Here is a 929,436-nt window from a genome sequence, read left to right on the forward strand (position 1 = left end):
CAAAAACAGGAGAAAGGATGAGAAGAGAGATGGGAAAAGAGTGGGGACAATTGGGAGTACGAGGAGAAACACACAGAGGGGGAAGGTGTTGGAAAGAGAGACGGAATAAAACAAGGGGACAGAAAGAGAGACAGATGGTAGAGGGGGAATGAGATGGAAAGGGGATAGATAACAGAGGAGAAATAAAGCTTGGCAATCAGGCACAACAGCGTCAGGTATCCATGCAGATCACCTTTTATATGCATTTTGCCTGCTAGCGACTCGGCAACTGACAGGTACCAAAATGCTAGCAATAATTTAATATCATATTTTTTATTGCAAAAATTTAACCAGTTCTACTAAACTCAATTTAAATCAGCAGCTATTCTGAATGCAAAACCAACCCAGCCGAAAAATCATCACTTTTTAAACGCGGAACCTATTAGATTTGCCCCATAGAGTTGTTCTAGCAAATCACTGGTTTAGCTCTAACTCACAAGCGCTTTATCTCCCATAAAGCTGTCCTGCCATTTATAATCTTCTAATACCACTTGGGAGTGTGGTATAATATCAGGGCAGGGCCCACTGTTATTGGGGAGGACACATGAGATGACAGAGAGAAGGCTTATGGGAGACTAACACATTCCTCTGTGATTGCTAATCACCCATTTAATAAAATAGATCTACTTTTAATATACTGTACTATATGCACAATCCAGTACAAAGCAACAAAGCACCATTACACAATGAAACATATTAAAGATTTGACCTTATATAAATTGTAAGCATAGATACTTATTTCGATGAACAAAGGAACAGGCACTCAGAAAAAAAGATCCCCCCACTCGCTAATGTTACAAGATTTACAACATACTCTGGATAAGTCTTCAGACACTTATTTCAAATTCATTTTTTGTGCTAATTAATTTCTGTAATGATTTCACCAATCTTTCCCTATTTCCAAAACTAGTGATAACAATTAAAAGGGGGAGAGTTAGGGTTAGTTACTAGGGGGAGGGTTAGGGTTAGTTACTAAGGGGAGGGGTAGGGTTAGGCACTAGGGCGAGAGTTAGGGTTAGTCACTAGGGGGAGGGTTAGGGTTAGTCACTAGGGGGAGGGTTAGGGTTAGGCACTATTGCGAGAGTTAGGGTTAGGGGGAGGGTTGAGGTTAGGCACTAGGGGAAGGGTTAGGGTTAGGCACTAGGGCGATGGTTGGGGTTAGACACTAGGTGGGGGGGGTTGGGGTCAGGCACTAGGGGGAGAGTTAAGGTTAGGCACTAGGGGGAGGGTTAGACTGTGGGAGTGGGGTTAGGGTTAGGCACTAGGGTGAGGGTTACGCACTAGAGGGAGGGTTAGGGGTGTTACTCACTGCTGGATGCCAGAAGTCATAATCAGCTGACTGCCAGACCTGGAAGATACCTCTGAAGCTGCTGGACCTGCTGAACCAGGTATGTTACTGCTCCATAATTGGGACTTTTTGGTTAACATTCTAGTCATGTCGATATTACATGATGAATGTTGACATGTGAAGCACATTGACATTATGACATGTCGACATGATGAATGTTTACAAAATATACCCAACCAGCCTATTAACACTTAACATGTTTGGGTTTTTTTTTGCCATTTTTGGCAGATTAGTTGAAGATCTGATCTTGGGGTATCGTACTCTATGATACAGGCGTTTCACTCGTAATTAGCCCCAATGTTCCAGTGGTTTCCAGTTTTTCACCAGATACCGAATGGTGAATTTTGTCGGTGGTTTCTGACCTCCAAACTGCTCAAAAAATTGTCTTTGGCATGCTTTTATCAACAGTACATCTGGACAGCTGTGTACCAGTTCATATCGGCACGTAACACACAGACGCAATGAATGTGGACGCCACAGTACACAACACCACTGTCAGAAGCAGGAATACCTACTGACTGGCTGTGGCGTCTCCAGAGGTGGAGTGCAGTTCAAAATTCAAATAGGGGAACTACACCAAGTGCCATCCTCACTGGCATCCTCACTGGCATCCTCACTGGCAGTTGGTGTGGCTCCCCTATTTGAATTTTGAACTGCGCTGCTCACTAGGGAGGAGAACAGCTGGCCTTCACTTTGCGGCATACGTCAACAGCTGGCCTGGATGCTAATGGCGAACACTTACTTTCAACACTTCCTCATGTGTCTGTGTCACATTTCACTAAATTATGTCAATTACTTTAAAAGTTATAAGAAAAACTTTGGGGACAATAGCGAGTGAAACACCCTGTATATAAAAGGTGAATCCTCTGAGTAACCTTTATACCCGTGAACAGCATACAGTACCTGTTATTCACATTAGGTAAGGTTTGTAGCATACTAATATTGTACAGTAAGCATCACATGACACACATTTACACACTTGTGACTGGGTTAGAATATTGCACTCAAAAGTTACCCATTAACTATGAGACTAATCATGTTGCTGAAAGTCATTACAGGGAAATCATTTGTGTGATGTAATTACCAAATATAAACTTAATTAGGACATAATGTATAAGAATGTTCATTCAAGCAATAAAGTGGGATTAATAAGAAGGGCTTCGGTAATAGGATTCTATGCCTGATTAAACAATAAACCCTGTATTGGACCTTGGTGTCCTTGCACAGTGCAGTATATACGAGGGGGTATCGTAGAGTTTCAGTTAACGCCATGTACAGAATGGAGATAGAAAGATAAATTTGGTATGCTGAACTTAAGTCTTCTTCCACGTAGTCGCCCTGCGGAGCCTCACATTTGTGCCAGCGTTTCTTGTCCTTCCGCGACCCATCACTACAGAAGTCCTGCGTTTGCCTCGAGAACCACTGTTCCACTTCCGGAATGACAGCATTTGTGCTATCATATCGCCTACCCCGAAGTGGCTTCTTCATCTCAGGGAAGAGAAAGAAGTCGTTGGGTGCGAGATCAGGTGAATAGGGGGGATGGGGCCAAATTTCATAGCCACGCCAATCTGCTTCCACAGTGGATGCTTGGGTGGAATGTGCGGGTGCATTGTTAGCTAGGAGACGAATGCCCTCTGCTAATCATACCATGGCGTTCTTCTTTCACGGCATCTCACAATTTCTGCAGTAGGAAGCAGTAGTAAGCGCTGGTAATGGTCTGACCCATCAGAAGGTAATCGGTTAGGATTACGCAACGACAGTCCCAAAAAACGGGACCCAGTATTTATCCATAATCATGAGACGTGCAAATAAATTCCCTTCATCCTGCTCCAACCGAGTCAACATCCGCTGCGAAAGTTCACATGGAGTTTGCTTGTGAAATGGGGTCAGCAAGCAGGGAACCCATCGTGATGACACTTTAGACATGTGCAGTTGCTCATGCATAATCTTCCACACACTTACATAACTATGACCAACTTCTTTCATGATCACTTCAGTGGTTAGTCATCTGTCTTCAAAGACGAGAACCTCCACTTTCTTCACCATGTTAAGGCCATCTGTGATTGAGGGTCTCCCGGATCGAGGCTCATCTGAGAGGGACATGTGTCCAGTTTGAAAGTTCCTTTTCCACATAACAACAGTGTCATGTGATGGACCTTCATCACCATAGACAGTCACCATTTCATCATGGATTTGGCGGGCGCTGTTACCCTTCAAATGGAGGAACTTAATAACACTGCGGGCTTCAATTTTATCCATCATGCAGGTTACTGACATCTAGCAACTCTTGAAACAAGACAAGTTGACATAAGTAGCTGTATTTACAACATCATGCACATAAGGATCAATGATTATGTTGATCAAATTACATCCGGATATCTCAAAAACTTCATGGTGATAATAAAAACTTTATGATACCCTACGTACAGTTCATTCGGCCCTAGGCACTCTGGTCATGGTATACTCCATGTTGCCTTGTTCAGTCTTCCAACCGGACCATCTACCCATTTTACTCTCCACTTTACCCCTGTTTCCTAACTACAGTATATGTTTCTTAAACTATCAAACTCTGGAAGCAGCAAGTAAACATGCTGCATATATTGAAAACTATAAAATGCCGTAATAAAATTATATTCCGTTGTGAGAGATTCAGATGGTATGGTGCAGGACGTGCAGGGGAGTCTATCGTAACAGAAACCACTATAACTACTGTAGGTAAGGGAATCAAAGACGTGTATTATTAAGTCATGTAGGCCTTTATAATATACAGCGGACAGAATAAGAGAAGCATTATACCATGGAACATTAATGATAATAATAAAACACACATGGTATTTCCATATAAATTCAAGGGATATATTGTCATATAAAACTACCTAGAAATGAATTATAAATAACAAATTTTCTTCTTCAAAGCTCATATACTTACACTTAAGTCATATATTCTGTATTTGGACACTAACAGAAGTTTCCTACATTTGGCTCTGTATGCCAGCACAATGGATTTGAAATGAATGAATGGGGATGCAATTGATGATTAATTTGTCTCTTATAAATTGAGGGCAAAATTTACTAAGCGGCGGTTTGACAGCGGTTTCTATTCTATCCTAAACCCCGGCGGTTTGGTGGTGGGTTCTATTCTGTTCTAAACCCCGGGGGTTTGGTGGCGGTTTTGCAGCGGTTTCTAAATGACAGCCCTGTTCTATTCTATTCTAAAATGTGTTTTGACTGTGGTTTGGCGGCAGTTTTGCTATCTGCAGATTTACAAAGGCCAAAACAGCTGCAAAACTGCCATCAAAACACATTTTAGAATACAATAGGACAGCGCTGTCATTTAGAAACCACTGCAAAACCGCCACCACACCCCCGGGGTTTAGAATAGAATAGAAACCTCCACCAAACCCCCGGGGTTTAGAACAGAATAGAAACCGCCAACAAACCGCCGGGGTTTAGAATGGAATAGAACCTGCCGTCAAACCGCCGCTTAGTAAATTTTGCCCTAAGTCTGTAATGATCTGTCTGCTTAGTTTACATACGGGACCCTAATGATGTAATAGTCTGGCCATGCCCCCATCACTGCCCACCTGCATCTTCTCTCTGGGCTTCTCCTGGAGAGCACATTTCAAATGTCGGTAAGTATGATGTTAGTCTTCATAATGGAGGTGAGTATCATGATGACAGTGTAGGAATTGCAGGAATTTAGGACTGAGAAAGTGGCTGCAATATTAAATGTTTAGATCAAAATATGAACCAGCACTTCATAATTTAATTTGCTAGATATATACAGATTTGCAAATGTGAGAATGACCGCTGACAGCTGTCTTTTTGCTAGCGCTGTACTGCCATTGGCCCAAAATGTATAAGTAAGGGCAGGGGCGTATTAAGAGAGGAGGGGGCCCATGTTCACTCACCGTCCCGGGCCCCTCCTCTCTCCCCGGCTGCTGTCAGCAAACTGACAGCAGCAAAAGACTTTGGGTACTAGAGTGTGCCCGGAGTCTACTGCGTATGCACAGTCCACCAATAAAATGGCGCGCCAGCCATTTTCCCAGTGATTTCCTACTGCTCATGCGCAAAACACCTGGAAAATGGCCGCTGCGGCCATTTTCCAGGTGTTTTCAGCGGTGCTGTTCCGTGGGACATCGGAGAGGTAAGTATGAAAAATAAAAGGATGGGTGCAGCGTGTGCGGTACAGGCCCCCCTGGATCCATGGGTCCAGTTGCACCGCACACCCTGCACCCATTCTAAATACCCCCGAGGGTTGACTCCAGTAGGTGCCAAGACCAACTCCTCCGCCATTGCCTTAGTCACGTGCCCAGGGGTGGAGCACTGATTCAGTTTAGGTTGTGGCCCAACAATGGCACTCTAGAATGTCAGGTGCCCCTTTCTGCTCTCAAACGATGCCTCTGCTTTACTCTTTTAATGGCAAAGTGGGTATCTTGGTTGGAGCGTGAACCATTGGAGGGAGGGATTGCCGCCATTGCCGGGGCCCCCTGACCTCTGAGCCCCATAGTGGCCACTTCCTCTGCATGTGTACTTCTATCACTATATATTAGACACGGCCCCACCGTTGGAGCGGAAATCACTGGCAGCATTGATGTGGAATATGTGACTATCAGAATGAACGCTGTTAGCAGAGTTTGGAAAAGGTCAGGGATTAATCCTTTAGCAGCAAGCAGAAATCTCCACGCAGAATGAATTGTTCCTTTAATCAATTCAAAATAATGACACATGAAACATTGTGAGCCAGTTAATTGGGCATTTTAGATCTGGGGAGAGATGTCTCGCACAGTTCATTTATTTTACTATATAATGTAGGTGCAATTAAAAAGTCCTAAACGCATTCTATGGCGTGTAGAGACCTAATTTGTAGTTATCTTGAAAAAAAAAAGAATGTTTAGGCATATACCAAGAAGCAGGTGACTAGTGGTGGTTATATGTATTATAAAGTCTAGGATGCCCATTACATATAAAGAAAAGTGCCGGGTCACACAGCTCATTGACATTGGACCACCGTACAACAGTCCATCTGACATTAGGATATCACATGACCAGCAATATGATTTCACACACAACGTGCAGCAGATTGCTCCATGAATAGTTAGCTGCAGGGGGGCATACCTACAATGGATGCATGGTGTGCAGAGCATACGGGCCCTTGGGTTCAGGGCGACCCACACACCGCATACCCTGCACCCATATAAATATGCTTACAGCTGCGTCGGCCCGGTGCTGGCTGCAGAGATGCAGAAATCACTGGGAAAATGGCCGCCATGGCCATTTTCCAGTGATTCGTGCATGCGCAGTAGAGATGTCCCTGGAATGCGGCACGGGCGTCATGGTCCCAGAGGCACAGTGCCAGAGTCTACTGCACCACTGGAGAGTAAGGGGCCATATTGGAGCCTGCACACGGGCTCCCCACCTCTCTTAAAGTGCCTCTGGTTTAGTTCATAGTTGCCAACCTTTGGCTTCTCCTCCCCTGGAGAAGCCTTGGTAGGAGAAGCAGGTGGGCTGTGACGGGGAGGGGCCTGATGGTCCACGTCATTAAGCCCCACCCCTTCACAGCAAATTGCTGCAACTGACTTAAATTTAAATAGGGGGCAGCGCTAAATGACGCTATTAATTGAGAATTGCGTCATTAAGCCCCGCCCCCTACACGGGGACCAGCGATTGCCGCAGAAATTCTCCCCATTCTGCCCACTTCACTAGGAAGTGGGCAGATTGCGGGAGAAGTGCCTACCCTTCCGGGGGTGCGGGGGGGTTACCCGAAAAATCGGGAGCCTCCCGCGAAAACCGGGAGGGTAGGCATGTATGGGTTAGTTGTGCTGGTCACTCGGGGGAGAACATATCACCACCCAATCATAGATTAAAATAGAAAACATGAAATGACTCCTGGTGCTTTGTGTTATGTACGGCACAGACAACAGTTCTCACGGATAGTCACTTCCTAAAAATGTCTATCCATTTCTCTATGACAGGAGCAGTGGTGGTGTTTCTGCTAGAAGCCAATGGGAGTATGTCATTAAGTAGAGGAAAGTGGTTAATGCAAGAAGCGCTTTTTTGGGGGGGGGGGGGGGATTTGTATGTACTAATTACTATTGATACCTGCTGGTCCACAGAAAAGTGAATAAATAAATAAATAATCAAACTGCAAACCAAACGAACAAATAAAAAGGAGGTATGTAAATACTAAAATAAAATAAAAAAGAAGAAAAGAGGATGAGTTACTTTGAATAGAAATGAAGATAAAATAAAATCAAACAACAAAAACGAAATGTGGCTAGTGCAAAATTAACTGAAAATGATAAAGTACCAGTGATATTTAAGCATTAATGTTTACACTCCTTTTGTGAGAATGATAGGTGCCTGCTGCTTTGGTGCAGTGCAAACGGGTAACTGTCCCTATCTTACCGTAAAAGCGGCGTAGTGGCTTGTGTAGTGGTCTGAGCCCAGACCACTACACAAGCCACCAGCCACCTTTCATCAATAGAGCCAGAGGCCAGAAAGATTGCCGGAGGCACAGCGGAGATCGCTGCATGCTGAGCTGCAACCCCCGCTAACAGACTGGGTACAGTACGCTGACAGCAGAGTGGGAGCGAGTACAGCATCAAGCAGCACATGTTCACCAGCAACAAAGGACAACGCCGCTTTTAGGGTAAGATAGGGACAGTTACCCATTTGCACTGCACCAAAGCAGCGGGCACCTATCATTCCCACAAAAGGAGTGTAAACATTAATGCTTAAATATCACTGGTACTTTCTCATTTTCAGTTCATTTTGCACTAGCCACATTTCGTTTTTGTTGTTTGATTTTATTTTATCTTCATTTCTATTCAAAGTAACTCATCCTCTTTTCTTCTTTTTTATTTTATTTTAGTATTTACATACCTCCTTTTTATTGTTCGTTTGGTTTGCAGTTTGATTATTTATTTATTCACTTTTCTGTGGACCAGCAGGTATCAATAGTAATTAGTACATACAAATCCCCCCCCCCCCAAAAAAGCGCTTCTTGCATTAACCACTTCTACACTATTTCGAGTAGTGACAACAGAAGCAGATATAAATTTCACAGGTGCGCTACTAGATTATCAACCAGGACTAAGTAGAAGAAAGCATTACCTATAGCAAAAACTGGTGACAGGGCTTCTCCCGGGTCTATCAAGGGCTACAAACTTTCTCCACTGAAACTCTCCCCGTGCAAAGCATGATGAAGCGAAATAGAAAAGATGGCGGCCGTACAGCTACTGCCAGAGTTCCTCTATTGCTGCAGCCATGTCAGGACCCAAGTGGCAGAGGATAGAGATAGAAATAAAATATGCGGTATATTTATTTAAGTAATAGCATTTTTCAAAGTAGAATAAGAGGTAAATATTTTATATTTTTTTATCATTTTTGTTTCTTGCAAGATCAACTGGAAGATCAACAGTCAGGGCCTCAGGGTATTGCACGTCTGCGATACAGCAAACTTGGGTCACGCACTGCAAACTAGTAGCCAGCTTCGCCGGGTGGTTGTGTATCACTCAACAAGTTGGTCTAGCAATATTTACTTGGTACATCATGAAGATAGGAGTTTTTCTATTGCTTCGATGAGCAGTGATAGAATACCAGCCTTTCAACCACCTCCATCCAATAGTAGATTAAGTAATTTACTGTTGACTCAATATGACAATGCAAATTAATGTTCTAATATTATCTTTATAGGAGTTAAATGTCCAAACAAATACACATACAAACACATGCACATTTTGCCAGCAGAATAGGTATGTATGACCGCCGGACCTCAGCCTGGCAGATGAATTCTGACGCCGGAAGGCCGGCAGATGAAGATCCCGACTGAGGTGAGTAACTACCCTAACCGTCCCCTCTCCCCCCCAACCCTCCCTTAGGGGTGCCTAACCCTAACCTCCCCCCTAGTGCCTAACCCTAACCTCCCCCTAGGGGTGCCTAAACCTAACCCCCCCTCCCCGCACTCTAAACCTAACCCTCCCGAGGGTGTGCCTAACCTTAACCTCCCCCCAGGGGTGCCTGACCCCAAACCTCCCTTCCCCTAGCCTAACCCTCCCGGGGGGTGCCTAACTCTAAGTCCCCCCGGGAGACCCTGGACATAACCCTCCCCCACCCACGGCTATCCGCTCCCGACACCCGGCTTACCTACAATCGGTATGCCGGGCGTCGGGATTTCGGCATGGGGCTAATGATAGGCGTCAGCATTTAGATGCCTATCATTAGTCCCATGCCGGGATGTTACTGTCGGAAAGCCGAAGGTCGGCATTTCGACCGCCGACTTCCTGACTGTATACCTTGCCAGCAGCCAATGAATCTACCAGTATGATTTCGGTCTGTGGTAGGTAACTGGAGCACCCAGGGAATAAACGCAAACATGGAGAAAACATACAAACTCCAAAAACAGATTCAGCAGTGTTAGAGAAATATTAAATCGTAAACGGTGTCCATTTTAGACATGTGAATGAATGGTGATTCATTTAGATGCTTGAATGTCTGGGGCAAACAAAAGATCTATAAAGTAACCCTCCAGGCTGGAGGCTTGGAGCAAAGGACTAGCAAAAAGAAAAAAAAAAAGTAAATTTATTTTGAGACTGTGACAAAAGCACCATGATCTTAGAGCTCTGCTATAAACTAAATGACATTTAGCAGAAGGTGTGACTGGCGCTTAAATTTACTGAGCTGAAAGAGAACAAGCTGCATACATATGTAAAGGGATAAAACTGGTGCCCATGACCTCCACTGTCCAGACTCTCACTGTTCACATTAACTTCCAAAAAGCTCTGTGTCCGGGCAGCTGAATCTCTGTGCAGCCAACACTCCAGGTAAGGATACTGGCCAAGTAGAAGGCTTTTTAAAAGATTCAATGAAGGAAGGACAAACTGACCTTCAAGGACTCTCAGCATCTAACTGATTGCCGACAGGAGGGAACTAATTAGAAGATTAAACACTTGTATTTAAGCCAGGCTTCAGAAGCAGTGCTGCAACTTTCAAAGCAAATGACAGGAACTCTTCCTTTTATTAAACAACAGTGAGGAATAATGTTTAAAGCAAGAGTTAATTAATTCCAGCCTGGGTAAATGAGGATTCATATCATTCTGTCAACACACGCAAGGGGAAAATAAAAAACAATTGAAATATCAGAGGCGTTAGGTCTGAGAAATGTTTAGGGGCACTATTACCGCTCTCCCAGGCACCTCAATGCCATATAAAGGATACACACTCTTCCCATTTTAGTTTCTGTACAACATTGACACATTTTGAAAAAAAATAAATATAAAATGCGCGCTGAATAATTATTTTCTTGCCGGTGTGTAAATATTTGTTCTGGGTCCCATGAGAAAATTCATCAGCAAAATAAATTTAATACAGAGAATTATAATATTACCACTCAGAAATGTAATCAGTCCTACCAGAAAACAAAACATTCTCCATCTCCAGTAGCTCTCACAAAGGACAGGGGGCCTGATTCAGAGCCGCTCGTAAGCGGCCGCTCGTTCGTTCCGAGCGATGTTTGCCCAACTGCGCATGCGTACGGATCGTAATACGCATGCACGAACCAGTCAGTGCGCCCGAAAATCGTTTGTTCACTAAATAGCGAATGCCTGCTATTTTGAGTGACAGGAGGAGGCGTATGTGGGTGGTAACAGGGGAAGGTGCTTGAAAACGGGGAGTGGAGATCCGAACGCAGACGTGCTTAAAGGTCAAAACGGGCGTTTTCTGGGTGTGCATAATTAATACAGCAGCGTCATAGACCACGTCACTGGGTTATTTTATAGTCAGAACTGCTCGCAAGATTGCGGTAGGAAAAACCAACCACAAGAATAGCGAGCAGTTCATACGCTGGTCGATGTACTCGATTAATCTAATAAATAGCGGACATGACGTAGGATGCGAGCGGCCAGGGGGCGTAGTTTTCCAAAAAACGACTGCATGTTTGGTTTGCTCGTTCAGACCTAGAGGCGTGAACAGACCGCAAAGAGCGAACGGTTCATTTGAATAGCCACCCCTTTTTTCTGAACGAGCGAGCGCAAATAGCGTCCGGCTCTGAATGAGGTCCTGGGTGCATTGAAAGCTTAAATATTTTATTATTTTTATCATGTGACATCGTTGGTCTGAGTATAAACAACCTCTTCATTTTCCAGATCTCCCAAAGCTCTTGGACAGGTTCCCTAACCCCCAATAAAGTTATTTAAAGTAATATAGTAACGTTTTTAACAAAACTTGCCTCTCTGTCCAACGCATAAGCAGTAGTACATTGGTTTTCAATGTTCTCATTGGTGTTAGATTTCAGCGCAATTTTGATAGAACTGAGCGCCTGATTCAGAGATGTATGCTATAATGATGTTTGCGCAGTTGAGCGATAATCAGCAATCTGCGCACGTGTCTGAGTCGCACGGTGCATGCATCAAGGTACATTACCGTAGTTGCTAGCAGCGACTATTTACTCCCAGTGTAACTGACAGTTCGGGAGCGTTTGTGGGAGGTAATGGGGAGCGGCAGCAGAGAAAGCAGGCGTGTCACAACCATTTTGGGGGGGTGACGCAGCCTGTGACTGTGATTCCGTATGCAGTGAAAGCGTCCCAGTACATGTGGTCTTTCTGCGCAACTATAGTACTCAGTAGTTGGATTAACGAAGTATCTGCAACCATACCTGCGTCTTTGTACACATTTGTGAAGCTGCAGGTGGGCATCTTAATACCATACATGCCTACCCTCCCGGAATTCGCGGGAGGCTGCAGAGGGCGGGGCTTAATAACATGATTCATGATTCGCGTCATTTGGCCCCACCCCTATTTAAATTTGCGCCAATCACAGCATTTTGCCACGAGGGGCAGGGCTTAATTATGCAAATCATCATCACTCAGAGCCCTCTCTGTGGGCATGCGTCGTCGCCCCAGCACAGTACTTGGCCGGGCTGCTCCCCTCCACGCGCCTAAAGACATCCAGCCAGCACTCTACACAGCACAGGCTGAGGGAAGCAGCACAGGAGGTGACATCTCGGATTATGGGTGCCGCGGGGCCGGAGGCCTGAGGCCACGCTATTTTTTTTTCTTTAATTCAATTTGGTGAGCGCGGGTCAGAGGGACGGTGCAGGTGCTGTGGCGCGATGAGCGGGGGATGTGTGTGTGTTAACTAGGGTTGGGGCACTATAGATGTCTATGGGGCATAATATATTATAACTATATTGCAGAACATGAACTGGGAGCACAACTATGGGGCATTATATGATTTGGGGCACAACTATGGGGCATTATATGATTTGGGGCATAACTATATTGCAAAACATGAACTGGGGGCATAACTATGGTGCATAATATGATTTGGGGCATAACTATATTGCAGAACATGAACTTGGGGCATAGCTATGGGGGGCTTAACTATATATTGTAGAACATGAACTGGGGGCACAACTATGGGGCATTATATGATTTGGGGCATAACTATATTGCAGAACATGAACTGGGGCACAACTATGGGGCATAATATGATTTGGGGCACAACTATATTGCAGAACATGAACTGGGGGCACAACTATGGGGCATTATATGATTTGGGGCATAACTATATTGCAAAACATGAACTGGGGCACAACTATGGGGCATTATATGGTTTGGGAAATAATTATATTGCAAAACATGAACTGGGGGCATAACTATGGGGCCTAATATGATTTGGGGCATAACTATATTGCAGAACATGAATTGGGGCACAACTATGGGGCATTATATGATTTGGGGCACAACTATATTGAAAAACATGAACTGGGGGAACAACTATGGGGCATTATATGATTTGGGGCATAACTATATTGCAAAACATGAACTTGGGGCATAACTATGGGGCATAATATGATTTGGGGCATAACTATATTGCAGAACATGAACTGGGGCACAACTATGGGGCATTATATGATTTGGGGCACAACTATATTGAAAAACATGAACTGGGGGCACAACTATAGGGCATAATATGATTTGGTGCATAACTATATTGCAGAACAAACTGGGGGTACAACTATGGGGCTATATCATTTGGGGCATAACTATATTGTAGAACATGAACTGGGGCATAACTATGGGGAAAACCTCAGTATTCAGGTTAAATTGCCGTGTTGGCACTTTGCGATAAATAAGTGGGTTTTGGGTTGCAGTTTGGGCACTCGGTCTCTAAAAGGTTCGCCATCACTGCTCTAGAACTAAGAACAATTAAGAAAAAATGATTCTAATAAAATGTGCAAAAATATAATAAATATACGCGTTAGGTTTTCTGCTGAATGGTTTACAAACCAGGTAAATGTGCGTGACTGAGCTGCCACTATATTCCGATATTTCCCAGCGACAATTTGCTGCTTAGTTGGTGCGTCAATACAGGTTATGTACTTTATGAATATGATGATGCAAATCCTGAGGGCACCCTAGAAGATGCCTCCACCCACTTGGAAGCGGTGCCCACACCTTGGGCATTGCAGGAAGGAGGGAGCATACTCTGCTCTTCAGACTTGGAGTAAGGTGCTTGACTGGAACATGAATTGCCATACTCCAAGCGTAACAGGGACATTGAAGAACATCAATTGCCATACTCCAAGCGTAACAGGGACATAGAAGACCATCAATTGCCATAATCCAAGTGCAACAGGGACATAGAAGAACATCAATTGCCATACTCCAAGCATAACAGGGACATAGAAGAACATCAATTGCCATACTCCAAGCGTAACAGGGACATAGAAGAACATCAATTGCCATACTCCAAGCATAACAGGGACATAGAGGAACATCAATTGCCATACTCCAAGCGTAACAGGGTAATAGAAGAACATCAATTGCCATACTCCAAGCGTAACAGGTACATAGAAAAACATCAATTGCCATACTCCAAGCATAACAGGGATATAGAAGAACATCAATTGCCATACTCCAAGCGTAACAGGGTTATAGAAGTACAACAATTGCCATACTCCAAGCGTAATAGGGACATAGAACAACATCAATTGCCATACTCCAAGCGTAACAGGGACATAGAAGAACATCAATTGCTATACTCCAAGCGTAACAGGGACATAGAAGAACAACAATTGCCATACTCCAAGCGTAACAAGGACATAGAAGAACATCAATTGCCATACTCCAAGCGTAACAGGGACATAGAAGAACATCAATTGCCATACTCCAAGCGTAACAAGGACATAGAAGAACATCAATTGCCATACTCCAAGCATAACAGGGACATAGAAGAACATCAATTGCCATACTCCAAGCGTAACAGGGACATAGAAGAACATCAATTGCCATACTCCAAGTGTAACAGGGACATAGAAGAACATCAATTGCCATACTCCAAGCGTAACAGGGACATAGAAGAACATCAATTGCCATACTCCAAGCGTAACAGGGTCATAGAAGAACATCAGTTGCCATACTCCAAGCGTAACAGGGACATAGAAGAACATCAATTGCCATACTCCAAGCGTAACAGAGACATAGAAGAACATCAATTGCCATACTCCAAGCGTAATAGGGACATAGAAGAACATCAGTTGCCATACTCCAAGCGTAACAGGGACATAGAAGAACATCAATTGCCATACTCCAAGCGTAACAGAGACATAGAAGAACATCAATTGCCATACTCCAAGCGTAATAGGGACATAGAAGAACATCAATTGCCATACTCCAAGCGTAACAGGGTAATAGAAGAACATCAATTGCCATACTCCAAGCGTAACAGGTACATAGAAAAACATCAATTGCCATACTCCAAGCGTAACAGGGATATAGAAGAACATCAATTGCCATACTCCAAGCGTAACAGGGATATAGAAGAACAACAATTGCCATACTCCAAGCGTAACAAGGACATAGAAGAACATCAATTGCCATACTCCAAGCGTAACAGGGACATAGAAGAACATCAATTGCCATACTCCAAGCGTAACAGGGACATAGAAGAACATCAATTGCCATACTCCAAGCATAACAGGGACATAGAAGAACATCAATTGCCATACTCCAAGCGTAACAGGGACATAGAAGAACATCAATTGCCATACTCCAAGTGTAACAGGGACATAGAAGAACATCAATTGCCATACTCCAAGCGTAACAGGGACATAGAAGAATATCAGTTGCCATACTCCAAGCGTAACAGGGACATAGAAGAACATCAGTTGCCATACTCCAAGCGTAACAGGGACATAGAAGAACATCAATTGCCATACTCCAAGTGTAACAGGGACATAGAAGAACAACAATTGCCGTACTCCAAGCGTAACAAGGACAGAAGAACATCAATTGCCATACTCCAAGCGTAACAGGGATATAGAAGAACATCAATTTCCATACTCCAAGCGTAACAGGGACATAGAAGAACATCAATTGCCATACTCCAAGCGTATCAGGGACATAGAAGAACATCAATTGCCATACTCCAAGCGTAACAAGGACATAGAAGAACATCAATTGCCATACTCCAAGCATAACAGGGACATAGAAGAACATCAATTGCCATACTCCAAGCGTAACAGGGACATAGAAGAACATCAATTGCCATACTCCAAGCGTAACAGGGACATAGAAGAACATCAATTGCCATACTCCAAGCATAACAGGAACATAGTAGAACATCAATTGCCATACTCCAAGCGTAACAGGGACATAGAAGAACATCAATTGCCATACTCCAAGCGTAACAGGGTCATAGAAGAACATCAGTTGCCATACTCCAAGCGTAACAGGGACAAAGAAGAACATCCATTGCCATACTCCAAGCGTAACAGAGACATAGAAGAACATCAATTGCCATACTCCAAGCGTAATAGGGACATAGAAGAACATCAATTGCCATACTTCAAGCGTAACAGGGACATAGAAGAACATCAATTGCCATACTCCAAGCGTAACAGGGACATAGAAGAACATCAGTTGCCATACTCCAAGCGTAACAGGGACATAGAAGAACAACAATTGCCATACTCCAAGCGTAACAGGGACATAGAAGAACATCAATTGCCATACTCCAAGCGTAACAGGGACATAGAAGAACATCAGTTGTCAGTTGCACATGTATTACTGGCTGCTCCTCCTTCATGTCTGCTGTTGGCACTGCATGTGGGGAGGCATTTAAAATAGTGGATGAATGACATTATGGCACTAATCCAGTGTTTAGCTGCCCCCTTAACCATTGGCGCCCTATTAAATCTAACTGCTGCCTATTGCGCATACTGTAAAGCTTACAGACATGGGCCCAATTAGCACAAAGTGCTTGGCATAACTAGGCACATAAGCTACTCTTGCAGAGCAGCACACCCTCAGCTCGCTGCCGCTCCGCATATGTGCACAATTTGTGACTTTATTTATGTATGCAAATTGTGCCTGCAAATCTGCGTCAGCCCCAATGGTTATATAGATGTGATTTACAGGAGTTTTAAATATATTAATATCACTTGCGTATGATACATCTAATAGCCCTGTTCAGAAAACGCACAGCAAGGATTAATGCTTACTGTTAATAGCCAATTAATACTTTAATACTTTATTTTGACTCAGGACTGCCCTGCAGCAAATTTATTCCGAGCATTTTGTCCAATAATAATCAGTACACTACAAAAGAGAAAGGATAATTTATTTTTCTTAGTTTTAAATATGATTTAAAGGGTTTACGATATTATATATATATATTTATAATATTATTATTAGAGATAAGTGGTTCGGCTTTTGACAAAACCGAACTTAGGGATTCAGGGGTAAATTTACTAAGAATCGAGTTTGACCGAGTTTCTTTTTATTGCATCGACGAAACTCGGGTAATTTGGGGGCTCCTGAAACTCACAAATTTACTAAGACGGGAGTTTAGCTGAGAGTAGCAAGTTTTGCAGGAGATGACTCACCTGAGATTGCAGTGTCTTCTCTCTGCAAAACTCTCCTGAACAAGCAGCCTGCACATATCAGTGAGATATGTGAAGACTGCTTGTGTGGTCTACCTGTAAAAAAAGGGTTAAATGTATAAAAAAAAGGAAGTAGGGTCCCCCCCCCCCAAAAAAAAAAAAAGAGATAACCAGCACCGGACTGCTCAGCCAGTCCTGGTTCCTAAAATTACGGGGAAAAAATGTTTAGGGTTCCCCCGCAATCTAGGAACCAGCACCTGGCTGCAGTGCCAGTCCTGGTTTTAAATATAGGGGGGGAAATGTATAGGGCTCCCCCTATATTTAAAACCAGCACCGGATCTAAACCGACTGGGGTGTAATGCCACAGCCCTAGTGTATGGGACAGCAGGCCATTCCGGGAGAGGAAGGTAAGCAGAAGATATCTATTATACTAGTGTATGGGGACAGCGGGCCATTCCAGGAGAGGAAGGTAAACAGGAGATATCTGTGATACTAGTGTATGGGGACAGCGGGCCATTCCGGGAGAGGAAGGTAAGCAGGAGGTATCTGTGATACTAGTGTATGGGGACAGCAGGCCATTACAGGAGAGGAAGGTAAGCAGGAGGTATCTGTGATACTAGTGTATGGGGACAGCAGGCCATTACAGGAGAGGAAGGTAAGCAGGAGATATCTGAGATACTAGTGTATGGGGACAGCGATCCATTCTGGGACAGAAAGGTAAGCAGGAGATATCTGTGATCCTAGTGTATGGGGACAGCGGGCCATTCCGGGTGAGAGGTAAGCAGGAGATATCTGAGATACTAGTGTATGTGGACAGCGGGCCATTCCGGGAGAGGAAGGTAAGCAGGAGATACCGTATCTGTGATATTTCCTGCATTACCTTTATGATGAATGGCCCAAAACTTAATTTCTACAAAATCAGGTGAAAATTTTCATTTTCACCTGCTTTTGTAGAAATTAAGTGATGATGAATAGAACTCTAATTACTTTTTGCAAAATCACTTAAAGTGCAGGTCAACATAAAAATATATATTTTGATATCATATAGTTGGACTGAATCCTTAACAAGCATTAAATGGCACTAAACACTGATCCCATTTGAAGGACCTCTTTTTAAACAAATTGCTCTTGGCGCAGCATCAAAATAATTTAATGGGTCATTCTAAGCTGACTAGCCCAATTCCATTAATGCGAAGACCATTGAGTCAATATGGTAAGAGGCGAGATGGAATAGGTTATAGATTCATTAACAGAGGAAGAATTATAGCCGGCTTGTTTGCTTTTTTGTTATTTACATTAAATTATTATTTATAATGTGCAATTTGCAGGCTACAGATATAATTCATTAAATAGTGAAGAAAAAAAACACATACACCGATCTCATAAATATGTATGGGATGGAACACGCAGAAAATTAAATTGCAAGCAAGCTTTACTAATTGGTGGTACCTCTGAAAACACATGAGCTTTGGTAGCTGAAGCATTCCGGTAAAATTATTTCCCTTTTATTGATGTTTTGCATTGTAGTATAATTAAAGAATCATATTAAAGCACATTGATCTTTACCAGTGAAGCTTACAATCTCATTTCCTTACCACATGCATTCAACATGCCAAATACACCAAGCATGTTAACCAATTAGTATGTCCTTGGAATTTGGAAGGAAAGCCAGATAAACATACAGCCGGACTGGCCATCTGGCAATTCGGGGAAATGCCAGAAAGACCTATGGCCTGACAGGCCGGTCAGGCCATCTGGAGGCCTGGCCAAGCATCCTCACCTCCCTGCACTCTACTGGGCCAACATGTTTAGATGGGACGTGACACGAGGGCACACCCCGGAGACGCATGGCCACGCTCCCTTTTCCAATGCGCATCTTAGTCGCATGAAGAGGATGCCGGGGCTAATTTTAAGCCCCAGCCAGTCCCTGCCAATGAGAACTTACAAATTCTTAACAGATATCCCCCAGGGTCGGAATCAAAGACTATTCACCTTCATTGCAAGTCAGGGCCGTAAGGAGGCATGTGTTACCGTTGTCGCCACAGGGAGCAAGCTTGAGTTGGTGGCACACTTCTGCAGCTTATGGGGTACCTGATACTGCACCTTGTAGACTGGAGAAGTGCTCAGTGGCTTATCCTTAGGATGCACTCGGCACAGAGCTACCTGGCTGCCCCTGACTCTGTTACGGCCCTGCTGCAAGGCGGCTAAGAAAACTGTAATGGGTGGTATCTATCATCCAATACATTTGTATCATGTCATGTAGTTACTTTTTGTAGTTAATTATCAACTCAAGCACTTTCATTATACACTGTATTACCATATCACTAAAACTAGAGATGAGCGGTTCGGACTTTACTCGGTTCTTTACATCAAATTAGCGCAAGTTCGGAGTAGTTCGGATTTGTTTATGTTTCTGAGATCCAAACATAACCAAGTAAAACCAAAACGCTCATCTCTAACTAAAACAGTCTCAACTTTTATTACCATATAACTACGGCTCTTTATGGCGGGCGCGTTCTAGACGGATCATCAAAACATGAAGGATTTTCCCCTTACAGCAAAACATCTTGCTTATTAACCGGGAAACAAACTAATCTGAATACATAAAGTTATGCAAAAACAGGAAGTACCACCAAAATAGAGGGGATGCTACCCACTCCGCAAGGGAATGGTCTCGCTTTTCAGAAAACAATTTAATTTCAACCAGTTTTCTTTCTTAATGTGCAATAGATGTTGTTAATATACGAAAATATCTTTTCCCTATTCCCAGTGAGCTGCATTACCAGAAAAGTTAATTATATGAGCTACAAATAAAACAGACGGTTCTATTTTCAAAGTATGATACTGTATTCCAGATGAAGGTTTTCTTGTGGAAGAGTGTGTATATTAATAACCACCATTTGTAGACTAATTATTAATCAATCAATATGTATATATGAGTATTATCTTATACAGCTATAGTCAGATAAATGAATTACTTATTTCATAGTCCAGAAAATGGTTTATCAGGCTCATTACCATATCAACAGACCTAGCCACAGCCTTGGCCAGTTCAACACATATGGCTCTGGCCTTTTGTTGTAACACAAGAAGGTATAGAACCACAGTACTTTCCGCCTGTTCAAGTTTCGCCGGGTCCAGTTTTCGCGTAACTCCATATTGAATACGGGGTTTATCGGAGACGGACGCGATACTTTTCCGCCTACAAAAGACGCGATGTAGGCGAAAAGTCTGGAAGGCGGAAAAGTATCGCGGATCCGCTCTAATTGAATACGGCTCTGAGTATCAACTGTCATTTTTCAAACACAGCCTGTGAGATGGAAGTTGGGAGCTGATTGGCTGGCACCTTATCACTTTTCACTCTGTCTCCTAACACTGATTAGTAAATAGACCCCATAACTTTGGTTAAATATATGGATTTGGCTTACATACCATGGTTAATGATTTGTTAGTTTTTGTAATTGTAAAGAGAGTAATGTTTGTGGGCAGTGGGCAACCTGCAGGACGGTGCGCAGTCGTTCTTAGTAGTGGTTCCTATACCATGAGGTTCCCATTCTGTGAAACAGCACTGTGATAGTGAATAAACAGTAAGATATGCTGTTTATTGTGAAATTCTGTAGTGGTCAATTGTATTGTAATCGGCTCAGAAGTACTATACACTGTCTGATAGTTTATGTCTTCTGAAATATGATATAATGGAATCTGGTAGAAATATTGTAGTCTGTAGAATGTGTATATTTCAGTTTGATATCAGCTAGTAATTGTAGTTCCATAAGGGTTGTGAATTACTAGCCACATTATGAGAATATTGTGAAGTTTGTATAATGTGATATACTATCATAGTTATAATCCTAGGCTCGATTGTGTAGTTCAAATAGATTTGTTATAATTAATAACCGTGGGGAATGGAGTCTTCAGTTGCTAAAATGGCACACACACACACACGTACACACAGACACACACGTACGCACACACAGACACACACGTACGCACACACACGTACGCACACACACACACACACACACACATATGCAGGGCCGCAGAGAGCCCGGCCAGGCCCGGGTAAAGGAGGGGGCATGGCCTAATCGCGGCAGGCGTGGCCACACCCCCTTGACAAAAAATAAATAAATCACTTATGCAGCGCCGCAAAGCATGCTGGGGAGGGGCGATGTAAGCCCCCCAGCCTGGCGCTAAGGGGGGGGGGGCATGATCAGTGTGATCGCTCCCCCCCCCCACAGGCATAGGAGACTGCTCAGACCGCGAGCAGTCTCTCACTGCAGCCCAGCACAAGCTGTGTGCTGAACTGCTGTGAGGGAGGGAGGGGGGGGCGACAGCGGGCCCCGCCAGGCCCCTCTAGCGAGCCCGGACCCGGGTAAACTGTACCCGCTCCCCCCCCTCTCGGCACCCATGCACAGACGCACGCACTTAAGTGATATTTTAGATGAATGTACCCCGCCAATCATTTATAGATATAGTATCTGCATATTGCAAGAATAATTCTTATCCCCTATAAACATGCACAATCAAAGCACAACATATACAGTATACACACCTCCCACCATGCTTCCTAGCAACCATCTTGAATTCTCTTTCTTCCTCTTTGTCTCTCGCTCGCTCTCTCTGTTATCATCTTTGTATTGTAGTTTGACTAATATTGTGACTTTTAAATACTGTTATGAGATACTGTACTTTATGAATATCAATGCATCAATTTGTTTACTTATATAAATACACCTTTAATTTACTACATTTGTGTGCAATGTTCTCATTGAAATGAAATTATTCTAATGATTCAAAAGGTATATAATTCTGGGTAACACTTTGGGAGTTCATATATTAATAATGTGTTAATAAAAGAATAAAAATAGAACATTTGCTTCAGACATATGAGATTAGAACAGGCAATTGCATTGCATGTACAAACAAACGAAGGAAGGAAGGAAAAAGCACAAAACCCCCTTAACACTAGAGTATAAAAACGTCACAAATCAGTACAGGCTGATACACCCGGTCCCTAGTCTAGAGTTCTGCAAACAATATGGTGCCAGACCACAAAATGGCTGCCTCCATGGTTAGTACCACTTCTCTTACAAACAGTGCCGTTTCCCAGCTACCTTCGGACTTAAGAGTTGCATCATGGATGCAGCTGTCTATTGCGAATAACTACCATGACCAGTTACTGTAACTCTCCAGTTCCCTTTCTCATCATCTAATCACTGTCTGAGCCAGTAGTAGATGCTGCCTCCATGTCAACCCCATGGTGATGCAGACCTTGGCCCCGGGTGAATAACTGAATATTCTTTGTCCCCTTGTTATAGTTAAAAAATAAATAGAAATATAATGTATACAATTATGGCTTTAATTAAAAAAATAAAATAAAATTAAAAGGAAAACACATTACCAGAAAATTCTCACACACATACACACACACGAATCCTTATGTCCCACAAATATAACCAAAACCGCAAGTTAACATATGGAAATCCCCTATAAATAAAGTCACAGACTTTAGGGGTGTACTTTTAGGGCAACACTGTGAAAATAGCAAACAAGATAATTATGGTTTAGTCATATTATTGTGCATGCAGACGCTAGAAGTTTACACACTATGGGCCTGATTCAGAATCGCTCGCGAGCGCATAGCACTCGCAAGCGGGTCGATGGCCGGGCAGTGCGCACGCGAGCCCCGTAGTGAGTGAATTTTCACTCGCTGCGGGACTCACTACAAGACAGGGTGGCTGTCGATTGTGATTGACAGCTCGCCCCGTTTTGTAGGCGTGCAGGGGGGGTGGCTGGACAAACGGAGGAGTTCCTGAAGGAACGCCTGCCATTTGTGGGCGGCCCTACTGACATCACCATTGATGTCAGTAGTGAACTTCCTGCTCTATTGGAGCAGGAAGTTCCCTGGGGCTTGTGGTGGACGAGACCCTACCACAAGGGTCTCGTCGCAAGTCCGATGGTCACGATAATCGCGACCATCGCCAGGCCGCCCGCTAAAGCGGCCTGGAGGCCGGTGAAAAAAAAAAAGGCCCGCCCTGATTCAGAGCGAGCGCTCGCAAATAGCGAGCACCTCTGAATCAGGGCCTATATTTTTATATTTAGTATGATTTTACGTATTACATCAGATAGATATTAGATTTTTACATTAAATATAAGAATTTTGTTTAATTTGGATAGGGGAGGGTAAGTATACTTAGCCGACCCCTGTCGGGATAGCAACCATTGAGATGCCGCTGTCTGTATTTTGACATGAGGCATCCCGACAGGTGGCATTACATACCGATTCCGAGTAGGCATGAAATTATTTGCACTGTGGCGTAATCATTAGCTTGCCGCCTCAGAGCACTGAGGTCTTGGGTTCCATTCTCACCGCGGCCCCATACTGTATGTGTGGTGTTTGTCAATCCAAAAACATACTGATAGGTTAATTGGCTTCTGACAAAAAAAGTAGCCCTAGGGTATATGTGCTATCACTTGATAGGTAACAGGTTATAGGTTGTGGCAGGGGTTGACGTGAATTATTCTCTGTACAGCGCTGCGGAATATGTGTGCGCTATATAAATAACGGTTAATAAATAAAGGGATCAATACAATTACCCGCTAAGCGGGCCAGTTGCCGTAGCAACGGTGTACAAAGGTCGGAAATGGCACCTAAGCTTGCACTCCTATGGGGCTGTGAACAAAAATCTGTGGGTCCAGCGGTACTATAAGTGCGGCATATAGCTGCACTTTTTAGTCGCAGCTAGCGGGTGATTGGATTGACCCTTATATACAGTATCCATGTGTTTGGGGGGCTGCAATAGATTAGTGTTATCAGTGCTGTGCATAGAGACGTGTGAAACCTGGCCCAACTACAGTACCTGAGGCATACTTGCCTAGTTTTGAAAAAGTATTTCAGGGAGATTGTGAAAGTAGCACCTATGAGCACGGTGGTAAAGTGGGCGTGTACTGCTACATCTGAGAGGCGTGTCATAACATTGATTTACATCCAAATGTAAATGAGCCTCAAAGCAGTTAGTAAGATCGACTTGTTGATGAAAACACACTGATACTTCTCAGAAAATGCATGTAGCCATAGGGATCATTGTGCCTTATACCCAATGCAGGGACTATACTAATGAAATCATTTGAATGTATATATCTCTGTTTTTTCTTTTATATAACCGTGTCATAATGGGGGTAAGGTGCAATCAGGGAGATTACTAGACTCTTCAGGGAGACAGGGAGATTGCTACTGTTTCAGGGAGTCTCCCTGACAATGAGGGAGAGTTGGCAAGTATGACCTGAGGTGTAATGTCAGCTAAAGCGAGACACCAAGGTACGGTCTCGGCTCTCCCTCTCTCTCTCCTTTTTTTACTTCAGAAAAATCTTGTTTTCTTCCTAAAATGCTGAATGAGTTTCAGTCAGTCGGAGCCTGAGGTATTTTTCAGGCTATTTTAAATGTAATTGTGCATCAGGGTGCCAACAGAAAATTGAAAAGATATTCATCACTTTTAATCTGAGAAGGTTGATTTCATAAATAGGGTAATCCTTTAATAGAAGCTGCAGTTAAATGGATGTGTATTTTTCGTTCAGCATCCACACAGCAAACAGTGTATGACTGGTTCTGGATGTGAAGCTTTCCAGTGAGCCCTTGAGATAAGTGCTTTCAGTGTTTATCTGAAATTAAATTTAAAACAAATATTCAAATGTAATTTCATTCACAGCTTATAGAGGTGGGAAAAAAAAAAAAAAGAGGAAAGCCAATAATCGGACAGCAGAGGCATAGATCCTGCTATGGAGGACAGGGCCTGTTCTGAAACCCTTTTACATTTAGATGACACACACTACCCATAATGCCGCAGTTATCCAGCACCCTCTATCTCTCCTGCCTGTCTTCCTGTGATGTACGCGTCTCCTGGACAGACATAAAGTTAGAAAATTAATTATATTTTTTTATGTCGCTAGAAATAAACCGATTGTTCTCTTATTAAAAGTGACAGGGTGTTTGCCTCCAAAAAATGTGAGATGAAGCCGCGTTCATACAAAGCAGGTATGCTCTGGTTGATCGACAGAGAAATAGCATCCTTGCTCGGTGTCTAATAATAATAATAGAGGAACGGCAATTTACTGCATGTTGTTTTGCAGTGGGTTATTATGGTGTTGTTTGTTCTTTTACTGTGTTCGGCATGTGTGCGTGAAGCCAGCAGCGAGCTGGGGACATTGGGAGCATGATATTAATCAGCGCTAAGCAATGATGAAATTGAAACCTAGTGCATTACCTACCAGAGGCAATAAACAAGAGCATGAAAAATATTCCGGCGTTAGTTACACCACAAGCCTATAAGGTTCAGACACTGATTTATAACTACTAAACGCGCCTGATTTTCAGACAGTAGGCTTAAGAATCTGTTTTCATGATTCTAAAAAGCCTCAAGAGTCTTTTATGTTCCCAGTATCTGGCTGCAAACCGCTGGGTCAAATTTTACAACCTCTTCAGTCTGAGTCTGTGACATGAAGCCAAATCTCTCCATCTGAAATACGGAGGGGTAATTGTATATCGCGGCGGCTGTGTTTCCTGTATTTGTCTCTGTTTATGTGGTGTTTAAAGACCAATCTGGATGGACAGCAGGAATAATTCTTAAGAGAAACATGGAATGACATGGATTTGCATTAGACTAAGGTGAAGGTGGACAATAAATGATGTGCAAACCTGTGTACAGAATAAAGGAAAGCACTACTGTACTGTATATGCAATATTCATTTTATATGGTGGTATTGTGTCACAAATTAGCGAGATGCAGAAGTCACTTTGCTGACAGTGAGATTGCATTATACTCAGGCATCTCTGTCTGTGACATGTATATAACAAAGACTGCTAAATGCACATGAAATCTGGTGGCGCACGCAGGGGGGGTTCTGAGTGCCCAGAAACCCCCTCTGACACATGTGAGAGTGGGCATGGCCCTGATTCAGAGGCACTCGCAAAAAACGAGCGCTCGCTCTGAATCTGGACGGCCGCTTTTTTTATTAAACCCGGCCTCCTGGCCGCTCGCTAAGCTGTGGGTGACCCACAACTTTTGCGAGCGGCCAGGTGATGATCGTGATTATTGCGACCATCGGGCTTGCGACGAGACCCTTGTGGTAAGGTCTCGTCTGGCGCAAGCCCCAGTGAGCTTCCTGCTCTAATAGAGCAGGAAGCTCACTACTTACATCACGAGTGATGTCAGTAGGGCCGCCCACAGACGGCAGGCGTTCCTTCAGGAACGCCTCCGTTTGGTCAGCCACCCCCCCCTCCCCGCCTACAAAATGGGGCGAGCTGCAACATCAACATCGACAGCCGCCCCGTTTTTTTGCGAGCCCCGGAGCGAGTGATTTCGTGCGCACCGTCCTGCCATCGACCCGCTTGCGAGTGGGTCTGAATCAGGCCCCATGTCAATAACCCCCACATCATTTTGGTTCCGCCCCTCCCAATTGACCCGCAAATTGCTGCATATTTCCACTAGGGAGAGTGACCTAATGACATGGTGCTTGCTACCATCCCTATCTACAACCCTGCCGCAGCTGCTGCAAAGTACAGTAAGTGTGTGTGACAAGAATGTGTGTGCGAGTGTATATGTACTATATATATATATATATATACTGTATATGTATGTGTATGTATATACTGTACCTCACATGCCTTTGTAAAGGACATTACAAGTAATCAGATAAAAATCTATTGTTCATCTGATATTCCTAGGAGTAGATTATATTGCTCACCATTGCCTGAATATCTGAATTATAACCACGAAACTTAGTCACAAACGGGCAGATTCTTCTGATTTTTTATTTTACCTTTGTGCCATGTGGGCACCATCACATACCAGAGACATTGCAATTCTATGCCGGCATCGGCTTGGCCGATGATTGCCACTGCCATGTCTGTGAGCCACAGCCTGGGCTGAGTAAGGTACAGCGGAAAGATACATTGTGCAATCTGGTTGCTGAGTGCACTGCTAGATCATTTCACCAGCTGCACGTGTTGTCAATATTGCTCTCAGATCAGGCCATTCAGCAAGCAGACCAAGTGATCAGATTGCACCATACATGCCCGTCCGAGGAATAGAACATAGAATTATCTGTTATATGTATTATAATGTATTCATTCCTCAGTTCTTCTTGCTACATACGGTAGAACTCCGATCATCAATAAAAGTCAAGGTTGACAGATGATTATAAGAATAATGTTTCTTTTTCCAGTGTTCGGTGTGGTTTGCGGACACGTCTGTGATGAAGGGCAATCCTTCCGTGACAGATGTGGTCAGTATATCTAAGACAGCATCTCATACATAAAACCCGCTGATGGCCTAGACTGATCTCCTTTTCATGCGGCTGATGCGTCGCACGGTTTGATTCCGCCAGTGTAATGTGCCATGGTATGCCAGGGTGCATACCGATGGGTTTCCTGCGCATATGATCATCTCTGGAATGGAGCTTCGCAGCTCTCAAAGTTTCGCCATTCTATGCTTTTACACGTGAGCTCGATATAAAGACGCGCTTTACGTTACCTTCGCCAGTAAAGGGCTTTTTAGAAAAATAATTGTTTCCAGTATTCCTTCTGATCCAAGCTACAGTACATATAAAAACCAGACAACAATTCTGCAACCAGATTGTCCTGCACGCTACATGTACTTATGAGTGCGTAAAAGCTATTTTAAAATACAATATGCAAATAAATTGTTTAAAACAACAAAGAGCGTAATAATTTCTAAAAATTAATTACAATTTTAATTATATGCATTAAATACATTTCATTAAAAAACACATAATAGACACACAAAAAAATATAGAACATACTAAGTATACATACTCGTTGATCCAACATCAAAAAAATACATATATATATATATATATATATATATATATAAGGAAATCCTCCTACAAGTGATGAATAGTTCCAATTAGGAGATATCCTTATAGTAAAACATCATAAAGTCCATTACTAAATTACTTGCAGTGTTTTCTATAGCACTGAATTCCGCCTTGCATAAATCCACTGTTGGAAGGACCGGGGACTGTGCCTGCTTGCTATGCACTTAATTTATCCTTTGAATGGACAACAACATACCTTGATAACAGCGCACTCCCTCCCTCACCGGATGGCTTGACCAGCCCAAACAGCGGAAAACTGGGAGCGGTAAGATCTTGGAGTGAGAAGCATATTCCTCCTATTAAATAAACACAATACCGCTGTACCCAGTAGGGGCTGATAGTCAATAAAACAAAGACTTTAATAGAGGGAGGTTGAAGTGGTATCGCTGCAACAACCAAATTTGCCATTATATAAAGGATACTCACCTGCACTTACTTCCAACAGTAGATTTATGCAAGGCGGAATTCAGTGCTATATAAAAACACTGCAAGTCATTTATTAATGGACTTTATGATGTTTTATTATAAGGATATCTCCTAATTGGAACTATTCATCACTTGTAGGAGGATTTTTCCTTTTTTATATATATATATATGGTTTATTTTATGTTGGATCAATGAGTATTCATACTTAGTATGTTCTATATTGTTTTTTTGTGTCTATTATGTGTTTTTTAATGAAATGTATTTATTGCATATAATTAAATTGTAATTAATTTTTAGAAATTATTGCGCTCTTTGTTGTTTGAAACAATTTATTTGCATATTGGATTTAGAATACTCCAGAGGTACTCGGTAGGAGCAGCAACTAAGTGAATGAACTACCTTAAATTTTAATTATTGTTGCATATTTTTATATGCTTTTTAGCGCCTGAATTTTATTTGTGGTTATTATTTTAAAATACACATTGCTAATTTGGCTAGTGGCATATCCTTTATAATGCATTCAGTTGTTTAAATATTAATCAGGAGGCATTTTGATCTGTCACTGTCCGGAAGCAGAGCCGCTTGTAAATGCTTTGTTCCTTTGTGCTGTGGGTCGATACTTGCACATCAAACACTGGGGATTTGATGGTTCATCTGACAGACCAGTAGTTAAGCACCTAATATCACATTTCACAGAAATCTACCTATTTGTATTTACCTGACGGATCAAAGGCCACCTGATTTCCTGGGTGAGGTCCAGCATCAATCGATAACATCGCTGACACTTTCCTCACATCCCAGAGCTTTAGAACACCATAGGAATCACAGGACGCAATGGTGTCTCCCTGCCAAAAAAATAAGAACAAGGACTTTGTTAGATTTAACGTTTCTTTCGACAAATTCTGATATGGATGAAATATACAAAATAGACTGTGAAAGAAAGCTGCAGCTGTCAAATCTGCAATTTTTTATGGGTACAATAACATGTTCAGCTAATGAATAGTAAAATATCTTTTTATGATAAACAAATTAAACATATTAATCATACTACGAGCGATTTCATGTAGGATAATGCTTCTGCGGCCACCAAAGAACTGGTGGTTTTATGGTAAATTTGAAATACAGAGATGAAATAAAAGGACAGCAAAACAAGTATTGTAGTGTGGTGTTATAAATGATGAGACCCACACTGTTTGGCAGGATTTTCTGTTGCAGATCTGTTCTGGCTCCCGAGCAAGGTCTGTCCCCTACCTAAATTTCGTCTTTTAACTATTACGGATGCCCTCTGAGTGTGGGACATTACTTTTATCCCACAAGCTGATTGGGGTCCGCCCTCTAGGAATTTATCCCTTAAAGTGCTGGGTTACCTGTTCCCTCACCTACGTCCCAACATGTGGATCTCAAAGGGTATCTTCACTCTCAATGATCTCCTCCCACGGTAATACCGTTATCTTTTCCCCAACTCCAGTCAACCTATGGCCTCCCCACTACTACCCATCATCCGTACCTCCAAACAGCCCACTGACTCCGTGCCATATGTACCTTGCCTAAAGCTTTATCCCTTCCTCTGGCACTGCTTTGAGTGAACTCTTTAAGCTCTCCTTTTGGTATCAATTGGCCTAATTCAGCAGAGAACGCTAATGCGATCACAGCAGCGATTTCGCACGGAACGCACCTATGAAAATATGCTAATGCTTGCCAAAGCTCAGCCGGCATAAAGACGCCCCACTGCAGGTTTCTCATATCCGCCTAATGTCGCTCTTCTGGGTAAACACCGGTACCATGGACGCACATCGGCTGTCACACAGCAGTTACAACAAGCCTGACCAGCAGCAAGCACTGCAAGTCTCCTCGCAGGCAGAGAGCTCTCATGCTACGTATGCAATTGCAGTGTCTAATTTATGCACGCCCAGGTAGCAACATTCAAACAGACACGCCTGCATTTTTATGACCACCCCCCTGTTACCACCCCCAAACGCTGACAGCCTGCCACTCACTTTATGATGGATTCCTCTGTGCATCCGTAATCGCAATGCGATCTATGCGCACATACAGTGCGGCTTATATGCATGCCCGACAGCAATCTCTCGATCTGTGTCCGGAATCACCATTGCATCCGCTGCATGAATCAGGCCCAACATATACAACCTGTACTCTTTGACAACTGTTGAAACGCGCTGGGTATCTGATCTGCACTTTCACCCCTGTACGATGGGAAAGCAGTTACAACAATCTATTTCCTATCTCTAGATGTACTAACCACATTGAGATTAGGGATGTGCGCCGACCCCCGTGTTTTGGTTTTGGATCTGTATCTCCTCGTGTTTTGGATATGGATTTGGTTTTGCCAAAACCACCCCTTGCGTGTTTTGGTTTTGGATCTGTATTGTTTTGCACCAAACCAGCTGGCTTACTAAGCTAAGCGGCAGCAGTGGGCAGCACAAAAATGTGGCAGTTCAACTTCCAACATGGCACATAAGGAAACATATATTTTCATTAATCAAGAGGCCAGAGGGAGTTGGAGTATGTATGTAGTTGAAGGCAGGAACAGGAAGGGTTTTGGATCTGTATTTTCTTTTTTTAAAAATTGATAAAAACTGCTAAAATCACATCATTTGTTTCTTTTTTGTTCCTACGGTATTATTAACCTCAATAACATTAATTTCCACTAATTTCCAGTCAATTTTGACCACTTCACAGCTCACAATATTGTTTTCATCCGGTTTAGGCCCAACATTTGCACCAACCTAGCTGACTGACTAAGCTAAGTGGCAGCAGTGGGCAGCACAAACATGTGGCAGTTCAACTTCCAACATGGCACATAAGGATACATATGTTTTCATTAATCAAGAGGCCAGAGGAAGTTGGGTATGTATGTAGTTGAAGGCAGGGACAGGAAGGGTTGATTGGTAGTGAATTTAATAAAAAATTTTCATTCCAAAGCAAATTTATGAGGGACGAAGGGAGAGCATGGGTGAACAATATGTCCCATGTTTTGCCCACAAAATCAACTTGGTGGTTCAGAATATTTTTTTTAAATTAAAAGGGAATACAGGAGATACTGGGCCTGATTCAGACCCGCTCGCGAGCGCTGAGCGCTCGCAAGCGGGTCGATGTTGGCCAAGTGCGCACGCGCATGAGGGAGCCAGCTCCGTCATGCGCATGCGAGAGACCCGCATAGCGACGGGCAAGCCGTCGCTATGGGTCTCGCTACAATGGGGGCGTGCTGTCAATGTTGAGTGACAGCACGCCCCCTTTGGTGGGCGCGCCGGGGGTGTTGCTGCCCAGACGGAGGCGTTCCCATGGGAACGCCTACCATCTGGGGCCGGCCCCACTGACATAATTTTGCTTTTTTTTTCTGATAGAGCCAAAAGCACTCCAGGGCTTGCGGCAGACGAGACCCTACCACAAGAGTCTCGTCGCAAGCCCGATGGTCGCGATGGTCTTGACCATCGCGACCATCTTTTTGGCCGCTCGCTATAGCTGTGGGTGGTCACCCACAGCTATGCGAGTGGCCAGGAGGCCGCTCTAAAAAAAGAGAGGGAGGGTACTGATTCAGAGCGAGCGCTCTGAATCAGGCCCACTGTCTGTGGTCATAAACATTTCTGGGCATTTTTGCCATTCAGCAATCGCATGTCAAAGAGTGCAGCAGCAGTGGCAGTTCAACTTCCAACATGGCACATCAGGAAACAAATGTTTTTATTTTTCAAGAGGCCTGAGGGAGTTGGAGTATGTATGTAGTTGAAGGCAGAAAAAGAAAGATTTGATTAGTAGTAAATTTAATTTAATTTTTTTGATTCCGAAGAAACTTTATGAGGGAGGAGGGGAGGCATTTAAAGAAATATTTAAATCATTCACATCAGTCCTTGCCCCAGAAAAATCCTTGAGCGCTATGCCTGCTGCTGCTGCTGGGAGTGGATTTTCATCCCAGAAGGGGATCAGGAAGACTACTAGTAGTACTTTCAAATATAATTGACTATTAAACAATCCTTTGCAAGGGGGAGCAAGTATGACCACAGTCACCCAGTTGCATTGCGGATCACTGACTCCATAACATCTATATTGGTATTTAATGTGTGTCCAATATCCGCCAATAATGCAGTGGGTTTTAGACAGTTAATTGAGGTCCTATGTCCCTGCTACCAAATCTCATCAAGATTCCATTTCACTAGAAAAGCAATTACCAACTTGTACAGGGACATTAAAAACATTTAATTAGTGGCCTCCAAAATGCCATTGTACCCACTGTCCACTTAACCACAGATATGTGGACAAGCTGAACAGAGGAAACGCAAGATTTAAGATATAAGGTTTAAGTCATACGTTGAGTCTTTCTTCCCAACGGACACAGATCTGAAGAGATGCAAAGAGCTGTTGGTAAGCAAATTGTCAGCTCAAGTTGATGCAGTGGTGGCTTCTCCTTCAGTTTCTCCAGAAAGTACATCTGCCGAGAAAAAACTAAACTTTCCCAAAAGACCCACTGGCGATGCAGATGAGTCAACACAAAACACAAAACTTTTTGGATGGATGTGCTGCAGATGATGTAACAGGGAGGAGATTCCTAGATGGTTAAGGTTCCTACCTCTACTTGCTTGACAATTGACAATTGTTGTCCAGATTTGGGTAAAAATAATTCCACACATAAGAAGTAGATTTTTTGTCTTGTGCCCAGGCATGGCAATGGTCTTTTCCTTATCATGTGCAATAACTGTTTCTTCCACTGGTGCCTGATTTACACAAACAACATCCCCATCAACAACACAGAAATATCCTGCTCATCCTTGTGCACTTCCACAGAAGCAACATCGATTTCTATGTCAGCATGTTCACTTGTACTTACATCATCATAAGAGGCAGAACCACCAGTCATAAATAAGGGCAAAGGCCTTTTATTGCCACTTCATGTGGTGAAAGACATATTGCCAATGTTATGTCTTTCTGCAGCTAACTTTCCCTTTGATGTTTTTTTCTTTGCCACTGTAAAAAATTGGTTCTTGATTTTAGATGCCCTGACTTAAGCCCTGTATGCCCTTGGGAATACTATTTAGTAGATGACGTAGACAGACTAATATCGTCATGAATGGTGGCACTGGCAGCAGCTCCAGCCCTAGTATGTCGTTCCTGCTCTCCTCTCAACTGATCATTCTCCATATCAACATACACAAATGAAGTGGGGTACAGCACACATGTCAATTTGTACCAATTTTAAATATTACACTGCGGTATGAATGACCTACAGTGTCACAAGATTATTTATGAATAAGAATAACACACTGCGCTGCCACTTAGTGTCACAATATTTTTTTATGAATAAGAAAAGAATAACACACTACGCTGCCACTTACAGTGTCACAAGATTATTTATGAATAAGAATAACACACTGCGCTGCCACTTAAGGGGCCTATGCATTAGCAGATAAAATTAATGATTGAACGATATATCGTTCAATCATTCATTATATCTGCTAATGGATAGGCCCTGAACAATGACAGATGCGCACTCCGCGCGGCTGATAAATCGCATCTATCATCTCTCCAACATGTTAGTCAATTATTGCATATAGCTGTATGATATTAGCAATATTGTGCAGTTTATATGCGGTAAACAACGAAAGATATTAGCAGCAGCTACAGAGCGCTGCAGAGAAAAAAATCCACTCCCTGAATGATGTCATGCGATATCGTTCATCGTTCGTCGTTTGCCAAAATCTGTCATGTACATGACAGATATCGTACAGCACAGCCACCAGAATTTTCAATGGATATCTTTTGTCTTTCATCGCTCAGAAATACATCTGCTAATGAATAGGCCCCTTAACAGTGTCATAAGATTTTTTTATGAATAAGAAAAGAATAACACACTGCGCTGCCACTTACAGTGATGTCATTATGTTTTATATATAACGCATGTTATTTAGCACTTTGTTGTGGTCTTGTAGTCGGCGTGTAGACTAATAATTTATTCACGATTGAGGAAAGAAGTGAAAAGTTGCATTTATTTATTGCTAATTTTCTGTCATTAAATTGCAATATTGTGAATATTACACTGCGGTTCAACTTACAGTATCACAAGATTTTTTATGAATAAGAAAAGAATAACACTGCACTGCCACTTACAGTGTCACAAGATTATTTATGAATAAGAATAACACATTGCGCTACCACTTACAGCAGGGGTCTTCAACCTTGGCCCTCCAGCTGCTGAGGAATTACACATCCCAGCATGCACTGCCATAGTTTTAGCATGCTGTTATATAAAAAAGGTGGCAGTGCATGCTGGGATGTGTAGTTCCACAGCAGCTGGAGGGCCAGGGTTGAAGACCCCTAACTTACAGTGTCACAAGATATTTTTATGAATAAGAAAAAAATAACACACTGCGCTGCCACTTACAGTGTCACAAGATTATTTATGAATAAGAATAACACACTGCGCTGCCACTTAGTGTCACAATATTTTTAATGAATAGAAAAGAATAAAACACTGCGCTGCCACTTACAGTGTCACAAGATTATTTATGAGTAAGAATAATACTGCGCTGCCACTTAGTGTCACAATATGTTTTTATGAATAAGAAAATAATAACACACTGCGCTGTCACAAGATTATATATGAATAAGAATAACACACTGCGCTACTACTTTGTGGTCACAAGATTTTTTATGAATAAGAAAAGAATAACACACTGCGCTGCCACTTACAGTGTCACAAGATTATTTATGAAGAAGAAAAACACACTGTGCTACCACTTGCAGCGTGTCAATATTTTTTTTATGAATAAGAAAATAACACGCTTCGCTGCCACTTACAGTGTCACAAGATTATTTAAGAATAAGAACATACTGTGCTACTACTTAGTGTCACAAGATTTTTTTATGAATAAGAAAAGAATACACTGCGCTACCACTTACAGTGTCACAAGATTATTTATGAATAGGAATAACACACTGCGCTGCCACTTAAGGGGCCTATCCATTAGCAGATAAAATGGATGATTGAACGATATATCGTTCAATCGTTCATTATATCTGCTAATGGATAGGCCCTGAACGATGACAGATGCGCACTCCCGCGGCCGATAAATCACATCTATCATCTCTCCAACATGTTAGTCGATTATCGCATATAGCTGTACGATATTAGCAATATTGTGCAGTTTATATGTGGTAAACGACGAAATATATTAGCAGCAGCTACAGAGCGCTGCAGAGAACAAAATCCACTCCCTGAATGATGCCATGCGATATCGTTCATCGTTCGCCAAAATCTGTCATTTACATGACAGATATCATTCAGCACAGCCACCAGAATTGTCAAGGGATATCTTTTGTCTTTCATCGCTCAGAAATACATCTGCTAATGGATAGGCCCCTTAACAGTGTCACAAGATTTTTTTATGAATAAGAAAAGATTAACACACTGCGCTGCCACTTACAGTGATGTCATTATGTTTTATATATAACGCATGTTATTTAGCACTTTGTTGTGGTCTTGTAGTCGGCGTGTAGACTAATAATTTATTCACGATTGTGGAAAGAAGTGAAAAGTTGCATTTATTTATTGCTAATTTTGTGTTATTAAATTGTAAAATTGTGAATATTACACTGCGGTTCAACTTACAGTATCACAAGATTTTTTATGAATAAGAAAAGAATAACACTGCACTGCCACTTACAGTGTCACAAGATTATTTATGAATAAGAATAACACATTGGGCTACCACTTACAGCAGGGGTCTTCAACCTTGGCCCTCCAGCTGCTGTGGAACTACACATCCCAGCATGCACTGCCATAGTTTTAGCATGTTGTTATAACAAAAAGGTTATTTATTAAGAATAACACACTGCGCTGCTACTCAGTGTCACAAGATTATTTATGAATAAGAATAACACATTGCGCTACCACTTATACCCCTTTCAGACATACAACCCAGGAAATTTCCTGCTCAGACCCGGGAATTTCTCCTGTGCAAATTCCCGGGTATTTGGTCGAGACCCCCCAGCGGGAGTGCGGGCAGCCCGCTGTGGCACAGCCGGCCGTTGCTGGGGGTGGTGAGCAGCAGCGCTGAGCGTCCTATAAGACGCTCTGTGCTGTCAGCTCAAACAAAGCAGCAGCGCTGAGCGTCCTACAGGACGCTTTGCGCTGTCAGCTCAAAGCAGCAGTGCTGAGCGTCCTATAGGACGCTCTGCGCTGTCAGCTCAAAGCAGCAGCGCTGAGCGTCCTATAGGACGCTCTGCGCTGTCAGCTCAAAGCAGCAGCGTTGAGCGTCCTATAGGATGCTCTGCGCTGTCAGCTCAAAGCAGCAGCGCTCAGCGCTGTCAGCTACATGTCAAAGCTGCTTGGTGCTGCCCGGGAGTAGTAAATTCCCGGGTAGCACCATTCAGACAGAAGCAGGGTAATTTCCCGATTGCAGGGGCGGCTACCCGGGAACGTGTAAGTGCCTTTCACACAGACATGAGACCCGGGAATTTTGGCCGAGGCAGTCCAAAATCCCGGGAATCTCAGTATGTCTGAAAGGGGTATTAGTGTCACAATATTTTTTTATGAATAAGAATAAAAATAACACACTGCACTGCCACTTACAGTGTCACAAGATTATTTATGAATAAGAATAACACACTGCGCTGCCACTTAGTGTCCCAAGATTTTTTTATGAATCGAAAAGAATAACACACTGCGCTACCACTTACAGTGATGTCATTATATTTTATATATAACGCATGTTATTTAGCACTTTGCAGAGGTCTTTAGTCGGCGTGTAGACTAATTATTTATTCATGATTGAGGAAAGAAATTAAAAGTTGAATATTAGACAGTGCTACTACTTACAGTATCACAATATTTTTTATGAATAAGAATAACACACTGCGCTACGACTTATAGTGTCACAATATGTGGACAATAAACTGTGGCCTGGCCGGCAGTGTCACCAAACAATAATAGCGCAGCTAAGTTGCTAACGTACACACACATAAAAAAAAAACACTTTTATTTTTTTTTACACTGGCAAAGAGCACCCCTGAATGAGGCAGCAGCCCCTTGATGAACAACACAGACAGCACCCCTTCTTTATGGACAACAAAGCACCCCTGCCGAGTGCCGACAGGGAAGACTGGGGAAGAGCACTGCTGATTGACAGAGCACCCCCTGGACAACACAGCACCCCTTTATGGACTGCAGCCCTAGCCTGATGGACAGGACAACAACACAGCAGCAGCCACAGTTAATTGATAGGACAAGTGACACAGCAGCTACAGCACCCACTGAAGAAACCCCCCCTTTATATACTGCAGCCTAAGTCCCTTAACGGACAACACAGCAGCAGCCTTCAGCCCAAGATCCCGACTGGACACACACACAGAGTGACTGACAGCTTCTCTTTCCACAGCCGGAGTGAAAATGGCACCGATCGTGGGGACCTTTATATAATCCAAAACCAATGAGAATCCAACAACGGGAGGATGACGTTTTGCCTTGTTTTGAAATCCGAGTCACGAGGGAAACCTCTAGAAGCGTTCGGATCTTGGTCTGGATCTAAAAGTTCGGGTGGGTCCGGTTCTTGGAGAACCAGACCCGCTCATCTCTAATTGAGATGCATTTCAAACTGCCCCATAGACTCTATCTCACCCCACATAATTGCACAAATGGGGTCAAATTGCTGGAAATACTGTTGGCGCAGGTGCTCGGAGGAAGCGACTCTCCTTCATGTCTTTTGGACATGTCCAGCACTTTGACAACTATGGGAGGAGGTTCTTGATTTACTATCGAAAGTAATTAAGATCGCTGTAGACCTGGATCCGGTTCTTGTCATGTTGAATTGGAGTCCCCTTCTATTCCCGAAACTGAACGATATTTGACGGGCCAATTTTTGATAGCAGCTAGAATCGCCTTAGCTCGATTATGGAAATCCCCCAATCCCCCTACTTTGTTTAAAGTGATTTCTAAAATCCAGTACAACTTTGACATGGAAACCTTCGCTGTTCCACACTCTACTTTGCCCTCCCCTCCTCTTATGAAATTGATCTCATAGCATTTCTATGTTACCGAACGCGACGGAGTTAGTGCCCTTCAACATACTAGCCCATCAGATGCCTCCCCTGTGTCCACGGAGCGTTAGACCTGACCCGGGTCCTCTAGTCTCCTTCTTTTTTTCCTTTCTTATACCCTGTTTTCTTACTACTGCATACAGTACATGCTGATGTGCCCTCTCATTTATATTCTGTACATTTACACCTACAGTATGTTGTACCTTTGTTTCATTTGTGCCTTGATATTCGATTTGTTCATTGTTACCCCTCCTTCTCCCTCCCTTTTTTCTTTTTTTGTACCCCCACCCCTTTTGTTCCTATTGATGTTTTTTTGTTTAAGAAAATATTTAATAAAAATGTATGTAAAAAAAAAAAAAGAAGAGACTATTTATTATAATACACTTTATTGTCATCAAATACAAAACATGTTGAATTGTCAACGAAATGTTAATTACAAACACTGCGGCATATAAAAACAAACCAGCAAAACATTCCCGTAATACTCAGGTCAGTGCATTTTGACAGTTTAACAAACGGACAGCTACTGGGAAAAAACTGTTACATAACCGCTTCGTACGCGTACGCACACTCCTAAAGCGAACATTTGATGGTAACCTTTCAAAAACCGTATAATTGGGATGACTAGAATCAGCTAAGATGCTTCTAGTCCGCTTTAGTACTCTACTCTCATAGAGAACTTGAATTTTGGTCAATTTTACACCTACTATTTTACTTGCGGTCTTTCCCACACGTTCAAGAGCACCCCGATCAGCAGCAGAGCGATTTCCAAACCATGTGGTAATCCCATAAGTCAGGACACTCTTTATTATACAACGATGAACACTTAGGAGCGTCTCCGTACTCAGACAAGCTGCCTTTAGCCTTCGTAGAAAAAAACGGCGTTGCTGCGCCTTCTTGTTTACAAATGAGCAGTTTAAAGACCAGGTCAGAACCTTTGAGATATAAACTCCCAAAAATGTAAAGGAACCCACCTCCTCAATGACCATATCGTCTATAATTGCCGACAATTTGGGTCCACAATCCACCCTCCTAAAATCAAATACCATTTCCTTAGTTTTTTTCCGTATTTAGGATTAAACAATTATCCTTACTCCATTTAAGTAATCTATGCACCTCGTGCCGATACGCTTCCTCCCCCTCCTTCCCTATCAAACCCACAATAGCAAGATCATCTGCAGACTTCACAATCTTAGCAGACTGTGAAGCTGACACACAATTATGAGTGAATAAGGAATATAACAGTGGGCTCAAAACACTCCCCTGGGGGGCAGCAGTTTTCAACAACAGTTCCCCAGAAACATACCCCCCTAACTTACCCACTTGTAGCCTGTCTGTCAGAAAATTCAAAAACAAATTGCACGTACAGTATGCCCATTTAGACCTAACTGAAAAAGTTTTAAAACCAAAGACACCGGAATAATAGTATTAAAAGCAGAACTAAAATCAACAAATAAAGGGCCTGATTCAGAGCTGAACGCTCTGACCAGAGCGCTCGCTCTGAATCAGGGCCCTCCTTCATGAAAATGGAGCGGCCTCCAGGCCGCTCGTATAGCTGTGGGTGACCACCCACAGCATATGCGAGTGGCCAAAAAGATGGTCGCGATGGTCTTGACCATCGCGACCATCGGACTTGCGACGGAGACCCTGCGGTAGGGTCTCCCTGCCACAAGCCCTGGAGTGATTTTGGCTCTATCAGAGCCAAAATCACTCCCACTGACATCACTAGTGATGTCAGTGGGGTCGGCTTCAGACGGTAGGCGTTCCCATGGGAACGCCTCCGTCTGGCAGGCACGCCCCCGGCACGCCCACCAAAGGGGGCGTGCTGTCAATCAACATCGACAGCACGCCCCCTTTGGTGCGAGACCCGGAGCGATGGAAAGCCCGTCGCTCCCCGGGTCTCGCGCACAGGGCTGCCATCAGAAATTGTGGGGCCTGGTACCAACACAACATAGGCAGGGTCCCATCCCCACCGGGGGGATAGGGCAGAGGTGGGTGGAGCTACACTGGGGGCAGGGGGGACATCAATTGGTGCTTAAACCAGTTTATACATTCTCAAAGTTTTGGATGTGGTTACACACATAATTACACACACACCACATAAAATAAAGCAGGATCCACTTCAAAAGCCAGAAGGTAGGGGACTAGAGGGTGGACAGGGAAGACTGGCTGGGAAGGCTGTCTGGAACAGAAGGGCAGGGAGGGCTGGCTAGAACGGGGGGGGGGACAGTGCAGGGAAGGCTGGCTGGAACAGGGGGGGGAGCAGGGAAGGCTGGCTGGAACAAGGGGGAGAGCAGGGAAGGCTGGCTGGAACAGGGGGGAGGGCAGGGAAGGCTGGCTGGAACAAGGGGGGAGAGCAGGGAAGGCTGGCTGGAACAGGGGGGAGAGCAGGGAAGGCTGGCTGGAACAGGGGGGGAGCAGGGAAGGCTGGCTGGAACGGGGGGCAGTGCAGGAAAGGCTGGCTGGAATGGGGGGGGCAGTGCAGGAAAGGCTGGCTGGAACGGGGGACAGTGCAGGAAAGGCTGGCTGGAACAGGGGGGGCAGTGCAGGAAAGGCTGGCTGGAACAGGGGGGGGGCAGTAAAGGCTGGCTGGAACAGGGGGAGAGGGAGGGCAGGGAAGTCTGGTTGAACAAGGGGTGAAGAGGGGAGGGAAGACTGGCTGGAAAAGGGGGGAGGGCAGGGAAGACTGGCTGGAACAGGGGGGGGAGAGCGGGAACAAGGGGTGAAAAGGACAGGGAGGGCTGGCTGGACTGGTGGGGGGAAGCACAGGGCTAGGTCAGGGACTATGTTGTAGTACCTCTTTTAGTGGTTTCTCTTTCTTCAGCTGGCTGCACAGTTGATGCTGCTGTGAGGAAGGATCTGTGACCATCGCAGGTCATGTGGTTTCCTCTTGCCCAGTTCACTCTGCGCAGCGCCGACAGCAATTATGCTACAATTATGGTACTGGGCGCGAGCCAATCACAGCTCACGGATCGGCAGCCAATCAAGAGCGGCCGCTCCTGATTGGCTGCCATTCCGCGAGCTCTAGATGACTCGCGGTCGGCGCCGTATGTTCAATGCCACTGGCATTATATCAATATCCCCTAGCTGCTGGTGCAGCATTGCTGCTACACGGGCCCCCTTCTCTCTCTGCTTTCTCCGGACCCGGGACTCGAGGCCCGGGAAGTCCCCCCCTGATGGCGGCCCTGCTCGCGCATGCGCACGACGGAGCTCCCTCCGTCGTGCGCATGCGCAGTGGGGAACATCGACCCGCTTGCGAGCGTACTGACGCTCACGAGTGGGTCTGAATGACCCCCAAAATTCTAACATAAGCCCTCTTTTGCTCTAAGTGGGTCTGCACCATATGCAAAACTGATAAAACAGCATCATCTGTAGAACAGCATCATCTATAAGCAAATTGGCAAGTGTAAAATTCAGCAGCAAAATGAGATTTAATATGTTTCAGCACTAAATGCTCAAAACATTTCATAATGGAAGTTAGGGCAATCGGGCGATAGTCGCTCAAACATTTAGGCACACCTTTTTTTTGAACAGGTACGATAGTTGTTACTTTAAAACATTTGGGGACATGGCAATAAGCAAGGGACACATTAAATATTAACGTGAATATTTCTGCTAGCTCATTACAACGTTCTCTTAAAACCCTTCCTTGAATCCCATCCGGGCCTGCGGCTTTACCCGGGGATACCCTATGCAAACACTCCCGTACTGATAGCCATCTAGCACTAGAGGTAACACCTTCGGTTTAATATCCAGGACCATGATATCAGACACATTTCCATTTTCAAACCTAGAAAAAAATATATTCAGGTTTTCCACCAAGGCACTATTAACGTCAAATAACACAGTAGGTTTGGTTTTATAATCAGTCATATCACGTAGACCCTGCCACATACGCCTAGGATCTTTACATTGATTGAATTTATTTTCCATCCTAGCTGAATACTCTGTTTTGGCCCTTTTAATTCCTCTCCTCAGGTTAGACCTCGCTTTTGTATACACCTCCTTATCACTGGATTTAAAGGCCCTATCCCGAGCTTTCAATAAGGAACGTACCTCAATATTTAGCCATGGTTTCTCCTTTGGGAATACCCTAAAAGTTTTTCTTGAAAGTCACGCTTTCTACACAACAGCTAATATAGCCCAAAACCATAGTAGTCAAAAGATCAATGTCTATAGACCCTTCTACATTGATTCCTCAATCAACAGTAAATACTAGATGGTCCTGTAACCTCTCAATCACTCCCACAGGTCAAACTAAAACAGATCTCCTGATAGGCCTAACACGCCCAACCAAAGTTATACAGAGGTATCATAAACAAGGAGATGTGGTCCGATTTTCCAATATGGGGACACACAACCGTCTCAAAGGCCAATTTAAGATTTGTATAGACCTTATCCAAAATGTTTGACCCTCGAGTCGGAACCATAACATTGAACTTTGGCAGTACGACTTTTAAGTCGGCCTGGTTAAAATCACCTGCCACAATGAACATTCCATTCACATAGATAGACTGCAATTTAGTTAAAACATCATATAAAATGTCCAATGCACAACCCACATTTGCCTGTGGGGGAATATAGACAGCTATCACTATTACAAGTTCTCTAGGCAAATAAATGACCTATTATGAGTGACTTAAGGGCATATTTGCCGACATTTCACTCCCTCCTTCCAGGAGGGAGCTGTCGGGCTTTCGCGTCGGGGGTCGCTGTAAAAATGGGGCGTGGCCCGTTGATGCCGCATATCTGAGGGCGGAGTATGGGGGCGTGACATCATGGTCATTGCTCCGCCCCCTCTTCACAATGCCGTTATTAATGGCATTGTGCAGCAGGGGGTGGGGACACGATGGTGCGAATCCTGTCACTGGCTCCTCCACCGCCGGTATTTATACTGTAAGTGCAGTGGGGGGCGGACGGGTTGCTGGGGGCCATGAGGCTTGCCTGCTTTTCCGGGGGGCCAGGTACGGCACCCGATTTTCTGGAGGCTCCCGGCCGAATCGGGAGGGTAGGCAAGTATGCTTAAGGGCCCGTTACGCACTAAACGCTAGTTTCCGCATGTTTCAAGTAACAGGCTCAGTCAATAAAAGGGGATCGATGGGACCCGCCTAGTATTCAGCAAACTGTCATTCATAAGAGCCATTTTCCCAGTGTCTGTGGTGCAGATGGAGAGGTGAGTATCGTGAATGGGTGTAGGGTGTGGGTCCCTCCTGGACCCAGGAGCCTGTGGGCACCGCACACCCTGCACCCATTATAGATACGCTCATGGTACTGATGTACAATTATAGTTTGTGTACTGTGCTGCAGACACCTTGTGGCACCAATTATATAGAGAAAAAAAATAATAATAATAGTAGTTATAATGATAAAGTCAACATTATGCTCAGAATCTCAATGCTGCACATATTATTGGCCTATAATAATTATTAGGTCATAGGTCCGGCGGTATTTCATACCGATCCCGCTTATGTTGCGTATTCTCTGACACTCTGGGCCTGATTCGGAGATGAACGCAATGGCGACTACATACACAGATTGATCGATTTTGTCATTGCGCATGCGTATAAGCCGCACTGCGAGTGCGCAGCGTTCGCACTGCGATTACTGATGCACAGACAAATCAATCGCAAAGTGAGTGACAGGCTGTCAGCGTTTGGGGGAGGTAATGGGGAGTGGTCCGAAAAACGCAGGTGTATCTTTCCGTTTGAACGCCATTACATGGGCGTGCATAAATTAGCCCTTACGGTCTCCTACGCGGCTCTGCATGTCTGGAGAGCTGCCGAGCCTGCGTCAGGTTAGACCTGCCGCAAGAGTAAGATGGCCGCTCGATGTGCGTGGGTGTTACCGATACTTACGCAGGTCAGCGGCGCCGTACGCAGCAGTGGGCGTCCCTATGCTCGGGTGATCTTTGGAACCATTAGCATATTTTCACAGCTGCGTTCTGTGCGGAATTCACATCTGCCATCGCATTAGCGTCCATTTCTGAATCAGGCCCTTAGTTCACGCTATAGTGGCAGCCGCTGGGTCTTTGTACACGGTGACTGTGCGACAATATGTAAATACCGTAGAAGGTGGCTGTAAAAAGACACCTCCTGCCGGCTTCTCTGTTCCGCTGCTGCGCCCTCAGGTTACTCAGGATGTCCAGGTGAATCACATGCAGGAACCAGTGAATCTGCGTCCAAGGACGCAGGCACTGGCTTTGGCACGGCCAGAAAACAGGGTCGACGCACCCCAGTTTTCTGGAACACTCACCGTCACCGCCCCCCAAACGCCAGCAGCATGTCAATCACATCACAGAAACAGCAGAGCGGCTTCCGTGCATGTGCAGATCTGTAAATGTCGCAGCTATACGTCTATATCGAATTTATGTACTGTACATCTCTGAATTACGCCCTCAGTCTGGATCTGTGTAGGAACTAAGGGCCTGATTCAGACCCGGTCGCTAAGCCGCGATCGCACGCTATGGCCGACAGTCGCCCATCTGCACATGCGTATGCGTCGCAGTGCGCCTGCGCGAGCCAGTCGCTGCGATCGTGAATCGTGCACTCGTATCACAAAGAGTGAGAGCTACTTTGACTGACAGATAGAGCCGTTTGTGGGTGGTAGCAGGAAGGTTCTGATAAACGGGGGAGTGGATGAACGTACGCAGACGTGTCTGAGCGTCAAAGCGGCGTTCTTTGGGCGTGCATAATTAGCATGGAAGCGTCATTGTACACGTCATCTGGCTGTATTTCAGCCTGCAGTGATCGCAGCGCTTGTGGTGGGGTAGGGTCTACCTCAAGGACTGCGTGCAGCTCCGATGGCTTTCGATGTTACTGATTAATCATACACTTCCTGGAGATGACGTGTGTTAAGAAAGAAAAGTGGGCGTCTTTATACCGGCGTGCGCTTACTCTGCCGCCTCTCTCTAAGACATAGAGGGCGTCCTTAAGCCTGGCTGTGCGATCGTGGAATTTGCATACCCGGCCCCTGACGGCTGCGAAAGTGCGCTGCGTTGCGTCCGGGTCTGAATCAGGCCCTAAGTGCTGTAATGCTGCGGCCACGGCTTTTTCTCACGCCAAGTTCCGCCGTGCTTCATCTGCTAATTTGCAAAATGTCCACATTTTGTACTACACCCGTTATAGATCACTCAGAACCTATATTATGTCTACTACGGGAAACAGTCGGGAAGCCGATGGACGGAATCCCGACCGTATAATCCCGGCAAGGGTTAAATGACAGGCGTCGAAATCCCGATGCCTGTCATTTTCCCGCCGGATCGAAGATCGAAGGTAAGCAGGGCGACGGGTGCGGACAGCCGCGTTTAGGTTTAGGGTCCCGGGGGGGACTTAGGCAGCCGGCGGTAAATCATACTGAATCCGTCTACTACACCTTACATTAAGTCTATAAGGAAATAATGTCATCTTTTATATCTTACCTGTAAGCTAGCATTCTTCTAAACGTTTGAGGTTATTTCTGATTGTCTGCTCTGGAACTAAAGAGATATTTGTCCACAAACAAATATAGGCCCTGATTCAGAGCCGGACGCTCTGACCAGAGCGCTCGCTCTGAATCAGGGCCCACCTCCATTAAAATGGAGCGTCCCCCTGGACGCTCGTATAGCTGTGCGTCACCACCCACAGCATATACGAGCGTCCAACAAGATGGTCGCGATGGTCTTGACCATCGCGACCATCAGACTTGTGAGAGAAACCCTGTGGTCGGGTTTCTCAACCGCAAGCCCTGGAGTGATTTTGGCTCTATCAGAGCCAAAATCACTCCCACTGACATCACTAGTGATGTCAGTGGGGCCGGCTTCAGACGGTAGGCGTTCCCATAGGAACGCCTCCGTCTGGCAGGCACACCCCCGGCACGCCCACCAAAGGGGGCGTGCTGTCAATCAACATCGACAGCACACCCCCTTTGGCGCGAGACCCGGAGCGATGGAAAGTCCTTCGCTCGCCGGGTCTCGCGCATGCGCACGACGGAGCTCCCTCCGTCGTGCGCGGGTCTGAATGACCCCCATAATCCGCAAAAAGTTGAAGTGAAAGGGAAGATATTTTGCAATAAAACAAATGTTTCGCCTTTGAGGCTCTGCGAGCTATGTGAATTTGGAGTCTTTTGTAATGATGACTAAATTATTATTTTAATTATCAGCTAATCACCGTCGTGTATAGTCAGACAGATAAAGACGCACCTCTCTGCTTCCCGTCATTGTATCCTACACAAAGCATTTGGTCTCTGTCCAACTCGTCAACGGAAAATAGGTTTTTAAATGATAACTGACTATGAAGGGAATTTATTCAAGAGAAACATGTAGGTGAAGTGGAATTGGAAATTAACCCTTCTGATATAGACAATAGGATAAGAAGATTAAAAAAATTAGCATTGTGTAGCTATAAATGTTTACAGACTCTTTGCAAATCTGCTATAAATACCGTCTGTATTACAGGACAACAAGAAATTCAAATATCAATATTTTGAAGCAATAATAAAATGCAATTTTGAATCTTATGACTTACACAGCACCTTCATTATTAAAAAGTAAGATGTATTTATGTAAATCTTCCCATTTCTATCACAAATAGCAACTGAAAAGATTAAAGGGTTGCTCATATATAACAAAAAAACCTGGCAAGGCATTTGTTACCTAGGAGACTGTAAGTAATGCATACATCACAAAAACTCCACCATCCTCCTAGGTCACTTTTAAAGAAGTCCCATAATAGTAATAGTATGAAAAAAGTTGTGTGCTGGACCTACTGTAGTTAATTAATGTGAATATACAATTACACTAATTAGAGTAAACATTTCACCCCCCCCTTCCCCAATAAAAAAAAAAAACACAGAAAAATTACCTTTAGTTTTTTTTCTGTCATCAAATTCTGTGTTTCTATGTTATGTTTCCCCATACTTGCCTACTCTCCCAGGACTACCGGGAGCCTCCCGAAAATCGGGTGCAGCTCCTGGCCCACCACAAGAGTAGGCAAGTAACCCGGAATGGCCGCCAACTCCCCGCGACCCTCCCCGCACGCGAAAGTGGGTGATTCGGGAGGGGAAGTGCGATGGAATCGGTATGAATTACCGCTGGACCCCTGGCCGGCGGTTCAAACCCCAACAGCGGCTGGCCGACAGAGGAGGAAATCCTGATCGTCCCAAAGGTAAGTATAAACTAACATATTCTACCCCCTAACCCTTCTTTAGGGTGCCTAACCCTAACCTCCCCCCCTGTGCCTAACCCTAATCCCCCCTCTAAGTGCCTAAACCTAACCCCCCCTTCCCCTGCCGCCTAAACCTAAGTCCCCCGGGGGGGGAGCCTAACCATAACATCCCCCCGAGGGTGCCTAACCCTAACCCTGCCTCCCCCAAGCCTAACCCTAATCTCCCAGGGGGGTGCCTAACCCTAAGTCCCCCCCGGGAGCCCTGAACCTAACCCTCCATGTGGCTGTTCACTGCGGCACCCGGCATCCGCTCGATCGGGATGCCGGGCGCCGGTAAAATGACAGGTGTCTAGATTTAGACGCCTGTCATTCGTCCCTCGTCGAGATTAAATTGTCTCGAAGCTGGCGGTCGGCATTCAGTCCGCCGGCTTCCTAAATGTATACCAGGGCGATGACGCGATAATATTGGCATTATAAAGCGGGGGCGAGAACACGATGATGAGATTGCATCGGCACGCCCCCGCACCACCCACTTAACCCGTCCCCACAACTCTTACTGCACCGAGCCGGAGATGGCTGCCAGAACTTGGTAAGTATATGTTTCCATGACAGTAGGTCTATTATGTACCTCTGTTATACATACCATATCCAATATTGGCTTCACATTAAATTTAAATACATAGCATGCAAAATATGATTTAACCCATTATTCAATGTGAAAGAGAGCTATGCCTAAAGGTGCATACACACACAACGATTTTTTGAACGATTATCGTTAAACGATATCGTTTAACGATAATCGTTTAAAAAAATCGTTCACTTTCTGAGTCAAACGATGAACGATTATTGTTCATGCGCGTTCACGTTTGTAGTTTGTAGTTCAGTCAGACTTGTCAACTCAACGATTTTCATTAAGTTAATATGCAAAAATCGTTTGTAGTTCATAAAAATCGTTCATTACATTTAAATGAACATAGTAAATGAACAACTTTAGTAAACGATTTTAGTTCATTTTTTCAAGGTAGAAAATCGTTTACTAAAATCGTTCATTAACTCAATCGTTGTGTGTTTATGCCCTATATGAGGTCAAATTAATTTGGCAATATTGGATACGGCTGATTTTAAAAACAAAAGCAAAAGCTGCATACACACACAACGATTGAGTTAATGAACGATTTTAGTAAACGATTTTCTACCTTGAAAAAATTAACTAAAATCATTTACTAAAGTTGTTCATTTACTATGTTCATTTAAATGTAATGAACGATTTTTATGAACTACAAACGATTTTTACATATTAACTTAATGAAAATCGTTGAGTTGACAAGTCTGACTGAACTACAAACTACAAACGTGAACGCGCATGAACAATAATCGTTGATCGTTTGACTCAGAAAGTGAACGATTTTTTCAAACGATTATCGTTAAACGATATCGTTTAACGATAATCGGTCAAATAATCGTTGTGTGTGTATGCACCTTTAGGGCTGATTTCAATTAGAGGCAAAAGTCGCGGCCGGTTAAATGCATACACCGCTGCAATTTTTTCACCTCATTCGCCTGTTTGTATGCGAAGTTATTGCGTACTTTCAGAATGCGTACTCACGCTTTTTGCCCTATTGAATTCCAAAACAGACGAAAACACTGGTGTGCGAATGGCGAAACAGCTTATTTTGTGGAAATTAGTCTGTACCCCATTAAAAGCCTAATTGACCCAGGAAATCAATATAGAAGTGTATTAATAACCCTAATAAAAGTATTTGGGGTTTTTATTCAGTCAAAGGGCTGTTATATGCATATTTGCGTCAGTGTGGAAAAATGAACTATTTTCTTTTGTGAGAAATAGTTGCTGTAGTTACATTGGGGGTACATTTAAATGGGTACTAGTACATTTTTGGGGCTCTAAAGTGCATTAGTAATTTTTTTTTAAAATACACCTGCTGTAGCCACCTGCAATCCTAACAACACCTGTCCGAATCATACAGCACCCCAAAATACCAGACCCAGTACTTTATACCCATTTTCCAACATTTCTTTTTATTTTCACCCCAAAAATGACATTACTTTTTTAGGGGGAATAAAGATTATTTTTTTGCTTAATTATACATTAGGGGATTGTCCAAAGGGGTCAGAACCATTTTTAGCCCAAAATAGGGATTTTGCACATCTTTTCTCCGGCCTCTGGGTGGAGAAACTCTTTTTCGCCTGTTGTTGCCTATGGAGTTTTCGCACATGTGAAAACATCCTGGAATTGAATAGGGCGATATGCGGGAATTTGGTGAAAACTTTGCATCGGCGAATGCAATTTGATAATCGCGGCTTTTCGACTCTAATCGAATCTGGCCCATGGGTCGTTGTAACCATTAGCAATCAAGGCATATTGTTTTCACTTTTTAATAATTTGTGTGGTTGCTATGAGTGACACCCAGAGCCAGCCTTGGGCATAGACCATATTACGTGAATGCCTAGGACGCTATTGCTCCAGGGGAAGTGCCCAGCAGGCACAGTGGCTCACTCCCATGTCGTTTAAGGGGTGCCTAAGGCACTAAATTGGTCACGGCGGCTCCGGTAACACCTTTTGAGATTACCTATGCAGCACTTACCAGGGCCGTAACAAGGGTAGTGTGACGTGCACCGCAGGGCAACGGGCGCTGTTTGGGCCTGTCAATTTTCTGTTTATATTCCTTCTCACTTGTAGCTTCCTCTTATTTCATCTACAGCATCTCCTGGCCTCTCCTATCCCTTCCCTGGCCCTTCCCCATGAGGCCATGGCCCTTTTTTGGGTGTGTTATGTCCCTATTTGAAAAATGAGGGGGGCGCCAATGCTCTTTCTGGCACAGGGCACCAAAAAGTCTAGTTACGGCTCTGGCACTTACATAAATGTTCTCTTTCGTGTTATGCTTAGGAGTAAAAATATATTATCCCCCATGACAGTTTTTAGCAAAAGCCAGACGATGATAAGCAATGTAGGACATGTAGTCAAACAGGATATTTGGTCTGCCTGCCATGTACAGAAATGCTCGCAGAAATATTTTTTTACGTTGCAGTGTACATTATATATATATTTATTTACAATAGTATTCTATAAAACTGTATATACATCCCCGCCATGTATGTTTGGGGACAGTGGCATCCACATAGAAACTGCAAAAAGATCAAAACTAAAATTAGACTGAGTAACAAGACAAACGGTTATTACGGCTACTAGTTACGTGCTCTAGTAACGTATGCCAGGACGTAGGTGGCATCTTAGCACCTGAGATATTTTTTTTTTCCCAGTAATCAAAGTGCATAATACGTCCATTTTATGTCTGATTGAAAAAGACTTGTGAGAGGTCATCAAGCATCGAGAAGAGGCACCGGGAATCACAGCCAGCGATTGTCTTTAATAGCTGGAGGTAATCACCCGCTCAGTGTGACATTAAGGTAATGAAATACTCAGGATCATATCAAGGGGAACTCAGATGTCAAACGCTTACTGTGCTGTCACTTCTTATCCAGGACAAGGACTGACGCAGGCAAAGCTTAACTTCCGAGGGGCAAACTTGCACGGTACAAGACGGGCATTTTGGCGTGAAAAAGATGCTTTATCATTACAGATATATAAGTCCTGACAGCGAGCATTAGGCTCATCGCTGGGAATGTCCTTATGTCAGCAAGCTGTGCAGTGTTGTGTGGCCACATCAGAGGGCTGCTCGCTTAGAGAGCATCAGAAGAACCCGTTTTATCGTTAGAGAGATGACTAATACCTGTGCTCATTCATTTTATGTTAAGCATTACATTATTTCTTTCATAAATACCTGAATGCGAATTTATGCAAATGGCGCTACAAAGCCCTTCCTTGGTTTACATCAATGGACTGAGACGCCCGCTATCAGCGTCCTGGCACTAAAATAAAGATTGGTGCGTCTTTATACATACAATGGGTTGCAGCATTGAAACTTGCCCTGACAGGTGCAGCTTCTCCGTCCGTGTATGTAATATATGGAGTGTAATGATGGTATTATTGCCAGGACTAAGCATCTATACTGTATATTTGTCACCAGTTATTTATATAGCTCACACTTATTCCGCAGCGCTATACAGAGAATATTTGCCCATTCACATCAGTCCAGTGGAGCTTACACTCGATATTCCCTATCACATGCTCACACACATACACACCAGGGTTAATTTATGTTTGGAGCCAATTAACCTACCAGTATATTTTTGGAGTGTGGGAGGAGACTGGAGCACCCGGAGGAAACCCACGCAAGCACAGGGAGAATATACAAACTCCACACAGGGCCGTGGCGGGAATCGAACCCACGACCTCAGTGCTGTGAGGCAGTAATGCTAACCATTACACCATCTGTGCTGCCCACAGCATAGTATACTGTAGTGGCTATCAAAGTTCTTCATCCTCTTAGAGCTTTTCTACATTTTCCTGTGTTACAACATGTAATAGAAATCTATTCTCTCTAATCAACACACAGTACTTGATAATGTGCCATTTTTTGTAATCCAACCATTTGTCAAAATCCATTAGGAACAGATAACAGAGTGCATTAGTATTCACCCCACCCAGGTTAATATGTGGCAGAACCACCATTGGCAACAATTATAGCTCTGAGGCTATTTGGGGAAGTGTCTATTAGTTGTGTACAGGCAGTGGCGGTTCTAGGGGCGGGCTAACAGGGCAGTCGCCCGGGGCGCCGGCCCCTAGAGGGCGCCACTGAGTCCCCAGAAGGCAAAAAATAAATAAATCCCATAATAAAAAAAAAACCAGCGCCGGTCTCCCCCACGTTGCCAGGCGCCCACTGATATTTGTTATCAGCTGGCACCCGGTTCCCTCCCTGCAGTGGCAGCCGAAGCTCACTCCAGAGCTCCGGCTCCTGCATAGAGCACTATGGGAGGGACATCATGACTACTACTATAGGGGGCATTATTACTGGGGCACTACTACTGTGGGCATTGTATTAGGAGCACTACTAAGTACTGTGGACCTTGTGTATAAGGGGCACTAATTTGGGCATTGTGTAAAAGGGGCACCACTGTGTGTCATAACATGAATAAGGGACTAATGTGTGGCGTAATTTGAATTGGGGATACTGTATTATAAAGGGAATTACTGTGTGTGGCACAATGTATTATACAGGGCATTACTGCGTATGGCATAATGTATTATACAGGGCATTACTGCATGTGACATAATGTGTTATAAAGGCCATTACTGCATGTGGAATAATGTGTTATACAGGGCATTACTGCATGTGGCATAATGTGTTATACAGGGCATTACTGCACATGGCATAATGTGTTATAAAGGGCATTACTGCATGTGGCATAATGTGTTATACAGGGCATTACTGCGTTTGGCATAATGTGTTATAAAGGCCATTACTGCGTGTGGAATAATGTGTTATACAGGGCATTACTGCGTGTGGCATAATGTGTTTATAAAGGGCATTACTGCATGTGACATAATGTATTTATAAAGGGCATTACTGTGTAAGGCGCATTACTGCACATGGCAATTATTCGCCACGAGGGGAGAGCTTGGGGGAAGCCCAGCACCTTCATAAGTGCTGGGCACGCCCCACAGTGTGATGAATTGGGGGTGTTCCGCAAGGACACGCCCCCTTTACGGAAGCGCGTGCGCAGAGGAACATCATCTACAAAAACTTTTTTTTATTTTGGGGGGGGGCGCAACTGTGAACTTTTGCCCTGAGCTCCACAATGTCTAGAACTGGCCCTGTGTACAGGCTAGACATTGGAATTTGGCGCATTCTTCTTGGCAAAATGACTCAAGCTCGATAAGGTTGTACAGTATGGCAGTCTCGTGATTGTTGGTGGGCAGATATTTTTACATTTTGCAATACATACCCGTTTGGATTGAGATCTGGTCTGTGACTAGGCCACTTCAGGACATTAACCTCGGTGTGGCTGTTGCTGAATGCTTTGGGTCATTGTCATGTTGGAAGATAGATCTTCCAAGTCCAAGTGCTCTTGCTGACTGCACCAGGTCTTCCTCCAGGATTCTTTGTACTTTGCGCTGTCCGTTTCCCCTTCTGTGTTTATGAGCTCTCCAGTCTCTGCGACAGAGCGGCGTCCACATTATGCTACCGCCGCCATGCATCACTGTAGGGACTGGTGATATCACTGTGATGTGCAGTGTTAGTACTTAGCATTATGGTCTCATCATTTCCTCCACACTGTCATGGCTCCTGATTGTTGGCGAACTGTAACCAGGCTTTGATGTGAGTTTGGTTCAACAAGGGCTTTCTTCTTGCCACCCTCCCATACATCCAGATTTATGAAGCATGTGTGCTACAGTATTATTGTCACATGCACAGTTACTCCTACCTCCGTCATGGAAGACTCTAAAGCTGGCCACACACTAGACCAACTTACATCCAACCAGCCAACTAGTTGATTGGTTGAAATGAAAATCTGGTAAGGTATGAGAGCAAATGACAATCAGCAATTTGCTCCCAAATGCCGGAAAATGGACGAAAACTTTTTGAGCAAATTGTTTAGATCAAACATTTAACAAACTTGTCTGACGACCATTTTCATCTGTTTTCTGGCATTTAGGAGCAGATTGCTGATAATCATTTACTCCCATTCCTTACCAGATCTACATTCCAACCTATCAACTAGTTGGATGGTTGGATGAAAGTTGGTCTAGTGTGTGGCCAGCTTAACTCTTTTAGGGCTTCCTTTGGCCTTCCTTACCACTCAGTGTTGGAGGACGCCCTGTTCTAGGTAGAGTCACAGTTGTTCCATATTTTCTCCTTTTTGTATGATGGAAGTAACTGTGCTTAGAGGTATAATCAGTGCCATATTCCTGTACCCTTTTCCTGATTGTTTCACTTCAGTGACCTTGACCCTGACCTGCTTGGAATGTTCTTTTGCCTTCATTTAGTAGTCTTTGCTTGGAAATGCACTAACTACATGGTGGAGCTCACAGTGGGCCTGATTCAGCAAGGAACGCAGTGGCTTATACGCACGCAATTGTCCGATTGTTGTGTTCTGCGCATGCGTATACATCGCAGTGCACGAACTAGCCAATGGGATCGGGACTGCGATCGCAGAGGCTACGCAGACCCATGGCAGAGTGATTGACAGAAAGCGCCGTTTGTGGGTGGTGATGGGGGGTGGTGGTCGTGCGAATACAGGTGTGCCAGTGCGTTGGGATGGCGTTGCAGGGGCATGCATAAAAATTATCCACTGTTATACCATACGCAGCCTGAGGCCTCATAGCGTGCGCTGAAATGAGCAATTCCTGAGTGAGGTCTGACCTGCCTTACCTGTGCGTATGGGTCCGATGTTACCCGATGTTACCGATTGTTTCGCTATGGTGCCAAAGTATACGGATGTGAGTAAGGGGCAGTGGGCATCCTTATGTTAGGCTGTGATCACATTGCGAATGCCAACATTTACATATCACCGCTGATATTAGCAACTGCGTTGCGTGCGTGTAAGCAGAATAGCGATCTGTAGTGACAGGTGTATTTATGCTGCAGGCATGTGATACACCTGAGAGGAAATCTAGTGTGGATATAGCAGGGGCGGAACTACCGGCGGTGCAGCCGGTGCACTGCATGGGGGCCCGCCGCAATATAGGGGTCCACACTGCCTGTATGACAGGCTGCAGTGCAGCTCCTTGCCGGGCAGTCATCAAGGCTGTGACTGACCCGGTCGGCAGCTACACACAGGGGACAGGAGCACAGTGTGGTCAGTGCACTACTGGGTAATAAATGCCAGTATTCTCTGCAGTGGGGTCAGAGGAGCATGTGCTGAGTTCTGATTGGAGGAGCCCATCACATGCTCCTCTGATCAAGCAGCAGTGCAACCTCATGGGTGTGACTTATTGTGAAGCTGTGACTGCTGCTCTGCCGGCTGCCTGAGGATGCTGCTGGTGAGTACACTGTATGGGCACTATAGGTGGCATATTGTGAGGGCACTACAGGTGGCATAATGTGTGGACACTACAGGTGGCATAATGTGTGAGGACTAAAGTGTAACATAATGTGTGGGCACTAGAGGGGGCATAATGTGTGGGGACTACAGTGTGGGCACTACAGATGGCATAATGTGTGGGGCACTACAGTGCAGCATTATGTGTGAGCACTACAGGTGGCATAATGTGTGGGGCACTACAGTGTGACATAATGTGGGGGGTATTACAGTGTGGTATAATGTGTCGGCAACCCACTGCATCTCCCTGTCACCCACTACCTCTCCCCTCTCCCTGTCACACACTGCCTGTCACTTCTCCCTGTCACCCTCTCCCTCTCACCCACTGATTTTCCCTGTCACCTCTACCTATCACTCTCTCCCTGACACCCACTGCCTCTTCCCTCTCCCTGTCACCCTCTCTGTCACCCACTGCCTGTCACCCTCTCCCTGTCACACACTGCCTCTTCCCTCTCCCTCTCTGTCACCTCTCACCCTCTCCCTGTCACCCACTGCTTCTCCCTGTAACCCACGGCCTGTCACCTCTCCCTATCACCCTCTCCCTGTCACCCACTGCCTCTTCCCTCTCCCTGTCACACACTGCCTCTTCCCTCTCCCTCTCTGTTACCTCTCACCCTCTCCCTGTCACCTACTGCTTCTCCCTGTAACCCACGGCCTGTCACCTGTCCCTATCACCCTCTCCCTATCACCCACTGCATCTTCCCTCTCCCTGTCACCCACTGCCTCTTCCCTCTCCCTGTCACCCACTGCTTCTCCCTGTCACCTTCTTGCCTTTCTTTGTCTACTTCTTGCCTCTCCCTGTCACCCTCTACCTCTCTTTGTCACCCACTGCACTTTGAATTTGGAGTAGGGAGGAGGAGGGGGGCCCAAAGCAAATTTTTGCACCTGGGCCCACCACTCACAAGTTCCGCCACTGACAAAGGGGTGCTAATGCCATCACATAATTTCAGCTTTTTGTTCCTAATTCATTTTGAATAATGATTGGATTACATTTTGTTTTACTTTGGCACAGTATCAAGTACTTTGTGCTGAATAGAGGAAATACATTTTAATTAAATCCATCAATGTTCCATTTTTTTAACACGGCAAAGTGTAAAAAATGCCTTTTGGAGCCTCTACAAGCAAAACTCTCATCTGACATGACAATTCTACATGTACTTTATTGCACCAAAAACAACTAGAGAAAGAAGCTTTTTATGATGTCAGAGTCTTCTTCTAGCTGGGGACAAAACGCTGCTGGAATCTGTCGGATTTTAGCACCAGTGTAATAACCATATGACAGGTGCAGGAGAAGTAACATTGGGTCTGAATCTTCTGATGTGAACAGTCCTGCAAGGAAGCGGCTGTACAATACTGTCCAACTAATATGCCACAGCCGGAGGTGTCTGTAGGTAAATTGACCATGACCATAAGCCTCAGTCTGGCCGTCCTAAACACTCTGCTGGGTCCAGGAAGTCACGACGCAGAACCTGGTTTTGGCACTCCCACGCTTTTGTGGAACGGACCCAGTCACTATGTCCTCCCCGCTCCCAAACAACCGCAGCCTGTCGATCAGGCTGCAGCTCAGGGGGCACTGCGACCGTGATCTCAGGACATGTTCTGCACATGTACAGAATGGGTCCTGCGCAAGTGCAGATATAAACCATACATGCCAACATTTCACTCCCTCCTTCCGGGAGAGATCTGTCAGGCATTCTCGGCGGAGGGTGGGTCGTGGCGAAAAGGGGTTGTGGCCAAGCGGTGATGCATATTTCGGGCGGAGCATGGGGGCGTGACATCGCGATCGCATCATCGCTGCTCCGCCCCCTCTTCACAATGCCAAACTATTAGGCGTTATGCCAATAGCCAGACAACCAGTGACTTTGTGAACTTCCAGTTCCTGCGCATCCTTACAGCTTTCTTCCTGCTGGCCCTAAATTCTGCCTACAGCTTTCCTGCTACTGGCCCTAAATGCTGCTTACAGCTTTCCTGCTACTGACCCTAAATGCTACTTACAGCTTTCTTGCTGATGGCCCTAAATGCTGCTTATAGCTTTCCTACTACTGGTCGTAATTGCTGCTTACAGCTTTCCAGCTGCTGGTCGTAATCGCTGCTTACAGCTTTCCTGCTGATGGCCCTAAATGCTGCTTACAGCATTCCTGCTGCTGGCCCTAAATGCCACTTACAGCTTTCCTGCTACTGGCCCTAAATGCCGCTTACAGCTTTCCTGCTGCTGGCTCTAAATGCTGCTTACAGCTTTCCTGCTGCTGGCCCTAAATGCCACTTACAGCTTTCCTGCTGCTGGCCCTAAATGCCGTTTACAGCATTCCTGCTGGTGGCAATAAATGCTGCTTACAGCTTTCCTGCTGATGGCCCTAATTGCCGCTTACAGCTTTCCTGCTACTGGCCCTAAATGCTGCTTACCGATTTCTTGCTGATGGCCCTAATTGCTGCTTACAGCTTTTTTGCTGATGGCCCTAAATGCTGCTTACAGCTTTCCTGCTGCTGGCCCTAAATGCTGCTTACAGCTTTCCTGCTGCTTGCCCTAATTGCTGATTACAGCTTTCCTGCTACTGGACCTAAATGCTGCTTACAACTTTTTTGCTGATGGCCCTAATTACTGCTTACACCTTTCCTACTACTGGCCCTAAATGCTGCTTACAGCTTTCCTGCTGCTGGCCATAATTGTTGCTTACAGCTTTCCTGCTGCTGGCCCTAAATGCTGCTTACAGCTTTCCGGCTGCTGGCCCTAAATGCCGTTTACAGCATTCCTGCTGCTGGCCCTAATTGCTGCATACAGCTTTCCTGCTGCTGGCCCTAAATGCCGTTTACAGCATTCCTGCTACTGGCCCTAAATGCAGCTTACAGCTTTCCTGCTGCTTGCCCTAATTGCTGCTTACAGCTTTCCTGCTACTGGACCTAAATGCTGCTTACAGCTTTTTTGCTGATGGCCCTAATTGCTGCTTACACCTTTCCTACTACTGGCCCTAAATGCTGCTTACAGCTTTCCTGCTCTACTGCCCCTAAATGCTGCTTACAGCTTTCCTGCTGATGGCCCTAAATGCTGCTTACTGCTTTCTTGCTGATGGCCCTAAATGCTGCTTACTGCTTTCCTGCTACTGGCCCTAAATGCTGCTTACAGCTTTTTTGCTGATGGCCCTAATTGCTGCTTACAGCTTTCCTGCTACTGTCCATAAATGCCGCTTACAGCTTTCCTGCTACTGGCCCTAATTGCTGCTTACAGCTTTTTTGCTGATGGCCCTAAATGCTGCTTACACCTTATCTGCTACTGGCCCTAAATGCTGCTTACAGCTTTCCTGCTGCTGGCCCTAATTGCTGCTTACACCTTTCCTACTACTGGCCCTAAATGCTGCTTACAGCTTTCCTGCTCTACTGGCCCTAAATGCTGCTTACAGCTTTCTTGCTGATGGCCCTAAATGCTGCTTACTGCTTTCTTGCTGATGGCCCTAAATGCTGCTTACTGATTTCTCGCTGATGGCCCTAAATGCTGCTTACAGCATTCCTGCTGCTGGCCCTAAATGCTGCTTACAGCTTTCCTGCTGATGGCCCTAATTGCCGCTTACAGCTTTCCTGCTACTGGCCCTAAATGCTGCTTACCGATTTCTTGCTGATGGCCCTAAATGCTGCTTACAGCTTTCCTGCTGCTGGCCCTAAATGCAGTTTACTGCTTTCCTGCTGATGGCCCTAAATGCTGCTTACTGCTTTCTTGCTGATGGCCCTAAATGCTGCTTACTGCTTTCTTGCTGATGGCCCTAAATGCTGCTTACTGATTTCTCGCTGATGGCCCTAAATGCTGCTTACAGCTTTCCTGCTGTGGGCCCTAAATGCGGTTTACAGCATTCCTGCTGCTGGCCCTAAATGCCGCTTACAGTTTTCCTGCTGATGGCCCTAATTGCCGCTTACAGCTTTCCTGCTACTGGCCCTAAATGCTGCATACCGATTTCTTGCTGATGGCCCTAAATGCTGCTTACAGCTTTCCTGCTGCTGGCCCTAAATGCAGTTAACAGCATTCCTGCTGCTGGCCCTAAATGCTGCTTACAGCTTTCCTGATGCTGGCCCTAAATGCTGCTTACAGCTTTCCTGATGCTGGCCCTAATTGCTGCTTACAGCTTTCTTGCTGCTGGCCCTAAATGCTGCTTACAGCTTTCCTGCTGCTGGCCATAATTGTTGCTTACAGCTTTCCTGCTGCTGGCCCTAAATGCTGCTTACAGCTTTTTTGCTGATGGCCCTAATTGCTGCTTACAGCTTTTTTGCTGATGGCCCTAAATGCTGCTTACAGCTTTCCTACTGCTGGCCCTAAATGCTGCTTACAGCTTTCCTGCTGCTTGCCCTAATTGCTGCTTACAGCTTTCCTGCTACTGGACCTAAATGCTGCTTACAACTTTTTTGCTGATGGCCCTAATTACTGCTTACACCTTTCCTACTACTGGCCCTAAATGCTGCTTACAGCTTTCCTGCTCTACTGGCCCTAAATGCTGCTTACAGCTTTCCTGCTGATGGCCCTAAATGCTGCTTACTGCTTTCTTGCTGATGGCCCTAAATGCTGCTTACTGCTTTCTTGCTGATGGCCCTAAATGCTGGTTGCTGCTTTCTTGCTGATGGCCCTAAATGCTGCTTACAGCATTCCTGCTACTGGCCCTAAATGCTGCTTACACCTTTCCTGCTACTGGCCCTAATTGCCGCTTACAGCTTTCCTGCTACTGGCCCTAAAATGCTGCTTACTGATTTCTGGCTGATGGCCCTAAATGCTGCTTACTGCTTTCCTGCTGCTGGCCCTAAATGCGGTTTATAGCATTCCTGCTGCTGGCCCTAAATGATGCTTACAGCTTTCCTGATGCTGGCCCTAAATGCTGCTTACAGCTTTCCTGCTGCTGGCCCTAATTGCTGCTTACAGCTTTCTTGCTGCTGGCCCTAAATGCTGCTTACAGCTTTCCTGCTGCTGGCCATAATTGTTGCTTACAGCTTTCCTGCTGCTGGCCCAAAATGCTGCTTACAGCTTTCCTGCTACTGGCCCTAAATGCTGCTTACTGATTTCTTGCTGATGGCCCTAAATGCTGCTTACAGCTTTCCTGCTGATGGCCCTAATTGCAGCTTACAGCTTTCCTGCTACTGGCCCTAAATGCTGCTTACCGATTTCTTGCTGATGGCCCTAAATACTGCTTACAGCTTTCCAGCTGCTGGCCCTAAATGCAGTTTACAGCATTCCTGCTGCTGGCCTTAAATGCTGCTTACAGCTTTCCTGATGCTGGCCCTAAATGCTGCTTACAGCTTTCCTACTGCTGGCCCTAATTGCTGCTTACAGCTTTCTTGCTGCTGGCCCTAAATGCTGCTTACAGCTTTCCTGCTGCTGGCCATAATTGTTGCTTACAGCTTTCCTGCTGCTGGCCCTAAATGCTGCTTACAGCTTTCCGGCTGCTGGCCCTAAATGCCGTTTACAGCATTCCTGCTGCTGGCCCTAATTGCTGCTTACAGCTTTCCTGCTGCTGGCCCTAAATTCCGTTTACAGCATTCCTGCTACTGGCCCTAAATGCTGCTTACAGCTTTCCTGATGCTGGCCCTAAATGCTGCTTACAGCTTTCCTCCTGCTTGCCCTAATTGCTGCTTACAGCTTTCTTGCTGCTGGCCCTAAATGCTGCTTACTGCTTTCCTGCTGATGGCCCTAAATGCTGCTTACAGCTTTCTTGCTGCTGGCCCTAAATGCTGCTTACAGCTTTCTTGCTACTGGCCCTAATTGATGCTTACAGCTTTCCTGCTACTGGCCCTAAATGCTGCTTACAGCTTTCCTGCTACTGTCCATAAATGCTGCTTACAGCTTTCCTGCTACTGGTCCTAAATGCTGCATACAGCTCTTTTGCTACTGTCCCTAAATGCTTACAGCTTTCCTGCTACTGGCCCTAAATGCTGCTTACAGCTTTCCTGCTACTGGCCCTAAATGCTGCTTACAGCTTTTTTGCTGATGGCCCTAATTGCAGCTTACAGCTTTCCTGCTCATGGCCCTAAGTGCTGCTTACACCTTTCCTGCTACTGGCCCTAAATGCTGCTTACAGCTTTCCTGCTACTGGCCCTAAATGCTGCTTACAGCTTTTTTGCTACTGTCCATAAATGCTACTTACAGCTTTCCTGCTACTGGCCCTTAATGCTGCTTACAGCTTTTTTGCTGATGGCCCTAATTGCTGCGTACAGCTTTCCTGCTACTGGCCCTAAATGCTGCTTACAGCTTTTTTGCTGATGGCCCTAAATGCTGCTTACAGCTTTCCTGCTACTGTCCATAAATGCCGCTTACAGCATTTTTGCTGATGGTCCTAATTGCTGCTTACAGCTTTCCTGCTACTGGCCCTAAATGCTGCTTACAGCTTTTTTGCTGATGGCCCTAAATGCTGCTTACACCTTTCCTGCTACTGGCCCTAAATGCCGCTTAAAGCTTTCCTGCTGCTGGCCCTAATTGCTGCTTACAGCTTTCCTGCTACTGGCCCTAAATGCTGCTTACAGCTTTCCTGCTACTGGCCCAAAATGCTGCTTACAGCTTTCCTGCTACTGTCCCTAAATGCTGCTTACAGCTTTCCTGCTACTGGCCCAAAATGCTGCTTACAGCTTTCCTGCTACTGTCCCTAAATGCTGCTTACAGCTTTCCTGCAACTGGCCCTAAATGCTGCTTACAGCTTTCCTGCTGCTGGCCCTAAATGCCGTTTACAGCATTCCTGCTGCTGGCCCTAAATGCTGCTTACAGCTTTCCTGATGCTGGCCCTAAATGCTGCTTACAGCTTTCCTGATGCTGGCCCTAATTGCTGCTTACAGCTTTCTTGCTGCTGGCCCTAAATGCTGCTTACAGCTTTCCTGCTGCTGGCCATAATTGTTGCTTACAGCTTTCCTGCTGATGGCCCTAAATGCTGCTTACAGCTTTCCGGCTGCTGGCCCTAAATGCCGTTTACAGCATTTCTGCTGCTGGCCCTAATTGCTGCTTACAGCTTTCCTGCTGCTGGCCCTAAATGCTGTTTACAGCATTCCTGCTGCTGGCCCAAAATGCTGCTTACAGCTTTCCTGATGTTGGCCCTAAATGCTGCTTACAGCTTTCCTGATGCTGGCCCTAAATGCTGCTTACAGCTTTCCTGCTGCTGGCCCTAATTGCTGCTTACAGCTTTCTTGCTGCTGGCCCTAAATGCTGCTTACAGCTTTCCTGCTGCTGGCCCTAAAAGCTGCTTACAGCTTTCTTGCTGCTGGCCCTAAATGCTGCTTACCGATTTCTTGCTGATGGCCCTAAATACTGCTTACAGCTTTCCTGCTGCTGGCCCTAAATGCAGTTTACAGCATTCCTGCTGCTGGCCTTAAATGCTGCTTACAGCTTTCCTGATGCTGGCCCTAAATGCTGCTTACAGCTTTCCTACTGCTGGCCCTAATTGCTGCTTACAGCTTTCTTGCTGCTGGCCCTAAATGCTGCTTACAGCTTTCCTGCTGCTGGCCATAATTGTTGCTTACAGCTTTCCTGCTGCTGGCCCTAAATGCTGCTTACAGCTTTCCGGCTGCTGGCCCTAAATGCCGTTTACAGCATTCCTGCTGCTGGCCCTAATTGCTGCTTACAGCTTTCCTGCTGCTGGCCCTAAATTTCGTTTACAGCATTCCTGCTACTGGCCCTAAATGCTGCTTACAGCTTTCCTGATGCTGGCCCTAAATGCTGCTTACAGCTTTCCTGCTGCTTGCCCTAATTGCTGCTTTCAGCTTTCTTGCTGCTGGCCCTAAATGCTGCTTACTGCTTTCCTGCTGATGGCCCTAAATGCTGCTTACAGCTTTCTTGCTGCTGGCCCTAAATGCTGCTTACAGCTTTCTTGCTACTGGCCCTAATTGATGCTTACAGCTTTCCTGCTACTGGCCCTAAATGCTGCTTACAGCTTTCCTGCTACTGTCCATAAATGCTGCTTACAGCTTTCCTGCTACTGGTCCTAAATGCTGCATACAGCTCTTTTGCTACTGGCCCTAAATGCTGCTTACAGCTTTCCTGCTACTGGCCCTAAATGCTGCTTACAGCTCTTTTGCTACTGTCCCTAGATGCTTACAGCTTTCCTCCTACTGGCCCTAAATGCTGCTTACAGCTTTCCTGCTACTGGCCCTAAATGCTGCTTACAGCTTTTTTGCTGATGGCCCTAATTGCAGCTTACAGCTTGCTTACAGCTTTCCTGCTACTGGCCCTAAATGCTGCTTACACCTTTCCTGCTACTGGCCCTAAATGCTGCTTACAGCTTTCCTGCTACTGGCCCTAAATGCTGCATACAGCTTTCCTGCTACTGTCCCTAAATGCCGCTTACAGCTTTCCTACTACTGGCCCTAAATGCTGCTTACAGATTTTTTGATGATGGCCCTAATTGCTGCTTACAGCTATTTTGCTGATGGCCCTAAATGCTGCTTACAGCTTTCCTGCTACTGGTCGTAGTTGCTGCTTACAGCTTTACTGCTGCTGGTCGTTATTGCTGCTTACAGCTTTCCTGCTACTAGCTGTAAGCGGCATTTAGGACCAGTAGCAGGAAAGCTGTAAGCAGCAGTTAGGGCCAGTAGCAGGAAAGCTCTAAGCAGCAATTACGACCAGCATCAGAAAAGCTGCAAGCAGCAACTACGACCAGCAACAGGAAAGCTGTAAGCAGCAACTACGAACAGCAGCAGGAAAGCTGTAAGCAGCATTTAGGGCCATCAGCAAAAAAGCTGTAAGCAGCATTTAGGGCCAGTAGCAGGAAAGCTGTAAGCGGCATTTAGGGACAGTAGCAGGAAAGCTGTAAGCAGCATTTAGGGTCAGTAGCAGGAAAGCTGTAGGCAGCATTTAGGGCCAGCAGGAAGAAAGCTGTAAGCATGCGCAGGAACTGGAAGTTCACAAAGTCACTGGTTGTCAGGCTATTGGCATAACGCCTAATAATTTGGCATTGTGAAGAGGGGGCGGAGCAGCGATGATGCGATCACGATGTCACGCCCCCATGCTCCGCCCAAAATATGCATCACCGCTTGGCCACACCCCCTTTTCACCACGACCCCCCAGCCGCCGAGAATGCCTGACAGCTCTTTCCCGGAAGGAGGGAGTGAAATGTCGGCATGTATGGTTTATATTTGCACTTGTGCAGGACCCATTCTGTACATGTGCAAAACAGGTCCTGAGATGACGGTCGCAGAAGCAGGTTACAGCTTTCCTGCTGCTGGCCCTAACTGCTGCTTACAGCTTTCCTGCTACTGGCCCTAAATGCTGCTTACAGCTTTCCTGCTACTGGCCCTAAATGCTGCTTACAGCTTTTTTGCTACTGTCCATAAATGCCACTTACAGCTTTCCTGCTACTGGCCCTTAATGCTGCTTACAGCTTTTTTGCTGATGGCCCTAATTGCTGCTTACAGCTTTCCTGCTGCTGGCCCTAATTGCTGCTTACAGCTTTCTTGCTGCTGGCCCTAAATGCTGCTTACAGCTTTCCTGCTGCTGGCCATAATTGTTGCTTACAGCTTTCCTGCTGCTGGCCCTAAATGCTGCTTACAGCTTTCCGGCTGCTGGCCCTAAATGCCGTTTACAGCATTCCTGCTGCTGGCCCTAATTGCTGCATACAGCTTTCCTGCTGCTGGCCCTAAATGCCGTTTACAGCATTCCTGCTACTGGCCCTAAATGCAGCTTACAGCTTTCCTGCTGCTTGCCCTAATTGCTGCTTACAGCTTTCCTGCTACTGGACCTAAATGCTGCTTACAGCTTTTTTGCTGATGGCCCTAATTGCTGCTTACACCTTTCCTACTACTGGCCCTAAATGCTGCTTACAGCTTTCCTGCTCTACTGGCCCTAAATGCTGCTTACAGCTTTCCTGCTGATGGCCCTAAATGCTGCTTACTGCTTTCTTGCTGATGGCCCTAAATGCTGCTTACTGCTTTCCTGCTACTGGCCCTAAATGCTGCTTACAGCTTTTTTGCTGATGGCCCTAATTGCTGCTTACAGCTTTCCTGCTACTGTCCATAAATACCGCTTACAGCTTTCCTGCTACTGGCCCTAATTGCTGCTTACAGCTTTTTTGCTGATGGCCCTAAATGCTGCTTACACCTTTCCTGCTACTGGCCCTAAATGCTGCTTACAGCTTTCCTGCTGCTGGCCCTAATTGCTGCTTACACCTTTCCTACTACTGGCCCTAAATGCTGCTTACAGCTTTCCTGCTCTACTGGCCCTAAATGCTGCTTACAGCTTTCTTGCTGATGGCCCTAAATGCTGCTTACTGCTTTCTTGCTGATGGCCCTAAATGCTGCTTACTGATTTCTCGCTGATGGCCCTAAATGCTGCTTACAGCATTCCTGCTGCTGGCCCTAAATGCTGCTTACAGCTTTCCTGCTGATGGCCCTAATTGCCGCTTACAGCTTTCCTGCTACTGGCCCTAAATGCTGCTTACCGATTTCTTGCTGATGGCCCTAAATGCTGCTTACAGCTTTCCTGCTGCTGGCCCTAAATGCAGTTTACTGCTTTCCTGCTGATGGCCCTAAATGCTGCTTACTGCTTTCTTGCTGATGGCCCTAAATGCTGCTTACTGCTTTCTTGCTGATGGCCCTAAATGCTGCTTACTGATTTCTCGCTGATGGCCCTAAATGCTGCTTACAGCTTTCCTGCTGTGGGCCCTAAATGCGGTTTACAGCATTCCTGCTGCTGGCCCTAAATGCCGCTTACAGCTTTCCTGCTGATGGCCCTAATTGCCGCATTCAGCTTTCCTGCTACTGGCCCTAAATGCTGCATACCGATTTCTTGCTGATGGCCCTAAATGCTGCTTACAGCTTTCCTGCTGCTGGCCCTAAATGCAGTTAACAGCATTCCTGCTGCTGGCCCTAAATGCTGCTTACAGCTTTCCTGATGCTGGCCCTAAATGCTGCTTACAGCTTTCCTGATGCTGGCCCTAATTGCTGCTTACAGCTTTCTTGCTGCTGGCCCTAAATGCTGCTTACAGCTTTCCTGCTGCTGGCCATAATTGTTGCTTACAGCTTTCCTGCTGCTGGCCCTAAATGCTGCTTACAGCTTTTTTGCTGATGGCCCTAATTGCTGCTTACAGCTTTTTTGCTGATGGCCCTAAATGCTGCTTACAGCTTTCCTGTTGCTGGCCCTAAATGCTGCTTACAGCTTTCCTGCTGCTTGCCCTAATTGCTGTTACAGCTTTCCTGCTACTGGACCTAAATGCTGCTTACAACTTTTTTGCTGATGGCCCTAATTACTGCTTACACCTTTCCTACTACTGGCCCTAAATGCTGCTTACAGCTTTCCTGCTCTACTGGCCCTAAATGCTGCTTACAGCTTTCCTGCTGATGGCCCTAAATGCTGCTTACTGCTTTCTTGCTGATGGCCCTAAATGCTGCTTACTGCTTTCTTGCTGATGGCCCTAAATGCTGGTTGCTGCTTTCTTGCTGATGGCCCTAAATGCTGCTTACAGCATTCCTGCTACTGGCCCTAAATGCTGCTTACACCTTTCCTGCTACTAGCCCTAATTGCCGCTTACAGCTTTCCTGCTACTGGCCCTAAAATGCTGCTTACTGATTTCTGGCTGATGGCCCTAAATGCTGCTTACTGCTTTCCTGCTGCTGGCCCTAAATGCGGTTTATAGCATTCCTGCTGCTGGCCCTAAATGATGCTTACAGCTTTCCTGATGCTGGCCCTAAATGCTGCTTACAGCTTTCCTGCTGCTGACCCTAATTGCTGCTTACAGCTTTCATGCTGCTGGCCCTAAATGCTGCTTACAGCTTTCCTGCTGCTGGCCATAATTGTTGCTTACAGCTTTCCTGCTGCTGGCCCAAAATGCTGCTTACAGCTTTCCTGCTACTGGCCCTAAATGCTGCTTACTGATTTCTTGCTGATGGCCCTAAATGCTGCTTACAGCTTTCCTGCTGATGGCCCTAATTGCAGCTTACAGCTTTCCTGCTACTGGCCCTAAATGCTGCTTACCGATATCTTGCTGATGGCCCTAAATACTGCTTACAGCTTTCCAGCTGCTGGCCCTAAATGCTGCTTACAGCTTTCCTGCTGCTGGCCATAATTGTTGCTTACAGCTTTCCTGCTGCTGGCCCTAAATGCTGCTTACAGCTTTCCGGCTGCTGGCCCTAAATGCCGTTTACAGCATTCCTGCTGCTGGCCCTAATTGCTGCTTACAGCTTTCCTGCTGCTGGCCCTAAATTCCGTTTACAGCATTCCTGCTACTGGCCCTAAATGCTGCTTACAGCTTTCCTGATGCTGGCCCTAAATGCTGCTTACAGCTTTCCTGCTGCTTGCCCTAATTGCTGCTTACAGCTTTCTTGCTGCTGGCCCTAAATGCTGCTTACTGCTTTCCTGCTGATGGCCCTAAATGCTGCTTACAGCTTTCTTGCTGCTGGCCCTAAATGCTGCTTACAGCTTTCTTGCTACTGGCCCTAATTGATGCTTACAGCTTTCCTGCTACTGGCCCTAAATGCTGCTTACAGCTTTCCTGCTACTGTCCATAAATGCTGCTTACAGCTTTCCTGCTACTGGTCCTAAATGCTGCATACAGCTCTTTTGCTACTGTCCCTAAATGCTTACAGCTTTCCTGCTACTGGCCCTAAATGCTGCTTACAGCTTTCCTGCTACTGGCCCTAAATGCTGCTTACAGCTTTTTTGCTGATGGCCCTAATTGCAGCTTACAGCTTTCCTGCTCATGGCCCTAAATGCTGCTTACACCTTTCCTGCTACTGGCCCTAAATGCTGCTTACAGCTTTCCTGCTACTGGCCCTAAATGCTGCATACAGCTTTCCTGCTACTGTCCCTAAATGCCGCTTACAGCTTTCCTACTACTGGCCCTAAATGCTGCTTACAGCTTTTTTGCTGATGGCCCTAATTGCTGCTTACAGCTATTTTGCTGATGGCCCTAAATGCTGCTTACAGCTTTCCTGCTACTGGTCGTAGTTCCTGCTTACAGCTTTACTGCTGCTGGTCGTTATTGCTGCTTACAGCTTTCCTGCTACTAGCTGTAAGCGGCATTTAGGACCAGTAGCAGGAAAGCTGTAAGCAGCAGTTAGGGCCAGTAGCAGGAAAGCTCTAAGCAGCAATTACGACCAGCATCAGGAAAGCTGCAAGCAGCAACTACGACCAGCAACAGGAAAGCTGTAAGCAGCAACTACGAACAGCAGCAGGAAAGCTGTAAGCAGCATTTAGAGCCATCAGCAAAAAAGCTGTAAGCAGCATTTAGGGCCAGTAGCAGGAAAGCTGTAAGCGGCATTTAGGGACAGTAGCAGGAAAGCTGTAAGCAGCATTTAGGGTCAGTAGCAGGAAAGCTGTAGGCAGCATTTAGGGCCAGCAGGAAGAAAGCTGTAAGCATGCGCAGGAACTGGAAGTTCACAAAGTCACTGGTTGTCAGGCTATTGGCATAACGCCTAATAATTTGGCATTGTGAAGAGGGGGCGGAGCAGCGATGATGCGATCACGATGTCACGCCCCCATGCTCCGCCCAAAATATGCGTCACCGCTTGGCCACACCCCCTTTTCACCACGACCCCCCAGCCGCCGAGAATGCCTGACAGCTCTTTCCCGGAAGGAGGGAGTGAAATGTCGGCATGTATGGTTTATATTTGCACTTGTGCAGGACCCATTCTGTACATGTGCAGAACAGGTCCTGAGATGACGGTCGCAGAAGCAGGTTACAGCTTTCCTGCTGCTGGCCCTAACTGCTGCTTACAGCTTTCCTGCTACTGGCCCTAAATGCTGCTTACAGCTTTCCTGCTACTGGCCCTAAATGCTGCTTACAGCTTTTTTGCTACTGTCCATAAATGCCACTTACAGCTTTCCTGCTACTGGCCCTTAATGCTGCTTACAGCTTTTTTGCTGATGGCCCTAATTGCTGCTTACAGCTTTCCTGCTACTGGCCCTAAATGCTGCTTACAGCTTTTTTGCTGATGGCCCTAAATGCTGCTTACAGCTTTCCTGCTACTGTCCATAAATGCCGCTTACAGCATTTTTGCTGATGGTCCTAATTGCTGCTTACAGCTTTCCTGCTACTGGCCCTAAATGCTGCTTACAGCTTTTTGCTGATGGCCCTAAATGCTGCTTACTCCTTTACTGCTACTGGCCCTAAATGCCGCTTAAAGCTTTCCTGCTGCTGGCCCTAATTGCTGCTTACAGCTTTCCTGCTACTGGCCCTAAATGCTGCTTACAGCTTTCCTGCTACTGGCCCAAAATGCTGCTTACAGCTTTCCTGCTACTGTCCCTAAATGCTGCCTACAGCTTTCCTGCTACTGTCCCTAAATGCTGCTTACAGCTTTCCTGCAACTGGCCCTAAATGCTGCTTACAGCTTTCCTGCTACTGGCCCTAATTACTGCTTACAGCTTTCCTGCTGATGGCCCTAAATGCTGGTTACTGCTTTCTTGCTGATGGCCCTAAATGCTGCTTACTGCTTTCTTGCTGATGGCCCTAAATGCTGCTTACTGCTTTCTTGCTGATGGCCCTAAATGCTGCCATCAGCTTTCCTGCTACTGGCCCTAAATGCTGCTTACACCTTTCCTGCTACTGGCCCTAATTGCTGCTTACAGCTTTCCTGCTACTGGCCCTAATTGCCGCTTACACCTTTCCTGCTACTGGCCCTAAATGCTGCTTACTGCTTTCTTGCTTATGGCCCTAAATGCTGCTTACAGCTTTCCTGCTGCTGGCCCTAATTGCTGCTTACAGCTTTCTTGCTGCTGGCCCTAAATGCTGCTTACAGCTTTCCTGCTGCTGGCCATAATTGTTGCTTACAGCTTTCCTGCTGCTGGCCCTAAATGCTGCTTACAGCTTTCCGGCTGCTGGCCCTAAATGCCGTTTACAGCATTCCTGCTGCTGGCCCTAATTGCTGCATACAGCTTTCCTGCTGCTGGCCCTAAATGCCGTTTACAGCATTCCTGCTACTGGCCCTAAATGCAGCTTACAGCTTTCCTGCTGCTTGCCCTAATTGCTGCTTACAGCTTTCCTGCTACTGGACCTAAATGCTGCTTACAGCTTTTTTGCTGATGGCCCTAATTGCTGCTTACACCTTTCCTACTACTGGCCCTAAATGCTGCTTACAGCTTTCCTGCTCTACTGGCCCTAAATGCTGCTTACAGCTTTCCTGCTGATGGCCCTAAATGCTGCTTACTGCTTTCTTGCTGATGGCCCTAAATGCTGCTTACTGCTTTCCTGCTACTGGCCCTAAATGCTGCTTACAGCTTTTTTGCTGATGGCCCTAATTGCTGCTTACAGCTTTCCTGCTACTGTCCATAAATACCGCTTACAGCTTTCCTGCTACTGGCCCTAATTGCTGCTTACAGCTTTTTTGCTGATGGCCCTAAATGCTGCTTACACCTTTCCTGCTACTGGCCCTAAATGCTGCTTACAGCTTTCCTGCTGCTGGCCCTAATTGCTGCTTACACCTTTCCTACTACTGGCCCTAAATGCTGCTTACAGCTTTCCTGCTCTACTGGCCCTAAATGCTGCTTACAGCTTTCTTGCTGATGGCCCTAAATGCTGCTTACTGCTTTCTTGCTGATGGCCCTAAATGCTGCTTACTGATTTCTCGCTGATGGCCCTAAATGCTGCTTACAGCATTCCTGCTGCTGGCCCTAAATGCTGCTTACAGCTTTCCTGCTGATGGCCCTAATTGCCGCTTACAGCTTTCCTGCTACTGGCCCTAAATGCTGCTTACCGATTTCTTGCTGATGGCCCTAAATGCTGCTTACAGCTTTCCTGCTGCTGGCCCTAAATGCAGTTTACTGCTTTCCTGCTGATGGCCCTAAATGCTGCTTACTGCTTTCTTGCTGATGGCCCTAAATGCTGCTTACTGCTTTCTTGCTGATGGCCCTAAATGCTGCTTACTGATTTCTCGCTGATGGCCCTAAATGCTGCTTACAGCTTTCCTGCTGTGGGCCCTAAATGCGGTTTACAGCATTCCTGCTGCTGGCCCTAAATGCCGCTTACAGCTTTCCTGCTGATGGCCCTAATTGCCGCATTCAGCTTTCCTGCTACTGGCCCTAAATGCTGCATACCGATTTCTTGCTGATGGCCCTAAATGCTGCTTACAGCTTTCCTGCTGCTGGCCCTAAATGCAGTTAACAGCATTCCTGCTGCTGGCCCTAAATGCTGCTTACAGCTTTCCTGATGCTGGCCCTAAATGCTGCTTACAGCTTTCCTGATGCTGGCCCTAATTGCTGCTTACAGCTTTCTTGCTGCTGGCCCTAAATGCTGCTTACAGCTTTCCTGCTGCTGGCCATAATTGTTGCTTACAGCTTTCCTGCTGCTGGCCCTAAATGCTGCTTACAGCTTTTTTGCTGATGGCCCTAATTGCTGCTTACAGCTTTTTTGCTGATGGCCCTAAATGCTGCTTACAGCTTTCCTGTTGCTGGCCCTAAATGCTGCTTACAGCTTTCCTGCTGCTTGCCCTAATTGCTGTTACAGCTTTCCTGCTACTGGACCTAAATGCTGCTTACAACTTTTTTGCTGATGGCCCTAATTACTGCTTACACCTTTCCTACTACTGGCCCTAAATGCTGCTTACAGCTTTCCTGCTCTACTGGCCCTAAATGCTGCTTACAGCTTTCCTGCTGATGGCCCTAAATGCTGCTTACTGCTTTCTTGCTGATGGCCCTAAATGCTGCTTACTGCTTTCTTGCTGATGGCCCTAAATGCTGGTTGCTGCTTTCTTGCTGATGGCCCTAAATGCTGCTTACAGCATTCCTGCTACTGGCCCTAAATGCTGCTTACACCTTTCCTGCTACTAGCCCTAATTGCCGCTTACAGCTTTCCTGCTACTGGCCCTAAAATGCTGCTTACTGATTTCTGGCTGATGGCCCTAAATGCTGCTTACTGCTTTCCTGCTGCTGGCCCTAAATGCGGTTTATAGCATTCCTGCTGCTGGCCCTAAATGATGCTTACAGCTTTCCTGATGCTGGCCCTAAATGCTGCTTACAGCTTTCCTGCTGCTGACCCTAATTGCTGCTTACAGCTTTCATGCTGCTGGCCCTAAATGCTGCTTACAGCTTTCCTGCTGCTGGCCATAATTGTTGCTTACAGCTTTCCTGCTGCTGGCCCAAAATGCTGCTTACAGCTTTCCTGCTACTGGCCCTAAATGCTGCTTACTGATTTCTTGCTGATGGCCCTAAATGCTGCTTACAGCTTTCCTGCTGATGGCCCTAATTGCAGCTTACAGCTTTCCTGCTACTGGCCCTAAATGCTGCTTACCGATATCTTGCTGATGGCCCTAAATACTGCTTACAGCTTTCCAGCTGCTGGCCCTAAATGCTGCTTACAGCTTTCCTGCTGCTGGCCATAATTGTTGCTTACAGCTTTCCTGCTGCTGGCCCTAAATGCTGCTTACAGCTTTCCGGCTGCTGGCCCTAAATGCCGTTTACAGCATTCCTGCTGCTGGCCCTAATTGCTGCTTACAGCTTTCCTGCTGCTGGCCCTAAATTCCGTTTACAGCATTCCTGCTACTGGCCCTAAATGCTGCTTACAGCTTTCCTGATGCTGGCCCTAAATGCTGCTTACAGCTTTCCTGCTGCTTGCCCTAATTGCTGCTTACAGCTTTCTTGCTGCTGGCCCTAAATGCTGCTTACTGCTTTCCTGCTGATGGCCCTAAATGCTGCTTACAGCTTTCTTGCTGCTGGCCCTAAATGCTGCTTACAGCTTTCTTGCTACTGGCCCTAATTGATGCTTACAGCTTTCCTGCTACTGGCCCTAAATGCTGCTTACAGCTTTCCTGCTACTGTCCATAAATGCTGCTTACAGCTTTCCTGCTACTGGTCCTAAATGCTGCATACAGCTCTTTTGCTACTGTCCCTAAATGCTTACAGCTTTCCTGCTACTGGCCCTAAATGCTGCTTACAGCTTTCCTGCTACTGGCCCTAAATGCTGCTTACAGCTTTTTTGCTGATGGCCCTAATTGCAGCTTACAGCTTTCCTGCTCATGGCCCTAAATGCTGCTTACACCTTTCCTGCTACTGGCCCTAAATGCTGCTTACAGCTTTCCTGCTACTGGCCCTAAATGCTGCATACAGCTTTCCTGCTACTGTCCCTAAATGCCGCTTACAGCTTTCCTACTACTGGCCCTAAATGCTGCTTACAGCTTTTTTGCTGATGGCCCTAATTGCTGCTTACAGCTATTTTGCTGATGGCCCTAAATGCTGCTTACAGCTTTCCTGCTACTGGTCGTAGTTCCTGCTTACAGCTTTACTGCTGCTGGTCGTTATTGCTGCTTACAGCTTTCCTGCTACTAGCTGTAAGCGGCATTTAGGACCAGTAGCAGGAAAACTGTAAGCAGCAGTTAGGGCCAGTAGCAGGAAAGCTCTAAGCAGCAATTACGACCAGCATCAGGAAAGCTGCAAGCAGCAACTACGACCAGCAACAGGAAAGCTGTAAGCAGCAACTACGAACAGCAGCAGGAAAGCTGTAAGCAGCATTTAGAGCCATCAGCAAAAAAGCTGTAAGCAGCATTTAGGGCCAGTAGCAGGAAAGCTGTAAGCGGCATTTAGGGACAGTAGCAGGAAAGCTGTAAGCAGCATTTAGGGTCAGTAGCAGGAAAGCTGTAGGCAGCATTTAGGGCCAGCAGGAAGAAAGCTGTAAGCATGCGCAGGAACTGGAAGTTCACAAAGTCACTGGTTGTCAGGCTATTGGCATAACGCCTAATAATTTGGCATTGTGAAGAGGGGGCGGAGCAGCGATGATGCGATCACGATGTCACGCCCCCATGCTCCGCCCAAAATATGCGTCACCGCTTGGCCACACCCCCTTTTCACCACGACCCCCCAGCCGCCGAGAATGCCTGACAGCTCTTTCCCGGAAGGAGGGAGTGAAATGTCGGCATGTATGGTTTATATTTGCACTTGTGCAGGACCCATTCTGTACATGTGCAGAACAGGTCCTGAGATGACGGTCGCAGAAGCAGGTTACAGCTTTCCTGCTGCTGGCCCTAACTGCTGCTTACAGCTTTCCTGCTACTGGCCCTAAATGCTGCTTACAGCTTTCCTGCTACTGGCCCTAAATGCTGCTTACAGCTTTTTTGCTACTGTCCATAAATGCCACTTACAGCTTTCCTGCTACTGGCCCTTAATGCTGCTTACAGCTTTTTTGCTGATGGCCCTAATTGCTGCTTACAGCTTTCCTGCTACTGGCCCTAAATGCTGCTTACAGCTTTTTTGCTGATGGCCCTAAATGCTGCTTACAGCTTTCCTGCTACTGTCCATAAATGCCGCTTACAGCATTTTTGCTGATGGTCCTAATTGCTGCTTACAGCTTTCCTGCTACTGGCCCTAAATGCTGCTTACAGCTTTTTGCTGATGGCCCTAAATGCTGCTTACTCCTTTACTGCTACTGGCCCTAAATGCCGCTTAAAGCTTTCCTGCTGCTGGCCCTAATTGCTGCTTACAGCTTTCCTGCTACTGGCCCTAAATGCTGCTTACAGCTTTCCTGCTACTGGCCCAAAATGCTGCTTACAGCTTTCCTGCTACTGTCCCTAAATGCTGCCTACAGCTTTCCTGCTACTGTCCCTAAATGCTGCTTACAGCTTTCCTGCAACTGGCCCTAAATGCTGCTTACAGCTTTCCTGCTACTGGCCCTAATTACTGCTTACAGCTTTCCTGCTGATGGCCCTAAATGCTGGTTACTGCTTTCTTGCTGATGGCCCTAAATGCTGCTTACTGCTTTCTTGCTGATGGCCCTAAATGCTGCTTACTGCTTTCTTGCTGATGGCCCTAAATGCTGCCATCAGCTTTCCTGCTACTGGCCCTAAATGCTGCTTACACCTTTCCTGCTACTGGCCCTAATTGCTGCTTACAGCTTTCCTGCTACTGGCCCTAATTGCCGCTTACACCTTTCCTGCTACTGGCCCTAAATGCTGCTTACTGCTTTCTTGCTTATGGCCCTAAATGCTGCTTACAGCTTTCCTGCTGATGGCCCTAAATGCCGTTTACAGCATTCCTGCTGCTGGCCCTAAATGCTGCTTACAGCTTTCCTGATGCTGGCCCTAATTGCTGCTTACAGCTTTCTTGCTGCTGGCCCTAAATGCTGCTTACAGCTTTCCTGCTGCTGGCCATAATTGTTGCTTACAGCTTTCCTGCTGATGGCCCTAAATGCTGCTTACAGCTTTCCGGCTGCTGGCCCTAAATGCCGTTTACAGCATTCCTGCTGCTGGCCCTAATTGCTGCTTACAGCTTTCCTGCTGCTGGCCCTAAATGCTGTTTACAGCATTCCTGCTGCTGGCACAAAATGCTGCTTACAGCTTTCCTGATGTTGGCCCTAAATGCTGCTTACAGCTTTCCTGATGCTGGCCCTAAATGCTGCTTACAGCTTTCCTGCTACTGGCCCTAAATGCTGCTTACAGCTTTTTTGCTGATGGCCCTAATTGCAGCTTACAGCTTTCCTGCTCATGGCCCTAATTGCTGCTTACAGCTTTCCTGCTACTGGCCCTAAATGCTGCTTACACCTTTCCTGCTACTGGCCCTAAATGCTGCTTACAGCTTTCCTGCTACTGGCCCTAAATGCTGCATACAGCTTTCCTGCTACTGTCCCTAAATGCCGCTTACAGCTTTCCTACTACTGGCCCTAAATGCTGCTTACAGCTTTTTTGCTGATGGCCCTAATTGCTGCTTACAGCTATTTTGCTGATGGCCCTAAATGCTGCTTACAGCTTTCCTGCTACTGGTCGTAGTTGCTGCTTACAGCTTTACTGCTGCTGGTCGTTATTGCTGCTTACAGCTTTCCTGCTACTAGCTGTAAGCGGCATTTAGGACCAGTAGCAGGAAAGCTGTAAGCAGTAGTTAGGGCCAGTAGCAGGAAAGCTCTAAGCAGCAATTACGACCAGCATCAGGAAAGCTGCAAGCAGCAACTACGACCAGCAACAGGAAAGCTGTAAGCAGCAACTACGAACAGCAGCAGGAAAGCTGTAAGCAGCATTTAGGGCCATCAACAAAAAAGCTGTAAGCAGCATTTAGGGCCAGTAGCAGGAAAGCTGTAAGCGGCATTTAGGGACAGTAGCAGGAAAGCTGTAAGCAGCATTTAGGGTCAGTAGCAGGAAAGCTGTAGGCAGCATTTAGGGCCAGCAGGAAGAAAGCTGTAAGCATGCGCAGGAACTGGAAGTTCACAAAGTCACTGGTTGTCAGGCTATTGGCATAACGCCTAATAATTTGGCATTGTGAAGAGGGGGCGGAGCAGCGATGATGCGATCACGATGTCACGCCCCCATGCTCCGCCCAAAATATGCGTCACCGCTTGGCCACACCCCCTTTTCACCACGACCCCCCAGCCGCCGAGAATGCCTGACAGCTCTTTTCCGGAAGGAGGGAGTGAAATGTCGGCATGTATGGTTTATATTTGCACTTGTGCAGGACCCATTCTGTACATGTGCAGAACAGGTCCTGAGATGACGGTCGCAGAAGCAGGTTACAGCTTTCCTGCTGCTGGCCCTAACTGCTGCTTACAGCTTTCCTGCTACTGGCCCTAAATGCTGCTTACAGCTTTCCTGCTACTGGCCCTAAATGCTGCTTACAGCTTTTTTGCTACTGTCCATAAATGCCACTTACAGCTTTCCTGCTACTGGCCCTTAATGCTGCTTACAGCTTTTTTGCTGATGGCCCTAATTGCTGCTTACAGCTTTCCTGCTACTGGCCCTAAATGCTGCTTACAGCTTTTTTGCTGATGGCCCTAAATGCTGCTTACAGCTTTCCTGCTACTGTCCATAAATGCCGCTTACAGCATTTTTGCTGATGGTCCTAATTGCTGCTTACAGCTTTCCTGCTACTGGCCCTAAATGCTGCTTACAGCTTTTTTGCTGATGGCCCTAAATGCTGCTTACACCTTTCCTGCTACTGGCCCTAAATGCCGCTTAAAGCTTTCCTGCTGCTGGCCCTAATTGCTGCTTACAGCTTTCCTGCTACTGGCCCTAAATGCTGCTTACAGCTTTCCTGCTACTGGCCCAAAATGCTGCTTACAGCTTTCCTGCTACTGTCCCTAAATGCTGCTTACAGCTTTCCTGCTACTGGCCCAAAATGCTGCTTACAGCTTTCCTGCTACTGTCCCTAAATGCTGCTTACAGCTTTCCTGCAACTGGCCCTAAATGCTGCTTACAGCTTTCCTGCTGCTGGCCCTAAATGCCGTTTACAGCATTCCTGCTGCTGGCCCTAAATGCTGCTTACAGCTTTCCTGATGCTGGCCCTAAATGCTGCTTACAGCTTTCCTGATGCTGGCCCTAATTGCTGCTTACAGCTTTCTTGCTGCTGGCCCTAAATGCTGCTTACAGCTTTCCTGCTGCTGGCCATAATTGTTGCTTACAGCTTTCCTGCTGATGGCCCTAAATGCTGCTTACAGCTTTCCGGCTGCTGGCCCTAAATGCTGTTTACAGCATTCCTGCTGCTGGCCCTAATTGCTGCTTACAGCTTTCCTGCTGCTGGCCCTAAATGCTGTTTACAGCATTCCTGCTGCTGGCCCAAAATGCTGCTTACAGCTTTCCTGATGTTGGCCCTAAATGCTGCTTACAGCTTTCCTGATGCTGGCCCTAAATGCTGCTTACAGCTTTCCTGCTGCTGGCCCTAATTGCTGCTTACAGCTTTCTTGCTGCTGGCCCTAAATGCTGCTTACAGCTTTCCTGCTGCTGGCCCTAAATGCTGCTTACAGCTTTCTTGCTGCTGGCCCTAAATGCTGCTTACTGATTTCTTGCTGATGGCCCTAAATACTGCTTACAGCTTTCCTGCTGCTGGCCCTAAATGCAGTTTACAGCATTCCTGCTGCTGGCCTTAAATGCTGCTTACAGCTTTCCTGATGCTGGCCCTAAATGCTGCTTACAGCTTTCCTACTGCTGGCCCTAATTGCTGCTTACAGCTTTCTTGCTGCTGGCCCTAAATGCTGCTTACAGCTTTCCTGCTGCTGGCCATAATTGTTGCTTACAGCTTTCCTGCTGCTGGCCCTAAATGCTGCTTACAGCTTTCCGGCTGCTGGCCCTAAATGCCGTTTACAGCATTCCTGCTGCTGGCCCTAATTGCTGCTTACAGCTTTCCTGCTGCTGGCCCTAAATTCCGTTTACAGCATTCCTGCTACTGGCCCTAAATGCTGCTTACAGCTTTCCTGATGCTGGCCCTAAATGCTGCTTACAGCTTTCCTGCTGCTTGCCCTAATTGCTGCTTTCAGCTTTCTTGCTGCTGGCCCTAAATGCTGCTTACTGCTTTCCTGCTGATGGCCCTAAATGCTGCTTACAGCTTTCTTGCTGCTGGCCCTAAATGCTGCTTACAGCTTTCTTGCTACTGGCCCTAATTGATGCTTACAGCTTTCCTGCTACTGGCCCTAAATGCTGCTTACAGCTTTCCTGCTACTGTCCATAAATGCTGCTTACAGCTTTCTTGCTGCTGGCCCTAAATGCTGCATACAGCTCTTTTGCTACTGGCCCTAAATGCTGCTTACAGCTTTCCTGCTACTGGCCCTAAATGCTGCTTACAGCTCTTTTGCTACTGTCCCTAAATGCTTACAGCTTTCCTGCTACTGGCCCTAAATGCTGCTTACAGCTTTCCTGCTACTGGCCCTAAATGCTGCTTACAGCTTTTTTGCTGATGGCCCTAATTGCAGCTTACAGCTTGCTTACAGCTTTCCTGCTACTGGCCCTAAATGCTGCTTACACCTTTCCTGCTACTGGCCCTAAATGCTGCTTACAGCTTTCCTGCTACTGGCCCTAAATGCTGCATACAGCTTTCCTGCTACTGTCCCTAAATGCCGCTTACAGCTTTCCTACTACTGGCCCTAAATGCTGCTTACAGCTTTTTTGATGATGGCCCTAATTGCTGCTTACAGCTATTTTGCTGATGGCCCTAAATGCTGCTTACAGCTTTCCTGCTACTGGTCGTAGTTGCTGCTTACAGCTTTCCGGCTGCTGGCCCTAAATGCTGTTTACAGCATTCCTGCTGCTGGCCCTAATTGCTGCTTACAGCTTTCCTGCTGCTGGCCCTAAATGCTGTTTACAGCATTCCTGCTGCTGGCCCAAAATGCTGCTTACAGCTTTCCTGATGTTGGCCCTAAATGCTGCTTACAGCTTTCCTGATGCTGGCCCTAAATGCTGCTTACAGCTTTCCTGCTGCTGGCCCTAATTGCTGCTTACAGCTTTCTTGCTGCTGGCCCTAAATGCTGCTTACAGCTTTCCTGCTGCTGGCCCTAAATGCTGCTTACAGCTTTCTTGCTGCTGGCCCTAAATGCTGCTTACTGATTTCTTGCTGATGGCCCTAAATACTGCTTACAGCTTTCCTGCTGCTGGCCCTAAATGCAGTTTACAGCATTCCTGCTGCTGGCCTTAAATGCTGCTTACAGCTTTCCTGATGCTGGCCCTAAATGCTGCTTACAGCTTTCCTACTGCTGGCCCTAATTGCTGCTTACAGCTTTCTTGCTGCTGGCCCTAAATGCTGCTTACAGCTTTCCTGCTGCTGGCCATAATTGTTGCTTACAGCTTTCCTGCTGCTGGCCCTAAATGCTGCTTACAGCTTTCCGGCTGCTGGCCCTAAATGCCGTTTACAGCATTCCTGCTGCTGGCCCTAATTGCTGCTTACAGCTTTCCTGCTGCTGGCCCTAAATTCCGTTTACAGCATTCCTGCTACTGGCCCTAAATGCTGCTTACAGCTTTCCTGATGCTGGCCCTAAATGCTGCTTACAGCTTTCCTGCTGCTTGCCCTAATTGCTGCTTTCAGCTTTCTTGCTGCTGGCCCTAAATGCTGCTTACTGCTTTCCTGCTGATGGCCCTAAATGCTGCTTACAGCTTTCTTGCTGCTGGCCCTAAATGCTGCTTACAGCTTTCTTGCTACTGGCCCTAATTGATGCTTACAGCTTTCCTGCTACTGGCCCTAAATGCTGCTTACAGCTTTCCTGCTACTGTCCATAAATGCTGCTTACAGCTTTCTTGCTGCTGGCCCTAAATGCTGCATACAGCTCTTTTGCTACTGGCCCTAAATGCTGCTTACAGCTTTCCTGCTACTGGCCCTAAATGCTGCTTACAGCTCTTTTGCTACTGTCCCTAAATGCTTACAGCTTTCCTGCTACTGGCCCTAAATGCTGCTTACAGCTTTCCTGCTACTGGCCCTAAATGCTGCTTACAGCTTTTTTGCTGATGGCCCTAATTGCAGCTTACAGCTTGCTTACAGCTTTCCTGCTACTGGCCCTAAATGCTGCTTACACCTTTCCTGCTACTGGCCCTAAATGCTGCTTACAGCTTTCCTGCTACTGGCCCTAAATGCTGCATACAGCTTTCCTGCTACTGTCCCTAAATGCCGCTTACAGCTTTCCTACTACTGGCCCTAAATGCTGCTTACAGCTTTTTTGATGATGGCCCTAATTGCTGCTTACAGCTATTTTGCTGATGGCCCTAAATGCTGCTTACAGCTTTCCTGCTACTGGTCGTAGTTGCTGCTTACAGCTTTACTGCTGCTGGTCGTTATTGCTGCTTACAGCTTTCCTGCTACTAGCTGTAAGCGGCATTTAGGACCAGTAGCAGGAAAGCTGTAAGCAGCAGTTAGGGCCAGTAGCAGGAAAGCTCTAAGCAGCAATTACGACCAGCAACAGGAAAGCTGTAAGCAGCAACTACGACCATCAACAGGAAAGCTGTAAGCAGCAACTACGAACAGCAGCAGGAAAGCTGTAAGCAGCATTTAGGGCCATCAGCAAAAAAGCTGTAAGCAGCATTTAGGGCCAGTAGCAGGAAAGCTGTAAGCGGCATTTAGGGACAGTAGCAGGAAAGCTGTAAGCAGCATTTAGAGTCAGTAGCAGGAAAGCTGTAGGCAGCATTTAGGGCCAGCAGGAAGAAAGCTGTAAGCATGCGCAGGAACAGGAAGTTCACAAAGTCACTGGTTGTCAGGCTATTGGCATAACGCCTAATAATTTGGCATTGTGAAGAGGGGGTGGAGCAGCGATGATGCGATCACGATGTCACGCCCCCATGCTCCGCCCAAAATATGCGTCTCCGCTTGGCCACACCCCCTTTTCACCACGACCCCCCAGCCGCCGAGAATGCCTGACAGCTCTTTCCCGGAAGGAGGGAGTGAAATGTCGGCATGTATGGTTTATATTTGCACTTGTGCAGGACCCATTCTGTACATGTGCAGAACAGGTCCTGAGATGACGGTCGCAGAAGGAGGTTACAGCTTTCCTGCTGCTGGCCCTAACTGCTGCTTACAGCTTTCCTGCTACTGGCCCTAAATGCTGCTTACAGCTTTCCTGCTACTGGCCCTAAATGCTGCTTACAGCTTTTTTGCTACTGTCCATAAATGCCACTTACAGCTTTCCTGCTACTGGCCCTTAATGCTGCTTACAGCTTTTTTGCTGATGGCCCTAATTGCTGCTTACAGCTTTCCTGCTACTGGCCCTAAATGCTGCTTACAGCTTTTTTGCTGATGGCCCTAAATGCTGCTTACAGCTTTCCTGCTACTGTCCATAAATGCCGCTTACAGCATTTTTGCTGATGGTCCTAATTGCTGCTTACAGCTTTCCTGCTACTGGCCCTAAATGCTGCTTACAGCTTTTTTGCTGATGGCCCTAAATGCTGCTTACACCTTTCCTGCTACTGGCCCTAAATGCCGCTTAAAGCTTTCCTGCTGCTGGCCCTAATTGCTGCTTACAGCTTTCCTGCTACTGGCCCTAAATGCTGCTTACAGCTTTCCTGCTACTGGCCCAAAATGCTGCTTACAGCTTTCCTGCTACTGGCCCTAAATGCTGCTTACAGCTTTCCTGCTACTGGCCCAAAATGCTGCTTACAGCTTTCCTGCTACTGGCCCTAAATGCTGCTTACAGCTTTCCTGCAACTGGCCCTAAATGCTGCTTACAGCTTTCCTGCTGCTGGCCCTAAATGCCGTTTACAGCATTCCTGCTGCTGGCCCTAAATGCTGCTTACAGCTTTCCTGATGCTGGCCCTAAATGCTGCTTACAGCTTTCCTGATGCTGGCCCTAATTGCTGCTTACAGCTTTCTTGCTGCTGGCCCTAAATGCTGCTTACAGCTTTCCTGCTGCTGGCCATAATTGTTGCTTACAGCTTTCCTGCTGATGGCCCTAAATGCTGCTTACAGCTTTCCGGCTGCTGGCCCTAAATGCCGTTTACAGCATTCCTGCTGCTGGCCCTAATTGCTGCTTACAGCTTTCCTGCTGCTGGCCCTAAATGCTGTTTACAGCATTCCTGCTGCTGGCCCAAAATGCTGCTTACAGCTTTCCTGATGTTGGCCCTAAATGCTGCTTACAGCTTTCCTGATGCTGGCCCTAAATGCTGCTTACAGCTTTCCTGCTGCTGGCCCTAATTGCTGCTTACAGCTTTCTTGCTGCTGGCCCTAAATGCTGCTTACAGCTTTCCTGCTGCTGGCCCTAAATGCTGCTTACAGCTTTCTTGCTGCTGGCCCTAAATGCTGCTTACCGATTTCTTGCTGATGGCCCTAAATACTGCTTACAGCTTTCCTGCTGCTGGCCCTAAATGCTGGTTACTGCTTTCTTGCTGATGGCCCTAAATGCTGCTTACTGCTTTCTTGCTGATGGCCCTAAATGCTGCTTACTGCTTTCTTGTTGATGGCCCTAAATGCTGCCATCAGCTTTCCTGCTACTGGCCCTAAATGCTGCTTACACCTTTCCTGCTACTGGCCCTAATTGCCGCTTACAGCTTTCCTGCTACTGGCCCTAATTGCCGCTTACACCTTTCCTGCTACTGGCCCTAAATGCTGCTTACTGCTTTCTTGCTGATGGCCCTAAATGCTGCTTACAGCTTTCCTGCTGCTGGCCCTAAATGCCGTTTACAGCATTCCTGCTGCTGGCCCTAAATGCTGCTTACAGCTTTCCTGATGCTGGCCCTAAATGCTGCTTACAGCTTTCCTGATGCTGGCCCTAATTGCTGCTTACAGCTTTCTTGCTGCTGGCCCTAAATGCTGCTTACAGCTTTCCTGCTGCTGGCCATAATTGTTGCTTACAGCTTTCCTGCTGATGGCCCTAAATGCCGCTTACAGCTTTCCGGCTGCTGGCCCTAAATGCCGTTTACAGCATTCCTGCTGCTGGCCCTAATTGCTGCTTACAGCTTTCCTGCTGCTGGCCCTAAATGCTGTTTACAGCATTCCTGCTGCTGGCCCAAAATGCTGCTTACAGCTTTCCTGATGCTGGCCCTAAATGCTGCTTACAGCTTTCCTGATGCTGGCCCTAAATGCTGCTTACAGCTTTCCTGCTGCTGGCCCTAATTGCTGCTTACAGCTTTCTTGCTGCTGGCCCTAAATGCTGCTTACAGCTTTCCTGCTGCTGGCCCTAAATGCTGCTTACAGCTTTCTTGCTGCTGGCCCTAAATGCTGCTTACAGCTTTCTTGCTGCTGGCCCTAAATGCTGCTTACAGCTTTCTTGCTGCTCGCCCTCAATGCTGCTTACAGCTTTCCTGATGCTGGCCCTAATTGCTGCTTACAGCTTTCCTGCTACTGGCCCTAAATGCTGCTTACAGCTTTCTTGCTACTGTCCATAAATGCTGCTTACAGCTTTCCTGCTACTGGCCCTAAATGCTGCTTACAGCTCTTTTGCTACTGGCCCTAAATGCTGCTTACAGATTTCCTGCTACTGGCCCTAAATGCTGCTTACAGCTCTTTTGCTACTGTCCCTAAATGCTGCTTACAGCTTTCCTGCTACTGGCCCTAAATGCTGCTTACAGCTTTCCTGCTACTGGCCCTAAATGCTGCTTACAGCTTTCCTGCTACTGGCCCTAAATGCTGCTTACAGCTTTTTTGCTGATGGCCCTAATTGCAGCTTACAGCTTTCCTGCTCATGGCCCTAATTGCTGCTTACAGCTTTCCCGCTACTGCCCCTAAATGCTGCTTACACCTTTCCTGATGCTGGCCCTAAATGCTGCTTACAGCTTTCCTGCTACTGGCCCTAAATGCTGCTTACAGCTTTCCTGCTGATGGCCCTAAATGCTGCCTACAGCTTTCCTGCTGCTGGCCCTAATTGCTGCTTACAGCTTTCTTGCTGCTGGCCCTAAATGCTGCTTACAGCTTTCCTGCTGCTGGCCCTAAATGCTGCTTACAGCTTTCTTGCTGCTGGCCCTAAATGCTGCTTACAGCTTTCTTGCTGCTGGCCCTAAATGCTGCTTACAGCTTTCCTGATGCTGGCCCTAATTGCTGCTTACAGCTTTCCTGCTACTGGCCCTAAATGCTCCTTACAGCTTTCCTGCTACTGTCCATAAATGCCGCTTACAGCTTTCCTGCTACTGGCACTAAATGCTGCTTACAGCTCTTTTGCTACTGGCCCTAAATGCTGCTTACAGTTTTCCTGCTACTGGCCCTAAATGCTGCTTACAGCTTTCCTGCTACTGGCCCTAAATGCTGCTTACAGCTTTTTTGCTACTGTCCATAAATGCCACTTACAGCTTTCCTGCTACTGGCCCTTAATGCTGCTTACAGCTTTTTTGCTGATGGCCCTAATTGCTGCTTACAGCTTTCCTGCTACTGGCCCTAAATGCTGCTTACAGCTTTTTTGCTGATGGCCCTAAATGCTGCTTACAGCTTTCCTGCTACTGTCCATAAATGCCGCTTACAGCATTTTTGCTGATGGTCCTAATTGCTGCTTACAGCTTTCCTGCTACTGGCCCTAAATGCTGCTTACAGCTTTTTTGCTGATGGCCCTAAATGTTGCTTACACCTTTCCTGCTACTGGCCCTAAATGCCGCTTAAAGCTTTCCTGCTGCTGGCCCTAATTGCTGCTTACAGCTTTCCTGCTACTGGCCCTAAATGCTGCTTACAGCTTTCCTGCTACTGGCCCAAAATGCTGCTTACAGCTTTCCTGCTACTGTCCCTAAATGCTGCTTACAGCTTTCCTGCTACTGGCCCAAAATGCTGCTTACAGCTTTCCTGCTACTGTCCCTAAATGCTGCTTACAGCTTTCCTGCAACTGGCCCTAAATGCTGCTTACAGCTTTCCTGCTGCTGGCCCTAAATGCCGTTTACAGCATTCCTGCTGCTGGCCCTAAATGCTGCTTACAGCTTTCCTGATGCTGGCCCTAAATGCTGCTTACAGCTTTCCTGATGCTGGCCCTAATTGCTGCTTACAGCTTTCTTGCTGCTGGCCCTAAATGCTGCTTACAGCTTTCCTGCTGCTGGCCATAATTGTTGCTTACAGCTTTCCTGCTGATGGCCCTAAATGCTGCTTACAGCTTTCCGGCTGCTGGCCCTAAATGCTGTTTACAGCATTCCTGCTGCTGGCCCTAATTGCTGCTTACAGCTTTCCTGCTGCTGGCCCTAAATGCTGTTTACAGCATTCCTGCTGCTGGCCCAAAATGCTGCTTACAGCTTTCCTGATGTTGGCCCTAAATGCTGCTTACAGCTTTCCTGATGCTGGCCCTAAATGCTGCTTACAGCTTTCCTGCTGCTGGCCCTAATTGCTGCTTACAGCTTTCTTGCTGCTGGCCCTAAATGCTGCTTACAGCTTTCCTGCTGCTGGCCCTAAATGCTGCTTACAGCTTTCTTGCTGCTGGCCCTAAATGCTGCTTACCGATTTCTTGCTGATGGCCCTAAATACTGCTTACAGCTTTCCTGCTGCTGGCCCTAAATGCAGTTTACAGCATTCCTGCTGCTGGCCTTAAATGCTGCTTACAGCTTTCCTGATGCTGGCCCTAAATGCTGCTTACAGCTTTCCTACTGCTGGCCCTAATTGCTGCTTACAGCTTTCTTGCTGCTGGCCCTAAATGCTGCTTACAGCTTTCCTGCTGCTGGCCATAATTGTTGCTTACAGCTTTCCTGCTGCTGGCCCTAAATGCTGCTTACAGCTTTCCGGCTGCTGGCCCTAAATGCCGTTTACAGCATTCCTGCTGCTGGCCCTAATTGCTGCTTACAGCTTTCCTGCTGCTGGCCCTAAATTCCGTTTACAGCATTCCTGCTACTGGCCCTAAATGCTGCTTACAGCTTTCCTGATGCTGGCCCTAAATGCTGCTTACAGCTTTCCTGCTGCTTGCCCTAATTGCTGCTTTCAGCTTTCTTGCTGCTGGCCCTAAATGCTGCTTACTGCTTTCCTGCTGATGGCCCTAAATGCTGCTTACAGCTTTCTTGCTGCTGGCCCTAAATGCTGCTTACAGCTTTCTTGCTACTGGCCCTAATTGATGCTTACAGCTTTCCTGCTACTGGCCCTAAATGCTGCTTACAGCTTTCCTGCTACTGTCCATAAATGCTGCTTACAGCTTTCTTGCTGCTGGCCCTAAATGCTGCATACAGCTCTTTTGCTACTGGCCCTAAATGCTGCTTACAGCTTTCCTGCTACTGGCCCTAAATGCTGCTTACAGCTCTTTTGCTACTGTCCCTAAATGCTTACAGCTTTCCTGCTACTGGCCCTAAATGCTGCTTACAGCTTTCCTGCTACTGGCCCTAAATGCTGCTTACAGCTTTTTTGCTGATGGCCCTAATTGCAGCTTACAGCTTGCTTACAGCTTTCCTGCTACTGGCCCTAAATGCTGCTTACACCTTTCCTGCTACTGGCCCTAAATGCTGCTTACAGCTTTCCTGCTACTGGCCCTAAATGCTGCATACAGCTTTCCTGCTACTGTCCCTAAATGCCGCTTACAGCTTTCCTACTACTGGCCCTAAATGCTGCTTACAGCTTTTTTGATGATGGCCCTAATTGCTGCTTACAGCTATTTTGCTGATGGCCCTAAATGCTGCTTACAGCTTTCCTGCTACTGGTCGTAGTTGCTGCTTACAGCTTTACTGCTGCTGGTCGTTATTGCTGCTTACAGCTTTCCTGCTACTAGCTGTAAGCGGCATTTAGGACCAGTAGCAGGAAAGCTGTAAGCAGCAGTTAGGGCCAGTAGCAGGAAAGCTCTAAGCAGCAATTACGACCAGCATCAGGAAAGCTGCAAGCAGCAACTACGACCAGCAACAGGAAAGCTGTAAGCAGCAACTACGAACAGCAGCAGGAAAGCTGTAAGCAGCATTTAGGGCCATCAGCAAAAAAGCTGTAAGCAGCATTTAGGGCCAGTAGCAGGAAAGCTGTAAGCGGCATTTAGGGACAGTAGCAGGAAAGCTGTAAGCAGCATTTAGGGTCAGTAGCAGGAAAGCTGTAGGCAGCATTTAGGGCCAGCAGGAAGAAAGCTGTAAGCATGCGCAGGAACTGGAAGTTCACAAAGTCACTGGTTGTCAGGCTATTGGCATAACGCCTAATAATTTGGCATTGTGAAGAGGGGGCGGAGCAGCGATGATGCGATCACGATGTCACGCCCCCATGCTCCGCCCAAAATATGCATCACCGCTTGGCCACACCCCCTTTTCACCACGACCCCCCAGCCGCCGAGAATGCCTGACAGCTCTTTCCCGGAAGGAGGGAGTGAAATGTCGGCATGTATGGTTTATATTTGCACTTGTGCAGGACCCATTCTGTACATGTGCAAAACAGGTCCTGAGATGACGGTCGCAGAAGCAGGTTACAGCTTTCCTGCTGCTGGCCCTAACTGCTGCTTACAGCTTTCCTGCTACTGGCCCTAAATGCTGCTTACAGCTTTCCTGCTACTGGCCCTAAATGCTGCTTACAGCTTTTTTGCTACTGTCCATAAATGCCACTTACAGCTTTCCTGCTACTGGCCCTTAATGCTGCTTACAGCTTTTTTGCTGATGGCCCTAATTGCTGCTTACAGCTTTCCTGCTACTGGCCCTAAATGCTGCTTACAGCTTTTTTGCTGATGGCCCTAAATGCTGCTTACAGCTTTCCTGCTACTGTCCATAAATGCCGCTTACAGCATTTTTGCTGATGGTCCTAATTGCTGCTTACAGCTTTCCTGCTACTGGCCCTAAATGCTGCTTACAGCTTTTTTGCTGATGGCCCTAAATGCTGCTTACACCTTTCCTGCTACTGGCCCTAAATGCCGCTTAAAGCTTTCCTGCTGCTGGCCCTAATTGCTGCTTACAGCTTTCCTGCTACTGGCCCTAAATGCTGCTTACAGCTTTCCTGCTACTGGCCCAAAATGCTGCTTACAGCTTTCCTGCTACTGTCCCTAAATGCTGCTTACAGCTTTCCTGCTACTGGCCCAAAATGCTGCTTACAGCTTTCCTGCTACTGTCCCTAAATGCTGCTTACAGCTTTCCTGCAACTGGCCCTAAATGCTGTTTACAGCTTTCCTGCTACTGGCCCTAATTACTGCTTACACCTTTCCTACTACTGGCCCTAAATGCTGCTTACAGCTTTCCTGCTGATGGCCCTAAATGCTGCTTACTGCTTTCTTGCTGATGGCCCTAAATGCTGCTTACTGCTTTCTTGCTGATGGCCCTAAATGCTGCCATCAGCTTTCCTGCTAATGGCCCTAAATGCTGCTTACACCTTTCCTGCTACTGGCCCTAATTGCCGCTTACAGCTTTCCTGCTACTGGCCCTAATTGCCGCTTACACCTTTCCTGCTACTGGCCCTAAATGCTGCTTACTGCTTTCTTGCTGATGGCCCTAAATGCTGCTTACAGCTTTCCTGCTGATGGCCCTAAATGCCGTTTACAGCATTCCTGCTGCTGGCCCTAAATGCTGCTTACAGCTTTCCTGATGCTGGCCCTAAATGCTGCTTACAGCTTTCCTGATGCTGGCCCTAATTGCTGCTTACAGCTTTCTTGCTGCTGGCCCTAAATGCTGCTTACAGCTTTCCTGCTGCTGGCCATAATTGTTGCTTACAGCTTTCCTGCTGATGGCCCTAAATTCTGCTTACAGCTTTCCGGCTGCTGGCCCTAAATGCCGTTTACAGCATTCCTGCTGCTGGCCCTAATTGCTGCTTACAGCTTTCCTGCTGCTGGCCCTAAATGCTGTTTACCGATTTCTTGCTGATGGCCCTAAATACTGCTTACAGCTTTCCTGCTGCTGGCCCTAAATGCAGTTTACAGCATTCCTGCTGCTGGCCTTAAATGCTGCTTACAGCTTTCCTGATGCTGGCCCTAAATGCTGCTTACAGCTTTCCTACTGCTGGCCCTAATTGCTGCTTACAGCTTTCTTGCTGCTGGCCCTAAATGCTGCTTACAGCTTTCCTGCTGCTGGCCATAATTGTTGCTTACAGCTTTCCTGCTGCTGGCCCTAAATGCTGCTTACAGCTTTCCGGCTGCTGGCCCTAAATGCCGTTTACAGCATTCCTGCTGCTGGCCCTAATTGCTGCTTACAGCTTTCCTGCTGCTGGCCCTAAATTCCGTTTACAGCATTCCTGCTACTGGCCCTAAATGCTGCTTACAGCTTTCCTGATGCTGGCCCTAAATGCTGCTTACAGCTTTCCTGCTGCTTGCCCTAATTGCTGCTTTCAGCTTTCTTGCTGCTGGCCCTAAATGCTGCTTACTGCTTTCCTGCTGATGGCCCTAAATGCTGCTTACAGCTTTCTTGCTGCTGGCCCTAAATGCTGCTTACAGCTTTCTTGCTACTGGCCCTAATTGATGCTTACAGCTTTCCTGCTACTGCCCCTAAATGCTGCTTACAGCTTTCCTGCTACTGTCCATAAATGCTGCTTACAGCTTTCCCGCTACTGGTCCTAAATGCTGCATACAGCTCTTTTGCTACTGGCCCTAAATGCTGCTTACAGCTTTCCTGCTACTGGCCCTAAATGCTGCTTACAGCTCTTTTGCTACTGTCCCTAAATGCTTACAGCTTTCCTGCTACTGGCCCTAAATGCTGCTTGCAGCTTTCCTGCTACTGGCCCTAAATGCTGCTTACAGCTTTTTTGCTGATGGCCCTAATTGCAGCTTACAGCTTTCCTGCTCATGGCCCTAATTGCTGCTTACAGCTTTCCTGCTACTGGCCCTAAATGCTGCTTACACCTTTCCTGCTACTGGCCCTAAATGCTGCTTACAGCTTTCCTGCTACTGGCCCTAAATGCTGCATACAGCTTTCCTGCTACTGTCCCTAAATGCCGCTTACAGCTTTCCTACTACTGGCCCTAAATGCTGCTTACAGCTTTTTTGCTGATGGCCCTAATTGCTGCTTACAGCTATTTTGCTGATGGCCCTAAATGCTGCTTACAGCTTTCCTGCTACTGGTCGTAGTTGCTGCTTACAGCTTTACTGCTGCTGGTCGTTATTGCTGCTTACAGCTTTCCTGCTACTAGCTGTAAGCGGCATTTAGGACCAGTAGCAGGAAAGCTGTAAGCAGCAGTTAGGGCCAGTAGCAGGAAAGCTCTAAGCAGCAATTACGACCAGCAACAGGAAAGCTGTAAGCAGCAACTACGACCAGCAACAGGAAAGCTGTAAGCAGCAACTACGAACAGCAGCAGGAAAGCTGTAAGCAGCATTTAGGGCCATCAGCAAAAAAGCTGTAAGCAGCATTTAGGGCCAGTAGCAGGAAAGCTGTAAGCGGCATTTAGGGACAGTAGCAGGAAAGCTGTAAGCAGCATTTAGAGTCAGTAGCAGGAAAGCTGTAGGCAGCATTTAGGGCCAGCAGGAAGAAAGCTGTAAGCATGCGCAGGAACAGGAAGTTCACAAAGTCACTGGTTGTCAGGCTATTGGCATAACGCCTAATAATTTGGCATTGTGAAGAGGGGGTGGAGCAGCGATGATGCGATCACGATGTCACGCCCCCATGCTCCGCCCAAAATATGCGTCTCCGCTTGGCCACACCCCCTTTTCACCACGACCCCCCAGCCGCCGAGAATGCCTGACAGCTCTTTCCCGGAAGGAGGGAGTGAAATGTCGGCATGTATGGTTTATATTTGCACTTGTGCAGGACCCATTCTGTACATGTGCAGAACAGGTCCTGAGATGACGGTCGCAGAAGGAGGTTACAGCTTTCCTGCTGCTGGCCCTAACTGCTGCTTACAGCTTTCCTGCTACTGGCCCTAAATGCTGCTTACAGCTTTCCTGCTACTGGCCCTAAATGCTGCTTACAGCTTTTTTGCTACTGTCCATAAATGCCACTTACAGCTTTCCTGCTACTGGCCCTTAATGCTGCTTACAGCTTTTTTGCTGATGGCCCTAATTGCTGCTTACAGCTTTCCTGCTACTGGCCCTAAATGCTGCTTACAGCTTTTTTGCTGATGGCCCTAAATGCTGCTTACAGCTTTCCTGCTACTGTCCATAAATGCCGCTTACAGCATTTTTGCTGATGGTCCTAATTGCTGCTTACAGCTTTCCTGCTACTGGCCCTAAATGCTGCTTACAGCTTTTTTGCTGATGGCCCTAAATGCTGCTTACACCTTTCCTGCTACTGGCCCTAAATGCCGCTTAAAGCTTTCCTGCTGCTGGCCCTAATTGCTGCTTACAGCTTTCCTGCTACTGGCCCTAAATGCTGCTTACAGCTTTCCTGCTACTGGCCCAAAATGCTGCTTACAGCTTTCCTGCTACTGGCCCTAAATGCTGCTTACAGCTTTCCTGCTACTGGCCCAAAATGCTGCTTACAGCTTTCCTGCTACTGGCCCTAAATGCTGCTTACAGCTTTCCTGCAACTGGCCCTAAATGCTGCTTACAGCTTTCCTGCTGCTGGCCCTAAATGCCGTTTACAGCATTCCTGCTGCTGGCCCTAAATGCTGCTTACAGCTTTCCTGATGCTGGCCCTAAATGCTGCTTACAGCTTTCCTGATGCTGGCCCTAATTGCTGCTTACAGCTTTCTTGCTGCTGGCCCTAAATGCTGCTTACAGCTTTCCTGCTGCTGGCCATAATTGTTGCTTACAGCTTTCCTGCTGATGGCCCTAAATGCTGCTTACAGCTTTCCGGCTGCTGGCCCTAAATGCCGTTTACAGCATTCCTGCTGCTGGCCCTAATTGCTGCTTACAGCTTTCCTGCTGCTGGCCCTAAATGCTGTTTACAGCATTCCTGCTGCTGGCCCAAAATGCTGCTTACAGCTTTCCTGATGTTGGCCCTAAATGCTGCTTACAGCTTTCCTGATGCTGGCCCTAAATGCTGCTTACAGCTTTCCTGCTGCTGGCCCTAATTGCTGCTTACAGCTTTCTTGCTGCTGGCCCTAAATGCTGCTTACAGCTTTCCTGCTGCTGGCCCTAAATGCTGCTTACAGCTTTCTTGCTGCTGGCCCTAAATGCTGCTTACCGATTTCTTGCTGATGGCCCTAAATACTGCTTACAGCTTTCCTGCTGCTGGCCCTAAATGCTGGTTACTGCTTTCTTGCTGATGGCCCTAAATGCTGCTTACTGCTTTCTTGCTGATGGCCCTAAATGCTGCTTACTGCTTTCTTGTTGATGGCCCTAAATGCTGCCATCAGCTTTCCTGCTACTGGCCCTAAATGCTGCTTACACCTTTCCTGCTACTGGCCCTAATTGCCGCTTACAGCTTTCCTGCTACTGGCCCTAATTGCCGCTTACACCTTTCCTGCTACTGGCCCTAAATGCTGCTTACTGCTTTCTTGCTGATGGCCCTAAATGCTGCTTACAGCTTTCCTGCTGCTGGCCCTAAATGCCGTTTACAGCATTCCTGCTGCTGGCCCTAAATGCTGCTTACAGCTTTCCTGATGCTGGCCCTAAATGCTGCTTACAGCTTTCCTGATGCTGGCCCTAATTGCTGCTTACAGCTTTCTTGCTGCTGGCCCTAAATGCTGCTTACAGCTTTCCTGCTGCTGGCCATAATTGTTGCTTACAGCTTTCCTGCTGATGGCCCTAAATGCCGCTTACAGCTTTCCGGCTGCTGGCCCTAAATGCCGTTTACAGCATTCCTGCTGCTGGCCCTAATTGCTGCTTACAGCTTTCCTGCTGCTGGCCCTAAATGCTGTTTACAGCATTCCTGCTGCTGGCCCAAAATGCTGCTTACAGCTTTCCTGATGCTGGCCCTAAATGCTGCTTACAGCTTTCCTGATGCTGGCCCTAAATGCTGCTTACAGCTTTCCTGCTGCTGGCCCTAATTGCTGCTTACAGCTTTCTTGCTGCTGGCCCTAAATGCTGCTTACAGCTTTCCTGCTGCTGGCCCTAAATGCTGCTTACAGCTTTCTTGCTGCTGGCCCTAAATGCTGCTTACAGCTTTCTTGCTGCTGGCCCTAAATGCTGCTTACAGCTTTCTTGCTGCTCGCCCTCAATGCTGCTTACAGCTTTCCTGATGCTGGCCCTAATTGCTGCTTACAGCTTTCCTGCTACTGGCCCTAAATGCTGCTTACAGCTTTCTTGCTACTGTCCATAAATGCTGCTTACAGCTTTCCTGCTACTGGCCCTAAATGCTGCTTACAGCTCTTTTGCTACTGGCCCTAAATGCTGCTTACAGATTTCCTGCTACTGGCCCTAAATGCTGCTTACAGCTCTTTTGCTACTGTCCCTAAATGCTGCTTACAGCTTTCCTGCTACTGGCCCTAAATGCTGCTTACAGCTTTCCTGCTACTGGCCCTAAATGCTGCTTACAGCTTTCCTGCTACTGGCCCTAAATGCTGCTTACAGCTTTTTTGCTGATGGCCCTAATTGCAGCTTACAGCTTTCCTGCTCATGGCCCTAATTGCTGCTTACAGCTTTCCCGCTACTGCCCCTAAATGCTGCTTACACCTTTCCTGATGCTGGCCCTAAATGCTGCTTACAGCTTTCCTGCTACTGGCCCTAAATGCTGCTTACAGCTTTCCTGCTGATGGCCCTAAATGCTGCCTACAGCTTTCCTGCTGCTGGCCCTAATTGCTGCTTACAGCTTTCTTGCTGCTGGCCCTAAATGCTGCTTACAGCTTTCCTGCTGCTGGCCCTAAATGCTGCTTACAGCTTTCTTGCTGCTGGCCCTAAATGCTGCTTACAGCTTTCTTGCTGCTGGCCCTAAATGCTGCTTACAGCTTTCCTGATGCTGGCCCTAATTGCTGCTTACAGCTTTCCTGCTACTGGCCCTAAATGCTCCTTACAGCTTTCCTGCTACTGTCCATAAATGCCGCTTACAGCTTTCCTGCTACTGGCACTAAATGCTGCTTACAGCTCTTTTGCTACTGGCCCTAAATGCTGCTTACAGTTTTCCTGCTACTGGCCCTAAATGCTGCTTACAGCTTTCCTGCTACTGGCCCTAAATGCTGCTTACAGCTTTCCTGATGCTGGCCCTAAATGCTGCTTACAGCTTTCCTGCTGCTGGCCCTAATTGCTGCTTACAGCTTTCTTGCTGCTGGCCCTAAATGCTGCTTACAGCTTTCCTGCTGCTGGCCCTAAATGCTGCTTACAGCTTTCTTGCTGCTGGCCCTAAATGCTACTTACAGCTTTCTTGCTGCTGGCCCTAAATGCTGCTTACAGCTTTCTTGCTGCTCGCCCTAAATGCTGCTTACAGCTTTCCTGATGCTGGCCCTAATTGCTGCTTACAGCTTTCCTGCTACTGGCCCTAAATGCTGCTTACAGCTTTCCTGCTACTGTCCATAAATGCTGCTTACAGCTTTCCTGCTACTGGCCCTAAATGCTGCTTACAGCTCTTTTGCTACTGGCCCTAAATGCTGCTTACAGATTTCCTGCTACTGGCCCTAAATGCTGCTTACAGCTCTTTTGCTACTGTCCCTAAATGCTGCTTACAGCTTTCCTGCTACTGGCCCTAAATGCTGCTTACAGCTTTCCTGCTACTGGCCCTAAATACTGCTTACAGCTTTCCTGCTACTGGCCCTAAATGCCGCTTACAGCTTTCCTGCTACTGTCCATAAATGCCGCTTACAGCTTTCCTGCTACTGGCACTAAATGCTGCTTACAGCTCTTTTGCTACTGGCCCTAAATGCTGCTTACAGTTTTCCTGCTACTGGCCCTAAATGCTGCTTACAGCTTTCCTGCTACTGGCCCTAAATGCTGCTTACAGCTTTTTTGCTGATGGCCCTAATTGCAGCTTACAGCTTTCCTGCTCATGGCCCTTATTGCTGCTTACAGCTTTCCTGCTACTGGCCCTAAATGCTGCTTACACCTTTCCTGCTACTGGCCCTAAATGCTGCTTACACCTTTCCTGCTACTGGCCCTAAATGCTGCTTACACCTTTCCTGCTACTGGCCCTAAATGCCGCTTACACCTTTCCTGCTACTGGCCCTAATTGCCGCTTACACCTTTCCTGCTACTGGCCCTAAATGCTGCTTACAGCTTTCCTGCCACTGGCCCTAAATGCTGCTTACAGCTTTCCTGCCACTGGCCCTAAATGCTGCTTACAGCTTTTTTGTTGATGGCCCTAATTGCAGCTTACAGCTTTCCTGCTCATGGCCCTAATTGCTGCTTACAGCTTTCCTGCTACTGGCCCTAAATGCTGCTTACAGCTTTCCTGCTACTGGCCCTAAATGCTGCTAACAGCTCTTTTGCTACTGTCCCTAAATGCTGCTTACAGCTTTCCTGCTAATGGCTCTAAATGCTGCTTACAGCTTTCCTGCTACTGGCCCTAATTGCTGCTTACAGCTTTCCTGCTACTGGCCCTAGTTGCTGCTTACACCTTTCCTGCTACTGGCCCTAAATGCTGCTTACAGCTCTTTTGCTACTGTCCCTAAATGCTTACAGCTTTCCTGCTACTGGCCCTAAATGCTGCTTACAGCTTTCCTGCTACTGGCCCTAAATGCTGCTTACAGCTTTTTTGCTGATGGCCCTAATTGCAGCTTACAGCTTTCCTGCTCATGGCCCTAATTGCTGCTTACAGCTTTCCTGCTACTGGCCCTAAATGCTGCTTACACCTTTCCTGCTACTGGCCCTAAATGCTGCTTACAGCTTTCCTGCTACTGGCCCTAATTGCTGCATACAGCTTTCCTGCTACTGTCCCTAAATGCTGCTTACAGCTTTCCTACTACTGGCCCTAAATGCTGCTTACAGCTTTTTTGCTGATGGCCCTAATTGCTGCTTACAGCTATTTTGCTGATGGCCCTAAATGCTGCTTACAGCTTTCCTGCTACTGGTCATAGTTGCTGCTTACAGCTTTACTGCTGCTGGTCGTTATTGCTGCTTACAGCTTTCCTGCTACTAGCTGTAAGCGGCATTTAGGACCAGTAGCAGGAAAGCTGTAAGCAGCAGTTAGGGCCAGTAGCAGGAAAGCTCTAAGCAGCAATTACGACCAGCAACAGGAAAGCTGTAAGCAGCAACTACGACCAGCAACAGGAAAGCTGTAAGCAGCAACTACGAACAGCAGCAGGAAAGCTGTAAGCAGCATTTAGGGCCATCAGCAAAAAAGCTGTAAGCAGCATTTAGGGCCAGTAGCAGGAAAGCTGTAAGCGGCATTTAGGGACAGTAGCAGGAAAGCTGTAAGCAGCATTTAGAGTCAGTAGCAGGAAAGCTGTAGGCAGCATTTAGGGCCAGCAGGAAGAAAGCTGTAAGCATGCGCAGGAACAGGAAGTTCACAAAGTCACTGGTTGTCAGGCTATTGGCATAACGCCTAATAATTTGGCATTGTGAAGAGGGGGTGGAGCAGCGATGATGCGATCACGATGTCACGCCCCCATGCTCCGCCCAAAATATGCATCTCCGCTTGGCCACACCCCCTTTTCACCACGACCCCCCAGCCGCCGAGAATGCCTGACAGCTCTTTCCTGGAAGGAGGGAGTGAAATGTCGGCATGTATGGTTTATATTTGCACTTGTGCAGGACCCATTCTGTACATGTGCAGAACAGGTCCTGAGATGACGGTCGCAGAAGCAGGTTACAGCTTTCCTGCTGCTGGCCCTAACTGCTGCTTACAGCTTTCCTGCTACTGGCCCTAAATGCTGCTTACAGCTTTCCTGCTACTGGCCCTAAATGCTGCTTACAGCTTTTTTGCTACTGTCCATAAATGCCACTTACAGCTTTCCTGCTACTGGCCCTTAATGCTGCTTACAGCTTTTTTGCTGATGGCCCTAATTGCTGCTTACAGCTTTCCTGCTACTGGCCCTAAATGCTGCTTACAGCTTTTTTGCAGATGGCCCTAAATGCTGCTTACAGCTTTCCTGCTACTGTCCATAAATGCCGCTTACAGCATTTTTGCTGATGGTCCTAATTGCTGCTTACAGCTTTCCTGCTACTGGCCCTAAATGCTGCTTACAGCTTTTTTGCTGATGGCCCTAAATGCTGCTTACACCTTTCCTGCTACTGGCCCTAAATGCCGCTTAAAGCTTTCCTGCTGCTGGCCCTAATTGCTGCTTACAGCTTTCCTGCTACTGGCCCTAAATGCTGCTTACAGCTTTCCTGCTACTGGCCCAAAATGCTGCTTACAGCTTTCCTGCTACTGGCCCTAAATGCTGCTTACAGCTTTCCTGCTACTGGCCCAAAATGCTGCTTACAGCTTTCCTGCTACTGGCCCTAAATGCTGCTTACAGCTTTCCTGCAACTGGCCCTAAATGCTGCTTACAGCTTTCCTGCTGCTGGCCCTAAATGCCGTTTACAGCATTCCTGCTGCTGGCCCTAAATGCTGCTTACAGCTTTCCTGATGCTGGCCCTAAATGCTGCTTACAGCTTTCCTGATGCTGGCCCTAATTGCTGCTTACAGCTTTCTTGCTGCTGGCCCTAAATGCTGCTTACAGCTTTCCTGCTGCTGGCCATAATTGTTGCTTACAGCTTTCCTGCTGATGGCCCTAAATGCTGCTTACAGCTTTCCGGCTGCTGGCCCTAAATGCCGTTTACAGCATTCCTGCTGCTGGCCCTAATTGCTGCTTACAGCTTTCCTGCTGCTGGCCCTAAATGCTGTTTACAGCATTCCTGCTGCTGGCCCAAAATGCTGCTTACAGCTTTCCTGATGTTGGCCCTAAATGCTGCTTACAGCTTTCCTGATGCTGGCCCTAAATGCTGCTTACAGCTTTCCTGCTGCTGGCCCTAATTGCTGCTTACAGCTTTCTTGCTGCTGGCCCTAAATGCTGCTTACAGCTTTCCTGCTGCTGGCCCTAAATGCTGCTTACAGCTTTCTTGCTGCTGGCCCTAAATGCTGCTTACCGATTTCTTGCTGATGGCCCTAAATACTGCTTACAGCTTTCCTGCTGCTGGCCCTAAATGCTGGTTACTGCTTTCTTGCTGATGGCCCTAAATGCTGCTTACTGCTTTCTTGCTGATGGCCCTAAATGCTGCTTACTGCTTTCTTGCTGATGGCCCTAAATGCTGCCATCAGCTTTCCTGCTACTGGCCCTAAATGCTGCTTACACCTTTCCTGCTACTGGCCCTAATTGCCGCTTACAGCTTTCCTGCTACTGGCCCTAATTGCCGCTTACACCTTTCCTGCTACTGGCCCTAAATGCTGCTTACTGCTTTCTTGCTGATGGCCCTAAATGCTGCTTACAGCTTTCCTGCTGCTGGCCCTAAATGCCGTTTACAGCATTCCTGCTGCTGGCCCTAAATGCTGCTTACAGCTTTCCTGATGCTGGCCCTAAATGCTGCTTACAGCTTTCCTGATGCTGGCCCTAATTGCTGCTTACAGCTTTCTTGCTGCTGGCCCTAAATGCTGCTTACAGCTTTCCTGCTACTGTCCATAAATGCCGCTTACAGCTTTCCTGCTACTGGCACTAAATGCTGCTTACAGCTCTTTTGCTACTGGCCCTAAATGCTGCTTACAGTTTTCCTGCTACTGGCCCTAAATGCTGCTTACAGCTTTCCTGCTACTGGCCCTAAATGCTGCTTACAGCTTTCCTGATGCTGGCCCTAAATGCTGCTTACAGCTTTCCTGCTGCTGGCCCTAATTGCTGCTTACAGCTTTCTTGCTGCTGGCCCTAAATGCTGCTTACAGCTTTCCTGCTGCTGGCCCTAAATGCTGCTTACAGCTTTCTTGCTGCTGGCCCTAAATGCTGCTTACAGCTTTCTTGCTGCTGGCCCTAAATGCTGCTTACAGCTTTCTTGCTGCTCGCCCTAAATGCTGCTTACAGCTTTCCTGATGCTGGCCCTAATTGCTGCTTACAGCTTTCCTGCTACTGGCCCTAAATGCTGCTTACAGCTTTCCTGCTACTGTCCATAAATGCTGCTTACAGCTTTCCTGCTACTGGCCCTAAATGCTGCTTACAGCTCTTTTGCTACTGGCCCTAAATGCTGCTTACAGATTTCCTGCTACTGGCCCTAAATGCTGCTTACAGCTCTTTTGCTACTGTCCCTAAATGCTGCTTACAGCTTTCCTGCTACTGGCCCTAAATGCTGCTTACAGCTTTCCTGCTACTGGCCCTAAATACTGCTTACAGCTTTCCTGCTACTGGCCCTAAATGCCGCTTACAGCTTTCCTGCTACTGTCCATAAATGCCGCTTACAGCTTTCCTGCTACTGGCACTAAATGCTGCTTACAGCTCTTTTCCTACTGGCCCTAAATGCTGCTTACAGTTTTCCTGCTACTGGCCCTAAATGCTGCTTACAGCTTTCCTGCTACTGGCCCTAAATGCTGCTTACAGCTTTTTTGCTGATGGCCCTAATTGCAGCTTACAGCTTTCCTGCTCATGGCCCTTATTGCTGCTTACAGCTTTCCTGCTACTGGCCCTAAATGCTGCTTACACCTTTCCTGCTACTGGCCCTAAATGCTGCTTACACCTTTCCTGCTACTGGCCCTAAATGCTGCTTACACCTTTCCTGCTACTGGCCCTAAATGCCGCTTACACCTTTCCTGCTACTGGCCCTAATTGCCGCTTACACCTTTCCTGCTACTGGCCCTAAATGCTGCTTACAGCTTTCCTGCCACTGGCCCTAAATGCTGCTTACAGCTTTCCTGCCACTGGCCCTAAATGCTGCTTACAGCTTTTTTGTTGATGGCCCTAATTGCAGCTTACAGCTTTCCTGCTCATGGTCCTAATTGCTGCTTATAGCTTTCCTGCTACTGGCCCTAAATGCTGCTTACAGCTTTCCTGCTACTGGCCCTAAATGCTGCTAACAGCTCTTTTGCTACTGTCCCTAAATGCTGCTTACAGCTTTCCTGCTACTGGCTCTAAATGCTGCTTACAGCTTTCCTGCTACTGGCCCTAATTGCTGCTTACAGCTTTCCTGCTACTGGCCCTAGTTGCTGCTTACACCTTTCCTGCTACTGGCCCTAAATGCTGCTTACACCTTTCCTGCTACTGGCCCTAAATGCTGCTTACACCTTTCCTGCTACTGGCACTAATTGCCACTTACACCTTTCCTGTATCTGGCCCTAAATGCTGCTTACAGCTTACCTGCTACTGGCCCTAAATGCTGCTTACAGCTTTCCGGCTTCTGGCCCTAAATGCTGCTTACAGCTTTCCTGCTACTGGCCCTAAATGCTGCCTACAGCTCTTTTGCTGATGGCCCTAAATGCTGCTTACAGCTTTCCTGCTGCTGGCCCTAAATGCTGCTTACAGCTCTTTTGCTGATGGCCCTAATTGCCGCTTACAGCTTTCCTGCTACTGGCCCTAATTGCCGCTTACAGCTTTCCTGGTACTGGCCCTAATTGCCGCTTACACCTTTCCTGCTACTGGCCCTAATTGCCGCTTACACCTTTCCTGCTACTGGCCCTAAATGCTGCTTACAGCTTTCCTGCTACTGGCCCTAAATGCTGCTTACAGCTTTCCTGCTACTGGCCCTAAATGCTGCTTACAGCTTTCCTGCCACTGGCCCTAAATGCTGCTTACAGCTTTTTTGCTGATGGCCCTAATTGCAGCTTACAGCTTTCCTGCTCATGGCCCTAATTGCTGTTTACAGCTTTCCTGCTACTGGCCCTAAATGCTGCTTACACCTTTCCTGAAACTGGCCCTAAATGCTGCTTACACCTTTCCTGCTACTGGCCCGAAATGCTGCTTACACCTTTCCTGCTACGGGCACTAATTGCCGCTTACAGCATTCCTGCTGCTGGCCCTAATTGCCGCTTACACCTTTCCTGCTACTGGCCCTAAATGCTGCTTACAGCTTTCCTGCTACTGGCCCTAAATGCTGCTTACAGCTTTCCTGCTACTGTCCATAAATGCTGCTTACAGCTTTCCTGCTACTGGTCCTAAATGCTGCATACAGCTCTTTTGCTACTGGCCCTAATGCTGCTTACAGCTTTCTTGCTACTGGCCCTAAATGCTGCTTACAGCTCTTTTGCTACTGTCCCTAAATGCTTACAGCTTTCCTGCTACTGGCCCTAAATGCTGCTTACAGCTTTCCTGCTACTGGCCCTAAATGCTGCTTACAGCTTTTTTGCTGATGGCCCTAATTGCAGCTTACAGCTTTCCTGCTCATGGCCCTAATTGCTGCTTACAGCTTTCCTGCTACTGGCCCTAAATGCTGCTTACACCTTTCCTGCTATTGGCCCTAAATGCTGCTTACAGCTTTCCTGCTACTGGCCCTAAATGCTGCATACAGCTTTCCTGCTACTGTCCCTAAATGCCGCTTACAGCTTTCCTACTACTGGCCCTAAATGCTGCTTACAGCTTTTTTGCTGATGGCCCTAATTGCTACTTACAGCTATTTTGCTGATGGCCCTAAATGCTGCTTACAGCTTTCCTGCTACTGGTCGTAGTTGCTGCTTACAGCTTTACTGCTGCTGGTCGTTATTGCTGCTTACAGTTTTCCTGCTACTAGCTGTAAGCGGCATTTAGGACCAGTAGCAGGAAAGCTGTAAGCAGCAGTTAGGGCCAGTAGCAGGAAAGCTCTAAGCAGCAATTACGACCAGCATCAGGAAAGCTGCAAGCAGCAACTACGACCAGCAACAGGAAAGCTGTAAGCAGCAACTACGAACAGCAGCAGGAAAGCTGTAAGCAGCATTTAGGGCCATCAGCAAAAAAGCTGTAAGCAGCATTTAGGGCCAGTAGCAGGAAAGCTGTAAGCGGCATTTAGGGACAGTAGCAGGAAAGCTGTAAGCAGCATTTAGGGTCAGTAGCAGGAAAGCTGTAGGCAGCATTTAGGACCAGCAGGAAGAAAGCTGTAAGCATGCGCAGGAACTGGAAGTTCACAAAGTCACTGGTTGTTAGGCTATTGGCATAACGCCTAATAATTTGGCATTGTGAAGAGGGGGCGGAGCAGCGATGATGCGATCACGATGTCACGCCCCCATGCTCCGCCCAAAATATGCGTCACCGCTTGGCCACACCCCCTTTTCACCACGACCCCCCAGCCGCCGAGAATGCCTGACAGCTCTTTCCCGGAAGGAGGGAGTGAAATGTCGGCATGTATGGTTTATATTTGCACTTGTGCAGGACCCATTCTGTACATGTGCAGAACAGGTCCTGAGATGACGGTCGCAGAAGCAGGTTACAGCTTTCCTGCTGCTGGCCCTAACTGCTGCTTACAGCTTTCCTGCTACTGGCCCTAAATGCTGCTTACAGCTTTCCTGCTACTGTCCCTAAATGCTGCTTACAGCTTTTTTGCTACTGTCCATAAATGCCACTTACAGCTTTCCTGCTACTGGCCCTTAATGCTGCTTACAGCTTTTTTGCTGATGGCCCTAATTGCTGCTTACAGCTTTCCTGCTACTGGCCCTAAATGCTGCTTACAGCTTTTTTGCTGATGGCCCTAAATGCTGCTTACAGCTTTCCTGCTACTGTCCATAAATGCCGCTTACAGCATTTTTGCTGATGGTCCTAATTGCTGCTTACAGCTTTCCTGCTACTGGCCCTAAATGCTGCTTACAGCTTTTTTGCTGATGGCCCTAAATGCTGCTTACACCTTTCCTGCTACTGGCCCTAAATGCCGCTTAAAGCTTTCCTGCTGCTGGCCCTAATTGCTGCTTACAGCTTTCCTGCTACTGGCCCTAAATGCTGCTTACAGCTTTCCTGCTACTGGCCCAAAATGCTGCTTACAGCTTTCCTGCTACTGTCCCTAAATGCTGCTTACAGCTTTCCTGCTACTGGCCCAAAATGCTGCTTACAGCTTTCCTGCTACTGTCCCTAAATGCTGCTTACAGCTTTCCTGCAACTGGCCCTAAATGCTGCTTACAGCTTTCCTGCTACTGGCCCTAATTACTGCTTACAGCTTTCCTGCTGATGGCCCTAAATGCTGGTTACTGCTTTCTTGCTGATGGCCCTAAATGCTGCTTACTGCTTTCTTGCTGATGGCCCTAAATGCTGCTTACTGCTTTCTTGCTGATGGCCCTAAATGCTGCCATCAGCTTTCCTGCTACTGGCCCTAAATGCTGCTTACACCTTTCCTGCTACTGGCCCTAATTGCCGCTTACAGCTTTCCTGCTACTGGCCCTAATTGCCGCTTACACCTTTCCTGCTACTGGCCCTAAATGCTGCTTACTGCTTTCTTGCTGATGGCCCTAAATGCTGCTTACAGCTTTCCTGCTGCTGGCCCTAAATGCCGTTTACAGCATTCCTGCTGCTGGCCCTAAATGCTGCTTACAGCTTTCCTGATGCTGGCCCTAAATGCTGCTTACAGCTTTCCTGATGCTGGCCCTAATTGCTGCTTACAGCTTTCTTGCTGCTGGCCCTAAATGCTGCTTACAGCTTTCCTGCTGCTGGCCATAATTGTTGCTTACAGCTTTCCTGCTGATGGCCCTAAATGCTGCTTACAGCTTTCCGGCTGCTGGCCCTAAATGCCGTTTACAGCATTCCTGTTGCTGGCCCTAATTGCTGCTTACAGCTTTCCTGCTGCTGGCCCTAAATGCTGTTTACAGCATTCCTGCTGCTGGCCCAAAATGCTGCTTACAGCTTTCCTGATGTTGGCCCTAAATGCTGCTTACAGCTTTCCTGATGTTGGCCCTAAATGCTGCTTACAGCTTTCCTGCTGCTGGCCCTAATTGCTGCTTACAGCTTTCTTGCTGCTGGCCCTAAATGCTGCTTAGAGCTTTCCTGCTGCTGGCCCTAAATGCTGCTTACAGCTTTCTTGCTGCTGGCCCTAAATGCTGCTTACCGATTTCTTGCTGATGGCCCTAAATACTGCTTACAGCTTTCCTGCTGCTGGCCCTAAATGCAGTTTACAGCATTCCTGCTGCTGGCCTTAAATGCTGCTTACAGCTTTCCTGATGCTGGCCCTAAATGCTGCTTACAGCTTTCCTACTTCTGGCCCTAATTGCTGCTTACAGCTTTCTTGCTGCTGGCCCTAAATGCTGCTTACAGCTTTCCTGCTGCTGGCCATAATTGTTGCTTACAGCTTTCCTGCTGCTGGCCCTAAATGCTGCTTACAGCTTTCCGGCTGCTGGCCCTAAATGCCGTTTACAGCATTCCTGCTGCTGGCCCTAATTGCTGCTTACAGCTTTCCTGCTGCTGGCCCTAAATTCCGTTTACAGCATTCCAGCTACTGGCCTTAAATGCTGCTTACAGCTTTCCTGATGCTGGCCCTAAATGCTGCTTACAGCTTTCCTGCTGCTTGCCCTAATTGCTGCTTACAGCTTTCTTGCTGCTGGCCCTAAATGCTGCTTATTGCTTTCCTGCTGATGGCCCTAAATGCTGCTTACAGCTTTCTTGCTGCTGGCCCTAAATGCTGCTTACAGCTTTCTTGCTACTGGCCCTAATTGATGCTTACAGCTTTCCTGCTACTAGCCCTAAATGCTGCTTACAGCTTTCCTGCTACTGTCCATAAATGCTGCTTACAGCTTTCCTGCTACTGGTCCTAAATGCTGCATACAGCTCTTTTGCTACTGGCCCTAAATGCTGCTTACAGCTTTCCTGCTACTGCCCCTAAATGCTGCTTACAGCTCTTTTGCTACTGTCCCTAAATGCTTACAGCTTTCCTGCTACTGGCCCTAAATGCTGCTTACAGCTTTCCTGCTACTGGCCCTAAATGCTGCTTACAGCTTTTTTGCTGATGGCCCTAATTGCAGCTTACAGCTTTCCTGCTCATGGCCCTAATTGCTGCTTACAGCTTTCCTGCTGCTGGCCCTAAATGCTGCTTACACCTTTCCTGCTACTGGCCCTAAATGCTGCTTACAGCTTTTTTGCTGATGGCCCTAATTGCAGCTTACAGCTTTCCTGCTCATGGCCCTAATTGCTGCTTACAGCTTTCCTGCTGCTGGCCCTAAATGCTGCTTACACCTTTCCTGCTACTGGCCCTAAATGCTGCTTACAGCTTTCCTGCTACTGGCCCTAAATGCTGCATACAGCTTTCCTGCTACTGTCCCTAAATGCCGCTTACAGCTTTCCTACTACTGGCCCTAAATGCTGCTTACAGCTTTTTTGCTGATGGCCCTAATTGCTGCTTACAGCTATTTTGCTGATGGCCCTAAATGCTGCTTACAGCTTTCCTGCTACTGGTCGTAGTTGCTGCTTACAGCTTCACTGCTGCTGGTCGTTATTGCTGCTTACAGCTTTCCTGCTACTAGCTGTAAGCGGCATTTAGGACCAGTAGCAGGAAAGCTGTAAGCAGTAGTTAGGGCCAGTAGCAGGAAAGCTCTAAGCAGCAATTACGACCAGCATCAGGAAAGCTGCAAGCAGCAACTACGACCAGCAACAGGAAAGCTGTAAGCAGCAACTACGAACAGCAGCAGGAAAGCTGTAAGCAGCATTTAGGGCCATCAGCAAAAAAGCTGTAAGCAGCATTTAGGGCCAGTAGCAGGAAAGCTGTAAGCGGCATTTAGGGACAGTAGCAGGAAAGCTGTAAGCAGCATTTAGGGTCAGTAGCAGGAAAGCTGTAGGCAGCATTTAGGGCCAGCAGGAAGAAAGCTGTAAGCATGCGCAGGAACTGGAAGTTCACAAAGTCACTGGTTGTCAGGCTATTGGCATAACGCCTAATAATTTGGCATTGTGAAGAGGGGGCGGAGCAGCGATGATGCGATCACGATGTCACGCCCCCATGCCCCGCCCAAAATATGCGTCACGCTTGGCCACACCCCCTTTTCACCACGACCCCCCAGCCGCCGAGAATGCCTGACAGCTCTTTTCCGGAAGGAGGGAGTGAAATGTCGGCATGTATGGTTTATATTTGCACTTGTGCAGGACCCATTCTGTACATGTGCAGAACAGGTCCTGAGATGACGGTCGCAGAAGCAGGTTACAGCTTTCCTGCTGCTGGCCCTAACTGCTGCTTACAGCTTTCCTGCTACTGGCCCTAAATGCTGCTTACAGCTTTCCTGCTACTGGCCCTAAATGCTGCTTACAGCTTTTTTGCTACTGTCCATAAATGCCACTTACAGCTTTCCTGCTACTGGCCCTTAATGCTGCTTACAGCTTTTTTGCTGATGGCCCTAATTGCTGCTTACAGCTTTCCTGCTACTGGCCCTAAATGCTGCTTACAGCGTTTTTGCTGATGGCCCTAAATGCTGCTTACAGCTTTCCTGCTACTGTCCATAAATGCCGCTTACAGCATTTTTGCTGATGGTCCTAATTGCTGCTTACAGCTTTCCTGCTACTGGCCCTAAATGCTGCTTACAGCTTTTTTGCTGATGGCCCTAAATGCTGCTTACACCTTTCCTGCTACTGGCCCTAAATGCCGCTTAAAGCTTTCCTGCTGCTGGCCCTAATTGCTGCTTACAGCTTTCCTGCTACTGGCCCTAAATGCTGCTTACAGCTTTCCTGCTACTGGCCCAAAATGCTGCTTACAGCTTTCCTGCTACTGTCCCTAAATGCTGCTTACAGCTTTCCTGCTACTGGCCCAAAATGCTGCTTACAGCTTTCCTGCAACTGTCCCTAAATGCTGCTTACAGCTTTCCTGCAACTGGCCCTAAATGCTGCTTACAGCTTTCCTGCTGCTGGCCCTAAATGCCGTTTACAGCATTCCTGCTGCTGGCCCTAAATGCTGCTTACAGCTTTCCTGATGCTGGCCCTAAATGCTGCTTACAGCTTTCCTGATGCTGGCCCTAATTGCTGCTTACAGCTATCTTGCTGCTGGCCCTAAATGCTGCTTACAGCTTTCCTGCTGCTGGCCATAATTGTTGCTTACAGCTTTCCTGCTGATGGCCCTAAATGCTGCTTACAGCTTTCCGGCTGCTGGCCCTAAATGCCGTTTACAGCATTCCTGCTGCTGGCCCTAATTGCTGCTTACAGCTTTCCTGCTGCTGGCCCTAAATGCTGTTTACAGCATTCCTGCTGCTGGCCCAAAATGCTGCTTACAGCTTTACTAATGTTGGCCCTAAATGCTGCTTACAGCTTTCCTGATGCTGGCCCTAAATGCTGCTTACAGCTTTCCTGCTGCTGGCCCTAATTGCTGCTTACAGCTTTCTTGCTGCTGACCCTAAATGCTGCTTACAGCTTTCCTGCTGCTGGCCCTAAATGCTGCTTACAGCTTTCTTGCTGCTGGCCCTAAATGCTGCTTACCGATTTCTTGCTGATGGCCCTAAATACTGCTTACAGCTTTCCTGCTGCTGGCCCTAAATGCAGTTTACAGCATTCCTGCTGCTGGCCTTAAATGCTGCTTACAGCTTTCCTGATGCTGGCCCTAAATGCTGCTTTCAGCTTTCCTACTGCTGGCCCTAATTGCTGCTTACAGCTTTCTTGCTGCTGGCCCTAAATGCTGCTTACAGCTTTCCTGCTGCTGGCCATAATTGCTGCTTACAGCTTTCCTGCTGCTGGCCCTAAATGCTGCTTACAGCTTTCCGGCTGCTGGCCCTAAATGCCGTTTACAGCGTTCCTGCTGCTGGCCCTAATTGCTGCTTACAGCTTTCCTGCTGCTGGCCCTAAATTCCGTTTACAGCATTCCTGCTACTGGCCCTAAATGCTGCTTACAGCTTTCCTGATGCTGGCCCTAAATGCTGCTTACAGCTTTCGTGCTGCTTGCCCTAATTGCTGCTTTCAGCTTTCTTGCTGCTGGCCCTAAATGCTGCTTACTGCTTTCCTGCTGATGGCCCTAAATGCTGCTTACAGCTTTCTTGCTGCTGGCCCTAAATGCTGCTTACAGCTTTCTTGCTACTGGCCCTAATTGATGCTTACAGCTTTCCTGCTACTGGCCCTAAATGCTGCTTACAGCTTTCCTGCTACTGTCCATAAATGCTGCTTACAGCTTTCCTGCTACTGGTCCTAAATGCTGCATACAGCTCTTTTGCTACTGGCCCTAAATGCTGCTTACAGCTTTCCTGCTACTGGTCCTAAATGCTGCTTACTGCTTTCCTGCTACTGGCCCTAAATGCCGCTTAAAGCTTTCCTGCTGCTGGCCCTAATTGCTGCTTACAGCTTTCCTGCTACTGGCCCTAAATGCTGCTTACAGCTTTCCTGCTACTGGCCCAAAATGCTGCTTACAGCTTTCCTGCTACTGTCCCTAAATGCTGCTTACAGCTTTCCTGCTACTGGCCCAAAATGCTGCTTACAGCTTTCCTGCAACTGTCCCTAAATGCTGCTTACAGCTTTCCTGCAACTGGCCCTAAATGCTGCTTACAGCTTTCCTGCTGCTGGCCCTAAATGCCGTTTACAGCATTCCTGCTGCTGGCCCTAAATGCTGCTTACAGCTTTCCTGATGCTGGCCCTAAATGCTGCTTACAGCTTTCCTGATGCTGGCCCTAATTGCTGCTTACAGCTATCTTGCTGCTGGCCCTAAATGCTGCTTACAGCTTTTCTGCTGCTGGCCATAATTGTTGCTTACAGCTTTCCTGCTGATGGCCCTAAATGCTGCTTACAGCTTTCCGGCTGCTGGCCCTAAATGCCGTTTACAGCATTCCTGCTGCTGGCCCTAATTGCTGCTTACAGCTTTCCTGCTGCTGGCCCTAAATGCTGTTTACAGCATTCCTGCTGCTGGCCCAAAATGCTGCTTACAGCTTTACTGATGTTGGCCCTAAATGCTGCTTACAGCTTTCCTGATGCTGGCCCTAAATGCTGCTTACAGCTTTCCTGCTGCTGGCCCTAATTGCTGCTTACAGCTTTCTTGCTGCTGGCCCTAAATGCTGCTTACAGCTTTCCTGCTGCTGGCCCTAATTGCTGCTTACAGCATTCCTGCTGCTGGCCCTAAATGCTGTTTACAGCATTCCTGCTGCTGGCCTTAAATGCTGCTTACAGCTTTCCTGATGCTGGCCCTAAATGCTGCTTACAGCTTTCCTACTGCTGGCCCTAATTGCTGCTTACAGCTTTCTTGCTGCTGGCCCTAAATGCTGCTTACAGCTTTCCTGCTGCTGGCCATAATTGCTGCTTACAGCTTTCCTGCTGCTGGCCCTAAATGCTGCTTACAGCTTTCCGGCTGCTGGCCCTAAATGCCGTTTACAGAGTTCCTGCTGCTGGCCCTAATTGCTGCTTACAGCTTTCCTGCTGCTGGCCCTAAATTCCGTTTACAGCATTCCTGCTACTGGCCCTAAATGCTGCTTACAGCTTTCCTGATGCTGGCCCTAAATGCTGCTTACAGCTTTCCTGCTGCTTGCCCTAATTGCTGCTTTCAGCTTTCTTGCTGCTGGCCCTAAATGCTGCTTACTGCTTTCCTGCTGATGGCCCTAAATGCTGCTTACAGCTTTCTTGCTGCTGGCCCTAAATGCTGCTTACAGCTTTCTTCCTACTGGCCCTAATTGATGCTTACAGCTTTCCTGCTACTGGCCCTAAATGCTGCTTACAGCTTTCCTGCTACTGTCCATAAATGCTGCTTACAGCTTTCCTGCTACTGGTCCTAAATGCTGCATACAGCTCTTTTGCTACTGGCCCTAAATGCTGCTTACAGCTTTCCTGCTACTGGTCCTAAATGCTGCTTACTGCTTTCCTGCTACTGGCCCTAAATGCCGCTTAAAGCTTTCCTGCTGCTGGCCCTAATTGCTGCTTACAGCTTTCCTGCTACTGGCCCTAAATGCTGCTTACAGCTTTCCTGCTACTGGCCCAAAATGCTGCTTACAGCTTTCCTGCTACTGTCCCTAAATGCTGCTTACAGCTTTCCTGCTACTGGCCCAAAATGCTGCTTACAGCTTTCCTGCAACTGTCCCTAAATGCTGCTTACAGCTTTCCTGCAACTGGCCCTAAATGCTGCTTACAGCTTTCCTGCTGCTGGCCCTAAATGCCGTTTACAGCATTCCTGCTGCTGGCCCTAAATGCTGCTTACAGCTTTCCTGATGCTGGCCCTAAATGCTGCTTACAGCTTTCCTGATGCTGGCCCTAATTGCTGCTTACAGCTATCTTGCTGCTGGCCCTAAATGCTGCTTACAGCTTTTCTGCTGCTGGCCATAATTGTTGCTTACAGCTTTCCTGCTGATGGCCCTAAATGCTGCTTACAGCTTTCCGGCTGCTGGCCCTAAATGCCGTTTACAGCATTCCTGCTGCTGGCCCTAATTGCTGCTTACAGCTTTCCTGCTGCTGGCCCTAAATGCTGTTTACAGCATTCCTGCTGCTGGCCCAAAATGCTGCTTACAGCTTTACTGATGTTGGCCCTAAATGCTGCTTACAGCTTTCCTGATGCTGGCCCTAAATGCTGCTTACAGCTTTCCTGCTGCTGGCCCTAATTGCTGCTTACAGCTTTCTTGCTGCTGGCCCTAAATGCTGCTTACAGCTTTCCTGCTGCTGGCCCTAAATGCTGCTTACAGCTTTCTTGCTGCTGGCCCTAAATGCTGCTTACCGATTTCTTGCTGATGGCCCTAAATACTGCTTACAGCTTTCCTGCTGCTGGCCCTAAATGCAGTTTACAGCATTCCTGCTGCTGGCCTTAAATGCTGCTTACAGCTTTCCTGATGCTGGCCCTAAATGCTGCTTACAGCTTTCCTACTGCTGGCCCTAATTGCTGCTTACAGCTTTCTTGCTGCTGGCCCTAAATGCTGCTTACAGCTTTCCTGCTGCTGGCCATAATTGCTGCTTACAGCTTTCCTGCTGCTGGCCCTAAATGCTGCTTACAGCTTTCCGGCTGCTGGCCCTAAATGCCGTTTACAGCGTTCCTGCTGCTGGCCCTAATTGCTGCTTACAGCTTTCCTGCTGCTGGCCCTAAATTCCGTTTACAGCATTCCTGCTACTGGCCCTAAATGCTGCTTACAGCTTTCCTGATGCTGGCCCTAAATGCTGCTTACAGCTTTCCTGCTGCTTGCCCTAATTGCTGCTTTCAGCTTTCTTGCTGCTGGCCCTAAATGCTGCTTACTGCTTTCCTGCTGATGGCCCTAAATGCTGCTTACAGCTTTCTTGCTGCTGGCCCTAAATGCTGCTTACAGCTTTCTTGCTACTGGCCCTAATTGATGCTTACAGCTTTCCTGCTACTGGCCCTAAATGCTGCTTACAGCTTTCCTGCTACTGTCCATAAATGCTGCTTACAGCTTTCCTGCTACTGGTCCTAAATGCTGCATACAGCTATTTTGCTACTGGCCCTAAATGCTGCTTACAGCTTTCCTGCTACTGGTCCTAAATGCTGCTTACAGCTTTCCTGCTACTGGCCCTAAATGCTGCTTACAGCTTTCCTGCTACTGGCCCAAAATGCTGCTTACAGCTTTCCTGCTACTGTCCCTAAATGCTGCTTACAGCTTTCCTGCTACTGGCCCAAAATGCTGCTTACAGCTTTCCTGCTACTGTCCCTAAATGCTGCTTACAGCTTTCCTGCTACTGGCCCTAATTACTGCTTACACCTTTCCTACTACTGGCCCTAAATGCTGCTTACAGCTTTCCTGCTGATGGCCTTAATGCTGGTTACTGCTTTCTTGCTGATGGCCCTAAATGCTGCTTACTGCTTTCTTGCTGATGGCCCTAAATGCTGCTTACTGCTTTCTTGCTGATGGCCCTAAATGCTGCCATCAGCTTTCCTGCTACTGGCCCTAAATGCTGCTTACACCTTTCCTGCTACTGGCCCTAATTGCCGCTTACAGCTTTCCTGCTACTGGCCCTAATTGCCGCTTACACCTTTCCTGCTACTGGCCCTAAATGCTGCTTACTGCTTTCTTGCTGATGGCCCTAAATGCTGCTTACAGCTTTCCTGCTGCTGGCCCTAAATGCCGTTTACAGCATTCCTGCTGCTGGCCCTAAATGCTGCTTACAGCTTTCCTGATGCTGGCCCTAAATGCTGCTTACAGCTTTCCTGATGCTGGCCCTAATTGCTGCTTACAGCTTTCTTGCTGCTGGCCCTAAATGCTGCTTACAGCTTTCCTGCTGCTGGCCATAATTGTTGCTTACAGCTTTCCTGCTGATGGCCCTAAATTCTGCTTACAGCTTTCCGGCTGCTGGCCCTAAATGCCGTTTACAGCATTCCTGCTGCTGGCCCTAACTGCTGCTTACAGCTTTCCTGCTACTGGCCCTAAATGCTGCTTACAGCTTTCCTGATGCTGGCCCTAAATGCTGCTTACAGCTTTCCTGCTGCTTGCCCTAATTGCTGCTTTCAGCTTTCTTGCTGCTGGCCCTAAATGCTGCTTACTGCTTTCCTGCTGATGGCCCTAAATGCTGCTTACAGCTTTCTTGCTGCTGGCCCTAAATGCTGCTTACAGCTTTCTTGCTACTGGCCCTAATTGATGCTTACAGCTTTCCTGCTACTGGCCCTAAATGCTGCTTACAGCTTTCCTGCTACTGTCCATAAATGCTGCTTACAGCTTTCCTGCTACTGGTCCTAAATGCTGCATACAGCTCTTTTGCTACTGGCCCTAAATTCTGCTTACAGCTTTCCTGCTACTGGCCCTAAATGCTGCTTACAGCTTTCCTGCTACTGGCCCTAAATGCTGCTTACAGCTATCCTGCTACTGGCCCAAAATGCTGCTTACAGCTTTCCTGCTACTGGCCCTAAATGCTGCTTACAGCTTTCCTGCTACTGGCCCAAAATGCTGCTTACAGCTTTCCTGCTACTGTCCCTAAATGCTGCTTACAGCTTTCCTGCAACTGGCCCTAAATGCTGTTTACAGCTTTCCTGCTACTGGCCCTAATTACTGCTTACACCTTTCCTACTACTGGCCCTAAATGCTGCTTACAGCTTTCCTGCTGATGGCCCTAAATGCTGGTTACTGCTTTCTTGCTGATGGCCCTAAATGCTGCTTACTGCTTTCTTGCTGATGGCCCTAAATGCTGCCATCAGCTTTCCTGCTACTGGCCCTAAATGCTGCTTACACCTTTCCTGCTACTGGCCCTAATTGCCGCTTACAGCTTTCCTGCTACTGGCCCTAATTGCCGCTTACACCTTTCCTGCTACTGGCCCTAAAAGCTGCTTACTGCTTTCTTGCTGATGGCCCTAAATGCTGCTTACAGCTTTCCTGCTGCTGGCCCTAAATGCCGTTTACAGCATTCCTGCTGCTGGCCCTAAATGCTGCTTACAGCTTTCCTGATGCTGGCCCTAAATGCTGCTTACAGCTTTCCTGATGCTGGCCCTAATTGCTGCTTACAGCTTTCTTGCTGCTGGCCCTAAATGCTGCTTACAGCTTTCCTGCTGCTGGCCATAATTGTTGCTTACAGCTTTCCTGCTGATGGCCCTAAATTCTGCTTACAGCTTTCCGGCTGCTTGCCCTAAATGCCGTTTACAGCTTTCCTGCTGCTGGCCCTAATTGCTGCTTAGAGCTTTCCTGCTGCTGGCCCTAAATGCTGTTTACCGATTTCTTGCTGATGGCCCTAAATACTGCTTACAGCTTTCCTGCTGCTGGCCCTAAATGCAGTTTACAGCATTCCTGCTGCTGGCCTTAAATGCTGCTTACAGCTTTCCTGATGCTGGTCCTAAATGCTGCTTACAGCTTTCCTACTGCTGGCCCTAATTGCTGCTTACAGCTTTCTTGCTGCTGGCCCTAAATGCTGCTTACAGCTTTCCTGCTGCTGGCCATAATTGTTGCTTACAGCTTTCCTGCTGCTGGCCCTAAAAGCTGCTTACAGCTTTCCGGCTGCTGGCCCTAAATGCCGTTTACAGCATTCCTGCTGCTGGCCCTAATTGCTGCTTACAGCTTTCCTGCTGCTGGCCCTAAATTCCGTTTACAGCATTCCTGCTACTGGCCCTAAATGCTGCTTACAGCTTTCCTGATGCTGGCCCTAAATGCTGCTTACAGCTTTCCTGCTGCTTGCCCTAATTGCTGCTTTCAGCTTTCTTGCTGCTGGACCTAAATGCTGCTTACTGCTTTCCTGCTGATGGCCCTAAATGCTGCTTACAGCTTTCTTGCTGCTGGCCCTAAATGCTGCTTACAGCTTTCTTGCTACTGGCCCTAATTGATGCTTACAGCTTTCCTGCTACTGGCCCTAAATGCTGCTTACAGCTTTCCTGCTACTGTCCATAAATGCTGCTTACAGCTTTCCTGCTACTGGTCCTAAATGCTGCATACAGCTCTTTTGCTACTGGCCCTAAATGCTGCTTACAGCTTTCCTGCTACTGGCCCTAAATGCTGCTTACAGCTCTTTTGCTACTGTCCCTAAATGCTTACAGCTTTCCTGCTAATGGCCCTAAATGCTGCTTACAGCTTTCCTGCTACTGGCCCTAAATGCTGCTTACAGCTTTTTTGCTGATGGCCCTAATTGCAGCTTACAGCTTTCCTGCTCATGGCCCTAATTGCTGCTTACAGCTTTCCTGCTACTGGCCCTAAATGCTGCTTACACCTTTCCTGCTACTGGCCCTAAATGCTGCTTACAGCTTTCCTGCTACTGGCCCTAAATGCTGCATACAGCTTTCCTGCTACTGTCCCTAAATGCCGCTTACAGCTTTCCTACTACTGGCCCTAAATGCTGCTTACAGCTTTTTTGCTGATGGCCCTAATTGCTGCTTACAGCTATTTTGCTGATGGCCCTAAATGCTGCTTACAGCTTTCCTGCTACTGGTCGTAGTTGCTGCTTACAGCTTTACTGCTGCTGGTCATTATTGCTGCTTACAGCTTTCCTGCTACTAGCTGTAAGCGGCATTTAGGACCAGTAGCAGGAAAGCTGTAAGCAGCAGTTAGGGCCAGTAGCAGGAAAGCTCTAAGCAGCAATTACAACCAGCATCAGGAAAGCTGCAAGCAGCAACTACGACCAGCAACAGGAAAGCTGTAAGCAGCAACTACGACCAGCAACAGGAAAGCTGTAAGCAGCAACTACGAACAGCAGCAGGAAAGCTGTAAGCAGCATTTAGGGCCATCAGCAAAAAAGCTGTAAGCAGCATTTAGGGCCAGTAGCAGGAAAGCTGTAAGCGGCATTTAGGGACAGTAGCAGGAAAGCTGTAAGCAGCATTTAGAGTCAGTAGCAGGAAAGCTGTAGGCAGCATTTAGGGCCAGCAGGAAGAAAGCTGTAAGCATGCGCAGGAACTGGAAGTTCACAAAGTCACTGGTTGTCAGGCTATTGGCATAACGCCTAATAATTTGGCATTGTGAAGAGGGGGCGGAGCAGCGATGATGCGATCACGATGTCACGCCCCCATGCTCCGCCCAAAATATGCATCACCGCTTGGCCACACCCCCTTTTCACCACGACCCCCCAGCCGCCGAGAATGCCTGACAGCTCTTTCCCGGAAGGAGGGAGTGAAATGTCGGCATGTATGGTTTATATTTGCACTTGTGCAGGACCCATTCTGTACATGTGCAGAACAGGTCCTGAGATGACGGTCGCAGAAGCAGGTTACAGCTTTCCTGCTGCTGGCCCTAACTGCTGCTTACAGCTTTCCTGCTACTGGCCCTAAATGCTGCTTACAGCTTTCCTGCTACTGGCCCTAAATGCTGCTTACAGCTTTCTTGCTACTGGCCCTAATTGATGCTTACAGCTTTCCTGCTACTGGCCCTAAATGCTGCTTACAGCTTTCCTGCTACTGTCCATAAATGCTGCTTACAGCTTTCCTGCTACTGGTCCTAAATGCTGCATACAGCTATTTTGCTACTGGCCCTAAATGCTGCTTACAGCTTTCCTGCTACTGGTCCTAAATGCTGCTTACAGCTTTCCTGCTACTGGCCCTAAATGCTGCTTACAGCTTTCCTGCTACTGGCCCAAAATGCTGCTTACAGCTTTCCTGCTACTGTCCCTAAATGCTGCTTACAGCTTTCCTGCTACTGGCCCAAAATGCTGCTTACAGCTTTCCTGCTACTGTCCCTAAATGCTGCTTACAGCTTTCCTGCAACTGGCCCTAAATGCTGTTTACAGCTATCCTGCTACTGGCCCTAATTACTGCTTACACCTTTCCTACTACTGGCCCTAAATGCTGCTTACAGCTTTCCTGCTGATGGCCCTAAATGCTGGTTACTGCTTTCTTGCTGATGGCCCTAAATGCTGCTTACTGCTTTCTTGCTGATGGCCCTAAATGCTGCTTACTGCTTTCTTGCTGATGGCCCTAAATGCTGCCATCAGCTTTCCTGCTACTGGCCCTAAATGCTGCTTACACCTTTCCTGCTACTGGCCCTAATTGCCGCTTACAGCTTTCCTGCTACTGGCCCTAATTGCCGCTTACACCTTTCCTGCTACTGGCCCTAAATGCTGCTTACTGCTTTCTTGCTGATGGCCCTAAATGCTGCTTACAGCTTTCCTGCTGCTGGCCCTAAATGCCGTTTACAGCATTCCTGCTGCTGGCCCTAAATGCTGCTTACAGCTTTCCTGATGCTGGCCCTAAATGCTGCTTACAGCTTTCCTGATGCTGGCCCTAATTGCTGCTTACAGCTTTCTTGCTGCTGGCCCTAAATGCTGCTTACAGCTTTCCTGCTGCTGGCCATAATTGTTGCTTACAGCTTTCCTGCTGATGGCCCTAAATTCTGCTTACAGCTTTCCGGCTGCTGGCCCTAAATGCCGTTTACAGCATTCCTGCTGCTGGCCCTAACTGCTGCTTACAGCTTTCCTGCTACTGGCCCTAAATGCTGCTTACAGCTTTCCTGATGCTGGCCCTAAATGCTGCTTACAGCTTTCCTGCTGCTTGCCCTAATTGCTGCTTTCACCTTTCTTGCTGCTGGCCCTAAATGCTGCTTACTGCTTTCCTGCTGATGGCCCTAAATGCTGCTTACAGCTTTCTTGCTGCTGGCCCTAAATGCTGCTTACAGCTTTCTTGCTACTGGCCCTAATTGATGCTTACAGCTTTCCTGCTACTGGCCCTAAATGCTGCTTACAGCTTTCCTGCTACTGTCCATAAATGCTGCTTACAGCTTTCCTGCTACTGGTCCTAAATGCTGCATACAGCTCTTTTGCTACTGGCCCTAAATGCTGCTTACAGCTTTCCTGCTACTGGCCCTAAATGCTGCTTACAGCTTTCCTGCTACTGGCCCTAAATGCTGCTTACAGCTATCCTGCTACTGGCCCAAAATGCTGCTTACAGCTTTCCTGCTACTGGCCCTAAATGCTGCTTACAGCTTTCCTGCTACTGGCCCAAAATGCTGCTTACAGCTTTCCTGCTACTGTCCCTAAATGCTGCTTACAGCTTTCCTGCAACTGGCCCTAAATGCTGTTTACAGCTTTCCTGCTACTGGCCCTAATTACTGCTTACACCTTTCCTACTACTGGCCCTAAATGCTGCTTACAGCTTTCCTGCTGATGGCCCTAAATGCTGGTTACTGCTTTCTTGCTGATGGCCCTAAATGCTGCTTACTGCTTTCTTGCTGATGGCCCTAAATGCTGCCATCAGCTTTCCTGCTACTGGCCCTAAATGCTGCTTACACCTTTCCTGCTACTGGCCCTAATTGCCGCTTACAGCTTTCCTGCTACTGGCCCTAATTGCCGCTTACACCTTTCCTGCTACTGGCCCTAAAAGCTGCTTACTGCTTTCTTGCTGATGGCCCTAAATGCTGCTTACAGCTTTCCTGCTGCTGGCCCTAAATGCCGTTTACAGCATTCCTGCTGCTGGCCCTAAATGCTGCTTACAGCTTTCCTGATGCTGGCCCTAAATGCTGCTTACAGCTTTCCTGATGCTGGCCCTAATTGCTGCTTACAGCTTTCTTGCTGCTGGCCCTAAATGCTGCTTACAGCTTTCCTGCTGCTGGCCATAATTGTTGCTTACAGCTTTCCTGCTGATGGCCCTAAATTCTGCTTACAGCTTTCCGGCTGCTTGCCCTAAATGCCGTTTACAGCTTTCCTGCTGCTGGCCCTAATTGCTGCTTAGAGCTTTCCTGCTGCTGGCCCTAAATGCTGTTTACCGATTTCTTGCTGATGGCCCTAAATACTGCTTACAGCTTTCCTGCTGCTGGCCCTAAATGCAGTTTACAGCATTCCTGCTGCTGGCCTTAAATGCTGCTTACAGCTTTCCTGATGCTGGTCCTAAATGCTGCTTACAGCTTTCCTACTGCTGGCCCTAATTGCTGCTTACAGCTTTCTTGCTGCTGGCCCTAAATGCTGCTTACAGCTTTCCTGCTGCTGGCCATAATTGTTGCTTACAGCTTTCCTGCTGCTGGCCCTAAAAGCTGCTTACAGCTTTCCGGCTGCTGGCCCTAAATGCCGTTTACAGCATTCCTGCTGCTGGCCCTAATTGCTGCTTACAGCTTTCCTGCTGCTGGCCCTAAATTCCGTTTACAGCATTCCTGCTACTGGCCCTAAATGCTGCTTACAGCTTTCCTGATGCTGGCCCTAAATGCTGCTTACAGCTTTCCTGCTGCTTGCCCTAATTGCTGCTTTCAGCTTTCTTGCTGCTGGACCTAAATGCTGCTTACTGCTTTCCTGCTGATGGCCCTAAATGCTGCTTACAGCTTTCTTGCTGCTGGCCCTAAATGCTGCTTACAGCTTTCTTGCTACTGGCCCTAATTGATGCTTACAGCTTTCCTGCTACTGGCCCTAAATGCTGCTTACTGCTTTCCTGCTACTGTCCATAAATGCTGCTTACAGCTTTCCTGCTACTGGTCCTAAATGCTGCATACAGCTCTTTTGCTACTGGCCCTAAATGCTGCTTACAGCTTTCCTGCTACTGGCCCTAAATGCTGCTTACAGCTCTTTTGCTACTGTCCCTAAATGCTTACAGCTTTCCTGCTACTGGCCCTAAATGCTGCTTACAGCTTTCCTGCTACTGGCCCTAAATGCTGCTTACAGCTTTTTTGCTGATGGCCCTAATTGCAGCTTACAGCTTTCCTGCTCATGGCCCTAATTGCTGCTTACAGCTTTCCTGCTACTGGCCCTAAATGCTGTTTACACCTTTCCTGCTACTGGCCCTAAATGCTGCTTACAGCTTTCCTGCTACTGGCCCTAAATGCTGCATACAGCTTTCCTGCTACTGTCCCTAAATGCCGCTTACAGCTTTCCTACTACTGGCCCTAAATGCTGCTTACAGCTTTTTTGCTGATGGCCCTAATTGCTGCTTACAGCTATTTTGCTGATGGCCCTAAATGCTGCTTACAGCTTTCCTGCTACTGGTCGTAGTTGCTGCTTACAGCTTTACTGCTGCTGGTCATTATTGCTGCTTACAGCTTTCCTGCTACTAGCTGTAAGCGGCATTTAGGACCAGTAGCAGGAAAGCTGTAAGCAGCAGTTAGGGCCAGTAGCAGGAAAGCTCTAAGCAGCAATTACAACCAGCATCAGGAAAGCTGCAAGCAGCAACTACGACCAGCAACAGGAAAGCTGTAAGCAGCAACTACGACCAGCAACAGGAAAGCTGTAAGCAGCAACTACGAACAGCAGCAGGAAAGCTGTAAGCAGCATTTAGGGCCATCAGCAAAAAAGCTGTAAGCAGCATTTAGGGCCAGTAGCAGGAAAGCTGTAAGCGGCATTTAGGGACAGTAGCAGGAAAGCTGTAAGCAGCATTTAGAGTCAGTAGCAGGAAAGCTGTAGGCAGCATTTAGGGCCAGCAGGAAGAAAGCTGTAAGCATGCGCAGGAACTGGAAGTTCACAAAGTCACTGGTTGTCAGGCTATTGGCATAACGCCTAATAATTTGGCATTGTGAAGAGGGGGCGGAGCAGCGATGATGCGATCACGATGTCACGCCCCCATGCTCCGCCCAAAATATGCATCACCGCTTGGCCACACCCCCTTTTCACCACGACCCCCCAGCCGCCGAGAATGCCTGACAGCTCTTTCCCGGAAGGAGGGAGTGAAATGTCGGCATGTATGGTTTATATTTGCACTTGTGCAGGACCCATTCTGTACATGTGCAGAACAGGTCCTGAGATGATGGTCGCAGAAGCAGGTTACAGCTTTCCTGCTGCTGGCCCTAACTGCTGCTTACAGCTTTCCTGCTACTGGCCCTAAATGCTGCTTACAGCTTTCCTGCTACTGGCCCTAAATGCTGCTTACAGCTTTTTTGCTACTGTCCATAAATGCCACTTACAGCTTTCCTGCTACTAGCCCTTAATGCTGCTTACAGCTTTTTTGCTCATGGCCCTAATTGCTGCTTACAGCTTTCCTGCTACTGGCCCTAAATGCTGCTTACAGCTTTTTTGCTGATGGCCCTAAATGCTGCTTACAGCTTTCCTGCTACTGTCCATAAATGCCGCTTACAGCATTTTTGCTGATGGTCCTAATTGCTGCTTACAGCTTTCCTGCTACTGGCCCTAAATGCTGCTTACAGCTTTTTTGCTGATGGCCCTAAATGCTGCTTACACCTTTCCTGCTACTGGCCCTAAATGCTGCTTAAAGCTTTCCTGCTGCTGGCCCTAATTGCTGCTTACAGCTTTCCTGCTACTGGCCCTAAATGCTGCTAACAGCTTTCCTGCTACTGGCCCAAAATGCTGCTTACAGCTTTCCTGCTACTGGCCCTAAATGCTGCTTACAGCTTTCCTGCTACTGGCCCAAAATGCTGCTTACAGCTTTCCTGCTACTGGCCCTAAATGCTGCTTACAGCTTTCCTGCAACTGGCCCTAAATGCTGCTTACAGATTTCCTGCTACTGGCCCTAATTACTGCTTACACCTTTCCTACTACTGGCCCTAAATGCTGCTTACAGCTTTCCTGCTGATGGCCCTAAATGCTGGTTACTGCTTTCTTGCTGATGGCCCTAAATGCTGCTTACTGCTTTCTTGCTGATGGCCCTAAATGCTGCTTACTGCTTTCTTGCTGATGGCCCTAAATGCTGCCATCAGCTTTCCTGCTACTGGCCCTAAATGCTGCTTACACCTTTCCTGCTACTGGCCCTAATTGCCGCTTACAGCTTTCCTGCTACTGGCCCTAATTGCCGCTTACACCTTTCCTGCTACTGGCCCTAAATGCTGCTTACTGCTTTCTTGCTGATGGCCCTAAATGCTGCTTACAGCTTTCCTGCTGCTGGCCCTAAATGCCGTTTACAGCATTCCTGCTGCTGGCCCTAAATGCTGCTTACAGCTTTCCTGATGCTGGCCCTAAATGCTGCTTACAGCTTTCCTGATGCTGGCCCTAATTGCTGCTTACAGCTTTCTTGCTGCTGGCCCTAAATGCTGCTTACAGCTTTCCTGCTGCTGGCCATAATTGTTGCTTACAGCTTTCCTGCTGATGGCCCTAAATGCTGCTTACAGCTTTCCGGCTGCTGGCCCTAAATGCTGTTTACAGCATTCCTGCTGCTGGCCCTAATTGCTGCTTACAGCTTTCCTGCTGCTGGCCCTAAATGCTGTTTACAGCATTCCTGCTGCTGGCCCAAAATGCTGCTTACAGCTTTACTGATGTTGGCCCTAAATGCTGCTTACAGCTTTCCTGATGCTGGCCCTAAATGCTGTTTACAGCTTTCCTGCTGCTGGCCCTAATTGCTGCTTACAGCTTACTTGCTGCTGGCCCTAAATGCTGCTTACAGCTTTCCTGCTGCTGGCCCTAAATGCTGCTTACAGCTTTCTTGCTGCTGGCCCTAAATGCTGCTTACCGATTTCTTGCTGATGGCCCTAAATACTGCTTACAGCTTTCCTGCTGCTGGCCCTAAATGCAATTTACAGCATTCCTGCTGCTGGCCTTAAATGCTACTTACAGCTTTCCTGATGCTGGCCCTAAATGCTGCTTACAGCTTTCCTACTGCTGGCCCTAATTGCTGCTTACAGCTTTCTTGCTGCTGGCCCTAAATGCTGCTTACAGCTTTCCTGCTGCTGGCCATAATTGTTGCTTACAGCTTTCCTGCTGCTGGCCCTAAATGCTGCTTACAGCTTTCCGGCTGCTGGCCCTAAATGCCGTTTACAGCATTCCTGCTGCTGGCCCTAATTGCTGCTTACAGCTTTCCTGCTGCTGGCCCTAAATTCCGTTTACAGCATTCCTGCTACTGGCCCTAAATGCTGCTTACAGCTTTCCTGATGCTGGCCCTAAATGCTGCTTACAGCTTTCCTGCTGCTTGCCCTAATTGCTGCTTTCAGCTTTCTTGCTGCTGGCCCTAAATGCTGCTTACTGCTTTCCTGCTGATGGCCCTAAATGCTGCTTACAGCTTTCTTGCTACTGGCCCTAATTGATGCTTACAGCTTTCCTGCTACTGGCCCTAAATGCTGCTTACAGCTTTCCTGCTACTGTCCATAAATGCTGCTTACAGCTTTCCTGCTACTGGTCCTAAATGCTGCATACAGCTCTTTTGCTACTGGCCCTAAATGCTGCTTACAGCTTTCCTGCTACTGGCCCTAAATGCTGCTTACAGCTTTCCTGCTACTGGCCCTAAATGCTGCTTACAGCTTTCCTGCTACTGGCCCAAAATGCTGCTTACAGCTTTCCTGCTACTGTCCCTAAATGCTGCTTACAGCTTTCCTGCTACTGGCCCAAAATGCTGCTTACAGCTTTCCTGCTACTGTCCCTAAATGCTGCTTACAGCTTTCCTGCAACTGGCCCTAAATGCTGTTTACAGCTTTCCTGCTACTGGCCCTAATTACTGCTTACACCTTTCCTACTACTGGCCCTAAATGCTGCTTACAGCTTTCCTGCTGATGGCCCTAAATGCTGGTTACTGCTTTCTTGCTGATGGCCCTAAATGCTGCTTACTGCTTTCTTGCTGATGGCCCTAAATGCTGCTTACTGCTTTCTTGCTGCTGGCCCTAAATGCAATTTACAGCATTCCTGCTGCTGGCCTTAAATGCTACTTACAGCTTTCCTGATGCTGGCCCTAAATGCTGCTTACAGCTTTCCTACTGCTGGCCCTAATTGCTGCTTACAGCTTTCTTGCTGCTGGCCCTAAATGCTGCTTACAGCTTTCCTGCTGCTGGCCATAATTGTTGCTTACAGCTTTCCTGCTGCTGGCCCTAAATGCTGCTTACAGCTTTCCGGCTGCTGGCCCTAAATGCCGTTTACAGCATTCCTGCTGCTGGCCCTAATTGCTGCTTACAGCTTTCCTGCTGCTGGCCCTAAATTCCGTTTACAGCATTCCTGCTACTGGCCCTAAATGCTGCTTACAGCTTTCCTGATGCTGGCCCTAAATGCTGCTTACAGCTTTCCTGCTGCTTGCCCTAATTGCTGCTTTCAGCTTTCTTGCTGCTGGCCCTAAATGCTGCTTACTGCTTTCCTGCTGATGGCCCTAAATGCTGCTTACAGCTTTCTTGCTACTGGCCCTAATTGATGCTTACAGCTTTCCTGCTACTGGCCCTAAATGCTGCTTACAGCTTTCCTGCTACTGTCCATAAATGCTGCTTACAGCTTTCCTGCTACTGGTCCTAAATGCTGCATACAGCTCTTTTGCTACTGGCCCTAAATGCTGCTTACAGCTTTCCTGCTACTGGCCCTAAATGCTGCTTACAGCTTTCCTGCTACTGGCCCTAAATGCTGCTTACAGCTTTCCTGCTACTGGCCCAAAATGCTGCTTACAGCTTTCCTGCTACTGTCCCTAAATGCTGCTTACAGCTTTCCTGCTACTGGCCCAAAATGCTGCTTACAGCTTTCCTGCTACTGTCCCTAAATGCTGCTTACAGCTTTCCTGCAACTGGCCCTAAATGCTGTTTACAGCTTTCCTGCTACTGGCCCTAATTACTGCTTACACCTTTCCTACTACTGGCCCTAAATGCTGCTTACAGCTTTCCTGCTGATGGCCCTAAATGCTGGTTACTGCTTTCTTGCTGATGGCCCTAAATGCTGCTTACTGCTTTCTTGCTGATGGCCCTAAATGCTGCTTACTGCTTTCTTGCTGATGGCCCTAAATGCTGCCATCAGCTTTCCTGCTACTGGCCCTAAATGCTGCTTACACCTTTCCTGCTACTGGCCCTAATTGCCGCTTACAGCTTTCCTGCTACTGGCCCTAATTGCCGCTTACACCTTTCCTGCTACTGGCCCTAAATGCTGCTTACTGCTTTCTTGCTGATGGCCCTAAATGCTGCTTACAGCTTTCCTGCTGCTGGCCCTAAATGCCGTTTACAGCATTCCTGCTGCTGGCCCTAAATGCTGCTTACAGCTTTCCTGATGCTGGCCCTAAATGCTGCTTACAGCTTTCCTGATGCTGGCCCTAATTGCTGCTTACAGCTTTCTTGCTGCTGGCCCTAAATGCTGCTTACAGCTTTCCTGCTGATGGCCATAATTGTTGCTTACAGCTTTCCTGCTGATGGCCCTAAATTCTGCTTACAGCTTTCCGGCTGCTGGCCCTAAATGCCGTTTACAGCATTCCTGCTGCTGGCCCTAATTGCTGCTTACAGCTTTCCTGCTGCTGGCCCTAAATGCTGTTTACCGATTTCTTGCTGATGGCCCTAAATACTGCTTACAGCTTTCCTGCTGCTGGCCCTAAATGCAGTTTACAGCATTCCTGCTGCTGGCCTTAAATGCTGCTTACAGCTTTCCTGATGCTGGTCCTAAATGCTGCTTACAGCTTTCCTACTGCTGGCCCTAATTGCTGCTTACAGCTTTCTTGCTGCTGGCCCTAAATGCTGCTTACAGCTTTCCTGCTGCTGGCCATAATTGTTGCTTACAGCTTTCCTGCTGCTGGCCCTAAATGCTGCTTACAGCTTTCCGGCTGCTGGCCCTAAATGCCGTTTACAGCATTCCTGCTGCTGGCCCTAATTGCTGCTTACAGCTTTCCTGCTGCTGGCCCTAAATTCCGTTTACAGCATTCCTGCTACTGGCCCTAAATTCTGCTTACAGCTTTCCTGATGCTGGCCCTAAATGCTGCTTACAGATTTCCTGCTGCTTGCCCTAATTGCTGCTTTCAGCTTTCTTGCTGCTGGCCCTAAATGCTGCTTACTGCTTTCCTGCTGATGGCCCTAAATGCTGCTTACAGCTTTCTTGCTGCTGGCCCTAAATGCTGCTTACAGCTTTCTTGCTACTGGCCCTAATTGATGCTTACAGCTTTCCTGCTACTGGCCCTAAATGCTGCTTACAGCTTTCCTGCTACTGTCCATAAATGCTGCTTACAGCTTTCCTGCTACTGGTCCTAAATGCTGCATACAGCTCTTTTGCTACTGGCCCTAAATGCTGCTTACAGCTTTCCTGCTACTGGCCCTAAATGCTGCTTACAGCTCTTTTGCTACTGTCCCTAAATGCTTACAGCTTTCCTGCTACTGGCCCTAAATGCTGCTTACAGCTTTCCTGCTACTGGCCCTAAATGCTGCTTACAGCTTTTTTGCTGATGGCCCTAATTGCAGCTTACAGCTTTCCTGCTCATGGCCCTAATTGCTGCTTACAGCTTTCCTGCTACTGGCCCTAAATGCTGCTTACACCTTTCCTGCTACTGGCCCTAAATGCTGCTTACAGCTTTCCTGCTACTGGCCCTAAATGCTGCATACAGCTTTCCTGCTACTGTCCCTAAATGCCGCTTACAGCTTTCCTACTACTGGCCCTAAATGCTGCTTACAGCTTTTTTGCTGATGGCCCTAATTGCTGCTTACAGCTATTTTGCTGATGGCCCTAAATGCTGCTTACAGCTTTCCTGCTACTGGTCGTAGTTGCTGCTTACAGCTTTACTGCTGCTGGTCATTATTGCTGCTTACAGCTTTCCTGCTACTAGCTGTAAGCGGCATTTAGGACCAGTAGCAGGAAAGCTGAAAGCAGCAGTTAGGGCCAGTAGCAGGAAAGCTCTAAGCAGCAATTACAACCAGCATCAGGAAAGCTGCAAGCAGCAACTACGACCAGCAACAGGAAAGCTGTAAGCAGCAACTACGACCAGCAACAGGAAAGCTGTAAGCAGCAACTACGAACAGCAGCAGGAAAGCTGTAAGCAGCATTTAGGGCCATCAGCAAAAAAGCTGTAAGCAGCATTTAGGGCCAGTAGCAGGAAAGCTGTAAGCGGCATTTAGGGACAGTAGCAGGAAAGCTGTAAGCAGCATTTAGAGTCAGTAGCAGGAAAGCTGTAGGCAGCATTTAGGGCCAGCAGGAAGAAAGCTGTAAGCATGCGCAGGAACTGAATGAATGCTGCTTACACCTTTCCTGCTACTGGCCCTAAATGCCGCTTACACCTTTCCTGCTACTGGCCCTAAATGCCGCTTACACCTTTCCTGCTACTGGCCCTAATTGCCGCTTACACCTTTCCTGCTACTGGCCCTAAATGCTGCTTACAGCTTTCCTGCCACTGGCCCTAAATGCTGCTTACAGCTTTCCTGCCACTGGCCCTAAATGCTGCTTACAGCTTTTTTGTTGATGGCCCTAATTGCAGCTTACAGCTTTCCTGCTCATGGCCCTAATTGCTGTTTACAGCTTTCCTGCTACTGGCCCTAAATGCTGCTTACACCTTTCCTGCTACTGGCCCTAAATGCTGCTTACACCTTTCCTGCTACTGGCCCTAAATGCCGCTTACACCTTTCCTGCTACTGGCACTAATTGCCGCTTACACCTTTCCTGCTACTAGCCCTAAATGCTGCTTACAGCTTTCCTGCTACTGGCCCTAAATGCTGCTTACACCTTTCCTGCTACTGGCCCTAAATGCTGCTTACACCTTTCCTGCTTCTGGCACTAATTGCCACTTACACCTTTCCTGCTACTGGCCCTAAATGCTGCTGACAGCTTTCCTGCTACTGGCCCTAAATGCTGCTTACAGCTTTCCTGCTACTGGCCCTAAATGCTGCTAACAGCTCTTTTGCTACTGTCCCTAAATGCTGCTTACAGCTTTCCTGCTACTGGCTCTAAATGCTGCTTACAGCTTTCCTGCTACTGGCCCTAATTGCTGCTTACAGCTTTCCTGCTACTGGCCCTAGTTGCTGCTTACACCTTTCCTGCTACTGGCCCTAAATGCTGCTTACACCTTTCCTGCTACTGGCCCTAAATGCTGCTTACACCTTTCCTGCTACTGGCACTAATTGCCACTTACACCTTTCCTGTATCTGGCCCTAAATGCTGCTTACAGCTTACCTGCTACTGGCCCTAAATGCTGCTTACAGCTTTCCGGCTTCTGGCCCTAAATGCTGCTTACAGCTTTCCTGCTACTGGCCCTAAATGCTGCTTACAGCTCTTTTGCTGATGGCCCTAAATGCTGCTTACAGCTTTCCTGCTGCTGGCCCTAAATGCTGCTTACAGCTCTTTTGCTGATGGCCCTAATTGCCGCTTACAGCTTTCCTGCTACTGGCCCTAATTGCCGCTTACAGCTTTCCTGGTACTGGCCCTAATTGCCGCTTACACCTTTCCTGCTACTGGCCCTAAATGCTGCTTACTGCTTTCTTGCTGATGGCCCTAAATGCTGCTTACAGCTTTCCTGCTACTGGCCCTAAATGCTGCTTATACCTTTCCTGCTACTGGCCCTAAATGCTGCTTACACCTTTCCTGCTACTGGCCCTAAATGCTGCTTACACCTTTCCTGCTACTGGCCCTAATTGCCGCTTACACCTTTCCTGCTACTGGCCCTAAATGCTGCTTACAGCTTTCCTGCTACTGGCCCTAAATGCTGCTTACAGCTTTCCTGCTACTGGCCCTAAATGCGGCTTACAGCTTTCCTGCCACTGGCCCTAAATGCTGCTTACAGCTTTTTTGCTGATGGCCCTAATTGCAGCTTACAGCTTTCCTGCTCATGGCCCTAATTGCTGTTTACAGCTTTCCTGCTACTGGCCCTAAATGCTGCTTACACCTTTCCTGCTACTGGCCCTAAATGCTGCTTACACCTTTCCTGCTACTGGCCCGAAATGCTGCTTACACCTTTCCTGCTACGGGCACTAATTGCCGCTTATAGCATTCCTGCTGCTGGCCCTAATTGCCGCTTACACCTTTCCTGCTACTGGCCCTAAATGCTGCTTACAGCTTTCCTGCTACTGGCCCTAAATGCTGCTTACAGCTTTCCTGCCACTGGCCCTAAATGCTGCTTACAGCTTTTTTGCTGATGGCCCTAATTGCAGCTTACAGCTTTCCTGCTCATGGCCCTAATTGCTGTTTACAGCTTTCCTGCTACTGGCCCTAAATGCTGCTTACACCTTTCCTGCTACTGGCCCTAAATGCTGCTTACACCTTTCCTGCTACTGGCCCTAAATGTTGCTTACACCTTTCCTGCTACTGGCACTAATTGCCGCTTACAGCATTCCTGCTACTAGCCCTAAATGCTGCTTACAGCTTTCCTGATACTGGCCCTAAATGCTGCTTACACCTTTCCTGCTACTGGCCCTAAATGCTGCTTACACCTTTCCTGCTACTGGCACTAATTGCCACTTACACCTTTCCTGCTACTGGCCCTAAATGCTGCTTACAGCTTTCCTGCTACTGGCCCTAAATGCTGCTTACAGCTCTTTTGCTACTGTCCCTAAATGCTGCTTACAGCTTTCCTGCTACTGGCTCTAAATGCTGCTTACAGCTTTCCTGCTACTGGCCCTAATTGCTGCTTACAGCTTTCCTGCTACTGGCCCTAATTGCTGCTTACACCTTTCCTGCTACTGGCCCTAAATGCTGCTTACACCTTTCCTGCTACTGGCCCTAAATGCTGCTTACACCTTTCCTGCTACTGGCACTAATTGCCACTTACACCTTTCCTGCTTCTGGCCCTAAATGCTGCTTACAGCTTACCTGCTACTGGCCCTAAATGCTGCTTACAGCTTTCCGGCTACTGGCCCTAAATGCTGCTTACAGCTTTCCTGCTACTGGCCCTAAATGCTGCTTACACCTTTCCTGCTACTGGCACTAATTGCCACTTACACCTTTCCTGCTTCTGGCCCTAAATGCTGCTTACAGCTTACCTGCTACTGGCCCTAATGCTGCTTACAGCTTTCCGGCTACTGGCCCTAAATGCTGCTTACAGCTTTCCTGCTACTGGCCCTAAATGCTGCTTACAGCTTTCCTGCTACTGGCCCTGAATGCTGCTTACAGCTCTTTTGCTACTGGCCCTAAATGCTGCTTACAGCTTTCCTGCTACTGGCTCTAAATGCTGCTTACAGCTTTCCTGCTACTGGCCCTAATTGCTGCTTACAGCTTTCCTGCTACTGGCCCTAAATGCTGCTTACACCTTTCCTGCTTCTGGCCCTAAATGCTGCTTCCAGCTTACCTGCTACTGGCCCTAAATGCTGCTTACAGCTTTCCTGCTACTGGCCCTAATTGCTGCTTACAGCTTTCCTGCTACTGGCCCTAATTGCTGCTTACACCTTTCCTGCTACTGGCCCTAAATGCTGCTTACACCTTTCCTGCTACTGGCCCTAAATGCTGCTTACACCTTTCCTGCTACTGGCACTAATTGCCACTTACACCTTTCCTGCTTCTGGCCCTAAATGCTGCTTACAGCTTACCTGCTACTGGCCCTAAATGCTGCTTACAGCTTTCCGGCTACTGGCCCTAAATGCTGCTTACAGCTTTCCTGCTACTGGCCCTAAATGCTGCTTACAGCTCATTTGCTGATGTCCCTAAATGCTGCTTACAGCTTTCCTGCTGCTGGCCCTAAATGCTGCTTACAGCTCTTTTGCTGATGGCCCTAATTGCCGCTTACAGCTTTCCTGCTACTGGCCCTAATTGCCGCTTACAGCTTTCCTGGTACTGGCCCTAATTGCCGCTTACACCTTTCCTGCTACTGGCCCTAAATGCTGCTTACTGCTTTCTTGCTGATGGCCCTAAATGCTGCTTACAGCTTTCCTGCTACTGGCCCTAAATGCTGCTTACAGCTTTCCTGCTACTGGCCCTATATGCTACTTACAGCTTTCCTGCTACTGGCCCTAAATGCTGCTTACAGCTTTTTAATAGTTGCTTAGTGTAACAACCTCTATGCAAAACAAATACCTTTTCCACAGGACAAGCAAAAAGAAAAATCTCTCCAAAAAATAAGTTTATTGTGACATCTCCCTTATAAAACTTGAAATGCAATTATCCTTCTTCCTTTTATCTACCTGTTCTGGAACTAGTGTAGGCCCCACACAATTAATAGGCGTTTTGCCAATAGCCTGACAACCAGTGACTTTGTGAACCTCCAGTTCCTGCGCATGCTGGTAACAGGAACAGACCGAGCTGTAAAACTAGTTATCTTTTATCGTCTCTTTATTTGACATATGGAGTCGTACGTTTGCCACATTCTTACTCATCTGACAGCAATGAAGCGAATTGAGGGTAATGAGAACTCCGTAGGCTAAGAAATGCAAAGAAATGTTTACCCTCATACTTTATGCCCTTGGAAGCCTTTGAACAGATCTCAACAGGTAATGAAAAGAAGGCGCTATTAAATTAACACCAGCGACTCTTAATGTGACTTATAAACCTCCTTTCTATAATCTCTCCAGTGGCCATCATTACACAAACCAATAAGTTATAGAACATGCTTCACAGTACCTACACAGCTAGTATACTGTATGCATCAGACACAACACAATATTAAGTTTACCACATAAAAAAGTCTTGAAGGGTATTCCGTACACTCGCAGGAACACGGCAAAGCAAACTGGGCGATCGTGGCAGGGACCAAAGTATTTGCAGAAGCAAATAGTAAAAACAATGAAAATCTATAGATGTTACTAACAAGTAACACAATAAAATGTGATAATGTTCAAACATGAAAAAGGCCTGCAGCACTAGCTTGTCTGGGCAGAAGGAAAAAACTTGCGGAAAATGATCGTATCTTACTACACCCGGGATTGCATCACTTCCCAGATTCAAAAATACCTCACACAAAGCTCCGTGTGTGGCAGCAACCTGCCAACAATAGTAGTAGACTAGTAAACTAGATTAGTAAACATAAACTAAATTAGATGCGATTACATGAGCTAACTTTGGGCACTGCTGAAAGCAGATTCCCGATGATCGGTAATCTGCGCAGGAACCTGAACCGTTCTGCGCGTGTGCAGAACGGATCTGCGATCCTGCACGCAGACTGTCAGTGATTGACAGTCTGCTGCCATTTGCGTTTCGCCGCCGTTGGGGGGGAGGGAAGAGGCCAAGATTTCCTTGCTTCTTCCTCTCATCTGGGGCGGCTGGCTGCGCGACCCCATGGGTCACCTTGGCCGGCCGATGTTCCGCAGAGTATCCGATGCTGCGTTGGACAAAGCAGCTGGGATAAGTAATGCAGCAGGAGGAGTGATGGCTCTTTCTGCATTACTATATCTGCACCGATGGAATTGCAAAGCTTCTTGCGAGCAGCTTTGCAATTCCGTCCGTAGCTGAATAAGGCCCTTAGCCTTTAAGGGCTCTATTTATTAACATTATTTCTACTAAAATAAAGTGAAAAAGGGTGCTTTCACACCCTTCTCACATTATTTTAGTATCACCTATAATTATTACAGGGCACTTGGAGTAGAATTCGTAAAATTCTACTCCAACCCCTAATTATCACTTATTTTTAGTAATCAGATCGCATTTCCCATAGTTGTAATGGGAAATGTGATCCGACCAAAGTTACTAAAAATAAAATGTGAAAAAATACCGGGGAAAGTCCTGTGATAATAACGCCACCTGTAGGTGGCGTTATCCAGGGTCTCCCCCGGTTACCGAACTCCTGCTGTGCTCTATCGGGCAGAGCAGAGCCCGGAGCCAGCCCCAGTGATCAGCTGTGTGATCTAAACAGACCACACGCTGATACACTGTAAAAAAAAGAAAAAAAAATAGTTTAAAAAAAAAAACTTACCTGAGTCCAGGGACCAGAGATCAGGTCTCCCGTTATGTCCTACCTCTGGTCAGCTGGTCTCCCAGCCTGCACTGGTGCCTGATCGTCACAGAGTCCCAGTGCAGTATGGGATGTCAGCTGACCGGAGCCACGGAGGACATCACCGGAGCACCGATGACTGCAGGTAAGTGTAATTAAGGGAGGGTGGGTCGCGGGGTGGGGGTCACGGGAGGTCCACGATCGCGGGGGGCTGGGCTTAGCGACGGTCGGCGCATGCGTCGGCACTTCTCACGGCAGGGCATGGTGGGATGTGTAATTCTACAACAGCTGGGGGGGCGCTTATTGCCCACGCCTACCTACACCCATGTATTATAATTACCCCACGTATCAGAGACGCTGCACAAATCACCGGAAAAATAATGCTGTATCCATTTTGCCCAGAGATTTGTACATGTACAGTAGACATATCACCAGGATCATGGCGACCTGCGCATGCGCAGTAGAACCTGATAAGATGCTAGAGTCTTCTCACCCGTGCTGCCGGAGAGATAGAAGGGGATCACACAGATCCTGAACACGGGCCCCCTCCCCTCTTAGGCTGTCCCTGATCTGTTTTTTTTTTTTTTTTTTTAAACCACAAGATTAAATACATTTTGTAAAACAAGTTACATTGAGCAGCATTTTATTATATGTTTATTTTTGTCACAAGAATTAAAACCAATAAGCATGGGTATGTGTCATATTGCCTGGAATTGTATAGTTTTAAGTTTACAGAATTTATTTTAAGGGCTGACACAAAATAACCATGATAACGTGAAACAAAAGCATTTTAGTTGTAGTCAAGTCATACACCTTTCACACCACGCCTTGTATCCGGGACTTGCCGGGGCAACCCGGGTCGTGTGTCAGTGTGAAAGGGTCGACCCGGGTTGTTTGTCCTGGGATACAGTAAAAAGATCTCATTGGGGCAGACACGGGTGCAGTGTGAAAGGGGTCGACTTGGGAATAACCCGGGTCTTAGGTGCAGTGAAAGGAGTGTGAGCAGCTGTAACGTGGCTTGAAACGGCATTCAAAAACCCGGGACAGACGTGGAATTTTGGTCTAAAAGTGGTATCGGCGGCATCGTCACTATGGTAAATGTATCTTGCTGCGTTGTTTCTGCAGCCTGTAATGTCCCTAACATACACTGTGTGGCAAATACAGCTAATGTCAATGCAGGTAAAATGTTTGTGAAACAATTTAACTACAAAAAAAGTGTCTGCTTTATGTTTATTACAGCAGTTTTATAATTTTACTTTGTTTTTACTCTGTTTGCATTTGGAAGCCTCCAGGGCTGGCACTTCTATTAGGCAGCTTTAGGTAGGTGGCACTTCCATTAGACAGGTTTAGGTTGGTGCCTAAGGGCACTGAGACCTGAAGGGGCGGCCCATTGGGGCTGCCCTTTCGGGTGTCGGCCTTAACGATCAGATTTTCATTGCATTTTTGAGTTTGAGGGGAAGAGATTCAGTAGTTTTCTTATGTTCCAGATAATGTGTAAGAGGCCATAATGCGCCATGTGAAACCGTCAGGTTTTTTTGTCTATGGAATTTCATAGCTTTTTTTAAAGTAAATATATTTATGCTTTAAAATGTAGAAAACAAAAAATTTGCCAAGCCATCTCTGGCCCACCAGCTTTTTACTCACACATCATATTCTGCCCACCTGCATTTCCCTCACATGCCACCCTCTGCCCACCTGCGTTTCTCTCACACCCCACCCTCTGCACATCTGCTGTTCCCACACATGCCACCCTCTGCCCACCTGCGTTTCTCTCACACCCCACCCTCTGCACATCTGCTGTTCCCTCACATGCCACCCTCTACCCATCTGTGTTTCCCTCACACCCCACCTTCTGCCTATCAACTTTTCTTTACTGTTATGGGGTACAACAAGACTGGATTGGATATGGGCGTTCACGGCAGTGATGACAGAACAGGATGCCAGGCAGTGGTAACAGGATATGTGGGTACAGGGCAGCAATAGCAGGATATGGGGGTACAGGGCAGTAGTAACTTGATATGGGCGTACAAGACAGCAATAACAGAATATAGGGGTGCAGGGTAGAGATGGCAGGATATGTGGGATCATACCCAGGACATGGGGTATGCAGCACAATGATGGTTGGATATTGGGAGCTGAAGCACATTGATAACAGGACATGGGGAGAGCAGAATAGGATGACAGGACATGGGGGATACAGAAGAGCGACAACAGGCCATGTGGGGGTGCAGAACAGTGATAACGGGATATGGGGGATACAGAACAGTGATAACGGGATATGGGGGATACAGAACAGTGATAACGGGATATGAGGGATACAGAACAGTGATAACAGGATATGGGGGATGCAGAACAGTGATAACGGGATATGGGGGATACAGAACAGTGATAACGGGATATGGGGGATACAGAACAGTGATAACGGGATATGGGGGATACAGAACAGTGATAACGGGATATGGGGGATACAGAACAGTGATAACGGGATATGGGGGATACAGAACAGTGATAACGGGATATGGGGGATACAGAACAGTGATAACGGGATATGGGGGATACAGAAAAACGACAACAAGACATGGGGTGAAAGGCAAAGATGACAGAATGTAGGGATGCAGCAACAACAGGAGCTGAGGAGGAGTTCAGGGCAGTGACGGTAGGAGATGAGGGGGGTGCAGGGTAGTGACGGCAGGAGATGAGGGGGGTGCAGGGCAGTGACGGTAGATGAGGGGGGTGCAGGGTAGTGACGGCAGGAGATGAGGGGGATGCAGGGCAGTGACGGCAAGAGATGAGGGGGATGCAGGGCAGTGACGGCAAGAGATGAGGGGGATGCAGGGCAGTGATGGCAAGAGATGAGGGGGATGCAGGGCAGTGACGGCAGGAGATGAGGGGGATGCAGGGCAGTGACGGCAAGAGATGAGGGGGATGCAGGGCAGTGACGGCAAGAGATGAGGGGGATGCAGGGCAGTGACGGCAGGAGATGAGGGGGATGCAGGGCAGTGACGGTAGGAGATGAGGGGGGTGCAGGGCAGTGACGGCAGGAGATGAGGGGGGTGCAGGGCAGTGACGGCAGGAGATGAGGGGGGTGCAGGGCAGTGACGGCAGGAGATGAGGGGGATGCAGGGCAGTGACGGCAAGAGATGAGGGGGATGCAGGGCAGTGACGGCAGATGAGGGGGGTGCAGGGCAGTGACGGTAGGAGATGAGGGGGATGCAGAGCAGTGAACGCAGGAGCTGAGGGGGGTGCAGGGCAGTGACGAGTGGAGCTGAGGGGGGGTGCAGAGCAGTAATGACGAGCTGAGGGGGGGTGCAGGGCGCAGTGATGACAGGTGCTGAGGGGGGGTGCAGAGCAGTGATGACAGGAGCTGAGGGGGGTGCAGAGCAGTGGTGACAGGTGCTGAGGGGGGTGCAGAGCAGTCATGACAGGTGCTGAGGGGGGGTGCAGAGCAGTGATGACAGGAGCTGAGTGGGGGTGCAGAGCAGTGATGACAGGTGCTGAGGGGGGTGCAGGGCAGTGACGACAGGAGCTGAGGGGGGGTGCAGAGCAGTGATGACAGGTGCTGAGGGGGTTGGAGAGCAGTGAAGACAGGTGCTCAGGGGGGGTGCAGAGCAGTGATGACAGGTGCTGAGGGGGGGGTGCAGGGCAGTGATGACAGGTGCTGAGGGGGGTGCAGCTGAGGGGGGTGCAGGGCAGTGACGACAGGAGCAGAGGGGGGTGGAGAGCAGTGATGACAGGTGCTGAGGGGGGTGCCGGACAGTGCAGGTGTTGAGAGGGGGGTGCAGAGCAGTGAAGACAGGAGATGAGGGGGATGCAGAGCAGTGAACGCAGGAGCTGAGGGGGGTGCAGGGCAGTGACGAGTGGAGCTGAGGGGGGGTGCAGAGCAGTAATGACGAGCTGAGGGGGGGGTGCAGGGCGCAGTGATGAGATAAGCTGAGGGGGGGTGCAGGGCAGTGACGACAGGTGCTGAGGGGGGGTGCAGAGCAGTGATGACAGGAGCTGAGGGGGGTGCAGAACAGTGGTGACAGGTGCTGAGGGGGGTGCAGAGCAGTGATGACAGGTGCTGAGGGGGGGTGCAGAGCAGTGATGACAGGAGCTGAGTGGGGGTGCAGAGCAGTGATGACATGTGCTGAGGGGGGTGCAGGGCAGTGACGACAGGAGCTGAGGGGGGTGCAGAGCAGTGATGACAGGTGCTGAGGGGGTTGCAGAGCAGTGAAGACAGGTGCTGAGGGGGGGTGCAGGGCAGTGATGACAGGTGCTGAGGGGGGGTGCAGGGCAGTGACGACAGGAGCTGAGGGGGGGTGCAGAGCAGTGATGACAGGTGCTGAGGGGGTTGCAGAGCAGTGAAGACAGGTGCTGAGGGGGGGTGCAGGGCAGTGATGACAGGTGCTGAGGGGGGTGCAGGGCAGTGACGACAGGAGCAGAGGGGGGTGCAGAGCAGTGATGACAGGTGCTGAGGGGGGTGCCGGACAGTGACAGGTGTTGAGAGGGGGGTGCAGAGCAGTGAAGACAGGAGCTGAGGGGGGGTGCAGAGCAGTGACGGCAGGAGCTTAGGGGGGTGCAGGGCAGTGACGAGTGGAGCTAAGGGGAGGTGCAGGGCAGTGATGACGAGCTGAGGGGGGTGCAGGGCGCAGTGATGAAGGGATCTGAAGGGGTGCAGGGCGCAGTGACGAGAGGAGCTGAGGGGGGGTGCAGGGCAGTGACGAGAGGAGCTGAGGGGGGGTGCAGGGCAGTGACGACAGGAGCTGAGGGGGGGTGCAGGGCAGTGATGACAGGTGCTGAGGGGGGGTGCAGGACAGTGATGACAGGTGCTGAGGGGGGATGCAGGACAGTGATGACAGGTGCTGAGGGGGGGTGCAGGACAGTGATGACAGGTGCTGAGGGGGGATGCAGGACAGTGATGACAGGTGCTGAGGGGGGATGCAGGACAGTGATGACAGGTGCTGAGGGGGGGTGCAGGGCAGTGATGACAGGTGCTGAGGGGGAGTGCAGGGCAGTGATGACAGGTGCTGAGGGGGGGTGCAGGACAGTGATGACAGGTGCTGAGGGGGGATGCAGGACAGTGATGACAGGTGCTGAGGGGGGGTGCAGGACAGTGATGACAGGTGCTGAGGGGGGGTGCAGGACAGTGATGACAGGTGCTGAGGGGGGGATGCAGGACAGTGATGACAGGTGCTGAGGGGGGATGCAGGACAGTGATGACAGGTGCTGAGGGGGGGTGCAGGGCAGTGATGACAGGTGCTGAGGGGGGGTGCAGGGCAGTGATGACAGGTGCTGAGTGGGGATGCAGGACAGTGATGACATGTGCTGAGGGGGGATGGAGGACAGTGATGACAGGTGCTGAGGGGGGAAGGAGGACAGTGATGACAGGTGCTGAGGGGGGGTGCAGGACAGTGATGACAGGTGCTAAGGGGGGATGCAGGACAGTGATGACAGGTGCTGAGGTGGGGTGCAGGGCAGTGATGACAGGTGCTGAGGGGGGATGCAGGACAGTGATGACAGGTGCTGAGGGGGGTGCAGGGCAGTGACAACAGAAGCTGAGGTAGCTGATGGCCTCCACCAGCGCATGTGTCCCGATGTTTACTCCACGGAAATGCAGATTGAGATAGCATGAAGAACAATGCAATTTCGATGGGCGTTTCTGGGTGGGTACTGGGGGGTGGCGACCAGATGTGGCAGTCGATGTCAGCATCTGCATCTAAAGAAGCATTGCACTCACACCAGTAACCATGTTCAGTCGGACATTCTGTGGCGTAGGACAGGAGCAATGTCTAATAGTGTGGCCAATGGTGCGCCAATAGTGCATCTTTGTATGCACATCTGCCGATTTGTGCTGTGGCAAAAGGGCGCCCATCAGCCGTGGCATTACCATACAGGCGCAGTAGCGGCTTCGATAAAAGTTGCACCTACCCTACCGCTTTCACTTCTGAATCAGGCCCTCAGTGACCAACACAGCTCAACCTGCAAAAGACGCAGCTGCTAAAGCAATAGCGCTCCCCTCTGAATCACCAGCGCCCCCCTCTGAATCACCAGCACCCCCCTCTGAATCACCAGCATCCCCAATCACCAGCGCCCCCTCTGAATCACCAGCATCCCCAATCACCAGTGAACCCCTCTGAATCACCAGCGCCCCCCTCTGAATAACCAGCGCCCCCCTCTGAATCACCAGCGCCCCCCTCTGAATCACCAGCAGCCCCCTCTGAATCACCAGCACCCCCAATCACCAGCGCCCCCCTCTGAATCACCAGCACCCCCAATCACCAGTGACCCCCTCTGAATCACCAGCACCCCCCTCTGAATCACCCCCTATATCTTTATTAAGCTGCATCTTTCTCCGTTTTTGAAGTGCAGGTGTTTATTTCTCTTGTACATTGCATGCCCCAATTGTAAGCCAGTACTGCTATTTGTGTGATAAAATACAAGTTCATTATTATGCCTGAATTCCTCCTTACTATGGTTGTTTATGTCATTATACTCATTATTGGTGGTGGTGGTCCAGTGTACTGAAGGATAAGAAAAGGTATCTGACCTCAAGCACAGCAGAGGACCACTTTCTACTATTTCTCTATAATGAAATAAAACACCTAAACCATAAACTGTTATAGTGACAGTATTCTAGTGACAGTACAACAGACAGTATTCTAGTAACCAATACTGTCAGAAAAGTCAGAATTTATGTCACATTTAGTATAAGAGATTTGTGAAGTTATAGGATTCTTTAGTACACTTGAAAATATACAAACATTTACAATTTATTTTAAAATTAGTTTGTATTTGGTAACATTGTGTAAGAAACTCAAGATTGCACATAGGTAGCAAAGTTTTCAGTAACTCAGAATTGATTAAAAAAAAAGTAACCTTCTTCACAACTATTCAACCTCTCTCCTTGAAGTTCCTGATCATCTGATAAATGGTTGATTTAGGTACAATCTTACTAGCAGCAATATCCTTGCCTGTGAAGCCCTTTTTGTGCAAAGCAATGATGACTGCACTTGTTTCCTTGCAGGTAACCATGGTTAACAGAGGAAGAACAATGATTTCAAGCTCCACCCTCCTTTTAAAACTTCCAGTCTGTTCTTCTAACTCAATCAGCATGACAGAGTGATCTCCAGCCTTGTCCTCATCGAAACTCTCACCTGTGTTAAGAATCACTGACATGATGTCAGCTGGACCTTTTGTGGCAGGGTTGAAATGCAGTAGAAATGTTGTTTTTGGGATTAAGTTAAATTAATTGCAATTCATCTTATCACTCTTCATGACATTCTGGAGCAGGCATGTCAACTCAAAATACCAACCGGGCCGAATATTCAAAGTCTAAGAGTGTGTGGGCCGCAACAAAAAAAAAAAGTCTTATATGCAATTTTGAAAGGTTTATTATTAATAAAAACCAATGCAGTGCCCCCTGTAGTAGTGCCCCTTATGCAGCTCCCCCCTGTATTAGAGCCCCTTTTGCAATGCCATCTGAATTTGTGCTCATTATTCAATGCCCCCTATGCAGTGCCCTAGTAGTGCCCATTATGCAGTGCCCCTGTAAAGCCCCTTATGTTGTGCCCCCAGTAATGCCCCTTATGCATAGCCCCCAGTAATGCCCCTTTATGCAGAGCCCCCAGTAATGCCCCATTATGCAGAGTCCCCAGTAATGCCCCTTAGGCAGAGCCCCCAGTAATGTCCTTAGTAGTGCCCCTTATGCAGAGCCCCCAGTAATGTCCCTTATGTAGTACCCCTGTAATGCCCCTTATGTTGTGCCCCCAGTAATGCCCCTTATGTTGTGCCCCCAGTAATGCCCCTTTATGTAGAGCCCCCCTAATGTCCTTAGTAGTGCCCCTTATGCAGAGCCCACAGTAATGTCCCTTATGCAGAGGCCCCAATAATGGCCTTAGTAGTGCCCCTTATGCAGAGCCCCCAGATATGCCCCTTATGTTGTGCCCCCAGTAAAGCCCCTTATGCAGAGCCCCCAGTATGCCCCTTATGTAGAGCACCGAGAAATGAATGCCCCTTATGCAGAGCCCCTTATGTTGTGCCCCCAGTAATGCCCCTTATGCTGTGCCCCCTCCTAGTATACAAAAAGGCCCCACTCACCTGTCTGTGCAGTACTTGCCTTTCTTCAAATGATGGCTGCTGTGTACCGCTCCAGTCCACGCCGTCCCGCGTAGACGCTGCTGCTGACTGGATCTAATTAGATCCAGAGCGGCAGGCGAAGGCTCCGCTCATCGCGGGCTGCATCACTGGGAACGCTGGCCTTTGAAGCGATCAGAGGCTTCTGATCGCTTCATAGACCAGCGTTGCCAGCTTGTAAAGTAAACACTGCCCGACTGGAGCTGAGCTCCAATCGTGGTAGGGGCGTGGGCCGCCTATTATATATATGTGGGCCCAAACTCTCAGGCCGCACAAAATGTTTATTCGGGCCGCATGTTTTACATGCCTGTTCTGGGGTATATGCAAATTGTCATCATAAAAACTGAAGCAGCAGAGTTTGTGAAAACCAATACTTCTTTCATTCTCAATGCTTTTGGCCATGGCTGTACATACTGTCACAGAGATCTGAAGGTTGGCAGATCTCTGTGAAAGGCAAATTTAGAAAGACCCTCATTACAATCCTGAGCTTATCCCTGACTATGCAGTTTTCCGTGATTATCAAAATCAGTCCTTGCCGTATGGAAGTAGAATGATAACCATCAGGACAGCACACTAATTCTCAGTCCTGTGAAGTGATTGTGTGTACTACTAAGCGGTTCCATTTGTCTAAGGGAGAGATGTACCAAGCCTTTCCACAGAGATAAAGTACCAACAAATCAGCTCCTAACTGTCATTTTTATAGCACAGCCTGTACTTGATCTCTTTCCACTTTATCTCTTTCCAAGCTTTGATACATCTCCCCCCTATGTTTGCTCAGGATTAGCAAACCTGCTAATGGAGTACTTTGGGATGTGTGCTAATTGACTGGGAGCTTCTCGTGGCCTGTGCAACCTGTTTGGAGATAGAATTCATATTCTTCACTTTCCCTCTCATTTTTCCAAGAAAGTCTTACCCATGAATCCCATTGTTTATTGCATATGAGATTTAAGAAAACCAGTAGTACAAACTTTGGCCGGAGTGTTCAGATTCTCACACTCAGAGGGGGGTGTGGCTTGCTGGAAATATGGGTTTGGCTTGGGAGCATGACGGGAAAAGCATATTTAGTCCTGAGAGGTGTAGTGCATCACAGGCACATGATGTCCTATTTTCTGTAAAGCAGGGGAGGGGAACCTTTTTTCTGCCGAGGGCCATTTTGATATATATAAGATTGGGCCTGATTCAGAGACGGACGCTCTGAACGAGCGCTCGCTCTGAATCAGGGCATTTTTTTTCTTTTTTTGTTCGGCCTCCTGGCCGCTCGCATAGCTGTGGGTGACCACCCACAGCTATTGCGAGCGGCCAGGTTGATGGTTGCGATGGTCAAGACCATCGCGACCATCGGGCTTGCGATGAGACCCTTGTGGTAGGGTCTCTTGGCCGCAAGCCTCAGAGAGCTTCTGGCTCTAATAGAGCCGGAAGCTCTCCCACTAACATCACTGGTGATGTCAGTGGGGCAGCCCACAAACGGCAGGTGTTCCTTCGGGAACGCCTCCGTTTGGCCAGCCACCCCCCCTGCCCGCCTACCAAACAGGGCGAGCTGTCAATCACCATCGACAGCTCGCCCCCTTTGGTGCGAGACCCGGAACGACAGAGCACCCGTCGCTAGCCGGGTATTGCGCATGCGCACGACGGAGCCGGCTCCGTCGTGCGCATGCCCAGTGGGCAAACATCGACTCGGTTGCGAGCCCTTTATTTGTGGGCTCGTGCAGCCACGCCCCCTTCGTGTGACCAATACTGTCAGAAAAGTCAGAATTTATGTCACATTTAGTATAAGAGATTTGTGAAGTTATAGGATTCTTTAGTACACTTGAAAATATACAAACATTTACAATTTATTTTAAAATTAGTTTGTATTTGGTAACATTGTGTAAGAAACTCAAGATTGCACATAGGTAGCAAAGTTTTCAGTAACTCAGAATTGATTTAAAAAAAAGTAGCCTTCTTCACAACTATTGAACCTCTCTCCTTGAAGTTCTTGATCATCTGATAAATGGTTGATTTAGGTACAATCTTACTAGCAGCAATATCCTTGCCTGTGAAGCCCTTTTTGTGCAAAGCAATGATGACTGCACTTGTTTCCTTGCAGGTAACCATGGTTAACAGAGGAAGAACAATGATTTCAAGCTCCACCCTCCTTTTAAAGCTTCCAGTCTGTTCTTTTCTGTTCTAACTCAATCAGCATGACAGAGTGATCTCCAGCCTTGTCCTCATCAACACTCTCACCTGTGTTAACGAGAGAATCACTGACATGATGTCAGCTGGTCCTTTTGTGGCAGGGTTGAAATGCAGTAGAAATGTTGTTTTTGGGATTAAGTTCAATTAATTGCAATTCATCTTATCACTCTTCATGACGTTCTGGAGCAGGCATGTCAACTCAAAATACCAACCGGGCCGAATATTCAAAGTCTAAGAGTGTGTGGGCCGCAACAACAAAAAAAAAGTCTTATATGCAATTTTGAAAGGTTTATTATTAATAAAAACCAATGCAGTGCCCCTGTAGTAGTGCCCCTTATGCAGCTCCCCCCTGTATTAGAGCCCCTTTTGCAATGCCCCCTGAATTTGTGCCCATTATTCAATGCCCCTTATGCAGTGCCCTAGTAGTGCCCATTATATAGTGCCCCAGTAATGCCCCTTATGTTGTGCCCCCATTAATGCCCCTAGTAGTGCCCCTTATGTTGTGCCCCTTATGCAGAGCCCCCAGTAATGCCCCTTTATGCAGAGAAAAGTATAGGCACCCGGCTAACCAGACGAGGCTAGCAGAAAAAAGTTCCAACGGGCCAGACCAAATGATTCCGGGGGCCTTATACGGCCAGCGGGCCTGAGGTTCCCCATCCCTTCTGTAAAGCAATAGATACTCATTTCAGCTAAAACATAACACAACTGACCAAGAGAAGCAGAAAATTGACAAATCAAAAGATTGAATTGGCTACACTACAAGAGATCAAAGGGCTCGCATACAAAGACAGCTATAAGTGTGCACCAATGTCTACTTAAACTATTAAAGAGGTTTGAACAAAAGGAAGAGATTTGAATTTGCTGCATAATTACACAGTGAGGCACAAAACAGAACAGCAATTATACAGAGCATAATTACACGTAAAGTCATTGTTAACGAGTGAAATAGCCCTTAGACAAAGACCAAACCACAAAGCTGATGGATTAAGTGTAAAAACAGACACAGACGACATGGTTTTAAGATGTGCAATCAGATCGGATATTAAAGAATATTCTTAATCCACAAAACAAGAAAAAAGGTTCTTCTGCATTCCGCAACTTCACAGGCTGAGGCTAATTAGCAGGTATTAATTAGTATTGATAGCAGCAGAAGCAGCGCTAAGTGTATCGTTCAGTGTCTGTCTGTGATGTTGTAGCTCCTGTGCGTGTTTTTCAATAAAGGTGTTTAGGATGAAAAAAAGGGAAATGATGATGGAATAGCAAACGGTGGTCTTATCTTATCCAAGTGTCAGTCTTCTCAATGACAGATTTATGTACAACATCAGCCATACTATACACAACAGCAGGGGGCTGAGGTGATACCTTCTATTTATCTTGCACTACAGAATTACCCGCTTTCATCATTTCTACAATCATGGACCGTAGAGACTAGGGGGCTTCTCTTTCCTTAAATCAATGTAATGAATACTGAGCTGTAAAGTATGGGGTGTAAAGGATCAGGCCCGCACTGGGCACTGGGCTAGAGGACACATGGGTCACTCCATGTCAAGTGGACCAATTTTGAAAAGCGTCCCCACCGGGCCATCTCCAATTGTGATTAAATGTCACATGAAGGTTGGCATCTATCAGACTAATGTTGGGATACATTTAACACACTATGGGCCTGATTCAGACCCACTCGCAAGCGGCTGTCCGCTCGCAAGTGGGTCGATGTTGTGCGCATGCGCCAGATGCGACGAGCGAAGGACTTTGATTGATGTTGATGTTGATTGACAGCACGCCCCCTTTGGTGGACATGCCGGGGGCGTGCCTCCCTGACGGGGCGTTCCCAAGGGAACGCCTACCGTCAGAAGCCGGCCCACTGACATCACTAGTGATGTCAGTGGGAGTGATTTTGGCTCTGATAGAGCCAAAATCACTCCGGGCCTTGCGGTTGAAAATCTCAACCGCAGGCTCTGGCTCGCAGTGGCGATGGTCGCGATGGTCAAGACCATCGCAGCCATCAAACTGCACGCTCGTATAGGCTGTGGGTGGTGACCCACAGCTATACGAGCATCCAGGAGGACGCTCCATAATTATGGAGGGCGGCCCTCATTCAGAGCGTGCGCTCTGCTCAGAGCGTACGGCTCTGAATGAGGGCCTATGTCAGGTGTGGGCAGTGCCGGACTGGCCGTCTGGCACTTCTGGCAAATGCCAGAAGGGCCGATGACCTCAGGGCCGACTCAAGGAGTGCAGCTGCCGCTACAGAGGGCGGAAGTCCCCATGCAGACTTTGGAAGTGTCCCCCCCATCTACCCCCCCGCCAGAGTTCATGGTATGGGGTGGCGGCATTGATGGATCAGTGCACTCTGCTCGGTCAGGAAGCGTGCTGCGAGGCCAGGCCCCTGTGACTCGTGACATGCCCCCTTGAAACTTAGCCACGCTTCCAGTGCGCGTGCCTAAGGTGTGCGCACAGGGAGGACTGCCAGGGCTGATTTACATCCCTGGGTGTGGGGACTCCTGGTGCACCTGATATGGAATGACCCACATAGGAGAAATAACTTTTAAATACAGTTAAATGTAACACAGATTAATAAGGAAGATATAGTACCTACAGTATATCCAGATCAACACACCCACACACACAGCAGGGGCGTTTCTAGAGAGGAGGGGGCCCGTGTGCAGTCTCCTCTCCGACACGGGCCCCCTCCTTTCCGCCCAGCAGCGCACTGAGCTGTGCGTGGCCAGCGCCGGAATTATAGACTCCGGGCACTAGAGTGTGCCTAGAGTCTATAGTGTATGCACAGCGCACTGGGAAAATGGCCGCGGCGGCCATTTTTCCTGTACTGCGCATGCGCAAATGACGGGAAAATGCCGCGGCGGCCATTTTCCAGTCGTTTTACAGCGCCAGACCCCTGCCCCGATGTGGGACTCCAAAGAGGTAAGTATTATTATGGGTGCAGGGTGTGCGGTGCGGGGCCCGTGTTCCCTGCACACCCTGCACACCCTGCACCCATTGTAGATACGCCCCTGACACACACATCACAAGAGACACGTGCGCGCTCACACTATTATTCTTTATTCACATTGTATAAATGTATAGAAGAATCTTGTTGCAAGAAGTGGAAAGAATATAATAATAATGTTGTGTCTGCTTGTTTGTTCCAAGTTGGCACAAAAACTACTGAAACGATTTTTATGAAAGCTGCATCACAGTGTAATGGAAACTCCTAGAAATAACCTGCACTTTGTTTCAGCTCCATCCATCAAGTTACAGCTGAGCAATAACAAAAACAAAATTTATTGACATCATCAATGCAAAAGATAGGTGTAGCCCCATGCACGCAGCCGGCATGGGCGGATCTAGACTGTTGTATTAGGGGGGGCGAGTTAATGATTAATTCCGCCCCCCCGTCGCAGCAATCACCTGTGACCCCCCCTATGGCAACCCCCCTCACCCACGCATCCCCCCCTCGCAGCAACCTCGCTCCCCCCCTTTACTTTCTCTTACCTCCGGTGATATTCTCCCTCAATATCACTCAAAGCTTCGGTCAGCTGCTCTCCCATCCTGCACTGTGACCCGGTCAGCTGTTTAATGCAGCAGCTGACCAGGGTCACAGTGCAGTAGTCAGAAGACCAGCTGACTGGAGGGAGGACATCACCGGAGCCCCGATCTTCGGTCCCTGGACAGAGGTAAGTTGTTGTTTTTTTTTAGCAGTGATCAGCATGTGGTCTATTTAGACCACACAGCTGATCACAGGGTGTGAGGAGCCGGCTGTGATCACTGACACATCCCCCTAACTGGGAGACGCCGGGAGCTCCGATCACAGCACAGCCCAACCATAATCATCTCTCTCCTCTGAACTTAATGATACAGAGGAGATAAATGATAATGGTCGGACAAACTGTGCAAGGGGGGGCGATCGCTCCAATCCACCCCCCCTGGATCCGCCACTGGCGGCCGGTAAGGGTTAGGATATACTTACCTACTTTCTCTTAATCCTCCCGGGAGAAGCCAGAAGAGGAGAAGCTGTTGGGCCGTGATAGGGAAGGAGGGGGGAGACAGTTCCTAAAGATACCTAAAGGTGGGTACACACTATACGATATACTGACCACTGGATAGTGTGTACCCTGAAAACCAACCAAGTCATCGTACGATGAATTGGATGTTCGCCTCCTCCCATCGGATTTGCTGCACATCAGATTGGACAATGCGGTATAGTTATATCAGACATGTAATAATATACAGTATTATGCTGTCATAGGGCAGATCATGCAGGGTGTACGGTGATGCAATATATCGTTACATCGCATCGCTGGGTCTCCTTGTCGTCCCAGCTTTAGAATCCCAAAACCCAGCAGATTCTAATGTCTAAAATAAAACAATACTTGAGATTGTGTTTAAACAACTAAAATTATACAAATTGCAGACAGAATACATAAAAGAAAGCCTGAAGTGAGGGTATATTAATATGCCAAAAACATAAAGCTGAATGTCAAGTCCAGCAAGATGAGAGAGATTAACATGCACCTCTGGGCTGTTGTTAGCATAAATATCACATATTCTGACGGAAAATAAAAACAATAATATGCTGAATCATCAACAATACGATTTGTAAAATGTAACAATAGAGACATGCTAATTCCTTGCTCAATGCAAACAAAAGGCAGCTAGAGGCAATCTGGAGACTGCTCAAGGCCAGCAGACAAACACTGTATAACATACACTATGAGGGTCCGATTGACGTTCAGGCAATAGTGCTATTAATTCACTCCAAAGAAGTACGATCACCTCTAAGTAAAATTCTCCCCAGCTGCATTAGAATATGGAACTCTGGGTTTTTCAGGTCGGCCAGAGCTAGTAGGAAATCAGCAGAACAGGAAGAGCTTAAAACTCTCATCTGCCTTTTGCTCTTGGCACTGATGCTGACTAGCGGCCAGTTAGTAGGAGAGTGTGTTGTAGTACCTGGGACCAAGGGCTATGCTGGGAGAGCATGGCCGATTATGGCTGCAAGTCACTGCTGAATACTAAGCACGAGGGGTGCTAGGACCTTTTGTGTTTATTTATTTTCTGTATGTGTGGTGCCTGTGTTTCCAGACCTAAGCCTGAGTATGCTAAAGTGCAGTGTCTGCTGCCATTAAAGATACTGCTTTACTGAGTACCTGCCTGTCTGGAGTCCTGATTTCTACAACCCGTGTCACAATATATATATACACACACACACACGTCATTAGGCTCCTCCCGCTAGCAGCAAAATGCAGCGAGTCGTGGGTCAATTGGGAGGGGGCGGGGCCAAATGATGTGATTCTAATAGAATCATGTCATATTGGCTATGCCTCTTCCCACTTCACAGGCAGCATTTTGCCTCAAGGGGGCGTGGCCAGAGCCGGCCCTAGCCAAATTAGTGCCCTAGGCAAGATTTTGGGTGGTTCCCCCCTCCCCGTGGGATCCTGAAAAGAGGTGTGGCCTCATGTAAGGGGGCCTCACCCACCACAGCACCCCACTATCCCAGCACAGCACGGTATCAGCACCCAATCTCACCCACCACTCCTATCCCAGCAGAGCACCCCTCTCCCAGAAGTAACCACCACAGCACCCCAGCCCTCTCCCAGTTCCAAACTTACTTTATTGAGCTCGGCCTGCAGAGCTGTCCAACTCAAGGTACAGCAAGCCGGCGGACCCACTTTTTTCAGTCTCAGGCTGACAGGCCGCAGCTGTGTGTGATGATTGCTGGAGGTGGAGCCCAGAGTCGTCAGGTGTGACTCATTACTCCGAGCTCTGCAAAGGCCCGTGGTGCAGCAGCATTACTTAAAGTCCTGAATGAGCCTCTGCCCATGCACAGAAGCTCATTCTGATTGTGTGATGCCTCAGAGCCAGCTCGGCGCTAATCACTAGCTGCCATCCAGGTGCTCCCATTTGTGGGCATTTCTAATGTGAGTGGCATGCCAGACAGGGAAGGGAGCAATAGGTCAATCAGATAATGGAGTGAGACTGACAAGGGGCGCCCTGGTGGTGGAGCTAATCTCATTGTCATTGTGCCAAAAAAATTGCCACCTTCTCTGTCATCAATGGCGGAGAACCATGGGATCTCCGCCATTGATGGCAAAACCATCGACCATTGGTGACAAACCATTGATAGTTGTTAACTGTAGATGGTTGATGGCCATCCCGAAATCAGAAAGAATGCAGCAGTGATTCAATTATGCAAAAATGCAATGATTTGGTGCACACCCGCATTCATCAGTCCATCCGGAGACAAGATCCATGGTCAATATGGTCCCGATGAGAGAGATCCATCTGTCTTTCTAAACCCTTCTCATGTTTTCATGGTGGGGCAGCTTCAGAGTGACAGTAACTGACAGCCTGATTCAGATTGGTGCAATGCCGATGAGGTCTGCGCATACATCAAGTTTTATTACCAATGTTGCGCACAGTGAGGATTTATTCGTAAAGTGATTGACAGGTAGTGACCAGCTGTGGGCGGCGAGGGGGAGGTGGCGACTGAAACGCAAGCGTAGTGTGACCATTTTCGGGGAGTGTCTCTGCCTGCAACTGCGATCCCAAACACAGTAAAAATGGCTCCAGCGTCTCAGTTCCAGCGGCCATTCTGCACGACCATGGGGTTACTTAGAAGATTATCGACTGATCCGTGTCCGATGCTGCGCCTTTGTGTGAAGTCACTTGAATTTGCAAAGTCGCCTGTGGGCATTTCAATACAAATCCTGGCTGCTGTGACTTTTGCATATTTTCACACAGCCGCTGCGCACAAATTTGAAGCAGCGACGTCATTAGCGTCCATCTCTGAATCAGGCCCTTAGCCCACACCTCCACCTGGGGTTGGTTATGCAGAGGATGTCTCTGGACTTTCAACAGTGTTCAATTTACATGAATGCTGTCACAAGCCGCCGTAACATCTTGTTTGACGTCAGTACTCCCGGCGGCTCTCTCGCGCCTGTTGCTAGGAGACGAGGACGCTGGGCTGCTACTCCATGAGGTCCTCCTACCTTTATGCTCCGTCACCTCCTCCCTGCACCGATTGTATCTTCTTCCTTTTTTACCCCCGCTGGTTCCCTGCTCTGATGCCGGCTATAGCGTTCAGTACATAGCTTCTGGTTCCTGTGAGTGAGTTCACGTTCCTGTATGTTCCAGCTCCTCGTATCCTGCGTGTATCTCTACTGTCTCTGCTGCACTTCAGCATCTGTGTGGACTATCCGCCAGTTACATCACAGCAGTCAAAACCGCACTTCAGCGTCTGCGTACTATCTGCTAGTTACATCAGCAGCTTCTGCCGCACTTCAGTGTCTATATGGACTATCTGCTAGTACACCACAGCAGTCTCTGCCACACTTCAGTGTCTATATGGACTTTCTGCTAGTACACCACAGCAGTCTCTGCCGCACTTCAGTGTCTATATGGACTTTCTGCTAGTACACCACAGCAGTCTGCCGCACTTCAGTGTCTATATGGACTTTCTGCTAGTACACCACAGCAGTCTCTGCCGCACTTCAGCGTCTATATGGACTTTCTGCTAGTACACCACAGCAGTCTCTGCCGCACTTCAGTGTCTATATGGACTTTCTGCTAGTACACCACAGCAGTCTCTGCCGCACTTCAGTGTCTATATGGACTTTCTGCTAGTACACCACAGCAGTCTCTGCCGCACTTCAGCGTCTATATGGACTTTCTGCTAGTTACATCAGCAGCTTCTGCCGCACTTCAGTGTCTATATGGACTTTCTGCTAGTACACCACAGCAGTCTCTGCCGCACTTCAGTGTCTATATGGACTTTCTGCTAGTACACCACAGCAGTCTCTGCCGCACTTCAGTGTCTATATGGACTTTCTGCTAGTACACCACAGCAGTCTCTGCCGCACTTCAGTGTCTATATGGACTTTCTGCTAGTACACCACAGCAGTCTCTGCCGCACTTCAGTGTCTATATGGACTTTCTGCTAGTACACCACAGCAGTCTCTGCCGCACTTCAGTGTCTATATGGACTTTCTGCTAGTACACCACAGCAGCTTCTGCCGCACTTCAGTGTCTATATAGACTTTCTGCTAGTACACCACAGCAGTCTCTGCCGCACTTCAGTGTCTATATGGACTTTCTGCTAGTACACCACAGCAGTCTCTGCCGCACTTCAGTGTCTATATAGACTTTCTGCTAGTACACCACAGCAGTCTCTGCCGCACTTCAGTGTCTATATGGACTTTCTGCTAGTACACCACAGCAGTCTCTGCCGCACTTCAGTGTCTATATGGACTTTCTGCTAGTACACCACAGCAGTCTCTGCCGCACTTCAGTGTCTATATGGACTTTCTGCTAGTACACCACAGCAGTCTCTGCCGCACTTCAGTGTCTATATGGACTTTCTGCTAGTACACCACAGCAGCTTCTGCCGCACTTCAGTGTCTATATGGACTTTCTGCTAGTACACCACAGCAGTCTCTGCCGCACTTCAGTGTCTATATGGACTTTCTGCTAGTACACCACAGCAGTCTGCCGCACTTCAGTGTCTATATGGACTTTCTGCTAGTACACCACAGCAGTCTCTGCCGCACTTCAGTGTCTATATGGACTTTCTGCTAGTACACCACAGCAGTCTCTGCCGCACTTCAGTGTCTATATGGACTTTCTGCTAGTACACCACAGCAGTCTCTGCCGCACTTCAGCGTCTTTGCCGCTTGCTAATTGAGAGCAGCCTGCAGTCTAAAGTTAGGCTTCAATTCTTAAGTGAACTGTGAGTTTGAAACAGAAGAAGGTGAGCAGGGCCGGATTAAGGTCTGTGGGGGCCCCTGGGCAACAAACTTGTGGGGGCCTCTATGTAACCGATATATATATATATAATATACACACAGTATATCTGTACATATAGTGTATATATAACTATACACACACACTCATATATAGGTGGCAGTGTGTATTTAGACGCATATACATATACTGTGTGTATATATATACACACATATATATATATATAAAAAATTACCTTGATATTCCAGTAATTTGAAAGCAAATGTAATATATATATATATATATATATATATATACACACACACACATACAGTATATATGGCTATATATATATTATATATAGCTATATATACTGTGTATGTACACATGCACACATAATGTGTATATATATATATATATATATATATATATATATACACACACACACACATTATGTGAGTATATGCACACAGTATATATAGCTATATATAATGTATGCATAGCCATATATACTGTATGTGTGTATATATATACACATATATATACATGCACACTAAGGGCTACAGTACCTGCCTGTCAGCGCTCTGCACCGCTGAGGTGCGCCAAGAGGGAGCTCTTCTTTATGTTGGAGCATCAGCTCCCTCTGTCTGTTACTGACTGCGGCCATGGAGGAGCTTCCTACAGTCAGAGTCTTGCGAGACTCTGACTGTAGGAAGCTCCTCGGCGGCTGCTGTTAGGGAACAGCTGAGCCGCCGACCAAGACAATACTTGCGCCGGCACCGGAGACAGCTAAATGCTGTAAGTAGCAGCGGCGACTCTGGGCAGTGTGTGGGGGCCCCGGGACGACCGCCCCCTTCACCCTCCCTTTAATCCGGTCCTGAAGGTGAGTATTCTGAGTATTCTCTGCCTAGCTATATAAGAATTGTAATTTAAGGGAGAAATTTGTGTGTGAATTTGGTTGTGTCTGTATTTGTGTTGTGTATTGTGTATTCCTTTCTTACTAGGTGTGAAGTGAAACTAGGAGAAAGGGCTGAGTCTAAGGAGAAGTGACACTAGGAGGAGGGGCTGAGTCTAAGGAGAAGTGACACTAGGAGAAAGGGCTGAGTCTAAGGAGAAGTGACACTAGGAGGAGGGGCTGAGTCTAAGGAGAAGTAACACTAGGAGGAGGGGCTGAGTCTAAGGAGAAGTGACACTAGGAGGAGGGGCTGAGTCTAAGGAGAAGTGACAATAGGGGGAGGGGCTGAGTCTAAGGAGAAGTGACACTAGGAGGAGGGGCTGAGTCTAAGGAGAAGTAACACTAGGAGGAGGGGCTGAGTCTAAGGAGAAGTAACACTAGGAGAAGGGGCTGAGTCTAAGTACAGTGACACTAGGAGAAGGGGCTGAGTAAGGAGAAGTAACACTAGGAGAAGGGGCTGAGTCTAAGGAGAAGTAACACTAGGAGGCGGGGCTGAGTCTAAGTACAGTGACACTAGGAGGAGAGGCTGAGTCTAAGGAGAAGTAGCACTAGGAGGAGAGGCTGAGTCTAAGGAGAGTGACACTAGGAGGAGGGGCTGAGTCTAAGGAGAAGTGACAATAGGAGGAGGGGCTGAGTCTAAGGAGAAGTGACACTAGGAGGAGGGGCTGAGTCTAAGGAGAAGTAACACTAGGAGGAGGGGCTGAGTCTAAGGAGAAGTGACACTAGGAGGAGGGGCTGAGTCTAAGGAGAAGTGACACTAAGAGGAGGGGCTGAGTCTAAGGAGAAGTGACAATAGGAGGAGGGGCTGAGTCTAAGGAGAAGTAGCACTAGGAGGAGAGGCTGAGTCTAAGGAGAGTGACACTAGGAGGAGGGGCTGAGTCTAAGGAGAAGTGACAATAGGAGGGGCTGAGTCTAAGGAGAAGTAACAATAGGAGGAGGGGCTGAGTCTAAGGAGAAGTAACACTAGGAGGAGGGGCTGAGTCTAAGGAGAAGTGACACTAGGAGGAGGGGCTGAGTCTAAGGAGAAGTGACACTAGGAGGAGGGGCTGAGTCTAAGGAGAAGTGACACTAGGAGGAGGGGCTGAGTCTAAGGAGAAGTGACACTAGAAGGAGGGGCTGAGTCTAAGGAGAAGTGACACTAGGAGGAGGGGCTGAGTCTAAGGAGAAGTGAAACTAGGAGGAGGGGCTGAGTAAGGAGAAGTAACACTAGGAGAAAGGGCTGAGTCTAAGGAGAAGTGAAACTAGGAGGAGGGGCTGAGTGTAAGGAGAAGTGACACTAGGAGGAGGGGCTGAGTCTAAGGAGAAGTGACACTAAGAGGAGGGGCTGAGTCTAAGGAGAAGTGACACTAGGAGTCGGGGCTGAGTCTAAGGAGAAGTGACACTAGGAGGAGGGGCTGAGTCTAAGGAGAAGTGACACTAGGAGGAGGGGCTGAGTCTAAGGAGAAGTGACACTAGGAGGAGGGGCTGAGTCTAAGGAGAAGTGACACTAGGAGGAGGGGCTGAGTCTAAGGAGAAGTGACACTAGGAGGAGGGGCTGTCTAAGGAGAAGTGACACGAGGAGGAGGGGCTGAGTCTAAGGAGAAGTGACACTAGGAGGAGGGGCTGAGTGTAAGGAGAAGTGACACTAGGAGGAGGGGCTGAGTCTAAGGAGAAGTGACACTAGGAGGAGGGGCTGAGTCTAAGGAGAAGTGACACTAGGAGGAGGGGCTGAGTCTAGGGATAGGAGGAGGGGCTGAGTCTAAGGAGAAGTGACACTAGGAGGAGGGGCTGAGTCTAAGGAGAAGTGACACTAGTAGGAGGGGCTGATTCTAAGGAGAAGTGACACTAGGAGGAGGGGCTGAGTCTAAGGAGCAGTGACACTAGGAGGAGGGGCTGAGTCTAAGGAGAAGTGACAATAGGAGGAGGGGCTGAGTCTAAGGAGAAGTGACACTAGGAGGAGGGGCTGAGTCTAAGGAGAAGTGACAATAGGAGGAGGGGCTGAGTCTAAGGAGAAGTGACAATAGGAGGAGGGGCTGATTCTAAGGAGAAGTGACACTAGGAGGAGGGGCTGTCTAAGTACAGTGACACTAGGAGGAGAGGCTGAGTCTAAGGAGAGTGACACTAGGAGGAGGGGCTGAGTCTAAGGAGAATTGACACTAGGAGGAGGGGCTGAGTCTAAGGATAGGAGGAGGGGCTGAGTCTAAGGAGAAGTGACACTAGCAGGAGGGTCTGAGTCTAAGGAGAAGTTACACTAGGAGGAGGGGCTGAGTCTAAGGATAGAAGGAGGGGCTGAGTCTAAGGAGAAGTGACACTAGGAGGAGGGGCTGAGTCTAAGGAGAAGTGACACTAGGAGGAGGGGCTGAGTCTAAGGAGAATTGACACTAGGAGGAGGGGCCGAGTCTAAGGATAGGTGGAGGGGCTGAGTCTAAGGAGAAGTGACAATAGGAGGAGGGGCTGAGTCTAAGGAGAAGTGACAATAGGAGGAGGGGCTGAGTCTAAGGAGAAGTGACACTAGGAGGAGGGGCTGAGTCTAAGGAGAAGTGACAATAGGAGGAGGGGCTGAGTCTAAGGAGAAGTGACAATAGGAGGAGGGGCTGAGTCTAAGGAGAAGTGACAATAGGAGGAGGGGCTGAGTCTAAGGAGAAGTAACACTAGGAGGAGGGGCTGAGTCTAAGGATAGGAGGAGGGGCTGAGTCTAAGGAGAAGTGACAATAGGAGGAGGGGCTGAGTCTAAGGAGAAGTGGCAATAGGAGGAGGGGCTGAGTCTAACAGCAGCCACCTGAGAGAATATTTAAAAAGTGTTCAGACTCATTAGAGTCAATCTTTATCAATTGACTCCTCAAAGCTTCTTTATCAATCAATTCACACCTCTAATAATGAACTTTAATTCCTGATAAATCATTCTTCCTGTGTATCTTCCTAGTGATTCATAACAAATGCACCGTGTGGTGGGGATGTAGTTATGAGACTGGAGGCGGCGATGCCATCGATCTCAATACCTACACTGAAATCCCAACAAGGGACTTAAGATAGGCATTGAAACAGCTTAAACTAATAAAGGGGTGTCCCTAAAGTCCTGGTACAGTCGGTACGACTATTAAATGACGTGTTTACTGTATACACCATCATGAATATTTTCATGGAGCACAGGGGTAGATTCCAATTGTAGAATTGGTTGCGCCTATCTTTGTTCTAGGTAGGAGAAGATCTACCATGGTACTGGGGGGTGCAGTCACTGGGCCGGCCTCTTCTGTTAGAGCACTATATCTGTATGCTTCACATCTTTTCCGATTTGTTTTCCAGCAGCCGCATTGTCTCATCCTCTAGGGCTTACTGAAGCTCCCTCTAGTGAGCAGGTCAATACTGCTGTCATGGGGGTATATTTACTAATTGTCAATATTTATTGTCTGGTTTTTAGCCCGGTAATTATAATTTTGCTAAGGCGATCACTTCATTTCTTCTTTGGGAGCTGGGAGCACTACTGTGCAAGCGCGGCCATCGGACCCCTCTCCCAGTAGCTATCGCGGATTGCAGGCGTGATACAGAGTTGTACACAAACCCGATGGTTGTCGTACCAACTCCGATTGTTGGAGATCTGCACACGTGCAGGTCTCTTTCTGCAACTATAGTTGCAGTGCCCCTAAGCCATTTGCGGGCGTTGACGTGGTTGCGACGGCCAGCGTTCTCGAAACGGGAGTACGTCAGCCCCATTATCGAGGTGCGCCGAGGCCGCTGTATGCGTCTTCCAGCCCAGCTTCACTGGGCCTGGCACCGTGAAAACACTGACCATCCTGCGTAACCTGATTATTGCGCAGCGGCTGCGTACAAAGTCGCACCTTGCTGTGCTAATAGCGCCTGTCTCTGTATCAGGCCCTCAAAACTTATATGTAAGAAAAGCTAAATATGATAAATATAATGTAAAATATGACACTAATCCATCAGCAAGACAATACGGAAGAGCTCATTCAGACCCACTCGCTAGATGCGTTCGCTGGCTCCCTGCATATGCAAATCCAGTCACACCTCACTTTGTGTATGCAGACGCCCACCAGTGAATCCTAAGACGCCCACTTGCGCATCGGGTAACATCAGATGCGATCGCAGCGCTTAAGATTGCTTATACCCTGCCGCGAGCACTTCAGAGTGAAATCCCACCAGGTGACGTGCACTATGACGCTGCCTTTTAATTATGGACGCCTCTGAAACAGCGTTGAAGTACATAAGCACCTCCACTCCCCAGTTACTAGTGGCCTACCCCTGTTACCACCCACAAACGGCCTCTCCTGTCACTCACTCTGTTGGGCTGTCTATTCGCAGCGAGCAACCGTATCCCGGTCTCTCGCACTTGTTCACGCATGCGCATTGTGATGCGTATGTATGCGCAGAAGAGCGACTATCGGCCAGCAACGAGCGTTCGCATCATAGTGAGTGGATCTGAATCAGGCCCAGAGTTACATGTAAAGGTACTCTCCCAGGATGACTTGCAGAATGATCTGCTCTCTGTATTTTATTTATTTTACAGTACTTCTGTACAGGTAAGATTAGTGTGACATTATGACATATCAAGCCCTCAAAATCAGCTTAGAAGGGAGCGATTCCAAATATCCATAGCGGCTTGCAGCTAAGCTGGCCTCCTTATCCATCTCATTCTGTTTGTAGTATTGGGGATGAAGGAACCTATTACTGATAATTCAGTGCAGTATTACAGTCAAGATTTGTTTGCTTTTTTTTTATAAGTGAGCTCTTCCTACAGTAGGTGTTGGTAGCTGGTGGCTTTCTTGCTCCTGAAGAACCCCAAAAATTATTAGTTTAATTTAGAGACGTGCGGTTCGGTTCTCCAGAAATCCAAATCCACCCGAATTTCATGAATCTGGGTAAATCCGAGTCGCGATTCTGATTTTCTGAGGAGATCCGGGTAAATCCGGGTTGCGGTTCTGATCTTTTTGCGGTTTGGCATTTGGATTTTAAATACGAATTTTGGGGTTTTGGATTGCATAAATTACATGATTTTAGCTGTTTTTAAAACTTTTTATCTATTTTTTTTTTAAATTCAGATCCAAAACCAAAACAGTTGAGGATGGTTTTGCAAAACCAAATCCAGATCCAAGACCTTGAAGGAGATTCAAATCCTAAACCAAAAAGCGGCGGTCGGCGCACATCCCTAGTTTCATTTAATGCAAAGGAACAAACACTGACCACACCTTGGCCCGTTCCATTTAATGTTGATTCCATCCCACTGGACCATTCTTGTCTCCAATTTTATTGCAACCTCAGATGACTTTTCCTTGCCGGAATTGCGCCGGCTAACGCAAATCGCTGGCTATACATTTAGACCTCTGTCTCTTTGCCCAGAATAGGGGCTCATGCAGCAGCAGCTCCTACCCTCTTGCATGAGGGAGGCTGCCGCTACTGCTGGTCCGGCCGGCCGGGCCCCGGCGTCTGCACAGTGGTTCTGGCAGGCGTCAGGACCGGTGCATGCACACAAGTGGCGGTGGCACGCAAGCACATAAAACCCGACTTTTAGGGACTGCATCGGCCACAAGAGGCTGTATAGACCTGCCTGAAAGGCAGAGCAGTGGCTTTCACTGGATCGCAGACCGGTTTGGCAATCCCAGGGGGAGAAAATACCTCTCCCTGGCACTGCCTGCCCTGAGTGTGACTGGTAGGTAGTGCTTCAAATGGGAAGTCACTGCCAGTCACAGTGTAGCCAGTGCAGTCACGGACTGCACTGACTCACTGAGGTGGCGGATTTTACGTGGGGGGCTGCATGAGGTAAAATCTGCCACTGGACTCATGATATCCCTGAGGCAAAGAGACAGTTATATACTGTATATGTTTCCTGGTGCCTTATCTCTTGCACCAGATACTAAATTGTTTAAGAAGTATTTCAGTTTTGTTTTGACAGGAATCAGGGACATTTGCAGCTGCCTTTGACCTGGAATTATTCCCCATTCAACATACACTGTTTAAGTGCCCATGGTAAGATAGTAGCTTGTTAGCACAGTTAATGGTATTCTCTCTAGTCAGCACTCTCCACATCCAGCTGTGCGGGCCTCAAGTGTCCCATGTTCCCGGTCTACTGACCCCACGTTTGTTACTTTCCTAAATCTGCTGAATGCTCTGCACTCTATTCATCATCATGACATGAAGTCACACTATCAGCAGAAGCCCCTGTCAGAATCGTTATTAGGTTCCATCTTGCAAAAACTGTGTATTATCGCTGATACATGGATGGATCCATGTCTTCAAAACATTCCAAGCCCTGTTCTGCTCAATTCATATACAGGATTGCTTAGACTTGAACCTATAGCACTCCAAGTACTGTGGCATGCTGGAACTTGTAGATCTACAATATAGGCTACCACTGTACGTCATATTATCTGGTCACCGTTTCTTAAATTATTATTTATTTATATCAAAACTCTTCTTGTTTCTTCTCTTGGAATTGAGTGGGTTAAAAGCGCAGCAGATTCTCCTCAGCTCACCAGCAAAGACCAGAAGAATTTGTTTGGTTATTGTTGGATTTTTGTCTCTCAGATTTTTTTTTCATCAATTTATTTTTTACTTTTAAAAGAGTAAAGAGGAAACGATTACATTTACTGTACAGGTGTAGGATAGGCTACAAGACCTCTTCTCCTACCCATCTCCCCTGTGTGGCCACTCCCTGGGCCTTCATCTAAGATGTACGCAAACCCGATGGTAAGAGGACTGCGCATGGACAGGTCTCCATCTGCCTTTGGCTTTCTCAGATGGCTGATGCTGCAACCGATAGTCGCGATGGACAATCGATGATGTCTAGGGACGCAGTACTAGGAACTACAATGCTGTCAAGAGACGTCTTTTCTCCTTATATGCCGTCGCTGCTGCATCATTGTGAACTGCGTCTATCTCTGAATGAGGCCCTCTGTTCCCTCGAGGCTGTAGTAGTGGTATGGCTTCTCTGTGGCGGAACTGAGGTATTGAACGCTTCTATCATGTAAAGGGCAAATTTGCCCCTCCTTGGTTTGCTGAATTTCAGGAGCGTGTTGGCCTCCCCTCCTTATGTCACTATCAATATCTTCATAGTATCAACTTCCTTCAAACGCAGACTAAATCCCATACTTTTTGTTTACCTTCCCCATTCAAACGGCCCTGTATGTATTTGGTTGGAATGAGGGGCAATATCATAGTTATATAACACGATCTTGTCTCCTGACTCTCCTCCCCGCGAACACCATGAACTGGTATGGGAAACCGATCTTTTGCTGTCCCTGGATGATGAACAGTGGGATGCCATTAGTATACGTATAGTAAAGGCATCTATTATCATTGCAATCAGATTAAGATGTTGCAAGGTGTATACCCGATGCCAACCAAGCTTCATGCTATTTTTCCTGCTGTGTCCAGTTCCTGTTGGAGGATCTGTGGAGAGGAGGGCACATTTCTCCATCCGTGGTGGACATGTCCGGTTCTCCAACCTTTCTGGAATGACATTGGGTCTCTGACTAGCTGTGCTGTTGGATGGGATGTGCCCCTGGAACCTATGGTGGCCTTGTTAAATGCTCCTCTTTAAAACATTAGCAAACCACAAGACCAGTTGTTTATTCATATTATTTGTATTTGTAATGTGTCTAAATCCTAATAGCAAAACACTGGAAAAGTCAGTGCCCCCCGCCCAACCCCTTCCCCACCATGGCCGCTCTTTTAAAAAATCAATTATGTTGCAGCCTACAAGATCAATGCAGTAGCCAAGTTCCATAATATTTGGTCCCCCATGGTTTCAAACTCAGTCTATCTCCAATCCCAAAGTCTGCTAACTCCTTTGTCCTTCTCCCCTTCATCTCTGTCCCTTTTTCTCCTCTTCCCTGTCTTTTCACTTATATCTAACAAAACCCATATCTGGAGAAAGTCCGCTGTCTTTTTTCTTTTATTTTTGCTTTGTCTTAATTATTTTTCTTCTGCTTGTTAAGCCGTTCCTCTTTACACACTCTCTGTGTAGTCTTTGTATTCCTCTACATGCTCGTTCTTATTATCGTTTTTCGTTTGATTCCATATTATTTCATGTTCATTGTCTATGTTGATTGCTATTCCCTTTTGGGTTTTTTTCGGGCTGCTCCAATAAAAAAAATATTGTTTTCAGAAAAAGAGTAAGGAGGGAAGGGTATTGTGTTCATTTAAAATGTATCTATGTGTGTGATGTGAGTGTGTTTATTTCTAATTGACTTTCTGAGGACAGGGCAGTTGCCTGGAAGAGCCCCAGAGTGAATCAGCAGGGGGCTATTAAAGGAAATCAGATTGCCCCTCACCAGACACCACACATGATAATTTGTTTAAATTATATATATATATTTTTATACAGTACGCACTATACACTCCCTTATGCAAATTTCTTTTAGTAAAGTTAAAGCGCACTTCAGTTCTTCATTTGTCATAACGCAACATGGTTTGTGCTTTTATCCAGGGAAAAAAATATATATATATTTTTACAAATTTGTATGTTAAATTACAGAATGTATTTATTTTCTAATGAAGAAAACATCCATTATCATCATACTGTATATACTACCATATATAATTATGTGTTCCTTTGCCATAGGGATCTCCACATAGACCCATAAAGAGACATGAACGGATCAGTGGCGGCTACTACCTTTTCACTTGAGGGGGGCTGCAGTCAGTGGTCTGGCTCATTGCGTATGCGTGAGAAAAGTAACGGGGGAAAAACGCCAATCAAAATTTGCATGTGTGCACAAAACTCGGCTTATAGGGACTACATAATCTGCGGCCCCTAAAATGCAAGTAAGGCTGGCGTAATATAAGCGGAAGGGGCTTCACATTGGAAGCACTTTGTGCTACAGGTTGAGTCTCCCATATCCAAAATGATTGGGACCGGGGGTATTTTGGATAATGGAATATTCCGTATTTTGGATTATGTGCATATCATAATGAAATATCTCGGGAATGGGACCCAAATATACACACAGAATGCATTTATGTTTTATATACACCTTATACACACACAGCCTGCAGGTCATTTTATACTATATTTTCAATAATGTTGTGGCTCAAGCAAAGTTTGTGTACAGAAATTAAATTCATATATATTTCATATACACCTTATACACACAGCCTGAAGGTAATTTTATACAATATTTTTAATAATTTGTACCTTAGACAAAGTTTGTGTACATTGAACCATCAAAAATCAAAGGTTTCATTATCTCAGTCATGCCAAAATAATTCTGTATTTAGGAATACTTGGATATGGGAGAATCAACCTGTACTTGCAATCTGGACTGGCAGATCCAGGGAGAGAAAACACCTCCCCCTGGGGCTGACAGTCCAGCATGCAATTAGCAGAAGTACAGTAACAGTAAGCGCTTTGTCGAAGCTGGATAATTGGCTGAGACAAGATCAGCTTAAAATTAGATCGTAAAGACGCAATCTTGCGACTGGCCGCAAGACGCCATTTTAGAAAATGAGATCGCAAGACACCATTTTGCGAATGGCCGCCCAAGCGCCATTATAGGTAAACTCACACTTAAGTACATATGGCGATATTAATATTAGCATCATGCGATTGCATCTTTCACCATTTCTCATACACACATTAATACGCACAATTGCGCCGTTAACTAGTTGCATATTAGCGAATGCATAAGATCCTGTATGAAAACGCTATTTATTAGCTTCATGCGCACGCATCTGTCCCAAGTTAACTAGCGTCTTTATATCAAACCCCAAATACTTACACAGTACATATTCACATAAAAGGTCTCATAAGCTTTAAAGTATAAGATTCAAGTTTGTTCATTTATTATAATTGCTGTGAAATAAAGGTTATTTGGTAGCTAAGGTTTAATACATGATAAGTAAGTCATGTTTGATATTATACTGATCTGCACTCTTTCAACAGCATTCTGGTATCGTCAGTGTGAAGATCGAAACATGCATTCTCAACTTATGGACCGCAGAGACTTAAAGCACCAAAATGTACATTATATGACCAACTGTTAGGATGAGCATAAGGCAGGAAACCAGAGACAACCAGTTGTTAGAGGCTGGACTGTGTCTATTTGAATCAACCTGTTAAATGCTCTGCAACAGATGCATCCTCCTGTGAACCAATGGCATCAGCAACAAGCCTCTCTATAGTGTTGTCTGTTTCTGTGAGAGTATAACCGTGTGTGTTGTGACCCCAGTCTGAGTCTTCTTGCTGAATGCTGATAGACGGGGGTTTCTTGCTGATGCCTAACATCTGGTCCAGTGCGCTGCGTATGTATAATTGTACTTGGGTCTGTATAATTCTTTGCGCTAAATTGTACTTAGATCATAGCGTGTAACTGACTGTACTTTTACTTGAAATATCACTTTGTGCTTTGGAACCACATTTTCAAGGTCTGGAGTCTTTATTTACTATATGACTGCGTATGCAAAATAGCGTCATCCTTAGAGGTTTATAGGCAGGATATTAGAAGGTATAGGCAGGAGTGTATAGAGGTTCTAATTCAATATCCTTACCTTCCAATGTAAAGCCAGTGAGTGCACGTAGTGGAGGACAGGGGCTCACGGGGGGAGGGGGTGGTGAATATTACTAGGGGGGCTGCAGCCCTGCTGCTTATTGGTAAAATCCACCTCTAGAAACAATTCAATTTATGAAGCAGACAAAACCTTTGCACCTCTAGATGGTGTTAACTTGCCTAAAACATGGAATCCAGTGCCCACAAAGAGATCTTTCTGCTTGGTTCCTCTGTTTATTTCCCTGGTGCTTGCAGGGGATGCCCAGCTTGGTGGTAATTATTGACGATACTGCATATAAAGGTACATATAATGATAATGAAACTGCTGCCCATTAGCAGTCAATCATAACCAGATCCCTACATATGAGACCCAAATGGAAACATTATGGAGAGAGAGAGGGACAGTTGGATTTAGGTGAGAAGGGGCAGCTCTGTACAATGAGGGACAGTGGGGAGGTTGTATTACGATTAGGGGTGAGCGGGTTCAGTTTTACCCGGATCTTTTTATTGGCTATCGCCGAACATGTGTTTTGGATAGCGAATAAAATCGAGCCAAATTTGCGGTAAAGTGGCGATAAGAACCGAGTAAAACCGAGTAAAACCGAACCCGCTCACCCCTAATTACGATAAATACAAACTACTTTAGGATGCTTAATTACAATCACCGAACACCTATACTGATTCTAATCTGTTTGTTATACACAACTAGGAATATTTTAGGCAATTAATGAAATGTCAAAATGTATCAGCTGTCTACATTAACACTAACACATTAATTACTGGTTACAGAATTCTGCTATATATACAGCAATACTGAGGGAAATAAATAACACTACAGTATGCTGCTTTCATACCTGCAAATAACTAGGAGGGAGCCCCCTCTAGCTATTCCCACAGTGCCGTGATCATTGTTTATTGAACCACCTAGACTGTGAGCAGCGATGACTGCAGAGAGAGAGAGAGAGAGAGAGAGAGAACAAACATGAACAATATGTTTAGCTGAGTATTTCTCTGAGGTTTAGGCAACACTGGGGGATTTCACAACTCAGAATGTGATTTTAGAAAGACAGGCAAAGTCAAGAAGTTACTGCAAATGCTCAGTCTGCACGTTGCATACTGACTAGAGGCTCTGATTCCTGCTGTCAGACAAGGAGGCTGCCTGCCATGGCTTCTCAGATCTGGTCCTGTACTTGTTACAGCCTCTGATTCCCAATGCTCTCTGATGCTGGACTGAGCAGGCTTCCTCCTCTGTGAGTTTAGTAAGTCAGTACTGGAAACAGTGTAACAATATTACTATGTAGTAAAAAAGTCAACATTCAGAATCTCAACATGGACTGAATGGACGTTATGTCGACAGTCCATTTTAGTGTTAAGGTTACAGTTAGGGCTGAAATAAACTTAAAATGCTATATCGACATGCTGACTATGACTGTCGACAATTGTACATGTCAATGTAATGTCCATACAGTGGCGGAATTAGCGGCGGTGCAGCCGGTTGCTTGCACCGGGGTCCGCTGTGGTGCAGGGGCCCATAGTCGCCTGCAGCCAAAAGCGCTGCTGCACCCTCCGCCAGTGTCCCCCGAGCCCCACAGTGTAGTGCGGACCGCAGTGAGGGCCTGATTCAGAACCGCACGTAAGCGGCTGCTCGTTCGTTCCGACCGATGTTCGCACAACTGTGCATGCGTACGGATTTTAATACGCATGCGCGAAACAGTCATTGCGGCTGAAAATCGTGTGCTCGCTAAATAGCGAATGCCTGCTATTTTGAGTGATAGAGTGAGGCGTTTGTGGGTGGTAACAGGGGAAGGTGCTTGAAAACGGGGGAGTGGAGATCCGAACGCAGGCGTGCCAAACGGTCAAAACGGGTGTTTTAAGGGTGTGCATAATTACTAAAACAGCGTCATCGACCACGTCACTTGGTTGTCTTTTAGCCTGAACTACTCGCATGACTGTGGTAGGAAAAACCAACCACAAGAATAGCGAGCAGTTCATACGCCGTCCGATGTACTCGATTAATCTAATAAATAGCGGACATGACGTATGATGCGAGCGGCCAGGGGGCGTTTTTTCAAAATTACGTTCGCATGTTTCGTTCAGACATATAGGCGTGAACAGATCGCAAAGAGCGAACGGTTAATTTAAATAGCTAGCCCCTTTTTCTGGACGAGCGAGCGCAAATAGTGTCCGGCTCTGAATCAGGCCCTGAGTGCGGTCTGAACTACACAACAAACACCGCCACCGGCGCCAGTTAGTACACTCGTATTACCCGGCGGCGGGGTGTTTGTTTTGGCAGCCAATGAAAGTCAGTCTGTCTCTCATTGGCTGCTGCGTCCACGGAGGGTGCTGGGCTGGAGCTCACTCATGAGCTCCACCTTGTGGTCTCTCCCACAGTGCAGCTCGAGAGGACGGAGGAGCAGACAGCGGCGGGCGCAGGAGCGGGGATTCAGGTAAGTGTTTTCTGTTTATTTTGTGTGTGTTTGTTCTATAGGTGTACTACTACTGGGGGCACTGCACATAGGGGGGACTACTACTGGGGGGGCAGTGCACATAGCGGGGATTACTAATGGGGCACTGTACATAGGGGGACTAGCACATAGCGGGATTACTACTGAGGGCACTACACATAACGGGGACTACTACTGGGGGCACTGCACATAGCGGGGACTAATACTGGCAGCACTGCACATAGCGGGGATTACTACTGGGGCACTGCACATAGGGGGGACTACTACTGGGGGCACAGCACATAGCCGGGACTACTACTAGGGGCAGTGCACATAGCGGGGATTACTACTGGGGGCACTGTACATAGGGGGACTAGCACATAGCGGGGATTACTACTGGGGGCACTGCATATAGCGGGGACTACTACTGGGGGCAGTGCACATAGCTGGGACTACTACTGGCAGCACTGCACATAGCGGGGATTACTACTGGGGGCACTGCAAATAACGGGGACTACTACTGGTGGCACTACACATAGCGGGGGCTAATACTGGTGTAGTGCACATAGCGGGGACTACTACTGGGGGCACTGCACATAGCTGGGACTACTACTGGGAGCACTGCACACAGTGGGGATTACTACTGGGGGCACTGCAAATAACGGGGACTACTACTGGGGGCACTGCACATAGCAGGGACTACTACTGGGGGCACTGCACATAATGGGGACTACTACTGGGAGCACTGCACATAGCTGGGACTACTACTGGGAGCACTGCACATAGCAGGGATTACTACTGGGGGCACTGCACATAACGGGGACAACTACTGGGGGCACTGCACATAGCGGGGGCTAATACTGGGGTAGTGTACATAGCGGGGACTACAACTGGGGGCACTGCACATAGTTGGGACTACTACTGGGAGCACTGCACAGTGGGGATTACTACTGCGGGCACTGCACATAATGGGGACTACTACTGGGGCACTGCACATAGCGGGGACTACTACTGGGGGCAGTGCACATAGCGGGGATTACTACTGGGAGCACTGCACATAGCAGGGACTACTACTGGGAGCACTGCACATAGCGGGGACTACTACTGGGAGCACTGCACATAACGAGGACTACTACTGGGGGCACTGCACATAGTGGGGACTAATACTGGGGCAATACACATAGCAGGGACTACTACTGGGGGCACTGCACATAGCGGGGACTACTACTGGGGGCGGTGCTCATAGCGGGGACTACTACTGGGGGCACTGCACATAGGGGGGACTACTACTGGGGCACTGTACATAGCGGGGACTACTACTGGGGGCAGTACACATAGCGGGGATTACTACTGGGAGCACTGCACATTGCGGGGACTACTACTAGGGGCAGTGCACATAGCGGGGATTACTACTGGGGGCACTGCACATAGCGGGGACTACTACTGGGGGCACTGCACATAACGAGGACTACTGGGGGCACTGCACATAACAGGGACTACTACTGGGAGCACTGCACATAGTGGGGACTACTAATGGGAGCACTGCACATAGCGGGGATTACTGCTGGGGGCACTGCACATAACGAGGACTACTTCCGCAGGCACTGCACATAGCGGGGACTAACACTGGGGGCACTGCACATAGCAGGGACTACTACTGGGGGCACTGCACATAGCAGGGACTACTACTGGGGGTGGTGCTCATAGCCGGGACTACGACTGGGGGCACTGCACATAGGGGGGACTACTACGGGGCACTGCACATAGTGCAGTACACATAGGGGGCAGTACACATAGCGGGGGGCACTGCACATAACGAGGACTACTTCTGCGGGCACTACACATAGCGGGGAATACTACTGGAGGCACAGCACATAACGGGGACTACTACTGGGGGCACTGCACATAGCTGGGACTACTACTGGCAGCACTGCACATAGCGGGGATTACTACTGGGGCACTGCACATAGGGGGGACTACTACTGGGGGCACTGCACATAGCGGGGACTAATACTGGCAGCACTGCACATAGCGGGGATTACTACTGGGGCACTGCACATAGGGGGGACTACTACTGGGGGCACAGCACATAGCCGGGACTACTACTAGGGGCAGTGCACATAGCGGGGATTACTACTGGGGGCACTGTACATAGGGGGACTAGCACATAGCGGGGATTACTACTGGGGGCACTGCATATAGCGGGGACTACTACTGGGGGCAGTGCACATAGCTGGGACTACTACTGGCAGCACTGCACATAGCAGGGATTACTACTGGGGGCACTGCAAATAACGGGGACTACTACTGGTGGCACTACACATAGCGGGGGCTAATACTGGTGTAGTGCACATAGCGGGGACTACTACTGGGGGCACTGCACATAGCTGGGACTACTACTGGGAGCACTGCACACAGTGGGGATTACTACTGGGGGCACTGCAAATAACGGGGACTACTACTGGGGGCACTGCACATAGCAGGGACTACTACTGGGGGCACTGCACATAATGGGGACTACTACTGGGGGCACTGCACATAGCTGGGACTACTACTGGGAGCACTGCACATAGCAGGGATTACTACTGGGGGCACTGCAAATAACGGGGACAATTACTGGGGGCACTGCACATAGCGGGGGCTAATACTGCGGTAGTGTACATAGCGGGGACTACAACTGGGGGCACTGCACATAGTTGGGACTACTACTGGGAGCACTGCACACAGTGGGGATTACTACTGGGGGCACTGCACATAACGGGGACTACTACTGGGGGCAGTGCACATAGCGGGGATTACTACTGGGAGCACTGCACATAGCAGGGACTACTACTGGGAGCACTGCACATAGCGGGGACTACTACTGGAAGCACTGCACATAACGAGGACTACTACTGGGGGCCCTGCACATAGTGGGGACTAATACTGGGGCAATACACATAGCAGGGACTACTACTGGGGGCACTGCACATAGCGGGGACTACTACTGGGGGCGGTGCTCATAGCGGGGACTACTACTGGGGGCACTGCACATAGGGGGGACTACTACTGGGGCACTGTACATAGCGGGGACTACTACTGGGGACAGTACACATAGCGGGGATTACTACTGGGAGCACTGCACATTGCGGGGACTACTACTAGGGGCAGTGCACATAGCGGGGATTACTACTGGGGGCACTGCACATAGCGGGGACTACTACTGGGGGCACTGCACATAGCGGGGACTACTGGGGGCACTGCACATAACAGGGACTACTACTGGGAGCACTGCACATAGTGGGGACTACTAATGGGAGCACTGCACATAGCGGGGATTACTGCTGGGGGCACTGCACATAACGAGGACTACTTCTGCAGGCACTGCACATAGCGGGGACTAACACTGGGGGCACTGCACATAGTGGGGACTAATACTGGGGCAATACACATAGCAGGGACTACTACTGGGGGCACTGCACATAGCGGGGACTACTACTGGGGGCGGTGCTCATAGCGGGGACTACTACTGGGGGCACTGCACATAGGGGGGACTACTACTGGGGCACTGTACATAGCGGGGACTACAACTGGGGGCAGTACACATAGCAGGGATTACTACTGGGGGCACTGCACATAGCGGGGACTACTACTGGGGGCACTGCACATAACGAGGACTACTGGGGGCACTGCACATAACAGGGACTACTACTGGGAGCACTGCACATAGTGGGGACTACTAATGGGAGCACTGCACATAGCGGGGATTACTGCTGGGGGCACTGCACATAACGAGGACTACTTCCGCAGGCACTGCACATAGCGGGGACTAACACTGGGGGCACTGCACATAGCAGGGACTACTACTGGGGGCACTGCACATAGCAGGGACTACTACTGGGGGTGGTGCTCATAGCCGGGACTACGACTGGGGGCACTGCACATAGGGGGGACTACTACGGGGCACTGCACATAGTGCAGTACACATAGGGGGCAGTACACATAGCGGGGGGCACTGCACATAGCGGGGACTAATACTGGCAGCACTGCACATAGCGGGGATTACTACTGGGGCACTGCACATAGGGGGGACTACTACTGGGGGCACAGCACATAGCCGGGACTACTACTAGGGGCAGTGCACATAGCGGGGATTACTACTGGGGGCACTGCATATAGCGGGGACTACTACTGGGGGCAGTGCACATAGCTGGGACTACTACTGGCAGCACTGCACATAGCAGGGATTACTACTGGGGGCACTGCAAATAACGGGGACTACTACTGGTGGCACTACACATAGCGGGGGCTAATACTGGTGTAGTGCACATAGCGGGGACTACTACTGGGGGCACTGCACATAGCTGGGACTACTACTGGGAGCACTGCACACAGTGGGGATTACTACTGGGGGCACTGCAAATAACGGGGACTACTACTGGGGGCACTGCACATAGCAGGGACTACTACTGGGGGCACTGCACATAATGGGGACTACTACTGGGGGCACTGCACATAGCTGGGACTACTACTGGGAGCACTGCACATAGCAGGGATTACTACTGGGGGCACTGCAAATAACGGGGACAATTACTGGGGGCACTGCACATAGCGGGGGCTAATACTGCGGTAGTGTACATAGCGGGGACTACAACTGGGGGCACTGCACATAGTTGGGACTACTACTGGGAGCACTGCACACAGTGGGGATTACTACTGGGGGCACTGCACATAACGGGGACTACTACTGGGGGCAGTGCACATAGCGGGGATTACTACTGGGAGCACTGCACATAGCAGGGACTACTACTGGGAGCACTGCACATAGCGGGGACTACTACTGGAAGCACTGCACATAACGAGGACTACTACTGGGGGCCCTGCACATAGTGGGGACTAATACTGGGGCAATACACATAGCAGGGACTACTACTGGGGGCACTGCACATAGCGGGGACTACTACTGGGGGCGGTGCTCATAGCGGGGACTACTACTGGGGGCACTGCACATAGGGGGGACTACTACTGGGGCACTGTACATAGCGGGGACTACTACTGGGGACAGTACACATAGCGGGGATTACTACTGGGAGCACTGCACATTGCGGGGACTACTACTAGGGGCAGTGCACATAGCGGGGATTACTACTGGGGGCACTGCACATAGCGGGGACTACTACTGGGGGCACTGCACATAGCGGGGACTACTGGGGGCACTGCACATAACAGGGACTACTACTGGGAGCACTGCACATAGTGGGGACTACTAATGGGAGCACTGCACATAGCGGGGATTACTGCTGGGGGCACTGCACATAACGAGGACTACTTCTGCAGGCACTGCACATAGCGGGGACTAACACTGGGGGCACTGCACATAGTGGGGACTAATACTGGGGCAATACACATAGCAGGGACTACTACTGGGGGCACTGCACATAGCGGGGACTACTACTGGGGGCGGTGCTCATAGCGGGGACTACTACTGGGGGCACTGCACATAGGGGGGACTACTACTGGGGCACTGTACATAGCGGGGACTACAACTGGGGGCAGTACACATAGCAGGGATTACTACTGGGAGCACTGCACATTGCAGGGACTACTACTAGGGGCAGTGCACATAGCGGGGATTACTACTGGTGGCACTGCACATAGCGGGGACTACTACTGGGGGCACTGCACATAGCGGGGACTACTACTGGGGGCACTGCACATAGCGGGGAGTACTGGGGGCACTGCACATAACAGGGACTACTACTGGGAGCACTGCACATAGTGGGGACTACTAATGGGAGCACTGCACATAGCGGGGATTACTGCTGGGGGCACTGCACATAACGAGGACTACTTCCCAGGCACTGCACATAGCGGGGACTAACACTGGGGGCACTGCACATAGCAGGGACTACTACTGGGGGCACTGCACATAGCAGGGACTACTACTGGGGGCGGTGCTCATAGCGGGGACTACGACTGGGGGCACTGCACATAGGGGGGACTACTACGGGGGCACTGCACATAGTGCAGTACACATAGGGGGCAGTACACATAGCGGGGGGCACTGTACATAACAAGGACTACTTCTGCGGGCTCTACACATAGCGGGGAATACTACTGGAGGCACAGCACATAACGGGGACTACTACTGGGGGCAATGCACATAGCTGGGACTACTACTGGCAGCACTGCACATAGCGGGGATTACTACTGGGGCACTGCACATAGGGGGGACTACTACTGGGGGCACTGCACATAGCGGGGACTAATACTGGGGCAGTGCACATAGCAGGGACTACTACTGGGGGTGGTGCTCACAGCGGGGACTATGACTGGGGGCACTGCACATAGGGGGGACTACTACGGGGGCACTGCACATAGCGTGGACTACGACTGGGGGCACTGCACATAGGGGGGACTACTACTGGGGGCACTGCACATAGGAAGATTTACTACTGTGGGCACTGCACATAGCGGGACTACTACTGGGGGCACTGCACATAGGGTGGACTACTATTGGGGGCACTGCACATAGCGGGGACTACTACTGGGGGTGGTGCTCACAGCGGGGACTATGACTGGGGGCACTGCACATAGGGGGGACTACTACGGGGGCACTGCACATAGCGTGGACTACGACTGGGGGCACTGCACATAGGGGGGACTACTACTGGGGGCACTGCACATAGGAAGATTTACTACTGTGGGCACTGCACATAGCGGGACTACTACTGGGGGCACTGCACATAGGGTGGACTACTATTGGGGGCACTGCACATAGCGGGGACTACTACTGGAGACAATATATAAGGGGCACTACATGGGGCACTGCATAGGGGGGCCCAAAGCAAATTCTTGCACTGGGCCTACCACTCTAGTTCCGTCCAGGCCCGCTGAGAGCCGCGGCGGGCCCAGGTAATAGGGGGCATGGCCTAATCGTGGGAGGCGTGGCGACGCCCCCTTCTCTAAAAAAAAAAAAAGATTTGCAGCGCTTCGAAGCGGCGCCGCGCGCTGGTGAGGGGGGGGCGCGATCAGTGTGATTGCTCCCCCCCCCACAAGCATAGGAGACTGCTGTGGCTGCTGCTCAGCAGCCACGAGCAGTCTCCACTGCAGCTCAGCACATGCTGTGTGCTGGGCTGCTGTGAGGGAGGGGGAGCGGCGTCGGACCCCTCAGGAAGCCCTGGCCCCGGTAATCTGTACCCGCTCCCCCCCCTCTCGGCGCCCCTGGTTCCATCACTGTGTCCATATGACATTCTGAATGTTGCCGTGCTGACCGTCTCGACAGTCTGGTGTTGTCTTTCAGTACCACACCCATAATATAATTACAGGTAGTTTAAATTTGCTAGGTGGTATAGATGAGTAAGTTTGCAACAATATTTTGTGTGAATTGAATTTGCAATTTAACAGTGAAAGCGCCAACGATTAGAGTTGTCCATTAATAGCTCTACCATTGATGGTCAATGGTTTTAAAGCATTGTTTAGAATCTATCGATGGGTGAGTCATCAATGGTCTATCTTTGCACATGTGCAGACCACGGCCAGCAATTTCTTGTGGACTCCACCACTAGTTGCCTTCCATCGATGTTTCCGCAGAGAGGTACATTATATAACCATTTAGTGATGTTTATAGCCTGTAAATCTGTTGATTTCAATTTCTTGCTCAGGTCTGACAGTGGCTAACAAGCCACTTTACTGGCCAGCAGTGGCAGTAAAGTGGCAAGGCCTCCATCGGGGGGTACAGGAGTTACACATGTAACTGGCCCAACTGATATGGGGGCTCGGGAACCATACTGCGGTGCCAAAGATCATGACCTTAAGCTGCTTCTGATTCATTGATAGTCTACCTGTAAATCAGCAGTTAAGTATCTTGGGTCATCGGCACCATCGTTGGGGGTAATTGGAATCCCGCTCTCTCATAGATTCTCCTCCACGTCCAATTACGCGTCTTAGCAAATAACTTCAAGCAAGTGCGTCCCCTCCCCCATTACCACTAACCATCTGTCCTTTCCCCATATGTACCTTTGCGCTCCTCTCCCCATGTGTGCCAACCTCTACCTTGAACTGCAGTCTTCTAACAAAGAACAGTAATGCATACTTGCCTTCTTTTTGGACCTCCTCTCCAAGAGATAACAGAGGAGAACTTCAAGGGACAAGTATGAGGGGTTTGATGAAACAATTTGTTTGCTCAGGGCCATGCCAGTGTCATTCAATGATGCCTTTGCATCATTGTGCAGCGGGGGAAGGGAACATGATGACAAGATTTGCATCATCACACACACGCCCACCGGTGTGCCATGATGTAAAACATTTCCTTGTGTAGCAGGGGGTTGGGCATGATTGTGCAAATTGCATCATTGTTGCCCAGCCTCAACCACTTTACAAAGATAGAGGAGAAGGATCCATGAAGTTGGCCGACTCTCTCAGTAGTCCTGGAGGACAACTCAGAAGACTCCCAGAATATATGATGTTATAGCAACTGCATCTGTCATTGTCACTTTAACGTAGCGCTTGGCTGGACAATTTCCCATAAATGTTCAGGACACCGACCCCAAGAATAATATACATTAAAAAAGGAAAATTAACTAAATACCCTAATTCAGTTCTGGGCAGCACTATTTTTTAGGGGTCTCATGATTAATTACAAGTGGACTGCGGAGCATGTTTATGGAATTGCATCAGATCGCCGCTGCTTTAGCTAGAAAATTACATCAGATTCAACAAAGTTAATCCCTCTTTCTTATTATATTTTATTTTTTCAAACACTAGTCATAAAGAAACTTGTGCAATCTCACTTCACCACTCATTGGACTTGAATGCAAAATTGCTAACACCGACCATGAAATCCGGTATCAGCGTGTAGATAGGTGACAGGCAGTGCAGCTACAATGCGTTATACTATATTAATCAGTGTTTGAGATTTCATTATAATAAGTTGGGCATTCAGTTTTGTCAAATATAAATGCCCACGTTTCATTATTTTATGCATTTCCAATTTAGAATACTCGGGTGATAGACAACTCTCTTTTGTTTGCATTTCCGTCTCTCATTTATGAATTAGGTGTTATTTTCATTTCAAAGTTTTCAAAGTCACTGTGATAATTCAAGGTCGCCAACCTTTGAAATATGCGGTCTAATAAGTAAATCATCTTTCTCAAATATTAGTGCAATCTGATAAAAACAACTAGGTGAAAATTATTTCCTGGCTTTTCTAAAGAGTGTTCTGTAACTTATTCCAGTTATATATATCTCTAGCTGGCAGTTTAAATTGAAGCTATGGAACGCATCTGTGGAGGACCAATCAGAAGCTCCAATCACAGAGATTATGGCTTCAGATTGGTACTGCTACTAAGACACACCTGCCACTAGGCATCGGCGGGATCCCGGGATTTTGGCCTAAAAATGGCCGGGATTGAAAGCTTTGAACAGGGCCGTAACTAGGGTAGTGTGCCTGTGCCGTGGTATAGGTCACCGTAGGGCAGGGGGCGCTGTTTGGACCTGTCAATTTTCATGTTCATCATCATTCTCACTTGTAGCTTCCTCTTTGTTTATCCTCAGCATCTCCTGGCCTCCTCTATCTCTTTCCTAGCCCTTCCCCATGAGGCCATGGCCATGGCCATTTTTCAGATGCACTATCTAATGTTCCTATTTTAAAATTGGGGGGGGGGGGTGCCGATGCTCTCTGGGTCATTCCACATCAGATCATCCCCCAATAAAAATTAAGGCCCCCATTCAGAGCCGTACGCTCTGAGCAGAGCGCACGCTCTGAATGAGGGCCGGGCTCCATTTTCATGGAGCGTCCTCCTGGACGCTCGTATAGCTGTGGGTCACCACCCACAGGCTATACGAGCGTGCATTGTGATGGTCGCGATGGTCGAGACCATCGCGACCATCGAATTTGCGAGCCGGAGCCTGCGGTTGAGGTTTTCAACCGCAAGCTCCGGAGTGATTTTGGCTCTATCAGAGCCAAAATCACTCCCACTGACATCACTAGTGATGTCAGTGGGCCGGCTTCTGACGGGAGGCGTTCCCGTGGGAACGCCCCCGTCAGGGAGGCACGCCCCCGGCACGCCCACCAAAGGGGGCGTGCTGTCAATCAACATTGACAGCACGCCCCCTTTGATCGGACACAACGAGCGAAGGACTTTCCTTCGCTCGTCGCGTCTGGCGCATGCGCACGACGGAGCTCCCTCCGTCGTGCGCATGCTCAGTCCATAACATAGACCCACTTGCGAGCGGACAGCCGCTCGCGAGTGGGTCTGAATCAGGCCCTAAATGTCCACCACCTATCTCAGATATTTTTCACATTTTTTAGTTGAGAGAATGTCAAAACAACTATTTCTGCCAAATATCTCGACTGCCTGACAATTGGTTAATTAAATATTGATTTTTCAATTTATTAAATAATTTACTAATCGCGGCTTCTTTATCCAGTTTCTTTGAAGTATCACGGCTGTTTATTAAGGAATCACCACGAGATTTGGACCCCTAAGGTAACTTTTCCTCCCGAATCCAAAAATGTAAACCATATTACTTCATCTGCCTCATGATTTGCGCTACAGCAAAAATGCTAATTTTTTTAATAGAATTAAAAACGCTAGACTCCATCGACATTAGGGATCCAATTTTTTTGGGGTGCTTAAAAAAGGTATACATTACTACCAGAAAAAAAATCAGCAGGGTACTCTGTCTCATAGTGGAGAAAAACAAATCATCAAGCTAACGCTTGATTACTGGTGTACCGCATACATAATTTACACATTGTTAAAATATAAATAACCATACCAAAAAAGTTAACTAAACTGAGGCAATGGGATAAAACTCCCATACAGTACAGAAAACTTAACAGAAATTGATGGGAAGGGTATTCTCTTTAGAGAAACCAAAACTGAAACTTTCCAGAGAAAAAGAGAGGTAGACACAGAAAGATAATCAATCATGGCAGCTGCTCATTCAAAGTGCACATTTTGTAGTCTTTTAAATACGGACTGCTATATTACTAGCTACTCAAAAACCAGTTATGAAACACATAATGAAACTATTACCAAAATTGGAGTATGTTTACTACTTTAGTGATGGTGCTAGTGTACAATACAAGAACTGCAAAAACTTTTTGAACTTATGCTTCCATAAGGATGACTTTAACCTTCAAGCAGAATGGAATCCCTCATGTCGATGGAACCTAGCGTTTTGGATTCTATTCGAAAAAGGTGCATTTTTGCCGTAACGCAAAACATGAGGCAGTTAAAGTAATTTGGTTTCGATTTCTGATTTCGGGGGAAAAGTTACCTTAGGGGTCCAAATTTCATGGCGATTCCTTATTAAACAAACATGATATTTCAAATTAACTGGATAAAGAAGCCACGATTAGTAAATAATTGAATAAATTGAAAAATCAATATTTAATAAACTAATTGTCAGGCAGTCGAGATATTTGGCAGAAAAAGTTGTCTTGACATCCTCTCTTAACCAAAAAAATTTCGTAGAAATCTAAAATGGATGGTGGACACCCCTGGCTGAACTGACATGGAATGACCCCTCTCAGGGCACCAAAAAGTCTAGCTACAGCTCTGGCTTCCAATCCCGATCCCAGAATTGGCCATGAATCTTTTGGTTTTTTTAGGTGCCGGGCAGCGCTGAGCACCTCCAGCAGAGTGCTCAGACACTGCTCGGCTCCCCCTTCCACCAGCTGTTCGCAGAGTGGGGACATAGGTCACGCTGTGTAGCCCTGAGCCAGCTGGACCACCCACCCACCTCTCTACAGGACACTGCCGCCGAAAGCCGGTAAGTCACTGTGGGGCCTAGGCGGAGGGTCAAAATGCAACCAGGACATGACCACGTACGTATTGACCTGATTCTAAGTCACACCGTGTATTTCGCCACAGCCAATTTCTATGTCTTTCATTGCAGCCAATTTATTAAAAACTGAGATATCCACTTGCAGCACCTTGCACCTGTGGTAATCTGCTAGAAGCGCGATCGTACACGCCATTGAAACTTGCTCCAACCCTATGGCATCTGCATATGTCTTGTGTGAGTGGTTGTGCGTCTTTAGACGCAGCAGCTGTCAGCAACAAGTCTGTGTCTGGCTAGCTACTCCCCTGCTACCTCTACGGAACGCGCCCACTAAAATACCCACTCCCTGCTCCCAAATTCGACCTACGTGCCGACCCAGTAATAATCATGGCAGATGCACAGTGAGACGCATGTGCAATACTTAAAACATCGGCCAACTGCTCTCATATCGGCATAGCGTGAGACTCTGGCTCAGGCCCTATGTATCAAGGTAAATGCGGAGGAACAAGAGGGGAATTCTTACTCTTTGCTAGGTATTTATCTTTGGACAGCACTTTGCATCCGGGTTGTGGCCAGAAGAGGAGTTGGAATGGAGAGAGGGTGCGCACACATGGTAATGATATTTATCAATGTAATGGCCAGTTGTATTGCTCCTTTCTCTCCTCCCATTGGCAAAAATTATCCTTCACCTCTGAGGTCAGCCTGCTCATAAATGGAGCAATAACTGGAGATGTTGCCCATAGCAACCAATCAGATTCTACTTCATATTTAACTAGCACCTTCTAGAAGATAATAGCCAGAATCTGATTGGTTGCTATGGGCAACATCTCCATTTCTAAAAAACTCTCACTTTAGTAAATTTACTCCTAAGTGTCAGGAAAACATCATAATCACGTGTTAATGAAAGACGTAAATGTATATCTACTAGATTTTACATCTGAGCTCTGTATGCACAGGACTTCTGGCGCTAAAATGTGTTATTTCTCTAAAAAAAACAAAAAACAAACCTAGAGTTTGGTGAGAAAAGGTTCAGCAGATGTATGCTGGGGCTGTTAAGATCAAGGAGAAAGATAATGGCTTATGGCCATTATCACTTGGCCTATAAGTTTGGTCACTAACATGTCAATTTTCATATGACCTGTTCATCTAAAGACCAGACATTCCCTAAGCTCCTTAAGGGTCTGTGAAAAGTCTGAGAAAGAAGGGGGCAGCTAAGTTTCCAAGTATTATTACTCAATAAAAAGTGACAGCCCCTCATCTTATTTAAAGGACATTCCAGCGATAAATTATAAACGGGGTGATGTCATAGCTTTTGAAGTCAATGCTATTAGCTACTCATGTGAGATCCTTAATCGATCGTAGAGAGATGCTCTGTGATTTGAATCTAATGTTATCCTTCTGTGATGTACACGTGCAAAGATAATGGGCCAAATGTAATAGGGTCCGAGGTTTTGGTGCGAAACAACATCGCACCTTCTTGCACATTTGAGGGTGAGAGTTTGTCCCACAACTCGGCAAATTTAATAGCCTGCGAACTTGCGAGTCTGTGTGAGTTTTTTCGCTGTAAACGCACACCTTGTAATGTAAGTTTCATGACAAGGTACAAGTTTTACAGATAAGTGAGATCCGTGAAGGCTTCTGTGTTAAAAAAAAAAATGGTAAAAAAAAAACAAAAAACAACAACATGGGGTCCCCCCTAAAAGCACAACCAGCACCGGGATTTTCTAAGCCAGTCCTGGTTGTGAAAATAAAGGGGAAAACAATGTAGGTTTCCCCTGTATTTCATCAACCAACACCGGACTCAGGGGGTTATTCAGACCCGCTCGCGAGCGAAGTTCGCTCGCAAGCGGGTCGATGTTGGGCGAATGCGCATGCGCACGACGGAGGGAGCTCCGTCGTGCGCATGCGCGAGACCCGAATAATGACGGCCAAGCCGTCGTTATGGGTCTCGCACCAAAGGGGGCGTGTTGTGGATGGTGACTGACAGTACGCCCCCTTTGGTGGGCGTGCCGGGGGTGTGGCTGCCAGACGGAGGCGTTCCCATGGAAACGCCTACCGTCTGAGTCCTGCCCCACTGACATCAGTAATGATGTCAGTGGGAGTGATTTTGGCTCTGATAGAGCCAAAATCACTCCTGGGCTTGCGGCAGCGAGACCCTACCACAGGATCTCGTCGCAAGCCTGATGGTAACCCACAGCTATACGAGCGTCCATGAGGCCGCTCCAAAACCAGGTAGGAGGGCCCTGATTCAGAGCGAGCGCTCTGGTCAGAGCGTCCGGCTCTGAATCAGGCCCTCAGTTAGCCAGTCCTGGTTGAGGAAATATAGGGGATAAAATGAATAGGGGTCCCCTGTATTTTCCATAACCAGCACCGGAAACTTTCTAGCGGGGGTGTAATGCCACAGCCGTAGAACCCTTTCACCGGGTCCCCCGGCCAAAGCTTTCAACATCTGACCGCTAGTCAGCCAAGGCCGGGGATCCCTGGGGAGGTGGGGACCCCCACAAATAAAGGGGTTCCCCATCTTCAGGGCACCCCAGGCCTGCGCTGATAGCCCGGGGGTATCCCCGGCACCCCTGGCCGGTGGGTGCTGGGTTGATTGTGTCAAAAAGTAGAAGAAATATATTGTCTTTTACAACTAGATGCCCCAGCAAGCCTCCCACTGATGCTGGTACTTGGAGAACCACAAGTACCAACACGCAGTGTATTAGGGACTCGCTCATACCTCTAGTTCACCTGCAAAAGATATATTAACATAAACACAGTAGATGGAAGGTTTTATTATTTTATTTCACATACACTCATTAATTTACTCACTCACACTCACATACTCACCTACAATTACTGTAGCCTTTCACGTCCTCTTCTCCATGTAGCATCCACGTAACCTGTAGAAAAAAAATTCCATACTCACCTATTTCTATTGTAGATCCCGTCCTCTTCAGTCCGAGTAGGCATCCAAGGATTAAAAAAAAATCCTATAAGCCAAACCACGGGACAAGAGGAAGCATATGCGTTAACACACACTTTCTTTGCGCGAGTGAGTGGGCCATGGGTGACTCCTGTCATGAGAGGAGCCGGCAGCCAATCAGTGGGCACCTCCATAGGAGCTGCCCGCTGATTGGCTATGAGCGAACAGACTGTCTGTCAAACTTTCCGCAATAGACTTCAATGGTGGTAAAGCGCCACTGAAATCTATGGTGGGAGCTGCTACATTGTATCCTATGATGGGGACCTCAAGGTTCCCTTCTATTAACCATGCGGTTCCCATCATAGGATACAATGTAGCTAGTCTTCAAGGGTCCAAGTAAAGACATCACCAGCCCAGGTGAGGCACTATGTCTGGTGTTGTAGTGTTAACAGAGGCACTCTGGTAGGTCTTCTGCTCCCATATCCCATGGAAGCTAAAGAACGCTGTGCTGAACGGCTTGTCGCTTGTCTGTCACCGCGGACAATTCTGGCCAAACACTACTGGTCACAATCATTAAGTACCCGTGGTTGGCCATTGCGCTGTCCATGGTGGGTGGTAAGACCTTAAATGAGGTATTCCCTGTAGACATGACATTGTAGATTGAGGAATGTTGAATATCCGCCCCAACCTCAGAATGGAACGTCCCATTCATCAGGCACCCACTGTCATGCCCTTTTCGAACTCTGATAATTCACATCGTCTTGCCATGAGCAGCCTAGCCGGTGTCAAAGGCAAACGCAGGGGGGGTTGCCATCTGCCTGGAAACTCCCCTCCCCAGCTCACACCATGACAACAATAGAAATAGTAATATAACAGATTGTTACTAGTGCTGCATGTTCTTTTCAGTATCACAAATGAAATAATTAGCACCACCTGTGGATCTTTTAACATGTATCAGCCCGTAATAAATAACCTGTGCACCAACTAGAAGATCTGGAAAACATGCACTGTTAGAGATGCACTGCTATAGAGCCCAATATACGTCCAGGGCAGTGCTAGGTTCTTCTGCTGCTCCTCCAGGCTCCCGGACTTGCTCCAATAGTCTGGAATAGTGCCCACATCTAAAATAAATACATTCAGCTAAGGCAAGATGGCCCTACTGATGCATCTAATGGCTTACTGTGATCACTGGTCCTGTGTATGCTGGAATTAATACACACAGTATGATGCTTATTAAAGCTGTTAAAGTACTAATTCCGGCCTCTTCATTGACAGGCCACACTCACTCTAAAATTAAGCATTTGGAAACCCCCCTCTGGAAATCCTGCGTTTGCCACTGGGTGTTCAAACTGACTCACAAGATGTTAGATTACAACTGAGGCAGGTCTGGGCATTTCCAAGGCATCACAGTACAGTGAAGGCACCTACCATTTCCTTTACATACTGCTATCCCATGACTTTTGGCTCTTCATTGTATAAATAACTATTAATAAATATTAAGTTATTTTTCAGTACCAGCCAACTGGTCTGCCCGTAGGTCAGTTTTATACATCACCCCTGGTCTTTCCGGTATCGAAGAAGGCTAAACAAATTATCTAGACAAACAGTGGATAAATGACCCGGAATTTTATAATATAATACAACACAAAGCAGTGGCATAAAAGCAATACTAGAGGTTAAACACACTGCAAATTACACAACACTCCTATACCTCACCGGCTCACTTCAACAAAAACCTAAGCTAAGCAATGGTCTTCAGCCCCCACCAATGTGCTATGGATGATGCACAATGTCTCCCATATTTGGAAGGTGTACAGAGCACAAAGGCCCTCATTCAGAGCCGCTCGTTAGCGGCAGTACGCTCGTTCCGAGCGATGTTTGCACATCTGCGCATGCGTACGGTTTTTAGTACGCATGCGCGAACCAGTCAGTGCGGCCGAAAATCGTTGGTACGCAATATAGCGAGGGCCTGCTATTTTGAGTGACAGAATGAGGCGTATGTGGGTGGTAACAGGGGAAGGAGCTTGAAAATGGGGAGTGGAGATCCGAACGCAGGCGTGCTTAAAGGTCAAAACGGGCGTTTTATGGGTGTGTATATTTAAAACAGCAGCGTCATTGACCACGTCACTGGGTTATTTTATAGCCAGAACTGCTCGCAAATTTGTAGTAGCAAACACCAACCACAAGAATAGCGAGCAGTTCATACGCTGGTCGATGTACTCGATTAATCTAATAAATAGCGGACATGACGTATGGTGCGAGCGGCCAGGGGGCGTTTTTAACAAATAAACGAGCGTATGTTTTGCTCGCTCGTTCAGACTTAGAGGTGTGAACAGACTGCAATGTGCGTACGGATCATTTGAATAGCCACCCCTTGTTTTTAAACGAACGACCGCAAATAGCGAACGGCTCTGAATCAGGCCCAATGTCCATGGAGGCTTCTGGGTCCACTTTCAGCCACTCATAGAACTCTTCACCTTGCATCCAGACAATACTTACCACCTTGCATTCAATCAGAACCAGAGCAGTTACACCACATCAGCACTGACCAAGTTTTATTCAACAACATTTTCACTGTGCTGCAAACTGCAAATTTTAGAACTTCCTCTGATTAACCTAACTGTGATTGGTAGGGAAATGCATTAGAAATCTTTTGGGTTTAACTCATCAAGGCACGGAACTAAAACGAAGACATTTCCCTGTAAGGACACTGTTTGGTATAATGCTATTATGTCTGCCACTAACAATTGGTTATCTTCCCAATTGTTCAGCTTTGAACATCATACATAATTGAGTATTTCTGCCTCATTTCACTTAATTATGGTCAAGACTGATCTATGGTATATACGGATTATTAATATATAGTTATGCCTGCCAGAGTTGTACTAGGTAAAGGACTACTGCTCCCAGCATATTCTTGCTGCATTATAATTATATGTCCCTGCCAGAGTTGTACTAGGTAAAGGACTACTGCTTTCAACAATTAACTTAGATGTAATGTTAAATTAAGTAGTATATCACTGCATAGTATCTGTAGTTGATGGTTTAGAATATAGTTTTATGTTTGTTTCTAGGTATATAGACCCAGATGCTAGCTTAATGGTATGTGCTATTTGTTTATTTAAGTTAATTTTTTGCTTGCAATAATAGTGGGAGTGTTTTCGGGGGAAGTTAGAAATTAGTGGTTTCACATGCTAGGTCTCCTATGTAAGGTTCATTAGAAGGCTGGACTAGCCTTGTCTGGCGTACCCTATCTTTAGAAGTGCCATATTTTAAAAGTGCCGACTTCTTTTTAAATCGAATAATTGGCGTTATATCAGCGTTAAACAGCAGTGAAACAGAAGGAAACCCACCAATCTACAAACAAAAACCTCACCGCTAATTGGACAAAGTGGGATGAACAATTGTGAGGTCACCATACTACTAGATCCTGTGGATACATAACCAGGACTTTCATTACTGAACACCCTGTTAGGTTGCTACAACAACCCTGTGCTCCCCTTGCTACTATTGCTGCTGGCTCTCTGCTTTACATATAATCCTAATGCATACTTATCTGTGTTAATGTCAGTTTACCTCTATAATAATGTACTTTTACCTTAGATCTTTCTACGTCTTAGATCATCTAGCTACTACCACTGTCTATTTTATTATTTAACTTCTGCTCCCACCAAATCTCCACTTTTTTATACTCAATAATAAACTTCTGCAGTACAGACTCTTTTCCCACACTGTACTATTACTTGCGTTTCTGGAAATCTGCTCTCTCCTTCATTCTGTCTTCATTCCTACTTTTAAATTTTCTTCCCCTATTTACATCAGCCTTAGCATTACCATGTTTTCTTCAACTCCCACCTTCACTCAGTGTCTACCTAATCTTTTGTTCTGCCCCTTGCTTCCACCTTTTTCCTTTCCCCCTTGTTTCTTCCATTTCCTCTTCCCCTTATCTCCTCTCCTCTGTTTATCTTCCTTCTCATCTTCTCCCATTACTCCACTTTCATTCTCTTATACTCCACAGGGGTCCAACAACCTCACTGCTAATCCCTCCTCCCACTCCCCTCTCCTGGTCACTTCACCCCACATCATTAATTTCCCTTCCTGCCCACCTTCTACTGGCTCCCCTTCTAGCACTGGAGTCCGCACCATCGCTACACTCTATTCAGCTCGGTCCCCCAAAATAATCTCACCCCCACGCTACAGCAACCCTGATAATCTCATTCAAATCTCTTCAACAAACTCTGTCCCTCTACCCTGTGCCCTCTGGAATGCCAGGTCAGTATGTAATAAACTGGTCCCAACCCATGACCTTTTCATCTCCAACTCCCTGAATCTCCTAGCCATTACTGAAACCTGGATTTTACCCTCTGACACCACTTCTCCTGTAGCTCTCTCCTCTGGGGGCCTCACCTTTTCCCACACTCCACGACCTGGGGGGTGCCATGGTGGTGGTGTTGGGGTCCTTCTATCCCCTGGTTACTCATACCAACCCATTCCCTCTGAACCATCTCTCACATTCTCTTCATTTGAAGTCCATGCTATACGCCTCTTCCACCCAGTACACCTCCAAGTAGCTGTCATTTACCGTCCCCCTGGCCCTCCCTCCAAGTTCCTTTACAACTTTGCTTCCTGGCTCCCTCACTTTCTCTCCTCAGACCTTCCCTCCATTATCCTAGGTGACTTTAATATTCCAATTGATATCCCCACAGAATCCTCTGCCTCCAAACTCCTCTCCCTCACATTGTCACTTGGTCTCTTCCAATGGACCTCCTCACCCTCCCATGTGAGTGGCCATGTGCTTGATCTGGTCTTCACTCACCGTTGTGATATTTCTTACCACCTCAATTCCCCATTCCCCCTCTCTGACCATCACCTCCTCTCTTTTAACCTGTCCCTCTCTCCTTTCCCTCCTCTACCTCCAAAAGACTCCATTACTAAGTGTAACATTGATGCTATCGACACAGGTGCCTTTTCTTCCCTGCTTGACTCACTTTTCTCCCCTATCCTCTCTCTCTCATGCCCTGAACAAGCCACTTCCCTATACAACGCCTCCCTTACTTCTGCTCTGGACTCTGTCGCTCCGGCGATCACTACTCACACTCGCAGATCTACTCCTCAACCCTGGCATTCCAAATGCACCAGATACCTACAAAAGTGTTCTCGAACCGCCAAGCGACAGTGGAAAATATCACGCTCTAAAGCAGATTTTCTCCATTTCAAATTTATGCTCTCATCCTATAGTGCTGCGCTCTCCCTCTTTAAACAGTCATACTTTAAGAACCTCATCTCCTCTCAGTCCTCTAATCCCTATCGTATGTTCACCACTTTCAACTCCCTCTTTCACCCACCACCTCCTCATCTCCCCTCCTTGCTCACTGCCCTTGACTTTGCTACCTACTTTACATCTAAAATTTATTCCATACGTCAGGACATCATATCCAACCAGTCCCCCAGCTCTCCACCTCCTCCTTTCCAAAATCACCCCTCCCCATCAACTTTACCAACTCTAACATCCTTCTCCCCTGTATCTGGAGAGGAAGTCATGGCCCTCATCCGGTCTTCCCCCCCTTCCACCTCCCCCCTTGATCCCATCCACTCCCGCCTCCTCCGCTTCCTCTCTCTCTCTGCCTGCTCCCATCTTGCCCACCTCTTTAACCTCTCCCTCTCATCAGGCACTGTTCCTTCTGACTTCAAGCATGCCCTTGTCTCCCCCATTCTTAAAAAATCTACCATAGATCCTAACATTCTTTCTAACTACCGACCCATCTCTCCTCCCCTTTGCCTCCAAACTCCTTGAGCGGATTGTCTACAACCGCCTTACCACTTTCCTCCCACTCCCTCCTTCTCACTTTTCAGTCTGGCTTCCGTTCTCTCCACTCCACTGAAACTGCCCTCACAAAAGTCAGCAATGACCTCCTTGCTGATAAATCCCAAGGCCACTACTCTCTTCTAATTCTCCTTGATCTCTCTGCTGCTTTTGATACTGTGGACCACCCTCTCCTGCTGAATATCCTTCACTCCCTTGGTCTACGTGAAACTGCCCTCTCCTGGCTGTCGTCCTACCTCTGACCAATCTTTCTCAGTTTCCTCTCACGACTCCTCTTCCCCCCCACAGCCTCTTACAGTAGGTGTTCCCCAAGGTTCTGTTCTTGGTCCTCTCCTATTCTCCCTCTATACTTCCTCTCTAGGTGAACTCATCAGCTCTTTTGACCTCCATTATCATCTCTATGCTGATTATACTCAAATCTACCTTTCCTCCCCTGATCTCTCCCCCTCTCTTCTGACTCATACCTCCAACTGTCTCTCTGCTATCTCTTCCTGGATGTCCCAGCAATTTCTTAAACTTAATATGTCTAAGACAGAGCTGATCGTCTTCCCACCCTCCCACATCACCTCACTTCCCACTATTTCTTTATCAATTGATGGAATAACTATCTCGTCTAGTCCCAAGGTGTGCTGTCTTGGAGTTATCCTGGACTCATCCCTCTCCTTCAAACCACATATCCAGAACCTTTCACAGTCCTGTCATTTCCATCTCAAAAATATTTCTAAGATCAGACCCTTTCTCACCCAGGATGCTACTAAAACACTCATACACTCACTGGTCAACTCCAGATTGGACTATTGTAACCTCCTCCTATCTGGCCTCCCTGACTCCCATCTCTCTCCTCTCCAGTCTATCCTTAATGCAGCTGCACGGCTTATCTTTCTCTCCAAACGCTCTACATCTGCCTCCCCTCTCCTACAAGCCCTCCACTGGCTCCCCTACCCTTTTAGAACCCAATTTAAGGTTCTCACGCTCGCTGACAAAGCCCTCACCCAATCTTCTCCCATATACATCTCTGATCATATCTCCCTTCACGCTCCTCTCCGCCCTCTTCGTTCAACTAATGCACACTACCTTTTATGCCAGCTGATTACTTCCTCCCACTCCCGCCTCCAAGATTTTGCCCGTGCCGCTCCCCACCTCTGGAACTCTCTCCCACTCCCCATCAGACTCTCCACCTCTTTGCAATCCTTCAAACAGGCTCTCAAGACACGCTACTTCATCAAAGCCTTCCAGCTATCATTCTAACTCCTTGCTACATGCTTCTTCCTCCCCATCTACCCCATCTGTGTCAACCCAGTTTGTCTTCCCCCCACCTTTTTAGAATGTAAGCTCTCACGAGCAGGGCCATCTACCCTCTTGTGCTTCTCCTTACTATAGTGTCATTTACTTCTTACTCACCACCAGGGCACCTAACACTTGGTTGCTTATGCTCTGTTGCTTATTTGGGTGATATGGTCGCTAATGTAGCAATATATATTATCCATGTCCTGTATTGTATTGTTCTGTAAGTCACTTGTCTACAATTTGTTTATGTACTTTGTAAGGCGCTGCGGAACACTTGTGGCGCCATATAAATAAATGATAATAATAATAATAATAATGCCTATTTGAATTCTAGGACCTGGGCCTCTATGTAGTATTTAAGCTCTAAGGTAATCAAAACAGCAACCTGTTTAATATGGATCACAATATACAACAGTTAATATACATCTATTTGGATATTATTTGAGTAGAATATCAATACCTTACTGCAAAACCAGTAACTTCTGCATGTGTCCAAGATATTGTATAACATTATGTTATTTTGTCTCACATGTGAATTAGAAACAACTGATCTGCATTCGTCATGCTTAATTAACTTCCTGTGTGTGTAACATCCATGGGTGAACTTTGATATTGAGGGGCCTATGTGTTATTAATCGCGGCAGTTACTTGATTATTATCAGTCCATATCACTCTGGACATAACTTTTAACAAAACTATACCCTATGGGAACCGCTGTCTTTGCCTGTTACATCCAGGCCACACCAGAGGAGTGCGGAGTCTTTCGGAATCCTCCTAAGAACATGACACTGCGCACGCACACAGTGTCAGGCACCGGAGGCAGATGGCGAATGATGGTGTAAACCAGTGATAGGGAACCTCAGGCCCGGGGGCCGTCCCTGTGTGATGTCACACGTAGGGTGCATTGCCTGCATCGGGCCCTTGAATAATGTTATATATATCAAAATGCTCAATAATAATAGAGAAAAGTAGTCCAGTTCATGGAATGCACAAGTATATTAGTGTAGGTACAAATTTATCAATTTAAAACATAAGCTTTAATAAGTATTATTAATAAACAGTTTTTAAAAATCAGCTAAATAAAATATTATAGAACAGTAGGAAAATTTTAAATAAAAGGCTGTAAATGTCTATGTGTCTCCTAGTTAATATATAAGGCTGTATATAATAGCTACCATGATTGTCAATACAGCATTTGTTGTTTCAATAAATACAAAATTGATTAATGTATTGTTAAATACGTATAACATATATATGAAAATAGATGATCCTCTTGATTTCTCAGGACTCAAAATATTCTGTGTGATGTATTGTAACAATACTGTTCAAATTGTAACCAGTTTTGTTTCACTTGCTACATATGTATCTAATTTTACAGATACTATAAAGCATAGTTTTGCACTGCAAGTGTATTAAGTTTTCAACAAATGATTGATATTGTGTATAGAGCTCTGACGATATTAGAGATGAACATGTATCCTTTATGGAGGAGTTTTTAGAAGATTTTGGGAATGATTATTTGTATATTAATTCACAAAAAATGTGTTCTCAGTATGACATAATATTAATCATATATCCCACTTTGTAGTTTTTAGAGTGAAAGATGTTTCTCTTAATCCTTATCCCGCCTTGTTTTGTTCTTTATAATATTATTTCCGTATTACTGGGTATAGTAAATAAGTATATAATAATAATAAAGTGAGGGATTGCATATTAGTATGGAATAATCACATTACTATACGCTATAATATATATAAAAGTAAACACCGCTCCTATTTAGTGGTTCAAAAGTTCTAACTCTGGGCCTGATTCAGAGCTGAACGCTCTGACCAGAGCGCTCGCTCTGAATCAGGGCCGTCCTATTTAAATGTGGAGCGGCCTTTTGGACGCTCGCATAGCTGTGGGTTACCACCCACAGCTTATGCAAGCGTCCATGATGATGGTCGCGATGGTCAAAGATCATCGGGCTTGCGACGAGACCCTGCGGTAGTGTCTCGCTGCTGCAAGCTCAGGAGTGATTTTGGCTCTATCAGAGCCAAAATCACTCCCACTGACATCACTAGTGATGTCAGTGGGGCCGGACTCAGACGGTAGGCGTTCCCATGGGAACGCCTCCGTCTGGCAGCCACGCCCCCGGCACGCCCACCAAAGGGGGCGTGCTGTCACTCACCATCGACACCACGCCCCCTTTGGTGCGAGAACCCAAGCGACGTATTCCTCGTCGCTCGCCGGGTCTCGCGCATGCGCACGACGGAGCTCCCTCCATCGTGCGCATGCGCATTCGCCCAACATCGACCCGCTTGCGAGCATCCTTTGCTCGCGAGCGGGTCTGAATGACCCCCTCTATTCATTCCTCTCAATCTCCCCGTATATTAATAAGCGCTTGTGTGATTTCTCGAGAGCAACGCCGCAACCGCGGTCTGTTTGCTCATAGACACAATGCCGGCTCAGTTAAAGTTCGAGTACTAAAGAAGTGGCATATTCGTGCAGGGCACAATGTTCTCTTATGTCACTCGTTCAGCCTCCTAATCACCACGGAGCCACAATCGCGGTCCGTCTCACAAGTAATACAGGCTCTCTTAATGAACTCGTGCAGTGCACAGTGTTCTCGTATGCACTCGTTCAATCTCCTAATCACCATGGGACCGTAATCGCGGTCCGTCTCACAAGTAATACAGGCTCTCTTAGTGTACAGGTATTATAACAGCACATTCATTATTCATTTATGGGCACAGTACATAGACAATATATCAAAATGGCCCTCAGCAGAAAAAAGGTTCCCCACCCCTGCTGTAAACCAATGGGGCCAAACTCTGACAAGCTTCACTTTTTTGGAGTTTGGTACAGAGTGGTCTGACCATAGTGTCCATGGAATATAATAGGGACTCTGATCTGTAGCGCCAATAAGCCTTTTGCAGGAGAGTTCTGTAAAAACTGCTGTAGGCTATTAGTACATAGCGGGACAAAAGAAATTACGCAGAAGCTTAGATATTTAGTGTACTACGGCTTTTAGCCAACTGCATTTACAGTGCAGTATGTGTGGAAATCACTGAATGAAAATATTACCATTCCATTGTTGAATGTGATGGGTGCAAATGAGCCAGTATCAGATTTCTCAAATCACAGGAAGCGAAGGCAATAGTGAGGAATCCACCTTAATTGCTTGTAAGAGTGAAAAGATTGTTGGGTCGATTCTTCATCACTTCCTGTCTACAAAGGTAGGTGAAAATTAAGATTTTCACCTACTTTTGTAGAAATTAAGTGCTAGGGTAAATCATCATTCATGTAACGCAGGAGATATCACTGATATCTCCTGGTTACAGTTGTCCCCCAATAATTTCCACAGTCCCCATACTATGGAATGAGGATGTGGAAATTATGTAATTCATCAAGTCACGAAGAAGCATTTTTTTTGGAACTTGACAGTGATACTGTACGCCATCCTGAGATGGCATACAGCACCTGACACAGGGATCTGAAAAGATCCCTCCCTATTGTGTCCTCTTACCTTAATGAAGCTCCCTCCTGGTTCTCCGTGCACTTCTCCTGTGACCCGGGAGCAAGGGAGTGGGGGACTGCCGCTGCAGGGCTGCACTGTCTCAGTGGGGGTCACAGACTCCCGCGGCGGCTGCAGCTCTGCGACGGTGGCCAGGGGTATTTGGCAGAAGTTCACGGAACAGGCAGCAGGGTTTGGCTGGGGGAGAGCAGGGGAGAACAAGCAGGCGAGTGGGTGGGGAGGGAGGGCTGGACTCCTCCAGCATCTCCCCTGCTGCATCACTGTCTTTTCACGGTCTGTCTTCAAGCTGCGCACGCTTCAAGACAGGCTGCAAAGAGTCCAGGCAACAGGAGAAAAGTCCCCTTATTCCGAAAAAGCTGTCTCTGCAAAAGGAGCAGCTTTACATAAGTGATAATGAAGTATAGGGGGCATGATGAATGCCTCCAATACTTGGAACGAACTCGCAGTGAGTTCAGTCTTTAATTATCAGAGGGGATATTTTTCTCTTGATGAATAGATCCTCCTTTATTAATTGGATGAGCATTTTCTATATTAACAGATCATTTTCAAATGAAATAGCAAAATTAAAAAAAAAAAAACACAACAGTCTCCAACACATACTGTATATACGTAGCAGAGAAAGTTCTTGCTCTTCGCTATCTATGATTAATCCTCCTCCCAGGGGCGTTTCTAGAGAGGCGGGGGCCCATTTGCAGTCTCCGACATGGGCCCCCTCCTCTCCGCCCGGCGGCCGGCAGCGCACTGAGTTGTGTGTGTCCAGCGCCGGAGTTATAGAGTGTGCCCAGAGTCTATAGTGTATGCACAGGTCACCGGGAAAATTGCCGCTGCCATTTTCCAGTCATTTTACAGCGCCGGACCGCTTCGCCGACGTGGGACTCCGGAGCGGTAAGTAATATTATGGGTGCAGGGTGTGCAGGGCCCGTGTTCCCCGCACACCCTGCACCCATTACAGATACGCCCCTGCCTCCTTCTATTCTGTTCTCCTTCTCAGAAGATTGGAGCAGCCCAGCACACACCATCAGTGCTTGGGGGGTGCAGATCATGTTCCTCCCTAGCTGAAGGCGCTGTATTGCAGTAGCACCTTTCACTAACCCAGCAGTATACATTGAAAGTGTCAGGGAGTGGAGCTGGGCACACAGGAAGGTGGAGGGGCACAAAGGAAGAATGCGGCTGGTCCCTGGGGAGGGGCCAGGCCAGACAACAGGAACCTGAGACATTGGTGTCCTTCAGACAGCTCTGTGGTTGTGCCCACTAAGGTATATGTCCTATCCGCCGCTATTTCCATTTAGGCCACTGTAGGAAAGAAGTCACCCATTTTCGTTTTAAAGCAAATTGTTGCATATATTTGCATTTATCAGTTTTCTCTCTTCTCTATAACACATTATTATAATGCATACAAGTAGCATATTGCAGTTTTAACTTTTGTTGCAAGCACTGTCAAACCGCAACTGTTTCTAAACTACAGTAGACATCTTATCCTATCTGAGCAAATGTTTCGCATGTCTTTATTGATGTACACTGCAACCGCATCCAACAGTAGATGAGCCCCTAAATATAAAAACTGTCTAATCTATAACAAATGGACATTTTCATACAGCTACTTGGAGGTTAGTAGTTTGCTGTTTTGCTTAGCTTGGTCATGGGATGTAGTTAAAATGCCGGCGGACGGGAACCCGGCCGCCAATATACAAACACCGCAATTCCGACCGCCGGTAAAATGCAGATGCCGCAATACCGAATGATATGATACCGGCGTCGGCATCCCGAATGCCGGAAGCCTGAACGTCGCCGGTAAGTAAGGCACTGTCCCCGGGGAAGGGGGGGTAAGGTTTAGCCACCCTCGGGGGGACATTAGGGATAGGCACTCCGCGTGGAGGGTTAGGCTACGGGGAGGTGGGGTTAGGGTTAGCACCCCTGGAGGGAGGTTAGGGTTAGGCACCCCCTGGGAGGGTTAGGTTTAGAATGCGGGAAGGGGAGGCTAGGGTTAGGCACTAAGGGGGGAGGTTAGGGTTAGGAACCACTAAGGGAGGGTTAGGGAGGGGAGGGGGAGGGATAGGGTACTTACCTCCCCTGTCGGGATCTGCAGTGTTCGCGGTTCCGGCCTTGGGATTTGAACTATTGAGCCGCCGGTATTTCATACAACTCCCTTAGTCATAGCTTCTGTAATTGGCTTTTTAGTCTACTGTAGTCTACATAAAAAAGCTCTTTAGATAGAAAATGTATGAGTTTATATTCAAAGACAAGGTCAGGTATATCTAATAAAGCATAACATACTCTACTTTATGATTTTAACTTTTTGTCCTATATCAGCTCTCCCATTGTGATGTCTACTATAGCTATTTGTGATTGACAGGCAATACTTGTACAATGCCACTGCTTCAAAAAGCATTTGTCTGTATCTGAAAAGGTAGATTAAGATATATGTCACATAATTAGAATTGCAGGGCATTTTTGGTCAACAAGGTTGGCATGCTGCCATATTTGGCCTTGAATGCTGCTTTAAGTCTGTGATGTGTCTCCAGGGGATGCAGTCAGGAAGCCGATGGTCGCAAGGCCGATCGCTGGCTTCCCGACTGTCAAATGCCGGCAAGGTACTAATGACAGGCGTCGAAATCCCGATGCCTGTCATTAGACCTACGCAAGGAGCCCGACGCCCGGCATACCGATCGGCGGGGGGGAAGGTTAGGTTAGGGGCTCCCGGAGGGGGGGGACTTAGGGTTAAGCACCTCCAGGGGGAGGTTAGGGTTAGGCACTGCCCCGGGAGACTTAGGTTTAGGCTGCGGTGAAGGGGGGGGTTAGGTTTAGGCACTTAGAGGGGTTAGGGTTAGGCACTATGGGGGGAGGTTAGGGTTAGGCACCCCTAATGGAGGATTAGGGGGGAGAATAGGGTTAATTACCTTTTTAGCTGTAGGGACCTTCACCCATGCGTCCGGCGGTATTACATACGGATTCCGTCTCCAGCTATTCAATATAAGTGCAGCAACATTTTTGTCTGCTTAAGGTGTGGCCAGAAAAAAAAAAAAACCTTGAAAAGACCAAACTGCAGAATGGGTTGGCAATTATGATTTATGTTGGAATAGTGTGTTCTCTAATAGACTAAAAAGTCACATAAGTACTTTGCTTACAATCTTCTGTCCTCCTGTCACTAACAGTCATCTCTCCAACATAAACTCTTGTCTCCTACTGCGAGAAATTGCATGCTGTCAGCCAAGTTCCTGGACAGGTGAATACAGAGAGCAGGCATGCTGTTACATTGTTATTTGCAGCAGGAAAGAACAGCCAATAGCATGTGAGAGGTGGGAGATTTAACTCTAAGCTCTAAAACATCACTTCCATTTACTGTGTATTTACAGAGCTGACCTTTCCATTACAATGGTTGGGGGCGCAAAACTTCGGTAAAACTTTTAACGAAAAAAAAAAAAAATATGTAAAATTTATGTCACAGCTATGTAGGGTTAAACATCTTTTAACTGTATACATTAAGGCGTGGTTTCCTAATGGGAAGGTGGTATCTTTGTAGGCTGGCCCCACGGATGTGGCCACGTCAAGGTGTGGATGCATAACACCAGGGGCAACACTTAGCTAATCTCCCAAATTGTCCAGGAGAGTCCAATATTTTGGGTGGCTCCCCAGGACTACAGGGGCAGTAGGCCAGTCTCCTACATGCTGCTCACTGACACCCACTTCCTGAGTGAAGTAGGAGGTCAGACGACTTGATTGCATTATTTGCCTTGTATCATGTCATGAAGGCCCCACCGCTTTACCCTGCCGGGAATTGCAGTTCTGAATACCTGGCTGCCCTGCATCATAAATGTTTATTATTATTTATTTATTATCAGTTATTTATATAGCGCACACATACTCCGCAGAGCTCGCAAGCGGGTCGATGTTGCCCCACTGCGCATGCACACGACGGAGGGAGCTCCGTCATGCGCATGCGCGAGACCCGGCTAGCGATGGGCTCTCCGTCGCTCCGGGTCTCGTACCAAAGGGGGCGTGCAGTCGATGTTGATTGACAGCACGCCCCCTTTGGTGGGCGTGCCGGGGGCGTGGCTGCCAGACGGAGGCGTTCCCATGGGCCGGCCCCACTGACATCACTGAGCCGGCCCCACTGACATCACTAGTGATGTCAGTGGGAGTGATTTTGGCTCTGATAGAGCCAAAATCACTCCAGGGCTTGCGGCTGCGAGACCCTACCACAGGGTCTCCGTCGCAAGCCCGATGGTCGCGATGGTCTTGACCATCGCGACCATCATCATGGACGCTCGCATAAGCTGTGGGTGGTAACCCACAGCTATGCGAGCGTCCATAAGGCCGCTCCATTTTCATGTAGGAGGGCCCTGATTCAGCGCGAGCGCTCTGGTCAGAGCGTCCGGCTCTGAATCAGGCCCAATATTCCTTATCACATGCGCACACACATACACACTAGGGTTAATTTGTGTTGGGAGTCAATTAACCTTCCAGTATATCTTTTGGAGTGTGGGAGGAAACCGGAGTACCCAGAGGAAACCCACGCAAGCACAGGGAGAATATACAAACTCCACACAGTTAGGGCCGTGGTGGGAATCAAACCCATGACCTCAGTGCTGTGAGGCAGTAATGCTAACCATTACACCGTCTGTGCTGCCCTAGTATGCTAAGCAGGGCCTACAGCAGAGCGACCGAACAAGACTGGCGCGCCTGGCGACAACCACAGCGCCAGCTGTCGGCTAAATCGGAGCAGAAATAAATTTGAGCTGCAAAAAAGAATAAACTAAAATGTAATTTCTATTTGGCGGAAATGTGGCCTAGTGATGTCTGTGCTTCAGAAGCTTTGCATTGTGTGTATTATGCCACAACTGAAAACAAAGAACTGCTTCACTGGAACTAGTGTATAGTAATTGGCCAGGAATTTATATCCAGGATCCCTGAGAGAGGCAGGTGCAAAAGGCCTGGAGATGGACGCTAAGGCGATAGAAGCTGCGAATATATGATAATTAGCGTTCCTGCTAGGCTGTTTCAGCGGGGGCGCCGTGTCCTGCCCTATTTCTGAAGGGCAGAAAGCAACCTGCCCGGCATCCATTCACAGTGACCGCGGTGCGTGGGGGCTGCCCGGCATGTCCGCAAGTGCCGGGCACGCCCCCTAGAGTGACGGAAAGGGGACGCATCATAAACACATGCCCCCTTTTCACTGGCCACCCCCCCCTTGCTCTAGGTCCAGCGCCCTGTGCAAGGTGAGTCTCTGGGGACAGCCCAGCCTCTCTGGGAGTGCTGGGCAAGCCCCCACAGTGATAAAAAAGGGGTGTGCTGTGCTGCCACACCTCCTTTCACACAAGGCCACACCCCTTCCCTAGCTCACACGGGGTTCATATACTGCACTGGGTTACACCAACCCTAGTGACGCCACTGTTTAAGGTGATATCCCGCAAATATTGTTTGAGAAATATGCCCCAAAGTACAGGTACTTTATATTTTATTACAATGACATGTACCACTAAACAAACATAACATAATATTCAACAGTCCTAGTAAAATATACCTCTATACTTAAATATAGCATTGCCACATTTTTCCAAAAATTTGCTCTTATTTTGACTCATCTCACCCCCATTTAGTGGCAGGTAAAGTTGTCTGTATGTGCACCACACAACTGAGTAGTTGTTCTGCGCTGAGTATGAAGAATATAATGAATAAATCATTGTTCCACTTCAGTTTATGCAATGCAATCTTAACTGAAATAACGGCGTATAAAATAATATCCCTGGTGGCACATCGGTAAGCCAAATAATCACAGTATGTTTGGATATTATTACAGAAAGGCCATATGACAATAACAATGTTTGAATAATATTCTGTGTTTATGTCGGTGAAGTAGCCATTATAAGAGGCATAATGGGGAAATCTCTCGCGTCAACAGCAGTGCAGAGGCTTCAAGTAATTCTGCTGATGTGATTACATTGGAGAAGTGAGGGCTGAACTGCCTTCCAGGGTTATCCATGGACAATTCAAAATCTCATCCTGCCAGACAATGATTACGTATGGGCTGTACGAGATCGCTCTATGACAATGACTTATGGGTTTAGAGACACAGCACATTATGCTGCTGCCAGCTGCACTTACTATACGACCAGCTTAATGGTAGCCTGCGTACTGTAACTTCATCAGCATCATCTCTTATACACAGAATAAGGTGCACATTTGTTTTCGCCATCCACCGTAAAACGCTATCAATCCCGTAGGCACTCGCTATCCCTGGATATGAAATAACACAATACCAGGCTATCACTGGGATGTATGATAGATGGTTGCTTACTGTAATATAATCACCCTTCTATAGACAGCATTCCCTAGGTGTCTGGCAGCTCCTATTGTTTGGGAGGGGATGCGGTCAATATTTCGACTGCAGGGATTCCGTCGGTCAGAATCCGGCGCTGGAATCCTGATACCTGTCAGAATCCCGGCACCCTGACCGTCAGAATCCCGAAGATAAGTAGCGGGGTTAGGGTGAGGCACTAGAGGTTTGTCAGGGTTAGGCACTAAGGGGGGAGGGTTAGGTTTAGGCAGTAGTGGGGGAAGTTAGGTTCAGGCATCGGGGAGGGAGGGGTAGGGTTAGTGTAGGGAGAAGGGGAGGGTTGGGATACCTACTGACAGGTGTTGGTATCCTACAGTAACCCAGTTGGGATGCCAGCGTCGGGATTTTGATCGCCGGGATCCCAAGCATCGGCATCCCGTACCCATCCCCTGCTTACTGTATTATAATCTTCCTGTAGATAGGATTCCCTAAGCGCCTGGCAGCTCCTATCGTTTGGGAGGGGATGCAGCAGTCAGCACGTCTACGTCACAATGTCGACAGCAGAAGGTTGATTGATAATATCGACATGGTTAATATATGGACGACAATAATGTCAACACCTGCAAAATGTCGCCATTCACAGAATGTCGGCATCGGAAATGTCTACATTGTCATAATGTCAATATTTCCATTAGGGTTAGTGACATTTCAACACTGTCGACTTTACATCAGTGTCAACATGATTTATTTTATTATTTATTTTATTTATTAACAGTTTCTTTACAATTGGAAACATTAATAGAACAAAACTGGGTAATAACAGACAGATATATAGGTAGGAAGGCCCTGCTCGCAAGCTTACAATCTATAGGGTAATAGACATTGATACACAAGGATAGGTGCTATACTGTATATTGCAATTTGATCCAGCCAGACTGCAGAGATTCTTGGTGGGCTGCATGATCCAGTCACACAGGAATGTCGGCCAAATGTCAGGAGGACGTGAAAGAAAGACAATGTGTGAGGTTATGTGTGGACTGTGAGAGGGGATGTAATAAGCCATGGAAGCTATGAAGGTTATGTGGTCGGTTCTGGAATCTGATAAGCTTGTCTGAATAGATGAGTTTTCAGGGAACGCTTGAAGGATTGGAGACTAGAGGTAAGTCTTATTGTGCGTGGTAAGTCATTCCATAGAGTGGATGCAGCCCGAAGAAAGTCCTGTAACCGTGAACGGGAGCAAGTAATGCATGGTGATGAGAGACGCAGATCTTGTGCTAAACAAAGAGGTCGGGTAGGTAGATAGTTTGAGATGAGTGAAGAGATGTATGTTGGTGTGGTTTGGTTAATAGCCTTATGTGTAAGTAAAAGTATTTTATATTGAATACAATAGAAAATCGGCAACCAATGGAGCAGTGGCGCATCTATAATGGGTGCAGTGTGTGTGCGGGGCAGTGGCGTATCTAGAATGGGTGCACCCATATTTTTTTTAAACTTACCTGTCCGAGGTCCCACATCGGGTGTCACTGCTGCTCAGAACACTGGAAAAATGGCCGCTGTGCCCGGAGTCTACTAATGCTCCTGTGGCTGGCCAGCCGCGCCAGTCGGCTGCCAGCCACCAGGGAGAGAGGAGGGGGCCCCGCACGAGGAGTGCACACGGGCCCCCTCCTCTCTTAAAACGCCCCTGCAATTGAGGGACTGACAGTGCATGAACTATTGGCAAGGAAGAGAAGCCTTGCAGCTGCATTCATAATGGATTGTAATGGCGATAGCCTGTTTTTGGGAAGACCAGTAAGGAGACTACTGCAATAGTCAATGCGGGAAATAATAAGTACATGGATTAGAGTTTTTGCAGTGTCTTGTGTGAGATATAGTTGAATTTTGGATATGTTTTTTAGATGTATGTCACATGATTTTGAAACAGATTGAATGTGGGGAACAAAGGACAGTTCAGAGTCAAGTATGACACCAAGGCAGCGAGCTTGTGGAGCAGGGTGGATTGTCGAGTTATCAACAGTGATAGAGAGATCAGGTTGGTAACTGTTATTGGCCGGTGGAAATATAATTAATTCTGTTTTAGAAATATTAAGTTTCAGGTGGCGAGATGACATCCAAGATGAAATGGCAGAAAGACATTCAGTGACACGGACCAATACAGATGGTGATAAATCTGGGGAGGATAGGTAGTTTTGAGTATCACCTGCATACAGATGGTACTGAAATCCAAAAGAGCGGATTAGTTTGCCAAGAGAGGTGGTATAGATTGAGAATAGCAGAGGACCTAAGACAGAGCCTTGCGGTACTCCAACTGATAGAGGTAGCGAAGAGGAACAACGAACAGTAAAAGAGCGATCAGATAGGTAGGAAGAGAACCAAGAAAGAGCTGTGTCCTTAAGACCTAGGGATGGTAGTGTTTGTATGAGAAGAGAGTGGTCAACAGTGTCAAAAGCAGCAGAGAGATCTAGAAGAATTAGGAGTGAGTAATGGCCTTTAGCCTTGGCAATGACCAGATCATTTACTACCTTAGCCAGTGCTGTCTCTGTGGAGTGTTGGGAACGAAAGCCGGACTGAAGTGGGTCCAATAAGTTGTGTGAGTTAAGAAAGTGTCTGAGGCGAGTGTAGGCAAGTCTCTCAAGTAGCTTGGAGGGGCATGGGAGCTGGGAGATAGGACGGTAATTTGAGAGAGCGTTAGGGTCAGAATTTTGTTTTTTTCAGAATGGTAGTAATCACGGCATGCTTGAACAGTGATGGAAGATGCCAGTAGAGAGAGAGAGATTACAGATTTTAGTTAGGGTTGGGTGAGTACAGGAGACACAGCTTTACTGATTTGTGATGAACGTTATCGTGGTTAATGTCAACATTACGAACATGTCGACATTCGTATGTCGATATTGTACATGTCAGCAAGATAGACCACCACCCGTTTTCCTGTATTTGTGTACAGGCAAATCTTAGGGCCTGATACTAAGTCGCACACAGTGCCAATGTCGCAGAGTTGCGCAAATGTTTGCTACTGCATTGCGCGAAAATCCCTAAAAACATACACAGCGCATGCATCCTGCGGTGTGCACGCACAGAGGCGCCGCTGCGATCGACACACGTGGTGTGTTAGATATGTACTGGAAAAGTGCTGGGCGTTGACTGGAAGGTGGCTATTCAGATCCACAAAAATTGTCCGTCTCTTATGGGCGTCGCTGAACTCAGACGCTTAATCACTCACATTGTAGATCCGTCCCTGGAGCCCAGAGGCGAGGGTGACCCTGCTGGGTACACACTAAACCATGTGTGTACTCAGCGATCCGACTGACGACCTCCCTGCCGGTGGGACGACATATCGGGCGGCCGGTACACATTAGACGAGCCGGTGCCCGACCACCCGATATGTCGGCCCCTGACGCATCCCGCTGCATGGGGTCGTCAGTCGCATCGTCAGATTGAGCTGCAAGTAGGGCTGACCTGACGATGCGGCTGTCGACCCACGGCAATGCACAACAGCCGACATAGTGAGTACACACTACACGATTTGTCTGTACCCAGCTTTAGCCTTTCTAGGGCGCCTGAATTGCTCAGCAGAGCATGCAATAGCCTCCAAAGCAGACCAGAATACTTTGGAGGAGGTGACAAGGAACAGCCCTTCCCCCGAATTTGGCTACAGGGCCCAGTGATTCTGAGCACGGCCGCTGGTTGTACATGCCCTGCTATACTACCTCTAAAGTGTCCTGATATCATGGCTCAGTCCTCCCGTCCCGATTTACTGAGTCTAAATATTGGGTAGTACATTTCCCAAATAGCAATATTTCACAAATGGAATAATGACATCGCTCAACCAACAATACCAAAAGAGTTACACTATACCCAATTCATTATCGCCCATAAATCAAAACGTAACATCCCAATGCATTACCCTGACATCTACATATAGTTTGCAGCAAGTGGTTCTTTAGATCATATAGTGCTTTGATGGATCGCAGATTGTGACAGAAGTTTTGCGTGTCTACTTTCATAATCCTGTACATAACACATGTAGGAAAGGTGCATATAACATATTCAGTATGCTCCATGCAGTACAATCCTTTACATTACTGAGAGGTGCAGCAAAGCCATTTTCACAACCAAAGAAGGAACCTGCTGTGTTGATTTGAAAATGAACATATTTATATTAAAGGTTCAGCCAGCTTGGCCGCCTGCTGCGCAGAATTAATTCGCATGGCAGTAATTATGTATTCACAAGACCCTTCCTCATCGCCTGCAATAATAGATGGAGGCACCAGTTTTTCCTTAACTAATTTACTTGCTAAAAAAAAAAAATGTGTCTTCATTTGTAAAACACACGGTTTGGTACCAGAAGTAATATGCTATTTGGAAAATAACAATTTTGTCTGGCAGATCTGCCGTGCGGAGTGGCGCGTCTCCGGTTCCTGCGTAACATAAGAGATAATTTGCTGTCATTTGGTAACGCTGTTGCGGTGGGGGAGATCAGGAGTTTAGTGACGCAAAGTCTTTGGCTGATTCAGGTTTCAGAGCTTTTTCATTGTGACACAAACGTCACTTTACTCTGTGAGACATGGAAATACAGGTAATAAACGCTCGCTGATAAATCATAGAGCCACTTGCAGCTCATACAAAAATACAGTTATTTTGAAGAGCATCAATATCAGAATCAATATTTTCAACATGCAAAATATCATTATTAAGTAAACACAAATAGCACTATTTATTTTTGGACAAGACATTTGGGATTAAATCGGAATCTAACAAACAATATTTATTAAGTAACTAGACAGGACTGAGCAACACAGAACACTGTTTATGGCTCCTCAGAAATGTATGTTTATCGGATGATGAACGAACATCAAGGACTTTGACGGGTCTGCGCCTTGCTCGCAGACTCCCCCAAGCCGCAGCAAGACTAACATGCTCCGGCGTTTGGGGGGTCGGAGTAGGGGCGTGTCTGGTCACCGGAAACAGGGAAGTATCGCCCCCATCTTACAGGAGGGACGAGGCCAGGGCCTGCGTCGGTGGACGCAGATTTCCTGGCCTCTCAAGTGATCAGCACCCGGTCAGGCTACGGGAAGCTTCAGCTCCTGCAGCCTAAATAAAGGAGTAACCATTGCGGCCATCGGCGATTCTAGTCTGTGACGTCGGTCGCAGTGCTGGGATTGCAAATGTACCATGGAGGTGTCTGACATCTTCTTCTGCATTTGCTTGTGTGCAGCTCTGCAAATCCATCCATTTCTGAATCAGGCCCTTTATATGCAGACCCAAAACCATATATTGATGTGTCCACATACATCTATCCTCCATGTGCTACAAATAACGCGGGAGCTCTGTGTGACTTGGTAGCGCCGAGCGTCTTTCATGAGACTTTTTACCTTCGACAGCATCTTATTCACACAGCGATGTGACTAGATAGCACAAGCAGCTTCAGCTGATTAAAATGATATGCAGCATGCCTAATTCGGACTAAAGGTTTTCATTGGTGCGGCGTGTGTATCGGGCGCAGAAATGTTAAAGATAACCATTCGAAATACAACGAAGTAGAATGAAGTGAAGATGAAAATCAAAGATCTAGTAACCTGCAATACCCAAAATGTAATTTACCTAGTTGAACCATACTTGCCTACTTTTTTTCTCTTCCCGAGAGAAGCCCGGGTAAGAGAAGCAGGAGGGTGACGAGGGGGGGGGTGCCTGATGATTTGCGTCAGTAAGCCCCACCCCTCACAGTAAATTGCCGCGATTGGCTCGGATTTAAATAGGGGATGGGGTCAAATGATGCGATTCATGAAGAATCGTGTCATTAAGCCCGCCCCCTACACGGAGACCCCCGCCCCTTACAAGGAGACCCGAGATCGCCGGAAATGCTCCCCATTCTGCCCACTTCCTAGTGAAGTGAAGGCTAGGAGAAATGCCTACCCTTCCAGGGCGCGGGGGCTTACCCGAAAAATTGGGAGCCTCCAGCAAATTCCGGGAGGGTAGGCATGTATGAGTTGAATGCTCATGTGGCCTTGTTTAAAATTGGGTGGACAACTAGACCACTAAAAACAAGAATCTCAGAGCACTTGAGGAACATCAAGAAAGGCCTCCAGACGCACCATTTATCCGATCATTTTAGAACGGAACACAAATATTCCACCACACAAATTCGTAGATTCGTGTGCATTAAACACATAAAAACTTCTTGGAGGGACCAAAATATAGAAAGGTACCTGGTGAATGCAGAAATGTAGGATAATTTTCAACTTGAAAACCCTAAATTCAAAGGGATATCAAGATTTCAAATTCTTGTGACGTCTCCACCTCCCCCTCTATAATCTAGTTTCTTGTCTAGACTCATTTAGATTATATATCCGGTTAAGTATTTTTTACTATTTTTATAAACTTACCATATCATTCTCTTATATATTATATGTGTTTTAATGTGTTTTACCATTTACGTTACTTTAGTATTGGAATATGGATAAACTGTGTTATGCATGATATATGTATTATAGAACATCTTATAAATTCTGGTATTTATAAGCCATATACTGTATGTATCTCTCTCTATTATTCTTTACACTATGGGCCTGATTCAGAGTTGGAAATAGAGAGAGAGCTAGCACTTAACTGTGTACCTGGGCAAACCATGTTGCAATGCAAGGGGTGTAAATAATTTTTTTTTTTTTTTGCATGTAGTGTAAATACTGGCTGCTTTTACATGTAGCCCACAAACACTGCACAGCTTTATTGTTACACTGCACTTTAGATGTCAGTTTGGACACCTCCCTCCCAAATCTAAATCTCTCTGCACATTATAAATCTGCCCCACCTGCAGTGCAGCATGGTTTCACCAGATGATCAGTTGAGAGAGATATCTCGCTCTATTCCCAAGTCTGAATCCATATATCTGCAGATTGCACTGACTAGAAATGTTGTCAATTTTAGAAAAAGCTATTATTAACCTTTACTACTATGGAAATCGTACTGAATGAATAATAACTACAAACAGAACATGGGAAAACTGTCACCTCTTCTAGCATGATTTCCGATCTATACGGGGCATCTATGTGAGGATCCCTTCGGGAGATCTAGAAAACTACATTTCCCCGACACCCCCGCAAAGTCTACAGCCTCTCACCTGGACGGCATGAAGAGATACAACGCAGCATATTCCCTGATATATGCTTGGAAGTGCTACACAAAATGAACAAGATAGAGGGATGTTTTCCGAAGACCGGAAATGACGCTACATTGGGTAGTTCACTGGCCCATATTTAAACGGAAGTAGCTAGATCCCCTTCCGTTGATTGACCCTGACGTCATCAGCTAGTGTCCAACGTCATTCCCTACCATCCAAGTGGGTATAGAAGGGGAATATAATCATGTGGCGATCGTAGCGAGCCACCGAGCCCGAAGCGTGGCGCGCAAAGCGAGCCCGCGAGGGGCCAACTTTCTTTTTTTGCTGCACTGTGTGGGCAGGAAACTGCACTTGTGCCCTCAGTTCACGTAACTTCCAGGTACAGTATCTGAAGGGGAACTATACCTTTCCCTATTTAAACCAGACGTTATCATGAACACCTCCACACCTTGATAAACAGAATTAGTTCTCGAAACGCGTTGGTTCAGGAGGTCTACCCAGGAGGAAAGATTCAGCACTGTGATCTAGATTTGAGGTATGCGCTTTTTTTCCATCAAATTGGGCTCTCTAAGGGTCGGGACCTACCTTTTTGCCTCTTTTGCACATGTCTCTTTTCTACATCAGTGGAAATCCCTAACTTATGCCTGTTGTTGCATTTTTATGAATTTTGAATATTTTACCTAGCTATTTATTTTATAGAATTTTTTTATGGATTTCAACCCATGAAATATGTATTTGGGCTATTGTAATAATAAATGAAGTTTTTTACCTACATGAAATTGGCTTCTGTGATGCTGCGAGATTGACCCAGATACGTTTGCCAACACCTTGTGGAGTGTGAGTACTGGTACGCATTTACACCACTCTTTTCTGCTAGTCCTGACATCTATTCTGTTTATGGTTTTTTCTTACTCTTTTTCCGTGTAAGTCAGGTGTGTCTCTCAGTTACCTTTGATTATTCGGTGGGACACATTTTGAGATCACACGTAAAGATACCTTTACAAGCGGAAACTTGCACCTTTGCATGTAAGTTAGGTGTGTTTTCCAGAATAAAATAAGGTTAAACCAAACCTTATAGAGTATCAGACCATTCCATGTGATACACCCATAGAATTTATGTATAGATTTTTTCGTTTCTGACTCATATGTAAAGATGTTTTAGAGAATACTACACAATTTTTGTATCATTTGTATCCCCATGTATATATATAAAAATCTTGGTCCACTGAATACAAAGAAAAGTGCAGTACAGAACATTTATGGTACAAAAGAAAAATACGAGCTAATACATCCAAATATAAGTATTTTGCTATATACTCCCTGGGACAGGTACGTGGAGGTGTAAATGATGTGGGACAGATATGTAGAGAGGTGTAAATGATGTGGGACAGGTATATGGAGGTGTAAATGATTTGGGACAGGTATGTAGAGAGGTGTAAATGATGTGGGACAGGTATATGGAGGTGTAAATGATTTGGGACAGGTATGTGGAGGTGTAAATGATGGGGGACAGGTACGTGGAGGTGTAAATTATGTGGGACAGGTATGTGGAGGTGTAAATGATGGGGGACAGGTACGTGGAGGTGTAAATGATGTGGGATAGGTATGTGGAGGTGTATATGATTTGGGACAGGTATGTGGAGGTGTAAATGATGTGGGACAGGTATGTAGAGAGGTGTAAATGATGTAGGACAGGTATGTGGAGGTGTAAATGATGTGGGACAGGTATATGGAGGTGTAAATGATTTGGGACAGGTATGTGGAGGTGTAAATGATGGGGGACAGGTACGTGGAGGTGTAAATTATGTGGGACAGGTATGTGGAGGTGTAAATGATGGGGGACAGGTACGTGGAGGTGTAAATTATGTGGGACAGGTATGTGGAGGTGTATATGATTTGGGACAGGTATGTGGAGGTGTAAATGATGTGGGACAGGTATGTGGAGGTGTAAATGATTTGGGACAGGTATGTGGAGGTGTAAATGATGTGGGACAGGTATGTGGAGTTGTAAATTATGTGGGACAGATATGTGGAGATATAAATGATGTGGGACAGGTATGTAGAGGTGTAAGTGATGTGGGACAGGTATATTGAGGTGCAAATGATGTGGGACAGGTATGAGGAAGTGTAAATGATATGGGACAGGTATGTGGAGGTGTAAATGATGTGGGACAGGTATGTGGAGGTGTAATTGATGTGGGACATGTATGTGGAGGTGTAAATAATGGGGGACAGGTATGTGGAGGTGTAATTTATGTGGGACAGGTATGTGGAGGTGTAAATGATGTAGGACAGGTATGTAGAGGTGTAAATGATGTGGGACAGGTATGTAGGGGTGTAATTTATGTGGGACAGGTATGTGGAGGTGTAAATGATGTGGGACAGGTATGTGGAGGTGTAAATAATGGGGGACAGGTATGTGGAGATGTAATTTATGTGGGACAAGTATGTGGAGGTGTAAATGATGTAGAACAGGTATGTGGAGGTGTAATTTATGTGGGACAGGTATGTGGAGGTGTAAATGATGTAGGATAGGGATGTGGAGGTGTAAATGATGTAAGACAGGGATGTGGAGGTGTAAATGATGGGGGACAGGTATGTGGAGGTGTAATTTATGTGGGACAGGTATGTGGAGGTGTAAATGATGTAGGACAGGTATGTAGAGGTGTAAATGATGTGGGACAGGTATGTAGGGGTGTAATTTATGTGGGACAGGTATGTGGAGGTGTAAATGATGTGGGACAGGTATGTGGAGGTGTAAATAATGGGGGACAGGTATGTGGAGATGTAATTTATGTGGGACAAGTATGTGGAGGTGTAAATGATGTAGAACAGGTATGTGGAGGTGTAATTTATGTGGGACAGGTATGTGGAGGTGTAAATGATGTAGGATAGGGATGTGGAGGTGTAAATGATGTAGGACAGGGATGTGGAGGTGTAAATGATGGGGGACAGGTATGTGGAGGTGTAATTTATGTGGGACAGGTGTGTGGAGGTGTAAATGATGTGGGACAGGTACGTGGAGGTGTAAATTATGTGGGACAGGTATGTGGAAGTATAAATGATGTGGGACAGGTATGTGGAAGTGTAATGATGTGGGACAGGTATGTGGAGGTGTAAATGATGTGGGACAGGTATGTGGAGGTGTAAATTATGTGGGACAAGTATGTGGAAGTGTAAATGATGGGGGACAGGTACGTGGAGGTGTAAATGATGTGGGACAGGTACATGGAGGTGTAAATGATGTGGGACAGGTATGTGGAGGTGTAAATAATGGGGGACAGGTATGTGGAGGTGTAAATGATATGGAACAGGTATGTGGAGATGTAATTTATGTGGGACAGGTATGTGGAGGTGTAATTTATGTGGGACAGGTATGTGGAAGTATAAATGATGTGGGAGAGGTATGTGGAAGTGTAATGATGTGGGACACGTATGTAGAGGTGTAAATTATGTGGGACACGTATGTAGAGGTGTAAATGATGTGGGACAGGTTTGTGGAAGTTTTTACAAACTTGTATTAAAACACTGAAAAATAACTTACATACATTTTTCTGTACCCCAAAATGCTTTACTTTGCATAAAAACACTTACTTGCTATCATTTTTCAACCATTATTAAAAAGTGAAAAAATCAGATATTTCACACCTTTTAACAACCTCCAGTACTTTCCGTATGGCTACTAACTATCAGCCTTGTATATGGTCCTGCTATCTGAGCTGTCACTTTTTTGTGCTCCAGGATTTATTTCCCACTTTTTTAATTCACTTCTCCCATATCACATTTTGTACAAAAGTTACGCATCCTCACCGCAAATCCTGCCAATTGGATCTTGGACTTCTCGGGTGCGCGCATTCACGCGATGTGTGCGAGTTTAATTATACTCACTCTATTTCAAACTCGCTCCTTATTGAATTGAGCCCCATATGTCTCAAGGGAATCAGAATGTAATGCCGTCTGTCGAGATGCCTCCTGTCACAATACCGACAGCGGCATGCAGGTGGTTGGGATCCCGACAAGGGTTGGATAAGTATACTTACCCTCCCCCCTTCTCCCCCTAACCCTCCCTTCTTGTAGTCTAACCCTAACCCTCCCCATTAGTGCCTAAACCTAACCTTCCTCCCTTAGTGCCTAACCCTAACCAACCCCAGGGGTGCCTATCTTCACCCCCTAGCGCGTCTTTCTGTGTTCCGGTGTCGGGATTAAGATCGGCATCGCTGTTTCAATGCCTGTCTTAAATCTCTTCTCAGGCTTCAGCCGTCGGGAATTAGACCGCAGCCGCCGGTCTCATCACTTCATCCCGTCGTAAGTGAGTTTGAAAATCTAGCCATTTGGTCTCTCATCTTTACTACAACAAACATGACTGCGGTTGGTTTTGTGCTTTTTGCAACAATGTTGCTTCATAGAACCTGTTAATGTTAACTAAAATAAAAATTGTCAAAGGATATAATAAGTTATAGTTTGTTAGGCATGCACAGTGTTTTATTTTCTTTTTTCAGCCAATCAGCTGGGTTATGGAAGCCTCCAATGGTCTACAGAATGCAACCATAAAATCGACACCACAATTAGTGACTAGGTTTAGATTAGGATTAGGCTGTGGGGTGGCCACAGAACCACGATGCAGATTATCTTATTTTTGTGTGGAGACCGGTGACACTTACCTTCATGTTAAAGGTGGCGTAATTGCAGGAGTGGAGGTGTCCATAGAAAGTCTGAGCACACACGCCCTGAAACAACAAAAATCATTTAATCAGTAATAATAAAACCAGTTCAAGGAAATATTACTATTCTAATTTTATAATTAGAGCATGATGTGTCAAAGCTACATTACAGCAGACAGGTCCTCTACAGGGTAAGATAATTGTGAGATTGCATATGTTGTTAAACCAGGTAACCTTGTTATAGTGCGGTTTTCTCTTGACTGTCCCAGCGCTAGCTTAAACTCAATATGTCCAAAACAGAACTTGTAAAGAATCCCCAGATCCCCGTTCCTGCAATTCTCTGTTGTTAATACGACTGTACGCTCTCCCCTGTTACTCAAGTCGATTGTCTGGTTGCCAACCACGATTCCTCAACCGCCTTCACTCCTCAAACTCTCTCCCAGTCCTGCCACTTCCATCTTTGCAACATCTCCAGGATCAGACCGTTCCTTACCTAAAACACAATCAAAACACATCCACTGCATCATTTTCTCTCACCTCAACTACTGCCATCTCCTCCTCTCTGGCCTCTCTCTTACCTGTCTCTCCCAACTTCAATCCGTCCGCAATGCGGCTGCTTGTCTGATTTTCCTCTCTGGTCAGTCTGCTTCTGACTGCCCTCTCTGCTGGTTGCTACACTGGCTTCATGACCAATACAAATTCCAGGTCCACCTCCTGAACTCTAAAGTCCTCAGCTACTCCCCTACCCCATACAGTACATCTTCTCCATCCTCTTTTCCATCCACACTCCCTACTCCTTGCTCTGCCAATGACCCCTGCTTCATATCCCCATTGATTAACTCTTCACACTCCCAACTCCATGCTGTTCCCCATATACAGATCTCTCTCCCAGTCTCCAAGACTTCAAATGCTCCCCTAAAACCACACAAAATCCTACCAGTCTTCCTTCAAACTCAGGCTCCTCTGGCACCAACCACAGCTACTCAACCTTGGCATCACCCTCTTCTGTGCCAGGTGCTTCCATTTAACATGTGCAAATTGGCTCTACCGTGCGCAATCCGACGTGAACAGTCTGGACCCTGTCTGATTTCTCTAATTCAGTTTGACTTTTTTAATCGAGCAACATGACATAGACCTGCGCTACGTGTCTCTATTCTATAGCTCAGAAAGTATATCACATATATTGAATGTGTCTTGCTGCTCTGTGGATGCCACTGTTAAGGTGTGCAGCCACTACACGAGAGTGGAACGACTGTACGATTACAACATTGTGATCGTTCAATCGTTCACCATCCTGTGCAGTGGATAATGTGCCCACACTAAACGATATGTCGCTCAGTGCAGGCACCCTCCCTCATCCCCGAGCATGCACAACCTATCGATATCGACAGGTTGGCTTGCATGACCAGACGATGATAAATGCCGACAACGACCAGCGCGAACGCGCATCGTTGGTCGTTGCCAGCATATTACTGCATGATTAATGAATGATAACAATGTCTAGTGGATACGCGCCATTAGAGATGTGCGGGTTCGGTTCCCAGAGAACCGACAACAACCGAATATAGGGGTTCTGAGTCGAACCGAGTCCCAGCTCGGTTTCACGGTCAGCTCAGGACTCGTTTTTAAAAGCCAAACTCAGATTTTGGATTGCATGTAAACAGGTCCAAATTACATGATTTTAGCTGGTTTCTTTTATAAAAATAAATAAATACAGATCCAAAACCATTACACGGGGGCACACTTGCCGACTTCTAGCTCCCTCCTTCCGGGAGGGAGCTGTCGGGCGTCCTCAGCAGGGGGGCGTGCCACATCAAAAGGGGGCGTGGCCCAGAAAATGACTCTACAATGGGGGCGGAGCATGGGCGTGACAGCGCGATCGCGTCATCGCGGCCCCGCCCCCTCTTCACAATGCCGAGATAAATGGCATTGTGAAGCAGGGGGCGGGGCCACGATGACGCGATTCAGCGCGAATCGCGTCACCGGCCCCCCCGCTGCCGGGGATTATACTGTAGTCGCGGGGGGGGGTAGATAGATCGCCGGGGACCGGGAGGCTTGCCTACCTTTCCGGGAGGCCGGGAGCGGCACCCGATTTTCGGGAGGCTCCCGACCAAATCGGGAGGGTAGGCAAGTATGCACGGGGGTCCGCATACATCTCTAGTTACTGTGTTAACACCAATGTGCACTAGAGCAGACTTTCTCATGTGACACGCTTATATTGAGAATGTTATTTCCGAATGGACTATTATATTTTTATATTGAGATCATTTACACTTTACATGTTTTTACATGATTGACATTTTATTTACATCATCTGAAACAGTCCTAGGTTTCATTGTCTAGCTTGGACTGTTCTAAGCTTGTAATGTATACAGTGTACTATTTACACGTCTCACCAGGACTGCTGGGAAATTCCCTTTCAAAGTTCCACAAGAGACCACATCAAATCTAAGTAACCAGCATAACTCCTGAATAAATCTTTCATGAACAAAGGTAAGTGGGGGGAAGAAAAGCCCTTTCTTTCCTTTCAGATATTGTACTTTCAAGATAAAAGTGAATTCTCTCTCTGTAGTGGAGGCACTTGGAAATTCTATCTTTAACAATGTAATAATCATTTCACCATGGGCAAGGTTTAAGGAGAGGGCAGAGGAGCCATGCATTTCTTAATGGTAAATCCCAGTTTATATCTGGCAGGCATGGTTTCAAATCCAGAAAACAGACATGACTCGGGAGATAAGAGATATATCATGTTTGATGATGGTAAACCAAAGGACGACTAAACAGAGGCACATTCTGGATGGCAGAGCAAATATTATCTTTGAAATGTAAAATTCAAACCAGAGACATTGATTTATTTGAAAAAAATATCATAACAAATTGGTTAGTGCTAAATACTGTGACCATGTATTATCCGATTTTTCATCTATCATAGTTTAGATATGAACTGCATTTATAGGTATTTAATTGTAGGGTACAATTGTTGTTGAGTTATTTGAAGTATAAAGGGAAAATATTATATTTTCGGAGCTTGATTAATTCTGTCCCCATACTAGTGTATGAGGAGAGCGGGCCATTCCGGGAGAGGAAGGTAAACAGGAGATATCTGTGATACTAGTGTATGGGGACAGCGGGCCATTCCGGGAGAGGAAGGTAAGCAGGAGATATCTGTGATACTAGTGTATGAGGACAGCGGGCCATTCCGGGAGAGGAAGGTAAGCAGGAGATATCTGTGATACTAGTGTAAGGGGCGAGCGGGCCATTCCGGGAGAGAAAGGTAAACAGGAGATATCTGTGATACTAGTGTATGGGGACAGCGGGCCATTCCGGGAGAGGAAGGTAAGCAGGAGATATCTGTGATACTAGTGTATGGGGACAGCGGGCCATTCCGCAAGAGGAAGGTAAGCAGGAGATATCTGTGATACTAGTCTATGGGGACAGCGGGCCATTCCGGGAGAGAAAGGTAAGCAGGAGATATCTATGATACTAGTGTATGGGGACAGCGGGCCATTCCAGGAGGGAAAGGTAAGCAGGAGATATCTGTGATACTAGTGTATGGGGACAGCGGGCCATTCCGGGAGAGATAGGTAAGCAGGAGATATCTGTGATACTAGTGTATGTGGACAGCAGGCCATTCCGGGAGAGGAAGGTAAGCAGGAGATATCTGTGATACTAGTGTAAGGGGCGAGCGGGCCATTCCGGGAGAGAAAGGTAAGCAGGAGAAATCTGTGATACTAGTCTATGGGGACAGCGGGCCATTCCGGGAGAGAAAGTTAAGCAGGAGATATCTGGGATACTAGTATATGGGGACAGCGGGCCATTCCGGGAGAGGAAGGTAAGCAGGAGATTTCTGTGATACTAGTGTATGGGACAGCGGGCCATTGCGGGAGAGAAAGGTAAGCAGGAGATATCTATGATACTAGTGTATGGGGACAGCGGGCCATTCCGGGAGAGGAAGGTAAGTAGGAGATATCTGTGATACTAGTGTATGGGGACAGCCGGCCATTCCAGGAGGGAAAGGTAAGCAGGAGATCTCTGTGATACTAGTCTATGGGGACAGCGGGCCATTCCGCAAGAGGAAGGTAAGCAGGAGATTTCTGTGATACTAGAGTATGGGACAGCGGGCCATTGCGGGAGAGAAAGGTAAGCAGGAGATATCTGTGATACTACTGTATGGGGACAGCGGGCCATTCCGGGAGAGGAAGGTAAGCAGGAGATATCTGTGATACTAGTGTATGGGGACAGCGGGCCATTCCGCAAGAGGAAGGTAAGCAGGAGATATCTGTGATACTAGTCTATGGGGACAGCGGGCCATTCTGCAAGAGGAAGGTAAGCAGGAGATATCTGTGATACTAGTCTATGGGGACAGCGGGCCATTCCGGGAGAGAAAGTTAAGCAGGAGATTTCTGTGATACTAGTGTATGGGACAGCGGGACATTGCGGGAGAGAAAGGTAAGCAGGAGATATCTATGATACTAGTGTATGGGGACAGCGGGCCATTCCGGGAGAGGAAGGTAAGTAGGAGATATCTGTGATACTAGTGTATGGGGACAGCGGGCCATTCCAGGAGGGAAAGGTAAGCAGGAGATATCTGTGATACTAGTGTATGGGGACAGCAGGCCATTCCGGGAGAGGAAGGTAAGCAGGAGATATCTGTGATACTAGTGTAAGGGGCGAGCGGGCCATTCCGGGAGAGAAAGGTAAGCAGGAGATATCTGTGATACTAGTCTATGGGGACAGCGGGCCATTCCGGGAGAGAAAGTTAAGCAGGAGATATCTGTGATACTAGTGTATGGGGACAGCGGGCCATTCCGGGAGAGGAAGGTAAGCAGGAGATTTCTGTGATACTAGTGTATGGGACAGCGGGCCATTGCGGGAGAGAAAGGTAAGCAGCAGATATCTATGATACTAGTGTATGGGGACAGCGGGCCATTCCGGGAGAGGAAGGTAAGTAGGAGATATCTGTGATACTAGTGTATGGGGACAGCCGGCCAATCCAGGAGGGAAAGGTAAGCAGGAGATCTCTGTGATACTAGTCTATGGGGACAGCGGGCCATTCCGCAAGAGGAAGGTAAGCAGGAGATTTCTGTGATACTAGTGTATGGGACAGCGGGCCATTGCGGGAGAGAAAGGTAAGCAGGAGATATCTGTGATACTAGTGTATGGGGACAGCGGGCCATTCCGGGAGAGGAAGGTAAGCAGGAGATATCTGTGATACTAGTGTATGGGGACAGCGGGCCATTCCGCAAGAGGAAGGTAAGCAGGAGATATCTGTGATACTAGTCTATGGGGACAGCGGGCCATTCCGCAAGAGGAAGGTAAGCTGGAGATATCTGTGATACTAGTCTATGGGGACAGCGGGCCATTCCGGGAGAGAAAGTAAAGCAGGAGATTTCTGTGATACTAGTGTATGGGACAGCGGGCCATTGCGGGAGAGAAAGGTAAGCAGGAGATATCTATGATACTAGTGTATGGGGACAGCGGGCCATTCCGGGAGAGGAAGGTAAGTAGGAGATATCTGTGATACTAGTGTATGGGGACAGCGGGCCATTCCAGGAGGGAAAGGTAAGCAGGAGATATCTGTGATACTAGTGTATGGGGACAGCGGGCCATTCCGGGAGAGGAAGGTAAGCAGGAGATATCTGTGATACTAGTGTATGGGGACAGCGGGCCATTCCGGGAGAGATATGTAAGCAGGAGATATCTGTGATACTAGTGTATGTGGACAGCAGGCCATTCCGGGAGAGGAAGGTAAGCAGGAGATATCTGTGATACTAGTGTAAGGGGCGAGCGGGCCATTCCGGGAGAGAAAGGAAAGCAGGAGATATCTGTGATACTAGTCTATGGGGACAGCGGGCCATTCTGGGAGAGAAAGTTAAGCAGGAGATATCTGTGATACTAGTGTATGGGGACAGCGGGCCATTCCGGGAGAGGAAGGTAAGCAGGAGATTTCTGTGATACTAGTGTATGGGACAGCGGGCCATTGCGGGAGAGAAAGGTAAGCCGGAGATATCTATGATACTAGTGTATGGGGACAGCGGGCCATTCCGGGAGAGGAAGGTAAGCAGGAGATATCTGTGATACTAGTGTATGGGGACAGCCGGCCATTCCAGGAGGGAAAGGTAAGCAGGAGATCTCTGTGATACTAGTGTATGGGGACAGCGGGCCATTCCGGGAAAGAAAGGTAAGCAGGAGATATCTGTGATACTAGTGTATGGGGACAGCGGGCCATTCCGGGAGAGGAAGGTAAGTAGGAGATATCTGTGATACTAGTGCATGGGGACAGCGGGCCATTCCGGGAGAGAAAGGTAAGCAGGAGATATCTGTGATACTAGTGTATGGGGACAGCGGGCCATTCCGGGAGAGAAAGGTAAGCAGGAGATATCTGTGATACTAGTGTATGGGGACAGCGGGCCATTCCGGGAGAGAAAGGTAAGCAGGAGATATCTGTGATACTAGTGTATGGGGACAGCGGGCCATTCCGGGAGAGGAAGGTAAGCAGGAGATATCTGTGATACTAGTGTATGGGGACAGCGGGCCATTCCGGGAGAGAAAGATAAGCAGGAGATATCTGTGATACTAGTGTATGGGGACAGCAGGCCATTCCTGCAAAAGAAAGGTAAGTAGGAGATATCTGTGATACTAGTTTATGGGGACAGCGGGGCATTCAGCAACCGAAAGGTAAGCAGTAGATATCAGTGATACTAGTGTATGAGGATAGCGGGCCATTCAGCAAAAGGAAGGTAAGCTGGAGATATCTGTGATACTAGTGTATGAGGACAGCAGGCCATTCCGGGAGAGGAAGGTAAGCAGGAGATATCTGTGATACTTGTGTATGGGGACAGCAGGCCATTCCGGGAGAAAAAGGTAAGCAGGAGATATCTGTGACACTAGTGTATGGGGACAGCAGGCCACTCCGGGAGAGAAAGGTAAGCAAGAGATATCTGTGATACTAGTGTATGGGGACAGCGGGCCATTCAGCAAAAGGTAGGTAAGTAGGAGATATCTGTGATACTAGTGTATGGGGACAGCGGATCATTCTGCAAAAGAAAGGTAAGCTGGAGATATCTGTGATACTAGTGTATGGGGACAGCGGGCCACTCCGCAAAAGGAAGGGAAGCTGGAGATATCTGTGATACTAGTGTATGGGGACAGTGGACCATTCCACAAGAGGAAGGTAAGCAGGAGATATCTGTGATACTAGTGTATGGGGACAGTGGGCCATTCCACAAAAGGAAAGTAAGCTGGAGATATCTGTGATACTAGTGTATGGGGACAGTGGACCATTCCACAAGAGGAAGGTAAGTAGGAGACATCTGTGATACTAGTGTATGGGGACAGCAGGCCATTCCACAAGAGGAAGGTAAGCAGGAGATATCTGTGATACTAGTGTATGGGGACAGCGGGCCATTCCGCAAAAGGAAGGTAAGCTGGAGATATCTGTGATACTAGTGTATGGGGACAGTGGACCATTCCGCAAAAGGAAGGTAAGCTGGAGTTATCTGTGATACTAGTGTATGGGGACAGCAGGCCAGTCCACAAGAGGAAGGTAAGTAGGAGATATCTGTGATACTAGTGTATGGGGACAGCAGGCCATTCCACAAGAGGAAGGTAAGTAGGAGATATCTGTGATACTAGTGTATGGGGACAGCAGGCCATTCCTGGAGAAAAAGGTAAGCAGGAGATATCTGTGATACTAGTGTATGGGGACAGCAGGCCATTCTGGGAGAAAAAGGTAAGCAGGAGATATCTTTGATACTAGTGTATGGGGACAGCAGGCCATTCTTGGAGAGAAAGGTAAGCAGGAGATATCTGTGATACTAGTGTATGGGGACAGCAGGCCATTCTGGGAGAGAAAGGTAAGCAGGAGATATCTGTGATACTAGTGTATGGGGACAGCGGGCCATTCAGCAAAAGGTAGGTAAGTAGGAGATATCTGTGATACTAGTGTATGGGGACAGCGGGTCATTCAGCAAAAGGAAGGTAAGCAGTAGATATCTGTGATACTAGTGTATGGGGACAGCGGACCATTCTGCAAAAGGAAGGTAAGCTGGAGATATCTGTGATACTAGTGTATGGGGACAGCGGGCCACTCCGCAAAAGGAAGGGAAGCTGGAGATATCTGTGATACTATTGTATGGGGACAGTGGACCATTCCACAAGAGGAAGGTAAGCAGGAGATATCTGTGATACTAGTGTATGGGGACAGCAGGCCATTCCACAAGAGGAAGGTAAGCTGGAGATATCTGTGATACTAGTGTATGGGGATAGTGGGCCATTCCACAAAAGGAAGGTAAGCTGGAGATATCTGTGATACTAGTGTATGGGGACAGAGGACCATTCCGCAAAAGGAAAGTAAGTAGGAGATATCTGTGATACTAGTGTATGGGGACAGACGGCCATTCCACAAGAGGAAAGTAAGTAGGAGATATCTGTGATACTAGTTTATGAGGACAGTGGGCCATTCCACAAAAGGAATGTAAGTAGGAGATATCTGTGATACTAGTGTATGGGGACAGCGGGCCATTCCACAAAAGGAAGGTAAGTAGGAGATATCTGTGATATCTCCTGCTTTACCTTCTTGATGAATGGCCCGAATACTTAATTTTTATGGGATCTAATTCTTGCGGGAAAAGATGGTAGATTTACGAAGCCTTGGAGAGAGATAAAGTGGAGAGAGATAAAGTACCAACCAATCAGTTCCTAACTGTCATGTTACAGGCTGTGTTTGAAAAATGAGAGTTAGGAGCTGATTGGTTAGTTTTTGGTATCTATACTTTATCTCTCCCCAAGGCTTGGTACACCTACCCCACAAAATGAACAAAAAGCTATTATTTACGCTGCAATACAAAGGATAGCTCTGGTACTTTGGAACAAGTGCCCTAACCTTTGAGGCTATCAATGCTTTCTTTTTTTTATCTTATAAATGTACTGATATAAAAATAGTATTTTAATCTACTGATTCTGGTGGTTCCTGGAAAGAATGACTGCTTTTACATAATTATAACAAGAGATTACCATTCACTAAAATATTTAATCACCAGATGCACATATTCATATATATTCTCTCTATGGGTTCATTTGTGCCAGATCAAGGCAAGCTGCTCTATTTATCAACAGGATCATTCTGGCAGTGAATCAGGATAAATAATCTTCACTGTGATTCGCTGCCAGACTGTCCATATCGGTGAGCTGCGTTCCGCTGCATGGGATATTATAGATATGAGTGGGTGGCGGTTGTTATTATAGAGCCGACAATGTCTAACACTTTGTACACAAAAGCCTTTTATAAGAGGATCACAAGAGAGTTGTGGACTTTGCTGCAGGATATCCAGGTAGTCAGAGCAAATGACAGTGAGCAGAAAGAAGAATGCTGATTACAGGGCAAGGTCAGCGCAAGCAGCCCAGGCGCAAAATCAGAATTCAATCCAAGGTCAGGGACGGGCAGCAGGGTTACTGCAAAAAATAACACAGCAGAGGATCAGGGACAAAAGCAACCAAATATAGTTGGACAGTCTGCACAGTCCCTGTTTAAAGAGCATAAAGACTTAGGGGCAGATTCAATCAGCCGCAGGGTTCTCCCCGTGACTAATTGCCGATCAAAATCCCTGCGGCGCGGGGAATAGCTATTCATTTAAATAGCCTTTTTCCCGCACCGTAAATTCGGGACACGCGCATAAACACATTGATTCCGCGTAAACTGCGGAATCAGTGTGCATTTTCCTCACGGCCGAGGCCGATTTGGTTGTTTTAACGAGGATGAGCTGCGAGGTAAAGTCCGACTACGGCGACTCCCGCACGAAGAAACCCCCAGCATTTGAATTGGTCCGGCGCAGCAATTAGCACTGGGAAAACCCCTCGGCTAGTTGAATCTGCCCCTTAAAGAAAGGCCTAATGAATATGCATATCTGAGACAAAGAATGCGCCATTACAGGCATGCCAGGCACGCAAATTGTGAGCATGCAGATGGCAATAAAGACGGAAGAAAATGCCTCCGGTGGGTGTACAGGTGACTGTAAACATATTAGCCTGGGGAGAGATGCTGGATTTTCCATGGTTGCCCAGTACAATAGTAAGGACAGAACCAGGGAAATCCTCTTATAGACTAACCACGGCAAGTCCACCTTCTGTAGTGCCCTTCACTGTCTAACCAAATGCCCATTCCCACTGCTGACTTTTAAGCCCTACACCTCCAACCACTGCCTGCCTGATACTGACTGTACTAACCACCCAAACACTTCCAAACCCCACCCTACCAAGACTCAAATATAAAACAGCATGTGAAGTAGAATAAACCCTGTACTGAAGCTGTATTAAGGTTGTCAGAACCACTTGCATATCCCTCTGTTGAAAAGGTGAGGCCATTGATGTGTAATCCTAGGCCAGTGACTTGCATGTACTGTATCTAGAACATCTGCACCAAATCAACCTATCGGGGATAAGAACAACCAAGTAAAAATAGTATGTGTGTGCTGACACCGTGCCTCCAACCTATCTCCAGAACAGGCTCAGCTCTCTGTCCACTACATTGCCAGCAGACCCAAGAGATGGTCTGTTTTCCTCCAGCTCTGTCTCCACTACTCTGATTGCCTAATAGCCCACATTGGTGTTCTTCTTGTAGCCAGACTGATCAAAGCTGTAGGTCTCAGGCATCTGGTTCCTCTTTCAAATAACAATCAGTGTTCTGGAACCTTTTTCAGACTCTCCCAATTTTTATTCCTCCCTATGTTTTTAAATTTACAGTTTCATACTTCACGATTTATATGGGCAAATAGACGTCCCTGGATACATTTAAAATTGTTGCAACGTCCTATACATAGTGGAGGGTTGGGTATCCCTGACTTTAAAAGATACTATTTAGCTGCGCAACTTGCTCACTGTGTGCAGTGGTGTAATCCTGATGCTGGGAAGGTCTGGGTCGCTATTGAGGCTGCTGAGTTGGGTCTCTCTATGGTTTCCTCTCTTCTCTGGCTTCCGAGGTCTCACAGACCTAAAAATTTAATTTCTCACCCAATTGTTTCCCGCTCATTATTGATATGGGATTATACTAATAGAAAATTTGGGCTGGCTCCTAGTCCTTCTCCCGTTATTCGGATTTTTCATAACCCTAGCTTCCCTCCAGGCAAAAATAAAACTTTTTTCTCCCCATGAAGAAAGGGGAACATTTTTTACTTAAACGATATCACTAAAGATTCGAGTTTTCCCCAATTTTCTCAGATTCAAGAGACTATTGCTCTTCCCTCTAATACTTTTTTCCAATATTTGCAACTTAGGCATTTCCACTCTAAAATGAAACACCTTTTAACTAATAGACCCCTTTCCAGTTTAGAGGCTTTATGTTTAAGACGTTCCCCAACCAGAGGTTTCATTTCTTCTCTCTATACAATGCTCGTTGAGGGGCTGTATCCGCAACGTGATTCTTATGAAAAGGCCTGGGAGGTAGATTTGGGTACCTCTTTAGATGATGAGGAATGGACGGAGATTTGGGATAATGCAGCCTCTAGCTCAATCTGTGTTAAGATTAAAGAAAATACATACAAGCTACTACAGTATATAGGTGGTATTATGTTCCCTCTCGATTGAGTAAAATGTATCCTGGCACGTCTGACAGGTGTTGGAGAGGTTGTACAGATGAGGACACCTTTCTTCACAAATGGTGGACTTGTTCCAAGATAGTAGTTCTCTGGAAAGAAGTTATTGGCCTGGTATACCGTCTACTCAATATACCTATCCCTTTTGATCTTAAATATATTCTTCTCCCCTTAGACCTCCCTACGCTGACTAGGCACCAAAACAAATTGATGCGCCATATTGTTAATGCAGCGAAATATCAGATAGCTTCGGACGGGAAGAAATTCGATTCTCCCTCCATCCAGTCTATCCTATCTCGCATTTGGTATATTTAGTGTATGGAATATATGACTAGCATTATTAATCATTCTTCTAAATCTTTTGATAAAGTATGGAGCTTGTGGTTAGTCTCTCAATCTGCCCCTTCTCCTTTTACTTTGTAAAAATTATTTTATTTGTACAGTATATGTATGTTTGCAGTGTATATATGCATATATACGTAGTCATTTGTTTATTATTACTCTGATGACCCACCCCAGGGTCTTTCCCCTCTTCTTAATTTTTTTCTCGTTTTTACCTCTTTTCTGTTTTTTCTCTTTTTCTATTCAGCCTATTTTGATGCTGAATACTCTGTATTTTTCTCTCTTTTTTAGGTTTGATTATTTATGTTAAATATAAAAATGGATCACAATTGACAGCTCTTTTTTTGTACTATAAGGTTCAGACCTTGTCTTTTTGACAACTATTTGTATAAGTGGGTCTTTAATTACGTTGGTCTGTGTTAATCAAATGATCCGTCTAATAAAAAGTGTTTAAAATAAAAAAAAATAAAAAAAACAATCAGTGTTCTGGAATATGGGGCCAATGCTGTAGCCAGATTTCACCATTCGGTAGGGCTGACAGCCAAAGGGCCTCTAAAATCTCATCCCGGCTCGTGTGTCATGATGTCCAGATATAACACATAGGGTCCTGGCAAATATGCAGGCTCTGCAGACGAAAGGCCAAAGACAGAAACCAAGAGGAACAAGATGACCAGTGGTGACAGAGGAGGAAATACAAAGAGCAAAAAAAAATAGGCAAAGCGGTATATTTACTAAAGTGCGGGTTTTTAGAAGTGGAGATGTTGCCCATAGCAACCAATCATATTTAGCTATTATCTTCTAGAAGGTGATAGATAAATGATAAGTAGAATCTGATTGGATGCTATGGGTAACAACTCCACTTCTAAAAAACCCCCCAGCACTTTAGTAAATATACCCCAAAAGCTCTATATAGTAAGATGGAAGAAAAAGGTGTGGGTTCCCTTCCCCACTCACAAGGGGAGCTAGCAACTGTCATTTGCCACTACACCATCTCAATTAGCCCAATCACAACACTTTTCAATTAACATAACCCTTCTAATATTTCCAAGCCCCGAGTCCTCTTGATCAACTAAACAACCTCCTCCCCCCCGCCCCCCGCCCCTCCCCTCAACTCTGTTTAGGGAATGCATGGTGATCATCAGCAGACCAGCAAAAGGCACACAAATCCATGGTGCTAGTAATAAAAATCTAAGCATAAACATTTATCAAATCTTTAATAAGATAAAGGAAGAGGGAACGTTTCTGCAATATTTCTGCAAAATTCCTGTAACTAAACTGCGTTTTTCATCCTTTCCAGTCATCTGCTCTCTGCATGCTCCATACTCAGGCTTTGGGTTGTTTAGAGAAACATTGATTTGTACTAAGGAAGGATCTGTAAGCAGCATTTACTTGAAAAGATTAATTAGCTACTAGAGAATTTTCCTAATGGCCTGGAGTTTCTCCTTGGCTGAGAATGGTTGAGGACATAGGACCTGAGTCAGACCTGGTCGCTAAGTTGCGCTTGCTCTAAGCAATTTTCGCCCATCTGCGGATGTGTATAATTCGCAGTGCGTATGCGCAAGCCTGTCTTTGCGATGTGATTATGGTTGCCTGTAAGCCACTATCAGGTCGCTGCTTTGAGTGACAGCTAGTGCCGTTTGTGGGTGGTAACAGGGGAAGGTGCTTGTAAACGGGGGAGTGGTGTTGCAGACGGGATGCAATCGGGAAGTCGGCTGACATTATACAGACAGCCGGCTTCCCGACTGTCATACCCCGGAGAGGGTGAAATGCCCGGCGTCTAGATGTAGACGCCGCTCATTTCACCGATGCCTGGAGACCGGCGCCTGGCATCCCAATCAAAGGGATAGCAGGCGCCGCGAGCGGACAGCCGCGGGGGGGGGGGTTAGGTTTAGGGCTCCCGGGGGGGACTTAGGGTTAGGCACCCCCCCAGGAGGTTAGGTTTAGGCTAGGGGGAGGGAGGGTTAGGGTTAGGCACCCCCGGGGGGAGGTTATGGTTAGGCACCCCCCCGGGGGACTTAGGTTTAGGCACTTAGAGGGGGGATTAGGGTTAGGCACTTGGGGGGGAGGTTAGGGTTAGGCACCCCTAAGGGAGGGTTAGGGGGGTAGGTTAGGTTAGTTAATACTTACCTAGGGACGATCGGGATTTCCAGCGCTGTCGGGCTGCCGCTGCCGGGATCTGTTCCAGTGTCGGGCTGTCACTGGCGGTATTTCATACCGATTCCGTTGCGGATGCAGGCGTGTCAGGCCGCCAAAACACCATTAAAAGGGTGTGCATAATTAGCAAAGTAGCCTCATTGTACACGTCACCTGCATGTATTTCAGCCAGCACTGATCGCAGTGCTTGCGGCGGAGTAAGGATACAGGTGGGATGGTGTAGGTGCGCTACTCAGGAGTGAGGGTGCGAGATGGAGTGGGCTGGTGCTGCGGCTTAAGACACTGGTGGTATCCCCAATATCACCGTGTGGAGTGTAATCAATTTGGCACAATGTTGTGTCTTATTGATAGCGCAACAAAGTATAAGAATGTAAAATTGGATAGAAGTAGTCTTCCAATCTACCACAATGGGAGATTGGAAGATTATTCTATCCGTGTCCCGTTCCAGGCAGCGGACGCACCACGGACAGGGACCCGGCACACAGACTGTACAGACCTCCCCTTTACATCACGGCACATGTTTGTGCCACACCAGCAGCAAACTACCAAATGGCACTACAGGATGAGGTAGGGGGTGCATGCACCCACAGACACTCGCAATACTGCACCATATGCAGCACCCAGTAGCCTCCACTACCAACTTTAAACAACAATGATAGCACCCTATGCAGCATTGCATCAGGACTTTGTTCTACTAGACAAGACATTCCCAAATGAATTGTTACAATTGTCTCTATGTATACATGCATTGTCAGTACTCCAATCAGCTGTATACACTAAAATTGTACTACAATGTCACCAATAATCACACTGTATTGCTTTTTCATATGTCATTTCTTATCCTATTTGATATCCAATTTGATTTGCCATTTTTTTGTTCCATGTTTTTTTATTCCATGTTTTAACTAAGAATAAATTGAGACAACACAACATCATACCAAATTGATTGTGGCGGGGTAAGGCTACCTCAAGGGCTGCAAGCAGCTCCGATGGCTCTCGGTGTTACCGATGAAACCTACAATTCCCGGAGATGACGTGTGTTGCGAGTGGAAAGGGGGCATCTTTATACACTAGCGAGCGCTCAGTGCCGTAGCTCGCTAAGACATAGAGGGCGTCCGTACGCCACGCAGTGCAAGCGCTTAATTTAAATATCCGGCTCCTTTTTGCCAGCGAGCGGCCGCATCTTGCGATCAGGTCTGAATGAGCGCCATAGATTTACATACCATACAGTAGACTAGCATGGTCATGCAGAGAGGAGCAGCCATAGAATACCTATGCGGAATGGCTGGATATTCTCTCTGAATCCTGTGAACACCGTCTCTGATCATTCATACTTGCATTATGCTATGTGAGTGCAGTCTGGACACATTTGATTAAATAAACAATCTGATTCACTTACTGTAAATCTTATACTCTCATACTGTATATGAGCATCTGCCAGCACTTAATTGTCAGAAAGGGTCTTTTGTGATAGACCCCATGGCAAAGTTTTATTTTAATTATTCTATAAGTGACGAGGGAAGACACTTAGATTACAAATGCCGATGGCTATGTTCTTCAAGTGTAATTGTATACGGTATAGAATGATTTACCTGTCTAAAAGTGAAATAATTAAACCTACCTGCAAAGTGACAGCTATGCTATAGTATAACGAGCTTACACTTCTCATGGATGTATAGAGTAGACACTTGATACAGAAATCATTTGTGTTTATTAAAACCAGCCAATTAGACTGTTCTGTAATGTTTGCGAAATCATGTTTTTCATTTTAAAATGTTTAGACTTATGAAGAGGTGGATGAAGGTGTTATGTTACAGTATGTTTAGAAGAAACGGATACATTTAAAGATACATTTTCCACTAAAAACTGACCTAAGAATTGGACATAGCACTTTTATCCCAAAAATATGTCAGTAAATAGACTACCAATGTTTAAATATATTGTTGCTAAGGGCCTATTTCAGCAGGCATGCTAGTGCACTGCTGAATGCGGATTCCCAATGTTTGGGAATCTGCGCAGACGCCAGACCCGTTCTGAACGTGTGCAGAATGGGTCTGCGAGCCCGCATGGAGACTGCAAGCAGACTATCAGTGATTGACAGTCTGCTGGCGTTTGTGGGCGGGGAGGGGGCGGCGATGGCCTCCGTTGGGGGGGAGGGAAGAGGCCAGGATTTCTGTTGGCTGACGAAGATTTCCTGGCCTCTTACTCTAATCTGCGGCAGCCCCATAGGTCTTGCAGCCGGCCGATGGTCAGCAGAGTATCCGATGATACGTTGGACAATGCAGCTCGGATAAGTAATGCACAGTAGGCGTTATGCCTCATGCTGCATTGCCATAATTGCAAGGATCGCAATTGCAAAGCTGCCTGCGTGTATACATCATATATATATATATATATATATATATATAGCCTGCGTGTATAGATCATATCTATAGCCTGCGTGCATACATCATATATCTATAGCCTGCGTGCATACATCATATATCTATAGCCTGCGTGCTGCATACATCATATATCTATAGCCTGCGTGTATACATCATATATCTATAGCCTGTGTGCATACATCATATGTCTATAGTCTGCCTGCATACATCATATATCTATAGCCTGCGTGCAGTTTTGCAATTGCGGCCCTTGCTGAATCAGGCCCTATGATCCCTAGGTCATAACACCTTCATCCATTAAAAAAAAGTAATTTTTCAGCAACATAACAATTCCCGCCTCTTAATTTATTTTGTTCTGGGATGTGCAAGTGCATCCCAGAATCCCTATGAATCTATGTATCTATCAAGGGTACCAGCAGGAGATCTATTGGGCCCTGGTACTAAGGGACTTGACCAAGGGTGTGGAGACATGGCCATGCCCCATTGGGAATACTGGGGGTCCCATTTACACAATGTGCTGCCTGTCGATGGGGGCATGGCTGCTCCTCTGCTGCCCGATCCTGGGCACTTTGTATTTGCTCATGGTACAGGCATTAACAAATGCTAAAGGTAGAAATAAAAAGATTTTTCATAGAATCCTTAATGAAGGCAAAGAAGCAAATAACTGTCAGCAGTAGCGTCGAGGGACTTAATCTGCATAATAATCTTACATTTAAGCCAAATCTGAGGTTTACAGAGCAAGACGGAAGTGTCTGCGGAGTAGCAGGATTTTGAGCTGGACAGTGGCACAGTGGATAGCATTGCATTTACATTTGGAGGCTAAATTACTTGAATATTTTACCAGTGCCCAGCTTTCAGAGATCAGACCTTTGGCATCGTTTTAATGAGAACTTCAGTTGCACCTTACACATTCGCTTATTTTTAGGCTTACTTTACACAATGAAAAACTAAGACAAAATACACAAAATGCTACATTTAATAATGGCAATCCCAATTTCCATTTACTTGCATGATTAATTTAAAGTGGCAATCCCAAGAAAAAACATACAGTAGGCTTGCTTTCTAAAGAAATAAAAATAACTGTAGCAGGCTTTAAGCAAAATGTTAGAATACACTACCATGGCAACCACAGTCACATGGCACATGATGTAGTGAGCAGAGAAGATTTGGAATGCCCCTCTGAACTCTGACTGCACTGTGACATCTTTCATCTCCAGCCTTTGCTATAACACTATACAGTATATCAGAGGTTCCCAAACTCGGCCATTACAGTCCAGATTTTAAGGATATCCAGATGGTTAAATGAAATTGACTGAGGTACTGTACTAACTAAGTCAAGCATATTTTAGCAGAATAAATGAAAGTATAATTCAATAACAGAGGTAGTTCTGAAGTGGCAGCAGGGTAGACGTTTGATATGACATTCATATGGCATTCACACTTATCCACAGGTTGGGTACGGGATGCCAGCGTACGGGATGCCAGTGCTCGAGATCCCGGCAGTCAGAATCCTGATGCCGGCATCCCAACAGGGTTAGGATACCGACACCTGTTGGTAGGTATCCTAACCCTCTCCCTACCCTAACCCTCCCCCCCTAGTGCCTAAACCTAACTACCCCCTCCCCACACCCTAACCCTCCCCCCTTAGTACCTAACCCTCCCCCAGTGCCTAACCCCTAATGCTAACCCTCCCCATCACCCTGCTACTTACCTTGAAGATGTCGGCATTTGGTATGCCGGCACCGGAGTTTGACAGGTGTCAGGATTCCAGCTGTGTCATTTTGAGCACCGGAAGCTCCGTGGTTGGAATTATGACCGCATTCCCTTATCCCTTATCTACCTCTCCCCACACATAGGCATACTTCTATTTTGTAGAGAGATCTGCCAACAGAAGAGAGTAGGCATGCATCCAGGAGCACAGGGGCAAAACCAAACTGTTTGAGTGTGCTCCTACTATTCGGGCGTCTGACCTCCACAGAAGCCAAATTTTGTGCCACTTTCTGTCTGATATCCTTATTATTTTAATCCTAACGATTAAGGCCCTGATTCAGACCCACTCGCGAGCGGCTGTCCGCTCGCAAGTGGGTCGATGGTCTGCACTGCGCATGCGCACGACGGAGGGAGCTCCATCGTGCGCATGCGCGAGACGCGACGAGCGAAGGACTTTCCTGCGCTCGTAGTGTCTGATCAAAGGGGGCGTGCTGTTGATGTTGATTGACAGCACGCCCCCTTTGGTGGGCGTGCCGGGGGCGTGCCTGCCAGACGGAGGCATTCCCAAGGGAACGCCTACCGTCAGAAGCCGGCCCCACTGACATCACTAGTGATGTCAGTGGGAGTGATTTTGGCTCTGATAGAGCCAAAATCACTCCAGGGCTTGTGGCTGGGAAACCCGACCGCAGGGTTTCCCTCGCAAGTCCAATGTTCGCGATGGTCAAGACCATCGCGACCATCTTTTTGCACGCTCGTATATGCTGTGGGTGGTGACCCACAGCTATACGAGCGTCCAGGAGGACGCTCCATTTTAATGGAGGAGGGCCCTGATTCAGAGCGAGCGCTCTGGTCAGAGCGTCCGGCTCTGAATCAGGCCCTATGACCGCATGCTGTTTCATTGCTTAAAAACTATTGCAGACACATAATGCTGGTACGGCATATGATTATCTGTGAAACCAGAGTATGGAGGACTGAATGGGTCCTGTCACGCACATGATGTATGGTGTGTGCTGATTTGGTAAAAGCTTCCCATGTATGAACTCCCAAGAATTGATCACACAAACAGGTTTCCATTTGATTTATCCTTTGCAGTCAAAATGTTGCTCAATGTTGCATAAAGCCTGCTTAAAACAAAGCATGTTTGGCTGCTTTTCAGAGCATAATAACTAATGTGCATTTCATAGCAAGCAGCTCTCCTCTGGGGAAAGGCCAGTAATGGAATTGTTGCCCATATGAGCAAGTGTCTGACTTCAGTGATGGAGTAGATTAGCTGCGATCTAGAGAGATACTGAGTACATTAAAAGCCGGCCTGATGATGGCTAATACGTGTGGTGTTTGTTAAACCTGGAAGCCCCTAAGGTTGCAGGTCAACATATGCTAATAACGTAGACTGGCATCTTCAGTGCAATGGCGGAAGCAGTGTGATTGCACCTATGCTGTAACATCTGTAAGTGAAGCGCTGAGCTGGGGAAGAGGCTGTCCCGCTGTGATCATACTGTAGCAGAGAGCCAGATCAGCCGGCATGTGGTACGGATTGATTGCAAAGGCCGGGGCTTGATTCTGGAAAGGGTTTGTGTAGAGTGAAGCTCCCTGAAGAATTAATTTTTTTTTCTGCCGTCTAATAAATGCAGAGGCCTTTCCGAAAAATAAACTAAAAAAACAGAAACGTGAAATAGATCAGCTGAAGGGATTTTGGGCCTGATTCAGACCCTCTCAAGAGCGCTGAGGACCTCATTCAGAGTCGGTCGTTGCGGCCGCACGGTCGTAAGGTAAAAGGGGCCGGATATGCAAATGAAGCGCTCGCAAGTTGCGTCATTAAGATGGGATCGTTAGCTGGACGAGCGAGGGGAGGATGCGGCCGTAAGACTAAAAATACGCCCCCTTCTCGTTCCCATTACACGTCATCTCCGGGCATTAATCGAGATCATCGGGAACCATCGGAGCTGCTCGTAGACCTTAAGGTTGACCATACCCTCTCTTAAGCACTACGATCAAGTCAGTGTAAAAACCTCCCTTGTCACATGTACCATGACACTACTTAGTTAATTATGCACTCCCATAAAACGCCGTTTGCATAGTCAGGCACGCCTGCGTTCGGATCTCCACTCCACCATTCACAAGCACCTTCCCCTGTTACCACCCACAAACGCCTCATTCTGTCACTCTAACTAACGACCTGGCCAAGTTGAAGGAGAGAGAAATTTCTGATCGTAATAGCTAGTTTGCGCACGCGCATTGCGAATTTTATGCATGCACAGTTTAGCGAACATCGGTGGTGTACGACCGTGCGGCCGCAACGACCGACTCTGAATGAGGTCCTGAGTGCTCGCAAGCAGGGTCGATGGTGGCCCAGTGCGCATGCGTATGCGCGAGACCCGGATAGCGACGGGCAAACCGTCGCTCCGGGTCTCGTACCAAAGGGGGCATGCTGTTGATGTTGAGTGACAGCATGCCCCCTTTGGTGGGCATCCAGCTCTGAATCAGGCCCTTTAAACAGCCCCCAAAATCCTGCTACTCCCTCAGATCCATAGTCTCAGCCGTGTCAATGCTCATTATTCACAGATAAATAAATGGTTCTTTCTTAGTTTTTATTTTGCAAGAAAAATATTCCTGTGCAATTTTAACCACAAATCATTTGATGTATATTTTAATTCTCTTTAATTAAAAGAAGGATTAAATTAATCCCTTTTCTGTTTGATTTTTTTTTTCCCCCTCTAAAATCTACACTCAAACAAACCTATCTGGTATATTATGGCACTAAGCTATTAGACAAACAGATCAATGTAAAATGAAAGAAAACTGATAACACAATGCTTAGCAACGACCGCTTGTTCTCACATATCGCCTCCCCCTCCCCCCGCCACAGACCATCATCGCACCAGCATCCCAAAGCAGGAGCGATCGCACTAAGGGGGTCATTCAGACCCACTCGCGAGCGGCAGTACGCTCGCAAGTGGGTCGATGTTCCCCACTGCGCATGCGCACGACGGAGGGAGCTCCGTCGTGCGCATGCGCGAGACCCGGCGAGCGACGGGCTTCCCATCGCTCCGGGTCTCGCACCAAAGGGGGCGTGCTGTCGATGTTGATTGACAGCACGCCCCCTTTGGTGGGCGTGCCGGGGGCGTGCCTGCCAGACGGAGGCGTTCACATGGGAACGCCTACCGTCTGAAGCCGGCCCCACTGACATCACTAGTGATGTCAGTGGGAGTGATTTTGGCTCTGATAGAGCCAAAATCACTCCAGGGCTTGTGGCTGGGAAACCAGACCGCAGGGTTTCCCTCGCAAGTCCGATGGTCGCGATGGTCAAGACCATCGCGACCATCTTCTTGGACGCTCGCATATGCTGTGGGTGGTGACCCACAGCTATACGAGCGTCCAGGAGGACGCTCCATTTTAATGGAGGAGGGCCCTGATTCAGAGCGAGCGCTCTGGTCAGAGCGTCCGGCTCTGAATCAGGCCCTAACTGCCATGGTGAGAGGAGTAGGGGCAGGATAATGAGTGTAAAAAACACTTTCTTACCTCTCCGATGTCTGTCCAGGCTAGCGCTGAGGTCCACTCGCACTGTACATCACACCCGGATAGCACAGAGGTCCGCTCACGCTGCACATGGCTCCCGGCTGGTGCTGACGCCTGTCTGTGCTGCTCCTGAACTGTCCGCTCAGTGTCCTGTTACTGGGCATGGAGATGGCTCCCCGCAGCTCCTTGCTCACAGCGTGTCTTCCCAGCATGATGGCACACAGGCTGCACACCAGAGTTCCCTCCTAAACCACAGTATGGGCGCAGCCATGTAGGACTCTTCCACCACTCAGAGCGCTGCTCCCTGACCAGCTGATCGAAGCATCCAATCCCTGGGAATCCTCCCCTATAAATTCCATTTCCTGGCTGGCCTCTGTTGCCAGTACAAAGTCGCTTCTTGCTGAAGTTACAGCTCAGTGCTGAGCTCCCAGGTACTCTGTATGTGAATGGTCACAGTCCGTTACATTCCAGATCCAAATGTGGTTATTGAGTCTCCTATTCCACATTCCAGTCTGGTTTTACCACAGAGACTTGGAAACATCAACCTCCATCGGTTTCAGACGATACCTCCTACCATCGGTCCCATCCGATACTTCCATCATTAAGTTAAATCCAATATATTCAACATCAGTTCCAAACCGACCCAGTATTGCAATTCATCATCATCGGTTCCAAACCGATCCAGTACTACAAATCATCATCATCAGTCTCAAATCGACTCAGTACTACAATTCATCATCATTTGTCCCAAACCGATCCAGTACTACAATTCATCAACATTGGTCTCAAACCGATCAAGTTCTTCAATTCATCAACATCGGTCTCAAACCGATCAGGTTCTTCAATTCATCGACATCGGTCTCAAACCGATCAAGTTCTTCATTTCATCAACATCGGTCTCAAATCGATCAAGTTCTTCAATTCATCAATATCGGTGTCAAATCGATCCACCTCTCAATCCAGCATCATCGGTCCCAATCCGATTCTGCCCATCTCTTCTGCCCATCTCATTCCAACCTGCATTTCAATCAAGACATTTACTGTCCTCAGCTGCGGGCCCATCATCCTTTACAGTTCATATAACACTTCACATCATACATGAGGAAGTCCTGGCTTAAGCCACCCAGTTTTATCAATGCCTCCCAAGTCTCCTCTGCAGCCCCCTACGACTGTTTCGATCAACTCCTAACTTCAGGCGTGACAGAGTTACTGTAGTTACAGTGTCTGCAGGATACAGCACAGAGGTCGTATGTGACCTATAATATAGGTGATGTAATAAGTGATGTATGAGACATACTGTATGTGCAGGGGTGTATTAAGAGAGGAGGGTGCCCGCATACTTCCCCATCCGGGGCCCCTCCTCTCTCCCCGGCGGCCGGCAGCACACTGACCGCAGCAGTAGACTCTGTCTGCGGCTGCCATCATTCTCCAGGCGTTTTGTGAAGCGCTGCTACAGCCAACGCGGGACTTCGGAGAGGTAAGTATTAAAAAATATGGGTTCAGGGAGTGCGGTGCGCCACCCCCCCCTCCCCCTGGACGCAGGGGCCCGTGTGCACTGCACCCATTACAGATACGCCCCTGCATAGGCGTGTAACAGTGTACAGTAATATAATAAACTTAGGGTTCTATTTATTAAAGGAAGAAGGGCCCTGAATCTGGCGATAACAGTTGTTCACCAAGTCCCACAACTAGCAGTAGGCATCACAGCAGCTCTCCTGCAATAGCTCCCGCATGCAAAGCATGGGGAGGCTAGTTATTAGTACATCAGTGTACATGTACAACCAGCTGTCCTCCTATGCTATCACCATATCAGGACCAGCTTCCCGTGTAGTGTACACGTGTGACCGGCGATTTCAGGTCACGCATGTACAGAAGCTGCCTGCACTGGCCTGATGAGCAGTAAGCATCAGCATTGTCAGAGATCTGAGCATCAATCAACTTTCCCGCAATTTATTTTGTTATAAGGTCACAGCAAAATGGAAATTCAATATTTTTGGGCGACAATATCAATTAGGCCGCTATAATTGTGTTAATGCAAGGGATGCTTTTTTCTCTACTGTGTATGTTTAGAGAGCGAGGGTGGATGGGTGACATGTATGAAGTCAAAAGACAGAGGGCCTGATTCAGAGCCACTCGTAAGCGGCAGCTCGTTCGCTCCGAGCGATGTTTGCCCAACAGCGCATGCGTACGGATCGTTATACGCATGCGCGAACCAGTCAGTGCAGTCGAAATTCATGTGCTCGCAAAATAGCGAATGCCTGATAATTTGAGTGACAGAAAGAGGCGTATGTGGGTGGTAACAGGGGAAGGTGCTTGAAAACGGGGAGTGGAGATCCGATCGCAGGCGTGCTTAAAGGTCAAAACGGGCGTATTATGGGTGTGCATAATTAAAACAGCAGCGTCATTGACCACGTCACTGGGTTATTTTATAGCCAGAACTGCTCGCAAGATTGTGGTAGCAAAAACCAACCCCAAGAATAGCGAGCAGTTCATACCCTGGTCGATGTACTCGATTAATCTAATAAATAGCGGACATGACGTAGGATGCGAGCGGCCAGGGGGCGTAGTTTCCCAAAAAACGACCGCAAGTTTTGTTCGCTCGTTCAGACCTAGAGGCGTGAACAGACAGCAAACAGCGAACGGTTCATTTGAATAGCCACCCCTATTTTCTGGACGAGCGAGCGCTAATTGCTTCCGGCTCTGAATCAGGCCCAGAGTTTTTTTGACGTTTTGACACAATTTTGACAACACGAGGTTGCACGGAACCAGCCATAGAGAGGTGAGAACATAACTGGAAATGTTTATTATTTAGCTAGTGACAACAACTATACGGCACACATACTACCAGCACAACAAAACGCCCAAGAATTAGAGATGTGCGCGGACCCCAGTGTTTTGGTTCTAATTCATTATTGTGTTTTGGTTTCGGCAAAACCACCCTCAAAGTACAGAAAATAAAAGCCCAGGGATGGGAGGAACCTTGATTTCCTGCGTGCTGTCTCCTACGGCAGCTATGCTAAATCTAGCGTAAGAGTGCCTCCAGTGGTAATTGTGGGTACTTTTTGTTATGTCGGGGCAAGGGGTGATAATGTAGTTATACACATAGGGAAAGCAGTGGTGTACTAGGAATCTATACCCTCATGCATCACAGTGTGTTCCTCATAACAGGCAGGAAAATACAGAGACAGGATCACAGGTGTTTACTGCATAAAAGAGATTATTTCTGACACAGCGCCCCCTAATGTCAGAACTTGTGACTGATATCAACCTATAATATTGCATGCTGCTGATACAGTATGGGGGAGATGTATCAAACCTTTGAGAGAGATTAAGGGGGGAATTTTCCTATAGAACCAATCAGCATGGAGTTATCATTGATATAGCATAGTCTATAAAATGACAGTTATGCTGTGTCCACACTGGCCGATATATCGTTCCTACAGCTGATGAAAGGTATTATCGACCCAGCCATCAACCAGTGTGTACACCCGTTACAGCTGTGGATGACGTCATCCACAGCTATATCGTGGCGGGTGTGCAGCACGGCAGATGAGATATATCTTTCGGATATATCGTGCACACCTGACAGTGTGACCGACCGATCTATATGCCGGCAGCAGGAACCCGCTACAGTGACGTCACTACTGGTCCCTGTGGCTAGACATATCGGTCGGTCAGTAAGTGTGTATGCACACCTGTAACACACCAAATCGGGTTGGCCGATCTGTCGGCCAAGTGTGTACCCGGCTATGCTATGCACAGTGGAGAAGTTGCTTTATTGCTAGTGGACCTCATTCTGAATAGGGAATAAAGCAAAATTGAGCAGGTAACTGTGCACCTTGGCAAAACCTTGTTGCACTGCAGATGGGGCAGATGTAACATGTGCACAGAGGTTTAGATTTGGGAGGGGTGTGTCCAAATTCAAATTTAAATTGCAGTGTAAAATAATAAAGATGCCCAGCATGTGTGGGCTACATGCAAAAGCAGCCGGCATTTATTTACCCTGCATGCAAAATAATAAATGTACATTATTTGCACCCATTGCATTGCAAATGCAATATAGATTGTCCAGGTGCAGTCACCTGCTCTTTTATGCTATACTCCCACCTCAGAATCAGGAGCTACATGTTTTAACATATTCTAGAGGATTCAATATAATACATTTGTTCAAAAATATATTCATTAAATATAAAAAAAAAATGAAAGAAAACAAAAATCTGCAATGTTTTTATAGCGTGTATCCTATGTTCTACAATGATTTGTACTGTAAGGGGTAAATTTACTAAAGTGAGAGTTTTTAGAAGTGAGTTTTAAAAGTGATGTTGCCCATAGCAACCAATCAGATTCAAGCTATTATCTTCTAGAAGGTGCTAGTTAAATGTTAAGTAGAATCTGATTGGTTGCTATGGTCAACATCACTTTTAAAACTCACTTCTAAAAACTCTCACTTTAGTAAATTTACCCCTAAGTCTTTTGTGCTATTTCATTGTTATATTTGCTCTGTAGGCGCTGCGTATCCCTTGTGGCGCCAAACAAATAAATGTTCATTATGATAATAGATTACGCTGCCAGACATGCAGTAAAACCGCATATCGGTGCAGAGTTGCTTAGGCTACTGATCGCATTTGCGCAGTGCGCACATGTGCCTCTCTTTAACAATACTTCTGCAAGGTCCCTTTATGACTAGATAATCCCTTATTTCTTAACTACTGATTATTGTAAATTTAAAACATTATAGGAATCGGTTATGAACATGTCTGGCAATGAATTAGGAAGTAAGAGCAAATTTTGATAAACAAAGTTCATAGATCAACGGATTAAAGATGATATAAACTGATAGGACATATTATCCAGGGAGATTAATATGATCACTACTAATGATAAACAGCACGGTTCCGCTATTCATCTCCAAGGAAGACTGGATGAACTGCTGGATGTAGACTGCAAGGAAAATTGTAGTGGAGTTATTGAAAGTAACTTACTTTAGTTTACTTTTAATAATGAACTCATTAAACTTCTGCTGGAAAGTTAGGGTCCTCATTAAACCTCTGCTCCATTAGAAACGCTGCTTATTTTTGCAGGATTTTTAGATGTACATTAATTAAACATTAAGCCTTTATAATTGCCAGCTATCAGCCACCCAAGCCCTTGCTGTACTATGCCCCTCCTTTGCATCTTAGCATGTATATGAGGGATGGGACAAAGGGTCTGATTCAGAGCCGGACACTATTTGCGGTCGTTCGTTCAGAAAAAAGGGGTGGCTATTCAAATGAACTGTTCGCTCTTTGCGGTCTGTTCACGCCTCTATGTCTGAACGAGCGAACAAAACTTGCGGTCGTAATTTTGAAAAATACGCCCCCTGGCCGCTCGCATCCTACGTCATGTCTGCTATTTATTAGATTAATCGAGTACATCGAACAGCGTATGAACTGCTCGCTATTCTTGTGGTTGGTTTTTGCTACCGCTATCTTGCGAGCAGTTCTGACTATAAAACAACCAAGTGACGTGGTCAATGACGCTGCTGTATTAATTATGTACACCCTTAAAACGCCCGTTTTGACCTTTAAGCACGCCTGCGTTCGGATTTCCACTCCCCGTTTTCAAGCACCTTCCCCTGTTACCACCCACATACGCCTCCTCCTGTCACTCAAAATAGCAGGCACTCGCTATTTAGCTAACAAACGATTTTCGGCCGCACTGACTGGTTCGCGCATGCGTATTACAATCCGTACGCATGCGCAGATGAGCGAACATCGCTCATAACGAACGAGCGGCCGCTTACGAGCGGCTCTGAATGAGGGCCAAAGTCAGCATTACTGAACATTAGGAAACCCTCACAGACTACAGCTCTGATGCATGGCTGTAATCACTGGCGTTTTGGTACAGTGTGTCTGAAAGAGACATATTATCGGTGCTTATTCTAAGTCAGGGCCTCTGTGGTTTCCTGCTGCTCATTGACTTCTGCGTTGAGTGATGGCTCTCAGGCTCAAACTGGAGTCTAACATGATCGATGGGATTTATTGAGTTAATCTAACTGGATACATTATCATTTCAAATAAATAATTTAAAAAAATTCCCATTCATACCTGAAAAAAGCCATTCCAGGGATACAATGTAATAGTCAGTAATAATTTAAAATAACTTATTACATTAAAAGAAGCTTTTGAAAGGGAAAACATTTGTAAATGATCGCTATATTTTACACACAGAGCCTGATTCATAGTTGTACCCTAAAAGCATCTATAATATGCCCAAATATGCTAATGCAGCAGGGGGAAGACGTAGCTTCTGATCACCATTACGACCGACGGTTTACTCAGAATGACCGCCGGAACTGCTCTGTCAGGGTCAGGAAATCTGCGTTGGAAGATGTAGGCATGCCTACAAAACTGGGAGCGCCGCCCCCGAATGGAATGCGCAGAACGGGTCTTGCGCATGCGCAGTCCTCCCGCCATCGGAATTGTACACGTGTAGGTCCATGCAGTAAATAATAAATGCAAAATGCACCTGTAAATATTTGATGTTCTTTTATATGTACAAGAAAGTTGGCTGCAAAAATAGTGATGTACAAATTGTGGAAAACAAAAATGTTACTGATATTGGTAAGGGCTGAAACGCGTAGGTGCACATTCACCTTTCTACACAAACTGCAGAGTGGGTTGGGTATGAAATCCCGGCTGTCGGGATGCCGCTGGTCAGAATACCGACAGCGCCATCCCGACCGCCAGAATCCCGACACCCATAGGAACGCACGTAAGTATTTTCCTAATCTCTACCCTAACTCCCTCACTGGTGCCTAACCCTAACCTTCCCCCCCCCTAGTGCCTAAGCCTAACCTCCCAAACCCTAAATCTAAGAGCCCCTCCCCGATGCCTAAACTTAACCTCCTCCCTAGTGCCTAAACCTAACCCCCCCTCCACGCACCCTAATCCTAACACTCCCTCCCCGGTGCTTAACCCTAACCCTCCCCCTAATGCCTAACCCCACTACCTAACCTCCCCCTAACACTCCGATACTGGTGCCGGGACCCTGACCTGTCGGGATTTCGGCGCCAGTATTCAGACCGTCGGCATCCCACCCCGCTGGATGATTCAGACCACAGCCAGCACAGCCGCGGACCTGGATGTGCCAGGAGAGAGACCACAGAGCGCCGTCAGTGCTTGCTGTGAAGATGGACACAGGCGGATGTTGGGACACCCGGAGGAGGACTAGAAGGTAAGACTCTGTAAGGGGTGGGGGCAGGGGCATTTCTAGAGAGGAGGGGGCCCATGTGCAGTCTCTGACACGGGCCCCCTCCTCTCTGTCCGGCAGCCAGCGCTGGAGTTATAGACTCTGGGTACTAGAGTGCACCCAGAGTCTATAGAGTATGCGCCGGTCACCGGGAAAATGGCCGCGGTGGCCATTTTCCAGTCATTTTTAGAGCGCCAGACCACCGCTCCGACGTGGGACTCCGGAGAGGTAAGTATGCTATGGGTGCAGGGTGTGCGGTGCGGGGCCCTCCTGGACCCAGGGGCCCGTGTTCCCCACACACCCTGCACCCATTATAAATACGCCCCTGGGTGGGGGTGCCCAGCAGATTTGTAACTAGTAACATCCCCTCCCCAGGCTGCAGCTGCATCTCATTAGGTACAGGTATCAGGGGACAGAACACCGGAGCCTACACCTGCACAAAGCCGCTGGGGAGGCAGAAAGGAGGATTGTGGAGGGATTTGTTCGGATCCCTCTTTGTGAACCCGGCCCTCCTTCCCATAAGAAAGAGCGAGGCTCCGAAAACCAGCACCACCTGAAGATGGAATTTGTTCTCCCAAGCAAACTCCGAAAACATAAAGTTTTTGTAAGTTTGCTGAATATTGGGCAGTCCTTTCGGACCCCTAATAATAATAATAAATGGCCCGCTTGTGTAACGGGTCATTTAAGTGATGGTGAATAGTCCCCGAAGGCGCTAAGGGATTTATTTACTAAGAGTCAACCCGACGCTTCCCATCGTGTTTATGTTTTAAATTTAAAAATATGAAATGATTTTACTTGTAAACATGGCCTGTAAAAGCATTGTCCTTTTAAATATCAGTGATAAACACGACTGGAAGCGCCAGGTTTTAGGACCCCACACTTAATAAATAAACCCCTCGGTCTAAAGACAGGAATGATGGACAGAACGGTGAGTCACACAGGACTGTTCAGAGCATAAGAAAGAAAAAAACAGACACTTACAGTAGCTAATTTCTTTTTCATTTTGGGAGCCAGAACCACTCTTCCTTGGCAGCCAGCCACCCGCTCCTTACTTAATTTTTGCAATTTTTATGCCACTCCACTCGACAGATGTTTATCTAAATCATTGAAATCTTTGTCTTTTCTGTTTTGGACACTTTTAGCATTAAGCGTGACTACCTGAATAACAATGACGATTAAACTTTAATGAAACCTGTACAGTATTTAACTTCTTCCAGGTGTTCACTTGCGCTATTACTAAATTTTTCACAAAAAAAATAAATTCTCAATCTTTGTTTACCTAAAATGTACTACAATATTTCTACAGGAGACAATTATATATGTTTTAAAAAAAAAAGTTATATTTATGTGTTGTTTCATCAGCAATAATATTGTAATACTTATTCAAAAATCAAAAAGACTCTCCTTGGAATGAGATGTAGTCAGCATCCCGGCGTGCAGGATGCCGATGGTCGAAATACCGGCGCCGGAATCCCAACAGCGTTGGGATACCAGCACCAGAATCCCGACCGCCGGCATCCTGAAGGTAAGTATTGGGGGGTTAGGGGGAGGGTTAGGCTTAGGCCCCGGGCAGGGGGAGGTTAGGGTTAGGCACTAAGACGGGAGGTTAGGGTTAGGCACTATGGAGGGAGGGTTAGAGTTAGGCACTGGCAAAGGGGAGGTTAGGGTTAGGCACTAAAGGGGAGGTTAGGGTTAGTTACTAAGGAGGGAGGGTTAGGCACCAGCGAGGGGGAAGTTAGGGTTAGGCATTAAGGGGGAAGGTTAGGGTTAGGCATTGGGGAGGGCAGGATAGGGGTTAGTCTTACCTTACTTACCTAAGAATGTCGGGATTCTGACTGTCGGGTTGCCCATCCCCTTGAGATAACACCTCAAGTTTCTTGAGGCTCTCAATCAGTTATTTGTCTTATTATTTAATACTATTAGTGTCTATTTGTACTATGCCAAAAAATTCTGCAGCATTGAACAGTAGGAAGACAGAACAAGTAACCAGTAACACTCTAGTAAAGGGAGAAAATGGCAGGAACAGAAGAAGGTTGGGGCATTGAGGGAGTGTGGTAGGCATTAGTGAAGCGGTTGGTTTCCAAGGAGGATTTAAAAGTTGGAGGATGGAGGAGATCTTGATTTGGCATTTAATGGAGTATCAAAAGTGGACAATGGAGAGGTAGAGGCGAGAGTGGGAGATGGTTATCCAAGAGGTATTCTGAGAGACTAAAAATCAAGCTGCGAGGATATTTTGAAGCTGGAATAGTTGGGCGAGAGGATTTGCAGATGAGAAGAGGTTGCAGTAGTCAAGATGGGAGATGATGGAAAAGTAGATGATCATTTTAGTTGCATTAAGGGAGAGAAACGGGTGTATTCTGACAATTTTAAAGAGTTGGAGTAGAAAGGTCTGGGCGAGTATTGTGCTGTTAATGGGGAAGGAGAGTTGAGGGGAGGAGGAAACTCTGGAAGTAAGGAAAATGATGAGAGCAGTTTTGGACATGTTGAGCTTTTTATAGTGTTGGGGAGATGTAGTGATGGGCCCGGCAGCTGTGATGCCGTCGGTCTCAATACCGGCAAAAAAATCCCAACAAGGACTTAAGATAGGTGTCAACATACAGATGCCTATCTTAATCCTGGTGCTGGAACACTGAATGACGCCAGGTAAATCCGGGGCGACCTTAGAGTTAGCCGCAAGGGGGGGGATATGTTTGGGGAGAGTAGCGGAGTTAGGGTTAGGTCTTGGGGGGGTGGTTAGGGTTAGGTAACCTTAGGGGGGAGGGTTATGGTTAGGCACCACCCCGGGAGGGTTAGGTTTAGGGTGCGGTAAGGGGGGGTTAGGGCTAGGCACCCCCCAGGGGAGGTTAGGCACTAGAGGGGGGGACAGGGTTAAGCACCACTAAGGGAGGGTTGGGGGGGGATGGGTAGGGATAGAGTACTTACATGCTGTTATGCCTGACTCTGTGAAATCCCCTACTGAGGGGTTGAAAGCTGTGGTCCTCGGCTGAGGGAGAAATCGGAGGTGAGGGGCCTGGATGTACATTCTCCTCTTCCACAAGTATCGGACATTGACGAAACCTGACCATGGGTGCGGAGTCTAACCTGCCCGGAAGTATTCACCAGTGACACCCCCCCTAGCAGGATATGGGTTTCAGCTGCTCCTGACAAGCAAGTCGCGGTCCTTTGGTCAGGTATCCGATGCGAGTGGGAAATGGAGAAAGGTATACCGCTGTGGCCTACTGCGAGTACGGATTTTATACCCACAGGTACAGAGTAGGCACAAACGGAATTGTTTCCTGAAGTGGTACAATGGGAGACCAAAGAAAAGATTCACAGAGGAGTAGAATGCTTTGCCAGCACTGAAGGAGGGTGGTGATTGAGCTGACTGGGAGAGCACTGGCAGCACAGAGGGGGTCATTCAGACCTGGTCGTTAGCGCCGATGCGCTCGGACCGGGTCGATGGCCCCCCACAGAGCATGCGCCATCGTGCGCATGCGTGAGACCCGGTCGTAGCGGGTCTCGATCCAAAGGGGGCGAGCTGTCGATGTTGATTGACAGCTCGCCCCGTTTGGAAGGCGGGCGGGGGGGTGGCAGCCCAAATGGGAATGCCTACCGTTTGGGGGCGGCCCCACTGACATCACTAGTGATGTCAGTGAAGAGCTTCCGGCTCAGACAGAGCCGAAAGCTCTCCGGGGCTTGCGACAAGGGAGACCCTACCCTAGGGTCTCGTCGTAAGCCCGATGGTCGCGATGGTCTTGACCATCGCGACCATCACCTTAGGCGGTCGTAAGGCTGTGGGCGTTAACCCACAGCCTTACCACTGCAAAGGAGGATGTCTTGAAAATTCAAGAGGTCCTCCCCTCATTCAGACCGACCGCACGCTCTGTGCGACCGGCTCTGAATGAGGTCCAGAGTGTGGATACTGGAGCACCGCTGGTACAGGAGGTGGACTCAGAGATATGATTAGAATGGAGATATACATGGTGTGCGAATTCAGACGCACCGGAGAGTGGTTCAGCAATTGTACTCAATAGTGTGTACTGAAGGTCTCATTCAGACCCGCTAGCAAGCGCAGGTACCCAAATGCGCATGCGCACGACGGAGGCTGCTCCGTCGTGCGCATGCGTGAGACCCGGCGAGCGACGGGGAAGCCGTCACTCGGGGTCTCGCACCAAAGGGGGCGTGCTGTCGATGGTGAGTGACAGCACGCTCCCTTTGGTGGGCGTGCCGGTGCGTGGCATCACTAGTGATGTCAGTGGGAGTGATTTTGGCTCTGATAGAGCCAAAATCACTCCAGGGCTTGCGGCAGCGAGACCCTACCGCAGGGTCTCGTCGCAAGCCCGATGGTCGCGATGGTCTTGACCATCGCGACCATCATCATGGACGCTCGCAAAAGCTGTGGGTGATAATTCACAGCTATGCGAGCGTCCAGGAGGACACACCAAAGAAAAAAAAAAAAAGCCCTGATTCAAAGCGGGCGCTCGTTCAGAGCGTCCGGCTCTGAATCAGGCCCTGAGTACATAATGGGCCTGATTCAGACCCGTTCGCTATCTGTGTATGCTCGCTGGATGCGTATGCAAATTTTTCAAAGTGATGCCACAGGAAGCGATCGCTCGCCAAGGCATAAGCACGCCCACCATGTCTTAGCGAGCGGCCACTTTGTGTATGCGTCCGCCCAATCGCACAGGCAGAGCCGCCCACCAGCAACACATCATCTCCAGGGAATGTATTAAAACATTGGTACATCGAGCACCATCGGATGTGAACACAGTGCTTGAGGTAGCTTTACCCTACCACAAGCATTGCGAGGAAATCAGTGTAAAAAAAAGGCTGGTGACGTGTACTATGACGCTGCCTGTTAATTATGCACGCCTCTAAAACGGTGTTCAAACACTCAGGCACGCCTGCGTTCGCACCTCCACTCCCCAACTTTTTACTGGACTGCTCCTGTTACCACCCACAAACGGCCTCTCCTGTCACTCATTATACTGGGCTGTCTTTGCCGGGCGAGCGTGCGCTTCCCAATTGCTATGAGTAGTTCTCGCACGCGCACTGCGATGCATACGCAGATTTGCAAACATCGGCAATAGCGAGAGGACGGCTGCCAGCGACCGGGTCTGAATCAGGCACAATATGTGTTACCAAACGCACCGGAGAGTGGTTTAGTAGTTGTACTCGATGATGTGTACTGAGTACACGGCGTGTGAGTCCCAACGCACTGGAGAGTGGTACCGAGATGGTAATAGAAATTACTTGAGAGAAAGGAACAGGAACCTGGAACAGAATGATGACAAGCACACACTGGAAGAGACGACGTTGCACAGGCAACTTCCTGGTGTCCAGAGCCCAGTTATATACCCTAAGGTAGCAGTTAATTGGAGAACAGCGTCAGCTAACCGAGACTACGCTACCATTGGTTGAAGGAACAGTCAGGTGAGAAACACTAACATGGCCCATGACGGCAGCCTCGGAAACTAAGACATGGAGCCACACATGGAAGTCCAAGAGCGTCTAAGGCAACTCAATGTGTCACCCGCCGCCGCACCTGACGTCTGACCGCAGAAGAAGTCAGGGGAAGCCAGTGCTGGAGTGAGCAACGAATGATGCTAGGCCAAACCCTGACACCTGCCCTGTCGGGATCTTCTCCCTTCGGGCTGTCGGCATCGGGATATGAACAGGCTATTAAGCCACTTGGACTTCATACCCATTCCGTATTGGGACATCAATGCTGAGATGGCAGAGATACAGCTGAACACACAGGATAGCGATAGTAGAGTGGGAGAAGCGAGACTGTGTTGAAAAAATACACAGAAGGAACAACTGGAAAGATGATGAGCCAGTATTGCGGAGACCTATGGAGTAAAGAATATGCAGGGTAAGATGGTGGACAGTGTCAAAAGTAGCAGAGTTCAAAGAGGATGAGCATGGAGAAGTGACCTTTCAACTTTTATCTGAGAGATCATTAATGGGAATGGAGTCTGGGATCTGATGCTCGTTCCCAGTGCTGGTCAAAGATGTGGCGTCACCAGCAGAACACATGTCTACACCCATCTGGACAGTATGGTGGATTTCCAGACTGTCCAGAGTAATCCCAGATGGGTGGTAACCCTAGGCTCCCTCTCTGGAGCTAGATCACCTATGCCCTTGGCTAGCCCTGAGGCCACCGCTGGTGGTGGCTATCACCAAGTATCTCCAATGGTGGCAGCTTCCCCATGTAAAGCTAGCTATGGTCTATTTAAGAACAGTGGATGATGATAGTTGGGACTGGAAAGGAGTTACTATTCATTTCAGTTGTTTTCTATTTTTAATTTTTGCTGAAGCTGTCTGGGCTTCTCGTGCAATGATCCAGCGTGACACGGCAAAGTCAGTTCCTGCAAAAACAGAAGGGACCCGGACTGGCTTCAAAGAGATAACTTTCTGCTTACCTACTGTAGGTCAGTCCGACCATCGCTCATCTGCCTGGGCTATATTTTAATGGTAGATAGAGTAGGTATAAAAAAAATATTATCTATTGCTGTGATAAGGGGCGATAGAAATCATTATTTTCGGATCACACTGACACATAGGCCACAGAGATATTGCACATTGAAAATACTAAGAACAAAAGGCAAAATACTATATATTGATGACATATTTTGGGGGGTTTCATATGCTTCAAAAAGCACAAAAATCGATGACAAATATGACTTGAAGTTGCTCAGTCAGGACACACCTCCTTCATCAAAGTGTTACCAACATGGGTATAAGCCTCTGACGCACACTGGTTGGCTCACTGTTAGCAGGAGAGCATAACAATAGAGGAAAAGTGTTTACACTCTGGATAGGCTTATTGAGACCTCGGTCTTGTAGAAATTGTACAGACATTTCATATATTTAACCGCAGATCATTCTCTGTGGCTCAGTGCCCTCCATAAATACCTCTATGTGTACAATATACTTTCGCTTTATTTTTCTATCAATATTTAGATCAATATTTAGTAAAATATACGAGCGTTCATTATTCTTTATAGAGAACCGTATTTGTGTACGCGCATGAATTGGCAAAATGATCAGCTACTGCCATGCTGCTTGCTAAATTCAATATAACCCAAAGACTCCATTGAAACTGTGCCCAGACTATGATGAACAATGGTGGGATGCCCGTTTGGCTTTAGTGAGCAATACATTTCAAAGAGATAATTTCGCAAAACAAGTATGTCGGTTTCTCCAACCAATAAGTTCTAAGGGGCTGATTCAGCATTGCTCGGGAATCTGTGCATTCACATGACTCATTTTGCACATGTGCAGAGGTATTTACGGTGCGGGGATGGCGAGCATTCCCAGAAACGCGGGAGCGTGCCTCCCCTGTTTTCCGGGAGTGGCAAAGCCAGGATCTGTAGCCACGGACGCAATGGTTATCCCAGGCTGCGACCAATGTCGCCGTGCTGGGATCGCAGATGAGGCAGGGGGTGTCAGACACCTCCTGCTGCATTTACATATTTGCAAGAACGGAATTGCAAAGCTGCTTGTCTGCGGCTGAATCAGCCCCTAAGATCTTAACAAATATATTTTATTATTTTTCCCTTGGTACCTTTAATACCTTAAGGACAACAAACGAACAAATATGGGCAGCACGGACGGCAGACTGCTTCGAATTAATGCCTCACAGCACTGATTTAATGAGTTAAAATCCCACCTGTGTGGAGTTTGTATGTTCTCTCCATGTTTGCATGGGTTTCCTCCAGGTGCTTTGATTTCCTGATACAGTCCAAAAACTATAGTTTACAGGTTAATGGGCTTCTTACAAAAAAAGTAACCCTAGTGTATGTATGTCAGTGTGTTAGGGAATACATACATGTGACCTTATACATCTATTATTTTTGCACCCTATGTAGCAAGGTTCATGGCGCAAATGCGACGCTCCGACACAAGTAGTGATTCCTGGACTTTTGGACTTATTTCTGAATTTAGCGGTTTAATTGCATCGTAGCTGCATCCAAAGTCGCTTATAGTGTCCTGGGCACTTGGGGTTAGTGTTTTGTGGGGAAGGAATTGTTACAAAGTCGCTTATAGTGTCCTGGGCACTTGGGGTTAGTGTTTTGTGGGGAAGGAACTGTTACAAAGTCGCTTATAGTGTCCTGGGCACTTGGGGTTAGTGTTTTGTGTTGAAGGTATTGTTACAAAGTCGCTTATAGTGTCCTGGGCACTTGGGGTTAGTGTTTTATGGGGAAGGAATTATTACAAAGTCGCTTATAGTGTCCTGGGCACTTGGGGTTAGTGTTTTGTGTTGAAGGAATTGTTACAAAGTCGCTTATAGTGTCCTGGGCACTTGGGGTTAGTGTTTTGTGTTGAAGGAATTGTTACAAAGTCGCTTATAGTGTCCTGGGCACTTGGGGTTTGTGTTTTGTGGGGAAGGAATTGTTACAAAGTCGCTTATAGTGTCCTGGGCACTTGGGGTTAGTGTTTTGTGTTGAAGGAATTGTTACAAAGTCGCTTATAGTGTCCTGGGCACTTGGGGTTAGTGTTTTGTGTTGAAGGAATTGTTACAAAGTGGCTTATAGTGTCCTGGGCACTTGGGGTTAGTGTTTTGTGTTGAAGGAATTGTTACAAAGTCGCTTATAGTGTCCTGGGCACTTGGGGTTAGTGTTTTGTGGGGAAGGAATTGTTACAAAGTCGCTTATAGTGTCCTGGGCACTTGGGGTTAGTGTTTTGTGTTGAAGGAATTGTTACAAAGTGGTAGATTATACACGGTCCTCTGACTTTTGCCTTTTTTACTCAGGTTAGCGCCCGAGTCGCACACAGCAGTTGCATGCCACGCCAACGCCAGGTGCACGTTCATTCTATGTTCGTTACGTTACTGATGCGAAGAAGACACATAGGCCCTCATTCAGAGCTGCTCGCAAGCGCTATGTGCTCGCAAGCGGGTCGATGGTGGGGCACAATGCGCATGCACTCGCTCCGGGGATGGCTACAAACGGGGAGGCTGTCGATGTTGATCGACAGCTTGACCCGTTCTGTAGGCGGGTCGGGGGGGGGGGGTAGCTGGCCAAACGGAGGCGTTTGTGGGCAGCCCTACTGACATCACTCATATTAGAGCAGGAAGTTCACTGGGGCTTGCGGAAGACGAAACCCTACCACAAGGGTCTCGTCGCAAGCCCGATGGTCGCGACCATTGCGACCATCACCTGGCCGCTCGCAAAAGCTGTGGGTGGTCACCCACAGCCAAGCAAGCGGCCAGGAGGCCGGGTTAAAAAAACAAAGCTGCCGCCCTGATTCAGAGCGAGCGCTCCCTTTTTGCGAGCGGCTCTGAATCAGGGCCATTATCGGTACATTAGTGTGTAGAAGGACGCAAAGACCATGGCGTGCCAAATGGGGCTATTTGGAGCGATTTGAAGATAGATGTATGAGAGAGTGCATCTGTAGATCGTAAGCTCCACTGGGACAGGGGCTAATATGGATTACCTAAATACTATATATGTGTGCACTATATAAAAAACTGTTAATAGATGAATATTTAAACACATTTAAGTACGTACGAGTAAAAATAATAATTTTTAGAACCTCATGCACAGAGTAACCCAGCTGCACTCTATAAAGTAATACCTGCCTTTGAGGGGATGAGTCATGGCATGGGCCAGTTAGCTGCACAAACTCACAATAACATCAATTATATCATGAGTGGGCTGTCAGTCCAGCATAGACGAATCTGCTCGAAGGGAGAATCTTCATTGGTCCTGAGTAAAGCAAGACCCATTGTATTACTTCAAACCAGTCTTGCCTACTCATTCTCAATATCAACTATAATTATTCTATTTTATTATGAACCTATTACCTGTTGAATGTCACTGACAGATGTTTTTTTTATCCCTCTGAATCAGCCTCACTTGTCTTGTAACAAATGAAAACAGATTACAATAGCGCTCTCATTATTAATGACTGTCTGATGGCAAAGAACGGGTCAATCTTAATCTCAACGTCCTAACAGTATCAGGACATTGGTGCTCTGTTTCAGACAAAATATCTAATTAAACATGCTGATTAAAAAAAAAAAAAAGTTGGCCACAAGTTCGATAACTATTAACGAGGCAATTAAAACAAGGATGGTAATTAGAGACAAAGAAGAGTGATTTGAGAATTTGATCTTTCTCAATTGTATTCTGGGTCAATTACTTACTCCTAGTGCCTAGCGCCTTATACTTATAGCAAAAAGACTATGAATCATGTATACTGGCTGTCTCGCACAATGTACATTAACATTGATTAGGTCTGGGATAACACTTTAGATTTACAGTTACATAAAGGATGCACATTGTATTGTTCAGCATACAGAATGCAATAATCCTTGTAGACTTTATGAAAAGCAGGAATTGATAGAAAATTTGTAGTAGTTGGTATATAGTATAGTATAGTATGAGTAATATTAGCATTAGTGAAGGTTTCAGCACTTTTACATCAAGGGATCTCAGCAGATGGGGTGGAATAAACTGTGGATGAATTGGGTAGTGGATGAGGAGTTCGACGTGCAGGGTCTTACGTGAGGAGATATCTTGTCAAATGGTATTGATTTTGCCAAGGTAAGTTGTTAATACGGTCTCTTAGGAATCACCGTGTAAGACCCCTAGAACCAATCAGACGAGGTCTTCTGCCAATAGCAACCACCAGTTGTTCCCATAGAACACAACACGTTCACCGGTACTTAGGCGGCCCCCTGGTCTTATACTTGTGATAGTAGAGGCTTACATGGTTATCCTAAGGCTGTTATGTGAGTGATGGATACTGACAGGGTGAGCGTCTTTGAAGATAGACAAAGGTAGCCGGTAAGTGGCCTTGAGGGCCGGGCTGCGACCTTGAAGGTCGTGGAGTGGGTTTGGCAGCCGAGGTGTGGCTAAAGAGCCGATGTGAGTGCAGAGTCTGAGCTGTGGCCTTGAGGGCCGAGATGCAGCTAATGAGCCGGTGAGTATTCAGGATGAAATGCGGCCTTTAAGGGCCAAGATGAGTACAGGCTGTGATGCGGCCTTGTGGGCCGAGGTGCGATTATGACAGCCAGGATGAGGCTTGAGAGCCAAGATGAGTACACGCTGTGATGCGGCCTTGCAGGCTGAGGTGCGGTTATGACAGCCGGGATGCGGCTTGAGAGCCGAGATGGTAACTGATGGCTGCAGGAGCGGTAGGCCACAGGTACAGCACGACCCAGCGCACTCCATAGATAGCAGTAAATCATAACTCTAGATGGAGGAATGAGAGTTAGGACTGAGATTCCACGAGGCACTGGCAGAACAGGCACAGCCGAGCAGGAACCGGAAGGACACGTACAGACACGCTATAGCCGGCAATGAACCAGCAGGCTTAAGAAAGGAACTGAACCAATGGAGTAACAGGGCAGGTGATTAATGGTAATCCACAGGTGAGGACACATCATCCAGCATCACGTGCTGTAATCCAGCATCCCGGTCTCCTAGCAACAGAAGTTGTCGTCTCAGTACGGCGTGTACATTGCACAAGAGCAGAAGTCCGGGCGCGTGGCTGGCAACCCGGAGTAGGAGAGACAACCAGAGCACGGATATGTAACAAGGGGCTCTGGCAACTTGTGACAGTGGCAAAGTCATAGACTGTAGGGGAGGAAGGAGGATGTGGTACATGTGGGAATGAGATAGTGTGGGAGGAAAGCCATAGAGCTGAATTGGTATGTAGTCATTATGTTCACACCAGAATGCCAGTGAAATTGTTAATGTTCACAATGTTGACAGTATAGTAGATGTCACTGTTAGGTTTGTGTTTAGGGTTAGGTTGTGGTTAGGGTAGGGTTAGGGATCTAACACTGTAAAAATGACATGCCAACTTGCAACACAAACAATGTTGACATACTGTACATACCACACCTGATAAACTAGTGTAACTCTCTGATACCTCGGCTCTACATGCCATACTCTCATATGTCCAATAGGAGAACTGCTCTCTTGCACCTTTGTGTCACCTTCAGGCCCTATGTCTAAAGCACACAATGTTGTCTTAAATGCACCTTTCCCTTACAAAACATTTGGCCTCACAAAACAAAATCTTGTTGCATAATCCACACTCACCCAGGAACATCTCCAATCCGCTCAACTGCTCTCTTCCTCAAATCAGATACTGCCAGATTATAGTCGCTGACTGTGGGACTCCCTTCTAGGAGATCCCGGAGGCTCCAGAGGGCAATTGTAAGGGGGAGTAGCACCGCGAATCGCGTCTCCGCGGCCCAGGCTGCAAAATGCAGCGATTCGTGTGATTTGCAGCGATAGGGATGGCCATGATGAAGCCTTTCACGGCTAATTGAGTCATTACTGCCCTACAGTCCCTCTTCACTGCAGAAGTAGACAGGATGAGAGAGAGAAGGCGAGTATCTGCCAGACATCGTCATTTTGACACACAAATCCATAAGCTTCCCTGTGAAAGTGAATGAATTTACACAAAAGTGTGATGTCAAAAACCACACTGCTCCATGCGGGGCCTTTGTGGCGATTTTATTAACCCCTAGCTCCACCCTACATTAGGTGGCAGATCAGAAGAGCAGGTAGAACTGTATAATGAATCACTAGGCTGGAGGACGTGGCATTAGATTCAAAAGCACTAAGGGGCCTATTTATCAATTTTTTTACTCCCTTTTCACATTATTTTAGTTTCACTTATATGCATCAAAGGGATTTTGTAAAAAAAACTCCTCCAAGCCCTTAAACTATCTCTCATATAACATAAGTATATAGAGATCCTCATCCCCACTAACAAGATGGCGCACTTGGTCTGACTTTTCTGACTCACCTGCCCCCATGACGTCCATAGGTAACTAGTTCTATTACGGTTCCATCTTGATTTGATAGAGATTAATATGGATGACCTCATATTTATTTCCCCAATAATGGATCTGTGTATATGTCATTTTGTCTTCTTTATGCTTCTGTTTTTTCTCTATATCATATTGCTCTGTTTTTCTATGCAATATTTATAATATTTTTATTTTTCTTATTTTATTGTATGTTATTTTATATTGTATTTTTATAAAACTACAAAATATGTAACATCTTTGCTATTATGATTGTAAACTACTGTTTATTAATGTTTTATCTGATTTGTATTGGAAACTTTCCTCTAATAAAAACTATTTCAGTTAAAAAAAAGGCTATAGAGAATATATATGTCCTGTATGTATATACTTTATCTGCAACATTTATAAAATAAAAATTTTTAGAAGCATTATAGTGTTTAAATTCTAATTTAAACACTATAATGCTTCTAAAAAAATCTAATTTATGTGTATGTTGGTTGCATATAGTGCTACTACTGTACATAAATGAATTAATGAAGAAAGGGAGTGAATGTACTAACTGCTAAAAATGCCTATTTTACCCATTAGGGGATACATTGTTAATGATTAAATATGATCACCACAAGGTAATTATTTCATACTCAATTACAGAATGTCTAATATGATATTTATGTGTGCTTATTGATGGATATGATATTTATGTGTGCTTATTGATGGGTGACTCTATCATATTTTCATAATCAGAGTCATAATAATTCCCAATTTCTTTTAAAGAAGGATCCGATTAAAAGTTATGTTTTAATTATGTTCATTTCCTGATATCAATTATATGGTATATATGGGTGTTTAATGATGGGTGACTCTGTCATATTTTCACACTCAGAGCCAAAATAATCCCCAATCTCTTTAAAGAGGGAACCGATTAAAAGTTATGTTGTAATTATGTATATTTCCTGATATCAATTATATCAATTAATTTATTATAAAAGAGTGCCCCACAAAGGGATCATTTGCTGCTCATTGGCTGAGGCCAATGGAAGTTTTTTGATACTTGATATTCGATGCCAGGGAGCACCTCCAGCTATATACAAAATTTGGTAACTAATTATTAGAATGTACTAAATTGCTGGTCTATGAATTGAATAAAATTTTTGTCCTTTGCAGGATATTATTTGGGATACTAAATATTTGCAGGTATCCCCTGAAAATGGGTGTTTTTTGGGAATATTCCACAATATTTCATGATAAATAGGCCCCTTACTAAAAGAAATTGAAAAAAAAAAATCTCAGAATGGAGCCTTACAATAATAACGCTATCTGGAGATGGCGTGAAGCAGACTTCTCTTCGTTTCACCTACTCAAGCTCAGCCCTTTCTGCATGTGACAGGAAGAGCAGAGCCCGGATTAGGCTTCTGTGATCAGCCATGGGTGTCTGATAGACCACAGGCTGATCACAAAGAAAAAAAAAATGTTATAATAGAAAAAAAAAAAAAAAAATCACACTTACTGTATCTGCACCCAGGGACCAGTGATCGGTGAGCTCCTCTGTAACCCTGTGAAGTCTCGGCCTGCATCTCAGTTTACACCACAGATCAGATGACTGAGGTAACAGAGCAGGAGCCCAACGGTCAGATGACCGGAGTCACAGAGGAGCTCACCAGATCACCGACGTAAGTGTTAGCCGGTGGTGCGTGTGCAGTACAGTCTCACAATATTTTTATGTGAAAAATACCCTGAGAAGTCCGTGGAGGGAATTTGCAGAAACAGCGTTTTCTCGCAAGCTCTGCCCCTGCGTGCAAAACACCAGAATTGCATTTTAAATGAGGACTGTATATTAACTTATTTCACAACATTTTTTAATATCCACTGAGACCTCTTACTGCTTCTAGCTTCTCATTGCTGAGCACTACTAGTGTCTAACTCATTGCTTAGCGACGCATATTAATGGGATGTTTAATAAACTATCTGCAATAACTATTGAAGACGTGGACACTAATATATTTATGCGGCATAAATGTCCTGATGTTGGACACCTACAGACCAGGGACGTGCAGTCAGGGTAGGCAGAGCCTCCCCTGTCATACTCCCTCCCCTATCATACTCCCTGTCATGCTCCACAGTTTTGATATAAGAGACACAGTTTATGATGCAGGGAGGAGAATCAATAGACACTGAATCGAGGTGTAGTGAGGGAAGAGTTACAGTGAGTAGGGGGTGATACAAGATCCCAGCACTCAGACCCACTCCCATGTGTGCCTCCCCAGTCACTGAACTCACTGCACGTCACTGGTACAGACACCAAAAAAACCGCCTTGATGAGCTCAGGGGTGATGTTCATCCATAAGGATCGGAAAATCATTGCTTTAGGTAATAACTTTACACCTTTAAATTGACTAATACATAATCCCAATTGTACAATGCTGCTGTACTGTGTATGAATATACATCTCTGTGCATTGCTTTTACAGTACGTCTGTAAATCTTTATACGCTAGCGTGTCTCTTAGGGGCAGGTAAGGGACTGCTTGATGGGGAAACAAATGGATCCTGTGACAGCCAGTCCAGTTTTCTGATAATAATACTGTTATAAATAAAAACCAACAATGGGGAGTTACAAGGATCTTGTATCTTATCCAGTTTTACGGTTTAGTATTTATGCAGGGTTTATGCTTTTCTTGTGCAGATTATCTACAAAGCTATTCAGCTGAGGTTGATTAAAAGGTTTCCTATCTACAATCCTGCAGGGCCGGCGTGACTGGCGTATGTCAGCTGCGCTGGCTGCCTTCTGCGGTTTTCTTTCCGCCACATCAGCTGCCATATGCTGACCTTTAAATAAGCCTCATTTCTTTACACTATGGAATAACAAGAGAGGAAAACACGTTTTGGATGAAAGTCATAGGAGACACGTGTTCCTAGTATCAAACAGTCGCATGTGTTGGATCTGCATGATGCTGCCATGTGTTGATTTAGTACGACAGTGACCTTCATCAGGTGGTACGTGTCCAATACATACAGTGGCCACATTTCACAACCCGGCGGTTTCAGAGTGTCCAAACAGAAGATCTGAATGACACAAAGACAGTGCAATTGTCTCATGACCAACCATCCTAGCCACATTTTGATTGACGGTTTTGGTCGCTTTACGTCTTCACATGGCACCATTTGTGGTCAATTTGGTCTATACTGGCTGCCCTGGCTTTGGTAATTGTGGGCCTGATTCAGCAAGGAACGCACGCACCCGTCTGCGTGCTAATCAATGCATACGCACAGAGGGCCTGATTCAGAGCCAGACGCTCTGACCAGAGCGCTCGCTCTGAATCAGGGCCCTCCTACCTCAACTTGGAGCGGCCTCTTGGACCACCCACAGCTTATGCGAGCGTCCATGATGATGGTGGCGATGGTCAAGACCATCGCGAGCATCGGGCTTGCGACGAGACCCTGCGGTAGGGTCTCGCTGCCACAAGCCCTGGAGTGATTTTGGCTCATTCAGAGCCAAAATCACTCCCACTGGCATCACTACTGATGTCAGTGGGGCCGGACCCAAACCGTAGGCGTTCCCATGGGAACGCCTCCGTCTGGAAGCCACGCCCACCAAAGGGGGCATGCTGTCAGTCACCATCAACAGCACGCCCCCTTTGGTGCGAGACCCCGAGCGACGGCTACCCCGTCGCTCGCCGGGTCTCGCGCATGCGCACGACGGAGCACCCTCCGTCGTGCGCATGCGCATTAGGGCACCATCGACCCGCTTGCGAGCGTCCTGCGCTCACGAGCGGGTCTGAATTAGGCCCAGAGACCGCAACACAAGATGCAGACGCCCAGCCCCATATTAAGCCGCCCCTCTCCCTTTACTCACAGCCTGATCAGTACGCAAGATAGCGTAAACATCGGTAACATCGAGAACCATCGGACTCATACGCACAATAGTGGTTGACCTGACCTGTTGCAGGATTTTGTCCGCTTCCTGTGTACAGCTTACGGTATGGCTGCTTATGCCGCCGCACTGCCTTAATTATGCACGCCCCTATAACGGTGTTATAACGCCTGCGTTCGCCTGACTACCCCCCGTCACCACCCAGAAACGGCACTTCCTGTAAATCAATATCGGAAGGGTCTGCGTGAACACTGCGTGTAGTCTGCGTACCATAAGCCGATCGCACTGGCTAGTTCGCACATGCGCAGTGCAATTATGCATACGCAAGCGCAGTGTGAATTAATTGACCGATTGCGTTGCGTTCTCTCCTCTGCGTTCCTCGCTGGATCAGGCCCTGTGTGTGAAAAGCTTTAGCATTAGTAAGGAGAAAGCTAGATGAGACACTTACCATCCTAGCGTCCCACAGTGACAAGGTCTTGTCTGCGGAGCTTGTAAGCACAATGTTGGAATACGACAGGAACTCAATGCTATTGACAGAATCCACATGGCCTCTCATGGTGTGGCGGCACCTTTCACTGATAAGAGAAACAGTAACAATCGGTTAGTCACTGATAAGAGAAACGCTAACAAACGGTTAGTCACTGATAAGAGAAACGCTAACAATCGGTTAGTCACTGATAAGAGAAATGGTAACAATCGGTTAGTCACTGATAAGAGAAACGGTAACAATCGGTTAGTCTCTGACCATCACCCTGAACCGAGAAAATAACTTTTTTTTTCTTGAAAATACACAATACATTAATATTTGAAAAGATTGAATAAAAAAACGAATGCAGAACGCTGAAAATATCCTGTTGTTAAGAATCGGTAATTAAGTTTACTTTCCAAAAAAATTGTAATGCCTTTCCCCAATATGAAAAAATTGTTATTCCGAATATTTATCGCTAAATGTAACGCCGTATATCCATAATTGTCCTCATGTATTCAGGGGAAGAATTAAAAAAAAATGAGAGGAACATCTGAAAGAGCAAGTAAATGTAATGCCCGATAAGTGAGCTGGAAAAAAACGCAGGGAGTTAATGCATTTAGTTTGCATGTCAATATATCAAGTAATTACTATTCCGCGGTGCAGCACAAGACAGATTTCAACTAGTCAGGTTGCCCTCTCTCTGGGCTGCTTATTACTCAATCTCTGCAGAAACTTATGATATTGCTGCTTTAAATAACACGTCCCAAATGATTTTCCAGCCGAGCCATGAGATGTAATTATAACTTGCACCCTTGTATGTCAACAGGGAATGCAGGCAGACTATACAGGAAACCAGAGCACACGGCATACAGCCACCAGCCTATGGTAATTGGTATAAAGGATAGACAAGTGGGCTGCAGGAAGACTTTGGTGAGATTAATTAGCTGCCACAATAGGAAGAGCCTGGTCAAGATACTATACAATGTGAAAATGGTCTAATACGATAGACCCTGACAGGTGACGTGACAAAGGGACAACACAGGAATATTCATACAGTGAGTGTAAACATACATTTATCTATGTACAAAGAAAATCATGGGTCTCCATAAATAATATTACTGCACATTGCTTGTAAAGTATAAATGCCAGCACTTTACATGTAAATAATATGCAGAAGACTCAATTACACATATTTGTAAATATATGATAAGCCGCCCACCATGTCATACTAAGGGTGGTCCTAATTATAAACAAGAACAGCCCCTACGGTCCTTGTAGTGTCCTATTTTAGGATATTGCAGAACATCCTGGTAAATTAGCTCTTAATTTAAAAACACATGCAATGCATGTACAGTATGAGTCAAATTAGGGGCTCTTATTGCTTACAGGACCGTAGGACCACCCGGTACAGAGGTGCCTTGACGTGGCGGGCTGCTCATTATATATTTTCTAATGTGTGCACATTATTTACATGTAGGATGCTGGCTTTGGAACTGGCGGAATGGGTATGAAGTCCCGGCAGCTGAATATCTGCCGGTTCATATCCCGACGCCGGCAGCCCAAAGGGAGAAGATCCCTACTGGGCAGGTAAGTACCCTCTCCCAATGCCTAACCCTAACTCCCCCCCCCCCCCGGCGGTGCCTAACTCTAACCCTCCCTTACCGCGCCCTAAACCTAACCCTCCCGGGGGGGTGCCTAACCCTAACCTCCCCCTGGGTGTGTCTAACCCTCCCCCCTAGGGGTGCCTAACCCTAACCCCCTCCCCAAAGCCTAACCCCGCTACGCTCCCTAAACCTAACCCTCCCCCCTCCCGCGCGTCTAACGCTAAGGGCACCCAGGACTGACATCGTTCAGGCTAGGTCCTTCGGCGTTCTGGTGTTGGGATTAAGATAGGTAGCGGTATTTCAACACCTATCTTAAGTTCCCTTGTTGGGATATCCTTGTCGGTATAGAGACCGGCGGCATCGCGCCGTCGGTCTCATAACTACATCCTGGAACGGGAGTGTTGCAGTATGTCTTTTCTTGTCTGGATAATCTCCCTTATTAGCACCTGTGTAACATACAATATAGTTATATTGCTGAGGAGAGCCCTCGCTGACATCAACCTTCATGCCATTACCTAGTCTTCCTCTCCGTCCTCCAGACTGGAGACACTGTGAGGACGTGCCCCTCAGTGTCTCCTGTGAGAGACTGCGCCACATATACTGTATATGTACAGCGGTACACTACACACCATTATGTCACCACTGGCAGCCTCACTATATATTACACTGCCACCACTGCATGTACTCGCAGGTGCGTGATACAGACACCGCAGGCCACCTGTACTAACGCACTCCTGGCTGGAGCTGCTCATACTGTATCTGCATGCATTGTGCTGCATTAACCCTGTGTTGTCTCACATCCTGCATGGTTAATAAACCAATCCTTGGTTAAGCTGTTCATTGTGTGGACTGACCTCCATCACACAACGCTGACAACTATCAACACAGGTTCTGCCAATATATATTACGTACATCGCTGTAAGATCTGTTTCACTGTTCAGGTTCTTCTCTTAAAGGCCATTCAGAACTGGATGAACAACCCTGTGTGTGTGAAGAATGATTCAGACACTCAGGGGGGTTCATTTATTTATTTGCGATATATGCACAATCAGTGGCGTCACAAGGGGGTGAGGGCCACACCCGGGGGCGCCGAGAGAGGGGGGGGGAGCAGGTACTAATTACCCAGGCCCGGGCTTGCTAGAGGGGCTCAGCGGGGGCCCGGGTCTGGCGCCGCCCCCCCTCCCCCTCTTACATCAAAGCAGCCCTGCACATGCCGCTGCGTGCTGAGCTGCACTGGGAGACTGCTTGCGGCTTCTAAGTAGCCACAGCAGCCTCCTGTGCCCGTGGGGAGAGCGATCACGGAGCTGCAAAAAATGTTTCCACTAAGGGGGCGTGGCCATGCCTACCACATTTAGGCATACTTACCTACCCTCCCGATTTGGTCGGGAGCCTCCCGAAAATCGTGTGCCGCTCCCGACCTCCCGGGAAGGCAGACAAGTCTCCCGGCTGCCGCCGACCCCTCATGGCCCACCCCAATTGTTTGAAAAAACCCCGGCAGCGAAGGGGGGCGGTGACGCGATTCGCGTCATTTTGGCACCGCCCCCTGCATCACACTGCCTGTAATATCGGCAGTGTGTAGTGGGGGCGGGGCCGAAATGACGCGCTCGCGTGGCTCCGCCCACAAAACGTGCCATCTGGCCGGCCCCGCCCCCGTTTGCTGGCCACGCCCCTCAGTAATGCCGATCTGGCTGCTCCCTCCGGGAAGGGGCAGCCAGATGGTCGGCAAGTATGCATTTAGGCCACGCCCCTTCTCCCCCCGGAACCGACGCGGCGCTCCTGGCCACAACCGTACATCACCCACCGAGGGGTGACACCAAAGTGCTGACTCCTCAGTGACAGGAGCCAAGTGCTGCACTGCAGAATTACGTGCAGCGGACTCGGTATGTAATGCCGGTGGATGTATTGCCGGCGGACTAAATACCGATGCTGGACGCACTGTCAGGATCCCGACTGGGGCTGGTAAGTACCATAACCCTCCCCTCTCCCCCACCTAACCCTCCCTTAGTGGGGCCTAACCCTAACCTATCCCCCCCGGTTGTGCCTAACCCTAACCCCCCCTCCCTGCACCCTAAACCTAACCCTCCAGGGGTGGTGCCTAACCCTAAGTCCCCCCCGGGAGTTCCCTAGCCTATGGGCTACTATTTTGCAGAAATGACTGGGAGAGGGTTTCTCCGGACCCTTCCCCTGCAATGGCCTCCGCCCATGCATGGCCTGCTGACTGCATATGCACAGACTGACCCCGGCTCTCGATGTAGAAGGGAAATTATTGCTTTTGCAATCATTTCACCTCTGTACATATCGCCGGGATGCATGAGATTTTTAATAAATCTGGGCAAATGTGAATTTCTCATTTCCGCAAATAGCAGTGATAAGAAATTCTAATTATCGGGTCTGAAACCTAATAATTAGAAAATATGACCAATTGGGTGTAGCTGCCATAAAATATTGTGCTGGATTTATCCAGAATTCCAGACATAAGAAACTGTGTGAGCCAATACATTACATTACACATCATTATATACAGTATTATATACATCATTATATATATCATTATGTATATCATTCTTGTGGATTTTTATCATAGCATTTAATATATAAAACACAGCATAATAAATCAGTGGGAATGGTATTCAGAAGGTTCACACTACAATATGAAGATTACTTAAATGGTATGCGGACGGCATACTGTACCTACCAAATGCACGTCTATTATAGTGATAGAGCCCGTTTTGTACTCAAGACCAGCTGTCTTTGTTTCCAAACAAAATTCTAAATATGAAATATATTATTTACAACCCTTTTCTGGATATGAAATGTATGCAGGCAGCTACTGCCTTTATTTTCTCTGTATTGTGATGCATAATATCCTTAATAATAAAATATTTATAATATACTGTACAGGGGAAATTCCAGTAACAGCGAGGGTCCGATGCAGCGACATTTTGCCTGGTCTGAGCAAGAATTAGCAAGGTTTCCCCAGCCCTACCATAATTACATGCAATGAGGTTCTGACGGAACCTTTTCTCAATGCCATCTCCCCCACAGTATATCTATGTACAGTATTATGCAAGCTCTTTTTCTAATTATATCTTTTGTGAAGTACTGTATATTGATATTAGGCCTGATTCAGCAATGATCAAAACTGCGATTGCACAAGCAGTCTCACTGCAAAGATATGCTAATCCATTGGGATCGCTATGCCGTCGCAGCCCACCTTACCTTACACACATCTGTAATGTTTAGCAAGACTGAGAAACCATCGGTACAATCAAGTATCATCCCAGCCTCACGCACACTTGCACAAGCTCTGACCTTGCTCAGGAATTGCTAACCTCGTCGCACGCTGTGAGTACACAAGCTGTGTATGGCATCGCAGTGGATAATTTATGCACGCCCATGCAACGGCGTGCATAAATGACACACCTGCGTTTCGCCAACTTCCCCGTCACCTCTCACAAATGGCACTTCCTATCGATCACTCTACGATGGGTCTGCGTAGTCACTGTGATCGCAGTTGCGATCCTTGCTGAATCAAGCACATAGTTTATAGGTGAAAGTTGTAATGTTAATAGCGGAGATGATTTGGGGTGTCTCTGCTCATGTGTGCCCTCCCTTCTCTGTTATATGCCATCCTTTTTCTCCTTTCCTTCCATCATGTTTTCTTTAAAAAGCGAATAAAGGATCAGTAACAATATCACCAGGAAAAAGTTGCAGGTCAATGAAACGTGTCAAATCCTTATATGACATCCATGGGCATCCGCACAAGGGAAATGGTCTGCAGTGCATTTTGAATGCCTCAATCCTTGTATGGATATTGGGTTTATTTATGTCTTACCGCCTTGTCATATGCGCCAGTTTATAGCGAGCACTGTAACCTGGTACCTTGTGAGTCCCAAATCACACAGGAAAGACACAATAGCAGAGGTACGTACAATGATACCTTTACTTTACACAGCACAAAAAAGTAACATTACATATATATATATATATATATATATATGCCCTATAGAGGCCAACATTTCAGTGATCTTTAATCACTTTCATCAGGACAACGTTGTTCTGACGAAATTTGATTAAAGATGACTGAAACGTTGACCTCTAAAGCCCGTTCTCCCCGTTATTGAAGCTGAGCCCTGAGTGCCACCTACCTGTTTCTCTGCATCTATTTCCATTTGGGAAGGCACCAGGAATTATTACATTTGGTTGTGATACAGTGCTGGCCATCCTGTTCTCTCTCTCTCTCTCTCTCTCTCTCTCTCTCTCTCTACCTCTATATTATATACAGGAATGTTAGAAGTACTAAATACTCTGAGTGCCCTCCACCCAATATCAGTGTCCCTCCTGTATAAAGCTTAAAGCTGATAACAATCACTTGCTTGTCTGCCAACCCCATACCTAGCATGGGAGGGACCAAGGGTCAATCATCCCTCATCCGTGAGGTGCAGCACACTGCATCAACAAGGTCCACGGGGTGCTCACTTTTGAGCAATTTGGTTGCAGGAATTCAAAGTCCCACCGCTGCCATAGTTCTTCAGTGCCTTCCAGCAGTTATCTCACTCGGGAAGAATCTGGTGTCTTCTTCACTGGACTTGGCAGAAGCCGCATAACACCAAGTACAGGATAGTCACCAACAAACAGCGACCCTCTCAGTCTTCCCTTATTTCAAGTTGCTACCCTTAGGGGTGTTAAGGTTCTTTTTGGATTTTACTAAATATTATCCTGAAAAGTAACCAGTACTGCCCATCAAGGTTTCTCCTCTTCCCCTGTCAGATATGGTGCCCACCAGTCTGGTGATGTTATCTCAGAGAATAATACTTAACTCATTATTCAAATGATGGCTTGAAAAGTATATCAGATTTTGCTATTTAGAGGATTACAAAGGTGGGTGCTTTTTGAGGGGACTCCTATACAAACATGACTCTCCTGTTCTGAGTCCATCCATCCTAAATAATCTATTGGCACCTGGCATTATTTAAGAACTGTCCAGTGTAGTCTAACACCATATAAGGGAATAAGTCCAGAGGTGCCCTTTGAATCGTCACAATAATATTACATAGAGGAGACAACCCAGAGTTATAAATTTACAGTCATTCTATGTCACCCGAACCTTTAACAAGTTTCATGTACCAAACACCAAGGGAACTGGCAAGAGTTACTAAGTGAAAGGACGTTTGATTTTGATTTGAATAAGTTACTTACTTGTGATACTGAAATCACTTATACTAAGTAATTAGGGAATCTTTAATAAAGGTTCTCACAGACTGAGTATGATAAACTAATTTAGTCATATACTGTATCTATATTAGGGATGAGTGGGTTTGGATTTCCGAAATCCAACCCCCCCCCCCCCCCCCCCCAATCCGAGCTGGGAACAGAGTCAGGCTCAGGTTTTCCCGCATGGCTCGGATCTGAAATCGAGGCAAAATGTCATCATCCCGCTATCGGATTCTCGCGGGTTTTGGATTCTATAAAGGTCCCGAGATCATCACCATTTTTCATTCCGGCTGTGGAGTGTGCAGAGTTAGGAGGGAGCTGGGAGCTCAGTGTTGGGTGTTAGACAGTTAGTTATAAAAATAAAAAATAATAAAGTACTGCTGGCTGGCTGCTGTGAAGCGGGAGGGAGCTGTTGTTGATGCTGACCATAGGGGCTGGCCGGCTACTGTTGTCCATATACAATACATAGGGGCTGGCTGGCTACTGTTGTCCTTGTATATATAGGTGCTGGCTGTTGTCCTGTCTGTAGGGGCTGGCTGGCTGTAGTGCTGTGTTGTCCAGGGGGTGCTTTGTCCTTCAGGGGTGCTCTCTTCACCCACCTCCAGTGTGAAAAGCTGGGCTGGCTGGCTACTGTTGTCCACATATTATATACATAGGGGCTAGCTGGATACTGTTGTCCTTGTCCATATATTGGCTGGCTGTTGTCCTGTCCATAGGGGCTGGATGGCTGTAGTGCTGTGTTGTCCAGGGGTGCCCTGTCTGCTATAGGGGTACGCTCATACAAATAATTTTTACAGGGGTTGCCCTGTCTGCTGTAGTGGTATGCTCATACAAATAATTTACAGGCGGTGCCCTGTCTGCTGTAGGGGTACGATCTTACAAATAATTTTTACAGGGACTGTCCTGTGGGTTGTACGCTGACATTCATCAAAATAATTTTTACTGGGGCTGTCCTAGACAAAAATCCATGAAAGATGATGTTTGTTCATGAAAGTTGATGTTTTGCCTCTTTCTGAGACCCAATTTTTGGCGGGAAAAATCCAAACTCGGCGGGAAAATCCGAACTAATCCGAGCCTGCACATCCTTAGTCTCTGCTACTGTGGCAACTCTCCTTTTGATAAGGATGAGAGTTATGGCTTCTACTGGATCGATGGCTGGAAGAGGAACCATATCTGTGTGGGAGAGGATAATCGGATCCGTGACTTAACCGACTTTGGTGAGGCGGATAATGTGATGGCGAGTTACTGGGTTGGGCCTTCACTGCTGTGCTGGATCCATGAGGGGTTTCCGACCTATAGAAGTTATTCATCATTGCTTGTCTTTGAAGATTATCCGGAGAAGAGTAAGATCTCTGATAGTTTGGAACAGGAGGTGAAAGTTCAGAGTATTTTGTGAACTTCCCATTGCCATCATGCCTGCGGTCATGTGCTGATGGACTGTTTCCAGTAAAACTGCCATTTCCTTGTGGTGAGAAGGCTTCTGCGGAGCCATGGCTGCTTCCTGATCTGAATTGAATTTTCAGCGGCCTCCCAAAGAGTTTGATTCCATTTAACAAACTCATTCCATAGGGAACAGACTCCTCATGTTTGAAATTGACAAAAGCAAATTGTTTCGACTTTCCATCCTTGTCCTTTGGAATTTGAACGTTAATTGCAGGACCAGCCTGCAGAAACAGCTCAAACAGGATCTCCTCGATGGCCCTGGGATCTAAGTTCCCCACGAACAGCATCCTATCAGCCTTGGCGGCGCCCATCTCTCTCCTGAGTCCCGTCCTGTGTGCCCAGCATCAGCAGTCAATGGGTGACGCGATAAGTCACTGCGCAGCGCCTTTTGGGGCCTAGTTTTTTAAACTGCCGTCCTGTCTGCCACTGCAGTGCCACTCCTAGATGGGCCACGTCTTTGTGCTGCCCACTTGTGTCACGTAGCATGGTCATCCAGCTACCTCGGTGCATCCTTTTGGCCTACAAACAATATTGTGAGGGGTGAGGTGTTCAGAATAGACTGGAAATGAGTGTAAATTAATGCTATTGAGGTTAATAATAGCATAGGAACAAAAAAACAAATTCTGTTATTTTAGCTGTTTTTATGCTTTTTTTCACAAAAAATACAGATCCAAAACGCAAAAGTAAACACAAAACCCGGAAGGGTGGTTTTGGCAAAACCAATCCAGATCCAAAACACGAAGAAAGATCCAGATCCAAAACCAAAACACGAAAAGTGGCTGGTGTACACCCCTAATCTATATATACTATTACTTTTCACCTGTTCGGGCAATACCTGTTGATATGATGACACCCCTAGTCTGCTTTACAAGGTTTTCAACTATAACAATCGTCATTCCCATAGAGTGCTATATGCTCCCTGGTGCATAGATGCCCTCAGAATTTCATTCATAGTTGCCTGAACTTATTACTTCTGGGTAATGGGAGAATAATCCACTTGGACAGAACGTGGTTGGAGGTAGGACAGGTTGGAAGTTAGCTCAAGAGGTACTGAAGGTCCAGTGCACAGGCTGAGGTCAGGACAGGCAGCAACGAAAAACAAGTCCAGTAAACAAGCTGAAGTCAAGGCATGTGATCAGAGTGGAGTCCAGTAATCAGGCCAAGGTCAAGACAGATAAGCTCTCAAAAAAATACATCCAAACACCAACACCAAGGTGAAGTCAAGGGCAGGAGAGAGCAGCATAGTCAAGAGGAAGCACACACTGACAAATACAGGTACAGCCCATTGGTTGACAGCAAACTATCACCTGCATAGATGTACAAGAGTGGCAGCTTAATGGAGCCTGAAGAGCCAATAGGATGAGGTCTGTAGTACCTGCCTCCCAGTCATGTGACCCATCCATAGAACATGCCTCCTAAATTAAGCAGCGTCACTTGTATAATAAGGGGTGAAGCAACAGTGGCTGCAGTCACTTAGCAGCGGTCAGCGAAAGCCAGGGGAGCGGACTAACAGTAGCAAAGCAACAGCCGCGAGCTCGGTGGCACCCAATGCAGATCATAACATCACAGTTGCACTTTTTTCTCTTTAGTGTTTATAATATGATTAAGGTAAATTTTTACACTTAGTCTACAATGTTTTCCCAGCATTCCTCATTAGATTCAAATTTTGACCTCTCCAGGCATCATCCTCTTGGCCCACATAGTCACGGGCTTACACTTAAGAATAAGCACATTCTCACAAAAAACAGGTATGTACGGGATTTTCTCAACACATTTACACCACATCTGCACTTCAATGGTTATTGAACCAACAGTAACTATAGACAGCGCTATTAGTTGGGACAGATTGATTTGCAGAACAGGAAAAGTAATGAGCCGTGGAGACAACAGAACTAACAAATAAAAGATATTCCAAAATGTACAAACAGTAAAGGTCATTTCTAAGTTACGGACTTGCGGATCTACATTACAAATCATGTTGTGTTATATCTCTACATGAATGGACCATTTTTGGGGGCTGGACAGACGTTAGCGCAAGAAGATGGCAGCAACTGTGGGGCTGGTAAAAGTTTGCATCTTTTGATGGGAGAAGGAGGCGGAAGCTACTGTAGATGGACCAGGGATCTCCTGGCTGATGCAGGGTAAGTGTTCCCATGCTCTTTATGATGCATCAGCATACGGAAAAAGAAAAGTTTTATTTTATAGGATGAGTAATTCCACTCTCTACAGGATTTTGCTATGTGCAGGGCCGTCAAGAGCAGTATCAGGCCCGGTTACTGGGAGACCCCCCATTGTTTTCTATTATTACAACAAAATATGCGGCACCCATGCAGGGATGGGGGACGGATATGTCCCCCTTGGTCAGGGGACAGATCCGGGGGTAGGGCAAAAAGTATGAACGCCCCCCCCCACCCTCATCCCCCCGTAATATTTAAAGGGAGAGAGAAGGCAACAGCAGCATGGCTGGGCTGAGGAAAGAGACTGCTGCGACTGAGCAGCAGCAGTCTCCTCTCTCGTTCTGCCCAATGTGCTACTGACCTGGACCCCTCCAACCAGCCAGGGCAAGTAGAACCCACCCCCCTCTCAGTGTAGGTGGGAAAGTATGTAAATAAAACAGTTCCACTCTCTCCACCATTATGAAATGTGTAGTATATAATTATACTATCCTGTGTGCCAATAGGGAGTGCAGTGAGAGCCAGACAGTGGCACACCTTCTGCACCCCCCACCACGCTCACAGCTCCAACTGCCACCAACAACAGTGGCTTCACTGCTCCTTCCAAGCAGTGAGACAAGTGTGCATGCTTGACCTACAGGTCACGTAAGCGCACAAGAAGGAGCCAGACAGGGGCAGAGGTATCCGAAAGGATCCCTTTTTGCGACCTGGGTATCCTTCCCATAGGGAAGGAGTGGGTGGTGGGAACACTCGCCATCTGAAGATCACTTAATTTCTACAAAAGCAGGTGGAAATTAATATTTTCACCTGCAATTGAAGAAATTAAGTTATCGGGCCATTCATCAAGAAGATAAAGCAGGACATATCACAGGTACAGTATCTACTGCTTACCTTTATCTCCCGGAATGGCCCGCTGTCCCCATACACTAGTATCACAGATATCTCCTGCTTACCTTCCTCTCCTGTAATGGCCCACTGTTCACATACAATAGTATCACAGATATCTCCTGCTTACCTTCCTCTAGCGGAATGGCCCACTGTCCCCATACACTAGTATCACAGATATCTCCTGCTTACCTTTCTCTCCCGGAATGTCCCTCTGTCCTCATACACTAGTATCACAGATATCTCCTGCTTACCTTTCTCTCCCGGAATGTCCCTCTGTCCCCATACACTAGTATCACAGATATCTCCTGCTTAACCTTTCTCTCCCGGAACGGCCCACTGTCCCCATACACTAGTATCACAGATGTCTCCTGCGTACCTTTCTCTCCCATAATGGCCCGCTGTTCCCATACACTAGTATCACAGATATCTCCTGCTTAACTTTCTCTCCCGGAATGGCCTGCTATCCCCATACACTAGTATCACAGATATCTCCTGCTTACCTTTCTCTCCTGGAATGGCCCTCTGTCCCCATACACTAGTATCAAAGATATCTCCTGCTTACCTTCCTCTAGCAGAATGGCCCGCTGTCCCCATATACTAGTATCACAGATATCTCCTGCTTACCTTTCTCTCCCGGAATGGCCCTCTGTCCCCATACACTAGTATCACAGATATCTCCTGCTTAACTTTCTCTGCCGGAATGGCCCGCTGTCCCCATAAACTAGTATCACAGATATCTCCTGCTTACCTTCCTCTCCCGTAACGGCCCGCTGTTCCCATACACTAGTATCACAGATATCTCCTGCTTACCTTTCTCTCCCAGAATGGCCCACGGTCCCCTTACATTAGTATCACAGATATCTCCTGCTTACCTTTCTCTCCCGTAATGGCCCGCTGTTCCCATACACTAGTATCACAGATCTCTTCTGCTTACCTTCCTCTCCCGTAATGGCCCGCTGTTCCCATACACTAGTATCACAGATATCTCCTGCTTACCTTTCTCTCGCGGAATGGCCCGCTGTCCCCATACACTACTATCACAGATATCTCCTGCTTACCTTTCTCTCGCGGAATGGCCAGCTGTCCCCATACACTACTATCACAGATAACTCCTGCTTACCTATCTCTCGCGGAATGGCCCGCTCTCCCCATACACTAGTATCACAGATATCTCCTGCTTACCTATCTCTCGTGGAATGGCCCGCTGTCCCCATACACTACTATCACAGATATCTCCTGTTTACCTATCTCTCGTGGAATGGCCCGCTGTCCCCATACACTACTATCACAGATATCTCCTGCTTACCTTTCTCTCGCGGAATGGCCCGCAGTCCCCATACACTACTATCACAGATAACTCATGCTTACCTTTCTCTCGCGGAATGGCCCGCTGTCCCCATACACTACTATCACAGATATCTCCTGCTTACCTATCTCTCGCGGAATGATCTGCTCTACCCATAAACTAGTATCAGAGATATCTCCTGCTTACCTATCTCTCGCGGAATGGCCCGCTGTCCCCATACACTACTATCACAGATATCTCCTGCTTACCTTTCTCTTGCGGAATGGCCCGCTGTCCCCATACACTACTATCACAGATAACTCCTGCTTACCTATCTCTCGCGGAATGGCCCGCTCTCCCCATACACTAGTATCACAGATATCTCCTGCTTACCTATCTCTCGTGGAATGGCCCGCTGTCCCCATACACTACTATCAAAGATATCTCCTGCTTACCTTTCTCTCGCGGAATGGCCCGCAGTCCCCATACATTACTATCACAGATAACTCATGCTTACCTTTCTCTCGCGGAATGGCCCGCTCTCCCCATACACTAGTATGGGGACAGAATTCATCAAGCTCCGAAAATACAATATTTTCAGAGCTTGATTGCGGGAGCATTCGCCATCTTCAGATGGCTCCACCCCTGTTCAGCTTCTTCAGACATCGGGGCTCTTGTGCACTTGTGCTCGCAGTGAGTTAGTATGTCAATTATCGGGGTCCGTTCGAACCCTGATAATTAACATAATGAATAGACCCCCAAAGAAAGAACATACAACACAGGGGAGGCATTGGAGGGTAAAGGGAGGCGAAGACAAAAAATTTAATAAAAATTATCACAACATAATCAAAAGAGAGAGACTATAGGACAAACAGAAAGAAACCACACATGCATTGCATGTCGTCATTAAAAAAGTGGACAGAGAGCAAAGAGGGGGAGAGAGAGCAAAAAGAGGGGGAGAGTGAAAACAAGAGGAGGAGATAGAAAATGGGGGAGTCAAAACAGAGGGAGAAAGAGAAGATGGGAAGAGAAAAAGTGGGGGATAGAGAGCAAGTGGGTGATGGGGGAAAAGAGAGAGAGACAGGGGAGAGAAGGGTTTAAAAGAGAGCCATGAGAGTGGTGGAGAGAGAAGGGGCAGAGAGGTGGGAGAGTTGCCATGTACAACAGCTAGGTGCCCGGAGAATGACAAGTCAAATACTAGTTTAAGAAATAAATGGAGATCAAACAGTATGTTACAGAAAAAGATGGAATGTTAAAATGAATAAAGGAGTGGTCCTAATATCATAGAAAAAAGGATCGTGACGTCTATAAGTCCAACATATATTTCAATCTAGACCAGGAATCCCGCAAATGGTCTTGCAATGTAATTATACATCTTATCCTGAGTAAAATCACTCTGTGCAGGCCCAGAAATCAGGCCCACACATTTACGCCGATTCAGATTTGCGTAACCCTGCCATTTTGTCCTGCATGCACCCGGAGCAGCGGAATGGGGTAAGAATAAGGCGATTAAATGTAGGATGGGTCCAGTAAAGGTGTGTTTACACAAATATGGCTTATGCAGACCTGCCGGAACACGCACGTACACCTGTTAGGAGGCGTATAATTTGCACCTGTGACACGGCACACTGTTTATGATGACTTGTCGTAGACCAAGGGCCTTTGCTGCCTAGGTATTGGCTGATGCATCTCAAGATGTGTATGGTTCCGCATATGTGCAGATATATGCTATTTTCAGTGTTTTTTTGTAAAGAATATACTTATACCCATTTTGTCAACATCTGTAGATCAGTCTCTATGTGCACAAATAATTATATGCACTACGGAGCAGAATTTATTTAATTTTAGTATACCATTACATCTCTTTGATCTATCTACGTACAGTACAGAGAGATGACGTCATTGTACACTTATCATGTATCTGTGAAAAGTGGGGAATAGGAATAAAACACTGAAGACATAAACTGGATTTCTGAAATAAGTTTTCTCAAAAATGCAAAGTGCTGTACAGCAACGAGCAATCCAAGCACTCGTGTTGGCTAATCCCCTGTAACCTTATCTATGGCTTTCTATCTAATAGCTGCACTGCAAAAAGGAGATTACATTTCTGTAAAATCTGGGACTTACATGGTACTTGGAAATTTATCAAAATGTCTATGCAGTACACGGCATATATTCTGGTCAATCACTAATCCAACAGTAATTAGCAATAACTAAAAGATTAATAACCTATGAACATATTAGACATGGGGGGGGATCAGTATGAAAACCGCCGGCCTTGTGGCCGGCAGTTCGCATCCCGGCAGTGCCTGGCCGACAGAAGCAGAGTTCCCGGCAGCGGAAGCCTGACAGTGCTGGAAATCCTGATAGTCCGTAGGTAAGTGAAAACTAACCTAACCTAACCCCCTAACCCTCCTTAGGAGTGCCTAACCCTAATCTCCCCCCCAAGTGCCTAAACCTAATCCCCCCTCTAAGTGCCTAACCCCCCCTTTCCCCGCTGCCTAAACCTAAGTCCCCCAGGGGGGTGCCTAACCCTAAGTCCCCCCCGAGGGTGCCTAACCCTCCCTCCCCCTAGCCTAGCCCTAACCCTCCCTCCCCCTAGCCTAACCCTCCCGGGGGGTGCCTCACCGTAAGTCCCCCCCGGGTGCCCTAAACTTAACCCGCCCCCCCCCCCCGTGGCTGTCCGCTCGCGGCGCCCGGCATCCCTTCGACCGGGATGCCGGGCGCCGGTCCCCTGCGTTGGGAAAATGACAGGCGTCTAGATATAGACGCCTGTCATTTAACCCTCGCCGGGATAAAGCAGTCGGGAAGCCGGCTGTCGGGTTTAAGACAGCCGGTTTCCCGATTGCATCCTGACATGGGGTATCGGCTATAGGAGATGGCATCTGAAGACAGACAAATGCTATTTCTACTCTCCCATTATAATTGTTTATAGGATAATGCATAATAATTATATTTTTGTTAGAATATTTCTAGTTTCTTTCTATAACAGTGTGTTCCTAAATCTTCTTATAGAGTCTTATATTCATTACAGTGCATTTGCCTTTGTCCTATATATAATTCCCTTATTTCCTCCCAAAGCCCTCTTGTCAGTCTTATTCATGTGTGATAATAAGCTTACAGTAAGACGTCTGTGGGGTATGGCCGTAGCAGCAGTAATGTGAGCAAGAAAGGACCAACAATATTACATATAGCAACAACAGGCAGGAAGCTACAGCATGCACAGGCGGATTATATAAAACTAGGTCTAACAAACACATTATAATGTACAGTAACAGGCACAATTAATCAAATGATTGAGGTTAAAGTAATATCATAGACTTTTTGTTTAATTTAGAATAGCACGGATATTAACATATAATATACTCTTCATAACAGCAATAAAAAGAAAGAAAAAGAGAGTGCAAAGGCAATAGGATACGATACACAGTAAAGGTGCTTATGCATTAGCAGATAGTGGAACGACAGTACAATTACAACATTGTAATCGTACAGACAGTCGTCTTCCCCTGCAGTGCCTACAATGAATGATATGTCGTTCAGTGCAGGCACCGTCCCCCATCCCTGAACATGGTCAATCTGTCGTTATCGGCAGATTGACCGGCATGTTCAGGCGATGATTGATGTCGAGAACGACCAGAGGGAGCGCACATCACTGGTCGTTTCCCACATTTTCATGCCCGATTAATGAGCGATTGAACTATATCGTTATCGTTCAATTGCTCATTTTAATCGGCAAGTGGATACGCGGCTTAACTATAAAACAAGGAATATCAATTTGCTTGTGAAGCAGATAGCTACTTACTGTAAATAGATAAAGGTCCACATTAATACCAGTCCCAGACTAGGAGTAGGTGAATAAATTGCTAATACAGAACTGAAAATTAAGCCCTGCATTCCAAGGGGTAAATGGAATAGCCTGTGTACCGAAGGAATCAGCGAGTCCCATTCGATGTTTTAAAGTACAGTAGTCATTTAAAAGACAAAATCAATCTGGTTTTGCCCTTTTAAATGACTGCTACTTTAAAACACCGGGCAGCCTCGCACGGTACTTGCCGATGCCTTCAGTCCGCAGGCTATTACATATAGCCGATGGTTTCCAGTCCAACAGCGGGAGATGTCTACGGATGGTAAATGGTCTGAAGTCCGTTAAGGAGCTTCCAGTGACATACAGTACACAAGCTTTTTGAATAGTGTTCAGATGTAACTGGGCATTATGGGCCTGATTCAGAGCCGCTCGTAAGCGGCCGCTCGTTCGCTCCGAGCGATGTTTGCCCAACTGCGCATGCGTACGGATCGTTATACGCATGCGCGAACCAGTCAGTGCGGCCGAAATTGATGTGCTCGCAAAATAGCGAATGCCTGATAATTTGAGTGACAGGAGTAGGCGTATGTGGGTGGTAACGGGGGAAGGTGCTTGAAAACGGGGAGTGGAGATCCGATCGCAGGCATGCTTAAAGGTCAAAACGGGCGTTTTATGGGTGTGCATAATTAAAACAGCAGCGTCATTGACCACGTCACTGGGTTATTTTATAGCCAGAACTGCTCGCAAAATTGTGGTAGCAAAAACCAACCCCAAGAATAGCGAGCAGTTCATACCCTGGTCGATGTACTCGATTAATCTAATAAATAGCGGACATGACGTAGGATGCGAGCGGCCCGGGGGCGTATTTTTTCAAAAAACGACCGCAAGTTTTGTTCGCTCATTCAGACCTAGAGGCGTGAACAGACCGCAAAGAGCGAACGGTTGATTTGAATAGCCACCCCTATTTTCTGAACGACAGTCCGCAAATAGCGTCCGGCTCTGAATCAGGCCCAATATACCAATTAAGATAAAAAAAAAAAACATAAGTCTTTAATGGCTTTTTAGTCAGTTTGCAGAAGGGTCTGAGGAAGCTACAAAGTAAACTGTAGTGTAACACATAAAGGACAATCTGATACATTATGCAGTCCATTGAGTATGACATCAACAGACACAAAGGCAACTAAAGACCGTTTAAGGAAAAGTAATAGCAATACTCAAAAATATAATAGAGATAATGTTTGCCATATGGATCTGTTTGACAAACTAGACTGATGGATAGTGTTACAGCTGAAGAAATTGATCCATGATTTGTATGATGATGTTTTCTCATTTGAGACCTATTGATAAATGAGATTGGGTAGTCCAAATGAATCCATTGAAAGTCATTTAGCAAAGATGATACATTGTATAATTCAACACAAATTAAAGGCAGGGTCATTTTGTTGGGGCAAATTCATGTCTGTTGGTAAAATCTCAACTAGGGAGAACTTCGCAGGTTTCATAATACAATATTAAAAACATTGGTCATACCAGTGTAAACACATAAATGTACGGTGCCAGTTTAAATGAAAAAAGTGCACATTCTATTGTGATGGGTGCGAGTATTAAAAAATTACTTTTAGTCAAAATAGGTGACTACATGTTCTTTGTGCCAGAAATATCTTCAAATGACTTCAAAAGATCTTTTCGGTTAATTACATCCTTCTATCTCTAGTCTTCTAACATCTACATCTGCTTCATCATAATCTAAGACGTTACATTTGTAATGGAGATTAAAGCAATTGGGTAGTTTATGCCCGGCAGGGTGATTTGGTAGTGTATGCCCCAGGGGAGTGTGTGTTTAGGGGGGTTGGGTAGACTAGGTCTAGCATTTATCAAGTATATTTTATAAAATGATTGGTAGAAGCTTATTAGTTGCTATGGGGAACGTCTTCACTTATCCACTTTTTTGAAGCTATTATAATCCCCCTCCCCCCCCCCATTAGAATGAATGTACTACATTGGTCTCTTGGGGTTTAGGTCTCTGTTTCTTAAATCAGCGGTTTGTGGTGATGTCCTGGGTGCACGTGCGAATTACCTGGGTCTTTAGGGTGGTTCTTTCTGTTAGGGGTTCCTTGGTGCTGCAGTCGGTCCTTGAGGTGCAAGGTGGTTTTCATTCGTGGGGCCAATAGGGTTCATGCGATCCGATGTCTTCTTCTGCCGGTTGCAGTGGGACATTGAACTGCCCCACTAACGCCAGCATCTGTACCACCCTCACTCACCAACACCACTGGCACAACCAGGTAGTCAACCATCTGCCCGGCGTGAGGTCAGCCGATGTCAGCAGAGGAAGATATTGGATCGGTAAATAGTTTCAGAAACGGGAAAAAGTCAGAATAAATACACAGTAGAGATGCAGCTGAAACTGTAAAGTAGTGGGTCTATATTCTACATTCATTACCTAATGTGTACTTTCCAAAATTTTAATTTCTCCCTCCGGGAGCTCCAGGTAGCAGATGGGGGGTGCATGGCACCATGAACCATCACAGACGCCACGGCCCCTTCTTGTACACAGCCCATTTTGTGCCACTGAGCAGCGGGGGATGGGGATGGGGCGGTGGTGCCATGATGACACTGTCAATGAGTAGAGGCATCAAGACCCCGTATCACCCACTTAACAGGGGAAATGGGCAAGACCCGGGTGGCTGTTCTACTGCACTCTCACGGGTGTCTGTAAGAGCCACCCAAAACTTCTGCCGTATAATGAACATTCGGGGGGAAAGGCAAGTATTACCTAAAGTCATGTCATTTGTTTGCCCTTTTTGCAAAACTTGAAGAAAACAGAAGCAAAACAACTAAATAATATTAAAATGTAACATATATAAGCTTTATTTACTGCTGAACACCATATTTTCACATCAATGCTGGGAAATAATACCTGTTTAAACTATTCAAGTAGCCAGGGTGGAGGGTTAGCATTGCAGATGGAATAGATTGTGCCCAACTTCATTCCATACAGTATTCACAAAGATAAGAGTTTAATATCTTTTCCATTAGTGCTCCCAGCACAGCTGTACCGGGAGCCTAATATGGGTAATTATGGCTTCCAGGTAGGAATCCTCATTGAAGTACTATAGAAGGGAGGGGGCTTCTAAAGGAGAAGATCCATCTAAAAGTAAACAATCTCTTTAAAGGTATAATTTCAGTATTATTATTTTTTTTTACAAAACATAGAGGTAGAGAAATGATATAAGCCATAAACTAAAAGAAATGGCCCTGCTATAATAATGAGCCAGTGATACATACAATGTGGCGATTCTGACATGGTATTTTCATCAGGGAAGGTAAAAAGTAAAATAAATAGTGGAACCAGATCTACAGTATATACACTATCAGGGGCGTATCTATAATGGGTGCAGGGGGGCCCTGCACCGCACACCTTGCACCCATAGTATTACTTACCTCTCCGGAGTCCCACGTCAGAGCGGGGGTCCGGCGCTGTTAAAACGACTGGGAAATGGCTGCCGCGCCCATTTTCCCAGTGACCTGCGCATACTCTATAGACTCTGGGCACACTCTAGTGCCCAGAGTCTATAACTCTGACGCTGGCCGCGCACAGCTCAGTGCGCTGGCGGCCGTAGGACAGAGAGGAGGGGGCCCTTGTTGGAGACTGCAGAAGGGCCCCCTCCTCTCTAGAAACGCCCCTGTACACAATACATAAATCTATGTCCCCTCTTTCCCAATATACAGGGGCTATTATTTGCCACCACCAGAGGTACTAACGTAATACACTAGTAATTTACTACTAATTTTCTAGGCACTAAGGGGGGAGATTAGGTTTAGGCAGTGGGGAGGGAGAGGGAAAGGGTGAGGGTTAGGTACTAAGGGGGGAGATTAGGATTAGGAGGAGATTAGGTTTAGGCAGTGGGGAGGGAGGGTCAAGGAGAGGGAGAGGAGGAGGGTTAGGCACTAAGGGGGGAGATAAGGTTTAGGCAGTGGGGAGGGAGGGTCAGGGAGAGGGGAAGGGTTAGGCTTAGGCAGTGGGGAGGGAGGGTCAGGGAAAGGGGGAGGGTTAGGCACAAGGGGGGAGGTTAGGTTAAGGCAGCGGGGAGGGAGGGAGAGGGGGAGGGTTAGGTTTAGGCAGCGGGGAGGGAGGGTTAGGGAGAGGGGGGGTTAGGTTTAGGCACTAGGGGGGAGGTTAGGTTTAGGCAGCGGTTAGGGAGAGGGTGAGGGTTAGGTTTAGGCAGCGGTTAGGGAGAGGGTGAGGGTTAGGTTTAGACAGCGGTTAGGGGTAGGGAGAGGGGGATGGTTAGGTTTAGGCAGCGGTTAGGGGTAGGGAGAGTGGAGGGTTAGGTTTAGGCAGCGGTTAGGGGTAGGGAGAGGGGAAGGTTAGGTTTAGGCAGCGGGGAGGGTTAGGGGTAGGGAGAGGAGCAGGGTTAACATACTGACCGATAGGCGTAGGTATTGTAACCCTGTCGGGATGCCAGCATCGGGATTCTGACCACCGGGATCCCGAGCGCCAGCATCCCGTACCCATCCCCATTGTTACAGAGGTGGAATCTTCACAATTGCATCACTACCAATATAGATAGATAGATAGATAAGGTTTAGGCAGTGGGGAGGGAGGGTCAGGGAGAGGGAGAGGGTTAGGTTTAGGCACTAAGGGGGGAGATAAGGTTTAGGCAGTGGGGAGGGAGGGTCAGGGGGAGGGAGAGGAGGAGGGTTAGGCACTAAGGGGGAAGATTAGGTTTAGGCAGTGGGGAGGGAGGGTCAGGTAGAGGGGGAGGGTTAGGCACTAAGGGGGGAGACAAGGTTTAGGCAGTGGGGAGGGAGGGTCAGGGAGAGGGGGAGGGTTAGGCACAAGGGGGGAGGTTAGGTCAAGGCAGCGGGGAAGGAGAGGGGGAGGGTTAGGTTTAGGCACGAGGGGGGAGGTTAGGTTTAGGCAGCGGTTAGGGGTAGGGAGAGGGTGAGGGTTAGGTTTAGGCAGCGGTTAGGGGTAGGGAGAGGGGGTGGGTTAGGTTTAGGCAGCGGTTAGGGGTAGGGAGAGGGGGTGGGTTAGGTTTAGGCAGCGGTTAGGGGTAGGGAGAGGGTTAGGGTTAGGTTTAGGCAGCGGTTAGGGGTAGGGAGAGGGGGTGGGTTAGGTTTAGGCAGCGGTTAGGGAGAGGGTGAGGGTTAGATTTAGGCAGCGGTTAGGGGTAGGGAGAGGGTGAGGGTTAGGTTTAGGCAGCGGTTAGGGAGAGGGTGAGGGTTAGGTTTAGGCAGCGGTTAGGGGTAGGGAGAGGGGGTGGGTTAGGTTTAGGCAGCGGTTAGGGGTAGGGAGAGGGGAAGGTTAGGTTTAGGCAGCGGTTAGGGGTAGGGAGAGGGGAAGGTTAGGTTTAGGCAGCGGGGAGGGTTAGGGGTAGGGAGAGGAGCAGGGTTAAGATACTGACTGACAGGCGTAGGTATTGTACCCCTGTCGGGATGCCAGCATCGGGATTCTGACCGCCGGGATCCCGAGCGCCAGCATCCCGTACCCATCCCCATTGTTACAGAGGTGGAATCTTCACAACTGCATCACTGCCAATATATAGATAGATAGATAGATAGATAGATAGATAGATAGATAGATAGATAGATAGATAGATAGATATGAGATAGATAGATAAATAAAATGGCAGCAGTAGTGTGAATAAATCTGCTGTATGCACAATCTTAATTCTCCTGTTCTGCAGGTATGATACTAGTTACAGAAAATATAACTAGAAGCACGTTAATATATCTTGTTGATAAAGATATTTTTTCCAGTATTATATGTGGTGTTGGCCTTTTGGGTTACCTGTAGCCGACTACCTTGGAAAGGGTCAGTGAGTAATGAGGGTCACTGACTGTGGCAGTTGTTTTATGAGCATTAGATAATACAAATATTGTGAAGTACAAAGATGAACTTATTCCTCAAACATTATATTCTTCAGCCTTTTATGAGACCACCGAATTACGCTTTTACACATTTGTTGCATGGTGTTTATATGAGCATCCCCTTCACAACACTCCCGGAATCCTTCCTAATACCAGCTCCTGACAGAGGCGTGCGGAATAACTGGGTCACAACTGACGTGTTATAGGTATTTATATACTTATGTATGACCTCTTCTTATCTGAGGTCACCTGATACAGGACGGTTTTGTTATGCAGCTGCGAATGCGGCGAGAAGCTCAGAGCATCAGACGTGAATCTGACATATTGTAGGATTTTGTGTGTGTCCAGTTGGCACTGAGTATGTGACATGCATATGGCTGCTACTAAATCTTCAATTGCTAGCCTGTAATAGAATTTCCAGACTCAAATGTCATCTCCTCTTGTCACATCTCTAAGCCTCTTATCGGAGAATGCAGTGCACTTTTGATGGAATTACCAGATGAACTTGTAAGATGGATTTCAGGCTGCTCCAAGTGTCTAAACTTTGGTGTGTGCTGTCTCAAAACACAGAAACCAGACAGGACACACCATTAATAAAAACCCCATCTCTACCCGAGACTTGCTGTAATAAGAAAAACTGAAGCTTTAGGGACAGAAGAAAAAATATAAAATGTATACACAAAGATATAGTATGCCACTTTACGGCAGGTAATGATACTAACATAACAATAACCATATTCCGAATTTGACAAGTTACTCCTCCTTACCACAGTTTGTAAAACTTTTGCTTTGTTAATAGGAAATGATAACTTGTACAATGTATAATGCCAGTGGCGAATGCAGGGGGGGGGGGGGTTCTACAGTAGGTACCCAGAACCCCCCCTGCCAACCAAATTTTTTTTTCTGAGACAAAAGGCAGCTGAGTCCCTGCACTGTGCTTGGCCGCGATCGGAGCACATCAGCGACACTTCCTCAATAAATTCAAAGTTAATACAATTCTGTCTTTGTTTTCTTACATAAGTCAACTTTGAGATAGACTTGGTGTTTATAATGCTACATTTATGCAGGGAATTGTCAACAATAGCTAATTATTTCAGGGTGCTATTCCATTTTTGGCTTAGACTGAGAGCAACAGAAGACTTCCTAAAGTTGGGTACACACTGATACTGTATATAACTATATATATATATAATATAATATATATATATATAATTAATCGTCAGATAGGTGGCCGTCAACCAAGTATGTACCCAGCTTAAGAGTGACACTCTAGAACTGCCTCTAAGCTGTGGTAGGATTTGGGGTTTAATAGTGAATGTGAGATATTTGTGGAATTGTAGACATTTTTACACAGTCCAAGTGGTCTTTTTCTAATTAAAACTTTCACACCCACATGTCACACGTGCCCAGGTGAGTGGTACATAGGGGACTTTACAAACTTTTGCTATGGAGCCTTCAGATACCCAGTTACGCCCCTGGGTGGTTCGATCCCACGGTTCTACAAAAATGAACCCCTTCCTCACGTGACAGACTCCCAAATGTGGCACAATACATGTCAATAAATATTTTACTAAATTCTCAGAGAGTCAAATATTAATCTTTAAGTTTAACAGTGGAATAAAAACTAAATGTTGATTTAATCACCCAGCATCGTATAGTATAGGTGGCACTGAGCTGATGGCAACTATCATAATGTATTGCTGCAATTTACCGTGCAGGGGTATCTCTGGGAAAATAACCCGACTCTGCGATTGTTCACCAGCATCTCAATGCTGTCAGCGAAAGGGAGCACTGACAGGCACATGTGTGGTTACAGTAACATGTGTGCATAGTAATCTGAGCCAGCAGAAATCCAGCAACCCCTCTACGGATTCATTGGTCCTCATTGACAGGCACTGCTAACAACCAGTGGCATATCTATAATGTGTGAGGGTTTGTGGTGGGTGGGTGACATGTTCCCGTAGACCTGAATATGTGCAGAAGTTTCGCCGCCAGATGGGAGGAGCAATCAGGTTCCACTTTGCCATCGATGGCAGAAAACCGGGCTCTCTGCCATCGATGGCAAAACCGTTGCCCATCGGTAGTAAGCCCCCCATATTTCAAATCATTTAGTAAGATCTATTTTGTTGAAGAAAACACACTGGTACTTAAAATGCATGTTGCCATAGGGATCACTGTGCCATATAACCATTGCAGGGAAATTACACTAATGATCCCATTTGAATGTATATATCTCTGGGTATCTTTTTAAATACAACAGCTACATAATGGGGCAGGGTTACCTACCCACCCGATTCAGGCGGGAGCCTCCCGATAAACGAGTGCAGCTCCCGCCCCCCCGGAAAGGCAGGCAAGCCTCCCGCCTGCCGCCGATTCCCCGACCCCCTCCCCATTACCTGATAAACCCCTGCAGCGGGGGGCCGCTGACACGATTCGCGTCATTTTGGCCCCGCCCCCTGCTTCGCAATGCCTTTATTCCTGCATTGTGTAGCGGGGGCGGGGCTAAAATGACGCAATCGCATGGCCCCGCCCCCTGTCACGCTCGCAAACCGACCTCCGCTCGTTTGGACCGCCCCCTTTTGCCGGCCACGCTCCCTGTTCTGCCGATCTGGCTGCTCCCTCCCGGAAGGAGCAGCCAGATTGTCGGCAAGTATGTAATGGGGGTAAGGTACAATCAGGGTGATTGCTGGACTCTTTGGGGAGTCAGGGAGATTGCTACTTTTCAGAAAGTGTCCGTGCCAATCAGGGAGAGTTGGCAAATATGCTCAGTATTGGTAAATAGGTTAAAAAAAACAGATAAATCTCAATAACCCTTTCACAAACTGCTAAAAGTCCTGTTATAGCCATTCTCCGGAGAAGTGACACTTTAATTTCTAACAATAACAAAGACATCACACAAAGGGCCTGATTCAGAGCCGCTCGCTTGCACTGTGCATTCGCAAGCGGCCCGATGTTCTGCATACACGCATGCTTCGTTCTGCGCGTGCGCAAACTACACACTGCGATTGCAACCCTCTCGCTCGCCCAGCAAAGGCAGCCCAGGGTAATGAGTGACAGGAGAGGCTGTTTGTGGGTGGTAACAGGGGCAGGACACTAATAACGGGGGGTTGGAGATGCGAACGCAGGCGTGCCCGAGTGTTTCAACGCCGTTTTAGAGGCGTGCATAATTAAGGCAGTGTCATAGTTCACTTCACTTGCCTTGTTTTTTACACTGATTTCCTCGCAATGCTTGAGGTAGGGTAAAACAACCGCAAGTACTGCGTTAGCATCCTGATGGTGCCCGATGTACCAATGTTTTCCTACACGTGTGCTGGTGAGCGGCTCTGCCTGTGCGATTGGGCGTACGCTCAGACAAAGTGGCTGCTCGTTAAGACATGGTGGGCGTGCTTATGCCTTGGCGAGCGTTCGCTTCCCGTGGCATCACTTTGACAAATTTGCATAGGCATCCAGCGAGCATACGCAGATAGTGAGCGGGTCTGAATCAGGCCTAAAGATTGTTACTGGTGACTGAATAGTATATTTTTAATTTCTAGTGTTGTAAGCGTTTTAGCTAAGTACAGAGGATTGTAGGGAAGGACTTTCCTGGTCATACAAATAGTGTCACAGAAAAAACAGAACGATATTTTTTCTGAAAGTTAAAAGGAAAATACTGGTTAGAGCCAATGTAAATAAAAGTCCAACCTATAGTAGGCACAAAACTTTGTAAGATCAATGGGTACACCAGCCGGCTTAAGACATTAAAATGCCAGCTTGTTTTATGTGGTGATAAATACGCCTTATCATGTCTTTATATTTTATTACAGCTACTTTATCCCCAGGTAGCCTCACATATGACACGTATAATCATTCATGTCATGAATATAAACCTGGCGGTATTCTGTAAAAAATGTTTTCAGCAATAATGACATGACATCTTATACATTCAGTTATTGCCGCAAACCCCCCAAAGATGCAGAAGAAGACTATATGTCAAATGATGGGGAGGGGGGGTATTTGTTGGAGGGCATATAAGGTAATATTTTTTTCCAAACATATTGCAGTTTATAAAACACCCGGCTGGACACATACCTTTAGTCAAAAGTCACTATTTTTAAAGTGAAAATACAGTACCGATGGGAGAAAGCCGACACAGAGGACCTCATTCAGAGTCGGTCGTTGCGGCCGCACGGTCGTACGGGAAATGGAGCCGGATATGCAAATGATGCACTCGCATGTTGCGTCCTTAAGATCGGATCGTTAGCTGGCCGACCAAGGGGAGGAAGCGGCCGGAAGACAAAAAATATGCCCCCTTCTCGTACGCATTACATGTCATCTCCGGGCATATAAGGATTAATCGAGACCATCGGGAACCATCGAAACTGGTCGTAGAGCTTAAGGTTGACCATACCCTCTCTTAAGCTCTACGATCATGTCAGTGTAAAACCTTCCATGTCACGTGTGCCATGACAATACTTTGTAATTTATGCACTCCCAGAAAACGCTGTTCGCATAATTAGGCACGCCTGCGTTCGGATCTCCACTCCCCCGTTTTCAAGCACCTTCCCCTGTTACCACCCACAAACACCTCAATCTATCACTCAAACTACCGACCTGGCTGTGTTCAAGGAGAGAGAAATTTCTGATCGTAGCAGCTAGTTTGCGCACACGCATTGCGAACTTTACGCATGCGCAGTTCAGCGAACATCGGTGGCGTACGACCGTGCGGCCGCAACGACCGACGCTGAATGAGGTCCAGAGTACTGTACTTAAAGTATTTTAGATGTGTCGGCAGTAAAACTATAACATGACGCTTTATAAACATGTTTAAAGTTATATTGCTGACGCAGATAAATTGCATTTAGTAACATTACTGGCATGTTGATATTATGCTGTCAGCTTTCTCCCATCGGCATAGTGACTGTCAGCAATATGAATACTTCCCTCATGACCATTTATAGCAAATATTAGCACAATTTAAATCAATAGTGCTGTATCTATGTTTCAGCTATTACTCATAGGTTGAATGACATTGAAAAATGATATCACAGTGAAAACACGGCTGTTGAGATATCCAGGGGGCTCAGGTACTAAGGGGTCGTGGCCAAATCTGGGATGAATGGCCACACACACCCTTCTGAAAAAAAGAAATACATGTAAAATACTATGCACAGTGACGTGTGCTGTAAAGGGGGATATATGTCCACCTCAACAGCTGACCCAGGGCCTCCCAACAGGCCCGGGTAATTCATTTACCCCCCCATCTAGATTATCTGCTACGCAAACACGGTAGGATTACTTTGATCGGATGCCAATTAACCTACAACCATATTTTAGGGGTGTGGGAAGGAATTGGAGCATGTAGAAAGATCCACGTGACTATAAGAAGAACACAGAGGGGTAAATTTACTAAAGTGAGAGTTTTTAGAGTTGGAGATGTTGCCCATAGCAACCAATCAGATTCTAGCTATTATCTCCTAGAACAGGGATGGCGAACCTCAGGCCGTATAAGGCCCCGGAATCATTTGGTGTGGCCCTTGGAGCTTTTTTCTGCTGGCCTCATCTGGCTAGCAGGGAGCCTAGAATGGCACCCTGCAGCCAGAATCTATGCAGCAGTGCCCCCTGGAGCGTCCCTAGGACACTTCAGACGGTCACGCCGCTGCCGTTACAGCTCCCCGCTGTAATCACCAGCAATTGTGGCCCCGCCCCGTTTGACATCACACGAATGGGGAGTGGCCTGCACTGGGCCCGCAAATAATGTTCTATATATATCAAAATGGCCCTCCTCAGACAAAAAGGTTCCCCATCCCTGTTCTAGAAGGTTCTAGTTAAATGTTAAGTAGAATCTGATTGGTGTCTTCTAAAAACCATCACTTTAGTAAATTTACCCCAGCGATTCCCCACAATGCAATGGTCGGAATGTAATCCATTTATATTACTTTGAGCAACTTTTACAATTATTTTTAAAAACCCACTGGTATTCAACTGCTGCTCTACAGGGGGCGCAATACCGGTAACTTAGCCCATTCTTCCAAAGCGGCAATTATTTAAAAGACAAAACCAGATTGCCTTTTAAATTATTGTGGCTTTATACATACGAGTTAACTCGCCAGAATCACGTACGTGTTTGTATTTCGCGGCCTATTACTTAAGGCCCAATATTTTGTCAACAGTGTTCAGACGGAATACTTAAAACTCTTCTATAGCAGAACTATACATTGTAGGCTCAAATTGTGGAGATTCTTTTGCCTGTTAGCCGTAATCCCCAGGCGTCACCGGCTTGTTGTAAGGGGCGGGCGCACGTGATCGTGCGGTTACGGGAGGAAAATCTGGCTTCTATGGGAAGCAAGCACAAATAAGGAAGGTTTCCCTGCCCAGATGACCCACGTAGTATTAGTGTCAACGTTTGCACGGAATCTTGTGCCTGATTAAATTTGCCCCTAGGTGAAAGCTATCTAATTAAATCCTTCCAACTGAAACTCATCCACACATCTTACGCCACATCTTCAGACTAAATTGGGATGGGGGTGGTGGCTAATTCATGCTGGGGGCGTGGCCGTATCTAGATGAGGCATTGCCACTTTTATTAGAGATTGTCATTGATGGGTTAACCATCAATCACCGATGGTTTTGAATCCTCCATAGATGGAAACACTATTTACAGTACCATCGATAGGAAACCATTGATGGTTATAAGAACCATCAATGGTTGATGGCCATCCCTAGTTTTTACAAGAAAATCTCAGTAATGGAATACCTCTCACCCCCCAAACCCACCAAAAAAGAAGGACGGTTGAAATAGATGCAATCTGCTTACAAAGCCCCCATGGGTGCCACTACTTTAAATTTGATTAAAGCATTGCATAAAAGCCCTAGCTCTTGAGATTCACATACAGTATAAGGTCACAATTATACCACTTTTACACCAAAAACCCAGGTTCGACCTGGGTTTTCAGACATGGTTCCAACCCAGGTCGGACCCAGATCAGACACCATTTACACAGCACCATCGATCTGGGTTATTCTCAGGTAAACCCTGTTCACACTGAACCTGGGTCTGCCCTGCTAAACTTGTGAGGTCATAAAAAGTGGGAGGTGACTGCTCCACAACCACCAATCAGCTTATTTTAGGCATGACCCAGGTCGAATAACCCAGGTTGCACCGTTTACACTGCACCATTACCCAGGTCCAACCTGGGTTAAACCCTGGTAGCTACCTGAGTTGGATTGCAGGGTCAATTGACCTGGGTTATTTTTCAGGGACCCTTTTACACTGAGCTGCGACCCGGGTTGACCCAGCAAAAACCCAGGTTTTTGCTCTGGTGTAAAAGGGGTATTATTCAGCTGAGTCCCTTGCATTTAGGGTTATAAATTCACCACCTGTACTAGACTGTTTCCAAGTTTGCAGCTGCAAGAGAAGTTTATGAAGAAACACAATGGTATAGGGCTAGCAGCTCCTGATCAGATTTGTTACCCTGTAGTTCCCCAGAAAATATCTCTTTTTCTTACACCACAGAAACAGGAATGTTAAACGTACACATGAGCTGCATAAAGACAGCTACAAATCTCAGACAATGGGAGAGATTTGGACCAGAGCAGGGTGCTCCGGTATGTCGGTAATATTAAATATGTTTGTCAGGTGCCATGTTTCGACATTATACAGTGTACGGCAGTACTGATTAGCTCTGATTGGCTGCACTTGTCCACAGCAGGCTCTTAATGAACAGCACTTAAAATGATCAAGACTGATATTGCCAGAAGTCTCTGAGCCAATCAGCGAACAAATCTGCTTTATGGTTTAGAAACTATTAGTCTTCTCTGCATGAGTCTGTATGATGATTTTCCTGCCTGTGTGACCACTGATCTGTCCATACACTATATCTACCTGTTGCCAATCCACAGGAGTTGGGTACAGCAGGGCCGAAACTAGGATATCTGTCACCTGGTGCAAGGCAGCAATTTTGCGCCCCCTCCCTTCCTGTACCTGAAGTTTGTCCTTGCTCGTCCATGCGGATGGCTGGCATAAACCCCCTGGCAATGAGCATAAACCCCCCTGGCCAGTAAGGACCTCTAACATTTGTCTCCTCTTTGGTGGTGGCCATTTTTGGATGGCCGTTTTTCTGAGTCTGCAGCCCCCAAGCCACCTTGAGTCAGCTTTTTTCACCCCCTGCAATCTGGCACCCGGTGCACGTGCACCTCTAGCCCCCCCTAGTTGCGGCCCTGGGTACAGGATGCCGGTGTTTAGGATTTCAGCGCTGAGAATCCCGAAGCCGGCACCCTGATTAGTTTAAATACCCGCAGCGGCTGGTAAGTGCCCTAACCCCACCCCTAATCCGGTACCTCCTCGCAACTTAAACATACCACCCCCACAGCCTAACCCTCCCCCCGCAGCCTAACCATCACCTCCTTCCTAGTGCCTAAGCCTAACTCCAACCCTCCCCCTAACCCCAATACTTACCGTTGGGATGCTGGTGCCAGGATTCTGACTGATGTCGGTATTCTGTCACCGGCATTCTAAAGGCGCACATCCACTTGGCGATATTAATGAGCGATTGTTATCGTTATCGTTTTATCGCTCATTAATTGGGCACTAAAGTGTCGAAAACTACCAGCGATGCGCGCTCCCGCCGGTCATTTCCGACATCAGTCATTGCCTGAACATGCCGTTCAATCAGATTGCCCATGTTCAGAGATGAGGGAGGGTGCCTACACTGAACGATATATCGTTCAGTGTGGGCACTGCACAGTTTAATGAACGACGACAACAATATCGTTATCATTCAGTCCTTCACTAGTCGCATAGTGGATATGCCCCTTAGGTGCTGGCATCCCAACCACAACTATATATGTTTTATTTATGTTGGTGCTGATGAACCAAGAGACAATATGGAAACTGCCATTTACTGCATCATCTAATAAATGAAACAGAGCTTGTAGCATTGACTAGAGCAGGGGTGGGGAACCTTTGTTCTGCCAAGGGCCATTTTGATTTTTAGAAAATCATTCGGGGGCCATACAAAATTATTAACTTAAAATTTGCCTCCTATTTTTGGTTAAAAACGTTATTAACTCACCCTTAATACGATGGCTGTATGTAACGGCTTCTCTTTGGTATGTTGCCAGGCAGAGTCTGGAGGGGCAGTCCCTATGGATGTGTGACAGGCAGATTGAAAGGCAGCCCTGGGGTCCTCTCAGTCCTAACCAGCCTGATGACAGCACTGACTGTACACACCCCCTGCTGTGCCATCACTGCCTGATTACCCGCGCTGTTAGGGTGAGACCCTACACGCCCCTGCACTAACCAGCTCAATGGCAGCCATATAACAACCCTGATTCCCCCCCGCCCCTTGTGCGCTGCCTGCCTATCGCTGCTGATGGGGAGAGAGCCCTGCATGCCACTCAATGACATCCCTGACACCCTGATCCCCCCCTGTGCTACCTGCCGCCGCTGATAGGGAGAGAGCCCCTGCACTAATCCACCTGATGACAGACCTGACACCCTCCACCGCTGCGCTACCTCCCGCCGAAGATAGCCGACAACAGTCTTGACACACACACCCTCCCCCCGCTGTGCTACCTGCCGCCGCTGATAGCGCAGCGGGGGGGAAGGGGTGTGTCAGGGCTGTCATTGGCTACCAGCCGCCGATGACAATCCTGACATCCCCGCTCTCCCGCTGCGCTACCTGCCGCCACTGAGAGCCGCTACACTATGCTGATTCTGCGGTTGCCGCTGACCGCGGGCCGGAGGTTCCCCACCCCTGGACTAGAGAATGAAACAGAAATGTTCAAATACATTAGAGGTTTTAAAAAAAAAAACTACCATATCAGGCTCTAAAAGGAAATGGATACATTGCCATTTACTGTGTGATACAAACTGGTTTGAAAATAGCATAACATATTATACGTAACAGGTGCACATAATATATATTATTTAGAAGAAAAATAAGTAATGCTGACAATGGTGGTAACTAAAGCTGGGTACACACGTAAAGATTTTCTGTCCAACCATCCAACTAGTTGATTGGTTGGAATGAAAATCTGGTAAGGAATGACAGCAAATGACAATCAGCAATTTGCTCCCAAACGCCGGAAAATGGACAAAAACTGTTGTTCGAACAAATTATTGAGATCAAACATTTAACAAACTTGTCTGAACGACCATTTTCACCTGTTTTCTGGCATTTACTGTAGGAGCAAATTGCTGATCATCAGTTACTCCCATACATTACCAGATTTTCATTCCAACCAATCAACTAGTTGGATGGTTGGACAGAAAATCTTTACGTGTGTAAGCAGCTTTAGAAAACCAGCAAAAAGCACAATGAATTTGTAAAGGCCATTGTGGAATTATGGATCAGCCTTTACTAGTTATGTGCATAACAAATATGACAGAGAATGATTTGCACTCTAAATTGGTGGCTCTTACAGAATGTGCAAATCATACTGATTAGTGAGCCTGAGAGGAGAGGTTGGCGTAACGAGCAGGTATGTAGCTAAAAGCAAAAAAACACCTCAGGTCCATAACAACTGCATTTGGATTCACAGAATTAAGCTGGCCACACATCTAAAGATTATCTGACTAGTTGATTGGTTGGAATGAAAACCTGGTAAGGTATGAAAGTAAATGATAATCAGCAATTTGCTCCCAGTGCCGGAAAATGAACAAAAACTGTTGTTTGAACAAATTGTTTAAATCAAACATTTAACAAACTTGTCTGACGACCATTTTCATCTGTTTTCTGGCGTTTAGGAGCAAATTGCTGATCATCATTTACTCCCATACCTTACCAGATTTTCATTCCAACCAAACAACTAGTTGGCTGGTTGGACAGATAATCTTTAGATGTGTGGCCAGTTTAAGGGACGGATTCAGAGATGGACACAATGCCAATGTTTACGCAGCTGAACAATTATCAGTAATCTGCGTATGCATCGAGATTCATTTTTGTTGTCAGGCAGGGACTGTTTGTAGGAGGCAACAGCGGGGTGGCGACTCAAATGCTGGCATGTCGTGAGCGTTTTTAGGGTGTGTCTCAGACTGCGACTTCGTTTGCAGCAAAAATGGCTCCAGGGTATCAGTTCCTACGCCTATTCTGGGCGACCATAGGGTTAATCAGAAGGCCGATATCGACTGATCTGCACCTGATGCTGTGTCTTTGCACGTGATCACTTGGATTTTTGAAGCCACCGGTGGGCATCTCAATACAAATCCAGATGGCTGCGTCATTTGCAGATTTTCGCACAGCGTACAAATTTGCAGCTGCGGTGGCATTAGCGTCCATCTTTGAATCAGGCCCTAAGTACAGTAAATGAGCTAAGAGGGGGTGGAGATATTACTTGTCAGCATCACTGAATTTACAAGATGCTGCTATGTTTTTTCGACCAGCAAATGGACCAGTTATATTCAGTGTCAAAGGTTGTGTAAGTCGTGATTTTGACCAGAAAAAAATAATCCCTGCACCTTAAAATAATAGCGAATCTACAGAAGTAGGCACAAGGGGCCTTATTCTGAGTCGGAAGTTGCAGCGTTCATGTGTCTGCGTCTTTTACTGGTATTGTGTCTGCGACTTTATGCAAATTCCCCTACAAGCCCTTCCCTGGTGCCATCCGTGCATCTGCATGTGCAAGGGCTGAGGCGCCCACTTTCAGTGTCTTCAGGTGCTAAAATACCGCTTAGTGCGTCTTTGGTCGCATCACTGCTCGCACCATTGAAACTTGCTGCACTACGGCAGGCATCATCTGAATACGGCCTCCTATGTACACGATTCTGCGTCTCTGTACGCAACTACTATCAGCTACACTCCCATAACGCGTTCATAAGATAGAACATCTCTGTATACCCGTATACAGTCACCTCCCTCTCACCGCCTAGGAATGCCCGATACGTTTTCAAAACACTTCTAGGAATGTGCGTCTCCCGTGCACCTCAATTGCAGCACTGACTCTGAGCCTGATTCAGACCCGCTCGCGAGCGCTGAGCACTCGCAAGCGGGTTGATGTTGGCCTAGTGCGCATGTGCACGACGGTGGCGGCTCCGTCGTGCGCATGCGCGAGACCCGGATAGCGACGGGCAAGCCGTCGCTCCAGGTCTCGCTACAAAGGGGGCGTGCTGTCGATGGTGAGTGACAGCACGCCCCCTTTGGTGGGCGTGGCTGCCCAGACGGAGGCGTTCCCATGGGAACGCCTACCGTCTAGGGCCGGCCCCACTGACATCATAAGTGATTTCCGTGGGAGTGCTCTTGGCTCTGTTAGAGCCGAAAGCACTCCAGGGCTTGCGGCAACGAGACCCTACCACAAGGGTTTTGTTGCAAGCCCGATGGTCACGATGGTCTTGACCATCGCGACCATCTTTCTAGCCGCTCACTATAGCTGTGGGTGGTCACCCACAGCTATACAAGCGGGCAGGAGTCCGCTCTAAAAATGAAGAAGGACGGCCATGATTCAGAGTGAGCGCTCTGTCAGAGCGTCCAGCTCTGAATCAGGGCCTCTGTGCATACGGAATCTAGACCCATGCACAGTGCGACTTTAGCCGGCCATACACTGTGCGACGGGGGATACGACGTGCGACATATCGGGCGGTCCCCATACATGGTGCCCGATTGCCAGCTCCCCCCTCCCCCGCCCGCATAGCTCTGCATGGGATCTCACATTGCATCCCCTGATCGACTGAACCTGCAGTAAGATCAGGGGGTGCGATGTACGACCCCACGAGTGCATGCTCTGTCCGATATCATGCCCATAAACGGTACGATAATGCAGCCAAATCGTACCAATCCATCGTATTGGCTGCTTTATCGCACCGTGTATGGGCACCTTTAGAGACATACGCACAGAAAATCGCTCCACTGCGTCCCAAGGTATTTACACAACTTGTATCATTCTTTCAACAATTAGACCATATTTATTGTACTAACAGAACATGTGTCTTTATTAGAGATAACATTAGACAAGCTAGAAAAGATCAATACAAATATACATTTAGTGTAATTCTCTCTTTAAAATGAATAATTATTTACTCCGATTCCCGAGGCCCTCAGACATCGGTAATTGCTCTAATGGAATAATGAGATGACAACTCTCAGTCACAAGCTCCAGATGGTCTGAAAGTGATTTGGAGTATTAAATTATGATGGTAAGCATTTATTGGCCATGTCTGTAAGTATTTGCTTTTATTGCGCTTTCCATATGAAATTTCCATTCCAGTTCAGAGGCCTGAACTCCTTTACAGCCGAGACATTGAAAGCACACGGCGTACTCCCCTCTGTGCTAATTGTACGCTGTTCAGCGGAGAACTGAAAGCATTCTAGATGCTGTAAATTAGCTTAAAGACTTAATTCAACAGTCTGCAGTCGCCTTAACAAAAGCCTGTTTACGTATCCTGCCTGGCAGTAATCTGAAAAGGCATGCTTCTAATTACATGGCCAAACTTTCCTATCATCATAGTGCAAACTCCTCCTGCTCTCAACTCCTGCTGTTCTATTGTACATTACCGAATGTCTTAGTGCCCTGACATATACTGTATACAGTATGTGCAGTACCTTTACTGTGTCCAGCACACAGTAGTATACTCTAATCCCCAGGAATCCTAATGTCAGTATGTTACACCCATTACAAATGCATTTGTGCAAATGTTCCCTGAGGCGTCTCTCCTTTAGTCAAATTTCAGGTGTACTAAAGCCGACAGATATATTGGCCGATCAATTGATCGGCTAATATATCTGCTGCCCATCGGACAGTGTGTACCCGCGATATGTCTGTGAACGACGTCTGCAGACATATCTGTCCATCGGCAAGTGTGTGTACGAGCGGTCTGCAGCAGCAGCCGCGGGGAGGGGGGTGGACACGCCCCAGACCCGCCCCCCCCAGCCAGTGGGACCTACCCCCTCCAACACACTGAACACATATGATGGTTGTTCAGTGTATACGATATATCAGTCTGCAGATACATCTGTTTAGTGTGTACCCAGCATTAAAGCACAAGAGCCCTGATTCAGAGCCACTCGTAAGCGGCAGCTCGTTCGCTCCGAGCGATGTTTGCCCAACTGCGCATGCGTACGGATCGTTATACACTTGCGCGAACCAGTCAGTGCGGCCGAAAATCGTGTGCTCGCAAAATAGCGAATGCCTGCTATTTTGAGTGACAGAATGAGGCGTATGTGGGTGGTAACAGGGGAAGGTGCTTGAAAACGGGGAGTGGAGATCCGAACGCAGGCGTGCTTAAAGGTCAAAACGGGCGTTTTATGGGTGTGCATAATTAAAACAGCAGCGTCACTGACCACGTCACTGGGTTATTTTATAGCCAGAACTGCTCGCAAAATTGTGGTAGCAAAAACCGACCACAAGAATAGCGAGCAGCTCATACCCTGTTCGATGTACTCGATTAATCGAATAAATAGCGGACATGATGTAGGATGCGAGCGGCCAGGGGGCGTAGTTTCCCAAAAAACGACCACAAGTTTTGTTCGCTCTTTCAGACTTAGAGGCGTGAACAGACCGCAAAGAGGGAACGGTTCATTTGAATAGCCACCCCTATTTTCAGGACGAGCGAGCGCTAATTGCGTCCGGCTCTGAATGAGGGCCAATATCCAGTATTATGTTTAAAACGTAACTAGCATCTCTAATCCCCGCTGAGAATGGACAGGCTATGCATACAAGCATTAATACTGATAACTGCCCATAGCCAGATGGTGACCTAAGGGCTATATGGGCCTCAGGGGTGGATTTACAGGTCAGGCACAACATTAACGGCCGACCCCCACCCTCCACTTTTTTTATTTTCATTATTAGGCTACAGGAACTAATTTGGCGATTGCCTGAATAATATAATATAATGGAGAAGGGGCTGCATACACAATACTTTCACTGTACTGTAACGTGGACCAGGTCACTTATCCCACTGCCTCTGTATCCCAGTCAGAGATGCCACTGATAACTGGGTAGCCACCTGCCGATTGGCCAGGCCCCCTGCCCCGGTTGCACACTGACTGGTCCATCTATTTCCCATTCAGTACAAAGTATTTCCACTATACCAAAAGCCTTCTTGAGTAGGGAGTGGATGAGTAGGACGTGTCTTATCCTTCCACTGAAGATGGTGTATGGTATGGTACAGTGGAAATGTTTTGTAGTTACTGGGATGGTTTGGACTGACTAATAAAACATGCATCCGAGTTCCTCCCCCAGCAAGCGGCTCCCCTAGGCACATGCCTAATAGGAAATTCACCACTGATGGCCTAGAGCTGAAATACAGAAAGGTCTATTGCTGGCAGCACCGTGCCAAAGGATAGAGTTTGGCCGGTGCCATAGGTGTGTGGTCAACTCAAAGGAGGGTGTACTGTGTGCATAATAGCACCTAAAAAAAAGAACAACGCCTCCACGGCCCTCTCCTCTTCCATTACATGTGTGCACCATTAACTGGTCTGTGCAGAATATAAGGGACGTGAACAGTGGGAAACAATCTCCCAACTGTCCCTTTAGATTTAGATCGATAAAATATATTTCGGTAATATCAGCTAAAGTATGACATATGGCATCACATTATATTGTATTAGAGGAGAAAATTGCAGTAGTCAGGTCAGATATTCAAGACAGTAGAGATTATCCAAAGGAAAAAAGGTAATTTATCAAACAAGGGTTAGATACAAGCAGAGCATTCCAATGTAATCCGCAGTAAAAAAAAATCGAGCTTATACTGACGGACATAGGGCCTGATTCAGAGCTCAACGCTCTGACCAGAGCGCTCGCTCTGAATCAGGGCCCTCCTACCTTTTTTTGCTCGCATAGCTGTGGGTTACCACCCACAGCTATAGCGAGCGTCTATGATGATGGTCGCCATGGTCTTGCGATAGGGTCTCGCTGCCGCAAGCCCTGGAGTGATTTTGGCTCTATCAGAGCCAAAATCACTCCCACTGACATCACTAGTGATGTCAGTGGGGCCGGCTTGAGACAGTAGGCGTTCCCATGGGAACGCCTCCATCTGACAGGCACGCCCCCGGCACGCCCACCAAAGGGGGCTTGATGTCAATCAACATCGACAGCACGCCCCATTTGGTGCGAGACCCGGAGCGATGGAGAGCCCGTCGCTCTCCGGGTCTCGCGCATGCGCACGACGGAGCTCCCTCCATTGTGCGCATGAGCAGTGGGGGACATCGACCCGCTTGCAAGCATACTGCCGCTCACGAGCGGGTCTGAATGACCCCCATAGTTATTTTACTCGTGTATGCTGCACCATGGATGATCATATGCAACTGTGTGCAACCATGAGTGATCCGCGGGCATCTCTCAGCAGCATCTTCACTTGTGGCAGAGTGGGCATAACTGTGCGGCAGGTGGGTGTAACTGTGCGTTCGCGTGTGGCATAAGTGCTCTGAGGGTGTGGACGTGAAGGCGGAATTGTGACCTATTCAGATCTCAGTGTACGCAGAGTTCAGTCTGATTTCAGCTACTCTCACAAGCAGGTGGATAGGGACTGTGCAGCCGCATAGATGCAGCCACTCTGAACTGAGGCGGAGATCTCAATCTATACTGAGGAAGCAATGTGGCCGTATCCGCGTCCAAATCGTGTGCAACTCTGAATCAGGCCCAATGTTTTCAATATCTCTGTACGCTACATTGTTCCAGTTTCTGGGGAAAGTGGGTATTATGGGCATCTAGAGACTTTACTGAACTGGGCATCTAGAGACTTTACTGAACCGGGCATCTAGAGACTTTACTGAAGCGACTTTAATGAACTGGGCATCTAGGGACTTTACTGAACTGACTTTACTAAACTGGGCATCTAGAGACTTTACTGGATTGGTAAAATCTGTTTTCCTGTATAAAAGCCATCAATAGGAAACAGCAATGTTCATACTCCAACATTGCCAATTCCTCCGCACAGTGGGCCTGATTCAGAGCCGCTCGTAAGTGGCCGCTCGTTCGCTCCGAGGGATGTTCGCACACTGCGCATCCGTATGGGTCGTAATGCGCATGCGCCAACCAGTCAGTGTGGTTGGAAATCGTGTGTTCGCAAAATAGCGAGTGCCTGCTAATTTGAGTGACAGGATGAGGCGTTTGTGGGTGGTAACAGGGGAAGGTGCTTGAAAACGGGGAGTGGAGATCCGAACGCAGGCGTGCCAAGCGGTCAAAACGGGCGTTTTAAGGGTGTGCATAACTGTGCGGCATCGACCACGTCACTTGGTTGTCTCTTGCCTGAACTGTTCGCATGATTGCGGTAGGAAAATCCATCCACAAGCACTGCGAGCAGTTCAGACGCCTTTCGATGTACTCGATTAATCTAATAAATAGCGGAGATGACATAGGATGCGAACAGCCAGGGGGCGTCTTTACAAAATAGCGAGTGCATGTTTCGTTCGCTCACTCAGACATAGAGGCGTCAACAGACCGCAAAGAGCGAGCGCTCAATTTAAATAGCCAGCCCATTTTTCTGAACGAGCGAGCGCAAATAGCGTCCGGCTCTGAATCAGGCCCTGTATCCCAACTGTAGTGTTTATGGCTGACAGGATACGACACCCCAACTCTGCCCATGATGTTCTATCTAAACTCACTAACGTGTATTATCGTGTTACCATATAATAATAATACTTAATAATAATAATTTTATTTATATAGCGCTTTTATCCTAAAGGACTCAAAGTGCTACATTTACAGTACAAAATAAGCTTAAACAAGGGACATTAGTGAAATACTTGGGTGAAGAGGTGTCTTGAGTCTATGTTTGAAGGATTCTAGAGTGGAGGCCTCTCGAACTGTGCAGGGAAGTGAGTTCCAAAAGGTTGGAGCCACAAAACTGAAAGCTCGACCCCCAGACGAATTCCGGGAGATTCTAGGTACTGTTAATAGTCCTTCATCAACGGATCGCAGTAATCGAGAGGGACGGTAAGGAATCAGAAGCTTCTTCAGGTACCTTGGGCCATGGTCATGTAGGGCTTTGTAAGTTAGTAAGCCAATCTTGAAAACAATTCGCCACCTGACAGGCAGCCAGTGAAGGGAGCAGAGAGTGGGTGTTATGTGGCTGGAACGTGGCTGGTTGGTTAATAGCCTGGCAGCTGCGTTTTGTACCATCTGCAAGCGCTGCAATTCTTTTGCTGGGAGACCGAGGTAGAGGGCGTTGCAGTAGTCTAGGCGTGATGATATAAATACATGTATGACTTTAGGCAGATTTTCTGAGGGAATTAAGTGCTCGATTCTGGCAATGTTCCTCAGATGAAAGAATGAGGATTTGATTGTGGCTGATACCTGATGTTTAAGTGTCAAGCCACTATCCAGGACAACACCAAGATTCCGCACATGTTGGAGGGGCGTGGCCTGGCACAGCATGGAGTAGCAGCACGTCGCTGTAACTCGCGACGAGATCCGAGTAAATATCCTGTTCCCCTGGTGGTCTAGTGCTGGCTCTTTACCTGGGGGTGTATGAACTCCCGCTGAAGCCTCCGGTGTCTGGTGCGGGCGCGATCGGCGCTCCGGGAGGCTCCTTTGTGTCTCGGACTGCTGGGGCCTGTGACGCGGTGAGGTCTGTGCCTCCTCTCTCCTGGCTGAATCCCTCTGATCTGCGGGACCCGCTGGCGCGCTGCTCCTCTCCCTCTCAGTTGCCACACGCTGTCTGGAGTCTCTGCGCTCCTTAATCCTGACAGTGGGTGTTCTCCGCTGCTGGTGCCTCTCCGCTGGTCCTTGGATTGGTAAGCTCGTCTGTGGGCGCCATTTCAGACGGCTCCTAGGTCACCTGACGCTGTGTTCCTCCATTACAACTCCCCTGTTTTGCTGGGCTGCTCTGACCATTGTTACTTTGGGCACATATAGTGATTCTTTCACTTAGGGTGGATTTATCAGTTGTTATTAGCACTGCCCGACTGCCCACATATTAAGTTACATCATGGGGAAAACTAGCAATGCTGCTGGAGCGGCTGCTAAACTAGAAAAGTTCGCTAGAAATTCTCAGGTGCATCAACCGTCTGGTCAGGGTGCCCTTCATCCCCCGTCGCCTCTGTCTGTCGAGGGTGATACGGATTCTAATGATACATCACAATCTACTCAGCAGATCCTACAGGCAATATCCACATCCGAACAACGAGTCACCGATAAAATTGGTCAGGTGCAGATCGATGTGTCTTTATTACGTCAGGACATGCAAAAAATAAGAGAGAGAGTCGGCGAAACTGAGCACCGTATTTCCGACCTAGAGGACATCACCATGCCCCTAAAACATAAAGTGGAGGATTTGTCTTCGCAAGTAGTATCTATCCAGGCCAAACTTTCGGATGTGGAGGGGCGCCTCAGGCGCAATAATATCCGTATTGTTGGGCTCCCTGAGCGGGCTGAGGGCTCGACGCCTGAGAAATTCCTCGAGGACTGGCTAATTCATCTATTTTCTCGTGAGGCGTTTAGTCCACAGTTTGCTGTGGAACGTGCCCATAGACTTCCTTTCAGGCCTCCTCCACCGGGTGCTCCTGCCAGAACCTTCATTGCCCGCTTACTACACTTTAAAGACCGGGACGCTGCTCTTCGATTGGCCCGCACCAGGGGTCCACTTCAATCCGTCTCATTCTTTCCTGATTTCGCACTGGAGGTGCAGAAGAGTCGTTCACAGTTCCTACAAGTCAAACGCAAACTCCGTGACTATAATATTCAGTACTCTATGCTATTCCCTGCTAGATTGCGGGTAGTACATGATAATAACACCCATTTTTTTGCTAATCCTAAGGAGGCGGAATCCTGGCTGGAACGTCAGCCCCGTGCTCCTCGCTGAAAGGAATTAATGCTTGCAAATATTATTGTCCATATTTTGTAATGGTTTGATATTTTTTTTTTTCTCCCAGTGTGACTCTGGGGGGAAGAAAAATTTATATATAGATGTCTGTCTCCACCAGGGGACCAATTACGTTTATTTTTTCTTAGGGAGTTCCTTGCTGAATATAGCAGTAGGATATATTTCCTATTCCCTAATAACTCAAGCTCTAAATTGAAGTATACTGGTTAGTTAGTTAATTAGTGTTAGGTGGGGGGGGAGTTTAGGGCATGGGAACTAGGTATGCCTTAGGTTTTCGAGGTTATACAGGGAGGGTTAGGGAAGGGGTGGATGTTTGTTTATTTCTTTTTTATTTGCTGTCATCAGGTTGTAATGTCTCTGCTTTTTTGAATGTGATATGTTGTTCGTTGCTGCCCTGCCGGCTAGATGCACACGGGCTCGTTTCTTTATGTTTCATCGCTCTCTCAGTATTGTTCCCCATTAATGATCCCTGCTGCGCCATCCTGTATCTGTCGAGATATACTCATGGCTACGTCTGTAGGTGATTTACGTATATTGGGTTGGAATGTCTGAGGCCTGAACGATAAAGTCAAGCGCTCTCTTGTTCTGACGCAAATTAAGAAATACCAGGCTGAAATTGTATGTCTCTCTGAGACTCACTTATATGGTAGTAAGGTATTGGCCCTTAAAAAGCCTTGGATAGGTCACATGTACCACTCTACTTTCTCACATAATGCAAGAGGAGTCTTGGTCCTTATTAGTAAATCACTACGTTTTAATTTGGAATCCAGCCAGATTGATACCCAAGGTAGATATGTCTTTATGCGTGGTGTTGTTCATTGTGTTCATCTTCATATACTAGCGATTTACATCCCTCCTCCATATAGCAATGATGTTATGCGACAGGCTGCTATGTTTGTTGCTCAATCTCCTGATACCCCTGTGATCTGTGTGGGGGACTTTAATAACGTTGTAGATCGTCGGTTGGACAGGTGGAGGGAGAGTACTGATTTGATGCTGCCCTCTCCCTCTCCCACTCCATTCGCCAATCTTATAGCTGAATTGGGTTGGATCGATGCTTGGCGTAGTAGAAATCCGAATGCCACTCAATATTCATGTCATTCTACCTCCTATCAGACACTGTCCCGAATTGATTTAGCTTTGTTGTCCTCTAATATTCTGCCCATGGTAAGCGATATAAAATATTTGTCTAGGGGTATCTCAGATCATTCTCCTATTTTACTTGCTATAAACATGTCTCAAGATAGAGGGGTACGGTTTTGGAAATTACATCCATTCTGGCTATCTATGATGGGAGCTGGCTCTGAACTGGTTGCGGCATGGGAGGAGTTCCAGGTAGATAATTTCCAATGTCCAAATCCAGGTATTAGGCACGATGCTTTCAAAGCTTACATGCGAGGCTCGTTTATTAGACGGGTATCTGAGATTAAAAAGTATAGTGGGGGGAGGGGTCTCGTCTTGAGCTCTTGTGCTCACAGCTGGAGGGTCAATATGTCCTCTCTCGATTACCATGTGATCGTGAATTGTGGTTGAGTACACAGAGGGAGTGGACAGAATACTTATTTGACAGGTCTAGACGTAGACTACTCTTCTCTAGACACAATCAGTATTTTCAGTCGGAGATTGGGGGTAGATATTTAGCCTCTTTAGCTAAGGCAGACTCCCATATTGGCACTGTACAGTGTATTAGAGATTCTGGAGACCAGTTACGCTACTCTGGTGTCGATATTTCGAAGGTATTTCATGACTACTATTCTTCCCTATATGCCTCCAGAGTTTCCTATTCTCCAGATCAACTTCGGGAATATTTGGATTGTGTTACTCTACCGAAACTATCTCAAGAGGCTATCACATGTTTAGATGCACCATTCACTTTGGAGGAGATAGAGTTGGCTGTGTCTTCCCTTCCTGCTTCTAAGGCTCCGGGCAGTGATGGGATTCCTGTAGAAGTGTATAGGAAATGTAAAGATTTTTTTAATCCCTATTTATTAAATTTATTCAACTCATTATTTGACTATGGAGCTATCCCCCCGTCTATGTGTGAGGCTATTATTGTAGTACTGGCTAAGCCGGGGAAGGACCTTACTCTCTCTGAATCCTATCGTCCTATCTCATTATTATCTACAGATGTTAAAATATTAGCTAAATTGTTAGCCACTCGCCTAAATTTAGTTATCACTTCACTTATACACCCTGATCAAACTGGGTTCATGCCGGGGAAGTCTACGGTTCTAAATCTCCATAGATTATTCTATCATTTGCAGAGAAAAGATATGCTTGGGGAGGGGGCTGTGGTGGTGTCTTTGGATGCCGCCAAGGCCTTCGACTCAATAGAATGGGGTTATCTGTGGGCAGTACTTCATAAGTTTGCCTTTGGTCCCCGTTTTATAAAATGGATTCAGCTTCTGTATTCTTCTCCGGCAGCTAGGGTGTCTGTGAACGGCCATATGTCAGATGCATTTCCCCTGATGAGGGGAACTCGTCAGAGATGCCCTCTATCACCTGCTCTTTTCGCTATGGCCATTGAGCCATTAGCCTGTATGCTTAGGGCGGATCCTGATGTCCGAGGAATTAGGTCAGGTGTGGCAGAAGATATAGTGGCCCTATATGCAGATGATATGCTCCTCTTTCTGGAGGACTATGCACACTCATTGGAATCAGTTTCACGTATTATTAGTGTGTTTGGCGACTTTTCGGGGTTACATATTAATTGGGATAAGTCCAATATTTTTCCCATATCGGGATGTATCCCTGTACAGAAACATTTGCCTTGCCCCCTGCAGTGGACCCTAAGGTTTAAATATCTGGGTGTATGGATTACTCCATTGGCATCAGATTATATCTCACAAAATATAGACCCCATAACCACTAATTTTAAAGCAAAAATCCACGTTTGGAAAAAATTACCTCTGTCAGTATTGGGGCGTATAAACTTGTTTAAAATGTCTATCCAGCCCAAGTATCTATACAGCTTACAGCATTCTCCAGTTTATTTACCTAAAAGGGTGTTCAGTAGTATTGATAGTATTATTATATCTTTCATCTGGGGTTGTCGTACTGCTCGTGTTTCTATCAAAACCCTTTGTAAAAATAAAACCTCTGGGGGCTTAGGTCTTCCTAATCTCCGGTTTTACTACATTGCTGCCCAGTTAGTACATTTGTCTGAGTGGATATCTGATACCTCCAGTTTGACGTTACAGGGTTTCTTGACTGAACGGGTGGGATTCTCTTTTACCCCTTTGTTATTTTTACTATCAGGCATGTCCACCTCTAGATTGCCCCCTCTATTGCGACAAGCTATGCTGATTTGGCGATATACCCATACTCTGTTTGAATGTTCTGGGACAGACGCGGACTCCCCCCTCTGGTTTAACAGTTCTTATGCTGAATTGTTCAAATTGTCTAATGACAATCTGTGGCTTTTAAGGGGTATTAAATCTATAGGTCAGTTATATGAGAATGGTCATCTTAAATCATTTTCACAATTACAAACTGAATTTGCTGTCCCCAATGTAGCCTTATTTAGGTATTTACAGTTACGACATGCTGTGCAGGCGCAGTTTACTGGAGCTGCTCCTATACTATCTCCATCTCCTGTTAAAACTCTACTTTCTGCCTTGGGGGTCTAGGGGTAGGGTATCCTGTATTTACGCGACCCTTAATAATAAATTAAACCCAGAGTTGCTTGCTCCCCTCAGGCTGAAGTGGGAAGTTGACTTTGGCCCCATCTCCGATGAGCACTGGCTACAGATCTTGGGTTCAATTAGTTATACTACTCCATGTATTAGGTATCAAGAGGTGCATTATTACGTATTGCACAGAGTATACCGTACACCTGTATCCCTGCACCGAGCTGGATTTAGAATGGACTCACTTTGTCCTAGATGTCAGGAAGAGAGTGCTGGTTTCTGGCACTTATTATGGAGCTGTCCATTAGTAAATGAATTTTGGAGGCAGGTATGGGGAGATATTTTGGTTACGGAACCTTCTCTGCCAGACTTTAGTCCTGTGACTGGATTTGGAAGAAACGCACTCCCCAGTACTCTATCGATATGTTATGTGTCTCTCCACAATGGCTAAAGTGATTGTGGCCCGCACGTGGTTTACAACTGACTTCCCCGTTCTACATAAGTGGAGAGCGTTGGTGAATGTTGTAATCAGACATGAAAGACATATGTTTAGGTCCCGCAATGCTATGAATACATATCACAAAAAATGGGACAGATGGTGTCACTCAGAATTGGGCAGAGCGAATGAGGCAGAAACTGACGTATAAATATACTGATTGGAGTCGAGTTGTATCTGGCTTACCTTGGGTTGTAGTGAATTTATAAATGTGTTCCCAATATTCTACTAATCAAAGTGTTATACCGATGTTATGTAATAACCTGTTTTTTTTTTATTGTTTTCTGGCAATTTGTACATTGCATGTTACGATGCAACAGTTGTATTCGTAATCATTTATAACCTTTTTGTCGCCGCAAAATAATCACACATGTCATGTTTGCTTATATAATGTTTATTTCAATAATTTTCTTCTCTGTTTATTGTAACAATGTAATATATTACAATCTACTCACGACTGTGTTTCAATATAATGATGATGCTATTTTGTTTTTGTTATTGTTTGAATGTTATGTTTATGGAAAACTTTCAATAAAAAACACCTGATTTAAAAAAAAGATTCCGCACATGTTTAGTGTTTTGTAATTCTGAACCCCCAAGCGTAGGTCCTGTTGGTTGGCTATGCTGTAGCCCTGTCCTGTGACCTATCATAAGGACCTCTGTTTTATCAGGGTTCAGTCGCAGCCAACTGGCACTCATCCACTCCTGAAGCTCAGCTAGGCAGCCATTTAGGGTTGTTATTGGGTCCTTTGTACCTGGAGCAAAGGACAGGTACAGTTGTGTATCATCTGCATAGCAGTGGTTCACCAGGCCATGACGTCTGATTATTTCACCCAATGGTAGCATGTATACTGCAAAAAGCATGGGAGATAGTTTAGAACCCTGTGGGACACCGCATGGAAGTGACACTGGTGATGAAGAAACTCTCTGTGACCTGCCAGTGAGAAATGATTTGAACCAGCTAAGGACTGTGCCATCCAGTCCACAGAAATTTTTCAGGCGCTCATTTAAAATCCTATGGTCCACAGTATCAAATGCTGCTGAGAGATCCAGAAGGATTAAGATTGAACAATCACCTCTGTCTCTTGCCATCAGAAGATCATTAGATACAATGAAACTTAACTTCTAAAATAAAGATACAGACAACAGTGTTGGCATTTAAAATTTTTGTCAAATTTATTTTTGACAAGTCATTTCATTTTAGACTATAAGTTAATAATAATAATAATGGTGATGGCACTAAAAGAACGCACAGGACAATAACAACCAAACAGCTCAAACAGACACACACACAAGCCAAGCATTGGTGATCAACTCTCCTTTACCTTCAACCACCCGTCCAGGTGGTATAGATATTTCCCGTCCAGGACACTTGGCTGTTACATTACTCCACTTCAGGAGAGCGCACCCACTAAGCCTAACTATTAACATAATCTAACTCCAAGTGCCGTTCTTTTGCGACACTCAAAACAACAATCAAACATTCAAACAAAAACGGGTGGGAGGATGGGAAAACTGGAACAAAGAGGCAGATCACACTACTTCTCCCCACTATATACACCTTAACTATTCCCCACAAACTAGTCATTGGCTGGCTATCAAAACTAAACTTAAAGTGGAGATAACCAACACCTTATTAAAATGGCAAGACTCCAAACACTCGTGGTTTAATATCCCTCAAGCTTAATTGTCAGCCTTCGCGCTAACATCTTTTTAAAAGCCATGCCATGGGTCAGTGGCGTCACAATGGGGGTACGATCCGCACCCGGGTGTCACCCGCCGAGGGGTGACACCAAGGTGCAGACTCCCCCTCAGTGACAGGAGCCGGGTGCGGCACTGTAGTATTAAGTGCAGCACTCGGCTCCTGACATTTGTGAGGGAGCCACCACTGCAACCACAAGGCAGTCCGCACCTCCCCTCCTGCACAGTGCACACCCAACTTCCCCCACGGCCCCACCAGTAAGAAGAACGGGACGACGGGGGTTCGGGCCGCGAGGCCACGCCCCGGTCCAGATGGACACGCCCACACCCCGTGAGGCCACGCCCATTTTTCGGCATCCAGCGTCCCTCCCCGCCCCGGGTGACACTGCGGGGAGGGACGCCACTGCCATGGGTTAATACGGCAGTGGATTGAATACCATCTCATTGTGTAATACTTCATTTACACATGTATTATGGCAATTGTTTGTGTACATTGTACCACATGGTGCAGCTGCAGCTTTTAAAAACATCACAGAGAAAACAAAATCCGTTAAGATGAGCTACATTATAATACAGTACATGCCATGATTGCTATCAGAGCAACAACAGGACTGTAGCATCATTTAGTTCATATGCAGATTCTCGCCTAGTGCTGGCTAGACTATTTTTTTTTAAACACTGTGTCCTTGCATGGAAGCCAAGTCTGTACATCTGCGCCTTTTCTGCAAATGCTTACACACGCACCTACGCACGCACACACACACACACACACACAAATTCTAAAAATGTACCACACACTTTCCATGTGTAGTATAACAAGCTGAGAAGTCACACAAATGCCTGATCAAAGTTTAACGTTCATATCTACGAAAAGGGCTGGCGTTCAGCAAAACAATTCTGGTGTCATTTCAGTAAGAAATGCTGGATTTGTATGAGCACTAAAAATGATGCGCTGCAGCATAACGGCACCTACTAAGCCCCTCCAAGGGGTACTGTGTGTAGCTACCTGTGTCCTAGGAGCAGACTTCCCTACCTTGTACGTTCTCTTCCCGGGAGAAGCCCGGGTAAGAGATGCAGGAGGGTGGGGTCTGATGAGTCGCATCATTAAGCCCTACCTCCTCGTGGTAAAATTGTCGTGATTGGCTAGAATTTACATAGGAGACGGGGGCCAAATGACGTGATTCATGCAGAATCACGTCATTAAGCCCCGCCCCCTACACGGAGGCACGGACATTCTCCTCATTCTGCCCACTAGAAAGGACAGAATGCGGGAGAAATGCCTACTCTACCGGGGGTGCGGGGGGGTTACCTGAAAAATCGTGAGAGTAGGCATGTATGGCTTGGAGGATGCCGCCCATCTCACCCATACTTTCTGCATTTAGAACATTTTCAGACGGGTTAGATGTAAGAAGACTTGTACTGAGGTACTATACACACAGTAACGCCACATTCTCCCAGATTGACAGTAGCCTCACATCTGTGTACTGTGCTTTGGAAACACTCACCCAGTGACAAACACAGGATTTCTAAAGGGGGGTTTCCAAATGCTTGATTTTACGATTGTGGCCCGTCCATGAAGAAGACATAATTAGCACTTATCCAGCTTTAATATGCTTCATACAAAGTATATTGTGTGCCATAATTCCAGCATATACAGGACCAGCAATCACAGTAACCCACTATATGTGTCATACATAGTGTACTGTGTGTCATAATTCCACCATATACAGGACCAGCGATCACAGTAACCCACTATATGTGTCATACATAGTGTATTGTGTGTCATAATTCCAGCATATACAGGACCAGCGATCACAGTAACCCACTATATGTGTCATACATAGTGTATTGTGTGTCATAATTCCAGCATATACAGGACCAGCGATCACAGTAACCCACTATATGTGTCATACATAGTGTATTGTGTGTCATAATTCCAGCATATACAGGACCAGTGATCACAGTAACCCACTATATGTGTCATACATAGTGTATTGTGTGTCATAATTCCAGCATATACAGGACAAGGGATCCAGGAGAAAACTAAAAGTTATTAATAACAGGGGTGGTTATAATAAGCCATTAGATGCGGCAGTAGGGCCATCCTGCCTGAGCAGAATGTTTCAGATGTGGGCACCATTCCAGAGCTTTGGAGCAAGTACAGGAGTCTGGGGGAGCAGCAGAAGAACCTAGCAATGTCCTGGACATATATGTACATATTGGTCTTCTTATGCACTGTATTAATAATTAAGCCTATATATGGTCTATAGCAGTGCAACCCTAACAGTGCATGTTTTCAGGATCCCCTAGGTACACAGGTGTATTCATTACTGCCTGACACATGTTAAAAGATCCACAGGTGGTGCTGATTGTTTTGTTTGTGATACTGAGGAGAACATGCAGCACTAGTAACATTCTATTATACAGTATACAATTATATTGTGGTCATTGTGTGGGATGGGTTTCCAGGCAACAGGAACCCCCCCCACACACACATACACACCCTGGGTATGCATATGAGGTGCACTTAAGGGGGGTATCCACTTAGCGATATACAAACGACAGCACGATTGCGACATTGCAATCGTGCTGTCGTTTGTATAGCTAGTGATGTGCCTAGACTGAACGTTCACTCGTTCAGTCCCGGCACATCCCTCATCCCCGCACATGCAGAACCTGACGAGATCGTCATGTTGACCTGCATGTACGGGCGATGTCGGAAACGACCCGCGGGCACGCGCATTGCGGGTCGCTTCCGTCCAAAACATCCCCGATGCATGCGCGATTTGCAAGCAATTGCACGATAACGACATCGTTATCGTGCAATCGCTTGTTTAAATCGCTTAGTGGATACCCCCCATTACAGTTTGTAGATGCTTCTTCCAATAAGAGCAGGCAAATGACATGACCGTTCCAGCAGGCTGGCCCATCTCACCAAGTCATTTTGCAATGTGCATCCAAGTGTACTCCGTACATGAATATCAATGCGGGCATACACCTTGGCTGAATGTTCCGTCACTGCCCTCGCCATGGATCACAGTGATTAGGTAAAAGGTTACCATGAGAAACCAACATGATTATGATTCATTATACTATATACAATTTGTGTTCTCTCTCATTTCCTTACAGCAGCAAACGCCATCTGTTAACTATAGGCAAAGCTTTGAAAAACTAAATATTTTGGGGGGTTGGTAAATTGACCAAACCACAGTTCATCTCATTGAGAATAATGGGGTCTGCTGTCTGCAGCTTTTTGTGCCTGATGCAGGAGATATCTCTCCGATCTACTGTGTTAGGCATTTGATAAATTACACAGATACTTAAAACTGCCTAATACATGCGGACACAGCCGTTTCCAAATAGTTAAAGGCTATATAAATAGACACCCAAGTTCGGTAGGGTGTGATGCATACTTGCCGACTATCTGGCTGCCCCTTCCGGGAGGGAGCAGCCAGATCGGCATCACAGGGGGGCGTGGCCAGCACACGGGGCGGGGCCGGACAAATGACAAGTGTTTGCGGGCAGGGCGGGGGCAGAGCCAGGCGATTGCATCATTTTGGCCCCGCCTCCGCTACACACTGCCAATATTACAGGCAGTGTGAAGCAGGGGGCGGGGCCAAAATGACGCGATTCTGCGTGAATCGCGTCACACCCCCCTGTTGCGGGGGTTTTACATGGAATTGCGGGGTAGATAGGAGGGGTCTGCAGCAGCCGGGAGGCTTGCCTGCCTTCCCAGGAGGTCGGAAGCGGCACCCGATTTTCGGGAGTCTCCCGACCAAATTTGGAGGGTAGGCAAGTATGGTGTGATGGCACATTTTACATCATCATGACTCGCCTCTAAGTGCGCAGTGACACAATATGTGGCACAGCACAGCACAGAGAGGTAGTAGCACGGTGACACTATTCAGTGCAAATTGCGTAATTAAGCCCCCGCCCCACACTCAATTCACTAGGGAAGAGCTAGGAATGCCGGAGGGTAGCCTCAATCTTCTGGAAGTCTGGGAGGACCCCCAAAAATTATTATATGTACTGTTTAAATCAATAAATTATAGCCAGTGGTGATAACCAACTTTATGTACAGTATATTACGTTGTTATAAGCTACAGCTGTCAAGTACGCTCCAGCAGGATATTCTGGGACTTATAGTTCCACAGCACCTGGAAAGCCACTATATAATTTCTGTTCCCATTTTTGTAATATTAAAAGATTGCAATACACACCCCACGCCAGTGCACCAAGTTATTATTATGCCCTAAAGGTTAGCTGTTTCCCTATCAATTGTGAAAGGCAGCTTTAAGCTCACGCCACTATATGTATTGGTCTGGTGCAGGCCTGGAGAGAAATGTTCTTTATGTTGTGAAGGAGCCGCGCGTTACCATACTATGAAATGAGCTTCTGGAAGAAATACGACATTGCTTTCAGCTGCTGAGGAGAGAGATTACGCTCGCTAGGGCCGTTATTTAGTGCCCATTTCTTATTTACTGTTTATCACAGGCCGTTGCGTGAGAGACGGTTGACGGTGCGGCTGTGATACGCTGCCGCTCACCTGTGGTATTATAAAGTTTTATTATGTTTTCTCGCAATCTTGCATTTGACGGATGACACTTACAAGCTCCCATTTGAACATCTTACTGAGCAGGAAGGGAGAAGAGAAAAGGTCATTACGGAAGTTGAGCCATTTTAACCTTTGCTGTCAAGAACCCGTGACATGGACTTGGTACTTATGACTGAGGCTGGGGTTGTGTCATCCACAGATGAGAAATGGGAACATGAGGATTTAGAATCTGGCATATTATCACCTATTAAAAGTAGGAGAGAGTAGCACTATATTACAGCTCTGGCCCATAGAGAGAATGTCAGGTTCTAAGGGGATAATGGCCCAATACAGCAAGATGAATAATTGTGAAAATAGAGAGAATGAGACACGTGTCACCTTGGACAGGGCTGTTTTCTCGTGTCCCAGTTATCGGTGTTACAGTCAGAGTAGTAACCCAGGACCAATCAGTAAACCTGTACATGAACGATCCAGCATAACACCGAGGGGTCTATTCAGCATTGCTTTTTTGACATAAAAAATACGGAAACTATGATTTCCGTATTTTTTTATGTAGCTCCCCTATTCAGCAATGAGATAATGGAGAAGATAACGCAATTATCTTCTCCATTCATTCCCATCTCGCTGAGTACCGCACTGTAGGGATCAGCCATTGATCTCTACAGTGCTTTAACACTTTTTGCTATTCAGCAAAGCAAAAAGTGTTAAATCACTCGGTAAATATTTCCTTTATATATCGCCATTTCAGAATGGCGTTATACGAAGGAAATACTTATATTTCCCGAAAACTACAGGGACAGAGGGAAGTTTTCCCATAAGTCCCTGCAGCAACTTGTAACCCCGCCCAGCCTCCGTCCCTGCTTCCCAGTGATCGGCGCCAGGTAAGTCACTCTAGAGGCTTTTAAACGCCCCGAAACTGATTGATATGTGTATAGTATACAGGCTTAGTTTATACTAGCCTGCATACATGTGGCTTTATACTAGCCTGTATACATGTATATTTATGTGCGATTATATTTAACATTTATATATAAATGTTAAATATAAAACCACTTAAATAGACAAGTATACAGGCTAGTATAAAGCCTGTATACAGAATCGGTATGAAATACCGCCGGCAGCATTTAGACATGTATTGTCAGGTAAGTGGCATAGAAAACTAGTTCATGTACACACCAGCGGAATGAGTGATGGACCCAAGGATAAGTCCAGTGTAGCTTAACCAGGCAGTGTGAGCAAATGATAGTACAGTCGTACTCACTATTACACTGGTTGACGAGCATGAAGTGGAACAGGGTTCAGACAGATCACCAACCGGTGACTGTCACTTGGATGCTGGATAGCAGTGTGGGTGCTGGAACAGTGGTATTGCGGGTAATAGGTCTCAGGAGCTAAGTATTGCGGGTAATAGGTCTCAGGAGCTAAGGGAGAGATGTCCGTCTCCCACTATGTCACTTCTACACAGTGGCAAGATGGCGCCTGCAGTAGTAGGATCTTGCAGCCATCTTGGTAGGGGAATAAAGTGTCATCCCCGAAGGAGCCATATTGAAGCCTGCTCAGTAGCACTCTCCTATTCTATCACTAGATCCCCACTGTAAGCACTGAAGAGCATGCAGGCGCTACTTAAATGACTGTTTTTATAATCCTGTGAGATGGGTGATTACTTGTTGAACAATTAGACAGATTGGGTAAATGGAATAAATAAGTCTTTCTTAACTTTGGCAGAAACACATCTTAAATGGCCAAGTGACATACAAAATAAAGACAACGAAGAGCTTCAAATATAATAGTTTAATACTCTGAGCGGCATGGGGCACAGTGATTAGCACTGCTTCTGCCTCACATCACTGAGACCATGGGTTCAATTCCAACCAGGGTACAATATGGGGCATATCCAATTAGCCACGAGGGTTTACCCCGTGACTAATTCTCGCATTGGTCGGGATTCAATTTAGCAGGGATTCCACGCGCGGGTGTCCCCGAGACCCTGCGCGCGAATCCCCGCTGTTGGACAATACCTCGCACCTCATGTTGATGAGAGGTAAAATCCACATCAATATGCCTTATCCCGCCTCACGCGAGAGGCTATAACACACTGTTTCTCGCGGAAACAGTGTGTTCACGCGCGAGAGCCGATTTAACTGCGCAGGGAAAAAGCTATTTTATTGAATAGCTTAACCCCGCAATGCGGGACATTCAAGCCACAGTTACTCGTGGGTGAAGTCCCGCGGGTAATTGAATATGCCCCTATGTATGGAGTTTATATACATGGGTTTCCTCAAACTACAAGAGATGCCTCCCACTAGCCAAACATTGAGCTTAGTGTACTAAATTTAGATGGTAACTTCCACTGTGCCAGGGATGGAATCGGTATGACATACCGCCGGACCTAAGGCCGGTGGACTAAATACCAACGCCGGAAGTTCCGGCAGATGGAGATCCATACAGCGCCTGGTGAGTATCCTAACCCTGCCTCCCCCCCCCCCAAGCCTAACCTCCCCACATAGTGCCTAACCCTAACCTCCCCCCAGGGATGCCTGACCCTAACCTCCCCCTTCCCCTAGCCTAATCCTAACCCTCCTGGGGAGTTCCCCCGGGTGTCCCTAACCGTAACCTCCCCTCCCCCCCCACGGCTGACAGGTCCCGATGCCTGGCTTACCTACGTTTGGTATGCCGGGTGGGGGGATTTCGGCATGGAGCGTGGGGCTGATGATAGGCGACGGTATTTAGACGCCTACCATTAGTCCCATGCCGGGAATTTCACAGTCGGGAAGCTGGCGGTCGGCATTTCGACTGCCGGCTTCCTGACTACATACAGTCAGGGACTAATACAAATGATTAAACATACAGTGCTGCATAATATGTTAGTGCTATATAAATAAAGGAAGGTTATTAATAATAATAATAACTCACCTGTTGAGATCCCATATTTTGCTGTTGTTATCCAAGGAGCAGGAAGCCAGGAAGTCCCCACATGTGTGCCAGGAGCAGCCCCATACCGCATGCGTGTGGCCTTCCAAGGTCAGAACACACTCAGACTTTGCAAAGTCCCAGATCCGGACCGTTGTGTCACCTGAAGATGTTGCAAGCTTAGTGCCGCTGTAAGGGAGAAGAAATTGGTACCTTGAGATCCAGAGGAAAAGTTACCACGACAGTCAGGAACATTCACAGGTCACGTGAAAAAAATTATTTAACATTAAATAAATAAATATTACAGCCAGAAATTAGGGGCCTCATTTATCAACGAATTTTATCATTTACAACAAGTGATAAAACTCGTTGCGTATGATAAATGGTGCTCCAGCCAATCAGCTCCCAACCTTTATTTTTCAAACAGATGACAGTTGGGAGCTGATTGGCTGGGGCACCATTATCATACACAACAAGTTCTATCACTCGTTGTAATGATAAAACTCGTTGATAAATGAGGCTTACAAAATCTATCACTCTGAGCTGAACCAAATAGTCAAGAGAATACAATTAGGAACTTGTGACATGAATGAAGCTTTTCTAACTATAGCTAAAAAAACCACAAAGCACTAAGGGGTCTATGTATTCATAGACAGATATAAGGTTGATTTTGTTTATCGGTGCCCATCGGCACAATCTAGCACTGACATACCTCTGGTACTGACTTAGAGCAGTAAAGTGTTAACCTATCGCTTTGCTGGGCACATGCGTGACCTAGCGAGCCGATTCAAGTATGTGCATTAGAACAGATAGCCCAGATGTGGGCTTTAAGTTTTGTTTATAAAGCAACAACAAAAAAAAAAAAAATACTATAACTGTAAAGAAAATTGTTAAAATTATTTAAAAAATAAAAATATTCCCGGTTGAAAAATGTTTATTCAAACAATGAAACTGTTTGTCCGCGAATTGTCTTCTGTGTTGCCACACTGAGATGGCAGTAACAGAACAAGTACTACATTGGTACCTTACCTGTAATAGCAGTGTTATCGCTGGTGGTGACCCTTTGATATAAAGGGCAAATCACTATCACCAGTGAAAATGCCAGCCATAGGGCTTCTCACCATACTGTATGCTAAATATGTGCACAAACCAAAAAAATATACAACAGGCAAAATATACTAACCAAAAAATAGACAACAATAGACCAAAAATTGATTTTGGAGTAAATGAAGCTGCTCATTCGCTGTTTGGACACATACCGTAGCTCACAATCTCTACAGCTACATTTATCCACCAGACAAAGACGTCTGATCTAGCCAAGTACTCGCTCGCAAATATTGGCTGGTATATTCTAGGAGTACGCACACACTGCAACTTTTAATACAATCTCATTGCGGCTATATACAGACAGTGACTTTGTACATTAACTACTGAGACTTTGTTTAGAGCCTTGATACGGCAAATTTATAAAATACCAGATACCGGATATTTGTTTAACTAAGGACCGACACACAATAGAGAAGATCTATATCCCTCCTGAACCATCAGACCTTTAGGGGGGTATCCAATTAGCCGTGATAACGATAAGTTTTCTCTGGCAAAAACTTTTCAGACCCATTGCACGAATTTGCCGCTTATTGTATGCACAGTATGTGCGCTCCCGTTTATCGTGCAAGCCTATTACAAAACCGGCGATAACACATTCGCACGATAATTCATGTCAGGGATGACATGCGAAAAGTACATATGAAAAATGGGGAAATCAGCCTGTACCCCAAAAAAAGTAAACTAATATTGGGTAACAGTATAGAAGTGTTTTATTGGCCATGATCAAAGGGTTTGGAGTTCAGAAATGGTGTCAAATGGCTGTTTTATGCATTTTTGTATAACAGTAAAAAAAAGATAGAAAAAGGTAATACTCTAGTTAAATTAGCGGTACATAAAATGGGGGTATGTATATTTTGAGTAATTTTAGGGCACTTTTAATTTTATGTTTTAAAATACATCTGCTGCAAAGCAATGCTTAAAACACCTGCCGCATCCATACAGCCCCCCAAAATACCTAACCCACCACTTTGAACCCATTTACCTGCACTTTTTACCTTTTCACCCCAAAAATGACATAATTATTTGCCCAAATAAGCCAATTAAAAAAAAGAGGGGGGGGGGGTCCCAGGGGTTCTGCACCAAGTCCTGACATTGTATGCCAAAAATGGGGATTGTGCACAACTTTTCACGTACACAGAGAAGGTGAAAACTAATTTGTGATAATTGCTTTGGAAGACTTCGGACCCGCGAAAACCGCGGCTAGTTGGATAGCACGATAACCATTTTTGGAGAAAAGTTTTCACAAGTGAAAACTTTTCGCAGGAAAACTGGTTATCGCGGCTAATTGCACACCCCCCTTAGTTATCTACTACGGGTTATTCTCCTGGACTGTTTTGATTGGCGATAACAACTACTTTTCCATGAAACTGCGACAATCTTATAAGTATTATATTCCGGATAATTCATTCTAATCCATGCAGAAGGGTTGCAAGAGAAACTGGACATACAACCCCCACCCTTCCGCCTTCCTACCTGGGAAACACACCCCTGTAGTACATGTATGAGGTGTACCAAGAGTCTGAGTATGAGGGGGATATACTTAGAGGCCCAAGGGCAGTACAGGGAAATGGAGGTGGATTATGGAGTTGAAGGCAGGAAAAAAAAAGAATAATTGCTTCATCGATTGAATAAAAGATTAAAAAGAGAAAAGACCATAAAATAATATGTTAATAGCCAAGGATTCCCGATAAGGGTGGCAAGAGAACCTGCACATACTAGCCCCCCTACTCCCTAATTGGGTAACATACCCCTGCAGTACATTTATGAGGTGCACCAGAGTCTGAGTATGAAATTATGTTATATTTGTTAACACACAAGTTGTATATTAAGAATTTTTAACAAACTGCCTCACAGCGCTCCTAGTAATGGTGGCACCCTAATGACTATTTTGTAACACAGTGCCTGAACACACAACATAGTGTCTTACAACACTTCTGAGAAGGAAACCCTAATGATGTTATTTTTTAACACAATGCCTGAACACACAACACAATGTCTCACAGCGATCCTAATAATGGAACCCTAATGACGTTATTTTTTAACAAAGTACCTGAACACACAACACAATGCCTCACAGCGCTCCTCATAATGGCACCCTAATGACGTTCTTTTTAACAAAGTGCCTGAACACACAACACAGTGCCTCACAGTGCTCCTAGTAATGTCACTCTAATGACGTTATTTTTTAACACAGTGTCTGAACAAACAACACAGTGCCTCACAGCGCTCCTAATAATGGCAGTGGCACCCTAATGGAGCTTTTTTTTAATAACAGTGCCTCTTTAACACAGTACTCCAAATGGGTGCTTTTTTAACACAGTGCCACCCTATGGCTTTTAAAAAATAACAGTGCCTAAAGAGCACACAGTGCCTCACAGTACTCTTATGGGACCCGAGTTTTTCTTTTTTAATAACACATTGTCCCTTTAACACAGTTCGCCTAATGGCTTTTTCTTTTTTAACACAGTGCCTGCCTGAATCCCTGAGCTCACAGCACAGTGCTCCTAATGGCATTTTTGTTAATCACACAGTGCCCCTTTAACACAGTGTTCCTAATGGCATTTTTTGGTGAATGAAAATGACTCATAGAGGGGTATTCAATATGAAACGTTAACTTCACTGTCGAAGTTAACGTTTCACATTGGAGTTTTTTTCTGCGTTAACACACAAGTTGTATATTAAGAATTTTTAACAAACTGCCTCACAGCGCTCCTAGTAATGGTGGCACCCTAATGACTATTTTGTAACACAGTGCTTGAACACACAACACAGTATGGTGCGCGCTCCCGCTTATCCCCGTATTCAATATAAAATTAACGAAAACGGGAAACTCCGAAGTTGGATTTGCGTAAAGTTACGATTTTTTCCTTAAAATAATTGTAAGACCCCCCTAAAGTCGGGGATTTAAATAGCCGCAGCAGGTGTTTTTTCCCGACAATGAAGTGATGCAGAAGAGCACTTAGGTTATTTTTTTCGTTTTTTTAAGTGGTACCATCAAATTTGGGGTACATGAAAATGGGTAGTAGCATATTTTGGTGTCCCTAAAGTATTTTTTTTTAAATTCTGCATTTGTGCACCTGCCGCTATAATTCTATTCTAGAAAACATCTGCCGCATACTTGCAGAATAGCCCTGAACCTATTTACCTATTGTTTAACAATTTTTTTCCCATTTTTGTTTTTGCACCCCATTTTTTAAATTAATTTTTTGGGGTGTCCCTATTTTATTTTTAAACTTTTTTTGACACAGTCCTTTTTTAAATGTCATTCTCAGGAGTGCAGGCTATTTTTTTAAGCCTGCACCCCTAAACCCCAATTCTGCACTTTTTTTCGACACCTATTCAATGGTGAAAAGTTATCACTTTTTTATCAAAGACTTGTCAAAACTGCGATAAGTCTTTGAAATTGAATAGGGTGTAAAAGTAAAACCTGCGATAATGACGTCATAATTGCGATATTAACGCAAAAACGATGTTACCGCACCCATATTGAATACCCCTGATAGTGCTGCAGCCCACAGTCCACACCCACTCCACCCCCAAATCCTGTGTGAAATGGCGCCTGATCACAAGGGAGGGACTTTTATATGCAATCAAAAAAATGCGATATCTGACGCCGGGAAGATGATGCAATCCAAAAACTGTGATATCAGGCACAGGGAAGATGACATTTTGCCTTGTTCCTCACCTATTTTCCAGAAAAAATTGTCCTGTATATATATAATATATATGTGTGTGTGTGTGTATATATATAAATATATATATAATATACAGTATATATATATATATATATATATATATACAAGCGTGTATATATTGTGACACAGTCAGAATAGGGGTTCCCTCTCCTGGGTAGAAGGACTCCTTTCTTACACACACCCACAGCAGCTGGGAAGCAGCACACCAGTCTGATGTGAGTACAAGCTGGTCGGCGCCAGTCTTTATTTGTACAATGTCAGAAATAACATAAAGAAAACATAAACATAAATCCTAGCCCTGTCGGGGCACTAACTTCACAGGTGGTTCCCTCACTACCAGAACCTGGCAAGGCCTAATGCCCTCACCAGCAACAAAGGCACAGCACAACACTCACAGGATAGGTTTTTCCAGTGTCTCTGAGCAAACTCCCTGTCTGCTCTCCCAGGTGAGACACTCAGCCCTAAACACACAAGGCTTATATTGGCCACTCTCAGGTGGGAACCCTAACAAGCCTGTTACCAGGCTGCGAGAACCAAAACCTGGAGTGGCCGTGGGTGGAGCCCTCCCTCTCCTCTCACCCACAACCCCCAGGTCCCAAACCGGCTTTTCAAAAAGCCGAGACTCAAGCCTGCTACACTGCAGACTTTCTCCTGGGGGTTTAGAACACATAAGACAGGAATCTGGGACAAATGTACCTGCCACAGACCACTTTACCAGTGATCCTATCACAATATATATATATATATATTATAAGTACAAACACGTAGATATAGGCGGCACTCTCAGTGTATATGAAAAAAATACTAGAGGATTCCCAGCCTCTTGCTGGGAATCCTCTAGTATTTTTTTCATATACACTGAGAGTGCCGCCTATATCTACGTGTTTGTACTTTTGATATCCATCTGGGGAAGGCACCCAGCACTTTTCTACTATATACAGCGAGAGTGCCGAGCGTGTTTTGGAGGCTATATATATTATATATATATATAAACATCGGAATGTAAGTCCGCACACTCCCACAGGTGGGTGCAGGATTAAATTTGTATCACACGAAAAAGTGTCTAAAAAAAGACAATCCGCACTCCTAATATTATGCAAAAAGTAAACAATCAATGAGCGAAAGCTATTCTCACTATATGTAGCGCCCCTGGAAGAAGGTGAATATCAGCACCGAAACGGCTGCCGGGCGTTGGCTGCCGGGCCACTGCCATTGATCTGCCTCTCTCTGTGAACATGTTTGGGATGATAAGTACCCTGAACCCTATTAACATGCACTCTCTTAAGCACTGATGCACTTTTTTGCTGTTTTCAATTCTATGGCTGCTGGAACACATATATTGAGAATACCTTTCGCTCAGTGATAAATGTTTGCTTTTTGCATAATATTAGGAGTGTGGGTTGTCTTTTTTTAGACTGTTTCACATATATATATATATATATATATATATATATATATATATATATACATACACAGTATATCTATATATATATATATATATATAATATATATATATATATAATATATATATATATATAAAATATTATTCTTTACTAGCACAGTGATGTTGTTTTGAGGTTATACTTGCCTCCAAAGGTCCAGTATTGGTGAATGTCGCATAGTGTGTATTGACATAGAAACGGCTTGCATGTAATTCTAAGTTTGCGTTCTGCTGTAATGATAACATGGAGCGCGGTGCACACAATCTGCCATGTCAAATCAGCTTCAAGAAAAGGGAGACAAAATTGTTTTTCCTCCTGTTGCCAGCAGACTTCATTTCATATAAAACTATTTTTGTTTCTATTTGATGTGTTTCATTGCAAAAGAAATGTTGATTCGTTTTATTTACAGTGAAGCAGATGGCCATGGAAGCCAAGCATCACGGCAACGTTTATTTCAGCCGTAATGTGATTGTTCTGCCTCATTCTTTTGGCACAGCTGACGTACCCAATAATAAGTGCACAGCAGCCCACACATTCCTGCGCATGATTGCGTCTCTGCGTCACAAGTTATCCTTGCAGTCTTTCATTAAAAACTGGCATATAGATGAGATTTATTTCCCCAAAGGGTGAAGCAAGTAAGTTTTAATATAAACTACAGTTTGCGAGTTACTATGACGATTTAGATGCCAGTTACAGATATGAAGATGTCCTTCGCGGCACTGCTGCAATTATAGGGAAATGGGAAGCATGATTTTATGAATTCTCAGCCAGTAAATTATTATAAACATGAAATATATCAGCAGCGGATCTGAAGCTTCCAAGTTATAAATTGCGTCCTGGCTCCAGCACTGAGCGCTGCATTCTCTGTGCTGTACGAAACACTTCTACTCACGTGAAACAATGCTGGAGGATCCAAGACAATGGGGGTAGAATATACTGTAGATAGAGGGCAATGTGGTAACCCCTGTCATATTTCCATTACAAGTGGCTAGAGGGTATGCAGTCGGGAAGTCGGCGGACCTAATCCCGACAGCCGGCTTCCCGACTGTCATATCCCGGCAAGGGTCTAAAGACAGGCGTCGATATGCCAATGCCTGTCGTTAGACATACGCCGGGAGCCCAACGCCCGGCATCCCGATCGAAGGGACGCCGAGCGCGGATAGCTGCAGGGAGGGGAGGGGTTGGGTTTAGGGTTTCCGGGGGGGACTTAGGGTTAGGCACCCCCTGGGAGGTTAGGTTTAGGCTAGGGGAAGGGGGGGGTTACCGTTAGGCAGCGGGGAAAGGGGGGTTAGGTTTAGGCACTTAAGAGGGGAGATTAGGATTAGGCACTGGGGGGGAGGTTAGGGTTAGGCACCCCCCGGTGGACTAAGGTTTAGGCGGCGGGGAAGGGGGGGCTAGGTTTAGGCACTTAGAGGGGGGATTAGGGTTAGGCACTGGGGGGGACTAAGGCACCCCTAAGGGAGTGGGGAGTCCCACATTAGGGGGTAGAAATAGGTTAGTATATACTTACCTATGACGATCGGGATTTCCTCCTCTGCCAGGATGCCGCTGTCGAGATTCCAACCGCTGGGCCTGGGTTCGGCGGTAAATCATACCGAATCCAGCTAGAGATACAGTCATGCTGGCCATTGTAGTTCCATCATTTGAATGCAATAAACTGTACAATTACCAGCAATAATATACACTGATCAGGGCTGGCTCCAGGGGGAGCCGCGCCCTGTGCATAACAGGACCAAGGGGTCTGTTAACCGCGTGCGTCCGAAAATGGGGGCATTGCCTAATTACTATAGACCAAGTCCCTTAAATGACGTTATTTGGGGGCGTACCCGTATGGCACGCCTCCAGTTAACGTCAGGTTGGGGGCAAGCCCAGCACTACATCAGTAGCTGGGCTGCCCCCAGCCCTCTTCCTGCACTGAATGGATGCCACATGCATCCATTTCTCTTCACCGCACAGGGTGCGTCCCGAGGGTGGAACAGCGGGGCAGTGCCTGAAAAACGGGACTGTCCCGCTGAAATCGGGAATGGTTGGGAGGGGGTAACCCCATATGGGGTGGTGTCCCTGTTCAACCGCACTGGACGAACGTGCCTCGAGCCGGCCCTGACACTGATGGTTCATCTGCTCCAGTGTTTATCAGTGGTAATAGTAAGTCATGTCACCACATCAGTTTCATTTACAAGAAACAGGAATGATCCCTTTAAATCTAAGAGGTGGACTTACAGTGTCACCCATGAAGGGGTGGGCCTGGAGTAGCACCCATTGCCCTTCTAGCTGAAGGCTAGTAAGGGTGAGCTAGCCAGGGGCGAGAGAGGGAGGTGGGCAGGTACTAATTACCTGGGGGCACCAGCTGGCTAAGGAGGTAGAGCACCACCCCCCTAGCAGAGGCCACGGCCCTGGGCACACAAAGGGCCATATTAATCATCACTTCATTTATACAAAAGTAGGTGCAAATAAACATTTTCACCTACTTTTGTAGAAATTAAGTATTGGGGCCATTCATGATAAAGGTAACGCAGGAGATATTACAGATACCTCCTGCTTAACTTTCACTCCGGATCTGGACCGCTGACTGTAGGAACATTCGTCATCTTCACACAATGCGGTCCCACATTGTGAAAGGATCCCTCCCCGCCCCTGCCCGGCTCCTTCCCCCCAGACGCCGGGGCATTGTGCGCCTACATGAACCCTAGTTCAGTCAGGTTACAAAAGTATCAGTGAAAACATTCGGGGAGGCAGCTGATTTTCGGATCAGCAGTCTCCGCACAGGAGCTGTGATTAACTGCTCACCGCATGTAAGAATGTAATCCAATAATTAACATAATGAATATGCCAAAAATGTCTGGGCCTTGGAGATAGTTGATGGAGTTCAGTAGAAGGTGGACGTGGATGGTAGAATGAAGCATGATTTTGGAGGTATCATGGAGTAAAGTGTGAGGATATAAATGTGCTGTTGTCAAGTACATTGTTGTATGTGGGACTTAAATGCAGTGACGAAACCAGGGGGTGGTGGCCAGGGAATTGGTATGAAATACCGTCGGCCGCATGGCCGGCGGTTCGATTCCCGTCAGCGGCAGCCCGACAGAAGCAGAGTGCGACGCAGCGGAAGCCTGACAGCGCTGGAAATCCCGATCGTGGATAGGTAAGTATCCACTAACCTAACCTAACCCCCCTAACCCTCCTTAGGGGTGCCTAACCCTAACTTCCCCCCCAAGTGCCTAACCCTAATCCCCCCTCTAAGTGCCTAACCCTAACCACCCCCTTCCCCGCTGCCTAAACCTGTCCCCCGGGGGGGTGCCTAACCCTAAGTCCCCCCCGGGGGTGCCTAACCCTAACCCTCCCTTCCCCTAGCCTAACCCTAACCCTCCCGGGGGGGTGCCTAACCCTAAGACCCCCCCGGGAGCCCTAAACCTAACCCTCTCCCCCCGCGGCTGTACGCTCACGGCGCCCGGCATCACTACGATCGTGATGCCAGGCGCCGGTCTCCCGGCGTTGGGGAAATGCGGGCGTCTACATCTAGACGCCCGGCATTTCACCCTTGCCGGGATAAGACAGTCGGGAAGCCGGCTGCCGGTATTTAGGCAGTCGGCTTCCCAATTGCCTCCCGTGGCCAGGGCTTGTGCCCTGGGTGCCGCGGTCCAGGTCCTTTAAAGTCAGTGTAGTGCGGACCACAGTGAATGCGGTACGCACTACACAGTAACACACAAATTGCCGCCAGTGCCGGGTAGTATGAGTGTACAGCAGGGTGTGTGTTTCAGCAGCCAATGAGAGTAACAGAGACTCTCATTGGCTGCTGCATCCATGGCCGGAGCCGGGCTGGAGCTCACTCATGAGCTCCGCTTTCTGGCTCCCGTAGTGGGTGATGGGACTTCTCTACCATAGTGCCGAGCGGGAGGATGGAGGAGCGGACAGCGGAAGGCACAGGAGCGGGGATTCGGGTGTTTTGTGTATGTCTGTGTATATGTATAATGTAAGGGGCACTACTGGCCGGGGGCACTGTATTACTGCTGGAGGCACTTAATAGGGGGGACCACTACTGGGTGCACTGCACAGGGGGACCACTACTGGGGGCACTGTATAAGGGGCACTCCATAGGGGACCACTACTGTGGGCACTGCATAGGGGGGATCACTACTGGGGACACTGTATAAGGGGGATCACTACTGGGGGTACTGTATAAGGGGGACCATAACTGGGGCACTGCATAAGGGGACCACTACTGGAGGCATTGTATAAGGACCACTACTGGGGGCACTGTATAAGGGTGCACTACTGGGGTCAATGGATAAGGATGCACTACTGGGGGCAGTGTATATGGGTGCACTACTGGGGGCACTTTATAAGGGTGCACTACATGGGGCACTGTATAAGGGTGCACTACTGGGGATACTGTATCAGGGTGCACTACTGGGACACTGTATATGGGTGCACTACTGAGGGCAATGTATATGGGTGCACTACTGGGGGCACTGTAGAAGGGGTACTACTGGGACACTACCACATGGGGCACTGCTACAGTGGGCATTGCAAGAGTGGCACTACTACTGGGGGCATTAATGTGCATATGGAATGGAAAGGAATGTTCCCTGAGTGACGAGAAACGGTGGTGTGTCATGTTGACTCTACCCCATTTTTCAATTGGCCACGCTCATTGTGGCAAGTGGCCACGCCCACTTTTTCTACGCGCACCGAAGGGGGGAAGGCTCCATTTTTAATTTTGCCCTGGACGCCAAATACCCTAGTTACATCACTGTATGTAGGGGGTTTGCTGAAGTGTTGGGTTGGTGCAGTGTAGCTCAGACACTCCAGTGACAGAATCTTACATATACACAACTACATACATGCCTACCCTCCCGGTTTTCGCGGGAGGCTCACGATTTTTCGGGTAACCCCCCGCACCCCTAGAAGGGTAGGCACTTCTCCCTCATTCTGCCCACTTCCTAGTGAAGTGGGCAGAATGGGAAGAATGTTAGCGGGGATCAAAGGTTCTGAGCGTTGGGGGCGGGGCCTAATGGCACAATTCTATGAGAATCGAGTCATTTAGCCTCGTCCCCTAGATGAAATAGGCATAACCACGGTAAATTTCTGTGAGGGGGCGGGGCTTAACGGTGCCATTCCCACGAGGGACGGGGTTAAACGACAAGATCCGGCCGGCCCTGCCCCCAACTTTGCCTGCCTGCTTCACTTCCCCGGGCATCTCCCGGGGAGGAATATTAAATAGTCGGCAAGTATGCTACTACCCCTTTAGTGGAAAGATGGCCTAGTTGTTACTCATAGGGTGTACAAAATTGTTGCTGCAAAATGCAGCTGAAAAAGGAACTTTAAAAAGGAATCATTAATCCCTATGCTGATCTCAAGGGCCAGAGGCCCTGATTCATAGCCGGACGCTCTGACAGAGCGCTTGCTCTGAATCAGGGCCAACCTTCCTAATTTTAGAGCGGCCTCCTGGCCACTCACATAGCTGTGGGTGACCAACCACAGCTATAGCGAGTGGCCAAAAAGATGGTCGCGATGGTCAAGACCATCGCGACCATCGGGCTTGCGACGAGACTCTTGTGGTAGGGTCTCGTTGCCGCAAGCCCTGGAGTGCTTTTGGCTCTATCAGAGCACTCCCACTGACATCACTTGTGATGTCAGTGGGGCCTGCCGGTAGGCGTTCCCTACCGCCTACCCATGGGAACGCCTACGTCTGGGCAGCCATGCCCCCGGCACGCCCACCAAAGGGGGTGTGCTGTCACTCACCTTCGACAGCATGCCCCCTTTGTAGCGAGACCCATAGTGACGGCTTGGCCGTCGCTATCCGGGTCTCGCGCATGCGCACGACGGAGCTGCCTCCGTCGTGCGCATGCGCACTGGACTAACATCGACCCGCTTGCGAGTTGGTCTGAATTAGGCCCAGAGTCCCTGCCCAGCCGGGGCAACACAGAGCAAATGGTCACAGGGCACATGCACAGCTTGCTGTAAGTTTTTTCCAGTGTTCACCCTGCATTGCACAGAGTCAGGGTGTGAATGGCCCAGCTGTCATCACCATGATCCCCAATATCTTTCTAAAGTCCTGTTTGACTCAAATTCATACAGTATTTGCCAAAAATCGCCAGGAACATCCGAGAGACTCAAAAATTTGGAGGAGTACCCATGGACTACTGGGGAAGCCGGTCACCCCAACACCCACTGCTTCATCACATTGCGCTGCATGGGGACAGGACTGTTGTGACTTGATTCATGCCACCTCTACTAGACACATCTCCCCACCATACTGCTAGACAGTGGAAAGTAGAAAAAAAGTAGGTAATGTTTGAGATGCATTATGTTTTATTTAGTGCAAGTTGAGTGGAATACAGCTCAAACATCAGGACAACAGCGGCTGAATAATGACCTGTGTGTGCGCACCCATAATAATGTAGATCACCTATTATTATTATTATCCTTTATTTACATGGCACCACAAGTGTTCCGCAGCGCCTTACATAGTACATAAAAGTAATAAGTGAACAAGAAACAAGTAACTTACAGTACATTACAGTGCAGGATAAGGACACAATTTATATACAGGTTGAGTCTCCCATATCCAAATATTCCGAAATACGGAATATTCCGAAATACGGAATATTTTCAGCATGACTGAGATAATGAAACCTTTGACTTTAGATGGTTTAATGTACATAAACTTTGTCTAAGGCACAAATTATTAAAAAGATTGTATAAAATAACCTTCAGGCTGTGTGTATAAGGTGTATATGAAACATAAATGAATTTCATGTATGTACACAAACTTTTTTTGATGCACAAAATTATAAAAAATACTGTCTAAAATGACCTGCAGGCTGTGTGTATAAGGTGTATATAACACATAAATGCATTCTGTGTGTATATTTGGGTCCCATTTCCAAGACATTTCATTATAATATGCAATTATTGCAAAATACGGAATATTCCGATATCCAAAATACCCCTGGTCCCAAGCATTTTAGATATGGGAGACTCAACCTGTACATTGCTGCAATAGCGATTAAAGCACTCATAATAAGCAGCAGGGAGTTGGCAGTCACGTGTTAGGTGCCCTTATGGGGAGTAAGGAGTAGAAGAAAATGTAAAGAGAAGCACATGAGGGAAGAGGTCCCTGATCATGAGAGCTTACATTCTAAAGGGGAGGGGCAGACAGACAGGCGTGACACAGAATGGGAAGATAGGGAGGAAGGAGCATGAAGTGGGTTAGGATGAGAGCTGGAAGGCCTTGATGAAGTAGTGGGTCTTGAGAGCCCATTTGAAGATTTGTAGAGAGGTGGAGAGTCTGATAGGGATAGGGAGAGCGTTCCAAAGGTAGGGAGCAGCCGGGTAAAATATTGGATACGGGAGTGGGAGGAAGTAGTCAGTTGGTAAGAGAGATGGCATGTATTTGTTGAGCGAAGTGGGCGGGCGGGCGGGAGTGTGAAGGGAGAGAAGGTCAGAAATGTATGTGGGAGAGGATTTGGTGAGGGCTTTGTAGGCGAGTGTAAGAACCTTGAATTGGCATCTGAAGGGGAAGGGGAGCCAGTGTAGGGCTTGAAGGAGAGGGGAAGCAGATGTAGAACGTCTGGAGAGGAAGATGAGCCGAGCAGCAGCACTGAGAACCAATTGTAGTGGAGAGAGGTGAAAAACTGGGAAGCCAGCTAGGAGGTTACAGTAGTCCAATCTGGAGATGACCAGCGAGTGCATGAGGGTTTTAGTGGCATCCTGGGTGAGGAAGGGTCTAATCTAGGAGACATTGTTTAGCTGGAAACGGCAGGACTGCGAGAGGTGCTGAATGTGTGGTTAAAGGAGAGGGAGGAGTCCAGGATAACTCCAAGAAAGTGCACTTTGGGGCTAGAGGAAATAGTTGTGCCATCAATAGATAATGAAATTGTGGGAAGTGAGGTAGTGGAAGAGGGTGGGAAGATGATCAGCTCAGTCTTAGACATGTTAAGTTTAAGAAAACGCTGGGACATCCATGAAGAGACAGTAGAGAGACAGTTGGAGATACGGGTAAGGAGCAAGGTGGAGAGCTCAAGAGTGGAAAGGTAGATCTGAATATCATCAGCATAGAGATGATATTGGAGGTCAAAGGAGTTTATGAGTTCGCCTAGAGAGGACATATATAGGGAGAAAAGGAGAGGTCCAAGAACAGAACCTTGGGGAACTCCTACTGTTAGTGGAAATGGGGGGGAAGAGGAGTCATGACAGGTGACATAGAAGGAACGATCAGAGAGGTAGGAGGAAAGCCAGGAGAGGGCAATGCCACGTAAACCAAGAGTGAAGGATTTGCAGGAGGAGAGGGTGGTCTACAGTGTCAAATGCAGCAGAATAAATATAAATATTTCTTGGGTAAACTTAATCTAATAGCAGTTTTAACACCATTTCCGTTGGAAATAGAAATTACCTTGCAGATTGCAGATAAGTACACTGTCACCTGTGGCATAGCAACGGCCCCCACAGGCCCCACTGTGGACTGTGGGCACGGTGATATGGTACCCTGGACCCCCGGGCAGAGCACTCAGCACATTGCTGCACTGTGACTGCAGTACCAAGTGCCAGTAATCCCCCATCAGCCTCCCAGATCTGTCTCCTGCAGTGCACTCTGGGGGATGTAGTCCTTTCCTTCACTGCTGTCATTAGCTGTCTCTCAGAACTACAATTCCCAGCATCCCCCCTCATCTGGCTTCCCTCATCTTGACCTGTGATTGGCTGCTAGTTGTAGAATGAATACCCAGCAGCACCTCACTGCCCTGCAATTCCCTCAAATTGTGAGTAGATGTTTGTGAAATAACTTTTATTTGTGCATGTAGAAATATATATATATATATATATGGGGTTCGGGGGGGGGCGGGGAAGTTCGGGGTAGCGCCAGAAACTTTTTTGGCAGGGGAGAGCAAAATTTATAGTTACACCACTGACTGTCACAGACTAATTCTCAGTCTACAGTTGTATAACACTAGATTATGGTTTATAATGATATTGTAATCCGCTGCCAATAATTATTAGCACCCTTAGAAAATTAGAACCTCACCTTACAAGATAGCAGCAGACGTACCTGAGAAGTTGGCACTTGTTAACACCTGTGAGATAAAGATTGCCGGATCATAACTGTACAGCTAGAGAAAAGAGCTGGCAAGGGGCCGCACTGGGAGTTTATGGATTAATATTGCAAAGACAGGAACTACACATAGATCAGACATTGCTCTCTACGGCCGTTTTCTTACACTCGTAAAATAAAAAAAACAGATTAAAAATGCAGGTAAAACGATGCTTTATTTTTTCATCAGTTTTTCAGGCATTTACTTCTATCGGTAGTTTTTCATGTTCTCATTGTCGTCTCTGGGGAAGAGCATTAAAATAAAAATCAGAAACACGGCTTCTCTCTTTGTACACAGAATGCAGAATTCAGTGCGGGGAAAACTTGCTCTAAAACACTTCAATGGGATCTATTTTCTATTCTCTTTCACAGCATCTAGTAAAAATGTCAAAAAGGCCTCTAGTTCAAGTGTACACACAAAATGGTTCCTGCGCAGAAAAGAGTCACTGAACTAAATGAGTAAATGCAAAATGCATGCAATTAAGTGCGTCTTTATGCGTACCTCAGTATATTTGCGCAGTGGCCAGTGGGCTTCTCAATAGGATGCCCACCAGCCGTGGCATTGCCATGCAGCCTCTGCCCTACAGCTTCCACCTCTGAATCAAGCCCTCAGTGACCTAAACAGCTCAACTTGCAAATGTTTCACAAGCCGGTGTTATTAAGGTGATGCCCACATGGAACTTCAGATGATAAAAATCAGACATGGACAACAGTGGGTGGAAGTGCAGACTTCAGTATGGTGACCTCCTGGTAGTAGTTCAAAGTGCAAGGCATAGCAAGCAAACAACTGGAGATCAGATGACTTCTGCATGACATTGGTGTTATTCTTATGTCACGGCCTTCATAGCCGCAAGACCTTAATTCAGTCAATGATTTATTATTATTATTATCCTTTATTTATATGGCGCCACAAGGGTTCCGCAGTGGCTTACACAGTACATAACCAGATGAGCACACAAGAAAACAGATATTAACAGTACAAACAATGGAGGACAAATCCATGGTGTCTGTAACCAAAGGTTGGATGCTGTTGTAAATTAGAGTATAATTAAGTGAAGGAGAAGCACATGAGGGAAGAGGGCCCTGCTCATGAGAGCTTACATTCTAAAGGGGAGGGGGCAGACAGACAGGGGTGACACAGATGGGCTGGATACAAGGGTCACAGTAACATAACATCTGTGGAAAGGTTAGTCTAAACTTAAGAGGAAATTTATGATATATGCTGGAATGATGCTAGAGACGGCATTTTCCACCACCATAAACCAGACATCGGTTGAGTTACTTTCCTGTAGAAGAATGATACTGTGTCCCTCTATCAGCAACATAGACATTAATAGAGTGCAGGCTGTACTGGTTGTACGTGGTTATCCAATGCCCTACTATGTGACTTTGGGGCCTTTTCATCATCACTTAATTATCATAAAAGCAGATGATAATTCACATTTTCACCCTTCGCCCCTATCCGGCTCCTTCCGTCGGACGTTGGGGCTCTTGTGCGCATACATAACCTGTACGTCACGCATTCGAAATTCCGTCAGCTCCGATAGGCTCGCGGGGACAGCTGATATTGCATCAGCTGTCACCGTGCCGGAGCAATTATGAATTGGTCCGGTAGCCGCGGTGAGTCAGAATGTTAATTATCGGGGTCATCATGAATAGGCCCCTTTATATTGTTGTTTCCATCTATTCCCCATTACTATGCATTATGCTGCAACACATATTATATATATAAAAAAAAATTTATTCATATAGTCTAAATGAGAAAAGCTGTAAATACTGTAGCAACATGCCTGGTCTTCCCTGCACATACTGTACTGTAGCACTGAACCACTCTGCTCTCAAAGTTTCAGAGAAGTGAAAGTGAAGTGGAAGCCACCGCTAAGTAATTCTTACAAAAGTAATTCTTACAAAGAGTTTGAACAATAGATTAAAGTTCAGAGATGCACAATCATCTTGAAATTGACGACCCTTGAACCAATTAAGCAATTTCAAGGTTTGGAAATAATTTCTGAGGTCAATACAATGGACTGCTCTATTGAGTTCCTACTTAATGGCTGCACCGAGGCTTATTTGTTAAATCTCTCAGTTACATAAGACAAAGTTTTACACTTATAATTCTCCACTGTAGGAATTAGCTTTACAGAGGTCATGTCTATGGGTACACACTGCTTCTTACATTATGGAGATATTGTCAGACCATCCAATTACGTTCCTGCTGCTAGTACATGTCTGACATTTTTCTGGGAAATCATCTTTCAGTATGGCATGAGAGAGAGAGAAAGAGAGAGACAGAGAGAGAGAGGGGGGGGGGAGAGAGAGGGGGAAGAGGGAGGGGGAGAGAGAGAGAGGGGGGAGAGAGGGGGAGAGAGAAAAGAGAGAGAGAAAAGGGAGAGAGAGAGAGAGAGAGAAAAGTGAGAGAGAAAGGGGGAGAGAGAAAAGAGAGAGAGAGAGAGAAAGAGAGAGACAGAGAGAGGGAGGGGGGGAGAGGGAGGGAGGGAGAAGGGGGAGAGGGAGGGGGAGAGAGAGAGGGGGAGAGAGGGGGGAGAGAGAAAAGAGAGAGAGAGAGAAAAGAGAGAGAGAGAAAAGTGAGAGAGAGAGGGGGAGAGAGGGGGGGAGAGAGGGGGGAGAGGGAGGGAGAGAGAGGGGGGAGAGGGAGGGGGAGGGAGGGGGAGAGAGAGAGGGGGGAGAGAGGGGGGAGAGAGAAAAGAGAGAGAGAGAAAAGAGAGAGAGAGAAAAGTGAGAGAGGGAGGGGGAGAGAGAAAAGAGAGAGAGAGAAGAGAGGGGGGAGAGAGAAAAGAGAGAAGAGAGAGGGGGAGAGAGAGAGGGGGGGAGAGAGAAAAGAGAGAGAGAGAAGAGAGAATATAAGAGAGATAGAGAGAGGGGGGAGAGAGAAAAGAGAGAGAGAGAAGAGAGAATAGAAGAGAGAGAAAGAGAGAGAGAGAGGGAGGGAGAGATTATCCAAGCAGCATATGATAAATACATTCATATATAGAGAGAGAGAAGAGAGAGACAGAGAGAGAGGGAGGGGGAGAGAGAGTGGAGAGAGAGAGAGAGAGAGAAGAGAGAGAGGAGGAGAGAGAGAGGGGGGGAGAGAGAGAGGGAGGGAGAAAAGAGAGAGAGAGATAGAGGAGAGAGAATAGAAGATAGAGAGAGACAGAGAGAGAGAGAGAGAGGGAGGGAGAGATTATCCAAGCAGCATATGATAAATACATTCTTATATAAGTGTTCTTGTCTATCTTAGTTGCTAGCAGACCCTGTGTTTTCCCTACATAATATATTAATATGTATTATTTGTTGAAGAAAACACAGCAGGAATATAATTGAAGCCAGAAACCACAGAAAATGAACAGTATTCATCATGTATTGGATCTCGTTTTGTAGCTAAATCTGAGGACTGAGGGACAGGTGAATGCACGTCCACTCGAGGTGCATATCTCATGTGTTTTCGCTCTTTGTATGTGCCGGAACCAGTGGCGGCTCCTGAGGCGGGGCTGCAGAGAAGTCCAAAATTCAAACACAGACACTGGCTGTGATTGGCGGAATCGTAACAGGACCTCCCACATTCTGAGCTCACTGCAGCCCTGCCTCCCTATCAGCCTATCACCCTCTTCCAAGGGATGCGGTCAGCTGTAGTATTGCAACATTCGCTGTAACCTGCAACAGCAGCCGCAACCGTCGGCTTCATCTTAGGGTTAGGGTACTTACATCCTCAACAACTGGAGCAGCTGCATTGCTGATTGTCTATATTGTTAGCACATTGACATTTCATCAGTGTTGACATGCTCAATGTCGACAAGCTGTACATGTTGACATGTTACAAGTCACATATGACATACTCATGTCGATGTTCTAACCATCTACATGGGCGATGGGCGACCACCAGGAACGCCCACCGCCTGCTGTTGGCAATTCTTCTTGCAGGACTGTAAATAAGGAGAGAGGGCCTGATTCAGAGCCGCTCGCTATTTGCGGTCGGTCGTCCAGAAAATAGGGGTGGCTATTCAAATGAACCGTTCGCTCTTTGCGGTCTGTTCACGCCTCTAGGTCTGAACGAGCGAACCAAACTTGCGGTCGTTTTTTGGAAAAATACGCCCCCTGGCCGCTCGCATCCTACGTCATGTCCGCTAATTATTAGATTAATCGAGTACATCGAACAGCGTATGAACTGCTCGCTATTCTTGTGGTTGGTTTTTGCTACCACTATATTGCGAGCAGTTCTGACTATAAAACAACCAGGTGACGTGGTCAATGACGCTGCTGTATTAATTATGCACACCCATAAAACGCCCGTTTTGACCTTTAAGCACGCCTGCGTTCTGATCTCCACTCCCCGTTTTCAAGAACCTTCCCCTGTTACCACCCACATACGCCTCCTCATGTCATTCAAAATCGCAGGCATTCGCTATATAGCGAACAAATGATTTTCGGCCGCACTGACTGGTTCGCGCATGCGTATTAAAATCCGTACGCATGCGCAGATGGGCGAACATCGCTCAGAACGAGCGTACTGCCGCTTACGAGCGGCTCTGAATCAGGCCCAGAGTTTTATACAGTTAAAAAAAAAAAGTTTATTGTGCTAACTGAATAAGGTTATAATAGCTATAATTTACACATCATAATAATAATAATAATACAAAAAAATTAAAAAGTTTGGAGAAATTTTTGTAAAATAATATTAGCCAGTTAAGCGATTAAGAAACACAGGGCCTGATTCAGAGCCGTTTGCTATTTGCGGTCGTTCGTTCTAAAACAAGGGGTGGCTATTCAAATGAACCGTTCGCTAATTGCGGTCTGTTCACGCCTCTAAGTCTGAACGAGCAAGCAAAACTTGCGGTTGTAATTTTGAAAAATACGCCCCCTGGCCGCTAGCATCCTACATCATGTCTGCTATTTATTAGATTAATCGAGCACATCGAACAGTGTATGAACTGCTCGCTATTCTTGTGGCTGGTTTTTTCAACCGCTATTTTGCGATCAGTTCGGGGTAAAAAAAACCCAAAGTGACGTGGTCAATGACGCTGCTGTATTAATTATGCACTCCCTTAAAACGCCCGTTTTGACCTTTAAGCACGCCTGCGATCTAATTCCACACCCCCGTTTTCAAGCACCTTCCCCTGTTACCACCCACATACGCCTCCTTCAGTCACTCAAAATAGCAGGCATTTGCTATATAGCGAACAAACGATTTTCGGCCGCACTGACTGGTTCGCGCATGCGTATTACAATCCGTACGCATGCGCAGATGGGCGAACATCAGTCAGAATGAACGAGCGGCCGCTTACGAGCTGCTCTGAAACAGGCCCACAGTCCCGACTCCCAGACATCTGTAATGCGGTGGCTTTTATCTTCTGCTGATCCTTCTCATCTACCCCCCGTCCAGCCTAATGAATGTGACATATGAGCATTTGTGTGATTGTTTGATCAAAGGGTGATGCCACGTTCCCCTTGCCCTTCAACACGCCTTCATCCCAGCTCTCATTAGGTAACTATTTTGCAGGATGCGCGAGATTGAATCATCCAGCCGGCATCCATATTCATGATGGCGTCAATCATTATGAGTGAGAAAGCGCCAAATTAATAGAATATTCTGCAACAACAGAATCAAATAAACAATCTTCATATGCCATCTGTGGGTAATTAGTTAGCAGCACTCCATCTCTTCTCTGGAGTTTGTAAAATAGATATTTTTTTTTTTTACTTAATTTATGCAAATTTCCACAATTTTTAGGCAAAACAAATTACAGAAACTGTTGCTTTCTAATGAAAAGTAAACTTTGTTTACAGTTCAGTGAATAGTATTCTCTTTATCATGTAACAGTCTGCTGCGTTTGAAGATCCCGCTACTACTGTTCTAGGTAATCTTTTAATGTGTGCAATGAAAGCAGGATTGCCCTCTCTACTTTCCTAAAGCTCCATCTTCTCAACTGTTAAATAGGATTTCTCGTCTCCGTCAGCAGATCTTGGTTTATTGATAACTCTCAAGGTTCTCTTTATCCATCTTTTAATGGAACAGGCACTAACCTGAGTTAGCAAGATGTAATGCTTCGCAAAGAAACCCCCAGACAACAAATGCCAATTGCCAGAATCATTTGCTATTTTCACATAAATCATTCCACCATGTTTTTAAGAACTAATGTTGGTTCTATGGCATTGGATACATAACAAATGGCATTTTAACAATGATCGTGTATAAAAGAGAATATGCACAGTATATCTGACTATGTGCCTCACAGCACTGCGGTCTTGGGCTCGATTACCATCAAGGCTCTATATGTGTGGAGTTTGTATGTTCTCCCCATGTTTGCTTTGGATTCCTTGGGGTGCTCCAGTATTCTCCCACAATCCAAAAATATACTAGATTATTTGGATTCCGAAAAAAAAAAATTAACCTTAGTGTATACACATGTGGTAGTGAATACAAACTGTATGCATGTGTAATACCCCACTATGTGAGTTATTACGTCCGACTTGGCATTATATAGGCAGAGAATTCCCAGTAGTCTCTACAGCAGCTGAAGAGGTCAGGAGCAGCAGGTCACATGACCAGTGTCAGGCAGGTGCCAGTTGGCAGGGAGCAGCAGTTGGCAGTGGCAGTCCTGAGGTAACAGAGAAGAGAACCAGACCTGCGCACCTACCTGGCAACAGTCGGCAGCCAGAGTCGCGATAATCTGCAGATGGAAACACCGGACCCATTGTGAAAGCTTCAGACAATCAGTCAGCAGGTAGACTGTGAGCCTCAAGTCCATAAGACTACAGCTAACTACCATCTACCCTTATAGTACCAGAGCCGCTCCCCTCAGTACTGACTATTAACACTGGAAGGCACCCTATTAAGAAATACTGCCAGCCAAATTGCTACATAGAGAAATAGCACAATGGAGACTTAAATTGAGATTGGATAAGTGGCAACTCCTAACCAAGAACATGGTCTTATCTAGTATATAAAATAGCCTCCGTCAGAGTCATCAACCCGGGCAACGTTGCAGGCATAAAAGTGAGAATAGCGCTGGACTGTTACTAAAGTATTGAGCTCATATACCAGTTTAGATATATTTATAAGGTTAGACTAATAGATAAATGACTGTAGCCCAAGATAAGTTCAGTAAATGGCCATATATAGAGTTGATATTTATTGAGTGTCCAATGTTATGTGATTTCATGTGGAGTTCAATGTACTAACCATTGCAGCTAACAGGGTTCCGGAGGACAGCCGCCCGAGCGGCTTCCGGTCCAGGTCCTGTCAAATAAAATATACTAAGGTGTTTGCGCTTATTTATGTGAACTAATGTCAACTGAAAGTAATTTCTGAATTCTGTTCTTGTTGGTTGAAGTCACATACCAATTGTATTGTAACCGTGTGATAGTTTGTTGGAATAAAAGCAAAATTGTTAATCTACAGAAGTCGGATTTACTCAAATGAACTCACTTTTCATACATTTACTGAAACAATCTTCACATCTGTAAGTAATAGTAGTTTATTACACATGCAGGTGTTGATACCCTAAGTTTGTATGAAGCTACAATGATTTAGACATTATTGCACCTTATTGTGTTAGAAATACCGAAGTAAGCTTGGATCCGGACCAACTGCACTACCCCAACACACAGAATACACTGTGCCAATGTTGCATCAGCCTCAAAGACCTCAACAACGCTCCTCATACAGCTGTGTCCTTTCTCAATTAGAATGAAAGCTCTCCTATAAGCAGGGTCCACACCCCCCTGTGGGGGAGATGTATCAAGACTTGGAGAGGGATAAAGTGGAGGAGATAATGTACCAGTCAACTGTCATTTTCCAAGAACAGCCTGTAAAATGACAGTTAGAAGCTGATTGGTTGGTACTTTATCTCTCCTCAAGATTTGATACATCACCCCCTGTGTATTCATGACTACATTTATTTTATCTACCTTTTATGTCCCTGTTTTATGTATGTCCTATTCTTCCTTAATGTTCGGTGCTGTGAAGCACTGTGGCACGTTATAAATTGACAATAATAATCTCTATCTATTGGCTAGTCCCCTCATTACCCTATATATATTTCATGCTTTATTGACGTCTGCCTCTCAACCTGCCGAAATAGGGCCCCTTTCTTTAAAATATGAAAAAAAAACTCCTGACATGCCCCCAACTCAATACAAGGGCCCTCATTCAGAGCCGCTCGTTAGCGGCAGTACGCTCGTTCCGAGCGATGTTTGCACATCTGCGCATGCGTACGGTTTTTAGTACGCATGCGCGAACCAGTCAGTGCGGCCGAAAATCGTTGGTACGCAATATAGCGAGGGCCTGCTATTTTGAGTGACAGAATGAGGCGTATGTGGGTGGTAACAGGGGAAGGTGCTTGAAAATGGGGAGTGGAGATCCGAACGCAGGCGTGCTTAAAGGTCAAAACGGGCGTTTTATGGGTGTGCATATTTAAAACAGCAGCGTCATTGACCACGTCACTGGGTTATTTTATAGCCAGAACTGCTCGCAAATTTGTGGTAGCAAACACCAACCACAAGAATAGCGAGCAGTTCATACGCTGGTCGATGTACTCGATTAATCTAATAAATAGCGGACATGACGTAGGATGCGAGCGGCCAGGGGGCGTTTTTAACAAATAAACGAGCGTATGTTTTGCTCGCTCGTTCAGACTTAGAGGTGTGAACAGACTGCAATGTGCGTACGGATCATTTGAATAGCCACCCCTTGTTTTTAAACGAGCGACCACAAATAGCGAACGGCTCTGAATCAGGCCCAAGGTCAGGTAAGAAAAAGCGAAACAAAGTATTTCTAAAAAAAAAAATCTTTTTAAACAGTGATTTTGTTGAAAGAATAAAACATACATAGAAAATATCATTCAAGTGCAATCTGTTACATTTAATTGAAGGAATAATCAATTAAATTCCAGAGAGCATGGGGTGACTGCTAAAAAAGTTGTCTTCTTTTTTTTAATAGGTTTGTTACAACATTTGCAAACACAACAGACTTTATAATCAATTTATTATATTTGTGAGATATTTCTAAAATAATCTGATGACCTGCCACTGCCAGCTTTCCCTGCATACAATAATCTCCTTTGTAGTGCAGAACAGGAATCAGAATTGTTTTCTGGGAGATAGAATTACTATTAAAATGTATTGTTATTCTGTAATTGGCGGTCACCCACCCATATCCTTTCTGCCATTTTTAAAGCCTCACATGTCTTTTAGCAGAGGTTTTCCTTCCACTTTCCAGTTAATTGGCCACTGTCTTCCAAAACAGCCAAGGAGATGTGGCAGCCCCTTGACACAGAGGGCTGGGGATTTAACTGCGGTCTTCAAATTCAATGAAGTTCTCCAAGACTAGAATTGCTTGTCCTTGCCTTTCTGTGTAGATGAATAAGACCTTCAAATAGTGAGGTCAGACCGCACTGTGAATCCTTCTGTACAGTTGATATGCAGTAAATTGCTGCCTTTGTTTAACTTGGGCTAAAGAAACACAGCTTTATGCTGACATTTAGCAGGTATGAAGTCACTACTTTGCTAGTGCCTGCCTTGACCCTGAGGGCTTCCAATTCACAGAAGACCATATTTTCTGCTCATACCATGGACGTTTTGTGGAATCGATCAACAGCGGCATATATTATCCTGAATTCAGCTCTGACACATTCTAGTGCATCTCCCACCGAAAGCTAACCTTGCTTTACTTTAGTCATTTCCTAATCTCATACCGGACAACAATCCGTAGGGATGCAGTCAAAAGATCGACATTCACAATATGATATTCATAATGTGAGCACCACATTGTCGACAGTTATGATGTCGACATGCAACATGTCGGCATCCTCAAAAATGTCGACATGTTCGCGATGTTGTCATCTGAAATGTCGACGTGTGCATTCCGCACATTCACAGAATGTTGACATTAGGGTTAGGCTGTGGGATGGGAGGGCTAGGGTTAGGCTGCGAGGGAGTTAGGGATAGGCTGCGGAGGAGGGGGTTAGGGTTAGGCTGTGGGATGGGAGGGCTAGGCTGCAGGGGAGGGGATTGGGTTAGGCTGTGGGATGAATGGGTTAGGATTAGGCTACGGGGGGAGGGGTTAGGGTTAGGTGGTGGAATGTGAGGGTTAATATTAGGTTGCGGAGGGGAAGGGATTAGGGTTAGGCGGTGGGGTGGGAGGGTTAATATTAGGTTGCGGAGGGGATGGGATTAGGGTTAGGCTGTGGGATGGGAGGGCTAGGCTGCAGGGGAGGGGATTGGGTTAGGCTGTGGGATGAATGGGTTAGGATTAGGTTACGGGGGGAGGGGTTAGGGTTAGGTGGTGGAATGTGAGGGTTAATATTAGGTTGCGGAGGGGAAGGGATTAGGGTTAGGCGGTGGGATGGGAGGGCTAGCCTGGAAGCGATTAGGGTTAGGCTGTGGAATGGGAGGGTCAGGCTGCGGCGGGGGGGTGGTAGGGTTGTGGGAAGAATGCTGCACACCTGACCGCTGGGACCCAGAAGACACCTCTGGAGACGCCGCTGCCGCCTGGAGTATGCATGTCACTGCTAGACCACCAGGGATGGGTTGTTGACATTCTATCATGTCAACATGATGAATGTCGACCTTATACACCATACCCCAATCCATACTGAAAAATTCGGACAAATCAGGCTACACTCCTACACCCCAGCCCCAGTAAATGATGGCTTACCTTATATTCTTAGAGTGATTTCTACTTGAAAAGCCCAGCACCAAATTCAAATAAAACTTCTGCAAAACAGAACTTTTCATCTTCCCACATTGTGTTATTACTTAAATGAATGGCTATAACATAATTCCAGTAGTTTCACGCAAAACCCATTTTCCTGCACTGCTGCAAACCTCTGGCTTTCCTCTAACATGTGTCACTATCTATAATGATAAGGGTCCATTCATCAGCACTATATGGCTCATTACACATACACGGAAATGCTAGTCTCCGCATATTTTGGTTACCGGGCCATTCATCAACAGGGGACCGATAGGACCATCTGACATTTAGCAAACACTGAAGACTTAAAAGTTTTCGGAGTTTGCCTGCAAGATGGCGTTTGCTGTCAGAGCCCCACTTCTACCTATGGGAAGGAGTTCCGGGGATGTGACGATCCCTCTGCCGCCTCCTCAGCGGCTCTGCGCATGCGTGACCTCAGTGACGGGACATATTAGTAACCCTGCTACCGAACTTGCTGTGGTACCGATTACGGGGACAGCTGCTTTTCGAAGCTGTTCCGCGCACAGGAGCAATTCAGCAATCTATATGGCCCCCCGATAAAGAATAGACCCCTAAATCTCAGCTCTAGATTTCTTTAATGCTTCTCAATTTGTTACAATCCACTTCTGGTTGCTCTGATCGCCAGCCACTCTTCAGTAATAGGAGTGGTAATATTGTGCCAGTGTCTGGGACAACAGAGGGTTAATTCTTCCAATGCTAGTCCTGTCACTACTCCTCTCATGCTGTCAATCATTGCATTACAGGGATTGCAGGAAGGGATGTGGAGAAAGTCATGATGAGGACCAGGAGGCAAAAAGATATGCCCTTGGATTGAGGGTTGGGATCTATGTACTAATGTTGTTCCTTTTCTCACTAGAATTTACATGCAAACGTCTCCAGGCTATAATTCCTGCAGAAACATCAGGTGCAGAGCTGACTATCTCCTAAAACACTGATGTTACGAGCACGGAACCCTGAGGTTCTGCTAGTTATGAGGTGGATTAATTCCTTTAATTATTATCGTTAAGGACACATCACACATGCAAAAATATAATACAGTAACAGATACTCTGCACATGTTTTATCATCAAACCTGAGGCCAAATGATAGAGTCTCATTTACACATAGGAATAACCCCAGCCCAAAGGTGCAATTTTGCATCTTGGCAAAACCATGCTGCACTGCAGGGGGCACATTTATAACATTGTGAACAGGTTCAGTTGTTGAACGGTGGTGTTTCCTCTCTGAACCCTGATATCTCAGTGTAAATGTAAAACTTCCAAGTATCTGTGTAATACATGCACTGTCGTAACAGGAAGACTGTGTACAATGGTCCTACACCCCCCCCCCCCCAACCCTGTCATACGTGATATCATGATGTCAAACAGCAAGTGTCAGGGGACAGAGGCATAGAGAGGGGGAGCGAGTACTAATTACCTAGGTCTGTGCTTGTCGGAGGAGCCAGGCGAAGGTCCAGGCCAGCCCCCCTGTCAACTGCATCAGCCTCTCTCCCCAGCTGTGTGCTGGACTGTGGAGGATGAGCAGTAGCAGTCTCTCTCTGCCTGCTATACAGGGCGGGACTGGCCATCGGGCAGTTCTGGCAAATGCCAGAAGGGCCGATGGCCACATGGGCCGGTCCAGCTGAGCAGCAGTTTCCCTTTGCAGATAAAGCGTAGGGGAGCAGAGAAAATAAGCCACACCCCTCTGTGATGTCAGCAGAACTGTTGTTTAGCAGTCTGCACCACATGCTGCCCCAGGGCTCAAGCACACCTACAGCCAGCCTCCGGGCCGATGGGCTCCGCCCCCTTAGTCCACCTCCTGTCACATGGGCTGCCAACAGTCAGCTCCACAGTCCCTTGTGTTCTTTCAGCTCCTCATGCGCCGGCTACACTACATCCCATCCTGTCCTCTCTCCCTTTAAGACCCCTCCCCCATCCGCAGCACCCCCGACCCCCCCCTTCCCCCACAGGTTCTCCTCTTCAACTCTCTCCCCTCACAGAACCAACCCCTCCCCCATCCACGGCACCCCCATTCCCCACAAAGGTTCTCTTCAGCTTTCTCTCCCCTCACAGATCCAACCCCTCCCCCATCAACTGTACCCTCCGACCCTCCCCTTCCCCCACACAGCTTCTCCTCTTCAGCACTCTCTCTCCTCATAGATCCAACCCCACCCCCATCCGCGGCACCCCCCGACTAGTCCCCCTTCTCCCACACAGGTTCTCCTCTTCAGCTCTCTCTCCTCTCACAGATCCAACCCCTCCCCCCACCCATGGCACCCCTGATTCTCTTCCCCCACACAGATCCCTCTTAAGTTTTGCTTCCCTCACAGCTCTGTTCTCTCTCACCTCACAGATCCAACTCCTCCCCCCCTCCCCCACACAGATTCACCTCTTCTGCCCTCTACCCTCACAGATCCAAACCCCCCATCTGTGGCACCCCCCTCCCCCACCTTCCCCCACGCAGGTTCCTCTCTTCTGCTCTATTTCCCCTCACAGATCCAACTCCTCCCCCATCCTCGGCACCCCTCTCCTTCCCCCACGCAGTTTCCTCTCTTCTGCTCTATTTCCCCTCACAGATCCAACTCCTCCCCCATCCTCAGCACCCCTCTCCTTCCCCCCACACAGGTTCCTCTCTTCTGCTCTATTTCCCCTCACAGATCCAACTCCTCCCCCATCCTCTGCACCCCTCTCCTTCCCCCACGCAGGTTCCTCTCTTCTGCTCTGTTTCTCCTCACAGCTCCAAACTCCATCCATCTGTGGCACCCATGCCCCTCCTGACACAGGTTACCCTCTCCTGCTAACTCTCCCCTCACAACTCCAAACCTTCCCCATCCACAGAACCCCTGCCCCTTCCCCCTTTCCCACACAGGTTCCCCTCTCCTTTCTCTCCCCTCAGAGCTCCAAACTCCCAACTCCCTTCCCCACATGCAACACCCCTGATCCCCTTCCCCACACAGAATATCTCTTCTGCGCTCTCTCCCCTTACAGCAGAGCCAAGAGTCATTCTGACCTTGCAGGCACTGACACAACCTCATCCTGGGTGGGAGCTACAGTACCTCTGAATCCTGTTCCTCCAGCTTGAAGGTAAGTCAATTACGTGTACATGTTACACTTACAATTTATTAATTATATGTAGTAACTATGGGCCATATTTATCAACAAGTGATATTCTTGTTATCACCCATTACCAATCTTAAATGGTGCTCCAACCAATCCGCTCCTAACTGATGTTTTTGAAAAATTACAAGAGCTGATTGGTTGGAGCACCATTTAAGATTAGTAACAAGTGATAACAAGAATGTCACTCATTGATAAATGAAGCCCTTTATATTAGAAATGAAGAGTACTGGAGGTTATGTTGTCATCATGTCAACATTCAGGATGTCAACATGTTCATAATGTCAACATTCACAATGTCAATATTGACATATTGTCATCATTGTGAATGCCGACAGCCAAAATGTCAACGCATGTATTTAGGGTAAGGATTAGGCTGAGGTTAGGGTTATGCTGCCATTAAGGTAAGGCTGCAGTAACGGGTAGGGTTAGAATTAGTCTGCAGTTAGGGTCAGCCTGCAGTTATGGTAGGGTTAGGCTACAGTTAGGGTAGAGTTAGAATTAAACCGCGTACACACTAGATGATTTTTTGAATGCTAACAATATTGTTATTGTTCATATGCGTTCACATCGTCCAGTGTGTATGCAAGACTTAGTTGACGATGCACGCTCCCATCATATCTTTCATCGGCCGAACTTGCAGGACAATCTGATGATATCGTCAGCTCCTGCAAGTTCGAGAGTGCAGGAGAAAATACTTAACGATATTGCTCATGGAGCATATCGTTAAGTTTGTGCCCGGCATTAGGCTGCAGTTAGGGTTAGACTGTAGTTAAGTTAGAATTGGGCTGCAGTTAGGGTTAGGCTGCAGTTAGGGTAGGGTTAGGATTAGGCTGCGGTTAGGGTTAGACTGTAGTTTGGATAGGGCTAGGATTAGGCTGCGGTTAGGGTAGGATGAGGTTAGGGTAGGGTTAGGCTGCAGCTAGGGTTAGACTGTAGTTAGGGTAGGGTTAGGATTAGGTTAGGGCTAGGATGTAGTTAAGGTAGGGATAGGATTAGCTGCAGTTAGAGTTAGGATGTAGGGATAGGATTAGCTGCGGTTAGGGTTAGACTGTAGTTAGGGTAGGGTTAGGATTAGGCTGCAGTTAGGGTTAGGCTGTAGTTAGGGTAGGGTTAGGATTAGGCTGCGGTTAGGGTTAGGATGTAGTTAGGTAGAGATAGGATTAGCTGCAGTTAGAGTTAGGCTGTAGTTAGGTTAGGATTAGGCTTCAGTTAGGGTTAGGCTGTAGTTAGGGTAGGGTTAGGATTAGGCCGTTGTTAGGGTTGACTGCAGTTAAGGTTAGGCCTCATTTAGGGTGAGCGTTTGGGTGCATTTTAGGTGAAGGTTAGGATAAAATTGCATTGTTAACATTTTGACTTTCAACATCCAAAAGCATTAAGAGATACAGAATTGCACATAAAGGTGTATCTCTAGATGCATTGGGGGCCCCTGCATTTTTAGGTCAGATTGGCATGTGTTTCAGCTTGTGCAGGCACGTGGGCTGGTCAAAGTGGCATGGGGGGTGGTCAGAGTGGCATTGGGGGTGGTCAGAGTGGCGTGTTGTGGTATGTGGTAGCAGATGAGATTGTCACAGTGGCGTGTTGTAGTATGTGGTAGCAGGTGGGATGGTCACAGTGGTGTGTTGTAGTATATGGTAACAGGTGGGATGGTCACAGTGGCATGTTGTGGTATGTGGTAGCAGGTGGGATTGTCACAGTGGCATGTTGTAGTATGTGGTAGCAGGTGGGATTGGCACAGTGGCATGTTGTAGTATGTGGTAGCAGGTGGGATGGTCACAGTGGCGTGTTGTGGTATGTGGTAGCAGGTGGGATGGTCACAGTGGCGTGCTGTAGTATGTGATAGCAGGTAGGATGGTCAGAGTGGCGTGTTGTGGTATATGGTAACAGGTGGGATGGTCACAGTGGCGTGTTGTGGTATATGGTAACAGGTGGGATGGTCACAGTGGCGTGTTGTGGTATATGGTAACAGGTGGGATGGTCAGAGTGGCGTGTTGTGGTATATGGTAACAGGTAGGATGGTCACAGTGGCGTGTTGTGGTATATGGTAACAGGTGGGATAGTCACAGTGGCGTGTTGCAGTATGTGGTTGGGATGTTCACTGTGGCGTGTTGTGGTAACAGGAGGGATGGTCAGAGGGGTAAGTGTGTTATTTGGAAGCAGGTGGGGTGATTTGAGTTACATCTGGAGACACGTGAGGGGGTCCGAGTAGTATGTGCTCTGCCACTCTCTTTTTACGATATGTGGATAGGGGCACTTTGGTGTTGGCTCCCCCTACAGTTGATTTGGTGCCGCCCACATGAGGCCACTTCCACAAATTTCAGGTTGCTAGGGGAAACCGATATGCTCCTTGAGGAGCAGAGTCATTATTAACATAGGAAAGGGGAATGATTGCTGGCTAGAGGCACAGTCCAATATATAGATTAACTGTATCACCAACGCAAATACAAAGCATGTACCTAACTTTATATTATAGGGGAGCTGAGGTTTTCTACCCAAATGGTACACATAAGTGGTACGCCCAGGACCTGGGGTACCACAGCAGTACACATACTTGAAGAGTGACTGGTGTTAGCCCCTTCAATGCGTTTCAACTGTCTACACTATCTAACTGCCTTTATCACAAGGCTGACTCTGTACCCTTTTTCACCTTTATTATGTGACCTGTGGATCAGTCCAATTTGCTGGTGCTTTAAGATTAAAAAGGTTTTGAGGTTTTAAAGGAACTTACAAGTATCACACCTTGATTGGAGAAAGGGTAATTTTATTTGCAGAGTTCTATCCATCTCTGTTTGTATTCCATGCTGCACAGCACAGTCACGGGTGGGATGGAGTTTTGTGACTTTTGTAAGGGGCATAACTGTGTGTGGCATAATATCTTATAAAGGGCATTTATTGTGTGGCATAATGTCTAATAAGGGACATAACTGTGTGTGGCATAATATCTTATAAGGGGCATTTATTGTGTGGCATAATGTCTAATAAGGGACATAACTGTGTGTGGCATAATATCTTATAAGGGGCATTTATTGTGTGTGACATAATGTGTTATAAGGGGCGTTACTGTGTGTCATACTATGAATTGGAGGCCCTGCTGTGTGCTATGCTTTGAATCGGGGGCCCTGGTGTGTAGTATAGGCCTGTTTGGTGGGGTAGATGGGAAGTGATATCACCTCAGGCTCCGGCATCAAGCCTGCTGTCACTGTGTGAATCTGGGCTCAGTGTCACACTCTGCAGACCCCCTCACAAGAGTGCAGGTGTGACTGTCATGTCTGCTGCCAAGGTGAGGAGGAGTGTGAGTGCGGCTCCTTCCCACATGTCGCTGAGCAGTTAAAACAGTAGCAAATGTGAGATCAAAATTGTATATTATTATTTTCCATCCAAATGTTTGTTTTATGTGTTCTCCTTGTATATCTTTAGAGGTCACATTGGGCCCAAGTTATGCTGTGATTTGGGTGTGAATGGCTCATTTTTAAATTAATTTTAAACATCATGTGTCTCCTTTTCCCTTGTATGAATGATGGAAAGGTGGGGGGCATGCCATGAGACCATGCCCCTCACAGAGAGGCACGCGCTGGTTTGCCATCCTCAGTGATAACTAATGCCCTAACAAAATCCTACAGTGAACACTACACAGGACACCAATATGTGTAGTAACAGCTCTGCTTTGGATGTGTCATCCCTCTGGGTTCAACCGCTGAGCACCCCGGCCCTAAAGAAAATTCCTACAGTGAACACTATCTAAGTCTCTACAACTGCTAAACCAGGGCTTGGTTATTGGGAAAATGCCTTCCTATTTCTTTGTGTGTGACCTACACCAATGTAGTGCCAATGTCTGACTATAGCACATGTTTGAATCACATACAGAATAAGATTAATACAAAGAATGATGTACACTTGCATGTTCTAATTATATTTGTAAGTGCATAGACTGAAGTGGGAGGGGCAAGGAATAGTAAGGGGAGGAGTCTATGTCAGGAACCAAATCCTGACGTGAGGTGGGCCTGTGTGCTTTAAATGCCAGGGCCTATTGTTAATCCCAGTCCGGCCCTGCTGCTATATGTGCATGGGGGGGGGGGGGGGGGGGGGGCCGACCGCACTGATCCCCCCCCTTCCCCTGTGTCCTTGTGCCCTCCAGTACCCGGGCCTAGGGATGGCCATCGAAGGTAACCATCGATGGCACACAAACCATCTATGGTGAACCATCGATATGTGCAAAAGCAGACAGCATATTTCCTACATTAAAAAAAAACTGCATTTATACACAACTTTAGTCCACATATAAATTTGCAGCCTTTAGTTGGCTTTACACCAATCACTAAAGGGCATAGTTACAGGGGCGCCGAGAAGGGGGAGGGGCGCAGGTTCGAGTTCAGCTGTTAATGTGGACATAGGCCCTCATTCAGACCTGCTCGCAAGCGCTGAGCGCTCGCAAGTGGGTCGATGTTTAGGGTCTGCGCACGCGCAGCAGCCGCATTGCTTGTACGCAAGACCCGGAGAGAGGGAGAATTTCTCTAGCTCCGGAGCTCACTACAAAAGGGGCGGCTGTCGATGTTGATCGACAGCTCGCCCCATTTTGTAGGCGTGGCGAGGGGGTGGCTTTACAAATGGAGGTGTTCCTTAAGGAACGCCTGCCATTTTGTGGGCGGCCACACTGACATCAGCAGTGATGTCAGTGGGGAGCTTCCTGCTCGATCAGAGCAGGAAGCTCCCTGGGGCTTGCGGTTGCCGAGACCCAACCTTAGGGTCTCGTTGCAAGCCCGATGGCCGCGATGGTCTTGACCATCCTCTGACTCCCCGGACTCGGCAATTTCTGACTGGTTTTGCTGGAAAAATCCTCAGTTAAGTGGTTAATTACATTTCTTGTCCATCCAACATTTTCCATGACCATTTTAGATTAATCTTCTACTCCAGCTTGTTTGTTTTACCTTGTTTTATCGCTTCAATCACTGTCACACCAGCGACTGCCAGAGACCCCGTGAGAATAGCCTGGGGCCTGATGCAGTGATTTATGGAACTCCGATGTTCTGCGCAGGAGCCGCACTGAGCATGTACAGATCCGGTCCTGCGATGTTGCCCGAAGTGCCCCAAGAGCCGCAGCATGGTTAATCATGCTGCTGGCATTTGGGGGCAGCGAAGTGCAATGTTCCACAAAACGGGGGGCTGCCGGCCCTGGTTTCTGACCGTGCCGAAGCCAGTCGATGCGTCTTTGGATGCAGCTTCACCGGCCCCAGCAGTGTGATTTTGCCAGACATCCTGAGTAGTAACCTAAGGGTTAGGCAGATGACCGAAATTCACGCAGTTGATCCAATGCTGGGTCTTTGGATGCAGCCATAGGATCACAGAAGCCGTCATTGGGCGTCTTTTTACTTAAGACGCCAACCCGCGGCTCTCGAGCCAAATGAGGCTTTTCTGAGCTTCTCATGCAGCTCGCGGCTCGGCAGACCCCCATTGTTACTGGAAACGCTGGTCTCTAAAGCAATCAGAGGCTAAAGAAGCCTCTGATCGCTTCAGAGGCCAGCGTTCCCAGTAATGCAGTGCGCGGGTGACGTCATGACGTCACACGCGATGTGAGGAGCCCGCTCGTCTGCTGGATCCAGTTAGATCCAGCAGGTGGCAAAAGATGAAGCAGCAGCAGCAACGGAGCGACGGGACTCGGGAGCCCTGACGTTGTGGAGCGGTGCCAGCACAAAGGTAAGTTTCTTCATAGGGGGGGAGCTAGTGCTGGGGGCACGACTACAGGGAGCTTTACAGGAGGGGAACTGCTACAGGGGGCATTGCTTAATGGGCACAGCTACAGGGGACAGTGCAGAAGGGGCACAACTATTGGGGGGCAATGCTTAATGGGCATAGCTACAGGGGGCATTGCAGAAGGGGCAACTACTGGGGGGCATTGCATAATGGGCACAGTACAGGGGGCATTGCATAAGGGCCACAACTAATGGGGCATTGCTTATTGGGCTCAGCTACAGGTGGGATTGCAGAAGGGGCACAACTACAGAGGGCATTGCATAATGGGCACAGCTACAGGGGTCATTGCATAAGGGCCACAACTACTCGGGGCATTGCATATGGGGCACAACTACAGGGGGCACAGCATAATGGGCACTGGCATTCTCAACGTATTTTATGTGGTTTTGGATTTCAATATGTATTTTATGTGAACGTGGCTATGTCAATGTTTTCAATGATGCTCTGGCTTTTTCTTTCACTTCAACAGTGAAAAATTATATTGGGAAGATTATGTAAAATGTTTATTTTTAATGTCCTGGGCTCGCCCTCAGCGTGACTAAAAAAGGGGGTGTAACACAAGGTCATGCTCCTGCAAATGTCATACCAAAGGCGTGTGTACAAAAATGGGGACAGATATCAGCTCTTTCGATTGACCACATATATTTTTGGGCACTTCGCCTCTGACTGGTTGGCCACCACTGTAATATAGCGTACGCACGCAGTTCAGTGCGATAGTATGCTAATCCATAGTAATGGGAATGCCGCTGCAGCACTACGTAAGGACGCCCACTTTACTTTACATGCTCATCTGTAATGGTTAGCAAGACTGCAAAATCATCGGTACAATCGAGTAACATCGGACCCATACGCACAGTTAAGGCAGGTCAGACTTCACTCAGGAATTGCTGACTTCAGCGCACGCTATGAGGCCTCAGGCTGCGTATGGTATCGCAGTGGATAATTTATGCACGCCCCTGCGACGGCGTTCCAATGCACTGGCACGCCTGCGTTCGGCCGACCACCCCCCGATCACCACCTACAAACGGTCATTTCCTGTCAATCACTCTGCGATGGGTCTGCGTATTCACTGCGATCACAGTCCCGATCGCAATGACCGGTTCCTCGCAGCGCTCTGCGATCCATGCGCAGAACGCAACAATCGTCCGCTTGTGTGTGTTGGCAACTGCGTTCCTTGCTGAATCAGGCCCAAAGTTCGCAGTGAGGGCAAAATTAGCGTCCCTCTATGCGTCAGGCCCCTGGTCAGTAATGTGGTTTTGTTTGGGGGCGGACAGGTCCCTTTTAAGAAAAATAAAATCAAATTGTTGTATCTGTACGAAACATATTTGTTTCTTACACATTTGTCATTTATTTCTCTCTCTCTCTTTTAAGACTATGTGCAGCAAATAAGGGCGCTTGACTTTAATTTTGATAATTGAAGAATACAGAGTGAGGCTATTTGAAAGGATTACAGACCGTCCATTAATGAGAAAATCTTCGGCAGCTTCCTGTGTGTCTGAGTCAATGGACACCATGGTAACGATGTATTATCAAAATCTGATTAACATTCTCTGCCACAGTCTGTGTTCTGTTTTCCAGCTGTTCTCAAACACAGTATTTTATCCCGCTAATAATAGCAGGGGCGGGCGGCGGGAATGTTTATTTAGGAATACGCCATGAATTGCTCTCCATCACACAGCAGAATTTTATCCTGATTGAGTCGATATCGGTGGTAAATGCCTTTAAGAGGAGACGGTAAGACTACGCGGCATGAAGGTGACTGGGGATTACGGACAGTGGGAAGGACTCCGAGCATTGCGTCTGGTTGCTAGCAGATAATGTCTTTGTTGATCTCCTGACAGATCATCAGCTAGAAAACCCAATTAACATCAGAGTACTCGCTGTGTCTCACACAGAAAAGCCCTGGGAAAAAAATAATTGATGTAGCCACTGAACTTCTGTTATTAAATAAACAAGTTTGGGGCTAACCAGCAAACAAGTTATTTGGACTTGGCAAAACTTTGATCTTTCATGTGTTACAAACCAAGAGCAACACTGTCATCACCAGACTCAGGCTAACCTTGAAAGTAACAGGGACGCCTGGGACATTGAACAGGAACGGAGAACTATGTTGGTGAATGTAACGGTTTTTCCTGGACCATTGCTTAAGGTGCCTACACCGATATTTTACCCGATCTGGCCGATTCCGACGCATCGGAAAGACAGATCGAGTAAAATATGCTCAAATCATGAGTCCCCCACTCATGATCACGATGCGCATCCCCGCTGGTCGCATATCGCCTCGTCAGATCTGCCGTGCTGTAGGGCAGATCTGACAATCTGGAACATGATGCACTGTACAAAGTGAGGATGCACGATAGATCGTTTGTCACATTGGACCAAATCGTGTGCAGGACTGCTGGGGAGCTGCCGGGGAGAGTCACAAGGGAGATCGCTCACAATGTCGGATCGTGAGCGAATTGATAAGTGTGTAGGCACCTTAAGAGAATTTAGCTGCAAATACAGTAGATAGAATCTTCTTTTTCCTATTCTGTACAAGCTTTCTGACTGATGAAAAACTTACCTACATTTCCAGAAACCTGCGGGAGACTCCTGATTATTCCAGTAGTCCTTCAGGCTCCCGGAAGAGTGGGTACTCCTCCCACATCCCGCCCACTTCCTAGTGAAGTAGGCAGAATAGGGAGAGTAATACCTAGAAATGCATTCCGTGGAGAGGGGGTGTGGCCTAGTGATGCAATTCTATGCTAATACCATCATTTTGGCTCCGCCCCCTACTCATATACATGCGATTTGTGGCATGTTGTCGTGAGAGTAGATAGCGGAGAGGAGATTTTTAAAATAAGCAACTATAGCCTAAAATCTGCGTTTACGCACTACGCAACTGGGACAAAAGTGCGTGCGCACTCATCCTCATGCAGATTTGGCTACATCGCACGCAGCTTGATATGTTCGGGGAGGCAGGACAGCATAGGTTAAGTAAAGTGTAGGCGTGTTCACATATATGTGACTGAAGAAGGGCTGGCACAAGGGTACACAATGATGATACAGTGATGATTGACAGCACTATCTAGCCTCTACTGCAGGGCTGGCCAACCAGTCACAGGCAAAGAGCCCAAAAATATCTGTAGTCAAGTTAAAGAGCCAATTGCATGTACGCGCAAACAAAGTGGCGTGGCCTAGCTGACACAAGGCCACGCCCCATTTTGTGCGCACGCCTTTGGCATGACATTTGCAGGAGCATGACCTTGTGTCACACCCCCGTTTTTAGTCACGCTGGCGGCGAGCCCAGTACATCGAAAATACCCAATTTAGATAAACTTAGAATTGAAAGAAAAAGTCAGAGCAACATAGAAAACATTGAAAAAGCCACATTCACATAAAATACACAGAAACAAGCCAGATCAACATAAAATACAGTTAAAAAACCACATCCACATAAAATACATATTGAAATCCAGAACCACAAAAAATAAACTGAAAAAAGCCAGATCCACATAAAATATGTTTTAAAAACCACATCCACATAAAATACATTCTGAAATCCAGAGCCACATAAAATACATTGAAAAAGCAAGATTCACATAATACACACTTCAGCTGCTCCATGTGTCACTCCAGCCCCCTCCCTTGCCATTCTAGCCCACATTCAAGTGTCATTGCAGCCCCCTCATGCCACTGCAGCGGGCTCCTCACATCACGGGTGACGTCATGATCCCACCTGCGCACTGCACCACTGGGAACGCTGGTCTCTGAAGCGATCAGAGGCTTCTTTAGTCTCTGATCGCTTCAGAGACCAGCGTTCTCAGTACCAATGCGGGTCTGCCGAGCCGGGAGCCGCAAGGGAAACACAAAAGAGCCGCATGCGTCTCGAGAGCCGCAGGTTGTGGCCACGCCTGCTCTACTGATTGGCTGATTACGCCTGGGCCCCTCCCACTAATAGTACTTCATTCATTAGTGTGACTTCTTTGTTATATTTTGCACTGCAGCAGGAAAGAAAATTACAATTTGATTTTAAATTCTAATTTATATGGGAAATGCAATTATATAATATATGTCATTTATTAATAACACTGTCCAGACACTATTCTTTCTTGTCTATATAACACTTCATTACACTAATCTATTGTGCGACTGCCAGACCGCGTCTGTGTACTGTCCTTGCAGTTTCTCTACACTATTGCTTTCTCTGTACTTGCTAAGCCTGGCGTAATATGCTACGGATGTACAGATGGAGAGACCGAGCATATGCCCAGAAATGCACTTTTCATGAGCCCCACGCTGGTTATCTCAGTACCTCCATGATACTATATTACACAGTATATGGATGATCACTGAAAGTTATGGGCCTGAATGTAAGAGAGTGTGAGATTTGTAGAGTTGTCGAGATTTCTGCAATTTAGCACCAAGATTTAAAGCAGCATTTTAAAAAATAATAATAATAATTTCTGCTTAAAATCCTAGTGCTAAATCAATAAGATCTCTGCATTTTGCACATCGTGCCGTCTCTTCCATTTGGGCCATTATCTTGTATTTCCTGTAGGACACAGGACACATTAGGACGTATGTGCTTACTTTGGGTGATAACAGCAGCCTGAGAGCCAATCAGAGTGTCCTTCCCCAGTCATAATGATCTCTCCATTGGGAATGGACCACATCTTCCAGAGACGGTCATCACTGGCCGTTACCAAGATTTCCTTACGAGGGTGCAAGGCCACACTGGAACGAAACAAGGAAAAGTATAACATTACTCAATGACCGGGGAGAGTGGGGAGTAACTGTGGTATATTTAGGACAGATTTCCCATATAAATGGCATCACATTTTGTAAACATTATTGCCATGGGACATATTGCATGTTTCATTGCTTAATTAAAGAACTACACAGAGTATGTTTGATACATTATCCACCTGGGGTAAAATCAATGCTCTCTCATTACGTAAGCGAATTGTAATCGCAGCAGACAGCATGTTGTTATTGTTATGGACAGTTCTTCGGACAGCAGTGTGTGAATATCTCAACCATGTTAGGCTGCATCTCATTGGTGAGTATAGGGCAATGCAGACACACACATAATAATTTTGACCAATCACCACTGTTAACATCAGAAGAAGGGTTGGTCTGCAGGGAGTATATTTACTAAAGATGCCGGTTTTTAGAAGTGGAAATGTTGCCCGTATTAACCAATCAGATTCTACTTAACATTTATCTGGGATGTAGTTATGAGATCGGCGGCCGCGATGCCGACAGTGTCAATCCTGACAAGAGACTTAAGATAGGCGTCTATCTTAATCCCGACGCCGGAATACAGGGGGATGACAGCCCGAATGAAGGTAAGCCGGGGCACCCTTAGTGTTAGCCTCGGGGGGGGGGGGGGGGAGGTTAGGTTTAGGGGAGCATAGTGGGGTTAGCATTAGGTTTTTTGCGGGGAGGGTTATAGTTAGGCACCCTTAGTGGGAGGGTTAGGGTTAAGCACCACTGGGGGTGGGGTTAGGCACTAAGGGGGGTGGGTTAGGTTTAGGCATGAAGGGGGAAACTTAGGTTTAGGCACAAACAGGGAGGGTTAGGCTACAAGAAGGGAGGGTAAGGAGGAGAAGGGGGGAGGGTAGGTATACTTACCCATTCCCTGTCGGGATACCAACCAGCGGGATGCCGCTGGTTGCTATGGGCAACATCTACACTTTTAAAAAGCTGCACTTTAGTAAATATACCCCTAAATGTTCTTCAAGGAGGAGTTTAGTATTTTCGGTATCACCATCTGGCCTGTTATTGTTGTGTGGCCAAGGAAGTGGCAAAAGTCTAGCTAAGGCTGCCCAGTGACCGGATACATTGGTTGTACTTAGTCTACGTTTAGGTGACTCCACACGATTCATCACTGAGCTCCTAAACCCAAATCCATGACACCCTACAGAAACAGTAATGGACAACCGAGAGCCCACTGATCGTTCTCCTGTGGCCCCATCTCCTTCATGCTTGGTTCTGTTCCCCACCAGACCATTGATCTGCTTTATACCCCCTTCAGCCGAAGTACTTATTCTCTACTTTGTGCTCATCGAGCCTTAACCCAGGCTTTGTTTAATAAAAGAAAAGTAAGTCTAACCGAGTCATAAAGCAGAGGGTAACACTGAATTTGATGGGTGCGGCCATATTGCACATCACATGACCTCTTCCACAAAATGTAGGGAGGGCACCCAGCATCAGCAGCACTTCTGCACCCACAGGCAGTGGCGTAACTAGGGTATTTGGAGCCCAGGGCAAATTTTATAATAGAGCCCACCCCCTATGCGCGCGGCAAAAAAATGGGCGTGGTCACAAGTGGTGGGGTCACTTAACAATGGGGCGTGTCAATAGGACACATATACCCCTTTCCCGTCACTCTTAACATTCCTTTCCATATGCACCTTAACCCCTGTAGTGCTCATTATACAGTCCGCCCTATGCAGTGCCCCCAGTAGTGGTCCCTCTTATGCAGGCCCACAGTAGTGCCCCTTGTACAGTACCCCCAGTATCCAATGTCCCCAGTAGTGGTCGCTCTTTGCAGGCCCCCAGTAGTGCCCCTTGTACAGAACCCCAAGTATCCAATGTCCCCAGTAGTGGTTGCTCTTATGCAGGCCCCCAGTAGTGCCCCTTGTACAGTACCCCCAGTATCCAATGTCCCCAGTAGTGGTGGCTCATTTGCAGGCCCCCAGTAGTGACCTTCGTACAGTACCCCCAGTATCCAATGTCCCCAGTATTGGTTGCTCTTATGCAGGCCCCCAGTAGTGCCCCTTGTACAGTACCCCCATTAGTGGTCCCCCTTGTGCAGCTCCCCATTAGTTCCCCTTATACAGTGCCCCCAGTAGTGGTCCCCCTTATGCAGGCCCCCAGTTGTGCCCCTTATACAGTGCCCCCAGTAGTAATCCCCTTTATGCAGCCCCCCAGTAGTGGTCCCCACTATCCAGTGCCCCTTGTAGTGGTCCTCCCTATTTAGTGCCCCCGATGCTGTGTCCCTTGTGGCTCCAGTTGTAAGCCCCTTATATAGTGCCCCCAGTAGTAGACCCCCCTTATATAGTACCTCCAGTAGCAGTTCCCACCATGCAGTGCTCCCAGTTGTGGTTCCCCTATGCAGTGCCCTTTATATAGTGCTCCCAGTAGTAGTCCCCCCCTATGCAGTGCCCTTTATATAGTGCCCCCAGTAGTAGTCCCCCCCTAAGCAGTGCCCTTTATATAGTGCCCCCAGTAGTAGTCCCCCCCCTATGCAGTGTCCTTTATATAGTGCCCCCAGCAGTAGTCCCCCCATGCAGTGCACTTTATATAGTGCCCCAGTAGTAGTCCCCCCCTATGCAGTGCCCTTTACATAGTGCCCCCAGTAGTAGTCCCCCCTATGCAGTGCCCTTTATATAGTGCCCCCAGTAGTGGTCCCTGATGAAGTGCTCTAGTAGTAGACCCCCTGATTAGTGCCCACAGTAGAGGTCCCCCCAGTGGTGCCTCCAGTAGTAGTCCCCCCAAGTAGTGCCCCCAGTAGAGGTTCCCCCCAGTGGTGCTCCAATTACTGCCCCCAGTAGTAGTCCCCCCGATTAGTGCCCCCAGTAGAAGTCCCCCCAGTGGTGCCTCCAGTAGTAGTCCCCCCAATTAGTTCCCCCAATTACTGCCCACAGTAGTAGTCCCCCCAATTACTGCCCCCAGTAGATAGCAAAAAAAGAAAATAAAACTTACCTGCATCCATGCTCCTGCTCCCTCCGCCGTGACTTCCGCACGTCAGCCCTCCAGGGCTGGCGCGCTCTGCATTATGGGAGAGAAGTCATGACATCTCTCCCATTACCCACTGCAGGAGCCAGAAGGGAGCCGGCTCTTGCTGTGGGTACTGCAGCAGCCAATGAGAGCTATCTGACTCTCATTGGCTGCTGTTTAACACACACATCCCCGCCAGCACTGGCGGAGATGTGTGTGCAGCAGCAGCAGCCAATGAGAGTCTGTCTGACTCTCATTGGCTGTTGGTTAACACACACATTGCCGCCGCGCGGCGGTGACGTGTGTTGGTATAGCCTGAGCCCACCTGCCTGCCACCCTCCTCCTGTCCTGTCGCTATTGGGCAAGCGCTCAGGGGGAGGGAAGGGGCTCGGCTGTGCAGGACAGGACCGGCGCTGGGAAGGCTAGCGCCGGTCCTGTCTAAATGTGTAGCGCTGACCGCACTCACTGCGGTCGGCACTACACTGGGTAACTAGGACGGGCCGGTATCGTGGCCGGCGGCTCCCCCCTCCCGCGCCGCCGGTCCCACGGCGCCCAGGGGACATGCCCCGCTCCCCCTGCCCTAGTTACGCCACTGCCCACTGGTCTCCCTTCCTGCATGATTCCTGCTTACTTCAATAAAGCAATGTAAGGAGTTTAAGGCAGGTTCTGTTCTGCACCAGTGTGCTGCGATGCTGGTGTCTATTTTCAGTTCCATTGGAAACATGTGATCAGATACTTTCTATCACACAGAGAAACAACAAGTGCAACAGGTTGACAGATGGAAACCACTCAGTAGAATTGCGCAACACCTATTCCAGCCTTACACCTAACTTTCAAAAGCTGGTGGAAAATCTGGATACACATAGTTCACATGAATTGTCAGATGTGTTTGCTATAGCTGTGACCCTTGCTCAACTTACATTATGGTGCCTGCTGATACGTTATTACGGATTGATGTCTGTTTCTTTGATAAAATGTAGCAATTTGAAGGTTAGAAGTGTTGGAAAAATGTGTGTGCAGGGTAATAATGTTACATGTACACACCAGCGGATGCCCTGAGACAACGAACAGCTGAGTTGCTTAACCAGTGGATTGGTTTATTGGTAGTGAAATTGGTACAGCTGTGCTCACTGTTATATACACTGGTTGATGGAATGGAGCTTGAGCGAAGCAGGGTGGCATGCAGCTCGCCAACTGGAAGTGGGTAGCAAAACAGGGTGATTGGACACCTTTCTTGGATGCAGTATAGAGGTAGTCCCACAGAGCTAAAATGCGTCTTCCACTGTGACACGCTAACATAGTGACAAGATCAGGCCCGCTGAGAGCTGCGGTTGGCCCAGGTAATAGGGGGCGTGGCCTAATCGCGGGAGGCGTGGCCACGCCCCCTTCCCGGGAAAAAAAAGCTATGCAGCGCCGCGAAGAGGGGGCGCTCTGAGCCCCTCAGCCCGGCGCAAAGCCAGGGGGGGCGCGATCAGTGTGATCGCTCCCCCCACAGGCTTAGGAGACTGCTCGTGGCTGCTGCTCAGCAGCCACGAGCAGTCTCCACTGCAGCTCAGCACACGCCGTGTGCTGGGCTGCTGTGAGGGAGGGGGAGCGGCGCCAGACCCTGGCCCCTCAGGAAGCCCGGGTAATCTGTACCCGCTCCCCCCCACTCGGCGCCCCTGGACAAGATGGCGCCACGCATGCGCAGTACTAGGTTCAGTGGCCATCTTGGTACAGCGAATGAAGCCTCCCTGGAGGAGCAATATGGATTCCGCGCAGTAGCACTATCCATCTTCAACAAGACGTCCACACATGTGACCCCTAAAGTGCATCAGGCTGCCCACTACTGAGGTTAGCTATAGAATTAAAATAAATAAATGTATTCTACCAGTCATTTAAATAATCTATATTTTCTTAGGCTGTCCAGTATATATAAATAAAAGTTGTTAAAATACGGGGAAAGGGCAGCAGGACACCATAGCAATGGTTGCAGCCTAGGCCCAGATCTCTTTGGTATTTCCAGAAATCGAAGGCCCAGGATCTGTTACAATGGAATCAAAAAATGTTCAAGTTATAAAAGTTTCTGCAAATCCTGTAGCGTATAAATTCCAAATAAACACTATTGAAAAAGAATTAAAATGGCAGGTGTCCCATAATTAATCACTGTCCAAATGCACAAAGACGTTTTAACAGGATAATACGAGTAGTGAGAGATTCCATAAGAAAGTTTTTGTTACCACTGTCCCAAATGCACAGTCTGTTATTTGCGGAACTGTAGCTTCTATGCTGGGATGAAGGACATCATAAATAATGCCGAACAACCGACACATGCCAGCAATACCACCGCTTTCTTACCTGCGATACACTGAAGCTAGCAATATGGTGGATAGGGAGAACATCAGAGGGAGCATAGCTTATAGCACTTGGGGAAGTCAGCAAGCTTATGGCTCGCAAGTTACTAGGTACAAGCAGAGTATGCGAAATGCGTTGCAATAATGGCATGCACTAAGGGAGACTTATGTAACTTCCCCTAGTAATAAAGCAGATTATTGGCCTGATTCTGAGTTGAACTAAAGATGTGCTGTTTGCTTTTTCTGAAATACGAAAACACCTGAACTTAGGGGATCCGAATCGAATCGCCGTTCGGAATCACTTTTGGGGTTCTAAGTAGAACAGAGTCCCAGCTCGGATTTAAAAGCCGAACTGGGATATTGGATTGCATGTAAACAGGTCCAAATTACATGATTTTAGCTGTTTATCGATTGTTTATCGTTTTTTAAGGAATCCCAAAAACAAAACCGAATCCGAGACAAAGCCATTGAGGGTGGTTTTGCCAAAACCAACACACGATAATGAATTAGGACCAAAACACAGGGGGTCCACACAATTCTCTAATCTGAATGCTGCTGCAACCGCTGTAGCATCTTTAGTTGCAGTTGCATCTGCGACAGTATGCTAGTGCTAGTACTTGAAATAGCTAAATGCACAGAGCGAAACGCATCAACAAAGGGTTAATCTGAACCGCTTGCTGCTTTGTGAGTCTGAGCTGACCATCTCCAACTGCTGCTAAGTGCCATACATAACTCTTCCCACCTCTTGTGAGGACCGCCTATTGCCCGTGCTGATTGAGAGAGCACAGAGAGCGAAATATTAGACACACGGAGGTGACTGTTCACAGCTTCAGTGGTCGCACACCAATCTTGGATGCCAACGTCCTCCTTACTATCGGAGGACAGATACCATCGGGCGGTGTGCTACTGCCGTTCAAGGGAACAACTGTGCCGGCAATTCCATCTCGATAAGCGGATGCTATGTGCACACATCAGTTGTGATAGCACCTCAGAAACTGAGGGCCTGATTCAGAGCTGCTCGTAAGCGGCCGCTCGCTCCGAGCGATGTTCGCACATCTGCGCATGCGTATGGGTCGTAATGCGCATGCGCCAACCAGTCATTGCGGTCGGAAATCGTGTGTTCGCAAAACAGCGAGGGGCTGCTAATTTGAGTGACAGAATGAGGCGTTTCTGGGTGGTAACAGGTGAAGGTGCTTGAAAACGGAGAGTGGAGATCCGAACGCAGGCGTGCCAAACGGTCAAAACGGGCATTTAATGGGTGTGCATAATTAACAAAGCAGTGTCATCGACCACGTCACTTGGTTGTCTTTTAGCCTGAACTGCTCGCAGTGATTGCAGGAAGTAAAACCTACCACAAGCACTGCGAGCAGTTCAGACGCCTTTCAATGTACTCGATTAATCTAATAAATAGCGGAGATGACGTATGATGCGAACGGCCAGGGGGCGTCTTTACAAAATAGCGAGCGCATGTTTCGTTCGCTCGCTCGCTCAGACATAGAGGCGTCAACAGACCGCAAAGAGCGAGCGCTCAATTTAAATAGCCGGCCCCTTTTTCTGAACGACCGTCCGCAAATAGGGTCCGGCTCTGAATCGGGCCCAGAATCCGGATTAATTTGCCATCCAAAACGATATAGGAGGACTTCTGTCGGTGAGCACCATTACCACTTCAGCTCTAACAGAAACATTTATCAGATGAAAGCTAACCACCCCCAACATAACAATGTGTTTTGGGACGTCTCCTGGGATTCATCCCATTATATGGTATAAACCAGAGTGATACCACAGCATCATATGGAACTTTTTCAATTTTCATATATGATATATTTTAATTGATCTTGGGATTTATATTATGAAATTTATAATTTATGTGATTATTATTTTCTTTTTGTGTGTGTCTTTTGTTTAAATAAATGTTTTAATTGAGAGGTCTTATTTCTACTTCAGTCACGTTCCACTACACATACTTTGTCACCATTAGCGCAGCCCCTTTATCTATATAGTTATATGCTAGTAGGATTGGGTAGGAGATCCTGGCGGTCGGGATGACACTGGTCAGAAAACTGACAGCGGCATCCCGACAGTCAGAATCCCAACACCCGTATGCAAGTACTGCTAAAGCTAACCTCTACCCCTCGCCTAACCCTCCCTCCCTGGTGCCTGAACTTAACCTCCCCTTCCCCGCACCATAAACCTAACCTTCTCTCCTTAGTGCCAAATCCTAACCCTCTCCTAACCCAGACACTTACCTTCGGGATGCCGGTGCCCGGGATACTGGAGCCAGGATCCCGACACTGTCGGGATTCCGGTGCTGGTATTTAGACCGTCGGCATCCTGCACGCCGGGATGATGACTACATCCCGTGCTAGTATACACCCTTCCCCTGGTGTACAAGCAGGTGGCTGAATGTGCCGGTACTCAGCCGCCCACTTTGAGCGCCCTCAGATGCTGTAATACCGCTTGGTACGTCCTTAGACGCCACCATTGGTTGCACCACTGAAACGTGCACCAGCCCCATGGTAATTGCAGATTTTTCGTCTAAGCACGGCCTGCAATGTGAGCGATTAAGCGTTTGTGTATGCAACCACTTCAGCGGCAGGCCCGCGTCGCTCCCATAACGCGCCCATAAGGCGGGCCATTTTAGAGCATCTGGAGTACCTCTTCCCAGGAATGCCTGGTACTTTCGCAATACATTTCTGATATGGTGCGCCTCAATCGCAATTGCGCCTCGATGCGTACAAACCACACAACATGGGATGCATGTGCAGTGGCAAAAATAATCGCTTAACGCCGTGTACATCGGTATCGTGCGCAACTCAGAATCAGGCCCGATATATGCCCCAATGCACCAAGCTTCAACAAACCAAGAAGTCTATCAACGTCAGATGTCTGCGGCAGCGCAGTGGTTAAGAGTTACGCTGGGAACTTTTTGTGCTGTTAATCACAATAATTTCCTCCATTTACAGCTGTTAGGACCGGCTCCTATTGTACAAATTATGAATTGTGTTTCTTTTTCTAGTCGATTTCTCCCTGGTGTGCCCATATCACAAATGATTGGCTGAATGCTCTCATCATTATGTTCCCTCAGGTCCCTCTCCACGACAACAATAACTTCAAAAACTCAATGCTTCTCTGAATTCAGGCACTAAAATGGATCTGATCCCTTGTTGCAAAAATTGCTTTCTCTCTACATCTCCAACAGAGATATCAGAGTTGGGAATCGTGCGGCAATGCCTGGAGAGTGTCTACGGCTGACGGGAGCTATCTAACAGAGACACCTGGCTGGTTGCTGTCTGCTTTATCATAGCTATTCATCAGCTTCCATTACGGAGCTATCTGTATGTCGGTAACAGAGCTGAGAGAGGCTGAAAATGAGAATGTGGCCATGAAAAATCACACTGGAGTCACATCAAAACTCTGCGTCTGTCCTTGAAAATAACATACAATGATATATACGTACAGTTCTGGTGTCAGCGCAGTAATCCCAGCCTCATAGAGGGACGGGCAGATCAGTTTCTAGTACTGTACATTGCACTGGAATCCTCTTTCCAATTCAAAATTAATCTTTCCCTTAAACCCAGTTTGTTTTTTTATGGTACTCAACGGTACGCACCTTTTTTTTGGGGAGAGGGTATACTTTCTAATTCTTATAGCTAGTTGTGAAAACAGGAAGAACTCTGTGAAATAATTTCAGAAAGGAATACAATACCTAAAGGCCTGAAAACTTGTCCAGAGCATGGAAGCTGCTAAAAATAATGTATCAGTCTGTACCTAGGAATGGCCATCGACCACTAACGGCTAGCAACCATCGATTGTCTGATACCAATAGTAATAGTTGTGCCATCGATGGTGAACATTGGCGGCGAAGGTTTTCTGGGCGGAAGCCTGGCCGCGGTCTGAGCATGTGTGACTGGGGACCGTCGATGGTTTCATCCATTAGTTTTAAAAACGATCGAAGATTGATAGCTGTACCAAGGATGGACAACCCCACCTGTAATTTAAGTGTACTACTGGTACCCTTTATTGTACAGATAGTTTTCCAAACAAAAAATGCTTAAATCATTCAAACACGGAGGGAAGACTCTTAAAAAGTCCAACAAATAATAACTCTGTCTAAAGCAACATACAGTAGATACTACGGACATTCTAAAAAATATATCAAAAAGTTTTAATTGTTTAGTGCAGAAGAAGCTGCGATAAAACTTTGTTGATCAGGGAGCTTTTTTTTTTTTCAATACAGCAACACTTTATTGATTCTTTAGTGAAAACAAATCCAACAACCATAAACAACGAGGGGGAAGCAGCAGCAAATGGTCTCTGAGCCACGTGTCTTCCAATCACAAAGTCATTTGAGCATTCATTACATCACCTTGAAGTCATATTAGTACCGAACAAGCCAAACCCAGCTAATATTTCATGGTTTCTAAACAAAACGTATCTTGTAAACATTTACTTCAGGTTTCTGGATGATAATGAACCGACACAAGTAACAAAGAGTGAAGACTGGCACGTAGGCTGAGCGGAATATATTACAGGATGCCCCCCGAGGTGCTGGAACATCATTACACAGTTCTTTCAAAACCCAGGAACTAGGAGACTAATCAAACAGCATGTGATTCGTTGATGAATATTTGTTTAGCTGCCTCGTCTCCACGCAGCCTACTGTCACACAAACGCCATTAATATTTGTGATGTGCTGCCACAGCGCCCAGTTAGTTTAACTCGTAAGGTGCCAAGATCCCATTGCAGGGATCTGCATCAGTGCACCTGGCTGATGACATTTTTGTGCTGCATGAACAATTTTGAGAAGACAAAGGCCCTGATTCAGAGCCGTACGCTCGGACCAGAGCGCTCGCTCTGAATCAGGGCCCACCTCCATAATTATGAAGCGTCCTCCTGGACGCTCGTATAGTTGTGGGTCACCACCCACAGCATATACGAGCGTGCAGGTTGATGGTCGCGATGGTCTTGACCATCGCGACCATCGCCACTGCGAGCCGAAGCCTGCGGTTGAGTTTCTCAACCGCAAGGCCCGGAGTGATTTTGGCTCTATCAGAGCCAAAATCACTCCCACTGACATCACTAGTGATGGGAGGCACGCCCCCGGCACGCTCACCAAAGAGGGCGTGCTGTCAATCAACATCGACAGCACACCCCCTTTGATCAGACACAACAAGCGAAGGAAAGTCCTTTGCTCGTCGCGTCTCGCGCATGCGCACGACGGAGCTCCCTCCGTCGTGCGCATGCGCAGTGCACACCATCGACCCACTTGCGAGCGGACAGCCGCTCGCGAGTGGGTCTGAATCAGGCCCATGGTGTGACACAGCCCATGATATCTATGAAGCCTGAGGTCGTGAGCTAGCCTGAGCACAAAAGTGCATTTGCCTGAGCTTCTAACTGGTGGTTGAAGGGGGAATACATTATATGGTTGTAATATACTTTCGATTATCGGTAATCTGCGCATGCATACGAGACAAACTGCGCATGCTTCAAGTTTAATTTTCATTGTCACTGACAGTGCAGATTTCTGAATGACAGGCAGGGACCATTTGTATGAGGTAATGGGGAGGTGGCGACTCAAACTCAGGCCTGTCGCGACCGTTTTTCAGTGCGTGCCTCTCCCTGTGACTGCAATCATGTAACGCAGTAAAAATGGATCCGGTGTCTCAGTTCACGCGACCATTCTGCTCGACTATAGGATCACTCAGAAGTCCGATAATCGACTGATCTGCGACCGATGTATGCCACTGCTTGGATTTGCAAAGCCGCAGGGGGACATCACAATACAATGCAGAGGCGGCATTAGTGTACATCTTTGAATCAGGCCCTATATAATTTGAGAATCCACCTCATTTATAAAGTATTATAATGATCACGAGCGGATCAAGGTGATAAGAAAAACCCAGATGAGAACCTTGTGCATAGTTGCCAATAATCTGGCTGCCACTGCCCCCTCTGGGAGGAGGCAGCCAGGTCGGCACAGCTCGGGGGTGCGTGGCGAGGGGCATGATGCAAGTTTGGGGGTGGAGTGGGGAGGGTCGTGACTGTGTGATTGCGTCGAGGCCCTGCCCCGCTATACAATGCCGAGATTACTGGCATTGTGCAGCAGGGGGAGGGGCCATTTGCTGCAATATAATTACTTGGCTTCACCTTATATTTGAATAAAAACAGTATTTATCATGGATTTCAACCATGTATTGTAAGAATCAACAGATTTTAGTCAAAGAACCCAATCCAGAGGGTGCTGGTTTTCATGGGGCCCCATTTATCAACCCCTTTAACACTCGCTATACAGGTTATTGTCTTGCTTTCAATATTTAACAAACTGCAGCAATCTAAGATCACCGTTGCTTGTCACTGTATCACACTCGCAAGTGCGATGCGGTCCCAGATGCTTGGCAGGAGCTTTTCCGGCTTCAGCGAAGCCTTCCATGTAGTGCCAGGGCCTCGCCGTGGCGAAAGTGTCATGCGTACAGAAACCAATCGCTGGCAGCATTAGACAGAAGAGTAGATCCTGCTGAGGTGGGGGATTATCGCTGGATGGGTAAGTTATGATGAATACCAGTGGCATACTCGTTACTATCACTGTGATACTAAACAAAATATGCCACTGGTAATAAAGACCTCATTCAGAGTCGGTCGAAGCGGCCGCACGGTCGTACGCCACCGATGTTCGCTATACTGCGCATGCGTAAAATTTGCGGCGTTTTATGGGAGTGCATACGGTTTATGGGAGTGCATAATTAACAAAGTAGTGTCATGGCACATGTGACCTGGGAGGTTTTTACACTGACATGATCATAGAGCTTAAGAGAGGGTATGGTCAACCTTAAGCTCTACGACCAGTTCCGATGGTTCCCGATGGTCTCAATTAATCCTTATATGCCCGGAGATGACGTGTAATGCGTACGAGAAGGGGGCGTATTATTTTGTCTTCCGACCGCTTCCTCCCCTTGGTCGGCCAGCTACCGATCCGAACTTAGGGACGCAACTTGCGAGGGAATCATTTGAATATCCGGACCCTTTTCCCGTACGACCGTGCGGCCGCTTCAACCGACTCTGAATGAGGTCCTCAGTCCCTTAGGGACAGATTTACTCAAGCTTTTAAAAGAGACAAGTTTTGGTTTTGCCCATAGCAAACAAGCAGATCCTATCACTTTCTAGAATGCATTAGAGAACGACAGACAGAATCTGATTGGTTGCTATATGGGTAACACCATCTCTTGTCTGTTTTAGAAGCTTTAATAAATCTACCCCTTAAGCCCCTTTGGGATGGCACTGAAGGTGGGCAGCCTATTATTTATAAGATAGAGTTCTTCTATCTACCGGAGACTGATCTAAAGTACAGAATCAAATGCTTGGGGTTTTTTATATTAATTGCAGCTACGACGTGGAGAGCAATCCTTCATTACACTCCAAATTGTGCCATATTTTAAGATTCATAATTAATGATTAATTAAATAATAGTAGTTAACATCAGATTCATAATAACAATATCATTGCCCATATCAGATACTGCCACAACTATCAACTTTGGATATAATCTTTTGAACCAATGTTAGCTGGGGCTGCGTGTGATGGTCTCCGTTGCCATTGAGCCCTTTCCGATTGCATGGAGGAGACTTTCTCTTCTTACAAAATGATCTTCCTGCTTCCAGTGTCCTTATAGTGACCCGGAGTCTGGCAGGAGAAACCTCCGAGCTAGAGGAGACCTTCTACGCCGTCCTGCACACAGACATCAGTGCCGAACCAAAGCAGGTGACACGGAAACACATCAGTGCGGAAGATCCTATTGATAATAAGATACTAACAAGTGTCCCGACCTGCGTCATCATCACAGATCGCACTGAGGAGCCCATTCAGAGCCGCTCGTTAAGATGCATACTCTGGTTTGCGGTGTGTATGAATTGTGTGCATGCGCATACCTTAGCGAAAGTTCACAATGCACTCACATAGACAGCCCAGCAGAGTGAGTGACAGGTGAAGCCGTTTGTAGGTGGTAACGGGCTTGCCATTAAAAACGGGGGAGTGGAGGTGCAAACGCAGGCGTGCCTGAGCATCTCAGCGGCGTTTTAGAGGTGTGTATAATTATAAGACAGCATCATAGTACACGTCACCTGGCTTGTTTTTACACTGAATTGCTCGCAGTGCTTGCAGCAGGGTATAGTCAAGCTCAAGTGCTGCGATAGCATCCGATGTACCGATGGTTGCATACACTTCCTGGACATGATGTCCACAAGTGGGCGTCTTAAAACAGGCTGGTGGGTGTCTGCATACACTATGTGATCGCTCTCTAAGAAATACAGGGCGTGCTAATGCTTTGCTGTGCGATAGCACTGCTTACGCAATTTACATACACATCGTGCGAGCGATCGCATCTAGCGAGCGGCTCTGAAGTAGGCCCAGATTTCCATGCTGCTCACTATATTGGTGATGTAAGTATTAGGAGCATGTTACATGCCATACAGCGGGACAAAGCAGGTCAACTAACAGGGTTTAGATATAAAATTATAGTAGCACAACATTGGATACCAAGCAGACCATTGAAACCTCAGATATGACTGCTTAATGAGCTTTTTACTATCAGTTGCGTTCTCAGAATGCAATGAAGCACCATATAGTAGAGAGTGCAATCTACAATATGCAAGTTATCAAATGAAGATTTAAGCGAGTATGGAATTGGATAGGTGCCACAGCCATCTAATCAGGTTGGTCTGAACGGACACTCTCAGGCCGACCCTGCAGCTTGGCCCAAGCACACTGTGTCAGGGTCATCTTCTGCAATTTGGTCACAGGTGTGGATATCGAAATTGGACATTTATGGCTGTTCAGAGGGCTCTTCAGTGTAGTGATTAGATGACAGCACACACGGGCTAACCGCAATCACAGGCTAACTGCAATCATCTGGCAATGGGAATTAAATATCCATGGAATAATGCTCTACATACTGTTATTTAACGGTTCCATGCGCAGCAGCACTTAGTGGGTTACCATGCAGCGGTATCAAGGTAATAAAAATAGTTCTGGAACCTCTGCCCATGCTAAGAGGAAGTCTTTCTATGGGTGTAGTGCCAGATTAGGGTTCTAGAAAACATATTGGTCTGAACCACCTTCGCACGACAGTTTGAAAAAAAAAAAACGGGCATCGGTGACCTGGCCCCCTCATAGAGTCGGACTGGCTGACTGGGGTATTGGTGGGATCCGTTGCCAAACCATATTAGATACAAAGAAAAAGAAAAGTGCCTGCGTCTCAGACTGCTGCTTCATATTATGCCGAAGGTTCACCAACCTACATACTCATACATCTAAAAATTGGAATAATACATCAGCGCTGTCTAAAAATAAAAAACAACACAGGGAGATATGTAGATCCAACTGGAATTTCTGATCCTTCTTATATCAGTTCTTCACAGACTAGTGGTGGAGCTGTTGTGTTCTACTTAATCTGGATAGAACTCACCAAATGGAACCTATACCGGTCCTATAAAGGTTTCTTTTCAATTTCTCTCTTCCTTTCTCCTACTCCTTATCACCACATATATAAGGCTTATGGACTGGGACTCATCTATTTGCCTTGTCACGTTCATATAAAGGTATCTTTATGGGGGAGCAGTTTCCAACGAACAACACCTCCGTTTTTCAAAGAAGGGAAAAATCAGCTTCTCCAAAATAGAAAATGTATTCAACAAAAAACATAAAACATGGACTAACCATGGGTAACCTCAGAACAGAAGATGAAAGCTATAATAAAATGATAGATCTCCTTACATAAACCCGGGAAGCAAGGTGATCTCAGCTGGATGGAAACAATAGCCAGATGACATATAGATTCTTCTGTTCAGGTATCTATAAGGTCCACCACCATCCATGGTAGATACCTGAACAGGAGAATTGATATGTCATCTGGCTATTGTTTCCATCCAGCTGAGATCACCTAGGCCCTCCACTGCCAGACACCACCACTCCAATAGACAACCCGAGGAGAGGCTAGGCCCTCCACTGCCAGACATCACCTCTACAATAGGCAGCCCTAGGAGTGACTGAGCCCTCCACTGCCAGACATCACCTCCCCAATAGGCAGCCCTAGAGAGGCTAGGTCCTCCACTGCCAGACACCACCACTCCAATAGGCAGCCCTAGGAGAGGCTAGGCCCTCCACTGCCAGACATCACCTCCCCAATAGGCAGCCCTAGGAGAGGCTAGGCCCTCCACTGCCACACATCACCTCCCCAATAGGTAGTCCTAAGAGAGGCTAGGCCCTTCACTGCAAGACATCACATACCCAATAGCCAGCCCTAGGAAAGGCTAGGCCCTCCACTGCCAAACATCACCTCCCCAATAGGCAGCCCTAGGAGAGACTAGGCCCTCCACTGCCAGACATCACCCCCAATAGCCAGGCCTAGGAGAGGCTAGTCCCCCACTGCTAGACAATTGGCAGCACACGGATCTGCGATACTGGCAATAGGCGTCTTGTCATCAGATGCCTACTGCTGCATTAGCATATTTTCTCATCGATGCTGAGTCCTATGATGCAGCAGAGATGCTAACAGTGTCCATCTCTGAATTAGGCCCATAGACACAGGCTGCACCATAAGTAGCACTTTAGTGGATTCACTTTTTTCTTTTTTATATTTCCATGCTGGGTATTGTAGTGGTCCGCGGTCAACCTGCATTAGAAACTCAGACGCTACAGCAATGTGTCCCTGCAAGCTGCTTTAAAAGTTTTGTGCATCGGCTATGGAGTCGTGATAACCGGCATCATGCCCCCTCCAGTTGCCACTTACTGTAGATGCCCCAACAGTGGCCAAGTATGGTATCACCTCTACAGTTATTTAATAACATGGCAGACTTGCATAGCTGAAACCGAAAAAGGTCAATTTACAAAGTGTAGATGTTCTATGCATAGGTTCACAATGTCCCCAAACAGCGCTGTGTCATTTTTACCACTCTCGTAAATGGCTTTTAATGTGTATGAGTAGCATGTTGGATTTACCAGGTCCATACGTCTGCACCAGCAGTTATCAGGTGTTAATCATAATGACTATGATCATCTGTCACCCACTGATGCTACTTTAATCACAGGAACGGTAACTGCTGGTTGCTGATACAGGCACAGCTAGTGTCACAGCCTATGGGGAATCATCATTTATATGCTGTATTTCTCTGCATATAGTAGGCAGCACAAGGACTGAATTCATATTATAAGAGCAGTGTTATACGCTGCTGTGACACTTTCCTGCTATGGGCAAGAACACAGACGGTACAAGTGCTGATTTTCCAAGAGTGAGATACACAGAGGCTTAAAGCACCAGCGTGACACTTGCTTCAGGGAAGAGGCAACGGGCTTGATTCAGAGATGCACACTATTGCAGCCGCAATGGCGTCTATTACCACTGCGCAACTAAGTCTTTATGTTAATGACGCAGCTGACAGGATTTGTACAAAGCCGGCCAGCAGCTACGCCGTTAATCTGACGCTGTGCGCAATCACATGCAACATTGTCCGTATCATCGGAGATTGCACCAGCCCTGTGGCAGATGGTATCAGTGCAACTGCACCAAAAGACGCAGTCGCTGCCCACGACACGCCTGCACCTGGCTACCTACCCCCGACCACTTAAATTGCCCCTCTGCATCCAAATACGTTCTGCACTCCCAGCGGTAACCATTGGGATGCATGCGCAAAGCGGCTCCGATGCATGTGCAGACTGAAACATTGGCCGCTTGTGTGTGGCATCGACACTGCATCTGATCCTGAATTAGGCCCAATGTGTGCCCTAGGGATTGGATGCTAGCACATGCTACTCATGGCAGCCCACACTTCATGAAGCCCTATCAGCTTTAATGCAAGAAGAATCCTGCATTTAACCTGCATTTTGGGCCTGAATTGGAGACAGCTCCGGCTGTGGAGGCATCGTGGTGTAATTATTAGCAGACTGCCCATGCGCTGCACCACCATATGCAGCTTGTCGGGGTATATGAGAAAGACTGGTACGTGGCCGGATTTATCTGTCCCTGAAATGGGCATTTGTGGGCAGCGACCTTGTGGACGACGCATGCAGTAGATCTGTCTCGTGGGAGTGTTATGGGCGTCTTCCGTGCTAGTTTGAGGCGAGCATATGGAGAAAGGACGCATGTTTCTAATGGATGGGGTGGGAGCAAGTGCTGTTACTAATGATGTGGCTGCGGGCAGGAAAACAGTGGGCAGTGTGACCATATGCCTGAAGTCGTGCGGATACTCGCGTTACCATAAAATAGTATATTTGGCTAATGCAGCCATCTGCACTTGTATCCACTTTACGTCTGACTTAGAATCAGGTCCTTTAGGTGCAGCGGAATCGGTATGTAATGCCACCGGATGTGTTCCCGGCAGACGTAATACCGATGCCCGAACAGTGCAGTGGAGATTCCCTACTGGGGCTGGTAAGTACCCTAACCCTCCCTTAATGATGCCTAACCCTACCCTCCCCCCAGTGGTGACTAACCCTAACCCTCCCATCTTCTCCCCCTAACCCTCCCTTAGTCATGCCTAACCCCCCCCGGTGGTGCCTAGCTCTGATTCCTCCTGGTGGTGTCTAACCCCCCCTTCCCGCACCGTAAACCTAACCCTCCCGGGGGGGGGGCCTATCCCTTACCTCCCCCTAGTGGTGCCTAACCCTACCCATCCTTCCCCTAGCCTAACCCTAACCCTCCCCAGGGAGGTGCCTAACCGTAAGTCCCCCCAGGGGTGCCCTCCCATGGCGAACAGCCCCCGCTTACCTTCGTTTGGGATGCCGGCTGTCAGGATTTTGGTATCTGGCTAAAGATAGGCGTCGGGATTTAGATGCCAATCTTTAGTACCAGGTCAAACCTCCAGTGTCGGGATTCTGACGGCCGGCATTCCGGGCGGCTGTAAGTTAACCGTATCCCGGTGCTGCTACATGCAGACAAATAGTGAGGCTAATGGGACTGCAGCCCAAGGCCGCTTTATTGAAAAAGTCTCATAGGGATGATGATGGCAACAAGACCTCCCATCCGACCCTTGTGGCCCAATTTGCCTGCTTGTTTATTTGTGAAGTGCAGCTTTAGATTCATTAGATCAGTGTCCAAATGGCTGCACATGGCAGACAGGGCCTGATTCGGACACGGACGGTAATGCAATTCTGCATACTCTCATGGATCGCAATTGCTAAAATATGCTAATGCCTTCCAAAGCAAAGCCGGGCATAGGGACGCCCACTGCTGCCTTCTTATATCCGTCCGATGATGTACAACAATGTAAACATCGGTACCATCGACACACATTGGGCAGTCACCAGCATGTAACTCAGGTCTGACCAGCTGCAAGCACTGCAGCTCTCCTGACACGCAGAGAGCTCTCATGCTGTGTGGGAGGACGCAATGGCTAATTTATGCACACCCCGTGAAACGGCGTTTAAAGGGTCAGGCACGCCTGTGTTTTTCTAACCACCCCCCGTTACCTCCCCTAAATGCTGACTATGTGTCACTCACTTTGCACATGGGCCCTCATTCAGAGCCACTCGCTAGCGGCAGTACGCTCGTTCCGAGCGATGTTCGCACATCTGCGCATGCGTACGGTTTTTAGTACGCATGCGCGAACCAGTCAGTGCGGCCGAAAATCGTTGGTACGCAATATAGCGAGGGCCTGCTATTTTGAGTGACAGAATGAGGCGTATGTGGGTGGTAACAGGGGAAGGTGCTTGAAAACGGGGAGTGGAGATCCGAACGCAGGCGTGCTTAAAGGTCAAAACGGGCGTTTTAAGGGAGTGCATAATTAATACAGCAGCGTCACTGCCCACGTCACTTGGTTTTTTTTAACTCAGAACTGCTCGCAAAATAGCGGTTGAAAACACCAACCACAAGAATAGCGAGCAGTTCATACGCTGTACGATGTACTCGATTAATCTAATAAATAGCGGACATGACGTATGGTGCGTGCGGCCAGGGGGCGTTTTTATCAAAAAAACGAGCGTATGTTTTGCTCGCTCGTTCAGACTTAGAGGTGGGAACAGACTACAATTTGCGAACGGATCATTTGAATAGCCACCCCTTGTTTTTGAACGAACGACCACAAATAGCGAACGGCTCTGAATCAGGCCCATGGTTCCTCTGTACAAATGTAATCGCTTTGTAATCACTGCACGTGCGCAGTGATACTTTCACTCAAGCGCAAAAACAAACAATCGCTCGATCTGCAACAATATCTGCATAGCGCCCATCTCTGAGTGAGGCCCAAAATGTGCACACAGCACTGACCACAACCCTACCGCTTCTTACATTAGGCCCTTTGTGGCCCTCAATCTGGCCCTGGGCTAATACACAGAGCTTTCAATATGGGGGCATACAAGTATTGTCTATATACTCAGCTACGGTGAGGTTGTTTTCAGTTTAAGATCTTGTTTTGAAGGTGCGAGAAATCAGATAGGACAATAATGTATCACATGCGACAGATGAGATATTGCAATCGGTTGGGCTGTTCGCACAAGTGGTGATTTGCTGACGGGACCACCGACGATTATTGTAGACCGTAATATTTGTTTAGAAAGATTCGGTGGGTTCCGTACTCCAGCCTGATCATTTCAGCTCATAACAACAGCTGAATGTATTATTAGTGAAAAATAAACTACTGTATGTACAAACAGATGGGTTATTCATAAAACATATACAGTGATACATATTCATTTGGTTTATTCTATGACTTTAGTTAACAGTTGGTGATCACCCATGGGCACAAGAGCGTGCCTGATAAATATTTACCAATATAGGAAGATGCCAGCTAAACATTTATTTACTCAATGCTAAGAATCAAGTTGGGAAACACAGATGTATCTGACTTGTAGATAATGACATTAAGGAAATAATATATGAACTAGTAAAGAGACCTATATGCCCACTACTCCACCCCATCACGCTCCCTGCTGTGCCCCACCCCAGCCCCTGCCTGCTGCTCCGCCCCGCCCCACCACCTGCTCTGCTGGCTGCTGTGCCCCCACCCTGCCCCTGCCTGCTGCTCCGCCTCATCACGCCACCTGCTCTGCCTGCTGCTCCGTCCCACCCCGCCTGCTGCTCCACCCAACCCTGCCCCTCATCCCGCCACCTGCTCTGTCCCACCCTGCTCCTGCCTGCTGCTGCACCCCACCCTGCCCCTGCCTGATGCTCTGCCTCATCCCGCCCCCTGCTGTGTCTGCTGCTCCGCCCACCCCGCCCCTGCCTGCTGCTCCACCCTGTCCCATCCTCGCTCTGTGCTGCGTCTTCTCCGAAAGAATCTGCGATATAGTATCCCATAGGTTGCTATAGGCTAACACTATCTTCAGAAGGTGCCAGCGGCTGGGGCCAAGCTCTGAGATGCTTCACATTCCAGAGCTTGGTAAATGCAACAGTTTATGGGGCCTATTCATCAACACTAAATTAACGTTTTTAAGGACATTTTCCTTAAATAACGTTATTTTAGTATTCATGAAGCCACTTAGCACAGGAGATATCACTGATATGTCCTGGTTAAGTCCCCCTGCGTTAATTTCCACACTCCCCATACATTAGTACATTAGCATGGGGATGTGGAAAATATGGTATTCATCAAATTCCGAAAATTATGAATTTTCGGAATTTGATGGAGGTACTATCTGCCACTGTGAGGTGGCGAATAGCAGGTGAAATTTACCTGCTTCCAGCTGGACAGGTCCCCCGGCGTCTTCCTCCGGCGCTCTGGTGCGTCCTCAGGCTCCGGAGGCTGGTCGGACACTGGGCCTAATTCAGACCCGCTTGCGAGCGCTGAGGCAACGAGACCCTACCACAAGGGTCTCGTCGCAAGCCCGATGGTCGCAATGGTCTTGACAGCCGGCATCCCAGTCGTGAGTATAGCGGGGCCGGGCAGGTGGTAGCCGCGGAGGGGGGGGGGTTAAGTTTAGACACCCCAGGGGGACTTAGGGTTAGGCTGCGGGATGGGGAAGGTTAGTGTTAGGCTCCAGCCAGGGGTGGTTAGGGATAGGCACCACCGGGGGAAGGTTAAGGTTAGGCACTTAGGGGAGAGGTTAGGATTAGGTACTAAGGGGGGCGGTTAGGTTTAGGCACTTACCAAGAGGGTTACGGTGTGGGGTAGGGAGAGTTAGTATTAGGTTACAGGAAAAGGGGGTAAGGGGGTGAATAGGGCAGGGGAACAGTACTTACCATTCCCCTGTCGGGATTGTGAACATTGAGATGCTGCTGTCAGTCTATTGACAGCCGGCATCCCGACTGTCGGGATATCATACCCAACCCGCTGACCTATGATGTTGGGAGATATATAACAAATATGTACAATTTGTCACCCTTATGGAGCATACACACGGTCAGATTTGTCAGACTTGTCAGATTTGTCAGATGAACGACTGAACGATTAAACGATTTGAACGATTGAACGATTTTTGACTGCATTAAAATGAATGGAATCGTCCAAGTCTGACTGCAAACACATCAGATGTCAGAAATCGTTATCTGACCATCGGGAACGCGCATCGTTGATCGTCCATCGTTCAGGCATGTCAGATATGAACGATTTTCCTTCAGATATGAACGACTGAACGATTTTTAAATCGTTATCGTTCATATCTGAAGGAAAAATCTGACCGTGTGTATGCACCATTAGACTAGTGGGGGTGTAAAGAGAGTTAGGTATTTTACTTATCTTCTGCATAGTATTAAAAGACCAGGCATCATCTCCAGTGCTGCATCCATGGCTGTGTTATCCCAGGACTGTAACCTTGGCACAGTGTCTGCATGAGATTCCATGAGAAGCCAATTTAGCAGGGTGTAATGTTCCTTCCATCAAGGTGTCAGTAAACTATAAGATAGGAATTTACCGGGAAGCAGTACCCATCTATTCCTCCCACTGACAGTGATGGGGCCATTGTGTTTTGATTTAGACTGACACTGCTAATCTGCATGTTAGATACGGGGAGGTAGAGTGGCTTGGAGATAACCATGCTCATTTATAATGGGAGGAACTTAATCAAATATTAACCGCTTCGCTTTGTGATCCTCTCATTACAGCAACCGCATAGACTTAACTTTGATATTGGGGAAATTGAATGCATAGATTTTATCTTTCTCTATAACCTACTGTACTATTTGCGGCTCTGAGGCTGACTCACGTTGAGTGCTATGTCAGATGGCGCAGCCAGAATATTGGGCGCTCTCATACATCTACATTTGCATGACACTGCCACTTACACCTGCCTGTGTTCACAAAGTTATTATTATTTATTTATATGGCACCACAAGTGTTCCGCAGCGCCTTACAACGTACATAAACAAATAGGTTGACCACTGACTTTCACTCTACAGGGGAGTAGCTTCGTGCTAGGAGTGCTTCCTATCTTCTGTCTCCTGTGGTCTCCCTCCACACAGATCGCCTAAACCTCCTAGTAAGACAATTTAGGGTTCTGACTTTTTATCCTTTTCTCTTGTTTATTTACCTGTTTCTTTCCTTGTAACTTACCCAATAGTTGCCTACCTTTGGCTTCTCCTTCCCGGGAGAAGCCTTGGTATGAGAAGCAGGTGGGCTATGACGGGGCGGGGCCTGATGGGTCGCGATATTAAGCCCCGCCCCTTTACGGCAAATTGCTTCGATTGGCTTAAATTTAAATAGGGGCGGTGTTAAATTATGTGATTCACTGAGAATTGCATCATTAAGTCCCGGCCCCTACACGGGGACCTGCGATTGCCGCAGAAATTCACCCCATATTGCCCACTTCACTAGAAAATGGGCAGAATGCGGGAGAAGTGCCTACCCTTCTGGGAGTGCGGGGGGGGGTTCCCCGAAAAATCAGGAGCCTCCCACGAAAACAGGGAAGGTAGGCATGTATGAGAAAATATCTCCAGGGTCTTACCCTGGAGATATTTTCTCAATAAATCCTAAACATTTATCAGCGTTACCTTTGTGCTCTATGAAGTCACGTGCCTGGAGAGGCCCATGCTACATTTGGGGATTAACTGTCAATTGTTAAGTGTGATTTAAGTATCCGGCGAACGCAAGAGCGCTATTCTAAAACTCTTTGTGGTGGCAGCTCGAGTAAAACCCACGTCGCAACCGTCCACATGCCTCAGGTTGGCGTATCTGAGCTCAGGCTGGGGCGCGGTGCTGTGACAAACTGGTTGAGGGATAATTTGCAACTGGGCATGCTCCAATAATTCTGAGCCCCCCTACAGAGTGTATGTCCAAAGGTTGTTGCCTTCGGGTCTGCTGGTTTCAGAAATGTGGTGGAAATGTGATGGGCATTCCTGGGAGGCGGCTACTAGTGAACACAAAAATGGTCTGTCCAGTGGGCATTATGGTAGCGCCGGGGGCGTGTCAGTGAAAATGGCTGCATTCACAGCCACAACCATGGTGTTAGTGCACGTTTTGATGGTGTGACCGATGGTGGCGTATAAGGATGCACCAATCAGTATTATAGCGTGCACGGGGGCTAAAGGTGGGCGTCTCATTCCTTGCACATACGGCCACACAGACGTACACAAGGGAAGGAGTTTATAGTGATATTTGCATAAACTCGCAAACGGGCAGCAGCCAATAGACACCACTGTGCGTGCTTTTACGTGCGACTCAGAATCGTCCCCATTATGTCTTACGGGCCTATTATCATAACTGTGACAAAGGCCCTGAAACCTAACAATCCTGACTGCCGCTATACGTGACAATTTGGGAAGACGTATCAGGCTATTTATCATTGTCTCATGCTGGGGCAGCTGTTCTGATAAGCAAATAACAGCGGAGTCATTTTACACTGCTGGGTTCTGTCCTGGCATGTGTACTGGGAAAACCGGAGGAGGTGGAGTGATCTGAATGGTGCATCATTGCATCTAGGAGAAAGAAAGTGACACAAAAACCCATTGGAGGCACGGCAACCCTTACTGGCATATACGGCTGGGCCATTGCTGAAAACTTGTGCAATACCTTCTGGATCCCCCCCTTTACTCAACAGAGGGCCTGATTCAGTAAGGATCGCTACTGCGTTTGCAATAGTGATTATAAAAATATATAAATACCAAGCGCAATATTCTTTAGGGTACAGATCATTACATAAATGTCCAAACACTTGAAACAGCTGTAAGGTAATCCATAAACAATGAAAGAAAGTCCTCTGATAGTAATCCTCTTTAATTTGTTACTCCAAGAGAAGAGAATAAACCATTCAGTAGGTGCAGATAACTCAAGTAGAATTATAATATTCCTTCTCACATCTAGGATTATGATGTCCTTCTCCCCTCAAATTCTTTTTCAAGCTTGATGAACTCTCCTGGATCGAAGTTCTATGTTGATCATTTATACCAGACTTGACACAGTATAACTTCATATATCTTTAATCGGATGAAAAATATGGTCGCGGACATCACATATCCAATTTGCCGACGTTTCGGACCCACACTAGGGACCTCATTCAAAGTCAGTCGAAGCGGCCGCACGGTCGTACGCCACCGATGTTCGCTAAACTGCGCATGCATAAAGTTCGCAATGCGCGTGCGCAAACTAGCAGCTACGATCAGAAATTTCTCTCTCCTTGAACACAGCCAGGTCGGTAGTTTGAGTGACAGGATGAGGCGTTTGTGGGTGGTAACAGGGGAAGGTGCTTGAAAACGGGGGAGTGGAGATCCGAACGCAGGCGTGCCTCATTGTGCGAACGGCGTTTTATGGGAGTGCATACGGATTATGGGAGTGCATAATTAACATAGTAGCGTCATGGCGCATGTGACATGGGAGGTTTTTACACTGACATGATCGTAGAGCTTAAGAGAGGGTATGGTCAACCTACGACCAGTTTCGATGGTTCCCGATGGTCTCGATTAATCCTTATATGCCCGGAGATGACGTGTAATTCGTACGAGAAGGGGGCGTATTTTTTGTCTTCCGGCCGCTTCCTCCCCTTGGTCGGCCAGCTGCCAATCCGATCTTAGGAACGCAACATGCGAGTGCATCATTTGCATATCCGGCCCCTTTTCCCGTACGACCGTGCGGCCGCTTCGACCGATTCTGAATGAGGTCCTAGGTCGTTTTTCAAGAATTGTGATCCAAATCAGTCATAGCAGCAATAGAACAATAACAGCAGATATATGAAGTTATACTGTGTCAAGTCTGGTATAAGATAGAACTTCCCTCTAGGAGAGTTTATCAAGTTTAGAAAATAATTTGAGGGGAGACGGACATACTAATACTAGATGTGAGAAGGAATATTATAATTCCACTTGAGTTATCTGCACCTACTGAATGGTTTATTCTCTTTCTTCTCTTGGAGGAACAAAATAAAGAGGATTACCATCAGAAAGACTTCCGTTCAGTGTTTATGGATTGCCTTACAGCTGTTTCAAGTGTTTGGACATTTATGTGATGATCTGTACCCTAAAGGATATTGCGCTTGGTATTTATATATTTTTGTAAGGTTTGTGTATGTGGTGGGGACCACATTTTTACTGAGCAACATTTTCCATCATTTTTGGGAGCACAGAATTGAACCTGTTTTTCAAAACATGCAATAGCGATTACGCACCCAGTCTCACTGAAAAGACATGCTAATCCTCTGCGATCGCTATGCCGTTGCAGCACAACATAAGGACGCCCACCTTACCTCACACACATCCGTGACACTTAGCAAGACTGTGAAACCATCGGCAACATGGAGCACCATCGCAGCCTCACGCACACTTGCACGAGTTCTGACCTTGCTCAGGAATTGCTAACCTCATCACACGCAGTGAAAGCCCAAACTGCGTATGGCATCGCAGTGCCCAATTTATGCACGCTCCTGCAACGGCGTTAAAACGCACTGGCACGCATGCGTTTCACCAACTAACCCCCCCTCCCCCCCGTCACCTCCCCCAAACAGTACTTCCTCTCAATCACTCTGCGATGGGTCTGCGTAGTCTCTGCGATCACAGTGGCTTGTACAGGCACCGCGATGCATACTGAGAATGCAACAATCGCAGTTGCGATCTTTGCTGAATCAGACCCAGAGTCCCCACTACATTGTTTCAATTTATTTTCTGTATTGTAGTCTTTGACATTCATTGCACGGTTGTTTACGTGACCACTGTACAAGGCTGAGAAGATTTGCTGGTGCTCCGTAAATAAAATAAAAGGGGGTCAGCTGGTCTGTAATGCATCACTCAGGAACAAAACCAGTTTTCCTAAAGAATCTCAAGCTAAATTTGCAGGAGAGCATTTCATTCTCAGGGCTTGTAAAGCAGCTGAGAACAGTTAGTAAATAGCATTATATGTACAGTATCTATGCACACACACACCCGCTCTACAGGCATGTGTGCGGGAGACAGCTCATTTTACAATACATGAGGAGCATTATGGAAATGAACAGTGACAGAAGAAAGAAATGCATTCTCCTGTATCGGCTCCGAGCTCCTCACCTCTGCTCCCTGCTCAATACCTGCAGTTTGGAGGGGGTTCACGTCAGCCTTACACTACCTGTCTTAATAATGAAATACACATTCTCTGGCAATACGCTGCCTCAGCTATCAGCCCACAAAGGGATTTCACCAAACGTACGTATCATTTATTTCTTACGCGTTCCAGCAGCCAAAAAAGCTCTGAACAAATCCTAAAAAAATAAATAAATAAAGCCCCAAAAAATAGATTAAAACGAGCGGAAATAACATGGGGAAAAAAAAAAGAACGAATTCAGCGCTTGAAGATTTTTATACTTTTCGGTTTAGACAAAGGAATCAATATGAAGAATAAATGGTATATTTTCCCCAGCATATTATCAATTTTCTATGGTTTATTGATTCTTAAACAGCCATCGGCGACTGTCAGGCAGTTTTCCTACCAGTACTTGCCGACTTCCTGGCTGTCCCCTGGGCGGGCTGGTGGGTGTTGTGGTACTATTGCACGATTGTCACCCCACCCCTGCTACACAATGCCATGGTTACAGGCATTGTGAAACGGGAGGGGGGGGGCAAGGGGCCATGTGGACGCGATTTAGTGCAAATCGCATCATTGGCCGCCCGATGGATTTGATTCCCATGTTGATGAATTGAGGAGCTTAATTGGTAATACCCCGATGCTGGAGGCATCGGATGGGACCGATAGTTGGAGGTATCGGCTGGAACCGATGGAGGCTGCAGGAACAAATCTCAGTGGTAAAACCAGACTGGAGTGCAAGATGATATAGGAGACTTGTTTACCAGATATAGGAACTGGCTGGGGGCTTGATTCGGCAAGGATCGCAAATGCGATTACGCACGCAATCGGTTGACTGTTGCGTTCTGCACATGCTTATGCATCACAGTGCGCATGCGCAAACCAGTCACTGCGATCGGGACTGCAATCGCAGTGACTACACAGACCCATCGCAGAGTGATTGGCAGGAAGTGCCGTTTGTGGGAGGTGATGGGGCGGTGGTCGGCGAAACCCAGGTGTGCCAGTGCATTTGAACGCCATTGCAGGGGCGTGCATAAATTGGGCACTGCAATGCCATACACAGCTCGAGTACTCAGTGCGTGTGATGAAGTTAGCAATTCTTGAGTAAGATCAGAGCTTGTGCAAGTGTGCGTGATGCTGCGATGGTACTCGATGTTACCGATGGTTTACCGGAGTTTCTAAACTTTACGGATGTGTGTAAGGTAAGGTGGGCCTTCTTATGTTGTGCTGTAACGGCATAGCGATCGCAATGGATTAGCATATCATCGCAGTGAGACTGCGTATGTAATCGCAGCCGCGATCTGTAGTGACTCAGGCCCTGGGACCATTCAGATACAGAGTAGCTGGGAGCTCAGCACAGAGCTGCAACTTCAGCAAGAAGCAACGTTGTACTAGCAACAGAGGCCAGCCAGGAAATGGAATTTATAGGGGAGAGTCCGCAGGGATTGGATGCTGCGATCAGCTGGTCTGGGAGCAGCTCTCTGAGTGGAGGAAGAGCGTCATGTGACAGAGGGCCTGATTGAGAGCCGCTCGTAAGCGGCCGCTCGTTCGTTCCGAGCGATGTTCGCAAATCTGCGCATGCGTATGGGTTGTAATGCGCATGCGGCAACCAGTCAGTGCGGTCGGAAATCGCGTGCTCGCAAAATAGCGAATGCCTGCTAATTTGAGTGACAGGATGAGGCTTTTGTGGGTGGTAACAGGGGAAGGTGCTTGAAAACGGGGAGTGGAGATCCGAATGCAGGCATGCCAAACGGTCAAAACGGGCGTTTTAAGGGTGTGCATAATTAACAAAGCAGCGTCATCGACCACGTCACTTGGTTGTCTTTTAGCCTGAACTGCTCGCATGATTGCGGTAGGAAAATGCTACCACAAGAATAGCGAGCAGTTCATACGCCGTTCGATGTACTCGATTAATCTAATAAATAGCGGAGATGACGTATGATGCGAGCGGCCAGGGGGCGTTTTTTCAAAATAGCGAGCGCATGTTTCGTTCGCTCGTTCAGACATAGAGCCGTCAACAGACCGCAAAGAGCGAGCACTTAATTTAAATATCCGGCCCCTTTTTCAGAAAGACCGTCCGCAAATAGCGTCCGGCTCTGAATCAGGTCCAGAGTCCAACATGGTTGCGCCCATACTGTGGTTTAGGAGGGAACTCTGGTGTGCAGCCTGTGTGCCATCATGCTGGGAAGACACGCTGTGAGCTTGAGGCTGCGGGGAGCCATCTCCATGCTCAGTAACAGGACACTGAGCGGACAGGGCAGGAGCAGCACAGACAGGTGTCAGCACCAGCCGGGAGCAATGGGCAGCGCACTGAGTACTTTACGCATGCGCAGTACTTAAACATCGGCGGCTAGTGAGTGAACGCCCGCTTGTGACCGGGTCTGAATCGCCCCCATTATCCTATACGGAGCGAGTCACCTGGTGCGTCTGCGAAGCTCCGTATTTTTCTTTAAATGTTGCGACTTTGACTGCACGGGAATTGGTTTCACAGACGCATAACATCGCAGAGGCAGCACAACAGACCTTGTGTAGGTTGGAAGGTTATTAGCTAGCTGGGCAAGATGTTCATGCTAAGCCATCGGGCATTTACTAGCCTCTATAACAAAATCAAGGTTCATATTTTTTATGTTATTTGTACCAGACTGGCCAGTTTAACCCCTGCACTGTTCCTCTGATGTTCCGGCTCTCTAGCCAGTGAGAGGCAGATTAGCATTAGCCATAATATTGCCACCGGCTGCCTATCCCTGCATTTAACTCACTAGCTCTTGCAGTAAACACTTGCACATGAAACCCAAGCTAGACACATTCTGCATACAGCACGGCTCAGAATCTGATGTCTGGTGTGTATGGAAAAGGTGCCAATGCCGTGCTTGGCGTAGCAGAACTGTGTGTATGACTAGGAGCCAGGCAGACAGAAGCGCGTGCTGCTGTTATTGTCTGCAGCAAATGCCGGCTGACTAATTCCATAGAAACTACCACATGGACCAGAGACAGCATCGGCTATATGGGGAACAAACGGACAGCTGGTTACCTCTTCTGCTACTTAGTAACTGAACCACAGGATCAAAGTCTGAGAGCAGTCAGGTATTTTTTTTTTTAATGAGCCAGCAGAAATGATCCAGGAAGGGTCACCTGGGTGCTTAGATAAATAAGACTTGTGCTGCTTAATTCAATAGACAAAAAAAAAGACTGGTGTCAAATAAAAAATAGGCAGGAGTTTGCTGTAGAAGCTAATAAGCCACTAAAGGCAGAAGCAGAACGAGAGCACATACTGGGTGTCATTCAGACCCGCTCGCAAGCGGGTCGATGTAGAGGCTCTCTCGCTCCGGGGCTTACTACAAAAGGGGCGGCTGTCGATGGTGATCGACAGTTCGCACCGTTTTGTAGGCGGGGCTGGGGGGTGGCTTGCCAAACGGAGGCGTTCCCGATGGAACGCCTGCCGTTTGGGGGCGGCCCCACTGACATCACTCGTGATGTCAGTGGTGAGCTTCCGGCGCTCTAATAGAGATGAAAGCTCACTGGGGCTTGCGGCAGACGAGACCCTACCCACAAGGGTCTCGTCGCAAGCCCCTATTGTCTTGACCATCGCGACCATCAACCTGGCCGCTCGCTAAAGCTGTGTGTGGTCACCCACAGCCTAGCGAGCGGCCAGGAGGCCGGCTCAGAAAATAGATGCGGTCGCCCTCATTCAGAGCGAGCGCTCGCATTTTGCGAGCGCCTCTGAATGAGGTCCATTGTGTATATAAGATGCCACCTACACCCATACGGCCAATGTTTCGAACACCCAAAGATGTCTATTTCTTGCATTCATAGAATTATAATGGAGGTTGCAGATACACTTACAAGCCCAGCAACTGGAACAAATAGTCTTTAACTGCCACCAGTGGCGCAGAGAAGGGGAGGAAGCGGTAACTAATTACCCAGGCCCGGGCTTGTTGGAGGGGCCGGGCCAGCTGCTAAGGGGAACATTGTAACCCTGTGCAGCAGCTGGCATCTCCACCACATCGGTGGGTAGGAGGAGATGTGAGGGTAGGGGCACTCAGGAGGACGTTCCTCCCCATGTATGCCAGCTGTTGTGGACAGGGCTATGTGATCTGCAGGTGGAAGGCTGCCCACAGCAGCCGACACTTATAGGGAGAGACTCTTCACGAGTGTGCAAGTCCATCACCCTTATGTCCCCTCCTCTCCTCCATCCTGAGGGTGCAGGCTGCAGCAATTGCTGAGGGGTACAAATACACTCCTCTGCGGATTTCAGGCCCCCCACTATAGCATTTTTAAGAGGGGCAGTGGCATATCTATAATGGTTGCAGTGTGTGCGGATCCAGGGGGGCCCCGCACCGCACTCACTGCACCCATATTTTTTTTTAAACTTACCTGTCCGTGGTCCCACGTCGGGTGTCAGCGCTGCTCAAAACACCGGAAAAATGGCTGCCGAGGCCATTTTTCCGGCGTTCTACGCATGCGCAGTAGACTCCGGGCACACTTTAGTGCCCGGAGTCTACTAATGCTCCGTAATGCTCCGGTCGTGTCAGTCAGCTGCCAGCCACCGGGGAGAGAGGAGGGGGCCGCGCACGGGGAGTGCACACGGGCCCCTTCCTCTCTTAAGACGCCCCTGAAGAGGGGCCATGGCCATGCCTCCTCCAAATTGGCCACACCCCCTCAGTACTGGGGTCCAAGGCCACTCTCTACGACCCTGACTGCCACACCTAAATAAAAACATATGTCTCTTCCAAACATTTTACATTCACAGATCCTGCCAACCCAATATAAAGTATTGCAAAAGTAGCAAGAAATAGGACGGAGCCTTTAATACTTTCCAAAGCAGCTTTTTAAGAAATAAAGTGACATAGTGATTTCTATTCTGATTTGAAATTAAAATGCTTTTCTGGCTGTGCAGGTTCTGAATATGTCTGGATTCAAACATTTTAGGATGCTTACTAATGCTTGTAGAAGCAGGTTTAGACGGATTCTTGGCATCAACATGAAAGGGCATTTTGGAGTTTGATAAATTGAGGCATATTGATACTAATCTATGGTCCCCGGCTTACGATGTGATTGCCTGAAAGTAGAAATGTTTTGGATTTGTCAATTTAAGAATTTCTCAGATGTAACTTTAATAAACATCCAGATGAATACCAGTAACGTCAACATTATTTTAAAGTGACAACTGTGGCTGATTAATAAACATAACGGATAATGATCACCATTGCTGTAAGCCAAGAGATGTGTATTAGGAGCAGATTTGATTAGATTGTATAATAGATGTTATGCTGGGTACACACTGGCCAACGTATTGAGCGTTTAATTGAACGTCAGATACATTGTGTGTGCATTGGCCAGTGTGTACATACGATATGTCTCTGAACGACGTTGTTCACAGACATATCTGCACAACATGCTGTATGTACGGGCGGCCAGGTGGCTGTGATGGTTGTTCAATGTGTATGAAAACCCATCATCTGCCGATATATCTGCAGATCAGTCTTGCAGGTGTGTACCCAGCGTTCGCTCTCTCTCTCGCCTGTATATTGGTATTGCTTGTGAAAAATAGAATGAGGTCCATAGACTGATAATTAATCCCAAATCAGCGGTGGGACGTCTGAAACCAAAGGTTTGGTGCCATTGTTGGCAGTGAGGAGATGATAGTATAAGTGTTATGAATCCCACTGCCTGCTCCATGTGAGACCCCTAGAACCCGGCTAGCGAGATCTTCACAAATAACAACCGCCCGTTGTTCCCTTAGAACTATGATACGTTCACCGGTACTTAGGCGGCCGCCTGGACTTACACTCGGGGTAGTAGAGGCTCACACGGAGGTACAAGGGAATTCAAGAGATGAAGTGTACAGTTAGAGTTGATACAAGTAATGGTTATGAGTTGGCAATTGCATCAATGATATGGTAATGATACCGATGGTGTGGCAAGTGTGCCGAAAGGTGCGGCAATTGTGCCGATGTTGCGGCGATGGTGCCGATGTTGTGGCAATAGCCGTAAACAGTCTAAGGTTAGCAAATGGCTTTGAGAGCCGATGGTGCAGCAAGTGTGCCGATGTTGCGGCGATGGTGCTGATGTTGCGGCACGGAAGCTGCTTGGAGTGGCTAAGCCGAATGAAGAATGGTTGTAGCTACTTGGTGCAGTTAGGAAGCCGTATGGTGAACGTTGGCAGCACGGGAGCTGCTAGATGCGGCTAAGAAGCCGTTTGGAGATTGGTGGCAGCACGGGAGCTGCTTGGTGTCGTCTGAGAAGCCGAATGGAAGCAATATCATGGAGAACAATAGCTGCCCATGCAGCTAAGCTGATGAAATCCACAGACACGCTATAGTCGGCACAGGTGCAATAGTTCAGTGAGTATAAATAGGCTGCAGCACTTAATCAATCTGCACCTGTGGATGAGACATCACTTCCTGAGGCGTGCCGATCGCCTAGCAACAGGAGTAACCTCGTCCTGCCTGGGAAAGCTGTTGTGACCGCAACTTGCAACAATAAGTGAGGGAAGTAAAAACGAAAGGGGGAAGAGGATGACATAGATGGGAGAGACAGTGTTATACCTGTACTCGGCTGGTCGAGTCTGGACTGAATCATTGGAATGTTTGCTGAATTGTTCACCTGTTATGATGATATCAGCCTGTGCATTGGCCTGGTAAACTGGGATTTGCCAGCAGTTTTAAACAGGTGCTGGCTCTTGGGCCTGTGTGGGTTGTTCTGTTCTGACTGTCTCCCACAGGATTCCATGTCTTGCCTGGTCCCTGGTTCTAGCTGTTTGCAAGCTGCCTAGAAAGGATTGCTGGTTTCTTCATCTGCTAAGTATCCTGGATACATTCTTAAACATATTATTGCTAGCAGATATATGCCTGGCTAATATACTACTCTGGATAGTCCATGTGTTTTGAAATGTCTTCTCCTGCAGTTTGCTGTATTTATAAAGAAATTACTGAGTTTTGCAATTACTCTCATGTTTATTGAATTATCATTCTGGAATTATCATAATTACTTAAGAATGTATATTATTAATGTAGTTTAAATATAACTGCATACCATTTTGTTAGTTGCTTAATTATTAGTAGCTAAATTGAACCCTTGTTTGTTACTACTGTAGCTTGCAGTGATGTTAACTGCAGGAGAGTATTCTGGTAATCACTGATTAGAGTGCTATTTGTATTACTACATCTATTAGCTTTAGATAGACTTCTGTCTAATTTGGGAAGCTAGGCAGTAAGGTCTTGGGCTTATCCCTGGATGGGATACCTTCTGAGAATCTAGGTGTAGTTCCCAAAATGAGTTCTTAGAGTGTCACATTCCTTTGTCTACATTTTGATACCTGTGTTTCCTGCACTGTTATTACTTTAAGTGCAAAGTCTGGACGGCAGCAGAGTAACTACGAACAAGTGTGTGTTCTGGAAAAGGGAGTTGTTATTTGTGAAGGGCACTTTGTTTAAGTTTTGACAGTGCAGGAGTTCATCAGGTATCATAACAGAGAGTGAGCAAGGAGCATGGAGCAGTGTGTTAGGATTACAGCTGGAAGGCTTTGATAAAGGAGTATTGAGAGCCCATTCAAAGTTCTGTAGAGAGAAGGATAGTCTAATAGTGAGAGAGTTCCAGTGGCAGGGAACAGCATGGGTAAAATCCTGGAGGTGGCAGTGGGAAGAAGTAATCATTTGGGAGGAGAGGCGGCGTTCATTCATGGAGCAAAGTGGGTAGAAGTGTAAAGGGAGAGATCTGAGATGTAAATGAGAGAGGATGGGGTGAGGGCTTTGGAAGGGAGTGCAAGAAGCTTGAATTGGGTTCTGTAGGGGAAGGGGAGCTAGTGTAGGGCTTGCAGGAGAGGAGAAGCTGATGTAGAATGGAGAGGAAGATGAGCCGGGCAGCAGCATTGAGGACAGATTGGAGTGGAGAGAGGTAAGACACAGAGAGGTCAGATAGGAAGCGGTTACAGTAGTCCATTCTAGTCCAGTAGTAGCTGAGCTGAATTTGATGATTATAATAACAATGAAAATGATGGCTGTTGCTGGGATGAAGTCAGGAAGCCAACGGTCGAAATGCAGACCCCCGGCTTCCCGACTGTCAAATCCCGGCAATGTACTAATGATAGACATTGAAAACCCGACCTATCCTGGGAGCCCGACGCACTGAACAAAGGTCAGCCGGGTGAGGAAAGCCGCGCGCGGGGGGGGGTTAGGTGTCAGAGCTCCCGGTGGGACTTAGGGATAGGCACCCCCCCCAGGAGGGTTAGGTTTAGGCTAAGAGAAGGGGGGGTTAGGCACCCCCGGGGGTAGGTTAGGGTTAGGCACCCCCCCGAGAGACTTAGGTTTAGGCTGCAGGAACGGGGGAGGTCAGGTTTAGGCAGTTAGAGGGGGTTAGGCACTAGAGGGGGAGGTTAGGGTTAGACACCCCTGAGGGGGGGTTAGGGGGGAAATAGGGTAAGTTATACTTACCTTATTAGCAATCGGGATCTTCACCCCTGCCGGGCTGCCGCTGTCAGGATTTATACCCCTGTTTCCTATGCTGTGACTTACACAGTTATACACATGAAGCCGTGCAAATTGCCGCATTAGAAGTACTAAATATGGCTGCTGCAGATTTCCGGACTTGCGCCTGTTTTGCGCGTGACTCATGAATCAGGCACCATGTGTTCTATAATAAAATAATTATCACAGTAAAAAAAATAAAAATAAATACTTTTAATGTGATTTTAACATAATATTAGCAATACTCAGTTGCCACGGCTGAAGCTATCTGAGATAAGAGTTACTTTTCATTCTGCAGGTCCTAGTTCTCCTCTACTGAACATGCATGCCTGGAATTGGAAGCTCAGCTTCAGCTCCCAGTTCCACTTATATTACAGAAAGAAATTAAAGAAAAACATTATTAAAATCTAAAAACAAACTTTCATAAATATAAAATATAGCAACATATACTGTATAATACACAAGTTTTGTATATTAGACAAATAAATATTTTTTTACTGTGAAAAGGTAATAGCCCTACTGTATCGTTTTCAAGCGAATTATAAAAAATATTTAATAAATATTTTTTCCTTCTACAGTGAACTCATCTGTTATTATTATTATTATTACTTATTGTCTGTTTAGTACTGTATATTCCGCAGCGCTTTATAGTAGGGGTGTGCACCGGCCACTTTTCGTGTTTTGTGTTTTGGATCTGGATATTTCTTCGTGTTTTGGATCTGGATTGGTTTTGCCAAAACCACCCTTCCGTGTTTTGGGTTCTGGATCTGTATTTAAAAAAAAAAAAAAAGCATAAAAACAGCTAAAATCACAGAATTTCTGGTCCTATGCTATTATTAACCTCAATAACCTTAATTTCCACTCATTTCCAGTCTATTCTGAACACCTCACAATAGTGTTTTTATGTCCAAAAGGTTGCACCGAGGTAGCTGGATGACTATGCTAAGAGATACGAGTGGGCGGCACAAACACGTGGTCCATCTAGGAGTGACACTGCAGTGGCAGACAGGATGGCAGTTTGAAAACCTAGGCCCCAAACAGTACATAATGCAAAGAAAAAAAAGAGGTGCAAGATGGAATTGTCTTTGGGAGCTCCCACCCACCCTTATGTTGTATAAACAGGATATGCACACTTTAACAAACCAATCATTTCAGTGCCAGGGTCTGCCACACGACTGTGGCTGAAATGATTGGTTCGTTTAGGCCCGAACAAAACAAGCAGGCAATGAATTTGTCCCTGCACAAACTGGCTCTACGGAGGCAATATGTCGTCCTCATCCTCCTCATCCACCGATTCCTCACCCTCTTCAGTGTTCTGTACATCCTCATCCTCACAGAGTATTAACTCGTCCCCGCTGGAATCCACCACCACAGGTCCCTCTGTACGTTCTGGAGGCTGGTCTCCCTGGAAGAGTTGATAATTCATTTTTATGAACATCATCTTCTCCACATTTTGTGGAAGCAACCTCCTACGCCTTTCGCTGACAAGGTTCCCAGCTGCACTAAACACTCTTTCGGAGTACACACTGGAGTGGGGGCAACTCAGGTAAAATAGAGCCAGTTTGTACAGGGGCCTCCAAATTGCCTCTTTTTCCTGCCAGTACAGGTACGGACTGTCTGACATGCCTACTTAGATGCTGTCACCGATGTAATCCTCCACCATTCTGTCAATGGTGACAGTATCATATGCAGTGACAGTAGACATGTCAGAAATTGTTGCCAGGTCCTTCAGTCCAGTCCAGATGTCCAAACTTGGTCCTGCCTGCCTAGCATCACCGCCAGCGGGTTGCTTAGGATACCTAAGAAGGAGCTGTTGACGTGTCACGTTCCGCTTCAGCTGACAGTGTTTTCACCAGCAGGTCTTTGCACCTCTGCAGGCTTGTGTCGGCCGGAAAGAGAGACACCAAATAGGCTTTAAACCTAGGATCGAGCACGGTGGCCAAAATGTAGTGGTCTGATTTCAACAGATTGACCACCCTGGAACGCTGGCAAAGCGAATGAAGGGCTTCATCCACAAGTCCCACATGCCGAGCGGAATCGCTCCATCTTAGCTCCTCCTTCACTTTCTCCAGCTGCTTCTGCAAAAGCCTGATGAGGGGAATGACCTGACTCAAGCTGGCAGTGTCTGAAGTGACTTCACGTGTGGCAAGTTCGAAGGGCTGGAGAACCTTGCACAACACGGAAATCATTCTCCACTGCACTTGAGTCAGGTGCATACCCCCTCCTTTGCCTATGTCATAGGTGGATGTGTATGCTTGAATGGGCTTTTGCTGCTCCTCCATCCTCTGAAGCATATAGAGGGTTGAGTTCCACCGCATCACAACCTATTGCTTCAGGTGATAGCGAGGCAGGTTCAAGAGTGTTTGCTGGCGCTCCAGTCTTCGGCACGCAGTCGCTGAATGGCGAAAGTGGCCAGAATTTTTTTGGGCCACCCAAAGCATCTCCTGCACGCCCCTGTCGCTTTTCAGAAAATTCTGCACCACCAAGTGTATTGAGTGAGCAAAACATGGGACGTGCTGGAATTTGCCCAGATGTAATGCCCGCACAATATTGGTGGCATTGTCAGATATCACAAATCCCCAGGAGAGTCTAAGTGGGGTAAGCCACTGGGCGATGATTTCCCTCAGTTTCTCTAAGAGGTTGTCGGCGGTGTGCCTCTTACTGAAACCGGTGATTCACAGCGTAGCCTGCCTTGGAACGAGCTGGCATTTCTGAGATGCTGCTACTGGTGACGCTGCTGTTGTTGCTGCGTAAGGTGATACATCTACCCAGTGGGCTGTCACAGTCATATAGTCCTTAGTCTGCCCTGTTCCACTTGTCCACATGTCCGTGGTTAAGTGGACATTGGGTACAACCGCATTTTTCAGGACACTGACACTTTTTCTGACGTTTCTGTACAGTCTCGGTATCGCCTGCCTAGTGAAGTGGAATCTAGATGGGATTTGGAACCGGGGGACACACTACCTCCATCAATTGTCTAAATCCCACTGCACTAATGGCGGATACCGGATGCACGTCTAACACCAACATAGCAGTCAAGGCCTCAGTTATACGTTTTGCTTCAGGATGACTGATGTCGTACTTCATCCTCCTCGCTAAGGACTGTTGGAGGGTCAATTGTTTAGTAAAAGTAGTGGTGTTCCTACGTCCTCTCTGGGATGATGAACGACTCCCAGCAGCAGCAACAGCAGCAGCGGCAGCAGTAGGTGTAGCAATGCAGGATCCTCCGGAGGAATCCCAGACAGGAGAGTCAGTCATGCCAGTGACATGGCCTGCAGGACTACTTCCGATCCTGACTAAGGAGGAAATTGACGAGGAGTTGACGGTGTGGTTTGCAGGCGCTTGGATACAACAGGAAAACGGGATTTAGGTGTTCCTGGACTGCTTACGGTCTTAGCCAAAGTTTCTGAACTTGACAGTAACTTTTTATGAACGCACTGCAGGTGCCGTATAAGGGAGGATGTTCCTAGGTGGTTAACGTCCCTACCCCTACTTATTTCACCTTTACATATAGAACATATGGCAAGACAGTTGTTGTCCGGATTTAGATAGAAATATTGCCAGACCAAAGAGGTGGAATGTTTGGTCTTCTGCCCAGGCATGACCTTGATGGGCTTTTTCATCCCACGGACAACAACTGTCTCCCCCGGAGCCTGATTTAAACAAACCACATCACCATCAGAATCCTCCTCGCCAACTTCCTCCTCAGCGCCAGCTACACCAGTATCCTCATCCTGTTGTACTTCAACAGTGACATCTTCAATTTGCATATCAGCAAGTGGACTGTGGGTGCTCCTTTCAGCACTTGCAGGGGGTGTGCAAATGGTGGAAAGAGCCACCTCTTCCCGTCCAGTGCTGGGAAGGTCAGGCATCGCAACCGCCACCACACTTGGACTCTCCTTGGGGATTTGTGATATCTTCTCAGAACGCACAGTTCTTCGCTGTGCTTTTGACAGCTTAACTCGTTTGATTTTTTTTAGCGGGAGGAGGGCTTCCATCGTCATGTGAAGCTGAACCACTAGTCATGAACATAGGGAAAGACCTTAGCCGTTCCTTGCCACTCCGTGTCGTAAATGGCATATTGCCAAGTTTACGTTTCTCTTCAGATGATTTAAATGTTTTTTTTTAAGGTCATTTTCCTGAACTTTGTCATTTGGGATTGTATATGCCCTCTACTATGACATTGGGCATCGGCCTTGGCAGACGCCGATGATGGCATGTTATCGTCTATGTCATGACTAGTGGCAGCAGCTTCAGCACTAGGAGGAAGTGGTTCTTGATCTTTCCCTATTTTATTTTTATCGGAGAAAGTTTGCTCCTCCATTTATGTTATATTGATATATATACGTGCGGCTAAGGCGCACACAAACACAGAAAATAATTTTTTATTTTTGTTGGAGACTAGTGCACTTTGTGGGTTACACCACCCTTTAAGAAATGAGCCAGCCGGCCCTTTACTTATGGGACACAGGCGCACGCTTGGCGCTGCTCCTTTGTTGATGCACGTGCAGCTATAGCCCACACAATTCACAAAGACAGAAAAAAAAAGAAGAATTTTTTATTCTTTGTGGAGCGCACTTTGGGGGTTACACCACCCTTTAACAGACAGACGCACGCTTGGCGCTGCTGCTTTGAGGATGCACGTACAGTGCAGACAATTCACAAACACAGAAGAAAATGTTTTATTTCTGTTGGAGTGCACTTTGGGGGTTACACAACCCTTTAACAGACAGACGCACGCTTGGCGCTGCTCCTTTGTTGATGCACGTGCAGCCACAGTGCATACAATTCACAAACACAGAAAATATTTTTTTATTTTGTTTGGAGTGCCCTTTGGGGGTTACAGCACCCTTTAACGGACAATCCAGCCGGCCCTTTACTTATGGGACACCGGCGCACGCTTGACGCTGCTCCTTTGTTGATGCACGTGCAACCACAGTGCACACAATTCACAAACACAGAAAATATTTTTTTATTTTGTTTGGAGTGCACTTTGGGGGTTACAGCACCCTTTAACGGTCAAGCCAGCCGGCCCTTTACCTATGACACAGGCGCACGCTTGGCGCTACCTTGTTGATGCACGTGTGGCTACTGCGCACACAATTCACAAACACAAAAAAATATATTTTTTTATTTTGTTTGGAGTGCCCTTTGGGGGTTATAGCACCCTTTAACGGACAAGCCAGCCGGCCCTATACTTATGGGACACAGGTGCACGCTTGGCGCTTTGTTGATGCACGTGCGGCTACTGCGCACACAATTCACAAACACAAAAAAATATATTTTTTTATTTTGTTTGGAGTGCCCTTTGGGGGTTACAGCACCCTTTAACGGACAAGCCAGCCGGCCTTTAATTATGGGACAAAGGCGCACGCTTGGCGCTGCTCCTTTGTTGATGCACGTGCAGCCACAGTGCACACAATTCAAAAACACAGAAAATATTTTTTTATTTTGTTTGGAGTGCACTGTGGGGGTTACAGCACCCTTTAACGGTCAAGCCAGCCGGCCCTTTACTTATGACACAGGCGCACGCTTGGCACTACTTTGTTGATGCACGTGTGGCTACTGCGCACACAATTCACAAACACAAAAAATATATTTTTTATTTTGTTTGGATTGCACTTTTGGGGTTACAGCACCCTTTAACGGTCAAGCCAGCCGGCCCTTTAACTATGGGACACAGGCGCACGCTTGGCGCTGCTCCTTTGTTGATGCACGTGCAGCCACAGTGCACACAATTCACAAACAGAGAAATAATTTTTTTTATTTTGTTTGGAGTGCCCTTTGGGGGTTACAGCACCCTTTAACGGACAATCCAGCCGGCCCTTTCCTTATGGGACACAGGCGCACGCTTTGTGCTGCTCCTTTGTTGATGCACGTGTAGCCACAGTGCACACAATTCACAAACACAGAAAATATTTTTTTATTTTGTTTGGAGTGCACTTTGGGGGTTACAGCACCCTTTAGCGGTCAAGCCAGCCGGCCCTTTACTTATGACACAGGCGCACGCTTGGCACTACTTTGTTGATGCATGTGCGGCTACTGCGCACACAATTCACAAACACAGAAAAAATATTTATTTTTTTTGCACTTGGGGGGAGCACCCCTGATGGACAGAGCACCCCCTGGATAACACTACAGCACCCCTTTAGGACTGGGACACTGCACAGGACTTTGGAGTGGACACAGCCCCTATGGACAACTGACTGCACAACACAGTCCAGCCAGCCCCTATGGACTTTGGAGGAGTGGACACAGCCCCTATGGACAACAGCAGCACAACACAGCCAGCCCCTATGGACTTTGGAGGAGTGGACACAGCTCCTATGGACAACAGCAGCACAGCAAAACACAGCCAGCCCTTATGGACTTTGGAGGAGTGGACACAGCCCCTATGGACAACAGCAGCACAGCACAACACTACACTGCACTACACTACACTACACAGCCCAGCCAGCCCTAACTCCCACCCTCCCTCTTCACTGTCCACAGCCGAGTGAGAAAATGGCGCCGACGTGGGTACCTTATATAGAATCCAAAACCCGCGAGACCCGGAAGGCGGGATGATGACGTTTTGTCTCGATTTCAGATCCGAGTCAGGCGGGAAAAGTCGACAGGAAAAAAAGAAAAAATACCAGGCGCTAAGAGTTAATGAGTATATCCAACCAAAACGAGCTGAGTGTAAATGTATTAATGCCGCTGCAGCTAACCCAGAAACGGGGGAGCTGGTTCCTCCAAAAAGAAATAGAAACAAAGAAAAAGGAAAGCGCTGCGGCAATAATATAATATAACTTTTATAGAAATTGTTAAAACAGATACATATATTCAATTGGTAAATACAATGATTTGAAAACAGCAACAACAACAAAATCTCCTACAGGATAGGCATTGAGCTCAATGGAATCTACAATAAACATCTTGTATGCACACAGATATGTATTCAATGGGACCAAGCAGCAGTACAATTAAAAAATTGTTGTAAAAATTGAAATATATATCGTGCTTCCAGTGGATAATTATTAAGGTCGCAAAGCAAGACAGGTTAGGATCATAGGCAGATTTCTATAATAGGCACAGTTGTTAGTAATCAGTGAATATGGTAGCAGACCCCAGCAATGGGTTAGTATGGATTAAATGATGTTAGTGACATATAGCAGTTCAGAGTAGCAGACAGAGGAAAATGGTGACCTCAAAATAGTCTCAGAATTAAATATTAAAACACCTCTATTGATGCATGGGAGCAATCCACAAATTCCTAGGTGCTTATATCAAATTCACTATTGAGGCAAAAATGTCTTAATTAGCTGGTACCGGCGTCCCGGTCAGCTATTGTGTATATATATATATATATATATATATAATGATAATTCACCAGTAGAATCCCTCAAAGGGGATACCTTACAGATGCCCCTGGGTGGGTGATGCTGAGAATTCCGAACGGGGCCAGAGTCTGAAAAGTCGAGCCTGACTCGGATAGGGGGGGCTCGGGGGGGTTCGGGTTTCAGAAATCCGAACCCGCTCACCCCTACTTTACAGGAATATTTGGCCATTCACGTCAGACACTGCCCTAGTGGATCTTACACTCTATGGGCCTGATTCAGAGCCGCTCACTCGCGCTGTGCGTTCGCAAGTGGCCCAATGTTCTGCGTATGCACATGCTTCGTTCTGCGCGAGCGCGAAGTACATACTGCGATCGCAACCCTCTCGTTCGCCCAGCAAAGGCAACCCAGGGTAATGAGTGATAGGAGAGGCCGTTTGTGGGTGGTAACAGGGGCAGGACACTAATAATGGGGGGTTGGATATGCCGTTTTTGAGGCGTGCATAATTAACAGGCAGCGTCGTAGTACACGTCACTTGCCTTTTATTTTACACTGATTTTCTCGCAATGCTTGCGGTAGGGTAAAGCAACCGCAAGCACTGCGTTAGCATCCGATGGTGCTCGATGTACCAATGTTTTAATCCACTTCCTTAAGATGACGTGTGCTGGTTGGCGGCTCTGCCTGTGCGATAGGGCGTACGCATACACAAAGTGGCCGCTCGCTAAGACATGGTGGGCGTGCTTATGCCTTGGTGGGCGTTCGCTTCCCGTGGCGTCACTTTGATAAATTTTCATACGCATCCAGCGAGCGTACGCAGATAGTGAGCGGGTCTGAAACAGGCCCTATATTCCCTACCACATGCACCCACACACACTAAGGGTAATTTTTTAGGGGGAGCCAATGAACCAATCGGTATATTTTAGGAGTGTGGGAGAAAACCGTAGCACCGGTAGAATACTCAAGCAAGCATTGGAAGAACATACAAACTCCACACAGTTACGGCCATATGGTTCAAAGGTGACTGAGGAGACATCTTTTATGCACAGTGACAAATGGCCTGAGCCTCACTTATACCGCCCTTTTCACCAATATCTACCCTGGTCTGCCTAATGCTACAGTACAATCTCTTTATACAACTGTACACTCACTGCAACTCTTTATGAATCAACTCTAACAATTAGACATTGCATCTACAGTAGTGCTTTCCTACTGCTAGGTGGCAATCTTACTGGAATTCAGGCTTTGGGCCTGTTTTATCGGGAATCTGCACATACCGATGGTCGCGATGGTGATCACAGGCTGCGACCTCGGTTGCAGCGCTGTGCTCGCAGATTCAACAAGAACGTGTCAGACACCTCCTGCTCTATTTGCATTTTTGCAGGACGGAACTGCACAGTGGCTTGTGTGCGGCTTTGCAATTCCGTCCTCTGCTGAATCAGGCTTTACCTCGGTTGCAGCGCTGTGCTCGCAGATTCAACAAGAACGTGTCAGACACCTCCTGCTCTATTTGCATTTTTGCAGGACGGAACTGCACAGTGGCTTGTGTGCGGCTTTGCAATTCCGTCCTCTGCTGAATCAGGCTTTGGGCCTGATTCAGAGCCGCTCGTAAGCGGCCGCTCGTTCGCTCCGAGCGATGTTTTCCCAACTGCGCATGCGTACGGATCGTAATACGCATGCGCGAACCGGTCAGTGCGGCCGAAAATCGTTTGTTCGCAAAATAGCGAGTGCCTGCTATTTTGAGTGACAGAATGAGGCGTATGTGGGTGGTAACAGGGGAAGGTGCTTGAAAACGGGGAGTGGAGATCCAAGCGCAGGCGTGCTTAAAGGTCAAAACAGGCATTTTATGGGTGTGCATAATTAAAACAGCAGCGTCATTGACCACGTCACTGGGTTATTTTATAGCCAGAACTGCTCGCAAAATTGTGGTAGCAAAAACCAACCACAAGAATAGCGAGCAGTTCATAAGCTGGTCGATGTACTCGATTAATCTAATAAATAGCGGACATGACGTAGGATGCGAGCGGCCAGGGGGCGTATTTATCCAAAAAACGACCGCAAGTTTTGTTCGCTCGTTCAGACCTAGAGGCGTGAACAGACCGCAAAGAGCGAACGGTTCATTTGAATAGCCACCCCTATTTTCAGGACGAGCGAGCGCTAATTGCGTCCGGCTCTGAATCAGGCCCTTTATCCACTACAAATGTATCCATTCTTCATTCTGTACTGCCCTCTCTCCCACCAAGCAATGTTACTTCAGATCCTCAAAATCTATCAACCTCCACTCCACCAGAAACTTGGTTTTCCACCAACACATCGGTCTTCACAGCTCACTACTTTCCCTACCTCATCCATCAACACCATCCATCAAGAGATCTCCTCTTACCATATCTACAGGTCACGCATGCGCACAAGAGCCCCGACGTCCGGCGGAAGGAACCGGACAGGGGCGGAGGGATCCGAAAGGTCTCGGACCTGAAGCCTAAGCTTACTCAGAATGTCCACCTCCTGCCCGCATGCAAGGCCAATAAATCTGCGTCAGAAGATCAGACACTGGCCTCGGCAATCCCACAAAACGTGGCCCCCATTTTCTCAAAACGCAGACAGTGCTGCCCCACTCCACCCCCCCCAAATGCTTGGGGGCAGTGCGTGCGAGGTTGCAGGATTTATTCTGCACATGCACAGCACGGGTCCTAAACATGCGCAGTCCACCCACCATCGGAGTTGTACACAAACCATAGGATTTGCGTACAACTCTGAATCGGACCCAGAGTGCTGGAAACTAATACTGTGCAGGTAGCTGGAACAAGTGTAGAATGCTGCTAAGCAATTACTGGAGCTAGTAATTATAACAGATGCAGAATGCTGTTAAGCAAATGCGTAAGCTGGTAACTGGAACGGCATGCAGGTTAGCAAAACAGAACCAGGAGTCAAGGTGCTGATCTCTATGGAGAGAAGTTGTACTGCGAATGTGTGATCAGTAGTTCCTGGTTTAAATAGGGTGCAGTAAGTGCTGATAGGCTGGACCAAACATGTGACTGCAGTTAATAGAAGCTGGTTGGCAGAGTGTCATGTGATCACATCCAAGATGGCGGTGCCCCTGGTTCAGAATGGCGGGAACCGCCAGGAGTAAGACGCCAGCCACATATACAGAAGAGTGACCACAGGTCTCCAGGATGCCGAAGGCGCCCACAGATGGCAGTGTGACGACACCGCCGGATCCTGATGTGACACTTGGCCCCGGTAGCTAAAACCATCCTCAGATGGCTTAGGATGCCTCCCCGTCAATGACTGCTTGCAAAATCTGATGACCACGCATGCCCAGTAGTGCGGGCAGGTCCTGAACACAGAAGTACAGATGTGTACACATACATATTACTTACTTGCACGTTAAAGTCCTTTTATTCACGCCATACTGTGATTGGAATCAGAAGCGCCGACCGTATTTTCGTGCAACTTTTACGTTCATATGCATTTTATTCACAGAGTGATGTGGATAGTTATCACAAGCATCTTCTGCTGATTAAAATGACATGCGGCATGCCTATAGTATGTGGGCCTGATTCAGCAAGGATCGCAGTTGCTCATACACACGCAATTGGCTGATTGGTTCGCACAGCGCGCGCGCGCAAACCAGCCCCGGTGATCGCAGTGGCGATGCAGACCCATTGCAGAGTGATTGATAGGAAGTGCAGTTTGTGGGTGGTAACGGGGGGGTGGTCGGCTGAACGCAGACGCGTGCTAGTGCATTTCATCGGCGTTGCAGGGGCGTGCATAAGTTAGCCACTGCAATACCATACACAGCCTCATGAAGTTAGCAATTCCTGAGTGAGGTCTGACCTGCCTTAGCTGTGCGTATGGGTCCGATGTTACCCATTATTTTGCTATGTTGCCAAAGTTTACGGATGTAAGGGAAAGTGGGCGTCCTTATGTTGGGTTGCAATCGCAATGCGAATGCAAACATTTACATATCACCACTGATATTAGCAACTGCGTTGCGTGCGTTTTAGCAGAATAGCGATCCTTGCTGAATCAGTCCATGTGTGTGACTGCGGGTGTATCTGCATGTGAAATGCTACGTTACAGTGTTACAGCCGCTGACAGATGCCCTGTGCTACCAAGTTGCACGGGGCTCAAGCGTTATGTATAACGTGACTTGTAGCGCACGGAGGTAAGATGTATGTAGACAGATCTGTAAAGTGATCGTAATAACTTTACACATTGCAGGGATGGTCTCCTATCGGAGCCCCGTTGCCTGGATGAGAATATTAATACATTTCTGCGATAATTACAGTAATTTCTTACTGCTGCGATAAGAAATTATAATTATTGGAACCAAGTCCCGATAATTAATAAATACAGGATGTCCCTACAGTAAGTATTCTAATGGCATGTACCACCACAATCTGCACTATATGGGCTAGAGAGTTGAAATCCAGGAATCATCTTTGAAAAGTAAATTGTTTAATCACCTAACAGTGAGAGTTCTGTAAATGTTGTCCTCAGCAAAGAGCAGTATGGATGCGATACAGCTGTTTTCCAGTCATTGTCCAGACATTAAGCTGTGATGAATGGCCCATGTGCTTTGAGACTTTTAGCTGTCAGAATTCCTTCTGACCTCCTCACTGTACCTTCATTAATCCCTTCCTAATCACGGGGCTGGCTGTTATGCAGGACAGTGGTTTGTAAGTGACTAATGTGCTCGAACATTTTTGGGAATAAAGTTTCACGTAAAAAGTTGAGAAAGAAAGACGGTATAAAAATGCCAGCATCAGCTAGATCTATCTTTATCGGCTCTATGCGTGACTGTATCATACTTGCCGGCATTCTAAGCAGGCACTGTGGGACAAGCCGGAGGGAAGGTGCTGTTGGGAGTGGTCCAGTGAATCACATCATTGTGTCACCGACTCACCACGGTTCAATGCCGCAATTTGAGCTATTGAGAAGTGAAGCAATTGGAGAGTGAAACCAGGGGACTATCCACTTCCCTGGGGCAGTGGGTGGCATTAGGCAGGCTACTGATATTTGAGAGAGTAGGTAAGTATAATCTATTACTATACTATACTACTACTACTATTAGGCAGTAATAATTATTTTGGGGTGAGCGTTTGGGCGTGGGGCCCCCGTAGTTGCTCTGGCTGGGCCTTTTTCAGGGCATCACCACTTAATTCACATAGATACTTTTTTATCACCTTTCTACTTGTTTGTTCATTATTTATGTAATTTTAATTATTTCTCATTATATTAACACTTATTGATTATCTTTACACATCTATACTTTACACTTCACTATCACCTTTTTCGTGTGATTCCCTGGGGATGGTCCTTGGCTGGATTCTTTTGGGGTGCCCTATGCCTCGGAGGTGAACCCCTTAATGTTAGGGACGCCGGTATAGAGGAGCCTTAACGTTGGCCCGGCGCTTAATCATATATTTGCAAATGTATGCAACTAATACCTCTGAATCTCTATTATCATGTAGGATTCAAGTATCTTTAATGATATTGCTGCAGTGAGCTGGAGGGAATATCCCTTTTTTTTTCTGTGGTTCAGTGAAAAACCCCGCCCTTTACAAGCACCTGTGCAAAATCATTAAGCGGATGGTAGTGACGACCACATTTTTTTTTTTTTGCAAGTATGATCTATTACCTACAGTGTTATTACTATTGTTACAGTCCCCGGTCCCGTGCGACTCAACCGCGGCAAGCGTCTTTCTCACTCAAAATGTGCTTCTTAGTCGCATAAATAAAACAACTTATAGTGACCGAACAACAATGCTGATCAGTGGGGTGTGCGACATTTGTACATCTGTGTGCGATGGAGCCGGAATCTGCGTGGCTCAGATGCGGCGGCCGCAGCTTTTCCTTACGCCAAGTTCCATTGTGCTTCTCCTGTGATTCTGTGCGTGCTCAAAACCAATTCCTGTGAGGTTAAAGTCGTAGCTCATCGTCTCTTGTACACTGCGAGCGGCTGTTCGCTACATATGTCATGCGACTAAAGCGCAAATGTAAATATGCTAATCCTCTCATCTAAGTCGCACCTGGCGTTTCGCACTGTATGGGCATAAAGACGCCCAGTGTATGAGGATACATCTGTACGTTCCTCCTACCTGGCCAGTGGTCATGTCATATGGAGGTTAGTGCATAGTAGGGGTGTGCACCGGCCACTTTTCGTGTTTTGTGTTTTGGATCTGGATCTTTCTTCGTGTTTTGGATCTGGATTGGTTTTGCCAAAACCACCCTTCCGTGTTTTGGGTTCTGGGTTTTGTGTTTTCAATCTGTATTTTTTTTAAAAAAAGCATAAAAACAGCTAAATTCACAGAATTTGTGGGTTTTTCTGCTCCTATGCTATTATTAACCTGAATAACCTTCATTTCCACTCATTTCCAGTCTATTCTGAACACCTCACAATAGTGTTTTTATGTCCAAAAGGTTGCACCGAGGTAGATGGATGACTATGCTAAGCGACACGAGTGGGCGGCACAAACACGTGGCCCATCTAGGAGTGACACTGCAGTGGCAGACAGGATGGCAGTTTGAAAAACTAGGCCCCAAAAAGTACATAATTCAAAAAAAAAAAAAGAGGTGCAAGATGGAATTGTCCTTGGGTCCTCCGACCCACCCTTATGTTGTATAAACAGGACATGCACACTTTAACAAACCAATAATTTCAGTGCCAGGGTCTGCCACACGACTGTGGCTGAAATGAAAACAAGCTGGCAATGAACCTGTCCCTGCACAAACTGGCTCTAAAACTGGCTCTACGGAGGCAAGATGTCATCCTAATCCTCCTCATCCACCGATTCCTCACCCTCTTCAGTGTTGTGTACATCCTCATCTTCACAGAGTATTAATTTGTCCCCGCTGGAATCCCCCACCACAGGTCCCCCTGTACGTTCTGGAGGCTGGTCTCCCTGGAAGAATTGATAATTCATTTTGATGAACATCATCTTTTCCATATTTTGTGGAAGCAACCTCCTACGCCTTTCGCTGACAAGGTTCCCAGCTGCACTAAACACTCTTTCGGAGTACACACTGGAGGGGGGGCAACTTAGGTAAAATAGAGCCAGTTTGTACAGGGGCCTCCAAATTGCCTCTTTTTCCTGCCAGTATAGGTACGGACTGTCTGACATGCCTACTTGGATGCTGTCACCAATGTAATCCTTCACCATTCTGTCAATGATGACAGTATCATATGCAGTGACAGTAGACATGTCAGAAATTGTTGCCAGGTCCTTCGGTCCGGACCAGATGTCCAAGCTTGGTCATGCTGCCCTGCATCACCACCAGCGGGTTGCTTAGGATACCTAAGTTTTTTCCTGGCAGCCCCAGTTGTGGGAGAAAGTGAAAAAGGAGCTGTTGACATGTCACGTTCCGCTTCAGCTGACAGTGTTTTCACCAGCAGGTCTTTGCACCTCTGCAGGCTTGTGTCGGCTGGAAAGAGAGACACCACATAGGCTTTACACCTAGGATTGAGCACGGTGGCCAAAATGTAGTGGTCTGATTTCAACAGATTGACCACCCTCGAATCCTGGCAAGGTGAATGATGAGCTTCATCCACAAGTCCAACATACCGAGCGGAATCGCTCCGTCTTAGCTCCTCCTTCACTTTCTCCAGCTGCTTCGGCAAAAGCCTGATGAGGGGAATGACCTGACTCAAGCTGGCTGTGTCTGAACTGACTTCACGTGTGGCAAGTTCGAAGGGCTGGAGAACCTTGCACAACACGGAAATCATTCTCCACTGTGCTTGAGTCAGGTGCATACCCCCTCCTTTGCCTATGTCATAGGTGGATGTATAGGCTTGTATGGCCTTTTGCTGCTCCTCCATCCTCTGAAGCATATAGAGGGTTGAGTTCCACCGCGTCACAACCTCTTGCTTCAGGTGATGGCGGGGCAGGTTCAAGACTGTTTGCTGGTGCTCCAGTCTTTGGCACGCAATCGCTGAATTGCGAAACTGGCCAGAAATTTTTCGGGCCACCCAAAGCGTCTCCTGCACGTCCTTGTTGTGTTTCAGAAAATTCTGCACCACCAAATTTATTGTTTCAGCAAAACATGGGACGTGCTGGAATTTGCCCAAATGTAATGCCCGCACAATATTGGTGGCGCTGTCAGATATCACAAATCCCCAGGAGAGTCTAAGTGGGGTAAGCCATTGGACGATGATTTCCCTCAGTTGCTCTAAGAGGTTGTCGGGGTGTGCCTCTTACTGAAACCGGTGATACACAGCTGCTACTGGTGACGCTTCTGTTGTTGCTGCGTAAGGCGATACATCTACCCAGTGCGCTGTCACAGTCATATAGTCCTTAGTCTGCTCTATTCCACTTGTCCACATGTCTGTGGTTAAGTGGACATTGGGTACAACCGCATTTTTCAGGACACTGAGGACACTTTTTCGATGTCTCTGTACATTCTCGGTATCGCCTGCGTAGTGGAATCTAGATGGTATTTGATACTGGGGACATACTACCTCCATCAATTGTCTAAATCCCACTACACTAATGGCAGATACCGGACGCACGTCTAACACCAACATAGCAGTCAAGGCCTCAGTTATCCGCTTTGCTTCAGGATGACTGCTGTCGTACTTCATCCTCCTCGCTAAGGACTGTTGGAGGGTCAAATGCTTAGTAAAAGTAGTGGTGTTCCTACTTCCTCTCTGGGATGATGAACAACTCCCAGCAGCAACAGCAGCAGTAGGCGTAGCAATGCAGGATCCTCCGGAGGAATCCTGGATAGGAGAGTCAGTCATGCCAGTGACATGGCCTGCAGGACTACTTCCGATTCTGACTAAGGAGGAAATTGACGAGGAGGGAGTTGACGGTGCTTGGATACAACAGGATAAAGGGTTTTAGGTGTCCCTGGACTGCTTCCGGTCTTAGCCAAAGTTTCTGAACTTGACAGTAAATTTTTATGACGCGCTGCAGGTGATGTATAAGGTCAGGAGGGTGCGAGCGGAAATGTTTGAGAAACCCCCAGGTTAGAGCACACTAACCACAGTTAGCGCGCCCTAACCAGAACTTTAGATGGGTTTAGCCATTTTAAATGGCTAAACCCAGGGTGAAGAGGGCAATAATTAATGAGTGCCCAGAACAAGTGAATTGCAACACTGGGCGCTCATTAATTATCACTCCTAAAAAAACAAAATGAATTGCCCCCATTTTCTTCAAAGTATATCCAATAATCACTTAATCAAACTACTGCATATACATTTTAGATTAATTACCCCAACAAACTGTCTGATCATATTATTCTCAGATTGAGGGGCCTATTCATCATATGATAAATGGACCGTTAACCATGCACAAACGCTAGTTTCTGCATATTTAGGTTACCGGGCCAGTCTTCATCAGGGGTCCGAATAGGACCACCCGATAAGTTTTCGGATTTGACCTGCCTGTTCTTGTGGCCCTGCTCTTTCCTATGGGAAGGAGTTCCCAAGGTGCGAAGAGGGATCCGAGTGGATCCCTCCGCCTCGTCCGCACTGACTCCTTGGCGGCTTTGCTCATGCACAGAAGCCGGCCATGTGGACAGGTCTGTAATGCAGCTACTTTTGTATCAGCGCTACTAATCGTGGTGACATCTGCTTTTCGGAGCAGCTGTCCCTTAACCGAAGAATTGATGAATGCTCTGTGTAAAGTATCCCCTGTGGTGAGGTGAATACGGCCCCCAATGATAAATAGGCCCCTGAATAAGAAGTGAGTAAGAGACACATGGAAATGGTACTGAATGTATAAATAGTGTATCTCTATGTGCAGCTCAATAGCAAACTGCATCTGCAGATTCATATCCCAACTTGTAGCCTGATAGAGAATAAATGATCAGTGCTCTATGTTATCACTGAGGACCTGTAATTGTAAATGTGTCATTCCAGTTACTAGTAATAACAATCCTTAGGACAGGGGACTTCAATGCGGGCCACATTAAAAAATAAAACGAAGCTGAGGGCCACTAAGGTATACTGCGGTATTTAAACTCTGCCACTTCCTCACACAATTATGACCCATAACTGCCCCCTCCTACAATTTTAATTATGTCCCAAACCTGCCCCCCTCTGCAGTGCCCTCAGTAGTGCCGCTTATACAGTGCCCCTAGTAGTGGTCCCCCCTATGCAGTGGCCCCAGTAGTGGTCCCCATTATGCAGTGCCCCCAGTAGTGGTACCCCTTATACAGTGCCCCCTGTAGTGGTCCTCCCTATGCAGTGCCCCCAGTAGTGCCCTTTATATAGTGCCCTCAGTAGTAGTCCACCCTCTACAGTACCCCCAGTAGTGGAACCCCCCAGTAGTGGTCCCCCCTAATGCAGTGCCCCCAGTAGTGTTCCGCTGATGCAGTGCCTCCAGTAGTCATCGTCCCCGATGCAGTACCTCCAGTAGTGCCCCAAGTAGTAGTCCTCCCCAATGCAGTGCCCACAGCAGTAGCCTCCCCCCTGAGTAGAGCAGACAAACACACACGTAAAGAAAAAAAAAAACACTTACCTGAATCCCTGCTCCCGCCGCCGTCCGCTCCTCTGTCCTCCCGAGCAGGCTGGCTCTGAATTATGGGAAAGACATCATGACGTCTCCCCCATTACTCACTGTGGGAGCCAGAAGATGGAGCTCATGAGTGAGCTACAGCCCGGCTCCAGCAGTGGGCGCAGCAGCCAATGAGAGTCTGTCTGACTCTCATTGGCTGGCTTGCAAAACAAACATACTGCTGCCGGTGCTGGCGGCAGTGTGGTTGTTTCTCTCTGTAGTGCAGAGTGCACTTACTGCGGTCTGCACTACAGTAACCATCGGCGGGCCACGGGGAATGGCTCCACGGGCCACAGGTTGAGGACCCCTGTTCTAGGATGATAATCCAGTGTGTAACATAAATAAATAACAGCTTCATGATAACATTGTAATGGAATATGTGGTAAATACAATCAGTGTACACAAACACCAGTTAGTGGCACAGGGGCCCGAGGGTAACACAACCACACTGCAGCCATTATAGATAGAGTACACCCATGGCTAACAAGGAACAATACTTTGTAGCATGGGACCGGATTCTGATGTAGACACAGGACACATGGCTACTAGGTCTGTGGTCACACCAGCGATGTGTAATAGGCTAATGCTGCAGGAAATGTCTGGAGGAAATAGACGTCTTCAGTCAGCATCTGCGATCTGATTGCTGTGTCTGAAGATGCAACTGCGAATCACCATGGCAACAATTGGTGGCAGCTTCAGGCCAGCTGAGAAAGCCAAAAGCTTCTCAGAATGTCCGTCTTACCTGCATTGCTGAGGCCAGGTGATCTGCGTCTTTCCACACCAAGACTGGCCTGGCCAATCCCAGGAAACGGGGGAGACATGCCTCCATTTCCGAGAACAACCCCCTCCCCCGGTTAGGCACTAGGCAGAGCCGGTGCTACCATTAGGCAGCTGACTAAGGTGCTGGTACCTAAGGGGCGAAGGCTGCTAACACAATAATAAGGATGTCCCTGAAAGAGACATCCTTATTTTACTTAGCAATGGTGGCGGCCACAGATCTTATAAACCGCGGCCGCCTCTCCCACACTTGTCAGCTGCTCCCTGGCCGTGACTGCTGCAGACATGTCACAACCTGACATGTCCGGTACAGCGTAGCCAGCTGTAGCAGCAGTGCCCAATGCCCACCCTCTTTCCTCTCTGCATGGTAGCTGCTCCCTGCCCCTGGACCAGCCACCCATTTACTGTTGCTTTTCTGACCCTTCTCCCACCCCTCATCATGGCCCTGCCCCCTCCTAACCAAAGGCTCCGCCCACTATTCCACTCAATTACTAAAAACTATTTGATTTTCCTGGGTCCCCAACCAGCTGCTCTGTGGGGTGATCATGAGGGGCCACAGAATCTCCTACAAGCAAAGTTAAGTATCTGTGGTGGGATGGGCACTTTTAGTTTTATATGGGAGTTGTGGTATATATTAATATTATTATGGGTGTATTAATGTTATCTTCATGGGGGGAGATAGAGAGAGAGAGAGAGATAGTGTTATTTCTGCGTGCCCTTGAAGTGATGTATACACAAAACAAAACAAATCACCCTTTACAGTGAATCAATGCACGGCACTGCAGCTCAATAATTGAATAAACGTTACTTCAACTAACGTTTCGGGGCTCCCTGACGATGGGGCACAGGAACCCCGAAACGTTGAAGTAAAGTTTATTCAATTCTCGAGCTGCAGTGCCGTGCATTGATTCACTCTAAAGGGTGATTTGTTTTGTATATATATATAGATATATATATATATTTATTATGGGTGGAATTCAATTAGCCGTGGGGATTACCCTGCAGTTAATTGACCGCACTACAGATTCAATGACTTGCGGGAGCCCCTCGCGCTAATTGCCACAGGCAGGATTCCCCCCTATGGACTGGATCACCCCTCTGGTTACACTTGATGTGAGGTAAGAATAAAATGCTTTATTAGTAAATAAGAAGCACTTTTTCCATCTTCTCTAAAAAGTTAAATGCTTTTTTTTTTTACATTTTAAATAAATGAATCTGCTCCTGGAAGCCCCAGACCCGGCTTCCAGTGCAGTATGTCTGTATGACCTAGCAATTCCGGCCATGCATGTGCAGAATGGCCCCAAATGAGCAGCAATGTGGTCAGTCACTTCTTAGTGCTGCCTGCCGCTGTGTCCTAACATTTAGTCTCCCCTCCAGCCCATCTAGGAGCCATGCAGCAGCAGCAGTGGAGTTTGGACAGCGCTTTGCATCAGACATCGGTGTATCTGGACCGCAGCCTGAAAAGTCACTTGTGAGAAGCTAGTAAGTGGGGGGTGGCAGGATAATGTTTTGCCTAGGGTGCCGTGACACCTTGCATGATGATACGTATGCGCAGTACGCACCATAGACCGATATGCGTTCGCAGTTGCATTTGCAATCCATGCTGAATCAGGCCAGATATACAGTTGCTTGATATAAGTAACCCACATATTCCAGTAGGTGCAATTAGAATATTCAAAAAACTATATGATTGTGTAGCGATGACACTGTGAGCGCAGCGTATCTTACACCCCAGTAACCTGTCACTCACACTTTGGGCCTCATTTATCAATAAGTTTTAACATTCACAATGACAGATAAAACTTGTTGCGTATGATAATGGTGCTCCAGCCAATCAGCTCCCAACTGTCATCTGTTTGAAAAATGGCAGTTAGGAGCTGATTGGCTGGAGCACCATTATCATACGCAACAAGTTTTATCATTCCTTTTGAGTGATAAACCTGGTTGATAAATAAGGCCCTTTATCTCTCCATAATATAGCAGACAATGTAATCACAGAGATCTGGGTCACTATCACTAATACACTTCTTTGGAACATAGTATAATTGTGCCTATAGCAGAATTTGTAGATAGTATTCACTTATACCCCCCTTTCACCCAGATACCAATTAGGAAACTCAGTGGGAATGCATTTGGACCCATTGATCTACTCCTTTAGCATTGCCTGGGCCTCTCACCTCTGGGCCCCATAAGCCACTTGCTGTTGTGTCAGTGGCCTAAGATAGGCTAACTGCAAGTTTTCGTAGCAGACCTAAAAACAAGAAAACTGGTATGCATATGACAAAATCTTCCACCACAATTACTGCATCATGTCACATATATTAATTGGTGACAGGTTACTAAGATAGATGTGATATGTAATTTGAAATGTTACTATTAGTTCCTTTGTGTAATGCAGCATTTTAGCTTCAGTGGCCCATTAAGTCATGTTGTATCCATGACAACAGCACCAAAACATTAGTCATAAAAGGTTGTCATTGTGACATCACTTGTGTTTATTCAACCTGGCTGAGAGCTCTGGAGTCTTATGACATAACAGCCAGACCACTGACGAGCATCAGACTATAGCTTAATTTATTTCTTTATTGATTTATTTAGTTATTCATATATTTAATTTATTTTATTATATTTTACTTAGAATTAGATATAGGCAGTAGGATAAGTTTTTTTATATTATATATATTTCATTTATTATATTATACATAGAATTAGATATAGGCAGTAGGATAGGATTTATTTATATTTTATTATCTTTTTATATTTACATATATTTATTTTATTATTTTCTACTTAGCATTAGTGTTAGTTAGTATTTTATATTTTCTATATTTATTTAATTTTTAGGTATATTTTAGTTTTATTTAGTTTTATTTAGTTTAATTAGGACTCTTCAGTCTTTTCTGGTTGTGAGTGACAAGCAGAGATATGGGCAGTGGGTAAGTACCATAAGCGAGTCACTACAATACAATAGTAAACTATAGGTATAGGGTGAGTAGTAATGGGGGGTCACACTGGTAAGGGGCTATAAATAGTGTATAGGTGACTGTGCACATAATAGAGTCAGATATTATGCAGACATACAATACCTCTGATTTCTGCAGGCCAGTATAGAGGGTACAGATTTGTAACTATGGGTCTGCTTACTAAGCCTTGGAGGGAGATAAAGTACCAGCCAACTAGCTCCTGTCATTTTTCAAAAACAGTCTGTGACATGGTAGTTAGGAGCTGATTGCTGGTACTTTATCTCCGTCCACTTTATCTCCAACCAAGGCTTAGTAAATACACCCCTAACTTTGTTATAGTTTTAGATCTAATATTCTATTTTCAAAAAATAAATATAACAAAATGTATTCAGTCATAGAGCCGATATGACCCTCAAAATGATTCCACATGCAAATCGTCATTTTCTGGGACAAAGTATTTAAATAAGATTAAAGCACATTTACAGAGGAATTACCTGATTTGTGGGTGGCTACAGAGTTTCTTTTCACCTACAAAACCATTTGGATTACTATTGGCACTTAGGAGAGGCCACTAATTGGGGATTGCTGTTATACTATAAGTAGGATGACATTATAACCTCACATTATAACTGTTATCACTATGAGCATATTAGCCAGAACTACAATCCTGCAAAAGTAGCTGCACCCCCATTTTATGATGGCATTTCCCAAAAGCGGTATGTTACCCTCCTGTGCTGGGCGCACACAAAATACAGCAAACAATGAATTGCAGAGGGGCATTTAAGGATGCTACATAGTATCCATTATCTTTCATTTGAAAATACTGTAAATGTTCATTATTATCATATATAATAGAGAAAACTTTCTAATCACAGGACGCCAGCCGAGTTACATCCTGCTAAGAGGAGGAGAGTAGACAGCAGCCAAGATTCCCTGTCTACTTTCCTCAGACAGAAGGAGAGAGAGGCTTTCTCTGAATTGCTGGGTAAGGCTTATTCTCTTCTTATTTATTATCACTTACACATAATGTCTCAGGGTGCACTTCACTATTCATGCTTAATAATCAGTATTTACTGAGAGACTCTACTTAGAAGAACCAATAGTTTGTAGAATCCACTCTTTCCATTTTCTGGTGATGGATGAATTTTACCAACTATTGGTTCTTCCAAGTGGAGTTTCTCAGTGACTACTGGGCCTGATACAGGGAAGGACAGATGTGCAGAGCGGGACACAAGCGGCTGTGCAAATACTGTTAAGAATAAGTTACTAAACACCATTGTAGTATAGTTATAATCCCAACCCCCCATATCTGGACCCAGGGGTGTAACTAGGTATTTGAAGGCCCCATAGCAAAAGTTTGTAAGGTCCCCTATGTATCACCCATTGAGCACTGGGGAGCATTCATCTGCATACTTCACTGGCACAGGCCCACAACCAGGGCCTCAGACAAGCCTGGGTAATAAGTAAACACCCTGCACTATCTTGGCACCCATTGGTGAGCAGTTAACATTCAAAGCTGGAGAGTTGCTGGTTTGCCCAATGGGTTCAAAGCATTCAGCAAAACCCCTATAAAGCATGGTGACAGAGGTAAGCTCCTCCCAGAACAATGGGTACAAAGCATTCAGCAAACCCCTATAAAGCATGGTGGCAGAGTAAGCTCATCCCAGCACAATGGGTACAAAGCATTCAGCAAACCCCTATAAAGCATGGTGGCAGAATAAGCTCATCCCAGCACAGGAAGATTTCAACTTTAATAAGACAAGATTCACTTGCAAAGTTTTGTTTATATGCTACATTACTTTATGTATTACATTTATAGCAAAATTAATACTATTTTATCGATAGCTGTGTAGAAAGGCAGTTACCTATCAACCAATGAAATTCTGTCATTTTCCCCACTATATCCTGCAACATTTTTACATTTCATGCTTTTCATTTCAGAATTACCTACAATCCAGTGTTTCCTGTGGAGGGATACAAAAATGTGGATGTCTGACAAGGTATTTCCTTATTATTATGAGCCAGTACTTCTCTCACTATACAAATAGTTTATAGGGGATTCCAACTTCATATGTTTTTTCTTTCATATGGAAGTACCCCATATCGCTTCCGATAATGTACATATACCAATGACTGTCTCTTCTGACAAAAGGTTGTGTCTAAGGTTATCTCAGAGGCATTCTAAGAGATGAGGGGGCTCTCATAGTAAAGCACCCCCCATACCAGTGCTGGCTGTGCATGTGCCCATGTTGTGCCCCTCCCCATACTTGCTCCCGGCTGTACGGCCATCTATCCAGCAATGTATCTTGCATAGTGGCCGATTCTTTGCTATCTGTTGTGAGGGCTCCATCTTTCCCAATATATTGCCAGAAAGATACTGCTATTGGATGACCTGTACCCCTTATAGACCCGCCACTGATGTTTCTGCATCGATCTCATACACTTACTTACCTACATTACTTCATTTGAAAGTCGTGAGCATTAATAAATGCAGATTGTGATAAAAATGCCCTATATTATGAATTGGTGAGGGCACTAGTGTATGGCATATTGACTTGGTGAGGGCACTATAGTGTGGCATATTATAAATTGGTGAGGGCACTATTGTGTGGCATATTATGAATTACTGAACTGGGGCTGCCAGGAAAAAACTTAGGTATCCTAAGCTACCCGCTGGCGGTGATGCAGGGCAGGCAGGACCAAGTTTGGACATCTGGTCCGGACTGAAGGACCTGGCAACAATTTCTGACATGTCTACTGTCACTGCATATGATACTCTCACCATTGACAGAATGGTGGAGGATTACATCGGTGACAGCATCCAAGTAGGCATGTCAGACAGTCCGTACCTGTACTGGCAGGAAAAAGAGGCAATTTGGAGGCCCCTGTACAAACTGGCTCTATTTTACCTGAGTTGCCCCCCCCTCCAGTGTGTACTCCGAAAGAGTGTTTAGTGCAGCCGGGAACCTTGTCAGCGAAAGGCGTAGGATGTTGCTTCCACAAAATGTGGAGAAGATGATGTTCATAAAAATGAATTATCAACTCTTCCAGGGAGACCAGCCTCCAGAACGTACAGAGGGACCTGTGGTGATGGATCTCCAGCGGGGACGAGTTAATACTCTGTGAGGATGAGGATGTACACAACACTGAAGAGGGTGAGGAATCGGTGGATGAGGAGGATGAGGACGACATCTTGCCTCCGTAGAGCCAGTTTGTGCAGGGACAGATTAATTGCCAGCTTGTTTTGTGGGGGCCCAAACGAACCAATAATTTCAGCCACAGTCGTGTGGCAGACCCTGGCGCTGAAATGATTGGTTTGTTAAAGTGTGCATGTCCTGTTTATACAACATAAGGGTGGGTGGGAGGGCCCAAGGACAATTCCATCTTGCACCTCTTTTTTTTTTTGCATTATGTACTGTTTGGGGCCTAGTTTTTCAAACTGCCATCCTGTCTGCCACTGCAGTGTCACTCCTAGATGGGCCACGTGTTTGTGCCGCCCACTCGTATCTCTTAGCATAGTCATCCAGCTACCTCGGTGCAACCTTTTTGACATAAAAACACTATTGTGAGGTGTTCAGAATAGACTGGAAATGAGTGGAAATTAAGGTTATTGAGGTTAATAATAGCATAGGAACAGAAAAACCCACAAATTCTGTGATTTTAGCTGTTTTTATGCTTTTTAAAAAAAAAATACATATCCAAAACACAAAACCCAGAAACCAAAACACGGAAGGGTGGTTTTGGCAAAACCAATCCAGATCCAAAACACGAAGAAAGATCCAGATCCAAAACCAAAACACGAAAAGTGGCCGGTGCACACCCCTAGTTTACATTAGTTTACATCCTGTTGTACTTCAACAGTGACATTTTCAATTTGCATATCAGCAAGTGGATTGTGGGTGCTCCTTCCAGCACTTGCAGAGGACGTGCAAATGGTGGAAAGAGCCACCTCTTCCCATCCAGTGCTGGGAAGGTCAGGCAACCGCCACCACACTTGGACTCTCCTTGGGGATTTGTGATATCTTCTTAGAATGCACAGTTCTTCGCTGTGCTTTTGCCAGCTTAACTCGTTTGATTTTTGTAGCGGGAGGAGGGCTTCCATCGTCATATGAAGCTGAACCACTAGTCATGAACATAGGGGAAGACCTTAGCCATTCCTTGCCACTCCGTGTCGTAAATGGCATACTGGCAAGTTTACGTTTCTCCTCAGATGATTTAAATCTTTTTTTTAAGGTCATGTTCCTGAACTTTGTCATTTGGGATTTGATACGCCCTCTACTATGACATTGGGCATCGACCTTGGCAGACGACGTTGATGGCATTTTATCGTCTATCTCATGACTAGTGGCAGCAGGTTCAGTACTAGGAGGAAGTGGTTCTTGATCTTTCCCTATTTTATTTTTATCGGACAAAGTTTGGTCTTCCATTCATGTTATATTGATATATACATTCGGCTAAGGCGGAAACAAACACAGAAAAGAAGAATTGTTTATTTTTTGTGGAGCGCACTTTGGGGGTTACACCACCCTTTAACAGACTTATGACACAGGCACATGCTTGGCGCTGCTCCTTTTTTGATGGACGTGCGGCTACAGCGCACACAATTCATAACACAGAAAAGAATAATGCACTTTGGGGGTTACACCACCCTTTAAGAGATGAGCCAGCCGGCCCTTTACTTATGGGACACAGGCGCTCGCTTGGCGCTGCTCCTTTGTTGATGCACGTGCGGCTACTGCGCATAAATTTCGCACACAAACACAGAAAAAAAAGAATTGTTTATTTTTGTGGAGTGCACTTTGGGGGTTACACCACCCTTTAAGAGATGAGCCAGCCGGCCCTTTACTTATAGGACACAGGCGCACGCTTGGTGCTGCTCCTTTGTTGATGCACGTGCAACCACAATGCACACAATTCACAAACACGGAAAATTATTTTTTATTTTTGTTGGAGTGCACTTTGGGGGTTACAGCACCCTTTAACGGTCAAGCCAGCTGGCCTTTGATTTATGACACAGGCGCACGCTTGGCGCTACAGTACTTTGTTGATGCACGTGCGGCTACTACGCATACAATTCACAAACACAGAAAAAAAAAATTTTTTTTTTTGGAGTGCACTTTGGGGGTTACAGCACCCTTTAACGGACAAGCCAGCCGGCCCTTGATTTATGACACAGGCGCACGCTTGGTGCTACTTTGTTGATGCACCTGCGGCTACTGCACACACAATTCACAAACACAGAAAAAAACATTTTTTTTTTTTTGGAGTGCACTTTGGGGGAGCACCCCTGATGGACAGATCACCCCCTGGACAAGACTACAGCACCCCTTTATGACTACAGCCTTTATGGGACACTTTATAGACTTTGGAGTGGACACAGCCCCTATGGACAACTGACTGCACAACACAGCCCAGCCAGCCCCTATGACAGCAGCACAACACAGCCCAGCCAGCCCCTATGGACTGAGTGGTCACAGCCCCTATGGACAACAGCAGCACAACACAGCCCAGCCAGCCCTAGCTCCCACCCTCCCTTTTCACTGATCACAGCCAAAGTGAGAAATGGCACCGACGCGGGGACCTTTTAAAGAATCCAAAACCCGCGAGATCCGGAAGGCGGGATGATGACATTTTGCCTCGATTTCAGTTCCGAGTCAGGCGGAAAAACCAGAGCCGGACTCAGTTCCTGGCTCGGATTGGGGGGGCTCGGATTTCAGAAATCCGAACCCGCTCATCCCTAGTCCATAGTCAAGTAATCTCTAAATACTGACTAGTTAGCTGAGATTTCCCACAGTAGAGAGCGAAAGACGAGAATGGTAAGACTTACCCTCAGTGGTAAACATATATATCAAATACTTTATTTTTACGTAACAGAGAAAACATCTTTTAGTGTATATGTCTATTCAACGCCTGTACTAGCTTTAGGCAAAACATAAAACAGGCATGCATTCTAGGAAAGACAAAGCGGCTGCATGTAAATTGGGATTCCCCTGCGTGCGCTCTCCCACACCAGGCTTTCTAGCCCCTGAGGCGCTTTCCCAAGCACAAGCTTGGCGAAGTTGCCGCACATCGTATTCATACAAAATCAGTTTTGTTTTTAAATAAAGTAATTGGGATGTAGTCAGGATGCATAGAGCAGCTCAGGAGCGCATACACACAGGGGTGGCACGGTGCATACCAATTATTGTGGATGCCAAATTTTGTACAGCAGCCTTGCTTTACGTACAATATGTCTATTTTATGCTTGTGCCATTATACAGCATCCCTGGATTCTACACTTCACCTACAACATTTACACTAATATAATATTAGTGCACATAGCATGAGCTCCTAATTCAGTATGATGAGAACATCTCGTTGCTCAGCAAGGCACAGCGGTCTGCTGCTGGAGGTAAAATGCTGTCTAATGTATTTGTGAGGCCGATCGTACATCAGATGTGCCCCACTGGCTGTCTCTCCATGTCGGCAGAGTAGTCAGCAGTCTTCTTCAAACGGTCGCATTTGTCCTTACAGTGACCACACTAACGACATTGTCTTTCTCATGGTACAGTGTTTGGGGCTGTGATTAGCAATAGTTATTGAGCTGGAGAAAAATCCCTGACCATCTAAGATTGTTTAACGCCTTCCTAGCTGCATTCCTATCTTCATTTCTATATTTGTGTATAGCAGATACTGTACCATTTAACTGTATGTAATTATTTACAGCGTATGTACACTGATGTAGTAACATTTTAATTACAAAGTAAAGACCAATTATAAGACTATAGTAAATGGTTCCAGCGGGCCTTACCCCCCCCCTGCTCCATCCCGTTTCACCCCTGCTCTGTCCAATCCCCGCCCCCTAAAATCATACTTATCCCTATTCCCAGTCCTTCTGTCCTGAATGCCATGCTGTGGGAGCTAGGGTTAGGTGTGATGTACATACGCGATGAGGTTGTAATTTTATACATTGTGTGAGCAATCTCCACTGGACACTAGGGAATTGCAGTTTAATAATACAGATAATCAACTCGGAATAAAACTACGCAAAATGGATTTTTTGTATTACTCTTTGCAAATGATGTTCTCACAAATCTGTTGCAATACTTTTCATGTCAACTAAACGGAACCTCTTTTCAGGACTTAAGTTTGAATGCAAAGTGAGATCAAAGCATACTTCTGTAACCACCCTTCTCTTACCACCCTTCTCTAACCACCCTTCTCTAACCACCCTGACCTGGACCTGCCGTCAACACAGATTTGTCCCTTGGATCAGAAAGCTAGCAGACATAGCAGCGATGAATGGTTGCCACATAACCTGCCAGGTGTGCAGCAATGAGAGAGGGTTTAGTAGGGAGGGATGTAAAGAGCAGCCTAATGGAGCATACACACGGTCAGATTTGTCAGATGAACGATTGAATGATTTGAACGATTTTACCAAAGTTTTGAACGATTTGAACGATTGAACGATTTTTGTCTGCTTTAAAATGTATGGAATCGTCCAAGTCTGACTGCAAACACATCGGATGTCAGATATCGTTATCTGAGAAACGGGAACACGCATCGTTCATCGTCCATCGTTCAGGCATGTCAGATATGTCAGATTTTCCTTCAGATATGAACGACTGAACGATTTTTAAATCGTTATCGTTCAGATCTGAAGGAAAAATCTGACCGTGTGTATGCACCATAACGCTTCCAGATTGGTAGAGGTCTATGTTACATTATATCACACAGTAGCAATATCTTAGTTGCTGACTTTATAGATACCACCTCCAGGAGTTGGCAAGAGAGAGGTGCTGGGTAATCTGTCATAGCAAAGCGGGGAAGGGGGAGTAATTCTACAATGACACGATTCAGCACATATTAGGGAGCCTCTTGGACATTCCTGCAGAGTATGAGTGACTGGCAAATGCGACAATCGGTATGTAATGCCGGCGGATGTATTGCTGGCGGACTAAATGCCGAAGCTGGAAGCCCAAACTGTCAGGATCCCGACTGGGGTTAGTAAGCACCCTAACCCTCCCCTCTCCCTCCCTAACCCTCCATTAGTGGTGCCTAAGCCTAACCTCTCCCCGCTAGTGCCTAGCCCTAACCTCCCCCTGCTAGTGCCTAGCCCTAACCTCCCCCCGCTAGTGCCTAGCCCTAACCTCCCCCGGCTAGTGCCTAGCCCTAACCTCCCCCGGCTAGTGCCTAGCCCTAACCTCCCCCCGTTGATGTCTAACCTTAACCCCGCCTTCCCGCACCCTAAACCTAACCCTCCCAGGGGGGGTGCTTAACCCTCACTTCCCCCCAGTGGTGCCTAACCCTAACGCTCCCCGGGGTGCCTAAAACTAACTCTCCTCCCCCCTGGGCTAACAGTCCCCGCTTACCGTCGTTGGGATGCCAGGCGTTGGGATTTTGGCGTCTGGCTAAAGATAGGCGTAGGTATTTAGACACCTATCTTTAGTACAGAGTCGGGCTTCCAGTGTCGGCATTCCGTACAACGGTAAATGAACTGCATCCCGTTACGGGATAACTAATCAGACAGGGAAAAGCAACAGTGTTACCTGCAAACTATAAGACTATAAGCACTAGTACAGCACCGGCTATGACACGCTGACATGAAGGGAAATACCCCTCTACTGTGACAAGCAGCTGAAGTCTGGTGACGCTGCATGCAACATTTCCGTAGCGTAATTGTTACAGTATGACAAGAGAGAAGTGTTCTCTGTTTACTTCCGAGTGTCAGCGCCGTAGTGATTTCAGCAGCATGAACACTAACGATTTTCTAGCTGGAAAAGCGATTGCGCTCAAAGTACCCTTCTGACACCATCTTTACACAGCATAATAACAAGAATATTTGTATTATAGTTCTCAATGAAAATAACGCGATTCCTGTACATGCTGAGCATTCAGTCACCTTTGCTGGATCTTCCAAAACAGATCAGTGGTGAATTTCCTGCGCCAAATGCCAACTCTAAAGTCTACGTGACAGCTGGTTCCTTGTGCTGCTGACAATAATACAGGGTTCCAATACGGTTATTCCCATCTGATTGCTAGGTACAGGTATTTATGTGGATGCAGTAAATATTTACTCCATGTGCCATCTGGCGTCCCCTATATAACTCATTGATGAGACAGTTCTTCTCCTGTCTATTTCCCACACACTGGCAGTTTAAATTCATTAGAAGTATTCTGAAAATCAATATCACCTTTAGAATCTGACACGACTCGCATCTGTTACACAGCAGTATGGGGGAGATTTATCAAAGCTTGGAGAGAGATAAAGTTGAGAGAGGTAAAATACTAACCAATCAGCTCCTGTCGTTTTTTAAACACAGGGCCTGATTCACTACGGATCGCTAATGCGATCGCAGCTGCGATTATGCACAGAGATCTGCTGCGAAAATATACTAATGAATGCAATCGCACAGCCAGCATATAAACGCCCACTACCGTTATCTCACATCTGTAATACCTTGCCGTCGCCGTAGATAATTTATGCACGCCCATGCAACGGTGTTGAAACGGACAGGCACGTCTGCGTTTCTCTGACCACTCCCCCGTCACTAACCCCAAACGCTGACCTCCCGTCACTCGCTATGCAATGGCTTTCTTTCTTCGTAAGTGCCCGCAGAGCGATCGCAATGCTAACTCACGCACATGCACTGTGAAGCATACGCATGCGTAGTACGCACCATCGTCCGATCTGCGTACACTGTTGCAGTGTCGATCCATGATGAATCGGGCCCACAGCCTGTAACACAGCAGCTTGAAGCCGATTGGTTAGTTCTTGATCTCTCTCCACTTTAACATTCTCCAAGCTTTGATAACTCTCTCCGTATTCTTTATGTTGTAAGAAGCTCCACACAACACATAAAGCCCAATGTAAAAAATAAATATGTATGTTAGTTGTGTATTAACAATTTAGGGCCCGATTCTGGGACGGACACAATTTCGATGTCGGGCGCAGCTGAGCGATTTTTCTTTCTACTGCGCATGCTTTTAAGTCGCACAGCGCATGCCTCCAGGGTCTGTGCATTTAAAGGGCCTGATTCAGAGATGGGCGCTATTCGACAGCCGCTGCGCTATGCAATAATTAGCTAATGCCACAGGATGTGTCTTGTGGCGTCATGGGATCATCTGCGTGACCATCGGCCACCTGAGTAGCTCTCAAAAATGGGGCCAACGCGTCCACGTTTTCGAGAACGTTGGCCATCGCCGCCCCCAAATAGCCGCAGCAGGTCAATCGTGCTGCAGCTTGGGGACACTGCGTGCAATCTCGCAGACTGAGATTATCTGTGCATGCGCTGGAGATGTACCTAAACCATCTCTGAAACAGGCTCAGTGTCACAGTTGCATTAGAGACGCACCTTCTCAGAAATATCTTGAAAATGTATTGTGTGCTCCTGGATGGTGATTGGGAGGTGGCACCACCATGAATACCATCTTATAGGCATGTTATAAGAGTGTTGCCCGAGTGTCACTGAAGTGACACATAATCACCATAATCCATAGTCAGACAGAGAAACCTCACCTGCCATAGGGCACCAGTCGGTATTACAGCTTGTACGGGCACTGAACGTGGGTATCTTGGTCCTTGCACATTCAGGCCTCGCGGATGTATATAAGAAAAGGAGTTAGTAGCGGGATTTGCATAAAGTTGCAAACAGGAGAATGCAAAAAGACGCTGCTGTGCGCTTCTATGCCCGACTCCGAATCAGGACCTTGTGGGGGAATTAAATTAGGCGCGGTTCATTTAGCTGCGGGAACCCCACACTCTAAGCTCCAGAGAGTGGATTTATGAGAAATCTGCTGTAAAATGCTAGTGGCCCTAGTCAGTGTTCTAGTGTTGGTCAGGACTGGACTAGCTGAGAAGTGAGTGCACTGCAGACCCATCTACGCAATGCCTTCCTATTGGTACAAACACCAATCAGAGTACAGTGATCAATTGTTACAGTATCATCTTACCATCCCTCCCAACAGGCAGTTATTGTGCAACCATGGATGAATTACACCCAATAATAAACCTTCATTCTCCGCCCATCTCCCTGTCCCAGAACTTTCACATCTGGGCTTCCAATGTCAGGGATTCTTCCAAAATATTGTGATATTTCACTTACTTCTAAGAGAGTGGACAAAGCTCCTAAATGGACACCTGTGGAACATTTTATGTGTATGCATGAGGAGGAGGTGGTGCAGTGTAGTCGGGCACTTACCTTACTCTACCCGCTCTTCCCTTTAGGCTACTGAGATGTTTCACAGTTGGCTTTGAAACGCAGGTTGGCTGACTCTTCAAGTGGGCCTGAGTGCTAGGAGATGCCTAATTGTTGGGTGACCCAGAGGGATTTACTTAGCCCATTAGCACTTGCCAATGGACTTCTCCCTTTAGTTTTCCCAGCATCATTTTATCGAGAAAATTCCTGCAATTTTGGTGTGAAAATGGCCGTGGCTTGTGGGCAAGACCTCTCCAAGCCTGTAACTACTCCCTGGTGGGAGACTAAATCCCAGTGAAGTAAATCAAAGGAAAGAGGGCATATCCAATCATACCGCAGGCCTAAGTGTCTTCCAAATGTAGCAGGCCTAGTGCCTGCTTTGCTCTTGACAATATAGGTTGGGATGGGGGACCTATAAACACCGTGGGTGCCTCAAGGCCACCCCACTTGTGTAATGCCAAATACAACCAATGCACAGCAATGTGTGTCTGTGTGTGCGTGGGGAGAATCAGGGTCTAGCGCCTATTACCAGCCAAAATGTGCCCTGTGTACCTATGGCCTGCACCTAGTGCCCAACCTTAAGTGGATCAGAAGGGCTTTAACAACAGTCAAGTGGCCCACTGTTGCCTGCCCTGTCTGACTTCAGCAGACACACGAGGAATACCCCTAGGATAGCTCTTTTTCATGGGTATGCTCTACTCTGGTTTTCAGTGTGATGCTAGGAGGCCTTCAACAAGTGCCCCCCACCAGTCTTGGCTCTCGGCATCTTCACCTGGCAAGATGGCAAGGGTAAGCGCTTTTATGAAGAGCCCTTCTTACTGCACAAAGGCTTCCTGTTTCTCCTATTGCCCCACAGTGCTCAAGCTTCTTCCCTGCGGAAGCGCCATTTCTCCATGGTGGTTCTTCAGAAACTTTCGCTGCCTCCCTCTCCAATGTCGAATTGCTCGCATGGATAATATAAGTCATGGAGCAGGGCTATGACATGCTTGGCTGGCTTTGAATCCCCACATGCACACAGAAGCCGGGACTGGGGGTCATCTTGTACTTACTACTGCATGCACTCATCCAGAATGGTCCCAACGCCATCGTTTGGATATCCAGCATTGGCTCCAGCATCTTCTGGCTGGTGCGTGTCCTGCAACTTCCCTCTGTCGTCCATTGGTCCTAGCTTCTCCATAGCGCTAGGACACCTATTCAAAAATGTGCATGCGCCGAACGTCGAGGGAGGCATTGAAGAGAAGATAGACCAGCAGGTCAATCTAACCCAGTGGAGAGCAGGATGGGAATACAGCCCAGACAATAAGCTTTTATCTGCAGAGCGGATAAATCTATTTCCTAGATGGTTTTGTTCTTTGTTCTGCACCCATCATCCCCTCCTCCTTCTCCTGCTCCTCACATCCTGCTGTCATCAAGGCCACAATATGGACAGACAGCAAGCTAGTCACAGATGAGACACCCTGTAACATAAATAATGCATCTCTTCTCAGTGCATATCCTGACTTGTTTATTACACACTGTACTATAGGAAGACCACTGAATTTGTGTAACACTGAGGTCTGCTAGAAATAGTCCCTTGGGTTACTGATGTTGAGTGCAACAAGCATTAAGAGCTAAATTGTAATTAAAAACCAAACAAAACACATCAAATTACTAACTAGATGAAATACAGTATATAAGAATATTCCAATCGCTTCAAGAAAGAAGTATCAAATATACAATAAATATAACTTTAACCCTGTCCCTGATTTGCACACGTAATAATAATTGTGTATTTATATAGGAAAGTAGAATAGACCAGGATGAGTGATAACATTCTGAGTATAAGTTATCATTGGGACCCCTCCCATAGGCATATGCAGGGTGGGTTTCCAGTTGCCCTGAAACCTCCCTCCAGGCCAGCGGTTGAAATAATATGCGGCTATGGCCACAACATGCAGTATACGGAACTGTGTAGAGAGCTGAGTAGACTATTAGCATACCAGACTACAGCTTGTTAAGTGCTCATTATGCCCCCTCCATGGGTTGACCACACTATAAAATTAAGCATATGGAAACCCCCCTCTAGAAATCCTGCTTTTGCCCCTGCCTCCCTCCCTAATTACAATGCAATCACATGTGTATTAAGTCACTTTAGACTTCGGAGGACATTGTACTAAAGTACCTATATTCAACCAAATTTAACATACTGCACCAATTTCTGTTTTTTGGGTTATGTTTAATTTATGGAACCCAGTTAATCAATCTTAATTTCTGCCGCATGTCAGTTTGAGGCACTAGATACAGCACACCCTGTTTCCCCAAAAAAACTATTACTAGGGGTGTAGTAGGTATTACCGCCGGCCGCATGTAAGGCGGTTCAAATCCCGACAGCGGAAGCCCGGCAGGGGTGAAGATCCCGATCACTAATTAAGGTAAGTGCTGCTAACCCTACTCCTAACCCTCCCTTAGGGGTACCTAACCCTAACCCCCCCACCCTAGTGCCTAACATTAACCCCCCCTCTTCCCCGCAGCCTAAACCTAAGTCTCCCAGGGGGGTGCCTAACCCTAACCTCCCCCTGGGGGTGCCTAACCCTAAGCCCCCCTTACCCTAGCCTAAACCTAACCCTTCCAGGGGTGGTTCCTAACCCTCACCTCCCCCTGGGGGTGCCTAACCCTAACCCCCCCCTTCCCCTAGCCTAAACCTAACCCTCCCAGGGGGGTGCCTAACCCTAAGTCCCCCCGGGAGCCCTAGAACCTAACCCTCCCCCCACGGCTGTCCGTACTTGGCGCCCTGCTTACCTTAGTTCGGTATGCCTAATGACATGCGTCGGGTTTTCGAAGCCTGTCATTAGTACCTTGCCGGGATTTGACAGTCGGGAAGCCGGCGGTCGGCATTTAGACCGTCGGCTTCCTGACTACATCCCATTGCTAGGCATCCTTCCACCCATCTACGTAGGTCTCCATATATCCTCCAAAGTGATTGAAGTTGTGTATTGAATGTTATGCTACAACTATTGTTCCATTTGTACTACTATCAATGCCATACATCTGCCTTTTCTCTACCGCTACTTCTACATGTTCCACGTCATCACTGATCCTTCACTCCCATTCAGCAAAACTCAAATCCATTCTCCCATCATCACTTAAATTATTGCACCTTCCTGCCATCAGGTATTCCCCTAACTCATCTACCCGACTTCAATCCATTGTACATGACACAGCAATGCTAATACTCTTCTCTCACTTCTCCATAACTGCCCCCCCACCACTCTGCAAATCCCTAGATTGGCTCCCTGTCCCTATCCCCACTCTGACCCACACTCATCGCTCTTGTTTCAGCTGCGCTCCCCTCTCTTCCATTAGAATGTAAGCTTTCTTATGAGCTTGCTTACTCTTTGGTTTTAATGTCATATCGTTTGCCTAGTACAGTAAGTTCCAGCCTCTCCCAATGTTGGCAATAGAACAAATATATGTAAAGCAATCACAGGTATTTCAGAAAGAATTTGCAATCAGCCTGTTACATGTTTTCTCAATTGCAACGTTCACCATTAACAGCACTGCAATAGTATTTCATTATTACTATAGCATTATGGGGTGTGTCTCAGCTCAGAGGGTGCTCGGTCCTGCGCACCAGCAGAGCGATTTTGCTCCGTCGAAGCATAGTTATTTGTGACACTGGGTGTGATCAAGCATCTGCTGTATGGCACGTTGATTTCGCTTGTTCACCCTGTAACTGTGTCGGACTTCAATAGTATATCCATAATCCAATGAATGGGCAGGATTATTATGGTATGTTAGTGCGTGTCCCCTGCTGTTCAGGCCCGCTGGATCACACCATTTATCTTCATTAATTGTGCTCCATCTATGTAAAATCAAAGTGAATTTGCCAGTGCCAATTTGCTGCCTCTACACCCACTTCTCTTTCTGGCTATTCCGGGACCAGTCACTTAGCAATCCCCATATTTACACCACGGATATCCACCTTGTAGTTTAGATAACCTGACAATAATGAACTAACTGTAGGTTAAAGCAAACTGTGTGCGCAATTGGTAATACGACGTTGCCACAGGACCTAATGCAGAAACAGTACTTTTAATTACTCCATCCTGTAAAGAATGATTTAATGATTGCAGATCATTTAACTTGATCTAAACGACGCATTTAACAGAGAGCTTATTCCACACTCTCCAGTGGTTAATTATTTATTAATCTATCCGCATGCCAATGGCAAGCATATTGGTTGCTAAAAGTCTTCAAATAAAGTACTTCTGATTAATTGCAAATAACTGCTTAAGGGAGGATTCGGAGCTGAATATAAAAGGTGTCCATTTGCGTCTGCTTATGTCTCTACTGTACCTCTGTATTTTCATAATACGCGTTATAATGTACACGCAGTCAGTCTTACCGTATACAGATGCGTCTGAAGCAAATACACGGCAATTGTCAATAAATCTAAAACTGCAACCACATTGTGTAGGCACCCAGGGAACATATTTACAAAGATACCTGTCTTAATGGAACATGCTTAACTTATATCTTCTCACCATTGCTGTACAGCTCAAATTACTACCACTAACTAGTGCGTATGCACAGTGGGCAAAACATAACACAAGGTTCATAGTCACATCTCTGACAGGTCAATGCCAGTGTTCCGATCATGGCATCCTCACAAGGCATTATGGCAAGCTAGGGAAAGGCATCATGGCAAGCTAGGGGAAGGCATGACGGCAAGCTAGGGAAAGGCATTACGGCAAGCTAGGGAAAGGCATTACGGCAAGCTAGGGAAAGGCATCACGGCAAGCTAGGGAAAGGCATCACGGCAAGCTAGGGAAAGGCATCACGGCAAGCTAGGGAAAGGCATTACGGCAAGCTAGGGAAAGGCATCACGGCAAGCTAGGGAAAGGCATCATGGCAAGCTAGGGAAAGGCATCACGGCAAGCTAGGGAAAGGCATTACGGCAAGCTAGGGAAAGGCATCACGGCAAGCTAGGGAAAGGCATTACGGCAAGCTAGGGAAAGGCATTACGGCAAGCTAGGGAAAGGCATCACGGCAAGCTAGGGAAAGGCATCACGGCAAGCTAGGGAAAGGCATTACGGCAAGCTAGGGAAAGGCATCACGGCAAGCTAGGGAAAGGCATCACGGCAAGCTAGGGAAAGGCATTACGGCAAGCTAGGGAAAGGCATTACGGCAAGCTAGGGAAAGGCATTACGGCAAGCTAGGGAAAGGCATCACGGCAAGCTAGGGAAAGGCATCACGGCAAGCTAGGGAAAGGCATCACGGCAAGCAAGGGAAAGGCATCACGGCAAGCTAGAGAAAGGCATCACGGCAAGCTAGGGAAAGGCATTACGGCAAGCTAGAGAAAGGCATCACGGCAAGCTAGGGAAATTTTGGCTATATGACTGTGGCAACACATCTATATAATAATCTGGTACGTTTTGCAGTGGCGTAGAGAGGCAAGCCGAGCCCGGATGAAAGGGGCGTGGCCTAATCATGGGTGGCATGGCCACTCCCCTCTGTGCGCCCCTCAGCCCGGCGCTCCCCCCCCCACTAGCATAGGAGACTGTTGCTCAGCAGCCACGAGCAGTCTCCCACTGCAGCCCAGCACATAGCAGCGTGTGCTGGGCTGCTGTGATTTAAGAGGGAGGGGGGGCAACGCAGAACCCAGTCCTCTCCAACAGCCCGGGTCCACGTAATTAGAACCCGCTCCCCCTTCTTTTTGGCGCCCATATGGTCTGTCCCATCACCTGAATGCATGCGCAGTGGGAGCCGAGGCACACACCAGTGGAGCCACTCCAACGGCCATGACTCTGGTATGTGCTGGGTCCCCTCAATAGTTACATACAATTCAAATGCACCGATAAATCTTTTATATCGTGGGGCTGGCTCCCTTGTGTAAGCTGCAGGGGATGTGGTAATCAGACCAGTAACCTTTATACTAACACAGTGAAAAAATAAACTCACAGATCAGACTTGCCGACAATCTGGAGACAGCCAGGTCGGCACAGCAGAGGGGGGGTGACGTGATTTTGAAGAAGGGACGGCGGGCGTGACTGCGCGATCACGTCATCGTCGCCCCGCCCCCACACCCATCACTCAAAGCCGTGATTACTGGCATTTTGCAGCCGTGGGCGGGGCCACGATGATGCGATTCAGCGCAAATTGCATCATCGGCTCCCAGCAGACCAGCCAATTATACAAGGGGGAGAGAATGCCTGGCGGTGGGAGAGTGGACGCCAACGGGGAGGCTCCCGGCCGTTCCGTGGAAGTAGGCAAGTAAGTCACAGAGTTCAAATAAACTTAAAATAAATACACAACTTCCCAAAAACCATCATTCACTATTTAATTAAATAAGGTTTCTTAGTAGTCCAAAAGGAAAAACTAAACATAAAATCCCATTTAAAAAAATAAAATAAAAATAAATATTCACTATCCATTACTTACAGCAGATGGTAAGTGACTATCGGTCTGTTTCAAAGTTGGACGCTATTCCGATGTTTTCGCAGTTGAGCAATAAGCCGCCTGCACATGCATTCGAGTCACACTGCGCATGCGTCATAGTCCATTACCGCAGTCGCAAGCAGAGACTTTTTATTTGCAGAGTGATTGACAGCTAAGTGCCGTATGGGGGAGGTAATGGGGTGTGCCAACAAAAAAACACAGTCATGCCGTGGAAAATTTCGGGGTGTTTCGCTGCCTGTGTCTGCTACCCCATATGCACAAAACATGGCTCTGGCGTCTCCATTGAGGTGGCCGTTCTGCGTGGTAATAGTGTCACTCGGGAGGATGTTTACTGAAGGATCTGCGTATGAGGTTGCATATACGCAGCAGCGGCAGCATTAGCGTACAACTGAGAATCAGGACCTATAATCGGAAGTAATCAGGACACCCCTCCAAACCTAGATAGACAGAAGCTTGAAAAAACACGTGATTGGTGGATTGTGAAGGGTAGTCCTCTTGATCAAAAAGTTCATGGAATATTTTTCATGGGAATATTTTGTGTTTTTGTTTTGTTTTTTCATTTGGACTACGATAGATCATGAGAAAAACTATTATTTTCGAATTAATGGGGGGATAATGGTTTTTGGGCCTCGTTTATTCAATGAAAGATTACTAGAACATTTTGTATATGTATTTATTTATTTTAGTCTTTTGGTATAATGGGTAGGGACCCTTATCCATTATTGTGGGGCCATTGGGTTGGTAAAGCTGACACACCAGGAGCCCATAGCGGGGCTAGGAAGAGCAAAAGCGCATTTGCTCCCTCATTTACCATGGTTGTGTATCTCTGTTAAGGAGTAACCCAGCCCAGGATGTCTAGAACTAGGGCTTGCTAAGCCTTTGGGGAGACTCTCTCTCTCTCACTCGCTGTCCTCCTCTTGGCATTGCAGTGCACAGCTGAGGCAGCTCCTCAATTGCTCCTCTTCTTGGGCACAGCACACCACCCACAGAGAGAGTGGTTGTGCGCTTGGCGTGATGTCATCGCGTATTTTGCACGTGTAAACTGCTGGTCTACATGCAGAGCCGGCCCTAGGGAAAGGCAAACTAGGCAAATGCCTAAGGACATGCATTCCAAGCTTAGGGCCAGCTCAGCTTGACAGCGGCTAACGGCGGGACAGGGATGCTTCCACTCTTGCTGACCTACCACAATCGGAGCTCTCTGCTCAGCTCCAATCGGGCGGCAGCTCATACAGCCAGCAGCAGCGTGATCAGGGAACACAGACAGTAGGGGCAGCGGGTAGTAACAAATATGGCCGCTTGAAGAGGGCTGCTGGGCCTGCCCAGGCGCAGAAGCTCCCGCTCCCATGGGCCTTTGCGGAGTCCAGCAGACTGGGCCTGTCTGCAGGGAGACACACAGGGGGGTGGGTGCGCCAATGCTCTTGCTGTAACAGGGAACCAAAATGTCTATTTACAGCGCTGTGGAAGAGGATTGCAATGGGTGAGGAGTGATGGATGTTTCTTGCTGCTGCTGTGATCTGTACTGCCGGTTGATTAGCGCTATGGTGGGAGAGGGGTGCTGGGCCAGAGGCGTAACTAGCGATGGTGCTAGGGGGCACCACAGAAATCTTGCCTATGGCATCAAACTGGTTAGGGGTGATCCTATCTACATGCTATTGTTGGCAGTGGCACTAATTATAATAACTTAAGAATGCAGGGAAACGAACTAGCACCTCCACCTCAGGGAAGGGGAGCACCAGGCGGAGTCCAGACGACCCATTAGCCAAAGTACCAATCCACCTGAATATATATGTAACTTATGTCCACGGCCGTCTGGTCCACTCGCGGAACACCCCTTAGTTTAGCCCTGCCAGACCCCCCCGTGACACTGCTGCACTGGTTGCCTCAGCCTGACTGTCATAAGCGCAGCTGTAAAGTCGCACAGAAAGCAAGCAGTGGGGGGGGCCTCTCCAGCCCAGCGCCCCCTCTGCAATGCTTACCCTGCGGACTGCATTGTGCCGGTCTGCTTGTACCCATAGAGTATACTCACCTCTCTGATGAACACCGCAGAAATCATTGAGCAGATGTCTCCGATGCCATTTTTAGGGACATTTACACAGTAGACTCTGGAACAGTGCCACGGTCTGATCGGTGCATGCTCCAGAAAGAGAGTGGGGGCCCACACGGAGCCTGGACACAGACCCCCAACCTCTGCTAAATGCAGTGAAAATGAGATCCCCCCCTTTATCAGCCCACACAGGGATTCAAATACAAGTCCTTCTGCAGAGGAGGGCTGACACAGCAAGAAATGCCCCTAAAAATACACCCTCTCCACCTCCGCCCTGCCCCTTACGTCTGTGCAATCCTAAGAACCCTGGCCGAAATCTAGAGGCGTTTGCGCAAATCAGTGAACACATCGGGTCACAAGCTGTATTTGCATTGCAGAGCATCTGCTTTGTAACTTGCCGAAATGACGTCCTCCAAGCGTAAATAAATTCTGCTGGGTGCATTAGAACATCAAAATGATTATTACATTGTGACACTTCCTTTCATGTGCTGAAATCCTGCTGTGTATGTGCTACCAGTCAGGTCTCTGAGTGCTTGGAAACCATGCAAAATGGTTAGTAACATCTCTTGCGGCTTTCAAAAGTGAGTAAATAGGCATCACCGTGTCCAATGTTATTAAAGCATCTTCTAAGCACCCATACCAGCGCAGCATTAAGCCTGTGAGATATGCAGACTATATGCACTTTACCATGTTTAATCCCATTTATATCTACTAGAAAGTTTAATTTAGTGAGCAAAATTTCTTTTGAGCAACACACAAAACAACCTTTCCATTAGTCATTGTCACCCCAATTAAAATGTTTTTCTTTTTGCCTTTTTAAGCATTTTCAAAAGCATACAGTATTATGGCATGTAATTATGTGCATGCAGTTATTAATAACATAGTAGTTTAACAGATGACAAGTCTAGATCTTTACAAAACCCCACAGGCGCTCGCTCAATAAGGAATAGCGTGCACTATAATTTCTAACAAGAGCAATAGAAGGGGATCGTAACAAGAGGGCAAACATACAATGAGGAGCAGAGGATCTATATTGTGCTGTGAGGAGCTACAGACACGAGGCTCGTGACCATTCAATAAAGTAGAAAGACGGGTCTTTGGCTGTCACCAGGCACCATTTATAGAGTAATATCTCTTTTATTCCAAAATGGCCATTTCACTGCTGGTTTGATCTAAAGAGGTTTCCATGTTTAGATGACTTGCACATGCTGGCTTTCAATGCTTACAGCCAGGGCTACTGAGACATCCACAGGGCCGGGGTAATGTACCTGTACGTGACATCGAGTGAGGGCGGAAGTGCGGCTCCATAGCCCTTAAAGGCCACCAACAGTAGAAATTTGTACCCTTGCGGGCTCGATTCGCTCAACACATTTCGGGCATGGTGTTCATATTCCCGTATGCAGTCGGGAAGCCGGCAGACAAAATCCCGACAGCCGGCTTCCCGACTGCTTTATCCCAAATGAGGGTTAAATGACAGCCGTACTGGGGGGAGGGTTAGGGCTCCCGGGAGGGGACTTAGGGTTAGGCACCCCCTCAGGGGACTTAGGTTTAGGTGGCGGGGAAGGGGGGGTTAGGTTTAGGCACTTAGAGGGGGGATTAGGGTTAGGCACTGGGGGGAAGGTTAGGGTTAGCCACCCCTAAGGAGGGTTAGGATTATGGGAGGGAATTAGGTTAGTGAATACTTACCTTAGGGACGATCAGGTTTTCACCTATGTCAGGCAGCCGCTGTTGGGATTCTAACCGCCGGACTTGTGTCTGGTGGTAAATCATACCGATTCCCCAATTCCCAATCGATGTCCACGTGAATAGTAAATGAGGACTACAGGGTACATTTACTGAAGGGGATCTATCCGCAACCATACCATCAGGGAAACCAGGGCCGGCGCTAGGTGTCTCTGCACCCAGCACCATCCCGTGCTTCCCCTCCGCCCGCTCCTTCTTTGGGTCCTCCCCCTGACCATAAAATAATACCTGCAGCAGGTGGGTGTAGAGCGGGGTTTTTCTTCAGCCTGCCCGGCGTCCCTGTGCGGCCGCACTGACAGATCGTGTCATGAGCCGGCCCTGAGGAAAACGTATGGTTAATGACTAGATCAATTCCATACGGAGAGATGATCCCTTAACGAGAGTCTTACTCCCCTGACAAACAATATTATTGGACACAATTTTTTCAGTGTTACTCATTTGTACTATTTTAGCAATAAATACCCGTTCTTTATATAACTCCACTCATTACAATTGTTCTAGCCACACTTTATACACCATTACACAATTATGCACAATCCCCCCCCCCCCCCCTAATATTCCTTTATAGTATCTATGCTAAAGCTAGACCTCTGTGTTGTGGTATGCAGCCACTGATCTGATTCATCATCAACTAGAGAGCGCAGTTTACCCATCCTTATACTACATCCGTGTGGCCTTTTATCCAGCCCTGGATGCTTGCTAAATACACTGCAATAACCATGCCTCCTTCCAAAAGGCAATATTCATTCATTCTAAACAAGCCTGGTTAACCATGAATTACTATTGCCCTTTCAAATCCATTGGTCAAAGCCACCAAACATCAGCAGCTTTGTAAACCCGATGTTTAGTAAATCTACCTCCTGCTGCACCAAATATCTTGGTCTTCCCAGTGTATCAGAGCGCACATTCTGCTGGGGGTGATTCAGAGGTGGACGCAGCTGCAATACCTACTGCGTATTTATGTTTGTGCTGCATCAATGGCTGTTCTATTGAGACGTCCACTGGCAGTGACACGAATCCGTCGATGTGCGTGCAAAGACGCACTATTGTAGGACTGCCTATGCCAAATGCATAATGTCTGAGGGACCATGGCCGCCAGTGTCGTTGGCACTGCCTCTTTCTGCATGTTAGCCACTTACCCCCCAAACCTAGAAACTACCATCAAAAATGCATTGCTCTCCATGGAATTTATATCTGCGTCACTCGGCAGTAATGATCAGGACACATGCGCAGAGTGAAAACATCAGGGCTTTCCCTGCAACCAACTCAGAATAACCCCCTTACTCTCAGGCGGCTCCTCTTCAAAGTAAAAATGAGTGTACAGGCAGAAATATCTCAGGAGTAGACATCTTATTAATCTCTTACTTCTTCAGAACACTATTACCCAGTTTTGTTCTATTAATCCTTCCAATTGTAAAGCGCAACGGAATATGCTGCGCTATATAAGAAACTGTTAGTAAATAAAATAAGTTACTGAATATGGCAGATGCGGTATTTCTCTTCTCAGTTAATATGTAACAGCGAGCAAAACACTGAATTAATCCTGTCCTCTTTAAACAATGTGAGCAAAACAGCAATTTACAAGCACACTCCATTGTAGTTCTGGCAAACTGCACCAGACAACTGTTTGCTAAAATGAATCCTCCCTTTGCGGCTGTCCCTAGAATCGCCAGTAAGGCTTGCAGAACGTTATACATAATGTTTGAGGGACGTAATCAGCCCACTGAAACCAAAGTTTTATGAGTCTTTCATCTAATTAAAACCGCTGGACAGTCTGAGGCAGAATAATTATACTTTATGGCCAATGCAGGAGTGATCACAGCTGCCTAACACACAACACTTCGCATGAACGTATGACAGGCTGAAGCCAAAGCGAACATTATTGCTAAACCACAGTGTGGGTGTAACAGTAACAATATAAACATATGGGCAGATGATTTCCAATTGGTGTCATTGTCACCAAACGCAAAATAGCATTAAGAATATTATAGTTTAAAAGAACAGTGCATTTCAAGAGGGAAGAAGAAGCGAGGTCCGCAGTCCTGTGCTTTAGTATGTGCTTGTGACAGCAACCAGGGGCGTATCTATAATGGGTGCAGTGTGTGTGGGGCACACGGGCCCCCGGGTCCAGGGGGGCCCCCGCAATGCACACCATGCTCCTTTAAACTCACCTGTCCGTGGTCCGGCGTCGGGTGTCAGTGCTGCTCAGAACACCGTAAAGTGGCCGCCGCGGACATTTTTCCGGCGTTCTGCTCATGCGCAGTAGACTCCGGGCAAACTCTAGGGCCCGGAGTCTACTAATGCTCCGGTGGCTGGCCAGCCGTGTCAGTCGGGGGCGGCTGCCGGCCACCGGGCAGAGAGGAGGGGGCCCCCGCACGGGGAGTGCACATGGGCCCCCCTCCTCTCTTAAGACTCCCCTGACAGCAACATCTATAAAGGAGGATATGCCAAAATTATAAACTAGAAACAAACAATCAGAGAACACAGCAGAATGGATCATTGCTGGCCTGATTTATCAACCCTTGGCTGCTGATGCTTATCAAATCGGCGCAAACATGGATGTAGCAGGGCGATAACGAGCCCTGGTCTGGCCCCCCAAGCTCCCCCCCTCCGTACATGTGACGTCATAATGTCACAAAGAGTGGGCAGGGCTGCCCGGGCAAGGAAGAAGATATATGCAGGTGCCATGGGGCAGGCACTGGACGCACACCCCCTAGTTATGGCCCTGGGCCAGAAAAAGGCGATTTATGGAGAGAAAAAGGGAGTATGGATTGCATTGCCGGCCATACAGGATGCTTTCTGTGCATGCATGCCCGTCATTGCGGGGTCACCCATGGGCACTGCACTGGGAAGCCTTCCCTGAGCTCCAATTATAGATTATAAAAAAAATTATAATGTAATGGAAAGAATGCTCTATTTACCAATAAAGCATTTTTTTCATACATTGTTCCTCACTATTCTGGAATTGCAAATGTCCAAATCCTACTTTTACAGATTACATCTAAAGCTGGGTACACACCTCAGCGATGTACTGACCCAGCGGCGATGCTATGTAACAATATATTGCATCGCCGTACACACTGCATGATCCGCCATATGACTATGCGATATATCGTTACATACTTAGTGTAACAACACCGCAACATCCAGTCTGATGTGCAGAACAGATGGGAAGATGCCACCATCCAATTCAATTGATGAATTTGGTGGTTTTGGGGGGTACACACCTTATGACGGTCATTGCAATCCATTGTGGGTCGCAAGATCATATATTGATCATATATTGTGTGGGCCCAGCTTTAAGCTAATGTTTCACATTAAATTGCATTGACAGATTAGGTAGCAAGGGAATATTTACCGCTCATAATGTGCATATCTCACAATGCGCATATTTATAAAATAGACAATTTTACGCACATGTGAAAAGACTCAGAGTACGAACGTGACAATGTCCATAGCAAATGGCAGCCTGCAACCGCCATATAATTGTTAACATTTTATAATAATTCCTAGTGACTTCCAGTTTGCTGCTAGGTAAGTGAATCTGAGCACATCACACACGGTACAGCCTGTGTGGCTCTGGGTGTAATATAGTGCCTATGATCATTAAACAATTATAATTACATTTGTTACAGTTTAAATGCTCTACTTTATAGCATAGTAATAAGTGAAGTCCAAAACACAAGAATAAATAAAACAAATTGCATTTCATACACAGAACAGAATAAAAGATATGGAGCACTTGGTCAGTTCTGAGCAATAGGGTTAGTGCCAGATAAAATTCCTTCCCACCTGGGACTGGCCTTGGATATTATGGTCAGTTAGCACTATCAACTTTATCCAGGGCTGTATTTACAATGGAACTTAGAGAAGGCTCGTGTCTGGGGAAGCACTGTTGCCCCAGGACCTGCTCACATGAGCTGGGCTGCTTCAGTCATTCCATTAATCCTTTCATAACCAACGGAAGATAATAATAAGAGATATAACTTCTAATTGTGAGGCAGAAAAAAGAAAGAATACTTGAATTAATCTCAAGAACCTAGTTATTTGTAGCAATTGCTATTAGCTACTTTACCTTTGAGTGGAAAGTGCCCACCGTACCTTAGTTGCCTCCAGACCAGACCTCCATAGTAGAAGGGGCTTATTATGGAGCTAACTCTAGTGCTAGATAAATATGACACTACAGTCACATGATACTGTGTTACAACAGGACACACAGTAGTTACACAGGCCGGGAGCTGTGTGTGGATATCCGGCAGCTTCCAAGGAACGGTCAGAGGTCTCCGGCTGGCATGGAGTCTGGATGCAAGGATCTGCTCTTGTCGTTCACTATGCTAATATACACAGGAGTGCATTAACAAATGCTTAGAGTATAAACTCCCAATATAGTTCAACTTCACTTCTTAGACCAAAGCCTCCATTCACTGCATGTAAGACCTTGGATATACTGCATAACAAAACTATTACATATTCATACAATAAACATTATGTCAGATTGCTCATCTGCATCCATAGCAACTAAGCCGGCTGGCAAGAAAGTGTACAAATGCACAGTAGCACATCTGTAATCCCAGCTCTTTATTGAATCCCCCCCTTGAGGAGAGGATTGAAAGACTCCTAAAATGATGAAAAGATTTGCAACTTCTCAATATGAATATCTACATCAAAGGGACCTATGACCTCTCCTCAGGATTTCTAAGCCACTTGGAATCAGTTTACATATTTAGGTTGTCCTTCAACCAAAACTGAGGGTGGCATGGATGACATTGACATCCTCAAGGATTACATTAAATCCAACTCAAATGATTCTGTATTTAGTGTTGTAAACTTTAATATATCTAGGCCATAGTTTCCCAAAGGTTGGGTTTCAAGTTGCCCAGAAACCAACTCGCACTTGAATCAAGACAGGTTCTAGGAAGTTCTTCATTAAAAATTGTAACTTTTTGCCTGCAACCTAAGGAATAATTTTGTTGGGATCTGCCCATGTTTTAATGAACTTTGGCTTCAACAAAATGGCCATCGTGAGCTAATCATGTGCTAATAAAATACTGCAAGTAAATGTGTATCAATTGGAAACATCTGAATTCTGAGTGTAGGGGACACCAGGTGTTAAACATTGTAATTTTACTAGAATAACAGTTACTGTAAAATACTTGGGAGTTTGGCGAGAAAGGTATTAGCTGACATGTTGCTTAAATTGAGGGGACAGGACTTTGTAAATGTCTAGATGTTAATCCAAAAACCAACCACTCTCACAAATTCCTTTGGTGTCTTGGACATCTCAGGACCTCTAAAATGGGTGCCTGATGCCGAGGTTAAAAAAGAAACCAACCAAGTGGCGGATTCAATTAGATGTGAAAAGCCATAATCGCCGAAAGAGTTTCGCCTATTGCTGCTTTTCGCCAGTATCTCCAAATTCAATTCCAGGCGGAATTCGCCTAAGAGGAAACTCAATGCAATATAATAGGCGAAAAAGTTTCTCCAATGAATAGCAGTAGTGCAAAATCTTTATTTTGTGGTGCAAACGTGGGGATACAACTCAAAACCCTTGGGACAGTCCCACAAAGGACAAATCTGGCCAAAAAAAAACAAAAAACGAACACCCCAAAAAAGTGGGGGGACAAATTAAAAAGTAAAGGGACAAGCATAAAAACTAGCGAAATAGACTTCTTGGGGGTCTGCAAGGATGGGTCAGGTGTTTTTAGGAATGCAGGTGCATTTTTTAAAAGTTCACTTTAGAATCATAAAAATATGCTAGCACCCATCTTCAAGTACCCTAAATTTGACTGGAATACTTGTTTTCACCAGAAAATACTGCTTTATGCTATTCTTCACCACTTCTGCAAAGACGCTAATAAGAAGCAATTTAAACAACTTAAGTACCCCAAACACTTTTATTAGGGCTATTAGTACACATGTACAATGATTCCCTATGTTAGTGCATCTTTTTTGGGGGTACAGACTGATTTCCCCAATTCTGACAGTACTTTCCGCCTGTTCCGCATTCTCCACTTTTAGTTTTCGTCTGTTTAGGAATTGAATAGTGTGAAAATCGGGAACGCGCACGAAAAGTTTTCGCCTCTAAAACAGGCGAAGGAGGTGGATAGTCGGACAGGCGAAACTTTTCCGACTTTTCGCCTCTAATTGAATACGGACCCAGGATATAGTAAGATGTCATATTTGTCAAATTATTATATTTAACAGTCATCTTTTTTTATTTTGAAAAGAACAAGGAGCTCATGGTCTAATGCTCGCCTGTAACATTTTGTCTGTAAGGCAATCTGAGAAAAGAAAGTGTCCTCCTTAAGGATCTCTGGCTTTGAAGATGGCTTGAAAGAAGGTCATAAACCCTTAAATGGCATTTACACATACCTGCTAGTTCCCGCAGAAGGGGTGAGTGGGTAGCTTGAACAGGTCTTTAATGTCACAAGAAATACATAAAAGTGTTTAATTCATGGGAGTCAAATTCATGTAGAGAATTGTTCCAGAACTCATATTCTCCTGGAAAATGATCATGTAAGTGAAACAATTTGGCATTTCTCCCTTTTTAATTGTATTGCCTAAGAGTATCTTTGTATGTCATATTTCTTAATTGTTTTAGTATATCCATTAAGCATTCTGTTTTCTAAGATTAAACATAATTTAATATGTTCTGTCTCTGTGTTCTTTTTAAATTCATCTGTCTGTGATTTTGGCTAATATAAGTACTATATCTGTACTACAGGTTAATATTTGGATAATAACTGGGATTGTTTTAAAAAATAATGATAGTGAGGTAATAGGGAGAACTTCAGACGTCCTGATTGAAGTAACCTCAGTGGTGGGAGAAATTGGGAATTCATAGTGAGTGTGTGAGAGGTAACAGAGATTTTAATACTTGTTAGACCTACATGGTGGTTGTTTTTAAATTAACCCATGTAATACAGGCTTAAGCGAGTGCGGAGTAGAGGCTATTGTTTTGTAGTGGTGAATGTTTGAATCTCCCATAAATGTTGTTGTGACAGCCATAGTTATTGTTCTTACTTATGTTTTGACTCTAGTGTACGATTCTTACTTAAATTTTGCTCCAGTGTTTTTGTGACTTAAGGGAAAAAATTAAATACAGTAAAGTAAGTTAAATGTCATATTTTGCAGTTTCTTGGCTGCTGAGAGTCATGTGATGCACTAACGGGCATATTTATCAAAATTATTTTTACTAAAATAATGTGAAAACGGGTGTTTTCACAGCCTTTTCACATTTTAGCATCACTTAAATGTATTAAAGGGCTTTTGGAGCAGTTTTCGTAAAAAACTACTCCAAGCCCTTAAATTCGCATTATTTTAGTAAGCAGATCGCATTTAAGAATTAGAGTGTGTTAGTGATGATAGAATATTTGTCCAAATAGACATAAACCACAAAGTAGTCTAAATCTCCTGAACACCAGACTGTCAAATAGAGAACGAGAATACCTTAAGGCAGTGCTTCCCAAACTTTCATCATGGTGCCCTAGAGTACCAGCAATTTTTTCATGTCTCCCCTAGGTCAAAAGTTCCTTATTTAGAAATTCAGCAAAAAATATTACACCAAGTAAATTGTGGTTAGCAGTCACCCTTACATTCAGTTATATGTTGGTGGTCACTTCTGTTTGCCACATATTTTATGAATTGCAGCCACCAGCCCTAGTTTTGACTATCACCTTGACAATGAATAGTTTGCTTAAGTCCTGGACCACCAACCCATGACACTCCTGCAAAACCCAACGACACCACAGGGTGCCATGGCATCCAATTTGGGAACCACTCAATTAAAGGATAATCTCACACACACTACAAAGGTGAAACACCTGTGAGAATTATTACAAGCATATTCTACAAACTGTGACCAATCGTTACACATATAATGCCTAAAATTGAGGCTTTTCTCACCCATCAGCTGAGGCTATTTTGGCAGGTTGTGCACTGGTCCCATTCCATCATCAGTCTCAGTCATTTACTTGACCAGTCCCCATGCAAACTATAACTAGTTTCTTTATATAGCCTCGAAAATGTACCTGAAATTGGCACAAAAGTGTTTTTTCTTCTCAAAATTGTAAAAAGGAAGAGCAAGCATGTGTATTTTTCTTCTAACCACTACAAATATATACAATGTGGATTCTACTTCAGCATTAATCCCTTTTCCAAAATTCAGGATTATACACAAATGTTTTCATACTAAATATTTGTAAAATCAAAAATCTTACTAGCTTGAATTAAATATAAATGTGTAGGCATAACATGAAAGCCCAACAGGGCACACCAAATGGAAATTAGATCACCTATGGCATAAAAATAGGGGACCATTGTGTCTATTGATGCCAGGATGGGGGAGAGCTAGGTACTAAAAACCACCCCTATACTCTGGACATCTTAACGCTTTTCATAGTGTTGAGTGTTATTGTCTGGTGATCACCATAATCAATTTCTCATGAGGAAAATGATTAAAACTCACAACTATATACAGTTGTGTAGCCAATTCTGCCCGATTGGGGTATGCCAACTGGCCAGATTACACACATCTGGCTTATCTGTGTTTGGACTGACTTACTGGAACCCACTGGCAAAAATAACGTGGCTCAATAGTGACTGCACACAGTGGCCCTGATTCACAGCCGCTCGTAAGCGGCCGCTCGTTCGTTCTGACCGATGTTCGCACATCTGCGCATGCGTACGGATTTTAATACGCATGCGCGAACCAGTCAGTGCGGCCGAAAATCGTTTGTTCGCTATATAGCGAATGCCTGCTATTTTGAGTGACAGAAGGAGGCGTATGTGGGTGGTAACAGGGGAAGGTGCTACAAAACGGGGGTGTGGAATTAGATATCAGGTGTGCTTAAAGGTCAAAACGGGCGTTTTAAGGGAGTGCATAATTAATACAGCAGCGTCATTGACCACGTCACTTGGTTTTTTTTTACCCCGAACTGCTCGCAAAATAGCGGTTGAAAAAAACAGCCACAAGAATAGCGAGCAGTTCATACGCTGTTCGATGTGCTCGATTAATCTAATAAATAGCGGACATGACGTAGGATGCGAGCGGCCAGGGGGCGTATTTTTCAAAATTACAACCGCAAGTTTTGCACGCTCGTTCAGACTTAGAGGCGTGAACAGACCGCAATTAGCGAATGGTTCATTTGAATAGCCACCCCTTGTTTTAGAACGAACGACCGCAAATAGCGAGAGGCTCTGAATCAGGCCCTGTGCCATTATTTGCCTGTATATTACTACAGAGCTAGTAGCTATTATATGCTCCCTGATCAGATGTTGGTTGGGGCTGGCAGTAACACAGGGTGAGGGTGGGTACAAGATAGCTGAGCCCATGTCTGCTTTGGGGGCCTGATATTGTCGGATTATAATAAGGGCCTTTGAGGCAACAAACCAGATCTCCTTTGGATTGAAACATTGACAAATTACTTTTAAAACATATATTATATGAAGTCCGAAAGTGACAAAATGCATCTGTTTGCCTAGTATGGTGACTTCTATGATGCAGTAACACTGCCGTGAGGAGGTCTGGAAGCGAGGCTTGGAACACATGCATTGGCCAGCGGTGTTCCGGATTCACTGCCGTGAAGCCAAAGAGTGGTGCCAGATGAGTTGATCAAGACGACTGTACCAGACTGGTTATGCTGATTGTTTTAAACTTACAGTACATGTACGTGATTGATGTTTTTTATTATAAAGTTGTTACACTCTTTACTATATATAACTATATCTATCTATCTATATATACACACACACGCTCACACATTGTATTCATAGCAGTATGACTTGTACAAGGGTATTAAACAGTATTGGTATGTCGGTCTCATAAAAAGTCAGCTGTGATAGTTTAATCCGCATGCTGGTATTATTCTGTAAAATGTTAAGAAATCCACTTCCGCTGTCATAAATACAGACGTGCAGAGATAATGCTGGGGAAGAGTGAAAGGGTGCTAGATTATGATGAGTGAACTACTGAGCTGATCTGTGGGTCTAAAGGGAGGATTTGTGCAAATGAAGAGATGTCAGAAGGGGCCATGCAGTAATGTCAGACAGAGCGCGGAAATGCCAGAGCAAATCAAGTTACTGTTTAGAAACAATGTAGTCCCACAGGCAACGGGAGGGGTAAGCAAGCACTATGCATTGTACTGGCGCATGTTATTCTAGAATAGGTGTTCTATAGTACACCATGATGAACTAGAAACAGGCAACGCACACTTTCCATATTTTGCATGACAAACAGAAGTGTCATACTTTGAGCTTTTAATTCATTGCAATAAATATTTCAAAAATGCAAATGCTATAATTTTATTACAGGGTTTGATACAGTACATGCGGTTTCTCTGACGAGGAAGCACTGAACGGATGCAAACAAAGCACCTAACAGCCCAAACTGCACAACGACCACCACCCAGAGCTTAATATGTCCTGACTCTGATACCAGAATTACATAAGTGATCTGAAGCCTGACTCTGATACCAGAATTACATAAGTGATCTGAAGCCTGACTCTGATACCAGAATTACATAAGTGATCTGAAGCCAGACTCTGATACCAGAATTAAATGAGTGATCTGAAGCCAGACTCTGATACCAGAATTACATGAGTGATCTGAAGCCAGACTCTGATACCAGAATTACATGAGTGATCTGAAGCCAGACTCTGATACCAGAATTACATGAGTGATCTGAAAGCCTGACTCTGATACCAGAATTACATGAGTGATCTGAAGCCAGACTCTGATACCAGAATTACATGAGTGATCTGAAACCAGACTCTGATACCAGAATTACATGAGTGATCTAAAGCCAGACTCTGATACCAGAATTACATGAGTGATCTAAAGCCAGACTCTGATACCAGAATTACATGAGTGATCTAAAGCCAGACTCTGATACCAAAATTACATGAGTGATCTGAAGCCAGACTCTGATACCAGAATTACATGAGTGATCTGAAGCCAGACTCTGATACCAGAATTACATGAGTGATCTGAAGCCTGAATCGATACCTGAATTACATGAGTGATCTGAAACCAGACTCTGATACCAGAATTACATAAGTGATCTGAAGCCTGACTCTGATACCAGAATTACATAAGTGATCTGAAGCCTGACTCTGATACCAGAATTACATAAGTGATCTGAAGCCAGACTCTGATACCAGAATTAAATGAGTGATCTGAAGCCAGACTCTGATACCAGAATTACATGAGTGATCTGAAGCCAGAATCTGATACCAGAATTACATGAGTGATCTGAAGCCAGACTCTGATACCAGAATTACATGAGTGATCTGAAGCCTGACTCTGATACCAGAATTACATGAGTGATCTGAAGCCAGACTCTGATACCAGAATTACATGAGTGATCTGAAACCAGACTCTGATACCAGAATTACATGAGTGATCTAAAGCCAGACTCTGATACCAGAATTACATGAGTGATCTAAAGCCAGACTCTGATACCAGAATTACATGAGTGATCTAAAGCCAGACTCTGATACCAAAATTACATGAGTGATCTGAAGCCAGACTCTGATACCAGAATTACATGAGTGATCTGAAGCCAGACTCTGATACCAGAATTACATGAGTGATCTGAAGCCTGAATCGATACCTGAATTACATGAGTGATCTGAAACCAGACTCTGATACCAGAATTACATGAGTGATCTGAAACCAGACTCTGATACCAGAATTTACATGAGTGATCTGAAGCCAGACTCTGATACCAGAATTACATGAGTGATCTGAAGCCTGACTCTGATACCAGAATTACATGAGTGATCTGAAGCCAGACTCTGATACCAGAATTACATGAGTGATCTGAAACCAGACTCTGATACCAGAATTACATGAGTGATCTAAAGCCAGACTCTGATACCAGAATTACATGAGTGATCTAAAGCCAGACTCTGATACCAGAATTACATGAGTGATCTAAAGCCAGACTCTGATACCAAAATTACATGAGTGATCTGAAGCCAGACTCTGATACCAGAATTACATGAGTGATCTGAAGCCAGACTCTGATACCAGAATTACATGAGTGATCTGAAGCCTGACTCGATACCTGAATTACATGAGTGATCTGAAACCAGACTCTGATACCAGAATTACATGAGTGATCTGAAACCAGACTCTGATACCAGAATTACATGCGTGATCTGAAGCCAGACTCTGATACCAGAATTACATGAGTGATCTGAAACCAGACTCTGATACCAGAATTACATGAGTGATCTGAAGCCAGTTTTTACCACCAACCGCTTTTTTGTATGTGTTTAGTACGTGATAATTACGCCTCAACACAAACTGCGGTAATGAAAATGGCAGCTTGCATTTATTGACGTGCCGGGACAGAGCTGCTGCCATTGGTTTGGTGCTGGGTTTGGACCTGGTGCACATGCATAAGTGAAGGGCGATGGAGAGGGATTCAGAGGATTTATCTCCAATAAGTATTGCGTTAGAGTAGCCTATAGTCTACTATGGGCTAACACCATCTGAAAATGGCGCTGACCCGAAGGTAAATCTAACCATTTAGCAGCCCCTACATGGAGAGACCGTGGTTAGATGATGGTAGAATTGCGGTACCTTCTTGTTACATCTAGGGGACACACACCTTTTGCAGGGAGCCCCTCAAAAGGCTGTTTTATGGGGATTTCCTTCAAAATAACCATAGTAAATATACTCGTGAGTGAAACACGTGCAGGCTGTCACATGGCGTAGAAAAGATATGCACATGGGGATGCTGAGTGTGAGGTGAGAGGAATGCGATGCAGAGAGATTCTCATGACCCTTCTACCTAAAGCAAATAGCAGACAGGGAGTTACATACAGGGGATGTAATACAAATGTACACCATCAAAACTATCAAAATTTTGACTGCCAAAATGTCGACATGGTCAAAATGTCGACATCCAAAAAAGGTTCACATACACATAAGGTTGACAGGGTCATGAGGTCTACAGTTATGTCCCTGTCGACAGTTGGACTGTCTACATATTAATTGTAGGCACGGCTGTAGGAAGGGTTGTGCGGCCGGTGCCTCCACACAGGGTGCAATCCTGCAAGGTCACCGGCCGCTACCTGGCCGGCTACGGAGGTCTGCAGGAAGAGACCTACTGGAGTGCAACGAGGCTCTCACAGAGCAGCGCTAAAGGAATGACCGCCCTCCATCCGTCGGGCGTAAAGGTAAGCGCTTACGGAGAGAAAGGGGTGGGGGGGAGCGAGAGGCGCGGCAGTGCAGCACAGAGCGCACTGCCGTCCTGCTACGGCGCTGATTGTAGGCATTTAGGCCCTCATTCAGAGGTGGTCGCAAGAAGCGATCGCTCTCTCTGAATGAGGGCGGCCGCTTCTTTTTTTTTTTAGTGCGGCCTCCTGCTCGCTAACTAAGCTGTGGTACACCACCGACAGCTTAGCGACAGACCAGGTTGATGGTCGTGATGGTGATCACGTGCGTGCGCAGTTCGGCCGCTGCGCGTGCATAGGGCTAACCATCGACACGGTTGCGAGCGCATCGGCGCTTTCGACCAGGTCTGAATGAGACCCATAGTCCATGGTGACATTTTGGTTATCTAAATAATGTACTGGTCGCCATTATAGAGTCCGTTTTGATTGTCTAACTTTTGACTGTCTAAGTAATGTACCACATCCACTAGCAGGACCGCCGAGAGCTGAATGGGGCCGGGAGCAATAGCATTCGCCATCCAGCAATCAAGCTCCGAAAATATTATATTTTCGGAGCTTGATGAATTGTTTCCCCATACTAGTGATACTAGTGTATGGGGACAGCGGGCCATTCCGCAAGAGGAAGGTAAGTAGGAGATATCTGTGATACTAGTGTATGGGGACAGCGGGCCATTCCACAAGAGGAAGGTACGTAGGAGATATCTGTGATATTAGTGTATGGGGACAGCAGGCCATTCCGCAAGGGGAAGGTAAGAAGGAGATATCTGTGATACTAGTGTATGGGGACAGCGGCCCATTCCGGGAGAGAAAGGTAAGCGGGAGATATCTGTGATACTAGTGTATGGGGACAGCGGGCCATTCCACAAGGGTAGGGTAAGTAGGAGATATCTGTGATACTACTGTATGGGGACAGCGGGCCATTCCGCAAGAGGAAGGTAAGTAGGAGATATCTGTGATACTAGTGTATGGGGACAGCGGGCCATTCCGCAAGAGGAAGGTAAGTAGGAGATATCTGTGATACTAGTGTATGGGGACAGCGGGCCATTCCGCAAGAGGAAGGTAAGTAGGAGATATCTGTGAAACTAGTGTATGGTGTGTATATCTGTGATATCTCCTGCTTTACCCTCTTGATGAATGGCCCGATAAACTTAATTTTTACAATTGCAGATGAAAATGTGCATTTTTACCTGCTTTTGTAAAAATGAAGTCATGATGAATAGGCCCCTATATAATTTTCCTCTCCTTCAGGACTTTCTAATTACTAAAGGTGAATCAGGACACTAGAGCTTTAGCCATAATGCAATTTTGCAATATGAACTACAGGTTGTAACATATTATAAAATGGCTTCTTGGCAGTTTCAGTGAATGTGTCCCTGTGAAAATTGAGATACTGATGTCCAGTATGAGACTTCACGCATGTGTGAATTGAGTTATGTCTCCTTCACAGGAAGCTAAATGTGGTTAGATGACTGGAAACAATCTAAAGTCACACCAATCTCTTCACAATGTGCTTGTGACTGAATGTAAAGGTAAACGGTGAAATGCAATAGAAATAGTGATTCTAATTTACGGACATATTATGTGATGTCGTTTAAATCCTGACTGTCGGGATACCGGTGCTGGAATCCTGACACCAGTCAGAATCCAGGCACCAGCATCCTAGCGGTAAGTAGTGGGGTTAGGGGGAGGGTTAGGGATAGGCTCCAGGGGGGGTTAGGTTTAGGCTACGGGGGGGAGGGTTAGGTTTAGGTTGCTGGGAGGGAGGGTTAGGTTTAGTATACTTACCAACAGGTGTCAGGATCCCATACCCAACCCATTTATTATGTAACGCATTTTATCCCAGAAAAAAATAATTTATTATCGCCGGAGATCACGGCAATAAGAAATTCTTTTTGAGGGGAATGTATTTAACACAGGCTCTAATAGGACCCACCACTCTTACTACCGGTCATCGGTGCAAGCATTTGCAAGCGTTAGTTAATTGAGAGCAGTGGCGGATCCAGGGGAGGAGTGGGGGGGGGCATTGCCACCCTTAGCACACTGCTGCTTCCAGTGTGACTGCGACGGGATGCCCTTACAGTGTTCCAGCAGTTCTTCTCACAGACCCTCTCTCCTGCATTCTCACTGTCCCGTCAGCTGTGTACCGCAGCGCCAGGCTCAGTTCCCTGCTGCAGCGTCTCACAGCTCCCTCCCCCCTCCCCACTTACCCTATTGGCTGGCAGGACTCCACCCCGATGCTGCACCGCCCCCCGAGCTGCAGTGCGCACAGAGTGCCGTGCCGGTTGGGGTCAGCCAGGGAGAGGGGGAGGCAACATCCTCAGGTTACCCAGAGACCGCTCCGTCTATGGAGAGGGAGGAACACGTGTGGCTGCAGGATGGACACTGGAGACAGCGGTGGGCGGGCAGGGTGCGGACTACACCAGGCATACGGCAGTGGGGGCCCCCGGGCTCTGAACCCATATTACCCAGTCACCCGGACTGTACGCATCCTCCCCGGGCCTCTGACACCCATCTCACTAGTGACCCAAACAGGGCGCCGGGGTTGGTGCAGTATTGTCACACCCGGGTGTCAGGCAGTGGGGTCACTTCACCCTGTGGATGAGGAGTGCGGGCTGCTGGGGCATATGGCGGCTGCTGCTTTGGCTGAGGGGTAAGTGGCACATTAAATGCATGGAGTAATGACTGCTGGGGTGGGGGCTCCTGTACTGGGCTCATAGCTATAGGGGTTCCACACTCCCTGATATCTCATATCAGGAACTTATAGATACCCTCAAATGCCATGCCCGCCCCTGGAGAGTGAGCCTAATGCTGCAGCTGTCATATTCTCCCGAGCTCATCTTCGCTCCTGGTGTTTATATGGGGGGGGGGCACTGGAGAGGGGAGGAGTTGGGACTGGAGAGGGGAAGGGTCAGGAGTAAACCGTAAAACTGATGGAGAGGGATCCTCTGTATCCCTCACATGAAAACCTTACAGAAAAGTAGCCCATACAGATGTGTCCTCATATACCTAGCGTCTATACACTATAAGGACGCAAAAAGCCCGGCCCGACTGAGATAGACACACTTTAATGCAGATATACATGCAAATACAAAGAAACACTGGTACATAAACAAAAAGGGCCATACACAGTGTCTTACATTAGCTTTATCTCATGCCATAACATAATCATGCCTGGGAATGATCGGGTTATTTTCACCCAAAGGCGAAATTATTCAGTCCTGGAAAAGAGAAAACCACTACTTTCATACATAATGACAGTCTGTCCCTCCTTATGTACCCTTGGAGACCTGCGATATTCCATTCCTGTCTTATTTTCTGTCTTTATGTTCTTCCACTTGTTAAATGGATAACTAAAATACTGGAACTACACTAGAGGAGAAATGGGGATGGGAAGGTAGAACTCTTCAACAGATATTCCAAACGGTTGTCTTGCAGAATTTATAACATGGGTCAAGAGTACAAGATCCTGTAATTTTATTTGTAAATAAAAAATACATTTAAAACTGTCATATTTCAACAGTTTGCAAGCAGTTAGCCTCTGTAACACACCTCTGCAGCTAAGTGTGAAACGCGCAGAGAATAAAATGCAGTTTGCAGCTTCTCTCTGCACATAGAATTTAGATGAGTTGATCTAGTTGTGGAAGAAATATTTCACCCCGGAAAGTTCATGGTCATTTTCTAAAATTTAATAATACATGCTTCTTTCGACTTAAGCCAAAAAATGTGTCAGGCTTTAAAGGAAAATAAACCGTATGGTTCTAGCATCATGGCACACAAGTTGCATGTAAACAAATATTTATTGCCTTCGTATCTTAAGGTGCCCATCCACTAGCAAACATGAAAACGACTGCACGATTACGACATTGTAATCGTGCAGTCGTTTGTCAGTCTGTGATGAGCCTGCACTGAATGAGCAGTGATTCAGTGTAGACACATCAATCATCTGCAAACATGCTGAACCTGACGTTATCATCAGGTTGACCAGCATGTTTGCATGATGATAGATGTCTAAAAGGACCAGCGGGCACGCGTATCACTGGTCGTTTTAGACATTTTTGCAAATGATTTGCAAATGACTGAACGATCGTTATCGTTCAATCGCTCAACTTAATCGTCTAGTGGATGGACACCTTAACACTAATGTGGCCTTAGTTAATACATTAACGTAAGATCAGTGGTGCTCAACTATAGTACCACCAACAGGTCATGTCTTGTGGATTTATTTAATCATGCACAGATGATTTAATTAATTTGCAGGGTGAGTAATTATCCCACCTGCTTCCAAAGACAGAAATCCCCAAAACATGACCTGTTGGATCATTCCTTGGTAACTCACATTACAAAGTAGCAAATACATATACATTGCTATCAACAGCAAAAGGAATTTATGCAAAATTAATTTTATTTACTGAGAAACTAATAAGACAGGGCATGCGTTAAAAAACTGTATAAAGGAATTGCTAATTGTTTGCTATGTCACTTTGTAACATGAGTTACCATGGAATGACCCTGTTGGGAAAAATTGAGGGTTGAGGTTGAGAACCGCTTTTATGCCCCTTTAACACCAAGATTCTGGCAATCTGGATCATGGCTTCGTGTGAAAGGGTCAACCCAGGTTGGGTGTTGTGGGACTTGGACCCTGGTCACGGCCAGGGTCGAACCTGGGACCGACCCATATACAATACAGTCTGAAAGGGGGGACCCGGGTTAAGTTTAAAAGCTGCTGATTGGCTGTGGATGCAGAGGCCCACCGCAAGGGAGTGACATGCAGGGCAAACACAGGTGAAGTGAATATGGGGACAACCTGGGAATAACCTAGGTCCAAGGTGAAGTGTGAAAAGGGATCTGAGCAGCTGTGACACGGGTTGCAACCGCTTTCAATAAACTGGGTCAGACCTGGTATTTTGGTTCGAAATTGGTATGAGTGAGTGACAGTATATTAAAAAAATTCAATAGAGTAAACAAGATGATTTATTTTTAAAGTTTAGAAATGAAATGTGAAAACCATGTTCAAAAACAATAAACAAGCACAATTCTATCTCAATGCTTTGTGGTTATTTTTAGGTCTAGTTTATGGCACCCACACACGGGGCAAACACAGGATTTCTAGCAGGGTAGTGGAGACGGTAAGACACACCTTTCACTCAGACTCCTCTATTAGTATAAGGCCCCCATACATCAGAGATGGATCGCTGCGATCAGATCGGAAACGCTGATCCGCCGGTTGGAAATGCCGACTGGCGGACATTGATGTTCCGCAATCTGTCGCAGGATCAGTGAAATTCTACATGTTGGATTTCACCGATCTGCTGACTCCGGCATCTCTGGATCGCCGCATCACGGTGATCCGTCTCTGATGTATGGGAGCCTAAAGTCAGATGTTTGGATTACTAGAGAGTCTACGCTGGTTCAGACTGAGCGTCTCTGACACTGGGGCCTCTGCAGTTGTGAATGAATGCGCGGAGACTCACTAGTGCATTCCCTGAAAACGTTCCCGGCACACCTGCATTTATAAGAAAAACTCCAATTCCGACTCTATTTGCAAACTGATCAGTGGGCCTGAATCGGAGATGGACGCAAATGCCCTTGCGACTGCGATTCCTTACTCAGCAGACTTGCGAAAATATGCAAATGGCTTAGCTGATGCCTTGAGCACATAGAAACGCCCGTCTCCAGCATCTCACATCTGCTGCTTACGTACAAAAGCGCGAACGTAGTAAACCTCGGTTGCATATCAAACTTACCCTACGCTGGTTCAGACTGAGCGGCTCTGACGCTTGAACCTCTGAAGTTGTGAACAAATTTGCGGAGACCACACGATATCGGCCTGCTAGTGTATGGAGGATGTGTGTCACATCGGCCCTTTAGTGCATACAGGGCATGGATTGGATATGGATGATAACGCCGTACGCAGCTGCTGTATGAAAATTTGCAAATGTCACAGACAAAGCGGAAAGTATTGAAATGTCCACCTGTGGCTTTGCAAATGCATGCATCTGCGTACAAAGACACGGTCGCAGATCATTCAATTATCGCAGTTCTGAGTAACCTTATGGGTACTCAGAATCAGAATGGGCACGGGAACTAAGATACTGGAGCCACATTCACTGTGAACAGGATTGCATACACAGGCTGTAACGCGCCCCAAAAATGGTCGCGATCCGCCTTCGTTCTATGCCACCACTCTCCGTTACCTGCCACAAACGCTCCCTGACTGTCGATCACACTGTCAGTAAAAAGTTGCTGCGAGTGACTACAGTAATGTACCTTGAGTCCTGCGTAGTGCAATATAGACACATGCGCAGTTTACCGTTAATCGCTTAACTTCGTAAATGTCACTCACAGTCAGGAAATATCAAGGTCTCTATGTTGAAGAATGGTTCTGTAATGGGATGCAGTCAGGAAGCCGATGGTCGAAATGCCAGAGGAAGGGGTGGTTAGGTTTAGGCACTAACAGGGGGGTTTAGGGTTAGGCACTTGGGGGGGAGGTTAGGCACACTTAAGGGATGGTTAGGGGGGGCCTTAGGTTTGTAAATACATACAATACTTACCTGTCGGGATCTTCACTGCCAGCGTCGGCATTTGAACCCGATCCCTCTGTAATACCACTTTCACACTGAAGCCGGAGCTTTTACCCGCCATTTACCCGGTTTTTGAAGCACGTGTTGGTTCCCGGTCCCAGGACAGTACCCCCTTTCAGACAGAAGATGAAGTTGTTGGGTCAAGCATTTGGACCGGGTAATTTGTCGGGTCAACCTGGCTCCTTCTTTTGTGTGAAAGGTTCCCTGGTCGCAATCAGGGTTGACCCTTTCACATAGAGAAAGGGTCCCTGGTCGCGATCAGGGTTGACCCTTTCACATAGAGAAGGTCCCGAGCTGACCCAGCAAATGACTGGGTCCTTTTCGTTGTCTGGAAAGGGTAGAATTTAAAATATACCAAAAGAAGCATTGGAAAGAGCATTTTTAGCACTCAGAAAACCAAAAGATGTTTCGTTTTTGGATTTCTTACGACATCCTAATACAGTATCACGGTGCTCCTTAATTTAAGTGAAGCTGTTCTAAAATTCCATGTGGGTAATTTAAATGAACAGTTGAAACATGAATCCATGAAAGTTAAACCCGGCTACACATATCCATTCTAGCTCCTTATGGCGTTGCTGCTTAAATGTGGCCGTTAGCAGTTTATTATTCAGGTAAACACAGTCGTAAATGCAACAGAAACTCAGGACAGTAACATTTTAAAAACAAATTAAACAATATCAGGAGATCCCTACAATAGACTGTATAGAAGTCAAGGGAAAATAAAGTTTAAATTGTCAATAAAATGAGCATCTGTCTGCTTTGCAGCAATGGATGAAGCCTGTTTACAGTGCACGTATTAATAACCAGCTCCAACTCTGCAGATTTGCAAAGTTTGTAATATTCAGGGCACAAGGGAAGAAGAGAAACATGAAAGGCCAAATGTTCCAAGAGTTATTTGCTCCATGGTATGGCCTGGCTGTCTCTAGTAATTACAAGAGCTATGATATGTGTCTCTGCATTACTTAAACGCCTGTTGTTTCAAGATTTTGTAGACTTCAAATATGCACTAAACTTCAAACATATCAAAAGTAAAAGATAATTATTGCTATTTTCTAAGTAGATTGCTGCTGTGCCCAAGATGCATACATTTAAAATACAAAACAAAATTGTTTGATTACTAGTTACATCAAGCGTTGCTGTCAGTAACACATTCAACACATAGCCCATGTCTGGGATCCCAGAGGAAGAAGCATCTCTGGAAATATAAAGAAATATTTATAATCTACAGTACAAATATACATTTCAAAATATACGTATATACGACTGGAACAGTTATTTTGAGGGTGAAAAGTAAAAGAAGAAAATATTGCACTGCCGTTAAAGACACTAAGGGGTAGATTCAGTCACGTAACTTCATCCCAGGTGCCCGGAGGAAAGATAAATGTTGGTCCCCCCCCGCCCCAAATTAAAATTTACCACCCCCCCAGCGCCTATGCCAACCCCAGCTGCCGCCGCCCCCCTATGCAGTTCCTCTTATACAGTACCCCCAGTAGTGTCGCATACACAGTGCCTCCAGTAGTGGTCCCCCTATGCAGTGCCCCCAGTAGAGGTCGCCCTATGCAGTGCCCCTTATACAGTGCCTGTCTATATAGTGCCCCCCAGTAATGGTCCACCTATGCAGTGCCCCCAGTAGTTCCCTTTATACAGTGCTCCCAGTAGTGGCCCTTCCTATGCAGTGCCCCCAGTAGTGGTCCCCCTATGCAGTGCCTCTATTAGTGCCCCTTATACAGTGTCCCCAGTAGTGGTCCCCCTATGCAGTGCCCCCAGTCATGCCTTTTATACAGTGCCCTCAGTAGTGGTCCCCCTATGAAGTGCCTCCAGCAGTGCCCCCAGTAGTGGTCCCTCTATGCAGTGCCCCCAGTAGTGCCCTTAGTAGTGGCTCTTCCTATGCAGTGCCCAGTTATGTAATGCCCCCAGTAGTTGGTCCCCCCTATGCAGTGCCCCCAGTATTGGGTCCCCCCTATGCAGTGCCCCATTATATAGTGCCCCCAGTAGTGGGTCCTCCCTATGCAGTGCCCGGTTACAGAGGCGTCACTAGGGTTGGTGTCACCTAGTGCTGTAATGCACGGTGACACCCCCCCCCCCCACACCAAAAAAAAATCGGGACCATGGTGCGCAGCTTCGCGAACTGTTCCCCCTTACCAGTCCAGCAGTCACACTGTGCTCCTCACGGAATGCCAGGCGCACCCGGCAGGCGTGTCGATGCCACGCCCGATGTTCTGGGTAGCAATGCTTAAAGTGGTCCTAGAGATGTGGTGGAACGACCCCCCCCCCTCCCCCGGCGATTTATCAATAAAAGGACAGCGTGCGCCTAAGGCGTGTAGCGCAGAAAAGGGGCGTGATCTTGAAAAAAAGGGACATGGTCATACAATACTATCCCCAATTCAAATTACGCCACACAGTAGCACAATCTTATCCACATTACACCGTACATAGTGCTAGAGATTCACATTACACCATAAAGTATTGTCCCTTATTTATTTTCTGACACACAGTAGTGCCCATTTCATACAATGACCACATTATTGACACTTATACACAATGCCCACAGTAGTAGTGCCCCTTATTTCCCCCACAATGCCCCCAGTAATAGTGCCCATTATGCAGTTTCCCCTTTATTAATACCCCTTTATGCAATGCCCCCTGTAGTTGTGCCCAATATGCAATGCTTCCTGTATTAGAACCCATTATGCAATGCCTCCTATATTAAATCCCATTATGCAATGCTTCCTGTATTAGAGCCCCTGATGCTGTGCCCCCTGTAGCTCCCCTTATGCAGTGCCCCTATAGTGCCCTTATACAGTACCCCCAGTAGCACCCCTTATACAGTGCCCCCTATAGTGCCCTTATACAGTACCCCCAGTAGCACCCTTTATACAGTGCCCCCTTTAGTGCCCTTATACAGTACCCCAGTAGTGCCCTTATACAGTACCCCCAGTAGCACCCCTTATACAGTGCCCCCTATAGTGCCCTTATACAGTACCCCAGTAGCACCCCTTATACAGTACCCCAGTAGTGCCCTTATACAGTACCCCCAGGAGCTCCCCTTATGCAGTGCCCCCAGACAGTAGTGCCCCATATGCTGTGCCCTCTATAATGCCCTTATACTGTGCCCCCTATACAGTACCCCCAGTAGTGCCCCCAGAACACCCCCAGTAATGCCCCTTATGCTGAGCCCCCTCCCCTGTGCAATACTACTTACCTATCTTCAGGATGTCCAGGCTGGATTCCACCAGGAGGGTTCTGGGCACGCACCTCCTTCTTCCTCATGCCGCGCGCGTGATGACGTCACCGCGGCCGGCATCCAGAGCAACACACAGGCACATAGAGATGCTCTGTGCCTGTGTGTGGCTCTGGACGCCGGCCGCGGTGAGAGAACCAAGTGACCCCCGGCGATGGCGGCGTGCAGGACCTCGGTGGTGCAGAGGAAGGGGGTGTGCTAGCAGCAGGTGCGGCCCGCGGGTCTGTATGCTGCTCTTTTTGGTGTCACCCCCTTGAAGGGTGACACCCGATGCGGGCCGCACCCCCCGCACCCCCCTTCTGACGCCACTGCCCGGTTATGTAGTGCCCCCAGTAGTGGGTCCCCCCTATGCAGTGCCCCATACAAATATAACACACACAGATTACTTACCTGAATCCCCGTTCCTGCTCCCCCTCTTCTGTCTGTCCTCCCGCTCGGCACTATGGGAGAAACGTCATGACGTCTCTCCCATCACCACTGCGGGAGCCGGAAAGGCGGAGGTCATGAGTGAGCTCTGCCCGGCTCTTTCCGTGGATAAAGCAGCTAATGAGAGTCTATCGGACTCTCATTGGCTGCTAAAACAAACACACCACTGACGATGTGTTTGTTACTGATTGGCGGGCAGGGGAGGTTTCTGTTCACTCAGAAACCCCCCCTGCGTGTGCGTCCGGTGCCCAGGCAGGTCGTGGCGGTCACATAGAGCACTCCGGCAGCAGCAGGTCATGGAGGTGGAGTGCCGATCAGCGGCGCTCCTCCTCCAGACAGCTCCTCCTCGGCAGTGCCCGGAATGGCTGTGTGACAATGGAGCCAGGTGCCCCCTTGAGGGATGGCGCCCGGCGGCAAATGACTCCATTGTCTCCAGGGGGTTTCGCCACTGGGTAGATTTGCTAATGCTTCTAAAACAGATAAGTGGTGATGTTGCCCATAGCAATCAATCAAATTCTGTGTATCATTTTCTAGACTGTAATAGAGAAATTATAGCAATAATCTGATTGGTTGCTATGGGCAACACCTCCAAGTTTAATTTTTAGAAACCTCAGTAAATCTACTCCTAAATTCCAGATTATAAATTCTCTTTTAGGGGCCCATTCATTATTACTTGAAAGTTAATTAACAGACTCGTCGCGATGGCAGATGCAACACTAGCGGAACATTACGCTCTGGTTTACTCTTATGCTGTCAGACCTCTCCCCTGACAATCTTTCGGCAAAGTAGCAAACGTAAAATGGGAGATTATTATTACATTTTATTTATAGGGCGCCACAAGTGGTCCGCAGCGCCGTACATACAGTAAAGGGTACACAGAACATTACATTACACTACAGTAACCAAAATATAAACAGAACACAAGTAACAATTAGCAACAAAATTCTCCATACACAGTACAGCTCTGATGGTGAAGGCTTCAAGGAGATGGATTTAGGTTTCCAGTTGGACATTGAGGAATGGAGTAATCTCCTTGCTTGCTTTAAAATGTTGGGGTGTATACATTATAGAAATGGGTTCTAAAGGTGTTTCACCATATGTATCTCACATTCCGATAACATACAGAAAATATGGTCCTCCTAGACACGTATATGTTGGCGTACCCGTGGACAAGTGAGAGATACTTTACATGTCTTTTGGATTTATCTCTTGACCCAACCATTGTGGATAGATGAGTAAACATTTATCTTAGAAGTTCTAGGGATTAACTGCACATTGTCACCAGCTGTAGGGTTATCACACCTGTACCTGGCCTTCTGCAATACCCGAGTATCTTAGATATGTTCTGGGCCATATCCTTTTGTCCACCTGGGCCGGCCATTGCACAATGTGAAAAAAAAAGTCTGGTCTCCCCCAGTCTCCAGTGTTGTTTCTAAAGTTAATTATAATTTTAAGATGTAGAACTGTTCATTTCCGACCCCTTCTTTCTCCCCCCTGGTAAAGTGGTATACAGTACGGTAGCTGGCATGTTTATGTTACCTAAGGTCTAAGGAAAAGTTTCCTTCCCTAAGGGGGGTATTCAATTATCCGCAGGGTCTATTCTATTCTAAACTCGGCACTCGCGCGGAAACACATTGATTCCGCATAAACTGCGGAATCAATGTTTTTTTTTCGCAGACTTTAACTCGCTGCTCCATAAGCTGCGAGGTTCAGTCCGACTTCAGGGACTCGCGCTGGGGTAATCCCCGCAAATTGAATACCCCCCATTGTATGCTTTATTGCCAGTATATGTCAGTAGAGCTCATAGAGTAGGTTAACATCTACCTACAGCAGTTATGGAGATAGTGAAGTGTTTGTTCACTTTTTTTTCTTGTTTTGCATTCTTCCTGTAAGTACCTTGTAAGTATTTGCATACAATATTGTGTACCACTATATACATTCCTTGGGCCAAATGTAATAGGGTGACAGTTTAGCAAATGTGAGAGTTTATCAGTAAAGTCTCTCACTTTTGAAACTCGCCCAATGTAATAGAGTCTTAGAACAGGCAAACTCGCATGTTTTTAGACTAAAAAAACTCTCATCCAGATGTTTTCCCATTTTAAAGATAAAACTCGACCAATGTGAGAGGTTACTGCTAAACTCTCATCCTATTACATTCGGCTCCTTATGTCTGTTTTTGATTATTGTGTCCTTCCCTTACTGTATTCCTTTTCATGCCCATTAACTCCTTCATTTTTTTCTTTTTGGATCTAAATTGTGAAATTTTTAATAGGCCTAAAGGCAAATTGAAATAAAAAAAAAAAACTAAAGAAAATGTTACAGTCTGAAATCTAAAGGTTGCATACGCATAAAATGTGTATGTTTTGAATACTTTACATTTTTGCATATTCATAAATAATTCTCTGGATAGAATTTTTGAAGCCAAGTCAAAACACACAGCAAAACGCGTTGGTCTGTCCTGTGCATGTCGTGGTGCATTAAAAAGATGCATCCACAATCTAGAAGTGTGCCTTAATGTGAGAGAGGAAGAAAAACCTTCAGAGGCAAAGGTCCAACTTCTTCAGTAACCATCCCATCTACTAAAATAACTTACAGTAGCCTTTTGGCGAAGATCAGGTGTAGATGCCTATGTACGCTGTGGGGTTTAAAGGCGCCCCCAGTAGGGGTTGGACCGTCATCTGATCCCCTGGCCAAGAGGCCAGCAGCTTGAAGCCTGAGGTGCTATGTGTGCTGGTGCCTTCTTTATTTCAGGTAGCACAATTTTTCCTTTGCCCTAGCCTACTGGATTTATTTATTTTTGCACTAGCACTTTCTTTGGCACTTCACCACACCGTTTTGTGTATATATATATATATATATATATATATATATATATACACACAGTATATCTGCTTTCACGTTTGTGGGGTTTTGGGTGTATACCCTTATGAGACACCCTTTCACCAAGTCATCTGAGACTCTCTTCTTTTGGGGAGAGCTGAAGGATCCGTTCCCCATGGGAAGCTTCGGCCAACCCTGGGGTGGAAGAGGTGACCCCGAGCCTTGCGGGGGCTCAGGGTGACTTGCCCACTGTTCCTGGAGGCCAGGAGCATCTCCCAGCCTTATGCACTAACTGTCCAGATTTAGGCAGAGCAGCCCTGAATCTGGGACACAGTCCATTGCTCACCTGCACTTTTTTATGGTCATAAAGAAAGTGGTAAAAGCTCTTAAAGGAGGCTATTACTGAGACATAATATCGCGAGAAGAGACCAAATGGATCTACACCCATAAAAATTTAACACCAAAAGGACATTATGACCATCGCTGGGAGTTACGGCGATTCATCAAAGCCCCATGTCATGACTTTATGTAGTTTGTGTGCTCTGGATAAAGTGTGTGTATTATTATAATTCCCCTAAAGTATATATTTCAGGAATGGCTGCTTGCCATGAATGGGTACAGTATGTTAAAACTGGATTGCATAAACTAATCAGAGCAAATGGCCACATGACACCTATCCTTTGAAGACAAAGCTTCATGGAAGTAACGTCTGCTCTCACTCTAGGTGGCCCTGCTCGAAGAGCAATGCACAGTCACACTGGCTGCTAAGAGAACAAAGGCCAGCCCTTTTGAGCCTGGGAAGGGTGGGGGCTGCTGAGGGAGAGGGGGGTGTGGAACCATAAGAACCAGCTTCTTCTGCCTGTCCGTGTTCACTTCCAGGGAGTAGCTGACAGCTAAAGAGTGCTCCCCATGTCGGTCTATGGTGGTCTCCCTCCACACAGATCCCCTAAGATCTCAGCATAAGATACCTTAGGATTCTGACTTTCTATCCTTTACTTTTATCTGTAAACATTTTGTGCATTTATATTTGTATGTCATGTTTATTCACCTATTTTCATTGTAATTTAATCCTGGGGATATTTCTCAATAAATCCTAAAACTTTATCAGCGTTATCTCTGTGCTCTAGTGAACTCACGCGCCTGGAGAGGCCCGTGCTATATTTGTGTAATACTTGTGAGTTTAAGTGAGAATTAAGTGTCTGGCGAACGTAAGAGCACTATTTTAATACTATTCGTGGTGGCAGCTTAGGTGAAACCTACGTCACAACCACCCAGCTACGTCAGGTTGCCGTCTCTGAGCGCAAGCTAGGCACGGTGTCGTGACAGACATAATATTGACTCTGAAAAGGAAGAAAGGAAGAGAATGGAAGGGAAGGAATTTTAGCTTGAGAGTAAAAAAATTTATGAATACATTTCTATAAGGAATGTTAATAAAGAAGCCTAGCTAACCAGGTAACAGGGATTTAGTCATATACTGTCACACCATCCTAACACATAAACCCGTTTGATCTTGGAAGCTAGGCAGGGAAGGTCCTGGCTAGTCCTGGAATGGGAGACCTCCCAGGAATACAGGGTACTGTAAACAAACACCATCCCGGTACCACTCCTCTCCAAAAACATGGTGGTAAGATATTTGAATGCATCACATAGGCATCAGAACTGGGGAGGGGGGACAAGAGGGCGACTCCCCCCCAAACATTTGAAAGGTGACAGTGGAGCAGCAGCCAAAGACGGTCAGGGGCTGAGCTTTATAGCAATAGGCTGCCCCAACATTAAATTGTTCAGATGCCCATGTATATATAGAATAAAGTCCATTATCACTTACTCTAATTAATCATTATTAATAGATACAGGACCAAATGTAGAAGGAGCCTATATACCTTTATTCTTTAAAAAGAGAATTTTCCTTTATTCTTTAAAAAGTTTTTGAAACGTAATACCCTATATATTATCTACTACACATACACAGCCAATTTATCAACCCAAGAATCTAAAATAGCGCCCAGCACTGTGCGCTTAGGGACTGATTCAGTGGGAATGCAGCCGCGACTGCGTCTTTTGCCAGCGCGACTGCGTCTTTATTCAAAAGCCGCTGCTGATTATCAGTGCAAATTAAAACGTCCACCATTGAAGATTGCACCAGCCCTATGGAGGCACAGAATCTCCGTCTAAACAGCCTCCCCCGTTACCACCCAGAAATGCCAACCAAAATTGCCTCTCTCTGCATCCGATTTCACTCTGAAACTCCGGCTTTCACCATCGGGAAGCAGTACTTCTAACATCGGCCAGCTGTGTGATTACAGCGATTGTGTGAAGTTAGCGCGTACCCCTAAATCAGACCCATAGTTTTTACATTGCTACTGATAAAGGGTCTGACCTATCACTACTGTCTGAGAAATATAGTAAATAACCGAAAAGGAGAAGAAATTATATACACTTTCATGTATTTATCTATCTCTATAGAATTATCAAATTGAAGCTCTATAAGCCTATAGCACTTTACATATAAATATTTATAAACTGTATATAAATTGAGAATTTGTATAATTGTATTTATAATAATGCAATTTTTATGATTTTACTATAAGCCTAAGTTCCTGTTATGTGCCAGTTGAATCTCCTCACTCCATTGTTTAATACTTATATAAGTAAGCCAACATGGTTAGAAATGAAAGATAAGCTTCATCAAACCTAGGTCATCTGTACTTATCACCTCTCTCACAAAAGCTGGGTACACACTAGGACGATGGGTCGGTCAGCAGATCAATCCACAGTCAGACCAGCTGGTTGGTAAGCTATACACACTTACTAATCGGCTGCTCGCTGTGTCTGGCTGACATCACAACTGGGCGGGCATTTAAATTTGCCCACCCAGTTAGGATGTCCGTGTTGGCAGTCCCTGCAGCAAGTGTACGGGCGGTCAGCAGGTTGCACAGCCATGTGCGCCAATATATCTTATATCGGCATCGGCTGTGCTGCAGGGTCAACCTGATATGCCTGTGTATGACATCGTTCACACATATCGGGTGTACAAACCCACCGACGCACTTGCAATATATCGCACGTTGCTCGCTAAGTGTATACCCAGCATAAGACAACAGAACAGCACTAGATGACATCAATTAAACAATTAAGGAGCGCAAATAAGCTGTAAGCAGTATGGAGATTCCAACTTTACTTATCCCTGATGAGCTTTGCACTAAACAAAAGAAACGCGTAGGGTCCTTTCATTTCACCATGTCTGTTACACAGGCACTAGCTCAGCCTGCAGCAGACACAAGCTGGACGCAGTCCTGCACGGCTACAAGGACTTGCAGTGGTTCTCTCACATACAAGAGGAACCCTGCAACAAAACAGACCACTGGATACTTCACAGAAGCAGGGGTTGAACAAACAATAGGCCAACAATCAACACCATACAGAGGGCTAAGCACTTTTCTATCTGATACAAGATTTTTTTTTACATTTTTAACAGTTTTGGTATAACCAAAACTTGTATTCGTTCACAGGTTAATTATTCTGGTTCAAGATTTTTTCTGTTTAACAGCATTTGGAACATTCAACTTGCAGTGGAAAATCTGGAATACCTTCAGCCTAAAGGGGCTCAGAGTTGGGGGAGATGTATTACCGTGCCGCTATAAGTCTTCCTGATTTTCCTCTTTACCGAGGCTCGGCAATACCAGCGAGGTGTATAAACATCTCGTCTGCTGGAGTTGGGGAGTGAAAGGTCTCCCCTTCGGCGATCCCTGACAGAGCCCACAGCGCATCAGCCTAGTGCTGGGTCTCACCTCCAAGCCGGCTCCACTGGGTATGCGCAAGATATCCCAAGCATCGCAAGATCTCACGTGCAGCTTGTAGCCCAACCATCGCTGATACTACTAATCCCTCTAATGCACTTTCATACATCTTCCCCTTTGAACCTTGGCAAAACTATGTTGCACATGCAAAAAAAAAATAAAAAAAATAATTGTATTTGCACCGCTTGCATAGCAACATGGCTTGTCCAGGAACCGAGTAACTTTTTTAATTTGCTCCCAAATCAGCCCCACAGACTCAAAAATATAACTTATTATATGGGTAACCAATAGGAGATTCACCCTTTTATGCAAAATGATTCAACAACAATCCATTTATTTCAACCTTTCTAGCATTTCATCTTTCATCTCTGCCACCCTCCTCCCCCTCTCGCTCTTTCATCTCTGCCCCCTTGCTCCCTTTATTATTTAGGGGTCTAGTTACTAAGCAGTGTTAGGAGACAGAGTGAAAAGTGATAAGGTGCCAGCCAATCAGCTCCCAATTGCCATCTCACAGGCTGTGTTTGAAAAATGACAGTTGGGAGCTGATTGGCTGGCACCTTATCACTTTTCACTCTGTCTCCTAACACTGCTTAGTAAATAGACCCCTCTATTTCTATTTGCCTCCTCCCACCTCTCTTTCATCTCTGCCCCATCATCCCCTCTTTCATCTCAGTTCCCTTCCTCCCCTTTATTAGTTCATCTCTAGTCCCCTCCTCCCATCTCTCTCTTTCATCTCTGCCCCCCGCCTTCCTCTCTCTCTCTATTTCATCTGTCCCCCACAACCATTCTCTTTATAAACTGTTTCCCTCCTCCCCATCTATCTCACTCTATGTCCCCCTCCCCGGTTGGAAAAAGGAAAGGGATCCCAGGAAATCGCATTTTGGTAGGGTCATCTACGGGAGACCCACCAGTGGAGGGGAGGTATGCCGCGAATGGAGGAAATGCTGACTCCAGGCGCTGACAGCACTGGCGTGGGGAGTAGAGGGACTGTGGCTGTCAGGCAGTGAGGGCTGTGAAAATAGGGAGGGAGCAGGGCCTCCATGCACACAGATACAGCATCATATAATAGAAACTGAGTGATAGATAGATAGATAGATAGATAGATAGAGTAAAATTGTTCCGCAATACAAGAGTACTCATAACAGTTTTTAACTTGTTATTGTGGAGAAGTGTCCAGCTAGGGACTCGGCGATGCGAGAATGAAGATGAGCGATGCTGTATAGAAGAAGAGAAGGCACTACTGGCCAGGACGGGTCAACGGCAGAAGACTGAAGCTGATGACCGGCGAGGCTTGCTGAGGTGGTTGTAAGCAAAGGAGCTATACGAAGCTCCCCACTGCAGCATCTCTCTTTGATATCAGTAGGTCTTGGGCCACTATTACCTCCATATAATCCCCCTAGACCACAAGGGTTATCGGGCAATAGGTCGGTGGGCATAACTAGGCCTTAGGACTGTGGCAACTGCTATGTACGCATTAGGCCGTGGTGATGTCAGTTGGCGCCTTCACGCAATTGTGACACTGGGCATTAGGCCTAGGTGCTACACTAGGTCCCCTCTTAATAATCTAGGCATTAAGCCCATGTTATTTAGGCTGTGCCCCCAGTGTAGGTGTGCCCCCTTCTTTTGGGCAGTAGGTCCGTGGTCACTGAAGACACTATTAGGGTGTATAGGGCTTTCTGGACCCCACATCAGCTAATTTTCCCACCAAAACTGTATTAAACGTGAAAGAGAGAAAAAGAGAACTAGGCCCTAGGAGAAAGGGAGGCCAACTGGCTGTAGGAAATTAATAGGAAGGGGTATTTGCAAATACTGTCTTTGAATTGTACTGTTATTGTGGACTATGTATGTTTGTATATTTGTCTTTGTCTTTCCGTGCAGGGAGATAAAAGAGAAATAGTTCAAGTTCTAGAAGGTGCATCACACCTGTAAGTTAGAATTGATGTTTTTTGTTTAATTAGGCCCGTGAGCTTAAAGTTCTGTTTAGGATAGAGAGAGATCCTGCACATTTTTTTTTAAAGAGCGTTGTAAGGACCAACAAGTCCAAGTGACAAGGATATGTTCAGAGAGTGCCTTCATGTTTGTGTTGTCCCTTTTTCTGTCCTCTTCTCTTCTGGGCGATAGTGGTTCTTACACTTTCGTGTAAGCTTGTCTGTCCATCTATGAGCAAGGTGAAACTCGGGATCTGAGGCCAGAAGTGCCAATGATGATCTTCCACTCTACCCCAAGGTGGAATACCTGCTGAGGCAGGGTGTTCTCATTGAATCAAGCAGGGACCTACCTTATCCATAGTCTTTTTCTTTCGTGAGCACGCGGAACCGAAGGATCATCTTCGCAAGGGACTAAAGGAACGGACACGGAGATGAGCACCCAAGAGGGATCACCCAACAGCCACCCCTTACATTAACATAGATAAGAATTCGGAGAGGGAAAATGGATAGAACTTGACAGACTACTACAAATTACCCTGTCAAACTGTAGGTAAGAATTTGATACTCAACCATTTAGGTGAAAAAGTTAATGTTTCCCTTGCTACTACTTTGTTCAAACAGATTGTATTGCATAAATCTGTTTACCAAAACATAATTCTGATAATCATTGTAATACTTTTTAGAAATAAACACCAGATTAATAAAAAGCAGTGGTTTATTTCTGATGGTACTCAACGTTACCGAATTCCGACACCATATTTTTATGACACCAGGAAGTTTTTCTGCTGTCATTGTTGGTATATTTTAACACTTCTGCATGGAACTTGTATTATCAAACTTCTCCTGTACTACTGTAGCTACTTTACAGGCCAAGAAAACACTTACCTGTATGGTGAGAGGGGCACAGGTAACAGGTCAGGTAGAATAGCCAGCACATGGGAGTATATTTACCAAAGTGCAGGTTTTTAGAAGTGGAGATGTTGCCCATAGCAACCAATCAGATTCTACTTATCATTTATGTAGCACCTTATAGAAGATAATAGCTAGAACCTGATAGGTTGCTATGGGCATCATCTCCACTTCTAAAAACCTGCACTTTAGTAAAAATACCCCATGGCGCCTAATGCTGTCTTTCAGACCTGACAGGGTATGACATCCTTCCCAATACACCCAGTTCTTCAAAAAAAAAAACCAAACCAAAAGTTGCATGGGGTGATCAGTGTGGAAAAGATGTCCATAAGTAGAGGATGATAACCCTGTCAGATCTGAAAAGCAGTATAGCAGTATTAAACATCATGTGCTGGCAATTACACCTGACCTGTTACGTGCTGTTATAGAGAGTGCTGTTTTTCAAATTGAAACTGTTGATGACCACAGTGGAGGACACACTATACAATTGTGCTAGTCAAGTGATTTTTATTGCCACATTGACAAAATGTATTACTAATACATTTTTTTCTAAAAAAATAAGTCTATTACATCCCCTGAAGTATATGTTGCCCAGATCACTATAAGCCTTATGGGCTAATGTATTATTCTCTGCATTTTACCCCCAAAAAAGCATAACACATACGGCAGCAAAGATTAATTATTTTTCAGGAGTATGTATCATAAGTCTCCTGCAGGGACACCGATAAGAGCCAGTCCCTGCGAAGAGAAAAAGTAAACCGATTGCTTACGGGATCGCTTTACTACTGGGTTTGGACCCGGCAAAGCTACTGTGTAAGTGTGGCCACTGGACCATGCATGCCCAAGTTGTCATTACAGGATAAGGATCCTTTAGATACTTCTCCAAAGACTATTACGTTTTGCACTTTCACAGTCCCCATTTACGATCACTGCCTGAAAGGACTGCAGCAGAAACAGTCAGGTCCAATAATATTGGGACATTGACAGAATTTTCATATTTTGTCCTCTATTCACCACCACAATGGCTTTGAAATGAAACAAACAAGATGTGATTTAACTGCAGACTTTCAGATTTAATTTGAGGGTAATTACATCCAAATCAGGTGAACGGTGTAGGAATTACAACGGTTTCTATATGTGCCTCCCACTTTTTAAGGGGCCAAAAGTAATGGGACAAACTAAACAATCCTAAATCTAACTTTCACTTTTTAATACTTTGTTGCAAATCCTTTGCAGGCAATTAGAGCCTGAAGTCTGGAACGCATAGACATCACCAGATGCTGGGTTTCATCCCTGGTGATGCTCTGCCAGGTCTCTACTGCAAATGTCTTCAGTTCCTGCTTGTTCTTGGGGCATTTTCCCTTCAGTTTTGTCTTCATCAAGTGAAATGCATGCTCAATCGGATTCAGGTCAGGAGATTGACATGGCCATTGCATAACATTCCACTTTTTAGCCTTACAAAACTCTTTGGTTGCTTTTGCAGTATGCTTCGGGTCATTGTCCATCTGCACTGTGAAGCGCTGTCCAATGAGTTCTGAAGCATTTGACTGAATATGAGCATATAATATTGCCCGAAACACTTCAGAATTCATTCTGCTGCTTTTGTCAGCAGTCACATCATCAATAAATACAAGGGAACCAGTTCCATTGGAATCCATAAATGCCCACGCCATGACACTAACACCACCATGCTTCACTGATGAGGTGGTATGTTTTGGATCATGAGCAGTTCCTTTCCTTCTCTTCTCTTCGCATCACTCTGGTACAAGTTGATCTTTGTCTCATCTGTCAATAGGATGTTGTTCCAGAACTGTAATGGCTTTTTTAGATGTTGTTTGGCAAACTCTAATCTGGTCTTCCTGCTTTTGTGGCTCACCAATGGTTTGCATCTTGTGGTGAACCCTCTATATTCACTCTTGTGAAGTCTTCTCTTGATTGTTGACTTTGACACATATACATCTACCTCCTGGAGAGTGTTCTTGATTTGGCCAACTGTTGTGAAGGGGTTTTTCTTCACCAGGGATATAATTCTTTTGTCATCTAGCACAGTTGTTTTCCGTGCTCTTCCTGGTCTTTTGGTGTTGCTGAGCTCTCCGGTGCATTCTTTCTTTTTAAGAATGTTCCAAACAGTTGATTTGGCCACACCTAATGTTTTTGCAATCTCTCTGATGGGTTTGTTTTCATTTTTCAGCCTAATGATGGCTTGCTTCACTGATAGTGACAGCTCTTTGGATCTCATATTGAGAGTTGACAGCAACTGATTCCAAATGCAAATGTCACACCTAGAATCAACTCCAGACCTTTTACCTGCTTAATGGATAATGAAATAACGAGGGAATAGCCCACACCTGTCCATGAAATAGCTTTTGAGTTGATAGTCCCATTACTTTTGGCCCCTTAAAAAGTGGGAGGCACATATTGAAACTGTTGTAATTCCTACACCGTTCACCCGATTTGGATGTAATTACCCTCAAATTAAATCTAAAAGTCTGCAGTTAAAGCACATCTTGTTTGTTTAATTTCAAAACCATTGTGGTGGTGAATAGAGGCCAAAATCTGAAAATTCTGTCAATGTCCCAATATTTATGGACCTGACTGTATCTCCGATATCTTCTGCGGCATCCTTTTAATACATACCCCTGGCAATTAATGCGCTAATACTGGAAGGATTGGTGGCATAAATACTGTGGTATATCAGCCCCTTAGAACTAGCTCCAGAGTGCTCTAAGTAGGTATAATTTAATTTCAACAACCCTGTATATATTTAAATATTCCTATGTACTTCAGGCTTGCCTATCCTCCCGAATATCGGGTGCCGCTCCCGACCCCCCAGAAAGGCAGGCAAGCCTCCCGGCTGCTGCCTGCCCCCCGACTACTACAAGAAACCCCCGCAGCGGTGGGCCCGATGACGCGATCCGCGCTGAATCGCGTCATCGTGGCTCTGCCCCCTGCTTCACAATGCCAATATTTTCAGCATTGTGAAGAGGTGGCGGAGCTACGATGACTCGATCGCGCAGCTCCGCCCCAAAACCGAGGCATTACCCGGCCACGCCCCCCGTTGTGCGCAGACATTCAGCTCCCTCCCGGAAGGAGGGAGCTGAATGTCGGCAAGTATGATGTACTTTCATATTGCAGATAACGTCTACTTGTATCTACTACTGATTATGTTTTACATGTACATACAATTACTTTGTACCAAGCTTCTCTTGCTGTTCAGCACGCACATTTATTTTCCCTGTCATATCCAGGAGAACTCAACAAAAATACACCCAGTCCTCACATGAAAATATTACATTTATATAGCAAATAGAACACACTATGATAAAAGGCTCAACTTGGCATCACAACTAAAAGAGAGAACTGATTTAGAGGCTGAGTTTTTGCTTTGTGTTTTTCACAGATAAGCTCGGGAGCTATTGATAAAACGCAAACCCACTTTATACTGTAACCTGCACAGTAGTATTTTCCTAATGTGCTGTTCACAAACAAAGTGACAGCCTAGTAAATAGCAGTGATGGAAGATGAGATTAGCTGAAGACCACCCCATGATGGGAAAAATACAGCAGATACATGATTGCCAGCCCCCCATGGCTATGCGTGCGGAAGATCTGTGCCGGGAGGAGGCAGCGCGGCAGCTGTGACCAGCTGCTACCGTACAGTACGGCGAACGCATTCAGCCACATTGAGAATTATTATTTTGAGGTGAGGTCCCCTTTGGCATCGGATACTGAATGGAGAGCACTCAGCCATGTAATCCCCATTAATATCTATGCCTCATAATGTGAGATGTTTAATGAGTTTTCGGGAATTCTATTCCACGCTACACACGTATACTTCAATATAATTTATGAGCAATCGGGGATCAGTTACAGTGATTTTCAGAGGCACAAACAATATTCATAGTTACAGGTTAACAGCGAATACTGTATTTCAGAGGCATTATTATCTTGCAAACGTTAAATCATTAAATGTTCAGTGACTCATTCATGAATATAACACATCTTCGATTGAATAGTTGGAGTAATTAATGTGCAATGCCGAAAAGATAAAATAGGATAAAATCAGAGATTGACTAGACCACCAGCAGCTGTATGAGGTTCCTTAGGACTCATATAATACAGTACATGACTTTGCTGACTGTGAGGGGTTAGGTGGTGACGCATGTACCAATGTTACACAAAATGTTGTTAAATGATTTTATACTTCCGCGGCAAGGAGGGTTTGCCAACCCCCATTCACACCAGACAATTATATCAGCAAGGGGCCTCTATATAGAACCACTACAATTTGTTAAGTGCAGCACATACTTGCCTACTGATTTGGTTGGGAGCTTCCCGAAAATCGGGTGCTGCTCCTGGCCTCTCGGGAAGGCAGGCAAGCCTCCCGGCAGTCGCCGACCCCTTCCCTGCTCCCGCCACGATTATATGAGACGGATTACAAAAGGAAGGTAAGCAGGAGATATCTGTGATACTCGTGTATGGGGACAGCGGGCCATTCCGCCAAAGGAAGGTAAGTAGGAGATATCTGTGATACTCGTGTATGGGGACAGCGGGCCATTCCGCCAGAGGAAGGTAAGCAGGAGATATCTGTGATACTAGTGTATGGGGACAGCGGGCCATTCCGGGAGAGAAAGTTAAGCAGGAGATATCTGTGATACTAGTGTATGGGGACAGTGGGCCATTCCGCCAAAGGAAGGTAAGTAGGAGATATCTGTGATACTCGTGTATGGGGACAGCGGGCCATTCCGCCAGAGGAAGGTAAGCAGGAGATATCTGTGATACTAGTGTATGGGGACAGTGGGCCATTCCGGGAGAGAAAGTTAAGCAGGAGATATCTGTGATACTAGTGTATGGGGACAGTGGGCCATTCCGCCAAAGGAAGGTAAGTAGGAGATATCTGTGATACTCGTGTATGGGGACAGCGGGCCATTCCGCCAAAGGAAGGTAAGCAGGAGATATCTGTGATACTAGTGTATGGGGACAGCGGGCCATTCCGCCAAAGGAAGGTAAGCAGGAGATATCTGTGATACTAGTGTATGGGGACAGCGGGCCATTCCGGGAGAGAAAGTTAAGCAGGAGATATCTGTGATACTAGTGTATGGGGACAGCGGGCCATTCCGGGAGAGAAAGTTAAGCAGGAGATATCTGTGATATCTCCTGCTTTACCTTTTTGATGAATGGCTCGATAACTTAATTTTTACAATTGCAGGGGAAAATGTGCATTTTCACCTGCTTTTCTAAAAATTAATTGATGATGAATAGGCCACTAAGGGCCGTATTCAATTTGAGGCGTTAAGTCCGGATTTGCGGTAATTTACCGCCGATGACGTCATTATCGCCTGTTTTAGTTTTCCTCCGTATTCAATTTGAAAGACTTTCCGCCTAGGCGTTAAGTCAATGCAATGCAATAGGCGGTAAAGTATCGCCTACGAATGGAAGGCGTTAAAAAGTGCAGAATTGGGGTTTTGGGGTGCAACATTTCGGGAACCCCCGTGCAGCCTTCAGACAGTCCCCCAAAGGTAATCTGTGTAAAAAAAATTAAAATTTAGGGCACCCCAAAAACTGACATTGAAAAAGGGAAAAAAAAAAAAAAAGTTGGGGTACAAACTTAAAAAATAGCGAACTTTACTCTGGGAGGGGTCCCCAAATATGTCCCAAGTGTTTTGTTGATTGCAGGTGTTTGCGGCAGGAGGGTTTTTCACGATTTTTTAAAGTCACTTTAGCTACTTTAAAAAATGCTGAACTCCATTTTCAAGTACCCCAAATTTGATGCCCATAGTTGTTTTGCCCCCAAAAAACTTCTAAATGCTCTTCTGCATCACCTTATGCAAAGTCGCATTTATGCAACTGCCGCGGCTATTAGAAACCCTGACTTCCTTCAGTAGTTAAAAAGGGGCGTACCCATATTGATCCCCCATGTCTACTCATCTTTAGGAGGGTCCCTAGAATATTTCCCGAAAATTCCCGTTTTTTTTAACCTGTAAAAAAAATTAGTAAAAATTTACATAAAAAATGACATAAGGTCCCCCTCCAAAAGCCAAACCAGCCCCAGGCTTGCCAGCCAGTGGTGGTTTTTAAAAATACGTGGAACAAAATGTGTTGGGTTCCACCGTATTTTAGAAACCAACATCAGGCTGCAGAGACTAGTGCTGGTTTTAAATATAGGGTGCAAAAAAGACGTGGGGTACCCCCTATATTTAAGACCAGCACCAGACCCAACCGACTGGGGTGTAATGCCACAGCCCGGAGACCCAATCACTTTGGCTCCAGGTCCAAAGCATTACACCCCAAGTCGGTCAGCACAAGCCGGTGATCTCGGGGGAGTCGGGGACCCCCCAGAAAAGGGTCCCCCCTCTCCCGAGCACCACAGGCTTACGCTGAAGCCTGGGGCTCATCCCCAAACCCCTGGAGCGGTGGGTATGGGGTAATAGGGGGACCAAATAATGTAACACTATTGTACTTTACAGTGGAACTACTAGGGCCAGCAGACCTGCCATTTTGCACTTGTGGAACTACAAGTGCCAGCAGACATGCGGCACCTGTAATTTCACTGTAAAATAAATAGTTAAAAAAAAAAAAAACACACACACCGTGCCCAGTATAACTTTATCACACACACCTACCCATTCTCACATACTTACCTATACCAGATGTTCTGTCTTGGGGTGTAATGCTTTGGACCTGGAGCGCCGGTGATTGGGTCCCTGGGCTGTGGCATTACACCCCAGTCGGTTGGGTCTGGTGCTGGTCTTAAATATAGGGGGTACCCCACATCATTTTTTCCCCTTATATTTAAAACCAGCACTAGTCCCTGCAGCCTGTTGTTGGTTTCTAAAATACGGTGGAAGCCTACACATTTTGTTCCCTGTATTTTTAGAAACCACCACTGGCTGGCAAGCCTGGGGCTGGTTTGGCTTTTGGGGGGGGGGGCCTTATGTCATTTTTTTTGTAAATTTTTACTAATTTTTTGTACAGGTTAAAAAAAACGTGAATTTTCGGGAAATATTCTAGGGACCCCCTAAAGATGTGTAGACAAGGGGGATCACTATGGGTACCCCCATTTTTAACTACTGAAGGAAGTCAGGGTTTTCTAATAGCTGCGGTAGCGAAAAAGACCTGGCAAAGCTATTTAAAAACCCGACTTTCTTCTGCAGGCAAAAACAGGGGTACCCATAGTGATCCCCATGTCTGGACATCTTTAGGGGGGGTCCCAGGTATATTTCCCAAAAATTCCCGTTTTTTTTTCGTAAATGGGGTCAAGGTTCATTTCTAAAAAACAGGGATAATTTAACTATAGCAAGTGAAATAAATTTTAGATTTGGGGTTTAGGGATGCAAGCTTATAAAAATTAGCCTGTACTTTTGGGAATGCCCCCTTAAAATGAAATGTTGCAAAAAAAAATAATAATAAAAAAAAAAATCGGGACACCCCCCAAAAAAAAATAAAATGTGGGGTTGACAAAAAAAATGTCAAACAAAAAGCCAAACTAACGAAATTAGGGGGGTCCTACAATTATTTCCCAAAAATTCCCGTTTGTTTTCGCCGATCCAAGTATCGCCGGGTCCCGTTTTCGCCTACTTTCAAATTGAATACGGAGATACGCGGGCACACGTGCGATACTTTAACGCCTGGAAAACAGGCGAAGCCAGCATTAAATCCGGGCCGCGTTAAGTTAACGCGGCACAGCTCAAATTGAATACGGGCCTAAATGAGTAAAAATTACTAATGGGTAAGGAGCTATCTCCCCAATAGTATAACATAGAGAGATGGAGGCACCCTCATTTGAAAGAGGGGAGTTCTAACTTCCAAACTATGGGCCTGATTCATTACCGATTGCAACTGCAATTACTCAAGAAATCGGCCGATTAATTTGTTCTGCACATGCGTATGCATCGCAGTGCGTTAACTGGCCACTGCGATCAAGTCAGCGATCGCAGTGACTACGCAGACACATCGCAGAGTGATTGACAGGAAGTTCCATTTGTGAGTGGTGACTGGGGGGTGGTCGGTGAAACGCAGGCGTGCCAGTACATTTGAACAGCGTTGCAGGGGCGTGCATAAATTATCTACTGCGATGCCTTACGCAGAGTACACAGTGTGTGCGATGAGGTTAGCAATTTCTGAGTAAGGTCAGTGCAAGTGTGCGTGAGGCTGCGATGGTACGGATGTTACCGATGGTTTTGCAGTCTTGCTAAAGATTACAGAAGTGTGTAAGGTAAGGTGGGCGTCCTTGTGTAGTGCTGCGATGGAATAGCGATCGCAATGAATTAGCATACTATCGCAGTAAGACTGTGTGCGTAATCGCTAGTGCAATCGCAGTTGCGATCAGTAGTGAATCAGGCTCTATGGGCCTGATTCAGAGCCGCTCGTAAGCGGCCGCTCGTTCGTTCCGAGCGATGTTTGCACAACTGCGCATGCGTACGGATCGTAATACGCATGCGCGAACCAGTCAGTGCGGCCAAAAATCGTTTGTTCGCTAAATAGCGAATGCCTGCTATTTTGAGTGACATGAGGAGGCGTATGTGGGTGGTAACAGGGGAAGGTGCTTGAAAACGGGGAGTAGAGATCAGAACGCAGGCGTGCTTAAAGGTCAAAACGGGCGTTTTATGGGTGTGCATAATTAATACAGCAGCGTCATTGACCACGTCACTGGGTTATTTTATAGTCAGAACTGCTCGCAAAATTGTGGTAGGAAAAAACCAACCACAAGAATAGCGAGCAGTTCATACGCTGGTCGATGTACTCGAATAATCTAATAAATAGCGGACATGACGTAGGATGCGAGCAGCCAGGGGGCGTAGTTTTCCAAAAAACGACCGCAAGTTTTGTTCGCTCGTTCAGACATAGAGGCATGAACAGACCACAAAGAGCGAACGGTTCATTTGAATAGCCACCCCTTTTTTCTGAACGAGCGAGCGCAAATAGCGTCCGGCTCTGAATCAGGCCCTATGTGCCTACATAGAAGTTTTTCCCAAACATTACCACCTTGCTCTATATAAAACGTATGTTTTTTGTATATGAGCAGGAGTCCTATCACCCCCCTCACTGCACCTGTAGTTATGGAGGCAGCCACCAATCACTACATTTCCGTAAATGTGAATGTTTAAATTGAGACCATAAAAATTAGCAAAATATTGATTTGTAGTGTTTATTAAAAAAAAAAACACACACACACACATTTGCTTTTAGTTCACTTTGATATATTTGAATAATTTGGGATAATTTTTACTTAACATGTTAGAGCAAAACTGCAACGTCTTCTGAAAAGTGATTGGTATCAATGTTTGAATGTGAGGAGTGCAAATGTTATAAAAAACTGGGCTCAGCACAGGACTGAGAAACACTTCAGGGTGAGTTAAAGATGTTACACTGGTTGGCGCGCAGACACACACACACACACACACACACACACACACACACACACACACACACACACACACACACACACACACACACACACACACACACACACTTAAGGGGTTTATTACTAAGAAGTGTTAGGAGACAGAGTGAAAAGTGATAAGGTGCCAGCCAATCAGCTCCCAACTGTCATTTTTCGAACACAGCCTGTGAGATGGCAGGTGGGAGCTGATTGGCTGGCACCTTATCACTTTTTACTCTAAAACTGCTTAGTAAATAGACCCCTGAGTCACATTATTATGACCACCAGCTAACAGCCAGAGTAACCGCCGTGTGTCAGCAGCTAGACGGGCTGGGAGTGACTTATTAAGGTTCTGGTAGGTTGGCACAGGTATCTGGAGCCATGCTGACTGCAGTGCATCCCACAGCTGCTGGAGGGTGCGTGGTAAAGTATCCATAGAGCGAACACAACGATCAAGGTGGTCCCACAGTACTCAATTGGGTTCAAGTCCAGGGAATTAGGGCACCAGAGAATTGCTTGGAAGTACGTGCTCGTCGGACATTTCTAGCCATGTGACATGTCGCATTTCCTTGCTGGAAGATCCCATCCACCTCTGGGAAGACAATCAGCATGTATGGGGGTGTACGTGCTCTGCAAGGATGGATTCATAACCAAATCAGTTGAGGGTGACTTCCACATGGATGAGTGGGCCCAGAGAATGCCATGAAAACATTCCCCAGACCATAATGCTGCCACCACCAGCTTGTGTTCTTCCAGCAATGGTTGCAGGGTGTTTGTTCTCTGATGTTTCTCGCCTGAAACGCCAACGTCCATCTGTTCAATGAAGCAGAAAGCGTGACTGATCGGTGGAGGTCCAATTCCAATACAGGCATGAAAATTGAAGCCTTTTCCACTGATGCACCTATAGGTGAAGTGACCATCCGTCTGCTTAGGAGCCCTATACGCAGCGGGGTTCGCTGAACTGTCATTTTAGACACACGTATGGTGGCCCCCGGGTTCATTTTGACGGGGAGCTGCTCCACTGTAGCGTGTCAGTCGGCTCTCAAGCACCTTCATAGCCAACGTTCACCTCTCACATCATGGTGCTCCACAGTTTCCACGTCGGTTATTCGCAATGGCGGCATTTGTCCAGTCACGATACACCTTCACCACAGCAGCACGCAAAATCTTTCAAAAACTGCGCTGTTTCAGAAAATACTGCCACCCTTGGCCCGAAAGCCAATAATCATCCCTTTTAGTAACTCGGATAAATCGATCTTTTTACCCATGACAGCAACGAGTGATATGTTTTACATATGGCCTATCGGACACCTTATATACCCACGAAGCCAGAGCATGGCACATGATGTACTTCACGGGCTACTCGCTGCCGACGTCAAATTAAGGAGGTGGTCATAATAATGTGACTCGACTGTGTATATATAAATATTTATTATTATTTATTACCAGTTATTTATATAGCGCACACATATTCCGCAGCGCTTTACAGAGAATATTTGACCATTCACATCAGACCCTGCCCTGCCCCAGTGGAACTTACAATCTATATTCCCTATCACATGCGCACACACATACACACTAGGGTTAATTTTTTGTGTTGGCAGCCAATTAACCTACCAGTATATTTTTGGAGTGTGGGAGGAAACCCACGCAAGCACAGGGAGAATATACAAACTCCACACAGACACAGAGAGGGCCGTGGTGCGAATCGAACCCATGACCTCAGTGCTGTGAGACAGTAATGTGAACCATTACACCATCATATATATATATATATATATATATATATATTAAAAAAGGTGATCTTTGTAAATTGGGGTTTAATTTAAGCTGTCAGCATTCCCTCGCACAACACTTCAACATGAATGATGTTACGCATGTGGGCCAAATCTGTTTCTTAAGCATATACAAGTGGATTAATGAGCGTAAAAGATCCTTCTTGCTTTTTAGCAAAACTGAGTAATTTACTTAGACAGCTGAAAACACCTCAACAGATGTCCAGGAACAAATACTGTATATAACATCCAGAACGTAACCACGGAAAGGTAGAAAGGCACTCCATAACCCCGTAACACACGAGACAGAGGATTATTTAGAAGTGAAAAGCCAGTCTGTTAATACCGGGATGAGGAACTGGAATTACATTCTGGTTCCAGTGAAAGTGTGTATCCATTACCACAGCTCCGCACACAAATATATGAGGCTGGAGTGAAACCTGTGCGTTCTGCATTAGCAGTGGTGGTGTGGAATTCCAGGTATTCACACTTACACAGACCCAGCTGGAATAATCACTGGAGCACAGGAAGGGTTTAAAACTCCCACACACCTGTTGCTCCTGATGCCGGGCAAACTGGCCAGGCGATAGGCCGGGGATGGCGGATAGCATTAGGGTGCCAGGACCTGGAAGGTCCACAGACATTGTGACTGCTGACTGTTAAACACAAGGAGTGCTGGGACATTTACTTTTATGTTTATTTGCTTATTTTCTGTTATGTGCCTGTGTGTATCCAGGCCTATGCTCACATATGCTAAGGTGCAGTGGCTGCTACCAAGAGAAGACACTGCTTTACCAAGTACCTGCCTGTCTGGAGTCCTCAGTTCTAGTAACCGTGTTACAAAAATAAATAAAAAATTATATATATATATATATATATATATATATATACATACATACACACACACACACACATATACATACATAGATACAGGGCTTATATTGCGACTATGAGAAGTAAAATCGGATCTGAATGATGGCAGTGAATTGCAGTGTATATGATGTGTGTGGAGGTATAAATTTACACCCCCATCTAGACATATGATCCCAAATCAAACATCTGATCATCATTTGCTTAAGCCAGATGTTCCGACCCATAAGGGTATGACACATCACGTGATATCCACCATATTCTCATCTAATGACATTATCCATCCATCATACTGTAACAGATATAGGGCCTGATTCAGACCCACTCGCGAGCGGCTGTCCGCTCGCAAGTGGGTCGATGTTATGGACTGAGCATGCGTACGACGGAGGGAGCTCCGTCGTGCGCATGCGCCAGACGCGACGAGCGAAGGAAAGTCCTTCGCTCGTTGTGTCCGATCAAAGGGGGCGTGCTGTCAATGTTGATTGACAGCACGCCCCCTTTGGTGGGCGTGCCAGGGGCGTGCCTCCCTGACGGGGGCGTTCCCACGGGAACGCCTCCCGTCAAAAGCCGGCCCACTGACATCACTAGTGATGTCAGTGGGAGTGATTTTGGCTCTGATAGAGCCAAAATCACTCCGGAGCTTGCGGTTGAAAACCTCAACCGCAGGCTCCGGCTCACAAATTCGATGGTCGTGATGGTCTCGACCATCGCGACCATCACAATGCACGCTCGTATAGCCTGTGGGTGGTGACCCACAGCTATACGAGCGTCCAGGAGGACGCTCCATGAAAATGGAGCCCGGCCCTCATTCAGAGCGTGCGCTCTGCTCAACATTGACAGCACACCCCCTTTGATCGGACACAACGAGCGAAGGACTTTCCTTCGCTCGTCGCGTCTGGCGCATGCGCACGACGGAGCTCCCTCCGTCGTGCGCATGCTCAGTCCATAACATCGACCCACTTGCGAGCGGACAGCCGCTCGCGAGTGGGTCTGAATCAGGCCCATAGTTCCCAATTGCATGATGACTGGTATCGGTAGTCTCTTTGGTAGACTATATAGCAATATGCACGGGCTGATATACATGGTTAGTGAAAACAATAAAACCATTGACATGGCCATGCTTCATACTTGCCTGCCCTCCTGGAATGTCTTGACTATTACCTTGAACTTGGGGTAGCTAACCTTGGCTCCTGCTAGACGAGAGAGTAAACAACCCCCCGAAACCCGGTCATATGGGTGGGGTATGACCATGATGACACAGTGGCAAACGCAGGATTTCTAGAGGGGGGTTTCCAAATGCTTTTAGAGCGAGTGTGTCATGCTTGGCGCTCGGGAAGTGGAAACTCTGGGTCCGGGTTGCGGGAGGAAACGAAGGCGAGGGGCCTGGATATATGTTCTCCTCATCCACAGCTCTCGAGTGTTGACGAGCCCTGGGCAATGGTGCGGAGTCTAACCCACAGGATGGTGTTCGCCAGTGACCCCTCAAATCTGGATTTGGGCTTAGCTGCACCCTGTGAGCAGGTCGCGGTCCTTTGACCAGGTACCCGAGCTCAGAGGGAATTGGAGACACAAATAACCGTGGCCCTAATAAGAGATGCCTAAGATTTAAGGCACTTTGGAGTGATCCACAAACAACGTAAAGAAGTCTGGCAATACTGTAGCACAAAGTTCACTACAGACTTGTTTAGCACACAGGCAGATGGTAATACACTGTTGCATGAAGTTCACTAGAGACACGTTTAGCACACAGGCAGATGGTAATGCACTGTTGCACAAGGTTCACTAGAGACACGTTTAGCACACAGGCAGATGGTAACTCACTGTTGCACAGGGATCACAGTAACGTCTTGGCACACAGGCAGAGATGGAACACACTGTAGAGGAAATAGAACGCCAGGAACCTGGACCGGAACTCAACTAGGGACTAGGAGACAACCGTTGTTCAGGCAGTTTGCAGAAAGGTGGAAGCAGGCTATATACCCCACAGAACCCTTTGATAGGTGCACAGCGATCAGCTGACGCTCACCTATCCCAGGCCGGAAGTACAGTCACATGGGCCGACTGACATGGCGGCGCCCATGCCGGGAACCCCGATTCCAGACACCGGACCGCCCGCAGTCCCCTACGCACAGGGAGAATGCTCAGCGTCCTCTCAACCGCCGCGCCAGCTGCCCGACCGCCCAGGAGATCAAAGGAAGCCGGCGAGGAGGTAAGGCCGCGCTGATCCCCGGCAGAGCCCTGACAGAGTGTGGCCAGTCCATGAAGAGGGCAGAATTAGTACTTATCCAGCTTTAATATGTTACATACAAAGTATATTGTGTTGCATAATTCCAGCATATAAAGTACCAGCGATGCGGCAGTAGTGCCATACTGTCTGAGCAGAATGTTTTTCTTCAGATGTGGGCATCATTCCAGAGCATTGGAGCAAATCCGGGAGTCTGGGGGAGTGGCAGAAGAACCCAGCACTGCCCTGGACATATATGTACATATTGGTCTCCTTATGTACTGGATAGTGTATTATTATACAGTATTAATAATTAACCCTATTGATGGTCTATAGCAGCGCACCCCTAACAGTGCATGTTTTCCACATGTCCTAGTTGGTGCACAGGTATATGTATTATTACTGGCTGACACATTTTAAAGATCCACAGGTGGTGCTAATCATTTTATTTGTGATCCTGAGAAGAACATGCAGCACTAGTAACATTCTATTATATTACTATTTCTATTGTGGTCATGGTGTGTGCTGGGGAGGGGGGTTTCCAGGCAGACAGAAACCCCCCCCCTGCGTTTGCCTATGATGACATGATCTACTGAGAATTGTGACATCAAGATCCACAACCCAGACCCAGACCCACAACCGTGGTAAGGTGGTGAGATAAGTACAGTAACTCCTGTTTCAAAAAGCAATAAATTAATTGAAGGATTTCCTGTACCATAGTGTAGTACAGAGTAAGACAATGTTTTTTACTTTAGGTGCCAGGGTATACAATCAGGAAGCCGGCTGCCTTAATACCGGCAGCCGGCTTCCCGACTGTCATATCCCGGCAAGGGATGAAATGCCGGATGTCTAGATGTAGATGCCTGACATCTCCCCGACGCTGGGAGACCGGCGCCCGGCATCCCGATCGAAGGGATGCCGGGCACCGCGGGTGGACAGCTGCGTGGGTGGGGTTAGGTTTAGGGCACCCCCCTGGGAGGGTTAGGGTTAGGCTAGGGGGAGGGAGGGTTAGGGTTAGGCACCCCCAGGGGGGACTTAGGGTTAGGCACCCCCCCGGGGGACTTAGGTTTAGGCAGCAGGGAAGGGGGGGTTAGGGTTAGGCACATGGGGGGGAGGTTAGGGTTAGGCACCCCTAAGGAGGGTTAGGGGGTTAGGTTAGGTTAGTTAGTACTTACCTATCCACGCTCGGGATTTCCAGCGCTTTTGGGCTTCCGCTGCCGGGAACTCTGCTGTTGTCGGCCAGGCACTGCCGGGAATAGTATCACCGGCCATGCGGCCTGCGGTATTTCATACCGTTTCCGGTGCCAGATGTTAAACATTACGAGCCAAAAAACCTTCCATTGAGCCACCATGGTTACAACATATACAAAGTACAAACATTCACAAAATTAATAGATGGGTAGTAAAAATTTTAGTGTCTTCCCTGTTTAAAGCTACTGTGCTCAGGTTAGTGTGATCATTTGTAGTCTGGAGAAGAATTATGTACTGTTTTGTACTGATATTCAACTGTGAGCAGAACTTACTATGGTAATTCAGCAGAGGCCCAGGCTTTGCTAAGGTATGAAAATCATGCTTAGGTTCTTTGGTTTGGAGAGGGTATAGTGTGCCAAAATGGTATCCTATGTGAGGGAAGGAGGTGGAAGACAAGGGGAGGAGGTTACCTACCGTAGAAGGAGAGGAGTGATCCCACCAGTGTCACTCATAACATCCTGGAACTCCACCACTAGTGCCAAGGGCATATAGTTTAAATGCCGGTGGTTGGGATGCCGGGGCTCAGAATGCCGGCATAGGAATCCCGACACTTGTAATCCTGGTGCTGGCAAACCGACTGCCGGCATCCTGAAGGTAAGTAATAGGTTTAGGGGGAGGGTTAGGCACTAGGGAGGGAGGGTTAGAGTTAAGGACTAGGGGGGAGGGTTATAGTTATAGGCACTAGGGAGGGAGGGTTATAGTTAGGCACTAGGGAGGGAGGGTTAGGTTTAGGCTGCTGGGGGGTTAGGTTTAGACACTAGGGAGGGAGGGTTATAGTTAGGCACTAGGGAGGGAGGGTTAGGTTTAGACACTAGTGAGGGAGGGTTAGGTTTAGGCTGCGGGGAGGGAGGAGTAGGGGTAGGGTTAGGATAATTACTGACAGATGTTGGTATCTTAACCCTGTCAAGAGTGCCTGCATCCTGTACCCAACCTGTGCCAAGGGTTGCCTACTCCTTGTAAAGTATGTACCATACTTACCTACTCTCCCGAAATTGGTGGGAGCCCTCCTGAAAATCGGGTGACACTCCAGACCACCCGGAATACTAGACAAGTCTCCCGGAACCGTCTGCCGATGGCCCGCACCCCCGACGCGGCCGCCCACACCCCCCGTGGCTGCCCACTTACTGAGCAAAAGTGGGCAATCCGTGGAGGGCTATAATGCGAGTAGCGCTGAATCGCGTCATCGTAGCATCTCTCCCCGCTTTACAGTGCCTGTAATATCGGCTGTATACAGCGGGAGGCGGGGCTATGATGACGAAATTAAACCATCACGCCCCCTGCACCACCTACTGTACCTGCTGTGAGGAGAGAGTCGACCTGGAGGGGGCAGCCTAAAGTCAGTAAGTATAATATGTACATAAATGAGCAATCCTAGTTAGAACACCATTTTATTTTACAGAGTATTAACACTTCTAAGAGGTGCAGATAATGTTGAAATTAACATTTTTGGGTGACCAGCATCAAAACATTTTTACAGTCAGGGGCAGAACTATGGGAGACAATGGAGGTGCCTGCCGCCGGGCACCAGCACTGAAGGGGCACCTCCTCCATTGTCCACAACATCTTCACCCAACTTAGGGCTGTAACTATGTACCCGGAGTGTACTGTCACGGCCGCCCAATACATGGCACCTCTTCCCGGCACCTGAGAAGCCACCATACACTAGTGGAGAGCTCCATGTCAGACCATCAGCTGCTGTCTTCGTCTATCTATAGCCTGTCTGCATGCAAATTGCTACATTACAGTGTCAGTGCCTGTGACAGGAGGGGGCACCAAATTATAACTTGCCTCCGGGCGTCTGGGATGAACTTACGCCACTGCCTACAGTATTTGTGCAAGGCCAAAAGGTACAACAATATAACAGATAGCAGTGTAACAGATACTGAGCTAAAGCTAATGGAGCATACACACGGTCAGATTTGTCAGATGAACGATTTGAATGATTTCACCAAAGATTTGAACGATTCAAACGATTTTTGACTGCATTAAAATGAATGGAATCGTCCAAGTCTGACTGCAAACACATCAGATGTCAGATATTGTTATCTGACAAACGGGAACGCGCATCGTTCATCGTCCAGCAATGTCAGATTTTCCTTCAGATATGAACGACTGAACGATTTTTAAATCGTTATCGTTCAGATCTGAAGGAAAAATCTGACCGTGTGTATGCACCATAACACTCTCCCTGTATTCAGAAAGATTTCCCAATGTTCCAACACAAGAAGGAATTCTAGCCCCTCTGACGTACTCAGAGCTAGGGTTAATCATGCGTCTGCTTTCATTGCACCTGTATGCATGCAAGGACAATAAAAAGTAGCAGAAAAGTTACGCTTGGCTTTTTGACTGCCTACATTCCCCAAATAATATAAAATAAAGGAGTAAATTCCCCCATGGCACTTATTCGCCTATCGCATAAGAGAATACGCAGCATCTCAAGGTAAAATGACATTTAGGGAAATGCTGTGACAGTAGTACTTTATACTGAAAGCAATTTGAAACGGAAAAGTGTTGTTTGTAGCTATTTAAAAGAAAATAGCCTGTGAGGCAATAAATTAGAAATATATATATATATATACACACTGTATATTGTACTTTGGGATTGAGATAAATGGCTCGCCTGCTCTCTTATTTTGTATTTTTCTCCCCCACCCACCATATTTCAATTCATTTCATTTTGCAGATAGGGTTGGCCTGACCATCCAAGCAGTAAACAGACACTTTAGCTGGATAGTGGCTAGGACACTGCGGCTCCTCACATGGGCTGTGACTGCTCGTGTCTATTGCAGGTCAGAGAATAGGCTTGTCAAAAAAGATCTAATTCAATGGGACTCAAAGGAACTGCCAAATGCTTTATTGAGAAAAAAAATTGATATAATGAAATGGCAACAGAGGATCTGAGAGGTACTCCTCATACATCTGATGACAGCCTGTCATGGACAGCTCCTGTAAAACACACACTTTCCTGTATGCAATTACTACTGTTGTGCTGCAAACATCCTGGGCACAGCTGTTAACAAATTTAATGCCAATTAAAAATGATGTTTATGTAAGACAAAGATGTGAACCATGCATAGAACGATCCTGAATATCTATGTTTATTTAGGAAATGGACAATTATGTACATCGATAGCTCATTTATCAAATCGCCCGAATGAATGTATAATTGGCTGCTTGCTGCGTGCCGATGTTTATACAGCGCACGGTTCGAAGAGGGAACAAGTCATTGAAGACCCACTGTTTGCCCCGCAATGGCGTAGGTTTTAAGGGGAAAACAGACTATAAGGTCTATGGGCAGGCATCGCTGCCATTAAGTATAGCATGTTGCAGCGATACATGATATACCGCTGTAATATATTATGCAGGGGCTCCTCCTCTATTCAGCAAGGGCTTTCTCATTATCGCCAGAGGCCTAACACTGCTGGAGATGTGATAGAGGTATGCGCTGCTAATGACTGAGTATGCGCAAAGTCATTTGACCCGATGGGGATCCAGCGAAGCCCCTGGTTCCAACGGACAGATTTAGCCAGGGACGGACTGAGCCTATAGAACAGGCGTGGGTTGGATACGGCCATACCTCATGGGGGCGTGTTCGTAAGTCACGGGGTGCGGCCTTGCAGCATGTCCGCAGGTGGAGCATGCTCAGCCAGGCTTTCAGGCCAGACCAGGCTCATCAACCCTTCTGGCATTTGCCAAAAGTGCAAGATGCCCAGTTTACCGCTAGGTTTAACTAATGTTATCCTGATACACTAAATAGACTGACCCCTTGGTAAATTGCGTGAAGCGGTGATTAGGCTCATCATCTACTGGCATTATCTAAATCTATAATGAGTGAAGGGTATACGGTGTACAAATGCTCGTGAGTGAAGGGAAGCCCACACCACACACCCTGCACCTACAGTATTCCAAAGATTTACCTTGCCTTTTAAATAACACAGCAGTAATTTAAAGAGACTAGTGGTCTTAAGCTAAGGACCACTAAGCATGTCTGGCAGACCAATAGGAAGGTGCAAACTCTCTGCATATTGTTTCCTATTGCTCCGCCCAGTCACAACACCAGGCCGCCCGTGCAGCGGCAGCATAGAAAGCCCACATCTTATATATATATATATATATATATATATATATAATTTGCTTAGTCCCTTTGTCCGGAACACTCTTTGAATTTTAATATCTCAAAGACTAATTAAGATATTAAAGTGATTCTTTTGCGATGGATTTCAATCAGTAATAAATTAGAGAATTTGGAATAAAACTGTATAAAATTTGATGAAAAAAATAAATTGACAAAAACCACAATAAGGGTCTCATTCAGACCCGGTCGCAAGTGCTGATGCGCTCGCAGCCGGGTCGATGGTCCCAACAGAGCATGCGCAAGACGGAGCCGGCTCCGTCGTGCGCATGCGCGAGACCCGGTTAGTGACGGGCGCTCCGTCGCTAGGGGTCGCGTAGCAGATGGGGCGAGCTGTCGATGTTGAGTGACAGCTCGCCCCGTTTGCTGGGCGGGCGCGTGCCCGGCCAAACGGAGGCGTTCCAGTCGGAACGCTTGCCGTTTGGGGGCGGCCACACTGACATCATTGATGATGTCAGTGGGGAACTTCCTGCTGAAACAGATCAGGAAGTTCCCTGGGGCTTACGAGGGCCCAGACCCAACCTTAGGGTCTGGTCGTAAGCCCCGATGGTCGCGATGGTGATGACCATCGCGACCATCACCCTGGTCGGTCGCTAGAGCTGTGGGTGGTAACCCACAGCCTAGCGATCGACCAGAAGGCGGCACTTAAAAAAGTAATTGGCCGCCCTCATTCAGAGCGATCGCTTGCAGCAAGCAATCGACTCTGAATGAGGTCCTAAATGCTTTGGTGTAGCTAACCTGAAAATGTCAAGAAAACTACCAGAACACAGAGCCGCACTACTGGTGGTCTGTGCTCTCACATGGACACGGCGTCCTAGCCATGTGCGGACACTGTTTACGTTCTGCCCAGTTCGGCTCCTGACTGGCTGCCTGGTTGCGTGACGTAGCTATTACATAATGAGGGAGGGCGCGTGGGCGGTACAACACGTGAGGCTGCTGTCGTAGGGGGCGCTCTTCCTTCCTACTTTCTCCAACACGTCGATTCCAGGCTTGCAACTCCCAGCCAATCAGCACCGGGTTAGCGCCTCTAAAGCACGCCTCTTTTCTCTGCTTGCCACGAGAGCTGACGGCAGCCGCTGATTGGCGGGAGGCTGGGAGACGGTGAGGCGGAGTAACAGTGCATTATCATTTACATCTATAGAGACTCAGCTTGCAATACCCCCAGGAAATGGTCCATTTTACTTCATGGCCAAATATATAATCGCACGTACAAATTGGCGAGATGCTACAATAAAAAAATCCTCAAAAAACCATAAAGTGGCGTGGCTTAGCCGGTTATATTTCACATACATCTTTTATTACCCGATTCTGTCATATTAACATATGATCTAGCCGTTATCTAACGATGCATTTTCCGTACGTATGTTCTCGGCTTAAATTGGCAAAATGTTCGCCACAGGCATACTAGTATACTTAGAAATAACATTTTCCACCTCTCCACGCACTTAGTCACACAGTGGTGAATCCCAAGAGGGTGGGTTGGTGTCTGCCTTGCAGTACAATAGGCAGACCATTTTGTGCACTTCATACATGACCTCCCGCCACAACATGTTTCCAAGAACATGGAAACAGATATTTGTTTTGTCTGGCTGCTCATGATTCTTGCCCAGCTCCTAAATAAAGTACAACTAAACTGGCAGTGTGTAGGCCACTATAGTTGATAATATTAACTTTTAATGGTTAATTTGCGACAACTTAAAATGTCAGTGATAAAGGAAGGCCACTTTTATGAACAAGTAATAAAAAAATGGCAATTAATGTATAAAAAAAAGGCATGAACAAAATATTTTCCAATCAATAAGTATTAAATCGTCAATAACCGACAGTATCAACTATACCAATGTAAAAATCCATTGTTAAGTCATGTGTTTCCAAGCGATTAATCTTTAGTTAAAGAACTTATTAAAGGAGACACCAACAGCCTGCTACTGCAATATTACCTTTCATAAGGTGTACTCTAAGATCTTTCAGGCACGGCTGAACGAGGGCTGAATGACAAAGCTGCATGTTACTGTTCTGTATGCAAACCTGTGCGGTGCAGAGTGGGATTGACAGGCAGACGCTGACAGCATTAGATTTCAGCTGCCAGTTAATGGTCACTGGTGAAGCTCTAGAGGAGCTCCCTACTAAGCAGGTAAGTGCTGTAGAATCTTGCGGACTTTCTAATTCTACCCAAAGTTTAGTAACGAATGCAGTACAGGTTCTCTAGGCAAATAAATGTATTCCAATTGAAATATGTCAAGAACAATTTAATATTATTTTGCAGCAACTCCCAGCATTTATCTCTTCTCACAACGCTAAATAAGAGACTGTTTTCCTTCAGCTGCACGGAGGTCATTTCAAGCCTCGGTAGTCTATTTATCAAAGGCATAAAGCCCTAAAATCCTGCAAAAACTGGAGTTGTACAGTCCCCATCCTGGTGATAACTACTGCTGAAATCCTTCAACGGGGACTCCTGCGATGTTACCCAATACAAATCCTATTTATCATGGACAGGATAGGTATAAGTACTGCTGCTACCCCTGCCCGATAGCTAATGCCATTTCAGTAAGGCGTTAACCAGGTGCCCACAGGAAGGAATGCTTCTTAATTATTTCTTTATTGCCAGCTATTTACATACAGTAGCACACACGTCAAGCAACACATTTTACATTTAAAAAAAATATATATTGTAGTTATTTCTATATTTTACAAAACAATTTTTCTTTTATTTAAACTGAAACTGGAAGTCCAATGCCAGGCTACCAGTTCTAGTGTGAATGTTGGAGCCAGCTCACACTAACGCTGATAAGACTCAGACAGCAGCAGACATGGACAGACAACGTCGGTTGCGAGCCAGACATGGACAGACAACGCAGGTCGCGAGCCAGACATGGACAGACAACGTCGGTTGCGAGCCAATTGGAGCTCGTGGACCAGCAGCGAATCAGGAGCCGTCACTGCTGATGGGCTGCCAGTCCGCGAGCTCTGATTGCCTCGCAAACCGCCGGTGCTGTCTTTCCATGACTGCCTGCCAGTGCGCAAGCTGTAATCCACCTTGTGTGCATGACTGGGTGCAGGAGGAGCGGTGGGCCACAGAGGCAACTCAGGCACCATAGCAGCCGCACCCTGGCACCCATGGTAGTTACGCCACTGTTTTCTTACATGTTAGCAATTTTTAGGATTATGGGAATGGGGTTATAGGTAAGGACAATGTAAACAAGTAAAGGCTGCAGGTATACTTCAACCTGGTCAACTAAATTTAAAATCATTATCAAAATTAACACTGCGCATAGACCACAACAGGGGTGTAGTAGGTATTACCGCCGGCCGCCCGACTCCGGCAGCCCGGCAAGGGTGAAGATCCCGATTGTCCCTAAGGTAAGTATCGCTAACCTAATTCTACCCCCTAACCCTAACCCTCCCTTAGGGGTGCCTAACCCTAACCCCCCCCCGCAGCCTAAACCTAGGTCTCCTGGGGGGGTGCCTAACCCTAACCTCCCCCCGGGGGTTCCTAACCCTAATCCCACCCTTCCCCTAGCCTAACCCTAAACTCCCGGGGGGGGCCTAACCCTAAGTCCCCCCCGGGAACTCTAAACCTAACCCCCACCCCCCCACGGCTGTCCGCACCCAGCGCCCGGCTTACCTTCGTTTGGTATGCTGGGCGTCGGTCTTCCGGCGTATGGATAATGACAGGCGTTGAGTTTTCGACGCCTGTCATTAGTTCCACGCTGGGTTTAGAGAGTCTGGAAGCCGGCAGTCGGCATTTAGACCGTCGGCTTCCAGACTACATCCCCACAACAGGACAATACTATGCCATGCCACAAGACATCATTCTTACATTGTTTATTCTACTCAGCATGTAGCAATCTATGGGGTGTGTGTATTAAAGTGAAGAATTACTAACAGGCGCGCCTATTTTGACACCAATGACTATGAAGCCTTAAGGATGATAACTTTTCCTCCTTAACATTTTCGGAACGAACAAGAAAATTCAAGCAACTGTCAGTGTGCAACAAAGGTTCCCAGTTCTTTCCATTTATCATGAACCTTCACATCGATCTTCCGTTGATTATGGTAGGCTGGATAAGTTGGTTCGTAAAAGGATGAAAAGGTCCAAAATCCCTCAATCTGTGAACGTCCAAGTACCTGCGACTCATTGCATTACCAGCACCTCTGATGCCAAAGGACTTTCCGATGAGAGTTCTGCTTCAGATGTCAAAACTAAATATATCTAAATCCTTTAATAGCAGACTATCTTGTACAAAGCGTCTGGGAACACCAGAAGTAGCATCCGATCCTAAAAATAGAGAAAGAGTGGAGGCTAGAGATGGCAGCAGAATGATTACGCCTCTGTATTACAGCATGAGGAAGTGGACCGCTGATATTATGTTTTTCTCTGTAATTTGATTTGATAACCTACAACCTTCCACTGTGCAGGCAGGAGAATTTCTCTCACTTTCAAACAGATACGGACTACAATGCTATGTAGGGATGCCTGAAGGGATAGGTGAATAGCAATATAACCTAAAAGGGAATAACTCTGGTAAGAAAATAATCGGATATCCTCTAAGATGTGCACGTTTGCTGATGGAGACTGCACAGGCATCTCTGGCAGAGTTATGTAGACGTAGGGTGTGATTCAGAGGTGCAGGCTAGCAAAACATCGGACACAAGCGATGTTTGTAGCTGCTGCTTCAATATTGACTCCTCCGGCTGATAGTGCTGAACCCATTAGCAGCATGTCTATATTAGATAACATCGAGGCCAACATTACTAAATTAGCATTCCCATTTGGAATACTGCAGAAAAGAAGATCCCCATTTCATTACAAAAGGAGAAATCAAAAGATATTTGTATGTAATGCATTTTGTATATCCATGTATTTGTATATAATTCCACTGTATGAAACATGACTCACATTTATTAATAACATGGTAAGGCAATAATTCCTCTCGTGTACAGATCTATACTCACAAACCTATCCACCGTGCGCCATATGGAATTTTACTTTGCGTAGAGTGTACTAGGTACTTAGGGTGTTATTTTGTAGCACAAGAATTGGTATAAAAGTCACTGATTAAGCAAAACGATGCATGGCGCAGGTCACTCGTATTGGAATGGCTTTTGCCATTTTACCCTAGATTGTGCACTTTTTCCTAAATGTTGCGTCTTAATTCTCTTATAATGTACTAGGTACTTAGGATGTTATTTTGTAGCACAGGAATTGGTGTAAAAGTCACTGATTAAGCAAAACGATGCATGGCGCAGGTCACTCGTATCGGACTGCCTTTTGCCATGTTACCCTAGATTGTGCACTTTTTCCTCAATGTTGTGTCTTAATTCTCTTATAATGTACTAGGTACTTAGGATGTTATTTTGTAGCACAGGAATTAGTATAAAAGTCACTGATTAAGCAAAATGATGCATGGAGCATAATGTATTAGGTACTTAGGATTAGTGTTGTGGTGCGGCTAAATTGCAAAGCCTGTGGCGCACTAAGTGGGACTATTTGGCGCAGTTTGAGAATAGGTATATGTGGGCACATCTGTATTAGACGTTCACTGCTTGTTTATTAGAAGCTGGCACAGTCTGGTTATTACTTCGCTGATTCTTCTCCTTGCTAATATCTTATACAGTATTTTAAACTCTCAGTTAATGGCAATACACAGTATATTGTGCATACAGTATATATCTAACTAAACTTCATCTGAGTTCATTGTATACAGCCCACTACTGCTCTATTAAACTAAAATGTCTTTCTGCATCCTTTACTTGCAGGGTGCTGCAAATGCTAATAATGGCTCTGAGCTCTATGTTCTGGTTATTGGTATTTATGAAAAGATAGACGCTATGCATTCCATTACATTACAAATATATAAAGTGAACATTTTAAGTACAAAGAAAACCTCCTACAGTAAATGTCGGTGTATATAGAATTATTGCCACGATCAGTCCCTCTAAAGTGAGATAATAAAAACTGGTGTCAAGAATCTATAACAAAGAAAAAAAGTTTTGCATAATTTTCTAACTATAATATCTCTGTGCACAGAAGTAAAATGAATGTAATAAATTATTCATTAAGAAATTTATTTAAATGAACATAATTAACATAATTTTTGTTTCTCTCTCCTGAGAGGGAATCGGAACATGGCTGTATAATCAGTTATGGCGGTGCTTTTTAAAATCTGTGTCATGACACCGTGAATTGGTCCCTAGTGTGTCATGCACAATGACGGTGGTTTGACAAAAACAAAACAAAGTCCAAGTCCCACTGAAAACTTTCCGGCCAATCAGCAGGACAAGGAGAGGAGAGTGTGCTTTCTACTCTCCCCCCTAATCCAGGACACGCTCTGGCCAATCAGTAGAGTAAGGGGAGGAGAGTGTGCTTTCTACTCTCCCCCCTGATCCAGGACACACTCTGGCCAATCAGCAGGGCAAGGAGAGGAGGGTGTGCTTTCTACTGTCCCCCCTGATCCAGGACACACTCTGGCCAATCAGTAGAGTAAGGAGAGGAGAGTGTGCTTTCTACTCTCCCCCCTGATCCAGGACACACTCTGGCCAATCAGTAGAGTAAGGGGAGGAGAGTGTGCTTTCTACTCTCTCCCCTAATCCAGGACACGCTCTGGCCAATCAGCAGAGTAAGGAGAGGAGGGCGTGCTTTCTACTCACCCCCCTGATCAGGACACACTCTGGCCAATTAGCAGAGTAAGGGGAGGAGAGTGTGCGTTATACTTTCCCCCCTGATCCAGGACACACTCTGGCCAATCAGCAGAGTAAGGAGAGGAGGGCATGCTTTCTACTCTCTCCCCTGATTCAGGATACACTCTGGCCAATTAGCAGAGTAAGGGGAGGAGAGTGTGCTTTCCAGCTGTCCCTCCTGCTCCAGGACACGCTCTGGCCAATCAGTAGAGTAAGGGGAGGAGAGTGTGCTTTATACTCTCCCCCCGATCCAGGACACACTCTGGCCAATCAGTAGAGTAAGGGGAGGAGAGTGTGCTTTCTACTCTTCCCCCTGATCCAGGACACACTCTGGCCAATCAGTAGAGTAAGGGGAGGAGAGTGTGCTTTATACTCTCCCCCCGATCCAGGACAGACTCTGGCCAATCATCAGGGCAAGGAGAGGAGAGTGTGCTTTCTACTCTCCCCCCTGATCAGGACACACTCTGGCCAATCAGCAGAGTAAGGGGAGGAGAGTGTGCTTTCTACTCTTCCCCCTGATCCAGGACACACTCTGGCCAATCAGCAGAGTAAGGGGAGGAGAGTGTGCTTTATACTTTCCCCCCTGACCCAGGACACACTCTGGCCAATCAGCAGAGTAAGGAGAGGAGGGCATGCTTTCTACTCTCTCCCCTGATTCAGGATACACTCTGGCCAATTAGCAGAGTAAGGGGAGGAGAGTGTGCTTTCCAGCTGTCCCTCCTGCTCCAGGACACGCTCTGGCCAATCAGTAGAGTAAGGGGAGGAGAGTGTGCTTTATACTCTCCCCCCGATCCAGGACACTCTGGCCAATCAGTAGAGTAAGGGGAGGAGAGTGTGCTTTCTACTCTTCCCCCTGATCCAGGACACACTCTGGCCAATCAGTAGAGTAAGGGGAGGAGAGTGTGCTTTATACTCTCCCCCCGATCCAGGACAGACTCTGGCCAATCATCAGGGCAAGGAGAGGAGAGTGTGCTTTCTACTCTCCCCCCTGATCAGGACACACTCTGGCCAATCAGCAGAGTAAGGGGAGGAGAGTGTGCTTTCTACTCTTCCCCCTGATCCAGGACACACTCTGGCCAATCAGCAGAGTAAGGGGAGGAGAGTGTGCTTTCTACTCTTCCCCCTGATCCTGGACACACTCTGGCCAATCAGCAGAGTAAGGGGAGGAGAGTGTGCTTTATACTTTCCCCCCTGATCCAGGACACACTCTGGCCAATCATCGGGCAAGGAGAGGAGGAGGGTGTGCTTTCTACTCTTCCCCCTGCTCCACTCCAGAATGCGATCTGGCCAATCAGTAGAGCAAGGGGAGGAGAGGTGGGTATACTTTCCTCTGTTCCCCTGCTCTAGGATATGCTTTGGCCAATTAGCAGAGCAAGGGGAAAAGGCAGGGAATGTTTCAAGACAGGAGGGGGCCCATGTGCAGTCTCTATCCGGGGCCCCCCTCCTCTCTCTGGGCACTAGAGTGTGTCTAAAGTCTGCAGCGCATGCGCAGGTCACTGGGAAAATGTCGCTGCTGCCATTTTCCCAGTGTATTCCTTACTGTGCATGCGCAAAACGCCGGGAAAATGGCTGCGGCAGCCATTTTTCAGGTGATCTTAACAGTACTGATACCGGCACAGACATGGGACTCCGGCAGCGGTGGTATTAAAATAATGGGTGCAGGATGTGTCGTATGGGCCCCCCTGGACCAGGGGCACACCCTGCACCTATTATAGAAACGCCCCTGGGAAGAGGGTGTGCTTTCCCACTCTCCCCACTGGATACTGCGAGGCTTTGTCAGAACAAAGTCCCATCTGCCCCATGGCTTCCTGCAGCATAGTGGAGAGGAACCATTCGGTAAGTAAATTCCTACAGTGGTTAAACTACAACGGGTAAAGAGAACGGGGGAGGAGGAGTTGGTATGTAGGGAACTGCTGGGAATGTGTGCTTTTGGTATCATTTACATTTATCTGTATAGCTTTAAAATTTGGCAGAATTTTTTTTTTTGAGGCCCACTAAGTTATCGGATCATGAAATATAGATGTCCAAAAGCAGTATTCAGTATACAGACGAAGCTCCAATCCCTGGGACACTAATTGTCACCTGTCAAATGTGCCAAGCATGTCTAGCTTTGGCACAATCACAAAGTAGTAAAGTAGGCAGGAAAAGTGTGGCACCTTCTGATGCACTGGGCACTATTAGAACATTATCATCTTTGTAGAGGGTACTAACACTTTGTACCCTTACAGGTTCTGTAACTAATTGTATTTCCTGCTCAAAGCAAAATTTCACTTGGAGCTAAGGGCTGGCAGGAAACATGGCCAGAGGTTGGCACGGCACAGGGGCATATATACAGTTTGCACTACCATGGAAATTATGTGAATAAACTGCCCTTATTCAGCAACCTATTATCTGTTTGATTTTCTAAGAAAACAAGATGTAAATGTAGCGAATAAAAGGAAATTTAATACAGAAGTAGATCCTAGTGAAATAAAATAAATTAAGTTAACTCTAAAATGTTTTCCTTAAGGGTCATATTTAATGGGTTGGGTATGAGATCCCGGCTGTCGGGATGCCGCTGGTCAGAATACAGACTGCCAGAATCCTTTACACCCATAGGAACGAACTGTAAGTGTTCACCTAACCCCTAACCTAACTCTCCCTCTCTGGTGCATAACCCTAACCTCCCCTGCTAGTGCCTTAGCCTAACCTCCCCCTCCCCGCACCCTAAACCTAACACCCCCTCCCCGATGCCTAATCCTAACCCTCCCCCTAGAGCCTAAACCTAACCTCCCCCTCCCCGCACCCTAATCCTAACACTGCCTCCCTGGTGCCTAACCCTAACCCTCCCCCTAATGCCTAACCCTAACCTACCTCTAACACCCTGATACTTACCTTTGGGATGCCGACGGTCAGGATACTGGTGCCGGGATCCGGACCGGTCGGGTCGGCGCAGGTATTTAGACTGTCGGCATCCCGCACGCCGGAATGCTGACTACATCCCATATTTAACAATAGTTGCAATCTGGCAGCTTTTTTATACCATTGCTCATCACCTCATAATGTGGCAATATGCAATAAAATAACATGGAGTTTGCCATGTAACTTGCCAGGACACGCCTCATCGAAGAGTTAGAATCAAAGTGATAGCTACCGTCATCATCTTACTTAAGCTGCGCATGTGCGGCCGTGGGGCTGCATTTGTGCCAGTACAGGGAGGGACCAGAAAAAACCCACAGTACAGTAACCCATAGGCCATCTTCAGATGTTAAGCACTGCACCACGGCCAAGCTATGGGCTATTTTTGCAATCAAAAACTCTATGATATCGGCTGCAGTCGCCCCTTCTTACATCCTGGGGACACTTAATATTTGCAGGTATGCCCCGCAAAATGAGTTTGATAAATATGCCTCTAAATAGTATTGATCTCGGCTTGTGATTCCACAACAGAGCTAAAGGCTCCCGACCTCTGAGTAAGTGTGCCATGAACTCAGACATACCTACGGTGGCACACACATCTAGATTGGCATGGGAAACAAGTACTTGGCTATGCGAGATAAAATGTTTCACAAGCAGCGTTATTTCTATGATAAAAGGTACCACAAGTCATAGTTTCTGATTTTCTGGCTGCCGCATCCGGGAAGGGGCAGCCAGGTCGGCACAGCGAAGGGTGGTGCAGGGGGCGTGGCATGAAATAAGTAGCGCCCATTGTACAACAGGGGGACGTGGCTACAATGATGCGATTGAGCGCAAATCGTGTAATCTGCTTCCTGGATGGCTCACTTCATCCGGTAAATAGGTGTCTTGGGCAGCCGGGCTCCGGGGGACTGGCCCACTTTTCGGGGCAAACAGGAGCACTACATGATTTTCGGGAGCCTCCCAGCCTTTGCGGGAGAATAGGCAAATATGTCTCAGTTACCGTTATGGTACTAAAGTTACAGTTTGATACAATAGTTTTAGAACGTTCCATGATCTACATGTAAGTGTGCAGATGATTACATTATTAATTTATGTAATACTGTAATTCCACTGAATTCTTCTTGTTTCTGGAGCCCTGAGTACCGCTAGAAAAAAAGTAACAATAAAGTAATTTGTTTTCTAGTTACATTGTAGCTGTGCTTATAGGTTTAGGAACAATAGTAGAGTTTTAGCTATGTGGATAATATGGGGTAATTAGTACATGTGTAGCTGCTAGTACTTTGGGACATTGGCCCTGATTCAGAGCCGGACGCTCTGACCAGAGCGCTCGCTCTGAATCAGGGCCCACTTGCATTAATATGGAGCGTCCTCCTGGACGCTCGTATAGCTGTGGGTCACCACCCACAGCATATACGAGCGTGTAGGATGATGGTCGCGATGGTCTTGACCATCGCGACCATCGAAACTGCGAGCAAAAGCCTGCGGTTGGGTTTTTCAACCGCAAGGCCAGGAGTGATTTTCACTCTATCAGAGCCAAAATCACTCCCACTGACATCACTAGTGATGTCAGTGGGGCCGGCTTCAGACGGTAGGCGTTCCCTTGGGAACGCCTACGTCTGGCAGGCACGGCCCCGGCACGCCCACCAAAGGGGGCGTGCTGTCAGTCACCATCGACAGCACGCCCCCTTTGATGAGACACTCCGAGCGAAGGAAAGTCCTTCGCTCGTCGGGTCTCGGGCATGCGCACGACGGAGCTCCCTCCGTCATGCGCAGTGGGGACCATCGACCACTTGCGAGCGGACAGCCGCTCGCAAGTGGGTCTGAATGAGGGCCTAAGATTTGCCAGGGTGTATGAAGGAGGGATGTGCAGGCTCGGATAGGTTCGAACTTTCCTGCCAAGTTCGGATTTTTCCCGCCAAAAATCGGGTCTCAGAAAGAGAAAAAAAATTTAATTTTTCATGGACAAACATCATCATTCCTGGACAAAAGTCCATGGAAGATGATGTTTGTCCATGAAAAATGAGGTTTTGCCTCTTTCTGAGACCCAAAACTTTGGCGGGAAAAATCCGAACTTGTCGGGAAAATTCGAACCTATCCGAGCATGCACATCCCTAGTATGAAGAAATAATCACAGGGACAGGGGCTCCGAAATACAATCCCTTCACTTCTCCGTGCGAGTCAGTGCCGTGGAAGGATAATAAGGATCCCTCTCCCAGTATTTTTTGGAAAAAAAAAAGGATGTTTTGGGGGGACATCAAATAATATCAATCAAATAACAACTGAAAAATAGGCCTCTAAATTGCAGTATATATGTGACATTGTATATATACAATATTATTATTATAATTATTAACGGTTACTTATTTAGCACAGCATATTTACAATTGGGAACAAAGTATAAAACAAGACTGGGTAATAACAGAGACATATACAGGTAAGAGTGCCCTGCTCGAAAGCTTACGATCTATAGGATATATATATATATATATATATATATATACAGTATATACACAGTATATATAAATTATATATATATTGTGGCAGAGAGACTCAGGTGCCACAGTTCAAGCAGCTAAAAGGTGCCCCGGAACCTGGGAGAACTCATTGCTTCAGGCTTACAACCTGGGTTTAGTCCGGAGTCTGGGTTTCCCTGGGAGCCAGGATGGGCTTTGCCTCAGCTGTTACAGGAAGTGACTTCCCTATTTAGGTCCATAGTCAATTAGAAGCGAAAAGCCGAGATCCGGGAAAAAGTATCGCCGATTGCGACTTTTCGCCAGGCGGAAACTTATCTCTGTATTCAATTCCATCTGCTTTTCGCATACGAGGAAAGTCAATTAAATGTAATAGGCGAAAAAGATTTGCCTCTGAATAGCAGGAGAAAAGGAGTGCAAAATGTTTATTTTGGGGCGCAAAGGTGGGGAAACCACTCAGAACCCTTGGGACAGCCCCCAAAAGGTAATTGTATAAAAAAAAAACCCTAAAAAAAGTGAGGAACACCCCAAGAAAGTACTTTGAATTTGGGGGCAAAAAATCACGTAGTGGGGGGACAAGTTCGCAAACTAGCGAAATAAGGTTCTGGGGGTGCTCTAAGAAGGGGTCAAGTGTTTTTGGGATTGCAGGTGCATTTATGAGGGAGGAATTTAACTTTTTTAAAAACTTAACTTTAGAAACTTTAAAAGATGCTAGCACCTACTTTCAGGTACCTCAATTTTGACAGGACTACTTATTTTCTCCTAAAAATACTGCTTTATGCCATTGTTCACCACTTATGCAAAGACGCTAACTAGAGGCAATTGTGCGAACTTAAGTACCCTAAACAGTTTAATTAGTGCTAATTGGGAACTATTACATTGATCCCCAATGTGTCTGCATCTTTTTTGGCGGGTTCAGGCTGATTTCCCCGATTCTGGCACCACTTTCCGCCTGTTCTGACTTTGCGTGTCTCCGTATTTGCATCTTTTGGAACTGAATGGAGCGAATCGCGGGTACGCGCACGATATGTTTCCGCAGCTAAAATACGCGATGTAGGCGAAAAGTCCGGCAGACAAAAACTTTACAGCGTACGCGGAACTAATTGAATATGGCCCTTAGGTGAAGTAGTTATTGTTACCAGTGCTCCTGACGCCAGCAAGTGGCCAGGCGATAGTTTGTGAAAGCTAGCGTTAGGGAGCCCTGCCAAAAAGGGTGAACAACATGACCTGTAGTAGAGGTGTATATGAAGATACCAACAACTTGTCTGTTGTAAACTGCTGTAAGAAAAGTAAAGTCCACTCTACCTTGCAAGCAGGGGTGCCGAGAGGGGGGGGGAGCGGGTACAGATTACTGGGGCCCGGGCTTCCTGAGGGGCCCGGCCGGGGCCCGGCGCCGCTCCCCCTCCCTCACAGCAGCCACAGCAGTCTCCTATACCTGTGGGGGGGGAGCGATCACACTGATCGCGCCCCCCCTGGCTTTGAGCAGGGCTGAGGGGGCCCAGAGCGCCCCCCTCCCCTGTGTGCTTCGCGGCGCTGCAAATCTTTTTTTTTTTCAGGAAGGGGGCGTGGCCTTCCTCCCGTGATTAGGCCACGCCCCCTATTTCCCGGGCCCGCCGCGGCTCTCGGCGGGCCTGCTTGCAAGTCTGCCGGTGTTTGTGCTCTTTCCAGCCAGGGTGCTTCACAGTAATATATATATACATTATATCTATATATCTATATATATATCTATATATATATATATATACACTCATCTGCAAAAAGTTTTTTTTTATATGGCTGTTGCTGTATTGTGTAACAGTGCTAATGGAAAGCAGATGTTTACTGGAAAAGCTTGTGGCAAACTCCTCTACTACTGTGGCCTTGGCTTGTTTGCAACTGAATTATGTGACCGTTGTGCATCATTTTCATGCAAACACATATTAATAATGCAAGTATATGCTTTATAGATGCAGTTTTATTTTTAATTATACAAGAATGTGCATATTTAAACAGCTTTACATAATTTAATCTGTAACTAAAATGGTATTACCATGCTTTAATGAAGACATTATACACTAATTTTCCTCGGATGCTCGCGATGATAATTACTGCACGCGTGGGTGAACCCTCGAATTGCTTCTAATCGAATTTGGTATGTGCACTCATGTCCCCCTGGACAGCCGCATGTAAATGAAGAAAGCCACCTTTAAGGCAAGGAATCACATGCATTGGACAGTCACGGTAAGGACTGCAGAACTCGCAGCGGGGGGGCTGATGACGCGATTCTCACTGAATCGCGTCATCATGACCCAGCCCCCTGCGCCACAATGCCGTAAATATCGGCATTGTGTAGCGGGGACGGGGCCAAAATGATGCAAGTACATGGCTCCGCCCCTAGCACCGCCTCTAAACGACACAATGTCCCGGCCACGCCAGGTTAAAGGTAACGTAGGAGATATCACAGATCTGTCCGACTTTCCCCATAGACTAGTATGGGGACCTAAATTTATCAAGCTCTGAAAATACAATATTTTCTAATCTTGACTGTGGGGGCATTCGTCATCTTCAGATGGCGAGTGCTCCCACAGCCCGAGTCTCGGGTACTGCGAAAAGGGATCCGTTCAGATACCTCCGCCTCTGCCCAGCTCTTTCCGCCGGACACCGGAGCTTTGTGCGCCTACGGATCTCTAGTTCAAACAGGTGGAAAACAATAGGGGAGACAGATGATAATAGGATAAGCTGTCTCTGCGCTGAAGCAATTCGTCACTTGCGCAGTAAGACCCTGATAATTAACATAATGAAAATGACCCTTAGCTAATTAATGAATCACAGTTGTGGTAAATTACAATTAAAGAAACCGTCTATCATATATAACAATAAGGCAATAATTATTGTTATATTAAATTATAAGTGTTTTTGATGGACGGTTTCTTTCATCGTAATTTACCACAACTGTGATTGATTGACTAATTATCTAAGGGTATTTAAGCTGCATTCAGTTACCTAGACCAACACACTCCTGAAGAAGCTGGGTGCACTTTTGGCCAGTGAAACGCGTTGAGGGAATTTCTCTGGAAGCCTGGGATCAACTGGATTATGTTTTGGACGTTGTCCTCCCCATGATTGATTGCGGAGTTGGAGACATTACAGGTGGATTATATACAGCCTATTTTCTGCTCAATGGATGCTAAGGACTGTGTTGGAATCAGTTTACCCACCATTCAGTAATATCTTGCTGCTTATTTTCCAACATTGGATACAGTGGAGAGTCCTAGGTCCTGTTTTGACCATTTTACGGCACATTAACGTGACTGTACAGGTGCAGCACTAAGGAGCAGGTAACTGACCTAAACTGACCATCTGTATAATAACATTGAAGTCTCCAGACATATCCGTGGGTCATAATACTTTGATGTCCGATATTTGTGACTTGATATGAGCCAAAGTAATTAATGTCTACCTATTCCTACATGCCAGTGAGTTATATGAAACGGAGACATATTGTTCTTTCTGTGGGACAAACCTAATCTGTAATGTACCTGGGTGCAATGAGATACATACTGTATAACCAAAAACAACAAAACTTCATTTTCATATTGGATACATGTTTTCATATTGGATACACTCACATATCGATGGATACAGAATTATAACTGTGTTACTACCCCTTTTTATACATGTGGAGATAAACACAACTTTTCTTACCGTTTATGACAGACACGTGTCTGGAACTTGGATCCAGAGCTTTTTAATGGGGATTTGGTTTAGTGTTTTATTTTATGCATTTCATTATATGTATTTTATAATTGAAGTATATGTATTACGATCTTTTATTGTGCAATTAAATATAATTTATCTGTCAGCACCTTGAACTCATTTTATTTTGTTCTGGTGTAGCTGATTCAGAGACGGACGGAACTGCAGATCCGCACACAAGCGCCTTTGCAATTCCATCCATCTAAATTGGTAATTTGGCCGGAGTTGTCTGTAGGAAACAGGGGTTCCCCATTGCAACCGGTGGCTGCTCCTTTGTCCAGGTTGTGGAGGCTGAAGTTTTTTCTGCAGTCTAAGCAGGTCTTAGTCACTTGCGACGCCAGGAAATCTGTATCCACTGATGCAGACCCTGGCCTTTTCCCTCATGAAAAATGGGGGGGCGAAACGCCCCCATTTCGAAGAATGGTGGCAAGCCACGCCCCCACTCCGCCACCAAAATGGCGCAGCATGTATATCATGCAGCGGCTTTGGAGGGTCTGTGGGGCAAGATCACAGGACCCGTTCTGCACATCCGGAGACCGCTCACCATCGGAGATGTGCACTAACCATCAGATTAGCATAAATCTCTGAATCGGGCCTTCAGAGTATACAGTAGATAGCTGAGAACAGAAGAATAAACTGTGATTAACACTAGTGTTCTTGATACAGTTACTGATTCAGAGATGGATACAGCTGAATCTGCTCCATCTGTTGCTGGAGTGACAGCTGTATCTGCTCCATCTGTTGCTGGAGTGACAGCTGTATCTGCTCCATCTGTTGCTGGAGTGACGGCTGTATCTGCTCCATCTGTTGGTGGAGTGACGACTGTATCTGCTCCATCTGTTGCTGGAGTGACGGCTGTATCTGCTCCATCTGTTGCTGGAGTGACGGCTGTATCTGCTCCATCTGTTGCTGGAGTGACGGCTGTATCTGCTCCATCTGTTGCTGGAGTGACAGTTGTATCTGCTCCATCTGTTGCTGGAGTGACGACTGTATCTGCTCCATCTGTTGCTGGAGTGATGGCTGTATCTGCTCCATCTGTTGCTGGAGTAACGGCTGTATCTGCTCCATCTGTTGCTGGAGTGACGGCTGTATCTGCTCCATCTGTTGCTGGAGCGACGGCTGGGATAATATGCAGATGCTAGTATCAGCCTTCCCCTGGTGTAGTAGCCTGCATCTGAACGTGCAAGCACTGAAACACCCACTTGTCTCTGCACGCTGTAACACCGCCGGTAATTGTCGACACACCCCCATTGGTGCACCATCAACATTTGCACCAGCATTATGGCAGGTGTGATTTCTCCATCTGGACATGGCCTCTGTGGCTGTGCGCTTTCACTGACACGCTCACAACACTCCCATAACACGCCCTTGAGACATACTTTGGGGGGTTTATTTCAGGCCACCTCCCAGTCACCGCCCATCAAGTTGTCACCCCATTCCTGATACCGTCTCTCCTGTTGGCAATATAATTGTTGTCCATACGCTGTGTAAGGCATGCATCGTAGGGCTTTTTCAAATCTTTTTTTGCGTGTGGCGGTGGCAAATAATTGCGCAACTAAGTGATCAGCCGTGTGTTTGAATTGCGCTCAGGCTCACTGTCAGCCAATCACACTAAACGTGTAAACACACAAAGGGGTGATCATCATACAATAACCACTAAGAGGCCAAGTCATTTGAAAAATGGGGGCTCCTGTCTTGCAGATGAGAATCCCAATCAGTTTATTAAAGCCAGGATTTGGGAGATTCTTACAGATCCCTGGACTTCATAATGATTTCTGTAGTATAGGGGGTTATTGTCTAGTGATCAGTCTGATGACCAGACAAGAATTACAAAGGGGGCATACAGATTGAAAGAGGGGGCGCCCCTGAGCCTCTAGGTGTAAGGATGAAAGAGGCTTTTTACCATACTGTATAGTCATCAAGCTATGCCCCCTCCCAGGCTTCCAATGACAGCAAGCATCAAGGGGGGGACTTTCTTGTAAACTTCCCAGCGGCCCCCTACAGACCTCCTGCAGGGCTTAGAATGAGTGCGACTTAGCACTTTAGGGGGTAAATTTACTAAAGAGAGAATTTTTAAAAGTGAGTTTTAAAAGTGATGTTGCCCATAGCAACCAATCAGATTCTAGCTATTATCTTCTAAAAGGTGCTAGTTAAACGTTAAGTAGAATCTGATTGGATGCTATGGGCAACATCACTTTTAAAACTCACTTCTAAAAACTCTCACTTTAGTAAATTTACCACTAGATGTCCAATATATTCAAAGGCCAAATCACAAGGGTTAACTTGTAGCTTCACTGGACCAGTCTTAGTGAATAAGCAGGTGCATAAACAAGCAAGCTGGTTCTTGTCTCTGAAGGGGATTTTCATTTCCAAGACTTTTTTTTTTTTTAAATGATTCAAAACAGATTTAATATATTAAAATAAAAAATATATACTTTGAAAGCATCAATTCTCCTGTGTTATCGCCATCCTCTGAAGATGACTACAGAATCAGCATGGCGGCAATAGATGTACCACCGCAATGTTTGTTACTTCCCCACGCACTGCATGGTAAAACTATTGGTGGCGCAAACCCCCCTCACCCCCCCCCCTCCGAATGTAATTGCTGATGGGGACTAGTGCAAGTAGTAACCCGCTGACGTATAAGCCGGTGAGAAGCCTTATCACCTAATGATACATATATGCCTATATAGCATTCTAATCAAATAAAAACTGCAGAAATAATGAATTCCCTATACATCAGAGTAACAGAAACTACTGGAGATTTCCTGCCTCCTATAAATAAATGCAATGTATGATGCATGGGCTCCAGTCTGCACAGGAAGCTGCTTTTTGCTTCTCTTCCTTCCCGTATGTGAAGGATGCCTTATGGCCTGAAGGCAGCACTTTGTCATCATTATGTTCTCTGGACACTTTCTAGCTCTATACATCATTGTGACATGCTCTTCTGATGCCCCCACACCTATAGGGGGGCACAAGATAGCAAAGCCCAAGCTATTAGCATTGACAAATGTAGTTGCAGGATAGAAACATACTGCGGTAGTGGAAGTAGCTGGATTTTCAGCTGTGACTCCCAAGTCGGGGATTCTTCTTTAATCACCTATCAGGATGTTCTTGTTGCAGTTGTCAGTAAGTACAATGAGACCAGATATTTATTTACTGACGTGTAGTGTCATGTAAAAATATTTAAAAGGTAACTATGATCCTGTCCCATACTTGGATACATTGGCAAGTCCCTCTGCGGGAGAGGGAGGTGCAGGTGGGTGGGTTGGGGGCGTGACAAATTGTACAACTGTGTGCATGCCCCCACGACATTTTACTGTGATTTTCGGCAAGACATTGCTGGGAGGCGGGGGTCAGGTTGGGTATGAAATCCCGGTGGCTGAATAGCAGCCGGGTGAAATGCCGACGCCAGATGCCCGAAACAGCAGAATCCCGACGGGGCAAGTAAGTATGGTAACCCTACCCTTCCCCCCCCAACCGTCCTTTAGGGGTGCCTAACCCTAAAACTCCCAGGGTGGTGCCTTACCCTAAGTCCTCCCTTCCCGCACCCTAAGCCTAACCCTCCCGGAAGGGTGCCTAACCCTAACTCTCCCCAGTGGTGCATAACCTTAACCCTCCCTGGGGGGCGCCTAACTTTAAGTCTCCCAGGGGGTGTCTAAACCTAACCCTTCCCCTCCCCCGCGGCTAACCTCTAACCCTTCCCGCTTACCTTAGTTCGGAAAGCCATCTGTCGGGATCCCGTCGTCGGGCTAAAGATAGGCGTTGGTATTCGACGCTGGGATTCCGTCAGACGGCTTTCCATGCATCAGGATTCTAACTACATCATCGGGCCACTTGTCCCGCCTTCTATACCCGGAAAGCACTGGAATCCAGGAGACTTGACCACTTTCCAGGAGGCCGGGAGTCTTTCACTTAAATTCATGAGTCTCACGGAAATTCTGGGAGATTGGGCAAGTGTGTCCTGTCCCCATTACTCACCACCCCGTTACTGCACCAGCTGACTGGCACATTACAGTACGGATGGTGACGGCCGGACCGAGCCCTCAAACTATGACTGTCCTGCCAATTCTGACCACTCCTACCGGTGTTACTCGGCCACTCGACACTCACAGATTCCAAGTGCCAACTGCACTAGTATTAGGAGAGGAGTCACTGCCGCCACTGAGCTCCTTCACCAGCATCTAGAAACGCTGACATCAGGGAAATTACATTTTAGCATTAATTAAGTCATCAGTGGTGTCACAGGAATCAGTGCATCATCTAAATTTGTATGTAAACTGCAAGTTATCAAACTATTCATAGGCACACATGAAACGGGCTGTGCATTCAAGCTGAAGAAATGTGTTTGGTCAATATAACACAGCCCTGGTCTCACACTAAGGGGGTGATTCAGCTTAGGACAGAATTGCAAAGCTGCAGGCAAGCAGCATTGCAATTCCGTCTTTGCTAATATGCAAATGCAGCAGGGGGGTGTATGACACCCCCTGCTACATTTGCGATCCCAGCACTGTGACCGAGGTCACAGGCTGGGATCACCATCGCGACCGTGGGTCTCAATGGTGGACGGCGCCGGGCCCCCGGCCGGCTGAGTAAACCTCAGCTTACGCAGGCTGGTCGGCTTGCGAGGCCAAGAAACTGCGTCTGTGGATGCAGTCCTGGCCTTGCCACTCCTGGAAAACAGGATGGACTTGCCCCCGTTTCCAGGAACGCCGGCAAATCCCTTCCCCGCACCGCCCCTTAAATGCCTCTGCCTGTCAATCAGGCAGAGGCATAGCAAGGGCTGCGTGCGATCGCGCAGGATTCATTCTGAACAAGTCGCAGGGTTGTAAGTAAAATGTGAGTACATTACGCAAAAAAAAACCCATGAAAAAATAGGGTATTTTTGCACATACACAGAGCTGTATGCACCTTGAGAAGCCTACGCCTGTACGCTGGCAGCATCTGCACCTGGTCCCTGGACCATTTCCCCAGAGATCTGCACAGTACCTGTACCAGTACACAGGTTCTCTGCTTGCCCCTCTGGACGTGCCAGGTCCCTGGCGACTCGTCTGCACCGTGCGTCTTATTCGTACAAATACATCAACTGGGAATGACTAGAGCCGGATTAAGGGCAGCATGGGCCTGGGGCTGAAAATGTTGAAGGGCCTATACTAAGAAGGGAGGAGCTGAGACCAGTGCTGGGGTGAAGGCGATCGCAATGGTTAATTTATGCACGCCCTTGAAATGACAGTTAAACGGACCCGAAACATTTGTGTTTTTGTAAACCCCGTCACCCCCCCTAAACCCTGACCACCTATCACTCACTTTGCAAATGAATCCTCTACGTGAGCATGATCGCACTACAATCACTGGGCGTGCGCAGTGCGGCTTACAGGCATGCATAATCTGAGATGTACACAGATCGAGCAATCGCTCGATCTGTGTACATCTCAGAATCAGGTCCTGTGTTAGAGGCACGGGTGCAAGTTGCCTCAAGCATTATTTTAGCGACTGTAATTAGTTCATATTATTTATAAACAGTTATTTATATAGCACATAAAATATGTTTTTGGATTGTGGAAGGGAACCAGAGCAACCGGAAGAAACCCACGCAATCACTGGGAGAACATACAAACTCCACAATCATAGAGCTTTGGTTTGAATTGAACCCAGGACCTTGGTGCTGTGAGGCAGTAAGCCAATCACTGTGTCACCCTGCTGCCCTGTAATGTGGCAATTCCGTCAGAAGACGAGAGATAAGGTGCAAGCAAGAAATGAGCGATGCTAAGATATGATGCATGTGTAAAGCCTGATAATGAGAGGACACCAACCTACACACTTCTCTGATTATAGGTTTGAAAAATAAAAATTATAGATGTGATAAGATATGTCGACAGTCACAATGTCTTCATTCATCATGTCGACATGGTAATTTCGCCGCCAACCATGTCAATATTTATTATGTAGCAGAGATTAAATGTCGACATGTCATCCCTGGTGGCCCTACAGTGACTTACGTTGCTCCCGACGACTGCAGCCAGTTCAGTGCGGCTTCCGGATCCCGGCAGCCATGTGACTGTGACTTCCAGGTCAGCGCTGTAATCCTCCAGCATTACAATGAGTATTTCTCCCCTACCCTTAACTCTAACCTCCCCCACCCCATCCCTGCAGCCTAACGCTAACCTCTCCCACGCAGTCTAATCCTAACCCTCAGCCTAACCCTCTCACCTCTGTAGCTTAACCCTAACTCCACTTCACAGCCCAACCCTAACCCCTGAAGCCTAAGCCCCCCTCCTCGCAGCCTAATCCTCCCCCCAATCCCGCAGCGTAACCCTCCCACACCGCAGCCTACCTTATACTGACAATGTTGATATTTCACCTGTCGGCATTCTGAGAATGTTGTCGCATTGCATGTCAACATTTTAACAATATTGACATCATAACTGCCAACTAGAAAAAATTACCCTGGCGCCAGATAAGGCACCATTATTCCAATGATAGACTTATAAATACTGTATTTGCTGCAGCACACCAAAAAAAGAGTTTGCCTTAACTCTCAACAATGAAATCGTACAGCAAAAGTATTTTGATGGATGCTACATAGTAAGTACATAGTAGAGCCACCAAAATACTCTTTCGGTACGATTTCATTGTTGAGAATTAAGGCAAACTCTTTTTTAAGACCATAGACAATGTGACAACCCAAAAGAGTTTTATATATAGATATAAAATCTATTAAAAGATAAAAGGAAGTATTGGGTCTATAAAAAAGGTCACAATACAAAAACACAATATTCTAAAATACCTAAGTGAATGAATGTAAATAACACCTAAACTCACCAGCTGGGAGGTAAAAAATAATACAAATAAATAAAACAGTCCACAATGGACCTGTACTACAAGGAATGAATGAGCCAGCTGATACAATGTTGCAAGTGCCTAGGGATTGTCTTTTGAGAAATCCACCCAATGCGGTGAAACGCGTTAAGTTCACGGAGGTATCACAGTCGGGTGCCATTACTTCAGTGAGTTACCAGCTTCATCAGCACAACTTCCAGAAATACTATATATCCCTATCAGCAAGTGCTTCAGAGCCACAGCCGCGATCTACACACAGCCGATAATACTACACTCACAGGGGTATATTTACTAAAATGCAGGTTTTTAGAAGTAGAGATATTGCCCATAACAACCAATCAGATTCTACAGTACTTAAGATTTATCTAACACCTTCTAGAAGATAATAGCTAGAATCTGATTGATTGCTATTTGCAACATCTCCACTTCTAAAAACCTGCACTTTAGTAAATATACCCCACAGAGTGCACCTTCGGTCACAGACCTTGCTGCATACCGGAGTGAGCAGCGGTCCCACTGCACCGCCCATGTGCAGCTGTACATCTCCATGGTGTTGAGATTTGGCTTACCATCTACATAGCACTCTGGTTCATCAGTTCACCTTGAGTGGCATTACTGGCTTCCGCAGTTTGGAATCATTCCGTAGCAGGAACATAAACACCCAGCGATTGATTTACTATAGGAGTCTTTCACATATAGTTAAACTGCTTCTTTCTTCATATACACTCCATCGATGATTTATACTGTACCTCTCTGGATTATAACCTTGGAACTCTGGGAGTTCTTTGATCTAAATGTAACACAATATGGCAATCCCCAGGCACTTGCAACATTGTATCAGTTGGCTCATTAATTCCTTCTACTACAGTTCCATTGTGGATTGTTCTTTTTATTATTTTTACCTCCCAGCTGTTGTGTTTAGGTGTTATTTACAATCATTCACTTAGGTATTTTAGAATGTTGTGTTTTTGTATTATGTGACATGTTATAAATGCAATACATGCATTACATGCATCTTTTAACAGATTTTATATCTATATTTTGGATCATAACTGCCGACACTGTCATTGTTGACCTTTTGACTGCATCCCAAAAATGACCCTACAAAATATTCCTGTATAAATGACATACTGTTGTATAAGCAAAGAGATTTCTGCTTGCTAGTTAAGGGAAGAAAAATAATGTACTGTACATTTTTACATTTATTTTGCTAGTAAAGTCATTTAGTATTTGCTGCGGATAAAAAAACTAAATTTCTTTTGAGCAGCGAAATAAAAGAAATAAATAAGTATATGATGTATAATAGGACTCGGCTTATAATTGCAGCTTGTGATACTATGCAGTTTGGAAGAAAGCTCACAGGAGACCATACTATGTAAAGTAGAAAATGACTTTTACATGAACCAACATGCTGTTTGCCGACTGTAACCTACACTCATGAAATCAAGGTATAATTCTTGGCAGAATTGCAGTTTGTGAATCCCATTCCTGCTATGTTAATCTAACATGTTACTGATGTATTTGTAACCATGGAATCTCTGCTAGACTGTGGTTTGCTTGTGCTGAAGCATGAACCTGCAACCTGTCAGAGAAGGTCATTATCAAACACCATGAGATTCTGAGGACCAGGCTGCAGAGACCTCCCTCTAGAGAAGAACGGTTCAAAGAAAAAAATATCTTTGTGCTTAACTAGGAAGAAAACAATGAAAGATCATTACAGATTCAAATCAAGCCCAGCTGATTACATAACTACGCAACCTTGTGCTATACAGTATAGCTACATGCTATCCAACACTTTATTTGAAATATTTAATTGGCAGATACTGTAACATAAAACAGATAGTTCCAATAAAGTACAGAATGTAGAACCTGATTTTCATGGAACTAATCATTTATTATACGGTAAGGCTTATTATTATTATTACTACCAGTTATTTATATAGCGCACACATACTCCGCAGGGCTTTAAAAAGAATATTTGCCCATTCACATCAGTCCCTGCCCCAGTGGAGATTACAATCTATGCTCCCTACCAAATGCTCACATATAGACACACTAGGGTTAATTTTGTTGTTGGGAGCCAATTAACCTACCAGTATATTTTTGGAGTGTGGGAGGAAACCGGAGCACCTGGAAGAAACCCACGCAAGAACAGGGAGAATATACAAACTCCAAACAGGTAGGGCCATGATGGGAATCGAACTCAGGATCTCAGTCCTGTGAGACAGTAATGCTAACCATTACACCGTCTGTGCTGCCTCGGCTTTCAAAGGACATAAATTTGTAAATCACACAGTAATGCATTAAGGGGCCCAAAAAGTATCAAAAAGTTGTATTCCTCATCACTGTGATTTAGAATAGGATCCAGTCTTGGTGAAGTGTAAAAATTAAAAGTATCTACTTTACTTCCGTATTCGGTACCGGCTGATCCAATGCGCGAATGGTAATTGCTGGAGAGGGATCTGAAGATGGATATACAGTCAGGTGCATAAATATTGGGACATTGACAGAATTTTCATATTTTGGCCTCTATTCACTACCACAATGGCTTTGAAATGAAACAAACAAGATGTGCATTAACTGCAGACTTTCAGATTTAATTTGAGGGTAATTACATCCAAATCAGGTGAACGGTGTAGAAATTACAACGGTTTCTATATGTGCCTCCCACTTTTTAAGGGGCCAAAGGTAATGGGACTATCAACTCAAAAGCTATTTCATGGACAGGTGTGGGCTATTCCCTCGTTATTTCATTATCAATTAAGCAGGTAAAAGGTCTGGAGTTGATTCTAGGTGTGACATTTGCATTTGGAATCAGTTGCTGTCGACTCTCAATATGAGATCCAAAGAGCTGTCACTATCAGTGAAGCAAGCCATCATTAGGCTGAAAAATCAAAACAAACCCATCAGAGAGATAGCAAAAACATTAGGTGTGGCCAAATCAACTGTTTGGAACATTCTTAAAAAGAAAGAACGCATCGGAGAGCTCAGCAACACCGGAAGACCACGGAAAACAACTGTGGTGGATGGCAGAAGAATTATTTCCCTGGTGAAGAAAAACCCCTTCACAACAGTTGGCCAAATCAAGAACACTCTCCAGGAGGTAGGTGTATATGTGTCAAAGTCAACAGTCAAGAGGAAACTTCACAAGAATGAATATAGAGGGTTCACCACAAGATGTAAACCATTGGTGAGCCTCAAAAACAAGAAAACCATATTAGAGTTTGCCAAACAACATCTAAAAAAGCCATTACAGTCCTAGAACAACATCCTATGGACAGATGAGACAAAGATCAACTTGTACCAGAGTGATGGGAAGAGAAGAGTATGGAGAAGGAAAGGAACTGCTCATGATCCAAAACATACCAACTCATCAGTGAAGCATGGTGGTGGTAGTGTCATGGTATGGGCATGTATGGCTGACAATGGAACTGGTTCCCTTGTATTTATTGATCATGTGACTGCTGGCAAAAGCAGCAGAATGAATTCTGAAGTGTTTCGGGCAATGTTATATGCTCATATTCAGTCAAATGCTTCAGAACTCATTGGACGGCACTTCACAGTGCAGATGGACAATGACCCGAAGCATACTGCAAAAGCAACCAAAGAGTTTTTTAAGGCTAAAAAGTGGAATGTTATGCAATGGCCAAGTCAATCCCCTGACCTGAATCCGATTGAGCATGCATTTCACTTGATGAAGACAAAACTGAAGGGAAAATGCCCCAAGAACAAGCAGGAACTGAAGACATTTGCAGTAGAGGCCTGGCAGAGCATCACCAGGGATGAAACCCAGCGTCTGGTGATGTCTATGCATTCCAGACTTCAGGCTGTAATTGCCTGCAAAGGATTTGCAACAAAGTATTAAAAAGTGAAAGTAGGATTTAGGATTGTTTAGTTTGTCCCATTACTTAAAAAGTGGGAGGCACATATAGAAACCGTTGTAATTCCTACACCGTTCACCTGATTTGGATGTAATTACCCTCAAATTAAATCTGAAAGTCTGCAGTTAAAGCACATCTTGTTTGTTTCATTTCAAAGCCATTGTGGTGGTGAATAAAGGCCAAAATATTAAAATTCTGTCAATGTCCAAATATTTATGCACCTGACTGTATGTAGTCCATAAGCTAAAATGGAATAAAACCATCTAAAGAAGGTGCTATGTTTTTTGCAGCATGGTAAATTGTGCTTTTAAGCAGCCCCAATAGAAAGTTATCTGGACTGCATTTGCGATCGTACAGAAGGGGAACGGAGAAGATACTGTATCTCTGTTATCTGCTGCGTTACCCTCTTGCCAAATGTCCCTGATGATCAAACTTTCAGCAATGCTCAGAAAAACAATAGTTCTCAGAGGAGTGACAGCATTTTTGGGCTTAATAAATTGCTGTGTACAATCATATAAAAATCATATAATAAATAGATAACTGCATTGCTTGCATGGATTACGTTGCAATGAAAAGAGAGCACCAAAAAAATATAATAAATGTAAAATAACCTCCTATTCTTGTTGCTATGGCTCATCCCATTACCTCCAAATGCCTAGCATTATAATTAGCCAACTGTATGAGATGTAAGCATTGCAGTACTGGCAGAGCCTGGTATACATAACTGTGGGGTTAGGGACTAGGAACCCTTACATTCTATTATGTGTTTGTTGCCAAAAATGTTTTATAATTTGGGCTTCCCCTTTAAGTCAAATTGAACCTCAATATGGATCAATAAACATTCTGAATGTATCTGTTTTGACACACGTTGCAAGAGCCACAGGTCACACCCTGAGATCACAGCTATTTTGCAAAACAGCGCTGTAACCGGCACTTTTCACATCTCAACATCAGCGATGTTTTGCACGTTAAGATTCCGAACTTCCACACATAAGCAATGTTTTCCTGCGCACATCAGAAGCCAGCGACCAACAATCCCTAACATAGATGGTAAACCACCATCATTTTGTCAGTTTCTTAACTCCAATACCTTCAACAATACCAGACTCTTCCATTGGAAACTTTGGGGACAATTTAGTTATACACAAGATCCCGCTGCAGCCTTATGGGATGTTATTGTCCCCCAAAAAATTTATTTAAACGTGTTGCTTGTACCTTGTAGCAATATGTTCTGTATTGTAATATCTGGATATGTGTCGCTCATTGTGTGAAGCTACAATGGCACCTAAACCTTAGTTGAATCTCTCTTTCTGTATGACCATGACCTCCCCTTCTGGTTCTCAACCCCTGGCACAGTCTGACTACCCTTCTAACCACCCCTGTATCATCTGACTACCCTTCCTGCTAACCACCCCTAGCATCATCTGACTACCCTTCCTGCTAATGACCCCTAGCATCATCTGACTACCCTTCTTGCTAACCACCCCTGTATCATCTGACTACCCTTCCTGCTAACGACACCTAGCATCATCTGACTACCCTTCCTGTTAACGACGCTGGCATTATCTGACTACCATTCTGGCTAACGACGCTGGCATTATCTGACTACCCTTCCTGCTAACCACCCCTAGCATCATTTGACTACCCTTCTGACTAATGTCCCCTGGCATCATCTGACTACCCTTCTGGCTAACCACCCCTAGCATCATTTGACTACCCTTCTGACTAATGTCCCCTGGCATCATCTGACTACCCTTCTGGCTAATGTCCCTTGTCATCATCTGACTACCCTTCTGGCTAATGACCCCTGGCATCATCTGACTACGCTTCTGGCTAATGACCCCTGGCATCATCTGACTACCCATCTGGCTAATGATCCGTCATCAACTGACTACCCTTCTGGCTCTCGATCCTTGGCATCACCTGAGTACCCTTCTGAACCCCTGGTGATGTACTTGACTATTTCCCTGCATAAATCACACACAGTCTATCTTGGATTCTACCTTTGCTTGCGCAGGTACTTTGATTATTGCAGCTTGATTCAAAGACTCAACAGAACCTCCTGCTATTTTGAGCTACATTGGTTCACACTAATATTTCTGCAGCCCCTCAATATCTCAGCTAGGTAGTATTTATCAAAGCTGAGAGACAGATGAAATTGTGAGAGATAAAGTACTAACCAATCAGCTTCCAATTTACATTTTGCAGGCTATGTTTCTAAAATGATAGTTAATAGTTGATTGGTTGGTCATTTTTTTTTCACAATTGTATCACTCTCCAAGCTTTGATAAATACCCCCCTTAATTTTTGCTTGTATGATTGTCTGAGCCTCTGAAATTACACATTGCTTTTTAGTATCTGTAAAAAGAAAAAAAAAAAAAGAGACAAATTAAGGACATATAATTTTTTCTTGTGACTTCTTCCTAATTTACCAAAGCCCCCCACTTTCCATTGCAATATGCCTACCGTCGCTATTCCTGGTGGTAGTCTGCACCCGCAGCATCCTCCAAGAATCAATGCTATATTATTTTTTTTTAAAAGGGGCGGTTTCCATTTTAATGAATTTATTTTTTTTAAAAATGCTGTTTTAATGAACATGGGACTGTAAGTCGGTTCACGCTTGCTAGACTACTGTCTGGCCTGGAAAGTGGTAACACTACTCTCATCGCTCGGCTGACCAGTTACCTTTTTTTGTTATTGTATAAACACCTTGAAAGCAGATTTTCTATTGCTGCAAAAAGCAACGATAACACATCATTTTATAAGCGTCTTGATAAATAACCTCTGCTCTTTAAACTACAGTATACTGCATATAGTTTAAAATCAAGGACTGGCAACCTCCGGTGGAAGCCTCACTGTACTGATTACTGATAACAGAGCAGTGTCTACCTAAAGGAATGAGTGCTGCTTGGACCTCCTGTCAGTGTCAAAGTCAAGGATATCGTGACTGTGGGTGGCTCGGGTGCTGGGAGGAATAATCTCTAGAGGAGTCTGGTATAAAATATAGACAGTACACAGGTTGACAATGTCTAGATAGACACCAGATTTATTTTTCGAACCCTAATCTTCACCCTAACCCTAACTCTCTCCTTGGTGCCTAACCCTAACCATCGGGGTAGGGGCCTGACCCTAAGTCTCCCTTCTAGTTCCTAACCCTCCGGTAAGTGCCTAAACCTAACCCTACCTCCTGGAGCCTAACCCTAACCATCGGGGTAAGTGCCTAACCGTAAGTGTCGGTGCAAGTGCCTAACCCTAACCATCAGGGTAAGTACTTAACCCTAAATCCATTTGTGTGTCGACCTTTTGTCCCGGTCGGTCATTTGTACCCGTCGACCTTCTTCCACGTCGGCCTTTTGTCCCTGTCGACCTATTGACTCTCTAACATCTGGTGTTTATCTAGATATTGTCAACCTTTTGTCCGGATACCCCTCTAGAGGGGGCTCGGCTGCTCCCCCTCTTTATATACGTTACTATGTTGTATTGGGGGCCTTCATCGTGGCAATGCAGGGGTTGGGTTGTAATGTATCCCCTGCACTATTGGGCCCTGCAAAGCCCCAAGCCCAACTAATCTATGTCTACCCCCACCCCTTTGGTCAAGCAAAAGATGTTGCCAGTCTATCTATGAATTGCCAAATATTCTCTGTAAAGCGCTGCGGAATATGTGTGTGCGCTAAATAAATAACTGGTAATAAATAAATAAATATCTAACAAGAACCCCCATGAGATTGACTAGTTGCAGGGATCCAGATGCATCAAATGAGAAACTCGGAAGCTGCACCATGTAATGCACTAAAGCCCTCATTCAGAGTCGATCGCTAGATACAAGCGGTCGCTATGAATGAGGGCGGTCGCTTGTGGTGTGAAGTGCGGCCTCCTGATCGCTAGCTAAGCTGTGGGTTACCACCCACAGCTCTAGCGAGTGACCAGGTTGATGGTCACGATGGTCAGGACCATCGCGACCATTGGGGCTTGCGACGAGACACTAAGGTTGGGTCTCGGCAAGCGCAAGCCCCAGGGAGCTTCCTGCTCTGATCGAGCAGGAAGCTCCCCACTGACATCATTGCTGATGTCAGTGGGGCCGCCCCCAAACGGCAAGCGTTCGTCGGGAACGCCTCCGTTTGGCCAGCCACGCCCCCTGCCTGCCTCCCAAACGGGGTGAGCTGTCAATCACCATCGACAGCTTGCCCCCTTTTGTGCGAGACCCGTAGCGACGGAGCGCCTGTCGCTAGCCAGGTCTCGTGCATTTGCACGTCGGAGCCGGCTCCGACGTGCGCATACCCAGTGGGCAAACATCGACCCGGTTGCGAGCGCTCAGCGCTTGCGACCGGGTCTGAATAAGGCCTTAAATCCACTGGTAATCTCATTATTCCAAGTTGTGTTATTAGTGGAAAAAGTGTGTCATACCATGACTAACAAGACGAGAAGTTTGCAACCACCCCTATCCCAGTACTGTGGTGCCAACAACTGTACTTGTGTCTTGTAAAATTAATTAAGGATATAGGTGACTTAGTTGACATTACTGTAATTGGTTTATTATTGAAATAAGGTTCAATGTTTATCAACCTGTCAGTAATACATTTCTCATAAACCTATGGTAATCTCTAGATAATACTGATTAACCCGATCACTTGGTGTAAAGTATAGCTTTAAATCACTTACCACGCAATACTTATTCTAATGTGTATGTATACACTGTATGTATATATAACTGTGCATGGCCTCCTAATTACATAGTATATGTTTTCTCTTCAATATCTATTTTTTAAGGCGTCAAAAAAATGTTGGTTTCACTGATTTCCTATGTCTCGGATGAAGTAATTATGTGTCTTGCACAGAATCCGGAACACACAAAAGATATACCGTACGGGGGACAGATGACAAAAGATTATTGGAATTGATTTCTTTGAAAAATATCTGCTAGAACGAAAAAAAAAAGTAAAGCAGAAATAATATCGTTTGTTAGGTGAAATATGCCCTGTAAATCTATAAAACATGTTCTAGATAAGTAAATACTTTAAATATCCTGTTGTTCAATTACACTCTTTCTCTTGGATAATCTATACCCAGGTTTAATAGTATATTTCAAAATGCGATATATTGACCTACAGCTCGCTGTATATAGTTATCTACATATCTATTAAGTTTTACTAGACGTGGAGACAATGGGAACACTGCAAATACAATATCGTAAATAATATTTGGTGTGCAATAATGAATAGAGAGCTCAGCTATCTTCTGTTTTATTTTTTGATATGTGTTTAGAACGGATTTGGGAGCTACTTAAAAGCATGTTTACAGCAGACAATTTATATTCTATCAATAACTATACCACCAACAATAACTTATAGTGCATGTGGTTGGGCATGTTCTGTAGTCACCTTTTCATTTAGAGGAAATTCAGTGAATGCTTTTTAGAAGGACTGTTTGATTGCTATTAAGTGGAGATTTGACTGTGGTTAAGGGACTGCCATTGTGGGTGTACACGTCAGTGTGAGTTTATGGGGTCAATCCAATCAGGTGCGAATTGCGAGGTGCGAGTTGCTATTTTCTCTTCGAATTCGCATAGCGAAGTAATTTTGCAATCCAATTAGCAACTCGCACTGAATCTGTCACTCTGAGGGCCTGATTCAGACCCTGTCGCAAGTGCTGAGCGCTCGCAACTGGGTCGATGTTTGCCCACTGGGCATGCGCACGACGGCGCTGGCTCCGTCGTGCACATGCGCAAGACCCGGGTAGCGACGGGTGCCCTGTCGCTTCGGGTCTCGCACCAAACGGGGTGAGCTGTCGATGGTGATTGACAGCAAGCCCTGTTTGGTAGGCGTGGCTTCACAAACGGAGGCGTTCCCAAGCGAACGCCTGCCATTTGTGGGCGGCCCCACTGACATCACCAGTGATGTCAGTGAGAGAGCTTCTGGCTCTATTAGAGCCAGAAGCTCTCTGGGGCTTCCGGCCACGAGACCCTACTACAAGGATCTTGTCGCAAGCCCAATGGTCGGGATGGTCTTGACCATTGCGACCATCAACCTGGCCGCTCGCAATAGCTGTGGGTGGTCACCCACAGCTATGCGAGCGGCCAGAAGGCCGAACAAAAAAAACGCCCTGATTCAGAGCGAGCATCCATCTCTGAATCAGGCCCTGAATCCACATCCTTCGATTCGCACCTCCCTGAGGGTGAAAGATGGAAAGGAAAATCTCTATTTTAAGGTTAAAATGTCGGGACACTGTGCTGAACCCCTTCGACACCCCCGCTACTAACTAATTAAGCATTTGGACATTTCCAATTAGCCTAATTAGGTCAATTAGGCATCTCTGCTCTAGGGTCAAGGGTTAGATTCTGACAAAGGTCCCTATCTGTGTGAAGTTTGTACGTTCTTCATGTATTTGGATGGGTTTCCTCCAGATGTTCCAGTTTTATGCCCAATTCAAAACGTAGGTTGGCTCAACTTTGTGTGTGTATGTGTGATAGGCAGCAGTAGCTTCAGAGGTGGGGCCGCAGCGCAGTCCCAAATTCAAATAGGGGAGCCACACCCAAACATCGCCGGCCGGGACTCACTGGCAGTCGGTGCAACTTCCCTAATTGAATTTAGGACTGTGCTACATCCCCAGCTCTGTAGCCTCCACTGGTGATAAGGAATATACATTATAAGCTCTACTGGGGCAGAGACTGATGAGAATGTCTACATATATTTTCTGTAAAGCGCCTCATAGTATGTAGGTGATAAAGAACTAGCTTAATAAATAAATAAAGCTTATTGTGCACGTTGTAAGCTCTACGTTTTCAGCTGCAATAGGAGAAAAAAGCCCCCAAAATTATTCTATATATTATAAGATAAAAAAAGTAATAGATCAAGTACGTCAGAATTTTACTGGAAATAATAGCTTACCACAAAGGATAATCTCACACTATAGGACATAATACATATTGAAAAAACAAGTGAAGAAAAAAACAGGTACAGAATGCCATACAACACTGTCCTGCAGCCGCACACTCCCGCCCTGAAGGCAACCCGGGCACCATATTCCCATCTGCACACCCTGCGCCATTGCGAACTATTGAGGGTCAGTGACGGGACGCCATTACCAGACCTCACCCCAGAGGACAATCGAACTTATCCATACAAGTCTACATGCACTGACTGGACTTAGGGCCTGATTCAGAGCTGAACGCTCTGACCAGAGCGCTCGCTCTGAATCAGGGCCCTCCTACCTTTTTTTGGAGCGTCCTCATGGACGCTCGCATAGCTGTGGGTTACCACCCACAGCTATAGCAAGCGTCCATGATGATGGTCGCGATGGTCTTGACCATCGCGACCATCAGGCTTGCGACGGAGACCCTGCGGTAGTGTCTCGCTGCCGCAAGCCCTGGAGTGATTTTGGCTCTATCAGAGCCAAAATCACTCCCACTGACATCACTAGTGATGTCAGTGGGGCCGGCTTCAGACGGTAGGCGTTCCCATGGGAACGCCTCCGTCTGGCAGCCACGCCCCCGGCACGCCCACCAAAGGGGGCGTGCTGTCAATCAACATCCACAGCACGCCCCTTTGGTGCGAGACCCGGAGCGACAGCTTGGCTGTCGCAGTCCGGGTCTCGCGCATGCGCACGACGGAGCTCCCACCGTCGTGCGCATGCGCAGTGGGGCAACATCGACCCATTTGCGAGCGTCCTTTGCTCGTGAACAGGTCTGAATGACCCCCTTAAGCCCATCCCCGTACCAGTCTACATATAGACACAAGACCTTTAGGGTTTGTGACCACACATAGACAACCCAGTTACTTTGTCCCTGTGCCTATTAATTTTTCTCCATTTTATATACTGTATTGTTGTATGGCATTCTGTACCTGTTTTTTTCTGCACTTGTTTTTTCAATATGTCCTATAGTGTGAGATTATCCTTTATGGTAAGCTATTATTTCCAGTAAAATTCAGATGTACTTGATCTATTACTGTTTTCACAATTATTTCCTAACTAATACCACCATACAATACCAAAACATTGTAAGGGGTGAGCGCTGTTAATTTTACTATTACTGTATCTCTAAAGAATTGGACAATTCTCATACGAGCTGCACACCCAATACAGATACACCCGCTCCAGTGCGCAACCTACAAAATACCTGTATTATATATTATAAGATGAGACAAAATTTATATGGATCTAAAGTACATGCCATTTAATTGGTCATTCTGAAGTGTGGGTTAAGGTGTAAGTACAAATGTAGTCAATGTTACTGTACTTAAAGCTTAGCAATGCTGTGACAAAGCTCTTGTACAGGATGAGTGACTTAAAATACACACATTCACAAAGAGCCAAAGTGACTCCAGCAAACCAGTTGTGACCACTGGATCTATTTACTAAAGCCGGCCATACACTGAACAATAACAGCTCAGATGCCCAACAGCTCTGAACAATTATCGCCAAGTGCATGTACTGTACACTTAAAAACGGCAGGAAAATGGTCGGATCGTTCGATTTGATTATCACACATGTTTGATCGTCATCTTTCAGTGTATGGAGGTACAGCTAAAACCATTACACTGCTCAGCTTTTCATCCGTTTGGTTGGATCGTGTACTTTGTCATGTATTGCCAAACATGAGACATGATGACAGAGCTAGCGTTCTATCACTACTTCTAGCAGTTTCAGAAAACCACCTACCACCATGATTTATCAATCATTTCTTGCCATAACAGCTGAGCGATACTGGTCGGGTGCAGTAAGGCTTAGTTTACCGCTTCGCTGGGTCAGTCACACGTGTTCCCTGGCTGGTTAGCTAGTTCAGGCGTGCATCAGACCCGTTCCATTAGGTACACAATGCTCTGCTCCTGGACTTCACTATTAATTTATGATTGCAGACATCTGTGCTGAAACACCTGTCTCATCAATTACCTAGTTCAACACAGGTGACTGCAATCATACATTAGGTGGGAAGTCCAGAAGCAGAGTGTTTTGTTCCTAATGGAACGGGTCATGTTGGTGGGTAGGCATGCTCAGCTGCACTTAAAGCCCCAGGGAGGTTTTAACAATAAAGGGGGCTTGTACGCATTATGGAGGCACCCCAACTTGCGCTAACGGCCAGTGTCTGTCTGGCTGAACCCCCTGTATGTTCTCCCGATCATCGCTGTCATCTTTTTGTCAATATTCGGAGGGATGTGTCAGAGCTTTTGGTCTGCTGTGCTGGCGCCATCTTTCTGAAGACATCATGGGAAGATGGAGTTGCACTTATAGGGGGTTACTGCCGCATGGACTATCTCATGGTTGCAGGATTTGTACCCATTGTAGATACACCAATGTAAAGCCAAACTTGGGCTTTTCTGTTCCACTTGAATACAATGTTTGTAAATAGCACAAAAATTACATATTTTACAAATTTCAGAATTGAAAAAAATTATTTACTTTTTTTAAAAATAATAAAAGCAGATTTCATTGCCATCTGAAGATGGCGCTGGTTCCCGCGGGCAAACTCCGAAAACTTTTACTTTTCAGAGTTTGCTGAATATTAGACGGCCCCTTTGCGCCCTTAATAATGAATGGGCCCATTACTTAAACCATGTGCAAACTAGCGTTTCCGCATATGTAATTGGCCCATACTGGATGATGAATAGGCCCATAAGAGTGGTTAGCCTACAGAATCACAGTCCCCACTGTGTATACAGTGTATGTGACAGGTGTGTATACACTGTGTGACAGGTGTGTATACAGTGTGTGTGACAGGTGTGTATACAGTGTGCGTGACAGGTGTGTATACAGTGTGCGTGACAGGTGTGTATACAGTGTGTGTGACAGGTGTGTATACGGTGTGTGACAGGTGTGTATACAGTGTGCGTGACAGGTGTGTATACAGTGTGCGTGACAGGTGTGTATACAGTGTGTGTGACAGGTGTGTATACAGTGTGCGTGACAGGTGTGTATACAGTGTGTGTGACAGGTGTGTATACACTGTGTGTGACAGGTGTGTATACAGTGTATGTGACAGGTGTGTATACACTGTGTGACAGGTGTGTATACAGTGTGTGTGACAGGTGTGTATACGGTGTGTGACAGGTGTGTTTTAAAAGAGCAACTGCAATGTTTCAGGAAGACGTCTTCAATCCAAGGAAGAAGAAATTCAAGTAAAACATTTTGCACTGTAGAAGTTAAAAATATAATAAATAATGCGTGATGTTACGTAATTATCAACGTTGTTGTCATACCAATACCCCACCACCCCAATGCCGTAGGTATCTAGAATACTGAATACTTCTACAAGTATAAAATAAATAAAATATAATTTGACCATATTTCAGCCAGTTTAAGTATCTAGTAAATTATTACACACATTAAAAAAGAAAGTATAAACTGCACACAGCGCTATCAATACACCACTACACCCTAGCTTGTGTCCAATCCTGCCACCATTGATGTAAGAGGGAGGAGGGGGTGGTGCCGGGCCCCTCCAGCAAGCCTGGGCAATTAGTACACGCTCGTAGCCCCTCTCGGCGCCCCTGAGCACGATAGCACATGCCATAACTGTAGTTCTCCCACAGGTTCCTTCACTCACATTTACATAATTTGAAGTACATTGTATCAGGACTTTCACCCCTTTCTCTCTGTGAGTTGCTGTTATCTATCGCCCACCTGGGCCACCTCAACAATTTCTGGAACATTTTTCTGCCTGGCTCCCTCACTTCCTATCCTCAGACATCTCCACCAACGTTATGGGTCATTTCAATATCCCCATTGACAGCCCACAATCTCCTTATGCCTCCAAACTACTCTCTCTAACCTCTTCTCTTGGCCTCTCCCAATGGACTGACTCCTCTACTCATCAGGAGGGCCACTGCCTTGATCTTGTATTCACCTGACTATGCTCAGTTTCTGATTTCACTAATGCTCCTTTCCCTCTCTCAGATCACAACCTTATCACCTGCACACTCGCATCCATTACATCAACGTCATTGAAATTAACCAAACCTAACCCCTGCAGAAATATTAATGCTATTAACTTTCAACAACTAAGTATCTACCTCTCTACAACAACAACTCTCACCAATTTCTACATTCATTTCTCCTGAGACTGCTGCATCACACCTAAACCAGATTCTAGAAAAAGTTCTCAATGAAGTATCTCCAGCTACCCATCACACGCCACGTAGAGTTAGACGTCAAACGTGGCATTCTAATGTAACAAGGCATCTACAAAAACTCTCACATAAAGTTGAATGTCAGTGGCGAAAGTCTCATACTCCAACGGACTTCCTCACATATAAGACTATCTACAACTCTTATCGTGCTGCTCTGGACACTGCCAAACAAACATATTTCCAATCTCTAATCTCTGCTCAAGCCTCTAACCCCAAGCGACATTTTAATACATTTTGGGCAAAATTTACTAAGCACCAGTTTCTATTCTATTCTAAACCCTGGCGGTTTGGTGGCGGTTTCTATTCTATTCTAAGCCTCGGGGGTTTGGTGGCGGTTTCTATTCTATTCTAAACCCCGGGAGTTTGGTTTTGCAGTAGTTTCTAAATGACAGCCCTGGTCTATTCTATTCTAAAATGTGTTTTGACTGTGGTTTGGCGGCGGTTTTGCTATCTGCAGATTTACTAAGGCCAAAACTGATGCAAAACTGTCAGCAAAAAACATTTTAGAATAGAATAGAACAGGGCTGTCATTCAGAAACTGCTGCAAAACCAAACCCCCGGGGTTTCGAATAGAATAGAAACCGCCTTCAAATCCCCGGGGATTAGAATAGAATAGAATAGAAACCACCGTCAAACCGCCGCTTAGTAAATTTTGCCCTTAAACTGCTTCTTACCCCTCCCTCACCCAAACCACCTGCTACTATCTGTGCACAAGATTTTGCTTCCTATTTTAGGGACAAGATTAATGAGATCTGAAATGAAATGGTATGCTCTTCCTCAGCTAGTGACCTGTTCAATTCTTTACCTGAATCCTCTGGCACAGTCTCTTCATTTCATCTCACAAACAAAGATGAAGTAACTTCCCTCTTCTCATCCTCCTACTCTATTACCTCTCCTCTAGATCCTATACCCTCACAAATCAGTAAAGCTCTGTCTCCTGTGCTTATCCCAACCCTAACTAAAATCTGTAATCTCTCTCTCTCTCTGCATGTTCAAGCATGCAGTGATTACTCCCATTCTGAAAAAACTAAATTCTGACCCCAACACTCTCTCACATTACCATCCTATCTCCCAGCTCCCATGCTCCTCCAAGCTACTTGAGAGACTTGTCTACACCTGCCTCACACACTTTCTTAACTCACACAACTTACTGAACCCACTTCAGTCAAGCTTCCATTCCCAACACTCCACAGAGACAGCACTGACTAAGGTAGTAAATGATCTGGTCACTGCCAAGGCTAAAGGCAATTACTCACTCCTAATTCTTCTAAATCTCTCTACTGCTTTTGACACTGTTGACGACTCTCTTCTAATACAAACACTACAATCCCTAGGTCTTAAGGACATGGCTCTTTCTTGGTTCTCTTCCTACCTATCTGATCGCTCTTTTACTGTTTGTTTTTCTGATTCTGCCTCCTCTTCGCTACCTCTATCAGTTGGAGTACTGCAAGGCTCTGTCTTCGGGCCTCTGTTATTCTCAATCTATACCTTCTCTCTTGGCAAACTAATCAGCTCCTTTGGATTTCAGTACCATCTGTATGTGGATGATACTCAAATCTACCTATCTTCCCCAGATTTATCACCATCTGTACTGGTCCGTGTCACTGAATGTCTTTCTGCAATTTCATCTTGGATGTCATCTCGCCACCTGAAACTTAATATTTCTAAAACAGAGTTAATTATATTTCCATCAGCCAATAACAGTTATCAACCTGATCTCTCTATCACTGTTGATAACTCGACCATCCACCCTGCCACACAAGCTCGCTGCCTTGGTGTCATCCTTGACTCTGAACTGTTCTTTGTTCCCCACATTCAATCTGTCTCAAAATCATTTTACATACATCTAAAAAACATATCCAAAATTCGACCATATCTCACACAAGACACTGCAAAAACTCTAATCCATGCACTTATTATTTCCCGCATTGACTATTGCAATAGCCTCCTTACTGGTCTTCTCAAAAACAGGCTATCGCCATTACAATCCATTCTGAATGCAGCTGCAAGGCTTATCTTCCTTGCCAAACGTTCATCATCTGCTACCCCGCTCTGTCAGTCCCTCCATTGGTTGCCGGTTTTCTACCGTATTCAATACAAAATACTCTTACTTACACATAAGGCTAGTAACCAAACCACACCAACATCTCAAAATATCTCCCTACCCAACCTCTCCGCTCAGCACAAGATCTGCGTCTCTCATCCCCACGCATTACTTGCTCCCATTCACGGTTACAGGACTTTCTTCGGGCTGCACCCACTCTATGGAATGCCTTACCACACACAATACGACTTTCCTCTAGTTTCCAATCCTTCAAGCGATCCCTGAAAACTCACCTCTTCAGGCAAGCTTATCAGATCCCAGAACCGCCCACATAACCTTCATAGCTTCCATATCTAATTACATCCCCTTTCACAGTCCACACACAACCTCACACATCGTCTTTCTCTCACATCCTCATGACATTTGGCCGACATTCTGGTGTGAATGGATCATGCAGCCCGCCAAGAAACTATGCATTCTGGCTGGACCAAAATGCAATATTATACCACCTATCCTTGTGTATCAATGCCTATTTCCCTATACATTGTAAGTTTGCGAGCAGGGCCTTCCTACCTATATATCTCTGTTATTACCCAGTTTTGTTCTATTAATGTTTACAATTGTAAAGCGCAACGGAATACGCTGCGCTATATAAGAAACTGTTAATAAATAAATAGTGTGGCTCTACATGTAGTACATCGGTGTCAGGTCTCTTTAGGATGAAGGGCATCTGCACACACTGGCAATTCCATTTGCAGCCCACTTGAGGGGGTACGAGAAGAACTGAAAGCGACTGCAGAGGTCAGGACTCTTCGTGCCTGCTCATTAAATCAGGCATTATGTCCTCTACGCCAATCAAGCCGCACACTACCGTGATGAGCCCGAGCGGAGTGCGCTTCTGGAGTAGATGCTAATATTTGGTTTGACAATCAGCCTACAGTAAAAAATTATTTGTTGAAGAGTACTCCTTCATGCCTTTTGAACCTCACAGCACAGCGCAAAAGATTAATGTGCCTTGGTGAGAGGGTATATTGTTATTTTACTTTCGCATACAAGATGATGTATAGCTTAAATTAGGCTTCAAAAATTGATATTCCATCTTGAAAGGGAAAAATTTGCATAATGCAATTTGTTCGAGTACAAGGCACTTGCATTTTGATGCTTTGATAATCTAAACCTGGCATCAACACATTTCTTCACACAGGCCGTATTCCACCAGGCGCAAGGTTGTAAAATGGCTATTTGCGAGGAGTAAAGCGCGCCCTGTCTTTATGGTCGCTTCCACTACAGGCTGAAATTACTGTAATGTCAGGGAAATGCGGTTGCATTTTTTTTTTTATCTAGCGATCAACCACTAAGAATAAATAGTACTGTCAGAGCGATAAGATGTCTTCACCGCATACAGAGGTGGCCTTATATAGTTATTTACAGTGGTCCTGTGACAGCCGGCCAGGGATCACTGTAATAGCGCTTTTCCTGTCTGGCACTATTTACAAATCATATGTCTGGGAGCTGTCTGCTAGATGCTAATGGCACCGGCTCCCAGCAACAATAGGCAGCATGGTAGGGGTAGGCCAGAAATGATTAAGAGAGAGTGCCTGTAACAGTATGTAACATACCGCATACCAGACAGCACGGCGGCAGAGTGGACAGCATTCATGGGGCTAAATGTAATAGACTGCGAGCCGACACCGCTGCAGGAACACATGCGAGTAGGCCCTTATTTTTAAAGCAGCAAGCATGTTAAAGGCTAAGCTGGTTTAGCCTTTAACATGCTTGCTGCTTTAAAAATACGGGCATACTCGCATGTATTCCAGCAGCGGTGCCGGCTCGCAATCCATTACATCTAGCTCGTGGTTTCAATTGTGACCAAGAACCTATCTGTGTGGAGTTTGTACTTATGGGTTTCTGGTTTCCTCCCATAATCAATTGAGTTTGTGTGCTCATGTGGTATAGATGTGTCCACATACATCTTACTTCCTTGTGCGTTAAACAGCCCTTCTAGTTGCGCCTTGCCGTGACTTGCTAGTGCGGAGCGTCTTTTCATGTGACTTTTTACCTTCAAATGCGTCTTATTAACGTGATACAAATCAGACGCACAAGCAGCTTCTGTGGATTAAAATGGTAATATATGCATCATGCCTATATTCTGTGTGTAACTGCGGGTGCATCTGCGTGCGAAATGCTACGTCACAGTGTCAGCGCCTGTGAGAGTGTAACGTAGCATTTTGCATGCAGATACACCCGCAGTCGCACACAGAATAAAGGCATGCCGCATATAATTTTAATCGGCAGAAGCTGCCTGTGCGTCCGATTTGCATCACTTTAATAAGATGCATTTGAAGGTAAAAAGTTGCATGAAAAGACGCTCCGCACTACCGCGTTGACTTGTAGCGCATGGAGGAAAGATGTATGTGGACACATCTGTAGGCTATTTTGATTGTAAGCTTCACTTCACAGAGAGTGATTCTAATAATTAGATGTTCTCGGTAAAGCGTTACGCAATGTGCAGGCACTATATAAATAATTGTTAATAATAATTGGAACTTATCTGATGTGGGTGTGCAGTGTATCGTGATTGCTAACTTTGATGATGATGTCATGTGTTAAGGTGGGTACACACCTGACAAGATATATCTGCAGATGATGGTCGTTCATACACACTGAACGACCATCATCTGCTGCTGCAGAGGGTCGAGCTTGACTGGGGGTGGATAGGGGCGTGGCCTAATCGTGGGAGGCGTGACCACGCCCCCTTGGAAAAAAAATTGAGTCGGCGCTGGGGAGGGGAGCGCTGTGTCCCCCACAGCCCAGCACACAGCCAAAGGGGGGCACAATCAGCATGATCGTTCCCCCCCTTTGGCATAGGAGACTGCTCGGGCTGCTGCTTTAGCACAGGAGTGTGTGCTGGGCTGCTGTGGATGGGGAGCTGTGCCGGACCCGGGTAAGTAGTACACGCTCGTGGCTCCCCCCCCCTGCAGTAAAGGTCTGGAAAAGCATAATAAAGGTTTAGGTTGCGGGGAAGAGGGGGTTAGGCACTTCGGGGGGAGGTTCGGCACCCCTAAAGGAGGGTCAGGGGGTAGAATAGTGATAGTTTTACTTACCTTCTTTAGCTTTGGGATCTTCACCCCTGCGGCCGGCGGTATAACATACTGATTCCCTTCCAGGACTCGTTCTTCTTTACACTGAATATAGTTCTTAATGACATTGGCTGTATGTTTGGGGTTGTTGTCCTGCTGCAGAATAAATTTAGAGCCAGACACCTCCCTGATGGTATTGCATGATGGATAAGTATCTGCCTGTAGTTCTCAGCATTAATCCTGACCAAATCCCCAATTCCATTTGCTGAAATGCAGCCCCAGACTTGCCAGGAACCTCCACCATGCGTCACTGTTGCCTGCAGACACTCATTATTGTACCGCTCTCCAGCCCTTCGGCGAACAAACTGCCTTCTGTGACAGCCAAATATTTCACATTTTGACTCATCAGTCCAGAGCACCTGCTGCCATTTTTCTGCACCCCAGTTCCTATGTTTTTGTGCACAGTTGAGTCGTTTGGCCTTGTTTCCTCGTCAAAAGTATGGCTTTTTGGCCGCAATTCTTCCATGAAGACCACTTCTGGCCAGACTTTTCCAAACAGTAGATGGGTGTACCTGGGTCCCACTGGTTTCTGCCAGTTCTGAGCAGATGGCACTGCTGGACACCTTCCGATTTCGAAGGGAAGTAAGCATGATGTGTCTTTTCATCCAATTCCTTGGCCGACCACTGCGTCTGCAGTCCTCAATGTTGCCCGGTTCTTTGTGCTTCTTCAAAAGAGCTTGAACAGCACATCTTGAAACCCCAGTCTGCTTTGACATCTTTGCCTGGGAGAGACCGTGCTGATGCAGTATAACTACCTTGTGTCTTGTTGCTGTGCTCAGTCTTGCCATGGTGACATAAAACTCTCTTCCACAACCTCAACTTTGTAGCAGAGTTTGGCTGTTCCTCACCCAGTTTTTAAGCCTCCTATACAGCTGTTTCTGTTTCAGTTAATAATGGTTTGATTTTGATTTATCTTCTGTTCATTCACTTTGCATTTCTTTAATTGACAAAATAAACTATTAACACTTTTTGAAAGCATTCTTAAGGCGCACATGCACTTGCCTGTAATACTGAGCGACTGGACGATTACGACATTGTAATCGTGCAATCGCTCAGTAATCGTGCACAAATTGTGCACCATTATGTCGGAAACGAGCAACGCTGGTCGTTTCCGACATCAATAATCGGCCGAACATGCTGGACAACGTTGACGACAACGTCAGGTTGAGCAAAGTAGGCAATGATTGATGTGCCGACTGCACGATTACAATGTCGTAATCGTGCAGTCATTTTTTAGTCTGCTAGTGGATGTGCCCCATTACTTTGCAGCATGTTTTCCACACCTGCCTAAAACTTTTGCACAGTATTGTATTATATATATATATATATAAACACACACATAATATTACAACCTTCCAGTGGATAGCACATGCCTATCAGGTCATAGGTCAAATTGACCATCCCAGCTGCCCTGATTTGATGACAGCGGATCTGAGGCACTGAGCAGTTTGTCTGCATATTAATATTCTGACACTACATGTCGCTGTCACTTACCATTCAGGTTTCTACGCATGATAAATCCAAGGGCTTTAGATGACACGATGATTGCACCTGAGCACGTTTTTCTTCATTTCAGTTGCTGAATGTTGTTTTTTTGTCTCTTTTTATTATTCCTCTGGTTTGTGCATTTTTCCTTTCTTTTTGTTATACGTTTCAGTTCAATATGTGTTTTCATTAAATACAGATGGCAGTTCCACACAATTCAGCTGTTCTTTTCCAAAATGAATAACGCACTTCAGATGGAGCGTCAATCATTTCTTGTTTTTAACAAGGTATTTTTAGAAGCTTTTAATATACTTCCAATTTTCTTTTATAAATGTCTGTGATGAAGAAAAACAAGGTGATTTGGCCTGAACTATCACAATTTTTTTTAAACTGCATGTTCACAAAATAACTTAAGGAAAAAGACTCACAAATGCACAGTTCTCTTGATATTCAATGTTCATGTGGTAGGGACAAATAGTGACCATAATTCTTACAGGTACTTTATTAACCTACAGTACTGTACATTATTTTCCGGTGGTTTAGAAGAAAAGTTAGAGTTGGCCACCTAAGTATTTATTTATTAATATTTGCTTGTATAGCTCCATATTCCATTTTACTCATACTTGCCTACACTCCTGGAATGGCCGGGAGACCCCCGAAAATCGGATGGTGCTCCCAGCCACCTGGAAAGATGGACCCTTTTCCGGGGACTGGGAAAATGGACGACACAGGCAGCCAATGATTGAATCATGTCATTGTGGCTCCGCCCCCACGATCCACAATGCCGGTAATCTCGGCATTGCATAGCAGGGGGCGGGACTATGATGATGCATCTGTGACATCACGCCCCCAAACACGCCCTCCTCAACTGAGCCCCGCTTCTGTCCACTCCATGCCCACCCACCTCCACCGAACCCCGCTCCTTGCCGTGCCGACTTGGCTGCCGAAAGGTCGGCAAGTATGGTTTTTACTTCTGCTTTACAACTGGGAACAAAACAGTAATAAAACAAGACTGGGTAATAAACAGAACAAAGAGGTAAGAGGGCCCTGCTTGCAAGCTTACAAGCTATATGGCTATAGGCATCGGACACATGAGGAGAAGTGCTACCTATTGCAATTTTGCCCAGCCAGGTTGCAGAGCTTCAGGGCTGTGTGATCCAGTGAATGTTGGCCTGGAGTCAGTGGGCTGTGTGAGTGTACAAAGGGAACATATGTTATGTGCGGACTGTGCAGAGGGGAAGTAATAGGGTAGAATAGCTAATAGAAGTTATGTACGTGTTTCTGGAATATGAGAAGCTTCCCGAGTTTTCAGGAAACGTCCAAATGTTTGGTGGCTAGAAGAAAAGTCTTGTTGTGCTAGGGAGGGCATTCCGCAGAGTGGGTACAGTCCGTGATACATCCTGTAAGCAGGAATGGCATCAGCCAATGAGTGTGGATCAGAGACGCAGATCTTATGCAGAGCAGAGGGACCCAGTTATTCTAAAATAAGCTCAGAGATATATGTTGGTATAGTTTGGTTGATAATCTTATGTGTGAGTCAGGCTTGCCTACCCTCCTGATTTGTCCGGGAGTCTCGAATATCGGGTGCCGCTCCCAGCCTCCCGGAAAGGCAGGCACGCCTCCCGGCGGCCGCCGACCCTGCCGGACCCCCCCACCCCAGAGTAAAGAAAGAAACCCCCGCAGTGGGGGGCGGTGACGCTATTCGCGCTGAATCGCGTCATCGTGGCCCCGCCCCCTGCTTTACAATGCCGTTAATTTTGGTATTGTGAAGAGGAGCCGCGATTGGGCGATCGCGTGGTCACGCTCCTTGGCCTGCCCCCAATACTTCATCATTGCCCGGCCACGCCCCCCGCTGTTAGCAGACATTCAGCTCCCTCCTGGAAGGAGGAAGCTGAATGTTGGCAAGTATGGCGTAAGCAGACATCTTTTATATTGAATTCAGTTAAATATGATAGTACAGTGGCTCAATAACCAGCAAATGTACTGTGTGTGAGATTCATGGTGGTCAATGTGCAAACATCAGTATCTGATTTTAGTAGATTTGATGTGATCAAGTATTATTGAAAAACAGGTCAAACAAAGAACACCTGACCCTGAACTGAATGTACCGTACTTACATGGCGACCTGCTCGTTTGGTCCAGTATGTAAACAAGACGATCAGTGCAATTTTGCAACGTGTGTCTATGGTTACAGGACTCATTGTACATTCAGCAGTTGTGCCAAACATCAGAGGCCACCATAACAGTAGGGGTATGGGAATATACAGTATGTGTTGCATAATAAAAATGCTCCTTAATTCTCTCAACTCCTGCAGCATTACATGGATAGAGAGCTTATAAACTAATTTATGCTTCTAACATTTTTTTTTTGTATGTGTCAGTCTATTAGCAAATATGGACTTTGTATAATGCTTGGTTAACAAACTCGCCTGACACTAGACTAGACTAAAAAGACTTGGATGGCATGCCCTAAGCCCATACATTTCTGAGATATTTCAGAGATATTTACAGCAGATACTGGAGAAATGTAAAAATACTTTAGATTTACAACAGAATTCAACAACATTGACCCATGAAAACCTAAAAGGCATATTTACAATTATAAAAGCAAAGTTTATAAAAAAAAAAAGCAAAAAAAAAGTTGTAGAATCACATAAAAACATTATAAAAGGGGTCAGGGGTGGTTTAACAAAGAAGGGGGCCCATGTACAGTACAGCCTCTGGGCCTGATTCAGACCCGCTCGCGAGCGCTGAGCACTCGCAAGCGGGTCGATGTTGCCCAAGTGTGCATGCACACGAGGGAGCCGGCTCCGTCGTGCGTATGCGCGAGACCCGAATAACGACGGCCAAACCGCGTTATGGGTTTCGCACCAAAGGGGGCGTGCTGTCGATGGTGATAGACAGCACGCCCCCTTTGGTGGGCGTGCCGGAGGTGTGGCTGCCCAGACGGAGGCGTTCCCATGTGACTAGTGATGTCAGTGGGAGTGTTTTGACTTTGATAGAGCCAAAAGCACTCCAGGGTTTGCGGCAGCGAGACCCTACCGCAAGGGTCTCATCACAAGCCCGATGGACGCGATGGTCTTGACCATCGCGACCATCATTTTGGCCGCTCGCTATAGCTGTCGGTGGTCACCCACAGCTATGCGAGCGGCCAGGAGGCCGCTCCAAAAAGGAGCAGGGACGGCCCTGATTCAGAGCAAGAGCTCTGTCAGAGCGTCCGGCTCTGAATCAGGGCCTCTGTGCGGGCAACCTCCTCTCTCTCGACGGCGCAAGTGCCCGGTAGACTCTGCGCATGCACCAATCTCCGGGCAAATGGCGTGAGCGTGAATATCTTGAATTGGTAGAGGGTGTGAGGTGCACAAATTATGGATACACCCATGAAAGGGGTCTATTTAGGACCCAACTCAGATTTGGCTAGATAAGCCTGTTATCTTCGCTATTTGCAAACATCTTCAGGGACAGTGGACCCACCCCAGCAAAGGCACAATAAATAGTAAAGTGATAGCTTTTGGATCAATCCACAGCAGGTGGCAGAGTACAGGCAGTATGTGCTATGCAGAGCCAGGGCCCTAAGGAGCCTGACTGAGCCTGGGTACTGGCCAGGGGGCGTGGTGTCTTGTATGGAGGCGTGGCCACCAAGCACTCCACAGACAGAAGCCATTAAACCCCTCAGCCAGGGGCAGATCTGGGGGCTGGTCGGGCCTGAAAGCCTGGCCGAGCAGCCCTGCCTCCCTGGTGCTCTGAGAATGCCCGTAGGGGTGATGTCACACTCCTTTTCTATGCACGCCATAAAACGTTTACAAGAATGTATAGTTCCACAATTCTGGTTTATGTGGCAAAATACAACAAAAACATGTACACAAAGTATAGTATTTGGAATATAAGCAACAAGATATTATTTAATTTAGTTCTCCGCTCAGGAACTGCTTCATAGATGTCAGGAAATCTTTTACATTTTTGGACAAGAAAAAAATGTATAAAACATCTGGATGCGTATCAGAATTAACAACAACAGATGTAGGTTCATCAAAAACCAAAATAGTTTTCACCTGTAAGATTGATACCCTGTTTGCTTTGCCTGTTATAGCATCAAATATATTTTACGAGAATAAAATTGAAGAATCTTTTTTATAATACAAATAAAATAAAACAAAGCAACTGTCATGTCTCATATCAGCCTCATGAACAATTGTCCAATGATATTTAAAGGGTCACTAAAATCAAAATGTAACTTAATCCAATATGAAAAGTCATCTTGTAAGATGCAAAAATATATATGTAGACAGGTCAGGCTTTTGGAAAGAATACATTGACTGGGGCTTTGAGTGGTAGAATTGGAGGCTGTAGAAGACTGTCTCTTAAGCTGGGTACACACTGGACCTCATTCAGACCCGGTCGCAAGCGGTGAGCGCTCGCAACCGGGTAGATGTTTAGGCCCTGCGCACGCGCAGCGGCCGCACTGCGCATGCGCAAGCCCCGGAGCGAGAGAGAAATTCTCTTGCTCCGGAGCTCACTACAAAAGGGGCGGCTGTCGATGTTGATCGACAGCTCGACCCATTTTGTAGGTGTGGCATGGGGGGTGGTTTCACAAACGGAGGCGTTTTGTGGGCGGCCGCACTGACATCAGCAGTGATGTCAGTGGGGAGCTTCCTGCTTGATCAGAGCAGGAAGCTCCCTGGGGCTTGCGGTTGCCGAGACCCAACCTTAGGGTCTCGTCGCAAGCCACGATGGTCGCGATGGTCTTGACCATCAACCTGGTTGGTCGCTAAAGCTGTGGGTGGTAACCGACAGCTTAGCTAGCGACCAGGAGGCCGCACTTCAAAACCCAAGCGGCCGCCCACATTCAGAGCGAGCGCTCGCTTCTTGCGACCGCCTCATTCATTCCGGTCCATCTCTGGAGGCTGCATTTTCATCATTGTCGCAGTGGCTTGGATTATAAGAGGATCATGAGTACTGCTGAGCTCTCATACAACTGTTGCTCCAGTACAGCCTGATAACCAGTGCTTCTTCTATTTGAAGTTTAGCCTACATGTACTGTGGTTTACACAAGTGTTGCCATTACTATCAGTTTGCAACACAGTGTCATATTACTGGGAACATTATTCATACCATTGCAAACAGTGTAACTATTGTGTACAGCCCTTTACCATTGGATCTGGAAACGGGCTTTGGCACCCTGTAATACAGGGGATTGGAAATCACTTCCCACCGGTTGTTTTATTTACATGTATCATTGTTATTGTGTATAATATATGTCTCTTAGATTTATACCTTTCTAGGAATTCCATTTAGGGATAATGTATCTATTATATTTGCATATTAATATTTACATTAAATATTTCATTAAAAATAAAACATTTTCATTGTCTATCTGCTGTGAGACACTAGCGCCGTCTATCAATTGTTTGTTTGCAATAAAGATAAACTACACTTGCCGAAGTTCCATTGTGGTCGTTGGAGGATCTATCCTGGTTGCCGGCGTTCATCACATGCAGTGTGCAGAGAGTTAAAGTGATCATCTGTTTCTTAGATGTCGTCAGGTTGTTGGATTCCTTGATTGCTTATCATTCCAAACCTGATTCTATTTGGGTCACATGTTCTGAACTCCCTATGGATCACAGACCTCTAGCATAAAGCCTGTTACTAACTATGCCTCATTGTCTGTGCAACGTTACTTTCAGGTCTTCCTTGGACTCCTGCCAGATCCCAGCTGTGCCTGGTGTATGCTGTGGACCTCGCTACATTCCTGCTCGTGTTCTGGATCAAGTTCTGATACAGGTTATCAGCTGTACTACAGAGCTCAGCATTGCCATTGTCTTTCCATTGTTATCCTGCTCTATTATTGCTTTTCCATTCTACGCTACACTATTTGGTTTACTTGTTATTATTGACTCATACGGACACTGGGGTTACTTCTTCTACAGTTGTCAACTGCACCGTTACAGTCTATCCTCATCGGAACCCCATCACATCGCAGGGCTCAACCCTGCCCCGGACCTTCATCCTGCCGCAGGGCTCAACCCTGCTCCGGACCTTCATTACGCCGCAGGGCTCAACCCTGCTCCGGACCCTCATCATGTCTCAGGGCTCAACCCTGTTCCTGACCCTCATTGCGTCTCAGGGCTCAACACTGTTCCGGATATTCATTACGTCTCAGGGCTTAACCTTGTTCCGGATCTTGTTACATCTCAGGGCTCAACCCTGCTCCGGACCTCCGTCACGATACAGGGCTCAACCCTGTTATTGACCTCCATTCTATCCTGAGGCCCTAGCCTCGTGTCAGCCTCAGGGTTTCACCCCACACCAGTTCAGTGTGTACTTCGAACTTTGTTTCTCACAGGGGCATACCCCTGCACCTGTTAGTGCATGTCATGAACTTTGTGTTATTGAGATTTAATGTGGAACTTTGCTATACAGTTTTTGTTCTTGAATAAATTCTATTTACTTTTATTTCGTGCTAGTGATATTTCATGAAAAGGTCATTCCTAAAACCACCTCAGTTCATACTACCTAGTAAGTCTGACTCTTCCCAGGAGTCTCTCAAGTGTCTGTAGCCAAGACAAAGTCACTTCCCCATTATAGCTTACTTACAGTCTTCATATTCTACCACACAAACAAGATGCACACAAGGGTTCACTTGTCAGTTGGAACTATGGGAGGAAACCAGGGAATCCCAGGCAATATACGGGGGAGGGGGGGGGAATGTAGTAGGTTGTGATCAGGGCCGTAACAGGGTTTAAGAGCAACCTGTGTGCAGGCTCCGCCTCCTTTACGCATGATGTCATTGTGTCACACATAGTGGACGGGGCTGCCAGCTCCTAGAGCAGTGCCCGTAGAATAGTGATACTTGCCGCAGGATGCCGTTCCAGGCCCCATGCTAGCCAGAATCGAAGGCCATGGGGCAGCGACAATGCCGTCAACAGGGTTATGTGCAGTGGCACCGGGTGCATACCGCTAGTTACAGTCTTGGTTGTGATTTGTGGCGCTGTTCTGGCATATTTCCAGTTAGTAGTTAGTAGAAGTCTCCATATGTAATAGAAGGCAAACTGGGCAAAATTGTGTTTCGATCCATGTTATTGTGGCGCAACTTGTCCTACAGATGTTTCTAAGTACAGAAACAAGCAGTCAGATGTAATGTTATTTTTCAACATTATTGCCCCCAATAATAAAAATGCTTAAATAATTACTGCTCTTCAACATATTTATTATTTTTGAGGGCCTTTAGTTTTAGTATTCAGTAGTGGCAAAGTAATTCCTATGTATGATGTGGCTCTTTATTGTGTTCTGCCTGGACAGATAGCTCAAAGTGCCTGCAATTCCAGCAATCTCGCTGTCCAGAGCCATTTTCTGGCGAGTTTTCAGCGAGTTTATCCTTTATTACCCTCTACAGATCGCCATATATTTTCATACTAAGGGATATACAGTATTTACTAAAGTGAGAGTACAGGGCCGCACCTAGGAGGGGGCTGGAGGTGCACGTGCACTGGGTGCGCCGCTACACCCGGCGCCAGTTTCCCCCAGCCTGGCGCTGCAGGAGGGCTCCAAGCCGGACGCCTGCTGAGCTTTTATCACCAGCGGACCCCCCGACTCCTTCCCTGTAGTGCCGTGGTAGCCAGAGGCTGGAGTTCTCTCCTGAACTTCAGCTTCCGGCTCTCCCCACGGAGACGTCTCTCTCATAGTCTCGAGGAGCAGCTGGGCGGACCGGTCGGCGGCGGATGCAGGAACAGGGTTTAAGGTAAGTATTGTTTTTTTTATTTTTGTGTGTGTGTAAAAAACGGCACTACACACTATATACATTACTATAAGGGCACTACAAGGGCATTACTATAAGGGCACTACAGGGGCATTACTATAAAGGCACTACAGGGGCATTACCATAAGGACACTACAGGGGCATTACTATAAAGGCACTACAGGGGCATTACAATAAGGGCACTACAGGGGCATTACCATATGGACACTACAGGGGCATTACTATGGGGGCATTACCATATGGGCCATACAGGGGCATTACTATAGGTGCACTGCTGAAGGGGAAATTACTATGGGGTAATTACCAGGGGGGGGGCGGCGCCAAATTACTGTTTTGCCCAGGGTGACAAAAATCCTAGTTTCGGCCCTGGAGAGTATTTAGAAGTGTACAGGTTGCCCATAGCAACCAAAGGGATTCTAGCGGTTATCTTCTAGAAGGTGCTAGATACATGGTAAGTAGAATCTGATTGGTTGTCATGGGCAACATCTCCACTTCTAAAAAAAAAAACCACTTTAGTAAATATGCCCCTAGGACTCAAATTTTCCATCTACTACATCTAGGGACTTGAGGAGAAACTCATAACTTAAAAGTGGTTGAAAAATTGCAGCCAATGACATGCCACCTGTACACACCAGACAAATAAGCGCTCTGGTCAAAATCGATTCCAAGGCGCCAGGGCTGTGAGGGGCAGCGTTGCCGATCACCGTGCTGCGCACAGTGTAAAAAAATAGGTTGTGTTCATTTAATTTTTCTTTTATTGTTATTTTATTTCCCAGAGCGCTGTAAAGACCAAATAAAAAGTGAAGAAAGGTTGTATGCACATAAAAGTCCATATGTTTTATTTGGATTAAAAATGAAATATTTTATATAGAAATAGCTAAAACAGAAAAATAGTTTAAACGACCCCTTTATAGTTATTATAAATTTTGGATTCCTGTGTGATTTTGAATTTGTGTCTTTCCTTTATTGGTTTTTGTTTTTTCCTTCCCAAAGTACTTTGCAAATCAACCTTTGTTCAAGGTTTAAATGAAAAAATAAAAAAAAAGACCACAGAGAAAAAAACAAAATACACTAAAAGTAGATTCTGAGCCAAAAAGTCACCAAGTTGCAGTGACAGCAGTAAAAGGTCCAATAACTCAGGTAATTTTACAGGAGTCTATCCATTTACACAAGGAATGCAGACAAAATATTTTACTCAGCACTGTGTTGTCGAAGAGATACAGTACAGAGCTCGCATCCCATCAATCACACGGCACAGTCCTTTGCGCGGTGAATATCAAGAGGCAAGTAATAGAACCCTGGAGATTACACCTAACTACCAAAATGCTAGGAAGAAATAAAAACAAACCTATCAAAGTCATTTAATAGTTTCCTTCATGCAAAAAAAAAATAATAATAAAAAAGTTTTTACTTGTAAAATAAGAAAGAAATGCAGATATCTAAAGAAAATAACTTGTTAGAAAAAAAGTACATAAGAAACTATGCAAGTATAACTAATACCACTTTTAGGCTTGAAACCCAGGTTTTTGAGCGTGATCACACATCAACCCGGGTCTGGTGTAGTCTGAAAAGGTGCTACCCGGGTTGACAGTCCCGGGTCAGCGACCCTGCTCACTAACAAGGTTTTTTCTGGGATTTGCAAACCGGGTCGATGACCCGGCTCAAGTGTGAAAGGTGCGACCCGGGTCACGCCTAAAACAAACTGATTGGCTGGAAGACCCGGGTCACTGCAAGATGCGGGTCTGGTGTGAAGGATGATGACTCGGGAATAACCCGGGTCGTCCCCCTAAGTGTGAAAGGGGTAGCCCAGCTTCAGCCCGTGCTTGATTTTAGGTCTGAAAGTGGTACAACAAGCATATATTTGCTTATGAGCCATTTGGAGGGGTGGTCATTATTATTATATATATTTTTTGAGTCTGTACGCTCATCCCATTTTTCGAGTGGCTTCTTTTGTGGTAGCAGGCCCGGACTGGCCATCTTGCACTCCTGGTAAATGCCTGATGGGCCAGTCCGACCCAAAAGCCTGGCCTCCCAGCTCCCTGATCAACTGGCATGCAGAGAGACAGAGGGTGTTCCGTGAGGACATGCCTCCATGACTAGCAACACGTCCTGTGAGGTATCGCCACACCCCATGATACATGACCACACCCCTTTTAGGAGCGCGTGCACACAGAAGGACACCAGGGACGATCTATAGCCCCAGTCCATCCTTGTGTAGTAGGGAATATATATTGGGGCAGGGCCAGAGGAGAAAGACTAAATTTTCTCTGTGCATTGCTGTGTAATTGGGGTGTGCTATATAAACAGGATGCGGTTAATTTACCACCGCCCGGAATGGCGGCCGTCGGAAGGCCGACTCGGGACTAAAGATGAGCGTCAAAATACTGACGCCTATCTTTTGCCCCACGTCGAACTCATGAAGCCCGGCATCCCGAACGAGGTAAGCCAGAGACAGAACGAGATAAGCAGGGACAGTTTAGGTTGTAGCCAGGGGGGGAGGTTAGGTTTAGGCTAGGGGAAGGAGGGGTTAGGGGTAGACACCCCCAGGGGGGAGGTTAGGGTTAGGCACCCCCTGGGGAGTTAGGGTGCGGAGATGGGGGTTAGGCACCACCGGGTGGAGGGTTAGAGTTAGGCACCCCCGGGGAGGGTTAGGGTTGGGGAAGGGGGGGTAAGGGTTAGGCACCACCGGGGAGAGGTTATGGTTAGGCACCCCCCGTGGAGGATTAGGGTGTGGGGAGGATGGGTTAGGGTGCGGGGAGGGTGGGTTAGGGTAAGGTACCACCGGGGAGGAGGGTTAGGCACCCCCCCAGGGAGATTAGGGTTAGGCACCCCTAAGGGAGGGTTATGGTTAGAGGGGGGAGAGGGGAGGGTTAGCGTACTTGCGCGCCCCTGTCGGGATATCCTCCTGTCTGGCTTTCCGGCGTCGGTATGAGATACAGATTCCACATAAACAACTGTTAAGAAACAATCACATGACACATTCTTAAATCCAAACAGTCCTCCTGTTATCCCTATCAATCCCATTGAGTATAGTCATACTGGCTGATATCTCGGATGTTCTCTCCAAGATTGGACAGTCAGGTTGGCTGTGTAGGGGGTTAATATATTTTTGTAAGTACAGTACTGTCACTAAAGTGATAATAACAAAAAGAACAAGTACTGTCCCATCTGTAGTAAATCTAGTTACAAAGGGTCAAAATAGATGGTATTTCATATTAGCAGAGTATAGCGGAGTGCGCCTGGGTACACGACCTATTAGCAGAGTATAGCGGAGTGTGCCTGGGTACACGACCTATTAGCAGAGTATAGTGGAGTGCGCCTGGGTACATGACCTATTAGCAGAGTATAGTGGAGTGCGCCTGGGTACATGACCTATTAGCAGAGTATAGCGGAGTGCGCCTGGGTACATGACCTATTAGCAGAGTATAGCGGAGTGCGCCTGGGTACACGACCTATTAGCAGAGTATAGCGGAGTGCGCCTGGGCACATGACCTATTAGCAGAGTATAGCGGAGTGCGCCTGGGCACATGACCTATCAGCAGAGTATAGTGGAGTGCGCCTGGGCACATGACCTATTAGCAGAGTATAGTGGAGTGCGCCTGCGCACATGACCTATCAGCAGAGTATAGCGGAGTGCGCCTGGGTACATGACCTATTAGCAGAGTATAGCGGAGTGCGCCTGGGCACATGACCTATTAGCAGAGTATAGCGGAGTGCGCCTGGGTACATGACCTATTAGCAGAGTATAGCGGAGTGCGCCTGGGTACATGACCTATTAGCAGAGTATAGTGGAGTGCGCCTGGGTACATGACCTATTAGCAGAGTATAGCGGAGTGCGTCTGGGCACATGACCTATTAGCAGAGTATAGCGGAGTGCGCCTGGGCACATGACCTATTAGCAGAGTATAGCGGAGTGCGCCTGGGTACATGACCTATTAGCAGAGTATAGCGGAGTGTGCCTTGGCACTTGACCTATTAGCAGAGTATAGCGGAGTGTGCCTGGGTACATGACCTATTTGCAGAGTATAGCGGAGTGCGCCTGGGTACATGACCTAGTAGCAGAGTATAGCGGAGTGTGCCTGGGCACTTGACCTATTAGCAGAGTATAGCGGAGTGTGCCTGGGCACTTGACCTATTAGCAGAGTATAGCGGAGTGTGCCTGGGTACATGACCTATTAGCAGAGTATAGCGGAGTGTGCCTGGGCACTTGACCTATTAGCAGAGTATAGCGGAGTGTGCCTGGGCACTTGACCTATTAGCAGAGTATAGCGGAGTGCGCCTGGGCACATGACCTGTTAGCAGAGTATAGCGGAGTGCGCCTGGCACATGACCTATTAGCAAAGTAGAGCGGAGTGCACCTGGGTACATTACTTATTAGCCGAGTATAGCGGAAGGCGCCTGGGCACATGACCTATTAGCAGAGTATAGCGGAGTGCGCCTGGGCACATGACCTATTAACAGAGTATAGCGGAGTGCGCCTGGCAAATGACCTATTAGCAAAGTATAGCGGAGTGCACCTGGGTACATTACTTATTAGCAGAGTATAGCGGAGTGCGTCTGGGCACATGACCTATTAGCAGAGTAAAGCGGAGTGCACCTGGGCACATGACCTATTAGCAGAGTATAGCGGAGTGCGCCTGGCAAATGACCTATTGGCAAAGTATAGCGGAGTGCACCTGGGTACATTACTTATTAGCACAGTATAGCGGAGTGCATCTGGGTACATTACTTATTAGCAGAGTATAGCGGAGTGTGCCTGGGTACATGACCTATTAGCAGAGTATAGTGGAGTGCGCCTGGGCACATGACCTATTAGCAGAGTATAGCGGAGTGCGCCTGGGCACATTACTTATTAGCACAGTATAGCGGAGTGCATCTGGGTACATTACTTATTAGCAGAGTATAGCGGAGTGTGCCTGGGTACATGACCTATTAGCAGAGTATAGTGGAGTGCGCCTGGGCACATGACCTATTAGCAGAGTATAGCGGAGTGCGCCTGGGTACATTACTTATTAGCACAGTATAGCGGAGTGCATCTGGGTACATTACTTATTAGCAAAGTATAGCGGAGTGTGCCTGGGTACATTACTTATTAGCAGAGTATAGCGGAGTGCGCCTGGGCACATGACCTATTAGCACAGTATAGCGGAGTGCACCTGGGTACATTACTTATTAGCAGAGTATAGCGGAGTGCACCTGGGTACATTACTTATTAGCAAAGTATAGCGGAGTGTGCCTGGGCACATGACTTATTAGCAGAGTATAGCGGAGTGCGCCTGGGTACATTACTTATTAGCAGAGTATAGTGGAGTGCACCTGGGTACATTACTTATTAGCACAGTATAGCGGAGTGCATCTGGGTACATTACTTATTAGCAGAGTATAGCGGAGTGCACCTGGGTACATTACTTATTAGCAGAGTATAGTGGAGTGCACCTGGGTACATTACTTATTAGCAGAGTATAGTGGAGTGCACCTGGGTACATTACTTATTAGCAGAGTATAGTGGAGTGCACCTGGGTACATTACTTATTAGCAGAGTATAGTGGAGTGCACCTGGGTACATTACTTATTAGCACAGTATAGTGGAGTGCATCTGGGTACATTACTTATTAGCAAAGTATAGCGGAGTGCACCTGGGCACATGACTTATTAGCAGAGTATAGCGGAGTGCGCCTGGGTACATTACTTATTAGCACAGTATAGTGGAGTGCATCTGGGTACATTACTTATTAGCAGAGTATAGCGGAGTGCGTCTGGGTACATGACCTATTAGCAAAGTATAGCGGAGTGCACCTGGCAAATGACCTACTAGCAGAGTATAGCGGAGTGCGCCTGGGCACATGACCTATTAGCAGAGTATAGCGGAGTGCGCCTGGGCACATGACCTATTAGCAGAGTATAGTGGAGTGCGCCTGGGCACATGACCTATTAGCAGAGTATAGTGGAGTGCGCCTGGGTATGTGCCCTAATGGCAGTGACCAGGGAAGGGTACTGGAATCCATAACTTGATAGATGGTATGATGTAATATGTGTATAACCACAGACAGTACACTGGGAGTACACTTGGCCCTGGATGTATAGAATAATAAATAAGCTGCACAGCAGAGGAGCTGGTAGCGTCTAGTCTACATTTGGTACAGCTTAGCCAGGTTTCAGCTTTATTTAACCAGGCAGAACAACAAGTTGGCATAGAGACACTCGGATGACCAGGTATAATAACAGTGCTGGAGCAGTAAGGGCATTGCTGGGCGTTGTAGTGCGCCGGGCAGCAAGATGATGTATGCCCCGGTGGGTAGTGACACTATGCCTCTTACTAATTGCAGTGGTGGTATAGGGTACTTGCAGTACTCTGTATGGCTCTTATGGATGGGAGTCTGAGAGGACACATCCAGTTTCTTGGAACGCTGAGAAGGAAAGACGCCAACAGGGTGCGCATACGCTGTAGCGCATATTACAGGTCGGGCCTCCTGCTGAGCCACGGCGGGTCCTGGAGATCACCGGCTTTGCTGCTATATGGATATAAGGTAGCGCAGAACGCTCCTCATCCAACACTTCATACCACAAACAAAACTCTATAATATAGGCCTATCTGATGCACAGCTTTGCCGTTGTCTAATAGCCGATAATCAGCGCTCTGCTGTGCTGCACTTCTTAAAAAGGGGGGGAGAGGGGATCGGGGACTGAAACTACATTAAACCTGGAAAATAAGGCTTAATTGGTCCTGGATGAAGAAATCATACCACCCAACAATCCCTAATAATGGTGAGACTGCCTCGACTCGCAGACCCAGAAACCTACTCAGAATAATTAGGTTGTGCTTTGGGTGCATTTGGGAGTGACTGAGTAGATCTAGACAGGATGTGTCCTGATTTTGTTTATAAACATGTTTAGTGGTACGCTAAAATGTGCGCTAAATCTCTTGGGATGTATAAAGAATAATCTCTGTTAGTCTGTTGGGCTGGAGAGCCAAAGTTTTTATTGTACATCTTTGGTTGTTGCTTCAGCCATGTGCAAACCTGCACCTGATCGGGATGTAGTTAATGGTAAAGCGGACTACATGCCGCTGGTCTATATCCCGACAACTAAAGCCCGACGGGGGACTAATCGTTCAGTGTAGGCACTGCAGGGGATGGGGAACGACGGTACGATTAAGATGTTGTAATCGTACTGTCTTTCCCTAGTCGCTTGGTGGATGTGCGGCTTTAGGCATCATTAAAGGAGGGTTAGGGCAGAGCCGTAACTAGACTTTTTGGTGCCCTGTGCCAGAAAGAGCATTGGCGCCCTCCCCATTTTTCAAATAGGGACATAACGCACCCAAAAAAGGGCCATGGCCTCATGGGGAAGGGCCAGGGAAGAGACAGGGGAGGCCAGGAGATGCTGGGGATAAAATAAGAGGAAACTACAAGTGAGAATGATAATAAACAAAAAATTGACAGGCCCTGGGTTAGGGGGTGGAGAGGGGAGGGTTAGGATACTTACCAACCCTAGTCAGGATCTTGTCCCGTCGGGCTTCTGTAGTCGGGATGTGAACTAAACAGCCGCCGGTATTTCACACCCATTCCACCTGATCAATGTACTCATTGCAAGGTAAGCTTAACCCATTTTGCTGGAGGTCAAATCTGCTTCCTGTGTGACTGCTGTTGTATCCCACGTTCTATACCAGGAGCTTGTATTCCTGTTAGGCTTATTCCCTCGCAGTTCATTCAGAAGTACAATGGATACTTTTAAAAACAGTTTTACTTTAAGCCAAAAGCTTCTTGCATTGTACTGTTACCGGCGTATTGGACCCAGGCATTCATCCCGCATTCTGCAAACGTGACTCTTTCCTGTAGAGGTGTAAGAACCAGATTTCTGAAATTCGTCTATGTCTCTTATTTTTTCGTTTCATTAATCTATTTAATGGTGTGACGTGCTCAGCTGACAAAACACAGGCTTCTCCTGTGCAGATGGGAATCTCAGACACCAAATTCACTATCAGCTTCAGTAGCAGCTCTGAGCTGAAATAATGTGCCAATTAGTAGGGTAATTGCCTACAAAGTACGCAAAGGAAAGTATCTAAAAAACTAGTCGCTGTAGTTCCAAAAACAGCTGTGAAACTGAGCACCCAGGAGGTCAGATTCATCCCCAACAACAAGATATGACCTGCTAGCAAGCTGCATAGTGTATGGAGCTAATTGTGATTAGTTGTCAATGGAGTAGCAATGGGGCTTGCAGTAGAAGCAATCACTCCCTAGGTCCAAAGGGCTATGTCATGACTCCTACTGTATATGAGGAGAGGGACTGGACGGAATGGGTTTGAAATCCCGGCAGTCAGGATTCCTGCTGTCATTATACCGACAGCGGCATCCTGATGCTCAGGATCCTGACAAGGGTCGGGTGAGTATAGTAACCCTCCCCCCTTCTACCCCTAACCATCTGTTCCTACATCCTAACACTAACCCTCCCCCCCACCCCATCCTAACCCTCCCCGTCAGTGCCTAAACCTAACCCTCTACCCCTAGGTGCCTAAACCTAACCCTCCCCCCTTAGTGCCTAAACCTTACTCCCCCCAGTGGTGCCTAACCCTAACCCGCCCCCGGGGATACCTAACCCTAACCTCCCCCTCCCCTAGCCTAACCCTAAGCCGCCCCCCGTGACGGCTAAACCTAATCCTCCCCCCACCCCGCAGCAAAGTCTAACCAGCCAGCTATACTTACGTTCGGCATCCCGGCTGTCGGGATTCCGGCGGGTGTAGGTATATTAACTACATCCCGGACTGGGCTACATGATTCTTTCCCTCTCACAGGAGCACCAACAAGTTATGCTTACTGGTTATTATTATAGTTTATTTATATAATCCAACTATATAATGCATTACTGCATAGTCCCTGCCCCATTGAGCTTTCAGTCTAAGGGCCTGATTCACAGATGGACGGAATTGCTGAGCCGCACACAAACAGCTGCGCAATTTCATCCATCTTAATGCAAATGCAGAAGGAGGCGTCAGACACTTGCTGCATTTGCGAGCACCATTGCAACTATCGCCACCGATGGTCGCTTCTTTGGTCAGGCTGCGATAGCTGAAGCTTCCCGCAGGCTGACCAGGTGCTATTCTCTTCTATAGCGATATAGATAGATAAAGCTATAGATAGATATATAGATACATAGAGTGAGAGAGAGAGAGAGAGAGAGAGAGAGGGGTGTGAGAGAAGGAGGGTGGGACAGAGAGGAAAACAGAGAGAGAAAGGGAGGGAGGGAGGGAGGGGAGAGGGGGGAGTGACAGACAGAAGGAGGGGGGAAGAGAGTGAGGAGACAGAGGGAGGGACAGGGAGTGAGACAGAGAGAGGGAGAAGTAGGAAGGGACAGGCAGAAAGAGAGGGAAGGAGACAGAGCGAGAGAGAGAAAGAAAGAAAAAGAAAGAAAGAAAGAAAGGGGAAAGAGAAGAAAGAAAGGGGAAAGAGATAAAAGGAAGGGAGAGAGGGAGGAGGGGACAGAGGGAGAAAGAGAGGAGGCAAAGAGAGAGAAAGAGGAAGGGACTGAGAGAGCGCACACACAGACAGTACTGTTGCAGGCAACTGTAGCGGCAGTTTTCTGCTTACTGATGGGTGTGCGCACTTCACGGCATTAGGCCCTGCCCCCAACACATACACCAACGAATCACGGCATTACGTCAGCGAGGGGGTGGGGTTTCGATAGTCAGCAGCCACATCCGGGTCCATCAGTGACCGTGAGTGAGTCAAGTGTGTGCTGTGTGAGTGATGCTGCCGGCCCCGGGAGAGGAGTGATGCTGCCGGCCCCGGGAGAGGGCCAGGGTGAGTCCAGAGTGGCCAGGTTTCAGGGCAGTATTTGCGGCAGTGTGGGGGCCCCCAAGGTGTGGGGGCTCCTGGGTGAAGGCCCCGTCCGCCCCGCCTATAATCCGGCCCTGAGTGTCAAGAGGAATAAGCAAACAAATTGTATTTTCTGACAACTCAAAAACTTCTGAAGACAATAAGGTATTACTTTTTGGGATACTGCTTAAACAAATTATATATGACGATGCTGATGGAATATGAGCAGCTCAAAAGAGGGCCAAAATAAGCTCAACACATGGATGAGAAAAGCCTCAGCAGGGAAAGGGTTAAAGGATATATAAGCGATGGAAAATATTACACCTTACCCAACAAGGACCCGTATTCCCCTGCACAGCAAATAGCCACCCTCATCATCATCAATCCAGCAAACCTTGCTCTCATTAAAGGATTATTATATAGCTGTGCCAGGAGCAGGAAGATGTATCCTGTAATGTGTACAGAGGGCATAACCCACAATTCTCAGCCATACATCGCACAATTCCCAGCCATATATATTACAGAGCTATAACCCCCATTGACCTATTGTACAGAAACAGCTTGTTACCCGAAATATATTGCAGAAAACATAGCACCCATTTGCATGGCTGCAAACGCAGAGAAATGCTCCTATTACCATCCATCCCTCAATACCGGGCCAAATGCTATCAGGAATATGTAACAAGTGGGAACAGTAGCAGATGTCAGAGATAGCAACTGTTCTCAGTCGCAAAAGCGTTCCTCATAGCTTTCTACAGGGACTGTGAAAATGCCTAATTTACCAGTCTCTGCCGAGTCTGGCTGTTTGGTGCTTGGCCATGGTAGCTAGCTAGCGCCATGTTTTGATGCCATAAGCGATTAAAGCCTACAGGTTACTACACTTTAGATCCCGCGCCGGTAGTCTACAATTGCACAAGTTTGGTCACATAGCGGCACGTGTACTGTAAGCAAGCTGGGTCCAATTTACTATTTACTCTCCACTGGGACAGGCTCCTATCAGTGCTACTGTCCCAGCAAGAACCTTCATAAACCGGCTCCTATGTGACAGCTCAATGGTCCTGAGTGACTCAGAATGTTGTTGTATGGCTCATGCGATATAATAACTTATCTTTAGCATGTTCATCTAAATGTATACTAACTACTGTACTACGCACTACTCCGGGTACACAGTGAACAACATTCTTGCACCTAGTCCACAGATACTGATCGATAATAATAATAAAAAAAGTCGACACCAGAAGGTCGACGCATTCTGAATGTCTACAGTAAAAAGGTGGACATGATCATTACAGTTGACCATCATTCTGCAGACATGTATTTAGGTCGCAGGGTTACATGGTCGACACATTCAAAAGGTTGACATTTTAACGTTGACACTAAAATGTCGACACGTGTTTTTCCATGAGTTTTGGGGTTAGGTTTAGCGTTAAGATTAGGTTTAATAATCCATTTTGCATTGCTTAGCTCCAATTTATGGGATCTATTCATCAATGAATGATTGACAGGACAGCAATTCTGAAAACAGGATATCTCCCAGCTAAGCACTTTCCCCTTTGTGTAGTCTTTCAGCAAAATACTTAACTTCCTAGATGTCCACAGTAATGGAGCGGGATCTGAAAATCCCTCTCCATGGAAAAGTGACAGCTCACGCCATCTGCAGTAGCCAAAATCAGAAGAACTAAGATTTTCAGACTTTTGCAGAAGATACCGCTAATATCTCCGGCATTCAGGCTTGTTAAATTGGCTAGTTACATAAAACTATACAGACTGCACAAGTTAATAAATAGACCTCCTAGAGTCTGATGTTATAACAAGTCAATCAAGCAAATTCCCACCAATATAACAAATAATATTAATCTTACAGTATATAAGTATCAATAAATATTTGACATTTTATTTACAATGTGGCATTTATTAATACGTCTTATGCTACACTTACATCATTCACTCATAGGCCCTCATTCAGAGCCGCACGCAAGCGGGCGCACGTACGTTAGGCGTACGTACAAAAATATTTAAATTCAATGGCTCGCTCGTATTTTCGTTCGCATCTAAAATTCCTCCCTAAACTCTGACGACCCCTCCTCTAACTAACGAGCGTACGAAATAGCGAGCGTACATCCCCGAAATGGCTTGAAAGGAACGCACGCACAAGTATAAACAGGAAGTGGCCTTGTCAGATGTCGATTACCTGCTCCTTTATTCTGCCTACCTCCATCAATCGTATCATGCCAATCAATGTATCAATTAGCTTAATTGTTTGTTTTTTTTCAACACAATGCAAGAAACTTTACTCTTGTCCGTGTTTGTGTTTACCCGCAGAATACGTACGGATGAAACATTCGCTTTTATTGTTTAAAAAACATGTGAACCACAATTAAACAATTGTACTATTGCTGTGTATCCCCGCATATTTCCCTGGGTTCATTTCTTTATTTAAATTTGCTTACGCATGTCACTGCATCAAGCCTATCCTAACTCTCCATAGATTTCTGGCCCTGTCGAACACATGACTCATACACTAACCAATAAAATTGCTCCTGTTAATTTCCAAAATACATTAGCCAATCAGAAAATTTTTACACACTTTATCAAAAATTATTTTTAAGAAAAACACCATTGCCATCATGAGAGCCTCCGCATTCACCAGGCGTGAGCTGCTGGTGCTTACGGAGGTCATGGATCGCCGGATCACCAGCCAGCCAGAACCCATGACCAACCGGCAGAAGCGCTCCGCGTATGCGGAGGTACGGTCCCGTCTGCGGTCCTTTGGATCACGCCGCAACATCGGGCAGCTGGAGCGCAGGTGGTCCGACCTGCAACGGCGAACGCCCCGCTTGCTGGCATGCTTTCGCATGCAGATCCTGGCAAGTAAGTGTTATGTATTGTGGTTTTAATGTTTGTGTTTGTGGGGCAAACTGCGTGTGCATGTTTTCCTGTCTGTTCTATTTATTATTTGTACTCATATCTGCGTGTGCATGTTTTCCTGTCTGTTCTATTTATTATTTGTACTCATATCTGCGTGTGCATGTTTTCCTGTCTGTTCTATTTATTATTTGTACTCATATCTGCGTGTGCATGTTTTCCTGTCTGTTCTATTTATTATTTGTACTCATATCTGCGTCTGCATGTTTTCCTGTCTGTTCTATTTATTATTTGTACTCATATCTGCGTGTGCATGTTTTCCTGTCTGTTCTATTTATTATTTGTACTCATATCTGCGTGTGCATGTTTTCCTGTCTGTTCTATTTATTATTTGTACTCATATCTGCGTCTGCATGTTTTCCTGTCTGTTCTATTTATTATTTGTACTCATATCTGCGTCTGCATGTTTTCCTGTCTGTTCTATTTATTATTTGTACTCATATCTGCGTGTGCATGTTTTCCTGTCTGTTCTATTTATTATTTGTACTCATATCTGCGTGTGCATGTTTTCCTGTCTGTTCTATTTATTATTTGTACTCATATCTGCGTGTGCATGTTTTCCTGTCTGTTCTATTTATTATTTGTACTCATATCTGCGTGTGCATGTTTTCCTGTCTGTTCTATTTATTATTTGTACTCATATCTGCGTCTGCATGTTTTCCTGTCTGTTCTATTTATTATTTGTACTCATATCTGCGTGTGCATGTTTTCCTGTCTGTTCTATTTATTATTTGTACTCATATCTGCGTGTGCATGTTTTCCTGTCTGTTCTATTTATTATTTGTACTCATATCTGCGTCTGCATGTTTTCCCTCTTTTTATGATTTTTTAATTCTACTGCTATTTTTTTTTGTTTGTTTTTTTTTTTTGTTTGTTTGTTTGGCCGGATTTGTCCATAAACTAAACGCAATTTATTTGACATATTTTAGGGGGACAGCCAAGACTCCGCCGTCAACGTCGGCGTTCCCGCCCACTCTCCCCAACCCCCAGCCAACACTCCACCCCAAATCTTTCGCCTATTCCCCACTCCTCCCCATCCTTCCCAGACCCTCTCCCGGAAATGTCGGGACTCCTTCCCCTCCGTCCCACTTCCCCCTCTCCTCCACCCACCCCTCTTCCAATTACCCCCTCCCCGGAGTCCAGCATAACTCCGCCCCATTCTTTGGGGAATGACGGATCCTCCGAGGAGGATCATGGAGGTTTTGCCGGAGCTCCCGATTTGTTTCCCGGTATGTTTTTTATTATTTTTTTTTAAAGCACAAACTGTTTGTATGTAATCATGTGTCGTGCCTTTCTTCGTGTTTTTGTGGCTTGACTTTTGTTGATTGTGAAGGTTTGCCTTTACCTCTTCCTGGTGATTTAAGCATACACATATCATACCTGTGGGAATTTGTACCTAGGCCTTGTATTTTTGCCAGCCCACCCTTTTTATTTATGTTTTTGGGTTTAGGAGTGATTTGTTTTTTAATTAATGTTTTTCTGTGGAGTCCCTATTGTTGTATTAACCCACACACTTTTCTCACCCACAGAGGAACAGAGGCGTCGGCAAGAGGTGGCGGATGTTGTGGGGCAGATGCGCCACCATGTAATCGGCCTTCTGGTGGTCCTCGACCGGCTGTCTGGCCTCCTTCGGCATTAGTTTTTTTTTTTTTGTTGTATTTTCCCAATAAAATTTTAAAGACAAATATACGTTGTGGCTCATTTTTAAAAACCAAAACCAAGATAGTTTAGCCTGACATAAGTTCCTGCAAGGATTTCCCTTTTTTAAAAGTTAGATTGTGTTTTGTCTTTGTATGTCAAACAGACACCAGAAACACATAACAGTAACAATGTAATTTCCCTTTTTGGGTGTAGTGTCAATTTCAGATTTCTACATTTTCCAGGTTCCTACTTGGTGCGCAAGCTGCTTAGGCCAATCTTACAAATCCCAAGGTTGGGCCAGGCTTCCTTTTGGTGTGGATTGGAAAGCTGAAAACATATTTCAGTTTTGCTCATCTGGCGTCAGTACTGGTTTACCCCTTAGTCAAATGTAACTTGTGTTAACCTGGTTACACTTGCTGTTAACGTCCCAAAAAAGGAAGACCATTTCACTCTTCAAACATTTATTCACCACATAACAGAGAAAACAAAGTGGTCACTCCCAAAAAAAATACACAGTGATAAATTCAAATACAACACATACCAAGAAAAAAATAAATAAAAACACAAAATCAAGAACTGGTTGACGAAGGACCATGCCAACATGATTCCACAAACATGGCGTTGCGATATGGGTTCCAGAATATATGCCCAAAAGGACCAGATCCAGGTTTGGTAAGGGTAGCAGGAAGTAGTGAGCGTTGGAGTGCCAAAGATTATGTGAACAAACAGAAGATGGTGAGAAAATTAAAAATAAATTAGATGTTTGCCAAAAAAAACAAACACATTAGGTATAAACACTGGAGTTTTGAACAAACTTACCTAAAAAATCTGGCCACCACATCATCGCGTATGGCCCCCCCACATACTGACCTTCGACCAACCTCGGGGGGGCCATCCTCAGGTAAGGCATCCTCTGGCTGCATTGGGACACCACTCCTTATGGCAATGTTGTGAAATATCCCACACAGGACCACAATTTTAGACACCATATCCGGCACATACATGAGCTCGCCACCAGAGCGGTGGAGGCATCTGAATCGGCCTTTTAAAAGGCCGATACAGCGCTCCACCACTTGCCTGGTGGCTGTAAGTGCGGAATTATACGCACTTTGTGGCCCTGGTGTGGGAGCCAAATAAGGAGTGAGCAGCCAGGACATGCAAGGGTATCCACTGTCTCCTGTGAACAAAAATAGACCACATCAGGAACACTGTGTATCAAGCTTAACATTGTTATGTACTAAAGGTCTCCACTTACCCAGAAGCCACGCATCACCAGCTTGTAGGTTGGTTAATTTCTGCCATATCCCTGATTGCCGGATGACGAAGGAGTCATGAGCACTTCCGGGTAATTTAGCATTCAGGGACAGGATCTGGAGGGAGGCATCACATACCACCATTACATTCAGGGAGTGATAGTGTTTCCTGTTTCTAAATATGGCCTCCAGCCGTGCTGGAGGCTGAAGTGGTATGTGAGTACCATCCACAACCCCTATGATGTGTGGGAAGCCAGCTATTTGGTAAAAATTGGCCTTGGCCACACTAAGGGCACCCATATCCAAAGGCATTTTAATAAAATGATGGAGGTGCTTGAAAAGTGCCTCCATCACTGCCCTCAGGATCCGGGAAAAGGAGGATTGGGAGATGCCCGCCACTATTCCGACCGTTGTTTGAAACGATCCTGAGGCACAGAAATGTAACACCGCCATAAATTGCGTCAGTGGTGGTATTGCTGTTGGACTGTCAATTTGCCGCTCAAGATCACTTTCTATTAATGAGAGAGTGTCTATGATGATTTTGGGAGGTAGACGGTAGCGTCTTAAAACCTCATCATCGGGCATTCCAAAAAGGGTGACACGTGTTCGAAATATCTGGGGCCTTGCATGCCTACGATGCCTACGCCTGGGACGAGTTTGAGGTTGGTCGTCTTCCGGGAGCAGGGCCAGAACAATTCGCCCCAGATCTACCTGAAATTCAAAGTTTACAATGTAAGGCTTTTGACCCACCCCAAAAGTAAGAAAAAACAACTTAGCTTTCTGATACCATCCATAGCTGCTTACATGCCGGGGTATTGTCATGATACGTATAAACTGTAAAAAAGGCAACAATGAGACGTCAAAAATTTAAAGGGTTTTTTTTTTGGTTAAAAATTGTTGCAAGCCAACACAGAAAATAACGGAAAAACACATTTGGCCATCGATGAAAACTACATTGCACACCGTACGTCAAATAGGGTTCAAATGGACCCAAAAAATGGAAAAGGGAAAAGCAAAACTGGATTATATGATGAATAAGCCGTCCAAAATGCGGTAAATTATTCGCAAATGCAAGTCACTACACCAACAGTCAAAAATGCGGTAAATTATTCGCAAATGCAAGTCACTACACCAACAGTCAAAAATGCGGTAAATTATTCGCAAATGCAAGTCACTACACCAACAGTCAAAAATGCGGTAAATTATTCGCAAATGTAAGTCACTACACCAACAGTCAAAAATGCGGTAAATTATTCGCAAATGCAAGTCACTACACCAACAGTCAAAAATGCAGTAATTCATTCGCAAATGCAAGGCGCTACACCAACAGTCAAAAATGCCGTAATTCATTCGCAAATGCAAGACAAAAAATGGACTTACCCAACTCGAATATATAAGATGTCCTCAAAAAACTTCTTTGGGTCCGAAAACAAAAAAAAACTAAAAAAGATGAAATGAGTGTTAAACAAATTAACTAACCACAAAACAGAAGAATACACCAATTGGCCACAAATTTGAATGCACAAAACTTACCAAATCAGGAAAGGATGTTGAAAAAATGAAAAAAATGCGAACGGAAAAACCAAAGAAATGTAGCAAAAACAAACAAAAAAACAACTCTCCAAAATCCTCCAAACGCAACCAACCAACCAAATCCAAACCACTTAACCAACAACACTCCAACAACCCCACCTCGAATCCAGACACACCAAGCCATAAATAGTGTTTATTTTCCCGCACAAATTAAGGATGAATCATAGGGACGCACAATCAATGATGCGGCCGCAAACTAACGACGCATGTATAAATACGTCACGAAATCACATAGAAATTCTGGATGATTTCATGCTGGAAGCAGAGACATGGCTTCAAACCAGGGAAACAATGGTCTAAATTGCGGCGGTAAGGCCTTCATGCATTTTGTGTCAATGAGTATTTTAAAACATAATATTGTGCAAGTTGTGAAGTGGCTAAATCTGCATATTTACCCAAATAGGTGAGGAGGATGACATGGAAGAGACTGCTGGCCCCAGTCAACCCGCCAAAGCTGCAAAAAAAAAAAGGCAGCCACATTTCACAAGCAAGGAGATGGAGGTTTTGATCCAGAAGTGCGTTGACATCCTGCCCCAGGCAGCCAGGAATATGAGCCAAAGCCAGAAGTGGAGAATGTGGGAGGAGGTCGCCGTTGCTGTCAATAGGGTGGGTGATTATGTCCGTCTAGCCCGGGATGTCAAACGGCGGTAAGTAAACACTTTCCCATCCTATAAACAAACCCCATTGTAAAAAAAAGGATAATGGTTCCAAATTCATTCCACAGATGGGCAGACTTCAAATATCGTCTAAAACAAAAACTTGCCGACAGGGCTAGGCATGCAAGGGGGACAGGTGGGGGTCCCACCCCTGTGTCATTGGAGTTGACAGACTTAGAAGAGATGGCACAGGGGTGTGTGCAGGCTGTGGAGGTGTTTGGCGTGTCCAACATGGATACGGACATGCCAGACTTTGCGGCTCCTCATGTTGGCCAAGGTAAGTCTTGTGATGTCACCAACTCAGAAATGCTATTGTGCCAATATGTAGATTCTAATGTGAGTCTTTTCTCCAATTTCCTAACAGAGACAGAGGCGGATGAGTCTGCTCCAGAGGGGAGCCTTGGCCGCAGAATTTCTGCTGACTCTGCAGGGGAGGAACCAGTACATCCGGCTGAGGACCCTGCAGAAGCCAGTCCAGGGCGTGCCCCCTCGCAGGCAGTGGGCCTCCTCACAGAACTCAATTTTAAATCGGATTGCCATACGGAGATTCTGCAGAGGATGGACGCCAGTCTGATACGGGTGGCTGAGGCCCTGGAGCAAAATGCTGCGGCCAACGTGACCATTGCTCAGGCCCTGGCGGAAAATACCAGGGCCAACATCCGCATCGCCGATGCCCTGGAGCAGCTCGTTCGCCAGCACATGGTGGAGCCGACCTCCCTTCCTGCCGGAACATCCAGATCCTCTACCTCTGGCACAACATCAGGCAATCCTCCAAATGTGCCTAGCCCTGTGCCTAGTCCAGAGGCCACAACATCTGCCTCTGGACAGGCCAGCCCGATGGCATCCCGGACCCGGTCTGGCGCCCACCCTCACCCAGCCAAACGGGCGAGAAAACGGTGACAGCAATGGCGACTTTTCCCACTTTCCTTCTGTGCTTGGCTCATATTCCTTTCTGGTCAAAACTTCCCTCTCCTTTCTTGTGAAATGTTTTTAAATTTTGTATTTACGATTATGTTAGTAGTTATGTTTTTTTTTTTTTTTGATCAAATATCTTGGCCACAAAAAAAGGCAATACAATATTATGCCAATTTGTTTGTGTGTAAACAATAAATTAAAAAAAAAACACTGACATTGTATTGTGACATTATTGTACAAATGGGTTACATTTAATCCTGGCCTTAAACGCAAAAACTGACCCTCTTTTGTTAAAAAAAAGGCCTCTTTAAGGAACGTTTAAAAAAACACATAGCGATGCAAATTCCACAGTAAACCAAAAAAAAGGGGAGCTAATTAAAAGATGATGACATTATTTTTACAATAGGCCATAACCACCAAATTGTGGCCAAAATAAAAGCCCAAAAATGTACGCTAATTGATTATGTAATCATGACATTAGCAGCTCTGATTTCCACCTGCGTACGCTTTTGTGCTATCCCAAAAAACTGCTTTCCAAACACATACCAAGCCGGATTTCAATCCAACACTAATTACTTTACTGACCAGCCACGATTAATCGCAGCACCATCGTGGAGTCCCGGGACGGAGGAGAAGGCCATCGCCAATGTGGTCGAGTAATCCTGACCCTAAGCTGTGCGAGCATTTTGAAGGGAAAGCGGATGTTTCAGTGACGTATGAGACGGTCCGAACACATTTGACGTTCGCATCTGCTAATGTATGTACGCCCCAAAAACGCTTCGCCACGCCTGCGTTTTGTCATCTCCACCCCCGTCAACACCCAAAAACGCCCTGTTCTGTCAATCACATTTGACATGTCACTTCCTGTACGCTATTTTAGGAACGAGAGAAAAAAAGCTCGCAATCTGCCGTACGCACATGCGCGGTGTAACACCGACGCATGCGCGGTTAGTCAACATCGGAACGCAACGAGCGTACTGTTGTTAACGTGCGGCTCTGAATGAGGGCCATAAGCTCCAGACAAAGGACAATTTTTGAAAACAGGTGCACATCTAACGGTCTACAAGATGTGCAGTAACCGGTAGCAACCAATCCGATAACTACGTTCAGTTTCAAAACTGTACTATAAGAATGACAGGATCATTTGACTGGCTGCTATGGGATTTACCTGTGTACCAGTTTACATAAATGTACCTCAGTGTATTTATTCGGCTGCAGATAACAGCGTAGTATCCCTGCACAGGTCACTGTAATTTGTATCATGCAGTTGTAGTAGAGCAGACGGGGCTCCGTCTCACATAAAAGTCTGCTTTAGGAAAGGTAAATTAATGTAGCAGAAATAAAGCCTACGATAAGACTCTGACAGTTTCACTTCTGTTAATAAAAGGTTGTGTTTAGCTCACATGGGTGACATCTCTAGAACTGTCACTTCTTAATTAGAAGTCAAGACGTATTACTTTTGGTCACTGATAGGTGAGATCCTCTTGTACGTGGCCTGAAAATAAACCTTTACAAAGAATATAATGGCCCTTGTCAAAACCGGTCCTTCAAATAGAATGTGGTTTATGGTTTTTCTCTTTTTGGAAAGATGATTAGCAGCGTTCTAGTAAAAATAATGGCCAATTGTTCAGGCCTAGGTAAAGGCCAGGCATTAGTCACAAACGGTCTCCTGTTATTTTTTATCTCTTTCTTAAATACGATTTTGTTTTGCTCTGGAGTGTGCTGTACAAATGATTTTTCTATATAAATTCCATCTAAGTAAAGTGTGCTATCTACTGCCCATGTAAACAATTACAATACTTGCCTGTCAGCCTAAAGGCTCTCGTTTTGAGATGGATTAGGGCAATCCCCCGATCCCCAGACGCCGGGGTCAGAGCATCGGTGAATTCCAACATGTTGGATTTCCCTGATTTGCCGATGTCGACCAAAATATGATCGTGATCAGCAGATCAGGGATTTGGAAAAGCCCTTCTTATTTAACTAGCTTCCCAAGTAATGCATGGGGAAGACTATTTAAGAAGGATCGAGATGGAATCTGTATCACCATCTCAGGATGCGATAGAGGAATAAAATGCTTTACTTAATGAAAACTATTTTTTTCTCCATTCACGGGTATATCAAATTAGCCGTGGGGTTTACCCCGCAGGTAATTGCCAGCCTGAACCTATTCAATTCGGTCTTGCATCCCTGCACTTCACAACTAGGGAAGATACAGAATAATAGAATAGGTCTGGATGTTAAACCCTGAGCTTTTCATGCGCAGTGAATACAGCAGATAATGGAATATGCTCCTAAAAGTTATTTAATTTTTTTTTTTTATTATATATATTTTATTAATTATTGTTTTTTTATATATATATATCTATATCTATATATATATTTTTTTTTAAGTAAATTTGCTACTGGACTGACGTTCCAGTGCAAGTGGGTTATGACTGCGCAGAATAGATCGCAACTGCCTAGCAAAGCAATAGATCTCTGCTAACACAACACCACCAAGAAGCTGGGCATCGCTCAAATACCCTAGTGAGCATTTCATGGTAACTAGTGCCAATAGATTTTCTATAGTGATTCTAAAAATAAAAAATATCTTTCATTGCCGCATATTGATATATACTTACTACATGTAGGCTGGTCTACCCCAGTGACCACCATGAGAGTGACTAAATGTGATGTGGCCCCTATGCCTATTGAAAGCATACCTCCTAATCGTACAGGCTTTTGTCGGGACAATCCTTTTCTTTGTCTTACGTCTGTCTCTATTAGTGGGAGTGTCAGCAGGTGTTGCGCTGCCAAACGCTTTGGCAAATGGGATATTTCTTTAAGCACACGCTAACCAGGGCATGACCACGCCCCCAGTGTTCTGTCGCGTCCTCCTATGTTTGGGAGGAAAGTTGAAAGTGACCAAAGAGGGAGGAGGCGGCCATACTATGTGTCCCATTTCATGGGACTGATCGCATGGGATTGTGACCCATTGTCACATGTGAGCAATCACAAATCAACTGCACCTTAGTAGCCTACAATTAATACTTCTATTACTCATTCACAGGAGTGTGTATTAAATACCATCCGTTAAAGGTACATAACTATGGATTCTGGGTAAATACAGTAGGCTGGAAGCACAAACACTGTAACAGTTGAGTTTACCACTCTAATAGTATTAGGAGGATATTAAAATATCTGGCATTTTAAAATGTTATCAGGACTACTGTACATATAGATTGCTTATTTAATTACAAACCGATGGCTTTGGTTCAGCACTTAATGCCAGAGGGAAAATAATATCCTAATGTTTTCTCAATCGCCTGCTTATCAAGTCCGATCGCTATCCCTATATTTCCCTGGGCCACAAGTACATATAGAGTTATAACGGATGACAGAAGGAAACGTCTCTTCCAGCACAAGTGGCCGGCTTCAAGAATTCTAATTATTATTGAGAGAAATTGTCAAAACCGATTGAGGTGACAAAGAATCATACAAATGTAATAAATTAGTATGGAGAAGGGGACAGGAATAAAATGACATTTCCATCACCTGGTCTTCTTGCTCCACATTCTTCTTCAGTCTGTAAACTGTGTAAATTACAGTACATTTCAGCGAACATTAAATTAATTGCCATTACCTATGAATCGACAGCAAATATTTACAGAAGCAAAAAAAAAAAAAATGAATTGCACTGCTGAGATTTGGGTCCTGGCTAATCACAGAGCTGCGAGCCGCGATGAACGCAAGCCTATTCTCTGAGCGGAAATGTTCCCTTTAAAAGGTCAGGCCTGCTAATCAAAGATCTCTCAGGCAATAGGACAAGTGTTTGGGGCCATATCATGCATGTGTAGTGGCTGGATGACAAAACATGTCAACTTGCAGCCGGGAATGGTGCAGAGCAATTGGGGAGGGCTAGCAAGAGGGGCAGAAGGTCAATTGCCCTCTGTGCCAGTTTTGTTTATACAAATGAATGCTGGCATTGAAAGAAAAGCCTTCACTGCTGCAATTTATGCCCTCAACAGCGTATATTTAGGTTTAATGTCAGTAGACCAATAGTAAGAACACAGCAAAGGCTGCTGGCTTATAGCGGGTGGCTGTCTCTATGGGCCACTTGCTTGGACTTGCCCATGGTGCAAAATATATTCTCATTTCCCTATTATGGTGCATACACACGGGATGACCGTCAGCGATAACGATATAGCTGAGCGATCTCCCGGGTGTGTTGGATGATCGATATCGATCATCCAGCACATCACCGTACCCACAAACGATGGCCAACTATAGTAGCGGGTCCCTATAGTAACCGGGTCGATATCGACCGGGTTGGTCTGCATGCACGGCCGATGAACGATATCGTTATCATCTATGCGTGCCCGCACTTCGCAGGTCGTTGGTGGGTTGCAAGGGACCAAAAAATGCATGATATGAATGATAATGGTATGACCGATATCGTTATCGTTCTTATCGAGCATTTTAATCGTCCCGTGTGTATGCACCATTAGTCTGTTAAATAAAGCTACAGAAAAGTCGCTGCTCCACGGTCTTCAACAGTTGCAACATGAAAGAATGAGTTTGTCGTCTCTTATAAGTATAGATTTTATTATTATTATTGCATTTTATTTATAAGGCGCCACAAGTGGTCCGCAGCGCCGTACATACGGCAACAGTAGACCAGTACAGAGTACACAGAACATTACGTCACAATACAGTAACCAGAACATAAACAGAGAGAGAAATAACAATTAGCAACACAATTCTCAGTACATAATACAGCTGGGAAGGTGACGCTGTCATTGAAGAGCTAGAGAAGAGGGCTGCGAGAACAGGAGGGAGGAGGACCCTGCTCTCAGGAGCTTACATTCGTATTATTCCATTTTTTTTTTCAACACCTGTACACATTAGGCTATATTTATAATGCTGTGAAAAGCCCCTTATCATCTGTGACGTGACATAAAAGGGATTTTCACAGCTTCAGGCTATTTATGTAGTGGATTACCACAGTTTTAGATGAAACCTGCCATCTCTGGATGGTGCTAAGCTGCACTTAACCATACACTGCCTACTTTTGAAAAAGCATTTCAGGGAGATCGTGACAGCAACACCTATGAGCGCGGTGTTACAGTGGGCGTGTACTACTACATCTGAGAGGCGTGTCCTAACATTGATTTACATCCACATGTAAATGAGCCCCAAAGCATTTAGTAAGATCCACTTGTTGATGAAAACACACTGATACTTTTCATAAAATGCATGTAGCCATAGGGATCATTGTGCCTTATACCCAATGCAGGGAAATGATACTAATGATCCCATTTGAGAATATATATATATATATATATATATATATATACATACACACATAGCTATCTTTATATATATATATATATATATATATATATATATATATATATATATATATAGACATAATCCGGCACTCTCTGGTGCAAATGCTTACTGTACCGGGTGCCCTCCACAGTTCCACTTCTGCACAAAGTAGCGCTGACACATACCAATCCAAAAGATGGCGGCACCCCAGGAATGAAACAAATGACAGAATCGCATAGCTTACAACAGCGACGTTTCAGTGCCTTTAATCAGCGCTTGATAAAAGCGCTGAAACGTCGCTGTTATAAGTTATGCGATTCTGTCATTTGTTTCATTCCGGAGTGCCATGTCTTGGATTGGTATATATATATATATATATATATACACACACACACACTTATACACAGTCCAAAAAATGGGCACTCTCCATATTATGGTGGATATTTGCGGCAGCACCCCGCAAGTTGCTTTATGATGGTGGAGTGCGAGTGCCTATGGAATATATATATATACTGTATATAAACAGCTACATAATAGGGGTAAGGTGCAAACAGGGAGAATGCTAGACTCTTCAGGGAGTCAGGGAGATTGCTACTATTTTAAGGAGTCTCCGTGCCAATCAGGGAGAGGTGGCAAGTATGTCTTTAACTCAACCCTTCCCTGGACCTGGGCAAAAGTTATAGTGCCCATGCACTATTACCATCTCGTACATGCACAGTACCAATGAAAGTTGAAGTAGTTACTGGGCATGCATGCTCAGTGTTATGGAGACAAGTATCTCACTTAATTGGGCACGTGTTTGCTTGCTCTATGGTATATAATATATAATGGGATTGGAGAAAATCCTTGCTGAGGGCTTTCTAGAAGTTCTCCGGGGGACCGCGAGAATAACTACTTGTAAAATGATCGCCACAAAGGCATACAGTATATTAGTTACAGCCACTTATCATTTTATAAATAGAGCCTATGATGTTAAAGTGTACAGTACATGTATTAGACCAAAGATGAACTTACAGAATGATGTACTGGAACCCTTATGATAGATATAATACAATAACTTTCAGGCAGTCACAATTACACACTATGGGTGATGGTTACAAAGCAAAAGGCTTAATTGCAATTTTGCACATAAGACTTATAGGACTTGTAACAGCTGAATATAAATACCGGCTGCGTTAGACCTGACAATTTATGTTTGGCGCAACAGTCGGTCGTACAGAATTTGCTCAATCACTTACACACAGTGCACCCGTTCTGTGAGCCCGATTCAGAGAGGTACACAAACCCCCATGGTTTACATACATCTCCGATGTTTTGAGATCTGTGCATGCGCACACAGGGCCGTAGAAAACTGGCCCGGGTGAAGGGGTGTGGCCTATCCATGGGAGGCGTGGCCACACCCCCTCAGGAAAAAAAACAAACCTTTTTGTGTGTGCCGGAGAGGGGGGCGCTGTCAGCCCCTCGGCCCGACACAAATCCAGGGGGGAGGGGCAGGGGAGACTGCTGCTGCTGCTCAGCAGCGGTGAGCAGTCTCCCACTCCAGCCCAGCATACAGCAGCGTGTTCTGAGCTGCTGAGTGGTAGGAGGGAGGGGGGTGCGGACAGGACGGCAACGGGCAGCATCTGGAAAACGGGGGCATGTTAGTCCTGTTTTCTATCTTTTGATGGTGTAACTCCAATGTCGCCTATGGATTACATTCAGATCCTTCTCTGGTAAATACAGCTTGTACGGTCGCAGTAGCTTAACCGGGTCGGTACGCGGAAGTAAAGTGAACACATAATCCACCAATCCGAAGCTTGATAAATTAGAAAAATAAGCAGCCCACGTTTTTTTCGACAGCTACCCGCAAATATTACGTTTCCCCCTGGATGTATTAATTGATAAATAGGCTCGTTAGTGAGTTAATAGGCTGCAAACTGGACCAGCTCACAAAATGGAGCCTCCCTGTATGTGACGAGTACAATTTATGAACTGTATATTAGTGATGAGTTCCAAACAAGATGGCTCCTACGCGGCAGACTTTATTATATCAGGAAAAAGGTGGCTGCTTACAGGGAGTAAAGAAAAGACCTCTGTGCTTTGTTAAAATCAGGTAACTGTTTGCAAAGGAGACATGGAAGTCCGTTTGCGCCAGAAAGTATGAAAGAAGGATGTCATGCAGTGTGAGAATCCTATTGTTCCTAATTGTGGATCCCCCCCCCCCCCGATGCTTGTCTGTGAACCGGAGAAAAGAGACAATAGCATAAAGCGCAACTTGAGAAATTTCCATTCTGCTGTTTAACCATCCCTGACAGGAACAGAGAGTGATCCGGAACACAGCTATTCAGTAAATGAGCATGTGTGAATAGTGACTCCATTACTGCAACACCAGAGAAGAAGATAAGAATGATAGGGTAGAAGGCTCATTACCATACTAAAGTTAATTGAATCAATAGACTGTGTATAAGTGGAATATGTGTACACAGTACTTAGTTACAATTTATTGCGACTAACCAGAAAAAATAAAAAAATGAAAGAATTGTACTAAGGGGCTGATGGTCACGATGTTGATCCCAGGCCGTAACCTCGGTCGCAGCGCTGCGATCGCAAATGTAGTGGTCAAACACCTCCTGCTGCATTTGCATATTTGCACGGAAGGGAATTGCAATGCTGCCTGTGTGCATACATCATATATCTATAGCCTGTGTGCATACATCATATATCTATAGCCTGCATGCATACATCATATATCTATAGCCTGCGTGCATACATCATATATCTATAGCCTGCGTGCATACATCATATATCTATAGCCTGTGTGCATACATCATATATTTATAGCCTGTGTCCATACATCATATATCTATAGCCTGTGTGCATACATCATATATCTATAACATGCGTGCATACATCATATATCTATAGCCTGTGTGCATACATAATATCTATAGTCTGTGTGCATACATCATATATCTATAGCCTGTGTGTATACATCATATATCTATAGCCTGTATGCATACATTATATATCTATAGCCTGTATGCATACATCATATATCTATAGCCTGTGTGCATACATCATATATCTATAGCCTGTGTGCATACATCATATATCTATAACCTGTGTGCATACATCATATCTATAGTCTGTGTGCACACATCATATATCTATAGCCTGTGTGCATACATCATATATCTATAGCCTGTGTGAATACATCATATATCTGTAGCCTGCGTGCATACATCATATATTTATGCCTGCGTGCATACATCATATATCTATAGCCTGTGTGCATACATCATATATCTATAGCCTGTATGCATACATCATATATCTATAGCCTGTGTGCATACATCATATATCTATAGCCTGTGTGCATACATCATATATCTATAGCCTGAATGGATCTCTGCAATTCCGTCCACTGCTGAGTCACCCCCTATGTACAGACTGTTGGTTACATATAAAATACATCTATATTCCTGACTAAAATCAAGGTAATCTGTGGGTCATTGTTCAGGGCAACATAATTCTTCATTAACCTAAATGTTAAGTGCAGATATGATTACATTCAATGAATCAACCTTGAAGATAGCGAAGATGGCAGGATATTTAATTAAACTAGTATGCAGTGAAAATATGATCTTCATTAATGTGCCACAAATATTAATATATTGCAGATCCACCCAAAGACTGTGTAATAAATATCCCCAGCTAATGGCAGTATACAAGTTGTTGTACAGGTGTTGTAACTTGTTTTAGTTATCACATTTTACTTTATATATATTTACTAAAGTGCAGGCTTTTAGAAGTGGAGATGTTGCCCGTAGCAACCAATTGGATTCTAGCAGTTATCTTCAAGAAGTAGAATCTGATTGGAGTGGCGGTGTTGCTATGGGCAACATCGCCACTTCTAAAAAAGAAAAAACACTTAAATTTACCCCTAGGACTCAAATGTGCCATCTACTTCATCTGGGGACTTGAGGAGAAACTTGCAAGTTGCTGAAAAATTGCACCCAATTACAGTACATGTCAAAATCGATGCCAAAGCGGCAGGCCTGTGAGGCAGCGATGCTGATCAGATTCTACTTAACATTTATCTAGCACCTTTTAAAAGATAATAGCTATAATCTTATTGGTTGCTATGGGCAACATCTTCACTTCTAAAAACCACTTCTTCAGTAAATATACCCCTATGTGTCTATTATAGTGAAAGTGTATTACCATTACCATGAAGGTGACTGTCAGTTATATACAACCAGAGGTTTTATCAGCCACAGAGTCAGATCAGAGAGAGCTGTGCTTTACATTCACAAAGTATTCTATTCACAAAGTATCCAAACTGAACAGTTAAAAAAAACAGTTGAACAAACACTGAACAACATCTGACAGCAGATAATTTCTAAATCAAACTTTATATTTGTTTATGTACTTTTCTAAAAATGTATCTTTATATTCGTCAAATATTGTTCTTTCTTATTTCAATCCATGGTATCTTCTCTAAATGGGCCTATCCATTAGCAGATGTATTTCTTAGCGATGAAAGACAAAAGATATCCCTTGAAAATTCCGGTGGCTGTGCTGAACGATATTTGTCATGTCTATCTTCTGACATCTCCACCATCATTATGGGTGATTTCAATATCCCCATTGACAGTCCACAATCCCCTCATGCCTCCAAACTTCTCTCTTTAACATCCTCTCTTGGCCTCTCCCAGTGGACTGACTCCTCTACTCATCAGAATGGCCACTGCCTTGATCTTGTATTCACCAGACTATGCTCAGTTTCTGATTTCACTAATTCTCATTTCCCTCTCTCAGATCATAATCTTATCACCTGCACACTCTTCTCCATTACGTCAACCTCAATGCCAAGCAAATCAACCAAACCTCCTCAAACCTGCAGAGATATTAATGCTATTAATTTTGAACAACTATCCACCTCTTTGCAACAAACACGCTTACCTATTTCTAATTTTACTTCTCCTGAGACTGCTGTATTACACCTAAACCAGACCCTAGAACTAGCCCTTGATGAAGTAGCTCCAGCTGCCCATCACACTCCGCGTAGACTTAGTCGTCAACCGTGGCATTCTAAATTGACAAGACACCTACAAAAACTCTCACGTAAAGTTTGTCGTAGACGGATGATTGGCTGAGACCTAAAATTGTAAAATAATATCTGCACGATGCCATTTTGCGTCGTCCGCACGACACCATTTTGCGTTGTCTACACGATACCCCGTGTACAGCGCTGTTGTGATTATTAGCGTCGTGCGTCTGCCACTGCCCCAGGTTAAAAGTCCTCATTATAGAAATACGTACATTTATTACTATATATAATATGAACAACCCCGCAAAGCACGTACCATGGTGTACTCCACAAACACGTAGACGCATAACGCATACTAGCGTCTTTTCTTAATATCCCCACACCAACACACTGCATACTTACACATAAAGGTTCCTTAGCATTAAGGTTAATATTAGAGATTTTTACTTATTCTCAATTATGTTGTGAAATGCAGGTATTTGATATCTAGGATTTAGTACATGATAAGCAGACCGTGTTTGGTGCTGTTCTAAACCACTGTTTATTTACAGATCTCCGGTTCCATCAGCAAGGAGATCGCAACATGCGTCTGCGAATTATGGATCATAGATAGATAGGCATTGAAATGTACTCTGTAATGTAATGTTTATTAGCCAGTTTAGACTTGTTCTTCAGCGGGAAAACGCACACAAAGAGCTGTTGAAGGGCTGAACTATTACAATACAAACTGACCTATGAACTGTATTGTAACAGAAGAACCAGGAGGAAGAACCAATTGGGTTATGCCAACTCGTACTATTGTATTGCCTATCTCTGCAAGGGTACATATGCAAGCACTCTAGATCTGGTAGTTAGTCAACTTTCTTTTTTCTGTTGGCGGAGATAGTTGATGCCGGGAAATCTGGATCCAGAGTGCATGCGTATGTATCAACTGTATCTTGTATTTTGTATAACCTTTGCGCTAATTGTGTTATAGATCAAGGCGTGTAACTATATGCTTTTATGTGAATAATATCTTTTTTGTGCTTTGGAACCACAATCAAAGTCTGGAAAGCAACTATTTCTTATGCGTACGCAACGCTAAATAGCGACTTTAGGGTATAGAGGTTAATAGGAATTCATAAGTAGAATGTCAGTGGCGAAAGTCTCATACTCCAAGTGACTTCCTCACATATAAGACGATCTACCACTTTTATCGTAATGCACTGGATAATGCCAAACAAACATATTTCCAATCTCTGCCCAAGATTCTAACCCCAAGCGACTTTTTAACACATTTAAATCACTTCTTACCCCTCCCTCACCCAACCCACCTTCTACTATCAGTGCACAAGATCTTGCTTCCTATTTCAAGAACAAAATTGATAATATCCTAAATGAAATGGTATGCACTTCCTCAGCCAGGGACTTGTTCAATTCCCTACCTGAACCCAGTGGCGCGTTCTCATCATTTGACCCCACTAATGAAGATGAACTATCTACACTCTTCTCATCCTCCTACTCTACTACCTCTCCTCTTGATCCTATACCCTCACAAATCAGTAAAGCTCTGTCTCCTGTGCTCATCCCACACTTAACTAAAATCTGTAATCTCTCTTTCTCTACTGGTATCTGTCCATCACTGTTCAAGCATGCAGTGATCACTCCCATTTTTTAAAAACAAAATATCTTATACAAGACACTACAAAAACTCTAATACATGCACTCATTATTTCCTGCATTGCCTATTGCAATAGTCTCCTTATTGGTCTTCTCAAAAACAGGCTCTCCCCACTACAATCCATTTTGAATGCAGCTGTGAGGCTGATCTTTCTCACCAAACGTTCAGTGTCTGCTGATCCACTCTGTCAGTCCCTCCATTGGCTGCCAGTCTTCTACCGTATTCAATTTAAAATACTTACACTCACACATAAAGCTATTAACCAAACCACACCAACATACATCTCTTCACCTATCTCAAAATATCTTCCAACCAGACATCTCCGCTCTGCACAAGATCTGCGTCTCTCATCCCAATGCATTACTTGTTCCCATGCACAGTTACAGGACTTTTATTGGGCTGCACCCACCCTGTGGAATGCCCTCCCACGCATAATAAAAATTTCCACTAGTTTCCAAACATTCAAGCGTTCTCTGAAAACTCACCTCTTCAGACAAGCTTATCAGATTCTAGGACCGCCCACATACACTTTTACAGCTCCCCTATCTAACTCCCTTCTTATAGTAAACACCTACCACATCTTCTCTTTCTTCAATTTAACATCCTCCTAACCCTAGGCCAACTTTCCACTCTGATTGGATTATACAGCCCACCAAGAATATCTGCAATCGGGCTGAACCAATTTGCAATATGTAGCACATTTCCTTGTGTATCAACACCTATTTCCCTATAGATTGTAAGCTTGCGAGCAGGGCCCTCTTACCTTTATGTATGTCTTTTACGTGTGTCTCGTATGTATGTATGTATGTATGTCTGTCTGTCTTTTACAACCCAGTAAGATGTTAATGTTGATTCAAATTGTAAAGCGCAATGGAATTTGCTGCGCTATATAAGAAACTGTTAATAATAATAATAATAATAATAATAAAAATACCTACAGCTGGACGCAGCTGTTAGGTTATATATTTTGCCACACAAAGTTCAGAAATCTCATAGCGCTGGAGATGTAGATGTTATATTTACAATATTGTTGCATTGCAGACTCTTGTTGATACTATTCTATGTTTCTATTTATTGATACACTTTTGAAAATATTTTTTACATGCATTTGCAATTCTCAAATATTTTGTCTTATGGTGCATACACACGATCAGATTTTTCCTTCAGATATGAACGATAACGATTTAAAAATCGTTCAGTCGTTCATATCTGAAGGAAAATCGTTCATATCTGACATGCCTGAACGATGGACGATCAACGATGCGCGTTCCCGATGGTCAGATAACGATTTCTGATATCTGATGTGTTTGCAGTCAGACTTGGACGATTCCATTCATTTTAATGCAGTCAAAAATCGTTCAATCGTTCAAATCGTTCAAAACTTTGGTAAAATCGTTCAAATCGTTCAAATCGTTTAATCGTTCAATCGTTCATCTGACAAATCTGACAAGTCTGACAAATCTGACCGTGTGTACGCTCCATTATATGCATTAACAATTTTTCACAGATTTTTAAGAGGCTAATGTATGTCGATGTGTTTAATAAATTGTGCTTCATTTTTATTTTATTTTTTGGGTACATTTTATTTATTTACTCCTCACAGCTCTGTTCATCTATCTTTAATGTGTTTTCACAACCAGTTTATTGCCTTTTCAGGACGATCCACAACTCACATTTTGGGTTTATTTATTATTTGCTGTAAATGCCCGATAACTTTCATCTGTTATCACCGTTGTTCAATGTGATGACAGCAGAAATAATCAGCACTGTAGTGTATAACTCTTACTGAAACAGCGGCACCGATAAGAGGCTGTCCCTGTACACAAAAAAGTGATAGCATTAGTTATTATCATTATACTTTTGGGATCTGATCCGGCCTTTTCACTGTACTGAAAACATTCGCGGCCAAGTTGGGGAAGGCAGCTGTGCAACCTGTTGGAGATGGATCAGAATATACCTCTGCTGGACTGGATCACCGATAGGTGAGGAGAGCCTGAATATTCTGAAGAACATATAAAAAGCAGCAGTGAGATGTTAACTGTCCCCTGGGAGTTCACATTGAGTTATGTCTTCCCCTGCGCTTCTGCTCGCAAAACCTCTAACAATGATCAAGCAGTGGTTACACGGAACTTTTCTGGACAAGAAGAACATGGTTGGCACTACACATGACAGGAGATGAGGTCCAGAGTTGCCCTTATTCCTGCAGATAGTTAAAAACATTGGACCCCAGATGGTACTCCCTTGGAATTTAGTCCAGTCTTTAGTACACTTAGGCCCGTATTCAATATGTTTCGCACCAGCGATACTTTTTCGCCTGGTGGACTTTTTTGCCTACATCGCGTGTTTTGGGTGCTCGAAACTTTTTGCGCGCGTCCCCGCGATTCCCCGTATCCAATATGAAAGTACGCGAAAATGGCACCCGGTGATACTTGAACAGGCGGAAAGTCCTCCCAAAATGGGGAAATCAGCCTGACAAAACCCCCAAAAGATGCACTGACATGGGGGATCACTATGGATACCACCGAATTGGCCTGCTGAAGGTATTTGGTGTTTTTAAATGGTCTCAATAGATGCTGTTTTGCGTATTTGCATAAGTGGTGAAGAATAGCTTTTTGTTTTATTTTCTGGAGAAAATAAGTAGTCCCTGCTAATTTTGGGTACCTGAAAATGGGGGGTAGCATATTTTAAAGTTGCTAAAGTATTGTTTCAAATGACATAAAAAATCCACCTGACGCAAGCACCTGCAATCCAAAAATCACCTGGGGCATACTTGGGGACCCCCCTGGAGTTTATTTCACTAGTTTTTAACTTTGTCCCCCAACTTTTTTTTTTTTTTGCCCCCAAAATAAAAGTACATTTTTGGGGTGTTCTTAAGTCTTTTTTAAGATTTTTTGACACAGTTTACCTTTGGGGACTGACTTAAAGCTGCACGGCAGTTCCCGCAACGTTGCACCCCAAAACCCCAATTCTGCACTTTTTCCGCCTGCTATTCATAAGCGAAACTTTTTTGCCTATTACATTGCATTGACTTTCCGCCTAGGCGGAAAGTCTTTCAAATTGAATAAGGCGATACTTTTCTGCCTGGCGAAATGACGTCATCGACGAAACTTTTTCTCTGATCTCGGCTTTTCGCTCCAAATTGAATACGGGCCTTAGAGGTCTATTTATCAAGCAGTGAAAAGTGTGGAGAAGTGGACCAGTGGAGAAGTTGCCCATACCAACCAATCAGCTTTGAAGTAGCATTTATCAAGTACAGTCTATAAAATAATAGGTAGGAGCTGATTGGTTGCTATGGGCAACTTCTCCACTGCCTGATAAATAGACCCCTTAGGGTCCTATGTACTAAGCCTTGGAGAGAGATCAAGTACCAATCAATAAGCTCCTGTCACGTTACAGGCTGTCTTTGAAAAATGACAGGAGCTGATTGGTTGGTACTTTATCTCCATCCACTTTATCTCTCGCTAAGGTTTAAGGCATAGACCCCAAAACCTGTTGAAGCCCTAGAGGAGGTTCCTCTTAGATGGGTGCTACTCAGGGCTGGCACCATTAGGCAGGTGCATAGGATGCAGGACCAGGGGGTCATCATTAAGGCAGTCTGTCACGAAAAAAATTAAGAATGCCTCTGACAGATAGCTGTATTGTACTTAACACTTAGGACCTCATTCAGAGCTGCTCACAAAATGCGAGCGCTCGTTCTGAAAGAGGGCGGCTGCTTCTATGGTCAGAGCCGGCCTCCTGGCAGCTCGCTAGGCTGTGGGTGACCACCCACAGCTTCAGCGAGCGGCCAGGTTGATGGACGCGATGGTCAAGACCATCGCGACCATCGGGGCTTGCGATGAGACCCTTGTGGTAGGGTCTGGTCTACTGCAAGCCACAGTGAGCTTTCGGCTCTATTAGAGCCGGAAGCTCACCACTGACATCACGAGTGATGTCAGTGGGGCCGCCCCCAAACGGCAGGCGTTCCGTCAGGAACACCTCCGTTTGTGAAGCCACCCCACTGCCACGCCTACAAAACGGGGTGAGCTGACGATCACCATCGTCAACCGCTCCTTTTGTAGTGAGTCCCGGAGCGAGAGAGAAAGGGCCTCAACATCGACCCGCTTGCGAGCGCATAGGTGCTTGCGAGCACATAGGCGCTTGCGAGCTGGTCTGAATGAGACCCTTCCAGCGGCCATAGATGTTGTAAGCTGCCGCTGCCCCCTCCACATACTTTCATGTGGTCCGGGCCATTCTTTTGAATGCCAGAAGGTGCCACTGAAAGTGCTGGTGCTGGAAGGCCAGTAAAGTTCCACACTATCCCCTAGAAGGAACTGGCGCAAACAGGATGGTGGGTATTTATTTGCTATAAAGGCCTGAAAAAGATTTTGCCAATAAAAATTTAATAAATAGGCCCCTAAGAATGCATATGTTCAATCACCAAAACCTTGGTAATAGATGATTATCTCCTTCAAAATTACATATTCAGTATATGCACTCAGAATGGTTATAAAAGTGGCAGCTGCAGTGATAGTGGGTGCCCATTGGATGGGACATTCCATTTCTGAAGTTGTGTGGACATTCAACACTCCACGATTTATGGTGTTGTGTGTACCGGGAATATCTCATGGAGGACATTACAACCCACCGTGGACAACACAGTGGCCGACCACGGGTGCTTAATGATCTTGACCAGTGGCATCTGGCCAGAACTGTTCATGGTAACAGACAAGCGACACTGGTTCAAATCACATCCACATTCAATGCAGGAGGTACCAGACACATATCCAGCAGGTCAGTCCAGCGTTCTTTACATTCCATGGGATATGGGAGCTGAAGACCCACCATAGTGACCCTGTTAACACAACACAGGACACAGCGTCTCACCTAGGCTCATGACCTTGCTAATTGGACCCTGTAGGATTAGCAACATGTGAAGTGGTCTGATGAGTCATTGTTCAAGTTGTCTCGGGCTGATGGTAAGGTTTGGGTGTGGTGCAGACCCCATGAGGATATGGACCCCAGTTATCAAAAAGGCACTGTGCAGGCTGGTGATGGTTCCATAATGGTGTGGGGTGTGTTCACGTGGAATGGGTTGGGTTCACCTTAGCACATCATTGACTGGTAACCGCTACGTTGCATTGCTTGATGACCATTTGCAGCCCTTCATGGACTTCATGTACCCCCACAACGATGGAATGTTCCAGCAGAATAATTCACCGTGTCATCAGTCCCAAGGTGTCCAGAACTGGTTTGAGGAGCATTCTGGAGAGTTCCAATGAATGGTGTAGCCACCACGTTCGCCCGACATGAACCCAATCGAGCATTTATGGGACGTGGTGGGGAGGTCCATTCTCACCCAAGATCCTGCACCTACAAATATCAGGGACCTGTGGAAAGCTATCCAGATGGCATGGGTCAACATCTCTACAGAGATCTTCCGTGCACTTGTGGAATCGATGCACTTTGCCAAGTTAGAGGGAGTCCTACATAATACTAGGCATTTATCCCACGACTTTTGGCACTTCAGTGTACTTCAGCTACGAGGAGTGGATCCAAGGCTCTAGGAGCCTTATTTAAACATATCGAAGGTCTGCGCTGCTTCAAGAGCTAATACTCAAGTTTACAAAAAGTGGTTTAATAGTATATATATATATATATATATATATATATATATATATAATTAATTAGTTCCCCTTTCTTCTCTAATCCCCAAAAGTCTAAAGTAGTGGTTTGAAATTCGTAGACTTAAGGGTCTATTTAACAAGAATCAGTGATAGTAAAGATTGTCTATTGCTGCTCTGCAGAAAAACTTCTTTCCGCAATTTACCAATAAAGCTTTGCAATGCTGCCTGAAAGCTGAAAGGATGAATTTACCGCTTCACTAGGCCAGTTTGGAGGCAAATACACATGTGCCAGCTTTCACAAGTGCAAATGTCTGGAAGCCTGATAAAAGAGAGTAAAAAAAAAAATAATTAAATAATAAAATGTTTCAAAAATAGTACAAAAGTAATAAATAACAGATGACTGAATCTCTAATTAAAAAAAAAGCTTTTTCTCTATTGCCTGGCTGTCCCTGCTATTGTCATCCTGAGATGGCGACAATGATCAGAGCGTCGCGGCCGTACTGTACATGCACAGGAACGATCCTTGCTAAATAGGCACCATGGGGATGCTACAGCCAGATATAATGACCGCACAGGAGTTTCCGCACACAATTGCAATATCTTTTGTAGCGTTGCTCCCTATTTGTCGATAATTGCCTCACAATACCTAGGCTGAGAGTACACTTGAATGCTTATTAATTCTTCTCACAATAAATTACTGACATGTTGCAATGCAAACTGTTACAGAGTAGCAAAAATAAGTAATACAGACAAAAAGCAAATGTGAGCCTGAGAGACATATAATAACTCTGAATATAGGAATTCAGAAATAACATTACAATTCATGAACTACAACCATATTACTCATGTTTTAACCGCTTAATATTTAGGGGCCTAATGCGGTAAAAACCCAGTTTTTGGCTTCGGCTGCTTCGCAAAGGGCAGCTCTTATAGCAAGAGCTGTCCTTTGCGATACTAATCGCATATGTTAGTACATATGCGATTAGTAAGGTTGCGGTGAATGGTGGTTTGTACACCGCAACCTTAGCACATCCCACCCTAAATATTTTAAATAATGCGAAGGATTCTGGAGCGGCAATAAAAATGATAATTATCAAGTATAGGAACCAAAAGTTAGTAAATATGCCCCTTTGTATTTCACACAACTCATGACTTCATCACTTAGAAGCATATTTATCAATTACTGTGTTTTATAAAATATATTATAATTGCGTATCACTGCTAATTGCAGAAATTATGTACCGCCCAAATGTATTAAAATGCACATGCAGGGACATAGGCTCCAAAAGGAGCCTGCCCCTGGGATGCGTAAGACGCAAATCGATTGCTACTCAGGACTCCAAAAAGAGCCTGCTCCTGGGATGGCATGAATTGATAGCTTCTCAGGACCCTGAAACGCTATTGCACATGTGCAGCGGTCAATGCCTATACGACTTGAGGGTAGAGGGCTCTGCTTGCAAGAGCCGAAAGTTTATAATCTATAAGGAAGGCATTGTTGAACTTGAGTGACACGGAAGGGTGAGTCAATGTGCTGAGGCAATAGTGGTGAGTTAGGGGAGTAATAAATTATTTATCACTAATAAAGAGACCTATGCCTCCTCCAGACGTGAGCTGGCGAGTATACGTTTAAAATATTTAAACCAAAAATAATGACACTCTCTGGACACCAGTTTTATTATGCATTTTGTTACTGTCCTGCAGCATCTAATCCTTCCCCCTATCAATATGCACCACTATGGTCACTCTTTTATATCTTTACCACCCCCCCCACACGCACAATTTTAATTGCTCACAATCTCATTGCGCAGAATGTCTCTTCCCTCCTTCCATTTAATTATAGTATCTAACAAGAAAAGTTCACTACACTGTCCACAGTTTTTTTCCCCCCTATGCAAAACTCGCTGATGTGTGGATGATTTCTTACTTTTTAACTGTCACTCTGTACAGGTTATGGCTGCACCCGTGACCAGGTGAGGAGTCAGAGGCTGACTTGACCCCGATGCTCGCCGCTCGCTCCTTACATCATGATCATGCGGCTCAGTCAGCGCACAGCTGCCTCAATGCGCTCTCCTCTCTCCTACTCTGCAGCGTGCAAGACCAGCTGTTTTAGTACACTGAGCCTGCGCAGGCTGTTATAACAGCGTGTCTCATTGGACAGCAGCCCAGTACAGCTCAGCGTGCAGTGCTGAGCGGCAAAGAGAGGTGGCATCAGTTTAATAGGCTGGCTGTCCGCAGCTGGTGGTGACAATGATCTGATTTGCGACAGGCAGTTTCTTAAAGAGGGGGTGCACTTGCCCACCCTAATCCAGCTCTGCTCTGCTGAGTTCCAAGGATCCATACCACTCCACATACATAAATGAAATGTGTATTCCACAGTCACTATAAACAATCATCTTATTTTTGATGTTACAGATACCAGCTGTTGGCGATGCGCGTCTGTATTTACTCCATTTGCTCGGGAAATTATCGTATGTATGAATGATGATGACTACTAGCAATCTAATCATACTGATAGGAGGCAAGTGCGCCACAAGGTGCTTATAACTCTGCATACTGGCGAATATACTAATTTTACCTCTCTGGTACTGTTACAAAATACTCTAATTAAATTACATCTGACATTACATACCATAACAATACATTTTATTTTACCCTCTATTTAGAATGGATAGGTTTTGTTTTACTCCTATTTAATCTCTGCTTTCCTTATCACTGCCTTACATTTTTCTCCTAGAAACACCTTTAGCGAAGGAAGTTGAAGTAATTACTGACAAGTGTAACGTTACCATGACGATGGCTGAGATACCAGTTTTGGGAACTCAGCGGCACAACCTGCAGTGTTTTTAATTTAGCTTTTTTTTTTTAAAGATCTCATGGAACATTTTGTAGTTACTGTGAATTTAAAGATTACATCGGAAACTATTCTAATGTCACTCACTTGAGTTTCATTGGGTGAAAAAAAAAAAAATTAAACATTCACCTACAGTACAGTAATACCTAAAAATATAAGGTAAGTAGGCTTGTATAAGATGCTATTACATGCATTTTCAACACTAGTACATATGTCATTGGGTAGAAATCATGGTTTCTACTATGCTGGAAGTTTTTGCTAGCATTCTGATAGCGTTCCAGTTTTCAGAACACATCATATTCCAACCGTAAGATCCTATACATTAGGAGAAAACATACGTCAAATACATTTAACATGCATTTGTTTGTTTTTTTCAACTAACATCAACAAAACATTTCAGCAACATCAGAGAGTAATGCTGCCCATCCACTTAACGATGCGGGGGACGACGGCACGATTACGATGCCTTCGTCTCCCGCGGGGTGAACTGCATACACTGAACGTTCAGCCGTTCAGTGTATGCAGATCAATCATCCCCGAACATGGCAACCTGATGGCGGTTGTCAGGTTGACCGTCATGTTCGGGCGATGATTGATGTTAAAGACGACCAGCGGGCGCGCGCATCGCTGGTTGTTTTTAACCTTTTACTGCCCGATTTGCGGGCGATTACCAAGCGATGGAACGATAACGACCGTCGTTATCGCTCCATCGCTAGGTTTAATCGCCTAGTGGATGGGCAGCTTAAGTGGCCTTTAATAGTTCCCAGGGATCATTATATCTTCCATTGTGAGACGAGAGGAATTGGAGTAATCTGGAAGCACAAAGGACCATATGTAGCCCGGTAATGTGCAATAAACTATTATGCAGTAAATATAGACAAACATCGCCAGTATGCAACTGATTAGAAAGAAGACAGAGGGCCTCAGTTACGAAGCACGCTAGACGCACATTGGGTCTGCACCAACATGGCCCCCCCTAGAACACAAAAAATGAACCTCTAGTGTCTGCTCTTCGGAGATGCCTCAGCAAACTAGAAGTAAATCTATGTGCGCAGAAGGTGAAAAAATCCAGGAGCGCACTGCGCAAAAGTGTAAATGCCACAAAGTATAACATCCTTTCACTTTAGAACGACCTCTTGCAGCAAATTTATCTATTCAATTTTTCTACTAAAATATTTGCTTACATTAATAATTATATACATTATTCATGAGAGTAAGGGGACATTAGGACTGTCTTTATTACATGTATTACTTATATTCATGGATTATATTGCCTTGAGCAGACCTAGAAATTATCCTGCTATGCTGGTTGATCAAGAAAGATCCCATGGAAAGCCACCTACGCCTTTCGCCCAATTGACTTTAGCAGGGTTTGATTGGACGAAACACGTAGGTTAGGCCACCCACGTGATCTTCGTCTGTCAGAAGGGAAATCTGGATCATCCATTTTAGCAGGATCAGCTTTGTGCTCCAGGTCTTTTTTTTTTTTTAACGGTTCAGGCTTGTTGGTTATATGAGCATTCATTTGTATTTTAAATGTGAGCAATTTTAATTGTGTGTAGTAATAATACGGAGTCGCACTATGAAAATTTGTCCCTAATTGATTTTAGCTTCCTGGATTGAGTTGAGGTCATCCTTAAACAGCAGTGATTTGAACTACAGCATACCTGAATTGAGATAAACCGATTATGTTTCTAAATTAAGCACGCAAGCATTTGGCTTATTAGATTGTGATTTGTGTTATATTAACTAATGTGCTATGGGCGCTTGTGATAGGATCACTGGTAAAGTGGTCTGTGACAGGGACATTTATCCCAGATTCCTGTCTTATGAGTTTTAAAATCCCCAGGAGAAAGTCTGCAGTGTAGCAGGCTTGAGTTTCGGCTTTTTGAAAAGCCGGTTTGGGACCTGGGGGTTGTGGGTGAGAGGAGAGGGAGGGCTCCACCCACGGCCACTCCAGGTTTTGGATCTTGCAGCCTGGTAACAGGCTTGTTAGGGTTTCCACCTGAGAGTGGCCAATATAAGCCTAGTGTGTTTAGGGCTGATTGTCTCACCTGGGAGAGCAGACAGGGAGTTTGCTCAGAGACACTTGAAAACCTCACTGTGAGTGTTGTGCTGTGCCTTTGTTGTTGGTGAGGGCATTAGGCCCTGCCAGGTTCTGGTAGTGAGGGAACCACCTGTGAAGTTAGTGCCCCGACAGGGCTAGGATTTATGTTTATGTTTTATTTATGTTATTTCTGACATTGTACAATAAAGACTGGCGCCGACCAGCTTGTACTCGCATCCAGACTGGTGTGCTGCTTCCCTGCTGCTGTGTGTGTGTGTAAGGAAGGAGTCCCCTACCCAGGAGAGGGACCTCCTAATCTGACTGTGTCACAGCGCTACATTGTATCTTTTTGAATTGCAGAAATTTTATTTAGTTCACACTGACTCAGGACTGTTACATAGTTTATATATATCATGTATAAAACCTTGTCAGCGAACACACGCACACGTTTATCAAAGAATTGTGGCAATATTTTATTTATAGATATATTTTTTTTCCTGCACGGTTTGTCTCCTAGGTGCAAGGCTGTTAAAGCCATTTAATGAAACTCATTAATTCATTAAATCATTTGGACACAATTATATACATCCTGAACAGATGACAGTATCCCACACAAGCCTCTGAAAAAAGGCGTTTCTCTTAGCAGGAACCTGCTAACTGCTCTCTTTTTCTTTATGTCAGCTGTTTCTGACAGGCAGCAAATTGTTTTTGTGAACACCAAAACGGACAGGACAGCAGGCCACTTTTGAGGGCTATTTTAAAATGACCTCAATATCTCATCTCCGCCCCGGGTTCATTTAGAAGATGTACTGCTCTGTGAAGTCACCTGAAGTTACCTATCCATCTAAAATACAAGGTGAGAGTGCTACATTTGTAACCGTAGGAAGGCTATATCCTTTCTGTACAAAATATAGATAAAATATGTATTGCCATTAGATGGAAGGGTATAGTACTCACAAATATACATGTAAATGTACTCTGGCAAAATGGATATCTACAGATGGAGACTACAGCAGGGTAAGATGCACTGTTGCTGTGAATACACTCTCTGTTGCCATTTTATAGCTTTCGTAACATAAATAACAAAAGGTATAAAAATGTAATAAACAGAAAGCATAACTTGTGTAACTCCCGGAGGCAAAGGAGGAATTGGCCTCCGAGCTCCTGCTGTTAAGGGGGCGCCAAGGAGGCAGGAAGAGCCATATACAGTGCAGACTGTTGGAGGCACGCTCCGCACTGCCTCTGCTACTTCCTGTAGCTGGCTGGCATTAGGACTCGAAATGACTTGCCGCGACCTCCGAACTGTGCATTCTGCTCTGTCCATCCATACTAACGGACGTACCCTTGGGTACCTCCCGCAGTGGGAGAGTGTTATAAACGCCATTAATACAATGTATCACCACTGCACTGTGTAATAACTACAGATGTGTCTTTTTGTATCTTTTATGGCAAATGCGCCACGTATGCTGTGGATTGTGCGTACGCGACTGGGTATGGGCGCTGCGTTCGCACCCATGATCCATAGGATAGCATGCTGCAAACGATATCGAGGTCTGGCGTACCAAGTACCATGGCACGATGCATGCGCACATTTGCCATCATAGATGGAAGAGGACACATCTGTATCCCTCACAGTGACTGTACAACCTGGCGCACCACAACACCCAGCATAACCCAAACTAGGGGGCAGCGTCTGGAGTCCATGGGCTAAATGTAATAGAGTGTCAGCCGGCGCCGCTGCGGGAACTGGCCGATATATACTGGCCGATATATATGCTGATCAATTGATTGGCCAATATATCTGGTGCCCGTCAGCCAGTGTGTACCAGTGATATGTCTGTGAATGATGTCGTTCACAGATATATCGCATTGGCTGTGCTGCACAGCCGATGGACAGATATATCTGCAGCGGGAGCCGCTGGGAGCACCCTGTCGGAGAACCATCACTGCTTCCCAGTATAATATATTTTTTTAGGAATTGGCATGAAATACCGCCGGCCGCATGGACAGCGCTGGAAATCCCGATCGTGGATAGGTAAGTATCTACTAACCTAACCCCCCTAACCCTCCTTAGGGGTGCCTAACCCTAACTTCCCCCCCAAGTGCCTAACCCTAATCCCCCCTCTAAGTGCCTAACCCTAACCACCCCCCTCCCCGCTGCCTAAACCTAAGTCCCCCGGGGGGGTGCCTTACCCTAAGTCCCCCCCAGTGGTGCCTAACCCTAACCCTCCCTCCCCCTAGCCTAACCCTCCCAGGGGGGTGCCTAACCCTAAGTCCCCCCCGGAAGCCCTAAACCTAACCCTCCCCCCCGCGGCTGTCCGCTCGCGGCGCCCGGCATCACTACGATCGTGATGCCGGGCGCCGGTCTCCCGGCGTCGGGGAAATGCGGGCGTCTACATCTAGACGCCCAGCATTTCACCCTTGCCGGGATAAGACAGTCGGGAAGCCGGCTGCCAGTATTTAGGCAGTCGGCTTCCCGATTGCCTCCCATTTTTTTAAACCAATATATATTTCTTTGGAAATACCAATTGCCACAGGCTCAACAACAAATACACCAAAACACTTTTACAAAGAGCTATAAATTATATACTTGCCAAATGTTTTTCTCCCCCTCTGGGACCTCGGCATAACCCCCACCCCAGTACACGGCTAATCGCGGGATCTCTGAATTGCGGTATCGCACACACACAAAGTGCCAATCTCACTATAAAGTGACATGTCTTGCTTTACGCTAGGTAACATGCCCCAGGCCAGGCTCCAAAGAGCTTAGAGCCTGATTCAGAGAAGTACGCACGATTGTTAGCCAGACTGCTCACGCGCAGCGATTGTTTTGCGATTCTGCTCGCACAGAGGATTCAATCGCCGTTTCATGGGCGTGCATAAATTAGCCATAGCGGTCTCCTTGGCAGCATGAGAGCACTCTGCGTGTCAGGAGAGACGCTGTGTGTGAGACAGGTCAGACATGACACATATGCTGCATGGCTGCCCGATCTGCGTTGATGTTTCCGATGTTCATGCTGGTGCGTGACAGCAGACGGATATGAGAAGGTAGCAGTGGGCGTCCTTGGAAGCATTAGCATATTTTCACAGCTGCGCTCCGTGCGAATGCATTAGGGTAAATCTATTACTCATGCCCTTAGTCCCAAATAGCGAACGCCATCTGTGCGTGGTAAAAAAGCTCTCAATGGGACGCGGTTGTCACCAAAACAGCCTCTTATCGGACTGTAATGGTAAAATTTCTCCATTAACTTGTATTACCTTATGGGTTTAATGTATCTCTATGTACAGTGGGCCTGATTCATTACCGATCGCAAATGCGATTACACACGCAGACGGACGATTGTTGGCTACCGCGCAAGCATCAGTTTGTGTGCGTCAAAGCTTCACTGCAATCACACTGTGGACCTGATTCAGAGCCGCTCATAAGCGGCCGCTCGTTCGCTCCGAGCGATGTTCGCACATCTGCGCATGCGTATGGGTTGCAATACGCATGCGCGAACCAGTCATTGCGGTCGGAAATTGTGTGCTCACAAAATAGCGAATGCCTGCTAATTTGAGTGACAGAATGAGGCGTTTGTGGGTGGTAACAGGGAGAAGGTGCTTGAAAACGAGGAATGGAGATCCGAATGCAGGTGTGCCAAACGGTGAAAAGGGCGTTTTATGGGTGTGCATAATTAGTAAAGGAGCGTCATCGACCACGTCACTTGGTTGTCTTTTAGCCTCAACTGCTCGCAGTGATAGCGATAAGAAAAACCTACCACAAGCACTGCGAGCAGTTCAGACGCCTTTCGATGTTCCCGATTAATCTAATAAATACCGGAGATGACGTGTGATGCGAACGGCAAAGGGGCGTCTTTACAAAATAGTGAGCGCATTTTTCGTTCGCTCGCTCAGACATAGAGGCGTCAACAAACCGCAAAGAGAGAGCGCTCAATTTAAATAGACGTCCCCTTTTTTGGAACAACCGTCCGCAAATAGCGTCCGGGTCTGAATCAGGCACACTGTACGCAGCTTGGCCTTTCACTGCGTGCGATGAGGTTAACAATTCCTGAGTAAGGTCAGACCTTCTGCAGGAGTGCGTGAGGCTCCGATAGTACTCCATGTTACCGATGGTTTTGCAGACTTACTAAGTATTACGGATGTGTGTAAGGTGAAATGGGCGTCCTTATGTTAGGCTGCGACGGCATTGCGATAGCAATCATTAGCATATTTTTGCAGTTGGACTGCGTGCGTAATCACAGTTGCGATCGCAATAGCGATCTGTAATGAATCAGGGGCCTGATTCAGACCCACTCGCGAGCGGCTGTCCGCTCGCAAGTGGGTCGATGGTGTGCACTGCGCATGCGCACGACGGAGGGAGCTCCGTCGTGCGCATGCGCGAGACGCGACGAGCGAAGGACTTTCCTTCGCTCGTTGTGTCTGATCAAAGGGGGCGTGCTGTCAATGTTGATTGACAGCACGCCCCCTTTGGTGGGCGTGCCTGCCAGACGGAGGCGTTCCCAAGGGAACGCCTACCGTCAGAAGCCAGCCCCACTGACATCACTCCTGGCCTTGCGGTTGAGAAACTCAACCGCAGGCTTCTGCTCGCACTGGCGATGGTCGCGATGGTCAAGACCATCGCGACCATCATCCTGCACGCTCGTATATGCTGTGGGTGGTGACCCACAGCTACACGAGCGTCCAGGAGGACGCTCCATATTTATGGAGGTGGGCCCTGATTCAGAGCGAGCGCTCTGGTCAGAGCGTCCGGCTCTGAATCAGGGCCCAGGTGCAGTATTGCTCATCTTGTCCATTATTTTCCACTGTAATCCACTCAAGATCATCTCCACGAATTGCTTAATCCCACCTATTCCCTAGGCTAGTGGAGCTTGGTACTTTCGGGAATGGGATGACCAGTCCATGGAATGGATGATCCTTTATATGGTTTGGTTATTTGTTGTACTTTGCATCTCGCCAATGTGTAATCATAGGCCTGTGTTCTGCTTTTCCTTCCCATTGTAACTTGTGTAGGGTGCCTTGTGGCGACCTTGTCTAGTGGTTTTGCCGGAAGGATGAACAACCACTGGAAGAGAGAATTCTGTGGATATGTCATTGGTCGGATTTTGTATTTCGGAATTTGCATCACTCCATAATGTAATCATATTTCCACATATTGCTAATCCTACCCATTGTAACCCCGTGCAGTGGGCCAGGGCAGCCGCCTTGCCTGGTACTTAGGTGGGTGGGATGAACACTCCGCACAACCGATCTCTCTGCGGGTATCTTGTACTTTGTAGTTCATATTTTTGTATTCACCCGCTGTAACCGTCTCTGTAACATGACGTAAGCGCTATGGCCTATGCTACGCCGATGTTTTCACAATAATCGGTAATTTGTGCCTACGTCTAAGTCGCACAGCGCAATGCTTGAAGGTACATCATCGTAGGTGCGCGCAGCGGTCAGAGTGGGCTCAGTATGTTTTGCCGACATTCATAATGTTGACATTCATTGTGTCGTCATGGTCCTAATGTTGAAATGCAGCAGGTGGACGTTTAGCGCGTCGACATTGACCATGTCAACATCCAGTACTGTGGGTCCCGATGGTACGGCGTTTACTTACCTCTGTTCAGCTTCACCGGGGCAGCGGTGTCATCTCCGGGTCCGAGTCAGGTGACCCGGAGTTCTGGAACGCTACACCCTCTCCCTAAGCCTGCTATGACCGTCGGCATGGTGACAGCATCCGGGTCAGAGCACCTATTACATTCATTCTTCAAAGCTGTGTATTAACGGACCTAAGGAGATAAAATGAGCAGGATAGAACAACCTGTTGCCTATTAGAAAGAAAGTCACCAGCAGGGACAATATTCAGCCAATCCAGGCGACTACTTGGCAAGGAGATTGTGGGGACAGATGCAGCCCTTTACCTATTATATATTTTTTAATGTATTCAGATCTATAGATGAACATAGGGTCTGATTAACAGGTCACGATAGTTGTCCCTTTGGCCAGGCTGCAGTAGCTGAAGCTTACCGCAGCCTGACCGGGCCCTGGCGGCCTGCGAGGCCTGGAAGTCTACAATCATGGACACAGACCCTGGCCTCGGCACTCCTAGAAAACAGGAGCGACAGGCCCTCATTTCCGGAAATGCAGGCCATTCCGCAGGCCCAGCGACAATGGAGTACAAAGTGGACAAATGTACTGGGCCCTGAGATTGTGAGGGGCCCAGTTCATGTTATTTTGTCCCAGCGCAGCACTGGTGACGTCATGTCGTTGGGTCAGAGAGGAGCTGGGTCCGAGCCACCACCAGGGAACAGGAACAGTAGGTAAATGCTGGCAGTGGTGCAGAGTCATGGGTTGGGCAGTGGTTGTGGGGGCTGGGGTTGTGAGATGCTGGGGCTGGGATTGTGAGGCATAGGGGCAGAGGCTGTGAGATGCTTGGGCTGTGAGGCACAGGGGCTGGGATTGTGAGGCACAGGGACTGGGATAGTAAGGCATGGGCTGGGAGGCACAGGGGCTGGGATTGTGAGGCACAGGGACTGGGATAGTAAGGCATGGGCTGGGAGGCACAGGGGCTGGGATTGTAAAGCACAAGGGCTGGGGCGGTGAGGCACAGTGGCTAGGTTTGAGGCTAACAGATACAGGGGCCGAGGCTGTGGCCAACCTGCATGTACCTATTGGGAGGGGACAGGCCCCAAGCTTTCTGTTGCCAGCCCTGATGTTCCGCCCCCAAACACTTATGCCTGTCAATCAGGCATAGGCTTGGGGGAACTCCGTGCGGTATTGCAGGACCCGTTCGAGGCATGTGCAGAACGGGTCCTGCGAAAGCGCACACCACTTACCATCGGCGATGTGCACTAACCATCGGGTTAGAATACATCTCTGAATCAGGACCTTAGATTTTAAAACGTGAAGATCAACAACTAAAAAGAGATTCAAGGGCAGGTTCATGATGTGCGCAGATACAAGACAAGACGTAAATCCCTTTAAGGAATGCTCTGTCGTCGCCATTTGTTGTGTCACTTTGCTGATGCGCTCAAGTGGAAGCAATCTACTTGCAGGAGGCTGGCACACTACACAAATTATCCCCTATGCTGCCGAACAGCCCAGGAAACATGGCAGCTATGTTATTAGATCAATGCTCAGACCTGCCACTGTAACAGCTCTGAGCATTAAGTTAATTTCAGAATATAAAGAGGCAGAATAAAATGGGGATAACTTTATATAGTCATTCAACATCTCGTATATAGTGAAAGGAGCCCAATGCGGGCTGCGGAGGCTGAGTGCTAGGCGATCGCTTACTTCCAGTCAATTACTAATTAATGAAGCACTAAGCTGCAGTGAGAAATCCACAGCTGTGATTACATAGTACAGTTTAATTTTTATATCATTGAGGAATTAATATTAGGGTTCTTTGCAGGCGGCATCATGTTTTCCAAGAAGTGATATCTCTCGGCTGCAGTGGGAGTATTTCTGGGACTGTCAGGATGGATGGATGTTACAATGTGCTGCTGACAATGGACTTCTGCCACAGGCACCAGGCAGGACCAGCAAGTGAACAAAACAGCCCCTTCGCTCAGCAATCTGTTGATCATGGAACGGACACTGACAAGATACAATGTTATATGAGGATACTGGCTGCAGGTGGTGCCGAGACAGAGCAGAGCTGTCTGACCAGTATAGAGATAGACTAAGCACAAAAGTTACATTTAACCCCTCAGTAAATCCTTAGTAATAACGCAACAGGACAAACAGTAATATGAAGGATCATTTTTAAAGATAATAGGCACCAGCCAGACACACAATGTACACAAGAACTGGATATATAGAACTGTACATTTTTAAAGGTTTTTCTACCTTTAATTTCTAAGCCTGTACATGCCCACTCCTTACCGGGCAGAGGGCCTAGTTCAGGCCTGATTCAGAATTGTACGCTATTGCACAGTAGCTTCATCTTTGGACTCAGGACCTCATTCAGAGCCGCTCGCAAAATGTGAGCGCTCGGTCTGAATTAGGGCGGCCGCTTCCATGTTTAGAGCCGGCCTCCTGGCTGCTCGCTAGGCTGTGGGTGACCACCCACAGCTTTACCAAGCGGCCAGGTTGATGGTTGCGATTGTCAAGACCATCGCGGCCATCGGGGCTTGCGATGAGACTCTTGTGGTAGGGTTTCGTCTACCGCAAGCCCCAGTGAGCTTTCAGCTCTATTAGAGCCGGAAGCTCACCACTGACATCACGAGTGAAGTCAGTGGGGCCGCCCACAAACGGCAGGCGTTCCGTTGGGAACGCCTCCGTTTGTGTAGCCACCCCCCCGTCCTGATCACCATCGACAGCCGCCCCTTTTGTAGGGAGTCCCGGAGCGAGAGAATTTCTCTCTCGCTCCGGGGCTTGCGCACGTCTGAACATCGACCTGCTTGCAAGCACATAGGTGCTTGCGAGCGGGTCTGAATGAGACCCTCAGGGAGCTACTGACGCAGCTGCATTCCCCATATGGACCACTTCACTAGGAAGTGGGTGGAATGCGGGTTATCCATCCACTCTCCATGGTACTACCCAAAAAATTGCCAGTTTCCTGGACTACCTGTGAGATTGGAAAGTATGGCTCAAGCACAGGCCGAGTACAGCAGTGGCGGAACCAGGGGCTTTCATTTTGTATACCCCCGTCCCCTCCTGCATTCTGATTGGTGAATATCCTTGTGGATATGACAGATGTGTGAAGGACAGAGCTCAGGACGCAGAAGCAGAGGGTGAGAATAGAGCCGCTGGCTGGCACCGGGGTGCATGTCCGGAACTGATGCCAGCCAGTGGCTCCTGTCTGCTGCAAGGAAAGGAAAACACAATCAGAGCAGTCAGGCACGTTTTTATTTTGTAAAATTTAAATCAAACACACTGTAATAGCTATACCAGGATTCAACTGTGTATGAAGTATTTTCAGAAGAATTTAGGGCCGATTGCAATTAGCTGCTGGTTCCGTAGGACAAAAACCCACCCCCATGACTTATTGCTATTCAATAAAAAATCTGCGTTATGTTGACATGGGTCTAAATGGGAGTTAATACAGATTTTAATATGCACCTCCCGAGTAGGGGCAGGGTAGGAATAAATACCTATTTTAAGCTAAAATGTCATGATTCGGGGGGTGTGATATGTATTACCACCGGCCGCATAGCCGGCGGTTCAAATCCCGACAGCGGCCGCCCGACAAAGGAGGAAATCCCGATCGTCCTAAAGGTAAGTATAAACTAATCTAATTCTACCCCCTAACCCTAACCTTCCTTTAGGGTGCCAAACCCTAATCCCCCCTCTAAGTGCCTAAACCTAACCCCCCCTTCCCCGCTGCCTAAACCCTAACCTCCAGGGGGGGTGCCTAACCCTAAGTCCCCCCCGGGAGCCCTAAACCTAACCCTCCTTCCCCCGCGGCTGTCCGCTGCAGCATCCGGCATCATTCGATCGGGATGCCGGGCGCCGGTCTCCCAGCGTCGGTAAAATGACAGGCGTCTAGATTTAGACGCCTGTCATTCAACCCTCGCTGGGATTAAGTAGTCTGAAAGCCGGCTGTCGGCATTTAGACTGTCGGCTTCCAGACTACATCCCGATTTGGGGCCTCATTCAGAGTTCTACACTAATCCCGTCACGATTGCAAAATTTTACGCAGCTGCTATGTGAAAATATGCAAATATCCCCAGGGGGTGCTTAACCCTAACTTCCCCCCAGTGGTACCTAACCCTAATCTCCCCCTGGGTCCCATAAAACGAACCCTCCCCCCCTCCGCGGCTAACAGCTTCCAGCGCCCCGCTTACCTTCTATCAGGATGCCGGCTGTCAGGATCTCGTCATCGGGCTAAAGAAAGGCATAGGGATTTTAACGCCTATCTTTAGTCCAGGGTCGGGATTCTGACGTAGGGATTACAATAAATTAACTACATCCCATATCACCATAGATTACACCTCTGGAGCAAGCCCTTGGTTCAGAACCTTTGGTACATCCTCCAGTTTCCCTTATATTAAAAAAGCTTTAATCTGCTGAAAAACACTTGCTTAATATAATGTTTCCACTGTTAATAATAAAATACAAAAATCAACCATTTGATACCTTTTAAGAGCCCAAAATACTTTACTTATGATCACTAACAGGTTTCTATAATACCATGCAATTTTGGGGGTTTCAGGGTGATTTCCCCACTTTTTCCTCACACTTACTGTATCACAGGTACAACCATTACTCAATCTGGCAAATAGGTTCTGCGGTATACACTAGGTGAGAAGCCCTAACTACAGAGAAAACACCAATTGTTGTATGAGAATGGGGTTATGCCTCTGTGATAATATATATATATATATATATATATATATATATATATATAGTCTGACACATTTAGAGACATATTTATCAATACTATTCCCCCAAAACCAGCTGCACCCAGAAAAATGAAGTATCCCCGAGACCTAAGAAGAGGGATAGCAGCAGATATTGGGCTATATTATGCAAAATTTTATGGTAGTGTTCGTTTGCACATATGCGGATAGACATCTGCGCATAATATGCAATGTCTGTGCTGGGGTCCATGTCTGGAGATAAACTGATCACTTTACTTGTTACTGATCGCTGGAACGGGCACTTATAGGGATCCGCGTCCTGGCGACTGCGACTCAGGGCCTGATTCAGACCCGCTCGCAAGCGGGTCGATTGTGGCCCAGTGCATGCGCGAGTCCCGTAGCGAGTGAGAACTTCACTCACTCCGGGGGTCGCAACAAAACGGGGCAGCTGTCGATGTTGATCGACAGCTCGCCCCGTTTTGTAGGCAGGTAGGGGGGGTGGCTGCACAAACGGAGGCGTTCCCGAAGGAACGCCTGCCGTTTGTGGGTGGCCCTACTGACATCACTCGTGATGTAAGTAGTGGACTTCCTGCTCTATTAGAGCAGGAAGTCCACTCGGCATTGTGAGTGCTGAGACCCTACCACAGGGTCTCCTCGCAATGCCGATGGTCGCGATAATCGCGACCATCACCAGGCCGCTCGCACAAGCTGTGGATGGTCACCAACAGCTGTACGCGCGGCCTGGAGGCCTGGAGGCTCGAGAAAAAAAAAAAAGGTACGCCCTGATTCAGAGCGAGCGCACACATATAGCGTATGCCTCTGAATCAGGCCCTTAATACATTTCAGAGGAAAGGAAAAAAAAACCTTATTGCAGCGAAATCTGCGATACAGGATCATAATTTTCAGGTGGGTGGACAGCATTTAATAATGAATCTGCCCCATAGAAACTAAATGTAAGCTTCTTCAATGAATTAATTGCCAGGAAACCAAAAGGTGCACTCCCCAGTGTTTGTCATTGGTTTTTCAGCTGGATAAATTAGATGGCTATTATGCTTGACAAATGGCAGTGTGATTATTAATGAAAGTGGCTACATCATGTTACAGTTTTCATCTCTGGATCTGTGAGAGCAGCAATTAATAGGGGATCCAGGCTGGTGAGGGCTCTCCAGCAATTCTGCAGCAGGGCTTTTTCCTATCAGTTTTACTAGAGGATTTCATCCATCATTTTGTTCTTCAACACAAACTGTAACAAGAAAAGATAGCAGAGGACTGGTACAGAGCTAATGTGGCACTATGGTGGTGTAACGTGAGCGATTGTATAGGGTATTGCATATCTTCCAAATTCTAATATTGTCTAATGCTGGTTACACGTAGCAACAAAAACAAACTTATGAGACTGTTCAGCTAATTTGTTTTTCATTTGGAAGCTTGGTAGAACCTTTTGTTAGGCACTGGCCCAGAATTTCCCAAACTCTGCTGTTATAGTCCAGGTTTTAAGGATGTCCATGCTTGATCACATGTTACTTAATTAGTACATCAGTTAATTTATTTAACCATCTGGATTTCCTTAAAACATGGACTGTAATCAAAACTCTGCTCTACCAAATGCTCAATGCAACTTTCTGATAGTGGAGACCTCTGCTGGCAGCCTTCAGTAACAATGTATAAGCGTCACAGGATCTAACACCCCTGTAGAAACGATTGCCAGGGTCTGTTTAGATGGCCGTAGTACTTGTCTATTTAGGAGCTGGCCGTCACTTTTAGTCATATATCAGATCTCTCCCATTTTCTGTCACTGATGTAATGAAGCTTTGCAGCATAGAAGGGGATGTAGTATGGATGTCTATAGTCCTTAAGTTAACAGCGACTATGGGGGGTAATCAATTTGGCAGCGAAAAGCTGGCATTTTCGATTACGTCATTGTCGCATGTTTCAATTATCCCTGTATTCAATTAAAAAGACTTTGCCGGTGCGAAAAGTCTTTGTTACAAAACGGGGATAACTTTTCACCATGTTTTACATGGCGAAAAAAAGTGCAGAATTGGGGTTTAGAGGTGCAGGCTTAAAAAAAAAATAGCCTGCACCCCTGGGAGTCTCCTATAAAAGTAATCGGTGTAAAAAAAAAAAAAGTAAAAAATCCTCAGGACACCCCCAAAAAAGGTCTTGAATTTTTGGGTAAAAAAAAAAACATGTGGAAAAAACCTCTAACCTACCATAATTGATTCCTAAGGGGTTCCCAAGTATGCGGCAGGTGTTTCAAAGAATGCGAATGGTAGCTTTTTTAAGAATTTGAAAAAATTATTTTAGGGACTTAAAAACATGCTTGCACCCCAAATTTGATGGCCATGGTTAGTAAATATACCCCTTTGATCTATCTCTTAATAAAGAACAGTGAAAACAAATGAACATAAATCCATATCCTCTTGCATCTTTGCCGATCGCGCTGCAAACGTGCACATGCATCGCGCCATGCGATTAGCCGCGGCCACGTGCACCACGCTACACCATTTTGCGCGCTGTATTCGCACCATGCAATCCTAAGGAATCGCGGGTGCGTACACGTTCACGGGTGCACGACTCAAGCCATGCGTGACACGAGAGGATACATCTGTATGTTTAAGCAATATTTAAGATACCTGAAACAATGCTGTCTTTAGTATAGTGTTTAGTATTATGTAGTGTGATTCCTCAAGACCTTGGCTACACGGGCTAAAGGCTACAAAAAGTCAAACTCAAGCATATGTACTGTGGTGAACCAATTTAGGCTCTAAGAAAAAGCAAGATTTTGCAGATAAATTTAGGGATAGAAAAATGGAAGAGGAAATCCTTTGTACAGGTACAGTAAATCGTTTGCATGCGCTGACACTGCCTGCGTTATCGCATCAAGATATCTCAGAGGCAAAAAACAAAAATGAGACATTAAGTAGCCTGACAAAGTGCTGGAAACCCAGAATAACTACGGGATACGTAGCATGTCCCTCCCCATGGCGCCAGAACCGATGCTCCTTTTGAGAAGTGGACGGGATTCCTGATAGTGACGCGTTTATGATACGATAAGTATTGAACTGCAGAAGTGTAAAATGTAGTTTATTACATACAATAAAATCTATGTCAGGGAACCATAAGAGACAGTATCCTTGTAACTGTAAAGATTAGTTTGTTCTTTATGGCTGCCTTAAGTCCTCTTTGTAGAGTAATAGGTAGTGAATTGTTGTTGTATATTGTGCTATTCTGATGTCTTTCAAAGATGTTATATGGCTTGAAAGATGTAGTATCGTTACCTAGAATCAGTGATATGGTTTTACAATATAAGAATACCTATATTATGGGGAGTTGTACAGCATGCATCCTTGTATGTGCTATGATGTTTGAATGTAAAGTATGACTAGACTGTCCATGATTGATATTACAACAAGGAATATATTGGTAACAGGAGATACTGTCAGAATGCTGATCATTTATGTAAAGGTGCCTACACACTTGGCGATGTGCTCACGATCTGACATTGTGTCCGATTTCCCCTTGAACTCTCCCCAGCAGCTCCCCGGCAGTCGTGGGCACAATTTGGTGTTAAACACTATCCAATGTGACAAACGATCTATCGTGCCTCCTAACTATTCCACTGCATCGTGTCCCTGACTGGCAAATCTGCCCTACAGCACGGCAGATCTGAAGATGCGATGTACGACCAGCGGGTAGGCGCAATGGCATCGTGATCGTGAGTGGAAACTCACGATTTGCCCATATTTTACACAATTTGTCGTCACAATTCGGCAGAATCGGGCAAATCGTGTAAAAAATCGCCAAGTGTGTGGGCACCTTAAGTCTTTTGAATGGCTATGTGCCATGTACATGTCATTGTTATAGGAATGAGGTATAGGTCCTGATTCTGCGTTAGGTGCAAAGCAAAAAGAGCACGTACCTTTGCACCTGGTCAAACCATGTTGCATTGGAAGGGGTGCAAATACATTTTTTGTTTTTCTTTTTGCATGCAGGTAAATACTGGCTGCTTTTGCATGTAGCCCCCATACGTTGGACACCTATATTTTTACATTTCAATTTAGGTAAACCTATAAGACTGATGAAGCCTATTTTGACAAAATCTGCAGGTGAATTCTAAGTTTTTTTGACCCACAGGACTCATTGGTTTTTCAATATCAAAGCATTTTCTAAAAAATCTACATGATTGTACGTATATGATAAGAAGGTTATATGCTGGGTCAGATGTCATGTGTCCCAGTTTTTCCCCCAAGACAGACCACCTGTATTCCTATAAAAATCTATAAAGGATATTGCTTATTTTACTAAAACTTAAATTTCCCATATTGATCAATGCAAGGTTCATTTAACTTTCAAACTGGATTATGATCATTTAATGATCAACTTTTTTTTTTCCTTTTGTAACATTTATTCTTAAGCGTTTCAATATGTGTGTATTTGTGTGTTCACTTGGTTTATAATATGTTGTTAAATGTAATTTTTATGCTGTACCAGGAAGTCACTGAGCAAATGTGTCATATGCATATCTCCAAACTGTGCCATTTTCGGTGGGATGGTCCAAATTTTTTGCAAGAAAAAGCCTACTAGGACGTGGGCACGACCTACATTCCCATGTTGAAAGATATGCATATACAGTAGGTCGTCTCATTTTTAATTTTAATATTATGGAAGCCCTATGCATATATAGTACGAGGGGTGTGCAATAAGTTTCTGGATGTGTATTGCATAGGATAGAAAGAGTAGACACAATATGTCTGGTTGTGAACTGTGGCCCTGATTCAGAGGTTTTTCTACCTTTAATGTTTTAGCCTGTACATGCCCCCCCCTTACCGGGCAGAGGGCCTAGTTCAGGCCTGATTCAGAATTGTACGCTATTGCACAGTAGCTTCATCTTTGGACTCTGAATGAGGGCGGCCGCTTCCATGTTTAGAGCCGGCCTCCTGGAAGCTCGCATAGCTGTGGGTGACCACCCACAGCTATAGCGAGTGGCCAAAATGATGGTCGCGATGGTCAAGACCATCGGGCTTGCGACGAGACCTTTGTGGTAGGGTCTCGTTGCCGCAAGCCCTGGAGAGCTTTTGGCTCTATCAGAGCCAAAAGCACTCCCACTGATATCTGGTGCCGGCCCCACTGACATCACTAGTGATGTCAGTGGGGCCGGCACCAGACGGTAGGCGTTCCCATCGACAGCACGCCCCCTTTGGTGCGAGACCCATAACGATGGCTTGGCCGTGGTTATTCGGGTCTCGCGCATGCGCACGACGGAGCCGCCTCCGTCGTGCGCATGCGCACTTGGCCAACATCGACCCGCTTGCGAGCGATCAGCGCTCGCGAGCGGGTCTGAATCAGGCCCAGTAATCTCTGACTAAAGTTCTAGTGAAATTTCAGGGCACAGAACGTATATAAGCAGCACTGTACACCAAAGAAGTCAGCTTGTTCGCTTACTTCAAGAAACTGAAGAAGAGTGGTCTGCGATTTTCGACCGACTGCGAGCTGCTCTTGGTGAGGAAGCACCGTAGCGAACCACTTTGTTTGAGTGGTTTACAGAATTTTGGTGCAGGTGATGGTCCCTTGAAGACGAGGAGTGCTACAGCCAACCTGTGTCCACCATCACAGAGGACAACACTGCTGCTGTGCGGGCCATAGTTGAGGTGGACCTCAGGGTGACCGTGGCCCAGTTAGAGTAGGAGATAGGCAACACATCAGGATCTATCTGCACAATACTCCATGAACAGCTTGGACTGAGCAAAGTTTATGCACGCTGTGTGCCCCATCAGCATACTCGAGAGCAGAAGGAGGCTCAGGTGACTTGGAGCTGCAACATGCTGGCCAAGTTAGATGGCATTCACTCAAACTCTGTCTGGGAGATCATCAGTGGCAATGAATCCTGGATCTAGTTTCGAACCCTGTAACCAAACAGTGGGCCCTGTGGACCCCAGTTGGAGGTACACCATCACAGAAGTTGCAATGTGAGAGCAAAGACTGATCATGTAGCTACTGTCCCACTTGTACAGCACCTGCACCATCACTGAGGACTGGTATGCCAACCAATGCTTGCTGAAAGTACTGGAAGCCATTTCCAGGCGCCGTCTAAGAACTCGAGATTGGTGCCTTTCTCCAACATGACAATGCACCTGCCCACAAGTCAAGGAAAGTAGTGGATTTTCTGGCCCATGAACGCATCCAGGAGCTTGGTCATCTGCAGTACAGTCCAGACCTGGCCCCCTGCAACTTCTTCTTCAAATCAAGCGCAAGATGCGTGGGATTCATCTTGAGTCACCAGAAGCTGCTATAGAGACCTTCATCCAGCATGTAGAAGACATACCTGCTTCAGACTGGTCCAGCTGCTTCTCCAAGTGGCTTGAGCGCATGCAACTTTGAATAGACTCCTCTGGCAAATACCTTGTTTGTAAATATACTATTTGTGCATCTGGAAACTTACTGCACACCCCTCATAATGCCTATCATTTCAACAGAGGATTATTGTAGTTAAGTGACCCCGCAGACCTTTCATTTTCAAGTATGCACTTACATTGGAGGATTTGCTAGACTAGCGTGTACTGCAAAGGGTGCCTTTAATTTATTCCTGTAACGCACACATTAAATATTGGATGCTAAAATAATAAAAAGCCTTTGTACAGAGCATGAAAAGATGAATGAAAAGTGAGTAAAACAAATCAGCTTTCCTAAAATGAGATTCGGTGATTGCACTTTAAAGCTTCGCTAGGCAACTGAATTCTGCTTTTATTACTGTAACGCAGGAACAGAGCATTGCTATGGTTTTTAAAGCAGGAGTTTAAAGTGCCCAAGGGTGCAAGTGATACAATCCATAACTTTTTAAATACTGCATCTGTTTATAATGCTTTTATCTGAAGGCGAAGGTCATTTAGAGATCAGATTGACAGAAAAATACTGTAAATTAACAGGGCCGAGATTTGGATTTATGCATCAAATAATTGTGCATTTCTGTGTTACTTTATTAATGGAATTCGTTTTAAAGAAAACCTTGGCCAGTATGAAAAACAGAACATACAGTAAATAAAACTTAATTATACCCACCGACCTTTACAGCACAAACCCTCTGGTGGTTATATGGCTGCTCATGATTCGTAGCTTTGTACTGTGTTCAAGGTTAGGTATAGAATTGGGTGCTGCAAAGGACCTCTTATGTCACACCCACGTGACCCGTGACCAAAGGGGGGTGGGGGAGAAGAATCCGAACGGGGGGACAAAAGTGTCCCTTAGTGGGCTCGCTACGCTTCAGGCACGGTGGCACGCTACGCTCGCCACAAAAAATATATTCCCCCCCCTATGCCCACGTGGATGGTAACACTGGAGCAGACCGGTGCTGCCAAAGCGGTTACGTGGTTGCAACGTCAGAGAGGTCCTTTCTCCAACTAGGATCTAGCAGCAACCCTGTGTTCACTGGAAGGTGCATGTGCTGTAAACCGACCCTTTAGCTTTACGATCTCTGGATCGCCATGGAGATTGTCCACTCATAGAGCTAATTTCAGTGACCACTGACAGCGCCATTCTCAGAGAGCTGGCAAACACTAATCTGAGGTTCTTTTGATTTACAACAGTAGGCCTATTCATTATTGTATTTTGCCCCGTTATACATATGCAAAACCTCAGTTTCCACAAGTTTTTAGCAAAATAACGAAAAATACGAATTATTCATCATTTCGGGTACACAGAAGATATCACAGATATCTCAGGCATCCCTTACATGACCAAACTGACATCCGTCCCCATACACTAGTGAAAGTGGACAATTACTCATCAAGCCACGATAACGTTCTTCAGATGGTGTTAGCCCACTGAGACCAGCTCAGTGGCAGATCTAGACTTTACTTTTAGGGGGGACGGTTTAAGAAAACTAACACCTCCCCTCCGATCCCCCAATTATATAATGCTCCACAGAGGTTCCCCCAGCCCCACATGTGCACCAGACCCTCCCAATAATAATATGTTCTACAAAGCCCCCCCCAATAAGAATATTCCCCAGAGTAGGCTCCCCCCCCAGCCCCACACGTTCACCAGATTCCCCTGGGCCCCCCAATATTAATATTCCCAACAGAGCAGGCTCTCCCCAGCCCCACATGTTCACCAGACCCCCCACCCAGCCCCTCCAATAATAATATTCCCCACAGAGCAGGCTCTCCCCAGCCTCACATGTGCACTAGCCCCCCCCCAGCCCCCACAATAATATTTCCCACAGAGTAGGCTCTACCCAGCCCCAAATGTGTACCAGACACCCCTAATATTAATATTCCCCATAGAGTAGGCTCTCCCCAACTCCACAAGTGCACCAGACCCCTCCCAGCTCCTACAATAATATTCCCCATAGAACAGGCTCTCCCCAGCCCCACATGTGCACCAGACACCCCCCCCCCCAACCTCCACAATGATAATCCCCACAGAGCAGGCTCCCTGGAGACCTCCCAGCCTAACATGTGCACCAGCCCCCCCCCCCGCCCACTGGCCCCACAATATTTTGCCACACAAAGGCTCCCCCCAGCCCCTATGTACACAAGACCCTCGCTCCCAACCCCACTGATATACTCCGCAAAGACTCACAGTGACAGCACTCCTCAGAAATAGTGACAGCCAGGCAGGAGAAGACTCGGTAATAGTGTGTCAGCCAGCCCATCCCAGTGACAGTCTGCTCTGCTGCTCAAGTCAAGAAGATATCGCCTGCATCGACGGATCCAAGTGCCCTACTGTCTTCACTGCGCATGTCAAAAATCAAATCTCTGACTTTGCACAAAGGAGGACAAGGGGGCCAGCCGCGGAGATTATTAATGGGGGAGGGGGGCTGCCGCTCTCCTGGACTGTAGACGGAGACATGTCACGTGACACGAGTGAGTCCGTGACAGTCTACACACCATCGCGCTGGTGCTGCCGCCTGCTCGGTTACACTACAGTGCTGACTGGCAGCATCACAGCTAAGCCAGCCCTGCTGATAGTGTGACCAACAGTAGTGTAAATAAGTGGGCGGGACTTTTAGCAATCGGGTCTGTGTGTACGGGGAGGGGGCGATCGCCCTTATCGCCCCCTCATGGATCCGCCGGTGGCCCCACTCCTTCCTATGGAAAGGAAGGCCAGATTGCGAAGAGGGATACCTTCCGAATCCCTCCGCCTCCTCTGGCTCTTGTTGTGCGCATGTATGTACTAAGGTCCTGATTCAGGGATGTACGTTCATCCGATGATGAAGGTACTTCTCTGATGTCTCTGGGTTTGCGTAAGTGTAGGACTTGTTCTGCGCATGTGCAGAACGGGTCCTGCGATTACGTTTGCAGACCCAACCAAGATGCAGCATGATCGACATGTTGCGGCGTTTGGGTGCAATGCGAGGGCGTGGCCTGTCACAGTTTTCCAGAAACGGGGGGCGTACGTAGATTCCTGGCCTCTTACGTGACCAACACCCGATCAGGCTGCGGGAAGCTTAAACTATGTTTAAGTATTTTATTTCAACTACATGTAAGACTAGCGAACTATACAGCCGATGGTTAAAGAGCCGGAATCAATTGAATCTACAATAAAATCAGTATGTCTTTTGAAATTCCTGCTGTTTATAGAATCAAAAGCTACAGTTCCTGATACGTGCCCCCCAATGCACAAAACAGAACCTTCGCTACTGTTAAGAAAGCGTCATCACAACAGAGGAGGGAGCAGATGTTCAGTGCAGGGTTCAGGTCATTATCCTTTTGTCAAATATCACCATGAAGAATGGTAATTTGTTCATAATTATAAAAAAGATAGCAATGAAATTTAATTTACTGCTCTGGCCGTATCAGCGTGTGGCTGGCCTCATCGGGTGAGTTTTCCTTGTGCTTAACAATTTGAATGCCCTAATCGGCGTGCCAGGTTTAATTACGCTACCAACAGAAGTGGTCATTAGGAGTATATCTTCACCTCAATCCTGGATTGGTTTTGTCCTACAGCAAGAAATTGCTGCACCAAACCCTTCTCTTAGTGCATGTGAAAATGCCAAGTTTGGAAATGTGCTTAGTACAGGGATAAGGTATGAACACCCTTCCCTACTGCAGATATTGTTTAGCACGGAATACATACAATTGACCGGTGGTCGGGATGCCGGTGGTCAGAAGACCGACAGCGACATCCCGATGTTCAAGATCCCGACAGGGGCCGGTAAGTAGCCTAACCCATCCCCTCTCCCCCCGTAACCATAAACCCTTCCCCGGTGGTGCCTAACCCTAACCTCCCCCTGGTGGTGCCTAACCCTCACCTCCCCCCAGTGGTGCCTAAACCTAATCCATCCTTCTTGCACCCTAAACCTAATCCTCCCCGGATGGTGCCTAACCCTAACCTCCCCCTCCCCCTCCCCCGATGGAGCCTAAGCCCTCCTCTCCGCAGCCTAACAGTCCCTGGGCGGTGCCTAACCCTAACCCATCCCGGGAGGTCTCTAAACCTAACCCCCCCATCCCTGACCTAACCCGCATACTCTATCGGGATGCTGACGTCGGTATCTTGATATCTACGGTGGTGTCAGCATTCTGATGGGCGTCTGGATTCCGGCGTCGGTACATTGACGTCCAGCATACCGTCCGCCGGCATCTTGACTGCCTCCAGTTTAGCACATGCCTGATGTGGCTCTGACAAAAAATGGCCATGCTTCACCCATAAAATACTGCGCGCAAGTTGCCATTTCGTGTAGTTGGAGTTGCGTCGTTGTCAGTTTGCGCATTGATGGCAGTTTAGTGTGACGAGTGCTAGCGCGAGTACACGTGCGTAAAGTGCGTGGGGAATCTCATACCCCACCTGGTTCAGTATACAATATTTTGTTTTTTACAATTTTGATACATATTTTATTATTTTTACTGTTTTATGCTTTGTTTAGGAACATTGACTTTGAAATGTCTTTTCGCCTTTGAGAAGAAGACACATATACAACACTTTTTCAAAAAAGTTGTTACTAGAAGACTAAGGGCTCTATTTACTACAATCCACATTGGTAATTCAGATTGTAATGTGATATTACCGACTGAATTCCTATTGCAAATTCAGGCACTATCACAGGGATTTACTACAAATCCCTTGCAGGGACAGAGCTTGCGAGAAAGCTCTGTCCCTGCGAATCCCATCCACACACTAGTCACGGTATTTTCGCAAAAAAATACCATGACCAGTGCCCCGCGCATGCGCCGACCGACCGTCGCTGTTACCCCCCCGCGCTAAGCCCCGCCCCCATCATTAAGCCCCTCACAATCGCAGACCCCCCCCCTCTCCCTTAATTGCACTTACCTGCATTATCCGGGCTCCGGTGATGTCTTCCTGTCAGGTGATATAACATACTGCACTGGGACCAATCACCTGATGACCGGGCCGCAGTGCAGCATGGGAGACCAGCTGACCGGAGGGAGGACATCACCCGAAGCCCCGACCACCGGTCCCTGGAGTTAGGTAAGTAAATTTTTTTTTTACTTTTTTTTTTACTTTTTTTAAAGTGAATCAGCGTGTGGTCTGTTTAGACCACACAGCTGATTACTGGGGCCGTCTACCGGCTTTGCTCTCCTCGTTAGAGCAGAGCAGGAGACCGGTAACCGGGGGACACCCTGGATAACGCCACCTCCAGGTGGCGTTATTATCACAGGGCTTTCCCCGGTGTTTTTTCACATTTTATTTTTAGTAACTCTGGTTGGATCACATTTCCCATTACAATTATGGGAAATGCGATCTGCTTACTAAAAATAAGTGACACTTAGGGGTTGGAGTTGAATTTTACGAATTCTACTCCACTTGCCCTATAGTAACGGTAGGTGAAACCATCCTTTTTCACTTTATTTTAGTAAAAATAATATTAATAAATAGAGCCCTTATAAGTTTAGTTCCTAAAAATAGTTTTATTTTTGTTTTCTTGTTTTAAAACATTAATGAGTATATTCCCTTTTTATTATTTTGTATTATTTTTATACCTTAAGGGACAAGAATCGATGTTATGACAGTCAGAATTACTGTTGTACTAAATTAGTATACCTATGGTGAAGTATAGCATGAGGTATGAGATACCCCACATGGTTCGCCATGTTGATTTTTTTTCCACCTGGTTCATGGAAGGTTAAAGGAGTTCCATGAATTTTGCCAAATACTGAACATTACTTCCATGTTATAGATGTACTAGAGAATACTGATAAGTTGCAAGAAAGTTTGGAGTTCTCCAGATTTGGCCAACTGACATTAGCCGCACACATTATGTGTATAAGTTTATTTAAATGCTTCTTTACTTCAAGAATGGGTTCCTGGAGAAGAAAAACTGAGATGAATATTTAGGCGCTTAAATCCTCAACATAAATGGCAAGAGATCAAAGGAAAGAGAGGTATCCTGGAAGTGCCCATGTGCCACCAAGAGTAATGTATAGTTTATACGTATTTTCCAGAACACATATTGAATTCTACATATTAAATTGTTGTATTATGGTGAAACACACATTAAGGTGGGGATTGGGGGGGGGGGAGAGAAAGAGAGAAACAGGGAGAGGACAAGAGATAGGGAAAAATAAATAAATGGGGGAGACAGATGCAAAGATCCCCAGCCCCAGTCGACAAAGCGAGAGTGTCCTGAACCAGACGGACCCTCAGTGGGAGCAGAAGGTACCTAACTGCCTCACAGCTAGACAGAAGTTGGTGATTCTTGGCTCTGTATGCTGCTCTCCTCCTAACCTTCACTGAGAAACATCTCCAAAGCTTAGCAATGCTGGGCACCTCAGCTACAGGTACCCATGTAGAACGCCTGGTCCAAAATACCAACAGGGGTAGATGGGAGGGAATCGGTATGAATGACCACTGGACCCCTGGCCGGCAGTTCAAATCCCGACAGCGCCTGGCCGACAGAGGAAGAAATCCCAATCGTCCCTAGGTAAGTATTCACTAACCTAATCTACCCCCTAACCCTCCTTTAGGGTGCCTAACCCTAACCTCCCCCCCTTTTGCTTAACCATAACCCCCCGTCCCCGCCGCCTAAACCTAAGTCCCCCGGGGAATGGGTGCCTAACCCTAACCTCCCCCTGGGGGTGCCTAACCCTAACCCTCCCTCCCCCTAGCCTAACCCTAACCTCCTGGGGGGGTGCCTAACCCTAAGTCCCCCCCAGGAGCCCCAAACCTAACCCTCCCCCCCCCCCATGGCTGTCAGCTGCGGCGCCCGACATCTGCTCGATCGGGATGCCGGGCACCGGTCTCCTGACATCGGTCAAATGACAGGCGTCTAGATTTAGACGCCTGTCATTCGTCCCTAGTCCGGATAACAATGTCTGGAAGCCGGCGGTGGGCATTCCGTATACCGATGGGAGAAATAAGGAAGAACAGGCAGAGGCATGAGGAAATGGGGAATTACTCGGGGAGACAGGAGGAATGGGGGAAGACCAGGGAAGGCAGGACGAAAGGAAGAATAACATTGGGGAGATAGGAAAAACGGGGAGAGAGAAGGGGAAGAGAAAGGAAAATACATCTACATATGATAAGATAGCGATCTGCTGAGCAACAGGTCCAAAAATAAAAACATGCATTATACCTGCTCACAACCTGGCAAATTAATGGGTCCAAAATCCTAGTATTTTTTTTTCTATTTGAAAGGTAGTTTTTTTGCAAAGCAAATTAATTGTTAATGCCTGATTTGCCAGCAAAGAATTTGAGATGATAATAGGCTACATATCTTCTGATTACTTTGATCTGCCTAAAACTAATTGCCCTCCTGTTCTGCGGATTACGTATAAAATTATATGACTGCTGTGATATTAGTAGCTCGTTCACTCCTTGACCTTACAAGGGAGGGACGAGGCGCCTGCGATGCTTGTTTAGATTTTTCATTTGGAAAAGCATGTAGATTCTAATTCAGAAAAGGTCCCTGCAGCATTGGAGCAGTTACACGCCGTTACAACGGAACAGCGTAGAAGATTGCCATCCCTGTTGAAAAGATGGAATGTAATCTATTCTATCCCCCCTGGCGCCGGTGTTCATGGTTTGTGTGATTAAAGCAATCTACAGGTAGCAAAAGTGCTCCTAGCACACTATCTCGAGACCCAAAACCTTCCTGGGATTTGCATTTTACACAATTTCTTCCTACTGAGCACATAATCTCTTTTGTCATTTTGAATGAGTTGTGGATTCATGTCAACCTTTGTAAAGATTTTTTTTTTTTTTTAATTCCTTATTCACAAATGCACTGCTGCAAAAGAGGTACAGCTATTACGTTCTAGGTACCTAGATTTGATGGTGATTCACTATAAATGCGGATTGGAAATATACAGATTTTATGTGATATATCTAGGTAATGTTTTATATAAAAGCACTGGGATAATCAAGGAAACATTTGGATGATAAAACTGAGAGAGTGTAAATTCATTACTTTTCTAGGCGGCATGTAATTGGTGGTGCACGTAGGCAGTTCTCTGCTAGGTCTCCTAGACTTACCCCGAATTGGTGGTGTCATAAATGAAAATTTAACACTGATAAATGCAACAAGTGGAGCTAGTGGCATAACCTGGGTAGTTTTTAAATAAAACAGGTGTTCGAGAAAAAACAAATTAATAGCTTTAAAGTGGGTCGGGCTGGAACATGTGTCCTTGTCACATGCCTACTGTATGTCACAAATTGTGGACTGCACAGAGCTACAATTAGAACTTAATATCATACAATTACTGTCACAGATTAGTATATACGTACGCTCTACAAGAGACTGGAGCACAGGAAACTAAACAAAGCTCTTGTTAAATAACGTAGTACGTGCGTATAAGCTCCAAGTTTTCAGAAGGACATTCCTCAGTCCTGGAAATCCCCATGGATACTGATACAGCATACAAAGGGGCCAATGTGGAGTTTGAAGTATAAAGGAATAACTCAATGGAAACTTTTGCAGGGAAATAAAAAAAACATGTATGCACATAAGATACACAAGAGTTTGCATAGGAGGCTAATTTCTTATATGGCTATTTTGTGACAAGTCATTGCCATCAGCAGGACATATTTGTACCACGCTGTAGGTGCGGCATAAGCTACGCCTCTCAATAAGCTCGCCTGCCAATGTTTGCAGGTCTGCATGACTCACACACCGTCACTGCTCTCTACCAATGGGAAAATGACTCTCCCCAGTCCAGTGTCATCTCTTCAGTTGTATCGATGTATCCAAAATGCATACGACTCTGCATAGGCCACTTCTGGACATTAGAATGTACATTGTGAATTCACTAACAGTGCACGTTTTCCAGACCATCTAGCTGGGGCACAGATGTAGTCATTACTACCTGTCACATGTGGTGCATTCATTCCTAACCGACACATTCTACAGTTCCACTGGTGGCCTGGAAAACAGGAAGTGTTGGTAGCTCTCGAGGACCAGGGTTGTCTACTCCTTATTTAAGGGTACTGTATGTATTCCATTCTGCCTACAGAATCCAGTTTAGGAGTCAAAGGTTGTCCTTACTACACAGCCTTGAAACAGGCTTAAGAATTGCAGAACAATGCTAATGAGTGGCATATCCCTTTACAAGATACTTCTACAGTCCTATAAGAACCTGAGGCCTCATAATCTGGATTTGAATTAGCAAAGTGTTACTGTATATTTCTCTTAATATCAATAACGGAAATATATGACAAAGCAATGGCTGATGGCGTCTTGTATAAAGATTTCACAGTACTTCCAGCACTAGGGCTGGTTTCCATGTGGCGTCCAATCCTACCCGGACCGTCACTCTTCACCCTGCTGCCATTTGTTTACCTTAGAGAGAGCTGGTGTTTATCCTTAACAAACCATTGGTTAGTGCATGTTTGGATAGTTGCATTTTCTCTCTTCCTAAGCCAGTGACAGCTGCTGCTTGCTGATAGCTAAACGTACATTTCTCTATCCTGCTTACTCATCACTGACATAGCTTCTCTTTTGCCTTCTGATGTCGCTGGCCTGTTCCTGGATTTTGGGTTTATCTGCCACCAGCCCAGACCCACAATTGTGTATCATTATAGCCAGCAGCCGTGACCCAGCAAAGTCTAATGTTACAGACTGTTCATTATTGTGTCCCATCCATCCCTAAACCTTGACAATTCTGTGAGCTTTTATTAAGAGCTGAAGACAAGGGCATCCAAGTCTGTCTAGCTTCAAGGGAAAGATGGCTTGCAAAAGGTGAAGACCTCAGGAAGCGGTAATTAGAGTCTTATCACCTATCTGCAGGTATTGGCCTAACAATTTCAGGTTCTACAGAGGACAAAGTATATCTTATTATATACCACTTTAAATTGAGCATTCTTAGCTAATAAGAACACAGTAAAAGAGATTGTAGTATAATTTAGTTACTACTCTGCTCCCACCATGCACTGCTCCTCTTCCTCCCTTCTCCATCCTGCTCCCACTCCCTTACTTCTCCACTCTGCTCCCACCATGCACTGCTCTACCTAGTTTCTCCATGCTGCTCCCACTATGCACTATTCCTTTCCCTCCCTTCTCCATCCTGCTCCCACAATGCACTACTCCTTTTCCTCCCTTCTCCATCCTGCTCCTGCAATGCACTACTCCTTTTCCTCCCTTCTCCATCCCGCTCCCACAATGCACTACTCCTCTTCCTCCCTTATCCACTACTCCTTTTACTCCCTTCTCCATCCTGCTCCCACAATGCACTACTCCTTTTCCTCCCTTCTCCATCCTGCTCCCACAATGCACTAATCCTACTCCTCCCTTCTCCATCCTGCTCCCACTATACACTACTCCTCTTCCTCCCTTCCCCATCCTGCTCCCACTATACACTACTTCTCTTCCTCCCTTTTCCATCCTGATCCCACTATACACTACTCCTTTTCCTCCCTTCTCCATCCTGCTCCCACTATGCACTACTCCTTTTCCTCCCTTCTCCATCCTGCTCCCACTATACACTACTCCTCTTCCTCCCTTCTCCATCCTGCTTCCACTATACACTACTCCCCTTCCCCCCTACTCCATCCTGCTCCCACTATACACTACTCCTTTTCCTCTCTTCTCCATCCTGCTCCCACTATGCACTACTCCTTTTCCTCCCTTCTCCATCCTGCTCCCACAATGCACTACTCCTTTTCCTCCATTCTCCATCCTGCTCCCACTATACACTACTCTTCTTCCTCCCTTCTCCATCCTTTTCCCACTATGCACTACTCCTTTTCCTCCCTTCTCCATTATGCTCCCACTATGCACTACTCCATTTCCTCCCTTCTCCTTCCTGCTCCCACTATGCACTACTCCTTTTCCTCCCTTCTCCATCCTGCTCCCACTATGCACTACTCCTTTTCCTCCATTCTCCATCCTGCCCACACTATACACTACTCTTCTTCCTCCCTTCTCCATCCTGCTCCCACTATGCACTACACCTTTTCCTCCCTTCTCCATCCTGCTCCCACTATGCACTACTCCTTTTCCTCCCTTCTCCATCCTGCTCCCACAATGCACTACTCCTTTTCCTCCCTTCTCCATCCTGCTCCCACTATACACTACTCCTCTTCCTCCCTTCCCCATCCTGCTCCCACTATACACTACTTCTCTTCCTCCCTTTTCCATCCTGCTCCCACAATGCACTACTCCTTTTCCTCCCTTTTCCATCCTGCTCCCACAATGCACTACTCATTATCCTCCCTTTTCCATCCTGCTCCCACAATGCACTACTCCTTTTCCTCCCTTCTCCATCATGCTCACACTATACACTACTCCTCTTCCTCCCTTCTCCATCCTGCTCCCACTATACACTACTCCTCTTCCTCCCTTTTCCATCCAGCTCCCACTATACACTACTTCTTTTCCTCCCTTCTCCATCCTACTCCCACAATGCACTACTCCTCTTCCTCCCTTCTCCATGCTGCTCCCACTATACACTACTCCTCTTCCTCCCTTCTCCATCCTGCTCCCACAATGCACTACTCCTTTTCCTCCCTTTTCCATCCTGCTCCCACAATGTACTTCTACTATTCCTCCCTTCTCCATCATGCTCGCACTATATACTACTCCTCTTCCTCCCTTCTCCATCCTGCTCCCACTATACACTACTCCTTTTCCTCCCTTCTCCATCCTGCTCCCACTATGCACTACTCCTTTTCCTCCCTTCTCCATCCTGCTCCCACTATACACTACTCCTCTTCCTCCCTTCTCCATCCTGCTTCCACTATACACTACTCCCCTTCCCCCCTACTCCATCCTGCTCCCACTATACACTACTCCTTTTCCTCCCTTCTCCATCCTGCTCCCACTATGCACTACTCCTTTTCCTCCCTTCTCCATCCTGCTCCCACTATACACTACTCCTCTTCCTCCCTTCTCCATCCTGCTTCCACTATACACTACTCCCCTTCCCCCCTACTCCATCCTGCTCCCACTATACACTACTCCTTTTCCTCTCTTCTCCATCCTGCTTCCACTATGCACTACTCCTTTTCCTCCCTTCTCCATCCTGCTCCCACAATGCACTACTCCTTTTCCTCCATTCTCCATCCTGCTCCCACTATACACTACTCTTCTTCCTCCCTTCTCCATCCTTTTCCCACTATGCACTACTCCTTTTCCTCCCTTCTCCATCATGCTCCCACTATGCACTACTCCATTTCCTCCCTTCTCCTTCCTGCTCCCACTATGCACTACTCCTTTTCCTCCCTTCTCCATCCTGCTCCCACTATGCACTACTCCTTTTCCTCCCTTCTCCATGCTGCTCCCACTATGCACTACTCCTTTTCCTCCCTTCTCCATCCTGCTCCCACTATACACTACTCCTCTTCCTCCCTTCTCCATCCTGCTCCAACTATGCACTTCTCCTTTTCCTCCCTTTTCCATCCTGCTCCCACTATGCACTACTCCTTTTCCTCCCTTCTCCATCCTGCTCTCACTATACACTACTCCTTTTCCTCCCTTCTCCATCCTGCTCCAAGTATGCACTACTCCTCTTCCTCCCTTCTCCATCCTGCTTCCACTATACACTACTCCCCTTCCCCCCTACTCCATCCTGCTCCCACTATACACTACTCATTTTCCTCCCTTCTCCATCCTGCTCCCACTATGCACTACTCCTTTTGCTCCCTTCTCCATCCTGCTCCCAGTATGCACTACTCCTCTTCCTCCCTTCTCCATCCTGCTCCCACTATGCACTACTCCTTTTGCTCCCTTCTCCATCCTGCTCCCAGTATGCACTACTCCTCTTCCTCCCTTCTCCATCCTGCTCCCACTATACACTAATCCTTTTCCTCCCTTCTCCATCCTGCTCCCACTATGCACTACTCCTTCTGCTCCCTTCTCCATCCTGCTCCCACTATACACTACTCCTCTTCCTCCCTTCTCCATCCTGCTCCCACTATACACTACTCCTCTTCCTCCCTTCTCCATACTGCTCCCACTAACTTACTTCTGAATTCTGCTCCCACTAGACACTACTTCTTTTCCTCCCTTCTCCATCCTGCTCCCACTAACTTACTTCTGAATTCTGCTCCTGCCATGCACTACTAGAAGTTTTCCTTCATAAAGCAGCCATATAAATGAACACTTTATACAGTGGCTACTAAAAAGGGGCTCAAGTTTATATACTGATCACAATATTTACAAGCCACTAGCATGGTTCTCTTTTCTATATAGGTTACCAGAATAGTCTCACAGTCTCTGCTTTTAATGTTAGTGACCAGAATGAGCTGTGCATTGGTCAGCAATGTGACTTTACACTGCATAACATACTGGGAATGTATGAGCATAATACACTGCCCACTGTCTAGGTATTTGTTGGGGGCACTGCTGGGTGTAATATATGCTGTGTAAGGTTAATCTGCACATTTTCTAAGCTAACTTTATCAATGTAGACAATAGGGAAATTTATATAGCCCGAACCCCCAAAATGTGCACTCAACACATAATACTAACTACCACGGCCGCTGTTACTATACAAGGAAACATCTCTGGAATAGTTTTCCAAATGTAGCAAACTATACTAGGTAAAGTCTCACTTTTGGAGTTTGCATCAAACCATCATAAATATTTCTAATGCTATTCCAATGACACTTTTTTCAATGCCATTGCTATAATTAAATACATTGTCTATATAAATTCTAGAATTGTCTCTTCAATTTATCATATTGAATATCATTTTTGTTTTGCTGCACTAAGAAATTATTTACTGTTGGTATTCATCTGAACAATAAGCAGCATCAGATTAATGCCGGTCGGGACAAAAAAAAAAAAAAGAAGAAACTCATATAAACCATTTTGATAAATATTCCCAATTAAGAGCAGAAACAAAATGGGAAATTTATACTAATAAATAAAAACACAGCTGTAGTTAGTGACACATTGTTGCAAACGTCAAGCAGCGCTGGCTGTTACCACGCCGTTCGTCACCTTGGCAGTTCCTGACAGTCTTCGGTTAGTGATGATCCCGGTAAGACAGATCTGCTGGCTGTAAATGAGGCACAGTAAAGGCTTATGCATAGTGAGACACGTGTAATGAAAGTGTGCCTGTCATAGCTTCGGCTCCCCAGCTGAACTGCCTGCCTAGAAAAACACCTAATCATTTCCACAGCCAGAGTGACGTTAGGTCTCCAAACAGAGCTGCAATCTGGACACTCAGGGGAGTCGTACCTATCATCCAGCCCTCTGTTATTTTGATGAGCTTCAGAAGAAAGCTATAAAAGCTATTACACAGGAGGTCCTTCTGGGGCTTAGAAGGCTGGCTGCGTGACTTATTTTAAGAAGGTTATGGAACAAAAAGATGAAGTGCATGATACAAAAGCCTAAAGGTGGTGCATGTAGGTTCTAAAGAAGGGTACTGCAACATGTGCATGTCTTATGACTCCAGTTAAGTGCCTGGTATTAACTTCGATGAAAAGTACCACAACGATTTTAGGTTGGGAGGGGAGGAGGGGTGGGTGGGTGTTATAATTTCATTTTGGCACCCCTATCTGTATATCTATATATACATACATACTAAACACACTTACACACACATTTATGCTAAAAAAAATAAAAAAATCCAGAGGACACTATGGGGATGTACAAAGCTCCCTATACATTAAGGGCCTGATTCAGAGCCGCTCGTAAGCGGCCGCTCGTTCGCTCCGAGCGATGTTTGCCCAACTGCGCACGCGTACGGATCGTTATACGCATGCGCGAACCAGTCAGTGCGGTCGAAATTCATGTGCTCGCAAAATAGCGAATGCCTGCTATTTTGAGTGACAGAAAGAGGCGTATGTGGGTGGTAACAGGGGAAGGTGCTTGAAAACGGGGAGTGGAGATCAGAACGCAGGCGTGCTTAAAGGTCAAAACGGGCGTTTTATGGGTGTGCATAATTAAAACAGCAGCGTCATTGACCACGTCACTGGGTTATTTTATAGTCAGAACTGCTCGCAAAATTGTGGTAGCAAAAACCAACCACAAGAATAGCGAGCAGTTCATACCCTGGTCGATGTACTCGATTAATCTAATAAATAGCGGACATGACGTAGGATGCGAGCGGCCAGGGGGCGTAGTTTCCCAAAAAACGTCCGCAAGTTTTGTTCGCTCGTTCAGACCTAGAGGCGTGAACAGACCGCAAACAGCGAACGGTTCATTTGAATAGCCACCCCTATTTTCTGGACGAGCGAGCGCTAATTGCGTCTGGCTCTGAATCAGGCCCTAAATGAAGATAATAGTGTATTAGTATAAAATTACAACAGCAAGGCGCCCATTTATTATTTATTGGGTTTCAACACCGATAAATAGAATTTCTTATTGCTGCTATTCAGGCAATAAGAAATCCATTTCTACCAGGATGTATTAAAAATCCCATCATGAACAGGCGCTTCGATAGGAGCCCGACTCTGCAATGTGTAAAGTAAAATGATCGCATCATCGACCCATTTACTTTATGCTGCGGACTTACTGCGCATGCACGGTCAGTATATAGTGCATAGGCGAGTGGCTGTTACCGGGGACAGATCCGGAGGATTACATTTTGTGGGTATCCCCCCAAAAGCTAACGTTTTCGGGGGATTTTCCACAAAATGTGTATAATAAATATGCCCCTAAAACATAACGGTAACATGTGAGTGACTTACCTTCATGAAGAAGACAAAAAGAGAGGATCGACTCAGAGCTGGCTCCTGGCTGAGGCTGTACATGGAAAGTGAACTCGGGGGGAAACGGGAGGGGGGTTGGGAGAGCCCTGAAATGGGGTTGGAGGTGTCAAGAGAGGAGGGGGTCAGGAGGGTTGGGAAGGCATGTTGTGGGTACGCAAATGGGGTGGCATTTGGTCCAAGGGGGGATAGAGAAAGGACGAAAGGGAGTTGAGGTTGAATAAGGAGGGAACATATAAAGTATGAGGGGAGAAGGGTGCAAGGCTAGTCCCAGAGGAGGGGCCAACCCAAAGTTACTAGCCACACAATGTAGGATTCAGAGCCAGGTGGAGGGGGGGAGGCGGACAGAGAAGGGCTGTGGGGAGGGAAGAGGGAGGATGTGGAGCAGCCAGAAAAGGAATTATCTCCGTGTCCAGCCCCGTGGTAATCCTAGACAGCGGCCACAACTGCTCTAGTGTTCATTCTAGCACCCGGCACTTGTCACAACCAGAGCAGTTCCTCTTTCCTGCCTGGTGTGTTGCTGTCTGCTCTGGTGCTTCTAACACATTCATCTGATGCAATAAACTGCTGAGATACAGACCAGAGTGTGCAAGAAGCACCACAGCAGGCAGCAACACCCCAGACAGTAAAGAGGAACTGCGCTGGTTGTGACAGGTGCATGGTGCTAGAATGAACATTACTGCTCCCTGTGACCCAGTAAATTGCCTGGCGCATCTCAAATGTTTTTTTGGGAGGGCGAGCCATCCCCTTGCCCTCCCCCCCCCTTCTGTCACCTAGGAATAAGTAGAAATGCTTTTTAGCACCAGCAGTATCCTTACAACAGGTACAGTCTGTATCATACCTACCAAACGTCCAGACTATGATGGGATGGGACAATACCGATTTGAGGATACTGTACCGCCGTCCTGGTGAAGCTGGAGAGCACTTCTGCGTATACTCCATTTTGGCTTCCCCAGGAAGGCTTCAATCCCTAACCAAGATGGACTTCTGCGTATGGGAAACGGACATGTTCCACTTAGCTCCAGGGAGAACCCGCTATTACCAAATGATCCAACCTGCTACAACCGCTGATACTGCTGGTACCTTGCACAACTAGCCACATACAGTCACCGGCTGGTCACCTGTATACTCTGCTCCATATTGAGAGTCTGTATATGCATAACAGTGAGTACGGCTGTACTAATCACATAACTGCTGAATAAACCACCCCACTGGTTAAGTACTGGGCTGTTCACTGACTCAGGGCATCTGTTAGTGTGTACAGTACTCTGTCATTCCAGCGCCAATAGTACAAGCATAGTTCAACATGTCCCACGATCTTACATTCGATTTGCGTGAAGTTGGGAGGTATTTTCAGTGCCGCATGTAGTGGATGTAGGTGCCTCCAGGGCATGCAGCAATAAGATTGTATTTCTGTATGCTGGGTGGTAGCCTGGCACTTTAGAAGTGCTAACCGAACCGCCTGGTAGTCTGACTACCTCCAATGAGGGAATGAGGGTTCCCAATATTCCGTATCCTCACCCGTGTGTACCGATTCCACGTTAATCAATGTTGGAAGGAACAGTATGCTGTACCACTTATGCTCTGCTGCCGATACTGGATGGCAATGGCAACAGTTTTTCCGCTTGATCAGACAGTTCTATTCTCTTCTGGGCATGCGGGACCCAGTTCACACATGTGCACGGCACTGGAATAATGGATTTGGCCATTCATTTGTAGATTCACTAAATAAATAAAAAAATATAAATAAACATTGAAATATCGGGCGCAGGAAAAAATGCTGTATTTTAATAATAATACTTTTTTCCTATCTGTAGCCTCTGCTATCGCCACCCTGAGAAGGTGATAGTGTTCAGACAACATCCGGCTGTACCACAGCTCTCATTTTTAAAAAAGCTTCCCCATGCATTGTTGAAGAGGAGGCTTTTTAAATAGGTAAATTCCTAACCTCTGGTGAAAGCACTCACTCACAGCTTCATCTCTAATGTCATCTTTTATTATAAGTTAAAGCTTCTATTTTACCTTAAGTAGTTCTTGATTGGGCATATTTATGAAAGGAAGGGAATTTAGTGGTAAAGACACAGAAAACAGACATTTTGGAGCAATGCCCGCAAACAGTATCTCCAAGATCTGAGATGGGGGTATGCAGCAGATATCGGATTTTGTTTGAGAAATTAGACCCCCCCTCCTTCCTGGATCTGCCCCTGGCTGAGCAGCCACCGACGCCCAGCTGTGCAGCACGGGATGCCACACATATTTTTTTAAATTTTTGTAGAGGGCGTGGTCATGCCTACCACAACTTGGCCATGCCACCCAATACCCGAACCTGTCACCTCTCTTGTAGGCCCTGAATGCCCAGTAACAGTGCTGGGTCTGAACCCAGAATTACAGTTATCGTATTACTTTAACACATCACAGGGACGACCTTCTATCGGAGACCCTGTCCCTGCATGTTATTTTTGTTAAATAACGACGATAATTTCTTATTGACACAAATTATCATTTGAATTATCAGGACTAATTCCTTAGTATTGGTAACATTTCAACTCGCGGCAATTCATCACTGCTCCAGCGCGGAGACAGCTGATCCGAAAAATCAGCGGTCTCCCTGGATCTTTTCACTGCTTCTTTCAGAGCAGTGAAACCAGTGCGCCTGCGTGACCTAGAGTTCACGCAGGCGCACAAAAGGCCCAGCGTCTGGCGGAAGGAGTCGGACAGGGGTGGAGGGATCTGAAAATATTCCTGTTCACAACCCAGGACTCCTTCCCATAGGGAAGGAGCGGGTTGCAAAAGCAAACACCATCTGAAGATGGCGAATGTTCCTACAGTCAAGATCCGAAAATATTGTATTTTCAGAGCTTGATGAACTCCTGCCATTCCGGGAGAGGAAAATAAGCAGGAGATATCTGTGATACTAGTGTATGGGGACAGCGGGCCATTCCAGTAGAGGAAAGTAAGCAGAAGATATCTGTGATACTAGTGTATGGGGACAGCGGGCCATTCCAGTAGAGGAAAGTAAGCAGAAGATATCTGTAATACTAGTGTATAGGGACAGCGGGCCATTCTGGGAGAGGAAGGTAAGTAGGAGATATCTGTGATACTAGTGTATAGGGACAGCGAGCCATTTCGGGAGAGAAAGGTAAGCAGGAGATATCTGTGATACTAGTTTATGGGGACAGTGTGCCATTCCGCGAGAGGAAGGTAAGTAGGAGATATCTGAGATACTAGTGTATGGGGACAGCGGGCCATTCTGCGAGAGGAAGATAAGCAGGAGATATCTGTGATACTAGTGTATGGGGACAGCGGGCCATTCCGGGAGAGGAAGGTAAGCAGGAGATATCTGTGATACTAGTGTATGGGGACAGCGAGCCATTCCGGGAGAGGAAGGTAAGCAGGATTTATCTGTGATACTAGTTTATGGGGACAGTGTGCCATTCCGGGAGAGGAAGGTAAGTAGGAGATATCTGTGATATTAGTGTATAGGGACAGCGAGACATTTCGGGAGAGAAAGGTAAGTAGGAGATATCTGTGATACTAGTGTATGGGGACAGCGGGCCATTCCGGGAGAGGAAGGTAAGCAGGGGATATCTGTGATACTAGTGTATGGGAACAGCGGGTCATTCTGCGAGAGGAAGGTAAGGAGGGGATATCTGTGATACTAGTGTATGGGGACAGTGGGCCGCTCCGGGAGAGAAAGGTAAGCAGGAGATATCTGTGATATCTCCTGCGTTACCTTTTTGATGAATGGCCTGAAAATTAAATTTTTACAAAAGCAGGTGAAAATGTTCACAGTAGCCCTAAGTAACAATAATATATATTTTGCACAGTATAAACCTCACTTATTAAGATCAAAAGGCAGCAGTGCAGGTCCTCTCCAGTGAAGAAATTCAAGGTTTTACAGGGCAAGATGGCAGCACATACGGAGGAGATGACTTTTATACTGGCCAAAAGGAGGGAACTGGCTGAGTGAGGCCATTCTTGGCAAAGAACTCAGCTCCCCGGCGTCAATACTAACTGGCAGTGGCAAGAGGACTAACCATTTCGCCAGTTGACACACGTGCACTGACATGGAATAATGTACTTGAGCTTCGATTTTCATATTCACTCTAAGACAAAAAATTCAAATAAATGTTGCAATAATATATATATATAACATTAATAAAATATAAATATATATATATATATATATATATATATATATATATATATTGGAAAAGAAGGAAAATATTTTATTTTAATAATAAAGCTTTATTTATTTATATTTTTTCATTTGCAGGGCAATATTACTAATGCTGGCCATACACGCTGCAATTATCGGGAAGATCCGCCCAATATCGGCGGATCGCCGCGATAATTGTAGCGTGGGGGGGGGCGACCGAGGGTTAAATATTTGTCTAGCATGCCCGTCCGATGCGATATTTACCCAGTAACTGTCGGCCGCATCGGGCAGTGTATGCCCAGCGCGGCCGACAGACAGACATTTCCTGTGTTCCTTCCTACGGAAGGAACAGGGAAATGTCTCCTCCCCCGGGGGCGGAGCACAGATGTCGGGCTATACACTGTGAGATTTCTCTCACAGTGTATGCCGCGGACATCTGCGGCTGGCAGCCGGCCAGATAAAATGTCTGACAGACATTTTATCTTGCCGTGTATGCCCAGCATAAGATAAGTCTACAAGGGGTGAAATGGGTAAATTTTCTTTCTGTAAAAACACTTGAATTTTACACCAACTGTAAGCTGGTGGAGATCGTGCCTCGACCTTCAGTTTTAATGGGGCGTAACTGGTGCCTTCTATTTATGGAGAAGTGCATTCTAATCTACAGCCATGGCCAAAAGTTTTGAGAATGACAAAAGTATTGGTTTTCACAAAGTTTTGCTGCTTCAGTGTTTTTGGACCTTTTTGTCAGATGTTGCTATGGTATACTGAGGTAACATTACAAGCATTTCATAAGTGTCAAAGGCTTTTATTGACAATTACATTAAGTTTATGCAAAGAGTCAATATTTGCAGTGTTGACCCTTCTTTTTCAAGACCTCTGCAATTTGCCCTGGCATGCTGTCAATCAACTTCTGGGCCACATACTGACTGATGGCCGCCCATTCTTGCCTAATCATTGCTTGGAGATTAAGGTCTGGGGAGTTGCACTCACTCACACCTGCCTGCTGCCATTCCTGAGCAAGCTCTGGTGGTGCCCTGACCCCGCAGCTGAATCAACTTTAGGAGACGGTCAAGGAGCTTACTGGACGTTCTTGGGCACCCTGAAGCCTTCTTCACAACTACTGAACCTCTCTCCTTGAAGTTCTCCTATAAATGGTTGAATTAGGTGCAATCTTACTAGCAGCAATAGCCTTGCCAGTGAAGCACTTTTTGTGCAAAGCAATGATGACTGCACGTGTTTCCTTCCAGGTAACCATGGTTAACAGACGAAGATCAATGTTCCACCCTCCTTTTAAAGCTTCCAGTCTGTTATTTTAACTCAATCAGCATGACAGAGTGATCTCCAGCCTTGTCCTCGACAACACTCTCACCTGTGTTGACGAGCAAATCACTGACATGATGTCAGCTGCTCCTTTTGTGGCAGGGCTGAAATGCAGTGGAAATGTTGTTTTTGGGATTAAGGGCCTGATTCAGAGCCGGACGTTCTGAACGAGCGCCCGCTCTGAATCAGGGCGTTTTGTGTTTTTTTTGGTGCGTCCTCCGTTACTACCCACAGCTTATGCGAGCGTCCATGATGATGGTCGTGATGGTCAAGACCATTGCGACCATCGGGCTTGCGACGAGACCCTGCGGTAGGGTCTCGCTGCAGCAAGCCCAGGAGTGATTTTGGCTCTATCAGAGCCAAAATCACTCTCACTGACATCGTGGGGCCGGACCCAGACGGTAGGCGTTCCCATGGGAACGCCTCCGTCTGGGCAGCCACGCCACGGCACGCCCACCAAAGGGGGCGTGCTGTCACTCACCATCAACAGCACGCCCCCTTTGGTGCGAAACCCCGAGCGACGGCTTCCCCATCGCTCGCCGGGTTTCGCGCATGCGCACGTTGGAGCAGCCTCCGTCGTGCGCATGCGCATTTGGGTACCATCGACCCGCTTGCGAGCGTCCTGCGCTCGCGAGCGGGTCTGAATGAGACCCTAAGTTCATTGTCATGGCAAAGAGGGACTTTGCAATCAATTGCAATTCATCTGATCACTCTTCATTCTGGAGTATATGCAAATTGCCATCATAAAAACTAAAGCAGCAGACTTTGTGAAACGCAATACTTGTGTCAATCTCAAAACGTTTGGCCATGGCTGTAGGTGCATTGTTACCAGTGTAACAAAATGCTTCAAATACACAAGATTGCCATATGTAATATGATTAATTCAAGTCACAAATGACGTTAAGACCAGCATTATTTTATGTTTTCTTCATCAAAACGGTGATAAGAGGTTGGAATTTAGATATGATCCTCCCTACACACCTTCATACCCCTTTTCCACTGCCTAAAAAACCTGGGTAATTGCAGTGTCTAGCCGGGACTCAGTGGAAACGGCTCGAAGGAAAAAATCCAGGGTCTACTGACCCAGGATTTCTTCCCGGGTATTGAGCAGGGTTTTTAGCGAGTAAAACCCGGTAACACTGCAGTGGAAACAGCTTTTACCCAGGATTTTGACCCAGATAATTGCAAAAGCCGCTGATTGGCCCTTCCAGGGTGCTGGCTGCTGATGTAATTGTGGACTACTTAATATTGATGCTTAACGGTTCTGAGTGGTACATGTTGTACTATTAGGAGTTATTACAATCATAATCACATGATTGTCACACTTCTGAATAGTCTGTCCTGCACCTATTGTTTGATGTCTATGGCCCTCATTCAGAGCCACTCGCTAGCGGCAGTACGCTCGTTCCGAGCGATGTTCGCACATCTGCGCATGCGTACGGTTTTTAGTACGCATGCGCGAACCAGTCAGTGCGGCCGAAAATCGTTGGTACGCAATATAGCGAGGGCCTGCTATTTTGAGTGACAGAATGAGGCATATGTGGGTGGTAACAGGGGAAGGTGCTTGAAAACGGGGAGTGGAGATCCGAACGCAGGCGTGCTTAAAGGTCAAAACGGGCGTTTTAAGGGAGTGCATAATTAATACAGCAGCGTCATTGACCACATCACTTGGTTTTTTTTAACTCAGAACTGCTCGCAAAATAGCGGTTGAAAACACCAACCACAAGAATAGCGAGCAGTTCATACGCTGTACGATGTACTCGATTAATCTAATAAATAGCGGACATGACGTATGGTGCGTGCGGCCAGGGGGCGTTTTTATCAAAAAAACGAGCGTATGTTTTGCTCGCTCGTTCAGACTTAGAGGTGGGAACAGACTGCAATTTGCGAACGGATCATTTGAATAGCCACCCCTTGTTTTTGAACGAACGACCACAAATAGCGAACGGCTCTGAATCAGGCCCTATGTCTCTTACTTTGAACTTGCCAGTATTAATTTAACTCCTGAATAAATAAAAGGTATATTTTAATATTAATCAGATCCCATATTTCTACCTAGAGTGTGCCCCACTATAGGAGTTCTTTTTTCTTTTTCTTTGTATATGCTGATGTAATCACCCAGAGACCAGAGGAGATGCCTAAATAAAAGATGTCATTAAAAATGTAATAAAATAAAATAAATAATAATTAATTAAATAATAAAATAAATAATAAGAATCAAATTAAATAATAAGAATTATATTAAGTAATAAAAAAATAATACTAATAAGAAATAATGAAGGATGTCATTAAAAATGTCATTAAATGTGGATGTCATTAAAAAATGACCTGAATAAAAGGGCAGTTTTAATGACATCCACAGGTTTTGCTGGGCTTACCCGGGTTCAGTGGAAACGGAGGTGACCTAGGAAAAACTCGGGACAAGGGTGCAGTGGAAACGGGGTCTAAGCCGGGTACCACCCGGGAAAATACCGGGTAAAATGTCCCAGGTCAGACCCGGGATTTTGGTGGAAAAGGGGTATTAGTTTGCAGCAGCAGCATCTGACAGTGACGAGCAGGTGAGCATCTATAGTAGTGCTGGGTGGACCCTTGCAGGACGCATTTCGTTTTGCTTCGTGAGTGAGGTCCTATAAGTTTCTATATCATTAGCAAAGTGTTACAATGTCCCTCTTCATTTCTGCATACCTCTCATGCTTGCTGCAGCCTAGCAGCTAGCAAATATTGTCAATCCCCAGAATGATGTGTTTTCCCTTCACCTCTGCTGTCACCATACACTTCACATCACAGAGGTGCTCAAGTAACAAGACAAGAGAAACTTTTTTCAGTATAGAGCTGTAAAATCCACTGCTGGCAATGAAAAAACAAATGCAAACATAAAAACAGCTGCAATCCCCAAATAAATAAGAGGCCTATTCATTAACCCATAAATGGCCCGGTAACCATGCGGAAACGTAGTAGTAGCATATTTAGGTAACCGAGCTATTCATCACCAGGGGACCCAAATGGACCCCCTGATATTGAGCAAATTCCGAAAACTGAAAGTTTTCGGTTTGCTGGCTTGAACAGGCGCCATCTTCAGACGGTGCTTGTTCTCGGATGCTCTTTCCTATGGGAAGGAGTTCCGGGGATGCGAAGAGGGATCACTGCAAATATTGACTCTTTGCATAAACTTAATGTAATTATCAATAAAAGCCTTTGACACTTATGAAATGCTTGTAATTTTACTTCAGTACACCATAGTAACATCTGACAAAAAGGTCTAAAAACACTGAAGCACAAAACTTTGTGAAAACTAAAACTTGTGTCATTCTCAAAACTTTTGGGTATGGCTGAACAGAGGCCTAAGGAATACTATCTTTCCCATCTGTAGTAATAGCATATATGTTTCCATACTCCCTCAACTGTAGAACGATAGCAAGTTCTTCTTTCTGATTTGTCCTGTTTGGATCTATATGGGACATCTAATGAAGTGACCAGCATGGACAAAGCCCAGTATGGGTTTCCAAAAGTGTCTGTTTGTTTTAAAACACACATTCACATTAAGCATCAGGAATTTCTTATATGCTTTGGGATAGGCCACTATAAATAACAAATTCTGTTTTATGATCATTAGCAACCGAATGACTGCCCACGTATGTCTGTAACAGTGTGAATCTTTCAGTTACAAAATGAAGACCCTTTACACTATAAGCATCCGAAGGACGATCTGTATTCTCTCTTTGTATGGCTGGTAGTATTGCCCTGCTTTATGCTTCATGGACAAAACACTCTGTAATTTTGAAACCCCATATAATTATATGTAATAATTGTAATCACCAGCACCGCTATCATATGAGAACAATGGTACGCTATATACAGTACCAAGCACAAGGGCCAATGGCTGCAGCATAAACTCCAACTATGTAACTGGGACATAAAATAAAGTACAAAGTAAGCCATTGCGGGCAGCTGTAACATAATGTAGAGAATTCTTAAACACTGCCTTATCGTCCAGTACTTATAGAAAAATACTGTGAAAACAGTAATGGAGTAACGATCATGCAGTGCGTTTTAACTCCCTTTACAGAGCAGCTAGGGAATAATATACAGATATATATATTTTTTCAATTCGAAATTACATCTCCAGAATGGTCAGATGCATTAGGATTCTTGTTAAGAACAGGGACGTGCAGTCAGGGTAGGCAGTCATACTCCTGAGCTTTGATATAAAAATGATTAGAATAATACAAAGACGATATTTATAACTTATAAACATCTTCTTTGTTTATTGTAATCCTTTTTATAGTTAACACTCATTAGGGGCATATGAAGACAGCGCACTGGCAGCAGCAGTAGACTCTGGGCACTAGTCAGTGCACGGAGAATACTGCGAATGCGCAGGTCATCGGGAAAGAGAGCCAATAGAGGCATGCCTCTGAGTAAGGGGGGGGCGTGCCTTGAGCACAGATGGACACCTTGGATGTGTCATGTGACCTGGAAGTGCATGGCAGTGTTTAGAGATCGGACCTCAGTCAACAGCAGCAAGAGAAGATACAGTGATGCAGGTAGGAGAATCAATGGCCACAAGCTTAGTGTAGTGAGGAGAGAGTTACAGTAAGTAGGGTTTGAGACAGTTCTCCCAGCACTCAGACCCATCTCCATGTGTGCCTCCCCAGCCATTGACCTCACCACACGTCACTGGTTAAGAAGTGCTTTTAAGTGTTCTGCTAATGGTGCTAACATTGTTTTACTTAGATTATACGGGGAAGGGGGGGTTAGGTTTAGGCACTTGGTGGGGGGAATAGGGTTAACCACTTGTGGGGAAGGTTAGGGTTAGGCACCCCTAAGGGTAGGTTAGGGGGGGGAATTAGGTTAGTTATACTTACCCTAAGGACGATCGGGATTTCCTCCTCTGTCGGGCTGGTGGTAAATCATACTGAATACCTTTTTAATTTGCTAAGTGTAATCTATGACACCAGCTGCCCAAATAAACTGCACCCGCCTTAACCTATAGCAGGCCCTATTACTCATATTGTGTCATGTGTTCCCTGGTGCTCTGTTGCTACAGATCTTCTGTCTATAGCATAGGGTTATATTTAAGACTGGTGTATACAAACAGAATAGCATAATTCCCAAACTGCAAAAGAGGGCAAGGTCTAGTGAGCATGAGGCTAAACCCCTTTTTGCGTGCACCTTCATGTTTGACATTTTGGGAGCATGTCACAACCCTGTTACTTGTCATGCTGCAGGAGTGCCCAGCACTACAGGAGCTGCTGGGCTGACCCCAGCCTCTCCTGAGACTAAATGGACGCTGCATGGTATCCAATCACCACTGTTCTGCAGCTGGAACAGTGGTGACAGAGTGCCCCCCCCTGCTGTCTCACAAGTGAGACTGTGACAAAAAAGTGGCATTATCCCGCGGAAATCAGGACAGTTGGGAGGTATGGAATAGTAGAGACTAGATTCTTGTGCAGAGACCAGGAAAAATACTAGCTACAGTATGCAATCACAGACACAAGTAGTACAAACGGCAGGACCGGTCATATACAATCCAAAATGAGGGCAAGCCTTTAACTGTGGCCAGGGCAGGCGGCAGATGAGTAATAGAACAAGCAGAGGGCAGGGAAGGCAGCAGCCAAGAATAATCAAAACAAACAGATTTTAAACTGATATAGAACATAATTGCCTGAGTAAGCCAATGATATGAATTGCGTCAATGGTGCAGACTGCCTTATATACCAGCAGTGACCATCGCAGCAGTGGATCAAGCAGAACTCACATTACTGATAGGGAATGGGTATGAAGTCCCGGCAGCTGAATAGCCGCCGGTTCATATACCGATGCTGGCAGCCGAAGGGAGGAAATCCCGACAGGGCTGGTAAGTACTGTATCCCGCAGATGCGTACAGTAGTGAATCAGTCCCAATGAGCAGTGTAAGAAGCACTGAAAATATGTAAAAAAAAATTTTTTAATTTATATTACCACAACTTCATACAGTACAAAATGGTTCAAAATCTGAAACAGTCACTAGTTATCTGGGATGGGTTAAGGCAAACAAAGAAGCACACATATAACCCAAAGAAATTGCCTTGTTTAGTTTGTTTTTGTTTTGTCTTTCCTTTTATTCCCCCTTCTGATGTCTCTTCTTATCTTCCCTTTACAGGCCTCCCTGTCTGTCTTCTACCCTCACTTCCAACGTTATCTGGATTAGGAGCATGTGCGATTGCAGGAGAGACTCACTCATTCCCGCAGCTAGGCCCCAGGCTTCATCTACCTTGTGGTCCCCATGGAGTTATGTCTTGGGTAGGGATGGCCATTGATGGAATGTCCATCGATGGTCAACACCTGTCTGAAGTAAAGACCTGGCGGCATCCTAAGTACCCAGTGTGTCGTACTCTATGGAAACAACAGGCGGTTGTTAGGCAGAAGCCCTCCCTAGAGTGACTCTTAGGGGACTTATACAAATAATTTACTTAATACAAAGGCCACAGCAGAGGATCTGATCTTTGAATGGTAGAAATGATACCAATGAGATTTAGGGTACTGTATGTACAGTAATATACCCAGTGTTGATGGTCAGAAGAAGATCTCTGGATAACCCCATTATAAAAGTGTGTCTAATCTCGTGCTGCTTGTTACAGAAGATGCTTCAAGGGAACTTGTCATCATTAAGATAAAAAATGTAGAATTGGAGGAATCTGATAAAAGCTCACACTGGAAGCGAATTCATCTACTGACTGGGCTCAGAAATTAAAAACTTTGGGCCTGATTCAGAGCCGGACGCTATTTGCGCTCGCTCGTTCATTAAAAAGGGGTGGCTATTCAAATGAACCATTCGCACTTTGCGATCTGTTTACGCCTCTATGTCTGAACGAGTGAACAAAACTTGCGGTCGTAATTTTGAAAAAGACGCCCCCTGGCCGCTCGCACCATACGTCATGTCCGCTATTTAATAGATTAATCGAGTACATCGAACAGCGTATGAACTGCTCGCTATTCTTGTGGTTGGTTTTCCTACCACAATCTTGCGAGCAGTTCTGACTATAAATCAACCAAGTGACGTGGTCAATGAAGCTCCTGTATTAATTATGCACACCCATAAAACGCCCGTTTTGACCTTTAAGCACGCCTGCGTTCTGATTTCCACTCCCCGTTTTCAAGCACCTTCCCCTGTTACCACCCACATACGCCTCCTCCTGTCACTCAAAATAGCAGGCATTCGCTATTTAGCGAACAAACGATTTTCGGCCGCACTGACTGGTTTGCGCATGCGTATTAAAATCTGTACGCATGCGCAGTTGTGCGAACATCGGTCGGAACGAACGAGCGGCCGCTTACGAATGGCTCTGAATCAGGCCCCTTGACTGAGAATTTAACAAAAAAAGCACTCACTGATTTAGAAAAGAATAATTGCTGAAATTTAATAAGAACTACCAGGAACAGAGTGCATATCGCTGGGGCACTGGCACGCTGTGGGTAATGAAATGGTTCCTATGTTGTAAAGATAACAGTGGTCATCTAGTGGCCAGAAATCTGACAGTAATATTAAATTTCCTAAATCTGACAAGACGGCAGCACACAGAGTACCCCTTTAGGTGTAAGGAGCCACGCACAATTAAGAGAAATAGACAAATGAGATGGTTGCGGAAGGGGGCTAGTGAAAAAGTCTTGATCAAGCTACTGCTCTTGGAAAGCAATTTAATCTTTAATTTATTTTCAGCAACAGCATATTATTTGCATGAATGTAGAAACGTATAGATGGAAAACAGAATTACACAATCTGAATTTGAAACATTAACTTATCTATATAATAAAGCTGGCCGCTGATAAAAATTAGGTTACCGCTTTGACAATGCTCTGCATGTGTGATGCACATTATGACAGATGTGCACTGCCTGGCCAATGATGCCGTGCTGGTGACTGACTGTGGAGATGGCACGGCATCTGAGGACAACTAGCCCGTGGTGGAGGGGAACTGGATTTAAAAGTAAGTGCAAGAGAGACCTAGAGAGGAGAAATAACAAGGGGCATTGTACCATTTGTTTGTCGTGTATTCCTGAAAATGTTTGAACTAAAATATCGGATCCTTTACTTGTGTGCAGATCCCCAGGTACCACCTTCTTGTTGTTTACTTTAACGTCTGTGGTTAAAAAGGGATTAAGGTCAGTAAGTTTTGGATGAGGACAAATAAGCATGTGACAGGCCTCACTACGTACTCATTTCACCTTCTGATGAAGTCCAGGGGGTAAATTTACTAAGATGGGAGTTCTATTTAAGAAGTGATGTTGCCCATAGCAACCAATCAGATTCTTCTTCTCATTCACCTTCTAGAAGATAATACCTGGAATCTGATTGGTTGCTATGGGCAACAACACTTCTTAATAGAACTCCCATCATAAATTTACCCCCAGGTGTGGTCTGACACACACTGATGTCAGTGAGGTTTATAAAGCAGCAATGGCACCCAAAATCTCTATATATTGTACTATTGTCACATTATATTACCATTAACTCTCTTGCAATAGCTATTATCACTACAGCCTGGATTTTTTTTCTCATTTCAAAACGAAGGCTGGATTTATCAGTGTGTCCTTTTGGCAAACATACTGTATTTTAGTTTTGATTCTGATAGGTGAAATTGCATAGGAAAGTGCCCATACAAAGGGTGTAAATAATTATAATAAACTTTTCCAATTCCATCACACAGCCTGGCTAAAAAAAAAAAAAACATTTTCCCCAGACCATGCTGTATGAATGTAATCTATAAAAATCTGTGTAAGTACATTAATAAATAATATTAATATTACTGATATGCCCAGACTAGAGAGCTTGCAGTCACTCTGTTTACTGAAAACCAGCCTCGACTAGATGAAATACAGTCATTCTGTTATTCTGTAAACCAGTCCCGGGTAGAGAGCCTACAGTCACCCTGTTATACTGGAAACCAGCCCAGGCTACAGATCCTACAGTCACCCTGTTATACTGAAAACCAGCCCAGGCTACAGATCCTACAGTTACCCTGCTATACTGAAAACCAGCCCAGGCTGCAAATCCTACAGTAACCCTGCTATACTGAAAAACAGTCCTGGCTACAGATCCTACAGTTACCTAGCTGTACTGAAAACCAGCCCTGGCTAGAGAGTCTAAAGTCACCCTGTTGTACTGAAAACCAGCCCCGGCTACAGATCCTACAGTTACCCTGCTATACTGAAAACCAGCCCTGGCTACATGTCCTACAGTTACTCTGCTATACTGAAAACTAGCCCCGGCTAGAGATCCTTTAGTCACCTTGTTATACTGAAAACCAGCCCCAGCTAGAGAGCCTACAGTCACCCTGCTATACTGAAAACCAGACGCAGCTAGAGAGCCTACAGTTACCCTGCTATACTGAAAACCAGCCCTGGCTAGAGGGCCTACAGTTACCCTGCTATACTGAAAACCAGCCCTGGCTAGAGGGCCTACAGTTACCCTGCTATACTGAAAACCAGCCCTGGCTAGAGGGCCTACAGTTAGCATGCTATACTGGCTATATTGGCTAGGTAGCACAAGACTGGTGGGAAGTGTGATCCAGAGAGAAAACACAAGTTTATTATAACCAATTGGACTACACAGTCGAGTCACATTATTATGACCACCAGGTAATGGCCAGAGTAACTGCCATGTACAGCACAGACAGCAGCTAGGCGGGCTGGGAGTGACTCAATACAGTGCTGGTGCAGTGCATCCCACAGCTGCTGGAGGGTGTGTGGTGGAGTATCCATAGAGCGAACACAACAATCGAGGTGGTCCCACAGATGCTCAATTGGGTTTAAGTCCGGGGAATTAGGGGGGCCAGGGAAGTACTTGGAAGTCTTGGTCGTGCTCGTCCAAACAATGTCGGACATTTCTAGCTTTGTGACATGTCGCATTGTCTTGCTGGAAGATCCCATCCGCCTCAGAGAAGACAATCAGCATGTATGGGTGTACGCAGGGACGGATTGTAGGCCCCACACTGCCGCAAACATTGGCCGGAACCTGGCCACTCTGGACTCTCTCTGGCCGGCTCCTGGCAGCAGTACACAGCACATTCATTCATTGATGAGCTCGACCGTGACAGACAATGTAAGCCCCGCCCACTCGCTGCCACAATTCGTGGATGTATGGGTAGGGAGCGTGTCCTAATGCCGAGAAGTGCTCCGTCCCATCAGAAAGATGCTGCTGCTGCAACAGGTAATGAGTATGTGCGCGCTCTCAATCCCTTGTCACTCTCCCCCTCTCTCTCTCTTCATTTCACTCTCTATCTCTCTCCCTCTCCTTTATTCCCTCCCTGTCCCTTCCTCCCTCCTTCTCTCCCCACCCCTTTCTCCCCTCTCACACCTAGCCCTCTCTCCCCCGTCCATCCCGCTCTCTTATCTCCCTCCCTCTCGCCACTCTCCCTTGCTCTCTCTCTTGTAATATAACAATATTAATAGCCAGTGTGCAGCTTCCTCACATCCGATAATTAGTGTCGATACATATATGTCCACACCTAAAATATAGTAGGAACACTGGGTCTCATTCAGACCCGCTCACAAGCGCAGGACGCTCGCAAGCGGGTCGATGGTACCCAAATGCGCACGACGGAGGGAGCTCCGTCATGCGCATGCGCGAGACCAGGATAGCGACAGCCAAGCTGTCGCTCACGGTCTCGCACCAAAGGGGGCGTGCTGTCGATGGTGAGTGACAGCAAGCCCCCTTTGGTGGGCGTGGCTTCCAGACGGAGGCATTCCCATGGGAACACCTACCGTCTGGGGCCGGCCCCACTGACATCACTAGTGATGTCAGTGGGAGTGATTTTGGCTCTGATAGAGCCAAAATCACTCCAGGGCTTGCGGCAGCGAGACCCTACCACAGGGTCTCGTCGCAAGCCCGATGGTCGCGATGGTCTTGACCATCGCGACCATCATCATGGACGCTCGCATAAGCTGTGGGTGGTAACCCACAGCTATGCGAGCGTCCAAAAGGCCGCTCCAAATTTAAATAGGACGGCCCTGATTCAGAGCGAGCGCTCTGGTCAGAGCGTCCGGCTCTGAATCAGGGCCTCTGTACAGCCACAAATGTCCATATGTTTGCACCAAAGTCCTAATAGTCCCAAATCCCAAGGGTAAATAAACTGTCGAAAGAGAACAAACAGGGGGTGCTCCATAGTGCATAAAAAATATATATATGGGTTAGGTATGGGTTCGAGTTAGAATACCGACATCGGCATCCCGATAGACAGAATGCCGACACCCAAAGCTAAGTATACTACTACTAACCCCTAACCTCCCCTCTAGTGCCTACACCTAACCTTTCCATCCCCCTACCATGACATTCCCTTCCCGATGCCTAAACCTAACCTACCCCCCTAGTGCCTAAACGTAACCTCCCCCTCCCTGCACCCTAAACCTAACCCTCCCCCTTAGTGCCTAATCCTTCCCTTAGTGCCTAACACTCCCCTAACCCCTGATATTTACCTTGGGGATGCTGGCGGTCATGATACTGGAGCCTGGATGCTGACTACATCCTATATGTGTATATGAGTGGCGTGTCAGACGAGAAGCATCGGAGAACAAACACCCTGCAACCATTGCTGGAAGAGCACAAGCTGGTGGTGGCAGCATTATGGTCTGGGGAATGTTTTCATGGCATTTTCTGGGCCCAAACCTAGTTCGCCAATCATAGTAGAAAAAGGGAATAACTCTGACTCAGAAGAAACTCCCTCCTCCACTACATCGACAACCTTCTCAAATGGATCGTGGTTGTTCACCTCTGGAACAAAACGGCTTTCCCACAATTTCCAGAAGTGAGCAAAGTCTCTCCCCAATATTGCATCGTACATCAGACCATGTACCAAACCTACAGAAACTATAGCAGAACCACAGGGTGTCTCGATGTTCACCTCGGCAGTAACATAATATCGAGTATCCCCATGTATGCAGGTCACACCAACAGTTTTCTCCTCACGCCGCAAGGGGTTCACCAGCTCAGCTTTTATAAGTGTCACCAAGCTACCAGAATCTAACAGTGCCTCTATTCGGTTGCCATCTACAGTGAGTACACACATGTGCTTATCAGTCACAGCCTGCCGGTCAGCCGTACAGGCTGTCTGTGCAAAGAAAGACCCCCTGCGGTAGACATGAGCATTATCACATTGCATAGGTTCAGTTGTAAGGGCACAATTAGCGGCAATATGACCGAAGCCACCACATCGGAAACACTGAGTCATATTAATGTCTAGTCGTTTACGGGGCAAGAACCTTCCCGGCCTGGCAGGCCTGTCTCCAGGTTCTACACCCTCAGTCTTAGGTACATTCCACCGCCCAGCACCCTTCTCCCCTGGAACAGTCTTACCAGTGTCTGTGGGAGTTCGCCGGTGCGCCATCGGGGCTCGGTTGGGCATACTCATCAGCTACTCAGCCGCCACGTACCTCTCCATCAGCTCGACCAACTGGTCCGCGGACTTAGGGTCTGCATGGCTCACCCACTTGCGCAGAGTTGCAGGTAATGATCGCAGGTACCGGTCCATCACGACCCTTTCCACGATCTGTGGTCCCGTCAGCGTCTCGGGCTGTAGCCATTTTGAGGACAGATGGACGAGGTCATGCATCTATGAACGTGGAGGCTTGTCCATATGGAACTCCCAGCGGTGGACCCGTTGGGCACGAACAAAGGTGGTGACTCCCAAGCGAGTTAGGATCTCCTGTTTTCGTTTTTTATAGTCCTTGGCATCAGCCAGGCATAAGTCAAAATAGGCCTTTTGTGGCTCCCCAGACAAAAAAGGTGCCACCAGACTTGCCCACTGCTCCTTGGGCCAACTCTCCCTTTCGGCCGTTCTTTCAAATGCGGTGAGATAGGCCTCCACATCATCGCCCGAAGTCATCTTCTGGAGGAAGTGACTGGCTCGTACGGAGTGAGTGGTGGTGGGAGGACCAGTACCAACATCTCTGGGCCGGGCGATCAGGTGCTGTACCACCTCTTTTATGGCCTGGCTGTTTTCCGCTAAGGCCCGGCGGGTTTCCTCGATGGCAACCTGTTGTTGCCCCTGGGCTGTCTCCAAGGCCGACAGTTGCACCCTGGTGGATTCCTGCAGAGCCCTGGTAGATTCCTGCTGAGCTCTGGTAGATTCCTGCTGAGCTGCTGTAGCTTGGAGCAGGGCTTTAATTATGTCCTCCATTTTGTCCTGGGGTGTAGGTTGGAAGCTGAACCTTGCCTCTCTGAGCATGGGCTGACGCCTCCTCTATGGGACTCCAAGGACACAGCGTTATTTCCACACTCACAAATTGGGTGTCTGTCCCTTTAATTTTTAAACGGAAAGTTTTCCTCTTGCTGCAACTTCAGTGTGTGTGGGTGCCCGCATTCTCCACCATATTGTGACAGTTAGGTTAGGGGGTCCCTCTCCTGGGTAGAGGACTCCTTCCTTACACACACACACAGCAGCAGGGAAGCAGCACACCAGTCTGGATGCAAGTACAAGCTGGTCGGCGCCAGTCTTTATTGTACAATGTCAGAAACATAACGAAAACATAAATATAAATCCTAGCCCTGTCGGGGCACTAACTTCACAGGTAGTTCCCTCACTACCAGAACCTGGCAGGGCCTAATGCCCTCGCCAGCAACAAAAGCACAGCACAACACTCACAGTTAGGTATCCAAGTGTCTCTGAGCAAACTCCCTGTCCGCTCTCCCAGGTGAGACAATCAGCCCTAAACAAACTAGGCTTATATTGGCCACTCTCAGGTGGAAAACTAACAATCCTGTTACCAGGCTGCGAGAACCAAAACCTGGAGTGGCCGTGGGTGGAGCCCTCCCTCTCCTCTCACCCACAACCCCCAGGTCCCAAACCGGCTTTTCAAAAAGCTGAAACTCAAGCCTGCTACACTGCAGACTTTCTCCTGGGGGTTTAAAACACAAAAGACAGGAATCTGGGACAAATGTACCTGCCACAGACCACTTTACCAGTGATCCTATCACAATATATATATATATATATATATATATACACAGTCAGGTCCATAAATATTGGGACATTGACAGAATTTTCATATTTTGGCATCTATTCACCACCACAATGGCTTTGAAATGAAACAAACAAGATATGCTTTAACTGCAGATTTTCAGATTTAATTTGAGGGTAATTACATCCAAATCAGGTGAACGGTGTAGGAATTACAACGGTTTCTATATGTGCCTCCCACTTTTTAAGGGGCCAAAAGTAATGGGACAAACTAAACAATCCTAAATCTAACTTTCACTTTTTAATACTTTGTTGCAAATACTTTGCAGGCAATTACAGTCTGAAGTCTGGAACGCATAGACATCACCAGACGCTGGGTTTCATCCCTGGTGATGCTCTGCCAGGCCTCTACTGCAAATGTCTTCAGTTCCTGCTTGTTCTTGGGGCATTTTCCCTTCAGTTTTGTCTTCATCAAGTGAAATGCATGCTCAGTCGGATTCAGGTCAGGGGATTGATTTGGCCATTGCATAACATTCCACTTTCTAGCCTTAAAAAACTCTTTAGTTGCTTTTGCAGTATCCATCGGGTCATTGTCCATCTGCACTGTGAAGCTCCGTCCAATGAGTTCTGAAGCATTTGACTGAATATGAGCATATAATATTGCCCAAAACACTTCAGAATTCATTCTGCTGCTTTTGTCAGCAGTCACATCATCAATAAATACAAGGGAACCAGTTCCATTGGCAGCCATACATGCCCACGCCATGACACTACCACCACCATGCTTCACTGATGAGGTGGTATGTTTTGGATCATGAGCAGTTCCTTTCCTTCTCCATACACTTCTCTTCCCATCACTGTGGTACAAGTTGATCTTTGTCTCATCTGTCCATAGGATGTTGTTCCAGAATTGCAATGGCTTTTTTAGATGTTCTTTGGCAAACTCTAATCTGGTCTTTCTGTTTTTGTGGCTCACCATTGGTTTACATCTTGTGGTGAACCCTCTATATTCACTCTTGTGAAGACTTCTCTTGATTGTTGACTTTGACACATATACACCTACCTCCTGGAGAGTGTTCTTGATTTGGCCAACTGTTGTGAAGGGGTTTTTCTTCACCAGGGAAATAATTCTTCTGTCAACCACAACAGTTGTTTTCCGTGGTCTTCCGGGTCTTTTGGTGTTGCTGAGCTCTCTGGTGCGGTCTTTCTTTTTAAGAATGTTCCAAACAGTTGATTTGGCCACACCTAATGTTTTTGCTATCTCTCTGATGGGTTTGTTTTGATTTTTCAGCCTAATGATGGCTTGCTTCACTGATAGTGACAGCTCTTTGGATCTCATATTGAGAGTCAACAGCAACTGATTCCAAATGCAAATGTCACACCTAGAATCAAGTCCAGACCTTTTACCTGCTTAAATGATAATGAAATAATGAGGGAATAGCCCACACCTGTCCATGAAATAGCTTTTGAGTTGATAGTCCCATTACTTTTGGCCCCTTAAAAAGTGGGAGGCACATATAGAAACCGGTGTAATTCCTATACCGTTCACCTGATTTGGATGTAATTACCCTCAAATTAAATCTGAAAGTCTGCAGTTAAAGCACATCTTGTTTGTTTCATTTCAAAGCCATTGTGGTGGAGAATAGAGGCCAAAATATGAAAATTCTGTCAATGTCCCAATATTTATGGACCTGACTGTATATATATATATATATATATATATATTCCAATCAGGGGCGTCGGAATGATTTTATTTTGGGGGGCATAGTAGTCACTGCGTGAGGTCCCCACAAACCTTAAACCAGCCCTAGATGGATGTGCTCTGCAGGGATGGACTCATAACCAAATTGGTTGAGAGTGCCTTCCACATGGATGAGTGGGCCCAGAAAATGCCATGAAAACATTCCCCAGACCATAACGCTGCCACCACCAGCTTGTGCTCTTCCAGCAATGGTTGCAGGGTGTTTGTTCTCCGATGCTTCTCGTCTGACACGCCAGCATCCATCCATTCAATGATGCAGAAATGTGACTCATCGGAGAAGGCAACCCTTCGCCAATCAGCAGAGATCGAATTCCGATACAGGTGTGAAAAGTGAAGCCTTTTCTGCCGATGCACCTTCGTTAGCATAGGTGCAGTGACCATCTGTTTGCTTCAGAGCCCATATGCAGCAGGGTTTGCTGAACTGTTGTTTTAGACACACGTCTGGTTGCCCCCAGTGTAGCGTGCCGGTCGGCCCTCACACACCTTCGAAGCCGACATTAATCTTCAACATCAATGGCACATGGTGCTCCGCAGTTCCACGTCGGTTACTCTCAATGGTGCCATTTGTACAGTCACTATACACCTTCACCACAGCAGCATGCGAACAGTTCACAAACTGCGCAGTTTCAGACATACTGTGTGATATGTGCGCAGATGGCCTATCGCACCAAGCTAGCGAACGGCACGTGACGTACTACATGGGCTGCACTGCCGGAGTCAAATGTAGGAGGTGGTCATAATAATGTGACTCGACTGTGTATAATGGGGCCAATTCATCATTGGGGGCAGGGCAGCCTCTGATGATTAAGTATTCAATTCACCATGGGGGATACTTATCACCAGAGCAATTCAGCATTGCCCTGGTGCGGGGACAGCTGCCCCGAAAAAAGCAGCTGTCCCCAAGCTCAGCAATAATGCAACTTCAGTAGCGGCGTTACTTACCACCTCCATTGCCAGCTTCTGTGTATATGTGACTAGAGGTCACACGTGCGCAAAGCCACTGGGTAAACAGTAACGAGGTGGTGGAGGAATCCGCTCAGATACCTATTTGCAACCCTGGACCTCCTTCCCATAGAAAGGAGAGGGGCTCAGAGAAGCAGTGCCATATGAAGATGGCGTTTGTTCTCGCAAGCAAACTCCAACAACTTTAACTTAGAGTTTGCTGAATATTACGCAGCCCTATTGGACCCCTAATAATGAATGGCCTGTTACATGAAATATGTGTAAAGGTCCATTTAAGTGATGATGAATAGGCCCCTATGTCACAAGTGTGCTTGTGTTTTATTTTTATTTATAGCACATTTGGGCTCTGCATATCTCCCAATTGTCCCAATTCAGGCAGGACAGTGCTGGTCTTAAGTCTCTATAGCTCCATCGCGATCTAGACAGCTTTATTACAATTGGTCCGGAAAGTATGGATGTGATGTGTTACCACATATTGTGATGTGTGGCCACGCCTCCTTCTTGTGCGCTTCCCAAAGTTGGAAGTATAATATTGTTGCTGTATTTGTTTTGATTGCCACATCAGGCAACACAATACAAAAAGCAGGTGAGTCTGCCAGACAACAATCAGCCCTTTTATGCACATGTCCGTCTCCATAGAGGTCTATGCGAGTGAATGTATTCCGCAATTTAGCAATCAACGAAAAGCTTTGCTTTTTGTCCCAGTGTAACGCCATCCTGAGACAGCCATCTGTGGGGGGGGACTTGCAAGATCCGCTCCGGATCAAGGCTGGCTGCGCATTCACATGTACTGCAGGAACTCCTTACCAGCTGTGATAAGCTGCCGTCTGTAAGGAGGAGAATACTCTGGTATGGTAGCAGGGTTTTCACCGGGGGCTACAAAAGGAGTCACAGATTGCTAAATCAGGGAGCAATTTATATTTGCATTCCCACGACAAGCAGTGATGCAGACTACAGTTTGAGCAGGGTATACATAAGTAAACCCCTAAGCAGGTGGGGCTGCAGCACAGTTCAAAATTCAAATAGGGGAGCCACACCAACTGCCACCCCAAATATTTCTGGCTGGGACTCACTGGCAGTTGGTGTGATTTCCCTATTTGAATTTTGAACTGTGCTGCAGCCCCACTGCCCCTAAGCCACAAGTTATACATGTTTTAATTTTTAAAGCCTTTATATTTTTAAGCATTTTGTATGTTATGACAGTTTGTTCTATTGTCCTGCTGCAGTGCGCCCTTTAGTCTATACGGTGCTCAGGCAGGCAACATTATCGAGCTGATCCTCAGTCGGACATATCTGGCCACGATGTCTGCTTACTACATAGTGGTGTGAGAATCTGCCTTTGTATGGTAAAAATCTGTGCTGCTGCATTTGGAAGCCGAACCCACCCACTGTTACGTCCCCTGCAGCAGCCGTCATCATTACTGTAGCATCTGGACTTACACCAGGTGAGAGTAAATGAACAGGCCAAAAAAGACGTCCCATCTACATTCGCACGCTGCAAATGAGCGTGGTTGCTGTCATGTTACCACCTGGCAATGCCCATTTCACTGACAGTGTGCTCCGCTGATCCGTCGATTGGATCAATCCATATGCACTAGCGTTCTCCCTCCGTGTGCCAATACCGGATCCTGCACAGGCACAGAAGTAGTGTTCTCTTTGACACAAGCGCAGTTTGCTGAAAACCGCAAGATCTGTGCGCATTGTCTGCAAGATGGTATGAGCCTAATTTGACGTATACTCGTACATAGGGCCTGATTCAGACCCGCTCGCGAGCGCACAGCACTCGCAAGTGGGTCGATGGTCCCCCACTGCGCATGCGCACGCCAGAGCCGGCATGCGCGAGCCCCCGTGAGCGACGGCAGCTACGTCGCTACTAGGCTCACTACAAGACGGGGGGCATAGTAGACACTGCGTGAGGTCCCCACAAACCTTAATCCAGCCTCACTACAAGACGGGGCGGCTGTCGATATTGATTGACAGCTCGCCCGTTTTGCAGGAGGGGGGGTGGCTGCGCAAACGTAGCCGGAATGCTCACTGGGGCTTGCAGCAGACGAGACCCTACCACAAGGGTCTCGTCGCAAGCCTGATGGTCGCGATGGTCGAGACCATCGTGACCATCACCTGGCCGCTCGCAAAAGCTGTGAGTGGTCACCCACAACTTAGTGAGTGGTCAGGAGGCCGGCTCCAATAAAAAAAAAACGCCCTGATTCAGAGCGAGCGTCCAGCTCTGAATCAGGGGCATAGTTCTGCGGTGCTCCCTAATCTCCAAGTTTTATCCAGAAACACATTGATGTGGCAGAACTTCAAATGCATTTTTGCTATTACACAATTTCCAACTGCTCTATGGACAATTTTAAACACAAAGTGCTTATCAGTGACTGTAGCACATTGCTTGTATATAAGTACAGTGATTGTGTTGGATCCCCATCCTGAACAGCTGACGCTCCATTCCAAATACAATGAGTTTTTATTTATTTTTTTCGAGTGCTCGTTGTCGTCACTTGAGTAGTCGAAAATTACAATTTTCACTTTGTCAGATCCTGGATAGTTTTGGAAAGTAATAACCAACAAATTGTACACAGAATAGCCGTGTTGACAGTAGTGATTGCCTTTCCTGTTAAGCTATAAAACCCCACAGTTCAAGGAGTTAGAAGAACAACTTTACAAATAAACAAAAGAGCCAAAAGTGGCAATATCATTTAATACCAGACATAGCAACGCTCTAATCTCCTTTACTCTATATGCATTGCCTCTGGGTTTTTACTCTACGAGACTCAATAAATTAAATAGATTTATTACATTTTTTAAATCCCATGGACTTGGAATACTAACTAGGTACAGTAAGTGAATAAAAGCAGAAAGACCTCTACCATGCGTCATGAAACTGTTTTGCGTTATATAGGTAGATGGAGCCAGGGTGAGTGGTATCAAATACTGTTGGGTAAGTCACTTTCTTTAAAGTAGACTATGGGTCGAATTCAATTCGCCCCATTAATTTAATGGGAATTAAAAAAAAAGGTGGTAGCCTCGGGCATTAACCCCTGGGGCTATTAAATTTTAGCCACTCTTTCAACCAAGTCCATTTCTAACGCCTGTTAAATTAACAGGTTAACGGGCGTTAACACATACAGTTCGTGATAAGATCACGGCCAATGCGTTAACAGGGTCGCAACATTAGTTAACATGTTCTTCAATGCAAATTTATTTTCGGATCTGCAAAAAAAATCCCCGTTAAGTGCAGCATGCGGGCTGCCTTCGGGGCTAATTGAATAGCCCAGGGAACAATTAGCCCACAGTAATTTACAGCAGCTAAATTACTTCCTCTCTATGGGGTCTATGTAGCAAATGCCTCACGCTCATTAACCTTCCGTGAACCAGGTCGAAAAAATTTACATGGCGAACCATGTGGGGTATCTCATACCCCGTGCTATACTTCACGATAAGTAGACTAATTTAGTATGTTGTAATTCTGACGGTCATAACATTGATTCTTGTCCCTAAAGGTATAAAAATAAAACAAAATAATAAAAAGTGAATCCTCTTAAATCTTTTAAAACAAGAAAACAAAACTAAAACAATTTTTTATGAACTAAACTTATAAGTCTCCTAGTAACAACTTTTTTTTAAAAAGATCTTTGAAACACGTTTGAATCACAATCATTGGTAAAAATTAAACTTATGAACAAATGGAAATAATTCAAATTAACTTAGTCAACTCAGTCTTAGTAAGATCACTCTTGGCTGACATCAAGGCAGGTGCTGAACCATGTGGGGTATGAGATGCCCCATGCACTTAACTCACATGTGTACTCGCTGCGGTTGTGCTTGTTGCACTAAACTGCCATCACTGTGCAAACTGGCAACGTTGCAACTCCAGCTACATAATGGCAACTTGTGCGCAGTTTTTTTTTTAAAGTTATAGGTGGGTATCCAATTAGCCCAAAAGTCGGCCTGATGACGGCACTTATCGGGGGTTTTTTTTTCAGGACCTGATGTGTCCCGAAAAAGAATCCACAATAACTGCTGTTAACAGCCGCACCAAGTAGCTCCCGTGCTACCACCATTCACCTTACGGCTTCCCAGCCGCACCAAGTAGCTCCCGTGCTATTACCATTCACCTTACGGCTTCCCAGCTGCACCAAGTAGCTCCCGTGCTATCACCATTCACCTTACGGCTTCCCAGCCGCACCAAGTAGCTCCTGTGCTACCACTATTCACCTTACGGCTTCCTGGCAGCACCAAGTAGCTCCTGTGCTACCACCATTCACCTTACGGCTTCCCAGCCGCACCAAGTAGCCCCCGTGCTACCACCATTCACCTTACGGCTTCCCAGCCACACCAAGTAGCTCCCGTGCTACCACAGTTCACCTTATGGCTTCCAAGCTGCACCAAGCAGCTTCCGTGCTGTCACCAGCTTTCAGCCATCCTTCTACACACACTCATAAGTATCTACAGTTTTATACTCTTTCATGCGTAGATACTTCATCAAACCAAGTCTCCTCCAGAAAGCATCTGAGTTTAATAGTACAGGTCCAAGACCCAGCCCAGGAAGACAGTCTCAAAATCCCACATCTGTGACAATGTGAAGAAAGTGATCGGGCTTATCATTTATTTTGAGTGACTTACTCTATTATATATTTCCATTGTGTGAGATTAATAGGTGATTGGAACTATCACTCCCACAGGGGGATGCAGTCAAAATGCCGGCGGTCAAAATGCCGACAGCCAGCTTCCCGACTGACAAATCCTGGCAGGGGACTAATGACAGGCATCAAAATATCGACGCTTGTCAGCATACCTACGCCAGGAGCCCGACGTCCGGCATACCGAACGAAGGTAAGATAGGCGCCGGGTGCGGACAGCCGCGGGGGGGAGGGTTAGGTATGGGGCTCCTGGGGGGGACTTAGGGTTAGGCTAGGGGAAGGGGGGTTAAGGTTTGCACCACTGGGTGGAGGTTAGGGTTAGGCATCCCCCCACCCCTGCGGGTTAGGTTTAGGCTGCAGGGAGAGGGGGTTGGGCTTAGGCACTTACAGGGGGCAGGTTAGGGTTAGGCACCCCTAAAGGAGGGTTAGTGTTAAGGGGGGAGAGGGTTAGGGGGGATAGGGTTAGAGTTAGTTAGAAACTTACCTTAGTTGGGATCCTGCTGTTCTGCTTTCCGGCGTCAGTATAACATCCGCCGGGCTAACATCCGGCGGTATTTCATACCAATCCCTTCCCAGGTCAGGTGCTAACAATAGTTTTTCGCAAATCTGAAGGACTACCCATTCACATTCAAGATTACACACACTGGTGTTATGTACATATTTTGGTGGGTGCATCTTAATAATTTATGATAGTTTAAACCAACATTCTCTATCTCATCATCAAACTGAGTTTTTGTACAGACTTCTCCCTCACATCCAACCCACTATTTTCAGACAGGTACGGCAACAACCTACAGTAATACTTGTCATATAACATTAAAAATTAGCTGGGCATGCCCGGGGTACATTAACTAACAAGAAATAAATATGATCAGACAACAGAACATTTATTGAAAATGATATGAAAATAATTGTATGAACTGTGGGATATGAATAAATAAAACGTGTAAGGTCATCTTTGAAAAGAACTTGCCAGTAAAAAAGATCTTGGGGCATGTTTAGTCCAAGTAAAATGACACTAAGTGAGGGAAAATTGCGCTTTCTATGAGCTTTTCTCATTATGGAGAGATAATGGTACAGGTTGAGTCTCCCATATCCAAATATTCTGAAATACGGAATATTCCGAATTACGGAATAATTTTGGCATGACTGAAATAATAAAACCTTTGATTTTTGATGGTTCAATGTACACAAACTTTGTCTAAGGCACAAATGATTAAAAATATGGTATAAAATTACCTTCAGGCTGTGTGTATAGGGTGTAAATGAAACATAAATTTATTTCATGTATGTACACAAACTTTGCTTGAGCCACAAAATTATTGAAAATATTGTATAAAATGAGCTGCAGGCTATGTGTATAAGGTGCATATAACACATATATGCATTTTGTGTGTATATTGGGGTCCCATTCCCAAGATATTTCATTATGGTATGCAATTATTCCAAAATACGGAATATACCGTTATCCAAAATACCCCTGGTCCCAAGCATTTTGGATATGGGAGACTCAACCTGTATTGTGGTTTATTATTATTAATTACGATGGCCTTTTTATGAACGATGGCATTTTTTAAAAAAATTATAGGAAAGACGATAATAAAATCTACATTTCAGATTATGTAACTAACCCCCGGGAGCAGTGTTGAAAGGCATTCACTAACACAAATATCTCTTTCACCTTGCTACACAACTTTTATGTGCTGCGGCCTAATTGTTGCATGAATATTAAAGCAGAGCTGTCTCCGTGAATTAACATTTTCTGATTTGATAAACAGAAAAAAAAAGATGAGGCGACTGGAAATACATTTTATTCGCGGCTTCCTCCTGTCTGTCTCCCATCACTCCTGAGAGTGGAATAGTATTCACATAGTAGGCTTTGCAAAATTCATCATACAGTACAGTACTTGCAAAATTTAGGCCGCAATACATAATATTTCTGTAGCAAGGTGAAAGAGGTATTTGTGTTAGTAAATGCTTTATAACACTGCTCCCAGAGGTTATTTGCATAATCTAAAAAGTAGATTTAAATGTAGCTATAGGGGTATATGTAATATTGTGCGAGTTACAGGCAGCAGCAAGAGGTCTATACGATTTAGGCGGTAGATTTATAAACCACCCTGATCTTGCCTTTTAAATCGAGTGGTTAAATTGGTCACATCTGGCAGCTGCATATATCGCATTGTCCCTAGTGCTCTACAACTGTAGCATACTGTATAAGACAATAACAACAGATACTGTACTATTCTGCCATAAATACACATAATGTACATAAGGTACCCATAGAGCATACCTGCCGACATTCAGCTCCCTCCCTCCGTCCGAGAGGGAGCTGTATATATATATATATAGAGAGAGAGAGAGAGAGAGAGAGAGAGAGGGAGAGATGCTATATATATATATATATATATATATATATATATATATACATACAGTATGTTTGCTATTTGTAAATGTCACTAGTATCTTGTACTAATGAACTGTACCTAAATAATTAGCCAGGAGATGGTGCTGCAGGAACAGACAACCTTTGACTGTATTCCTCTGTGGGTGAATACATTAATAAATCTATTTATTAGTCAATAAAGCCATGCTATGGGTTACTTGATAAAATGTGTTTCCGTACTCTGCTGCTATACAAAACTACATTAAATATGAAAGATTAAGAGCGCACATAACTATCTGGCAGGACGGATATCCTGGGCACTCTCAGAGAAGAAGAAAGCAATCGCTGTTGGAAGCTGGCATGCCTGAACATAAATAGAAAGACAGCCGGATATGCTCTGGATTTGAAGTACATTTAAAGTTCATTGCACAGACGTGCCGCTGGGGGCCACACAGTGGGGCAGGAGCTATGTGAGCAACTGTAGCCCAATTGTGTATCTCCACACTTCACTGCCATCCCCAGGCACTGCCCACTGACACCGGTTTATTTTTATGATTCATAGTAACTGTATATTTTGTATATTGCTTTCATTCAATCATGATATTAGGCAGATAAAAACATGTTTGCAAAAGATAAGATAAGGAAATATCCTTTCTAATTCTTTAGAACATTGTCCTGCATTAAGATGTGTAAGTAAATGTCACAGACCCAAAGACATTTAGGCTAAAAGTAGTTAGCAGCCCATCAAAATAACGGGACACTGTTGGACCCGCGAAAAGGCCCATTTGAGCTCTGAAAGGGGTCAAGTTTCAGTCATTTGTGCTCGCCAGCGCGGGGGGTGGCTGCTAGTAGAAATGTCAGCGCTGGCGGCTGTGGGTGCCCGAAGGGAGCAGTAATTGAATTGCTCCATCAGGCGCCATCTAGTGGACACGCAACACACCTGAATTCCCCCAATAGTGGTGAGGAGCAGCGTTAGCAGGTCTTAGTGCACATGCTCATTCATGACCCGGCTAGACTGTTCATTTCCAGCTCGGCCTTCAGCTCTAGTTTATTACTAAAAAGTTTTTTTGTTGCATGAACAGATTGGAAAGGGGGGGGAAGAGGACCCAATCAATCCATCAATAAACAGCCTACATCAGGGGTCAGCACCCTGGCATACAAAAAATAAACTGTTAAGTGTCATTGAACCTGGCATTGACCCAAGTAGGAGCAGAAAGCCGGGACGCTACATCATGCACATGCGGCAGTGGCTAGGGGAAAGGACCTACGGGCATTACCCGGGCCCAGGCTTGCTAGAGGGTCCCGGGACCAGCGTTCCCCCCCCACCTCCCTCACAGCAGCTCAGCACACAGCTTGTGCTGGGCTGTAGTGTGAGACTGCTCGCGGCTGCTGCATCAGCCGGAGCAGTCTCCTATGGCTGTGGGGGCGAGCGATCACAATGATAGTGGCCCCCCTGCTTAGCGCTGGGCTGGGGGCCTTACAGCGCCCCCCTCCCCGACGCGCAGCGCAAAAGTGATATTTTTATTTTTTCTCAAGGGGGTGTGGCCACGCCTTCTGCAATTAGGCCACGCCCTCTCCTTTACCCGGGCACCATACTTGCCTACTCTCCCAGAAGGTGCGGGAGTCTCCAGATTTTTCAAGTATTCCCCCGCACCCACGGAAGAGTGACCAGATCTCCCACATACCGTCTACTTCCTAGTCAAGTGGGCAGGAGAGGAAGGGAATTGCCGGGAATCAAGGGTTTGTAGGGAGAGGGGGCAGGTCTAAAATGCAGCGAATAGCATTGGTGTAGCTCCGCCCCCTCCAGATGGACCAACAATTTGCGGTATTTTGCCATGACAGGGCAAGGCCTAATTATGTAAGAGTCCAGCCCTGCCCCCTAAAGTGGCCAGCTGAGTCTCCTCTCTGGGGTTTCTCCAGGGGAAGAGGAGCCAAATATAGATAATGAAGGAGGAAAAAGCTGATTAATTTTATGCATTGTTGTGGACCGTTTGATAGCAAACAATGATTCAGGGTTTCACTTTCATGAACATCAATGGTCATTGATGTTTCTATCACACTGAAGTAAGTATTAGTTGCAGTGCTTCACAAAGTACGCAACAAACATAGGTAAACCAGCTAATAAACAATATTTATAATAAAATGTGTAAAATGAGTCAATGGCCAAGTATAATAAACAATGCATTTACAGTGCGTTTGCTTGGAGATGAATGGAAGTTTGAAATATGTAATGTCTCATATGGTACAATGAGTTTTAGTTTCACATATTCACACCCCCTAATTTGTGTGAACACGCCCACCTCTAGCGGAAGAGCATCTCAGAGGAGGCCGATAAGCATGATGGGATGTGGCCACGCCCCACATTTTGCCACACCCCCTATAGGAACCAGGCATGTAACCCTGCCAGTGTGTACGTCAGTAAAACAATTGGACTTAATAAACATAGGAATACAAAACACACACTTAAATACCTTCTGTCTATCCCTGTGACAATAAATGATAGCAAAACTAAATATTGGGCCTCAGGGGCTTATTAACAGAGGAGGGGGCCCTTGTGTAGTCTCCGTCTGGGCCCCCACCTCTCTACCCAATGCTGTACCCGAGTCTACTGCGCATGCGTAGGTTTCCGAGAAAATGGTGCAGGGGGAGTGGGCCCCCTAGACCTAGGTGCCCGTGTGCAGAGCACGCTCTGCACCCATTATAGATAAGTCACTGATATTACTGCTGTAATGCTGGAGAAATCACAGACTCCTCTGGAGTGCCAGCACTGTTGTCGCCTTAGAGGCGTGGGGTCGGCGAAATGTAACAAGCTCCAAAACAGTCGTTTTATGGTGCTTGTTGATGGCATTAGTGGGTTATTCCTATGGTGTGAGCCCCATCCATACAGGGATGAATCTTCTGATCCCTACCCAGCAGGCTGGATGCCACTCCAATCCCATATCCCTTGGTCTAAAGCCTGATGGGCACACGTGCTGACATTTTTGAGCTAGCAGCTTCAGTGTCTTAAAATTTTACACTAGTTACAGGGGAAAATGCAGGATTTCTAGAGGGTTTCCAAATGCTAGATTTTGCAGCAAGTATGCTAACCCAGGAATAAGGCAATATGAGCATGTAACTGGCTATAGTCTGCCTCTTACAAGGTGCTTTAGACACATACAGGGCCAGTAATCACAGTAAGCTATTAGATGCGGCAGTAGGATCAGCCCGTCTGAGTTGTATGTTATATATATATATATATATATATATATATATAGTAGCCACAGTATCTGAGGACCCTACCGTACATCTGGCCCATGGTAGAAAAAGCTGCTGCTACTGGGCACATGCAGTAGCTCAGTTCCTTCCGTTATACTACATGTTGTGGCCGTTATATATGTACTCATGGATGCTTTAAGAGAAGAATCACTCTGATAAGCTGTGTCAATCCTTGTTCTGTACAGCTTGTCAGAATGATTCTTCTCTTAAAGGACCCGTGAGTGCCGCCATTGTACCCCTTTCTGTTGTCTACATGAGGTTATTCATTAACCTCTAGGAGAGCACCTGGGCATTTTGCTTACCTGTTACAGTGGAGTGTCGGTATTTTGTTTTGTTTATTATATATATGAAAACTTGGAACCCCACGCGTTTTGCCTACGAGTTATTTGTACTAGCCTACATATTTCACTGCCACAATTACAAGTGATTGAGTTACAGTGCTGCCACCACCATGCTTCACTGTAGGGATGGTATTGGCCTGGTGATAAGTGGTGCCTGGTTTCCTCCAAACATAACGCCTGGCATTCATGTCAAAGAGTTCATTTTGGCAAACTCCAGGCAGGCTGCCATGTGCATTTTACTAAGGAGTGGCTTCCGTCTGGCCACTCTACCATACAGGCCTGATTGGTGAATTGCTGCAGAGATGGTTGTCCTTTGGGAAGGTTCTCCTCTCTCCACAGAGGAATGCTGTAGCTCTGACAGATTGACCATCGGGTTCTTGGTCACCTCCCTGACTAGGGCCCTTCTCCCACGATCGCTCAGTTTAGATGGCCGGTCAACTCTAGGAAGAGTCCTGGTGGTTCCAAACTTCTTGCATTTACGGATGATGGAGGCCACTGTGCTCATTGGGACCTTCAAAGCAGCAGATATTTTTCTGTACCCTTCCCCAGATTTGTGCCTCGATACAATCGTGTCTCGGAGGTCTACAGACAATTCCTTGGATTTCATGCTTGGTTTGTGCTCTGACATGCACTGTCAAGTGTGGGATCTTATATAGACAGGTGTATGTCTTTCATAATCATGTCCAACCAACTGAATTTACCACAGGTGGACTTCAATTAAGCTGTAGGAACATCTCAAACATGATCAGTGGAAACAGGATGCACCTGAGCTCAATTTTGAGCTTCATGGCAAAGGCCGTGAATACTTATGTACATGTGATTTCTTAGTGTTTTTTAAATTAAATTTGCAAAAATCTCAAAAAAACTTTTTACACATTGTCATTATGGGGTATTGTGTTTAGAATTTTGAGGACAAAAATGAATTTATTCCATTTTGGGATAAGGCTGTAACATAATAAAATGTGGAAAAAGTGAAGCACTGTGAATACTTTCCGGATGCACTGTATGTACAGATGTGTCCACATACATCTATCCTCCATGCACTGCAAATCTTGTTACACATTACGCATGGGTGTAGTGTGACTCGGTAGCGCAAAGCGTCTTTTCGTGCGACTTTTCCCTTCAAATGCGTCTTAATCGCACAGCGGCTGAGACACTGTAACGTTACATTTCACATGCAGATACACCCGCAGTCAGACACAGAACATAGGCATGCCGCATATCATTTTAATCAGCAGTAGCTGTTTGTGTGTCCTATTTACATCACTTTGCGATTAAGACTCATTTGAAGAGAAAAAGGTGCACGAAAAGACACTCGGCTCTACCAAATCACGTGGCGTAACTAGTAAGGCTGTTTAAAGCGCAAAGAGGCTAGACGTACAGTATGTGGACACATCTGTATAATGCCATATCAGCCAGTGATACAAGGGTTAAAGGCGGAAATCCATTAAAGATATGTAGTGCCAAAGTGGAGATCGAGACTTGGCCACAGTCAATGTTCATCTTATTTGTGGCAATGCAAACACTAACTAATGGCATCTATTCCATTTACAACATTATAATATTCATTTTCGGACTGTTCTTCATGCTGATGTTATACAACGCGCGGTTTGTATAATGTACATGATAATGCATTTGTGTTATTAGCGATTTACCGCACACACTACACTTTTGTCATGTTCTCTATTTAGTCTACAATGGGAATGAAATACCTCTGTATAAAAAGGTCACATGAAGGAACAGTGATCGTGGAGCTCGGGAGTTTATGCTCATTATGCTGGAACAGCCAATTTGAAAGCATTCAAGCCCTATAGGTGACATTTTGTGCAGAGAGAGCAAATGAATCAGAGTGGGCAAATCACAGTGTTTTCCGTCATGTACATTTCATTATTTCCTTTCATTTCTTGTGTATTGTAAAAGCGTCCATAACCGATTATTTATAGCAAAGCCTTAAAGCCACAGCATGATGCAACCACTACCAAAGGCTGATCAGCCGTGCATTACAAATATGGCAGAACTCCCATTATCTGGGATCATACGATAAAGAAAGCTGTGTAAAACGATTCTAATCCTCGCTAGTGTAAATGGGATGCGGCCGGACTGCTGACCGCTGAGATTCCGGCTTTCAGAACACAGACGCCAGCATTCCGACTACCGGAATCCCGAAGGTAAGTACTGGGTTAGGGGGAGGAGTTAGGGCTAGGCTCTAAGGGGAGGGTTAGGGGGAGGAGTTAGGGTTAGGCTCTAAGGGGAGGGTTAGGGGGAATCGGATTGATTCCCGGCAGCGGCAGCCCGACAGCGCTGGAAATCCCGATCGTCGTAAGGTAAGTAATGACTAACCTAACCCCCCTAACCCTCCTTAGGGGTGCCTAACCCTAACCTTCCCCCCAAGTGCCTAACCCTAATCCCCCCTGTAAGTGCCTAACCCTAACCCCCCCTCCCGCTAGCCTAACCCTAACCTCCCGGGGGGTGCCTAACCCTAACCCTCCCTTCCCCACTGCCTAAACGTAAGTCCTCAGGGGGGGGCCTAACCCTAAGTCCCCCCGGGGGGTGCCTAACCCTAACCCTCCCTCCCCCTAGCCTAACCCTAACCCTCGCGGGGGGATGCCTAACCCTAAGTCCCCCCCGGGTGCGCTAAACCTAACCCACCCCCCCCTGCGGCTGTCCACTCGCAGCGCCCAGCATCCCTTCGATCGGGATGCCGGGCGCCAGTCTCCCAGGGTTGGTGAAATGAGCGGTGTCTACATCTAGACGCCGGGCATTTCACCCTCGCCGGGATGTGACAGTTGGGAAGGTGGCTGTCGGTATAATGTCACCGATTGCATCCTGGGTTAGGGTTAGGCTGCAGGGAGGGAGGGTTAGGTTTAGACACTAGGGGGAGGTTAGGTTTAGGTTGCGAGGAGAGAGGGTTAGGGGTTCGGTTAGGATTACTTACTTGGGGATGCCGGCATTGTAACATAGGTTCTGTATACAATTAGATGCAGATGATCTATTAGAGCAGGAAGCTCACTGGGGCTTGCTGGAACGAGATCCTACCACAAGGGTCTCGTCGCAAGCCCGATGGTCGCGACCATCACCTGGCCGCTCGCAAAAGCTGTGGGTGGTCAGAAAAAAAAAGGTGGCCGCCCTGATTCAGAGAAAGAGCGCTCGCTTTTTGCGAGCGCCTGTGAATCAGGCCCCAAGCCCGCATTGAAGTAATTAGACAGCCCTGCACAGAACTATATTATTTTGTGTTTATAGAGCAAGACATCTACAATACCAGGCATTGTGGAAGGAAACATATTACTATACCTATAAAATATAAGCAAACAAATGAAATATATTCATCCAAGACTTATTCCGACTTTCAACGCTCTATCTACCTGGCCTATTGCAGCTTGTCAGAGGTGACGGAACGGATGGCAGCGTACACAGATAGGGTGGAATAATCTCCCACTCCAGCATTAAATGCTGCAACAAGTTATACGGATTCCTGTGAACCTTCTCCATCTGCTTTATAGAATATGAATTACAGGAGAGATTGAAGGACAGCTTTCCAAATGAAATATCTGATTGCACATACAATGCTCCAGGGAGCTGGGCCTGCAGGATATTCAAAACCGCGCTGAAAGTGAGACGGAAGAAATTGGAGCATCCATTATAATGAAATAACTTTGTTTGTGCGTGGCTAAGAGCTGGGGAGCTGGCAGGAGTTACTGTATTACTGTTCATATATCGCTACATCCATTTCTTTACTTAGAAGTTAACAGACCTGATAAAAGAAACGTTTCTGGCTTTGGGTCACTCTATAAAAGGGACTAAATGCTTGATTCAATTTTAACATATAAGCAAAGAAAACACCCATGAGCTGCCACCAGCAGAACGGCCACACTGTAATCGCAATAGTCTGTTAGTTGTATCTTTAACTGTTAAGGGTTTGTGCTTCTTTTTTATTAAAACTTTCACCTGATTGTTACAGAAGTGCTGATGTTATTATTATCGACATGTATTTATATAGTGATAGAAGGGTCGTAGAGAGCGAGGACGGGCCTGGGTACTGGAAGAGGTATGACCAAATAGAGGAGGCGTGGGCCATAGCCCCTAACGCCATAATTACCAACTTTTATTATTTTCTCCCCAGGAGATGCCCGGAGAGCAGACACAGCTGTTCACTTTAGGGGGGACGGGGCCGGGTTCTTATGTCAATAGGCTCCACTACCATGGAGTACAATGAGGGGCGGGGCTAAATTATGCATTTTGAATAATTTAGCCCCACCCCCTCTGTACGGAGCCGTGATTCCCGGCAAAATTATCTCCCCATCCTGCCCACTTTACTTGGACGTGGGCCGGATGCGGGAGAACCGGATACTCTTTCGGTGGTGCGGGGTCTCCCTAAAAAATTTGTGAGCCTCCCGCACATCTCGGAAGAGTAGGTAAGTATGCCTAAAGCACACTACGCAGGGGAGTGCCCCTCATCCAGGGGCAGATCTGGGGAGGGCGGTTCTGTGCGATACCCCGCAGCCTAGCACACAGCAGCATGTGCTGGGGAGAGAGGCTGCTGGCGCAGAGGCAAGCCTGGGCCTGGGTAGTTAGTTCCCCATCCTCTCGGCACCCCTGAGTGGTAGCATACTAAGCAGTGCTTTACAGCTGAGAAAAAAACATAGTCATATGGCAAGACGATGTATAAACAAGCAGACAGGTAAGAGATCCCTGCTCACAATGTACAGATAAAATATATGAAAGGATACATGCCTTACCATGGGATCCCCATTCTTTATCTGTGGTCCACAAGCCAAGAAGCTTATAATACAATCAGGGACGGACTGGGGCTAATATTTGGCACAAAAAAAGGGAGCATAACCATGTGTCATGTACACACATCACCGGGGCATGCCGCAAGCCACGGGGGCGTGACCTTCTGACATTCCCAATATAAGCAGGTCGGTCAAGCAGAGAGCCAGGAGACGGAGCTCCTCGGCCAGGCCTTCAGAGGGCCAAACCGGCCCATCAGGCCTGCAGCCCTTCTAGCATTTGCTGTGAATACAAACTATGGGCTCTATGTATTAAGGCAAATATGGAGGGAAAGAGCAACATAAGGTCCCTTTGCCCCGCGATGACTAGATGGTAAAGTCATGCAATGGGAAGGGGAATCGCCAGGGGAATGAGGGTGTGCACACATGGTTGTGATACTTATCATTACTATGTGGAACGTTGAGTTGCTTCTTCCACTCCACTCTGTGCCAAAATCCTCTGTGCTATTTAATGGGGTCATTTAGAAACCCGCGTGCTGTACAAAAAGCCCAATTGGCCTGTGGTAATGTTTTAAAAATGTATTTGTCTCCTGTGAGCCTATTTTATGGTACCACGCATGGATTTGTCGAAGACGTAGGTCTTCAACCTGCTGGAGGACGCTAGTCTCTTCAAGTACCCTCGAAGTTGGAAATGCTACATTGCCTTATATTTCATTGGACTTTTGAGAAACTGAACATTTTTTTACTTATCGCTTTTTTTTTTTTTTTTTAGGATGGCGTCTGTTTTATCGGTGAGCTATTTACTTGTTTACATAAACTACGGACATTTTTTTAATAATGTGCTGAGCCCCTGAGAGATATACTTTAAGTGTAGACCGAACATTTCTTATATGCTATTTATTTGCCTGCTGGAACAAGCATCTGTTATACTGAAATGTTATTGCTTTGGAGAGTGATCATCATTGCAAGTCCCAGTCAGTAAAGGCAGAAGAATGTTTGTAATGTAGGACTGTATACCATATGTTCCCAACTGTAAAGACATGAGTAAGAAGTATGTTAAAAAAAGGGACATATATAAATTATTGGGACTTCGTTCCGATAATTCTAATTTCTTATCACAGCAATAAGAATTTAAGTATTGCAAGGATTCAACTAAAAAATACACACGTAGGGACAGCGGCTCCTATAGGAAGTGAGGCTCTGCAATACTGAGCAGAAGAATATATACATGAAACAACCAGTTGGTGTATACTAATACTAAATATGTCCACCAAGCCCTGTCTACTACACTGCGGCAGGATCCCATGTTAGTAGGGGATGTAGTCTGCGTTCGGGATGCTGGCAGTCAGTATAGCGAAGCTGGATTCCCGACTACAGCATCTTGACTGCTCATATCTGGACGGTAAGTATTAGGGTAGGGAGGTTAGGTTTAGGGCTAGGGTTAGGCACTAGGGGGATGGTTAGGGTTAGGCTGGGGGGTGGGTAGGGTTAGGCTGCAGAGGAGGAGGGTTAGGCTGCGGGAGGGGAAGGTTAGGGTTAGGTTGCGGGGGGGCGTGTTAGGGTTAGGCGGCAGGAAAGGTGGTTTAGGGGGAGGGTTAGGTTACTTACCTAATCCTGTCGGTATTCTGACTGTCGGGATGCCACTGTTGGTATTCTGACCGCCGGCATCCCATATTCAACCCGTTAGGAGGGTGGTGCTAGACAGATATGTTTTACAGGAATGCACAGTGTGAATTGGTTGATCAGGAAACATTGTATACAAATATATTGTGCACACACCTGAGTGCGTATAATTAAAAAATAAATAAAAATAAATAAAAATAAAAAAATAAAAGAGAAATAGAAAAGAAAAAAGAAGATGAAAAACAACACAAAGGCAGAAAGACAGGCGGAACCAATCACATAGGTTAAAAAGCGAAAAAAGCATGTAATGTTTGTCTATAGCTAAGAGGTTCCCAAACTTTTTTGAATCACGGCGCCCTAGAGTAACAGCATTGTTTTCACGGAACCCCTATGCCAAACGTTTGTTATTGAGAAATCAGAAAAAATGCAGTAAAGTAGTAAAGTAAATTGTGCTTACCTGTCATCCTTATGTTCAGTTAGGTGATTGTGGACAGGTTTGAGCTTCTGTGTGTCCACGTCCACATATTTACATTACATTGACCATAAATAATTTGATTTGGTGCTGAACCCCTGCAAGTGTCCTGAGGCACCCCAGGGTACCACGGCGCATAGTTTGGGAACCACTGCTATAGCTCTTCTGAGAAAATGTCCCAAAAAGAGTAGATGGGGAGGTTGGACTACAATACTTCAATAAGCTCTGATATAATCACACCTAAACCTTTTCTATTTCTCTTTTGTTTATTTATCAAATTTTGCTTAATTTATTTATTGTTCATTTTATAATTTTTGTTTATTTCTACTAGTACTTGTATTTATTTTCTTCATTTTATTTTAATTTTTGTTTTATATGCTGCCGCTATTAGTTTATATCCACATATATTTATTAATTTTAGCGATCTTTTATTCCAATATTGATCAGGAAACATTATTTCACCACTATTTGCTCTGACCCAAAACCCTTCAGACAGGGGCGTATTAAGCATGTGCAGCAGATTCGCCCATTTGGGCTGTGCCCTCCTCCCCCCAACAAGGCATTGTACATTGATCCAGCAAACCCGGGTCCCTCCTCCTCTGTGGCGCTATCTTCTGAGAAATATTTGGGAAGATGGCGCATGCACACTAGAGAGCATGGGCTCTGGCACAGTACCAGAGTATTTGCTGTCGATGCACATCACCATCTTCCCAGAAAATGTAATTGGGAAGATGGTGCCAGGAGGAGGAACTGCTTGCCGGAGAGAGGTACGTAAACTTTGGGTGCAGGGAGTGCGGTGCGAGGCCCCCCTGGACAGGGGGGACAGGTGCACCGCACACCCTGCACCCATTATATGCCTTCAAAACGCTATTCTAATGACATAGGAAGAGTTGCAACTGTAATTTATTTTTAATTATTATCAGTTATTTATATAGCACACACATATTCCGCAGCGCTTTACAGAGAATATTTGGCCATTCACATCAGTCCCTGCCCCAGTGGAGCTTACAATCTAAATTCCCATCCACATGTACACACGCAAACTTACACACCAGGGTATCACTTAAGCCGCATACACACTAGCCGATATTATGAACGATTGAAAGATAACGATATCGTTATCGTTCACAATGTCGGCCAGTGTGCAACGGTCAGCAACCAGCGACGCACGCTCCCGCTGGTCGTTGAAAACATCGCTCATCGCCCGAACCTGCTGTCAAACCTGACGATATCGTCAGGTTGTGCATGTTCAGGGATGAGGGAGGGTGCCGGAACTGAACGATACCCTTAACGACATCGTTCAGTGCGTGTGCTCAGTGTCATTAACGACATTGAGCACGGCACTGCTGCGGAAACACTAAACGATATTGCTCATGGAGCATATCATGTAGGAGCTCATGCAAACCCGCTCGCAAGATGCGTTCGCTCACTGGCAAAAAGGGGCCGGATATTTAAATCAAGCGCTCACACTGCGTCACGTAAGGACGCCCACTATATTTTATCGAGCTACGGCAAAGTGCGCTCGCAAATGTCTGAAGACGCCCCCTTGCCACTCGCAACACAAGTCATCTCTGGGAAATGAAGGATTAATCGAGACCATCATGAGCCATCTGAGCTTTTCGCAGCCTTTGGGGTTTCCTTAACCTTCCGCAAGCACAGCGATCAGCGCTGGCTGAAATACATGCAGGTGACGTGTACAATGACGCTACTTTTCTAATTATGCACGCCCTTTAAACGCCGTTTTGGCAGCCAGACACGCCTGCGTTCGCACATCCACTCCCCCGTTTACAAGCACCTTCCCCTGTTACCACCCACAAACGGCACTATCTGTCACTCAAAGCAGCGACCTGATAGTGGCTTACGAGCTACCAAAATCAGATTGCAACGAATGGCTTGCGCACGCGCACTGCGAATTATATGCATGCACAGATGGGAGAAAATCGCTCAGAGCAAGCGATCGCGCCTTAGCGAGTGGGTCTGAATAAGGTCCTTAGGGCCTCATTCAGAGGCGGTCGGAGGATGCAAGCGGTCGCTTAGAAACTGGGCGGCCACTTGCATCCTGACCGCCCGCCTCTGTTGCGGTCGTTAGGCTGTGGGTTAACACCCACAGCTCTAACGACCGCTCCGGTGATGGTCACGATGGTCAGAGACCATCGCGACCATCGGGGCTTACGATGAGACCCTAGGGTAGGGTCTCCCTTGTCGTAAGCCCCGGAGAGCTTCTGGCTCTGTCTGAGCCGGAAGCTCTCCACTGACATCACTAGTGATGTCAGTGGGGCCTCCCCCAAACGGTAAGCGTTCCCATGGGAACGCCTCCGTTTGGGCTGCCAGCCCCCCCGGCCCGCCTTCCAAACGGGGCGAGCTGTCAATCAACATCGACAGCTCGCCCCCTTTGGATCAAGACCCGCTACGACCGGCGCTGTCGGTCGTAGTGGGTCTCACACATGTGCACGACGGCGCCGGCGTGCGCATGCTCTGTGGGGGTCATCGACCCGGTCCGAGCGCATCGCCGCTAACGACCGGGTCTGAATGACCCCCTTAGTGTGTATGCGCCTTTACTACAGAATAGCCCCTTACGAGAGAAATAACCTTTCGATGGCTCTGACCTAGGCATGGCCAAGAAGATGAGATCTACTAATATATAGGAAATGGGAAAATAAAAAACTGAAACAAAAGGTTTTATTATCTGAGAAATCTGTAGCCACAATTGTTTCGGAATGCTCAAGTAATTCTATGTGGTCTTGTTTTTATTTGCTCAATTTACACCAAGACTGTCTAACTAAATTAGTTTCCAATATGATATCCATTTAATCCCTGACAAATTAAAATTAATTAATGCAAAATTATTATTTTGTAGGTTTAATATGAGACATTTTTATATGCGCTTTTCTAAAACAAATAAACAAAACAATCCCCCAGTAAACCACCTATTTTCAGTTTGAAGACAAACAGTACACACAATCAACATTATGTTGTCAACTATGAGGAAGAAGCATTAATGTAGTTTTTATTACTATCCATTTATTTGAAACAAATTAAGCAGTTTCAATAAACGTCGTATTTTATCAAAAAATAAATATGTTGTTTTACCATCCAGGCCCTGGGCAGGAGTGAAATAAACAGCTTTATGTTCATTTTATTTACTATTTTGTGCCTGTTTCTTTTATTAAATAATGTAATAGACCTTTGACTGATGTAAGTACCATCAATTTGTTTTCTGGTAACTGTTATTATTGGAGCGAGAAAATTAAGTAAATAAAAAAAACACATAAAAAGTCAGAAGAACATTATACATGCAAAGGTTACAATGACAGAAACATAAGATCTGCATGTTCAAGGAAAACTAAATAACGGGACTATGAATAAAACAAATTGAAGTGCTAAGAATGGCTGGTACTCATCCTGAACATATACCTTAAAAGGTGCTGAGGACCAGTCTCACTTGTCCATAGCACACATCTGGTGCGTATAAGTAACCGAATCTCAGCAGAATTTCCTGTCAATGGGGGATGGGGGGAGTGGCGATACATAATGATGTCAGTCACCACACTACAGAAATATTTGAAGAGCCAGGGGATGATTCTAAAAGTGTTTGACTTCCCCCACACTAGAACCTAGGAGCATCCTCATTTCAAAGAGGGGAGTCCTCTATTTCAAACAATGTGGTTTCTTAGAAATGATTGTAAATGTTAACATATTACACTACAGAAAACATTTAAGAGGTCAAGCAATGGTGTAAGGATCTCCCCCATCCTGGCTTTGATAAATCCAGGGGTATCCTCAATTGAAAACGATGAGTCCCCTATTTCTGTTTTAGCAGCACAGAGATTAATAGATATTGCCTTGGTGAAATAAGTACTATGCATATAAAAGTGAACATCAAATCTTGTGTCTGAACCTTATAAATCCCTGGTTTAATGGCCCTTGCAGGCCAGCCCACACCAATCATTTATAATAGGGAAGCAGCCGGGAAGCCGACGGATTAAATCCCGACCGCCGGCTTCCCGATTGTCTAATCCCGGCAAGATACAGTACTAATGACAGGCGTCAAAATCCCGACGCCTGTCATTAGACCTACGCCGGGAGCCCGACACCCTGCGTACCAACCGAAGGTAAGCCGGGCGCGTACAGCCACGGGAAGGGGAGGGTTAGGTTAGGGGCTCCCAGGGGGTACTTAGGGTTAGGCACCCCCCCTGGAGGTTAGGGTTAGGATAGGGGAAGGGGGTTAGGCACCCCCCCGGGAGACTTAGGTTTAGGCTGCGGGGGAAGGGGGGGTTAGGTTTAGGCACTTGGGGGGGAGGTTAGGGTTAGGCACCCTTAAGGGAGGGTTAGGGGTAAAAAAAAAAAAGGTTACTTAATAATTACCTTTTGTAGCTTCGGGATTTTCACCCCTGCCGGGGTTCCGCTGTTGGGATTTGAACCGCTGGCCGTGCGGCCGGCGGTAAATCATACTGATTCCTTATAATATGTCCCTTCACTAGTCTGGATAAACAAGCACACAATGAGGATTTTTTTATATTAATGTACAATGGTGCAGTAACTGATAGCAACCCAACATCTGCTGTCATCTTCTAGACAGCACTAGAAAAGTGACAGCTAGATTTCGGTTGTCATGGGTTACAGCACTTTGTAGGATATGAAAGTCAATGTCTGCTAGGTTAATGACGTAGGGTTCTCTCCCTGCGTACCAGTTTTCATAACTGCCCCCATACCACAGTATAACAGCACAGTAGGGGATACATTTATTAAGATGGGAGTTCTATTAAAAAGTGATGTTGCCCATAGCAACCAATCAGATTCCAGGTATTATCTTCTAGAAGGTGCTAGATAAATGAGAAGTAGAATCTGATTGGTTGCTATGGGCAACATCACTTCTTAAATAGAGCTCCCATCTTAGTAAATTTACCCATAGGTCTTATCTGCAAAATGCGTGCATTCTCCTGGTCAGCAAGGTGTTAATGTGTTGAATTTGAATTCACACAGAGGATTTGTTAGATTTCATTCCTGCGTTTTTTTTGTTTTCATCTGTAACTGATACACAGAGCTCAGCTGAGAGGACAAAGCGCTGATGAGCTGGAGAAATAAATGACAATCTATGAATGGGGTCTGAGCTCAAAACAATTTGCACAAAAATGTTGGTTGGAAGAATAAAGTGTCAATGATTTGATTTAGTGGAAAATGAGAATCATTGCGGCAAATGAAACAACCCCTGATTATTATGCAAACTTTAAGTCCCTTCTGATTCAAGGGGGTATTATGTCTTCTCCCATTCACCCTAATTAGACTGAATTGGGGTCTTAGAGGTGAAGGGCTGTGATTTTGTCACATAATAAACACCTGTTGCTGCTTATGTTCAGTCTATGGTTCTATTGGATGAGCAATGTGCGGTACCATGTACAGATGGATGACAGCGGGCATGCCTTGATGCCAATTTCATTTCTAATTCGTTGTTATTATTTATTATATACACACACACACACATATATATATATATATATTAGGGGTAAGCGGGTTCGGATTTCTGAAATCCGAACCCCCCCGAGACCCCCCGATCCGAGGCCGATCCGAGTCAGGCTCGACTTTTCCCGCCTGACTTGGATCGGAAATCGAGGCAAAACGTCATCATCCCGCCTTCCGGGTCTCGCGGGTTTTGGATCCTATATAAGGTACCCGTGTCGGTGCCATTTTCTCACTCGGCTGTGGACAGTGAAGAGGGAGGGTGGGAGTTAGGGCTGGCTGGGCTGTGTAGTGTAGTGTAGTGTAGTGTTGTGCTGTGCTGTGCTGCGCTGTGCTGCTGTTGTCCACAGGGACTGTGTCCACTACTTCAAAGTCCATAGGGGCTGGCTGGACTGTGTTGTGCAGTCAGTTCTCCATAGGGGCTATGTCCACTCCAAAGTCCTGTGCAGTGTCCCAGTCCTAAAGGGGTGCTGTAGTGTTGTCCAGGGGGTGCTCTGTCCATCAGGGGTGCTCCCCCAAGTGCTAAAAAAATTATATATTTTCTGTGTTTGTGAATTGTGTGCGCAGTAGCCGCACGTGCATCAACAAAGTAGTGCCAAGCGTGCGCCTGTGTCCTAAGTAAAGGGCCGGCTGGCTTGTCCGTTAAAGGGTGCTGTAACCCCCAAAGTACATTTCAAACAAAATTTAAAATATTTTCTGTGTTCGTGAATTGTGTGCACTGTGGCTGCACGTGCATAACAAAGGAGCAGCGCCAAGCGTGCGCCTGTTTCCCATAAGTAAAGGGCCGGCTGGCTTGCCCATTAAAGGGTGCTGTAACCCCCAAAGTATACTCCAAACCAAAAAAAATATATATTTTCTGTGTTTGTGAATTGTGTGCACTGTAGCCGCACGTGCATCAACAAAGTAGTGCCAAGCGTGCGCCTGTGTCCCATAAGTAAAGGGCCGGCTGGCTAATTTCTTAAAGGGTGGTGTAACCCACAAAGTGCACCAGTCTCCAACAAAAATAAAAAATTATTTTCTGTGTTTGTGTGCACCTTAGCCGCACGTATATATCAATATAACATAAATGGAGGACCAAACTTTCTCCGAAAAAAAAAAATAGGGAAAGATCAAGAACCACTTTCTCCTAGTGCTGTTGCTGCTGCTGGGAGTTGTTCATCATCCCAGAGAGGAAGTAGGAACACCACTACTTTTACTAAACAATTGACCCTCCAACAGTCCTTAGCGAGGAGGATGAAGTACGACAGCAGTAATCCTGAAGCAAAACGTATAACTGAGGCCTTAACTGCTATGTTGGTGTTAGTTGTGCGTCCGGTATCCGCCTTTAGTGCAGTGGGATTTAGACAATTGATGGAGGTAGTGTGTCCCCGCTTCCAAATCCCGTCTAGATTCCACCTGCATCCTCAAAGCAGCAGCGACAAGCGTACGTCTGTCTGTTAAAGGGTGGTGTAACCCTCAAAGTGCGCTCCACAAACAATAAAAAAATTCTTCTTTTTTTTCTGTCTTTGTGAATTGTGTGTGCTGTAGCCGCAACCTGCATTCTCAAAGCAGCAGCGACAAGCGTGCGACTGTCTGTTAAAGGGTGGTGTAACCCTCAAAGTGCGCTCCACAAACAATAAAAAAATTCTACTTTTTTTTCTGTCTTTGTGAATTGTGTGCACTGTAGCTGCACGTGCATCAACAAAGGAGCAGCGACAAACGTGCGCCTGTGTCCCATAAGTCTGTTAAAGGGTGGTGCAACCCCCAAAGTGCTCCAAAAAATAAAAAAAATTGTTTTTCTGTGTTTGTGACTTGTGTGCGATGTAGCCGCACGTGCATCAACACAGTAGCAGCACCAAGCGTGCACCTGTGTCATAAGCCAAGGGCCGGTTTGGACATCTGGTCCAGACTGAAGGACGTGCCAACAATTTCTGACAAGTCTACTGTCACTGCATATGATACTGTCCTCAAAGCAGCAGCGACAAGCGTGCGTCTGTCTGTTAAAGGGTGGTGTAAGCCTCAAAGTGCGCTCCACAAACAATAAAAAAATTCTTCTTTTTCTTCTTTGTGAATTGTGTGGGCTGTAGCCGCACCTGCATCCTCAAAGCAGCAGCGACAAGCGTGCGTCTGTCTGTTAAAGGATTACATCGGTGACAGCATCCAAGTAGGCATGTCAGACAGTCCGTACATGTACTGGCAGTAAAAAGAGGCAATTTGGAGGCCCCTGTACAAACTGGCTCTATTTTACCTGAGTTGCCCCCCCTCCAGTGTGTACTCCGAAAAAGTGTTTAGTGCAGCCGGGAACCTTGTTAGCGAAAGGTGTAGGAGGTTGCTTCCACAAAATGTGGAGAAGATGATGTTCATAAAAATGAATTATCAACTTTTCGAGGGAGAACAGCCTCCAGAACGTACAGAGGGACCTGTGGTGGTGGATTCCAGTGGGGACGAATTAATACTCTGTGAGGATGAGGATGTACACAACACTGAAGAGGGTGAGGAATCGGTGGATGAGGAGGATGAGGACGACATCTTGCCTCCGTAGAGCCAGTTTGTGCAGGGACAGATTAATTGCCAGCTTGTTTTGTGGGGGCCCAAACGAACCAATCATTTCAGCCACAGTCGTGTGGCAGACCCTGGCGCTGAAATGATTGGGTTGTTAAAGTGTGCATGTCCTGTTTATACAACATAATGGTGGGTGGGAGGGCCCAAGGACAATTCCATCATGCACCTCTTTTTTTTCTTTGCATTATGTACTGTTTGGGGCCTAGTTTTTCACAAAGTGTGAAAAAACTGAAAAAAGTGTGTAACAGTGAATATTTGTTGAACAAAGTTAAGGGTATTGTATGATCCTTAAGGGCTAGGTGCAAGGGTTAGTCTAGCCGCTCGGTAAGCAGGTTTACCCTTCTATACACAGTAGCAGGTGTACATGTTGTCTTTGTTGTAGAGAGGTGCGTGAGAGTAGCCGAGATATAAACTCTCATAGGTGTGGAAGTTGCCTTGCTAAATCTTATCCGGGTGTGGAAGTTGCCTTTTTCAAATCTTATCCAGGTGTGGAAGTTGCCTTACTAAATCTTATCCAAGTGTGTGGGCGCCGCCGACTTAAATCGTCCACAGGTAAGTGAAAGTGTCTTGATTGTCTTTCACCGGTTTAAATCTTTATTGAAAAGCATAGGAGTTGTCTCAGAATGGGAGCCACGCAAACAGTAGAGATGTTAGGCAATGATGTACTGCTAATGGAGGCGCCGATCGGATCGGCCCGTCGTATCATGCATACCAAGTACGGTACTTATGGAATAAGGTATTGTATTTATGGTTTACTATGACGAGGAAGAGTGTTAGACCGTTTCCCAGAATTGGTAGTTTTGATAAAAATGTGTTAGACAATGTCCGGGAACACATCAGTTTGATGCGCTCCCGAGAGAAAAAGGTTAAATATTTTGAATGTTTAAAACTGTGGCAGCATGAAGGGGATGCGTGGGTTAACAATGTGCAAACGACGCAAACTAGCGTCGTGAGCACAATGCCAGAAAATACATCCGCGACGCTGAATTGCAATACGGGCGAGCCGCAAAATGGCGCGCACGTGCGACAAGGTAGCGTCATGGAGAGTATTGCCAGCAGTTCACGCTCACCTCCCCCACCTTATGTGGATGGAGGTGCAAGTACAGTTACCAAAAATACCCATAAAAATGTAACAAGCAACTTGTACCCTCTCTTAAACAACTATAAAGAAAATGTTCATGATGCGGATGATGAGCCTATTTTAATGTCTGCCATTTCCCATGCTGTGCAGATGATAGATGCTGCATCACCACAATCACGAGTGGTGCCACCATCTTCATCGGTAACAGCAAGGGAAGTGCTAACACCCTCTGCACCCGTAGAGGAAGTTGTTAATACCATACGTAGCAGCAGCAGACTAAACCCCCAGCCAGGTAATCAGGTCAAAGGTAGCAGCGCAACCGGTCTGCATCCCATTCGGACTAATGGAAATGCAGACGCGAACGGTATAGTGCCCACGAGGGAAGTAGTAATGCATTGTCCTTGGACAAGAGCAGAACTAAATTCCATCATAAATGATTTCCCCGATCCCAAAAAGGAATTAGCCAAATGTCAAAGAATTTTGAGAAATTTGGGTAGTTCACATGAGCCCACTAATAAAGATTGGCGTGTGGTGTTAAGGGCATGTCTGCCACGCAATACCGACGTGACAAAATTTATCACGGATTGTGTATTGGATGGTGACGTTCTCTTAACAGACCAAGTAAACCAAGGTAACATTTCCCGCATTGTAACTCAATTGGGTATATATTTTCCAGTAGTAGTTAACTGGAACAAAATTTTCACCATTAAGCAGAAAGAGAGTGAGACTGCAGAAGATTATTGCGATCAGGCTCTGCAGGCTATCACCCAGTACACTGGGATAGAAGATATTAAAGATAGCACTCACCACCGGGGGATGATAGTCACAGTACTTGTGGAAGGTCTGAAAGAGAGTTTAAAAACTCAGGTCAGACCTCACAGCCTGGCTGGCGGGGACTCACAATAGATACCCTCATAGAAACCACCATTGAACATGATAAAAACATCTCCAAAAAGAGAGAAGCCCAGAGCGAAAAACTAATGGCTGTCAGTATACAAGCTCTGGAGGGAATGACGTCTGAACAAGTATGTGCTCTCACTAACCCCACTCAACAACAAACACAACTCTATCCCACTAACCCGATGCAACCACAGGTCCCAGGCTATCCACCAACTTCTTATCCCCCACAATACCCTTACCCTCCCTATCCTTACCAATATCCACCACCTTTACCCTCTGCACAAACCTCACAACACCACATGTCTTCACCCGAAACACGAACATGTTTTAACTATAAACAGGTGTTATCGGTGGGGAGGTCGCATCATGCAAACTCAAGTTATGGATCGCAGAGCCTACAAGCAACAAAATGTATATTTCATGAACAACTGTTAGAATGTTGCAGGGGGTGTGAAGAGGAAGATCCCCAGCTGTTAGAGGCAGGGAGAGTCTATTTGAACCAGCCTGTTAAATGTGCTGTAACAGATGCTTCTCCCCTGGGAACCAATGACATCGGCAACAAACTTCCCTATTGTCCTGTTTATTCTGGGGGGGTATAAATATGGGTGCACGAACGTTGGTTCTCAGTCTTCGTGCTGAACGCTGTATGACATGGGGTCTCTTGCTGATGCCTATCTCCGGGTCCGGAAGCGCCTGCGTATGTATACTGTACTTGGGTCTGTATAATTTTCCTTTTGCGCCTAAATTGTGTCTAGATCAATTGCGTGTAACTGTCTGAACTTTTACCTGAATAACACTTGTGCTTTGGAACCACAGATTCCACGTCTAAGTCTTTATTTATGGTATGACTGCGTGCGCAAATTAGCGTCATCGATAGAAAGTATAGGCAGGATATTAGAAGGTATAGGAAGGTGTGTATAGAGGTTCTGATCCAGTATCATTAGCGCCCTAACCGGAGTTTTACATGGCTAAAACCAGTCTATTAAGGCGTGAAAAAAGGACGATAATTAATAGCACCCGGAACAATTGAATTGCAAAACTGGGCGCTTATAAATTATCGCTGCCCACGCAACAATTGAATCGCCCCCATACTGTACCAACATCAGCTGTTAGATGGCGGGGCTGGCGGAAACACAGTCCAAGATTGAGGTACATAGGGCTCTATTTATTAACATTATTTTTACTAAAATAAAGTGAAAAAGCATGTTTTCACACCCTTTTCACATTATTTTAGTATCACCTATAGTTATTACAGGGCAATTGGAGTAGAATTCGTAAAATTATACTCCAATCCCTAAGTATCACCTATATTTAGTAATCAGATAACATTTCGCATTTCATCTGGAAAAAGTTACTAAAAATAAATTGTAAAAAATTATCGGAGAAAGCCCTGTGATAGGCGTGGAGGTGGCATTATCCAGGGTCTCCCCCGGTTACCGGACTCCTACTCTGCTCTAAAAGGCAGAGCAGAGCCCGGAGCCGGTCCCAGTGATCAGCTGCGTGGTCTAAACATGCCACATGCTGATCACTGCTAAAAAAAAAACCAGTAAACAAACAAAATTTACTTACCTGACTCCATGGACTGGTGATCGGGGCTGGTCTACCATGGTGCACTGCGGCCCGGTCATCAGGTGATCGGGTAACAGTGCAGTATGGGATATCAGCTGACCGAAGGCATGGAAGACATCACCGGAGCACCGATGACTGCAGGTAGGTGCTATTAAAGGAGGGGGGTCGCGGGGGGTCCGTGATCGCGGGGAGCTGGGCTTAACGACGGGGTGGGGCAGCAGCAGCGGCCGGTCGGCGCATGCGTGGGCACTTTGTCAGAGTATTTTTTGTGAAAATACCGTGACTAGTGTGCAGATGGGATAAGCAGGGACAAAGCTTTATCGCAAGCTCTGTCCTTGCAAGGGATTTGTAGTAAATCCCTGTGATTTTTCCTGAATTAGCAATGCTTCAATAAAGGTCGGATGGACGTTCAAGAAGAGCAGTGATCCGGCCACCCAAGCACGTCCACCACAGATTACAATTTGTGCCGCATTGAAGCGCTGATTCAGGAGGACGGACACATTTGAGTTATTGATACTGCTGACAAACTGAACATATCAGTGGTTACTGTGCACAACATGAGCAACTGGGGTATAATAGGAAAAAGAGTTCACGCTGGGTACAGAAGCAACTCACAGAAGTTCACAAAGCCAATAAGATGGGATTGTCTCTCGTGCACTTGACGCGGTACCATGCAGTTCCTGCAGCGTATTGCTACAAGTGATGAAACACGGGTGCAACATGTGACACCGGAGACAATGCAAGCATCCATGACATGGAAACACGCATGGTCCCCATCTTCAAAGAAATTCAAAACACCTCATCAGCAAGGAAGGTCATGGTCAGAACCGGTTAGGCACCCCCGGGGGGGGACTTAGGGATAGGCTCCCCCTGGGGGACTTAGGTTTAGGTGGCGGGGAAGGGGGGGGGTTAGGTTTAGGCACTGGGGGGAGGTTAGGGTTAGGCACCCCTAAGGGAGGGTTAGAATTAGGGGAGGGAATTAGGTTAGCGATACTTACCTTAGGGACGATCGGGATTTTCACCCATGTCGGGCAGCCTCTGTCGGGATTCCAACCGCTAGTTAAATCATACCGATTCCTTTGTGGCCCCCCTACCTCAAGCAATGCATAGCATTATATTTTCATTCCTGATTTATGCAGAATCAGAATCAGCTATGTATGTATAACACACTTGATTTTTGCTAAGCTTTTCGGAGTTTGGCCCCGCGGTTTGCCCACACTATAGCTCTCACTGCAAGTCCATTCCATAACACACTGACTTACTTAGAGCACTCACTCACTCAGCACACTGACCTCCATCCCAACACACTCAGTGCCCCCCATAGCACACCAACCCCTCACAGCACACACACTGACCCACTCACAGCACCACATCATACTGCCCTCATCACTGCCCCCTCACAGCACCACATACTGCCCTCATCACTAACCCCTCACAGCACCAAATACTGCCCTCTCACAGCACACACACTGCCCTCATCACTACCCCCTCAGAGCACCACATACTGCCCTCATCACTGCCCCCTCACAGCACCACATACTGCACTCATCACTGCCCCCTCACAGCACCACATACTGCCCTCATCACTACCCCCTCACAGCACCACATACTGCCCTCATCACTGCCCCCTCACAGCACCACATACTGCCCTCATCACTGCACCCTCACAGCACCACATACTGCCCTCATCACTGCCCCCTCACAGCACCACATACTGCCCCCTCACAGCACACACACTGCCCTCATCACTGCCCCCTCACAGCACACACACTGCCCCCCTCACAGCACCACACACTGCCCCCCTCACAGCACCACATAATGCCCCTCTCACTGCCCCTCACAGCACCACATACTGCCCTCATCACTGCCCCCTCACAGCACCACATACTGCCCTCATCACTACCCCCTCACAGCACCACAAACTGCCCTCATCACTGCCCCTCACAGCACCACATACTGCCCTCATCACTGCCCCCTCATAGCACCACATACTGCCCTCATCACTGCCCCCTCACAGCAACACATACTGCCCTCATCACTGCCCCCTCACAGCACCACATACTGCCCTCATCACTACCCCCTCACAGCACACACACTGCCCTTATCACTGCCCCCTCACAGCACACACACTGCCCTCATCACTGCCCCCTCACAGCACACACACTGCCCCCTCACAGCACCACATACTGCCCCCCTCACTGGCCCCTCACAGCTCCACATAATGCCCCTCTCACTGCCACTCAGAGCACCACATACTGCCCTCATCACTACCCCCTCACAGCACCACATACTGCCCCTCACAGCACCACATTCTGCCCTCATCACTACCCCCTCACAGCACCACATACTGCCCTCATCACTGCCCCCTCATAGCACCACATACTACCCTCATCACTGCCCCCTCACAGCACCACATACTGCCCTCATCACTGCCCCCTCACAGCACCACATACTGCCCCCTCACAGCACCACATACTGCCCTCATCACTGCCCCCTCACAGCACCACATACTGCCCCCTCACAGCACACACACTGCCCTCATCACTGCCCCCTCACAGCACCATATGCTGCCCCCCTCACTGCCCCCTCACAGCACCACATAATGCCCCTCTCACTGCCCCCTCACAGCACCATATACTGCCCTCATCACTGCCCCCTCACAGCACCACATACTGCCCTCATCACTGCCCCCTCAGAGCACCACATACTGCCCTCATCACTGCCCCCTCACAGCACCACATACTGCCCCCTCACAGCACACACACTGCCCTCATCACTGCCCCCTCACAGCACACACACTGCCCCCCTCACAGCACCACATACTGCCCCCCTCACAGCACCAAATAATGCCCCTCTCACTGCCCCTCACAGCACCACATCACTGCCCCCTCACAGCACCACATACTGCCCTCATCACTGCCCCCTCACAGCACCACATACTGCCCTCATCACTGTCCCCTCACAGCACCACATACTGCCCTCATCACTGCCCCCTCACAGCACCACATACTGCCCTCATCACTGCCCCTCACAGCACCACATACTGCCCTCATCACTGCCCCCTCACAGCACCACATACTGTCCTCACCACTACCCCCTCACAGCACCACATACTGCCCTCATCACTGCCACTCACAGCACCACATACTGCCCCCTCACAGCACCAGATACTGCCCTCATCACTGCCCCCTCATAGCACCAGATACTGCCCTCATCACTGCCCCCTCACAGCACCAGATACTGCCCTCATCACTGCCCCCTCACAGCACCAGATACTGCCCTCATCACTGCCCCCTCACAGCACCAGATACTGCCCTCATCACTGCCCCCTCACAGCACCACATACTGCCCTCATCACTGCCACTCACAGCACCACATACTGCCCTCATCACTGCCCCCTCACAGCACCACATACTGCCCCCTCACAGCACCACATACTGCCCTCATCACTGCCCCCTCACAGCACCACATACTGCCCTCATCACTGCCCCCTCACAGCACCACATACTGCCCTCATCACTGTCCCCTCACAGCACCACATACTGCCCCCTCACAGCACCACATACTGCCCTCATCACTGCCCCCTCACAGCACCACATACTGCCCTCATCACTGCCCCCTCACAGCACCACATACTACCCTCATCACTGCCCCCTCACAGCACCACATACTGCCCTCATCACTGCCCCTCACAGCACCACATACTGCCCTCATCACTGCCCCCTCACAGAACCACATACTGCCCCCACACAGCACCACATACTGCCCTCATCACTGCCCCCTCACAGCACCACATACTGCCCTTTCACAGCACCACATACTGCCCTCATCACTGCCCCCTCACAGCACCACATACTGCCCTCATCACTGCCCCCTCACAGCACCACATACTGCCCTCATCACTGCCCCTCACAGCACCACATACTGCCCTCATCACTGCCCCCTCACAGCACCACATACTGCCCTCATCACTGCCCCCTCAAAGCACCACATACTGCCCTCATCACTGCCCCCTCACAGCACCACATACTGCCCTCATCACTGCCCCCTCACAGCACCACATACTGCCCTCATCACTGCCCCCTCACAGCACCACATACTGCCCTCATCACTGCCCCCTCACAGCACCACATACTGCCCTCATCACTGCCCCTCACAGCACCACATACTGCCCTCATCACTGCCCCCTCACAGCACCACATACTGCCCTCATCACTGCCCCCTCAAAGCACCACATACTGCCCTCATCACTGCCCCCTCACAGCACCACATTCTGCCCTCATCACTGTCCCCTCACAGCACCACATACTGCCCCCTCACAGCACCACATACTGCCCTCATCACTGCCCCCTCACAGAACCACATACTGCCCTCATCACTGCCCCCTCACAGCACCACATACTGCCCTCATCACTGTCCCCTCACAGCACCACATACTGCCCTCATCACTGCCCCTCACAGCACCACATACTGCCCTCATCACTGCCCCCTCACAGAACCACATACTGCCCCCACACAGCACCACATACTGCCCTCATCACTGCCCCCTCACAGCACCACATACTGCCCTTTCACAGCACCACATACTGCCCTCATCACTGCCCCCTCACAGCACCACATACTGCCCTCATCACTGCCCCCTCACAGCACCACATACTGCCCTCATCACTGCTCCCTCACAGCACCACATACTGCCCCCTCACAGCACCACATACTGCCCTCATCACTGCCCCCTCACAGCACCACATACTGCCCTCATGACTGCTCCCTCACAGCACCACATACTGCCCTCATCACTACCCCCTCACAGCACCACATACTGTCCTCACCACTACCCCCTCACAGCACCACATACTGCCCTCATCACTGCCACTCACAGCACCACATACTGCCCCCTCACAGCACCACATACTGCCCTCATCACTGCCCCCTCATAGCACCACATACTGCCCTCATCACTGCCCCTTCATAGCACCAGATACTGCCCTCATCACTGCCCCCTCACAGCACCACATACTGCCCTCATCACTGCCCCCTCATAGCACCACATACTGCCCTCATCACTGCCCCCTCATAGCATTACATACTGCCCTCATCACTGCCCCCTCACAGCACCACATACTGTACTCATCACTTCCCCCTCACAGCACTAAATACTGCCATCATCACTGCCCCTCACAGCACCACATACTGCCCTCATCACTGTCCCCTCACAGCACCACATACTGCCCTCATCACTGCCCCCTCACAGCACCACATACTGCCCTCATCACTGCCCCCTCACAGCACTACAGTTGCATGGAGAATACAGACTATCTGGATATAATTTTAATCAGCAGAAGCTACAGAGTTGCGCAGCGCTAATACGTTACGTTTAACACGACTTGTAGCGCATGGAGGCAAGATGTATGTGGGCACATCTGTAGTTTGAATGCCACGAGTCTGCTATCACTGGCATAGATCACAGCCTGCATAAAATGTAAATCAATCTTTATGATAACATCAGCGTCCAATACGTTAAACGGCGTTATCTTTCTAAGCAGGGGCAATTTAAGAGGGCGGGCGTGTGCAGACTCTGCGCGGACCCTGCCTCCACTCTCTCTCGCCGGCACAGATCGCACACGCCATTTCCCAGTGACTACACCGGTGTTAGTGGAGAGGTAAGGTCATGGGTGCAGGCCCCCCTGGACCCAGGCGCCCGTGTACACCGCACACCCTGCACCAATTATAGATATGCCCATGATTTATAACTACGACTCTAAAGTGCCTACATCGAGGATTAAAAGAGAAACAAAATAAAAATCCTCTGAATGCAGCAAAGCATATTATGCCCAATGTACTAAATGGCCTTTGGGAGAATAACATAATGCAAGCTTACTTCAAGAAAATTGGCTCATATTGGTTTGGGAGTTTGAGCCACGCTTAGTTAAGTAAATGCTATTAAAAGTATTAGGCATATAATGTTACAATGCATAGCAGTGTGTGCTGTTCTGCCTCACATCCTGCCGTGTGTTACCAAAGAGAATTGCTCTGTGCTCTGTAAGACTGGCAATAGCAGCATGTGTGGTCCTTATATTACAGGCTACCATTTACAGGGGTAAAGACTGACGTTAGCTGTTCACACTCATTAAAGGCAACACGTGGACACATTCAATATGATTACGTTTCTAAAGTTAATGTAGCAGTCATACTTATACTGCTGATGAACCAGAAAAACAGGCTGCAGATTTGGAGTATTTGTACGAAGACTAATTAGAATGAAAGAGTCTGACAGGCCTATGTGACTTCAGAACACAACGAACCTTTCAGAGCAAACTACAGGAGCGATTGTCAGCCGCTCAATAACAATCACTCACTTGGGTGTCATAGAACTTGCCGCAGCGGGTTTCCTATGGAGTAATCTACACAGGTGAGTTTTTTATCAGTGAGTAGCTTAACCATCGCCTTTGATCAGGCAGTACTGCAAGCTAATCGCATTGCATGAACTTCGAGCAATTAATCTCGTACATTTACTGTAATGGGAAAAATGATACATGCTATTTTCTCTTTAGGCGTTTCAGAGTAGGAAATGCTACTTTGAAATGTGTATTAAGAATTTAGAGATATTAATCTAAGTTGACGAATTGCGTATAGTAACAGAAAGTAGCTCAGAGTTCCCTAAGTGATTCATCTTATCAGACTGATGGCAGAGACTCAAATTTGCCAGTCAAAGGCAAGAGGTATATATAAAGTTTGGAGTAAGTCCAGCCAGACACTGCAGAAGGGACAAATTTAAAATGTGTAGACAAAATAAGAATTGGGAAGGGAGCACATACTAGCTCAAATCTAAATCCCAACGTTGGAATCAATACGCCGAGTATTTATGTGTAATCGCAAGATCCAACACTCACCTGGGAACACTGGATCCTGGGAGTTAAGTGACAGGGGAAGAGGTCACTGGATAGAACTGCAACGAAAAGCTTCACTTTTAACAGAGAAAGCTGCCATTATTACAGAGAGAGCTGCCAGTCTTGTTCAAAGAGCTCCCAATCTATCAGTAGGCTTACTATAATATAACTTTAATCTGGGACACATATAAACAGTGGCATAACTAGGGTATTTGGCGCCCAGGGCAAGATGAAAACTGGCACCCATCCCCCCAATGGTAGTGCAAAAAATTGGGCGTGGCCACAAGGAGTGTGGTCACTAGAAAATGGGGGCGTGTCAACATAAAATACCACCGTTTCTCGTCACTCTGGGAACATTCCTTTCCATTCCATATGCACTTTAGTGCCCCTTATGTAATGCCCCTAGTATTAGTGCCCCTTATGCAATGTCCCCAGTAGCAGTGACCCTTATGCAGTGCCCCTAGTAGTAGTGCCCTTTATGCAGTGCCCCCAGTAGCAGTGACCTTTATGCAGTGCCCCTAGTAGTAGTGCCCTTTATGCAGTGCCCCCATTAGTAGTTCACCTTATGCAGTGCCCCTAGTAGTAGTGCCCTTTATGCAGTGCCCCTAGTAGTAGTGCCCTTTATGCAGTGCCCCCAGTAGTAGTGCCCTTTATGCAGTGCCCCTAGTAGTAGTGCCCTTTATGCAGTGCCCCCATTAGTAGTGCACCTTATGCAGTGCCCCTAGTAGTAGTGCCCTTTATGCAGTGCCCCCAGTAGCAGTGCCTTTATTGCAGTGCCCCCAGTAGTAGTGCCCTTTATGCAGTGCCCCCAGTAGCAGTGCCCTTTATGCAGTGCCCCCATTAGTAGTGCACCTTATGCAGTGCCCCTAGTAGTAGTGCCTTTTATGCAGTGCCCTTTATGCAGTGCCCCTAGTAGTAGTGGCCTTTATGCAGTGCCCCTAGTAGTAGGGTCCTGTATGCAGTGCTCCCAGTAGTATTTCCCCTTATGCAGTGCCCCTTATGCAGAGGCCCCAGTAATAGTGCCCCTTATGCAGTGCCCCCTGTAGTAGTGCACCTTATGCAGTACCCCCAATAGTGCCCCTTATACAGTGCGCCCAGTAGTGCCCCTTATGCAGTGCCCCCAGTAGTGCCCCTTATGCAGTGCCCCCCGTAGTGCCCGTTATGCAGTACAGTCAGTAGTGCCCCTTATGCAGTGTCCCCAGTAGTGCCCCTTATGCAGTGCCCTCAGTAGTGCCCCTTATGCAGTGCCCTCAGTAGTAGTGCCCCTTACACATAAAACACACAAAACACAAAATTATACTTTCCCGAATCCCCGCACCTGCCGCCGTTCGCTCCTCCCATCCCGCTCAGCACTATTGGAGAGACTTCATGACGTTTCTCCCTTCACCCACTGGGGGAGCCGGGAAGGCGGAGCTCATGAGTGAGCTCCAGCCCGGTGCCGGCACTGGGTGCAGCAGCCAATGAGAGTCTGTCTGACTCTTATTGGCTGCTAAAACAAACAAACCGCAGCCGTATAGTACACTCAATATCAGTTAATGTACTACCTGGCGTCGGCGTTGGTGTGTTTGTTTTAGTGTATAGTGCCGCTGTCGGACTTGAGGTTCAGAGGAGTTGTCACAGCAATCTACTGGTTCTTCTGTTCCATATTATTGTCCAATCACACCAAACACACTGCCATATTTCTATTCATAGTGCAGAGTCAGCGGAGATCCTTTACAGCCATTTGAGGCAAAGGCAATGCTCTGAGCTACCCTACACTACTGTGACTGCTCCTCCACTCACCTGTAACATTTAAAAGAGGTAAGTGCCCAAGGGACCACTCAGTTCTTTTTCCTGATCACATATCTGGGCTTATCCAGTAGACAGTAACTCTTAGGGCTAGTATATTTACTAAAGAGAGAGTTTTTAGAAGTGGAAATGTTGCCCATAGCAACCAATTATATTTAACTAGCACCTTCTAGAAGATAATAGCTAGAATCTGATTGGTTGCTATGGGCTACATCTCCATTTCTAAAAACTCTCACATTAGTAAATACACCCCTTAGTGTGTGGTAATTCTCCAGTTGTTATATGTTCTGGCAATTATTGGGATGTGGACTCTCAACATCGTTATCTTCAGATTCTAGGCCCTCATTATGGTCCAGACTGTGCACTTAGCAGGAATAGACTTTTTCTTTCATCTGTGTCTCCTGTAGTCCATTTCTTGCATCAGATAATGATTAACCTACAGTAAGATCTTATCAAACAGTATAGTCATGCTGTCAACAATCACGTAGTCGACAGTCAAAAAGGTCAACATCATAATGTCAACATGGCCAAAATGTAGACACCTAACACTGTTAAAATGTCGACAATAGAAATGTTAGGGTTAGGTTTTGGGTAAGGCGTAAAATTGTGTGTCGACATTATGAACCTGTCTTCATTTGGTCTTTTAACAGTTTGAACATGTCAACATTTTGTCAATGCCGTCATTTTGCAAGTCAACATTGTGATGGTCTGAACATGTTGACAGTTTGACTGTCAACATAATGGGGTCTAGATAATGGCTGTCGACATTGTGATTGTCAATAAAACATAAGTTATATTGGTGGAGATCAGCGCTACACCTAAATTATATACTTATGTATAGAAATAGGTATTTTTATTTTAAAAAATTTTTAATTTTTATTTTCATTGGTTAAGATGTAGGCACAGGGCCTATTGTGTCAATTATAAGTACGGTGCACAGTTATAGTGGTATAGTTGGTAATATGCAGATAGTTAGTGCAATAAACACAATATGTTGTAATATGCAGATAGTTAGTGCAGCAAACAGGAGGGTGTTTGCACTGGTCCTGGTATTGTTGGGATATGTTTTGCAAAAAGTCTTGCACACAATGTAGGTCCAGTATACAGCGCCAGCAGATGGGATCCAGCTGGTGTGTATATGTGTCCTTATACGTGGGGTGTATCAGTATGTGTCTGGTGGGGCGGTGTCCCGTATACCCCAGGTGCACATACTTACCCTTGACGTCCTCTGTTGTTCACCTCCAGGTGAGCGGTGTCCTCTTCTCCGTCCTCGTCATGGTCTCCGGTCTTCTTCTCCGCTATTGCTGTCAGCGCGTGTGTGGGAGACACGCGCTGGCTGGGATGCAGCGTCTTCACCGGCGTCCTTGCGAGACTTCCGGGTTACTGCGCTCTCGCGAGAGCGTGCAGTTCTCCAGGCTCAGCAGTCGCTCGCGGTGGCTCGACTCGGTGCCGTGAGGAGACTTAGTGAGGGGGGCCCGGTAGATGTGGGTGATGGACAGGTGTGGTAGTGAGTTCCTTCCAACGCGTATCGGCTAAAGAGCCTTCCTGTGCTGCACAGCTGGCGCCATATGTCTGTGAACGATGTCATAAACAGACATAACGGTGAAACGCATCCGCAATGTATTGGCCGTTCGACTGAATGGACGATATATCGCCCAGTGTGTACCCAGCTTTAGTGTCTGTAATACTTGTTTTACCCCATTATTCCTTCATTGCCGGCTTCCCGACTCTATATCTACTATTTCTTTATCAATGGCGCTCCTCTTAAGTTTGTATTTTTCTGTCTGGCCGCTATACCAAATGTATCTATAGTGCTGTACTTCAGTGATACAAGCGATAATATTCCACAAATAGGATTCCGACCCAATAAACATCTGCTATCGCAGATTAGTACTGGCATTTCCCATTGGCTGGCATGATTCTGCAGGCTTATCCACTGGAATAAGGTCTGCATTGAGCATCTGCTGAATTGTGTTACTTGGAATAATTAGATATAATGGTGGCCTAATCCTTCTCTAAAACGAAGGATAATGAAGGTCCATTGAGCCTACCAGTAAAGCTCAGTTAATCCCAATAAATCCTTTCTATTTGCTTTTTTTCTCCGTCTTCGTACTGATACAGTGTACATGAACAGATGTTCCTCTTCCCATGCAAGGTAATTATAGAATACTTCTGCTACAGCAGAAAAGAATTGGGAACCCAATCAAATCGTGTGATATTCTCCTTCCCGACAAGTGATCTTTAAATCATTACGCTCGGACAGCCAGAAATTTCCCTGTGGGCCTGATGTCTTTGGATACTTCACAGACCTGTCCCCTTGCACAGCGATGCAATACACAAACACCTACAATAATGGGCATCATGGGTACCAAAAATAATGATATAATATTTTAGAAGGACGCCAACAGATTGGAAAAAGAAGTCGAACAGCCAAATATGACATCACAAATGAATAATGACCATCTCCTCACTCAGGAGAAAATATTGCCATCACTGATTCGTTCAGAGGATGGATCCCTCCTGTACGGAACACCTAGGCCTTCATAATGTATCTCGTCATCATTTAATCTACAGATCAATTTGTGTATTCAGGCATGGGATTTCTTGTGTTGTGTAACAGGATAAGGTGTACCAAAGGTGTTCTAAAGTCAGCACTGCCTGCAATAAATAGAAAATGTCATTGTCTAAAATAGTCCAGTAAAAAGGTTCTCGTAGTAGAACCTTACCAGGTACTCGGTCTCAAATAACAGTAAGGACTTGTGCCATACTGTACATTTGGATGTGTTGTAGCATCAAACCGAGCGATAGGCAGGAGAATACATCAGAGAAAACGACCATAGGTCAAATGCAAGAAGGTTTTGAAAGTGTAAAATCAGGAAAAAAACTTAAAAATTGTGCTAAATCCAGAAGATTGTGGCCACTTTGGCAGGTCTCTGGGCTCTTTAGATAATTTGTAGCCTGTCCTGTTTGCAGGATAGGATTGTGCACAATCTAGGACACTATGACTCTAAGTAACTCCCTGCCCTGTCCTTAATCCAGGATAACTATAAAGATTCACCAAGGTCAGCAATAGAAACATTGCACCTTTTCATGCAAGTCTAGACACTTTTAAGGTCCACGTATGGGGTCTGTCCCACTGAATTTGGGATGGAAGGAATTAGAACAACTGTACGTGCATTATATTTTATGATTTAATAGATCCAAAACTCATTTTAGATGCTAGATCTTTAGTGGGCTAACGGTCATCTGGTGAGGTTACATCCACGTGACCCTTGTTAGGGTTAGGCTGCAGGGGATGGATGGTTAGGGTTAGGCTGCAGCTGGGGACGTTTAGAGTCAGGCTGCGGGAGGGGAGGGTTGGGGGGAATAGCAGGGTCCTTTAGCCAACTTGGATTTAGACTCAACCAAACTGTCATGTTTGATCTTCTCCAGGGCCATAACAATGGGTGTGCGACTGGTGCCACCGTCCAGGGTACAATGCTGAGTGAGCGGCATGGTCGTCACCCTGATCACCCTGGAGAGGCACCCAATACCCATCTCACCTTACAGTATGCCTGGCAAAGACGAGCATGGCACCCATCTTCCTGCTCCCAGTACTCCCTTAACGCTTGCCGTGCGACGTCATGGTGTTATGTGCGGTGTGGAGGAGCGGAGGGCACATGGAGCAAAGGCACCCTGCTACGCCACTGATTTTATCACTGTAAACAGAATCTATATGGAGCTACCAGGAAGTTTATTTTTAAACCTGAATTCCTAACTATTTCCTAATATAAGAATCACCTTACTTCCCCTACTGTAACACTCAAATTTTTAGTAACCAATTGAAAAATGAATTTGAAACCAGATAAAAAAAAAAAAAAGAAGAAAATTCAATATGAAAACTTGGAAGGAACATTTTTCTATTAACCTTTGTCTGACTACGAGATAATGAAACAAAATAAAATATGCCTATCATGAACAGCTAAGATCTTATCTGTGTGCAAACAGATGGGGTGTTGATGGCAAAAGTATATGAACATATTGGTATTATACATATTCTGCAATCAGATATTAAAATCTGTAAGTGGAGCGAAACACTAAAGGTTGCGTTTGTTAGAATCACATTGGATAGTCGGTTTTGCTGGCATCCCAAAGCCCTGCTGCTTTGTGCTCAAATGCCTGCTGGAATCTACGGCGGCATTGTCTGATCCCGACAGAAAATCTCATTAGGAGGCAACAAAACTCTGAGCTTCTGCAACAGGTGTTGACAAGAAGAAAGTATAAAGGGAAATAAAGGAATGGTAGTGAACACACAGGAAATATGTTAAATTACTTCTTAGATCCCCCCCTTCCCAAACACCAGATGCTGAGACAATCCACCAGCCTCCGATAATGGTGTTTGCAAGCAACGTGAAGCGCTTAGATCTCGATCAGTGTGAAGAAAATGTTCTTCTAAAACTCTTTATTCAATGTCAAATGTTATTTGTGCCAAACATCTTTTAAAGGCTTTTTGTCTTGCAGCATTTTTAATTTGCAAACAACTATAAAGGAGTCCCTGCGACCATGTTCCCGTAAGAATCAAAAATATTTTCTGGTGACTAAAAAAAAAACCTTAAATGCTGGCACCATAAAAACATCATCAAATAAAATGTGATAACGGATTTCAGGTTAGAAGTGACTGTTACGTTGGCACAAGGGGTCATCTGCTACCATTTATAAATCTGTTGCTACTTACATCTGTCGGGGATAGGACTGTAAGACACAAACAATATAAACCCGTAAAGGGGTTTTCTATCTTAAGCATATTTTTAGCAAATCCCTCTGTTCCCCTATACTATTACTTTAGTGGGTCACTTTTGATCCGCCCACGGTAGGAGATCCTCCAATCAGTAACTGGCTTTCCATAAGAATCGCTGTGTCGGATCTCTGCTGCAGCGGAGAGAGGCCAGCGGCCCCGAAGGTGATTGGCAGGGGTCCCAGATACATTTGGGATCCTGTTGATTATATAGTGGTGGTGGGAGAGACTTGGTTCAGCCCACAAAGGGCCAGGTTCAGAGGGGGGTGGCTGCTGCGTCCGCTGGTGTGTGTGTTGCCGGAATCGCGGCTGCGATAATCTGCGAATGCTACTATCAGCCCTCTCCCTGGTGTAGTAAGCCTGCGTCTGAGTGAGGAAGCCCTGTAACGCCCACTGTCAGGGTCTCTGCAGCGCTGAAACACCGCAGGTGATTCTTTAGAAGCCCCCGACAGTGCACCACCGGCTGCACTGTCGACACTTGCACCAGTCCTATGGCAGGTGCAGTGTCTCCGTCTAAACATGGCCTCCGAGACTGCGGCTCTGCTTCTGAAAATGCATTCACTGACACGCCGGTGACACTCCCGTAACACGCCCATGAGATGGACATGATTTGCGTTCACTTCAGGCCACCTCCTAGTCACCGCTAGGAAAGCCCATCAGTTTGCCGCCCCCTGTCTGCCCGGAACACAACAGCACCTTTGTGTGTACTCTCTGTGTAACGCTTGCGCCGTAGGGGTTTTCAGAACTTTTTGCACATGCGCAGTAGCAAGTAATCACTCATGCATGTGAACATTGGCACTGTGGCCCTGATTCAGAGCCGGACGCTCTTTCAGAGCGCTCGCTCTGAATCAGGGCGGCATTTTTTCTTTTTGAGAGCCGGCCTCCTGGCCTCTCACTAAGCTGTGGGTGACCACCCACAGCTTTTGCGAGCGGCCAGGTGATGGTCGCGGCCATCAGGCTTGCGACGAGACAATTGTGGTAATAGAGCCGGAAGCTCACTACTGAGGCCGCCCCCAAACGGCAGGCGTTCCTTCGGGAACGCCTCCGTTTGACCAGCCACCCCCCCTGCCCACCTCCACAACGGGGCGAGCTGTCAATCACAATCGACAGCCGCCCTGTTTTCGTGCGAGACCCGTAGCGACGGAGCGCCCGTCGCTGGCCGGGTCTCGCGCATGCGCATGCCGGAGCTGGCTCCGGTGTGAGCATGCGCAGTGAGGGACCATCGACCCGCTTGCAAACACTGTGCGCTCGCGAGCCGGTCTGAATCAGGCTCTGTGTACAGATTGCGTGCACCTCTGAGTCAAAGTGTCTACCTCCATAATGGGGCAACAGTACACTTTAAGGCAGTGTTTATCAAACTTCGGAGCCTACTTATCAGCGTTAGTATGATAATGGTGCTCCAGCCAATCAGCTCCTAACTGACATCTGTTTGAAAACTGACAGTTGGGAGCGGATTGGCTGGAGCCTCATTTATCATACGCAAGGAGTTTTATCACTGGTTGCATATCATAAAACTTGTTGATAAATAAGCCCCTTGGTCTTCAGGACCTCGTACAGCTCATGTTTTCCTAGACCTGCAGATCTTTTGAATCTATCAGTTCAGGATGGACGTACAGCATCTTTTAAAATGCGAGTTAGGAATGACTACCCCTGTGCACCAGCTAGGTGGTCTGGAAAACATGACCTGCTTTAGGGATACTGTATGTCTAGTCAACTGAGCACTGGAAGCCGAAAGAAAATGTACTAATAAACATGGCTGGTAGGTCTGCCGTCTTCTTTAATAATGAGACCGTGGAAGAGGACAGAGAACCTTCCCATTCAACTTCTCAAATTCTTGTTAGAATACCTTTTTGGGTCATTCCATGAAATGACCCATACGTGACACTGTACAAAGAAATCTGTAGCTGTGTATCTTTTGAGTTTTCAACAAGTTAAATTATAGTTATTATAGTCATAGGTTTCCTTAAAAACAATAACACAGGCTCTTAATGCAAAGAGCTGAGCTTAATTATCAAGTAGAAGTTTCCTTTATGTCCCGTACGTGAAATGGAATGGCCCTTTTATACATACTCAGTCATTGTTGGGACTTGCGGTGCTATATAAAATGGGAAATGCCATTTTGAAATGCTACGTCCTAGTACGTTCAGTGAACACACAAGCAAGTCTAAAATAGGACATAAGTTTGATCAGTTTATACTAATATACTGAATGCAAAGTTTTAGTGCAGACAGACAAATTCATTGAAAATAGCCGCAACTTGATCCAGTCCCATGTAAGTTGATGGGTAAAAATTAAGGGGTCAATCCTATTGGGTGTGAGTTGGGGGTCTGCGAGCCGTTCTCACGCACTGTAAGTTACAATTGCAATACAATTCCAAACTCGCATCCATTTTTCAAAGGAAAATCGTGGGTTTTTTGTGAGCAGGTGAATAGGTAGCCAAAAGCTTTACTGTAAGGTACAAATGCTGGGACACAGTGCAGAACCTTTGGTACAGTACACCTCTCCCAATTAATAATCATGCACTTGGGGGGGGGGGATTAAATAACATCAGTTGACCAATAAAGACATGTCAGTTTACAGGTGAATTTCTCTAAAAAGAACAATAATGGGTTAAATAATGTGGAACAGGTATATGAAGGTGTTGTACTGATGGCAGAGGGGTTTTAGAATTTGCAGATGAGAGGTAAAAGTGTTTATTTCAACTTTTTTAAAAATTGTATAAAACCACTGAAAAATTACTATACAGACGTTTTTCTGTACCCCAAATTGCTGGAAAGACTTTAATTTGATGAAAAATGCTTGATCTCATTCTTCCACTATCAATAAAAAGTGCAAAAATCATCCATTTGACACCTTTCAAAAGGTTCCAGTTGAATGTTCAATAGTAAAAAGGTCGACAGTGTATAGGTCGACACTAGATGGTCAACAGGCAATAGGTCGACAGGTACAACAGTGTTCTCCCCAGAATTTTTTTCCACCCGGGTGGCATCAAAAGTAGCCGGGTGGGGGCCTTCACAATTATGCGCGTGCCTGGAAAAGGGGTATCTCCTTACCAACCAGCCCGACAGGTCTCAGGCTGCTCCCCCACTGGCTCTCAGTTAAAAGTGCTCATTATACAGTGCTCCCTGTATTTGTGCCCTTTATACAGTGCCCCCTGTAGTTTTCCCTTTATGCATTGCCCCCTGTAGTTTAGCTTTGCCCTTATGCAGTGCCCCCAGGCTGAAGTAGTGCCCCTAATTAGTGCCCCCAGACTGGTCCCTTATGTAGTGCCCCCAGATGAATGCAGCAATGTACAGAGTCATCCTGGATGAAAACCTGCTCCAGAGCGCTCTTGACCTCAGACTTGGGCGACGGTTCATCTTTCAGCAGGACAACGAACCTAAGCACACAGCCAAGATATCAAAGGAGTGGCTTCAGGACAACTCTGTGAATGTCCTTGAGTGGCCCAGCCAGAGCTCAGACTTGAATCCGATTGAACATCTCTGGAGAGATGTAAAAATGGCTGTGCACCGACGCTTCCCATCCAAACTGATGGAGCTTGAGAGGTGATGCAAAGAGGAATGGGCGAAACTGCCCAAAGATAGGTGTGCCCAGCTTGTGGCATCATAATCAAAAAGACTTGAGGCTGTAATTGCTGCCAAAGGAGCATCAACAAAGTATTGAGCAAAGGCTGTGAGTACTTATGTACATCTGATTTCTTAGTTTTTTGTTTTTTTTAAATAAATTTGCAAAAATCTCATAAAAACGTTTTACACGTTGTCATTATGGGGTATTGTGTGTAGAATTTTGAGGACAAAAATTATTTTATTCCATTTTGGAATAAGGCTGTAACACAACAAGATGTGAAAAAAGTGATGCGTTGTGAATACTTTCCGGATGCACTGTACATCCACATTGACCTTTTGTGTGTTGACCATTTGGTATTGACCTATATACTGTCAAACTTTTTATTGACAATCTAATGAATGACACCCCTTCTACAAACCTCCAGTACTTTTCTTATGGCCTCTAACAGGCTTCTATATGGTCCGACTATCTCTTTGTCACTTTAGGGTTCAGGATGGGTTCTCCACTCTTTCATTTCTCCCAGGTCGCATTTTATAGAAAAGTCGCACACCCTCGACGCAACTACTGCGAATTGCCATTTCTAATTGGATCTCACATTTCTCAGGTGTGTACATTCATGCGATGTATGCAACTCGCACCTAATAGGATCGAGCCCTAAGCATTTTCACACAGCTAAGTCATTTCTATAAGTGTTATTTAATGTGAATTTGTAGTGTCTCTACTGCCACCTAGTGACTGAACAATACAGTACAGTAATTTTTATATTTTTACTTTGCAGCAAGAGAAACCACATTCATGGTAAAAGCTGTATGTGATGTAAAATTTGTGTGACCACACTGCTGACAGTGAAAACTGTTGCCCAAATCACTGTGCAAAGGTGACGTAACCCATAGCAACCAATCCTAATCTGTCATTTTTCTGTCTATATAAATGAAAGTAAACAAGTATTCCTACCAGCTCACTGCAAGTTGGTGTGCTTTCAGGGTGTTGCTCAAGCAGTGCCCACTCATCTTGAGGTTACGGCCGCTTTTTCCTTTCAACTGAGACAAACGAGGGTTCACTCTGGTATCCTGGGGGAATTCTGAGTCCTGAAAATGAATAATTACAGGCGCAGAAACGCAGGGTTATTTATTTTCAAATTATTTCTGCAACATAAAAACAAGGATCAATACTGTACTTTTCCACATGGATGCAGTAATTCAAAAGTAATTAAATGCACAGACTATAGGACAATTTGACTGACTAAATAAAGTTCTGTTGTTAACCATTTCAGTGCACCTGTCCTTTACACTGACGCAGGAGGTGGCGATAACCCTAACACCTAGTAACAGGAAAAGGCTGCGCTCTCAGGAATATTACTGCAGCCCCAAAATGGCCGCCTGCACTGCGTGCTGGAGCCAGGTACACTGTAATGAACGTGTTGTGGTGTTGGATGGGCTTGCTGCTGCTGTTTAATGGTAGGTAACGGCCTCCTAAATGTGTGGACTGGGATTTTTATAACTGCGGTTAACGAACAAGCTGCAGTTTACAGAAGCTAATTAAAACAGATATCACAACAAAATGCTGCAGTTGTTTTAAGCCTCATTTGCATTCTTTCCCTATCTACCTTATTAACCTTCAATATTAACAGGTAAATGGCTCCAGCAAACAGATCAGTGTGAACATTCTCCCATAAGTGAGGGCAATAATAAGCATCTTACTTTTTTTTTTTGTCTCTCTTTCGGCAATTACGCTCAGGTTTCAATGCCACAGGATTACTTAATACAGTAATCACCTTCTACTTGGTGTATAATGTTGCGTTCCTGTATTGTATTCCTGACAGAATAACCTTGATGCATTATCTTCTCTTTACATTAATCTATATAACATTTAACACTTAACGATCTAATTGCTTGTTTATATCACACTGCGGAATCATAATTCTCACATATTGGGGCATTTGGAGACCTGATAATTGCACATTATTTTTAACGATGAGTAATAAGTTAATTGTGATCAATAAGTTGATAACACACAAGCAATGGGCAAAAGTTAAAGTCCTAAGGTGTTATGAGTAGTCCTCCCCATACACCCAACCATGACACACACTCACCTATAGGTACACCCATTCACCAACAGGTTTAATTAGTCTAGCTCTGGCCTTCCCGATTTGCCGGATGGGTTTTACTATATCCCTCTACCACCTGTCCTACTCCCAAACGTTTGCTCTGTCCAACTAATGTGCCCTTATCTCCCACAGATGCTGAGCTGTTACCACTTATATGGCCTTACTCTCAGATCATGTGACTAGTCCCAGTCCCCAGCCTAAATTTGCATATCATCAGGAAGATGGGGGAGAATGGTTAATCTGTGCATTTTAGATCTGTAAAGTGTATAAGACCACTGATGAAGAATCCGCAATGTTACATTCATAACTACTGTCACTGTGGCCTGGGTGCTGAAGTTCTCCTACACCCCTTAAAGATTTGCTGTAGCTGTTCCTGGTTGTTTGCAACCAACTGAGTAAAGCTTAAAAGTTACTTTTTTGCTTACTTTCTCATTAATTGAATATACATTTCTGTACTTTGGCCACAGATACTGGAATTATTTATTCAATTTATCAGAGCTGTGGATCTATTTATCAAAACCTGATTAAGGTTCCCTGCTGTCCTAGACGAAAATGCCCAAAACGATACAATACAGAAAGCATCATACAGAATTATATACAATACACAGAGCATCCTAGTGACTGCCAAACAATACAGACAGAATCATATAGACCGCAATACACTAGAGGGCATCCTTCTGGCTGCCATACAATAGAGAGCATAATAAAGACATGAACATCCTACCGACCACCAAACAATACAGGGAGCATCTAACTGACTGCCAAACAATACAGAGAGCATCATACTGGCATTCCATACATTACAGAGATCATCTAAGTGACTGCCATACAAAACTTAGAGCATCATAAATACATATACACAGCTACTTACCTGCCCAAAGTAACTGACTACAGCTGGGCATGTTATCTACTCCTTACACATCATCCTTCTCTAATCTCCTTTTTTTCCATGCTTAATTTTTCTCTGTACTCCTCCTTCTCCTTTTCTCGCATTCATCCTTCTCTAACTTCCTTTTACCTCTCTCTCTAACCTGGTCCTTTGCCTTTCTCGGGCTGCAAATCAGAGCATTGTTTGTGTGCAGAGCCTCGATCTGAGGAGCCCAGTGCACATAATTAGTGAGTTCCAGGATAGTGCACTGCATGAACTGCCCCAGCTGCACTATGGACGTGTCAGTCTGGGCGTAGGCCAGGACCTTTCCCTGACCCCGTATGGTGTATACACCACCGGCAGCAAGAAGATGGATCCGCAGCCCAAAAAAGAAGCTGGCTGGTGTCTGCAGAGGGGAAGTAGTGGCATCTATGGGACTGCACCGCAACATTCGTGAGAGTCCTGGACACTCCGGTAGAGTACTATAGGAAAGTATGGTTTCCCTGACAACTAGTCCTTCTTTGGGACCACAAGTGTTTTCATCACTGCAGCTTCAGAAATGAATTTGTAGGAACAAGCAATATTTTACTTTTATTATTTTTTTATTTTATATACATTATATATATATATTCAGAAAATAGCAGTATGTGAGATATAATAAATAATGTAATTATACAGGAAGTTATTTATGTACCGTATAATGGATCTTGTGCTCTCACCACTGCTTCAGAACACAAAATGGAAGTGTTAAAATTGCCCTTTGTGCTTTGTGTATAATATATCAATATGATGGAAAATGTTACTATTGCAAATAGCATTTTTCTTAATGGCATTTTACCATTTTTTATCACAAAAGTAACCCCATTCCATGAAAAGTCATTTATATTTAGAACATATTTGGAACACAATATGATGTTGTTGCAGAGTACCACTAACATGTATGTAATGTATCCACTCCGTATATGTGCTCTGGAACTCCTGTAATAGCTTACAATATTATTTTGTACGCACTACAAGAGTGAGACAACTTCCTTTGCTGAAAACCCAACTGCAGTCATGCTTCCCGGGCACTTTGCCAGGGGTCATCCCCCGGCAAATGCAAAGGATGTCAGGCGATCTAGCATTCTGTGATACTTACAGATATTTATACAGGGATGGGTATGAAATACTGGCGGCTCAAATCTCGACCCCGGAAACCCGACTGCTGAAAATGCAGAAGAGGGAAGGTAAGTGTGCTATCCTCCTGTCTCACCCCCTAAACCTCCCTTGGTGGTAGCTAACCCTAACTCCCCCTTCCTGCACCCTAAATCTAACCATCCCAGGGGGGTGCCTAACCCTAACCTCCACCCAATGGTGCCTAACCCTAATTTACCCCCGCGGGTTCCTAAACCTAACCCTACCTTCCCCGGGGACAAGAAGATACTTACCTGTCCTGGACGTTCGAGATTCTGGAGATTCGGGATGCCGTCCGCCGGCAATATAACTAAATCCCATTTATACACAGTGCTACACTGCAACAACATTCATTTTCATATCGATGGATATGTATTGAAGCAGTGGTTCCCAAACTGGGTACTGTGGCACCATGGTGTGCCGCAGGGCACTTGAAGGGGCGCCACAGGTTGGTGGTCCAGTAGCAAATAAAATAATTTTTGGTCAATATGATATTCAAGATCAGTGCTGGTGGCTGCCAATCATACGTGGAAAAAGTGAAGCACAACCCTGTCCATCACCAGATAACTGACCCTAAGGCAGTGGCGGAACTCCCGGAGACAATGGAGTCATTTGCTGCCGGGCGTCAGCCCTGAAGGGGGCACCTGGCTCCATTGTCCCCGGGAGCTGCATGGAGAAGAAGCGCCGCTGATCGGTGCTCCACCTCCATTGGCGTAACTACGGAGGGTGCAAGGGGTGCGGTCGCACCCCCTGCACCATCCATTTGACGGGCGCCCGCTGAGTGTGTTACCAGCGGGCGCCCGGCTCCTATTCAAACCCCCGGCGGACGGAGCCCCCTCCGTCTTCCGGGTCCCGCAGTGTACTATGGGAGTGACGTCATAACATCACTCCCATAGTGCCGAAGAGCGGACGCCGTGGATGGACGGCAGCAGCACTGGAGCGGGGATAAAGGTAAGTGTTTGTTTTTTTTGTGTGTGCACGCGATCACTACTGGGGGCAACTACAGGGTGCTCACTAGTGGGGGCAACTACAGGGGCCTCACTACTGGGGATAACTACAGGGGCCTCACTACTGGGGGCAACTACAGGGTGCTCACTACTGGGGCAACTACAGGGTGCTCACTACTGGGGGCAACTACAGGGGGCAACTACAGGGGCCTCACTACTGGGGGCAACTACAGGGGCCTCACTACTGGGGGCAACTACAGGGGCCTCACTACTGGGGGCAACTACAGGGGCCTCACTACTGGGGGCAACTACAGGGGACTCACTACAGGGGGCAACTACAGGGGGCTCACTATTGGGGGCAACTACAGGGGGCTCACTACTGGAGGTACTGCATAGGGGGACCATTACTGGGGAGCACTACATAGGCGGGCACTGCATAGGGGGACCACTACTGGGGGCATTATATAAAAGGAACTGCATAAGGGGGGCGGCGGCAGCTCGGGCTGGCAAAGGTGCTGGGGGGTGGTACATTTTAGTTTGGGGGGGGCACCAACATTTATCTTGCCTCCGGGCACCTGGGATGAAGTTATGCCACTGCCCTAAGGGTGACAGGTAAGCACAGGTAATATTGTCTGTGCACCGTTATGTACCACACCAACCCGCATTCTCTTTCCATGCTATGTCTGTGTGTGTGTGAGGAGGGGGGGTATTGATGATGTGCGTTTTGCTATTACTGGTATAATAGTATAGAGTAAGACAGTGTTATTGCTATACATATGTAGGTGGAACAGCTGGTATAATACAGTATGTGGGGTAAAGAGTATTGGATGAGCATGAAGGAGTGCAGGGGGGACTTTACTAATTTATGCATTTTGTGTCTCTACTTCCTTTGTCCACAACTGGTCTGTGTGTGTTGTAGTCTTAGAGGACGGCATGGTAAGCAGCTTGGTGTCTACTAGACTAGAATCTCCTTGTCACGACCAGGGTTTTGCGGCGTTGAGGTTTTCGGTCCTTACCGTTGAGGGCGCTGTGGCGCGGTCCTTCTGGCGGGGGAGCTGGCGTGTGGAGACTGGCATTGCGTGTACGCAGAGGTCTGCCAACTTTGGGCCATCCTGGCAAGGGTAAGTCTAGTGGCGTCTCCGCGTCACGGCTGTCTGGGCGCCACCATGTTGTCTTTGGCCATGTGACATAGCAGGCCTATCGTCTGTAGGTCACCTGCTCTTTCTGGCCTATCACATTCCGTTACTGGGTACTTAAGGGTGTTTGGAGCTCCCTGCAGTTGCCAGTGCAACGTGTTCTCAGGGCAGCTGGGAGAGAGAGTTCTCTGCGCTCCTGAGCCTTAGTCTTGTGCTCCGGTGCTTGTTCTAGCTCCTTGTCTGCCTTCAGCTCCCTGCAGCCTGCACCGCTCTGTCTTGCCTCGCACTCCGCTGGAATCAGCCCTGCACCTTCCACCAGACCCACGCCTGCCTGAACCTGGCTCCACAGTTATCCCATTCCTGCACAGCCATCATCATAGCATTACCGGATTCTCCTTTCAGCCATCATCACAGCATTACCGGATTCTCCTTTCAGCCATCATCACAGCATTACCGGATTCTCCTTTCAGCCATCATCACAGCATTACCGGATTCTCCTTTCAGCCATCATCACAGCATTACCGGATTCTCCTTTCAGTCATCATCACAGCATTACCGGATTTCCCTTTCAGCCATCATCACAGCATTTCCAGATATCCCTCTCAGCCACTATTCAGCATACCAGGATATCCACTTCACTCTTACAGTCTATCTGGATTCACCTCAATCATCTCTGTCACTGATCTGGACATGCGTTTATTCCCAGTCACTACAGCTCCCTCCTGCCACATATATTAGTTTGTTTATTACTGGACTTTAGTTTATCTTATTATTCTTGTCTACCAACACTCACATTAAACAACCCACCTTTCAGTTTAAACCTGTTCGGGTGTCTACTGTTACCACCCCGGGTCCACAACAAGCACAGACTCTAAGAGGGGAATTCAATATGAAACGTAAACTTCGCTGTCGAAGTTTACGTTTCATATCGGAGCTTTTACCTGGGATAAAGTATCGGGCACGCGCCCGCTTATCCCCGTAAATAATATGAAACAAACGAAAGCGGGAGCCTGTGAAGTGGGATTTGCGTAAAGTTACGAAATTTTCCTTAAAAAAATTGTAGGACCCCCCTAAAGTTGTAAAAACATGGGGGATCACTATGGGTACCCCGTTTTAGCCTTTAAATGAAAGTTGGGGATTTAAATAGCCGCAGCAGGTGTTTTTTCCCGACATTGAAGAAGTGTTGCAGAAGAGCACTTAGGTTATTTTTTTCATTTTTTTAAGTGGTCCCATCAAATTTGGGGTACATAAAAATGGGTACTAGCATATTTTGATGTCCCTAAAGTAAGTTTTTAAAAATTCTGCAGTTGTACACCTGCCGCTATAAATCTATTTTAGAATACACCTGCCGCATACATGCAGAATAGCCCTGAACCTATTTCCCTATTGTTAAACAATTTTTTCCCTTTTTTTTTTCACCCCAATTTTTTTATTAATTTTTTGGGGTGTCCCTATTTTTTTTAAAACTTTTTTTGACACAGTTCTTTTTTAAATGTCATTCCCAGAGGTGCAGGCTATTTTTTTAAGCCTGCACCCCTAAACCCCAATTCTGCACTTTTTTTCGACACCTATTCAATGGTGAAAAGTTATCCCCGTTTTTTATCAAAGACTTTTCGAACCTGCGAAAAGTCTTTGAAATTGAATACGGTGTAAAACTAAAACCTGCGATAATGACGTCATAGGTGCGATATTAACGCAAAAACTGAGTTTTCGCTCCCATATTGCATACCCCTATAACACTCCTGTCCTGCCTCTGTGCTGTAGGACTTTTAAAACAGGTACAATTTATTAGAGGAGAGGGTCATGGAGATTGCATTAAGCTAATCCCCACATTGGTGGATTATTATGCTTTATTGATGTTTAAATAAATACGGTTTTACGCTATGAGATGAACATCTTTGTTAGAAGAGGAGTATTCCATTCCAACATCATCGTTTCAAAACCAAGGATATTACCCATATTTATTTTGAGACTTTTTTTAATTGGAACATAATAAAACTAGATTTAATATTTGTAGGAGCGCTGGTTTCTATTCTTTCATAACGCCATATTTATGAAGAAAGCACCAGGAAAATGGCACTGCCAGCCGCCAGGTAGATCATTTAAATGTGCGTAGTGTATCCGGTGTGGACCCCCCCTTATCTCAGAGGCCCATGTGCACCCATTATAGATACACCAGTGGTGCAGCTAGATACCAGACAGGTAGAGCAGAGAGATTCATTGCCCAAGCATTAGGATTCTGTATTGTCTGATGAAAGAGTAGCAGAGGTAAGAGAGTGGTTTGCATTAGATATGCCTCTATAACACCTTTTATTGCCATAACTGTGACACTCCTACAGTAGCTCAGTCTTGGTGGGGAAGGTCCATATACTCACATAAGGGAATCAAGGGGTATATTCATTAAAGGCATATAAGCCCTAAATCTAGCAAAGAAAATGGGTATTATCGCAAAGGATAGAGCTGATCCATCTTTAACGATCCCCCAGCGATTACCTCCGATGATGGCTCCCCTGTGGATTGTAACAATCCCATTGCCGTTTTAGCTGAAAACAATTATGGGGTGATTTTTTTTTTGTGTTTTGTTTTTAAATTATTTGACACATTTGGCTCCCCGGTGATGCTGTCTGCCAGCGGGTGAGGCTTAGCTCATCGCTTCTCTGGCCAAAGCCGGGGGTGGCTTCACAAACGGAGGCGTTCCCAAGTGAACTCCTGCCGTTTGTGGGCGGCCCCACTGACATCACCAGTGATGTCAGTGGGAGAGCTTCCGGCTCTATTAGAGCCAGAAGCTCTCTGGGGCTTGCGGCCACGAGACCCTACCACAAAGATCTTGTTGCAAGCCCGATGGTCGCAATGGTCTTGACCATCGCGACCATCATCCTTGCCACTCGCAATAGCTGTGGGTGGTCACCCACAGCTATGCGAGCGGCCAGGAGGCCGCACAAAAAAAACAAAAAACGCCCTGATTCAGAGCGAGCGCTCTGAAAGAGTGTCCGGCTCTGAATCAGGGCCTCTGTCACATGCATAGCAGAGCAGCGGTGATGGATGACATGTGCATAGCCAGGTAAGGCCCCTTTTACACTGCACATTTGACCCGGGTTATTCCCAGGTTCACACTGAACCTGGCTCTGCCCTGCTAAACTTGTATGTGTCATTAGAAACAGCCTTTGTTTTCAGGATCACAAAGATGAGGTCATAAAAAGTGGTGAATGATTGCTCACTGAAGTTCCAACCATCGCCTGTTTGCGTGAACCGGACAGGAAAACCCAGGACACGCCGTTTACACGGCACCGTTACCCGGGGTTGGATTCCTGTGTAACTCGACCCAGGTTACAACAAACGTTGATCCGGGTCACCCTGGCAATACCCTTGGTTATTTGTTTGGTGGAAAAGGGGTAGTATTTTTGTAAGCAACAAAAGCTAAAACACACAAAAAAATTAAACAAAATCAAAATAATACTGTATTACCGCAGTGTGTATGTTAACATGTTAAAGTGTGAGGAAGGTGTATTATTGCAGAGTCTTTTAGGTCACACATCAACAGACTTTTCTTTTTGTACTGCTGTTCACTGGTTTATTCTTAATACATATGCATAGTTCTCATTCCAAATTCAATTTATCTGTCCATTGCTATACATTGGTACATCAATTTAATGTCACACTCCCACAGAGAGCTCCATGTCCCATCTACTACAGCAGCAGCAGCATGTGTTGGTCTCATTTCCCAGTACAGAAATAATTTTCTTAACACCATCTTGGCAGCAAGGAGCGAGCCATGCTGCGGGCATCATTCTCTGGGCAAGAGAAGGGCGGCTGAACTAGCAAATCTACATTATTAATCATTTTAACTGGATAATTATCTGACCGTTATTACTAATAAGTACATTTCTAATTTTATTAAATAAAAATATTTTTTATAAAGCAATAACGAAACTAGGGAGACAAAACAAACGTACGCCAGGCGATATACAGATGTAATTGTCATTACACAATGGAGACATTATGTACGAGACAAACATGTCATGAATGATTTGCTTCTTGTGTCTGTAATAGCGACTCCAGTATGAATTGAGGCAATATTGCAAAGTATATTAAATGATATTGTATAGAAAACTATTATACAGTAGTTGGAAAATCAATCTCCATCAGCGACAATATAATATATGCAGTTAAATAAAAAAATAAAAAAAACAGAAATAAAAAACAAACAAACATTGAAGATGCTCTTCCATTAGCGGATGCGGAATTCTAGTCCTTTGGTGCCAGCCTGTCCAACAACCGAGGACATGTCAATACATCACGTGATCCTCAATATCTTCCCAATTACACCCCCATCGGGGAAAAAAAAAATGAGGAAAGAGAAAGCTTTAATTATGCCTATACTTGGAACGAACCATATATATATATATATATATATATATATATATGTATATGTCACGTCTGAGACTGGTGAAGAGGACGTGGTGGGCCTAAGTTGGGGAAAGAAGCGGAGACGAGGGGCCTGGATGTACGTTCTCCTCATCCACAGGTCTTGAGTGTTGGCGAGACCTGGGCAAAGGTGCGGAGTCTAACCCACAGGATGGTGTTCGCCAGTGACCCCCCCAATTTGGATATGGGCTTAGCTGCACCCCGTGAGCAGGTCGCGGTCCTTTGACCAGGTACCCAAGCCCTGCAGGGATAGAGACACTACACCCGTGGCCCAGCGAGGATATGCCTGCTAGGTACCAACCAGTCCCTTAAAACACTGTATAGAAAAACACCTTGACACGAGGATCAAATGTCAATAAGGATTTCATGGGGCAGCAACTCACGGTTACTTGAGACGTCACCAGAGATAAAAGGCACACGGGTAGAGGTGGTATACGTTGTAGCACGGATGTTCACTGGAGACGTAAGGCACACAGGTGGGGATGGTAACTCTGCTGCACGGGTATTCACCAGAGACGTATAGGCACACAGGTAGAGGTGGTAACACTGCTGCACGGGTATTCACCAGAGACGGGAGGCACACAGGTAGAGATGGTATACACTGCTGCACGGGTATTCACCAGAGACGGGAGGCACACAGGTAGAGATGGTATACACTGCTGCACGGGTGTTCACCAGAGACGGGAGGCACACAGGTAGAGATGGTATACTCTGCTGCACGGATATTCACCAGAGACGGGAGGCACACAGGTGGAGATGGTATACACTGCTGCACGGATGTTACAGAGACGGAAGGCACACAGGTAGAGATGATAACACTGCTGCTACAAGGAAGGTTAGGAACCTGGACCGGGAACTCACAATAGCACGCTAGGAGACAACCGTTGTTCAGGCAATTTCCTGGAACCTGTGGAACAGTTTTATACCCAGGGGAACCCTTAGACAGGTGCACAGCATCAGCTGATCACGGACCTATCAGGGAGAAGGATACAGTCACATGGGCCAACTGTCATGGCGGCGCCCATGTCCGGATTTGCGATGCCGGACACCAGCCCACCAGGAAGCCACTGCATGCGGGGAGAATACTCAGCTTCTCCCCCGCCGTCGCGCAAGCTGCCCGACCACCCAGGATGACAGGGGAAGCCGGCGGCGCGGTAAGCGGGAGCCGATCCCCGGCTGAGCCCTGACAGTATATATATATATATATATATATATATATATATATAGTCGTCTGTAAAGATACCAATCTATTGATTCAAATTACTTTAGAAGATGTGTTTTTTTTTTTTTGGGGGGGGGTGTAATTTCTCAATATAAACTCCCCATTTCTAATAACATCTTATAAATACGCCACATTCGTCCTTTTGTCAGTACATAGAATTAGTAACAGTACAGTCTGGCTGACCCCAGCGAGGAGGGAGGGGGGAACTGTCTCCATTTTGTCAAAATTGCTTCCCTAACAACTACAATAATAATGGTGATCAGAGGGATGATGGACTCTAATTATACTCAATCTTAAAGAGAATCATCTGCAAAAAAAAAAACTCTCAGCAATTCCCATGCGTTCTGTCATTCTACTACAAGATCTTGGGCGATATATAGCTATAGTACACAGGGCTTGATTAGCGTGGATTGCTATTGCAATCGCATACGCAGATGGGCGATTGTTGCGTACTGCGCATGTGTAGGCATCGCAGTGCGCCAGCTAGCATTGCGATCACCTACGCAGATACAGAGCCATGGCAGACAGAGTGACGGGACGTCAGTGTTTGGGGGTGGTGGCGGGGGAATGGTCGTAGAAACGCAGGTTTGCCTGTCCGTTTTAACGCTGTTGCATGGATGTGCATTGATCTCATGCATTGTGCGTGACGCGACTTGTAGCACACGGAGATGTATGTGGACACATCTGTAAATTTGGAATATGGTAGAGAACGCAGCTTTAAGTTCCCATTTCCCTTGAATTTCCCATGATCTAGCCCTTATTTATTGTATTACAGCACTGCGCTCACCTGACCTTGGCATCTTCCCCATGTTTCGCCTGTATATAGGGAAGTCCAAAACTACTGTAAGTAATTACCAATTCAAGTAGCACAAGCAATTTCAAATGAGAATTGTTGAATTTTCAATGTTGGCAAACGTGCATAACTAAGAAATAAATGTGGTGCCATGATGGTACAAAGGGCATTCTTCTGGTCCTTAAACTCTGCCGCTTTAGGCCCGTTCTTCCCACGTATACAGGCCTGTCCAGCACTGTATGTAATCGGGCCAAAATCACAAGTTTAGCCCCAAATCTAATACCAGACCCGCCCCCAAACTCCAAACAGTATAGAAGGAAGTTATCCCTTCACTTTCGACATTACTAGCTTTATGATGGCACATGTCCCTAAACAGATCTCACTTCCTCTGCCAATCACAGACCTCCCCAAACACGCTCCTAATCTGTTCAGGCACAATATCAGTACTGTGGACATTGTGAAAGAAACCTCATCCCTATGGGCTTAACTACCATAGGTGTAAGGGGTACAGCTGCTATGGGGCCCAGAGCTGAGGGGGGGCCCATCTTCCTTGTCAAAGTTACATGTGTTACATACATTTATCACCATTGGGTGGTACATAGGGGCCCCTACAAACATTTGCTATGAGGCCGTCAAATACCTAGTTACGCCCCTGCTCTTCCCCCCTACAATTTGGAGGTGTGCAATTGGGTCTGGAACTCATATCAGATGGAACATATTACTAGTATCCCGAGAAGCACCTCTGTGTCCTTCAGAAAATCTGGTCTTATTGGGCCTCCTTCTATAACCAATCTATGCTTAATTTATAGAACTCAGTCTTCCAACTAGTGGTCATTAGTCCTCACCCACGTGGTTGCTTACTCCCTCTCGGAGCCTCCTTCCACCCCTATTCTCCCCATTTCACCCCTTCCCCCATCTCTCCGGTCTTATTTTAAAACTGGTGTCATTGGTACATCTGACTCCTCAGATTACTTGCTAATAAGTTTTGGGTTGCATTCCATTGGATATTTTGCCATCCACTGTATTTACAGTAAATCACTGCATTACCTGGTTGTTAAGCTTCTGGTGCAGTCAATAAATATTGATATAAATAGGGATGAGCGGGTTCGGATTTCTGAAATCCGAACCCCCCCGGATCAGAGTCGCATCCGAGTCAGGCTCGACTTTCCCGCCTGACTCGGATCTGAAATCGAGGCAAAACGTCATCATCCCACCTTCCGGATCTCGTGGGCTTTGGATTCTATAAAAGGTCCCTGCGTCTGCGCCATTTCTCACTCCGGTTGTGGACAGTGAAGAGGGAGGGTGGTAGCTAGGGCTGGCTGGGCTGTGTTGAGCTGCTGTTGTCCATAGGGTCTGTGACCACTCACTCCATATGGGCTGACTGGGCTGTGTTGTGCTGCTGTTGTCCATAGGGGCTGGCTGGGCTGTGTTGTGCTGCTGTTGTCCATAGGGGCTGGCTGGGCTGTGTTGTGCTGCTGTTGTCCATAGGGGCTGACTGGGCTGTATTATGCTGCTGTTGTCCATAGGGGCTGGCTGGGCTGTGTTGTGCTGCTGTCATAGGGGCTGGCTGGGCTGTGTTGTGCCGCTGTCATAGGGGCTGGATGGGCTGTGTTGTGCAGTCAGTTGCAGTAATAGGGGCTGTGTCCACTCCAAAGTCTATAGGGGCTGGCTGGACTGTGTTGTGCAGTGTCCCATAAAGGCTGTAGTCCTAGAGGGGTGCTGTAGTGTTGTCCAGGGGGTGATCTGTGCATCAGGGGTGCTCCCCCAAAGTGCACTCCAAAAAAATTTTTTTTTTTCTTCTGTGTTTGTGAATTGTATGCGCAGTAGCCGCATGTGCATCAACAAAGTAACGCCAACCGTGCGCCTGTGTCATAAGTAAAGGGCCGGCTGGCTTGACCGTTAAAGGGTGCTGTAACTCCCAAAGTGCACTCCAAACAAAATAAAAAAATATTTTCTGTGTTTGTGAATTGTGTGCACTGTGGTTGCACGTGCATCAACAAAGTAGCGCCAAGCGTGTGTCTGTGTCATAAGTAAAGGGCCGGCTGGCTCGTCTGTTAAAGGGTGCTGTAACCCCCAAAGTGCACTCCAAAAAATATAAAAAAATATATTTTTTTGTGTTTGTTGATGCACGTGTGGCTACTGTGCACACAATTCACAAACACAAAAAAATATATATTTTTATTTTTTTTGGAGTGCACTTTGGGGGTTACAGCACCCTTTAACGGACAAGCCAGCCGGCCCTTTACTTATGGGACACAGGCGCACGCTTGGCTGTGCACCTGTGTCCCATAAGTCTGTTAAAGGGTGGTGTAACCCCCAAAGTGCACTCCACAAAAATAAACAATTCTTTTTTTTCCTGTGTTTGTGTGCGAAATGTATGCGCAGTAGCCGCACGTGCATCAACACAGCAGCAGCACCAAGTGTGCGCCTGTGTCATAAGTCAATGGCCGGTTTGGACAGCTAGTCCGGACTGAAGGACGAGCCAACAATGTAAATTTTTGACATGTCTACTGTCACTGCATATGATACTGTCACCACTGACAAAATGGTGGAGGAATTATTTTCTGTGTTTGTGAATTGTGTGCACTGTGGCTGCACGTGCATCAACAAAGGAGCAGCGCCAAGCGTGCATCTGTGTCATAAGTAAAGGGCCGGATGGCTTGTCCGTTAAAGGGTACTGTAACCCCCAAAGTGCGCTCCACAAAAAATTAAAAATTATTTTTTTGTCTGTCTTTGTGAATTGTGTGGGCTGTAGCCGCACCTGCATCCTCAAAGCAGCAGCGACAAGCGTGCGTCTGTATGTTAAAGGGTGGTGTAACCCCCAAAGTGCGCTCCAACCAAAATAAAATAATCTTCTTTTTTTCTGTGTTTGTGTGTGAAATGTATGCGCAGTAGCCGCACCTGCATCCTCAAAGCAGCAGCGACAAGCGTGCGTCTGTCTGTTAAAGGGTGGTGTAACCCTCAAAGTGCGCTCCACAAAAAATAAACAATTCTTCTTTTTTTTTCTGTCTTTGTGAATTGTGTGGGCTGTAGCCACACCTGCATCCTCAAAGCAGCAGCGACAAGCGTGCGTCTGTCTGTTAAAGGATTACATCGGTGACAGCATCCAAGTAGGCATGTCAGACAGTCCGTACCTGTACTGGCAGGAAAAAGAGGCAATTTGGAGGCCCCTGTACAAACTGGCTCTATTTTACCTGAGTTGCCCCCCCTCCAGTGTGTACTCCGAAAGAGTGTTTAGTGCAGCCGGGAACCTTGTCAGCGAAAGGCGCAGGAGGTTGCTTTCACAAAATGTGGAGAAGATGATGTTCATAAAAATTAATTATCAACTCTTCTAGGGAGACCAGCCTCCAGAACGTACAGAGGGACCTGTGGTGGTGGATTCCAGCGGGGATAAATTAATACTCTGTGAGGATGAGGATGTACACAACACTGAAGAGGGTGAGGAATCGGTGGATGAGGAGGATGAGGATGACATCTTGCCTCCGTAGTTTGTGCAGGGACAGATTAATTGCCAGCTAGTTTTGTGGGGGCCCAAACGAACCAATCATTTCAGCCACAGTCGTGTGGCAGACCCTGGCGCTGAAATGATTGGTTTGCTAAAGTGTGCATGTCCTATTTATACAACATAAGGGTGGGTGGGAGGGCCCAAAGACAATTCCATCTTGCACCTCTTTTTTTTCTTTGCATTATGTACTGTTTGGGGCCTAGCTTTTCAAACTGCCATCCTGTCTGCCACTGCAGTGCCACTCCTAGATGGGCCACGTGTTTGTGCTGCCCACTCGTGTCGCTTAGCATAGTCATCCAACTACCTTGGTGCAACCTTTTGGACATGAAAACACTATTGTGAGGTGTGAGGTGTTCAGAATAGACTGGAAATGAGTGGAAATTAAGGTTATTGAGGTTTATAATAGCATAGGAGCAGAAAAACCTACAAATTCTGTGATTTTAGCTGTTTTTATAATTTTTTTCAAAAAAATACAGATCCAAAACACAAAACCCAGAACCCAAAACACGGAAGGGTGGTTTTGGCAAAACCAATCCAGATCCAAAACACGAAGAAAGATCCAGATCCAAAACCAAAACACGAAAAGTGGCCAGTGCACACCCCTAGTTGTAAAAGAGATGACTGCAAAGCCCAATAATAATCTGATAATAATAAAATGGATCATTAACAATTATCCAACAGCTCAGTATGATGCAGCCAAAACGGCTCAGGTGCAGCAGGGGCAAAAAGTATAGTTCTGGCATCCGCCAAACCTGTATCCGCTCCATCACTCCAAAGAACACGTACTCACTGCTATAGAGTCCAGCAGCAGTGTGCGCTTTACACCACGACTCTAGCCAATGTTTGTCATTGCGCTTGGTGATCTGAGGCTTGGAAACTGCATCTATGATGCTTCCAACTAAACATTCTTGTACGGACATTGTTTCCGGATGCAGTTTGGAACTTGTGAGCGTTGCACGCAAGAACGTTTTATTTTCATGCTATGGTCTTGAGCACTTGGTAGCTCCAGCAAGGCAGAAACTTGACCACCTTTCCTGTTGGAAAGAGTGCATACCATGGCAGCATTGGCTGCAATGTATCGCCTGTAATCCAAAAGGTGGCGAGGCATGAGGTCATCTTCTACATTATCCTATGACATTGCTACACGTAGTCACTAAGCTCTTCAGTATGACCCATTTTACTGCTAATGTTTGTGTATGAAGATTGCGGGTGAAACAGCTAAATATAGGAGGTGCCCACAAACTGTTGGCCAAATACCATATTTTGAACTGAGGGTTTAAAAAAAAAAAAAAAACTAACGCTAAAGCTGCATACAGTACACACACACAACGATTTAGTAAATGAACGATTTTAGTAAACGATTTTCATTCATTTTGTCTAGGGAAAATGAACAAAAATCGTTTACTAAAATCGTTCATTTACAAAATGTAATGAACGATTCTTTTGAACTACAAACAATTTTTGCATATTCCCTTAATGAAAATAGTTGAGTTGGTCAGTCTGACTGAACTACAAACGTGAACGCGCATGAACGATAATCGTTCAAACTTAGAAAGCAAACGATTTTTTCAACGATGGAACGATAAGCGATATCGTTAACGATAATCGTTCAAAAAATCGTTGTGTGTGTGTATGTACCTTAAGGGGTCAATCCAATTAGGTGCCAGTTGCAGATTTAAATTTTTCTAAAGTCATCTCAAAGTACTGTACCTGGAAGGCATCTTATCTTTTTTCGTACTTTGTTTTGCATTTTCCTTTTTTCGTATGAAAGTGAACGAAAAAAGTTTGCTTTTTTAAAAAAAATTTTTTAAGAAATGCACAAATCAGCCATTTAACGCCATTTAAAAAGCTCCAATACTTTCCTTATGCAAACTAACAGTCTTCTGTATGATTCTGCAAACAAAATTGTCACTTTTTCGGGGTTGGGAAGGTCACACCACTTTTTCATGCAACTCTCACATCGCATTTGGCTAACAATCCGTAACCCCCCGCTGCGAGTACCGTGAATAGGCATTTTTAATTGGATTACAAAATTCTGGGGTGCGCACATTCATGCAAAGTCTGCGAGTTTCATGAAACAAACTCGCACCTTATTTGATTGACCCCCCAAATCTCATTATACAGGGTTGAGTCTCCCATATCCCAAATGCTTGGGACCAGGGGTATTTTAGATAACGGAATATTCCGTATTTTGGAATATTTGCATACCATAATGAGATATCTTGGGAATGTGACCAAACTATACACACAGAATGCATTTATGTGTTATATACACCTTATACACACAGCCTGCAGGTCATTTTATACAATATTTTCAATAATTTTGTGGCTCAAGCAAAGTTTGTGTTCATACATGAAATTCATTTATGTTTCATTTACAACATATACACACAGCCCGAAGGTAATGTTATACAATATTTTCAATAATTTGTGCCTTAGACAAAGTTTGCGTACATATAACTTTAAAAAATCAAAGGTTTCGTTATCTCAGTCATGCCAAAATTATTCCGTATTTCGTAATATTCCGTATTTCGGAATATTTGGATATGGGAGACTCAACCTGTAATGCACTATATATAATCACACATCCATTATACTGAATAGTGAAACGCATTCATGATTTCTAAATAAATTAAAATAATAAACGTTGTGGCCTGAATTATCTAGGTGCCCATATATAACGTGCAGAAATTATTTGTGATGCTGGGTCTCCATTTTAAATCCTTCATGTAGAAAACAGCTAGCAGCTAGCAATGCCTTTTATTTGACCTTTGTCTGCTGGAATGGACGTGCCACGCTATTTAGGATTACAGAGGAATCTAGCTTGCAGTATTGCTACCACCCTACATTCTCACTCTAGTAGTTTATTCATTTTCACAGACCGGGGCTGAACACATACAGTATGAAGTGAAAAGCCTGATTTCTGTTGCATTTGGAATTTCAATTTCCCTTTGGACAGTTGTCAATAAAGAGAGTTCTATTCGATAGGACGGCCGCAAAATAAAAGGTTGAAGGTTCGTTGGGAATTGTTTTGTTTTAAAACAATATGCCCGGGCTGGCTCTGGCAGGAGTATAATAACAAGGCAGATATTGGGGTGACTGCGAGGTCGGAATTAAAACTATAACATTATATAAAAGCAAAGTAGATTTAAATGAATCGGGAGAATTGCATTTCTTCATTTCATTAAGCGTGGATTTGGTAAAATAGCAACAATTTAGAGTTTTGTTTTGAATAGTTCACATAAAACCATCAGAGAGTTATTTTGGTTTTAAAGAGCATTCCATTAGCGGAAAAGACCTCCCTAACAATATACATGTAGAAACAAAAACACAACTAAAACACACATCTAAAATTACATAGTACACAAATCAACAAAAATTTGTAAAAGCTATTTGTCTTGTCTGAAACAAAAACCTTCCATAATAAGTACTTACAAAAACTGATTTAGTTGTCTCTATTTTTACAGGAACAAATAAAATACTTAAATTACTGACTAATGGAGAAAGCCTGTGACATTTGTATTACTCAACATTCTTTCGCGGACAATAAAAAGTGACATTATACTGAAAATATTCTTGTTTGGAAAGTAATAATAAGTCTAATGTACATTCATACAAATATATTTTAAGATGACAAATGAATTATGACTTTTGTGCACAACATATTGTGACCTTCAGTTCAAATTATTTCAAATGTGGCAAAAAGCGCTTGCCTGAACCTGTATGATGTGTACAGCAAACAGCACTTGCCTGAGCCTGTATGATGTGTACGGCAAACAGCGCTTGCCTGAACCTGTATGATGTGTACGGCAAACAGCACTTGCCTGAGCCTGTATGATGTGTACGGCAAACAGCACTTGCCTGAACCTGTATGATGTGTACGGCAAACAGCGCTTGCCTGAACCTGTATGATGTGTACGGCAAACAGCGCTTGCCTGAACCTGTATGATGTGTACGGCAAACAGCGCTTGCCTGAACCTGTATGATGTGTACGGCAAACAGCGCTTGCCTGAACCTGTATGATGTGTACGGCAAACAGTGCTTGCCTGGGCCTGTATGATGTGTACGGCAAACAGTGCTTGCCTGAGGCTGTATGATGTGTACGGCAAACAGAACTTGCCGGAGCCTGTATGATGTGTACGGCAAAGAGCGCTTGCCTGAGCCTGTATGATGTGTATGGCAAACAGTGCTTGCCTGAGCCTGTATGATGTGTATGGCAAACAGAACTTGCCTGAGCCTGTATGATGTGTACGGCAAACAGCGCTTGCCTGAGCCTGTATGATGTGTACGGCAAACAGAACTTGCCTGAGCCTGAATGATGTGTACGGCAAACAGCACCTGTCTGAGGCTGTATGATGTGTACGGCAAACAGAACTTGCCTGAGCCTGTATGATGTGTACGGCAAACAGCGCTTGCCTGAGCCTGTATGATGTGTACGGCAAACAGAACTTGCCTGAGCCTGTATGATATGTACGGCAAACAGCGCTTGCCTGAGCCTGTATGATGTGTACGGCAAACAGAACTTGCCTGAGTCTGTATGATGTGTACGTCAAAAATAGCTTGCCTGAGCCTGTATGAGGTGTACGGCAAACAGCGCTTGCCTGAACCTGTATGATGTGTATGGCAAACAGTGCTTGCCTGGGCCTGTATGATGTGTACGGCAAACAGTGCTTGCCTGGGCCTGTATGATGTGTACGGCAAACAGCACTTGTCTGAGGCTGTATGATGTGTACGGCAAACAGAACTTGCCTGAGCCTGTATGATGTGAACGGCAAACAGCGCTTGCCAGAGCCTGTATGATGTGTACGGCAAACAGCGCTTGCCTGAGCCTGTATGATGTGTACGGCAAACAGAACTTGCCTGAGCCTGTATGATGTGTACGGCAAACAGCGCTTGCCTGAGCCTGTATGATGTGTACGGCAAACAGAACTTGCCTGAGTCTGTATGATGTGTACGTCAAAAATAGCTTGCCTGAGCCTGTATGAGGTGTACGGCAAACAGCGCTTGCCTGAACCTGTATGATGTGTACGGCAAACAGTGCTTGCCTGGGCCTGTATGATGTGTACGGCAAACAGTGCTTGCCTGGGCCTGTATGATGTGTACGGCAAACAGCACTTGTCTGAGCCTGTATGATGTGTACGGCAAACAGAACTTGCCTAAGCCTGTATGATGTGTACGGCAAACAGCACTTGTCTGAGGCTGTATGATGTGTACGGCAAACAGAACTTGCCTGAGCCTGTATGATGTGAACGGCAAACAGCGCTTGCCTGAGCCTGTATAATGTGCACGGCAAACAGCGCTTGCCTGAGCCTGTATGATGTGTACGGCAAACAGAACTTGCCTGAGCCTGTATGATGTGTACGGCAAACAGCGCTTGCCTGAGCCTGTATGATGTGTACGGCAAACAGAGCTTGCCTGAGCCTGTATGATGTGTACGGCAAACAGCGCTTGCCTGAGCCTGTATGATGTGTACGGCAAACAGAACTTGCCTGAGTCTGTATGATGTGTACGTCAAAAAGCGCTTGCCTGAACCTGTATGATGTGTACGGCAAACAGCGCTTGCCTGAACCTGTATGATGTGTACGGCAAACAGCGCTTGCCTGAACCTGTATGATGTGTACAGCAAACGGCGCTTGCCTGAACCTGTATGATGTGTACGGCAAACAGCGCTTGCCTGAACCTGTATGATGTGTACGGCAAACAGCGCTTGCCTGAGCCTGTATGATGTGTACGGCAAACAGCGCCTGTCTGAGGCTGTATGATGTGTACGGCAAACAGAACTTGCCTGAGCCTGTATGATGTGTACGGCAAACAGCGCTTGCCTGAGCCTGTATGATGTGTACGGCAAACAGCGCTTGCCTGAGCCTGTATGATGTGTACGGCAAACAGAACTTGCCTGAGCCTGTATGATGTGTACGTCAAACAGAACTTGCCTGAGCCTGTATGATGTGTACAGCAAACAGCGCTTGCCTGAGCCTGTATGATGTGTACGGCAAACAGCTCTTGCCCGAGCCTGTATCATGTGTACGACAAACAGAGCTTGCCTGAGCCTGTATGATGTGTACGGCAAACAGCGCTTGCCTGAGCCTGTATGATGTGTACGGCAAACAGCGCTTGCCTGAGCCTGTATGATGTGTACGGCAAACAGCGCTTGCCTGAGCCTGTATGATGTGTACGGCAAACAGAACTTGCCTGAGCCTGTATGAATGTGTACGGCAAACAGCGCTTGTCTGAGCCTGTATGATGTGTACGGCAAACAGAACTTGCCTGAGCCTGTATGATGTGTACATCAAAAAGCGCTTGCCTGAGTCTGTATGATGTGTACGGCAAACAGAACTTGCCTGAGCCTGTATGATGTGTACGTCAAAAAGCGCTTGCCTGAGCCTGTATGATGTGTACGGCAAACAGAACTTGCCTGAGCCTGTATGATGTGTATGGCAAACAGCACTTGCCTGAGCCTGTATGATGTGTACGGCAAACAGCTCTTGCCTGAGCCTGTATGATGTGTACGGCAAACAGAACTTGCCTGAGCCTGTATGATGTGTACGGCAAACAGCGCTTGCCTGAGCCTGTATGATGTGTACGGCAAACAGCGCTTGCCTGAGCCTGTATGATGTGTACGGCAAACAGAACTTGCCTGAGCCTGTATGATGTGTACGGCAAACAGCGCTTGTCTGAGGCTGTATGATGTGTACGGCAAACAGCGCTTGCCTGAGCCTGTATGATGTGTACGGCAAACAGAACTTGCCTGAGCCTGTATGATGTGTACGGCAAACAGCGCTTGTCTGAGGCTGTATGATGTGTACGGCAAACAGAACTTGCCTGAGCCTGTATGATGTGTACGGCAAACAGCGCTTGCCTGAGCCTGTATGATGTGTACGGCAAACAGAACTTGCCTGGGCCTGTATGATGTGTACGGCAAACAGCACTTGCCTGAGCCTGTATAACGTGTATGGCAAACAGAACTTGCCTGAGCCTGTATGATGTGTACGGCAAACAGCACTTGCCTGAGCCTGTATAACGTGTATGGCAAACAGCACTTGCCTGAGCCTGTATGATGTGTACGGCAAACAGCGCTTGCCTGAGCCTGTATGATGTGTACGGCAAACAGAACTTGCCTGAGCCTGTATGATGTGTACGGCAAACAGCACTTGCCTGAGCCTGTATAACGTGTATGGCAAACAGAACTTGCCTGAGTCTGTATGATGTGTACGGCAAACAGCACTTGCCTGAGCCTGTATAACGTGTATGGCAAACAGAACTTGCCTGAGCCTGTATGATGTGTACGGCAAACAGAACTTGCCTGAGTCTATATGATGTGTATGGCAAACAGCACTTGCCTGAGCCTGTATAACGTGTATGGCAAACAGCACTTGCCTGAGCCTGTATGCAGGCCCGCCAAGAGCCGCGCCCCGCTTAAAAAGGGCTGCTGTGGCTGCTTCTTACCATTTAATATTTTCAGTTAAAGCAGAAAGTTTGGACAGAACTACAATAATCAGTTGATGTCCTTTGTCTGCCAACAGATAACGGTTTTCCATGTTTTTATTTGGTACACATGTTCTGCCTAGAGCCCCCCTTTAATATTAATATTTTATTGGACTATGGTGATTTTATCTTGTAATGGGATCATCAAGTCTAGCTGAATGTAACACCCACTCTAGGAAAATAATGTTAAGGTTCAAGGTTTTGGATAAACAAAAAATCAGCAGATATAATTTGACATAAAGAAATGCTTTATTAAAAACCTTGCAGTTATTATCTGGTGACCACCTCTAATCACAAGACAATTTTACCCTGCACTATTGAAAATATGTTTTCCGTATATATGGGTAAGAAGGCACTATGTGTCCAGTTACCCCATAACTGCACCTGTACACATTGGCCACACACCTTTGAATTACGGGAGACCCTACTTTGAAATTATGTGGCCCCTTAGCATTGTTTAATGATCACCTATGGTAGTAATAATAATCACCTATGATCACCAGAGAATATCCCCCTGCGCCACGAAAAAAACTCATCGAGCCCCATCTTCCCCATCCTGGCCTGAACACAGTTGGGGACATTTATGTTTGAAAAAGGGGAGACTTCTCCTAGTCATAGTCTGCTGATCACCATACAATGACTAAGGGCCCTATTTAACAATGAACCTAAACACCAGCGGCATATTTAGTTTAGTATCACAGTGATAGAGACGAATATGGTACTCATCATTACTTACCTCGCCGGGGAGGTCCAGCAATGTCCTCCTCATCGACAGGGTCCTCCGCTCACCTCCTGGCAGCTTATCGCTGCCAGCGACGGGCTACTCTGTCATGCGCATGACTGCTTAACCCGACAAGGAGCCGGCAATGCCTGGAAGGCTTCCTTGAAGCCGTAAAGGCTGCTGATGAGCCTCTGTTGCCATCTATAGATGACGAGATTGATGCAGTGACAAAGAGTGATAATCTTAGGTCACCCGTTTGTTGAATACTGAAAGGATGACATAACCCCTTTAGCGAGGGGTTCTGCGTCATTGATCACTGCAGCCCTTAAACAGAAAACCAAAAATATTCTAAAGTTGGGGAGAGGGGTTTAAAGCCCAGGGAATCGGTTTGAATTATCGCCGGACCTAAGCCCGGCAGATGAAAAACCACCGCTGGGAGGCCGGCACATGAAGATCCCGACAGAGTTAAGAACCCTAACCCTCCCCTCTCCCCCCTAACCCTCCCTTAGTGGTGCCTAACCCTAATGTCCCCCCAGGGGTGCCTAAACCTAACCCCCCCTCCCCACATCCTAAACCTAATCCTCCTCGGGGTGCCTAAACCTAACTCCCCCCTGGAGGTGCCGCACGATAACCCCCCCTTCCCATAGCCTGACTCTAACCCTCCCTGGGGGGGGGTGCCTAACCCTAAGACCCCTCGGGAGTCCCATAACCTAAGCTCCCCCCCCTCCCCCCCGCGCGCGGCTATTACCTCCTGATGCCCGGCTTACCTACGTTCGGTATGCAGGGTGTCAAGATTTCGGCGTGGGGCTAATGATAGGCACCGGGATTTCACTGTCGGCATTTCGACCGCCGGCTTCCTGATTACATCCCAAGCCCAGATCTCACCCATATTCTGTGAAATAATAAAGGGGTCCCCTTATTTAATGTAGAAGGTTTTCGAGTTTCAAAAATGGTGGGCTACGCTACTATATTAGTTCTAAATATTGTAAACGTTTAAATCGAAATGATAATTAAAAAAAAAAAAACATTATTATTTTCAAGTGCAGCTTATGTTGTGAGAACACTGCAGGGAATCCTGCTAATTTTTGTTTTCCACCTTTGGAAAGATGGATTAATGCCGAAGCAAGATCCACAAAGTATTTATTTGTGATGTTTATAAAAACACCAAAAATACTTTTAGGGCCTGATTCAGAGCCGGACGATCTGACCAGAGCGCTCGCTCTGAATCAGGGCCCTCCTCCATTAAAATGGAGCGTCCTCCTGGACGCTCGTATAGCTGTGGGTCACCACCCACAGCATATACGAGCGTCCAACAAGATGGTCGCAATGGTCTTGACCATCGCGACCATCGGACTTGCGAAGGAAACCCTGCGGTTGGGTTTCCCAGCCACAAGCCCTGGAGTGATTTTGGCTCTATCAGAGCCAAAATCACTCCCACTGACATCACTAGTGATGTCAGTGGGGCCGGCTTCAAACGGTAGGCGTTCCCATGGGAACGCCTCCGTCTGGCAGGCACGCCCACCAAAGGGGGCGTGCTGTCAATCAACATCGACAGCACGCCCCCTTTGGTGCGAGACCCGGAGCGATGGAAAGTCCTTCGCTCGCCGGGTCTCGCGCATGCACACGACGGAGCTCCCTCCATCGTGCGCATGCGCAGTGGGGAACATCGACCCACTTGCGAGCATACTGCCGCTCGCGAGTGGGTCTGAATGACCCCCTTAGTTCACTATCCTGAAAATTTCTATGAAAATATACTTTTATTTGCCCATTTTGGCGACATTTTATATGACATGTCTGTAGGAGCAATGGTATTTTCTGAAGATTCAACGTCTTCAGAAAAAAACACCAGGTAAACTTTGTGTGGGTGCTGCATAAAAGAACTTATTGATGTTGGAATGAGACGTGTGCACGTGCAGAGAGGAACCTGGAGGGTGATATTGTTACTCTCTGAATTGTTCCTGTGTATTCTCCTCGGCTTAAAGGACTAAAGGCCTGATTCAGAGCCGGACGCTATTTGCGGTCGCTCGTTGAGAAAAAAGGGGTGGCTATTCAAATGAACCGTTCGCTCTTTGCGGTCTGTTCACGCCTCTATGTCTGAACGAGCGAACAAAACTTGTGGTCGTTTTTTGGATAACTACGCCCCCTGGCCGCTCGCATCCTACGTCATGTCCGCTATTTATTAGATTAATCGAGTACATCGACCAGCGTATGAACTGCTCGCTATTCTTGTGGTTGCTTTTTCCTACCACAAATTTGCGAGCAGTTCTGACTATAAAATAACCCAGTGACGTGGTCAATGACGCTGCTGTATTAATTCTGCACACCCATAAAACGCCCGTTTTGACCTTTAAGCACGCCTGCGTTCTGATGTCCACTCCCCGTTTTCAAGCACCTTCCCCTGTTACCACCCACATACGCCTCCTCCTGTCACTCATATTAGCAGGCATTCGCTATTTAGCGAACAAACGATTTTCGGCCGCACTGACTGGTTCGTGCATGCGTATCACGATCCGTACGCATGCGCAGTTGGGCAAACATCGCTCGGAACGAATGAGCGGCCGCTTACGAGCGGCTCTGAATCAGGCCCTAAACTCCTGGCTCTTCATCCCTTTAGAGCCGAACAACGATCCTAATAACTTTATTTCCCTTGCCATTTTTATTGGTCATACAGTTTACTTGTTTGTCTACCACTGTGGATATTACAGTACAAAAGATATAAGACTTAAGGTGCGTACACACTGTGCGATCAGGAAAGACAGTACGATTACGACATTGTAATCGTACCATCGTTCCTGATCCCCTGCAGTGCCTACACTGAACGATCAGTCGGAAAAGTATCGCGCGCTTGCCAGCGTATCCCCGTATTCAATTTGAAAGTACGCGAAAACGAAACCCGGCGAAACTTAAACAAGCGGAAAGTACTGTCAGATTTGGGAAAATCAGCCTGACACCCCCCAAAAGATGCTCTGACATGGGGGTTCCCTATGGTACCCCCCCCGATTTGGCTTGCTGAAGGTATTTGGTGCTTTTAAACGGGCTCAATAGCTGCTAAATAGCGTTTTTGCGTAAGTGGTGAAGAATAGTATTCTGGAGGTTTTTTTTCAGAAAATAACTTATCCCAGCAAATTTGGGGTACGTGAAAATGGGGGTCAGCATATTTTAAAGTTGCTAAAGTTAAGTTAAAAAAAATCGTGAAAAATGCACCTGCCACAAGCCCCTGCAATGAAAAAAAACACCTGGGGCGTACTTGGGGACCCCCCAGAGTCTAGTTCGCTAGTTTTTATCTTTGTAAATCAACTTTTTTTTTTTCGCCCCCAAAATGAAAGTGATATTTTTGGGGTGTTGTAAAGTGTTTTTTTTTTTTTTGGTTTTGTCGCAGTTTACCTTTGGGGGACTGTCTTAAGGCTGCACTTGGGTTCCCGCTACGTTGCACCCCAAAACCCCAATTCTGCACTTTTTTCCGCCTGCTATTCATAGGCGAAACTTTTTCGCCTATTAGATTGCATTGGCTTTCCGCCTAGGCGGAAAGTCTTTCAAATTGAATACGGCGATACTCTTCCGCCTGCCGAAATGATGTCATCGGTAAAACTTTTTCGGCGATTCCGGTTTTTCGCTCCAAATTGAATACGGGCATTAGGAGTCTATTTATGAAATAAAAATGATGATAGTAAAAATGTATGGCCTGAAGGTGCCCTGGTATCGTGACACCAGCATGCCGTCACCTCCCTGCTTTATCTCATCTTTTCGTGATGTCAAGAAGATGCAACACTGCTTGTGGACATCTCTATTTAGGGGAGATGTACTAAGTCTTGGAGAGAGATAAAGTGGAGAGAAATAAAATACCAACCAATCAGATACTCAGGACCAGATCAACGGGTGGGCGACAGAGCCGGTCGCCCCGGGGCCCCCACACCTATCAGGGGTTAAAGTGGGCCAGAAAGGGAGATGGAACCAGTTCCGCCTCCTCCAGCCCACCTAACCCCCGCGCCGCAGGAATGCTCCATTTGCGGGCACCCGCTGGGATTTTGTTACCAGCGGATGCCCGGCTCCCTCCCCGTTGCGCCAGTGGCAGCCGGAAACTGGAACTCACACCTGAGATCCGGCTTCCGCAGTGTGTGCAGTGCACTATGGGAGAGACATCATGACATCTCTCCCATAGTTCCGAGGAGCACCCAGGCGGACGTAAGCGGACGCGGGAGCGGAGCTTAAGGTAAGTATTGTGTTTTTATTTTAAGCAGCTTCACTACAGGGAGCATTGCTACAGAGGGCACTACTACTGGGGGCATTGCTACAGGAGGCACTACTACTGGGGGCACTACGACAGGGGGCACTACTATTGGGGGCACTACTGCTGGGGACATTACTACTGGGGGCATTACTATTGGGGACACTACTACAGGGGGCATTGCATAGGGGGATCTGTATAAGGGGCAATACTACTGTGGGCTCTGCATAAGAGGCACTACCACTGTGGGCACTGCCACTACTGGGGGCACTGCGTTTGGGGCACCACTACTGGGGGCACTGTATAAGGGGCACCACTACTGGGGACACTACTATTTAGGCACTGCATAAAGGGCACCACTACTGGGGGCACTACCACTACTGGGGCACTGCATAAGAGGCACCACTGCTGTGGGTATTATGTGTATTAGGGGCACTACTACTGCGGGCATTGTGTATAAGGGGCACTACTGTGGGCATTGAGTAAAAGGGGCACTGCTGTGTGTCATAACATGAATAAGGGACACTACTATGTGGTGTAATGTGAATCAGGGGCACTATGTGCGGTGTAATGTGGATAAGATTGCGCAACTGGTGAGTAATATTTCATGTGGGTGCCTATATGTGTTAGTTTTTTCTTCCTGTGGGTGTATATTGTGTTTTTGTCATGTGTGTGCCTGTATTTTTTTTTCATGTCGAGCCCATGGGCCCAATTTCACAATGAGACATAACCCCTTTAGCACTCAGTAAAAGGGTTATGACCTCCTTTCAGTATTTAACAAACAGCACGAAGCTTAGCTTATCGCTGTTTGTCAATGTACCGCTTACGACCAATACAGTCCCCATTGTGCATACTCCCATTTTGTCCATATTTAATAGGGGCCCCCCACATGTTTGTTGCCCAGGATCCCCACAGACCTTAATCCGGCCTTGCAGCTCCTGACATGACAGTTAGGAGATGATTGGCTGCTAGTTTCTCTCTCTCCAAGGCTCAGTACATCTCTGTGTTCTCAGCGTGAGCTGTGTAATTTTACTGACACTGGAGACGTCAGATTACCAGCACAATTAGAGATCACTTCGTTAGCAGTTTAAATCTCCTGACTTCAGAGTTAGTGGTGGTGATGCAGTAGCTAGAAACTGTAATATAGAGGAGGCTGTTACAGATGCCTATTGGAACCTAAACTTGATGACAGGTAGCTGGAGGCTTCTATTAGTAATTAGTATTAATTACTATGTTAGGGGCATATCACTGCATAGTAAAACTAAAATAAGTGGATCTTTATACAAGGTTATAATTTCCAGAAACCTTGGACAAGGGATGGTTTTAACATTTATTTACTATGTTCACTTTTGCTTTTGAGAAGATAAGGGTAATAAAATGCTAGTGATTAGAATATGCAGTGACTGACAGTTGTCAGGGAACATTGCAGTGCTTCACGGCAGGCTTGACCTCAAAATTTAAAGCGACACTAATTTTAAATGCAAAGCCTGGCGTGTTTTACACATCATATTAGTGCCATATTGAGGGCGAACCTGCCGAGAAGTGGCGTCATAGACAAGCCGCTGCTTCGTACATATAACCCTAAGATAGAATATAGAGCTGCCTTGGAAGCGTTTTGAAGTTTTAAAGGTAAAATAAAATGTTTTCTTCTGAGAGGTCTTATGTTGGGCCTTGTGGTGGATCCCCCATGTAAATTTAATGGACAGAATCTGGGAATGGGTGATAAAGAAAAAGTTGTATCTTTCAGGGAGTAAAGCTGCATACACACGTAAAGATTTTCTGTCCAACCATCCAACTAGCCAGCACATGTCGGATTTTCACTTTGCTACTACCCTGCCAGCATTTGGCTGATCCTGCTGCTTGTCTCTTGCAAATTTTTACTCTTAAGCTGCATACACACTTAAAGATTTTCTGTCCAACCATCCAAGTAGTTGATTGGTTGGAATGAAAATCTGGTAACGTATGGGAGTAACTGATGATCAGTAATTTGCTCCTAAGTGCCAGAAAACAGATGAAAATGGTCGTCAGACAAGTTTGTTAAATGTTTGATCTAAACTATTTGTTCAAACAACAGTTTTTGTCCATTTTCCGGCGTTTGGGAGCAAATTGCTGCTTGTCATTTGCTGTCATACGTTACCAGATTTTCATTCCAACCAATCAGCTACTTGGATGGTTGGACAGAAAATCTTTAAGTGTGTATGCAGCTTAAGAGTAAAAATTTGCAAGAGACAAGCAGCAGGATCAGCCAAATGCTGGCAGGGTAGTAGCAAAGTGAAAATCCGACATGTGCTGGCTCCGCCCCTCCACATGTGACATCATGACGCCAAGATCGGGCAGGATGCTCCGGGTAGGTCTGCAGCGGCTCTACAGGGAGACATTCTAGGCACCCTAAAGCCTAATGTTGATGCCACCGGTCAGCAACATATCTCCCTATGTGCCCTGGGTAGCAGCACTCGCCCAACCCTATGTACGGCCCTGAATACCGGTACAGCAGAGGCTTCGAACGCTGTACATTATAAGCATAAACCTTTTTTTCTAATTTACACTGCAAAATACATGAACCCAGAGAGACAGGAATGTTCACTGAGAAATAATTTAAGCTCTCCGGTAGTGGTATACATAATTTATATACTCCAATGCCAACACCTTTCTGCTGCCGTTCAATGTAAATAACCAAGAACCACATACACACTGAGATAAATCTTTATTACTAGAGTGTATTTAGCTGGGCACTTATATGGCCAGTAATCTTTTCTGCTGCATTCTGTGCGGCACAGCCCTGGAATCTGCAATGAACTTTCTATTATAAAAGTAGCTCAGAATCAGCAACCATCAGAACCCATTATGGCCCCTTTCATCTTCCACTACAGACTTACATAATGAAATGAACCTCCCTGGGAACGCACTGCTGCCTGCTCTAACATTAAGTAGAACTGTAAATCTTTAAATGAAGATTGGGTAAGTGACATATATCTAAGAGCCACCAAAAGAAAATCAGCTGTGTAATTTTCAATGCACCGGACCATCCAAAAAAGTAACTAACACCTGGGGGTATTTTTACTAAAGTGCGGGTTTTTAGAAGTGCATATGTTGCCCATAAGAACCAATCAGACTCTAGTTATTATCTTCTAGAAGGTGCTAGATAAATGTGAAGTAGAATCTGATTGGTTGCTTTGGGCAGCCTCTCCATTTTTAAAAACCCGCACTTTAGTAAATATACCCCCAATACTTTTTTTTAAATTGAAATACAGGTATAATTTTTCTGTGATGCTTATTTATTAGATTTCAGACAGGTTTATTGGAACATATTACTAAAGGTGTACGATCATTAACATATTTTTGTTGAATGTTATACAGAATAAGAATGACAATTTATTTTATAGGTTTATCTAATTAAAATAGCTTTGTAGTTTAATTTTCATTAGAGGAAATTATATTTTATTTTAAGAAAAACAGAATGCCAAATCAAAAGTACAAAAGTGCATGAAAACTATCAATGACACAACATGCTTTGCAACTTATATATATATAACTGTAAAGGTTGTTTTTATTTATTTTTATATATAAAAATACTTTTTCCCACTTCTTTTAATTTCATCAAATTGCGTAAAAATGACAATTTAATCTTGATTCAGTATCATTTTATTAACAAATCTGCATATTTCTTTTATAAAATTATACCAAATACGGTTTAAATAACTAGTATTTACACAATTTGATAAAAAAAAAAAAAAAAATAGAATATATATTTTTTTTAATATATTAGCCAGTTAAATAGTTAATATGCCCCTGGTTAATATGTATGCAAAAATTTGGTTTTAAGTTCCATAAAATTGTACAGGTTGAGTCTCCCATATACAAATATTCCAAAATACGGAATATTACGAAATACATAATATTTTTTGCATGCCTGAGAAAGTGAAACTTTTGCTTTCTGGTGGTTCAATGTACACAAACTTTGTTTAAAGCACAAAATTATTAAAATATAGTATAAAATAACATTCAGGCTGTGTGTATAAGGTGTCTTTGAAACAAATGAATTTCATGTATGTACACACTTTTTTTGATACACAAAATTATAAAAAATATTGTATAAAATGACCTGCAGACTGTGTATAAGGTGCATATAGAACATAAATGCATTATGTGTTTAGATTTGGGTCCCATTCCCAAGATATTTCTTTATGGTATGCACATATGCCAAACAACGGAATATTCCAATATCCAAAATACCCCTGGTCCCAGGCATTTTGGATATGGGAGACTTAACCTGTATTTAGAAGTTACTGTGAGTTTTGATGCACTCATTTTGTTTTAGTGTTAAAATTGTTTATAATTTACATTTGTGCATTTACGTTTAGTGGCCTATTTGTAAAGCAGCAGTAATGTTGATGCCGTTTATTGTGGTAATATGAAAAACCTTTCATCACACAAAGCAAACAGATAACCCTTGTGGCAACCCCTTGATATACTGTAAAGTTATGCAAAATATGTTAATATTAATGCAAAATGACACACCAAACCCACAAAAAAAATATTGAATGTACACAGATGCACTTTATCCATGTAAACTGAAGGTACAACAACAAAAGAGAAAAAAAAAACAAAAGCATTCATTTGTACCCGGTCTCTAAACTTACATATATTTTGTATTGTTATACTGTACAGGTGATTTTTCTTTTTTTTGTACTATTAGAATTGCACTTATTGCACGAAAGTAATTTTCTGAAAGAAAATATTCAAGTGGCAACAAGAAAATATAAATCTATTTCAGTGCTTCTCAAACTGTGTCAATAGTTGGTCCCTGGTGTGTTATACACAATGACAGTGGGGTGTCAAAATAATGGCCAGATCCTGCATGGCTTGCTCTGGCCAATCAGCAGAGCAAGGGAAGAAGAGTGTGTTTTTCCGCTCTGCCCACTGTTGCAGGACCCATTCTGACCAATCAGCAGGGCAAGGGGAGGAGATTCTGCATTCCTGCTCTCCTCCCTGCTCCAGGACCAGCTCCAGCCAATCAGCAAAGCAAGGGGAGGAGATTGTGCTGTCCCATTCTGCTCCCTGCTCCAGGGCATTCTCCAGCCAAACAGCAGAGCAGAGTGTGCTTTCCTGCTCTCAATGCTGCTCCAGGATGCACTATGGCCAATCAGCAGAGCAAGGGGAGGAGATTGTGCTCTCCCCCTGCTCCACGACCTGCTCTGGCCATTCAGCAGAACAATGGGTGGAGAATGTGTCATCCCGCTCTCTCCCCTCTCCTGGATATGCTCTGACCAATTAGCAAAGCAAGGCGAGGAGAGTGCGATTTTCTGCTCTCCACCTTGCTCCACTGGAAACTGTAAGGCTTTGTCAAAACAAAGTCATATCTACCCCTGGCTTTCTGCAGCATCAGAGAGGAGCTGGAAGCAGGCAGGCAGACACAGTTGTGCAGATGTCTCAGCACCATGGCTAGGGGGGCACGTGCCCCCCAGTTCAGGATATGAGGGAGTGCCACAAGGCTGGCTTCAACAAGGCTGGCTCCAGGACTGTTTGACCAGTGCGGCCAAACAGGGGCACCACCCCATTGGGGTGTAGTGCCACAGTTTGGAGAGAGCAGCATGCCTCCTCCCTTTGTGCAAACTCTTGCAGGTTCAGTCGCGGCTCGGGCAATCGGCGATGCTGCAGCATGATGTCATAGGTCACATCGAAGGTAACATCATCCCCGCCCATGTTGAGGCAGGCTGCGGTGGTGAGGGTCTGGAGGCTGGCTTAGGTAGGTGTTGGGGGCTGGCTGAGGAAGGTGAAGGGGGCTTGGTACTGGCTGAGGAAGGTGACAGGGGCTGGCTAAAGAAGGTGATGGGGCTGGCTGAGGAAGATGATGGCGCCGGCTGAGGAAGGAGATGGGGACTGGCTGATGAAGATGATTGGGGCTGGATGCTGACTGAGGAAGGTTGACCCATGGGGGCTTGCTAAAGAAGTTGATGGGGGCTGTCTGGGGAAGGTGGTGTCATGCGTGCTGAAGAACAGTGTGTGATGAGCCTGCCGCCACTGCCATAAGGATGAGCAAGGAGAAGATCCAGGTAAGTGGTGGTGGGAAGGAGGGATAACACAAACACAGGCTGCTGCAGAGATTGAAGGGAAAGAGAAGCAGGCTGCTGCAGCGATATGGGAAGGGGGGAGCACAGACTGCTGCAGAGACACATGGGGGGGGGGCACATTACTGCCTTGCCCTGGGTGATAAAAATCCTAGTTTTGGCCCTGGCTTGGGCAGAACAAGAAAGTTATCATGAAATTATAAAAATAAATAAAAATTAGTCTGATCGGGAAGGGTGCCCTTCAGGTCATTATCTGATAATAATAAACCTTTACATTTATATTTTATTCCAACAGTACACAGATACTGAGGATAGATCTAAACAAAGGAAAAGGCAATAATGAGCAGCTTACTCAACAATGTGATAAAAAAAATCCACACCAATAGCAAAACTATATTGAGAAATAAAAATATATCTGTCGCTAATACTATACCATGCTGAATTCAAGGTAGGTTTAGGGTTATACATCTATTTAATAAAAAGACATAAAATAAAGTCAAAAGATAAACAAATATACAAGAAATGGGAGAGCAAGGCATGCCAATTAACTTAATATATTATAAGGCTTTTTACATAATCACCTGAAACGCTAAATAGAAATAAATACGTTCAAATGTATAGACAGCATGGTGCTCACCACTGGTTTACATATGGTGCATTTTATCAATGCATCAAACTGCTTTAATATAACTTAAGTGGTAGATGAATTAAAAATAATGAGATATAATGAAGCACTGTATATGACAGATGGTACTAAGAAAATGTATTATAACATAGAATTTGTGCCAAGAAAACACAGTTGTCAGTATATACAGACTTTCTGCATAACAGATGGTGTTAAAGTAATGAATTACCATATAAATATACATAATATTGCTTAAAGGAAAAGAAGACAAGGTGAAACACTATAATAAATGTAATATTGTAAATAACTCTTAGGGCCTAACTGTCGCTGTCAGTGATATTTGTCAGTATGAACGCATAGAAATGTGTTGCGTAAATTCTCTTTAACAATGATGTCATCTGGAACGCCCTTCCTGGACCTTACTCCGGACAGCCCAGGAATCAGAACATTTCACTGGAGTCTGGAGGTGACCTTAATCCTGGCCGCAGACATTATGTCTCCGGCGGTCTCACCGTTGCTGCCGGAGAAGAGATTATGGGGCTTCTGCGATGGATTTATGGTCTCTTGCTGTAGTCGCGTCTGCGACTTTATCCTAATGCTTGTAAGAGCCCTTCCCAGCCGTGCGTCTGACTGCGCAAGGGCCGGGACACCCACTTTGTGTGTCTTTAGACACAACAATTCCGCTTGGTGCATCTTTAGACGTAACATTGGGGACCCACCATGGAAACTTACATCTGCCCCATGCTAGGTGCAGACTCTCGTCAGAGCATGGCACCAAAGTAAGCAAATAAGCGACTGAGTTTGCAACCAGTTACGCTACACGCCCGCGACATTGCCATAACACGTCCATAAGACGGTGCATCCTCATGTGTCTGATGGTCACCTCCCAGTCACCCCCTAGAAACACCCACCGAATTTCCAAAACATTTCTGAGATCATGCGTCTCAGTCGGTCCGCAGACTTTGTGCACAAACACCGTGGGGCACATGCGCTGTGCGAATTTGTAGCTACTGAGACATATATGCAGTTGAAAAAGACTATTTGCATGAACATCATCATCGCAACAGATGCAAATTCAGGCCCTGCAAGAGGTAGGTAGGTCTCAGGGGGGTGGAGATCTGGGCACTAGAGTGTGACTAATAGAAGTAGCAGGAGCCCCCTGGCTGTGTCTGTGTGCAAGAGATGAGGAGCAGCGGCCATTTTCCAGAGGACCAGTCCCCATCAGGAAGTACCACGGTAGTCTGCCTGGCTCCAGAGTCCCGCATGCTGAATCAACCAGCCAACCTTCCTTCTTCTCTGCTAAAGGTGATGTCCAGGAGCTGTGGGGAGCGAGCAACTGGTAAGACTGGAAGAGGGGACTGATGGGGGAGAGTGCCGGGGCGGAGACAGAGTGCATGCTGTGGTAGTAAAGTACATCACAGGAGAGCACCCGGCTCAGGCATAATGTGGTACCATAATGAGGTAGTAACAGCACATAAGTTCCTTATATTTCAGTGTTTGTATATATATGGCTGTGTGTGCATATGTGGCTGTGTGTGCATATGTGGCTGTGTGTATACTGTATATGTGGCTGTGTGTATACTGTATATGTGGTTATCTGTATGTGCATAGATGTGGCTACTGTATGTATGTGTGCATATACGTGGCTGTGTGTATATATGTGGCTACTGTATGTATGTGTGCATATATGTGGCTGTGTGTGCATATGTTGCTGTGTGTAAACTGTATATGTGGCTGTGTGTATACTGTATATGTGGCTGTGTGTGCATATATGTGGCTGTGTGTATACTGTATATGTGGCTGTGTGTGCATATGTTGCTGTGTGTAAACTGTATATGTGGCTGTGTGTATACTGTATATGTGGCTGTGTGTGCATATATGTGGCTGTGTGTATACTGTATATGTGGCTGTGTGTGCATACTGTATATGTGGCTGTGTGTATATATGTGGCTGTGTGCATAATGTATATGTGGCTATCTGTGTGTGCATATGTGGCTGTGTGTATATATGTGGCTGTGTGTATACTGTATATGTGGCTATCTGTGTGTATACTGTATATGTGGCTATCTGCGTGGCTATCTGTGTGTGCATATGTGGCTGTGTGTATACTGTGTATGTGCATATGTGGCTGTGTGTATACTGTATATGTGGCTATCTGTGTGTATATATGTGGCTGCATGTATATATGTGGCTGTGTATATATATGCGACTGTGTGTACATATGTGGCTGTGTGTATATATATGGCTACAGTGGCGTAAGTTCATCCTAGACGCCCGGAGGCAAGTTATAATTTGTTGCCCCCCATCACAGCCACTGACACTGTAATGTAGCAATTTGCCTGCAAAGGCAGCAGCCGATAGTCTGACATGGAGCTCTCCACTAGTGTATGGTGGCTTCTCAGGTGCCGGCAAGAGGTGCCATGTATTGGGAGGCTGTGACGGTACACTCAGGGTACAAAGTTACAGCCCTAAGTGGGGTGAATATGTTGTGGACAATGGAGGAGGTGCCCCTTCACAGCTGGAGCCCGGCGGCAGGCGCCTCCATTGTCTCCCATAGTTCTGCCCCTATGTGGCTACCTGTGTGTGTGCATGTTCTGACAAAGTCTCATCATATGTCCTGTTTGTAACATTATAAAGGTTTGTTGGAAATGGTGAAGGCTGTGATTCTGCTTTCTCAAGTCTAGCATCTACTTCGGCCGAAAATGCATCTTAAGCTGCATACACACGTAAAGATTTCCTGTCCAACCATCCAACTAGTTGATTGGTTGGAATGAAAATCTGGTAACGTATGGGAGTGTACTGTATATGTGGCTATCTGTGTGTGCATACTGTATGTGGCTGATGATCAGCAATTTGCTCCTAAATGCCAGAAAACAGATGAATATGGTCGTCAGACAAGTTTGTTAATGTTTGATCTAAACAATTTGTTCAAACAACAGTTTTTGTCCATTTTCCGGCGTTTGGGAGCAAATTGCTGATTGTCATTTGCTTTCATCCCTTACCAGATTTTCATTCCAACCAATCAGCTAGTTGGATGGTTGGACAGAAAATCTTTACGTGTGTGTGCATCTTAGTGGTATTATAATGCAACAATACTTCTTTGCAAAACTGGACTAATTCATTTCATTTGAATTTGTATACGAAGTGCTACGCGTCCGCGGCTTTTTTCACGCCAAGCTCCTTTTTGCTTTGTATACAGATTCAGACTCAGTCGCAAACACATTTATACAAGTGTTGCATATCAATTTAATTAGTGCAGTCTTGTGATGCGGTTTGTCGCATCCGATCGGCACTTTGACGCATTTTCAGGTGAAAGAGACGCTACACCAATCCGCTCGGCTTACTTGTGCCAGGCATCCTGGGCCACAAGATGTATAAGGACACATCTGTACTGTAGAACTGACTAATACCCAATAGAGATATCGAAGGTCTAAAGAATCTAACTTTTGGACACTGTCTCAGCACGTAATATTAATATAATACAATGTAACCACATTAACAAATGATGCTGAAGAACAGATACTGTACATTCTATCTGTACACAATAGAAGCAGAATTCCCGGGGACTAAAATTATTACAGTACTAAGATAAACAGAGACCTGATAGAGTAAATTTATTATAGGGTCATATAAGTGGACACAACATTTTTCTATTGTATGGACACACTAACAAATACAAATGTGTCCACATACATCTAGCGTCCTTGTGTGTTAAACAGCCCATCTAGACGTGCCATTCCGTGTTGTGGCTCTGTAGCGCCGAGCATCTTTTTGGTGGGACTTTTTCCCTTAAAGTGAGTCTTATTGGCATGGCGATGATATGCAGCATGTCTATATTCTGTGTGTAACTGCGGCTGTACAGTATCTGCATGCGAAATGCTACCTTACAGCGTCACAGGCGCGGACACTGTAAAGTAGCATCACTTTGCAAATAGGACGCATTTCATGGGAAAAAGTCGCACAAAAAAACACTCTGTGAGAGTCTGGGTTTGTTGTGGACCTGGGGTGGTGACAGCAGTAGACACAGAAGCAGATTTAAATAAAAAGGTGGAGTTTTAATAAGTGATTTAGCAGACATGGGAATGGCAAAAGAAAAAGTCCAGGTATAGTATTAAAGTGCACTTGATAACTGTGGTGAAGCAAATGGGAGAATGTCCAGCTAGCGACAGGCAGGAAATGTCCAGTATGCAGGTTTGGTGAGCTGTAAAGAAGTGCAGGCAGAGGTAATGAAGTCCAGCCGGGAGTTAGAGTGTGAAGCAAGGTGCAGGGAAACAGCAGGTTCAGGTACTCAGGCAGGTGATAGGTAAATGGAGGGTGCAGGGTGAGTCCAGCAGGTTTATAGCAGGCAGGGTAACAGGCAAATAGCGCTTAGAGGCAGACAGGTAAGGCACAGGTACTCTCTCTCTCAGCCACAGCTGAGAAGCACGTTGCACTGGCAAGGAAGGAAGGTTCTGGACCTTCCTAAATACTCAGTGCCGCGCTGTGACTGGCCGGAAAGAGCACATGACCCACCAGGATTGGACAGCTTGAATCACAGGACCGGAGGCAAAATGGCGGTGCCCATGCAAGACGGAACGTAAACACCGCCAGGCCTCAGTGACAATGTGCCCGCACAGAACCCCGCGCAGCCAATGCCCCTTGCCAAACACCAGCACCGCTGCCAGAGACCCCTCGCCACAATGATCTTACAGGTAATACCGGGTGACCACCATGCCGAGAAACCCTGGCCGTGACACACTCTGCGCTACTGAGTCACACAGCGCTAACGCGTTGTGTAACGCCACTTGTAGCATACAGAGGATAGATGTACGTGAATACATCTGTATAAGCGATACACATTAAAGGGACAGAATTACAGACATTTTTTTAACTATTCTATTTCTTTCTTTCACACTACAGATGTGTCCACATACATCTATCCTCTCTGCGCTACACATGACGCGTGAGTGCTCTGTGACTGATGAAAGCATCTTTTCAAGCGACTTTTACCTTCCAATGCGTCTTATTTGCACAGTGATGCCAATAGGATGCACAAGCAACTTCTGCTGATTAAAATGATATGCGGCAGGGATGACAGCGTCAGCAGCTGTAACACTGTAACGTAGCATCTCTTATGCAGTTGCACCCGCAGTTACACACATAATACAGGCATGCCGCATATCATTTCAATCAGCAGAAGCTGCTTGTGGGTCCTAGTCACATCACTGTGCAATGCCTTGAAAGGTAAAAAGTCGCACGAAAACACGCTCGGCGCTACCGAGACACGCCACGGCATGGCGCGACTAGAAGGGCTGTTTAATGAACAAGGATGCTAGAGGTATGTGGTTTACATGGTTTTAAAAACATTTCGCTAAGACTTATTAATTAGATATATTAGGACGGATAACTACCAGATAAAGGAGTATAATAACATTTATCCATAACGATTATAAATTTTATATATATATATATATATATATATATATATCTATCTCAATCAATAAGGATAAATACAGAAACAAAAATAAAAAGTGAAATACAAAATATTCTTTGTACATTACAAATATTATTGTCACGATCCAGACTCACTTTTCCCATATTCTGTTAGTTTCTCCTATGCTTTACTTCTGCGGTGTTTGTTCCAGTTAGCGCTGAGGTTTGCTCGCGCTGTGACCACACATCACTCCCAGATGATGCAGAAGTGGTCTGTCCACACTGTTCCTGCTCTGTGCTCTCTGGGCCTGATTCAGACCCGCTCGCGAGCGCTGAGCGCCTGCAAGCGGGTCGATGTTGCCCAAGTGCGCATGCGCACAATGGAGGCGGCTCCGTCGTGCGCATGCGCGAGACCCGAATAACGACGGCCAAGCCGTCGTTATGGGTCTCGCACCAAAGGGGGCATGCTGTCGATGGTGATTGACAGCAAACCCCCTTTGGTGGGCGTGCCGGGGGCGTGGCTGCCCATACGGAGGCGTTCCCATGGGAACGCCTACCGTCTGGGGCCAGGCCCCACTGACATCACTAGTGATGTCAGTGGGAGTGCTTTTGGCTCTGATAGAGCCAAAAGCACTCCAGGGCTTGCGGCAGACGAGACCCTACCACAAGAGTCTCGTCGCAAGCCCATCATTTTGGCCGCTCGCTATAGCTGTGGGTGGTCACCCACAGCTATGCGAGCGGCCAGGAGGCCGCTCCAAAAAGTAAGAGGGACAGCCCTGATTCAGAGCGAGCGCTCTGTCAGAGCGTCCGGCTCTGAATCAGGGCCTCAGTGTGTTACTCAGCAGGCTAGCACTCAGGCTGCACGCCAGAGTTCCATCCAAAATTCAGTATGGGCGCAGCCATGTTGGATTCAGTCACCTAACTCTCTTCCACCATTCAGAGTGCTGCTCCCAGACCAGATGATCGCAGCATCTAATCCCTGGGGATCCACCCCTAGAAATTCCATTTCCTGAATGGCCTCCATTGCCAGTACAACGTCGCTTCTGCTGAGAATACTGCTCTGTGCTGAGCTCCCAGGTACTCTGTATGTGAACGGTACCACTTCGTATCATTCCAGTTCCAAGTCTGGTTTTCAAGTCTCCAATTCCATCTAGTACTCCAGTTTGGTTTTACCACAGAGATTTGCTCATCCCTACCACCATCGGTCCCAGCCGATCTCTCCAATCATCAGTCATATCTCTAATCATCGGCCCCAGCCGATGTTTCCAATCAACGGCCCCAGCCGATATCTCCAATCATCGGTCACAGCCGATATCTCCAATCATCGGTCCCAGCCAATATCTCCAAACATTGGTCTCATACCAATACAGTACTTCAATTCATCAACTTCGGTCTCAAACTGATCTAGTTCTTCAATTACGCCTTCCTAGGCTCCACTTCAGCCTCCCACACCTGTTCCAACCACCTCCAACCCTCAGGCGTGACAACTATAAATATAAGTCACGGTATAATACCTTTTCTTTAAGAGTATTATTACCAATATTCTAGTTTTTTTTTGCGTACTTGACTCATTTCTGAATTTACCATGTTTAATAACTTCTTTTTTTTAGTGGGGGATTCCCTAGGGCAGTTGATGTTAGAGGCTCACCTTTCTCTCCCTTTTTTGTGCAATTGATTGTCTGGGAGTCTAATGAAGTAGCACTTCCCTACGAATCTCTATAATTACAGAAATATATTATAATGGGATTTAGGGACTGAGAAAAGAAATTTAACACACTCTAAAACTTAATTACTGAAATAGAAAGAAAATGAACTGTAACACTGAGCAATGAGGATTATTTTTGGTGCTGGAAGACCTTAGTAAGTGCTCATCCCATCTCCAACCGCAAACCTCAAACAACCACCGAAGTCGGGCCACCTGTCCTTGGCGCTCCCATAAGATGCATCTGTTCCGTGCATTCATGCAGTTACCGTCCAAAAAGGCCCATATCACAGAAGGCCAAGAGGGGTATTCAATATAAATGCGTTAACTTCGAAGTTTTGAAGGCTGCAGTTAACGGAGCACATCGAAGATTTTTTTTGCGTTAAAGTATGGTGCGCGCTCCCGCTTATCCCCGTTATTCAATATAAAAGTAACGAAAACGGCAAACTCCGAAGTTGGATTTGCGTAAAGTTACGAATTTTTCCTTAAAATAATTGTAAGACCCCCCTAAAGTTGTAAAAACATGGGGGAACACTATGGGTACCCCCGATTTAGCCTTTAATTGAAAGTCGGGGATTTAAATAGCCGCAGCAGGTGTTTTTTTCCGTGCTGGACTTTTCGCTCCACATCGGAGATTTTTCAGGGATAAAGTATCGGGCGCGCGCCCACTTTATCCCCGTATTCAATATCAAATCTACGAAAACGGGACCTGGCGAAGTGGGATTTGCGTTAAACTACGAAATTTTCCTTGAAAAAATTGTAGGACCCCCCTAAAGTTGTAAAAACATGGGGGATCACTATGGGTACCCCCGTTTTAGCCTGCAAATGAAAGTCGGGGATTTAAATAGCCGCAGCAGGTGTTTTTTTCCTGACATTGAAGAAGTGATGCAGAAGAGCACTTATGTTATTTTTTTCGTTTTTTTTAGTGGTCCCATCAAATTTGGGGTACATGAAAATGGGTACTAGCATATTTTGATGTCCCTAAAGTAAGTTTTTAAAACTTCTGCATTTGTACACCTGCTGCTATAATTCTATTTTAGAATACACCTGCCGCATACATGCAGAATAGCCCTGAACCTATTTCCCTATTGTTTAACAATTTTTTCCCATTTTTTTTTTGCACCCCATTTTTTAAAGTAATTTTTTGGGGTGTCCCTATTTTTTTTTTAAACTTTTTTTGACACAGTTCTTTTTTAAATGTCAATCTCAGGGGTGCAGGCTATTTTTTTTAAGCCTGCACCCCTAAACCCCAATTCTGCACTTTTTTTCGACACCTATTCAATGGTGAAAACTTATCCCCGTTTTTTATCAAAGACTTTTCAAAAATGCGATAAGTCTTTGAAATACATTAGCCCCAATAGGACTCCTAAAGTACATCTTAAAATAATCAGTAAAAATAATTAATGGAAAGTCCAGTTTAGTATAATCTACTTAGTAGCGTATCTATAATGGGGTGTGCGGGGCACATGGGACCCTGGATCCAGGGGGCCCACATTGAAATCCCTGCATTTTTTTTTTAAACACACTTATCTGTCCGGATTCCTTCGTTGGCATGGAGCAAATCACTGTGAACATTGTTCAGTAGACATTTTCCAGGAGATTTGCACATGAACAGTACAGAAATCACCGGGAACAGGGTGGGGATGGCATGTTCCACAAGAACTACGCATGAACTGTACACACTGGCACAGTGCCAGAGTCCACTCACAACTGCACCACGGGGAGAGGAGGGGGCCCGCATGTAGGCTGCACACTGCCGCTCTCCTCTCTTAATCCGCCCCTAAATCTACTGCACTGTACTTTAACTGTCTTTAAAAATACAATAACTTTATGACACCCTATTAAATGACATGTATAAAACTGGGTAAAGCTTCCCATGGGGTTGGGTACAGGATGCCGGCACTTGGAATCCCAGTGGTCAGAATCCGGACGCCGGCATTCCGACAGGGTTAGGATACAGGGTAGGTATCCTAACCCTCCCCTTCTCCCTATGGGTGCCTGAACTTAACCTTCCCCTAGTGCTTAACCCTAACCTCTATCACTAACCCCGCCAACCCTGCTACTTATGCCGGTGCCGGGATTCTGACAGGTGTGGGGATTCCGGCACCGGTATTCTAAGTGCCAACATCCACTGCGCCTGGATCAGGAGAGTTTCTAGAGAGGAGGGGGCCAGTGTGCAGTCTCCGACACGGGCCCCCTCCTCTCCGCCCGGCTGTGCACTGAGCTGTGCTTGGCCAGCGCCGGAGTTACAGACTCTGGGCACTAGAGTGTGCCCAGAGTCTAGAATTAATGCACAGGTCACCGGGAAAATGACCACGGCGGCCATTTTCCCTGTACTGCGCATGCGCAAATGACGAGAAAATGGCCGCCGCGGCCATTTTCCAGTCGATTTACAGGGTCGGACCCCGTGCCGACGTGGGACTCCGGAGAGGTAAGTAATATTATGGGTGCAGGGTGTGCGGTGCGGGGCCCCCCTGGACCCAGGGGCCCGTGTTCCCCGCACACCCTGCACCCATTACAGATACGCCCCTGGCCCGGATACTGAACGTATCCCAATTCCCACACTTTGACATACTAAAATATTACAAATAAGTATTAAAACATATACTTTAGTGTGCAGAATCTATTATTTACATTGGATCATGGTTAAAAGAGCAGAACTCCTATACCCACTCTGCAGGGTTGGTTTATAGAAGATGATAAACCTGCTTAATGTTTTCCATGGATAGAATATCTCTTTAAGGTGGTTCTACCTAATGGGTGTATCTTGTGCAATGCAGTTTTTTCTGTTTCAGTAAGAGGGTGGTGGTTTGTCTTCAAAGTTAACTTGCTGCATTAACACAATGCCAATATAAAGAACAGTGCTGACATGATAGTATACAGTTAGAAAGGTCAGTCCCTGGCATCCGCTCTGTACAATCCTGCAGTGTTTCAATGGCCGTGGGAAGATAGATTGCTGTTAAAACATTCTGTGTTTGCCAGTGGGGCTAAACGAAAAAAGCTAAGGGACCTAATTGAATCCCTTCACTACTTAGCAATGTATTGCAGTCCCTGCAGCAGTAAAGTGGTTGTGTAATGTGCAATTCAGTTCAAATGCAAATGCTATTTCTCACTGCAGTGGCATCGCTATTAATAATGGACAAAACACATTCTCTAGTAATTATACTGTATATCTGCAGTATAACATTTTAGCACAATAGCTTGGATGAGTTTCCAACAAAAGACAGAAAATACGATTTCGGGGTTGCAGAACCATAACAATGGTGAATTGGAAAAGGACCCAAATAAAACATCTGACCGTTTTTTTTTTTCCTAAGGTTAATCCAATCCATCCAAATATGAAAGATCATCGGCACTACTGCCAAAATGACTGACCGCATATATTACATTATCACAGCTATAGTCAGAAATTACTGTTATGTCAATGTTATCTAGCAGAAGTGGCTTGTCTAGTATGGGAAGAAGTTATACTGCTCAGGGAAATATGGTACAGCACTATAAAACATTCACAACAAACAGCATGTGTAAATGGCTAAAGGTAAATAAATTAGGCATGTGGTTGAGTTAGGAACGCTCCCAGGTCAGTTACTGTGAAACCAGACACAGAAAATATATAGGCTACGCAGCTCCACTGTAATTAAATCAGATGTATTCTGAAGGTCTATAAAATAGCAATGACACACAGCATCTGTAGGATCTGCAATGCAGCATCTGTTCTTCCTGTCGGACCAAAGGAAAACCCAAAGATTACAGGATCGCACATTTCATTCAAACGAGACACAGTAGCGTAGTCAGGCTGTGGACCTATTAGGGAAGACTCACCTGTTTGTGGAGTGTATCTTGCATGTTTCCGCACAGCGCAGTGTGGGGGCATTTATGGGGAAAATTATTTGGTACGGGGTGGTGATCTCTGCCACCGAGGATCTATTACCAATAGGGGTGTGGGGGGTAATGACACTGGGGAATCTATGGCCACTGGGGGTGGGAGGTACTTTTACAATGTGTCCTGTCGACACGGAGGAAGAGGGGGGTGACGGATGGGGTACCAGAGGGTGTGGTATGAAAAGTTGACATTAAGAATGTCGATAGTCAGACTGTTGACACCAGAATGCCATCAGGTTCTGAATGTCGACATGGACTTTAGGTCGAAAAGCAATATGTCGACATGCAAAAAATGTTCACACGGTTAAAATGTTGACATTTAACATGTAGACACCAGAATATCAACAGGTTTTTGGGGGTTATTTTGGCCTAACGTTAAACCTAACAATTCCATTCTGATGTCGACGTGCTAAATGGCAACATTATGTCAACATTAACCAAGTCAACATTTTTTACATACTGCTTGTCAACCTAAAGTCCATGTTGTCATTCTGACTTGATCCCGGTACAAGTCACTCTCTAGACACTTTTTTTTTTTTTATTATGAAATATTTAAATACAGATGTTCTAAACTTAAATAAAAAATGTCAATTTCTGACTTATTTTTTAAATGAAACAGTTCAGTGGTTAAAAGAGGATTTTGTGCTTCTGCGCGGTCTTATGTGACTCATACTGGTTTTGCGGCAATCTACATGTATGTGTTCCAACTACTGGCACGCCGTAATCACCGTGCTGGGCCATGTGGACCGGGTGAGCCAGGCTTGATAAGCCAGAAGCCTGAATGAACAACATGAAGATAACCAGTCTTTCTAGAGAGCTATTTTGTATTCTGCATTGTAACACACTCTGTCCCTTTTTAACTTGCAAATCCATTAAATGAATTCAACATATTCAGGCACTGCGCTATAATTCTGCTGACCCTGGCCGCAGGAGCACAGAACCATCTTTACTTTTGATAATCAGAAACAGCATGGTCTCTTTCTGTGGATAATTTAACCTGTCTTCCCTGCTGATAAGGGAATTTTACACGCTGTACCCAGGTAACAAAAAAAATCTCTATACTTAGGAAATATATATTATTTAACATTTTAAAACAATAGGACGCATTTGATTATCTAAGACCAGAGTACTGCACATACAAATATGTCTCAGTATAAAACACTCCAGAGGAAAGATACAAAAAATATTATATTATTGTGATCAAGGCCCGATTAAGGGTTCTGGATGCCTTAGGCCAGGGATGGGGAACCTCAGGCCTGGTCTGGTCCTCTGAGCTTTTTTTCTGCTAGCCTCATCTGGCTAGCACGGTGCCTAGAATGGCACCCTGCAGCCAGAATCTATGCAGCAGTGCCGCCAGGAGCGTCCTTAGAACGCTTCAGATGGTCACACCGCTGCCCTTACAGCTCCCCAGAGCATCCTCAGCGTGCTCCAGACATTGCTGTAATCACCGGCGATTGTGGCCCGGCCCCTGTGTGACATCACACGGAGGAGGTGTGGCCTGCACCAGGCCCGCAAATAATGTTATATACATCAAAATGGTCTTCGGCAGAAAAAAAGTTCCCCACCCCTGCCCTAGGCAAATATACCTGTAGCGCCCCCTGTAACACTGCTAACACAGAGCCCGGTGTGTATGCACGCTCAGGAAATCACCATTCATGCTGAACGTCTGCAGGTAACCAAGATCAGCATGTGTGAGCTTGGTATCTTCTGATGAGTATGGAGTGTAAAGTAGACTTTGGCTTCTGGGGAACGCTGGGAAGACTCTAATGATAATGCAGCTCGTCAGGCTGTCCAGATGGCGCTGTAGAACAATAAGCATAAAGTATAGGTTTGCTGTATGGCCACATTGCCATAGTCATCTGATAGTCACTTTAAGAACTTGTCAACATGGAATGAATTAGGTCTTCATTTCATTCCCCAGCTGCCAACTGCGTGGCGATCCCCCTTGCTCCCAAGTCCTGGAGCCCTAGTCTGCAGCCTAATCAGCCTAATGGTTGATCAGGTAGTGACGCTCATTCGCTGCTGATCATGGGCTTTGATAAATGAAACATACAATAATGCAGTAATGGTGAGTACACACTACACGATATGCTCCCTGAGCGATATCATCTAGTGTGTCCCCGGCAGGCTGCGCTCAATGTCGTTCGTGACATTGAGCACAGCCGCTGAACGATATCATTAACGATGGCGTTCAGCGCCGGGCTCTCTCCCCCATTCCCCAACATGCAGCAACCTGACGAGGTCGTCCGATTGTGCTGCATGTTCAGGCGATGGACAATGTCGGAAACGACCGGCGGGAGTGCGCATCGCTGGTCGTTTCCGACATAAAGATGCACGATTTGTGCACGATTACTGAGCGATTGCACGATTGTACCCACCATAACAGTGAGGTTGCTGGTTGCTACGGCTTACAATCTAAAAAGAAATACAGGGGTAGATATTAAAACTGCAAATGTTTACTGTGTACAGTGGGTCTGATTCAAGGATCGCTATTCTGTTATAGTGTTAAAAGAAATGGAAATGTTGCATTCTGACCTTTTTGAAACCTCGATAAAATAAAATAAAAAAAAAAAACAGGAAAATGATGAACATTTTGCAATGTCCTTACTGTGCTGCAAATAAAATTAATTTGATTATTTTTTATATTTACACTAAAGGAATGCTTTCATTCATAGAGTATGTTACTTTGTTTCCTGAAGCTCCTATTAATTTTATAAATTTCCCAAATAGGGAAGAAAAGAAAAAAAGTTTAATGCAATAATAGGAGAGCTCAATAAACCGTTTATTGCATACTACATCTTGCTTAGCTGCTAATAAAACTCGTAAAATCCCCCAGCATGAGTTGGTTCTAAATAAATCTCTGTGATTCGTTTTTACGACCTGACGGTTTTTTCTTATTCTTTTGCTTCTTTTTTTTAAATAAACATAAAGATAATATGCAATAGATAGTAAAAATCAGATTAATTAAAAAAATAAAAAAAAAGACCCATTGAAAAGATACTTTTAATCTAGACACTGCTGTGATTATGTAACTGGGCTCATTGCAGACAAAGCTTCAAGCATGACAATAAATTTGCAAGGAAAATTCATGGTAACATCTGTATTCTTTACATCTTATGACACACACTCACTGTATTAGGACGCTGCAGGTACGCTCGTAACACTATCAGTCTCTTTGTTGTATGAGTTTTACTCCCTCAAGTGTTCGAGAAAATTTTCAAAGGCATAGATTTCGCTCCTGATCTTATTGTATTTACAGACCTGACCATTGGATATGTATTTCTATGGGATGTAGTCCGGAAGCCGACGGTCTAAATGCCGACCGCCGGCTTCCAGACACTGTAATACCGACTAAGGACGAATGACAGGCGTCTAAATCTAGACGCCTGTCATTTGACCGATGTCGGGAGACCGGCGCACGGCATCCCGACCGAGTGGATGCCGGGCGCCGCAGCAGACAGCCGCGCGGGGGGGGAGGGTTAGGTTTAGGGCTCCCGGGCGGGACTTAGGGTTAGGCACCGCCCCGGGAGGTTAGGGTTAAGCTAGGGGGAGGGAGGGTTAGGCACCCCCGGGGGGAGGTTAGGGTTATGCACCCCCCCGGGGGACTTAAGTTTAGGTGGCGGGAAGGGGGGCGTTAGGTTTAGGCAGTGGGGAAGGGGGGGTTAGGTTTAGGCACCCTAAAGGAGGATTAGAGTTAGGGGGTAGAATTAGATTAGTTTATACTTACATTTAGGACAATCGGGATTTCATCCTTTGTCGGGCAGCTGCTGTCGGGATTTGAATCACACCCATTTCTATAGTGTGACTATTATACAGGGGTTGGGTATGAAATACCAGAGACTGAGTAGCTGCCAGTTCAAATCCCGACGCTGGAAGCCCAAAGGTGCAGAATCTCAACAGCGGCTGTAAGTAACCTAACCCTCTCCCCACCTCTACCCTCCCTTAGTGATGCCTAACCCTAACCTCCCCCCTCTGGTGCCTAACCCTAACCCCCACCCCCCTTCCCGCACCCTAAACCTAACTCCCAGTGGGGTGCCTAACCCTAACCTCGCACCCCGCTGGTGCCTAACCCTAACCCCCACCCCCCTTCCCGCACCCTAAACCTAACTCTTCCAGGGGGGTGCCTAACCCTAACCCCCACCAACCTTCTGGCACCCTAAACTTAACTCTCCCGGGGATGGTGCCTAAGCCTAACCTCCCCCCGGTAGTGCCCAACCCTAACGCTCCCTCCCCGCAACCTAACCTTCCCCGCGGGTGGAGGTCCCTAAACTTAACCTCTCCCTTCCCGGACTAACGTGCATTCTTACCCCAGATCCTTCGTTCGGGATTCTGGCGGTCGACATGCAGATGCCGGTATCCTGATCCCCTTCAGGATAGTGGCGTCAGCATTTTGACGGGCGGTGGGATTCCCACGTCGGTATATCGACTACCGGCATCCCGTCCGCCGGCATATTCACTTCATCCCTTATACCATACAGATGTGTCCGCATACATCTAGCCTCACTACACCATGCAGCGCAAGTTGCCTTGTGTGAGTGAGCCGCCAGGACCTGCGCTATTCTACCAGCGTTGGGAGTCTTTTTTTGCTGAAAATGCATCTAAGTCACAATACAACGTGACTATGACTAGAACGCACCAACAGACTGCGCTGAGTAATGTGATATGTGACACCTGTATATCTGTGTGCTCCTGAGTCTGTATATGGGAGAGTGCGCTGAGTAATGTGATATGTGACACCTGTATATCTCTGTGCCACTGAGTCTGTATATGGGAGACTGCGCTGAGTAATGTGATATGTGAGACCTGTATATCTGTGTGACACTGAGTCTGTATATGGGAGACTGCACTGAGTAATGTGATATGTGACACCTGTATATCTGTGTGCTCCTGAGTCTGTATATAGGAGACTGCACTGAGTAATGTGATAGGTGACACCTGTATATCTGTGTGCTCCTGAGTCTGTATATAGGAGACTGCGCTGAGTAATGTGATATGTGACACCTGTATATCTGTGTGCACCTAAGACTGTATATGGGAGACTGCGCTGAGTAATGCGATATGTGACACCTGTATATCTCTGTTCTCCTGAGTCTGTATATGGGAGACTGCACTGATTAATGTGATATGTGACACCTCTATATCTGTGTGCTCCTGTGTCTGTATATGGGAGACTGCACTGAGTAATGTGATATGTGACACCTGTATATCTGTGTGCACCTGAGTCTGTATATGGGAGACTGTGCTGAGTAATGTGATATGTGAGACCTGTATATCTGTGTGCTCCTGAGTCTGTATATGGGAGACTGCACTGATTAATGTGATATGTTACACCTGTATATCTGTGTTCTCCTGAGTCTGTATATGGGAGACTGCACTGAGTAATGTGATATGTGACACCTGTACATCTGTGTGCTCCTGAGTCTGTATGTGGGAGACTGTGCTGAGTAATGTGATATGTGACACCTCTATATCTGTGTTCTCCTGAGTCTGTATATGGGAGACTGCACTGAGTAATGTGATATGTGACACCTGTACATCTGTGTGCTCCTGAGTCTGTATGTGGGAGACTGTGCTGAGTAATGTGATATGTGACACCTGTACATCTGTGTGCTCCTGAGTCTGTATGTGGGAGACTGCACTGAGTAATGTGATATGTGACACCTGTATATCTGTGTGCTCCTGAGTCTGTATATAGGAGACTGCGCTGAGTAATGTGATATGTGACACCTGTATATCTGTGTGCTCCTGAGTCTGTATATAGGAGACTGCACTGAGTAATGTGATCTGTGACACCTGTATATATGTGTGCTCCTGAGTCTGTATATAGGAGACTGCACTGAGTAATGTGATATGTGACACCTGTACATCTGTGTGCACCTGAGTCTGTATACAGGAGACTGTGCTGAGTAATGTGATATGTGACACCTGTATATCTGTGTGCTCCTGAGTCTGTATATAGGAGACTGCGCTGAGTAATGTGATATGTGACACCTGTATATCTGTGTGCTCCTGAGTCTGTATATAGGAGACTGCACTGAGTAATGTGATCTGTGACACCTGTATATATGTGTGCTCCTGAGTCTGTATATAGGAGACTGCACTGAGTAATGTGATATGTGACACCTGTACATCTGTGTGCACCTGAGTCTGTATACAGGAGACTGTGCTGAGTAATGTGATATGTGACACCTGTACATCTGTGTGCTCCTGAGTCTGTATATGGGAGACTGCGCTGAGTAATGTGATATGCCACCTGTATATCTGTGTGCTCCTGAGTCTGTATATAGGAGACTGCACTGAGTAATGTGATATGTGACACCTGTATATCTATGTGCACCTGAGTCTGTATACAGGAGACTGTGCTGAGTAATGTGATCTGTGACACCTGTATATCTGTGTGCACCTGAGTCTGTATACAGGAGACTGTGCTGAGTAATGTGATATGTGACACCTGTATAGCTCTGTGCACCTGAGTCTGTATATGGGAGACTGCGCTGAGTAATGTGATCTGTGACACCTGTATATCTGTGTGCTCCTGAGTCTGTATATGGGAGACTGCGCTGAGTAATGTGATATGCCACCTGTATATCTATGTGCACCTGAGTCTGTATACAGGAGACTGTGCTGAGTAATGTGATCTGTGACACCTGTATATCTGTGTGCTCCTGAGTCTGTATATGGGAGACTGCGCTGAGTAATGTGATATGTGACACCTGTATATCTGTGTGCTCCTGAGTCTGTATATGGGAGACTGCACTGATTAATGTGATATGTTACACCTGTATATCTGTGTTCTCCTGAGTCTGTATATGGGAGACTGCACTGAGTAATGTGATATGTGACACCTGTACATCTGTGTGCTCCTGAGTCTGTATGTGGGAGACTGTGCTGAGTAATGTGATATGTGACACCTCTATATCTGTGTTCTCCTGAGTCTGTATATGGGAGACTGCACTGAGTAATGTGATATGTGACACCTGTACATCTGTGTGCTCCTGAGTCTGTATGTGGGAGACTGTGCTGAGTAATGTGATATGTGACACCTGTACATCTGTGTGCTCCTGAGTCTGTATGTGGGAGACTGCACTGAGTAATGTGATATGTGACACCTGTATATCTGTGTGCTCCTGAGTCTGTATATAGGAGACTGCGCTGAGTAATGTGATATGTGACACCTGTATATCTGTGTGCTCCTGAGTCTGTATATAGGAGACTGCACTGAGTAATGTGATCTGTGACACCTGTATATATGTGTGCTCCTGAGTCTGTATATAGGAGACTGCACTGAGTAATGTGATATGTGACACCTGTACATCTGTGTGCACCTGAGTCTGTATACAGGAGACTGTGCTGAGTAATGTGATATGTGACACCTGTATATCTGTGTGCTCCTGAGTCTGTATATAGGAGACTGCGCTGAGTAATGTGATATGTGACACCTGTATATCTGTGTGCTCCTGAGTCTGTATATAGGAGACTGCACTGAGTAATGTGATCTGTGACACCTGTATATATGTGTGCTCCTGAGTCTGTATATAGGAGACTGCACTGAGTAATGTGATATGTGACACCTGTACATCTGTGTGCACCTGAGTCTGTATACAGGAGACTGTGCTGAGTAATGTGATATGTGACACCTGTACATCTGTGTGCTCCTGAGTCTGTATATGGGAGACTGCGCTGAGTAATGTGATATGCCACCTGTATATCTGTGTGCTCCTGAGTCTGTATATAGGAGACTGCACTGAGTAATGTGATATGTGACACCTGTATATCTATGTGCACCTGAGTCTGTATACAGGAGACTGTGCTGAGTAATGTGATCTGTGACACCTGTATATCTGTGTGCACCTGAGTCTGTATACAGGAGACTGTGCTGAGTAATGTGATATGTGACACCTGTATAGCTCTGTGCACCTGAGTCTGTATATGGGAGACTGCGCTGAGTAATGTGATCTGTGACACCTGTATATCTGTGTGCTCCTGAGTCTGTATATGGGAGACTGAGCTGAGTAATGTGATATTTGACACCTGTATATCTGTGTGCTCCTGAGTCTGTATATGAACCACAACGGAATTTGGAATGAAAAAACTGCGGCAGCTACATTGTGGCACTTCGTATACAGATTTCAAGAATCAGCACAGTCTGCTGCTGCGTCCTAGTCGCATCGCATTGCAACTGACGCATTTTCACCCCCCCCCCAAAAAAAAATCATGTTGAAAAGACGCCCGGCGCTAGCAGAGTCTCACTAGACTTGGCGTGTCGTGAGGGTCTTATTAGCGCGATTGCAGCAAAGATGTATATGGACACATCTGTAAGCAGAAATGAAAGTTGGATGGGATAAAGAAGAACTGGCTAATATATTTTAAGCCGGAACATTTGGGATGGGATGCAGCGGGGGGGAATAAAAAACCCGGGCTGGTACAATTTCCGCTGACAGCGAGTAGCTTAGGGATGGGCATCAGTATGCGATATTTCAGAATGATCAATAGTCCTGTCCGATGTGTCGTGATGTTTCATCCAGTATGGTACACTTGATATATCATGCGGATTGATTCTGCCATTTTATCTTTTACATCCCAGCTCTCTCTTGTGTTCATTTTAGGCTGTCCTGAGATTGTCGGAGAGAGACTTCTTACAGGCTGAATACATGAAAATGAGGGCCAGTGATTTAACATTGGTAAAAATTCTAGGTTATAATACGTAGTTCTTAGTGGTCTGCCTCTGGTAAGAGGATGTGCTCTGTATTGTATATTGGTCACTAGGATGTTCTCTATATTGTAATGGGGTCACTTGCATGGGGGGGGTTATATGGTGGTATATAATTTTCTCTCTATATTGTACAGTACTGTGGTCACTACAATGTTCTTCATTATGTAGCAGAAACTAGATTGAATAATAAGTGATTGCATGGCAATATACACTACAGTTCTGTCTGTTTCTTAAATATGAACTATTACAGGAAGAGGTTATATTTGTTATTTAATAAACTACTACTGCTCAATCAGTAATGTGAGTGGCATATATTTCTGCTTAGGGAGCTATGTGATGTGTCTTATACAGTATTATAGAAAGCAACAGAAATTGCAAAGTCTGCCCTATACTAGCCTTGTGTGTTTGGTTAGATTTTCTGATGTGCTCTGCAGGAGTGAGAACTACTTGTCTTAGTGTGTCAGGCAAAACGTGGTTGAATCCCAAAACGGTTGGGGTATAAAGACAGTACTAATCTCATACAGAGCAACTGCAGCTAGATAGTGGGTAACCAGGATAACATTACATTGTCGTTCAGAGACATCTAGCATCGGCCCTGCAGCACAGCCGATGCCGATATATCGGCACATCTGGCTGTGTGTATGGGCAAACCTGCTGACCGCCCTTATACTTGGTGCAGGGACCCGCCGACACTGGGATGTCGACTGCTGAAATCCTGATCAGCGCTAGAAGACTGGTGCCGGAGTCCCGACATGCCTGGGGATGCCAACGCCGGAATCCCAGCAGTCGGCATCCTGACCGCAAGTACAGCAGGCGCCCTTAGCTGTTAAACGCGCGGGGGGGGTTAAGTTTAGACACCCTGGGGGGAGTTAGGAATAGGTTGAGGGAGTGGGGAGGTTAGGGATAGACTCCGAGCAGGAAGGGTTAGGGTTAGGCACCAACGGGGGGAGGTTAGGGTTAGGCATTAAGAGGGTGGGTTAGGTTAGGTTTAGGGTGCGAGGTAGGGAGGGTTAGATTTAGGGCACATTAAAGGAGGGTTAAGGGGTGTATGTACTGTATGTATGGAAACTGTTGCCTATGGGGATAACCTGTATCAGGGATGTCATGTGAGGCCCCGTGATAACTGGACACTCATTAGACAGTATAGATGTGTCTTCACACATCTTTGCATCAGTCGCGCCAAATAGCCCCTCTCAGCGCGCCAGGTTCCATGAGAGACTGCTAGCACAGGGCGTCGTTTTTTGCTTTAGGTGCCTCTAAGTCATAGGCCCAGTGACAAAGGGGTATAAAGGGGCCCTCCGTCCCAGGCCCCAAGGTTCAGAGAGGCCCGCGACCATGCAAATTTATTATTTAACACTACTAAGCAGCCAGCAACTGAGGTGGGCCGCGGGCAGACTGTGCCACTGTGACACAGCTGCACCACATATGTAAACGGGCGGCCTCTTGCTTGTAAGGAGCGACATGACCTCATGCTGACACGCCGCAGGCGTGGCGAGCAAACACTGGTGGCCTGGGACTGGACGCTGCGGTGGGGGAGAGGACGACAGGAGCCACGGTCCACGTTTGGGGAACCATCATTTGTGCCGGTGCCCATCTTCATGTTGTCAGTGCTGCGGGCTGAAGGGGCAGCCGGCAGAACCACCCGCCCGTCGCCATCAGAGCCGCTCACAAGCAGGTCGATGGTGGGGCACTGCGCACGTTCTCTCACTCCGGGGCTCGCTACAAAAAGGGCGGCTGTCGTTGATCGACAGCTCGCCCCATTTTGTAGGAGTGGTGGGCGGGTGGCTCAGACAAACGGAGGCGTTTGTAGGCGGCCCTACTGACATCACCAGTGATGTCAGTAGGGAGCTTCCTGCTCTGTTAGAGCAGGGAGCTGCCTGGGGCTTGCGGTAGACGAGATCCGACCCCAAGGGGTCTCGTCGCAAGCCACGATTGTCTCGACCATCACAACCATCACCTAGTCACTCGCTAAAGCTGTGGCTGGTAACTTAGCGAGCGGCTAGGAGAAAAGTGTCCGCCCTCATTCAGAGCAAGCGCTCGCATTTTGCGAACGGCTCTGAATGAGGTCCCAAGTCCATCCTGGCCCTGGGCTGGCTGGCCTGCTGGCTGGTAAGTGTTAACACACAGTCAGTGACAGACTGACAGTGTGTTGTAGTAACAGACATGTCTGACTAACAGGCGCTGGGCTTATAATGCTAATAGTGTGGTTTTACTATATATTACCCCTGTGAGACAATGTCGGACTGCTGTGTGTGTATGTGAGACAATGGATGACTGCTGTGGGTATGTCTGTGTGTGTGTTTGTGACAATGGGTGACTTCCACATAACTGCATAGTAGACATATCTATCCTCAGTAAAAAAAAAAAAAAAATACGGGTAACTGCATTGAGCAATAGAATAAATAGTGAATAGAATAAATGCCTTCAACATGCACACAGCATCTATTCACAGGAGAGAAGGACTGGGGGCATGGTCAGCAGCTTCCGGAGTGCTGGGCATGCATACAGCGTGATAAAAACCTTGCGCCATAATTTTTTCGCACATATATATGTATTGGGGGTTGAGATTGTGTTGTGTGTATGTATATGTGTGTGTGTGGGGGCGGTTCAAGGGGGCCCCCAGAGATATCACCGTAGCAGGCCCAAAAATGTTCTGTTGCCGGCCCTGCTAAGTCACAAGGTGATGTAACTAGAACACAACAGGAGCCTGTGCTGATTAGTTTGACAAGTGATCGGTCACAGCTATTACAATGCCAAGTTCCATATACAGACTCAGACGCGCAAAGATATACAAGTGTCACATATCAAATGAATTAGCACAGTCTCCTGGTGCGACCCAGTCTCATAGCATCGCGACTTAGGCTTCTTTTTTTTCCCGAAAATGCATCTAACGCTAGCAGAGATGCAGGGGACCTGGCGGGTCACTCGCGCTAGGCTTATCGTGCTTCGTGGCGTATTGAGGATACTGTACTTGTAGGAGCACACATCTGTATGACAACAGAAGCTTCTATTTGCTTGGTAAGAACACTACTTGCCCGTAACAATAAACATTTATTGACTGCATAAATTGGCTGCCTCTAATGTGTGCATGCACCATGTATTTAAAGACCCCAATTCATATAAAACATAGAGAAGACTGAGAACCGGAATGAAAAATACTGAAAAAGGTTTATTCCTTCCAATGTGAACAGTCCGTTGACATTTTCATAGTAAGAGGGTTAGTTATCAACCACAGTAACCTACTTTAGATTTGGTAGAGACACCTAAATTGCTGTAAATTCATATTTTTATGTCTGCCACGTACTGTAAGAGGAAAATGTCAGCTCTGTGGTTCATGTATTCAGAACTTCCAGTGGTTTATTGTGCAGCCAGAAATAAGCGAGAAACTACTACAGAAATGTTGACATTTTATAATTTGTTTTGTTACAGTGGTAGTTAGCCTTTATAGTGGAGCTACAGTAAACTCTAAAAAAGGAAAATACAATATATATGTTGCAGAAGAAATGGAGATACATTGTCGGTTTATCTAGCAAATTAGAGAATTTTGGTTTTCTTACAAAAGGAAGTATAAATAGCTCACTGAAAAGAAGTGTATCCCATATCCCAAGGAATAGCCCTGGAAAATAAACATTGTTCATGGACATCACAACTTAGGGCTGTATTCAATTAGCCGCGAAAAGTCGGAATCCGCGAAAAAGTATCACCGATTGCGACTTTTCGCCAGGCGGAAACTTATCTCCGTAATCAACTTTTCACTTACGGGAAAACGCAATGCAATGTAATAGGCAATAAAGATTCGCCTCTGAATAGGTGGAGAAAAAAAAAGTGCAAAATCGCTACTTTGGGGTGCAAAGGTGGGAAAACCATTCAGCACCCTTGGGACAGCCGGCCAAAGGATAACTGCGTCAAAAACAACCTAAAAAAAAGTGAGAAACACCCCCCAAAAAAGCACTTTGAAAATAGGGGTGAAAAAATGCAAAGTGGGGGTACAAACTTTAAGGGGTAAATTTACTAAAGTGAGAGTTTTTAGAAGTGAGTTTTAAAAGTAATGTTGCCCATAGCAACCAATCAGATTCTACTTTAACTAGCACCTTCTGGAAGATAATAGCTAGAATCTGATTGGTTGCTATGGGCAACATCACTTTTAAAACTCACTTCTAAAAACTCTCACTGTAGTAAATGTACTCCTAAGAGTAGGGAAATAGACTTTTGAGGGGTCTGCAAGTATGGGTGAGGAGTTTTTTGGATTGCTGGTGCTTGCTTCAGGTGTGTTTTGTAGGGTTTTTTTAACTTTACTTTAGCGACTTTAAACCATGCTTGCACCCATTTTCATGTACCCCAAATTTGGCAGGACTACTTATTTTCACCCAAAAATACTGCTTTATGCCATTCTTCACCACTAGTGGAAAGACACTAATTAGAAGAAATTGACACACCTTAAGTACCCCAAATAGCTTTATTAGGGCTAATCGGGGGTCTGTACATTGATCCCCAATGTTAGTGCATCTTTTAGGCTGATTTCCCCAATTCTGACAGCACTTTTCACCTGGTATACATTCGCCGGTTTGCGTTTCAGTGTTTTGGAATCGAAAAGGGTGAATCGCATGTACTGGCGCGATAAGTTTCCTCGGCTAAAATACGCGATGTAGGTGAAAAGTCCGGCATGTGAAAAAGTATCACAGGTGCGAAACTAATTGAATACGGCCCCCATTATCAATTATTTATACAGTACCGCCCTATATAAGCAGCTTTACAGAGAATATATCTCTGCTCTATTGAAGCTTACAGTCCATCCAATTTTTGCAAACTGACATTTAACCCTCTAGCACGAGTTTACATTATGGGAGAGAACATACAAACTGCACACAGATAGAGCCATAGTCTGAATGAAACCACAGTGCTACCTGTGATATCAGAGCATGTAAATACACGAGGGCTGATTCAATCACCAGCAGCTTGCCCAGCACACATATCCGCCCGTTACGGTAGCTGATTTCTGCTCGCACTTCCATAAGCTGTGAGCAGAAATGGTTAAGAAAGCAGTACTAGAAAAAGTAGTGTGTAATAACCGGGTGTCGCTATACCATAAATAGATAGGATAAAGACAATAGGCCTCATTCAGAGGCGGTCGGAGGATGCAAGCGGTCGCTCAGAAACTGGGCGGCCGCCTGCATCCTGACCACCCGCCTCTGTTGCGGTCAGGCTGTGGGTTAACACCCACAGCTCTAACGACCGCTTGGGTGATGGTTGCGATGGTCAGAGACCATCGCGACCATCGGGGCTTACGACGAGACCCTAGGGTAGGGTCTCACTTGGCGTAAGCCCCGGAGAGCTTCTGGCTCTGTCAGAGCCGGAAGCTCTCCACTGACATCACTAGTGATGTCAGTGGGGCCTCCCCCAAACAGTAGGTGTTCCCATGGGAACGCCTCCGTTTGGGCTGCCACCCCCCCGGCCCGCCTTCCAAACGGGGCGAGCTGTCAATCAACATCGACAGCTCACCCCCTTTGGAAAGAGACCCGCTACGACCGGCGCTGTCAGTTGTAGCGGGTCTCACGCCGTACGACCGCCTCTGAATAAGGTCCAATGTACTTCTCTTTTGCTGCACTTGATAACAATGAGTATTCGTACATGCGGAGAGAGATGAGACACCTTACAGTGTAATATTGGTAAAACAAAAGGATAGACAAAAGTTATTCTAAAAAAAAAATGAGGCTTTGAAAAGCCAACAAATAAGTAAATGAAAAAAGGAGCAGTCAATGTACAATAAGTAGATATAGAATATGAGCAGTGGGAGTAGCAATAAAGCGTGTTGATAGTCTGGTACGCAGGCTTTTTAGCCACTAACTGCTACAACCATATAGTTTGAATATATGTATTGGTTTGTTAGGGACACATACAGGCACAAGAAGGTACTAGCCAGCACATTAAACAGTAAAGCTGCATACACACACACAACGATTTTGTTACCAACAATTTTATGAACGATTTTATGAACGATTATCTGTCAGATTTTTTAAAGTGTAATGAACGATTTTTTTGAACTACAAACGATCTTTGCATATTAACTTAATGAAAATCGTTGAGTTGACAAGTCTGACTGAACTACAAACGTGAACGCGCATGAACGATGATCGTTCATCGTTTGACTCAGAAAGTGAAAAAATTTTTCAAACGATTATCGTTAAATGATATCGTTTAACAATAATCGTTCAAAAAATCGCTGTGTGGATGCAGCTGAAGGAACGCTATCACAATAAGAAATACACAAAACTTAGTTTTCTAGAAATAAATAAGTTGCTAGTGTGAGGTGATCCTATACAGGACTGTTGAGACACCTGCAGAGCCTGGATGATACTGAGGGGGTATGACCAAATGTCGTCCTGAAAAAAAAAAAAAAACTATGTAAAATACTATGCGTCCCAACCCCAGGCAGGGTAATTAGTATCTGGCCCCCTTCTCGGCTCCCACCTGAAGTCCTGCTTAGGTTTTCCCAAACTATCGTTTGGGTGCCCAAAACATGGACTTTTCGCACGTCTGCTTGCCACCTCAAGAGGCTGCCAAAAAAACAACTGAATTCCGTCTGTCAGTTATTTTCAAAACCCCAGAGACCCTTTTCCAGGATCGAGTGCTTTTTGCTATGTAAAGTTCTGAGTCTGTTCTCTGCCTGTCGGTCTGAGAATTGGAAGCATAGCCCACGGATCAAACACAACCAACACCAAAGTTTCTTTCCTTGTTTGTGTAATGAGATGAACAGCCAATACAGGCCTATATTGAACATCATACCCGCTATCATAGCAAAGCATACTTTTTTTCATTGATGCCAATAAGTTGAGAAAATACAGTATGGCCAAGAGCAGGATGTCCCTCCAAAGTTGATGACAGGACAAGAATATACTCATCAGGGAGACACCTAAGATGCCTATGGCAACAGTAAAGGAGAAACCTATATAATACCTCTCTATGCAAGGTATTACGTCTGACACTTTGATCACACTACACTGCATGTCATTACACAGGCAGACCACAATTCCCAGCATCCTCTGCAGCTCATCTAAAAGTCAGGAGCAGGTCACATGATCAGTGTCAGGTGGTAAGGCCAGAGACAGCTGGAGCATGTGGGAGCTGGTTGGGGCAATTGGAGTGCCACTGTGTGAGAGACTGAGCTGCATTGGTGGGAGCTGCTGTCACCGCCATACTGAAGAGGAAGACTGGCTCTGCCAGGGGGGGGGGGGGAGCTACTAGTGACCGTACCCTTTTTCTTGTCTGAGCCTGGAGTGTGGCACACCCATTCAAGAGACGAGGTGGTGTTGTGTTAGGACTGCCCAGATCACTGAAATACTGTCCAGTGCTGAACTGGCTCAGCTGGAACAGACAGCAGGAGAAAAGGTCAGTAACGGTACTGAGAATTACCTCACTCCTGTAGAGTTTCTACACAGGATCCCCTCCCCAGTTTTATCAGCAATTGTTATATTGTTCTTAGACGACAGGGAAATCTTGCAGCAGTGTTAGACCTATTTACAGTATATAAGAGAAATTACACTGAGCCAGTGCAAACACTAAAGAAATTAATATCCAGCGGTTACTAAAAACCACACTGTATTTGGAGGATGCGTGAGCGAGGTTATGGATTATTCACTTTATCAACTGAAATAGTATATAGTGAGTTCAGCATAGAACAAACATCCCCTGATGAAACCTTTAGAATACAAAAGTTGCTTGTACTGTTTGATTGAGACTTTACCAAGGATATTGAGTACTCCCTCTTATTAACCCCTCACCCCAACTGCCAACTCCATGTGAATGGCATCAGTATCCCTTGGAGTGTACAATTCTTCAATCCAACACGTGCACCAACCTCAGCTGCAACGTTAATAGTTAAATTCCTAGGCTAGATTTAAATCACATATATAGAGATTTATTTCTGCAATGTTAAAGTATAAGCTTTAATAATTATAACTAATTATCGTAAGATTTTAATGTCAATTGTTGTAAATTCTGACGACAAAAAAAATTGTTTTTTTGCATGACTTGTTGGACTGGTCCTAAATAGTAGAGTTGCAGGGCAAGAATAGTATAGTTGCAATAAAATATACTCTGCGTTAAACAACTCTAAATATATCTGAGTTAAACTGGTTAACTGATATTGATGTACACTGATAACTGTCACTGGGTAGATGTTAAGTTGTATTTGTTGTATCTTGTTATATAGTAGTATAACTGTGTACCCTGAAAGAGTTCATTTCCATACTTGACATTTGACAAATTTAAGGGTGATGTCCTAATTTCATACTAACTTGAATGAAAATAAAGTTGAACTTTCCTTCCTGTGTCATTTACTGTACCTTGGGTGGGAACTCCACCTCTCTGCTGTGTAGTGAAATAAATAAAATAACCTTCTGAATAGGCCCACTTGGAAGATCCAGCAGGTGAAGAACAGAGTTCAATCACAACCCATCACTCCCAGCGGAAGAATACTGTAAATAGCCATAGCAATTGTCACAGGGTTGTTACACTTGTATGTGGAAACAATCACCCGTATTATACACTTTTGGGCTTTGGTTTACAGTGATAAGATGGAGGTCATTTTCCACAGAATAAAACATGATACATGCATCTAAAGAAATTTAAAAACATACATCCCATCATGCCAAACCATGTCTTATGCTCTGATGACACCAAGGTTGAGCATTTTAATCTGGATTCTAAAAGACACGTTTGGCACAAAGAAGACATCACAGGTCATCACCCAAAGAACATCAATACCATCTGTGAACATGATGGTGACACCATCAAGCTTTGGGACTGCTTCTCTCCAGCTGGAACTGGGGCTCCAGTCAGGTTAGAGAGCCTAATGAATAGCTCTTAATCTTAAAATAATTTGGCATGTAACCTGCTAGCTTGTGTTAGAAAGCTGAAGAGAAATTTAACTTTCCAACATGATAATGATGCCAAGCTCACATAGAAGTCATCCAAGGAACGGCTTCAGAAAAGGAAGATAAAAGTCTTTGCAATGCCCAGACAGAGCCCAAACCCCAATCACAGAGAAAATATGTGGAATCATCTAGAGGATCTAGCATTGGAGATCCCATCACAATTTCATGGACTTTGATTTTTTTTTTTCTGGGGAAGAGTAGATAATATTGTAAGGTCCAGACGTACAAAAGTTGATCGAGACTCATTCAAAAAGACCCACTGCCATAGTAATAGCAATAGGTGCTTCCATAATGTGTAAGTTTAAGGTTGTGCAATACTTCGGCATCCGGGGTATTGGAGTGTTTCATTTTTACTTATTTTTCCTACAAAAATGTCTATAGTATTTGTTGTTAACTGGCATTTAGTTAGACGTAAAGTCACATAAAAAGTTTGAAAAAGGTCTCACATGATGTATCTTACTTTACATCACAAACTACTGCAATTCCTAAAGTGGTGGTGAAGACATGTATACTATTTGTGACACTTCCTACTTAATTTTTTTGCTCATACAATAATATATAATATAATATAATATAAATAATATAACTCACTTAAAAAAAATAAAAATTCAACAAGATTCTGTCCAGAGTTCACAAAGATTCGATTCAAAATTCAACCAGTGTTTCAATATTAATGTACCTGTACCCCAATCCAACGGGAAGTTATTTTCTAATTATTTGACAGTGAAGTTACAGTTATTTGTTGACTTTTGTGTAGTTTTATCTCACTGACCTAAATGGTAGTTTTTGCCAATCCTACCACTTGGCTATCTATTGCCGTATGCAGGCCCAGCAATATGGGGGTAACAAGGGGGACAGTGGCCCCTCAGGAATCTCAGAAGTCTAGTTAATGTGTACACCTTACCTGTGCCGCTGCAGTATTCAGCAGGGTACAGGCAGGAAGAGAGTCAGTAAAGTTTTATTTATTTTTTTGCCGATGCAGTGCTCGCGACATTGGACCACTGGATTGGAAAGGAGCCGAGTCGACTGCGAAGAAGGGCAGCAAGAGGTAAATGCAAGCTGGGCCGGAAAGACGCAGGGATTAGGGGCTGGAGATGAAGTGACACCCGGGAGGATGGAGCTGAAGAAATGGAGCTGAGGAGACACAAGTGGATGTGCTGGAGAGACACAGGTTAAAGGGGCTGACAGATATGGGGGGGAGGATGATACTGAAAGATACCGGGGGGGGGGGTTGAGTTGAAAGACACAGAGGGGATAAGGAAGAGATACATAGAAGGGGGGGGATGAGGTTAGAGAGACCCGGGCAGGGATGAGGCTGGAGAGACACAGGCGGCGTAAGCCAATAGCCGACCGGCGTGTACCTACCAGGGAAGAATGGGGGCCCCAAAAATATGAGTGTGTCAGTCCCCAAGATTTCTGTTGCCATCCCTGGCAGTATGTTACATGTATTTTGTAATATTAGTTTATCATTATCTGGAAAGTAAATATATAATAGAATATACTTCATATTCTTATGGTCCAAGTACATGCCAGCTCCTACAACCATGTCATCTACCTATATAAGAGAGTCATTAAAATCCATATAGTAAAAGTATATTCACCCAGTGAAATTAACACTTATTGAAACTAGGCAGGATAAACTCCTGATGGGTATTTTGTCATGTATGGCATACTCCCATGAGCCACTGTAAAGGGCACACAGAAGCATTACCAGTGATATTTCCATCACTATGGTCAGAAAAAGTAACTGACATTTTAAGCACATTTGATAAAGCATTCCTCTGCAAGCAGATTCATTCTGATAATATGACATTTATCTCTACAAAACTCAAACACAATAAAAAGGTCACTTCTAGAAGTGAGATGATACATAGAAGACACAATCAATGGAATCGTCTTTCAATAGACTAAACGAGGGGGTCAAGAAAAGGCAATGCAGCTTATAGATGAAATTTGAAAGTTAAAATTAAATCAATACATATTTTGCTCAATTTGAAAAATGATTAAACAAAACAAAAAAACTATAGTGCCTTACGGAAGACTTTTTTTTTCAGACAAGTGGGTTGGTCATAAACATATTCTCCTTTTAGGGTAAAACATACAATAGTTAAAATACTTCGGGCCATATCTTATTAGCTGCAATAAGACGATTTTCGGCGACAACTGCTTATTTGGGGAGATGCACTAAGCCTTGGCGATAGATAAATTGGAGAGTGATAAAGTACCAACCAATCAGCTCCTGTCATTTTTCAAACACAGCCTGTAAACTGCCAGTTAGGAGCTGATTGGTTAGTACTTTCTCACTCTCCGAGGCTTAGTGCATCTACCCCCATTGTGCTAAAAAAAATACTCATCTTGAAAATCCTATTAGCCGCGGATTTCGGACGTGAGAATCCTACATACTGTAGCAAAAGTTTTCACCAACTCTGAGCAGATGAAAAGTTGTGCAAAGCCCCTATTTTAAGGTAAAAATGTTGGGACTTGACCCAGAACCCCTTGGACACCCCCTTAATGACTAATTAGGCAATAAGAACTTTTTGATTAGCTTAATTGGGACAATAATGACATGTCATTTTTGGGGTGAAAAGGTAAAAAGTGCTGGAAAATGGGTTTAAAAGTAGTGGGACAGGTATTATGGGGGGCTGTATAGATGGGACAAGTGTTTTAACCATTGCAGGTGCAAGTGATGGTATATTTTGAATTTTTTTATATATATATATATATATATATATATATATATATATATATATATATAAAAGTGCCCTAAAATGACTTCAAAAATATACATACACCCATTTTTAGTTACCCTAAATTTAACTACAGCATTTATTTTGGCCAAAAAATATTGCTATCATTTTTCACTGTTAGCGAAACATTCATATAACAGTCATTTGCCACAATTTAAGAACCCCAAACCCTTTGATTATGGCCACTGACAGTCATTTAATGTTAGCCTATATTAGTTTACATTTTTGTGGGGTCAGGCTGATTTCTCCATTTTCTCCTGTACTTTTCGCCAGTTTTCCGTGCAAGAATCTTCATGAGAATTTGTACTCACCTTTTGCAATAGGATTCTCTGATAAGCGGGAGTGCGCGTACATGCGAAAAGTGACATATTCGGGCAAATGGTGCTATAAGTTTCCATCTGCGAAAACTTAACGTTTTCGCGTCTAATTGGATATGGCCCCGCATTTTCTGGAGAACTCTCTATAAGGATTTCATACATCAGAGTAGACAACAAACAAATCCTTACCTGTTCAACTACAATTGCAGATCTAATACTTTCAACAGGAGGGCTGGCTGACATCTTAGCTTCAAACTCATCAACTTGGATAACTCGCTGGCCGTTAAGGAATCTCTAGGCCCCAACAATGGGCCCGATTTAGGGATGGACGCTGCTTTTGCACAGCAGCTTGCGATGTTTGCGGCATCCGCCATCTGAGGAAGCCTAGCCTAGCTTACTCAGAATGACCACCTCCTGCCCGCTTGCGAGGCCAGAAAATCTGCGTCAGTAGATGCAGACACTGGCCTCACCATGCCCCCGTTTTCTGTAAACACAGGCAGCGCCTGCTCGACCCCGACCTCAGATGGCCACAGCATGTCAATCAAGCTGCAGCTTGGGGGCACTGCATGTGATCTCGCAGGACTCATTTTGCACATGCACAGTCCACCCACCAGTAACTGGAATGCTCTCTGTATGGTATACTGCATACGAAGATGAACTCTGTATGATACAGCAGTCACTGACCTCTGTGTGGTAAGAAGAGCACTGGAATGCCTTTTGTATTGTGTGGCAGCCACTGGGATGCTCACTGTATGGTATGGCTGTCTCAAGGATGTTCTGAACAGCATACGCACCTGGTTTACTACTAGTTAACATCAGTGTGTGCTTGCATCTGCCCTATACTATATGCAAAGAAAATGCCCCCTAACAGGTGCATATATGCTGATGTGCTGACCTGCTTGGGCCCTTCAGTTACTGAACTTTGCCTACATGAGAAAACCCTGTCTTACCCCTGTTCAGGGTCTCCGGTCATAAGTGTAGATACTGTACGTTCAGAATGTGTTTAACACTGTTGATAGCTATTATCAATCCTTATTGAAAGGGCCAACATAATCAGCAATAAGAATGTTTTGATCACTCTCATCAGACCCTGACCCATTGAAGCTCACTCTAAAATCCCTACCAGACAGGCTCATCTTTTCTTACGGTTTCTTCAGGCGCACCACACTGCCGCTCTCATCGCGCCAGGTCCTGTGCGACAAGGCTGCGGTGAGCATCTTTCTCACTCAAAATGCGCATCTTATTCGCATAACGAAAACAACTATCATACAGTGATCAATCAGATGTGTGTACATCTGTGAGACGGAGTCTGAATCTGTGTAAGGAGGGCTCCGATGTGAGGCCGCGGCTTTTCCTCACCCAGAGTTCCGCAGTGCTTCATGTACATGTGTAAAACAAATTCCTGTGCGGGTAAAGTAGCAACCCGGCGTGTCTGGTACACTGCGAGTTTCTTTTCGATGCATCCTTGATGCAACTAAAGGCGGGTATCCACTACCCGACTGTGAAAGACTGAACAATAACGTTATCGTTACTTATATCGTTCAGTACAGGCACCCTCCCTCATCCACGAACATGGTCAACCTGACAATATCGTCAGGTTGACCAGCATGTTCGGGCGAGGAGCGATGCTGGTAACGACCAGCGTGAACGCAGATCGCTGGTCATTGACGATATTTTACTGCTAGATCAGTGCACGATTAATGGACGACTGAATGATAGCTATATCGTTAGGTCGTCCATTAATATCGCGTAGTTGATACACACCTTAAGATGCACAATTTGACTGAATATACAGTATGCTACTGATCTCAAGGGGTGCCTTGTGTCCTTGAGTTACCAGATAATAAAGAACCCACCTCCCATCACTGAGGGTGTGTATTGCCATTTACTTGAAGGCAAACAGCCCCATGTCTATTAAAATGCTATTGTCTTGTTGTAAATGCTGTTTTTAATGTAGGTGGACCACCGAGCGTATGTATATCTGTGGCCCCTGTACGCTGGAATACATGGTAGCAATACTCAGATACTACATGAGGACAGGCCCTACCTATTCTCCAGCAGAGCAACCACTGCATTATAAAAAGGGACTTCTTACCACTGAAGTAAATTACAGGTAATGGAATCAGATAATCATTACACTGCTGCTCAATGGAGTGGAAATGTGCATTCCAAGAACGCTCAACGCAACTCATCTCTCCTGAAACCTCAATTTGCTTATCTATCTAGTAAGGACGAGGGCCTATTTGTTTTGCCAATTTCCGGCCGCAGAACAGAAAGTCCTTCATTTTCTCTCTTATTTATTTATTTTCCAGAGACATCATCTACTAGAATTGTTTTTAAGAGCGATTTTAGCAATCAGTATTTTGTAGTACGTCTATTTTTCTCTTTTAAATTAGCCCATGTAATGTTCCGTCACAGCACCCTTCATTCACTGTAACAATGACATGGAATTGCCTGTGTGCACGTATGATGGAGATGTTCCTTCGGCAAGGTCATGGACCGCGGTAATGAAAGCCACATATGCTGAAGAGCCCAAGTGCTCTCAAAAACTCTTAATCAACCTTCTATTCTTGTCTCTATTCCAGAGTGAAGACACATTTAGCTCACTTGTTATTACATAGAAATACTGGAAACAGTGCTCACTGCTCTGTTTGCCACCTCTAGAGAATAGCAGGATATGGCAGGGCTTAGATGGCCTCATTACAAAAACAACAGTGTGCTGATTAGAGACAACAAGGACAGGTACATATATGGTATCGCTAAAACAGTTTTATTTCAATATTTACAGGTCGTAAATTCTGTATCCTGGACATTAGATGTGTTACTACAGTAACTGTGCAATAGTTTTTTCTGACAAAAACCTGAAAGGGAGATAGGGCTCGATGCTTCTCGTCATTCTCCTACAAACTTGACATTGTGCCCTCCTGTTCCGCCCATATCACTAGGAGGTATGGCAGGATGTGGGCAGGGGGGCAGCTCCCCGCATAGTATTTTTGAATAAAAATTTGGGAGGGGGTGTGGCTACACCTCCCAGATTTGGCCAGGCCCCACCCACCCCCATTACCAGGGGGGGTGGCTTTCAACAGCTCTGGATGTGGGAGGGTTAATCAGGAAGTTGATGATACTCCCCAGCAATTCGGGAGTCCTCCGTATGTGTCGGCAGATTGGGCAAGTATGAATCTTCCAAATGCTTATAACGTAATTATACAAAAAATTGGCCTGAGAAGAGTTGTTGCAGAACTGATGCACATACATGAAAGTAACGAGTAGGTTCCAACACTAATGAACCTGCGGCATTCTCTATAACATCAAAGTAAAGGCGCATATCCGCTACACGAAAAATTGGACGATTCGAACGATAGCGTTAATCGTCCTCAATATCGTGCAGTGGATGTGCCGTCAACGACCAGTGATGCGCGCTCCCTCTGGTCATTGACGCCGTCGCTCATCGCCCGAACCTGCTGTCCAACCTGACGATATCGTCAGGTTCTGCAGGTTCGGGGATGAGGGAGGGTGCCGCCACTGAACGATATATCGTTCAGTGTGGGCTCAATGTCAGCTGCACAGTATAATGAGCGATAGAACGATAACTATATCGTTAATTAATCGTGTAATGGATATGCGCCTTTACTGGTCATGAAAATACTGTACACAACTGCTAGCTCTAGGCTATTGCTACTTTTAACTATTCCAACAGAAATATTGAGAACATTGCTCCCAGTGAACTGTGGGGGGTGGTCTGACGGTGAGCTGTGTGGTCGCTGCATCCGGGCTTCATGTACAGCAGTTTCTCGCCCGTTGTTCGGAGTGTCGTCTAGGGAGCCTGGGCAATCTGAATAAGAGACAGAGCAGTTATCACAGCAGGTTTACTGCAGCAGGATTTGGAGCAACCTCCCTGAATATTACTGTTCTTCTTCAAAGATAGGGCTGAGTATAAAATAACACCGTTATATGTACATTATACAGAACGTGTACAACATCATAACAAAACTGCAAGTCCAGGTCATTGTGCAAGGTATAAGCATCTGGAGGCTTTTCTGGAGGTAAAGAGCCTGATTCAGAGGGGAATGTTTTCAGTCTGTGCAATCTCCTGTGGTGCGTCTGATGGTCCAACCGATGTTCCGATGGTGTGTCTTACTACGCCCAACAGTGGAATTGAAGAAATAACAAAATAAAAATAACAAACATTTTTTAAAAAGTTTAAATAGATCGGCATCATTTATGTGTGCTATTGACGAGAATTACGGATATGGGTTTACAGTATGTGAATTTCATCTTTTAATGAAAATATTGGCTGGCGCTAGGCAAGAAATGTCTGCTATTAGTACTCCGTAGGAAAAACAGTATTATCAATATTATTTTTCTATAATGCGTATTTCTTATGCATGGCGACATCCGTATTCGGTTATTATATTTTTTTTATGGGGGCTTCATTTGAGCAACCTCAATTAGAATCCTGCGCTTTTTTGGCAATAAACATTGGCCTTTGGGTTCTGGGATCAGTCACAAAATTGATTGAGACAACTTCAAAAAAGTACCAGGAAGCTTCTGGCCCAGCGGTCATTACAGTAGGACAGCAATTTAGGGATGTATTTGATCTTTGTGAACCCCGTTTTCCCAAATGGCGTTTCATTAGCAGCAAACATTGTATATAATCCCCATAAAAAAAAATCCTTTTAATCAATGTCTCCTTAAAACTAGGAAAGTAAATTCCATTCAGCCGAGAATGAAACATGCCTGATCAGGGAAACGACACTTTCATCCTAGGAATCAGCATCAATCACAATGACAAGTCTTCCCTGCCTGCTCTCCTCTCTTTCTCTTAGAAAATTACACTGAGTTATGTTATCTTCAATAAGCTCTGATATAATCACACCTAAACCTTTTGTGGGGAAGAAATTGTTCAGCACCTAAGTGGATCGCACCTGGCACGCTCGCCATGGATGTTTCAAAACGCCCAAAGCAGGTGCCGCGGTATTATTTAAAGAGATGTAATGAAACATTTAGACCATTTTTTTTTTTTTTAACTGCAGGCACCTTATCTCATTCTGTGCGCGTGGAACATCACACCGGGTGCCGCGTTAGACAAAGCAGCAACAGATGACAGACAAAAGTCATTCAGAAGTCAAAGACAACTCAAGTGGAGCTGCCAAACTGTAGCAGGTGAATCAATGATATAATTGTGAGGGAAACAAAGGCCCTCATTCAGAGCCGTACGCTCTGAGTAGAGCGCACGCTCTGAATGAGGGCCGGGCTCCATTTTCATGGAGCGTCCTCCTGGACGCTCGTATAGCTGTGGGTCACCACCCACAGGCTATACGAGCGTGCATTGTGATGGTCGCGATGGTTGAGACCATCTCGACCATCGAATTTGCGAGCCGGAGCCTGCGGTTGAGGTTTTCAACCGCAAGCTCCGGAGTGATTTTGGCTCTATCAGAGCCAAAATCACTCCCACTGACATCACTAGTGATGTCAGTGGGCCGGCTTCTGACGGGAGGCGTTCCCGTGGGAACGCCCCCGTCAGGGAGGCACGCCCCCGGCACGCCCACCAAAGGGGGCGTGCTGTCAATCAACATTGACAGCACGCCCCCTTTGATCGGACACAACGAGCGAAGGACTTTCCTTCGCTCGTCGCGTCTGGCGCATGCGCACGACAGAGCTCCCTCCGTCGTGCGCATGCTCAGTCCATAACATCGACCCACTTGCGAGCGGACAGCCGCTCGCGAGTGGGTCTGAATCAGGCCCAAAGTCCCAAAAGGATATAGACAGTTTAACTGTCCAAGCAAAAGGACAAAAGGAAAGCTGCTCTGTGCAGGTCAGGCGTCCCTCGGCTGTCATGTACACTGGAAGCAGTCTTTCACAGGTCGCTGGTGGCAATGCAGTTAGAACAATTCCAGGGTAGATGGGGAGGTTGGACTACAGATATATTTTGGGGTACCCGCAAAGATTAAGGATCACCCAGATGTACTATGGAGGGATCGCAGCTGATCTGTGGTCCCTCCCTTTTGGTCCGCAAATGCAGCCCCCATAGGTTTGTATGCTGTGCTGCCAGATGTACCAAGCTCCGGAATGCTTGGCCCCGATAGGTAATGCCATCTCCAGATGGCATTATCCTATAATACCCTATGGGCAAATACTTCGCAAATTCTCATGTAGCTGGATGCTCCTGATCCCTCTTAGGGCCGTATTCAATTAGCTTCGCACCCGCAATAAATTTTTGCATGCGGGACTTTTCGCCTACATCTTGTATTTTAGCAGCGGAAACTTCTCGTGCGCTATTCGCGCCATTCAATTCGCAAAGATGTGAAAACGGCAAAACGCGAAGTCAGAACAAGCGAAAAGTGTTGTCAGCAGGGGTGCCGAGAGGGGGGGGGGGAGCAGGTACAAATTACCTGGGCCCAGGCTTTCTGGAGGGGCCCGGCGGGGGCCCTGGTCCGGCACCGCCCCCCCTCCCTCCTACATCACAGCAGCCCAGCACACACTGCTGTGTGCTGGGCTGCAGTGGGAGACTGCTCGCAGCAGCTGGAGCAGTCTCCTATGCCTATGGGGGGAGCGATCATGCTGATTGTGGCCGTGCGCCAGGCTGAGGGGCTCACAGAGCCCCCCTCCCAGTGAAGCGGCGCTGCTAAAATGTTTTTTTTATTCTGTGTTTTGTCCTAAGGGGACGTGGCCACGCCTCCCCTGATTAGGCCATGCCCCCTGTCACCCGGGCCCACCGTGGCTCTTGGCTGCCCTGGTTGTCAGAATTGGTGAAATCAGCCTGAACCCCCCAAAAAGATGCAGAAACATTGGGGATCAATGTAATAGTGCCCGATTAGCCCTAATAAAACAGTTTGGGGTACTTAAGTTGGTACAATTGCCTCAAATTAGCGTATTTGCACAAGTGGTGAAAAATGGCATAAAGCAGAATTTTTTGGAGAAAATAAGTAGTCCTGGCTAATTTGGGGTACCTGAAAGTAGGTGCTAGCATATTTTAATGTCTCTAAAGTGTAGTTTTAATAAAAGTGAAATTCCTCCCTCATATAAGCACCTGCATTCCCAAAAACACTTGTCCTCTTCTTAGAGCACCCCCAGAACCTTATTTCACTAGTTTGCAAACTTTTCCCCCCACTTTGTGCTTTTTCACCCCAAAATTCAAAGTACTTTTTTGGGGTGTTCATTTTTTTCCAGGAATTTTTTGACACAGTCGTCCTTTGGGGGCTGTTCCAAGGGTTCTGAGTGGTTTCCCCACTTTTGCACCCCAAAATATAAAATGTCACACTTCTTTTCTCCACCTATTCAGAGGCAAATCTTTTTCGCTTATTACATTGCATTGACTTTCCGCGTACGCGAAAAGCGGATGGAATTGAATACGGAGATAAGTTTCTGACTGGCGATACTTTTTTGCGGATCTCGGCTTTTCGCTTGTAATTGAATACGGCCCTTAGTCGGCCCCTGGTGATGCATGTGCTTGCCGTGCATACACAGTGTGCGAGAAGACCCAAACCAGGAAGCAGGGTGATAGCTTTACTCTAACACAATGCTTCCAGCTTTTCCCCAGGACGCGCTCTTATCGGAGTCGGTCACCTGGAAAAAGACAAATACTAAATTCCAGTGAAAATATTATAGTCATCATCACCTTCAAAACCATCACCTTACACCACCCTGGCAATGGCGGCTACAATGCGCAGTCGGCACACCGCTCACGCGCAGTAGTGTGGCTGGGTCCCGCATTAGCGATCTCTTTACTTCTTACACATGGCAGTGATCAGCGCCCATGTAAGTTTATTTTTATACATTCCAGCAATCCTTCATTTTCTTGGATCTGCCCGTTATTTATATTTTTACATAGTTATAACCACCCTCGTCGCTTACATGCAAAACAAAACTCTGCAGTGAGGATGGGGGAAGCTACGAGACAGCGCGAGGCACTGCGTGCTTGGGGTCACGGAAGAAATCAAAGCAAAGGGCTTAGGAAACGGGACAGTGCGATGAGGCTTTTCTTCAACAATATCCCTCAATCTGCCTGATAACGTCTAATGTCACTTTTTATTCACTTTCATTCAAAAAGGGCGTAATCGGTGACATCACAACACTAAGGGCACTTTGCACGGAATACATATGCTTCATCGACGTTTATAATGTCAACAAGCAGATCGGCAGCAGAATGTCGGCAGCGCTATGTAGAATGTTAAAACACTGCTTAAGGCATTTTAATGCTGTCGGCAGCATAAGTGTCTACATGATGAAAAAGTGACACAGCTGACACCATTAAAATGCTTTAAGCAGTGTTTTAACTGTCTACATAGTGCTGCCGACATTCTGCTCCCGATCTTTTGCTTGCTGACATTATGAAAGTCGATGATTTGAATCTCATATGCACATTAGTAGTCATTAAAATGGAAATCCTACACATTTATATTTATTAGCGAGGGAGTGGTCACATGCTGCTACATATCCTTTATATGACTAGGGTGGTGTGACATGTACCATGGCACAGGGCACCGCAGGGCAGGGGGCGCTGTTCAGGCCAGTATATTTTTTGTTTATAACAATTCTCACTTCTTTTATCGCCGGCATCTCCTGGCCGCCCCCATCTCCTCCCTGGCTGACTCCCTCTCCATCTGACCACATCCCCAAGCACTTTCAGTCACATCCTCCTTTCTTTAATACACACAGCTATCTGCCCCACAATTACTGATGGCATCCCTGACCACAGTCACCGACCTAAGTGTCGCCAGCAGACCTCGAGTCCCCCTGCCAGTGAGTTCAGCTGCCGGCGCAGGGTACATACACGGATCTCACCACCGCTTATATGTGCTGCATATACACTACAAGCAGCGCTCTTTCTATATCTTCAGTCAGTGAGCTACACTCCCAGCCCCAGGCTTGTGCACTGCAGTTCTGATGGACAAACCAGCGCTCTCCTACCTCCAGAGCCGGGGAGTCATACTGCATAATTATTGTGCATCATCACTGCAGCCGGGAGGGAGCAGCCAGATCGGCATGACTGGGGGGCGTGGCCAGCAAATGGGGGCGGGGCCGGCCAGTCGATGAGTGTCTGCGGACGGGGCGGGGCCACACAATCACATCATTTTGGCCCCGCCCCCGCTACACACTGCAGATATTACAGGCAGTGTGAAGCAGGGGGCGGGGCCAAAATGAGGCGATTCCACTGCCGTCCCCCCCTGCGGGGGCTTTACATGTAAGTGTGGGGGGATAGGAGGGGTCACCGGCAGCCGGGAGGATTGCCTGCCTTCCCGGGAGGTCGGGAGCGGCACACGATTTTCGGGAGGCTCCCGACCAAATCGGGAGGGTAGGCAAGTATGCCTTACCCATGAGGCCTCCCCCCTTTTTTTTGGGCATGAGCCTTATGTCCCCATCTGAAAAATGGTGGGGCGCCTATGCTCTTTCTGCCCCAGGGCAGGGGCGTATTTATAATGGGTGAGGGTGTGCGGGGCACACCGGCCCCTGGGTGCAGGGGGGCCCGCAACGCACACACTGCACCCGTAAAAAACTTACCTCTCTGGAGTTCCACGTTGGCTCCGGTATCTGCGCCTGTAAAAACGTCTGGAAAATGGCCACCGCGGCCATTTTCCTGTCGTTTGCGCATGCGCAGTACAGGGAAAATGGCCGTCGCGGCCATTTTTCCGGTGATCTGTGCATGCGCTATACGCTCTGGGCACACTCTAGTGTCCAGAGTCTATAAGTGCGGCGCTGGCCGTGCACTGCTTAGTGTGCAGCCAGCTGCCGTATGGAAAGGAGGTGGCCCGTGTCGGAGACTGTACACAGGCCCCCTCCTCTCTAGAAATGTCCCTGGCCCAGGGCACCAAAAAGTCTAGTTACAGCTCTATCTATATACTACATTGAAGAGGAGCCTATTGTGGTCAATGAAATATGAAAAATGATAGGGTACTTTCTTTACAATGAGTATTCCTTTTTTCTTTTTAATTAGGGAAAGAGGAAAGCTTCATGGTCCAGTGGTCAGCCTCTTTTCCCCATGGTTGGTCTCATAGCACCAGCCCAAAACCAAAGTCTCATATTAATTTTGGAGGACATTACAGCTTCTCATTGGTCCTGTCCTAATATTTTCATAAACTTAAATAAACTTTATTCTCAGTGAAAGCAGTCATACTAATATAATGATATAAAAATGATGCCGCCGTGTAATGTCCCATTACGATGGTCACTGAGTTTATATATGACTGACATGGCATTTTCCTTTGCACTTGAACAAGTTACTTGTATGCAGTAAAGAAAATTTAATAGGACTAGACCTCCCCATTTTCCTTACAACAGCTTATTAAAAGGAGAGAAAATCAGTATGCATCAACACTTTTATTGGGACTTGCTGTAATCACTTTATTAAAATTGTCGCTGTGTGGTTCATTTTAAAGTCTGCAATATAGAAAATGTGAGCTGTCAGCTGGAAGACGCGGGAGCGCGCACTCAGCGGCCAGCGGGGGATCATTAATTGTTCATTTTGTTTTTCTAAAGAAACACAATTACATATTGATTATCCTAAAACGATTACAATCTATTCATAACCGTTACTAAGACCTAATAAGTTTAGCCCCTTGTTAAAAAAACAAACAAACAAAAACCAGTCGATAATTGGGTAATTAATCCTGTAGCGATACTTAAACAGCCAGGAGAGGAGCTGCGATTTATGTTACTATTCTCATGTAATAGATCCCAGGGGGGACATATTGCAAGAAATTATTGATCTGTTTGCCGTTTGCATTACTTACAATTTTTGCTATACAAGTCAACAAATTCCCGTCTTCTATTATTCCTGCAATTTTTTTGAGCTTTAAAAAGTATATTCACTATGTCAAAAACGTTCTAGTTTCACAGTGAGATCCTTTGAGCTAGCTCGTCACCTGTTAAATTGCATATGCAGGTAAAGACTTAGGGGTCTATTCATGAAGCAGTGAAAAGCCCTTTATCAGTGATAATAACAGGGCTTCTCACTAGGGAGGCCAATCCCGGGATCGGCGGGATCCTGGGATTTTGGCCTAAAAATGGCCAGGATTGAATCTCGGGATTGTAAATTTCCAACCCTGGGATTCGGGATTGGCCTCCCTAGCGGTGATTAGGGAGGGAACCATGGGCGTTTCTAGAGAGGAGGGGGCCCCTGTGCAGTCTCCGACACGGGCCCCCTCCTCTAAACCCGGCAGCGCACTGAGCTGTGCACGACCAGCGCCGGAGTTATAGACTCTGGGCACTAGAGTGTGTCCAGAGTCTATAGTGTATGCACAGATCACAGGGAAAATGGCAGCGACGGCCATTTTCTCTGTACTGCGCATGCGCAAACAATGGGAAAATGGCCGCCGCGGGTATTTTCCAGCCGTTTTACAGCGCCGACGTGGGACTCCGGAGAGGTAAGTAATAATATGGGTGCAGGGTGTGCGGTGCGGGGCACCCCTGGACCCAGGGGTCCTTGTTCCCCACACACCCTGCACCCATTTTAGATATGCCCCTGGAGGGAGCCCAGCTCTCTTCTTAGTCACCGCTGCCCGTCTGCCCTGGCTGTGTGCAGTGCACTGGGATGGTGGGCGGGCAAACGCAGGGCTGCGTAGCGTGACCTCTGTCCTCACGTCACGCTGTGCAGCTCTCCCCTGTGCTGGCTGGAGCTCCTGCACTCCCACCCACCCCCGTACAAAGCACACATTGTGCCGCCCACCGTCAGACACCCGGTAAATCACAGTGGTGGCTGGGCATTTTTTTTTTTTCAAAGCAAAGTCAATCCCGGGATTGGCCTCCCTGCTTTTCACTGCTTTACCCCATTCATAGAAGGGATTACCGTGGAGAAATCTCATATTTAGAGTATCTGCCTGCCGCCCACTCGCTCTGCCCCCACCCCAGCTCTGTACTTGAATGGACTAATGAAGTGACATGGCATACTTAAGACTGCTGCTTACTACCCACTGCACCCACTTCCGCCGCTTTGTCTTGTATTTAGACTAATAAAATGATCAGGCATATACCGGGTCACTTCATACTGCGTACTGCCCACTTCCCCCAATTCCAATGCCGCCGTTCTGCTCTGTATTAAGATTAATAAAGTGACCCGGCATGACTGCAGCTGACTGCCTAATGCCCCGTGACACTCTCTACCGGTGGCTCTGGCTGGCGCGTGCGCAGAAGTGTCCAGCTTCCAGAGCCCAAGATATGTAGCTGTGCAGTACATCACCAAAGGATCGCCCAGGTGCCACCCTTTCGGATTGCTTCTCCAGACAGGTAAGTACAGTATATGTGAGTTGTCCCTTATCTAAGCTATAGATTGCATCAAACTGATGCGATCTATAGTGATAAATAGCAATCCACCACCGCAGATTTACATGCATAGACCCCTTAGCTCAGGTGAAAGCCCATTCCAAACAATGCTTTCATAAAACAAAAAGTAAAATAAGAAAACCGTGTCCTGGTTAAATCGGCAAGTTCAATGTAGGAGGGTGGGATCCAAATTGTATGAGATGTGCCACTGGGCATCGCGGGAACGCCCGACTGCACACATATCAGGCAATTGGGCAATTGTGGTAGTGCCGACCTCACAAGTATTCCCTTGCACCTCTACTGGGTGCGAGGGAAAACTTGTATTGCCAACTGACGCAATGTGCACATCGCCTCAATATTGGGAATTTACTTTCTTCCTTAGATTGTGATCCCCACTGAAGTGCCCGGGCAGGATGCTCCATAGCTAGCGTAGAGCCGTGACGCTCAGTGGTACTTCCAAACATTTCTGTAATGGTGGGGCTGGACATACAGATGATAATTAGACATATAGGGAAAGCAGTATCTTAGGGATCTGCAGCCCTAAGCACATACCTGCCTACTCTCCCAGAAGTAGCGGGAGGCTCACGATATTTCGAGTAGCCCCCCACAACGACGAAAGAGTAGGCAAATCTCTTGCATCCCACCCACTTCCTAGTGAAGTGGGCAGGATGGGGAGATTTTTACGGGAAAATTGCGGGTCCGTGTGGAGGGAACGGGCTAAGTGATGCGAATCACCTCATCTAGCCCCGCCCCCTCAACACGGACCCACAAATCGCTGGCTTTTCCCATTAAAGGGGCAGGGCCTAATGACATCTGGCACCACCCCCAAAGCTGACAGCAACGTCTCCTCTCCGGGATTCTCCCAGGAAGGAGATATGGAAAGTCGGTAAGTATGCCTATGCATCAGTGTAGGACCCTGTTAACAAAGTCTGTCCCTGTAAAACAAAGCATTGCCAATAATAAATTGCAATATGTAAGAAACAGTACATAGACCCTACAGCCTGTAACATGGCAGTTAGGAGCTGGTTGGTAGGTACATTCTCTCTCTCTAAACTTTGATAAATCTACCCCCAATATGTCAAAATAAATTAGAGATCGCGCAATATAGAACATCGAAAAAATGTTTCACGGTCTACATCACTAAACAAGCCAGGAAAGCCTGAAGGACCTCAAACTGTATAGCTTGGAAAAGAGAAGAGACAGAAAGGATATGATCGATGCTTTCAAATATATTTAAGGGATTTAACAAGGAATAAGAGGAAGTGCACGAAAATGGAGGTTTATGTGAAATTTGAGTAACAAATACCTTACTTAATGTGTAGTAGGTAAGTGAAAAAACCCAGCAGAAGTGGTAGAGGCTAATAACAGCCAAATATCAGGCGGCTTTCTTGGACTCCAAGGAAGCGAAGGCAACTCTCCCGTATTCTGCTCGCTGACCACCGCTGCGGCCCACTTCCCGACATCATACCCCCTGCACTACACTGCCGGGAATTGCGGCTCCGTATAGGGTGAGTGGGGCAATGATGACCACAATCACTCGCCTCACTCCTTCCCCTTCCCAACCATCTACCAGCCGGCCCCTCCCGGAGGAGGCAAAACAAATATATATCGGCAGTATGGGCTAATATAGTAGTGCAATTAAAAGACACTTGGAATATAATAATGTGTAACAAGTATAAGGCGTCAATTCAATGAGCCGTGATTAAGTCGTGCCTACGAGTAAGTGCCGCTTTATGCCGCACTTGTGGTACTGGCGGTGTTGTAGATTTTTGTTTGCCGCCCCATAGGGCTGTGTACAAAAATCTACGACTCCAGTGCGAGATCAGGCCGTAGGGGGGGCGAATTCAGCAGCCATTCCCGGCGTTTTATACCATAACAGCAACTCGCCCCCCTCCCTCTTAATTGAAGTGACCCCTAAGGCTCAAAAAGGGTCTGATATTTACAGCAGTAAAATTGGTCTTGTGGGTCTTACCCTGCTACCAAACTATAGGTTTCTAAATTTGTTTTTCTACCGGCTGGAATTCAGTTAAGGTCAATACAACTATGAAACCACTGAATAATATAAAGTAATTAAACTCAATGTTATTTATGGTAGCATATAGCCTTGGTTCTTCCTGGTGCAAGGACATCCCCATTATGCGGCAGCAAAAGCCATGTTTTGGCCAATTCCGAATATACAGCCAAGTAAAGAATTCCCTGTCCGTCTAGATTGCAAGAACTCACGAGCAAGGCCCTCACTCCTTACATTTCACGGCCTACCCCTTCTGTACCTATTCTGCTTTATGCTGTAATTGCACGAGTACTATTCTGCTACGCTCAAATTCTTATGATGGAATCCAAATTTGTTTGCGCCATACAAATATACAGTACGAGGAGGAGGATGCTGTAAGTAGCGTTTATGTCACTTTTATTCCCTCTAAACATTTTCAAATGAAATAAAATGCCCATTTCCCTTATATAACATTTATACGCCATATTTAAACTAAACATCATACTGTGATAGCAGTTTTACTTTCCATCTGTTGATTTTATTTTTTGTGCTTCAATCTCTTTAAATGTTATGCTGTTTTTTTTTTGTTGTATTTTTTTTTTTTTTTTGCTTCTTTTTTTTTTTTTTTTTTTTTTTTACAGGAGACCAAATAAAATCCCTGGAAAAATGATTGTGGCGCTTACTCCCGGGAACTGCTCGCATGCCCCCATTTTATAGGCTGTTAACACCTGTGGGCACAAACGGAGGATAAATATTTCTCTCTTCTAATGGCCTCATAACAAAAGCACTGTACGTCATCTGAATTTAGAAATGGTCTGCAATAGAATCCTCGCTATAATTCTTGCCTGTTTATAAGTATCTGTGAACAGACTCTAATCACTCTTATTACATTTATAAGAGACTACGGCATGGAAGTAACAGTGAATCACCATAATGAACCCATTAACATATTCCTGAACCATTAATTATTGATTTATTTGTAATTATCCCTCTGAATTGTCTTGTTCATTACTTCTCTCCGGTACAGACACAGACTTTTTCAGTCAAAAAATAATTTGTAAGTCTTTTATATCACTGGTGCTTAGTTCCAAATAGAATCTCATTTTTTTTTTAAAGTCCTCATCCATTTAAGCATAACTAGAAAGCCATATTTATACATACACATTGTGCCTGCATTAGCGGGTAATAATCTGTAAGTGACAAATATCAATAAATAAAAGGCATAAAATCTATTTCAGTGACTACTATCATTGAAAACTTCATTAAAGAAACAGGTAGATTAAATATAGGTTTCCGTTTTACCCTGAGTTTTCACTACAGCAGTGTTACAGAGTAACGGTCACTAAAGAATTTTCTTTCCCTTATGTAAAGCTTCTTCCCTTAAGAGTCCCCACAACGCTAAGCAAAAAGCACTGCGTGTCAGTTATGCTTTGGGATAGCCAATCGGTGGCCCCGTAACAATACGGGATCGGTATCTTTACATTAATGAAAATGGAAAATAATATCAATCTGCGCCAGGATCGATATTTTCACTCATTCACAGTTTGGCGAGGTAGGGGGAAGATCGCGCATGCCCAGTAGAGCAAAAGACTCTGGGTAACAGATAAGAACATCGCTGGCGGAATTGTGATTTTTGGATAGATCTTCTTGATAAATCTTGCACACAAAAAACGAAAAAACAACACCCAAAAACTCCCCCCCCCCCCAAACAATCTGTGATGTATTGGAAGTTTTAGCTATCTGAGGCCTCATTTATCAATGAGTTTTATCATTCACGAGTGATAAAACTTGTTGCGTATGATAAATGGGGCTCCAGCCAATCAGCTCCCAACTGTCATCTGTTTCAAAAATGACAGTTGGGAGCTGATTGGCTGGAGCCCCAGTTATCATACACAACAAGTTTTATCACTGAATGATAAATGAGGCCCTACGTTTTCGAACGATCTTGGAATGTCCATCCCTAGTTAGCCTTGCATTGTCATTGCTGGCTACACCCCATTGTGTGAGCTGACCAATCTGAAGTACGTACAAAGTAGTTTAGTTGACCAGACGGAACTGTGAAAGCCAATCATGGAAGCCCAGATGGAAGGATAGAGTGTCCCCACCTACCTAAGTAACGCCGCTTTCTCTAAGGAATAAAACAAATGCATTTAAGATATATTTAGTATAAATTCAGGAGTTATTTCAGGTATATTCTTTAGCACACAGGTTTGGATATATAATCAAGGTAAAATTTAGCTTTACTTGCTCTGTAATACCTATGGCTGTTGCAAAGTGATACACATAACAGTACCATATGTACATAGGTAACAGCATGAATTCTTTGATTTTCTTCCAACATGAAAATCAAACAAAGAGACCAGGTGGAGCTTCTGAAGGAAGGAAAATATACATAGTGTTCACAGAGGTCCAGCAGTCTGGTGCCAGGGGTGCAGCTTACCAAAACTGAGCATAGGTTATAAGATGTAAAGAATTATTAATCAATGCATCTTAAACTTATACACTGCTCTAAAACACATACACAGTTGATGTACTCCCCTATATATTATATAACCTCTACGGCCTATGCCCTCCATCCATTTGCCCTGCACTCTCACCTCTTATAGCTATGGGTGGCAGGTGAATGGTATCCTGCTCCCAAGTGGTTTCTTCAAGCCTAACAATCCCCTAAAGTTGAACAATCAGAGCCCCAATCTACAAGGCAGCAGTACTGTGACTCCCCTCCATGGAATGGGCGCTGCTACGAATGAAGTTAATAGGTCGACATGAAATAGGTTAACATGGACAACGGGCCGACGGGTACAAAAGACTGTCTGACAAAAGGTTGACGGAGCAAAACGTTCGCCAGTTTCAAATGGTTGACACACATTTGGTCGACACAAATCCTAACCCTCCCTCCTAGTGCCTAACCAGAACCGTTCCCTCCAGCAGCTTAGCCCTCCCCCAAGTGCCTAACTCTAACCTTAAAAATGTTTAAAAAACATGTCGACCATTTGTGTGTCGGCCATTTGAACAGGTTTTCCTGAAAAACTAGGAATTATGCATACTGTACTGTACCTGCAACTCTGAAGCAAGCTGACCTTTCCTGTTCCCATGAAAACCATAGTGATGAATTAAAACCCATTTCACTCATGTATCACTGTCTTTCATTCTATATGAATTCATATAGTAATAATATTTACACTTTCCAACAGCCGCCCCCACATCCCCACAACTCAAATATTAATTATAACGGTGTCACCACAGTTTGCTTTCTCAGATAGGGTAACTTTTGCTAATAAAACTCCAGAATCAAAAATGAAAAGCAATTTGCTTGCAATAATTGAGTGTGCATATGGTAGATTACTTAATGACATGCTGCAGATGAAATAATTATTAGTTCTCACTTCGTGGCTTTAATAATAACGGGGCTCACTGCAATCAAAGGAGATTAAAATTGGGTAACTCTATTCCCAGGTTTTAAAAGATCCAAAACAATGTATGATCATTATGCTAAATTTGGTGTTCTACTGATAACAAATCAGACGTGGGCATGGATTAAAGTATTCATGTTCTACAATCATGTGAAAAAAAGTATACATTCAATCAAATCTGGCGCAAGGGATGTATTAGTTATTATGTGTGGATCATAAGTGGTAGATATCATAAAAAGATTTTATTTATAATAATTGATGGGTAGTCAAGCATACATAAAAAGATAAATGTATACTTCCGTAATAATCATACAATGCTGGATATACGTGGTGCTGTTTAAAAGATAATAGTCTTTCACTGTCCCAATATACAATCCTAGCCGCAAATTGTAAATTGCAGTAGATCTGAAAGTTCCTCTAGGATAGATAAAAGTCAATCTAGACAGTCCAGTACATTATCAAAATTAATGAAAGTTAAAAAATATATATTCTCCTTGATGTCAAACTATTAAAATATACTGCGTCTCAACCCGATTTAAAATGCTAAAATTGAAAGAAATTACATTTAGCATAGATATTGTAACTCTGGTCCTGGTTCAGACCCGGTCGCAAGCGCTGAGCGCTCGCAACCGGGACAATGTTTGCCCACTGGGCATGCGCACGACGGAGCCGGCTAGCGACGGGTGCTCCGTCGCTCCGGGTCTCGCACCAAAGGGGGCGAGCTGTCGATGGTGATTGACAGCTCGCCCCGTTTGGTAGGCTGACCAAACGGAGGCGTTCCCGAAGGAACGCCTGCCGTTTGGGGGCGGCCCCACTGACATCACCAGTGATGTCAGTGGGAGAGCTTCCGGCTCTATTAGAGGCAGAAGCTCTCTGGGGCTTGCGGCCACAAGACCCTTCCACAAGGGTCTCGTCGCAAGCCTGATGGTCGCGATGGTCTTGACCATCGCGACCATCAACCTGGCCACTCGCAATAGCTGTGGGTGGTCATCCACAGTTATGCGAGCGGCCAGGAGGCCGGACAAAAACAAAAAAAAAACGCCCTGATTCAGAGCGATCGCTCGTTCAGAGCGTCAGTCTCTGAATCAGGCTCCCTGTGCTATTGTCACAGTAAAAGATGTTGTTATATTTAACAACAATATTGATACTATGAGTATCAATATTGTGTTTCAATTAAGATAGGCACCTATGTAAATAAACACCACACTTAAGATATATGAAAATGTAGATGAGATGTATTTAATTTAACTTTTTGTTCATATAAGGATCATAATTGGTTTTTAATCATTGCTGAAGGAATAAACTCTGTGACCCTTGAAAGCTGATAAACGTGAGCCATTTGTAACAATAAATATCTAAAAGGAATCACTGCATGATTGATATCTAATTGAGCTTTGAGCTCTTTACAATGAGAAGCCAAACCCTGACGATGCCCGCATTATGGGAGAAACGCGTTGGAATAGCAACTGCCAGGAGTGAAGCCAGAGTGTCCATATTCCGGAAGTCAGTCGCTGCCATTACAGAGACGGGACCCCCTAAGGAACAGAGGAATTGTGCCAAGCTGAAAAGCTGGAGAGAGAACCAGGCCATCTGCTAGAAACGAGGAGGATATTGCCCGGAGGACTTTTTACGGAGGGCGCGACAGGTACACATCTGGACCGCCGACAGGTGGGAAAAGTAGCAATCTTCACCCGGCCAGGCTTACCGGTAAGCTTCAAATAACTACACAGCGCTGTTAGTCTAGGAAACGCTACACTCTGTACAGAGACCGGAATATATTTAAACTTTCATTTATTTTGATAATGTACTGGACTGTCTAGACTGACTTTTATCTATCCTAGATGAACTTTTAGATCTACTACCATTTACAATTTGCGGCTAGCATTGTATATTGAGACAGTGAAAGTCTATTATCTTTTAAACAGCACCACGTATATCCAGCATTGTATGATTATTATTTAAGTATACATTTATCTTTTTATGTATGCTTGACTACCCATCAATTATTATAAATAAAATCTTTTTATGACAATATCTACCATCTATGATCCACACATAATAACTAATACATCCCTTGCGCCAGGGCTAATATTGTTTGTCATTTAACCCCCCCCCTTTTTCCTTTAAAGTAGGGATACTTTACCTTAGTCCATTCAAAGCAGCATTGAAGTATTGTATACATATTAAATATAAAACCAATTCCATTGCGCAGGTGACATTTTTAATATTTTTTAAATCAAATCTACCTACAATTTTTTTATTTTAAATATAAGAATATAGCCAACATTCATAAGAGGGTAGTCAATTGGCGGCAATGCGCTGTCTCGATATACGACTGCGCACATCACTGCTAGTTACAGTGACCCAACATCGCCTCTAAGGGCTGCAAAAAGGAGAGCCTAAGGAACGTCACTAATACCCCTTTTACACCAGAGCAAAAACCTGGGTTATTGCTGGGTCTACCTGGGTCGCAGCTCAGTGTAAAAGGGTCCCTGATAAATAACCCGGATCAAATGACCCGGCAATCCAACCCAGGTAACTACCAGGGTTGGACCCAGGATTTACCTGGGTAATGGTGCAGTGTAAACGGCGCAACCTGGGTTTATCCGACCTGGGTCATGCCTAAAATTAGCTGATTGGGGATTGTGGAGCAGTCACCTCCCACTTTTTATGACCTCACAAGTTTAGCAAAACAGACACAGGTGCAGTGTGAACAGGGCTGACCTGAGAATAACCCAGATCGATGGTGCTGTGTAAACGATGTCTGACCTGGGTCTGACCTGGGTTGGAACCATCTCTGAAAACCCAGGTCGGACCTGGGTTTTGGGTGTAAGAGAGGTATTACACACTACCCCATTGTCCAGAACTTTCCAAACTCTGCCATTACAGTCCAGGTTTTACGGATATCCATGCTTGAGTCCAGATGGTTAAATCAAATTGACTGGGGTACTAATTAATTCAACTGTGCTCAAGAATGGATATCCTTAAAACTTGGACTGTAATGGCGGAGTTTGGGAACCTCTGCCATAGTCATAAAGAAAATCATGTTCTAGCCCTGTGATCAATGTAATCTTAAGTCACAACTAACCTACTACAGATATTACTTTGGTCTTATATTTTTTTTAAATAGAGGTTAAGATGAAGAAGCCACATGTGAACACGGCAGAACACCCCAGGACCCAGATGCATTGGCCGAGCATCGGATTATTTTTGTCGCTTATGCCCTAAGTGAAAAGATTATGCATGAAAGATTACAGACCGGATTTATGGGAAGCATCTCATATGGTGATTCCACCCCCATTTCCTCCTTTTCACTTTAATATTCAATGAAATAAATAGAGGTGTATATTACCAGCGAGGAGTGTGAGACAGCCTATAGGTGGTTACTCTCCATCGTATATTATGTGAGTAATTGGGACCATTTGTCCATATTTGAAATCTTTGTAGGGATTTACTGCCCTTTATAAACTCTGTATTCTCAATATATGCTCTATTTATACTAGACCCTCCAAGAAAACGAGGCGTTGTGCTAGCACTGGTTGCTTGGAGATTGCTGGGAGAAGTATTTGCTACTCAGGGCCTGATTCAGAGTGGGGAATAGAGTAAGGTAGTTGCTCTATGTACCTGAACAAACCATGTTGCAATGCAAGGGGTGTAAATACATACATTCTTTTGTATACAGGGTACATACTGGCTGTTTTTGCAGGTAGCCCACAGATGCTGCAGAGCTTTATTTTTAAATTGCAATTTAGATGACAGTTTGGACACGTCCCGCCCAACTCTAATGCCGGCCATACCCTGCGCGACCAGCATAAGATCAGATTCACCTCACGACTCCCTGGAGCTCCCTGGAAGTCCCGGCGGCACGATTTGTTGTGTTTCTTTGCACACGATCTGTCGTACGATCAATCGCGTGCCTCATGCGCTCGTCAGGAAAAGGTAATTGAAATTATATGAATGGACGCACGATGCATCGTACGCACAAAATACACAGCACTATCTGTACACGATACGATGGGCCACATGGGCTGCACATCTGATCAAACGATCCGTTTATAGGAGCTGCAGGAGCGCGCATCGGAATGGATCCTACTCCAAAAAGACACGATTTCCACACGATCCATCGTACGACTCGTCGAAAATCGGCCAGAAAACGTGCAGCTGTATGGCCAGCATAATTCTCGCTGCACATTTTAAATCTGCTCCACCTGCAGTGCAGCATGGTTTTGCGTAAGTGCAAAGTTACTCACTATATCTTTCTCTGGGCCTGATTCAGACCCGCTCGCGAGCGCTGAGCGCTCGCAATCGGGTCGATGTTGCCCAAGTGCGCATGCGCACGACAGAGGCGGCTCCGTCGTGCACATGCGCGAAACCCGAATAATGACGGCCAAGCCGCCATTATGAGTCTCGCACCAAAGAGGGCGTGCTGTCGATGGTGATTGACAGCACGCCCCCTTTTGTGGGCGTGCCGGGGGCGTGGCTGCCCAGACGGAGGCGTTCCCATGGGAACGTCTACTGTCTGGGGCAGGCCCCACTCAGTGGGAGTGCTTTTGGCTCTGATAGGCCCTCAGAGGTTCCATTTATGCTTCTATAAAGGGCTGCTGAAACTGGATTAATTCAAGCCAACTCAGTACATGTATTTACAGGTTATTCTATCTGACTATCCATACATAGATCTGTGATTTGACCCACACGTATATACAGTAGTATACAGAATTATCAACACTTTATTTTATTGCTGCTGATAGACAGGGCCGGTGCAAGGTTCTAGGTGCCCTAGGCAAAATTTTTGTCTATCACCCCATCCCGTCATCCATATAAAGCCCGCACTCACTAACAGCTATCCATCCGCCCGGGGTGCTTCCTCAGTGTCACCACAGTACTCAGTGATATGGCTCACATATACAACAAAGAAGATAGGAGGGCACTCACTGCTGCAGTAAAAAAACGATTATTTATTACGTACCACCAGTGTCAATAGTACAAAGTCCTATGTTTCGTTCATATTACAGACCTTTATCAAGGCATAAGTATGTCAAGAAGCCACATCCACTACCCCTTGCCAGCTACAACGTAGCCAGCAAGGAGTAGGAGCGGCTACCTGGTTCGTTGTCAAGGGAGGTAAGTCTCTACTAGGAGGAGGTGAACGGCATACGGCACATCCCCTCCCCAGACGGCAGCCATCCCCCCCCTGGTGCAACGCTGCAGGTGGGTGTCTGGGTTTCAGTACTCACACAGGCAGTCCGTGCCCAGATGGAGTACGCTAGTGTCGAGGGCTCTCCCTGCATAACCCAGGTTAACAGCGGTACTCCTACCCCAGGAAAGATCACCCCAGGGCCACCGATTCCTCTCATCATTGTCTTCAGACCAGCGGGACGCCACAGGTCTAATGTTTTTGGAGACTTTATTTCCCACCCTCCTGTGACTCACAAATACCCACATAGGGGTTGATACCTCCAGTGTAGTACTGAAAGAACATCACACCACTGATTAATACTACCCGACTCTCAGTGTTTGCACTCAGTGATTCCATAGGGGATGAGCGTAATTGTGAGATCAACTGCCGTGTGATTGTGGGAGACTGATTATTCCTTTAATACCTTCTTTGTTATTGTTATAATCGGGTATTCTTGTGTAGGTTAATTACATTTCTGGACACTTCACTTGATTCTGGATACTGAGTGGCCCGCTGTGGTCAGTGTGATTTACCCGCACTCATTAGAACATGAGGATACCTGTATATTATTATTCTTTTATATTCTGACATGACATTCCCATGTGCTTCACTCACTGTTTTGCTGATTATCACATTTGTACATGGGATCTTACTTTATCATTTCTAGTAAAGGACTAATGATATATGGTTACAGCTTATAATTATTTTACTATTACGCCTGTATAGATAAAGCATTGCATTACACATCTATACGCTGATTGCAGGAACATACATAAAGGCCATCAGTGGTGTAGCGCTCCGATCAAACAAATATAATTACTATTTTGAGTACTTAAGAGAAGGGACATCTCTAGTATCGGAGTAGCTCCCAAAACACAGTTAGTACGTACTTGAGCGCAGGATCGCAATTTAAACTGTATAACATTCGGCATTCCCCTCACTCACTGTGATACATCCTCATAACTGTGCTGTCACCCTCAAAGCCACCAACTCAGGTGTGGCGTCCTAGGCAGCTACCTAAAGCTGCCAGGGCCGGCTCTAGGGGTGTTCGACCAGTGCAGACGCACAGAAGCGTCACCCATAGAGGGCGCACCCCTCCCCAGCATCCCGATTTCAGCCAAAGTGGCCCGCAGGTGGTCAAATCGGGACCCCGGAGTCTGAATGGATGCTGCGTGCATGCGCGTGGCATCCATTCAGTGACGGGAGAGGGCTGGGGGAAGCCCGGCTAGTGAGGCTCCCCCCAGCCTGACGTTATTTGGCGGCATGCAATGCGGGGCCGCCTCCAAATAACGTCATGTAGGGGGCGTGGCCTATGGTAATTAGGCCACGCCCACATTTTTGGACGCCGCGCTCGATGTAAAGGCGCCCTGTTAAGAGCCGGCACAGGGTGCTCCGACCCTTGGAGCTGGCCCTAAAAGCTGCCTAATGGTAGCACTAGCCCTGCTGATAGATACATTTATATTCTACAATATATCCATGTCTGTAATTGCCATCAATAGTGTATATGTAATAATATTTTTGAATGCTGAAATGTTTGATGGGAAAATCCATGTGTCATTATTTTCATAAATTGATACTATTATTTTTATTTATGAAACGGCCTTGAGAGAAGCATTTCTATGCAGTAATAGCGCTCTGTCCACATTTCCTACCTTTGGATGTCTCATTCCTCCAAGATTATTCGGGTCCTTCTCTGGGTTGTATAGAGCCACCCCTTCTTGTTGGAGTTCTCTCTCCCGAGCCTCCCGAATGGCTTTCTGGGTAGGGCCGCTCTCTTTCTTGTGCTTGGTTTCGTCTAGGAAGCAGAATGAAGACATGAACACTGACTGTTGTTCTGAATGGGAAAGAGGAGGCGAGAGATCGAGGGAATGAATGGAGTGAATGAACGAGTTTGGGAATATGACAGAGGAAGAAAGAGAGGACTTTAGAAGCTACATCTCGCAGAGCATGGAAAAGTGAATCATTTACTGTACAAGCAAATCACAAAAAAAACTAAAAGGGTAGGGGTGCGACCACTGGTTTTTAAAACAATTAGCCAGTAGGTATTGGCAGTACATTTTTGGGTACTGTGGATAATGGTGTTTTTCCAACCCATATAACTATTTTAGGAAGAAATTAATATCTTATTTGCAACTTCAAATATCACTGCCAAGTGACCTAAAAAGATATAATTATACAGTAGGGCTTGATCAACAGTTGTGCCCTAGTCCATTTTGTGGACTGATTTTGCAATTTTTCACTGTGAATGGGACTGAGCTTACAGACGCAACTACTGGTGATTTAGGGGTTCTATTTACTAAGTAGTGTTAGGAGACAGAGTGAAAAGTGATAAGAAAGTGATAAGGTGCCAGCCAATCAGCTCCCAACTGTCATTTTTCAAACACAGCCTGTGAGATGGCAGTTGGGAGCTGATTGGCTGGCACCTTATCACTTTTCACTCTGTCTCCTAACACTGCTTAGTAACTAGACCCCTTAGAGTTATATGTACTGTATCCCAGTCGCATCGCCACTGGTGGCTGAGTGGGTATAACCGGGAGGCAATCAGGCGGTAGCACGTAGGAGAAGGACAATTGGATGGATAGGGGTGAGGCAGCACAAATATGTGGCCAACTTGGAATCCAGGAGAAGATCCACATTTATTTCGACAGTGCAATGCGGCAGATTTGTGTGGAACTGTGAATCAGGTCCATAGCTTTCCAGCTGGGTATGTTTTTCCCATATTCTTAATAGGTTACATCTGGAAGGACAACACAGGCAGTAATAGTACTTATGGGAAAATAGGTCTATATAAATCTCCCATAGTCACACTTACTCTCAGTGGTAAATTTACTAAAGTGAGAAATTTTTTAGAAGTGAGTTTTAGAAGAGATGTTGCACATAGCAACCAATCAGATTCTAGCTATTATCTTCTAGAAGGTGCTAGTTAAATGTTAAGTAGGATCTGATTGGTTGCTATGGGCAACATCTCTTCTAAAAACTCTCACTTTAGTAAATTTACCCCTAAGAGTCCCTATTGCAGTAAAGGGTCCCTGATATGTATTAATAAGAGTGAGAACTTTTTAGACACAGATGTGGCCTCAATAACAGTAGATACCATACTAAGCAGCCATCACTGGAAAAGACCCTGACTAGTAGTGACATGGATTTAAAGCACCATCCACTGACTTCTGAACGGACAGTTCCTGGCCTTCCTACTGTACTTGCACTTTTACACAATTTGGAAGAATTAGTATATGATACGTTTAATAATCACCAGCTACTGCAGTATTTATGTCAAATCAATTGCACACTCCTTTACGTGCAACGGTTTGTGAAGACAAAGTCCTTCCTGGTAAAATAAAAAATAACATGAATTCGAGTATAGGAAGCCTGGGGCATTTTAGAATTAATTTTTATTTGCGAAGCCTGTACAAGAAATAACTGAGCAGTAAAGACAAAGCACTTGCACTGGAGTAAATTGTCGCTTTGATATACAAATGTGTCCTCATACATCTAGCCTCCTTGCGGGTTAAACTTCTAGTCACGCCATGCCGTGGCGAGACTCTAGCGTCAAGCGTCTTTTCACCTTCAAATGAGTCTTATTCGCACAGTGATGCGAATAGGTAGCACAAGCAGCTTCTGCTGATTAAAGTGATACTGTATGCGGCATGTCTATATTCTGTGTGTGACTGCGGCTGTAACACTGTAACAAAGCATTATGCAAGCAGATACACCCGCAGTCACACACACAATATAGGCATGCCGAATATCATTTTAATCAGCAGAAGCTACTCATGCGTCCTATTAGTATCACTGTGCGAATAAGACCCATTTGAAGGTAAAAAGTCACACAAAAGACGCTCAGCGCTACAGAGTCAAACAGAGCTCCCGTGTCATGTATGCAGACACATCTGTACCAGGAGTTATGGCAATCAAAGCAACAATAATGAAAAGAGGTAATATATTTTAGGGACATCCCTCTCTATTGGATACAATGTATTCTCACATACTTGCTAACATTGGGGCCTTCTGGATCAGGAAAACAATTTGCATTGCGATGCCTCCTTGTTGGATTGCTAACATCCATTGAGTCATGGGCACGGCACACTATCCATGGGTGTTGCAGTGCATCAACAGCACTATGCTTCCTTACTACCCTCTGCACACCTAGATTCCCCACTCAACATGGTGGACATGGCTCCGATTGTCCCAAGAGTGTAGACAAGAGTGATCGGTACAGTCCCCTCCAATGAGGACTGTCTAGCCTAAATTGAGACAGCCTTCTCCAGGGAGGGCTGTCCGGCTTACATCAGGACAGTGGGGAAGTACGTTCTCATCAGGTGCAGTACATACAATATTATTCAGATTCTGCCCTTAACCTTCCGTGAACCAGGTGAAAAAAAAATCAACATTGCGAACCATGCGGGGTATCTCATACCCTGTGCTATACTTCACCATAGGTATACTAATTATGTACAACAATAATCCTGATGGTCATAACATCGATTCTTGTCCCTAAAGGTATAAAAATAAAACAAAATAATAAAAAGGGAATACACTCTTTCATCTTTTAAAACAAGAAAACAAAAATAAAACATTTTTTTACGAACTAAACTTATAAGTATTCTAGTAACAAATTTTTCAAACAAGATCTTTGGAACATGTTTGAATCACAATCGTTAGTAAAATAAAAACCTATAAAACAATTAGTAATAATTAAAATAAAATTAGTCAACTCAGTATTAGGGGTAAATTTACTAAGATGGGAGTTCTATTAAGTAGTGATGTTGCCCATAGCAACCAATCAGATTCAAGGTATTATCTTCTAGAAGGTGCTAGATAAATGAGAAGTAGAATCTTAAACAGAACTCTCATCTTAGTAAATTTACCCCTTAGTGAGATCACTCTTGGCTGACATCAAGGCAGGTGCTGAACCAGGTGGGGTATTGTCTGTATTTGTTGTGGACCCGGGGTGGAAAGAGGAGCAGACACAGGTTTAAACTGAAAGGTGGGTTGTTTAATGTGACTGTTTGTAGACATGAATAATAAGATAAACTAAAGTCCAGTAATAAACAAACTGATATATGTGGCTGAAGGGAGCTGTAGTGAATGGGAGTAACGAATGTCCAGATCAGTGACAGAGATGAATCCAGATAAACTGTGAGAGTGAAGTGGGAATCCTGGTTTGCTGAATAGTGGCTGAAGGGGATATCCAGTAATGCGGTGGATGCTGGCTGAAATGGAAATCCGGAAATGCTGTGATGAGTTAACTGGGGATACAGGTTCAGGCAGGAGTCGGTTAACTGAGGAGACAGGTTCAGGCAGGAGTGGGTCTGGTGGAAGGTGCGGGGCTGATCTCAGCAGTGAGCAAGGCAAGGCGCAGGCTATGCATGGAGTCAGAGGCCAACTAGGAGCTAGGGCTAGCACCGGAACACAAGTCTAGGTTTCAGGAGCGCAGATAACTCTCTCTCACACCTAAGCTGTGAACACGTTGGCACTGGCAACTACAGGGAGCTCCAAACACCCTTAAGTACCCAGTAGCAGAATGTGATAGGCCAGAGCGAGCAGGTGACCTACAGACGATTGGCCTGCTATGTCACATGGCCAAAGACAACATGGTGGCGCCCAGACACCTGTGACACAGAGATGCCGCTAGACTTACCCTTGCCAGGATGGTCCAATGCTGGCAGACCTGTGCGTACAGCCAATGCCAGTCTCCACATGCCAGCTCCCCAGACAGAAGGACAGCGCCCTCACCGGTAAGGACCGTAAACCTCCACGCCGCGAAACCCTGGTCGTGACAGGTATGAGATGCCCGCATGCACTTTACACAAGTGTACCCGCTGCGCTAGCACTCGCTGCATTAAACTGCAATCACTACGCAAACTGGCAACATCACAACTCCAGCTACACAAAACGCCAACTTGCACGCAATTAATTAGTACCTCAGTTATTTTGATTTAACCATCTGTGCTTTAGCATGGATATAACATGTTAGTGTGCCTTGAGGACCGAGGTTGGGAATTGCTGGGTTAAGGCTTTTGCGGCACCGGCGATAACTTACCACAGATTTCTGTTCAAGCCTCCCTGTGTTAAGTGCAGGGCTTATCGCAGGCTAAATATGAATGGGCCCGGCCACTGCATTAACTCGCACTTAATTACTGGGGCTAATTGAATCTGCTCCTACTGTGAACAATTGGCACTTCATATATTGCTTAATTCCACAAAATGGCTGCCACCACTGCACCTCACGTACAAAAAGTGTAAAAGTGGCTGAGGAGATTAAGCAGCTGCGCCTTGTTTACCATCAAATCACATGCGTTTGTGGGCACAAGATGGTGGGCATGTGGAGGAAGGAACATTAGTTTGAAACGGCCAATGCAAACAGTTGGGCGGTGCATGAGCATTTTTTGGTACATAGATAATAGGTGTCCTAGTGTGTCCAGGATAGCAGAGAAGTGCAAAAAAACTAATTATATATATATATATATATATATATATATATATATACATATATTTTTAATCTCTATTTATAAAGGTAGATGACAAATGAATAATAATACATGCAACAATATTTATTTTTACAGAGCAAGATTAATTAAAATGACATTAATGGGGAAGAGGGGACAGATTTTTAAAGGAGTTGTAACCTGCAGTATAAAAATACTATCCTATTATTTTAATATGATTTATTTTGCACCTTACAATTGCACTCAAACAAAATAAGAGCCCGATGTCCCCCCGGCTCTCATAATTAATAGCCTCTAAATTGAACTATAAATGAGGTTAATGTAACCACTATTTTATTTGAAAGCAGGAACAGTTCAATTAGTTTAGTGACGGTGTGGCTCTAATAGTAGGATGTTAATGACTATCCTCAGCATTTCATGCCTCCGCACAAACCGAAACGCACAACTGGTTTTTTGAGCCATCTCCATAGAGTTGCACCTTGATATGGGCTGGGTGGATCGGTACAAAACCAGCGGCGTGTACCCAACGCGTTTTGTAAATTAGAACCACAGCATGTAAGCTTTAACCAGAGTAGCATTATATGAAAAAGCAAATTATACATCGTACACAATAACACAGACAATATGAATATAGGAAAATCTTACAAATGAATATGTGGACATAAAAGATGAATTACAGGTAAAACATATCCCACTTACAGGCAACAATTATTTTCACCCAAGTAGTATTACAAATGGTTATACTTTAGAATGTTCGGATAAATGATAGAATGAATAGAAATGTCTTCAGAAAAGTCACATTCATTTGTCATGTAATATAAAATGTGGGATTTAGGTTTATGTTAACTTAGCATCATATTCAAGTATGGTGCCTGATTACAGAGATATATCTGTGTGTGCATTAAGCAAACGTCTCCCAGAATTTAAGGCCTGATTCAGACCCGCTTGCAAGCGCTATGCGTTCGTGTGCTGGTCGATGTTTGGCCATTGCGAATGCGCACGCCAGAGCCGGCTCCGAAGAGCGCATGCGTGAGACCCGGCTAGTGATGGACTCTCCGTCGCTCTGGGTCTCACTCCAAAAAGGGGCGGCTGTCGATGTTGATCGACAGCTCGCCCCAATTTGGAGGTGGGCAGGGGGGGTGGCTGGCCAAATGTAGGCGTTCCCGAAGGAACGCCTGCCGTTTGGGGGCGGCCCCACTGACATCACGTGTGATGTCAGTGGTGAGCTTCCTGCTCTATTAAGAGCCAGAAGCTCACTGGGGCTTGCGAGAACGAGACCCTACCGCAAGGGTCTCGTCGCAAGCCCCGACGGTCGAGACCATCGCGACCATCACCTGGCCACTCGCAATAGCTGTGGGTGTTCACTCACAGCTATGCGAGCAGCCAGGAGGCCGCACACAAAAAAAAAAAAAAACGCCCTGATTCAGAGCGACCGGCTCTGAATCAGGCCCTTAGTCCCCAGCATACAGATCATTGGATTACATGAACAGTCTGGTCAGGAGAAATTAATTCCACACTGTGCAGAACCTCTATGTACTGTATCTATAGCACCAATAATGAAGATACCGTTTGTTCCATGTTTTCACATTTCTGCCATCGCACAAGCACAGGGGATTTGATAAGCGAGCCTATATTATTTGTACAACACTTTGCCATTTTTATTCTGACAGCTGTAAAGCTGATAGTCTTGTAAACATGAAAAGTGTGTACATCCTGTCAAAGTTTCTCCAGCAGCCCTACAGGACAGTTTGTATTCTGTATTCATAACAGAAGAATGATCCTTTATTCAGCGGGGAGGCTGGCGGCTCATTATTCATCAGTGCTAGTGGGCAGTGTGCGTGTTGTCATGGGCCAATGGTTGGCATTCAGCGAGAAGATTTTCACTGTGTCTTGTATGAAGCATAAGGATATGAAGGATGCCTAAACCACATGGCTGTGACAATATTGACTTGACTAATATTTATTCTTCTATCTAAAGGCAAAGACACTTCCTGTAACTGCAGAGCAGCAATTCCACGGAGCTCCGTCCTGCAAATGAAACGACCAATCGCTGCATAAGAAACGGCGGCTAAGTGTGGCATCAGGAGTCTGGGGTGTTTTAAGCTGCATACACACTCAACGATTTTGTTACCAACGATTTTCTGATCGATTATCGGTCAGAGTATCTGTCAGGTTTTTTTAAAGTGTAATGAACGATTTTTGCATATTCCCTTAATGAAAATCGTTGAGTTGGTCAGTCTGACTGAACTACAAACGCGTATGAACGATAATCGTTCATCGTTTTATCTTGAAAAAATAGTTCACTTTTTAACGATTGAATGATATCGTTAACGTTAATCGTTAAAAAAAATCGTTGTGTGTGTATGCACCTTAAGACAACTTGGGTACAATCGTTTTATTTATTTATTTTACTTAAATCTACTTAGTGGAAACTATGAAACGCGCAAACAAACAAAAACAAAAAAAGACGAGGAATAGAACGTGGCTACACAATGGAGATGATTTATTTAGATTAGTGGTGCGTTCGGCCCCTTGCATAATTGAAGTAAATTACACATAGAAATCATCGCTGTCTTCCTTTCCGTCATTAAATTGTTAAGGAGTGCTCCTCACAGTGATAATTACAGAAGGAGATGCTTAGTGATGAAGTCTGTATATATTAAATTTTTAAAGAACAGCTGCCGTTAAATTCTGTTTTTTTGCTTTGTGTGTTTTTCAGAACTCTACGGGTATCGGACTTTCCGACCGCACATAACGTGCCTTTATGTATCTTCATACTAATGCATTATTATATATCATTTAAATTATTGCATGGTTATGTTTAGGGCAGATTACAGATGTGTCCCAATACGCCTATACTTTTTATGCCATGTGGCGAAACATGCCTGGCGCAACTTAGACGTTCCGCCACGGGTAGCAATTCCCGTGTTTGAGTACCGAATTTTGCTTCTTAATTCGCTGATAGTGTACAGTATTTAGGATCGTAATTAAACTAGTACAGCATATCAGATTAAACATAACGATGAATGGCGCAAGTCGCTCGTATAGGAGCAGTCTTTTGCTCTCTTACCTTAGATTGTGTACTATTTATCGCATTGTATATCTTAGGGGCTGATTCAGAGATGGAAGCTATTCACGCAGCTGCTCCATCTTTCAGCGCAGAGGCTGTGCGAAATTTAGCAAAAGCTGCAGGAGCCGTCATGTGTGTGAAGACGACTGTTACTGGTGAAATCACGCTGCAGGAGCCAGTGAAGCTGCCACTGGCTCTGGCACGCCCAGAACACGGGGCCGACACACCCTCGTTTTGTGGAATGCTGCCCGTCGCCGCCAGCAGCAGGTCTATCACGCTGCGACTTTTGGGGCACTGCGAGAAACATTGCAGACCCTGATCTGCACATATCTTAAAACATTGGAGAAGTGCGGTGACGTCAAATTAACGTACATCTCTGAGTCAGACCGTGGCGCGCCAAACGGGGCTATTCGGCACGATTTTAGGATAGGTGTAAGTCAACACATCTGTATTCCTACATTACGTTAACCTCTTCTGTGATAGATAGAGAGACATAGATCCATGGATAAAACATTTACCTTTGTTCACAGGGAGATCAACTCTGAGACCAGACTCTAAGTTCTTTATGGTGGCCTGTAGCCCAGTCACCTGGAACATAACAATCAAATATATATAACAGGATATTGAACAAATATCACAATAGAAAAATGACACTTGATGAAACTGCAGTCTATCCTCTATATACTGCACACAAACGACACTGCAAGCATCTGACAGCGAGAGGAGTAAAAGTGAGGGGGACAGGTTTATGGTATATTGCAGAAGTGATTATGACCATATTCTAATCTTGGCTCAGATTGAACATCTCACTATGCGCCTAATTCATGATGATGAGAATTTTCTAGGAATCAAAGTCACAGCAAGGGGACTGAATGGTAGCTTGCCTTTAGCAAGAATGGATTATTATTCTGATATTGAAAGTGATGTCTCTGAAAATGTATTAGTATATGCGAACAACAGAGTAACCAGTGCTTCAGAGACATCTTTAACATCATTTTGTTTTGCATAAACTATGCATAAAATAATATTATAGGACAAATAAACCATAGAGTAAGTGGGGGTCATTTCAGGTGTGGTCGTATCTTGCGGCCTGCGGGAAGCAGGACAAATAAGAGGGAGAAGGACAGAAATATGAATGTGGTATCTCAGTCCTCGCTTCTTGGGTCCTCTGTACCTGTTTTAAATTGTATTGGGTGTCGCGGTGATGCTCGTTGCTAAAGGGTGGAGAAGGGGATCAAGTGAGAATGTATTGTTACAGGGGGAAATGAGATGGGAGCCAGGCCGCCGAGCCCCAATACTGGATGGGTTTGGCCATGACCTGTCTGCCTTTTGCAAAAATCAAGTTCTGCCAGGGGCATGGCTGTGCCATCTTGGGGGGCATGTTTACACCTCTCTGGTAAGCCCAGATACCAAGAGTAGTATGGACTAAAGTACTTTGTACCCTTGGTGCCCCAGGATATGAGGAGTAAGTGTTACAGGGCAGGGATTGAAGAGGTGTGTTAATACTGAGGTGGGGCAAGTGTTACTACAGAGGTGATGGGGATATATGCTACCACAGAGGTGAGGGGGATATATGTTACTACAGAGGTGATGGGGATATATGTTACTACAGAGGTGATGGGGATATATGCTACCACAGAGGTGAGGGGGATATATGTTACTACAGAGGTGAGGGGGATATATGCTACCACAGAGGTGATGGGGATATATGTTACTACAGAGGTGAGGAGGATATATGTTACTATAGAGGTGAGGGGGATATGTTACTACAGAGGTGAGGGGGATATATGTCACTACAGAGGTGAAGAAGATATATGTTACTACATAGGTGAAGAAGATATATGTTACTATAGAGGTGAGGGGGATATGTTACTACAGAGGTGAGGGGGATATATGTTATAACAGAGGTGAGGAGGATATATGTTACTACAGAGGTGAAGAAGATATATGTTACTACATAGGTGAGGGGGATATATGTCACTACAGAGGTGAGGGGGATATATGTTACTATAGAGGTGAGGGGGATATGTTACTACAGAGGTGAGGGGGATATATGTCACTACAGAGGTGAAGAAGATATATGTTACTACAGAGGTGAGGGGGATATATGTCACTACAGAGGTGAGGGGGATATATGTTATAACAGAGGTGAGGGGGATATATGTTATAACAGAGGTGAGGGGGATATATGTTACTACAGAGGTGAGGGGGATATATGTCACTACAGAGGTGATGGGGATATATGTTACTACAGAGGTGAGGGGGATATATGTTACTACAGAGGTGAGGGGGATATATGTTACTACAGAGGTGAGGGGGATATATGTCACTACAGAGGCGATGGGGATATATGTTACTACAGAGGTGAAGAAGATATATGTTACTATAGAGGTGAGGGGGATATGTTACTACAGAGGTGAGGGGGATATATGTTACTACAGAGGTGAGGGGGATATATGTTACTACATAGGTGAAGAAGATATATGTTACTATAGAGGTGAGGGGGATATGTTACTACAGAGGTGAGGGGGATATATGTTACTACAGAGGTGAGGAAGATATATGTTACTACATAGGTGAAGAAGATATATGTTACTATAGAGGTGAGGGGGATATGTTACTACAGAGGTGAGGGGGATATATGTTATAACAGAGGTGAGGGGGATATATGTTATAACAGAGGTGAGGGGGATATATGTTATAACAGAGGTGAGGGGGATATATGCTACTACAGAGGTGAGGGGGATATATGTTACTACAGAGGTGAGGAGGATATATGTTACTATAGAGGTGAGGGGGATATGTTACTACAGAGGTGAGGGGGATATATGTTACTACAGAGGTGAGGAAGATATAGGTTACTACAGAGGTGAGGAAGATATATGTTACTACATAGGTGAAGAAGATATATGTTACTATAGAGGTGAGGGGAATATATGTTACTACAGAGGTGAGGGGGATATATGTTATAACAGAGGTGAGGGGGATATATGTTACTACAGAGGTGAGGGGGATATACAGTATGTTACTACAGAGGTGATAGGGATATATGTTACTACAGAGGTGAGGGGGATATATGTTACTACAGAGGTGAGGGGGATATATGTTACTACAGAGGTGAGGGGGATATATGTTACTACAGAGGTGAGGGGGATATATGTCACTACAGAGGTGAGGGGGATATATGTTACTACAGAGGTGAGGGGGATATATGTTACTACAGAGGTGAGGGGGATATATGTTACTACAGAGGTGAGGGGGATATATGTTACTACAGAGGTGAGGGGGATATATGTTACTACAGAGGGGAGGGGGATATATGTTACTACAGAGGTGAGGGGGATCTATGTTACTACAGAGGTGAGGGGGATATATGTTACTACAGAGGTGAGGGGGATATATGTTACTACAGAGGTGAGCGAGTTTAAATGTATTCTAGCAGAGTGACATGATCACACTCCTCCGGTAGCACACATAGCAGCCCAGTCCTATCCTCATGGGAACATTTAATGTGTAGAAGTATGATATAACTGCAAAGCATCTCTCCCTTTCCTGCAGTAAATTCTGTGTATTTTATATATTTAAGCAAGCCAAGTTTTACTGCAACCCTTCAAATAAATACCATTTCCCGAAAGCGTCCTCTTGCACCATAAAAGGTTATTCACTCCGATACAGAGTAACCTCTGCAATTACATTTTAATTTCCAAAAGTTCTAGAGGAGAACAGTCTGCAATGACGGTACAATAGAAAGTTAAAAACCAATTAAGATAAGAATTTTGAAAACCTGACTAGTGTAAAACCTGTGCCTTCTGTGATGTGCTATTAGGACAGAAAATGTTAACTAGCAATAAGAAGTCAATATTAATTTATCATTCAACAGAAGGCAGAGACTTAGAGGAAAACAGGGCATCACCTCCCCAACAGCTCGGTCCCTCTCCAGGCTGGTCAGCATCTTCTGTCGCAGGACCATTTGGTATTTTTCATGCAGCTGATTGAGCTGAGTCTCATACGATGCATAATGTGCCTTCATCCTTGCAGAAGTAAGAGAACGGATAGGTATGAAGCCAATATCAACCTTTCATAGATGCATTTCAGGACTTTAGACAGCACATCCTATAGGCTTATTCATACAGTAATAGAGAATAGTTTCATTGTAACTTTAATTTGATATTGCTGCAGGTGGTCAAACATTTGTTATTTAGTGCAGCATGTGGTATTCTGGGAATCGGTATGATTTACCGCCAGACCCCTGGCCGGTGGTTCAAATCCCGACAGCGGCTGCCCGAACAGGCTGAAAATCCTGTTCGTCCCCAGGTAAGTATTCACTAACCTATTGCCCCACCCTAACCCTCCTTTAGGGTGCCTATCCCTAACCTTACCCCCCAGTGCCTAACCCTAATCCCCCCTTCCCCGCTGCCTAAACCTAAGTCCCCAGGGGGTGCATAACCCCTAAGTCCCACCGGAGGGTGCCTAACCCTAACCCTAGCCTAACCCTAACCTCCCGGGGGGGTGCCTAACCCTAAGTCCCCCCCAGGAGCCCTAAACCTAACCCTCCCCCCCCCAGCGGCTGTCCGCTGCGGCGCCCGGCATGACTTTGATCGGGATGCCGGGCGCCGGTCTCCCGGCGTCGGTAAAATTACAGGCGTCTAGATGTAGACGATGGTCATTTAACCCTCGCCGGGATTAAGCAGCCAGGAAGCCGGTTGTCGGGATTAGGTACGCCGGCTTCCCGACTGCATACCGGTATTCTGTATTTATGCAGAGATCCTGCTGATGCTCTGCAAAACAGAACATATGCAGGCAAGTGATGTACAGTATAACCAGAATTTGTATCAAATACATAACATCCATTTGTTTCATACTCTATGCTAGGTAACACAGCACAAAGTCACAGGCATCGGAGCTGATGTCATCTGAATAAAAACATAGTGTGTTCTCAGTGGCATAAAGACAGAGGCAGCAGTGGTAGGACCCGAGCCAGTGCCAAGGGCTCCGACTGACCTGGTGCAACCCTAATATGTTCTGCCAGCTCAGCGCTGCCTGCTTGTTTCTGTGACAGCGGAAGCACCAGCACAGCCCATTTGGCAGCCAGGAGGGATGTGAGATGAGGTCACGGCAGAATGTAAAGGGTTGGGGGTCAATATTCAATAGGACTAATATGTAAAAGTTTATACATGCGCTTACCAAAAATATTCATGTATTGTTATTGCAGCATGATTCTGCTAATGGAAACACACTCAAACCATGCATAATATTATTTTATATTATATATATATATATATATATATATATATATACACACATATACACTGGTGGCCGAAATTGCGGACACATTTTGAAATTTGAATGTCTATCAACTTCGAATGCTTATAAAAACTGTTTCACTTCACGCAGTGCAATGATTCATATATCAAATGAAAGGAAATTTAATGCGAAATTCAACACAATAAAGAGAGGTCAAATATTTGCATTACAAGGGAAGTTATGCTGTGAAAACAACACCTAGGGTGAAAATCCCTGTGGACTTATGATGTTACTGTCCTATCAGTATTTCGTTGGGCATCCTTTATTTTTCAAGACCGCAGCCCAGCGATGTGATCCAGGATTGTGGTGTTAAGTGAAAATGGTCTTTCGTATGCAGCAATTGCAATAGAAGTTGGTGGGAATGTGACAACATCAGGAATACGAAAGTTTTGTTTACACTATCAGAAAACACAATCTATACAAAACAAAGAAGGAAAAGGACGGAAAAAGTGCACAACAGCTGTTGATGATAGGAGAATAAAACGAATTTGTGTCAGGGACAGATGGATGTCATCTGCGGCCATTAGCAGTAAACTGAGTGCAACTGGTGTTTTTGTCAGTGCAAGAACGGAACGGAGAAGACTCACGGAGGTTGGCCTAAAAGGTAGGATTCCCCAAAAGAAGCCATTGCTGAATAAAAAGCAGCAGCAGAAACAAATACAGTGAGCAAAAGAACACATTGCATGGACAGAAGGTCAGTGGAAACAAGTGATATGGAGAGAAGAAACTAAGATATCAATATTTGGTAGTGATGTGAGAAAAAATGTGTGAGACGTTACATCGGGGAAGAGGTACATCCAGATTTTATTCATGCGACAACAAAGAATCCTACAAGTGTTATGATCTGGGCATGTATGACAGCAGATGCTGTAGGCCACCTTTATGTCATAGATGGCACAGTGAACAGCAGAAAGTACATTGACACCATCCTACAACCAAAACTTCTACCTTCTATCAGGGATCGTTTTTCAGATAATGCCCCATTTTTTTTCCAGCAGGATCCAACTCCCTACCACACTGCACAGACATACAAAAAGGGGTTCACGGAGAATGACATGCAGGTGCTGGGATGGCCAGGAAACAGCCCAGACCTGAACCCCATAGAACATTTGTGGTTCTGTTTGAAAAAACTGGTACACCTGAGGCGTCCATCCAATAAAAGACAATTAATTGAGGCTATAATTGTCTCATGGAACCACATAAAAAAGAAGGAAGAGCTCCAAACTTTGGTTGGCTCAATGCTGTCTTGAAAAATAAAGGATACCCAACGAAATACTGATAGGACAGTAACATCATAAGTACACAGAGATTTTCACCCTAAGTGTTGATTTCACTGCATAACTTCCCCTGTAATGCAAATATTTGACCTCTGTTTATTGTGTTGAATTCAGCATTAAATTTCCTTTCATTTGATATATAAATCATTGCACTGCGTGAAGTGTAACAGTTTTTCAAAGCATTCGAAGTTGAAAAACATTAAAATTTCAAAATGTGTCCGCAATTTTACCCACGTGTGTGTGTGTGTGTGTGTGTGTGTGTATATATATATATATATATATATATATATATATATATATATATATATATATATATATACAGTCAGGTGCATAAATATTGGGAAATTGACAGAATTTTAATATTTTGGCCTTTATTCACCACCACAATGGCTCTGAAATGAAACAAACAAGATGTGCTTTAACTGCAGACTTTCAGATTTAATTTGAGGGTAATTACATCCAAATCAGGTGAACGGTGTAGGAATTATAACGGTTTTTATATGTGCCTCACACTTTTTAAGGGGCCAAAAGTAATGGGACTATCAACTCAAAAGCTATTTCATGGACAGGTGTGGGCTATTCCCTCGTTATTTCATTATCAATTAAGCAGGTAAAAGGTCTGGAGTTGATTCTAGGTGTGACATTTGCATTTGGAATCAGTTGCTGTCGACTCTCAATATGAGATCCAAAAGAGCTGTCACCATCAGTGAAGCAAGCCATCATTAGGCTGAAAAATCAAAACAAACCCATCAGAGAGATAGCAAAAACATTAGGTGTGGCCAAATCAACTGTTTGGAACATTCTTAAAAAGAAAGAACGCACCGGAGAGCTCAGCAGCACCAAAAGACCCGGAAGACCACGGAAAACAACTGTGGTGGCTGACAGAAGAATTATTTCCCTGGTAAAGAAATACCCCTTCACAACAGTTGGCCAAATCAAGAACACTCTCCAGGAGGTAGGTGTATATGTGTCAAAATCAACAATCAAGAGAAGACTTCACAAGAGTGAATATAGAGGGTTCACCACAAGATGTAAACCATTGGTGAGCCTCAAAAGCAGGAAGACCAGATTAGAGTTTGCCAAACAACATCTAAAAAAGCCATTACAGTTCTGGAACAACATCCTATGGACAGATGAGACAAAGATCAACTTGTACCAGAGTGATGGGAAGAGAAGAGTATGGAGAAGGAAAGGAACTGCTCATGATCCAAAACATACCACCTTATCAGTGAAGCATGGTGGTGGTAGTGTCGAGGTGTGGGCATGTATGGCTGCCAATGGAATTGGTTCCCTTGTATTTATTGATGATGTGACTGCTGACAAAAGCAGCAGAATGAATTCTGAAGTGTTTCGGGCAATATTATATACTCATATTCAGTCAAATGCTTCAGAACTCATTGGACGGCGCTTCACAGTGCAGATGGACAATGACCCGAAGCATACTACAAAGCAACCACAGACTTTTTAAGGCTAAAAAGTGGAATGTTATGCAATGGCCAAGTCAATCCCCTGACCTAAATCCAATTGAGCATGCATTTCACTTGATGAAGACAAAACTGAAAGGAAAATGCCCCAAGAACAAGCAGGAACTGAAGACATTTGCAGTAGAGGCCTGGCAGAGCATCACCAGGGATGAAACCCAGCGTCTGGTGATGTCTATGCATTCCAGACTTCAGGCTGTAATTGCCTGCAAAGGATTTGCAACAAAGTATTAAAAAGTGAAAGTTAGATTTAGGATTGTTTAGTTTGTCCCATTACTTTTGGCCCCTTAAAAAGTGGGAGGCACATATAGAAACTGTTGTAATTCCTACACCGTTCACCTGATTTGGATGTAATTACCGTCAAATTAATTCTGAAAGTCTGCAGTTAAAGCACATCGTGTGTGTGTGTGTGTGTGTGTGTGTGTGTGTGTGTGTGTGTGTGTGTGTGTGTGTGTGTGTGTGTGTGTGTGTGTGTGTGTGTGTGTGTGTGTGTGTGTGTGAATAAATAGCAGCGGCCATTGAAGACTGTCAAAATAACTTTAATGTGCTCCATCACACAGCTCCAACGTTTCGGGGCTTGCACGCCCCTTTGTCAAGGTATATGCCTTGACAAAGGGGCGAGCGAGCCCCGAGACGTTGGAGCTATGTGAGGGATCACATTAAAGTTATTTTGACAATTTTCAATGGCCGCTGCTATTTCCTTCATTATTTTATTCATCAGAAGGCACAGTGGCACCAAACTGTTTGTTTAGCAGAGTGCCGGTCCGTCCATTACGTATAATATATATATATATATATATATATATATATAGCGATTCCCATTATTATGTCCCCATCCTGACTACTTTACTAGGAAGTGGGAGACATGCGGAAGATCCAACCACTCGTCCGGGGGTGCGGTGTACTACCCGAAAAAAACTGTAGTCCCCTGCATGTCTCGGGAAAGTAGTCGAGTATTGAAAGTTATTCTGCCAACACATTTTTTGAATGCTTCAATCACATTAGACTAGTGCCGGCATAATGACATCAGCATTGTCCTGTCAACATACAATTTGTCGACCCATTAAATGTCAACAAACCGTATGTATTGCGATGATGATCATAAATGCAAAAACCACAAAAGGCATGCCACCAATACTGTACGCAAGTTGCACATGTACTCCCCTGAAGGGTCCATGAGTGCAACTACCATGTGCATCAAAGCAAAGTAGAACTTTACATTCCAGATGTGGATTTATGTAGTCATTATGCTGACATTCAGAAGAATGTTGACATTTTGTACCACACCCGATGTGGATAGTACATGTCATACACAGATCTCTCACAGCCAGGTATGTCAAGCACGGGTCAATGAGGGAGTGCAGCAATAATTTGGATGATGCGCCACACACTATACCCACGTACTTATAGTCACTACTATATGTACTTAACCTAGTCTGTGTAATTAACCTAGTTAAATTAAACCAATCAGTAAACATAGCACTGCTATCCCAAAGTGTGAAATGAACACACTGAGAAATACAGTTGCCGGTTCTGGGGTCTACCTGTTCGTTAGGGTTAATCTCTTGAACCTATGGATGTATTTTGATGATGATTATTCTATAAAACATTGTTCGTGGAAGGTTTAGGTGTACGAACCATTCATCTGAGACAAAAGGGAGCTGAGCAGTGCCTATTTTAGTGAAGCAAGTCACAGAAAATAATATAATCTAAAAGCCGGTACAAACTAGACTATGTCTAGTGTGTACCGACCTCGTAAGCTACGGCACCTGGCGGGATGTACATTCGACAGCATGGCCCTCGCTAACAATGTCGCCCGTCAGACCTGCATGCAGGTCCGACTGGTAATGTCACTGACGACATTGAGGGTACACACTAGACAATGTACCCGATATGTTGTCCGATCCAGCCGGCATTACACCAAACCGAAGCATAATAGCTGCCCACGGTTCTGAAAAAGCAAATCGGAGCAAGCAATGTGCCCTGTTGCTTAGCAGCAGCCTAGAGAGGGGATGGAGCCAGGGACGGAGCAAGGTCCCGTCTGAGGCAGACAGAGAGTGAGAAACAGCATCCAATGAACCCATGAAGATGCCCTGATGCAGACAGGAAGGAGCCATAGGAGGCGCAGCTATCAGGAATTTAATAGAAACAACCAAACATCGGAACACCTTCGAATGATTTCCATTCGATGGTGGCAATCATCAGACTGCCACCATCAAATAGTACAAACACTACCATCGGAAAAAAAACATATAGATGGTTAGTAACCATTGGATACCGCTGTCCATCCCTACTCTGAACCAGCAGGCAGACTCCAGCCAACACTCCTCCACCGTGAAGTGCTCCCTTCTCCAGCGTGATGTTCCTGCTCAGCCACACGCACCTCCCATCGAAGCCAGTGCTGTTTTTGGAAAGGGGCACCACAGCGAGGAAGCTCAACAGAAAGCCCAGAAAATATAGGGTACATTGTGCATCGCCATGTACGTCAAATGCGGAGGGTTGCGCATGGAGGATGTGGAAATATGCACAAGCGCCCCAGTCCAGGGGACATACTGCTGATAATGCTTACCATAGCTGCAATACAAATCTCTCATCCATGATCCTCCTACCCTTCCCATCACATCCCAGTGGCCGGGCCTCAGCCAGCTGCAGGGCAGCAGCAGTGGGGGTTATGGTGACACTGGTGAGATGCAAAGGGCAGGAGTGAGAAGCAGGGGTTGTGGTGAGATGCAGAGGCCTGTGGTGTGATGCAGAGGCTTGTGGTATGATGCAGAGGCTTGTGGTATGATGCAGAGGCCTGTGGTATGATGCAGAGGCCTGTGGTAAGAAGCAGTAGTGAGAAGCAGAGGTCTGTGGTGAGATGCAAGGGCCTGTGGTGTGATGCAGAGGCTTGTGGTATGATGCAGAGTCCTGTGGTAAGAAGCAGCAGTGAGAAGCAGGGGTCTGTGGTGAGATGCAAGGGTCTGTGGTGAAATATACGATGTTGTGGTGAAATGCAGGGGGCAGGAGTAAGAAGCAGGAGGCAGCTGTGAGATGCAGGTGGCTGCGATGAGATGCAGGGAACTGTGGTGACATGGCATAGGTTGTTATAAGATGCAGGGGGCTATGGTGAAATATAGGATGCTGTGGTGAAATGCAGGGGGCAGTAGTGAGAAGCAGGAGGCTGTTGTGCGATGCAGGGGGCAGTAGTGAGAAGCAGGAGGCTGTTGTGCGATGCAGGGGGCAGTAGTGAGAAGCAGGAGGCTGTTGTGCGATGCAGGGGACAGGAGTAAGAAGTAGGTGCTGTTGTAAGATGCAGGTGGCTGTGGTTATATGCAGGGGAATGTGGTGACATGGTATAGGTTGTTATGAGATGCAGGGGGCTATGGTGAAATACTGTATAGGATGCTGTGGTGAAATGCAGGGGACTGTGGTGACATGGTGTAGGTTGTTATGAGATGCAGGCGGCTATGGTGAAATACTGTATAGGATGCTGTGGTGAAATGCAGGGGACTGTGGTGACATGGTGTAGGTTGTTATGAGATGCAGGGGGCTATGGTGAGATGAAATTGCTCCCGTGCGAAGCCGGGGTGGGTGGCTATTATCAAATAAAACAGTATAAAGGGTAGAGAACCACAGAACTGACTGGGGGATACAAACTAGGAAGAAGAGGGGCCCCGTGCTCCCAGAAATCGATTATTATGCCTATTCTAAGCATACAAAAGGCACCACCTTCTCATAAAATGATATTGCTACTACAGAGCATGATAAAATGTTAAGCGTTAGAATTTATTTAACTAATTAAGTTAAATAAAATGATTATATTGTAATTTGTACTATCCATAAATAACTTGCATATATAACCAGAATTTTAGGACAATCATGGATAGTTGGCAACTACGTACTGTCCAGTACTATAATAGACAGAGCAGAGCATGCTGGGAGTGGTTGGAGATAAAAGTTTGCTTGTGATTGTGGCAGGCCACGGTTTTACAGAAAATGACAACTTCTATTTAAAAAAAAAAAAAAAAAGACAAAGTTTCCTCAAAGTGTTTCTGACGCATTTTAAATTTTCGCACACCTCTGCTACAGAAGAGATTGAATACGTGCTATGTTTCAACTGCCTCCAGCGCAAAACATAAAAGGTTTGATATTCGGAAACTTTCATGGATGACTAGCCCAAGGACAAGATGGTTTCTCTGTAGTCACATCCTCCCTAAGACGACTAGACTCTGCCACTGACTTAATTGATTTTAACTTTTGTGTTGTCTGTCCTAAGGGTGGCTAATACTTTGTCACTTATTCCGAAAACTAGTAATGCAGAGAAAAGCAAAAAGGACTCTGAAAATATATGACAGCGTTTTTCCTATTTTAATCAAAATCATTGCGTCTCCTGGAGGGATGACAGCTACATGTCTTTATCTGCAAAACGCCAGAGAGATCTGTGCAGGTATACATCACGGAACGAAAAGCCAACCGTCGCCGTACTCGGCTTAAAATATGCTTTTGAAAATAGAGGATCATTGATTGTGCCTTTAAGACCCATACAAATTGTAACGTGATCAATAACAGATTATATATAGATATGACTTGGCTTAGTGTGTGGCGATTCCAGTCTGCAGCATTTAGCTGACAAACTGAATTAAAAGTATTACAAGAGGCAGCAGGCCCTGTCACAACCACTTCTAGAGAAAAATAGTTAATTATAATGCTACCTGTAGTATGAAGGTCAATAACTCTTACATTATTGATTACTGAGCCATTGCAAGAAAGATTTATCATTTGTAGAAGCTGCAGAAGGGGACTAGTTCCTGTGCTGTACTGCAAGTTATAACGCTATGTAGCAACACTTTCATTTCAGTCACATCACTGTTTCAAAGACAGGCTACAAATACAATGTACTAACCTTTATTTCATTAGATGTTTTTATAAGGTTTTATCTAATTGAAACATTGGATAATGGAAAGAGGCTGGTGATTAAATTACAGTTTAACAGAGCTACGACTGTACATAATCTGACATATAGGTCATGTCTGGTAACTGTGATAAAACTCATTGCGTATGATAAATGGTGCCCAGCCAATCAGCTCCCATCCGTCATCAGTTTGAAAAATGACAGTTGGGAGCTGATTGGCTGGGGCACCATTATCATACACAACGAGTTTTATCACTCGTCGTGAATGATAAATGAGGCCCTTAGTGATGTCACTAGTTCTTAATGAATTGTTAGGAGGAGATTTATCAAGGAGGGACGGCAGCGGATATTGCAAATCTCTGTGCCGGCCCCACCTGTTTCAGTCACAAAAAGCAGCCCCCGTAGGTTTTTGTATGGAGGCTGGTGAATTGTTGCACTGTGTAATCTAACAAGTTCCTGAAAGCGCAGCACACAAGTAAAGTGATCACTTGATTTTTCACATAATGGCACTGGAGTTCCTGCCCCTGCATGTGATTATTGGTACATTCATGCGGTACTTTATCTCTTATGGCCGCAAAAAGAAAATGAGGATTACCTGGACCGATTCCCAGCCAATGGTAAGTATACAACTAATTGTTTCAGTAAGAAAACTGACCCAAAAGCAGGGTAACACACTACACAACAGGTGCCATCGCTCGGATAATCGCTCAGATCTGATGTAGCCATTATCGGATCTGTGCGCGCCCATACACACTGAGCTATTTCTTGCTCAGTGTGTACTTTCCATTCATCTCTTGATCTGGGATCGTTTGGTCATGTGTGCATAACGAGTGCAGCACAAGCGATCTTGTTCTTCCAAGTTGACCAATCACAGTGTGAGCCCAGCATTAGTCTAGGACAGGGGTGAGGAAACTTTTTTCTGCCGAGGACCATTTTGATATATATAACATTATTTGCGGGCACTGTGCAGGCCACACCCACTCCATGTGATGTCACATGGGGCGGGGCCATTATCGCCGGTGATTACAGCAATGTCTGGAGTATCTTGAGGATGCTCCGGGGAGCTGGAAGGGCAGCGGTGTGACCATCTGAAGCGTCCTAAGGACGCTCCAGGTGGCACTGCTGCATAGATTCTGGCTGTAGGGTGCCATTATAGGTCTCCCTGCTAGCCAGATGAGGCTAGCAGAAAAAAGCTCATTGGGCCAGACCAAATGACTCCGGGGGTCTTATATGGCCCACGGGCCTGAGGTTTCCCATCCCTAAAACACACAACCAGTTGCCCATCGCTGGTTTAAACTTTAGGGACACAACGTTAACCTGGAATCCTATTTATGAAACCTAAAATCATGCGGGCACAGCTGTATTCGCAAGATTAAGGCGATTTTTTGCGTCAGGGCTGGTTACTGAAAGCTGAGTGCAGGCGTTATCAGATAAGTACTGCAGGTTACCACAATCCCCATAACTCTCAATGGGTACTGCGGTCTGGAGCAATTTATCCATCTCTGCAAAAGTTTAGCTTTTCAGAGCTTGACCCAGATAGCTATCCCCATCCAAGGAGGACGTTCGCTACCACACTATTGCCAGAAATTAGGAGATCTGTCCCTCTCCGACAGACTGGACTGTGAACGTGCGCTGCCCAAAAAGCGTGCATGCACAATGCAGGCGGCGGGGTCAGAACCTGGAAGTTCAGTCTTTGCTGCTGCCATAAGCAAAAGGCAAAGTAAATCAGACCGGGCACAGTCATTGCCTCGCCAGCATCTTATCGGATGCACGGTCCCGACGCGATTGTAATGGTAATTTTGCATCATTAAATCATCTGTTACAGCTGTGAATATGTTGATTAATTGGGCAAAGAGTCAGTGATAAATAATCCCCTTAGTCTGGTTAAACAACTGCAGTATTTTTCCTATTCACAACACTTCTGTCAGACCTTAAGAAAAAAAATAAAATAAAAAAAATGCCTTTATTGGTGACATTTCATTTCATGTTCACCGCATGGGGGAAATGCTTTAACATTTAAAATAAAAAAGCCTGCGGCATCGGCAACAGCGGCTGCTCAACCCCTCTCTCTATCAGCTAACGTAACCCCTGCAGTGCTGGAATAGCTATCCTGGCAAAGCCAAAAACACATATTTAAAGGCTTGGGCTAGTTTTTTTTTGTTTTTTTTAGCGGAAGTTTTGACATATTCAAAAAACATCTTGTTACCGATAAAAATGACAAAGAGCTGCTGGATCGGCTTTGATGACCCAGACCATGAAGCGCACACACTGGTTTACTTACTTTTTGATGTCATTAATAAGTTTATTTTTTTCCTGGGCCACGCGCTTGTGTTGCATCCTGTGGAAATCTCGCTCTTTCTGCAGCTTTACCAACGATTCTCTATTTTTACTGCACAAAACAAAACAAAAAATATGTACAGTATGTATACTTCTGAAGGCCAAAGTCAGTGACAGTTCTCTCATTTAACAACAGGAAATCGAACCCATGTCCTCAGTGCTGTGAGGCAGTAATGCTAACCATTACACCATCTGTGCTGCCCCAAAATATAGAAAAAATAATAATAAACCAATGCGAATAAACAAAGGGTGGCACAGAGTGGAAAACGTGACAGGAGGGTCTACGGCAGGACCATGTGAGATCAGTATGATGAGCTGTAACATGGAAACAAACTGGGCAGCCACGTCATCACTGAACCGGCAGGACCTGGCGGACAAGGGAGCCACCTACTCACTTCTCTGTCTGACCAATCAAAATGAACAATCCTTCTTAGACTCTAACTCATACTGTAGGACAGCACCTGCACAGGACTTGTCAAGCAATATCAGGGGCAAACTGGATTTGCAAAGGAGGGGGGGGTTATTTCACTACAGATTAGAAAAGAGTGGCAGTCCTTTGGTTCTCTCTCATATATACTATATATCACTGTATATATATATATATTAGGGATGTGCAGGCTCGGATAGGTTCGAGTTTGCACGTGGAGTTCGGATTTTTCCCTTCAAAAAAACGGAACTCAGAACGAGGCAAAACGTCATCTTACATGGACGAACATCATCATTCCTGGACAAAAGACCAGGAATGATGATGTTCGTCCATGTAAGATGACGTTTTGCCTCGTTCTGAGTTCCGTTTTTTTGGAGGGAAAAATCCGAACTCCACGTGCAAACTCGAACCTATCCGAGCCTGCACATCCCTAATATATATATATATATATATATATATATTAGGGGTGAGCGGGTTCGGATTTCTGAAATCCGAACCCCCCCGAGCCCCCCCGATCCGAGTCCGATCCGAATCAGGCTCGACTTTTCCCGCCTGACTCGGATCTGAAATCGAGGCAAAACGTCATCATCCCGCCTTCCGAGTCTCGCGGGTTTTGGATCCTATATAAGGTACCCACGTCGGCGCCATTTTCTCACTCGGCTGTGGACAGTGAAGAGGGAGGGTGGGAGTTAGGGCTGTGTAGTGTAGTGTAGTGTAGTGCTGCTGTTGTCCACTACTTCAAAGTCCATAGGGGCTGGCTGTGTTGTGCTGTGCTGCTGTTGTTAATAGGGGCTGTGTCCACTACTTCAAAGTCCATAGGGGCTGGCTGGACTGTGTTGTGCAGTCAGTTCTCCATAGGGGCTGTGTCCACTCCAAAGTCCTGTGCAGTGTCCCAGTCCTAAAGGAGTGCTGCAGTGTTGTCCAGGGGGTGCTCTGTCCATCAGGGGTGCTCCCCCCAAGTGCTAAAAAAATAATATATTTTCTGTGTTTGTGAATTGTGTGCGCAGTAGCCGCACGTGCATCAACAAAGTAGTGCCAAGCGTGCGCCTGTGTCATAAGTAAAGGGCCGGCTGGCTTGACCGTTAAGGGTGCTGTAACCCCCGAAAGTACACTCCAGTCCAAACCAAAAAAAAAATTATTTTCTGTGTTTGTGAATTGTGTGCGCAGTAGCCGCACGTGCATCAACAAAGTAGTGCCAAGCGTGCGCCTGTGTCATAAGTAAAGGGCCGGCTGGCTTGACCGTTAAGGGTGCTGTAACCCCCGAAAGTACACTCCAGTCCAAACCGAAAAAAAAATTATTTTCTGTGTTTGTGAATTGTGTGCGCAGTAGCCGCACGTGCATCAACAAAGTAGTGCCAAGCGTGCGCCTGTGTCATAAGTAAAGGGCCGGCTGGCTTGACCGTTAAGGGTGCTGTAACCCCCGAAAGTACACTCCAGTCCAAACCAAAAAAAAAAATATTTTCTGTGTTTGTGAATTGTGTGCGCAGTAGCCGCACGTGCATCAACAAAGTAGTGCCAAGCGTGCACCTGTGTCATAAGTAAAGGGCCGGCTGGCTTGACCGTTAAGGGTGCTGTAACCCCCAAAAGTACACTCCAGTCCAAACCAAAAAAAAAATTATTTTCTGTGTTTGTGAATTGTGTGCACTGTGGCTGCACGTGCATCAACAAAGGAGCAGCGCCAAGCGTGCGCCTGTGTCCCATAAGTAAAGAGCCGGCTGGCTCATTTCTTAAAGGGTGGTGTAACCCACAAAGTGCACTACTCTCCAGCAAAAATAAAATAATATTTTCTGTGTTTGTGTGCGCTTTAGCCGCACGTATATATATCAATATAACATAAATGGAGGACCAAACTTTCTCCGATAAAAATAAAATAGGGAAAGATCAAGAACCACTTCCTCCTAGTGCTGTTGCTGCTGCTGGGAGTTGTTCATCATCCCAGAGAGGAAGTAGGAACATCACTACTTTTACTAAACAATTGACCCTCCAACAGTCCCTAGCGATGAGGATGAAGTACGACAGCAGTCATCCTGAAGCAAAACGTATAACTGAGGCCTTGACTGCTATGTTGGTGTTAGACGTGCGTCCGGTATCCGACATTAGTGCAGTGGGATTTAGACAATTGATGGAGGTAGTGTGTCCTCGGTTCCAAATCCCGTCTAGATTCCACCTGCATCCTCAAAGCAGCAGCGACAAGCGTGCGTCTGTCTGTTAAAGGGTGGTGACACCCTCAAAGTGTGCTACACAAACAATTAAAATATTGTTCTTTTTTTTTTGGTCTTTGTGAAATGTGTGGGCTGTAGCCGCACCTGCATCCTTAAAGCAGCAGCGACAAGCGTGCGTCTGTCTGTTAAAGGGTGGTGACACCCTCAAAGTGTGCTACACAAACAATTAAAATATTGTTCTTTTTTTTTCTGTCTTTGTGAATTGTGTGGGCTGTAGCCGCACCTGCATCCTTAAAGCAGCAGCGACAAGCGTGCGTCTGTCTGTTAAAGGGTGGTGTAACTCTCAAAGTGTTCCAAAAAATAAAAAACTATTTTTTTAATGTGTTTGTGACTTGTGTGCGATGTAGCCACACTTGCATCCTCAAAGCAGCAGCGACAAGCGTGCGTCTGTCTGTTAAAGGGTGGTGACACCCTCAAAGTGTGCTACACAAACAATTAAAATATTGTTCTTTTTTTTTTGGTCTTTGTGAATTGTGTGGGCTGTAGCCGCACCTGCATCCTTAAAGCAGCAGCGACAAGCGTGCGTCTGTCTGTTAAAGGGTGGTGACACCCTCAAAGTGTGCTACACAAACAATTAAAATATTGTTCTTTTTTTTTTGGTCTTTGTGAAATGTGTGGGCTGTAGCCGCACCTGCATCCTTAAAGCAGCAGCGACAAGCGTGCGTCTGTCTGTTAAAGGGTGGTGACACCCTCAAAGTGTTCTACACAAACAATTAAAATATTGTTCTTTTTTTTTCGGTCTTTGTGAAATGTGTGGGCTGTAGCCGCACCTGCATCCTTAAAGCAGCAGCGACAAGCGTGCGTCTGTCTGTTAAAGGGTGGTGTAACTCTCAAAGTGTTCCAAAAAATAAAAAACTATTTTTTTAATGTGTTTGTGACTTGTGTGCGATGTAGCCACACTTGCATCCTCAAAGCAGCAGCGACAAGCGTGCGTCTGTCTGTTAAAGGGTGGTGACACCCTCAAAGTGTGCTACACAAACAATTAAAATATTGTTCTTTTTTTTTCTGTCTATGTGAATTGTGTGGGCTGTAGCCGCACCTGCATCCTTAAAGCAGCAGCGACAAGCGTGCGTCTGTCTGTTAAAGGGTGGTGACACCTCAAAGTGTTCTACACAAACAATTAAAATATTGTTCTTTTTTTTTTGGTCTTTGTGAAATGTGTGGGCTGTAGCCGCACCTGCATCCTTAAAGCAGCAGCGACAAGCATGCGTCTGTCTGTTAAAGGGTGGTGACACCTCAAAGTGTTCTACACAAACAATTAAAATATTGTTCTTTTTTCTGTCTTTGTGAATTGTGTGGGCTGTAGCCGCACTTGCATCCTCAAAGCAGCAGCGACAAGCGTGCGTCTGTCTGTTAAAGGGTGGTGTAACCCTCAAAGTGTGCTCCACAAACAATAAAAATATTCTTTTTTTTTTCTGTCTTTGTGAATTGTGTGGGCTGTAGCCGCACTTGAATCCTCAAAGCAGCAGCGACAAGCGTGCGTCTGTCTGTTAAAGGATTACATCGGTGACAGCATCCAAGTAGGCATGTCAGACAGTCCGTACCTGTACTGGCAGGAAAAAGAAGCAATTTGGAGGTCCCTGTACAAACTGGCTCTATTTTACCTGAGTTGCCCCCCCTCCAGTGTGTACTCCGAAAGAGTGTTTAGTGCAGCCGGGAACCTTGTCAGCGAAAGGCGTAGGAGGTTGCTTCCACAAAATGTGGAGAAGATGATGTTCATAAAATGAATTATCAACTCTTCCAGGGAGACCAGCCTCCAGAACGTACAGAGGGACCTGTGGTTCCAGCAGGGACGAATTAATACTCTGTGAGGATGAGGATGTACACACTGAAGAGGGTGAGGAATCGGTGGATGAGGAGGATGAGGATGACATCTTGCCTCCGTAGAGCCAGTTTGTGCAGGGACAGATAAATTGCCAGCTTGTTTTGTGGGGGCCCAAACGAACCAATCATTTCAGCCACAGTTGTGTGGCAGACCCTGGCGCTGAAATGATTGGTTTGTTAAAGTGTGCATGTCCTGTTTATACAACATAAGGGTGGGTGGGAGGGCCCAAGGACAATTCCATCTTGCACCTCTTTTTTTTCTTTGCATTATGTACAGTTTGGGGCCTAGTTTTTCAATGCCATCCTGTCTGCCACTGCAGTTTCACGCCTAGATGGGTCACGTGTTTGTGCCGCCCACTTGTGTCGCTTAGCATAGTCATCCAGCTACCTCGGTGCAACCTTTTGGACATAAAAACACTATTGTGAGGTGTGAGGTATTCAGAATAGACTGGAAATGAGTGGAAATTAAGGTTATTGAGGTTAATAATAGCATAGGAGCTATTTGGTGCGAGACCTGGAGCGACGGCTACCCCGTCGCTAGCCGGGTCTCACGCATGCGCACGACGGAGCTCCCTCCGTCGTGCGCATGCGCAGTAGGGCACCATCGACCCGCTTGTGAGCGTCCTGCGCTCGCGAGCGGGTCTGAATCAGGCCCTCTGTGCATTGAGCTGATTTCTTTTTCATTTCTATATAAATTTATGTAACATGCATCAGGGAATCTCCTAATGATCTAAAGTAGGTACAGTAATGAATTACCAGCAGCTACAGCTTGCTACCACCGATGCAGGCTCATAAATAGTCCGGGAATTGCCATTTTCTTGGTTACATTTCTTGGACCTACGCTGCTGAAAGACTCCTCCTTGGATTGGTCACTAATCCCTGGCTTCCCTCTTCACTTGGCTACTGGATATACACTATACTGTTTCTGTGGGTTCTCTAGTATTTGAAACTGGCTTTACACCTGCCTACCACTGAAGATTAGAAGTAGACATTCTTTTCATTTTTGAAAATTCTGTTTATTGAGTAATTTTCCAGTAACCTAACAAAATAAAAGTAGTATATAGAACAAAATATGGTAATTGCGATATAGAGAACAAATAAACATAGTGCTTTGTACATTATAAATAATACTAAATAGATTCAAATAATAAGCATAAAAAAATAACAAATAAGAGAGTAACATATGCAGGGCACAATCATAAAATTGACTATACAGTAACTAAGGCAATGGGTGGGGTGAGGGGAGAGAAGAGACAATATATGGGAGAAGAAGAATAAGGCCGGCCAGTGTATATGAAATGAGAAAAAAGAAAAGCTTAGAATGCAAGTACATAGAAACAAAATATTGCATAATTGGGGTTCAGCCTGAAAGTTAGTCGTTTATGGAGTCCAGGCTTTTATGAAATGATCAGGAGTATCATGCATGATGGAGGTGATATTTCCCATCTGGTAAGTAAACCAGATACTGTTTATTGTATCAGCGAGGGAGGGAGGGAGGGGAGACCACTTTCCAATTGGAAGCAATTTGGCATTTAGTTGTCTTGAGTATATGTTTAATCAATTTCTGCGTTGGACGTGAAATTTGTGGGAGTGGACGTGATAACAAGGAGTAAAACAGTGAAGCAGGAATTTGAACACCTGATATAGCTCTAATGAGATGATGGGTATCTTTCCAGAAGCAGACATTCTTAATATATATCCTGCTAAGGCTGCTATTATATTTGTCTACATTTAAAGATGTTTTTTAAAAAAACCTTTAATATCTAAAGAGACTTGTGTTTTTTCTTCTGCAAATGTTATCCACCAGCTAAACTTACCAGCTAAAATTACCAGAACCTAACAATAATATTGGAAAAATGTCTGTAAATCCAAGTACGCTTTCTAATAATAAGGTGAAGTAAGTGATTTAATACCACAAAGTTACAGTAGAGCAGCATTTCATGAGTCATCACGTTATAAAGTAAAACTATTAATAGCACATAATATATACAAGCAAAAATAAAAAAGAGCGTCAATTAAAAATAAAGGCCTGATGATAAGTATGGCTGTTAGCAGAGTGTCTCGTGTGTGTTTTTGTATAGCATGCGTTCCAGAAGTGTACGCAAATATGGGCGATAATGACTTATACCCATTTCACTTGCATCTACACAAAAATCGGGTTGTTCTTGTGTAGGTAAAGTTCATGGGAAAGATTTCTGGACTGCACAACCTGACTATATATGTGATGAGAGGTGCTACCTGATGAGACTAATTGCAGGCACAGAAACAGACAAATCTCAGGTGCACAACTCCAAATTATTAATAATATATATAAATGCAATAAAATTTTGCAATCAATAGAGGTTTGTAGCATAATCATGGCCAAGGTTATGGGCCTACCCACCATATCCAGGTAACCTCTTTCGGGTAGGTCCCTAACATACTAGGGTTCAAATCCAGAGCACAGGACCCCCCAAAAATGCCCAGCCAAGCTGCCCCAGGGCACCACCATAGTAAGAAAAGTGCAGTGTAAAGAGATAGTTAGGAGCAGCTGCAGCTGCATATAAAGAATACAAATAAAAAAGTGAAATACATATATATTAAACACACACAGTGAAGGGTTAAAATGTGTTATAAAGGAAAATGTGTTATAATACGGTGCCCTGAGACAGATTAACCAACGCAATCCAGGGGGATCCACACCCCAAAAATGAAAAAAAGTTGCACTACAGTATATAACTTGTAGGACTTATCTAGAATTGTTGAGAGATTATAGGTCCTGCGCAAGTGGTGTAGATGGTACTGCTTGTTACAGGTATGATGCTGCACTGGGGAATGCCTGACCTCATCCAGTGGGTAAATACAGAGAAACGTGGGGACCAGATGCTGCGCACAACCTATTTCCTGAACTATGTATATTCTAAATGTATCTAAATATATTCTAAAGTAGTAGAACCCAAAATGATGAGAGGGTACCGACTAAGAAACAAATGTTGCTTTTACTGATAAAAGTTTCACAATAATAATCACTACAATTGCAATATAATATGGTGCCTGTAAACCATTGGTTATACACCAACAGAATATACAAACAAATAAACACAATGGACGATGCAGCAATATGTCAAAATTATCAGAAGGAAAAATAAGCAAATATAGACAAAATGTAGACAAATGTAGACAAAATATAAATAGCAAATGTGCCGATCTATTTGTGAATAGGCACTGGTAATGGTCTCAACCTTAGATGCCGCCAACTGAATAGTCAATTTGATAGAGATGGTTAAAGTATAGTGTTTAGTCAGGGAGATCTAGCGGCGTCCCGCTAGCTCCAAAGGGGTACCTCGGTGGTATGCTGTAAGTCCTGTGGATGTCTGTACGTTGCCCGGGTTATTCTCCATGTAGTGTGGGGGAGGCTGGCTGTGGCGAGAGCCGGGGATCACTCTGCGTCACGGGCGCCCTGAGTGTCGAGATCACGGACACTGTCCCTGTTGCCAGGGGCAGGTCCGTGCGTGTGCACCAGGTGCCGGACAGGGGTGCCTACGGTCCTGGCTTGTGCAAGCCGGGGGCCGTGGACGACTCTGCACCAGAGGATACTTACCTGGATGCCAAGCTGCCGGTCCCGGCGGTCTTCTTCGTCGGCGGTGATGGCGCGCTTCTGTTGCTCGCTGGTAAATTCCGGTAGTGGTAAACTGGAACAGTTGGGCGGCAAATGTGGTACTGGAGACGCTGTTAGATAGGGATTGCTGTGTTCCGCCAACGCGTTTCCACCTGTCAGGTCTTCTTCTGGGAGTTGAATGGTTCTAATACTGCTGCTTGAGCCTTTAAATACAGCGTCAATGTCTGTGATTGGTTCAAATTGTGATTGACAGGAGGGTGGATCACCTTGGTGATTTCATCCTCCTGAGAGTGCTATCTATATTGTGTAGCTGATAGGCTGGATAAGGTTACACATACATAGATGAATAGGTATGATATTGCTTGTATAAATGTATCTCTATATACACTATGTCTGCAAAGTATACACATATATACATATATACAAATAAACACAGTACAGAAAATAGACCCCTGAAAGTAAGAATTATGGAACATGTCAGAAACATAAATAAGGGATTGGACAGCCATAATTTATCCAAACACTTTAATGATCATCATGATAATAATCCAAAACATTTGAGCTTTATAGCATTACAGACAGTTGAACCAAAGTTGAACCTCCTGTCAATCACAATTTGAACCAATCACAGACATTGACGCTGTATTTAAAGGCTCAAGCAGCAGTATTAGAACCATTCAACTCCCAGAAGAAGACCTGACAGGTCGAAACGCGTTGGAGGAACACAGCAATCCCTATCTAACAGCGTCTCCAGTACCACATTTGCCGCCCAACTGTTCCAGTTTACCACCACCGGAATTTACCAGCGAGCAACAGAAGCGCGCCATCACCGCCGACGAAGAAGACTGCCGGGACCGGCAGCTTGGCATCCGGGTAAGTATCCTCTGGTGCAGAGTCATCCGCGGCCCCCGGCTTGCACAAGCCGGGACCGTAGGCACCCCTCTCCCCTGTCCGGCACCTGGTGCACGCGCACGGACCTGCCCCTGGCAACAGGGACAGTGTCCGTGATCTCCGCACTCAGGGCGCCCGTGACGCAGAGTGATCCCCGGCGCTCGCCACAGCCAGCCTCCCCTACACTACACGGAGAATAACCCGGGCAACGTACAGACATCCACAGGACTTACAGCATACCACCGAGGTACCCCTTTGGAGCTAGCGGGACGCCGCTAGATCTCCCTGACTAAACACTATACTTTAACCATCTCTATCAAATTGACTATTCAGTTGGCGGCATCTAAGGTTGAGACCATTACCAGTGCCTATTCACAAATAGATCGGCACATTTGCTATTTATATTTTGTCTACATTTGTCTACATTTTGTCTATATTTGCTTATTTTTCCTTCTGATAATTTTGACATATTGCAGCATCGTCCATTGTGTTTATCTAGAATTGTGCCTAATACAGTGTGCATATACTTTACCATACTCCATGCTTTTAAACCAATAAGGAAGGGTGCTAGTCCAGAATGAGGGCGTCTCTTTTCCCTCAGAAGTGCAATAAAGCACATTAAATGGAGCATATGAGAAAGATTTCTGGACTGCACAACCTGACTATATATGTGATGAGAGGTGCTACCTGATGAGACTAATTGCAGGCACAGAAACAGACAAATCTCATGTGCACAACTCCAAATTATTAATAATATATATAAATTAGGGGTGAGCGGGTTCGGATTTCTGAAATCCGAACCCCCCCGAGCCCCCCCGATCCGAGTCCGATCCGAATCAGGCTCGACTTTTCCCGCCTGACTCGGATCTGAAATCGAGGCAAAACGTCATCATCCCGCCTTCCGAGTCTCGCGGGTTTTGGATCCTATATAAGGTACCCACGTCGGCGCCATTTTCTCACTCGGCTGTGGACAGTGAAGAGGGAGGGTGGGAGTTAGGGCTGTGTAGTGTAGTGTAGTGTAGTGCTGCTGTTGTCCACTACTTCAAAGTCCATAGGGGCTGGCTGTGTTGTGCTGTGCTGCTGTTGTTAATAGGGGCTGTGTCCACTACTTCAAAGTCCATAGGGGCTGGCTGGACTGTGTTGTGCAGTCAGTTCTCCATAGGGGCTGTGTCCACTCCAAAGTCCTGTGCAGTGTCCCAGTCCTAAAGAGGTGCTGTAGTGTTGTCCAGGGGGTGCTCTGTCCATCAGGGGTGCTCCCCCCAAGTGCTAAAAAAATAATATATTTTCTGTGTTTGTGAATTGTGTGTGCAGTAGCCGCACGTGCATCAACAAAGTAGTGCCAAGCGTGCGCCTGTGTCATAAGTAAAGGGCCGGCTGGCTTGACCGTTAAAGGGTGCTGTAACCCCCGAAAGTACACTCCAGTCCAAACCAAAAAAAAATTATTTTCTGTGTTTGTGAATTGTGTGCGCAGTAGCCGCACGTGCATCAACAAAGTAGTGCCAAGCGTGCGCCTGTGTCATAAGTAAAGGGCCGGCTGGCTTGACCGTTAAGGGTGCTGTAACCCCCGAAAGTACACTCCAGTCCAAACCAAAAAAAAAATTATTTTCTGTGTTTGTGAATTGTGTGCGCAGTAGCCGCACGTGCATCAACAAAGTAGTGCCAAGCGTGCGCCTGTGTCATAAGTAAAGGGCCGGCTGGCTTGACCGTTAAAGGGTGCTGTAACCCCCGAAAGTACACTCCAGTCCAAACCAAAAAAAAAATTATTTTCTGTGTTTGTGAATTATGTGCGCAGTAGCCGCACGTGCATCAACAAAGTAGTGCCAAGCGTGCGCCTGTGTCATAAGTAAAGGGCCGGCTGGCTTGACCGTTAAAGGGTGCTGTAACCCCCAAAGTACACTCCAGTCCAAACGAAAAAAAATTATTTTCTGTGTTTGTGAATTGTGTGCGCAGTAGCCGCACGTGCATCAACAAAGTAGTGCCAAGTGTGCGCCTGTGTCATAAGTAAAGGGCCGGCTGGCTTGACCGTTAAAGGGTGCTGTAACCCCCGAAAGTACACTCCAGTCCAAACCAAAAAAAAAATTATTTTCTGTGTTTGTGAATTGTGTGCGCAGTAGCCGCACGTGCATCAACAAAGTAGTGCCAAGCGTGCGCCTGTGTCATAAGTAAAGGGCCGGCTGGCTTGACCGTTAAAGGGTTCTGTAACCCCCAAAGTACACTCCAAACCAAAAAAATATATATTTTCTGTGTTTGTGACTTGTGTGCACTGTGGCTGCACGTGCATCAACAAAGGAGCAGCGCCAAGCGTGCGCCTGTGTCCCATAAGTAAAGAGCCGGCTGGCTCATTTCTTAAAGGGTGGTGTAACCCACAAAGTGCACTACTCTCCAGCAAAAATAAAAAAATATTTTCTGTGTTTGTGTGCGCTTTAGCCGCACGTATATATATCAATATAACATAAATGGAGGACCAAACTTTCTCTGATAAAAATAAAATAGGGAAAGATCAAGAACCACTTACTACTAGTGCTGTTGCTGCTGCTGGGAGTTGTTCATCATCCCAGAGAGGAAGTAGGAACATCACTACTTTTACTAAACAATTGACCCTCCAACAGTCCCTAGCGATGAGGATGAAGTACGACAGCAGTCATCCTGAAGCAAAACGTATAACTGAGGCCTTGACTGCTATGTTGGTGTTAGACGTGTGTCCGGTATCCGACATTAGTGCAGTGGGATTTAGACAATTGATGGAGGTAGTGTGTCCTCGGTTCCAAATCCCGTCTAGATTCCACCTGCATCCTCAAAGCAGCAGCGACAAGCGTGCGTCTGTCTGTTAAAGGGTGGTGACACCCTCAAAGTGTGCTACACAAACAATTAAAATATTGTTCTTTTTTTTTCTGTCTTTGTGAAATGTGTGGGCTGTAGCCGCACCTGCATCCTTAAAGCAGCAGCGACAAGCGTGCGTCTGTCTGTTAAAGGGTGGTGACACCCTCAAAGTGTGCTACACAAACAATTAAAATATTGTTCTTTTTTTTTCTGTCTTTGTGAATTGTGTGGGCTGTAGCCGCACTTGCATCCTCAAAGCAGCAGCGACAAGCGTGCGTCTGTCTGTTAAGGGGTGTTGTAACTCTCAAAGTGCTCCAAAAAATCAAAAAAAATTTTTTAATGTGTTTGTGACTTGTGTGCGATGTAGCCACACTTGCATCCTCAAAGCAGCAGCGACAAGCGTGCGTCTGTCTGTTAAAGGGTGGTGTAACTCACGAAGTGCTCCAAAAAATAAAAAACTATTTTTTTAATGTGTTTGTGACTTGTGTGCGATGTAGCCGCACTTGCATCCTCAAAGCAGCAGCGACAAGCGTGCGTCTGTCTGTTAAAGGGTGGTGACACCCTCAAAGTGTGCTACACAAACAATTAAAATATTGTTCTTTTTTCTGTCTTTGTGAATTGTGTGGGCTGTAGCCGCACCTGCATCCTTAAAGCAGCTGCGACAAGCGTGCGTCTGTCTGTTAAAGGGTGGTGACACCCTCAAAGTGTGCTACACAAACAATTAAAATATTGTTCTTTTTTCTGTCTTTGTGAATTGTGTGGGCTGTAGCCGCACCTGCATCCTTAAAGCAGCTGCGACAAGCGTGCGTCTGTCTGTTAAAGGGTGGTGACACCCTCAAAGTGTGCTACACAAACAATTAAAATATTGTTCTTTTTTTTTCGGTCTTTGTGAAATGTGTGGGCTGTAGCCGCACCTGCATCCTTAAAGCAGCAGCGACAAGCGTGCGTCTGTCTGTTAAAGGGTGGTGACACCCTCAAAGTGTGCTACACAAACAATAAAAATATTCTTCTTCTTTTATCTGTCTATGTGAATTGTGTGGTCTGTAGCCGCACCTGCATCCTTAAAGCAGCAGCGACAAGCGTGCGTCTGTCTGTTAAAGGGTGGTGACACCCTCAAAGTGTGCTACACAAACAATAAAAATATTCTTCTTTTTTCTGTCTTTGTGAATTGTGTGGGCTGTAGCCGCACCTGCATCCTTAAAGCAGCAGCGACAAGCGTGCGTCTGTCTGTTAAAGGGTGGTGACACCCTCAAAGTGTGCTACACAAACAATTAAAATATTGTTCTTTTTTTTTCGGTCTTTGTGAAATGTGTGGGCTGTAGCCGCACCTGCATCCTTAAAGCAGCAGCGACAAGCGTGCGTCTGTCTGTTAAAGGGTGGTGAAACCCTCAAAGTGTGCTACATAAAGAATAAAAATATTCTTCTTCTTTTTTCTGTCTTTGTGAATTGTGTGGGCTGTAGCCGCACTTGCATCCTCAAAGCAGCAGCGACAAGCGTGCGTCTGTCTGTTAGAGGGTGGTGTAACCCTCAAAGTGTGCTCCACAAACAATAAAAATATTCTTTTTTTTTTTCTGTCTTTGTGAATTGTGTGGGCTGTAGCCGCACTTGAATCCTCAAAGCAGCAGCGACAAGCGTGCGTCTGTCTGTTAAAGGATTACATCGGTGACAGCATCCAAGTAGGCATGTCAGACAGTCCGTACCTGTACTGGCAGGAAAAAGAAGCAATTTGGAGGTCCCTGTACAAACTGGCTCTATTTTACCTGAGTTGCCCCCCCTCCAGTGTGTACTCCGAAAGAGTGTTTAGTGCAGCCGGGAACCTTGTTAGCGAAAGGCGTAGGAGGTTGCTTCCACAAAATGTGGAGAAGATGATGTTCATAAAATGAATGATCAACTCTTCCAGGGAGACCAGCCTCCAGAACGTACAGAGGGACCTGTGGTTCCAGCAGGGACGAATTAATACTCTGTGAGGATGAGGATGTACACACTGAAGAGGGTGAGGAATCGGTGGATGAGGAGGATGAGGATGACATCTTGCCTCCGTAGAGCCAGTTTGTGCAGGGACAGATTAATTGCCAGCTTGTTTTGTGGGGGCCCAAACGAACCAATCATTTCAGCCACAGTTGTGTGGCAGACCCTGGCGCTGAAATGATTGGTTTGTTAAAGTGTGCATGTCCTGTTTATACAACACAAGGGTGGGTGGGAGGGCCCAAGGACAATTCCATCTTGCACCTCTTTTTTTTCTTTGCATTATGTACAGTTTGGGGCCTAGTTTTTCAAACTGCCATCCTGTCTGCCACTGCAGTTTCACGCCTAGATGGGTCACGTGTTTGTGCCGCCCACTCGTGTCGCTTAGCATAGTCATCCAGCTACCTCGGTGCAACCTTTTGGACATAAAAACACTATTGTGAGATGTGAGGTGTTCAGAATAGACTGGAAATGAGTGGAAATTAAGGTTATTGAGGTTAATAATAGCATAGGAGCAGAAAAACCTACAAATTCTGTGATTTTAGCTGTTTTTATGCTTTTTTTCAAAAAAATACAGATCCAAAACACAAAACCCAGAACCCAAAACACGGAAGGGTGGTTTTGGCAAAACCAATCCAGATCCAAAACACGAAGAAAGATCCAGATCCAAAACACGAAAAGTGGCCGATGCACACCCCTAATATATATATATATATATATATATATATATATACACACATACATACACACATATACATACTCACACATACACGCACATCTATATATTTTCCAGGGGGCACAACACTTTACCAATGTTTCATGTTCACTGACCATGTTTACCATATGCATCAAAAACTATTCCAAGGTTGAATGGGGTAAGGAAGGACTGAAAATCTTTCCCCTTCTTTTTATTCTGTAATAATACCCTCACACCAAAGACACCCAGAAGAGGCAATCAGACTCTTAATTTTGTACAATCATACACTATATCATACATTATATTTATTAAAATGGTTTAAAATCTATAATATTATTCATCCTCGAATAACACATTTAATCATGCGGATAGACCACACTTCGGGGTAGATGTTATGCCTTTAGCTCTTGACTCCAAGGAACCCTCCGACTGGCAACCTTTCCAGCACTTTGCAGCGAACGCGATTCATCACTAATGACTTCTTCAGGGGTGTGTATATGTGTATGCGCAGTACTTGAAACATAAGCCACGTTTGCAAATATCGCCACTGCGTGCAGTTAGCGTGCGCCTCTGAATCAGGCCCTAAATGTACAGACTATGGACAACAACACAAAGTAGATATGAGTATATACTGTAAGTATACAGCAGCCAAAACGTAAACCTTGTTGCTTTCTCCAATGAAAAGAAATAAAATCGCATTGTATTTTATTTATAGCGTTTCCGCAGTCTAGTGTGGTTTTTAAAACAACTGTTTAGTGGTTGCTACAAACGTATCTAAATGTCAATGGAAACAAGTTACCGGCCAACTTTAATTGATGGCCGCAAAGGGAAAATTTGGAACAAAAACAATAACAAAACGAGAATAATTTTTATATATTGTTATATTGTATGTAAAGCATATTGTTTATAAGGTTAAATGACTTTGTAGTGTTTGTAAAACCATAAATACAGTATGACTGATGAACTGAGAGAGACGAAGTCCTAAAACCACGCAGGGGAAGTATTTAAACTTTATACATGGTGCAAAAACACTTTATATATGGTGTAAAAACTTTTTCTTTTTAGATTTGCTAATTAAGTGTATACTACGTGAAGTGAGATGGCATCACCAGGGATAAGTTGCAGTAACACACACATGTGCAAGCCAAGTAGTTTCTGTATGTATTAGGCAACGCCACCATTGTCGAAAACAAAACACCTGCACCCAGTGTCTCTCCAGCAAGAGAGCAAGGCACGGGGCCAAGTTCTGACACTTCCTGGCTCTCTCTCCCCAATTTATTAAGGTCACCAAACATTACGTAGAAGAGAAACAATTTGCATTTGCTCATCATCATGGATAACACAGTTTCATGGCATGTTTACTTTAGGTAAATGATATTGGAATGATTTTATGTACAAAATTACTGGCAAATCTAAGGGCACAGTCATTTATACCTCTGGGAACTGGTGATCTCCCCAAAGCACCTCCTAAACCAAGTGAATGTACAGACTGCATTCAGGCTACAAATATCAGCCACCAAACCTCAGAGATGTGAAAGTGATTTTTAAATTGAAGTAATTATATTTATTATCGCAGTTCCCTTTTAGGGAGGATTAAGCTGGTTTGTTATCTCCAAGACTACATCAATTTCTCTGTATTTTTGTAAACCAGTAACTATGGTCTGTAATGGTGTAATGCCATGACTGCAGTGACATATCTATAATTGGTGCAGGACATACTTGCGGGGACTCCTGAATTTTTGGAAACTCTCACGGACTCCCGGAAGAGTAGCCCATCCTCCTGAACCCAGACCAGTTTCTAAAATGGACAGGACAGGGGGCGCCATGACACCATTCTCAGAGAATCGCGCCATCTCTTCACTGCTACTTCTTCACCAACCCGCGATTTGCAGCATTATGCCATGAGGAAGAGCAGTGGGGAATCTATAATGGGTAGTGGGTGAGCAGTGCACAGGGACTCTACACCGCACACCCGGCATCTACTCAATAAACTCAACTACAGTGGCGACTGTCTCAGAAGGAATCTCTGGGAAAATGGCGCTGGCACCATTTTTCTGGAGATATTCGCAACAGAGAAATCATTGGGAAAAAGGCATTGGTGCCATCTGCCTGGAAATATACGCACATGCATGGTAGACTTGGGCACAGCGCAAGGGTCCGCATGTGTGGATGCCTGGGAGGAAAGGGTAGGCGCACGGACATTGGACACGGGCCCCTTCCCCGCAAAAGAAGCCCCTACCGAAGACGTTAAAACCCTACAAACAAGTTGCAACAACTTCTGTGAAAAAAAAAATTTCCTACATTTTTACTGTGTATTTATAGCTCTTTCATTTAGTGATCTCAGCACTATAAATACCCCACAGAAACAGGTTACATTTTATTAAAAGTGATAAATATTCACTGATGAAAAAACACTATATGCAGCAATTCTATGAATATTTCAGTGCTGCAGATATGCTTTAGGTTTTTTTTTCTGTAATGTTACATCTGGAAAAAGCTAAAAGCTTCACACTGGAAATTTGGACGTGAAAGCTATATTAAAGTAATGGGGGGGGTTTTTTACCCAAAAGCCACACCGAATTGTGTAGACAGAGGTACCCAAATTCTGTCCACAATGCACCCTCACAGTCCAGGTTTTAAGGATATCCATGCTTGACCACAGGTGACTTATAAGTATATCAGTCAATTTCATTTAACCACATGTGCTCAACCATGGCTAATCTCTAAAACCTGTACTGCTGTTGGGGTGAACCTTTGGTGTAGCGGCATAATTTTCTGACCCTTCTAATCCATTAATTTGAAGTTTACTTTTTTGTAACAATGGTGTCTCATCTATCGCCCGACAAGAGAAGCAAAGACCTGAGCTGCTGCAGTGGTGTTAAGAGGACCATACACCAGACGACAAATTCAGTAACGGCGATCTGCCGGTCGGAACTGCCGACCGGCGCCCATCTATGGTCGCCGATTCGTGGGAGGATTGGTGACATTCACAGTCACATATTTGCAACTTCCGATCAAATTTTGATCGTGATCGGCAAATCAGTGAAATCCAACATGGATTTCACCGATGGTCTATGGGGGCCATTATTCAATGAAGATGAATATAATAGGATACCGGAAGCAGGTTGTGAAATGTCATTTGAGCAGCGTTACTGACATAAATAGGGGTATTTGTCACGGTAGCTGCCGTTCTAAATAATGCACTGATTTATGTTCTTTTAAGGTCTCGGAATAGTAGCTGCACGTTCATCAACATGTTGCAGTTAATGTTAGTATTTACATTTAGGGAAAAAAAATGAAAAATGATTTACTACTAGTGGGAGCATAAACCTAATCAGGGCTAATAACGTATCTTACTATACAGGCAGATAAAGGGTGTGAACCATTGTGTGATGTACAGTATAGACGTGCCCACACACATCTATCCTCCATGCGCTATTAGTCGCGCCACACAACGCAGGAGCTCAGTGTGTCTCGGTAGCGTCGAGGGTCTTTTCTTGTGTCTTTTTACCTTCAAATGCATCTTATTCGCACAGCGATGTGAATAGATAGCACAATCAGCTTCTGCTGATTAAATTGATATGCGGCATGCCTATATTCTCTGAGCGAGTGCGGGTGTATCTGCATGCGAAATGCTAAGTGTCAGCGGCTGTAACACTGTAACGTAGCATTTAGCATGCAGATACACCCGCAGACACACAGAGGGCCTGATTCAGAGCCGGACGCTATTTGCGCTCGCTCGTTTAGAAAAAGGGTCCGGATATTTAAATAGAGCGCTCGCTCTTTGCGGTCTGTTGACGCCTCTATGTCTGAACGAGCGAACGAAACATGCGCTCGCTATTTTTTAAAAAACGCCCCCTGGCCGCTCGCATCCTACGTCATCTCCGCTATTTATTAGATTAATCGAGTACATCGAAAGGCGTATGAACTGCTCGCAGTGCTTGTGGTAACATTTTCCTACCGCAATCATGCGAGCAGTTCAGGCTAAAAGACAACCAAGTGACGTGGTCGATGACGCTGCTTTGTTAATTATGCACACCCTTAAAACGCCCGTTTTGACCGTTTGGCACGCCTGTGTCCGGATCTCCACTCCCCGTTTTCAAGCCCTTCCCCTGTTACCACCCACAAACGCCTCATTCTGACACTCAAATTAGCAGGCATTCGCTATTTTGCGAGCACACAATTTCCGACAGCAATGACTGGTTTGCGCATGCGTATTACAACCCATACGCATGCGCAGTTGTGCGAACATCGCTCGGAGTGAACGAGCGGCCGCTTACAAGCGGCTCTGAATCAGGCCCAGAGAACATAGGCATGCTGCATGTCATTTTAATCAGCAGAAACTGTTTGTGCTATCTAGATGCATCATTGTGCAAATAAGAAGCATTTGAAGATAAAAAAATGCACGAAAAGACGTGGCACTACTGAGTCATGCCATGGCATGGCACAACTAGGGCTGTTTAACGTGCCAGTAGGCTAGATGTATGTGCACCCATCTGTATGTCAGTTTCCATATCATACATGGGGCCCGATTTAACAACGATACATAACCCCCTTAGCATTCGCTATAGGGATTATATCATGCTTCCAATATTTAACAAAACAGCGGTAAACTAAGATATTTAGATGCGTTCCGAATTGCCAGCAACGGGAACACGGCAGCAACGTTGCCGGCTTGAGCTAAGCCTCCCAGGCACTGCCAGGTCCCCGCCAGGTTAAACAGTCACGTACATGCGCAGACTGACCATCACGTACCATTAAGTGTATGCAGGACGTTTCGTGCACGCGCGGTACCAAATAATTGCTTAACTGCGCAAGCAATAACACTGCGTCAACCTCTGAAACAGGCCCACACAATACATGGGACAGCGTGTACGCCCGTTTCCCAGCAATTCCTATCTATACCTCTTGCTGGAAACCATCCACAAATAGTTAAACAGAGAAGCTATTAAATACACAGTTGAATAGAGAATGGATTGAACTAACAATTACAGGGAGGCAAGTGATTATTTTATAGAAGCAAAATATATATCTGATAGAGAACCATGGACTTCTCCGGGAATGAGGCACAGGTTGCAGATGACTGCCTTGTATAATTAAATAGCTGTACTGTACCTTGCAGCAAGTTTGCATGTTTCCATTTCCTTCCTTAAATTCTTTATCTCTGAGTTTAACATCTGGTTGTGAGCGTAGACATCTGGGACGAGACCCACAGCTTCTGGCTGCAGGAGTCCTTTTTGGATCATTTCATACCTAGAGAATGCATTGAAAGCAAATGTAAATATATTAGACGCGTACAATTCAGCATTCGGGTGAATATCAGCAAGTTTATCCAATTCGGTAGTAATTATTATAGCTGACTTTCCTACATCCCTGTATCAGTCACATGGTCTCTGAAATTATTATATTTATTAATATATACTACAGATGTGTCCACATACATCTATCCTCCATGCGCTACAAATCTCGCCACACGTAACGCGGGAGCTCCATGTGCCTCGGTAGTGCCGAGCACCTTTCGTGCGACTTTTTACCTTTAAAATGCGTCTTATTCACACAGTGATGCAAATAGCTAGCACAAGCAGCTTCTGCTGATCAAGATGATATGCGGCATGTTCTGTGTGCAACTGCGGGTGTATCTGACATGTGAAATGCTACGTTACAGTGTCAGTGGCTGTAACACTGTAACGTAGCGTTTCGCATGCATCTACACCCGCAGTCGCACACAGCATACAGGCATGCTGCATATCATTTTAATCAGCAGAAGCTGCTTGTGCTAGCTATTCGCATAGCTGTGCGAATAAGACGCATTTTAAAGGTAAAAAGTTGTACAAAAAGACGCTCGGCGCTACCGAGTCAGATCACGACATGGCACGATTAGAAGGGCTGTTTAATGCGCAGGGAGGCTAGATGTATGAGGACACATCTGTAGTTGCCAGTTAAAATACTATTAAAATGTTTCAAAACAACCAATGAAAGTACGCTGGCTAAATACGAACTTACCTGATTCAGCAAAGATCGCAGATGCAAGCGTGTACGCAGTCGGACGACTGTTACGCAAAGCGATTGTGTCAAAGCCACAGTGCGCAACCGCTGAACTGCGATCAAACTGCGTACACGCAGATCAGGGTAAAACAATCGCACAGTGAGTGACGGATAGAGAGCGTTTGTGCGTGGTGACGGGGGGCTGGTCGGTAAAACACAGGCGTATCAGTGCGTTGGGACGCCGTTACAGGGGCGTGCATAAAATAGCCACTGCAATGCCTTACGCAGCCTGAGTACTCATAGCGTGCGGTGAGGTTAGCAATTCCTGAGTTAGGTCAGAGCTTGTGCAAGTGTGGGTGAGGCTGCGATGGTACGAGATGTTACCGATGGTTTGCAGTCTTGCTAAGGATTACGGATGTGTGTAAGGTGAAGTGGGTCTCCTTATGTTGTGCTGCGGCGGCATAGCGATCGCAATGGATTAGCATACTATTGTAGTGGGTAATCGCTATTGCATTCGCAGTTGCGATCCTTACCGAATCAGGCCCTTTATCTGGTTCTCTAAGATGTTGACTAGAGAGCAGTAACAGGAGGAAAGTGCAAGATGCAGTGTCCTGATTCACAGATACCATATACCCGCAGGGGTGCTGAAAGGAGGGGGTGGGCCAGTATACAAAGTACACTCCCCTAGAGACCCACAAGAAGTGTAACCATGACCCACGATGCCGTGCCAATGCCCCTGTCAGCAATGACCAAACAATCAGTTCACAATGGGATGTAGCCATGCCCCTTCCAGAAGCCACGTCCCACCGGTAGTCTCGGCGGCCCTACACAGCTGCAGTTATACAGTCAATTATAAGTCTATTTTCCACTGCTGATCATGGGCTGGGCAGTTAGCGAAGTAAGTGCCTGATACGGAGATAGATGCTATTCACTCAGCTGCTGCGACTTCGTACAAAACGGCTATAAGAAATTATGTATATGATGCGAGAGGCATCCTATGCAAAAAGATGCCCACTGCCGATTCTGTGATCCACTTCTGCGTCCAAAGTCGCTGCATCGGACATCTGACTAAACCTTACTCAGAATGTCCGGTGAAATCACCCTGTCGGAGTCAGTGAAGCTGTAATCCCCCCCCCCCATATTTCGGGAACACTGGCCGTCACCTTCTTCAAACGCCAGCACGTCAATCATGCTGCGACACTGCAAGCAACATCGCAGAACCAGATCTGTCTGTAGATGCGCATTGTGGCTCCTGTGCATTATGCAGATCTTAAAACATTGGACATGTGCGTTAACATCGCATTACCGTACATCTCTGATTCAGCCCCTAAGTTGGGATCTCTCGTGAGAACATTCAAATAAAATGTTATTCTTTTGGGGTAATGTACAAGCACTAAATATTTACTAAAGCGCGGTTACAGAGGTAGGAGTATGAGATAAGTAAGGCGAACGCAAGAATGAATTCTGTCACGGTGGGAAGTATTTTCACTTTACAAATAACTTTCATTTTGCACCAGAACAGAGAGGGTCTTGTAGTGGGACAGTGTAGTGTTTGCGCCTCCATGTTGCACTTCAGAGGAGAACAAATTTTGTAGAAAGTTATGTAATACAAAGATTTGCGTTCCCAAAAGCAACATATAGAACTAAAACAGTGCCAATATCCTGTTATGCTCATAATTAACGTAAGCCGATGGAAAAGAGTGGAAATAAAGTGGTGTGAAGTTGGACTTTAATGTAATTTTTACACAGCTTCAGACTATTTTACGTTTCCAGTTTCCAGAAACTTATGTGCACTTCTAGCTTGGAAAGGCAACCCTCGAGAGGGGCTGTAGTCAGGTTACCGGCCTCCGGAATCCCGACACTGAAAGCCCGACAAGGGACTAAAGATATCCCGACGCTTATCACTAGCCCCACACTGAAATCCCGACGCCCGTCCTACCGAACAAAGGTAAGCCGGGTGTTAGGTTGGAGCCGTGGGGGGGTGTTGTGTTGGGGAGGATCGATTTAGGCACCCCCTCGGGAAGGTTAAGGTTAGGGTAGGGAAAGGGGGGGTTAGGGTTAGGCACCACTAGGGAGAGATTGTGGTTAGGCATCCCCCCCAGGAGGGTTAGGTTTAGTGTGCGGGAAGGGGGGGGATATGGTTATGCACCAACAGGGGGGGTTAGGGTTAGGCACTAGGGGGGCAGAATAGGGTTAGGCACCACTAAGGGAGGGTTAGGGTAGGGAGAGGGGAGGGCTAGGGTGCTTACCAGCCCCAGTCAGGATTTTGATCCGTCGGTCTTCCACTGTCGGTATTTGATGTGGCGGCTATTTAGCTGCCAGGATTACATACCGATTTGCTTGAAAGCAAGGTGTATATTGACTAAAGTGCAGGATTTTAGAAGTGGAGATGTTACCCATAGCAACCAATCAGCTTCTACTAAACATATATCCAGCTCCTTCTAGAGGATAATAGCTAGAATGTGAATGGTTGCTATGGGCAATATCTCCACTTCTAAAAGCCTGCACTTTAGTAAATATACCCCCCAAGAGCAAGCATGATGTGAACTCGGTGGACCATGCAGATACAATGTTGGACAACTGCTGCTTTTTTTGGTGCTTACTGGAGGGGGGTAATTCTTAGTTGGGAGCAAAGTAAAAAAAAGCAATTAACTTTACACCTGGACAAACCATGTTGAATTGCAAGGGCTGCAAATACATTTATTTAGCATGCAGTGTAAATACTCAATACTGGCCGCTTTTGCATGTAGCCCACAAATAGTGGGCAGCTTTATTTTTACACTGCAGGTTGGATGTGAGTTTGGACACGCCCCTCTCTAACATGTTACATCTGCCCCAGCTACAGTGCAACATGGTTTTACCAAGGTGCACAGTCACTTGCTCTTTTTGATTTTTTTCTTTGCTCCCAAAATCAGAATCGGGTCCTTAGTGACCTTCCTAAATGATGCCCAGTGTTCTCATTCCAAAACATAAGTGACACTTTGCACATTATCTTTTTGCCCTATAGTAAAATGATTGCAGGCTGGGTTTCCTTCCAGGAACGAAGCTTTATTCTGCATATTATAAAAGCAATAAAATGTTTTACTTTTACCAGCTCTGCCAATGGCACATTACCTAAGGGCAGAGAGCCACATTCCCCCTGGCGTGTGACATCTGTTTATACTGGAAGCCATGCACTCTGTTTGCCTTGAACTCTGCCAAAACTGTTCTACGGAAAAGGCTGCAGCTCACATGGGCAGAATGTATAAAACACTTCCACCATCTATTTACAAGGTTCTGCACAATAAACACAGACGTCCTTCAGACATAGGTTCTTCTATTTGGATTTTTCAAAGAATCTCAAGCAGAGAATAACTTCTGGTGGTGACTGAAATGCTGTACAGATTGGTATACTTAGAGCCTACCTAAATGTGGTTGTAGACAGATGGATACGTCAGCTGTTGTGGTATACAACAATACGGGAGATTCCATCTCTTCCATCCAGGGGCGTATTTAGAATGGGTGCAGGGTGTGCGGTGCACACGGGCTCCTGGGTCTAGGGGGACCCACACCGCACACCCTGCACCCATAGTTAGTTGTACTTACCTTTCCGCACATTCTGGTGTGCTGCTCCACAGCGCCGGTCCGGGCGACCCGCGCATGCACAGAAAAGATGTCCCTGGGAAAAAGACACAGGCGCCATTTTCATGGAGACCCGCGCATGCGCAGTAGATTCTGGCATGAAGCCAAAATCTACTACGCTGACAGAGAGGAGGGGACCCAAACGGATGCTGCACAAGGATCCCCTCCTCTCTTGAGACACCCCTACTCCCATCTCTACTCCCTACTTTGTGCCATATTAATTGTGTGTGCCCCACCCCGCTAGGACGTAAGCTCTCATAATTCCCTTCCTACCACTAATACTATTAATGTGTTTTCTGCAATCACAGCATGGCCGACCATTGGTGGCACCTTACAAAAATCAACATCTTGAAAAAAAATAAACATAATCAACCTGCTTTTAGCCCAAGCTTTTGCACTTGGCCTTCATATTGTTTATGCATTTGTCGAAGAACATAATGGAAAGTTTAATTAAAAAGGGTCTATCCAGTTTTGGAGAACACCTCTTTAATTTACCTTGCCTCCACACAACCGCTGCCCTCACCCCGTAACAAAAATATCCCAAATCACTGTGTGCGCAGCAATCAAATGTCCCTACCCCCTACTTACTACACATGGCATTAAATTAGAGAGGGGCTGTGGTGGACTGACCCCTTATAGGACATGAGTAACTGCAATAATAACTTGCACTTAGATCTTTATAACATCTATTCTCTCATTCTCCTCTTCTGCTCCTATTTAGCAATCGCCTCTATTTCTTTTAGACACATCTGCCCACAACCTATATATTATATATACACACGAGAGAGAGAGAGAGAGAGAGAGAGAGAGAGAGAGAAAGCGAGAAAGCAAGAAAGAGAGAGAGAGAAAGAGAGAAAGAGAGTGAGTGTTTTTCGTGTCCTCTGCACTCTAGTCCAATAATGGACAATTTCATTGGCTTTTACGACCCTTAGATGTTGTTGCACTAGATACCATGACACTTACCATTCCGTCTGAAAGCATTCCAAGGTTTTCATCATCCCCATTTTAATCAGAAAATTGCGAAGAAAATCGTCCACCACTTCTGGTTTGTGAGACGCAGGTCGCTGTGAGGAGAGGGGGGATCTGTATGACTGCAAGAGGAGAAATAAGAAAAACAGAAATGATGGTTAGTAACTATGCTGCATTAGACAAGGCCAAGAGGATTATGACCGGAAACATCATAAAGTAAAAAAGAGAAAATACCTGCGACATGAGACCTGTTACTCACGGTTTGATTTTCTTTCAAACAAATGTTCTGAACACTTTATATGTAGTTTGTCTATAATTCAACCAACAGCGATCCAAAGCAAGGAAGAGGTATTTATAAACCTCTCATAAGTCACATGAACACATTCGATATTTAAAAGGTAGCTTATAGTTGTTATTTTGGTATATTATTGCTTAATTCAACAGAGCAGGACTCTAACTGCAGTTTATCAGACCCTGGTCATATATTTACGTGTTACATATCAATAGGGGTGATGTAGAGATGACAGCAAATCTGTTTGCAGAGAGCATGCTCTGCAAGTACCAGCAATGCAGAGCCATACGCGGTGCACTTGCATCTACACTTGTGACAAATGGGGTGCAACTGGGCTGCATTAGGGTGTTGCTGTCATGTAGGTAAAAGATCTAGACAGAATTGCAGGCCATGCAGAGCTGGATGGAAGTGCAAATATGCGGCAGGTATAGGCTGTTGTAAGTCTGCCCTGATCTATGACCAGCAGCAAACTAAACGTATATGGATAGGGGCGGTAAGTAGCCTAACCCTACCCCTTCCCCCCCCCAACCCTCCATTAGTGGTGTCTAACCCTAAACCCCCCCCCCTCCCCGTAGCCTAACCCTAATCTCCCCCTGGGGTCCATAAAACGAACCCCCTTCCCACATCTAACACCTGCCCCGCTTACCTTTGTTCGGGATGCCAGCTGTCTGGATTTCGGCATCGGGCTAAAGATAGGCGTCAGGATTTCAACGCCTATCTTTAATCCCGGGTCAGGCTTCTGACGTTGGGATTCTGCTGGCCGCCGGTAAATTAGCTACATCCCTTATTTTGGGTAGGGCACCAATCAATAGAGAAGGCACATCTGCGTGCGTCCAAAAAGGGGGCGTGGTCTCATGGAACACCACCCTTTTCAACACTGAAGGGGGCGTGTCCTACACTCCTGGAGATGCTAGGCTGCTACCCCCAAGCTCTCCCTGCCCTGTGAGCAGATGCCATGCACATGCGCATGGCATCTATTCATCCTGCGGTGAGAGTGTTCAGTCACAGCTTTTCTCCCCCTTGAGACCCTGCAGGCTGCGGCCTACGGGCTGGACGGTGGGACAGGGGGGGGGCGGGACAGATGTATGGGGCTCTGGGAAGTGATAAAGTGGAGAGTGATAAACGACCAACCAATCAGCTCCCAACTGTCATTTTTCAAACACGGCCTGTAACATGACAGTTGGGAGCTGAGTGGCCAGTAGTTTATCACTCTCCATTTTATCACTTTCCAGAGCTTCATACATCTGCCCCAGGGAGAGGTGCATCAGCCCCCGCATCCCCGTTGCATAGCGCAGCACCTAGAGAGGTGGGGCACCGCAGGCCTGCCCAGATAAGAGTGTCATCAGCCAAGCAGGAACGCTACGTGAGAAGTTAAGGATGACTTGCGCGGCATTCTGTATCACTACCAGAGAGTATAATTTACTAACATTGCTTAAAACGTTATATATAATATAGCCTCCAGTCACACATTGGCTTTCTTTGCCTTACCTACACTAGACAGATAAAAGCAAATTCCTGATTGGTTGGCATAGTTTGATACAGGCTGAACACCAAAAACGATTGTATAAAAATAAATACTTTTTAGCTGTAAACACACAAACTACCTGTAGTAACAAGTATACCAAATAGATGCGGTGTGTATAATTTAGTATAAAAACCAGGGTTATATTATATATAATATGTCTATCTCAATTCATCCGCTGAGTTTAGGTAATGTTTATGAACATCAGTTAATAGAGAGGTGTCAATAGACAAAGTAAGAGACATTGCTGATTAAAGCACGGACATACAACATACCTGATACTGAGATTTTTTTAATTACAAACATTTAAAAAGGCAGCAGGTAGTAATGGATGTGCCATTTGTGTTTGTTTAGTCCCTTTCCAAAATAATGCAGCATATGGCGCCACTTACAGGATGTGAACTGTACTGCAAGTCATCAAAGAATCTTGTAGTTTGTTACAAGCAATTTGTTAAACAATATATGTTAATTCTCTACACTTATTATGTCCATTATTTAGAGACAGATACTAATTCATGTCAGTGCATTCTTAATAAAAGAGTAGACCCATTTTGTAAGAATTCTAGATAACATAAAGCATAATTATTAATAGCATTTATTCATATGGTGCTTTAAAAGGTCCTCAGTGCTGTACAGCACATATATACAAAACAGGGCAAGCAAAGTAACAAAATGACAAATATATAAAAGTGTTTACATTACCTATTGGCTGAGGTAGTGAGGCCAAGGTGAGGTATGAAACAAGAGGGAGGGGTGTGCTCACAAGAGCTTACAATCTAGGATGTATCTAGTCCTCTCTTTAACGTTGGACTGCAGAATGGAAAGCTAAAAATAGGTCTTACAATCATTGCGAATTTGCATTAGCAAGACATCAATATATTTTGTGCATATTAAGTATTCATTTTAATTACTTGTGCATCAGCTTTGTGTTAAGTTGACGGGTTTCAGAAAGAAAACTATGAGGGATATTCAATATGGGAGCGAAAAGTCCGTGCTGGACTTTTCGCTCCACATCGGAGATTTTTCAGGGATAAAGTATCGGGCGTGCGCCCACTTTATCCCCGTATTCAATATCAAATCTACGAAAACGGGACCTGGCGAAGTGGGATTTGCGATAAACTACGAAATTTTCCTTGAAAAAATTGTAGGACACCCCTAAAGTTGTAAAAACATGGGGGATCACTATGGGTACCAGCCTGCAAATGAAAGTCGGGGATTTAAATAGCCGCAGCAGGTGTTTTTTTCCTGACATTGAAGAAGTGATGCAGAAGAGTACTTAGGTTATTTTTTTCATTTTTTTAAGTCGTCCCATCAAATTTGGGGTACATAAATGAGTACTAGCATATTTTTATGTCCCTAAAATAAGTTTTTAAAAATTCTGCAACTATGCACCTGCCGCTAATAGCCTACCGGTATTCTAGAATACACCTGCCGCATACTTGCAGAATAGCCCTGAACCTATTTCCCTATTTTTAAACACTTTTTTTCCCATTTTTTTTTTTATTCACCCCAATTTTTAAATTAATTTTTTGGGGTGTCCCTTTTTTTTTTTTTTTTTTGACACAGTTCTTTTTAAAATGTCATTCCCAGGGGTGCAGGCTATTTTTTTTAAGCCTGCACCCCTAAACCCCAATTCTGCACTTTTTTTCGCCACCTTTTCAGTGGTGAAAAGTTATCACCGTTTTTTTTTCAAAGACTTTTCGAACCTGCGAAAAGTCTTTGAAATTGAATACGGTGTAAAACTAAAACCTGCTATAATGACGTCATAGGTGCGATATTAACGCAAAAACTGAGTTTTCGCTCCATATTGAATTTCCCTATATATAGGGCTGGACGAGCCTATCGTGTTCAGAGAAATGGGTCCCAAAACAGCAAAAGAAGAAAAAAAAAAAGCATGAATGCAATAGAAATGACAGAAGAAAAATCTTCAGTGACGGATTTTACCTTGGGGCTTCAGGTCCCTCAGTAACATCCATCACCAGCAGAAAGCCCCCAGCCCCTGCACTTCACATTGGAAGCCCTTTCTTCTGCTAATCACAAGCCGTACTGACTGTCCCAAGTGGAGGTGTTTTCTGCCCCTGGGACTGTCTGGATGGTCATTAGCAGAAAGCACTTCCAATGTGAACCTGCTTCAGCTGCTAGAACGCCAGCGTTACCTAGCTTCTAGGGCAGTGACTCCAAATCTCGGTCCTCAAGGCACACCAACAGTCCAGGTTTTAGTGATATCCATGCTTAAAGCACAGATGGTTAAATCTAAATAAATGAGGTACTAATTAAGTCACCTGTGCTCAAGTATGGCTACCCTTAAAACCTGGACTGTTACGGTGCCTTGAGGACCGTGGTTGGGAACCCCTGTTCTAGGGATTGCAGCCAGTGCTTCTAGGGGCTGTAGCCAGTGCTTCCAGGGGCTGCAGCCAATGCTTCTAGAGGCTGCAGCCAATGCTTCTAGGGGCCGCCAGTGCTTAAAGGGGCTGAAGCCAATGCTTTTAGAGGCTGCCGCCAGTGCTTCTAGGGGCCGCCGCCAGTGCTTCTAGGGGCCGCCGCCAAAGCTTCCAGGGGCTGCCGCCAATGCTTTTTAGGGGTAGCCGCCAGTGCTTCTATGGGCCGCCAATGCTTCTAGGGGCAGCCGCCAATGCCAATGCTTCTAGGGGCCACCGACAATGCTTCTAGGGGTTGCAGCCAATGCTTTCTCCAGATGCAGGGTATTGTGCGCAATGCGCAATAGATACTTATGGAGTCTGGACAGGCACTGACCTGAGCTGCAGCCCAAGCAGCTCCACGGACTTAAAATGGTAACAGTAATAATAACTAAAAAAAAAAAAAAGGTAGACAAAATAAATGCAGATAAAAAAAAAAACTATAGTGTAGGTTTTACCTATGAGAGCTTATAATATGTTGGGAAAAGGGCAAAGTTGAGACAAGAGATGCGAGACGGTCTCAGAGTTGAGAGCCCGTGTGCAGCCTCTGTGTGGTCCCCTCCTCTCTAGCAGCGCAGCAGACTCTCGCTTTGTGCCAGAGTCTACTGCGCATGCACAAGTCACTGGCAACATGGCGCCTGCGCTATGTTCCTGAAGACATCTCTACTGCACCGCCACTCCATTCTTCCAGTGATTTTAGATCTGTAGCACTGGTCGGCACAGAACTCCAGGAAGGTAAGTATAATTATATGGGTGTAGGGCCACCCTGTACCCAGCGGTTCGTTGCTCACAGTGCGAATTGGGACAGTAACATTGATGTACCAGTGCTATTACTATAAGTGGTTGTAGGTTATGCTCTAACAAGAAGGTAAGTTTTTAGAGAGCATTTAAAGATTTGAGTGCTGGGAAATAGTCAGGATGGATGTAGCCAAAATACTGAGAAGTCTTGTAGACTGTGTGAGAGGTGGATATCAGGGACAAGGTGCAGCTCACAGACAGATCGGAGAGAACCTGAGGGAGAGTACTTAAAGACAAGATTTGAGATGTATGAAGAAGTGATGTTGAGAGTTTTGTAAGTGTCCATATGTAAGCAGCAGAGAGCTACTGTAGCTGGTCAAGAAAAAACCCTTGTTGGTAGAGATACAGAAGGATTAGATGGATAGGTGGGACTCACACAGGGAGTAAGGCAGAGAACGTGTAAGAGGTAGAGATACAGAAGGATTAGATGGATAGGTGGGAGTCAGATAGGGAGTAAGGCAGAGAATGTGTAAGTGGTAGAGATACAGAAGGATTAGATGGATAGGTGGGACTCACACAGGGAGTAAGGCAGAGAATGTGTAAGTGGTAGAGATACAGAAGGATTAGATGGATAGGTGGAACTCACACAGGGAGTAAGGCAGAGAACGTGTAAGAGGTAGAGATACAGAAGGATTAGATGGATAGGTGGGACTCACACAGGGAGTAAGGCAGAGAACGTGTAAGAGGTAGAGATACAGAAGGATTAGATGGATAGGTGGGACTCACACAGGGAGTAAGGCAGAGAATGTGTAAGTGGTAGAGATACAGAAGGATTAGATGGATAGGTGGGAGTCACACAGGGAGTAAGGCAGAGAATGTGTAAGAGGTAGAGAGGTATTAGATGGATAGGTGGAACTCAGGGAGTAAGGCAGAGAATGTGTAAGTGGTAGAGATACAGAAGGATTAGATGGATAGGTGGCAGTCAGACAGGGAGTAAGGCAGAGAATGTGTAAGAGGTAGAGATACAGAGGGATTAGATGGATAGGTGGGAGTCACACAGGGAGTAAGGCAGAGAATGTGTAAGTGGTAGAGATACAGAAGGATTAGATGGATAGGTGGAACACAGACACAGAGTAAGGCAGATAATGTGTAAGTGGTAGAGATACAGAAGGATTAGATGGATAGGTAGGAGACAGACAGGGAGTAAGGCAGAGAATGTGTAAGAGGTAGAGATACAGAAGGATTAGATGGATAGGTGGGACTCACACAGGGAGTAAGGCAGAGAATGTGTAAGTGGTAGAGATACAGAAGGATTCGATGGATAGGTGGGAGTCAGACAGGGAGTAAGGCAGAGAATGTGTAAGAGATAGAGAGGGATTAGATGGATAGGTGGAACTCAGGGAGTAAGGCAGAGAATGTGTAAGAGGTAGAGATACAGAGGGATTAGATGGATTGGTGGGAGTCAGACAGGGAGTAAGGCAGAGAATGTGTAAGAGGTAGAGATACACAAGGATTAGATGGATAGGTGGAACTCAGGGAGTAAGGAAGAGAATGTGTAAGTGGTAGAGATACAGAATGATTAGATTTATAGGTGGGAGTCAGACAGGGAGTAAGGCAGAGAATGTGTAAGAGGTAGAGATAGAGAGGGATTAGATGGATAGGTGGGAGTCAGACAGGGAGTAAGGCAGATAATGTGTAAGAGGTAGAGATACAGAGGGATTAGATGGATAGGTGGGAGTCAGACAGGGAGTAAGGCAGATAATGTGTAAGAGATAGATAGGGATTAGATGGATAGGTGGAACTCAGGGAGTAAGGCAGAGAATGTGTAAGAGGTAGAGATACAGAGGGATTAGATGGATAGGTGGGAGTCAGACAGGGAGTAAGGCAGAGAATGTGTAAGTGGTAGAGATACAGAAGGATTAGATGGATAGGTGGAACTCACACAGGGAGTAAGGCAGAGAACGTGTAAGAGGTAGAGATACAGAAGGATTAGATGGATAGGTGGGACTCACACAGGGAGTAAGGCAGAGAATGTGTAAGTGGTAGAGATACAGAAGGATTCGATGGAAAGGTGGGAGTCAGACAGGGAGTAAGGCAGAGAATGTGTAAGAGATAGAGAGGGATTAGATGGATAGGTGGAACTCAGGGAGTAAGGCAGAGAATGTGTCAGAGGTAGAGATACAGAGGGATTAGATGGATTGGTGGGAGTCAGACAGGGAGTAAGGCAGAGAACGTGTAAGAGGTAGAGATACAGAAGGATTAGATGGATAGGTGGGACTCACACAGGGAGTAAGGCAGAGAATGTGTAAGTGGTAGAGATACAGAAGGATTAGATGGATTGGTGGGAGTCAGACAGGGAGTAAGGCAGTGAATGTGTAAGAGGTAGAGATAGAGAGGGATTAGATGGATAGGTGGGAGTCACACAGGGAGTAAGGCAGAGAACGTGTAAGAGGTAGAGATACAGAAGGATTAGATGGATAGGTGGGACTCACACAGGGAGTAAGGCAGAGAATGTGTAAGTGGTAGAGATACAGAAGGATTAGATGGATTGGTGGGAGTCAGACAGGGAGTAAGGCAGATAATGTGTAAGAGATAGAGAGGGATTAGATGGATAGGTGGAACTCAGGGAGTAAGGCAGAGAATGTGTAAGAGGTAGAGATACAGAATGATTAGATGGATAGGTGGGAGTCACACAGGGAGTAAGGCAGTGAATGTGTAAGAGGTAGAGATACAGAAGGATTAGATGGATAGGTGGGAGTCACACAGGGAGTAAGGCAGAGAATGTGTAAGTGGTAGAGATACAGAAAGATTAGATGGATAGGTGGGAGTCAGACAGGGAGTAAGGCAGAGAATGTGTAAGTGGTAGAGATACAGAAGGATTAGATGGATAGGTGGGAGTCAGACAGGGAGTAAGGCAGAGAATGTGTAAGTGGTAGAGATACAGATGGATAGGTGGCAATCAGACAAGAAGTAAGGCAGAGAATGTGTAAGAGGTAGAGATACAGAAGGATTAGATGGATGGGTAGGAGTCAGACAGGGAGTAAGGCAGAGAATGTGTAAGTGGTAGAGATACAGAAGGATTAGATGGATAGGTGGCAATCAGACAAGGAGTAAGGCAGAGAATGTGTAAGAGGTAGAGATACAGAGGGATTAGATGGATAGGTGGGACGAGGCAAAAAAAAAGGAAAGAATGGAGTCATGAAGGTCAATGGAGAAAATGGTGCACAAGACAAGAGATGAATAACAGTGTTGAAAGCAGCAGATAGGTCCAGGAGGAACCCTTATACTTTGTAATAAGTAGATCATTGATCTACTCAGTGGAATTTTTTTGGGGGGGAGGGGGGGAGCCCAAGTGCAGAGCGTCAAGAAGATAGTTCGGTGAGAGACAGCCAGATAGGTGTCCAAGTAGTTTGTAGACAAAGATGATGTGAGAAATAGAGGAGTAGATGAAAGAGCAGTTGAATCAAGAATTGATTCTTTGAGTATTTGTGAGATGAGAACATGTTTATAGGAGGATGAGAATGTGACTGAAGAGAGACACGTTACATAGGTGAGCTAGAGGCATTCGGGGGGGGGGGAGTGGGAGCAAAGAAATTGATAAATCGAGGGAGCATGTTTGGAGCAAGATGGTAGGAAGAGTGCAGATGCCTTGTCTTTAGTTACAGGGTAGAATGAATGAAGCGTGGTTCAGCGAGTGCATAAGCTGGTGGCTTGGGTGTATGGATCCTGGCATGAGGAGCAATTCTGTAAATTGGATTCAATTTGGTCTTTGAAGTAGATGATAAGGGCTTGAGCAGTGAGAGTGGAAAGGGTGGGTAGCGAACTGTTTAAGTTGGGAAGGATTTAACTAGTAAAGAAGTGTTCGGGGGTTGCAATACAATGGAAAGGGCGCAATTGCAAGATGAATAGATAAACTTATAGTATAGGAAGTTAGCCCTGAAGGGATTCTTCTACCAGTGGTACTGTGATAGCATGTTTGCAGAAGTCGGTTATCTATTGTGCCATGCTAAATGTTTGGATAGTGTGCGGGCACAGTATTTAGGTGGGTATGAGGCAAGGTGAGGTTGAAGGAAAGGAAGGCCACTTTAGTGAAACTAGATATGAGCTGACTGTCAATCACAGTGGGTGGGAGATGAAGTCCACTGAGATAAAAAGGAAGCAAAATATGTTTTGCAGTGGCACTGGAGTTGTCAATGGGAATGTTGACATCATCTAATATAAGTGAAGTAGATCAAAGGATAGAAAATATTTTAAATGGGCAACAAATCTGGCAAGTAATTGGGAGACTGGATCCGAGGAGGGATAAATGACAGCAACATGAAGGTGGAGCAAAGTGAAGAGACACAAGAGAAGATGAATGGTTTATGAAGTGCATTTTATATGGTGCAAAATGAAGAAAGGACCATCCTCTGCCGCCACCAAGGAATGGTGGGGGGGAGTAATTAGAGCATGGAGTTAAGCTAACGAGCTGCAGCTGTAAAACTGGGTGTCACCTTTAGTGCAGCGTTATCTGGTCCAAAGACAAGTACTTGCTGGCATCACCACAACCCTCACAATGCTCATTTTAATATCAGGAGTGTTCTGTACAGTATTTATAGAGACCATTCCTTTACAGTGGCTAATGACATTCTGAACACTTAATTAACCAGTCATCCTCCTGCTCCAAATTTGCAAGTGGATTTTAAACTTGCAGAAATTAGCACTAAATCTGATTGTTACTCCTCATAAAAATAAGGGATAAAACACTTTACTGCAATTACAGTTGCAGTCAGGCACAAAATACTTTTTGGCAACGAAATGCTGATATTTCACTGGGTGTTCCACATTATGAAGATGCAATATTTCCATTCACATTCAAATCAATACAGAAAAGTTATGTACAGTGCTCCATCCTATACAGATTTTGCTTTCAATTTAAAACAAATTATCTATGTGCGTGACATTGCAAACATAACGGCGCAAGAATGTATTTATTTAAAATATATATATATATATATATATATGTATATTTGGTTTGCCACAACTGCACATACAGCAAAGACTCTGTATTAGGCTCTGTATTAGGCTCTGTATTAGGCTCTGTATTAGGCTCTGTATTAGGCTCTGTATTAGGCTCTGTATTAGGCTAAGTAGCCACTGGTGGTAAAGTTATGTATTTAACAAGTTCTTTAATGCAAGCGAAATACATATAAACAGGTGTGAAATTAAAAATCATTGTACTAAATTGCACCTACTGTACATATGTGCCTTGTTTTTGGTGCATTTAACTTAAAGTATTTGCACTGCTGTGCTTTATATTGCACAGTTCTTGTTCATTATCTAGGATCACTGCATCTGAAACATGTTAATATAGCGGAATCACATGGTGGTTCATTGTCACTGGGGCTGGGGGGTTTAATATTAATACCCAATTATTATTATTTTTTTACCACTGGGGTGGTAGATGAGGAACTTTAATAAAGATCTACAGACACCGAGGTGGTGGGGGCAAGAGCACTGGGGGATCTATTACTATTAGGGGGCAGGGGGGTTACAGCCATTGAGGGATCTATTACTAAATGGGAATATAATGCCATGGCACAGGGGAAAGGTTTGGTGCCAGGGCTAATGTTTCCGTGGGGACCTATAGACACTGTGGGCGGATCTAGACCACACTAGATGTATTTTTGTTCACTAAAACGCTTAAGTATACTTTTGAAAATATTTTTTTTAATTAAAAAAAGAAAGTATATATATCTTTTTTTTTTATACTGTATGTCAGTTTTAGCAAAATAAAATAAAAAAATAGTCAGTAGGTGACCCCCTACTTCAAGTGGCGTGGGTCCCTTAGCAGCTCAGCTTCTGCATTACAGTAATATTATTAGAGACCAGAAGACAGTTTGGTTTATATGAGAATTGTAACTGCTGGGCTTCACTAACTTTAAATGTGGCACAGAAGTGTGTACCTACCGCCCATCATTTAGGACACGGATGTGTAACGGGCAGGCAGCGTCCCAGCCCACTCTGGGACTGCTGGTGAAGAATGTGATCAGAGGAGCCACTTCCACATACTGTAGCAAACAGCCGTATTCAATTTGAGACGAGCAGCGATACTTTTTCGCGGCCCAGACTTTCCGCCTACTTCACCTGTTTTGTAGGCGGAAAAGTATCGCGCGCGTGCCTGCTTTAACCCGTATTCAATTTGAAAGTACGCGAAAACAGGACCCGGCGAAACTTGAACATGCGGAAAGTACTGTCAGATTTGGGGAAATCAGCCTGACACCCCACAAAAGATGCTCTGACATTGGGGGTTAGCTATGGTACCCCCCAATTTGGCTTGCTGAAGGTATTTGGTGCTTTTAAACGGGCTCAATAGCTGCTAAATAGCGTTTTTCTATACGTGGGGCAGAATAGTATTCAGGAGTATTTTTTCCTGAAAATAACTTATCCCAGCAAATTTGGGGTACTTGAAAATGGGGGTCAGCATATTTAAAAGTTGCTAAAGTGAAGTTGAAAAAATCATGAAAAATCCACCTGCCACAAGCACCTGCAATCAATAAAAACACCTGGGGCATACTTGGGGACCCCCCCCAGAGGCAAGTTCGCTAGTTTTTAACTTTGTAGCCCAACATTTTTTTTTTGCCCCCTTTTTCAAAGTCATTTTTTGGGGTGTCCTTAAGTGTTTTAAAAAATTTTTTGACAGTTTACCTTTGGGGGACTGAAGGCTGCAGGGGGGGTTCCCGCAACGTTGCACCCCAAAACCCCAATTCTGCACTTTTTTCCGCCTGCCATTCATAGGCCAAACTTTTTCGCCTAGTACATTGCATTGACTTTCCGCCTAGGCGGAAAGTCTTTCAAATTGAATACGGGGTAAAAGCAAAACAGGCAAAAATGACGTCATCAACGAAAAAGTATCGCAGATCCGGATTTTTCGCCTCAATTTGAATATGGGCCATAGTTGCACAGTGCAGGAGAGACAGAGGAAATACAGATCCATCCATGGAAGAACGATGATTGCGGAGTCCTGGCTGACAGGGTGTTCATTTTGGGCAAGGTGGTATTAATTAGTAACACACTGATTAGCAGGGCGCTAATAAATAAATGAATGTACATCAAACAAATTAGTGAACAAATGAATTTTATAGAGCTGCAAACACACATGTGAACCTGTGTAAGTTCACAAAAAAAAATACAAAGCTAATCACCAAAAATTTAACAGGTTTTGAGCTAATTTAGACTATATCAAAAATGTATAAGAATACTATTCAATACTATTACCAAATATGGCAGAATCAAATAGGATAAAGACACCAGAATAATTTTAAATGTATTTATATTAAATAATCTAATTCATAAAAAACATAGAAAGCTTACATATTCAGGGGTTCCAACACCAGTAAGGAATGTTGCTTTTTAGGTGAAATTTTTTTTTTCATATATAAGGATCAAAAAAACAACAAAATCTTTATATATTATTTTTATTATTATTATTATTATTATTATTATTGAGAGAAAGAAAGACGACAAGTTTACATTATGATTTAAGGGGGATGGGTATGAAATCATGGCGGCTTAACAGCCGCCGGGATGAATTGTCAACGCCTGAAGCCCAACAGAGGAGAATCCTGATGGAGCATGTAAGTACCCTAACCCTACCCTTCTCCTCCCCCTAACCCTCCCTTAGGGGTGCCTAACACTAAAACTCCCGGGGTGGTGCCTAACCCTAAGTCCCCTCCCCTGTGGTGCCTAAACGTAACCCTTCCCCCGCTGCACCCTAAACCTAACCCTCCTGGGGGGGTGCCTAACCCTAACCTCCCCCTAGTGGCGCCTAACCCTAAATTCCCCTGGGAATGCCTAAACCTAATCCACCCCCAAGCGGCTAAGTGCTAAGGACGGCCGAACTTCCCTCGATCGGTCCGGCGCCCTTTTGCATTCCAGCACCAGGATTAAGATAGGCGTCAGTATTTCGGCGGCTATCTTAAGTACCTTGTCAGGCTTCTGCTGTCATGATATAGACCGGCGGCATTTGGTCCACCAGTCTATAAACTACATCCAATTTAAAGTATTTCATATACTAAGATCAAGATGCTTATTTTAGATGTATATTTTGTAATTGATTGTATGAAAGGATATAAAAATATTTAGCTCTGTACCAGCACAATGGGAGACTCCTGTGTGTTCAGGTGTTAACTAATGAGACATTATGGGAACGAATCAAGAAGAGTGAGGACTTGTATAAATTGAGCTGTTTGAGTCCTGGAGGCTTTACTCTTTGATAAAGCTTCCATTGGAGGGAGCAAAACCGTTTAGAGGACTTCAGAGGACTGTTCTTAGTTAATCTGCCACTTGGTGGGACTTTGGGGGTCATTCAGACCCGCTCGCGAGCGGCAGTACGCTCGCAGGCGGGTCGATGTTCCCCACTGCGTATGCGCACGACGGAGGGAGCTCCGTCGTGCGCATGCGCGAGACCCGGACTGCGACAGCCAAGCTGTCGCTCCGGGTCTCGCACCAAAGGGGGCGTGCTGTCGATGTTGGGAACGCCTACCGTCTGAAGCCGGCCCCACTGACTTCACTAGTGATATCAGTGGGAGTGATTTTGGCTCTGATAGAGCCAAAATCACTCCAGGGCTTGCGGCAGCGAGACCCTACCGCTGGGTCTCCGTCGCAAGCCCGATGGTCGTGATGGTCAAGACCATCGCGACCATCATCATGGACGCTCGCTATAGCTGTGGGTGGTAACCCACAGCTATGCGAGCGTCCATGAGGACGCTCCAAAAAAAGGTAGGAGGGCCCTGATTCAGAGCGAGCGCTCTGGTCAGAGCGTTCAGCTCTGAATCAGGCCCTTTGTGCGGCCGGTCCATGTATCTCCGGTACCTTAAAGAGGAGAGAAGACGTAGACTGGCCTATTCTGTAAGCCGGGAGAGTGTTCTTTCTGCAGTGTGGTGAAGGGCTGTCACAGGCTGGCTGAATTACTGCCCAGGAGAACCGCTTGCACATTTGAGCGATTACTTAACCACTGTAACATCTTAGCCCGATGGGGCTCCAAATACACCTGAACCGGAGCTTATTAAACAGAGGAGTGGACGCTCAAATAATCTTACCTTTACAGTCTAATGTGGTGAGATCTTAAAGTGACATACTTTGCTCCCTTAACATTATATTTGGGAAAAGAACCGGCTTATTGGACATACCCACCTCTACATATAATTGTGCAGATTTTTTAGCATATTATAGAGTGTATAGTACACCTGAATATGTAAGCTTTCTATGTTTTTTATGAATTAGATTATTTAATATAAATACATTTAAAATTATTCTGGCGTTTTGTACTTATTTGGTTCTGCCATATTTGGTAATAGTACTGAATAGTATTATTATACATTTTTTTATATACTCTGAATTAGTGCGTAACCCGTAAATATTATGGTGATTGGTAGTCACTAATTGTTACTCAGTGGGCATTTGAGGCTAATTAGTGATCATTGGTTGTGAATTAGTAGTGGGTGCCCACTGGTGGAAGTTTTGAAATACATGTGGAATCAGACAGCATCTGGGCAATATTGGGGTTAGGAAAAGGTCTGGGTGCCTTTTAGGGGTATATTTTGAGAATTTTCTCTAAATGGCCTAAAAGTATTTTGGCGTTTGGTGGCAATTCTGTGGCCGTTTTCCTCCTACAGTTTAGAAACGTGCAGAGGGGACAAAGGGTCTGATTCAGAGCCGGACGCTATTTGCGGTCGTTCGTTCAGAAAAAAGGGGTGGCTATTCAAATAAACCGTTCGCTCTTTGCGGTCTGTTCACGCCTCTATGTCTGAACGAGCGAACAAAACTTGCGGTCGTAATTTTGAAATAAACGCCCCCTGGCCGCTCGCATCATACGTCATGTCCGCTATTTATTAGATTAATCGAGTACATCGAACGGCGTCTGAACTGCTCGCTATTCTTGTTGTTAGTTTTTCCTACCGCAATGTTGCGAGCAGTACTGACTTAAAAAAAACCAAGTGACGTGGGCAATGACGCTGCTGTATTAATTATGCACAGCCTTAAAACGCCCGTTTTGACCTTTAGGCACGCTTGCGTTCTGATCTCCACTCCCCGTTTTCAAGCACCTTCCCCTGTTACCACCCACATACGCCTCACTCTGTCACTCAAAATAGCAGGCATTCGCTATTTAGCGAGCACACGATTTTCGGACGCACTGACTGGTTCGCGCATGCGTATTACAATCCGTACGCATGCGCAGATGTGCGAACATCGCTCGGAACGAGCAAACGGCCGCTTACGAGCGGCTCTGAATGAGACCCAAAGATAAATGGGAGCAATGAGACGATATAGAAGCAGGAGGTACACTAAAGAACCTTGAATGCTTTACCTATTGGTTGCATATGATGATATGTTCCTTGGTAATCCAGGATTTATGCTAAACAAAGACACAACACAGAGAAACTTCTATTGATAAACAAGGTGGGATCAGTGCGCAGACACCAAAATAGTCATGGATCTCAATATAAATTCAATTAATAGATCTCTTGGTTCCTTCTTTTTTGGTCAATCACATCCCAAACTGGAAACTCCCACCCCTAAATAAATTAGAATATAGGAGAACTGATAAAACAAAACAGCACAGAATGTCTGGCACAGGCAGATCGTGGATGTAGGGGATGTGAGGGTGGGAGTGAAGGTAGAAGAGGTGCTATACTCACTGGCAGTTCTCTATTTATCGACAAAAGTTACTTTTGATAGACAGGGTTGCAATAGGAGGGTGGCAATGTCATGCCCCCTAAGGATTTGCGTAGGGTCGTTGCCATAACCAATAGTTCCTGGGCCCAACCGATCTCTTACCACCCCTGACCATAGATGCTGATTATTTAGTTTAAGTTTGGACATGATCACAGTAATCGGACACACAATACACATCAATGGCGATATTCACGCCAATGTTCAATGGTTTGCAACAGCGTGCTCGTCTAATTCGCTAAGAAGTTGCACAGTGCATTTGTCCCACGGTGTGAGTATACAGATTCGCAGGACAGAAACGCACAGCCTCAGAAAGTTCCTGGGCTGTGACTGGGGGGGCGGGTATTCGGACGCATGGAGGAGCACTCTCCTATGGGGGTGAGCATAACTGGCTATGAACTCAGGGGGTGATTCAGCTGCCGACGGATAGGCTATTGCAGCTGATAACATGTTACCGGCTGCGTTAGCTGTAATATGGTAATGCAGCAGGTGGCGTCACGCCTCCTGCATGCATTACTGATCCGAGCTGCGTCCTTGGAAGCGGTATTGGATCATCTACGCTACAATCGGCCGGCTGTGTGTCCATGGGGTCACACAAGCTGGCCCTTCAGATGAGTAAAAGAGGCCAGGAAATCTCTGTCAGCTGACGGAGATACTGGCCTCTCCACTCCCCCCCCCCCCCCCCCCTATGGGGACGACACACCACCGTTTTCAGGAAAGGAGGCCGTCGCCATCCCCTCCTCACCCAGAAATGTCAGCAGACTGTCAAACACTGACAATCTTCTGCCAGACTGCGTGTGGGATCACAGAACGGGTACTGCGCATGCGCAGATTCTCGAACATCGGGAATCTGCGATCAGCAGTGCTCAGACCCTCAGACGCTTAAATCACTTAGAGGCCTTAATCTGACAGAAATGGGACTGGCGCAAGTTCCAGTATTTAGCATAAAGTCACAACTGCAAAAAAAGAGGCAAATACATATCTTATCTTGAGGCAAATAACATCTTAAGCGACGGGACTCGGTGGTGGTGCCGGCATCGCATACACACTTGCCGATGCCGGCAATAACGGAGGACAGCGCGGGTCATGCTACATACGGCAGCATGGCCCTCGCTAAAGATATCCCCCGTCGGAACTGCATGCAGGGCCGATGGAGGATGTCGCTGAAGACGCGCGGGAGAGCACCTCGTCAGCAACATAGTGGGTACACTCTAGACCAGTGGCCTCCACCATTAATTGAGGTGTCAGCTACTTTAAAAAAAATTAAACCTCCTGAAGAGCTACTAAAATTGTAGAAAACAACAACAACTGAAGGTAATTTAATGAAAATTGAAAAAACAAAAAAGTTTCATAGAAAATAAAAATGCATTTAATTATTACAGTGATATTGTTGTAGTTTGAAAAGAAAAATTTAAGCACAGGCTCATTTCACTGTTAATTACCGGCTCCAAGGAGGTACGTGCAGCAGAGGAGCAAAAGATATAGGCAGGGCTGCTGCGTGATTTTCTGGCAGGGCTGGACGGGAGTCACCGTAGCGTAGACGCCGTGGGTGGAACCACAAGGAAGCACGTCAGGTGATTGCTGTAGAGGTTGCAACAATCACCTAATGTGCTTCCCTGTGGCTCCACCCATGACATCGATTCCACGGGGGAGCACACGTCAGAGGTCACTTCCTCTTAGTTGACTCTGCAGTACTGCAGCTAGGCAAGCTACCAAAATTAAGACCGCGAGCTACCGGTAGCTCGCGAGCTACAAGTCGGAGACCACTGCTCTAGACGATGTGCCCGATATCTCGCTCCGATCCGCCAGATCAGATGACATATCGTCTAGTGTCAGAGGCATCACTTACCTGGGTGACACCCGGTGCGGCTGGACTGAGTGCTTTTGCGCGCCGTAAGTGCGCGCTCTAGAAAGAGGCGTGGCTTCGTGGAAAGGGGCGTGACCATGCCCCGCAAAGTCACGCCCCCTTGTGTGCCGATCTTGGGGGCGTTATCGCCTCCCGCACACAGTGGGCTTCCTCAGTGCTCCTGCAGCTGCTGGGGCAGCCCACAGTCTCTCCCCTGCCTCTCTCCGTGTCCTGGCTTCACGGTGACACCATCCGACGGGGTGACACCAAAATAGCACAGCACCTCTGTTATTTTGGTGTCACCCCCTCGGATGGTGTCTCCCAGTGTGGCCCGCACACCCCCTAGTGACGCCAGTGTCTAGTGTGTACCCAGCTTTAGAATCAATCCGAATATACTTTCATTTATCTGACATGTAAAGTACAATTCTCCCAAAGTGCCATCTGGTGGCAGAAAAATGTATTGCAATGAATTTCAATAATATATTTTGGGGAACCGCTACAGTAAGATGATGAACTGAAGAGGAGAGTGGATGAATGTGTTATGTTACATTTAGAAGAAACTGAGATATTTACAGTTAAAAATAAATTTGGCATGAATTGGACATAGCACTTTTATCCACAAAATAGATCAGTAAATAGAATACCGACATTTATAATAACATTGTTACTATGATCCCTAGGTCATAACACCTTCATTCATTAAAAAAAAAAAAAGTAATTTTTCAGAAAATTGTTACAAAACACTTTCATTCACTTGCTTCTTCAATTTTCTTAAAATGACAGAGCTCAGAAAAAAAACTGTTACAATAAAGAGAAATGGGTACGGGATGCCGGCGGTCAGAATATCAACGCCGGCATTCCGACAGGGTTAGGATACCGACACCTGTCGGTAGGTATCCAGACCCTCCCCCCCTTCCTGCCCTAACCCTTCTCAGTGCCTGTACCTAACCTCCCCCCCCATCCTCCCCCTAAGCCCACTACTTACCTTCAGGATTCTGGCGGTCGGGATTCCAGCTGGCAGGATGCTGACGCCGGCATTCTGACCCCCAGAATCCCTGCGATTGGGATATTAACCGCATCCCAAATAAAGATAGATGTGTAGAGAGCCATTGCTTTAATTCAGCTATTTGTCCTTTTGTAGTTGAATAACATTATTGATCCCCTTTAATGTTATCCCCTACTGACAAGGGGAGATGTAATACAATGCAAGAGATAATCATGAATATTTAGTTACCTTAATTTACTGTACATTTGCCCATTCAGCTATGACTGGAACAATGCTCCGTCAGCATCTACTGTTCATCTTACCCCTCCCCCTCCCCCAGGAGGCTTGGTGTCCTTGAAATAAGAGCCCAAATCGCAAGTAGGTTTGGATTCATCACCATAGACGATTTATAATCTCATAAAACTCTTCTGCGGCAAGGCTCGTACTGGCTGCCTGCCCCAGATATGTCTGGTAGAGATTCAGGTTCTCTCACCACAAAAATATAATGACGCAAGGTTGCGAAAAAACTATGGGCCTCATTCAGAGACGGTCGGAGGATGCAAGCGGTCGCTCAGAAACTGGGCGGCCACTTGCATCCTGACCGCCCGCCTCTGTTGCGGTCGTTAGGCTGTGGGTTAACACCCACAGCTCTAACGACCGCTCGGGTGATGGTCGCGATGGTCAGAGACCATCGCGACCATCGGGGTTTACGACGAGACCCTAGGGTAGGGTCTCACTTGTCGTAAGCCCCGGAGAGCTTCTGGCTCTGTCAGAGCCGGAAGCTCTCCACTGACATCACTAGTGATGTCAGTGGGGCCTCCCCCAAACGGCAGGCGTTCCCATGGGAACGCCTCCGTTTGGGCTGCCACCCCCCCCGGCCCGCCTTCCAAACGGGGCGAGCTGTCAATCAACATCGACAGCTCGCCCCCTTTGGAAAGAGACCCGCTACGACCAGCGCTGTCGGTCGTAGCGGGTCTCACGCGTGCGCACGAAGGAGCCGGCTCCCTCGTGCGCATGCGCACTGGCAAAACATCGAGGCGGCCGTGCGGTCGTAGACCGTATGGCCGCCTCTGAATAAGGTCCTATGTCCTCACCCAAACATCAAATTGTGGATCAGCAAACCAGGCAAGCGAGAACCCCATCAAGCCAAAACAATTCTCTCTATGTCAGGAGTACCTTCTGTCCTAATGTGACGTTTCCTCTAAACTGTATACCAAATATTGGGGAAGATACTGTAACGAGATGCCCAAAGCAGCTACGTTCTGCCCCGAGAGTGGACACAATTTCCTTGCTCAAGGTTTGCAGTATAATGCAGAGCGGCCTCTCCAATGAATATGACCTTCTCCTCGGCAATAAAAACATAATTTAGTGTGCCGCAATCAAAATAAATAAAATAGAACCAATCTGCATCAATATCACCTTTTATCAAATCTTTTTATTCAGCCAACAAAACAATTAAACCTGATTCTAGCAGGAGGCTCTAGCAGCAGGCTATAAATATAAAGATGTCAGTTCTGTTAATAGGAACAATTTGTCATTTGCTTTCATAAAAGGTAATTACAGATTTGGAGCCTCTTGATTAAACATACAATAAATGGTTTTTAAGAAGACCTTTAAAAAAAACAACAACATTATATTAACCACTATATATTTATCACACACACTGACACATACACTGGTGGTTTTGTACAGTACTTGTCTGACTTTATATTATATGTACATTTAGAGCTTTGTTTGTATTAATATTAAGTTTTTATTAGTGTAATATTCTTTTGCAGTGCGAAATATGTGTGCGCTATATAAATAACTGGCAATAATAATAATGTAGTGTTTCTTAGTATTGTGCTGACATGCTAGACTAGGGGTTTTCACAACGCTGATTGTGATCTGCCCTTCGATCGTAGACACCCGACAGGTAGATCGCTGTGAAGTGCAGAAGTTGACGTGCAGCAGCCAATATAATTCAGGCTGATTCTCATTGGCTGAGGTGGTCACATGTAACAGCCCTCATTGCGCTGACGCAGACGGTGGCAGCCTGCTGTACAGACACTGGCTGTCTCTGTATGCAGACAAGGAGGGAGGGTTGCGAATGGAGAGAGTGAACCTGCAGTCCCTGTCACATAGAAGACAGCTCTTTTGCACTATGAAGAGCATAGCCAACAGCAGCCTATGGAACCCTCGGTGAGAGGAGCGATCAAGTTGGGGGGGGTGGAGAAATGAGTGCTACTGAAGTGAAGCTGTTCCTATGGGTATGCATAACCTAAGCTGCGCTGTCAGTGTGCACAGCTACAGTAAGTAAACACTGGAGAGCATGTGTGCAGGACTAATTAAAGTTGGCTATGTACAATGAGCGGGTTTAGAAACCTTATTTATTTTATAGATGTTTTTAAAAAAATTTTTTTTTTTAATCTTTTATCCTTTAGTTCTCCCCTTTCCTTCCTCACCTCATTCCCTCGTTTGGGCTCTGCTTGTATACACTTAAAAAGCACCATGCCAACCCTGCTGGGTGTGTTGTTGTGACAACTCTAACAGACACAAAGATGGGAAAAACTAAGATCACTTTGCTTTTAATTTTAGACGTTAGGGCCCCCATGTCTTCATCCGGCACTGGCCGAAGTTACTGCTCGCCAATAGGTGGTAACGCTGATAGAGAGCGGGCACAGAGCTTTACCTGGTGGCTTATTTGAGCAGCAGCTGCATAAATATAGATGCTCTGCAGCTATATTCTGTCACTGTGGTTTGGGTACAGAAATTGGGGATGCCGGCGGACAGCATTCCGGAGCCGGAGTCCCGACAGCGCCCTGAATCCCTGCTCCAGAATCCAGATGGTGAGTATTAGGGGTAGATTTAGGCTTAGTGTTAAGCACTAGGGAGAGGGTGAGAGTTAGGCTGCGGGAAAGGTGGGTTAGGGAATGGGTTACTTACCAAATTCGGTTTGGATGCCGCTGTCGGTATTCTGACTGTCGGCATCCTGACTGCCAGAATCCCGTACCCAACCCAGAAATTGTATTGTTCATAACACAGTGTGTGTATTGTCAATTCAACAAGCTGCCCATTAATTATCACTGTCTTCACGCCCTATTAGATCGGGTTTAGCTGTGCAAACAGGCTAAACCCGTCTAAAGTCCTGGTTAGGGCGCCCTAACAACAGGTTTATAGCACATTTCTGCCCGCACCCTCCTGAGAGTGCGAGCAGAAATTCCGGTACCGGCAGCTATCACACGCCAGAACGGAGCAACAATTGAATTGGTCTGTCGGGCACTCTTAAAATAATAGCCGCAGTGTAAACAATTGATTCACCACCCATGTGTCAAAACTGGAATATTTAGCTTTGTTTAATCTTTGGAAAACATACTGACCTGGACATTTTCAGCCTGCTCTTGAACGGTTTGCACTGCCCTTACCAGGTCTTCATCCCCGTCTGGCAGGCTAAAATCATCATCAGCTGGGATCTGTGAATAGGAAAGCAGGCAGGCATTACTTGGAAGACAATTCCCACATTCAATCAAGGCCCACAAAATAAAAAGGTCCTTCCAGCAAAGAAAACCGTTAAGCCATCTGTGCCTTGTAAGGTGATTTAGGCTTTTAACATTTAAATAACTTTATTGAAATTATGAAAACATAACATTTCCAAACAGCTCTGAAACATTCAGAAAATGTACAGCAGTCTGAAGGTTAAATCATGTCTTGCTGAGTAAGAATGTTCATTTTTCTATAGCCGTGACTATGAATGTTAATCAAAAATACAGACGGTTCAGTGGAAACCGTAATTTGCGTATGGGAATTGAAAAGACTTGACCAAAAGCAGGCAGGCTGGTCCAACACATGAAACTGGGAGCCAGGAAAAAAAAGATTTCCCTGCTTCATTTGCATCAACAGTTTATATTGAAACCATTGTCAAATAGTCATCATTCTGCCACTGCAAAAAATATAATAGTAACACTTCTAAGTAATGTTTCATAGATACCTGGTCATTTGCCCATGTACAAAGTAATAGCTTTTTGAAAAGGGAGTGTCAAATAAAAAGTGCAAAGGTAAGAGTTTGAGTAGGATAACAGATGAGGCAATGAGGATGACTTTACATTTCTAAGTACAATATATTTCGAATTGAGCGACCTTGATTTTATTAACAATTATTTAGAGATGTGCGGTTCAGTTTTTGAGAAAACTGAACACAACTGAACTTGGAGGTTCCGAGTCAAACCAAATCCCAGTTGGAATCATTTTGGGGTTCCAAGTCCAACAGAATCCAAGTATGAAATAATTTTGGGGTTTCAGAGTAGAACAGAGACCTGACTTGGGTCTTCTCGCGATTCGGAACTAAAATTTAAAATCTTGCGTGTTAATTGGAAATTAATGTTATTGATGTTGATAATACTATAGGAACACAAACAGTTCCAAGTTACATGATTTTAGCCATTTTTGTAAATTTTGAAAAGTAATTCAAAACCAAAACCTAAAAGGGGATGGGTAGGGGATGCCGGCGTTCGGTATCCTTGGCAGTAAGAATCCCAACGCCGGCATCCCGACAGGGATAGAATACCGACATTCTGTCGGTCAGTATGCTAACCCTCTCCCTACCCTAACCCTCCCTCCCCGCCTAAACTTAGCCTCCCCCTTCCCGCGCCCTAACCCTCCCCCCTTAGTGCCTAACTCTAACCCCTATCCCTACCGCTAACCCTCCCCCTATCCCTGGGACTTTCCTTCGGGATTTCAGCGATCGGGATGCCGGCGCCGGAATTGTTACAGGTGTCAGGATTTCGGCGCCAGCATTCTGACCGCCGGAATCCCCTCCATCGGTATTTTAACCGCATCACCCGAAAAGAACCAAAAAACTTGAGTGTGGTTTTGGCAAAACCAGAAGACGAGGGTCTGCACACATCTCTATTTTACTGTATATAGTGCACACATATTCGAATATCTCAGTCTTTCACACCAGTACTTTACCAACTAGGGTTAATTGTTTGTCATAAACCAATTAACCCCAGTAAGGTTACACCGGTGGGGGGCGGGAACCCGTGCAAACTCCACCAGATAGTGCCTTGGTCAGGATTTTAGCTCATGACCTCAGGTGCTGGAGACAGAAATGCTAGACACTACGTTACCCATTCTGTCAAAGGCACAGCTTACCTACACAATGCTTTAGATCTATCCCCCGCTTGGTACAGTATATTTTACCCACAACACGTGTGACAGTTTCTGACGTTCAGAAATCACTGGAGACACCACAACTTACATGCTGTTATGTTTCCGATCTGGCCCTGCCCTGTTTGGGGTTCCCTCTCGGTTTAACAAACCCTTTGTTGTGAGTACAGATGCATGTGAAACAAAAAGCAGAGCTGTGGCATTTCATACGGTGTTTCCTGTAACCTTTTACACAAGCTAGCCACAGTAAATGGAAAATATACATCATCAGGACACAGTCTCCTTCAGGCAAGATTCATGTTGCCTGTGCTGCTGTCCGTGGTGCTATATTGCAGCAGAACAGTAAAACCACCAGCCACAACAGAAGAGAATCTAGCTGTTCCACCCCAAAGTAAATAAATAAATGATGGCAGATTTAAAAATGTTGTTAATATATAAATATATATACATACACACACACACACAATTTACTTTAATGGTTCTAAGAGGAACAGCAACCTTCTTTGCATATGACTCTCAAGACCCACTACTTCATCATAGCCTTCCGGCTTTCATCCTTACCCGCTGCTCCATGCCCCTTCCTCACTGTCTACCCCATCTGTGTCACCCCTGTCCATCTGCCCCTCCCCTTTAGAATGTAAGCTCTCACGAGCAGGGCCCTCTCCCCTCATGTGCTTCTCCTTCCCGCACACATACGATCATCTACTCCTAACTCCTCACAAGGGCACCTAACACTTGGTTGCTGGCACCCTGCTGCTTATTGCAGGTTATGATTGATATTTGCAGCAATGTTTATAAGCGATGTCCTTGTCCTGCATTGTTTTGTACTGTAAGTCGCTGTTATCTTGTTTGCTCATTTGTTTATGTACTTCGTAAGGCCCTGCAGAACCCTTGTAGCGCCATATAAAGGACAATAATAACAATAATAATATAACGTTTACGCTATTTGCAGAATTCTAATACTTATCATACTCTTATGAAAAAAAAAGCTCATCCATAGAGTGACTTTAAACTACACCAGTGGTTCCCAAACTTGGTCTTAAAGGCACCCCAACAGTCCAGGTTTTAAGGATATCTATGCTTAAGATAGTGTTCCCGCTAGGCTGTTTTAGCGGGGCGCGGCGCCCTGCCCTCCCTCTGGAGGGCAAAAAGCACCCTGCCCTCTAGGAGGAGGGCAAAAAGTGCCCTGCCCTAACAGCCTGCGGGAGCCGTTCTCACCCGCGGGACGCCCGGGACGCATGCGCCCGGCGTCTATTCTCCCTTTCTGCAGTGCTTGGGGGCTGCCCAGCATGTCCGTAAGCGCCGGGCACGCCCCCAAGTATGACGAAAAGGGGGACGCGTCTTATAGACGCACAACATTGCCCTCTCTAGCTCCGTCGCCCTGCCTGCCGCCGGAGCTAGAGGGAACACTATAAGAACAGGTGACTTGGGCCCTAATTCAGAAACGGACGCTCTGACCAGAGCGCTCGCTCTGAATCAGGGCCCACCTCCATAATTATGGAGCGTCCTCCTGGACGCTCGTATAGCTGTGGGTCACCACCCACAGCCTATACGAGTGTGCAGGATGATGGTCGCGATGGTCTTGACCATCGCGACCATCGCCAGTGCGAGCAGAAGCAAGGCCAGGAGTGATTTTGGCTCTATCAGAATCACTCTATCAAAATCACTCACACTGACATCACTAGTGATGTCAGTGGGGCCGGCTTCTGACAGTAGGCGTTCCCTTGGGAACGCCTACGTCTGGCAGGCACGCCCCCGGCACGCCCACCAAAGGGGGCGTGCTGTCAATCAACATCGACAGCACTCCCCCTTTGATCAGACACTACGAGCAAAGGAAAGTCCTTCGCTCGTCGCGTCTCGTGCATGCGCACGACGGAGCTCCCTCCGTCGTGCGCATGCGCAGTGCACACCATCGACCCACTTGCGAGCGGACAGCCACTCGCGAGTGGGTCTGAATCAGGCCCTTAATTAGTACTTCAGTCAGTTTCATTATACAATCTGTGCACAAGCATGGATAATCTTAGAGCCTGGACTGTTGGGGTGCATCGAGAACTGAGTTTGGGAAACCCTGATTTACACTGTGTTCTTCAGAACAGAGATAATGAGATAATCTGACATTTGGCCCATGGTGGATAAATGCTCCCTACTGGCTATAGCAGGGCATCACTAATTGGCCACTCTGTCACATCCATCCAGGCAAATGATGCAGCCAATGAGATGCAATGTTTCCCAGGTAATAATGTTGGCGCAGTGGCATAGAGGATCCAGGTGGTTGTCCAGGGGTGTGGATCACTAGCTTTATAATAAAAAAGGTAGACAATTTTTAGGTAGACAATACAAGTTAGACAGGCAATAGGTCGACAGGGTCTGAAGGTCGACACACTAAGAGGTAAATTAACTAAGAATGGAGTCTGGGAGAGTTTACTTTTTTTTCCACTCAATTAGCTTCACCTAAACTCGGGTGATTTGAAGCTCCTGAGACTCGCAAATTTACAAAGAAGTCAGTTTAGCTGAGAGTGAGATGGCCGATGGGGAAGCAGAACGAGATTTCTCTCCCGAGTAGCAGGTTTTTCAGGAGATTTCTCCTCCGAGTAGCAGGTTTTGCAGGAGATGACTCACCTGAAATTGCAGTATCTTCTCTCTGCAAAACTCTCCCGAGCAATCAGCCTGCACATATCAGTGAAATATGTGTAAGCTGCTTGTGTTGTGGGTTAAAAGTGTAAAAAAAAAAATGAAGACATAGGGCCTCCCCCCTAAAGCTTAACCAGCCCCGTACTTGCCAGCCTGTCCTGGTTTCTAAAATACGGGGAACAAAATGTGTAGGGTTCCACCGTAATTTAGAAACCACCACCAGGCTGCAGGGCCAGTCCTGGTTTTAAATATAGGGGTGAAATAAATTGAGTAGGGTCCCCCCTATATTTAAAACCAGCACCAGACCCAAAACGGCCGGGCTGTAATGCCACAGCCCGGAGTTTGCTAACTCTCCAGTATTTTCCCGTAGCAAAGGAGATCTCTCTCCAGAGTTTGACATTAGCAAATTTGAGAGTGGGAAAAATGCCCAAACTCTCCAGAGTTTGCAAACTCTCAGCTTAGTAAATTTACCCCTAAAAGTCGACTAGTAAGTAGGTCGACATTGTCATTAGGTCGATGCACAGATGGTCAACTTTTTTTTTTTTTCTAGCCCTAATCTTCACCGTAAACCTCCCCTTGGTGCCTAACCCTAAGCCTCCTTCCTGGTGCCTAACCCTCACCGTCGGGATGAGTGCCTAACCCTCCGGTACGTGCCTAACCCTAACCAACAAAAAGAAAAACATGTCAGCCATCTCTGTGTCGACCTAATGGTCATGTTGACCGTCTATCACTGTCGGCCTTTAGTGTGTCGACCTTCAGACCCTGTCGACCTATTGCCTGTCTAACTTGTTTTGTCCAAGTAAACTTTGTCTACCTTTTCACTGTAAACCTGAAGACCGGATACCATGGTGGAGGTGCCTGTGGATCACTTGGGCAAAAGGGAAGACAGATATAGGCGACAATAAGATTCCATGCAAAGGGTGCGAGTTGCAGTTGCAACGGCGTCAAAATGCTGCAAACGGTCCGGCACCTCGCACCCTTCACGGCTTGACCAGAGCTCGGATTCGCATCATTTTGCTCAGAGCCACTTTTATGCAAAACTGGGTTGCCGTGAGGTGTGGCCATTGTCTCAATGACTCGCACCCGCGAGATTATCGCGTGCAACTGGATTGACCTCTAGCATTGTTAAAATACATAAAACACCAGGGAACTAAAAAATAATATTATTATTATTAATATGGAAGCAGCAGTATTGCTGTAATACTGTAGCTTACTTCAGTCTCTGAACTAAGCACATTCACATAGAGAATTCCTGGACATATGGCAATACCTCGCACCCTTATTTCATGGCTGTGGCTAGGTTATAAAGGAGGCATTTAAAAGGGATGCTGTCAGGAGCTCAACACATAATGTGTGTACAGGGAGTATGTCGACATGACAATGCCGGCGCCAGGATCCCAACACAGGGGTGTAATGCTACTTACACCATTTTAACAAAACGGGTGTTACAATTTTATACATGTTGGTATGCAGCATGTTTAATGTTATAACACCCGTACGGTTAAAATGCTATAAGTAGTATTACACCCGTGTTGAGATCCTGGCGCCGGCATTCCATGTCGACATACTCACTGTGGACATAGCGTGTCGACCTCCCATTACAAACACATGTAATGTTACGCTATTAGCAAGAAATACACCTTCCACCTAGTATTTGTGTAGGTCACTAAAATGGCGGCCTCCATTTTCTATAGGTGATGCGTGCCCTTTTATATATTTATGAGTAGACAATTACAAAGTAGGGACCTAAAAAAAAAAAAAACAAACACATAGGAGCACGATGTTAAGAAAAAAAAAAAATTCACCTTAAAAATTTAGAAGTTCAATTAACCATAACAGGATATGTAAACGTGCTATTCTAATACTATGAAGCAAGTTCGGGAGCCACGAGAAAACAAAACAAACAAAAACCCTCAAATGCCGTCTGTTTACACATAATTACCAAACTTTAATATTCTACAAAATTCTGAGCATTAATACCACAAAAAAAGCGGTGTAATTACAGTGGGTCGTTCCCACACGGTGTGCATTTCCATTTTGTGACTAATTATCTTGAGGCCATGGTGGTTAATTATAAATACATAAAATTATTTCCAATATGAAAAACAATGGTGATGAGATTGCATATACATTATCACCATCGTCTCATGAAATGTTTCTAAACTTAAAATAATTAGAGAACATGAAATCACATATCTTTAAGGGCAAGGAGTTTGGTGACCGATTGTAGACATGAAGTGATATAAAGAAAAATTGATTAAATTAACAAACGGACATGTTTTTTATTACAAGAGGAAAAAAAAAACACAGCAAAACAATTTACCTCTTCATACTCGTAGCCATCCTCCGATCCGTCAGTAATAGTAACTTCTGAAGAGCGGTTAAGGAATTATAGAGTATTAAATTGTTAGATTTGTTTACAAATTTGCTTACTTAGTGCAAAGACTATAAATACTATGGTTGAGCTGCAATGTTCTGTTGCGCACTTCAATATATACAGAATTGTCCTCATACATCTAGCCCCCATGCGTGTTAAACAGTCCTTTCTAGTTGCTCCATGCCGTGGTGTGACTCGGCAGCGCTGAGCGCCTTTTCGTGCGACTTTTCCCCTTTAAATACGTTTTATTCGCACAGCGATGCAAAAAGGACAAACTGCTTCTGCTGATTAAAATTATATGCGGCATGCCTATGCTCTATGTGCGACTGCATCTAAACGCAAAATGCTACTTTACAGTGCCACAGCCGCTGGCACTGTAACGTAGCATTTCACATGCAGATACAGCCGCAGTCGCACACAGAACATAGGCATGCCGCATATCATTTTAATCAGCAGAAGCTGCTTGTGCTAGCTATTCGCATCACTTTGCAAATAAGACGCATTTGAGGGAAAAAGTTGCATGAAAAAGATGATCGCGCGTTATGTGTAATAGATGAACTGTCGTAGTCGTATGTGATGTGACCGGAGCCAAAAGTTCCTCATCTGGCAAGGTCGCATCACACGCAACCACGCCAGACCGCTCTGTCCCCCGGGTTTAGCAGAGGAGATCCATTCTGTACAACTTTATTAAGGCACTGTGGATACTTCGACATTATGTTACAGTAAAAACGTATCATGTTTTTCATTATTTCAAAATCAAATGAATAAAAATATATACATTGAAATTTGTACTTGGGAATCAAACAATTTGGTGGCACAAAAGAAAAAAGTAATAAATTCAGAGTCACATAACACATGCAAATGTGTAATGACTATTTTCAGTATAATAATCTTCATGCTCAGATAGAATCATTTAAATGCTAGCAAGTGGGCAGCAAACAGCACTTACTGCCTGTTACTGCTATATGAGCTAACACTGCCTAGCACCTGTGCTTTATACTCTGCAGATGGCGGAATTGTTGCTTAGCGCTAGATTATACTAAATAAAGTAATAATATGTTTGAAATGTATAACTGAAGATTTTGCGGAGCTCATCCTATAATCATAATTCATTTTGTAATTATAACGGTTGCATGCAATTTAGACAGTCTTACAGTCCACTTATGTTAAGGATATATAGAAATTCCCAGTACTATCATAAGACTTCATTGATGTCTTAGATTTCCTGGCAAAACAGAGTGCCCATTGAGAACATTGCTTACAATTGCTCCCACACTGCGCCAATCATATGCATTTTCATTGGCACACATGGCAAAGAACTGAAGGGTAACAGTCCTGCCCTCTTGTCCAAAAACATACATCGGAATTACCTTTAGGATTTCTGAAATTCATAAAATGTATGTCATTCATAAAAGATCAAATGTGGCACAGAACAACGCCTGGAACATTGTACCCTTTGTGTTATAAGCCCTGGAGTATAGCTACATACGGAAGCATTTATATTCCGCTGCTGGGAACTACATTCAGGAACAACATTTACATCATAACAGAGATTGTACTCTAAATGCTGGAACATTAAAGCCGGTGAATAACAGCTTTCAGATTTACAGTGAAACGCGCAATTACTATGCAAGACAATTTTCTACTAGCAAAATGGGCAGGTGTCACACCAGTTGTCAGTAAATTCATATTTCATTATGTTACTGGTTAGTTGATTTTGACATTTATGATGCCAGAACAACACAAGGTAATAGGATTACATTAGCCTTGAAGGGTGGAATAAATACAAACACAGAGTGTGAGTGTAATATATATATATATATATATATATATATATTATATATAAATTGACTATTGTTGCCATCTACCGTAAGCATAGCCTCCTTATCTAAAGTTTTAGGTTCACCTTGCAATCATTTCATAGTAACATAACACTGGCTCTTAGTGAATTCCCCTATGAATGATAGTTGTCAAATCCTTGTTCATTATGAATACACAATTCTGCGTTCAGTAAGGGGACATTATGCTGTTTAGTAGCTGCGAAATAGGCAATTTTGAATATTCAACAAACTTTTAACCATGTTGTATATTTATTATCTTTAATGTATTTTGGTTACTTCAATTTGTGGTAAAGTATATTTCCCCCTCCTTCAACCCACCCTATCCAATAATTTGCCCCCCAAATAGCCACCTTATAGGTCATTCAACCCTTCACTGTAATGCAATATTTACCTTCCTAATAGAAGACAAGTCAGTCACTGAGCTCATGTGATCACACATCGCATTGCTTCTCAGTGTCACTGACTGGGAGACTGACATCTGCCAACACAATATGACTTGGCTTCCCAATCACTTATCTGTGCTAAATTAGTCATTATTGTCATTGATTTAACAGGCATCACAGGGCAGTGTGGACGGCAGGGCAGACAGTTTTTTTTACGAATGCAAGGAATTGCAAAATGTGCATTAGGAAGTTCAATATAAGACTAGTTACCTTGGTTTAATGAATGAAAACCATAATATCCCACAAAAGCGCTAGAACTCCTAGATAGCTAGCACAAGAGACACTGAAACACTTAGAAAAACAATGGTTTACTGGGAATGCAACCGGGAAGCCGGCTGACAACATACCGACAGCCGGCTTCCCGATTGTCATATCCCGGCGGGGGTGAAATGACCGGCGTCTAGATGTAGACGCAGCTCATTTTACCGATGCCGGGAGACTGATTGAAGGGTTGCCGGGCGCGGCGTGCGGACAGCCACGGGGGGGAGGGTTAGGTTTAGGCCTCCCGGGGGGGACTTAGGGTTAGGCACCCCCTGGGAGGTTAGGGTTAGGCTAGGGGGAGGGAGGGTTAGGCACCCCCGGGGGGAGGTTAGGGTTAGGCACCCCTCCGGGGGACTTCGGTTTAGGCAGCGGGGAAGGAGGGGGTTAGGTTTAGGCACTTGTGGGGGAGGTTAGGGTTAGGCACCCCTAAGGGAGGGTTAGGGGGGCAGGTTAGGTTAGTTAGTACTTACCTGGGGACGATTGGGATCTCCTGCGCTGTTGGGCTGCCGCTGCCGGGATCTGTTCCTCTGTCGGAGTGATGCTGCCAGGAATCGAACGGCCGGCGGTATTACATACCGATTCTGTTTATTGACAGGAAGGTTATAAATGTTCCTAATTCAATTGCACTAGTTGCCCAACATAGCTAATACAGCATACGTCATAATAACAGCATCTAAATGAAAGCCTAGTTGTGTAATGTTCCCAAATCAGTTTCCAAGCCGAAATCAGGGCCACCATCACAAAGGTACAATAGTAAGGGGCCCGAGCTACCAGGCGGGCCCGCCGATATCAATGATCATAGCAACAAACTGCCTATGACTCACATACAGTGAATTAGAGGCAGTTCGCAACCTGGGGCATTGGCTTTGGTGGACCCAGTTTGAGAAGGAGCTCTGGTGGAACATTCCCAGCACCCCTGACTCAGGAAGCCCCCCTGGTGTGTGTGCTGTGCTCTGCTCCCACCACTACTTCCCCCATCACCACATACTGTAATGCTACTCTTTTCCATCTATTGTCCCACAGCTTCCTCCATTGATAGACAATGCCCAAAATTTATGAAAGAAAAAAAATAAAAGCTTTAGTATTTGAATAAAGAATTAAATAATCTATTTTGTACAAAAAGAAACACATAAATAACAAAATCACCAGACCTGGCTGCGAAGAGCACAACCCAGCAGTGACCATGGAGTTCATGTGATGGTGATATGGCATAACTCCATCTACTAATGTCGTCTCACCAGGACAGTCTGTGACAGTGGAAGGTGAAGCGTTAACAGTCTGATGGCAAATGGGGAGGGGGCCATATGGAGAGGTCAGCATATTGCATGTGTTTCCTCAGGGAGCCAGAACTATATACTACACCTCTGTGTCCACTAAGCTGTTGGGTAGGTGGAGGAAGAGGGGGCACAGACTGTTTCATTTGTATTAAACCCCATAATTTCCGATGAAGGCTCTAACCACAATTATGTCACAGAGTTTACTCAGTGTAATCAAGATCTGAAAGGGCGCTTTAGTTAATTAAGAGGTTTCTATTGAAAAACATTGTAAATGCTTCAATAAGTTATTGTTGCCACTGCAATATCAGCCGCCAGCATCTCATATACCGGCATATCATACCCAACCCGTATACGGTTTATGTCAAATTATCTTATATATAAAATTCATTGGTCTGTTTGTCTGTCTGTCTGTCTAGTTATGCAATCAGACACCCCTGCACCAATTGGGATGAAACCAATGCGAGGTGGTCAATTTGGATCATGGCAAGGTTTTAGGGGGTTAAGGGTCCCGAACGGACCTCTCGTTGGTGTACGCTGGGCAGAACTTTGACCCAGGGAGCCTGTCCTGGGCCTTCCAATGGATATATTTGGAGGAAAACTTTAGAGGGGTGGCAATTGGTCTGGGATGCCTAAAAGGAGCGGTTGGGGTCCAGATCGGACCTCACTGCGGAGTGCGCCAAGCAGAACTCTGACCCAGGGAGCCTGTTCTCGACCATCCACTGGATGGATTTGGACGACATCACATAATAAAACTTAATAACTTGAAGATTTAAACCTGAGCAACGCCGGGTACTTCAGCTAGTATTCTATCTTAATAGGACCATAAAATGGATTTTAAGTGTTAGTTTTTCTGGATAACGATACATTACTTATTTGTTTTAATATGTCACAATGAATTCTAATAAACATGGGTTGATCATTTTTTAATAAGAAATAATGAAATGTTATTTGAAATCAATGCTTTTAAAGAATACCCATAAGAGAATACTTTATGTTTTTACAGAAGAGAAACATACAAGACAAAATAAGTACATACAAAATAAATGGTAGGTAGGGAGGGTCCTGCTCATGAGAGCAAAACTTAATGAATGAATGAATGAATGAATGTGTTTACATTTAACATTAATTAATTCAGTACAGGTAATGACAATTGTAAACTAAGGGGGGAAATCAATTAGCTGCAGCATCCTATGTGTGTCACGGATCCTATGTGTATTCGCCCAAAAATGGATCATTTGTCAGGTGAATAAAACAGGATGTAATTGATGCCCGAAGGCCGGTACACAATAGACTCGGCTGGATCGGATGACATGTCAGCAACATCGTCCAGTGTGCACACTCAATGTCACTGACGTTGCGTGCGCCTGCGCATCGTCAGTGCCATCGCTCGTCGGACCTGCATAGTAAGGCAGCATGGCCCCCACTGCCGCGATGTCGCTCCCGACATCGGCAAATGTGTATGCACTTGCCGATGTCGGGTTCCGTCGCACGACAGGTCGTCTGGGAACACAGTTAAATGTGTACCCACCCCAAGTCCCGTTTATTTGCCCAAAACATTGTCGGGGCTAATTGAATTTCCCCCTTAGGCCCGTATTCGATTAGCCGCGATAATGTTTCCGCCTACATCGCGTGTTTTGGATGCAGAAACTTATCGTGCGCGCCCCCGCTATTCGCCATATTTCCAAAGTACGCAAAAACGGCAAGCCGCGATGCCGGAACAGGCGGAAAGCACTGGCAGAAATGGGTAAAATCGTCCTGACACCCTCCCCCCCCCAAAAGATGCACTAACATTGGGGATCACTATAGATGCCCTCGATTAGCCCTACTGAAGGTGTTTGGAGTACTTAAGTTGTGACAATTAGTGCCAATTTGCGCATTGACACAAGTGGTGAAGAATAGCATTAAGCAATATTTTTTTGCAAAAATAACTACTCCCAGCAAATTTGGGGTACATGAAAATGGGTGCTAGCATATTTTTAAGTTGCTAAAGTGAAGTTTTAAATCACTAAAAAATCCACCTGCCGCAAGCACCTGCAATAAAAAAAAACACCTGCCCCATACTTGGGGACCCCCCAGGAGTCTATTTTGCTACTTTTTTTTGTTTGTACCCCAACCGAACTTTTTTGCCCCCATTTTCAAAGTCATTTTTTGGTGTGTCCCTCTTTTTTTAGTGATTTTTGATGAAGTTATCCTTTGGGGGGCTGTCCCAAGGGTGCTGAGTGGTTTCCCGACATTTGCACCCCAAAACCACAATTCAGAATTTTTTTTCACCACCTATTCATAGGCGAATCTTTTCCACCTATTACATTGCATTGACTTTCCGCGTACACGAAAAGTCTTTGAAATTGAATAGGGCGAAAAGTTTCCGCCTGGCGAAATGACATCACCCACGATACTTTTCCGCGGATTCTGACGTTTCACCACTAATTGAATACGGAAGCTCAAAAGCATCGGAGTGTGCATAGCTCCATGGTTCCCAAACTCGGTCCCCAAGGCACCCTAACAGTCCAGGTTTTATGGATATCAATGCTTGAGAACAGATGGTTAAATCAAGCTCATCACTGAGGTAATACGTAATTAAGCCAGCTGTGCTCAAACATGGATATACTGCAAATCTGGACTGTTAGGATGCCTTGAGGACCACTGTACATTGTTCATTCATGCAAGGATGTTTTGGTCATTGTTTTTTTTACTATAAAATAATTCAGCCCAGGTGACTCCAATAGTTACTTCAGGTGCAGAGAAGTTTATAACAGACACAGTGTACCAGGCTGGAGGGTCTGCAGACTAAATACATAACACACACACACACACACACACACAATGTAGTTATGAGGCCAGCAGCTGCAATTCCACCGATCTCAATCCCGACAAGGGACTTAAGATAGGCGTTGAAATACTCAGTTAAACATTATTTGTTGCAATACAAGCACAATGGACACTATGTTTACTTTCAAAACGGATACAAACACCAATTGGCGGTTGACATTATGTCAGACCAATAAGGATACAAGGATCCTTATATAAAAAACAAAATCGTCAGACAGCCAATCAAACTGCCCTGACGAAGATCACCCCCCTTTGTGGAGATCGAAACGCGTTGGACCTACAATCCAAGAGTGTCACACACAATCTCCCCAGGAGACCCGTCCGGCTTTTGAGCTCAGCCGAGTTACGGGGACGCCGGAGACAAAAACTGCACAAGCCGCAATTCCGAGGAAATGGACAGGGCGGACTAAGTCATCCACAGCTGCCGTTCGCGCTGAACCCCATCCACTTACACGCCGGAGACCAGGAAGCACAGGCGGCCGCCAGCATAGGACTCGGGCAAGAGCCAGAGCGTAAGTATATCTTATTGAGACAAGGCAGGCTCATACCGCAGGCCAAGTCCACAAGTACGGTATTAACCTCTTCAGTGACAAAATACTTTTTTGCACTTCTAAGACTGTATTCATAATCCAAGGGAGAAACAACTGCCCCCCTTTCTTTTCAAACAACCACATACTTGATTTTATTTTTATACATTATTGTCTCTATTTTTACATGTCATGCAAACATGAAAATTTAAATGCGTTTTGCCTTTTTAACATTACTTAACCTTACTGGCCAAATGTGGTTGGAAAACATTTGGTAGTTTTTATCATCATAAATCAATACATGATACATTTTATCAGAATAAACTACATATTTTATATATACCTCATATTGTTCTCTTTTGTCATTTCGTATATACGGTATTATTCTATTTGACATTTTTCCACCTACATTATTAGGAGGCAAATTACTGTTATATTTGCGCCAGCAGAACTTATCCTTTTCACGTTGAAATACCGACGCCTATCATAATCACGATGCCGGAACACAGAAGAACGGCCGCCCGAACTAGGTAAGTCCGGGGCGACCTCAGTTTTCCCCTCGGGGGGTGTTAGGTTTGGGGGAGGGTTAGTCACCACTTGGGGGGGGTTTAAGCACGAAGGGGGGTGACAGGTTTAGGCACTAATGGGGTTAGGGTGCAGAGTGGGTTAGGCTACAAGAAGGGAAGGTTAGGGGGTGAAGGGGGAGGGTAAGTATACTTACTCTACCCGTCGGGATACCAACCATTAGGACAAGAGGCATCCCGACAGCCGGCATTACATACCGATTCCCTCCATTGTACACACGGTACATACACATGCACCATGGTACACAGACCCTCCAACATGACCCCTTCCACCAGGTACAAGAGGCTCTGCTCCTGGACTTCCTTCTTCATTTATGATTGCAGCCACCTGTGCCGAAACACCAGTCTCATCTATTACCTAGTTCAGCACAGGTGACTGCAATCATACATTGGGGTAGATGTACGAAGCCTAGAAGCGATATCAGCACACGTTATGTGCGCTGATACCGCTTCTCCCCGATGTATGATCGGGGGTCTGGGCGGTAAATGACAGCCTGTCATTATCGCCGCTACTATCTACAAGATAGCAGCGCCGAGCAGCAGGGCCATGTACGAACAGTCATACGGCATGACCGTTCGGCCGGCTGTAGCTGTCGTTATCGACAGCTATACAGCCTGGCGCTAGCCAACCCTCACAGCAGGGACAGCGCTGTCCCTACTGGGGCGGCTGCCGGCTCCAGGCTGCACGCGGGGATCTTGCGATACTTGCGAGATCCCGCGCATGCTCAGTGGAGCCGGCCGGGACAGAGACACAGGGTATCAGCACTAGGCTGACGCGCTGTGGTCTCTAGCGGGTAGCGCCGGAGGGGGGAGTTAACGCTCCACATCTCCGGCCGATGAGATGTTCTTATGTCTCACCGGTACTGCTTCCTGCTTCGCCTCGGTAAAGAGGGGAAGCGGGAAGCGTTATAGCGGCACGTTAAGTGCCGCTATCATACATCTACCCCATTAGGTGGTAAGTCCAGGAGCAGAGTATTTTGTACCTGGTGGAAGGAGTAATGTTTGAGGGTAGGAGTATTTACATACACATGCTCCATAGTACATACGTATGCTCTACAGGACACATGCCATGGACACACAGTCCATACATATGCCACATACTACACATACATTCACCATAGTACATACATGATGCACACTACAAACACACACTACGCAGACATGTATGTATTTCATGTGTGAGAAGCGGCACGCAGACTGCTGCCCGTACAGCCGCAGATGGTCACTATGCATGTCGCTATGGGGAGAGAATGGCAGCAGGTGTATCAGCGGACACGTCCGGCAGTCACCCCAGCCCCCTCATCTACCCCGCCCGCCAGCCTGTAGCCCCCACAGAACAGGATACGCTCCAGGTAGTAGTGGTCTCTCTCTGCCTCCATGGCTGCAGCAGGATCTCTCAGGCTGTTGCGGTTGGAGTCTCTCTGTTGCTAAGTAACCGCTGCGAAGCCGGCCCGGGCCACCAAGCATCGCGAGATCGGCCGAGTGCTTCCCGCGAGACTTCCTGCCCTGGCAGAGACTCTGACTACTGCAGGACTCCTGTCATCATCATCACACAGACAGGACAGCACCGTGCACACTGCACACACAGCACACACAGACAGGACAGCACCGTGCACACTGCACACACAGCATCCTCTCTGACTATTGCAGGACTCCTGTCATCATCATCACACAGCCAGGACAGCACCGTGCACACTGCACACACACAGCAACCTCTCTGACAATTGCGGGACTCCTGTCATCATCATCACACAGACGGGACAGCACACTGCACACACAGTACACACAGCCAGGACAGCACTGTGCACACTGCACACACACAGCAACCTCTCTGACTATTGCAGGACTCCTGTCATCATCACACAGACAGGACAGCACAGTGCACACTGCACACACAGACAGGACAGCACACTGCACACACAGCACACAGATAGGACAGCACAGTGCACACTGCACATACAGCACACACAGACAGGACAGCACCGTGCACACTGCACACACAGCACACACAGACAGGACAGCACCGTGCACACTGCACACACAGCATCCTCTCTGACTATTGCAGGACTCCTGTCATCATCATCACACAGCCAGGACAGCACCGTGCACACTGCACACACACAGCAACCTCTCTGACAATTGCGGGACTCCTGTCATCATCATCACACAGACGGGACAGCACACTGCACACACAGTACACACAGACAGGACAGCACTGTGCACACTGCACACACACAGCAACCTCTCTGACTATTGCAGGACTCCTGTCATCATCATCACACAGACAGGACAGCACAGTGCACACTGCACACACAGACAGGACAGCACACTGCACACACAGCACACAGATAGGACAGCACAGTGCACACTGCACATACAGCACACACAGACAGGACAGCACCGTGCACACTGCACACACAGCACACACAGACAGGACAGCACCGTGCACACTGCACACACAGCATCCTCTCTGACTATTGCAGGACTCCTGTCATCATCATCACACAGCCAGGACAGCACCGTGCACACTGCACACACACAGCAACCTCTCTGACAATTGCGGGACTCCTGTCATCATCATCACACAGACGGGACAGCACACTGCACACACAGTACACACAGACAGGACAGCACTGTGCACACTGCACACACACAGCAACCTCTCTGACTATTGCAGGACTCCTGTCATCATCATCACACAGACAGGACAGCACAGTGCACACTGCACACACAGACAGGACAGCACACTGCACACACAGCACACAGATAGGACAGCACAGTGCACACTGCACATACAGCACACACAGACAGGACAGCACCGTGCACACTGCACACACAGACAGGACAGCACCGTGCACACAGCACACACAGACAGGACAGCACTGTGCACACTGCACACACACAGCAACCTCTCTGACTATTGCAGGACTCCTGTCATCATCATCACACAGACAGGACAGCACAGTGCACACTGCACACACAGACAGGACAGCACACTGCACACACAGCACACAGATAGGACAGCACAGTGCACACTGCACATACAGCACACACAGACAGGACAGCACCGTGCACACTGCACACACAGCACACACAGACAGGACAGCACCGTGCACACTGCACACACAGCATCCTCTCTGACTATTGCAGGACTCCTGTCATCATCATCACACAGCCAGGACAGCACCGTGCACACTGCACACACACAGCAACCTCTCTGACAATTGCGGGACTCCTGTCATCATCATCACACAGACGGGACAGCACACTGCACACACAGTACACACAGACAGGACAGCACTGTGCACACTGCACACACACAGCAACCTCTCTGACTATTGCAGGACTCCTGTCATCATCATCACACAGACAGGACAGCACAGTGCACACTGCACACACAGACAGGACAGCACACTGCACACACAGCACACAGATAGGACAGCACAGTGCACACTGCACATACAGCACACACAGACAGGACCGCACCGTGCACACTGCACACACAGACAGGACAGCACCGTGCACACAGCACACACAGACAGGACAGCACTGTGCACACTGCACACACACAGCAACCTCTCTGACTATTGCAGGACTCCTGTCATCATCATCACACAGACACGACAGCACCGTGCACACTGCACACACAAACAGGACAGCACTGTGCACACTGCACACACACAGCAACCTCTCTGACTATTGCCGGACTCCTGTCATCATCATCACACAGACAGGACAGCACCGTACACACAGACAGGATAGCACCGTGCACACTGCACACACAGCATCCTCTCTGACTATTGCAGGACTCCTGTCATCATCATCACACAGACAGGACAGCACCGTGCACACACAGCACACACAGCCAGGACAGCACCGTGCACACTGCACACACACAGCAACCTCTCTGACTATTGCAGGACTCCTGTCATCATCATCACACAGACAGGACAGCACAGTGCACACTGCACACACAGACAGGACAGCACACTGCACACACAGCACACAGATAGGACAGCACAGTGCACACTGCACATACAGCACACACAGACAGGACAGCACCGTGCACACTGCACACACAGGACAGCACCGTGCACACAGCACACACAGACAGGACAGCACTGTGCACACTGCACACACACAGCAACCTCTCTGACTATTGCAGGACTCCTGTCATCATCATCACACAGACACGACAGCACCGTGCACACTGCACACACAAACAGGACAGCACTGTGCACACTGCACACACACAGCAACCTCTCTGACTATTGCCGGACTCCTGTCATCATCATCACACAGACAGGACAGCACCGTACACACAGACAGGATAGCACCGTGCACACTGCACACACAGCATCCTCTCTGACTATTGCAGGACTCCTGTCATCATCATCACACAGACAGGACAGCACCGTGCACACACAGCACACACAGCCAGGACAGCACCGTGCACACTGCACACACACAGCAACCTCTCTGACTATTGCAGGACTCCTGTCATCATCATCACACAGACAGGACAGCACAGTGCACACTGCACACACAGACAGGACAGCACACTGCACACACAGCACACAGATAGGACAGCACAGTGCACACTGCACATACAGCACACACAGACAGGACAGCACCGTGCACACTGCACACACAGACAGGACAGCACCGTGCACACTGCACACACAGAGAGGACAGCACAGTGCACACTGCACATACAGCACACACAGACAGGGCAGCACCGTGCACACTGCACACACAGACAGGACAGCACCGTGCACACAGCACACACAGACAGGACAGCACTGTGCACACTGCACACACACAGCAACCTCTCTGACTATTGCAGGACTCCTGTCATCATCATCACACAGACACGACAGCACCGTGCACACTGCACACAAAAAAAGGGCAGCACTGTGCACTCTGCACACACACAGCAACCACTCTGACTATTGCAGGACTCCTGTCATCATCATCACACAGACACGACAGCACCGTGCACACAGCACACACAGACAGGACAGCACCGTGCACACTGCACACACAGACAGGACAGCACAGTGCACACTGCACATACAGCACACACAGACAGGACAGCACCGTGCACACTGCACACACAGACAGGACAGCACCGTGCACACTGCACAAACAGGCAGGACAGCACAGCACACACAAAGACAGGACAGCACCGTGCACACTGCACACACAGACAGGACAGCACCGTGCACACACAGACAGGACAGCACTGTGCACACTGCACACACACAGCAACCTCTCTGACTACTGCAGGACTCTTGTCATCGTCACACAGACAGGACAGCACAGTGCACACTGCACACACAGACAGGACAGCACAGTGCACACTGCACATACAGCACACACAGGACAGCACCGTGCACACTGCACACACAGACAGGACAGCACCGTACACACAGACAGGACAGCACTGTGCACACTGCACACACACAGCAACCTCTCTGACTATTGCGGGACTCCTGTCATCATCATCACACAGACGGGACAGCACACTGCACACACAGACAGGACAGCACTGTGCACACTGCACACACACAGCAACCTCTCTGACTATTGCAGGACTCCTGTCATCATCACACAGACAGGACAGCACAGTGCACACTGCACACACAGACAGGACAGCACACTGCACACACAGATAGGACAGCACAGTGCACACTACACATACAGCACACACAGACAGGACAGCACCGTGCACACTGCACACACAGACAGGACAGCACCGTGCACACTGCACACACAGACAGGACAGCACCGTGCACACAGCATACACAGACAGGACAGCACAGTGCACACTGCACATACAGCACACACAGACAGGACAGCACCGTGCACACAGCACACACAGACAGGACAGCACTGTGCACACTGCACACACACAGCAACCTCTCTGACTATTGCGGGACTCCTGTCATCATCATCACACAGACGGGACAGCACACTGCACACACAGCACACACAGACAGGACAGCACTGTGCACACTGCACACACACAGCAACCTCTCTGACTATTGCAGGACTCCTGTCATCATCACACAGACAGGACAGCACAGTGCACACTGCACACACAGACAGGACAGCACACTGCACACACAGATAGGACAGCACTGTGCACACTCCACACACAGACAGGACAGCACCGTGCACACACAGACAGGACAGCACCGTGCACACTGCACACACAGACAGGACAGCACCGTGCACACTGCACACACAGACAGGACAGCACAGTGCACACTGCACATACAGCACACACAGACAGGACAGCACCGTGCACACTGCACACACAGACAGGACAGCACCGTGCACACTGCACACACAGGCAGGACAGCACAGTGCACACACAGACAAGACAGCACAGTGCACACACAGACAGGACAGCACCGTGCACACTGCACAGACAGGACAGCACTGTTCACACTGCACACAGACAGGACAGCACCGTGCACACACAGCACACACAGACAGGACAGCACTGTGCACACTGCACACACACAGCAACCTCTCTGACTACTGCAGGATTCCTGTCATCATCACACAGACAGGACAGCACAGTGCACACTGCACACACAGACAGGACAGCACAGTGCACACTGCACATACAGCACACACAGACAGGACAGCACCGTGCACACTGCACACACAGACAGGACAGCACCGTGCACACAGCACACACACACAGACAGGACAGCACTGTGCACACTGCACACACACAGCAACCTCTCTGACTACTGCAGGATTCCTGTCATCATCACACAGACAGGACAGCACAGTGCACACTGCACACACAGACAGGACAGCACAGTGCACACTGCACATACAGCACACACAGACAGGACAGCACCGTGCACACTGCACACACAGACAGGACAGCACCGTGCACACAGACAGGACAGCACTGTGCACACTGCACACACACAGCAACCTCTCTGACTATTGCAGGACTCCTGTCATCATCATCACACAGACACGACAGCACCGTGCACACTGCACACACAAACAGGACAGCACTGTGCACACTGCACACACACAGCAACCTCTCTGACTATTGCAGGACTCCTGTCATCATCATCATCAAACACGCACAGAACAGGACCGCACAGTGCACACACAGGACAGCACCGTGCACACTGCACACACAGACAGGACAGCACAGTGCACACACAGCACACAGACAGGACAGCACCGTGCACACTGCACACAGACAGGACAGCACTGTGCACATTGCACACACACAGACAGGACTGCACCATACACACAGCAACCTCTCTGACCACTGCAGGACTCCTGTCATCATCATCCCCCAGACAGGACTGCACAGAGCACACATTGCACTTGTCACACAGCGCCCAATGGGCGGGCTCTAAAGACTGGCATGCTGCTGTGTTGTTAGAGAGTAGGCACTAGGCAAGTATGGTGGTGCCTAGAGCCCCATATGCTCTTAATTCGGCACAGAGACAACTTTGTGTTGGTATGCTATAAACATTTTGATACTTGCTAAATATACTGGTGCCACTTGAAACTCCTGAAGAACCCACTAGACGATTTTATAAACTATTTATTTTCCGGCGGATCAGAACAACAAATCGAGGAAATTGTCCAGTGTCTACGCACTATGCACGATACCGCGGCGTCCGGCGCATCTTCAGATCTGCCGCACATGCTGCTCAATCTGAAGATGTGACTGACGATCCCATGCAGGGCTGTAACTAGGGTGGTGCGGCCGGTGCCGCCGCACAGAACGCTGATGCCCTGGGGATGGAACCAGCTGCCACCACAATCTGCATTTGCCAGGCACCTGCTGCGATGTTGTTACTAGCGATGCGCCCGGCTCTTTTCCTGGCTCTCCTCTCCATCCTACGCCCCGCCGCCACGGGCTGCCTAGATTTGCGCTCCACTGTGGAACGCAAACTGGAAGCGCCTCTGTATATGTGCTAAGCCTGGGAGTGACTGACTGCCGCCTTGATGACCCCTGCCAGTGCCAGCAGTCTGTGGGCCTGATTCAGCAAGGAACGCACGGATGCAGATGCACGCACCCGGCCACTGCGAGAATATGCTAATGAATGCATACGCACGGCAATCGCAGCAGAATAAGCAGACGCCCAGCACTACATAGTGCCTAAACCTAACCTCCCCGCACCCTAAACCTAACCCTCCCCCTTTTAGTGCCTAACCCTCCACCTAGTGCCTAACGCTAACCCTCCCTACCTCGCACTCCTGCGTATACGTTGATACCATCGACGCACATTGGCCCCTCACGCAACATTTACACCAGGTCTGACCAGCCGCAGAAACTGCAAGTCTCGTCGCACACAATGAGTACTCAAGCAATCGCAGTAGCTTAACTATGCACGCCCATGAAACTGCGTTCAAACGGACAAGTACGCCTGCGTTCCCCCCTCACCTCCCCCAAACGCTCACGGCCTGTCACTCACTCTGCAATGGATTCCTATGTGGGTGCGGAATGTGCGCAATGGTGAACAATCGCCCGATCTGCGTACGTAGTTGCATTTGTGAACGCTGCTGAATCAGGCCCTATATTTGCTACCAAATGTACACTCGCACATATACACTAGGGTTAATTTTTTTTGTCAGAAGTCAATTGACCAACAAGTATGCGTTTGGATTGTGGGAGGAGACTGGAGGAAACACACTCAAACAGGGAGACAGGGTTGCATAAAATCGGATTTTCTTTTAAAAAATCAAAAACAGATTTATTTGATTTATAGAATTTTTTCTTAAAATTTTTTTTAAAGAAATGTTTAAAAATTGAAACCATTTACTTACAAACATTTTTTAATAAAAAATCCTATTTAAATCCAAAAAAATTGATTTAAATCAAATAAATCCGTTTTGTTTTGTTGTTTTTAAAATAATCCGATTTTTATGCAACCCTGCTGGGAGAACATCCATATGTTTGGAGGGCACCCTTGTTTAGAAGAGGGAAGATCGGTCTTTTTAAAAATTTACCTCTTTAATAGTTAAAGACACGAGTCAATGACTGTACACTAAAGATAAAAGTTAAGGGTCATTCCATGTGACCCACGTTACATTTAACATTACATTTTAGAAATTTAAATGCACCACAAACAAAAATGAAGCTGAAATTCAACATTTAAAAAATAAGACAATAATATATGGGGTAGGTAGTCATTATTAATGCTTAGAAGGAGAAAAAAATGTACACTCTTAGTTACATTTTATTGTTTATATGCGTGACTCATGTTACAACAGAATGAACATATGAACTAAGGGGACTTATATATTTATTTAAACCTGCTTTCCTAATTATTTTACAATATTATTGTTATACTATACACTTATAAGACCCTAAACTTATGATTGTCTTAGCAAACAAAAAAATTAATGTTAATCAAACTACTTAAAATCAATTTTGACATGTGACTCATGCTACACACGAATGTGACTCATGTTACATTTCTGTCTCCAGTCAAAGGGCTCTGATACAAATTACACAAACCTGTAGCATCAACGTGAATTAATTAATGTAGGCCTGTTTAACTGTGAAGATGTATAAAATATTTAATCTGGTGATGATGGCCATTTCCAGTTGCTGCCAGCTTGCTCCGTTGTGCTCACTAAGTATTCACCATCTCTGATGTCCTTGATCTTACCTAGGTAACTCTTTCCATCATACTCAACATAGAACCAGTCACCGTTAACTACATCATCTGATGTTACTGTGACAGTTACAGTAAGTTCATCAGTAGAAAGAAATGACGTTGAACATTTCTTGGCATCTGCTGTGATACAATTTAATTTTCATGTACTGTGTCCTACAGGGGCGTATCAATAATGGATGCAAGGTGTGCGGTGCACACGGGCCCTGAGTCCATGGGGACCCACACATCGCATTCACTGTACCCATATAACGGGGCATGGCCATGAGAAAAGGGGGTGTATTTGAAGATGCGCCCCCTTTTTATTACTCTTGGGGGCGTGCCCGGCACTGACGGACATGCCGGGCTATCCCCAAGCTCTATTCTGTGTGAATAGATAACGGCGGTGATCGCTGCAACGCTATTTTTCCCACCCGCGGACACATTGCGGCCTGTGGGTGGAGACGGCACCCGCCATGTTGTTTTAACGGGGCATTACCAAAAGGGCAGGGAGCATTCTGCCCTTTTGAAATCAGGCAGGGCGCCCGCTGAAACAGCCTAGTGGGAACTCTATCCATGAGCAGGGCCGCCATCAGGGGGGGACTGCCGGGACTACTGTCCCGGGCACTCCGCCAAAGAAGGGGGGCCTGGCCCGCTCCTACCACCCACCCGCCGCTATTACTATTACTTAAGCAAGGCAAAGGGGCCTCCTGTCTGATGCCCGCCCACCGCAAATGAATGGGGCCCCCCCGCTACTGCCTCGCCCGGCATGTAAGAGGTGCCTGACCTGTGACTGTACGCATGAACAATAAAGTTTTTATCTGGCGCAAGTAACGTCATAACATCACCGCGCCACTAAAGGAGAGAGAGAGGAGCCGCAGCGCCCTTCTAGACAACCATAGAGCAGAAGCCTGGACGTAACCTGGAACAAAAGGTAAGAGAATTCATATGCTCCCTGGCTGGGGAAGAAGGGGACAGGCTGGACCAGCAGTGTGTGCAGGCTGCAGTGAGGCAGAAGGGGGCTGGAAACAAACTGTACTTAGTCACACAGGCTATATAGGATTAGTCCAAAATTTGTGTGTCTGTGTATATATATATATATATATGTCAAAGAGTCCTTGACAAAGGGGTGTGAAGCCCTGAAACATTGGCATTAAACTCTGTTTATGAAAAAAGCCCTGTAGTGCCGCCCATTCTCCCTGAATTATATATATATATATATAGTCAAAGAGTCCCCGGCACTCTCCTGTAGCCAATACGGATAGTGTAAAATGCACTGGTGCCCTCCTGGGGTAAAGATCCCTATGTAGTCAGAACAATCAATGGCGGCACTCAGCGTCTGGATAATGACAGAAACGTATCCTTTATTCCTCCAAAATAAATTATTTTATAAAATAAAATGTGTTTTATTTATCTGTTTGGAGCTTAACATCGGCATCAAGCAGCAGTAAACCAGGAACATGTTGCATTTCTATATACAGGGTGTAAGGAGGGCAGAGCCGTAACTAGACTTTTTGGTGCCCTGTGCCAGGAAGAGCATTGGCGCCCCCCTCATTTTTCAAAGGGACATAATACGCCCAAAAAAGGGGAAGGGCCAGGGAAGAGATAGGAGAGGCCAGGAGATGCTGGGGATGAAATAAGAGGAAACTATAAGTGAGAATTATAATAAACAGTATTTTGACAGGCCCAAACAGCGCCCCCTGACCTGTGGTGCCCTGTGTGATGGCACAGGCCGCACTACCCTAGCTACGGCCCTGAAGGAGGGTGTACGCGGTCTCACCTGAGGGTGTACTCGCCGTACCTGCCGTCGGCTGCAACCCGAGCCCTTCTCTGTCTCATGGTTTTTGTAATGTATGGGAAGGGGGGGGGATGGGCCCTGTCTATTTTGACAGTCCCGGGCCCCACAATTTCTGATGGCAGCCCTGTCCATGAGTAACTTATTTGTGCGATTAGTAAACTAGTAGATTTAGACCGGTTGTACTCCAAGTCCACCCTCGTACCCCTCTACTTAGCGTGTGCCAGCACTTCTCTCCTGCTCTGTCACATTTCCATTGCTACAGTATGGAGGCCATTTTGCAGCACCCACTGCCCATGATGGTGGAAGGACAGGTCATCATTGAGTATTGTATAGATCTAGAATGCACTAATGCTGTAGTTGTAGACGCACACAGGCAACTTCTCCTGTTTAAAATAACATGCGGGATGCCTATAGTCTATAGTGTGACTGCGGGTGTATCTGCATGTGAAATGCTACGTTACAGTGTCACAGTACTTTACGAATAAGAATCATTTTAAGTGAATACAGTTGCAGGAAAAGGTGCTTGGGGCTACCGAGTTACACGGCGCTCGTGCATTTTGTGTAACGCGACTTGTAGAGCACGGAGGATAGATGCATGTGGACACATCTGTACATAGGCTGGCCACTTAGATTGCTGAGTTTGTCATTTGGGTTGCGTGGAATGGATAGTGACACAAAGAAGGGAATTGCTAGAACGATGTATAAAGGACAACGTCTATCCCTAAAACTCAAAATAAATTACAAAAGAATAATGCTAGAAGAGTTAATTCTGCGTCATTATACAATATAAACCGATTTAAATCATTAACATCATGTAGTAAAGACGACATGATTTGTAACCATTATTTTTGTTTTACTCTCTATGTAGCGCTGGATTTCCCTGCCGTTGCCAGAGTTTGTAAAATATTTTTTACTGATAGTTTCATAAAACTGTACTGACGGGCATAAATTTTACTGCCACATTTTTATGTCATGCCAACAATTCTCTAAAAATAAAACGTAATAACATTTAAAGGAGGAGAATGGAAGGAAAATAAAACTTACAGCTATAAAATATCTACAAGCTACCAATGTCTCAGAACGATTTCTTTGCTAATATCTATGCAAAACAGAAATACTGTATGTGGACGACGACTAATTCTTACTGACCACTATGTTGTTCTTATTGATGGGCAAACGTTTCTACATTTTACTGATACCACTTTCAGACAGAAGTCGGGGTTTGGACCTGGGATTTTCCCGGAATTTTCAACACGGGTTGAACCCGGGTCACAGCTCATACCCCATTCCCACTGCTGTTCGGACCCAGGTTTTTCCAGAAAAGACCTGGATCGCAGGGGCAAATGCAGGATTTTTAAGGGGGGGTTTCCATACACACACACACACACACACATATATATATATATATATATATCACACAGAGGCGGCACTCTGAGACTACACGTCCCTTCCTCAGGATACACAATACATAATAAGAATAATATATTGTGCATCCTGAGGAAGGGACGTGTAGTCCCGAAACGATGATGCTTCTGCATTAAATCTTCGCCACCTTTTTTGCATCTACAAAGTTCTCTTGAGTGCCACCTCTGTGTGATGTATGTTTTGGGGACGGCGTTTCCCTTAAGGAGGGCACCAAAGCATATATTCGGGATTTTCGTACAGTGAGTGCTGGATCATTTGTGCTTGCTATATATATATATATATATATATATATATATATATATATATATATATATATATATATGAAAACATTGAATCTGTTCAAAGCACCTGTGTGCTAAACAAAGTGCTGTGCGTGCATAAATATTATTAATAAACTTCAAAATAAATATTATTGATAAACTTCAGAAAAATCAATATTAAATATCTGTGGTCTTTTAACCAATAAAGTGCAAAGTGCAATTGTGAAGCAAATTCCTTAGTAACACATATAAAACAATAGTAATAGTAATGCTCCACTTACCTTGAACTTTACTACCATACTTATCAGATAAGCCGCAGAATCCCTTTTTTAAATTATATTGATTGTTATGTCTTTTTTATAATATTTATCTATTTGTGCATACCCTCATATACTGGTCAATAACAAATATATAATTGCTGTGTATAGCACATCCATTTCTGCATAAACTTATTATTTATTTTTTATTGTTTCATTTTATATTTATATTACATTTCTTGTCTTAAAATAAATTTTGTGTGTCTATTTTACGTATATTATAGTCAGAGTACTATTTTATTCTCACTCGCACTTTCTTAGATGGTACTATTGTTTTATATGTGTTACTAAGGAATTTGCTTCACAATTGCACTTTGCACTTTATTGGTTAAAAGACCACAGATATTTAATATTGATTTTTCTGAAGTTTATCAATAATATTTATTAATATTTATTTTGAAGTTTATTAATAATATTTATGCACGCACAGCACTTTGTTTAGCACACAGGCGCTTTGAACAGATTCAATGTTTTCATAAATTTAATAACAGCAGATCACCACTGCTGTACTTCTTCTGTTTGAGCTGACACCCATACTATAGGGGAGTGCTATATACTATACTTTTTATATTTGAAAAGACATATATAACTTGAATACGACTGGTTTTAAGGAGTAGGACTTCTTCCTATTCTACTGAAATAGGGTGTTTATTATCCTTTGGCGCCGTGTTCTCTCATTTCTACATATATATATATATATATACACAGCATGCACACATACACGTTAGCATATTTACACAAAGCACACATACACACGAGCACACTTACTCACAGCATACATATATACATACATACACAAATAAACACAAACATGATTACACACAGCATATATATATATACACACACACACACACAAAAGCAAGCATACTTACAAAACTGAGGAAGGAGGAGGAGGGTCGCTGTCGGGGTCCAGAGGAGCTGCTGCTGCTACTCAGTAAGCGTAGCTGCTCCCGCCTCAGCCAAATCCTCTGCAGAGAGCTCTGCCAATCAGAGATCTCTATCTGAGGAGCGATAGCTCCGTCGCACTCGGCGCTGCGGGTGACCCGCGGCCAATGCATGGCAGCATTCAGAGATGGAGACCAGGCTGTCTCCGTCTCTATGAAACAAATTTAGTCCGTCAGGGGGGGTTTCTGAGACTTCAGAAACCCCCCCTGCGTGCGCGCATGGGTCGACCCCTTTCACACTGAATCCGGGTCAGCGCTGGAAATTACAAGGTATGTCATGGCTGACGAGTTACTACTGTTCAGCCCGGAGTTTCTGAGCTCTTGCTGTTATTATGCTCTTTGTGAGTATCTTGATGATACATTCATACAACAGGAAACCCATGTCCGACCTGGGAAAAACCCTTGTAACTACCTGGGTGAAGTCCCGGGAAATTAGACCCGGGTTGATGCTTTCACAGAGAAAAACGAACCGGGTAGACCCGGCTCGTGCTGGAAAATTACCGGGTCGTTTTTTCTGTCTGAAAGGGGTATGACTGACAGTGATTCGCTTTGCTGATCATAACACAGTGCTGCACAGTTATACTTCTATTGTTTCCTATGCTGAGTGCTAATTGTTTTTGTATTCTCTGTGCATTTGTGTAAATCTTTTACCAGGGCAGTTAATATCCTGGGAAAGCCCCCTCCCATCTCCCCACACACACCTCCCAGTACAGGAGGATACCAGAATCAGAGGCAATGGAAGTTTTGAGCGCCCCAGCTGCCAGGGGGCACAAAGGAAGGACAGCCACGCTGCCTGTTACTTCCCATGTGACTTCCAAAATGTATCTTCTTCACATGTGCAACTGACGGCTTCATCTTTCTCCTCCGTCTGTCCTTCCATTTCTGGCTCTTCTTGAACTTCACCTCTAATGGTGCCTACATGCTACATGCTCACGATCCGACATTGTGTATGATTTTCCCTGAACTCTCCCCGGGAGTTCCTCGGCAGTCGTGGTCACGATTTGGTCAAAAAAGCTGCCAATTTGATTCACGATCTATCGTGCATCGTGTCGGATGTCCAAATCGTGAGATCGTGCACGATAGATCGTGAGTTTACCAAACAACACACGAGGATCCTCACGATTGGTGGTAAATTGAAATAATAATAATAATGGGCGAGGTATAATAATAATAATAAGCTAGGGAGGTATAAAAAGCAGATGCCATTTTAACCCTGTGCACATTCTGCTCTGCTTCTAGTGAGGCTAGGTGTATTTCTGCTGAACCTTGTACATTGCTACTGTGCTCTGCTTTGTATCTGTCTTGCCTTTTACAAAGTGTCTTCTACCTGCAATTGTGTGTTACCTACCTGCATTCTATCCTGTTCCTGAATTCTGTGCTGATGCATCCCTATCAGGATAAAGTGTTGGTTATCCAAGCTGGGGTCAGGGTGATTAGGAAGAGGGCCCAGCGAAGAAGGAGGAGAGCATGCTGGACCAAGGAGTGGCTGCTGCAAAGGGATACTCGCTCTCACATGTCCCTGCTGATGGAGATCAAGTAGAACAACCTGGACAACTACCTGCGCATGGATGATGCCACCTTACAGGAGTTGCTGAGTATGGTGACCCCCCACATCCAGAGACAGGACACAAGGCTGCGGAGGGCAATCCCTGCTGAAGAGAGGCTGGTGGCTACCCTGAGGTACCTGGCTACAGGAAGGTCACTGGAAGACCTGAAGTTTGGGACCCTCATCTCACCTCAGTCCTTGGGCGTCATCATTCCTGGAGACCTGCAAGGCTATCGTTAAAGTGCTGCAGTACTAGTATTGCAAGGTAAGAAAAAAAATCACACTACACATTTGTTTCTTGTGAAAGAAAAAAAGATTTTTAATTTTTGTGTTTTTTTTTTAACTCTTTATATAACTGTGTTGTCAGAAAACAAGGTTGCATTAACAAAACTGTACCAACAACACTGGTGTTTTTTTTTTAATATATAAATTTTAAATAATGCATATAAAATGTAGAACACACCATTATCACCAAATTTTATCAATCCTAATAGGTGCTGCTGTATGCTATATGGTGGGCAGACGCCAGATTGAACAGGCCAATACACACATTGCACAAGTACAAATTGTGGCCCCCGGCTTCCATCAATCTGTATTTGCGCCATGTGTGTAGTGACCTTGTCCAATCAGCATCATCACCACCGTATAGCATACAGTACCTATTGGGAGTGATAAAATTTGGTGATAGTACAGGCAAGAATAATACAAAAAAAAAAAATTACATCTTAAAAAAATAAGGCATATCATCTTCTGTCTCCTGCATGGAAGTGTAAACAGCCTGGCTTATGTATGGGGTACTAGGTGGGGGAGTAGCCTCCAACTGGGCTGGGGGGGCCTCACGAGGTGGTTGGGACAAGTGAGCATATAAGTGGGTCTGTTATATATGTGGAATTATGCAGATTAGAATTTAGTGACCTTATTAAGAGCTCATATACCAGCTTCTGGAAATTCTTTTTTGTTGGGTCATCCATTTCACACGTTGCGCTATTGATATTAGCTGTGAAATCATCAATGTCATCCGGCTGTTTTTGCAGGATGCGTTCCGCTTGTTGCAGGATTATGTCCTCCTGCTCTGTGTAGTACTGCTGCCGCTTTTTCTCCTGCCTTTTTCTTTGGGGAGGTTGCGGAAGATGATGGGGGGGTTGAATGGTCATTGGCAATGGGAATGAAGCATCCACCTCACTGTCCCCCATCACACTGATGTCCGGAGTAGAGGACAAATCCAGCTCTTCGGTGGTAGTCTATATTGGAAAAAAATGGAGGAAAAAAAATAGTCATGTTTTAACCAATTGTTACTATTTTTCTAGTTTCCAAACACTGTGGAGGAGTGGAAGAGCATCGCTGAAGAGTTTGAACAACGTTGGAATTTCCCGAACTGCGGACGAGTCAGTAATGGCAAACATATACGTATCAACCCATCTGCCAACACCGGATCATATTACTACGAAGGCTTCTTCAGCATTGTTCTCATGGCAGTGGTGAATGCCAACTACATATTTGTGTTTGTGGATGTTGGCAAGAATGGCCGTGCTTCGGATGGTGGGTCCTTCAAACAGACGGCATTCCACCAGAAACTCACCAACAAAACCCTCAACTTGCCGTCATTGGACCAGACAAAACACGGGCTAAATTACATTTTCGTCACAGACGAGGCTTTTGCTTTGCATGAACATGTGATGAAGCCATTTCCACAGAGGGACCTGACCAGAGAGAAGAGGATCTACAACTATCGTCTATCCCGGGCACGGCGCATTGTGGAAAATGCGTTTGGGATACTGAGTAACCGGTTCCGCATTTTCCACACCACCATAAACCTACAAGTGGACAAGATAGACTGGGTCGTGATGGCGTGCTGTGTGCTGCATAACCTTCTGCGAAGGAAAACAACACAACATGGACCAGTCACAGCTAGACCTGAAGATGCAGGACATCCGGAGGAGATTGCCCAATTTACATCAGTGTCTGCACCTCCAATTCAAACCACATCAACCGCACGTGCCAAAGCAGTGAGGGAGGAGTATGTGGCATATTTCAATGGACCAGGTGCGGTGCCATGGCAGGAGGACTGTCTGTGAGATAACTGACTATATTGGACAATTGGAATTGATGAACTGTCGGTCCACTCACTTCAGCGGCCTCCTCTTCTCGCTCAACAATCAGGACAACAGACTGGCGTTGTGGCTCCTGCTCGCTGATTAAGATTATTAAATTATAGTACCACAGCATTGGATGAAACACATCGTCAGTGCCCACTCTGGATCTTTTTTTCTTCTCCTTTATGTAGACCGTACGCAAGTTCTGGATTTTCAGGCGGACTGTTTTGAGGGTTGCATCCGCAATAAACTTTTTGGTGTACTCCAACAACACCTCCAAAGCTTCCAATTTGTGAGACTTATTATGGTATTGTCTACAGCTTATCCATCATAGACATTCTTTGGACTGTAGGATCTCGAGGAATCCAGTCACAAACTCTCGCTTGCTATCCATAGACATTCCTAGGAAGAAGAAAAATTTGGACATATACATTTATAGCTATAATTCTAAATTGTTTTGTGATTTTTTAAGTTGTTAATGTTTAATGTTTTAATAAGTTTTTGTTTTGTTTTTTTACAGGATTTTAATGTTTGTAATGGTATTTTAATGTTTTTTTTTTACAGAATTTTAATATGTTTGTTATGGTATTTTTATTATTTTTTACAAGTTTTTAATATGTTTGTTTATGCTGATGTATTACATTTGTTTATGTTGTTGAAATGTGTTTGTTTATGCTGTAAAATTATATTAGTTTATGTTGTTGCAATATATTTGTTCATAGTGTTATATTACAACACCATAAACAAATATATGACAGCAACATAAACCAATATATTACATTTGTTCATGTTATTGAAATGTAATTGTTTATGCTGTTGAAATATATTTGTTTAAATAAATTTGGAGTGTATTCATATTTTCTAACTATATGGTGGGTAGGTGGGTGGCTGGCACACATTAGTGGGTAGGTGGGTGGCTCCCATTGGTGGACAGGGTGTATAATGCATGACCCAGCTACCGCCCGCCTCATTTCAGCGGGCAATGGCTGGGTCATGCATTTATATGGTGGGTAGGTGGGTGGCTGGCACACATTGGTGGACAGTGTGTATAATGCATGACCCAGCCACCGCCCGCCTCATTTCGACGGGTGGTGGCTGGGTCATGCATTTATATGGTGGGTGGCTGGCACACATTGGTAGGTGGGTGGAACACATTGGTGTACAGTGGTGGTGCATTAACAACAGCAATATACTCACCAAATAGATTTCCAGACTTGGGTGTGCAGGCTCAATCGCGTCCTTCCTTCTTCTTGCAATCACGATTCATCACAAGATGGCGATTTGGGTGTGTACAGGCTCCTGTCTGTCAAATTCTGCATCATACGATGTATCATGCGATAGATCGTGAGTAAAAATACTCCCGATCTGCCCAACATCGTGTACGTGCCTCCGGGCGCCCTGCCAGAATTTTTGCCACTGCCCTTATTACAAGAATCAATCATCTTAGATGGAAATAATACACAGTATTTGATCATATTCAGTAGGTGTTGGCAACTGGACATTACTACTTACATTTTTGTATCAGTAATTAAGGGACATATTTATGAAACTCTATGAAGCTCTTTCCATTGCTGTCCTCCAATAAGTATCGCCATCTCCGGAGTTAATACTTTTTTTTTTTTAAAAAGCTTTATTGGAAAGTAAAGCCTCTTTCCTAAAAGTAAATATATATATTTATGATATTTTACTTTTTTTTTTTTTTAAATATTTTATTTTATTATGAAAGTCACACAAGACAATAACAGGAAACATGGTATAGTATACATCAGACATAGCAGTCATAAATATCATTACATAGCAGTAAGTGGGCAAGATAAATAGAACACTATCATAAATAATAAAAATGATAATAGACTGAAAATAGTAAACCATACAAATATTATTGCATAAAAAGAACTCAATAAGGAAAGGCAGTTGGTAACCATGTAATTAATAATATGGAAGGGAATAGAAAAGACCATTTGGTTGTCTTATCCAACCTTAAAGGAGGGGATCTATTAAAATGGAGGTGACCCTCGAGATATGACCTCCATGTTGTCATCCCGACCTCCTTTTGAACATATAGTCTCTAGCATGTGATGGCAGAGTGGTAAGATAAGGAGGCCAAATAGTAAAAAAATTGTCAGCCCGTGATTCAACATCTAGGGTACATTCAATCCAGTCCATCTGACACAAATATGCCAAACGTGGTAACATGAGTAACATAGAAATAAGTTTGTTTCTTATCCACTGAGACAATAGTGTCTTCTTAGAGGCAGCAGCTATACGAGCCAATAGTAATCTAGCACCTTTAGAACGGGTACAAGGAATAGACAGGTCATAGTGATTTCAAAATGCCAGGTGGACCATGCATGTTATTCCAAGATCTCTAGTAATATAAGTTTGGACATCTGAACAACAGGACATGCCCACATACAATGTTTAATATCCGCATCAGAGTTATAGCATTTGAAACCATTAGAATTATCAGATACACCCACTAAAAATTCAACTTGGGAATATAATATGTTTTGTGAAGTAATTTGTAGTGCATTTTGGCATTAGAGGAAGATATTAATTGTTTTATTCAATTTGACACAGAGCTCAATGATTTTTTTTAAGTCATTCCCTGGAAGAGTATCTCGCCACTTAGCCATCCCAGTGGTTAATTTAGTGAGGTCTAACCTTCCGCCTAGTGTGTAAATATATTATCGAAGTAGGATAAGGACTTTGTATTCTTAACCGTATAGTACATCAAAAGAGCATGATCGATCGGCTAATGTCAAGCGGGATAATAATTGTGAAATATAACTGCAGAACTGGGAAAAAGAGGGAAATTAAGAGAAGAGTACTGCTCTCTAAGTTGTGAAAAAGTGAGAACCGAGGAGCACTCCGTATCTAAGAACTAATACACTAACCTGAGTCCCTGGAGATGCCAAGATCGAACCATCACATTGGCCTCACCATTCTGAAAGTCTGGGTTGGATATTAAAGGCAAATATAACGAAGGAGAAAAGATTAAGCCCAGTCATTTCCTAAGTATACGCCAGGCCTAGCCTGGCGTAGAGATAAGTGAATTCTCTCCTAAGGAAGAGGGATGTCTAGTTGGGGGACATATGAAGTAGACATCCCAAGTCTACCTATGGACTAAAGACCTGATCTAAGGCCATATAAATCTAGTTGTTGCCACCCCATATCCAAGGCATTTGTATAGTTGGCTGCCAAGGCGTAGTCTTGAATACAAGGAAGGTTTACTCCTCCAAGAGTCACTGGTTGTTGCAATTTAAACAAAAGAAATACGAGGATGTTTACCTGTCCAAAGAAACGTACTTAATGCTGTTTTAATAAGTTTGTGGTTGTGTTTAGTAAGTACAAAAGGAAGCATTTGGAGTGGATAGAGGAGTCGAGGGAAACTTATCATTTTGAATAATTGGTAATGTCCCAAATAAGAAAGTGTAAGGTGTTTCCATTTCATAAAATCTGTCAACATTAAATTAATAAAATGTGGAAGATTAGCAGAATAAAGGTCAGAGGGGCAGGGTGGGATACATACACCTAAATAGATTAAGTGTCATTGGGCCCCTTTGGAATTGAATGAATCACCCCATCCATGGTGTCAGCATGAAGTGCTAGTGCTTCACTTTTGGAAAAATTAATGTGGAAGCCCGAAAAGCAAATTAAACTCTTGGAGCATTGACAAGAGACAGGAGATTGCTATCCGGGGCTCACTAAAGTAAAGCAAGAAATTGTCCACAAATGCAGACACTTTGATATCCTGGGCACCAACAGTAATCCCCCTCCAGGAGACATCACGGACCAAGGTTCTAATCCATGAGGTCATTGTGAGATAGGCAGTCAGCTGACTATAAAGCATTTGAAAAATATGAATTCTGGGCCATATTGTAAGTGGAGGACTCTCATTATATGAGACCAGCATCACAACTAACAATAATAGATTTTTTTGTCATTATTGCCATGTGTTTGAAGCATAGTTGCTATCAACGACCGGACATTGTACACTGTAGTCCGACCTTCTACAAACCCATTTTGAGCAGGGTGAAGAATTAGTGAAAGAATTAATTGTCGAGCAATCAGTCTGGTAAATAGTTTCAAATCCTGATTCAACAATGAAATGGGTCTATAAGATTCGACAAGAGAGGGATCTGTTATGAGTCCCAGGGGCAGCTCCGTGCAAACCCCCCAGAACCCGAGCTAGCAAGGTCTTCCGCCACTAACAGTCACCCGTTGTTCCCTTAGAACTAAACACCTTCATCGGTACTTAGATGTTCGCCTGCCCTTAATACTCGGGGTAGTAGTGGTTTGCACGAATAACCAATGGGATCCAGTGGAGATCTGAGGAACAGGAAGCAAAAAGTCAATGGCACGGCAAAGGAGCTGAAGGAGTGGCTTAAGAGATGATGGTGCAGCTTAGGACCCGATGGTGTGGCTTGGGAGCCGGTACATAAGTTGGTGAACTGGTGATGCGGCTTTGAGAGCCGATGATGCAACTTGAGAGCTGGTACACAAGTTGGTGTACTGGAGATGCGGCTTTGAGAGCCGATGGTGCATCTTAGAGCCAGAAGCAGAAGTTGGTGAGCTGCTGGAGCAGCTTTGAGAGCCGATGGTGCGGCTTGAGAGCTGGTACATAAATTGGTGTACTCAAGATGCAGCTTTGAGAGTCGGTAGCAGACGTTAGTGAGATGCTGGAGTGGCTTTGAGAGCTGATGATGCGGCTTGAGAGCTGTTACACAAGTTGGTGTACTGGAGATGCGGCTTTGAGAGCCAATGGTGTGGCTTAGAGCCGGTAGCAGAAGTTGGTGTGGCTAAAGAGATGAGGGTGTGGCTTGAGAGCGAGTACACAAGTTAGTGTACTGGAGATGCGGAATTGTGAGCAGATGGTGCGGCTTGGAGCCGGTAGGAGTAGTTGGTGAGCTGCTGGAGCGGCTTTGAGAGCAGAGCCGATGGTGTGGCTTAGAGCCGGTAGCAAAAGTTGGTGAGCTGCTGGAGCAGCTTTGAGAGCCGATGGCAGCATGGAAGCTGCCATGCAGCAGAGCCGAGAGACCCAAACGGAACGCTATAGTTGATTAGGCGGCAAAAGGTCAGCCGTGCTCAAATAGGAGAAGGAACCAATCACGCCGTGCTGTGAATAACATGTAACCTCCTGTGGAGTGCAGATCACCTATTAACTGAGGGAACTGGAACAACAGCGTCAAGAGAAGGTAAACTGCTAGTGAGAGACAAGTCGTGACCGCGACTTGTAACAGGATCTTTCCCAGGTTTAGGAGAAACCACAACTCTGGACGTATTAAAGTCATTTGGGGGAGGATTTCCCTCAATAAGTGAATTAAAAAGGGCAAGCAAGTGGGACATAACATGAGGGGCATAGCAGTTGATAATATTTAGCTCCAAAGCCAGGCACTTTTCCTTTCTTTAAAGATTTTATCAAAGAAAGTAGCTCCGGGTCAGTAACTGGTTCTATTCAAGGATTCCCTGTCCTCGTCAGTTAATACAGGCAAGTCAGCATGTCTGAGAAATCTCATACCCAATGCAGGATCCTCAGGTGGAGCCGCATATAGTGTCTGATAATAGTGAAAAGACTCCTCAGAAATAGCTAATGTCTCTGTGATGTATTGCGATTGAGAGGTTTTTGTTTTTAACTGTAAAATATGGGAGATATCGGAGTTTGGCCGAACCAGATTGGCCAATAATTTACCAAACTTATTGCCCCATCGGAAATATCTGTTACGCTGGTTATCATAATTAAATTGAGCACCCTCAGTGCATAAAGTGTCATATAGACGTTTTGCTGTAGCATTTAAGAGAGGTGAGCACTTTCTTTTTCTTAATAGGAGAATTCAACCCTTCCACATTCCACGTGACAAACTTTATGGTGTTTTTCACCCCAGTGGGATTAACTGCTGTTGTACTTATATTAACCTATACCCACCCTAGGCCAGACATCGAAATGAGAACCAAATAAAAGAAAATCTTAACCCGTCCCAGCGAGAGGTTAGAGAGAAAAAAATCATTAACCTAGAGCACCTTGTCATTGTATGACAGAAACGTTTCTAACATGTCATGCGTGGAAAACAAACAGCAAAATATAACTATCAAATATTTTTTAAACAATAAAGGAACCAAAGTGGGCCGTCCATGCAACCACATAAAAACTAATAACATGAAAAGCAGTTGAGAAGGGAAGGAAAGGGTTGCTGGCCAAATTGAGAAAAAGAGGAAGAGGTAAATAAGGGAAAAAGAAAGATAAAAGATAAGTAAACATTGTGAGGATGGCAAATAATAGGATTTCACATCCCACGGCAACCAATTAAGAGGTATAGCCCCAGCAACTGTATAATAGACATCAAATTGCAGTGCAAAGGAAAAATTAATGACAATAACAATGATACAATATTGAACCTGAATTTGACTCAAGTGGAAGATGAAGTACAAGAAACAGTCACTATCTTCATTCAGCATCATCCATTGATGGAGAGGATCGAGAAGCAAGAGAGTCCAGGAAATTCTTGGCCGCTTGAGGGGTGTCAAAGAAATGGGATTTTCCAGCATATGAGAATCGCAGCTTGGCCAGATACAACAGGGCAAAACAATGACCTAAGTTGAAGAGGCGCTTGCATATCGGTGAAAACTCTCTCCTCTTTGCAGCCACCATATAAGAGAAGTCCTGAAACAAAAGGATTTTGTCCCCATCGTATAGTAGATCAGAACGCTTGCGATATGCATCCAAGAGCAAAACTTTATCCATGTAATTGAGAATACGCATAATAACTGGTCAGGGGCGATCTCTCCGGTTTTGACGAGCCAGGCCAATATGATGTACACGCTCCACTAAGATAGATCCAGTGGGTGGAACACAGCCTAATTCACGAGGAAGTCAGTTGGAAACTAGTTGCATAAGGTCTTGGGATTTAACGGACTCAGGAAGACCTATTAAGCGAACATTATTCCATCTGTTCCTGTTCTCAAGGTCTTCCAATTTGTCTTGCATAGAAGCAACCGTCTTCTCTTGAATGTATAAAGCAGCTCAGGTCGTAGTGAGGTCATCCTCAAGATCTGAGATCCTCTGCTTCACCTCCATGAGACGCTGTGCATGTTGATTAATCTGAGTGAGAGCAGATTCTAATGAATCCTTTAGAGGGGCCAATATCTGGTCTAGCAAAGAGGAAAGAATGTTATCTCCTGAGTTTTGAATGACGTGTCAGAACTGTAAATGGAAGGATCAGTTGCAGGATTCCAGGGGTTCCCTCCAGATCCAGGAATTGGGGAAGATGGGTTGCCATTTGGAGGAGTCTCCCTCCCTTTCCCAACCTGGCTGCCTCTGGGACGCCTGGATTGTTTGGCCACATATTTCTTCATTTAGGTGATAACAGAGAACAATAGCAGTGATAAGATAGGAGAGTGGCAAATATCTTGAAAGGAGTAGCAGAGAGGTATGAACCAGGTCGTATCCACCCAAGTCTTAGGGCTACACTAATGAGAGTGTTTTCCAGAAGCGTCAACAGAAATGTAGAGGCATCACCTGGAAGGTGTTATATATCTGGCTGTGCGCTGCATGGGATAAATGTCCCCAGATATGGCCGCTGCTAATTCTTGTACTGATAGCCCAGGGGCAGGAAAGCTGGTTAGGGTCTCAAAGGGTGGTAGAGTATCCTGGGTTCAGTATTCTGCCATTGGTGAAAGGCAGGGAGGAGAAGAGGAGGAAGTCCAGGACACCCAGTCTGTAAGTTAAATGACAGCCGCTGGCAGCGTCACCCCCGCCAGTAGAAAGCCGCCAGTGGTATATAGCAGCAGGAGTGTCAGGGTTGGGGCCGCCCACACCCGCAGACATGACTAGGAAGCGGGCAGACGAGAGAGAGAACCGGGGAACCCAGCCAACAGGCAAGATGGCGGCCGCGGGCAGGAGCACACAGGCGTGTTCAGGGAATCCGGAGGTGTGCAGTGCGCGGGGAGCCAGGGATGGTGCCGCTCTTACATGCAATTATCTCCGATGACCTCCCCTGGTGGAATTAGGGATCACCACTCCAGGCCACTCACGTAATAAGGGGGCAAACACAGAGGGAGACGGAGAGCTCCTACGGAGTGCGGCCAGTCAGCTAGGTCCGCCCACCTGAAGTACATTTTACTTTTTTTTTATATTTTAATGTCTTATAAAATTTGCATAAAAATAAAGCCGGGAGCCCCCAAATCCTTCCTTTCAGGTCCTCTGCACATCTGCGGATTGGCTTTTGAAGCAATAAGATTACATTTATTGCTAAATTGTGGCGATAGAATATTGTCTTGTGTCCCCCGTGTTCTGGGAATGCCTAGGCCAGGTTCTGCGTCAGAAGATGCAGATTTCCCGGCGTCTGCAACGATGTAGGTAAGACAACAATTCTGAGTAGCCTTTGGCTTTCCCAGATGGCCTGAAGCTGCAACCAGTGGTCACAATGGTGATGCAGCACCCGGATCTGCAATGCTGTCAGGAGTCGACTTAGAATTACTACAGTAAATTGCATTACAAGGTCCAAGTTATACAGAAGCCTTCACAGATCAGTAACATCTGTGAAGGCTTCTCTGTGCAAAAAAATAGTAAAGAACAAACAAAAGAAATGACGTGGTGTGCCCCAGACTCTGTTGAGCCTGTCTTGGTTCATAAAATACAGGGAAGAAAATACAGTGGGGTTCCCCTGTATTTTATGAACCAGCACCAGGCTCTGTTGAGCTGGTCCTGGTTGTGGAAATAGGGGGGACATATAATTTTATACCTTGGATAATTGTAAATGTTTTGTTCAGGACTGTATTACGCTATTGTATACTTTTCTCCTCTTTTATACATGGTTACTGAGAATATGGCTGATTTTTATGACAAGATTTCTAATACAATGAATGTCATTTAATCTAAAATAAGTATGAGGAGTATACAGATTTTTGGAAAACAGAATCCCACACAAAACTTGTGCAAGCCGACATTAGAAAATCAACATGAAGAAAACCAAAGAGATATTTGTATTAATGGTACATCAGAAAGGCAATCACACACAAAGAGAATGTTGAAAGCACCGGAAAGATTTATGCAGAATTAAAGTTATAATAGGATATACAGCTGGGTCCTCATACATCTAGCCTCAATACGCCACGCATCGCGACTTGCTGGCATGAGTGAGCCACCAGGTCCTGTGCAACTCTGCTAGCGTCGGGCATTTTATTTTGCCTAAAATGTGTCTAAATCACTGGGACGCACCAGCAGACTGTGCTGATTAATCTGACATGTGACACTTGTATATCTGTGAGCACCTCAGTCTGTAAATGAAGAATGGAACTTGGAATGAAAATAGCTGCCGCTGCTACAATGTCGCACTTCAAAGACAGATTCAGAGACTTATGGTGCATACACACGGTCAGATTTTGTAGGATGATAGAAACGATAATGATATGGTTTATCGTTACAATCATCCATTTTTGGGCCCCTTTCAACCCCCAAACTACGAAGGATGCACGGGCACGGATGGTCGATAAAGGCCATCGTCCGTGCATGCAGTCCAACCTGGTCGATATCAACCAGGTTACTATAGGGACCCGCAATTGTTAATCGTGGGATGTTTAGTCGTTTGGGGGTTGGTGCTGTGCTGGATGTTCGATATCGAACATCCAGCACATGCAGGACTATCAGACAACGATATCTTTATCGTCTGATCTGACCGTGTGTATGCACCATTAGGTGCACACAGATATACAAGTGTTTAATATCAAATTTATCAGCACAGTCTGCTGGTGCATCATAGTGATGTCACAATTCAATTTAGAAGACACCCGGCGCGCCGAGAGGGGCTTTTGGCCGTGACTGCAGCAAAGATGTGTATTCCTTTTTCATTTTTAAAGTATAATGATAACTTTACACCTTTGGAATTTTTGTCAATTTATAATAAAGTAATGTTTGATTTTAATTTAGAACTGTTGCTGGAATCCTTTTCTGTAAAGCAAGAATATAAAGATAACGTATAATTTACTTTAATTATTTATCAGTTATATTATTTGATATAAATCTGTTTCAAGTTATAATTTTAAAAGTATTCAGTTTCTATTGTCTTTTGCAGATGTATAGACAGTATTCTATTGAATTTGATAATCTTTACGTCTGATATAATGAAAGAGTAATACAGTAACAGTGTGACACCGTAATATAGTAACCATCTGATATACTGAGAGAGTTATACCGTAACAGTGACTGTGTAATATAGTAACCATCTTATAGTGAGATTATTACAGTAACAACATTACATTCTAATATAGTAAGTCTGATATAGTGAGAGAGTAATACAGTAACAGTGTGACACAGTAATATAGTAACCATCTGATATACTGAGAGTAATACAGTAACAGTGACTATGTAATATAGTAACCATCTTATAGTGAGATTATTACAGTAACAACATTACATTATAATATAGTAAGTCTGATATAGTGAGAGAGTAATACAGTAACAGTGTGACACAGTAATATAGTAACCATCTGATATACTGAGAGAGTTATACCGTAACAGTGACTCTGTAATATAGTAACCATCTTATAGTGAGATTATTACAGTAACAACATGACATTATAATATAGTAACCATCTAATAGTGAGATTATTACAGTAACAACATGACATTATAATATAGTAACCATCTAATAGTGAGATTATTACAGTAACAACATGACAATAATAATATAGTAAGTCTGATATAGTGAGAGAGTAATACAGTAACAGTGTGACACAGTAATATAGTAACCATCTCATATACTGAGAGAGTAATACAGTAACCATCTTATAGTGAGATTATTACAGTAACAACATGACATTATAATATAGTAACTATCTAATAGTGAGATTATTACAGTAACAACATGACATTATAATATAGTAAGTCTGATATAGTGAGAGAGTAATACAGTAACAGTGTGACACAGTAATATAGTAACCATCTGATATACTGAGAGAGTTATACAGTAACAGTGACTCTGTAATATCGTAACCATCTTATAGTGAGATTATTACAGTAACAACATTACATTATAATATAGTAAGTCTGATATAGTGAGAGAGTAATATAGTAACAGTGTGACACAGTAATATAGTAACCATCTGATATACTGAGAGAGTTATACCGTAACAGTGACTCTGTAATATCATAACCATTTTATAGTGAGATTATTACAGTAACAACATGACATTATAATATAGCACCATCTAATAGTGAAATTATTACAGTAACAACATGACATTATAATATAGTAACAGTCTGATATAGTGAGAAAGAAATACAGGAACAGTGTGACAGTGTAGGTATGTTATTACACTACATAATTATATCTTTATGTTGTCCTACAGGTGCTATGAATGTTTGGGAAGAAAATAAAAAAAGACATTTGTGTCAACTCCCACATATAAAAATAAAACAATACTGTAAAAGTGCCTCATAATTAAAACAAAAATTATTAAATTTAATAACAATCAATAAAATGCAAAATAAACCACATAAAAGGCTATTAGTCACTGCACCAACTGGGACACAAATACGGGCTTATGGCATTTATAATGCGTTGGAAGAATGCTACGGCTATTTAGCCTTTTATGTGTTTTTCATTGCATTTTGTTGATTGTTATATTGTTAAATTTAAGACATTTTATGAAACACATAAGGCCCCCATACATGGTAGAGTATTTTTTTTTTCAAGTTGATACAGGGCAGGTTATTATGTCTTTTTTTTATTTAGTTTTTAATTCAACCAACTACTTTAGTTAAATTTCTATCTACAGTGTGGATATTTTTTTGTTTGAATGTTTTGAAGAACATTGGAGAACAAAGTTGTATATTTATGTTACAACTGTCACCCTCCCTGTATTGTGTCATGCCTTACTACCTACAGACTTGTGAGACGCATAAAAAAACGTAAGTCATAATATATTTGTTAGTTGCTTTTGTTGGCAGCCACAGCAGTCATTTGGTTTTGGCTTATTTCCCACTCGTCCCGGTTTGCGGAAGGGTATACTGTAAGTATCTGAAGAAGTTGCCATGCAGTCACTGGTCATCATTAATTATTAATATAGGCACATTTCTCTGTTCATGCATATAAAGTGGCAGAATAAGAGCAGAACTTGGAAATTGCGCTCCGTATGCCCAGAAAGAAAAATGTGACTGCGCAGTGGGTCAGTATTACCAAGACCACCTAGATGCTTAGATCTTTTGTGGACAGGTAACATCTACATCTACAACAATATGTACCTACTGACCCTTTCCCTTCTCTCCTGCATCAGCCATGGTGTCAGCGTTCAGAAACTACAAAGACTAGTTTTGAGTTAACTTGACTATGATCCATGAATTCCAGGTTACGGTAAATGCCATCAAGAGTCTCATGTAGGCCACCAACATCATGGTGGAGATGCAGGAGATCATCAACCCACACCTGAGGGTACTCAGCACGTTTACTTACTCCATCATGTTCATCTGCATGTATACCTACATAAAGTAAGGCTCTCTTTTATTCATACAAAATGTATGTACTATGGGCCTGATTCAGAGCCGCTCGCTATTTGCGAGCGCTCACTCTGAATCAGGGCGGGGATTTTTATTTATTTTTTTGGCCTCCAGGCACCTCGCTAAGCTGTGGGTGTGACCACCCACAGCTTTTGCAAGCGGCCTGGCGATGGTCGCGATTATTGCGACCATCGGGATTGCGAGGAGACCCTGTGGAAGGGTCTCAGCTCTCGCAAGCCCGAGTGGACTTCCTGCTCTAATAGAGCTGGAAGTCCACTACTGACATCACGAGCGATGTCAGTAGGGCCGCCCACAAACGCCAGGCATTCCTAAGGGAACGCCTGCGTTTGTGCAGCCACCCCCCCTCCCTGCTTACAAAACGGGGCAAGCTGTCAAGCAACATGGACAGCCACCCCGTCTTGTAGCGAGACCCGTTGCGACGGAGCTGCCGTTGCAGTACGGGTCTCGCACATGCCGTAGGCTGATGGTTAGACACAAAGAGATAACATATGTACTTGGAACATCCCTCAGTGCTGTCATTGTACAAGTCCCCTCCCTCCACACCTTCTTTGGGCTTGACTGGGTATTCCGAACTCCTACAGTGAGATGCTAGACTGTATCAGGGAACAAAAGGCAGATGGCACCATGGAGAAGCAGGAACCTGACACACACAGGGGCATGTAGAGGGCATCCAGTAGTCAGGGAACGCTGCACCACCTTTCACCATGTCCCTTAGTCCATCAATTCTGCTGATTAAAGGCCAGAAGTAATATGCCCCAATTAACCCTTATATTCACCAAACTTCTCTCCTAACACAGGCTTATTTGCCCTGGCCAACCGTGAGAAGAAAAGGTACATATTTGAGATCATCGTCTTTTGCAACCTGCTCATCTTCACATTTCTGGTGCTAGTGGATTTCATCATTTTCTGGCACGTGGATTTGGTGGCCTACCTGCTGTAAGCCGATGTGGTGGCACAAGGTGGGTGACTCAGCCACTCCAGATGTTGTACCCCATAACTCACGAACAATACGAGTGGTGGGGAATGACAGTGTTGGCGACAGTTACTTGATTGTTCCCGCTGCTGACCAATCACGTCAATGTTTACTTCGTGAGACATGCTACAAACTATGTTGTATTCTCTATGGAAGATGAACCAGAGATGCTGTCACTTCTGCAGTTAGTTACTGATGTCTCACATACACTGATCCTGGCACACATAATGCATATACTGTATTCTTGGAATGTTCCTGTATGTACTGACGAGCTTTACTCTCCCCTCTCCCCTTCCCCACCCCCTCAGCTCCTATGATAGATAATGTGGATGTAAGCAGGACTGGATTTTTCAGCAAGATCTTCTCATTGGTGTTCAGTGCCTTTGATGTTCTGCCAAAAGGCTAACATCACCGTCATGTACAATATATGTGCCTATAGTCCCTCACCATCAGACTGCAGTAGGTACCTCCTCATAGGTACGTTGCCACAGTCTGAGCTAGCACCATCATTATTGGGGGCAGCAGATTTAGGAGAGTAAAAGTGGTAAGAAAGCGTGGGGAATTAGAGGTTAGTTATATCTCAATTGCATCTAGCGTTAATATAATATTGACAGTTTCATCCCGTTTGTAACCATTAGAGGGCACTCTTACTCAATCATCAACCATACTTGTGTCACAGTTGGTGCTAGTGAGTTACCTGTATCAGGTGATGAACTGGAATCACTGGAGGCCGGCTGGACTGGAACCATGGTTAACATGAATAGCTCTTTTATTATAAGAAGTGGGTAGCAGTGAGAACTGCCTTTGGTGATGAGTGACTGGAACTGGAAACTGGAGATGTTGGAATGAGACCAGAAGGAACTTGGAGGGACTGGACTGGGACCGGCAGGTAGGCTGACTGAGCTGGTCGAGGTACTAGTAGATGGGCTTGCAGACGGATGGTAGCGTAGAAGCTACTTGTTGTGGCTTGGGAGGCCGTGGGTAGACGTTGGTAGCTGGGTGGCTACGTGGAGCGGCTGGAAAGCCGTGGGTAGACGCTGGTAGCTGGGTGGCTACGTGGAGTGGCTTGGGAGCCGTTGGTGAGAGATGGTAGCGTGAAAGCTTCTTGGTGCGGCCTGGGAGCCGTGTGGAGAAGCTGGTAGCGTGGAAGCTACTTGGAGCGGCCTGGGAGCCGTAGGCGAGAGATGGTAGCGTGGAAGCTACCTGGTGCGGCCTGGGAGCCGTGGGTGAGAAATGGTAGCGTGGATAGCTGAGTACAGCAGGCTTACGGATAGCACTGGTCTAGGAACCAGCAGGAGCCTGGGACAGACTGGTACACAGAGGTACAGCTATAGCACACGTAGTACAGCATGGAACGTAACTAGATGTTCAAGCACTGAGTGCTATTAGAGGAGGATCTATATACCTAGAGTCTGGCAGCGATTGGTGGATACAGACAGGTGGTCTGGCAGTGGCATTCTGAGTGGAGCAAGGCACAACATGCAGAGGGAGTAATCATCCCTGCAGCCCTTGAGAATCAGGACCACACCTGTGATTCCAATTAAGACTAGCAATGCTCATAGACAGAGCAGGGTCCAGGTGTTTAATCAGTGTGGGGGAAGAGCAGTCTGCACACACAGAGATGTTACAGGAGAATTACGAACACAGATCCATGGAGCAGCTGGCAGAGGTAAGTCACAAAAAGTAAAAACTAGCCAGGATCATGACAACTTGTACTTAATGCACAACCATACAGTATATTCCCTGTCCTGTCTTCTTTCATCGTCCATCTCTTACTGTAAGTTCCTGTCCATAATAGTGGCTGACCAAAGTCCTCTGCCCACATACAGGGGTGATATACTGACTTGCCTTCTTCATTGCCATCTTAGGAATTTACATCCAGAGAATGCAACACTTCATCTGCATTTATCGCTATTCCTTTCTCGCTGTTATTATTGCTATTCTCTTTACCGAGGTGGAGCAGGAAGCACTACCGATGAGATGTATTAACATCTCATCGGCCGTAGCTGGGGAGTGACAACTCCCCCATCCGGCGATCTCCGCTAGAGCCCACAGCGCATCAGCCTAGTGCTGATGCGCTGTGTCTTAGTCCCGGCCGGCTCCACTGAGCATGCGCGGAATCTCGCAAGCATTGCGAGTTCCATTGTGCTGCCCTGGAGCCGACAGCCCAATACACTGGATGTGTATTATCCTATATAATAAAATCTGTCTTTCTCTATCACAATATTATATAACATAGCATACAAGGCACATCGAGAAAAAAACAATACACTAGTGTCTTCTTTAAAATACAAATTATACTTTTATCCATGCTATATGAGAAGTGTGTACTCACATTAAGCATTTCAATAAGAATTAAAGCAATAGAGACACACAGTGAGCTCTTTTGTTTTTATTTCACATTTCTTTTTAATCACACAAATTTTTCACACAATTTTTTTGTGTCTGAGTTATTTTGCTGGTTTGTAAACTCTTTGTTAACATATATATTATTATTAAACGTTAGATACACTTACACAGACTTGCTGATTCTCCTGGAATAGCCGGGAGGTTGCCGAATCTTGGGTGGTGATCCCTGCTTCCCAGAAGAGTATTCAAGTCTCCCGGGGGCCACAATGGCAATATCACAGCCCCCACAATGCCCACATATGCTGCTGTCCTTGCTGTGCCGACCTGGCTCCCAGAGGGGGCAGCCTGAGAGTTGGCAAGTATGCAGGTGATATATTGTGCAGATTATTACATTACTGACCTCTCTAGAGATCTGCAGAACATTGTTCTGCCCTATCTATCCCCTGGCAGCTATATAGCGATATATATTGCTGATTATTACATTAATGAGCTCTCTAGAGATCTGCAGAACATTGTTCTGCCCCATCTATCCCCTTACTCATACATAGTGATATATTCTGTAGGATATTACATTACTGACTTCTCTACAGAACATTTTATATTCCGTTATCAGATTTTTCCCCCAACAGAACAGATTACTTTAAACACTTGCATACTGAGATTTCCCAGGATGTAATGAATCTCCGTTATCTGCCCCGTCTGAACCTTCTGAGTGTGCACAGTATTTGGGGTTGGGGGGCCTGGTACCAGTGGATACAAGTTACCAATAATGTGCATTTCTTTTCATTCCCATCAGGAACGGATCCATTCCCTATACAGCAAGCTCCTGCTTACTGCAAAGTATATTCCCCCAATATAAACCTGTATAAATACATATATAAACCTGCGCATATTAGTATGACACTGACATCTCTCCTCATATACTCTTCCCACAGGTGTCCTGGCTTTCAGTGGATTGCAGAGTTTCTCTGTGCTAACCAGCAATACTGTATGACATATGCAAGGGTACACACGAGTACCAGCTATAGTCTTCCATCAGGTCCATGCCCAAACCAAGGAACAGACTATTCCCTGACAAATTGGGACTGTTCTCGTGATATATGTTTACCTGTATACACAGGGAATCGGTATGATATACCGACGGACGCTAGCCCGGCGGATGTCATACCGACGCTGGAAAGCAGACAGTGAGGATCCCGACAGAGGTAAGTACCCCACTATCACTAACCTTTCCCCAACCCTAACCCTTCCTTAGGGGTGCCTAACCCTAACCTCCCCCCCTAGTGCCTAAACCTAACCCCCCCTGTAAGTGCATAAACCTAACCCCCCTTCCCCGCAGCCTAAACCTAACACTCCTGGGGGGTGCCTAACGCTAACCTCTACCGGGGGTGGCTAAATCTAACCCCTCGTCCCCTAGCCTAACCCTAACCCTCCCGGGGGGTGCCTAATCCTGAGTCCCCCCGGGAGCCCCTAACCTAACCCTCCCCCCCCCCGGCACGGCTGTCTGCGTCCGGCGCCCGGCTTACCTTCGTTCGGTCTGCTGGGCGTTGGGCTCCTGGCGTAGTATAATGACAGGCGTCGAGATTTTGATGCCTGTCATTAGACCCCTGTTGGGATTACACAGTCGGGAAGCTGGCGGTTGGCATTTAGACCATCGGCTTCCTGACTACATCCCATACACAGAGAGGGAGTGTATCTGTATCACTGGTAATATCTCACCTATAGTATAGTGATCAGTGCTATACACATCTTCTCCTATAGTCATACATTCCTACTTTTGAAAACTAGTTTCAGGGAGATTGTAGGTGGTAGCAGAACGTGCCGTGCGAAGCGTGGCACGACACTGAGGGGGCGTGTCATGTTATGCCCAAAGGGCGTGTCTAGCTCCACCTATAGGTGTGTCTATGGTCACTCAAGGGCATGTCCTGCAGTGGCAGGTGAATACTATAGAACTAAGAGCAGCATGCCACTAGAGCTAGTTTTTCTATGGGTATCATACTACCAGAGGCTGTATAGTCAAAGCCGGCAATCATATATCATGTGTTATTCCCTTTATATAATATTCTGGTCTTTGTTGTTAATAAGGGACGCAAGACATTGTATAAGAATAATATAGAAAGTAGAATGTAAGCTCCTCTCACGAGCAGGGCCCTCTTACCCCTTGTGCTTTTCCTTCTTGTAATATTACTCATGGCACCTAACCAACCCTTGACTTCTGCCGCCCTGACACTTATTTGAGGGTTATGACGGCTGTTGCAGCAATGTTTATATACCATGTATTTGTCCTTCATTGTGTAAGTCACTTTTCTCTTGTTCTGCTCACTTGTTTATGTACTTTGAGCCTGATTCAGCAAGGAATGCAGTTGCGCGGGGGAGCTGGAGGCTTCATTAAAAGCTGGGAGCCTCCCTCTAAAATCGGGAGGGTAGGCAACTATGCATATACAGCCATGAACAGATGTTGCTATGGTATACTGAAGTAAAATTACAAGCATTTCATAAGTGTCAAAAGGCTTTTATTGACAATTACATTAAGTTTATGCAAAGAGTCAATATTTGCAGTGTTGACTCTTCTCTTTCAAGACCTCTGCAATTCGCCCTGGCATGCTGTCATTCAACTTCTGGACCACATACTGACTGATGGGCGCCCATTCTTGCCTGATCAATGCTTGGCGTTTGTCTGAATTTGTGGGTTTTTGTTTGTCCACCCACCTTTTGAGGATTGACCACAAGTTCTCAATGGGATTAAGGTCTGGGGAGTTTCCTGGCCATGGACCCAAAATTTTGATGTTTTGTTCCCCGAGCCACTTACTTATCAGTGCCCCCATTAGTGCCCAATATACAGTGCCCCCAGTAGTACCCCTTATGCAGTGTCCAATATATAGTGCCCCTTATCCAGTGCCCCCAGTAGTGCCCAATATATAGTGCCCCTTATATAGTGTCCCCAGTAGTGCCCAATATATAGTGCCCCCATTAGTGACCCTTATATAGTGCCTCCAGTAGTGCCCAATATACAGTGCGCCCAGCAGTTGTGCCTTTTACACATAAGACACAAATACAAATACAACTCATAATTTACTTACCGGAATACCCACTCCTGCACCCGCCGCAGCTGTCCGCTGCTCCCATCCCGCTCGGCACTGTGACATCTCTCCCTCCATGAGTGAGCTCCAGCCCTGGGTGCAGCATCCAATAAGAGTCTGTATGACTCTTATTGGCTGCAGTGCTAAAACAAACACACCGCTGCCACCAGCTTGTTTGTTTCAATGTGTAGTCCCACAGACTGCACGTGCCCTGGACTGCGGCCGGTGGCCGGCGGCGCCCCCTGCACCGCTGGGTCTGCTTGACCACCCATGTTACGAGACTGGGGGCACTACTACAGGAGGTATTACTTCTGGGGGCACTACTAGGGGCATTACTACTGGGGGCACTACTACAGGGGGCATTGCATAATGGGCACTGCATAAGGGGCACCCCTACTGTGGGCACTGCATAAGGGGCACCATTACTGGGGGCACTTCCTAAGGGGCACTTATACTGTGCGCACTGTATAAGGGGCACCACTACAAGGGGCACTACTGCTGTGGGCATTATGTGTAAAGGGCACTACTGCTGTGGGCATTATGTGTAAAGGGCACTACTGCCGTGGGCATTGTATAAGGTGCACTATTATTGTGGGCATTATGTGTATTGGGGCACTACTACTGTGCTCATTGTGTAAAAGGGGCACTACTGTGTGTCATAACATGAATAAAGGATACTACTATGTGGTGTAATGTGAATATGATTATGCTACTGTGTGGCGTAATATGAATTGGTGATACTATTGTGTGACCGCTCCACTTTCTTTTGAGACCACACCTACAGCGTGCGCTGTCCCTTTATTGAAAAAGCGCCAAGGATGGGGGGGTGGAATTCCACCACTACTCTAGGACGTCTCTAGGACCACTTTAAGCAGAGAGGGCCTGATTCAGACCCGCTCGCGAGCGCTGAGCGCTCGCAAGCGGGTCGATGTTGGCCAAGTGCGCATGCGCACGAGGGAGCCAGCTCCGTCGTGCGCATGCACGAGACCCGCATAGTGACGGGCAAGCCGTTGCTATGGGTCTCGCACCAGAGGGGGTGTGCTGTCGATGGTGAGTGACAGCACGCCCCCTTTGGTGGGCATGCCGGGGACATGGCTGGCCAGGTGGAGGCGTTCCCATGGGAACGCCTACCGTCTGGGGCCGGCCCCACTGACATCGCAAGTGATGTCAGTGGGAGTGCTTTTGGCTCTGATAGAGTGTCAGTGGGAGAGATTTCGGCTTTGTTAGTGCCGAAATCTCTCTGGGGCTTGCGGCAACGAGACCCTAACACCAGGGTCTCGCCGTAAGCCCGATGGTCGCAATGGTCTTGACCATCGCGACCAACTTCCTGGCTGCTCGCTATAACTGTGGGTGGTCAAAAAGAGAAGGAGGGCACTGATTCAAAGCTAGCGCTCTGAAAGAGCGTCCGGCTCTGAAGCAGGCCCTGAGGTCGTTTTTGAACAGAGGAAACTTTTAAAAATAATGCAAAAAAATATATTGAGGGAAATACAGAAGAAAAACTGTTTTTTTTTGTGGCAATTAGATACTCTATAAAACCCTTTTTTTTTACTTTAAACTTTTTGGAATAAAAATGAATTTCACACAAGAAAATATAAAAACATCAAATGTATTTATTCATGTAGCAATTTAAAAAAAAAACAGCATCGGCAACAGATATCGCCTTCATATACACGTATAACTTATACTCAGATATAAGTAATAGATTATAGATCATAAAAAATTAACATACTAATAATAACCGTATTATTGTTTTTATTATTATTATCCCAGACGCTGCTGCCCAGCTCTCTATGGGCCTGATTCAGACCCGCTCGCTAGTTGCGGCCGCTTTCTCCAAGCGTATGGAAATTCAGCTAAGTGACGTCAACGCAGCCGCTCGCACGGCAAGGCATAAGCACGCCCACTATGTCTTGGCGAGCGATCATTTTATGTTTATAGACGCCCACCAGCCTGTCTTTAGCCGCCCACTAGCGCACATCATCTCCAGGAAGTATATCGGGAACCATCGGATCCGACCACCATTACTCGCATTACTGTGGGTGACCACCAACAGCTTTTGCGAGCGGCCTGGCGATGGTCACAATTATCGCGACCATCAGGCTTGCGACGAGACCCTTGTGGTGGGGTCTCGGTTCCCGCTCTAATAGACAGGAAGTTCACTACTGACATCACGAATTATGTCAGTAGGGCCACCCAGAAATGGCAGGCGTTCCTCCGGGAACGCCTCCATTTGTCCAGCCACCCCCCTTCCCCGCCTACAAAACGGGACGAGCTGTCGATCAAAATCGACAGCCGCCCCGTTTTGTAGCGAGCCCCAAAGCGAGGGAAGTTCTCACTCGCTCCGGGGCTCGTGCGTGCAAACTGGCCGACCATCGACCCGCTTGCGAGCGCTATGCACTCGCGAGCGGGTCTGAATCAGGCCCTTAGTATCTTACAGCTAACTTTTCTGTTCACCGAACTGTCCGTACTTCACTGCAGAGCAGTGATCCTGCCACTCATGTGCACAAACAGCGGCATTTGTCAGACATCATGGATCCCATCGGAGGTATACGTAGGAGAGGCCTCTCCACTTTCAGTACTGGTTTAGCACAATCACGGCAGGATTGTTTTGCATTTTTCTCACAAGAGACTTCTGAGACACACTTGGAGATCACAGGTACACATCTACCAATGTGGATTATTAATTGTGTTACCTACTAATTGCTCCCCGCTTGCAGGATATTTATTATGCATTCATCTGTCATACTAAAAATGTATTCTAATTAAGTTACAAGTACTACAAACTGTATCCATCCCTGTACTGCTGGATCATTACTCCAATTGGATTTTACCTGTGCTCTTTATTACTTGACTTTTGCAGTTGTACTAAAGGAGCTATATTCTCGATCCTCATCGGTTCTATGTGGACTATTTTTCATATATATTTTTTCATTTTTATTTCATATGAATTTTTTTATGGTTATTTTTATGTGGCCACATTGTTGCTTACTTATTTAGTTATTCCAGTGCTATCAGCTAGGTTCGACATTTACTATTATTATAATGTACCTATAGGATTTGTTTTTTATTTCTGTGCTCACATTTATATTTTATATTTTGTATTTTAGACATTAAATACATTCATACTGGTACCACAGCGCTCCCAATATATGTTTTCTTTGTTCTTGCTAGCAAGTGGGTCTGAATCAGGCCCTATGTCCCTACATCTCCCTAAATTATAATTCCCCTGATAGTAGATCTTGCAGGACAATTGGAGGGTCTTCCAATAAAATTCTGTTTTCATACCACGAGGTTCTATGGAAGCAGTCATGTCTTTGTGTTTCCATAACAGAAGTGGTAGGGAATCTTTCTTTATATTGTTCCTTATATAACGAGGATTCCAACCACTTCATTAGAAAAACTGTTTATTTAAAAACAGCGACAAAAGTGGGGGATTAGGATTAATCCAATATTGCAATCAGAGCCGTAACTAGACTTTTTGGTGCCCTGTGCCAGAAAGAGCATTGGCGCCCCCCTCATTTTTCAAAGGGACATAATGCACCCAAAAAAAGCCATGGCTTTATGGGGAAGGGCCAGGGAATAGAAAGGAGAGGCCAGGAGATGCTGGGGATGAAATAAGAGGAAGCTACAAGCAAGAATGATAATAAACAGAAATGTGACAGGCCCAAACAGCGCCCCCTGCCCTGTGGTGCCCTGTGCGATGGCACCGGCCGCACTACCCTAGCTACGGCCCTCATTGCAATATACATTTTTTGGCAACTGCTGAAACAATCGTAAGCATTTTTCGACTACCCTTAGTAACCCTAAGCAGGGGGTCAAATGAATACTCCTAAATTTGCCCGCTCCGCGGATACAGGGGCATACTCCACTGAGTGAGTGTGTGCAAAAAACATTTGCACTTGCTGCCAAAAATGTTTAATTACAAAACATTCCCACAGGCAGTGGTGCAGAGATGCCCAATGTTCCCCACATTTTGGACATGCATCTGAGTATGACAAGCCCAATATAAATCTCCTTTGAGGTGACAAATATCCCAGATGATATACATTTATTTTAAAGGCATTTCTCTGTAAGAAACCACCTGCATAGCTGTACATGAATTAGCCAGTCTTTATGGCTCAGAAAGTTATTAATTTACCATTGGGTATAATGTTAGTGTATAAGTATTATTTTATGCGTGTACACATTTGGCAAATAACATATCAGTAAAAATGTGTTCTTTGGTCTACTAAAATTATCTCTCTTCATACAAACTTTTATATACATTATTTTTCACATTAAGTTTTTATTTATAATAAAAGCAACATTACTTATTTACTTTACATTACTTTACACAACTATAACTTATGCTGGGTACACACTACGATATATCGTTTGTAAGCTGACAAACGATTTATCATTCAGGGCATCTGTTACTGTGTACACACAATATATTTGAACGTTGTTCACAGATATATCGTGTCAGCTGTGCGGCCTGGCAGATGCAATATATTTTGCAAATATATTGTGCTCATCTTGCAGTTTGTTCGGGCAACTCATCGACTGACCCTTTATGCTGGCCGCCATTACCACTAACATTGACATCACAACTGGGTGCGCAAATTTAAATGCCCACTTGTTGTGATGAAAAAATATGCTTGATAAATAGATGGTTTTAATATCCAATTTGAAATAATAAACGCATCTATTTATCAAGCATATTTGTTCAGCACACTCATTAAGTGTAGCGCAGACCTCCACAATCCAATTCATGCTCCTGATTGGGTTGGGTACACATGTAGAGGTCCGCAGCAAGCACTAAACCCGTATCCAAGCCCATAAGTCTGAAGCCCATTTATTGTACTTTTAGTAACCCAAGAGACCAGCTGCTCTGCACATATGGGGCTTATAGACACAATAAGGCAACAAAGAACCGCCACAGCAGAATTATTTTTTACAGATTTAAAGACAGCATCCACACTACAGGAAAACGGGCAACAATTCTGTAACAATTTTCTCAAATTAGAAAATTTGATTACCAAAGAGTCAAAGCTCTGGTGGGACACACAAACCCTTAATTGGTATATAACAAATGGGATAGTTCCGAAGAGGCTCAAAATAAAGAAAGCACTAACACACAATACAGAGAATGCCCCGTTTATGACAAAGTGGAATACAATACTTAAAGAATGCTATATGAACCTTATAGCACTGATCATTGAGACACACACAGCTGAATTCGCCATTATAGCTAAGGATATAACAACACTAAACTCCCAATTAGAACAGTTTAAGAAGGACAAGGAATTCTAAGCACTAGAAAGTATTGCTCAGAATAGACTGAAAAAGAACGAAGACAATATCATAGCAACAAAGAAATCTAAGATAATCAGAGATTTAGCAATACATGACAAAATTACACGCACAAACAATAGAAGACAAAAAAGAAACTGGAACAGTAACCAAACAGACTAAAAACTTATCAGAACCAGACTTAGAATCCACAGTTAATACATCCTTTTCCACATACAGTATAGAGGAGAGTGACGAGTACGAAACAATAGCAAGACATTCTCTGGAACAAGGCTTTAGAATTACAGAACATGCATAGTGAAAGACAAATCACAAAAAAGAAAACTGGATACACTAGAAGGGGATACAGAGGAGGAAAAAAGACTAAAAGAAAAACCAACAAAACGACCCAATATGCCCCCACCAACAATGGAATCATAAATGTAAGCAATATGGACTTAACATAAACCCAAACACAACACTTAACCACTTGCCTGGCACGGTCGTATCAGATACGACCATACCAGACAGGGCTTTCCCTGACATGCTCGTATCTGATACGACCAGTCAGAAATGCCCAGTGGGCAGCTTGCTGGAAGTTAGCTTCCAGCAGCCGCCCATCTCAGAGGGACCTGCTGGACCCTGCGGCTCCCCCTCCTTTGTGTCCCGATCACTGCTGGCCACAGTGATCGGGCACTGATGGCACTGCCTTCCCAGCGCACTTCCATAGAAGCAGCAACTACGGCTCATGTAGCCGCGGCTGCTGCTGTGACCCGATCACTGTGGCCAGCAGTGATCGGGCAGCCAGCCCACTCACTTCAGTAAGAAGCAGCAGCAGTGGCTCTGGTAGCTGCTGCTGCTATGTATCTGGGCCGCCAGCGGGACACCCTCCCGCTGCGGCTCTGGAACAACAGTGATTAGTGTGATCACTGTGTAGAAGCAGCAGCCGTGGCTCTGGTAGCCGCCGCCGCTGCTGCTATGTATCCGAGCCACTTTCTGGTGTCTTTGCCTGGCGGTCAACAACCCGTCAGGGCTTGGGCGTCTTCACTTGGTGGGCGCCAACCTGCCAAGGCTTTGATGTCTTCACCTAGTGGGTGGGAGCCTGTATCAGCTCTTTTTCGTGGCTGCCTCCCACTAGGACTTCCGGCATCTTCGCCTGGCGGGCGCCAACCCACCAGGGCTTCGGCATCTTTGCCTAGTGGGCGGAAGCCTGTGTTAGCTCTTTTACGTGGCCACCGCCCACTAGGGCTTCTGGTGTCTTCGCCTGGCGAGCGCCAACCCGCCAGGGCTTCGGCATCTTCACCTAGTGTGCGACAGCCTGTGTCAGCTCTTTTTCATGGCTGCCACCAACTTGGACTTATGGCATCTTCGCCTGGCGGGCGCCAACCCACCAGGGCTTCAGCATCTTTGCCTGGTGGGCACCAACCCACCAGGGCTTTGGTGTCCTGCCAGGGCTTTCGCCGTCTTCAACTAGTGGGTGGCAGCCTGTGTCAGCTCTTATTCATGGATGCCTCCCACTAGGACTTCCGGCATCTTCGTCTGGTGGGCACCAACCCACCAGGGCTTCGGCATCTTTGCCTGGTGGGTGGCAGCTTGTGTTAGCTCTTTTACATGGCCACCGCCCACTAGGGCTTCTGGTGCCTTTGCCTGATGGGTGCCAACCCGCCAGGGCTTTGGCGTCTTCGCCTGGTGGGCACCAACCCACCAGGGCTTTCGCGTCCTGCCATGGCTTCGATGTCTTCACCTAGTGGGCGGCAGCCTGTGTCTTTTTCGTGGCTGACTTCCACTAGGACTTCCAGTGTCAACCCGCCAGGGTTTCGGTGTCTTCACCTAGTGGGCATCAGCCTGTGTTAGCTCTGTTTCGTGGTTGCCTCCCACTAGGACTTCTGGTGTCTTCGCCTGGCTGGCGCCAACCCACCAGGGCTTCGACGTCTTCACTTGGCAGGCGCCAACCTGCCAAGGCTTTGGTGTCTTCACCTAGTGGGCGGCAGCCTGTGTTAGCTCTTTATCATGGCTGCCAACCACCAGGACTTCCGGCGTCTTCGCATGGTCGGCGCCAACCCGCCAGGGCTCCGGTGTCTTCGCCTAGTGGGCAGCAGCCTGTTAGCTCTTTTTCATGGCTGCCTCCCACTAGGACTTCAGGTGTCTTCGCCTGGTGGGCGCCAACCCGCCAGGGCTTTGGCGTCTTCGCCTAGCAGGCGCCAACCCGCCAGGGCTTCGGCATCTTCGTCTGGCGGGCACCCACCCACCACGGCTTCTGGTGTCTTTACCTAGGAGTTGGCTGCCACCTCCCCAGGGCTTCTGTGGTACTCTTCAGGTGCCGCCGCCTCCAGTGACATTGCGAGTTGTGATTGGCTTGTGGCGGCCATCTTTTAAAATAAAAGATGGCCCCCGTGAGCCAATTATGGCTCGCAACGTCATTGGCGGCGGCATCCGGCAGCTGCGGGATGCACTGAGGCGCCATTTTTGAAATGGGTGCCGCTGCCGTAATCGGCAGAATGGCTGGCGGGAACTGGTTCCTCTCGGATCCAGGCCCACAGCCAACGCCTGCACCTCTGCCGCTGCTGGGTCCCATTGACACCCCCACCACCGACACCCGTGCCACCGCCGCCGCTGATATCCCCACCACCGCCTTCATGTCCCCGCCACTGCTACCATTGGTGTTTTCCAGCGCCACTATCGCCCGCAAACGACGGCCATTGACACATTCCTACAGCCGTATGTGAAGGAACACAAATCTTATATAAGGGATTCAACAGACATATTAAGAACCCTACAAGAGGTGGAGTGGAAGGATGGCTGTGTACAAGTGACGACACATCGTTGTATACAGTCAGGGCCTAGAAGCTACAAGACACTACCTAATATAGCACCCTACCCTACAAGTAGAACAGACTGAATTAATCGTTGACACAATTGATTACATACTCCACAACTATTTTTGGTTTTGGGGAAAGTACTATCGCCAAAAGACCGGGACCGCCATGGGAAATAGATTTGCGCATAGTTATGCTAATCTCTATGAGTTTCTGGGAAGACACTAACATCTGGTCGAGGCATAACTTTGGCGCAAATCTAGTCCTGTGGCGGTGATACATAGATGACGTGATGTTTATCTGGGAAGGTGATGAAACATCACTGAAAGAATTTTTGAAACACATCAACAGCAACAACTGTGATCTGATATTCACAACTAACTACAATCACAGTAGTGTAGATTTTTTGGACATCACAATGTACATTGAAGATCACCAACTCCATACAAAAACATATATAAAACCAGTAGACGTGAATAGTTATATTCTGTCAAGCAGCGGACATCACCACAATTGGCTCAAAAGCATTCCGGTCAGTCAATTTACCAGAATAAGACGCAATTGTACCCAAACTCACGATTTCAGAGCACAAAGTCTGAACTTAAAGGAACAATTTCTTGCCAAACAATACGATGCACAGATGGTAGAAGAATAGAAAACACATACAGACAATCACTGCTATCCTATAAAAGCAAAAACACCAATGACAACAATCCTTACTAAACTGCCTTTATCACAAAGTTTAGTAAGGACACTAGACAACTTCAAAAAATACTTAATAAACACTGGCATATCCTCAAAGAAGACAAGATTCTGGCAGATCTTTTACCAGCCAGACCACAAGTAGTATACAAAAAAGCTCCTGACCAGAAACAGAAACTGGTTAAGAACAATATCTGGAACAACCTCTCAAGACAGACGACCCTAGACAATATGAGCATTAGAAAAGGTTTCTATTTTTGTGGAACATGCAAGAATTACAGAGAGGGACAGATGACCACTAAAGAGATTGAACAATTCATGTCCAATACCACCAAGCTGATATATAAAGTACAACAACATATTAGCTGTAACAGCACAGGGGTCATATATTTGATTGAATGCCCCTGTGGCCTCCAATATGTTGGACGGACGAAATGTAACCTCAAAACACGAATATCCGAACATCGTTGTAATATCAAGAAGGGACTAGAGCAGAGGTCTTCAACCTTTAAGGCAGTGTGGGCCACATAAAAAAATTCAACGAAGCCGAGGGCCACTAAGCTATACGGCGGTATTTTAACTCTGTTCCCCTCCTCACACAATTATGTCCCATAACTGCCCCCTCCTACAATTTTAATTATGTCCCATAACTGCCCCTGTCTGCAGTGGTCCTTATACAGTGCCCCCAGTAGTGGTAGCTATACTGGCCCCAGTAGTGGTCCCCATTATGCAGTGCCCCCAGTAGTAGTCTCCCCCTACTGTGCCCCCAGTAGTAGTCCCCCTATGCAGTGCCCACAGTAGTGCCCATTATATAATGCCGCCAGTAGTAGTCCCCCCTATGCAGTGCCCCCAGTAGTGGTCCTTATATAATGCCCCCAGTAGTGGTCCCCCTTATGCAGGCTGCCAGTAGTGCCCCTTATACGGTGCCCCCAGTAGTGGTCCACATTATGCAGGCCCCCAGTAGTGATGTCCCCTATGCAGTGTTTCTTATACAGTCCCCCCTGTAGTGGTCCTCCCTATTCAGTGCCCCCAGTAGTGGTCCCCCCTATGCAGTACCCCTTATACAGTGCCCCCTGTAGTGGTCCTCCCTATTCACTGCCCCCAGTAGTGGTCCCCCCCTATGCAGTGGCCCTTATATAGTGCCCCCAGTAGTGGTCCCCCCTATGCAGTGCCCTCAGTAGTGGTCCCCCCCATGCAGTGCCCCCATTAGTGCCCTTTATATAGTGCCACCAGTAGTAGTCCCCCCTATACAGTAACCCCAGTAGTGGTCCCCTGATGAAGTGCCCCCAGTAGTAGTCCCCCCAGTAGTGGTACCCCCCAGTAGTGCCCCCAGTAGTGGTCCCCCTGATGCAGTGCCCCCCGTAGTGGTCCCCTGATGCAGTGCCCCCAATAGTGGTGCCCACCAGTAGTGCCCAAGTAGTAGTCCCCTCCAGCAGTGCAGACAAACACACGTAGAGAAAAAAAACAGTAACCTGAATCCCCGCTCATGACGTCTCTCCCATTACCCACTGTGGGAGCCGGAAGATGGAGCTTATGAGTGAGCTCTAGCCCGGCTCCTGCAGTGGGCGCTGCAGGCAATGAGAGTCTGTCTGACTCTCATTGGCTGGCTGTCAAAACAAACACACTGCTGGCGGCGGTGGTGTGTTTATTTCTGTCTGTAGTGCAGACTGCACTTACTGCGGTCTGCACTACAGTAACCATTGGTGGGCCAAGGGGGAATGGCTCAGCGGGCTCCTGGACTAGAGTCACATAGTTTATCCTTGCATTTTAGGGAAACACGTAATCAGAACCCTAAAGGGATGAGATACATGGGATTACCTGCTTTGAGAAGAACTGGAGAGGAGGGGACTTTTATGGAGTACTGAATAGGGAGGAACTGAAGTGAATTTACACTTTAAAAACATTTAAACAACAAGGCGTAAATGTGGAAAATTAAGTAAAATCAGTTATCACACAATAATCCACACTCCCATCCACTCTGCCCGCCCCATCCACCCAGTCTGTTTTTCTCCTCCGAAGGAATACCCACTCTAAAGGTCAATTGGTAGGGAACTGATGTATTTGCATTTACCCCACAACTTTCTGAGTAGTTGAAGACAATGTTTATACTTGCGAATAATCTAATTATTTTATATATTGTGAACAATGGTTTATATCTTTATTATCGACGTACTGTGATCAATATATTGTCAACTATCCTCTACATATACAATGATATGCTACGCCCCTAGCAAGATGGCCACCGATACACAATGATCCCTTGAAACCCCAACCTAGATGGTGGATGCATCAGACCACTCTTTAAATAGCCACACACAAGATGGCGCGCACTATTCCCTGAGGAAGGCGAAACGGCCGATATGCGTTGGAAGGAACGCACTACCACCTATACTATCCGGGTGCCCTTCCCCGCGGCACCGAGTTGAGCCACTGTGACGATCTGCTGAGCCCGGAGAACTGCGCGATCTCACGCTAGCACAGTTACCCGGAAGCCTCACGGGACACCGGTGAAGATACTGCATCCCAGCCAGCGCGCGTCTTGAACACACGCGCCGACAACAATAGCGGAGCAGAGGACCGGAGACCATGGCCAGGACGGAGAAGAGGACACCGTTCACCTGGAGGTGAGCAGGAGAAGATGGTGAAGGTAAGTATGTGCACCTGGGGGATACGGGACGCCGACGCACCAGACACATACTGATACACCCCGTGTACAGGACCACGACATACACCAGCTAAATTCTTGGTCTAACCACTGGTGTTATATACTTGACTTACTACAGCATCGAATTGTGTGACCTATCTGTCTGACATTTTTGATTATACCAGGACTAGTGCACATATCTCTTGATTGGTGCACATAAGACTCACATCACTATATAAGAGTGGATGTAACTATTGGATTCCATTTACTGCTTATCATCTACATCACTGCATAGGAGCATTGTGTCTCCAATTTTAAATAATAAAACCATCTATTTATCAAGCATATTTGTTCAGCACACTCAATAAGTGTAGCGCAGACCTCCACAATACAATTCATGCTCCTGATTGGGTTGGGTACCCATGTAGAGGTCCGCAGCAAGCACTAAACCCATCTCCTAGCCCATAAGTCTGAAGCGTAGGTCCCCCATCTCCATTTAATGTACGCCCAGTTAGGATGTTTGGCCAGACATATGAGTGACTAATTTGTAAGTGTGTATGCTTACCAATTCGGCCGGCCGGCCACTGGGTTGGACATGTGTGTACCCCACTTTAAACAACATAATAACTAATTAAGTAAACTTTTTGGAAGCTGGATATATAAGTATCACAGCGCTGCCGAGTCCAGGTCCTTCTTACCTGGTTCAGCGGCGCTGGGGTCCGGACTGGCATGGGACAACGGGCGGGAGATCCCCGGCGCCCGCTGTCAGCTGTTCTCCTCCTTCCCTGGCGGCTGTGTGTAGGTGGCCGCGGCTTCCTTAGGCACGCGTGCGCCGCCCTGCTAGCAGATTTAAAGAGACATGCGCATATTTAGGAAGTGCTGATTGGAGACCAATGTGAACTCTGACCTATATAAGGAAGTTCCTGGGAGCACTCCAGTGCCAGAGAATAGGCTCCATTACCATACTCCAGCGTTCCTGTGCATATCCTGACTATTGGTTCTGACCTTGGCTTGTTCGTGACTCTGATTCTGCCTGACCCCTGGTTGACTACGCTAAAGTATTCTGCACTCCAACCAAGTTCGCCAGCACCTGTATAGGGAAACCTAACCTGAGGGCTACGATCTGTGTGTCGGATGCAGCCAAGTCCATACCTCCTTGTGAGGGTCCCTGGTGAAAACCGCCGGCACATTAGACTCCGCACCTCAGGAATAGGTCTAGCCAATTCCCTGAATACGGGTAGCATCCACAATCCGTCCAAGAGTTTGTGTCAGAGTTCAGCCGGGGATCGGCCGTCCCTTACCGTCTCGCTGGCTTCCTCTGACTTCTCGGGCAGTCAGGCGGCTGGTGCGGCGACGTGGGAGGTGCTGAGCATTCTCCCTGATGCTGGTGTGTCGGGCGGCCTGGTGCGCGGAGATTGGAGTCTCCGTCATGGGCGCCGCCATGACACTTCCTCCTCTGACTTGCCTTCCTTCCCTGACAGTCTGGCCGGTCAGCTGATGCTGTGGACCAATCAGCGGGCTTCCAGGGGTATACATCCGGCTCCTGTGTATCAGGAAGTTGCCTGAACAACCATTGTTGCTACTAGTGTTACTAGTGGTCTCTTGTTCCAGGTTCCCTTGCTTTCAGTAAGCTATCCCAGTGTGTTCAGCTATATCGTCCATCTCACCAGTGCTTTACCACCTCAGCCTGTGTGCAGCTATATCGTCCATCTCATCAGTGCTTTACCACCTCAGCCTGTGTGCAGCTATATCGTCCATCTCACCAGTGCTTTACCACCTCAGCCTGTGTGCAGCTATATCGTCCATCTCACCAGTGTATTACCACCTCGCCTGTGTGCAGTATACCTCCATTTCACCAGTGCGTTATCACCATCGCCTGTGTGCAGTATACTATCTATTTCACCAGTGCTTTACCATCACAGCCTGAGTGTAGTTAAATGTATCCACCTCTCCAGTGTTATCATCTCTGGCCGGGACCAATACCACTACCCACCTCGTTACTGGACCCCATGGTTCCTACCTACGTTTTACAGTATTACACCGTGGTGAACTCCTTCTGACCGGCAACCCGGTAGAGTGCATCCGCAGTGCACACTCTCTTGTACCTCAAGTAGAGTATCCCGAATTAGGGGTTCCACCCCAGTCCCTACGTGCCTCTTACTGGCACCGACCCATTGGGCCACGAGTGTTCATCTCTCCTTTTCCCGCGGGCTTTGGTCACCTAGTCAAAGGACCGCGACCTGCTTACGGGGTGCAGCTCAAGCCCACATCCCGATTGGAGGGGTCACTGGCGAACACCACCTCGTGGGTTAGATTCCGCACCTTTGACTAGGTCTCACCAACGACCAAGACCCGTGGATGCGGAGATCGTACATCCAGGCCCCTCGCCTCCGTTTTCTCCAGCAGCCTCAGGCCTCAGCTTTCAAAGACCCGCCTCCCAGCGTGACAGCTTGTGAAAATAAGAAATTAATTCCGAAACTGTATTCATAATACAAAAAGCACAGTCTCTAGATATGTGCTGTATGCTGGATACTAATATGCTTATACCAGACTGATACCACTCTTACCTACATGAGTCAGTCCATGGGACATTTATGCCAATGCTAGCAGAAGGGTGACAGGTTTACCTGCATTTCTATGCCACATAAGGGCAGCTTAACATACACTATGTAGACAAAAGTGACAGCAAATAGATCATTGAGATTTTATTGACGTCAGGACTTTGTAGGTCCACCACGTGCAGTTATTCCTGCAGACACCCTTCTACGCAAACTCTCCACAAGTTCCTGGACAACAGCAGGCGGTATGTTCTGCCATGCCGCCTTATGTACAGTGACCAACTGTAACACTGAAGAAGGTCGAGTCGGCCTAGACCGCACCCGTCGCTCCAACTCCTCCCAGAGGTTCTCAATGGGGTTAAGATCAGGACTCTGAGCTGGCTAGTCCATCTGGGTTACTGTATTTTCTGCAACCAGTCCAGCGTCGCCCTGGAAACATGACAGGTGACATTGTCGTCCTGATAAAAACATTCGTTGTTTCCGTAGAACAGCAAGTGCATGGGCCTCCCTACCAAGTGTTCTTGTAGAAACCGTCACATTAGTGGCCATTTGGAACCCGTGTGCTATGGTATGCATGGTGTGCATTTCGCTTGCGCAGGGGTTTCCAATCACTTTTGTTTACATAGTTTATAAACAGACATTAAATTCCCTAACTCATCATACCTGTGTAACTGAAAATAGCACACAAAAAATAAACAAAACAAAACCTCTGTAATGACAGTACTACAGACCAATGAAATGTGCCAATGAGATTTGAGGATACTATATCCAATGTAAAAAATTGTTTAAAAAAAAAAAAAAGTCAGTTAATTTTTTTTTTTCCAACCATCTGTCACCAAGCAGTTAAAATATATATCAACTACCTGCCGAGTGTTTGATGTTGTAGAGATTTTTGCCGCATCGGGAGATCCTTTACTGCTACTGGAAAATTATTCAGTAGATTGCACTGAGGATACCTATTAACTATATTACACCGGTTTGTATGGTATGCAGTCGGGAAGCCGGCAGACGTAAGCCCGACAGCCGGCTTCCCGACTGCTTTATCCCAGCGAGGGTTAATATGACAGGCGTCATTTTACCGACGCCGGGAGATCGGCGCCCGGCATCCCGATCGAAGTGATGCCGGGCGCCACTGCGGACAGCCGCGCGGGGGGGTTAGGTTTAGGGCTCCCAGGGGGGACTTAGGGTTAGGCACCCCCCCGGGTGGTTAGGGTTAGGCTGGCGGGAGGGAGAGTTAGGGTTAGGCACCCCCTGGGGGGATTTAGGGTTAGGCACCCCCCCCCCCCCGGGGACTTAGGGCCTGATTCAGAGCCGCTCGTAAGCGGCCGCTCGTTCATTCCGAGCGATGTTTGCACAACTGCGCATGCGTACGGATCGTAATACGCATGCACGAACCAGTCAGTGCGGCCGAAAATCGTTTGTTCGCTAAATAGCGAATGCCTGCTATTTTGAGTGACATGAGGAGGCGTATGTGGGTGGTAACAGGTGAAGGTGCTTGAAAACGGGGAGTGGAGATCCGAACGCAGGCGTGCTTAAAGGTCAAAACGGGCGTTTTAAGAGTGTGCATAATTAATACAGCAGCGTCACTGACCACGTCACTGGGTTATTTTATAGTCAGAACTGCTCGCATGATTGCGGTAGGAAAAACCAACCACAAGAATAGCGAGCAGTTCATACGCTGGTCGATGTATTCGATTAATCTAATAAATAGCGGACATGATGTAGGGTGCGAGCGGCCAGGGGGCGTAGTTTTCCAAAAAACGACCGCATGTTTGGTTCGCTCGTTCAGACCTAGAGCGAACGGTTCATTTGAATAGCCACCCCTTTTTTCTGAACGAGCGAGCGCAAATAGCGTCCGGCTCTGAATCGGGCCCTTAGGTTTAGGCGGCGGGGAAGGGGGGGGGGTTAGGTTTAGGCTCTTAGAGGGGGGATTAGGGTTAGGCACTGGGGGGAAGGTTAGGGTTAGGCACCCCTAAGGAGGGTTAGGGTTAGGGGGGTTAGTTGATACTTACCTGGGGACGATCTGGATTTTCAGCCTTGTCGGCCTGCCCCTGTCGGGATTTGTGTCCGGCGGTAATTCATACAGATTCCGTTTGTACTGTGTGTTAAGGCTCTATTCTCTATACTAGTGCCTACTGACAGAATATTTGCAAACGGCCTCCTTTCAGCGGCCTTTCCTATAATCAAAGGTACCCGACAGGGCTATTCTCTTTCCCCTTTGTTCTCACACTAGCTATTGAGCCCGTTGCAGAAACAATTATCTCTAATTATTTGCAATTTAATTTTTTTTTCTAAATTTCTCAATAAGAAACTTTTGGCCTAGGGATGCCATAAAGAATGGCATCTAGGGCGCTGTAATTCAAGAAAATATGGGAACTACTGCATTGGGTGCTGATTCTCCAACAATATTTAATATGTTTACACACGGAATGTGTGATGTGCATATACAATATGACTCCACCCCCAGTGGGCATAGGGCCTGATTCAGCACAGAACGCAGTTCCTGATACGCACGCAATCATCCGATTGTTGCGTTCTGCGCATGCGTATGCTTGCAGTGCATGTGCGCGAACTAACCACTGTGATCGGCACTGCGATCGCAGAGGCTACGCAGACCCATGGCCGAGTGATTGACAGGAAGTGCCGTTTGTGGGTGGTGGTCGGGCGAACGCAGGCGTGCCAGTGCGTTGGGACAGCGTTGCAGGGGAGCGCATAAATTATTCACTGTGATACCATACGCAGCCTGAGACCTTATAGCGTGCGCTGAAGTAAGTAATTCCTGTGTTGGCCAAGTGTACGGATGTGAGTAAGGGGAAGTGGGCGTCCTCATGTTAGGTTGCGATCGCCATGCGAATACAAACAGCAGAATAGCGATCCTTGCTGAATCAGGCCCAAAGTTCTGTGCGAGTTATACAGAAGCCTTCTCAGATCAGTATGATCTGTGACGGCTTCTCTGTGTTAAAAAATAGAAGTGACACTAACATTTTTTTTTTTTTAAATGCCGTGCCCCCACCCCCAGAAGCATAACCAGCCCCGGGCTCTGCAGAACCTGTGCTGGTTTTTAAAATATAGGGGATAAAATGCGTAGGGGTCCCCTGTATTTTAAGAACCAGCACCGTAAAGCCTCTGACGCATTCTGGTAATTGGAGAACCACAAGTACCAGCATGAGGGGCATTACGGACCCCCTCATAGTTCTACTGCAAAATAAATATTAAGAAAACAACAAGACTCACACACCGTGACAGTACAATTTTATTTAAACATATATGCACACTCACTATCACACATACTCACCTAGTATCCTGTAGCCATTCCCATCCACGTGTCCACGTAGCATCCACGGATACCTGGAAAAAAACAACATGTCATTTAAAACAAATAAAAATGTATATGTACACACAGAAACTTTCTATCCTGAAGCTGGTCTATTGTGTGTGCGAGTTCTCAGGCAGAAATATGTGCGAGTGAAGCTCTCGCACTCTATTGCATTGCCCGAGTTCTACAGTATCTTGAGAATAGGAAAACATCTGGATGCTAGATTCTTTATTGCGGGTTATAGTGAAGCCCGAAAAATGCAAGTTTAGCGCTAAACGCTCAGGTTACGCAAACTCGCACTTTATTACATTAAGGGCCTGATTCAGAGCCGGTCGCTATTTGCGGTCGTTCGTTCAAAAAAAAGGGGTGGCTATTCAAATGAACCGTTCGCTCTTTGCAGTCTGTTCACGCCTCTAGGTCTGAACGAGCGAACAAAACTTGCGGTCGTTTTTTGTGAAACTACGCCCCCTGGCCGCTCGCATCCTACGTCATGTCCGCTATTTATTAGATTAATCGAGTACATCGATCAGGGTATGAGCTGCTCGCTATTCTTGTGGTTGGTTTTTGCTACCACAATTTTGCGAGCAGTTCTGGCTATAAAATAACCCAGTGACGTGCTCAATGACGCTGCTGTTTTAATTATGCACACCCATAAAACGCCCGTTTTGACCTTTAAGCACGCCTGCGTTCTGATCTCCACTCCCCGTTTTCAAGCACCTTCCCCTGTTACCACCCACATACGCCTCCTCCTGTCACTCAAATTATCAGGCATTCGCTATTTTGCGAGCACATGAATTTCGACCGCACTGACTGGTTCGCGCATTCGTATAACGATCCGTACGCATGCGCAGTTGGGTAAACATCGCTCGGAAGTGAACGAGAGGCCGCTTACAAGCGGCTCTGAATCAGGCCCTAAGCCCATTGTCTATAATGAATGACTTACATTGTCCCATAATAAACCATAGTTTGCAGCAATTAAGGAATAATTACACCATTTTTATAATTATAACTAGTAAAGAAAAGCTTTTAGCCACATTATCTGAAAGGCAAAATCTTATAAAAGCCATCACTGCACCGATTTCTTGCTGCTTGCAGGCAAAAAAAAAAAAACAAATTGCAAAATGAGACGTATTATAAAGTAATGTTTTATGTTGTAATATTCCCTGGCATCACATGTATAGATTTGCACTTGCAAAAATAAAGAAATGCAGTTTAGATAGAGCTAATTATTAATCTTACGGCAAAGGAATTTGTGATTTAAATATACTTATATTATTCTCAATGTCTATTTGAATTTACAAGGCAATTGTAATGTGAAAAATACTTTTAAATTAAAAAGAATGTTTATACTTTTTTTATCTAAAAGTAAAATATTGTTTTTAACTTTTTATTTGTATTTTGTTTCTAGCTGATGATATTTTTAATAGGGGTGTGCACCGGCCACTTTTCGTGTTTTGTGTTTTGGTTTTGGATCTGGATCTTTCTTCGTGTTTTGGATCTGGATTGGTTTTGCCAAAACCACCCTTCCGTGTTTTGGGTTCTGGGTTTTGTGTTTTGGATCTGTATTTTTTTTTAAAAAAGCATAAAAACAGCTAAAATCACAGAATTTGTAGGTTTTTCTGCTCCTATGCTATTATTAACCTCAATAACCTTAATTTCCACTCATTTCCAGTCTATTCTGAATACCTCACACCTCACAATAGTGTTTTTATGTCCAAAAGGTTGCACCGAGGTAGCTGGATGACTATGCTAAGCGACACGAGTGGGCGGCACAAACACGTGACCCATCTAGGCGTGAAACTGCAGTGGCAGACAGGATGGCATTGAAAAACTAGGCCCCAAACTGTACATAATGCAAAGAAAAAAAAGAGGTGCAAGATGGAATTGTCCTTGGGCCCTCCCACCCACCCTTATGTTGTATAAACAGGACATGCACACTTTAACAAACCAATCATTTCAGCGCCAGGGTCTGCCACACAACTGTGGCTGAAATGATTGGTTCGTTTGGGCCCCCACAAAACAAGCTGGCAATTAATCTGTCCCTGCACAAACTGGCTCTACGGAGGCAAGAAGTCATCCTCATCCTCCTCATCCACAGATTCCTCACCCTCTTCAGTGTTATGTACATCCTCATCCTCACAGAGTATTAATTCATCCCTGCTGGAACCACAGGTCCCTCTGTACGTTCTGGAGGCTGGTCTCCCTGGAAGAGTTGATCATTCATTTTATGAACATCATCTTCTCCACATTTTGTGGAAGCAACCTCCTACGCCTTTCGCTAACAAGGTTCCCGGCTGCACTAAACACTCTTTCGGAGTACACACTGGAGGGGGGGCAACTCAGGTAAAATAGAGCCAGTTTGTACAGGGACCTCCAAATTGCTTCTTTTTCCTGCCAGTACAGGTACGGACTGTCTGACATGCCTACTTGGATGCTGTCACCGATGTAATCCTTTAACAGACAGACGCACGCTTGTCGCTGCTGCTTTGAGGATTCAAGTGCGGCTACAGCCCACACAATTCACAAAGACAGAAAAAAAAAAAGAATATTTTTATTGTTTGTGGAGCACACTTTGAGGGTTACACCACCCTCTAACAGACAGACGCACGCTTGTCGCTGCTGCTTTAAGGATGCAGGTGCGGCTACAGCCCACACATTTCACAAAGACCGAAAAAAGAAGAACAATATTTTAATTGTTTGTGTAGCACACTTTGAGGGTGTCACCACCCTTTAACAGACAGACGCACGCTTGTCGCTGCTGCTTTAAGGATGCAGGTGCGGCTACAGCCCACACAATTCACAAAGACAGAAAAAAGAAGAATATTTTTATTGTTTGTGTAGCACACTTTGAGGGTGTCACCACCCTTTAACAGACAGACGCACGCTTGTCGCTGCTGCTTTGAGGATGCAAGTGCGGCTACATCGCACACAAGTCACAAACACATAAAAAAAATAGTTTTTTATTTTTTGGAGCACTTTGAGAGTTACACCACCCTTTAACAGACAGACGCACGCTTGTCGCTGCTGCTTTAAGGATGCAGGTGCGGCTACAGCCCACACATTTTACAAAGACCGAAAAAAAAGAACAATATTTTAATTGTTTGTGTAGAACACTTTGAGGGTGTCACCACCCTTTAACAGACAGACGCACGCTTGTCGCTGCTGCTTTAAGGATGCAGGTGCGGCTACAGCCCACACAATTCACATAGACAGATAAAAGAAGAAGAATATTTTTATTGTTTGTGTAGCACACTTTGAGGGTGTCACCACCCTTTAACAGACAGACGCACGCTTGTCGCTGCTGCTTTAAGGATGCAGGTGCGGCTACAGCCCACACATTTCACAAAGACCGAAAAAAAAAGAACAATATTTTAATTGTTTGTGTAGCACACTTTGAGGGTGTCACCACCCTTTAACAGACAGACGCACGCTTGTCGCAGCTGCTTTAAGGATGCAGGTGCGGCTACAGCCCACACAATTCACAAAGACAGAAAAAAGAACAATATTTTAATTGTTTGTGTAGCACACTTTGAGGGTGTCACCACCCTTTAACAGACAGACGCACGCTTGTCGCTGCTGCTTTAAGGATGCAGGTGCGGCTACAGCCCACACAATTCACAAAGACAGAAAAAAAAAGAATATTTTTATTGTTTGTGTAGCACACTTTGAGGGTGTCACCACCCTTTAACAGACAGACGCACGCTTGTCGCTGCTGCTTTGAGGATGCAAGTGCGGCTACATCGCACACAAGTCACAAACACATTAAAAAAATAGTTTTTTATTTTTTGGAGCACTTCGTGAGTTACACCACCCTTTAACAGACAGACGCACGCTTGTCGCTGCTGCTTTAAGGATGCAGGTGTGGCTACAGCCCACACAATTCACAAAGACAGAAAAAAGAAGAAGAATATTTTTATTGTTTGTGTAGCACACTTTGAGGGTGTCACCACCCTTTAAAAGACAGACGCACGCTTGTCGCTGCTGCTTTGAGGATGCAAGTGTGGCTACATCGCACACAAGTCACAAACACATTAAAAAAATTTTTTTTATTTTTTGGAGCACTTTGAGAGTTACAACACCCTTTAACAGACAGACGCACGCTTGTCGCTGCTGCTTTGAGGATGCAAGTGCGGCTACAGCCCACACAATTCGCAAAGACAGAAAAAAAAAGAACAATATTTTAATTGTTTGTGTAGCACACTTTGAGGGTGTCACCACCCTTTAACAGACAGACGCACGCTTGTCGCTGCTGCTTTAAGGATGCAGGTGCGGCTACAGCCCACACATTTCACAAAGACAGAAAAAAAAAGAACAATATTTTAATTGTTTGTGTAGCACACTTTGAGGGTGTCACCACCCTTTAACAGACAGACGCACGCTTGTCACTGCTGCTTTGAGGATGCAGGTGGAATCTAGACGGGATTTGGAACCGAGGACACACTACCTCCATCAATTGTCTAAATCCCACTGCACTAATGTCGGATACCGGACGCACGTCTAACACCAACATAGCAGTCAAGGCCTCAGTTATACGTTTTGCTTCAGGATGACTGCTGTCGTACTTCATCCTCATCGCTAGGGACTGTTGGAGGGTCAATTGTTTAGTAAAAGTAGTGATGTTCCTACTTCCTCTCTGGGATGATGAACAACTCCCAGCAGCAGCAACAGCACTAGTAGGAAGTGGTTCTTGATCTTTCCCTATTTTATTTTTATCAGAGAAAGTTTGGTCCTCCATTTATGTTATATTGATATATATACGTGCGGCTAAAGCGCACACAAACACAGAAAATATTTTTTTATTTTTGCTGGAGAGTAGTGCACTTTGTGGGTTACACCACCCTTTAAGAAATGAGCCAGCCGGCTCTTTACTTATGGGACACAGGCGCACGCTTGGCGCTGCTCCTTTGTTGATGCACGTGCAGCCACAGTGCACACAAGTCACAAACACAGAAAATATATATTTTTTTGGTTTGGAGTGTACTTTGGGGGTTACAGAACCCTTTAACGGTCAAGCCAGCCGGCCCTTTACTTATGACACAGGCGCACGCTTGGCACTACTTTGTTGATGCACGTGCGGCTACTGCGCACACAATTCACAAACACAGAAAATTATTTTTTTTTTGGTTTGGACTGGAGTGTACTTTCGGGGGTTACAGCACCCTTTAACGGTCAAGCCAGCCGGCCCTTTACTTATGACACAGGCGCACACTTGGCACTACTTTGTTGATGCACGTGCGGCTACTGCGCACACAATTCACAAACACAGAAAATAATTTTTTTTCGGTTTGGACTGGAGTGTACTTTGGGGGTTACAGCACCCTTTAACGGTCAAGCCAGCCGGCCCTTTACTTATGACACAGGCGCACGCTTGGCACTACTTTGTTGATGCACGTGCGGCTACTGCGCACACAATTCACAAACACAGAAAATAATTTTTTTTTTGGTTTGGACTGGAGTGTACTTTCGGGGGTTACAGCACCCTTTAACGGTCAAGCCAGCCGGCCCTTTACTTATGACACAGCCGCACGCTTGGCACTACTTTGTTGATGCACGTGCGGCTACTGCGCACACAATTCACAAACACAGAAAATAATTTTTTTTTTGGTTTGGACTGGAGTGTACTTTGGGGGTTACAGCACTCTTTAACGGTCAAGCCAGCTGGCCCTTTACTTATGACACAGGCGCACGCTTGGCACTACTTTGTTGATGCACATGCGGCTACTGCGCACACAATTCACAAACACAGAAAATAATTTTTTTTTTGGTTTGGACTGGAGTGTACTTTGGGGGTTACAGCACCCTTTAACGGTCAAGCCAGCCGGCCCTTTACTTATGACACAGGCGCACGCTTGGCACTACTTTGTTGATGCACGTGCGGCTACTGCGCACACAATTCACAAACACAGAAAATAATTTTTTTTTGGTTTGGACTGGAGTGTACTTTCGGGGGTTACAGCACCCTTAACGGTCAAGCCAGCCGGCCCTTTACTTATGACACAGGCGCACGCTTGGCACTACTTTGTTGATGCACGTGCGGCTACTGCGCACACAATTCACAAACACAGAAAATAATTTTTTTTTTGGTTTGGACTGGAGTGTACTTTCGGGGGTTACAGCACCCTTAACGGTCAAGCCAGCCGGCCCTTTACTTATGACACAGGCGCACGCTTGGCACTACTTTGTTGATGCACGTGCGGCTACTGCGCACACAATTCACAAACACAGAAAATAATTTTTTTTGGTTTGGACTGGAGTGTACTTTCGGGGGTTACAGCACCCTTAACGGTCAAGCCAGCCGGCCCTTTACTTATGACACAGGCGCACGCTTGGCACTACTTTGTTGATGCACGTGCGGCTACTGCGCACACAATTCACAAACACAGAAAATAATTTTTTTTTGGTTTGGACTGGAGTGTACTTTCGGGGGTTACAGCACCCTTTAACGGTCAAGCCAGCCGGCCCTTTACTTATGACACAGGCGCACGCTTGGCACTACTTTGTTGATGCACGTGCGGCTACTGCGCACACAATTCACAAACACAGAAAATATATTATTTTTTTAGCACTTGGGGGGAGCACCCCTGATGGACAGAGCACCCCCTGGACAACACTACAGCACCTCTTTAGGACTGGGACACTGCACAGGACTTTGGAGTGGACACAGCCCCTATGGAGAACTGACTGCACAACACAGTCCAGCCAGCCCCTATGGACTTTGAAGTAGTGGACACAGCCCCTATTAACAACAGCAGCACAGCACAACACAGCCAGCCCCTATGGACTTTGAAGTAGTGGACAACAGCAGCACTACACTACACTACACTACACAGCCCTAACTCCCACCCTCCCTCTTCACTGTCCACAGCCGAGTGAGAAAATGGCGCCGACGTGGGTACCTTATATAGGATCCAAAACCCGCGAGACTCGGAAGGTGGGATGATGACGTTTTGCCTCGATTTCAGATCCGAGTCAGGCGGGAAAAGTCGAGCCTGATTCGGATCGGACTCGGAGCGGGGGGGCTCGGGGGGGTTCGGATTTCAGAAATCCGAACCCGCTCACCCCTAATTTTTAATCAGCTTTATTGGGGCCCATCCATCAGCAATGGATTGCCGTGATCCCGCGATGCCGGCATCGCGGGATCGCAGCAATCCAACATGTTGGATTTTCCCGATTTGACGATCGCTATCAAAAAATGATCGCGATCGTGAAATCAGGGACATTTAACATGTAATATTTCAGTGATCCTGTGATGGATCGCTGACCATCGATGTTGGTCGGCCGGCGTTTCCACCCGGCAGATCGGCATTTCCGATCGCGTTGCGGAATCGCGGAAATACCGGTCAGATGTATGGGCACCTTATCTTATTAACCTTCAATTGGCCAATGAATACCAAAAATGGTAAACGGGCCATTTATATCATATTTAAAATACTTTAATAAATTAATCCATTGGGTGCTATACTGTAATTCTGCAACAATGTTTAATACAGTGCTGCAGTGCTTTCTTTAGGGCAGGGGTGGGGAACCTTTTTTCTGCCAAGGGCCATTTTGAGATATATAACATTATTTGCGGGCCTGGTCTAGGCCATGCCCCCTCCGCGTGATGTCACATGGGGATGGGGCCACAATCGCCGGCGATTACAGCAATGCCCGGTGCATTGCTGTAATTGCAATGCACCCTGAGGATGTTCCGGGGAGCTGTAAGGGCAGCGGTGTGACCATCTGCTGCAGAGATTCTGGCTGCAGTGTGCCATTCTAGGCACCCTGCTAGCCAAATGAGGCTAGCAGAAAAAAGCTTTGAGGGCCAGACCAAATGATACCGAGGGCCTTATAAGGCCCCCGGGCAGGAGGTTCCCCATCCCTGCTTTAGGGTGTCACATTCACAACTTAATTTGTGGTGACTCCTCTCTTTAACAATTTAGGGTGTTGTGGAACTCCATGAACTCCTCTCTGATGGCCCCAGCTGAGATGTCCCCCTCTGTTCTCACGGACAGGAATCGCCACAAATATTTATCTCACTTAGAGACGGCCATCGACCATTTATGATTCGTAATCATCGATGGTTTATGGCCAATGTCAAATGCTTTTACCATCGATAAAGAAGAACCAGATGGTTTCCTTCCATTGATGGTAAAGCATAACCAAATGGTTGTTGTTGGGTTTTTTGGGTTTTTTATTTTGCAAAGTGCTGGGACACGGAGCATAGTTCCTGCGAAGCCCCGTCTCCAGGTTCTGATTGGCCTACATACCAGTCAGTCAAAGAACAGGAATGACCATCTGTTGGTAAAACCATCGTTGATCATCCATTGCATAGTTGGTAACCATCGATGGCCACTTGATAAATCGCCATTGATGGTAACAATCTATGGTAACCACACCAATGGCTATCCCTAATCTCGTCTGCCCCTCTTTCTCTAACAGGGCAAATCACACAGAGCTGTATCACTCCGCACCTCTCCTTACTAACAAGTCACACACATAGCTCTGTATCACTCCACCTACTGTAACAGGGGTGGTGGGGTGGGGGTTACATTATATCCTGTTCTCCATCTTCCACATACCCTTACTCTAAGTCCTGCTCCACATGTACTCTGGTGTCACATTCTGTCATAGTGTTGGACATCTCCCTCCCTCCTGTTCTCTAAGTTTCTCTCTGTGGGCTCTGGGACGATGGTGGCCCAGAGCGCATGCGCACGACGGAGCCGGCTCCGTCGTGTGCATGCACGAGACCCGGATAGCGACGGGCAATCTGACGCTCCGGGTCTCGTGCCAAAGGGGGTGTGCTGTTGATGTTGAGTGACAGCACGCCCTCTTTGGTGGGCGGGCTGGGGCTGCCCAAACGGAGGCGTTCCCATGTGAACGCCTCCGTCTGGGGCCGGCCCCACTGACATCACGAGTGATGTCAGTGGGAGAGATTCCGGCTCTGTTAGAGCCGAAATCTCTCTGGGGCTTGCGGCAACGAGACCCTACCACTAGGGTCTTGTCGCAAGCCCGATGGTCGCGATGGTCTTGACCATCACGACCATCTTCGTGGCCGCTCGCTATAGCTGTGGGTGGTCAACCACAGCTATGCGAGCGGCCAGGAGGCCGTTCTAAAAAAAAAATAGCCTGGCCCTGATTCAGAGCGAGTGCTCTGTCAGAGCGAGCGGCTCTGAATCAGGGCCTCTGTGAAATTACTCCTTAGTGTAGTGATACACAGATTTCATTCAATGCATGATAAATATTGCGCCTCACCCAACAGTGGAAAATATCAAGTCCTATTTACTGTAACACTGTAAAAAGCATTCTAGCAATAATCAAATTTCTTATATTCAGGGGAGTATTAAGAGAGGATGAGGCCCGTGTGCAGTCTCTCTAAGGGGTATATTTACTAAGCAGTGTTAGGATACAGAGGGCCTGATTCAGACCCGCTCGCGAGCACTATGCGCTCGCAAGCGTGTCGATGGTGGCCTACCATCTGGGGCCGGCCCCACTGACATCACAAGTGATGTCAGTGGGAGTGCTTTCGGCCCTACCACAAGGGTCTCGTCGCAAGCCCAATGGTCGCGATGGTCTTGACCATCGCGACCATCTTCCAGGCCGCTCGCTATAGCTGTAGGTGGCCACAGCTATGCGAGCGGCCAGGAGGCCGCTCTAAAAAACAGAAGGCCGGCCCTGATTCAAAGCGAGCGCTCTGTCAGAGCGTCCGGCTCTGAATCAGGCCCAGAGTGAAAAGTGATAAGGTGCCAGCCAATCAGTTCCCAACTGTCATCTCACAGGCTGTGTTTGAAAAATGACAGTTGGGAGCTGATTGGCTGGCACCTTATCACTGACTTATCACTTTTCACTCTGCCTCCTAACACGGCTTAGTAAATAGACCCCTTTGTATTAAAGATATGGGTGCAGGGTGTGCGGTCAGGGCCTCCCTTATTTTGTAATAATACCATCTACCTCCTGGAAGCACACATATATGCAGTGTAGATATTGAGTTATTTATTAATCGCACCGGAATTAGTGATGACCATTAAAGCAGACATGGGGGGGAGGGGTTCTGAGTACCTAGAACCCCTCCCTGCCCACTGATCCATAGCCGCAGCTAACCAATTTCTTTTTTTCTGGGAGAAAGATGGAGGAGCGCAGGCATCTGTGTCAGTATTGCGGGAACTGCCTCTTCATATCCCCACTGAGAGGCTGGCTGACTCTAGGGTTCTGTAACTGAGCATTTGGAAATCCCCCTTTCAAAATCCTGCGTTTGCCACTGACGGCAATATACTTAATGTTTCCGATTGTGCCACGCACGTCAGCTAAGAACGCTGCACTTTACATTTCCCGTATGCCAAGATAATGAGTTTTATATAACATAATCCAAAGGTTCGCAAGCACGGTCCTCAAGGCACACTAACAGTCCATGTTTTAAGTAGGGGTGAGCGGGTTCGGATTTCTGAAATCCGAACCCCCCCGAGCCCCCCCGATCCGAGTCCGATCCGAATCAGGCTCGACTTTTCCCGCCTGACTCGGATCTGAAATCGAGGCAAAACGTCATCATCCCGCCTTCCGAGTCTCGCGGGTTTTGGATCCTATATAAGGTACCCACGTCGGCGCCATTTTCTCACTCGGCTGTGGACAGTGAAGAGGGAGGGTGGGAGTTAGGGCTGTGTAGTGTAGTGTAGTGTAGTGCTGCTGTTGTCCACTACTTCAAAGTCCATAGGGGCTGGCTGTGTTGTGCTGTGCTGCTGTTGTTAATAGGGGCTGTGTCCACTACTTCAAAGTCCATAGGGGCTGGCTGGACTGTGTTGTGCAGTCAGTTCTCCATAGGGGCTGTGTCCACTCCAAAGTCCTGTGCAGTGTCCCAGTCCTAAAGAGGTGCTGTAGTGTTGTCCAGGGGGTGCTCTGTCCATCAGGGGTGCTCCCCCCAAGTGCTAAAAAAATAATATATTTTCTGTGTTTGTGAATTGTGTGCGCAGTAGCCGCACGTGCATCAACAAAGTAGTGCCAAGCGTGCGCCTGTGTCATAAGTAAAGGGCCGGCTGGCTTGACCGTTAAAGGGTGCTGTAACCCCCGAAAGTACACTCCAGTCCAAACCAAAAAAAAATTATTTTCTGTGTTTGTGAATTGTGTGCGCAGTAGCCGCACGTGCATCAACAAAGTAGTGCCAAGCGTGCGCCTGTGTCATAAGTAAAGGGCCAGCTGGCTTGACCGTTAAGGGTGCTGTAACCCCCGAAAGTACACTCCAGTCCAAACCAAAAAAAAAATTATTTTCTGTGTTTGTGAATTGTGTGCGCAGTAGCCGCACGTGCATCAACAAAGTAGTGCCAAGCGTGCGCCTGTGTCATAAGTAAAGGGCCGGCTGGCTTGACCGTTAAGGGTGCTGTAACCCCCGAAAGTACACTCCAGTCCAAACCAAAAAAAAAATTATTTTCTGTGTTTGTGAATTGTGTGCGCAGTAGCCGCACGTGCATCAACAAAGTAGTGCCAAGCGTGCGCCTGTGTCATAAGTAAAGGGCCGGCTGGCTTGACCGTTAAGGGTGCTGTAACCCCCGAAAGTACACTCCAGTCCAAACCAAAAAAAAAATTATTTTCTGTGTTTGTGAATTGTGTGCGCAGTAGCCGCACGTGCATCAACAAAGTAGTGCCAAGCGTGCGCCTGTGTCATAAGTAAAGGGCCGGCTGGCTTGACCGTTAAAGGGTGCTGTAACCCCCGAAAGTACACTCCAGTCCAAACCAAAAAAAAATTATTTTCTGTGTTTGTGAATTGTGTGCGCAGTAGCCGCACGCGCATCAACAAAGTAGTGCCAAGCGTGCGCCTGTGTCATAAGTAAAGGGCCGGCTGGCTTGACCGTTAAGGGTGCTGTAACCCCCGAAAGTACACTCTAGTCCAAACCAAAAAAAAAATTATTTTCTGTGTTTGTGAATTGTGTGCGCAGTAGCCGCACGTGCATCAACAAAGTAGTGCCAAGCGTGCGCCTGTGTCATAAGTAAAGGGCCGGCTGGCTTGACCGTTAAGGGTGCTGTAACCCCCGAAAGTACACTCCAGTCCAAACCAAAAAAAAAATTATTTTCTGTGTTTGTGAATTGTGTGCGCAGTAGCCGCACGTGCATCAACAAAGTAGTGCCAAGCGTGCGCCTGTGTCATAAGTAAAGGGCCGGCTGGCTTGACCGTTAAAGGGTGCTGTAACCCCCGAAAGTACACTCCAGTCCAAACCAAAAAAAAATTATTTTCTGTGTTTGTGAATTGTGTGCGCAGTAGCCGCACGTGCATCAACAAAGTAGTGCCAAGCGTGCGCCTGTGTCATAAGTAAAGGGCCGGCTGGCTTGACCGTTAAGGGTGCTGTAACCCCCGAAAGTACACTCCAGTCCAAACCAAAAAAAAAATTATTTTCTGTGTTTGTGAATTGTGTGCGCAGTAGCCGCACGTGCATCAACAAAGTAGTGCCAAGCGTGCGCCTGTGTCATAAGTAAAGGGCCGGCTGGCTTGACCGTTAAGGGTGCTGTAACCCCCGAAAGTACACTCCAGTCCAAACCAAAAAAAAAATTATTTTCTGTGTTTGTGAATTGTGTGCGCAGTAGCCGCAGGTGCATCAACAAAGTAGTGCCAAGCGTGCGCCTGTGTCATAAGTAAAGGGCCGGCTGGCTTGACCGTTAAAGGGTGCTGTAACCCCCAAAGTACACTCCAGTCCAAACCAAAAAATAAATTATTTTCTGTGTTTGTGAATTGTGTGCGCAGTAGCCGCATGTGCATCAACAAAGTAGTGCCAAGCGTGCGCCTGTGTCATAAGTAAAGGGCCAGCTGGCTTGACCGTTAAAGGGTGCTGTAACCCCCAAAGTACACTCCAGTCCAAACCAAAAAAAAAATTATTTTCTGTGTTTGTGAATTGTGTGCGCAGTAGCCGCACGTGCATCAACAAAGTAGTGCCAAGCGTGCGCCTGTGTCATAAGTAAAGGGCCGGCTGGCTTGACCGTTAAAGGGTGCTGTAACCCCCGAAAGTACACTCCAGTCCACACCAAAAAATAAATTATTTTCTGTGTTTGTGAATTGTGTGCGCAGTAGCCGCATGTGCATCAACAAAGTAGTGCCAAGCGTGCGCCTGTGTCATAAGTAAAGGGCCAGCTGGCTTGACCGTTAAAGGGTGCTGTAACCCCCAAAGTACACTCCAGTCCAAACCAAAAAAAAAATTATTTTCTGTGTTTGTGAATTGTGTGCGCAGTAGCCGCACGTGCATCAACAAAGTAGTGCCAAGCGTGCGCCTGTGTCATAAGTAAAGGGCCGGCTGGCTTGACCGTTAAAGGGTGCTGTAACCCCCGAAAGTACACTCCAGTCCACACCAAAAAAAAAATTATTTTCTGTGTTTGTGAATTGTGTGCGCAGTAGCCGCACGTGCATCAACAAAGTAGTGCCAAGCGTGCGCCTGTGTCATAAGTAAAGGGCCGGCTGGCTTGACCGTTAAAGGGTGCTGTAACCCCCAAAGTACACTCCAGTCCAAACTGAAAAAAAATTATTTTCTGTGTTTGTGAATTGTGTGCGCAGTAGCCGCACGTGCATCAACAAAGTAGTGCCAAGTGTGCGCCTGTGTCATAAGTAAAGGGCTGGCTGGCTTGACCGTTAAAGGGTGCTGTAACCTCCGAAAGTACACTCCAGTCCAAACCAAAAAAAAAATTATTTTCTGTGTTTGTGAATTGTGTGCGCAGTAGCCGCACGTGCATCAACAAAGTAGTGCCAAGCGTGCGCCTGTGTCATAAGTAAAGGGCCGGCTGGCTTGACCGTTAAAGGGTTCTGTAACCCCCAAAGTACACTCCAAACCAAAAAAATATATATTTTCTGTGTTTGTGACTTGTGTGCACTGTGGCTGCACGTGCATCAACAAAGGAGCAGCGCCAAGCGTGCGCCTATGTCCCATAAGTAAAGAGCCGGCTGGCTCATTTCTTAAAGGGTGGTGTAACCCACAAAGTGCACTACTCTCCAGCAAAAATAAAAAAATATTTTCTGTGTTTGTGTGCGCTTTAGCCGCACGTATATATATCAATATAACATAAATGGAGGACCAAACTTTCTCTGATAAAAATAAAATAGGGAAAGATCAAGAACCACTTCCTACTAGTGCTGTTGCTGCTGCTGGGAGTTGTTCATCATCCCAGAGAGGAAGTAGGAACATCACTACTTTTACTAAACAATTGACCCTCCAACAGTCCCTAGCGATGAGGATGAAGTACGACAGCAGTCATCCTGAAGCAAAACGTATAATTGAGGCCTTGACTGCTATGTTGGTGTTAGACGTGCGTCCGGTATCCGACATTAGTGCAGTGGGATTTAGACAATTGATGGAGGTAGTGTGTCCTCGGTTCCAAATCCCGTCTAGATTCCACCTGCATCCTCAAAGCAGCAGCGACAAGCGTGCGTCTGTCTGTTAAAGGGTGGTGACACCCTCAAAGTGTGCTACACAAACAATTAAAATATTGTTCTTTTTTTTTCTGTCTTTGTGAAATGTGTGGGCTGTAGCCGCACCTGCATCCTTAAAGCAGCAGCGACAAGCGTGCGTCTGTCTGTTAAAGGGTGGTGACACCCTCAAAGTGTGCTACACAAACAATTAAAATATTGTTCTTTTTTTTTCTGTCTTTGTGAATTGTGTGGGCTGTAGCCGCACCTGCATCCTCAAAGCAGCAGCGAGAAGCGTGCGTCTGTCTGTTAAAGGGTGTTGTAACTCTCAAAGTGCTCCAAAAAAATCAAAAATTTTTTTTTAATGTGTTTGTGACTTGTGTGCGATGTAGCCACACTTGCATCCTCAAAGCAGCAGCGACAAGCGTGCGTCTGTCTGTTAAAGGGTGGTGACACCCTCAAAGTGTGCTACACAAACAATAAAAATATTCTTCTTCTTTTTTCTGTCTTTGTGAATTGTGTGGGCTGTAGCCGCACCTGCATCCTTAAAGCAGCAGCGACAAGCGTGCGTCTGTCTGTTAAAGGGTGGTGTAACTCACGAAGTGCTCCAAAAAATAAAAAACTATTTTTTTAATGTGTTTGTGACTTGTGTGCGATGTAGCCGCACTTGCATCCTCAAAGCAGCAGCGACAAGCGTGCGTCTGTCTGTTAAAGGGTGGTGACACCCTCAAAGTGTGCTACACAAACAATAAAAATATTCTTCTTTTTTCTGTCTTTGTGAATTGTGTGGGCTGTAGCCGCACCTGCATCCTTAAAGCAGCAGCGACAAGCGTGCGTCTGTCTGTTAAAGGGTGGTGACACCCTCAAAGTGTGCTACACAAACAATTAAAATATTGTTCTTTTTTTTTCGGTCTTTGTGAAATGTGTGGGCTGTAGCCGCACCTGCATCCTTAAAGCAGCAGCGACAAGCGTGCGTCTGTCTGTTAAAGGGTGGTGACACCCTCAAAGTGTGCTACACAAAGAATAAAAATATTCTTCTTCTTTTTTCTGTCTTTGTGAATTGTGTGGGCTGTAGCCGCACTTGCATCCTCAAAGCAGCAGCGACAAGCGTGCGTCTGTCTGTTAGAGGGTGGTGTAACCCTCAAAGTGTGCTCCACAAACAATAAAAATATTCTTTTTTTTTTTCTGTCTTTGTGAATTGTGTGGGCTGTAGCCGCACTTGAATCCTCAAAGCAGCAGCGACAAGCGTGCGTCTGTCTGTTAAAGGATTACATCGGTGACAGCATCCAAGTAGGCATGTCAGACAGTCCGTACCTGTACTGGCAGGAAAAAGAAGCAATTTGGAGGTCCCTGTACAAACTGGCTCTATTTTACCTGAGTTGCCCCCCCTCCAGTGTGTACTCCGAAAGAGTGTTTAGTGCAGCCGGGAACCTTGTTAGCGAAAGGCGTAGGAGGTTGCTTCCACAAAATGTGGAGAAGATGATGTTCATAAAATGAATGATCAACTCTTCCAGGGAGACCAGCCTCCAGAACGTACAGAGGGACCTGTGGTTCCAGCAGGGACGAATTAATACTCTGTGAGGATGAGGATGTACATAACACTGAAGAGGGTGAGGAATCTGTGGATGAGGAGGATGAGGACGACTTCTTGCCTCCGTAGAGCCAGTTTGTGCAGGGACAGATTAATTGCCAGCTTGTTTTGTGGGGGCCCAAACGAACCAATCATTTCAGCCACAGTTGTGTGGCAGACCCTGGCACTGAAATAATTGGTTTGTTAATGTGTGCATGTCCTGTTTATACAACATAAGGGTGGGTGGGAGGGCCCAAGGACAATTCCATCTTGCACCTCTTTTTTTTCTTTGCGTTATGTACAGTTTGGGGCCTAGTTTTTCAATGCCATCCTGTCTGCCACTGCAGTTTCACGCCTAGATGGGTCACGTGTTTGTGCCGCCCACTCGTGTCGCTTAGCATAGTCATCCAGCTACCTCGGTGCAACCTTTTGGACATAAAAACACTATTGTGAGGTGTGAGGTATTCAGAATAGACTGGAAATGAGTGGAAATTAAGGTTATTGAGGTTAATAATAGCATAGGAGCAGAAAAACCTACAAATTCTGTGATTTTAGCTGTTTTTATGCTTTTTTTTAAAAAAATACAGATCCAAAACACAAAACCCAGAACCCAAAACACGGAAGGGTGGTTTTGGCAAAACCAATCCAGATCCAAAACACGAAGAAAGATCCAGATCCAAAACCAAAACACAAAACACGAAAAGTGGCCGGTGCACACCCCTAGTTTTAAGGATAGCCATACTTGAGCACAGGTGTCCTCATTACTACCTCAGTTATTTTGATTTGACCATCTGTGCTCAAGCATGGATATCGCTAAAACCTGGACTGTTGAGGTGCGTACACACTGGCCGATTAGGAAAGACAGTACAATTACGACATCGTAATCGAACAGTCGTTCCTGATCCCCTGTAGTGCCTACACTGAACGATCAAGCACTGTCCATCATTCCTGAACATGGCCAATTTGTCGTTATCGGTAGACTGGCCTGCATGTTCAGGCGATGATCGATGTCGGAAACGACTAGTGGGAGCACGCATCGCTGGTCGTTTCCGACATTATAGTGCACGATTTGTTCCCGATTACTGAGCGATCGCACAATTACTATGTTTGTACGCACCTTAAGTGTGCCTTGAGGCAGAGCCGTAGCTAGACATTTTGGTGCTCTGTGCCAGAATTTGCATCGGTGCCCCCCCCATGTTGTAAACAGGGACAGTGGCCCTCATTCAGAGCCACTCGCTAGCGGCAGTACGCTCGTTCCGAGCGATGTTCGCACATCTGCGCATGCGTACGGATTGTTATACGCATGCGCGAACCAGTCAGTGCGGCCGAAATTAATGTGCTCGCAATATAGCGAATGCCTGCTATTTTGAGTGACAGAATGAGGCGTATGTGGGTGGTAACAGGGGAAGGTGCTTGAAAATGGGGAGTGGAGATCCGAACGCAGGCGTGCTTAAAGGTCAAAACGGGCGTTTTATGGGTGTGCATAATTAATACAGCAGCGTCATTGACCACGTCACTGGGTTATTTTATAGCCAGAACTGCTCGCAAGATTGTGGTAGCAAAAACCAACCACAAGAATAGCGAGCAGTTCATACGCTGGTCGATGTACTCGATTAATCTAATAAATAGCGGACATGACGTATGGTGCGAGCGGCCAGGGGGCGTTTTTAACAAATAAACGAGCGTATGTTTTGCTCGCTCGTTCAGACTTAGAGGTGTGAACAGACTGCAATTTGCGAACGGATCATTTGAATAGCCAGCCCTTGTTTTTGAACGAACGACCGCAAATAGCGAACGGCTCTGAATCAGACCCAGTGTGCGTTACAGGCGCGCGTCCGAAAAAAGGGTGTGGCCACGCTATACTACCCCCCAATTCACATTACGAGACATAGTAGTTCCCCTTATTCAAATTACACTACATGGTAGTGTCCCTTATACACGTTAGTAATGCCCCTTACAGATTACGCCACACAGTAGTAATGCCAATTACACATTATGCCCACAGTGGTAGTGCTCCTTACATATTATGCCCCAGTGGCGTAACTAGGGCAGGGCGAGCTGGGTGCGTGCCCTGGGCGCCGTTGGACCAGCGGCGCGGGGGGGCGCCGCCGGCCACGGTACCGGCCTGCCCTAGTTACAATTGCAATGAGTGCGGTCAGCACTACACATTTACACAGGACCAGCACTAGGCTTCCAGCGCCGGTCCTGTGCTGCATGCCTGAGCCCGTTCCCTCCCCCTGAGCGCTTGCCCAATAGAGCCAGGAGGCGGGCTCAGGCTGTGAATAATACACGCATCGCCGCCAGCGCTGGTGGCGATGCGTGTGTTAAACAGCAGCCAATGAGAGTCAGATAGACTCTCATTGACTGCTGCAGCACCCACTGCAAGGGCCGGACTTCCGTCCTGCTCCTGCAGTGGGTAATGGGACTGATGTCATGACGTCTGTCCCATAATGCTGAGCGCGCCAGCCTGGACGGGAGCGGCGTCGCGAGCGGGACCAGGAGCAGAGATTCAGGTAAGTATATATATATATATATATATATATATATATATATATTATTATTTTTTTTAACCTATCTGCACAACGGGGGAGGGGGGTGGCTACTACTGAGGGGACCTCTACAGGGGGAGGGGTGGCTACTACTGGGGGGACCTCTACTGAGGGAGGGGTGGCTACTACTGGGGGGACCTCTACTGGGGGAGGGGCGGCTACTACTGGGGGAGCCACTTGGAGGACCTACTCTACTGGGGATTACTACTTGGGGGGGAACTACCACTGGGGGCATTATAAAAGGGGCCTACTACAAGAGGCACTGCACTCGGGGGACCACTACTGGGGGCAATAATAGGAAGGGCCACTACAGGGGACACTGGATAGGGGGGATCACTACAGGGTGCCTGCATAAGGGGACCACTACTGGGAAAACTGCATGGGGGGGGACTACTGCTGGGGGCACTATATAAAGGGCACTGCATAGGGGGGGCTACTACTGGGGGCACCATATAAAGGGCACTGCATAAGGGGATACCGCTACTGGGCGCACTGCATTGTGGGGACTGCTACTGGGGGCACTGCATAAGGGGGAACACTACGTGGGGCACTGCATTTGGGGGGGCCACTACTGGGGGCACTGAGTAAGGGGAACTAATTGGGGGCTGTATAAGGGGGACCACTACTGGGGATACTGTATAAGGGGCACTACTATGGGCCTGCATAAGAGGGACCACAACTGCATACTGGGGGTACTGTATAAGGGGTACTACTGGGGTTAAGGTGCATATGGATAGGAATGTTCAGCGTGAAAATAAAGGGGTGTGTCATGTTGACACGCCCCATTTTTAAGTGACCACGCCCATTTTTTTTCGCGCGCGCACATCTCGGGATGTTTGGGGGGGCTGGGCTCCCTTTTCAAATTTGCCCTGGGCTCCAAATAACCTAGTTACGCCACTATTATGCCCACAGTAGTAGTGCTCCTTACATATTATGCCCACAGTAGTAGTGCTCCTTACACATTATGCCCACAGTAGTAATGCTCCTTACACATTATGTCCACACAGTAAAAATTACCCCTTACACATTATGCCGACACAGTTAATATCCCCCTCCCTCTTACACATTAGGCCAAACAGTAAAAATCCCCCCTCCCGCTTACACAGTATGCCAATTAAAATCCCCCATCCCCGCACATAAAGCAGCACTTAGCTTTATAACGAGCTGGGGGTGGGGGCATTAGGGAGCCGCAGTCTCTGTATCTGCCGCAGTAGGGGGAATGGCAGCGGGCCAGCGGCTCCTCATCACAGGGTACCTTGGGACTCACTGAGAGACGTCATGACGTCTCTCCCAGTCCACAGTGATACTACCAGACACAGAGAGGGGGCGCTGCAGCGCTGCTGGCCCACTGTAAAGTATATAACTAGCAGTGTGCCCGGCAGTTAAAGAGCCAAGCACACCGCTACTATTAATCGTTATAGTGGGCGGTAGTTATCATGATCGTAGGTGGAGGCGGCCGGTTCCGCCCTCAGAGCAAGTGCGCTCTGTGCGGACGCACCGGCCCCACCACCCTAGCTACGGCCCTGCCTTGAGGACCGAGGATGGGAAACACTGACATAATCAATGCTTCTATTGTGACTTACAGTCCAGGACAATTGTCACTTGCATTTGGGACCTGGAAATATAAATATAATACAAAGTACGGTAAATCTACTGCAGGTATGACTAAGGGCAATGATTGTCCTCTGCCAATCAATATCTTAGAATGTGGTGAATGCTCTGAAGATTGACAAATGCATTCACATTACATTTCTAATGTGGGTGTGAATGACGGCTTATGGGTACATTGCTACACGGAAGGATGACTAATGTTCTAAGCATGAGCAAGTTTATATTCCGTGTTACAGTGTTTTGTTTTTTAGTATAGAATCATCTGAGCAGATATAACATGATTTAGTGATTGCACTTGGCCATACAATGCTATTGCAGAGATGCTTTAGTCATGGATAACTCAGATTTGTCCACGGTACACTGACTGAGTAAAAGGGTTCTATTCATCATCACTTAATTTCTCCAAAAGCAGATGAAAATTAACATTATCACCTGCTTTTGTAGAAATGAAGTTTTCGGGCCATTCATCAAAAAGGTAATGCAGGAGATATCACAGACATGGCCCTCTGTCCATATACACTAGTATGGGGACAGGAATTCATCAAGCTCCTATAGGAAGGAGTCCTGAGTTACGAAGAGGAATCCTTTTGAATCCCTCCTCCCCTTTTCGTCTCCTTCCGTCAGCCCAAGCCGGGGATCTCGGGGCACCCGTACTCTCACTGTAAAAAATAAATAGTTCAAAAACTACAAGACACACAGAACGTAGATTGGAAAATTTGAATACATGTCCGTGTCCCACTGTGGCGCTCATACGAAGTGACAAGATGGCACTATGCATGTGCAGAAGACCAAATGGTGGCCATCTTGGTACACACACACACACACACATACTGTATATATATTGTGGCAGTATCACCAAAGAGGGCGATAATGAGCCATGGTGTTTTGCTACACCTACTGTAGGTGCTGCCCTTTGCGCAGGGCCCAGGTCAGGCTGGAACAGTCAGACAGTACTGGGGGTAAATTTACTAAAGTTTGATTAGAGATTAATTTTTATGAATCTCTGATATCTCCTGAGATCGAATTGAACTTTAATAGCAAAATTCCTTAGCAAATCTCAAATTTACTAAGAATGGATTTTGCTTTCGATTTCCAACTCGAATTCGATACAGGTGAACTACAGGTACCCTTAATGCCCGGCATGCTGGTACTTGTGGATCTCCAAGTACCAGCATGCGGGGGAGGCTTGCTGGGACCTGCAGTTCTACTCATATAGACAATGTTTACACTGATCTTTTTACACTACACTTTTACACTATCAACCCCGATGCCCACGGGTGCATTAAGATACTGATGTATGCATGTATGTGTCAAAACGAACTGCACATGCTGAAAACTAAAGCATGGGAAAACATAAATGTTTTTCAGAAATTCAATTTAATTTTAAGCTAATTTTTCTGTTCGAATTGACATTCAATTTGGGCTTTAGTAAATTCCTTCATAAAAAATCGAACCAAAATCTAATAAAAAATTGAACAGAAAACAAAATCGAACCTTTGTAAATATACCCCCAGGTGAGATTGCAATTGGAGACCAGTGTGTGCTGGGAAGCCACTGCTGGCTAGGAAGCCGGGGTTCAGACCTACAGGAGGTAGGGAGAACCCTAAAACCTCTAAAAGACTGTGAGTTGAGAATGCTACTGTGGCAGCCAGCCAGCTAAAAACCAGGCCGGAGCCAGTGTCAAAATGTATTATTATATTATATATAATTAGTAATGTTGGAGTTGTGCATTTGTAATTCTTTTTTGTATGTTTGCAACAACAGTCTCCACAGGTAGCACCTCCCATTATATATATTTTCAGGGTGTGCAGTCTAGGGACCCCTTTCCACATGCCTAGTACACTGTATGCAACTTTGCATGTGGCTATGATGCGAATAAGATGCAAACTTCAGGAAAAAGTACAAATTGCCAACCAAGGCAGAGCGTCTCTGTCACGCCAAGTCTTGCGCTTTATTGCGTAAAAATGCTAGGTGAATGAGGACACATAAATTAGTTTGGGCCTGATTCAGAGTTGTACGTAAATCCAATGGTCCATACACATTTAATGATCGGCGCATGCGTAGCATCTGTACTGCATATTGCAGATCACTGACTGCGACAGATACTTTTGCACAGCAGCTGCATACAAAGACGCTGTTACAAAATAAAAGCACATGGGGGCCTATTCATCAAACGTTAAATGACCCAGTAACATGCATAAAAAACATTAGTTTCCGCATATTTAAGTTACCGGCCCACCCATCATCAGGGGTCCGATAGGACCCCCTGATATTCATCAAACTTCAAAAACTGAATATTTTCGGAGTTTGCTGCTGAGAACAAGCGCCATCTTCAGACAGTGCTTGTTCTCAGATTACCACTCCTTCCTATGGATCCCTCCACCGCCTCCTCACTACCTCCCTGGCGGCTTTGCGGGGACGATGTGGAGCAGGTAAGTAATGCAGCTGTTTTACCTACACTAAAAACACAAAAGGCACTGCCAACATCGCCGGTACCCTTCACTGAGGACACTGCCAGCACCGCAGCACTGCCATTCCATGTACTGAGGACACCGTGTGCAACCCCCGCACTGCCAACACAGAAAGCAAACCTGCACTAAAGACACCACTGGCACTGCCGACATTGCCTGTACCCTTCACTGAGGACACTGCCAGCACCGCAGCACTGCCATTCCATGTACTGAGGACACCGTCAGCAACCCCTGCACTGCCGACACAACCAGCAAACCTGCACTGAAGACAACACTGGCACCCCTTCTCTGCTGACACCGCCGATACCCGGCACTGAGGACACTGCCAGCACCGCAGCACCGCCGCACTGCCATTCCATGTACTGAGGACACCGTCAGCAATTCCGCTCTGCCGACACTACTGTCACAGTAAGTGCACTATTGATGTATCCAACCCACACTGTATAACACACTGTATCTGTGTTGGAAATTGGAAGCTGAACTGCCACATGTTAGTGCCGCCCACTGTGTCAGTTACCTTAGTCAGTCAGCTAGCTGGATGCAACCTTTTGGCATTAACTAGATGAAAAAATAATATTTTGAAGTGGTCAAAATTGATTGGAAATGACTGGAAATACATGTCATTGAGGTTATTAATACTATGGGAACAAAGGCCCATTTTATGTGATTTTAGCTGTTTTTTTTATTTTTAAGAAAAAATCCAGATCCAAAACCAAAACCCGAAAACAAAACACGAAGGTGAGGTTTTTGCAAAACCAATCCAGATCCAAAACCAGGGGAGATCCAGATCCAAAACCAAAAAAAGGGGGTCGGCGCACATCCCTAGTCATAGTACACGTCACCTGGTTGAATTATACACTGAAGTGCTCGCAGTGCTTGCGGTAGGGTACAGTCAACCATAAGCGCTGCGGTCAGTTCTGATGGACCCCGATGTACCGATGGTTGCATACACTTCCTGGAGATGAAGTGCGCAAGTGGGCGTCTTAAGACAGGCTGGTGAGCGTCTCCATACAGAAAGCGATCGCTCGCCAAGACATAGTGGGCGTGCTTGTGCCTTGCCGTGTGATCGCCTGCCTTGATGTCACTTAGCTGAATTTGCATACCCTGGGAGCGAGTGTCCGCATCTTGCGAGCAGGTCTGAATCAGGGCCTATATTTAAATGTCAAACCTAAAATATGTAGTTTCATACTTACACTCTATCTAATGAGACTAACTAATCATTATAAACACAATTATAAGCGTATTGTTCATCAGCAGGTACGCTGCATGATCTCTGCATCGCCCGGTCTTGCGGACGGCCATAACTAAGGGTGTGCAAGCAGTGCCTGGAAGGGTGCCCTGCAGCCAGGATCGCTGCTGCAGTGCCGCCATGAGCGTCCTTTGGATGACCAGGCGGTCTGACCAGCCGATCGAAGTGTCCTAAGGAAGCTCCGAGGATTGCTGCACTAACTGGTGCTGGTGGCCCCGCCCCATTGGCATGACATACTTATGCCTTGCGCGTGATATCATGATGCGAATAGATGCAAGATGTGCACAGCATACTGGTGCAGCGCCGTAACAGGGCTCAAATGCACTCACCGGGCCGGCAGCTTTGGTATGTGCAGGGCTGGCCAGAGCGTCCCAAGGACACTCTGATCGACTATACATGACCGATCCTGGCTGCAAAATGCCATTCCAGGCACCATTCTAGCCAGAAGCAAGGGCCGTGGGGCTGCCACAGAACCCTGTACTCTGGGCCTGATTCAGACCCGTTCACGAGCGCACAGCGCTCTCAAGCGGGTTGATGGTCCCCCACTGCACATGCTTGAGACCCGGCCAGCGACGGGCGATCCGTCACTACGGGTCTCGCACCAAAGCGGGGTAGCTGTCGATTGTGATTGACAGCTTGCCCCGTTTTGGAGGCAGGCAGGGGGGGTGGCTGGCCAAACGGAGGCGTTCCCGAAGGAACGCCTGCCGTTTGGGGGCAACCCCACTGACATCACGAGTGATGTCAGTGGGTGAGCTTTCAGCTCTATAAGGATTCTGTTTTTGAACCTCTAAATCCCTCTGCCTATACCTTCTAATATCCTACCTATAAACCTCTAAGGATGATGCTAATTTGCATACACAGTCATACAGTAAATAAAGACTCCAGACCTAGAATCTGTGGTTCCAAAGCACAAAGTATTATTCAAGTAAAAGTACAGCAGTTACACGCTATGATCCTCATATAATCTTAGCGCAAAGAGATTATACAGACCCAAGTACAATAATACATACGCAACGCTCTCTGGTCCAGATGTTAGGCATCAGCAAGAAACCCCTCGTCAATCAGCATTCAGCACAAAGACTAGGAACCCAGGGTCAGAGCATATTTATACCCCCAGAAATAAACAACACAATAGAGAAGTTTGTTGCTAATACCATTGGTCCTAAAGGAGAGGGCATATGTTACAAGGCATTTAACAGGTTGATTCAAATAGACACAACCCAGCCTCTAACAACCGGGGGTCTCTGGTTTCCTGCCTCATGCAACATCCTAACAGTTGTTCATATTCTGTACATTTTGTTGCTTGAAGTCTCTGTGGTCCATAAGTTGAGAATGCATGATGCGATCTCCACACTGATGGTACCGAAATACTGTTGAAAGAGTACGCATCAGAACAATACCAATCACGGCTTACTTATCATGTATAAAACCTTAGTTACCAGATAATCTTTATTTCACAGCATTTATGCTAAATGAACAAACTTAAATCCTATACTTTAAAGCTTATTAAACCTTTTATGTGAATATGTAATGTGTAAGTATGCAGGATCTTATGCATTCGCTAATATGCGACTAGTTAACAGCGCAATTGTGCGTATTAATGTGTGTATGAGAAATGGTGCACTTAAATCTCACTTAAACTAAGTGAACACCTAGCAGTGTGGAATGCTGAGCCTTATAGTTCCATGCCTTGCTCATGCCACAGCAGCCCCCACCCTTTTCAGGCTCCAAAATACTGGTCTTTGTACTCCCAGGGCCTGTGTGGATGCAAATTAGCACAGCTACAGGACCCAAACCTCAGATAACACT

General features: G+C 46.0%; 2 protein-coding genes across 2 annotated transcripts; one reads left to right on the plus strand and one right to left on the minus strand.

The window, feature by feature from the left end:
• Positions 1-24,905: 24,905 nt before the first annotated feature.
• SPAG16 (sperm associated antigen 16) lies at positions 24,906-851,042 on the minus strand. The gene is made up of 16 exons (XM_088475190.1): positions 850,911-851,042; positions 841,750-841,796; positions 835,010-835,102; positions 813,132-813,259; positions 807,678-807,815; positions 788,063-788,170; positions 776,739-776,856; positions 773,344-773,413; positions 764,959-765,101; positions 674,418-674,551; positions 348,823-348,966; positions 309,368-309,553; positions 254,028-254,154; positions 208,030-208,095; positions 29,311-29,437; positions 24,906-24,932 (listed from the first exon to the last, which is right to left on the minus strand). The coding sequence occupies exons 1-16, from the start codon at positions 850,942-850,944 to the stop codon at positions 24,922-24,924; spliced, it is 1,674 nt and encodes a 557-aa protein (XP_088331316.1). The 5' UTR covers positions 850,945-851,042; the 3' UTR covers positions 24,906-24,921.
• Positions 851,043-866,980: 15,938 nt separating this feature from the next.
• LOC148521420 (uncharacterized) lies at positions 866,981-867,594 on the plus strand. The gene has a single exon (XM_088475191.1). It carries the CDS (start codon positions 866,981-866,983, stop codon positions 867,584-867,586), a length of 606 nt encoding a protein of 201 aa, XP_088331317.1. The 3' UTR covers positions 867,587-867,594.
• Positions 867,595-929,436: the final 61,842 nt, after the last annotated feature.

Source organism: Taudactylus pleione, unplaced genomic scaffold (genome assembly GCF_031769625.1).
Source record: "Taudactylus pleione unplaced genomic scaffold, aTauple2 ptg000164l, whole genome shotgun sequence".
NCBI classification, from domain to species: Eukaryota; Metazoa; Chordata; class Amphibia; order Anura; family Myobatrachidae; genus Taudactylus; species Taudactylus pleione.

Excerpts from the sequence above, each read along its gene's own strand:
- SPAG16 (XM_088475190.1), bottom strand. The coding sequence starts at position 850,944 with ATGGAGGCAGAGAGAGACCACTACTACCTGGAGC. Across the intron at positions 813,260-835,009 it reads AGCAGGCTGAAAATGTCCAG|TCATACAGATCCCCCCTCTC; the intron begins GTCAGTATGTTT and ends CTCCTCTTGCAG. Across the intron at positions 807,816-813,131 it reads GAATGCTTTCAGACGGAATG|GTATGAAATGATCCAAAAAG; the intron begins GTAAGTGTCATG and ends TGCATTCTCTAG.
- LOC148521420 (XM_088475191.1), top strand. The coding sequence starts at position 866,981 with ATGGCAGTGGTGAATGCCAACTACATATTTGTGTTTGTGGATGTTGGC.